Raw genomic sequence first — 1,153,433 nt, 5'->3', positions numbered from 1 at the left:
CTTTCCACAATTATTGAAAATTTTACCAAATGCTCGACATTCTCCTTTTTTATGCTTAAAATTGCACGTTTTACACAAATTCACTACTGTCTCAGGTAGGTACTCACTGTACAGTATGCCTCACTGAATCCTTCAATGCTTCAGCTCTCGTTCTTTTCCTGCTGACTGCATCCACGGGTTTGGTTCCTTGCAGGGTCTCAGCCTGATGTTTCCCCATCTCAGCTGCCTTGCAGATCTCTTTTATGCACCCTGAAAATTCCAAGTTGGTACATGAGTTTTAAGCTAGTAATCCGTCACAAAAAGACCGATTGAGCTCGAGGTATGCGTCCTCTTAAAAACTAAAACTGAATATCAGCGCTGATGTTGGGCACTACGTGATAGTTTTTGTATGAGCACATTTTTTTCGCATAATAAATCGAAGCTGTTAACTAGGGCTGGCAACTGATAAGCAACGGAGCTGTGGCAAGGCGACGTCACTGAAAATGAGTTCTAAGAGGTGTGTAAGGAGTTGTAGAAGACCGATAGCTGCTTTGCAAAAGTTAGGCAAGGAAAACAAACCTGTCTAGAGACAAAAGAAAAACCAAAGCTTAAAATATAGGAGTTATTCGAAGATAAGATCCTAGCTTAGGCCGAGAAGTTCATTTCTTGTCCTGGTTGGTTAGTGCAGGCCGAAGCAAGGACAAGAGGTTGGATCTTAAAGGTTAGGAGGTAGAATGGTATGTATTGGTATATGGGCACTTTACTCGAGCAGAGAGGTTCAGATCCAGTTGAGTCTACCTGATTCACCCCAAAAAGAGGTAATGCGAAGTTGGATCTAACCGGTCATATCAACGTGTGGAAAATAGCTGGAGATTTATTGTGAGTGGTAAATAGGTCTAACGCCTCAACAGATGAAAGTTAGTAGGAAATAAGTTACATTTATGCAAACCGAAGGTTTTTATTGAAGAAAATTGGCCACACCATTCCCCTGCAGTTAATTTCATGCCCTAGAGAAACATTTCCGCCCCCCAGTATTTACGGGAATAGCAATTGATATGCCATGAATTTTTCTCGGACTTCCGACATACTGTTAGTGAGACGCGTCCATCGAAACGTCGGCATAAATTGGGGAGCCTAACCCGGACGGAAACCCAGAGAGAAAAAGCCATCGCTGCAGCTCAACGGGAAAGCAGCAGCAGAAAAAATACTTCTCAGGCACTATAAATTTCATCGTTTAGCCCAACTTGTTGAGATCGTTGCGGTCTCGAAAATATTCACGCACATGGCAGAAAATAATCATCAAGATGGACAGAGAATTTTGAATGATTTTTGGAATGTTATGTGAATTGGCACAGAAAATAGAGTAATTCGACACTTGAATAAACACTTGAAGAGGCATCGCATTGGTGTGAGCCATGGGTGAGAGAGTTACTATATTACCTTTACCGTTATTCAAATCTAGGCCGCAGTCGTAACATAGTGGGGATAGAACCACCCACGTAATTTCTGGGAAAATTGAAAATATTGCAATTGCTTTTAGGTGGCTTACCAATGAAAATTTTCGCATGACCAGATTATTGAACAATGTTTTAAAATAATTTATGAAAACCACAAAGTCACTCGTCAGCGTATATCAGGCTTCATACGTAATATCACTAACAGGTATTGCACACCACCAAGTCGCGGTATGGAAGTTAATGAACCCCCTAAACAACGATGTACAACGACTGCTTCAGCCATACACATAAAATGTCCGGGTAGGAGGGGTTCATTATGAGGGATTTCGCATATGATCATTCTCTCCTGAATTTCGATAGGAAGAGAAATTGAGAACTCCCTGACTTTCCCACCGCTACCACGCCAATGCCCTTAAGCTATAACCATTATTTCATTGAAAAAACATTACGAAAATACATGCAAATGCGGATGAGTTGATCTTTACCATTAAGTTCTTAATGTACTATGTGGAACTACCGAAACCGTAAATACAGGATGGATATGGAAAGTGATAAGCAACACAAAAACAGCAATCCGATTGAATCTTAACGTACAACTCAACCACCCACTTAAAAGTGCAGCAAATTATCTCATTTAAATAATAATTTTAATGCTTTCAACACTGTCATGGAGATCAGTTAGCGACCGATTTTTACGTCCTTTAATTGCACTGCTATTTTGACGAAAAAATCACACCTCAAATAGCGAGATTTTACAAATGCCTATTACTTTTTTTTCGATTCTTCCCACCCTACAAATAAAACCAGTAAAATAATAACGAACATTATCGTAAAATAGATCGCATGACTTTTTCAAAGTAAGTTTTGTCCTATGAATTGTTCTACCGCCAGTAAAACATTCTCGTACTCACGTAAATGGCCATCCGAAGAGTTATTATGTTTCTTTCGTAGTCTCCTTCGCACTGTCTTCTTACACTAACTCCGTAACTGCTGAGAAAGAAGGCGATCTTGACGAAGAGGGTTGGTTTGTTTATCAGCTGTCTAATCAAGAAATAAGTTGCTTGAAATGGCACCAAGGTTCGTGACGAGCTGACTAGAGGGGGGGTAAGACCTGATAGGAGGCGGGGTAGGGCAGTTACTGAGGCCGTCGAATTAAGGCAGGCTCGACATCAAACAGCCATGACTACTGCCCAATTTTACGTCGCGGAGCAGACTGTTACGAGAGGCAATGGAATAATGCAATACTTTCGTGAAATGATGATAATCTTGCGGATGACGTCTTTGAATGACCTTTGAAGCAGATTTTCCCCCTCCCACAATGGGATGATTTTTCTAGAAGGCGCGAAAAAAGGTTGGAAAAATTGCATCGAGACCCTCGCGGAAGGATACTGTTTTCCGCTAAAGTTATTCCGCGAAGACTTAAAATTAAATTCGGTCTTCCGCGTAACGAATCAATTTTCTAATCGCACCTAAACGTATTATTAAATTAATAAGCAACATCAAATATTAAAATTAATAGATTTAAATATTTTATAAGTTATTAATGTTATGCTGTAGCTTGCTTTATACTGTTTTTTTTTTAATTTATCGGAACTATTTCTAGTGGTGGCTAGTTGTCACGTGACACTCGAAGAGGCCCACAATGCTTCTCCTGAAAATCTTTCATCAGTCTGGCGGCAACTTGCATTGAGTTTAGAGGTGAGTACGGGAGTGTTCCCAAAAAAGTTAACAACTTGGATTTTCTAAGTTTTCTTCAGTGCTGATTGTGTGTGATTTCGACTTTAGGCATGTGAAATAATTGTTGTAGCGAGTGACTATGGAACCCGTAAAGTAAATTAATTTTGCGGAAAATCGTGTTCAACGAAGTGCTGAGAACCAGTGACCCCGTACAGTCTTCAAGCTTATCAAGAGTAATTCTCATATTTTATTCGATGTTTGAGGCTACGTAATGTAATCGTTATCGATATGATGGTCGTGAATATATTTTTCGGAGGAAAGTTTCCATCGTTTGTTTACCTGAACCGTTCTCGTTTGGTCATGTTTTGGGACTTGCAAAATACTTGCAACGTATGAAATATCTATTTTTGTCTGTGGTGTATTTCTCTCGCCTCTCAAATTTTAAATTCACTATTTCTAGGCAAGAGTGAACCAAGGTCGTAGGAAGTGCTCCAGAAATTTTTAGACCGGGGTTTCAATGTAAGCTTTTGAATCGGCGATTCTCGGGACTGTGCATTGCTCTAAACCGTCATAATCAGTTGGTACTGACGTTGTCTTTTCAAGTTTTCACCGGTGTATTATATTGGTTGCGTCAAAAATTGTTAATCAAAGTATTCGTATATTCCATAACTATGTAGTGATGTGAATCAGAATCTGTGACGACATATATTTTGTCAATCTTAATTGGTATATTCCACCTTGCTGCCACTTATTCCACGGATTGGTCTAGGAAATGAGTATATTTACACATAATGTGGAACGCTTCTTTGAAACTAAGGTTGGGCCATAATTCTGAGGGAGTTGGAAATAAGAATTAGAAATTAGACCACAAGAAGTTAGAAATTCTTTCCCTGTATGATTGGTTCCAGCTGAACGGTTAAATTTACCGGAGATGTAATGACGTCATCAAATCGTGAAATGTGGGCGTTAGCTTCGCATGTTTTTCATTTTAAACTGAGAATGGCTTAGTTATGAAGATTATTTTTCCTCGTAACTTAATAATCTTCGGACTTTCCTCTTAACTAATACAATGTCCCCACTTCCATTTACCGAATACGTATAATGAATTGCGGTTCGGGTCTTAAAAATCTACCCTACTGTGGCATTTTGCCTCCTAAACACTGCCGCGAAATACATGGGTGACTACTGGTGACTACTAGTAGCGCTTGGTTCACTATTAGGCACGAATTTTTTTTAAATTCTCAGTCGGTAGGGATTGAATTCCAATAAATTTCTTTAATTTCGTTTATTTCTACTTGAAAAATGTATCAATATGGCTCACTTAGACATTCTCGCATATTTTAATTCTTTCTAGTGATAATATTTATAGTGTGGCTAGAGGTTTACAAAGGATAGTAATCGTTTGAATCGAGCACTAAGTCGAGGCGAAATTTAATTTGTTATTTTTCTTTCTTTACAGCAATTTAAATCCGTTGTCGCTGTCGATTGCGTGAAGTGAAATCAGATTTTGCGGGAAATCCTTACAAGGTCACATGGGAGAGGTGTGCTGATTAAGATATGGTAAGTCAGTCAAATTTTCGTTCATTTTAATTTTATATATCCTTGGTGGTTCATTCGCTTCCTTTAGCCTTTGCTTCATTTACATTTTGCTTTTACTTCACATTGTCTCAATGCACTCGCAAAGTAGAACTATTTAACGACGTAGTGACCATTCATTTGGTGATTCACGGGCATTGTAAACTTTTTCTCGACATAGATTCCTCTGTCTGCTTTGTTCCTCCGTGAGGGAGACTCCCAGGAAAAAATATCCAAAATATACTAAAACATTTTATGCAATGAGGTGGCATTAGGTAGGGTCATGTATCACGAGAACATTCAAGAAACCTTTTTAGAATTATGTTTCAATCATCAACGAATGAAACGTATGTTTCAGCTTCACAGTGATAAGTTAATAGTCGTCATGTTAATCCATTGCGAGGATTTACAGTTTTGTTCAGCTTCATTCAGATAAATAGGTTTACCTATAACCATGAATAATCATCATTATAGGTTAATTTTAATGACTTGCGCACTGCGATTTGCCCAGCTTACTTGTCCCCTTTGTCTCCTATGCATCATTCTTACTTCGATCTATTTCTCAGCTCGAGTGATACGTCTTTATTTGAGCTCACACTTGTTTTTGACACAATAGACCAGTTTAGGACTTTCTTTTATCGTCGATTTTGGTGATGGCACGAACAAATTTTTCCGTTTACAACCCGTCGTCCACTTATCGAGCAATTCTCGGTGAAAAATCGAAGGTGTCGAGACTTTGGCAGAAAATTTGATACCGTCACAAATGAATGCGAGTCACCGCCCCTAGATACTCCCAAGCATCTCTCGCGTAACAAGCGAAGTTAATTGCCGCTTATTTTAATTATTTCTTCCGACGATAACACTTTCATTACATGAATGAAAACAGTAGAAATATAGTAAGATGCGGATCAGCAGTGGCGGATCCAGAATAGGGAAAAGGGGGGAGGCTAAGTGGGGGTTAGCCGACCAGCAGTAGTGGGGGTTCGAATAAAATAACTATTTTATCTAAAATGAATTGGGCACCCAAGGGGGGGGGGCTATGGTCCCCTTAGCCCCCCCCCCCATAGATTCACCACTGTGCGTACAATTAAAAAAATAACTGCTTACAAAATAAATACAACAATTTTTAGTCTCCGAAGGTTAGGCTTTTATTGTAAGAGAGCAACTAGACGGTTCTCTAGTTAGAAATGCTTTCCCTCTCTGATCGGTTCTGATTTATCAGAGATGTAATGGCATCACCAACTCATGATATGTGGGGGTACCTTCTCGTATCTTTTCATTTTAAACAGAGAATGGCTGAGTGAAGAAAATCATTTTTCCTCGTAAGTAATCTTCCCACTTCATCAACCGAATTCTAATAATGAATTGCGGTTCCTTGTCTGAGTAATCGACCCTATTGTGACATTTTGCCTTCTAAGGGCTGCAGCGAAATACTTAGCGGCGTGGGTCTCTAGTGCTTGGTTCACTGTTGGGCAGTCCAGGCTCTCCTTTCACTTCGTGATAATTTTTTCAATTTCTCAGTCGGTAGGCATTAAAGTCAAATAAGTGTCTTAAGAGCCGTTTATTTATAATTGCCCAATGCATGATTTTAGCTTACTTCGACTGACTTGCGCACAACGACCCGGCCTGTTCTCGTATTTCTCATCGCGGCTAAAACTAACTTCCTTGTTATCATACACATGAGTAGGGTTCCTTTCCCCCAAATTAGGCGTGAAAATGCTTAAGACCTCTTATCTCATCTGCCTAAGGGAATAGGAGGATATCCATAAGGATATCTGTAATAAAAAGAAATTCTTGATACTGATATAAATTCATTGATCTAGGACACGTCACAAAATACCAAGTACACTTCTTCCACATCTATGCAAGGATGCACAATAGTTTCCACTAATTATTAGCATGTTTCAATCAATTACAGGTCAACATTGACTAATGATAATGACACGTCATTTTCATTTGTTACAAAATATGATTTTATTTTCTTTTCTCTCGAATGCCTGAAATTATAACTATGCCGAACCAACCGCAACTCAAATTTCGTTCTTTCAATAAATGCTCGCATAACTTTAGTTTTGAAAGACATATCAAATGAATGTCGTTTCAAAATCTTGAAAGAGAAGACTTAAGGGATGTAATATGGAATGTGAGGTGAGGGTTGGTGGTGTGATGACAGGGGAGACCTTAGAGGTCTGGATTTGATCCTGTGAAACCAATCAGGAGTTTTCTTGTGAAAACATTTGTGGTGGTAGATCGGTTACTTTGCGAATTTTTTCCATTGACCTCCCACATAGGGTCTAGACTACGAGCAGACTTTCGTGCACAATATATTAGGCGAAGCTTCCCCCATTTACTTCTTCTCAGTACCTACTCTTCTACATATGTATACTACGCAGCAAGCCGCGTCAATAAGCGTGTGGCAGGGGGTGTTAGGAAACCAGCCGTCAACGAATAAAAAGGAAAGGCTGTGACGAAGTCCTACCCAGAATTTATTAAATTCTTTTATCGTGCGGTAGGAAAACAAATTCAATTATTCATCCATTCGAAAAAATATCTCTTATTATCGTTTCTGAGGGAACTGGAAATATAATGTTGTTCAAATATGATTTTCTCTTAGTCTTCCTCTTCTTGTCGTGCCTGTTTTCCAAAGTGGAAAAATGTCAAGCGAATTATGCCTACTATCTGTGGCCTGTCGCAACTAGACATTTACTTATGAAGCCAATTGTACAATAGTGAGTCGATTATTCAGTCATCTTTTTCTCCTACGGTTTTATTCATACCTGTCGCCATATTAATGCAAGCGTCTAAAACCCAAATGTAATAAAACGTGTTTATCGTTTTTAAGTTTCCCGTTGATTTTAACCATTGGCTTTGACTTGCAATGGTGAAATGCCTACTTTTTATTTTTATCATCAGTCCTCCATTATAGTTACATGTATTTCTTCTTAAACAATTTAAAAAGTTAAATATCATACATACATAAATAATTTTGGAGCTATTGTTGACCTAGAGTCTATTGTCTGTTGGAGGGATCACCTTCAGAAATAGAGTCGTAATTCTTTACATATTGCTGCGAAACAAGAAATACCTTCCAGATGAACTTTTGATACATTAGAAACACACAGTAAATTTAAACTAAAAATGGAATTAACAATAAAAAAGGAATATGGTTTGAAAATAGTTCTATTAGATATCCCCTATAATATTTTTTTAGTATACAGCCAGGTTCACTTGCTTAAGGATGGTATATATGTTGTTACTCTCGTAGTCGTATACATGTTGTTACTCTCATTGATTGTTTTTCGCAAACTAGTGCAAATTTTTGGTCCCGAGAAAATAAAGCTGCCTTTAATAAAATAACATTGAGTTTGGGCAATTCATATGAAGTATTTGTTCGTAGATAGTATTATTGGGGCTCATCCAAGACTTTTGGACTACCTCCACCACCACGAAGGTAGAAAACCTTAGCATCTAATAGATGTATCAGTGTCTCAGGGGTAGTAAGTACCTGCAGTTTAAAAATTATAGGAAAAGAGAGTGAAAGGCCATCTGCTCCGGCTGCAGGAGCAAGTGTGATTGCTCTTAGAGCTGTATGTGTACGTTTGAGCGAATTTTAAATGCACTAGCCTAGCTCAACATACCATAATTTACCCCAGAATATACGATAGCATAATAAATATTGTAAATCACAGTTAAAGAACACTTATTACGAATAAAGTAGTGTTTCGTTCTACAATTTTTCAAACTATTTGCAATGTTATTTGTATAATGCTTCCATTTTAGATGCTCATCAATTGCTAATCCATGGTATTCCTCAACTCGAACCAGTGTGAAACTGTCAGCATGTCATTTTAGTACGCTTGGAATAACGTTACACAACATTAGTCAATGGGGAAGCTGTTGTATAAATTTTAACATAATTTAGGTTTTCTCGCTTAATTTAAGTTTGTTCGATGCAAACCATTGGTTGATATCGTTTATATCACATTTTATGTATGCTTTGCTGTAAATCAATCCGGTTCACACTTTTGTAAGACAGGACTAGGTTATCCGCAAAGGCGGTTAGTTTACCACCGAAATTTAGATTACACAGATGATTGATTTACAATAAAAATGATATTGGACCTAACGCTGATCCTTGAACCACTCCAGAACATATATTTTCGGAACTTCTATGACTATTGTAGTACCTTAAAAATTTTAAGCGCGCAGTCAAGAAACTTTCGAAATGAGTTTATAGAAATGCTACGAATTTCTGCCAGATGTGGTATATCCAAAAACATCTTGTATTTTATTGTATCAAAGGCTTTTTTATAACTATGTATACAGCAGCGGTTTATTTATTACATTTAATGGACTGAAAAATTGGGGTGATTAAGTTTTTCAAGCGTACTGAGTACTTTTACCTATCCTAATACGAGGTTCGTTCTATAAGTCCTTAGAATTTCCGAAAAATTGCTCTCTTAGTTTCCAAAATTAATATAAATCAGAAATTAGCACTTGTGACTCGTCAACAGTTGAAGTTTGAACTGTATCCATCCCATAGTTTCTTTGTTGTTACCGATTGTAGAGAACAACTTTTGCTTACAAAAAGTATAGAGCTGAAAGGAAACTAAAATCAAACATGTATAATAATTGGTCCAATACAATTTGTTCTTATACCTTTTTCTAAAGACTTATTGAACGACCCTCGAACTACATTGATTGTCACAGAACTACTTCCTATTCCGGAAAATTTACCAGTATTCTTTTCACAAGTTTTTCAAGTACGTTAGAATAAATTTAGAGCAAAGAAATCGGACGGTAATTGTGAATACCGCGTAGTACGAATTTTTCGTGAACGGGAACAATAATTTCTTGCTTCAAGGATGCAGGGAACCTCACATTTGGCAAGCTTTCATTGAAGAAATGGCAGAGTACATCTGCAATGTCCTATATGATAATTTTATCAATCCAGCATTTATTTGATCCGGACGGGCAGCTTTTTTAAAGATTGGCTATTGACAATTTTTAATACATCAGGCGTAGTGACTGGTTCCAAAAAGGAGTTTAGGCTTAGATGATTTTTACTATTTGATGAATTATCAATCATTGAATTATTTTTTACAAATGGATACAATTTAGGAGACTCAAATGTGCTTATGAACTCCTTCTTGAAGTCTATATCAATAATAACTGGGTCATTTAAGGTCCGATTTCCTTGTATTAGTTCATGCACTGTTCCTTTTTATTTCGATTTACTTTGTCCAATTGTTCCATGTAATAGGAGTTAGCCGCATTACGGACACATATACACAGTTTATTCTTATCTTTACGTACTCTTTTCTCAAGCCGTTATTGTGCGGGTGATGGCGTAGTTTTAGAAAAAGATTTTTTTACGCGCAACTTTGCTCATCGAGGAGTCAGTCATCCAGGGCTTTAATTTTACGGCACGTTCATTCCTGACCATACTTAAGACTCATTGACACATGTTAACAGTATCTTTGAAAATGAATTAAAAGTTTAGGAAATTTCATGTTCTTCATACAATACTTCCCAAGAATACAGTCGAACATTTTCATTTAATGATTTACGGCAGTGACATTAGATGGTGTACTTTCGTTTTCTTCGCGAGCAGAAAGATTGGAATTGGGTTGGAGTCGAGAGTGATGCGTTATACCTATATGCATAAACTTGGCTTTGAGGTCTACATTAAATGTGTTAAACCACCGAGTGATTACATGATCTGAACAGGTAGCTCATTGTCTAGTCATTCTGGTTGCTTCATTGATTAAGGTAGTCAAGCCACATGAACTCATGAGATTTGTCAACTGCTTGGAGTCGCAGCTGGGCATTAGTAACTGAACATTCATATCACTGACCATTACTAATTTTTGAGATATGCACCTTGATTAGGGTTCAAAATCTGAAACAAATTGATCAATAGAAATTTTTTGTCCCTGTAGACGACAAAGAGGTCAAATATACAAAACTTGCATGAAACATTGATCAACAAGCAATCAGTAGGGTTTATATGACAAGGCCTCAGTTCGGTTGTTATTTCATGTCTTATAAACGCTAACACACCTCTTGCTCTTTCAGAAGTATTACAACTTCCATAAGAATAGTACCTACCCACTCACTGCATATACATTAATTTAATCAGCTTGTATTCCTATTTCATTCAAAGCTATAATATCGGGTAATTGTGAAATGCTATTTAAATGTGAAAGTAGTAAATTAAAGTTGCGTCTAACACTTCGGATATTTTGATGGACGATCAATAGGGAATTCATTCCATTAAAGGCATTTACAGTACTATTCATATCCATAAAATTGGCTTATAGTCAAGGTAAACTTTCTGTATCATTGAATTATGAATCACAAAAGCAACGATCAAAGATGTTTTACATCATCCATGATGCTAACTACAATTGCTGGCTCCTTTTCTACTTTTCTCAAATAAATTTTACCTCCGCGAATCCATAGATGCTTACAGTGCTTATCATGCCGCGCCACCCCACCTTTCTACCAGCACAAAGGGTCTCATTGATGCAAACAAGTATTATCGTTTTCAATAATGTGCAGACACCTACCAGTCCCATTTCATTGATGGGGCCGTGTTGGTGACCACTTACAGGGTTGGCACTCAATGCGAGCTGCTTCCTTTGCCTTTACGTCGCCGACGAGGTCGGACGCGGATGCAGCCTGGCTAGCGAAATGGGAGTCGAACTCCCGGGGCAAAAACCCTAGCGGTTGCAATGCGCTGAGGAAACTCACGCACACGTTGGGCCATCGGAGTGTTTTCTTTCGGGCTCAGCGGCAAGTACAAACTATGATGTGACTCACTTGAGGGGGTGTATATCGGCCACACTGGGAGGAACTTCTTATCCGCTCGTGTGTCCGAACGCAAAAGGTGCTTGGAGAACCGTGACCCAACTTTTCAAAGCGCCGAATGGCACACAAACATGCATCAAATTTTCGATATTAAATTATTCAGTTCCAAGAAAAACGGCTTATTTTAGGTGCGGGCGAAAAGTGGGAAATGGTGAAAAAGAAAAGGAAGAAATTTGACTTACTGAACGGAAATGGGTTTTTTAGTCACTCCCCATCTTATATGTACTCCCCTGACTGCTACTTAACCCCACTTCCTTCCCCAAAACCTTTTTTACCACGTGACATGACGCAAGTCCGGAATTTAGGTTGTCTGTATGATGAACTCTTCTTGACTTACCGTCTGTGCCCCCTCCTACAACCCCTCCACCTACTTCCTTCTGATCCTTCACCCTCACTACTTTTCAGTAACGGATACAGAAAAAACTCAAGGGGGAGGGCAAAAGATATTTTGAGCCTCCTGTACTTTAATCGTAATGAAGAATAATCAAGTCACATGCAAAGATTAAGATAGTTTTATTCAAAATGATTATACGCACATATACAAGACAATGCTATCTTATGATATAAGAAAGTTACAATTTAGGTTCTGAAATATTAGGCGATGCGGGCGGTCCCGTAAGGGTAATATGTATTCGCCACTGCTACTTTTGAAGATATATATTTCTGTCCGAAATAGTGATTTGTTTGTACCCGATTATGACTATATAGAAATCGAAACACGTGCTGTGAGGGGTGGAATGAAATTAGTGGGCAGTACGATATCTTTGCATCAATTCGATATTTTGTTCCGCGATATCTCCCCGGAAAAAGGTTGACTTCGCGGCATGGTATATCCTCTTTTCATTTTCATACGTGACTCACCGTTTCTGACTTACGAAGTTGTGGCTCTATAGCTTGCATGTGCGCTCTATATATTACATGTGCGGTTGTTGCTGTGAAATGTGGGAGGGTTTAAAATCGAATTAATTATTCTCTTTTACATTTTATAAAATAATAGAGTATACAAGAGTCAATACTACATTTATAAAAATAATGCCTCTATCTACCTTAACACATTTCTTTCTAAACAGATTAAATCACTGAGGTAAAATAAGTCGGGGAGGTGGCAGTGGTTGTATCTTAATTTCCTTGCGGCTAATCACTGTCAAATATCCATTGAGTAAAATCCCGACTTATAGTATCGGCAATACTCGATAACTAACCAGCTACATTCGTAGTTGAAATCATTTTATAGCCCTAGGGTATGAAAATTATTTTAACTCACTAAAATGGGACACGTGGATGTCTATGATATTATTGAAAACGATTGTACATCATTAGGAGGTAGGATTACAAGGTCAAGAGTCGAATAAAAAAAAATTACTTGGCACTTAGCTAACAGCTTATCATTTACGTGCTGATTCAGAATTCGGAGTTGAATTCCTCCTGTTTCCCAACTAGATTTCGTCTTAACCGGGTAGTAGTGGAAAATTAGGCTACTATTTATTTCTGCATCTAATGCAGAACAAACTTTATTCACTACTACTTCCATATTTTCATCACATTGGCTGGGGATGCCATGAAATTTCGTCTTAATACCTAACATACGTTTCGCAAGGCCATCAGAACGGTTTAGTGCGTCAGAAAGTTGCGTCTTCAGCACCACCTTTTCACTTTGCAATTTGGATATTTGATCTAAAAATGTCTCTAATATTTTACCCTGCGATTCAATTAACTTCAATCTGTCTCCCAATTTATCGTATGGCTTATGAATAGTGTTCCCTAGTTTTTTTGATCCGTTACATTTAGTTATTTTATATTCCCTATGAACGAATAAAATATGTCCTGAAGGGATTTACCTTCCGATTTACTTCTGTCCATACGGGATGTCTTTCGTAAATTTTGGCAGTACACACATTTCCAGGATTGTCCTCTTGATTCAATCCCTTCGATGTCAGCGACTCCTGTAGAGAAAATCCATAGAAGGTTTAACGGCAGGTATCGCTATTGATGGAAGTTGTATTCCGTGTAGATGTGTTACACTTTGCACACGAACTAATGCCAGAAAGATGTTGTAGGCATGGCGGATATAACTCCTGTAAGCTCGATTTAGCACACTTTTCTTTACACAAATAAGGCTTCCACTCAATGAAGGCAACTATTTTCACACAGTTAGCCGGAAACTAAATGGCTCGCAACCGGCGATGCATAGCGTTGAGTCAACCACACGGAGTGAGAACTCATCCATACCCGACGGGAGCGGAACACGAACTGAATGTAGCCAATCTTAGCACCGGACCTCGTTGCACTCACTGCCCTTTAGTTTACATCTACATACTACCCCGCAAGCCGCCTAAAAAGGCGTGCGGCAGGGGGTGTTAGGACAAAAGCCGTTTACAAATGAAAGAAAATGCTCTAACGAAATAACGGCTAGCATTTTTTTAAAGTCCTTTATGGTTCGGGGAAAAACGAATTCACACATCTATCCGTTCGCCAAAATATCTCTTTTAATTTATTGCTTCTGTCGGACCTGGAAATATAGAGGGGCTCTAATACTATTATGTTCTCAATGTCACTCTTAAAGATATCTATTCTCAATTGTTCAAACAATCTTAGCCTATCGCGCAGCCACCGAGTCTTCGGTGGCTACTTCGCTGGGTAACGCTGTCTGTACGCCCGTAGGAGTTCTATTACGAATCGTGCAGCTTTTATTGGTATTTTGTTCAGCTCGCGGATTATGTCTTTCTGCACCGCATCCCATATGCTTTGTGCATAATCAAGGTGTGGACAGGAAGAGCGTAAAATAGCACCTCTCTTTCAGTTTTTCATCCGAAAATCTTCCCACAATACGCTTCACGAATCTTAACTTCTTTTGGACTCTGCCAGAAATATTCCTTATGTGTGTTCCCCACGATTGTTGTAAGTTATCATAACTCCCAGGTACGTCACTTCGTCCGTTGCTTTAATGTTAATACCACAGTTTAATCAAGCGGAGGGGCACCGCGAAATTTTCAGACACGGAAATGAGCCTTTGATTACCGGAGTAACTAAAACAGTCGAACGTAATTAATTCCGTTACACAGAACGAAGGGAGTCGTATCAATATTAATTCGAGGCTGTAGAATCTCACCTGGTTAAGAAGCTCGGCTGCACGAATCTAGTGGTACCAAAATGACAATCAGCGAAATGGAAAATGAAGGCAGGTCTCACCAGATGTCAAGTATTTCATATTGCTCTTCGGTAATCAATCACCTTCTCGGATGCCAGTGAAATTAACCCTCCACCACTTGCCCGTTATCGTATATTTATCCAATGAGCAGTGTTGGTAAAAGTGCTGAGAAAAAGAAACTCGGCTATATTGCAGTTACTTTTTAAAAGGTTATCATTTACGGGTATAAATTACTGATTTTAAAAGTAATCAGTAAAATTATATTAACTTCTTCTAAATTGTCCACTCTAAAGACCACTTGGCAATTAATGTCGAATATTGGAGTAAAAATATGGAAAACTAGAATCAGAAATAGCTAAAGTTGCACTTTAACTCGCGATGCATACAATGATAACTATTGTACCCATTTGTGTTGTTGGCTACAACATAAGAGTGGTTGAACCTAAGCAAGGAAATTATGACACTCAAGGATTAGAAGTTATACGTAGGCCTAGGCAAATCAGTAAAACCTATAATGTTAGCGTCGATTAGGAGCAATTAACGATTACATCGATAGTACCGATTCCTCTTCCAACGTAAGTAGTAAATTAAAAATAAAACTTGCATTTCGTAAAAGTAATTGCTACAATTTACTACAAATTACTGCAAAAGTAATCGTTTCAAGAATGCCGACGAGTTTTACTCGATTGCCAACCAAAAACTCCAATGAGGTACACTTACGGTAATTATTCCATGTTGGGTTATTCTCTGCATAGAGGAGGCATCAAATGAGATGAGACACGTTTTGCTCTGCCGTTCCAAGCACTCCAATACACACAATTCTAGCGTTGAAACACAACAAAGTAATCTGTTAACATTAAATAGATTAGCTTAAAGCCAGAGGTATCACGCAGTATTATTTTTGAAGGCGGACGTGGAGATTCGCGCACGACATACTCACCTCTCGCACGCAACGGGCTGATAATGATTTTTCGGAAGACGAGGCATTCACACTGCGAATTGTCAAGTAGAAGAATGCTTGTGCCTTCATCCGTAAGGGCCCACAATTATTTACAGAATATTAAATGCAATGGTTAAGGTGCGTTTGGTGGGGACATGGAGCAGGTAGTCCGAAGATGGGCGTGGTACACCCTCCGTTGGGTCTCTAATCCCGAACCCTTTCCTCGACGCGTTAGCCCTCGCTGCCCCATCTCTTGGACCCTCACAGCGGGGGGCCTTACTCCCGGAAACCGACCGCTGTGACTGCAATTTGAAAATCATTCAATCAATCCAATAATAAAAAAATGATTGCTTGCATCGTACTCCCGTTAATCGTGCGATCAAGTACGTCTTTGAAGCGTGTTTCTGCGATGAAAAATAACGATTTTGTTAACTTACCTAAACACGTGGCTGCGGACCACTGGAAAATGGCAACAGCGCTTTGGAATGGGCAAAAGTAGCGGGTTGTTTGAATGAGTTACGAGCATGATTTGGCCATCTGCTACCGCTCATTTGCACGCCAAGGCTTTAGTTAATTTGCCCACAGTTCCTCATAGTCACCAATAGATAACCTGCGTCGAGATAAAGGGTCAATTATTCCATAAGGCGGATACTGAAGGGTTAAAGCAGTCGATACTTCGAAAAGTCGAAAAATACCCTAGAGGTGGCTAGGCTGTGTGAGTTTTAGACGGTGACTGCGAGTACCTTTACGTGTTTTATTATTACGTAAAATACACCTACCAGGGGTAACATGAACCTTGTCCCCTTGACAGCGAATACTTCAGAGTGCGTAATCAGAACCGAGGCTGTTATTATTGACCACAATTCACATATTTCAAACCTCATGGCTCATCTACATCTACTCCACTCAATGCATCAAGCTCATCAAGCATCATATTATTCTCAAAGTTCCTCTCATTATAAATTGATAGACCCTCCACTTTCCCCTCGACTTGTAGGCACAACAGAGCCATACTTTTCGGACGTTAATGTCAAATAATGCTTCGTTGGTTTACTTCTCCACCTTCATTATTTCCTGAAAGGATTTTATTTTCTTATTTTTTTCAACATTCAAGCAAAATATACCACTTTCGTCTGTCAACTATATATTTACTTTGTATCATACAAGCTAATTCTTACGAATATTACATCTTTGTGGGTATCCATTAACCCTTTCGACACCGTGGTGTTGTTTCCTTACCATGACTGTTGGACTGAGCCCCAAGGGTCTCTTCCGTCCCCTCTGTACGGACCATTTTTGCAGGACATTGGTTAAGAAGGGTCTCACGGATAATCACACTCTCTCAGCGCCAACCTTATTCGACTTTTCCTAGCGGGGACTCCGCATTATCTCGGACTCAAAGTATAATTGGTCTTCCTCCTTTCCGGGTTGACAGCCCTAGCAGCGGATTTAGTGCCGGGTCAACTCGTGGTTAGTTTTTGTAAATTAGCTACATGGATAATTGTTGTTTACCCGTATTTTGCAGATTTCGAATTCAATTCCTCGGTTTTTTTGTGCATTGTCAACTTTTGAACGGAGCTATACCGTCCTAATTAACGAATTTAATACATCAACAATTTCTATGTTGATGTTTATATCAAAATCGAGATATAAGTTAATGATTATGGTAAAATTTCATTTAAAAATTGTAAGCGATCCTTAAAAGACAAAAAAAGAACTCTATAGGGTGGTTTCCTATTATTTTTTTATTGCCTAAATCGAAAGATTATTACTCCTGGAGTACATATTTCACGCTTTTAGATTTTTAAATGACGATACCTGTTTTTCGCGATTAAATGAAAAGTGAAAATTTTCAAGCGCGCGAAAACGCGACGCGTAAGTATGAATGCCGGGAAATCTCTCCGTACGACGTATTTCTGGTTCCCGCTGCCGCCCTGTGAGGTGACCTTGAGGCGAGGCTTAGCGCTGATACGATGCAGGCTGCTAGCGAGTAGCTGAGTACCCTGCTGGCTGGTAGCGCTTGGCTTAAATAAGGATTATTAATACCTTATCAAACGAAGAAAACTTTCCGACCTAAGCCAGTTTTAATAAGTGATTATTGAGGCATGTTTCTCTGAGCTCTGCGCCTCATGCATGCATTGGTAACCTCAGACGATGTATAACTCCTATCTTCTCCTATAGAAACTAGGTCCCTTTGACGTCACGTGGAGTGGCATCGCATGGGCGCCAATCTGGCCCTTTTCAAATGAGGATAAAAATGGACCATTGCCATTCGTCTAAACCGGTGTATCTAAAACGAAATAATTTATATATTATGAATACACTAGTGGTGGGTAACGAATCGCAATCAATGCCTTTCGTTTTCTTTGATTAAGGAAACTACCCCATTATTAGTTTATATTTTTTGAGAAAGGAACTCAATAGGATTTCAAAAAATGACTAAATGATCGCTATCCCTTTCCACAAAAAGGGTAATAGAAGACGAGGTGTCCGGGTACCTGCTCCCGGATTTCGAGGGTACGGCCTATGTCCCCGCTTTGTTGGGTTCCGATAAGACTTCGCATAGCTGAGACCAGCATAAAAGGGCAACGAAAGAGATATTTGTGGCATTCATTCGCCTGCGTAGGAAAATGCTAGATGAAAATTTATTGCTTTCGTCTTCCGCGTCAAAAACCGTCCGGGCGAATATTTACTTTGTTAGTAGCGAAAGGGTTAGTCAGATGTGGTGTTTAGGATGGGCGAGGGGGTCAAGCCGATTGTCACCCAATCTCACGTCCTTGCAAGTATCACGTAATTTTTTCATAAAAAATGATAACACATTGTTTTTTAATAAATCTAACGAATGAAGGTTAGATTAACGTGTTTACACTGAAAATACGCATTCAATTCTGTCACGATAACAACGCATGCTTATGGGGCATAGTTTTAAGTTATTGGTTTTTCATTTTACCACTAAGATAACCCGTGAAATATAGAAATAAGGTTCACTGCCCCCTTTGTTTCCAGTATCAATTCCAACGATTTATATGAAGAGAGAAGGGAATTTTTATATAAATATTGACTGTGATTATTGATTAAAAATGAGCTTCCATACTATGTATCCATAATAAACGTATCCAAAATAAACTAGATAAAGTTAAATCGTGATCTCGGTGGAACAAATCAACTTTGAATTCCGATTTGTACAAATCCAATATAGATAAAGAATCTTGCTCAAGTTGTAATACACTAACATCAAGTGGTCAATAACTTCAATTTTTTTAGTTATGAATTTAAATTTTGCTGTCTGCCTACTTTTTAAAACAAAATAGTTAATGCGATGTAATATTTCCCAAAATTTTGTTTGCTATGTATTTCTTTGGTAGTGCTTATTCTAAGAATTCCCTAGTGTTGCTATTGGAATAATTAAAGTTATATATTTCTAAGCCATTTTACATATTTATACAAATCTTTCACTGCTAAAATCAATTGGATATAAAGAATTTCACATTAAATTACAATAATTTAATCTGTTTAAGAGAGATTTTAATATACCTACCCTATTCAATACCACTTTAGCAAGCTCCCTAAAAATAGCCTGTTGTTTAAAAGTCATTGAACAAATATGTGAATTTCTAGAGAATTTTTTGAGTATCCTTCTTTTTAAATAAACAGCCTTTGTTTTAGCATCCATTTCCACGAATTCGAAAGCAGACGGATATAATAGTTTGAGTCATTCCACCTCAATTCCAAAAAAGCTTGTCCCGTAGGGTCTCAGATTTTGATGAATTCATGGTTGATATTTTATAGTTGACGCTGTAGGTCATATTACTATGATATAGACTACCAGTCTATGAGTGCACGTCTGTAGACTAGTATTAAAAGTAATCGGAAAGCCACACGGGAGAAAAAGTAAACGTTTTAATATTCTCAAAAAATATCATTCAGGAGGTGATTTAAATTTAATTTTTGTAATTCTAAGGTAATGAATGAGCCTACATTCTTAGTAATAAATGCGTGGGCCAATTCTGAGATGGATTATTTTGAGAAAAGTTGATTAACCTTGTTTTTTTTAATTTAAATATAACAATAATAGGGAAGTGCACTTTATAAATATTTTACTCTGAGTGACTGTCGAAAGGACTTAGCTGTGAAAAAAGCAATATATAATGGCTATACGACAATTTGATAGTTAAATTGTGGGATTTATATGATTTAAGGCAATTTTTTTGGAAAAAACCGATAACGTATTAAAACCACATAAAAAAAGATCTCAGGGTATTTAGTTTGAGGTTGATGTAGACCCATACAGATAACAAAATCTGAGACTCTTAGGGACAAACGCTTGTTGAATTTAGGTGGAGTGACCCATATTTAATAATCTAACCCCCGAATTTAATTTAAAATGTTGCTCTCTCCTTAGGTGCAAGCCATCCCCGGACGTGAGGGGGAGAATGAAGGGTAGAGCAGGAAGAATGAAGAAGAGAAGAAGACGGTGGCCTCGCGGGACATCCAATGCTAATTCCTTTTATGTTATTCGGAGAGATTTGACTCGAATTTTAATCCACATTTTTGCTTTTTCAATTTCAGAATGAATATTGAAGAATTAGAACATCATTCATCGACTTGAGTTGAATGCTGGGAAGAATGCAGTTTTCCTCGGACGTTGGTCATTGCCGTATCAGGTTTTCATCAGGTTATCTTGAACATGAAATGGTAAATTAGGGCCGACCTGAACCATACACCTGGAGTTATGAGAGACTCCTGGTGGAAAATGAATTCACACACTATTATCAAAGCACGACCTCCAGGTAACAACAGTACACGAAAGGTAACGGCTCTAAGGAGCAAGTTCAAAAAGGTTTCGAAACACCGCTGAAACTAAGGTACCAGAAAGTGCACTTTAAAGTTATTTTCTACGAATGAGACCGGTCCTAGGAGACAAAGAATGCATTCTTAGGCAGGAAATCCAAGTGGGTATTTTTGTGTGTGTAGTTTTTTTAAGGTATTTGGGTGGGTTTTGCACTAACACCATTTATTGCAGGAATGAAGAATGAAGAAAGAAGACGTAGCTGAGGCCCCGAAGATAGAAGACATCGCAGGGGGCCTCGAAGAATGAAGAGTGAAGATAATGTGCAGGTGTATATCGGGAAGGAGTGGACATTGATAATCCCTCGCCTGAAATGAGTGTTTTTTTTTTGTACTTAATTGTAACATGTCTGTAACTCTTTCCCTTCCAGCCATGAAGACTGAAGACATCAAATTGAGCTCGAAGAACGGCAAGGATCCGATTGCGTGTGTTTTTTAATCTATCGTGTGATTTCGTGTGATATTTTTCTGCGTGTGATTATTTATATTTGCGTGTGCTGCGATTATTTTTCCGTTGCGTTGCGTTAGGGATTACATGTTAGTGTTATTTATTTATTTGTTTGTGCATGCACTAATCTTACCTCTTCACAGATTCAAGCCATCGCTGGACTTCAAGGAAGGAAGAGTGAAGACTGCACGAAGAAGAGAAGATTGATGACGCAAGTATTCACAGAAGAAAGAAGAGGAGCATCGTAAGAAGACGTGTGCGATATTTGCGGTTTAGTTTTGGGCCCTTCTGGTCAATGAACAAAAATTTTCGTAAGGCTAGGCGTTTTTCCGTGCGTTAGTTTTAGTTTTTTGTGCCGTGGTTTTGCATTACGGATTCCATTGCGTCATGCAGGAATGTGGCTGTGGCTAGGTAGGAAATGTGTGGTTTCCTATCGATGCCATGGTCACGTTCTTGTGTGCTGCTTTGGAGTGGTGCAAATCCTCGGAAGGGTTATTTATTTGTGTATGCACTAACCCGCTCTCTCCCTAGGTCCGCAAGCCATCGCTGGATGTGAAGAGAAGAATGAAGATTCATCGGAAGAAGAGAAGACAGAAGAGGATGGCATCGCAGGACCAGAAGAAGACGACATCTTAGCTTTGGGCCCTTCTGGCCAGTGAACATAAATTTGCGTAAGGCTAGGCGTTTTTTTGCGCGCGTTAGTTGTAGTTTTTTGTGCCGTGGTTTTGCATTACGGATTCCATTGCGTCATGCAGGAATGTGGCTGTGGCTAGGTAGGAAATTTATGATTTCCTATCGATGCCATTGTCACGTTCTTGTGTGCTGCTTTGGAGTGGTGCAAATCCTCGGAAGGGTTATTTATTTGTGTATGCACTAACCCGCTCTCTCCCTAGGTCCGCAAGCCGTCGCTGGATGTGAAGAGAAGAATGAAGATTCATCGGAAGAAGAGAAGACAGAAGAGGATGGCATCGCAGGACCAGAAGAAGACGACATCTTAGCTTTGGGCCCTTCTGGCCAGTGAACATAAATTTGCGTAAGGCTAGGCGTTTTTTTGCGCGCGTTAGTTGTAGTTTTTTGTGCCGTGGTTTTGCATTACGGATTCCATTGCGTCATGCAGGAATGTGGCTGTGGCTAGGTAGGAAATTTATGATTTCCTATCGATGCCATTGTCACGTTCTTGTGTGCTGCTTTGGAGTGGTGCAAATCCTCGGAAGGGTTATTTATTTGTGTATGCACTAACCCGCTCTCTCCCTAGGTCCGCAAGCCGTCGCTGGATGTGAAGAGAAGAATGAAGATTCATCGGAAGAAGAGAAGACAGAAGAGGATGGCATCGCAGGACCAGAAGAAGACGACATCTTAGCTTTGGGCCCTTCTGGCCAGTGAACATAAATTTGCGTAAGGCTAGGCGTTTTTTTGCGCGCGTTAGTTGTAGTTTTTTGTGCCGTGGTTTTGCATTACGGATTCCATTGCGTCATGCAGGAATGTGGCTGTGGCTAGGTAGGAAATTTATGATTTCCTATCGATGCCATTGTCACGTTCTTGTGTGCTGCTTTGGAGTGGTGCAAATCCTCGGAAGGGTTATTTATTTGTGTATGCACTAACCCGCTCTCTCCCTAGGTCCGCAAGCCATCGCTGGATGTGAAGAGAAGAATGAAGATTCATCGGAAGAAGAGAAGACAGAAGAGGATGGCATCGCAGGACCAGAAGAAGACGACATCTTAGCTTTGGGCCCTTCTGGCCAGTGAACATAAATTTGCGTAAGGCTAGGCGTTTTTTTTTGCGCGCGTTAGTTGTAGTTTTTTGTGCCGTGGTTTTGCATTACGGATTCCATTGCGTCATGCAGGAATGTGGCTGTGGCTAGGTAGGAAATTTATGATTTCCTATCGATGCCATTGTCACGTTCTTGTGTGCTGCTTTGGAGTGGTGCAAATCCTCGGAAGGGTTATTTATTTGTGTATGCACTAACCCGCTCTCTCCCTAGGTCCGCAAGCCATCGCTGGATGTGAAGAGAAGAATGAAGATTCATCGGAAGAAGATAAGACAGAAGAGGATGGCATCGCAGGACCAGAAGAAGACGACATCTTAGCTTTGGGCCCTTCTGGCCAGTGAACATAAATTTGCGTAAGGCTAGACGTTTTTTTGCGCGCGTTAGTTGTAGTTTTTTGTGCCGTGGTTTTGCATTACGGATTCCATTGCGTCATGCAGGAATGTGGCTGTGGCTAGGTAGGAAATTTATGATTTCCTATCGATGCCATTGTCACGTTCTTGTGTGCTGCTTTGGAGTGGTGCAAATCCTCGGAAGGGTTATTTATTTGTGTATGCACTAACCCGCTCTCTCCCTAGGTCCGCAAGCCGTCGCTGGATGTGAAGAGAAGAATGAAGATTCATCGGAAGAAGAGAAGACAGAAGAGGATGGCATCGCAGGACCAGAAGAAGACGACATCTTAGCTTTGGGCCCTTCTGGCCAGTGAACATAAATTTGCGTAAGGCTAGGCGTTTTTTTGCGCGCGTTAGTTGTAGTTTTTTGTGCCGTGGTTTTGCATTACGGATTCCATTGCGTCATGCAGGAATGTGGCTGTGGCTAGGTAGGAAATTTATGATTTCCTATCGATGCCATTGTCACGTTCTTGTGTGCTGCTTTGGAGTGGTGCAAATCCTCGGAAGGGTTATTTATTTGTGTATGCACTAACCCGCTCTCTCCCTAGGTCCGCAAGCCATCGCTGGATGTGAAGAGAAGAATGAAGATTCATCGGAAGAAGAGAAGACAGAAGAGGATGGCATCGCAGGACCAGAAGAAGACGACATCTTAGCTTTGGGCCCTTCTGGCCAGTGAACATAAATTTGCGTAAGGCTAGGCGTTTTTTTTTGCGCGCGTTAGTTGTAGTTTTTTGTGCCGTGGTTTTGCATTACGGATTCCATTGCGTCATGCAGGAATGTGGCTGTGGCTAGGTAGGAAATTTATGATTTCCTATCGATGCCATTGTCACGTTCTTGTGTGCTGCTTTGGAGTGGTGCAAATCCTCGGAAGGGTTATTTATTTGTGTATGCACTAACCCGCTCTCTCCTTAGGCGCGATTCATCGCTGGACATGATTATAAGGAGAAAGAAGACACTTGGAAGAAGATTGGATGGTGCACATTACCGAGCTGGCTTCTTGCGGCTCTACATGAGTTGCAGCAGATAAGGAGCGGTATGATCTCAATACTCATTCAAATTTGGTTCATTTTTCCAATGCAAATTTTTAACTTAACGAGTCGCTTGAGAATGTTCAATTTTGCATTCATTAACGGAACTCAATTGTGCTCATGCTTATACTGAACTTCTAATTTGCCCATAATGCCATCAAAATTAACAAATAAACTTAATATCCCCCTCAATTTAGTCATTGACTACTTAGTTTGAAAATTGTACTTGGTACTAAGTAACTGGAAGTGATATTTCATTGACCAATTAACTTCGTAATGAATTGAAAACTTATGAAATATATTGCAATGGGCAAAATATTTTTTTGTGCCGACATTTTTCTGGATGACTCATAATCACCTATTAACGTATTTTCTTTTCAAGTGTTTTCAAGTCAAAATATCACCTCCCTCAACAGTTTCCGCAAAATATTTTCACATCATAAAGCAGTCCGAAATACTTTTATTTGTAATCAGTTTCTAATTATCTGTTTATTCATTATAAATTTTATTTTGATTTTTTATTCTGAATTATTTAACTATTTTTATTCTGTGAAAGGTTACCCACTTCAAAATCAATCCTTAATTTTTCCTATTTAAACAAATATATAGTTCCATTTAATTGGAATTAATTTTTTTATTTTAATAAGTATTATGAATTAATTGAATATTATTTTAATTTCCCCTGCAATACGGGAAATGTTATTTTTCATTCGAAGTTGTTTTAAATCTAATTAAAAGGTGAGCCTTATTACTCTCTAACGTCTGTGCGCCATAAGAAAATTTATTGATTGATTCAGCCATGAGGCCTATTTTCTAGGACATTGATTTGTCTCTTTATGAGTGTTCGTTTTTTTTCCATTGCAGAGTTCGTTGGATCGTCTTGTGTGAATTGACTACTCGAGGCCTCGGTGAAAGCACGTGCAAAAAGATCGAAAGAATGCAGCTCGTTGCCGCAGGCAGACGGTAAGATGTCATGTCCAAGATTTGAGTTCAGTTCAGAACCATTATTTAGTGATCACCTAGGTACACTATAATTTTTACATTCGGGAACCTCGATGATAAAAGTAATGATTGCGTGAGAAAAAAAAATATTTTCACTTTTCCAACGCGAAAATATTTAACTAAACCGCACCCAAAATTAAGATCTCGCGCTTTTTTTACAGCACTCACAAAACTTAAATCCCGCGCTGAATCTCAAGGCATTGATTGCTTGACGACGACGATAGCGTCTCCTTTCATATATTTCGATTTGAAACTTCATTTCCATTAAATTTAATAATTCCAATGAAGAACAGTTATGGGGATTTTCGTGAATCTAACATAAGTGTTCACTTTGCTGTTTAATTTTCTCATTGTAATGTGGAGGTCGAGTTTACTATATTGGCCTTGCTTTTGGTAACTCAGCAACCGTCATGCGCGCTCAATTAATTACTTTCTCGGAGACCCTACCTGAGGGAAACATGAGATTCCGGTCATATTTTCTACCATTTTGAATTTTTCCGTGAATTTAATGAGTATAAGCGACATTTAAAAAAAGTTGCGACAATAATGTTTCAATAATTGATACTCTTTTTTGTTTAATTTTGGGTACTTAATTTCTGGTGACGCGTTTTTCCTTGCTATTAAATATTTATTAAGCCACTGGTGTCGGAAAAAATCAGTATATATTTTAAATTTTTTTTCGGCTTTTTTTTTCTGAAGTGATACTTTGACCTCTGGCTCTTTGCATGATCTTGAGAATTAACTTATATTATTTCTTTCGTATCAGAAGACTTAATTATTAAATTACATCTTAAAAGAAATTATTAAAATACATCCTCCTGGATAGGTGTTGTGTCCTTAATATGGATGCCATATTTGTAACTTCTGGTTTCACCTTTTTAAATAATTTCATCGTATTGATTTTTATAATTTCATTATTGTTTTCCAATTCATATAATAGTACATATATTAAATGCAGAATGGTGTATATTTGCTATCAATTTTTAGTAATACCCATGAAGTCCAAGTAAGTCGTAAAAAGGTATATATATAACAGACTCAGCTCACTGTAATGATTTCCGGGAAAAATTTTAATATTGCTTGATCATATCTTTAAAATGTTTAAAGAATAATGAAAATAGATTGAAATATCGCCAATGAGATAAGCGTCAAATAATTTGGAATTACCCGCTCTTGCATTTTTTTAATTTTAAAAATTTCTTGACAATTACAAAGTTAATATTTTCTCAACGCCTTCCTCGAAATGATATTTCTGAGCTGAGAGTTAACTTTTTAGGTCTCCCCTTCGTTGGATTTTGAGAATTTTTTGTTATATTACCACAGGCCATGCTTGTGGACAACGACAGCGATTGCTTTTGGAGACAATTGTGGAGGTCCATGAAATGGACACCTGAAGGTTACTGCGCCGACAACTAGAGACTTGAGGATTTATCGTGAGGAAAGGAAGACTGAAGATAGGAAGACAGAAGACACCAAGCCTGAAGATAGTTATTTTTTTTGCATTTTTTTGTTGCAATTATTGTACAGGGTGTTTGTATATTTTTTATTTATGCATGTATTTTTTCCAGCTATAGTTAGGATTTGCGGCAGGAGAGTAGGGATTTTATATTGCGTCCTACCGTCGAGTAGAAATAACTCAGATTAGGCAGGTCTTCGTATATCGTGGCCACGATTCCGTATTTAGGCGTTTAATTAATTCAGGCGTATAAAGAAGTATTTAGGTAGGCAGGGTTGTACGAATGGATGAATGTGACTTTATGAATGAGTGAATGGAATGTGATTTTATGAATGAGTGAATGGAATGTGATTTTATGAATGAGAGGGTGGAATGTGATTTGATGAATGAGTGAATGGAATGTGGTTTATGAATGAATGATATTAGTAGTAGTAGTGCTTGAATTGCTAATTCTTTTTTGTGTAGTTTTTTTTATTCTTATTAATTTTGGTCGTAGTGTAGTGCATGCCCCCCTCAAATCCAAACTGTTCCCTCATCGTGGGGAGGGGGTGTAACCGGGATAAGTCATTAATTTACGCCAAATGCTTACAAAATTGCACCCTTATTGGGAATGTGATAGATTATTTTTTCTTTCAAAGTTTATGGAGTTTCCGCATGAGTTGCAAATTGTAAATGTTATTTGATAACATGCAAATATGACTTATCCCTGGCTAAAACAGTTGGTGCATTTGTGATTTGTATTTAAATATGTGAAATCATTGAATATGATATATTATATGATGCTGTGTTCTTTATTCCAGTGCTTAGTACTATTTGCATTACTGTTTTTGTGGTTTTTCGATAATATTGAACAGAGCCTTCTTTTATTTTTGTAACTATTGCTTGTATTTTTGCCAGCTATAGTTTAGACTTGGGGCAGGAGAGTAGGGATTTAATATTGCATCTGACAGTTGTTTAGAAATGACACAGAATAGGCAGGTCTTCGTATTTGCGACCATGAAAATATAATTAAGTAACACCTTGACCAGAATAAATTGTACCCATTGCTAAGGTCAATTTGTATTATTGTTGTTGATAATTTGTCTCGATTTTTTAATGATATTATTTTAATAGCATTAGAAATTATTAATTTAAGAATTTTAAATACTATTAAATTGTGTGCATGTAATTTCTCCCTACTACTCTGTACAAGTAAAGGCAATAAAACTATTTTCTGTATAGAATTGACTATGTTACAAAGCCTAATTGTAATAATTGTAATAAAATATTTTAATATCTTTGTGATTGGTGACATAAAATAAAACATTTTACATGTAATTTTTGTGAAAATTAAAGTGCTGGTACAAATCCAGTAAAATGGAATGTCGTTAAAGTATTGACAAAATTTTACATTCGTCAGCTGACAATTAACCTAAATAAAGTGAACATTTTCAGAAAGCATCCATCAAGTGCAATTACATTGGGCATATATTGTGTGCATAACTATATTTTGATTCATTCAACTGTATGCAAATAGGCAATTTGTTAACATTGTTAATCCATTTTTTGTAATGACAATAGGACATTGTTACACAAAAAGAATAATAACATGTATTTTTTCGGCTACAGTTAAGATTTGGAACGGGAGAATATGGGTTATATATTAATTATATAATGCTGTCGATGGTAAATAACTCAACTAGGCAGGCCTTTGGACATCGTGCAATGAGTCCATATTATGGCGTTAGATTAATTCAGGCGTGCATGTTGAGGTATTTAGTTAGGTAGGGCTTTAACAATGGATGAATGTAATTTTGTGAATAAGTGTAATAGTACTGGTAATGCTTGATCAGTATGAATTGATTTTAATAATGTATGTTTTAATTTTTTATAACCATAGGGGTGTTTTGGGGACATAAACATCCCTCATATTTCTCCCCTGGAGGTAACTGTCTGCAACGTATCTGCTGAGAAGACCAAAAGCCCTCCAGCACTCCAATTTTCCAATTATGTTGTTACATTTCATTATGTATTCCAGTAATCAATGAATTGTTATAATGCTGTAAGATTATTTCATCGTTAAGTAGCTGAAAAGTTTGTAACGAGTTTATCGTTGTCTGATACTTCCGAAGCGACGACGACAAAAGAGAATCAGTAAAGGCAAACCACATAACACCCAAACTCTTGGTACCTTTCTGGTTATGTGGCTGATTGAGAACTCGGCAGCGATCTGCCAGGTCAGTGCAACCATGACTATTAGAGCCTCATTTGCATAGCTAATTTGTATTGTGTTTTTTTAATATCTAACACTGTTTGACAGTAAGATGGAGGGGAAGGGGCTTTGGGATATTAGCCTCGAATATTTTTACATATGAGATGAAAATATTCCAGGTTGGGCACGCACAGTACAAGACAATTTAATAAAAATCTTTTCTAACTCTGAGGAAGGTGGTAGTTGCCCCTGAAAATTTATTTATTTTCATCTTTAAGTGAGTATTTTACTGTGTGCGCCCAACCTGGGACATTTTTGTGTAACACACATCATAGAGGAATATCCTGAAATATTTATACATATAATGGTAAGCAGGGGCGGATATAGGAATTTCTTTCTTAGGGGGGGGGGGACACAAGCGCGACCGTATTCAGGACTTTGTTCTAGGGGGCACAAGGATACTTCGTAATACAAAGCGAACGCAATGATAATGGGACCGTATTAAAAATATTGCATATTTTTTTTAAGGGTCTGGGGGGGCACGGGCCCCCAGACCCTTAGGCGGAAAACATTTAGGGTAGTTGGTAAACGTGGCAAGCGCCCTGCAGTCAGCCGCCTTTTCATCACTGACGCCACCTCTGAACTGCAGCATCTCATCGACTCTGGATCGGACTTGTAGAATCCTGGAGGGAAAACTTCGCTGTCGCTTACGTATATCCTTCATAAGTCAACTCTCTGTTCCTATGACCATGTCTGCGTCCTGAAATTTACACCCGATTTTAGCACTCTTGTTTATAACGCTATGAAAGTTAATTGCGACAAATTTAATGTCATATTTTATAGATTACCTTTCGGTCGGTTCTTTTCTTCACTGTTCATAAGATGAATGTATCACTATGAGAGTGCTAATCAATTTAGATATAATAACTTTCCCTGCATTACTGCTCCTAAATTTACTTCATGTGATGTTAGGATTTACGCATGTGTGGATCACCTCGGAGTCTACATTTAGAAAACTTTACTCCTTAAAAAAATCCAGTATTGAATTTTTCGTAGTCACCATCACCACCATGTTGATACAATATACTGCATTCTATTGCAATAATTTTGTTTAAAAAATGAAAAAAATTGATTACTTCGGACTAGATCCCTCGCAAAATTCTCATGAAGTTACAGCGCATAGTATAGACCTACTCGGCTGCGGAGCCACGTATTGGGAAGAGGTAAAAGGTGAGTCCAAATATGAATCCAAAGATAGGAAATGATATCTGCGGAAATCAAAAAGAGAATTTTCTCCATTAAAAATTTTATAACGACAGCAGTGTTTAATTAAGTTAATATGCGTTTAAGTGAATTTAAAAAATTGTTACTGCCATCCCATGTAACTGAAAAAAATTTTTGCAGAGAGGTTCGCAACACCTACTTCGGATTACTACCGCAGTAAGTCTGCTCCTTCACCACTAGTCCATCTCACACGTTGACTCAGAAGGGGATTCATTACGAGCTTTGTCAGGAAAGGGAATGAATCAGTCTTCTAGTGTCACTAAATCAAACTGAATTTTAACACTCAGTGGCATTATTTGCTGTGATATTCCGGCGGATATTTTATGTGTATGTTTTTTTCGCTATCGCTTATCGAAAAGCTTCAGCGTTAATTGTAAGACAACATACTTCGACGGATCGGCCAGAGAAGAAGTAAAGTGACGTTCTGAACGTAGATTTTTTATCTAGCATGAGCTGCACAATTTATGTGGTATTAAACACTGCACATAACCCGCATACATTTCCCTTTAATGATGTTGTTATAAAAATATTTCGGGAAGTGGGAATGTTGTTCAAATTTCCCTCCCACTGTTGCAATAGAAAATACGAAAACTCGATTTCAAAACTGCGGCGAAAGTGGCGCCGCTCCATTTGTTGCAATACTTTTGAATCCGACTGTACGAACAGTAATGGTTATCCAGGTTTCGCTAGAAAGCACGCCCTTTTTGGCCTTGGAGCAAGCGTGTACCCCCTATCCTACTCCCATTCCCTGCCCCCGTGAGAGTTCAGCGGATAGAATACCACAGGTATATAAGGCGCCGCTGCTCAAAGGATACCGGCCGAAGAGCATTCGAATGCAGCAACGAGGACAACTTATGAAAGAAGAAGGACCTACACAAACCCGTCTTTCGAACTGCCAAAGCTTTTCAAAAGACTAACGGCCGTATTCATAGATTTCCGCTAAAACACGCTAGTAGGGCGACTAACTTAGTCGGCTACTAATACCTTTTAGTCGCCAACTAAGATATGGTATTCATGGATTGTATTACGTGAGCTACTAAGAGCTACTAACTTAGTATGCTACTAGCCAGCTCGGCAGCCGATACTCGGTAGCGATTTGGGTTCAACCCGCTAGGCTACGCTTGACAACACTGCATCTGACTCCTCCGCGGCGCGGAAAATTCGTAACACCATCAAACAAAAGATATTGATTCAGCAAAAGGCATTGAAATGTTTACTTCATAATGGATGATTCGATGTGATATCTCATCTCAGTCATTTTTTGATTGCTGTACACAAAAATTATGCAATACCTTTGGGAAAGGGTAGATTTATGAGTAATACCGAAGCATTTGTATGTTTGAGATGCAGTTATTGCTTTACAAACGGCCGTATATTTATTGATCATATACATTGCATATTGTTTGCACTTCCGATATTTGTTTCCATTAGTGTATGCGTGATTAGTATGGAAAAACATAACTAGCAACGTCAGTATTATACATATCTGTATTCGGAAAGCAGAAATACACCTCAATGTCGGAGTAGAAACGAAAACTTTTGCAATGCAGAAATGAAACGTTAAGAAAATAACGTTGAGATAAATGTGTGAATGATACACATTTATTACGTTACAAACACCTACGTGCGAGCAATTAGTAACATATGTTTGCAACTCCTAAAATGTTAGTCAAGGAAACAACAATCTGCTTCGCTACATTTAAATATTTCAAATATTGACAGCGTGCGGAAATATACGGCATATAGTTTACTAGAGGTGGTTAATGCAAAAAACAAAGCATAATTAACGTAACTTGTTTTACTTATTTATTGCTGATCATATCACAAATAGCACTACAACGCACACAACATTTCACTTCACATTTCACGAGCTGTCTTTATGACACTTATAATCCGTACATTCTGAATCAAATGGTTCAATGAAAAGCTTCACTCACACTTAATTTAAAACACTATAACGTAACTCTAGTAAACAATGATAATCAGTTTTCCAATCACTCTGTGCACACCAAAAGAATTTGCACTCGTTGACGTTCGAAAGAATTCTTCACATCTTACTTCCCACTCATCACTAATGATTTAGAATCAGTTGATGTTATTTCACATTACCATTACGTAGACAATGAAATAAATAGGCTGAAACAAATTTTTAAACCAGAAATTGTAACATCAACAAACTTCCAATCTCACTCTCCACTATCACTCGTACCGTAACCAAAACAAAAACAACAGCGCAACGAAATACGCGAAATGTAAACACTGCCGAAATCTCACGATAAAGTTACTAGAATAAGTAATATAATCAAACACAAATTATAAGCGTACAAACGAATGAAAATTTATAAGCGTTTGCTGTATCCCTAAAGAACAACTGCTTCAAATATGAAACATATCCCCTTCGCAACAGCTAGTAGATACCTTTGATCGAAATGGATAAACCAGTACGAAAGAAATAAATAATTTTGTCGAAGCTCATACACTCACAAATCACTTCACTTGTCGCTTCACTCTTTACTTCATCGTCTATATGCAATCAATTCACTTAGGGGTGCATTGAATTTGCAAATTGTGTTCATTTACACTAGAGGCACAAGTTCACTGCAAGTCGTCGCTTCCTCGCAGCTACGAAAAACTTTCAATTCCTGTCAACAATTACACTACATACGTTGCCTGCCTTACTTTAAGAATGGATTCTCGTATTCCATTTTGGCACAAATGCATAAAAACTCTATAACAGTATACAAATAAAACCGGAGTTCGATCATCCACAACGGTCCGCCATATTTAGTAGCTCCCTTAGACAAGGCCGCAGGGCGACTAAGAACCGGCTACTGAGGCCCGTATCATAAAAGTCCCCTCGAAGTTTGAGTCGAGGATGGCCTCGTTTGAAGCCGGCCTAGCTCGACGAGGAGATCCCTCGATCGCATCATATCATAAAAGTCTCCTCCAGCTCGGCTCATAGGAGGAGGGGTTTGAGCCAGCGGAAATGACGCATTGTTGAGGACGATGTTTCTGGTTTCAGAGTTGACAGTCTTCCAGCATTGTTCCATGTTCATTTTTTCGAATCGTATTTGCGCAGACATGCGCAGTAGCGATATACCGAATGCGGCCGGGGATATACCCGCCAATATCAACAATAGAAACAGAAATGGCTAACAAGGGGAATACACGACCTGACGACTGGGGTGGCCGATTGAGCTCAAATTTTCTGATTCGGTAGATCACGGCTATCAACTAAATATGCCGAAGCAAGGCGACGCACTTCTCAAAACATTTCGAGAAAAAAGCAATTAAGAATCGTAAAAAAAACGGGTCTACGGTATATATCCGGTATTTCCTTACATTTACATAAAGACAGCGGTGGCCCAGTGGTAACGGTGGTTGACTGTGGATGTAATAGGATGGCGAATTCGATCCTCACTCACGATCCTTTTTTTATTTTATTATTCAAGGATTTTATTGTTTGCATTTTTAAAGATTGTTTTCTTATCTTCGTTAGCTCAATGAAAATATTTTTAATTCATTTTTTTAAACAATAATAAGTGCTGAAAGGGGTAGAAAATGAAGCAAGGGCTATATAATAGCCTTTCCAAGGGCGATTTTGTCTTTATTTGTTCTCTCTAGGTATATTAGGGTATTGCGAGTGTAAATTGTCTTCTGTAGGGGTGGGGTCAGAATAATGACATTTAAATTATTAATTGGGAGGGAAATCCACCCTATCGACGGATTATGCTTTCATTGGGATTTTAATTGAGAAAATTATTCGTAAGCATGAATGACACGTGTATGCCGTCAAAAATACAGGGCAGTCGATGCGGCGGAGGAAAGAACACGTTCTCCGTTTGTTCGAGTAGTATCCCGAAACTTGCAAACGAAGAATTTAGTAAAATAAAAGAAGTACCGTGAGTGAGGATCGAACTCCCAGTCCTTACATCCACAGTCAACCACCGTTACCACTGGGCCACCGCTGTCTTGAACTAAATGTAAGGAAATACGGGATATATACCGTAGACCCGTTTTTTAAGATTCTAATTGCTTTTTTCTCGAAAAGTTTTGAGAAGTGCGTCGTCTTGCTTCGGCATATTTAATTGATAGCCGTGATCTGCCGAATCAGAAAATTTGAGCTCAATCGGCCACCCGAAGGTCGTGTATTCCCCTTGTAAGTCGGAGCGCATGGCCAGGCAGGAGCAGGAAATTTTGTGCAATTTGGTGGTCAAGTACAAGGACGTAATTGAGTGTAAGCGCTCGGATGCGGAGTCCGTTTTAAGCAAGGCAAGATGCTGGCACAAAATAACGGAAGAGTTTAATAATCGTGGATGAATAATTATCATCTTCTCGCAATGGCGGAAGTCACCTCAAACGCTTTGAGCCGACAATAATCTAACCTCAAAGTTTGAGCTGAGGCTGGCCTCAAAATTCGACGTTTTTGAGGTTGAGGTCGGTTTTATGATATCGTATCTCCTCCTCCTGACGACAATGAGGTGGAGGCCGGCTTCGAGGGGACTTTTATGATACGGGCCCAGTAGCATACTAAGCTTAGTAGCCCTTACTAACGATCTATGAATACCATTTTGCTAGTATGCTACTACTTAGAACGCTACTTGGGCGTTAGTAGCTTACTAAGGAAACTATGAATACGGCCGTAAATAACTAGGTCAATAACTCGAATGGTCAACTTCTCTCTTCCGCAAAATTCAGGAAGCAAAGGTGAGAGCAAGCAAGTTACAATTATTTAATCGTACACATTTTAAAACCTCCAAATCTGGAAGTATGTGACACAAGAATTCCTATTTGAATATCTTTGGAAAGCAATAAAGTGACAATTGGTACTATAAACGTTATATGAAGTGACTACAAGGTTAAAAAACAGCCGGATATGTTATTTAGCTGTTACACGCAAATATTTATAGCAAGGATCTCTTAAATATACGGAATCCTCAACTGACTTAATATCTAAATGCATTCGGAAGATTTGAATGATTAAGTTAGGAGCCGGTTATAATACTGATATCCGGTATTTCCCCAAGCATATGAAATTTTCAGGAACTCCATTCAAGGCGGAACAAGCCGAATAAAAAAATTGTTTGTCCCTAGACTTAGGTACATAACCCCGTGAAAAATCTTTTTTTTAAGTAAAGGCTAAGGATTAGCAACGGCAACCATTTGGCACATAACATAATAAAATGTTGTGTACTATTGAAAATTGAAATTGGCTTATCATTCATTCCTCAGGATCACATTCCAATGCACAAGAATTCCAAGAAATATCACTCGTATCACTGACACACCACAACTTTCACATGGACTAGATACACTGAAAGTAATCAGAGAAAGACAGACATTAACATAATGTTGATATCATGCACGAGCTGAGAGTACGAAATGCATAAAGTTGAATGCTGAAATATTATCGCAGCATCCAGCTATTACGATGCCGGAAAAATGTTGGTTAGAAACGAAGTTAGTTAATAATGATATTTAATACACTAATTTATTCGATAATCCTTCCTTTATGATTACTAAGTCCATGCAAGTTAACGGCCGGGAAGAAAAAAATAAAGAAAAAAAACCGAAAGGTCTTGGTTGGCTAAATTCCTAGGTGATACCCGAATATTTGCGATAAAGTTAAGCAATTGCAACTACTTGCCGACGTCAACAAAGGAGAGGCGTCTATTTCAACCCTGAAAACGAAATATTAAGGAATACATCTTGAATAATCTCCGAATAATACCATTCCACTGATAACTGCAAGGCTAGGCAATCTGCGGTGAAATGGCACAGCCTTAAAAATATTCAATTATCTTGGTGATAAAGTCCCGAAAATTCTTTTTTAATTTTCTTGCGGCAAGAGCTAAGACGACGTGAAAACTCGATTACAATCGCCTCTAGCCAACGATGGGAGACAAATCATTATATTTCAGCTGTTCTCCAAACCCTAAAGATATCACTAAAGAAGCACGTACGGATGGCCTTCAAGCACTTCGTCAACGATACACAAATATTCAAATCAGATAATATTAAACAGAGTACACCTTAGTGACTAAATTATCACAATATGACCGCTGGATCGTTGCAATGGACAATTTTCCATCATCTGATACGCGAGACATGCAAACAGCATTACGGAAACTAGATTTCTAGGCATCGTACTCAATCATGAACAATTTATACGCATCCCGTATCACAACAACAATCGGACCGTGAAAGTGAAGTAGCGATAACATTAAGACACGGATTGGAAAATTATCCCCACTATCCTCGTATCTTTGGCAGGAACAATGGAAGATTTCAAATTAGTGGCGAAGATATCACGAAAACACTTACTTCAAATCTTGAGGTTCCTTGCTGAAGGTAGTATATGTTATTAAGCGGAATAAAGCTTAATAAAACAATCAGCTCACGTATAATTATAGGAATTAATCACAGCAAATTCACTGATATCTTAAACACTTAAATGAAAAAGTAATGGCGTAGATATGTAATAGGGAACCGGTAACTTAAATATGGCTTGTTTACTTACCTCTTAACTCGAAGACGACTATCATCAAACTGAGACGGGTCGAGGCTCCCGAAGATTCGAAAATTGAGCAGGCATGTGATTGGATAACACCTATGACGTCACGAAAATAAGGCCAATGTATTTTCGTAAATATATTAAAATATACTTTCAATTTTAAATAAATAAATAGGATAGCATTGAAATTAATTTTTAAATGTAATATTTTACATAAATTCATTTAAAATAATTTAGTTCTCCAAAGAACTTGTATCCTTTCCTTGTGTTACGTAATAAGTTCGATAGTTTCAGTGCTTAGGCGCTTTTGACTCTCCAACGGTTTCAGTGCTCTATTCAACCAGACGTCGCTAAATTCCATCATTGATCCTCCCCCCTTCCTAACTTCGGTGGAATTTCTTGTCTTGCTAACCGTCAGAAGACTATGACTCATTCCCCAGTGTCATTTAAAAAACTACTTCCACACACTTACGGCCGTATTCATAGTTTCCTTAGTAAGCTACTAACGCCTAAGTAGCGTTCTAAGTAGTAGCATACTAGCAAAATGGTATTCATAGATCGTTAGTAAGGGCTACTAAGCCTAGTATGCTACTATCTTAGTAGCTGGTTCTTAGTCGCCCTCCGGCCTTGTTTAAGGGAGCTACTAAATATGGCGGACCGTTGTGGATGATCGAACTCCGGTTTTATTTGTATACTGTTATAGAGTTTTTATGCATTTGTGCCAAAATGGAATACGAGAATCCATTCTTTAAGCAAGGCAGGCAACGTATGTAGTGTAATTGTTGACAGGAATTGAAAGTTTTTTCGTAGCTGCGAGGAAGCTACGACTTGCAGTGAACTTGTGCCTCTAGTGTAAGTGAACACAATTTGTACATTCAGTGCGCCCCTAAGTGAATTGATTGCATATAGACGATGAAGTAAAGAGTGAAGCGACAAGTGAAGTGATTTGTGAGTGTATGAGCTTCTACAAAATTATTTATCTCTTTCATACTGGTTTAACCATTTCGATCAAAGGTATCTACTAGCTGTTGCGAAGGGGATATGTTTCATATTTGAAGCAGTTGTTCTTTAGGGATACAGCAAACGCTTATAAATTTTCATTCGTTTGTACGCTTATAATTTGTGTTTGATTATATTACTTATTCTAGTCACTTTATCGTGAGCTTTCGGCAGTATTTACATTTCGCGTATTTCGTTGCGCTGTTGTTTTTGTTTTGGTTACGGTACGAGTGATAGTGGAGAGTGAGATTGGAAGTATGTTGATGTTACAATTTCTGGTTTAAAAATTTGTTTCAGCATATTTATTTCATTGTCCACGTAATGTTAATGTGAAATAACATCAACTGATTCTAAATCATTAGTGATGAGTGGGAAGTGAGATGTGAAGAATTCTTTCGAAAGTCAACGAGTGCAAATTCTTTTGGTGTGTGCAGAGTGATTGGAAAACTGATTATCATTGTTTACTAGAGTCACGTTAAAGTGTTTTAAATTAAGTGTGAGTCGAGCTTTTCATTGAACCAGTTGATTCAGAATGTACGGATTATAAGTGTCATAAAGACAGCTCGTGAAATGTGAAGTGAAATGTTGTGTGCGTTGTAGTCCTATTTGTGATATGATCAGCAATAAATAAGTAAAACAAGTTACGATAATTATGCTTTGTTTTTTACATTAACCACCTCTAGTAAACTATATGCCGTATATTTCCACACGCTGTCAATATTTGAAATATTTAAATGTAGCGAAGCAGATTGTTGTTTCCTTGACTAACACTTTAGGAGTTGCAAACATATGTTACTAATTGCTCGCACGTAGGTGTTTGTAACGTAATATATGTGTGTCATTCACACATTTATCTCAACGTTATTTTCTTAACGTTTCATTTCTGCATTGCAAAAGTTTTCGTTTCTACTCCGACATTGAGGTGTATTTCTGCTTTCCGAATACAGATATGTATAATACTGACGTTGCTAGTTAATGTATTTCCATACTAATCACGCATACACTAATGGAAACAAATATCGGAAGTGCAAGCAATACGCAATTTATATGATCAATAAATATACGGCCGTTTGTAAAGCAATAACTGCATCTGAAACATACAAATGCTTCGGTATTACTCATAAATCTACCCTTTCCCAAAGGTATTGCATAATTTTTGTGTACAGCAATAAAAAAATATGTCTGAGATGCGATATCACATCGAATTATCCATTATGAAGTAAAAATTTCAATGCACTTTGCTGAATCAATTTCTTTTGTTTGATAGTGATACGAATTTTCCGCGCCGCGGCGGAGTCAGATGCAGTGTTGTCAAGCGTAGCCTAGCGGGTTGAACCCAAATCGCTACCGAGTATCGGCTGCCGAGCTGGCTAGTAGCATACTAAGTTAGTAGCTCTTAGTAGCTCACGTAATACAATCCATGAATACCATATCTTAGTAGGCGACTAAAAGGTCTTAGTAGCCGACTAAGTTAGTCGCCCTACTAGCGTGTTTTAGCGGAAATCTATGAATACGGCCGTTAGTGTTGCACAAACGGACCACTGTAGCTTCATCCACATCGGCGTGCAAATAGGGGATGCTTGAGAACTTTGAAAGGAGTAGATCAATGTGTGTATGTGAGGTTAGAGTAGATAGCCTGTTGCAAACAGTGGCTTGCTGTGAAGAAATTCACGTCATTGCCCGTGATTTAGTGAGTGAGTAAATTATTATTATTTTACGGGCTTTTATCGCTATTATAGCCTGCATTCCATTTCTTAGTGCGCTGGTTTTCGGCAAATTGCTATTATAATACAAAAAATATGGCCGCTTTTTAGCATTTTATGATTCAGTTGCATTAGTTAGCTATCCACTCAACAGCTCCTCAAGGAGTGATACTAGTACTGATATTATTTCCAACTTCGGTATTCTCCGATATATTCTCAGGAAAAAAAACCGTCTTCGTATTTTTTGAATCTCTCTCTTTTTGTATCTATCTTTTATTTTCTGTATTCAATGTGCATTTTTGCAGCATACTTCTTTGTTACTGTTTTTCTGGGAATGATCCTAAGTAACTGCATTGGATCTGTTTTACTTCTTACAGGGAATTTGAGACCGGAGAGAGAGGAAAATTTGGTACGGACGTGCTTGAGGAGCAGAAATACACGAGACGGATCATGATTACGTGAAAGTTAAACTGCAGTCCTATGAATTAATTGCCGTCATCATAGATCAGCAATCCGAAGATGGGTTTGATGCAGCTCTCCACTCAGTTCTCCTATGATCTATCGTTTTCATATTTAAGTCCATCCAAACCAACCTTCGGTCTGAGGCATTGAGTGAGTAAGAGTGATATATTTTTGTAAACCCCCTAAATATAGTTCTACACCCCATCCCAAATTTTCAATGGCGAACTATGTGCCGTCACCATAGTAATGGGAAACCCCGATTAATATTCCCTGAATTTATCAGGCTGCATTGAATGGACTATTTGCATTGTTTTTAACTGTTCAGTCCCAAAAGAGTTTTTAGTATTTCTTAGATTTCTCGGGTTACCTCCCTGTTTCTCAGAAAGATTTAATTAATACGCGACAAATGTTGTCATTAGTTGACATTCTCAGTTGCCGTTTTTGCATTTAATCATCTCATCATCAGTAATGCTGATAGATATGATACTTTAATACTAATAATTTATTCAAACCATAAGATTCATACTATAATTATCTGGTATTCCAACTTCCAAAAACCTTTCTCATATCGTTCTATTTTGTGTAATTTTGCAGTAATGCTGAACTAAGCGTTTTTTCTGGGTATTAATCCTGATATTCGTCGGGGCTGTTGCCACAAATATGAGTATGAAGTGAGAAGAAATTTGGTGCGAGAAGAACATATTGTACGAGCACGCTGGCGGAGCAGAAATTCACTGGAATAACCTGAATACGTGAGTGTAAAAATTAATTGTCATTTACATTCAAGTGAAATTGAAGTCTATGCAAGGCTACCAATCCTCCCTTTGGCTCTACGTCGTCTCACTCTCACAAATATGCAGACTAAAAACAGATGACTCACCTTCTGTCCCGTAATTTTTAATTCTTATCTCAATAGCCCACCATTTCTCGCTGGCGACACTCTACACCCATAATAAGTGATATCTTTGGCAATATTTCACAGTTTTAGGTGATTATTCTAAAATTAGCGGGTACCGTTAAATATCTCAGTAGATATGAGGATAGGGAATAGGGTCTATAACAACATCCCTGCGGAGGGTTCCCTCTTGGGGGGTAAATTTATTCTCAATTAAAGTCTATTTATGACTACTTCCTTTGCTAACTTTCGCCATTTCCCGCATTAGTACTGAGGTTGGGGTTTCAATGTTGACATCGGATTATTAGCATTGTGCGTCTCTTGAATGTAATGGATGTAAAAGATCCAATTTTGATTTATATTCACTTTAACACATGTCCTCCGCCGATGCAATCCATGGAATTAACAAGCGACCCTCAGACCGATTTTCTTCCTTCCGCGACCTTCAATTCACAGCACATAAATGAGGAACCGTTTGAGCCTCCACTTCCGAACTCCTTCCTCATATCTACCATAACCGACGACCTCATATTTGAATAAATCTAACTTAACTGAAAATCTCCAACCCCGTTTCTTCCCAGCTGATTGCATTCGTTCAAAGCACAGTAGAGCGTCGCTATATAATTAGAATTATTTAGGGACCAAGTCCACATTATCAAAAAGTTTGGATATACCTTAAACGTGTAAAATCATTTGTTAAAAAATATGAATTCACCATGGTTATGTCGTTAAACAATTATAGTCGGTAAATAAAACCATTTTATATGGACTTTTTACGCAGTATCTCAATGAAGCATTCTTATACATGTATGTATGTACTTTTTGGTCACTTCATCTAATGTTCCGCTAGATCAGAATCCACAGTATCAACAGTACAGTGTTAAAACATCCGGCTTAGTAATCATCTACTGTATTTCATGTCACACAAATATTATCATAAATTGGAAGAAAAATTTATATACTAAATTACAAAGTGAGAAAGCTCAAGCTTATGTATTTCATGCTTTCTAGATTGTGACATAAACAATATGGATATGCTAAGGATATAAATCAATTTTAGAGATTGTCATTTCGATTTTACGGCTTCCAACTGCTCTTTATACGGACTGTCTATGAAGCAAGTACATGATAGGATCAATCAAAATGCAAGAATTAATATGAATTTATCACAGAACAAAAACCAATGACTTTAAATCACAGATCAAACCGCGCATTAATCCTGAAATTCAATTTAAAGGACTTAAGATCATTAAGATTATTTTCATTAGGTAGACACAACCATCTTCCCTGCTAACCGATAAATTCAAGTGGGATTTTGGGTTATATCAACTTTTGACTAAGCTAAAGCTATGCTACGGAATTTTAAGTTATTGCGAACCGAAAATACCTTTACGAATTACATTCCATAGCAAAAGGAGAATACGCCGGAATGATAAGCAAAATATTCCATGTGGGCCTATTTTTACCAGTAGAGAACCTTTAATGATAATGCATCTAGGAGAAGTCTCTTTGATTTTTGTGGATGTTTTACACAAAAATTGTAGGTGTGGATGCATGTGGAGATGACCGCAGCATGATCATATGTGCAGCCATTTTATAGAAAAATGGCTGCACATATGATTGACGGAATAAGGATTGGTAGAATGACGGTGACGGAACCAATTTGTCCCATCATACGTCGAGCATCTATGGTAATTCGGTATTGTATCACGTAACTTCCATGCAATCAGCGAAAGGGTGGATTATTTATGTGCATTTGGGTGCCAAGAACTATCATTCAAGGCAATCTTAGTGGCCTTTCACCAGTGATTCGATGTAAAAATATTGTAATACATTGTATTTCATTTTAAAGAATTCCTAATTTTTCCCCGGGCTCGTTTTGTTTGAAATTCCCTCGTCACGTTAAATATTGGATAGGTACATGTGTTTACTAAAGAGATTTCTAGCTATCCGACATCTACTGATTCTTGCTCTAAGATGGGAAGGCAGCATACTTACAGAAAAGAGAAGTTGAAGTGGACGGAGAGGAGGAGGAACGACGAAGTGCGTAAAATGGTGGGTTAAGAGGGACAGCTTCTAGATGAGATATGGAGTAGACAGAGGGTATGGATGGGGGGAGTACTTAGCGAAGAAGGGATGTTGAAATCAATGTTAAAGGGTAGAAAGTTAGGTAAACATAGGATAGGAAGGGAGAGAATGGGATTTTTAGATAGAATGCAAGGGAGCATACCGTATTGTGAATGGAAGAAGGAAGTGCTTGAATGAAGGGAAGGATACCAGAATGATTTATAAGTGCTCCAGGCTTTACTTTAATACTTTAAAGATAATAATCCGCCAATAACAAAACGATGAACAGATAAGTAATTGAGTTCGTATCTGGCATAAACTGAAAGATGGGTGGGAAAATTTAAGTTCTCGCGAACCAACAATACCCTCTATAATTTCAAGGCCGCTGAACCTCGCCTCCGCATCGGAGAACAACAAACCCACTGAGTTGTGGGGTAGGGTCTTTTCTTTGGAACGGTCTATAAGGAGAATGTTGCTCATCGAGGAAGGGAATTTGACCATCACAATGATTTTTATGATGGAGCGATTCACGTAAATGCTTTCGGCAGATGAAATTAGGGCTTCAGGCGACTTCGTCACTCAACTCCGAAAGGAATTCACGTTATAGAGGCCATGACTTTTGTGCACACCATCATAATAGTCACGTTGTTGTCAAATTCCATTCCTCGATGAACTACAAACTCATTTTCAACTGCACAGAAGAATAGACCCTCCCTCCCAACTCTCTTTTTCGAGGGTTTTTCGATCTCCGATACGAAGGTGTGGTTCAGCGGCATTGCCAATTCGGCGTCTATTCTGGACAACAATTTCGGCTCCTACTTTGGTAGGGAACACTACCGTAGGGAAATTTTCGTTTTTGTGGTTCCTTTTAAGTAAGAGGAAAAATATAAGCATTTCCTTACATGAAAAGTTTGGAAATATTTTTTTCATATATCACACGTAACTTCGATATCCGTGTACTTTTCTACACCGCGGAAATTGAAACCTACCTTTCGGAAATTAAAAAAAAGGGCAGAATTTAATTGTAAAAGCTATATGTAAAAAATAAAAAAATGAGTAAAATATAATTTTAAAAGCTATTTGTAATGCGAATATGTCGTTCTCTTTATTAAAATACAATGAAATGTAGGTACCAATAAAATATTTTAGCCGTGACGAGATGAAGAAGTTACGCCGTTCTCCTACTTTTTCGCTTGTTATTCATCATTCTTTCGACCGTAAAACCTAATCGTTTAAGTTGAAACAATTTTTAATCATTCATTATAATAGTCGAATAAACAATGAATAAAACGGTGCATCACGCGACCCTACAGAGCTTCGGCAGAATTTCACACAAATGCTTAAAGTTCAGCGTTCTACCTTTTTTGCGGGGATAGTAATAGGTGATTTATGTGTCCGGGATGTACTAATGCTTCACCGTGAAGGTGAAGAATTCTAAATACACCCAACATGATTAATGAAGCCTATATAATTTTTTCTCCCAATCAACTGTATAGAAAAATATAAAAATTACGAGTAGTTTTCAAAGGTGAAAATTATAGTTACTTGGTTGTTTCCTTGTATATGGAGCTATTTGGCTCTATCCAGGAGAATGAATACGAATCCTAAGATCCTAGTATCATTATTCCTCCTCTGTAACTCTCATGGTAACACAAAAATCTGCACAATCACCACAAGATGCTTCCACACACACACCATCCACCATACTTAACAATCTATCATGCACTAAACCAGTGATTTCCAAATTCAGATATTTTTGTACTCCACGCACACCAATGCACTTAAAAGTGCCTAACGAACGATTTGCGTGTTTTATATGCACACATTTATTCCTTCATGTCATTGGAAATTTGAAATAATTACTTCACAAGACGGAAAACCACTCAGAAATGAATTCCAACACAATCGTCACACGGTTACCCAGCAACTGAACTATTTTCTGAGTGGCTTCGCACCGATCCCAAATTTTCCCCACCCTCAACTCTGAACTGCGTCATGCTGAAGGCCTAAAGACACGACCTCTTTCTACGGATAGCACAAGACGGCAGTTCACAACCTGTTTAGTCCCTAAGCAGGAAAGCAAATGCTGCCGGTGGAGCAGGAGTGATGCGTCGTGTTAACCGCGCGAGTAAATGGTTGCGATTATTCATGATGGCTTCGTTCAGAATCCAGGGTGACTCTTCCCTTCGAGATCAGTTCCAATTATAATATGAAGCGAGGGATAAAAGACCAGACCTCACCGTGGCATACCATAGAGTAAACTCAAAATTGAAGGTATATGGTAAGACGGAGACTCATAAATCCATACAATGGAATAACGGGAGCCATATTTCGCCATTAGCTGATGCATAGTCACCCATGAGACTGAAAGTAAGTCAGGCAGTGCACCAGCTATTGTTTCCACTTACTTTACTACGCATCGAAAATATTTCCTTTGGCGCGTGAAGATATATGGACTCATAGGAAGAAATCACTTGCAAATTTATCATTCTGTTTCGATGTATGCTGGCTTTAATGATTATTTCGTGTGCATTAACTGCGTACTGGATCCGATTTCCTCAATTGGTATCTGTTTTACATCATATTAAGAGGTTAACATAAGCAGCTGCGGTGGCCTAGACGAGTAGACGTGCTGCTAAGGGGGATATGGTGACCGGGTCGACCCCCAGTCGCGTAAAACTTAATTCGTTACCATTTTTTCAGCTCGTTCACTCGTTTTGTATTTATTGAAGGTTTCAAATAATTTTAAATTCACTGCAACAACTTTACATACTTTTTTAACGGTAATGAGCCATATAAAATTTAGTAATAGGGTAAGGGATGTCTTATCCTTCTAGAAAATCATACATCTGCATTCACTCTGAGAGACAGTAAAAGTGCATTAGTTATTGGGGGAGGTTTTATTATCTTTCATCTGTAAATTGGGATACTCACACTGTAAAACCGACCAAGGTATAAGGAAATCAGCGAGATCTTACTCAACGTACTTGCAAATCACTCTCTCGCCCAAGAAGTTGACAAGCCTACGAGAGGAAGTAAGACACTGGACTTTTTAGCTGTAAACCATCCTAAGTTGATTAAAAAATCGATATTATTGACGGTAAACCTAAGTGATCACAGAGTAATTTCTGCAACGTTAAAAATTGATGTAGTGTCAGCTGTACAACCAAAACGCAATATTTACTTATTTGATTTATGCAACTTCATTAAATTTGGCGAGATGCTTAATGACTCCTATACAAAATTCATAGCTACACACAGCTAAAACACAGGATAGCTAAAACGCAGGATAAAAGCATAGATGTAACATGGAAACAATTAACATAACATGGTAACATAGGAATTCTTTGCCAAGTAACCAACGAATCTATTCCGCAAAAACTGAAAAGTGATAATAAAGAACCACGCTGGTACAATAATGATGTCAGAAGGGACCTTGTGAAACAGAAACAGCTATACAAATTGTACAAAAAGTCCATTACGCCAGGTAATGAATTGAAGGAACTTGAAGCAAAAGAAAATTACGCTGCACAACGCTCAATGACCAAGAAAGCAATGCGAACTGCAATGCAAAAGTTCAAGAAAATAAGTACTCGGTGAATTACTCGAAAAAAAATTGAAATCTTTTTGGTCGTATGCGAGAGAGCTTTAGGGAAAATCTTTAAGCGTAGATTCGTTATTTGACAAAGATGGTAAACTTGTCAACGAAAAAAATTGACAAAGCTAACACTTTGAATTCCTACTTCGAAAGTGTGTACGCTACAGAAGGTACTAAATTTAATTTAGATATCCCATGTACTGAGGAATCGATGGAAGAATCTCTATACAGCGTGGTGGGATAACTAAACAACTGCAATCGATAAATAATAGTAAATCTCCAGGTCCGGAGGGAATACCCGCGAGTGTCCTCTAGGAGTAAGCTCTACAGATCTCACCTTACTTAGATATAATATTCAATAAGTCACTATCCGAAGGAAAGTTACCGCTAGACTGGAAAATTGCAAGCGTTGCACCGATATTCAAAAAGGGAAACAGACATGACCCAGGCAACTATCGTCCAATTTCACTAACGGCGATTACAGGCAAGGTACTTGAGCATATCGTCGTTAGCAATATCATGACTTTCTTACTCACAATCCGATTTTTTGCGTGAGTATATACCCGAATAAACCAAATTTATAACTTACATGACTGTGCTCTATACCATCACAATGTTAATTACATGCTCTAACTTTCCGCAGTCTATCCCGCTGCATGTATGCTGTCGCGAGACGAGACGAGACTTGAGCCAGTCTCGTCTCAGTCTCGTTTTCCGCACTCGGGTATAGTCTCGAGTCTCGTCTCGTGAGCCCCAGTCTCGTCTCGGTTTAGAGTCTCGTACGAGACTCTCGTCTCGTCTCGTTACCCCCCAAAATAAATTTAGTACCATAAAAAGCCGTTCCCTTTGATTAGATTCCCTTAACCTTTAGTGATTTGGGGTTGAACATTTCATTACGAATTGGATATTTTCGACAGGATTACCCGTTTCGCCTACTTGAAAATTCATAACTTCGCCCATTTCTTTGACTTTGTTCTATTATAACCGAATATGTCATATAGGTACTTACGTTCTGTTGTTTCCAACGTCATTATGGAAATTTTCAAATGACTTTACCTAAGTAATTCTGCTTTATATGACATGATTGGAATAAATTCATGCATAAGCTCACTGCACTTTGTTCACACCAGTACACGCTTTCTCTTATTTTTCCCATGATTGGCACAAACTGCACACTTCCTTTGGGGGTTTCCTTCCCAGCAGCAGGAATTCTCCTTAGGAAATGTCATTCGGTGAGTCTTGATACTAAATTGTCAAAGGAGTGACGGCCATGTCCAAACTGTCCGTATGGAGTTGCATATTTAAAAAAATATAACCTCAACTAGCTACACGTGAAGTGATAATAGGGCCAATTTTTTATTCGTGTTTTCCCAGTGAATAACATGTGAATTTAGGACTGCGGAATTCATTACTCTGCTTAATAACATCATACACCACTTATTATAGCGTTTTCTTTCCATTAAGTACGAATGTAATGACAGGCAGAGGCGGTCTGGGGTGATTGGGGGCCCTCGGCTGGCGCTCATGATGGGCCCCCCCCCCCTTCGGAATATTTTAGAATTTTGCATGCCCGGAAATGGATTTTAACGCTATTCTGGCTGTAAAACAAGATAAAATTTTAGAAGAAAAAATATAATGAAAAGTAGGAACTTCACAGCTTAATATAAAATTTAATTATGTGTTATGGTTATATTATGTATTTTACTGAACACGCTCCTTGAAAATGCCCTGAAATTAAAGAACCTCTAAAATAACCTTTTCGAATAACGCTTTTAAAGAGTAAAAATAAAAATGTAAAATATTACGAAGCACATTTTGGGGCCATATAAAGACTTTTGGTTGTTATGCGCTAACTGTATCTAATTAATTTTTTCATGGCATATAGATGTAGTAACAAGTACGTCGCTTTTATCCATACTCGTTGGCTATTGTTTTAAAGTGTAGATAAAAACTTGCGCAAAAATTGATTCACTAATTTCGAAGATTAATTTAAGACTGAATTAACAAACATATCTCAAACTATTTTTGGAAGGATGATGATTTTAAAGGATGATGTTGAACGATTTGTTTCGTCCATATAATTCAGCTGGCCAATTTAAACTGTCGGGTAGAGAAAAAAAAACAGCAGGTAGCACATTAGGATACATTTTTAATATTTTAACTTATTTTGATTTTGATATTTACATTAGAAAAGCTGATGTTTAAAAAGTATTTTTATCAGTCACTGTCAAATAATTAATGGACCCGATCAATAATTCAATTATTTTTTGTGCTTTCCTTCTAAGTCATTAAGTGTTCAGGGACTCGTAAAAAATATAGACTTTATAAAGAATTACAACTGTTTTAATACAACCAACTTCTATACGTATATCAAGCTAACGTAGCTGACACTTCTTGACGTCTCACAAGCAGAATGGGCAGCAGTTTTCAAGATAGTGCAGTTGAAGAAAGAAGTTGATTTTTAAGACCAAATTCGTCAACTCACTGGCTTAAAACAGAATATCTTCGAAACATTAAAAAGAACCTTAAGGAATTAATTGGTTTAATATTTTTTTGGAAAGAAAAAAATATTCAAAAAGCAGAGTAATTAGTTTAATTTAAAATAAAATATCTGTCGGAGAAAAATATTAGATACAGAAGTTCAGGAAGTGTACTGGGTACGCATGACGGCGTTGAGAGGTTAAAGAACTAGGTCGCAAATTGAGGGATCTGGGTTCAAATCCCGGTCAGGGCGAATGAAATTTCCTCTCAGAAATTTCGAACAAATCTGCTAATAGATTTTTTAGAGGTTTCTGGCCCCTTTTGGAATGGACTGCATGTTGCTGAAACAAGATTTCCCTCCGCTAACTGGTGTTTCTGGAGAAAATATGATGAATGGAGTTATAATGAATGGCAGATGAATAAATGCCGATCGGATGATTCAGTATGCACTTTTTGATTAAATGGACTTTTGGCTAGCAAAATAAGTCAAAGGAAAATCATACTTCTTAATAGTAACATCCTCAACACAATAGGGTAGTTTCCTTCATCAAAGAAAACGAAAGGCATTGATTGCGATTCGCTACCCACCATTATACCATTATTGTATTCATAATATACAAATTATTTCGTTTTAGAAATACCGGTTTAGACGAATGACAACGGTCAATTTTATCCTCATTTGAAAAAGGCCAGATTGGCGCCCATGCGATGCCACTCCACGTGACGTAACAGGGACCTAGTTTCTATACGAGAAGATAGGAGTTTTACATCATCTGAGATTACCAATGCATGCATGAGGCACAGAGCTCAGGGAAACATGTCTTAATAATCACTTATTAAAACCGGCTAATGTCGGAAAATTTTCTTCGTTTGATAAGGCATTAATAATCCTTATTTAAGCCAAGTGCTACCAGCATGCAGGGTACTCTGCTACCTGCTAGCATCCTGCGTCGTATCAGTGCTCAAAGCCTTACCCCAAGGTCACCTCACTTGCGGCAGCGGGAACCAGAACGACGTCACACGGAGTTTTCCCGGCATTCACACTTAGCCGTCGCGTTTTCGCGCGCTTGAAAATTTTCACTTTTCATTTAATCACGAAATATAGATTTCGTCATTAAAAAATCTAAATGCGTGAAATACGTACTCCAGGAGTAATAATCTTTCGATTTAGGCAATAAAAAGAAATAATAGGAAACCACCCTATTGTAATCATTTCGTTGGGCAGCCTCACCGGGCAAACCAGTAGGAACGATAATGGCGATGGTTGCAAATGGCCTCTACATGCTGGATCATGGATATAATATGAAAGAGGTTGCTGGTGCTTTTTTTTAATGACCTGCGTAGGTAACAGCGGATAAATACTCGAAAAACGTTGGGTTGCAGCTGTAGTAAATTTACCTCAGTTCGAAAGTTGTCTTAAAATGCCTCGGATACTTAGGAGGTTTTGCTGATGTTACTTCAAAAATGTGAGGTCATCCAGAGATTACCTAAAAATCTTCAAATTTACATCAAGAAAACTCGTATCAGGTTCGAAGTTACGTGGCGACCTAGGGTTGTCGAGAGTTAAACCTCAGGGTTCTTAGCCGTCTCGTTTTCGCGCGCTTGAAAATTTTCACTTTTCATTTAATCGCGAAAAATAGATATCGTCATTTTAAAATCTAAAAGCGTGCAATACGTACTCCTGAAGTAATAATCTTTCGATTTGGGCATTAAAAAATTATAGGAAACCACCCTATTTAGCGACAGCAAGCAAACTATAAGAAGGATTGCAAGTGCTGCTGAGCGATACTTTACAAACATGCGAGTATTATCCAAGATATTTTGGTCGTAGGAGTGAGCACTTAAAGGTTCCTTTTCAGAATATAATTCAACTTCGGCAGGATAAATTGTCCAAGGTCATTATCGCAGGTAACAAGGTAAAGTAGTCAGCCATTTGCACTCCCTAACGTGGCTGAGAAGTCACGCTCATTCATTCATAAATTGATCTTTCAGCAAAAATTCTTTTTTATAGTTAGATAATTTATCGGAAAGTTATTGCTGAATTATACTTCAAATTTAATGCTTAATAAAACGTTAACGTTACTTCATCTTAACAGAAGGTCGGTTTTAGGGTTAAAGCTATACCAAATACCACTTAAGGACATATATCTGTATTTCGAGACTTTCGAGAGTCTTGTGGATGTGGTATCATCTCGTCTCGTAAAAAAGTGGTCTCGTCCCGAATTCTACCCAACGGTCTAGTCTCGAATCTCGTCTCGAAAACGAGGCGAGACTCGAGACGAGAAAGCTCGAGTCTCGCGGCAACACTACATGTATTCTTCGTATTTATGTTGATAAATTGTAGCTATTGCTATTTGTTTCGTTTCCGCGGAATGAGTCCGGTGACTTCAACGAACGAGTAAGCGGCTGAAAGAATTCAGAAAAGTAATTAATTAAATTTCAAACTTGCATAAATATTATTTCGAGGAATGAACAGTTTTTCAGTTGATGGGAGTTGGTGTTTTTTCGTCGTGAAGAGGGGAGGGGAAGCGCTGGATTGAAATTAACAGTTGAATGCAGACCATTAATTCTTCCTATTTTTATTCTTAACCCTGTGTTTTCTATGAATAATAGATTTCTTCCGCAATAAATATTTCGGCTAAGAACGAAATTTAATAGTTTATTTATCGCCAAAGGGCTTTTATATGGCCGATAATCAATGACTCAATTGATTTGATCCTCCGCGCATAGGGTGAATGCATTTGATTCCCGCTGCACGATGCGTAACTTCTGAAAATGTGTTGTATTTTGTGGAGGAATGTTGTCATTTGCAAAATGTATCACGTGAGTTTTATATTTTCATTTTTGCTGTTTCAACTTCACGGCATCAAAGCTAACGGTTTGGTATAATGCCATTATGGCTGGTATTAATTTCCTTGTGGAAATCCGGTAGCTTATTTTTAGTACTCCCGTACCTTATTCTTACTTTGAATGGTATGATATTTGGAGGAGTCAACCGACAGCTAAGGTTATTTGCGCCATGAGGAAAGGGTAAGGAGGGAAGGGAGGAGAGAAACCCGGTGTCGGCATTAGCTTGCTCTTAACGAAAGGCGCCAAAGGGACCACGGATTAACGTCCCATCCGACGGACGAAGTGCTTCACTTGAAGTGCCCTCGAGAAGGTACTTTAGTAGGAATCGGGCAGCCTCTAAAAAATGTCTGCCTTCGTCAGTATTTGAACCCGGTTTGCCAGGGTGGGAAGCCAGCACTCTAGCCACCGCACCAACTCGATCCCCGCTTTATTTGTCATTTAGATTAAACAGGTGAACTGTATCGCTTCGGATGTAAGTTTGAGTAGCTAGTAGAAAACGTTGTACATAGCATTTAATCCCTGTCACTATGTTTTTTACGGTGATGATGAAGCACCTGGAATTTAAAAATGAAGTTCCCATCCATGATTGCTTCATTCACCATCATTAAACCTCGTTTTTTTAGAAAGTCGCTGTTAATGTAACGTGCATTATGGCATATTCTATTTATAGCTTCTAAAAGGCATCGGAAAAACATTCATTAAATTTAAGTCTAAAAATTGAAATCGACTTATATGGTTAAGGTATTGCTGATATATGTTGTTCCACAAAATGTTTTCGATCGCGCGTCAACTATCACTCTAAAACTGTCAATATATCTTTAATAATTTCATTTAATTTTTATGAGCGGTCCTCCTCGCTTCATCAATAAGTAAGAACATTTTGGCGGTCATAATTGGTTTCACGTAACTTTGTTTTCCATTTTCTGCCTTCGATGCATATCATCTCTGAGGCCGTTAGTATGACACTCTATTGTAGCCTTCTTTAGAATAACCATCCTCAATTTAAGCTTCATATTTGCCACCAACTTTTTTGTTTAAACATTTATAACCCTTTATGCGAACTTTGTCCCACTTCTTTTCAGGTATGCGAGTTATGTTATTTCAGGTATGCGAGAATAATGGATGCAAAAGAAAACTCATTGAACGAAATATTTTTATTTTTGTTAACAAGTCCGTAAAGGATACCATTGTAAACTCTATTGTCGACTGATACTGATTCACATTTGAAATTCTCGCCTTTCCCGAGTGTCTCCACGGGTGATAAAGTCTTGATGGGTCGAGATTTCTCGAGTCTCGTCAAGACTCTCGACCATAAATACTCTACACGATAGTAGTATAAACGCTATGCTCTCGACCCAGGCGAGACTCTCGCTGCGCCGAGTTATAAACACATTTTGAACCATTTATCTCAAAAAATTTCAGAGGGAGGGCCCCCGCACCATCCGCGAGTGCTGCACCCCGGTCTCGCACAGCCCTAGTTTCGACCTGCATACCGAGTACGAAGTAAGGTTGAATGAAATAGAGGCTCACCTACCGCCATTAGACGCGTGGGGCACTCATATTTTCACCACTAACAGGAGAACGGTGAACGCAAACTGGCCAGTCGATTTTTAGCTCAATTTTTTAACCTCTTTACTAGTATGCCCAATGTAATGGGTCGAAACTATCAGGGATTCCGACTTACAAAAATATTGGGGGGGGCTCAAACCGGGGATCTTGCCCGAAACTTTTTATAAGTTGTGAGTTTTAAGTTTTTCAAGCATTTTAGAAGGGTCATACCATCAATATTAGAACCCTGATAACTTGAATCTCGATCTCTGGACACTCCGGGGAAAATCAAAAAGCCTGACACATTTTTTTCTCACACCCATACAGAATTTTAGAGGGGGCTCGAGCCCCCTCAGGCCCCAGGGAGTTGGCGCCATTGGAAACTATTCTCTCTTATTCCCCTCTACTAAACTTTTGGGATCAAAACTTAACTACTTATGAGCAGCGGAGTTTCGATAAGTTTAGTTTCATCCTTGGAATAAAGTTTCGTACTGGGTCGAAACTAAACTCCTTGGTTATTTTAATTTGGTGCAGAAACGAAACGAAACCAAGGACTCATATTTTCGTTTCCCTCCGGGTCGAAACGAAAATGTTTAGTTTCATTTGCCATCCCTGACGTAAAACCACCGGCCTACTGCTCCCTGTTGAGAGGATCCTCGTTTCTAAGGTGATATAATAGACCTGTAAATTTTTGACTGCGTTTTTTGTTTGAAATATTGGTTATATAACTCAATACGGGGGTCGTTTCGGGGACAGCTCCCGATGGGCTACAACACTACAAAGTTTGATGGAGATCTGAGACCCGGTTTTGTGACACTCCCCTTGTAAGTATGAAGAGGCTTTCAAAAATCGTTCATCACTGCGACTGGTGAAAATGCTGCTGATAATATGGTCAAGCGTTAGACGATCTCCACACAATTTTTTGTTGCAAGGAACTAAAAATGTTCACTCTGTCATGACCCACCTAAATACTTCTTGCTCGACATTTTTTATGCATAATGTCTTCTTGGATAAAAGTAAGTATCCATACGCTACAAGGGAGTTTATGCAAATCATGCGGAAGGAGACGGGAGGCAGACAAGATCTTGGAACTGAAATCTCCGAAATTTTGATGGGTAAATTGACGAACACTCAATAATTTCTAATTTCAGCGTAGAGCTTACAGTAAGCACTACGAATTTTAGGAATAGCGACTTCTGGGATCCCAGAGCATTTTCAAATTTGTTTTTAGTATTTAAAGAGAGAATTTTCCGAGAGTGTCAACCATATCATAGGCAGAGAGTGAAGTTTGATTCCATCAGCTGTCCTTAGCTACAATTACAATTAGCTATAATAATTTTTGTCCAGCGTTGCGCAATCAGACAAGGCGAAGGTACCCATTCAAATTTTGCATTGCCACGAAAATGATCTTGGAGACTCAAAAGTAAGGTATAATAAATGTATTCAGATACACTTACACGAAGAATTTCAATAGATAGTCCACCATCATTGACTTTTCACGTGGAAAAAACATAAAATTCCCTTTATTTCGTCACTCACACAATCAAGTGACCAGAAAATCACTCTAGGACGAATTTTTATAACTTTTTGTGACAAAATAAAAGATCATTGAGCTTTCAATCCTTTTCGCAACAGGCTTCAATGAATGGAAATTGATTTTTCAAAACTATACAGAAATTTTAAAATGACGCATTTTTTCTTCTTAGATATCAGCTTTCCTGCTAAATGAATGGAATAAATCGTATAACTACTCTAATTTTCCAGCTTGAACTTTTTGAATGCCCCTGAGGTGCGTGTAACCCCATACCTATTTTTAATTTTTAGCTTCTATCATTATCTTATACCTTATATAGCCCTAAATAAGTATATTTTAATGATTATGATGTGATTTGCGTAAAAAACTTATTATGATTTACGGATAAATATCAGTTTTGGACAGCTTTTTTCTATTTAAGCCCATTGTTTGTTGCAAGGAAGATTGCTGCGCTACCACGGCTACCTTAGTGACTACTATTTGGAACGGGCAGTGCATCCATCACCTATGCTCTAAGTTTTCAAAACATTTGACAAGCGATATCATAAAAAATTTTGAAAATCCAGTTCTGTGCTTCGTGTCCAATTTTTATTCAAGTATGTTAACAGTCACCTTTAAAAAGCTTTGCAATAGGGTTTGCACATCGTTAATACCATTAGGAAATATTGAAAGGCGTTTTTTTCAAACTACGAACCACAGGTAATAATTATTTTGGCAATGTTTGCAATTGCACTCTAATTCCAAACAATAACAGTAATTGCTGTCATAACACAAAAACGTCTTGTATGTGCAAAAATAATCAATAATTATAGCCATAATTCTTATAAATCGTAAAAATGGTTGTGTTTTCATATTCTTAGCTTTCGAAAATATTCTTAATGCAGTGGTGAATAGCTCAATAGCATAACTTTTTTATGCATTGGATATCAACGAACAGTTGATTTTTTTTTATTTTTTCCTCTTTTTACCATACCTATTCTAATTAAATTTAATGTATATTCATTGCTTCACTGCGTATTTGTGGTGCTAATTTTATAATTTTTATTAATGAGCCGGGGGAAATTATTAATGAAGTGACATTTTTTACCACAAATATCGTTTTTATTTCGTGCTTAATTCATGGAGAAACTTATATGGATTTGATCACCATTGGCTTGAGACATTTTTTTCATGCCGGGTGATCTTCATTTATCTCATTATAATACATATCTTAAGGCCTGGAGGGACAATACATAAACTTAAGTGTATGGTGTTACTAGGCCATGCATTGGTTAATGTTTGAATTAACGTCACTAATTCTAAATTATTAAAAAAAAACTGATGAAGGAACATCATAAGCTCTGCAAATATACCTAATTAAGGTATTAGTGTCACAGCATAGTCATAGTTCCTCTTTATTGGCCATGGTTAAGCAGTTTACTCTATCCCTGAACGAAAGAAAAGGCATTGGAAACCATCATTCACAGCATATGATAACAGCTTTACCAATGCTGACTTAATTTTTTCCATCCGAGGCTCACTAATGTGGAGATGAGATTAGGAAATAAGGGAAAAAGTATGACTGTTAACTCTGAAAAGGGCTTTTCGTGGAATTTTAAGAAAATTTTTGCAAATATGTATTGACTTCAGGGTAGCACTGCTAATTACCCTTCCTTTACAGAAGTAACTTTACCCAGTCCACTCTATGAAATGCTTTTTCAAAATCCACGAAGCAGGCATTCACGTGCTGGTTATATTCTAGGTTCCTCTCCACCAGGGACCTCATTGTCACATCCCTCCCTAGATTCTCCAGAACCTCACACAGGATGTTGTCCGTGCCTAGTGCTTTCCTTCCTTCATGTCCCTGAGGGCTCTCTCGATTTCCTCATGTAGGATCCCCTGCCCAAGATTATCCTTCTCCACTGCACTTCCCTTCTCTGAAATCAGTCTCTCCAGTCTGGTCCTTCCGTCACACAGATCCTCCACATATTCCTTCCATCTACTCTATACCTCTTCTCACTTTGTTGGCATCCTTCCATCCTTAGACTTTCGCCATTTTTGACATGGCTTGTCATCTTTTTCTGCCCAATAGTGAGTTAACTTTAGCATACAATGCACCTAACTCTCCTTCCTTCTGAAACTTTTCCATTTCCTCACAGTCTTATCCACTAAACCTCGCTTGCCCTCTTAGTTTCATGCCATTATCGATTATTTATTTGCCTATGTTTACTTTTATACTAATCTGTGTATTCTTTTACTTCCTCCTCTCCTCCATTTCTTTTATCATTTACTCTGTTATTCACAGCTTCTTTATCCTTCAAAGTAGCCAATAGGGTAGTTTCCTTCATCAAAGGAAACGAAAGGCATTGATTGCGATTCGTTACCCACCATTAGTGTTTTCATAATATACAAATTATTTGGTTTTAGAAATACCTGTTTAGACGAATGGCAAGGGTCAATTTTAACCTCATTTGAAAAAGGCCAGATTGGCGCCCATGCGATGCCACTCCATGTGACGTCACAGGGACCTAGTTTCTATACGAGTAGATAGGAGTTTTACATTGTCTGAGGTTACCAATGCATGCATGAGGCACAGAGCTCAGGGAAGCATGTCTTAATAATCACCTATTAAAACTGGCTAAGGTCGGAAATATTTCCTCGTTTGATAAGGTATTAATAATCCTTATTTAAGCCAAGTGCTACCACCTAGCATGGTACTCAGCTACCTGCTAGCATCCTGCGTTGTATCAGCGCTCAGAGCCTTGCCCCAAGATCACCTCACTTGCGGCAGCGGGAACCAGAACAACGTCACATGGGAGTTTTGATTTTGACCAGACAAGGTGGTATAGTCCACAAATTTCCACAGGGGAGAATGATGCCTCGGTAGCCTAACTGGCTAAAGCACTCAGCCAGAAATTGAGGGATCCGGGTTCGAATCCCAGTCAAGGCGAATGATTTTTCCTCTGTGGATTTTTCACACTATTTGTGCATTTCGGGTGACTCCGTAAAAAGTTATCACCGTGGCTAGTCCCGGTATAATTAAGTATGTGGTGGGAGGTGTTAGAACTCCAATCCTTTACCTGTATGTCGATTTAAATGAAATTAAGGTGTGAGTTGGTAGGGTAATTTGAATGCAGCCTAACATTTTTGTAAGTCTCTCTTTGTTCAAGGGATAAAAGCGATTCTTATATCTATCCATTAGGAAAAATATCCCTCTTATTTTATCATTTCTCAATTCCTCCCCAAAGTGTGAAAATAAAATATATGTTATTTTTTCTAACTTTATTTCATAGATTGGTAGCAAAAATCATCGATGGAAGAAAAATAGCAAAGGATATTTATAAAGAACTAAAGACTGAATTGGATGAATGGATGGCACTAGGTCACCGGAGGCCTACTTTAGTGGCGATCCTAGTTGGTGAAAATCCTGCAAGTCAAATTTATATTAGGAATAAAATGAGAGCTGCCAAAGGTGTTGGTAAGCATGTCTTGTAATGCTCCTTTTCTCAAATTATTATGTCCTAACTTTGCTTTACCGCCGGCCTCGGTGGCGGCAGGGTAACGTTCTCGCCTGCCAAACAAGAGGTCGCGGGTTCGAGTCCCGCCTGGGTAGGTTTCCCCGGTCCAGGGCATGGTCGTTTGTGTAAGTTTACTTGTTACATTTGTTGAACACCCCGGTGTAAAATGGTCAATAAGAGCTGTATCCGGTAGTTTGAGAATAAAATAAAAAAATAAAATAAAAAATAAAAAAATAGCATGGGATGTTTCTCCTCAGGAATAAAAAGCACCACTGAGAAATACCCAGAAGTAATAACGGAAGGGCAATTGCTAGATCGTGTGAGAATGCTGAATGCCAATAAGGATGTTGATGGTATCTTGGTGCAGGTATGTTTTTCTCTTTTATGCTTTATTTGGAAAATTCGGTAATGGAAGGCAATTCTGTGTGTTTCAAGGACAGGTTGCTACTAGTAAACAAAAAATTTTATATTTTCAGCTCCCTCTGCCAGATCATATATCTGAAAGTGCTGTCTGTAATACCATTGATCCCAATAAAGATGTTGATGGGTTTCATTTGGTGAATGTTGGAAGGCTTTGTCTTGACTTGAAGTCCATAATTCCATGTACTCCGTACGGTGTTCAAGAAATTCTGAAGAGGGCAGGTAATTTATACCAGATTGATTTATGATAAATGTGAATGTCTTTGGGTTCAAACTTAGTCAATAAATGAAGAGAGTTGGTGGTAAATTGTGCAGACCAGTTCCAGTGCTTTTTTTAAGCATGGAGTTAATATAAGTTAATGGCTTTGGAATTTTATCAATCATGGATGTCTGCGAAGCACTGCATAAAATAGGCTGGTCTCAAGGGATTGGAACTTGAAAATGTTAATGTTTAACGGGGGCAATCAGCATTTGTAGGAATGATTAGTAGATGTTTGCCCCATTGAAGATCACTTAGGAGACATCCCCAATATGTGTGAGAATAAGCCTGTACGGCTGATATCATTTGTAGGCTTCAATTTTACTCTAGCTAATTGTTATTTTGCATATGACAGTGCCAAAATTATTTTTCAATGCTTGTGTTTTTCTGGTTCATAGTTCCTGTTTTTTATTGTAGTTCAATTGCAGGTAAGTTTTATAGAGGCCATGTTTGAATATAGGTAGCAATTTTTTACCTATTTAAATTCATGTAGGCTCAAATTAAAAGTTCCAGGTCACCATCTGACATATTTTTGAAATAATGTCGTATGAAATCAATGAAATTATTCATGTATAAATGTATGTAATAAGTATGAAAGGCATTTCTATTCTAGGCCTTTATGGATGATTTCAAGTTGGCCTTTTTTAGCTTTCTAAGTTGATTATTCCTGATGTTTCGATCATTTCAAAAAATGCCAAAAATGGTGCCATCACTAAATTAGCATGCTCAATGAAGGGAGAAGATGAAGACTGGTTATTTTAATAATTAGTATAACCTACTTAATTAAAACAATCACTCTCAAACCACAGTAAATTCATGAATATTTTATGCCTGTTAGCATTGAACCAGCGTCTCAGTCCCTACCTCTGATATGTAAGTTCAACTAGAATTGTCCATAATCACATTGTACCTAATTGGCTAACATGTGTTCCATAGCAATTTGTAAAAATCATAAAATATGAGCATCAAAAGCTGTATTGCCCATACTGTTTACATTTTCTTATTCTTACCTCATAGTTTTATATTTTAGCTGCCTTTGGTAAACTGTATTATAAGATAACTGTAAACTGTACTGTAAGGTATTGCCTCTTTTTAATGAAACAATTTATTTTTTTCATATTTCATAGTACATATATTTGATAAAAAAGCAGCAATTGTGTAGGTATTCAAAAGTATGATGCTATTGCCATGTCTAATTGCTTCATATAAAGCTTATTTTAATTCTTAAAGCACTTTCCATGGCTGTAAAACAATTGTCAAATTTGACACAGTTTTGTGACTTTTAAGCAATTGTGAAATTTATATCCCCATTCAACCAATTTGTGAAAATTATCACTGAAAAATAGTTAACAAAATTTTCTACATTCTAATCTCATTAATGTACAAATTGCGTATAGACGTTTGAAAATTGACTACGACATCAATTTTTTTTTATATGCCAGATGGTGACTTCACTCTTTTCATGGGACCCTGAAAGAATTTGAATGGAATGGCACATAGCAATTTTTTATTTACTATCGATATCTTTATTTACTATACTATGCATTACCTTTCCCAATCCATAAACAGTTGTGAATTGTCCCACTCAATGGAAAGCTTTAGAAAATCCCTCTCTTAAAACTCTATTCCAATTGTTGTGAGTTTCTTACTTATTAAAGGGTTGTATGTGTTAGTATCCTAAATTGCTATATAATTTCGCCCAAATTCCACACCTTGTTCTTCCTTTTTTTCTCTTGTCAAACATTCTCTTCTGATTCATCATGCCCTTTTTATCTCTGCTTTATCCACATTTCCAAGTATAATTTCCTCATCTCACCATGTTCTACTTTGCCTCTTACTGCCTTCTTGTTTTGCTCATCATCATTTGTATCTTCATCCCAATGGTTTATATTAACATATTCTCTGGATACAGCGACTGATTTATCTGCCCACAAAATTCAGTGTCCACCACTTTATGTACATATATTCCTGAGAAGTCATTCATCAGGGCTAACAAATCACTTAGTGGTGGCTACGCAATTCTCTCTGTTTGACCTTTTTGCAAAATTTGTCTCCTGAATTGCATTTAGGATACATGGGCGTACCCAGCGAGGGGCAGGAGGGGGCAGCTTCCCCCCTCCCCCCTAGAAACAAAAATCACAAATGTCTTAAAGGAAAATAATATTTTTTCTTACAAATAATTTTAAAAGCTTATAAAGAGCTGCTACAGTTTCCTAAAAATGTTGATTTCATTCACCTTTTCCATTCTTAAATCTTACCTACAACTTGAACAACCATGGCTTGCCTCCCCCTAGTTTTGATCCTGGGTAAGCCCTTGTGAGGATATTTTGTGAACTTCTCCACCAACATATTTTACTCTGCACCACGCCATCTGTGTATTTTTATAACTGTCAATTAAGAGGTGATTTATATCTATCCTTGGCTTCATACTTTTGTAAAATCTTGTTTTCTTCCTTCCCTTAGGATTCATTGCTATCCAATGCCTTTAATCGTTTACTTTTGCAAAGTTATCCCTGACAGAATCCTCTTGCATGGCTGGCTAACTAATGCTTGGTGGTCGGAGTCTATCCTCTCCTCTTGCTGTCCTTCTGTTGGAATATAGAAGTGGTAGGTAATATTTCTATATCCCATGAGTTGAAGCAGTTATCCGGAGTAATTGATTAATAATAGCAGTTATGATGCATATTTCATTCCCCATATGTTTCATTCCCCATCCTATCATTGGTGACAGGAATTCACATCATCTGCACTGCCTTTGTCGTATATTTTATGTTGGTATACCAAAGTTTACATCCAACCACCAAGAATGCAGAATACCAGCTTTAGCTTTTGAAACAAGCTATATATGTATCTCCATGTGTCAATTGAAAGTAGTTCTAAATGGTGGTAGGATTTACTATTTTGAAACCTATTATATCATTTTGTTGCTTACAGTCACAGAGAAAAAAATGCACGGGTTGAAGGAATTAACTTAGCCTGGGAAACTTTGAATGTCAGCTGCAAAGGACATGGCTTCCAATTTTTCAAATACCCTATACTTGCCTATATTAAGAGAAAAAATAAAACAACTTACCAAGTTATTTATTTGCTAATGCTTTTGAGTCTAGATTCACTGGGTTTTCAGAGTAAATGCCATTTCTCTTTGTTGGAATAAAAAAATTACACCTGCCAATGAGGAAACTGAATACCTAAATTGTGACTGCCCCTCAATGTAATATTCTCATTTTCAACATTAAATTACTAAAATTATGGACAAAGACTGAGGAAACATAGTGGGATGGCGGTCCGACATAACCGAATAGAGTGCAGATGTATTTTGATTTGAATGGGAGCCTAGTGACCTACCTAAAGGTATTTTCTAAATGCTGCCATGTATTGGAAAATTTTAAGTTTACAAATCCCTGCACGTATATTTTTAAGTGGATGCATTCCAAATAATCCTCAACCTCCTTAATAGTGGTGGTAATTAGGGATGGGTCGGTTCCGGTACCTGGTTCTCGGTACTGCCGGTTCTTGGCTGTGGAACCGTTATTGAGAACCGGTCACATAAAGTCGGTACTTTGGAACCGGCTTGGAACGATGGCGAGGATTTGAATTTGGCGCCCAAAGCCAAAATGGTGTGCAGTGTATATAAGGCCAAAAAGTGAAAAAAGATTAAAAAATGCATATATTACTTTCCGGTTGCATGTCTTCCACATTTTTTTCTTTTGAGAGTTGCTCGCTAACTAGCACATTTAAGGGTTTGTCAGTTTGTCGCTATCGCCAGCATTGTAACATTTCCGTAGCCGCGGCCGCTTTCAAACGAGCTGACTTTTTGCCTGCCGCCGTTCTTTTAACCTACCATCGGTCTCTATGGACGTCATTAAACCAGTCAAATCGCGCCGTTGATGACACAGCACCCATTTGGCCCAGTGATGCACCGTCTACGGCGTGAAATACAGACAATGCTACATTTAGTCTGCATTCAAACAAAACGCCTTTTCATGGTCAGCCATTCGCATGAAATTCAGATGGCTGCGCACCACCGGAAAATGGCCATTTAAGCAACGTTAACAAAATCGTTATTTTTCATCGCAAAAACACAGTTCAAAGACGTACTTGATTGCTTGATTGGCAGGAGTGCGATGCAAACAATCATTTTTTGATGATCAGATTGATAGATAGATTTTCAAAATGCAGTCAGAGCGGTCACTTTTGGGGAGGAAGGCCCACTGAGGGGAGGCTCGGAGGGTCAAAGAGAGGGGCCAGTGAGGGTGAGCTCGTCGAGGAAAGGGTTCCATATTTGCGACCCTTCAGAGTGCTACAGTGAAAATGCTGAGCGCATGACAGGGAGGAAGAAAAAGTACGTTCACAGCAGCCTGCCGTCCGAACGTGCCAGGTACGTTCACAGAAGTGAAAGGGTTAGTAATGATATGAGCAGTGGAAAAGCAGCCCTCAAGTATAATATTCCTCATAGGGCAATTGACAATAAGGTGAAGTGTTGCCATTCAAAGAATCCAGGGTGCCAGATGGCATGGAGCAAGGATAAGGAAGAAGAAATCCTCGAACATGTGCTTGTTTGTGCTGACTGGGGAATGCCTTTTAATGCCATTGATTGATGATTGATTCGTTTTCCGTTCTTACACCATTGTCCAATCATTTATGTCAACCCTTTGATGTTTCAGTCTTCGCTCCTTGTAAAAAATAAATGGAGGGCCATACTGATAGACCATAAATTGTGGAACACTACTAGTTTTTAAACTGTCGAAAAGAATGCATTTCCAACACTTTTGGAAAACTTCTCAGTGCTTTGAAGAGGGTTTGAGAAATGTGGCATCGTGCCACTCAATCCCGAAGAAGTTTAGTCTTGAATTCTGGATGCATAGAAAACTGATTATAATGACAATCCTACAAGAGTAAGTGATTCATTTTTTTATTATCTTCAAGCCTGTCATCGAAATCCAAGCAAAAGTTCACCATAGACAAATGGACCAATCAACCATGGACAAATCACACCTGATCACTTCCAAGCACCTCTACACAGAATCATATTGGAGGGACTTGTAAAAATAAGAAAAATTATGGGAATGACCATAGTATCCCACGTTCAATGTTTTGAGTATCTTTGTGTACTATTCTATATTTAAGATTTTTCTAAGTAAAAATTATTTTTCCATTGTTTTATTGAGGTTTCCTCTGGATATAACTCCGTCGGCAAAGTTGCCCCAGTTCCAGGGAATCTTTGCCAACTATTTTTTCAATTTTTTAACATATAAACTTTTACTTAAGTTGTAATTTTTCACACATTTTGAAAGTAGAGACCAAGACTAAAGGCTGATAATGGTGTTAAATCATTGTTGTACATGAACTTACAAGAATGCAGTTGAAGAAGGAAAAAAGGGGCAAAGTTGTCGCAGTTTATGGTAAATTTTCGTTAACGTTGATCCATTTGGTAATGGTTCATTTCATTTTCCCCTGCAGATTTTTTTGGCTTTTGCATCACAGTTTCTTTTTTTTCCTTCTTTTTTTAAGTTAGAAAAACAGATGTTGTAATTCTAATCAACATAAACTTCAAGGAGTTTTTTTTCTTTTGCTTAGGTATTGAGACTTTCGGGAAACATGCTGTGGTTTGTGGGAGGTCAAAAAATGTTGGCATGCCTATAGCTGTTCTTCTTCATGCTGATGGATCTGGTAAGATGTGCACACCTTAGAAAAACCCATTGAAGCATTACATCTGGGTGATAATGTGACAGTCATAATTATTGTCATTTGACATTTACAGGTGAAACATCAGCCATGGATGCCACAACAACTATTTGCCATAGATATACCCCTCCAGCTCTTCTCGCTATGCTCACCAAATGTGCAGACATTGTCATAACTGCTGCAGGTATGTGTGTTTTGTGGATATCCTGCTTGTGCAAGGATTATCACCTGTATTATGATTCAAATACGCAAGCATTCTATTGAAAAAAGATTGGGCTTTATTGTCACCATTTCTTAATTGCTTCACTTTTAAATTTTTGATCTTATTTCAGGGGTTCCAAACTTAGTGACACCAGATATGGTGAAGCCAGGTGCCTGTATTATTGATGTTGGTATTAACAGAGTAACTGACCCAACTACTGGAAAATCACGCCTTATTGGAGATGTTGACTTTGAAGGTATGTTTTGGTTCTTACAGTACAACTTCCAAATAACAAATATCCCAATACAGTCCTCTACTTATGAACATTTGGCTTTAGAACTTTCAGAGATACGAACATTAAATACAATAAACAATATTGGAACATGCCCGAAATTTCAAATTTGGCACCTTTGAGGTTGTCTGACTTAATGTGATGTGGTGTGCAGGAGCTCGCTTTTTGGGCACAGTCTAAACGAAATATCAGTTAAACCAAAGTGAAGTCGGGAACTATTCAGCATTTTGCCCGTTTTTTCTTCCTGCGGTCAGGATAATTTTTTCGGCCCCAGCCGTGTCCCACGCGCAGCTAGATCAGTTTTTCACCTTCATAGCTTAACACAAAATTTTCATGCAATGTTAGTTGCATTATGCAGGATAGCATTACTTTTCCTTACCTTGTGTGAGTTGATGTGGTGAGTTCTGCGTAGTTTCTTCACGAAACTAGCAGAGAGCTACTTAGTTAAATGCTTGGTGCTCGGTTTATGCTCTTTCTAAGCCTTGGCTGAATTTCTTTTTGAAAATAGCTCCACAGGTACATTATTCATCATTATGATTAGTGTTAATTTAAAATAATTTACCTTATTATTACTTTTTGTGGGATTATTTACTGCCATATGATGACTTTAATAAAAAATGAAATTCAATCATAATAAATATTATTTTATCTGCAATTTAGCCCCCAAAATGGAATTTTCGAAACGATTCTCTATGTAGGAAAAAATATGATGTGTTGTGCGGGTAGTCTATATTCTAATTTTGTTGTTTATTCATAGACACTGTTTGAGCCATAGATTTTGTCAAATAAACTTAAAATTTTATTTTCATAAACTATCTTGTATCCACTCTTTAATATAATTCATTATCCCATATTTGAATAAAATTAGTCTTCATAACCGTTTGATATTTGATATACCGTCAGCCTGTTTTTTTGCAAAATTTTAAACTTTAGAGCTCTGGCGGTAGTGGTTAACGTCATCCAATTTGAAAAAAATGTTGTGTGCGAGATCCTGGTATAATTTTGCAACTTTCCCGCACTAGGCAAATGAAATTGTTTTTTTGATCAGGAAAAAAAACCTTTTTTTGGTCCACCCTAACGTACATGTCTCCAAAACACATATAAGCACCCCAAGAACGCACATTCTTCAATGTACACAAGGTGACAGGTATCAAATGTAAACTTTCCGAATAGGAAACCCATTATTCCAAATTCAACAACAAGCTTTTCTATTTTCTGTGATGCAATTATGTTTTGCTAAGTTTTCTATCTTCCTTTTCAAGTTTTCCTTTTCAGTGGCATTACATGTGTATGTGCTATAGGCTACATATTCTTTTATTTAGTAATTATTATTTCTATTCGATCCCTTTAAATCTTAAAAGACCCCAGTAAACTTTGTTACCTCCAAAGTAACGTTCCCTTCCTTGTCCTTGTGGATCACTATCGTCACAATTTCATAGTCTACAAAATGCTTTGCGCAAACTCAATGGCTGTCCTCAATATTGAAATTTTCCCTGTGAATCCCTCATTGCCAGGCACTTAATTTTTCACGGTCCTTGCGGACTCTAAATAACAAAACCTCCGCAGTCCCGTGACCATAACCTATGGTGCAAGGTGGTACCACACACAGGTGGTCTATGAAATTTCCTTTTTCAGCATATCAGCTCTATATATAGGCACACACACGAAAAATTGTGGTAGAACTTTTAGGAAATAATGGAGAAAATAGTAAAAAACTATAGGAGAATAAATGAAAATAAAATCTAAATAAATTGCAAACATCAACATTTCCACTCACCTGAAGCACACAAGTAATGAGCAGTAAATGGACATACCCGCTAATGCTTGCCCTTCAGAACGCATGGCACTGCCCCAACAAGCGTGCAGCTGGTTGATGAAATGACCTCAATAAAAGACCATGGGCTCCAATGGGTGGTGGTAGGGAGTTTCTTTGGGCTGCAAGGGAGTAATACCCTTGTATGAAAACAATAGGTGGTGATTTTTCACAGACTTTATGGACTGGGCATGGCATACCCAGCCATCATATCATATTATGTATATATTCCACCTTGCAAGGCCAATGCCAGAAAAAAAGCCGGGGGTCATACATATGATGATAAGATGAGAGCATTTTGTAGTTGTTCATTTGAAGTATTTCATATAGAATTGTGCTTCCCATAAATGTGCATGTAATGTAACTTTTAACTTATCATGGTAATAAGGAAATGGAAATTTCCTTGTAATGGTATTTTAATATTTTTACGTTCTCATTATAATTAAACGAACATTAAAAAACATTCAAATGCATTATCAATGTTCTCCACTCTCCCTTCTTTCTGTGTACAGGTGTCAAGGAAGTAGCAGGTCATATTACTCCAGTCCCAGGTGGTGTGGGGCCAGTTACGGTGGCAATGCTCATGAAGAATACCTTTTTAGCGGCCAAACGGATAATTCCAACTCACAGATGAATCTTCTCCTATTATAATAGTATTTCTCTTCTTTGCTTTCTGTAATTTCTATTGAAAAATCTCTGGCAATGCCTCTTACCTTAGGAGGTGGTGGGTGATCTCAATTTTCAGTTACTTTTAATGGTTATGAAGGGAACATCAGATGTTTAAGTGTATTCTGTACATAAGGTACTATTAAGTTATTTTAAAACTGTTATAAGAATCATTAAGTATGCTTCCGTGGATGCATTTGTATCTTAGTAAACTGAGAATTTTGAGACTTTGCAAAGTAGTTGTTTCTCTGCTTACTATTACATGAAGTAAGCTCATTTTGATTCTTACTATTTTTTGTTTTAAGAAGTTTCAAGGGGAAGTTTCACTCCTTTTTTCATCCCTGTAAAAATTATCCTTGGAGGAGAGAACACAAATAAATTTTCAATGAAGTAATAGCAATTTTTCATCTATCTTATCAACACCAGTATTATGACAAATATGGAGGGTCTTTAAAGCAGAAAACAAATTTCTGCATTACTCAACTCTCCTAATCAATATCAGCTCTCAACGAATTCAAGCTAGAATGACTCTATCATGAATTATGGTCTGTGCACTTCCTCTGTTATCAAAGTGGACAAAGTAATAGCTCCACAGGTGCTGTGATAAAATGTTCTTGAACATTTTAATTTGTTTAAGTTATTAGGAGGTGCTTCTCCTAACTGATACTGCAAATTGATCTCTCTAATGTATGAAGTCTACTTTTTAGTGGAATTAAAGATTTCACCCCTTCAAAATGAGGGAAGTACATCAAATCCTTTTGGGATTATTACCTTGTAAGACAAGTTTTTCTATGACCTGTGCTGGCGAAGGCATAGTACTTAGAATGATAGTTCTTCAGTGGGGACTGTGAGTACTTATCAGAGCTTAGAATAACATTGTTGCTTCTGCTGTTGTTGCTCTAGTGTACTGGAGCTCCCACAAGTGAGTCGCTATGTTATTGTGCAGCATTTGCTTAGTTTGTAGTCAAGGAATACAATCAGCTGTGGTATTGCATATTAAATATGTACTTCAATATGCCAGCATTAAGGTTAACCACAAAAAATTGTAAAGCTGATGACCCCAATCCCATGACAATTAATTTTAGTTGTTTTTAATCTTTAATTAAATTTTTATAAAAGGAAATTTTATATTTTATGTACATCAAAAATGTATTTTTTAAATAATAAAAAAATAAATATGTACATCTACGAAAAAGAATTGCAATTTATTTTAAGAGACATAGGATATCCATTATCCTGCTTCCTCCACAGCCACTGCCTCGGAGCCCCACCCACCAACACTGACTGAAAAGACTTGACGTGCATGAGCCACTGGAGGAGGAACCTCTTCGGCATGGGACCGGAGAAAATGCCACCCAGCTTCAAAAGAAGGAGATTGGCGCGTAACAAACTGGAATGTCCTAAACCTAAATTTTGCCTCTCCTAAAAGGTAGTTGCACTTTTCCACAGTTATTTAATGAGTACGACTCATTTGGATTACAGGGTCTTGTGCCAGGTGATGGCTCTGTTAGCCAAGGCACATCATACTCATTAAATAATTGCGGAAAAGAGCAATTACCTCATTCAAATATGTCGAACTTACCCTACATCGCATCAGAATCAATTGAACTTATTTGCCTCAACTCTTCCCTCCCTCTCCCTGCAATACATACATCCCATCTACAGTTTTTCCCTGATTCAGCCCGCTCCTCCCCACTTCACACATGTAATTACACGAGATTGACCTTCCCAGGTTTGAAAATGATACAGTGCGTCAAAATTAGTTCTTCTTCTTCTTTCATCCAGGATTAGGCTACTAAGCCTGTTCCAGCTCCACTTTACCATCTTTTTCTTAGTCTTCCTATTCTTCTCTTGCAAACTGGTTGATATTTCATTGCTTGATTTGGCATTCAAAGTATATATTCTTTCCATCTGTGTATGTAGTCTTGTAATTTATCAGTGACTGCCTGGACTCCCAGTTCATCTCTTATTTGAGTGTCTCTGAATTTATCCAATCTTGTGCAGCCTTTCACTTATCTTAAAAATTTAATTTCCGATGATTCTATCTGCCTTAATTCATTCCTTTTTTGGTACCCAACATTCTGATCCGTAGAGTACAGTGGGGACTGCCATCACTTTATAAAACTTTATTTGATTTTCTTGTCTCGTTTTGTTTTTTATAGTGCTTCTAATTGTGCCACATATTCTATGGAAAGTATTAACTTTATTTATAATATCGTCCTCGTCATATGTTATATCACATCCTAAGTACTGGAAGTGCAACACTTGCTCTAGGACTTGGTCCTCAATAACAATTTTTGTTCGTATCGGGTTGCTTCCTAAAAATGCCATAGTCTTTGTTTTGGTTTTTGAAATTTTCAGGTTGTATAGTTTGCTCAACTGGGGTAGTCTGTGTTCTACCATCTGTAGTTTGTCCTCTTTATCTTATATTATAATCTGATTGTCAGCAAACAGCATTGTATTTGAGTATTGAGATGGTCCCAATTCTATGCCTGGTGATACATTATTCTTCTTCCATATTCTCAGAACGTCATCTATGTATAGATTAAACAAGGTTGGGGATAGGCTGCAACCCTGCCTAACTCCTTGGTTGATGACAATTTTTTGAGTGATCTGTTTCCCAGTGTCAATTACAATTCTGGTGTCTCTGTATAGACTCTGGGAAGCTTTTATCAGATATTTAGGAAACCCTCTTTTCTTCATATTTTACCGTAACATTTCTCTACTAAAACGATTGAATACCTTTTCAAAATCTATGAATGCAAGATGCATTTCTAGATTAAACTCTCTTTGTTTTTGAATGATTTGATTTAAAGTAAAAACATCGTCAATGCAAGATCTTCCCTTCCCAGCTGGAAATTTTTCCTACCGGTTTCGGTAGGCTATATGCTTTTTGAAACATCCTACCGGGTTCGGTAGGCAACCGAACCCCATCCGTAACCAACCGGGTACAGTAGGCAACCGAACCCCATCCGTAACCAACCAGGTTCGGTAGGCAACCGAACCCCATCCGTAACCAACCGGGTTCGGTAGGCAACCGAACCCCATCCGTAGGCAACCGAACCCCATCCGTAACCAACCGGGTTTGGTAGGCAACCGAACCCCATCCGTAACCAACCGGGTTCGGTAGGCAACCGAACCCCATCCGTAACCAACCGGGTTCGGTAGGCAACCGAACCCCATCCGTAACCAACCGGGTTCGGTAGGCAACCGAACCCCATCTGTAACCAACCGGGCTCGGTAGGCAATCGAACATTATCCGTAACCAACCGGGTTCGGTAGGCAGTCGAACATCATCTGTAACCAACCGGGTTCAGTAGGCAACTGAACATCATCTGTAGTCAACCGATCACCTTCAGTAGCTTACCAGGTTTTGTAATGTAGTATGAATTTTTAACAGAGCCAAATAGTTAATTGAATATCTCATAAGACCAACCGGGAGCTCTTAACCTCTGGGACACGAAACGTTATTAACTGTATCAAAATATTAACTATCATTTCATCGAACGTGCAAAATAAATCACTTACCAACATTCCACAAAAGAAACTAATTGTTCCAACACATGGTTTTGACTAGATACAGACTAGGTACACAGACATTATCAAGGTCGCTCATCGAAACCCTGCGCCAGAAAAATAAGTTTTTTTTAGAAACATCACTAAGTGCACATTTCACACATTAGATGGTATGCAGTTCCACCAAGTGCAGCCCGAATACGTGACATAGGTATATCTATACGAAATGATGTCATTGCAGTTGACAAACTATCAACGGTGTATTCTAACAATGTCCTTTAGAGTAGCAAACAATATGAATAAAAAACAATAAATTGTTAACATTAATATGCACTAACATATGAAATTGGAAATACATTAAGCCTATTTAACGATCACCGCCATGTTTCTGAAACAGATGACAAATATGATTCTCAAATAATGAAATTAAAAACATAATTTACAATTTATGATAGCTTGTAATTCATATAAAATTTGAAATAATTACAAATTTGATGCATCATTTACAGTTTCCTGATTAGCATTTTCTTTTACATATTTTCTGTTTATAAACATAATTTTATCGGAAATGTAAGATTTATATTTCTTTAGGCGTAATGTAATTTCCTCTTCTTGAATGTTTTTACTCCTCAGCCAATCTTCAAATGTATCTAAAACAAAAAAGATACCCCAGTCACAGACAATTTCTAACAAGTACCACTGTTATTACACTACATGAATAACTCATTCAATTTTATCGGATTCACTCACTAATCATCAAATCAACCAGGAATTCCTAAAGCCGGCTTGCTCTTCTAATAAAATGGTATCAGAGATAGCTTGTAGCCTAGTATTGATTATTCTACTGTATATTTTATGTGCTGTATTTAGCAGATTCATACCTCTGTAATTCTCTGGGTTATTTCTCTTTCCCTTTCTAAACAATGAAACAACTTTAGCCACATTCCAATCATTTGGGATTTCAAGTTTTGTCCAACACATCTTGTATAGATGCAGAATTCTTCTTTGTAGGGATGTACCCCCATATTTTATGTAGTGGTCCCGATTCACTCCCCTCCCTTCTCAGGTTCAGTCCTTTTTGTCTTCCCCATGGGATTTAACCGGGCATGATGAGTCGGGGTTCCCCTAAATAAAGGTGGTGCTGTTCAGCCATGACGGACGATGAAACCGTACGGTCGAAGAGTGGTTGATGCCCCTCCACAACAAGACTTTTCTCCCGTAAATGAAATAAAGGCACAGTTTTAGTTCCCCGTTTTCCGCTTGCACCGCGTTACTACCCTGAGAGGCGATCGAGTGAAGGATGTTTCAACGATTTTGGCAAGATAAACGAAATACGTCCTTTTCACAACACATTTAATGAAAAAAAATAAATAGACAGAACAGAAATAATCCATTATTCCCTATCCATTCTTCCTTCGGGTGTCATATGTCATGGTCTGGTTTTATCTGTTCGAGCAGTTGTGTAATCCTTTGTTCGTACAGTTTTCAAATACTACTCTCCTTCAGAAGATTTTCATTACTTGACATTATTTCTTATCAAAATTAGTTATCACATTAAATTGTTTAAAAAAGGGGGAAAATCTCAATTAATTTAAAAATAAATGTATGGTAATAACAATTGTAACACTATTTCTGATGTGGTGTCCTTGATTTGTACGATAATTTGTCAGAAATAAGCAAATTATTTTCTATGCGCTGTTGTTTTTGAGTGCATGCACTCAATCTGCAGATGCACGCAATCAGCACACCTGCAGATGTTGTCAAATATTAGATGAGGACTGCATTGAGAGAAAAGTTAACCAAATAACATCACAATTAGATGAAACACATTCCGTTCAAACAGACAAAAGAGCCCATGTCACCATAAATGATTCTTGTGTTGCAGAAGACTAGGTCATTTAAATATGATTTGGGGTCACTAAGTCTAGGTTTCGGGGATTGAGCACTATTTCTATCTTCCTCGCAATCAAATTTGTGAGGAACATTACCCTTCTCCATCTTCAGCTTGATCGATCCTCCCGTTAACTTCCATCTACAACAATTTTCAACATCTGTCTCCATCAGAAACCAACAATGCTTGTAAGTTATGGTGGCAAAAAGGTAGTTCAAAATGACATTATAAAACGGGCAGATATAAAATCAATGCTCGGTTCAGACTTAAAAAATGTGGCTTAGGGGAAAATCCTCATTACTTACATCAAAATGATCTTCCCAGCAGGTTTGAATTTTTCTTTCCAGTAAATTTGTCTCGCTGCTTGGCACCAGCTTTTCCTAGTATTTCTGTCTTTTCTACTTTTAAAAACATTTTGTTGGGAGTTTTCTAGGTCATGTTAGTAGACTGCTTGACAAAACAAACTCTTTGTTCTTCAGATATTTTTTCCTGCTTCTTTTGTATTTTACAATGGTATGTACTCCTTAGACGTTGACACACTTCAGTGGACATGTGCTGTACTAGCAGTGCTGACATCTTTGTGAAGCACTGTGGCAACTCTGTGTGCTTACTGGGTAAAAAGCATTTCATAACAAAAAACATTTACCGTTAGGTGTTACGGTAATTTCAAGGAAATTGGAAAATTGCACTCGTAATTGAGGTTGTCACATAAGCGAGGCGCTACATCACAACTGTTATCACCCACTACCTTAAAGGACCAAGATCCATCAAAATGATGGGCAGAAAATTTTACAGAGTATGTTGTCATTCCTAGGTATGTCCTTATTCAAATCACATCTCCATCTTCTAAATTACCTTTTAGGATATCCTTTCATGATGTTAGTGCATTTTTACAGGAAGACAATCTCAATGAAGTCAGAATAATATATCATCTCCATTCAGGAAAAATGATAGATTACAGATACATATTACAGAACATGTTGATAAAATTTTAGTGACGGCATAATGAAAATTATTATCTTATCTCGGAGGTTTTTCTTAACAATAGTTGGAGCCTGGGAGATAATGCCATGGATTTAACATTACCAATGCTATTCTTTTATTTGATGAATCGAAAGGTCTTGCCACAGAAAGATAAATGACATAAAATATGAGATTCTTCATTATATTTAAATATTGTCAAATTTCATGATGCATAAAAGCACTACTTCTATCTTGATTGAAAGAGTGATGTCACATGCCTGTAATAACCGTAAGCTGAACATACCGTCCCATATATTTCTGGTACCCCCCCAGAAATTCCTCAGAACTTATTCGCAGAACTTCTCCCAAAAAGGTTTTTCGTCCAAAGGATTTTTGCCAAAGGCCCTTCAACTCCAAGGCTCAGAGACTCTCAGAGAAAGTCTCGGAACTCTTGTCTCCAAACTCTGCCATCCGAACCAGCCATACCAGGAGATCAAGACTTATATAGCTAGTATGGCGGAGAAATACCTTCTCCTGGCAATCTAGGAGAAGTGGGTGCTGAGGCATAAGAATGCAGTTTGGAGTGAGAAGTACTCCACTTGTCCTATCACAACTCTCTCTCTCCCTCTAACACCTCATCCTACTATGTCTTTCCTCTCCTTGAATTCCAATGGCTTGCCTCTACCAGCTATCACACCACTTGGCTATGTCTCCAACATAGGAGATAGAGGAGAGGAAACCCAGCGTTACTCTGTTCTTCCCAGGCTTGGATGATGAGACGTTTTCCAGAGGTTCCAGTGAACACGGGTGCCTACCGGAAGTTTTATACCGTTGCAGCAAACTTGGACATCGCTGTATACCCCCCCACTCCTTAGAAAAATCCTCCCCTCCACTCTGACACTGCTCGGGGGTCGGCCAGCTCTCTTCCTTCTCGGCACTCGGAGCAAACACATCGTTCGACTGAGAGAGTTTGTAGCTTTGTACTTAGTTTTTGGCAATGTTTCTTATGAGATTATTAGTTATCATCGTTGTTTTCTGTTATAATTTAGATTTTTAATATTTCTACTTGTAATAGAATTTGATTGAAAATGACTCGTAATTTTGTGACAATTGTTTCTTTGACTGCTGATTATTCTTGTTTGTGGAGTCTTTCCCTCATCCAGCTAGTGACAGACGATCGGAGTTCCCTGTGCCTGGGGCTTACATTGCAAATTTGCAAGATTTAAAGGCGTAATGCCACAAATGGTTAAATGAAGTTAATTTTTCCTAAATATTCACCTTAAAAGACTTACAGAATAATCACAATGGATATAATGGTTAAGTACCTCTGCTCATTATTTCCATGGTAAAGCACTTAAAAAATTCAAATTTCAAAACAATGAACACATTATCCACAAAATTTTAGGTGGTATTGCTGAACATATTTATGAACTGTCAGTGTCTGACAAGGAAGATCTTCCAAAATCAGTTCCACAAAGTCAATATGGATACAGAGAAGTACATAATTAGAACATATCATAAAAATTATTTTAAGCAAAAAAGCTCCACTTAAATTACTAGTTAGGAATGGGATTTTAAAATATCGAAGATATACATATGCTTCTGAAGATGATGAAAAATCATCAAATGAAACTTATCAGGGTATTTGGTAATTTTCCAAACATCTCGTGGCATTATGAAATTCCCTAATTTTCTGGGTTGTCCATAAGTGAGACCCTTAGTGCAGGTGTGTTGTCTTGAAATGCCGTTGGCTACCCGTCAACTCAGAAGTAGCATGGCCACAGAAAGATTAAAATGGCACACAGAAAATCGTGGAGTGTTCCACTACCATATAGGAAGTCTAGGAAATGTAACCTTCTAACTTGTTTAAAACTGGTTAATTTTGTAGGTTTAATTTTCATTTTCTCTGGGATTCATGATTTAGGCCCACTGAAATCCTAACCAGATAAAGGTTTTCCAATACAATTGCCGCCCTGCAACACCTATACGAAGGTAAACCCAATTGAGGATTTCCTTTCAATTGGCAGGTGATGCAACAGAATTTACAAAAATATTACTAGATCGTTCATCTCGGAATGCCAAAAATAATATTTATTTCGATAGATAATCATTATTTCCATCACATCTACATGTTTTCAGTCTTTCACATACACATCAGATAGATGACAAGCAAACTGAGAAAAATAAATTACTCCTCCACATCAACACAGCACACAATATTTGACAAAATGAAAGGAAGTGTCTCGCTCTTTACAGATAACATTCAACAAGACGAGAGAAAAACCACGTAAATCTTTTCGGATTACGCGGCCAGTGTATGACATATCTGTCAATAGGAGTATTAAATAAGCCGATATCACCAGGCCGCTCAGGCGACAATACAAGCACAGAATGGCCACAAAAATTCACTACTAAGTGAAAATAATTGACCACGGGCATATAACATCAAGAAAGGGATTAGATTCCTATAAAATCAGCAGATAATTGCCGTCTGCTCCCCATTACAAACGAAAATGGGGATTTCTTGATGAAAACGAATACAAATACCATGGCATCCCTTCCAAGGAAAACATTCATCAAAATCCCTTCAATAATATACCTTGAGGACCAACCATGGTTTCAATAAAAAAAAGGCAGTAAAATATACAAGATAACAACAACATACGACCATTATAATCTGAGTCAATGGCGAGTCAACGCCAACGACATTCACTTTGACACAAACACTTCCAAGCTATCACCGCTTAAAGAAGTTAACAGCATAATAGAGCAAGAAAAATGTTGTCAGTAACACCATTATTACGTAGCACATTGCACGTCTGTTCGTATGCCGAGAATTTACCACTTTCTTGAATCTGCCGAAACTGTTGGAGAGAAGAGACTGTCCCGCTTCGAAATCTGTACCCAATCCATTGATAAGTGAATGATGATCTTTTGTCTCGGTCTCAATGTCAACTACAAGCTAAGAAAGATAAACATAACTCCTTAGTAACATATACACAGAGAACAAGCAGATTAATCATTCATTACTTTAAGACCATACTTACAGTTTTAAGCCTTGAAACCTTGTGTGTGAGGGATTCCAGTCGATACTGGTTTTCTGACTCCAGCATTTCATCACCTCCAGAACCTAAAATACACAAGGTTCAAACTCAGAAGTGAAACTCACTCCACTGGGTGATGAGGATTTACTTGTTAGCCCCATCGAAGGAAAACATTCTACACAATCCCTTCAACAACATACCTTGAGGACCAACCATGGTTTCAATGTAAAAGGCAGTAAACTATACAAGATAACAACAACATACGACCATTACAATCAGCGCAAATTGTCACTTCATAATTGGATAGCAGTCACTTCCCATTCATGTATTTTACGTCTGCCACACGTATTTCATCACTCACTTCATTTGAAAACAAATGTATTCCGAAGGGGCGCTGCTCGTCTTTTGACCCCAGTGTCCTCTGGATTCTCAACTCTACTCCCTTTCACCTGATCTTGATAGTTCTTATGTGGCAGTTCAGAGGACTCTGTTTTACCCAATACCCCTGTTGTGCTGTTGCAAGCCATTTGAGCTTTGTCAGACAAGAGCCGAACAATCTTCTTCCATGTGTTAACCTCCAACTCGATTTTTTTACTGGCCTTGCGCAGAAGAATAAACTGATATCATTCTTTTTACTCTACCGGTTTCATTGACCGCCACCCTTTAACATTTTATGCCCCGTTCACATTACCATCTTTCTTAACCAGCGTAAGATGACGTCAGAACCAACGCGCGTTCACACTCAACCATGGTTAGACCCTGGCGACATCTGATGAGTGGTAGAGTAATTCCAAGTGAAAAATGAATTGACAAGAGCGAATAACTTGTTGGTAGGAAATATAGAATGTGCAGGGAAAAGTTCTTGTGTTAATTTCAATGATATTGATGATGAATTTAAACATATGTGCATATTATGAGCTGATTATGAATTAAAAATTGCATTCCAGCGTCGACAATCATTGTTCCTTGCTACGTAGAAGGTAATTCAAATGTGTTCGTCCAACTAATCATTTCATCCATAGTGTGGCTTGCATTCTTCTACTGCTCTATTTAATACGAATGAAAGCGAATATTGCTGATAATTAGGTTGATATCAACAACATATACTACTTGCCCTTGATTCGGATTTGTCGACAAATCATTGATGTAGGTGAAGAAAATCGAGGACCTAATCTTGAGACTTGAGCCTCAATTTGAGACACTTGTGATTTGGGATGGAGATACACTTTTCGCTGCATTACATTCTTAGCTATTATTGTTTTCGGACTTTGACAAAGGACATGATCCACTCTGATGCTATACCGTAAATTAAAACTCTTTTACCTCTTCTTCAAATGTGGACGAATAACTTGCAGAAATGTGACGATTGTTGAAATTAAATTATGAAATAAGAGAGAGAACGTGGTAATTTTTGCGATATGTGGTATCACCCGTCGTTTCTAAATTTATTTTCTATCGTTACATCTGACTAGCCGTTAGCCTGATACTTTTATTGATATGGGAAGAACTTTTGTTCAAGGAGGAACATAGGTAAGTGATCTTTTTCAAACTGGGACAAAGAACTCTTACCAAAACATTAAAATCATTGTGACCTTCGGTTTTTTATTATGGTAGTTTCGCACATTTTACTTAATTCTAGCAAAATATTAATATAGATTATTCAATCTGTCCGTAACAATACAATACGAGCTAATAGCTCATAACTACGAACTATAAAGTATATCGCATAACTTAAATCAGGTTTAAAATCTCATACTATACAACACATTACGGAATGAATCAATAGTACTTTCCTTTAAATTAATTCTGACGAATATAATTCAACAATAACGACCGTCTCCTCTTCGAAACTTTATTTTCTGTTTTCTTTCCTCCTATCCCACTTTGTTGCTGCTTCGCCTTCTTCTTTTTCTAACCAGCTTTTAACCAACTTGCGTTCACACACGCATGAACTACCGCCAACCATGGTCGGAAAACGGTGGTCAGAATCCCAACCACGGTTAACGGGAACTTGCGTTCACACCTCGTTTTGTAACCATGGTCGGGGCTAACCGGCGTAAAAAGGACGTAGTGTGAACGGGGCATTACCCAGGGAAGGAGTGTTAGCAAAAACTCTGATTATTTTGTGGCTCACGTGCATGATACTTGTACCATGCTCACGTAGGTGTTATCTTGGTCATTAATCACGAAATTCTCAATTGGGTCGATTTTGATGTTCAAGTACTGATTACCGAGTAAGTATCATTGCATAATATTTATTACTCATCATCGTGAACCTATCGCATCGATAATAATGCTTCGAAAAATGTGTTCCAACGAATCCCAGTGAAAAAGGGGCTGAAACCATTAAATATAATTATTACGTAACTATGGAAAAGCAGGAATTTTTTCAAATAATCTTAATTCTGGTACAGTATTAAAGGGATTTGACGGAATATGAACGTAAAGATTTACACGATTCAGGTTAAACCTTACACCCATTTGAATCGCCGCCTTTAGTTAGTAGTACTAGTTTAGTGGCGTAAACATCAATGTGTCTCTGTTTGGTAGAGCGGAAGGGACTTTCTCGGTAACAGATGTAGGCTACCCGTTGTATCAATGACAAGAGTCCAGTTTGCATATTCATACGTAAGAGACCTGCGCTTGTTATACGGTTTCGCGTTTCGCCTGAATTCCCTTGATTACAAGTCTCGTATGTTTTCCATGAGTCATATGTGGGGGTAGGTGGGATTTTGGTGATACCTTCGTGGGATTTACTGGGCGAGGCATATCTGTGATTCTTGAAAGTGATGCTGGGAAAGTGAGATAGGTTTGGAATGGAAGACTGATCTCTTATACTTTTCCGGCATTACTCTTGTTTTTATGTGAAGAATATGTATTGAGCATTTTGCTTGCAGCCGCTGCCTCAGGGTGACTAGTTTGACGTAATATCAATTGTCGCCATAGGATTCACAATCATGAATTATCAAAGACTCTTGAGTGGATGGTTTATCTACTTGTACATCCGTTTTGGGAGTAAGTGGTTATGCATGAGTATCTTTCGGTTTACAAATTCTAATGCCACACTCTGTGTTATCATAATTGTATTATATTTATTCTGTTTCTGATGGTGAAATTGTGATCATCTCTTTGTGGATAACCAAGCTTTTTATTGCATTTTGCTGTCACACTTTTTTTTGGATAAGAAACAGTTAAATTCTCCTTGAAGCGGTTTTATCCATTGTTGTTGTAATTTTAGACAATATTTGTCTTGAGTCGTAATATTAACGCCTTAGAAGTTGGCGGTGAATTCAGTATTATTTAATTATTCTAGATAGAAAACAATTCCTAAGTGATAGCATAACATTTTTCCAGCGTGCAAGCTGTGTGAGAGGCCCTCTTACGCTACTGAAGATGGCAGTGAAAATGTTACCGATACTGGTATTGACTCGACAACACCAACAGACGTAGACAACACATTTTCCTGTCCACAGCCGGATGATCCGAAGGACTTCACGGAATGCTGTTGGGACCCTAGACTGCAGTGTTGTCCTGTGCCACACATTGTGCATCAAATGGACGATCAGTTAGTGTTTCTTTAATATTTACAATTTAAATCGATCTATTTAGTAGTAAGGAGAAATTAACAATTGTTAATAGGTACATATGGAGCATTAAAGAAATTGGCAGCTTATTTGGCGCACACCGGTGAGATTTTAATTGTTCAATGAAAGCTTTTCTGCTGCCTTAATTTTTTACATTAACCTCAATAGCTCATTGTTAGAGTGCTAAATTCGACAACCGAGTCTACTGGTATGTATACGTGAAGGATGCCTAAAGAAAACGTTATATAGATATGTCCTTCCATTTTTCCTGTCAAAGCGATATGTAGTAATATTTTAGGGCTTGGGGTGCTGAGCATGTATTTCTAGCAACTGTAGTTTTGGTCATATCGTTTCCTAATATGAAAATCAAGACGATAGCTTCAATGATTTATCATCATAGCAAGGCACTTATGATGGTAAATAACCGATATCAGGTACTATTTAATCTAAAGGAAAGGGAACACTGGCTGAGATTATTTGTCATTGTTCGGTAATTTACTCTGTTAATTTCTAACTAAATAGAAAATTCATTGTTTGTTCTTTGCTGGAGCACAGGGTGAGAATGCCTGACAAAAGTTAGTGGTGGTGATTTGTTTGCTAACCAATTAGATAAAAATGATTGGATAAGTTACTTTTGATTGTGCAAAGCTGTCTTTGAACATTTTTCCTACTCTTAAGAGCCAAAACTGCATGCTATCAAAGATTCGGCACAAACAATAGCACCTTTGAGAATGAAATTAACCATAAAATGACAAAAAAGAATCACAATGTGCAACTTAGCTTGATCAGCTTGATGTATTTTCCTCTCAAACTGGCTCCAGTCACTCCAAGCCAAGATTTCAGGCCACTTCCAATAGTGAGCTCACTTGGTGTCTATCAAACTGGTCTGGTCGGACCACTGCATTTATCAATCTCGCTGAGTCAGCCAGGCTGATCTCAGCACTGCTGGTAAACGTAGTGACTGAAAGATGCCTGAGGTAACTCCTCTCTTGTCAGTATGTATGCATAAATGGTTTTTAAGCTCTAAAAATATCTCAGTCAATGTTTAAGAGCAAGCACGCTTTAAGTTTATGCTGATATTTAAGTCCCCACTCTTATTCCTGGTGATATCCAGGGACAATCTGTACTACCTTTCAGGTTATTTTTGATGGGGGGAGTGAATGTTATCTACTTACAGTAGAAAAATGTCTAGAACCAGCACTGTTCCTGTAGGTTACATTCTGCTGGAGTTGTTACCCATGTGAGCTTCAGTATAAAGCTAATTGCCTTTTGAAGGGTAAAGTCTGGCAAAATGCTAAACCATATCTTCTAAAGTCACTATACACCAGGGATGTGATCCGGTACGAAACTTTACGTTTAGTGCCCGGTCCGAAAAGGCACGAAACGATCTCGTGCCTTTTCGGACCGGGCACTAAACGATCCGATTCATTTCGGACCAGGCTGGCACGAAACTTTTCACTTTTAAAATTTTAGGATCCCATACACTTTATTTTCCGCCTCGTATAGTTTCGTGCCGGGTGGCACGAAATTATCCGAAAAAGTGGTTAAAGTGCCAGACCGCGTATATGTGCCGCGCGGGGTTAAAGAAAGGGACCGATGCGGACACAAAAGACCAGCTTAGTGGATGTCCTTCTAGCCCAGGCCCATCCTCGAACTGAACGACCCTTTTCTAACCCCTCTGCGCGGTCATCCACTGCTACTTGCGTTGTTTGTTCCAAAAATATATTCGTAGCTTACCTTATATTTCTGAAGTTAGAAATGAATTCTTCATTTTTCGCTCATCACATGGAAATTTCAATCGGAGTTCTAGCGTTAATTTCAACGAGTTCATTTTAGTTGCAAATCATCCTATATGGAATAGAAATATTCTAAATCCGTCAATATGATCGTTAGAACTTCGCTTAAAATTTCTTCACGCTCAGAAAAACCCAGGGAATTCATCTTACATTAAATAATCGATGGGAACAGCAAATACATGATTCTATAAAACACGACTATTTCAGTCAGTTGACCGTGGACTAGCACTGTGAAGCAGTCTTTTAATCCTTCGAGGGTCTGGGACTGGGGCAGAGGAGAAGGATCGGCGCGGTGCCCCGCTGAGTTGCGTCCCTGTCTTAGGGCAGTTGAGAAGCTTTGCTTTCCTTCGACGCGAGAGTGCTCGTTACAGAGGAGTACAAAAGATTTTCAAGGAACTCATAATGCCGGAACCTCCATGGGGCTCCGGCGCGAAAGTGTTAACAAATAATCCCAAATTTTAATTTGTTCTGAAAACATTATAATAAATATCAATATAATTTAATCTTCTTTTATAATATACATGCTATATTTCAACCATGGATGTCTACTACCGTGTGAGACGATTCAGTCCATTAATTTTTTTTATTTAAAGAAAATAAAAAATGCTTTTATCGCAGATAGAATCCATAAACGTTAATTTTTTCCCGTTAATTTACCCGATTTCCGAGCTAATTTTCTATGAGCGCTCACTATGTCACTAAGGCACTGTAATATCAGGATTGATTTTTCATTATGTAAACTATTAATTAGTGCTCTGTCAAACGGTTAGAAGAACTTTCATTAAAGGTGTCAACAATAATGACATCACGCTTTTTGATAGTTCACGATCCGCTTTCGTACGACACAACAGCATCCCAGTTTAAGTTTTCGTCACCTCATAATATTTAACTGGGAAAGCAAAAGAATAACTTTTTGCATATAATTTTTTGATGTAACTATTATGAGAGATGACATCAAGAACGGGATACTTTCTTCAAGAAAGGGTGAAAGAGAAGAGTTATTTTTCGTCATCAATTTGTTGACAACTTGTCTACAACAATAAAACTGTTTGCAATTTCCACAGCATTTATTTACCATACAATGCATTTCAACTCCGAGAACAACTCTCGGAAATTTACTGTACAAAAATACAGACATATTCCCACCTTCTCCGATGGGGTGTTTACTAAGTGAAATGCTCAAATTTATGATCTACTTAGGACAGGTAAGAAGAAAGGTCGCCACCTGAATAAAATAATTAGAGTAGGTATAACAGCTGCTGGCAATCACAAAATGATTCATTTCTCCCTGCGAAATACCTGATAAACTCGTAGCATACATGTGAATTTGCAAAGGAGTGCAGTGCAAAGTCACATTCAGAGTTTGCATTAGAGGTAATTCAAAAATTGTCCAATTTCAATTCTCATACTTGGTTTATTTTTCGCCTTCTCCTATCTGTAGCCGCTCACTTCTCGCGTTGGAAACCCCAACCCCCTTCCACCTTATTTTATCCTTCCCTTGCGCTTCTCGCCTCTCCTTTAACCCCTTGGATATTCCGTCTCATTATCCCCAGACGCCACAGAACCCTGACCACTTCAATTACCTCTTTAACTATGTCTTCACCCGATGCCCAAACCTTCTCAAACAATGCAAAATGCCAAAAATGCCAAACCTTCAAAAACAACTCCTTGAACCTTTCTTTATGAGTGGACAACCCCAGCATATGCCGTATAATCCCTCAATAGAGTCCCGAAAACGGACGTTCTCCCGCCCCGTCCCTTTTTCTCCCGCGGGGAATTCCCCAGATTGCCACCTCATTTGAGTGGCCAATGACCTTTCCTTCTCTTTCCCTCCATTCCGTCTTTCCTAAAATTTTTATAGGCAAATGTTCTTCCTCTCCAGCCCCTCTCCGCCTTTGAGTGAGTGAGATGTAAGATCCGAAACTATATTGCACTATATGGCACGAAACTATGGTGCCTTTTCGGATCGGCACTTTTTTCCGTAAAGTGCCATTTCGGGCTTGAGGAGGTTTCGTGCCATCGCATTTCGTGCAATTTCGGTTTAGTGCCTTTTCGGTTTCGTGCCTTTTCGGTTTAGTGCCTTAAAGTGGCAGCGGTCCGAAACTATTGAAATTTCGTGCTTTAAAGTGCTTTTTCGTATCGGATCACATCCCTGCTATACACCCTCTGGGGAAAACTGTGTTACCTAATATTTTTCTCAGTTCAGGCACTCGGTGTTATATTGGATTTCAGGTACGATGAGCTTTGGGAAGTGATCCTAACATTTGAAGGGGTGGTGAAAGAGAAAGTCTTTGATAATGGCTTCCGGGTGCAGCTGCGTGTTGCGCTTTGTCGTGCGAGCTTTCGCGACCGTTGCAGGACGCATCATCGGGCGATGAATGAAATTACGGAATTCGGTGGTCAATTACTATACTCGTCCACCTCCCCCATCCACCGTAGTAGTGGGGGGAGGGGGGCGGAGTTGACGTCAGCAGAACTCTCACCCCTGTCCTTGAGCGACGAGCGGACTCTTCTTGTCTAGCGAATAACCTTGCTGGTAACATATTCGTCGTCTTCTCTTTCGGAAAATCGTTTTCCACGTCTGGCTGAGTTTAACGCCGTCCACTCTGTTGAAATTTTGGGGGCATTTTTCAATTTCAATAGCCTCCCGAATTAGTCGTCGATGATAAAATTTTTCTTGGGCTAATACCTGCGTCTCGTCGATTAAAATTCGATGTCCATCTTCTGAGTAGGCATGTTCCGCTATCGCCGATTTCTCCGTGTCACGATGTAATATCGCCCGGCTGTGTTCTTTGAGACGAGAAGTCACGGAGCGCCCTGTCTGCCCGACGTAAGATTTCCCGCATGAGCAAGGGATTTTATAAACGCCTTCCACGTTGAGGGGATGTAGTCGGTCCTTGGCAGATGGAAACAAGTCGCTCATCTTCTTTAATGCTCTGTGGCGCGTCACGATGCCGGCTTTTCTCAGAACACGCGAAATTCTCTCAGACGTTCCAGCGACGTATGGGATGGTGGCATAGGCCACTGGCTTGTTTTTCTCTTTTCTCTCCGCGCAATCTTCAGGTAGGCGTTTATTCGGAATTCTTGCCTGGCGATGGATGAAGGCTTCCGAATATCCATTCTGTCTGAAGGTTTCTTTCACGCGATCCTCTTCTTTCTTCAGAGCGACATCGTCAGAAACCACTCTGGCCCTATGAAGGAGTGTTTTCATGACCGATGCTTTCTGTTGAGGATGATGGTGGGAGTGCGCGTGGAGGTAACGGTCCGTGTGTGTTGCTTTCCTGTACACCGCGTGTCTCAGCGATCCGTTCATGCCTCTCTGCACCAGTACGTCTAAAAAGGGAAGTTCTCCATTCATCTCTATCTCCATGGTGAATTGGATGGATGGGTGGATGCTGTTTAGATGATCGGCGAATTCTTTTAGCGTGTCTTTTCCATGTGGCCATATGACAAAAGTGTCGTCGACATATCTAATCCAGCAAGATGGTCGAAGCTTGCTCGAGGCCAAGGCGTCTTCTTCAAAATGCTCCATGTATAAGTTGGCAACAACAGGCGAGAGGGGGCTCCCCATAGCTGCTCCATCCTTTTGTTTGTAAAATTCTCCGTCCCAAAGAAAGTAGTTGCTCCTCAGGCAGAAATCAGCGAGTTTCGGAAAATCCGTCGGAAGCCCGAATTTGGTGAGCCTTTTTATGATGTCAACAGACTCTTTTATGGGAACCTTTGTGAAAAGTGAAACAACGTCGAAACTGACGAGGATGTCATTGTCAGCGATTCTCAGTTGTTTCAGAACTTCGATGAATTCTTTCGAATTCTTCACGCAGGATCCCGTCTGTCCGATGAAGGGTTGGAGGTGGTTGGCGAGATAGCGTGCCAATGCGTAGGTTGGTGACCCAATGCAGCTGACGATAGGACGAAGCGGAACTCCTTCTTTATGAATCTTCGGCAGCCCGTAGAGACGAGGAGGTCTGGCGGACGAAGGCAAAATTTGAAATTGTTCTTCGTTAGAAATGGAAGAGCGCTTAATTAGCTCCCTTGCTTCTCGTTCAATTTTAGCAGTCGGGTCCTTCTTCAATTTTTCGTACGTCGGATCCTCCAATAGTGACTTTATCTTGGCCTGGTAATCCTTTCTATTGATGACGACTGTAGAATTCCCTTTGTCGGCTCCCAGAATGATGATGTCACGATTGGATTTCAGGTCGTCGAGCGCTCGTCTTTGGTCCAAAGGTAGGTTGGGACGTGGAGGCTTAGACTTCGTCAAAACGTTGGCGACATCTTGCCGAATCTCTTCGGCATCTTGATGTGGAAGCTTCCGCAGGGCGACTTCTACTCCGGTGATGATATCTTCCACGGGGATATGGCGTGGCGAGAAGGCAAAGTTTAATCCTTTCACGAGAACCGATGTGGCTGCGTCACTCAGTTGAATGCCCGCAAGGTTGCAAATTAACTTTTCCTTGTTGTTGGGTGGCTGAGGATGCTGTCTCTCGTGGAGATGTTGGAATTTTTTCTTCTGCTTGCTGGTAGACGAAGAAAAGGTTCTGCTGGCGGATTCGTTGGTGATACGATCGATGTGGTTCCAATCCTCCGGTCGCAGAGTGCGTGAGAGCTCCAGGTGGAGAGAATACAGCTATGGGGAGCCCCCTCTCGCCTGTTGTTGCCAACTTATACATGGAGCATTTTGAAGAAGACGCCTTGGCCTCGAGCAAGCTTCGACCATCTTGCTGGATTAGATATGTCGACGACACTTTTGTCATATGGCCACATGGAAAAGACACGCTAAAAGAATTCGCCGATCATCTAAACAGCATCCACCCATCCATCCAATTCACCATGGAGATAGAGATGAATGGAGAACTTCCCTTTTTAGACGTACTGGTGCAGAGAGGCATGAACGGATCGCTGAGACACGCGGTGTACAGGAAAGCAACACACACGGACCGTTACCTCCACGCGCACTCCCACCATCATCCTCAACAGAAAGCATCGGTCATGAAAACACTCCTTCATAGGGCCAGAGTGGTTTCTGACGATGTCGCTCTGAAGAAAGAAGAGGATCGCGTGAAAGAAACCTTCAGACAGAATGGATATTCGGAAGCCTTCATCCATCGCCAGGCAAGAATTCCGAATAAACGCCTACCTGAAGATTGCGCGGAGAGAAAAGAGAAAAACAAGCCAGTGGCCTATGCCACCATCCCATACGTCGCTGGAACGTCTGAGAGAATTTCGCGTGTTCTGAGAAAAGCCGGCATCGTGACGCGCCACAGAGCATTAAAGAAGATGAGCGACTTGTTTCCATCTGCCAAGGACCGACTACATCCCCTCAACGTGGAAGGCGTTTATAAAATCCCTTGCTCATGCGGGAAATCTTACGTCGGGCAGACAGGGCGCTCCGTGACTTCTCGTCTCAAAGAACACAGCCGGGCGATATTACATCGTGACACGGAGAAATCGGCGATAGCGGAACATGCCTACTCAGAAGATGGACATCGGATTTTAATCGACGAGACGCAGGTATTAGCCCAAGAAAAATTTTATCATCGACGACTAATTCGGGAGGCTATTGAAATTGAAAAATGCCCCCAAAATTTCAACAGAGTGGACGGCGTTAAACTCAGCCAGACGTGGAAAACGATTTTCCGAAAGAGAAGACGACGAATATGTTACCAGCAAGGTTATTCGCTAGACAAGAAGAGTCCGCTCGTCGCTCAAGGACAGGGGTGAGAGTTCTGCTGACGTCAACTCCGCCCCCCTCCCCCCACTACTACGGTGGATGGGGGAGGTGGACGAGTATAGTAATTGACCACCGAATTCCGTAATTTCATTCATCGCCCGATGATGCGTCCTGCAACGGTCGCGAAAGCTCGCACGACAAAGCGCAACACGCAGCTGCACCCGGAAGCCATTATCAACGATGCCCCTCGCTGCGAAAACCTACGTTCAAAGAGAAAGTCTCTTTCAGAGAAGATGGTTGTGTTGACATATGCTCCTAGAATGGAGTGGATTGGGCCTCATTTGTAGGAAATTCAGTCCCTCTCAGACCTTCGTTGTGTATGCATCATGAATAAGCTTATTGTGTTGTCAAACCGTTGCTCCTATTTTTGAGCCAGTGTTAAATGGTTTTTCAGTCATTCCCTTTGTCCCTTTCAACTCATCACCTGTATTTCTTGCCTTTACATATTTCTGTGGAGCTGAATCTTTCTACCTTGGCTCAGAATTTGATGGAATTAAACCTGTATACCTGCGGGTATTTTTGTGGATTGTGGTGTCGTCCAGCTTCCCCGCAGGTGATCTCTACTGTGCTAATTAGTTACCAACTGTAAAAATTTGTTAAGGTAGTTTCCATCATGAAAGACATGAAAATCTCCCCGTGTGATAACTGCACTCTAGCAACTGAAATTTAGAATTCCATTTACATGCTTGGAAATCAAAGGTCAAATTTAGCCTCATTTGGAAAATTTCAGAATGATAGTGATAGTGTATGAATGTGTGATGTCACACGTTAATGCTGATGAGAGATAGGCAGTAACCTATTACCAGGACTTATTGGAGCATTTTAGAAGTACTGTGCTCAGAAAAACTTGTTCCGTTACCCTCATTATTCATGCAATCCATATAAATAAGCATAAACTTCACCTATTGAGACCTCGTGAAGTTTCAGGGTGCAGTTTTAGAGACCTATATCCTTAAATGAGGTGACATATTTTAGGTGGATCACCAAAGCTTGAGACTAGCAAAAGATTCCAGAATTCACCCATTACTTTACTACAGAAAATAAATGCTGAACATTGGAAATAAATGCACATTCACGTATACCCTTTTTCCCAGCTGTTTGCGGCTGGACGGTAGAGAGCTAGTAGCCAATCAGAGGTGCTGCCCTCTCCACCTCACCTCCATCTCCCTCCCTCTTCCCCTCCGCTTCCCTCCAAGTGGGTGACCAGCGTTGCCAGAACCTGAAAATAAATGTATGCCAGGCGGAACGAACAGCAATAGCCAACTACAATTTGGCAACGCTGTGAGCTGGAGAGGAATTTTTACTGTGCAGAAGTCAGAGTTGGACTGAAGACTCCTCCACACTTTCACGTGCCAATCTTCTGTGATTTGCTGGAAGAGTGTAAGGGATACAAGCACATTCAAGGTCACCCACCATTAGTTGGGGAAAACACTATAATTGAGGCATAAATATGGTAAAATAACTAGGGATGGTCAGATCAGTTGTCTCGAATCCAAATATCCATGGAGCTGGAACCGGAGACAATCCCTTCATAGGAAACATTGGATCTTTAGTTGTGGAAGACATTGGATCTGGATCGGAAATTTTAAATTATAGCTTCAGTGAATGCAACGCACCATAAGAGTGGAAAGAGTTCCAAATCTCTCTTTGAATGCGCCGTCGCACTGTGATGCTTGTCCTACTCATGAACCATATGGGGGGGGGCAAACGGAGGTATTTCAAGTTGTTACATTTTAGCTCATAAAATATTCCTCATTTTCTGAAGCAACTATAAAATATGCTGCTCCAGCTGTTATAATGCTGTATTATAAATTGAGGAAATCATATTGTGAGCTCCAATAAATATGCAGTGCATCGTCATTCTTTTTCCGCTATTTTCATGTTTGATCTATCTATATACATGAAAGAGGATGTCCTATGGTGTGTGTCATCAGTGGTCAACTGTCCTGAGATTGGTTTAACTCAGCTCTCGTATCTGCTAAGTTATTCTCTTTTATGCATGTTTTTTTTTAATCCTTCAATATTTGCCCTGTGTAAGTAATTCGGGCCTTCTCTTGCCATTCTTCCCCTCTATTGATCCTTTGACAACAAACTTTTCATCAGATCATCCTGTCTCATGATGTAGCCAATTTATTCTCTTCTGCCTCTAATGGTGTTTAGAAGGCTTCTCTTTTCTCTTGCTTTTCTTAGAATTTCCTCATTTCTCACTCTGTGTATACATTTCGACTTCATCACCCTTCTATAGCCCCATGTTTGGCATGCTACCCCCTTGACTTCCTTGCTGTTGTGAATACCTTAATGCTATCAAGCATTGTGCTCAGGAAGTGAAATCTGATTGCTGCCATACTTCTATGTTGTATGTCATGAAATACATGTTTATAGAAGAATAGAATATGTACTATGTTGCATCTTATATAATAATCACTGGAATATAACTAGTCCAATTCTTATGTTTACACCGTTATTTTAGGGTGTAGTACTGTGCTGTGCATTGATGTGCACCAATTATTGGATGTGCCAAGTATTTTGCATTGGCTAGTGGGGAATGCAAAAACTACAGATACAAACTCAGATCCAAAGCAACTACAGAAAAAAAAATTACCATCAACCTTCCTAAAAAGTTGAGTGGCTGCTAGATAATGATATGAAGAATGATGAAATTTAGGGGTTGTAGTTCCAAGTATGCATTGGGTTGCTATCATCTCCGGATTAGCAGTGGAGAAGAAGGAAAGAAAACCCTTCATTTTTTGCAAGATTGCCTTTTTAACATGGTCAAGATCACCACTTATAGGCTTAGATTTTTTGGGAATCCTAGTACCGGCCATATTGTTTAGTTTTGGTAATAAGGAAGGATTGTCAACTGTCGTCCCCAGGAAAGTGGGAGCTAGGGTCATCCCCTTAGTTACATACTTCATCGCTTGCCTGTTACATATGTTCTGCTGATGGGCTACAATTCTCTAAATAAGAGAGAAACCCTTCTTTTTACTTATTTTCATACTACGTTTATGTATTCAGCATACAGTACACTCCCAATTATCTGGGGTAATGATGGGGAGAGGCGGCACAAATAATCAGAAAACACGGATAATCCGAACTTAACTTTTATTTCTTGTAATTTTCATAATTTACGTAAATCAAACAATCTATTATTACTTATGCAAATTGTCTATTATTTTAGATTGCTTTCCGAAATCGTTTACCACTTTCTCTTCCCAACCGCGATCTGTTTCGCTATGATAACGTGATTGTGCTCGTATTCCTACTGCTACAAGTAATACTTGGTTTCCGGAAACCACGCAACCATGGCTGCAAGGTCATGGATTCAGAAAAGTGGTTTGCACGAATACTTCTAAACCACTGCGCGACGCCGGACCCTACACTGACAGGCACCGAGCCAAGTAGTCGTGTCTCGCACAAGTTGCCCGGGATGCAACTGCTGCGGGACGTGGATCCATAATCAGTGAGCCCATTACCATACTGTGATGCTTTGAAAAGATGAGCATGGAACTGCCGTGAAGGAAACGGGCGCACAATTATGCCATCGCGCAGTAGCAGTTATAGGAAACCAGGACTTGAGGCAAACTGTCTACGCTGACGAGTGCCTGGCTATGACTCATGCTATCTCTACTTCCACTTCCCCTGCTGTTTTCACTTCTACTATTCCATTCCTCTCCTGTTTGGACTTGACTAGTAACGGCATTTAACATGCCCGAGTGCGACAAAATCTGCGGTTCCCTTGGGCGGTATTCCACCGCATGCGAGGCCACGGCAATAATTGCGCATTTGCTATATAAAATATACAATTAAAGATGGCAATTAATATTTCTCTTAATTTACGAATGAATAACCATTGAAGAATCTTCCAATATTAAGAGTTTTTTTTCCCACTGTTGATCGTCGTCTACAATGCTAGAGAAGATGTCTAAGTAAAATACACCAAAGGATGAAGTTCGCCGTGAAAAAATATTTGACTTAGCCGGGATTCGAACCCGGATCTCCCGATTGCCGGTCAGGCGTGCTACCAGTTACACCAACAAGCCATCTTCTCAGAGCGAACTTCAGGATGGGTTTTACCGAACAAGATGTTGACGTCACAAGTCCACACTGTGGCACATGTGGCGAGGGTCGTGCTTACTAAGCCACTGTCGGGGAGAAAAACCCTTATTTTCCGCTGGTCTGCGGTGACGATTTTCAAAGCACTGAAGGAACAAGTGACTTTGTACGCAGTCACGCGCACGGGTGCAAAGTTAAATACACCAAAGGATGAAGTTCGCCGTGAAAACATATTTGACTTAGCCGGGATTCGAACCCGGATCTCCCGATTGCCGGTCAGGCGTGCTACCAGTTACACCAACAAGCCATCTTCTCAGAGCAAACTTCGGGATGGGTTTTACCGAACAAGATGTTGACGTCACAAGTCCACACTGTGGCACATGTGGCGAGGGTCGTGCTTACTAAGCCACTGTCGGGGAGAAAAACCCTTATTTGCCGCTGGTCTGCAGCGACGAATTTCAAAGCACTGAAGGAACAAGTGACTTTGTACGCAGTCACGCGCACGGGTGCAAAGTTAAATACACCAAAGGATGAAGTTCGCCGTGAAAAAATATTTGACTTAGCCGGGATTCGAACCCGGATACGATACCGAACATCTTGTTCGGTAAAACCCATCCCGAAGTTCGCTCTGAGAAGATGGCTTGTTGGTGTAACTGGTAGCACGCCTGACCGGCAATCGGGAGATCCGGGTTCGAATCCCGGCTAAGTCAAATATTTTTTCACTGCGAACTTCATCCTTTGGTGTATTTAACTTTGCACCCGTGCGCGTGACTGCGTACAAAGTCACTTGTTCCTTCAGTGCTTTGAAAAACGTCTAAGTAAACTTGAAACATTACTTTTCAGGTAGTCGATTAAATAATTCCGCTTTAAGAAGGGGATTATGATGGAAATAAGTAGCCAGATGTAGCATTGTATTTTAAAAAATGCAAATATATTCGTGCTTCTGCGTGCGATTTCATTTTTTTGTTAAAAGATTGCAGAAAACTTCGAAGGGCCGTGAACTCATTCACAGATAACCGGGATAAACCGCAGCCGGATAATCAGGGGTGTGCTGTATTTACGTATTCATACATCATTTCATCTCCATGCCGCCACTGTGACAATGTTATGTGTTTGTGTTCATCGTTTTATTTCACTTTCTATTTGTATTTATGTTTGTATACTCGCTTATGGTATCTTGTGTATTTGTGAATTTGATATAGCTGTGGGAAAGTCATGCCATTTTATGCTTAAAAACATTAGAAATTAATGTTATTTTGTTTATTACCGTGATTGTTACTTTGGTTAATGATATATCGCATTGGAGATCAGTTTTGGCCAGGCTCCAACAAACAGCATTAATTGACCATAGTATTTGTTTGTGAATGAAGTTTTTTCTCTCTGCAATTCTTTGCATTTGCTCTGATGGCTGATGAATGACATTGAATTGCTTTTGATAGGGCATCATTGTTCATGCAATTTAAAAACAGGTAATTGAGGATTGGGTGCTGGGCTATCGTTGTTTGCATTTGGTAACTGATTTAATTTGCTTAAAATTTACATTCATTTTTATTTGCATTCTAGTAACTGAATCTAAACATGCACATGTATTTATTTTTTTATTTTAGCTTGGTTACACCTTGCCCAAGTGCCTTATGTATCTCACCTAGAGCCATGTGGTGGACACGCACATTTGAAGAAAGTTTGCACATATTGACTTAAGAGGTTATGCATGAATGCATGTTTGACTTTTAGAGAGCTCAATGTTTTAGTACATCAAGCATGAACTCTGGCTGTGAAGGAGAATTACCCTTCTTGAATGAGGTATGCTTCATTTCCATCTAAGAATGGAATGATAATAAGTGTATAATTTAAAAAAATAATTTTAGTCTTTCCTTCCTGATTACGGTTCAACTATTTCTTGCAATGTTAGATTTATAATTGGTGTTTGGTGCTTTTATTTCCTCAGTCTTTGGGTCCACTTTATGTGTGTGTAATGTTATATGTACAGTGGAACCTCGATCTATCGTTTTTCAGGGGGATGGATGAAAAAAACGATGAATGCGGGAAAACGATCGATGTGGGAAAGTTTGTCCGGGTTGCCTATGTCCCAGGATCCGCTGGATTTTGCGAATTATGATATTCATTAATGGATTCAAACGAGATTTTAGCTGATTACAGGAATATTATTACTTTATCGAAACACTTAGGTCATATTGTTGATTCGACTTATCTCTCTTTCTAATATCCTAAAGGAACAAGCCGCCTGGCTAAAAAATGGTTTGCTCGGAATTTTCACTGCTATTATGCATTTCTGTCTGATGTAAAAATTCTTATTCATCAAATGCCATTTCAAGTACACGTTTTACGAGAGAAATGTGCGTGTTATGCCTCAAACAACTGATTTCGCCGTCGCAGTGATTGGTTATGAGATGGATCAAGAAGGCTAAAAATAGTTTATTATTTGAAATGTTCCTTTATAGCAATTAAATTTTTAATATGATTGAGGCAATGTGGCGTTAATCGTCAGCGGCACGCCCACCTGATCCTCGGCTTCATCCCACTTCTCGTTTTCACCAGGGATCTCGCTCTACCCCACCCCTGCCGTCATGTGCTACCGGACATACCGAGGCGTTCTGCAATATTCACGTATTTCTAGCCCGGATTCTTTTCTTCATCATCAATTATTTTCAGTCCATCTTTTAAAGTTCTCACTTGTGTCTTCGTAAGGGCCATGGTCCGAAGACGAATAAGAATAAAACTAATAAAAATGAAACCGGACTCCATTGAACCCACACGGAAAACACTCGCTAGTTTTAAGTCAACCCACCCCGGAAAGTACGGAAGCACTCGTACGAGGTAAGTAGCGTAGCTCTAGATGAGCAGATGAATTCAGATTGCTAGTAGGGAGAAACAAAATATCCTGAGAAGATATCGCTTCGTTAGCACCTCAGACAAGTGAGACTTGTAGCATAACTCTTAAATTGTAACCAGACGCCCTGTTTTCAAAAAAATTCCGCATCAACTGCCGTGAAGCTCACTATCAGCTGCGAGGATATCGATATTCGCCAGTAATCACCATCGTATTATTCCAACTATTTCCTTGCTTAAAATGGTTAAATAACGTTAGAAATACGTTGTGTTTGGTATCATTCTTTTTTGAATTACGTGCACATCACTAATATCTCAATCTAATTTAAGTATAATACCAATTGCCGAGATTCATTTTTAGACACCTTTTGGGCTAATCGGTGATTCATGCAGCAGTTGACCTCCAGAGGTGGGGATCTTTGAAGTGAGTCAGCTCAAAAAAAGTCAGCGGACGAGAAAGGGGGAGGCGTGAAAAAGGTTTCTTTTGTTCTCGAGTAATTTGATATTTTCTTTCGAAGCTAAGGTCGTCGTAATACGATCCCTGCTCAAACTGGGACCTTTTTTTATTTCGGAGAAGTAGAAAGCTTCAACCGGGGGGAGGTGAGTGCTGAATGGAGGGGGATACCGGATCTTGGGAAATGCGCTAATGTAACTATCCCACGGCACTCTGCTTCTCCCTATCGCATTTCAATCTCCTGGGGAAGATTCAAACTATGTGTCTGTCGTTATTAGCCATAAATAATACGTTGTAAACACTTCGTCTTATTTTTATCAAACGATGAATGCGGGAAAATTATTCGACGGGACTGCGATCTTCGAACGATCAATGCGGGAAAACGATACTTCGGGGAACGATAGATGCGGGAAAAAATTACATTGTCTTTATGGGACTTAATTTGGGACCAGGAGCAGCAAACGATGAATGCGGGAAAACGATGAATGCGGGAACGATAAATCGGGGTTCCACTGTATTAGGTATTTAGTTTCTTTTTTTGCTATATGGTGGAATTTCTCTACCTTTTCAATTGGAAGAAAAACTAGTTACATGGTATGTTGTGGGTCTCACCAAAACCTTTAAAATATCAATATTCTTTTTAAAAAAAGTCCCATGTTGTATTGTTATTGTTTGCTGTTTGTTATTTTTATTGCAAGATTTGGCAAGTAGAGTCCATTGAGTGTAACCTGTCTTAAGCAGCTACCATGCAGAAAAAGTATGGCCATTCAATGAAGTGGCTGCTGAAGGGAATTTTGAAATATTGTGTTCTTAGAAATGAGTTTTAATAAGATAAGCCATGTATTCTTGATTGGAATCAGAAAACCGATTTAGTCAACATTTTGGTACACAATTTTATTATTTAATGGTTGTTAAGTTAATTCATTTTAAAAAATGAATTCTCATGGTGTATCCAGTATTTTGGAGGATCGCTTTACAAAGGTCTAGTTTCACTCATTATTCATGAACCATGTATGCATAGATAATAAGGATAAAGGAGTATCTCAATATCAGCCACTTTATAATTTGATCACTCAAGTGTCACTACAGCCAAATGCAATAATGTCTGCTGCGTGTTAGTGTTTTTCCATGCACAAGATGGTGTGAGTGAAATTTGTTTGTCGATTGCAGCTGCACAGGTTTGCTCCCTTTGCAAGATTCCATTTTCACTGGGCCTCAGCACAGGTGTCGGAATTTAAAAGTGTTAATGCTTAAGCTGAGGGATACTTATATTTACAGCGGATTTAGTCATTCAGGTGCATGTATTTTGGTATAGATACAGATGGTAGTTACCAGTTTTGAAAAAAAATTACTTTTATGGATGAGCTACCTCTTCTAAAGGCATGGATAACTTTCTGTTTGGCTAGCATACAATTTTAAACTACCTTTAGAAGCTGTTTTTCCCACAAAACAGGCAAGGGCCTATGGATGGAAGTTGTACATATATGTATTCATGAAGTGAGCTGTCTGGTGTCATTGTTGGTACAGGAAGGATTAGTCAAATAAGTTGCTGTATAGAGTAATGTTCTCCATATACTTAATCCCTACAAGTAAGTGAAAGGAGTTACAAAGGATTGAGTTCGAGATGACATAGTGTTACAAAGTAATCCCCTGGTTATTTTGTCATGCTCAATCTATTCTGGTATCCATAAATTTCATGGGTTTTAGCCAAATTTTAAAAGTCTTTCCCTATCCCTAAGATAGTTGCTTTTCAGCGCTAGCAACATTCTTAATTTTTATTAGCCTCACGAAAAGTGTATATATGTGGAAAACATAAAGGAGACATAAGTGGCAACTGCCCAACTAAGTAGTTGTGGAAGGGGTTACAAAAAAAGCAAAATGCTGGTTTAATCCTTTGTTTTAATGAAGTAAAGAAATATTCAAACCCTAGATCTCACTTTCTGCTGTGCACGTGATCTCAAAAAGTATGTATCTCTGCAGCACTTGAAGGATGGAATGGGTCATTTTCAGTCATGTGTTGTCTTTAAAATTAAATTTAACTAGTTCTCCTTTATTATCCTACTCCTCTGGAATTCCATGACTTAATTTATCCTTACAATATACTTATATGGAAAGAAAATTTTCTGACTGAATTTTTAAATGGATGTCATACCTAGGAGGAGGTCATTGGGTCATTTGGACCCATAACCTCTCTCTGCATTGAATTCGTGTTTTCTCTTTATTTTCAATACCAGCAGGCCTTATTTATTTATTATATTACTTCAGAATACATTTGGATCAAAATTTGAAACCTTTTTATTTGATTTCAATGCTTCCCTTCGATAGAAGAGCTTCTTGTGCTTTGCTGCTTTCTTAAATCACAATAATTTTCACATTTCTTGGAATTCAGCAATAAATTGTATTTTAAAGAGTATGATTGATGGTAAGTTACATGCATTCTCTCGTGGCCTGATACACTTGGCATTGCTAAAATATGCTGGAGAATAGGACATATTGATGACAGAAACATGCACTATATTCAAAATGCCTTAAAATCGAGAATTAGGGCACTTTCGTTACTTAAAAGCTTCTTATGAATTTACTTGAATTTGATATTTATATTAATATTTCTTCTGTCACATTTTTGTGGATGAAAATTGGTTGAAAGATTTCTATGTTTGAGTAATTGCAACTGGTTTCTCATTTTTAAAATTTCATTTTCAGGTTAGTTATGATTGTAGGATTGGTTGTGATAAACACCTGCCTCTTCCTGACTGTTTTAATTGTTGTGTGTTGTTTTTGGAGCCACTGCCCCCTCTACAACACCTGCAGGATAAACTATTCCCAGGGAGATATTATTGCATACTGTGAGTACCTCAGGTATCTGTAACCTCTACCCATAAAGAGTAATATGATGAAATTAATCATTAATTTTTAATTCACCTACAGCCAAAGAAGATGACCCATTGAACAGTATGCCTCCAGAGGACAAAGATGGACAGCACCACTATTCACCAAATTCAGTTAAAATAAAGCCGGTTGAGGATGTGTAGAAGTTTTTATAATGCAATTATATATAAATTGTTTCATATATGACTTCTGGATACAACAACCTGTTACGCATGGTAAAACCTCTTTTTCCATCTTGTGAATCGTACTTCCAAAGAGATAAAGTATGTATGTACTGTAAGGAATTCACTAGTGCAGCATTTTGATTGCTATCAGACTCACGCTTGCTAAGGTTGTATTCCTTACTTTGATGTGCCCTATGAAATTTCTCTGTGTATCTTGTGAAAGCACAATTTCTCATTTAGCTAACATCATGGTCTAGTGTAAATCAAGTGGAGAATTTGTTCTGATTATTGCTCATAGAATGTCCTTTTTATTTATGAAGTTGTTTCTTTACTTGTAGTTCTTGTTGATGTTATTGCTTTCCTTTGAAATCCAAACTCAGTATTTATTGAAATTCATTGAAAGTGTGGAAGAAACATTTTTCTATTAATATGCATATGTCGTTATACTTTTGTCTTCTCTCTAATTATAATGGAGAGAGTGTTGCAGTTGTAAATTACCTTTTAATGCCTTATAGCTCTATTGGTATGTTAAATATCTCTCTCCTGGAACTTCATGATTTCCTTGAGTGCGGAGGTGGTTTTGTAAGACTAAAAGTGTTCTGAATTCCCTGTGATCTCTATGGGACAACAAGGTTTTGTTGTTCCAAGCAGTCAAATAATTGTTGTGGAACACAAAGCCCCAAAGGGAAACAAAACTTTGTTTAGCAGATAAGTAATAATTTCAGTATTGGAGTATAATAGTGTTTGGGCCAGCATAATATTTGAAAAGGTTCCTAATTATTAGCTGAATTTTCAGCTTAGTGAGGAAATTTTCCTTGCATAATTTTATACTGAATGCTTTAATATTGTAGCAAGTCAATCAAAAAATATGAGTTAATGCTGATCTTGTGTAATGGCTTTGACTTTCTGGTCATGTAATAGTGTAGTAGTAGAACTTTAAATTTAGCGGCTTAAGTACCTTGTGCCATCAACTGATGAATTTCAGATGTCTGAAATTTTATAGATTTTGTTTTACTCATTCAGTGCTGCATATGTCTGTTGTCTGTACCCACAAATGGCTCCATCCAGAGTAGACTGCTTATCATTTTTATGCTCGGAGGGAAGAGGGTGCCGATACCCATTTAGAAGGGTCAGCAATGTTTCAGTCTTGTAGCCCTAGACTTTCTGTTGCCCCCTCAGCAAGCATTTGGAATTAGCATTGTCGAACTCCTACCGGACTAATTAATAACTAATCATCAAATTGTCAGTCTTCTTCTTAACAAGTTTTATTATATGCATTTCTTTTGTTTGCTTTCCTAGACATGATTCATGCTAATAATCACTGAAGTATGTATGTATTACAATCTTTCCTAACCAAAAGTGTTACTTCAGCACAGAATACAGTTACACACATGACTACTTAGTATACAAAGGCAGATTTTGGGGAAAGCATCTAGTCATTTCTGGAAAAACTGAAAAGTTGGAAAATCTTTAAGAAATATTTAAGATGACGCTCTAATAAAAGACTATTTTGACAGCGTATAAAAACGTTTTTAAAAAATAATGGATTAATATCTAAAAGCCATTTGTTTACGCATATCAGACCTCAGATGCACTATCGTTAAGAGGTATTGCATACCAAATAGGTGCTGCAGAAAGTGTTGAACGCTCCCCCCCAAAACAATTTTCTTAATCTGCCCCTGCTTGTATGATGGTGTATCTTCAGAATAAGTCATCATTATTGATTTGAAATGCTAATTATTTGCTCCAGAGGAAGCAGTATGAGAAATTTACTAGGAATTGAGTATCGGTGAGAGTTTGTCTTAGTGAGACTTGGTGGCTGGTTTGGTGGCAGAGTTTGCCATTGGCACCACTAAAGTGCATGCCATCTCAGAAAAGAAGTCTTGTGGTGAGAGCGTTGAAATCAGACGGCATATGTATACTCTGAATGTGGAAAACAATGAACTATTTTTACATTATAGCCCCAGCAGCTACTATTTTAGCCTCCAGCTCAGAGCCCTGGTTTTTATGGGAATCAGTTTTGACAACAAAGAACTTGAAAGAGAAAGGTTGAAGAATCGTTGCATGATTGCTTTGATGATAGGAAAGGGATTTATATGTCTGTGGATTAGGCCCAAAAGACAAGGAAGCTTAGCATTGAAACCAGTGTCAAAATTGCAAGAAAAATGGTATTGGTTCAAAGTCGTAGTGAGCAGGGGAAATCTAAAAGAGTTATTATTCAAGAATCCAGACAAATGAGATGCCAACTATTAGCCGAATCAGGAATTAGAGCTCTGAAGATACCTAGCAATCACCTTAGGAAACCACGTCGACAAATCAATGCCATTGTTGGGCTTTTTCTGATTTCTCTTGTTATTTTGTTGGTATTAAGCTATCATATCAGGGTGAGGAATATAATTTACGCATTTACATTTGTATGCAATGCCTTTTAGATCCCATTCATTGCTACAGCTCATCATTAAGTGTTACGATGGTTTGTAGGTGTAAGGTAACCAACCTATTACACTTTTTCTGGGCAACCCTCCTAAGAATGACATTTTTTTATTGGAGTCATGCATTTATGGTCATTAGAAACCCTTTCAGTAATTGCTGTGAGCTTTAAGTGGATATTTCAGCTGTAACTTATTACTTTCTGAATCTTTATTTCTATTGGTCTTTGCCCATTGGTATCAAAATACATCCTCCTAACCAAGAAAAATCTTCCTCGACATTATCTACTTTATTTTTTGTATAGTCTTGAGGATTCATTCTATTACACCCATTTTATCATCACAGCACTATCCTCGATGCATCAGCCATATCGGCAAATCACGTCAGTGACTTCAGTGCCGCCAATGGTGATTTGAGTCTCGAATATTCCTTATCGCCATAGCCGCCTTTTATAGGCATCCCCCCTCAACAAATCCCCCTCCTCACATAAAAATGTAATGATCTGGGTATCCTTTTTTTATTCCAATTAAACTTCTCCTTCTAATATAATGCATAATTGGCAGTACTGTATGTCCATTTAACACTTTAATCTGAGTACAGTGTGAATGATGAAAATTTTAATGTGTCTCTAAATAATTATCTCTCAGTTGATGGCATGATGCACTTGGCAGTAGGCAGCATACCCTGGTATACTGTAAGTTAGAGGAGATAATTTGAATGATTTAATATTGCCAAAGAAGAAGGTGGTAGTAAAATCATTAAGCTCTCATTTACCTCATTCCTATTTCCTGTTGTGTAGAACGTAGTTTTTTATCTGGCTCGAAAGATGCAAATAAGTCTCATTATTCCAAAAACTGATTTTGATTTTGTGTTAGTTTCATGTGCCATATTTTAAAATTCAATTTTCAAAATTCTTTTGACGATGATTCTTTCCTCAATTACCTATCATAATTTTAATGCTGCCTTGTTGAAATTTGATAAATCAGGTTGATCCAATGTGCCATACTTGTGACTTAAAAGAGTATGAGTGAGTACTCTTACATTAAGCTCCGGCCCTCGACATTATTCTCCAGATCAGCCTCTTGGGCCAGATGTATTTTTTTCAATGTTTTATTGAGTGTAATTTTTTCAGATGTGCAAGTCGTATGTAAGAGGTTCAACCATTAATCATGCCACGTGACGTAACAGCTTAAGTCATGTACGAAATGGCATTTTCAGTCAGTTTCCTTGTTGTCATTATGGTCAGAATTGAAATTTCTGACTCCAGTTTGATGTTATTTTTTATCAGTTGGTTACAATGTTATTTATAATCATTGAGTCTTATTTATCAAAATTTACAGTGGTTATCCAAATTAAGGGCTGCTCAATGAGCAGAGTTATTATTGAAGAATTGCATTTTAATACAGGTACTCATTTTGTATACATCAATTGGCATGAAAATGCAACAGACCTATTTTAATTTGCCATATGTACTTATTAGAGTAATGCTCTCTCTAATTGGTGTGATACTTAGCATTGCAATTTCAGTTTTTGCTCGGCTTTACTTCCAACTCTTGTGGGACCAATTTGCCTTATGTATGTTGATTGGAATTTTATGGGTATGATTTTGATTTGACTGCATTCAAGTAGCTTATAGAATTCACATTACGTAGTTCAGATAGATTTTTAAGTAAAGATTTGAAAATGAACATTTGGTGATTTTACATTCAGTGTCCTCTCAATATTTAACTCCTATTTAATCCATCATGATAGCATGTCATTTTTATAACAATATGATGCAGTGAACTGAATTCAATGGATAAGTATTTTCCTTTAGTACTGGGAAGTGTTTATTTGGTATATATTTTATTTCTAATTTGCCCAATTAATGCTTGAAGAAAACATTAAATATGTTTCTTCAAATTCTATTTATTCTCACAGTGATGTAAAGTATCATTTGTCTGTGGCATGCTATTGTTTTTCTCTATTATTCAGCGGTTAGAGGTCATTTTTTTAGAGTTATGCATGAGGATACTTATGATACTTTGAGTAAAGAAAATGAGTCATTAATTAGTGAGTATGAAAATGATACCATGGATCAATACTGCATTGCGCATGTGCATTTTAAAAGTGTCTTGGCTGAATGAATCCCTGTCAAATAAACTCTTGACCATCTTATTCCTGCGGAACTTAATGAATAATATTTTAATATCTTACATGATAAGATAGGTTCAAATAAATATTTTTTTGTAATAAAAATGAAGTGAAAATCTAGACAAACCTCTTTTGCCTCTTTGGCAAAGGAATTCATCACATCATTTCTTGCTTTTTCAAACAAGGTGAACATTTTATCATTAAGCTCAGTCAGGATATTCTTTAAAATCCTTCAAACTTCTGTGTAACGTTAAGTTAAGATTCCTTGGAAGTGGGTATTAATGTGCCAAATTGGTCGTTGAAGGATTTTGGCAAAGGGAGTGAGACTAGAATTAAGAAGATTCCTATTTCCACGTTATATATATATTTGGTATTAGTTTCAAATAAGGGCAAAATTGTAACATTTTTCATGAATGTGAATGTTGCTTGAATTGCAATTATTTTAGTCTGTTAAAGGGCAATATGTAATAGGTTTCAGGTTAGTAAAATATTCTAATGCTCATGTACAATTATTTTCTATTGAGTCTCAGGTACTTTCATTGACAAGATAAGCTGCTAAGAAATATTCTATCAGGGTCACTAACAAATTTGGAGCAAAGAGAATATGTCGAAATTTTGGGTATCAAATGATGAGAAACTGATTTTTTGTTAATATGGTTACAAATAATTGGTCTGACTAAACTGTAATGTACTTTTGTATTTAACAGCAATCAATTTTCATCCATTTTTAGGGAATAAGGGTTCATTTTAGGATCCATTTGTTAGGTGTCTAGCTTTTTATGATTGTGAAAAATCACATTTCTCTTTGTATTTGGTCTTCAAGTTTTACATGAAGAACTTTGGCTGTCATTTGAAAATCTATTTTGTCTGTTTTTGTGAGTTTTTACTGTCATCTACAAGTATAAGATGACGTTCGGTGATATGTAATGTGATTGTCACAAACAGTGCCGTGTAACAAGGAATGCCTGCCATGCAGAACTTTTGGAAGTATGAGTTTCTGATCTCAAGCAGTTATAATTGTGTTATGGTCAAGGTTCGTGTTTGCGTAAGGTTTTTTGATACTCTTCATGGTAGACCTGATGCAGAAAATGATTTTTCTTATGGATAGTAAATGAGATTCTAGTCGATTACCTTGAAATACAAATGTAGATGATTTTGTTACTTCTCTTATAATATTGACTGATTCAGTTTTAAGTTGAAGGAAATTCTCTTTTTGGGTATTAATATTGGGTAGAAGTTGCTATTAGCTTTTTAAACATAGATTGTCTGGTACGGTTCCAAGTATTAAAATTTGCTGCTTATCCTGCTGTGAGTAAATTTGTCAAGGAATCATCATTTGTAAAGTTTTAATTCCCAACTTACTTCCATGTTTCTTTTGCTTTTTGAATTGCTCCCAGATAGAGCATGTTGGTTTAGGAGTATACTTTTCCCATTGTATTTATTGTTGTTTCCTTTGTATGCTATGGTCTCCCTTCAAGTAACACTGTGTGTGGAAGTCTTTCGGTCAATTTTTGGAAACTACCTTGTACAAACTGAAGTTTTAATTTGGAATTACTCATATAATTCATAATTCATTTTTATGAAAATATGTCCACATTTACATTGGTGTTAGCATGATGTCTAGCAGTGAATCAAGAGTCGAGTTTATTTTCATTAGGTATTAGTCTTCTGTATAAGGTTGTTTTGATTTTTCATTTCATATTCATATATTTAATTGAGGAATGAAATCATTTCTTTTACTCATTCTAGAGTTATGTTTCCAAAGTCGTTGGGTAATTCATTTGCCCAATCTACCAGGAAAGCACAAAATCATGGTTGAGAGCTTTTTTCTCTCAAGTACTTTTGAAATACTATATGCTCATTAAATGAAAAGTTTAAGGTTTTCATTATTATTCCAGTAGTGCGTTTGTTGAATCATATTTATTTATTTTACATTTGTTAGCTGTCCTGAAGAAATTGAGCTTAATTTTTTAAATAATGTTATTGTGTTGCAGTATAAGTCGAAAATTATCTTCTTGCTACTTATGTGAGAAATATCATGTGATGCTTTTCGGGCACAATTGGCTGGAAGCCTTAGGTAACCTTATTGATTCTGCAATCATAAAACCATGAGTGAAATATTCTGTGTGTTGAAAATTTTTACTGGAATTTTTTTTCTGGTAAAATGAAGGCATTAACTGCACCAATTTCCTAGTTACAATTGTTGGTGGTGGTTTAATGTTTGTAATTTGATTGCATTAATGTGTTATTGGGGATAGAATGTATGCCAAAGTAAATCATGATTGTTTGGGCAATGCCACTGTATATAAATATTTTATCTGCAGCATGCATTGTTAAAGGCTAATTTCCTAATATGTATGGTTTGGTGTTCATGATTTTCTAGAAGGTATTAGTAGTTATTTTGATACCTAAGCCTTGTTATTCTTTCTCTGCCGCAAATAGTGCAAGCAAGGGTGAGCCGGAGGCGTACTGCATCTTACAGCTGTGTGAAATCTTTTCTCAAAAAGTATTTTTTATGCGGCAAACACCTGTTTTAAGTAGGGATGGGTCATTTTGATTTTTTGGTTCTCAATGTCATCGGTTCTTAATTTTAAAACCCGAATCAGAATCAAATGCAGAAAGAATTGGTACCAAAATAATTAGTGCTACACCCAATTTAAAAACTTTGCTTGAGCCTAATTTATGATTTACAAGGAGTGATGCTATGGATCCAGTAACTTAAGATTACTTGATGTATAATTTTATGCACTTTAGTCATAACCTACTGAAAAGCATGAATAGTGTTTGAAAATTAACTGATGCAAAAGAGACACTTTATTTAGAGCCTGGAACGAGAACTGATTTCAATAGCCAAACTAGAATCAGAAGCAACAAATTTTGGAATTGACTCATTCGTAGTTTTAAAAAATTGAGTAGAAAGAGCTGTTCAAAAGTGCACTCTCAGGGCTGAAACCTATTATTTACTCTGTTGATTGGGATCGACTATGTACTTACAAGAGTTTTGAAAGTAAAGTTCATACATTTGAAAATACATTCCATTTGGTGTTTGACAACCAACTACTGCATACTAATATGAGAATTCATTGTCTGAATTTTTTATATCTCTTAATTATCTGTATAGATGGTCGTAGATTTGATTTACATTTATACTTGTGAAGAATCAAACGATGCATTTATTCCACTTTTAACCGTCCATTTTTTGAAGTTTAAGGAATTTTAAGATTTTTTCCAGTGTTGTCCGGGTTCATTATGAGAGGAGTGAAAGTGAAGCTATTAGCTAGGTTTGCTTCCTAAAATTTCTGTTCTGTAGTAGATTATGTGATTCAGAATGGAAGTAGGCTTTTTGGACTGTGTTGAAGTAAGAATATCCATACAATGCACAGGATTCAGTACTGCTAGACAACTGCAATCATAAAAGTTGTCTCAAATAATATTTAATGGATGTAATTTCAGTCACCCCTTAATGTGCAGTGTATGTTGAAGATTAAGAAGAGGTATGGTTATCATCTCAAAGCTTATTTCTGAGATATGATGTGTGCTTCTTGGCACACAAAGGAAAAATTTGTTTAAATTGTGCCTTTTATAACCAGGTGATATAATGCTTTTATGGGCATTTATTGTTTGAAACTTACTGGATTAAAAATAATCATTTACTCATCTAGTGTCATCACATGATCTAGTCTCATTCAAAGGGAATTTGTTTTGAAGATACTGTTTGTATAAAATTAATATAAAAGTACATATTTGTGCAATTGTTATTTTCAAATTTGGATGAATGTGTTTTATATCTTTGCAATGATGTTGATTTAGGGCTTCACATGTATTCATGATCTTTTTAAATTTTTGCCTTGTAATATGACTTAGTTTAAAATCAATTAAAAGATTTTTATTTAAAACTATGGGATTTATTTCACTACCCTTTATTTGTACCTGCTCTTAAAATCTAAAATCTCATTGTTTTGTTGATTAATTTTTCTCCCGCCCACCACTGGCTAAGAAAATTGAAGGCAGCTGATGATTCAGGCTCTAACTTGACAGCTGCCTTAAATTTTCTTGCCTGGTGGCGAGCCCAAAAAAAACTCACCTTTGTGCTTGGGATGTGATTGGCATGTCTGCAAATGGAATCCCTTGGCAGTGGTCCTTGTTGACTTTGATGAAAAAGTGAATAGGATAATTGTAAATTGATTTATTCATAAGTTTTTTTTTACAGTTAGCCTTCAATACATAATTCCTCGAGTGCAACAGATATTTTTCCATACGATTATGTGAAATACACCTAATATTTTTTTATGAGTGGTATGAAAATGTGTGTAATGTTTTCATTTCTACCAATGGTATGAAAAAGTGTGTTTTGTTATGTTTTCATTTCTACCAATGGTTTAAACCAATTTATCAGCTGTACATACTTCTCCGATGTGTACCTTGGCCCTTGTGCATTGGAATCTGACCATGCAGATGCCTTAGGTTGTATTGATGAGTGAGCGCACTTATTGTCAGTGCTGAGTTGGGTTTGGAAATGTCAAAGAGGCAAATATGGCATGGCTCTTTCATTGCTCCAAGATGTAGCTATTATACATCCCATGTCAACATTAAGACTATAACACTTGGTCAAAATTCTTTGCCTAACATTCAAACTACATGTTACACAGTACAGGGAGAATGAATGTTTAGTATGGTCTAGGATAACCTCTAAGACCAAAGAAAAGAAGTTACATATCATATTCTGCTTTAAAAACAAATATCATTTCAACAAAATATTCCAATCAGCGATACAAAAAATAATTTTTGTCTGTTTTAAAGAATTCATAGCAAGGCGTCACAAGAAAAAATGTTTTGACAACACAAACTTTTCAGCATCAAAAAATAAAATTAAAAGTTTTAAGAAATTGTAATAAACACTTAGATGAATAGAAAGTTTTGCTGACGACAAAAAATAAAAATGATAGCTTAAATCCTGATCTTCAAATGACAGTTCAATCTTTTTTTAAAGGATTGAAGAGATTGTGATGATTTTTTATTTAGTGGTAGGGAATTCCATAATCTACAAGCGTTAAGTTTAAAAGAGTTGAAATATATACTGGTGCTGGTTCGAGGAATTTGAAGGGGGTCAGAATTAGAATGGGTGAACATCGGAGTCACATTCTTGTAATGGATAACTAGTTTGCATAGGCTGTTTTGGAATATGAAGAGAAGAAATGATCCCAGGAAGTAATTGCTTCAGTAATGCAGAGGTAACCAATTCAAGTCAAGAACTTGGACAAATTTTCATCCTTAAGTAAGTCAAATATGAATCTTACACAGGAGTTGATTAGCCATTGCATACACTTTTTGAGTACACTATATAAGTCACTTAAAAATAATGAATGGTAATCAGTAATGGGGAAGTTAACACAACTAACAAGCGTAGTTCTAGTGGAAACTGGAAGATTTTCTTTTGTAGTTATAATAATTATAGAACTTTATTTCCTTTGTTACATACATCAAGTACATGGTGATCCTATGATAGATTGCTGGTGAGTGTGAGTCCAGAGACATCGGACAGTCTAGTTGAATGGCACTGTGGTGGAAGCGACATGAATTTGGAAGGCTGTCATCAGCAATTGTATTTACAAGTCTTTTATTTCCAAATTACCCCCAAGCTAGGCTGAATCTCAATAGATCGCAGCATGGCAGCTGCTCTAACGAGTACAACACCCCATTTGGTACCTAAGTCGTCTACAGACAATTCTGAGACCCAGTGTCATCCTCAGTTGGTCACCCATGTTCGACCGCTTTGGGGAGGCATCCCGTCGGCACTGGATACACCCTAGGAGCCCGGGTTTCCCCATTTAAAAAGTGGGCACAAATGCCGACTAACCCCCGAGCAAGGTGTGTTGACCAAGAGCGAGAAAAGTTTCTTGAGCGTGCTGGATCTTAGGTCTCCATAAATCACCATTGCCTCATCAGCTAGAGGGCAGTCTGCCTTAAGGCCACTTGACACGAAGCACATAATAGGGTAGTTTCCTTCATCAAAGAAAATGAAAGGCATTGATTGAGATTCATTACCCAACATTAGCGTATTCATAATATACAAATGAGATGGTTTTAGAAATCCCAGTTTAGACGAATGACAATCGTCAATTTTAACCTCACTTGAAAATGGCCAAATTGGCACCCATGCGATGCCACTCCACATGATGTCACAGGGACCTAGATGTTGTACGAGTAGATAGGAGTTTTTCATCGTCTGAGATTACCAATACATGCATGTGGCACAGAGGCAGGGAAACATTTCTTAATGATCACCTATTAAAATTGCCTATGTTTGGAAAGTTTCCTTTGTTTGATAGGGTATTAATAATCCTTACATAAGCCAAGCACTACCTGCTGGCAGGGTACTCTGCTACCTGCTAGCAGCCTGCATCGTATCGGCGCTCATAGCCTCGCACCAAGGTGGCCTCACTCGGCAGCAGCTGGAATTAGAATGATGTCACATAGGCTCTTTTCCCAGCATTCATACTTAGCCGTCGCGTTTTCACGCGCTTGAAAATTTTCACTTTTCATTTAATTGCAAAAAATAGATATCGTCATTTAAAAATCTAAAAGCGTGAAATGCATACTCCAGGAGTTATGATCTTTTGATTTAGGCAATTAAAAAAAATAGGAAACCACCCTATTGTGCAGGCTAGAGAAGCATTAATTTCTTATCATGGTGTGAAATTGCACGGATTCACATATGAAATCAGAACAGGCTATTTTGCCATCTCACGTACATGTATTCTGGCAATTCATCGCCTTATACGATGCAATATTGACTGCGCCTTTGTACACATCACATAATGCAGTCATGTGCTCTGTGTAAAACAGTCTTTAGCCCTTTCGTGCCAGACATGGGGTGGAACCGACAGGCATTTTCATATGCAGAAGACCTGACGTCTGGTATAGCTGACGCGGATTTTTCAATGCAAACAACCGGATGTTGGTTCCGGCTGACTCGAGGGAAGCAAAGTGACCGCTGAGGTAGCAATTGTCAAATGCATTCAGGACCTACTTGAGACCCAGCTTAGCGAGACCTTAGGGCCACTCCTCGGCATTTAAGCCTGACCCTCCCACTCATTTACAATCATCCTCAACGCAGGAATCTGTTGCAAAGTGGTTATAATGTCAATAGTTTTTTCAATGATATATTTTGTTGCATACTACATTTTTTAATACTTTTAAATAAATTCTTCGTTTTGTTCTATGCGTAAGCAATTTTTAAATTAAATTTTAGTGTTAAAAATAACGGACTTCAGGACTTATAGCCTACTACCTTGTATGTACTAACTTTGTTGTTATTTATGTCAGAAACCCGTTTAAAATTCCACAATACTTAAAAAATATTAGTAGGTAATTCTTTTAGAAGAGTAAATTATTGAAAACCAAATACAATGATTGGTTGAAAAAAATACTGGTGGCGCAATGAGTTGACTGTGGATTAATGCTATGATAGGGTAAGAGGGTGTAGTCAGTGGCTAGGGTAAGGGACGGCCACCCCATTGAGCTGGGTCCCAAATCTGAGGGATGAAAATACCAGAATAACTCCATCTAAAAACAAAAGAGCTCCATACAGAGAGGTTTAAAATATTCTCATGCTACTCGTAGCACAGAAAACATTTTCCAATTGTAGGTGCTAGCAGGAAAGGGTTAGAGGTGTCCAGGCATAATCCCAAGGATTGTAGCATCCTGCAATTTCCACTCGACCGAGTACTTGAACCAAATGTCTGAACCTTTAGTTCCTTTCGAACTGATCAGGATAACTATCACAACTACTGGTCTTCAGTAGGGTAAAACTAACCAGTCTCATGACAGTCTAATCCCAGCTTACGTTACCTATTGGTGGGTGAGCAATCCAACGTTTGGCGAATTCTGCTTCGCAATGATTGGAAGAGCCAACATCGAAGGATCAAAAAGTGGCATTGCTATGAATGTTAAGTGACGACAAGCCAGTTACCCCAGTGGCAACTTTTCTGACCCTTCTTGCTAGAAACTCCCCTAGCCAAAAGGATCGATAGGCCATGCTTTTGCAGTCCCTATGCATACTGAGCATCGGGGTCAAGCCAGCAATTGCCCTTTTGATCGCCGTGAGGTTTTTGTCCTTGCTAAGCTGGCCTTAGTACACCTGCATATTTAGAATCACATGCATGTAGTGGTTGTGGTCCTTCCTGGACGCTGAGCTCCAAATTAAGAAATGGCTTATCAGATTGCATTCAAAGAGGAACTTCGAATGATACACCCATGATAAAATCCATGATTTAATATAAACTAAAAGTGGTAATTTCCACACTTTAATATAAAACTCCACTACTGACCTTTGTTTCGACATTCTATGTCATTTTAAAGGTGTCATAGAATGCGGAAGCCATGGTTGGTGATTGAGTTTTATATTTGTGTGGAAATTACCATTTGTAGTTTATATTTTATCATGGATATATCGCATTTCCACCACGACTAGCCTGAAAGGATTTCATATTTGAGTGAAACACAATACATACTTCTTTCCAGGGCAATCTAGACCAGTAGCGGATACAGAAAACACTCAAGGGGGAGCGCAAAAGATACCTTGAGTTACCTCTACTTCTATTGCAATAAAAAATAATCAAGTCACTTACAAAGTTTAAGAAGGTTTTAATTGAAGTGATTATGTAAAAATGCAAGATAGTGCAATTTATTACATAAAAAAAGTAAAAAAATTGTGGTTCTGCAATGTTCGGCAATACGGGTGGCCCCACAAGGGAGGGGGGGGGGGCGTGTGCCCCCTGTATCTGTATCCGCCACTTATTTAGACCACATTATTGCTCTTTCCTACAGGGGTGACCGTCTCCTCTCCAAGGATGAAGGCTCTTTCTCCCCAAAAACCAACAGCTCTGCCTCATCAATAAATTCATTGCATACATTTTTAAAATCCACCATAGGCAGATTTAGGCCCTCCCCCCAGATACTAAAAAAATAGAAAAGATTTTTAATACGGTTACCATTATGTTCATTTTATTTTGTGTATTATACAGAGCCTCAATCATTTAATTTCATAGTAATAATTTTCATATCAAAATAAAAAGAATATTCTCTATTGTAATTGTTGTATTTTGTTTTTAATCTCAAGTATGAGAAGACCTGTCAGACCTTCGGGCCCCCCCAGAAAATATTCTGGATCGCCCCTGAAATCCTCCCCTAATTTGTCATTCCCCACCCACCCAAATCTTGGCATAAATTGGGCCGTCTATGCCCTGTGCGAACAGCCCTACTTGCCTACATTTCAGGTGACTCACACCATTTGTATAAGTTGTTTGTAGAGGCAAAATTTATAGGTTGAATACAGTTAATCAGCTTATTTTGCTCCTCCATGCCAGAATTTCTATGCTCAACACCCTCAGGAAAAGGGTTGATAGGGGATCACAACGGCCATTTACCTGCTCTGCTCCTCTTGCAATAGGAGACGTCTCTCAGACATTTGAGACTTGCGGGAGATGTCAGTGCTATGTGGGTGGCAGAGATGTTCCGACCTCCTTGGAATATTTTCACGCACAGAAGACTTTTGGAAGACTTGCGATCTAGCTACTGCAGCATGGGCATACCCAGCGAGGGGCTGCTGGCCCCCCTAGAAACAAAGAATGCAAAAGTCTTTAACCAAAATCAGTACTGAATTGAAACGAAAGCATTCAAAAAAATTTCTTTAAACCCACAAAAGGTATGTATTTAGTGTAGTTTAAGATATGTAACTAAAATATGACTATTTTTTCAAGGAAGTAATCTAATAAACTAATGTCACAACTTGGTTTGCCTCCCCCCTATACCATATATGGTTTGCCCCCCTCCCTAGTTATGATCCTGGGTATGCCCTTGTACAGCAGCTGAAGGATTAAAGCTTAATATGCCATTTAACGCTTCAAAATTCTCAGCCAGAATCACTAATGCTTTTGAATGAATTTATTTTAAATGCCAAAGACATTAATTTTACATTTACCTATTAAATGAGTAAACACTATAAAGGTTTCATATCATCACTCAGGAACAATGATTGACTATAAACATGAGAAAACACAGTATTCATAAAGGTGCTGGAAGAGACAAAATTAGATGTAGAGATGATATTCACCAACAAGAAGAGGAACATTTACACCATTGTATGACAGCATTCATAAAGAAAGGTGCATAAGCTGAGAGTAAATAGGTACATAAATACCTGCTTCAGCAAAATTCTGGTTGAATATTTATTTGTCCTTTTTGAGGAACAGAATAGACTATGATAGAACATACATTCAGGGTATGTTAACCTTAAATACTGCCATCATTGTAATGAGGGTGTATCACTGCACTAATCATGTGTTCTCTCAAAAGTCACTATTAAAGCTCAAAAGAAACCAATTGTCCCCTTCAGAAGATGTTTAACATGCGTTTGCTAGGGTTGTTACTTTAAATATATTTCTTACGGGACAATTTATCTTGAAGAATGCTCGTTGTGCAATAATTATTATTGAAGTATTCTACCGATTATGGTAAGTTTACCTTAATGTGATGAAGGCCCTGAAAATGAAATTACATCCCTCCTCATCGTATTTTTGCGAATATTTCGCTGAATTTACCGCGAAGCTGCAGTATATCTGAATGTACTGCTTTGAATGTGGGTTTGAAATTCCTACCATGATTATGTAACAGCTAAATAAAAGAGTAACGAACAGCTATTACATAATACAAGGGATACCAACAGTACAAATTAACACCCGGAAAATCGTAACGCGAGAAACGGATACTGTGGCAGATAGTATAGGCGTTTAGGTTCAAAGTAAAGGGGAGACGTGAGAGCCATTTTAAGGTAAAATTTCATGTTTTTTTCGAGATTATTAATTTAAAGAGGGACAAAAATTGTCCCATGACATCTAATCAGCGTCAGAGGTGATCATTGAAAAGCTGAGTTCTACCGTGATGGCGAAGATACTTTTTGACATGACCCGCTAACTCCGCTATTTGCGCTACTTCCCATGTGTTTTCGCGTTCCTCCTTGCAGTTGGACGGTGGGACCGTGGAAAATATTGAAATATAGGGTCAGAGACTGTCAGAGATGTATCGGAGTTTGGTTAAATGAAAGATAGAACTGGATAAAGAAGATTTTAACTATCTCAAGTTAATTTATATGAGATGAAATACGAGACAATAGTGAGGACTTGTTTAGGTTAGTCGATGCAGTAAGTACTCGATTTACCTTTCGAGTACGCCTGTTATTGTTGTCTATAAGCAGTGTTAGTAATTTTTATTTTGTCACATGTTAGAAAATGTAGGAAATTTTAGAAATAAGTTGTTAACGTTTGCTCTTGCATATTTTGTTCTGATTTTTGCTCTTTCCACGTGCTTCAGGCATTCGCGAAATAAACGTACCCGGAAACTTTAAAAACTGTCGCTCTTCATCTTTTCAGTTCATTAATGGACTGCGAAGGATTTTATACTAGTATCATTATCCTATGTTAGGTATTTGATATGAATTGAAGTTACGCTTTAGTTTGCATTTTTTAATTCGTATACTTAAAGTATACGCTCAGCTGTTAGTCACGTGCGGCTTTTGGATTTCATTATGCATTATGCCTGTTGAATTTGAGCCATTCGACGGCAATTAGCGGAAAAAATCTTGTTGAACATAATTGTGGAGTTGGAATTGTGAAGACTTGGTTCATAATATTCTGTCGGCTTTTTGTCTTTAGATGTTATTCTATTTTAACGCCTATGCGGATAAGAATACTGCCATGAAAAGAAATAACCTGAATCAGGAGGAAAATATTCTTGAATTAATACGAATGATGCGTTCATATTGTTACTATTACCTTCTAGGTGATGTGCATGCCATCCGTACCTACTATACAAGCTGGGTTAGTGTTATATAATTTTTCTAATTTCAGGTCATCGCATAGCCATGCAAAAAGAGATGGTATATGTGGACACCCCCTATGTAACATACAACGACGATTATATAGATTCTAAGTATGTGTACCAGATGACAAAAGTCAGTAAACTTAGAGGAAAGTTAGTGGTAAGTTGCACGTAGTGTGTGTGTGGGATGTTGAAGGGAGAGTATGGACAGTGTGTGGAAACTAATATATTTTCCCTTTATGCATTTCCGTTGTATCTTTCTTGGTCACATACTCTTCTGTGCTCCTTGATGCATTTTACTTTACTCAATCCCACTATAACCTTGCTTGCTCCCATTATTTATTCATGTAATGTTGTTCGTAGAGGTCACATTCGTGTGGACTTCGTACTAAAGCACGGAAATGGAAGTTGTGAAAATCTTAATATTTAAAATAAAATTGGTCGGTAATCATGATAACCTAGTCAAATGTGGAATTAGGCATCAAAAAGCATTGATTGTGATTTGGGGAACTATAATTTCCTGAGTGCTTGTTTGAATTAAGGGTCTCATTGTCAAAGCATGGGCAAAGCCTTTGGATACCTACAAGCTGAAATTATAATTTTGTATAGTGGCCCAGGGGTCAGCCAGGAACTGAATGTGTTTTATTGACACGCCTTTGACTGACTGTGGGGTGAGTGCTGGGTCTGAATTCCAGACTCACTAAATAGGGTAGTTTCCTTCATCAAATAAAATGAAAGGCATTGAATGCAATTAATTACCCTCCATTAGTGTATTCATTATATACAAATTATTTGGTTTTAGAAATCCCAGTTTAGATGAATGACAATGGTCAATTTTATACTTTTTGGTTATACTTTGATTAAAAGAACACCAGTGAAGGCGGAAGAAATGATAGGCTAGCTTTGATTGTAGATATATTTGAAGTATTTGTCACCAATAGGGTAGTTTCTTTCATCAAAGAAAACGAAATGCATTGATTGCGATTTGTTACCCACCATTAGTGGGAGGGAAGGAAAAGAATAGGATTTTTAGATAGATTGAAAGAGAGTAGGCCTTACTGTGAATTAAAGAAGGCAGTGCTGGAAGGAAAGGGAGGTTCCCAGATCACTTCTTGAGTACTCCATGGAAACCTACCTTAATCGGTAGAATACTATAATTAGTGAATTCATTATATACAAATTATTTGGTTTTAGAAACCCCAGTTTAGACGAATGTTAATGGTCAATTTTAACCGCATTTGAAATAGGCTAGATTGGCACCCATGCGATGTCACTCCACGTGACGTCACAGGGACCTAGTTTCTATTTGAGTAGATACGAGATTTATATCGTCTGAGATTACGAATGCATGCATGAGGCACAGAGCTCAGGGAAACATCTCCTAATAATCACCTACTAAAACTGCCTATGTTCGGAAAGTTTCCTTCATCTGATAAGGTATTAATAATCCTTATTTCAGCCAAGCGCTCTCTGCTAGCAGGGTACTTTGCTACCTGCTAGCAGCGGCACACATATCCTCGCCCCAAGGTCACCACACTCGGCGCAGGGGAAAGCAGAATAATGTCACGTGGGCTTTTCCCAGCATTCATACTAAGCTGTCACGTTTTTGCACACTTGAAAATTTTCACTCTTCGTTTAATCGCGAAAAATAGATATTGCCATTCGAAAATCTATGAGCGTGAAATGTGCACTCCAGGAGTAATAATCTTTCGATTTAGGCAATAAAAAAATAATAGGAAACCACCCTATTGTTATTTACTAAAGTAAAACTGGCTTAAATGATCACGTATGTAAAGAAATCTCGCATATAATATATATGTGTATATCTTGCGTATGCATGTGTCTCTGGTCGCTTGGACTTTCCTACGATCACCAATATTTATTTCCCCACATACAATGAGTACAGATGGTGTGAAATACCTGCTATTACAAACTATTCTAATGTCGCTAGGGGAATTATTTCCTCTTTTATAAAGAAAAAACGGCCATATTTGCTACTTAGCTGTTCCTTACCTTATCATCAGATGTTTTCACGCACGGCCATCACCACATAGTTCTAATGTTGATCTTAATATCTTTCAATTAACAGCCGTTAAATGGAAGGAGTGGTACAACTGTTAATTATTACAGATCTCCTGATTTAATAAAGATGATTTATGGAATATTAGCTGGCAATGGTGTGACGTATGGGGCAACAACCTTTATTATGGATATAATGAAATCCCGTTGATAGCAAATTAGAACGATGATCTCCTGAAATTTTTTAAGGCAAGATTAACTGTTTATGGTAGTACAGAAGAGTCCAGTTAAGTGACACACATCGGGAGAGGTGCACTTTGTCCCAATTTTGCAGCTGCCCCGATTAGGCGAACTATTCCATTTATGGGTATTAACAAACATTCAAATGATATAAATAAGACTAAAGAATGTTTATTGAACTATTAATTTGCTCAATGAATCATTGAGAACAGTTAATTTATTTACATTTTTAAAGAATTCTGGTCATCTGTGATGAAATAATTTTTAACAGCATTTGGCAGCGTTGGATAAATGCCTTTTACGAAGTCCTATCAAAGAAAACTTCATGTTTAATTAGTTAAGAATATGTGGTTCCGAGATATTTCATTTGCTTATAAATATGCAAGTACTTACTGTTCAAATTGTATCTCCTCGTCCGAGGAACTTGTGTGATGTACTCTGCTGCATCTTGTCATCCTCGCCACACGAACTAAGTCGGCAAAGAAAATTAATGACGACATTGGGCTACCTTCATTGCCCTCTTGCATTAAGAAGAATCATGACCCCTAGATAGTGATAGAGGACTTCAGCAATAAATTAATGTTTAAACTAAGGCATAAAATGTTCCTACTACAGTATATTCTGGTTGATTGGGACACATCGGGACAGGCTCTGTCTGCCCAAATTAAGCCGCTGCCCCAATTAGGCAAACTATCCTCTATTTGGGCGTAAATTTGCTCAATAAATCGGCAACAATAGTTGATTTATTAACATTTTTGAAGAATTCTGTTAACCTTAGTTGAAAATATTTTTCACAGCGTCTTGCGATACTGGATAATTGTCTTTCACGAACTCCTATTGAGCAAAAATTCTTGGTTAATTAGTAAAGAATATGTGATTCCTAAATATTTCAATTACTTATAAACATGCAAGTATTTTCTGTTCAAATTGTATCCCCTCGTTCAAGGAACTTGTGTAATGTACTCTGCTGCATCTCGTCATCCTCGCCAGACGAATGAAGTGGGCAAAGAAAATTAATGACGGCATTGGGCTACCTTCGTTGCCCTCTTGCATAAAGAAGAATCATGACCCCTCGGTGAACCTCTTTACATTCTGAGATGTCACTCTGCTACACTCAATTGCAATGTCATCTTCATTCTATCCTCACCTTTAGCTTCACCTTGTTGCCAACATAACATTGTTTCATCAAAGTCATCTTCACAGTTTTCATTGGTGCCATTGCAGTCCGCATTGCAGTTGATATTGTCGAACTCTTCATGGCTTGTTACTTGGTGCATTTTGGAGTTGGATTTGCTTTCAGTTTCTGAGGGAATGTTGAAAACTGCAATTACAGTAAAATTCGGTTATAACGCGGGTCTAGGGGGACATAGTTTACACCCGCGTTATCGGACAACCACGTTATTACGGGAAACTATGTGGGAAGCAATAAAAAAACCCTTAAAGGTAATTTTTATAGCCAATTTATTAGCGTAATACATCATTAAAATATTTATTTTATGATTTAGACGCTCTACTTAAACGGGAGTTACTAAAGTACTCTGATATTTTCTTTTGCCGCGATAGTTGATGGCGTTTCTTTGTCATGTAATTTTTTATGCTTTGCAAGTGCAACAGATGAATACTATCGCAATCACTTTGTCCCTCCAACCAATTCATCAATTCACTTATATTATGTAATAAATGGCCAATTTTTGGCATCTCGACCTCACATTCGTCTTCTTCATTCTCGCTCTCATCTTACGCTGATGCAGCTGTTTTTGGGCGGCTCAGGACTGCAGCCACAATTTCTTCGTCACTTTTATAAGCAGATACAGGAGTTTCCTCGTCTTCGCGAACCCAGGCCTCGAGATCACTCACAAATAGTTTATTAGAAAGAACATCTGAAGCTTCACGTGCGTCCTCTTCTGTGAAACCCAAAAACTCGTCTTCGTCTTCCATGCTATCGCCCGCTGTATACTCGCACTTTGACCAGCAATTTAGGATTGTAGCTGAAGTTATTTTCTTCCATGCCAATCCAATATTATAAGCCATGTTCTTCAGGGTGACTGTTTTCAGATATTCTTGTACCTGCAGTTCTGAATTTATGACACTAGTGAGCAATTCCCGCCGATAGTGGGCTTTAACCTTTTCGCGCCGAGCTCCTTTACGGGAGGTTGATTTTGGCTATACGATGGGTTTGAGAATTTATTTTTCGCCCCGTACGGAGTTTTTTCACGGCTTGGGACTGTGCAGGTAGTCGCTTCCTCCCCTTAATGACCTTTCCTAGTGGGGTCCTGGGGCCGTATTCTGTATTTCGTCGGTGCCGCACCGGTCGGTTTCCCTTCCAAGCCCACCGACTGGACATCAACCCGTACCGACAACGGATTCCGCACCGACGACGACACTTTCAGCGATTCTGTAAGGTCGTCGGTTTCAAACCAGTCGGTACGGTTCCCCTTCCTTCCCAAACAGGGAAAATCCGAATACATCCGAAGTTTCACGTGTCTCCACCAATGAAAGAAGGGTAAAAACAAGTGAAGACTCATTGGCACAGTTTGTTGTCGTCATTCTCAATCTTTTTATTTGCGGAAATTACGACTTATTGCTAGATTAAGATAAACGATATTGGATAAGTTGTTAACAATGCTTATATAATGTGTGGTAGTAATGCTGTACCTACAGAATCCAAGGAAACAATATTACAACATCACAATAAAGTTTGTATGTGATGGAGATTGTTGTTGCTGGAATGAATTATTGAAACTATCCTTGAGATCGTAGTTTCTTTTTTTTAAATATTGGTTCCGTATAATGCTATTTATTCATGATTTGGTAATATAGTTGTCATTAAGTAAGTTCCGTATAAATGTTATCAACGGAAGGTTATGCCCATGGTTATGCCATTGGCACCGTAGCAGACGAAAATAGCATACCATGGAACGTGAACGTAGGATTCAAATGCAAATGTAATATTAGAGGAACAAGTTAGGAAATTGTTATAAAAATATGGAGCTGGGTGCAATTAAAAGAAGTGTAATGACGAGGAAGTAAATAAATTGTGATTGGGTGAATTACATATGTATAAGTTGCGCATTCCAAGTGAGAGAAAATGATAATATTGCGGTAAACCTCATACTTATTAACAAATATCTTCTTTTATCGTCAAGGGAATCAATGGCTGACGATGAAATGAAATATAGTTGCCCGTTACAAATGAAAGAAACTGATACCGTTGTGGCAAACTTCATACTTAAATAAAAAGATCTTATTTCTATGCCGAGAGAAACGCCAAATTGATGATTGAGTGAAATAACAGTCGCCTATTCAGAGTGATATAAAGTGATAACATTGCGGCAAACTCATATTTAATCAAAAATATCTTTTTTATGTCAAAGGAACAAATAAATGATGATAGAGAGAAATAAAGCCTATTACAAGCGAGTGAAAGTGCGGTAACATAAATGAGAGAAAGTCATTATATGTTAGCAAACCTCATTTTTATTAACCATTATCTTATATTTCTGTCAAGGTAATTAATATAGATGATGACACAGTGAATTATAGAGGCGTATTCGAAGGGGCAGAAAAAGATAACATTGGAGAAAACCTCATTATTTACTCGGTGATGAGGTAAAAACAAAATAAAACGTACAATGCGCAGCGGGGAATTCATGAAACCCACTAGTCGGTGGTCGGTACGGCTACCGACGATCTCCCGTCCTCTCGTCGGTGCCGCACCGACCGGGTTCGTACAGAATCGCACGACTTCATACCGGGAGTCGGTGTGACGTCGCACCCGACGAATCGGTGCCGCACCGATCGGTTTGGAGTTACAGAATACGGCCCCTGGACCCTTTCCCCGGCAACTGGGCAAACATAATCCTCGACCATTTTCCCCGAAGGCAGCCCATCCCGGCGTACTTTTGCGGTCAGTTTATTGTTGCCAGTGCAATTTCAATTATTTTTAATTGTTACTGTTGCATTTAATGTCACTTCATCAATGTATTCCTTTCATTTTGCAATGCCTGTAGAACTTTTAAACGAATTTCTACGGTTATTTTTAGGGTTTTCAGCAAAACTGGACTATATCATAGCCAAATGAGCTTTTCCGAGAATAGTGAGGTTATCATCTTCCACATACATATTTCAGTAGGAGAATACTTACACCAATATACTCTTGGGTGTTCCAGTTGGAGGATAATAAGTTTTTCCAAGAAAACATTAACGCTATAATGTATCCCGAAATAAGCCCGTGAGGGGCACAGGGCAGACCACCTGGATCTTGACCAGAGAACCAAGATATGAGATAATTACCTGGGTCGAGAAGTTCTCTTTCATTCATGGTATGGGCTGCATCGCACAGCAGGGTTCTACAGAAACCATCCCTGGTATAGGTAGTGGAATGCGTACAGATAGTTAACGGCTAAATTTGAATACACGCCAAGAAAATTTTGAAAAGAAAATGAGCTATTCCGAGAAGAGTTAGGTTATCATCTCCCACGTACATATTTCAGTAGGAGAATACTTACACCAATATACTCTTAGGTGTGCCAGTTGGAGGACAAAAAGTTTTAATGCGCTAATGTGTCCCGAAATAAGCCCGTGAGGTGCTCAGGGCAGACCACCTTAATGGATCCTGACCAGAAAACCAAGATATGAGAGTAATTACCTGGGTAAAGCAGTTCTTATTCTTGCAATGGTATGGAATGCTTCTCACAATATGTGTCTACGTAAAACATTCCCCATTGGTACATTAAATTTACGAATTTTTAGGATATGCTAATGCATATCAGTATTTACAGCGAAATTAGTTTATAATACCTTTGTATTCAAAGGTTGGTAAGATTTTATTAAAAATAGCCTCTGTTATGTAATTTTGGCTCACGACAAGGAACTGAGAGAATCATATTTTATTACATTACGAGGGCTTTTTTTCATAGAAGTCAAATCGGATATTCTATCGAATTTCACCGCAAATGTACACTTAGAATGTAGCTAACAGAGTAACGTATATTTTTAGATGTAAATCATTACAATATCGCTCCTATAAACTTGCTAGTAAGTTATAAAAATAACAATTAAACATCTTACCTTAGCATCTCCAAAAATTGTTTCTAGGTGATGATCAACTCCGTTAATATGAACGCTAGAATTCCGTTTAAAATTTGGAACCAATCAGCAGAACATACAGAATGTAACTCCTCGCATTGATTTTCAATTACTGCAACATGAACGTTTTTAGTTATTTTAACTTATAAACAAATAAGTGACCACGAGCACCTTCCTTGAGTTGGACACTGAGAGCCGGAATGGGCCGAGGTAATCCCCACACGGACAATAGGAAAGGGTCGGACCTCTCGCGCCGAGGGACCCTAGTGGCGGTTGGGACCCACTTGGCATTCTTGACCGCGAAACCGTGAAAACACGGCCTTTGGCCTTTTGCTTCAAATAATTCAAGCCGTGAAAAGCCGGCCTTCCTTCTTAAGCATCAGAAAATTCAGGCCGTGAAATCACGCCCTGCGTAGGGAAGAGGTTAAATGCTCTGATTATCCCTTGGTCCATGGGCTGAATAAGAGCTGTCGTAAAAACGAAGCCACTATTTTGCCATCCCTCGATATCAAGAGCTCAGAAGACGGATGGGCCGGACAGTTATCTAACAGAAGTAGTGCCTTCTCTTCTAACTTTTTTGATCTTAAGTGGCTCTTAACCGATGGAACAAAATCTTCATTGAACCAAGATAAAAAAATGTCTTGAGTCATCCAGGCATTCTGACTGTATTTGTAATTTATGGGTAGTGCTGTCATATTAACGTGCTTAAAGCACCGAGGACTTCGATTTTTACCAATACACAGAGGTTTTAACTTGTGACTTCATGATTTGTTAGCGCCCAGTAATAAAGTCACTCTTTCTTTGCTCATTTTTATTCCGGATTTATTTGCCGATTTCTTAATATCAAGTGATTTTGTTGGAAGCAATCTGTAGTAGAGAGCGGTTTCATCGCAGTTATACAATTGCTTTTCAGTGTACTCACGTTCATCAATCATCTTGCGTAAAGTCCCACAGAATTCTCTAGCTGCTTCACTGTCACTGGAACGAGATTCTCCTTGCATGTTAACTTGTGCTACCCCGTGGCGAATTTTCCACCTCGATAGCCAGCCAGCAGAGGCAACAAAATCATGAGCACCACCTATTTGTTTATTTAATTTAATTGCCTGTGCTTGTAAAAGTGGACCGGACGATGGAACACCTTCACTGCGCTTCTGAACAAACCACGTAAACAAACATTCATCCACATCACCAGCAGCACTCAATCTAGCCTTTTTTCTATCAAGTCCTATTTCGTCATCCACTTGATCAACAAATGATCGTAATTTATCTTCTTCTTTCATCCAACCACGAATAGTTCCTTCAGGAACACCAAACTCCCTGAATAAACTTGATTTTGAATCACTGCGTTTCACTCTGTCGATTATGCCCAACTTTTCTTTAATTGTGTAAGTTTTCCTTTTGGCAGACATCGTTTTTACCCTAAAATCAATAAAAATTTTCGTAAAAAGGTAATTTTCATATTAATATTAAGCCTTAGACAAAGGTAAAACAGCTCATTCATCATTAAATGCTCGAAGCCTGTGGGCATTGAGTACCTACCTTGGTTTGAGCGCCGCGGTGCGAACGTACGAAAGAGAATTATCTCAATCTCCCTGAATCTCGAAAATTATTATAGCCGTGCAACACACTTTTCAGCTCGAGTTCACAAGGCACAATGACCGATCAGGAATTACCAAGTTTTTTTTTATGGCTGCGAAACAATGTATGGAATACGTTGCCAACCGCGTTAATACAGTCGCTTGAAGTAGCGCCGTTGCGATGCGTCGGTAGACACGCCGAGATAAAATTCGCCACAAAGTTACCTACCTCAAAAAAAAAGGTCAATGTAATCATTTCGGGGGACATGGTGAGACCCGCGGTATATCCGAAACCGCGGTAAAGTGAGGCGCGTAATAACAGGAATTTACTGTATCTAACTAAATTTCATGATTTTAATGTTATAGGTAGGAGTAAGAGTCACAAGTAATGACAAATACTGTTTATTTGGTGAACACAGTAGAATGTAAATGAGCCGTTACATCATATTGGCTCCCCTATGAAATCACAATTTTGCCTATCCTCCATAAGTCAAGGGGCAAACCCGAATGATCATTCAATGAAATTTAGACCATGTTCTATCTTGCTTTAATGATTCCGTGAATGATATGAGGGTGCGGCATCCATCTTGCCACTGGCACCACTTTAGAATTAAGATATCATGTATAAAAACTTAGAAGCACAGTAACCCATATGATAGCTTAAATTATTTATATATACCTTGTGAGAACGTAAATTCACAAGCATCAATTCTCTAAATTTGGTAATTCGGAATAAGGATTGGGCATTTTTAAAGAACAAAAACGTCATTTTTTTCTAAAATATGTCAGCATTTTACAGTGAGTCCTCGTTCTATGTCACCCCGTTTAACGTCATTTCACGATAACGTCACGAAAATTTGGAGACCGTCATTCGTTTATCGCACCTACGCTTCGCGATAATGTCAAGTCTTTTAAATTTCGCGCGAAAAAAATGGCTAAGCCGTTGCAGGTGCAGGTTGTTCGTTTTGTGTGGGCGGTAATACAGTCAGTCTAAGCAGAGTGTGAAATGGTGTTTTTATTCTTAATTGCGATTATGGTTTTAGCGAAAATTTCTGCAAAATGAATTCTTGCGTAGGTGCGCAATAGGCCGGCCCTTATTTTTCAGAATTGAGAAAAGTTATGTTTTCCTAGTCTCAAAATGATCCAAATGAGGTTCATATTCACGTGTTAAAATTTGGTTACTTTAAAATAACGGCAACCCGTGCCCCAAGGGCCCTAAGTACCGAGGACCCTCAATTGAGATTTTTGAGGCCGAAAAAGTGCTAATTCTATGTAAAACGTAAAAGTAAAGCCCTTTAGGGCCGATTTTTTGTTTGTTTTGACCTATCTCTAAGCGTTTACGAGATATTGTCCGTCGTAATGCAATCCACCCCCAAGGGCGCTACCCCGCACCGCGGCGCCGCTGAGGTACGGCCCGCACCACTTACTAGAGACTTCCCCTCCACCCCCTCCCCTCCCTCGGCACAGACTTTGCTCCTGATTGCAAGATGTAGTCTTTGAAGAAATGTGCTTGCGTTAAAAAGAATTTAATTGCCTTGACAATGCTTCCAATCAAAGTGATCAATTTACTCGTATTTTCACTTGTCCATGAATTTCAGTACATATTAACCAAAACAAAATACATTTTCGTATTTCTAATATTTCACTGACCCCCTATGTTTGGCATTTAAAGTGTATTTGCGCACGTTAGGGGCTGTGCCACGATGAAAATTCACATTTATTGTTAGTAATTTATTTTGAAAGCCCTCTTCCATCAACGTGACTGCCTAATAATCTTGAATTAGTTTCACCCCTCTCTCTGCACAATCATCTACCGCTTGAAGGCCCCGAATAATTTGCAAATCGTTCTTGTAATCAGGATGTTCATACCATTCTTGCGTGGACACATCAAAGAATGCAGTTCATATTTCCAATGCATCAAATAGCCTTCTGGAATTAGTAGTGACAACATTTGATATAGATACCGTTTTCAGGTCTTTACGTTTATAGAATGCCATCTTTGGTGGATCATATTTTCCCTCACGTGTCCTCATATGGCGTATCACATTTTCCTTTTCACGCCCAGAAAAGAATCCGTCAAAGAATGACAGGCCTATGAACTCCTCATTCAGGTACCACAAGTGGTTTGAAAACCTCTTTTGTACTCCTTTCGCTATGTCCAGGTTAACACTTTCGTAGTTTTAGGATCTGAAAGTCACTGTTGGGAGCAGATGCAACACAAGGAGCGGGAAACCACAACTTTTTCTTTTTTCTTGAGCATATTGAAATCTATTCCACCAATAACTGCATTTCGTGCTCCTATTTGACTGCATTAGAATTTTACTTCTTCATCCCACGCACATTTATCTGAGAGATTAACTGCGAGCGTCAAAAATTCAATTGCACCGCCCCTTGCAATATCAAACAAATCATCAAGTTTTGTTACGAAAGATTCTCTTCTCTAAATCTCCACGGTAGTTCCCACTCTCTCTTTATGTCGTCGCACCTTCATCCATTCATTGTGTAATGTTTCTAACATTTCAGTCACCTTATTTTCTGTAATAACAGGAATTCTCATTTTGTTCCATGGATGAAACGCATTTCTTTCTGTTTTTCTCGCACTAAGTCTGATACATTTCAAACCCATCAGGTTATAGAGAAACACACAGTACTTCTCTCACTGTAAGTAACTTTGAGCCAAGTATTTCTTCACTTTCTTTTTCAACCACTTCAATGTGCGAATTTAGTCTTAATTTCATACTTTTTCTTGTTGGCCTATTCTTAAAATGAACGCCACGTGTGTTCATGATAAACTAGTTTTTTTCACCACTTTTCTCCGTATATCCTAAAAAAACTTAGCACATTCTATCCTTTGCGCACTATAAATAAGAACTAACTATCTCTCCACATTGATCTACAAATGTGAACTGACTGCCTCGTTTCTTCTTCATAGAATATTTCTATCAACTGTTATGGCCCAGGAAGCCCTGCTCATTTCCTTCATTCCTTTATAATTCACAAACACAATTGTATCAAATACTTATAAAATTTTGTACATAAAGAGCACTTTTGAACAAAGCATGCGGTAATTGTGCGCGGTCGTATGGTGGCAACAAACTAAGGTTTAAGGGGTCGGTGCACAGTACATAGGACGGCGTTGAAGGGTTAAGATTGACGTTGTATGCTTTAAAAACATAAATCATGACACAAGAGGAACTATTCAATTCTGTACCACTAGCATGCAAATATTGCCAGCAGGAGCAAAGTCTGTGCCGAGGGAGGGGAGGGGGTGGAGGGGAAGTCTCTAGTAAGTGGTGCGGGCCGTACCTCAGCGGCGCCGCGGTGCGGGGTAGCGCCCTTGGGGGTGGATTGCATTACGACGGACAATATCTCGTAAACGCTTAGAGATAGGTCAAAACAAACAAAAAATCGGCCCTAAAGGGCTTTACTTTTACGTTTTACATAGAATTAGCACTTTTTCGGCCTCAAAAATCTCAATTGAGGGTCCTCGGTACTTAGGGCCCTTGGGGCACGGGTTGCCGTTATTTTAAAGTAACCAAATTTTAACACGTGAATATGAACCTCATTTGGATCATTTTGAGACTAGGAAAACATAACTTTTCTCAATTCTGAAAAATAAGGGCCGGCCTAGTGCGCAAGGCTTTACTTGACATAACGGTTTTCAGGAACCTAAAAAGTGATTTCAAGGCATTTTTCCGTGCAGAACTCAGAGTTTTTGTCGTCACTTTTTTTGCCGAGTTCACAATAATTTTGGTTCCTGTAACTGCGACGATGTTTCAGCGATTATGATGCCTGATGATGCCGAGGTGACGCTCACTCGGGCGACCACCATAGCGAAGCCGAAAAGCAAATGCTGGAAGATACAAATATGGAGAAGGATTTACGTCACTGCTGCTATTGTCGTCGATGAAGACAGGAACTCGTATTTATGCGATAGTTTGGCATTCCCATCGTAAAAAATACCCCAGATATGACACACTAACATTTTTTTCGCGTAGGAATTGTGAGGTATAGGAGTCGATATTCACTTTTTACATTGTTTCTTATGGGATATTATGCTTCGATTAACGTAATTTCGTTTATCGTCACTTTCCATCCACTTTCTTCCCCTGCATCAATATTTAAAGAGCAGTGAATTCTCTGTGGTGACTAATTTAGATACTTTAAACGTAATTATGCGCAATATCCCACAAGAAACCATGAGAGCATGCACAGCCTTGTGGTAATTGGGAAGTAGCAAGCATTGAGGTAACATTGAGCCAACTTAATGGTAAAAAGTATGAGGATGTGGAAGTGCAATCCTTTGAAAATAGAGCAGGCACCTTCCTTTTTTTTCTTCCCGGTACCTTTCTTCCCTCGCACAGTAATGACCTTTGCTTGACTGCATTGTGAAGGCTGTGCACCTGAGGGGACACCAAACATAAAAACTCATTGTTGACCGGCCTTCACCCTTGCAGAGCCTTTGCTCCAAGCTTATTGTGTTTTTTTTATTGGAGCTGGACGCTGTGGTGTCAATATGGGACTCGTCTCCATAAAGTAGGATTTTTCAGATCAAGAAACAATGTACAGTTCATCCCCTAATTATTTTTTCACTTACTTTCTAATTTAATGAATCGGAATGAAAAAGACTTTGGTTAACCATTTGGAGAGTAAGTTTCCATTGGGTCATGTTCTAGAGCGCACTATCTTGAAGCATACAAATGCTTTCTTTGTAGCAAAAACAACTTATCACTTTGTTACAGGATCACAAAATGCACAATTACCTAAAGTGGTTTTCTGCTATCAATTATGTACTGTTTTAATCCCTCTCATTCCTTAGTACGTTATATCTGACCGAAAGTGAATTCAATGTAAAAATATATTGAAAAACACGTGTAAACAAAGCTTTGCATCGTCTGCGACTTCCAAAACAAATCATGTGGTCAGAAATGGTTTGAAATTTTGTTAGAATCGGCATGCATTATCGATAGTCACACTAGTGTGCCTCATTTCTGCGCAAAAATTTGCCAGAATCATACACCGAAATCATTTACTGTGTGAAGTGGTCATGGCGAATGAATTTTATTTGAATGATCAATCAAAAGATCATTGGTATGATCATTCACAGTGTAAAATGGCCTTATGATGTTGTGTAAACGCTGAAGTATCTCCTACTGAAGAAAGAACCATAAGTGATGCTCTTGGACACAGTGCAAGAGGAGAATTTAAACATAGCACAATGATTACAATGATTATAATGTAGGGTAGTGTATATCCACCTAAACGCTATAGCTTATCTCTGGTACTTAGTAATAAAGTTCATTTTATAACAGTCAGAACCGGGACTGAGGTTTGTAATTTTGTAATAACGTTTCTTATACTATATATTGGATTAGCCTTTTCGTTGGGACCAATGATATGCTTTGTAAAAGCAAGTACTTTGTAATAACGTTCGTATTAATGAGATTCTGTTGTATCATCTGTAGCCCAACCACCACCACAGGAGTCCTCTAATAAAGACAACACTACGTTGAATGAGGTCTTATGGTCGGGAGACGGAATCCGAATTCTCTAACGGATAGTATAACAATAGATAGTGTAACAATGGATAGTATGACGGATAGTATAAGAATAAGGCAAGAATAGGTACCCTTGTGAAAAAAAATGAAATAAAAATAGGGGAATGTTAAGAAACAGTTTTCTGAAATGATAAAAAATTATCATTTCATCGTGAGTATAGAGTCAATGTTGCTGATTCATGGCCCAATAAAGTGGCATACTGTCCTAGTCTAGAGGAATAAAAAACTCTTGGATATTTTTCTATTAGGTTTTGTTCTTCAAGATGCTCCCCAATTTAGTGGCTGCCCCAAATAGCCAACCGATGGACTCATTAACCATGGTCAAAATCGTATTTATACGTTAATTAGTAAATTGATATTGGGCATGCTTTGTGGACTATTTAGTTTTTTCTGCATTTGTGTTCCAATTGGAAGCACTGAGCTTTCCTCATCTTTCTTGCTGGTGATGTGACTAATAACCCAGGTCTGGTATGCTATCAGTACTACGAAAACACGAGGGGCATTTTGAACGCACTTTCGAAACTCACTGCTCACATCAGTAAGCTCTCCTCTTTCCAAGTGATTGAACTTACTGAGACATGGCTAATTGATAAAGAGTCTGCCTATGGGTTGCATTTTGCTTCCTTCCACCAAATTTTCTGTTGTGGGATTGGCCCTCTCGAGGTGAGGGCATACTTTTGGTCATTGATGCAAACTTACCTGGCTGACAAATTTGGCAGACATATCTGGAATTGAACTATAAAATAGTATGGACAGGGATTCCATTCAATTGTGGCAACATCAGAAATAAGTTATTGGTTGCTTTTATCACCCAACCGATAGTGCCTTGTCTGTCTTGGAGAAATGTTTTGCCTCTGTTCTCCATGTCTGCTTTCTTGGTGAAGTGTTGTTTTTTGGGGACTTCAATCTATCTACAGTACACTCCTGATTATCCAGGCTAATGATGGAGAGAGACAGCACGAATAATTGGAAAACACGGATATCCCAAACTTTGACTTTAATGTCTTGTAATGTTCATAATTTACGTAAAACAAACAATACAGTGAGTCCTCGTTTAACGTCACCTACCGTTCCTGAAAAATGTGACGATAAACGAAATGACGTTAATCAAAGCATAATATCCCATAAAAACAATTAAAAATTGAATATCGGTTCCTAGACCTCACAATTCCTATGCGAAAAATTTTAGCGTATCATAGCTAGGGCATTTTTGACGATGGGAATGCCAAACCATGGCATAAATAAGAGTTCCTGACTTCATCTACGACAATAGCAGCAGTGACATAAATCCTTCTCCATTTTTGTATCTTCCCGCATTTGCTTTTCGGCTTCGCTATAGTGCGGTCCAATGAATGCCACCAGACGCTACAGACCGGGGATCCGGTCCATACCCTCGCTATGAGAATTTCTTTTCGGACCGGTCAGGAGCTAAATTAAAATGGCGCAAATGAGCGAGGGCGGGCAAACTGGGATTATGAAATCGAAGAGATGGTTTTAATTGCAAATTGAGGCGGGCGGGCGTCGCCTGGGCCTCGTCGGCTGGGCGTCGCCATCGATGAAACATCGTCGCAGTAACAGGAACCAAAATTATTGTGAACATTGTTTTCTTGGACATTGTCGTGGAAATGTCTCTGATGCTAAAATTTGCCAAAACCGTAATCGCAATTAACAATATACACACCGTTTTACACTTTGAATAGACTGACCGTATTACCGCCCACGAAACCAACAACCTGTAACGCCTGCCACTTCGCCTTTTTTCTCGTGCGAAATTTAAAATACGTGACGTTATCGTGAAGCGAAGGGGCGATAAACGAATCCCGGTCGTAAAATTTTCGTGACGCTATCGCGAAATGACGTTAAACGGGGTGACTTAGAACGAGGACTCACTGTTTATTCTTTTTTATGCAATTATTCTGTTATTTTAGAGTGCCTTCTGGACTCATGGAGATCTTTCTTCGCCATATTTTGTATTAATAATGCTCGATATAAGACCTGGTTTCGAAAACTAAGTGATCCCGGGTACTGAATAGTGGTTTGCACGAATGCTTCAAAACCACTGCTTGATGTCGGAAACTACACTGTCAGGCAACACGCCACGTAGTCGCATCTCACACAAGCTGCCCGGGTTGCAACTGCTGCGGGACGTGTATCTGTGATCACGGAGCACGGTCACGCACTGCAAGGCTTGGAAAAGAGGAACACGGTACTCCCGTGAATGCAGCTAGCGTGCGATCGCTTCCGTTTTACGAAGGGGTTTCTAACGGAAATAATAAGCCTGGTGTATCCTAGCATTGATGCAGTGATTCCGATGATTTTGCGTCCAATTTAATTTTTTTATAAAAATCACGGAAATATTGAGCGAAGGTGAAAATCATGCATGGATAATCCGCAACAAGGATAAACTACAGCCGGATAATCGGGAGTCTGCTGTATTCAGTGAATGTCTCATACTGAAGGGCAGCTGTTGCCAGTTAGAACTAAAATTATCAATGATGTTTAGGAAGCGAATTGGCCATGTTGCCAGATGCCTTGGACAACTCATGAATTGGAATTGCCTTCCGGAGATCAAAATGTATCCAAGGCAGCTGAGTGGTGGCATGCCTCCCTTCAATTATGTGGGCCTGGATTTGAATCCGCCGGTATTTTGGCATTTCAACTTTCATTAGCTTGGAAATTTTAGTGCTTGAAATTTCTGGCCTTGCAAACCCATGTAACTAGTCGTTAGTTTACCAGCAGTGCTATGGTTGCATTGCAATGCAAAACATTCGAAGTGTCATGAATTGTCCAGAGCATCCGGCAACAGGATAAACTTGTGCCAATTGGAGTGCTTGGATCAAAGTTTCTGTGGTTAAGAAAATGTTGCTCTTTCGACCTATACATCATTTATTATTTTGATTCCCACTGGCATCAACCATCCACGGTTGACATTTTGTGGCACAACTTTTCTCCACCCTGCATAGATTCTAAATTTTGTTGACCAATTGACTCCACTCAAGTGTCTTTCTTTCAGGCCCGTCCTGAGGATGTGGAGCTGAAATTCCATCTGAGACGTCACCCTGGCCGTGTGGGGGTCATGCTGGTGGGGTGGGGTGGGAATAATGGCAGTACCCTGACTGCAGCACTGGAGGCTAATAAATTGAATCTCCATTGGGAGGGTCCACAAGGGGGCATCAAAAAGCCTGACTGGTTTGGATCTCTTACACAGGCTTCTACCATCTACTTAGGCCTTGGCGAAGATGGTAATGAGGTCCATGTTCCATGGAGCTATCTTGTGCCCCTTCTAGATGTCAATACACTTGTAGTTGATGGCTGGGACATCTCTGGATTGGATCTGGCGTCTGCGGTGGCCAGAGCACATGTTCTTGACATAGACTTGCAAAAGCAAGTGACACCAGTTCTCAAGGTTAGCGGGTACTTTTTTTTAAGCACAAATGAAAAATTTACTGCCAGCAGTTTATTTTAAAAACTGAAGTGAAGAGTAGTGCCTTGCCATTATGTGTTTCATTTGCATGTATGGAGACATTTACTGACAGTCTTCAGGTTGTGTGAGGGAACAAACTATGGTTTTGGTTACTTTTGCGGAAATTTTTTATTTGATATGCTAGCTAACCGCAATTATGATCCCCTCCATTGCTAATGATAGGTGCATTTGCTGCTTTTATGAGTTACTTGGTTTATGGTTTACTTCTTTTGCTACTAGATAAGGGTTTTCGGGTGGAAAAGTTCATAATTCAAAATCATTTAGTTCACCATCCTTTTGATGAGTAGCATCGGAATACATTACATTCCTCATGCAATGTAGTATTGTACATGACCCTGTTTCTTAACAAGTAGTATCTATTTCCCATTTTCTAACATGTACAGTAAAACTGATTTTACGCAGTTGGAGGGACCGAAATATGGGCACTATGTAAATTCAAAGTGTGTAAAAACTAAAAATCAAGGGTTGGTATTGAGGAGGAGTATAGTTTTCAGGATAACACTTGCTCCTTATTTTTAGACGGCTTAGTCATACACTTTTGTATAGTTCTGATTTAAGCCAGAACCGGAACCAGAAATAGTCTCATATGTGAGGTTTTATTGTAAAAGAGCATGAAATCCTCTTCAATCGCGTCAGATATATGTTTCCCGGATTCAATTACTGATTTGGAGGCAAAAAAAGAAGCCAAATAATCTTAATTACTCACAAGCAGCACCACATATGACGTGTTACCATAAGAGAAACAACGTTGCATTCCTGAACAATGTTTCCTATGGTTGAATTGCTAGCATTTCGGGAACTAAGATTACTTGTTACCCAGGAGAAATTTTGGAATAGTGACACTAAATTCTCGCAGAGAAGCTAATTTTCAAAAATATTCTCATTACAAGCAGTTTTCAGGAAATCTGTTTAACCACCTGCAGACAAACAAAGATTGGAGATTGAAGAAATGAGGTATATGAGGATAGTCATCCAAATTAACCTCATTAACAGGAAGCAAAATTTCACTAATACATCACAAAGGCTTTACACCTTGTGGGCCTGGGTTCAAGTCCTGGCAGTAGCAGAAACTTATCAGAGATGGCCCTATCCCTACTTGAGTGTAATGCGGAGGGCACTTCCAGTGCACCACTCTGTTCAGCAGATGGGACGTTAAGTCCTGGTCCTTTTGGAGCCTATCATTACAACCTGGCTAATGCCAACATAGGGTTCCTATCCCCCCAGCCCTTCATGGCGCTAATGACCCCAGCTGTCAGTTACCTCCTTCCAAATAGCATACCATAGATAATACGGAGCACACAGGACCTGGGATATTCGGAAATTTAGATTTTTCTGGTGTTAAGATCACTTTTTTTAAGTGAGCTATTTAAATAACCGCGCAACTGCCGTCTTGCCGCGAGTGATAAATAAGAAAATTATTAATAGTCTGGAACAATTTTCCCTCTTTATAATTTTTACGCATTAAAAAAGCATTTTCCCATGAAATTTTAGCATTAGTAGATTGAATCTACCGGGTATAGCTTCTCTGTTGCCATTCTTCCGCTATTCAGCGCCAGGACCTTCGACTTACTACCCGCGTGACTCATTTTCACTTAATATTTTGCTTCCCCATATCTGATAACAGCACTAGACACTATTTGTATTTCGATTTAATGGTGCTAAGCCATTCCTGAGTTTAAAGGGATTGCCTTATCACTCACGTCTTGAATTTGACTTCAATGATTACATGACAATTTCCGACGCGAGTTATTCTCAGAGGGCATTATCTCCCGTTCAGTTAAAAATAAACGCTTGCAACCTTGCGGAGTTAGGCTAATAGCTATTCAAGTTCCAACCATGTTTCATTTAAACCCACTGACTATGAGATACAAGTTGAGTCAGTTCTGACAAGTGCACCACGCAAGTAACTTTCCCTCGCCTCCATTTGTCCCGCAGATGTGGGGTTAGCCCGTGGAATGAGACAACGCATGCTGCTTTTACCATCATGTTGAATCACCATCAACTTACGTCCGTACTAGAAGTACGACTATCTTTTTTGGATCACCTTGGAAGCCAACATTTTGGCACGGGAGGATTTTTAACAGCTCATTTCGCCGTTATATTTCGCTGGGGCAACGGAAAGCATAGCGTTGGCAAAATTCTAGAAAACCTTCTGTTAGGGATAGATATTCCGTAGTTCTTAATTCTGGATTAAAGACCATCTACTGTAATTACAATAAATATGCTACAAACAGCGTCGATCAATAGGTCAAATAATAAATAAAAGGTGATAATGTTAATATCTCCGGCGATCATCTGTCTTAATCAGAAGTAGTTACGCATACACGGCAATTGCCGTATGTTTTAGGTTTCGATATCCTTCTACGGCAAATTTGAGCTAAGAGCAATATTCGCATTCGGTAAGGAGCCTGAAATATTACTGAGAGGGCGCAGGGGGAAGCAATCATTAGATTTGCGATGTTTTTAGTTTCACGCTCAACAGCGCGACATCATTTCAACCGTTCCTGTATTCATTTTTGCAACTCATTGAGACGAATAAATAACCTAACTTCATATTGCTCCAGTCGGGATTTTCAAAACAAGTCCAAAGACAACTGCATAAAATCAAGATTAGCGGCCTCTTTGGGGCTGGGGTTATGCTGTGCAAAATCAAAAAACTGCGTAAAATCAAGAAAATATGTAAAATCAAAGTTTCACCATTGCAATTCCCTATGCTTTCCGGCTGGACTTGAGTGTCGCTGCGTAAAAACGAGACTTGATGTAAAATCAAAGTGCGTAAAATCGAAGTTTTACTGTATTTCTTACCATGTCAATAACTTACCATGTATCCTCAATTTTCATTTGTTTTGTTTCACATCTTTTCTAAGTATCTTGATTTAATCCATCCTTTTCTTTTAGTCATTAATTCTCATGGTAAACATCTAAGAATGTTCAAATGTGCGTGGTAATCATAGAATTCATGCAAATTCCTTGTAGGATGTTGGCACTTTTGTTTATTATGGAATACTGGGGTTTTATGACATGAATTTCTTGGGCAATCAAGTATCCTTATGCTTTAATTTACAGCTGATGAAGCCTCGGGCTTCTATTTTTGACCCAAAATTTGTTGCTGCGAATCAGGAAGATAGGGCAGACAATGTCATAAACGGAACAAAAAGTGAACAGGTGAAGAAAGTTCGTGCTGACATGGCAGAATTTAGAAGACTGCATAACTTGGACACTGTGATAATTGTATGGACTGCAAATACTGAGAGATACTGTGAAGTCATTCCTGGTGTTCATGACACTGCAGATGGTATTTTATCTGCAGTTAGAGCTAATCATGCGGAATTATCTCCTTCAACATTGTTTGCAATTGCTGCTATTCAAGAAGGGGTGAGAAATGTTTTCCTTGTGATAATGTTTAATAAGGTTCCTTGATCAATAATTTCATGGGTGTTTTTTTTTCCAGTGTCCATTCATTAATGGATCACCACAAAATACTTTGGTACCTGGTGTTTTGGATTTGGCGGAAAGGAATGGTGTTTTTGTCGCAGGTGATGATTTCAAGTCTGGACAAACCAAGTTGAAATCAGTATTGGTCGACTTTTTAGTTGGAGCGGGCATTAAACCCATGTCAATTGTGAGCTACAATCACCTTGGGAATAATGATGGGAAAAATTTGTCGTCTCCCCAACAATTTAAATCCAAAGAGGTAAAATTGCTGTATTTCCTGATTTCTATGGCCACATTGCTGCCTCAACCACATGAGGTGCCAGTTAGAATATTACACCTACCATTCAAGATTTATATTCTCTCCCCAACTGTATAGTTTTTGTCATCGCTGGAAGGAACTCAAATATTGCATGAATTAGCAGTAATTTTTCGTTAAAACTTTCGTGGATTCTCGTCATGTTAAATAAAAACTTTTGGGCTATAACCCACCCGCTACTTTCCTCAGATATTGCGCATCCGATCATTACTTGTTCCATTCGATGGCACATAGTCTGCCTGATCAGCAGATCACTAATTTGAAGGAATCAAAAAGTGGCTTGATTCATGGATAGCCTCAAAAGATGCACACTTTCACTGTTACGGTATTCGAGCTCTGCCACAATGATAGGCAAAAGTTGTAGCTAACGATGGACAATACTTTTAATGACTCGTTTATAAATTTTTTTCACCAATTAGTTGTATTTTCATTTTAAAAAAATATCAAGCGACTTGAAACAGCAAGACCTTAGTTGCACACCTAATATGATTGAAAGCTTTTTTTATTCTGTCTCTCCTAATTATCGGTAAACTAATTTTAACTTGCAGATCTCAAAGAGCAATGTTGTAGATGATATGGTTGCATCTAACCCTATATTGTATGCTGCTGGAGAAAAACCAGACCATTGTGTTGTCATCAAATACATTCCATATGTGGGTAAGTGCTCTCTTTTTTGTAAAAATGCTTATTAAAATGATACTGTATGTTACATCAGTGACATTTGGATGGTAAAATTTGTCTCACTATTTGACTCACTCGTATGCCTAAATGCAAGAATAAAATGGTGATAGAATAAAATAAAATAACTTTGTTTTATTCCACACTTTATTTTAAATAGCACGACCCGGGTTTCTGCATCTAATGCTATCATCTGATGCTGAAACCCGGGTCGTGCTATTTAAAATAAAGTATGGAATAAAACAAAGTTATTTTATTTTATTCTATAATGAAGCAATTCCACAAAGTAACGCCTCAGACCGTGTCTTATATAAAATGGTGACTACAATATGCTAAGTAGCACCTAAGGAAGTCTCTATCTCATAATCACAAAATTATGCATGAAACCTGTAAGTAGAAGTAGACTTAAACATTATAGTATGAGGTGCTGAGAAGGCAAGCAGTGAATGAAAGACAGTTTTTATCCTTCATCTTTAGTGGTAGTGTAAAACCCGTGTCCTTCTATCCAAAATAATGGAAAATGGCTCTGTAACTGGCAAGTAAGATAGTGATAGAGGACTTCAGCAATAAATTAATATTTAAAATGAGGCATAAAATGTTCCTACTACAGTATATTGTGGTTGATTGGGACATATCCGACAGGCGCTGTCTTCCCAAATTAAGCCTCTGCCCCAATTAGGCGAACTATCCCCTATATGGGCATAAGCTTAATAAATTAGCAATAATAGTAGATTTATTGATTGAAGAATTCTGTTAACCTTAGTTGAAAATATTTTTCACAGCCTCAGGTGACGCTGGATAATTGTCTTTCACGAACTCCTATTGAGCAAAAATTCTTGGTTAATTAGTGAAGAATATGTGATTCCTAAATATTTCATTTACTTATAAACGTGCAAGTATTTTCTGTTCAAATTGTATCCCCTCGTCCGAGGAACTTGTCTTATGTACTCTGCTGCATCTCGTCATCCTCGCCGCACAAACGGAGTGGGCACCTTGTTGCCAACGTAACATTGTTTCAACAAAATCATCTTCACAGTTTTCATTGGTGCCATTGCAGTCCACATTGCCGCTGATATTATCGAACTCTTCATGGCTTGTTACTTGGTGCAGTTTGCAGTTGGATTCACTTTCAGTTTCTGAGGGAATGTTGAAAACTGCATTGAAATATTTGAAACAGCAATGAAAAAAACAATTTGATTTGTTTTACAGGTGACACCTCTTCAGCTTTCAGCCAAATACATTATCACCTGCAGAATTTTCACTTTTGAGCTTAATTTGTTGGAGGTGGATGACGATTTCACAAGGTTATATATACATATAGGAATATTTTTTAACGCACGTGAGCAATCAGGATGCGCAGTACAATTATAAAGTACAAGAAGAATCCTTGTTGATATTCATGCTAATTCCTTATTTCAACTTGTTAACCATTGTGTAAAGCGGCTCGCAGCCATCCATGAATTGCTAGTGGTGTGTTACTGCTTATTCTTAACCCTTCAAAGCATCGAGGCTTAGCATTTATCCTGATAATGAGAATAGTTATTTTATCAGTTCCCGAAATGTTTGAACAACACAAAGCAGTGATGCAGACCATTGCTTTTTTGGAGCCCGTAAGTCCTACATACCTGTAATAAAGAGAGCCATGTGGGGTTGCTCAGTAATGGCCCTGTTTCATCGGCGTTGCAAACGTCATCAGCACAAATATTCTGCAGTAACCTGGGCAGATTGTTCAATTTCCACTCCTCTGCACTCACAACATCAGCACTATTTTTTTCTCTGTGTGCTCTCTTGAATTTAATTTCATTTCTCGTCTTCCATTGAGACAGTCTACCAACTGTTGCCTTAAAATGGTCATATTGGAATGAAAAAACTTTGTAAATTTCACATGAATTTTATTAGCACGACCAGTTTCATCGCTGCGCGACATCATCAGGTGCATATACAGGAAGGCACGGCCTTAAATGCCAAGTATGACCAAGCCATCGGCCAAGTATGACCAAGCTTTACAGCTAGTTCCTCCGACTTCTTTTTTAACATTGGACCACTGATGCAAACCCCTCGTTGGCTCACAATGAAAAAACGTTGATTTGTAGTGCTCTCGACACCCGTGTAGAGGATTTACGAGCAGTCACAGGCCACTTTCTAGGGATACCTTGCCGATATCGAGCTGTGGAGGCTGGTTGAGATGTACTATGTTGCTTGCCAAGAGCTTTTTATTCACAACATCTTGCACAAAATTCAACTTACTCATGTGGTCTGTCCCTTTTCCCCTTTCCATTACACGACTGAGCTATTTCCATTTGAAGATTATAAATTTTCTTCGTTCCTTTCTCTTTTTTCCTCCTCCATCTCAGTATTTGATGCATTCATTCATTTACCGTATAAGCGTGTGTAAGAGGCGCACCCCTATTTTGAGCATCGAAGCTATGAAGAAAAACATTTTGCGGCATTTTTTTTATACTATCGCGCAGTGTTGCAGAGACGTACGCCTGGAATTTCGACAGTTATCAAAATTTCCTCTTTCAATACTAGTTGAAAGAGGAAATTTTGATAACTGCGGCCGTAATAGCGGCATAAGAGGGAGTAGAAAAAGTTCTGATCCTCCCTTCGCATACGCCGTTGCTCTATGATGCTTGTCCTATTCACGAACAATTTTGTTTAAATGCTCTCGCAGGGGTATTGCAATAGAATTGCAGCCGTGGAAATTTTTAAGGCAAAACACGAAAGGCACATAGCATGAACTTTCCCAAGAGCTTGGACAACAATTGGGGCAATCTCAGCGCCGTAGGATTATAACCACGTCGTAGATTTAACGGAGCCACACTCGGCCCTACATCAGCCTATGCCTCTGCCGGTTTGTTTCCTTTCCGAGACCCCCACAGGAAAATAGGAAAATAAAAAGTTACAGGGGAACAATGGAAACGTGTTTCATCCCTACCCCGTCTCACCAACTGATCTTGATCGATCTCCCAGTTTCTGAAGGCCAAATGCTAGGTGAGTCATCTACTGAGCCCGAAGATATCTCGATAGCTTTCAATAATTGTACGACATGCACGAGGTTCAAAAAAAGAAAGAGATCTAACGCGACGAATATCTGAAAAAATTTAAGTTTTTTAAGCTCTAATTGTTTGACACAAAGATTTATATTTACAACAAGGCTACTAGTATTCAAAATAGTCCTAACAGCACAATTTCGGAAGAAACAAGCGTAACATAAGCGCATTCAAACAAGATGAGACGGACTGGAAACTTCAGGCAACGCAAACTGTGTATATCACATTGCTGTGCCGTCGCCCCTTCGCTTTGAAGGTAATGACGTCACATGCAAGATCGGACGTGTTCGTCCATTGGTCCTTCGCTTGTAGCCTCGTTGCTTCGAAGACGGAGGGATCGCGCTCCTTCCCCTCGATCTCTCCTTCCGTGCTCTTCACTCATAAGCATTTCTGATTTCTTCTATCCACAATTTAGTCCAACAATGAACACACTCGTTCGAATTTTTGAAAGCGCAGTTTTTGACACCAATATAATTTTCAGTTGCAATAATCCTCATATTAGCGTCTGAAGATGATTTTTGAAAAATCAGGTCCTCAGCGTAATGGAAATTACTTGGCAAGGCAGATATTGACTATTAACCATGTCCTTCACAACTACGTGTTTCTCTACGTTTGATAAGCGATATGCAGTATAAATGCCGTGGGATGCCCACTCGTGGCAGTAAATTTAGCGTGCCCTTCGGAGCGAAAAACCCCGCGTGATCTTTTCCATGTTCACCTCTGGGGTACCGACGTGACGGCGCGATGCTTACAAAAAAGCTAACAGGAGCATTTTAAAAACACGTCACTAAGGGAGAAACTCCCCTGCCAGCCGCTTGTTTTGACCTAGGGTCTCAGATGACTGACTAACGCTGAAAACCAAGGCCACTCAGTTCTCCTTGGACTTGCGACCGGTGAAGGGGAGGGGGGGAGATAAGAAGTTTGTGTAAGAGGCGCACCCTCATTTTTGGCTGCGATTTCTGGGAAAAAAGGTGCGCCTCTTACACACGCTTATACGGTATTCAGGAGTCATTTTTCTGTTAACTTGCAATTAGTCATTAGAGAACTAACAGTCTAAAACCAGTGCCAGAGGTGTGCATGTTTGGTGAGATTTACTTCATGTTCTACAATCTAAGTGAACCTTATATAAGTAACATTTCTTTAGTGCAGAGAGTTCAATTATACTCTTTTTGATTTCTTGAGTAATATGCCATATAAGGACCTTTTACTGGCTGAAAAAATTGCTATACTGGACAAAATTAAAGACTATCCCCAATCCAGTCATCGTCGTTCAGCTTAACCTTTTCCCTACAAAGGCCGTGTCTTCACAGCTTGAATTTTCCGATGCTAACTAACACCGTTTCTAGCAGGAGTTATAAATGAAAAATAAAACTTTGGAAACAAGTATAATTTATTTGTACATAGCACTAAACATATAAATAATATACCTTGCAATCACACAAATTCCAAATGAACACAAAATCCTTTTACAATACTATTTTACAAATTAGAAACGTGAAAAAAGAATAGAAATTACAAATAAATCAGCGTTTAAAGCAAGAAAACATATTACATAATTATAGACAAATAAAAAAATACAGTTACCATCATTGAAATTATAATATACATATAATATTTACAATTTCATGTCACATGGAAGGCCATGAAACGTGTCGACGCAGAGGGGAGGGTGTCCCTCGCAAGCAGGGCAAAAAAATGTTGTGTCTTTTCTTATCCCTTCTTCTGGCATTCCCGGCACCTTCTTTGCACCGTTCTGTTCCTCTTGGTTTTTTCGTCCACTGGAAGGGTGTGAGGGAAATGCCTTGATCAGTCTATGCCTCTGGAAGGGACTGAAGGGGAAGGGCCTGAAGGGCGAGTGAAAGCAGGTGAAAGTAAAGATTTGATTACCGAAAGCCGAAAGTTATAAAATGAATATCTGGGATGCAATTTCTTGTATAAATAATAGCTTTTGAGGAGGAGAAAGTGGAAGATGTGAATGCCCAACTTCTTATTCCACTTGATTTTTTTGCTCAATTGGATAATAGGACATCATCTGATCAGTGTGATTAATACCCCCCATTGCCTCGTTGTATCTTGCAATTGCCTCAGGTTTGGGTATAGTTCCCCCTCCCCTTCGGCGGGGGACATACATCATTTCGCTGCTATACTGCAAACTGATCATCAGTACTTCTCTCTTGTCTTTCCACTTCATGACGCAGACACCGTCATCAGTGTAGGCATTCACAACTTCCCCCTTCTTTAATTTTTTTGAATTAATTTTGGGAGGATTACCCTACCGGTTAGTTCTCAGAGTTCCCGTACAATATATTGGCCTTCTCCTCCAGTAGTTGGTGGGCCAAATTGACACTGTTGTAATAGTTATCCATAAATAATGAATGGCCAGCATCAAGGTGACCCTCCATTAGTTTATTTACGACAGTGTCAACGTGGCCTCGGCCTCCTACATGAGCGTCACTAGGTCCTTTGTAAACGATAAATCTGAGAACTAAAGCGGAAGGTTCCGTTAGCTTGTACATTTTAATTCTGTATTTATGTTTCTTCCCCTTCAAAAACATTAGGAAAACAAGTCGCCCCCTCCAGAAAAGCATAGACTCATTAATGCAGAGTTTTTGCGTTGTAGTCACGGCCTTAGTTATTGAGTCATGAAAGAGGTTGATTAGGAGGGAATTTTATATAGTCGGTCATTTGGCTGAGGCTGACCAGGTTCTGGATTTTTGGCAAAGTGCAAGTATTGCAAAATACCCAAGAACCTGTCACGACTCATGCATCCCCGAAAGCAGGGAAAGTTAAACAGGAAGTCCTTGCTCCAGAAGTCCAATATGCTATTTAATCGGATTGTTCCCATGTGGTAGAGGACGCCTAAGAATATAAGGAACTCTTCTTTCGTCAAGGACTTCCATTTAACAATCCTTGCTTTTGGGGCTACATTCTGCGCCTTCAGCTCGTTGGCAAATCTATTTGTCTCTCTCACTGTCAATTGGTAAAAGATTAAAAAAGTCTTGGTCTTCTTGAGGTGAAGCAGTCATACCAGGGGTCTGGGTAAATGGAATGGGGTCTATTGTTGGTCTGTCACAAGTCCAGGTGTAGGTGGCCTCTCTGTCTGGCAGTGGTGGCTTAAGAAGAGGTGCTCGGGAGGCCTGATTCTGGGGATAGTAACTCATTACCCTGCAAGGGATCCCCTTCCTCCTCCGACTCATCGTCATCGCTCCCGTTATTTATAGTTTCATTAGTAGAGAAGGTACTGACATCATCTTCGTCAGTTCCACTACCATCATCTTCCTCTTCTAGGAGCCTCTGGAGTTCCTCCGTGGAGGTTATTACTCCCGAAGTTGCCTTTCTCCTCGACTTCGGTGGAGGAATGTCCTCTGGTGGAGGAATGTCCTCAGTAATAGCCTGAGGATCAGGAGTTTGCGGGGGACTGACTTATGACATCGAGGGTTGAGGACTCTCCCTAAGGGTGGATTGCTCCACACCTCTTTTTTTTCCTCCTTGTGTTTTAACCATTCTGAAATGTGATAAATGGAAGCATAGTACGATGGCATACTTTAATGGATTAAAAAAAAACATTTTGGACAATAATATAATTTTCCACTATTTATAATCTCGATAGAAAAATAAAGACCTGATTTTAGTAACATATTGGTGCGATGATGAATGAATAAATTAACGAATATAGCAAAATGATCTTTGTTTATTTTTATATAACTATGGCAAGTTTGGTGTCGTTTTCCATCATTTTAAAAAACGTTTCCGAATATGGTATATATAGCATTCATTAGTGAACATTTAGCGTGTATCGCTATGCTATTAAATGCCGAAGAATAACTCAGATCTATTCCATTCCCATTGTCATAGGCCGGGGTAGGGTGGTTGCCTGCGGAGGATTATATGGGTCTGACCAGCAGGTACCCGGAAACCAGCGGCTGTTCTGTTTTACACAGAGTATGGCCAGAGTTAGCTATTTACTGCCAGGAGATGACATGCATTCCGAAATATTCTCAGAGGGAATCCCCAAGCCAGTCAGTAGACATTTGAACTCTGCTTCATACTAAGAAAATATCCTCTGATGCTGTCCTGCTTAAAGGTTCTTCCGCCCCAATACCTTCATCCCTAATGCTTTTCATGTTGCAATAAACGTTGTCTGCGAAACTTCTGAAAGCAGGGCCATGAAGTGGCACCCCGGCATATGATCAAAGAAAAGAATTTACGGAGAGAGTAAAAGGTGTCTGAAAAGAGTGAAATGTCGAAGACTACTAAGATATTGCTAGCGACCACTTCAACTCCAACTTTCACAACATCCTATCCTGAACGGCCAAATGTCTAACGGGAATGACAACACTTCCATCAACAATTGTTTTTCTTGATTTTCTGATGATGCAGATACCAAGAACACAAAGAGATTTTCATTAGCAAAGAACAAAGATATTTTGTTACGCAGCAAGCGAGTACTGCAAAATTTTAGTAAGAATACCAAAATGTTCTTTGATGTCGTGTCTTATTTTTTATGCTTCCAACATTATGCTAGTGGTAATTAATCACAAATAACAGCAACAACACTTTCAACCTTCAGTAATGAAGGCATTATATTAGAGATGTGCGAATAGTATCCGCGAATACTCGAATACCTCGAATATTAGAAAGTATTCGATATTCGAGGTTTCGAATAGTTATGCGAAAAGTACCGCCTCGAATACCTCGAATACTTTGAATTTCGCGTCATACACTGTCGCACGCACGTCGTTGGTAGTTGACTCGGAAAAATGAAGAGAACTCTAGTCGTTTAGTGCTCGCAGCGCCGTTTTACGCAAGTTGACGAATTACATCAAATTCGTGGATTTTAGCGGTGAAAAGAGTTCGACCAGGGGTACCGAAAATGGTCGGGTGAAAAAATCCAAAAATCCCCGATTCCCCCCACCAGGAGAACCTCAGTGCCGTGGGATAGTGACATTGGCGCATTTCCCACGATCCTTCCCACAATTTTGACCTTGTATTAATCAAAGGATTGTTCATTCATATCCCTTATTGGAATGAAAAATTGCTGGGTGGCAACTCTTCTGGAAAATCCAGGAAGCCAGGGAAGGTCTGAAATTCATTTCAGAGTTTTCATTTTTTCAGAGAAATCGTCGAATACGAAGGATAAATATTTTAAAAAGTTGGGAAAACTGATATGTTGTTAAAGTCATGTTTTTGTTCCTTAGAAATTTTCCTCATCCTCTTACCCATTGGTATAACTTTGATATTTGATCATACCATTCCCAAAATGCCTATCAAGTGGTGCTCCAATAATTTAAAAAATTATTTTTACCTTTCTACTAATTAATATATTTTCTTGTTATTATTTTACCTTATCTCACTGTCATTTTATCTCCCATTAAGATTTATATTCAGTAAAATACATATGATCAAATAGTATGGAAAGTTGCCACAATATTCGCCGAAGTCATTGAATTTCAGTTTGGTATTTGAGTGGCTAATGTGAAATTTAATTTTTCAATTACTTCATAATGAAGCCTTTCCTAATCGTAATATGTTTTAAATTTTATTACAGGTGATAGTAAACGTGCAATGGATGAATATACATCAGAAATAATGATGGGTGGTCGAAACACCATTGCCATCCACAACACTTGTGAAGACTCTCTCCTTGCTGCTCCCCTAATTCTTGACCTGGTGGTGCTCACAGAATTTTTTGGCCGGCTGAAAATTGGCACTAATCTGTTAGAGCCTCCACTGCCCCTACAATGTGCACTGTCATTATTAGGATATTTCCTGAAGGCACCAGTGGGGCCACCAGGGACTCCTGTAGTCAATGCTCTGGCTAAGCAGCGTGCGTGTTTAGAGAATCTCATCAGGGCTTGTGTCGGGCTTTGCCCAGTCAGCCACATGCACTTGGAGCACAGGGTTAGCAGCACTGCATGGTGGACAAGGATGCCACATTCTAAGTCCTAAATATACCATTGATTTTGCTTAGTGTATTTTAAATTCTGAGTTCAGGAAAAAGTCTGTGATGGTGAAGAGAACTGGTTATTAAGAAGTTGCTTTTATTAGTTTTGCAGTTCCATGTGAGCATTTACCTCATTTAGTTCAAATTCCATGTGATAATAATTTAAGTTTTACCATTGTCTTTCACCTATCCATGTTGACGTTACCTACTCAGGTCAGGGCTTATAGTTGTCTGGTTTTAATATTCATGACACGTAATGGCAACCTGGTTTTATGATTTTTGATATCCTGTTGTTTACCTTATGAGCATTATGTAATTATTTCTAATTCATTAATGCATTTTTTTATTTTTATAATAGTGGAGTCCTGAATATCTGAATATGCATAATCCAAGTGTCTGCTTTATCCAAAAAGCTCCATGGCAAAACTTTTTTCAATGACAAGTTCATTTGTGTTGTTTATGGTACAGTTCTTTTAGGTATATCAGCTGCACTTTTAAACAAAAATGCTCATGCAAAATACTACGATGATATGCATGCTGAAACAACACATGGCAAAATAATAGAGTGACAATCAGTTCCATGGTCGTATGCATTGCATATGCTTGTGATTTGCTCTTCCATTGCAAACGGGCTTTCTACTATTATTTCGGCTAGTTCGAAAAGGGTTTGGTCTCATTTAGTTTGGATAAGCGGTACTCCACAGTATTTTACTTTTATGCCCCAGTATTATCATGTGATCTATATTTTGGACCCAAAGGCATGATGGTGTCATCTCATTTACCACCAGTATTATGTTTGCATTGTTGGAGACTTAAATGACATGAAAATTGCATTTCCCAATAATTGTAAAACATTCATAATAAAAATTCCTGTCTTGATTTATGCTTCTTTTCATCATTTCTTTGCCACTGCCCTCAAAATGTAACTATTAGTTTGTATCATAGTGCATACAGTTTTTAATTAATGGAAATAAGATATTTTCTTGCATATTGATAATACTCATCTTTTCTTGTATTGTAAGTTGGTTGTTTGCTCAACCCCTAAAGGCTGAGCTCAGCAGCTCTCAATTGATTGTATTTTCTATTTTGACTGGGCAGGGAATTGTTCCATGTGTTAAAGTTCTAGGTTTGCGGAATAAACTTCATGAAGTAAGCTGAACCTGGAAATGGTTAAGTGGCTCCATTTGCAATGAGTATTTGAACATGTTCCTTTGTCAGTGATACATGTATTGCTTAGCTTCACTGTAGGTTACCCTGCGGGGAGGGGTATAGAGAATACTCCCGCAGTATCCCTGCTTGTCGTATGAGGCGACTAAAAGGGTGTTCAGAAATTGTGGAAGGCAACTCGCAGCAGGAGATGTGTTTGATCAGATCTCAAAAATCCACTATCACTTAGTGCAAGCATCACTTTAGCTCTACCAATTATGTAGTTAGTTATTGACAGGGGATGGAGTGGATGGGACAAAGATATTGCACAAACTAGTTTTAATAATAAACAATCACTGCCCATATTGTCATTGCATTATATATGGACTAAAGCTAAATTTTAGTTTCAAATCATTTTTGATTAGGTCAATTGGCACCAAAGTAGTGGACTTAAGAATTCTACACAGCCAATACCAAGTAGTGAACTGACAAGGCTGACCATACCAAGAAATAATGTTGTCACCCAACATTACTAAGAGATCTAGAGCTTAAACAGTCATCACAATAAGGAACCCTATTGTCAATTTGTTTTGCAGCTTGCCTATGATGGGGGTAATACCCAAATTATTGCCAAAATTATCAATGCACTTGCAGAAATTTGAAATTGCTGGCAAAACATGCAATAATGAAGGAAATGTAGAAAAAAATCTGTACTTATTAAAGAATTTTAGGGTTGCTTGTGACAGGAAATTTGGTAAAACCCTGCAGATAGAGGTATAAATAATACACAGTATCCCTGCTTGTCGTACAAGGCGACTAAAAGGGTGTTGAGGAATTGTGGAAGGCAAATCGCAGCATCTGTGACCACCACCCCAATTCCATCTCTTTTTGGTGAATACTGGAAACTTTGGGCATGACACTATACCATGCAATCAGCGATTCGTCTCCCCAAGGGTAAAAGCAGAAGTATGAGAAGGGGAAACACCCCTCTTCCTCCGGGGGGGGGGGGGGAGCTCAATGTTATGTGGAGCACCAACAACAGTGACTAATAAGCCATCTGCTCAATTGGGTATGGACATGTCACCCAGTTTTATTTAGAAAGCTTTTTTCTATTTATAAGAATTATATATTCTAAATACTAAGATTAAATTTTCTAGACACTTAAAAACTATATTTCTTTATATTGTGACGGAACCCATTAAATATGTAGACCTAACCAAAAAGCTTTCGTGAAACTTGGCCGCTACAGCATCCACATTGAAGTGACATCATGACTTTAAGCCTGTGATTGGCGTAAATGAGAGATTATATGAGTAAAATGGCATTCCGATGACATTAATCACTATTATTTACAATAATCGTTATTGCTAAGTAAGTCTTCTCAAAAGTCAAGTAAAACTTAAGACTGAATATTAACCTCTCGAGTCCCATAGCTTTGGCTAATTAATTTTCTTTTCCAAAACCCACCGAAAATCATCTTAATCTCCGAGAGAATTCTTTTATCAGTTGCACACATGCATTCAACGACTATCTACCACAATGATATCAATTCTGTATTACAGAGACGTAACTGATAATATGCTTAGGGGGGATGGGATGGCCTGGGGTAGAACTAAGCTTTAGAATAGCTCTTCTTCCCTAAGCAAGGGGGCTAATTTTTGAAAAATGACATGCCTAAAATGCAAATAACATCTTTTTAGCTCTACAGATTTTACTTTACCCAGATACGGTTATTACATGTCAAACCTGGACGATATTGTTAAATATTTTTTTTCTACTTAACTGTTTCCTTTTCTATCTGCTCACTCCCCTCCCCCCATAGTTACGCCACTGCTGTATTAGCTGCCCCATTCCTTGGCTAGATACCATCATGCATTCCGGAATCCGGAATATCAGATTCAATAAAGTGCTTTTCGCAAACAACTTGCGGATGTTTGACGGTAAAATTATCACGAGGAATGCACCTCTACCACTCAGCTCATAGGCTTTCTTCCTTTGGGACCAAGAAGACATGCACCTTTTCTAAGTTAGATTAATAACCAGAGGTACAACCTGGCACGATACATCTTCTGCCCACCATTTTCCTTTTTAACCGAAATAGAGTTTTTCAAACTCGTACACACTCGATAAACGATATACTATACGAAAATCTGGCCTCCTTTGCAGGGAAAGACTAAAAAAAAAAAACGTGGTTTATCGCAATGAATCACCAAAACACTTACTTCCCATACAATCATAAGGCTGACGTCGGGCGAGTGCATACCTTTGGCCAATGAGATAAATGTCTTCGTCATTTTCTCTTTCCCTACAATACGCGGGTACAGGGATAAATTTCTTGCTCTATCCTCCCCAAAAATTCCAATTAGTAATGCATTCGCCCATACTGCCTTTTTTGTTGTTTTCTTCATTATAGCTGCACTTTCAGCTTCAATTTCGTATCTGGAGCCTATCGACACCTAAATGAAGAATGAAATGTTTACAGATATATTAATAGATGCCTTGGTGCTAATCCTTAAATTATAAACTATGCCAGTACTTATGACAAACATTTTGAAATCGTTAAAATCGTATCTCATCATCAAGGAGGTCAATGTACACACCGCAGTTTCCTCATCAAGGTGGTTAATGATGAAATGCGCAACAGGATATCCTACTCCATACTCGTCAGGTATAATGAAATTAAGCAAATGAAATTTATACTGGTTGGTGTCAGGAGTTGAGTCGATGTATTAATCCTACTACAACCTGCAACTATTTCAGAAGTCCGTTGTTTATTCTGTATTCCCGGCACAAAAAGGTCTGAGCTATGCAGAACATGATTGAGGCCATCATTCCCTATCTCGACTGTTTGACCTAATGGTTTGTAAATTACAATCGAATCTTTACATTCCTCTGTCATTGAATATACAAGCAAATAAACAGCCTCTGCATCATCCTTATGGATAATTTTTTTTCAAATTTAGGCCATATCTCATTTTGTTTATCTGACTTGTAGATATAAAATGCTCTTTGAGTGGCATTTCATCTTTTATATCTGAGTTAGAAGGCTGTAATGACTCCTGCATAGTGTGGACCGGCACACCTAGTTCTAATAAGCTATTAATATGAATTTTGGTAACTTAATCCCACCTATAGAATAAGATATTTTTAAATTCTAAGCCATGATTATGGGCTGAAATATATTTCACATACACTTTTAACCATTATCCTTAACAATACTCCTCGAGGAGCAGTTAGTATTTATTGGGCATAAGGCCATACTTCGTTTTCCTGCTGGTCCTAGCAGCTACGGTGATTATTAAATTTGCAGAAATAGTACTCAGTTGCGGAATTCCCATTACCTTGCGGCCGTGAATGCTTAACATAACATAGGTTGTTTCTATCACATTGGTCTTTCTTCCACACTAAAAATTCCTACATGTCCCTGAAAGTAAAGTTTTGGAGTGAAATTTCTTCCTTGGAGTGAAATCTCTTCCATTTCTTCAGTGTGTAAATGTTGCACCATCACGGAATGGGTTTGGAACTGAAATTTACAAGATGAGGACGAGATATTGATTTTGATACCGAAGGCTGACATGTTCTCTTATGCATACTAAAAGTACATTTGATCGAATAATATACCTGGCAGACTGAGTAATCCCTAGGATAAACAATGCAATCATTCATCTTTCCACATGCTCTTTTGTGTTTATAAAATGTGGATCTGGATTTATTAATTTTATGGCAACATTCAAACTTTCGTGGATAAATAGAAGACCAATACCTTCCTCAGCTGAGCCACGATTTCTGATATGATATTGAGAAGATAATCCAATAGATTAAGTACCCAAACGCCATTATGATTATAAAAAAGTCTCATGTCTATGGTTGCTGCAATTAAAATCGATTTTGTTGAAAATACATTTGTGGCCTTTCATCGAGCGAGGAAAATAATAGTGGGCTTGAATACCAATAATCGACAAACATTTAATGGCCTTTTCTTAAATATGGCTCCATCAAGGTGCGAACGATATCCCCTGATTTCCCCAAATCTTCATTTTGCGGCAAAATGTCAGTGCTTGCTCCCGTGTACACTACAAAATCAAGGACATAGCCCGTTTCACAGTCACTAAGGGCGAAAGACTTTTGCCGAACTGGCTACTCTTGGAAGGCATACCTTTTGTTTGAATGATAGCCCTCCTTTAAATAACAAGATTTCGTCAATGCACAAATTAGCGAATTGAGAAAACATTGCCTTGAATGTCTTTCTATGTAGATTAATGACAGGGCGAATTTCGAAGAGGCTGTAACCTTGATTTGATTGCCTGTCATCCGAAAAATGCATCATTCGCAGGGTCATCACATATCTATCTCTGGACATTAATGTGCGAAATATTGGCGACACAAGAAGAGTCTTTTGACCAATACTCATGATTTGCTATTTTTAGTGCGCGGCATAAACAAGGAAATCGCCAAAACACAATACATTTCTGCAACTGTGATGTCTTTTCAGCTCATCACCCTGGTAAAAGTTTCCCCCCTGGAACGGTTCCGGGGGGATTTTCGGAGGGGAACCCGTTCCAGGGGGGGACCCGTTCCAGGAGGGGACCCGTTCCAGGAGGGGACCCGTTCCAGGAGGGGACCCGTTCCAGGAGGGGACCCATTCCTGGAGGAGACCCGTTCCAGGAGGGAACTGTTTCCCTCTGAAAATCCCCCCGGAACTGTTCCAGGGGGAATAATTTTTTTGGGGAAAGCGTACCCTTCTGAATATCCCCCGTGGAACATCTTCAAGACAGAACTACGTTCTCTGAGGAAAAATGTATCCATGGAATCTTCAATCTAAATGTACCATCACAAAATTGTTTTCTCTGAAAAATGAGCAACTCTTAACTTAAATTTCGGCCATAGTCATGGGCCAGGGTTTACCAATCCCCACAGATATTCACTGCTCCCATGAAATTGGATGGACATACATAAGCACATCAGTCATAAACCATTACATATATTCTCGACCAACAAACCCCTGTAAAAGTGTTTTAAATTTTTTATGATCCCTTGATCCATGGGCTGGACAACAGAGGTCATGTTGGCTGCGAAAAAAACCACTCACATTTTCCATTACAGGTATGGTGTTGTGTGCCGTGCAATTGTCGATGAAAAGGAGAACCTGTCGATTTTCTTTAACAAACCTTTTGTCCAACTTCATTAGCCACTTCGCAAAAAGGTCACTTGTCATCCAAGCCTTAGAACTGCTGACATTCTACTGGTTTAGACTTGACATTTTTAAAGCAACGAGGATTGGCCGATTTTCCTATCATTAGCAAAGGCAGCTTTTCCGAACCATCCATATTAGCGCCAACCAATAGCGTGATTCTTTCTTTGCTTAATTTCCCTCCGTGGCACTTTTCGTCTTTAAATGCAAGTGTTTTGTCAGGAGTGCATTTAAAAAAAAGACCGGTTTCGTCAACGTTAAAAATATTTCTCGGGTCTCTGTCCTGGATCATCTCTTCCAGATCTCTCTTCCACTGGTTAGCTTCCTGTAGGTTCACGGCCCCACTTTCACCACAGACTGCCTTAAACAAAATTTTATTGCGCTCTTTAAAACCATCCAGCCACCCAGTGCTAGCTTTAAAATTTTGCTTTCCTAATTCTTTAGCAAACTGCTCAGCCTTGATCCTAATCAGAGGACCACTTACAGGAACTTTCTTGTCTCTTGTCTGCTTGAACCATTTCAGCACACAGTTGTCGACATCTGGATTTCCTGGCTCTCGCGATCGTTTCCTGTCTTTATCAAATTCCTCTGCACTGCTGAGAATTTTATATTTATTTTTTAAGTAAGTCGATAGGGTGTTGGGTGGAATTCCAAAGTCTTTCGCGATTTCAGATTTTTTCTTTACTCCTTTTTCCACTTCTTTAATCACACTGACTTTTTCAGCTAATGTCAAAGTTTTATAAGACCCTGGTTTTTTCGATGACGTTGATGCCATGATCACTACACAGTACACTCACTAAAAGTTAAGATTTGGAGAAACCGACCCTAAGACATCAGCAAACCTACGTTAGGTAACGGCCTTCACACGAAACGATATAAACCACGCACAATGCGACACATGCGACACGCAATGTAGGGGGAGTGTCGGGTGTCAGGTACAATGACCTTGGAACGCGCTGCGCCGTCTGTTGCAAGCAGGGTTGAGTTATTTTTAGTGTGGCCTTCAACAGGCGGTGGCGGGAGGGGAGGTATGAGTCATCAGACTAAACGCAGGCGCGCGCGGTCCCGCGTTTGTTCTAACGCAAACATTTCGTCAAATGTGGCTTGGAATATGTTTTTTTACTTTTTTATTTATGGATATTTTGAATCGTAATTTAATGATTTGCTACTTAAAAATTCGAATTATCCAAAATAAACTTCGAATTATCCACGATGTTTTAGCATTGTTTTAATACAAAATGCTAGGGACCACGGGAAAAATTCGAATTAAAGAAGATTTCGAATTAAAGAAGTTCGAATTATCCAGGTTCCACTGTACTTTATAACATAATATTAGACGCAGCCTCACGAAATAAAAAGTAAAGGCTGTCATGTCTTATTAGGTTATTTTTACTAAATAACCTAATACTATTAGGTTATTTTAACTAAAAGACCTCGATACACCCCCCACACTTTATGGTCAGGGAAAAAGGGGTCATTCAGTTTTCCTTTCCTGTTAGGTAATGCTTTTCTATAAATAATCCCACAAAAAATTTTGAAGCCAACATTTACTTATTTTTATACACAATTTATTTATTCTTTTGGTTTCTTATTGCCATTAATTCCTTCCTTCTCTCTTGTCTTCTCTGAATTCTAATTGGACCCATATCCCTACACGTGTCACTCATTCTCTGTGCAAGCTTGAATCCTGAAACAAGTTCATTTGCAGCACTTATACTCTTCTTACTGCGGTAAAAGAATCTCCACAGGCAATCTAAAAAGCAAATATTTGAAGATATCACTAACAAGTGCAAACATGATCAACCATATAACAACAGGAAGCAGATGTTGAGGAATTATTTCAAGGGCAAACCATAATTACCTCGCACTGTCTCAATAATTCCAGGTGGGAAGGGCTTCGTGTTTGCACCAGGTTTAGCCCTATATTGGTGACATCCTTCTCCTATGAGGGCAACAACCAAATGGTTTACAAAAATGGTTGGTTTGGTAACTTTTCTGATGGACTCCCATGCTGCCACGGAAATGTAGTGCCCACGACCCATGTACACCTGATGATCAAAAAAGAGATGTCAATACACAACTGTCACATATAGCAAATCTTGGAATTTGGTGTATGTTTTCATTACAACTGACCGTATACAATACTTCTTTATTGCACATGCAGTAAACTACCCTCATCATGTATAATTAATGGGAACCTTCTGGAATAACAAAACTCTTAATTACCTCTCCATTTCTCTGTCAGCAACAGCACATCTTCCTGGTGAGCATCTGGCATGACATGACTAGAAACCCAATCTATAAAAAGGGAAATAAAATCAAAATTCTGACATTCATCAACACATTCTTCAAGACTGTTCTATGACTATAACTAAAAATATAAAATCCTAAGGAAAATATAATATAATAAAAAGGGAAATAAAATCAAAATTCTGACATTCATTAACACATTCTTCAAGACTGTTCTATGACTATAACTAAAAATATAAAATCCTAAGAAAAATATAATATAATAAAAAGGGAAATAAATCAAAATTCTGACATTCATTAACACATTCTTCAAGACTGTTCTATGACTATAACTAAAAATATAAAATCCTAAGGATTATACGGAATAAAGTCTTGTTAGATATACCAGTTCTCTGAGCTGCCCTGCTATCCTCCACCATTCCCTCATTGTCCAAAAAACCCATCTCGGGTAATTCCTGTGCTGGATTTTGGCAAGCCCTCTGATTATTTTGATAGTGTTGATGGGTTGCAGGAGAACCAAACGTATACTCAGCATCGAAAAGTAATACGGAATGACGTAATATACGAGCGGTTTGTGGATGGTGACACCAGGCGATTTGACAACTCATATGTTGAATTAAATAATGGTGATTTTGCACATTTGATGAACATTTTGCTGTGCAAAGAAACAAGTGAGTGCCATGTCATCATAAAAATTTTAAACTGCCATGCAGTAGAAGGGCTTCGACATTTAAGAATTATTACAGGAAAACAACCTGAAGTGGCCTGCAAGTTTTCGATGGTGAAGAATGTAGCTATTTTTATTGATGTGCTTAGTGAACAGTATGTTGCTAGTGTGCCAAGCTGTCATTATAAAATGAATCTTTAAAACAATATCTGTAAGTCAGTATTTTATCTTGTAAAAGTCAACTGTATGGTGCATGGACAATTACCCTCTAATTACATTAAATTTCCTGAACTGTGGAGTATTTGATTTTTATTAAAGTTACTTTTTGAAAAAGTAGAATGGTATCACATGCTCATTAGGTTTTCTGCAAACCTGAAATACCTGGAAAATTGATAACTTAGCCTGGAAATTTACTTTCCCAAGTATAAATCTGCTTTCTTTTGTACTGGAATTACATATTTTCAGGTCTGTAACTACCATGATGCCCATCCCCATTTATATATGTTCTCATCTGCCTAGTTCCCTTTTCTCATTCCCCATCAAGGTCCACTCTGGAGAATCAAAGATCTAAGCAGTTTTCCTCAGACGGATTAAGGTTCCCACTGGAAAACCAACTTCCGCACCTAAAAAATCAAAGTTCCCAGTTGTTCCCCACTGGAAGAAAAAGTTTCCCCCTGGGAAAAACAAAGTTCCTAGTTGTTCCCCCTTTGAATTTGAATATCCCCCCTGGAAAATCTACGTTCCCCCCTGAAAAATCAAGGTTCCCTGCTGTTCCCCCCTGCTGCTCCTGGAGCAGTATGGTTCCCCCCTTAATTCCCCCCTGGAGCATAGTGTTTCCAGGGGGGAACACAGGGGAAATTTTAAACAGGGCAGGTGATCAACACGATCATAGGAATTGTTCAGTATGCCTCCAAAAGTTATTACGGCTGCAGAAAAGATTTTTCCGGTGAATTACCCGCCGCGCGAGGAAGAGAGGAACATTTGAGTCGTTTGGTAAACCTCTACAGAACAAATAGTAACAACGAAATTTTCGGAACATTTCAAGCATAACGCTTCAATATTGTTCGTACGCAGGTTTCCGCGGTGATTACTACTATAAGAAATATATCCGTTTCTTATAGTAAGAATTACTTAATATAAGAAACGGAAACGTGCCCTCCGTATTTTTAATAAGTTTCCAACTGCCTCTAATCTTGCCTCATTTCGACGACTCAGAGCAAAGGCTCGACTAATTATAAAGGAGTCAAAGAAGGCCTCCTGGATAAATTATGTATCCTCCATCAACAACAGGACTCCACTAACTCAGGTCTGGAACAAGGTGAGGGCTATATCGGGAGCACGGCATGTTCACGGCGTTTCGTGCCTTGTATTTCAAGGTGTGACATTTCACACACCGAAGGAGATATGCGACGTTCTCGGGGAAGTGTTTGCCAAGACCAGCAGCGACGAGAACTACTCAGCAACCTTCCTGTCTATTAGGGAACACTCCCCACACTTGAACTTCACCGAATCGCACGCAGCAGCCGGATACAATGATCTTTTTTCCTTATGGGAACGGAAGTCCGCCATAGCGGATTCCAAAGACACCGCGCCAGGAGTGGATGGTGTCCTAAACATATTTTGATGGATATTCTCCATACCCTCAATAAATTTGGGTTGAGGGAAGCTTCCCTACAGCGTGGCGGGAATCCGTAGTTGTCCCTATCCCCAAACAAGGAAAGGATAAAACAGACCCAAATAATTATAGGCCAATATCCTCGACCAGTTGTCTATGCAAGACCATGGAAAGAATGGTGAACCGTCGGCTCGTTTGGTGGTTGGAGCGTCGGAACCTTCTTTCCAATATCCAGTGCGGTTTCAGGCGAGGTAGATCCACCACAGACAACCTCGTGAGAACCGAAAATTTTATCCAGGAGGCTTTCCTTCTGGGCCAGCATGTCATAGCCGTGTTCTTCGATCTGGAGAAGGCGTATGACCGAGTCTGGCGCCGGAAGATTCTGAATACGTTACATGAGTGGGGCCTAAGAGGAAATCTCCCAATTTTTATCAAAATTTTTTTAGCAGACCGTGTTTTTAAAGTAAGAATAGGTAATCATTTATCCGGACCTTTTACACAACATAATGGGGTACCACAAGGCTCTGTACTCAGCGTCACACTCTTCGCCATTGCGATAAATGACGTTACAGAATGCGTCAGAACACCAGTGATGGGCTCCTTATTCGTGGACGACTTGGCCATTTTCTGTCGATCATCCACAATTGCCAGTGCCGCACGGGTCATCCAGCTGACCCTTAACAGACTTGGGGAATGGTCGAATCGAAGTGGATTTCGTTTTTCCGTTGAAAAAACGAAATGTGTCCACTTCCATCGTAAGCGGGCACAAGTTCCTCCACCAGAACTTCGCCTGAGCGGCCGAATTCTACCTTATACGGATTCAGCCCGCTTTCTGGGTTTGATTTTTGACCGCCGCCTTAATTGGCGTGAGCACATTGAGTTTTTAAAAAACAAATGTTTGAAAGTTTTAAATATCCTGCGATATCTATGTAATTACTCGTGGGGTGCCGATCGCTCCACGATGCTTTTATTGTATAGAGCATTGGTGCGCTCGAAATTAGACTATGGATGTTTGGTCTACTCCTCTGCCCGTGAAAGCTATTTGAGACCTTTGAACACGGTTCACAATGCGGGGCTTCGATTGGCAACCGGAGCTTTCAGGACTTCTCCGGTCTTGAGTGTTTACTCAGATTCTGGGGAGCCCCCGTTGACTGCACGCCGAAACATCCTTATGTGCAACTATGTTGCTAAAATTCTAACAATGAGAGGGCATCCTAGTTTTAATATTATTTTTAACCCACGCTTTATAAATATTTTTGACAGGCGGCCTAAGGCAACTAGACCCCTAAGTATTACTTTTAATAATTTTATCCTTGACAGTGAGTTTATACTCCCAGAAGTGTACCCCATTGGGAATTCGGAAAATGCACCTTGGCAGGTACCTTTTCCACAAGTCAGCTTTGTGCTCCACAAAAATCAAAAATCTCTGACAACTGCTGCGGAATACCAGCATAGCTTCAAGGAAGTAATGCACCGCCACCCCGACTTCATTCCTGTTTACACGGACGGATCGAAGTCGGAGCGTGCGTGCGGGTGTGCAGTGATCTCGTATCACCATGGAACCCTCAAGGCCAAGCTCAGTCCGCTGTGTAGCGGCTATACGGCAGAACTGTTCGCCATAAAGATGGCTCTGGATGGTATCAATTGTAGCAACGCGTCCTTTATGGTCTGCAGCGACTCCATGAGCGCCCTGCAGTCCATTTCCAGTTTTTCTCCCAGTCACCCAATCGTCCAGGAAATTCAAAATAGACTACTTTCCCTTGCTCGGAAAAAAGTGAAAATCCGTTTTCTGTGGGTTCCTGGACATGTGGGTATTGCTGGAAATGAGAAGGCCGACTCGGCCGCGAAGGCAGCCAGCGAGGACGACGTTGCTGATTCTGTGCTGGTACCATATGAAGATTTGAAGGCGACCACAAAAAAGATAGCCTTAGAAAAGTGGAAAGAGACTTGGCGCTCTCTTACCGGAAATAAACTGCGCGCAATCAAGCCGGTAATTTCAGCGTGGCCCACGTCTGTCAGGAGGAACCGCAGGGAGGAGGTCGCAATCGCACGATTGAGAATTGGGCACTGCGCTCTGACCCACTCGTACCTCTTCACCGAAGAGAGAATTCCACCCCTATGTGATGTTTGCGACTCTCCCATTACTGTGAGACATCTCCTGACTGATTATGAGAAATACCGCTCTGTGCGCCATCGGCTGAACATCGGAGGAGACCTAGGGCACATCCTAGGAGACGACCCTGATAGTGTCAGCCGAGTGATAAAGTTTTTAATAGAGACCGGGCTAATTAACAGTGTTTAAATTCCAACCTTCTTATAATTTGACAACCCCTTTTATTTCAAAACTTTTATGAATGTTTAAATGTTTTTTTTTAATGCATCTTTTAAAATTTTTGTTTTTATAGATTGTCTGTGGTGCAAATGACCTTAGTTGTCGAGGCACCCTAAACACAAATACTACTACTACTACTACTACTACTACTACCTTACAATAACTGCATCCTATAGTATGCCATCCAAAGAAGTGAAAGTGCAGAAGTGTGCAATGGGAGACGATGGGAAGGAAGTTAGTAGTGAAATAAGTGCTAAGAACGAGGACTTATGTAATCACAATGAGAAAGTTCAAGACGATGACAATGGTAATGTGGAGACATGTACTAATCGAACAGTTCATGTTACCCCGCAAAAAGTTCCCATGGTTGCCACGTCCTTTAAGGAAGACTTTTACGCAGTCACTGATGCAAGTCCTCAGGTGCTGGAAGAAACAGAGTTCCACGTTGTGACGAAGAAACAGCGTAGGAAGAAGCGGAGGGGTGGGACAGGCGATGGAGGTTGTGGTGTGATGGAGGGTCGAGGGGGAACTCACGTCACTCAGGGTAGTTACTCTTGTGGAGGGTCTGGTAGCGGCAATGGTGACCGTGCTGATGAATTTAGTCGAGGCTACGACCGCACCGAAGAGGATGAAGAGGGGGCTGTTATGTGGGGCTCAGGTGGGACTGGTAGTGATGGTAGGTTTTGTAGCTACAGACGCCATCACCGCCGGCACCGTGGCCAGCGTTCTGGCGACTGTTTAAAGTCAACATCCAGTGTGCCTCCATCGGAGCATTCAGGTGAAAGCAGTGATGACTCTGACAGTGTTCATTCTTTACCAGTGTCATCTTCAGTGCCACGTCCTCCAGCCGACCCTTGTTCCACCTTCAGTGGCTCCACTCCTCAGGCATCTTATGCAGATATTGCTCGAATGCCGTTCAGCTCTATGCCTGTGATAGGTGGTAATCCAGGGAATCCACCATCTGGTAACCCTACTCCTCCTGCTCCTGCTCTGTCTCAGAAGGCAAAAACCCCTGTTGAAGTCCCTCCCTCAGGGCAGGCCTGCAATTTCCCCCCAATGACTACTTCAAACCCTTAAAGTACGCCTCCGGTGCCACATTTTGCCAGTGCCAAGATAGGTACACCACCTGTGAGTGGTTACAAATCTGTACCCGTTGTTTCCCCACCTGCGTCTTCTGTAGAGTGTCATGTCCCTCCCCTCGTTTTTACTCTATCGTTTCTCAGAACGACGTATCCACCTACTTCCCACACCTTATCTGGTTGGAGGTGAGTTTCAGAAATGAGACACACTTGTATCTTATGTCTTCCCAGAAAGTGTACTAGTTCTTGCGTTTTTTTATCTACGCCTCCGTTTATATTGAATAACATGATGCCCAGTGATCTATTTTTCTTTTTATTATACATGACTGGTTCTCCTGATAAGCATGTCCGTTATTTTCGTTATCATCTCTTGAAACATTTGCATCTGCTGTTGCATCATTATGCCGAAGTTTTTTAATGTCTCTAATATGCTCCGAAGTTCGTTGTTTTCGTCAGATATGCCCGAGCTTATATTAATAATATTTGAATTCGTTTGCGTGTCCGGAGTTGTGTGCTCAACTTCCCTTGTCTGATTATTGACGCTGTCATTGACGTCATTCTGTGACCTTGAGTTCGGATTCACGTTCACTTCGGGCCGGGCCTGCGTCGTAAGATGACTATTTGGATTATTTTCTCTGCCGTCGTTTGTCCTTGTGTTGTGTGCCTGAGTTTGAGAATTAATCTCACGTGATGAGTCTGCGATTGCCGTTTTTTCTACAGGTGCTTGCTGCCTTATTCGTCTTTGCTCCCATGAATTTGTTGATGGAGCTGCTGCCGGAATAATTATTTTTGGTTTTTCAACGATTTTGGGGGCCTCATTTCCTATATTTCTTTTTTCCTTCGTCGCGTTAATTATTTCCATTTCTTTTTGGTAAAAGACGCATTCCTGCGATCTTGCCTCATGCGCCTCACCACAATTGCAGCATTTCTTTTCCCTTTGCCCCTGGCAGTCTTTGCCTTCATGAGGCCCTGCACAAATGTAGCACCCCTGTGCCCTGGAGCAGTATCTCGAGCCGTGGCCATAGGCATTGCACCGGTAGCATCGCTGAGGGGGCTTGTAGTAATATGGCGATATACTTATCGGATGAGAGCATATTATCTTTATGCTCTCGATTTGATTTACATTAAAGTTTTCTTTCTTCTCCACCGTTATGACGTATATGTCATCGATCTTTCTTGACATGGTGCGTACTGCTACACAAGGGATGCCCTGTTCCGTAAGACTTTCTTGTATGTAATCCAGTTCTATTCCCCTATCTAGACCATGGATTACATATCTCACCACTCCTTCTCCTTTCGATGCCCACGTGTGGTATTGCGCCTGTTCTCTCGTTAGGAATGTTTTAATTGTGCGCTCGGCCTCTCCGGTCCTCGGAAGCTGTCCAGTTGACTTCCGGAAGATTCTTGGGTTGACCAATGCAGACCACGTGGGTTGAGACCGATGGCGAGATGAGATGCCGAATGCCGAGAAATCCTGATGTCAGGTCAGATGTCCGTGTTGGTATCAGCGTTGCGTAGCAGCGAGATTTTTCCGGTGAATTACCCGCCGCGCGAGGAAGAGAGAGGAACATTTGAGTCGTTTGGTAAACCTCTACAGAACAAATAGTAACAACGAAATTTTCGGAATATTTCGAGCATAACGCTTCAATATTGTTCGTACGCAGGTTTCCGCGGTAATTACTTGAGTTCCTCATTCTTTCGGGCTGCATCCGCGTCCGTTGTCGAAGAACCACAACAGTTTCGCCAGCTCTCCTGCCAGCGTCCTCAGGTGAAGGATGAAGTGAAGATTTTAGTCCTCTCTTATATAGTCAATTTTTGGCGCCAATTCGGTGGATTTCTTTCGACCAATCAGGGAACGTCCTCGTATTTGCGTCGAATATACCTTTTCCACGCGCTGTGCAAAGGATAGCCATCCTCCCTGTTAAAGTTCGCTGGTCTTTTGACTATCTCAATGGCCTCTCTTATTATTCTCGGGAAGTACTTGTCTTCTCTCGCAATTATTTAAGCGTCGTCAAATAAAATTGAATGTCCGGATTCACTCCAGGCGTTCTCCGCGATGGCAGAGGCTTTGAACTGTTTGTTTCTGGTCGGTCTTCGGTGTTCGCTCATACGGGTGTTGTGCGCTCTGCATGTTTCACCAATGTACCATTTACCGCAAGAGCATGGCACTTGGTACACGCCTTCGGAGAGTAGTGGTGAAATTCTGTCCTTGGGCCCGGGTAGGATGTCAGCTATCTTAGTGACGCACTTGAACCTGGTCACTACATCATGCTTCCTCAATACTATCGCGATTTTCTCAGACGTCCCTACGATGAAGGGGATGGTGACATAAGCCTTCGGATCCGGCCTGGTGGCATCTTCCGGGTCTGGCGTCGCGGGCACTTGTCCTCTGTTTTCTTCCTTCTCGGCCCTTTTCAGGACCATGTTGGCGCTGTATCCATTTCTTAGTAAGGCTGACGTCAGGTGCTTATTCTCGCTGGCAATTGAGTCCGAGTCGCAAATTTTATATGCTCGGTTAACAAGAGTAGCCACTAGTGAGCTCTTGTGAGCCTCTAGTGAGAGTGATATGCGTAGAAAGTAGCAGCAAACAAATCTCTTGTGGTGGGCAGCGTTATGGGAGTTTTGTCAATCACAAAATAATGTGTGTGTATATTTGCCAAAGATTCCCCAATAATCATGGGAAAGGGCTGCACTGTTAAACCTCGTGCTCTATATCGCTCCTCCAGCCCATCACAATGCTTTATCAAGTCATCAGTCTAAAAAAGAAAAACAATACTTAATTTCTTCCTGGCAACTTAATTTTTGATATTCAATATAGGTCCAAAAATTACCTTAGCATAGCAAAGAAAGCCATCCAAAATATCCTTCCGTGAAGGCTTCCACGCTTTTCCCTTAGGGACTTTCAATGGAACTGTTGTCACCAACCGCCCAAATAAATGCAGAAGTTCTGCATCAGAGCACCGAGCTGCAATACATAGTTCATTTTAATCACAAATAATCATGCAAAACATTGTATAAGGAAACTAGGTCACTGTCGTGAGCGAGGGCTCCACAAACCTGAGTGCGTGAGTGCGTGTGTCCCACGCGGTCATTTGTTCCCTTGAGCAAATCCGCGAGGTGCGTGACTGAGAGCGTGTTTTTATTTTGTCTTTTTCTTTTGTGTGTGTGACGGTCACTGTCGTGAGCGAGGGCTCCACAAACCTGAGTGCGTGAGTGCGTGTGTCCCACGCGGTCATTTGTTCCCTTGAGCAAATCCGCGAGGTGCGTGACTGAGAGCGTGTTTTTATTTTGTCTTTTTCTTTTGTGTGTGTGACGGTCACTGTCGTGAGCGAGGGCTCCACAAACCTGAGTGCGTGAGTGCGTGTGTCCCACGCGGTCATTTGTTCCCTTGAGCAAATCCGCGAGGTGCGTGTGTGAGTTTCACGTTTGTATTTTTAGTTAGTGTCTTATCTTGCCATTACCTCCCGTTTGCAATTACCCCCCTTTAGCAATCTGCCCATCAAAGAGTACGGCCTTGGGGAATTAATTTTCTTTAAACTGTTTAACGGCCGTAGTTCGTTCAATCCCTTAGAAGCTCTTGTTGTTAGCCTTCCTGGTATTGAAATGTTTTCAATGCTAAGCTGCTCCTTCACCTTCCCAGCAAATGGCTCCCAGTGGCTAGCAATCCTACCATATGCCTGAGGGAACAACAGTCTAAAATCACTCAAAAGCTGGAAAAATAAAAATTATGGCATTGATATTATGACATTGAGGCAGATGCTAGAGCTAGCATATTTTTGAAAGTTAATGAAAATTGAAAGCATTTTCAAGTTAATTTTTATGAGATAAAGGTCATGGATGGTACCAACCAATTTGTACCCTTCTGGCTGTTTCAGCACCGGATATGTGTTGACATATTCATATGTCCTTATAATAACCTTGTCATAATGACCTTAGTTGTCGAGGCACCCTAAACACAAATACTACTACTACTACTACCTAGCTCATGCAAAACAATGGCTTTGGCCAATTTAAATTTCAGAGCCTGCTCCAGCTGCTTTTTATTTTCGTATGAGGCCAGAACAATTAGTCTATCAATGGACTTTTCAGCAAGATTTCTTATATACTGAATCAGAATAAAAATACTTAATCAAATCAAAGATACTTCGAGGTCACCTTGAGGTACAGGGTGGAAAACATGTTACTTCCTCCAATTATTCGAAACAGAAAGCCACCGACACGATGACTCAGAAATAGTACCCATGTTATGCACATAATCACAGTTATATTTAATAACAACAAGATACCTAAGTGACTGGCTAGAATTGCTTGTTGTGCCTCTTCATAATACACTAGTATAAAACTATGGGCACATATAAAAAAATGCTGTTTCTATAATTGTAGAAAGAATTGTGACAACCATTTGTGGTGAAGCAGTGGACAAAATTAACTATTTTGTCCACTGCTTCACCACATGTGGATCAGAGAAAACACAATTGCCCATTATATGTCGTAGACACCAGATAAATATTTGCATTACAAGCAAAATAAACAATTTGAATAAAATAATCCAGCAAAATGCTGTAAATATTACTTAGCCAGTGCCATACTGGGTTTGAAAGACATGGAAGAAGTGAAATCTTGCATGTTAAAGAATCGAAAGACGGGGAGCATTCAGCTAAATGTGGGACAAGAATTAAACGAGCTTTACTGAGAAGCTCGCAAACAGGGGAATAAAAATAAGTCAATGGCTGATGTTAAATGGTCAATTATTCAAACAGCCTTATTCAACAATTCAAGCATTCAGTATCTCAATAATTCATATTTAGAATTCATCTGTCAACAGACAGGTCAACAGACAGACTCCCACTGTCCCTATCTGGGATTTTTCTTCCTCATAGGAAAATCCTTCCGGGATGGTGGCAGAGAAATAGCTTTGCTTGGTTTCGCTAGATTGGGCCTCCTTTGCTTCCATAGCACTGGAGTGTTTTATCCCTCTTCCCTCCCTTCCAACCCTTTCCTTTCCCTGGAGGCGCCGGCGGGCTCCGATCGCGACGGCGTCTCCATCCTTTTTCCTTCCTCTCTCCTCCCCCTCCCCGGGATTCCTGGCGTATAAGCCCCTGGCTTGGTTCCGGGCCCCGGTGCGTTGTACCCTCATCAGGGTTCGCCTTGAACCCTGAAAGTTCTTGTCAACAGACAGGATAACCCCATAAATCCCCCCAAAATACCAGCCAGAATACTGCTGGGTGCTGACTGCGGAAGGCAAGCCAACCGGACGATGGGAACGCAACCCCCCCACGCCAAATTGTGGCTTGACATAAGCCATCTGTGCCAGGAATCTCAATCACAAGCTCCGTGGCATCAAGGACATGGTAGCAGCGTGGCCCTCTTCAGCTCGTAGTAATCGGAGAGAGGAAGTAGTACTTACACGATTGAGGATAGGGCACAGCCCCCTGACCCATGCGTATCTCTTTACTGAAGAGAAGGAACCTCCCCAATGTGGGGATTGTAAATGTCCATTAAGTATTAGACACATCATGCTAGATTGTGTTAAGTACCGCGAAGCGCGAAGACGAAATAATCTAGGGGGAGACCTAAAAACCCTTTTAGGAGACCACCCTACCAACTTAATCTGTACATTTCGGTTTCTCAGAGAAATAAACATTTTTAATAAAGTCTAATTATGTACACTTTCAACGAAGACATCAGATGCAGTAGATTACTTTATACATAACTTTTGTAATTAAATAGCACAGTAGTGGTGCAAAATGACCATGCCGTCGACGCACCCTAAATCCAAATACTACTACTAATATTTATTGTTCCGTTGGTCAAGGAAATTTGACATAGAACATGGTCATGAAAACATAAAAATATACACTTTACACAATATAGACATATTATATTTCAAGATACTCTAATCATAGCATTAGAGTTGGTCACAAAAGTATTCATTAACACAGTAGTAAACTTTATTAAGCAACATTTTCTTTAATTGACATTTGAATGTGTGGGGAGATATAATTAACTTAATTGATTGGGGCAATTTATTGTATATAAGGGAAGCAGAGTGAAGCGGTCCATGTTGAGCAGCAGTCAGGTTATAACTGTGCTGATGAATGTGGTTCTTGGAGCGAGTGGAGTGCTGATGAATGGTGGAACTTAGTGGAAACAGAGAGTGATTGTTTTCTGCAAAGGTGCAACATTGCTAAATATACAAACAGGGTAGAGTAAGTATATTTAGTGCTTTGAAGAGAGGTCTTCCAGGTGCTATGATAGATACCCTAGCAATGGCTTTAATTGATCTATTTTGGAATGAGAAGGCTTTAGTTGCAGCACTACTGTTACCCCAGAAGATAATTCCATAAGACAGGTGGAAATGAATTGCAGCATAATAGACTAATTTCAAAGTGTCAGTGGAGGTGATCAAGGCTAGTTTCCTTGACATGAAGATACCGGTTGAGATTTTCTGTATAACTTTATTAATATGGAAGGACCAGACAAGATCTTCTCTAAGGTGGAAGCCAAGAAAATCAGTGGAAGTAGAGCGGTGAATACTCTTATTATTGATTCTTAATAATAAGGTAGATGTTGGTGGAGATATTTTACAGTGAAAATGCATGAAGCATGATTTATTGTTAAGTGTCAGGTTGTTTTCGAGACACCAATTCACCATACTGATAAGGGTGTGATTTGTGCTGCTAGACAAGTATTCCAGAGTCAACCCAGTGTTTATGGAAGAAGTATCATCAGCATATAAAATTGTGCTGCAATTAGGCAATGAAAGAGGAAGGTCATTTATGAAAATTATGAACAGGGGTCCCAAAATAGAACCTTGAGGAACGCCACAACTTGCTTCAAGAGTTCCGGATTTAAAGGTGTTTATTCCCAACTCAGACTTACTTCTGTATTGCACAATTTGCTTGCGATTAGAAAGGTATGACATAATCCGTGCATGAGCATTACCATCAATACCGATATTTAATAATTTACTAGATAATATGCTGTGATCAATTGTGTCAAAAGCCTTACTCAGGTCAAAGAAGATGCATGTAACCCTTTCATGTTTGTTTAAGGACTGGCATATGGTATTGAGAAGATGGAACGCAGCTGTTGTTGTAGATTTACCTTTTCTGAAACCATGTTGAGCTGCATTAAACAAATTGTAGTTATCAAGATAGTTTACAATGCGGTTGTACATGAGTTTCTCAAATTTTTGAGAAAAAAGACAGGATGGAAATTGGTCTGTAGTTATTAGAATCGATTACTGATCCCTTCTTGTGAATGGGTGATATAAGGGCTACTTTTAAGTAAGTTGGAAAATGACCCTCTGAAATTGATGAGTTGAAAATATCAGAGAGCCCCGCACGGGGGGAAGAGAGTAATCTCTTCCTTTGGGGAGCCGCGCCCCCACGGACCCGAGCCCACCGGGGAGACAACCTCGTCAAAAAACCCTTCGCACGCTAGGATAGCGTCCAGACAGCATGTGACTCTGCTGTGCTGAGTAGCCGATACATCTGGCGTCCAGATTCACCCACGTGTTTGCCGTGCGTGGAGACCCGTACAAGGGGGAGAAGGGGATCCTGGTGGGTGAGTTCTCCGGCTCCCAGCTGGGCGTCGGAAACCCGGTATGGGCCGGAGTTCAATACCCCACTTCGGCCCTGGATTCCCCGAAAAACGGGCGGCCGAGAAGAGCCCAGCTCGGTCAATCGGCTCCTGGCGGCTGGGGAGCTTGGCGGCTCCTTCCGAGCGTACGCCAGGACGGGTTAGTGCTGGAGATATGGGGGTCTCCGTAGGGCGGCCGAAGGTGCGTGGGTTCGGAGGGCCCCCGCGCTGGAGGTTCTAACCCAAAAGAGACCCCCTATCAAAGGTTCCTATATCCCTTGGGTAGCCCTGGCGACCACACCGGATCTCGGTGTGGCGTCCCGAATGTGTGGCTCCGTGGTGGGTGGGGAGCCCAGGGGATGAATTATGTTCTTACATTCATGGAGACGATTACTCTTCCTCCACCAAAAAGATCCCGCCCGGACACGGGCGGAGGAGAAAAGTCTTTTGAAAGCTCGAAGCGTTTTTTGTCTATGAAATGCGCCAAAGAAGGTGACACTCTGAAAAAGGTGTCTCCCTTTTTCATAAAAAAAGCTATGCAATCGATAATTACTGGAGAGCCAAATTCGGTGAAAAAACTAAGAGATGGTACCCTACTAATAGAGACTGCGAACAACATCCAAGCTGAAAAATTGCTTAAAACTGAAAAATTACACGACATCCCAGTTAAAGTCGAGATCCACCGCACTCTAAATACCTCTAAGGGAGTAATAAGTCACTACGACCTTCTTTACGTGGAACCAGAAGAGATCAATAGAGAGATGGCCCCCCAGGGCGTCATCGACTGCCGCAGACTGACTACGAAGCGAAACGGTGAAGTGATAAATACCACGTCAGTAATTCTCACGTTCGCTCTAGACAAACTGCCCGTTAAAGTCTTCTTAGGATACGAATCTGTAACTGTGCGACCATTCTTCCCTCAACCGATGCGCTGCTTCCAATGCCAAAAATTCGGCCACATCGCACCGCGATGTGAGGGCAAGGCCACCTGCCCGCGCTGCGGCAAGGACAAGCACGATGGGGACAAATGTGCGGAAGCGGCCTGCTGCGTGAATTGCGAGGGTACCCACGCGGCTTACTCTCGCGATTGCCCGAAAATGAAAGAGGAACGGAAGATTATGGAAAGAAAAACTATGGAAAAAATATCTTACCTGGAGGCAAGGAAAAAGTTCAAAGCCCTTAGTGCCCCCTCTTTCTCGCGTTCCTTTGCCGCAATCGCCTCTGCTCCAGTTAAGAAGTGCACCATTTCTACACAGACGGAACCTGAAAAGCAGATAGATTTATTAAAAAAAACAAATGCGAGTAACAATAGCAATACTAAAAAAAACACCCCTAACTCCTCCGTAGTGTCTCCCAAAAATACAACAAAGAAAACCACCAGAAAACCTGACCAGCGAGAGAAAACTCCCTCTCCTGGTCCCTCCGGCAAAGGTATGGAACCGATGCAGGAGGACATAGACGAAGATCTCTGTATTTCGGACACAGAGATCGAAAAAGTCAGGAATAAGGGAAGGAAAAGTCGCTTAAAGCGATGATTCCACAGACTTCCGGGCTAATGCTGCTCCAAGTTTCAATATTGACATCCTTTTTTTCTGTTTTTATTTATCTTTTACCCTTTTTAAACCCTTTTTATGAATTTTATATTACAATGGAATTGTAATGGATTTTACCGGCATAAGGAGGAGCTGGCTGTTTTAATAAATGATTTTAACCCTTTCTGTATATGTTTGCAGGAAACGCGTTTTAAAGATACAGACAAGGGATATTTAAAACATTTTAACACTTTTAGACTGGACGATACTAGTGGCCAACGAGCCCATGGTGGAGTTTCGGTTTTTGTCCGGGAGGCTCTTTACACCTCCCGAATAAATCTTAACACACCGTTCCAAGCGGTAGCGGTGACGGTGCACGCTCCCGAGGCGATAACGGTGTGCAACGTTTACCTGCCGGAGGGTGCACCCGTCACCCGTTTTAATCTAGAATCCCTTGTTCACCAGCTACCTCAGCCTTTTATTTTACTCGGAGATTTTAATGCTCACGATCGTCTATGGGGAAGCACCCCGGAACAGTGCAACCGCAGGGGACGTATTTTATCAAGTTTTATTAGTGATTTTAACCTTTTTTTACTCAATAACGGCGAGAAAACCCGTTTTAACTCTTATAGCGGCGATTCTTCCTCCATTGACTTGAGTATTTTATCGACTAGTTTGGTCAATAAACTCAAACTCTCTGTGCATAAGGATCTTAGTGGGAGCGATCACTTTCCCCTTTTAATCAAAAGGGAGCAAAATATAAACCCCGATTTTATTAGACCAGGCTGTTGGATTGTCCGGAAAGCTGATTGGCATCTTTTTAACTCAAATTTTAACTACGTGTGGGATAAAAACAACGACTGTGTAACAAACGTAAATCTTTTGACATCCAGCATCATTCAAGCCGCCGAAATTAGCATACCACGATCTCGAAGCATCCTTCCAAGAAATGCGGTGCCATGGTGGAATGAAACCTGCGCAGAAGCCATTAAAAAACGTAAGAAAGCTCTCCGAATTTTCAACAAGTATCCTACAGCAAATAATCTCTCCGCTTTTCGGCGACTAAGAGCGAAAGCGCGTCAGGTAATAAAGGACGCAAAGAGGATTTCTTGGATGAATTTTGTCTCCGGTGTCAACCACAGGACTCCACTTGCACAGGTATGGCGTAAGGTGAGGAGCATATCGGGTAGCAGCCAGCATCTAGGTATATCCTTCCTAGAAGTCGAAGGAAAGGTTATCACTTCTCCAGCTGCGATAGGGAACGTATTCGCCCAATTACTCGCCAAAGTGAGCAGCGACGAATGCTATGACCCTTCTTTTGCGATCCTCAAGAAAAGGCTCGAGAACGTCCCTATATCCTTTATGGAGCCTAAAACAACGGCAGACTACAATATGCCATTTACCATTTGGGAGCTGAAATCTGCCATCCATGACTCCCACGACACGTCCCCAGGACCCGACGAGATCCACAATGCCTTCCTCCGAAATCTATCGGAATCGGCGTTGCTGGAAATCCTTGAAACTTTTAATCAGCTCTGGGCCAATGGGGATTTTCCTCCGTCCTGGCGGGAGTCCGTCATTGTCCCCATCCCAAAACATGGAAAAGACCGAGCTGACCCGAACTCTTACCGGCCGATTTCTCTCACCAGCTGCCTGTGCAAGTTAATGGAGCGAATGGTAAATCGACGTCTCATTTGGTGGCTGGAGCGTCGAAAACTCCTCTCTAGGATACAATGCGGATTCAGACGGAACCGTTCCACAATGGACCACTTGGTCAGAATTGAAAATTTCATCCAAGAAGCCTTCCTTCTCCGCCAACACGTAGTCGGTGTATTTTTCGACTTAGAGAAGGCTTACGACCGGGTCTGGCGACGTAAGATTCTACGCGTATTACGCGAGTGGGGTTTTAGAGGCTGTTTGCCCATTTTTATACAAAATTTTTTAACCAACCGTGTTTTTAAAGTAAGGACGGGACAGTTGTTGTCAAATTTTTACCCTCTTGACAACGGAGTTCCCCAAGGCTCGGTTCTGAGCGTGACGTTGTTCGCTATTGCGATCAACGACATAGCTCACTGCATCAAGGAGCCAGTGTTAGGGTCACTGTTTGTGGATGATCTCGCGATTTTCTGCAGATCATCTAGGGTCGTGAATGCATCGCGTATGGCGCAACTCACCATCAATAAACTTCACAAATGGACCCAAAATAACGGCTTCCTTTTCTCTTTGGAGAAAACAAAGTGCGTTCACTTTTCTCGCACTCGGGGCGTCCATGTAAATCCCACGTTACACCTAGGTGGTAGAAACCTCCCATTTGTGGAATCAGTCCGTTTTCTGGGGATGACCCTCGACCACAAACTCAACTGGAAGGAGCACATTAATTCTGTCAAGGTAAACTGTTTGAAGTCTTTAAACATTTTAAAGTTTTTAAGCCACGCATCTTGGGGAGCAGACCGCACCACCTTAATTTTACTTTACCGCACACTGGTGCGGTCGAAATTAGACTACGGCTCATTCGTGTATGCGTCCGCACGCGAGACGTATTTGAAAGCACTTAATTCAGTGCACAACGCAGGTCTGCGACTATGCACTGGGGCGTTTAGGACCAGCCCGATTCCCAGTATATATACCGACGCAGGCGAGCCTCCTCTATGCTACCGAAGGACCTGGCTTCTTTGTAGCTACGTTTCCAAAATTTTAGCAATGACGAGTCACCCATGTTATAGTTTACTTTTTAAACCCCGTTTTATTAATGTTTTTAACCGAAGGACTAAAGCAACCAGACCAGTAAGCGTTCGTTTTAACGATTTTATTCGCGGATGCGAATTCACGCTACCTGAAGTGTATCCTGTTTCATTCTCGGAACACCCCCCTTGGATTACTCCCACTCCGGTGGTGAATATTCTTTCACGATCTCGACCGAAGTCTTCCACAACTCCCTCGGAGTACCAGCGTTTGTTTGCCATGTTCCGATGGAATCACCCCAACCTTACCCCCGTTTACACTGACGGTTCGAAAGATAACTCTGCTTGTGCATGTGCAGTGGTCTCCCCTATCCACGGGAACATCAGAGCAAAGCTTCACCCGATGTGCAGTGTGTACACGGCGGAGCTTTATGCCATAAGGACAGCTCTAGAAGCCCTAGATGACCACGGCGGCTCCTTTGTGATATGCACTGACTCCAGGAGCTCGCTACAAGCCATCTCTGGCTTCTCACCCGTGCACCCGATCGTGCAAGAAATACACTCTCTCCTGCTGACCCTTTCGAGAAAGGGTTTGAATATCCATTTTCTGTGGGTACCGGGACATGAGGGGATAGCCGGGAATGAGATAGCAGACGCTATGGCCAAGGAAGCTCTGAATAACGAAGTTCTAGTCTCAACGCTGGTTCCCCACGAGGACTTACGAGCATCTCTAAGAAACGTGGTATTTGGAAAATGGAGGGAGTCATGGAGGATTCTAAATAATAACAAGCTCCGTGGCATCAAGGACACGGTAGCAGCGTGGCCCTCCTCAGCTCGTAGTAATCGGAGAGAGGAAGTAGTACTTACACGATTGAGGATAGGGCACAGCCCCCTGACCCATGCGTATCTCTTTACTGAAGAGAAGGAACCTCCCCAATGTGGGGATTGTAAATGTCCATTAAGTATTAGACACATCATGCTAGATTGTGTTAAGTACCGCGAAGCGCGAAGGCGAAATAATCTAGGGGGAGACCTAAAAACCCTTTTAGGAGACCACCCTACCAACTTAATCTGTACATTTCGGTTTCTCAGAGAAATAAACATTTTTAATAAAGTCTAATTATGTACACTTTCAACGAAGACATCAGATGCATTAGATTACTTTATACATAACAATTGTAATTAAATAGCACAGTAGTGGTGCAAAATGACCTTGCCGTCGACGCACCCTAAATCCAAACACTACTACTACTACTAATATCAGAGAGAGGTTTGGCTATCCATTTGGAGGCACTTTTTACAACAGGCACAGACACTTCATCATAACCAGCAGACCACTTATTTGCTAGGGAGTGGATGATTGGAAGATATTCTGCAGGGTCTGAGGGGAACATATTTAAGTTAAGGTGGCTTGCAGATAGTTTAGGGCACACCCTTAAGCTATGTAGCCTATCCATATCATGAAAATAATTCCATTTGATCAGTGGCTCATCAGTGTCAACCTATCATAAAAAGAGTTTGAATAAAATACAATTTAAGCTGAATCATGTACATATTGTTTGAGCAAAATTTTAATTAACTAACCTGCAATTCCCCTGTGTTGTACAATCTGTTTCTAATATTTTTAAACACATGAGGTGTATCTGAAAAAAACAAATACTTTGCGGTCTTCATCACAAGGATGGGTAAACCAACTTTTTGTGTTGGGAACCTTGCCCGTCCCCCGCACGGGGGGAAGAGAGTAATCTCTTCCTTTGGGGAGCCGCGCCCCCACGGACCCGAGCCCACCGGGGAGACAACCTCGTCAAAAAACCCTTCGCACGCTAGGATAGCGTCCAGACAGCATGTGACTCTGCTGTGCTGAGTAGCCGATACATCTGGCGTCCAGATTCACCCACGTGTTTGCCGTGCGTGGAGACCCGTACAAGGGGGAGAAGGGGATCCTGGTGGGTGAGTTCTCCGGCTCCCAGCTGGGCGTCGGAAACCCGGTATGGGCCGGAGTTCAATACCCCACTTCGGCCCTGGATTCCCCGGAAAACGGGCGGCCGAGAAGAGCCCAGCTCGGTCAATCGGCTCCTGGCGGCTGGGGAGCTTGGCGGCTCCTTCCGAGCGTACGCCAGGACGGGTTAGTGCTGGAGATATGGGGGTCTCCGTAGGGCGGCCGAAGGTGCGTGGGTTCGGAGGGCCCCCGCGCTGGAGGTTCTAACCCAAAAGAGACCCCCTATCAAAGGTTCCTATATCCCTTGGGTAGCCCTGGCGACCACACCGGATCTCGGTGTGGCGTCCCGAATGTGTGGCTCCGTGGTGGGTGGGGAGCCCAGGGGATGAATTATGTTCTTACTTTCATGGAGACGATTACTCTTCCTCCACCAAAAAGATCCCGCCCGGACACGGGCGGAGGAGAAAAGTCTTTTGAAAGCTCGAAGCGTTTTTTGTCTATGAAATGCGCCAAAGAAGGTGACACTCTGAAAAAGGTGTCTCCCTTTTTCATAAAAAAAGCTATGCAATCGATAATTACTGGAGAGCCAAATTCGGTGAAAAAACTAAGAGATGGTACCCTACTAATAGAGACTGCGAACAACATCCAAGCTGAAAAATTGCTTAAAACTGAAAAATTACACGACATCCCAGTTAAAGTCGAGATCCACCGCACTCTAAATACCTCTAAGGGAGTAATAAGTCACTACGACCTTCTTTACGTGGAACCAGAAGAGATCAATAGAGAGATGGCCCCCCAGGGCGTCATCGACTGCCGCAGACTGACTACGAAGCGAAACGGTGAAGTGATAAATACCACGTCAGTAATTCTCACGTTCGCTCTAGACAAACTGCCCGTTAAAGTCTTCTTAGGATACGAATCTGTAACTGTGCGACCATTCTTCCCTCAACCGATGCGCTGCTTCCAATGCCAAAAATTCGGCCACATCGCACCGCGATGTGAGGGCAAGGCCACCTGCCCGCGCTGCGGCAAGGACAAGCACGATGGGGACAAATGTGCGGAAGCGGCCTGCTGCGTGAATTGCGAGGGTACCCACGCGGCTTACTCTCGCGATTGCCCGAAAATGAAAGAGGAACGGAAGATTATGGAAATAAAAACTATGGAAAAAATATCTTACCTGGAGGCAAGGAAAAAGTTCAAAGCCCTTAGTGCCCCCTCTTTCTCGCGTTCCTTTGCCGCAATCGCCTCTGCTCCAGTTAAGAAGTGCACCATTTCTACACAAACGGAACCTGAAAAGCAGATAGATTTATTAAAAAAAACAAATGCGAGTAACAATAGCAATACTAAAAAAAACACCCCTAACTCCTCCGTAGTGTCTCCCAAAAATACAACAAAGAAAACCACCAGAAAACCTGACCAGCGAGAGAAAACTCCCTCTCCTGGTCCCTCCGGCAAAGGTATGGAACCGATGCAGGAGGACATAGACGAAGATCTCTGTATTTCGGACACAGAGATCGAAAAAGTCAGGAATAAGGGAAGGAAAAGTCGCTTAAAGCGATGATTCCACAGACTTCCGGGCTAATGCTGCTCCAAGTTTCAATATTGACATCCTTTTTTTTCTGTTTTTATTTATCTTTTACCCTTTTTAAACCCTTTTTATGAATTTTATATTACAATGGAATTGTAATGGATTTTACCGGCATAAGGAGGAGCTGGCTGTTTTAATAAATGATTTTAACCCTTTCTGTATATGTTTGCAGGAAACGCGTTTTAAAGATACAGACAAGGGATATTTAAAACATTTTAACACTTTTAGACTGGACGATACTAGTGGCCAACGAGCCCATGGTGGAGTTTCGGTTTTTGTCCGGGAGGCTCTTTACACCTCCCGAATAAATCTTAACACACCGTTCCAAGCGGTAGCGGTGACGGTGCACGCTCCCGAGGCGATAACGGTGTGCAACGTTTACCTGCCGGAGGGTGCACCCGTCACCCGTTTTAATCTAGAATCCCTTGTTCACCAGCTACCTCAGCCTTTTATTTTACTCGGAGATTTTAATGCTCACGATCGTCTATGGGGAAGCACCCCGGAACAGTGCAACCGCAGGGGACGTATTTTATCAAGTTTTATTAGTGATTTTAACCTTTTTTTACTCAATAACGGCGAGAAAACCCGTTTTAACTCTTATAGCGGCGATTCTTCCTCCATTGACTTGAGTATTTTATCGACTAGTTTGGTCAATAAACTCAAACTCTCTGTGCATAAGGATCTTAGTGGGAGCGATCACTTTCCCCTTTTAATCAAAAGGGAGCAAAATATAAACCCCGATTTTATTAGACCAGGCTGTTGGATTGTCCGGAAAGCTGATTGGCATCTTTTTAACTCAAATTTTAACTACGTGTGGGATAAAAACAACGACTGTGTAACAAACGTAAATCTTTTGACATCCAGCATCATTCAAGCCGCCGAAATTAGCATACCACGATCTCGAAGCATCCTTCCAAGAAATGCGGTGCCATGGTGGAATGAAACCTGCGCAGAAGCCATTAAAAAACGTAAGAAAGCTCTCCGAATTTTCAACAAGTATCCTACAGCAAATAATCTCTCCGCTTTTCGGCGACTAAGAGCGAAAGCGCGTCAGGTAATAAAGGACGCAAAGAGGATTTCTTGGATGAATTTTGTCTCCGGTGTCAACCACAGGACTCCACTTGCACAGGTATGGCGTAAGGTGAGGAGCATATCGGGTAGCAGCCAGCATCTAGGTATATCCTTCCTAGAAGTCGAAGGAAAGGTTATCACTTCTCCAGCTGCGATAGGGAACGTATTCGCCCAATTACTCGCCAAAGTGAGCAGCGACGAATGCTATGACCCTTCTTTTGCGATCCTCAAGAAAAGGCTCGAGAACGTCCCTATATCCTTTATGGAGCCTAAAACAACGGCAGACTACAATATGCCATTTACCATTTGGGAGCTGAAATCTGCCATCCATGACTCCCACGACACGTCCCCAGGACCCGACGAGATCCACAATGCCTTCCTCCGAAATCTATCGGAATCGGCGTTGCTGGAAATCCTTGAAACTTTTAATCAGCTCTGGGCCAATGGGGATTTTCCTCCGTCCTGGCGGGAGTCCGTCATTGTCCCCATCCCAAAACATGGAAAAGACCGAGCTGACCCGAACTCTTACCGGCCGATTTCTCTCACCAGCTGCCTGTGCAAGTTAATGGAGCGAATGGTAAATCGACGTCTCATTTGGTGGCTGGAGCGTCGAAAACTCCTCTCTAGGATACAATGCGGATTCAGACGGAACCGTTCCACAATGGACCACTTGGTCAGAATTGAAAATTTCATCCAAGAAGCCTTCCTTCTCCGCCAACACGTAGTCGGTGTATTTTTCGACTTAGAGAAGGCTTACGACCGGGTCTGGCGACGTAAGATTCTACGCGTATTACGCGAGTGGGGTTTTAGAGGCTGTTTGCCCATTTTTATACAAAAATTTTTAACCAACCGTGTTTTTAAAGTAAGGACGGGACAGTTGTTGTCAAATTTTTACCCTCTTGACAACGGAGTTCCCCAAGGCTCGGTTCTGAGCGTGACGTTGTTCGCTATTGCGATCAACGACATAGCTCACTGCATCAAGGAGCCAGTGTTAGGGTCACTGTTTGTGGATGATCTCGCGATTTTCTGCAGATCATCTAGGGTCGTGAATGCATCGCGTATGGCGCAACTCACCATCAATAAACTTCACAAATGGACCCAAAATAACGGCTTCCTTTTCTCTTTGGAGAAAACAAAGTGCGTTCACTTTTCTCGCACTCGGGGCGTCCATGTAAATCCCACGTTACACCTAGGTGGTAGAAACCTCCCATTTGTGGAATCAGTCCGTTTTCTGGGGATGACCCTCGACCACAAACTCAACTGGAAGGAGCACATTAATTCTGTCAAGGTAAACTGTTTGAAGTCTTTAAACATTTTAAAGTTTTTAAGCCACGCATCTTGGGGAGCAGACCGCACCACCTTAATTTTACTTTACCGCACACTGGTGCGGTCGAAATTAGACTACGGCTCATTCGTGTATGCGTCCGCACGCGAGACGTATTTGAAAGCACTTAATTCAGTGCACAACGCAGGTCTGCGACTATGCACTGGGGCGTTTAGGACCAGCCCGATTCCCAGTATATATACCGACGCAGGCGAGCCTCCTCTATGTTACCGAAGGACCTGGCTTCTTTGTAGCTACGTTTCCAAAATTTTAGCAATGACGAGTCACCCATGTTATAGTTTACTTTTTAAACCCCGTTTTATTAATGTTTTTAACCGAAGGACTAAAGCAACCAGACCAGTAAGCGTTCGTTTTAACGATTTTATTCGCGGATGCGAATTCACGCTACCTGAAGTGTATCCTGTTTCATTCTCGGAACACCCCCCTTGGACTACTCCCACTCCGGTGGTGAATATTCTTTCACGATCTCGACCGAAGTCTTCCACAACTCCCTCGGAGTACCAGCGTTTGTTTGCCATGTTCCGATGGAATCACCCCAACCTTACCCCCGTTTACACTGACGGTTCGAAAGATAACTCTGCTTGTGCATGTGCAGTGGTCTCCCCTATCCACGGGAACATCAGAGCAAAGCTTCACCCGATGTGCAGTGTGTACACGGCGGAGCTTTATGCCATAAGGACAGCTCTAGAAGCCCTAGATGACCACGGCGGCTCCTTTGTGATATGCACTGACTCCAGGAGCTCGCTACAAGCCATCTCTGGCTTCTCACCCGTGCACCCGATCGTGCAAGAAATACACTCTCTCCTGCTGACCCTTTCGAGAAAGGGTTTGAATATCCATTTTCTGTGGGTACCGGGACATGAGGGGATAGCCGGGAATGAGATAGCAGACGCTATGGCCAAGGAAGCTCTGAATAACGAAGTTCTAGTCTCAACGCTGGTTCCCCACGAGGACTTACGAGCATCTCTAAGAAACGTGGTATTTGGAAAATGGAGGGAGTCATGGAGGATTCTAAATAATAACAAGCTCCGTGGCATCAAGGACACGGTAGCAGCGTGGCCCTCCTCAGCTCGTAGTAATCGGAGAGAGGAAGTAGTACTTACACGATTGAGGATAGGGCACAGCCCCCTGACCCATGCGTATCTCTTTACTGAAGAGAAGGAACCTCCCCAATGTGGGGATTGTAAATGTCCATTAAGTATTAGACACATCATGCTAGATTGTGTTAAGTACCGCGAAGCGCGAAGGCGAAATAATCTAGGGGGAGACCTAAAAACCCTTTTAGGAGACCACCCTACCAACTTAATCTGTACATTTCGGTTTCTCAGAGAAATAAACATTTTTAATAAAGTCTAATTATGTACACTTTCAACGAAGACATCAGATGCATTAGATTACTTTATACATAACAATTGTAATTAAATAGCACAGTAGTGGTGCAAAATGACCTTGCCGTCGACGCACCCTAAATCCAAACACTACTACTACTACTACTACTACTACCTTGCCCGTCACTCCCAATTCTGTCCAACATTTCTTATTGGTTGATGCGCCATCTGCTACTATGCCATGAATCAGTGCCCCACTCTTTTCTAGCATAAGAATTGCTTTGATAATAAGCTGGGCAAGAACAGTTCCTCCTGATGGTCCACGAGATGCAAAAACAGCCACAGGTTGTGTGAATTTGCCAGTTACGGGTTAAAACATGAGAACTAGACCATGATTGGCCTTGTCATTGAAGCTCCCTGCTGTTGGACCATCATCGCCAAAATCTACCAGTCCTTGGTATGTCAAGGTCCGAGAATTAACACTAACACTCTCACGAGTGACCATTTCATCGATAAGAAGAATCCCATGGCGTTCATGCTCTTCTAAACTTTTTTCCAGTAATTGGAAAAAGTTAGCGTCAAAGCTACACTTGGTATCAATTCGAGATAGATATCTGAAATAGAAAGAAAATGATTAGAAACTGTCCACAATAAATAAACTTACCCAATTATTATGTTAATATATCTAATTTTCATGTCATACTAACCTTCTGATTGTCCTTACGCATGGTAGTGGCAAGATATCATTGCTTCTAATGAAATTATATGCGCAGGGAGAACGCATATGCAGAAGCATGCAAAGGAGAATCCAGTCCTCATTGTATCTCATTCCCTTTCTGTTCTTCTTTTTTGAGACCTCTACAATCTGCTTGAGAGATGTCTTCAGGTTGGCTGGCATGTCATGACCCATTTTTTGTTCCATTATTGAATTTTCAAGCATGTTGGACATGTCCTCCTGACATTTCTCCATCGATTCCCTCAGTGCCTTAATTTTCTGAGTAGCTCGTTGCCTTACTCGCATTGACGTCTTACACTTCCTTTTTAGGACCTCCAGCTTTTTGTCATTCAATGCACTTGAAATGGAGCCATACTTGTTCTGCCGATGGATTTTCCTGTCTCTTGCTCTTTTCTCCTTCTTGCATTCAACACAGTTTACGCCATTGTCAATAAGAAGATGGCAATTTTAACTTCGGACTTCTTCTTCAGACTTCTGAATATTGAGCCTAACACAAGTAGAAAAGCGGTCCACCTTAATAATTATATCTTTCAAATCATCAGAGCTTTGGATCACATTCGAACCAAAACCAGTCTTTCAAATTTAGGAGTTTATTATGTATGGCACAGTGTACAAGCAAATTCTCATCAACCCAAATGAGTTTCTTCTTCTTGATTTGAATACCATGCTCACGTATAGCGAAGTGGTAGAAGAGCCAAGTTTTATCAATGGCCATGAAATGCTGAGACCACAGTGGAGGTATGCACAAGGTCATTAAAATCAAAAGATTTTTCCATTTCCATGCAATCAATAGCTGCAATAAAATAAAAAGAAAAATTAATGTTTGTGAAGTGACAAATCATCTTGTGTAATATTTCAATGACATAAATGAGAAATTATGATCTCATGGCATTAGTGATGAATTACAAGAAAAGAAAGCTGAGCTTAGCCCATATAAACCACAAAAATAGGACTTTCAAGCTGTCAATTCCAATACCTATGTCTTCAATACATGAATTACTTCATTTACTAATGGCACAACTCTGATAGCCTCACTGAAGCTTACCTTGCTCACAAATTAAGCTATCCCATGCTAGCCTTCATCACAATAATTATAGTAAGTTGTGCAAAAATACCATATATCCCCCCGCACGGGGGGAAGAGAGTAATCTCTTCCTTTGGGGAGTCGCGCACCCACGGACCCGAGCCCACCGGGGAGACAACCTCGTCAAAAAACCCTTCGTACGCTAGGATAGCGTCCAGACAGCATGTGACTCTGCTGTGCTGAGTAGCCGAAACATCTGGCGTCCAGATTCACCCACGTGTTTGCCGTGCGTGGAGACCCGTACAAGGGGGAGAAGGGGATCCTGGTGGGTGAGTTCTCCGGCACCCAGCTGGGCGTCGGAAACCCGGTATGGGCCGGAGTCCAACACCCCACTTCGGCCCTGGATTCCCCGAAAAACGGGCGGCCGAGAAGAGCCCAGCTCGGTCAATCGGCTCCTGGCGGCTGGGGAGCTTGGCGGCTCCTTCCGAGCGTACGCCAGGACGGGTTAGTGCTGGAGATATGGGGGTCTCCGTAGGGCGGCCGAAGGCGTGTGGGTTCGGAGGGCCCCCGCGCTGGAGGTTCTAACCCGAAAGAGACCTCCTATCGAAGGTTCCTATATCCCTTGGGTAGCCCTGGCGACCACACCGGATCTCGGTGTGGCGTCCCGAATGTGTGGCTCCGTGGTGGGTGGGGAGCCCAGGGGATGAATAAAGGGTTAGTCTATGGATCACAATTTATCTCCACCTCCAAAAAGATCCCGTCCGGAAACGGGCGGGGGAGAAATGAAAAACAACAAGTTCTTGGTAATGAAAAGCCAGAAGGAAGGGGAAACGCTGAAAAAAGTGTCCCCCTTCTTAATCCGTAAAGTGTTATCTGCAGCAGTACCGGGAGACATAAAGTCTGCAAAGAAGTTACGCGACGGGACCCTATTAATTGAAACATCGAACAAGGCGCAAAGCGAGAAGATCCTTAAAATGAAGCTGTTAAATGATATCCCAGTGACAGTGGAGGTCCACCGAACCCTAAACACTTGTCGGGGCGTAATTAGTCACTACGATCTTTTGTATGTGGAAGTCGACGAAATAAAGCATGAGATGGCATCTCAGGGAGTGAGCGATGTTCGTCGACTAACCACAAAACGGAACGGAGAAGTAACAAATACCACATCCGTAGTGCTTACGTTTTCGTGCGATCGGCTCCCCGACAAGGTGTTCATAGGGTATGAATCAGTTCCCGTGCGACCATTCATACCAGCCCCGATGCGCTGCTTCCAGTGCCAGCGCTTCGGTCACATCGCAACGCGATGCGAAGGCAAGGCCACCTGCCCACGCTGCGGCCAGGATTCACACGGTGACTCCAGCTGCCCCAAGGGTCCGCAATGTGTGAACTGCGAGGGCACACACCCCGCTTATTCCCGCAAATGCCCAAAAATGTTAGAAGAGCGTAAAATAATGGAGATTAAAACAACAGAGAAAATTACATATTTCGACGCAAGGAAGAAGTATAGATCAATAACTGCCCCGACCTTCTCGAAATCCTTTGCTAAGGTTGTCGAATCAACGGTCACTAAGGCCTCAATTGGCACACAAACAGACTCTATCCCCAAGAATGATAATAACACTGTAGAACCTGCCAAACCGGATAAGGCATCTAAACCGGCTGCTAAAAATAATTCCACCGCTGTGGGTTCCCCTAAAAGGAACCCAACCAATCAAAACACTGGCGTAACGCAAAAGAAGCGCGAGGTTACGCCACCCCCAACTACCTCCGGCTTCACAAAAGGTAAACTGAACCAACCAGAGTCAATGGAGGAAGACGAAAGTCTCTCAGAGACAGAGATCCTCCAAGCCAAGAAAAAGACAAAGAAGAATAGACTTAAGCGCTGAACATACCTCACGCAGTTCAAGTTTTTTATTTATCTTTAATCATGGCTTTTATTTTACAATGGAATTGTAATGGTTTTTATCGGCACAAGGAGGAGCTGGCCATTTTACTGCGTGATTTCAATCCAATGTGCATTTGCCTGCAAGAAACACATTTTAAAGCAACGGACAAGGGTATTTTAAGTGGTTTTAACGTTTTTAGATATGACGACATAAGTGGCCAACGGGCACACGGTGGTGTTATGATCGCCACTAGGGAGACCCTTCATGTCTCCCGGGTGGCGCTTAACACGCCTTTTCAGGCGGTAGCGGTAACGCTGCACGGCCCCCAGTCGGTGACTCTATGTAACGTATACCTTCCAGAGGGGGCACCGGTGACCCTTTTTTATTTAGACTCCCTTATCTGCCAACTGTCAAAACCCTTTATTATAGTAGGTGATTTTAATGCCCATGATACACTATGGGGTAGCTCCAGGGCACAGTGCAATCAGAGAGGACGCATTTTATCGCAGTTTTTAACAGTCTCTAACCTGGTTTTATTAAACGACGGAAAGAAAACTAGGTTCAATAGTTTTAACGGTAATTATTCGACTATTGACCTTAGTTTTACTTCGAGCACATTAATGGACAAATTCCAAATGAATGTTCACGACGATCTATGTGGGAGTGATCACTTCCCCATTACTATTAATAGAGAGGAATATTTTAACCCCAATATTTTACGTCCTAGCAATTGGAGTATCCGGAGAGCCGACTGGGCTCTTTTTAAAGAATCATTCAATTTTACATTTAACGAAGGCCGCTGTGGTATCCAGAATATTGAATTTTTGACAAACAGTATCGGCGAATGTGCAAATAGTAGTGTGCCAAGGTCAGGACACGCCCGTATGAAGCCTTCCGTTCCATGGTGGAACGACGATTGCGCCAAGGCTATTCAGGCACGCAAGAGAGCGCTAAGAATTTTTAATAAATACCCAACAGCCATAAATTTGGCTTCCTTTCGCCGTCTCCGAGCCAAAGCCCGAAAGGTGGTCAAAGAGGCGAAGAAAGACTCCTGGATGTCATTTGTATCCGGGATAAACTGCCGGACACCAGTGTCGCAGGTGTGGAAAAAGGTGAGGAGTATCTGTGGTGACCACCGTCAGCATGGAGTCACATACATTAAAAACAATGACAACATCGTAACCTCATCGGCCGCCATCAGCGAGATATTCGGACGGCTGTTAGCTAACATAAGCGGCAACTCCAATTATGAGGACTCCTTCCTATCCTTGAAGAGACGCTGCGAATTGCACACACTTTCTTTCGCTGATAGGGGGACACTGGCGGACTACAATGTCCCATTTTCCCTTTGGGAACTAAAATCAGCAATCGCAGCTTCCCGCGACACGTCTCCGGGGATGGATGAGATCCATAATGCCTTTCTCCGGAATCTTCCAGAGAGAGCTTTATTGGAAGTTCTTTTATGTTTCAATCAACTTTGGGCAGAGAGAAGCTTCCCACCGTCCTGGCGCGAATCTATAGTTATTCCAATTTTAAAACAGGGCAAGGATAAATCTGATCCGAACAACTATCGTCCAATATCCCTCACCAGCTGTCTGTGTAAGGTAATGGAAAGAATGGTGAACCGACGACTTGTTTGGTGGCTGGAGCGTCGAAACCTTCTTTCCACTGTCCAATGTGGCTTCCGACGCGGCCGATCGACAGTTGACCACCTTGTCAGGACAGAGAACTACATCCAGGAGGCCTTTGTCCTTCGTCAGCACGTTGTTGGTATTTTCTTTGATCTAGAGAAGGCTTACGACCGGGTCTGGCGCCGGAAAATACTCTTGACGCTCCACAAATGGGGATTTAGAGGCCATCTGCCAATATTCATTGAAAATTTTTTAAAGGACCGCACTTTAAAGGTCAGAATAGGCCGAGACTTATCGCAATCTTATTCCCTGGAAAATGGGGTACCACAGGGCTCCGTATTGAGCGTGACACTTTTCGCGATAGCCGTAAATGACGTGGCGGATTGTGTCAAAGCCCCAACGATGAGCTCGCTGTTCGTGGATGACCTGGCAATCTTTTGCCGGTCGTCCAAACTTGTATCGGTAGCCAGACAACTACAGTTAGCTTTAAATAACCTAGGCAACTGGTCACGGAAAAATGGTTTTAAATTTTCAGCGGAAAAGACCAAATGCGTGCATTTTCACCGGAAGAGAGGTTACTTTGCCCCTCCAGTTTTAAAACTGGATGGCAGACCCCTTCCGTACGTGGAGTCGGCTCGGTTCCTAGGTATGACCCTAGACCACCGATTAAATTGGCGGGAACATATTCAGTTTTTAAGAAATAATTGTCTTAGGACCCTAAATATTTTAAAGTTTTTAACCCACTCCTCATGGGGCGCCGACCGCAGCATGATGCTTTTACTATATCGCGCACTTGTTCGATCCAAGCTGGACTATGGGAGTTTTATTTACTCGTCTGGCCGCGAGTCAATTTTAAGAACCTTGACGACGCTGCACAACACAGGGTTGCGGCTCTCAACTGGTGCCTTCCGCACCAGCCCGGTGCTCAGCATTTATGCAGACGCTGGAGAGCCGCCTTTGCAGAGCCGAAGGAACATCCTGATGTTAAACTACGCGGCGAAAATCTTAGCCTCAAGAGGTCACCCGTGTTTTAACATTGTTTTTAATCCAAAGTTTTTAAGAATTTTTATTATAAGAACGAGAGCCACTAAGCCACTATGTGTACGATTGAAAGAGTTCATCGAAGCATCCGGAATTCAACTCCCGGATGTAGCTCCAATCGTTTACCCCGATATCCCGCCATGGATAATTCCACATCCCAAAATTTATGATGCTTTTAAAGGACTCCAGAAAGAATACTCCACTGCCTCAGAGTATCAGTGTCATTTTAATGAATTCGTCAGTCGCCATAAGGGCAGTCGACTCATGTATACAGACGGATCCAAGTCGGAAGCCGCCTGTGCCTGCGCAGTGTCCTCGGCATACCACGGCATCAAGCAGACGAGACTCAGCCCGTTGTGTAGCATATACACAGCGGAGCTTATCGCCATTAAGATGGCGTTGGGGATGGTCGCCGACGATTGCAACCCTTCCACCATAGTATGCACCGACTCAAAGAGCTCGCTGCAATCTATCGCCGCTATTTTCCCGACGCACCCTATTGTGCAAGATATCCAAATCGCTCTATATTATATCTGTAAACGTGGACGCCAAGTGTCGTTCCTATGGGTTCCCGGGCACATGGGAATAACAGGAAACGAAAAAGCAGATGCAGCTGCAAAGGCGGCGCTCACGCTGCCGGCGCAGGCTTCGACTACTGTAACCTATCAAGACCTGCAGATGGCCATGCGCGGAATAGTTCTACGGCAGTGGAGTGAGGTATGGACGAACGTAACGAATAACAAACTGAGAATTATCAAACCGGTTACGTCAATGTGGCCCTCTTCTGTTGGGAGGAATCGTAGGGAGGAGGTCATTATTACTAGACTGAGAATCGGTCATTGCGCCCTGACACATTCCTATCTCTTCACCCAAGACAAGATCCCACCTCGATGTGGCTATTGTGACTGTCCCCTGACTGTGAAACACCTCTTGACGGAGTGTGATGAGCATCATATTACGCGAAGCCGGACAGGCGTCAGGGGCAACCTAGAATTTATTCTGGGCGATGACCCTGGCCGCCTATGCCGCGTCATAGAATTCGTTAAGAAAACTGGTCTTGTGAATTCGATTTGATAGGCTCGAAGTTTACATCAATATTGTCAACAGTGCCGCACCAAACTGAAATTATAGTATATGCTTATGTCGCAATTTGATTGCGCGTGGTGCTAATGACCTTAGCTGTCGACGCACCCTTAACCCCAAACCTACTACTAATACCATATATTTTGTTATTTCTATCTTAATATTACTCTTCTAAATTTTTGGGGAACAACCAGCATATATTTAACAACAGGAATCAAATACCTGACAAAATATGTTGCTAGACCACATATATATATATATATATGCATTTTAATTATTTTTAATGTCCCATACTAATCTCCAGTGAGATGTGCTGTTGTTAAATTATTTTTAATCTATAGCAAATGGTATTTCACAAATAAATTAGCTTGGAGAATAATAATGTTTAAGCTAGTATATTCTCATTTTATTATCCTGTGGTAAACTAAAATAGCATTATGTTAACTTGACCACGGGAATATACAAAGAATCACCTATATGCTCAAGTCTTCTATGATGATCACAAAACATGTCAAGATAGTTAATACCGCTCATACATGAAAATTTATGTGATCTTTAGTAAATGTTAAACATTTGCAATAATTTATGCCACTTCGATGCGTAACTTCTGGGAGTTTCCAAGGACTACCGGATAAATTATTTGGATCTTGAATATTTGAGCGTGCATTCCCACAAGTTTATTTAGAAGCTGCTGCGTGATAATATTTTGATACAGTGGCTGTATCACTACTACAGAAAGTAATTCTTACCTGGTGGAATACAATCTTCGACTGGAAGAATACAAACATCGACCGATGATTCGGAAATCCTTCTCTTGACGGCCAACTGTGGTATCCCACGCTTAGGTGGTTTCCTTTTAATTTTCGGAGTAGCAGATAAATATTTGGGACAATTTGGATACTGCGATGGTACTGCACACTCAAGAAGTTGAGGCCGTTTGTAAAGTTGCTATAAGATCAATTACATACAGGGTAAAACGAAACCAAAAATCATAGTTGTTTTATTTCAAGGGTAGCATAATAACAAAGAGACGAATATCAATAGATACGAAAGAAATAAATTTCAGACATTAATATAGCTACGGCTACAAACACTATACCAACCTCTGCTATCACTTTACCATTCCGGTCGTAAAGAGGCTTCTTCCTAATGATTTCCGACGGCAAAAAATGTTTTTCGCAAACTTTTTGCCATGGTTTCACTTGAAAACCCTCACGGGGTATCGCGTTAGCCCATTTCTGGAGGGTTGGAAGATCACCGGGTACCAAAAAAAAATGCACCTTCTCCTTGTTGCTATCGTAGCCCGAGGTACAGCCTGGAGCGATACAGCGATGTCCTGGCATCCCTAATTCGTTGATTACGAGTTTCTATGCAAGAAATTATACGATTGCACAGAGATTTACGCTAAGTTGGTCGTAGTCTCAGTAATTTATGCACGTTTTCTCAGTCAGATCCTATCTATACGCAGGCAAACCAAAGGCGAGTAATTGTGCTGCCACCTATACATACAGTTACCTCGCGGCGACACAATGGCCGGGAAGTGACCAGTCCTTTAAAATCTAAGTCTGTGCTTATGCCGTATCGAGCATTAGTACGCTCTTGGCTAGACTACGGATCGATTGTGTATTCATCCGCTCGTGAGACCTACATGAAACCGCTCTCGACGGTTCATAATACTGGACTGCGGTCAGCAACCGGTGCCTTCAGGGCCTCTCCTGTCTTGAGCGTTAACGCCGACACTGGAGAGCCTACTTCAGTCAATCGTAGAGAGACGTCGATGTGCAATTATGCTTCAAAATTTTTATCTGCGCCGAAACACCCCTGTTTTAACATTGTCTCACCCACTGCCTTTAGACCTTTTCACCGAAAGACAAGGTCCACTAAACCTCTGTGTTCGCTTTAGAAAGCTAATCGAAAAACGCAATTTTACCTTGCCCGCCACGTACCCCACGGGGTACAGTAACGTGCATCCGTGGTTAATTCCCCGGTCAGCTTTTGAGACTCGTTGCTCTAAATCCACAACTATGCAGGAAGAACACCAGTAAATTTTTAAGGCGTTCCGTGCTGAAAACTCCGAAATTACGCTCGTATATATTGACGGTTCCAAATCGGATACCTCCTGTGGGTGCGCCGTGGTATCCTCTTATCATGGAGTCTTAAAGGCGAAATTGCATCCGTGCTGTTCAATTTTTGCGGCTGAGATCACTTCTATCAGGATTGCTCTCCGTTCCATTAAAAATAGTGTTGCGTCATTTATGATATGCACAGATTCCTACAGCGCTCACCAATCCTTATGTGTATTCTCCTGGTCACCTCATTGTTCAGGATATACAATGTACTCTGTTATCCCTGAGTAAGAAAGGAACCACAGTAACCGCAGAAAGGTCCCTTGACCTGTGGGAATAACCGGGAATGAGAAAACAGACGCAGCAGCCAAAGACGCACTCTGGATACCGAATTACCATTAATACTAGCTGAAGATTTACGCATACTCAAGTGGAGTTGACAGACGATCTGAAATCTTCCGCCCCAGAACCCGCGGGAAGAAGGCAACACAATTCTGGCCACCTGGCGGCGATCTAACTCACTACGAAGCCAAAAACGCTGCTTCGGTGGCCTCTTGAGATTTACAGCGCAGCACCGCAGCACTTCTAATAAAAGAGCGGGAATGTACTCGATATGATCATGGCCCTTTTATATCTTCTAATTTACGACTTGAATCTAATGACTGAGTAGTGGTGCAGAATGACCTAGCTGTCGACGCACCCAAACCCACGTAGGACACTGCCTCCAAAAGGCGCCTTAAAGGTGCCTTTTTTAAGGCAAGGCACTGCCTTCAAAAGGCGCACACAAGGCGCCTATAAGGTGCCTATCATCTTCTAGCTTAATGGGAATACATTCTAACCTGCATGGGAAATACATTCTAACCTGCATGGGAAATACATTCTAACATTATATACTGATGAACAGGAATAGGGGGCTCAGTGAAATAACTGGGCATGTTAAAGCACATTAGAGAAATCTGTACAAACAAAGATTTGGCATGTCATATTGTATGCCATCATCACCATGCTTATCAGGGTGATGTCATAATGTGCGGAAACCTTAAAACCATGCATGTGGAAATAAATCTTTGGAAATTTACAATACATTACTCTCCTGTAATGAAAGGCAATAGGTACATATAATTTCCACTAAGTGAATGCTGCTTCTCTTAGATACATGTTAATTTAATTTGCGCAAACCGATCAAGTCAAATTGTATCTCAGAACACATGAAATGCAAAAGCAACGGTCAATTTCGGAGAAGAATACAGGAGGCTGCACCTGCCAAGTGGACAGATTTCTCAAAGTGATAGGTTATACATGCAACTTTTCATGCCAATCAAAAGTTGTCAATTGAAAGCATTAACTGACCGCAAAAGAATGATTGTCCTCATTCTTTAGGAATGACTCCCACTCATCCGAGTCTTGGAGACAAGAAAGAGGCATTCTTGCTGGCCATCCTTCTGGCTGAGCATTTTTCTCAGCATCCTGAGATGACATATGGAGATTACGCAGTATTTCTCCATGCTCTGCCAGTGTGGCCAAAATTACTCTCTGGTTTCGCAAAATTTCTCCCAGAATCTTATTAACACCTGGAAGTTAAATTATCCATCAATGAATGCCAACCCGGTAATTACATTATGATAAAGTCATTTAGCGAAAAAAAAAACATAATTTGTCTTATACCTTGGGAGGGAGTTCTTGAGTCCAATGCTGGGCTGTCACAATTCCCCTTCTCTGGTAAACTGGAAATGGATCGACTCATACCACCACCTGAAAATGTAAAAATTATGGTAGTTATTGAAAAGACTTAAGAAAAAAATCAGAAAAAATAATGATGAAAAAAATTAGCACTTACTGCACGAGGATGTGCTTGTCCCAGGCAATTCATCAACATGAGAAGTCTTTTCTGTCATAGAATGACTTCCATGGTTGAGGAAGACTCTAGGTCTCTCAGGGATCATTGGGCCATCATTTTTTTCTTTGGTATAGTCTTTCTCTGCCATACCTGATGTAACGTACGAAATGGTTTCGTAGTCGCTCAAATTCGAACTGACTAGGTTGGGGAGACAGACGGGGTCAGCATTAAATGAATAAAAGACAGCCATTCAGAATTACCACATTGTCCCACAAGGGAACGCATATATTGAACTAAGAATAGAATACATAGTGCCCTTAGGCGAAATACCGTGATACAATCATTGCAATCTTGCGGCCGTAGACGGGTTGAGACAGGAAAAGTTCGTCACTGCAAAGCTCCTAGTCGGTGCGTGTCCGAGAGAGAAGAGAGGGTGTCCGCCCACCTGCCAAACTGCCGGCACGAATTGAGGGGAAGTCCCTAGCTAGCGTAGGGAGGGGGGAGAGAGGGGAGATGCAGAAGCGTAGAAGATGACAGCGATTGGCTGGCGGGATTTTAAATTGGAGTTTCTCTACGATCATGAGTCGCTCGTAGAACAAGAGTGGCGAGGGGACATTATGGGGGAAAATATTTTTCACTATTTTGAGACAAAATTTTGGCACACTGACCCTGCAGGTCACTTTCCTAACTGGAATCGCTAGGCCAACGCTTCCTTGCCTTTCTCCTCCGTTCCTCCTTCCTGTCACCCCCATTTGGTCTCCAGATTAGAGTGGACAGTGAAGTGTTCCAAAAAGGAAGACGCTTTTTCCTTTGAATCTGAAATGATAAATATTTAATGATGACCAAAAATGTACAATATGTAATGGCTAGACATAAAATATCTTCAGCTAATCAAATACCCTAACCAAATTTCTTTAACACACGCGCTTCAAGTTTGGTCCAACTTGAATCTTCATCCGAAGGAGGATCAACGTTGTCGATGATAATCCTCCTAGGACACCCTTTTCTTGGCCAAAAACAGGCTTGACCCTGCACCCACTTGGTGGGAACAGCCTACACAAGTTGTCCTCAATAAAGTGGACAACACGTACTGAACTTAAAAACCTGTAAAACAAGAAATTTGATTAGATAACTATTGAAAACACCTCACAAAATGTTATCACTTGCACAAAATAATCTGCTTACAAACCTATCCAAGAAATGGTAAACTAATCATGCAATATGCATACAGATATGGATCCTTAGGCTTGAATGGAGACCTCAAAGGAAAATGAGAACACCAGGTACAATAAAATACACAATTTATCACGGCCTTGTAAAAACATCATTTGATTCACACATCATCAACATGCTAAAAAAATTATTATAGCAATAATTAAACATCACACATAATATTGAATAATTATGTTCTTGCATCAGAGAAAAAAGCCATAATTACAAATTCTTTCCGAAGGTAATCAATTAACAGTAACTATTTTAATCCATTCCAATCAGCATTTTTCATGTAGGCTTTGGACCACCAAAGGCTGCTTTAAAAGTGATTCTGGTGGCGAATTACCACGCGTCAGTAACTATTCTATTATTTACATATGTGCACTCAAATTGCGCTCACAAAATATTCAATCAAATTCAAAATAGTCAATGTGAAGCCTTGTCGGATTGAAAGTCATCACTATTACATCACTGTCTGTGAATTCATTAACTAAATGGTCTTTCTCCCAATACTTTCACATAATAGAAGTCTTTCTAGTAGGTAGATGAGCATAATATTGACAGGTCGGAAGACAGCCCCCTTTCTCGTATGTAAACTCGGGCAGGAAAAATCATGAAAAAGGAAATAATTGGTTAGAAAGTTCACGAACAAATGATTAATGGAGTTTTACACTAACTTTTTTGGCATGTCTAAGAGGGAGGATGAATTACTAGGAAATACATTATGTATTTGAATATTTCTCTGATAAAACAACGTGAGAATTGTCAACATGAGGTATTATAACAATTATATGTAGTACAATAAATAAAATATAACAAATAACAATTATAAAATACAATAAATAAAATATATCAAATAACAATTATAAAATATATAAACTTAAGAAAAAATACAAAGAAACATAACAGCAGAAATGAAATAGAAAAGCGTGGAAAGGAGGGACTTATTTACAGAAAAGTAGTGACAAGTATGGCACAGAGAAGTTGAAGAGAAGAAGAAAATGAAAAATATAACATGAAGTCAACACACAAAGTGACACGTAACTCATGGTAAATAATATAGTAAATAAATCAATTGTCCAGTACTGTTATCATGTCAAACATATACTTCCTATACTTGTCTGCATCAAATGGCTCTTTGATCAACCTTCCCTGTATTATTCTTTCAGCATGCCAACAAATGAAAACTCCACAGTTATGACTGTCTCTCTGCTTAAAATGCTCTGGCGATGACACTTCCCAATCCCTTTCAGTGCATCCAAATGAGACACTAAGCACTTTAATCCATCTTTGAATGGCAAAATTATTAGTGTGGTGAATAACATCTGCAGCAGGGTCATAGAATTCTAATTTCCTTTCTAATGGCAAAGCAACAATAAGCATCCAGTGTGAGTTGCAAACATTGAGGGGAATGACTATTCTAGTAACACAGGAAAGGTCAGATTTACCAAAGATTGCCATTGGCCGGGATTGAGAGATTTTTCCAGTGACATATTGAGAAATAACTGGATCCACTGAAAAAACTGAAGGGACAGACTCAGCAATTTTCCACAAGAAAGCTGCGATGATCGTGTCATACAGCCAACCTCTCTTAAAATCAGGGAAGACTTTACGAATTGCACTGACTTCCTCCGGTGGTATTAGAAAATCTAAGGACTTCAATTCATACATTTTGACGGAGAATGAACCAACCTTGCAAACTTCCATTGATAGACTAGCAACATCTACAATTGGCTCAGTGAAGCTGCTCACCTCATTAGATAAAAGTGATATTTTTATATCTTTCCTTCGGACATAACCAGGTCTTTTAAATAGATTAACCATGGGCCTTCTCTTCTTAATTGCAGGATGTAACTTCAGCTGAGGGCTGAGTTTGGCATTTGGAGGTACATCATGTGTTGATAATGTCCCCAAAGTGGAATTGCTTTGGTTGCATTCAATGGCACCCTGACACGTCTCCACCAGCAGATTTAATGATTTGCTAATGTAGGGAAGTAATACAGGAGAGCACTGCTGGCTTAAGATTTTCAATTTATCCAGGTGATGACCAATGGCATGGCTGTGTTGTACATTAGTGTGCTCTAATTTGCAATCCTTAGAGGTGGAAACACTCTTAAAGAGTTTATCTGGAGGAAAATTTAGGATTTTTTCATGGATAGGTGCAGGAGTAGGTCTATTTCGGACAACAAATGAATGAACCTTATGTACATGTTTACAAAGAGCATAGTTATTAGGACAAGAGCATGTATATAAGTGGCAACAAAGGTCCTGGCATGAAAACTCCTTACACCTTATAAAACACAAGTCAAGGTAGAGACTATTCTGGGATATTTTTTCCACCGTGTGTATTGTAGATTGGTCGTTTTGAGATTTAAAATGCCAGACATTTTCATCGGATGTTGAAAAAATTTCATCATCGGAAATTTTCATACGTTTTTACTATTTCATACGTTAATACGTTTTTACTATCTCGGCCAAAATCCTCCACTACTCCCTTGGAATACCAACGTGAGTATTTTAAGTTTCGGTGGAACCACTCCAATTTAATCCCCATTTACACGGACGGATCGAAATGTAACTCTGCCTGTGCATGTGCAGCGTTCTCTCCTCTACATGGAGCCATTAAGGCGAAGCTGCATCCGCTGTGCAGCATTTATACGGCGGAACTCTTCGCAATTAAAATGGCTTGGGAAGCCTTGAGTGACGAAAATGGCTCGTTTGTCATATGCACCGACTCCCGTAGCTCCTTACAATCCATTTCTGGCTTCTTACCCATGCATCCAGTTGTTCAACACATTCATGCCACGCTGCGGACTCTCATGAACAAGGGAATAAGTGTTTGCTTTCTTTGGGTTCCGGGACATGCGGGGATACGTGGAAACGAAAAAGCAGATTTGTTGGCCAAGGAAGCTCTTACTAACGAAGAGATTAAATCAACGCTAGTTCCGTACGAAGACCTAAGAGGGTCACTAAAAAATGTTGTACTTGAACAGTGGAGGGAGTCGTGGAGGACTTTGAATAACAATAAACTGCGAAGCATCATACATAGAACGTCAGCTTGGCCTTCTTCTACCAGGATCAATCGAAGGGAGGAAGTAGTTATCACTCGTTTGAGGATAGGGCACTGCCCTCTGACTCATGCCTTTCTTTTTACCGAAGAGAAGCAAGCTCCTCAATGTGACGAGTGTAGGTGCCCTTTAAGCATCCGACATATCTTGACAGAGTGCGACAAATACAGTGATGCGCGGACACGGTTCAATCTGGATGGGGACCTAGAATCTATTCTAGGAGACCACCCCACCAATCTAAGTAGTACAATTTTGTTTCTCAAGGAAATAGGTCTTTTCAACAAAATTTAAAAGCTTCCCTCTATTTTATGTTAAAAATTGCGTAGTAAAGATCCATTTATAATGAGTCTTGAATCAAACGATTGAGCAGTGGTGCAAAATGACCTTGCCGTCGACGCACCCTTTATCTCAAATCTACTACTACTAAATTTTCAATCCTTTCATGTGGTCATTATTATAGGAGTTTTGAAAACCTAATGGAGGCTTCTTACTCATTCTTTTATATGCTAAACCTAAATGGACAGTTTTATGAATGGTAAGAAGCACCTGAATTAAATCATCAAGGCGCCTATTTACTTTTCTGTTCAGATAGTGGCTTTTCAACTTATTATGAAATGATTCAACGAACATATTGGTATCTGTAGCAGCATGAGGAAAATTTCTGTAACACATGGCCCACTTCTCTTTCTTGCTACAATAGTAATATTTGAAATATTTTGTAAATTCACCAGCTGGATCAGAATATTTGGCTAAGAAAGAGTTTAGCATAGCATTGAATACAGTATCATTTTTTTCCTCAATCAAAGTTTCCAAAACTTCGTTGACTTCCGTAATCAGTTCCTTATTTTTAACTTTTTGGTGTAGGTTTTTATGCCAGTTCCTTTTCACATGCCACAAACAAAGTAAATGTTTAGTTTTGTGACCAAATACCCACCTCACTGCATTACCTAAGGCTTCATCACCATCTGTCATGACGGCATTTACATGCAAATCAGGGGACCTATCCATAATACTTTGCAATAAGTAAGTTAGTGTCTTCTCCTCATCTAAATGGCTTGTGATGAAATGGGCGACAGTGTAACCAACACCATACTCATCTGGTACAATCATGTTAAGCAAATGAAATTTGTACTGATTGGTGCCATGAGTAGAGTCTATGCATAGTATTCTACCACAGCCCTCTATCATTTCTTTTAACTGAAGTTTCTGCTGAATACCCAAAACAAAAAGTTCAGAAGCGTGTGGTAAATTATCTAAACCCTTATTGCCTATTATTGTACCTGAGCCCATAGGTTTATAAACCAAGATCGAATCCTTACTTTCATCTTTCATTAAGTGCACAAGTAAATCAACAGCAACTGCATCATCATCACTTAGGTGCTTTTTAGAATTCAAATCATACTTCATTTTGTTTATTTGAGTTGATGTGATGAAATGTTCTTTAAGGGGTAGCATATCATTTAAACTGGGATCAGCAGGCTGAAAATACTCTTGAATTTTATGTGCTGGCACACTTTGTTCCAGAAGGGAATTTATTTTATACTTTGTTGCATTGTCCAATCGATAAAATTTAACATTTTAAAATTCCAGCTCATGATTGTGAGCATTCACATATTTCACCGACACACCCGATTCACTTTCATTTACCAGCATACGTGCTATGCAGTCACTATTAGGCATACGGCCAAATTTCCTTTTTCTATTTGTTTTATTGATCACTATGCCATTCTTGTGGTGATTATTAAATTTGCAGATGAAATACATGAACCTTTCACCACGATTCACACGCTCCCCATTGTGTTTGACCAAGGACATGTAATTTAGCTGACAATGACAAGTTTTCCATGCATTAAAATAAAACATATCTTTGAATTCATGATCTTCAACACAAATATCTTCCTGATGTACGCTTTGTAAATGACAAATCAGGAGTGGCTTTGAAATTTAACATTACACCCATCATGAGGACATACAATATATTGTGACTTTTCGTTACAGGCTTCCTTATGCCTACTATAGTTACACTTGTTAGAATATGACACCAGGCATATTTGGCACACACTAGGATAGGAAATATTCCTATCACTTTTCTCAATCCTCAGACAAGTGGCTTTATGGTGACAAAATGAAGATTTATTGGCATACACTATTGCAGTTAGGACACTTTCTTGGATATAAAGTTGAATGAATATCAAGTTTTCCCTCTGATGGGCCACCGTTTTGAATTTTTATAGTTAATCTATCAGTAAGAGGATTTTTCAACTTGAAACCAATTTGCCTGCAAAGTCTGGCAGGGAATTCTCTAGTAGTCCCATTTTTGTTGGTGTTACGAACATCAGATATTAAAGGCAATGAGGATGGGCGGCAGAATGCTGAAGATGGAAACATTGTAGGAGAGACTGATTTTTTCTTGATACAATACTGTTTTTTTGTACAGTTTGCTACTGAAGAAAAAGAAGGCATGAAGGAGTCATTCAAAGAGGACAGAGAAGACCACCGGTTATTTAAGGGAATTTTGAATGATGAGCTACTATGCTTTGGAACTATTTTAGGTTTATAACAGTGATGATTGCCTCTCCTAGTCACGGTGGTAAACTTAAAGCACGAGGGAGTAGAAGATGAAGGACTAAGAGGCGGAGAAGAATATGAAGAAGCATTGGTTCTAGTTACAGAAGGAAGGTGAAGAGGTCTTACAGAAGGCTGAAAACTGGAGACTTGCATTAAATCATTATGAAGGGGCAAGTTACTACAAAGAGCATCAGAGTAAGAAAAAGAAGGTAGAGAAGCATTCATGCCAGCGCCATCAGAAAACGAAGGGGAAGGTAAAGGATGGTGGCCAGGAGAGGGAGCAGAGGAAGAGGCAGGGGAGGGTGCTGGGGAAGAGGCAGGAGATGGCGCAGGGGAAGAGGCAGGAGAGGGTGCAGGTGGTAGGCAGGCAAGAGAACGAGGGTAATCCCTCCTCGCTGGGAGGCAAGCACGATAGACATTACCTGTGAGCACCCTTAAACCACGCCTACTCAGGTGAAGGCCATCCCTTCCTAAGAGGAACTCAAAGGGATCCTGACTCTGGGCCTCGAACTCCCGCCAGTTGTCTATGAAGACCACATTCATCCTGCCAAAAGCAAAGTTAGGTATAGCAAACAATACAGTTAGGAACACATGTTTAAGAACAGCCCTGACTAAATGTATGGATTACCTCAAAGCCAGTTGCTTCATAAGCATGTTTAATTTGTCAATCTTCAAATTCATCTCCTCTATATACAGGTTTCGCGGTAACGTCCACGATTTGAAGTAATTCACCCTCCTCTTCAACACACTAGAGAGGAAAAGCCGCACCTTTAGATTCCTCAGGCGAATCCTCGTCTACAGTTCCTGCTGGTGCTCTACTACTCTCTCCGGTGTCTCACCTGTACATAGGGTTGTTGTAAAATCTAACAGAATAATCTCAACACAGAAATACACCCAAAGAAAACAAATACCAATGGTAAACTCACCACATATCAAATTATTGGTGTCCAAATGGACAACCGTGTCATTAAATAATTCAGTGGCCAACAACATTGTTGAATCCACCTGGTGAACTTGCATCCCAGATACGGGTATCACACTGACATCAAATTCACCAAACTCCTGTACTTCAGGAACGGCACACTTCCACTGGGAATCACTAATTACAAGTAATCCAGGGGCAGCCATGGTCAAACTGTCACAGAGAAGTCATAAATGTAATCAGTACTGCACTGAAAGATTGATGAGTGACAATTTAGCCAAAACTTCATAATCACAACTGAAAATATGTGCCGAGAGTATAATTAAATTCATAATTAATATTAACAAACTAATGATTCGGTATATCTGCTACTGATATACCTGCGGCAAGTTATTATTAAGCAAATTATAGTCACTGAGAATGAAATTTATCTCCAAAATACACAATACTCAATGAAAGTTCTCACCCAAAACACCAAACAATATGCAATGCTTAGTCAACACACCAAAGCCAAATATTTTGTATGTAGTGGAATTACTTACCAAAAGAAACTATACAATACGGAAGGAAAAACGGGAACAAAAAGCTACACGAAGAGGCGAAGACAATGGGGATGGAAATCTGAAACAAGATATGATAGAAGGATAAAATAAAAAAACGTAACTGTAAGAAACTGAGATAACATAGAAAGTATCAATGAAATGGCTTTAAGGCAAAGCAGAGCTTGTACACGATGTAGTATACTACTTAACTAGCCATCTGTGGGTCAGGAACCAAACATCAGAGGAGAAATCCGGCAATAAAAAGGAAAAATACTGTTGCTCCCCGCATGAGGAGATTTGATTATGCATTTACTTACCAAGAAAACGGCTACGTATCGAGGGGAAAACAGGGCTATCTCCAATCTCTAAAACTCGGTGAAGGCGGTGGAGGCGTCAGTAGATTCAAGTGAGTCACGTACGCCGCGTGAGCGGGAAAATTCAAAAATTTCGTCGCGTGTCACAAAGTTGTACCCACAGTCACAAAGTAACCCCGCTCTACGGCATACAGAACATGATTGAGGCCATCATTCCCTATCTCGACTGTTTGACCTAATGGTTTGTAAATTACAATCGAATCTTTACATTCCTCTCTCATTGAATATACAAGCAAATAAACAGCCTCTGCATCATCCTTATGGATAATTTTTTTCAAATTAAGGCCATATCTCATTTTGTTTATCTGACTTGTAGATATAAAATGCTCTTTGACTGGCATTTCATCTTTTATATCTGAGTTAGAAGGCTGTAATGACTCCTGCATAGTGTGGACCGGCACACCTAGTTCTAATAAGCTATTAATATGAATTTTAGTAACTTAATCCCACCTATAGAATAAGAGATTTTTAAATTCTAAGCCATGATTATGGGCTGAAATATATTTCACATACACTTTTAACCATTATCCTTAGCAATACTCCTCGAGGAGCAGTTAGTATTTATTGGGCATAAGGCCATACTTCGTTTTCCTGCTGGTCCTAGCAGCCATGGTGATTATTGAATTTGCAGAAATAGTACTCAGTTGCGGAATTCCCATTACCTTGCGGCCGTGAATGCTTAACATAACATAGGTTGTTTCTATCACATTGGTCTTTCTTCCACACTAAAAATTCCTACATGTCCCTGAAAGTAAAGTTTTGGAGTGAAATTTCTTCCATGTGATCAGTGTGTAAATGTTGCACCATCACGGAATGGGTTTGGAACTGAAATTTACAAGATGAGGACGAGATACTGTTTTTGATGCCGAAGGCTGACATATTCTCTTCTGCATACTAAAAGTACATTTGATCGAATAATATACCTGGCAGACTGAGTAATCCCTAGGATAAACAATGCAATCATTCATCTTTCCACATGCTCCTTTGTGTTTATAAAATGTGGATCTGGATTTATTAATTTTATGGCAACATTCAAACTTTCGTGGATAAATAGAAGACCAATACCTTCCTCAGCTGAGCCACGATTTCTGATATGATATTGAGAAGATAATCCGATGGATTAAATACCTAAACGCCATTATGATTATAAAAAATTGTCTCATGTCTATGGTTGCTGCAATTAAAATTGATGAAAAACTTGACGCCGTGTGATCATAATGAAAACAACGAAATATATAGCCAACACGCACCCCCGAGCCCTGGCCCCCTGGCTTGGAGTCATGTACGCTACCACTACTCCACCGTTTGCTGAGGGATGCGGTATTTTGGAATTATGTACGACTTGTGAATAGTACCGCATGGAAATTAATTAATTACATGCAAACTAAGGCCCATTCAACGGAACCAGCTCAGAAATGTGTTAACCATTTCGAAGGCCATAAAAAACGGCATTGAAAAAGGCGGAGCAAGGTACGTGGCCTTCCCTTGTAAGAATTGAATTCCTTGTCTTTTGATCAGCGGTTACAATTTTTAAACGAAATTCTACGGTGAACATTAACATATAACTCGATTTCAGTGTAGCTATCATATCAACACTTAATAATACATACCCGGAATAGTTTATTCAATATTTTATTGCAAAATTTGTTGAATTTTATTCAAATATTCTTCCGAAATACTTCCTATAAAGTTAATTTTCCTTTTTGTTGTTCCACCAGTTGCCACCATAAAACAATATATCCCATCCTTTCATATCCGGGCTTTGGACCAGAATCGGCGAAGTTAAAAATATTTTTTGTGTTTTATATATTTAAATTTTTTTTCATTATTTTACATTTTGCTGTGGAGAGTATATTTTTATTGCGAATGAACCAATCCATTTCCCTCAAATAGTTTTTGTTTGTTTGAAATATCTTAAAGCAAGGCAAAACCCAAAGTCCGACGTCATATATTTCACACATATATCTGGATTTGTTTTTTTTTCATTCATACTATGTATAAAAAATTATACCACTTCACCGATTTTCGGATTGACTCGATTGAGCTAAGCATCATGACCTCTCTATCAACAGCACCCATGGAAGCATTGTAGTCAATGATACATATTGGTATTTTTATTGACACTCTCAATTAATTCAGCAGTGTGGAATGAGGAGAGAATCCACATCCCTCTCTTTTAGCACCATTTCAACGTGAGCAGTTTCTCTGTAGATTTAAATTGTATCTTGCCTTTTTTTCAATTTTTCCTCCAGCTTCGGCATCTTTTTTCTATTTTTTCGGACGGTTCCACATACATTTGTGGCCATGTTATCGAGCGAGGAAAATAATAGTGGGCCCGAGTACCAATAATCGACAAAACATTTATGGCCTTAGATATGGCTCCATCAAGGTGCGAATGATATCCCCTGATTTCCCCAAATCTTCATTTGCGGCAAAATGTCAGTGCTTGCTCCCGTGTACTTCACAAAATCAAGGACATAGCCCGTTTCACAGTCACTAAGGGCGAAAGACTTATGCCGAAGCGGCTACTCTTGGAAGGCATACCTTTTGTTTGAAAGATAGCCTTCCTTTAAATAACAAGATTTCGTCAATACACAAATTATGCGAATGCGAATGGAGAAAACATTGCCTTGAATGTCTTTCTATGTAGATACATGATAGGGCGAATTTCGAAGAGGCTGTCACCTTGATTTGATTGCCTGTCATCCGAAAAATGCATCATTCGCCGGGTCATCACATGTCTATCTCTGGACATAAATGTTGCGAAATATTGGCGACACAAGAAGTCTTTTGACCAATACATATGATTTGCCATTTTTAGTGCGCGGCATAAACAAGGAAATCGCCAAAACACAATACATTTCTGCAACTGTTGTGACGTTACGTCGTAAAATCTGGTTGATTTTTCACGTAAGTCCAGACAAGGGAAATACTCCAACCGTCGGTCACATGCTGGATCAGGGTAAGACTCCACAAACAGAAAAACAGCTCACAAGAAAAAGGTAGCCAAAAACAATTTACGAGTTATTACCGTACGATATCTATTCAAAGTAGAGTATTCAAAAAATCAGAAGTATTACAGAAAACAATGATAGTAAATTCATGATCCCAAAGGAAACATTACCAGCAGAAAATTGCTCTAAAAATCTCATGGCTCACAAGACATGTGACTCCCAGCAGGTCTCGACCAGAAAGCGGGCTTGCCTATGCAAGGCGAGACAGCATTTGAGGGGAGGGCTTCTTCCAGGGAGTGGAGGGGTAGCCAGGCGAATTCAACAACCGCCCACTGATGCGTCACTGCCCCTGCAGAAACGGCCGCTCCACAAAACACCATTCCCTGGTTTTGAGACAACAGCCAGCACCCAGAATTTTCCCCTCAACTTCTGGGTTGAGGCATCAGAGGAATCGTTCATTGGAACACATGGAGGGGAAGGAGATACTGGGGTGAGGTGTTGGAGGGAGAGAGAGTTTGTGATAGGACAATGGTAAAACTTCTCACTCCAAGTGCAATACTAAGGCCTTAGCACCGATTTCCCCTTGCTTGCCAAGGAGAAGTATTTCTCCGCAGTAGTCCTATATAAGTCTTGCATTGCAGGTAGGTTGGTTCGGGGTTGGTTCGGGGTTGTTTCGGGGCTGTTTCAGAGGCTGATTCCAGAGGCTGAGTTTCCAGAGGCAGGGTTTTCAGAGACAGGATTTTCCAGAGACAGGATTTTGCAGAGACAGGATTTTGCTACAGGCCTTTTGCGCGAAAAATCCTTTGCGCGAAAAAACCTTAGCGCGAAAAGTTCTTGGCGGGAGAAGTTCTGCGGATAAGTTCGGAGGAAGTTCGAAGGAATTTCTGGGGGGGGGGGGGGGGGTACCAGAAATTTTTGGGGGGGGGGACACTAAAAAATGCCACACTGTGATGTCTTTCCAGCTAATCAGGTGATCAACACGATCATAGGAATTGTTCAGTATGACTTCAAAAGTTATTACGGCGGCAGAATAGATTTTTCCGGTGACTTATCCACCGCGCGAGGAAGAGAGAGGAACATTTGACTATTATCAACAACATTAACAGCTCCAACAGAAATGTACAAGGAAATTTAAAATTCCAGGCTCCATAAACGGTTGTAATTAAAAAGCTACAGGAAAAATGGTGGGGCAGACTAATTACTCACGAGGCAAAAACCCATACACAGCTTAAACTAATGGTGATATCAAATAATATAAGAGGAAAAATGGGATTCAGTAACAAAGTAAAGGAAATCAATCTTGATAAATTAAGATTCATTATAAAACTATCACAACACAACTCCACTCCACATTGTCAACATCATCAATAATGTTCAGACCACTTTCATCAGTAATACTCTGGGCATATTGACTGGAACCCAGTTGAACTTACCTGCCCCTGGCATTTCGCAACCACTTCTTGATTTTCCCATCCAGGACACTGGGGTCATAATCCTCCACAGCACAGCGTTCTGCCTTGGCTGCCACTGAAGAGAAATCAGTTAAGAAAAATGAGCAATCTAGAAACATTGGATTACGCTTTACAGAAAAGGCAAGATTCATAGCTGTTCGCCACAACGTTATAATTCATTAACTTTGGATTTAAACACAAAAAAGTCCTTAATAAAACAGCTACAAAAGTGACAAAATGCAACAAAACCGTGAAATCCTTCAATTATCTTCGGAATTGTCTCCCTTAATGGCAGCTTCTCCTGCTTCCCCGACCAGTTGAAAAGTCTTGCGAGGTCATTAGTGATGACCCTTTCTAAATTCTTCCACGTCCATTTAGGTAGATATTTTACTCTTGTTTCAAGGAAAAACCCAATCTGTTTAACCCCGCACGGGGGGAAGAGAGTAATCTCTTCCTTTGGGGAGTCGCGCCCCCACGGACCCGAGCCCACCGGGGAGACAACCTCGTCAAAAAACCCTTCGTACGCTAGGATAGCGTCCAGACAGCATGTGACTCTGCTGTGCTGAGTAGCCGAAACATATGGCGTGCAGATTCACCCACGTGTTTGCCGTGCGTGGAGATCCGTATAAGGGGGAGAAGGGGATCCTGGTGGGTGAGTTCTCCGGCACCCAGCTGGGCGTCGGAAACCCGGTATGGGCCGGAGTTCAACACCCCACTTCGGCCCTGGATTCCCCGAAAAACGGGCGGCCGAGAAGAGCCCAGCTCGGTCAATCGGCTCCTGGCGGCTGGGGAGCTTGGCGGCTCCTTCCGAGCGTACGCCAGGACGGGTTAGTGCTGGAGATATGGGGGTCTCCGTAGGGCGGCCGAAGGTGCGTGGGTTCGGAGGGCCCCCGCGCTGGAGGTTCTAACCCAAAAGAGATCCCCTATCAAAGGTTCCTATATCCCTCGGGTAGCCCTGGCGACCACACCGGATCTCGGTGTGGCGTCCCGAATGTGTGGCTCCGTGGTGGGTGGGGAGCCCAGGGGATGAATTTCTGTTTTGAGTCCATGGATAACAACCTTCTTCCTCCAACGAAAAGATCCCGTCCGGAAGTGGGCGGGGGGGAAAGTAAGTCTACCGCATGTCGGAAATTCCTTGTTATGAGATGTGCTAATGATGGTGAGACCCTGACAAAGGTATCTCCCTTTCTAATAAGACGAGTTCTGTCGGCAGCGATACCCGGTGACTTAGAATCGGTCAAAAAATTAAGGGATGGATCACTGTTAATTAAAACCAGCAACGAAACACAAAGCGAAAAGTTATTGAAAATTACAAAATTTAACGAAATACCCGTTAAGGTCCAGGTGCACCAAACACTCAATACATGTCGGGGAGTCATTTCGCATTACGACCTACTCTACGTCTCTGAAGATGAGATAAAGAGTGAGATGGCGTCTCAGGGTGTAATAGACTGCCGCCGTCTAAAGACAAAGAGGAACGGTGAGCTGACCAACAGCACGTCCGTCATCCTCACTTTCTGTCGTGACAAACTTCCTGACAAGGTCTATGTGGGATACGAATCTGTTTCCGTAAGGCCATTCATTCCTAGCCCCATGCGGTGTTTTCAATGCCAGCGTTTCGGCCACATCGCTACCAGATGTGAGGGCAAGGCCACCTGCCCGCGCTGTGGCAAAGATAAACACGAAGGTGACGCGTGCACCTCTGCACCAACCTGTGTGAATTGCGAGGGATCACATCCGGTTTATTCTCGAGATTGCCCCAAGATGAGAGAAGAGAAAAAAATAATGGAGATAAAGACCGTGGAAAAGCTGCCATATCAAGAAGCACGAAAGAAATACAGAACACTAATCGCGCCTACGTTCTCCCGTTCGTATGCTGCCGTAGTAGATAGTGAGAAAAATAACAATACAGACACGAAAGAGAAAAATAAGGAAGAACATACTATTAAGAATGCTAAGCAAGCCAAGCCGGATAAGGCTACCAAGCCGGCAACGAAGAAGGGCACACCGCCGGAAAAAAACGATGCTAGTCAGGGCTCTTCAAAGAAGAACCCAACCACAACACCCACCGTGGCCACGCAAAACAGGCGTGGAAAATCTCAGTCCCCGGGTCCATCTGGTTCGCCTACGCGTAGCCAACCAGAGTCTATGGAAGAAGACGAATATATTTCCGAGTCAGAAATCATCCGGGCGAAGGCTAAGGAGAGAAGACGCATTAAGCGTTGACTCTCCTTCTGGCAGTTTTAAATTAATTTATCTATTTATTTATTTAATTTTTATCAATTTTTAATGGCTTTTATCATACAGTGGAACTGTAACGGTTTTTATCGGCATAAGGAGGAGCTAGACATTTTAATCAGAGATTTTAACCCGTCCTGTATATGTTTGCAGGAAACACATTTTAAGGACACGGACAAGGGATATTTAAAACATTTTAACGCTTTTAGATTTGACGATACCAGCGGCCAACGAGCCCATGGTGGAGTGGCGGTTTTTGTTCGGGAGGCACTTTACACCTCCAGAATAAATCTTAACACACCGTTCCAAGCGGTAGCGGTGACGGTGCACGCTCCCGAGGCCATAACGGTGTGCAACGTTTACCTGCCGGAGGGTGCACCCGTCACCCGTTTTAATCTAGAATCCCTTGTTCACCAGCTACCTCAGCCTTTTATTTTACTCGGAGATTTTAATGCTCACGATCGTCTATGGGGAAGCACCCCGGGACAGTGCAACCGCAGGGGACGTATTTTATCAAGTTTTATCAGTGATTTTAACCTATTTTTACTCAATAACGGCGAGAAAACCCGTTTTAACTCTTTTAGCGGCGATTTCTCCTCCATTGACTTGTGTATTTTATCGACTAGTTTGGTCAATAAACTCAAACTCTCTGTGCATAAGGATCTTAGTGGGAGCGATCACTTTCCCCTTTTAATCAAAAGGGAGCAAAATTTAAACCCCGATTTTATTAGACCAGGCTGTTGGATTGTCCGGAAAGCTGATTGGCATCTTTTTAACTCAAATTTTAACTACGTGTGGGATAAAAACAACGACTGTGTAACAAACGTAAATCTTTTGACATCCAGCATCATTCAAGCCGCCGAAATTAGCATACCACGATCTCGAAGCATCCTTCCAAGAAATGCGGTGCCATGGTGGAATGAAACCTGCGCAGAAGCCATTAAAAAACGTAAGAAAGCTCTCCGAATTTTCAACAAGTATCCTACAGCAAATAATCTCTCCGCTTTTCGGCGACTAAGAGCGAAAGCGCGTCAGGTAATAAAGGACGCAAAGAGGATTTCTTGGATGAATTTTGTCTCCGGTGTCAACCACAGGACTCCACTTGCACAGGTATGGCGTAAGGTGAGGAGCATATCGGGTAGCAGCCAGCATCTAGGTATATCCTTCCTAGAAGTCGAAGGAAAGGTTATCACTTCTCCAGCTGCGATAGGGAACGTATTCGCCCAATTACTCGCCAAAGTGAGCAGCGACGAATGCTATGACCCTTCTTTTGCGATCCTCAAGAAAAGGCTCGAGAACGTCCCTATATCCTTTATGGAGCCTAAAACAACGGCAGACTACAATATGCCATTTACCATTTGGGAGCTGAAATCTGCCATCCATGACTCCCACGACACGTCCCCAGGACCCGACGATATCCACAATGCCTTCCTCCGAAATCTATCGGAATCGGCGTTGCTGGAAATCCTTGAAACTTTTAATCAGCTCTGGGCCAATGGGGATTTTCCTCCGTCCTGGCGGGAGTCCGTCATTGTCCCCATCCCAAAACATGGAAAAGACCGAGCTGACCCGAATTCTTACCGGCCGATTTCTCTCACCAGCTGCCTGTGCAAGTTAATGGAGCGAATGGTAAATCGACGTCTCATCTGGTGGCTGGAGCGTCGAAAACTCCTCTCTAGGATACAATGCGGATTCAGACGGAACCGTTCCACAATGGACCACTTGGTCAGAATTGAAAATTTCATCCAAGAAGCCTTCCTTCTCCGCCAACACGTAGTCGGTGTATTTTTCGACTTAGAGAAGGCTTACGACCGGGTCTGGCGACGTAAGATTCTACGCGTATTACGCGAGTGGGGTTTTAGAGGCTGTTTGCCCATTTTTATACAAAATTTTTTAACCAACCGTGTTTTTAAAGTAAGGACGGGACAGTTGTTGTCAAATTTTTACCCTCTTGACAACGGAGTTCCCCAAGGCTCGGTTCTGAGCGTGACGTTGTTCGCTATTGCGATCAACGACATAGCTCACTGCATCAAGGAGCCAGTGTTAGGGTCACTGTTTGTGGATGATCTCGCGATTTTCTGCAGATCATCTAGGGTCGTGAATGCATCGCGTATGGCGCAACTCACCATCAATAAACTTCACAAATGGACCCAAAATAACGGCTTCCTTTTCTCTTTGGAGAAAACAAAGTGCGTTCACTTTTCTCGCACTCGGGGCGTCCATGTAAATCCCACGTTACACCTAGGTGGTAGAAACCTCCCATTTGTGGAATCAGTCCGTTTTCTGGGGATGACCCTCGACCACAAACTCAACTGGAAGGAGCACATTAATTCTGTCAAGGTAAACTGTTTGAAGTCTTTAAACATTTTAAAGTTTTTAAGCCACGCATCTTGGGGAGCAGACCGCACCACCTTAATTTTACTTTACCGCACACTGGTGCGGTCGAAATTAGACTACGGCTCATTCGTGTATGCGTCCGCACGCGAGACGTATTTGAATGCACTTAATTCAGTGCACAACGCAGGTCTGCGACTATGCACTGGGGCGTTTAGGACCAGCCCGATTCCCAGTATATATACCGACGCAGGCGAGCCTCCTCTATGTTACCGAAGGACCTGGCTTCTTTGTAGCTACGTTTCCAAAATTTTAGCAATGACGAGTCACCCATGTTATAGTTTACTTTTTAAACCCCGTTTTATTAATGTTTTTAACCGAAGGACTAAAGCAACCAGACCAGTAAGCGTTCGTTTTAACGATTTTATTCGCGGATGCGAATTCACGCTACCTGAAGTGTATCCTGTTTCATTCTCGGAACACCCCCCTTGGATTACTCCCACTCCGGTGGTGAATATTCTTTCACGATCTCGACCGAAGTCTTCCACAACTCCCTCGGAGTACCAGCGTTTGTTTGCCATGTTCCGATGGAATCACCCCAACCTTACCCCCGTTTACACTGACGGTTCGAAAGATAACTCTGCTTGTGCATGTGCAGTGGTCTCCCCTATCCACGGGAACATCAGAGCAAAGCTTCACCCGATGTGCAGTGTGTACACGGCGGAGCTTTATGCCATAAGGACAGCTCTAGAAGCCCTAGATGACCACGGCGGCTCCTTTGTGATATGCACTGACTCCAGGAGCTCGCTACAAGCCATCTCTGGCTTCTCACCCGTGCACCCGATCGTGCAAGAAATACACTCTCTCCTGCTGACCCTTTCGAGAAAGGGTTTGAATATCCATTTTCTGTGGGTACCGGGACATGAGGGGATAGCCGGGAATGAGATAGCAGACGCTATGGCCAAGGAAGCTCTGAATAACGAAGTTCTAGTCTCAACGCTGGTTCCCCACGAGGACTTACGAGCATCTCTAAGAAACGTGGTATTTGGAAAATGGAGGGAGTCATGGAGGATTCTAAATAATAACAAGCTCCGTGGCATCAAGGACACGGTAGCAGCGTGGCCCTCCTCAGCTCGTAGTAATCGGAGAGAGGAAGTAGTACTTACACGATTGAGGATAGGGCACAGCCCCCTGACCCATGCGTATCTCTTTACTGAAGAGAAGGAACCTCCCCAATGTGGGGATTGTAAATGTCCATTAAGTATTAGACACATCATGCTAGATTGTGTTAAGTACCGCGAAGCGCGAAGGCGAAATAATCTAGGGGGAGACCTAAAAACCCTTTTAGGAGACCACCCTACCAACTTAATCTGTACATTTCGGTTTCTCAGAGAAATAAACATTTTTAATAAAGTCTAATTATGTATACTTTCAACGAAGACATCAGATGCATTAGATTACTTTATACATAACAATTGTAATTAAATAGCACAGTAGTGGTGCAAAATGACCTTGCCGTCGACGCACCCTAAATCCAAACACTACTACTACATGATAGGGCGAATTTCGAAGAGGCTGTCACCTTGATTTGATTGCCTGTCATCCGAAAAATGCATCATTCGCCGGGTCATCACATGTCTATCTCTGGACATAAATGTTGCGAAATATTGGCGACACAAGAAGTCTTTTGACCAATACATATGATTTGCCATTTTTAGTGCGCGGCATAAACAAGGAAATCGCCAAAACACAATACATTTCTGCAACTGTTGTGACGTTACGTCGTAAAATCTGGTTGATTTTTCACGTAAGTCCAGACAAGGGAAATACTCCAACCGTCGGTCACATGCTGGATCAGGGTAAGACTCCACAAACAGAAAAACAGCTCACAAGAAAAAGGTAGCCAAAAACAATTTACGAGTTATTACCGTACGATATCTATTCAAAGTAGAGTATTCAAAAAATCAGAAGTATTACAGAAAACAATGATAGTAAATTCATGATCCCAAAGGAAACATTACCAGCAGAAAATTGCTCTAAAAATCTCATGGCTCACAAGACATGTGACTCCCAGCAGGTCTCGACCAGAAAGCGGGCTTGCCTATGCAAGGCGAGACAGCATTTGAGGGGAGGGCTTCTTCCAGGGAGTGGAGGGGTAGCCAGGCGAATTCAACAACCGCCCACTGATGCGTCACTGCCCCTGCAGAAACGGCCGCTCCACAAAACACCATTCCCTGGTTTTGAGACAACAGCCAGCACCCAGAATTTTCCCCTCAACTTCTGGGTTGAGGCATCAGAGGAATCGTTCATTGGAACACATGGAGGGGAAGGAGATACTGGGGTGAGGTGTTGGAGGGAGAGAGAGTTTGTGATAGGACAATGGTAAAACTTCTCACTCCAAGTGCAATACTAAGGCCTTAGCACCGATTTCCCCTTGCTTGCCAAGGAGAAGTATTTCTCCGCAGTAGTCCTATATAAGTCTTGCATTGCAGGTAGGTTGGTTCGGGGTTGGTTCGGGGTTGTTTCGGGGCTGTTTCAGAGGCTGATTCCAGAGGCTGAGTTTCCAGAGGCAGGGTTTTCAGAGACAGGATTTTCCAGAGACAGGATTTTGCAGAGACAGGATTTTGCTACAGGCCTTTTGCGCGAAAAATCCTTTGCGCGAAAAAACCTTAGCGCGAAAAGTTCTTGGCGGGAGAAGTTCTGCGGATAAGTTCGGAGGAAGTTCGAAGGAATTTCTGGGGGGGGGGGGGGGGGGTACCAGAAATTTTTGGGGGGGGGGACACAAAAAAATGCCACACTGTGATGTCTTTCCAGCTAATCAGGTGATCAACACGATCATAGGAATTGTTCAGTATGACTTCAAAAGTTATTACGGCGGCAGAATAGATTTTTCCGGTGACTTATCCACCGCGCGAGGAAGAGAGAGGAACATTTGACTATTATCAACAACATTAACAGCTCCAACAGAAATGTACAAGGAAATTTAAAATTCCAGGCTCCATAAACGGTTGTAATTAAAAAGCTACAGGAAAAATGGTGGGGCAGACTAATTACTCACGAGGCAAAAACCCATACACAGCTTAAACTAATGGTGATATCAAATAATATAAGAGGAAAAATGGGATTCAGTAACAAAGTAAAGGAAATCAATCTTGATAAATTAAGATTCATTATAAAACTATCACAACACAACTCCACTCCACATTGTCAACATCATCAATAATGTTCAGACCACTTTCATCAGTAATACTCTGGGCATATTGACTGGAACCCAGTTGAACTTACCTGCCCCTGGCATTTCGCAACCACTTCTTGATTTTCCCATCCAGGACACTGGGGTCATAATCCTCCACAGCACAGCGTTCTGCCTTGGCTGCCACTGAAGAGAAATCAGTTAAGAAAAATGAGCAATCTAGAAACATTGGATTACGCTTTACAGAAAAGGCAAGATTCATAGCTGTTCGCCACAACGTTATAATTCATTAACTTTGGATTTAAACACAAAAAAGTCCTTAATAAAACAGCTACAAAAGTGACAAAATGCAACAAAACCGTGAAATCCTTCAATTATCTTCGGAATTGTCTCCCTTAATGGCAGCTTCTCCTGCTTCCCCGACCAGTTGAAAAGTCTTGCGAGGTCATTAGTGATGACCCTTTCTAAATTCTTCCACGTCCATTTAGGTAGATATTTTACTCTTGTTTCAAGGAAAAACCCAATCTGTTTAACCCCGCACGGGGGGAAGAGAGTAATCTCTTCCTTTGGGGAGTCGCGCCCCCACGGACCCGAGCCCACCGGGGAGACAACCTCGTCAAAAAACCCTTCGTACGCTAGGATAGCGTCCAGACAGCATGTGACTCTGCTGTGCTGAGTAGCCGAAACATATGGCGTGCAGATTCACCCACGTGTTTGCCGTGCGTGGAGATCCGTATAAGGGGGAGAAGGGGATCCTGGTGGGTGAGTTCTCCGGCACCCAGCTGGGCGTCGGAAACCCGGTATGGGCCGGAGTTCAACACCCCACTTCGGCCCTGGATTCCCCGAAAAACGGGCGGCCGAGAAGAGCCCAGCTCGGTCAATCGGCTCCTGGCGGCTGGGGAGCTTGGCGGCTCCTTCCGAGCGTACGCCAGGACGGGTTAGTGCTGGAGATATGGGGGTCTCCGTAGGGCGGCCGAAGGTGCGTGGGTTCGGAGGGCCCCCGCGCTGGAGGTTCTAACCCAAAAGAGATCCCCTATCAAAGGTTCCTATATCCCTCGGGTAGCCCTGGCGACCACACCGGATCTCGGTGTGGCGTCCCGAATGTGTGGCTCCGTGGTGGGTGGGGAGCCCAGGGGATGAATTTCTGTTTTGAGTCCATGGATAACAACCTTCTTCCTCCAACGAAAAGATCCCGTCCGGAAGTGGGCGGGGGGGAAAGTAAGTCTACCGCATGTCGGAAATTCCTTGTTATGAGATGTGCTAATGATGGTGAGACCCTGACAAAGGTATCTCCCTTTCTAATAAGACGAGTTCTGTCGGCAGCGATACCCGGTGACTTAGAATCGGTCAAAAAATTAAGGGATGGATCACTGTTAATTAAAACCAGCAACGAAACACAAAGCGAAAAGTTATTGAAAATTACAAAATTTAACGAAATACCCGTTAAGGTCCAGGTGCACCAAACACTCAATACATGTCGGGGAGTCATTTCGCATTACGACCTACTCTACGTCTCTGAAGATGAGATAAAGAGTGAGATGGCGTCTCAGGGTGTAATAGACTGCCGCCGTCTAAAGACAAAGAGGAACGGTGAGCTGACCAACAGCACGTCCGTCATCCTCACTTTCTGTCGTGACAAACTTCCTGACAAGGTCTATGTGGGATACGAATCTGTTTCCGTAAGGCCATTCATTCCTAGCCCCATGCGGTGTTTTCAATGCCAGCGTTTCGGCCACATCGCTACCAGATGTGAGGGCAAGGCCACCTGCCCGCGCTGTGGCAAAGATAAACACGAAGGTGACGCGTGCACCTCTGCACCAACCTGTGTGAATTGCGAGGGATCACATCCGGTTTATTCTCGAGATTGCCCCAAGATGAGAGAAGAGAAAAAAATAATGGAGATAAAGACCGTGGAAAAGCTGCCATATCAAGAAGCACGAAAGAAATACAGAACACTAATCGCGCCTACGTTCTCCCGTTCGTATGCTGCCGTAGTAGATAGTGAGAAAAATAACAATACAGACACGAAAGAGAAAAATAAGGAAGAACATACTATTAAGAATGCTAAGCAAGCCAAGCCGGATAAGGCTACCAAGCCGGCAACGAAGAAGGGCACACCGCCGGAAAAAAACGATGCTAGTCAGGGCTCTTCAAAGAAGAACCCAACCACAACACCCACCGTGGCCACGCAAAACAGGCGTGGAAAATCTCAGTCCCCGGGTCCATCTGGTTCGCCTACGCGTAGCCAACCAGAGTCTATGGAAGAAGACGAATATATTTCCGAGTCAGAAATCATCCGGGCGAAGGCTAAGGAGAGAAGACGCATTAAGCGTTGACTCTCCTTCTGGCAGTTTTAAATTAATTTATCTATTTATTTATTTAATTTTTATCAATTTTTAATGGCTTTTATCATACAGTGGAACTGTAACGGTTTTTATCGGCATAAGGAGGAGCTAGACATTTTAATCAGAGATTTTAACCCGTCCTGTATATGTTTGCAGGAAACACATTTTAAGGACACGGACAAGGGATATTTAAAACATTTTAACGCTTTTAGATTTGACGATACCAGCGGCCAACGAGCCCATGGTGGAGTGGCGGTTTTTGTTCGGGAGGCACTTTACACCTCCAGAATAAATCTTAACACACCGTTCCAAGCGGTAGCGGTGACGGTGCACGCTCCCGAGGCCATAACGGTGTGCAACGTTTACCTGCCGGAGGGTGCACCCGTCACCCGTTTTAATCTAGAATCCCTTGTTCACCAGCTACCTCAGCCTTTTATTTTACTCGGAGATTTTAATGCTCACGATCGTCTATGGGGAAGCACCCCGGGACAGTGCAACCGCAGGGGACGTATTTTATCAAGTTTTATCAGTGATTTTAACCTATTTTTACTCAATAACGGCGAGAAAACCCGTTTTAACTCTTTTAGCGGCGATTTCTCCTCCATTGACTTGTGTATTTTATCGACTAGTTTGGTCAATAAACTCAAACTCTCTGTGCATAAGGATCTTAGTGGGAGCGATCACTTTCCCCTTTTAATCAAAAGGGAGCAAAATTTAAACCCCGATTTTATTAGACCAGGCTGTTGGATTGTCCGGAAAGCTGATTGGCATCTTTTTAACTCAAATTTTAACTACGTGTGGGATAAAAACAACGACTGTGTAACAAACGTAAATCTTTTGACATCCAGCATCATTCAAGCCGCCGAAATTAGCATACCACGATCTCGAAGCATCCTTCCAAGAAATGCGGTGCCATGGTGGAATGAAACCTGCGCAGAAGCCATTAAAAAACGTAAGAAAGCTCTCCGAATTTTCAACAAGTATCCTACAGCAAATAATCTCTCCGCTTTTCGGCGACTAAGAGCGAAAGCGCGTCAGGTAATAAAGGACGCAAAGAGGATTTCTTGGATGAATTTTGTCTCCGGTGTCAACCACAGGACTCCACTTGCACAGGTATGGCGTAAGGTGAGGAGCATATCGGGTAGCAGCCAGCATCTAGGTATATCCTTCCTAGAAGTCGAAGGAAAGGTTATCACTTCTCCAGCTGCGATAGGGAACGTATTCGCCCAATTACTCGCCAAAGTGAGCAGCGACGAATGCTATGAACCTTCTTTTGCGATCCTCAAGAAAAGGCTCGAGAACGTCCCTATATTTTTTATGGAGCCTAAAACAACGGCAGACTACAATATGCCATTTACCATTTGGGAGCTGAAATCTGCCATCCAAGACTCCCACGACACGTCCCCAGGACCCGACGAGATCCACAATGCCTTCCTCCGAAATCTATCGGAATCGGCGTTGCTGGAAATCCTTGAAACATTTAATCAGCTCTGGGCCAATGGGGATTTTCCTCCGTCCTGGCGGGAGTCCGTCATTGTTCCCATCCCAAAACATGGAAAAGACCGAGCTGATCCGAATTCTTACCGGCCGATTTCTCTCACCAGCTGCCTGTGCAAGTTAATGGAGCGAATGGTAAATCGACGTCTCATTTGGTGGCTGGAGCGTCGAAAACTCCTCTCTAGGATACAATGCGGATTCAGACGGAACCGTTCCACAATGGACCACTTGGTTAGAATTGAAAATTTCATCCAAGAAGCCTTCCTTCTCCGCCAACACGTAGTCGGTGTATTTTTCGACTTAGAGAAGGCTTACGACCGGGTCTGGCGACGTAAGATTCTACGCGTATTACGCGAGTGGGGTTTTAGAGGCTGTTTGCCCATTTTTATACAAAATTTTTTAACCAACCGTGTTTTTAAAGTAAGGACGGGACAGTTGTTGTCAAATTTTTACCCTCTTGACAACGGAGTTCCCCAAGGCTCGGTTCTGAGCGTGACGTTGTTCGCTATTGCGATCAACGACATAGCTCACTGCATCAAGGAGCCAGTGTTAGGGTCACTGTTTGTGGATGATCTCGCGATTTTCTGCAGATCATCTAGGGTCGTGAATGCATCGCGTATGGCGCAACTCACCATCAATAAACTTCACAAATGGACCCAAAATAACGGCTTCCTTTTCTCTTTGGAGAAAACAAAGTGCGTTCACTTTTCTCGCACTCGGGGCGTCCATGTAAATCCCACGTTACACCTAGGTGGTAGAAACCTCCCATTTGTGGAATCAGTCCGTTTTCTGGGGATGACCCTCGACCACAAACTCAACTGGAAGGAGCACATTAATTCTGTCAAGGTAAACTGTTTGAAGTCTTTGAACATTTTAAAGTTTTTAAGCCACGCATCTTGGGGAGCAGACCGCACCACCTTAATTTTACTTTACCGCACACTGGTGCGGTCGAAATTAGACTACGGCTCATTCGTGTATGCGTCCGCTCGCGAGACGTATTTGAAAGCACTTAATTCAGTGCACAACGCAGGTCTGCGACTATGCACTGGGGCGTTTAGGTCCAGCCCGATTCCCAGTATATATACCGGCGCAGGCGAGCCTCCTCTATGCTACCGAAGGACCTGGCTTCTTTGTAGCTACGTTTCCAAAATTTTAGCAATGACGAGTCACCCATGTTATAGTTTACTTTTTAAACCCCGTTTTATTAATGTTTTTAACCGAAGGACTAAAGCAACTAGACCAGTAAGCGTTCGTTTTAACGATTTTATTCGCGGATGCGAATTCACGCTACCTGAAGTGTATCCTGTTTCATTCTCGGAACACCCCCCTTGGATCACTCCCACTCCGGTGGTGAATATTCTTTCACGATCTCGACCGAAGTCTTCCACAACTCCCTCGGAGTACCAGCGTTTGTTTGCCATGTTCCGATGGAATCACCCCAACCTTACCCCCGTTTACACTGACGGTTCGAAAGATAACTCTGCTTGTGCATGTGCAGTGTTCTCCCCTATCCACGGGAACATCAGAGCAAAGCTTCACCCGATGTGCAGTGTGTACACGGCGGAGCTTTATGCCATAAGGACAGCTCTAGAAGCCCTAGGTGACCACGGCGGCTCCTTTGTCATATGCACTGACTCCAGGAGCTCGCTACAAGCCATCTCTGGCTTCTCACCCGTGCACCCGATCGTGCAAGAAATACACTCTCTCCTGCTGACCCTTTCGAGAAAGGGTTTGAATATCCATTTTCTGTGGGTACCGGGACATGAGGGGATTGCCGGGAATGAGATAGCAGACGCTATGGCCAAGGAAGCTCTGAATAACGAAGTTCTTGTCTCAACGCTGGTTCCCCACGAGGACTTACAAGCATCTCTAAGAAACGTGGTATTTGGAAAATGGAGGGAGTCATGGAGGATTCTAAATAATAACAAGCTCCGTGGCATCAAGGACATGGTAGCAGCGTGGCCCTCCTCAGCTCGTAGTAATCGGAGAGAGGAAGTAGTACTTACACGATTGAGGATAGGGCACAGCCCCCTGACCCATGCGTATCTCTTTACTGAAGAGAAGGAACCTCCCCAATGTGGGGATTGTAAATGTCCATTAAGTATTAGACACATCATGCTAGATTGTGTTAAGTACCGCGAAGCGCGAAGACGAAATAATCTAGGGGGAGACCTAAAAACCCTTTTAGGAGACCACCCTACCAACTTAATCTGTACATTTCGGTTTCTCAGAGAAATAAACATTTTTAATAAAGTATAATTATGCACACTTTCAAACAAGACATCAGATGCAGTAGATTGCTTTATACATAACTTTTGTAATTAAATAGCATAGTAGTGGTGCGAAATGACCTTGCCGTCGACGCACCCTAAATCCAAATACTACTACTACTAACTTCACAAATGGACCCAAAATAACGGCTTCCTTTCTCTTTGGAGAAAACAAAGTGCGTTCACTTTTCTCGCACTCGGGGCGTCCATGTAAATCCCACGTTACACCTAGGTGGTAGAAACCTCCCATTTGTGGAATCAGTCCGTTTTCTGGGGATGACCCTCGACCACAAACTCAACTGGAAGGAGCACATTAATTCTGTCAAGGTAAACTGTTTGAAGTCTTTGAACATTTTAAAGTTTTTAAGCCACGCATCTTGGGGAGCAGACCGCACCACCTTAATTTTACTTTACCGCACACTGGTGCGGTCGAAATTAGACTACGGCTCATTCGTGTATGCGTCCGCTCGCGAGACGTATTTGAAAGCACTTAATTCAGTGCACAGCGCAGGTCTGCGACTATGCACTGGGGCGTTTAGGACCAGCCCGATTCCCAGTATATATACCGGCGCAGGCGAGCCTCCTCTATGCTACCGAAGGACCTGGCTTCTTTGTAGCTACGTTTCCAAAATTTTAGCAATGACGAGTCACCCATGTTATAGTTTACTTTTTAAACCCCGTTTTATTAATGTTTTTAACCGAAGGACTAAAGCAACTAGACCAGTAAGCGTTCGTTTTAACGATTTTATTCGCGGATGCGAATTCACGCTACCTGAAGTGTATCCTGTTTCATTCTCGGAACACCCCCCTTGGATCACTCCCACTCCGGTGGTGAATATTCTTTCACGATCTCGACCGAAGTCTTCCACAACTCCCTCGGAGTACCAGCGTTTGTTTGCCATGTTCCGATGGAATCACCCCAACCTTACCCCCGTTTACACTGACGGTTCGAAAGATAACTCTGCTTGTGCATGTGCAGTGTTCTCCCCTATCCACGGGAACATCAGAGCAAAGCTTCACCCGATGTGCAGTGTGTACACGGCGGAGCTTTATGCCATAAGGACAGCTCTAGAAGCCCTAGGTGACCACGGCGGCTCCTTTGTCATATGCACTGACTCCAGGAGCTCGCTACAAGCCATCTCTGGCTTCTCACCCGTGCACCCGATCGTGCAAGAAATACACTCTCTCCTGCTGACCCTTTCGAGAAAGGGTTTGAATATCCATTTTCTGTGGGTACCGGGACATGAGGGGATTGCCGGGAATGAGATAGCAGACGCTATGGCCAAGGAAGCTCTGAATAACGAAGTTCTTGTCTCAACGCTGGTTCCCCACGAGGACTTACAAGCATCTCTAAGAAACGTGGTATTTGGAAAATGGAGGGAGTCATGGAGGATTCTAAATAATAACAAGCTCCGTGGCATCAAGGACATGGTAGCAGCGTGGCCCTCCTCAGCTCGTAGTAATCGGAGAGAGGAAGTAGTACTTACACGATTGAGGATAGGGCACAGCCCCCTGACCCATGCGTATCTCTTTACTGAAGAGAAGGAACCTCCCCAATGTGGGGATTGTAAATGTCCATTAAGTATTAGACACATCATGCTAGATTGTGTTAAGTACCGCGAAGCGCGAAGACGAAATAATCTAGGGGGAGACCTAAAAACCCTTTTAGGAGACCACCCTACCAACTTAATCTGTACATTTCGGTTTCTCAGAGAAATAAACATTTTTAATAAAGTATAATTATGCACACTTTCAAACAAGACATCAGATGCAGTAGATTACTTTATACATAACTTTTGTAATTAAATAGCACAGTAGTGGTGCAAAATGACCTTGCCGTCGACGCACCCTAAATCCAAATACTACTACTACTACTACTACTAGCTTTCCACCGTCATGGCGCCAATCTATAGTTATTCCAATTTTAAAACAGGACAAGGATAAATCCGATCCGAACAACTATCGTCAAATATCCCTCACCAGCTGTTTAAGGTAATGGAAAGAATGGTGAACCGAAAACTTGTTTGGTGGCTGGAGCGTCGAAACCTTCTTTCTAATGTTCAATGTGGCTTCCGACGCGGCCGATCGACACTCCAGGAGGCCTTTGTCCTTCGTCAGCACGTTGTAGGCAACTATATAAATAAATAAAACGAGTATTCCACCCAAAAATAACAAAAATAGGATATAAGAAAATCATGCATTTTGTGATATATTATTTGTAATTAAACAAATAAATACTGTTTGAATTAATAAGGTAATTCCTATAGATATGGGGTGTTTCATTACTATAAAAATAGTTCTATTTGATATACCTAAAAATAAAAATATTAATTGTCTGATGTCAGAGGTGTAATCATAGGTATTGTATTAATATTATTAAGAACAGTAGTAATGTCTATTGCATCCATTTTATCAAAAAAATCAATCGTAGACCGAGAAAAAAGAACTCCTTTTGAATGTGGTTTTGATCCATTTTACGTAGCACGTATCCCATTTTCGCCCATAACTGTGAGGTAGCTTGTTTATTAACAGAGGTAGCAAGGATTATTACAGCACTCGAGTGATACTCCCTTAACAAACTCGCACCGTCTCTCTACACACATTCCGCGCGACTGACTGCGCGTCCGTCTCTCTACACACATTCCGCGCGACTGCACCGGGTCCTCTTGACTGTCTATCCTCCTTAGCCTTGTCTCTCGCGGCAAACGGCGTCGACGCAGGCAGAACCCACTTAGCGGTAGCCTCTCGGTGCATCTCACTATGCTCCCTGGCCACGCCGGCCTCGCTCTCCTGCTCTCGACATGTTCCCGCCAATTCAGTCGCGTCCCTTCCTTCCGCAGAATGGACCCCGATGAAGCTACCTACGCGACACTCGCCATCCCACGACGCATTCGTCGGACTGGTCATTGCTACACTGGAACCACACTCTCTCACCTTACTCAGTCCGCACTGGGGTTTTTGATGTTCTATCTATTGATGGCTGGATGTGCACGAACAACTCCACCGCAGCTCGCTGGTCAATCCCACTTCTGAACTGTGAGGTAGCTTCATTTATTATCATACATCTGCTCAAAGTACCCCTCGTTCTCCTTGCACTCGGCGCGAATTGTTTCGAGGCTCTCAAAGGTTCTACCAATCGATTGATTGTGCTTTTCATACTGTGAATTCTGATTGGCTTCGACGAGGTTCCGACGGAGGTCCTCCTCGCGGCACTCCACGGCCCTTGCCTCCTCCTCGTTCCTCTGGAGCATCATGAATCGGGATTGAGAATCAGTGAGAACTCCTCAGCAGTGAGAATCGTGCGGAACCTTAAGTCGAGAGAAACCGCGCTTAAGAAAGCTGGGCTTTCAAATAATTTTTTTCCCTTCTTCCAATAGCATCTTATAAATCTGTAGCTTTTTGATTTGATTTCTGAGTTTTTACTTTTAATCTCAGCCATGTTTCCAGGAAGTCGCCTGGAATTAGCTGCTCCCCTTTTAGATGTAGGGATGCGAACTTCGCTGGTTCCAGCGCTTCGGCAACTTCCTCCAGCAACCTCCAAGTGCCCCCTGTGATCGAAATTGACCAATTGATGGCCGCATCCTGGCAGAAATCCCTCAGTAGTATGAGGCTGGCTATCATATCATAGGTGGAATTCCACCTCGTATGGCAGTCTATTTTAGGTTTTTTCAGGCCTTGTGCCTGAATCTTTGCGAGCATTGTGGGGGTTCTAATGACACTGCAGAGCTTCCTTGTTCTAATAAGGGCCTCTTTCAATTCCTGTCTCTTAAGAGAATCATTAACGGCGAGCTGCAGAGTATGGGCCGCACATCGAACCCCAATAAGTCCGAATTCAGAGACAGCCGCCGGTAGTAATTGATCGCTTTCCTCCGCAGGACTGCTAATTGTTGCTTCTTTAGCAATGGAGCTCATTGAAATCTCTCGGTCCTCTTCTTCCAGTAACTCATCTTCCTCGTTGTCTGATTCTTCTTCGTCTTCAATATCTTGAAAATGAGATATACGGGAGAGATATCTTCAGATAGTAGACTTACAGTCCGCAACATAATTCGATGCGTTATCTGTAGTAATTGAATAAACCTTGCCAGGATGAATGTGGTAGTCCTCGAAAATATTCAGGATTTCTTGTCTCAAATTTTCTGCGGTGTGCTGCGTCCTTATTTCCCGGACACTGTCCGCAATACAACCTACCATCTTTAAACGTCTCCTCAACATTCCATTCTCAAATAAATATGCTACTTCCCCAGACCGTTACCTTCCGTAAAATTGTGCAATATCAACTCTCATCCTTGGTTTATTTTTCGCTTTCTCCTATCCATCGCCGCTCTCTTCTCGCGTTGGAAACCCCAACCCCCTTTGAAACACTCTTTGATTTTTTATGTCCTCTCTTCGGAGGACTTTCAGGTGTTTGGGTCTTTGGGAGGGAAGGATTATCCTTACGGTCGCTCTGTGATTTTTTGGATACGTCAGTTTGTTTATTTCCATTATTAGTACTCTTCTGACCAGTAGCTTGCTGGTCGCGTTTCTCAACAGGAGTATCTTGGATTTTTTGAAAATCAGTCAGTGTTGAAGCGCAGCGGACAGAAACTGAAGCCACGGAAGCAAAAGAGCGGGAGAAAATTGGAGCCTTTTGGGCGTTAAATTTTTTCTAGCTTCAAAGTACGAGATCTTTTCAAGAGTTTTAATTTCCACGATTTTCTTTTCATCCTTCAGCTTCGGACAGTCACGAGAATAGACGGGATGATCGCCGTCGCAGTTCACGCAATGCGCTTTGGAAGAGCAGCTTTCATTTTCGTGCTTTCCCTCACCGCAGCGTGCACAGGCAGCAGTGCCTCGGCATCTACTGGAGATGTGTCCGAAGTGCTGACAGTTGAAACATCGCATTGGATTTGGTATATAGGGACGCACCGGATAGGAAGTATAGCCCACAAATACCTTATCGGGTAGGGAATCACTGGCGAATGTGAGAATTACAGATGTTGTATTTATTACTTGGCCGTTCTGTTTTCTTGTAAACCGGCGACATTCTATGACACCTTGGGGGGCCATTTCGGTCTTTATTTCCTCCACATCAACGTACAGGAGATAAAAGCAGGTGACCACTCCACGACACGTGTTTAGTGTCTTGTGTGGTTCGACAGTTATCGGAATGTCATGTAGTTTTTCTAGTTGCAACAGTTTGCGACTCTGTGTTTCATTTCCCGTTTCTATCAGTAGTGTACCCTGCGTAGCTTCTTCACTGATACCAAATCTCCAGGAATGGCGGCAGACAGCAGACTACGTATTAGGAACGGACATACTTTGGACAGATTTTCGCCTTCTTTTGTGCACTTCATAATAAGAAATTTATTTCTATTTTTAATTTCGAATTCTCCCCCGTCCACATCTGGACGGGATCTCTTGGGTGGAGGAAGAGTTTACAACTCCATACGAACAAAATTTTTTCATCCCTTCGGCTCCCCACCCACCACGGAGCCACACATTTGGGACGCCACACCGTGATCCGGTGTGGTCGCCAGAGCTACCCAAGGGATATAGAAACCTTTGACAGGGGATCTCTTTTGGGTTAGAACCTCCAGCGCGGGGGGCCTCGGAACCCACGCACCTTTGGCCGCCCTACGGAGATCCCCATATCGCCAGAACTAACCCGTCCTGGCGTACGCCACACCGAATCTCGGTGTGGCGTCCCGAATGTGTGGCTCCGTGGTGGGTGGGGAGCCCAGGGGATGAAATATAACGTAGTATGGAGTCTGAAATTCTTCCTCCACCAAAGAGATCCCGCCCGGACACGGGCGGAGGAGAACAGTTATTCGAAAGAGCAAAACGGTTTCTATCATTGAAATGCTCCAAGGACGGCGAAAATTTGAAAAAGGTTTCTCCCTTCTTCATTAAAAAAGCACTTCAAGCCATCATTCCAGGAGAGCCAAACTCAGTAAAGAAACTTAGAGATGTTTCCCTATTAATCGAAACAGCCAATAACGTACAAGCCGAAAAATTGTTAAAAGTAGAAAAGTTGCACGATATACCAATCAATGTCGAGATCCACCGTACTCTAAATACATCTAGGGGTGTGATAAGCCACTACGACCTACTATATGTCGAACCAGACGAAATTAAGGAGGAGATGGCTTCCCAGGGTGTCATTGATTGTCGACGACTTACAACGAAGCGTAACGGTGAAGTGATTAATACTACCTCGGTAATCCTCACGTTCCACTTGGATAAAATCCCGAGCAAAGTCTACCTAGGCTATGAATCGGTACCTGTGAGACCTTTCTTTCCCAACCCGATGCGTTGCTTTCAATGCCAAAAATTCGGCCACATCGCACCGCGATGTGAGGGCAAGAACACCTGCCCGCGCTGTGGCAAGGACAAGCATGACGGTGAGAAATGTTCATCGGAGCCTTTCTCCGTCAACTGCGAGGGCACGCATCCATCGTACTCCCGAGATTGTCCCGTCATGAAAGATGAAAGGAGGATAATGGAAATAAAGACCCTGGAAAGAATCCCCTATTCCGAGGCACGAATGAAATACCGGTCACAGATAGCCCCAACATTTTCAAAATCGTATTCGCAAATAGTCGCAACCACCACTAAAAAAACTACATGTACCATCTCTACTCAGACTTATAATGATTTTCGCATTGAGAGCACGAAGATGCCCATACGAGAACCAAAAAAAACAGAAAAGCAAATTAATAAAGTCACAGACAGGAAAAGTCATTCTAAGGCGGTTTCCCCTAAGAAAAACCCAAAATCTACTTCTGAGGATGCTGGGAATAAGCGGGATAAAACACCCCCACCCACATCCTCTAAAGATGCACAATATGATGCCATGGAAGAAGACCTCTGTGTCTCGGACACAGAAGTGTTCCAGGCCAGGATAAAGCAGAGGAAACAGCGGTTAAAACGTTGATCCTCCGCTCACTGTGTACATACGTACATTTCCAGATTTTAACCTATTTATTTATTTATTTATTTTAACAATTTAAACCATGTATTTTATTCTACAATGGAATATGAATGGTTTTTATAGGCACAAGGAGGAGCTGGTTGTTTTAATTAGAGACTATAACCCCGTCTGCATATGCCTGCAAGAGACGCATTTTAAGCTGACAGACAAGACCGTTTTAAAAGGTTTTAAATTTTTTAGACTTGACGACACCAGTGGTCAGCGAGCCCAGGGTGGAGTGGCAATTGCTATTCGGGAGGCCCTATACACCTCACGGGTGCAATTGAACACTCCGCTGCAGGCAATTGCAGTGACAGTACACGCACCCGAGGAAATTACTCTCTGCAACGTATATCTGCCGGAAGGTGCACCTGTGAGTCGAGTTAATTTAGAATCCCTCGTTCGTCAGTTACCTCGGCCCTATGTTTTAATGGGTGACTTCAACGCACACGACACCCTATGGGGTAGCACAAGAACTCAGTGCAATCAAAGGGGACACATAGTCACAAATGTTATCAATGACCTTAACTTGTTTTTACTAAACACCGGTGAAAAAACTCGATTCAACAGCTTCAACGGTACCTTCTCGTGTATCGACTTAAGTATTTCGACAGGTGGCCTAATGCGTAGGCTTGAGTGGTCCGTACATAAAGATTTATGCGGTAGCGACCACTACCCTATTTTAATTACTAAAGGTGGCGGTTTTATCCACCGTCCGACTCAACCAAGCAATTGGGTTGTCCGCAAGGCCAATTGGTCTCTTTTTAAAAGAAAATTTTATTTTAACCACGACGACAATGTGAATGGTGTGGGGAACATAAAAGTATTCACAGATAAAATTCTAGAAGCCGCAAATTCCACCGTACCCCGTTCTAAATGCAAATCTCACAGGCCCACAGTTCCGTGGTGGAACGAGGAGTGCGCAAAAGCTATACAGGTGCGAAAGAGGGCACTCCGAATATTTAGCAAATATCCTACGGCGACAAATCTCACCGCCTTCCGGCGCCTCAGAGCGAAAGCTCGGCAAGTAGTTAAGGAGGCCAAGAAAGAATCATGGGAGGAGTTTGTGTGTTCTATAAACCACAGGACTCCCATATCCGACATCTGGAGGAAGATTAAAAGCATCTCTGGCTCTAACCACAACCTTGCAGTTTCATCCCTGAAGGAGACTGACCGAGTCCTGACGACACCTCCCGAAATAAGCGAGTGCTTCGGACGTCGACTTGCGGAGACGAGTTGTAACGGCAGCTACGACGAACCATTTAGAACACTGAAAGAACAGAATGAGACGATACCTCTCACCTTTAACCCGAGAGACTCTGGCGAGGTTTACAACGACCCCTTTTCTCTGTGGGAGTTGACCTCCGCCATCCTCGAATCCCGTGACGGCTCTCCAGGTATAGATACTGTGCATAACGCTTTTCTAAGAAATCTTCCCAAAGAAGCACTCCCCCATATGCTGCGATCCCTTAACCAAATTTGGACAGAGGGTAGTTTTCCAGACCCTTGGAGGGAGTCCATAGTCGTACCAATCCTTAAACAAGCAAAAGATGGATCGGACCCCAACAACTATAGACCGATATCTCTCACCAGCTGCGTATGCAAGGTGATGGAAAGAATGGTAAACCGTCGTCTCGTTTGGTGGTTGGAGCGGCGGAACCTACTTTCAGATATCCAGTGCGGCTTTCGACGAGGCAGGTCAACTTCCGACCATCTCGTCAGGACTGACAATTTCATTCAGGAAGCATTTCTCTTGCGGCAAAACGTAATTGGCGTGTTCTTCGACTTAGAGAAAGCGTATGACCGTGTTTGGCGGTACAAAATTCTGAAGACACTTGATAAATGGGGGTTTAAAGGAAATCTACCTATTTTCATTAAAAATTTTCTGTCTGCCCGAGTTTTCAAAGTTAGAATAGGTGAATATCTATCTACCTTATACCCACAAGAAAATGGAGTACCCCAGGGGTCCGTACTGAGCGTGACCCAATTTGCCATTGCGATAAACGATGTGGCCGAGTGTATCCGCTCCCCAGTTATGGGCTCATTGTTTGTTGATGACCTTGCTATTTTCTGCAGGTCATCAAAATTAACGAATGCCTCTAGGCTGATCCAGCTGACTCTGAATAAGCTCTCCGTTTGGTCTCAGAGGAATGGATTCCGTTTCTCTACTGAGAAAACGAAATGCATTCACTTTTACCGAGGACGGGGTGTACAAGCCCCACCGTCCCTATATCTCAATGGTAATGAGCTTCCTTACGTTGAGAACGCCCGATTTCTGGGTATGACATTGGACCGGCGCCTGAATTGGCGCGAACATTTCCGAGCTCTAAGAGACAAATGCTTCAAAGTTCTGAACATTTTACGGTTTCTGTCACATTCGACATGGGGCGCGGATCGTACCTCAATGCTTATGCTGTATCGAGCATTAGTACGTTCAAGGCTAGACTACGGATCGATTGTGTTCTCATCCGCCCGTGAGACCTACATGAAACCGCTCTCGACGGTTCATAATACGGGACTGCGTTTAGCAACCGGTGCCTTCAGGACCTCCCCTGTCTTGAACATTTACGCCGATACAGGAGAGCCTCCCCTAGTCAATCGCAGAGAGACGTTGATGTGCAATTATGCCACAAAAATTTTATCCGCGCCGAACCACCCCTGTTTTAACATTATTTCTCACCCACTGCTTTTAGACCTTTATAACCGAAAGACAAGATCCACTAAACCTCTAAGTGTTCGCTTCAGAAACCTAATCGCAGAACGCAATTTCACCTTGCCCGCCACGTACCCCACTGGGTACAGCAACGTGCCGCCGTGGTGTTAATTCCCCGGCCAGCTTTGAGACTTGATCTTACTCGCTGCTCTAAATCTACTACTATGCCGGGAGAATACCAACAACTTTTCAAGGAATTCCGCGCCGAAAACTCCGAATCTACGCTCGTATACACTGACGGTTCGAAATCGGATACCGCCTGTGGGTGCGCTGTGGTATCCCCATATCATGGAGTCCTTAAGGCAAAATTGCATCCGTTTTTACGGCTGAGCTCACTGCCATTAGGATTGCTCTCCGATCCATTAAAAACAGTGTTGCGTCATTTATTATCTGTACAGATTCTTACAGTGCTCTCCAATCCATATCTCTTTATTCTCCTTGTCACCCCATTGTTCAGGACATACAAAGCACTCTGTTATCCCTGAGTAAAAAAGGGACCACTATAAGCTTCGCTTGGGTCCCTGGACATGTGGGCATACCAGGGAATGAGAAAGCAGACTCTGCAGCCAAAGATGCGCTCAGGTCTCCGGATACAGATTTTCAGTTAATGACAGCGGAAGATTTAGGGAATGCCATGAGGGGTATGATTAGACAAAATTGGAAGAGGCAATGGCTCGAAATCCAAAATAACAAACTTCGGGAAATTAAGCCCGTAATAACTGCGTGGCAGACCTCTATAAGAAATGTCCGCAGGGAGGAAGTGGTTTTAACACGCTTAAGAATTGGTCACTGCTTATTAACCCATTCATACCTCTTCACCGAAGAGAGAATACAGCCCCAATGCTTAAATTGCGATTGTCCACTAACTGCGACATATCCTGACGGACTGTGCAAGATATCGTACTGCACGGGTGAATCACAACCTCGGAGTCAACCTAGCTGAGGTACTAGGAGACACTCCCGAAAACATTTCCCGACTGATAGCATTCCTACACTCAACTCGACTTTTCAATAAAATATAAATGATACCTCTTGTAAATTATTGACACGTTAATTTCAGAACGGGCATAATCCCCTTTATCAATACCAGTCAGTGAGTGGTGCAAAATGGCCATAGCCGCCGACGCACCCGTAAAATAAACACTACTACTACTACTCCACGCACGGGTCTCCACGCACGGCAAACACGCGGGTGATCAGGACGCCAGATGTTTCGGCTACTCAGCACAGCAGAGTCACATGCTGTCTGGACGCTATTCTAGCTTACGAAGGGTTTTTTGACGAGGTTGTCTCCCCGGTGGGCTCGGGTCCGTGGGGGCGCGACTCCCCAAAGGAAGAGATTACTCTCTTCCCCCCTTGCGGGGTAACCCCTTGGATATTCCTTCTCATTATCCCCAGACGCCACAGACTCTTGACCACTTCAATTATCTCTCTGTCTTTACCCCATGCCCAAACCTTCTCAAACGACTCCTTGACCCTTTCTCTATGAATGGACAACCCCAGCATGTGCCGTATAATCCTTCAATCTCGTCCTGAAAACGGACGCTCTCCCTCCCCTTCCCTATTTCTTCCGCGGGGAATTCTCAAGCTGGCTACCTCATTTGAGTGGCCAACGACCTTTCATTCTCTTTCCCTCCATTCCCTCTTTCTTAGAATTTAATAGATAAATTTTCTTCTCTCCAGCCCGTCTTCGCCTTTGAGTGAGTGAGATGTAAGATCCGAAACTATATTCCACTTAATGGCACGGAACTATCGTGCCTTTTCGGATCGGCAGTTTGTTCCTTAAAGTGCCATTTCGGATTTTGGAGGTTTCGTGCCATCCAATTTCGTGCCTTTTCGGTTTAGTGCCTTATCGGTTTAGTGCCTTATCGGTTTAGTGCCTTATCGGTTTAGTGCCTTATCGGTTTAGTGCCTTATCGGTTTAGTGCCTTATCGGTTTAGTGCCTTATCGGTTTAGTGCCTTATCGGTTTAGTGCCTTATCGGTTTAGTGCCTTATCGGTTTAGTGCCTTATCGGTTTAGTGCCTTATCGGTTTAGTCCCTTAAAGCGGTCCGAAACCATTAAAATTTGCTTTTAAGTGCTTTTTCGTATCGGATCACATCCCTGCTTTAGCGTGACGCCGGTGGTGTTGTTGGGTGGGTTCTTTTTAGGGGGCCCACAGCGGAGGAGTTATTTTTGTTACCGGTTTTGATGCCCACCACGGAGCCACACATTTGGGACGCCACACCGTGATCCGGTGTGGTCGCCAGAGCTACCCAAGGGATATAGGAACCTTTGACAGGGGATCTCTTTTGGGTTAGAACCTCCAGCGCGGGGGCCCTCCGAACCCACACGCCTTCGGCCGCTCTACGGAGACCCCCATATCTCTAGCACTAACCCGTCCTGGCGTACGCTCGGAAGGAGCCGCCAAGCTCCCTAGCAGCCAGGAGCCGCCAAGCTCCCCAGCCGCCAGGAGCCGCCAAGCTCCCCAGCCGCCAGGAGCCGCCAAGCTCCCCAGCCGCTAGGAGCCGATTGACCGAGCTGGGCTCTTCTCGGCCGCCCGTTTTGCGGGGAATCCAGGGCCGAAGTGGGGTATTGAACTCCGGCTCATACCGGGTTTCCGACGCCCTCTCTGGGGAGGGTTTCCATCGCGAACGTGAGGGTCACGGAGGTGGTGCTTTAATCTCACCGTTTAGCCGGCTCGTTATCTTTCGGCATCCTGTGACGCCCTGCGACGCCATCTCTTCGGAAATAGTTTCGGCGTCTAAGTGCAGGAAGTCGAAATGTAAGACGACGACCCCCTTCGAGCTGTTAAGTGTGCGGTGCGGCTCGACTGTCAACGGAAACCCATTGAACATCTTGATGCCTAAGAGCTTCTCGCTCTGTAGGTCATCAGCTGTCTCGAGCAGCAGGGTACCATCCCTTAATTTTTTGGCTGATTCACAGGCGAACCTTGTCACTATGCCATGCTTCGAGAGCACACAGGCTATCTTGTCACTCGTCCCTCCAACGTACGGTAGGAATGCGAAAGCAGTTGGTTTTTCCGTGTATCCAAGAGCAGGTTCTATGGTCCTTTTTTGCCGGCGAAACTGTCGTCTGCAGAGATGAATCTACGCGGTAGTAACCCCGAAATCCAGTTTTCTGATGTTTCCGATTCACTTCCAGGCTGATCTTCACTTCTTCTCACAGATTCTTCTGATTCACTAACAACTATTTGAATGGCGATGGTTCTCTTCCCTTGATATCTTTCTCGACTTTTTACTTCCATCCTCAACTCGCTACTGACATGCATGCGTAACAAATGTACAAACGAAAGCGCAATATGATAGAATCTTCCCCAGTTCCATTGGAGGTATATAGAGCCGGATATCATTTGAAATGCATTCAAAAGGATAAAAATGTCAGAAGTAACGCTAATTGCAGTTCGAAAGGCAGTGACTCAACCGCCAACCGTTTGCTGATCTGTATCTTCTAAGAACTTTCAGTAATGCTTCTTTGCCGTCCTACGTGTGGATTCTAACGTTAGGGTATACAGTAGAATTTTACAGTCGAACTATAATTCCTCCGCTCTCTCAAAATTAGACAGGATTTTGCCCTGCGGCTCAGCGTGCAGTCCACACACCCCAAGCTCAGACGGGGTTAGGCGTGTGACGCGGCAATGGGGTGAGACCGAGTGACGATGCCATCAGGCCAGATAAATGAAACAGTTATTCGTAAATCTAATGTGGCGTTGATGAAAAATAGCTTCTCTAAGGGCACTGAATCTTGGCTCGGCTGACTTTTGGGATACGTGTGATTTCCGGTGTGGGTAATAATCATTGAACAATAAAATAAATACTAAATTAAAATATCATAATTGCCTGAATTTCACGCAAAGCAAAAATTGAGAACGTTTTATTTCCCTTCCTGTTCTGCCGGTAAAATATAGGAAGATTGAGTGCATCATGTCACTATGCCAAGGTTTTGAAATTCAGGTAGGAGCCCATGGGACGAAACTGCCATTGAACCGGGTACTTGCGGGTTCAAAATCAAGAAAATCATGTGCCACCGTAGCCTCTTGCTGATTATATGATATACATAGCACAAAAGAGCCCACGGGCAAGAAAGAAGTAGACAATAGCGCGAAAACAAATTGTGAGTCAAATGACCCCCAGCCGTCCTTCTAGGTATAACCTGTCGTAAGCATTATAAACCAAAAAATATAACTGAATTCACACTATTTTATCAAAAGATACACCAAAATGAAGAAATTGAACAATTTTCAAAATTTTAAAATATTTTAACATGAAAAAAAAATTGATTTTAATTCTGAAAATGGGTCAAATGACCCCTGCCGTCCTTCCAATGTTTATATTTAATAGCGTCACCCGCTGCCTCCACAACTTTTTGAAACGCTTGGGTATTGATGCCACCAATTTTTCGCATATAGGACGACGTCGTCAAAATGCATTCCACAAGTCGTGGATATGCGCCTCTAGCTCCTCCACTGTTGTGGCGCCCCTCGGTTGCCATTCTTTTACCATCCTTCCTCGTAGGTTCTCTATGGGGTTCAGGTATGGTGAACGAGCCGGCCATGGTGTAACTTCTACATATCTCTTCGTTTCTGTGGAATAATTGTCCACTATAGCTGCTTTGTATGAAAGAGAATGAAAGAGACTTGTACTTCAGGAACAACCTTCCTAATGTAAGAGATCAAGTTTTCCACTAAAATACGGACAAACTCTTGCGCGTTCATTCTGGCAGATGTCCGTACTAGAGGACCCGGACCGGCAGCAGTCATACACCCCGAAAGCTTAAGGATATCCGCCCTTATCCGCGACTCCTTAGTATGTTATCCGATTCATACCTAACAAGAGAGGACCTATAACTGCTATTTATAGTATTATAGAAAAGTCACAATTTCCTTAAGATTAAACATATTTTAACTATTAACTTCTTAAAGTATTTATGGCTTATAATTGTTATTAACGCACACGTAAAAAGATACAATATGAAGTCAGTCACGGTATTTTGCAACTTTTAATTATTATTTCTCATATTCAAGAGATAAATCAGAATGATAAGAATCCAGGTACTTAATCAAAGCATTCAGAATATAGCATATGGAAGTAGAGGTTTCTTACCTCGCATTACGAGGACGTCACAAAATGCATTCTGCTGTTGCAGTCACTTCTAAATGTCTTCTCGTCCGCAAAAATACTCGGGTCCCAAAATACCTGTGGGCTGTTTATGAATTTTTCCTCAAATAGCAGTGTTGTCAGTTTATATTGCTCAGTTTACGATGGCTTTTGTGCAGGCTGATGGCATTTTAGTCCCGTCTCATGGAGGCGCCATCGAACGGTGGAATAACTGCACATAACATTTTAAAGTTGCGGAGTTCCCTCAGCCCCTTTACTTGTTAAAAGGCTTTCTATAGCGTACTGAGCGATAGCATGATCTTCCGCTGCTGTTGTGCTACGTGGTTTCCCCGATCAAGGCCTACTACTCAAGGTATCGTCGCCATCCGCATGGCGACGAGCCCACATCCAAACGGTGATCCGGGTTACTCCTATCCTTCTCACAACTTCAGAGATTGATATTGCAGAGGCCACCATCCCAGCCATAACGCCTCTTTCAGCCGCAGAAAGCTCAAGATGGATCACGTTCCATTGTGACGGTCTAACACCAACTGACTCCAAGGTTCGCAGTACTGCCCATTCATGTATAAACTCGTTGCATATCCATAAATCTATTTAATGGATCAAATTACATCAGTTAAATACATTTCGAATTTACTTGTGTTCACTTCGATGAGAATAGAAACTTCAGGTTTATTCTCATAATGTAGCATGAAGAAAAAATAAGAAATTTGCCCAAAAAATTGCGTTTTTTCAGCACATTCTTACTCTTATATAAAACAAAATTTTAAAAGATACATAAAAAGGTATGTAAACATTCATAAAAATAAAAGGGGTAGTCAGATGATAAAAAGGTTAGAATTTAAACACTATTAATTAGCCCAGTCTCTATTAAAAACTTAATGACTCGGCTGATACCATCAGGGTCGTCTCCTAGGATGTGCCGTAGATCCCCCGATGTTCAGCCGATATTCAGCCGACGGCACACAGAACGGTATTACTCACACTGTCAGGAGATGTCGCACAGTAATGGAAGAGTAGCAAAAATCACAAAGGGGTGGAATTCTCTCTTCGGTGAAGAGGTACGAGTGGGTGAGAGCGAAGTGGCCAATTCTCAATCGCGTGAATGCGACCTCCTCCCTGCGATTCCTCCTGACAGACGTGGCCCAGCTGAGATTATCGGCTTGATTGCGCGTAGTTCATTCCCGGTCAGAGAGAGAGAGCCAGGTCTCTTTTCACTTTTCTAAGGCTATGTTTTTCAAAGTAGCCTTCAAATCCTCGTATGGCACCAGCAGAGAGGCAGCAACGACGTCCTTGATGGCTCCTTTCGCCGCCGAGTCGGCCCTCTCATTTCCAGTAATACCCACACGTCCAGGGACCCACATCAATCGGATTTTCACTCCTTTCCGATCAAGGGACAGTAGTTTGTTTTGAATTTACTGGATACTTTGGTGACAAGGAAAAAACTGGAAATGGCCTGCAGGGCGCTCATGGTGTCGCTGCAGACCATAAAGGACGCGTTATACACCTAATCCCGCCCAGAGCCATCTTTATTGCAAACAGTTACCCGGGTTACTGCCGTGTACCCGCTACAGAGCGGACTGAGCTTGGCCTTGAGGGTTCCATGGTGTGACTAGACCACTGCAGACTCGCACGCACGCTCCGACTTCGATCCGTCTGTGTAAACAGGGATGAAGTTGGTACATTATTTCCTTGCAGCTATGCTGGTATTCCGCGGCATTTGTCAATGATTTTTGGTTATTGAGGAGAACAAAGCCGATCTGTGGAAATGCTACATGCCAAGTTGGTTTGTCCGAATTCCCAATGGGGTACACTTCTGGGAGTATAAACTCACTGTCCTAGATTAAAATTATATGGAAAGTTTTTTAAAGATGCAAGAATTTTACAGACGCCACCCAAGTCGCAAACTTAAATTTTAAGAATCTCAGGCAGAGTACCGTAATTCTCAGGTGTTTTGGTAGGGAAGAGAACCCATACAACAAATCCCAAATTGGAAGGGGCGAGACTGTAGTAATGTGTTATTTTTCTGGTCTCTTTTGGCTCTATTATGACTTGTATTGGCTTAGATTTTGGCCATGGTGCACTGTAAGTAGTTACATTTGGGGGACCATGTCACCAAACCTCAGACTTCATCAGCTCGGAAGGAGTTAAACCTCTAGATACAGCGTCTGCAGGATTACCTGTGGAACGGATATGATGCCATGTACCATTAGGAAGAAAATTAAAAAAATTTGCACAGCGATTAGCCACAAATGTTTGCTATCGACAGGGATGATCTTTCAACGAGAACAGAACATCAATGGAGTCAGACCAAACCTTTGAATCAGTAAAGTTGAGGACATGTCGGATATGGTTAGCAAGACGAGCAGCCAATATGGCGGCGCACAGTTCTAGCCTTGGTATGCTGATAGTTTTAATAAGAGCTACTTTGCTCTCAGACAAAATAAGCATTGAAGTGGAACCCACATCAGAAACAACTCTAAGGTAAACAACAGCACTGTATGCTGGTTTTGAGGCATCGGCAAATGCATGAATTTCAGGAAATTTTGCATTTGGAGAAAACTTAATCCATCTGGGAAATCTTAAATTCGAAAGAACTGGAAGTGGCAAATACCAATTCTCCCACACCCTTGCAGTGTCATCAGTAATTTCAGAATCCAAAGAAAGAACATAACAATTGGTTATCGGTTTATTGGTTATTGGTACCTGGATCAATATTTTTATTATTATTATTATTAAAGGGAGGTATTTTTAAGGGGCATATATATTTTCGTCACCACCTAGTTTTATCCATCAATTTTCTCTATATCATCATTTTTTCATTTCATTTCATTTTCATTCATTTTTCTTTCATCGCTCAAACGTCTTCCCCGTCGCTCCTCCACTCTCCGAGGGGAAGGGACGTGCACATGGGAGGTCCGCCGAAGGGGCTGGTTAACGCAACCTTGGACCCCATCCCTCAGTGCATGAGGCTCCCCCCTCTCCGAGTGGCGATGCCCCAGGAAGACTCCGCTTACACTCGTTCTTGCTTCGTCTACTGTGGCTCCGTCCTCATTGTAGATGTACTGTATATTTAGTATCGGATCTCCGGTTTCCGCTTTTTCCACCTGACACAGGATGCCGCATCGGTACTACATGTCCTCGAAGGCTTTCATGTTACCCTTGGCTTTGTGGTAATGGTATTCCCTGGTGATCCTGCCTTTGATTCTTTTTTAAAAATAATCTGCATATTTCGGAGCCGTTCTTTCACCCTTTTCGACTACCGTAAATATCCGGATCAATATTTATCCGGAAGTAAATGTTGTCTTCATGGGGGACCAAGGATAGGCCCAGGACAGCCATCCTCCTGGATTCTGGCTGTGGAAGATCACCAGGAGCCGCAGCTACTACCTCCTGTGGCAACCATTCCAGAAGCTCTTGGTCGTTTGCAGCCCATTTGCACAGAGGAAAGCCGCCCACCGTCACCATGTTGATGAGCTGCTCCTGTTTGCGGGCACGTTCTCCAGGTTGTGCTCTCTTGTGCGCACGTCGTCCATGCGTCATCAAGTAGCACAGGGGCAGCAAGAGGGTAATGGGCACCTTCACTCCGGCCTAGTTCTCTAACGCATCGATTTGCTAGATAAGGTGAACATGCCAAGCCATAAGTCACAGTTTGTAATTGGTATGAACGCACGGGTTCATTTGTGTCAAATTTTAGACTTGGCGAAACATCTCCTTGACTTGAATTTAAGACTTGGCGAAACATCTTCTCAGTGTCCGCAGTAAAAGCAAAGCCATAAGTTCGGCAACGTAATACTAAATCAGGTAATAAGTTAGGACCAATATGCAACTTATCGTTGAGAGATGTCCCTTTATCAGTCTTTTGAGAACCATTAAACACAACTCTTAACTTAGTTGTCGCACTGGAATATTTCCAAACAGCATGATGAGGAAGATAAAAACAATCAAGCTGTGTTTCAGGAATTGCGACTTTCATGTGTTTCAGGTTAATGTACTCCCGCATGAAGGCCTTATATTTCTCTTGCAAGTTATATTTATTATAAATGAATTTCGCTATAAATTCTAATTAATGCATATCCTAAAAATTCGTTACTGTTACTGTACAAATGAGGAATATTTTACGTAGACACATGTTGTGAGAAGCATTCCATACCATTGCAGGAAAGAGAACTGCTCCACCCAGGTAATTACTCTCATATCTTGGTTCTCTGGTCAGGTTACATTAAGGTGGTCTGCCCTGTGCACCTCACGGGCTTACTTCGGGACATATAAGCGCATTAATGTTTTCTTGGAAAAACTTATAGCCCTCCAACTGGCACATCCAAGAGTAGATTTGTCTATATAATTTTAGTTGGTTGCGTGGTCTTCTAAAAGATCTTCATGGTCTCCCCTTTCGCGGTACTCAACACATTATATCAGGATATGTCTAATATTTAACGGGAACCTACAATCATCACATTGGCGGGGTTCTTTCTCTTCAGTAAAGAGATATGCATGAGTCAAAGGGCTGAGCCCTATCCTCAACCGTGTGAGTACTACCTCCTATCTCCGTTTGCTACGGGAAGAGGAGGGCCACGCTGCTATTACGTCCTTGATGTCACGGAGATTGTTATTATTCAGAGTCCTCCACAACTCCCTCCATTGTTCCTATACCGCATTTCTTAGTGATGCTCGTAGGTCCTCGTAAGAAACCAGCGTTGAGGCAAACTCATGTCCCGGTACCAACAGAAAACGGATATTAAAACCCTTTCTCGTAGGGATCAACAGGAGGGAATGTATTTCTTTTACGATCGGGTGCACCTGGTGAGAAGCCAGAGATGGCTTGTAGCGAGCTCAGGGAGTGAGTGCATATGACGAAGGAGCCACCGTCGTCACATAGGGCTTCTAGAGCTGTATTTATAGCATATGGTTTATAGCAGTACCTTCGCTCTGATGTTCCCGTGGAGAGGGGAGAACACTGCTTATGCACAAGCAGAGTTACCTTTCGAACCGTCAGTTAAAACGGGGGTAAGGTTGGGGTGATTCCATCGAAACATAGCAAACAGACGCTGGTACTCCGAGGGAGTTCTGGAAGACTTCGGTCGAGATCGTAAAAGAATATTCACCACCGGAGTGGGAGTGATCCAAGTGAGGTGCTTCGGGCAGCCTGAAATCGCACCCGCGAATAAAAGCGTTTAAACGAACGCTTACTGGTCTGGTTGCTCTAATCTACCGGTTAAAATCATTCATAAAACGGGGTTTAAAAAGCATACTATAACATGGATGACTCGTCATTGTTAAGGTTTTTGACACATAGCTACAAAGCAGCCAGGTCCTACGGTAGCATAGAGGCGGCTCACCTACGTCGGAATAAATACAAGGGTAGGAGTAGTTGGTTTGGGGTTACGGGTGAAGCGACTGCCAAGGTCATTAGCACCACGCGCAATCAAATATCGACATAAGCATATACTATAATTTCAGTTTAGTGCGGCACTGTGGACAATATTGATGTAAACGTCAAGCCAATCAAATCGAATTTACAAGACCAGTTTTCTTAATGAATTCTATGACGCGGCATAGGCGACCGTCGACGCACCCGTAACGCCAAACCTACTACTACTACTACTACCGTTAAAACGAACGCTTACTGGTCTGGTTGCCCTAGTACTTCGGTTAAAAACATTTATTAAACGGGGTTGAAAAAGTATACTGTAACGTGGATGACTCGTCATTGCTAAAATATTTGAAACGTAGCTACAAAGCAGCCAGGTCCTTCGGTAGCACAGAGGCGGCTCATCTGTATCGGAATAGATACCAGAGGTAGGGCTGGTCCTAAACGCCCCAGTGCATAGTCGCATTGCTGCGTTGTGCACTGAATTTAAATATGCTTTCAAATATGTCTTTCAAATATGCATTGGTGTATGCGAGTGGACGCATACACCAATGAGCCGTAGTCTAATTTTGACCGAACCAGTGCCGAGGAGTAACGTGGGATTTACACGGACGCCCCGAGAGCGAGAAAAGTGAACGCACTTGGTTTTCTCCCAAGAGAAAATAAAGCCGTTATTTTGGGTCCACTTGTGGAGTTCATTGATACTGAGCTACGCCATACCGATGCATTAACGATCCTGGATGGCCTGCAGAAGATTGCAAGGTCATCCAAAAACAGTGACCCTATCACTGGCTCCCGGATGCAGTTAGCTATGTCATTGATCGCAATAGCGAACAGCGTCACGCTCAAGATGGAGCCTTGGGGAACTCCGTTGTCAAGAGGGTAAAAATTTGTTAAAATCTATCCCGTCCTCACTTTAAAAACACGATTAGTTAAAAATGTTTGCATGAAAATGGGCAAATTGCCTCTAAAACCCCACACGCGTAACGTAATATGCGTGAAATCTCATGTCGCAAGACTCGGTCCTAAGCCTTCTTTAAGTCAAAGAAGACACCGACTATGTGTTTGCGGAGCAGGAAGACTCGTTGGATGATATTTTCAATTCTAACCAAGTGGTCCACGGTGGAACGGTTCCGTCTGAATCCGCATTGTTTGCTTGAGAGAAATGTTTGGCGCTCCAGTCACCAAATGAGACGTCGATTCACCATTATCCCCATTAACTTGCACCCTTGCCCTTGGGGAAGAGAGTAATCTCTTCCTTTGGGGAGCCGCGCCCCCACGGACCCGAGCCCCCACGGACCCGAGCCCCCACGGACCCGAGCCCCCACGGACCCGAGCCCCCACGGACCCGAGCCCCCACGGACCCGAGCCCCCACGGACCCGAGCCCCCACGGACCCGAGCCCCCACGGACCCGAGCCCCCACGGACCCGAGCCCCCACGGACCCGAGCCCACCGAGGAGACAAGCTCGTTAAAAAAACCCCGTCGCTCGCTCGGATAGTGTCCAGACAGCATGTGACTATGCTGTTCTGAGTAGCCGTAACATCTGGCGTCCAGAATCACCCACGTGTTTGCCGTGCGTGGAGACCCGTACATGGGGGAGAAAGGGATCCTGGTGGGTGAGTTCTCCAGCACCCAGCTGGGCGTCGGGAACCCGGTATGGGCCGGAGTTCAACACCCCACTTCGGCCCTGGATTCTCCGCAAAACGGGCGGCCGAGAAGAGCCCAGCTCGGTCAATCGGCTCCTGGTGGCTGGGGAGCTTGGCGGCTCCTTCCGAGCGTACGCCAGGACGGGTTAGTGCTGGAGATATGGGGGTCTCCGTAGGGCGGCCGAAGGCGTGTGGGTTCGGAGGGCCCCAGCGCTGGAGGTTCTAACCCAAAAGAGACCCCCTATTGAAGGTTCCTATATCCCTTGGGTAGCCCTGATGTACATTCCGGCTTGCGGGTGGCGTCCCAAGTGTGTGGCTCCGTGGTGGGTGGGGAGCCCAGGGTTTGAAAAAAGATCTTAGTTTCATGGAGGTGATTTCTCTTCCTCCACCAAAAAGATCCCGCCCGGACACGGGCGGAGGAGAAAAGTGTTTTGAAAGCTCGAAGCGGTATTTGTCTATGAAATGCGCCAGAAAAGGTTAAACTCTGAAACAGGGGTCTCCCTTTTTCATAAAAACGGCTATGCAAACGATAATTATAGGAGAGACAAATTCGGTCAAAAAACTAAGAGATGGTACCCTACTAATAGACTGCGAACAACATCCAAGCTGAAAAATTGCTTAAAACTGAAAAAATTACACGACATTCCTGTTAAAGTCGAGGTTCGCCGCACTTTTAATACCTCTTAGGGAGTAATAATTCACTACGACCTTCTTTACATGGAACCAGAAGAGATCAAGGGAGAGATGGCCTCCCAGGCCTGTCATCGACTGCCGCAGACTGACTACGAAGCGAAACGGTGAAGTGATTAATACCACGTCAATAATCCTCACGTTCGCTTTAGACAAACTGCCCGGTAGTCTTCTTAGGATACGAATCGGTACCTCTGCGACCATTCTTCCCTCAACCGATGCGCTGCTTCCAATGCGAAAAATTCGGCCACATCGCACCGCGATGTGAGGGCAAGGCCACCTGCCCGCGCTGCGGCAAGGACAAGCACGATGGGGACAAATATGCTGAAGAAGCCTGCTGCGTGAATTGCGAGGGTACCCATGCGGCTTACTCTCGCGATTGCCTGAAAATGATAAAGGAACGGAAGATCATGGAAATTAAAACTGTGGGAAAAATATCTTACCTAGAGGCAAGGAAAAAGTTCTAAGTCCTTAGTGCCCCAACTTTCTCGCGTTCCTTTGCCGCAATCGCCTCCGCTCCAGTTAAGAAGTGCTCCATCTCCACACAGAACCCTAAAAGCAGAAAGATGTATTAAAAAAACAAATTCGAGTAATAGTAGCAATAATAAAAAAACACCCCTAACACATCCGTAGTGTCTCCCAAAAATACAACAAAGAAAACCACCGAAGAACCTGACCAGCGAGAGAAACCTCCCTCTCCTGGCAAAGGTTTGGAACCGATGCAGGAGGACATGGACGAAGATCTCTGTATTTCGCACACAGAGATCGAAAAAGTCAGGAATAAGGGAAGGAAAAGTCGCTTAAAGCGATGATTCCACAGATTTCCAGGCTAATGCTGCTCCAAGTTTTAATATTTACATACATATTTTGTTTTTTCTGTTTTTATCTTTTACAATTTTTAAACCTTTTTATGGCTTTTACATTACAATGGAATTTTAATGGATTTTATCGGCGTAAGGAGGAGCTGGCTGTTTTAATAAATGATTTTTACCCTATATGTATATGTCTACAAGAAACGCATTTTAAATCAACAGAAAAGGGAATTTTAAAGGGATATAGTATGACTAGGTTTGATGACTTGAGTGGTTGAAGAGCCCAAGGTGGTGTGGCAATAGCGGTCCGGGATACCCTACACACCTCCCGTGTGCGGCTAGCCACCCCATTCCCGACTGTGGCCGTCACCGTCCATGCATACATGGAGGTGACGCTGTGCAACGTTTACCTCCCAGAAGATGCTCCGGTTAGCGACAATAACCTTCAAGCCCTCATCCGTCAATTGCCGAGACCCTATATTTTATTGGGTGACTTTAACGCTCATGATCCTGTGGGGAGAGCCTTCTGCCCAACGCAACAGAAGGGGACGGGTTTTAAGCAGCTTTTTCCGAGATTTAAACCTCTATTTATTGAACAATGGCGAGAGGACACGCTTTAACTCTTTTAACGGAGAATATTCATCCATTGATTTGTGCTCATGGACGAGCAGCATTTTTACAAGACTGAAACTGTCTGTCCATACGGATCTCTGTGGTAGTGACCACTTCCCGATTTTAATCAAATCTGACCAGATTTACAATACGGATTTTATCCGCGAGGGCAACTGCATTGTCCACAAAGCCGACTGGTCTGTTTTTAAAAATTCTTTTAATTTCACGTACGATGCTCTTCGGAGCGGAACAAAGAGGTGAGGTGCTAACCGCTAGAATAGTGGACGCAGCGGAACTTAGTGTCCCCTTATCTAAGGGCGCAATCCGTCGACCAGCGGTACCATGGTGGAATGAGGAATGCGCCGAAGCTATTAAGAAACGGAAACGTGCCCTCCGTATTTTAATAAGTTTCCAACTGCCTCTAATCTTGCCTCATTTCGACGACTCAGAGCAAAAGCTCGACTAATTATAAAGGAGTCAAAGAAGGCCTCCTGCATAAATTATGTATCCTCCATCAACAACAGGACTCTACTAACTCAGGTCTGGAACAAGGTGACGGCCTTCTCGGGAGCACGGCATGTTTACGGCGTATCGTGCCTTGTATTTCAAGGTGTGACAATTCATACACCGGAGGAGATATGCGACGTTCTCGGGGAAGCGTTTGCCAAGACCAGCAGCGACGAGAACTACTCAGCAGCCTTCCTGTCTATTGGGGTACGCTCCTCATACTTGAACTTCACCGAATCGCACGCAGCAGCCGGATACAACGATCTCTTTTCCTTATGGGAACTGAAGTCGGTGAAGGACGCTGTCCGAAACATATTTCTTCGGAATATTCCGGAGAACGCGTTGATGGATATTCTCCATACCCTCAATCAAATATGGGTTAAGGGTAGCTTCCCTGCAGCGTGGCGGGAATCCGTAGTTGTCCCTATTCCCAAACAAGGAAAGGATAAAACATACCCAAATAATTATAGGCCAATATCCTAGACCAGTTGTCTATGCAAGGTCATGGAAAGAATGGTGAACCGTCGGCTCGTTTGGTGGTTGGAGCGTCGGAACCTTCTTTCCAATATCCAGTGCGGTTTCAGGCGAGGTAAATCCACCACAGACCACCTCGTGAGAACCGAAAATTTTATCCAGGAGGCTTTCCTTCTGGGCCAGCATGTCATAGCCGTATTCTTTGATCTGGAGAAGGCATATGACCGAGTCTGGCGCCAGAAGATTCTGAATACGTTACACGAGTAACGCTAAGAGGAAATCTTCCAATTTTTATCAAACCTTTTTTAGCGTACCGTGTTTTTTAAGTAAGACCAGGTATTCATTTATCCGGATCTTTTACACGACTATGGGGTACCACAAGGCTCTGTACTCAGCGTCACACTCATCGCCATTGCGATAAAAGACGTTTCAGAGTGCGTCAGAGCACCAGTGATGGGCTCCTTATTCGTGGACGACTTGGTCATTTTCTGTCGATCATCCACAATTGCCAGTGACGCACGGGTCATCCAGCTGACCCTTAGTAGACTTGGGGAATGGTCGAATCGAAGTGGATTTCGTTTTTCCGTTGAAAAAACGAAATGTGTCTATTTCCATCGTAAGCGGGCACATGTTCCTCCACCAGAACTACGCCTGAGCGGCCGAATTCTACCTTATACGGATTCAGCCCGCTTTCTGGGTTTGATTTTTGACCGCCGCCTTAATTGGCGTGAGCACATTGAGTTTTTAAAAAACAAATGTTTTAAGTGCGCTCGAAATTAGACAATGGATGTTTTGTTTACTCCTCTGCCCGAGAAAGCTATTTGAGACCTTTGAACACCGTTCACAATGCGGGGCTTCGATTGGCAACTGGAGCTTTCAGGACTTCTCCGGTCTTGAGTGTATACTCGGATTCTGGGGAGCCCCCGTTGACTGCACGCCGAAACATTCTCATGTGCAACTATGTTGCTAAAATTCTAACAATAAGAGGGCACCCTAGTTTTGATATTATTTTTAACCCACGTTTTATTAACATTTTTAACAGGCGGCCTAGGGTTACTAGACCCTTAAGTATTACTTTTAATAATTTTATCCTGGACAGTGAGTTTATACTCCCAGAAGTGTACCCCATTGGGAATTCGGAAAGTGCACCTTGGCAGGTACCTTTTCTACAAGTCAGCTTTGTCCTCCACAAAAATCAAAAATCATTGACAACTGCCGCGGAATACCAGCATGACTTCAAGGAAATAATGCACCACCTTGCTTGCTTGACTTCATCCCTTTTTACACGGACGGATCGAAGTCGGAGCGTGCGTGCGGGTGTGCAGTGATCTCGTATCACCATGAGATCCTCAAGGCCAAGCTCAGTCCGCTGTGTAGCGGCTATACGGCAGAACTGTTCGCCATAAAGATGGATCTGGATGGTATTAAGTATTGCAACGCATCCTTTATGGTCTGCAGCGACTCCATGAGCGCCCTTCAGGCCATTTCCAGTTTTTCTCCCTGTCACCCAATCGTCCAGGAAATTCAAAATTAACTACTTTCCCTTGATCGGAAAAGAGTGAAAATCCGTTTTCTGTGGGTTCCTGGACATGTGGGTATTGCTGGAAATGAGAGGGCCAACTCGGTCGCGAAAGGAACCCTAAAGGACGTCGTTGCTGCCTCTCTGCTGGTGCCATACGAGGATTTGAAAGCGACCATGAAAAAGATAGCCCTAGAAAAGGGGAAAGAGACCTGGCGCCTTGCTGACCGGGAATAAACTACGCGCAATGACGCCGGTAATCTCAGCGTGGCCCACGTCTGTCAGGAGGAATCGCAGGGAGGAGGTAGCAATTGCACCATTGAGAATTGGGCACTGCGCTCTCACCCACTCGTACCTCTTCACTGAAGAGAGAATTCCACCCCTATGTGATGTTTGCGACTCTCCCATTACTGTGAGACATCTCCTGGCAGTGTGTGAGAAATACCGTACAGTGCGCCATCGGCTGAACATCGGAGGAGACCTAGGGCACATCCTAGGAGACGACCCTGATAGTGTCAGCTGAGTGATAAAGTTTTTAATAGAGACCGGGCTAATTAATAGTGTTTAAATTCCAATCTTTTTATAATCTGACTACCCCTTTTATTTCAAAACTTTTATGAATGTTTTAATGTTTTTTATGTAGTAGCTTTTAAAAAGTTTGATTTTATAGTTGTCAGTGGTGCAAGTGACCTTGGTTGTCGTGGCACCCTAAAAACAAAATACTACTACTACATCTTTCATAGTCTGTCTATAATCATAGACGTAGTGTACAATAGCAAACCCACCCTTTAATAATAAAACCTACGAAGAAGTATACATTTCCCTCAGGCTCTTTGTAAAGCGTCATGCACAACATCAATAATTATCACATTTACCTTCCTCAACACTGGGAACTGCTGTCGATTTCAACCGAGGACGAGGCTGCATGCAAGAAAAATCTTCGGCGCGGAAATGCAAGACGCAGACGAACTGGTTCTTGCATTTCTCTAGTCCTCCATCCTTCAAAAATCCTTCACGCACCAAACTCGGGCTTAGGCTTCGCCCAACACTCAAATCAATCTACCTTTTTTAGAAACGCGCACAACGTTTTATATTCCCCTGTCTTAGTGTGAGGAAACACAAAAGGGGGAGGGGGGGACACTTTATGCAACGGGAAAAACCCGAGTTCCCGTCCTCCAAACACACACAACCTTATCTATTCGTTATTCATTCCCATCACGCACACGCTTTCCCTTAACTGACCGTGGTGTAGGGGGTGGGAAAGGTTATCAGCATTATCATGTAATTTGTGTGTGGAGTAATAAAATTATTCATTATTATTATTATATTTTGTTCGTTAATTTTCTTCAGTTTTCACTGAGTAGCTTTAGTGTTAAGAGCACGGGTTCTCACCAAGTTAACTCTTTACTGTTGAATTGGGTTGAGAAATTTTCTCGTGATATGACAGGTTGAAATTATTACAGCCTTTTGCAGTTTGATGTATGTATTTGGATGGAGGTTGAGTATTTTGAAATTATTTTGTATATGTTTTGGAATGATGCCGGTAGCTGAGATGACAATTGGAGCTGTATAAACCTGTTCCATATTCCATATTCTTTTTATTTCTATTGCCAATTCTTGGTACTTGTTAATTTTTCCTGTAATTGTCTTTTCGATGTTATGCGACAGTGGCACGGCAATATCAACTATGTAGCAAGTTCTATATTTCTTGTCAATCAACACTATATCTGGTCTATAATTAACTATAGTTTTATCTGTTTAAATAGGCAGATCGTAATAGATTTTAAATGATTATTATTATTATTATTATCGCAGATAGGGAAATAAATGCGCCGATTAAGGTGGCACAGCGTAATGGTGTTTGAACCATTACAATATGAAGCTGGTTGATTCTTTTGCTATAGAACAGCTCCATCAGCAGTGCTAGAAGCATCAACTGACAGTGTGATTGGTAAATCAACATCAAAATGTCTAAGCACTGGATCAGTGGTTATAATTTGCGTCGCTCTATTAAATACAGAATCATGATTTGAATCTCGAGTCTAGACAACGTCTTTGCCAAAAAGTTTTCTAAGTGTTTCAGATTCTTCTGCCAAATTGTTTAAATAGGGTCTTAAGTAAGTACCCATACCAAGAAAGCTTATCAATTCTTTAGGGTTCTGTGGTCTAGGCATTTCATATATGGGCCTTTAGAATTATCTGCCCTCATGACATTCTCATGAAAAATATGACCTAGAAAGTTAATTTCCTTAGCTCTGAAATGACATTTTGATTTGTTAAATTTAAGATTAACTTCCTAAGCCCCTTGAAAGACTTGAAGAGAGCAAACTCACTTCAATAATACGCTGGCGTACACAACAAATATAAATTTATTTGCAAACGGCAAGTTACATCCGTGAGGCGGCGTGGTGCACACAAAAAAATGGCGGACTTGAGAGTTACACTGAGTGGCGTCGTCCGTGCTCGACGGTGGCGGTAGAGTGACCATCCTTTAGCAAGGTCGGTAAATCCTTCAGCACTCCTCGGAGGCGGACTCTGGTGGCGGCTGTTATAAGGATAAACAGTCGACAGGTGAAATACGTCTCTTCAAGCCGCCACAAACTTTGAATTCTTTCAGTATGGAGACTTTCATTTTCTGCACACACCAAAATATCATCTGCATAAACCAAAACATCAGGAATATCTGAAAATATTTCTGTCATTATCCTGCTAAATATTTCTGGTGCATAATTAATTCCATAAGGCAGCCTCAGACATTTATACCTGCCGAAGGGGGTTTGAAAATCTAATAAATTAGAGCTCCCTGGTTCCAATGGTATCATCCAAAAGCCTGAATAAGCATCAATAAAAGAGAATTCTTAAGCACCCTTTAGTTTATATCTTACTTGCTCAATAGTTAACAGAGGATAATGAGACCACATTAATGTCCGATTAAGATTACGAGGATCAAGACAGATCCTCAACTGGCCAGACTTTTTCTAGTATTACAATTGTGCTTACCCAGGGTGTTGGGTCGGATGCCTTTGCCTTCGGAATGGAGGGAGACCACCCGGCTGGAAGCCCGAATAGCCTTTTTTGAACTTATTCTAATGGATGTTTGTACAATATTGGACTCGGCAATATTTTACATTTCAAACGTTTCATACGAAATGACATCGGTCATGGCACCTCTGTCCAAAATAAATGTAACTTAAATACCATTGATAGTTAGTTCTATTTGCCAAGCTGACGATAAATCTATGATACATCAATGGTTTTTCATCGATTGACTTCGATTCTTTTTTACAATGGATGATACCCAAAAACAAGGAATCATTCTGATCATTAGCATCGACAGTCACCGTTTTAATGGTGTGGCGTAAAAGATATAATCAAGTGGACTGTATAAAGGGAAAAAAAGACAATTCCCACGTATAATTCGGTTTTGCAAGTTAAACAAATAATGAAAAATTACAATGAAAAAAAAAACAATCAAGAAGCCTGAAATTACAGGTCAAGAGAATCGGAGAAGCGGTGAGAACGCGTTGAAAACTGGCGAGCAGCATGCAGAGTCCGGCGGAACATTCAGCTACGCCGGGGAGGGAGAAAGACGTGACTGCCTCTCGGGTCACTTACTTAATCGTCAACTGCTCTGGTTTTGTGATGAGTCTCCGCGAAGGAAGACGCCGGGAGACTAATAGCGCCTTCCTCGGGAACACGGGGAAGCCTACAGCAGACGATAAGAACAGACTAGAGAAAACTATGTGAAATTATACGCAACATCATCGCCCACCTTGAACTAATAGTTCAACATACACGCAAAAGAGCATAATTGAAATAAATAACAGTTCTTACATATTTTAGGGTAAGGTGGAGGAAAAGAAGGAAGCGATTAAGGGTTATGGAGTGGAAAGATGTAGGAATTGAGAGGCAAGGGAAATACTTTGACAGCGGGTCTTGTGAGGGTTCCCTTGGCTGTGCGGAGGTGGACAACTCGTACCACTCCATCTTCCTCTGGGGATGTTCCAATAATACTTGCTAAACACCAAAGTAGTGGCGGGGTATTCGGCTCCTGCACCAATATCGGATCTCCTTCCTTGAGTCCGTCCTCTCTGATGGAGAGTATGAAGATATTCCAAGTGCCATCTTTTCCATATGCGTTGTGCTGAAGCTTGCACCATCTTCCATCGCGATAGGCGGTTGAGTATAACGTGAGCATGATCGCCTTCTGGTATTGCCTTCAAAGGTCCTCCAATGAGAAAATTAGCAGGTGTTAGTGCAGAAAATTCAGAAGGGTCCGAGGACAGAGGAGTTAAAGGCGAGAGTTTAGCATGGCCTCTACTTGAGTAGTAAGCGTGATGAATTCTGGTAGAGGAACAATTTGATTTCCAATAACTCTTGACAAATGATGTTTCGCACCCCTTATGATGGCTTCCCATAATCCTCCTTGATGAGGTGCGGCAGGAGGACTGAAATGAAAATTAATGAAATTCTGTGCAGTGGAATAGCATATATCCTTTTTTGGATTAGAGAAAAAAATACGGAAAATCCTTTTTAATTTGGAAGAGGCTCCAATGAAGTTAGTTCCACAATCGGAATAAAGATGGTAGCAAAGTCCTCTTCTAGAAATAAAGCGAGTCAAGGCTGCAATAAAAGCTTCGGAGGTGAGATGTCACTTCTTCCAGATGTGCAGCCTTGGTAGAAAAACAAAAATTCACAAATAAACTTTCACTGTTGGAGAGCGTTTCAAGGAATGAATTCTTACCTGAAATGGTCCTCCATAATCCATTCCATACACATTAAAGGGTTGTACTTTATTCATCCTCAATTTCACTATGGATGGCACATTTTTGGGCTTGCATTTGAAGCATCAAATGCGTCTGTAAACTCTAGAGCCTACAATAGAGCGCGCTGATAAAATAATTTTTTGCGCTAGTAGCGTTTGCAATAATTGCGGTCCAGCATGTAAATATTTGACATGATAGTAGTAAATTTTTAAATTGACTACATGATGGGATTTAGGAAGCAGTATGGGGTGCTTGAATTCTTGAGGAATAGATGCATGACGAAGCCGTCCTACTCGCAGAAGTCCGTAGTCGTCCAAAAATTGGGCCAAGCGTCGTAGTTTGATTCTGCGGCGATTTCCCTTTTTAAGAGCAATTATTTCATGCTGAAAAATAGCTTGTTGTACCAATTTGCATATTATCATGGTAGAGTTATTTAATTTCTCGCTAGTAATGAAGTCATTGAACCTTGAAGACCGTTGACGTTGCGCGATGAATCTTAAAACGTATGATACTACATATTGCAACTTAGATCAAGACGAAAATTTTGTAAGTAAATCCCACTCTGGTTGGGCAGCAGAGAAATAAACCTTAGCATCTGAAGACTTACATTCAGGTAGATCTTCCTCAATAACACGAGGAAGTTTTAAGAATGGCCATTGATTGCGGGGCAAACTTAGCCATGGCGGTCCTTTCCACCACAGGGGCTGATGTTGAAGCTGTGAAGGCATCAACCCCCGCGAAGCGCAGTCCGCAGGATTTTGGCTGGAGACGACATGATGCCAGTGATGAGAGGGTATTTTGTCTTGGATGTCAGCCACTCTGTTTGCAACAAAAGGAGATCGCTGAAGCCATGCCAAAACGATCGTTGAGTCACACCATGCACAGATGACGTCGATGCTGTAATGCGAACATAAAATTGAATGAGAGTTTTTAGCAGTTTAGCTAATATGTGCGCTCCACACGACTCTAAACGCGGTAAAGTAACCCGCTTGAGGGAAGAGACTCTTGATTTAGCAATCAATAGGGACACTTTTATCCCGTTTTTTTGGTCAGCTGATCTCACGTACCCGCATGCTGCATATCCGTGCTCCGAGGCATCCGAAAACCCATGTAGTTCAACACTAATTGTTTAAGGAGGTAATATTTGACGATGTATTTTAATTTTACTTAGTTCTGGCAACTCACGCAAGAACACGCTCCACTTCTGCAATATTTCCGGAGGATGGGAATTATCCCACTGAAGCCCAACTATCCACAATAACTGGATAAAATATTTTGCCCAAAAAATAACGGGCGTTAGCCATCCACAAGGATCATAGAGTTTGGCAATAGTAGAAAGCACATATCGTTTTGTGGGAGAGCTTTCAAAAATATTCATTGAGTATGAATAAAAATCTTGAGAAGAATTCCATTGAAGCCCTAGGAGACTATAGAGTGGTTCACCTGAGATGCTGTAGGCGACAGGAATGTCTCGGTGGTCCTCTGGAACTTGGGATAAGAGCTGGGAAGAGTTACTACACCTTTTCCGTAGCTCGAAACCACCTGTGAGTAGTAGACGATTTAACTCATTTTGAAGCAGCAGTGCATCATGAATGCGATCAGCACCAGTGATAATGTCATCTGCAAATGTCTGCGATTTCAAAACTTCTGCGGTGAGAGGAAAAATGACACCTTCATCCTCAGCTAGTTGCTGTAGAGTTCTAATAACAACAAAAGGAGAACTCGTTCCCCATAGGTGACTGTAGTTAATTTATAAACATGTAACGGAGTAGAAGGGTTTGAACGCCAAGTATCAGCTGATACCACTGATCATCAGTGTCCACTTCAATATTTCTGTTTGAAAGAGAGTTATGTGCTTTAATAATTAATTTACAATGTTATCACACGAAATATAATGATAATCATAATATGCAATAATAAACAAAAAGAGAAATAGAAGAAAAAAATCAATCATCAATACATCAATACATACATCATACAATTTAAGCTACTTGTAAGCCAAAACGGCTTGTCAGCAGGTGCCTTAGTTAATTTCTTATATTTGCTGTATAACTTTCCGGGCAGATATAATTTCATTATAATATTACCCTATCAACCAATTTTTCAGAGATTTTTTAGAACAGACATGCTTTTAATATCCAACATTGACCCTGCTGCGGACCCGTCGTGGAGGACTCTTAATAATAACAAGCTCGGTGGCATCAAGGACGGAATAGCAGCGTGGCCCTTCTCTTTCCGTTGCAATCGGAGAGAGGAGGTAGTACTCACGCGGTGGAGGATAGGGCACAGCCCTTTGACCCATGCGTATCTCTTTACTGAAGAGAAAGAACCCCCCAATGTGATGATTGTAGGTTCCCGTTAAATATTAGACATATACTGATAGATTGTGTTAAGTACCGGGAACACTACATTTACTGCACTCACTTTTCGGTTGGCCACCGTGGTTGGAGTGTAAACAAAGGTGTGTGTGTAGTGTGTGATCTAAGGCTAGCCTTTTTTCTTTAACATTTAAAAACAGCAAGGAATGTCTTATTACTGTTAATAATTATTTTATTATCATCACAGCATAATTGCAAGGAATACAAATCGTTTTGTAATTTCCGCTGGGCCACTTCAAAACATCTGCTTGTAAATATCAAGGCAATGTCGTCTGCATGCATAAAAATTTTGCAATTCCTAATATGTTGAACAATATCATTCACATAAGTGAGAAACAGAAATGGTCCTAATATTGAGTCCTGTGGAACTCGAGATTGTATAGTTTTCATTTCACTGAAATGATCAAGTATTTTTACTGTTAATTTTCTATTCGAAAGATATGATTTCGTCCAATTCAGCGGTGGTCAACGTGTACCAGCCCGTTGCAACTTGTCCAATAATATGTGAATATCGATAGTATCGGAGGCTTCTCCTCTCGCAGTGGGCCGAGATAATCTCGTAACTCGGGTGTCGTGGAGTGACGTTCCTCTCTTTTGCGTGCTGGAAATCTGCCGTTCGTCTCATCTTCCCCTACTACCGCCGTACTTCAATTCGCTGCCGACCTCCACGTCTCGCTGCGTCTCTCACTCTCTCGTCCACAGGTTTACGGGAATGCCTTACAGTCAAGCCGGCGAGAGTTGTCCGATGGCACTTTAAAAGGAGGGGTGGAGAACCCTGCGCTAGCACGGTTTGCAGCCAATCGCTGTCCCCCAAATGCACCTCACACCCTTGCCTAGTCATACAACGTTGTCACATGCATATGAAGCACTGAAACAAGCTTGAACCACCAAAACAATCCCTTTCTGCGAATCGCCAAAACAAAGGATTTTTCCTTTGGGTCGTTCACGCTCGTCGTACCTTCTGGCTGCTTTCTTACGGAACCCTTTTGTTTACATGTGATGTGGGCGTTTCCTTTTCTTACCTAGCATCCTTGCCCCCTACCCCTTCTAGCTGTCAACGGACAACTCTCGGCGGCCGGACTGTAGATGACCGCCAGAGCCTCCGGCTGCCTCTCCATGCCGAATAGTCTTCTTTTAGCGTGCCTTACTCAGCTTTTATAGCCCCAGAGTTCACTTGCTGGGGGTTGGGGAAAGAGATGAGATTCGGAATGGCAGGTTTTCTCCGAATCGTCAATAGGGGAGGGGGTTTTGCCAAAGTTTGTGGAGGATGCGGGTAGGGGATTACATCACCTTCCGTTCGCTGTGTGCTGGTGTTGTTTTCTCGAGGGGGGATGGGGTAAACCTGCTGCTAGTCACGTGCACATCGGAATATTTCGCTCTTGAAATAGGCGGAAGAATCTTGGGAGGGGGGACGGAAATAATCAGCACATGAGGTCATTCACGCTTCACTGCACATACACACATTCACACAAAATTACATAAGCCTTCCCTACCTCGTATACGCCGATTTAAACGCCCATGAACCGCGCCAAGCGGCATCGGTTACATATGCCCCCCTCTTCATAAAGAGGAAATACAGAAACTTATTTACGAATGAACAAGAAGGAAAAAACATCGCGACACGCAAACAGCACGTCCCAAAATAGGAACTAAAATACAATAGGGGAGGGAATCAATAGGAGGGAAGGGAAAAAAATTAATGAAGGAACTTCATTGGGAATGATAAGGGATGAGGTTATGGAAGTTGTAAATCCCAGTTATGTCACTACCTTCATTCATTAACTCGCAAGTATTTGGGACTGGTATAATCCTCACAATGAGCGGGCCAGTAAAAAGAGGGAAGAATTTATAGAATAGCCCTTCTTTCGTGTAGGAGACGCTTGGAGTTCTTAATAACACTTTGTCTCCTTGTTTAAATTCGTAACTTATCTGTTCTGAGCGCGAATGCGCTTCCTACCCTGCCGTCTGAGATTCGGCAACACCGTCTGCGGAATGTCATCTCTTCGCATCCTGTCTTCCTACTCGCTGATGCCAATCAAGTTACATAGGGGTGGTGGTTTGACCCCGAAATGTGCCTCATGCGGCGTCATGCTAATGGACTCTTGAGGAATCTCGTTTAGCCAATGATGTACGGGATAAGTTCAGGACAATTAATGCGTCGTTGTGAGCGATACACCCTGAAAAGGCGTGAAAGCTTGCGCATAATTCTTTCACTGGGATTTGATTGAGGGTGGCGTATAGATGAATAATTACATTTTATTCCTAAATCGAGGAGGGTCTTGCGCCACTTTTCACTAGTAAATTGGGTCCTATGGTCGGTAAGTACTCTCTGAGGTCTACCGCATTTCTTTACATATTTATTTAGAAAGTGGGACAAACAATTATTACATGTGGGTTTATTAATAGAATACATCTGTACATATTTTTGAAAAACATCGACAGCAACCGAGATGAATTTGTTTCCTCCTCGTGGATTTGGCCAAAGACCGAATAAATCGAGCGCGCAAACCTCCCGTGGTTGCGTCGGAATAATATTTCGCATAGGCCCCGCGTAAGCGCGGTTCGGGTGTTTTATCTTCTGACAAATATCACAGGTGCGGATGGAGTTGCGTATCTGTCTGTCCATATTCTTCCAAAAAAACTTTCTTTGGTGATTAGTTCAATTTTTAGGCTGCCAAAATGGGCGTAGGTGGTATGCACACATTGAATTAATTTCTCAACTAAACAACTCGGCACACATATTCTGAACTTAGCCTCCCTACCCACTCGTACGTGCGCTAACCCTTCGCTGATTTTAAATCTGTCGGCTTGCCTGACGATATTCATGTACTGGGGATGATCCTTAGGTAGGGTTCCTTCGAGAAAGCGGACTACTGGTGCGATTCTAGGATCCTCTAATTGCATTCTTTTTAATTCCTCCACTCCTCGCTACGGTGTCCCGCAATTAATCTCAGAAATAATGAAATCTATGTCACCGCTACCTGCGAATTCATTTTCCCCATAAGGATGCCTACTTAGCCCGTCAGGGACAAAATTCTGCTTACCCTCACAATGCTGGATTTCAAATGAAAGCTCTTTGATTGACATTGCCCACCTCCTCATCCTACTATTTCTCAAATAGTATTTATTTAGAAAAATTAAGGATTTGTGATCCGTAATGATCGTGAATTCTCGACCCAAAAGAAAGGGCCACAATTTTTCAAGCGTCCATACTATAGCTAGCATTTCCTTTTACGTGGTGGAAAAAAAACTGGCCCGCGAAGCATGCGAGTTATTATTGAAATACCTCTTTCATGGCCTGAATCGTCCTTTTGACTCAGTACAGCACCTAAATCGCGATCACTGCAATCGGTTTGAAGGAACATGCTTTTTGAAAAATGTAAGTGTGATATTATTACATTATTCACAAACATTAATTTGGTGGCTTTGAATGATTTTTCATGTTCCTCGGTCCACCGCCATTTATTTTCCTTCTTTAGAAATTCGAGCATAGGACCAATTGTCTGAACACTGTCGGCGAATTCGGAAATAATAATTACAGACACCAAAAATGCACGGAGCTCCCTCACGCTTTTTGGTTGTGGGTATTGCGTGATTGCTTCTGTCTTCCCTGGGTTGGCACAAATACCATCAACATTAATAACATAACCCAATAAATCCATTTCCTTTTGGAAAAAACGTGGCTTTGAGAAGTTTAAACTCAAATTAGCTCCCTGCACGCGTTCAAATACCTTCCTTAAATGGGATAAGTGATCATCAAAGGATCGTGAAAATACCACTACGTCATCTACATACGTCGTACTCAGACATGTTAGCTCCGAGAACTTTGCCTACACATTTTATCATGGCTGTCCCACTATTTTTTAACCCAAAAGGGACACTTCGAAACACATAAGTGCAGGACATAGACAAGAAAGCGGTGTATTTTCACAGAACAAAGTGACAGTATGCAAGGCCAGATTTACATAGCAATTGCAGTGGAAGTTTCTCTGCTCTTTCCTCAGAATAAGAAATTGAAAATTAGAGATTAAACAAAGTTCAAGTTAAGAAATTAATGCTTGATATGTCATCAGAAGCAATGCAACGAAAAATCATCAAAAGCAAAGGCAACAAAAATAGTCCTCAGTATAGAATGAGAGTGCATCACCTTTCCTAGTTATAGAACAAAATGACAGCACCCAAGGGCAAAATTGCATGGCATATAATAGCAGTCGAAGTTTTGCATAAGCCTTCAAGAACAATATTCACTGGAACAAGAGAATTAACATATTATCAAGTTTTCTTCTATATCAGTGAGACACACAAACTAATGAGAATGAACAATAACCCTTTAAATTACCTTTTATATGATTAGGCCAGAGCATGAAGAAACTAAGGTTCACTATATCAAACATCAAAATGCATAGAAATCATAAAACTCCTCATGATAACATGAATGCAAGGGTGAGAATATAAGGAATTCAAAAAAGAGTGATGCCGTAATAAATAAATCACGGAAAAATGACACAAATAAGGTAACCATCGAGAAACTAGATGATATGGCACCAATCAGTCGTGAACCACGTAGGAGGCATAGAGAGATGAAGACAGCATCTTAACCGGTGACAAATGATATTAACTGTTATGTCCACTGCTTAAACACATATGGATCAGAGAAATCACACAACTGCCCACAATATGTCGTAGACACCAGATAATTAGTGCATTACAAAGCAAAATAATCATTTATGATAACATCACACAGCAAATGCCGTAAATATTATAAATGAGCCAGTGCCATACTGGGCTAGAAAGACTTGGAAGAAGTAAATTTTGAAAATTCAAGAGTCCAAAGACAGAGCATTCAGCTAAATGTGGGACAAATTAATGAGCTTTACTAACAAGGGAAAAAATAAGTCAATGGCAGATAGGTTAAATGGTCAATTATTCGAAACAGCCTTATTCAACATTCAAATATTCAGTATTTTATAAATTCATATTTTTGTATTCATCCGTCAAAAGACAGGATAATCCCATAAATCCCCCCAAAATACCAGCCAGAACAATGCTGGGTGCTAACTGCGGAAGGCAAGCCAACCGGGCAATGGGAACGCAATCCCCCGACGCCAAAATTGAGGCTTGACATAAGCCATCAGTGCCAGGAATCTCAATTCCATCAGTGGCAACAGGTCCCCTTCTGGGCATTACAGATGTTCAGGCCATCAGCCATGTACAAAATATCAACTTCCCGAGATAACATCTGACTCGGGTTCGAAACCACACTTGGGTGGTAACCAACCTTAAGTTGACACCAACGTTGGGTTGTGCCCTTCACTTCAAAATCGGGCCCCCAATAACTTGGGTTTGTTGAGTGTAGCTGCAGAATTGACCATGAATAAACTTGGGTTAATGACATGACCCATAAATAGCAAATAACGAAATTCACCATTTGGAAAATCAGTGAATTTTCCCACTCACAGAATGAATGCTCTCGTAATTTTGCAAAAAAATAAAATCAGTCAAAAGTGACTGGCAAGTGACATTTATAGCATCTGGCGTATTTGATGACACATAGATGGGCAACACAATACCAATTACACACCAATGCGGTGTAGAGAATACTTAAATCGGTATATTATTCACTTATTATCATATATTATTTGAGATATTGTAAATACTTTCAGTAATTTATAAATAAACCCTTAACGTATGTTTTTTTAATAACAAGGCAAGTTGCCAGTAATACGAATTGAAATCACTAGTCATAACCTCGGATAGTTTTAGCCAAGTACAATGAATTAATTACGGTAGGCCTTCAAATGTAAAACACGTGCAATTTTCTCCTTTTTGGCGACACCTTCAAAGCTACCGCGACAGGAGTACGCATTTAACAATTGAGAATGGGCCTTCCCATTTTTGATATAACTTGGCAGTTTTACCTTTTAATTTGGTGGGTTTTGAGAAGAACCTGATCTCCCACCTTGAATTGAACGTCACTGTGAATGTTATTGAACCTTACTGATTGTCTCTGGTGTGCATTTTTCATATAACTTAGTACCTCAGACCAAAAGGAAGACATTTCTTCTTACATCAATACCATCATAAAATATTTCACGAGGAATTTCCCAGACATTATTCAATGGGTGTGGCATTTCACGACCCAAGAACACCGTAGCCGGAGTGTGTCCAATATTAGAATGAACAGCTGAGGCGAAAGCAAAAAAGATCAGGAAGAAATTTCTCCCATTTATTGTGAGAATTTTGACAAAGAGACGAGAGGGCACATTTCAAATTTCTGTGGAACCTCTGCTTTGTTAACCTTTGGATAATATGGCGAAGTGCAAGCATGAGAAAAACAAAGCTGAAACATAGTATCACGAAATAACTTTGATTTAAAAGCAGAACCATTGTCTGCCACAAAAAATTTTGGATATCCAAATTTGGGAAATATCTTCCTTGACGAAAGGTTAACAACCAAGGAGGCACTTGCACTCCTAATCGGTTCAATGAAAGTGAATTTTGAGAAACCATCAATTATTGTGAAAGCATACTCATTACCATTCTTGCTACGTGGCAAAGGAACCACAAAATATACATAAATTCTTTCCCAAGGGTAAGTTATTTTTTGCTGGTCAAACAAGGTTTTAAGTCAGCATTATGGGTTGGTATTCTTGAACGCGAATGCCGTGAAAATAACATTTGTACTGGGAACGGCATGTATGGCTTTGGAGTGTTTGTATACTCCAGCAAACCCATATGCAAGTCACCACCTGATTCAGCAGATTAAAAAAAAAATATGTTTAACATTCTTCACACCACTTTCCGTCTGTCCATTTGTTTGAGACCATTTAGAACTAACACTAACATGTTCAAATTCATACAGAGAAGAAAATTTCTTGATATCTGTAGAAGAAAGTTGCGTACCGTTTTCTGAGACCAAAATAGCTGGTATACCAAATCTTGAAAAAATGCATTTACAATGATTGATTATAGACTGACTTGTCACATAAGTATAGCAACTTCGATGTACTTTGAGTAGTAGTCTATGACTAACTTTTTCGTCGGGCTTAGATAGCAGGAGTTCATCTTAATGTGACCCATTCTTGTCTCAATGATCAATCCTATAGCCTCTAGCGATAGGAGATCGTCATAGGGTAAAACACTGGATTTTAACCCTTCGGATACTAAAATAGCCGCCCCACCAGAAACTTTGCTTCTCAGGGTGTTGTTATTGTCACGTCTGTATGTGACGTAGCCGTCTATGCTAATATCTGCATCATCTCTGAACATTATCTCTGATATAAAACAAATATTTACATGGTTTCTGTTTAAAAACATTTTCAATTCTGACAGTTTATTTTTCAATTCGCCGTTTGCGTTCCAAAGGGCGATGACTAGTGTTTTGTTTCTTATGGGCGTGTTAACCATAATGGGTCTTAGAGTTAAGGATTTGCATTATCTTATTCATGAACTCCTGCATCATCACCATTTGCTGCTGCATCATCTGTCAGCCTTGTCACCGTTTGCATTAGGTCAGTTGTAACTTGATTTTGTCCTGCCTCGTTACATTGTCTCACTTGTGACCCAATTCCGTTATGGACATTGCTGCCTTGGCTCTGCTCTGGATCATTTGATGGCCCAGAGACATTATCCTGTCTTCGTACGTACGTGTCTTGAGTTATTTTTTCTGCTTGAGTAATTTCGCTTGCCTGACGTCTATTTTCCCAGACGTTAATTATGGGCTTTGGAGCCGGAACAAGGTTTCCCTGGCGTTCTTCGCGCTAATCGTCTCGAGAGGATTTGTTCCGCTTCGATGCTTTTTTGTACTCAACACATTCTTTCGATCCCGCTGCGTGATTTCCTCCTCAGTTAACACATTTCAGCGGGTTTGTCCTTGAACAGTCTTTCCCTTCGTGACCTTGAGCACAGAAATAGCATCGGGGAGCCGCCATGCAATTTCTTGAGCCATGTCCGTACCTGTTACATCTGTAACATCGTTGTGGATCCTTGTATTTGTACGGATTGATAGTGATTGGGTGTTTGCAGACATACCTACTTAATATCCTCAAGCTTCTTCAGATCGAAACCTGATTGTTTCTGGACAGATTACGTACGCGTCAGTTTTTGTTTTACCTAAAATTCGTGCCCCCACGCACGGGATGCCTTGTGTGATAAAATCTTCTTGTATGTAATCACAATCCATATTACTATCGAGTCCGTAGATGACGTATCTCACTATCCTCTCGTTTCTATCAGACCACGCATGATGTTGCGCATCACTCTCTTCTAAAAAGGTTTTGACTCTATTGTAGTCGTCTTTTGTCTTCATTTGAAGTTAAGACCCGTCACTTAGCTTCTTGATAAAGAAGTTTTTATCGTTCACCATCGATTCTATCTTTCTTATTGGGCTCGTCATGTTACGTTCGCCGTCCAAAACAATTGCCGGCGGTTTTTTCTGTTTCGTATTATCTGAAGCGCCACCTTGCGGAGTATTGTCCTTGTTATGTTGATAGGGGACTCTTGTCAGTGGATTAAATTTATTGCTAATTGCAATTTCAGTTGGCTCCGCGTTCTCTTTGTGAATTCTTTTACGTCTATTTGTTGCGGCTTTCACAGTGACGAATAGACCTTCGTGTTGAGAGGTAGGCTGTTCTACAGAGTGGTCGTCTTGAGTAATTTCCGTCCTTACGGGGTCGTCAGTATGGTCCATTAGTGGCTCGTCCTCTATCTGGGTCTCTTCGACTTGCCGTTTTTCCGCTCTCTTTGAAGTTGTCGCCTCAGGAAAGAAAACAGTTTTAATGTTTTCAGTGATAGGTACCCTCGTCTCTTGTGTCCTGCAGATTCGCGGGTCACGCGTGAGATAAGATCGACTTCCGACCGAGTTATTGACTGGAGACCTTTGCAGAGGCATTTTTGAGGAAGGGGGAAAAAGACAATGGAGTATCCTCGCGGGAGCCCCGGCCGATCCTACCGCCGAAGCGGCAGGGCACAGACGGTCGAACCCAGATCCCCCCTATCCTACCACCTAGTCCCTAATGAGTGGACCCGCTCACTTTCCCCAAGAGTGCAATGAGGCAAATATCCCTCGCACTTGGGTACTAATGAGCGAGACGACCTAGGAGTATTCGTTACTCAGGCGAATCGCCTTCACGTGAGAACGCACTACTCCAGTGATCAGCACGCCGGCAAGGCGTGCTGATCACTGGAGTAGCGCGACGGCTCGTAACCTTTCACGACTCGTAATCAGTCCTAAGCCGGTTTTCACCAGGCAATGCCTCGTAGGTAATATAGAAGTCCAAATCATTGAATAACTCGGAGGTCGAGTGACTACACATTGAAGAAAACCCAGACAATCCCACGAAAAAATCCCGTGGGAATGCTGCCTTGCAGATTACGTCTAGCGAATATTTATCCCGTAAAATTTCAGAGACGAGAAAATGGGGAAGTGGAGATGGGCTTAAGTGAATTTGATTACGAGTGCCAGAGTAGGTGCAAAGAAGGTGCTAGGAGGAGGGTTAGAGGGAGATAGCGGGTAAAAGGAAGGCACAATTCCTAAGGATATCGAGTGCGCCCCCCGCACGGGGGGAAGAGGGTGATCTCTTCCTTTGGGGAGCCGCACCCCCACGGATCCGAGCCCACCGAGGAGACAACCTCGTTAAAAAACCCCCGGTACGACTAGGGTAGCGTCCGGACAGTCTTGTGGGCCCGACTGTCCGTGTAAGGCGATACCATCTTGCCTTAGCCCACCCACGTGCTTGCCGTGCGTGGCGACCCGTGTCGCAGGGAACGGGGATCCTGGTGGCTGAGGGGACCTCCTCTGTGGGAGGGGAGAATCCCCAAAACTCCACTTTGGCCCCTGACTCTCCTAGACGGACGGCCGGGAACTAACCCATTCCCGGTCAATCGGCTCCTGGCGGCTGGGGAGCTTGGCGGCTCCTTTCGAGCGTACGCCAGGAAGGGTGAGTGTGATCCAAAGGGACACTGCCAAGAGCATTCTCGGATGGGCACGTCTATATCTTCGGGGGAACCTGGTGCTCTGCACCGGCCCGCGGTGCATCGTCTCCTTGTCGGACTCCATGGTGGGTGAGGCTCCGGAGATGAATATAATCAATGTCTATGGATACCCAAAACCCAACACCCATTGCCTCTAGGGAGGCTAATCCCAGTAAACGGCTATGTACGGAAAATGTACTACAGAATGATTACCCTTCTTGCGTAGTAATGAGCAGCATAGATGAAGGAGCTTTGAAAAAAGTGTCTCCGTTCGTAATCGCGAAAGTTATCCAGGGGTTGGTAGGCGATGTGAAAACGGCGAAGAGCTGCGGTCAGTTTCTCTCCTCATACAGGTCAACAATTCAAGACAAGCTAAGAGACTGCTTGAGCTGAAAGAGTTCTTCCAAGTCCCAGTGAAAGTTGATCCCCACCGATCACTAAACACTTGTGACGGCGTCGTAACATCTTTGGATCTTTCAGACTGCACCGAGGAGGAAATCAAAGAAGGCCTGAAAGACCAAAAGGTAATATCGGTTCGCCGCTTGAAAACGAGGCGAAGCGGTACTCTAAAGGACACGAACAGCTTTGTCCTAACCTTCGCCCTTCCGAAGCTTCCCTCGTCCATCTATGTATGCTACAGCGCTATCCAAGTTCGACCGTATATTCCTATGCCTATCCGATGCTTCCGTTGTCAAAGGTATGGACACTCATCAGGCAACTGTAAGGGAGAGGAACTCTGTGGTAGATGCTCTCTGAAGAAGCACGAAGGAGACTGTAGTGAAAAGGAAAAATGTGTGAACTGCCATAGAGAACATCCAGCGTGGTGAGCATCCTGCCCAATATTTGTAGAAGAAAAGAAAATACAAGAAATAAAACCTCAAAGAAAATAACCTACGGAGAGGCCAAGAAAGAATTCAGAGCTCTGCACCCTGTTTTCTCTGGAAAATCCTATAGCCAGGTGACGGCCAAAAGATATGTGGACGCTGCCGTGCAGACACACACGCCTTCTGTATGCGCGCCATGCAAAGGCGTGTTCCTGCCCGCCAAGCCTAAGAACTTACCAAGTATCAGCATCACGAAGGATAAAGCTAAGGCTACTGCGGAGAGTGACTCTTCGGGCGAAAACTCGCCTTCATCAAACAAGGCCAAAACACTTAAGCAAAACTCATTTTAAAAAATCGGACCTCGAGGAGGACGCAGTATCAGACGATATGATGGACGCCGATCCCTCCGAGGTAGCTAAGCAATTCAAATGCTCGACAAATCCTCCAGGAAAGGGGAAGACGAGACTACGACGATCGTAGTCGACCGCATTAAGCGTTTTTAATATCTTTATCTATTTTTATTATTCATGAATTTTACGTTTAAAACCTGACAGTGGAACTGTAACGGTATTTACCGACACAAGGAGGAACTGTATGCTCTAATTAAGGTATCTTACCCATCGTGCATATGTCTGCAGGAAACCCATCATTACAGGGCTATTGCGTTTACCGGGCTGATGATGTTAGTGGCAATAGAGCCCAGGGAGGGGTTGCAATAGCTGTCCGGGAGAGCATTTACTCTTCCCAGATCACGTTAAGAACCCCCCTACAGGCAATTGCAGTCTCTGTAGCCACCCCAGAGTTAGTTACCTTTTGTAACGTTTACTTGCCCCAGTGGGCACCTGTAAACAAGAATGCCCTTGAGTCGCTAGTCGCTCAGCTTCCAAAACCACACGTGCTGTTGGGGGATTTTAATGTTCATGACTCCCTTTAGGGAAGCAACAGAGCACAAGCTAATAGTAGAGGAAAGCTAATAGCTAATTTTATTAATGATTTTAATTTTATTTTACTCAACAACGGCGAACACACTCGTTCCAATAGTCATAATGGAGATTTCTCGGTTATTGACTTGTGTTTTTATAGTTGTAGTTTAGGAGCTAGATTACAGCTGTCAGTACATAACGACCTCTGCGGAAGCGACCATTTCCCGATTTTTATTTCGAAACTGAGTGGACGAATTTGAGATTTAAACGGACCCCGTACTTGGACAATTAAAAATGGGGACTGGCCGCTTTTTAGAAATCTTTTCAATTTTACATTTACTGACGACCGAAATGGAGCTGAAAATGTTTTAACCCTTACGAAAGCTTTATTGGATGCTGCCGAAGCTAGCGTCCCTAGGACATCGATAGCTGCAAGGCGTCCACCCGTCCCATGGTGGAACAACGAGTGCGCAGAAGCTATTGCCGCAAGGAAAAGAGCGCTTAAGAACTTTCAAAAATACCCAACTACAAAGAACCTGGCAGCTTTCCGTCGACTCCGGGCCAAAGCTACGCGGATAATCAAGGAAGCCAAAAAGGCTTCGTGGATTTCCTATGCGACCCAAATAAACTGTCGGACTCGTATATCGAATGTATGGGAAAAGGCGAATAAAATCACAGGAAACCGAACGTCCACTGCTATCGCTGGCCTAAAAGCGGGACCCAAAATTGCAACTTCCAGACAGGAATTCGCAGAAGCATTTGTGGAGCACTTCGCTGAAGTAAGCTCTTCCAAAAATTATGACCAGGCATTCATATCAATGAGACGGATAGCTGAGGCAGCCCCTATGAATTTTGACAATAAAGCAGACTTTCCATACAATGAGCCCTTTAGTCTATGGGAACTCGAAGCTGCAATCGCATGCTCAAAGAATACAGCTCCAGGTGGCGATAACATCCACTATGCCTTCATACGGAATATCCCCGTTAAGGCTTTTGCTGATATATTCTCAACATTCAACCAGATCTGGTATGATGGATCTTTCCCGGATGCATGGCGGGAATCTGTCCTCATCCCTGTCCTTAAACAGGGTAAGGATAGCAGCGATCCTGGGAGCTACCGCTCCATATCACTAACAAGTAGCCTCTGTAAAATAATGGAGAGAATGGTTAACCGACGCCTGGTTTGGTATCTGGAAAGCCGAGACCTCTCCAAAAACCAAATGTGGTTTTCGCCGCAACCGATCGACAACGGATCATCTCGTCAGAATCGCCAACTTCATACACGAAGTCTTTTTGCTCCGACAGCATGTCATAGCAGTATTTTCGATATGGAAAATGCTTATGACCGATTATGGCGACACAAAGTTCTAAAAACTCTGCATGAATGGGGTTTTAGGGGCAAACTTTTATCAGGAATATCCTAGAAGAACGGGTCTTTAGAGTTAGGGTCCACAACATCCTGTCAAGCTCCCGCACCCAAGAAAATGGGGTTCCTCAAGGTTGTATTTTAAGCGTCACGCTGTTTGCTATCGCAATTAACAGCGTTGAGGAATGCATAATACCTCCGGTAATTGGATCCTTATTCGTTGATGAATGACTTGGCAGTTTTTTGCCGGGCATCCACGCTCCATTCCGCTACGAGGCAAATTCAGATGACCCTCAATCGGATCGAGAAGTGCTCCAACTGCAATGGTCTTCGATTCTCGACTGAGAAGACAAAATGCATGCACTTTTACCGAATACGTGGAATATTCCCAATACCATCCCTGTTCCTCGGCAGAAAGAAGCTACCTTTTGTGCAGACGACTCGTTTTTTACGGCTGACATTTGACTTTCGGTTGAATTGGCGCGACCACATTTCTATTGTCCGGGACAAATGTTTTAAAAATTTGAGCGTAATGAGAGTTTTAGCAAGTACGACATGGGGTGCTGACCGAACCACGATGCTCATGTTGTATAGATCTTTGGTGAGGTCTAAACTAGAATATGGACCGGTTGCCTACTCTTCAACCCGAGAGTCCTATTTATGACCTTTGACGACAGTACACAATGCTGGCCTCCGGTTGGCCACTGGTGCGTTCAGGACCAGCCCGATTACTAGTATTTACGCTGACTGTGGAGAACCACCGTTATCCATCCGGAGAAATATTTTAATGTGCAATTATGCTGCCAAAATTTTATCATTAAAAGATCACCCTCCTTTTAATGCAATTTTAAACCTAGATTTATGGATGTTTTTAACCGTAGGACAAGATCTACGAAGCCTTTAGGCGTGAGATTTCGTAATTTTATGAATGAAGCTGAATTTCGGCTACCCGAGATCATCCTCCAAGGATGCTCAGCTAACCCGCCGTGGGTCATTCCGCGACCAGATTTTATTTTTTCTTTAGCGCGGGGAGCTAAGTCCTCCACTTTGGATTTGGAGTACAAGCTCCTTTTTAAACAAGTTCTCGACCGCAAACCGCGGCTTATACCCATTTATACTGACGGCTCAAAATCCGAATCAGCTTGTGCCTGCGCCGTCATTCCTTGTTATGGCGGCACGATCCAAGCTAAACTCAACCCGCTCTGCAGTATATACAACGCAGAACTTCTTGCCATAAAATATGCTCTGGAAAAGATATCTTTACTCAAGTCCTATCTAATCTGCTCAGACTCCTTAAGTGCACTCCGTGCCATTTCAGATTACTACCCCTCTCATCCCTTGGTGCAGTCCATACAAGATACCCTTTACTCTTTGAGCAGGAAGGGCATTACAATTTCTTTCATGTGGATCCCGGGGCATGTCGGAATTCGAGGCAATGAGATAGCGGATGCAGCAGCGAAGAAGGCACTTAGTAAAACCAACATCGATTTCGATAGGATCTCCTCGGACGATCAAAGAGCCGCACTGAAGAGAATATGCATGGAGCAATGGCAAGAGGTGTGGAATAATATCGCTGGCAATAAACTAAGAAACATCAAAGTAGAGACGACCGCTTGGTCCACCTCAGCCAGGAATAGTCGCAGGGAAGAGGTCGCCCTCACTAGGCTTATAATTGGTCATACCGCGCTCACACATCCATACCTCTTCACCGAAGAGAAACAACCTCCCCGCTGTGATAGCTGTGATTGCATCCTTACTGTGAGACACGTTCTGGAGGAATGTACAAAATACTCTCTTGAACGCAGGGAACTAGTTGGAAACCAAGATATACGAACCATTCTGGGTAATGATCTGGATAACATTAATAATGTAATGCAATATATCGTCAACACAGGAATAATTAAACTCTTGTGACCTCATACGATGGGATACCCTTTTTTGTTGAAAGCGCTTAATAGAACCCAATAAGTTTCCTTAAGGTAAGGGAATTATGAGCGGTGCAAATGACCTTGCTGTCGACGCACCCCAAAAAACGCATCTCTACTACTACTCGAGTGCGCCAACATTCTAGAGAGGAGTACGAAATACGTTTGTGCCTCGGTTCGAGGCAGGAAAATTCACCGTCACGACCTTGGTGGCCGAATAAAGACCGTATTTGAATGTCCCTCGTCTCATTCCAAGGATTATATACCGTTAGAAAGGGAATCCATTCTCCTGCGAAGCGGTGGTGGCGGCACAAACTCTGTTGGGGTACTTTTTTCCCCCATAGTACTCGTAACACAAGGTGGCTGCCCCACACCACCAGTGCATAAAATCAGAATCACTGATAACTTGCAACCTATTTGTTCCTTAGCTTTATAAGTTTATTTTCTCCAGCCTTTTTTATTTCCGTAGCAATTTTTATATTCTCCCTTTTACATCACCATGGAATAAAAATCATGCAAACGGCGTTATATATGAAGGATCTAAGGTTTTCCCGGCGAACAGACTGGAGGAAGAGTTATCGGGTTTCCGGCCGGGTCCAAGGGTTTTTCTGCACCGACGTTTCGAAGGCTAAGTCTGCCATCGTCTTCAGGGTGAATGAATTAGCCAAGATGTGTCCGTCTTATATACCTTCATATTGGGTTCAGGTGGGCTCTGATTGGTCGACGGTCGGGTCAATGCGTGTCCTCTCCCCCTTCAGTTTCTTCAGGGCTGGTTTCCACGTATTGCTCAGATGGAAGCCGGCGTCTGTCCATTTTTCTCTTCTGAAGTCTGATTTCCACTGCTTCCTTTACGACACGGTCCCAGTAATTGTTGGCATGGCATATTATTTCCGTGTCTTGAAATTTTATCCGGTGTCCATTTTCTAAACTATGCTCGGCCACCGCAGACTTATTGGGGTAGTACAGTCTGATGCATCTCTCGTGTTCCTTTAGCCGTTTTTCAATGGTGCGTCCGGTCTTCCCAATGTACACTTGGCCGCATTCACACGGAATGCGATAGACTCCCGATGTCTTCAATCCCAATTTGTCCTTGGTGGTTCCGAGAAGGGCCTTGAGTTTTCCTGGTGGTTTGTGGATCTTCTCCACCTTATGCCTCCTTAATATCCTGGCAATTTTGTTGTATATTGTAAAGGCATATGGCAGACAGGCTCTCGCAGTTGGTTTCACGTTAGGTTTTTCGGCTTCTCCTTTTTTAAGGACCTAATTAGGGCCATTTTAATATCTCCCTCTGTAAATTCATTTGAGTGGAAGGTAGTCCTCAGGTACTCGATTTCCGACTTCAGGTTTTCGGTGTCAGGGACAGCTTTGGCCCGGTGGATGAGAGTTCTCAAAACTCCATTCTTCTACGCAGGGTGGTGGTGGCTCCTTCCATTGAGGTAGAGGTCCGTGTGCGTGGGTTTTCGATACACGCTGTGTCCCAGGCTGCCGTCGGCCCTTCGTTCAATCAGGATGTCTAGGAAGGGCAGCCGGTTGTCCTTTTCGGTCTGCATGGTGAACTTGATATTGGGGTCTACGTTGTTCGATGATCCGATAGGTTGGGTCCTCTAGGAGGTGTTGAATTTTCTCTTGGTACTCCTCCATCTTCATCAGCAGTGTAGCATTCCCTTTGTCAGCTGGTAGAACTAAGAAATTGGGGTTCTTACTTAGAGACATCCTGTTTTTCATCTCTGGTGATATTAGGACGAGGAAGAACGGACCTTTTCTGGACCGTCGTTATTTCACTCCTTATCTCTCACGCTTAATGCTGAGGGAGCTTTCTAATGGCGCTCCCTACAATGTCCAAATACGGGATTATTCCAGGAGTTGGTGCTAAGTTAAGCCCTCGTGACAGAACTGATGTGAGAGCGTCGTCCAGTTCCTCCTCATTGAGGTTGATGAAGACACGTTTTCACTCAATGAGTGGAGGGACCCTCCGTTCCTTGGTCAATCTGGCGTATTTCTGCTTCAATTTATCCGTATCTCTTCGAAGCAAAGTCTCTCTTTGCGCTGATGTGGCTTTATACACAAATCACCTGTCCCGAGATGAGAGTCGGGCCGCCAGCTGAAGATGGAGTAAAATAAACTAACTTTGTTTTATTTTATTCAATAATGAAGCAATTCCACAAAATAACGCCTGAGATCCTGTCTTATATGAAGATGGAGGTCAAGAAGGCGCTTCGCATTGCTATCCAAGGCGCTTCTGTGATTGTGTATGCGCTCTCGTACTAGCGCAAGGCTAGCTATCTTCGCGATGCGTTTTGCTGCCTCTGAGTTCACTGGTGGTCGAAGGTTTGCGAATACAGGTATGTTGTTCTCGTCCCTGCATCTCAAGAGAAGACAAGGGAGATGAGAAGCTTGACTCTTTCCTTTCGAAGTTGTTCAAGGCGGCGAACGCCGCGGTGGTTTCCTCGCCGTAGAGGTGAATAATGAAGGATCTAAGGTTTTCCCGGCGAATAGACTGGAGGAAGAGTTCTCAGGTTTCCTGCCGGGTCTAAGGGTTTTTCTGCACCGACGTTGGAGAGGTCATTTCCGTATGATGCTCAGGGCAGGCATCCTCTAACCACTTCTGGTTAAATTTCTTTTTTATCAAAGAGATCAACTGTGTTCTTATCCCTTCTGTATGAGCATTTGTTGCCATAAACTCATCTAACACTGTGATGCCACTTCCGACAGTGTTGATGAGGTCTTTTGAAGGATAAGTGAGGACCATTTTTTGATCACTGTACTCTTTGAAGGTAATAGCAGCATGAAGCATTTCAGCGCGAACGGGTGCGATAATGCCATCTGTCACAAGTACTCCCTTGGAAGATCCCTCGAGCAATAAAACTTGCGACATACGCAAGTGAGAAAGTCTCACTGTCCGAGTCTAATTCCTTTTTGGAATTGAACTCCTCTCCCAGTTGCTGATGGGCATCCTGAGATGAATCTTCACTGGGGGCGGGTGCAGTGAGAAACTCTCACGTTTGACAGCGATTGTGAAGGATCTCTATCCCCCTCACAATTAGAACCGACAATGTCTTTGAAATCCATGCCATTAATAATGCATGCTTACAGGGCACTCTGGAACTGGGTGGGTTAGTGTTGCACCCACACTGATTTCGTATGCATTCAAATAGGTGCTCTATTGGATCCTGGTTTAGAGACCTAGTCTCTAAGGAGGAAAACCTTAAATCTTTTCGACTTTCCCAGAGGTTCAACACTGCCTTTATCGTTCTTAGCCATCCTCCCTGAGATGGAATACTGACACCCGAGGAACCTCCACTTCCACTCTCCTTGTGACAAATTTCCATTTTTCAATCTCGGAAATGGAGTCTTTCCAGAAGTTGAGGTGGTGTTTCACGTTCTCTTCGTACCTGATATTTCAGACCATCAGCATCTGCATGTTAAGCCAACCTGCCATTAAAGCCGTCACACAGCGTGTTAACGTATCCAGCATAGTGCGCTGTAGGTATTGTAGCAGTTGGTAAATTACCTATAAAAAATCAAAAATATGTATCAATTAAGTACAATATTACTAAGTATGAAAATACCTAAGGGCGTTACACTGAATTAAATTACATATTGCTTACTGCAAGATTAATATTCATAAATTTGAGAAACGTTTGTAATATGGCAATATCAAGTATAAACTAAGACTAATGATAATAAACAAAAATTAAAATGTTGCATGTCATGCTGAGAGAAATTAGACGAGAAGGTTTGACAAATCACACTCCCCTATAAAATTTGATGTGATTAACTTGTTTCTAATGCTCTGTTGAATCCTTTCATAGTGCTATGTTATTCTTATGGAGAACATGAGAATAACTGCTCTGTCAGCCATTTCCATGATGTTCAAACTAAAATAGGATAAATTTACTCCCATGGAATGGCGAAGACATTCCTGACGATGAAAGGATTCCTTTGAAATGATTATCAAAAGAAGTTATGATGTCTCTTTCGGTCATATTGGCACGAGTGATTAGCCATGCATTACACTGTAATAGCTGCTGAGATAATATGTACATGCAATTTTTTTCCGTGATTCTCATACTATTTCGGTAATTAAGGAAAATCTTCTATAAGAGGATGAGAATGGCAGATACACTGAAATGATCGTGTAAAATTGATAGATAAAAATTAATAATCACCACAAGCAACAAAGCCACAAATGGTTGCAGCAATGGAATGACTGAGAACCTGGGCAGCAAGTGACACTCATGCTGAGATAGCCGGTGGGTGTTGATCAGAGATCATTTCCGGAGATGCCTGTAGTGCTGCTGCATTCCATCAATTTCATATGCTTTAATGATGTGGTTCCAGGTGGCCTTCCCATCCACAACCGTCTCCCCCAATTTCACCCCAACATTAACATCATGACGGAACAGCATATTCCGAAAGCACTTCATGAGATGTGGAGGGTGGAACATGGTGTGAATTAACCTTCCCTTGTGAAGAAAGTAGGGCTGATTGGTTGTTGAACCCAAAAGTCTCAGGGCATGGGCACTTCTGGTTCCCATGTCACATATTGTGACCACAACCTGCAGTCCACTTCTGTGACATGCACCAAGGACTTATATAAGGATTTCAACCAAATACTTTGAGCCGACACCCCCACGACTCAAATAGTAATCCACTGGCTGCCTCCACTTGCGGCGGAGTCCTTGAACCATAAATACAATGGCTAGCGGAGAAGCAGGAGTAATTTCCACAATTTTAAATTTATTGGTACTACCGGTTTCGCTTCCAGCATCATCAGGTACAATATATCAAGGTGTGCAACATCTTAAATAGGAAAGGCAGGATGGCGGTGGTAAGACAGGAAGGCGGAGGAAGGGCAAGAAAGGAAGGGAAGGGTATATACTCACAGGTGCTTTGAAAAACCGAGGATGGAGTCAGTGAGGAAGTATGACGAATATGCAACTAATTGGCCTTAATATCTTCACTCCAAAGGGGTTGTTGGGAAGGCCCCTGGCTCCCCTCCTCCGCTGGGTTCCTATCTCTTTCGGTCACTCGGTCCGGTCACCTACCCCTGGATGTCCCATGGTGTCGGCCGTCAAGGAGGATTGCCACCTTTTCTGAACGGCCTATTTTTCCCAAGTCCTGAAAACCCATGACTCTGTCCATCTTCACACTATACTGCAGATGCAGACGAAGGGCCATCTCAGCTAACAACAGACGCGGTCTCGTTCATCCATTCCATTGGCACTGTGTGTGAGCGATGTGAAAAAACAATCGTCAACACCCACATCAAAAGGATTATTGTTCACTATCTTTATCAGTTCTTTTGCTGGGCAAGGCATGGACACTCATTAAGACAGTTTGAGACTTTGGAGACCTTTTATACATAGCCAAAGCCAAAAGCTTCTGTTCATCTCCGTCCTTAGGGGCTCCGTTTCCCACACCGAATTTGTGAGGCAACAAATTGGGCAGTAGCAAAGGACATAGAGCTACAGAGGACCTCAACAGCCTTGGCAGGATCAATGGTGGCATCTGTTAAATCATGAATGGTCATTTTTGCAGCCTTATATTTCTTGCGGGGGCAACGCAAGGCACGCAAATTCTTCTCATAAGAGGAGAGAAGTATTTTCTTGCGAGGAGAAAGCTTCTCTTTCCTCGTGCAGTGAATTTGGGCAAGCATCGATTGCTGATTCTTCCTCAAAACACTCTGATTCCTGCCAGTGTTTACACTGCCATAAAGAGAAATTATATCCTCTGCACTTGGGAGTTCATCCTCCACAATGCGTGGAGATGAGATATTACCCATACATTCAGGTGGGTCAGGGTAGAGCATTTTAGTGGAACAGGATGGTTTTCTTGACTTATCAATGCTCAATTTTTCATTCACATACACAACAGAGGGGCAAGCAGCATCTACTTTGTTGAGATCAGGACACTTACGCACGGGGGAGCAGAGTTGCCCATACAGTGTTGTCGATGGTAGAAAAGAATAGAAAATGAAATTTATTATTCTGGGACAATTTTGTCCCTTAGGAACATATATGGTTATGAATATAATAGAGATAGACATATCATAAGAATAAGTAGATTTACATTGTACATCGATTTCACAGAATACGAATAAATATGACTGGGTAGAACAAAAAAATACTCATGTATATTGTGCCGGTCCCGACTCCGGGGTACGATTTTGCCCCCGCCTCCCTTTTCTCCAAAGACGTTAGGACGAGTGAGGTTAGCAAGAAAGACGACACACACGTAATTATTTTTCCCTGAGTCGGAGGAGTCACTGCCTTCGTCCACCACTCCCCTCCTCCGATCCAGGGGTAGGAAACTCGGATTTCTAGCGACCAGCACCGTTTGATTTGCACAAAAACAGTTAATTTTATGGGTGGCAGAGGAATCGCCGAATAAGGTGACAAAACTACCCCCTTAAATAATAAGATGCCAGTCCTAGTTCCTTTGAACATAGATAACTTTTAATGAATCGCAAACAAGATAACAAAAATAACTCTTTAGACACCGAAATACCTTTAAACACAAATTACCCTTAAACACAATATTTATCAACAATTAAATTCAGAACTATTAAGCGATGCCTTCGAAAAAAGGAAGTATCTTAATCTTCTTATGAAGAACTTATGATCACTGGATACAGAAGTGCACCGAAGGGCCGCACATTTTCTCGATCTCAAATACAGAACATCCATGATGATTTTCTCCAATATTCAATTTTTAATTATCCAGATCTGGCTAATAGGTCGAGTAGGACGAATTTCAAAACGAATGTTTCTCTAAACAATTCTATCTGCAAGTGAAGCAACTGCACAATGTTCGCATAGTACAGTAGCGTTGGTTAATTTTGGGCAATATGTATTGTAACCCGCTCCGTCCGTCCGGGTTTCACTTTCAGCGGGGATGGGGGAGGATAGTTTGGATGGATCGCTCAAGGTGAGCGGGTCGTGGTTCGAGGGCAAAGGGAGGTGGGGGTAAAAGGAAATGGAAAAGTAAGTTGGGGTGGGTTCACTTGCTGAATGGAGGGTGGCGCGTACGAAATAATGAAGGCTTACGTAACAGTTTACAATTCCAACAACACGTTTAATGTGCACTTCAATTGGGAAATGTTCTACAAAATACATAAATAAATGACTCTCTGCATAACAAAAATTAAACTATTGCTACTGGCCAGTTAAATACCCTGTAACAACAATTAATGAATGACAAAAAAGAAAATAAACGCTGCTTACAATTGTTGGCGTGAAATATTACAAAAATGCTTGAAAAATGACAAACGCCAATTCCAAATTATCACTTATTGTCCTAATAACTACAATTAACCATTCACACACACACACACACACACACACACACAGGGACACGGAGGGACTTAAAAAATATATAAAAAAATGCCCGGGAATATATCACTATTCTTCTTCTCTTGAATGGAAGAGAGGGGGGAATGGGGACTGGGGCTCTTCTGATTCTGCTGAAATTTGGGGATTATAGGTGGCTAGAGTACTTATCGCTCTCGCTGAGTTGCTGGTGGAGAAGATTTCCTCGGCTAGCTCGATATTGCGACTAGTATCGCTGTGGGATGAGAGAACTCCTTCGTTGGCGCCGTGGATTGACGTCTTCTGCCGCGCGTGCTAGAAAGCTACCGTCTCATCTCCTCTTTCCAAGTCACCGCCGTTTCCAAATATCGCGTCTTCGTCCACGCTGGGCTGCCTCTCTCTCCTCACAGGATGGATTGGTCGTGCAACAGAGCCTCCGGACGACCTCTCAAGCAAAATAGTCGCCTGGATGTCGCCCGCACTCTGCTTATATAGCCACTTTCTGAGAGGGGGATGAGCGAGCGGAAAAACCCAGGACAGCGGGTTTTTCTAGCTATTCTTCCGTAGGGGAGGGGGTTTCTGTGGAGGGCGAGGTTGGAGGGTTAGATCACCTCCGTATGCAGGTGTTCCGGCTTCACAGTGGGGTGGGGGGAAACATGCTACGAATCACGTAGACAACGGAACTTTCCACAATTCGTCGACGGAAGAATCGTGGGAGGGGTGGGGGATGGAAAAATACAAAACTTAGTCATTCACACTTCACTTCTCATTCACACGCACACATTCACACAAAATAACATAAGCATTTACACGAAATTATATAACCCTTTACAATATTTACACAACCTTTCACAATTTACGCAAGCCTTCCCTACCTCGTAAACGCCTCTTTAATAATCCATGAACCGAGCCAAACGGCAACGGTTACATGTGCCCCCCTCTTCAGAAGAGGATATACGGAAAGTATTTACGCACAATAAGGAAGAAGAAAAAAAAAACCATCGCGACTCGCGAACAGTCCCAAAATAGGAACAAAATTAAAAATGAAGGGTATGGATAGGAGGGAAGGAAAAAATAATATGGTGAAAATTTATGAGGAATGATAAGGGATGAGGTTCTGAAAGTTATAGATTCCAATTATGTCGCCCTCTGCATTCATCAATTCACAGGTGTTTGGGACTGGTATTCTTTTTACAATAAATGGTCCAGTGAAAATAGGAAAGAATTTTTGAAATAACCCTTCTTTTGCGTCTGAGACTCTTGGGGTTCTTAGCAACACCTTATCCCCTTGTTTGAAATCATACCTTAATCCCTTTAGAGCCCGAATACGTTTTCTACCATGTCGTCTGAGATTTGTCAATACAATCTGTGGGATGTTCTCTCTTCTCACCCTGTCTTCCTCCTCTCTAATACCGAATAAGTTACATCGGGTAGGAGGTTTGACCCCGAAATGAGCCTCATGCGGCGTCATACCAATAGATTCATGAGGAATCTCATTTAACCAACAATTTATTTTCGGGATGAGTTCGGGCCAATTAGTGTGTCGCTGCGAACAATACACTCTGAAAAGACGCGATAGTTCGCGCATAATCCTTTCGCTAGGATTAGATTGGGGATGGCGTATATATGAGTAAATGCATTTTTCCCGACATCGAGGAGAGTCTTACGCCACTTTTCACTGGTAAATTGTGTGCCGTGGTCAGTGAGAACTTTATGAGGTTTACCGCATTTTTCCACATATTTATTCAAGAAGAGAGATAAACAATTTTTACTAGTGGGCTTATTGATAGGGTAAATCTGGACATACTTTGAAAAAACATCTACGGCAACCAATATGAATTTATTTCCTCCTCGCGATTTTGGTTGGGGACCGAATAAATCAAGTGCACAAACTTCCCGCGGTTGCGTTGGAATGATATTTTGCAGGGACACGGTTTTGGTGTTTCGTCTTTTGACAGGTATCGCAGGTGCGGATGGAATTGCGTATACTTCTGCCAATATTCTTCCAGAAAAAGCTTTCTTTGACAATGAGTTGAATTTTCAAGCTACCAAAATGGGCGTAAGAGGTGTGCACATATTGAACTAGTTTTTCAATTAAACAATTTGGTACCCATACTCTAAATTTATCCTCCCTACCTACACGTATGAGTATTACCCCTTCATTGAATTTAAACCTTTCTGCCCGCCTGGTTATGTTCTTATACTGGGGGTGATTCCGAGGTAGTGCTCCTTCTAAAAATTGTGCTACGGGTCCGATCCTAGGATCGTCTAGCTGTGCCCTCCTCAATTCCTCCACTCCTTGCCACGGTGTTTCAGTAATCCCTAGATTAATTTCCGCGATAATGAAATCCGTATTCCCCCTACCTATCAACTCACTCTCCCCACAAGGGTGCCTGCTCAGGCAATCAGGGACAATATTTTGTTTACCCTCGCAGTGTTGGATCTGGAATGAAAATTCTTGAATAGCCATTGCCCACCTTCTCATTCTACTGTTTCTTAGATAGCACTTGTTTAAGAAAATCAAGGACTTATGATCTGTGATGATTGTGAATTCTCGCCCCAAAAGAAATGCACGCAATTTTTCCAGCGCCCATACAATGGCCAACATCTCCTTTTCTGTTGTAGAATATAAAAATTCTGGTCCACGAAGTGTGCGACTAATTAAAGAGATAACCCTTTTCTGGCCTGTATCGTCTTTCTGGCTTAATACCGCACCCAGACCGCGATCGCTAATGTCTGTTTGGAGGAACATGCGTTTAGAGAAATCGGGGTGGGATATGATTACATTGTTCACGAACATCTTTTTGGTGTCTTTAAATGCCTTCTCATGCTCCTTTGTCCACCGCCATTTATTTCCTTTCTTTAAAAGGTCAAGCATGGGACCAATTGTGTCAGAATAGTGCTGGCAGAAACGAGAATAATAATAGCAAACGCCCAAGAACGCACGAAGCTCGTTCACGCTCGTGCACGTTTCTCGTCGCACGGCTGTGGGTAGTGCGTGATCGCTTCTATTTTACCCTGGTTAGAGCAAATACCGTCAACATTAATGACATTTCCCAGAAAATCTATTTCTTTAAAAAAAAAAAAACGGGATTTGGATAAATTTAACCTCAAAGGCTATAGCGGGATAAGATGGTAAAATCTGCACTAGGCTGGATTCTGATTTGGGATTATGCACTCGAAAGTAAATATTTAGAAACCCCTTTAGCGAAATTTTTAGATGCCTAGGTGGTCCCACGGTCCTTCTATCGTAAAAAACGTGTTTTTTCGAAAAACATTTTTCCTGAGCGATCCTTTGCTTTAAAAAATCTGAAAAAATTCATGAAAGTATACTTTTATGTTCAAATACACCCTGATTTTTTTCATACTTTTTGGGTCAAAATTGAGTTTATGAAAAATATTTTAATTTTTTCAATAATTTTTAGGTTATGTTAGTAATATTTGGCAAACTTTTAAAAAATCATTTTTTGTGTATTTTTTATTGTTCTTTTGAATGGCCGTGTTAGATTTGCCATTTTTACTCCGGAAAATCCTCAAAATTTGAAAAAACCCAATTTTTGGTGTTTTTCCCCATACTTTTTAGCAGATAAACTCTACCGCATGTCAATTAATAACGATTTTTTAAATTATATTTTCGTTTTTTTACATGGTGGGATCAGGTTTGCCGTTTGAGCTTTAAAGAAAATATAGCCCTGCGTCTTAGTGAGCTCCCTGAATACATGCTGCACGGTATACAACTGCTATGTAAAATCTCTAAAATGATAAAAGGGAAAATATTAAAAATTAAATATTAACTATGCTTAATTAGCATCATTTTATTGATTTTTGAAATTTTATCGAATTCGTATTACAATTGTGGTAGGTGCCGCATACTTAAACAGCTAGTCAATGCGTATTTCCGCATTTTAAAGGGGGACTTGGAGTCTTTGTAAAGATTATTTTGTTAAGATTATTTGAATGTGTTTGGGAGGATAATACAGAACTATTGGGGAATTGATGAGATATATTGTTGTAATGGCACTCTGGGGATATTGTTTAATTATGTGCGCGGGATTGTTGTGAGGAGTGTGCAGTTTGGCTGAGGGAAATGTATTGTTGACAGTCGGCCGTCACTCGAGAAATGAACTGATCGGTGGTATTTTCGGTGCGCGCGAGTGTACTGAATACGGCGAGCCATAACTGTGAGTGGTGGAACTACGTGAGCAAGAGGTGAGAATTTAGTACTTAGGGAGTTGAGCATGAATTGAGTTGTCTGTCAGTATACCTGCTATGCCGTGGGAGTTTCGGAATAAAACTGTTTGTTTTAACTCTGTTGAATGAAATCAGATTTAATTATTTTGCAATTTATATATACTGAATCAAGAATTAGGCTTGTAATCGACATAAAATTTGTAGGTCTTACTATTTATGTGTCTTGATCTAATTAAAACTTCAACGATACTGGGTTTCATCATTATATACTCCAAATGAATACTATCATTTTCATCCATTAACTCGGCTAAGTAGCAAATGGCTTGACCTAACTGATAGGTCCCTGTAAAAAATATTTTGAGGTCCCTCTCAGTCTTCTCTGAAAAATCTTCCACTCCTTCAGCAGTTAGTTTTATCGCAGAAGTGGGCCGCCTTGACCATCAAGCTTTCTCAGCTTCTACTGCTAAAGTATTTTCGTTAGATTTAGAATCCAGCATTATTCAAATTATTATATCCTGTAATCTATCATCATCTTTATCATTCTTTAATCGTTTGCCAAAGGTGTTATTAAGATCACACTCAATATTAGCGTATGAACGCTGTTGAAGGAGCTTGTATTTTTTGCTAAGAATGCCGAGAATGCCTCTACAACCCATCTATGTTTTGTGACAAAGCGAGATTCATTGGATTCAATCGCACTTATATTAGATCTTTTTCCTTTTATAGCAGGCATAAGAACCTTGAATCCGAGATTTCTAGGAAGGGTATCACATCCCTAAAACCCCTGTCCACAATGCATATATCACCTTCCTTCACGATAATTCTTATACCAACTGGATCATTCATTACTTTTCTCATTATAGTTGCGTCATTTTTGGTGGCTAGAAAAGGACCAGGTAGATCAACCACGAATACGTCAGTGGTACAAATAGTGAACGGTTTTAGCTGTGGATATCTCTTCTGACCACAATATGACTTGAATTGATAATCATTGTTTTTACTCTTCTGACGACTTAAATATGTCCCATCAAAAATCAAAACAAGTTCGTCTTTTAAATTATAAAGTTTTTTTTGCATAAACTAAAGTGTGAGAGCTTATTAAATTCTCCCTTTTAATACTTTTTACTGCAAAATATTTTGGCAGGACGTCTTTTTCAAATGAGTTGATCACTGATTCACAAAAATCTGACACTTTTGTTTCAATTTCTAATCCAAAAAAGGATGAAATAAGATTATTTGACGATGCAGTCACACATTCAGGTTCACACAGAATTCAGTTCTCTCAGAATTCCACACACTCACAGTTATGGCTCGCCGTATTCAGTACACTCGCGCGCACCGAAAATACCACCGATCAGTTCATTTCTCGAGTGACGGCCGACTGTCAACAATACATTTCCCTCAGCCAAACTGCACACTCCTCACAACAATCCCGCGCACATAATTAAACAATATCCCCAGAGTGCCATTACAACAATATATCTCATCAATTCCCCAATAGTTCTGTATTATCCTCCCAAACACATTCAAATAATCTTAACAAAATAATCTTTACAAAGACTCCAAGTCCCCCTTTAAAATGCGGAAATACGCATTGACTAGCTGTTTAAGTATGCGGCACCTACCACAATTGTAATACGAATTCGATAAAATTTCAAAAATCAATAAAATGATGCTAATTAAGCATAGTTAATATTTAATTTTTAATATTTTCCCTTTTATCATTTTAGAGATTTTACATAGCAGTTGTATACCGTGCAGCATGTATTCAGGGAGCTCACTAAGACGCAGGGCTATATTTTCTTTAAAGCTCAAACGGCAAACCTGATCCCACCATGTAAAAAAACGAAAATATAATTTAAAAAATCGTTATTAATTGACATGCGGTAGAGTTTATCTGCTAAAAAGTATGGGGAAAAACACCAAAAATTGGGTTTTTTCAAATTTTGAGGATTTTCCGGAGTAAAAATGGCAAATCTAACACGGCCATTCAAAAGAACAATAAAAAATACACAAAAAATGATTTTTTAAAAGTTTGCCAAATATTACTAACATAACCTAAAAATTATTGAAAAAATTAAAATATTTTTCATAAACTCAATTTTGACCCAAAAAGTATGAAAAAAATCAGGGTGTATTTGAACATAAAAGTATACTTTCATGAATTTTTTCAGATTTTTTAAAGCAAAGGATCGCTCAGGAAAAATGTTTTTCGAAAAAACACGTTTTTTACGATAGAAGGACCGTGGGACCACCTAGGCATCTAAAAATTTCGCTAAAGGGGTTTCTAAATATTTACTTTCGAGTGCATAATCCCAAATCAGAATCCAGCCTAGTGCAGATTTTACCATCTTATCCCGCTATAGCCTTTGAGGTTAAATTTATCCAAATCCCGTTTTTTTTTTTTTAAAGAAATAGATTTTCTGGGAAATGTCATTAATGTTGACGGTATTTGCTCTAACCAGGGTAAAATAGAAGCGATCACGCACTACCCACAGCCGTGCGACGAGAAACGTGCACGAGCGTGAACGAGCTTCGTGCGTTCTTGGGCGTTTGCTATTATTATTCTCGTTTCTGCCAGCACTATTCTGACACAATTGGTCCCATGCTTGACCTTTTAAAGAAAGGAAATAAATGGCGGTGGACAAAGGAGCATGAGAAGGCATTTAAAGACACCAAAAAGATGTTCGTGAACAATGTAATCATATCCCACCCCGATTTCTCTAAACGCATGTTCCTCCAAACAGACATTAGCGATCGCGGTCTGGGTGCGGTATTAAGCCAGAAAGACGATACAGGCCAGAAAAGGGTTATCTCTTTAATTAGTCGCACACTTCGTGGACCAGAATTTTTATATTCTACAACAGAAAAGGAGATGTTGGCCATTGTATGGGCGCTGGAAAAATTGCGTGCATTTCTTTTGGGGCGAGAATTCACAATCATCACAGATCATAAGTCCTTGATTTTCTTAAACAAGTGCTATCTAAGAAACAGTAGAATGAGAAGGTGGGCAATGGCTATTCAAGAATTTTCATTCCAGATCCAACACTGCGAGGGTAAACAAAATATTGTCCCTGATTGCCTGAGCAGGCACCCTTGTGGGGAGAGTGAGTTGATAGGTAGGGGGAATACGGATTTCATTATCGCGGAAATTAATCTAGGGATTACTGAAACACCGTGGCAAGGAGTGGAGGAATTGAGGAGGGCACAGCTAGACGATCCTAGGATCGGACCCGTAGCACAATTTTTAGAAGGAGCACTACCTCGGAATCACCCCCAGTATAAGAACATAACCAGGCGGGCAGAAAGGTTTAAATTCAATGAAGGGGTAATACTCATACGTGTAGGTAGGGAGGATAAATTTAGAGTATGGGTACCAAATTGTTTAATTGAAAAACTAGTTCAATATGTGCACACCTCTTACGCCCATTTTGGTAGCTTGAAAATTCAACTCATTGTCAAAGAAAGCTTTTTCTGGAAGAATATTGGCAGAAGTATACGCAATTCCATCCGCACCTGCGATACCTGTCAAAAGACGAAACACCAAAACCGTGTCCCTGCAAAATATCATTCCAACGCAACCGCGGGAAGTTTGTGCACTTGATTTATTCGGTCCCCAACCAAAATCGCGAGGAGGAAATAAATTCATATTGGTTGCCGTAGATGTTTTTTCAAAGTATGTCCAGATTTACCCTATCAATAAGCCCACTAGTAAAAATTGTTTATCTCTCTTCTTGAATAAATATGTGGAAAAATGCGGTAAACCTCATAAAGTTCTCACTGACCACGGCACACAATTTACCAGTGAAAAGTGGCGTAAGACTCTCCTCGATGTCGGGAAAAATGCATTTACTCATATATACGCCATCCCCAATCTAATCCTAGCGAAAGGATTATGCGCGAACTATCGCGTCTTTTCAGAGTGTATTGTTCGCAGCGACACACTAATTGGCCCGAACTCATCCCGAAAATAAATTGTTGGTTAAATGAGATTCCTCATGAATCTATTGGTATGACGCCGCATGAGGCTCATTTCGGGGTCAAACCTCCTACCCGATGTAACTTATTCGGTATTAGAGAGGAGGAAGACAGGGTGAGAAGAGAGAACATCCCACAGATTGTATTGACAAATCTCAGACGACATGGTAGAAAACGTATTCGGGCTCAAAAGGGATTAAGGTATGATTTCAAACAAGGGGATAAGGTGTTGCTAAGAACCCCAAGAGTCTCAGACGCAAAAGAAGGGTTATTTCAAAAATTCTTTCCTATTTTCACTGGACCATTTATTGTAAAAAGAATACCAGTCCCAAACACCTGTGAATTGATGAATGCAGAGGGCGACATAATTGGAATCTATAACTTTCAGAACCTCATCCCTTATCATTCCTCATAAATTTTCACCATATTATTTTTTCCTTCCCTCCTATCCATACCCTTCATTTTTAATTTTGTTCCTATTTTGGGACTGTTCGCGAGTCGCGATGGTTTTTTTTTTCTTCTTCCTTATTGTGCGTAAATACTTTCCGTATATCCTCTTCTGAAGAGGGGGGCACATGTAACCGTTGCCGTTTGGCTCGGTTCATGGATTATTAAAGAGGCGTTTACGAGGTAGGGAAGGCTTGCGTAAATTGTGAAAGGTTGTGTAAATATTGTAAAGGGTTATATAATTTCGTGTAAATGCTTATGTTATTTTGTGTGAATGTGTGCGTGTGAATGAGAAGTGAAGTGTGAATGACTAAGTTTTGTATTTTTCCATCCCCCACCCCTCCCACGATTCTTCCGTCGACGAATTGTGGAAAGTTCCGTTGTCTACGTGATTCGTAGCATGTTTCCCCCCACCCCACTGTGAAGCCGGAACACCTGCATACGGAGGTGATCTAACCCTCCAACCTCGCCCTCCACAGAAACCCCCTCCCCTACGGAAGAATAGCTAGAAAAACCCGCTGTCCTGGGTTTTTCCGCTCGCTCATCCCCCTCTCAGAAAGTGGCTATATAAGCAGAGTGCGGGCGACATCCAGGCGACTATTTTGCTTGAGAGGTCGTCCGGAGGCTCTGTTGCACGACCAATCCATCCTGTGAGGAGAGAGAGGCAGCCCAGCGTGGACGAAGACGCGATATTTGGAAACGGCGGTGACTTGGAAAGAGGAGATGAGGTTCACCTCATCGTTCACCTCAAGATCGTTCACCTCACGGAAAGATAGAATGGGTACCTCCATCGTTAGACTTTGTTGGTTTGGGCAGGGGAGGCCTGTCGACCCAAACTCCACGCGTTTCCCGATGGGGGCGGGGTTGGAAGTAAGGGAGGTGGGGCCGGGAATAAGGGAGGTGGGGTTGTTTGTTGAGTTGACCCACTGACTGAGTTTACTCTCCTAACGGTCTCGTTTCTTTCCCTCAAAGCGTCCTCTCTAATTTGATGCCACCCTCTGTTGTCGTTCTTACCGTGCCCCATTGAATAGGGTCGGCGGCGTTCACCTACTTGCGTGGTGTTTACCTTCGGTGACCCACTTTCTGGCTTTCCTCCGTCACCTTGGGATTGGTCGAACCGCCCCAGCATAAAAACAAGTCTCTCGAATGACGAGACATCGGTTCCCCTCAACAAGTCTTGGGCATAGGGAGGAAATTGACGAATTAAGAGGGCTACCGTATCCTCCTCGTCTACGGTTGGTTCGCAGAGTCTTATTGCAGCTATTTTCTCGTCGCATACTCTTGCATACTGTTGCCGGGCGCACGCCTATAACTTCCCGTCATTACTCTCAATTTATAATTGACTTGATGTTCCTTACTCCAAAATCTGTCATAGAACACCCTTCTTAAATTATCCATTTCCTGTGGGAAGGGAAATATGGCATCGGCCCTTTCTTTGGCCGCATCCTCTAACATCTGGTAAAATAAACGGGTTCTCAACCGCTGAGGAATGGCATAGATAGAATAATGATTCTCTACCCCTCTCATGAATGCCACTGGGTGTTCGTAAGATCTCCCTCGGAATTTAAGATTTGACGGAGGGTTGGGGAAAGCTGAACTAGTTGTGCCATTAGTTCCTCCTAGGTGTAGGTTAGAAATCTCATTGATGACATCCTCTAATTTCTTCCCCTGTTGCGCTGTACTTTTTGTCACCCCCACTATTCTTTCATCGACTACATCAGTGATTTCCCTCTTCACCTCCTCGATCTTATCCTCAAAGTTTTCTACCAACTCTTTCTTTACTTCCTCAACACGGACTCTCATCACTCCCTTTACATCATCAATCTTTCTGTCCATGCTGTTTTCTAATTACTCACGGATTCTCTCACCTTCCTCCCTGACTTCATTGATCTTCTCTTTAATTTTCACCCAATTACTTTAAAACTTTTCTGCCTGCCTGTTAAATTTCTCATTGATTTCTTCTCTCCATCCCGCGAAATTATTCCTACTCTCTTCAGCTTGCTTGGCAATTTCACCCTTCATTTCCGCTAAGCTGTTCCTACTCTCTTCGGCCTGTTTCCTACTCTCTTCCGTTTGCTTATCAAGTTTCTCTGTTTGTTTGGCAATTTCACCCTTCATTTCCGCTAAGCTGTTCCTACTCTCTTCGGCTTGTTTGTCAAGTTTCTCGGCTTGCTTCCTACTCTCTTCTGTTTGCTTAGTAATTTCACCCTTCATTCCCGCGAGCAAATCAAACAATTTCTGCATCTCACTCGGGTTTTCTATACTTTCAGAGGCTTCACCTTCCGGCCTACTTTCTGATTCACCACCTCCTACGATAGGGTCGCCTTCATCACTAGATATTTCAACTATCCCTACCCACTTCTCTCCCTTCGACTCGTCTTCATTATAGGTACTCGGCTCCCTATAGGTCTGGAAACTCTCGCCCTTGAGATCCATTACGTTCCAAAATTACTTTGGCAAATCACTGAAAAACATTGGGAGAACACTACGACCATAAACTGGGATTCGCGGACTGAATATCGTAATGGACAAGGAACTCGGGATCTCAGATTCAAGTTTGACCTACGCAGACAGAGAAAAATCACAAAACCTGTTGAACAAAACACTTCAAAGCAAAATAACTCGGGAAAGAATCGGAATTATGACGCAACCTAACAGTGAAATCGTAGCAACCGCCTTCCCATCTAACAATGCCCCATGTTGGGCGCCAACTATGTATAACCCGCTCCGTCCGTCCGGGTTTCACTTTCGGGTTTCAGGGGTGGGGGAGGATAGTTTGGAGGGATCGCTCAAGGTGAGCGGGTCGTGGTTCGCGGCAAGGGGAGATGGGGGGAAATGGAAATGGAAAAGTAAGTTGGGGTGGGTTCACTTGCTGAATGGAGGCTGGCGCGTACAAAATAATGAAGGCTTACGTAACAGCTTACAATTCCAACAACACGTTTAATATGCACTTCAACTGGGAAATGTTCTTCAAAATACATAAATAAATGGTTCTCTGAATAACAAAAATTAAACTATTGCTACTGGCCAGTTAAATACCCTGTAACAACAATTAATGAAAGACAAAAAGAAAATAAACCCTGCTTACAATTGTTGGCGTGAAATATTGCAAAATGATTAAAAAAATGACAAACGCCAGTTCCAAATTATCACTTATTGTCCTAATAACTAAAATTAACCATTCGCACACACACACGGGGACACGGGAGGACTTAAAAAAATATAAAAAAAATACACGGGAATATATCACAATTCTTCTTTTGAATCATAGAGGGGGGAATGGGGAATAGGGCTCTTCTGATTCTGCTGAAATTTGGGGATTATAGGTGGCTAGAGTACTCATCGCTCTCTCTGAGTTGCTGGTGGAGAAGATTTCCTCGGCTGGCTCCTAATAATCGATATTGCGATAAAGCTACCCTTTCATCTCCTCTTTCCAAGTCACCGCCGTATTCAAATATCGCGTCGTCGTCCACGCTGGGCTGCCTCTCTCTCTCTCCTCACAGGATGGACTGGTCGTCAGGCAGAGCCTCCGGCTGACTTCTCAAGCAAAATAGCAGGCTGGTTGTCGCCCGTACTCTGCTTATATAGCCACTTTCTGGGAGGGGGATGAGCAAGCGGAAAAATCTAGGACAGCGGGTTTTTTCGGCTATTCTTCCGTAGGGGGGGGGGGAAGTTTCTGTGGAGGGCGGGGTTGGAGGGTTACATCACCTCCGTATGCAGGTGTTCCGGCTTCACAGTGGGGTGGGGGGAAACTTGCTACGAATCACGTAGACAACGGAACTTTCCACACTTCGTAGACGGAAGAATCGTGGGAGGGGTAGGGGAAATGAAAAATACAAAACTTAGTCATTCATACTTCACTTCTCATTCACACGCACACATTCACACAAAATTACATAAGCATTTACACGAAATTACATAACCCTTTACAAAGTTTACATAACCCTTCATAATCTACCCAAGCCTTTACAAGCCTTTACACAAGCCTTCCCTACCTCGTAAACGCCGCTTTAATCATCCATGAACCGAAGCAAACGTCAACGGCTACAATATACAATGACAGATGAAAGTGCAACTCAGCCTGTGTATGTGCAGCGTTCTCCACTCGCCATGGAGCTATGAATGCGAAATTACATCCTCTGTGTAGTATCTACACAACGGAACTTTTCGCAATTAAGATGGCTTTGGAAGTTTTAAGTGACGATGGTGGCTCTTTCGTAATTTTCACCGACTCCCTTAGCTCCCTACAGCCTATTTCTGGCTTCTCGCCCATGCACCTAATTGTCCAAGATATTCACTCAACGCTGCTGACCCTCAAGAGAAAGGGAGTCATTGTATGCTTTCTCTGGGTTCCGGGACATGTGGGGATAGCGGGGAACGAAAAAGCAGACGTCTTGGCCAAGGAAGCTCTAAGCGACGAAGTGCACACATCAATGCTAGTTCCATACGAAGACTTGAGAGCGTCCCTTAGAAAATCTGTGCTTGAACAGTGGATGGAGTCGTGTAATAATAATAATAATAATAAACGTTTATTATCGTAGACCTTCAAGGTCCTAAAGACTTTACAGAAATAAAAATTTAGCTTTTTTTATATGATAAGAAGATAGTAATAAATAAAAAATAACAAAGACTTAGGTACAGCAGAAATATTACATAGAATAGAAAAAAATAGTATCTTCCCCATAGCAACAATAACTTCCACTCGATACATAACAAGGCATGAAACATGAAACAGTGTTGATCTGGGGCAAAATAAATTTTTTGAAAAACATAGAGTAAGTTCACAAAGTATAAAAGAACAAGTGACTGTACCGTGGTACATAGTAGCATACAATTGGGACATCCTAAGTCTGATTACTAATTACAGGAAATATATAAATTTACACTCATACACAGGAGGAATTGACATATCGTACATATTATTAATAACAATGAGCTAAATTAAAACTAAATTTAGGATACAATGTGCTTAGGAAGATTCTTCAGTTTTTAGAATTAAGTGTTTGAATAATTTAATTTTGAAACTAGTTAAAGATTGACTTGATTTAATATCTTCCGGGAGTGCATTCCAATGCCTTGATACTGTAGCTACGTAAGATTTATGATATATTTCGGTCTTGTGCTAAGGAATCTGTAGATCAATATGCTGGGAGCGCGTTAAGCGACTTATTATGTTCTTTTTAAAAGTGAAAGAGTTGAATAGGTACTGAGGACAGCTGGATTTAAAAGTTTTAAAGGCAGAAACCATAGACAAATAGAGGCGTCTTTCCTTGACTTTAAGCCATTTTAGTTTTCTGTAAGCATCTGTAATATGATCCCATGTCGTGATCGTGTAGGACTCTGAACGTAAATAAATTGCGAAACATCTAGGCGGAAATTTCAGTTGGCCCACCTCGGCCAGGAACAATCGAAGGGAGGAAGTGGTAAATACTCGGCAGAGGATTGGGCACTGTCGCTTTCCTCATTCCTTTCTCTTTACGTAAGAGAAGGAAGCGCTTCAGTGTGATGAGTGCGGATGTCTTTTAAGCATCCGACATATCCTGACAGAGTGCGACAAATACCGTGACGCGCGGATTTGGCTCAATATAGGGGGGGACCTTGAATCCCTCCTCGGAGACAACCCGACTAATCTGAATGGTATAATTTTGTTTCTCAGAGAAACGGGTCTGTGTAATCAAATTTAAATTTTTATAAATAATGTCTAATTGATTCTAACCTATATAAATAAATTATGCAGTGACGATACTTCTAATTTACGACTTGAATCTTATGACTGAGTAGTGGTGCAGAATGACCTAGCCGTCGAAGCACCCTAACGACCAATACTACTACTACTACCAGTTAACTAGAAGTAAGCATACAAGTTCGTTTTTCATGAAAGATAATTATTTAATTATTAATGGAGAAGGAAATTATTTCGTAGGAAGTAGTTCATTATGAGTACCCATTAAGGTAACATACCTTGGCAGCGGAGTCTTAAAATGAAAGGTTCTTAGAAGTTAATATCCATCACTTATATGAGAGAAAGTATTCAAAAAGTAGGTAAAGGGAAAAGTGAAGAAGTTTTATACCATCGTAGTAGAAATTAAGTTCTTACTGCAAAATGATGGAGAAAGTTTTAAGAAATAAAAATATTGTAGAAGCACTTAATGAATTATGCTCAATTGATGACAATTTAACTGTTGAAAGGACAGAGTTGAAATAGCAAATAAAATACATAACCAACAAAATGATTAGCATTAAACAAACCAAAGCATAGTACTAGGTTGATGCAAGAGCAGTTTGAGCACTAGAAAACCCGCAAATACAATGAAAAACATATTGCAATAAAAGGAATACAAGACACCATGAAATGTCGAAAACATGAGAAAAGGTTAGTTAATCACAGATTGAAATCAAAATGGAATAATAAAGGAAACAAAGAATTATTCACATTTTTACCACCAATTAAAATTCATACCCATGCAATTTCTCAATAACCAAGATCATTGAGACTCATATCGAGCACATTCCAACATCCGAAGGGACACAGAAAGCAATAAAAAAGTTTGCAGTTACTAATAACTATCAATAAGCCTCAATACCACCTTTGTTTACAACGGGATTCAATATGGCAGCCCCCAGTTCATTACTGCCCAGGCTACACCAGGGCCTCTATGTGGAGCTGTGCATTTACTGCGTACTATATCCGGTTTTCATCCTTAGTAGTTATAATAGTTATTGCACGTGCAGTTTTATATGACCATTGTGGCCCAGTGGCCAGCGCTATCTGATAGTGTAGTACAATAATGGATGAGGGTTCGGGATTGTTACTCCATTTTTTCAGCTTGTTTTCTTACTTATTTATATATTTTTTATAATCATAATTTCGCTGCCATTGCTTTTATGCCTCTGTGAATTCTAACGCGGATTTTTAAAATTAGGAATAAAATGGTAGATAAAATCCTGGCGTTGGTGTTATCGCAGTTTGAAGACTGGCGAGAGGAGTCACACATTACATTTAATTATTTGGCATTTATTCTATTTCAGTTAATGATAGTTCAAACGATTTGCTAGTTCATTAAGTACGCACTTCCCTTCGGTTTCTCTGTTTTTTGTATGACTTGCAAAGTTATCGGTTTTTATTATGTACTAATTGTGCTTCTATTTATCAACCTGGCGGTACAAATACTTTAAATGCAAAAAACCTGATGCAGATTGTTCACACTGTTTGAGAATACTTATCTTCTCGCATCAATTCTCCTACCGAAAATCGTCCTCCTTAAATATGGATGACGGCGGTATCAACCAGGGCAAGTGTTATGTAATTGGTCGAGAGCTTTCAGCCTTTTTCCTCGTTCCTCACGGATGCTCCTCAGCACTGGTTTCCATGAGGCGGTCAGAGTGTAGCCAGTGTCACGGTTCATGGTGGTGTTGAGACGAATTTCAATTGCCTCCCTTGCCAGTCTTCCCCAAATTTTTTCTATGCGACAAAGGACCTTGGTCTTCTCCCAACAGATGGCGTGGGCGGAGGAAATGCTGTGCTGCGCGGCCACGGCCGATTTTTCAGGCTGCCCGAGTCTGAAATGTCTTTGGTGTTCTTTAAATCTTGTTTCCATGGTCCTCCCTGTCTCTCCCACGTACACCAGGCCGCATGTGCATGGTATCTGGTAGATACCCGGAGTCTAAAGTCCACAAGGGGCCTTGCCCGTCACGAGTTGGCCTCGAAGTTTAGGCGGCGGGCGAAAATAGGCTTTGATTCCTTGCCTCTAGGGAATTATGGCGATTTTTCCTGAAACGGTGGATATGAACGGAATGCCAGGCCTGGCAATCGGCTTCTGGCGTTCTTCCCCAGTCATTACGTCTTGTGCTGTACAGGCCCTTTTTAGGGCCTTAGATATGTCTTTGCCGCTATAAGCGTTCTGCAGAAAAGTCATCTTTAGATGACGAAGCTCATTGGGAAAAGATTCAGCGTCGGAAATTGTTTTGGCACGATGTAGTAGAGTTGACAAGATCGCCGCTTTCTGTTAGGGTGATGATGGCTTCGTATGTTTAGGTATAAGTCCGTGTGCGTCGGCTTCCTGTAAATGCTGTGGACCAACGTACTATCTTCCTTGCGGTGGATGAGGATGTCAAGGAAAGGTATCCTTTGGTTCTTTTCCGTCTCCAGGGTGAATTCGATGTTCGGATGTTGACCATTCATCTGTTCAAGGAAGAGCTTCAAAGCATTGGATCCATGGGGCCATACGATGAAAGTGTCGTCTATGAAACGGAAGAAACACTTAGGTCTTAGAGGAGAAGATAAGAGGGCCTTTTCTTCTAAATCTTCCATTAAGAAATTGGAATCGCAGGAGAGGTGAAGATCCCATTGCCACCCCATCAGTCTGTTCGTAAAACTTCCCGTCGTATTTGAAATACGTGGTGGTCAATGGTGGTGAAACAGTTTCACCGTGTCTCCATCAAATTTTTCCTTCAGAAGCCTGAGTGTGTCAGTCAGCGGCATCCGGGTGAACAGTGATACGACGTCAAGGCTGATCATCAGGTCCCCCTTGTCTAGTCGGATGTCGGCCAGTTTCTTTACAGTTACCACATTAAGAATTCGAGGAATTCTTAATGTGGTGAACACATTTTCCAACATGTGGTTGTAAAATCCCCGTGAGAAATTTTTCCAGGTTGTAGGCAGGTGAACCAATGGCACTCATGACCGGTCTCAGGGGTACGTCCTTCTTGTTGATTTTTGGTAGTCCATAGAGTCTTGGAGGAGCCGGTGCCGGAGGGTACAGACTCATGGCATAGACGAACTCTTGATCACCGAGATCGCTCTCTTGGTGACAAAGGCAGTAGGATCTCTAGAAAAATTCCTGTAGGCTCTGTCTTGTAGTATGTCCTTCATTTTAATGGCGAAGTCGGCAGTATTCATTAAGACAGTGGCATTCCCTCTGTCTACTGGCAGCACTGTGATCTCTTTATTGCTGCATAGTTCACGAATAGCCGATCGCCAGTCCTGGAGATATTGTGTCGTGGTGGAAAGGCCCTTATCACCAGTCTCTTGGAATCATGTGGTGGAATCTTCGTTCTGGAAGACGATGGATTGTTGAACTTCTTTTTCAGTCTGTCGGTGTCTTTAAGCCGTGTCCCAACTCGTTAGCCATTGGGCATCATGCATTCAGCCAGCCAGATTCTTGGCAGCCAACAAAAAGGTAGCACGAATTGGGACATCCTTACTTAGGTGTTGCCATCTGCTGGGTACGAAACCAATTAAAAAACTAGAGGAATTTGAAAAAAATTGAACAAATCATGAACGAAACCCATCACATTCCACCGCATTCCACATTGAAAACGTTTTCGTTCAATCGTGTCGCTTGGAAGTGAATTTGAGTTTTTGGGTGTCGGAGAACAGCATTTTCTCATTCTAATAGTATCTTTGGCAACCTTTCAGGTTAGATATTGTGCCGGTCCCGCCTCCTTTCCTCTGCTACCCGTTAGGACGAGTGGGAAGCAAAAACGGGACAACACGTAAGAAATTTTTAGGGTTCTGAGATTTCGGGCGACCAGCGCCGTTGGCTTTGCTATTAAGACAGTAAAATTGGTGGGGGGCAGAAGAATCGCTACCTTAAATAAATTTCTTTCCGGTTCTTTTTCTTTTAACATAAATGATTTTTAATGAACCGACTACTATACAATGAAATGAAATAACCCCATCGACATTTGAATTACCCCTCCAAAAGAAACACACAAAAAAATTATACCCTTCAACACAAATAAATTGAAACCCTTAATAAACCATCGAACATACAATAAATCATACAATGAATTTGCGCATATTTCATTAACGCCTTTGTAGCACAAAAGCCATGTTTTAGTCTTAGAGGCGATTTAAATATTTTACAATGATGAAATCAACACTCGTGAACCAATGAGAAAACAATGAGAAATTGACACTAATCACTTATCGTTCCTCTTCTTCAGACGAGAGATGGGGAGAGAGAGCACGAAACACTCACTGGTTTCTTTTAAGGGACACACTACTTTGGCAAATATCAGTTGCACTAGAAGGGAAATAGGGGCGTATAAGCTTACTCGTTCACTCGGTGGCGGGTATCGAGACCAGAAGCCTTTTGGGCCAGCAGCTGGCTGATTGTGTCTGCTACACGTGGCCAGTGCTTCTTCCAAAATTCGACCCCTCAGCGATCCGGAACCTTCTTTCCGCTTAATCACAGCCCTCAGCCTTCTCGGGTGCGTTTTAGCCGTAGCGTGCGTCACCTTGTTATCTCCGTTCTGTTCTCTGCTGACTTGTTCGTTGTTTTTCTGAGACCTGTGCTCTCCCGTGCACGGCCTTTTATCCATTCTTCCCCTACCCAGCGTTCACCGCACTAACGTCGTCTGCAACGCACATGTAAACTGACGACGTTAGCGGGGACTGAGCGAACTAAATTCTTTTTTTTCATCTCTCACTTGTTCAACGATTCACCTTAAATTGTACTTTTCCCTCCTTAAAATCAATCGTAGCGCCGACTTCCGCCAACCAGTCTGTCCCTAAGATGAGTTGACGAATTAAATTCTGCACCACGAGACACACTACGTCAACTTCTCTTATTCTCACTTGCACCGTAAATAACGCTTGCTTGGTAATTGCGTGCGATTTCTTTCTATTAGCACATACCAAAAAACACTTTTTCATTGGAAATATTGGAAGTTTGGGGTCTTTAGCTAACAGCTGCTCAAATAATGCTTCGTCTATCGATAAGACTTCGCTACCCGTATCTATCAGAGCCCCTACCCTATGACCTCCACACTCCACTTGAATCTCCGGACATTCTCTCCTCATAACTTGTCTTTCTTCCTCATACAATAAGTCGTCTAATGGATTACCCTCTAGGATGCACGTAGCTATTATTTCTCGTGATTCCCCTTTTTTTTCTTCCGAGCCGACGGAATCACTCGCCTCGGACCTTACCCGTTTAACGGTATCGTCTCAATGCTTCTAACCCCCGCGCCTTCACCTTGGGTCGTCTCACCTACAACCTTCCTAATTGCTCCCTCCTTCTCGGCTTCCCTTCTAGTTCTCTGGGGATTACCTATTGCCGGCGGTGGGAACGAAAAAATGGGCAAAACGGGAGTTCTCGCCTCAGACCCTTTCAACTCCCCCTCACCCTTCCTTTCTACGGCTCCCCTTCTTCCCTCTGAAACGTTTATGGACGCCACTCGCCTGTTTTGTTGGGCTGCCGGGGGCCCCGACCTACTCTCCTCGTCATTCACTGAGTCGTAGATTCTTAACATACTCAGTAACTCATGGGTCGACGCTACCTTCGCACTTCCCAACAAATTCTGTATCCCAATGGGATATTGACGGCTCAAAAAATAAATGATCTCCTCCTCACTTAGTGGTGGCTCGCAATCTTTCGCTAATACGATTTTTTTCATCGCATATTCTTCCATTGTCTCCCTTCCCCCGGGATAATATCTCCCTTTACTTACATTTTCTCGAGATCGACACCTGGCCTTCAAGTCCCAATATCGACCCAAAAACTTCCCTTTCAAGTCCTCGTATCCCTCATCGATTGATTCCAATGTCTTTACCCACAGACTTGCTTTTTCCCGTAACATGTTAACAAAAATTATACTTTTTTGATTTTCCCCACAAGATACCGCTGTGAAATACCTTTCTGCTTCCTTAACAAAAGTAATCGGATTCTCGTAAGTACATCCTCGGAACGTAGGCATTACAATTGCGTCCTTCGCCCATGTGATTCCACCAACTACCGAGGTAGGCCCCTGTTGCTCTAAACGCTCCAAGCGCCCCTTCAACAATTCAAATTTTGTTTTCGTCGACTCCTTTATTTGTTCCCTCGTAACTTCAACCTCACCCTCTATTCTGTTCATCCGCTCCCCGAGATTGATAGTCACTTCCTTAACTTCTACTAATGTAGATTCCTGTTGGGAAATTCGGTTATTGACCGCCCCCATCATTTTCAAAAATTCGCTCTGAAGGGATTGCCTTTCTTTACGCAATTCCTCCTTCTCCTTCTCCCGTAAGAGTTCCCTCTCCCGTTCCTTCTTTTTCTCCTCCTCCCGTAAGAGTTCCCTCTCTCGTTCCTTCTCCTTACGTCTTTCCTGCTTCTCCTGCTCCTTTTCTCTCTGCCTCTCCTCTTTCTCCCTTTCCTTTTCTTTTTGCATATCCCGCAGTGATTTTAATACTGGGTCTACCTGTTTCTGGGGTTCTAAGGGATCTCCCACCTCAACTTTCTCGACCGTTAACTCTTAATTCCTTGTTTTCCCCGTCATCGTCTCCGGTCAAATCTACTATCCCCCTATTTTTCATAAACAGATCATCCCTTGAAGAATTGCTTGCCATGTCGTCTATTGCTCCACAGCACTACAATTTATGAACCAACCCCAAAAAAAACAGCATCCACCAAACACCAATAATAATAAAAAATACAGGAAATAACGTCGGCCGATTAATTTCGTTCCAACCATAACACGTACCCAATGCTAGGCAAAAGGATGAGCATATTGCAACAAAATAAAAATTATTAACGCCGCAGTAGCTACTGCTCTTTTCAATTGCTTGTCACCGCGAGCGAGTCCACTCCCATAAAACTTCCCCATTCATTCACTTCTTTAAATTGCAAATAATGAAACCTCGAGTCCTACTGTTCGGGCGCCATTTTATATGTGCCGGTCCCGCCTCCTTTCCTCTGCTACCCGTTAAGACGAGTGGGAAGCAAAAACGGGACAACACGTAAGAAATTTTTAGGGTTCTGAGATTTCGGGCGACCAGCGCCGTTGGCTTTGCTATTAAGACAGTAAAATTGGTGGGGGGCAGAAGAATCGCTACCTTAAATAAATTTCTTTCCGGTTCTTTTTCTTTTAACATAAATGATTTTTAATGAACCGACTACTATACAATGAAATGAAATAACCCCATCGACATTTGAATTACCCCTCCAAAAGAAACACACAAAAAAATTATACCCTTCAACACAAATAAATTGAAACCCTTAATAAACCATCGAACATACAATAAATCATACAATGAATTTGCGCATATTTCATTAACGCCTTTGTAGCACAAAAGCCATGTTTTAGTCTTAGAGGCGATTTAAATATTTTACAATGATGAAATCAACACTCGTGAACCAATGAGAAAACAATGAGAAATTGACACTAATCACTTATCGTTCCTCTTCTTCAGACGAGAGATAGGGAGAGAGAGCACGAAACACTCACTGGTTTCTTTTAAGGGACACACTACTTTGGCAAATATCAGTTGCACTAGAAGGGAAATAGGGGCGTATAAGCTTACTCGTTCACTCGGTGGCGGGTATCGAGACCAGAAGCCTTTTGGGCCAGCAGCTGGCTGATTGTGTCTGCTACACGTGGCCAGTGCTTCTTCCAAAATTCGACCCCTCAGCGATCCGGAACCTTCTTTCCGCTTAATCACAGCCCTCAGCCTTCTCGGGTGCGTTTTAGCCGTAGCGTGCGTCACCTTGTTCTCTCCGCCCTGTTCTCTGCTGACTTGTTCGTTGTTTTTCTGAGACCTGTGCTCTCCCGTGCACGGCCTTTTATCCATTTTTCCCCTACCCAGCGTTCACCGCACTAACGTCGCACAGTGGGCTAGAATCGAAAAAAGCTGGCCAAAACCTCAAAATCGATTTTTTTGAGCTAGGAAGTTGAAACTTCGCATACACATTCTCAAATAAATTGTGCATAACTACCCAGATTATTTTGGTCCTGTGTTTTCACTTTAAAAATATATGTGAGGTCAAAGTTGAGCAAATTTAGCGAAAAACGACCACCCTCGATTTTTTCTGAAAATTGCCGACTTTATCCTCGTGCAGTGGTTTTATAAATAGTTTTATCGACAAAACTGTTATACTATATTAATTGACACTTCTTATTCTTTCATTTGAAAGGTTTTTAAAGATTTTGTTTCATCAATAACCATAGATACATAAGAAAATGGCGGAGCCTGTTTTCAACCCATTTTTTTTTACATAAACGTAGAAAAAAAGTAGACATTGTCACCGGCTTACACTAAGTAACTTATATCATGTCGTTCTTTGAAGCTTCTACATTGTGAATCTAAAGTCAAACCTTGCACCAATTTGCAACCCCGAATTTTAAATCGTTTTTTCGAACGCACGGACGACTCCGGTTCTGGCCGGCGGCGGCGGAGAGTACGGCGACGCGGCAAGCGGGTGGATGCAATATGGTCTCATTAACTTTTATGTGTGGATAACAGATGTATTAGTGACAGAAAATAATCACCAGAAAGTAAAATTTATAAATATTGCTACGAATGACTCTCATTATGCAATCGCTGGGCACTGCAAGAGGTGCACTGAAAGGTTTCTTTCTTTGAGTGCATTCCATGGAGAATGGACTTAAATCGCGTTCTTAAAGTGGGGAAACGGACTCTTTTACTAACTAATAAACTTTAAAAAAATAACAGTTAATATATTCCTTAAACGTGATGGAAAATGGCTCAATACAGTACTTGATTTTGCCGAATTTTGCCAAATCAAGTACTGCCTTGGTGCTTGAAGAGTTCATTATTCTTATTTAGTTTATATTCTTGATTTAAAGCAATTAATAACTATTCCTTATGCAGCACAATTCACATGTTGCTCTAGTTTAGCCAGTGCAGATGGACGTTAATTCATGTTTTCAGGGTTGTATCGAAAGAACGAATAGGAGGAAAACGAGTGCAAAAGGAAGATACAGTGACCATCCTCGGAGGCAAGAAGAACTCTTGCCAAGTGGATAAAATGCAACCCCGAATATTATGTTATGTCAGATTAAGAGGCCCTCTCAATAAGTAATTGTGTCCATGCAGCTCACCAAATTTCGGTGCAAGAATCTTCGAAAATCTGAAATGCCAGGGATATTATATTAACCCCAGCGATGAGAGAGTGACGCGAGCATATGATTTCATTTACCCGAGTGAAATTATTGTAGCAGAGGTTATATAAGAAGTTTCCAAAAATGGTTCTGTTCTCTTACTGCGACTCGAATCTTAACGTGCATTTCCACAGATCCTAGTCTCGCGTCGCATATAAAGTGCACTTTAATTTGCAAACACGGCTTTGATAGCAGTGAGGACATGCGATTGCACGTGGGAACGAGGGCCTATGTCTCATGAATTATTGCTCGTGAGCACCTTTGTGCCTTCTTGTTTAGGTAAAAAATGCTGTTCGTTAGGCGAAGCATGAAACAGGCACGAGTATTCAAAAGTCATCACAATTATTCTAGATTTCCTCTCCAAATAATTTAATTTTCTCTCTCTCTCTCTCACTGACGCTTTTAATACAATTATGGTATGCCACCAACCGTGCATAAGGTCTTCATTCAAGGAGCTGACATTGCAACAGAGTCCATTCTTAATTGCGACAAATGACAGGGGAAGCAATATAGGCACGATATAAGGACGTGAGAAAGTTCCGTGAACGGTTGACTAGAAAAATGGCACGAGTGGCCACAAATAGGGATTTATTTCGAAGACAACTCCTAATGTCATAACTGATAATGACAAAAATTATACCAATTAAACTGGAGGAAACGCACAGCTTACCGAACAATGTAATGGATCTGTTTTTGAAAAAGGAAAACAATGCTTTAGCTCAGACAGTGAAAGTGATAAAAACTCGTCAGATAGTGAATGAGAAACAGTAACCTTTTATTGCTGACAGTGCTAATTGCAGAATGTTAGTTGGGAAAAGCGTAAACTGTGTTGCTTTTGTTTATGTTATGTTTGTATGGTAAAATATTCCTGAAAAATAACCATTTTGTCAGCAGCGCAGTTCATTAAGAATAATGACGTTGATATATAGGTAAGAGTTTTAAATCAATACTTTATATTGAGCATAAGACATAGATTAAAATGAACTGTTATTCTTAGAAAGAATACATTATTCGATGTGAGTAATATGCCTTCCGAAGCTTTTGAAGCTAAAAGGAGTTCAAACCAAAAACAAGTTCGAAGGACTCGGCACTACAGCAATACTATAAAACGACCGTTGTCCGAAGGCCTTTAAATATGTATGACAGGTTAGGAAGTGGAGAAAGAAAGAAACCTTTCAGTGCACCTCTTGCAGTGCCCAGCGATTGCATAATGAGAGTCATTCGTAGCAATATTTATAAATTTTACTTTCTGGTGATTATTTTCTGTCACTAATACATCTGTTATCCACACATAAAAGTTAATGAGACCATATTGCATCCACCCGCTTGCCGCGTCGCCGTACTCTCCGCCGCCGCCGGCCAGAACCGGAGTCGTCCGTGCGTTCGAAAAAACGATTTAAAATTCGGGGTTGCAAATTGGTGCAAGGTTTGACTTTAGATTCACAATGTAGAAGCTTCAAAGAACGACATGATATAAGTTACTTAGTGTAAGCCGGTGACAATGTCTACTTTTTTTCTACGTTTATGTAAAAAAATGGGTTGAAAACAGGCTCCGCCATTTTCTTATGTATCTATGGTTATTGATGAAACAAAATCTTTAAAAACCTTTCAAATGAAAGAATAAGAAGTGTCAATTAAGATAGTATAACAGTTTTGTCGATAAAACTATTTATAAAACCACTGCACGAGGATAAAGTCGGCAATTTTCAGAAAAAATCGAGGGTGGTCGTTTTTCGCTAAATTTGCTCAACTTTGACCTCACATATATTGTTAAAGTGAAAACACAGGACCAAAATAATCTGGATAGTTATGCACAATTTATTTGAGAATGTGTATGCGAAGTTTCAACTTCCTAGCTCAAAAAAATCGATTTTGAGGTTTTGGCCAGCTTTTTTCGATTCTAGCCCACTGTGCGTCGTCTGCAACGCACATGTAAACTGACGACGTTAGCGGGGACTGAGCGAACTAAATTCTTTTTTTTCATCTCTCACTTGTTCAACGAGGCACAAATTTTGAATTGTAAGACCATACCCTTGATACCAAATTTATCTTACAAAGAAAAATATAAATAAAATTTAAACCACTTAACAAAACAAAAATACAAATAAGGCGTTTCGCCACAATATAGTAGTAAAGGGTATTTTTTAAATTCGTTGCGTTAGTGTAATTTAGTTCTTCTTGTAACATAAGGAGGTAATAAAGGGTAGCATATTTTGTATCCAAGGTTTAGCGTGTATTCCTTTCGTAATTTAGTATGCAATCGTTTTATAAATTAGGTTCACTTTTCAAATTTCCCATTTATTTTAGCAAGTTAGTTTCCTGTTGCCTATTTTTAAGTTCAGGTTTAGTGTATTCTGAGGTTTAGCCACTTATAGTTTATTTTTAATTCGTTTTAGGCCTTACCATTTAGATTTAGTCGAATCAATTAATATTATTATATTTCACGTTCATTGATAAATTTTAGCATTTAGTAGTTCCCTAATTTTAAGTAGCATTTGCTTAAATATTTGCCCATAAGGCTTTATACGTTATATATTAAATTTTGGTGCAGACTTTTTACTTCATTTATCGCGGGGAATTAACGGGTCGCGTTCTCCAATAATAGTGGATGAGAAAGTGCTGTTTCTGGCACTGCAAGAGTGGCTGCAAAAGGAGCAGAGGCTATTACTTCTCCTGCAGCGGGTGCTGTTGGCCGTAAGGGAGATGTTTGCTGCTGAGGAATTGGTTGGTATTTCAGTTGGAAGAATCATTAAAACACTTGTAATCACTTCATGCATTTCTCTAATTTCAATCTTCTATACATGGAAAGACTTTAAATTATGAAATTTCTTGTCGGGAACCGATGCAATATTGCCTTCTAAACCGGGAGCAGCAAGTGATCCGGATTCTGATTTGGGGTCAGTGGGATATGCGGAAGCATATACGCGTCTCCGAGGAGGCATTTCATGACCCTTTGAGGATGGTCTCCGTAAACAGGAGAGGATGGGAGCAGAAGTTGAGGCTGGCAGTCTTCCTGTTTCGGTTGGCAAGCGGGGCATCATTTCGAATAGTGAGTTCGAATTTCGGGATGCCTCGATCATCCGTTCATTGAATGGTGCACCAAATGATGCGTCAGGTGCTCTCGCTGTCTGGGATGGTAATTTGTATCCCCAGTAAGGGCGAGTATGAGGCGATTGGGGCAGGGTTTGCCAGGATGGCAAGGAGTGACGAGCTTCGGTGTGTTGTGGGTGCCATTCACGGCTGTCATGTGGAGGTGATGCCATCCGGCCCTAACCGGGCCGATTATTTTAGTCGGAAGCTGAGATACTCTATTCAATTCCAAGCAGTGTGTGACCATATGGGGAAATTTGTGGATGTTTTCGCGGAATACCCAGGGTCAGTGCACTACTCAAGGGTATTCATGGCAAGCCTCCTGTACGTCAATGCGTTGTATCCCCCTCAAGGATATGCCATATTGGGTGACAGTGGCTACCCCTGTATTGCAGAACCCATAGCCGTGCTAACGCCATACCGCGAGCCAGTGGCAGGGCCTATTCAGGCTCGGTTCAATGCCCACCACCGAAGGGGCAGGAACATAATCGAAAGGAGTTTCGGTATGCTAAAGACCAGGTGGAATTGTATATTTATGAAGCGGGTGACGTTGCGTCACACCCGAGTGGCGAATGTCATTGGCGCCTGCTGCATAATGCATAATATATGTCTTACAAATGGCGACATTTTAGTGGGAGGTGAACTTGTGGGGGAGGAAGAGTATATGGTCGGAATGGTGGGGCATCATGAAAATGGTTTCAATTTAAGAGACAATATAGCCCGACGTATGTCGTGACCTGATAACGTGCCAGGGCATTTGACCGACCATGACTATTTGTAAAATAAATATTTTGTGTGTTCAATTATTGATTTTAATTTACAACTCTATGTAAATTGCGACAAATTTCAAGGTCAATTAATCTTGGCATGGAAATAACCCCTGTATGAGTTCCCTCTCTCCATCGTTCTTGATATCTCATCCTTAAAATCTAGGTCACCCAGCAGTGCATCCCTCCAGGAGTTCAGGGAATAGAATGGAATATCTAACTTCTTCGCAGATGCATTTAGAAATGGTACCGTAATGCTTAACATGTACGAAGCACAGTCAGTGAAGCGGATGAAAAATGAATTAATTTCAACAGTTGTCTCATATGGTGACAAAATTGCAAAGATAGTTTTGCCCCTTTCACAGTATATTCCCTGAAACCCTAATAACTTAACATGCCTCCATTTTAGCATAAAACATCCATGTCCTTTTCTAGCTAACTACCATATATAAGGTTAATTCCTCCCCCGTTCATAACCAATTTGGACAACAACATGGTATAGAGATAGGGAACTTCATTCAGCAAACGGCTACAAGTAAGTTTAACACAAAATGGAATTGCAAGAGCTAAAATTATCAGATTCCCATCACTCATATTTCTCACAATCTAAAGCATCAACCCCTTCATTTGCAATTACCTACAAAATTCTTCTGGGTCTTCATGCTTCCTCACAATGCTCACCAGGTATACCTGTATATGAACGACTTACCCATAGATATCCTACTGAGCAGCAGAGAGGCAAGGAGTTTGAAGGGATGGAATGGGCCCAGAGGGCTAGGATAAAATTAAAAGAACAGAGATTAATTTTTTTTATTTTCAACGTAAGTTCGGAACAAATTAAGAAATTCATCCCCCCTCCTCTTCTTATCTTCAACCGCCTCCTCCACAGAGGCTACCAGCCTCTCCAAGACATCCTCCCTTGTACTGGACGACCTCCTTTTCCTCTTAGGCGGTTGAGGGCTGTCGCTGGATGAGGAGGTGGATGCAGAGGAGCTCAAGGAGCACCCATCGCCTCCGTCCTGCAAGCTCCCTGAGGATTGCGGCTGGCTGGAAACAGACAGGGTGGAGAAACCGCATCCCGCTCAGAAAGTGCCCAGTGCATCACCCCATACAGAGGCCATGTGTCCGCACACTCTCCTCCTCCTTCCCTCCCATTCCCTGTGGGAGGGTTCCTTATGTCCTGCAATAATAGTTAAAATGAAATTCCTAGAGATGATATAAAGATTAACCAAGCATCCATCTTCCATTCCATTATTCATCTTCCTTCCATATTATCCATCTTCCTCTAGTTCAAAGAGGAAATGTTCAATGAGATGAAGGGAATTTGCCAAAGACCAAGCCATGCAGTGGAATGGAATAAAAATAGCAAATAGACAAAGCTTCATAAGAGACATAAATAAGGCTTCAACAGTGGTAGTAGACATGGCCATAAGGAATGCCACAATTAAGTAGTGGCATTCCTTTTGGCCAAGTACCAATGCCAGATCGTGAACAAGTAGTTTACCCCTATTCCCAAGCTTAGTAATACTGAGAACCTAGGACACTTACATTGTAGCTTATTGATTAAGATGGCAAAGACGGGAGCAGAGAGACAGCGTGAGCATCGTGAGAGGACAAAGAAAAGCAGCGAATGCGAGGAATTAAACAGGAAAAATAGAGAGCAGCAATGAGATCGTAACAGATTATGGCAAGGATGGCGTTGATGTAGTTGGGGGCAAAGGCAGAAACATGACCTGGGAAGCTTTTAAGTCAGGTTCTCCTGTAATAAATGCAGTGCAAGTGTGTAATTAAAACAGCATGAAAATAAAATTAGCAGAGATCCCTGTACACGACATTTCTGCCTCGAATGAAATGCTGGACTAACAGTGGCGCGGCATTTAACCCATACGGAATACACTCTTTGCGCACCATGTGGAGTTAGTTGCTATAAATATAATTAAGATGTCTCCTTAGACAATACATAGGTGCTAGGCGTACTCACCATTTTAAGTGAGAATATAGAAATCGAAGAAAAATTACTGGATAACATACATACTATGTGCTTATGTTTCAGTGGGGTAGCCAGGAATTTCGTTCGGGGGGGGGGGGGGGAGGTCTAAGACAGGGGGAAAATGTTTTAAGAACAGGGTACTACGTAGAGGGTTTTAAACTAATTTTAACATTTTTTCGGAAGGAAAATAATTGTTTCTTTATATTTCGGGGGGCAGGGCTACGCCACTGTTATGTTTATTTTCTATGAATTTCTTGATTCTACCAGTGCTGATGCTAGTTTATCCAATCCTGAAAAGCCTGCTAGAGCAGATCTCGTGAGTGACACAGTAACTGACACCAGCCATGACCCAAACAATCTGTTAAACATTAATGATAACGTGGTTACTGTAAATGAAGGACTTTTTCTGGGGGACACACAAAAGAAACAAGAAACCAAATATGGCCAAGAGCAGAGCACAAGCTAATAGTAGAGGAAACCTGATAGTCAATATTATTAATGATTTTAATTTCATTTTACTCAACAACGGCAAACACTCTCGTTTTAATAGTTATAATGGAGAGTTCTCGGTTATTGACTTGTGTTTTTATAGTTGTAGTCTAGGAGCTAGATTATAACTGTCAGTACAAAACGACCTCTGTGGGAGCGACCATTTCCCGATTTTTATTTCGAAACCGAGCAGAGGAATTTGCGATTTAAACGGACCCCGTACTTGGACGGTTAAAAAAGTGGGACTGGCCGCTTTTTAGAAATCTTTTTAATTTTACTTTCACTGACAACAGCAATGGAGCTGAAAATGTTTTAACCCTTACCAAAGCTATGTTGGATGCTGCCAAAGAGCATCAATAGCTGCGAGGCGTCCACCCGTCCCATGGTGGAACGAGTGCGCAGCTGCTATTACCGCAAGGAAAAGAGCGCTGAAGATCTTTCAAAAATACTCAACGACAATGAACCTGGCAGCTTTCCGTCGCCGTGGCCAAAGCTAGGCGGATAATGAAGGAAGCCAAAAAGGATTCGTGGATTTCTTATGCGTCCCAATTAAACCGTCGGACTCCTATATCGAAGGTATGGGAAAATGTGAATAAAATCACAGGAAGCCGAACGTCCACTGGTGTCGCTGGCCTAAAAGTGGAACCCAAAATTGTAACTTCCAGACAGGAAGCCGCGGAAGCATTTGTGGAGCACTTCGCTGAAGTAAGATCTTCCAAAAATATGACCAGATATTCATATCTATGAGACGGATATCTGAGGCAGCCCCTATGAGTTTTGGTAATAAAGCAGCATTTCCATACAATGAGCCCTTTAATCTATGTGAACTCGAAGCTGCAATCGCATGCTCGAAGAATACAGCTCCAGGTGACGATTACATCCCTATGCCTTCATACGGAATCTCCCCGTTAAGGCTTCTACTGATATACTGTCAACATTCAACCAGATCTGGTATGATGGAACTTTCCCGGATGCATGGCGGGAATCTATAGTCATCCCTGTCCTTAAACAGGGTAAGGATCGCATCGATCCTGGGAGCTACCGCACCATATCACTCACAAGTAGCCTTTGTAAAATAATGGAAAGAAATGGAAATGGAAAGATTATTTATTATTCTAGGACTGATGTCCTCTAAGAACAAAACATTTTACAAAGCATATATACATACTTCAATATATTTGCTCAATTACTCATTGTGAGCAGTAATAGAGAAAAAGAAAAAAATATTATACAATATCCAATCAATGATACAAGTTTTATACAATGTATACAACGGTAAGACATACAATTTACAATCAAAATTACAGCGTGGCGGTAAGCAATAAGCTATAGACCTTTGACTTAAATAATTTCAGAGACCGAATTTCTTTCACATTTTTAGGCAACTCGTTCCAGAAATTTGACCCAACAACCTGGAAAGATTTCTGGAAAGAAGTTGTGCGATGGGCGGGATAATGCATAAAATTTATATCTGATCTCGTGGTAATCGAAGTAGTTTGTTGCTTAATTTTAAATAGCCTATATAAGTAATCGGGCTGTTCGTGACGAAACAGTGAGTAGAGAAAAGCTGCTAGGAAATATTTCCGGCGTTTTTTAGTTTGAAGCCAACCAATATTTTTAAGGTAGGGTGAAATATGGGTATCTCTTCGGATGTTGAACACAAACCTTACGCAGGAGTTAAGAAGGCGTTGGAGTTTTAAATCTAGTTCATCTGGGATATCGTTATAAACCAAACAGCAGTAATCGAAATTCGGGAAAACAATGGAGGATATTAATAGTTTCCTCGTTTCGATAGGTAAGACCTCTTTATTTAATTTTCTGGGAGGGGTGAATCAATTTGCACAGTTGTTCTCTGGGTATTGGAACTTTATTCCAAAAGACAAAAAGGATATGATACACCATACACGAGTGGATCTAGCGAACTTCGCACCATGACTGCGGCCAACCGGCCGAACCGACACACACGTACCGACCAACTTGGACAGACTCGACGGACTGCTCTAGCCCGAGCAGGCCACACACCTTCTCCCACACCGCAATATCGACAGTCAATTGTCACAGTATATATGAGAAATTGTCTCAACTACAACACCCCTCCTCAATTTCTCATACATCTTAAATGTACCCTATGCTTGCAAAACACTTTTGCTGATAACCCTTTTGTCAGTACATCCGCCTCCTGTTCAGAGGAAGGCACATATTCAATGTAGATAACCTTAAAGTTATACAAGTCTTTTACAAACTGATATTTTATATCAATGTGTTTCATGTGTTTTCTCTTCCAATTTTCTACAGTCTGAATACATGATTGATTATCTTGGAAAATTGTTATTGGATCCTTCATATTAACATTCATTTCAGACATCAACACTTTAAACCATAACACTTCAGTCGCAGCTGCCACTAAAGCAACATACTCAGCCTCAGTAGAAGACAATGCTACTGTACTTTGTTTCTTTATGTTCCATACAACTAGATCACCATACATTTTCAATAAATAACCAGATGTTGATTTTCTATCACTACAATTTGCAAAAGCTGCATCGGTATAGCACAACAAAGGTGTGCTTGAATTACCTTCATACTTTAAACCAAAATCAAGTGTCCCTTGAATGTACCTCAAGATTCTTTTTAAGCCTTTCCATTGTATTTCAGTGGCATTACTTTGAAATTGACTATAAAAATTCACTGCAGCGCAAATATCAGGTCTTGTTCCTAGACATGCATACATCAAACTTCCCACTAGTTCTCTATATGGTTTAACACCAATGATACATTCTTGAGATGTCACATCGTTATCTGGTTGGAGTTCAATTGGAGTACTCACTGGTTTACATGATTCCATATTAAATTTAGTCAAAACTTTCTTTAAGTAATTTGTTTGATTAATAAACAGACCATCACTAGTAAAAGTTACCTTAATTCCCAGGTATTGTTAAGTTCTAATGCATCAAGTTCATCATTAACTGCTGCAAACCATAAATCTTTATCATCCCTATGTTGTAGTTCAGTATAACAATTTGGAACATCATTGCAGTAATTTGTTGCAAAGAGTAACACATCACAATTATTTTTTAAGTTAAAGTTATCAAGAGTATCATCACTCTTTTCTTTCACAGTTACTTCATTTGCAAATTCAGTCTCGTTAGGATTAGTGGCTAAGGTCACGTAATCTTCTAGATATTTAGGTTTTAATTTCACTCTACTACTTCTCTTGAGTGGTTCCTCACTTTCACCACTTCCCTGTTCAATTGGTTCAATCAGCTCAGTACTCTCATCTAAAGATTTATCTTTCCATGCAATATCCCAATTTTCAGTTACTGAGTCATTGTTAGTTTCAACAAAGATTACATTCCTTCCCACAATAACTTTGTTATCTTCTAATGACCACAACCTATACCCATTATCCCAGTATCCCAACATAATACATCTTTTGCTTCTTGAGTCAAATTTACTATGTGTTTGCTCCTTCGGTTTGTGAAGCTAAGCCTCACACCCAAACACTCTCAATTTGCTTAAGTCAGGACGTTCACCATACCACATCTCCGCAGGGACTTTACTTTCATTAAGGGCTGTGGTAGGACTTCTATTGATTAAGTACACTGCTGTCATCACAGCTTCAAACCAAAAGGACTTTCTCAACCGACTACCAACAAGCATACATCGAGCCTTATCTAGAATTGTTCGATTCATTCTTTCAGCAACGCCATTATTCTCCGGAGTTCCTGGAATGGTTAGCTCAAATTTAATTCCTTTTTCTCTAAAGAATTTCTTTACTTGGCTGTTCACATATTCTGTACCATTGTCACATCTAAAGGCACATATTTTAGTTGAAAAACGACTCGTGACTCTAGCTTCGTACTGTTTTAAATATTCATACACATCAGATTTGGACTTTAGACCAAAAACAACAGTGAAATGTGTATAATCATCAATCAAAGTCAAAATATATTTAATACCATTATACGCAAGAGGAGTTATTGGCCCACAAACATCACTATTCGTTCCGTGGTTTGAGATCTCGTTCTATTAAATGGTTGTTTCGTCTGTTTGCCCTAAATACATATTTTACACACATCTAAATTATCACATTTCAAATCACCAATACCATCAACAATTTTACAAAGATGTTTTAAATTTGGATTGCCAATATGACCTAACCTGGTATGCCAAACTTGATCACTTACACTTGAAAAAGCCTTTCTCTCAATGGCACACTCGTCAATGACAATAGGAAGTTTATAGATATTATCCATTCTATCACCAACAACAATATTCGCATTACCTTTCTTGACATAACATTTCTTATTTCGAAAATTAATTTCAAACCCTTTCTTTTCTAGTCTTGAAACAGAAATTAAATTGAACTTGAGATTTTCCACTATTAGCACATTATTCATTTCTATCTTGTTTACTTTTCCATTCACAACTGCAAATGCTTTTATATCTCCTACTTCTTTAGCAACAAGAACAGTATCTGACTTTGCTACCGTTATTTTTATTGGATTGTCAAATTGTCTAATATTATAGATCGGAGTTCCCACCTTAACAAGATGATCTGATGCACCGGAGTCCAACACCCAGTCACTCTCAGGTGTTGCGGTTTCGCTTACCACCGCTGATGATACTGCCGTTGTTTGGAAGCTGTAGGCAGATTCCACCTCCTCTTCTGCCACCAAACATGCATCATTTCTGCCTCCGTTGTTCCATGGTCTTCCTCTGCGACCAACTGCTCGTCCACCTCTTCCATTCGAGCGCCCATGAAACGCTCCTCCTCTAGGCTTCCAGCACTGCACCTTCCTATGTCCTCTCAAGCCGCAATTGTGACAATTGAATTTGAAGCTTTCTTTCTTCTCTCTTCCTTCACTTTGGGTCCTCTGGTTGCCCCTCCTGCAGCCAGCAAAGGCCATATTCGGGACATCTCGTTCCGAAGCGACTGAATCTCTTGTCTCTTTCTTGTGTGCCTCGTACTCCTCAATCTTCACTCTAACAAACTCCATTTTCAATTCTGTTGCTGCCAGCGATTGCAGACTAGTTACAACTGTCTCATACGATGATGGCATCGTCATCAGGAATCTTATTACGGCACCGTCATCGTCAATTTTCTCGCCGGTTTGTTTTAGGGAACGGATCAGTCTGTCGAATCTCAGGCAGTATTCGCTAAACGATTCCTCTGTTGGGTCATACACAAGCGTATGTAATTGTTTCGAAAGCATCATTCGACTCATCACAGACTTCTTCTCGAATCTATTCTCTAATGCTTTCCACACGTCAAAAGCGGTAACTTTGCTTTTGACTAGCTCCAGCTGACTATCTTGTATTCTCTGAATTATTAGACTTTTGCATTTCTTATCGTTCCTACGTAATTGCATAATGTCTTTCTGCTTCTTTTCTCGTGCGGACTCGTTGTCACTTGCTAATATTGCGTACGGTTATGACAGGACATCGAACGACCTTTCAACATGTGACAGGACTTCCCTCTCATCTAAAAACACTTCCATTCTATATTTCCAGTCACTATAGTTCTTCCCGTCTAATAGCGGTATTCTATATCGCTCTTCTTCCATATTAGAAGTTCTAATCCACCACGTGGTCGCAAGTCACTTTCTCACTGTTTCCGGGATTTCTGGAGTTCCTGCGCTCGTAAACCCTGGGCCCATAACCTCTGGGAGGGGTGAATCAATTTGCACAGTTGTTCTCTGGGTATTGGAACTTTATTCCAAAAGACAAAAAGGATATGATACACCATACACGAGTGGATATAGCGAACTTCGCACCATGACTGCGGCCAACCGACCGAACCGACACACACGTACCGACCAACTTGGACAGACTCGACGGACTGCTCTAGCCCGAGCAGGCCACACACCTTCTCTCACACCGCAATATCGACAGTCAATTGTCACAGTATATATGAGAAATTGTCTCAACTACAACAAATTTTAATAGATATAAAATTTTGTTTACTTTCTTAGAGATATCTTGAATATGATTTAACCAAGAGAGATTATTCGACATAGCTATTCCGAGATTTTTGACAGCGTTAGAGAAGGAAATTTTAACATTACTTACTTTGAAATTTGGGATTAAGTCAAGGTCTATTTTATTTATAATTTTTGTGGAGCCTAAGATAATGGCTTTGGTTTTAGAACAGTTTAAAACTAGATAATTATTTACAACCCAGTTTGATATTGAGGCAATATCCTCATTCACTTTTTCAATAGTATTTTCAAAGTCATGAGGAAAACAATGTCGATAAATTTGCAAATCATCAGCATAAAGCATATATTTACAATACTTAAGGTTGTGAGGAAGATCAAGAAGATAAATGGAAAAAAGCAAAGGTCCCAATACAGAGCCTTGAGGAACACCGCAAGTTACATCATTCCATATGGATATATTCCCACTTAGAGTCTTTGACTGCTTGGCGGCGCCCAATGAGGTAATCGTGGAACCAATTTAGTACTGAGCAGGAAAAATTCAGGCACTTCATTTTTTGTAGAAGCTTAGAGTGGTTGACCCGGTCAAAAGCTTTGCTAAGATCAAATAGCACTAAAACAGTGACCATTTTATTATCGATTGCACCTCGTACATCATCAGTGACTTTTAAAAGAGCGGATTGAGTACTGAAACCTTGACGAAAACCAGATTGAAATGGGTCAAATCTGTTATTCGCAGTCAGGTAATTTGTAGTTTGTTGATGCACAATTTGCTCGAGAACCTTAGATATTGCACATTAGGCCGGCCCTTATTTTTCAGAATTGAGAAAAGTTATGTTTTCCTAGTCTCAAAATGATCCAAATGAGGTTCATATTCACGTGTTAAAATTTGGTTACTTTAAAATAACGGCAACCCGTGCCCCAAGGGCCCTAAGTACTGAGGACCCTCAATTGAGAGCCGAAAAGGTGCCCTGCCCACGCTGCGGCCAGGATTCACACGGTGACTCCAGCTGCCCCAAGGGTCCGCAATGTGTGAACTGCGAGGGCACACACCCCGCTTATTCCCGCAAATGCCCAAAAATGTTAGAAGAGCGTAAAATAATGGAGATTAAAACAACAGAGAAAATTACATATTTCGACGCAAGGAAGAAGTATAGATCAATAACTGCCCCGACCTTCTCGAAATCCTTTGCTAAGGTTGTCGAATCAACGGTCACTAAGGCCTCAATTGGTACACAAACCGACTCTATCCCCAAGAATGATAATAACACTGTAGAACCTGCCAAACCGGATAAGGCATCTAAACCGGCTGCTAAAAATAATTCCACCGCTGTGGGTTCCCCTAAAAGGAACCCAACCAATCAAACCACTGGCGTAACGCAAAAGAAGCGTGAGGTTACGCCACCCCCAACTACCTCCGGCGTCACAAAAGGTAAACTGAACCAACCAGAGTCAATGGAGGAAGACGAAAGTCTCTCAGAGACAGAGATCCTCCAAGCCAAGAAAAAGACAAAGAAGAATAGACTTAAGCGCTGAACATACCTCACGCAGTTCAAGTTTTTTATTTATCTTTAATCATGGCTTTTATTTTACAATGGAATTGTAATGGTTTTTATCGGCACAAGGAGGAGCTGGCCATTTTACTGCGTGATTTCAATCCAATGTGCATTTGCCTGCAAGAAACACATTTTAAAGCAACGGACAAGGGTATTTTAAGTGGTTTTAACGTTTTTAGATATGACGACATAAGTGGCCAACGGGCACACGGTGGTGTTATGATCGCCACTAGGGAGACCCTTCATGTCTCCCGGGTGGCGCTTAACACGCCTTTTCAGGCGGTAGCGGTAACGCTGCACGGCCCCCAGTCGGTGACTCTATGTAACGTATACCTTCCAGAGGGGGCACCGGTGACCCTTTTTTATTTAGACTCCCTTATCTGCCAACTGTCAAAACCCTTTATTATAGTAGGTGATTTTAATGCCCATGATACACTATGGGGTAGCTCCAGGGCACAGTGCAATCAGAGAGGACGCATTTTATCGCAGTTTTTAACAGTCTCTAACCTGGTTTTATTAAACGACGGAAAGAAAACTAGGTTCAATAGTTTTAACGGCAAATATTCGACTATTGACCTTTGTTTTACTTCGAGCACATTAATGGACAAATTCCAAATGAATGTTCACGACGATCTATGTGGGAGTGATCACTTCCCCATTACTATTAATAGAGAGGAATATTTTAACCCCAATATTTTACGTCCTAGCAATTGGAGTATCCGGAGAGCCGACTGGGCTCTTTTTAAAGAATCATTCAATTTTACATTTAACGAAGGCCGCTGTGGTATCCAGAATATTGAATTTTTGACAAACAGTATCGGCGAATGTGCAAATAGTAGTGTGCCAAGGTCAGGACACGCCCGTATGAAGCCTTCCGTTCCATGGTGGAACGACGATTGCGCCAAGGCTATTCAGGCACGCAAGAGAGCGCTAAGAATTTTTAATAAATACCCAACAGCCATAAATTTGGCTTCCTTTCGCCGTCTCCGAGCCAAAGCCCGAAAGGTGGTCAAAGAGGCGAAGAAAGACTCCTGGATGTCATTTGTATCCGGGATAAACTGCCGGACACCAGTGTCGCAGGTGTGGAAAAAGGTGAGGAGTATCTGTGGTGACCACCGTCAGCATGGAGTCACATACATTAAAAACAATGACAACATCGTAACCTCATCGGCCGCCATCAGCGAGATATTCGGACGGCTGTTAGCTAACATAAGCGGCAACTCCAATTATGAGGACTCCTTCCTATCCTTGAAGAGACGCTGCGAATTGCACACACTTTCTTTCGCTGATAGGGGGACACTGGCGGACTACAATGTCCCATTTTCCCTTTGGGAACTAAAATCAGCAATCGCAGCTTCCCGCGACACGTCTCCGGGGATGGATGAGATCCATAATGCCTTTCTCCGGAATCTTCCAGAGAGAGCTTTATTGGAAGTTCTTTTATGTTTCAATCAACTTTGGGCAGAGAGAAGCTTCCCACCGTCCTGGCGCGAATCTATAGTTATTCCAATTTTAAAACAGGGCAAGGATAAATCTGATCCGAACAACTATCGTCCAATATCCCTCACCAGCTGTCTGTGTAAGGTAATGGAAAGAATGGTGAACCGACGACTTGTTTGGTGGCTGGAGCGTCGAAACCTTCTTTCCACTGTCCAATGTGGCTTCCGACGCGGCCGATCGACAGTTGACCACCTTGTCAGGACAGAGAACTACATCCAGGAGGCCTTTGTCCTTCGTCAGCACGTTGTTGGTATTTTCTTTGATCTAGAGAAGGCTTACGACCGGGTCTGGCGCCGGAAAATACTCTTGACGCTCCACAAATGGGGATTTAGAGGCCATCTGCCAATATTCATTGAAAATTTTTTAAAGGACCGCACTTTAAAGGTCAGAATAGGCCGAGACTTATCGCAATCTTATTCCCTGGAAAATGGGGTACCACAGGGCTCCGTATTGAGCGTGACACTTTTCGCGATAGCCGTAAATGACGTGGCGGATTGTGTCAAAGCCCCAACGATGAGCTCGCTGTTCGTGGATGACCTGGCAATCTTTTGCCGGTCGTCCAAACTTGTATCGGTAGCCAGACAACTACAGTTAGCTTTAAATAACCTAGGCAACTGGTCACGGAAAAATGGTTTTAAATTTTCAGCGGAAAAGACCAAATGCGTGCATTTTCACCGGAAGAGAGGTTACTTTGCCCCTCCAGTTTTAAAACTGGATGGCAGACCCCTTCCGTACGTGGAGTCGGCTCGGTTCCTAGGTATGACCCTAGACCACCGATTAAATTGGCGGGAACATATTCAGTTTTTAAGAAATAATTGTCTTAGGACCCTAAATATTTTAAAGTTTTTAACCCACTCCTCATGGGCCGCCGACCGCAGCATGATGCTTTTACTATATCGCGCACTTATTCGATCCAAGCTGGACTATGGGAGTTTTATTTACTCGTCTGGCCGCGAGTCAATTTTAAGAACCTTGACGACGCTGCACAACACAGGGTTGCGGCTCTCAACTGGTGCCTTCCGCACCAGCCCGGTGCTCAGCATTTATGCAGACGCTGGAGAGCCGCCTTTGCAGAGCCGAAGGAACATCCTGATGTTAAACTACGCGGCGAAAATCTTAGCCTCAAGAGGTCACCCGTGTTTTAACATTGTTTTTAATCCAAAGTTTTTAAGAATTTTTATTATAAGAACGAGAGCCACTAAGCCACTATGTGTACGATTGAAAGAGTTCATCGAAGCATCCGGAATTCAACTCCCGGATGTAGCTCCAATCGTTTACCCCGATATCCCGCCATGGATAATTCCACATCCCAAAATTTATGATGCTTTTAAAGGACTCCAGAAAGAATACTCCACTACCTCAGAGTATCAGTGTCATTTTAATGAATTTCACAGTCGCCATAAGGGCAGTCGACTCATGTATACAGACGGATCCAAGTCGGAAGCCGCCTGTGCCTGCGCAGTGTCCTCGGCATACCACGGCATCAAGCAGACGAGACTCAGCCCGTTGTGTAGCATATACACAGCGGAGCTTATCGCCATTAAGATGGCGTTGGGGATGGTCGCCGACGATTGCAACCCTTCCACCATAGTATGCACCGACTCAAAGAGCTCGCTGCAATCTATCGCCGCTATTTTCCCGACGCACCCTATTGTGCAAGATATCCAAATCGCTCTATATTATATCTGTAAACGTGGACGCCAAGTGTCGTTCCTATGGGTTCCCGGGCACATGGGAATAACAGGAAACGAAAAAGCAGATGCAGCTGCAAAGGCGGCGCTCACGCTGCCGGCGCAGGCTTCGACTACTGTAACCTATCAAGACCTGCAGATGGCCATGCGCGGAATAGTTCTACGGCAGTGGAGTGAGGTATGGACGAACGTAACGAATAACAAACTGAGAATTATCAAACCGGTTACGTCAATGTGGCCCTCTTCTGTTGGGAGGAATCGTAGGGAGGAGGTCATTATTACTAGACTGAGAATCGGTCATTGCGCCCTGACACATTCCTATCTCTTCACCCAAGACAAGATCCCACCTCGATGTGGCTATTGTGACTGTCCCCTGACTGTGAGACACCTCTTGACGGAGTGTGATGAGCATCATATTACGCGAAGCCGGACAGGCGTCAGGGGCAACCTAGAATTTATTCTGGGCGATGACCCTGGCCGCCTATGCCGCGTCATAGAATTCGTTAAGAAAACTGGTCTTGTGAATTCGATTTGATAGGCTCGAAGTTTACATCAATATTGTCAACAGTGCCGCACCAAACTGAAATTATAGTATATGCTTATGTCGCAATTTGATTGCGCGTGGTGCTAATGACCTTAGCTGTCGACGCACCCTTAACCCCAAACCTACTACTACTACGAAAAGGTGCTATTTCTATGTAAAACGTAAAAGTAAAGACCTTTAGGGCCGATGTTTTGTTTGTTTTGACCTATCTCTAATCGTTTACGAGATATTGTCCGTCGTAATGCAATCCACCCCCAAGGGCGCTACCCCGCACCGCGGCGCCACTAAGGTACGGCCCGCACCACTAACTAGAGACTTCCCCTCCACCCCCTCCCCTCCCTCGGCAAAGACTTTGCTCCTGATGGCAAGATGTAGTCTTTGAAGAAATGTACTTACGTTAAAAAGAATTTAATTGCCATGACAATGCTTCCAATCAAAGTGATCAATTTACTCGTATTTTCACTTGTCCATGAATTTCAGTACATATTAACCAAAACAAAATACATTTTCGTATTTCTAATCTTTCATATTTGGCATTTAAAGTGTATTTGCGCACGTTAGGGGCTGTGCTACGATGAAAATTTACATTTATTGTTAGTAATTCATTTTGAAAGCTCTCTTTCTTCTACGTGACTGACTTAAAATCTTGAATTAGTTTCACCCCTCTTTCTGCACAATCATCTACCGCTTGAAGGCCCCGAATAATTTGCAAATCGTTCTTGTAATCAGGATGTTCATACCATTCTTGCGTGGGCACATCAAAGAATGCAGTTCATATTTCCAATGCATTAAATAGCTTTCTCGAATTAGTAGTGACAACATTTGATATAGATACCGTTTTCAGGTCTTTACGTTTATAGAATGCCATCTTTGGTGGATCATATTTTACCTCTCGTGTCCTCATATGGCGTATCACATTTTCCTTTTCACACCCAGAAAAGGATCCGTCAAAGAATGACAGGCCTATGAAATCCTCATTCAGGTACCACAAGTGGTTTGAAAACCTCTTTTGTACTCCTTTCGCTATGTCCCAGGTTAACACTTTCGTAATTTTAGGATCTGAAAGTCACTGTTGGGAGCAGATGCAGCACAAGGAGCGGGGAATCACAACTTTTTCTTTTTTCTTGAGCATATTGAAATCTATTCCACCAATAACTGCATTTAGTGCTCCTATTTGACTGCATAAGAATTTTACTTCTTCATCCCACGCACATTTATCTGAGAGATTAACTGCGAGCGTCAAAAATTCAATGGCACCGCCCCTTGCAATATCAAACAAAGCATCAAGTTTTGTTACGAAATATTCTCTTCTCTAAATCTTCACGGTAGTTCCCACTCTCTCTTTATGTCGTCGCACCTTCATCCATTCATTGTGTAATGTTTCTAACATTTCAGTCACCTTATTTTCTGTAATAACAGGAATTCTTATTTTGTTCCATGGATGAAACGCATTTCTTACTGTTTTTCTCGCACTAAGTCTGATACATTTCAAACCCATTAGATTATACAGAAACACACAGCACTTCTGTCACTGTTAGCAACTTTGAGCCAAATATTTCTTCACTTCCTTTTCCAACCACTTCAATGTGTGAATTTAGTCTTGATTTCATACTTTTTCTTGTTGGCCTATTCTTAAAATGAACGCCACGTGTGTTCATGATAAACTAGTTTTTTCGCCACTTTTCTCCTTAAATCCTAAAAAAATTAGCACATTCTATCCTTTGCGCACTATACATAAGAACTAACTATCTCTCCACATTGATCTACAAATGTGAACTGACTGCCTCGTTTCTTCTTCATAGAATATTTCTATCAAATCTTATGGCCCTGGAAGCGATGCTCATTTCCTTCATTCCTTTATAATTCACGAACACAATTGTATCAAATACTTATAAAATTTTGTACATACAGAGCAGTTTTGAACAAAGCATGCGGTAATTGTGCGCGGTCGTATGGTGGCAACAAACTAAGGTTTAAGGGGTCGGTGCACAGTACATAGGACGGCGTTGAAGGGTTAAGATTGACATTGTATGCTTTAAAAACATTAATCATGACACAAGAGGAACTTTTCAATTCTGTACCACTAGCATGCAAATATTGCCAGCAGGAGCAAAGTCTGTGCCGAGGGAGGGGAGGGGGTGGAGGGGAAGTCTCTAGTAAGTGGTGCGGGCCGTACCTCAGCGGCGCCGCGGTGCGGGGTAGCGCCCTTGGGGGTGGATTGCATTACGACGGACAATATCTCGTAAACGATTAGAGATAGGTCAAAACAAACAAAACATCGGCCCTAAAGGTCTTTACTTTTACGTTTTACATAGAAATAGCACCTTTTCGGCTCTCAATTGAGGGTCCTCAGTACTTAGGGCCCTTGGGGCACGGGTTGCCGTTATTTTAAAGTAACCAAATTTTAACACGTGAATATGAACCTCATTTGGATCATCTTGAGACTAGGAAAACATAACTTTTCTCAATTCTGAAAAATAAGGGCCGGCCTATTGCACATAAAATGGATATTGGACGGAAATCCGAAGGAGAAGTTGGTTTCTTAACTTTGTTGATCGGTCGAACTAAAGGAGTTTTCCAGCATGAGGGATATTTAGAGGAAGAGAGTGAGTAATTAAAAATATGAAGAATGACAGGTATGGTTAATGGTAATGATTTTTTTAATAACATCAATGGGAATACCATCAGTACCTGTAGCATTGGATTTAGAAAAAGCAAGGAATTTCTGCAGAACTTCCTGGGTAACGTGTTCGAAGAAAAAGTTGGAGTCACTGAATGGAACATGTGGGTCAGTTACTGAGGCATTACCCGACAATAATGAAGAAGCGGAGGTAAAATAATCGTTTAGTTGGTCTAGTGAGAGGTTTAATGGCAATGAATGCTGCTTATTGGAGATAAGTTCAAGCTGGCGTAGATGCTTCCATACTTGATTTGGCTCATTAACATGGGATAAACGAGAAGAATAAAAGTAACGCTTTGCCTTTACTATCAAAGTTTTAACTTTGTTCCTCATAGTTTTATATTTATTTTGATAGTCAACATTCCCGGTGCGAAGAAAGGCTATCCTAAGACGATTTCCTTCCTTGATATTATTCCGAATATCGTTAGTAAACCATGGTGTTGGACGGGATTTGGGGTAGATGGTCTTTACAGTGGTTTGTGAATTTATGCTTGCGTGGAGGTTTGCGTTAAATAGCTGCATTTTTTGTCCAATAGAATCAAACTTGAAAAGATCACTCTAATTACGAGTCTGAAGATCAACAAGAAATTTTTCGGCGTCGAAGTTTTTAAAGTCACAAAAAGTGTACGGTTCAGGGGAAGGACGAAGGGTTTTGATTTTATAATGTATAAGAATGAGGTTATGAGAGGAAAGAAAAGGAACAGGGGACTGAGAGCTAAAGATAATTTTTTCGGAGTTATCTACGAAGCAAAGATCCAATAAAGTATGACTACTTGCAGTGTGATGGGTGGGATCGTAAGGAACCATGTAGAGATTATTACAGTAGGCTAGATTCATAAGGTAGCGACTATCTTAGCTGTCAACACACATGTCAGAATTAAAGTCTCCCATAATAACAACATTTTTAAAAGTAGGGAGAAATCTTAGGAGATCGTTTTCAAAATCAGAAATGAACCCGATCTTGGGTGGTCGGTAAACAACACATAATAGTAAATTGGCAGAGTTGACGTCAGAAACACTAGCGATGAGGTAATCAGGCCTTGAGCAGTAGGCAGGAGGGGAGTGGGAAAGGAGAGTCACGGACAGATTTGAACGAACATATATTCCAACGCCACCACCTTTTTACCCAATTCTATCATGCCTGATTAAGTGAAAACCAGATAGATTTACCATATCATCCGAAACATCAGGGTGAAGCCAAGTTTCACACATACATATTATATCAAAAGATTCAGTAAGAAAATAATCCCGAAATTCATCAATGTGACATAGGAGGGATTGACAGTTTACGTGGCAAATTTTTACAAAAGGGAGTTCATGCTGCTTAGATTTGAGACTTAGATTTACAGAAGCTGCAACACATGAACTCAGATCCTGATGCTATGCTAGGGAATCAAGATCACCATTGTTGCTTATGGTAAGTCTTTCACCACCTTCAGCTATACGGGCGAAAATTCGGCCGCCACGCACCCAGAGGAATTTGAACTTCCCTTCCCTTTTAAGACTTCTGGCAGCAGCGTAAAGTTTTCGATGGGCAGGGGTGAGAGATTCATTAATGTATATTGGTTAACTGGCTGAATATCCCGACATCCCGATATGGGATAGGCACATTTTACCTTTAGCACGACGAGCACGAATAAATGCCTCAGCAGTGCGTGAACGGAGAAAACGGACAAAGATAATAGGTCGGGCCTCACCAGTATTCTGAGACCCTCTACGAGTATTAATTGGGTAGGCGTGGTCAATATCTTCTACAGTTAATTCCAAACCCATAGCCTGGGCAATTTTACATACTAATGTTTCAACATTAGCACCATCTTCTACCGGAACCCCAAGAATTTCCACAGAGTTTTTGAGGAAATCTTGTTCGATACGGTTAACTCGGGCCTCAAGGTCACACACGAGTTTCTTGAGGGTGGCGGTTTCGCTAACTGCAGATTTCAATTCTATGCTAAGCTGAGACACAGATTCACTCATGTTGGTAAGAATTGAAACATGTTCACCTAGAGTAACCTGCGTTTGAGAAACCAATTTCTTAAGTTCACCTTGCTCACTTTGCATAGTTTTCATGCGTTCCAGTATCTCGGACAGCATCGCTGCGGAAGGATCACTTGGGACAGCTGGAGGTTTCAACGGGGTATTCTCTCCTCGCACAGAACGTTGGCTGGCGAGACACGACCCACAAATCCAGGACTGCTGTAGCTCCTCAAGCACTTGCACCTATTCAGCAGACATTGAAACGCAATCTAGATGGTACAATCCACTACAAGTGGCACAATTTAGGGACCTTTTATTCCGTTTTACGGCCAAAAGACACTTCGTGCAGTTGGGCATTGCGTCACTCGCACTCACATAAACTCGCGAAACAAACTCACACGAGGAGAGGAGCTCTACAAAGACACGTCTGCACACAACGAGACTGAGAACAGGAGTGGAGAGAATGGTTAACCGACGCCTGGTTTGGTATCTGGAAAGCCGAGACTTTTCTCTTCAAAATCCAATGTGGATTCCGCCGCAACCGATCGACAACGGATCATCTCGTTAGAAGTACCAACTTTTTACACGAGGCCTTTTTGCTCCGACAGCACGTACAGTAGGGCGGATCGGAAAAATCGATTTTTTTCAAATCCATCTGGCCCAATGAAAGAAGTTGTGGGACCGATCAAAAATAAGGCCTGAAAAATTTGAGACCTCTAGGTGAACCCCTGACCCTCGCTCAAATGCAATTTAGGGGGGGAAGGTCGAAATTCGAAAAATACAGTATTTTATGGTCATTTCCTATAGATTTGCCGAGTTACTGGCCTTTAGGGTAATAATTTCGTGCATTTTGACGTATCTGCCACCCTTTAGCCACAAAATGCCTAATTTGAGTCCGCGAAGAAAATATTCCAACGCCCACGCAGCGTCGCGGATACAAGAGCCGCAGGCCGATCCCCTCCCCTCCCCGCTCGCTTCTACCCCTCCCACGCCTCCAATACAGCAAAATACATCCCGCGTATGCTGCTAGGAGGTCGTTTATCTTTGATAATATAAATCGGAAGATGGTAGAAGGTAATAAAGGAAGCTTAGTGAGACGACTTGTCCCTTATTAGGCGCCTCGTCGGGGTTAAACAAATCGATATCACCAACTTTTAGAGAAGTGATGAAATAGTTTTAGATCCGAGAACGCAGGAAAGGAGCCTACGGTCCATGAAAAGGCCTCTCGAGTGGCTATAAAGGTGTGCTAACTTCGGATATGCGCTCCAATTTCAGCATTGTCCGACAGATGTGATTAAATGGAATTTGGGCGAAAGCCGCTCGCGTCCCCTCCCCGAAAGCCTCTCCCACGGGCCAAATGTGCAAAATTCACACCGAGTGCGTCTTACTTCGTTAGTCTAAATATTTAATGTTTCAGTATCGTCTATGGAGGAACAATCACGAAAGAATTTTTCAATTACCTGATCCGCCGATCCGCCCTAACGCACAGTCCAGGCGGCGAGAGTTGTCCGACGGCACTTTAAAAGGAGGGCCGGAGAACCCTGCGCCAACATGGTTTGCAACCAATCGCAGCCCCCCAAATGCACTTCACACCCTCGTCTAGTCATACAACGTTGTAACATGCGCATGAAGCACTGAAACAAGCCTGAGCCACCAAAACAAGCCCTTTCTGCGAATCGCCAAAACAAAGGATTCTTCCTTTGGACCCTTCACGCTCGTCGTCCCTTCTGGCTGCTTTCTTACGGAACCCTTTTGTTTACATGTGAGGTGGGCGTTTCCTTTCTTACCTGGCAACCTTGCCCCCTACCCCTTCTAGCTGTCAACAGATAACTCTCAGCGGCTGGACTGTAATAGCAGTATTTTTCGATATAAAAAAAGCTTATGACCGATTATGGCGACACAAAGTTTTAAAAAATCTGCATGAATGGGGTTTTAGGGGCAACCTTTTAATTCTATCAGGAATTTCCTAGAAGATTGGGTCTTCAGAGTTAGGGTCCACAACTTCCTGTGAAGCTCCCGCACCCTAGTAAATGGGGTTCCTCAAGGTTGTATTTTAAGCGTCACACTGCACAGGGGGCTAGAATCGAAAAAAGCTAGCCAAAACCTCAAAAACAATTTTTTTTATCTAGGAAGATGAAACTTCGCATACTTATTCTCAAATAAATTGTGCATAACTTTCCAGATTATTTATCCATTCTGTTATCACGTTAACAATATATGTGAGGTCAAAGTTGAACAAATGTAGCGAAAAACGACCACCCTCGATTTATTCTGAAAATTGCCAACTTTATCCTCGTGCAGTGGTTTCATGAATAGTTTTATGGACAAAAATATTATAACATCTTAATTGACACTTCTTTTTTTCCATTTAAAGGGTTTTAAAAGATTTTTTTCATCAATAACCATAGATATATAACAAAATGGTGGAGCCTGTTTTCAGCCCATTTTTTTTTACATAAACGTAGAGAAAAAGTAGATATTACCACGAACTTCCGCCATGTGACTGATACCACGTCATTCCATGAAGTTTCTACATTGTAGATCTAAAGTAAAACCTTGCACCTAGTTGCAACCCCGAATTTTAAACCGTTTTTTCGAGCGTGCGGTCGACTCCGGTTCTGGCCGGCGCACAGTGGGCGGAAATCGGAAAAAGCCGGACAAAATTACAAAATGGCTTTTTTTGAGTTATAAGCTTGAAACTTCGCAGGTATACTAAAAAATGATTTAAATTTATTTATATGTACTTCATTTGACATTGATTTTACCCGTTTCTGAGATACAGAGGCTCAAACGTGAACAAATTTCCATAAAAACGCCCGTCTTCAATATTCTCTGAAAATCTTTCAAAGTAAGTGGATGGTGAAGTTATGGGTGGATTCTTGCCGAATAAAAAACCACGTAATGTGTTGGCATGGTGTTTTTTCTTTATTTTCCGTAATCTTAAAGAATACAGTCCATAAATTCTTACCGTGCAGTAACAAAATGGCGGATACTGTTTTTCGACGAAGTTTTACATTTAGGTAGAGTTTCAAATAGGTTTTCGGCAAGTTCGCGCAGAGTAACTTATATGAGAGCATTCTTTGAAGATTTATTAAGGTCTTTATGCAGTTTTCTTTGAAATAAGTTTGCGTCGCCGGAAATCACATTGATTTTTCGATCGCGCGGCCGGGTTCGTCTCCGCGCGTCGGGAGTTGGATTAGCCGCGACGCGGTAAGGTTATTGAAGCTGTATGAGTTTTAACGCTCAGCATTCACCGTTTTTATGTTTTGCTTCAAGACACCGATTCTCAAATGGTCTATGGTGAAGACAGTGGAGGTTTTTCATGCGATGTAATTGCACATTTCATCGAAGTTCATTTCGTTTTCTTTGGATACGATCGAAGACCATACTTCTATTTCCACGGGAAGATCTAGCTACCCTCAGTTCTACTTTGATTTACAGATTACCATGTCTTTACACGTTTACCATACGTTCTTCCCCGTGTACGCATTAGGACATTGGATAACCATAGGTTCGACAAATTTATTATTTCTAAATTTTACATAGGCTCCATCCGCCATTCAATAGAAAATGCCAGCTCACATTATTACACAACTTCATACCTATAAAATAATATCGGAATTGGTAAAAAAAATCATTCACTTGGTAAAAAATATTTGCTCCATTATTTATCGCGGAGGATGAATTTAAGACAAGACCCTCATGCTCTGAAATTTCTCAATGACTTCCTGACAAAACGTATTCTATGGCCATACCTTAAGAAATGGGCAGAGAGTTCTCGAAATAATGAACGATTTTTGTATTTATACAAAAGTTGGCTCACTGAATCTATAACATTTCCATAATTTGTTTTGCATCACTTTCCCGATACTTAAACGACAGCCGGTTGAGCATTGTATTTTCGTAAAAATCTACTCCTCTAAAATTGATTGATTAAATAAAATTCCCCCTGTAGCTTCATGTTACATAATTCATATTATATTTGCCAGGCATTCCCGGGCGGCCAAAAAATGTTGCACCTCATGTGTTAGATCACGCAGAAGAAAATTCAAACTTTAAAAACTACTGCTACTACTGCTAAGCTTGCTCTCGCGACATCTGTGAGTTTGAGAGAGAGAGGGAAGACACTGCAGTCGCTCACCTAATTGCAGAAATAACAACTACGACCCCTACTCGGGCTAAGAGAGTTCTTTCAAAGAGGAGGACGAGTGAAAAGGTCCACCCTGAGATGTCAGTGGAAGAGGCACTGTTATTGATGATTGCCTCTGATTTGACCAAGAGTCAATATCGGTCTTTTTGTAGGGCAGTTCTGAGCCATGGACACGAATTGTATCCCAGCTATGATAGAATAGCGATAGCAAAAAAAGGCAGATTATAACGCAGGAATTAAAATAACTGAGACCATGTGCGAAGTAAACCTTCAAGCACCACTGAACCACACCATATCGGGAACAATAGCCTGCTTAGCCACCACTTCCACCTCTCAAGAATCAAAATGTGTGGTGAACTATACATTAATCTCTAAGTACGGTTTTGATGGAAGTTCGGGCCACTTTCAATATAAGCAAATGTGGCAACATGTGGATGCTTCAGATAATTCCTAGTCATGAGTTCCCTTGTACCTCTTAGTTTGATTAACGGCGCTACAGGTAACGACTGAAGTTTCCACTTTCTTTTGGTTAATTACATTTATCTCTAAACTTTTGATAAAGAATTTAAATTGCATCGGAGGCACTTCTCACATATACGCTCTACAATTTTAGATGACACTATCTGGGAAAATCCACTGCCGACGTCGACACGACTTTGCCATCCCATCCGCTTTAGGTGAAAAAAAGAGGCAAAAGAAATTACAAAATCAGAAAGACATTACCTATATCGAAAGGCAGGTGGATGGCCTTAATGATTTCAACTCTGGATTTTACACGATCAAGTTCTGTTTACTACTGACCATGATCAGCGGAAAAGTAATGCTTACATTGCTTACCTTATTTTCCTAATTTTTTCTTAATCTTAAAACCCATATAATTTATTATCCTACAGGGAAGTATAGTCATTTTGAAATTAAGAAAAACGATAGTTTTTAGTTTGCAACACACTGAAGGACAGCTGAATCATGGGGTTCTAAATCTGCGGTGCAATAGCGTCGGGTATGAATAACTTGGGAGATGTAAAATATCGTACACCTGATATCGATAAATATTCTGTTGGTTTGTGTACGCTGCACTGCCATATACGATTTTCTGAATGCATATTGTATATGTCGTATCGATTGGAATTTAAACAGTGTCATTTGATAATTTAAGCTATAATTTATTTTAGTTAGGAAGCTAAAATTAGTAATATAAATTAAAATAACTATTTTGAAAAACATGTTCGGGGATTTATTAAAAACCGTACTTACATGCAAGTGGAAGTTTGAAATTTCAACGCTCTACAAACAAATTCAAAACACTTTCACAAATTCTGCGCACTCAAGAGAACTTAACTTTCCTTCACCACAGTCAAAGTAGAACTGAGGGTATGATACACGTTTTAAAAAAGCTAGAAGTTCCCGATGAATTGTCTACCTAAACTACCCTGTCTTCATCGTATCTTCTTCAACAACTTTCTAGTGCTTACTGAAGGTGCCGAACATGAGATTGTCACGCGATCCATAATTTTCGTCCATAAAATTTAGATTATTTAGTTGCCATCAGTAACCTATGTTCATGATTAGTAGTTATGTTAAGTCACTGAATACTGTATTATTAGCCATATTTTTGAACATTATTCTCTTCTTCTCAAGAAGAAAACATTTTATGGATATAAACCCCGCACGGGGGGAAGAGAGTAATCTCTTCCTTTGGGGAGCCGCGCCCCCACGGACCCGAGCCCACCGAGGAGACAAGCTCGTTAAAAAACCCCGTCGCTCGCTCGGAGAGTGTCCAGACAGCATGTGACTCTGCTGTTCTGAGTAGCCGTGACATCTGGCGTCCAGAATCACCCACGTGTTTGCCGTGCGTGGAGACCCGTACAAGGGGGAGAAGGGGATCCTGGTGGGTGAGTTCTCCGGCACCCAGCTGGGCGTCGGAAACCCGGTATGGGCCGGAGTTCAATACCCCACTTCGGCCCTGGATTCCCCGAAAACGGGCGGCCGAGAAGAGCCCAGCTCGGTCAATCGGCTCCTGGCGGCTGGGGAGCTTGGCGGCTCCTTCCGAGCGTACGCCAGGACGGGTTAGTGCTGGAGATATAGGGGTCTCCGTAGGGCGGCCGAAGGCGTGTGGGTTCGGAGGGCCCCTGCGCTGGAGGTTCTAACCCGAAAGGGATCCCCTGTCAAAGGTTCCTATATCCCTTGGGTAGCCCTGACGTCCATTCCGGCTTGCGGGTTGCGTCCCAAATGTGTGGCTCCGTGGTGGGTGGGGAGCCCAGGGGATGAATTCTATATACTTGGATGGCTGAAGAAACTCTACCTCCAACCAAAAGATCCCGTCCAGACGACGGGAGAGTTAAAGTTAACGGCGCTAGTCAGCGCTACCTAGTAATGAGGTGCCAGAAGGAAGGGGAGAACCTGAAAAAGGTGTCCCCCTTCCTTATTCGTAAAGTTTTGTCGGGTTTGGTTCCCGGGGAGCTGAAATCAGCTAAAAAGCTTCGCGATGGCACACTGCTCATTGAAACTGAAAATGAAGCCCAGAGCGAAAAGTTACTTAAGGTTAATAAGCTGCATGATATTCCCGTCAGGGTCGAGGTGCACTCCACCCTAAACACCTGTCGGGGAGTTATAAGCCACTTTGATCTGCTGTACGTTGAGATCGACGAGATCAAACGTGAGATGGCCTCCCAAGGAGTCTCTGATGCTCGTCGACTCACTACAAGGCGCAACGGAGAGAAAATCGACTCGACATCAGTCGTACTCACGTTCGCGCGTGACAAACTCCCTGACAGAGTGTTTATCGGATACGAATCGGTCCCAGTGCGACCATTCATACCGGCACCCCTGAGATGTTTCCAGTGCCAGCAGTTCGGTCATATGGCCACGAGGTGCCAAGGCAAAGCCACCTGCCCACGATGCGGCCTGGACAAGCATGAGGGTGAGTGCAATGGTGACCAGCGTTGCGTCAACTGCGAGGGTGCTCATCCCGTGTACTCCCGCAAATGCCCGAAGCTGATAGAAGAGCGGAAAATAATGGAGATCAAGACGGTAGAAAAGATCCCGTACTTTGAGGCGAGGAAAAAGTACAGAGCTCAAGTAGCTCCTACTTTTTCCAGATCTTTCGCCCAAATAGCTTCCGCTCCTATGGCCAAAATCACCATCTCGACTCAGACAGAAGAAAATTTGAACAAGAAGGCTGGAGAACAAAAATCGGCCGCGCCGGCTAAGGCCACAGATCCGGCAAACAAGGATAAAGTCGTGGGAACGAAATCTCCAAATAAGAAACCCAACAAAAACAACGCCGGGGCTACACAAACCAAACGCGGGAACTCTCAGTCCCCCGGCCCCTCTGATAAGGCTCCAAAGAGCCAAACCAATTTAATGGAGTTGGAATACCTATCCGATACGGATATTTTAAAAATTGAGAGCAAAGGGAAGAAGAGTCACGTCAAGCGCCTCAAGCGCCCTTCGTGACTCAACTGCTCCTTTTAGTTTTAATCCTCTTTTATATTTTAATCATGGCTTTTATCGTGCAGTGGAACTGCAACGGTTTTTATAAGCATAAGGAGGAACTTGAAATTTTAATAAGAGATTTTAACCCTTCCTGTATATGTTTGCAGGAAACGCGTTTTAAAGATACAGACAAGGGATATTTAAAACATTTTAACGCTTTTAGACTGGACGATACTAGTGGCCAACGAGCCCATGGTGGAGTTTCGGTTTTTGTCCGGGAGGCTCTTTACACCTCCCGAATAAATCTTAACACACCGTTCCAAGCGGTAGCGGTGACGGTGCACGCTCCCGAGGCGATAACGGTGTGCAACGTTTACCTGCCGGAGGGTGCACCCGTCACCCGTTTTAATCTAGAATCCCTTGTTCACCAGCTACCTCAGCCTTTTATTTTACTCGGAGATTTTAATGCTCACGATCGTCTATGGGGAAGCACCCCGGAACAGTGCAACCGCAGGGGACGTATTTTATCAAGTTTTATTAGTGATTTTAACCTTTTTTTACTCAATAACGGCGAGAAAACCCGTTTTAACTCTTATAGCGGCGATTCTTCCTCCATTGACTTGAGTATTTTATCGACTAGTTTGGTCAATAAACTCAAACTCTCTGTGCATAAGGATCTTAGTGGGAGCGATCACTTTCCCCTTTTAATCAAAAGGGAGCAAAATATAAACCCCGATTTTATTAGACCAGGCTGTTGGATTGTCCGGAAAGCTGATTGGCATCTTTTTAACTCAAATTTTAACTACGTGTGGGATAAAAACAACGACTGTGTAACAAACGTAAATCTTTTGACATCCAGCATCATTCAAGCCGCCGAAATTAGCATACCACGATCTCGAAGCATCCTTCCAAGAAATGCGGTGCCATGGTGGAATGAAACCTGCGCAGAAGCCATTAAAAAACGTAAGAAAGCTCTCCGAATTTTCAACAAGTATCCTACAGCAAATAATCTCTCCGCTTTTCGGCGACTAAGAGCGAAAGCGCGTCAGGTAATAAAGGACGCAAAGAGGATTTCTTGGATGAATTTTGTCTCCCGTGTCAACCACAGGACTCCACTTGCACAGGTATGGCGTAAGGTGAGGAGCATATTGGGTAGCAGCCAGCATCTAGGTATATCCTTCCTAGAAGTCGAAGGAAAGGTTATCACTTCTCCAGCTGCGATAGGGAACGTATTCGCCCAATTACTCGCCAAAGTGAGCAGCGACGAATGCTATGAACCTTCTTTTGCGATCCTCAAGAAAAGGCTCGAGAACGTCCCTATATCCTTTAAGGAGCCTAAAACAACGGCAGACTACAATATGCCATTTACCATTTGGGAGCTGAAATCTGCCATCCATGACTCCCACGACACGTCCCCAGGACCCGACGAGATCCACAATGCCTTCCTCCGAAATCTATCGGAATCGGCGTTGCTGGAAATCCTTGAAACTTTTAATCAGCTCTGGGCCAATGGGGATTTTCCTCCGTCCTGGCGGGAGTCCGTCATTGTTCCCATCCCAAAACATGGAAAAGACCGAGCTGATCCGAATTCTTACCGGCCGATTTCTCTCACCAGCTGCCTGTGCAAGTTAATGGAGCGAATGGTAAATCGACGTCTCATTTGGTGGCTGGAGCGTCGAAAACTCCTCTCTAGGATACAATGCGGATTCAGACGGAACCGTTCCACAATGGACCACTTGGTCAGAATTGAAAATTTCATCCAAGAAGCCTTCCTCCTCCGCCAACACGTAGTCGGTGTATTTTTCGACTTAGAGAAGGCTTACGACCGGGTCTGGCGACGTAAGATTCTACGCGTATTACGCGAGTGGGGTTTTAGAGGCTGTTTGCCCATTTTTATACAAAATTTTTTAACCAACCGCGTTTTTAAAGTAAGGACGGGACAGTTTTTGTCAAATTTTTACCCTCTTGACAACGGAGTTCCCCAAGGCTCCGTTCTGAGCGTGACGTTGTTCGCTATTGCGATCAACGACATAGCTCACTGCATCAAGGAGCCAGTGTTAGGGTCACTGTTTGTGGATGATCTCGCAATTTTCTGCAGATCAGCTAGGGTCGTGAATGCATCGCGTATGGCGCAACTCACCATCAATAAACTTCACAATGGACCCAAAATAACGGCTTCCTTTTCTCTTTGGAGAAAACAAAGTGCGTTCACTTTTCTCGCACTCGGGGCGTCCATGTAAATCCCACGTTACACCTAGGTGGTAGAAACCTCCCATTTGTGGAATCAGTCCGTTTTCTGGGGATGACCCTCGACCACAAACTCAACTGGAAGGAGCACATTAATTCTGTCAAGGTAAACTGTTTGAAGTCTTTGAACATTTTAAAGTTTTTAAGCCACGCATCTTGGGGAGCAGACCGCACCACCTTAATTTTACTTTACCGCACACTGGTGCGGTCGAAATTAGACTACGGCTCATTCGTGTATGCGTCCGCTCGCGAGACGTATTTGAAAGCACTTAATTCAGTGCACAACGCAGGTCTGCGACTATGCACTGGGGCGTTTAGGACCAGCCCGATTCCCAGTATATATACCGACGCAGGCGAGCCTCCTCTATGCTACCGAAGGACCTGGCTTCTTTGTAGCTACGTTTCCAAAATTTTAGCAATGACGAGTCACCCATGTTATAGTTTACTTTTTAAACCCCGTTTTATTAATGTTTTTAACCGAAGGACTAAAGCAACCAGACCAGTAAGCGTTCGTTTTAACGATTTTATTCGCGGATGCGAATTCACGCTACCTGAAGTGTATCCTGTTTCATTCTCGGAACACCCCCCTTGGATCACTCCCACTCCGGTGGTGAATATTCTTTCACGATCTCGACCCAAGTCTTCCACAACTCCCTCGGAGTACCAGCGTTTGTTTGCCATGTTCCGATGGAATCACCCCAACCTTACCCCGTTTACACTGACGGTTCGAAAGATAACTCTGCTTGTGCATGTGCAGTGTTCTCCCCTATCCACGGGAACATCAGAGCAAAGCTTCACCCGATGTGCAGTGTGTACACGGCGGAGCTTTATGCCATAAGGACAGCTCTAGAAGCCCTAGGTGACCACGGCGGCTCCTTTGTCATATGCACTGACTCCAGGAGCTCGCTACAAGCCATCTCTGGCTTCTCACCCGTGCACCCGATCGTGCAAGAAATACACTCTCTCCTGCTGACCCTTTCGAGAAAGGGTTTGAATATCCATTTTCTGTGGGTACCGGGACATGAGGGGATAGCCGGGAATGAGATAGCAGACGCTATGGCCAAGGAAGCTCTGAATAACGAAGTTCTTGTCTCAACGCTGGTTCCCCACGAGGACTTACGAGCATCTCTAAGAAACGTGGTATTTGGAAAATGGAGGGAGTCATGGAGGATTCTAAATAATAACAAGCTCCGTGGCATCAAGGACATGGTAGCAGCGTGGCCCTCCTCAGCTCGTAGTAATCGGAGAGAGGAAGTAGTACTTACACGATTGAGGATAGGGCACAGCCCCCTGACCCATGCGTATCTCTTTACTGAAGAGAAGGAACCTCCCCAATGTGGGGATTGTAAATGTCCATTAAGTATTAGACACATCATGCTAGATTGTGTTAAGTACCGCGAAGCGCGAAGACGAAATAATCTAGGGGGAGACCTAAAAACCCTTTTAGGAGACCACCCTACCAACTTAATCTGTACATTTCGGTTTCTCAGAGAAATAAACATTTTTAATAAAGTCTAATTATGCACACTTTCAACGAAGACATCAGATGCAGTAGATTACTTTATACATAACTTTTGTAATTAAATCGCACAGTAGTGGTGCAAAATGACCTTGCCGTCGACGCACCCTAAATCCAAATACTACTATTTTATGGATATAAAGTAGAACTGAGGGTATGATACGCATTTTAAAAAAGCTGGAAGTTCCCGTGGAAATACCCCCGTTAAGACGGTCAAAGGCTCCACTCCGCGGTGTCATAAAACGACCGTTTTCGAAGTAGAATCCTTAGGGTCAGGGATCGGAGAGTGAAGAAGGTATAAGGGTCTCAGCTGGTATCTTTCTGGTAGGTCTTTTTGTATGAGTCCCAGGAAAACAACTCACTTTTTCGAGGTTTGAACGCTTTTAAAGAAGTATGGTCTTCGATCGTATCCAAAGAAAACGAAATGAACTTCGATGAAATGTACAATTACATCGCATGAAAAACCTCCACTGTCTTCACCATAGACCATTTGAGAATCGGTGTCTTGAAGCAAAACATAAAAACGGTGAATGCTGAGCGTTAAAACCCATACAGCTTCAATAACCTTACCGCGTCGCGGCTAATCCAACTCCCGACGCGCGGAGACGAACCCGGCCGCGCGATCGAAAAATCAATGTGATTTCCGGCGACGCAAATTTATTTCAAAGAAAACTGCATAAAGACCTTAATAAATCTTCAAAGAATGCTCTCATATAAGTTACTCTGCGCGACCTTGCCGAAAACCTATTTGAAACTCTACCTAAATGTAAAACTTCGTCGAAAAACAGTATCCGCCATTTTGTTACTGCACGGTAAGAATTTATGGACTGTATTCTTTAAGATTACGGAAAATAAAGAAAAAACACCATGCCAACACATTACGTGGTTTTTTATTCGGCAAGAATCCACCCATAACTTCACCATCCACTTACTTTGAAAGATTTTCAGAGAATATTGAAGACGGGCGTTTTTATGGAAATTTGTTCACGTTTGAGCCTCTGTATCTCAGAAACGGGTAAAATCAATGTCAAATGAAGTACATATAAATAAATTTAAATCATTTTTGTATACCTGCGGAGTTTCAAGCTTATAACTCAAAAAAAGCCATTTTGTAATTTTGTCCGGCTTTTTCCGATTTCCGCCCACTGTGCGGCGGCGGCGGAGAGTACGGCGACGCGGCAAGCGTATGAATGCAATATGTTCTCATTCACTTTTATATGTGGATAATAGATATAATATTGATTGAAAATAACCACCAGAAAGTAAAATTAATCAAGATTGCTACGAATGACTTATATTGTGCAATCGCTGGGCAATGCAGTAGGTGCATTGAAAGGTTTCTTTCTTTGAGTGCATTCCATCTACTACTGCGGAGAATGGACTAAAATCGTGTGCTATAAGTAGGGAAAACGGACTCTTTTATTGACAAACAAACTCTATTTCTAGGCAAGAGCCGTCGGTGTTCCATGGTCTCCACTTCTTTACCTTCCATACATATGTAAAGGCCTGCTGACAACGGTCGTTTTATAGTATGTATTGTTGAAGTGCGGAGCCCTTCGACCTTGTTTTTTGTATGGTCTCCTTGTTGCTATAGAAGGTTCGAAAGGCATATTACTCACATCGGATAATGTATGATTTCAAAGAAATAACGTTAATTTTAATTTATGCCTTATGCTCAATTTTAAGTATTGATTTGTCACAATTAAGAATGGAGTTTTTTGCAATGTCAGCTCCGTGAATGAAGACCTTATATACGGTCGGTGGCAAACAATAATTGTTTTCAAAGCGTCAGTGATGGCTATTTAGAGAGTAAATCTAGAATAATTGTGATGACTTTTGAATACTCGTACCTGTTTCATCCTTTAACTAACGAAGAGCGTCTTTTACCAAAGCAAGAAGGGACAAGGGTGCTCAGGAGCTAGAATTCATGACACATAGTCTCTCGTTCCCACATGTGATTATATTGCGCATGTCCTAACTGCTGTCAAAGCCGTGTTTGCAAATTAAAGTGCACTTTATATGCGACGCGAGACTTGGATCTGTTGAAATGCACGTTGTGATTCGAGACGCGGTATGATCCAGAACAATTTTTGGAAACTTCATATATAGCCTCTACTACAATAATTTCACTCGCGTAAATGGAATATGCTCGCCTCACTCTCTCATAACTGGGGTTAAGATTATATCTATGGTATTTCATATTTACGAAGACCTTTGCGCTGAAATTTTGTGAGCTGCATGGACATAATTACTTAGTGAGAGGGCCTCTTAATCTGACATCATATTATACTCGGGGTTGCATTTTATCCACTTGGCAAGGGTCCTTCTTGCCCCCGAGGATGGTCACTGTATCTTCCTTTTGCATTCGTTTTCCTCCTTTTCGTTCTCTCGCTACAACCCTGAAAACATACGACTTAACGCCCACCTGCACTGGCTAAACTAAAGCAACATATACATTATGCTGCATAAGGAATAGCTATATATTACTTTAAATGAAGGATATAAACTAAATAAACTTACTGGACTAGAATAATGTACTTTTCAAGCACCAAGACAGAACTTGATTTTTCGGCAAAATCAAGTACTGTCTTGAGTCATTTTCCATCACGTTAAGGAATCTATTTTTCACTCTTGTACATTCATTCCACTTCCCCACGTATTTCCAAAATAAATTCAATTCAAGAATTTTATAAGTGTTTCGTAACTATCCTTATCAGATGCAAAATGCAACTTTGTAGCAATATATTTTGTACCATAAATATGTCTAGAATTCGATGCTTATTTCCTACATTTCAGTAGGATATTATGCAGCTGAAAACGTGAAATTGGGAGATATTGATACCTAAGGTTTTTACTAAACTTAAAACAGAACCTAAGATTAGATGGAATTAAAGAGAGAAATTTATAAAAATGCATACGAAATAAAAAGATTGTTTTCCAGTCAGGAAATGTTAATGAGAAAAACAGCTAAGTTTCGAGTATAATCCGAAATTACGTGAAGTGAATTAAATTTTTTAATCAAAAGAACAAAAAGACTAAGCCAAAAAATAAAAAAACATAATTTGAAATGCAGTGAAAATGGAATATCAACATCACTTCCGCTAAAATAGATGCTTTTAAAGTTGGATATATGAAACTAACCAACATAGCGAATAATCGAAGTATACGGTTTTCAAGAAAATCAGAAGAGACACAACAAACGGAACCGTTAGACATCGCCTCAGAAGCATAGCTAAATATGAAAGTGAATTACAAGAGAAAAAAAAGAATATACCCGCGAAAATATCGGCAAAAAACCACTCGCGTGAACCTTGTCGGAAACCTTTAAATATGTATGGAAGGTTAGGTAGTGGATGCCATGGAACATCGACGGCTCTTGCCTAGAAATAGTTAGTTTGTTAATAGAAGAGTAATGAACGTACACCTGATATCGATAAATATTTTGTTGGTTTGTCTACGCTGCACTGCCACATACGATTTTTTGAATGCATATTGGATATATCGTATCGATTGGAATTTAACAAGTGGCATTTGATAATTTAAATTTTAACTTATTTTTGTTTAGAAAGGAATAAGACATTTTCAGTTAAAATTAGTAATATAAATTAAAATAACTAATTTGAAAAAGATGTTCAGGAATTTATTCAAAAACGTACATACAGGCACCTGGAAGTTTGAAATTTCTACGTTCCACAAACCAATTCAAATCACTTTCACAAATTGTGCGCACTTAAGAGAACTTAACTTTCCTTTACCACAGTCAAAGTAGAATTGAGGGTATGATACACATTTTAAAAACCTAGAAGTTCCCGTGGAAATACCCCGTTAAGACGGTCAAATGCTCCGCTCCGCGGTGTCATAAAACGATCGTTTTCGCGGTAGAATCCGGGGGGCCAGGGATCGGAGAGTAAAGAAGGTATAAGAGTCTCAGCTGGTGTCTTTCTGGTAGGTCTTTTTGTATGAGTCCCAGGAAAACAACTCACTTTTTCGAGATTTGAACGCTTGTAATAGAAGCATGGTCTTCGACCGTATCCAAAGAAAACGAAATGAACTTCAATGAAACGTGCACTTACCTCGGCTGAAAAACCTCCAACGTCTTCACCATATACCATTTGAGAATCGGTGTCTTCAAGCAAATTATAAAAACGGTGAATGCTGAGCGTTAAAACCCATAAAGCTTCAATAACCTTACCGCGTCGCGGCTAATCCAACTCCCGACGGGCGGAGACGAACCCTGCCGCGCGTTCGAAAAATCGATGTAATTTCCGGCGACGCAAACTTATTTCAAAGATAACTCCATAAGCACCTCAAGAAATCTTAAAAAAAATGCTCTCAAATAAGTTTCTCCGCGTGACTTTACCGAAAACCTATTTGAAATTCTACCTAAATGTAAAACTTTGTCGAAAAACAATATCCACCATTTTGTAACTGCACGGAAACAATTTGTCGATGATATTCTTTAAGATTACGGAAAATTAAAGAAAAAACCCTATACCAACAGATTATGTGGTTTTTTATTCCGCAAGAATCCACCCATAACTTCACCATTTACTTACTTTGGAAGATTTTCAGAGAAAATTCAATACGGGCGTTTTTATGGAAATTTGTTCACGTTGGAGCCTCTGTATCTCAGTAACGGGTGGGATCTATGTCAAATGAAGTACATATCCATAAATTTCAATCATTTTTTAGTATAATTGCAAAGTTTCAAGTTTGTAACTCAAAAAAAGTCATTTTGTAATTTTGTCCGGCTGTTTCCTATTTCCGCCCACTGTGCGGCGCACGGACCACGCCAAACGGTAAGAAAATAATTTATTTCGTCTTAGCTCTTTGTCAGTTAACTATTTAGAAATTATGTTTTCATTATGAAAAAGGGGATATAACATATTTTTATTTAGTTTTCACTTCGATGCATTATTTTAATCAGAGGTTTTATGGAACAGTGGTGCCAGCACATTTGGAACGAGAAGTAAAGTGTTCCAGACAATGTATTACCTAATAACATTTGCACTATCTTTTTGCACAAACAGAGACTTATCAAATTGTAAGGACCATTAGGTAACCTAGAAGGGGGAACGTTGTTTAGATTATGATTACTAAATAATAATATTCTACGCATTGGTTAAACATTGGTTGAAAGGATGTAAGTGTCAACATTGACAAAAGTAATCTTTTTACTAAATATATCATTAGTATTATGATTTTTATTATTATTATAATTATAATTATTATTATTATCAAATTTGGTTTAACAAAGTATTTATTCAACAGCCAGTTTTAAATTTTTAGAAATATTTGTAGATCCATCGTCCTATTTTAATCGCATGGTAATCATTTGTAGACTTTTGGCCCAAAATACATGAAAAAATTGATACAATATTTCTTTATTCACACTTGAGGAAGCTGGTGTTAGGAGAATACCTTTTCATTGGTTCCAGAGTTATTTGAAAAATCTCTCCAAATGCGCGGTAGTTGATAACCACTACCTTCATAAAAATAAACATCTGTTCTGGTGTCCCATAAGGCTCAATACTAGAAATAATTTTATTTCTGATACATGTAGATAACCACCAATTGTGAACTAATATTTAGAGATATTGGCCTCCATTTTTACTGATTTATTTGAGTGCATGTCAACGGGAAAAAATCAATGACATCAAAGCATTCGTAAAAAAAGGTTTAATTTTTCTTTCAATCTCGCCAATCCTTTTGGAGTATCATTTAGTGTTACCGTTTATTCCATTTTTTGAAGTGAAAACTTCTTAATCGGCGCTAAGCTCTTTTGCGGGATGGGGAAAAAACATAGAATCCGCGTAAGCGTTACCGACCCGACACCGCGATCGCTACAGCGAGATATACATTTCCGTCTTAAAATTCGACTCATAGTATCACATCCTCGGTAGCATAGTGGTCAGTTCCCGCCTGCAGGCTGACTTGGTATAGTTAATAAACTTTGTAAATATATTGTTTATATATAGACTAATAAAGTCTTTTTGTTTTATAAATATAAAAATTGAAAATAAAAATCTATAGTGTATATTGTATAAGTTCATTAAATATAAAGAGCTCGTGCATGAACGAGCAGAAGAGTATACACGCTATAAAAATACAGGTCAGTACAATTTTAGGCAGTTTCTTTTATGTGCATAGTGAAAAATTATAGGTTTAAAGCATATTACATAAAAGAAATAAAAGCATATTATATTTTAATACATAAATGATGTTACTTTCTATTCATACACATCATATATTTAATATATATATTTAATAATAAACAGTTTGCTGAAAAAAAATTTCAACTTTTTTTGAAAAATGAGTATTACTGGAAAATAAGTTCTTAAATAATATTAAATCTATATAAAAAATAAATGGATACTAACTATTTCAGTTTTCACTTCTGTCGGCCAGTCCCACGACTGCCCCGTTTTAAATCAGTCAGGGTTGATATACGCAGTTCAGTTTATCGCAAGGATCGAAGTATTACTTTTAGATGCATTCTTACCCCATAGTGAAGAATTTTGGGCGTTGAATGGTACAAATTTTCATTAAATGTCAAAATTAGCTCTCAGTGTTTATCCATGATATTAATTTTGGAATAACAGCCTTAAAGTGCTGCTTGTCAAAATCATTAGTACTTCATCTTTTTATATATATATATATATATATATATATATATATTGTTTACGTAGCTTTTTTAAAAACATTTGAGTTATATCCTTTCTTCCTTCGTTATCGACAGATAATTTGAGTGAATTATAGTACTTCCACAGAAGTACTTTTTCACCTTTGGAAGACTAAATTACACCAGATCAACCATCACTTGTATGCATTATACTTTACTTTGCACTCCAAAGATATCCTTCTTTGGGCCACTTAACCCAACTACATACTTTTTATTACCATCCTTTTTGTAAAACTATCCGTGGAGCCTATAATTGAAAAAAGGCAATATTCATTCCTTTTCGGATATCTTCTGCAAGATTTTAAAATGGCCAACGTTGCTTCTCTTATGCTAGAGACTTCATCAGGCCAAATGACCCTTGCAAATCACTTTTTTCTCGCGGCTGAGCTTAAAGCTACCGAGTGCGTCCACCGGGTTGCGGATGGTGGGTCGACCATTAGATATAGAGGTTAGCTGCGAGATAAGCGAGTTCTCTCGTCGAATAAGCAGTCGTGGACAAAAAGCGACGGTATTCTGAGGGGGTTTTGGGCTACCCTTGGGTAAGGTAGACCATTTAAAAGATACCAAAACCTGTGAAGATACCGTGACTTGGCGATGAGAGGCCGCCAACAATTATGCCTCACATCACCCGGAGGAGAGGGCAGCAGCTCTTCTTCATAGGAGTGAAGGTGGAGAACACGATGGTCAGTACAGCGACACTCATTGCACTTCAGGCTTGGTAACATTTACTTTAACGGCTGTAGTACTGCGATGTGGAAGGCAAGGGGAAACCACCACATTATCATCCCGAGGTGTCACAGCTACTCCACTCAATTTATATAATGACATGATGGAATTCTCTCGGGTAAAATACTCCGGAGGTAAACTAGTCCCCCATTCGGATCTCCGGGCGGGGACTACTCGAGAGGGTACATCGGTCAAACGACCCCGCACGGGGGGAAGAGAGAAATCTCTTCCTTTGGGGAGTCGCGCCTCCACGGACCCGAGCCCACCGAGGAGACAAGCTCGTTAAAAAATCCCGTCGCTCGCTCGGATAGTGTCCAGACAGCATGTGACTCTGCTGTTCTGAGTAGCCGTAACATCTGGCGTCCAGAATCACCCACGTATTTGCCGTGCGTGGAGACCCTTACATGGGGGAGAAAGGGATCCTGGTGGGTGAGTTCTCCTGCACCCAGCTGGGCGTCGGAAACCCGGTATGGGCCGGAGTTCAATACCCCACTTCGGCCCTGGATTCCCCGAAAACGGGCGGCCGAGAAGAGCCCAGCTCGGTCAATCGGCTCCTGGCGGCTGGGGAGCCTGGCGGCTCCTTCCGAGCGTACGCCAGAACGGGTTAGTGCTGGAGATATGGGGGTCTCCGTAGGGCGGCCGAAGGCATGCGGGTTCGGAGAGCCCCCGCGCTGGAGGTTCTACCTCGAAAGATACCCCCTTTCGAAGGTTCCTATGTCCCTTGGGTAGCCCTGGCGACCACACCGTTCTCGGTGTGGCGTCCCGAATGTGTGGCTCCGTGGTGGGTGGGGAGCCCAGGGGATGAAATAAATCAGGGTGCCTTCATAGCTCGGCGTTGCGTACTTGGGGGCGGAGCTAACTCATCGCAGCAAGCTGGAGCCCTTCACAGCTCTGCGTTGCGAAAACAAATGAAAGGCAAAAAGCGTCGGCTCCTAAAAATCAGCCTGTGAGCATATCATCTTATGATTTCGAACTAAACGCACTATACATATGTTGTTTTCTGCATGTTAACACAATTTCATTTCTTAAAATATTCTTCTTAACTATAAATAGCATTTGAAGTTAATATGGCGACCATAAAGTCGATAGTAATGCATGTAGGGATGGCCCTTGCCTATGCATTATTATGACCTTTAAATTTTATTTCCTAACTCGGAATATTCGAAAAATAGCTAATTACATACACTCAATGAACATGAGTAACGTGGAATGTTATCAGGAATATTTAATTAATGATATCTATTGTTCAAACAGATTGTCCTAGTCATGTTATCTAAATAGCTCTGAGTAGATCATGAGGGCACAATTATTGGATATAAAATGGAATTTAAACGACCTTAGTCACCAACAAGCACCTCTCACGCTGTATTTAGCTTTTGATACCATTAACGGGTATGAGTTACGCTAATCTATGCTCCTCAGTGATTGTAATCTAATTTAGGGTTAACATTTGTCTTATGTTTAGGAAAGATACGAAATATCTAAGCTGAACACTTCAAAATAATAGTAAATAATGAAATAAATAGCATTTGCCGCTCCCATTAGAGCTAATCTTGCATATTTGTATACCCAGAAACAAACACCAATTCAAAATCGTCGGCGTACTGCCGCCTTGACACAGAGAAAATCCGACAGGTTCAGTTTTTCTGCGATGACGCAGCGAGCTGGAGACGTGACGTCATCAATTCTCAAAGACGGGCTCTGATTGGCTCGCTAGCCGCGGCGTCAACGCAACGCCGAACTGTGAAGGCCCCCTTACTGTATGGAGTCTGAAATTCTTCCTCCACCAAAGAGATCCCGCCCGGACACGGGCGGAGGAGAAAAGCTATTTGAAAGAGCCAAACGGTTTCTGTCATTGAAATGCGCAAAAGACGGTGAAAATTTGAAAAAGGTATCTCCCTTCTTTACTAAAAAAGCATTACAAGCCATTATTCCAGGAGAGCCAAACTCAGTCAAAAAACTCAGAGATGGTTCCTTATTAATTGAAACAGCTAATAACGTTCAGGCCGAAAAATCGTTAAAAACAGAAAAGTTGTACGATATACCTATCACTGTCGAGATCCACCGTACTTTAAATACTTCTAGGGGTGTGATCATCCACTACGACCTTTTATATGTAGAACCCGATGAAATTAAGAAGGAGATGGCTTCCCAGGGTGTCATCGATTGTCGAAGACTTACAACAAAGCGTAACGGTGAAGTGATTAACACCACCTCGGTTATCCTCACGTTCGCTTTGGATAAAATCCCAAGCAAAGTCTACCTAGGCTATGAATCGGTACCTGTGAGACCTTTCTTTCCCAACCCGATGCGTTGCTTTCAATGCCAAAAATTCGGCCGCATCGCACCGCGATGTGAGGGCAAGAACACCTGCCCGCGCTGTGAGGGCAAGAACACCTGCCCGCGCTGTGGCAAGGACAAGCATGACGGTGATAAATGTTCGTCGGAGCCTTTCTGCGTCAACTGCGAGGGCACGCATCCATCGTACTCCCGAGATTGCCCCGTCAGGACAGATGAAAGGAAGATAATGGAAATCAAGACCCTGGAAAGAATCCCCTATTCCGAGGCACGAATGAAATACCGATCACAGATGGCCCCAACATTCTCAAAATCGTTCTCGAAAATAGTCGCAACCACAAAAAAACCACATGTACCATCTCTACGCATACTGATAATAATCTTCATTTTGAGAGCACGAAGATGCCCATAAGAGAACAAAAGAAAACAGAAAAGCAAATTAATAAAGTCACAGACAAGAAAAGTCATTCTAAGGCGGTTTCCCCCAAGAAAACCCCAAAATCTACTTCTGAGGATGTCGGGAAAAAGCGGGATAAAACACCCCCACCCACATCCTCAAACGATGCACAACCTGATGCCATGGAAGAAGACCTCTGTGTCTCGGACACAGAAGTGTTCCAGTCCAGAATCAAGCAAAGGAAACAGCGATTAAAACGTTGATCCTCCATACACTGTGTACATACGTACATTTCCAGATTTTAACCTATTTATTTATTTATTTTAACTATTTAAACCATGTATTTTATACTACAATGGAATATGAATGGTTTTTATAGGCACAAGGAGGAGCTGGTTGTTTTAATTAGAGACTATAATCCCGTCTGCATCTGCCTTCAAGAGACGCATTTTAAGCTGACAGACAAGGCCGTTTTAAAAGGTTTTAAATTTATTAGACTTGACGACACCAGTGGTCAGCGTGCCCAGGGTGGAGTGGCAATGGCTTTTCGGGAGGCCCTATACACCTCACGAGTGCAATTGAACACTCCGCTACAAGCAACTGCAGTGACAGCACACGCACCTGAGGCAATTACTCTCTGCAACGTATATCTGCCGGAAGGTGCACCTGTGAGTCGAGTTAATTTAGAATCCCTCGTTCGCCAGTTACCTCGGCCCTATGTTTTAATGGGTGACTTCAACGCACACGACACCCTATGGGGTAGCACAAGAACTCAGTGCAATCAAAGGGGACACATAGTTACAAAGTTTATCAATGACCTTAACTTGTTTTTACTAAACACCGGTGAAAAAACTCGATTCAACAGCGTCAATGGAACCTTCTCGTGTATTGACTTAAGTATTTCGACAGGTGGCCTAATGCGTAGGCTTGAGTGGTCCGTGCATAAAGATTCATGCGGTAGCGACCACTACCCAATTTTAATTACTAAAGGTGGCGGTTTTATCCACCGTCCGACTCAACCAAGCAATTGGGTTGTCCGCAAGGCCAATTGGTCTCTTTTTAAAAGAAAATTTTATTTTAAACACGACGACAATTTGAATGGTGTGGGGAACATAAAAGCATTCACAGATAACATTCTAGAAGCCGCAAATTCCACCGTACCCCGTTCTAAATGCAAATCTCACAGGCCCACAGTTCCTTGGTGGAACGAGGAGTGCGCAAAAGCTATACAGGTGCGAAAGAGGGCACTCCGAATATTTAGGAAATATCCTACGGCGACAAATCTCACCGCCTTCCGGCGCCTCAGAGCGAAAGCTCGGCAAGTAGTTAAGGAGGCCAAGAAAGCATCATGGGAGGAGTTTGTGTGTTCTATAAACCACAGGACTCCCATATCAGACATCTGGAGGAAGATTAAAAGCATCTCTGGCTCTAACCACAACCTTGCAGTTTCATCCCTGAAGGAGACTGACCGAGTCCTGACGACACCTCCCGAAATAAGCGAGTGCTTCGGACGTCGACTTGCGGAGACGAGTTGTAACGGCAGCTACGACGAACCATTTAGTACACTGAAAGAGCAGAATGAGACGATACCTCTTACCTTTAACCCGAGAGACTCTGGCGAGGTTTACAACGACCCCTTTTCTCTGTGGGAGTTGACCTCCACTATCCTCGAATGCTGTGACGGCTCTCCAGGAATAGATACGGTGCATAACGCTTTTCTAAGAAATCTTCCCAAAGAAGCACTCCCCCATATGCTGCGATCCCTTAACCAAATTCGGTCAGAGGGTAGTTTTCCAGACCCTTGGAGGGAGTTCATAGTGGTACCCATCCCTAAACAAGGAAAAGATGGATCGGACCCAAACAACTATAGACCGATATCTCTCACCAGCTGCGTATGCAAGGTGATGGTAAGAATGGTAAACCGTCGTCTCGTTTGGTGGTTGGAGCGGCGGAACCTACTTTCGGATATCCAGTGCGGCTTTCGACGACGTAGGTCAACCTCCGACCATCTCGTCAGGACTGACAATTTCATTCAGGAAGCATTTCTCGTGCGGCAAAACGTAATTGGCGTGTTCTTCGACTTAGAGAAAGCGTATGACCGTGTTTGGCGGTACAAAATTCTGAAGACACTTGATAAATGGGGGTTTAAAGGAAATCTACCTATTTTCATTAAAAAGTTTCTGTCTGCCCGAGTTTTCAAAGTTAGAATAGGTGAATATCTATCTACCTTATACCCACAAGAAAATGGAGTACCCCAGGGGTCCGTACTGAGCGTGACCCTATTTGCCATTGCGATAAACGATGTTGCCGAGTGTATCCGCTCCCCAGTTATGGGCTCCTTGTTTGTTGATGACCTCGCTATTTTCTGCAGGTCATCAAAATTAACGAATGCCTCTAGGCTAATCCAGCTGACTCTGAATAAGCTCTCCGTTTGGTCTCAGAGGAATGGATTCCGTTTCTCTACTGAGAAAACGAAATGCATTCACTTTTACCGAGGACGGGGTGTACAAGCCCCACCGTCCCTATACCTCAATGGTAATGAGCTTCCTTACGTTGAGAACGCCCGATTTCTGGGTATGATATTGGACCGACGCCTGATTTGGCGCGAACATTTCCGAACTCTAAGAGACAATTGCTTCAAAGTTCTGAACATTTTACGGTTTCTGTCACATTCGACATGGGGCGCGGATCGTACCTCAATGCTAATGCTGTATCGAGCATTAGTACGTTCAAGGATAGATTACGGATCGATTGTGTACTCATCCGCCCGTGAGACCTACATGAAACCGCTCTCGACGGTTCATAATACTGGACTGCGTTTAGCAACCGGTGCCTTCAGGACCTCCCCTGTCTTGAGCATTTACGCCGATACAGGAGAGCCTCCCCTAGTCAATCGTAGAGAGACGTTGATGTGCAATTATGCCACAAAAATTTTATCCGCGCCGAACCACCCCTGTTTTAACATTATTTCTCACCCACTGATTTTAGACCTTTTTAACCGAAAGACAAGATCCACTAAATCTCTAAGTGTTCGCTTCAGAAACCTAATCGCAGAACGCAATTTTAACTTGCCCGCCACGTACCCCACGGGGTACAGTAACGTGCCGCCGTGGTTAATTCCCCGGCCAGCTTTGAGACTTGATCTTACTCGTTGCTCTAAATCTACTACTATGCCGGGAGAATACCAACAACTTTTCAAGGAATTCCGCGCCGAAAACTCCGAATTTACGTTCGTATACACTGACGGTTCCAAATCGGATACCTTCTGTGGATGCGCTGTGGTATCCCCATATCATGGAGTCCTTAACGCAAAATTGCATCTGTACTGTTCCATTTTTACGGCTGAGCTCACTGCCATTAGGATTGCTCTCCGATCCATTAAAACCAGTGTTGCGTCATTTATGATCTGCACAGATTCATACAGTGCTCTCCAATCCATATCTCTTTATTCTCCTTGTCACCCCATTGTTCAGGACATACAAAGCACTCTGTTATCCCTGAGTAAAAAAGGGACCACTATAAGCTTCGCTTGGGTCCCTGGACATGTGGGCATACCAGGGAATGAGAAAGCAGATTCTGCAGCCAAAGATGCGCTCAGGTCTCCGGATACAGATTTTCAGTTAATGCCAGCGGAAGATTTAGGGAATGCCATGAGGGGTATGATTAGACAAAATTGGAAGACGCAATGGCTCGAAATAAAAAAATAACAAACTTCGGGAAATTAAGCCCGTAATAACTGCGTGGCAGAACTCTATAAGAAATGTCCGCAGGGAGGAAGTGGTTTTAACACGCTTAAGAATTGGTCCCTGCTTATTAACCCGTTCATACCTCTTCACCGAAGAGAGAATACAGCCCCAATGCTTACATTGCGATTGTCCACTAACAGTGCGACATATCCTGACGAACTGTGCAAGATATCGTACTGCACGGGTGAATCACAACCTCGGAGATAACCTAGCTGAGGTACTAGGAGACTCTCCCGAAAAAATTTCCCGACTGATAGCATTCCTACACTCAACTCGACTTTTCAATAAAATATAAATGATACCTCCTGTAAATTATTGACATGTTAATTTCAGAACGGGCCTAATCCCCTTTATCAATACCAGTCAGTGAGTGGTGCAAAATGGCCTTAGCCGCCGACGCACCCTATAAAAGAAACACTACTACTACTACTCGGTCAAACGAGATAGAATGTTACGGATAGGAACATGGAACGTCAGATCACTTCGTACCTGCGGTAAGCTAGAGAACTTGAAGGTGGAGATGCGAAGAATGAACCTCGATGTATTAGGTATCAGCGAAATGAAGTGGCCCCAGGAAGGAGACTTTTGGAGTGGAAGCTACAGAATGATACACACGGGATCGCTAAATGGTAATGCTGGAGTAGGCATAATGCTTAGAAAGAGCGCCGGGATGCGTTTTAAAAGCTACCTGCAGTTTAATGAAAGGATAGTAATGGTGAAGATAGATACTAAACCCGTAGCTACTGTAGTGGTACAGGTTTACATGCCAACGTCAGATTATGAAGACGAAGAAGTAGAATATGTCTACCAAGATATAGCGGAAGTTATCAAGCAGGTAAGAGGGGAAGAAAATCTTATTATTTTAGGTGACTGGAACGCCGTCGTCGGCGAAGGTCAAGACGGAATAATAACTGGGAAATATGGGTTGGGTAACCGAAATGAAAGAGGAGAAAGGCTACTTGAATTCTGCACGGAGCACAGGCTAGTGGTTGCCAACACTTTATTCAAAAATCCCCTGCGAAGAAGATACACGTGGAAGATGCCAGGAGACCGTAGAAGATTCCAAATCGACTAAATTCTAGTGAAACAAAGATTCAGGAACCAGGTGAAGGACTGCAAAAGCTATCCAGGGGCAGATATCGATAGTGACCATAACCTAGTTATGATGAAATGCCACCTTAAATTTAAAAAGTTGAAGAAAGCCGTGAAAAACATATGGCAGGTTGAAAAATTGAGGGAGGTTCAGCATCAACTGGCTTTTAAAGAGGCTGTAGAAAATAAAATAGGGGAGGATACGACCAACAAACCAATGGAAGACATTTGGAAAACCATTAGAAGTGGTCTGCAGGCGGCAGAGGAGGAAGTTCTTGGTAAAAGAAGAGTCGTTATGAAAAACCATGGATCACGCAGGAAGTATTAGATCTCATTGAAGAAAGAAGAAAATACAAGGCTGCGAAAACAGAGGAAGGACAGAATCGTAACAAGAGGATAAGGAACGAAATATGTCGTAAAGCGCGGAAGGCTAGAGAAACGTGGTTGAAAAGCATTTGCGAAGACGTGCAAAACAATCTTAAACATGGAAAAGTAGAGGCCGCTTATAGGATAGTGAGGAACCACTTTAAGGAAAGGGGCGTAAGATGTAATACCCTTAGGGACAAACACGGAGAACTATTGATTGAAAACGAAGAAAAAGGGAAGAGATGGAAGGAATATCTTGAAGATTTGTACAAAGGAAGTCCCCTCAGAACGAATGCTATCGAAAACGAGAGGGAAGTGGATGCCGATGACATGGGATCCCCAATTTTAAGATCGGAATTTGATGCGGCTGTAAGAGACCTCAGGATAAATAAAGCGTCTGGCATTGATGACATTCCTGCAGAACTAATTAAAAATTCAGGAGAGAAGACGTTGAACCAGTTATACAAAATCATTAGTGAAATGTATACGACAGGTGAGATACCAAAGGATTTCGAGAGGAACATTATAATCCCTATTCCTAAGAAGAAAAGAGCGGAGAAGTGCGAAGATTTTAGGACCATAAGCCTTACTGCACATGCATCAAAGATACTGACAAGGATCGTCTATGGAAGAATAGAACGAAAAGCAGAAGAGTACTTGGATGAGGACCAATTTGGATTCAGAAAAAAACAAAGGCACAAGGGAAGCAATATTGGCCCTAAGACTGCTCATAGAAAAGAGAATGGAAAAGAACAAGCCAACATTCGTTGCGTTTGTGGACTTAGAGAAAGCATTTGACAACGAGGATTGGAGCACAATGCTTGGAATCCTAAAGGAAATTGGGGTTCTTTATAATGACAGAAGAATCATCCACAGTTTATACAAAAACCAAGTAGCCGTGATAAAATCAGGGTCCAGCTGTGAAGAAGCAAGAATTAAGAAAGGAGTGCGACAAGGCTGTACATTGTCACCCGTAATTTTCAACGTTTACATTGAAAAAGCCATTAATGAAATCAAAGAAAAGGAATTGGGACTGAATATCCATGGAGAAAAAATTAGCATGCTAAGATTTGCCGATGACATAGCCGTTATAGCAGAAACAGAGAAGGATTTGAAAAATATTCTGGTTAATATGGGTAGGGTAATGAGTAGATATCAACTGAAAATAAGCACGAAGAAAACCAAGATCTTAGTATGCAGCAGAAGAGGAGAAGTCAAGACCAACATTAAAATAGGGAGGCAAAAACTGATAGAGGTGGATGAATTCTGTTATTTAAGAAGCAAGGTAACTAGTGATGGGAGAAGCAAGAAAGAAAGTATCAGCAGAATAGCCCAGGCGAAGAGAGCATTCCACCAAAAGAGAGACCTGCTTACAGCGGGAAACTTGAATATAGAAGTAAAGAAACAATTCATAAGAACGTACATCTGGAGTATGCTCCTATACGGAAGTGAGGCATGGACAATGACCGCAGCGGAGAAAGCAAGGATAGAGGCCTTTGAAATGTGGTGCTACAGAAGAATGATGAAAATCAAATGGATCGACCGAGTTAGTAACGAGGAAGTCCTAAGATGAGTAGGAGAGAAGAGAAGCCTCATGAAAACCTTAATAAGAAGACGGAACAACCTTATAGGCCACATCTTGAGACATGATGGCCTGATGAAGACAATCGTCGAAGGACAACTGGAAGGCAAGAATGGAAAAGGAAGACCCCGAACAAAATATATGGAACAAGTAAAGAGAGATGTGAAAGAGAAGAAATACGTAGGAGTGAAAAGATTAGCTGATAGGAGAACTGAGTGGAGAGCTGCGTCAAACCAATCCTAGGATTGTTGACCAGTGATGATGAAATCACTTTTTGGTGGTAGGAGCAGGCAGATAGTTTTCTGGACGGAAGAAATTTCGATAGAACCTTGACAAACTGGAGGAGATACACTTATACTCAACGTTTTTCAAGTGGAAAGGCGAATATTACGAGAGGGCTGAAGGTGCAGCAGTGGAAGCACCCATATCTCTCGCAGTGGACTATTTTTATATAAACTATTTTTCAAAACGGAAGGCATATCCAGGTAGCCTAATCCAGTGTGTGTGTGGGAAATCATCATGGGAGTAGGCAGAACAGAGCGGAGGAGCGTAGGGAGCGATTGAAGGACATAGGCCGGCGTGGCAATAATGTAATGCCACCCGCCCGTTGGCTGGACCTACGATGGGCATCAATGCTATGCCATCCGCACTGAAAGGGATATACTGCATACATTTAGCATGCCATACCATCCGGAGCTGCCGCACACTACGCGCGGGGAAAACATCGATTTTTATTTTGCTTGATGCTAACGGTCGTAGTTGATTTTTTGGATGAACACTCTAAAACGTTTGATGTAATTCAACATAAATATCCCGAGGTAACGCGGTCATTCTTTTTTATAATCATGCATGAACACAAAATTTCGACGAAAAACACAGTCTTCCAATCCAACGGTAAATATCGAATGAAAGCGAAGAAATCAAGCTATATAATGTAAAATAAATGTGGCACTAGATAAATTATACCTTATACACAATTCACTTGCTAAAAGATTCAGTTTTCAACGTCCGTCGAGCACGGTATTCCTCGTGGACTGCAGCAAGCTCCGAGCTGTGCCGCACGTTCGAAAAATCGATCTTAATTTCGGCGTCGCAGGTGGTCGCAATTCTCCTTCTGGTATCATACTCTATAGGTTGTGTTGTATATGTCTTGTAAATATCTCGAGGTGACTCGGTGATCCTTTTTTATAATCTAACACTCGTCCACTAAAAAAAATGAGGCGAAATGTAAGCTCCTTTGCTAATTATTCCCTTGGCCCTTGGCTGGGGTCGCTCCTCTTGCAGATTTTTAATGTAATGAATGGAACTTGGGAAAAACCCAGAGCGCCCTATTATAATAGGCATGCACTGGAGGGGGTAGTCCTTTGCACGAATTATGAGATATTTCCTGTCTCTGTTTCCGTGGATAGACCGAAAGACCCTAGGCGAAACTCGCTTCAAAGTTTCCAAAACATTTCCTAGCCCTCAAAATTTTCTTGCTTTCATGTACCAATGTATTGAAATAAAAACATCGCTGTTATAACGGATGAGGTTTCTCTGATCAGGATTTTATCGAAGGAGTGCATATATTATGCTACGGATGGACAAAAGTCTCCTTTTCCGCCCGAGATTATTCCCTCCGAACGCAAGAAGTTGGCAAGGCAAGGCGAGAAGCTCCGCTCAGTGGCGTATAAATATTTTTTAAGAACTTGTAACCCCCTTCAAAATTAAGATAATTAAATGATTTTTCACTAAAAATAATATAATCGTAGTTGTCTTCATATTTAACACAGATTATATGACCTACGACGTAAGAAACGTCTTTTAGTGGCCGACTACTTTTCACCTTACACAAATCCAAATTTTCTTATCCTAAAGGGTGTTACATCGGTATGGCTACTTTTTGCCTCAATTAATGTAAAATTGGTGAAAACCGTCAAAGTTATATTAGTGTGAAGAGTTTCGTGTAGAGGATTCAATTCAATATAATTAACAGTCAGACGACAATTGCGAGAAGAAAATTAAGTAAAGAAATCCACGCATGTAACGTAAATTTATGGAATTTTTTTCCAGCCTTAGATATAATTTTATGTAAAAACTATTGACGCCAATGAATGCAGCGTCTTATTCTACATTGGAGTACAGTGTTGAACAGTTCATAGCGCAATATTAATATTTATGTTACTATTGACAGCACCGCGCTCCCGGCCTTGTGGAGAATAGACTACATGGGAAACGAATGTCCATAAAAACCACACTTTCAACTGAATGTGGAACGCTCTGTCAATTCAATTTTTGATTTCGAGGTAAACGGTAAGAATACATCTACATCTAAATAATACACTGCTTCCCACCCCTACGGTGTATGGCAGGGGTGATCAATCACCAGCATGCAACATGATCCGAAAAACTGGCAGCGAATTCCAAATATATTTCCAAAGAGGGAGAAATAGCTGGATTCTCTCACTTTGCCGTCATGATTTGCTAGTATTCTTTTAACAAACCCCGATTCACGATTAGCTTCACATCTTACTTTCCGAATATTTTTATTCCACGGTAAATCATTATTGAGTTTGTTATCCACATATCCACATATTATACGGACTCTACAATTTCTTATTGGGTACTCTGAATGAAAAAGCAATGTTGTGAGGACTTATTTTTTCTAGAAATTAATTACTAATATTTATTTTAGATTTAACACTAACTTCCAGGAATCGCACCATACTTGGATATTATCATGGTCGTTCGTTAGTTCATACTTATCTTTGCTGCATCGAATTTCTACTAAAAACTACAGCGGCTACACATTGTTTAAACATTTTTGTTAATTTACTACATCGTATGCGATCTAATAGTACTCCGATGCCATTATATGTATCTTGATTGCTTTTCGCGACGTATTGTTGTATTTAAATTCTGTAGACTTAGAGCTATTCTCTAGTTTGATTTCCAATTTGACACAATTGAAAAATTGTGTCAAATTGGAAAATTGTGGAAATTGCATTGACACAATGAATAATTTTACAATGCGCGGAGGTACTTAATGCACTGATGTGTCTAAATTTTTGACTTTCTCCTAATACTTAAAAGCAGAATTTCAAATTAAATTTTCTTTAGAGTGATGTATCATTCATCGTTTTAGCATTCACACAAGTCAATATATGAATTTGCAAGATAATAGCGTCACATCATTTTGATGCCAACATAGAAGAGACAGCGCCCTCGCACTGGTCGAATATCGGAAGAAGCCAGTCAAAATTACACAATTGCTGTATTTGAGATGAAAACTTGAGTCTTCGCAAGTAAAGTCATATATGATTATACGTTACGAAAATGTTCCTACTATGACTTGGATTTCATCCTTTACTGAGATACAGAGGGTCACAGGTGAGCGAATTTCCGTAAAAATAGATCTCTCTGAAAATATTCCAAATTAAGTAGATACGTCCAAAGTATCTTCTTCATCTTCCAAAGTCATTGGTGGATTTGTACGGAATATAAAGCTATATAACCTGTTAGCAACGTGCGTTTTCCTTAAATTTCAGTAGTGATAAAGAATAACTTCGATAAACTATAAAAATGCAATTACAAAATGGCAGATACTGTTTTTCAACAAAAGTCAATATTAATTAAGAGTTTCAGATGGGGTTTCCAAAGTTACGCAAAGGAACTTAGATCAGAGTTTAGATTTGAAGATTTCTCAAGCTGTATACGCAATGAGCTTTGAAATAATTTTGCGACACCGGAAATTAAATTGATTTTTTGATCAAGTGGTAGGGTTCGTCTCCGCGTGCCCGGATCTGGATTAGCCGCGACGCGGTAAGGTTATTGAAAGCGGATGGATTTTAAAGCTCAAAGTTTACCGGTATTAATCTGACCTTAATGCGATCGATCCATAATTCGTCGACGATGAAGGAAACGGAGGGTTTTCCGCCGAGGTAAGTGCACGCCAAGAAGTAAATTTAGTTTTATTTGGATGCGATCGGGGACATGCTTTTATTAAATAAGCATCAGCCACGAAAAAGTGAGTTATTTTCCTGATAATTTCCACAAAATCTTCCCAGAGAGACACTGACTGACCTTTAATGCCCTCTTTAATCTCCCTAACCCCCAGGATTCAACTTCGAAAACGGTCGTTTTATGACTCCACGGAGGGGAGCCTTTGACAGTCTCCATTGGATATTTCCACGGAAACTTCTCCTAGCCTTTTTAAAATGTGCATCATACTCTCAGTTCTACTCTGACTGTGGTGGAAGGAAGTTGTGTTTCCTTGTGTGCCCAGAATTTTCGAAAGCGGTTTGAAGTACCCAGCGGAGACTTCAAGCGCTTGCTCCGTCACTAACCGGTTATCGTCAGCGGTGAAATTTTATGGTTATACATCCAACCATTAAATCAGGCATGCTATGCGTTCTCTTTTTTCAACATTTGCTCCGTCACGCCTGTTTTCAACCTTATTTTTTCACGTGCCGTAAAAGATCATCATTATGCGCCTTTGTCGTTCAAAATAAAATGCATTCTTACTTGATTACACCAGTAGGTATTCATAAATGATATTGAAATCTAGAAAACAATCATTCGTCCAGAAAAAATTGCTGGATTATTGCTGAAGCTGAATGTAAGACGCTGACGCTCTGAAATTTCTGCGATTTCCGGACGAAACGCATCTTATGACTTTCCCTTAACAAGCGGATAATTACTTCTAGAATAGAGAACTTAAAGTGTTATTTTTCTTCCTTCATAGACAGATTTTCCCCATGAGTATTTGGCAAATTTTTCCTGTGCATGAATGTGGAAGTATAATTTGTTATTAATACTTTTATTGCCGTGTGGTGTGCATGTGGGGCTCCTCTTGCATGCTGTTTACTGATCACCCCCTGACAAACACCTTAGAGACCGCGTCAGAATACAGCGTCTACAATGGTTGCATCCCCACCCCCGGCCGCATCTGCGGGCGCTCTCGCTACAGGTGACAGTGGCGCCGCGAGAGGAGCATGAAGCACACTGCAGTCACAAGCATCGCGTCATAATGTTTAAACTTTAGCCTATCATTTTCATTTTTACCTTCAGCTGATGATTTTATATTTCCACAATAGACAAGTAAACGATTTTTATACACCCGATGAAAGATTAGGGCATGGCGAAAGGATGTTTCGAAGTCCAAATTAGCGAGCATGCAAATTTTTTTCTACCACTATCTAATAGCTTTATTTACATGGTAGCATACACGTGTCCATAGCGCTCTCCAAATTTCTGGTCTGACCGTATCTCGATGTCCAATGTGGTTGGCAAACGAGCGCGTGTCTGAATGAGGATAGGATGAGTACTGCACGCTTACAGTGGAATTACCCCGTGCCACATTCTGGTGACGGCTTGCACGGTACCTCATAGACAAAGATGAACCTCCTCATAAAATACTATCAACATTTAATAGAGGTCAAGATATCCTCAAACTCAAATATAATGAAATATATCCGTGTGAAGGCCGTTTTACATAGTGCATGTAATTGCGCAGGTTAGAACTACATTTGTGTCTCATACGGCGTGGAATATCGCCATTGCACGAATGAAATTAGAAAATGAGGTATTTTGCCATCTCACGTCCACGCGTTCTCCCATGCGGTCTAGGAATTCACCGCTTTATACAACGCAATTTTCACTGCGCCTCCGTATACGCCCTTGATAGAAGGAAGCCACCAATGCAACATCCAGACACATTTTTCCCCTTTCATCTTGATTAACAGCACCATACAAAGTGAATCATCATCATAGATTCATTTGAATTACATCTGAAAGACATACGAACATTTTCAGGGTTCTCCGATAAGTGTCTGGCAAGGAACGCTTTTATAATCATTTCAATAACAAAAACAATGCTAAACAGATAGAAAAGGACATTTTTATGTGTTTCTCCTCACAATTTTCTCAGCGATTGGTTGGTCATGACGACAGTATGACTCGGTGGAAAAGTCGCGAATGCATGATAGAGCATTCTGTCTTTCATTTTTGTCTCCTCCGTGTTCGTGAGTGATAATTTATTTTTGCATATACTTCTTAATTAAAAAAATCACTGTCCTGAAGTTGCGTCGTTTCCCTCAGTCAAATCACGTTACACCGCTAAACACATCTGCAATTAAGCGAATCACTCAGGGCTACGTCAGCTACGTCTCCAATGTTGCTTTTACCGAAATAGCGAAGCATACAGTGCCTAAAATCCTTTCAATATGGCAGTAGGGCAGAGTGTAGGGTTGATCCAAAACTCCGGTCAGTGTCGTTGTTGATCATGAGCAATTAAAAGAATGCAATTATCCATAGATGTTTATTCGGCGAGTTCATACAGTAGACCACAGTAGACTGCACAGAATAAGTGTGTGTGGCCAACCCACAGGTGAATAGTGAGGTGGCGCTGATGCCATCTCACGGCCACTTTGGCAACTACATCAACAGTCAGTCTCTTATTTATTGTTTTTGATGGAACGTTAACGAGCAAAAGAACAGAATAAACAAGTCTTCTCAGGCAATCCAACACATTTATATGCTCAGAATAACAGCACTTCCACGATAACACGATACGTTTGCCAGACAAAAGCTTCGTGGTTCATGAAAATGCAAACCTACCCTTAATCCCATCTATTGAATTACGTAGAACGCCAAGACGAGCAAAGCAAAACACGGGTTGTATGCCAAGGATTTGAATAAGAATTTAACTCATTGAGATCAAAAAATATAACATTATAATGGTGTTTAGCTGTATTTCATCACGAGTCGGTCTCTCATCAGTTCTTTCGCCAAGACGCTACAAAGACTTTACTGTCGTCGCTTACAAAAATTTGCTCTTGGCGAATGTTTACATTCGCGATATGCTTGCTAGACCGAACGAGAATAACATTTTGGTCGCCAGAGGGTCTAAGCGATGTTTTTTTCTGGTGAAATAGATAGAAAATGAAACTGGGTTTATGAATTCAGTCATCTAGCGCCAGACCTTTCTACAAATCGCGTTGGCTATAGCCAGAAAGAACCAGAATCAGGCCCCTGGCGTCTATGTAAAAGTACGTGCCACTCCTGAAAAGGAGTTATAATTTATGTGGTGGGATCTTTTTGGCCATTATCCATCACATACCACTGTTGTCAGCGATGTACGGTCTTTATCCACTCCATTTTCTTTAATCTTGAGCCCAAATTCTCACACAGCCACTCTCTTCGTCTCTTTCCAAGCAACATCATATGTGGCAGAAGTGACGTACACTGGGCTGAAATAGAAAAAAACTGGCCAAAAATCAAATCTTACATTTTTTATGAGTAGCTCGATGAATTCTTTCCAACTATGTTTTATAGGCTATGTAAAACGAATTTAATGGCATTTTGCCGAAAACTTTTGCCGGCGAGTTTTAATACAAATTCTTGGATATCGAAAAAATCCAAAATTTGATTATTCGGACCGCTTTAGTATAGTGGGAGCATTTTATTGAAATTAAAAGTTTGCGATGTGAAAGTAAGAAGTTTAAAATAATATTTAAATATTTAAATGAAATAGTTCCTATAAAATACATAATTTTGTATTAATGACATAGTACTTAATTACCAGTTGAACTTTGTGCCAACTTTTTTACGAAAGAACACAAATCAGAAGTTGTCTCGCATGATTTTTGTATCTTGAATAATGTAATTGAAAACCTGAAATTATTTGAATTAACATCAATATTAACACCATAAACCAACTAATATTATGAGGGGACGGGATCGGCTTGCTGCTCTTGTATCCGCGACGCTGCGTGGGCGTTTGAATATTTTCTTCGCGGGCGCGGACTCAAATTAGGCATTTTGTGGCTAAACAGTGGCAGATACGTCAAAATGCACGAAACTTTTGCCCTGAAAGAGCGGTAACTCGGTAAAATCTATAGGGAATGACCATAAAATATTATATTTTTCAAATTTTGACCCTCCCCCCCTTAAATTGCATAAGAGCGAGGGTCAGGGGTTCACCTAGAGGTCTCAAATTTTTCAGGCCTTATTTTTGATCAGTCCCTCAACTTTTTTTCATTGGGCCAGATGGATTTGAAAAAAAAATCGATTTTTGCGATCCGCCCTACTGCCTAACCCAGAAGAACCCGGATTTAAACAGCAATAGTTAAATAAAACCGCCTGGGGGAAAGTAAAGTCAATACGAATACCTTAAACAATGATACGTTACAACTTGAGAAGGTGAAGGAGATTATTATACACATACGCTAGGAACCTTACATCTCTAACCATCATCGACATTTTTTTTCAAACGTGTCGCTAATTCTCTCGTCCAATTTCTTGAAATACGTATTGAAAAAGTATTTTTTACTGACGTTCTTAAATACTTCCTTCATTTTCACTTCATGCTCTAAGTTGAACATATTGAGAAGATATTGCATGGCTAATTTACGCTTTGAAGACAACGAATTTCTACCTCCATTTACAAAAACGTCATGTATTTCTTTTCGTATTACTTACATGCGTTCAATTTTTTTTATCCGGAATATGAACACCCTGAATCACCAAGGGAGAGCCTCGAAACTAGAATAAAAATCCCTGCGCAATGACACACACAATCAGTAACTTGTTTATCTTGGGAAACATAACTTTTTATCATTGCAAGATCCCCTCTTCTAGTGGTAGTTCGGTCTCAAGGCTGAAATTTCACGCCCTAAGGAAAATTACCTTGGCTCCTCACTTTCGTGCACCGATATACTTTCGCCGAAGAAGAAAAAGCTGACTAATTTCCTCGGAAAAATCGTGAAAGGAATGTTTTTTAACCAATTGGGAAGAACGATTTTAATTAACTGCACACATATTTTTGAAAAGCATCGAGGGAGCTACCTTGTAGAAATCGTCCGTGTAGGTATCGAAAATGTATCAAAAAGATATCGAAGAGGCAGAAGCGAGCCTCAAAAGTGCAAAAACTCTCATTAGAACGAGGCAATGAAGCAAAAGCGGTATTACTTCAAAAGGACAGTTATGCTTTGAGTATTAAATTTCTTAAACGCTAGACTCGTGTAGAGAAATCGTAGGAATGAAGTAAGATTTACGGGCGCATTAGGAAATAACGTAGTAGGCAGGGTAGTGCCCGTCACCACTCGATCTTTTGCCTTTTCCAATGTTTGAGCTTATGGAATCTATAAAAGGCCTAGGAGAATGTGAATATCATAATGCGGGTGCAAAGCGGTTAGATATGGGTTCTCCAATAGTAAGGAGCTATTTCCCCAGCCACCCGCTTTCGGAGACAAGCTTCTGACGTGCTCGGAAGACGAAATTTTTACCGAAGGTGGGGGGCGAATATTATTCGTAGGAATAATATGACTTTCCCCCGGAACCCCTCCAAAAATATTCATTTGTCATTTGTGAATTCCAAATTTTTTCAAAGTTGAGCCGGAATCTATTGAATGTAAAAATTCTCTAGGACGTGTTTAGCCGACAACAACACTCGTTCATATTGTTGACGGGTGCCGACATGGTAAAGAATCGTTCTCCTGAAATAATTCTAAGAGTACATTAGAAAAGTGACTAACGCTTTCTTTATTCAGTTCTTCACGTCTAGCTAGTGAGAACTCTTGATACTGCCAAACGCAAAGTTTTGAACTTTTTCTTCAAAATGTATAGAGCCAGTCGTAACGCACCACCTTCAGTTTTGTATTGAAGGCCAAGCTAGCCCAATATTTTCAGCCAACTGATAGGCTAGTAATCTAATATTCTTTCGATCAGGTGCGATCCCAGATTTTTCCAGACATTAATTATGGCTGACAAGTCGCTTTTCCTGCTCTTTGCCAAATAGACGTTGGGGCCCGAAAGGATATTTTCTCGCTTTACCGGTCTGTCTGCAACGGCGAATACTGCGAGAGGGGACTAGTGGTAACTCGAAGGCTCACTTAGTCTAGAATCACCTGCTTTCAGCCTCGTGAGGTTATTTCACTTGCTCTACCAACCAAGAGCAACTGATTTCTCCTTTAGCCTTTATTTTGTAAATACGCCTGATCTAAAGCGAAAAAGATTATTTAAAAAGCATTGGACTGAATCACTCAAATGAAGAGCAAGCGATAATCGACATCGCCTGAAAGAACGACTGAGCTAACTGCATAGAAGATGCGATTTAATCTTAAGCTTGTGAGAGGGAATCAGCACTGAGACGACTGACGTGTCTGTTGCAACAAGGGATAGCCTTTAGAAAATTATTATGAACCAGTTGCGAATGGTATTTTGTACTTTTAAGGATGGGCTTCTTTTTGGGCGCAGGTACAACTGTAGTTTCCGTATAATATGTATTTAAAATTTGGAATATATTCTCCGTGGTGTCTTAATTACATGATGGCATTACCTTTTTATGGGCAACTTTGCTTTCAACTTCAATGGAAGTCTTTCTGCTGAATTTTCTGTTGATTTTGGATGTATCTGTGGTTGAGAATCCATCACATGGAGCGTATGTTGTAAAACCGTTAAAAAAATCTGTATGTAGACCCTTGGGGTTGATGGGACTCCAAGAGTAAATATCTGTGTTCAAAGCCTTTATATAATTGTTTGTCACAAGGTTGCACCTCCTTTTTAGTGATTATTTATTTTTCCACTTCATTATTTATTCTTTTTTATGCATTTCTAAGTACGTCAATGGTAAGCGAACGATTTAATCCATCGGTTTCCAGTAATTAATTAGTATGCAATGTGCCGAAAAGTACGATTCTATGATCATCAAAATTACTTCTGCATTTAAAAAATACACATACGAGCCTATATTCAAATAGTGTAATATAAGGGGTCAAAAGGAGAAAACCATTTCTTCAGCAGCGTAGTTTACCTCACAGTGATATAATTGAATGGAAAATCTATCTTATTGCTCGGCGTATGTTATTGAAATGGCAGTTGTAAATCTTTAGCATTAATCACGAACTCTGAGCGACAATAATTTGGGGGAAATTAACCCACTCCATCCTCGCCGTCACTTACTCCTTACTAGCCAGAAAAAGTTTATACATCCTTTCTTTCGTCATTTTCAGAATTATCTCAACAATCATGAATTAAATCCACTGATCAGACACTAAAAGTTGCTCCATCAACACATCATACTAATGTAAACTTTCTAAAAAAGGGTGAAGAAAACATTATTTCATATACTTCTATGACCAAATATTTGATTTATTACATTTTAATCAATTTGATGACAAAAATACAGTGGATCATATAAATGTAATAAAGCCAACATTAAAAAATTTATTTTTACAATTATATTTGGCTATTAACTCTGTGTGATTTGATTGATGATGAGATTGTCAGCCTTGGATCGTGCATGACGCGGGTGGAGCTGGTTCCTCATCATGGATCGCTGAAATGGAAAATAAAGATGCAATAAGATAAACGAGATAAAAACCAAATATTTGTCGCTCAAGTTTAAGTTCGCTGAGGGGATGAAAGGAGACCATGTTGGGGATAATATTAAAAGGTATCCATTTACAATGAAGTCATCTCGAAAAAAATCCCTCACGTGTCTTTTCCAAAATTATTGTCGTTCGTTTCGTTATCCCTGAAGTGAATGAGTATCCCGACCTACTTACAATGCCGGATTCTATAAAATTTGACCGCAGGTGTTGGATAATTGAAAACAGATATATTTTATTCTTGTTAAATTTGTTTCTTGAAAAATATTTTTAATAATTCTGTTATTCTTCAGCATTTTTTTCATATCCTCCACATTACCTAGTTTTAGGTAAAAGTGCATCTCAATTCAACTCTTTAAGCTACGCACGACCCTTATTATTTATTACCTAACGGCTCGCAATTGCTACGGAAGGTAAATTGTTTTCCGCATTTTCCAGCCTCATATATTAATAAACTAGTTCAGTGTCAATAGGTTTCTTGTTTTCGTATTAGTGGTTTTGCAATAGTTGACAGAAAATTAGAAGTAGAGCGTCAGCATTCTTTGAGGTGAATTAAATAACGACTTCTTCTTAAATAAGAAATTCTTAAATCTTCGAAAGCGTTTCAATATGATCTATCTAATTAGATGCTGCAAGAGAAGCATGGCAGTATTTTAAGGGCCCATCGAGTAATTGGATTGCTAACCGGTTTCAAGGGAAAACGAAGCATTTTTATGATTGTACTTGTGTGATGCCTCCTGATTTGATGTAACATTTTTAATTTTCACGTCATAAATGTTGTGTCAATTCATTGGCTCACCTAAAAGAAAAAAAAATAATTAGTAATAGTCATGTGAAGGAATGAATATTACTTATTTTTATATTATTATGGTGAAAAAAATTACCCAATATATAGCAGTTTTAGTTTTGAATTTTTTCGTATTCACTGATATAACCACGAGAATCATATACTCTTCTGGTGTGCCAGGGAAAAGATATAATTCGAAAAAATGGAAGAAATATTTTCGAATGGTGATTTTGAAAAAAAAATTAAATCGCTATCCCAAATACCATGCATCTGAATCAAACTTTTGGTTTTCTATCCATAGGATGAAGAATTAACCGCATCTTGCTTCATCAAAATCACCCATACCTTTGCCATAATTGTGCATTCACATACCACACTCACACCCCAGTTTTAAATTTTCACAGTTGCTTATCGTTTCTGTGACGTACGTTTCCGATTTCGTTACTGAAATTAAATGTGTCTCGAAATATTAAAATTATTTTTAATATGGTGCATTTGGTATCAGATAACATCCCCTACTTAGCCGAAATGTGTGTATACACTCAAGTGCACATCATATATTTTTTGGTAAAAGTGCATCTCAACTCTTAAAACTACTTACGAGCCTTATTATTGGTTACATATCGGCTCCCAATTGCTGCGGAGGTGTAATGTTTTCCGCACATTAGAGCATCATTTATTATTTAATAATCAAATTAAATATCAATCGGATTCTTGACGTTTGTCTTAGTGGTTTTGCAATACTTGACAGAAACTTAGAAGCAAAGCGTCATCATTCCTAAGGGTGATCGAAAATTATTACTCGAAGAAATACATAAGTCTTCAAAACCGTTTCAATATGATTTATCTTATCAGACGCTGCAAGGGAAGCATGGCGGTACTTAAAGGGACCATCGTGTCATTGGATTGCTTACCGGTTTCAAAGGAAAAAGAAGCATTTTTATGATTGAAGTTGTGTGATGCCTCCAGATTTCATGTAACATTTTTAATTTTCATGTCATAACTGTTTTGTCCATTCCTGGGCGCACCTAAAAGAAAAAATAACAAATAGTAATAGTCATGTGAAATAATGACGCATAGTTAATTGGTATACTGGTGACCTAGCAAATATTCTGGTGAAAAAACCATAAAAAATTACGAAATATATATCAGTTTCAGCATTAATTTTCCTCGTAATGACAGATATAACCACGAGAATCTTATACTCTTCTGGTGTGCCAGGGAGAGGATACAATTTGAAAACATGGAAGAAATATTTTCGAGTGGTTTTTTTTTTTTTAAATTGAATCGCTATCTATAATACCATGTATCTGAATCAAACTTCGCCGGAACGAAACTTTTAGTTTTCTATGCAAAGGATAAGGAATTAACCACATCTTGCTTCATCAAAATCGTTCATTCCTTCGCCATATGTGTGCATTCACATACTACACAGTCTAACCCCAGTTTTAAATTTTAACGGTTGCTTTTCGTTTCTGTGACGTGGGAATTTCGATTTCGTTACTGCAATTAGTTGTGTATCGAAATTTTAAAATTATTTTTATAATGGTGCATTTTGTATCAGATAACATTCCCTACTTAGCCGAAATGTGTTTAACCAGTCAAGTGATATGGACATTAATTTCACATTTGGGTTTTTAACTGTAGAAATAGGGATGCATTACAAATGTTGCATTGTCAATGAAACTAAAGCATGATCTTTCACCTATTTTCTTAGTGGGGGCAATGCAACGTCATGACTATGCTTTGAAATAAGAGAGAAATGTGTCGTGTTGGAAAATTTGGCCGCAAGTGTTTGATAATTGAAAACAGATATATATTATTATTATTTAATTTTTTTCCTGATAACTATTTTAAATAATCCTGCTGTTCCTAGGCATTTTTTATCATATACTGCATATCACATAATGTTGGGTTAATGTGCATCTCAACTCTTAAAACTACACACGAGCCTTATTATTGGTTACATATCAGCTCCGAATGGATACGGAGGTGTGAAGTTTTCCGTATTTCAGAGCATAATTTATTATTTAATAATCAAATTTAATCTCAATCGGCTTCTTGATAATCGTATTAGTGGTTTTGCAATACTTAACAGAACATTAGAACCAGAGCGTTAGCATTCCTAAATGAGATACAACATTACGAATCGAATACATTCATAAGTCTTCAAAACCGTTTCAATATGATCTATCTTATCAGACGCTGCAAGGGAAGCATGGCGGTATTTTATGGGACCATCGAGTCATTGGATTGCTTACCGGTTTCAAAGGAAAAAGAAGCATTTTTATGATTGAAGTTGTGTGATGCCTCCAGATTTGATGTAACATTTTTAATTTTCATGTCATAAATGTTTTGTCCATACCTGGGCGCACCTAAAAGAAAAAATTACAACTAGTAATAGTCATGTGAAATAAAGACGCATAGTTAATTGGTATACTGGTGACCTAGCAAATATTCTGGTGAAAAAACCATAAAACATTACGAAATATATATCAGTTTCAGCATTAATTTTCCTCGTATTTACAGATATAGCCACGAGAATCTTATACTCTTCTGGTGTCCCATGGAGAGGATACAATTTGAAAAAATGGAAGAAATATTTTCGAGTGGTTTTTTTTTTTTTTAAATTGAATCGCTATCTATAATACCATGTATCTGAATCAAACTTCGTCGGAACGAAACTTTTAGTTTTCTATGCAAAGGATAAGGAATTTACCACATCTTGCTTCATCAAAATCGTTCATTCCTTCGCCATATGTGTGCATTCACTTACTACACAGTCACACCCCAGTTTTAAATTTTAACGGTTGCTTTTCGTTTCTGTGACGTGGGAATTTCGATTTCGTTACTGAAATTAGTTGTGTATCGAAATTTTAAAATTATTTTTATAATGGTGCATTTGGTATCAGATAACATTCCCTACTTAGCCGAAATGTGTTTTTCCAGTCAAGTGATATGGACATTAATTTCACATTTTGGTTTTTAACTGTAGAAATAGGGATGCATTACAAATGTTGCATTGTCAATGAAACTAAAGCATGATCTTTCACCTATTTTCTTAGTGGGGGCAATGCAACGTCATGACTATGCTTTGAAATAAGAGAGAAATGTGTCGTGTTGGAAAATTTGGCCGCAAGTGTTTGATAATTGAAAACAGATATATATTATTATTATTTAATTTTTTTCCTGATAACTATTTTAAATAATCCTGCTGTTCCTAGGCATTTTTTATCATATACTGCATATCACATAATGTTGGGTTAATGTGCATCTCAACTCTTAAAACTACACACGAGCCTTATTATTGGTTACATATCAGCTCCGAATGGATACGGAGGTGTGAAGTTTTCCGTATTTCAGAGCATAATTTATTATTTAATAATCAAATTTAATCTCAATCGGCTTCTTGATAATCGTATTAGTGGTTTTGCAATACTTAACAGAACATTAGAACCAGAGCGTTAGCATTCCTAAATGAGATACAACATTACGAATCGAATACATTCATAAGTCTTCAAAACCGTTTCAATATGATCTATCTTATCAGACGCTGCAAGGGAAGCATGGCGGTATTTTATGGGACCATCGAGTCATTGGATTGCTTACCGGTTTCAAAGGAAAAAGAAGCATTTTTATGATTGAAGTTGTGTGATGCCTCCAGATTTGATGTAACATTTTTAATTTTCATGTCATAAATGTTTTGTCCATACCTGGGCGCACCTAAAAGAAAAAATAACAACTAGTAATAGTCATGTGAAATAAAGACGCATAGTTAATTGGTATACTGGTGACCTAGCAAATATTCTGGTGAAAAAACCATAAAACATTACGAAATATATATCAGTTTCAGCATTAATTTTCCTCGTATTTACAGATATAGCCACGAGAATCTTATACTCTTCTGGTGTCCCATGGAGAGGATACAATTTGAAAAAATGGAAGAAATATTTTCGAGTGGTTTTTTTTTTTTTTTTAAATTGAATCGCTATCTATAATACCATGTATCTGAATCAAACTTCGTCGGAACGAAACTTTTAGTTTTCTATGCAAAGGATAAGGAATTTACCACATCTTGCTTCATCAAAATCGTTCATTCCTTCGCCATATGTGTGCATTCACTTACTACACAGTCACACCCCAGTTTTAAATTTTAACGGTTGCTTTTCGTTTCTGTGACGTGGGAATTTCGATTTCGTTACTGAAATTAGTTGTGTATCGAAATTTTAAAATGATTTTTATAATGGTGCATTTGGTATCAGATAACATTCCCTACTTAGCCGAAATGTGTTTTTCCAGTCAAGTGATATGGACATTAATTTCACATTTTGGTTTTTAACTGTAGAAATAGGGATGCATTACAAATGTTGCATTGTCAATGAAACTAAAGCATGATCTTTCACCTATTTTCTTAGTGGGGGCAATGCAACGTCATGACTATGCTTTGAAATAAGAGAGAAATGTGTCGTGTTGGAAAATTTGGCCGCAAGTGTTTGATAATTGAAAACAGATATATATTATTATTATTTAATTTTTTTCCTGATAACTATTTTAAATAATCCTGCTGTTCCTAGGCATTTTTTATCATATACTGCATAACACATAATGTTGGGTTAATGTGCATCTCAACTCTTAAAACTGCACACGAGCCTTATTATTGGTTACATATCAGCTCCGAATGGATGCGGAGGTGTGATGTTTTCCGTATTTCAGGGCATAATTTATTATTTAATAATCAAATTTAATCTCAATCGGCTTCTTGATAATCGTATTAGTGGTTTTGCAATACTTGACAGAAAATTAGAAGCAGAGCGTTAGCATTCCTAAATGAGATACAACATTACGAATCGAATACATTCATAAGTCTTCAAAACCGTTTCAATATGATCTATCTTATCAGACGCTGCAAGGGAAGCATGGCGGTATTTTATGGGACCATCGAGTCATTGGATTGCTTACCGGTTTCAAAGGAAAAAGAAGCATTTTTATGATTGAAGTTGTGTGATGCCTCCAGATTTGATGTAACATTTTTAATTTTCATGTCATAAATGTTTTGTCCATTGCTTGGCTCACCTTAAAGAAAAATAATATTTAGTTTTAGTCATGTGAAAGAATCACGCATAGTCATTTGGTATACGGCTGACCTAGCGAAAATTATGGTGAAAAACTTCAAAAATTTACCGAATATATAGGAAGTTTTTAAATTAACACAAAGATGGCAATACTCCACAGGTTCATTTTCCGTACAACGCGTTTCGACCGTACGGTCATAATTAAGTACAATAATGAATGGTTGGTGTTGGGGTTGTATTTATATAGAACGGATGGGTGACAGGTGGAAGGGGATGTTGGGGATGGGTATGTTTAATTGGGTGGAGCGCTTCGGGAATGGTATAGCCAGGAGTGGGGAATGTCAAAAAATAGTTGTTCATTCATCAGTGAAAGGTGGTGTCTCCATTCTCCCAGCATTTCTTGTGCTCTTTCATGCGTGTATCGATGCCCCTGCCTGTCTGACCGATGTACAATTTATTACAGTCGTTGTATTTGATTCTATTAACCCCCGATTGTTTAAATCTGGTGATAGAATGTGAGTTTGCCCTCGAGCAGGAACATGTGGGGGCAAAACATTTATGCGCAAATCTTATAAGTCCATACATTTACCAACCATTCGTTAGGAAGCCTACTGAGCACATAAAGGAAGTTATCAACTCCCTCTCTTAGAAACTAGAAACAAATGACGTAGTTATAACTAAAGCTGACAAGGGAAATAGCATCGTGTTTCTCGAGAAAAAGGAGTATGTCGACGAATGCGCGGACTTCATAAGCCGTAATACGTTCGTCGTTCTACCCAAGGACCTAACCCCTCGGTTCCAGAAGTGTGTGAAAAGTGCCGTGGCGGAGTTCACCGGTCTTTTTGACGGGAGAACGGAACATAGTCTAGTGCAAAGGATCCCACTTCCCCCGCGACTGTTTGGGCTTCCTAAAATCCATAAAGAGGGTAATCCCATTGGGCCCGTCGGGTCCAGCACAAACTGCCCCGACCCACAAGCTTGCGGCTAGATTAAACACGATGATTAGGAATTACACATCTTTCACCTCTAAATTCAGTATTAAGAACTCAATTCACCTAACGAGGTGCCTCACGAATCACAACCCTACCAAGGGCTGTAAATTGGTTTCCTTCGACGTAGATAATCTCTTCACATCTGTACCGTTCGCTGAAACAATTGAATTTACAAAGAACTTACTCCATGACTCCCAAAATAAATGTCGTCTTAATGGATGAAATTTTAACCCTAATAACAACCTGCACAAACCAGAATTTTTTTGTTTAACGGCGGGTTTTACCACCAGACGGAAGGCTTGGCGATGGGTAGTCCTCTGTCTCCGTTATTAGCCGAAATCTTAACGGCAAACTTTGAGTGTAAACTTTTAAATTCGGGCAATCATCTTTTTAAGAATGTAACGTACTGGTATAGATATGTAGATGATATCATTTGCTGCTGGTCGGGTAGCGACCGCCAATTGAACTGTTTTTTAAAACTTTTAAATAGTCAACACCCTAAGATCAATTTTAAGTTGGAGAATGACGAAAGTGGACAGCTGAATTTTTTAGACTTTAAAATATCCCTGACCAATGGCAATCACGAGTTCGGAGTGTACCGGAAGAAGTGCTACAATGACGCAGTGATCCCTATAGACTCGGTCCATCCTATCACTCACTAACTGGCATCATTCCACTCTTTAATCCATAGGCTGGTGTCCCTACCCCTTCAACCGGTGGAATTCAAAAAATAACTCAACATATTAAACACATAGCTCTGGCTAACGGCTACAGTGACGGTTTAATAGACAGACTTTTAAATAAAAAACAGCGTGACGTCGCCATTACAAATTTGTGCTCCCTCGGACCGCCCCCACCCGAAACCAAAAAGTGGTGTAAAATCCAGTTTATTGGTGATTTATCGTATAAAATCGCCAAGCATATCCCGAAAAACAAACTTCGAACATGTTTCCACAATCCGATCACCTTGGATAAGCTGCTTTGCCGCACGAAAGACAAGATCCCTCACCTCAAACAATCGGGGGTTTATAGAAACAAGTGCATCGACTGTAATAAAGTGTACATCGGTCAGACGGGCAGGAGCTTTGATACACGCATGAAAGAGCACTAGAAATGCTGACAGGAAGGAGATACCACCTCTCTCGTGGCGAAACATCTCCTGGAGGAAAAACATTCTTGCGAGTTTGACCCGGAGATCGTCCACGTGGAGATGAAAGGCCGAAGATTGGACACTTTGGAGAAATTGGAAATTGTGCAAGAAGGAGGCAATTAACTCATGAAAGAACAACTATTTTTTGGACATTCCCCACTTCTGGCCATGCCATTCCCGAAGCGCTCCACCCAATGACACATACCCTTCCCCAACTTTCCCTTCCACCTGTCACCCATCCGTTCTATATAAATACAACCAACCATTCATTATTGTACTTGATTATGACCTAACCGCCGAAACGCGTTGTACGGAAAATAAACATGTGGAATATTGCCATCTTTGTGTTATTTTTAAAACTTAGAATGTCATTCCACTATGTAACGCCTGGTTTTGTTACTAATATATAGCAGTTTCAGTATTAGTTTTGCTCGTATTCACAGTTGTAACCACGAGAATCTTACAGTCTACTCCTATACTAGGGAGAAGATATAATTCGAAAAAAATGGAAGAAATATTTTCGAGTGGTTTTTTTTTTTTTTTGAAAAAAATATGGAATCGCTATCCCAAATACCCTGCATCAGAATCGAACTACGCTGGAACGAAACTTTAAGTTTTCTATCCAATGGATGAGGAATTAACCAAATATTGCGTCCTCAAAATGACTTATTTCTTCTAATTTTTTTGTATTCACATTTACATTCAGACAGGGTTGATTAGAGAGAGGTGAGGTATGAGTGCAAGGGAATATCAAGTTAAAATTATTTTCTGAAGATACATTTGCACGATGTTGAAACCCTGGACGCGAAGGAAGCAGTGCGGCTAATGGCTTGATTAGCTGGTTGCATTGGCACGGAGGAGAGTGGAGAGTTTAGTTTGGAATGGGTTTGAAGCAAAGAAACTTTATGCATGGTGGGTGAAGAGCAGTAGCGGATACAGAAAGAACTCAAGTGGGGCGCTAAAGATACCTTGTGTTACCTTTACTTTTATCGTAATAAAAAAATAATAAAGTCACATGCAAAGTTTAAACAGGTTTTAATTTAATTGATTATGTAAAAATAAAATACAATGCCATCTTATGATATAAAAAAGTTACGACTGTGGTTTTGCATTGTTTGGAAATACGGTCGACCCCACAATTAGGGGCGTACCCCTGCGATACCAATCTGTATCCGCCACTGATGAAGATGTTAAACATTCAGTAGAAATACCAAGGAGACTTCGGTGGAGACGAGGCTCCTTGTGGAGCGGTTTTTAAGCGGTAATGCTCTAAAAATTGTAGGGGGAATGTTTTCAAGTAAGGTAGTGGCAGAAAGTATTATATGTAAACACAAAGATAGCGATTAGGCCTTATTATGAGTTGAAGAGGTGAGTTCAATATTTCAAGACATTGATCAGGGCGATTAGAAATCTTCTCCGGGTAAAAAAACTAGTACCGGTAGAAAGGGGAATGAAAGAATATTTCGTAACTTACTTTGGTCCGACAGGAGAACTCCCGTGACACAAAGTGCAACAGCGAGGATGAAATGTCTTGCAGACATTTCGAAGTGCGCTGGAAGAGACCTAAGAAGCTAGAACTTGAGCACGAAGTAGAGGCTAGAACTTGAGCACCATCAATCGACGAAAGACGAATGTGTGACTGCTCTAGAACAGTCCCACTTTTATACTCTCTCGCCATCCATGGGTTCGGTCTTCGCCCACTCTTTGCGTCCATCTCATCCGGTCTACGACCACTGTTTGCGTCAAGTGATCATATGACTCTTATTAGAAGTTCCAAAAACAAATAGAGGATGACGTCGTGCTGAATAGCTTTGCACTGAATCATAGCATATTTGTTTTTTGCATCGAATGTCTTCCGTTCACGTGTTTATACAATGTTGACTTTCATTCCAAACAGTGGTTGAAATTGTAAATTCCGGCCGTTGGCGACGGTGTTGTGTTATTTGTAGGAAATTGTTCACGATGCAGATCTTTGGCTTGGTTCTCCCCTTTAAATGACGTTGATTGTGATTTATTTTGAATTCTGGTGGCGTCATTGGCTACTATAGTTACGTACTACTTATTTCATTGCATCGAAAGAAAAAAAAGCAATTGATACGAGATATATTAGAATTTTTTATACCAATCAACTCACTACTCAAATGAGAAATTAAATATGTATATCCTTGCATTTACATGAAATCAAGGGAATTCCAATTTTGCTAAAAACAGAATATCTTTCAAATTTTCCTTGCAATGAGGGGAGTGTATACGCAGGGCCGAGTAAAATACAGCCAGAGGACTATTTGAAATTAAAATATCTCTTCTCATGTGTTTGTTATGCAAAAAATATGCAATAGTATTTTAAATACTCTTAAAAATACAAAGTACATTCATATGAAAACTAAGATGTCATAAAAATTACTTTTATTAGCACGTTGAGTATATTTAAAAACAGTGAATATTAGGAATGCATGTTTTTCATATAAGTTTTTCGGACAGAGCATCCTATCTGGGAATGTATAGAGCCTGACTCTTCCTTCGAAAAAATGTAATCACCACATTAAATGATGACTATGTTATTAACTTTATTTTAGAAATACCAAAATTCTTTTTAGTCATTAAATGTCACGAAACATCGAATAATGACGTAAACGTCCCAAAGAGTATTACAGGTTCATGGAAAATGTCGTATTTGATATTTAGGTCCCTCTTCTATGTATAGTCGAAAGATTATTTCCGCGATCTAGGAAAAGTCACTTTCAAAAGTCGGTCTACATACCCGGCGGAGTTGTCACCGTTATTCACCGAAGTCGACCTTCGCGTATTGCTTACGAGTTCCTTTTGCGCGGAGGATCGATTTGACCTTATCGGGTTGTGCAAATGGTGTAACTTGACTAATTTAACCCTCGCCAAGAGCATCAGACACGATTACTGAGCTACGCATGACCCTAAATGGTTTTCTGTGACTTTCCACAGTCAAAAATTTCCACCATAGGAGAAAGCAGAGAAGAATTTAAGGATTTTTCGGCCCCTCGTGCGACGAAGAGCGTGGAATAACTGAGTCGTTTGGTAAATTAATACAGCACATATAGTACAACAAAATTTTAGGGGCATTCGATTATTCTACCAATATTATTTCTCCACATAGGATTTTGAAAAATACCTACATCGATACTTTCGTTTGCGTCACCGCATTCATCCATGCTCGCGTTCACCCATGTGGGCTGCGAAGGATTTTCAGTCTTTTTTCAATGTTTCAAAGCAGTTAACCCACAAGTTTAAGTTTATTTGGAATACAAGTGGCGCCTATATTTTGAAACCGCAATTTATTTTCATCCTTTAAACAGAAAATAGTACTTGTACACTAACAGCATGAAAGTTTCTACCTGGAAAGAAGTGCCAGTAAGGCATTTTATATGAGAGAAGACACGATGGCGGGTTTTTCAACCTCTGATCGCTCAGCAAAAAACAACATACAAGCGACAGGCAGGTAATGCGCGTATAGGGAAACCGCTCATCCTCCGTACCACACGCTCAAGTCATTTTGTCCGTAAGTTGTTAGTATTGGATAATGGCGATCTCATGAACTGCACTGCCTCAATGGATTCTCCCGTCAAGTGTGCACTGCGGAGAGGCAGCCAAAAAAACTCGCCGAATGGCTTCATCGTTGACGTGTCGCGATGGTTTTTGAAAAATAATATGTTAAAAGCATAGTCTAAGAGGGTATTTGGTACGCAAAATTTTCTAAAGAATACTCTTTCAGGCGTAAATTCCTATTTTCATTTCTTCCTTATATGTACTATCGTTTTCAAACATATCGATACCCCATAGTCCCACTTAACTGATTAGGCCGGGTCGTGAACACCTGTGAGGTTTGCACATAAAGCGACCTGCCTCTCTCATTTGTATGCCACCAAGAGCCGACGAGGACGGAGGTGGACGCGACCTAGCTACCCAAGCCGTGTTTTATTTCGGGCTCCGAGGAAGGGTTTTCCTATCTATAGATTCATATTTGGACTCACCGTTTACCTCTCAATAATACGTCGCTCCGTGGCCGAGTAGGTCTATACTATACGCGGTATTTGCGGTAGAGTTCTGGGAGGGTTCGAATCCGAATTTATAATACTTTTTTCACTTCATGAAGGAGATGTCCTTAACATAATCTCGCAGATGCCTCAAGAAAAAGTTAGTACTGAATTCTTTTGAACGACTAAAGTTATTAAAATGATGACCTTATCTATCTATCACGTTTCTAAACAGATGTGTTCACGGTGAAGACATAATCAGGGGAGGTGAGAATAGTTGTATCTTCGTGTCTTTTCTGCTAATTAATACCAAATCTCCTTTGACTGTAATTCCCTAACCTATAAGTCATTAAAATTCTCAAAAAATAATCAGATACATTCGTATTTGATCTCATTTTGACGACCCAATTGTTTTATAAATAATTTGTATTCTATTGGTAATCATAGTTTTTAAATTTATATTTCTTCGTCGCAAAAAATGTGGAAACGACGTGATTAAAAGTTCCAAAGCTTACCTTTTAGTGAGATTGTGTCCACTATTGTTATAAGGACTACGTGGAAATAAATTGGTTTCTTCGCATTTTACTCTTGACAACTTAAGAAAAACATCATCCCACCTAAATATATCACAACAAATTCCTGGGTGAGCGCCATTAATAATTTTGAAGATATGGGTGATATCAATTGCGTTCGTAAGTTAAAATTATTGATAGTATTTCGTCATCATTTTTATGTATCAACATCTACTCACTACCCTGCAAGCCGCCTCAATAGGTGTTTGGCGGGGGTCTAAGGACACCTGGAATACGTATTTCACGCTTTTGGATTTTTAAATGACGATATCTATTTTTTGCGATTTAAATTACATATAAATAAAAGGTGAAAAATTTCAAGTGCGTGAAAACGGGACGGCTAAGTATGAATACTGGTAAAAGCCCGTGTGACGTCATTCTGGTTCCAGCTGCCGCCCTTTAGGCCACCTGTGTGCGAGGCGACGAGCGCCTCTACGATGCAGGCTGCTAGCAGGTAGCAAATTATCAATCTAACAAATAGCGCTTAGCTTTAATAAGAATTAAATTAATACCCTCTCAAACGAAGGAAACTTTCCGACCTCAGGCACTTTTAATGGATGATTATTTGTAGATGATTCCCAGAGCTCTGTGCCTCATTGGTAATCTCAGGCGATGCAATAATCCTGACTACTCTTATAGAAACTAGGTCTCTGTGACGTCACGTGGTGTGGCATCGCATGGGCGCCAATCTGGCCTTTTTCAAATGAGGTTAAAATTGACAATCAACATTCGTCTAAACTGGGATATCTAAAACCAAATAATTTGTATATTACGAATACACTAATGGTTGGTAACGAATCGGAATCAATGCCTTTAGTTTTCTTTTATGATGGAAACTACCCTATTGGTAAGTAATATCAACTTCGAAGTTTGGGGGTCTATAAAATGAGCAAACATGTATACTCCATTTGTTTTGTTGTTTAATTGTAGACTTTACCCTTTATATTTCAATGTGGGTAATTTCGTGGGCAGTGCTGTGTAAATGTGAATAACCTGATATTAAAACTCCGCCAACAGTCCTATCGCGTAGGTTGCATCTGTATGTTTTCTCAAGCTTTGCTGTCGCTTATATATCCTCTGTAATCCAACTGTCTGCTCCTATGAAGATATCTGCGTCCTGAAATTTATGCTCAATATTTGCGCTCTCATTTTTTATGCTACGGTATTAACTGCGAATTACATGATGTCATATTTTGTAGACTGATTTTCAGTTGATATTATTCCACGCTTATGTTCTAGGTGGGCGAATTACACTGGAATTTCCTATTACATTGATTTGATTGCTTTCCCCGGAGTACGCGTTTTGGAATTTCTGTTTTTTTTTCCGGTACTACCGATCCAAAGTTGATTTGATGTTAAAAGTTTCGTTAATAACTTTATTCGTTTAAAAAATTCAGTACTAACTTTTTCTTCAGTCATCTGCGGAGTTTATGTTGATGTTCAGGATGTATTCTATAAAAAGTAAAAAAAAGTATTATACATTCGAATTCGAACCCTTCCAGAACTTTGTCGCAACTGTCGCGCACAGTGTAGACCTACTCGGCCACGGAGCGGCGTTTTAGTGAGAGATAAACAGTTTGTCCAAATATTAATGTAGAGATAGGTAAACCCTGCCACGGAGCCCAAAAGAGAACACTCAGACCGCGCAAGGTGAGTGTGGACGCGAGTTACACCAGTGCATTCCATCCGCTAATCTTAATCAAATTGAGTTAACGTGGTGACATGGCATGGGCGTTGATTAACACCCTGGACCCGGATTCAAATACCAGGGTGCACATTTTTCCAAAAATATTCAGGAAACATCTCAAGAATTTTTCTTTCTCTTACTCTCTTCGCTTTACTTGGTTACTCACGGAAAATATTTCCTCTGCGCGTGCATTCATTCAGAGGGAAATGTTACTTGAAAATATATCAATCTGTTACAATTAATGATTATTTCGTGTGATTTAACTGCGAACATGCCCCGGACTTCAAAGTTGATTTCTATTGTGGGAATTATAAATCTTCCATTGCAAACGGTTATAATGGCCTAGTGGAGTGAATGTGCGACTGAAATGGTGGTGATTATGAGATCGAGTCCTCGACGTGGACACTTGATCACAAGTGTCTGTTACTCGTTCAATTGTCTTGCACCTAAATTTCCACTCATTTTTAAGTCGCTGCCACCGCATCATATACTGTTTAAAAATATGATGAGCCACATTAAAGGAAAGAATTGGGCAAGTGTGTTTTTATGTTTTTTTTTAAGATTGGCTGCAATAAAAAGACAGGTTATTGGAAAAAGAGGGTCAGCCAGTGGTAATGATTGGATAAAAGCCAAGCGTTAGCGTTATTGAACAGTGCAATGATTGGTGCAAGGAGTCACACACTTCCTTACTACAATTTTGTTTTCCTTTTTCGATTAATGTATATTCTCATTATTTCCTAGAATTCGCACTCTTTTCGGTTCTGCTGTCAGATTTGAAAACTCGTTAGCACCATTTTGGAGTAATCGAATTTCGTGATCATCTTATTAGACAATTTACCTTTTTGTGCTTCATTACTTGAGGTATTTGTTAATTCTTATTGCGTAAATGGCCTTCATAAATCATCATATACTGCTTCACTAGGGTTTCACGTTGAATGCGTCACTGGTCCTCAATGAAACGATCCAACTAATGTCTCAAAACGGATACGTTCAATTATTCGGTGGGCAGAAAAAGAAAACTTGTTGATGTTATACTCTGTTGTGAATGTAAGATCAAGAACATATCCTAATGATATACTCCGTTACTGTAGTGACACACCTTTATATCGTCATTGCATTAGGTTGAGCGCATTTTTTAGTTTTTCAATCCAATTGGAGTCCTATATTGATTTTAGTCGTAGTTTGAAGCATAAATTTTGCGAAATTTTTTAATTTTTCTTTTCAACGAGCAAATAATAAGCAAAAGTTCTATTATTCTCATAAGTAATCATAAGTACTTGCGGCTGAGCTTTAAGCCACCGAGTGCGTCCACCGGGTTGCGGATGTTGGGTCAACCTCTAGATATAGAGGTTAGCTGCGATATAAGCAAGTTTACTTGTCGAATGAGCAGTCGTGGACAAAAAGCGGCGGTTATTCGAGGTGGTATGGGTCTATCCCTTGGTGAGATAGGCCATCTAAATGATACACTAAACCTGTGAAGATAGCGTGACTTGGCGATGAGAGGCCGCCAACAATTATGCCTCACATCACCCGGAGGAGAGGGCAGCAGCTCTTCTTCATAGGAGTGAAGGTGGAGATCACGATGGTCAGTACAGCGACACTCATTGCACTTCAGGCTTGGTAACATTTACTTTAACGGCTGTAGTACTGCGATGTGGAAGGCAAGGGGAAACCACCACATTATTATCCCGAGGAGGCGCAGCTACTCCAGCTTTAAATTGTCTGACATGATGGAATTCTCTCAGGTAAAAAATTCCGGAGGTAAACTAGTCCCCCATTCGGATCTCCGGGCGGGGACTACCCGAGAGGGTACATCGGTCAATTTTGATAAAGTTATGAGGATAGGTACATAGGACGTGAGATCACTCAGGACTTGAGGTAAGCTAAAAAACCTTAAAGTGGAAATGGAAAGATTGAATATCGACGTGCTAGGAATCAGCGAAATGATATGGCCTGAGGATGGACACTTTTGGAGTGGAAGCTTTAGGATTATACACACAGAATCCCTGAACGGTAATGATGGGGTTGGGATAATCCTCAGAAAGACCGCCGGAATGCGTGTGAAAAGCTTCCTACAATACAATGAAAGGATAGTTATAATGAAGATAGAGACTAAGCCGGTAGATACCGTAGTGGTACAGGTCTACATGCCCACGACAGACTACGAGGATGAAGAAGTTGAAGACATCTACGATGAAAAAAAGGAAGTCATCGAAAAGGTAAGGGGTGAAGAAAACCTTATTGTTTTAGGTGATTGGAACGTTGTCGTCGGCGAAGGCCAGGATGGAAGAATAACCGGAAAATATGGATTAGGAAATAGAAATGAAATAGGAGAAAGGCTGTTAGAGTTCTGCACAGAACACAAATTAGTGGTTGCCAACACTCTATTTAAGAAACACATGCGAATAAGATACACATGGAAAATGCCAGGAGACAAAAGAAGATTTCAACTAGACTATATTTTAGTGAAGCAGAGGTTTAGAAACCAGATAAAAGACTGTAAAAGCTACCCGAGGGCAGATATCGACAGTGATCGTAATCTAGTGATGATGAGATGCCATCTGAAATTCAAGAAATTGAAGAAATCAGCAAAGAGCACCTGGCAATTAGAGAATCTTAAGGAGCAAAAAAATCAACAGGCCTTTCAAGACGTAGTGAAGCGCAAGATAGGACTCGATCAGTCTGAAAACACAGTTGAGAATAACTGGACTACCATAAAAAGTGGATTTCAGGAGGCCGCTAGAGAAGTTCTAGGGATAAGAAAATGTGTTAAGAAAAAGCCATGGATCACGGATGAAATCCTAGACCTCATTGAAGAAAGGAGAAAGTATAAGAATACGAATACTGAGGAAGGACAGGCTTGCTACAAGAGAATAAGGAACGATATTTGCCGCCAAGCGAGGAAAGCCAGAGAAGCGTGGATGAGGATCATATGTGAGGACGTACAAAATAACCTCGTAAAAGGTAAAGTGGAAGCGGCCTATAGAATAGTGAGGAACCATTTCAAGGAACGAAATACAAAATGTAATAGCATAAGGGACAGGAATGGAAACATTCTAACTGAAAACGAAGAGAAAGCCGAGAGATGGAAGGAATACCTGGAGGAATTATACAACGGGAGCAAACTTAGCTCAAAAGTTCTCGAAGAGGAAAGTGAAGTTGAAAAGGATAACATTGGAGCAAGCATCTTAAGATCGGAATTTGACGCTGCAGTAAGAGACCTGCGAAAGAATAAGGCCCCAGGAATAGATGAAATTCCAGCAGAGTTAATAAGAAATGCAGGAGAAAAGGTCTTAACTCAACTGTATAAAACTATCTGCGATAGGTACTCAACAGGAGATTTACCTAGTGACTTCGAGAAGAACATCATCATTCCCATACCCAAAAAGAAGAGAGCTGAGAAGTGCGAAGAATTTAGGACCCTAAGCCTGACGACACATGCGTCGAAGATTCTGACAAGAATCATTTACAGGAGAATTGAACGAAGAGCAGAAGAATTCCTGGATGAGGACCAATTCGGATTTAGGAAAATTAGGGGCACAAGGGAAGCAATTTTGGCTCTTAGGATGATCATAGAGAAGAGAATGGAGAGAAACAAACCAACCTTCATAGCATTTGTCGATTTAGAGAAGGCCTTTGATAACGTGGAATGGAATTCAATGCTTAGAATTTTGAAAGAAATCGGCGTACTCTACAATGATCGTAGAATTATTCATAGTTTGTATAAAAACCAAGTAGCTGTGATCAAATGTGGACCAAACGGTGCAGAAGCGAGAATAAGAAAAGGGGTTAGACAAGGTTGTGCGCTTTCCCCCTCAATTTTTAATGTTTACATAGAGAAAGCCATCAACGAAATCAAGCAGAAAGCTTCGGGTGTCAATATCCACGGAGAAAAAAATAGTATGCTTCGATTTGCTGACGACATAGCAGTCATAGCCGAGACAGAGAAGGATTTGAAGAAGACGTTGACAAACATGGAAAGGACAATGGCCAGATATCAGCTGAAAATCAACAAAAAGAAGACTAAGATATTAGTTTGCAGCAAAAGAGAGGAGGCTAAAACAAATATCAACCTAGGAAAGCATGAGCTTGAAGAGGGGAACGAGTTCTCTTACCTGGGAAGCCGAATTACCAGCGATGGACGGAGCAAGAAAGAAATACACAGTAGAATAGCGCAGGCGAAGAGGGCTTTCTACAAAAAGAAGAATCTTCTTACAGCTGAAAATACCAGCATAGAGGTAAGGAAACAATTCATCAGATGCTACACATGGAGTATGTTTCTCTATGGAAGCGAGGCTTTGACGTTGACAGCAGCAGAGAAGTCAAGAGTGGAAGCATTCGAAATGTGGTGCTACCGAAGAATGATGAAGATAAAATGGATCGACCGTGTGAGTAACCAAGAAGTGCTAAGGAGAGTAAGAGAAAAGAGAAGCCTCCTAAAAACATTAAGCAGAAGAAGGGACAACTTAGTTGGCCACATTTTGAGGCACGATGGTCTGATGAAGACAATCGTTGAAGGACAAGTGGAAGGGAAAAAGGGAAAGGGACGGCCCCGAATGAGTTATATAGGACAGGTTACAAAGGATGTAAAAGAGAATAAATATGTAGCTATGAAGAGATTAGCGGATAGGAGAGAGAAATGGAGAGCTGCGTCAAATCAGTCTTAGGATTGTTGACTAATGATGATGATGAATCATAAGTAGTTCATTGAGGAAGCACATATATTGTTGCCGCCATAGGTGCTCACGAGAAGGTAATTTAATTGCGTTTTTCCAAAGTAAGTTATACACAGGCCGTAATTTAAAGCACGAAAAAATACATTTAAGATACTTCAGGTTTAAGTTCACCATTCGTTCCAGAGCATCGTATGAAATAAATTGAATATAATCGCTTTTTTACTAAAATTAAATATAGCCTCTAGCTCATCACTGCCAAAATGGAACATTTTTTCATCTTTTCTTTCAGAGGCACATTTTTAGTTTACATGCTCTTTTTGTTGACCTTTTATGTTGGGTTTTGTGTTCGGCTACTAAAATAAGGATCACTTCTGCCCTAGTAAATTTTTGCTCTGCCATGGTTTATATTTAATTCCGCTATGGAAATTCAATTTCTCTACCATTTATCTTTTTTCAGTCGCATGTCATCTAGGAGGATGAGGCCAGACAGCTAGTGAAAAAATAGCGCTAATGCAGATTCTGACGGCGCACAGTGGGCGGAAATCGGAAAAAGCCGGACAAAATTAAAAAATGACTTTTTTTGAGTTATAAACTTGAAACTTTGCAATTATACAAAAAAATGATTGAAATTTATGGATATGTACTTCATTTGACATAGATCTTACCCGTTACTGAGATACAGAGGCTCCAACGTGAACAAATTTCCATAAAAACGCCCGTATTCAATTTTTTCCGAAAATCTTCCAAAGTAAGTAGATGGTGAAGTTATGGGTGGATTCTTGCGGAATAAAAAACCACGTAATCTGTTGGTATAGAGTTTTTTCTTTAATTTTCCGTAATCTTAAAGAATATCATCGACAAATTGTTTCCGTGTAGTTACAAAAATACTTTGACTGTGGTAAAGGAAAGTTAAGTTCTCTTAAGTGCGCACAATTTGTGAAAGTGATTTGAATTGGTTTGTGGAACGTAGAAATTTCAAACTTCCAGGTGCCTGTAAGTACGTTTTTCAATAAATTCCTGGACATCTTTTTCAAATTAGTTATTTTAATTTATATTACTAATTTTAACTGAAAATGTCTTATTCCTTTCTAAACAAAAATAAGTTAAAATATAAATTATCCAATGCCACTTGTTAAATTCCAATCGATACGATATATCCAATATGCATTCAAAAAATGGTATGTGGCAGTGCAGCGTAGACATACCAACAAAATATTTATCGATATCATGTGTACACTACTTTACATCTCCTAAGTTTTTCACACCCGACGCTCTTACTCCGCAGATTTAGCACCTCATGATTCAGCTATCCGTCAGTGTGTTGCAAACTAAAAACAATCGTTTTTCTTGATCTCGAAATGACTATACTTTCCTGTAGGATAATAATTTATATTGACATTAAGATTAAGAAAAAATTAGGAAAAAAAGGTGAGAAATATAATTATTATCTTTCCGTTGATCATTGTCAGTAGTAAACAGAACTTGGTCGTTTAAATTCCACAGTTGAAATCATAAAGGTCAACCACCTGCCTTTCGATATAATTTTCATGTGATTTTGTAACTTCTTTTGTCTCTTTTTTCACTTTAAGCGGATGGGACGAAAAAATCGTGTCGACGACGGCCATGGATTTTTCCAGGAAGTGTCACCTAAAATTGTAGTGCCTAGATGTGAGAAGTGCCTCCGATGCAAGTTAAATTCTTTATCAAAAGTTTATAGATAAATGTAATTAACCAAGAGAAAGTTGAAATAAAACTTCAGCCGTTACCTATAGTGCCGTTAATCAAACTGAGAGCTAAATGGGAACTCATGACTAGGAATTCGTCTGAAGCATCCACTTGTTGCAACATTTCCTTATATTGAGAGTGGCCCGAACTTCTATCAAAACCGTACTTAGAGACTAATATGCATTTCACCGCACATTTTAATTCTTGAGTGGTGGAAGTGGTGGCTAAGCAAGCTATTATTCCCGATATAGTGTGGTTCAGTAGTGCTTGAAGGTTTACTTCGCACACGGTCTCAGTCATTTTAATTCCTTCGTTAAAAGCTGCCTTTTTTGCTAGCGCTATTCTGTCATGGCTGGGATTCAATTCGTGTCCATGGGTCAGAGCTGTCCTACGGAAAGACCGATATCGAGTCTTGGTCAACTCAGAGGCAATCATCAATGACAGTGCCTCTTCCACTGTCACCTCAGTGTGGACCTTTTCACTCGCCCTCCACTTTGAAAGAACTCTCTTAGCTTAATTTCTACAATGAGGAACTTGCATGGGTCGTACATTGCTCTAAAAACTATTTTGAATGAGTAAAATGGATATATTAGCTCGCAAAAATACCTTCAGTTTCTCCATTCAACATGAAAAGAAATAAAAAAATTGCATTTAAAATCGAGAAAAATTTCTCTGAGCCGACCACTGCGCGAAGACACCCGAGCGTTGCCGAGGCCAGGCGTGACGTCATAGGTGCCTAAACAACCGTAGGGAGTTGGGAAATACGCTGAGCGCATGATGTAAAATTTGTTTTGAGGGAGTATTTAGCCGCTCATCGTCACTTTATTTTGTTCTGTTATTCTTGGGCAAGTTTTCCTATTGCTATTGTGCCACGATTATTACTTGGGATATTAATAATGCGACATCGGGATGATGAAGTACAAGCGTTTCACTTCTTATGTTTTAGTTATCAGAAAAATGGATGATAACGTTGCCACTCGTTCGAATAGTACACCTGAAATTCATCTACATCTACATAATACCCCGCAAGCCGCCTAAAAGGCGTGTGGCATGGGGTGTTAGGACACCAGCTTTTTTTTAGGACACCAAAAATTGATGCCACGACCCTCATAGAATTTGTTAAGACAAATTATTTCTATACGTCGGCGGCAAATCGAGATGTAAATGAAACTTGTAATACTAGAGGATAACGATCGTAAGCTGTGCTGTTGAATTTGGCAGCGCCGAATTAGCGGAGAAGGTAGTCCTATCCGTCCTACGGTACGAATTCACAGCAAAACAGTCTGCACACAATCCACATGTGAGATCGCGAATCGGTTCCGCTGCCAACACAAACAAGCCACAACCTATTTCAATAATATAGGTAAATCCATAAACAATATACTAGCATATTCCATAAAAATATGGTGGGAAATAGGCAAATACTCTTATCAAAAACTGGAAGTCACTGTCACATTCTTATATTCATCACGTACAACTTACAATAACAGAGCTCGTTATGGTGGAAACAACTATTTATTCACTGATTTAAACCCTTAAATTAGCCCACACAAGTGACACAGGTGACTTTTCTCACTACTATTCGTTGAAATAATGGAATAACAAACTTCACACACAGTTTTTATTTTAATAACTTGATCGTGAAATGTCATATCTACGGTGAACAACGGAGATTAGCACGCCACTGACAATTTTTGCACTACTGTTAGACATTTATCGATAGCGTAATGGCACTTTTCACAATTCAATCACGATGGAACACTGATAACTCTTGGCCGATATTTTTCAACCTTGTCAAACTTTGTGCATTACAACCACTGGCACTGTGATTATTATCAATAGCTTAACGGGAGATGTCACGCTGAAAATAACACTATTTTGGTACAAAAATGTTCCTAGATGTCTTCAATCAGCGAGCAAAAGTTGCATTGACTGGAACTCACCCCATAATACAAGCACATACAGTCCTAAACGACGAATTCTCCGGTACCTACGAATAAACGGATGAAGTTATTGTATATAAAAGCATAGCGGACATTAGTAAACATCAAAATCGTTCTAATTACATACTTAAATGAATGATATGCCGTCGATAACATCAACTTACAATTAACGTATCCCCCTTCCAACGGCCGTGGCTCACAATCAGACTCCTACAACGATGTTATTTAGGTATTGTAAAATTTTTGGTTTAACTGCTCCAGTTTAATATTTTATGCCCTTACTCAGATATTAATATTATAAATAATGCAAAATATGAGGGCTTCCAAGCCTCTTTCGTCGGATATTTATCTTTAAATTGAAAATAATCAACACGTCTAACAAACGAAGCTCTCACAACTGCTGGCAACTATTACAAACAATCACAACAATAGCTTCGCGTGATGTTTAGGCACCTTTGACGTCATCGAGGCTTCGTCGGCAGTGGCTTGGGGGGTGAGGGAGTTTTTCCCGCGCTTTAAAATTCGTTATATTTATGATTGAATATCTCGCGAAGGAAAACTCAGATATACATGCGGTTTTCTTTGTTGTATTCAGAAAATAATTTTCTGTCCGCCTGTGAAATAAAAAAAATTCATGCAAGTTCCCCATTAGCTGAGCTGCTGCAGTATCTCCCTTCTCTCGCAAACTCACAGATGCCACGAGAGCAAGCTCAGCAGTAGTAGTAGTAGTTCTAAAGTTTCAATTTTTCTTCTAAGTGATCGAACATATGAGGTGCGAAATGTTTTTTTTTGCCGCCCCGGAGTGCCTGGCAAATAAAATATGAATTTTGTAGCATAAAGCTGAAGGGAGAATTTTATTTAATCAATCAATTTGAGAGGAATAGATTTTTACAAAAATACAATACCAACCGGCTGTCGCTGAAGTATCAGCAAAGTGATGCATAGCAAATTCTGGAAATGTCATGGATTCAACTAGTCAATTTTTGTATCGACACAAAAATCGTTCATTGTTTCGAGAACTCTCTGCCCATTTCTTAAGTTATGGCCATAAGATGAGTATTGTAAGGAAGGAAGTATAGTGAGGAAGTCATTGAGAAATTTCAGAGCATAAGGGTCTAGTCTTAAATTCATCCCCCGCAATAATTAATGCAGAATATTTTATTTCTGAGTGAACGGTTTTTTCCCCAATTTAAATATTACTTTATAGATATAAATTCATTTAATAATGTGAGGAGGCATTTTCATATGAATGGCGGAAGGAGACTAAGTAGGATTGAAAAATAAACAATTAATTTGTAGAACCCATGGTTATCCAATGTCCTAATGAGTACACGGGGAAGAACGTGTGGTAAATGTGTAACAGACACGAGTAATATAAGTATAAGGGTATAAAGAAGGTATAAGAGTCTCAGCTGGTGTCTTTCTGGTAGGTCTTTTTGTATGAGTCCCAGGAAAACAACTCACTTTTTCGAGATTTGAACGCTTTTAATAGAAGCATGGTCTTCGACCGTATCCAAAGAAAACGAAATGAACTTCAATGAAACGTGCACTTACCTCGGCTGAAAAACCTCCAACGTCTTCACCATAGACAATTTGAGAATCGGTGTCATGAAGTAAAACATAAAAACGGAGAATGCTGAGCGTTAAAACCCATAAAGCTTCAATAACCTTACTGCGTTGCGGCTAATCCAACTCCCGACGGGCGGAGACGAACCCTGCCGCGCGTTCGAAAAATCGATGTAATTTCCGGCGACGCAAACTTATTTCAAAGATAACTCCATTAGCACCTCAAGAAATCTTCAAAAAATGCTCTCAAATAAGTTTCTCCGCGTGACTTTACCGAAAACCCATTTGAAACTCTACCAAAATGTAAAACTTTGTCGAAAAACAGTGTCCGCCACTTTGTTACTGCACGGAAACAATTTGTCAATGATATTCTTTAAGATTACGAAAATTAAAGAAAAAACCCTATACCAACAGATTATGTGGTTTTTTATTCCGCAAGAATCCACCCATAACTTCACCATCTACTTACTTTGGAAGATTTTCAGAGAAAATTGAATACGGGCGTTTTTATGGAAATTTGTTCACGTTGGAGCCTCTGTATCTCAGTAACGGGTGGGATCTTTGTCAAATGAAGTACATATCCGTAAATTTCAATCATTTTTTAGTATAATTGCAAAGTTTCAAGTTTATAACTCAAAAAAAGTCATTTTGTAATTTTGTCCGGCTTTTTCCAAATTCCGCCTACTGTGCGTCGCCGCCATAGGGGACATCAGGGACGCGTCCCCTCAATATTTTAAATTTTCCGGGGGAGGACCCCCGAATCCTCCGTCCTGTCCCGGGGGGGTGCCCCCGGTCCCCCCATTTTCCCCCCAAAAGTGTTGATGCTGACGACGCCAGTGCCTACAGATGTGTAAAAACATCGATTTGATTTTTTAAATCATCGATCTGATTTTTTAAAAACATGTATTCTCATTATCACAGTTTATTTAAAGGGCTTTAAATGGAAAATCCTACAACAGGAAATGAAACCACACCCTACATCAGTGGTTCCCAACCTTTTCTTGTTTGAGGCACCCTTGGAAAGCCTTTCAAAAGTTCCCGGCACCCTTATGAGGAAATAGATATTTAAAATCTCCGTAGCTTTTTTATTATTATTTATTTATTTGTTTAATTTCGAGAGTTTGCATGCAACAACACCTTATACCTAGTCCTAGATGATATGAGAATACTGTTTACACTGTTTCTGCCTTAATAAAAAAATAGTATTACGATACAAATATGTAATTGTGACAAGTTTTACTGTAGTTGCACAATGTATTCAAATAGTTACAGTGTTACACTATGATACAAGACAAACACACAAATAGACCACAGTGCACCATGCATGTATACTCAGTGTGGAACTTGTGATTGATGCTTGGAACACAAACTCTTGATATCAGGTCTTATTGTTGACAATGCCACCCGCATATCGTCCTCAAGTGAAAGAAGCCTATTTCTTTGTTTCGATTTTATTGTAGCCATGGCAGAAAATGCCTGCTCGCACAGATACGATGTGGAGGAGGGCAAAAGTAGAGAAATAGCTTTCTGACCCAAATTAGGGTATTCCCCCAATGTTGCATGCCAAAAAGCTGCCAGTGTCACGTCACTCTTCCCAAATTTGACTTTCAGTGTTGAATCAGCAGACATATCAAGAAATTCGTCACGTTCTATTGCCGTGAAGTCCAGCTCTTCAGCCATGTCAGCCAGTTCGAAGGGTGATACAATCCATTCTAGTTTTTCTGTAGGCAGCGATGGAAAATACTTATCAACTGCTTCTCTCAGCTGTTCCAAGTGATTAAGAATAAGAGTTTTTACAGTTCCAAAGCCGTTATATCCTGCTTGTTGAAGAGAAGGGAAGTTTGACACATCGTCTCTCTGAGCAGCCGACTTCCATGATTTCAGCTTTCTCTGGAAACCTTTCATCTTGTTAACTGATGTTACAATTCCCTCAAGTCTTCCTTGCATTGAGAGATTTAGTTCATTCAGCTTCATGAAAATGTCTGCCAAATATGACAGCTTCAAACACCAAGTATGATTTTCAAGCAGCTTTATGAATATATCATGTCTCTCCTCTCGGAAAAACGCTTTTAATTCTTCTTTGAGTTCAAGAACGCGGTTCAGTACACGACCTCTTGATAACCACCTTATGTCAGTATGCAAAATCAGTGAAATATGATTCGCACCCATTTCGTGACACATCTTTTGAAAAACTCTATTTTGCAGTGGCCTGGATTTGATTAAATTAACCATCTTGACAGCCTGGTTTAAAACCTCAGTTTACTCTTCTCCACACGTCTTGGTTACTAAAGCCTCTCTGTGTAGGAAGCAGTGAGTTGTAGTTATAGATGGATTTTCTTTCAATGCCCTGGTGATGAAGCCTTTGTACTTCCCTATCATCGACGGTGCACCATCAGTACATATGCCACAACAGTAATTCCATGAAAGACCATGTTCAGTGAGGTACGAATTTACAGATGCAAAGATATCCTCTCCAGTAGTTCTAGTCTGTAACCCTTTGCAAAACATAAACTGTTCCACAATATCCTTGTCAATGAATTTGCAAAACCCAAGCAGTTGGCATTTTCCAGCTATGTCTGTACTCTCATCTACTTGCAATGCGAATTTTCTTTTCGATTTTATCTGCTTCACAACTTCTTCATTAATATCTGTTGACATTTCAGATATTCTACGGCTGATTGTGTTGTTGGAAATAGGTACTTTCGAAATCTGTTCCTGAGCTTCTTTGCCAAGCATTGTTTCTACAATTATGTTGCATGCAGGGCCAATGATTTCTTCACCAGTTGTATGAAGCTTCATTTTCTTTGCTATCAGCTCTGCTACTCTGAAGGAAGCTTCAAGAGCAGTGTCAGCTACTGTTACCTTCTTGACCATTTTGGTAGCCGCCTTACTTTTCCCTTCTAACATACGAGAAAAATATGCCATGTCCTTCTGTGACACAAAAGGGTGTTTGCTATTGAGGTGCCGCTTGAGCTTACTAAGTACCATGGCCTCATTGCTGAGTGTAGCTCCACAAACTAAACACACAGGACGCGGATTATCTTCATCATTGTTTGAAGTAAAACCATATGCTAAATAGGCATCAATATATGCCCTTTTCTTCGAGAGAGATGCGTGTTTCCCCTTTTCGCAATTTGATTCAGATGGAGCAGGTACACCTTCAGTGTTTGACTTCGAAGCAGTACCAATACTGGAAGCCACCATTTGGTCTGTAGATTCATTCGCCTGTACTTTTCGCTTCCTCACTACGAACTTACCCATCCTTCTTTTTCGACGCTGTCAGATAAGTCCTCATTCTCTGACCAGCTCTCGTAGAGTGAGGTTGTGTTTGCCGTGCGCTCCTGAAACCGGTTCTTCACTGACCGACAGCGATCACCTTGGGCTTTCACGCCGTTGCTTCCGTTTTTCTTAGTGTAGTGATTTTAGTGTGTACTTCTACTAATCATATTTTGCGAAGTAGTAAGAGTAGTAAAAGTGTGATAGTGAAGTAGTGTTGTGAAGCCGCCTGGTTCTGCAGCTGCTGCTGTGCCTGCCACGCGACGGGGAAACGGATAAGTAGTCGCTGACCAACTTACTTGCTTTTAATTTCTCTTCTCTCTTCCTTATTTCAAGTTGCCTTAATTGTTTGTAAAGATTGCCTAGTTATAATACTATTAGAACTTATTGATAGATTTAAGGTATTAGTGTTAATTCCTAAAAGTTACTTGATCCTTCATTTGTGTGCGAGCTCTATCATTCACCCTTGTTCTTCATCATTATTACCTGTCTTAACTAACTCGCTTAGAAAACTAACTTCCTCTTACGCAATATTTGTATCATTATTATCGATTTCTGTAATTTCATAGCGTTTTTATTAAGCCGATAAAGCCGCTAGAGTAGTATGGCTGGCCGATCTTCCGTCACCAAGATCAAGAGTAAGGCGAAAAGCGACCTTCTTGAGGCACGCGTCACCGAACTCGAGAAATTGGTGGCAGAAATACACGCCACGGTCCGGGGATCGTAGCGTCCCCTCTACGGGTCCTCGCAATTCCAAGGTGGAGTCTCGAGCAAGATCGGGGGCGGTAGCCTGCGCGGAGACCTTGGAGAGGACGGTGCAGTCTTCGGGTCGGGGGATTACTCATAACCTGAGGCCCGAGTGGGTGGTTGTACCCCAAGGGCGGGGGGCGGTGGCACGGCCAAGTCGGGGAGTGGGGGAAGCGAAGCCTAACCCCATCCCCGTTCACAACAGCTTCGAGGTCTTGTCGGAGGACAATTCCGGGGAGCTAATTGGCGAGGTCGTGAAGGAACCCCCTGTCGCGAGGGATGCAGCTTCGAGAGGCAGCCGGGGAGGGAGGGCGGGGATTGTTCTGTTAGGGAGTTCCAACGTCCGGCGGATTTTCCCCCAGTTGGAGAAGAGGGCAAGGAGAGACGGAGCGGACCAACGGGTCTCTTCCTGGTGTATCCCAGGAGGTCTTGTGTCCCACACTACGGCGGCGGTAAAAGCAGCGGTGAAGGACACGGGCTGTTCTAGACTGCGGGTGGTGGCCCATGTCGGCACTAATGTTGCCTCCGAACGCAGAGCTGATGAGATCTTAAATTCCTTCAGGGATCTAAACTCGGAAGTGGAACGCGTTCGGAGGGGCACTGGTGTCGATATGCGACTGTCCATCTGTAGCATTGTTCCACGAACGGACTGCGGCCCTCGAGTTTGGGACAGGATTTCCTGGATCAACAAGAGGCTGTGGGAACTCTGTGTGAGCATTGGGGCAGAGTTCGTGGATCTTCGGCCGGTGCTTAGATCGTGCCGGGCTCCCCTCAATTCGTCTGGGGTGCATTATTCCAAAGAGGCGTCGGAACGGGTGGCTCGTAGGATTTTTGAGCACTGTAGGTATTTTTTAGACTAGAGGGTAGGTCATCTAGCGGGGTTATCAAAGATTTAATTGAACGTAGCCTCCAAGGAAATCCGCAATGCGAAATATACAAGAAAGTAAGCTTAGAAGCGTTAACGCCGGACAATAGCGTCATTATTCCCAAAACGCGTGCTCCAGAGAAAGAAAAAATATGAAATATTATTAGTACTGCCAATAAAATTCTCCCGCTGAGTATACAAAAGCCTAGAAAAGAACCAACCGAAACTCTAACTACAAAATATGACATTAACCTTGTTGTAGTTAATTGCCGTAGCGTAAAAAACAAGCGCGCCGAAATCGAGCATATTTTTCAGGACGCAGACGTGGTCATGGGGACAGAGAGCTGGCTTACGGAAGATATAAGCGACAGCGAAGTTTTTCCTCCAGAATATAAAATTTACAGATGCGATCGACGCAATAGAACAGGTGGCGGAGTTTTTATTGCAGTTAAATCCCATTTAAAAAGCGCCGCCCACGAAATAATTGACAACGAAATTGAAAGCGTATGGTGTACAATTAAACAACGAAACAAAAGGAGTATTCATGTTTGCTCTTTTTATAGACCGCCGAACTCCGAAGTCGATATTATGTACCTTCTAGAAAATCAAATATCCGCATTTACTCAGAGAGACAGTAAAGGTGTAATAGTAATCGGGGGAGATATTAATCTTCCATCCATAAACTGGGATACTTACACTGTAAAACCGAATTCAAGGAATAAAGAAATCAGCAAGGTATTACTCAACATACTTGCAAATCACTCTCTCGCCCAAGTAGTTGACAAACCTACGAGAGGAAACAAGCTATTAGACCTTTTAGCAGTAAGCGATCCTAAGTTGATAAAACAAGTCGATATTATTGACGGTATAAGCGATCACAGAGTAATCTTTGCAACGTTAAAAGTTGATGTGGTGTCAGCCGTAAAACGAAAACGCAATATTTACCAATTCGATAAATGTAACTTCACTAAATTTGGCGAGATGCTTAATGACTCCTACAAAAAATTCGTTGTTACATCAAATGACCAAAGCACAGATGTAATATGGACACGTTTCTTAGAAATTCTGCGCCAAGGAATCAACGAACATATTCCGCAAAAACTGAAATGTGATAATAAGGAATAAGGTACAACAACGATGTCAGAAGAGAACTTAGGAAACAGAGAAAACTATACAACTTGTACAGAAAGTCCATCACGTCTCGTAATAAATCGAAGGAACTTTAAGCTAGAGAAAGTTACACTGCTCAACGCTCAATAACCAAGAAATCAATGCGAACTGCAATGCGAAAGTTTAAGAAAAAAGTACTTGGTTAATTACTCGAAGAAAATCCGAAATCCTTTTGGTCGTACGCGAGAGAGCTTCAGGGAAAACATTCAACCGTAGATTCGTTATTTGATAAAGATGGTAAACTTGTCACCGAAAATATTGACAAAGCTAACACTTTAAATGCCCACTTCGAAAGTGTATACACTACTGACGATACTCAATTCAATTTAGACATCCCATATACTGAGGATTTGATGGAAGAAATATCTATAAAACGTGATGGGATAACTAAACAACTACAATCGATTAAAAATAGTAAATCTCCGGGTCCGGAGGGAATACCCGCGCGTGTCCTCAAAGAGTTAGCTCCACAGATCGCGCCTTACTTAGAGATCATATTCAAGAAGTCACTCTCCGAAGGGAAGTTACCGCCCGACTGGAAAATTGCAAGTGTTACACCCATTTTCAAAAAGGGAAACAGAAATGACCCAGGCAACTACCGTCCAATTTCCCTAACATCAATTACAGGCAAGATACTTGAACATATCGTTGTTAGTAATATCATGACTTTCTTGGACAGACGTAACTTCCTCCATGACTGTCAGCACGGATTCCGAAAAAATGGATCCTGCGAAACACAGCTCGCGCTCTTTCTTCACGACGTTATAAAATCTGGTGAATCGAAAAGACAAGTTGACGCACTATTTCTAGATTTTAAGAAAGCTTTCGACACTGTACCTCACAACACACTTTTATACAAATTACAGTCATGCGGATTAAACGAGGCAGTTGTAAACTGGATACGCGACTTCCTCAGAGATCGTAAACAAAAAGTAGTTCTTGACGGAATTAGCTCTGATGTTGTAAAAGTTACATCAGGTGTTCCACAAGGAAGCGTAATCGGCCCCCTGTTGTTCATTATATACATTAACGATCTCTGCTCCCGCATTAGCAGTAAAATACGTTTATTTGCTGACGACGCAGTCATCTATCGCGAAATTAGTGATCACTCTGACTATGGAAATCTATCATCGGACTTAAACAACGTTCATTTGTGGAGTCAAGAGTGGGGACTCGAACTTAATCTGAGCAAATGCATGGCGGTACATTTTTTGCGGAATTCGTCCAACACTAACAATGTTTATGCAGTGGATGGCATTAATATAAAGGCAACAGACGAAGTGAAGTACCTGGGAGTTACGATAACCTCGAACCTCACGTGGGGAACACATATAAAGAATATTTGCGGCATAGCCCTGAAGAAATTAGGATTCGTCAAGCGTATTGTGGGAAGATTTTCGGATGAGAAAGTAAAAGAAAGGTGCTATTTCGCTCTCATCCAACCGCACCTTGAATATGCAGCGAGTGTATGGGATCCAGTGCAGAAAGACTTAATCCGCGAGCTGAATAAGATACAAAGGAAGGCTGCGCGTTTCGTCAAAAACCGCTACGGGCGTACAGACAGTGTTACCCAGAGGTTAAGCGAATTAGGCTGGGAGCCGTTGGAGACGCGAAGGCTGCGCGCTAGGCTTAGATTGCTTGAACAATTAAGAATGGATATCTTTAAGAGCGACACAGAGAACATAATCTTAGAGCCACACTATATTTCCAGGTCCAACAGAAGCGATAAATTAAGAGAGATTTTTTGCCGAACGGATAGATATAAACTTCGTTTTTCCCCCGAACAATAAAGGACTTTAATAAACGCTTGTCCCAACCTCGTTAGAGCACTTCTTTTTTTTTTTAATAGCTGTAAACGGCTGGTGTCCTAACACCCCCTGCCACACGCCTTTTAGGCGGCTTGCGGGGTATTATGTAGATGTAGATGTAGATAAGATGTATTCTGAAAAAAAGGAAAAACTCCCAGAGGCTTAAATTAGTTTCTGATAGTTAAGTAGAGAGCGACAAACACAGTTTTAGCTTATCACAAGAATTGCACTTGATCACAAATTTACGTGCACTCGTGCACGTGCTGCTTAATGCAATACCTTCTGCCTCCTTTGAGTCACCAATCAGTACTGAGGCATGCTGGCGAGTGGCGACTCGCTGTGCGCCCTGTCCTGTACGTGTGTTATACGCGTCAATCCACAACCCTCACTGAGGAACGGGTGGGGTGGAGAAGGACTCTCCGCTATCTCGGTAGTCCCCTCCCTCCCTCCCCCTCTCCCGCCAAGAGAGAATGACGTTAGTGCAATTTTTTCCCCGAAATTTTGGCGGCACCCTCAAAAGATCTCACGGCACCCCTTAGTGCCGCGGCACACCGGTTGGGAACCACTGCCCTACATCATAGGCATCACCTTAGCTAGTGTGTTTGTGGAAACAGTCTTTGCTCCTAAAGATCGATTTCCGTGCTCTTCGACTAAATTTTAATTTTTTATTTACATCAGGACGCTACTTTCCGATGAAATCATAAAATTGTAAAAAGCAAGGTTGAAAGGCTGAAAAAGTAGGAGCCATGTAGAACCTGCAGTTACTGAGATCTTCAGTTCATTTTCAGTAACCTTGAGTGATTTCAACGGGAGAGGCGAGTTACGCTTCGGGCTTATATTTGCGCTTTAAATAAATTCTTTCGGGTGTCAGCCCACCTATCCCTAAGACACTTTTGAATTGTCGTATTGATTCTCAGGGGTGTTTCTTTAGAATTTTTGTGAACTAATAAAACACCTTTTCATCTTCATCGTGGCCAATGTATTATCTTATTTTCCGTTCATTTACTAATCGATTCGTTGGGCACTGATTCCTCCGTGTTGTGGTAATAGTACCCAAGTAAACGCCAAATTTTTGTGGCGTCACCTCGTTAACGTGGACACCCTTAAGCTCGGTTTGATGTTCCAAAGGCCCAGGGCCAAAATTGAAACTGCAAATTAATTTGTGAGTGAAGAGTGATCGCGGATACATGGAAATAATACAAGCAGTAAATGGTACTGGCAACTGTAAAGTATCAGGTGGATAATTCTGCTGGTAGAGGTAAAGGATCATACCTTAATGAGCCGAGCAAGTATCAATAAGCTTGACCAGGTCATGAGCTGGAAAGCATTGATTGCTAGCTTCGTGTATTCCTCTGAAGAGGACATATTTAATCTGCGATACATTAATTTTTACATGCCTTCTCTGGCATTGCGGCAGTTCATGGCCAGTCCATCCTCTTTATTGATCAGGCATATTCAAATATTAGACATTCCCAAAATTACTCCTCTGGTTTGAGTTTTTTTGAAAATTGCCTTTCTACTGGATGCACCATGACGCTTTCAAGTGTACGCAGATAATATTTCTATGCTCCACCCCTTACCGTGTAGCTAGTGGGATGTCCTTGTGGCTGGAGGGTTTACATATGACTTAAATTGTATTAATAACTACGTAGACACAGTCAATCTTCTTTCTGTTTACTCTCGTTTCCTTTGTTATATTTCTGCGTCTTTTGTGAGCCTACATGTGTACTTGTCTTTAGCATCCCTTCATCCGCAGGTTTACTCTGCTAACATTTAGAATCGGATCTAGGACATATGCTCTGAGAGGGGGGGGGGTACATGATTTACGTCCATATCTGAGAGGGGCAATGGCGTTGCCAGGAATTTCGTTCGGGGGGAATGTACGGCTAAATTTCGTTCGGGGGAAGGGTAAAAAACCAAGGGGTAAAATTATTGAAAAACAGGGTACTAATTGTAAGTAATAGTTTTCAAACTAATTTTAACACTTTTAATAATCGAAAAAACTTCATTTGTTAAAGAAATATTTTTTAAATTCATGATTTTTCAATATTTCGTTTTATTTTATGAAGGAAAATAATTGTTTTTATATTTTGGGTCCAGACCCCCTAGACCCCTCCTGGCTACGCCACTGTAGGTGGTAAGGGTCATGCTGAGCTAATTCTAATGTGGGTAAATCTCTGTCTGAAGTGTGAGGGAAGGGGAAACATATCCCCCTTAGATCCGCTCCCACTCAGTATTGGCCCTGTCTTTCCGTGTTTTACCGGACTTTTTATTTTATTAGCTGATTAACCTTCCTGTTTGTATTGGTAGAATTTCTATTACGGAAAATCTGCAGCTAACTACATTGAAAATAATGAGCATCACATCAAAGATCTTGCTCTTTTTGTTTATTATAATGATGATGCATAGAAACCATAGATATCATCATCACATAAAAAAATGTCAGCGGCTTTCTGCTTTAACTTCTCTTCACATGTTCAATAGTTTGCAGTTGATGACAGCCAAGGAGCGGTTTTTCGCTTTTTTGCCGTACATTTTCCATTCGCCTTTTTTATTAATTGTTTGTTGAAAGTAATTTAACCTGGAAAAATCGTTGAGTCCCTGCGATGTATCTCAATGCTCTCCAAATAGTATATGTTATCTTAGCGCCACATGAATTAAAATCATTGGCGGATAAAATATGGTTGAGGAGGCCCTGGCTACGAGACAGGAAGTCCACACCCTGGAAGCTCGGAAGAGAGGATATGAGTGCATTTTTAAACGGGGGGCAGTAATCGGGTACCCATATAGATTCGGGAAAATCAAATTCTACGCTTCCGTTTAGTATAGTATATGCGCAGAATAGTCCAATCTAAAACATGAGACCAAAAATCGTGACCTTCAAAACCGCGCTTCTGTATCCTTGCTCAATGGCGTAACTAGGAATATGCCTTGGGGGGATGGGATGGCGACCCCTCCCCCCACAAGGCAAAATCTAGTAACAATTTTGACAAATGACATACCTGGAAATATATTTTAGATCATTTTGGCACTAAAAATTTAGCTTTAAGCGGTTTTAGTTATTTCATGTCAAAACTAGACAATAGATATAAATATTTTTTTATTTCTCTGAGGCTCTTGGAGGGGGGGGGGGAATATCCCCTCATCCGCCCCCGTTGTTACGTCGCTGTCTTTGCCTGATTCTAACTCGGCGAACAATATGCCATTGAGAAGTTTTCAAATTGCTTTTTCCGAGGGCCGAAAGTGGAGGGCCGTCGATGGAGTGTCACAGTGTTAACATATATTAAAAAATCCTCATAATATAGCATTTAAATAAAGTTTAATCTTGATTTAAAGGTCTACATGCTATGCGATGGACGATAAGCAATCGCTGCTTCGGTGGTCTTGCAGCTGGTTGCAGACGATGTTGAGGTATGCAGTCGCAGCGCCACTACCGTCGGCACGGGAAATTAGTGACCATCAGCGCCGACAGCGACATTCTAAGTTCCCGAAAGCGGTGAGAATCGGAAGTTATTTCTGTGTACGTGGGTTGAAGTCCATTGAAAATTGTTTATGATTGTCTGTTTCTTGTTGTTGTGTGGTAGCGTTGTGAGCTTTGGTTGCTGTAGTTATTGGTGATTACTACTTGGGATCTATAGCGTTAGATTCGTCGCAAAGTTTACCTGTGCCACGGATATTGTGTTTCGTCAATGTGTTGTCAAGGTGAGCTTTTATTGTTCACTGCTTTGACTATCATTAATTATCCTTTGTATTCATATTGACGCTCGAATCATTGAGTTAGTGCCCGTAAGTGTTTAATGTATGTGATTAGAGTGATGTGTTTATGCGGTGCACCTTAGTAAATATTGATAGTTGAAAATTCTGGTACTATTTTGCAACTCTTCGATTATTTCCGATGTGAATATTTGGTATTTGCCTTGCCTACATCTAGCCATTGTTGATATTTCTGTTGGGTGTGTTTTAATTGCATCGTATGCATGGGCGCGGCATCTTTCGCAATCGTGGCCATATTGGGTATGCATTCCTGAAGAACTGCGCGGTGTCTGTCAAGATTGGGGGTCTTCAATAATATGATCACGGGAAAAGTTGTGCTTTTTTCGATACAATTAAACGATCGTTTTGAAGCCATATAATTTAGTTATACAATTTGAGTTCCTATAGACTGCTGTCATCGTTTCCTAGTGACATGTGACTCTGGAATTCGTGTGTTTACTTTATTCACAATAATATCATCAGTATCGTTTGGACGCCGAGTGAAATGTTTAGTCAGTATGGGTGACTTAGGGGAGGGACTTTAGCGTAGTTCGGTGTTTGAATCTGCTTTCGTGTAAACATAACGGTGTGTTATTTGCCAGGTCATTTGTCGGGTGTAGTGTCAGACATCCATACTGTGGAATGTAGCGTGTGCGGCGGATCATTAGCTAAAGAATTTAATGGTGTCGCCAACTTTCTCCTGCGCCTACGTGAATTTCATATTAATCATCTATGAATTTCGTGAATTCATGATGGCAGTAATGAACGAAGGAATGTTGATGTTTGTAACTGCGCCCACGTCTTTTCTCGTTCCGAGTAATAATTCCCAGTAAGGGGAGTCGATGTAACCCCCTCAGTCGCAGTTGCTGCCACTTGTTGCATGTCGTGTGGGAAAGGTTCGTCTTCATGCACGGGGGTCTTTTTGCGCTATAAAACGACTTCGAGGTATTTTATAAAAGTTAACTCTAGCCGCATTACTTCTGTTCGGGAATAATTTATGTTGTTGTTTTTGACATTATATTCCAATGTATCAACATTTATAGCTTGAATTTGTTCATTAATATGATTGATCTCCTTGCCAGTGTAGCGTAATGATGATATGTTTATTTGCCTGGTAATCAACAGTTTCGAAGTGATTAGCGTTATTCTAGTATTTATCGAATTCTCATTTCAAAAAGCTATCGTACATAGTGTGAAATTTTCGTACCCGCGATTTAAATGCTTTGCACATCCTGGTAACTCTTGTCTGCCGTCGTAAAGTCTTGGTGGACACTCCCCTTGCGAGGAATTTTGTGTGACCTTCACTGACTGCGTTATACCTATATTGAGCGGAAGACATTCGGCGATGCATACCATAATTGCTAAATAGATTCTGGGATACACAAATTGGAGTCCTGCCTCTTCAGGTGCATGGAATTCCAATTATTTACCTTGTATATTAGTGCCCCCCTGTTGACTGTACTTATACTTGACTCTTACGTGTGCCCACCTCCGTCTTGCGATGGGTGAAATTTGCAAACGCCCTATAGTGAAATCGGTTTGTATTAATTGTTAGATACGTTTGGAAACCTTTGTGGGGGAAATATTTTTAGGCATTGAAGAATTTTTAGTCACCCTATTGCATAATTCTGTTTTTTTAATTGCTTTAAATTGCGTTTGGTGAATAATTGACCTTAGTCACCGTAGTGTTGATATTTCATTTCATATTGTATCATATTTTATGGGATTCGTTTCTTAGCTTAGCTTTTCGTGTACAATCGATTATCGTTCGTTTGGGGTTACATTATTATTCGCTTTTGTATCTCAGCAGAGTAAATGCATGCCTGTGTTCGTTACATGCAATTAATGAAATTTTTTTTGGGCCTGTCGTTCGAATACCTAGTATGTTTGTGTACACTGTGGGCTTATAGGGGTACATGTTGCGCATGGATGTAAGGTTCAAAAGTGCATTGTAAACTCCGTTCTCGTAATCTTCATCATTACATATAGCATTAAGTGCAAGAAGGTGTTGATACTTGGACCATCATATGACTTAAAACCTTATGCTCCCAACGATTTGTTATTCAGGCTGCTGATGCCATCCAAAGAAGCGTTGGGAATCAGCTAACTATGCCATCTTGGTTGATTTTGGAAGCATTTCCCCAGGAGGATAAACTAGACTTGCAGTAAGTGAATACTAATTATTGGATTTTACTCATTGTCAATTGGTTTTGTAAAGTTAGTACATGTACCATCTTTGACCAGCGTGACTCGATATGGCATTGTTTCATCATTCAGCTTGGAAAGTAATCGAGTGAGGAACGTGTGAAGTTTTGTGTGATGGCTGATCACTCTTTTGTATTTTTACCTATCTTGATGGTAAATGCTCCTGTGTATGTGTATTCTGTTATTAGAATAGAAATTACTGATATCCAAGAAGAATGCTCTGAATGTTGAGGAAACATCATGGAATGGGAAGGTCTATTAGGGTTTTTTGACTTGTATGCGTAAAATAAGAAGGAAATGCATCGTTTAGTTGTGAAAACTGAGGCTGAAAATGTGAGGTGTGCATTCAGTATTGACCGCATCAGTATTTCCCTTGTCCTCTGTGCTTACAAAACTTCTCGGTGTGGCTGCTTCCTCCATAAGAATTGGTTATTGTTATTTAGGAAAGAAAAATAATGATCAGGAGGTAGTGCTTTAATCATTAATTTGATTTTATTCGTCAATTTCATCATTGATATTAACGGTGCTTCGATAGGAATAAGAGATTTACCCTGTGGCTGTGGGAACTTCTTTAAGCATTTTGTCTGGTGAGTGGGGGAGTACTTTTCCGTACATTTGGTTGTTAGCCATTTACTTACGGCTGTTTTCCTTGGAGATATTATTGCGAATCCTTCAATGACCTCTGGCTCTCTCTTCACCCTCCTAGTGATGAGCACTGAGGGCCCTGTTCAAGACATGGTATTGATCAGAAAAATTGTAATTGTCAGCGTTGTGAAAGTAAAATTTGAGCATATAAGCTCTAAGTAATAAAACCCCTTGATTATTATTCTGTGTACGGGCCTTAGAAAAGTTATCATAAGGATTTCCACCCAATTGCTTTCCTCAATGGTGAGTATAGGAAGTAGCCATTCCAAATCATAAAGAGTCATATTTGCACACTGAGTGGCACTCATAGTCATAGGCTGTTGCAGCCTAAGACTTCAATTCAACAAATTCAAATTCTTGGTATTGTTGTGTGCCATATTCATGTTTATAATATCCCAACTGTTGATTAAAATTTTCATTGCTATTAGGTAGAGTATTCCAGCAATTTATGATCACTGTTAAATCAAAAAGGTTCATGCTTTGTTTTCTTGCTGTAAGGATTTCATATCATGTATGTAGTTACGTAGCAGGTTTTTATTTGACATCTTAGTAACCTCAGTATCTAATACACCTTAATCTTTTGTAGCTTTCTGAAGTTTTTTTTATATGTATTTAAGGTTATTTTCTTTACTTATCTGCATCAATGCAATGACCTGAGAAATGTTTTTACTGGCAAATATTATACCTTTGATTGTTTATATTGCTTGAATTTATCTCTGAAAGAAAGTGAGCTTTCTGTTTTTTTTTTCAAATATTTTAATGACCTATCACCTTATTACCTACTCCTGATTGCTATAGTTGGCAAACTGCCAGGACTTAATGATATGTGTACTTCATAAAACCAGTTTGGAAGTGTAGTTGAGCCTCCATGAATTGTTATTGAGATGAGTTAGTGGTATTTTGCAGTTAGCCTTCGGATGTCTGTTCTTCACATTAATGCCTGCCATATTTTATGTCCATGTTCATCCTCACACTTATTCCAGGGACCAAAATCATCTACTACATCTACAACTACATACTACCCCTCAAATTGCCTAAAAGGTGTGTGGCAGGAAGTGTTAGGACAACAGCCATTTACCCATAAAATGGAAGTGCTCCAGCAAAATTACAACTAGCATTTATTAAAGTCCTTTATCGTGTGGGGAAAATAGAATTTCCATGCCAAACCATTTGGAAAAATATCTATCTTAACTTATCGTTTCTGTCGGACTTAGAAATGTAGTAGTCTAATGTAATATTTCGCGTGTCGCTCTTATAGATATCCATTCTCAATTGTTCAAATAATCGAAGCCTAGCATGTAGCCTCTGAGACTCCAGCGGCTCCCAGCCGTATTTGCTTAACATCTGGGTAACGCTGTCTGTGTGCCTGTAGCAGTTTTTGATGAACCGCGCAGCCCTCCTTTGTATTTTATTCAGTTTGCGGATTAAGTCTTTCTGCACCGGATACCATACCCTCACTGCATATTCAAGGTGCTATTGGATGAGTGCAAAATAGCACCTTTCTTACACTTTCTCATCCAAAAATCTTCCCATAATACGCTTGACGAACCATAATTTATTCAGGGCTATGCCACAGATATTCTTTATGTTTGTATTAATTATTATTTATTTTTCTCTGATAATGAATTATTACATGTATATTACTAGTATTAAGGAGCATATAAGTAATGCCTTAAGACTACATGGAGACATTCATTCTAGGTCTAAAGAGGTTATGGTTTTTTCAGTGTTCATCATATAATTTATTTCATTGGAAAATGGTGATGCATGGTAGGATACCAGTTGGAACCAAGCATTTCTTTTTGTTTTTTATAAGAAGGCCCAAGAGTAGATCCTTGGTATTAATTTTTCCTGTTTCTGAGCTTATGGTTGAGTTTTGAACATTAATTTACATGTTTAAACTATGTCTTCATTTACGATGGATGTGTAATTGAGCAAGTTACATTGGATATAAATTGCTGGTCTAAAAATTACAGCAAGTTGAGTTATGGATGTTTCAGCGAGATTTTTTGAAAATTCGGGAAGTTCCTTGTTCAGTTCTTTGTTTTCAGTGTATATAGTTAGCATCCTGGTTCTGCAATTGACTTGCTCAAGTAGGATCTGCTCCTTAATTTTCATTTGCGTACAGTACCTTTTTGTTGAGTTTTCATCAAGAATCCTGATTTTCTTTTAGTTGCACTCATTGGCCATCGCCAAATTGATGTAGCTCATGTGCATTTAGAGGGAACATCCTCCACAATGGTTGTGTTGAATCTCATTTATTAGTTACATTCCGGAATTTTGACAAGGACCATGCAGGAATATCTGTGGATAGATTTTTACATTGAAATTGAAGGGCATTGGAGGAAATTGACATCCTGGTAATTTTCAAATTATTGATATTCCTCTTTCTGTCACAATTTTGGGTATCAGGCACCTTAGGCTTGCGATGATAGTGTTTTTTTTACTAGGTGCATAATTCTTCAATGTTAGTCATAATTTGAGTTTATTTTGTTATTATAGTTGAAAAACTACGCTGAAATTAGTTTAGTCAGCATCAAGTTTTTCAATTGTTTTTTCCTTTTTTTTTCACGGCTGTACAAATTCATTGTTAGAATACAAGATTGAATTATGCCTGTCTCTGTATTATTTTTCTGTGTTCATTGTTTTGACGAATATTTTTGTATCAAAACATTTTAAGGATGTATGGTTACACGGCTTGCATATTTACCCTAACTTCCTTTGTTTGTGCACAGTCACTTACAAATGTCTGTCCACAAAACCGGTGCAGCTGAGTTTATAATTTTATGAAATTGACTTCAGCATATTGCATATGCGAAGCGACAGTGAAGAATGCCACAGTCAGGCTTAAGTGGATTGTGATGGTAAATTGAACTGGCCCTTTCAAAGCTCAGGGAATTGGCCATACTCAAAGGCTGAGCTGAGCTGAAAACTAGTTTGTTGTGATTGTTGTGGGGGCTGACTTTTGAAAGTGACTGTGCCTGGAGTTCTAGCTTTGTGAATTTTTTACTGCCAAGTGTTTGCCCATCAAAATAGAAAACCTTTGAATTAATTAGTGAGTTATCAGAGAGAACTATGCGACTATTTACGTCAATTATTGAAGGTTATTCTCATGCTCACCATTTTTAGTCCACAAACTAAATGTGCTCTGAGTAGCCTAACTGTTTACAGTGGATGTTTTAGGGTAATCTGTAAAAGAAAATGTAAGGGAAAGGAAATACATGTACTTTTTTTGATGCAAGTACTTAATTTATGTATAACGAACATCTTTTTGTTTGGATCAGAAATGAGTGCATCATGTTTTCATTAGGCTGGAAAGCTGGTGCTGTCTTCCTTCTTATTTCAGTAATATAGGATTCATTCTTTCTACAAATTATTTAAAGGGAAAATTAAGGCAATTTTGTGTTATATTGAGGCTTATTTAATGTGTAGTTAAATGTGTAAGTAATCAATTATGTTGGAAAATGCTTTCACAATATCTTTCTCTTTCATTGGCAGGTAATTTTTGCTGATGACCTCGAGGAGGAGAGTATAGTAGAAGAGGTTGTGATTTTCGAATTGGTAAGTAGGAGAGAATACTAGTGTATTATTTTTTCAGATTTTCTTTCATAGCACTTTCAATTTACTCTTACGTTTAATTTACAAAAACTGTTCTTTTATTTATTGATAATGACCTCAATAGGTTGAAACAGTGTGGTGTTTTTAATAAATGCTGGAATATAAGAAAGTATTTTTTGATTCTATTATGCGTAGCTATATTTGTGTGTGGTTACTTGTATTCATGATGGTGGCTGCTAATTATTTTGCCTTCACCGGTACAATGGGTTTCCCCGATTACTTTCAAGTTAATGAGTTATGCACTGCACTGAAGAAACAAACCTTAATTCTGAGTGCATACAATGGGTGCACTTCTTGACCTCACTAATTTTGCATTTTTTTTACATGTTAATCATTGTTCTTGTCACTCATTATCATGAGATTCTCGCTGTACATCATACTCACTAAAATGAGCTTCCTCTGTATTTATATTGAGCCTCTGTAATTATATTGAGCATTCAATGATAGTTAGTATAAATCCTTTTGCGATTAGCAAATATTTTCAAGCCTATGAATAATTTTTGTTTAAATTTCAATGCAAATAGGTGGGAGGAAATGTAACTGTTGATAGAGGAGGACTAGAAATTGGTAGCTGTATGAGGAGGATTTTGTTGATAGTGTTATTGGCAAGTCAGTATTTTTCTAGTGGTAAATTTTATTACCATGTGAGGCAGTTGCGTAATGGTGCTATTCAAAAAACATGCTGAATAATATGTAGAAAATGTTTGAAAAATTGCAAGGTTTTGCAGTTGTTGCATCTGTTATTTTATATTATGTTGTATCTTTATCTGATGACCATGTGATCACATAATATTTTTAACATAAGATGAATTTTATATAAGAAGATTGAATGATATAAATTATATCAGTTTACTTTTTCATTAAGTAAATTATCCACCAGTGTTTAATGTATTATAATGCATGTTATTGCTCATGATGAAGTGTATTTTTTGATTTATGCATTAGTTTTCCCTCCAATTTTTTTTTGTCCTTTGAATACAACCTTCATGTCATCACATTTTTTTTGTTTGCATACTTACCTCTCTCTCTTCTGTTATTATTGCTTTAGGTTCATAAAAAGCTTAGATGCCCAACAACATGATGCCGTATCGAGGAGAGCATCGTTCAAGTGTGCATTCAAATGGCTATTCATCAGGTACTGTTTAGTATTTCTCTTGTGTTAAATGCATGCATACTTGATTCAATTGCTCTTTATCAATGTGGCATTTCATGTTCTTCGAGTATGGGGTAGCTGGTAGGGATCTGTGCAGTAATTTTGTAATGATAGAAAGTCATAGTAAGTTTTGAGTTGCCATTGTACATTCATGAAATATGATGAAATTTTGCAAAAAACCTTTTATTAATGAAATTGGATCGTTTTTAGATGTTACCACGATATTTAACAAAACAATTCACATTTTGAAGTTAACTCATGATATGTTGAGGATGACATTATTTTTCAGTTTTATTTTAATATGCTCGTATAATACAACAGGTGATGAAAGTTGTGCCATATGCGTAAAATATATTTTATTAATCTTGTAGAATAAATCATCTCATGTTTCGAATATGATTCATTATTATTTTTATGAGAAATACCTAAGTATGTTTATCACTGGTGGAACACAATTGCTGCAGTCTTCACACTGCTCTGGCTATGATGTTTGCACTGCTTTTCCTCGGATTTATTTACCACTTTTCAGGGTCCCTAATGATAAGGAAAGGAGAACGTTGCATCATATTCACCACAAGGTGATCCAGTGATATGTATAATTCAACAAAAAACAAATATAAACCTTTTTATATTCTTGTCCCTTATGATTTTTGTGTATGGTATCTGGTCATCTTCTTCATGACTTCAGGGCATGTTGATCTTGCAGAAATTAAAAATAACCTGTACAGCTGCTCGTCCCCTTGATCAAATATGTATCGCAGATGAGTAATACTTGGTTTAGGGAGATGTTCTCGTGTTAGAGAAAATGTTTTATCTTGATGTTATGGTTGTGATGAATATTGAAGAAGAGATGCCATACTTCAGTGCAACTTCTTGTTTGCACATGATTGCGCGCTATCTTCTTTATCAATCTTTTCATGACCAAACTCACTAGTTTCCTAGATTTTTTTAGTTAGAAACATTTTATTCAGTGTTAAATTTTGTTGTTAAAGAAATATCATGCATGGGATATTGCTGTAGACTCATTATTACGAAGTTCATGGGACCGAAAAACCGGAGGTTTGTAATAACGAAGTTCATATGAACATTTCTTACAGGAACCATTGCAAAAGAACATACTAAGTCAAAATTTCTTGTCTCTTAAATATCCAGTGCTTATAGTCACACAGCGGAATAGCTTCAAAGTCATGTGTATAATATACAGGATTAAATTACATGCAAATATATTAAAAAAAAAAACATTCATTTGGTTTCATCAAATGAAGAATGTGGCATGACGCAATGGAGGGTAGATATCTGCCTGAGTGCAGTAAGTACTCAGTACACAAATTGTTCATAAGCTGATAAACCTATGCAAGGCATTGAAACATGCGGTTATCCTGCAGAATGCAATACTGCATTGCAATGGTGCATTAACCCACCATTTTGACTAGCTGATCTAGCTGCGTATGCGATGCTGATGGAGTCAAAAAAATTGCTATCCATGGGGAGGAAGAAAAGGCAAAATGCCGACAGTTCCAGATTTCACAGCGGATTAAACTGCGATGATACTTTGTTCAGATTATGCCCAAAGTGCAAGTTCCTCTATGCCACACTGTGTTGCATCAGCCAACTCCAAAGGCACCAAGTCTGAAATTTCGGGTACGGTTGAATTTTTCGAAGGTTCAATTCTTTGAAAGTTCGTAAATCGAATCTTTGTAAGAAGAGGACTTCATGTACATCCAATTTACAAGCGGTAACGAATGGATCACCGTGATTCCTCCGGAATGAAGCTTATTATATGATGTTGCATGCATACTGAAGTATCTCTTACTGAAGAAAGAATCATAATTGATGCTCTTGGGAACATTGCTTGAGGAGAACTTAAACATATCGCAATGATTATGATGTAGCGTAATGTATATCCTTCTAAATGCCGTTGCTTACTCGTGAAACTTCGTAATAAAGTTCTTTTTGTAACTGCAGGGACTTGGACTAAGGATAGAAATTTCGTAATAACATTTCTTTTACTATAGGTTGAATACGGCTTTTTGTCGAGACCAATGATTTGCTTCGTATTAACAAGAACTTCGTAATAATGAGAACTTCTTAATGAAGTTGTCTGTATTATCCAGAGTCTACCACTTTATATTGAGTGTAATTCAAATTAGTGAGTGTGACCTCTGTTTGCAGGGGGATCACATGTCATGCCCTATGCACAGTGTATAGATACTGATTTCTTACATTTCAATGATTGATACAAGATGGAGAGATTAAGTGCCAAGATATTGATGCTGTTATTATTTTAAGGAATATATATTCTGATAATAATGTGTGAGATTTGGAGCTTTATAGACTGTGATCTCAAAAAAAGGAAGAAAGGGTATTCAATATGAAATATGTCATTAGAAAGAAGTAAACCTGGGGTTATTTTAAACTTTCATTATATAGTGGTGCATGCAAAATCAGGACCAGTAAATTACTTTGTCAGTTGGTGTCAGTTTGAAGACTAGAAGTTCACAAGTGAGATGTTTTATGTTATATGGGTTATAATGTAGTGTATAGCAAGGGAGAGCTGGTAGGGATTCAGCATCCACAGAAATTCTTTTAAGTTTTTCAGCAGTATGTAGGATAACTGTTTTTGACTCAATGGTAATGCTAATCTGTTGTGATTATTTTAATGTAGATGGATTATGGGTGGTATAATTTTTTTGTAGATCATCAAAACCAGTTCTCTGGTGAAGATGCTCCCACATTCGTCATTGAGCACCTTGCTACTTTCACTGTTTCCAAAGAGACTGGCATTGTGTATCCAGCTGATGGGATGCGCCGACTTTTGCAGTTGGAGAAGGCTAATGGCATTTGGTCTCAGAAGATGCAGATGAAACTTGACCGCTCTTGGGTCCTCATAATGGACTATGAAACTGGGGTATGTATGAAGTGTCTAATCTTTATATCTAAAAAGGAGAAGTGTGAAGCACCATGCTAGAGAATGGATGATTTCAGGACTTATGAGACCTGAAGACTTTTGTTTCAGTTAGGAATGGGTTGGTACCATTTCTTTTTTTGTGCTTCCGGTCAGTTCTTGGCTTCACTTGTCGGTTTCAGTTCTCGCTGCCAGTTTGTAATTTTACAATCAGTAAGCTCATTTCTCAGTGGTTAAAGGAGTTTTTGGTCTAATTAATGTGGTATAGGATAATTTACTTGTATCTGTCAGAAAAAATAGTTTATCTTTTGCTGAAAACATCATAGGCCAATCAGAGCCATTGTAAAGGGCAATTATAATTCCGAATAAGCCTGTACCTCTTACCACCACTGACATGACATGCTATTGTGAGTGGTAGCTTCTTTTCCTCAGTTATCTATGACAGTAGGAGGGATATTCTCTTGGTAGACTCATTTGCAAGATTCAAATGAGACTACCTGGTAGTGCTTTTCCATTGGTGTTCTTCTGCAAAGGCGGCACTGAATCCATTGACTCTGCTGGCTGCTTTGTCTTCACGTAATATATTGTTCTGCCCGTCCTGATCCCAGTACCAGATACTTCCTGTGTGAAATGCCATTGAATGACAATAATTCATTCCTATTGCTGAAAAAGCTACCTTTTTAGGATTAAATTCTGCTTTAATTTGACTTGAATGATTATGTGACAATTGATGATAAGAGTAATTCTGAAAACAGGAGATGATAAGAGGGTCGCTACTAAGATGGTTTGATTGGAATGTGTTGAAGACTTACCCCCTTTCCACTGTTCTTGCAATAGGCAGTCTGTTAATTGCCCAATATTTACCCATTCCATGACTTGCTCTTTTCAAAAACGGTAATCCAACATCTAAAGGATCTTTCTTTGATCCATTCCTTGGTCATTCTCATTGAAGGATCCCTGTAAGAGCCGAGGTAGTGTTTCTCCCATTATCTCTTTAAGTTTTGAGCAAGCATGTTCTTTCTCACTGGGGCAACATCATGTAACATCATAATGTAGATATTACATACTCCATTTCGTGACATCCTTGGCAGTATCATGGGATGCGATAAATTTGCTTCAAGTCCCATCTCTTTAATAATTTCATAATTTAATCATGGATGGAATGAAATGAGTTTTATGGTTCTTATAGGTGGTGATGGAGAAGTTTCCTGTACCATTGATTCAGGAACCAACAGCATTTACCAGCCATGATCCAATGGAAATTTACAACAATATCCTTGTGTTTATTGTTGGTCCTGGCCAGAGACAGGCTCCTGGACGCTCAGAGATGCACATTTTTCAGGTAAAATTTTTTCAGTGCCATTTTGTGTTCAGTGACATGGTAACACAGATCATTCATGATTCCAATGTTGCTTTAACCCATAAAATTTGAAATGGCCGATATATCAGTCTCCAGGCCAGTCCCTTTGCCCCTTCCAATTCTTAGTATCAATTTTGAAAAAGCCTTGGAAGTGAAAGGGATTAAAAAAGCTGGAATGATTGAAATTCCTTAAATTTCTGTATGATGTCTGCAATATGAGTCTGTAATTAATTAAATGATGCTAATTTAAGCTGTCCTCTCAGTTCTTAGCATTATATGGAGAGAAAACCATGTAAAAGAAACTCTGATTAGCGAACCTGTGATTAGTGATTTTTGCTTTATGATGTTTGCTTTTTTGTGCATTTTCTTGTCCAAAATGTATGTGACCCTTGCCATTTCACAATTTACTCATGTTTGGAATTTCAGTCTAAAGTTTATTGTCATTATTTGCCCTTTCAGTGTTATTTTCGAAATTCAGAAAGTAATTTGAAATAAAATTTCTCACTATTTCTCTACCTGTGTTTCTTTAAATCTCATCCCTCTCAAAGATTGTGAGAATATCGTAAATTTGGCATAAAAAAACTAATAGAAATCAACAATAACTGAATTTCTTGAGGCCTGTTTTTGAATGAAATATTTTTACGTATGATGTTAAAAAAACTGCCCTTTTATAGTGCCAGAGTGTATCAGCTCAAGATCTGGTGGAGGACTTGAAATTGCTGCGAGCCGGGAAACTAGCCGTGGGAACAAATTCTGGTGGTCTAAACCCTCGACAAATTCCTCCACCTCCAGCCACACCGCCTCCGGAGCCACCTCTTAATGGGGTGAATGTTCGAGAGCAAGTGTCAGTTTTCAATGCAGCCTCTCATCGTAAGTTGTAAAAAAATATATATGGAATTAAGTTACATTAGCTCTACTTTGTTATGATATTAAGATGTAGTCTGTAAAAGTGGTGAGCTAAAGATGCTTGTTATCATGTCATGAAATACCACACGACCACCTTGCTGTTTATCTCCTGGTTTAAGCAGGATTGACAACTCAAAATCAAACCTTAAAACTCTGCTTAGGTGTGTAGCCTCTACTCTCAAAGGATCTTCATTCTCTCCTCTTGATGTTTTCAAAAATTCTGTTGACCTTCATTATTCCACAAAGTTAGTTAAACAGCAACACACTTCGATTGAATCTCATAAACATCTGTGTTTGATGGACTGCAAGCGAAGGAGCTGGTTACCTCCAGCTCTGCCACCAGGCTGTTTTTGGACACCTCATGAACTCTAGTTTTTACGGCAATGATGCCACTAGTCTGGCTGATCTGCCATGTAGCTCTGGTTATACAGTAGCCCCTCATTGATATGAGCAACCATATTACAAAGTACTCATTTTTTCAAAGTAAATCGTTGGTCCCGTCGAAAAGGGTAATCCAATCTCTTTACGTTATTACAAAATTATGAACTTCAGTTTGGGTCCTATGGCTCGCAAAAAGAACTTGCACACTAAGTTCACCAATAAACAACAGCATTTACGTGGACATTACACTATGCTATGTCATAGTCATTGCACTATGTTTAATTTCTCCTTATGCACGGTGCTGAAGAGTGTCAGTTATGGTTTTTTCTTCAGTAGAAGATAATTTACTAAGCACCCAACATCATATAATGAGCTTCATTCCAGGGGAATCATGGTGACGCACATACCAGCTGTAAATTGGCTGTTCAGTAAGTCCTCTTCTAAGGAAAGTTCTATTTATGATCTTTCAGTGATTCAAACTTATGAAAAAGTCAACAGTGCTTGGAATTTCAAATTTGGCACTTTTGGAGTTGGCTAATGTGACGCGGTGTGGTGTAGAGGAACTCGCTCTTTGATCACTGTCTGAGCAACACAAAAATAGTGCATAACATTGTCGTTGAAGTTAAAAATTCATTTTCATTCAAGAAATTTATTTGTGAAATGAATAATTTTATAATTCTATTTTGTCTGTTTTTGAAGTGAAAGGAGATAGGGAAGCCATTTTTTAACTTTATCAGTGTAATCTCTTAACTGATAGTGTTATAAACCAGAAATTTTTATTGCGTTTACAATCTGAAAGGTTTAATTTTTATATTAAAAGAGAAAAGCACCCATTTTTCTCTGTGCTACTATTTTTGGTGATGCAATTTTAGTCATAGTTTGTAAAAATGAGTTCTCCTGTAGTCTTTAATTTCCTATGCATGATATTTTCATGTTTTTTTTTAATCTAATCATTTCAAATACCTCAGCATGCATATTGAAGCCTTCTCAACAGTACTGAAAACCTGCTTGTATCTTCAGAACTTTGCATTTTTTGTTTCATTTCATCACATTTTATTGTATAAGCTTGTAATTTGTGGGGATAATAATTCAATGATCTAGCAAATTTGTTCATAGCAGTGCTAGAAGTTACTCTTTATTCTTTGATAATACCATGAACCCATGAGTATTGTTTTATCAAATGTTGGTGGAATTCTCAACTTATAATATCCCATCCTTGTCATCTGTATATGATGCAATGTACATCTATCTCTTGCATAAATTGCATAAATTGATGATGTAACCCTAATCACTAAAATCTAATCGTTTAATTACTAAGTCATATATCAGGCATAATTTTTATTTAGAGACAGGCCTGTGTGATAGAACTTTATGTCATGGAGATTGAAATGTATAATTGAGATTGTAATTTGTCTTATGAAGATCAACATAACTTTGAAGCTGTGTACATTTTTTATTGAGAAATCGTACTTCCATTGTAAAATCTAAGCTGCATTGCCTTAAATCAAGTACAGTAAAACCTCTATGTAGTGAACCTCTTTACATCGTAAACCTCCATACTTCGTACCAACCCTCCGGTCCCGTCAGATTTACATGTAAATTTATAGGCAAACCTCTTTGTAGTGAACCTCTTTATCTCGTAAAACCTCTATATATCGTACCAACAAGACAGCCCCGAGACGGCCTAACTACCTCTGCAAATCGTACCAAGACAACTAGAGACCATTAATGCAGCCGCGATTACCTACGTGGAATGACATTTTCAGTGATAAATATTTCATGCTTATTTTTTTCTTATACACCTTCAATAATTTTCACGTTAACCATTAGTTAGGGCATCCAACTACCCTAATCATATATTAAGTGACGGTAAATGAAGACGGAACACATCGTTTTCTCTCGAATCATGGTCAAAATCGCGCGATAGCACTCGCTTTCTTTTACTGATGGCTTTATTTTCTTGTAAGTGCCTACATACTATGTTCAGTTAATAAGAGAGGCGACCAGCGCAGCCTATAATCACTTACTGACGGAAATATTTCAACTAACTTCACTTCCATCCATGGAGACAGAATTACTCGACCGCATTGCTACTTCCGCTTCTGAAATGAAAACATTTCATGAATTTTCTGCGACTTAAAATAAATCAAGTACAGTTTCGCAATTATTTTATTCCCATATTTCCCGGTGTAGCACTTTCTTACTACTGCCTAGGTAATTTTTTCGATGCTTTCATGAACGATCGTTGTTTAAAATTTATTGCACTTAGCGACAGTCATATGTCTTGCCTGCGTATTTATACCGCGAAATCTGACTCTTCCATCGGGAGTCCGGGACGTCAATTTCTAGCAATACTGAACGAACATCAATCCATGCGCGACAGTGTTAGGTGAAGGAGACAGCTAATTAGCTGATATGCGGTAGGGCAATGAAATTTTTTACCGTCGCCGCCGCATTCTGAAGTAGTTCGCCCAGCATTCTCACTGGGAAATTACGTCCTTTCGCAGGCCTAGCATTTCTGTGTGCCCTCGACAGAGTTTTTCTTCGGAACGCTACGTGCATTGTATTTTGGAGAGAGGGAATTCAACAAAATTTTCAAAATTACGCTCAATTTTTGTCTATTTTTTGCAGTAGTCACGTGTTTACTTATTTTTTTATATTCTTTAACAAGTAGCATGTTATAAGAATGATAAATCAATTCTTAAAGATATAATAAGGGGTATTTTCAATTATTTGCCATAAAATATGAAAAAAATATGAAAATTACTTAATTAATCATAGGCTGATGATGGATTCAAGAAATAAAAGAAGGCGTCTGCTTGACATTACCACATAATTAGCAATTTTCCTAGCCATCAACGAGGACAGGCAGAAGGCAGTGACCTTTGGAATACCATCATTCACCCTCACATTTATTGTAAACAACCGAGGAAAAAGAGAAGAAACTGTATATCTAGGCTGCACAAATAAAAAAACTCAGGCAGTTAAATATGAGGATGAAGAAATTATGTTTAGAAATATAAAACTATTGTTCTTTCCTCCGAACACTATTAGTAAATTACAACTCATAGACCAGCGAATTATTTCTTCGGTCAAAAGGCATTAACGAAAATAGCTAGTGATTTATTTATAGTGAAAATGACATTAAAAACTGCTCGTGGAATTGAAAACATTATTTCGAAAGAGTTTGAAAAAATTTTTAAGCAAACCCATTAACTAATTTATTTTCTAAAAAGGCCTCTTGAACAATTTACTTTTACCTTTGTGTAATCATTAAATTGTAAATATATGTTCGCTTATGCATACCTATATGTTCAAATATATTAATATAATGGCTTGAAAGACAGTAGCACTTTTCATTTCCCAAGGATATGAAAAAATGGTGCCTACCCCTAAAACCTCTCTATAGTGAACCACCATACATCAAATTGCCCAAATTTTGGTCCCCTCCATTACGATGTAAAGAGGTTTTACTGTACAGTGGAACCTCGTTAAAGCGAGTACGGGCTATAGCGACACCCCCGCTATTACGAGAGATAGCCGATGTACCGTCAATTGACCCTATAATAAGCGTGTTAAAGAATTCGTTTTTACGAGACCCTTTCGGTGCTGGCTCTCGCCATAGCGAGGGTTTTACCGTCGGAAGACTTTCATGAAGACTCCTTAACCTCTGTAATTGCTAGCGATCTGTTAGAAATGAAGTTAATGGAGTGCTCAGTCTCAATTTTATGTGGTAAACTGTCGTTCGATAAATATAATGATGACGAAACAATGCTTTGCATGATTTTCATTCAGTGCGGCGCTTATAAATTGTTGGAATAGTTAGTCGTTATTTGAGTAAGGAAATTTAGTGATGCAAAAAAACATCGCCTTTCGTCTGGATTTATGCTTACGTTTATCGGATAGATGTTTATCTGTCGCCGCACCACTCCTGTTCCTGTATATCTGTTCGCAACAGGTATATTGGCTATTATTTGCTCCACCTCCGGTTAAGCGACAATTCGCTATAGCGAGTGTTTATTAGTGCACCGTGGGGTGTCGTTATATCGAGGTTTCACTGTATTTAGTTTTTTTATTCGTATTTGGCAATCACTTTATACAGTTTTATAAACTTTCGATATGATTCCAAATATGTATTAGCAGCCTCTTCAAACAGGTCTAGGAATGTTTCATGTTCAGGGAAACAAGACAATAGATAACTGGGGATTATTCGATTTATCTTGGAAAAATGATTCAAAGGTTATTCTGTACTATTTATTGGTTCATTGATAGCTTTATGGAGGGATCTTACGCCACATCACTCCATTATATATATGGCTTTTAGCTTCCATTAGTACCATTCCTCTCTTATCTTAATGTTTGGCTTAAACTTTAGCACCAATTCATGAATTCGTATTTCTTTTATCTTTGCCTCAATATCCTAATGCTGTGATAGCATTTTTGTTTTTCTTTTGAGCTCAATATTGATACCAAGTTGGGGAATACACTGATAATTATTATCTGGAGTTGAGAAATTTTCTGATAAGATAAGCTTCATGAGATCAGATGTTGAAAAAGTGGGCATATTTCTTTTGTCTGTAGAAGAGAGTTATAGAATGGTATTCCTCATCAGATGCTGAAAGTGTACCCCTGGAGAATTGTGATTTAATCTTGTGGATATTCTGAGGATGTTTATGCGTAATTATTACTATTTAGTGGTATTTACTGAAAGAAGGCAATAAAATCACCATTTTGACTGCTGGGAAATCATTTTTGTATTAGACACTGAAGGACGAGCTCCGCAGCATTCTGAGATGGGTGTTCCTGCAATGGGCGTTGTTGGATATCCACGTGATAGCACTTCAGTGAACGATGAAACCAGTTCTACTTCCAGTGAGAAATATGAGCGAGATGTTACTATTCTAAACCATTGCTTTGATGACATTGAGAAGTTTATTGCCCGGCTCCAGCATGCTTCAGCTGCATCTAGGGAGTTGGAAAGGCGTAGACGGTGAGTTATCTAGTACATAATGATATGCGCAGTAGTATTGATATTGTGGTTGATGGTTTTGCAGTTTATTTTGCAAGTGGTCGTAAATGACATACACATTAATAATTGTATTTTTCACTCAGAATCTCTATTTTGTGTTATCCTAATGAAATTTATGGTTTTTGAACAGCAACAGGAAATCCAAGAAAAAAGATATGGGAGATGGAATGCTCAGTATGAGGGCCAAGCCTCCACCAGAACCAGAGTTTATCGATATATTTCAGAAATTCAAGTTGTCGTTTAATCTCTTGGTAAGTTGTATGGTGGAAGTGTTATATTACTAAGTTAGTTTAATTTTTCTTCCTTGCTTATTTTTTATCCCTATTATGGCATATTTTGTCCTCATTTCATGTCTACATATGTTTTGATTTTCTGTATAAATAAATCAAATAATTACCTAGGATTCCCTTTTTGTGATGCATAGAGTGTTGTTATCTTAGTTTAATTCCATATAGACCTCGTTTTCATCATTGCAATTACAAAAGTGTTATTCTATAGCATCCATTTAATAGGGGATGTTGGCAATTTTGGGTTGTAAGTTTTTCTTGACAATGAAAGATTTAAATACTCATGTCTTTGTTGTTAATGTGATATTGCTACACTTTTTGTTGTAGAAATCAGCAAAGATGTTAAGTTGCTCTCTATTGCTTTGAGAATGACATCAATTTTTTAAGTTATTGCCTTTGTCCCCATTAATCACTCTCAGAACTGCTATTCAGAATCTTGTGGAAGTTGCACACTTCTTGCAGATCATATTGTTATGTAGTTATACGAAAGGCATCATACGTTTTAGTTGAAGGCTTTTCCTCCATTCAATTGGTCACTCTGATGAAATGTGGCTGAAAGTTTAGAAATACTGACATAAGGCTACCAATGACTGATCTCACATTCTTTAGCCTTCTATAGTAGTTGCAGGTGCATGTAATAAGAAATATGGTTTTTAGATTTTGTAATTGAAGTTGATTAAAAAATTATTGCTTAAAATAACTGTGAAATGATGATTTAGTGTAAATATTAAATATTTAAGGGAATATTAACCTTACAAAAATGCATCGGGTTTGGGAATTCTTTTGTAACAAAAGACAAAAGCTTCAAATATAATACATTTTGGGTTAAAAGTTGAGATATTGTCTCAGATTTCCAATAAAAAATGCAATAAATTAAGGAGGCTTGATAAAAGAAGATATTGTCAAGTAGTGGCGGATCCAGGATAGGGACAAGGGGGGGGGCTAAGTTGGGGTTAAAATTCCAGCATTAAAGGGGTCAGAAAAAAATTGTCATTTTATCTGGTGTAAATTGGATACCCAAAGGGGGGCTATAGTCCCCTTCCCCCCATAAATCCGCCACTGTTGTCAAGTATATTCTTCACTATGCCATAATCAATGTCCTGGCAATGATGTTCATTTTCTCTGTAGCAATGAAATAAAATCATCCCTATAGCTTTTCTTCCATTGATTTCAATTTATAGAAATTGAAACGTGAAATGTGAGGGTTCAGCCCATCTCACACATTCTCCAGCATTATAAAATAAAGTTAGGTGTACTTATCTTTTGCACTCACCTCATCATTTTCTCAACTCAAGTTTTGAATGAGATTGAGAAGTTTTAATTGCTTGAACTCGACTTAACTTAAAAATTGAATTTCTCGCACAGCTGAAGTGAAAATGTATCAATTCAGGAATAAAAGTGGTTCTGCAGTACAATATTTTGTGCACATTTACCACATACAGAGGCTCATTTCAAAGATATCTAGCTGTAACATCACTGGGTATTACATTCTTGCCCAAATATCTGCTTATGGTATTTCTGTCACAGGCACCAAAGGCAGATTTAATGGATCTCTTGAGGCAATATACTCCAACTTAAATACATATCCCTTACATCTACAAGTTTGAGTATGCACTTTGAGGGTGATGCGTTTCAGTTGCTGAAGCTGATATATTCTTTGCTTAATTAATTCTTTGATTTGATTTATTGAATGATAGTTTTCATTTAGGCATATGAGATCTATTCTTTTGTTGCATTGTGATGTTGGTTAGGAGTTCTTGGTCTGTACAAATTTACTCAGGAGATATTTTTTCAAGCTTTTATGATAGAAGAATCACTAATGCTCTTTTGAATTGCTTGACTTTAGGAAATGTACTCTGTGGATAATAAATTAATTTCGAAGCATGTGAGGAAAATTAAAGTTCTAAGTTAGTATTCAAGCATTCTCTGAGGTGAGTTTAAGCTAATGCACTTGTTTTTTTTATGTTCTCAGGCTAAGTTGAAGGCTCACATTCATGATCCGAATGCCCCTGAGCTTGTCCACTTCCTCTTCACACCGTTAGCGTTAATTGTTGATGCCTCTCATGATACCAACTATGGCCCTAATCTTCCTGCTAAAGTTGTTCCACCTTTGTTGACTAGAGAAGCTGTGAACCTGCTTATCAATTGTGTGACCAGTAAAGAGACAGAGTTATGGCATTCACTGGGAGATGCATGGCTCATACCAAGGTAACTATAGGGATAATTATAAAATTTATTTTTTACTCTAAGGCTTTGCATTTTGGGCATCATTAGATTTTTTCATTTTACTGTATGTAATATTGGATAGATGGTCCCGAAACTTAAATGACTCAACCGATGTTCAAGAAAATGATGGGATTTTTTTTCGATAACCATGAAATGCACTTGTTCAGAATTGTGTGCTCCATGGTGGTGTGAACACTGGAGGTGTGGGACCCAGGGTATCGTGCAGATGTAGATGAAACATATAATTAGCAAAATTAAGAGATGCTTAGTTGTTCCAAACAGCCGGAAAGTTAGATATCCAATTATCATTAGAAATTGAACGCTAAACTACAGCTCATTTGCATTCAATTTTGTGCATTTACCTATTGCATTGGGTATAATAACATGGATATGTTACACATATTACTTTCCTCCCCTCTCCTCACTTTGCTTCCATGTTACGAATTTACTGGAAGCTGCCTGCCAAAGTCTACACTTTTTTGTAAAATTATTATTTTGCATTGCAAAACCATGATAAAATGATGTACCTTATCAGTTCACAACCGGGAGTGTGATTATTCTCTTCATATACCCCTAAGAACACAAATTTCTAAAGTAAAAATGTTACTATGACTAATCATATTTGTTGGTGAGCCTCACGTTGGGACTTTTGTCTCCTGAGGACCCACATTATCTCTAGGTGCTTCAGAAAAGATCTGAAAAAGGGTAGGCTTTTAGCATTGGCCCTTTTACTGAAACCTATCTAGAGTCACTTTTACTTGGGTGCCACATATCTATCTACCATGAAGGTATCTCTAACACTCACTCCTGCATTTCAAGAATATTTTCAAAAAGTTCCAAGTGGTTAGACTGCCACAGACTGACTGAGAGCAGCAACCAGCGAGGTGCTTGCTAAGCAAACCTTTGGCAGTTCCAATGCCAAGGGCAGGGGTGCCGACTTACAAAAAATATTGGGGGGACCCAAATCGGGGATCTTGGCCCGACAAATTTTATAAGCAGTGAGTTTTAAGTTTTTTAAGCATTTTAGAAGAGATGTATGATCAACATTAGAACCCTGATAGCTCGAATCTTGATATCTGAACACTCCGAGGAAAATGAACGAGCCTGACACATTTTTCCTCACACCCATAACGAACTTTTGAGGGGGCTCGGGCTCCATGGAGTCGGCGCCACTGGCCAAGGGTGGTTATGAGGATTGGTTGGACATGTTTCTGAGTGTGCAGTAAAATTCAATATTGAGTAGGCCAACTCAATCACATAGAAATAACTGCTCCTAACCCATTAAAGTGCGCTGTCGCTGAGGGTGCCTTCAAAGCAACCAATAGAAAGGGAACTGAGTGGGCGGAATGCACTTAAAATGGTATTTCATGTATCCATACCATCAAAAATATCACTGCAAGAGTTTATGTTATGGTAAAAGTTGCAGATTTTCTAATAATATGACAGATTCATCTTAACATCTCTACATTTTCACTCAATCCTCATGTACAGATATCATTCAGATCTTTAATTTCTGGTTGATACATGTGATTCCAGTTTAGGTCAGGAATATTTTGATCTTGTTTGAACTCTCAGCGAGTTTTATTCTTGATGAATTAAAATTAGGGATTGGTCGAATAGAATTTTTCCTCGAATTCAATTTTTTCTGAATTCCGCCCTCAAAAATTCTATACTGCATTAGCTCTTTTCCACCAATTTTAAATAGAGATAACTATTACAATAAAAAAAGTATACAACTGATTCTACAGAAAATTTGTTTAGGCCACAAAAAGCTATTTTTTAAATTTCATTGAATAGATTTAATATAAAATCTAAAGTATTGAAGGCTGTAGAAAGAAAAATTGCCCTTGACATGTTCACCCATGATCACCATTGATCAGAAGTCAGGTTAAGTACTGACATTAAAATAATGCAATCAGCGTAAAATTATCACCACCTTCAGTGAATAAATAGAATTATTTATCCAATTTTATAAGTATGATCTTTTTTTATTGGAACTCACAAGTAACTTGTAAAGATACTATTGCTGTTTGCAAGTATAGTACTACCTTGTAATGTATTACTACCACAAGTGGCACGTCAAAAGAAGACACATCTATAATCACAAAGAAAAATATGCCAGGTTTAAGTCTTAGTTAAAAGTTTATGTTCGTTAGTCTTGGTTAAATACTTTATAGAACTCAATAACTAAAATCAGAAATTTCTCAAATTCCAAAGGTTTTTCATCTGTGAAAGATGATAATTTTAGAACCAATATTTTCTGAAAATTGTGATAAGTATGATGAATTCCATGCATGGCCATAGGTGTGCTGTTGATTGGTAGTGTTGAATTTATCCAACTTTTAATGTAGGGATCAGTGGAAAAGCTATGTGCCTCCATATCATCCTGTCTTCATGGATGGGTGGTCACCTGAACACCCTGTCACTGATGATCGAGATCACACTGCTGTGGCACTAGGCAGTGCTGTTGCCACAGAAGCAAAGAGGACACGAGGAGACGAAATTAGAGCAGCACAGCATGAAGTGAGTTTATGTTGTCAGTACTTATTGTTGCTGTCCTCCTGTTAACCTGGAAGCTTGAGCATTACTCTGATTCTCTCATTTTTTCCCTTGGACAACAGGCTGAGTTGAGGGAACAGCAGTACCAGCGAGAGAGGGAGAGGGACGATTCGCATTACAGCAGTGATTATTTTGATTATGACCGCCAAGATCTTTCTCCCTCTGACCAGAATCGATTTGCATTTGAGAACAGAAATTATGGGTCTCGACATGACCGATACAACCGCGAGGACAGGTAATATTCAGTGATAGAATTTAGTATGTTTTTGCTGGTGCATAAGTACTATTGTCTTATTTTTCATTGCTAATTTCTCTTCCACCAGGGAGAGGTCTCAGACACCTCCATCTGAGCGCGAGTTTCCTGGTAGGGATGTGAGTTCAAGGAGTGACATTTCAGCCGACTCAATAGAGAAGAATGGAGGCCCTGGTGATCAACAGCTGCGGTTTGAAAGGGCTCAGCATCACTGGCTGGATGAGCTTAGGTCTCATGGGGCGAAAATTGTGCAAGTCACATATCCTAGAACTGCCAACAATGACAAAGAACTAACGGTGATTCGTGGTGAATATCTGGAAGTAAGTATTTTTATCTTAACCTTAGAGTAAGAATTTGAAGTTAAAAGGAATACCTGAGATGTATTTGTGTTTATTCCTTAGAACATGATTTTATAATGAGTATATTTGGTAAAATATTTGTTTGTGTTGGGGAATGTAATTATCCTGAGTAGAGTTGCACTGCTATTAAAGGGAAAATTGTATTTTTTAATGCAAATGATGTTTCTGGAAATTGGTAAACATATCCATCCTTTAGGATAGTTGAATCAAGTGCTCAATAGTCTCATTGCTACCAACAGCTTTGTTGATTGTGTGGCATTGCAAGGTGTTAGGGTTTCCCATTGATCTTGGTTATTAAGCGTGATTGGCATACGTATTAAAAAGGTGTTTCTTCCATAATAGCCTCATTTTTAATAATGCATGTGATATCAATTTTGGGTGTACTTGTTTTAGGCCAGTGAAATAACTCTATTGGGTATGTCAGTGGTGAAGGCTGCTCGGGTACTCCACGGGGTTATCTCCTCCATGGCTGTCAGCATTTCGGGACACTCCGGTCGTGCTCCATCATCAGGGCTGAAACTTAGTGTGACTCGTACCATGAAATATAGGCAACCATGGAGGAGATTACCTGGTGGAGCACCCAATCAGCCTTGATGGCCAGCATACACTGGGAATGCATCACATCTTACTTCATCCATTATGTCCCCTGAATTTGTTGTTTATCGTGTTCCCTGGCCATTATGTCCCCTGATTTGTTTTTGCTTATCAAGAAAGTGATAACTTATGCTTTCTTGATCCTTATTCAGATTTTAGATGACAGCAGGAAATGGTGGAAAGCTAGGAATAGCCGTGGTCAAATTGCTCATGTTCCACATACAATTGTCACCCCACACGCCGGAGCTGATCAGACGGATATCTTCCATAATCAGTTGTATGCCAGAGGATTTGACAGACACTACCCCAACCAGGTAATTTTTGTGTTGTAAATCATTGAGGTGTCCTGAGGAAACCATGTGATAAATTTTGTAACGTTCGATAATGCTGGTGTTTTTGTTCTGCATTGATAGGACATTGGCCACGAAAGTCACTCACCAGGTCATGAATTGACACGACCGGCAGCTCGTTCACCTCCTATCCCGCCTACTGCACCAGCTGAGTGGGTTCGTAAGGAGAGGTCAGGCAAGAAAGGTGAATTCCGCTACTTCTGATTTTTATTCTGTTGGTGGAATTTTTTTGTCTTGTATGTAATTGTGTTTTCTGGAAGTCTTATTGCTCAGGGGCATATATGTAATTGTCTTCATGGCAACAGCTACAGTGCATGTTTTAACTGGCGGGATATTTTATCTTACCATCAAGCTCACGTATTTTGTACGGTGTAAAGGGGTGTACTCTTCCATTGTACTTAAGCTTTCAATGTCAAATTATACTTGTGTTCATGTGGCAATATTTGATACGGAGTTTTGAAAGGAGTGAATATTTTCAATATATTTTATTACAAAACCAATGTATTTTAATGCTGTTTGTGATGTCTTTTTACTGCTATAATGCATTAATAACATGTACAAATGTATTTAAACATTCCTTAGACTAGGTGGCCTTTGTAGGACCCTAAAAGTATACATTCCACATATTTAAAGGCAATGCCATTTTATTATTTAATATATTGTTTTAGTGGTAAGAGTTTTTATCCACTCAAATGGGCATAAACAGTTGTGCTGTTACTATTTTGTATTCAGCTTGCATTATCATATTAATGCGTACAACTTGCCTCGCTCTGCTAAGTTAAGATCAATTTGCAGAGGGCTCAAAAATGTGGTTATATTGGGAGGCTGGTAATATACATATGTATATGTAAGGAAATTTATTTTCAATTGCTTTGGTTATGTCCATATTTTATGATCAATATTACTCATGGAGTGTGTACTCTATATTAAAGTGTTAATATTTTTATCATCTTGTAGAACATCATTATAGAAATGTAAAATGAGTTTTAAGTCTGCTGTAATCCGTCCTAATTGGTGCTTATTCCAAATGCTGATAAGCACCACTGATTAATGCCGTTATTTCTTATTCTAATTTTTGTACTTAATAGCCTCTAAGGCTTATTTATGATCTTGATGTATTTTGATAGAGCATGGAAGTGCAGTTATTTTTCAAGATTTACCTTTTCATTGACGTGTAACTCTTCATTTGGGTGGCTCTTAGGTTGAGAAATTACGAATGCTTTGTTTGATATATTTTCCATGAATATCTTTGAGCCGATAGGAAAGAAGGAAAGAGGGAATCCACTCTGCATTGTGAATGAATCAGGAAGCAGCAGTATGTTTTCTCCTTTTACATGAGATGACGTTTTTGTGGCAGCAAGAGCTAAGGCACAATTAATTTGATTTGCAATTTTACTTCCTAATATCCCAGAATACAACTAGAAAAATTGAAATTTGTTTGATCTTTCAATGGCAAATGAATTGCAAGTGACATTTGTGCAGGTGATTGAGTTCTCGTATCTGTAGGCTTATTTTTCCAAAGTATTGAGGTAAATTTGTTAGTGGAGAAATTTCGAAATAGTAGTCACAGTTTTACTGAGTGAAATTTTGTCTTTTTGAATTTATTTTTATGAACTTACTGCTTGATCTTGGAAACCAGAAATCCTTTTCCTTTGGCTATCAATTTTGATTCCAAGCTTTTTTCTCCCAGAGTTTATGCTTGATAATCATAGTTTTTGGTACATGATTACTACTCAGAAGGTTTTTTTATGAATGAAGGTGAACAATTTTGCAGAAACTCCATTTGTATATTGCACAAAATGATAAAATGCGTATGATTTGCTGATTCTTATGTCATCCATGGTATACTTAATGACTCCTCTGTTTTCTATCTTGGTTTGACGAGTTGGAAATACCATATTTGCACAAATCTAAGACAACCCCATTGTTTTGGAATTGTGCTAGGAAAAAAATTTAATTTTGAAAAATGATTGCTGTATATCTGTGAATATGGACCCCTCTGTTTTGCCCAAAGTAATAAGTAATAATATGGGTCTTTATCATGGCCTCCTTTAATAATTTAGTTTGCCTGTATCAGAGTGACTAATTATGCATCCTGAATGTCACCATCAAGGTATGAAGTATGCGTGGTGGGTGTAATTATTTGCTCTTCTGTCATTTCCAATAGAAATTTAGATGTTTTTATTGTTTTATGGAAATCAAATACCAGATTTCAAAGGAATACTTACAAGAATACGAAGCACAGGTATTGCGATTATGACAATTCTTTTGGCTAAGTTAAGTAAGCATTTCTCATTTTTTTCTATGCAAGTCTGTAGCCTCGAGAACACCATGAGAACAAGACCATGTAAACTTTTCTGAAATCCTTCGTCTCCGGAAAGTTAAGGCAGGCCAGTATTTAACTCATGTTCAATCTGTTTAGGAATTAAGTTTTCAGAATCATTTTATGAAATCACTATCTTGGTACAGGAGGTACAGTGTATGCAATTAAAACACAGGTGCTTTTCTAAGCCAAACCCAGGGTAATGCAGTTGGATTTGTGGACATTACTGAGTGCGCCCAACATCTGATTGGTGCTGGCCAAATCTTAATTTAAATTATGGTGCTGCTATTTGTAACGTTGGCTTTTGTTGCTAAGTAATCTGGAGGAAACTTAGGTATCCGTAAGTTAGGTTATGCAACCCACATTTGAAATTGAGAATTTTGCATCAGATTGTAAGATGAGGCCTCTTTTTTGCTAGAGTTGGGAGAGTAGAAAAAAACTTGTCTTAGATTCGTACAAATACAGTTGTTTTCCTCTGTTTTATTTGGCTAATGATGTTACAACAGTTGTGCTGTCATTCACTATAATTTCATTGAAGTAATATGATCAGGTTTTTATACTGTAGTGACTATAGCTTGCAAATTGTCGGGGTTTGCCGATGCTCTTTGGTGGTCAATATGGTATGATGTATGCACTTACCACTCATGCCCTTGAATGTGAGGTAGTCGTGTAACCTTGGCTGTTACCCATTATCATCGGGCTCATTTAAACTTTGCCAGTTAATTCTGATAGCCTTCGGTCGAAACAGTTTATTGGGCCTTTATTCTGATAAGATCAACCACACAATCTAAGTACTCTAATTCCCTGTCGTAGCTCGTCCTGATGCTAACTATCATAATATTATATGTTATTTTAAGTTTCTTTCATTACTTGTCATTTAATTTTCTGTGGCATCAGAAATTTTATGGTAAATTTGAGTCCTCATATTGTTTGTGTAAGACTTAAACCTGCAGGAAATTTAAGAAGTTGACAATTTTATATTAATTCTGTTGAGTGAGCATCTTGTGCTATCTGCCATGGGAGTTCCCGATTGCTCATTTTGTGAGGTTCTTCATTGATCATCATCAATTTTCCAAATTTATTTTCAAGTATAGTCTTCTCATTTCACAGATATTCCTGTCTTAGTTGTTTTTACACCATTCTGGCTGTTGGCTTATGCTAGGATTTATTTCCTCTTCTTGTCTTTGTACTTAAGTAAGTTTGTACTTAAATAGTTAATTTGGATAGAGAGTCTGGTCTTAAATCTTGCTCATTTTTGTTCTTTGGCCTTGATTATGTCTACTGAGCTATCCACAATCATCAGTTGCCATCTGTATTCATGCAAGTATTTTTTTATTGGTGAGTTAAGTATTAATTCCCATTTTGCTAAGTGTGCTCTGCTCTATACATATCCATGTTGGATACATCAGTTGCTGATAGGCATGCCTTAAGCAGTTATTAAAGTGAATAAGAGACCTGTAATGATAGTTTGATATTGATTCTAGGGTACCCTGTACTGTCATTATTATTCTGTTCGTATGTGAGGTTGGTTGGCATTACTTGAAGGGCGATGAGCTTCAGGGCTGATATGTCTTCCATTATTATTTTTCATGTAGTGTCAATGTCTATTGGCAGTATGATGAAGAGAATATGTTTACTGATCCTGGCCATCTTATTAGTGTTTGTTGACAAAGTTTCTTTGTCTCAGTAACATTGATTGAGACCTATTTCTGCATCAAAAATGACTACCCAAAATTTTCTATCGTATTGCTTGTATGAAGATTTCAGCATATGACTTAGTTTGGGCTTATCAGTTGAGGTTGTTATGTAGACGTGGGTGGGATTATATTTTGTGCGAGATGATTTCAAGAAGGAAGCTGCACCACCATCACTGAAATTTCTGTTTTCATATCCTGGGGGGAGAGTTCTGGGAAACTGAGAATTTTCATCATTTCTGATCAGTGTCCTTTCAGTCCCCAATGGCATACATGATATGCTGGTATTAGCTCATTTTTCCCAGTTGTACTTTTCAGAACAGCTATGTGGTGAAGATTGGGATTGAGACTAAAGTAAAATTTTTTCATCATTTTTGCCTATAAGCTATGCTGTTTGATTTGATTGCTACAAGTGGTTTGGTGATATACCCTGCAGTAGGTGTTTTTTTTTATATTCTGGGGAAGATGAGCAGGTGTTGCAGCTCATTGGAAAGTTCATCGTGATGGAAAGCTGGTGTATTATTTTTGTAAATGATGTTTTCCATTTGATACTTAGGTACTTATTATTTTAAGTAGTTGAGTCAGTAATAATCTACCTTCTTTATATCACAGCCTATTGATTATTTTCATACAATGAAGCAGCAATGTGCTTGCCTTTTTCTTACAAAGGGTCAATGTGTGTTTTCTAGATAAAGATTAAAATACATATATGGGTGAATTTCTAGGGTTTTTGTGATATTTAAAAAATTGATGGTTGAAGTCCTTGGCACATTTGATATTTTGATTCGGCTGTTTCTAAGCTGCTGTATTTATTATTCAAACATCACCATATTTTCATAGCTACCTCTTTTGTACCTTTATTAATTAGCTACTTTACTGTCGTTGGTGCTACAAATCGTGTGTGTAATATTCTTGCACTGTCATTGTCTTACCGTCGGTGAGCCCTGTTTTATAATGTCACTCTTTGATTCCATGCTTAGCTGTGGCCATTGTTTTTGTGTATGAGCTTGATTCAAATGTTGAAAATCTTATTGTTTTGCTTGCAGTGTTTGTGGTTGGTAGAAAACTACTGTGAACGTAATGTGTTGAAATTATTTTTTTCTTGTTTGGATGTCAATTGATTTTATTAAATGGAGGAAATTCTGAAGTAAACAATCCTTGAGATTTCCTCCTTTGTTTGTGAAATTTCAAATGTTACAGTATTGTAAACTTCATGATTCTGTGGGTGAAGTTAATATTTGTATTATTCTCTTCATGTTCTTATAATATTTTACTTATCGCACAAAGCCCTTTTCATTGGCTTATAGCATTTTTCAGTCATTTTTCATTTGATATCCCAAAGATTTTCCTTTTCTGTAAATCATGTACAGCTGAGAGTATTTTGAAATGAAAGCAGTACTTCAGAAGGGTGAGTGTATATTTTTTTAGTTTTATATATGTAAAATGTTAACTTTATAGAACATGTTCAAGCATTAATCTTGTTATGGCAAATAAACTACTACTGTATATGCCTTCATCAATTTCTAGTTTCTGTTGCAATGGACAGAGGTTTTATATTTCTGTTGCCCTGAAATTGTTTTTATCACCTTAGTTATATTATCTCCTATCAGGGAAGGTAGGGGGTAGGGCTTTTGGTCCATTGTTGAAATCCTGTGAAAATTTTGTAGATGTTGCCATATGAGATTTCCTTGTGGGATTGCTATAATTTTGCTACATTGGGAAAGTCGAAGACCAGTATAATGATAGCCATTTAAATTTTTGAGCCTAGCCCTTAAAATCTCTTCATTCTATCATTACTTAAGGCATTAAGTACTTTGAATAAGAACTCAAGTACTTAATAAAAAATTGTCATATTTACCTTCTACTGCTCTTTATGTTGTTTTTCACTGGCAACTGAATAAAATTTTTCCCAGTTGTTGCTGCATATGTCCAATTTGCTGGAGTGATTTTATTAATTTGGGACTCATACTTCAACTTATTCTTGAAGGTGAAAGTAGGTTATAGCATTTCCCTTGGCCCCAGATAGCACTAGTAGGTCTTTATAAGTGTCCAAGGGCAATAACGAAATGCTCTTTAAAATAGTGAAACATTTTTTTTCAAGGTCAGCCGTGTAGGGTTTTCCCTTCATCCACATCCACACTCATTGGGCCGGTTTCGTTCCTTAGTCCATGGAAGGGATGCATTTTTATCCATTATGTTCAAGGTACATCTTGTGGTGCGCAATAAAGCAATCTGCCACCATTAAATCAACTAAATGTATCCTCAACGCGTTGGGTATGGATGGTGAGAATTCTCGTCATTTTTTCCCCAAATGTTCTGGATGGATGACGAAGATTCTCGTCATTTAGGCGCGTCAACCTAAACAATTTTAAAGCGTACAATACGTATTCGTTAGTATGTTTTCAGTTGTTGTTTGTTATTCATAATGAATTGATGCATCATAACGTTTGATTGGGTAAAGTAATATTCTAAATATTAGCTTTTTAACCATGTTTAAACCAAAGGCATTACGCCCTAACAGGCACATATTTCCAGAATCGGCATTCCTAGGAATTTAAATACCCCGGTATGCAACGTGTTAACGGGTATCTTGTGTGCAGGACAAACATGTTTTTTCTCCATTATTGAAGAACTATGTAATATTGGATTGTTCCTTCATAAGTGAATTAGCGAAGAATTTGCATGTGTAGCAAAATTAATCATTATATGCCTTAATTTCACCATCGATTCCCATATTTTCCTTTATTTTTGATGAAACTACTTGTTGGGCTCAAATAAGTCTTGTCACAATAATTTTCTGACGATTGTACAATTTCTAGATCTTCAAATCCTAAATTTTGGGTCTTTTCATGGGAGCTCTTTTGGAAGTGGAATAAGGAAATGTATGCATGTCATTAATTCTCATGAAAGAAAAGAGCCCATCTGTCACTTCTGTAGGGCCTTATTCAATATCCACTTCCGTAAGCTTCTGAGATAACGAAATCGTAATTGACTGTCTGGAGTATTTCGTCGTCAATGTGCTTAGGAGGAATTTGGAACTGAATATCCTGAATTTACTGCAACCACTACTTACGCCACCTCAATGATTGGCATGTCATGCATGCATACCATGATCAGTCGCCTATAAATATAATGAAACTTCCATGTAACAAAAAGTGCTATGTTCAAAATATGCTTTCGAACAAATTTATTTCCTAAATATTTCAATATTCCTGCCAATGCTATTTAACTATTACTAAGAATAATTATTCAATAGAGAATGCGAAGTACAAAAGTATTTCTGTTAAATAAATAAAAAAAAAGATATATATCGTAGCGACCTATGTGGTGCTGTCGTTTGGCAGCCTATAAACGTTTTAAAAGTTCTCATTAATTCGCAAAGGAATGTAGCTACCGATTGTGTACTACAGGGGTACAGCTAGGAATTAAGGCTGGGGGGGTTTAAGTGCAACTAATACCGGGGTGTGTGGGGGTATGGAATACCCACCAGGATAAGCGGTAGGTGCGAGCTTAATAAATTTCGGAATTCGAAGATAAATGGTTCTAAATGTTGAGTTTTACGGCTTTCTGAGGGATATTTTATTAACCCTTACACCAGCGGTTCCCAAAGTGGGGGTCGCGACCCCCAATAGGGTCGTAGGCCGTTCGGAAAGGGGTGGCGAGATACTAATAATATGGTGAACAACGTACTTAAACTTGGACGACCATTTTTAGGGGGTCGCGGCTAAAAAGAATGAGCTAAAATGGGTCGCGGAAAGAAAAAGTTTGGGAACCGCTGCCTTACACTATTGTATTAGTAATATCAATCCTATGAAGTAAATCGGATTAAACTTAGAAATTTCTCTGAGTTGTGAGGGGGGTTTATCCCCCAAAATCCCCCTCGCTGCGCCACTGGTTTACTGGGCCGGGTCAGAATCTTAAATACGCGTGTACCCAAGGCTATTTGCCAGAAGAATGTTTCGGGTCAGCTTGGCAAGGAGCGCATACGCCGTATCAATGCAGGGCTGTGGGTAAAGCCAGTTGCGCACTTTGAGGAAAAGTAGAGGACTGCTTCACGTAGCTAACGAAATTGGAGCTTTACAAGACTGCGAAGTGAACAATTTTGAGGGCCATGTAGCTGCCCTGGTACACTCACTGGGCGAGAATGTATGCAACTCTTTGATGACTGAAGAAATGAAAAAGTATACATTTGTTTTTCCCTGAAAACTCGGAGAAGATTCCTAATATGTCGCCGTCATTGAGAAATCCATGACGGAATATCACCACATCGCAGTGTGCCCGCAAGCCGGCGAAAAAGGAAAATTCGGGGAAATGAAATGCAGTGGAAGTTGACGGGGATGCGTATGGAATCTCAAAATGTGGAAATTACAAATTAGTCAGCGTCACATACCTACGGTGCAACACAGTGGGTGATCTCCTACGTTCCCCTTGCCCAGTATGACAAAGAAGATATGTATATCGTAATATCACTCCCTTTACCAGTTTCTTATCGAATGAAGACGAAATTGATGGGAGTAAGGAATCGTACCTCGAGTGGAGTTCTTACGCACCCTACCGCCATGCTTCCTGGAAACTAGGCAACTTGAAGAATTTTTTAATCACCGTTTAACATCCCTCTGACGCACTCCCTCATCGAAAGAAGACGTCATTGGTATTGTTTCATGGCTGATACAATGTAGAATCATCTTACGAGTGGAAATTTTACTCAACGAAGCGCCTTGTCGTGGTAAAGTCAGCAAATACGCGTTTTTAACGATGAAAGTAAATTTAAAAATTTTTTCAGGTCGATGAAAGGCTTCCAAACACTGTCCAGTTTAGGGTTCCTACTTTAGATCTTCTGTAGGCAAAACTTCATTTTTGTGGCTACGGCGTCATCGTCTGAGCCATTTCAAAGTGTTTAAGACACTGTAACCAGTCTTCTCATTCTTCATGGCGGCGTTGAGGATCATCTCCGTGAGGTTTGGTGACGGTTCGTGAAGTAATACGACCTAAACAAAGCAAAGACTGGTTAGCACCTGAACAATATTGATTTCGTGTGTCGAATAGTTTGAAACTGTCCCAAATCATTATTCGTGTGGGGCAACCCTTCCTCTCTGTGACAGTGGCGCAGGGTGGGGGGGGGGGGTTGGGGAATAAAACCCCCCCCAGAGCTCAGAGAAATTTTTAAGCTTAATCCGTTTTACTTAAATGAATTAGTATTACTTATAGAATAATGTAAGGATTGCAAAAATATCCCTCAGAAGGCCGTAAAACTTGCCATTTTGAACCATTTATCTAAAACAATTTGAAAGAAACGTTCATGAAGCTATATTTCTTTCATCAATGTGTCAAATTATTTGGCATATTTTCGCTATGCAGATTTAATTAGGCTATAATATAGGGTAAGTAACTTGCTATCAATAAAATTACTTAAGCAAATGCTATTTTTAGTTGAATCCAAGATGGGAGGCAATTGTTGTAATTTAGACAACCCGCAAAGCAATATAATCCATATTATCGTAGAATAACAATGGAATAAAAAGGTTTAAAAAATTGTTCTTGATGTATGCTGTCGTCTTACTTGATGCGTCAGTAAATTCCCCGGGCGTGAGGGAAAACCGGACCTCAGTGGTTGATAAGGGGGAGGATAGTTGGTTTGAGTGGGGTAGTTATGGGTCAAAATGATCCATAGCCGTCCTTCAAGGTATAAAATTCATTAAAAATGCCTACGAGTAGTTACGATATTTTATTTTTATATTAGCATAGTATCAGTAGTTTTACCCAAAGTCGCGAAATTTCAGAGGAATAGGATAGAAAAGGGGAGTTACTTTCATTTTGAACATGGTATAAGACTCAAAATGACCCATCCAATCCTCCTAGAGTAAAAGAGGACAATCAAGCCCTGACAGGAAGAAATAGAAAAAAATTAAGAGGATGGGGAAATGGTTATGTCTGTTTTATAGTAGAACACTTATCGGGTGTTGGCTGAATTATTAATTTCTGGTCATTTAATGTGACGGTGATATTTTCACAGACATTTTCAAGATCGGTTGACATGTTTATATATTTTTATGTTATGGAATGGTATTTGGAAGTGTCGACCGACATCTGAGGTCATTTGCGCCGTGAGGGAAGAGTAGGTAAGGAAGGGTGGAGAAAAACCCGGCGTCGGCACTAGCCTGCTCTTAACGAAAGGCGCCAAGGGGACCACGACTTAACGTCCCGTACGACGGAGGGAGGGCTGTACACAAGTACCCATTACAAAGCACTAAAGACGGGATCAGGCAGTCTCTGAAAATTCTCTACCACCGCCGAGATTTGGACCCGAGCCCTCGGGGTGGGGAGCCTACATTCTAGCTAACACCTACCCGACCCCCCTAATTTTAACGTCCGTAGTGTCTCATTGTTTAAATTGCTAATTCTTATCTATAATTTTTCATAAATATTAAATTCTATTATGATGAGAAATGTGTTATATCGGACAATTTTTTCATGAAAATGTAAATCTAATATGATGAGAAGTTTTTGTCTTCTGCTACCATTTGCCAAACTTAATTTAGGTGCACTTTCAGTAAATATTGGAAACTTGTAAGAAATTTATCCTGATATTAAGGAGAAAACAGTTTGCTTAAACGCAGGGAAAATGATGGAGAAAAAGGTCACCCTTCATTGTCAGAGTTTGTTTTCGGAACTCAGATCTGCTTATATGTTTTTCTTCATTATGTGAACCAAGTTCCGAGATAAAATTTAAAATTTATTCTAGTGTAAAGGTCATTATTCCCAATTTGATCGAAATTTGCCACGCCGTTCAAAACACCCATTTATTTTAGTAAAACGCGACTTCACCGGGAATCACCCAAGCATAGTTACTCGAGATACATGTCTAGAGCATTGACTATCCACGGCTTACGATCTAAAATACAACGTGAAAATCATTCAGAAGGAAATCAAGATACCCACATGCGGAAGAGAGAAAACAGTGCCGGGCGTCCGCCTCGAAGGAGAAAGCCTGGAGCAAGTGGTATCATTCTACTACTTGTGGGGTAGCATTACATGAGATGAAAGAAGCGTGTCAGATATCAGGCGTCGAGTAGTCGTTGATAAGACGGCATTTATGACATAAGGACCGCTAGGTACTCGAAGAGGTTATGACTGAGGACAAGGAAGCAGTGCGTGAAGAAATCCGTGCGGTTGGTAGCACTCGGCGAATCTGCAACTTGGCCAATGGAAAACCAGTGCGAAAAAATTGGATGCCATAGAGACCTTGTGGAGGATGAGGGTACTAAAGATCAATGGACGGACAGGGCGAGAAACGGGGATGTATAAAAATAATATCAGAAGGAAGCTCTTTGGAGCTCCACAGTCCAAAAAAAAGCTCGTTGGACTGACTACACAGTAACGGAGAAACTGTGAAAGGAACAGCGAGGGATAAGTTCCCGGAAATAAACTAATAGATAAGTATTTGGGGCAGATCAATAAATTTACGGGAAAGAAAAACCGCTGAGGAGTGTAAGGACGGGTGGAGTAAGGAAAAATGGAGGTCCGAAGTATACAAATACTAGGATTGAAATAGATACTTGCAATTTTCCACTATTATAAAATTTCTGATGACCTAGGTTTCAATGCTACTTCATCATCTTCAAGGTGTAAGTAAGATCTAGTAGCATTGAAATGTAGGTCGTAATAAATTATATGATCGTGGAAAATTGCAAGTATGTATTTAAATATGGAAAAATTCCACTCTATCACTCTTGGTTCTCCGGATTTTATTCCAGCCCTAGGAGCTTAACTCTAGTGCATGTAGACATTAAATTTCGTCATTTTAGCGTCGAATTGGGATGTAAAACTAAGGATATCATATAAAAAGGGAACCAAATGAGAAGTAGTTATAATAATTCCCAGAAAGTGGAGTTAATATTTTGCTAAATCAAATTTCGGTTCTTTTCTTGACTTCTCTCTCTTAATTTGGGACCTCGTGAAAATAGTGGAAGAGGTTTTATTCAATTTAAAACGATCGCGGTCATGAAAATAAGATTGTTTATGTAGAAAACTACGAAAATTATCATTAGCTATGATTTTTTATGAAATATGGCGTTGTATTAACTGTAGAAATTTGTCCTTAAATGGGATACGGATTGCAAAACGAAAGGAATCAATTTCAAGTCAATGGAGACGCGATAGGAGAAAGTATATATTTCAAAATCTATGCTTGGAAGTACAGTTGACCAGTGGCGCAGCGAGGGGGGGGGGGGGGCGTTTTGGGGGATAAAAACCCCCACCAGTACTCAGAGAAATTTTTAAGTTTAATCCATTTTACTTAATGGATTAGTATTACTTATAGAATAGTGTTAGGATTAATCAAATACCTCTCATAAAGCGGTAAAACTATTCATTTTGAACATTAATCTTAAAATTTTCTGGAGGAGGGCCCCGCAACTCCCACTTACCCTGGAGGGTATGCAATACCCCCATACCCCAATGTATTAGTTGCGCCTAAAACCCCCCATAGCCTTAATTTTTAGCTGCGCCCCTGGTTGACGACTGTCACATATAGACTATATATATCATCCATGATGAAGATGGAAGTCCCAGGCATGGATTCGGTGTCTGAATATTTCCATTACCAAAGTCGTTATAATATGAGTCGATGCAGATTATCCGGGAATTCCGTCGTCTTGGTAAATTGATAGAGGCCAATGGTTTATTAGCGGTTCTTGCTTGTGCCTATTGATGCACTAAATGTTGATTCTCCGCCTTTTTTACTCCTTCGCCAGTTGGAATCAGGTGCGCCATATCTAACTCTTGGTCTTCCAAGGTGGATGAGTCGCCTTCATCGCGAAGGCGTTGACATCTTTGCTTGAATCCTGCCGGCCACCAGGTTGAAATAATGCCTGATTGTGTAATAAAGACCACTGACAATATATCATGGGGAGTGTGCGATAGGAAATACAAAGCGGTATATTCCGTTACTTGAAACTTCGATTTTATCTCTTTGGGGGCCATCAAGAGCTCCTACATATCATGTGAAAAAACGACAAAGCCGGTAGAACCAAACTACTCTGCCTTTCTGGAATAGCAGAGCAAAAATGTGTCAGGATATCTGATTGGATTGGACTTGATAAATATCTCGAGAAAACCACTTCTCTCCACGTATTATCTATGAAATTTTCGAGATAACGAAATATGCCTGCAGCGTCAACGTAGACATTTAGCTCAGAATGGTTATATAGGTATTTTATGCAGTTTAAATGCTAGTATAGTCAAGATTATATCCATATTTAGTCATTTAAAACATTTAAAAGGTAATTTTTATTACTCATTGCAAATTAACGCAAGCGGTGGGAATAAAATGGATTAAAATAGGTGTTAGGATTAATTTTACAACGATAAACACTTGCGGGCTCTTTCCATTGAAATCCATCCGTCCATCCATGAAAACAATAGCTAAAAGAGCTTTTCTTTCGGGGCGTTTTGGCAGTTACACGGCTTTCAAGGCATCGGGAAATGTGTACCGTCACAAAAGGCCAACCGCAGCTCTAACGGGCGTTGTGGAATAAAAGGCAGACAATCGTCGTCCACGTCGCCGAACTGAAGACGCTGGCTGCAACGTGTCCGATCGCTACGTATCAGCACGAAGGAATGGATAGAGGGACTGTGAGAGAACACCGTAAGACTGTAACAGGGACGTAGGCGGGTTGAAGACCCCCGCTAACCCACCACTGTACAGGAGGGTAGCTAGGATTCGTGAAGCGTATTGTGGAAATATTTTCGGATGTGAAAGTTAAAGAGAGGCGCTAAATCACACTCGTCCGGCCACATCTTGAATATGCAGCGAGCATATGGGATCCGGTGCAGAAAGACTTATTCCGTGAGCTTAATAAAATAAGGAGAGCTACGCGATTCGTCAAAAACTGCTTCGGTCGTACAGATAGCGTCACTCAGATCAAGGGCGTACCCAGGATCATAACTAGGGAGGGAGGCAAGCCAAGTTGTGATATTTTAGCATGGAAAAGGTGAATGAAACCAATATTTTAAGGAAATTATAACAGCGATTTATTAGTTTATGAGATCATTTAATTGACAAAATAGTTTTAGTTACACATATGATACTATTACTTATCATTTTTCGTGGGTTTGAAGAAAATTGGTTGAATACTTTCGTTTCAGTTCAGTACTGATTTCGCTGAAAGACTTGAATTTTGTTTCTAGGGGTGGGGGCAGCTGTCCCAATCTGCCCCTCGCTGGGTACACCCATGACTCAGATGTTAACCGAATTGGGCTGGGAGCCGCTAGAGACTCGGAGGCTACACGCTAGGCTTAGATTGCTTGAGCAATGGAGATTGGACATCTATTAGAGCGACACGGGGAACATTACGTTAGACTACTAAATTTCTAGGCCCGACAAAAACGATAAATTAAGAGAGATATTTTCCGAACCGATATGCGTGGAAATTCTATTTTCCCAGCACGACAAAGGAGTTCTATAAATACTATGCTTAATTACGTTAGAGGATTTCATAGTTATATGTAAACGGCTATTGTCCTAACACCCTCTACCACATGCCTATGGAGGCGGATTGCGGGGTTCTATGTAGATGTAGATCTTTAAGGGTGCATGTAAGAGTTTATTAAAACATTATTGAATTCGACATGCACCTTGGTGGCACTACGCTGCGACGTTTAGGAAGTGCTAAGGTAACCTCGGCACTGGCGCGGGCATAGCCAGGGGGGGGGGGGTCCGGACACCCCCCGAAATGTAAAAACACAATTATTGTCCTTTATAATAGAAAACAAAATATTGAAATATCAGGAATTTACAAAATGTTTCTTTAACAAATTAAGTTTTTTTTTCGATTATGAAAAGTGTTAAAATTAGTTTAAAACCCATAACTTAGTGCCCGGTTTTTCAAATATTTCCCCCCCTGGTTTTGGACCCCCCCGAACGAAATTCCTGGCTACACCACTGAACCCAGGTCTGTACATTCCGAAACATGAGTAGGGATCACTACCACTTTTCAGCGACTGGTGGTTAGCAAAAAGGTGAATGTCTGCACGTATTTCTACCGCAGTTGGGTACTTCTCCACGTGCTGATGTGTGTTCATACAACAGCTCGAGGTTGAAGGGCTTCCAAATCCCATAATTCTCTTTTGCCGATCTATGTCCAGCGCAGCTGATCTTTTTTCCTCATAATTGTTTGGTCGCTGATCATTCTTTAGACGGACACGATGACTTTTCCGATTGTTTGGTCTAGGGAAAAGGATTTTGATCTTATCCATAAAATTTTCGCGATAGATTTGCTGATCGATTGTTTGCCTGTCGAGTATACTATTACACAAGGCTGTTGAATGAAGGTTTCCTGCCACCGTGTCTCGTTGGTCTTTTTGGATCATCCCAAATCTTCCTCACTGTCTGTGTTGGAATAATCGAGTCCCCTTGGTTGGAATGCTGTGATATTTGGAGGAGGAGACCGACTGCTTTGGTCATTCACGCCATTAGAGAAGGGTAGGGAGAAAAGTGTGGAGAGAAACAGGGCCGGATCAAAGGGGGGGCCCTCGGCCACTCATCAACCCAGAGCCACCCACCAAGCATGAGCCTTCCGCCAACATAGAGATAAATCTCACGAAATCGAAAAAAAAACCGAACAAACCATCAAGTATGAGGGGATTCAAAGTGAACCTGCGCTGTTATTTGGTTAAAATTTAGTGGACAATATTGACGTTAATAAATGGTTAATGCAGCTGATAAATAAACAATTTATCCGTTGGCGTTGTTAATGTATCTCTGAACGCAACCAGTGGCACGCCAAGCAGTGTCGTCGAAAACACGAGTTGCGCACGTAAGCACTTTGTGTAGTGAAGTTTTCTCGAGTTCCGCGCTGGGTCAGGTCCTCCACATCAGTGGCGCAGCGAGGGGGGGGGGGGGGTTTGGGGGATAAACCCCCCCCCAGAGCTCAGAGAAATTTTTAAGTTTAATCCATCTTACTTAATTGGATCAGTATCACTTATAGCATTGTGTTAGGATTAATCAAATATCCCTCAGAAAGCCGTGAAACTCGCCATTTGAACGATTATTGGTAAATTTTGTCTTGAGGAGGTCCCCCTAAACTCCTTCGTACCCTGGAGGCAGGGGCGCCGACTTATAAAAAATATTGGGGGGCCCATATCCGAGGTCTTGCCCCGGGAAAAGGTTAAATTCAAAGTGTGTCGCAGCTCCGAAACACTATCATGATTCACACCACCTGATTCAGTCAACCTGCTTCACCTTATAATTATTTGTTTTAACACATTGTTGAATTTATTTTAAAAGGTAACTATCGTCAAACATGGGAAATAAAAATTACCAATATATTTTTGTGATTTCACTAAACATAATATAACTTAATAATTTTCTTGAAATATTGAGGGGGCTCCGCCCCCCCAAACGAATCTTTGAGGGGGCTCGGGCCCCCTCAGGCCCCATGGAGTCGGCGCCACTGCCTGGAGGGTATGCAATACACCATACCCCTAAGTATTAGTTGCGCCTAAAACCCCCCTAGCCTTAATTCTTAGCTGCGCCCCTTCTCCACATCTCCTTCCAACGTTTCGATGTAATTGGATTCCTGGATCCCTGATGACGGTGGGCGAGTTGTTCATCGAAACGTTGGAAGGAGATATGGAGGACCTGACCCGGTGCAAAACCCGAGAAAACTTTACTGCATTGTTCGCCGGGAAAAAAAACAAAAATAGTATCAGCTCTTTGTGTATTTAGGCCTCCCACCGAAATTAGCCCAGGGCCACCCACATCCTAAGCCCGGCCCGGGGGAGAAACCTAGCGTCGAAATTGGCATGCCTTTAACGAAAGGCGTCAAGGGGATCACGCCTTAACGTCCCATCCGACGGACGGAGGGCTGTACTTCAAGTGTCCACTACAAAGCACTTAAGAGGAGATTGGGCAGTCCCGGAAAAACCGGTGCCACTGCCGGAGTTGCCACCCGGTCCCACTGGGTGGGAGGCCCACAATCTAGCCACCTCATCAACCCGACCCCCTTCATCAATGTTTTTTAGTGTGGTGGTAGGAGCGGGGAGAGGGCTACCAAATGTGTTTGGTCGGTTCTATTGACAGATAAAATGTGTATTACAATTCATGACATTAACATAAGCTAAAATGTCAAGAATTGGAATAAATTTGCTGAAGGAAGTCTCTGTTCAACTTTAAACTCACTCGCTTTCCTTTCCATCGAAATGGATGGCTATATGATGGATATATGACATTAAATGGATTTTTAATGCCCTATTCTTATGATTTTGGATTTAAATCACCATTTTTAAGGATTCTGAGACTAGCATGGAATCGCATCTTTTAGGTCCCTTTCTCACAATCAGATAAAGTGCTTTTTTTTCTCCGAGGGCTCTCACTTTCGGGTAGAAAGTGTGCTGACTCGCCAGTGCCGTAAGATTAGTAGTGGAACCAATAAAGGAGTACCAAAGAGTGAATTGCGCAACATTTTCTTGCTCTTTTAACCCATTTATGCCCAGTGGGTCGTTTTCTTGTGGGTTGTCTTAATATCCATGTAGCATTATTTGGTATTCCACTCGGTTCTAAGAATAATACATGAAAAGAAGGAAATTAGCGGAGGGCAGGTTGTTCGGCAAGAAATTTGTGGTTTAAAGTATACCGGGACTAGCCGCGGTGATAACTTATACGGGAGTCACCCGCAATGCACAATCGTGCGAAAGATCCACAGAGAAAAAAATCATTCGCCTTGACCGGGATTCGAACCCGGATCCCCCGATTTCCGGTGTCCGAAAATATCCACAGGTAAGAATGACGCCTCGGTAGCTTAACTGGCTAAAGCACTCGACCGGAAATCGGGGGATCCGGGTTCGAATCCCGGTCAAGGCGAATGATTTTTTCTCTGTGGATCTTTCGCAAGAAATTTGTGTATGTATGTTTTCAGTACATACTACTTAGTATTTTAAATTAGGTAAACGTCAATGAAAAATATCTACTTTATTTTTTTGAATTTATAGAGATGCGTAAATTTTGCGCAGTAATACTAATAATACTTATCCATGATTAAAGCACATAAGGTAATATCCACACTATTTTGTTTATCACTAAACCGACCATGGTTTTGACACTTGGTGTCATTTTTGACCTTGAAAATGGTACCAAGTGTCGAAACCATGGTCGGTTAAGTGATAAATAAAATAGTGTGGATATTACCATTAGTGCTTTAATCATGGATATATCATTATTCCACGAAATTAAGACGAAAACGATTTTATACGGTAATAATACTTAAGGGCAACGAAAATGTTAAAGTTCTAACTTTTTAATTGCAAGTGTGCACAGTTCCGTCCAAATTTACCTCGGCCAACATTGTCGTACAATACAATAATTACTCTTTGTTCAGACATTATTATCTCCATGCGGACTGACAAGAGTATGTCTTCATGAGGAGGTAGAGTGTGGTACCTGTTGCACTTCTCTCGTCACGGCGCGGTATTCTTTTCACATGGTTGTTTTTAACAGTTGGGGAAATTTTTGAAAATAATTCCTGGCTAACTTCTACCATTTTTACATCATCCGTGATTTCCTTATGATATCCTCCATTTTTATCAATAGGGGTTTTCCCACATCGATTTACTCTGTGAGCTTGACTTTCGCCGGCAACATCATCTGGTCCTAAATGAATAGTTATCAATTTCTATGAATCAGTTGAAAAAAAAATGAAAAATTTCCATTTTTACTTTAGTTCTCAACTAGTGAATCAGGCAGGTTGCCCTTCAGCCTTTATTTATCAGTTTTTCCTGGTACTTCCCTTCTGGCATTCCAACATTTTCTTTCACCGGAGTTCATTTTCCTATGCCTTCGTATATGAGACAAGCATAAAAACATGTATTGCCTTTATCATTTAAAATTGTCCATCGTAAATAAGTCTAGTTCTGGATCAAATCTTGTTTTTTGTCACCATTGCTTAGCTCCTCCTCAGACCTGCGGCTGTGCGCGTCGAACCGTGAAGCGTATCCAATTTCCTAGCGCCACCTGGTGCGTGGTTGTATGTATAATGGAACGGAACTTGGAGGAGCGAGTCTTTCTGCTAATTACCTATGCAATAATTCATTACTTCTCTGGGAGACTTGCTTATTTAAACTTTGGGATTTGTACTTTCTTTGTGGCTTCTGAATCACTATAAATCACTGTAGTAGAGGTTTTTATTGCCGATGAAAAATTATTGATTCAAGGTGTTTAATTGTAGGTCGCTCTTGATCTTGAGGCCCTAAGCTGAAGCCTAGTTAGTCTAAAGAAAAATCCGGCCCTGAGTTTAATTACCTTCGTAAGGTTTATTTTTAGATATTCTTCCGTTAATTCGGAGAAAATCATCAAAGATATAATAATTTTCATTTGAAAGATGAAAGCGTTTCATTCCCCCAATAGCTCGGGAAGAAATTGACATAACTAGGAATGAGCTGCGTTCTATGTAGTGGAACTGAATAAAGCCATTTCGATATTCTCAGCTACTTAGTTAGTCTAAAGAATCAACATCATCCTGGAATAACGATCAAATGTTCCTTCACTTCATCCGTCGTAGCTGCAGGAAATGTCCTTAACCTCTCGTTACCGTGAAAATAGCTGATAATCAGAATCTTGAACAGCTCTCACTTTAGAATACCTATTTCCTGGTATTTTCTTCTTTCTTAAGTAATTTTTATCTTAGGCCTTGAACGTATTTTCGTTTTTCAGGCCTACATGTACTTCCCCTCAATTGCCCTCTTAAAAAAAAGCCATCTCCCCATTTTCTAGTACATATTACTTTCTTCAAATCTCTTCCACACATCCCTTCTCTTATATATTATATTCGTATTCTTATGTTTGTATGTTTTTCTCCTATTGAATTGGACACCTATATGTACTTTTACCCGTAAAACAACTGGTGGAAATCCTTTTTCATCAGGTGTACGGAGAGTAAACCTCCACGATATCAATTTTGAAAATACCTTCTGTTCGTAAGTGACGATTGGAGTATTTTTTGTCCTCTAACAGTTTCTACGTGGACTGGATGGTATTTTTATCCTACTACCGTAGGATATTCTCCTTGGAAAATGAAATATTCTGATAGTTTACGGAGAGTAAGCCTTCACGATATCTATTTTGAGAATATCTTGTGTTCGCAAGTGAAGGCTTGAGTATATATTGTACTCTGATAATTTCTAAGTGGACTGAATGGTATTTCTGTCCTACTACCCTAGGAGATTCTACTTGGTTATTGAAAAAAACAGAATTGCATTAGCTAGAACAAAAAAATATCAAAAATTGAGGTTTATAATTACTCCACAAAGCCCTGCTTTACGTGAAGCCGGTATTAGTCAGACGATTTGAAATGTTTTTCCTCCCAGTATTCTCATATGTTTATGCTCTCTTAAGGCTTATGATCATCCTGAAAACGGTTTATCCGTGTATTTTGTGAGCAATCGAAACAGATGTGTTTTCTAGAAGAGGCGCTCTCTGAAATTTACGAGCAATAATCCAGCCTTTAACTTCTTTTTCTTAGATTTTTGTATAATTTTCTGCTCGCAGTGTTATAGTGATTCTCATCCTATTTCCTGCACTATAGTTCGTAAAATTTATGAGAGCGCCTCTTCTATGAATCAAAACGGTTTTGGTTGCTAATAAAATGTACTGATATCATTATTTCTTTTTCCAGTAGCAAACAAGGCGCTGATGGTGATATGCAAGGCTCCTACTTAAAATCCGTAAAAATTTTATGACATTATTTATTATGTTTAATTCAAATCCCTCTCGGTTATGGTATCGGTTATATACACGCCTGTATTGGCGGAAGTGTGATCGGCGATGCGTAAATTTTTTGTGCTAAGCTTGAAGCTCTAAGCACGCATAAAAACCAGCTACCAGATAAAATTCCGGAAGAGGAAAATTGCTTGCAACCTTTATAAAAAATTTCATTTTTTCATCTTTTGGAGGAAAAAAAGTCATAAACCTCTCCGTCTTCGATTTTTTGTCTAATTTTCTGCTCACGTAATGATAATGATTCTCGTCGTATTTTCTGCAATATTGTTCTTAAAATTGTTTCATACTTGGCATGCTTCAGGGAAAACATGGCTGGACCCAGCGTACCTACGAGACCTACATAGAATATCTAGATTACATAGAGTATTTGTGTGCATATGTCTGAGCACCTTAAATTTGCTATTGGTGGGTATAAAAATAATTTTCATTAGATTGAGCTCTTAGAAAAAGTAAAATGCGTCCGCAAAGGTTACATGAGATGGAAGTAATAATGTTTACTGCTAAAGTTAAATTGATATTTTTTCTGGACTAGAGAAAGATAAAATAATTATCAAGGTTAAGGGCGCTTATGTTTAATCCTAGGACATCTATTTGAAATTTTCGTACCAGCACAACATACTGTTTAAGTGCAACCTGAAGTGCCCTTTTAATGCCAATACAAATCAGGTACTGTACAGATATGTCGCAAATATGGGCTTGGTTTGATGTTAAATAGAGGGTTAGTTTCACTTCTTGAAGACACGCGTGTACATGGTGTTACAGAAGGTATCTGCAATATTTCTGGAGGTGGTAGGGGATTTAATTTTAAGCATTTTTGTCCTATAAACATGAGGTGGCAACGCCTTAGTTACTGAGCTATGGTAACGCAAACATCTTATTGAATGCACTTCGCAGTTACCATGAAATCACTGAGTATGGCGATGCGCACTGATGGAAGGGATCTGAAACTTGTGCTGATACTCGCTCAAGTTCATCACTTCGGTGTCAAGCTTCCATTGCTCTAGCTAATCGCCTTAGTAATTGGGGAAAATTTAATTTTTCTCCTCATCCGAGGAATGCTACATGACCGTAATGAGATCACTTGAGTTTCCATATCATCCGTGCAAATAATGATAGAGAAATGATGTATAATGCAGTACATAGAATAAATTTTCCTTGAAATGATTTATGAAAATGTTTGTGCTATAACTAAAAACAAAGCTTATATAGTGAATATACGCCTTCGAAAGTTGAAATTTCTGCGATTATTCGGAGTCCATTGTAAAAATAAGCTATCGTTCTCTTTGCGGAGAGTATAAAATGAATGAAAAATATCTCAAGCACAATCAGCACAAGTTTCAGGTTCCTTCCATCACTGCACATTATGTTACTCAGCGTTTTCATGGTAACTACAGAGTGGATCCAACAAAATATCTGCGTGAAATCAATCGATTCGGCTTAAACTTAGTGAAAATATATGTTGAAATGAAAAATAAACAACCTTTGTAACTTATCACTGAGAATTTTTATTGGTACGATGCGTTTCAATGTTGAAGCGTCATTTTCATGTACTTGGTACTGGAAAATGGAGGTACTGTTTATTTTTCACTTCAAATGTTTGCGTTGCCATAGCGCAGAAGCAAAGGAGTTGCGACCCCATGTTTATAGGACAAAAATGCTTAAAATTACCTCTCCTACCACCTCCTAAAGTATTGCAGATTCCTCCTGAAAAAGAACTTAATAATCCAGATTTTCCAATTGAATTCTGGTCCCCCTTGGTGTGCTGTAATGAGGAAATTCAGATCCAGAACTAGTTCCAATCGGATGGGACGTGAAGTCATGACACTTTTCGGCCCATACCTTTAAGAGCAATCCAGTACTGATGCCGTTTTTTTCTTCAAACCGCACTTACAAATGACTTCAGATACACGTTCCTTCCTCCAAATACCATAACATGAAACAAATATGTTACATCGTAGGCACCTGGCCACACCTTTTCTTCTTCACTTCATGGGCTGTATCTGCAAGGGAGATTGTCTAAGCCTTGGTCTTCACATATTTATATTAAGTTTATATGTATTATTGAAGGCTAACCAAGGGAGACAGTCATGATTCATTTTTTTCAAATGCTCCCACGGCTTTGATTTGTACATGGGTGCTAAACGCCTTTTAGGTTGACAGTGTTAGCATCCCAAATAATGCCTTCATTCCTTATTTCATTTTTAAGAGTACGACCCTGACCTGATATTAGGAATCTCACTTTTTCGGGCATTACTACACATTTTTTGGTCTTTTTTCAGAGAAACCACGTCTCGCAACCGTATAGTTGTAAAGGAACTGCCTTTGTGTCATGTAAATTTGATCTCATAATTATTCTCGTTATATTTTTTGTGTACCATGATTTTTCTGCTACATAAGTTTAAACCTACTCAGTTTCTTTCGACGTCATCTTGTTCGGTTATTTTATTCGTTTTATCGTTACTTGTTAGCTCTGAACCATCTGGGCCTAGAGAATAGAAAAGAATTTCATCAAAATATTTATTTGAAGCGAGTAAATTATGGGCATGAAGCATGGCCAATCAAGAGAGCTTAAATAAATTAACTGGATGAGATTGAAATGTAGAATTGGAGGGGACTAGTAAATACAAGCTGAGTAAAAGGGAAATCTACCGAAGAGAAATTGTAAGAATAATGTACGTGGGCCGTTTTTTTCTATCTCCGATAGCTCAGCAAAAACACCATACAAGCGACAGGCGGGTACCATGCGGATAGGGCAAATGCGCGACCACCGCACCACACGCTCAAGTCATTTCTGACCATGAGCTGTTAGTTTAAGGTTAGAAGTAATCTATTTAATAACACTGCTTCAATTAATTCTCCCACCAAATGTGCACTGCGGAACGACAGCCCGAAAACTCGCCGAATGGCTTCAGCATTGACTTTTCTTCACCTTTATGCCGATAAAAGAGAATTTTAACGTTAATGTAGCTGCTCAGGGTAAAAAATTACGTCCATTCCCATTCTAAACAAAAGGAGAGTCATGCTGACTTCTGGAAGTGTTCTGATCCATGACAGCGACCGTCATCTCAACGCGGATATAGCCCAACTGCTCTTTGAGCAATTTCAATGGGACATTTTCGATCACCCACCGTAAAATGCCGACGTAGTGCTGTGTAATTTCCATCTTAACTCTGAAATAAAGATGTGGCCAGGAGGGAAGCATTTTCAAATGGGCGATGAGCTTCAGGACAAAGGTAACATTCATTGGAAGTCATTGGCGGCAACATCCTATGAAGAAGGTACAGTAAAGCTCGTCCACAGCCACGACCAATTCCTCAATCGCCGAGGCGATTATTTCGAAAGGACACCATAAGTGTGCTCAATATTTAGCCATGAAATAATTTTTAATCAATTATTTTGTCTTCTGTTCATGGCCCATCGGAGCTTGAAAAAAACGGCCCTCATACCAAAGGGCAAAATAAAGCTGAAATGATGTGCAGATACCGTGGGTTACCGGTGCCAGGCGGGAGAAAAATTACGGGAAAGACACCACTGGGAAATCTCAGGACTGCTTTCTTCGGAAAAGGCAGCATAAAATTGACTTCAAATGCATACTGGTGTGAAGGTGTCAGCATAGACAAGGGAGACACGGCTGTTGCATTAAGGCTTTGTATTTAGAAAATAATTAAAATAATGGTTCAGCTGTCGGGGACATTGCTCTTCCTTGATACATAAATCGGAATTCTTTGGAATATCGTTGTTTCTTTTTATTTATATTCTTAAGAGGTTGTTTGTTAGAGTTCTTGTTTTTGGTTGTTCGTTTAAAGCTACAAAATCCGTTTTGCTTCACGACTTAATAACTTCCAATAACTCTGCTAAATTTTTTCAGGAAATATAACTACCATCTATTGCGATAGAAAAAGTACCCCTTCTTCTTTATTCCGGTTTTTACGTCGCCAAGAGATAGTTAGCCATGAGTAGATTATGCTTCATTAAGAGTGAGAGTCACTGATTGCGACGCTAACTTGAGCTTGCGACTGTTTATGGTGGATTAGAGAGAAATAAAATAATTGCCAAGCCTGTGATGAAGGGTGCATATGTTTCATCTCAAAACATCTTTTTAAATTTTCGTAGCAGCACAACATACTGTTTATGTGTGACCTGAGGTGTTCTTTTACTGCCAGGTACTGAATTGTTATGTGGCAAATATGGGCTCGATTTGATGATTCATGGAGTGTTTACTGGAATTAACGCCCTTGACCAATAGATGAACCTCGGAATTTCGGATTTCCGGACCATTCCGCAGAGCACTGTGCTATGCAGGTTCGTTACTTCTGTTGCCATCTTCGCACAAGGAAAGGCAGGTGTTTCGATTTTCAGTCAAGGGGTAATTTTGACGGTCAAATCCGTAATCCGCACAATTAGTGACCGCGAAAAAGGGTAGAAAAAAGGTGCACTAATCCGTATGTCTGTATTCCGCAAATGACCAGTTGGTAGTTGTTCCGAGCGGATGTGGTGGCTATGCGTGGGATATTTCTGCAATGAATGAAAGGTTAGCGACATAGTGCAAAGCTGTGATTTTGTATTATTGCCATTCTACTGGTTTGAAATTCACTGAAACTCGAAAGTGAAACATAATTTTGGTTTTTGGTCTGGTTAGTTATGTCTGTTATATGAATCGAACAGCTACAACTTCTTTCACAACATATCAAGATGTTTCCTGCCTATAGGTACCATAACCATATGCCTACTTAAGATCTAGGACCCGAGCTTTTGCCGTTGGCATAGCAGGCATATGCGAACTTTGGACGCTCCCTGCCAGGAAAGTTGGGTTAGTGGCAATATGCGGAATACGGAAAGCCGCGGTCAAGACAGCTTTGAGCGTTGTGCGGAAAACGGGTGTTTTCGTCTACCGAGGCAGGTAAAAGGTACAATGTGGGGAGTACAGATTGATCAGATTTTTTCCATTATCATTATCATCACTGGTAAATAATCCTAAGATTGGTTTGACGCAGCTCTCCACTCAATTCTCCCATCAGCTTACCTGTTCACACTCAATTCTTTCACATCCTACTTTACCTGCTCCATATATTTTGTTAGAGGTCTTCCTATTGCGCTCTTGCCATATACTTGTCCATCGACGATTGTTTTCATAAGTCCATCGTGTTTTAAGATATAACCTATAAGGTTATTCCATTTTCATATTAAGGTTTGCATGAGACTTCTCTTCTCTCCTACTCTTCTCAGGACTTTTGCATTACTAAATCGGTCCATCCCTTTGATCCTCATCATTCTTCTGTTGCACCACAATTCAAAAGCCTCTTCCCTTAATTTATTCGCCGCTGTCATTGCCCATGCATAACCTCCGTAGAGAAGAATACTCCAAAAGTTCTGATAGATTGTTTCATCACTGCTATGTTTACATTTCCCGCATTTACGTCATATTTTCCAGTGGTAATAGATGTGAATTTTGTTGCAGGCCTGATGTCAGTGTGCCTTAATATTTGACTCATATTCACCCTCATCTCTTCGCAGAGGTCGAAGACTACGACTCGGACGGGAGCTTCGACGAGGATGGGCTTCCTGTGGCGAGCACATCGCGCCCCCGCAACGAGGACAAACCCGCTGCCTCGCCGCCGCCTCCACCGCCGCCCCCGCCACCCCCCGCCCCCCCAGCAGTGTCCCCTGGGAGCACCAAATCCCTGGAGAAGAACCCGAATACGCCCAGCCGATCTCGAGGTAATGTGGCCTTCCCGATTGGAGCGATCGACTAGAATGGCATTTTAATGTCGTTTGAAGTGGATTCTTGTCCTTGGTGTCGGGAAGAGAATAATCACACGCAAATATTTTTAAGCCGTTACCCAAAGTTTATTTTTATTTAAAATGCAAAAAAATCAATTCAATGAATTTGCATCAAGTAATGAATTTGTGCGTGTAGAATAGCCCAAATTGAAGATATTACCAATGTATCGGAAAGGAGATGAGCCGTTGGTGATGGCACGGGTGGATAGTGAGGCGTTTCTGTAGCATGGGCCGTATGGCCCGCTAAACATGTCGTCGTCCCCTAAAATATAATCGTCACAGGTAAAATAGTTTCTTATAACCAGTTCGGTTCATTACCTCGTACAAGTTAATTTCTAAATGTATGAACGCGAGAATGAACGCCGAAATGCACCGTGTTAACCCAACTTGTACTAAAGAATATACAGAAAATAGAACCTGCTCTAATTTGATTCATACATTTGTACGTGTTCCATTCCGGTCTACACAATTCATTCATGAAATCAGACATAAACTCGTATGTGTTAATGTATCGAACTCGTATGTGTTAATATATGGTTTAAACGGGCATTAATGCTCTGTGCCCCGCATTTCTTACCATTAGACTCATTCAGCCGCTCTGAACGATCACCTCCGATGAATGAGCGGTCTGGCGTCGTGGAACTGAGCGACGTAAGTTGACGCACTCACTGTTTGGTCGAGGGTTTCCTTCGGCCACTAAACAGTGGAACGGATTAAGGTCGAGCACTAAACGGACTGGGGCGGATTAAGGTCATTGTTTTGGGGGGTGGTTCTTCACTTTTTACTATCCCTTGGTGGTATGCGATACCGCTCAGCGATAATTCGTCTTAGGTGTGGCAATTGGAAACTATATATTCATCAATTGTTTTAAACATTGCTTTTTGAGATGGTTAAACAAAAATTTTCGTGGGAGATCCACCTTAAAGATGACAATTTTTCAATTTTTCCTGAAATGACGAGAGGGGCGCCACTGACCACGGAGCCGAAGGAAGGAAAACAAGTGACAGTCGCGTTACGTACTTCCTTTGAATTCGGTGCACAACAATTATAATACAGAGGTTCTCCATTAGGCCACATGTTTTGCTACCTACCGCGCAGTAATAGTTTTATAGAAGCCGCCGCTCAGAACAGGTGGGCAGCCTGAATTTTACGAAAAAAAAATTTAGGGCTTTAATTTGAAATTTATTCGTGATGGCGAGATATATCAAATTCATAACTTTTAAAGGCCAATTCGCGATTGAAGATGAATTATTGCAAAAATGCGAATAAATGGTTCGCTCTGCATTAATCGCCGCGTTACGGATATTTTTGAAAACTGATTAAAATGCGCTCAAATCTGCAGCATAAATCAATCCTCGGCGAGACGGGCCTCTGTGTAGTCGGTGCGCTCTCTCATCAACTGATCTAAGTGCGGCTGAATGAAACTTATCAACCAAATTATCGAACGCTTTTCCTGAGTAAAAAAGTTATTATTAAGAAGATATGCTAACGAAACGCTTAGATTTAAAACGGCTAGTTTTTCGAAAACTACAAGAAGATTGGTCTACAGAGAGGAATAATTAAAAAACGAAAAGTTTTTCAGTATGGAATGTATACCAGAACACTTCGGCTGAGAAAAAATAGCTGTTTTACCTATTACGATTAAATTTTAGGTTATTTTTGTTTGCAACCGTTACATAAAAATGCAGTTTAAGCATTTCAAATTTTCAAAAATAACTGTAAATATGTAAGTCCATTTACTTTTTTTACCTCACCCACCTCTGTGATTGGTTAAAAATCCTAAGATTGTTTTTTTTGGGACGGATCTACTCTCATTTCTCCTATGAGTTTAGCTTTTCACACTTACGCAGTTCTTCGTTTTACATAATTGTTTCACGTATTTCATTCGAGACATTCCTTTGCAGTTCTTGCCCTTCATTTGTCCCCCAACCACTGTCTTCATCAGGTCATCATTTCTCCGGATCTGTACGTGTGATGATCAGGAAGCAAGTATGAACAAGATCTGGGTATGAGGGTGGCTACTGCAGTTGTCAAAAGCTAAGGCCAACATTTAAATGTCGTGACTTCGGATTAATGTAAAAATTTTAATGGAACCTGCAAAAAAGTTATTGAATCGAAGTCTTTAAGAGTCCTTAATTCAAACAGTGTTATTCCATTTAAGTTTTGAATTGTTTTAATCTTTGCCAATTTTTCCGAATCAAGCCGTAGAAGATCTAAAATAAATCAAATGAAAATACGCTCTCTAGATAATCATGCTCAAAATTCACTAAAGTAGAATTATATTACTTATTAAATCAGTAAAACATTTAACATCCTTTTCATGGAAAGTTACCCTCAATTTTACCTTCACGTTTACCTCTTTTTTGTCCTTACTTTGAGTCATCACGCCATTTTTGAGTGAAATGCATATATTGCAGCGATAAATCTATATGAATTTGATATTTTTCCCTTCGTAATGATTGGAACATTACGGGGTTTTTATCTTCAACATTTGGCCAGGTTGATTTTATGACTTGTGGCCCTTCCCATGGTGATTCTTATGATTCAGCTGTTCCCACGATATATGACGAGATATTTCCATTGTGTAGCGTTCAGTGAGTCGGAGTTATCATCTAGAACCTTTTTCTTGATTGAAGTTTTCGCGGCTCATGACGATTAAAAATAAGTCACGTACGGGTGTATGCCGCGTGCCGTACCTACTGGAGATTGCCCCGACGTTTCGTGACCGACTGCTGGTCACTTTTTCAAGGGAATAATGCTGGGATTGGTTTTTGCTGCCTTTTTTATATTTCAGGAGGGAGGGGTGGGCAGAGGGTGTGCGGAGTTGGGACTAGAGGGGGAAGATAACGAAATGTGGCGGATGACTGGGTTCCAAGTACGTACTGCTGATAGAAGAACAAGAACAGCTATAATAGAGATACCGGATTAAGAATTAGCAGTACTTGGAACCCAGTCATCCGCAACATTTTGTTATCTTCCCCCTCTAGTCCTAACTCCTCACACCCTCTGCCCACCCCTCCCTCCTGAAATATAAAAAAGGCAGCAAAAACCAATCCCAGCATTATTCCCTTGAAGAAGTGACCAGCAGTCGGTCGCGAAACGTCAGGGCAATCTCCAGTACGACACGCGGCATATACCCGTATGTTATTTATTTTTAATCATCTAAAACCTTCTTTGGAAATGTCGTGCTGTACCTCTCTTTCAAAGTCTCCTCTATTAACAGGAGCAGAAAAAGTGGAATCTATAGTGAAACGCATTTACTTGGAATGAAATATTACTTTCGGCATGGAATCTATACCAAAGAGCTTTGATACTGAAATTTATTTTTTATTTATTTTTTATATAATTTATTGACGAAATAAAATTATTTCAGCATTAGCTGTACGCACATCTGCAAGGCTAAAGTCAAGTATAAAATTTACAAACAATCAAATACATACATGAATATTGAAATTACCAGGATTCTTGGGAATTAATAAGATTCTTGGGAATTTCCAAGGATTATTTAACTCTGATATGTACAACATTAAAACAGAGTCCAGGGGGTTAATAAATACTAACAGAAGCATTGTAATTATTTCCATTCTAACATTTGTGTCTTTCCTTTGTAGCCCCGAGCGGTCAGGATTTAATACAGGAGGAACTAAGACATGTACTGACTATGTACAGGGAAAGAAGGAAGGACATAGACATAATGAAGACCCCAGATGTATTTATAGATCAACGCTCTTCAGCCGCTGAAGTACAGAATTGGTTGGTTGCCAAAGGCTTCACGGAGAGGTGAGGTGTACTAAGTTAGCTATAGAATTCAGGAATTCTTCTCGAGCTGTACAACAGGTTAATTCATTCGTATTGGCTGACGTTTCGGGGAACGACTTTTCTTCCATTCTCAAGGCGTGTTACTGTCTCAATGTCCAATTTCAGACTGAACCGAATTGACCGTCTGGCGAGTACAACAATAAGGCTCAGGTGTCGTCCGATTGGCTGTTGGTCATTTGACGTTCTTCATGTACCATTCTTTTGTTTTTTATGCGGTTAATTTCCGGTTTCCTAGTATTGCTCGGATGTAAGCCAGTTTCACGATTGATTTTTTTTTGATTGAGGTGAATCTCGATGGCTTCCTTAATTAAATCGTAATTGGGCATTAAGACAGTATCACGCCGTGAGAATAGAAGACAACTCGTTTTCCGAAACGTCGGTCAATACGACTGATTTAACCTGGTGTAGAGCCCGAGAAGAACTTCTAAATATTATTCACCAGGAAAAATTAAAATCGTTTATTAAGCTATGGAACTCACACAAAAATTTTCTGGGCTCTATTTCCAGACCTTACTTCATCTCTATTTCCTTTAATATTTTTAAACAATATCTAAATGGTTAATTATACATTTATAATTTAACTTTGAATATTCTCTAGAGTGTGCCAGCCACTGAAGGGAATGGCTGGGTACGAATTATTTGCACTGAGCCGAGACCAGCTGGAGAAGGTTTGCGGCAGTAGTGAAGGACATCGGCTATTTGGTCAGATAACAATCCAAAAGAATGTATCTGGGGTAAGCTCTATTTGTGATGTGATGGTTTTCGTTTATGTTTTCTGCTAGTTTATCCTTGGTTACTCCTACGCCCCCAAATATCTTGGGCATAATGTTTTTCGAAAAAAAAAGCACTTTGAATTGGATGCAATTCAGTAAAATGACTATATACACGAGAATATTCGCCAGTGGCGAGAAGACGGAGTTAAGACTTAGTGATAAATCTCAGAGTTGAGGAAGTTTACTCGTTGAATATTCTTTAAAACTTCAAACAAAAATATGGGTGTGCTTTTCAGCACCATTGATTTTCCTTCGGTGTTATATGCCGAGACCTATTATTTATCTTCTTCACAAGCATCAGCAGTAGTGAGAAGTTCTTGTAGCGAATTGCCGTATCTATTTTATTTAGGAGGCTGCTGCATATCACGAGGCCAGTTGCTTTGTCTGTATTTTTACGCTATGCTTTATCATCTACTGTTTTCTTATACGCAAGAGTCTTCAGCTCGTGTTATGTTATTCAGCATTATAATGTTATTCAGCATTTTGTAATTTTTTCTGGAGTATTTAGTGATTGCGAGGGAAAAAAATAAAAGCATGACTTGAATATAAGTTGAATGACAGTTGCGTCAGACAGTGTGAACCCTTCGATAGCTGGATGTATCGTTAATTTGAAAAATGAATGAATTGACTGCGATTATTATGCCCTTGTTCAGTTTAGTATAGCTTCCCATCGCAACGTTGGCTCCTTAAATCCTGATCGGGTAATCATTCCTAAAGAAGCACTGTATGAAACAAGTGACTGTGAACGCAGACACGCGCACGAGTGCAAAGTTATATACACCAAGGATGAAGGTCGCGATGAAGAAATATTTTGCTTGTCTAGGATTCGAACCTTGATCTCCCGATTGCCATTCAGGCGTCTTGTGACGTCAGCACCTTGTTCGGTAAAACTCATACAGAAGTTTGCTCTAAGAAGATGGTTTAGTGGTATAATTTACGAGATCACCTGACTGGTAAGTGGGAGATCCGGGTTTGAATCCCGGCTTAGCCAAATATTTTTTCAAAGCGAACTTCATCCTTGGCGTATATTCATAAAGAAGGTTATCCGAAATGTCGACTCCTTCGCAAAATTTCTTGAAGACGGGGAAACCTGATTTTCGTCGAAAAAAAAGTTGCGCTACCTAAATTACCTAGCCTTCCCTCATGGCGCAAATGACTTCAGCTGTCGGTCGCCTTCTCTAAATGCCGAGTAAGTGCGGAAGTTTATTAAACCTTAATAAAACGCTGCAATGTTTTCCGAGTCGGTTGGAATTCAAAAGGAATATAATTGCGTCCCCAGACTGCATCCTGCTTGAATGATGTGTGAAGGACATTACAAACACAATACTCCGTCCGTCAGATTAGATACCAGGCCGTGGTCCCCTTGGCGCCTTCCGTTAAGATCATGCTAATGCCAACGCCAGGTTTTTCTCTACCCTTCCTTACCTACCCTACCCTCATGGAGAAAATGACCTCAGCTGTCGGTCGCCTCCTCCAAATGCTTGATACCAAGTAAGTGCGGAAGTTAATTAAGCCTTAATAAAACCCTGCCATGTTTTCCGAGCCGGTTGGAATTCAAAAGGAATATAATTGCGTCCTCAGACTGCATTGCGGGGGAGACTCGCCAGGCCGCCTTAGGACCCACCATCCCACCTCTCCATTGGCCCCGAGTACAAATGACACGCATATGGCGAAATTAATTGCACTGCACTCAACTGATATGGGAATAAGCCGTATAACCCTTCCCTCTCCCCTCGTCCCCCCCCCCTAGCTGCCCCCTCCCCTCCAGTGGCCACTCGATCACCCCTCAATTACCCCTTCCCGACTCCCCCACCACGGATCACTAATTGCCTCAATGACGGAAAACTGCGAGTCCTGCAGTTCCGCTGATAGGATTCGCCGTCACTGCAGTCGAGAGGCTGGTCGGCATCGAACACTCGACGAATTCATCGCACAAATGAGTCGCATAATGGATATAGGAGGCTATCTAGGTCAACGGGGAAGTGGACAGAGAAAAAAAATCACGTAATGACATACGTCTGCCCTGTTTTGTTTTGCCGCCGGCTCATTACGATAAATAAGACGTGATCCCTGATGGTGTACCAACTTCATTAACGTCTGGTTCATTAACCATTGGCGCAGAGAGGAGAATTTTGGGTGTTAATATCCTCTAGAGCCGGAGCAGGTTTTCCTAGTAATCGAGTTTCTTGATTGAAAAAAATAATGTCCTCGTGTCCAGTTAATTTACATCTGGCTGAAGATCCTGTAAATTATAAACTGGAAGCAGAAAAAAGAAAAGGAGTAAAAGCACTTGTTATTTCTAAATTGAGGGTCGCCTGATCGATTTCACCTTTATCGTGCGTCATATTTCTGCCGTGAATTTTCTGGCGAGAATAGAGTACAGTATTCCCTTTGGCATAAGATGTACCATTCACTGAAGTCAATAATACATCGATAATTTATCTAAAATCGTCATAATATTCACATTTTCATTTTATCTTGGAAATTTGTAGATAAACTTCATTCATAAATCCATCATCGTTGTCACGAAAAAATTCTTTGCTGATGAAATCATAGAAAATTTTAATTTGGCTTGCGTGATAATTGTGCTCTTAGTCCCGGAATTTGCTTTTAGTGTGCACATTCATTATGGCAATTTTGAGGCTAAGAATAAAATTATACAGTAAAAAATAAAGTGCCGACAAAATGAAACTCTGGAATAGAAACTTAAGTCTTATATTGATAAAATTTTGAACATCGCATCGGAATATCTCAGCGATTAATAATCTTAATTGTCAAGATAAGAAGCCACCGAATGAGTTTCTTGTCGGTTCTTCCACTTTTGGGGTTTTTGGGGGCCTATTTTCATGAGATAAATAGTGATTATCGATTTAACTTCATAGCTGTAATTTTTGTTTGCAAAATTGCGGCTCGATAAGATTAAAACTGTTAACTTTCTATCCAGAGCGCGATATTTGCGATGCGATTTGTTGGTGTTGTGTTACTTACGCTGTTGTTCCAAGTTTTCATTGAATAGCAGATTTCATGATATGAAAAACCATTTATTTAAATATTAGTTTAACCCCTCTCTTAATGAATAAGGAGTTTTTATGTAGCCACGACTGTGAATTAACCGCCAACTTGGGTTGCGTTGTCATTATATGATGTAAATAATGATGGACAAGGTATCATGCGTGTTATTCCGTGGATTATGAGTCAGTTTACGCGCAGGAAGAAAGTATTGTTTTCCTATTAAGATGCAAAGAAATTAAAAAGTCAGTATACCTTAATTGTTTTTCCCTGCGTATTTAATTGAAGTCCTATTATTTCGCATGCTATATGCGCTGTAAAGCATCGAAAATTCTCGAAACGTTCTTATAACTGAACATTTACTGGTAAACCAATTCTTGGTGTTTATGCATGATAAATTTTCGTTTCGCATTGAGCTTATCTCCCAGGCGTAGCCTGAATACTCCCTAGAGGCTCATTTGCATATTGCTGGTTATGTGGAATTGGCTTGAGAATGTCATTGGTTACCAGTAAACTTATTCGCTTGAAAATAGGTGTGTACCGTGATTAGATTATTAGTGAATTCGCCGCGGTTTTTTTTATATTTTCTCTCGTTTATTCAGAGATAGCTAAAAGATGGCCCCCAAACACTCCGACGCTAGGTTACCAATTTGGCTCATCCAATCAATGATGGCTTTGAGAATCACTTCTTGTTTTAAAAACTAACAATCCGTTCACATTTTAAAAAAATCAAGTAATAGGTCTTCGTCGAACATTGTGACACTGGCCATGCCTACGAATCAATTTCTGTGTACCTGCCACTCGAATATTTGCATTAAGGTTAGGGTATAATTGATTTTTAGAAATAAGAATCGAACTTGAAGATTTCACCGATACCTTTCACAGAGTTTTGGAAAAATTGCTGAACTGGGTCTGAAATTCCATTGAAGTTTTCTCTTATTTAGAATTTCGACATTTTTATATCTATCAATGGAGAATGAATATTTTTTTCTATTCCAAGGTGAAAGTTTTTCCCATTTCCTCTAATAATCACATGAGTGGAATCATTCAGCATTGCCATTTCAGGCAAATAAGGCAGGTATTGATGAAAGTATAGATATCGTAGTGCTCCAAATGTAGTAACGTATTAAACTCGTCTGTTTTACACCGACCTCGGTTATACTGTATTGGTTTGCGGGGATGGAGTGAAAACAGCAGGAAAGTTGCTACTCTTTATGCTGACGTACATTTCATTGAACATTTATACACATTTACATAGTTTTAGTTTTATTTTGGTCTTCCACCTTTGCATTTTACTCCAATTTCTTCCATCTATAACGACTTTCTTTATTTCTTTGTCGCAAAAAATATTTTATTGAATTCCTTGTAAGTCATTATTGGAAGGCGATGAAGCAAAATTTTTATTTTATCTTAGCCCAAAGCCATAACTTTTCATGTATTAACTAATTGAATTTACTTTTAATTGCAGTACAAAACGGCTCGCTTCTCTGAGCTGAAAGCTATTCTAGACAGAGCGAGAAAGAAAGTTGACGACAGAGATGATGATGCAGTGACAGGAGATAGCTCACCAGCTTGAATTCACTAAATTGTTGATTTGAAGTTCAATCCAGCACATTTTTACAATGGAATATTACTCTTATTGTAGAGTGTATTGCATTTATTTTTAAATGGGCACTAAGACAATACTGCACGAATAATTATTATCTCAAAATGGGAGTAGTATAACCGAACAACTAATGCCAATCAGGATTGACGGAGGATATCGGAAGCAAAGCATGAACAAAAATTCTAAGTCGACACTCGGATATAGCGGGAAGAATGTGGTATTTGTATCAGAAAATTATGTAAATACAGGTCATCGTCATTGCACACTGATTATGTGGGTGATTTCGATGAATTTTACTTATAAATATCAATGCTTCGTTTGCAAAAACTGCTTGTCATACCAATCATGTTCATTAACAATTTGCTCTTACAAATTACTTTTTCAGCTTCACATTTTCATTTTTTCATGTTTTTAAAGGGGATGGTGTAATTGTATTTTTTAAATCATCTATTTCGTATGCTCTGATGCTCCAATTTTGTATATACGTCTTATTAATTATGTATATTCTATTTTTGATGCCTGTTGTACTTTAGTTTCAATCTCACACAATGCATGTTCCTTATTTATGTAAATATGGCCACATTTATTAAATATATTTGAGCTATACTTGATATTACTCTTTGTTGTGCTTAGCTATGACTTTATGTAATTAACAATGCAAATATACTGTTTATGAAATATTCAGTGGTGAATGGTCTTACTTCTATTGAAAGCCTTTCAATTCACTTGATTATATCTAAAATTTGATTTGCTGCTTTTTTATTGTTATACTAATAAATATATCTGACATAGGAGAGAATGTTTAGTTGATGCTTATGTTTGGTAGTTTTCTTTGGTCTTGAACAGAGGGAATATCATTGCCGGAAAGTTGTCCGGTGGAATAAAGCTGTAGTGAGTTTTACTATTATTGTGTTGGTGACGGCTGAATTGCTAGATATCTCGTAAAATCGTCTTTATTGCTGGGAAAAGCAGCGTTAACGTACTGTTCTATACAAAGATAATGTAGACCAATATTCATTTAGCCACTATAACCATTGCGGCTTGGTATTTTCACATCTAAGAGCCTGCGCACACTACAGATTTTAACCGGCTGTACGTTTGACCTGTTTTTTTCATATGGATGGTATGCAAGTATAATCATTCAAGGAATTTGCTATCGGCCGATAATGATGTGATTGGCTATACGATTCCCTTCAAAGTCAATCATTTGTCCGCAATCGATTGAATACTCAAACAGTATGGCGTGCAATACGATGCAGTACTTCCTTAATGAGACTGACAAGTGACTAGTATTACGTTAGGTCAACTATCATTGCATTTAGTTTTTAGCTGGACAGCAGAGAGCTTGTAGGAATCCTTAGATATAAATATCACGAAAAAACCATGACTAGAATTCAAACTTTATTATGTCCGGGTGGAGTCAGATTGATACTATGGATAACGTTAATAAAGGTATTGAGCTACCCTTTCCAACATTTCTCTAAAAAATAGTTCAGCCGAAGTGTATCTTAGCGACTAAAGTTATGGGGTGACTGGTTATCGGTCAGTATGCGAAACCACCACCAATGCTACCATTCCACTGTTTCAGAGTACTGGGGTGCCCTCCTATTCTTCAAAGATAACGTTCTAGAGAGTTGAAGGATAGTGTGTGCCGGCTCTTACCAACATTTTCAAGTACTTGATGGGAGTTTCTTTCTTCAATGAAGTTGGCGCTGCTGCGTTGTTATAGTAAAGATGAACTAATTCTTGGAATGGGTTTTGTGATTTGTATGAATTTTCAAAACAGGTGTATTAATATCTATTGCACGAATTAATGCATGTAATCGTTTTCTATGGTATTGCTATGCATGGAATCATTTTGAAGTATGGCTGTTCAGGGTTTCAGTTCGGTTTTCAGCTATGAATCTGTCTTTTGGCCCCATTAGCTTTAGTAATTCTATATTTAAAATATTCATAGCATCTTGCATTGCTTGGGTATTAATTGGTATTCTCTGGATATTAGTATTTGTTGCATTTTGAGCCATGGATCATCTCTCCATTGCCAGAAATCCATTTTGATTTTATTTTTTTGAGAATAATCATATCTTTTATGTTGATAGCTCGCTAAATGAATTTTACTGAGGCCGTCTAAGTGACATACTGCCTGTGATACAAGCTGGGAAGAATTTAAGAAAAGATCATCAATCCATGGGAGAGCGAAATCTTATTTCGGTTATTGCGATAAAAATATGCACAGATGATTGGAAATGATACAGTGCTCAGTCTCTTCATTTTTATTTAGCCATTATATGACCTATTGCACTAGCAAAGGAGGCGTTCATGAACAGGAAGGAGCTTCTTAGAGGATCGTTATATAAGAGTTTAAAGAAAAGGTTAGTGAAGATTTGGATTGGAGTGTAGCTCTCTATGGTGCCGAAACATGGCCACTGAGGAAAGAAGACGAGAGAAGATTGGAGGCATTCGAGATGTGGGTATGGAGAAGAATGGAGAGGGTGAAATGGACGGAGAGGAAAAGGAACGACGAAGTGCTGGATATGGTGGGTGAGGAGAGGCAGCTTTTGGATGAGATACGGAGGAGACAGAAGGTATGGATGGAGGGAGTACTCAGCGGGGAGGGGATGTTGAAAAAGGTGTTAGAGGGTAGAATGTTAGGGAAACGAGAGAGGGGAAGGAAAAGAGTAGGATTTTTGGATAGATTGAAGGGGAGTAGGCCTTATAGTGAATTGAAGAAGGCGGTAATGGAAGGAAAGGAAGGCTCCCAGATCACTTCTTTAGTACTCCATGCAAACCTACCTTAATCGGTAGAATACTCTAATAATAATAATAATTATATGACCTTTTCGGCTAGAATATTTTTAATGTTAATTTATTGCATATCAAACTACATTTTTACAAGTATGAACAGCTTCTTGTCCCGGCAGTATGCTTACGTTACTGAACAAGTCAGAGTGTTTAAATTATCTACAATTGTCATTGTAAGTTTTCATAGAAAACAATAATTTATAGCACATCAAGTAAATAAATGACAAAGCCATGATTGTCATGGCTTGGCTTCACACGAATATTTCCTGGTCCGATGTCTGGATCCCCGAGTCGTAGGAGCCTTGACTCTGGTGATTAGATCTTCCTTTGGTCCGACAGTACCGATTTCGTGCAGTCGGTGGATAGGAAATACGCTGCCTCACGAAACTGGTGTGATGAACGAGACTTCGTCTCTGCTGCTCGGGAGAAAAAGAGAAAAGTTATTAATACAATGGCTTCAAGACTTAATCAGCGTAGTAATGATTTAGTGATAGATTGTAATGATAGTAGCAGCGATTTTTCGAGCAATCGATTTTCAATGGAAATGGAAAGCTAGAATTTTCAACAAAAATAAAATTTGAGCAAAAAGAACAATGAAACAAAGAATTAGACTATTTTTTCAGTGAAAAAATACAGTTCGTAGAAAAACATGTTCATTATTCATTCTTAAAATACTCAAATTATAATTTTTAGTAGTAAAATAAATATCCCAAAAATCTAATCAGGATACACGATTGAATTAGTGGGAGTAAAAATTTACACTCTCATTCTCAGTAGATTAAAATTCTCGTGCATGAATTTAATTTGATCATAGACTCATCAGATTGTAAGCTTTCCTGGGTTTGGCGTGGACAAAAATGTTTATCCGCTCTGATTCCATAATTTCTTTCCATATTATTTTAATTATAGGATGGAAACTTGTTTAAATTGGTAAACAATCATTTTCGGGAGGACATTACAGTAAAAGGAATGGTCATGATTAAACGTAAACACCATTTTATTCAATAGCGTCTTAAATACAGGTGCTATGGGGTAGACTGCTCGGTGATCTTGGAGGAGGAAAGAAAAGGAAACATGCACTAATGTTTACCCAAATGGAGTTGTAAACTGCCTAAAAAACACAGCGGCTCTAAAAATAGGCTCTCTATTTCTGGTGCTATACACCACCTTGTCCTCCTTAGGCTAAAAACTCATCCTCAGGGGAGGAAGATCCCTAGGCAGCCTTATTGAATGGAGAACTTTGCACGAATTTGGGGCATACCAAATTTGAAAACATTCCGAGGGAAACAGTTTCTCCTTCTGTAGTTTATGTTAGAAATAAAATGGGAATGCATATACGAATATGATTACTCGATGTGTTAATGTGCGCAATGTTCTTGAATAAGGTCATTTAACCGTGCACCATCCACTTGGCGTACATATAACCAGCTAAAAGTTAATGAAATCAATTTTTGAATGGCCAATCAGTGAAATAGTATGGTAATGGGAATTTTCATCTCGAGAGTCCATCTTCAAAGTCTAGGATGTATTACTTTTTCCAATATGGAAATAAAACTGGGACTCAGAGGCTAATTCATCATAAATATTGGTCGTTGTTTCTCTTCTCAGTACCTTTCAAAAATAACATCCCTTGGAATTATTGCATATAGTTTTTAATCCTTTGGGTCATTTATCAAAATGAAAAATTCCAATTCCTCGTGTTAACAATTATCAAAAACCGCGTTAATTATTTGTAGAACTTTCAAAATAATCTTTGTAGAATGCTTGCATCTGATTATATTGACGCCGGTCGTTGTAAGGTTACGTAAAATTGCACTCATGTTTCTAGAAATAGCGTTTGTGTTGCGTTGTGCTTTCCGATCCACTATTCTATTCAAAGAGCCCTGGCTTCATTTCCAATGATGATGCCTATGCGTGGCGCCCACAAGGACGTAACATACTTAGATGCAAAGCATTATATTATGGGAGTGAATGCAGAAATTGGAAGTCCTTCGATGAAACAGCGAATTCACTTCATCAGTTGGGAAATGTGGTTCGTACTTTCCTTTCGTGAGTTCTAATTTGGAATACTCTTCAAATGCCAGTTTGAAGTCCACTCAAGGTAAGCTTCAGGTGTTTGAAGTTTTTTATATTCGTACGATTGTGTAAAACTTGTCCGCCGTAATTTATTTTTGATATCTTTGGAGGAGGGCGAAAAGTCTCTAATCGAGGACATGTTAAATAGATATGAATGAAATATTAACGCGCAGTCATACGGACTATCATGGCATAATTTACATTATGTTGCCATTCAAACAAACAAATAATTTTCTTTGTCATTTATAACTCGTAAAATGTGGTTATTACCTTCTAAAAGAATAAGAAACGAAATTTTCGATTGAATATACCTATAAAAACATCGGTAAATACCAGTATTACGGCGCCACATTACAGTGGTAGGTCAAATCGTGTTTCAAAGAAGACAAAAAAAATAAATAAATCTTTTATAGCTTCAGTTGACAGTGGCGTGGCCAGGGCGGGGTCCGGGGGGTCCGAAATATAAAAGCACAATTATTTTCTTTGACAAAAGAAAACAAAATATTGAAAAATCCTGTATTTACCAAAGAATTATTTATCAGATGAAGTTTTTTTCGATTACAAAAAGTGTTAAAATTAGTTTAAAACCCTCCACTTAGTACCCTGTTTTTCGAAAAATTTCCCCCCTGCTTTTGAACCCCCCCCGAACGAAATTGTTGGCTACGTCACTGTCAGTTGTGGCTAGATTAATGGGTTTCAACTTGTAATTATCGATTCTTGGACGTGACACGAAGCTGTTATTTCATGAATGTAGTATTAATTTGGCCTCTCGCATCGCTAACTACCATCTAACCAGGCTACCATCCAACCATCTTAATCGTATACGAAAAAAAGCGTGCGCGGTGAACAGCCGCAGCATGTTTTCTAGGTTTTTATAGCAACTTGACTCGTTTAAAGATCCACTGATAGGACTAAGAAGGCAATCGCCATCAGACTGCAGTTTGAAAATTGGATTTATCTTGTATGTGCATTATCTGGCGATATTTTTTAACCACACGACAAAATTCATCTGATTAGACCCGATAAAGAAAATACGACTTGACTGGAAGTACTTATGTGTATTACAAAAGAGAGAGAGATTAATTAATTAATTTTATCTTGAACGATAAGACAAGAGAGTTATTGACATGGTTCTAATTCAACCTCCAAAACCGGTAATGCACCAATTTATTCATTTCTATTCTAAAAATATTTACAGCAAACGTAATTGACTTGTCTAAATATTTCCAGCTAAATTTATCATTCGTTTTATTTGAACTTTTCACATCATTAAGGCCGCTATACACGGTGAATGATCATGCGAATTGTCATGCTGAATGATCACGTGATCATTCACAGGATCATGCTAGCAAAATGGAACGTGTTTTAATTTTCACTGAATGATCATGCGCATGAAGGTTCATTCGCGAATTGTTTCGTCGCACACGGTGAATGATCATGCCCATGATCATGCTGAATGTTCATGTGAATGAAATCATTCGCCGTGTATAGCGGCCTTTAGAATTTTATTAATAATTGTAGCACAAACATATTTTTAACCTCCACGGTTTTATAACTTTTTTGTTGCATGGAATAATTGGTGTGAGCTGATCCTAGTTGCATGTGCTGTATGTTGTATCTTGGGATGCTGCTTTCTAAAAAGGCCATTTTTTCTTTTAAACCCTTGCGCTTTCTTCTTTTATCTTCTCAAATTTAGGCAACCCTTTGAACCAAATATTATTAAAGCTTAAATTATTTCCAATTTTTAATTATTTCTTTGGAATAATAACGGAAAGTTTTGACAATAAATAATATTGCTAGTTAGATTACTGAATCGATAATTTAGCAAGCCACGAAATAAGTAGAGGAGGTAGTGGATTATTGCGTATTTGTTCATAGTGCTTGGCCTATCCGTTTAAAGATCCATCGTGGGGGTATATCCCGCTTCAGATGCTCAGATGGCTAGCACGGAATGTGCAAAAAATGCTTGAGTTTGGATAATATTATCAATGAAATTCATTTTAGCCTCGAAAATCGATGATAAAGCTTATTATTTTTTGTACATGTTCTCGGGTATGATAGCCGTAGCGAAATTAAGATATTATTCATAATTAAAATATTGATTGAATTGATATAATTAATAATAAAAATAAAACGGTGAAATCTTTGTCTCGCGCCTTGTATTTCTCACCGCTTTGCAATAATAGTTGGATGGGTTACTAACAACTACCGTGCCTGACGACGGCTCTTGCAAGGCGTCGCCATGGTAACAGGAGTGGGTTGTTTAGACTGACCAGCGCTGATTGGTCAGTTCCAGACAAAAGCTCTCACTTTAGCCTCACCTCATTCCATTATGTCTGCTCAAAAGGTCAGGATGACTTGGAACGTACCAGTGTGCATGGATTTCGACTCATCTCGAAGACTCGCTAATTTTTAACTGATGGGCGCGTGAGTAATTACAATGTAAGTAGCCGGCATAATATGAGATATTATCAAGGTAATTTTCCATATGAAATATCACTAATAATATTATAGATACGGTATTTCCGATAAGATGCGTTGCTAAACTTGCTTTTTTGTGATAAGCTAATGATAATAGCATTGACGCTTTATTCAGGATCAAGAAAAATTATTAACCAGAAAATTAATGACAGCTTCTTTTCGAGCATTTCGTGCAATATAAACTAAAGCTGTTTGATTAAGTATGAGTAAATAAAATAATTTATTACTTAAGCCGAACCTATCGTTGTATCTATCAAGTGATCGGAACCTGTATGTAATGTTTAAAATTGAACTAGGCATTTGATGAAATGAATATTCTCAGACGACTAATTAGCATAGAACCGGTGAGATGCTGATGCCTTAAGTTTCTATTTTGTTTTTCTTTTTTGTCGTAATTCTTCCATTAGATTTACTCCCGAACATCGCAGTTTTCGCAGTCAGAAAAGATTTTCCATACGATTTTCCATTTTTTGCTATCGGAATGAGTGACCTATTTTGTAGTTATGGTGACGATATAACTAATGAAGTGATTATGTGAAATGTGTACTGGTGTCGGTTGCGTTAAACCTATATTCCTATTGCGCGATTGGTATCGATGACCAGCATATTCCCTAAACGCTGTTAATGTATCCCTGGTGAAACAAAGCAGAACGTTTACACATCGATGAATTTGCATTTAGCGTTCAACATAAAATCTGCACCGGTTACTGTTGGCTGAGGGCGGCGATTGGCGGGGTTGCGATGAATGGAATCGGTGAAGGACACCACTAGGCTGAGAAAACGAGGTCGATTCGCAGCTTGTTGTCTAAAGTAAAAGTAGGACCTTATTTCATGACACTTGATGCTGCTAATGATAATAATGTAATAATAACAATTTCTGTTATACTACCAGGTCGTCCCATGTACTTGCGTTGCAATCTTGAACAAGTACATTTACAATCACTATACACAAGTACAGTCAGGTTGGCCGAGTGGTCTAAGGCGCCAGACTTAAGTTCTGGTTCCCGAAGGGGAGCGTGGGTTCGAACCCCACACCTGACAAAAATTTTTATGGCCTCCATAACGTCCCCGTCTGCTAACCTAAAGGTCTCGGGTTCGTGTTCTGCCTGGGTGGATTCTCCGCCATATCGGAATTTATGTAATATGAAAGGACCATCTAGTCCTAAATTCGCTTTTATTAAAGATGACAATATTATTATTATCATTATTCCGTGGACTCCCAGGTGGGACTCAAGTCCACCCAAGACATTAAGCTCCGTAGGCGATGACTCATCCTCACCGCCACCGAGACCGCCCAGCATGTGATACGCAATTTAAAATTATATATACCATTGGGTATCCAAAAGCGTTCATCACATGCTTCCTTTTCTGACTGCGCATCAAGTTCTATTTCATCCAGAGAGACCTGTATAATATTTTGATGCGTGTGCAATTGTTTTCTATTTGAGTCCTTTTTTCTACTTCTGGGGTCATTGCTGCGTCTTTGACGCGTTGACGAAACTTAAAATTGCTGTAGTAAAATTCAGAATTGGTGGGGAGCCCTTAGTCAAGATGTGAACGAGGATATAATTAATATGGACGGAAACAGTTAATAATATCACCAATTATAATTACTGCATATCATGTAATCAAATAAGTTTTCAGTGGATACTATGCATTTGAAAAATAGCTGAAGCGGATAATTTTATTGAACTTCCTTTCATTAATGAAGTTTAAGGGGTGTATTGGCCTTGCAGATATTGCGCTGGGCTAAAGTTTCTGATTAAGAGTCCTGCCTTTAAATCTAAGCGTAGAGTTTTCCATGGCATCGTCTTAACCCTCGTGGTGTTATTTCGTCTTCCTCAGAGGTTCGTGAAAAACCTAAGGTGGTTCAGAAAACATAGCTGCACCCATAACGCTAACTGCAAGAATTATTTTACTCGTAAACGCATAGTTAGAGGTTAATTCTGCCGTCACTTGTCTTACCCGTAGGTTAGAACCGCGAATATGAAATGATTTTGTTCCAAAATGGCTATTCATTGAGATGAAAAATATTGTGGCACTGTCGAAAAAGTGCTTGTACGAATAATAAATTTTCTTCCGCTTTTTCTCTGAATACAAATGGGAAACCCTTATTTCAAGAAAAAAATGATGATATAGCACTTTCTCGCTGTAAAAAAATATTTACTGATCCTTGGCAAATGGTTCTCATTTAGCGCGTTGGCTGATCAGCGTTGTTTCAAATTTAGCACTATCCTAAGTGATGAATCCTGAATTTCTGTTGGAAGCGGCAAAAATATTGGTCATGCTTCAAATATGCATTTAGGTTGTAAAAGCTTGAAAAAAGGGAGATCCAGCCCATTATAGATGAGATGCCTGCTTCCTTGCCTCTCTGCGGTATTAAAACTGCATATTATCATTTGCAAAGTTTGAAGCGGAATGGCTGTTCACAAGAAATTGCTACGCACAAAAAATTGGTACAAAATGAGTATAATGATGTATTATGACTCACAATCAGATTTATGAAGTCGTCTTAAAGCTCAAGAAAAGAATTATTTTCAACCGCTGTTAGTATTGAATATTCATACGGAAAATCAATTATATATGCGCTCTTATCGAGTGAAAGAAATGCATCTACACTGGGTCGCATAGTTGTTTTCCCCGGTATTCCGTATTCGATCTGGGAAACGAAATGGATTGACCTAGTAAAAATTGTGATTGAATTTACAGAGGAGAAACGTTTGGACTCCGAAATGCAAGGTTGTATGCATGAATGATAGACAGATAGAAGCTCTTTACCGAGTAGTCAATCATGAGCCCTCCTCAGCCATACATATTTTTCCACGTGCATGACGCAATTTCCTCCGTAACTCAATCGTAAAGCAGCCAGATCAAAGAGGAAAGCGATCTGTTAGCGCGCAAGATGCCCGCAAAAAATATACATTGCTACGTGAGATCGAAGCATCATTGGTTGCCAATGCTGCCTCAGGAGCTATACCTTCCCTCACTTAATTAGTGACCTACTTTGCTGTAAGCCTATGGATAACATACGCATTGCATAATCGACCGGAAAAGGTATTTATCGCCTGTAATAGCAAGATGCCTTGCAATTGGCGTTATTACTAACGGTTGATCGCCGAGATAAGGAGTAAAAGAGATGCAGAAAAAATTAAGGACCACAACCATTTATACGTGACGGCTATTATTGTGTTTATGTATCTGTTGTAAAAATACCAATTCTTAAAACGATTCCAATTGCTCCACTCCAAGAAAATCTCGTACTTATTGCGTTTCGTTGCTGCGTGTGTTTTAGGTCATAGCCATCCAAAAGAATAATTGTTAATCAGGTGAAAATTATCTGGTTTGCTTTAATTTTATTTAATTTTATCGCGGTTGATATTGTGTCTGAGTTGTAATATCCCGCTGAGCATAATTATTTCTATCCCGGGAGTTGAAAATTGAGACAAATATGGGCGAAATTTTGGCACGCATGTAACGGAAGCTAAATAAAGATGATCTCTATTTTGCGTACTATAATGGAAAAGCCAAATACGCGTGTAAGTTGTATAAAATAGTACAAAACCTTTTTAGAATGATATTTAAACACAATAATAGCGATCATTCACAAATAGTGTGATTAATTTATGCGATACTCAAGTATGTACTTAATAGATAAAATAATTTAATTTACCAGTCACTATTGCTGCTGTTCCAATTTTACTGTCAATCATGTTTTTATAATCCATATTCGTCACCTCAGAGATTTGATGCAAGGCATAAAGTTATTCCCAGAATGTCAGTAAAATTTTTCCTGACGCAACTAACAACTTAATCCTGGGGGGGAGGAACATTCTTTTTCTGAATGAGGGAAATACGGGCGTCTTTAAAGAAAGAAACGAAGCCAAACTTCGTCAACACTGATATTTGAATTTCGACATGATTTTGTTAGTGCTTCGATTGCGTAATCTTTAATACGTGGCAAACCATTACAATTCGCTTATCATCACTCACGGTTCGAAGATTACTAGGCAGTTATTGGCTCCTTTTCTGTCACGCTAAGCATGCGTCTCATTCAGTTAACTCGCGGTAACTCACCCTTACCTTGATCTTTTATAGTACCCAGACAATACAGATTGAATGGAAATCACCCGCTGCGATGAAAGTGCTCTCGTGCCGATGAATAGAAGGACCCCATGATTTGGATGTTTGGTGGAGAGCGTGCAAACGCCTGTACTCTTTTTCTATAGGCGCGCTTTAATCGCAAGTGTACCTATGCCATCCTCTAAGAATGAGATTATGACTCCTTAGGGTTTTTCTCAAGCCTTACTAAATCTTTCACCCCAAGTTTCAGCCCAATTTTACGCAAATATTTCGTTATTCAGTTGTTGCATCGTTATCAACAAGTTATAAATTACCAACTTTGCTGAACTGCAAGCTCTCTAAAATACGCTGTGATTATGCATTTTTTATCAGAGTTAACTCATAAGGACTATTTTTTTACCATGTATATCCTGTTAATTATTTCAATGCTTACATTCAGTTTCCTGAATATTCTGGAAATTATTTTTACTCACAAAAATCGATCGAATGTTGTTCTGATAAGATCAGACGGTCACCTTTCAATAGAGGAAAATTGGCTGTGCATCATGAAGTCATGCTGCATAGAAACAATTACTTCGACAGCGTGTCTGATCAGAGATAATTTTTAAATTTATCAGGTGATTATCAAGAGAGATTTCAGATATGAGAAAGGATAAATATAGACATTGGCATCATGCAGGGCTGATGCCCTCACACAGAAGAGTTGCAGCAGGGAAAAAATACCTTATCGATGATACAGACGAGGAAATAAGTGCACAGATAACTTAGATCATTAATACAGTTAATTTTCTTCTAATGTATTCTTAAACATTGTAAGGAGAGAGAATTATGAATTTGCAATTTTTATATATTTTATATATTTTAAATAAATCAAAATAGCAATTGAATATTTATAGATCAACGCCTATGTTTAATGCAAATTAAAAAATCATAAAATGAAGATTATTTTACTAGTGGGGATATGTAAGATTAATGGAATTTGCATCAGTACATAAATAGGTACTAGAATCTACTGCAGAACAATACTCGGAATTAGCTGAACCTGTTGCGTTCATCTTATTGTTAGCGTGACTGTCTCCCGTTTAGCGAAAATGCCTGAGCACTGATCCTGCATTCTATGGGCACCGATTTCATGATATATGCACATAAATTGGCATCAAACATTCGTTTGTTGAACAATTTGCCATAGCATAAAAATTCCTGTTGATATAGGGAGACTTACGTACACGAAGATCACTTTTCAGTGATAAGCCAATAATCAATACTACAAGTAAAAATGGCGCTTTATGTATATACCAGGGATTACCGAGACTCAATAGTTTCAAGTCGAGATTTATGCGGCAGAAAGTGATAGTGTCTGAGATCGGTGGTATTCTGAAGCTATACAACCCGCCTACCTTTGTTGCCAGTTAATTAACGCGGAGTGGGCACACTTCGCTTTTACGGCCTGCATGCGAGATAAGCATTTTGTGCTCCGGTGGTAGAAATACCAATCCCCTTGAGTTTTAAGTGCCTCCAACTTGCCTCGGATAAGAGACAAGATATAGAACCTCCTCACTCCCGTGCAGCCTCGGCTTATCTGCACAGCGTCAACATTTTCCGACAAGGAGTAATTTGTTTATCAATTTGTTTTACTTTTCAGCAGTTAGATTCATATATTTCGTTTTTTTCTAGGGGTAGAAAGATTGTTTTGAACAACTCATTGTGAATGGAGAAGAAAAAATTGACACTTATCTAGAATATTTCTTCTGCAAAAATGTGTAACCGAAGTCGGAAAAGTGATACAGGAATTCTTCCTGCTGATGATTTTATGTCAGCTGTTTCAAGGCTGTTGCTTTTTATCTATTTATTGTGGCCCTACGTGTTACATCAAACCATTCCTCTGTGGAAAAAATCTATTTTGGATATTTATAACTTGGTCATGTAATTGTAAATGAATGAAGTACTAGTTTAATCAGCAACAACGAACGTAGTTTAGATTTTACTTTTATTGGAAAGGAAATAAGGACTGGTCTACTGTTTGCTTAGGTATGTCGTTCGGTGACCACTCATCTCAGGAATGTATTTAATTTGTGATAGAGCTAATAATTGATTTCGTCCTAAATATATCTTGCTGAAATGCAGGAGGAGGTGAAAATTATTTTGCATTATATCTGATGATAGCAGTGAAGAATGAAAAATTGTGAGATATCGTTTATTTGCTGTTGCATCGAATGTATCGAGTATGGAATAACCAATTATCTCCATTTTGGTACCTTAATAACGTGAAATAACATTCTACGAGCTATTAGATAATATAGCTATAGATCGTGACGAAATCATAGCATACGTAAGGGTGTATGTAATATTGTAATCGAGTAATATGGTATAATAATGTGATATTCCGCTTCTGGTTAATTCTCGAATATCCATATTCTTTTTGCTATGAGATGAAGAATTTCCTGAAACTATTCTGCTTCTCTTTCCTTTGTTTCACAGACTTCATTGCGGTTCGATCAAGAGCCTTCAATATAGCAGAAAACATTAATAATCAAGTGAAGAGGGCAATAAGTGCCTTGAATGGGGAAATTCGGCTTGCTAGCGTTAATGGCATTCCTATTTAAAACCAGACGCTTAAATACATCTGCATCAAGAGTCCGTGTATGGCATATAATTTTAATTCATAGAGGTGAACCATGGATCTTCGGTGGGCAAATTTTACTGAGGAATTTAACCTGTCTCGGCTGATTACACGTATTCCTCATGTTAAATTTTCGAAAGTAGGTGGCTTTTTATGTAATGTAGTCAGGACTATGTAGAAATATTGGTACATAGAAGCGTCCTGGTAGCGCAACTGCTAGAGCACCTGGCTGGTAACCAGGAGGTCTTGGGTTCGAGTCCCAGTCAGGCCGCATTTTACCCTCTGATATCTGGCTTTTTCCATGTACCACAGCGCCGTTGTCCTCGTTCTTTTTCTATAATGTATTCCCATCCCTGTCTTTCCTTACCTTAGAATTTATTTGAATGTATGTATATTTATTTGAATTGAATGAAACCAGGTCTATATTATAGTTTAGTTCTCCTTCCTTTTCTGTTGTCAGCCATGCAAGCAAATCTGTACCTAATAAGGCTCAGTCTCGGCTTATGGATCGCTTTCTTCTCCTTTCTGGTTCTTTTGGAGTGGGACTTTGATAATCGTGGTTTGATTGCTAAAAATGATAGAGGGGCTCACTGCACTCAATGTAATGGTATGCCGACCACCTTAAGCCGTGATCGTGACCAGCTGAAGGTAGACCGGTATCTTACTATCCCCTATGGCCGATAGCCATGTATTTAAAATGAGAAAATTCGAAAATATTCAAAGAGAAGGTTAGTGCTTTTTGAGTTGTTCGTCTGCTGCAGAGGATTCGTTCGATTCATTGATCATCCGAATTGCAATCCAATGAGAAGATGAAGAGTTTTTAACGTAACACAATGCTCGGAGGTCCTACTCATAACGACCGCAGGCACGATATCTTGGCTTCTATTGGGGATAGAGTATTGTCATTCTCTTTTATTGAGTTCAGTGGATGGAATCCTTAGCCGATGATAAGCATCGAAAAATGGTAATCAGTGGTTGTCATTGTTGTTGATGGACCGCAAAAATCGTTATTGAAACCTTTCTTATTTTTCTGAAGTGATTCTTAATTTATTCGCTATAGAGAATTCAAATAGTTAAATAATTTATTTTATGTAAGCACTTGAATTATTGTAAATGATTTAACAATTATTTATATGGGCTTAGATTTTCACTTTATCAGATCAGTTTTACATAAACGTGATTTAATGATTTTACCGTGAAATATATTATTTTGATCAGCGAATCTGTATAGGTAAATATCCACATAAAAGGTACTGTTCCCAAATATTTTAAATATGATAAATTTTAAATTTTATCCCTGACATGCAGGGGCGGATCCAGGATTTCTTTCTGGGAGGGGCACAAGCAAGGCCGTATCCAGGATTTTGTTCAGGGGGGGCACAAGGATACCTCGTCATACAAAACGAACGAAATGATAATGGGACCGTATTAAAAATCTAGCATATTTATAAGGGTCTGGGGGGGGGGGGGGGCACGTGCCCCCGTGCCCCCCCCCCCTGGATCCGCCTATGCTGACATGGTAGTTTCCATGATTTTGTTTCCTGCGTTATGATACGGAATGCTGTGGAATCTCCTATCAATCGTGTCGAAAATCGATTCTCATTTTTTTGATTTGAGATGTGGCATAGCTCGTATTCGGAACTTAAGAAGGCAAATTCTAAGCGCTGTCACCCCCGTTTGAATCTCCAAATTTTGTTAAGGAGGTATGCTCTCGAATGAATAATTAAAAACGGTTACTTTTCACGGATGTTATTTAAAAAATAATGTTTTGTCATCTGGGAGGATGACCACCGCGGCTGATTGTGAAATAAGGGTACAGGGAATGTGAATAATTTTATCCACTTTTTTTCATTTGGCACCTTTTCCAGCTATTTGGACCAACCTATGCGCCATTTTCACGCAACTAACAACGTTTGACTTCAACAACAGCCATCATTTGCTAATAACTCAAAAAATCAGTAATGTGACCAGCTTTAATTTTTTAATATTGCGATGTTTATGGTATACGGAACGCAGTATCTGTTTTTTTTAATGGCGTATCATTGCGTAGGTTAACATTTTTTTTCGTTGCACGTTTTGACAATTATCTCCTTGAGAACCTGTATTTTCTAATACAAAATCCGGAAAACAGCGCGGAAAGCCTCGTTTATTTGGGCAACAGTAGATAGGTACAATTAGGAGAGCAAATTTATGAATTTTCATGAAAATGATGTACACTTCGTTTCTCGTGTAATCCTCCGCAATGGTATCTAACCAACGGTAGGCAAGGTAATAAGGTGTAGTTGGTTGTGCAAACTGTTCGGCATCGCCCTTTACCGCCCCCCCCTATAGCCCCTTCGAAAATCCAGTCGCTGTATTCGTGGGCATGTGTGCAATCTGAATGGCAAGAGTGGCGTTCGAAAGGGCGAAGTGAAAGGAATGGGGCGGAAAAATTCGAAGGACGAAGTGTGAACGTTACGTGATTGGAAGGGGAGGGACATGCATTGAAGGCAAGGTGCATGCGAGGTATTATGGGACGTCCTCTCTCTAATCCGACGCACTGCACACTTGAGTCCATGAGTCGAGAAGAATAATTAACTGATGAGCTCAGTAATTCATTTCCCACACACCTTTTATGCAGTGTTATCGTGGGATGGAGGCCAGGGCTGGATGAACCTTTCATGGTGCCCTTATTTCAGGTATCAATGCCATCGCACTTCTCAACGACATAATTCACAATTTCATAATTCACGAACCCATTCAGTCGCTGAATTTTTCTGAGTTGTGCCCTTGAGAATGGCAAAGTAGATTTTTAAACCGGTTGGGTTAAATAAACGTGTGGAAAATTAGTAAGTCGTTATTACTCCCGTTTAGCTGAATTTTCTACTTAGAGTTTTTTACTTTATAGCACCCACTGCGGACGAATTCAATTTGACGCCCTCCCTATCTTGCCCTTGGGTCCATGGACTAAGGTTATCGTAACTAACAAGAAGGTTCTATTTGATTTAACTGCAAAGGATTCTTATTCTAAAATGGATTTAAAGCAAGGTAGTATCTTATGTCATACGTAAATAGCGAAGGGTGACGCACTCGGGTACACACGCTTAAGTTCCTAGAGCTCTTATGCGTTTCGCAGGTTTTAAGTTGAATTTGTATTCGATGCTGATTGAGTATAACACGATTCTTCAAATTTGCGCCGAGTGATCAACTATATTGGACACCGAGGTATATAATTTCCCGCGGATTTATGGTGCTTAAAAGGTCAAGGTACGGCATATGCAGCCTGACATGAAATTCCACAAGGCAGCGAGTACGCATACACTACCACAGTTTCTATACCAAGTGGAACTTAGCAAAATGATTCTTCATGGAAAAAAATATAGAAAAAAGCGCTTATTAACAAGAGATGAACCTTAAGGGAGTTACCTGTAAGGACACGCAAAATTGGATGATTTCCATAGATGAAAAATCGTTTACCTTCTCTTTGATTCGGACTTGGTATCCCTTGTATTTTCGCCGGGTATTCTATTCATTGACGGTAGATGTTTCATTTAATCAATCATTTTGTTGAATTTTTCTGTGGTTTGATATTACACGTTCATCTAATACCATTTGAATAGGATTTTACAATGGCAAATTTTCAATTTTCACCAGTTAAGTATAACTCCGAGAGAAAAAATGATGGGGACATATTTATATCGTTGAGAGTCAGTTTTCTGCTTAGCTAGAGGTCACGGTACTCTATTTACAAAGAACATGGATTTGTTTAAAAGCCCCCCTGACCTCTGCTCATCCCCCAGGGGTATAGCAATTTAGTCCCTTGCGGTTCGGCCCTACCAATGCACAATAATTTGCGACTACACGATTTTTTCCTTAATATGTGTTCGTTGACAGGACTAAATGTCAGGTTTCAATGGGTTAACCATCGTATCGTCATCACTGTTTGGTTGTTTGACTTTTTTATGTGAAATTGAGACTAATAATTAGATTCCGACATTCAAAAATCATTTGTTTATTTAAGGTGTGTGCATACTTGTTTATTTTTTATTACCAAGGGTAATGGCCAGTGATAGCTTTTCAGGATCCATGGATATCAATTTGAGCAGTCGTTTTTTGTATCACTCGGTCATTTTTGAACCCCTTTTTCATTCATTTTTCGCGGTCACCTATGCATTTTTATCTTTCATTTCTATGAAGACCGAGCGTATCGCTTTTTGAGACCTTAGAGCTCTAATAAGAAAAATGAAGAAAAAGGACGTTCCCTGGTGATGGAAAATAGATGGGAAGTCCTACCGCTTGAGCCATCCCTAAAAATAATCGCGCCGATCACCAGATCTATCCCTGGAGTTGGGATCGAATAACGTACATTGCCTCCCGTAATATTTTAACGGCCCCAAGCTTGACCGACTGGTGATGAAATTTTAGGCGTCTTGTATTCTCATCATTTGCAAAAGTTACGGGTCAGCCGTTTGATTTAGGAGACTTCGGCAATTGCACCAGAGCTAGTGAAGCAAAACCTTCTTGATTCTGCTTAAAATCATGTTTACTTCACCCCATCAATCTACTAGGTTTAACTACGATCCTTTGGCGTGTGACTCATGAAGTAAAAATCGCTCCTGGACATGGAGTGCGTGAATATAGCCATTTTTGAGTATTTGTCTCCTATTGGAAATAACCTTGTGTGCTCTTCGGTGAAGATGTTTAGTGTGTCATCGAATGGAATGGCCTCATTCACAAATCGATTATGATCAATATTAAAATATATAAATTCGCATATTCGCTTATTATGATTCAACTAAAGAGCGGTATAAAATCGATGTTCCTTACTACTCCACGTAAAGAGACCTGGGAATTTTACGACGTGACTTGCTGCTCCCGTTAAATTTCCTCGCTGCTATGCAAATCTCCCCTTATCCTCGGGTTCCAAGAGGCATTTCCAAGGATTTAAGGCGTCGAAAACCTCAAGTGGGATAGAATTTTCGCAAATGCTTGCTTTTAATATGCGAGGTAGTAGCTAATACAGGAGGATTCAAATTTTAACCGCGTATATTTTTCGATCCAATTTATTTATCTTATATTAAATTGAACTGCAATATCGGGCCTACCCCGCTGTAACTTTGCTTTGCTGTAATATTGTAATATGTACTTCTTGCACTTATTTCTGGCTCCATAATATTTGCGTGTGATTCTGACTATCCCCTCCATCGCCTTTTCCTCTTATCCCATTTCGATTTCATACAAACATCCCAATGTCATTTTCGCACCCCTTCACTCAGCAAATGACCTTATTCGCATAACTCTCCGCCTACAATCCCATAGTTGGTAAGTGAGAGTAGCCCGCCGCAATCCGTTACCTCGAAAATGACATGAAGTTTCGAAATCTGGGTCGGTTTGCTTAAACGACATTAAGTTAAGCTTCACAGTGAAATGTGAGGTCAGGGTTGATCACTTATTAAGGAATTGAATCGATCTAGCGGATTGAATTAATTTTTGTGATTCAACGATATATTTGAATGTTTCAAACCAAGAAATAATTTTTTGTTATATTTTAGATTATTATAGCTTGATAGATATTTCGAGCTACTGACACTGTCTACATTCAGTTACAATATAGTGTGCCATATAGTACATTAATACACGCGACACATTATGATGGTTGCCGGAGGAAAAATAACAAGCGTAGCATTATTGAAATGAAACATTGCAATATTTCCACGGAATTTATTTTCTTTTAACTAAAAATAAGAACTCCTACCACATCGTGCCGCGTATCATATAAGATAACGTGCTCAGAATGATTTTGACAAATGGATCAAATAATCTTTAGAGACAATGGTGGTGTTATTAAATATGTATATTTGGGTGACATGGCGAGTACAAATAATGTGAGGAATGTAATGAGAATATCTTGGAATCATATAATACGCCCTATTAGTACGACTCATCCGGCTAAGCAGGAGTATCTATGTACTACAAGTAGGAATATCTATCTTTAGCCACAGGTTTTGAAATATTTGATTCACTTGTTATATTATTGTTATCAAAGCTCATATATAACTTTTAAAATGATTTAGTTCCATTCAACATTACTTATTCCCACACCAATCCTTAAAACTGAGGAAGAAAATCTGCCGTTAATGCTAGGGGGAATAAATTAAAATACCGGGAACTAGCTACATTTTCGAATTAACCACTGAACGATCATGACTTGCGTAGCTCCGACTAGTGGAACATTAGATGCATCTATGGTGATGCATGCTACTTCTGCTTAAGAAAAAGTCTCGCAGTTCTCCTTTCATGCAAGGTAGGAGGGGACAGTGAGGGGATGTATTGTGCAAGCTGCCCATTGAGAATAACTTTTGGGAAATATTCGGGGCAATTTTGAAAAGTTTCGTACTTTCGATACTCCCATCGCATCAACGCAAATTATGCCGAAATTTGATTGGCTTCGAATAGATTTACTTAAGAGTGGTTGTAAGCTTGGCGAGTGAATGTAGAGTAAAGTTACATTTTGTGATATAATTTAACGATAAATACCTATACATGGTTGAGAGTTAAGTATGCCTTTATTTCAATCAATGAGTTCAAATGTTCCATCTTAATGTCACTTCTAGCTCTAGATGTAAAATTATTTTTGCTGTCACTTCCTCGAGGGAAATATCTCGCTCGAGCTACCATTGGTGACAAAACGCCGGTCTTGAATCAGGAGGATCAGGGTTCGAATCCCGGTCTAGGTATATTGTTTTTCTTCGTTGGAAGTTATGGACTCTTTGTGCCCTTGTGGGTACCTGCGTACGCTTGTTAGTTCGCGGTCACTTCCTTATTAATTTATTTTATTTGAGTTACTCCCGAAAACAGCACAATGATGCCTTCAACTCGGGGGTTTCAACAACAATTAACAGTAGATGATCACTCACAACCGCGCCCTGAATAGGAGCCGCCCATGAAGGCGGGACTCGAACCCGCGACCTTAGGTATGGTAGGCGAGGACTGATCCCCGCCGTCATCGAGGCTGACAAGTCGTGCACAATAATTGTCACTGGGGGGGTTTGGGGGTTAACCCCCCCCCCAGAGCTCAGAGAAATATTTAAGTTTAATCCATTTTACTTAATTGAATTGATATTACTAATAGAATAGTGTAAGGATTAATAAAATATCCCTTAGAAAGCCGAAAAAACTCACCATTTTGAACCAATTCTCTTAAAATTCCACAATTTACTAATCTCGCACCTACCGCTTATCCTGGTGGGTATTCCATACCTCCACACACCCCGATATTAGTTGCACCTAAACCCCCCCCCCCAGCCTTAATCCCTGGCTGCGCCCCTGCCAAGGATTACATATCTAATTATCTTGAACATGCGATATGGATCATTATAGTTATTGTTCATGACAGACCTTTTCCCTGGGCATCTGCGTATTGCTGCCATGGGCTGGGTCGGACAGGGGTGAGCTCGGTGTGGATCCGGTCGAAGATGTCTCCGTCGAGGACTCGGGATGGTCTTGATCTCCGCTGAGTGAACTTGTCTCACTGGAGTCTATTGAGTGGCGGCGTGATTCACTGTCCACTTTCTCTTTTATTGCTTCCAATTCGTCATGTATTTGGAACAATTGTTGAAACAACGAGGTATCCTGAGCGACGAGCACTCCCTGCAGAAAACCAGGCGCAATACTTTAAGTTATGTAGAGAAAAATAAATAAGTTCCAGCAGTTTATTCTTTCCCCTAGCACTGGGAATATAAAAGTTAGAAAATACTTAGCCAAAGTACTTCGATCACTAGATACACTTCTTATAGCGCTCTCATTATTTCCGTGAAGCTAGCAGGTCTTAAGTGCATTACAAAATTATCATCTCAAAACCAACATTTCTCAGCGTATTTATGAGTGTTGCTTGGATGCGAAAAAAATATATCAGCCGAAATACATGGATTATGACATAAGATCATTCATGTCCCCATGCCGTGCTTAAAGCTTTAGTTAGGAAATATTCTCTGGGGAGGGTTCATTGGGAGTGGGTTCACATAAAACTCTTCCCTAAAAAGTTTTGGGGTTGGAGCGTCTTTAGCCCCTCCACTCGCAACAGCCTTGACAACATTGTGCCAATGTCTATAATCTGGTGTGTTACTTAATCGTGTAAGGAAAGTTTATGACAAAAAATGAGTTTATAGCGAAGAAAATCAATTTGGAGTGCAATAGTCCTCTCATAATTTAATTGAAGATTAATATGTTTGCATTTTGATGGAATTCAGTCGTTATTATAACGATAATTAATGTTGTATTTGCAGCAATATTGTATCGTTAATTATCACTCTTTTACTCAGTGATTCAACGGGTAGGTTGGTTTGGGTAGTTGAGGGTAGTTTTGATCCTATTATGAAGTTTCATTCAAACAGTGCTCGCTGATTAGCTGATTAAAGAATTAGTGGTGTACCATTATCATATCAACCGCAGGGTTGTTGAGCGGCGAGCATAACGGATACTATCTTTTCCGCTTGGGACATTGCGTGAATGCAGTGCTATATTTAGTACCTCATTGAGCACGGATGACATTGAAATAACTCTTGGAGTATTTGGTGGGAATTACATAGTACATTAACGCTACTTACTCATTATTATTGAAGAAATGATCTTATGTGATAAACAATGTATTTCGGCTGTAATATTTTTTTCGCATCCAAGCAACAATCATAAATAAGCTGAGAAATGTTGATTTTTTGATGATAATTTTCTAGTGCACTTATTACCTGCTAGCTTCAGGGAAATAATGAGAGCGCTATAACAAGTGTATCTAGTGATCAAAATACTTCAGCTAAGGATTTTCTAACTTTTGTATTCCCAGTGCTAGGGGAGAGAATAAACTGCTGGAACTCAATTATTTTTCTTTGCATAACTTTAAATTTTACATAAAATGTATCGCTTTGGCCCTTTTAATTAGGGAAATTATTTAGCATTCAAATTTAAACACACTCTTCAAATATAACTTTCTGCCTCTTGAGAAAAAAACTGTGGAAATTGAACTTGTGGCTGAGTTCGATTTTGAGGTAGGCACTAGTGCTAAACTTTTGAGGAGATTGGATTGGTGTGTAGGGTGGAAGTGCTTGGTTGCCTACCCGCCTAAAGTTCAGCACAACGCCCCTCAGATGGGACGTTTAGCCGTGATTCCTTTGGTGCCTCTTGTGAAGAGAAGCCTAATTCGGACACCGTATTTCTCTCTACCCTTCCTCTCCTGCCCTTCCAAATGGCGCAAATGATCGAAGCTGCCGGTCGCCTCCTGCAAATACCGGGATTTCCAAACTCGTTTTCATGTTTTTAGGCTTCTTTAAGCCCTTTATACGTACGCAAATTCCATGAACACGTGCATTCAAAATATTTTTATCGTCAATGAAAAAACTACAACTTGTTTACATCCGCTGTCAAAAATTACAACACGCATCAGTTGTGATGACTTTTGGCGGGTGATTTTTCCGCTTGGTACTTTATAATTACAACCTTGCATTAATCATCACGGGGTTTATCCACCTTCAATTCAATTTTGTGGCTGTAAATAAAAATGATCTAATATCCGTTTCGGCTGGAGCAAATACGCCTCAAATTCCACGACAATGTTAGTGGCTTGTGTCAGGTGTAACTTTTGCAGACAGTAATTTTTCTTCAAAATCCATAGAATTAAGTTGATTGCGACCTGTAGATATTTAAGCCCGTGGAGACGATAGGTTTTTGATAAATATCGATTTTTCGGGGACCATTATCTACAAGAGCATATTGTATGAATCGCTCGACGCAATATGCCAAAACATCGTTAATATGTACACTAAAATGAACACAAATAAAAATCAAAGCTTTTCCTTTCGAGCAGAGTTTTTTTATAACTAAATTTATATAATAATTGATTAGTTAATTTGAAAACTGCCTTTAATTTTCCATGTTCAAATTTGGGATAAAATGATATCATCCATATAATATTATATTAACAGTGAGAACCAAATTGATGCTTTCGATAATCCAAATTCTGATGATCAGTTTTTCGTTAACTCCACAAGTTATACTTAGCAACCATACTAAAATTATTGCAAACAAATTTATTGGATTTATTTGTAATGAACGATCGTTTTTCTATCAGCGTCTTCCTAAACTCTGTTAAATGTAAAGACTCATTAAGAGGATTGATGATTCCGATTCATCATCATTAGTCAACAATCCTAAGATTGGTTTGACGCAGCTCTCCATTTCTCTCTCCTATCCGCTAATCTCTTCATAGCTACATATTTATTCTCTTTTACATCTTTTATAACCTGTCCGATATAACTCATATCGGACAGGATTCCGATTATCGTAATGGAAAATGAAAAAAATAAGTCTCATACACCAGAAAACCTTAATTCCATGCTGGAAGTAATGGCTGTTTTTGTAATGAAATAAATTCACGTTGCATAGCCTCACAGCTGAGTAATCCGCGCCCCACGTGCGAGAAAGCCGATTGTACGAGGGTGCACGTGAGTCTACACTGTGAGTGCCTTTGATTTTCCTCACCAAAGGGACGAACGAATCATCATGGCCCATAGTTCTTTTCTCCGGGGTAATCCTTGGTATTCGAGTGTCAAATTAAAATCCATCACGTATTGTTCGTCCCTCTTCTATCATGGGATTTATCCGGACAGTTTTGGCTGCCGAAACACAAAATTTGAGCGACTAAAAGGTGAGCAAGTTACCCTGCAATTTGATTTTTTGAACCCGAATTTTGCGTGTTTCACAGCATATTCACTTGATACCACTTAATAATTGTAGCTTATTTTGCACTACTACTACTCGCACTAATATTGTTTACTTACATTTTTGGACAATGACAGCAGCGGAGAAATCAAGGGCAGAGGCCTTCGAAATGTGGTGCAACAGAAGTATGATGAGGATCAAATGGATATACCGAGTTAGTAATGAGGAAGTCCTAAGAAGAGTAGGAGAGATGAGAAGCCTCGTGAAAACCCATAGAAGAAGAAGATGCAAAGGCCATATATCATGCGGCGTTATAGGCTGATGATGACAATTTTCGAGGGACAAGGAGATGGTAAGAACGGAAAAGGAAGACTTCGGACAGAATAAGTTGAAAAGGTAAAGAAGGATTTGAAAGGGAAGAAATATATAGGTGTGAAAAGATTAGCTAGATAGGAGAATAGAGTGGAGAGCTGCGTCAAACCATTCTTAGGATTGCTGACCAGTGATGATGATGAACTCATATCGTAATATTTTTGTCGGTGATGGAGACTTATTACTCGTGCTTGACTGTTATTTTACGATGCAGGATTTAATCCATCTGCGATAGTGATGCACAACATAAGTATGAGGCCCGTGCCCAACCGCCTCACTATGTTTAAAGGTGGTGAATCAAGTGAACATGCTGCGAAGATATAAATGCCCTAATAAATCACATCACAGTTGAAGTTTCTCATTTTCCGATGGCAAATTAGTTGAAAATTATGCCAAAATCGTTTGGAGGGTGGGTTAGGTAGTAAAGTTAAGAGAATAAGACTAAAGAAGTTGTATTATGCATGCTAGTACACGAGTATAACTTTAATTGTCAACCATGAAATTTTTCGGAAGAAAAAACCTAGAAATTTTTTTCTCTGAGGTACTGTAAACTATTAATCGAACTGTAAAACCCGTTTCCACTCAATCACGCTTCATCCTCGAATTCACTCATGAAGTAATTACACCCGAAGGTTGCTTGGGATAGGTGAGGGTGGAGCTCCCCCAGACCTAATCCACGGTGGGATAGATTTTCACACATTTTGAGTAGGGAGCTCAGTTCCTTTCCCTGGGCCACCTCGCACTTCGAGGATTGAGGGGTGTCCTTAGGCTCTAGCCAGGATTTGAACCCGGGCCTCTCGGACAGAAGCCGAGCCCTGTTTCCTCTAGGCTACGGCACCCTCGTCCTCGGATTATGCACTCGAATTTTGGCATATAATCCGTCGTCCCGTGGAACCACTCACAATTTCCCTCTTCAGGTCTTGGATCTTGTCATCTAGACGCGCGGTCCTTCCGCACGACGGCGTCCCGCTCACGGCGCCCCAACGCTCCGCCAGCCGCGCGTTCCTCCTCCGCCAGCGGTCGAAGAACTGCCGGCATACGGCCGCGTCCAGCCCGCCCGATCCGTCGGGCGGGCCGGGCTCTTCCTCGGCCGTCGCCGGCGGTGGCCCGCTCGTTGGGCCCCCGCTCTCCCACCCGACCATCGGCACTTGAAGCCGACCGCCGGTCGCACCTCGACTGTCGGGGCGCAGCGGTTTCCCCCGCCCCGGGCACACACCTCCCTCATCCCCCTCCACCGTCTTAGAGGGGGAGGGGGGTCGGAGAGTGGGGGGGTGCAGCGAAAGTGGGCCGCCGCGAAAGCTGCCGCGGAGTGTGTCGACGGCCGAGTCAGTGGCCGCGGAGGGGCCGCACCCTTCCACGGCCCCGTGGCTGTGGCCGCAGTGAGCGCGGGGATCCGCGCCTCTGGAGCCTTTCTGGAGAAAAAAAAACAAATATGGTTAGCGCCGTTCGCGGGCGGATTACGAGATTTCTCGTATTCGGAGTAGCATGCGAAGCGGATTCTGCGGCGTGAAGCCTGAATGTGGGAGTTGTGAGAGATTTCTCGTCTTTCTCGGAGGGATGTAGTCATCTAAGGCCCACCGATATATTTCCATTGGCTGCTCGAAAGTCGATTTGTTTCGAGATTTCTCGGGTTCGTAGCATAATGCGAAGCGCGACGTGAAACCTTTATCTGGAAATTGTGGGCTTTCTCGTGCTTCTCTCTCAGATTTAATCATGTGCGGGTCACGACTGTGTTTTTATTTCACTCTTGGAAAAATATTTTGTTAGTGCAGATGCACTACCTCGGACAGGTTGCTAAATTTAAATCGGACAATCGCTACCACCACCTAATCGAAGTCGATTTCTTTCACGATTTCCCGTAGTCTTAGTAAAATGCAACATGGAAACTGCGGCGCGAGCCGTTATCTAGGAATTGTATGAGATTTTTCCGGCTTCTCGCATAGATGCAGTCATGTATGAGGCAGAAATTCGTTATCGCCTTCTTGAAAATCATTTTTTTACGCTGATCCACTACTGTCGACAGATTACTGCATTTTTATTGAAAAATTTATTGGAGAGCTGCGTCCGGCCAATTTCAGGATCTTTGTTCGCTGATGATTAGCGAGGACGCCAAGATTGCGGGCACATAATGATATTTTTCGTTTTTCTATCACAAAAGGATAGAACTTTAATGACCACAAATACATTTATATCTTGTATTTATGAATCAGTATTCCGATTTCTTTGTTATATGAGTGTATACTACAACAATCAGAATACTTCGAAATCAAATCGATAGGAACATTCGATTCGATTAGCAAAATGCATTTCAGAGGAAACTGTGAGCATGGAAATTTTGAATTCGTTCTGTGTGAAACTTGTGAAGCAGAAAGGCCCTATAATTTTCAGCGAGAGGGATTCTAGAAATGTGCGTATAGCTTTTCTTTGCATGGAGGAGATAATTTGTCCAATGCTGCCGTAATGCTTTTACAGAGCGAAATCTTTTTTCCCCGGTCGAAGCTTTGCAAGTTTCTTTATTGTTGCCAGTAAATCGTGTCCATTTACCCTTTAACCTCTGTGTCTTTTTTTTTGGAATGGACTGAATATCACAGCTGGAGTCAACGCCCTGATTACCCTCCTTTTTGGTTATTGAAATTAGGAAAAAGAACCTATTTGAGAGAGTTATCTAACGGAGGTTGTTTTATTCATTTCAATGAATTAAAATTCAAAGTATAGATAACTTATTGGTGGGATAGAAAATGTATTTTCTTCTCCATTTACATTTCAAAATTACTTCTCCCATCTTAAGTTACCAAATTTCAAGAGCCAATAAAGAAACTCCAGCATCGATCCCCATGACTTTCTCAATTTGGAGCCCCTTGACCTTTTCTGGGGTGCAATGTGCAATGTAAATACCATTTGAAGGCCGACTACAGCTGACTTCAGCAAATGGATCCTGCGATCACAGTTCAGGGCAAACTGCGCACTAAGCCGGTGAGCTCCACGATAATACTGCATACTGAATGTAATTTGAGATCGAGTTATTTGGGTGGCTGGAGTGTGTCGGCACATACTTCGTTCTTAACCCAAAGGGCTTGGTTCAATAACTTTTCGTAGAATCTTTTCGTTCGGGCGAATGTATGAATTTTAAGTCTTCTCCTCAACCTAACCGATCGCGTAATTTTTTATAAACGAACATTAACTTTCATATTATTTGAATATTATCAAATATTTTTCTTCGTATTATTGAACATATAGTAAATTAATATTTACATAGATAATCTGAATATACAATCACATGACATCCAAAATGAAAAGAATGTATTTGCTATTAAATATGGAGTGTATATGGTGCTCAATAGATAGTATTGGGAGCAGAGTTGGGAAAGTTAATAATTATATCTTCTGTCACAATTCAGGACAAACAATTATAAAAGTTAACGTCGGTCAAAAATTAACTATTTTGTGTGAAAATCTACTTCTCTGGAAAAATAACTGATATAAGGTAAAGTTAAACAAAAGTAACTTTTAAATTAAAAGTTATTTAAAAAAGTTAAGTTAAAACTTAAAGAAATAAACAAAGCTTTTAAAATATATATTTTCGCAATTACGATAAAATGAATGCAAACTTCTAATTCAAAAATAATTTATTCCACTTTGACTTATAAAGTTCATCAAACTTAAATGAGATTCTCATGTCGACATTGGTATCGGAGAGCCGTCCTCTCCCGACCGAAAAAAACACTCCTAGGCCACATACACATGGTGCTGATGAAGGAATGCCGGTATAACTTGATGAAGGTACTTGTAATATAGTTTGAGATTTCGTCAACAGTTTCGTTCAAATATCCGACTCCTTCGCATGTGCGATTGAAAGTGCCTCCTGGCTGCTAGAAGTCGGGTGATGCTTAAATTTTGAAACAAAGAATGCATCTCACTTTGATCATTGTCTCGAATTGTCTCCTGTATTCTCCTCTTGAGTGTGCGTACCGAAAATTGGGCGGCCAATCCACTCAGCACCACTTTTGTTTGCTTATATTCGTCTGCATTCCTTCACCACTACCATGCTACATTTCATCCTTAGATTCCGTTCTATTTTCCCCTTTGTCTATTGGACAAGTTTGAACCCAAATTTAAATAGATCGACATTATACTCAGCCTTGCGAATAAAGTAAACTGAAGTTAGTTTTGAATCAGTTAATGTGAAATATAAACGAATAAAAGGTCAATTTTATAAAAAGTAACGATTGAACTACAGTAGTTAAATAACAATTTAATGATAAATTTTGATCGTTCATCCCAACTATGATTATGATTCATAGAATGGTCGGTCGCGAAATTGGGCTTCGAGAGATAAAATGAGTGGTTTATTCGTCTTCATGTGGCAGAGATTGTTAAGAGAGATCCTGATCGCTATTTGGGTGAGGTAATTCATGGGCGTACCCACCGGGGGGCAGAAGGGGGAAGCTATCCCCCCCCCCCAACCAAGGCAAAAAAACTCTTAAAGGAAAATCAAGACTGGATTGAAACGAAAGTTTTCATCAAATTTTCTTTAAACCCACGAAAAATGATATAAGTATAAGTTATGTATCTAAAATAAAAATATATTTTTTCAAAAAGATAATTTATTAACTAATAAAGCGCTGGGTAGACTCTTCCCGGGATTCCCAACGAGTTAATTTTTTCATGATTGCCAAGGTTTCAAGCTCCGACTCGGGGCTCATCCTTAGATCTGAATGTTGTTCTTTGAAAGTTTGGCCATTATAGATAAATTAACCTGGTGGGAATCCCGAGAAGAGTTTACCCACATTATTCGCCGGGAAAGCATCAAATCATATTTAATAAGCGCTGCTACATTTTTATTAAAACGCTTGTTTCGTTCACATTTTCCTCGCTAAAATGCTACAACTTGAATGAACATGGCTTGCTCCCCCCTAGCTTTGTTCCTGGGTACGCCCAGTGGCGGATACAGATGGGGGCAAGGGGCACGCCCCCCCCCCTTGCGGGTCCGCCCGTATTGCAAAACATTGCAGAACCACAATTATAAGTTTTTTATATAATAAGATGGCATAGTCTTGTATAAATGTTTAATGAATTTGACTGAAATTTTCTTAAACTCTGCATGTGACTTGATTATTTTTTATTAGGATAAAAGTAAGGGTAACTCAAGATATCTTTTGCGCTCCCCCCGCTCGAGTTTTTTCTGTATCCGCCACTTGGTACGCCCTGGTGCGGTATAGAAGATTCAAGTGCCTTCGGCTGGTACGTTCATCATTGAACCCCTTTCGTTTACAGTTCACATAGTATATCGACGTATTTCACAGACCCCCTGTACCAATTGGTGAATCTGAGCGCAATACTACTGCAGGGATCCTGATAATATTATCGCTGAGAGAGTTGGACGGGTGGAGTTGTACCTGTACAGATGACTGCATACCTTCTGATTTCCAAGGTATAACCGAGAAGAGGTTGTGATGTTTCTCTGGTATCCCAGTTTTGGCTTGGGAACCATATGGGAAACATATAAGTTGCGATGGCCCGTTATTCGAATGGGAACTTAAGCTTTCAACTCTTGGTAATGTGGATTATAGTGGGAGGGAAAATGAATGAGTCAAAATCCACACTGATTCCGTTGAATAGATCGTCCAGCGTCGAGGACTGGAGTGCGTGGCTTGAGTTGCCTTGATCTTTATTCTGTGACTGTGTATTCGTGCTTATAAGGATGGGAGAACGCTTACAAGCGCGCCGGGAGCGAAAACATTTGACTCGCGCACGGCGTCTAGTCACGAATCGCTCGAAAGGTCACGACCGCAACGAAGCGAAACAATTTTTGGCGTAAAATATCGGCAGTCTCGATCCGTTACCTTTCCCTAGATGACAACGGCGGGACGCAATATATTATTCCTAAGTCTTTGATTCTTTCATGCGTCATTGTTAAACTGAATTTGAATAATTATGTCCTTGTTTGGTATTTATGAAAGCTGAGCGCTTGAATGTGGAATCAAGATTCATCCATATCATATAATTATTAAAGAGAATTAAAATCTAAAGTTTTTAATGCTTAAAGAAAAAGTGCAGATTATGCAGTATGATGATGATCCTTCATAGCCGCTCGAGTGAAGGGCATTGGTGTTTGGGCCCATAATCAATGAAACACTGATGTAATAGCTGCTTTATCTGACATATAAGCATTGAAAATAATGTAAGCAATTAATTTATAAATTCCAATATTGACCACACTTCCATTGACAATCTTTGTTTCGGCGCTTCATTTTTTTCAAGGAATCCACTGCGAAATGTTTTATATTTTACCAGATTTTTATATTTTCCATACTTAATTGATTATTTTTTCTACAAATCTCTTTAGCTTCTCCAAAAAATGATCGGTTAGCGATTAGTTGCAAAGAAATGCTACCAGCTGTTCCTTCTTTTCTTCCATAAGTTAATGATTTTCCTCTTGTACATATATGTTAAGTTCTGAGGCTTATATTTTTGAGGAGTTTTAGCAATAAACTTCATGAATTTTACGCCTTACTTCGCATCTTAACAAGAAAATATATCATTTCACCCTAGTCTAATCTAGCCTAGTCTACATTATTGTAGCGGTATTTGTTGTCTAAGGAGTTATATCTGTTTCTCTATGCATACAATAAGGTGCTTGATTAATTCCTTAAAAATGTCGCAAAAAATAGATTGTCATAAAACTTGCATTATTGTGAAAGAAATATTTAGAAAAATTGAATCTATGTAAGTGATATGCGTTGTCGATTTAGTCTTACAATCCAATTTTTTGGCAATTTACGTTCTATGGCTCACAATTATCTGGCACCCAAAATTCTTTGATAATGTATTTGAGATGCTATTTTCTAAATTCTCAGCAACCTTTCATCGCAAACTGGCATAATATTTACGCCATGGTCTCGATATTGACAAAGCATACTATCTGGAGAAAGTTGAGATTCGTCGAAGTTAAGATTTCGCACCCCCATAAATTTGGAGGCTCTAAAAGTTCAAGACCGGACTGATTACGATCTCTGTTTACGGCTTTCAATGAAGGATATTTAACTGTCAGCTGATGTTTTGGCGTCAATTAATTTTCCAAGGTGGATTTTAGATTGTGAAGCAGAACTCTCTCTGTCTGGTTACTCCACATTTGAACTTAACATGCCCATACACTACATATGTCACAAAGTATTTCGATAGCCCCAGAGTTTTTTTTGGTGTTGTTTCGAGGATCCTTAATTGTGAAGCACACCTATTATAGTGCTAAGGGGTAAAAAATTTCCCAAAATTCATTTATCTGTGGAGAAAGCAAAACTGATTTATATGATCCTTTTCTTAGATAGGGAAGCCTGACCCGCCTTTGTTTGGCGTCATGGATCTCGGGGGTCAAGTTAATCCGCTTTATAGCTTATCTTTGGCCATACATGATAGACAGCCGCAGATTAGACACATTTATTTAAAATGTTAAGTAAGAATTAGTGATGCAATACTAAAGCCCGTTTTCTTCCAAGTTTTAATTTTTAAAACCTTCATAAACACCTCCAAGGGCGATGGGAGAGAGTGAGATACGTTGATTTTGTTTTCAGTTGATTCAGTTGTCTATGCCATTATAATATTATTAATATACATTTGGCATTTTTAACTTACCGATTCACTAAGATTCCTGGATGGAGAACAGAAATTATCCTATTATTTGACCGACTCAGATTTTTATGCCATCGCAGCGTCGTGATCTTGTAAATCTTACCTGGCCTGACTCTTGCAGCCTTCTAGTCAAGTCGGAAAGCGTATATTATCCCTCCAAATGAAGGAAAATTTTGGAAAATGCTATCTTTTACAGCATATTTATTCCTGAAATGAAGGAAATCCTTTTGTAGCTTTTCTTCTCTGTGAGTCTCCTCTTTCAGATTTGCCTGTAATTTATTTTAAGTGGCAGAGATCATGTAAACTGATCACCATTGGCCGTGTATTCTCTGTAAGTGGAGAGAAAATTGCAAAACCTTCACAATTACCCTAGAGAACGAATCGTCAATTAATGAGAGATGTCTGCTTTTATAATCTCGTATAGGACTTCAAGTTACAGAAGTACGGGAGCAAAAACTTGCATTAACGTCCGTATAGTTGATATCTGTGGTTTCGATGGCGCGACCGTGACAAAAAATAAGCACAAGTTATCATGATGAGTGTGTTGTCTTCTTTTACTTCGCTATCCTCACGTAAACCGTTGTTATTGGTGCAAAAATTCGCCTTGCATCTGAAGCTGGTCTAATTCGATCGGAGGCGAGCGTGGTGGTCAAAAATTCTTCTTCATTGAACAGAATAATGGCCTCAAAGACCATAAACTATGGTAGATACTTAACGAATGAATACATGAGTTTGAAAAATTTTATACTTGAAACTGATAAGTGAGGCTATATTTTTATAATTTTACATTCACTTCGTTTCTGGGAGGAAACTCCGAAGAAATCGAGAATATTGAAGTAAGAAACTTACTGTTAATGAACTATGCACTTCTTGTAGTATGCATGAAAAACGCACCTTCAAGATCACGGTCTAATTAGTGAAATGACTGAAGTGCCTTTAGGGCCATCAAATCCTGGCAATGACTAAGATTTGTCGGTGAAATCAAATTATTTGACCGGGAATTGAGTTGAAGGCACTCCAAATACGGTCGAATTGGACGTTAAATGCATGGTCCCCCTGACCTCTCTGGTATAGTGACTTGATATCATTCCTCTTTATTTCCTTCCATGTCTTCGACGGAGCAAATTACCATCGGTCGCCTCCTTTGAATACCCAAACGGAACTCAAGAGAGCTGTCGGTGGCTAGAATCGATGTCGTACATGCTTGCTATTTGGCTACGTGTGGAAATATACTCTTTCATTTGTTATAAACAACGATTCCTACCTGATACGATGTAATGTTCCCAGATTGATAAAAAATCAAGAGAGATTTGGTGACTGGCTTTATTTACTTTCTAATATTTCTTTGGCTGCATTTGGAAAGATCTGAACTGTTTTAGTATGCTTGGAGGGTGATTTTTATCTTTGGGAACACTTACTTCGCAAATTTTCTATGGTATCATACGGTTATTACCCTTAGGAAAGGGAGAACAAGTTTATTTCCTAATGCAAATGCCAATGCTTCAAACAAGTCCATGATGAGTGAAAATTTCCTTAAAGGACTAAATTAGGGAGAAATGACGTTTAATCAATACGAGGAACTACCCCTCACGCATTGAATTGTTAGTGTAGCTATGCTATAGTTGAAGTGGACGTGAATGGTCCATTAAAAACTACGATACCCCACCTCCTTGATGTGGATCAAATGGTCATGTAATTCTCGTGGAATGTCCACAATTTGTACTGGTTGAATTTCTATTCTGGAAAAGAGACGCGGTCTTCAATGGTAATGAGTGTAGTGATTTAAACAAGTGCCAAAGAAAAATAACAAAATGATAAAGTGATACATGTATGTCCAAAGTCATCGCTCACGACGTCAATATTTAGTTTCGACGGTACTCACTTATAGTGCAATGTCAAGGAAAGTTTTGGATCCATTTAGAAGCCAAGAAATACTGAGATATATCCCCACCTTATCCACCATGCTCCTATTTTAGCTCCTATAATAGCTCCTAATTTATTCATATTTATGCCGTTTTAATACTTCATTTTTTGTTTGACTTTCATGGCAAAAGATTAGCGAATTTTGGGAATAAATGCAGCCGTGTACTCTATAGCTAGTGAAAGGTGAAGTGAATAATACGTGGTATGGAATTCCCGATTATGATTTCCTATAGGCTAACTAGAAATTTTTCGGTTGACTTTCATGGCAAAAGATAAGCGAATTTTTGGAAAAAAAATGCAGCCATGTACTCTATAGCTAGTTTAAGGTGAAGTGAATAATACGTGGTATGAAATTCCCGATAATGATTTCCTATAGGCTGACTAGACTAACTAGGATTTCCTATAGGCTAACTAGGCTTCAGCCTAGTTAGCCTATAGGAAATCACCATCGGCCCTGTGTGCTTCGCTCAGTCACCTCACGTCAACATCGGATGACATAGCCGTGAGTTTCCAACCACCGATGAATGTGTGGACATGGAGTAGCTAAATCATCAATCAACCAGCGTGGACTCGCTTTTGGAAAAGGACATCCTCTTGGGCGTCGGCATCGCGAAGTCGAGAAAATCCGGGCGAGAAGAAGAGGATATCAAAAAATCGACCTAAATCTTGGAAGTGCCTCCGCGCGTACCTTAAGCGGAAGAGGATCAGGAGAGCTTTGGCTGGTGCGGGCCTCTTCCCTCGGCTGTCTTGGCCTTGTGCGGCCAAGCGCCCAGGAGAGCGGCCTCCTAATCCGACCACGGCACGTCCCAGAGGAAAAGCGGAGCCTCTGCTCCGAGCGGGAAAGAAGAAGAAATTCCATGGCTCCCGGTTTTTCCTCCGTTCGGCATGCGAGGTGCGAGCGAGGGCCAGGCGAGCGGTCGCCGCTCCCACAGGCAAGAGCAGCGGTGCCCGGAGGGGGAAGGGAGCGTCTCGGAGGGCGGGGGAAACTGCAGCGGACCGCTTGATCGTCCCGTTCTGGAAGGCTGTCCTCGATCATTGGCATCGGGGAGGGGGAAGGGGATGGCATCCCATGTAACAACGGTCATTATAAACAGTTGAATCGTTTGTTGCCGTATGCTATTCGTCGCACATGAATGGTTGCGAATCATCATTTTACAGCAAAGCAGGCTCTCCGAAAAATACAAGCGGCAAGCGATGAATGATACGCGGGGAAAGTTAAGTGAAAAATAGAGGAAGACATCATCTCACAGAAGTCATTATATACAGTAGAATTGTTTTTTGCCGTATGCTACTCGTTGCACATGAATGGTTATGAATCATCATTTTACAGTAAAGTACCTAAGGTCTCCGAAAAGTACAATTGGCAAACGCTAAATTATACGTGGGAAAGTTAAGTGAAAGATAGACAAATAAACAATCTCACAACAGTCATTACAGACCGTAGAATCGTCTGTTGCCGTATGTCATTCGTAGATTGACTTGGATGATTATGAATCATTATTTTATTGTAAAGCAAGGTTTCCGAAAAATACAATCGGCAAAGGCTGAATGATGCGTTGGGAAAGTTAAGTGAAACATAAGTAAGTACACCATCTCTCAACGGTCATATAAACTGCAGAATCGTTAATTGCCGTATTCTATTCTAAGCACATGATTGGTTAGTTATGAATCAATATTTTACAGTAAATTAAGGTTTCCCGAAAAATACAATCGGCGAACGCGGAATGATACGTGGGGAAATTTAAGTGAAATATAAATAAATACACCATCTGACAACGGCCTAATAAACTAAAGCATCGTTGATTGCTGTATTCTATTCTAAGCAAATGCTTGTTGTAGTTTTCATAAAAAGAAAGTAAAACAAAACTAAGAAAAATATACCTTATTTGAACATAACATCATTTATATTAGGATGCACATAACATATTGTATACATGAAATATTCATATTCATATAAGATACATCAAATCTATAAGATAAAAAATTTCAAAATTCTATTATTTCTCCAAAGAAAATATATAAATCAATTTCTAATTTTCTTGGAAAAAGGTTTTAAAGTAAGGATGAGATTGCGTGAAACATATAAGGCTTTGCACGTGAAATCAAAGAAAAGGAAAATAAAATATCCATATCCCAACTCAAGATTTGATATTGACGCGTCCAAATATTTATCAGTTCAAAATATTCTGCGTACTAAGAACGCTGTAACCATCTTATAATTTCGAGTTTTTCGAAGTGTTAAAAAATGGAGATTCTGATGGAGACAATGAATTTCATTAAGTTTGAAAAAAATGAATTCAATTTTGACCTTTAACTGAAGCTATGTTGGCCTGAGCCTGCTCCAAGTTGTAAGCCGTCGAGAACCAGTGCTTACAATAGGGTGGTTTCCTATTATTTTTTTATTGCTTTAATCGAAAGATGATTACTCCTGGAGTACGTATTTCACGCTTTTAGATTTTTAAATGACAACATCTATTTTTCGCGATTAAATGAAAAGTGAAAAATTTCAAGCGCGCGAAAACGCGACGCATAAGTATGAATGCCGGGAAATCTCTCCGTACGTCGTATTTATGGTTCCCCCTCCCGCCCGGTGAGGTGACCTTGAGGCGAGGCTTAGCGCTGATACGTCGCAAGCTGCTAGAGGGTAGCTGAGTACCCTGCTGGCTGGTAGCGCTTGGCTTAAATAAGGATTATTAATACCTTATCAAAGAAAGGAAAACTTTCCGACCTTAGCCAGTTTTAATAAGTGATTATTAAGATATGTTTCCCTGAGCTCTGCGCCTCATGCATGCATTGGTAACCTCAGACGATGCATTACTCCTATCTTCTCCTATAGAAACTAGGTCCCTGTGACGTCACGTGGAGTGGCATCGCATGGGCGCCAATCAGGTCCTTTTCAAATGAGGATAAAAATGGACCATTGCCATTCGTTTAAACCGGCATTTCTAAAACGAAATAATTTGTATATTATGAATACACTAATGGTGGGTAACGAATCGCAATCAATGCCTTTCGTTTTCTTTGATGAAGGAAACTACCCTATTAGCGTCCCATTTGACGGATGGCGCATGCTTTGGTGCCTTCCACACATTAGCCATACATTGGTGCCATGCATTGGTGCCATACATTGGTAGCCACATATTGATCTGGGTTCCTCTGTTAAGTGTCTGCCACTCATTGGATACGTATTTTATTGATAAATGGGTGTCACTTTAGCCAGAACTTACACCTTAACACATGATATAATGAAGGTGGTGTGACACATGTTCTTTCGCTGAAAACAGGCTCCTGCTGAACATACCCACTGCTGCCAAGATTATAGCTGTACCATCAGTGCTTTTTGAAAATAAATAGTAATGAAACCAAATTAACGACAATTGGCCACTATGGTCATTTGTGGACTAAATACTGCCGATATATCAATGATTGAAGTCCAGAGAATTTATATATCTTACTTCAAAACCGTTAAAAATTTAGGGACCATCTTCAGCAATACTCAGTCTTGGAAAGATCACATTTCGTACGTTTCAAATAAGGTTGACACTACTCTCCATCAATTTAAACTTCGTAAAAATCTACTGCCCGCCCATTTACGAAGCCAATTTGTCTCCCCATTAATTTTTCCACACTTTCATTTCTGCTGCCCGGTATTTTGTGGTTTTACAGTAGAAGTTAATATTAAGCTTCAACGTCTGATGAATTCCCCAGTAATATTCATGTATAACTTTGAGAAAGATGATCATATAATTTCTTACGTTAACAACATTTCCTGGATTGACGCCGAAAGAAGAAGAAAATTTAAATTGGCCTGTTTCATGTATTCCCTACTTGAAAACAATCAACCACAGTACATCATTGGCTTTTATCCCACGAGAACAGCATTGCCTATAATGTTGTTACTTGAGCTGAGCCCAACTATTGTCATGTATCCCATTATCGGTCCATACCTTTTCAAAAGTAATTTACCGTTTCAGCCTCAAAAACATGGACCAAACTTCCTAAACTAATCAACTACTCTTGACTTCCTCCTTGGAGAAATGCAGGAAATTTTTTTTTACTTATTTCTAACTAGCTCAACCTAATTGAAGATTTCAATATTGTATAATAATCTATGCATTATCTGCATTGTTGTTTTATATTTTCACTAGCTAATGATTTCAAATTATTATTATTATTAGGCAAACTAAGCCATTAAAATGATTGCTGATATGTAATCTGTTTTAAAACAACTGTCCAATCGGATTCAATAATCTGAGAACAATAAATTATATTATTATCAGTGGAAAGTCGACAATTCATACCGACTGGATGTTAAACATTTTAAAAGAAGATTACTTTCCCAATGAAATCATGCCATGTATTTACCTTGGCCTATTTTTACCGTATTCTATGACCAAGAAGGAGTCTGATAGCTTTCGTTCGCGTACGAAGTTCTCGCTCAGTTGTCATGTAAATAACCTTTTTTCTCCATGGGAATGTAAAATTTCTTATTAAGTAGTAGGTTTTTTTAATTAAATTGTAACATTATTAATTTGTAAATAGTTTTTGTGGCTATTCGGGAGTGTTGAAGATCGAATATTCTTGAATAGTAGTTCCAAGGGGAGAGCCGTTCTAATAATTACCACTACGATGAAAGTTTTATCATTTCTCGTGCCACGTGATGCCATCAATAACATTTGATTGAGTGTTGGATAAGAATACGAAACTTTTGGAAGCGTCCTTGTTCTTGAATAATCACTTGTTACTTTCATTAATGCCGATGCCTGTCAGTGGGTTTTCTTTAATGCCGTTTGTGATTCGTATCGTTTAAACGAGATGGTATAAGAGATAAAAAGAAATACTATTCCCGGTAATTATGGGTACTAAATATCGATATCATTGTGCAAATTTCGTACGCGTCGGTTATAGCAATTAATATTGCTCTTCATGAAACAATGTCATCGCAGTTTTGTGATCCACGAAAAGCACAATTAATCAGGAAATGAATTAAAATTTTCAAAGCTTGTAAGATTTCTCAGAATCATTTTCTTAATGTTCTCCGCGCATCGGCTCAACGACGTATTATCAGGTGCAAGACATGCTCTCAATTCCGAATTGGATGTTGCGTTTAGTAAACAGCCTGCGGCGGAGCATTAAGTTATCTATGTATTGTAAACTTTACTACATTAGGTGTTGCTGTAGCTGTCTTCATCGACTTGGTGGTTCAAAATATTGCTGACAGTTTAATGGCTCGGAATTTTTTCATGGAAATGACCAGATGTTTTTAAGTTATGCATCGTTTTTATTCTACAAAACTCTGAACAGGTGTACACCATCATCATAAAATTTAGGTAAATCGCTCTTGTTGCTCGTATTATGGATAAATATAACAGACGTCCTATTTGCCAAGGAGATATTTGCAAAGGGATGCCATGCACACAGAGTGATTTAAATAAATACATAAGTAAATACTTATATTAGAATTAACAGAAAACGATCCGCTTGTATTTGATATGCTGCTGCTGAGCATGCATGATGGCGTTAAAAAGTTTCATAGAAATTATCTGATCAAATGAATCTCAATTAAATTTTTTGGTCAAATGAGGCCACTGCTTTGCTATATTATTTGAGTTAATGATATTTGATTAGTATTTAAAGTTGTGACTCTGCTATAGTCATTTATGCTATGAAAAAGGGACACTCGTTGTGGGAATCATCCTTCTCTTGATTATAGGCCCCAGTGAAACGATGGCCAACGTCCTATCCGACGGACGTTATACTGCTCTTAGATTGCCCTCTACTCAGCGCCCTAGCTGCAAGTTCATCTAAAAACTAATTTGTTTGGTTGCGCTTGCATCGTTTCTTCTATTGAGAAATTTTCTAGGAAATAAGATAAGGTGATCTCAAAAATGTTTCCACTTAGTTTTACGAAACACTTTGCATTCAACAACCAAATGTTGAGAAAAATATATGACAAAATTGACCCTATATATATTTAAATCTGGTTTACAAAAAAGCTATCGCGAAATAATAATGTTTTGCCCTCTCGATAAAAGTGAAACGAAACATTTTATAAAAAATAGGGATGCTCTATTTGTTTTATTCTATTTGTTTTTCGGTGCTAGGTTCAATCTTTGACAGGCGTGGACCAACGATTCATTCAAAGTAAACATTAAATTCAAGGCATAAAATGCGGCATCGTTCTGAGCCCCCATTATACACATGGATAGATGTGACATTAGCTTGCTAATTCGAAGCCAGAACGAATGGTTGATTTATCCCACGATAAATTTCCACGATTTGCGCCTCGTTATGGGTAACTCGGGATGACCGATTGTTATTTGCGAAACATGCATGAAAAAAATGAGTATCCCTTGGCGACAAAAAATATTGACCCTCCCGTAATTACACCATTAATTCCCCTGCGGGAGAGGTACGTCAGCGGCAGCTCCGGGAAGCTGAACTGTAAGTCCAAATATTGATGTCCGCGGCATCAATATTTTCCGTGAACCCCGTCTGAACTGACGCTGCATTCTTTTGTCAGGCTTCAAGCTATCTCGGGCGCTGATGGTTGCGACGAGATGCCTTACACTGGGGAGAAGGTGGGGGGCACGTCATAATATGGCTAAGTCGTCGAAAACAATGGGAGGAGGTAGGGGGAGCCGTGGGATATCTGCCTATGGCCCGTCAGCTAGACCTTCCCGGGAGACCGAAGGTGGAGAAACGCCCCCCACCCCGATATGACGCCCACACCACGAACTCCTGGCCCCCCAGGTCCCACTCGTTTCGGCGGAAGAGCCAATTTACGTGCGGCGTCGCTGGGAGCGAAGGCCGTTGATGGCTTTAATTTGATTATCGCGTAATGTTGGGGTCGGGCGAGAGGAAGGGAATGTGCCGGAGGTGGGCTAAGGGTTTGCAGGTGGGAAAGGATGGGGGTTTGGGATGACTTGTGGGGCTTTTCCCCAGCACACCTCTTGTAAGTTGTTCCCCCTGCTGCCCTCCGGGGCCGAACGTTCGTGAGCCATTCGACGCAGTAGGAGAGGGAGAGGGTAGGAGTGGGGGCGGGCGGACCCCCCCAGTGAAGCTTTGAGCTGCCTCGACCACAATACCCTGCTTTTGTCCCCTCGAATCCCTATTGACGTGCCGGCGTCGTTCACACCGGGATCAATGTAGGTCATCCGCGATAGAATCTCCTGCGTTTGGTCGGCGAATATAATTTGGGGAGTGGACCACCGGATAACCAAAAACGATCCTTATGTCACCCTTTAAGGTGTTGCCCATGAACGGACGCACTAGTGGAAATTCGGCAAAAAAAAAAGATAATTTGATTTATATTTAAATAAGTACTTGCAATTTTCCGTGATTATAAAATTTATTACGACCTAGGTTTCAATGTTACTAGATTACCTTCAAGATACAGAATTTTTTCTTTGAAGATGGTGTAGTAACATTGAAGCGTAGGTCATAATAAATTCTATTGTCGTGTGAAATTGCAACTATTTATTACGCTATGGAAAAATTCCACTCAATCACGCTTGAGTCATCGGATTTTATAATTTGATTTACCTTGGGGCATATTTAATAAGTACTAGGCGTGCGGAATTCTCGTGAACGTAGTCTCTAGTACGAGATACGAAGAATTTTATTTTTTTTAAATGCATTATTAAAAATTTTCGCATTCCTGGAGAATGGTATTCATATCATGACTTCAAAATTTCGTGACCTTAATTAATAGGTCTCGTGGACTCTTATCAGGGACCGTAATTAGAAGAACATAGCGTGGCATTGCCAGGAAAATTTTCCTTTAAAATTTGTCTAATTTGCATGAGTATCTCAAATATTTTCACCGTTCGAAATTGCATTCTTTGAAAATTTTAATACTCTTGCGTCCAACTACGAGCCTTTTGCACCACGAAAATCTCTATTCCTTGCTAAATAGAGACCGTATTTACTACCTAACGACCGAGGAAAATATTTGAAAAATTGTTGATAGTTATATACTGCTTATCTTCGGTGTTTTTTTAGCCTAATGATATTCATTCTCACAAGGCTCTTGAGAATCTTACGTAAAAATATGTTATTTCTGTGGCTAAAGCATTTTAGTACCTTACTAATTAGAACTGCTGGAGTCGAACTATGGTCCACCGAATTAGCGTCGTGCCCATCAAATGATTTTCCTGCCAAGGAACTTTTCTCTCCTTAGTATTTTTTTATGGTCTTTCTGAAGTAACTCCTAGACCATGTTGCATTAATATTCGATGCCCACCAGAAAATTCTAAGGAGGCTGGCTAAGTCTAGACCAAGGCGAAAGACTTTTTTTTCTGTCGAAATGTTTCGCATAGGTTGATTAAATGAAGAGCATTTTCCGGTTTATTTTTCGATTTTTTTCAAATCGATCGGTATTTTCAGCATGATATTGCACTTACTTAACAGCTAGGAATCCGTGAAAAAAATATCGAAAGTGGCCAATTTATCCACGAGTTCGTAACGTCAATTTGAGTCCCACGGTAATTGGAAGGAGTTAGAGAGAGAATTTAGATATGAAGCAATCATCTCGAATACGCAGGCCCGGAAATAGGATGGAGCAGGGGGGCGCGTGCCCCGGGCGGCGGATTTGAGGGGGTGGCACTATTTGACAAGTGACTTTCCAAATTTTGCGTAGTTTTAACTGTGTTACATCACAAACAAATCAATTGTATTTGTCATGTATAAGTATATTTCAGTGCATCAATTTAAGTTTTATTTCAATGTAAAGGTAATTTACGCATTAATAAGTAAAAGTGTATTTATATAAGCGTTATGAAAAAGTGTTCTTCTTAAATAAAACTTCTTAATAGAATACTTCCGGTGTAAAATTTAAACTACCGCATTTCAAATAATAGCATACGGAGGTGTTATACTTTAGTGTCGGGGGAAGGGGAGGTTGGAGTATCAGGGAAGGGGGCGGCAACATGATCTTTGACCTCCTGACAAAAGTCTTAGATCCTGCGAATACGTCGTGACATTTTGGAAGGCATTGTATAAGCGTTTAATTCAGGAGACAAATTACGAAAGTACGGCGTATGTAACATGCTTTCACGCGTGAACGCAGAAACCGGGTGTAATTGAATGGAATGCTGTTGGCCTGTAGCGTCTTCAACGCAAGAAGAACGGACATAAACAAACGGGGAAAGAGGGAAATTTTTTGAAAGGGATTTTCTTTCGGGAAAGGACAGTATCGCAGTTAAGTGGGTCAAATGGACTAACTGACGAAATATAATCCCGTGCACATGCGTGGTTCGGGAATGACTGGCCCAGTGTGCTTTTAGTCACGAAAATCAAAGATAATAGGAGCGTTGAAATCGACAGAAGATATTTCAGAGCAGACAAAACAGCGGAGAGGTATTTTTCCACCCAATCGCTGGTAATTAGGATTGAGGCAACTCTCAATCACCATAAACATCTTGCCGCAGTTTGGTAATAAGTGGGGTAGTCTAAATCACATTCAAAGTGGGGGAATCCCCAGAAATTTTCGCGGCAGAGTTATCTTAAAAATGCTGTTTTGGGCTTATGAATTAGAAACATCTGGTGGAAATCAACACACCACCTTTTACTTCGGGCATATTAATCAGCGGTAATGAGTAAATAATAGTTGGCCCACACCATAGGTTGGTCTGTTTTTAATCGCAAAAAAGTGAGGTTTTAAGCATATTTGAATATTAATCGGTACGTATTTAAGGTGCCTCTTCAAATTATTGAGGTAAAGTGCCATAATATCTTCCAATCTTGATAGTTAATCGTCTTGAAAACCTGTAAAGACTTAATCATTGAAACAATCTTAATGTTAAAAATTCTGAAAAAGTTTTCTTTTGTAGTCAAGGGGGCTTGCAAAAGATGAGGCCTTCGCCTTTTACCAAGTTTTCAATAATTTTTCCTATTCACATTGGTATCCACTGTTAAACATCAATTTTGTTTACCTGCTTCAGGCAAGACCTCCGGCCTGTAGCGAAGAGCGTTTATTTGTTCAAGACAACTTCGATTTCAATTTTCCAAAGTTTTTTCGGCTTTCGCGAGGAATTTTCCAAAAATCCGTTAAAAATTTCAGCTGACATAAATTTGCAGGAAAACAACACGGAAAAATATTAAGTCACGGGAACGCAAACATTTTAAGATTGCTTTACCTTTAAAATAACAACATAGTTTCCGAGTTCAAATCGAAAAAAAAGTAAAAAAAATCGAAATCGATGAACATACAGCACTCGTGTTTCCGTTTCTCAAGGAAGTAAGGAAATCAAAGCGAAGAAAGATTCTTCGTCACAGTAGAAAAAAATGGTTCATGAATGCATTCGTTGATTACAAATGAAGGTGCAAGAACAATTATTGTACTAAAATAAGCGATCATATGCATGGGATGCATGTGGGCTGTAGATTTATTATTGTGAGAAGCCAAATTTGAAGCCTCTATATCGCGTAAAACCTTTCGCCATTCACTCAGCATAAGCACTACATGTGAGCGAGCCTTTTTAAGTGTCGTTGATGTGAACTCTCCATTCAAATCAAACGCGTCTTAAACATATTCCAACCACTTGGTGAGTGAGTTTGTAATTGCAGATGAATATACTGGGTTAGACAGCTGGATGATATCTTCAGCAGCCGACTATTTAATTGTCGTGGGGATCGGGTTGGTGTGGTGGTTAGAATGTTGGCTTCCCACCCGGCGGACTCGGATTCAAATCCCGGCGGTGGCAGAGATTTTCAGAGACTGCCCGATCCCTGCCTGAATGTTGTGTGGAGGACATTTCAAGCGCAGCACTCCGTCCGTCGGATGGGACGTTAAGCCGTGGTACCCTTGGCGCCTTTTGTTAAGAGGAGACTAATGCCGACGCCGGGTTTCTCTCCACCCTTCCTCACCTACCACTTCCTTCATGGCGCAAATGACCTCAGCTGTCGGTCGCCTCCTCCAATACCATGCCATGCCATACCTTAATTGTCGTTTCAATAATAGCAATACTATCAGCTGTAAACGGAGGCATTTCGTTGTCACGGGAACAAGAAAATCTATCTAACAAACATCGGTTAATCTCCTGTCCATCTACTCCAGAGCCATTCACTGGGAAAGCAACTGTTTTTACGAGGTTATAACGGTTACCACGGCGGCTCAAGGTTCCCTATCGTCAGATGCACGGACAATGGAGAGGGAAAAAGTCTAAATTTCTGATCGAAATCGCGGTGTAACTATTTCCAAAACCCTTCGTTACACCCGCGCTATGAAAACTAGTCCGCCGTTTCTATGTATCCATTCTTTACATGGAGATGCCCATACGAAATGGGAATTGAAAATCGCGCGCCAGTCTCAAGACTACGATTGGCATGCAGGCATGGAGCCATTACGAAAATCCCTCTCAGTATCGCTTCTGAAAGTATTCGGTAAAACTTAGCTTAGAGGCCGAGCTTATATCATATGGAACAGCAATAGTTCAAAGTTATTGAACATAAAAACGACCATAATCCACCCCTGCTTTCACGTACCAGCGATATAGCTGGTATTCGTCCCTTTGCACATTGGATCTAGCAAAATATCTCCCCTCTGCATTTTAGTACAGACAAGAAAAGTATCGTATGGTATTTGGAGGAGGCGACCGACAGCTGAGGTCATTTGCACCATGAGGGCAGGGTATGGAAGGAAGGGTGGAGAGAAACCCGGCGTCGGCATTAGCCTGCTCTTAGTACAGACAAGAGGTGAGGGAGGAGGTTGATGAGCACTGCTAATAAAGGTGCCACTGACATTTTGGGGAGGAGCCAAAAAAACCGTATTTGAGGGAGGTTAAAAATAATGAAGTAACATTAATAAAATGAGTAAATATAAACAAAGAGTGGCCCCCAGTGCAAAAAGTTGCCTGAGTCCATGAAAATATCTAGTTGTCGTTTTGAGCTCGTCCACACTGCAAATATGTCATCCACATATCTGAACCAGCAGCGGATGTTGTTTGTGTTGATGGAGGCACTGCTAAATAATTTCTCCTCAAAATGATTGATGAAAAGATCTGCCAATAGGGGTGATAAGGGAGAATCCATCGCTAAACCTTCATTTTGGTGGTTGTAATTGCCCTCAAATCTAAAATAGTTTTGCTCTACACAAGTGGTGACTAATGCAATGAATTCACTAATTATTCAACTACTTTATGAACTCACTGTACACCCAATCATGTAACATTCATTTCACGCATGAAATAGAAAACAAAGGAAAGGTGAATTTCCTTGACTTGACTGTGACGAGGAAAGAAGGAGAATTTGAGCTCACCATTTTTTGGAAAGACACCACAGCAGACTATGTCATACCAGCTACATCCTGTCACCACATTTCACAAAAACTATCTACGTTCCATTTCCTAACTAACCGGTAGTTGGACATCCCTCAGTCACAATGCAGCTTTCAGAAAGAATTTAATACAATTGAGTTTTTAGCTGCAAAAAATGATAATGCAGACAGTTTTACAGACAAAATTTTAAAGAAAAAACAATCCAGGAGAGCTCATAATCTGCTATTCACTAACACGGAAAAGAACAACAAGGAGCTTAAGCGGTGTAGGTTACTATATTATGGTTGGCTGAAAAAGAAAGTGCCCTCTCCAAAGAAAAATTCAGACTTGCATTTTAAAACCACGCGAACTTGAGATATCTTCTCAATAGGACAAAAGATAATGTGAACAATTATGTACTTAGTGGAATATAAACATTAAAATGCGATGATTGTGATGCAATATATGTGGGGCAAATGGGTACGGCGTTTCGGACCAGAGCAGATGGGCATAAAAGGTGTTTTCGCAACAGGAATGTGAACCAATTCCACTTTGCAAAACACCTATGGGAAGCTGGAGACAACAGTGGCTTCATACCTGAGATTCTACATCATGCCAAAAAAAAGGAAAAAATGGATGTTTTGAAAGAAATGAAGATAAAGAAGAATTTGTGTGTGGGCCAGGTACTAAATGATGTAGTATTTCAAAAGCACTCACCACTGCTTACCATGGCACTATCCCTCCGCAATTTACCCCCACCAAACCACGTGCTCCCACCCCTGGCCTGCTAACCTTCCCAGCCTTCCCTCCCCCGAACCTTAATCATCACACAACCCATCCACTCCCCCCATCCATCCATGACTCCACCCCCTCCTCCTTCCATTACCTCCCCTACTAGTCCCTACCGCATATAAATTGAGGTTGGGCCGATTATTGTCTTTGTACTCGAGAATGACACCTTAGTGTCGAAATGCTTCATACCAGCAAATAAATTCAGTGAAAATTTACAAAATGTGTTTATATTCATTCATCATGAATTTTCACAAAGTTGGACCTAAATCTATGGATTTCTTTGGAAGGAATGACGTATGTTGGTGACTTATGACATATGTTTTTGGAGAACAGATAAGGGAGTTCTTAGTAATCTAGTGTGAGGATAAGGAAGGAGTCAGAATAGGTGCTTCTGAGAAGTGATTATAGATGCCAGTAAGAAATTTAAAAAAATTGTTTTATGGTGGGGTAGAATGAAAATAGTCATTTTAAATCACATGAAGAAAGTTATCCATACTGAGGAGCACATCTCTCCACATGGTCTTTATTCTCTGCCACTGGCAATCAAACTGATTGATGTGCTGAGTTAATTCCTTTTGAACACTTTCATTTGTTATTTTCTGGAGCCATGGCGTGAAATGCTCTGTCTTCCAAGCTCTTGTATCCTTTTTAAGCTGCATAATCAGGGGCAATGAGAGTAACTGATATAAGAAAATCCTCTGACTTTTGGGTCATACCTGCATTACCTGAGAAACCAAAGTCAAAGTGTAGAGGGAGTATTAATAACGAGAAATAATTTGTCCAATAATCAAGAACCTTTTGCAGAGAAGATTTGTTTAGTTAAGCATTTTTCCTTTGAATCTACATTAAAAATTTGATCAACTGTCCATACTGAAATGCATACCCGTGTACCTATATTGATCTCCAAGGGCTCTGGCTACTTAAACGATGTACAATCTATTATGTTAACTCACAAAATGGATTGAAAAGGAATACAATGGTTCTCTTACTACTATGTTTCCACACTGAGTTCCCACAGTTTAATCATGGCCATTTATGCTGTGGGTGCAACTGGCACGAATGGCTGTGGGCCATTTGGATTTTATTCAAGGCTGGCCTTTGCTCTTTTGTCTGCCTTTTCATTTCTGGTAATACTGATGTGTCCTGGTACCCAAAAAACTTCTAGTTTACACTAGTTACCCAAATAATTGAGAGCCTTGAGGCATTTCTCAGTCTATACAATATATATGAACTTCCACTTTGAGCAAAGTTATGGTTAAGAGGGTTTCCATAGCTGAGGTTGGAATTGTCTTTATTACTCCAGTGATGCCCATGTACGCCAATCTTTGTAGTAGGTAAAGCTTATTCCTGACAGTGACTTTTTGAGTCTTTTTTCACCATAAAATAGAGCAATTGAAGTAACTAGGTTTTACCATTGTATAATCAGCAAATGGCTCTAGGTTGGAGACCCCAGGTTTTGCCCAGAGCCCTTCTTCACCTCCATATGGAGGCACATACTATCTTGAGTTCATTGTCCATTTGCTCTCCCCAGTTAAGCTCAGAGTCCAGAATGACTCATAGATACTTGATCGTTGATGATAGCTGTAACTTCTCTCCCATGAGGAAAGGAGTGATATTCCTCTCCTTTCCTCTTTGTGGTGAAAAGGACAAGATTGGCCTGCTCTGGTTTCACTGAGAGTCCTGTTTCAGATCACCAATTACATACTCTGCTGTCCCTCTGAGCTCTTTGGATGAGCCCACATGCCACATCTGCCAGATACCAGGTGTGCAATATTATCATCTTATCCTTGAGTGAATACACTAGTTTTATTGAGGTCTGACAGCGCACTATCGACCACATATGTTCCATAGTAGAGGAGAAAGCACCCCTCCTAGTGGGCATCCTCTCGTATCAGACATCATCACCAAGCTCCCCTTAAGGCTACTCATAAAGGTTCTCTAATTGAGCATGTATCTGATCCATTTAAAAATATGTGTATGGACTCCATGTCAAGGGGTGGATCCAGGATTTTTTTCTGGGGGGGAGGGAGGGGGGCACAAGGGTCTGATAGGTCTTCTCATATTTGAGATTAAAAACAAAATACAACAAATACTGTGGAAAATATTATTTATTTTGATGTAGAAGTTATTAATATTAAATTAAATGATTGAAGCTCTGTGATACAAAAAACAAATAAACGTAATGACAACTGTATTAAGAATCTTGTCTATTTTTTAAGCATCTGAGGGGGGTCACATGCCCGCGTGCCCCCTCTCTATCCTAAATCTGCCTATGCCCATGATTGTCTACTGCCAGGCAGATTTGGTCAAAGGATGTATTTTTGAAGGCCCCCACTGTGTCCAGTAAAGCACCCAATGCATACAAACCATGTTCCAACCCACAGATAAGGTTGCAGTGTGCAGCTTCCACAGACCTGCCCTTCTAGTATGCGTGTTGATGTCTATGCTGGGAATGATCCTGAAGTGGGCCATCACTGATGTGTCTATAAACTACCCTGCTAGCACATTATAAGTCATTGAGATAAGGCGAAAGGAAGAAATTGGGAAGAAATAAGGAAGGCGCTTAACAAGTAAACTTGTTATGGGTTTCTTACGGCCAGGCTGACAAACATCCAGAGTAATGACAAAATGGATGCCAAACTTTCAGCACTTTCTAGATGTGGTTTTTATTCCTTTGTTTTAGAGTATTCATTAAGGCATTTATGTAGAAGAATAATGTTTTTATTCTTGGCACTTCTATATTATGAGGAGAAATAACATCATACGGCCATAATTTGAAAATCATTCACATTTATGAAATGATGGCAAAACGACGGTTTTAAGAAAAACACATAATTTCACAAGAATAATGACATAGAATAATATAAAAAATACCAGAATGAATCTCTAATATATATAGTATTCATTGCGTTATTAGACCATAAATTAAAATTCTTAAATGATATATAGTGTGGACCTTGAACAATTTTAGTTTTTTCATGCACATACCAGCTAAGTTTTTCTACATAATTGGATTTTAAACTGGTAACTACACCTATTTCACTCATCAGTTGCTGTGGTGTAGTAGATTGCATATAGAGCTGTGGATGCACAGGTCATACGTTCGGTTCTCCCTGTTATTATATTATTTTCTTTCTGCCACAAGGATAAAGTAGGTATTTATATTATGCTTTGTATCTTCACCAGCCGGTGGCTTGCAGTTATAATTTTTTTCTATTTATGGGCAAAATCTGTTATCACTTGTTAAGCTCCTATGAAGACTCTCTGAATTTCACTGGTAAGTGTTAAATTCATACCTGGATGAGCAGCGTAGCATGTGTAGTATGCTGTTCAGCCACCTTTGGCACTCCAACAGAAGCGACTTATGTTGTCTGAGGATATTTTATGGCGTTCCTTACCTATTCTTCCCTATAATCTTACCCTTGCTTTATATAAGCCCCTTAGCATACGATAAGCTGCTTATCAATTTTTTCCGTAGGAAAACCATAGGAAAAGGATAACTCTCTAACTTTGTGCTATCTGGTAATCTTCTCTTGTGTTTTCAGCAGATAAGACATTAAGGTAATTCCCCTGAAGAAGCTATCCTTAGCATAGTCCCTCCTCCCTAGTTTGGAAATGAAGACCACTTTGGTGATTATCCACGTCTTTGGGATATAATCATACACCAGGTAGGAGTGGAATATCCTCACCATTGGAAGTAGAACTAGCTCCTGTTCTTCTTGAAGAAGTGATGGTAAGACTCCATCTTCACGCATTAATTTATAGGGATTAAAATTTGTAATAGCTCATTTCATGATATGTATCATATCTAACAATGCTGAAGGCCAGTCCTCAGTCCGTCCAAGCCAGATGAGTGGGAGTGAGTCTCCTTTGTTGCATTTCATCTGACTCCTTGTGGCTGGGAAGGAGAGTCTCTTGCAGAAGTATTAATGCTTCCTTATCAGAAGACGAGTAATCTCCCTAGGAAGGGAAAGAGATCTTACTCTCATCTCTGGGTATTTTTCAACAGTTTTAATGAAATCTTGGAAGTTTCCATGGGTGACCATTGGTAGAATTGAGGAATATATTTTGGGTCTCCATATGTTGAAATGTTGCTTTAAAATAGCCATTTAAAATTTTGTTTAGCTGTAAAGTGTAACTCTTTAAATGCGCACACACTCCATTGAATATTAAAATGGTAGGTTCATGTTTCCCCAATATCAGGCACAACCAAGAAACTATTCTCAGATATCTACACCTTTTGGGCATTTAAAATTTTATGAGTTAGATGAATGAATGCTAAAATTCCATGAGTTAGATGAATGAATGCTAAAATTCCATGAATTAACTTTTAGCCACTGGATTTTAATGCCCTTCACATCTCATTTCATATCAAACTTTTTGATTTTCTCGAGCCCATCCAGGCAGGTTAGGTACTGAATTTTTTGTAAGCCAGAAGCATTTTTTGTAATCCCTTATGGACACAATAGGCATTTAAAGGTTAATGATGGCATTTACTTGTGAAAATCTTACGGCATATCATAAAAGTTACAGAACTTGTACAAATGGCATTAACCTATAGCTCAAGTGTTAATAAGTAATTGTTAATATATACATATATGTGATTCTAACCAGTTGAAAGAAAAAAAAATCTTAGAAATGGGGTTAAAACATATCCAAAACCATGTGTGCTCTGCACTGCAGCATTCAGCTCCTGGGTTCAATGTTGAAATTAAGGATTTTGATGATATATACCCATTGTGTCTGGATGTCAGGACATTATTTTCCCTTTTCACAGGCTTTATTCATTTTTTATTTCTAGAGCCCTGCTGAATGAAGGCTCCACTAAGACTTAGTCAATCCTATATTTAAAAAAATATTGTTTCCAATCAGTTATTACTTGAACTAAATGTTTACTAAGCTCATGCAAACAACCCTATTATTTTGAGCAAACCACTTTAGCAACCCAAGTAAGCATTTTAAAAATGTTGAACGCTTAACAATCAGGTGGATCACTGAATAGGGTACATAGTTTCCTTCATCAAAGAAAACGAAAGGCATTGATTGCGATTTGTTACCCACCATTAGTGTATTCATAATATGCAAATTATTTCGTTTTAGAAATACCGGTTTAGACGAATGGCAATGGTCCATTTTTATCCTCATTTGAAAAGGGCCAGATTGGCGCCCATGCGATGCCACTCCACGTGACGTCACAGGGACCTAGTTTCTATAGGAGAAGATAGGAGTTATACATTGTCTGAGGTTACCAATGCATGCATGAGGTGCAGAGCTCAGGGAAACATGTCTCAATAATCACTTATTAAAACTGGCTAAGGTCGGAAAGTTTTCTTCATTTGATAAGGTATTAATAATCCTTATTTAAGCCAAGTGCTACCAGCCAGCAGGGTACTCAGCTACCCGCTAGCAGCCTGCGTCGTATCAGCCCTAAGCCTCGCCTCAAGGTCACCTCACAGGGCGGCAGCGGGAACCAGAAATATGTCGTACGGAGAGATTTCCCGGCATTCATACTTACGCGTCGCGTTTTTGCGCGCTTGAAAATTTTCACTTTTCATTTAATCGTGAAAAATAGATATCGTCATTTAAAAATCTAAAAGCGTGAAATACGTACTCCAGGAGTAATAATCTTTCGATTTAGGCAATAAAAAAATAATAGGAAACCACCCTATTAGGAAAATGTGCCTATGATTCGTGGAATATGTGCTGGTTAGGACTTTGCATAGAGCAGTGAAATAAACGGTGAGTGGAAGCACCGCTATGAGTGGAGTACCAAGTGAGCAGTGAGCCCCATGCTGTGCTGAGCCAAATCTAGGGAAAATTTTAGGGTTTCTCTCTCTTGTAGGGAAATCTTTCCTTTCTGTGGAAACAACAAAGCAAGATTTCACTAGTATTGGCCCCACCACTCCAATGTGCAGTGTGGTGTTGGGTTTCCCTATCCCATTCCTTCCATCCCTATCCTCTCCCTGGAAGAGTCATCAGGCTCTCATCTTGGCGGTGCCTCCCATCCTTTTATCCTTCCACTGTCCTTCCCCTCTTGTGGTGTACAGGTGAAAAGCAAGGGCTTATAGACTCTGCCTTCGAGAATGTTACCCCACAAGCCTGCCAAGGATCCTCATTTCACCTGTGCCAGGTTTGAGGATCAAAAGGTCACACTCTGCCCTGGAGTTACAAAATCTTCCATTCAATTTCCAAGTTTGTCCGAAAATTTTTTCCATTGTATGCAATTGCATTTGTAGAAGTTTACTTGGATACCAAAATTTCCACCTTCATTAATTGATGCATTGACTGTTGTGTTTTTATGTAACCAGGCCTTAGACTAGAACAAAATATTAATGACATGAAAAAAGGCTTGGGTGAAAATCGAAGAGGATTCGCATTACGATAGTGCAAATGCCACCAACTTTTGTTCATAATGCACATTAACAATGAACCATTCTGGTAAATATCAATATGCAATCTTTCTTTCATGCATTTGGTGCATTACATATGAAGGTAAAACGTTCTTTTGCAGTTTATTAACACACATAGCTCTAGCATGAATAGAATAAGAAAATAATAGTTTTAAATAGTTAATTCAAAATGTAATTGCTTTAAGGAATTTTTAGTGCATAATTTGCCCAAAGAGAATGAGTCATCGGTATTACCTAAATGTAGAAAGTGGGGAGCCAATGTAGAAACCTTGACATCAACCTCATGAATTATGATAATCACAGTATCCTCATCCAGAATCAATCTTTTGCAGTATGGTGGCCTTATGGGTTGAGAGTTGGGCTACTGAAAGAAGTGCCTTCAGCTAAAATCTACATTCCTAATGTGGCTTAATTTTGGATGAGCCTTAGCCTTATTTATCCAAACCAGCCTTGGGGTTGATGCACTGAGTGAGTGAAACACTCAGTGAATATGTAATGGCATTGTCTCTATAAATAGGTATGTATGTGAGAGTCTGTATTGGTCCTGGAGACTGACATTATCATTCATGGAGTACTGGTGTGCATCCCCACTAAAGTTTTTCGTAAAAGATGTAAGTTGTTGAGCTGTAATATATGTGATTTATACAACCAGACTAAATCCACTCAAGTATGCAGGAAATAACAGAAGCAAAGTATTGACGAAAGCTGATTGAAAATTATTTGACACAGGGATAGGGGTATCCAATGTTAGGGTTTTGGAGAGCATAAAATATCATCCTTTACCTTACAATATTGTTGGAGACAAAGTGCAAGATACCAGAGGTGGATATAGGTGTTATATTGGAGAGTAGAAATAGGAAATGCTTGCATTGCTTTATTTTCACCCATGTTGGCTGAAATTATTATCAAATTTTCCCTCTCTTCCATCCTCTCCCATTCCAAGTGATGTGAGCTGTCGGTAGCAATGATATCTGTATTTATCTGTCTTCCCAAAATTTGTCTCTTATATACCGAATCTGGAGTATCTGCTGAGAGTCAGATTCTTAGTACATACTTGTGTGCTGAAGAGCTGTTGCACAATAGCTGTCCCTTCCTTATCCTCACACTAGATTAATAAGTACTCCATTATATGTTCTCCACAAACATACATCATAAGTCAGCAACGAGATTCATTCCTTTCATTACGATTCCTTTAGTCAGTAAGATACAGCTTGAAATTAGTCACAAGACTCTTACATGTTCTTCCCTCATTGTGAGAATCCATCTCAAACTACACCAGCACATCTTGTTTCTCAGCATTACAAGATCCAAATTCTCCTCTTCTATTAATAAATATGATCTGTTTCTCAACCAAGCAGTATTAAGTATTTGAAAAATATGCACATAAGATCCTTTCTAAAAACAAAGTGATTTTTCTGCTCTTATCCCTTGTGCATGAATAGTCTTCAGATTTTCTCCACAGATGAGGGGTAGTATGCTGTGCTCAATGGCATATGGTGGCATTTTCACAGCCAGCAAAAATTTTCAGGGATTCTCCTCATCGTGTTGGAAACATGGTTTGCACATGCATGCACTATGTAAGCTGTGAGCTGTGGATTACAGGGCGCTACCACTCCATTAAGTCCTACCGGAGGTATTCTGTTAATTTTGGCCGCTGGGTGGCAGCAGTCATTGCTCTTGACTTTTGGTGGCACAGATAGTGATTTGCTCTGCTATTTGCTTGCTTTGTGAATTAGTCTGGTGTCTCTTGTGCTTCTTCAGACAAAACTAAGTGCTTTAGAAAACCTAACTAGAGAGTGTATGAGTGTGTGGATGAGTTTTGGGTAGGATGGGATTGGGTTTGTGGATGCAAAATTGGGAACATGCTTATTTGTTTTCCATGTTTGCTCTTTGACAGTGGTGACTGCATTTCCTCATTCTAAATGATTGTGGGGTGGGGGTGACGAGGGGTCGGTGGAGAGGGGCAGCACATTGTTGATCTTCTGCACTAGCTGCCTCTGCTGTTCCATTGAGGCTAAGAGTATGAGGGTTCAGGGTGAACCCGTCTGGGATACAACGCACCCGGGCCAGGAACCAAGCCCTTGGCTCATATGCACGATCTCCCGGGGAGGGGCTGGAGAGGAAGGGAAAAGGATAGAGGTGCCACCGCGATAGGAGCCTGACGATGCTTCTGGGAAGGGATAGGAGCGGAAGGAATGGGACGGGGAAAACACCTCAACACTATAGAAGCGAAGAGTAGAAGAACTATAAACGAAACCAGGCAAAGCCATTAATATTGTAACGACCTTGGAAGATCATTCTATGAGGAAGAATGATCCAACGATCAGATCGTTAGATATTCCATTGAGACATTCAAATTTGCACCATTTTCCTATGTCTTCCTCATTTGCTTATTCCTTTCATAGTTCATAACTACACTCACCTAACTTTAGTAAGCCATTAAATAGCATTCACTTTGATTCTAAATTTTTTATTAAATTAATTTTGGTACAGTTACCTATTAATCATGCTACACATATCCATGAATGTGGAGGCCAGCCACTGGGGGCTTGAAGAGCTTCAAATGGATGATTTCTGCAGATGTTAAGGATAAGTGATTGCTGACAATTGAATTGTGAATAATCATGATCGGCTTTTAGGAAAATCATTATTTCTGGGGGATTTGGTTGGTGTGATGGCTAGAGTGTTGGCTTGCCACCCCCTGGGCTTGGGTTCAAGACAGAGAATTTTCATAGTGCCTGATTCCAGCTTGAATGATGTGTGGTGGACATTTAAAGTGTAACATTCTGCACGTCAGATGGGACATTAAGCCGTGGTCCCCGCAATGCCTTTCATTAAGAGCAGGCTTATGCTGATGCCAGGTTTATCTCCATCCTTCCTTACCTACTCTTCCCTCATGGCACAAATGACCTCAGCTGTTGGTCGCCTCCTCCTAATACCATACCATACCTCATAAGTTCTGATCTATGTGGCTATAAGTTGAGTGCAGAGGTGGATTCAAGGGGGATTCCTTGTCTAATCTGCAGAATCTCAGACTTAAAACGGACTTCAACTTTCTACACAATATCTTGAACTCGACTTTTGACTGCCCTGAACTCCTCTCTCTGTTGAATTTCAGAATACCAACTCGTTCCACTCGCTCTCTCTCTCTACTCCATCTGCCAATTCCCAGAATTTCCCTGACCAAGCGCTCACCTTTATATCGCCTCTCCTCCCTCCTAAATTTGCTCCCTCCTTCCATAGATCCTTTTTACCTGTCACACAAAAAATTCAACTCACGTCAACAATTAGTCTAATAGTTTTTATATCCTTGTGAATATACATATGCAAATACATGGATACAAGTCTCAAACTTGAGAGAAATTTGAGTTGTATTTATCATAGAGCATAGCATTCCCTGTAAAAATTTACATGGAAGATGGTCCATCTCTCCTGGAGAGTATTCCATACTCCCTGGACCCAGGTTATGACCCCACCCAAATTTGATGCTGAATCCTCCCCTCGTTGAGTGTTATCTTCTTTGTATGTGCATTTATCTCTTTTCTTGTCTGCTTATATTTCAAGGAGCACCTTGATAATTGCGTGTAAGATAGAGATCACAATAGTATTTCATTCCTCCTAGATGTGTGCGTATAATTAGATATTTGAAAAAGCAATAGTCAAATGGGAATGAGATTTCAGGACATAGTTCTTTGATAGTAGAAGGGATTTGGGGAATAGGCACAAATGCTGAATTGTATGGAGTACCAGACATCATTATGGCGATAAATGTTTTAAATTTGCTGGGTTGAATGCATATGATCAATCGAGGGGATCTAAACAGTGAAAATACTTCTCAGTGGCACTCTCAGCTATGGAATGGATGAGAAAAGGAGTGGCTGGTCATTGCTCCGACAAAGCTTTGGAGAATTTTTTGTATGATACACATTTTATGCCCACAGTTGCATAAAAATGATTGGAGTACACGAAGAACAATTGATGTAAGTGTAAGTAGGCCAAGAACTAGGTGCGGGCGGGGCACATGCCCCGGGCAGCAAATTTCAGGGGGCGGAAAAATTTGAAAAGTTTATTTTAAAAAGGTATTTCATTTTTCTATTTTAATTATTTTACAATAATTTTCAAATAATAAATTTTAAACAATAATATTGAGGGGGCGGCAAACTAATCTTTGCCCTCCTGACAAAACTTCTGGTTCCATCCCTGAGCATATGCATGTTATGAATAATTGATTCTATTTTAAATCTTATTATGTGCAGCAATAATCGCTTTTTATTGTAAAGAAATGGAAAAAAGAGACATGGCAATGGATTACGATTAATTTATTGCCAACATTTTAGGAGTGGAACATTGATTAGTTCTTTTATTGGCTTACTGAGAATTTATCGTTAATTTACTCTAATATTTTTTTAATTATTTTTGTAGCCTTATTCGATTTCACATTTCATTTCCATCATAAATTAAAGTACTAAACTCGAAATTTGAATAACCGAACGTAAAATGGGGTTATCACCTAAAAGATTAAAGAAAGCCTCATTTACAAGTTATTTTTTGAGCCATTGGAAATCTGTGAAGACTGTAACGTCGTAGTCATGAGCGTAATTACGGCAAATTTTAATGCGCACCGGTCTGTATTTCGTCTTTGCTGTATCCGTATCCGAGACGCAAGAGCTCTCTACCGCCAAATTCATTTTCTCCCCCATCACTCGAAGCGCCGCGTTGTATCGTGAGGGAACGTGTACCGTGTGAAAGGAGTTTTAGGAGAGAGAGACTGCAGGCGTTTGAGATATTGAAGAGAGTGAAGACGGTGGAGATGGGCGGAGGGTCAAATGAACGAGGAAGTGCTCAACATGGCTGGAGGAGGGAGGAAACTCTTGGTGAGATAAAGGAGGAGTCAGGGCTGGTGGTTGAAGAGGAAAGTGTGGGGCGAGGTCGATAAGGAGAGGATTGTTTGCTGGGAGTAGAGGAGGAGCTTAGACGTAATGAATGGGGAGATGGAAGATTTAATGTTATGCCTTTCGGCCTGACATTTACGCCCTGATCTAATGTTAAATTCGCAGTAAAAAATTATTTTTTGCGTTTAGCGTTTTTGCTTGCATGTTGTATCCTTACATACACTTGTCTCACATTAAAATGACCGTAAATATATCGGGCAGCTAGTTAATCTATCAATTAATGAATAAAGTCATCGACTAATCTTTTGATTTTTACCATAATAAACATTTATTAAAACCATCAACTTATGAGCTTTTTACTCTACTTAATTTTTTTGCATTCAAGTAGTAGGATTATATCTTAAAAAGCAGTAAGTTTTACAAAATACGTATGAAAAGCTGCATTGATGTTAGCTTTTAACGCGAAGTAGCGGTGAGATTTCCTCAAGGTAAAAATTCTTTCAACCGAAAAAATAAAATCGATGAAATTAAAATTAAGAACACAGCAGCTGGCGTCTGAGAGAGAAGTACAGAATATAAACCTCGCGGGAATCGCAATGGAGGAGGGAGACCCAATTTCGTGATGTCGTGATGGGCGTCCAACTTTTCGGCGTCCCATCCACCTGACGCGACGGTTATAATTAAGATTCCCTTCAAGCCACTCTGGTAGGGTCTGATCGCTCCGAAAAAACATCTTCGACCCCCCATAGCCTTAATTCTTAGCTGCGCCCCTGGCTATGAACATATGCTAACAACCTAGGCAGGGACACCTGTCTAAGTTTTCTTGTACCTCTCTTCTACCCTGGAATCCCATCTCCGGCACTTATCCGACCGAGTTTGATAAATTGATTCAGATATGTTTGGCCAGATCAGCTTATTATGACAAAGGCTGCGGCCATACCGGATCCATTGGAGTAACTTACAGTGTTAGAGTACTTTCCAGCCGACGAGGAAGTTTTGATGGACCTTTGGCCGTTCACTGGCGCACTCCCTTAGTTTGCATGCACACGTAATTTTAGTTTTTGACAAATTTTAATTCCTTGTTGGCCAGAGATTACACTTGTGACAGACGTGTGGTGAAAATATCTGTATTTTTGTTAGATATACTTATAGATAAATAATGAATGTAAAAATTGAAGAATTTTATTGTTGATCTCATATGAATGTATGCTTTTTTAAACAATGATAAAAAGATGATGTCTCCATGTTCCTGGGTTTCACCGCGTGGATTTTCTTTGTGACGACAGTTTCGCCGGTATTCCAACCGGCGTCTTCAGGTCGATGTCGGGATTCAATTTTTGGTGACTTATATAGTTAATTTTTCGCGCCAATTTTTCATGCTGGATGCTGATTGGTCCACCTTCTTTTCTCTCGTATGACCCTCTTCCACGAGCTGTGGAGAGGGTAGCCGTCTTCTCTATTCATGTTTTCCGGTGTCTTGAATATTTCGATAGCCTCCTTTATTGGCCTGGGATAATATCTATTTTCTTTTGCAACAACTGATGCTTCTTCAAAGAGTATCTGGTGTCCGGGTTCGCTCCATGCATGCTCCGCAATGGCGGAGAGCTGAAATTGCTTATTTCTTGTGGCTCTTCTGTGTTCCTGGATGCGCACTTTCATTGATCTACACGTCTCTCCTATGTAGTCTTTGCCGCATGAACATGGCACCTTATAGACCCCTTCTTGAATGTCGTGCGGCAAAACGTCTTTTGGACCCGGTAGCACATCGCCAGTCTTGGTGACACAAGTGAATCTTGTTACGACGTTGTGCTGTCGTAGAATCCTAGCAATCTTCTCTGAGGTACCAGATACAAACGGAATTACTGCGTGTGCCCTTGCTTCCGTCTGATCCTCCTTTTCATTGGTGTTTTGATTAGATGTTAAAACGTCTTCGTTTAACTCCTTCTTTCTTCGATGCTCCGCTTCAGCGGCCCTTTTGCACCACTTGTTCTGTTTATCTCCAATGAGGCCTTTTTAAGGATGGCAAATTTTGGTGATGGTCCGAAATGCCCCCTTCAACTGGAAGTGGTGCATGCAGTATTATTGAACATTATCTGAACTAGTGGCAAAATGAGTATAAAACTTTGTTTGAATTGCCAAAGCGGCTTTTAATGAAAATTTTCTATCCCAGGCTAATAAAGGAGGCTATCGAAATATTCAAGACACCGGAAAACATGAATAGAGAAGACGGCTACCCTCTCCACAGCTCGTGGAAGAGGGTCATACGAGAGAAAAGAAGGTGGACCAATCAGCATCCAGCATGAAAAATTGGCGCGAAAAATTAACTATATAAGTCACCAAAAATTGAATCCCGACATCGACCTGAAGACGCCGGTTGGAATACCGGCGAAACAGTCGTCACAAAGAAAATCCACGCGGTGAAACCCAGGAACATGGAGACATCATCTAGACAACGCCGCGGAAAACTACGCATCAAATGATAAAAAGGGCAAAGAAAAATGATAAGCGTAATTAGTTATGAGAGCCACGCAAAATGCTGAAGCGGGCCCTGGGCTGTTGAGCCCTTTCCTTGAAGACTACGTCTAAAATTTTGAGTATTTGAAAAGCTCATGATCAACCATTTGTTTGAACAGTGATTATTAACATTGATGTTATCGGCCAAGCAAGCATGGTAAAGGCGAGTACGCGATGCCAATGAATGGACGACATAATCCATAGACGAATATGAGTCACTAGCCCGCCACTAGGCGTTGCTCGCGAAGGATCGTACCCATAGGAGTGGGAAATAGGGCGGATCGCAAAAATCGATTTTTTTCAAATCCATCTGGCCCAATGAAAAAAAGTTGTGGGACCGATCAAAAATAAGGCCTGAAAAATTTGAGACCTCTAGGTGAACCCCTGACCCTCGCTCAAATGCAATTTAGGGGGGGGAGGTCGAAATTCGAAAAATATAGTATTTTATGGTCATTTCCTATAGATTTTGCCGAGTTACTGCCCTTTTAGGGCAAAAATTTCGTGCATTTTGACGTATCTGCCACCGTTTAGCCACAAAATGCCTAATTTGAGTCCGCGCCCGCGAAGAAAATATTCCAACGCCCACGCAGCGTCGCGACGCCCACGCAGTCGTCTTGTATCCGCGACGCGTCGCGGATACAAGAGCCGCAGGCCGATCCCCTCCCCTCTCCACTCGCTTCTACCCCTCCCACGCCTCCAATACAGCAAAATTCATCCCGCGTATGCTGCTAGGAGGTCATTTATCTTTTATAATATAAATCGGAAGATGGTAGAAGCTAATAAAGGAAGCTTAGTGAGACAGCTTGTCCCTTATTAGGCGCCTCGTCGGGGTTAAACAAATCGATTTTATCAACTTTTAGAGAAGTGATGAAATATTTTTAGTTCCGAGAACGCAGGAAAGGAGCCTACGGTCCATGAAAAGGCCTCTCGAGTGGCTATAAAGGTGTGCGAACTATGGTGACGCTTCCCTTCCATTATGTGTGTGATTAAATGGATTTAGCGGTACAACAGGAAGTACTAAAACTTACGGAAAATGCGAATAGGGCAAAAGTAGGTTTTTTTCTTAAGTACAAACCTGAAGCACTTTTGAAAGAACATTTGAAATTATGCGATATTCTTGCGTGTAAGTGCAAGAAGGAGCATAATGTTCCCCCCATTGAAGAAGTATGTTGAGAGACCAGCGGACGAAACTAAAGATGATGGCCACTGGATTGAGTCCTAAAGAAACTCGACAACTGAGGAAAAAAAGGGAATCGTCGGTAAGCGTTGAGTCGACATCGTCAATTCTTGTATGGGAAAATAGTATCAAACATTTTCTTCATCAATTCATCCGAAGAAAATTAAACTGAAGAGAAATCATCCGATTTTTATCTCTACGTTCCTCATCAAATAAAAATTCAGGACTAAACTCAAACTGGAACTTCTGCGTGAAAAATGCGTCTGCCAAATGTGATAGAGGTATATGCAAGAACCAAGAAACAGCAATGATCGTCCCCGCAACTTTAGTTGACGCAAAAATCATAACTTCATAAGAAACATCCAAGGAAGTTTGCAAGATTACTTACGTAGACAGAAAAAGATGCTAATTATTGTGAATACGAAAAGAGAGGTATCAAAGGGTGTCAACAAAGGGTTACATTTTTATGGAGTGAAAGACTATACTTTTGTCTGATGAAAAAAGGCATGAGCACTTATCAATCCAAGTTTAGAGGGGAATGCTTGATGTTAGTTGAAGAAACAGGGTCCCACTTTTGGGTTTGCCTCCCCCGTCGGAGGATTAGCAAAAGTTTACTCGGAATGGAATCTGCGATTCTCGATTCCTTTCCGAGTGAAAATTAGATACACAAAAATAAAAAGGATTTGAATGCGATGGTGATTACCGCCCAAAAAGGAGGCACCATCCCTATGCTACAAGCATAATTCCAACATCCCTTGCTATGTGAGTAAACTCTTCTCGGGATTCCCACCGGGTTAATTTTTCCAAAATGGCAAACATTTCAAGCTCCGACTCGGGGCTCATCATCAGGGATAAATTTCGTTGAATCCCGAGAAGAGTTTACCCGCATCATTCGCCGGGAAAGCATCAAATCATATTTCATCCCTTACAGAGGTCTATTTGCTAATTGCACTAAGTTGACTTAGATTTGCGGCATAAACATTGGGAGGGCAATCTAAGGACCGAATTTGCGTTGTTGCAAGTATGCGTTTGGCGGCCGATCAGAAATTTTTTAAAGTGCTGGATTTTAATATCAACTTTAAGGACTACTCGCTGATGACATATTGGAGAGAGACCACAGTACCTCCGGCTACATCTGACCTTCGTGCTGTGGATTTTCAAAAATCTATTGATGAACTTTCAAATTTGAAGTTAAATATTTCTTTTTATTATAGATACGGACGAGAAATTCGTGAAGAAATTCACCAAAACTTTGTTGACAACAGCGAAAGACGAGGAATGACACTGACATAAGAAATACAGATTGGAAAGCAGGTAATTGAAAAATTATTTCGTGATTGTTCCTCCACAGACGATACTGAAACATTAAATATTTTGACTAACGAAGTAAGACGCACTTCGTGTGAATTTTGGTGTATTTGGCGCGTGGGAGAAGCTTGAGGGGAGGGGACGCGGGCAGCTTTCGCCCAAAATCCATTTAATCACATCTGTCGGACAAAGCCGAAATTGGAGCGCATATCCGAAGTTAGCACACCTTTATAGCCAATCAACATACTTCTTCATTGGGGGGAACATTATGCTCCTTCTTGCACTTACACGCAAGAATATCGCATAATTTCAAATGTTCTTTCAAAAGTGCTTCAGGTTTGTACTTAAGCAAAAACCCTACTTTTGCCCTATTCGCATTTTCCGTAAGTTTTAGTACTTCCTGTTGTACCGCTAAATCCATTTAATCACACACATAATGGAAGGGAAGCGTCACCATAGTTCGCACACCTTTATAGCCACTCGAGAGGCCTTTTCATGGACCGTAGGCTCCTTTCCTGCGTTCTCGGATCTAAAAATATTTCATCACTTCTCTAAAAGTTGATAAAATCGATTTGTTTAACCCCGACGAGGCGCCTAATAAGGGACAAGCTGTCTCACTAAGCTTCCTTTATTAGCTTCTACCATCTTCCGATTTATATTATAAAAGATAAATGACCTCCTAGCAGCATACGCGGGATGAATTTTGCTGTATTGGAGGCGTGGGAGGGGTAGAAGCGAGCGGAGAGGGGAGGGGATCGGCCTGCGGCTCTTGTATCCGCGACGCTGCGTGGGCGTTGGAATATTTTCTTCGCGGGCGCGGACTCAAATTAGGCATTTTGTGGCTAAACGGTGGCAGATACGTCAAAATGCACGAAATTTTTGCCCTAAAAGGGCAGTAACTCGGCAAAATCTATAGGAAATGACCATAAAATACTATATTTTTCGAATTTCGACCTTCCCCCCCTAAATTGCATTTGAGCGAGGGTCAGGGGTTCACCTAGAGGTCTCAAATTTTTCAGGCCTTATTTTTGATCGGTCCCACAACTTTTTTTCATTGGGCCAGATGGATTTGAAAAAAATCGATTTTTCCGATCCGCCCTAGTGGGAAACTTGGAACTTGGATTTCATGATTATATAGGATTTTTATGTTTTCACTTTGAGCTTGTCAAGAGGTGTGCCTACCTGGAAGGATGCCCTACCGCAGAAGTTGTATCATGTGATGGGGAATGGAGGATGATAGCCAACTGTAATGGGGAAGTGTCGCAAAGGACGCGTCGGATGCAACCAAAAGTATGGGGTAGTACAAGTAAAGTAGTACTATGGGGTCCGGGATCATGGGATGCACCTATTTACTAACTTTGGTCGCAATCTGTGCCGCCGCACGGAAATGCATTGCGGACAGACAAACATACATCCTCTTATACTTACAGATGGAGCAGAGACGGCTTTCCCAGGTGTATTCTCATCCCTCTAACTCACTGTTAATACCTTGAGGGTGACTTTTTAGCATTCAATAATGTGCGCTCCTTGTCCAAGCTAAAGTTATCACGGATCAATTCTGATAGAGTTGTAAAGATTTTACAGAATAAATATTAATTACGGGTTTCAATCCCAGTTATCGGATGAGGATTTGCCGAGGTCTACAGGGCAGAAGTAAAATTGAGAAAAGTAGCCCAAACCACCTGAATTTCCAATCGAATTTTGGAGTGAAAGGCAATTTAAAATCGTGAAAATTCATTTCGCATTATTATTCTACGCTGGTCGCCCATAATTTTCAAGGTCCCCACCTCAGATCTGGAGAAAAAGTTGTTTTTCTTTATTCTTTTATAATTAAATTTTAGCTTATTTTATTCCGCACTTTCGAGAACTTAATCGATATATTCCCTCCGTCTCTAGCAAATCGTTTTCCTTCACGCTGCGAATGATGTCTCTGATTGCCTCCAATCAGTATACCAACTGTTCATGCAATTTATTTCAGTAAAATTCGGGCTATTTTGAAAAAGAAATTTCGCCCCAATCCTACCCTCAACCCTTCTTACACGTCCATCTCCTCCACGGTATTAAAAAAAATGAAAAAATGAAGCACAATGAACAATTGAAATTACCTTGACGAAGTCTCCAGCAGTGAAGGCAAAACTGTTGGTATTCATACATTTTAGACTCTGACGCGAGTGTACTCAAAAGATGATCATAAACTTCATGGACTGAGAAAGTTTTTGCCTATTTACCTAACATTAACTCTCAGATTATTATATTGATAAGGATGAAAATTAAAGAAGAACGATTTAGTGCTTTCCCAGCGAATAGACTTCGTAAAATGTTCTCGGGATCTCATAGCCCTGAGGACGATGGCCGAGTCGGACATCGGAACGTCGGCAGTTATGCAGTTTCTGACCCGGTGGCGATCCTGAGAACATTTTGCGATGAAAATAAAAGACTTCCGAGATGACTGATGGAACGACAAGGAGTTTATCATCGCAATGAATTTTTAATTATTCTCTTATGCCTATTATCTACTCAATATCTTTATTACTAGATGGTGGAATGGCTTTATGAGATGTTTTTAGAGAGACTTTTCGTAGTCAATAAAACTTTATACACAGCAGGCTGACTTAACATCCTATCCAATTTCCTCTGCATTTTCCTGCAAATTTTCAGTCCTTCAGCGCGCTACCCTGTAACACAGGGGATCAGGATTTTCACTCCTATCCTAATGGTAAAACGAGATGACATAAGCATTTTCTTTCCTCCTTTTCTTTCCTTTAAGTTATTGTCGGGAATGAAAAAAGAAACTGTGGCAGAGGAATCACAGATGCATTCGCGTAAGATTCCCTCCCCAACTGACGATTGAAGTCTTCAATGAGTAAGGGCTCACGAAAAATATGGTAGAACATACTTAAAAATAGGATAAAATACTCGGCATTAAATCAATATTATGCATCATTTTCTCCGAAGAGGATAGCCTAAAATAGGAGCGAGCGGTAGCGGTATGTAGAAAATAGATCACTTTTTTCTAAAGAAAATTGTGCCTATAATTATAAAATCATATTCCGCAGCTTTCATCGATTGAGACTTCCTCTTAGAGAATTTTAACGGCAGATTGCATGAATTATTGGTGGGCACTTGATGCATTCTTATACCTGGCTCGGAGATAATTCTGATGTTCGCATCAGAAAAGTTAAGCTTTCATATCGCAATTGACCGTAATACCAATCATTAAATAATGAGTTTACTCCTCGTAATAGCAAAACGTCAATTTTTAATATCACGGACCTCTTGCTTGGGTTATTCCAGAAGCGAATACGCTCGTGGCATTTTAGGTTACGAAATGGCCTTCGTCATCGAAGCACCCCATTTGATTGACTCTACCTCGTACCCAGTGTCTGAGAGAAAAATGAACTCCTTCGGGAACCAATGGCATTGAGGGCGGCTTCACTGGTCCTTCTACTCTCGTAGAGTAAGCTTCGCTCCCTCATGGTTAGTGTGGACAAAAGTTTCGTCGGTGGATCCTCGCTGGTCGTGAACAATAACCTGCTGCTTGAACCGCATATTGATGTGACTTGCTTCGGACTCAGAGGCAAACGGAGACGGTGCCTCGGGTTCCTGTTGTTTGTGCAAATACTGCTGTCCTCGTGAATCGAAGGCGTCTTAAATGGCCCTTACTCGCACGATGTTTCGGTGATCAAAGTGCTTCGAATGGACGCGGGAGTTTAGCGTTTGAGTTATTTTGTCGTACGTCGCCCCTGAGGTTTTACTTTTACGTGTGGTGTATGTGAGTCGGATCTATTCAAAACATATAGTGAATAATCTACTCGCTTCAATCAGCAGTCGACATCTGGCTATTGTGTAATCGTCGATGAGGGTACGCTGTTGAGAGAAATTGGACGATCGAGTCTTAGGATGAAGCTAGAGGTAAGTCATACTCGTTTAAGCCCCCGCTCGGTCAAAGAAAATATTTCATTACCCTCGGAATATATTTGAAATGCGTATGTTTACATAGTTTGTGGTGCTTTTTATTGTTTAGCATTGAAAGGAAAGGGTTAATTTACAAAGTCATCGGTTCAGTAACCAAAGATCCGGCTTCGGCGTGAATTTTCCTTCTCTCTGCAGGTTTTCCGATGTGCAACACAATGTTTTATTGGTATTCAACCAGCCACTTTGCATTGGCGGTTGCATTGTAACCACAGTTTTTTTCCGATTTTTTAATAATCGACCATATTTATTTAATTTTCAATCGATCAATTTCTTTAAAGGCCATAAAGTTTAATATATTGTTTGCTAAAATGAATTTAATTTAATACTGATGCATGTAGCCTTTAAAATCCCATATCAACCGATGTCTTCTACCGTTGAATGGGACGCTGAGTCGTGGTTGCATTAACGTCTTTCGACAATGCTCATGCTAGGTGTCTGGGTATCTCACCACCATTTCTCCTCCACCCACCTCAGGAAAAGGGAAATTAGCTGTCAGTAGCCTCCGTCAAATAGCGTACTAAGATGCGGAGAAAATTTTTTTTGAAGCCAATAATGTAATGTGAGACCTTCAAGCAGGTGTTATATAATAGGTTTCTTGCCACCGCCCGCCTCTGAGGCAACAGATCTGCTGGTGAGGAAGTTGATAACCTAAGAATTGCTTTTCGTTTAATAATTAATATTAACCCATGCCTCGGATGACACAACGGGAAATTTTACAATCTGATCACTTTTTGAAAATATCTTCTCCTTACGTTTTCACTGTTTTTTTACTTTATTCTCCATCAAGTTCGATGACTTCTCAGAAGGCATCTTTTTGGTGATGATGTATCTCCAGTTCCTAGTAAGAATATGGAACGTACCAATTTTACTCTATTAATCTCTCTGACACCACTATTATTTGAGTCACTTTCTTCGACAAAGTGTCCTAATATGAAAATTTGCCTTATTTTCGTAATTGTTCTTAAAGTGTGCCTAAAATTTTCAAAAGTGAAATGCTTCAATAGAATATAAAAAAATTGCCCACAAATTATTAGGTAGCTCTTAATGTTTTTTTTTAGATATTGCTTTTAAGAAACCCAATGAGGCTAGTTCCATTTCCATCGCGAGATTTTATTCATCCCGTATGTAATTATCTTAGGAATTTCACATCGAGTTTCGTCGTTAATGTGTGCATTATGACCATGTATTCATTAGATTAGGTCGTAGATTAGATATAGATCAAATACACTTAAATGTTTCTAACTCAATTCTGTCGTCAGGGGGAGCGATTGAAAAAACCAAGGAGAGGACAATGCTTTCCGATGCAGTGACTTCAGAAACAACATTTTATATGAGATTAATTACATATGGTTTTTATTTTGATAGTGTTATTGAGGAAAAGGGCTCTTGTAGCAATGAAATGTGGGAAGAGCTTATTAAGGAGATTTGTGTTGCATGTTGCGGGAAAATGGTCTGTGCCAAATGATTACGAAAAATGATTGTACACCAACACGCAAATAACCTCAATGAGATATCAGTTTGAGATATCATCCGTTATACTGAGAGAGATGCACACAATAGAAGTATAGGTCTGGGTTGGATTTTTAAGGCAACTCTATTATTATAACGCTTCCATCAATTCTAGCGACTTGAAACGCGGAATGTCTTTTCCACATTCTTCTTACTATATAAGCCTACTCTGAGAGAATCTAGAGGTTCCTCATTTTATCCGCATGAAGGTTAAGTGACCGTAAGTAATCAGTTTTAACGAACTTTCCAGCAATCCTCCGATTCAATAGATATGTGGTCTGACCGGTACGAAAGCGAATCTCCTTTTATTTTTTCACCGAGAACCTTCCCAAGATGAAAACTAGCTTCTTCAGGGCTCTCCCAAAAACATTTCTTGTTGCTCCTCATGATAGGATTGAATTTAGTTTAAATATAGTAGTTTCCACAAATTCGTCTATTTCAAACGCAGGCATGTTCTCTGTCCTCTACTTATATATGATGATATTTAGATTTCTTGTCAGAGAAATGTGATGCCGTTCACTGCATGAGGCTTAATCTAGCACCAGGCTTGCTTTCATGCATGTATAGCTTTCAAAAGTCGGTCCTCAGCCGTTCCTTCATTTTTCCGAAATCTACCTTCGCGTACCTATTCATCACCACCTAGATGCTCATGAGTATCGAGGTGGTCATGACCTATTGCTTATGAGTTCCTATCTACCGAGAGGCAATTTCACTAGATCGGGTCGTGCAAATGGCGCAACTTGACTACTTTACTTACACCATTAGACCTTAGCATAATTTCAGAGAGCCCGTCGTGAAACCCCCTGCCATAACCGTAACAGTCCACCTATGAGGAAAGTTGAGAAGCACTTCAGTTAATGTGAGAGCTCCGCATTTCGCAAGGGAAACAGCGAAACTTTTTCTGACTCCGGGAAATCAAATTCAGCACAAATGGATCGAATGAAGCCTTTAGTTGATAGCGATGATAGTGTACATATTTTAAAACTATCATTTAGTTAAAAACGCGCAATTCAATTTACATTATGTACGTATGAGGACCAGTGTAAATATTATTATACTCCCCTTTTCGTCCTCTCCACATGGTAGTTTTCTAGAGATTTTACGCTGGCAGTTGAAGTCAAATTTCCGCGTGAAAAAACCATTTTGAGTTACATTTGTCTCAGATTTATATTAGATATAAATTTAGTTGTAGCTTTTAGTCTGAGGAATACAATATATCTGATAATAATATCGGAATTTTTCCATCATTTGGGAAGGCAGTCTGGGTACTGAAGTGTACACAGAAATCCGACTGATAAGGATTAAGTTCGTCGTGAAATTTGAGCTCTTCCGCGATTTAAGTATGAACAATTCTCTCTAGTGTTTTTGATAAGCCACAGAGAATTGAAAAAAGGCCAAAAATCAGAGGGACTATTGGGTTTTCTGACCTTGTGTAGCTGGTGTAATGAGGCCCATTTTCAACACAACTCGAAATTGAGCATAAGATAAAAAATGGTACAAAATTTCGAGAAAAGATGGCAGTAGAACACGCGTAGCCTTTAGAACGAACAGCATTAAAATTTAGCCGTTCCCTGGGGAGTTATATATTTAGTGAATTTCCAAAGGTGTTTCAAAGAACACTCAGGGGTGATGTATCGAAAGAAATATTATTGGCATTCGGCGTACAGTCAATGGATCAGATGTAGCTCGCATTAAAATGAAAGATGCTTTAATTAAAAAAAATGAAATTCTAACTTGGGCGAAGATGAAAATGAAGATGTGGAGAAATAAGGTACTGAAAGTTCAGAAATATTAATTATTTTTTAATTTTTGTATGAAAATTATTGTAGGCTGTCACTTTAATCATAACCATGCAGAATTAGAATGATTACTTAGCAAAAAATAATCCTTAAGGATAAAGATTGCGGATACCTTAGTGCCATCAAAGTTTCTACATTGCTTACGTTTAAATTTAGCAATATAGTATTAGTATTTGGTAATCATGCGGCACAGACATTATCAAGAATGCTAACACGTAGGTACTTATTTAAGGAATCCTTTTTCAGCTGAAAATTCTAAAATTATATCATTCGTTGAATATATTTGCCACGCTGATTCGTTTCCTTGGTATTTTGGGTGACGCACGAGACATACTTCTCAGCGGGAAGTCACCTATTCAGAAACTTATCCTTTGCCTTGTGGCCTACACTTGGAACTCTAGGAAAATAGCCGGCCAATTAGGCATAGTGGAAGAAGTCCATGAGATGGCTTCAAGTCAAACTGGCCCTTTGAAGTTGTAGAGACTACAGACAACTCCCAAATTTAGAGCTCAGCAGAAAATGTTCTCGCGCTCGTCCTGGCGACCGACTTAGTGACAACAAGTAGTATTTTTGATTGTAGCATTTTAAAGGCGACAGCCTTTTGAGGTGTGAGAGTGGAGGATACTGGAAAAAAGCGTTGTGGACAAAGAGAAACGCAAGAGAGGAGTTAATCAACATGGTAGTTTCGGAAAAATGTGAGAGGATTTTGGACTAAAGAGAAACATCAATACCGTGAAGATTGTTGGTGGATATTCTAAGTCATCCTCACTGGTCAGCAATCATAAGATTGATTTGATGCAGCTTTCCACTCGATTCACCTATAAAAAAATCGTTTCAGACCTATGTATTTCTTCTCTTCCACATCCTTCTTCACCTGTTCAATATATATATTGTTCGAGGTATTACCTAGTGTTGCCGCGAGACTCGAGACTTTCTCGTCTCTCTCGAAAACGAGACGAGACTCGAGACGATAAAACTTCCACGAGACTCTCGAAAGTCTCGAAATACAGATGTATGTCCTTAATTGGTGTTTGGTATAGCTTTATTCCTAAAACTATGTCCTTTTATTAAGACGAAGCAACTTTTACGTTTTTATTAAGTATTAAATTTAGATATAATTCATTATTGACTTCAGGAGCCATGTTACGGAGTGTTTATGGCTGACTACATTTCCTTGTTTCATGCGATAATAACCTTAGAAAATTTATCCGGCAAAACTTGAACTATTTTCTAAAGTGGAAATTTTCAGTGCTTACTCCTACGAAAAAAATATCTTGGATAAGACTCACATATATGTAAAGTATCGATCAGTGGCTCTTGAAATCCTTCTTATAGTTTGCTTGCTTGGGGAAAATGATGGCCCTTTTCGAATTACGCAGAGCATGGACGTACCCAGCGAGGGGCAGAGGGAGGGGCGCGCTGCACCCCCTACAAGCAGAAATAGCTAAAGTCTTTCAGCAAAATCAGTACTTAATTGAAGTAGGAAAGTATTCAACAATTTTTTTTAAAGCCACGAAAAATGAAATGTATTAGTATTGGATATGTAACTAAAATAAAACTATTTTTCAAGGAAATAATATCATAAACAAATAAATCACTGTTATAATTTTCTTAAAATGTTGGTTCCATTCACCTTTTCCATGCTAAAATGTCACAACTTAGCTTGCCCCCCTAGACCATGGCTTACCCCCTTAGTTACGGGTACGTCCTTGGCGCAGAGCGCATTGCCTCGGCAGAAAGACGAATGATAGTTGAAATAACTATGTAATATGGGGGAAAGTATCCCAACAACGTTTGTGTCGCCGCTATCGCTCCGCGGGTTTCCTTTCCAGTGGGTCGTTATTCTTTGGTCAGTGAGGGAAATTCAAGCATGGTAAACCATTTCCTTTCTACGTCGTCCAAATACGCGACCGACTACTGAGTCTCCCGCAGCACAGAGCATAACTCGCGATGAACTCCGTAGAATTGAGGCGCATTCGACGGCATCATGTGCGCACATTGGGAACGCTCCTCTGAATTTTACTTCACCTATCTCAACGAAACTGCAAAAATCACGACGAGCCATAGCAAGCTTTCTCTTAAGGTAAACAAGTCAGTCAACGAGAGGATTCGTTGGGCCACGTATTTGAATGCAGTTGATTTTGAAGAAGTTTTAGCTTTTCCGTAAGGACTGACGAGCACATTGCCAGAACGCGTTTTTCTTTCGATCGAGGAGGATGTGTTCCTACCTTGATTTAAGATACCTTTGCCAGCAGGCAAAAGGGGGAAAAGTAGTCAGCTTGTTGGAGGCAGGCTTAACACTAGCGGAAATATAGTGAAGGATGAATAAAAATTGAAGTAGCGTGTACTACTCGGAGAAACGCAACAGGGAGGGTAATGAGGCATTGAAAAATCGGAGAATACCTCCACCTGAGAAGTGACCTAGGTGCACTACCGGAGACGTTGATGCTGAAATATAATACATCGAAGTGCTGCTGAGATTTCGAATTAAATAAAAGGAGAGATACTGTCCTAAGTGAAATGTGAATTCATTGGAGTATATTTTTCTTTCTTCACTTTTGGTCCACGAACCTTTCCGATCAATTCTCCTATCTAGCTAATATTTTCAGACCTAGGTATTTCATCTTTTTCACCTTTTTCTTTACCTGTTCCATATATTTTGTTCGAGGCTTTCCTTTTCCGTTTTTGCCTTCCACCTGTCCCTCGACGATTGTCGTCATCAGACCATCATGTCTCAAAATATGACCGATAAGTTTTCTCCGCTTTATTAATAATGTTTTCATGAGGCTTCTCTTATCGATTACTACTATTTGGACTTCCCCATTACTAACTCGGTCGATCAATTTGATCATATTAATTCTTCTGTATTCGAAGTGCGAAGGAATATTAACGCCTGAATGAAGGACGTTTAAAATACAGCGATAATACTTGGTGTTGACTTCCAAGTTTTCGATATTGGTATTTACTAAAACCAGTGGTGCATATATTCCCTCGTGTGGGACATCCATGTCCCGCTGGTAGTTTAAAGGTTTATACAGTGCTTGTCGATTACTGCCAACGCTTAAAATAAGGGAAGTAATTGCAGAATTGCATTTTACACTATCAGGCCCCCTTTGACTGATTTTAGTCTTGTTAAGATCATCCCGTAATTGATTGGCTTATACTCATTATAGAATCATTATAGTCTCTATTCTCTCAAACTTTCATGAATTTCAAGACAATATGAATTGGTTATGAACTTATTGTGGTGTATATCTCTGTGATGTGAATAGTGTACCCACTTTTCTCTATGGAAAACAATGTGTCGTTGCAATTTATCTGATAATAACACTCCAAACTTGGAGCAACGTGGAATCAGTGAGGAAAAACTGTCGGCTGGTTTCCATGGTTTTGTAAATGGGATGGCCCTCCACCTCCCCGCCTCGTGTCGCGTCGTGATCATCATCAGCGAGGCCGTCTTTTCTGCTATGGAACGGGATGTCAGGCTGTGCGAAAAGTTCAGTGGTGTTGCATCATCTACGACGCACTATTATGAATGCAAATGGTCTATGGCTCAATGAAAAGCCATTAGCGGTCATCCATCCGAAGATTATTTCACCGTACACTTCACTCCTATCTGCCGGTTATGCTCCTGCATACATTTTCATTTTAGCAACGCAGATGTTTTCCTTTGCATCCTCCACTTTTTGCCTGCATGGTTTATTATTTGCATTAATCTCTTCTTTCTCTAAGATTTCTCATCAGGTTTCCTTTTTCCTGCTCAGATTTCTTATCTTTGTTTGAATCCTTCATAGTCGATTCTCTTTGTTCATTTGATTTTTCATTGAGCTTACATATATATCGGAAAAGTGATTTTCTCTGCTTCAGTTATCAGTCTAAAATAACCAACACTAATAATAATAATGTATTAGTGTTGGATCAAAATTTACTTTGTTTTCGTCTGTTCGTGAGGATTCTTGCACGGGCTAAGACAGAGCCGGTTTAAATGGTAAGCAAAGTACGCGGCCGCGCGGGGCCCCAAGCAAAAGGGGCCGCCTAAGCGTTGGCTTTAAAGCTCCAAAATATGATATATATAAGAGCAAGCTCGTTATAAGTTCACGCTGATATTTAAGTTTCGACTCTTTTTTCTAAAGTATTTGTATTTATTTAAAAAAATTCCCGGGGCGGAATGTTGGTCTATTACACTGGAAAAATGGTATCTATAACCGGCCTCGGACTAAAATAAAGTTTCCGAAAAATTTTAATCGCTTTTCTTTTTTAGCATTAGCATTTTTCAACCTCTTATACTGACTTTATGGATAAAAGAGCCAATTAAAATATTCTCTCAATTATTCCGTGAGTTTATTTTAGGGACTCTATGAAATGCGACAAAAATATCTGAAAAGATATCGTAGAACTTCCAAGTCCCTTGCTAATGTAGTCCTTTACAAATATATTTGGTAGGCACACCAATATATATAATTAACTATGATGACAAGTGTTAGAAATTGCCACATGCTATCAGGTTCCATGCAACATCTTTTGCGTTTACAATTGCTGAAACATGATTTGCAAATGTTTATTGGGAATTTTGTAGAATTATACTAACCTGCTCGTTTTAATGGTAGCTATTCCACCGAGGACAGAGTTTGAAAACGAATGTCGACGCCAAAGCCATCAGACATCTACATTTTTTAACCTAATTCATCAAAATGAGTGGCTTGGACACATGTCTAATTTGAAATAAAGGATGTCGATGTCTTAATTTATGTCCAGCGTAGAAAAAAATAACCGAAATCATATCAGGATCAGACTAATATTTCAAGTAGTATGAGAAACAACTTAGCCCCTCAAATGAAACTAGGAACTGAATGCTCATGGAAAATCTACCTCATTGCCCCTGGCTCTGATGTTTCTTCTGAACTGTGCCAATGATGCATGTGTTAAACGTAAAGTTTTAATATTTATTTTATAGGTTTTGAGTGATTAAAAATTATTTTTCTTCCTACCATCATTAGCGCCAGCAAAAAATGATGTCTACAACCACACTAAAAAGGAAAGCTGGTGTTGTCTTTTTCGTAGGACGTATTTGATAAAGATTCCAATGTCGAAGTACGGCTCCATACCCTTGGCCTTCCTTTATTGCTTACCTACTGGGCTTACAGTGAATATACCTATCAACTTTGAACGGTATGTGAATGGGGAAATCATTCTCATGATCACGAAATCGATATTTTTGTGCATAAAAATATAAGGAGATATTCTATCATACTTCCGTGCCGTTGAAAAAAGCATCATAATAATAGAAATTTTGTCTAAAATTTCGTCATCATCATCATCATAAATCAATAACCCTAGAATTGGTTTAACGCAGCTCTTTATTCCCTTTTCGTATCCGCAAGCCTTTTTATAGTGACGTATTTTTACAACTCAAGGCTATCTAGCCTACGCCTCGTCCTAAGCGATCTCACGTTCCATATTCCTATGCTCATAACTTTATCACAGTGGACCAATGCACCCTCTCGGGTAGTCCCCTTCCGGAGATCCGAATGGGAAACTGGTTTTCCTCCGGAATATTTTATCTGAGAGAATTCCATATGTCTGTTAGTTAAATAGTTGTAGTGGCTGCGACTCCTCGGGATAATAATGTGGTGGTTTCCCCTTGCCTTCCGCCTCGCAGTACTACATCCGTTAAAGTAAATGTTACCACGCCAGCAGTGAAATGTGTCGCTGTATTGACTACCGTGGTCTCCACCTTCACTCATGCGAAGAAGAGCTGCTACCATCTCCCCCAGATGATGGGAGGTATTATTGTTGACGGCCACCCTTAGCCAAGTCACGGCATCTTCATTGGCTTAATATATCATTTCGATGGCCTATCTTACCCAGGGATGGACCCATACCTCCTCGGAATGCTATCGCTTTTTGTCCACGTTCGCTAATTTGACGAATAAACTCACTTATCTCGCAGCTAATCTCTATGTCTAGAGGTTGACCCACCATCCGCAACCCGGTGGATGCACTCAGTGGCTTGCAGCTCAGCCGCGAGACATGCATGGTATACCGTGTTATTCCGGTACTGAAAGCAAAAATAATGCGTGATACTGAGCATGATTTTCACTGGACGCTAAGATAATAATTCTTCTTTTTCTACTTCAACAAGTCTCCTTTTCTGAATCAGTGCTATTCATTAGGATTTTTTTCAATGGATAGATCCTGTAATCTCTTATAATATTGAAAAGAATATTACTTTTCGATGAAGTTTTGCTCGAAGTGGCCGTAAAAAACATGTTGTTACTTTGCTTTCACCCTTGTCATTCCAAGCTGTTATGATATGACGCTCGCATTTTTACTGCGTTCAGGAAAGACGTGTTCCCTTCAAATTTCGTAATGCTTGTCTTCAAACCTACTTTCTATGCTGCCTGTGATAATACAGTGAGACATTGGTCGAGATTAGAAGAGTAAGAGCCTTTCATTTTTGTTTCAATGGTGGTGAATAGTTTTCAAGTATGGACAATGCATTTCAAAAAAGTAAAATCACTCGTCTAAGATACTGATTTGTTTTTTCCATTAGATTTTTGCTCAGATTTTACAGATTCACATGCTTGGTAAATGCTTGCATAAGCCCTATGCGAACGAAAAATTAGAGGACATGCTAAATGTAGTGTATGAGGATTCACATAATCGCCAACTTTGGGTGTTTTTATTCTGTACTAAACTAAAGCATTGCACGCATTGCTTTTGATCATGCAATTCGATGAATTTCATAATTTCCATGGTGATTTAAAATATTTTTCATGCTGATAAGGGCAAGGGTTAGCTTTGATGATGTGAAACCAGAGCTTACCTCGGATCTAGCCACGGGCGTAGAAGGGTCACATTTTGAGGGGAATGGGCCAAATCTTTTCCCGGGGTATCTCATGTTATTTTTGTTTTGATAGAATTGAAAAGAGAACTACCGTGTGCATTAAAAGAAGGTTAAAGAAGAGTCTGATGTGGAGCGTAGCGTTTTACGGGGCGAAAAAAAGGACGCTGATGATGGATGTGGAGGAGCGGTTAGAGGCGTTTGCGATGTGGTTATGGAAGAGAACGGTGGAGGTGATATAGATGAGGAGAAAAACTATGAGGAAGTTCGAGACATGGCGAATGAGGAAAGATAATTGCTAGAGCAGCTGGAGAGGGGTCGGAGATTGTGAATTTAGCGTGTATAATCTACGTTTACATGATACCCTGTGACAGGGGCGCAGCTAAGAATTAGGCTAAATTTAGGAGAAAATAATACTTGCGGGTTTGGGGGTATTGCATAACCGCCAGGGTAAGTGGGAGTTGCGGGGGCCCTTCACCAGAAAAAAATTAAGATTAACGGTTCAAAATGGCGATTTTACGGCTTTCTGAGGGATATTTGAGTAATCCTAACACTATTCTATAAGTAATACAAATCCATTAAGTAAAATGGATTAAACTTAAAAATTTCTCTGAGCTCTGAGGGGGTTTTATCCCCCAAAACCCCCCCTTCGCTGCGCCACTGCCCTGTGAGGCACCTCTTGGGTGTTTGACAAGAGGTGATCAATCACCAAAATGCAGCATACAAGATGACTGCCACATGCACACCACGCGGTCATAAAATATTACGCATAATAAAAAAAAGGCGTGTAAATTTATGTAAAGGTAAAACTTGCCAGTGATCATTAATTCCTACAGCAAATATATGCAAGATTAGAACAATGCAAAAAGTAAAAACATGCAATGAGTCGACCTGTCGAATGACACCATTAATTCTTTTAATCGAGACACCGTTGTTGCTATCCTTAATAGTACGAGCAAAGGATGACACTTAAAACCTCTCTGTTTTTCAGTCTATTTACTTTATTTTCTTATCGTAATCCCGTCTACTACATTACCAAGGTAAACGAAGGATATGTTTCATGTCCTCTGAGAAAAAGCATTCTCCGAGTTCACCAAGAAAATTTAGGCTATACTATGTTCTACGTTCCTGTAAAGATTCCCATCCTAACTCCCCATAAGAGGAGAGGATGAAGTGCTAGCGAGTATGACAGGTTGGAGAGGAGGAGATAACGCTGTTTACGGATCGAATGAAAAGTGATATGCCTACTGCCGAGATGAATAAAGAGATTTAGTTTGGAAAGCGGGACTGGCTGGGTAAATATGTAGCAAGTTCTATGTATTTCGAGTGCCTGAAGTGAGGATAATTACAGGAGTGTCCAGATTGGCGGTATTTGAATCAGGGACCTTAAGATACGTAGCTCAAAGCTCTGCTCACCCTGTCACCACTATTAAAACATTTTTTAACTCAACTTGAGGCAAAATTAGTTACTACCTCAACTTAGCCCAGTAATACGTTAAGAACTTGCAAGTAAAGCTTCCCCTAATTCATTTTCATCATATCTCGTAAAACAGGATGGCTGCTAGAAATCACACACTACATCCTTTGGGGAGAAAATTCTCCAAATTGCTCACTACATTAACCATAGAAATCCGTGTAATATATAGTTTGAGAATTAAAAAATAGAAATTGGAGTGGAAATATTCAAGGTGTATTTATTTTCGCCAAGAATTAAAGGCAGCTAGTATTGTAAAATTTAAGGTATTTCTGTCATCGACGGCACCTGGTGTCTCATATTACCTAAGCACTGACATGAATCCTATGATTCGATGCAAAAATTAAATGCCAATAGTAACATCTCATACTAATTTTATTACTCGAACTACATAGGTCTCTTCCTCTAGGTATTTTATGGACTGTGTGAAACATTAGGGAAATAGGATTACGACTATATGGCGGAAAAAATGTATATCAGTTTGTTTATCACAAACTTTAAGACGTATTTTTGGCTGCCAGAAGCTCGTTTTTCCCAGTTTGTCAAAAGTTTTGTTTTATATTATATGCTTTTCTGGTTTTATATTGGTTTACTTACGCCTCTTGATTCTTGTAGGAACAAAGTATGTTACGTATTTGTGGAACTACGTAATCCCTTGTGAAATAGCATATATCTCGCATTTCTTCATTCTTTTTATTTGACAGCTGTAGGTTAAAGAAAGTCATAAGTTTATTACTAGTTATCGGTCTAATGCGGCTCATTCATCAACTCATCAAGTACGGTACTAAAATCAAATAATTTCGTTCGTAAAGTTGTAACTAAAATGGACACGTGTCTGTAGTGGGTGGTTACCTCATGCTGGGCTTGTCCGAGATCTAAGTTTCTCAGGCGAAGATAGGTCCGAGATCTGAGGGCGAGGAGGGTTCAAAAGAGAGCCGTTTATCTCGGACGGGCGATAATAAGCTCTCGAAAATCTAGTATGTTGCTTCATTAGTGTCGGTAAGCTAAATAGACTGAAAGCTGGGCTGGATTTAGGAGGGAGGGTCACAGGGGTCATTCTCTCTCTGGATTTGATCAAAATATTTAATTTTAATTAGTTTAATAATTTTTGTATCCTTGTTAAGGAGTGAAGGGAGTGTACATGCAAATGCAAGGCTACAAGTGAGAGAAAGTTAAGTTGTATTTCTCGTAGAGCGTAGCACTCCCTACTGTAAAAATGCCCATCACGCCTGGGGGGCGTTCCACACTCCTCAGACCCAGGTCACCACTAGGTCTGGCTGAAACTAATCCCTAATTTTTTTTCAATTTATGGTCAGTTAAATTTTTACTCTACTTCCACAATTGAGGGACCGATTGATACGGCCGGTACATATTTCTCAGCCAAACTCTGTTGCTATTTTGATCACTCAAAGGAGATTACTACTGTTTATCCGGTCAAATACATTGTGTATTAATTCATTAATTTTATAAACAAATTTGTTGAGCCAACTTATATTTTCTCCCGTTTTCTTATTGTATGTTGACATATGGCCATTGCAAGATAGTTCCTCGTATCTATTGTTGACGCCTTAGGTTGAAAATGCATGAAGAGCAGATCGCGCAATATTTTTAAATATTTTTACATTTTTTCTCTGGCGCGGATCAGTCTTTAAGGTAAAAGCCTTTATCAGGAATGCCATCGCGGTTCTCTCGAAAATTGAGGATGCTGATTGGAGTCGATATATCGATAATCTCTTTCATGCTATTCAACTTTCATGGCAATCACCCCGTGAGAGGCCTGGAAACCTCTCCTAATCAACGCAAGCCGAGCAAAGATACGGGTAATGAAAAACCATTATATTTTTGCTTTACAACATGGTCTCAATGTCTATTTGAAATCAAACTGGCCTTTCAACTGGTGGAAAACCTCATGATTTTTTATATTTTTCTAGTCTAGTCTAGATTTTTCTGCTTTTTGACACATGGTCATTTGTAAGCTAGTTCCTCATGTCTATTGTAGATGCAGGGGCAGTGTGGGGTGAATTGGGGCCCTCGGCGGGGGTTCATTATGGGGCCCTGCTTACGGGGGGATTCGGTGATCTTCCCCCGGAAAATGTTAGGAAATTGATGCCTGAAAATGGATTTTGACGCTTCTCTGGCTCTTAAAAACAATAAAAAATTAATAAAAAAATTTCGTAACAAAAATACCACCTATGATAAATGACAATTTAGAAGCTTCTAAAATTTTATAATTTTTCATGGTTCTGTTAACTATTTAGTGATTTTTTCCCTTGAAACTGCGCAGAAATCGAAAAAAACCTATTTGATGACCTTTTCGAATAATTTTTTCCTTTCAAAAAAGGATCATGCTATCTTTCATCTTATGACACCTTGATTTTGTTTATTTATACAATCTCTTTACACCGATTATGCAGCCAGTGTACAACAGCTAATGTAAACGCAGAATTTTATGATTGCAAAAACATTTTGGTTCAAGTAATCAGAGTAATTTTTTATTACACCTTTATTGTACGTTTCGCGATAGACGCGAGCGTTGTGGGTCCCTTAAGCTCAGGGCCTTAGGCGATTGCCGACCAGCCGACCTGGCCAGACCGCCCCTATGTAGAGGCATGTCGTTGAAAACGCAATCGTAGAGAAAATTGCAAAATATTTTTAAATATAAATACGTATGCATTTTTTCCCTGGCTTTGAAGTGTTAATGGTAAAAACCTTTAGATCTGGTGATATGTATCTTATGTGATCCACGAAACCATTTTCGGGACAGAAGACTCGAGCATTTGGGGTATCAGAGCAACGGTTACTCTAAATAATGGACGTTGACGATCATTATCCTCAGTCTTTATGGGGGCCGTACGTACTCCCATACTTATCCCTCAACCGATCGTAATCCCTTTCTTACGTGTCGCTATTTGTAATTAAGAGGGACTGATCCTACCAAATGCATTATTTAATGTTAAGCATTTTCCAGCCTAGCTCTATGGCCATTTTCATATGAATAGTTTGCGCTAACGTATATCTTCTCCGGATTTTTTTACTGCTTGTTGACACGTGGTCGTTTGTAAGCTAGTTCATCATGTCTATTGTAGGGGGAATTGCGTAGAAAACGCATGGAGATAAAATTGCGCAATATTTTTTAATATATATGAACTTTTCCTTGGTATAGGGGTGTATTTGAGGTAAAATCGTTTAGATATAGCGATATCTGTCTGAGTTAAGCCCTGAAACCATTTTGGGGACAGAACACTGGAGAATTTGGGGTTAAGTGTTACAATACTCTAACTAACGGACGTTGACGATCATTGCCCTTGTCTTTGTAGCGGTTGTACTTATGTCATCCTGCACTAATTCCTTAACTGATCGAAATCCCTTGCTTACGTGTCGCTATTTATATTTGTTACTCTCGGAAACAATTCCAACCATCTCTCCCAAGCCACTCTCAGGCTACGCTTCGACCGTACAAACAAGAGTCGCCTAACCCAAACACCACCGGACCTTTTTTCCCCCCAACCTCCCCATGAAAATTTGCGTCCCGCCGTACTGATTCCATGAGCACGATAATTAAGAATGTTTCATGAGGCCGGAAGAGCGTGGCAGAGCATTACGGGGTGGGTAGGTATATGGCAGACACTCTCGAGGGAAATTACTCAGGAGAACGCGGCAGTTTGTTGCTCTCGGCTGTTAAATCCATTCATCGGATGAAGCTGTGCTCCGGAGAGGTGTGTGTGTGTTGGTGGGACGGGCGTTGGGATGGGCTGTGTGGGTAGAGGCAATGGGCACTCGAGTCCGCTTGTCACCCGATCGATGTTCGCTTGCTCATCGTCGGCTTGTCTTAGTGCGTGGGGAAGGAGGGTCTGTCGTGGTGAGATAGAGGGGGAAAAATCATTGGGGTAATCGCCTGGTATTCATCGGAAAGGATTTTCCTTGCCAGGATGGAGTCCTCATTGATTGCCCTTACCGATCAGTTTTCTTTTACATTCGAGTTTTTTATGTATCCTTTCCTGCTTTTTTTATTCTTGAATTCTCATTGAAAAAAAATATCGGAATAACAGAAATTTTGTGCTAAACTTCATCATCATCAATCAAAAATTCTAGTATTAGTTTTGATGCAGTTCTCCATACCACTCTCCTATCGGCTATTCTTTTCATAGTGACATATTTTTCCATTCTGGAGTTCTCATTGAATACCCTTACCTATGGAGTTTTCTTGACCGCATTGTTATTTACGAATGCATCAGAATTATAGGAATTTAGACTAAAATTTCACCATCATCATCATTAATCGACAATCCTTGGATTACTAGTAAAATTAGACTTTGAAATATTTCTACTGAATTTATTAACATTATCAAGTTTTGTTGGTAACAACGGAACGCGTCGTGTTATAATAAGATCCTGTCAAAAATATTTCAATGTCTAATTTTACTAGTATTAAGAACTTCCACCACATTGTGCCTCACATCATACAAGATAATCCAAGGATTGGTTTGACGCAGCTCTCCATTCTGCTCTCCTATCCGCTAGCCTTTTCATAGTGTCACATTTTTCAAGGCCGGATTTCTCATTGATTGCCCTTACCGATTAATTTTCTTTTATATCCACATTTTTATTTATTATTGCCTGTTTTTATTCATTCTTGATCGAATCGTCATTAAAAAAACTCGTTGAGGTTAGAAAATTTTGTCTTAAGTTTCATCATCATTATTCGTCAACAATCCTAGGATTAACTTAAGGCTGGACGGCGATATTTGGTGGAACTTGGTGACAGGAAATATAATAAAGATACACTGTTGTATGCTCCACAGAAGTTTTAATAACCGACCCAGGTTTCGACATTACGCTATGTCATTTTCATAGGTGAATATACACAAATTTCCGAGCTTATATTGCCAGTTCCCACCATCACCACCTCCTCCCTGCCTTAACTCCCCTCCCTGGTATATATAAGCTGGCAAATTTGTGTATATTCACCTTTGAAAATGACAGTGTATTGTCGAAACCTGGGTCGGTTATTAAAACTTCTGTGGAACATACAACAGTGTATATTTATTATGTTTTCGATCCTAGGATTGGTTGACGCAGCTCTGCATTTCAATCTCCTACCCGCTAGACATTTCATAGCGATGTATTTCTTATCTTTTAAATCCTTTATAACCAGTTCTGTGAAATTCATCCAGGGCCGTCCCTAGCCCTTTTTCCCGCCCGCCTGTCCCTATACGATTGTGTTATCAGACCAACATGTCTCATAATGTGGCCAACTAAGTTGTCCCATATTCAGCATTAGGATTTTAGAAGACTTCTCTTTTCTCCCACTCTTCTTAGTACTTAATCAATCCTTACTCGGTAGATCCATCTTATCTTCATCATTTTACGGTAGCATCACATATGGAATGCTGTCTAAAATTAATGCGTTCAAAATTTCGGAGTGGTGGATGCGTGGAAGGATCTGCAAAAGAATTGTTGTCGTCTGTCAGATAGATTGGATGAATACTTTGTGATTTAGGAACCGAGTAAGAATTTTGAAATTCCGCGTTTCGATGGTTTTACCTGTTATCCTCAACATCTATCAGATATCAGCTGTCGAATTCCTCATCTAGACGTAATTTCTTTATTTATTTATTTCCACACCTCCGAAAACAGCACTATTAGGTCTTTACAACATTTCATTCTTTCATTAGGGGTTTTTCATGAAATTTAACAACATAACGTACAAAACATGCCCTGGATAATGGTAACTTACCCAGTACCGGGGCTGGCCATACCATAAAAAAATCTGCTGTTAGCAAACAATTTATAAATCTTAATTCAGATAATGATTGTCCATTTGCCGTCAATCTCCCAATGATTTATGTGAAAGAACTTTGCTGCGTATTAGTTTTGCTTATAACGGGGAAAAGTGTAGTTGGACCGTCAATGAGTTGGGATAGTTAGCCTTTGTGGGTGAGAATTCGTCAGAAGGTCCATCACATCAACTCGGAGCAAGGCAGGGGCTTCTGCTGTCTGAGCAGTATCTTAAATACTTTTCCTAACTGTAATTAGCACTCTTTGTATTACTGAACAAATAGCAGGAAGAGTTTACAGCATTTGAAAGACTAATATGACGGTCTGCGCTGTCATCTACTATGTTAAGCATCCGAAAAATGAAATTTGACATAAGAAAACTGTTTGATTTTGTCGGGATTTGAACAGTATTATTCCAATCATGTGAGTGAACAATAACCTTAAAAAACCATATCATTTGAAATAAAAAAAGGAGGTAGTACATTGGCGAATAATTTTGAATGGTTACTGCTTAATTCTTGAGCTAAATGCTACTTGAGAGAATGATATTTTTTTTGTCATATCCGTCTAAAAAATCTATTCCATGCCCAAACTGAAACTGTTATATTTCATCACTTTTACTACGTTTTCTGGTGAAACTCATTTTCCGCTTTCTCTAAAGAAATTCAAGATAGAAGGAATCATCGTTTTTTATCTTGTTCAAAGACGGTGATATCGAATTCAGAGATGTGATCCTTGTATCCTCTTTGATTTTATCCGTACTCACGGTCTAGATTGTGAGCAAAATATACATGTATTGCGTTGCCTTTTCTGGCAAATCTTTGCAAGGCAGCGATCAATTCCCAGTAATATGTCTTCAAAATGGGGATGTCATTACGCTCTTCTGATATCTACCAACTGATCAAATCATGCTAAATAATTAAGCAAGAGCTGTCATCCTTCAGGTACATCATATATTAGGGTGGACCTTACTTTTCGACTTTTCGGATTTCTTTCGGGACATCCCCTCATTTTATGCCAATTGGTGTATAAACACATCCTGTAAAATATTATTGCAATTGGATCGCGGGAAGACATATTACCGCATTACATTTAAGGTTTGAGAAATTTTAGCACTTTTGGCTGTTTTTTTCGGACATGAATGGCGATAAGAAGGCGCTGGTATTTTTCAACTGATTTTCTCTGGTAACCCACGACACAGTGAACATTTTACATGCAGCGCCTAAATTATCATCCAATTGTGACAAGTGGTTCCCGAGATACGGCCCAAAGAGTGAGCGCGTGCCACCCCAAGTGGCGCCACCTCGCGCCAATTCTCGAAGCTCCCAAGTCCGTCGCTTCGTACGGAGTTCGCCCTGTTCTTTCGATGAAAGGTATTGTTAGCGGGGAGAGGATGTTGAAAACAATGAAAGAGGGTAGTATTTTGGGTAAAACGAAGGAGAGGAAGGAAGATAATAGGATTTTTGGGTAGAATGAAAGGGAGTAGGCCTTATTATGAATCGAAGAGTGAAATCCATGAAAAGAGGAGAGACTGCCAGAGGACTTCTGAAGTAATTTACGAAGACCTATCTCAATCGGTAGAATACTTTAATGAATAAATACGAAGCAGTACACATGCCATACATGGAGTAAATGAACTCGGGAATAGGCCCCCCTAACTCAATCACTACTTCTGTCGGCTGTGCTTGAATTTCGCTACCCGCAGCCCTGATGACGGTGGAGCGTGTTCATTTCCACGTGATCGACGTTTCTGTTTCTGCAATTTTCCGATGGATCTTCTAGCTGCGGTGAATGCTTCGTGTCAATCAGTGGCGGTCCCTCTTATCCTGAAAGTGGAAACTGTTCGTTTGTGTGCAGCTGAGATCGCCAAGCGGTCAACCTCGTGTTGTGTTCACGATGAAGCCGCAAATAATAACTTCTTTACAGCGTCGTATGCGCGTGTTTTTTCGGACGGAAACACGTTATGGGTACAGAAATTGAATGCTAAAACCTAGATATATATTCTTGAACTTTTCATATTTGCCCACATAATTCCTTGTATGGAATATTTTTCTTAATGAACGCTAATCGATATGGAGGTATGTAGATAGACGGATAGGTATTTTTTTCTCTAGGATCGTCTCTAGGAGAATAAGTACATACACATATAAGTTTGAGATAATCTTGTGGAATTTTCAATGGGACATTGAACATTGTTATTAATTGTTGATAACAAAATATTAACGTGAACATCTGAAGAAGTATTAACCTCATACAGATACACTTTCAATATATTGACATAGTCATCAAAGTTCATAATAAATAGAGAAAAATACAGCCATCAGAGCAAAATTGATAATAAATTGACAAAATACAGTATTTCATGCACAGAAAATACGATAACCTTCAATATTTTAACATAAACATCAACTTTCATTTAAATAAAATAAGAATAATCTTTTTCTAAAATTATCTAGTGCCATGATGTGTTTCAGATGTTGAGGAATGGAATTCCATACATTGCATGATTTTACATGAAAGGAGTTTTGATACATGGTGATCCGGTGACACGGTTTTATGAATTTATTTTTTCTTCTAGTAGTCTTTGTTTTTTTGGCTACATTATTCAGATAAGGTTGAAAAATATATGAGGAGGTTTCAGATTTTATGAGTTTATGCATATACATATAAATACACCCATTTGCCATTTTCTTTGTTGTTCAACTTTTAGAATTTTTAATTTTTGGTAATGTGGTCATAATATACAACATCGCAGACAGAAAACTTTTTAGCTGATGCAAGGCTTTTACTACTTAATTGGAACCGACATACAGGTTGAGAAATCCCACGCGTGATTTGTGTCCTTAAGGATCTGCAAATCACCCTCACTGAGCGAAACGCAGCCAATATGAAACACTCCCTCACACGTGCTACAGTTCACACTTTTTTGGGTTCTTTTGGTGGCAAAACCACATTGAGAACAAGTAGGCATCGTATGTACAAAAAATGCGTATAAATTTTTCCGCTCCTAAAATATCATGTGCACACAACTAGTTTTCCAGCTTGTTATCAGTTAATTCATTAATTAAAAGTCGTTATTGCCATGGTAAGTCCTTTTAATGTGTCTGGTTTGATGTTTACCTTTAAATGTGTCTGGTTGCTGTGCGTTCAATACAGATGCATGCCATTTTTTATCCCTTTGGCAAAGGTTATCGCAAAATACATCACAAAAATTAGCTAGTGTTTTCATATGTTCATAATATTCTTCGTTCCCTTTTTTGCGATTTTTGTTTCGCTTGTTTTATGTACATGAATGGTATAAATTTCCCTGACTACGGTCATTCGAGTCAACTTTTGGTAATTAAATGTATTCAAAATAAATTAAGTAGCTCTAATTCCTTCTGAGAACAATTATTTCGAGAGCTACGAAAATTTTCCTTAATTCATCTCGAGGAGTTGTAAAGGTGCTATGATATACTGGGAACTTCATTAGCCGAGGGAGAATGGTATGCGAAAGCTCTTTAGGTGGTTGCCGACACGAGGGTACTATCAGATGAAGATACAAACTGAGCCAATTATATTTAGATGCTCTTGAATAGGGTATTAAGGGAACTTGATGTAGCGCCTAGGTAATACATGGGCGTGTGCATGTATGTTAAGCTATAGAATAAATAGAAACTGGAGAATGATGACAATAGGAGAGATAAAATAATCTTCATTGAAAGGCAGCTGTTTTATGTAGTCGAATGGCCTACAAGTAGTGGGAATGCTTGATTTAATTTAATGTTCAAATTTCTTGAATATTTTTCGTGGTAAAGAAAGATTATTAGGGAGCAAACAAGGATCAAATTTTCTCCGAAAATAGTGAGTGAATTAACTGATGGGTAATACTTGCCAGCTTTAAGGAGTCGTATCAAATTTACGAGGAAAATGCGTAATTTATGAATTAAATTGACTATATCATAATTATTAGTCAGGAGTAATGGGTAAAATAGGTCTGGACTGTTGGGTGTTTATAGAATGAGGGCGAATTAAAATTTTTCCCGATAGCGTTATTTTCTCAGTAATCCATGAATTCCCGAGAGAATATTGCCGATATTTAGTCATAGTTTCAACAGATTTCAATTACTTGACTAGTTTTTAGGGCCATCATGAAGCGAGTCGTTGAAAGTTTGATTGAGCCCGATGGTATTACGCAGACTGGATGATGAAATACTATGTTATAGTTCATATAAAGTAAATATAATTGTGCATGCTCTGTGGATTTGAAAATATTAATTTAATATTATGCTCATTTGGTGGCCTATGGGTACAAATATTTGGATAAAAATTTAAAAGAGGTACGTAATCACGTGGTCAAATGTATAAGTCTGGGAGTGAAGCCAAGACTTAAGGCATAATTTTTCTAAAAAATGTTATTCGTTGGGTAAGGTTGTCTAAATCGCACCGATTTAGGAAAAAAACGAATTAGCTCAAAAATGAGTGACGCAGTATAAGTTTTTAATGCTGCTTAATATGAGAAGGAATGTCTATTTCTCCCACAATATTTTGGGACAATCAATTCCAAGTTGAACACATGTATAAAAATTTAATTTCAAACCACTGAAAACTGTGCTATTTTGGCAACCGGTTTCCTAAATCGCACCACTGGAGGCCAAAATTAGAAGAAGCAGAGATGACAGAGGCAGAGAGGCCAGTTATTTAAGGTTATTTTTTTACATCCCTTAACAGAGCAAACATGCGCGTTAAAATACCCGTAACATAAGGTACGAAAAAGGTTAAATAAGTCATATCTTTGACATTAATAATAGATGTAGTATATTTGATTGATAAAAATCTGCAATAATACAAATAAAATAAAATGAATAAGTCTTTTGAAGAAGTTTTTATGATTTGGACTAGTCTTTTCACGGCAGCTTTTTTTAAGACTTCTTACATCGCACAGGTATAAAGAGGCGTGGTACGATTTGAGAGCGACCGCCATTTTATATGAAATCATTTCTACTGCCTGAACACGTGATCATACCACGCTATTAATAGCATTTAATGAAACACAATATACTTAAAAAAAATATGATATATAGCTAAAAATATGTAGATACAACTTATTCGTTTTCAATATTCTTGTACAAAGACGAAAGAAATAGCAGAAGAGAAACTTCTTTTCCTAATACCTACGCTCCTGACTTGCCACTACACTGGTGGCCATAATTGAAGTGTGGTGTGCTTGCTGGTGCAGGAAGTTCCAAACGCAGCCATTTGATTGCATCTATATCTAATACATTGGTTTATAGGATGGTGGTACAATTTTGGAAGCTGTACGATTTAGGCCTCTCTCCCCTATATTGACTTTTATTGCTTTAAAAAGTTCATTTCCTGATAGTAGGTGAACACTTGGGTGAATCCTTGCGGTCATTACCTAATGATTTATTCTGGAATTTACACTCCCATAATAATGAGCAGCAGAAAGTAGAAATGGTGAGAATGCGTCATTATTTAAACAGCACCGTATGATGGTTGTGCCTCCATGACTGAAGTTATTTTAGAAATCAAATTTTACATTGAAAGTAATATTTTAACAACCGCTTGGAATGAATAATTTGCTTTCAAAGACCAACAGCGCTCTTCTTTAAATTTTAAATTAGCCCATCAAGGTTTTCAACTCGTCTGTATATCACAGGATCGCAGTGATAACTGCAGCATGAACCGATGAGCACTCCTTCACAGTGATTCGGAAGCCAGCTAATACCGTAATTTTCAGTTTGCAGCACAGAACAGATGGATCATATGGGAATGGCTAGGGTGTGGTAGTAATTAAATAAAGCTCTCTGGAATTAAAAAAGTTTGAAATTTATGCTCGCCATGAGTTTAACCGCCACGGTGAAAGGTCGAGCTCATATTTACCAAGCATGCGGTGAGCAAAACATTTTAAGGCCTTAAACTGGAGTATAAGAGAAACGTAATAAGTTATTTGGTGCTATTATTTATATTTATAATGAATATAAATACATCACGTATTTCAGTGATTTACCGTCAGACTTATTTCGCATGCTTCTCAAACTTGTATAGTTTGGCTTGTTTGAACTCTCTCATGGTTAAAATCAGTGCCCAAACACTCTTGTGTTATGTTCAGTTTTTTTTTTAGGATGATGTTTTTCGGGCTTCACATCAGTTTTGCTTACCTAAGAGCTTGTTTCCGAACTTTTTTAATGCAAATTTTGGAAGCAAAGCCTTGGGATATATTGGATAATACTTGGGTGCGGGAGTGATACAGTAATTGGGCCTAAATTTCATAATTATCGTGGTAAAATGTAATATGTTGATCAGGAATTTTGTATTGGGTCATAATTTACTTGAATGACAATGGCAGAATCAAAACTTTTGAAAAAACAAAAAGAAAAGGAGAATAATTTTTCGCAGTTAAATGTGTACATTTTAAATGCATATTATACCAGAAAACATCGTATCAAAATCAATTCTCCTTATTCCTTCAACATCAAACTCAGGCATTTCTAAGAGCCAACAAAAGAGAACAACTTGGCTTGCTGTACTTTTAATGGTACCGCAAGGGTCAGTATTGAGGCCTCTGTTATTATGTCTTTACACATTTCACATTGCAAAGAGCCTTAGACAGAAAATTCATGCTTTGTGGCGATGATCTCCAGATTAATTTTCATGCCTATCCTAATTAATTGGCAGCCGCGTACTCCCTAGTCAGTTAAGACATTTTAACAATTCAGTCATGATCCCAGGAAAATGTGTTGGTTTTAAATTCCTCTGAGACAGGAATTCGTTTTTGGTAACTTTTAAATACCAGTTAAAAAATTGCTTTTCCCTTTCCTCCCACTATAATGTTGTTGACGCCAATTATGGATTTGGTAACTCTGTTAGAGTTACTAACTCCTCGTGGAATCATCACATTAATGACATTTCTAATAAGGTCAATATAATCTTATATCAGCTCAAGTTTCACAAATCCCTTCATCCTTTTACTGCTCAAAATGCTTATACCAACCCTTTTTTCCCCTCACTTGATTACTGCGCCTTGATCTATAATGGCCTTCCATTGGAATTAGAGAATTAACTTCAGCGACTCTATAATTTTTGTGCTAGATTTGTCCTTGGCCTTCGTAAGGAACTTGCTTCACCTCCTCAATTTTTAGTGCCTTAGAACCTCTTCTCGTTGGAAATATTTCTGGAATAATTTCTTTTCACTACCTTCAAGATTCAATACTTAGCATATGTTTTTTTCAATTTTTAAATCAAAATCAGCCTCTGATTCTAGAACCACTAGGATTAACCCTTACTACCTCCTACGTCCTACACCTCGAACAAATATTTATCTCAAATATTTACTCATCTCTTCGTGTAAGCTTTTCTTGGAATCCCCCGCCGTTATTTATAAAAGATTCGTCTTCTCTTACCATTTAAAAGAAAGGCTATTTAATTATTAACTCAGTGATCGGTTAGGCCGGTAATTTATATTTATTTTTATGGTATACTATCACAAATTTGTCTGGAAGTTTTTGTCAAATTTTTCTCTTCTTTTTGTTTTTGTATACTCCCATTGTTTACTAAGGGTAATTCATGATTCAGTGTTTTTGCCGCCAAGAAAATTGTGGCAGAAGTAATTTATTTTTTTTTGTTTGAGCAAAATTGTTTCATGTGTTTGTATTTGCTCTTAAGCGGAAACCCAGTGCATCAATAAACTTTAATTAATTAATTAATTCATTCATTCGTCAGACTATGGTTTGTCAGGCATGCAAACAAATTATTATAGGTTCTTATCATATAAAAATTAAAATACAGGAGAGATGAATATTTGAAACGATATATTCCAAGGGATTCAACGAATCACGTATCGAAATGTGTCCAATCGCCTAAAGGATGCTTCTATTCCATTATAAAGTGAGTGAGGCAAAGTTACTGATGCGAAGGGTGTTTTCTTGCTTTTATTATGGCGCATTACATCAATATCAAGCCCTTCTCTGTAGTTGATATTTGTAGCCGTTGAATTTATCAGAATAATTGAAGGTTATTAAGTCAAACTGGACTCTTGTATTGTGCGCGGATGTTCAAAGTGAATGTCCATTCAGCAGAGACGCGTTAAGTTAGAATTTTTGATTCAAAAGTGTGATTTTGGATACAGGGAAACTATATGAGGAGGAGGCCGATCAGTGACAGAGCGATATTTTGTGCATACAGTCATCAATGTACTTACCTGCGTCCATGTTCATCCTTACTCACTCATTGTTTCACAAGGGAGAACTTTGTTCTAGTTACGTTGGTTAAAAAATGTAGTGAAAATTGTATTTTTGTTGTGAACTAATATCATGTATGCAATTTAAAATGAGTTTCCTAGTACAAGAAGGCTTTGTTTTGTTACTTTGGTGCATAAATGAGACATTACTGCGTGCCTGAAGTTCACTATTAACGTGGAATATATCAGTAGGGTCCAATTCCACTTGAATGATAACAACGCGTTCAAAAATTTTCAAGAAACAAAAAGATAGGGAGAAACATTTTCCGTAATTCTCAGTTGTGTACAGTTTCAATGTATATTTAACCAGAATTTATCACATAAAAATATGGTTTCCTTGTGAGTCAAGCATCGCATTAAAGCATGGTTTCCTAAATTATCCCGTTAGAATAAACATCAACAGAATGTACGTGTAGCATATTTTTCTAATAAATCGTGCAAATTGTACCATTATATTATTTCCACGAAAACAAAGAAATTGGTAATTTTAAAAGGCCTGTAGGGATCTAGAGATTCAGAAAGCCGTATCTTTGATGATACACTCACGATTAACTGAAACCTTTCATCATGGCCAATGAAGGCTCTTCGTGAAATTTTGATACCTATTCAAAAGTTGAATTCAAGCGGGACTTTATTCAATGACCGTATCGGGATGAGAATTAGTTGGAAGAGGTCCATTCATTTAGCCTTGAGTAACCCATTAAAATGCGTCCCGTCAATGTTGATAAACATTCACGAGTGGATAAAAAATAGGCCGCGAGTTTAGTGTAGTTTATCTCTGAAGCGCAATGGTTTTAATCTTCCTTTGGAATACTCCCGGTCAGTTGCGATGGCTCCACTTTCATTTTGACGTCACTCTTTGGATTCGGGGAAAATTGCTTCTTTTCGGTCAGTGGGAACGTCAGCCTTACAAAGGCTTTGTGAGGTTCGCTTTCCTGACAAAAATACGCAGACGACGCAAAGCTATTAACTGGATGGGACGTGCTCTAGTGCCCAATAGGTGTCGCCGCAATCACAACCGCCGTCCACTGCAAGCTAGCGGTTTAGTGACTCTAGCCTTTAGACCCGCGACGCGGCTTCTGCAGCATATTCACAAAGGCACCATGGAAATTGCTCTCGTCCACTTCTGCCATCATTCAGCAGCTGTTGATAAACAGCGTCCATCCTTGTATTTGAGTTATGGGGTCAATCGATTATGTGCAGCGCGACTCGACCGTTCCCAAAGCTAAAATTTCAATCTAACCAGGACGACAAGGAGTAGTTTTTTTTTGCTGGGCTACGTATATTAGCTGTTTTTAAAATTGGTTAATGATTGCATTTTATGATTCTTGCGGAAAGATTAAAAATTTTAATTTAATCCTAATTGAAAAATAGTATTTATAACTTACTTATGCCTTTTATTATTGCAGTTTGACTTCTAAAAATTTAAGAATTTCGGGACTAGCCACGGTGATATCCTTGCGGAGTCACGCGCAATGCAAAAACTGTGCGAAAAATCCACACAGAAAATATCATTCGCATTGACCAGGATTCGAACCCGGATCCCACGATTACCGGTCGAGTGCTTTAGTCAATTAAGCTGCCGAGACATTTTTCCCTGTTGAAATTTCAGGGAAATTTCGTTTTCACAGGGAAGAATGATGGTAGCTTATCTGGCTAAAGAACTCGACGGGAAATCGGGGGTTCCGGGTCCGAGACCTGGTCAAGACGAATGATTTTTTTCTCTGTGGGTTTTTTGCACACTTCTAAAAATTGAAAATTGGTATTTAATTCCATCGTCACTTTATTAATTATTTTGCCATGCATTTAGTTTCATTCCTTCTATTTTTATTCTATTTATTTTGATAAATTTTGTACTATTTAACAAACAACAAGGCACTACCTTGTGTCCGATACTTGTTTCATATTTTTCAGTCATCTGTTATAGTCTTTCCAGAAGTGCCAAGATAGTAATGTAATGGAAATGTAGCTCTTCTTTTGCAGTACTTGGCTCTCATCCTACTTTGACGGCGTAGAATTATTTAGACACATTAGGAGGTCGTGAACATGGGAAGGGATGATGTATTTTGAGTTTTACTTGAAAATAAGCTATGTGACCATTAAAAATGCGTAAGAAATATTTCACGATATCTATCAATACTCAATATGCTAGAAAATTAAATTGTACATTTTCTGCATACTGCATAAGTATCATAACCCATAAAAAAGCATCTATTTTTCATGTCATTTAATATATTCGCCAATTTACCCTTTCAAAATCATGCAAATATTCTCAAGAAATAGTGCCATAAATTAAATGTAAATAACCTCAAACGTAAGTTTTAAATGAAAAAAAAGGAACTACTTATCAAAGGAGAGGAAAAAGACTTGGTGCATATGGCAACCATTTGACCACCATGCAAGAAAGTGAGCTATTCTTGATCAATTAGTGCTAGTGAGATGATATTCCTGAGACATTTAATGCATAATGCATGTATTATCGTTTAATAGATTGTTTTTGACCACTAATAAAAAAGTGCATTTTGGCACTCATGCTCATCTTAAATTTCTGATGACGAAACAAATTGGATTCTCACTTCTACGGCTTTTATCTGCATTTTCCAGAATGCATTTACTTGGAAAACCATTATTTACAAATCCAATTTAGAAGCATGGGGAAAACATTGAAACTTTAAATGCCATCAGAAAATGTATAACTTGATATTTTTTAGCAGAAAGAGTATACATTTTTCCTTCTCACTAGATATTTGATGAAGACTGTCGAATTATATCCCATTCAATTTGGACACACCTCAAGGATTTACGACGGGCCGCTAAAAATAATTACCGAAGTCCAGCTGAAAATTAATTGGAATGAAACTTTCATTTATATTGCACGCAAAATATTTTCTTATTCCTCAAGTCAACTTTATTACTTTCAATTTGAAAAAATGCATTTTGTCTCCCATTTCTGGATTAATTGCATAAAACTGATGAAGTAGCATAGCAGGGTTTTCTGCATTGTATATTAATCATGAATTTGGCAGTATGGAGAGCGTATCCAAGTTTATCGCAAAAAATGCATTTTATAATTTGTAGCATATGTAATTTATCTCTTGTTTACCTCAAGGACTAATGACATTTTACACTTTTAGATGTGAATTCCAAGAAAAGCAGAGCTAAATTTTAAATTCTTTTGATCAAAGTCGGTGACTACGATGGAAGAGGGATAATTTGGAATATTCTCCTAGGCATTATTTTACTTTCCTTTTTGAAGGAATCTTTCGTGATTCTGAGCGTTTGCTACCACAGCTCCATCTAATATCGGTACTATAATTACCAGACAGGTAACTCGGTTTTGAAAATAACTTGTTTACTATGGATATCTACCTTACTTATTAAATTTTGATTTGACGTCTATAAAACTATTCGTAGTGTACTTTAATGATAGATTTGTTTAATTTCTTACTTAGTATATAGTCACAAGTATTTTCATTAATTGATAATTATTTAATGATCGTCACAGCCTCTCACAAGAAAGAACATTCATTATGTAGATTTTGATTGGATGTAAAGAGTATTGAATGATACTTGCACTTCATGATCAATTCATAAAGTTCAAAATTTCGTTGAAAAATCAAGATAAGAATGAAGATTTCGTTTGTAGTCGCTGTACAGGATTTGCCTTCATGGCAAAATACAACCACCACATATCCCTGTACTTGGCGCATCTTATTCTCTACTCAATTCTATTCAGTAACACTATTATTTACGTACATACTTTGAAGTTTAATTTCATACGATAATCGGGGAAAAAATGCATTATTTTGATGAAAATTAATGGCAGCTTTCGTTCTAGATGCTGGAAAGTATTTGACTAAATTAAAAAAAAATAGCTCTAATTTAATTCATCTAACCTAGCAATCTAATGTATTCTACGATCATTTTGATTAGGATAATTATAGTTTTCGTTCATGGTTCCAGAAAATATCTGACTTAATTCATTAAACATTAGCTCCCGTTAAATTTCTCCAAACCTCAATTTGGAGCATCTTATGCAATGAAAAATAATGCTGTTTGACTTCAGCGTAATGCTAGTGTAACCTATACTTGGTGATCCTTATACTCTTATTAATTATTTGCTCTTATATTTCAATGCAGTTATAGCGTGCACACATTGAAGTCTACTTTCATATGATGCTCAGTGATAAAATGCATTTTTTTATGAGACAATGATAGTTTTCGTTCGAGGTTCGACAAGATATCTGACTAAATTATTAAATGTTAGCCCCATAAAATTCCTCTAGACCTCCGTTTGGAGGATCTAATTCAATGAAAAATATGGCTTTTCGCCTTGAGCGCAATGTTAGTCTAATGATGATCTAATCGACCTCTCAAATCTGGCAATCCGTCTGATTGGAATGGGCAGCGCCGGCGGCGGCTCGAGCCATTGCGGTACAGCTGGGCCTCGCCTCGCACGACACATTAGATGCCACCCTTGACTGCCACGTGACAACAACCCCATGACGCCTAACAGAGGGGGAGAGGAATGGAAAAAAACCAAACCCTCTTTCCGGAAGTGAATTAAAAAGTGAAGCGAGCGGGGAACAAATGCGGGGAATAAAAAAAACATAATTAATCGGAGGGAATAAGTCCTCACTCCCTCCCCGCACTTCAGTTTGAGGGAGAGTAAATGATAAAAAAATAAAAGAAAAAAATACGGAATAAAGTGCGAATGAGAACAACTTGTCCATGGATGGAGGGGGGGTGATTCTGTCGGGGTTAGGGGGACGGTTATATAGGCGTGAGTTTTCACCGTCGGTGTGGAGGAATTTTTTAGTGCGGTTCTCGCATTGAGGGGATAGGGGGGGGGGAATTTTGCGAAAGAATTTTTCCCACGCGCACACTTTGAAGCTTTTGAAGAGGCCGTCGGCATCAGAGGGGGTGTTTGGGGGGGGTGGGAGGGGGCGGAATCTCACACGCCGCGGGGGCGGTGTGGGGGCTGGAGGCAGTGAGGGTGGTTGGGGCGGTCTGGTGTGAGCAAGTGCGGTCGCGGCAAGCATATTGATTGATGTCTGTTTCACGGGATCTGCTTCGCTACGCCAATGAGGCCGGGGGCGGGGGGACGCCGTGCCCCCCCTCTCTACCACCGCCTTTTCATTCCCACTCCACCGGAGCCGCGCGATACCCGGTATCGCATCGCGATGCCAAGTAGAGGGAAAGTCACAACAACGGCGAGCTTCATTTGCGTCACTCTTGGTAGGATCGGCATTGCCGATGCGCTGATCAAAAAGCCTGCAATATAGTGGTCAAGTTTAAGAGGGTAAATTCGTCTACAGAAATACGCATTTATTGACAAGTAAATTTGCTTTAAAACGCTTTGCCATTGAGTGGGAAGGCTATATCTTTATTATTCGCTTCAAACAGTAATGCTTTCCCTCAGAGAACCATGCAATGTGTACTCAAAAAGATCATCGTCAATTTGTAAATATAATATTATTTATATATTGTATTATTTTCAGGGAGAAAAGAATGGAATTTTTAGCTCACAGGGCCTAACCGGTGAGGTTATTTTCATAACGGTGGGTCAGATATAATTAGAAACATTTCGGAGTTGGATGATCAAGTGAAATAAATCAACGTGAAGACGGATTTCTGCAGAGAAAGACCTCTGTAGGTGACAACAAACGTCGTTTCTGTCACCCATGATAAGGATCGCCATTGCCAATGCAATGGTTAAAAAGTCTGCAATGCAGTAGTCAGGTTAACTTGTGCTGATGAGTGTTCAGGAATACGCATATTTTTTTCAATTTTATTTTGTTGAAAAAGATTTTTCAGGCCAAAAGTTATGAAGTTGTACCGTCGTTTGTGTTAAGCGGAGAGGTTATTTACCAACAGGTGGATCAGAAATAATTTTTTGGACAGGTGTGTATGTGTAAAGTATGCATAGGAATAGGAATTTATGTAAAATACTATTTCGCTTGAAAAGATTTTCAGCTATGAATTTATAAAAATTTGTATGGCGAAACGAAAAAATAACCGCTTGTTTAGATAATAAAGTGGAAAACAGGCGCGTCAGAGATTATCAATGATATTTAGGGGACGGAAGAGGATGTGAGTTATATCAAAGTAAACACACGTTTTTTCAGGGGACCGGTGTGGACGAGCTCCACCAGTGATCACTGATTAATTGATCAAGATTTTACCGCACATTTTCGAGGCGTGCGGCTCTTTTTTAGCGTAAATTCTCCCAGATATATGTATTTTTGTTTTCTGTAAGACCCATTATTTAATATTTTGGAGCTAACATAGAGACGCTGTCCCTCCACTCTGAGTCAATGAGGCCTAAATAAAATAGAAAAATAAATTATTGTAATCTCTATATCAATATGGCGTGTTTGGTGTTCTTTAATTTGATGCTTGTGTCCTCTGAAAACTTTTCCTACTGATATACTTTGCCTATTATTACGATGCACCTATGTAGGTGAAGTAATATATTCAAGCAAAAGAAGTTGTTGAGATTAATATTTTGATATACTGAGTACAAATAGGAGTGTGTGAATGCATGTTGGGGAGCAAAAAGTTTTTTTTCATTTCTTTTCATTCATTTTTAATGATTCTTGTATTCGTGATGTAAAAGCATGCTTTAATGTATCCTGCATGAGTAGAAATGGTGAAATCTGCCTGGGGACCAAGCTGGAAAATTGACTAAGTGCATACCCCGTCGGTTGCAAAGCTCATATAATTACTGCCTTTTTTTAATTAAAAAAAAGTCAAGGGTTTCTCCCATAGTATGTAAACCTTACAATATACCTATCAGACGGGAGATAAAAATTCATAATTTATAGGTCATTCTGCTCGTTTGCGGCCAACTTATGATCCTGGTTATCATAATTAGTAGAATAATTACATGTGGGAGCCATTTATGGTACGTATATCAATGGCAGCATTCAATGAAACTGTGGAATGTTTTTAGTCAAACCCTATTTTATGGATAGAGAGAAAGAGAATATTTTGAAATGCTCGATTGGACCTCGGCAAAAGGTCAGTGTGCCATTTGGCAATTCATATGATTAAATGAACACCTCAAGGGGCCGATGTGAATTCAAATTATTCCTGGTATTTGGGAGTTATGTTGACAAAATTTTCAAGTGCAATGAAACGAGTGGATCGTATGTAGATGCGTCCACCACAGGCGTTCGTATTTACCTTTGAGTAGGACAGAAAAATCGTGAAAGAAGTCACGTAAATCGAAATGAAATTTCAATGGTTTGATTTCACCATTTCATTTCTTTATTTGAATTCTGTCAACAGAAGGCACAAATGCCGTTTGATTACCGATTGCCGCTCCATGAGGTTAAAACGTTTTTCGTCAAACTCGTGTAAAAATATTCGTCTGCAGTCGCCTACTCACTGCATTACCTGCAGTGACATCATTCATTGACGTCCTCCACCCAGTTTTTGATTAAATGAGCAAATGCAATAATTATAAAAGGATTAAAATTCATGTGTGTTACTTTTGATGATAACGTTTTTGACCTTATTTTATGACATGAATTGTGCGTTATAGACATTTAAATTCACCTTATTTGCTCACCGAGTTGAAAGGCAAATATTTAAGACTTCAATTTGTACCACAACCAATTCTATCTAAGCTATGGTAAAAGAGAAAATCACATCTATCATCCCAAATTTTGGTGTGAATGTGTTTTACATTTTTTTCGAAAAAATCTGATAAATGAAGTATATTTAGATGTAATCGTGTAAAAATTTCGAAATGAATATTAAATAAGTTCATGGAAGTTAGTAAATCTAGCAGTCTACTCGGGATAAAAGTTTTTGGAAAGCAAGAAAATTATAATAGTGCATAAGCAAAGGAGATTAAACTATCGTTTCCTATAGTATTTTAATGCAACCATGGCTCATAGTCGTCAAGGAAGATTTTTCACCCTTTGAATAATATAGTTAGAGATGAATCGATATTCCGTTGTAATCTATATTTCTATCTGTTTTCCTGCTACCATTGGAACTTGGAACATTAATGCAATAAGTATGCAAAAGAAAGTATATCTGAGTGAAGAAATACAAAAAATATTCTTATAAAAATATTTCGTTTTAATTTGTTAATTATGCGGAATATATTCTCACTCGATTAAATCCACGAAATGCCCAGAAAATATAGATTTTTATTTTACAAACCCGTTGTTATCTCTTCATGGAAAATAGGTTGATAATTATCTACGATTTACTTATAGTTTTTATTTGCTTGCAAAAGGTGATAGTAATTCTACATTCATATCTCTTTTTCAAATGTATCATTTTCCGTATGCCTCAAGTCCACTGTAAATTTTTGAACGATTGAACAGAGAAACATGTTATTGGCGATATTGTGGCGTATGTTTGGCCAAGCGATATCCTATCCACACTTTCTACCTTTGTATCGTGAGACATGCAGTGGCGATATCCATTCAAATTTGCTTTGACTTGCTCCTGGCTGGTGTGAGTGTTAGGACAACAGCCATTATTTACGTTGCGATCGAGAATTTGGAATTTCCATGCATGGGTCACATGCTGCAATACAATGTTTTTCATTTTCACTGGCGGTCTTCTCCGGGGCTGTGGATTGTAGGCTGTTGACTACAAATTTGCTGACTGCAGTGAAACCAAGCGAGAGTATATGCCTTGATTGGTGGGCGGAAAGTTCTCGCTCGGGTCTAGTGAAGTTCGTTCTTCCTTTCTTCATCCAACCTGTAGCTCTCACTTCACTGTAAGGAACTTTTTGTCGGCGGCGTAAAAATATTTTCTGAAAGCACACGGTCTCTATTATATTTTTGCATTAATTAGGCAGCAGATAAGTATATAAAATAATAATCAATCTCGCTCACATGCCACACGTCTTTTAGGCGGCCCGCGGGGTATTATGTAGATGTAGATAGATGTAGATATGTAAATGAGAAAAAATCTTCATTACTAGCTAACCAAACTCAGGATGATCGCAGACTTTCCCGGCGTATGGAATCGTAGAAGGCGTATAGAATCGTGGAACCATATTCCTGCCCAGTTGACGATGGACAACTCGCACATCGAAACGTCAGCCGAGAAGGAGTTGGATAATCTAACCCGGTGGAATTCCCGAGTAACCTTCCACGATAACTAAACTCAAATTATCCTTGCCTTTAGATACCTGTATGCCTTTGAAGGTAAAAAATTTCGGATATCGTCGCAATTACTTCACATTAGAAGTATGTTTGGAGTATGTTCGGCCTTTTTGAACGTTCAAATTTGCTTGATATGTATTAGTGCTTGTACTAAAGTGGTAGTAGGAGTTTAAAATTAGACCACATTGTTAAAAGTTTAAACGATCTTACAAAATGTCAATGAGTGGTAATCAAAAGTGATTTTACTGTAAAAGTGATGAAATTGAAATTTGAGCTCAATTTCTCAAACTAAGTCACCTTAAAAACTTTACTATTGCCATTCATCTTGGATACGTTTAGCCATCCTTTTATCACATGAACCTTCCGAATAGTGTATTAAAATAAATTAAGATTTGTTTTTAAATAAATTAAGATTTCTGTGAGTCCTTCATTATTCAGGATATTTCCCTATCCATATGGTGATTATTCCAAGATTTTGAAGTTGATTAGATTTCTGCAATGGCTAATGAGCTAGGTGAGGAAATGAATTACCACGCATTATTTGGGTAATATAAGAATTTATTTTTCAGGGAGTGTTGATAAATGATTGAAAATTTCTTTTTTATATTTCAAAAAATTATTGTGCGAGTTGTTTATTGTATAGTATTCTGTGCATAAATTTAACATTGGATTTTAATTATTACCTGCACTGTTATATAAAAAACATTCATAAAGCCATTTCTATTCAGAGGTACTGTCACTTTCAATAGTCAGTCTGCAAATCCGACGTAGCCGTTTACATAGTTTACCGAAGGCAACCTACGCGTATTGCTTATGCTATCTATGTCAACTGGAAATCAATTTGATTCGATCGGATTGCGAAAATTGACTCTTTTACCCTCACCAAGAGCCCCAAGTAAGGGACTGCATAGAGGAGGCCCAATTCCATCCCATAGCAGGCTGATTTCTTTTGCCACTTCGGTTGCATTTTAATCGGTTTTCAAAAATGCCCGCGGCCCGGTGATGGGTGAAATGCGATCAACTCATTCCAATATTTTGCAATAAAATGTGTGCAATTGCACGGATTGGCATTGAAACTTTATGAATTTGATAGATCACATCATAATTTATATAAATATCGGTGAAAACCCCTAATTATACCTTGTTTACACGCGAAACTCGGATCACTGTCCATCAGCGACGCGAGTGGTGACTTTTGTAAACCTATTTAAATGCGCGGTGGGTTATAAGATATTTAGAGGTCGTATTGAGGATCCTCTTTTGTAATATTCGTGGCCCCAAGCATGATTTCAGAGGTAGAGAAGCCCACCCTCAGGTGAACACCCTCCCACAGCCAAAGCATTCCGCCATATAAGAAAGCCGAGAAGAGGCTTTCCTGCGAGTAACCTTCGAGGAAGAGAGAGAAACATCTGGGTCATCCTAAGGTGGCCATTGAACCTAATGAAACACAAATAATACTGGCATTATTTTCAGAAAATTTCGGACACAATACTCCATTATTTTTTCTCCACATCGTCCTGGGAAAAATCGTAAATATATATTCCAATATAAATATTATTATAGTTAGCCTCACGGCTCGAGTCCAATTGTGCGGCAGCGAAGAATTTTCATCTATTTTTCAGTGGTAACAAGTGGAATAACAGTTGCTCACTCAGTTAAATTTTATTCGGAATACATGCAGTTCCAACAATCTGAAAATCACGAAATACTTACATTCTGGTATAATGATTAAATTAACCATTAATTTTGGCCATGGTGAATCATAATTTACCTGCCCTTCTGAGGTGAAATAAGAAGTAGTAGTTGGTCATCAATAAAGCTTTTCGACCTGTTAATATAGGTTTGTATGGAGAATTCTTCGAATCACCCCGTCTACACCCATTTTTACGTGAACTCATTCAGTTCACAGTATCGCCAATTCATATTAGGCCGTTTCATTCTATCCATATCCCCACTCTCTTCCTACCCTTTCCCTGTTAACCTCCAACCTCTCTTCCTTACTCACCATGCATAACATTTCTTGGCTCCTTTTCCTCTCTGTACATCTAACCTTCTTCATTCTTTTCTGTAGCCACATCTCGAATGCCATAATTGTTTTCTTGTTCTCTATCCTTCGATCTAAGTTCCACACTCTAAATTGCTACATCCCAGAGGAGTATATTTGATAGAAAATAAATATAATTTGTATTACTTATGCAGAAATAACCACCGATATAACGTATCGGTAGTTTTGAAGACATGCCAGACTACTTATTAGGGTGAGAATCGCCTAAATGGAAACCTATGCTTCACCTTGATTTCTTGTCTCGGGGAGCGTGAAGCATCGCGAGATACTCCAAACGGTATACGTTTATCGGATGAATATTATGCATTTATTGAGAATTACTTGAATATTTGATTGCGAAAATAATAATGCCTAACGGCTGGAATAATAATGCCAAAGTAAAGATAATAATGTAACGGACATTAGTGTATTTAATTTCTCAAGTGATGAGACTATTAAAAAAATGTATAATAATGAATGCCTCTAATACAGTGCCGTTAAAGAGTTTCTAAAATAATTTAAAATTAAAGAAAATACAGTGATGGCATTTGGTAGTCATGTTTTAAGGTTATTCTGCAAAATTATTATATTGGTAACTTTTAGAATCTTCTTTCAGACATAAAGTCCGATTTTCGGTACTCTTGTAAATGTGCGTTGCGACGACGATAAGTCTCGGTATTTTTAAAGACATGCCAGGCTACTTACCAGGGTGAGAATCGTTTAACTGGGAACTAATGCGTCGCCTTGCGTTCCTGCCTCGGAATTCGAGGAAAATCGCGAGGGATTTGGGAATGTTGAAGAATGCCCAGGTACCACTATAGTGGATGTTTAGAATAACTGGCCCTTTCAATGCACAAAACGCCTAGGCAATACCCAAAATTCAGTGAAAAACGTAGTTAGTTGCGCTGACCGTGGGGACCGACTTTTGATAGCGACTGTATTTAGCTTATATTGTTTACGTAGTTTATATAGTAGATGTATAGTTTTGAAAGCTATCGGTAAGCTGCATTGACTTATGTGTACGTTCAAATGATAAAAAAATAGTGCGCAAAAGACAAAAACTCGTGCATGAAAGTATACTGTTTGAGATGATATATGCATTTTGTGCAAATTTTACTGAAAACTGAAGAGAAAGAAGGAGGAATCATACCGGAGTGTTAAGTTTAAGTCAACCATAGTTTTAAGTATGGTTACTCAGGAATTTACGGAAATGCAATTCGAAACGAAATGATATTAATTCGTTCAGCGCTGAATAATTGCACTTTATTGTCATTGAGAAATTTAAAATATAAAGTTTTCTTTTAATTGATTGAAATTAAGACTGGATTTTTAAAGTCCCACCTGACATTGTGTCTGCTATTCGCCCCTCTGATTCGTTCCATTTTCTGTGGATTGCGTTCCTTTTTCCTGTGGGTTCATTAATTTACTAGACGGAGACCCTTATTTTTGTCCTTTCTATTCCCATCAGATGATGTTTATTTATTTACCTCAATTACCCCCGAAAACAGCACAATGAGGCCTTTACATCGGGAGTTCAAATAATCAACAACAGACGATCACACACACTTGTGTCCTGGAAGGGGCAACCAATTCAGGGCGGGACTCGAACCCGCGACCTTCGGTATGGTTGGTGAAGACTTGTCCCCGCCCCCACTGAGGCCGACAATCGGGGCCGATATATCGGGGGAATTGAATGAGTATGAATTTTTCGTGTTCGTGTTCGCCATAATACCTCTCAGTGCTTCCTCTTATTCTCTATTTTTGGCCCTACTAATGCATAGAAGACATTCCGTCGTTCCATCGTCATCATATTGGATAAACATCGAGGTGCCAAATTGGTATTCTATCTGGCGACCTAATGGAGTGTTTTCATCCCATACTTGTTTGTGATATCACGCAATATTTGTTGTGTCCTTAGGTCATTATTCTATATTAATCCATGTTAACCCTTGAGAAGTCGTGTGAGATCAAATTACGTAACTACTCACGTCGGGTCATGTTAACAACGAATGTTAGCCATTAAAGCAATATGGAAAAATCTGAGTTTTTGAAATAATAATAATAAGAAATAGAAACTATTGAAAGTACTTTATATTGGTTTTCCTTAAGATTCAGTGGTCTAATGTATAGTTTTACGGATAATTTGCAAGCACTTTCTTCCTATAACACATTTTAAATGGGCAATTTTTGAAATGGTCACGACAATTATGAATGTATGATGATCATACTGACAATAATGAATTTAAATTGGGTATCCCATGTACTGAGGAACTGATGGAAGAAATCTGTATTCAACGCGATGGGGTAACTAAACATCTACAATCGATGAAGAATAGTAAATCTCCGGGTCCGAAGGGAATACCCGCGCGTGTCCTTAAGGAGTTAGCTAGTTCAAAGATCGCACCTTACTTGGAGATAATATTCAAGAAGTCACTGTATGAAGGAAAGTTACCGCATCGGATTACAGCAACGTTCATCCGTGGAGCCAAGAATGGGGAAACGAACTTAATCTGAGCAAATGCATGACGGTACATTTCTTGCGGAATTCGTCCAACCATATCCTTATTTATTCTGTGGATGGTATTAACATAAAGGCAAAAGTAGAAGTGAAGTACCTAGGAGTTACGATAACTTCGAACCTCTCGTGGGGAACGCATATAAGGAATATTTGTGGCAAAGCCCTGAAGAAATCAGGATCCGTCAAGCGTATCGTTGGAAGATTTTCGGATGAGAAAGTAAAATAAAGGTGCTACTTCACACTCGTCCGACCGCACCTTGAATATGCAGCGAGCAAATGGGATCCAATGCAGAAAGACTGAATCCGCGAACTGGATAAAATAAAAAGGAAGACTGCGCGGTTCGTAACAATACTGCTACGGGCATACACAGCGTTAACTTAATGTTAAACGAATAGGGTAGTTTCCTTCATCAAAGAAAACGAAATGAATTGATTGCGATTCGTTACCCACCATTAGTGTATTCGTAATATACAAATAATTTGGTTTTAGAAATCCCAGTTTAGACGAATGGCAATGGTCAATTTTAACCTCATTTGAAAAAGGCCAGATTGGCGCCCATGCGATTCCACTCCACGTGACGTCACAGGGACCTAGTTTCTATACGAGTAAATAGGAGTTTTACATCGTCTGAGATTACCAATGCATGCATGAGGCACAGGGCTCAGGGAAACATCTCTTTATAATCACCCATTAAAATTACCTAAGTTCGGAAAGTTTCCTTCGTTTGATAAGGTATTAATAATCCTTATTTAAGCCAAGCGCCACATGCTAGCAGCCTGCGTCGTATCAGCGCTCAAAGCCTTGCCCCAAGGTCTCCTCATAAGGCGACAGTTGGAACCAGAAATACGTCACACGGAGTTTTCCCAACATTCCTACTTAGCCGTCGCGTTTTCGCGCGCTTGACCATTTTCACTTTTCATTTAATCGCGAAAAATAGATATCGTCATTCAAAAATCTAAGAGCGTGAAATACGTACTCCAGGAGTAATAATCTTTCGATTTAGGCAATAAAAAATAACAGGAAACCACACTATTGGACTGGGAGCCACCGGAGATTCGGAGGCTACGCGCTAGGCTTAGATTGCTCGAGCAATTGAGAATAGATATCTTTATCAACGACACGGAGAACTTAATATTAAAGCCCCACTTTATTTCCACGTCCGACAGATGTGATAACTTTAGAGAGATATTAAGCCGAACGGATAGATATGGGAAATCGTCTTTTCCCCGGAAAATAAAGGACTTTAATAAATGCTAATCGTAATTCCGTTTTAACATTTCCTTTTTATTTTTAAACGACTGGTGTCCTAGCACCCCCTGCGACACGCCTTTTAGGTGGCTTGCAGGGTAGTTTGTAGATGTAGATATAGATGCAGATGTAGACTAGTCGTACCAGCGGTATCTTTCAAGATGCAAACACTCGCATTGGGTCAAAACGCTGAATAATGATACATAATGCATGCACCCAGACACAAAAATGGCATGGAAAGAAAGTACGTTATGAGATTGCATGTGACGCAAATTGATCAAAAATTTAACCGAATGTAAGTTTCATTAATTAAAAACCTCCCTGATCGTATAGACCCGACGCGACTGCTTCAAATTTAATGTTAATCGGTATAGTTGATTGAATACATAAGCTGATCAAGGCACAAGAATGTCAGTTTATTCAAGAGGGTAATAAATGCATTCATATTTTTATGACTTCACGAAAATTATTGTATGTTATGTGGTAAGGATCGATTTTTTGTGCTTTGATTCTTGTTTTAATTGCTAAAATGCGTTTTTTATTTTATTAAGATCCCCGTGTTGAGAAGGTGGGTTCAGTGAAACTTATTCCTACTAAGACGCATCGCTGTCACGTCGCAAAGACGCGTCGTACATGAGCAGCCTTTAACATGTTAATTAGAATCAGTGTTGTGCCATGGCTATTTCTACTCCCATTAATTGACACACCCATACTGGTGGAGCATTATCGATTTCGCTCGCGTCGTGTGGATAGACAGGCATTCATTACAATTAAAAATTGCGTGTCATTTACTTCGCCCAATATTTGTGGATAATGTGTGCGCATCCAATTGCGTTATGACGCGGTACTCCGTCAATTTTTTTTATTCGAGGTATTGATATAGCAATTTGATGACGATATTCAATTTTGAGTCGCATTTTTTAATTCTTTTGTTTTCCGGATTCGAGCGCTTGTTCCCTCCTCCCGCATTCCCGCCTCTGAACCCAGCGACGCCTACAGCACCACCCACACCACCCCATCACCTCGTCCCTTCTACTTAACGGTGAGCAATTGTGATTGGCCGCTGGCTACCCCCCTCCACCGCCCCCGGCCTCCCCATCCTCCCCCCGCCTCAGGTCCCCGTCTCCTAGCCCGCCCTTCCCTCCCTGCCATCCCCTTCAAACCTCCGTTCTTGTTTACGCCCGTCCACTTGGGGCAATGTTTACCGTTTCGTGGTCTGCTGGGCCCCTGTCGCTCTCTCCCGCGTGATTTTTGGCGGATTTTATCCTGCGTGGACGGGCGTCTGCGTGGGTAGCGGCGCTGGAGAGCGAGCGGCTCCCTTCGTGGCAAACACCTCGCGCGGATGCCCGCTGACGTCTTCAGCGCGTGTCAAGTCAACACGCGTTTATTTCACTCCGTGGGCAGCCTGGGATCTAACAAGGGAGGGACGTACGGAGGGAAGCGAAGGCAATGAATGGTGTAATCATCTTCGCCGCGCCCGTCGTGTTCTGTTATGAATAAGTGGGTGTATGAATCTTCTCTGCCATGGAAGCACATAACGCATTTCATAAGATGTATTTGTTAATATAGTTACTTTATAAGCATTAACGTTGATTTGTTTCTTTGAGTGAAGGTATTGAAGAATTTAAATTGGAAATTTTGCCGACGTTTTGGTATATGTATATACCTTCATCAGGGAGTTTTTTCAATAAATTGGATTTTAACAAATAAACAAAGCCCACTCTCTCCAAAAAGCCCTGATGAAGGTATATACATGTACCAAAACGTTGGAAAAAATTTCAATTTTAATTCTTCAAGACTTACACTCCAAGACAATAATCAACGTGTAACATATAGATGAAAATAAAATATGGTACTATAACACTAGAACTACCGATGGAGTCATTTTGACTCCTCGCGATTTTTATTTCTCTGCCCTTACTAAAATTTTCCAAATTCCGGCCTGAAATTTCGTGACTTTTATTCATTTTTGACACGAAATAAAACTTTGCGATCAAAATAGTTCTAGAAAGTAAAATAGTACTCATTTTTTAAAATTTACCTTCAACTACCAAAGGGAGTCATTTTGACTCCCTATTGTATTTTGCTCGTCTTTTCGCCAAATAGTAATATTTGTTCAAGAGTTTATTTCTTCTTATGTTAATAATTAATTTAAATCAATCGATGGCTTAAATATATAATTATTTCGCTTTTAGGCCAATATTGGCGAGAATTTGAAGGCATTTCTAATTTTACGGGTCCGTGTTTGGAACTACAAACCATATGAATTTCCTGATATCATTTTATCCTGCGATAAAGTGGTGAATATGGCATTCATATTGAGCATTTTCAATTCATGTGTTTAGAAGCCGTCGTGTCTTGCCCTCATCCCTTACCCCTCCCTTCTCCTCGCCTATCAGGCTCGCTACAGCTCAATACTGTATACACAGTATTGCACTGCAGCGCTTTTATTTCACCCTTGACCTCGTGGAAGTTCATTTTCAAACCTGAAAAAGTACCTTTGTATCCTTCCATTGATATGAGGATGAATGAAATAAAGTTATTGTCCTAGCATTGTCGGCTCTGACAGCGTTGGCTGTCGCGCGCCGCACAGGAAAATCGTGCGCTGTCCTTCGCATTGGTGAATCCAGTGAACTCTGGAGTGGACTGCAGAACTCTAGTGAAGTAGGGCTTTCATTTTTCCTAACTGGCAGTGTGACCAGAAGAAGTAGGCTAAAGCGTGAAGAAGACCTTTCTATGTTGCATTCTATACCGGAAGGTAAATCGGAATGCGAAAAGGAAGATCATTTCGTCTCTGACGTAGTCAAAGATTTTATTCCTCAAAACGTTTCTAGCTAGTCTGAAGATTCAGACATAATACGTGCAAAAGATATGCAGTAATTTACATTTACTTTCCCTTTCATAAGGAGTTACAAAACAAAGATATAATCTACGATTATTTATAGATTCGTTTATACTGACTCACATAAAGCGACGTAAAATTGTGGAAGCACGCAAACAAAATTATGAAGATTTTACTCTTTTCGGTGGGGAGCTAGATACATGCATAGCCATATTTTATGCCCGTTGAATATCAGGTACAAATGATCTTTCTATTGCAAGTATTTGGTCAAACGACTGGGGAATACCATTATCTAAAATGAACGACTGGGAACCGGTTTGTAAAAATTTTTCATTATCTAAGATTTGATTAGAAATCTAATGGATTCCAGCAGCTCAAAACTGTCAAGTGTAGGATAGATTCACAGATAATTACATTCCTTCTTACAAACCTGGTCCATACTTCACGGTTGTTGAACAAATTCTCCCCAGTAAAATCAGGTGTATTTTACTCAGTACATTCCATCTAAGCCGGACAAATACGGCTATGAATATTGACTAGCTGTTAACAATGATAGCAAATATCTTGCAAATACCTTCCCTAATAATGGAAAAGATTTTCCACTTCATGCAGATTGCCGTTTAGTAGTACTGAAACTAATGCAAACGTTTCTAAAAAGGGTGAAATGTTACCGTAGATAATTACATTACCTCAGTCAAACTCGCCGGACAGCGAAAAAGCTAGGGTACTAGCATTATGGGAAAGGTAAATAATTCGAAGAGAATTATCAAAAGAAATGAAATCACATTATTACCACAAGAACATATACTCAGCGATGGCCTATCCACTCGTTGTAAAATACTTCCGACTTAGCAGGTATTCATGGATAGTGTACAAGGAGACTACCTAAAACATTTCGCGCAAGACGCTTTTGAAAAAGCTCGATACAGAGTTGGCTGATATCATATTAGATCTCGACAAAAGCGAAGCGTATCCAATGCTGCATATTCTTCTGACGGGATTCTGCAAAACAATATTTCCAGGCAATACCAAAGTGTAGAAAGAATCGCTCAGTTTGGAATTGTATGACCTGCCAAAAGTATTTCTGTGGGCAACTGTGGGCAATGAACGACTATGCTTGAACTGTAAAGCACCTTAGCCAAATGCGTGGCTTATCAAATGCAGTTTTTTTGCTGTATTTAATTATCTTCCCAACTTCCATGTAGCCTAGGTAATATTTTTGATCATTCAAACATGATGATAAAATGTGTTGAAATGTCTATGTTTGCTGTTTTATCCAATTACTGTGTGAAAATCCTATTAAAACTATATAGCATGTAGGAAAAAAGAATTTCAAAGCAATACCGTCGAAACTCGCATTTTAAAAAAATATGATTTTTTTGTTTAAATAACGTCTGAAATAATGCAATAATAAACAATAATGATAAACTAAAGCAATGTATGAATTAAAACATAGATAAACTGGAAAAATAAACAATTATAAGGTAGGAGTCAAAATGACTCCATTTGGTAGTTCTAGGAGGGGTGTCAAGTCCAGTATTCCTAGTGATAATGCACATGTTGTGAAATACATTACGTAAAAGCAAATGGTCGACATGGGTTGTTATATCCTCTTCACATTACGAAATGCTCTATTTCAGCTTCCTATCCTACACTAATACCGCACTATTTTAATTAAAAATCAATAGATTCCCAAAACTATATCCTGAATGTAAACAGGCCGGTTTGGGTGAGTAATTGAACTCACCGGAGGATCCAGTTATCGCGTCGACGTCTCGAACAGCCGACAACGTGGTGTATGGAGCGAAGTTTTACCAAAGACCAGCTACGTCTGACAACCTAAGTGTGACACTTGACTATAAATTCTACTGTGCTACCTTGCAAACATTACATTGCCTCGAGTCTGTCAAGGTCCTTGACACTTTTCCATCAAAGTAAATATTTACTAAAATTGCAGTAGATGCAAGGGGTAATAGAGAATGATGAGCAATTTGACTATAGTAAAAACAAACAGAAATTCTAAATTTGACCGAAGAAATCGTATCTCTTTTTTCAGCTCTTATAATAGATAAATACTATGTCACAAGCTCAAACTTGGCTTGTTTAATACCCTCAGAATATCAGTAGATGCACCTAGTTGGGTACATGGCATATTGCTGTTTTGGAATCCAACTTAAGATAATAGGCTTTCATGACTACTGCACAGAAAATTATGTATTTCATGTTCTTCAGTTTTTGTGACGTTTTATGGAGTTCCATACTAAAGGATAACTTGCAAATTAGATGTCCTTCGTTTTCAAGCTAATTAACCGTATCAACGGTTAAGCAATAGAATGATCAGCTCGTAGTCAGTGAAATCTAGGGAATTTACTATTGACAGCCGTTTGGTGAAACAATGATCTTAATAAGCTTAGGCACGTGATTATACCAGCATTTATTCTTATTTTACTACTCAATTTGCCCCTAAAATTCTGATCCTTTTGGTCGAGGAAAAACGTAGTGTTCATAGTTTTCTTTTTCAATTTTTCCTGGCTTCTGAAAAATCCAGAGATATACTATGATGTTATTTTACTAAGTTATCGCGCATCCGTCCCGAAATAACACCGACTTTTCGTGGCATTGTCTTTTACTAAAGGCGAAAATAAGGCGAGAACTTCATGTAACTAATTTGCAGCTAGTGGAGAGATTATATGATGTCAGGGGAATGTTTATACGGACCTGTCCGTTATTGGTTGCTTTGGTCGGCGTTCTAATGCGCAGCGAGAATCTGTATAATAATAGTAAGAGGAGGAAGCGTGGTAATTGAAGTGTGGGGTGGATTGATATAGGCAGTTCTATTTTCTGACGACTGAGCATACGTTATCTGGAGTGCTCAGGCACGTCATGTTCGTATTCTCTCTACAAAAGAGAATTATGACATGGTTTCTCGGCGTACCCAGCCGCATGGGAATTGCAGATGCTGTAAAAGCGGTAATATTGTTCGAGACAGCTGCAAGTGACAAAGAATATGTTCGGATATATATCAATCGGAACTGGCCCTATTGGAACTTAAAAATAAATCCCATCTGCAGTTATTGGCTTTTAATCAACAAAACACGCTCAATGTCGAAACCGGTGGCGAAATGATGACCATATCACGTTGATACCAAGATTGAATAAAGATAGTCGTGTTTAGGGCAGAGGTATGATTATTTAGCCCTTGAACTCTATTTATTTCTTCCTGAATATAGTTTTGGTTATCGTTTTGGCGAATAAGATTGTTTACTCACACCGAGGCATTTTGTAATGATTATTGTCTAATCTAGGTCGTTAAGATGCTCCCTAAGAAAGTAATGAAGCCACGGATGTCTTAATTACTGACGGCGATAGCCTGAAAAAGCATAAGGGAAGGTTTTAAATGCCCTATAAAATCTGAATTAGTTTTGGATTACATATCGATTACTAGTCATATGAGCGACAGGCATGGTTTAAATTAAGGACTTCATCTACATCTACATAATACCCCGCAAGCCGCCTAAAAGGCGTGTGCGAGGGGGTGTTAGGACACCAGCCGTCTGCGCATAAAAAATGAAGTGCTCTAACAAAGTTGGGACTAGCATTTATTAAAGTCCTTTATGGTTCGGGGGAAAAACGAATTCCCATATCTCTCCGTTCGACAAAACATCTCTCTTAATTTATCGCTTCTATCAGACCTGGAAATATAGTGTGGCTCTAATATAATGTTCTCTGTGTCGCTCATAAGATATCCATTCTCAATTGTTCAAGCAATAGAAATAATGCGTCAAATATTCTTTTCGATTCACCAGATTTTAGATATCGTGAACGAAGATCGCGAGCTGTGTTTCACATGATCTAGATTTTCTGAATTCGTGCTGAGAGTCATGGAGGAAGTTACGTCTGTCCAAGGAAGTCATATTATTGCTAACGACGATATGCTCAAGTATCTTGCCTATAATCGATGTTAATGAAATCGGACGGCAGTTGCCTGGGTCACGTCTGTTTCCCTTTTTGAATATGGGTGTAACGCTTGCAATTTTCCAGTCTAGCGGTAACTTCTCTTCGGAGAGTGACTTCTTGAATATGATCTCCAATTAAGGTGCGATCTGTGGAGCTAACTCCTTGAGGACACGCGCGGGTATTCCCTCCTGACCCGGAGATTTACTATTCTTAATCGATTGTAGTTGTTTATTTATCCCATCACGTTGTATAGATATTTCTTCTATCGATTCCTTAGTATATGGAATGTCTAAATTAAATTGAGTATCGTCAGTAGTGTATACACTTTCGAAAAGGGAATTTAAAGTGTTAGCTATGTCAATATTTTCGGTGAAAAGTTTACCATCTTTATCAAATAAGGAATCTACGGTTGAATGTTTCCCCTGAAGCTCTTTCGCGTACGACCAAAAGGATTTAGGATTTTATTCGAGTAATTCACCGCGTACTTTTTTCTTGAACTTTCACATTGCAGTTCATTGATTTCTTAGTTATTGAGCGTTATGCAGCGTTACTTTCTTTAGATTCAAGTTCCTTCGATTTATTACATAACGTAATGGACTTTGTGTACACATGGTATGTTTTTCTCTGTTTCCTAAGTTCCCTTCTGACATCATTGTTGTACCAGCGTGGTTCCTTATTACCACATTTAAGTTTTTGCGGAAAACGTTCGATTATTCCTTGGCGCAGAATTTCTAAGAAGTGTTTCCATGTTACATCTGTGCTTTTGTCCTTTGATGTAGCTACAAATTTTGTGTAAGATTAGTGAAGCGAAGACATGAACACTCACTTCTTTTAACATTTATTCATACGAAAATAAAGATTTTAACCGTTTACCTTATGAGACCTTTTCTAGAGGAATAATGTGGCTAACGTTGCCGTCGACTGTGGAAATTCTATTATCATTATGTGAGGGAGGATTTTTATAAGTCTTTGCAGCCTAAAATATTTTTCAGCGTACCTACCTCAGCGCACGTTATTAGTCTTAATTTTTATTATATTCCATTCCTTTTTTGAGCTTTCACTTTTTATTTGATTGTTATCGCTGAATAAATGGCAATCACTTTTCCCGTTTGTTTTTGCGTGTACTTTTAATTTAGGGTATGGTGTCTGCATTTTATCAATCTCGGGCTCTCTTGCTTTGGAATCTCTTCTACGTAAAATGGAGAATGTGTGTCTCAATTGATGTAGCGGAAGACACTTGGTGGTGGCATTTTCAGTAAATTTCCTCTTTATTCCTCAACTTGTCATTCGAATTTCAAATTTCTAGTCCTACTAAACCTGGAGCGTTGCTTTACTCCTTGCAATAATTCTCATTTAACAATCTCCATAGTTTAAGTTTTTATTGTCATTCTGGTGCACCTGTTTTATACTGGAATGTGATTATCTTCATTTCCGAGAACTCGCTGTCGCTTGCAAGCATTTTTGGTTTAAGCATTGCTACATTTTATGTGAATTTTGGCCTTTTTATCATTAACTCTTTGTAAAGCTTTTCCAACATCAGTAAAAGATGAAAATTGGCAATTTAATGGCTCTCTTTGACCCACTCATCATACAGATCCGCAGAAATTTAAAATGGATTTTGGTTCTGCGATTTGTGTACCTGTAGATTTTCCTTATTTGTAGGAAAACGTGATTGATTTATAGCCCTGTGATGGCTTTGAATGACTTGGTCATCAGTGAGGAAAACACCGCCACTAAAATTTCATTGGAGAAAGAAGCCACAAAATGGTATTACATCAGATGCATGTGAGCTAGTGGAGGAAATAAACGCCTATAGAACTCTGAACAAAAGTGTCGATGGTAAAAACTCTATCAAAGGGAATAAAATGTTTTTTCAAAAGGAAGTTTTGCAAACGTACAAATAAAGGACGGAATTCATTGACAATTATGACCATAACTAAGCTTAGGGTTCCAAGAAAGTTAATTTGATACAAAAGAGGAACGTTTGATGGTAAATGATAATAGTATTGATGAATTGAATAATACATTTCATTCATTTAAAATAATAGAGAGGAGAATATAGTGAAATATAGATCGTCACTAGGAAAGAAATTGAAATTTATTAAGTATCGATCTGCATAATGAATATGACAGGTAAATTAATGGTGGGGTTACAATTTGGCTCATAAAGCAGTTATCATATATGACGATAAAATAGGAAGATGATGGATTCTTGATCTACTCTTGAGTTTGAAGAGGAAGGATATTGGGGTATGTATTTATATCTTTCGAAAGAAGTGAAATCAGGTAAAAGTTGTAGTGATTTTAATACTGATAACAAATTTACCAAGGGAGAAACAATTATTAAATTAATTATCTTAATGTAATATGTGAACGTAATTAACTGTCAAAATCGTAAAAAGCCCTTGGGCTACCGCTCTTTTTTCATTTAGTTTTCCCAAATGATTTGATTAACAATAGATTCCTAAAAGTTAGAGAGTGAGGATGAACGTAATGCTGAATGCATTATTAAATCTCTGATAAAGGAAGATGAGCTATGTAAACTAGAAAGATGGAAAAAAAGGGAAAGGGTATCATTAGTTCCAGTGTTACATTTTATATTCTTGTGTTAACAAGTTAGAAGTTCCATCACTATTACGTGTCATGACAATAATAGACTACGTGTGATCCAAGTTGTACTTAATGCCATCCGAGCTTTTGAAAATATGTTCTTAATCCAAGGGTGTACCCAGGATCAAAACTAGAGAGGGGCAAGTCGTCGTCGTTCAATTTGTAATACAGACAAGGTTATGAAACCAAAACAGCGATTTATTGTTTTTTAAATGATTTGCTCGGAAATTTTTTTTTAAATTACATATTTTATGCTAATATCACTTTCCTTCTATTTAAAGAAAATTTGTTCAAAAATTTCGTTTTGCACTAAATTTACTCTTGCTTCTAAGGGGGGGCACCTTCCCCCTCCTGTCCCCCGCCGGGTACGCCCTTGTCTTAATCATTGAAAATATGTGTTCAAAAATATAACTCTCACAAAATATTTCATTGTCCCTGCAGGATTTTAGTTTCACCCAAGTCTTTTTGTCCTTTCTTCTCCTCTTTGATTATTTTGAGTCTCTTCTGTCATTTTCAAATATCCTTTACTTTCTCATCCTCCAACTGAGTCGTGCTTCCATGTATTCCATGTATTTATGTGTCTATGTCTATTCTATTTTGTCAGAATTGTGCAGTCAAACCTGCACAACGTCCTTTTTAACGTATTGAACGGCTGTTTCCTCCTTCTATAGTTGCGCATTAATTTGAATCTCAAGTACAGCAAAATTTTATGAATGCATGCCGCCTTGTAAGCGTTCACTTGGCGAAACTTGTATCCCGCAAAAAAAATAAAAAGGTGGATGACAAAAGATTTGATTAGAAGAGACAATGAACACATATATAAGCATCCTTGAATATTAATTCATAGAGGAATCATTCTTTCATGCTGTTTTATTTCCTCGATGATGGAGAGAATAAATTCCTCTAAAAAAACCTTGATGCCACAAGGTACTCTCATTTGCCTCGGAATCCTTTATTTCTGACGCGGGAAAAATTCCAAACAAACATATCGCATTGACGAAAAAACTCATTCCCTGACTTCGCTGAGGTTAACGATCTTGTTTGCGTCGATATCTCCTCCTCCACTGCGCAACGCACCCTTTTCTCGATGAAATAAGCCAAGGGGACCGGGCGATAGGGCAGTGCGAAATAAAAGCCGCAGCTGAGCTTCGACATCTGCAAATGAAAGTCTGATATGAAATACATTTCCATTGTGCACCAGTGTGGAAGCAGGGTGCGTTAATTAAAAGTGTCTTCGTGGAAATGAATGCCAATTCCACCACTTCTTTTTTTTTTGCACCGTGTTTAAGAGCCTCTCGCGGGGTAGGGGACCGATTGAATCCAGCTCATAAGGAATAGAGGTGGTAATGAAAAGGGAGCCTCTGAAGTGATGCAGAATATTGAATTTCGATTCTTTTAACAAGACCACTGAATGGTTTCACTCCCTCTGAGTCTCTCACGGCGTCTCAAAATCCCCGAGTCAATATCCCCCGCAAGGACTGCGCTCAAATTCCTGCCTCAATACACTCAAGATTGGGAGTATTGCACTCATTATCAATTTATGGCCGGAAGAGTTGTCACCTCTAATTGTGCCACGTGGAATCTTTTTATTCCTTTTATTCTAACAAGACCGTGTAATCATTCGTAATAGAGTCCCCCTTTGATTAAGAAAGATGTCTCATTAGGTTTCTTGGATATTAGGATACGTTAACCTCAATAATAGCTGTATTTATGTTTTTCATCACTCTCTCATTGTGGTGATCGATTTGCAGTGAATTTTTCCTGGAGTTTGATATTATTTCCCTGAAATTTTATTGATTTTAGTTCTTACTATATTTTATTCGCTGTTCATTTTCAAACTATTAAGTTGCTAAATTTTATTTTACTGACTACGATAAATCGTTACATTGCTACTGACAGAATCCATTTACCATTTGATAAGAAAAGTATGAAGATGTATGTGCCGTCGAATTCATTCGGTAAGTGATGGAGGTTCACATATTACCTCTGGTATATTTTCAGCCAATTTAATTTTTATCCGTCATTATTTTTGATGAATGTCATGTAGGTAGAAGTTAGTGATGTTTTTCTTGATTATCTTGATGTCTTTCATTTCTTAAAGTAACATTTATTTTCATTTTTTCATTGTTTTATCTGGAAATTGCTTATGTATGTGCGTTTTATTACAATCCCTGATAGAAAATTAGAAACTTTGAATTTGCGATTAAGATGGATCGTCTATTCCTCGATATTTCATATTTTGTCAGATTTTCAAGGAATGCGTGTACTGAGGATGAAATGAGTGTGACATGTAAGGTTCTTTAAATTTATGTTTTTAGGTAATTCGTGCCTTCTGAAATGACTCGAGCATTAGCTCACTGGCATAGGTAATTTCCGTAGGACTGATTGAGCTTAATATTTTATTTTTTGTTACTTTGTGTGAAGGAGATGCCACTATCAGATGAAGCGGAGATGTTATTAGTTATATATCCAGGAAAGTGATGAATCTAATTTCGAACTTATAATATTTTTTATAATTACACAGTTGAACATTTGAACCAATAAATCAGTTATTAAAAATGAAATAAATATAATTAAGGAGTCTGAGGGAACTAAATCCAAAAGATCTGTCTACCCCCTTCACTCTCTAAGGAGTACGAGCGTACGTAGGTGGAATATGTAGATTAGATTTGAAATTAAATTTGTTTTCTAAATACATGCCTTGGGCTGATGCATTGGAGAAGACAGAAAATGATGTTAATTTAAATTGGTTGCGCCGCACGTGTTCATTCAGATAGTATTTGTAACGCATGGGATTCGAATCCAGGAGTAAGAAGATCAAAGAAAAGCTGCAGATTGGGAGGAAAATGTGATGAGAATAAGCATAACTTGATTATTGGATGAAATATGATGAAACTTTCCTCCGAACCCGTAGCTATCCGGCGAGATTAAGATAAAAAAGATACAGGAGTCCCGAGTTAAAGTTTGAAGAAGTTATTAAGGTTACCTCATTGCGTCGGAAGATTTGATCGCGAAGATGGGATTAGATATACCAATGTGACCGAATAATCCCCTTTGCAATAAATGACCGCAATATAAAATTCTCATTCCTCAATTATATATTATTTAAAAAAGTTTAAAAAGTTTCTGAAAATAGAGGGTGTTTAAAAAAGAATATAAGTATTACAAAGCATTATTTTGTCCAATCTATCAATCGTTGCGCCTCGGCTCGGCTAGTGGAGAACGTAGTCTAGTTTAAATTAATAGCCGCTAGATGCTAGTTGTCTTCTGTTTTGCTTTTAATCGTCATGTATTTGAAATAGCTACCTCACAGCAGATATCATTTTGTGTCCTCAAGTTTGGGAAGCGCTATGCCGTGATTACCGTGAAAAGACGTTTCAGGGTGAGGTAACAAATTGATCCTTCAAATGGGTGGTACATTCGCAGATGGTATCGGCAGTTTGTAGATACAGGATATATACGAAAAGGAAAGTGTCCTGGGGCCTGATTCTAGTTCTTTATGGCTATAGCCAGCGCGATTTATCGAAAAGATTGGCGAACTGTGTATGCATTCGCGTTATCATTTTAATTCGTTAGCTATTTTGCCAGAAATGCTTCGTCCCTTTGGAAACGAAAAAGTTTTTCTTGTTCTGTTTGGCGAGCATATAGCGAACGAAAACTTTCGCCAAGAGAGAATTTCAGTAGCGAATTCCAAGGAAATCGATCTAGCGGTTTAGGGAAAGAATTGATGAGAGACAGACTCGTGATTCTACCACCGCTTTACATCATTATCATGTTGAATGTTTGATCCCAATGAGTTTAATTGTAATTAAGAAGTTTCGCATACAGCGTGTGTGGTTTTACTCGTCTTGGGGTTCTACGTAATTAAATAAATGGCATTAAGAGTGGGTTTGCAGTTGAATGAACCACGAAGGTTTTTTTTAATGAGGGTATTGTGTAATCTTGGGAGTGCTGTTATTCTGAGCACGTAAATGTGTTGGTTTTCTTGAGAAAACTTGTTTTTTTCGGTGAACGTTTCATCGGAAAAGAATAAGAAAGAGACTCACTGGAGCTTTACCATATTAGAGCATTTTTTTCGGAACTTAACGTAAGGGTGTAGTGGACAGCATTGTTAACTTCTAACTTACCTGGCAATTCAACTTCAATATTCGCTGCCCCAATATGTTTATCCGGCTGTTTTTTCCATTAAAAATAACTATTAGGTGAAATTAAGATGATTATTTCTCGAATAAAATATGTGAGATACAAATAGAAATCTCAACTAAAGCTTAGTCGGATTATCTATTCGCGTTGTTGGATTTTTGCAGGGAAAACGACATAAAAACACCTTGGTTCAATGTGTGTTCACAAATTATTTTTCATTCTATATTTTCTGGTATTCTTTTAAAATACACGTTATCCGTTAAAATTACGTTTAAAATATATATTATTTAATAACATTTTATTGGGATTTATCTTTTCAGAAACCTCTCAAGATTATAAAAAATGGGACCAATCTTCATAAACGCGTGGAAGCATTCTTATATTATGTGCACAATCATTAAATATGTATACTCAAGTCAAGTGACTGCTCATCTCCCGGTATAAGAATGGTTTGTGGCGGTGAATAGTGCTTGGATCGGTTCCTCACCAGTTTGCTCTTGGCTTTTCTGTCGCTCAAGTTCCTCGACGTTAATCCTGTTGTCGTATGCGGCGTCGCGTAAAATTCGAAGTAGGTTACTAAGGCATACCTAAATCCCTGTTCAATTGATCTCCGGCGCTGGAGAGGCGAAGATTGTTCGTCCAAGTGCGATGACGCCGTTGTCATGGTGTGAAGCCCCTTAACTCTCAGGGAGTTGCCTTGAATATGTCATCATAAGTGAAATTGGCTGACAAATTAGACTCGTTAACTTGTTGGCGTTATGCTTTGATTACGAAATGCCACACAGCAGCGAAGTATCTATTCACTAGGACATGCTTTACTATGACTATCTGGATTGTGCCTTCCAATAAGAATCGCAATTTATGCTTCAAAATCAAGGTTCTATTATCTAAGTACTCTGAAATAGCAAAAGAGTAAGACCATTACCATATATAAACATGAAAACTTCCTTATGCTTTTTGAATATTAACTCAGCAGAAAATGGTATTTGTATGCCAACATCAGCGTTTAAATTTTGGGAAAAAATACTCCGCCTGTGATGCCAGCGATGCGGCATGGCAAATGACATTGGCCTTTCATACGCCCTTATTATTTACATGACGTACATTCACGCGATCGATCAATGCACATTTGCAAAGGACAGTTTACTCGATTCATGTGCATCCATAATTTAATATGCGTCGCCACTCATGATAACGAAAAATGAGATATGGAAACACAGATCATGTGCAAACACACGATGAAAATTCATTGGGGATGCATTCCATTCTAAAATACGCGAATTTTGGCGTATTTTTTTGAACGAGTGATTAGGGCCATGGCAACCAAATATTAGATACCGGTTGCCCCAGATAACCTCGTTCATAAAGTTGAATCGGTAATGAGTATAAAGTTTACTCAATAAAATTCAGCGGTGGAGCAACAGTATGATTTCGTGACTAATCCACAGTTGAGGTTAATTTTTGTACAGTTGCATTCATATTTTACCAAACCACTTTCTTAAGAACGATCACAGGAAGGTTGGGTGTATATTACAATTATGTATGCGAAATGAGTAGATGAGATAACACTCTTGGACACTTCTATATAGACTTATGTTTATTCATTGGAAACGATGTTGTTATGCTCGATTAGCGTAGATAAAATCCCTTTCAGCCTGCTGATTAACTCTCTTGGCAGAATGCTTGACTCCTAGGGCCCACACTCGGTTTACAGCAGAGCAGCTACTTTCATGTATTATCTCCAGCGCCTTAACCCTGGCGCGGTTTTATCAGGCGTTAGTACTGGCGGGGGGACATACCATATCCCCAAATTATTTATTTAATTTCTTAATAACTACTGATATTTTGTCAAAACCACCGTGCATTTTCCACCCGGTGGGCCCGGGATCAAATCCCGGCAGCGGCAGAGAATTTTCAGAGACTGCCCGATCCCTGCTTGAATGTTGTGTGGAGGATATTTCAAGCGTAACACTCCGTCCGTCGGATGGGACGTTAAGCCGTGGTCCCCTTGGCGCCTTTCGTAAAGAGCAGGCTTATGCTGATGCCAGGTTTCTCTCCACCCTTCCTTACCTACCCTTCCCTCATGGCGCAAATAACCTCAGTTGTCGATCGCCTACTCCAAATACCATATCATACCATGCATTTTTGAAAGTTTAAATAGTTTTCAACAGTTGTAGATTATCAGATTTTGATATTTTCAATATTTAATATTTTTAGCCGTGCCTCACTCTACGCTATCGGTGGAGCAGCTTGGTGGGTGGTGAAATCCTCCGCCAAAGGAAATGGCCTCCAGTCAGTAGGGGCCTAATATTGGAGGTGGCAAATGGGCCCAAACATGTATAAGGGAATGTTTGTCCGCGAGCGGTGTGCATTTTTTTTTGCAAAAGCTCTTGTCGAGTTAGAACGTAGGTTTCCGCGGCGATGGTTTGATCTCTGCATTTCTTCCGGGTTTCCTTCCGCGTCAGATTGTTCGTAGACAACAGTTTCGCTGGCTATCCTGCCAGCGTCTTCAGGTCGAAGGTGTCGGCTGTCGGTTTCTGCCTCGCTTATATACCGTAGGCTGGATGGGAGCTGCATTGTGATTGGCTGTTTGACTGGGCGCTTCTATCTGATTGGCTCTCTCCTGGATTACTCTTTTCCACGCGCTGTGAAGGAAGTATCCATCTTCTATATTGAAATTCAATGGTGTTTTTTGAATTTCTATTGCTCTTGTCGAGTGTTTGGGCGTGAGAAGAGCTGCTCCCGGGAGGCGACCAAAGGCACCTTTTTCGACCACCGCTACCTCCTACAGCCTAGGTAACAATCCTCCGTCCCTGTTTCTAACCTCGCCTTTTCCCCGAGTCTTTTAGTTGGTTTCCTGGCTACCACAGTTCAGAAAGGTGATTTTTTTGTAAATCGATCGTTTCTTTTGCTATTAAATTATTTGATACTCGTGTTCAACCGTGCCTTTTTTGTGCTTTACACTCCTCCACAAACCCCCCGGGCCTCAATGTACGTTTCAATGTTTTTCATATTTTTAGGAAAAACCTTTCATTTTTTGTGAAAACGTAAAATCATACTTAATTTTCTCTTCATTCAGGTCCTGAGAACTAATGATTCAATTATTGTAACAAAATGAAAAATAATGCAATATGCGTTCAATCATCTTCACTGTACGTTGGTAATTACTTCAATGCTAAAAAAACAGGTATCTATGACGCAACTAGTGGCGCGGGGACATACCGAGTCCCAAGATAACTTTGCACAATGTTTACACTTCACAAGGGAAAGATAGATTGACAAAAGCCAGTTTGGTGGGGGGGGGGGGAGTAGACTTGAAGCTACTATGTAGCTAAGCGATGTTTCCGAATCACCCTGGAAGTAAACAACAAATTTACCACTCTAGGGATCTACCATATCATCCCGCGCCAGTTGTTAAGGGTTAATGTGCTTCATTTTATTCATATCTCTTAATTCTGATTTGTTCATCTCTTTTCGACGCGTATACTACTAAGGTTTGAGTCATTGTGGTAATTTGTCTAAATAATTTCCATGTCGAAGTCCTGGCGCCTAATACTCGGAGTAGTTGAAATTTTGTACGGGAATCTCGAGTCCTACCTGTTTGGGGGTTTTTGAGCATAGTATCTTGGGTCCCTTGCGTGGGGGACTTAAAGTACAGCATCCCGTCCGTTGGATGGGACGTTATGATGTGGTCCCTTGGCGCCTTTCGTTAAGAGCACGATAATGCTGACATCGTATTTCTCACCACCTTCTGTTATGGCGCAAGTGACCTTAGCTCTCGGTCGCCTTCACCTAATATATCCATCATGTTTAGCTCAGCACCCCGCGAGATGCAACTCCGTCAAGCTTTGATTAACCTCGTCTCCTTGCATGGAGAAGAAGCTACCCTCGGCCTTGAATTCTCTAGTCTTCAGTCTATCTCCCTTACAAAACGTTGCGATCAGCCGAGACCATAGTTTTTCCTTTCCAGGAAAGCATCATGAGAAAATCCTAGCTAAAATATTCTTGATTCAATTCTCGAGGTAGATTGATCTTAATGAAATCATGTGGACTGAAGTATAGGAAAGTAATCATGCACTCTGAAAAGAGAGGAGGAATGAGTTCAGCGAAGAATATAAAAAACCACACTTGCATAGAAATTATAGTTGATAGTATTTTAAAAACTCTATGAAGACTTTTCATCTCCAAATGATATTTAAATAAGAGCAGTGGTCATGTACACTGTGAGAGCAAGCAGTATAGATGATGTTTTCTGAAAATGTATGCCTTAGGGCTAGTAGAAAAAAAACATTTATAATGTCATTCAGCTTGGTTGATAAATCACGAATTCACCACACCCATGGAGGTAGCAAGAATTTTAATTGGAATTGTGTAGGTGTGGTGAATTACTAGTAGTAGTCGGCTTCCTATCTTAAGGGCCTGAGCTCAAATTTCGTCGGTAGGTAAGAAACCCTTAAGAAGGTCCGATCCATGCTTGGGCTGAGAAAATCCTAGCTGATTTGTTCAGGAATATCTTGTGGAGCACTCCATCCGTCAGATAGCACTAAAAGCCATGGTCCTCTTGTCGCTTTCATTAAGAGGTCAAAGCCCCCATCCACTTTTCTCTCTACCTTGCCTTTCCTTTCCTTAATGGCGCTTATGACCTAGCCTCCTCTTCGTACCAATAATTTAAATACCAACGACGGGATTCTCAATTTCACCGAATGTAACCAACCTTTTAGTAAATTACAAAAAAAAATTATATTTCACTTAAATCGACTGATTTCAAAACTTATGTACCATTTATAATGTAACTGAAAAGATAAAATCGCTACATTCGTTCAATTGTATTATGCTCAACTATGTGGAAGTTAACACTCGAAAATGAAAAGGAGACTTCGTTGATTTCCATTAATTTATTTTGACCGTACGACATATTTCGAACCATAGAGGTCATTATCAAGTCCAAAAATTGAATGGTAAGCAAACATATATACTCTTTGAAGGGGATGGGGGAGAGAGTGGAAGGAGTGGGTGTCAGGAGGGGGAGGGGAAGGTGTTGGGTTGGAAACCCCAAGTGTATTGAGAATTGAGAAAGCCGTCCTCCAACGGTTGTTTTCTCAATTCTCAATACAACCTCCACTTGGGGTTTCCAACCCAACACCTTCCCCTCCCCCTCCTGACACCCACTCCTTCCACTCTCTCCCCCATCCCCTTCAAAGAGTATATATGTTTGCTTACCATTCAATTTTTGGACTTGATAATGACCTCTATGGTTCGAAACATGTCGTACGGACAAAATAAATCAGTGGAAATCAACGAAGTCTCCTTTTCTTTCTCGAAAATCGCCACATTTCAAGAAAATAATGCAAATGGTAATAGGGAAAGCGATTCGATAATTTATGGAGTACATTTTATTGGAAGACAAATATAAAAAATAATCGTTAAGTATTCATTCGTTTCATTTCAGGGAGACGTATAATAATACTTAATTGCCTTTGAAAAACTGTTCCAGATACGTGGCCAGGGAGTTATTGTAGTGACTAAGTTTGACGCAACACTCATTAATGAAAATAAGCGGTGGCTTTGTAGTGTGATGTTTTCCTTTCAAGGGAAACGAAATGGTGTAAAGTGTAATGAAAACTCGGGATGTATATCATGTGGCGGTAAATAATGTCCGTAGGCAGCAAATGCATTTTGTAATTCCTGGCTTTCATGATATACGCAAAGCAGGTGCTTCGGACTGTGATCCACGGGGTTGCGGCCTTTCTGTACGCTCAGTGACAGCGGCACGGCCAAAAGCGATCGCAAACCTTGATTACGAGTTGATTGATTGAACTCTAGTCCTGCCTTGTTTATTCTTTCATTCGTGGATCGCAGAGAGAAACTTGGCATCATTTTTCCACTCTCCATTTCCAGGATAATATATAGCTATAGGAATTAGCTAATTTTCGGGTATTCGGTGTTGTAACATGAATAAAATTGGTTAAATCCTTCATCTCTTCCCGAAAACTGAATTTCCCATTGGCTGGTCGTGTAATTATTCTTAATTTAGGGAATAAATTGCTCATTTGCTCATTGCTCATTTATTGTCGAGGAAAAGTCATGGACCATTTATGTGAGAGGCCTAGCGGTAATACTTAAAAACTGGGAAATCAATTCTGACCAAAGAATTTTTTTTTAATATTGGAAGGCTATTTCGTATTATATCTGATGGTTATCGTGAAATATAGTGTGCAACATATGGGGATGTAATTAAAGCGCCTTGGAATAAACAACGGAGAATTACTCTATAGCAGTAGAATATTATGGCTTAAACAGAATTTGTATTTCAAAATTCGTTGCTTCGAATGCTGATTATTTCTTTGGTATATCTGTTGAATACTCACTACTGCCGCTTCTACTTCTATAGCCCGTAGCATTGTACTGAGGAAGAATTGCTTTCCCGATTTGATAATTTCTGACAACTCACATGAAGGTTTTAACGCCCGTGTCATTAATTCGAAAGCATTTTGCGATTTGAGGTTTATGCCTGGTACCATGAGGGTGGTAGAAGTCTTTCGCCATGAGATAGAAAACTCAAGCCAATTTCCCCCCCTCTTATCAGCATTGAAAATAGCGATGAAAGCAATATATATGGACCTGAACATCACGTAGCACTTCATGGTCTGCAGTGCGTAAATCAAATGTTATTTCAAAGAGAGGTATTTTCATAAGTTAATGCCATCGCTTCTGATTTAGCGAAGGTGTTAGGATTACATATCAAATTATGAGTTGGTGTTATGCTAAGGTACTTTTTGTGCTATGCTAAGGTATTTTGTTTACATGTAATTGCTGTATGTTTCTCAAAGCAAGTTAGTTATCATGTGTGTTGGTTATCTATATAATTTCATGGCTGGAATCTTAAAACCGAATTCACAAACGATAAGAGAACAAAAATAATCCATGAATTAAATACATCATATATTGATAGCACCAGTTATTTTTGAACAATCTATGGTGGTAGTTCAAAAATAGGTTCTTATGTTTTACCTATTTGTTCCACTCATTTTTTCAAGGGTATTATTTAATTAAGTATGAGTGGAATAAAATAATATTATTTTGTTATCTACTTCTTATTTATAAGAAGAGTAGGAATTGACTAGCCCTTCCAATGCAATACTGGAGTGATATTGCTGATGGATATCTTTCCTAAGGTTTGTTCATTATGGAAATGTGTAGGCTAGGCCAAGGTAAACAATTTTATTCCTATTCTATTTCCCCCATTTTTGCCCATATAACGTTATAGAAAGATATATTTTGCATTATTAAAGCCGAGTCCTGCCTGTGAAATAAGGTTGTTTTGTAACACAAGGAAAAACTTAGTAAGGTAATCGCAAAAAGTAAAAAAAAACTCCTTCCAGAAAAATTCATGCTCTTATCCGGAAAAAGGGTAACTTGGTTACATGTTCCAGTGAACTAATCCTAATGAACGTCAGGCAACATGTGATGTTTAGGGTTTCTGGGGTTCGACTTTAAATTCAATAGTATCACGGTGAACAAGTTCCCGCACTACGCCGGAAGATAAGGTCACACCGGAGAATCAATTGGGAAAGGAACCGATACTGAAAGGATAAAGATTTTACCACTGCTGCTCACAGCAAAATGAAATTAGTTCAGATTAATTAAATTATTTATCGCTGTCACATCAGGTGCATTAACATAAGGATGATTGACTTTTAGTATCACAATGCCGGGGAAAATAGCATTCGAAAGTGTAAGAAATGCTATTAAAATAACGTCATCTGTGGGAGTAATGGCAGAGATAATTTCACTTTGATGATTAGTCATCATTTAAAACTCTTTTTTGATGTGTTTATTGCTCGTAAATTCATTATTAGGCCTTATTGAGAATTATGTGGAATAATGATTGTACATATAATTGGTAAAGTAATATAAACTGTTCACTTAGCTGGTATTCTTTTCTTCATTCCCTTTTTCAGTGCGATGCCTTTTGAACGTCCATTGAAGGTGAAAGAGAATTTCTTCAGCTACGCTGGAGCTTGAGAATCTATCACTCTCAGCATAAAAATGTCTATGCAGTGAGTTGTTTCTCCCCCGAATGTGTCATGATGATTTCAGATAAGCAGTTCTGTTCCGCTGAAACCGATTGCTGTGTCTGTGGGCGAAACAGGAGTAATACGTGAAAGGTAAGTTTGTCTCCATCATTTTTTTCATACATTACACAGAATTGTTTCTAATTGGGAGAACTCATGCCTTTTTATTCAGGAGTAAATGCTGCTCCAGATATACTTAAATCACAGTTGATTTAAAATAAGTCGGAAGATACAGCCAACATTTCAATAAAAATTTTTGTTCATTTCATAAGCGATATGGTTGTGTATCGTAGGAATGATTTATATGTTACTCTTATGATATTCATGTTGCCAGAGCAATTGTTTGATAGCGCTGGTGAAAATGGTATTCGTTGTATTCATTTCAAACGCTACAAGCATTTGAGGTATCAATTTGAGTGATATTATTAGTAATTTGTCCAGAGAACATTCCCAGGATGGCTTAAAGTAACTACCTGGAATAATCTCCAGGTGTGGCTTCTTTCTTTCCCCATCCTGTCTCCATCTTTGGCAAATTAGCGAAAAAAGTTAAAATTGGTGGAAAGGCTTTTGGATTTTGCGGTATATTAATAATAGTATTCGATAGTACTTTTTTATAAACTCAAAATTTCACTAAGTTATTTCCTGAACTTTTTTAAAACTATTTAAGATATTACTCTAGGAGTGTAAAATGAACGGACAAGACATCTCTATGCATCAGTGGAAAGGGTATCGACCTGTCCTTCCGTGCATTGTCCTCTACGACGTCGATGTGTATTTATATTGAGTAGATTTCAATGTAAGTTTTTAAAGATGCTTGTAATCTACATGATTAGTTTTTAAGTATTATGGCAATCACCAACAATCTTCTCATACTTGATTACTTGGCTGCTTTTTAGTGCAGAATACTGTTCACGACGTAAATGAAATTTTTTTCTGTCAAATTTTGAGCGAAATATGTGAATTTAGTATCGCGTTAATTGGAGTTAATTGGAAAAGATAAATTTAAACATTTAAGTTAGTGCTGAAAAAAAGTTTTCAAATGGCTGAAAATTATCTTTTCTCCGGTCGCATTGATTAGCAAAAAGTCAGATGAAAATTTCTGCTGCATAATTACTCAATCTCTTTATCCAGTGAAGTTAGGAGTTACGCTGGTGTCACAGTTCATGAATAATGACTGGTTCAGAAATTGAAAAAAATTTAATCCTAAGTAGGACCTATTCAGGAAACTATGGGGAAATATTATATTTTTATTTAACATTTGTAGTGGATGTTTACGAATTACTAGTTAATTAAAAAATTTAATGAAAGAGTTGAGGATTCAAATATGAATAATTTAATCTGCTGAGGCTAATTAGTGTTCCTTTTTGAGTGATTTAAGCAACCTGCTTTTGATAAATTGTAGTTATAATAATGAAGAGTATATCTTATTGGAGCTTAATAATTCTTTTTAAAATATTTAATGTGACGATGATGAGGACGACGATCGAATATGAATCTATTTTTTTGTAGCATTAGTCATCCATATATATTGATTATCCTTTATCACCCTTTAAAATTATACAATTATAGTCTATGCTTAAAGTTATGGACCACTCATTCCTTTTCAAGCCTTTCCAAAAGGCACTAGATTTTAGCTAATTAGAATTTTAATTTCGGCTTGAATGTGGCGTATTCATAGATTTACTGAAAGGCTTTGGTATTCGAATGTTTTCGTGATAAAATTATACAGTTGATATTTTTTTAATAAATCTAGGGGCGAATTGACCTAAAATTTTTAAGGAGCCTTTAGCGGTTATCTAATCACTTCTCGGTGGAAAAATAAAATTTAATTCAGCCTAAAATTTCTTCAGGTATTTTTATCTATAGTCACTTTTACATGATAGTAAAGGCACCAGGCAAGAATGTTCAGCCGAATGGAGGAACATGTAAAGAGCTAACACTAAAGTTTAATGAAAGTTACAGCAATGGCTTGTGGAACGATTGTAGGCTTTCTGCTACCGTTTCACTATTGCAGCTGAAACTGGAGGGAATGGAAAATCTTTGTATCCCAGGAGCAAGACCGTGAATGGCGGAAGAATCACGGATGAAATAGTAAATGGAGTAATTCAAGTGAGGGATGCATCCTATTGAAAGTCCGCTAACAGCCAGGATAAACGCTCTTGAAAGTAAAGGAGTACTTTGTGGAAACATTTGTTCGGAGTGTCCTCATATGACCGTGGAGTTCCGACCATAGAAACTGTGGAGAAAAAGAGATTGGAGGAAGCGGAAATGCGTTTTTGTAGTAGAATGAGGACGAATACGTGGTCGGTGGGAGCTGCCTACTCCGAGAGGAAGATGGTTTGTCGATGAAAGCTCTGCTAGACTCGCTGGAAAGAAGCCGAGTGGTTGGATAGTATGAAAATAACATATCTATGGCCGTAAGATGACTAGGAGTGACACTATATGTGACACCATTGTCGTGTATGCGATGGTAGAGTATGAAAAACATAGCTGTGTATTAACTTATTCCAGCCTTCCGTAGTCATTTGGCTACACTATCGTGCTGGGCACATGAATCTCTTGATGAGAAACTGCAAAATTTTTAAAAAATTGTCTCCAATGTGCAGCTTAAACTTTTTTTAAACCTAATCCATCTATTATTTCATTTGTGACTCTAGTAGAAGTAACCTATCTTGCTGACAGAGACTGGTACAAATCGGAATTTCTATATTGATAGCTACTGTCTGGAAACAAGAGGCGAGTATAATAGAAGTTTAAATAGGAGGACATTGATTTAAATGATTTTAACTCATACCACGGGTTATTATGAGAAAACTGTTTGAATAATGCATAAAAAAACGAACGAATCGATTTACTTAAGACGACTGTAAGATCATATCACCTCAATGTCTTTAAAATCGTAAGGAGACGATAGATATGAATAATAGAACAAGCAATGGGAAAGTTTTATGATCTTATTTACCATTAGTAGTCGATGATAACGTATTATTTCTGAAGTAAATAAATAAATTAAGTGTCGTGGTTTCATATATGAATAATTAAATCGGTTGCTGCTCAAAAGTCGAGGCGTAACAAGAGAGGAATGAGAGAGTGGGATGTAAGGGACAGTTCAAATTTCATCTCTTCAATTAATTTTTTAGCTCTTGCTTTTCTCCCATGTATGAGAAGCAGTAGCTGCATTTCCTCCTAAAATGGCTCCTGGCTCACATCTCTGATTGTGAGTAAATAAGAGAATTTTGATTTTCACCCCAATTTTGGAAACTTTCGAGAGATGCTTTAAATTTAAATTTCTATTATTTTAATTAAGACTTTCTCTCGCTGGAAGGTCTAATGAAAATTCATGGCCTTTGGGTTTATAACCGATAGTTTTAATAACGTCAAGTTGGTTCTTAAAACCTAATAATGCATGTGAAATACAAAATGGGAGGTCTGGGGCATCAGATATGTGGGAGCAATGAGACAGTCTCCCACTCCTTCCAAACACTGTTATTTTTTTTTAGTTTTACTCGCTAAGGCATTCAAATTTTTATTATTAGGCAATTATGCCTAATAAGTGATCCCGAATGGTAATAGTGAAAAAATCCTGATATAGTACAAGTGCCAAGTTGTATCATTCTGGAAGCTGTGAAGATGGTTTGTGATGAAGGCAAAAGTATGAAAGAGGTGACAAGAGCAAAGAAATGATCAAAATCTGCATCATCAAGACATGCAATGAAAGCATTTGCTTGCAAGGACAGGGACAGTGTAATTTTTCAAAGTAATCTGATATGCGGAATGGTTTTCCTCTATTTTACTGCGCGGGGAAAAGTTTTAGAAATGAGAATGATGATGAATATAGCGTAAAACTCATGCAAAAAAAGGGGAGCTGATTTAAAACTTTTCTTCCTTCAACAAGAAAACATTTGTTTCATAGAGGAAGGAGATATTGATCTGAAACTGAATTCTCAAATTTTGTTTAACGACACTGAAAGAGTGAAATCCTTGTTTACATTTACTAATGATACCGTAAATCGTATAAATATGATCATAAATAACTACAATATCTGTTATTTACGTATTTTGAATTAATAATTTATTTTTTTTACCATTTTTGCACATATAAATTAATGTCCCATTCCTCCTACTTAATCGTCCCAGTCCTCCCGGAATGAGGAAGGACTGGGACAAATGTCATGAGTTCAGAAAATGCTAAATTACAGAGTACTTACCCATTATAATTTCTCGAGGAATTTTATATGGAATTTGTAAGGGTCAATGCAACTAAGAATTGCAAAAGAATTGATTTAAGCCGCTTATATTTTCACAAAAAAATGTATTCCAAAATGTGTCCCAGTCCTCACTAGACTCCCATACCAGTAGGAGTGGTTTATGCAACTTACTTTTGGCAAACCTTAGCTATAATTGTTCTGGGTGGAAATGGGTTCACTAAATGGAACACCCATGGTGTTCACAAAGGCACCGATATTCCCTCATTAGGGGTATGGTGTAAGTAGCCCTTCTAATATAAAATAACAGTCAGGATTTACAGGGAAAGTATGCTTCACCAGTGTTGCAGGGTTTGTATTTCATTAAGTAAATAACATGAAGCCCAACGCCAAGCACTCCCTTATTTGTATTTTCAAGGTCAGGTGAACTGGTTGCTCGGGAAGGCAAGCGACTATTCTTTTCACTGCGTTATTAAAGTAGGGTGTATTAGGAAAGAAAGAATTTCTCGGGATTAGAGTTGAATAAACCCGGAAAAAACCTCACAGTGGAAATTTGCAGGATTATTAAAAGAGGGCTCCAAGGGAACGAAAGATCAGCATTCATTGTGACGGATAGAACTCCGTGTTTTCATTTTTTTATCTTTTCCTTAAAGAAGTGAGCTTAGAGTCTTCCGCAGGCCTTGAACTCGAAGATATTTCGCTTGAAATCATGAAAAAATAGTTTCTCTTTACAGGGTTTTCATGGTTTCAGGGACTAATCGAGAAGGGAAGCCATGTTAATTGTTTCTCCATAGTTTTAAATAATTTTATTAATCCAATTAATAGAATTCTTTCTTAAATGAAAACGTCTATTTATTATATCTCCGTAATTAATTGGAGTATTCGTCGACTTCGTTTGCGTATATGAATACAATGCTACACGTTGAGAATTCAGCCAATTAATTGTCTAATGTGGTCCATGGAAGAGATATAATATCTTATAAGGAAACGTGGAAGTGATATAATTTCTCATAAACGTTGACAATAGCATCCACTTTAAGTGCCTAATGTGGTTCGTGGAAGTGAGTTTATTCGTGGAAGTGAGTAATTTATTATAAGGAAACGAAAAAATAGCTTGCTTAGGTGTAGTCAGTTAATTCTTTTGTGCTTCAATTTTTAACTTTGGACGATAGCTTCGTGGGGACTCTTTTTGAAGTTCTAAGGCTACAAACAAGTACTCTTACAACGATGTGAAGTATCCGTGTGGGCTCAAGGATCGGCGGAGGAGGAGTTGCATGGGTAGATATCGGTGATATTGGAAAGGGAGTTAGAAGCAGCGGTGGCAGGGGTAATGTGGGAGCGAGTTAGGGAAGTTTTGACGGGCAATTGAGATAGGTCGGACAGGGTGGGGGGGTCTAAATGGGCCAAGGTCAGGAACGAGCTATCAAGGAGGGTGAGTGATCGTATATTAGCAGTTAGGTGATTGTTCAGGGGAGATGGACGGGCTTGGGATACTTGTTCTTCGCGAAGTTTAAAATTGATACAGCAGTTAACAATCCTTGGTGTTCTGGAAAGTTTTGCTTCCAGCCTTTGTTCACAAGGTGTAAAATCACTCAGCCATTGCGTAGTACGAAGGGTCGCTCGGGCAGTTGAGGTGGGAATTAACCTCTTACAAAGCCAGCGGAAGCATTAATCTCGTGCATTTACGCTAAACAAGCGATTTATTGCCTGGAAATACTAGTGTAAGATGATGCGAGGTTGGTCTCCTCCCTGGACTTTTGTTCGAGATTTTTCGACTCGAAATCATTCGTAACTGGTATTTACGAATTACTTTAATTATTTCTCTGCTTAAAGTTAAATCGTAATACATTAGGAAATGTGTGGCTCAGAATGGGACTTTATTATAAAAGACACCATATTAATTGCTTCTCTGAAATCATTAATAATTAAATTTATTAATCCACTCAAAAGTTTTATTTTCTTTTATGAAATCGTCTAATGTATTGAATTTCTAACGATAAGAATATTTGAAAAAAAAATAAAAAAAAAAATAAAAAGAAATATTTGATAGGTATTGCCTTGATGAGTTCATTAATTAACTTTTTATTCAATTTTAGCCCTGATAATGTACATTATTGCTCAATGGATAAAGCCTCATTTTCTTCGCATCATTTCAGTTTAATGCGGGTGATGGGAACTACCAGATGATTTGGATAAGGAAATTCAGCATTTTACCTCTCTGTAAAAATATGTTTTTGTTAATGAACGAAAGTTCTCCAAAACATATTTTAAACCATCTTTGTGAAGCTTTCGTATGAGTTTTAAATTTTATAAATACACAATAAGAAAGATAAAAAAGGCATTCTATTTAATATCCTTGGAAATAATGCATAGCGCCGTCGTTATTTTAACACTAATTTCTCTGCTACATTGCCACCGAAAATCCTGTGGAAGCTTTCAACACAGCAATGAGGAAATCGGTGGCAAATTTGGAAGATCCAATTTAGTGCATACTAACTTAATATCTTCCAAGAGTTATAACATTACATAAGTATTTCTGAAATTAAATTATCTTGTCTCTTTCAACACTAAGGTTTACATAGTCCTGCCTTTCCCCAGTGAAATAAATCTACTGATGGAATGAGTACATGAAGTTGTTGACCGTTTTTTTGCGTAGCTCTATCTATCGGTATGCGGCGGATATAATCCTCCTAACCATACCATTAAACATTTCTCTTGAATTGGATCAGCCCTAGAGGTAGTAGTTTTCATTAAGTGCATGTTGTACGATTTTATGGTCAGGAAAAGCGACGGAAGATTAAAATGCTATTTTAAAGAGATTATTTTGGCTCATATTTTAGGCCTGAAAACATTATGTTCATTTAAAAAAAGAAATACTTTGAATTTATGGCTAAACGAATCGTTACTTTGGATGCTTAAAGGGAATGAAAGGTTTTGATGAGCTTGTGTATATGACTCGGTAAGAGATTTGTGGCGGATGTAGGGTTAGGTTTTAATAATTTTTCATGATTCTTGCGCAGTTTCTTATGGCATTTTCCAGCTTTAATGACGCTTAACGACTCGATGCAAAATTCAATTTACGACTTATTTTTATGCCCGTTGTAGAGTCTGTTCGCGTGGAAAGCCTCGCGTATTAATTTAAGTAAGCAACGAGGGTTGGTGGTGCTCTTTTATACGCCACGCAGGGAAAATGCCCATCTTGCCTCGATGGAAAAGTGCGCATCTTGCCACGCCTTTCTAGCACGTTTTTGAAAATAAATTGCCTTTTTTATCTTGAAGCCCGGATGGATATTTCAATATTTGCGGATTTTGCTACTGGATGTTTCTAACTATCAACAATGATTAGAATATTTAAACCTCATTTTGTTTTAGGTGCAAATTCACAATTTATTACTGTTGAAAAATTTCCTGGATATAGACAGTTACTTATACCACTTATTTTATAAGAGCGCGACCCGGGTTTCAATGAGTAATCATCATCATCAGGCGCTAATTATAATTTGTTTATCTTGTTGTTAATCTTGTTGTTACCTAGTTACTTGATGAATTTTAAAACGGACGCCAGAATAGGTGAAAAGGATGGGTAGAGGTATTCATTTATAAGGGTACTATCTTGATTTTCAATAATTTTTAAAATTTCTAACTGTTCCCTAGAATCCAGTTCTCGGCGGTCATTGCAAAAATTTAAAATATTCATTTTAAAATCGCTTCTGTGGCAGTTACATATTAAGTGATTAGCATAAGTAACTGTCTTTATCCAGGAAATAATGGAATACCACATAGTTAACCAAGAGTTAGTGAATTTTTTTTAATTTTTTTTACTGTTAAAAAACGCGTGAGAAGTCCCTATAATGACCCAGAAGCGTGAAGACACTGTTGTCTTTGATTGATAAAAATAAAATAAGACGATAAAAATACTCTTTTCCAAAAAACAGTATAAAATGCACAAATAAGTAAAAAATTAGCTTTTTATCACTCGGAGAATAAAGCGTGAATGCTGATCACGTTTATTGGAAAGTAGTAGGCCACCCGGCGTTGCTCAGGAAAGATAGTAGGCACCCAGAGAAGTGGGAAACTTGAAACATTGATTTCATCATCAAATAATAGATACGAGGAAAACAGTAGATTTTTCCATTATTCAAACTTATGGTCATCTAGACGCTAGGAAAATGCGTTAACTGTTGCGCCGCATCACACCTACTGTAGTTTGGAAGAATGGAATCATTATTACCCCAAAACTGAGTGATTAATACAAATTTTAAGTTTAAAAATAGGTGACTCATAATGCGTATGAAGATCTAGAAATCATTTGAAAAGCATTCATTGCCATTTGATTCTGATCGATACAGAACATTTCCAGCCAATCCGTCAATGGGAAGTGGGTTGAGAATCAACTACAAGACTCCATCGATGACAGATGCACACGAATCAAATTAAGAGAAAGCGTGTCATAAAAAGTGGAGAATAATCGACAAAAGGTTGTAACATTTTTTGGCGAATATCCTCCTCCATTAAGTCTCCCTTTAAGCAACTCGGAGTTTATTTAACCCTTAGTTACACGCTAAGCGGAGATTTTACAGCATTTTTCGATAATTCGAAATAGCGCGTTTACTGCGCATAGATCATTGGTGGCACACTTTGGTATTCTATTTCTGTACTTTTTCCTCGACCAAAAACATTATCCTCTGCAACTCCTCAGGAAAAATTATTCAAAGTATTTATCAAGGAATTTGCATATCAAAAAGCTTAATTTTTGCTTAAAAATGAAAGAGAAAAAGTATTTAAAGTGCTTTTAATTATTATAAGTTATCCAAATGCGTTGAAATACCATGAACTTTGAATGTATATTAAGGAAAACCAAAAGTATTAAAGTGCGGCAAAAAAGCCGAAAGCGTGCACTGGCGCTATCCTTGCGGGCGCGTGTACCTAAGGGTTAACATCATGATGTTGCATGCAATTTTTCAAATAGACTTTTCTATTCTATTCTCTAAAGCTCTCAGCGAAAGAGAAAAATACGCTACTGTTCGTAATTTCTTCGTTTTCACAATGAGATTAATGATCAGAAAGGATCAGGATACAGTGAATATCCTATGAATTTTCAGGGAAAGGTCTCGCGTAAATATTATATCAGTTACGACTCACCAATGTGAGGGGTTGAACGATCATTGTTTGTAGATACGCTGGATACTTATTTCGCTCCATGTCAGGAAAAAATCGGAGAAGCTGCTCAGTTATGACTATGGACCCATTTTTTAAGGTTGGATGAAGGAGTGATGCGTGGGTACGTGGAAAAAAATGCGTCAATGTCGATTCAAGTGTGCTTCATACGGATGGAAACCTCAAATAACGGCTTTCTGGGTTCGTAGGAATCGGATGGATTCTGACAAATCCTACTCCTCTAGCTGAAAATCAGGTCAATAGGATCAACGAGTTTTCAGCTGCAATAGTAAAATGAGACTTTTTCAACAGGAAAGATCGCATATAAACTTGGCGGTAATCTACTGCGTGGGAGGGCTCCAGGAATTTTGTCTTTTCGGGAAGGGCGTTGATGGGATTGGATTTCATTGAATGAAATAGTGCAAGATGAAAAGTGGTGCAATAATAGAGCGCACTCTATTGGGTGATTGACCTATGGTCGCAGCGCATTTCCTAGTATTCAATATTTCCTGTCTGTGCACGTGTGTGTTACAGTGGTATAATCTCAGATGAAAAAATGGTTGGAGTGACTGCGGGAAATATTATTTCAACCGTAGATTCACTCATTTGAATTTTTCTAGGGATGAGCCGTGAAAATTAAAATTAAAATTAGCATTCTAGGAAATGGAAGATGATTAAGGAGTCTCGCAGTCTTTGAGGCTTCAGTTTTATCACCTGGGGACACCTCTTTGAAGCGCTTGCTTCTTGGTAAGGGGGCATCCATTAATTACGTGTGGCATTCAGGGGGGGGGGGTGAAGCCAATTCTCAGTATCACATAATTTTTCCGCAAGAAACATAGTAAAATTATTGAGATCTTAGTAATCCCAAATATTAGTCTTAACTAATTTTGAGCAAAAATAACAAAACAATTTTTTTAAAATAAATCCAAGTCAATGAAGCCCGTAAATGCGTTTAAAATACGCAATTTGAACAATCTCACATGAGATTAAAGGCAGGGGGTCGAGAAAAATCTCACGATATCTCACTGAAAGGGGTGGGGAGGGGTCCAAAAATCGCCAAAACCACCTCTCGTAATTAATAGACGCCCCATAGAATAGTCTTCCTTGGGTTATGCGGTTTCTCTACCGACAATGTGTGCAATCACTCCTCCGTCGTAAGTTACCTGAGGCATTATTGTGACTTGAATGTGCCCAAAAATCGAATATAAGACAGCTCTATGGTATCATATGTGTGAAGTGCAGCAGTTGCTGGCCATTCCGAGGGCTCCTTTTATTTTTATACATTACTCTATTTATGTTTTGGTGGCTGACGATTGCTGGAAGCTTGCCTTTTCTTTAGTTCTCTTTTGAAGATTTAATGCAAGATTTTGCACTGGGCTCTCCTTGGATTAGTTTTGCATAATGTTTGCCTCACATTTGCTTAATGAGTCTTGTTTATTGACTCATTAAAAGCCAATTGGTACCAATTTCTAGTTTTTAGAAAGTAAATCGAAGTTGTAATTTGTCTTTTAAATTTAATATGGTGGAAAATAATGCCTTTGTCGTTTAAAGAATCACCGCAAAAATAAATATTGCCTAAAAGAAAGTAAATATTGATGTAGAGTGGCCTACCCTTCCGTGAAAATCAGCAAGTATTCCCTTTTTATTTACCTCGTTTGGATGTCACTCAATTCGAAACATTGATGTACCTTACGGGGTTGAGAATGAAACGAGCCTGGTGTATCCAGGAAAAATCATCAAAGTTTTTTTTTAGTCCACAGAATTGTCATGTAATCGATGAAAATACGCTGAAGCGAGTCTTTATCCTATCTGTGTCCGAATAGCCCTCATGTCGCACACTGTCACCGTTGATTATATGGGAGAAGTTCGTGAAGGAAATTGAGGCATGGGAAATTCGGTTGCGTCCAAGAATCGTTGGATAGTCTTGATTATCCAGTACTAGCTCAAACTTAGATGATTTCCCTTGTGACAGAACACCTGCACGGAGAGTCTTGAGTCAGTTTTTAATCTCCCCGACATTTTATTTTCCGATGGCGACTTTCCTTCCTTAATGACCTCACTTTTAATGTAGTTTTGCATTCGCAATGATTTCCGCAGAAGTTCAGAAACTTTGAGAACTGTTTCAAGTTTAGCACACAATTATTATGTAGGGCGAAGCTTCTTATTCAAATTGTTATTGAAATTAAAAAAATATTTTGGCGATGTTCATGATATTTCATCAATATCATTATATTGATTTCGAATGGTGAATTTGTGAAGGAATAGAGATAGTGTAATGCAGTAAAAATATACTTATTTTTAGCATTCCAAGTAGATGGTAAGACCTCGCTACTCGCTCAAAAATCATTTGAGAATTTTATTAAACAGTTTTTCTGGCCTATATTCATATGGAAAAAATGTCACAACCATTTATCCATGCTCTTTGTATGATATCATTTGAATACCGTAACTTACCTCAGGAGGCCTTATTCATTGTTTACAGCGTCTTCACTGCTTCAATCACTGACAACTGTTTGTATTTTGTTGTAAGACACGTTGAAAAATTGCCATTAATTATTAACATAAGTCATTGAGGCATTAGGTGTGACTGCATTTCATAAAGCTTATTTGTTTGTTTATTTTGTTAAATGCATTACGCATGCATCAAACTAAATAAACTAAATAATTGCCGTATTGCATTACGCATAATGCATACGGCAACTTTCATTGCTTGGGTTGGTTTTTCAACGTTTACTCTGTAGTAAATCGCATTCCCTCTGAAATACTTTGTTAAAGTCAAAATCATTACTCCTACAGTGCTTGAAGAATGATAGAACACACCAACGTCATACATAACGAGGAATAAGGTAAAGCGTGCTTCAGGGATTATTTTCTCCCACGCCATAGTAAAGGGATTGGGAAACATGTATTCCCCACTATTCGGCTCACTAAGAATGGAAAGGAATTCCAATTAAGTAAATAATGTGCCCAGGGACGTTAAAATGAAATAGGCTTATTCTTCGGCTACGGAGTGTATGAGATGGCAAGCGCACTTTTCCCTCAGCCTAGTTGGTCTCAGGAATGACAGTCATAATTTACGCCTAGATTGGGGAAAAAGCCGTATATAGTTTGAGATTCTTCACGACTTAAATATCGAATGATGAAAGAGTTCATCTACGTTGGCTATTGAGGTTTTGAATTTACTCTTGTCTCTCATTAGTGGCTCCGGCGAAGATGCATTAGATATGACCGAATGCGGAGTGAGACTCAGTTTTGAGCGTTGTTATAATTACTTGGGAGGTTGTTGATGGAAACTTTCGCTGAGTGGTGCAGCATGCGTAGTAAGGTTTTCGGGTTGACCTCCGCGTCGATTCATATTCATGACGACAGTTTCGCCGGCATTGCAGCTGGCGTCTTCAGGTTTGAAGTGTTTGATGCGGGTTTTGGCCCGTCTTATATAGGCCTTTGTTTTGGCTAGGTGACTTCTGATTTGTCCGTTTGGGTAAGTCTCCCTTCCAGGTAAGAGTATCTTCTCTTTTTTACCTTCCGTTAGCATTACCTTCCCCGACTCATGCGAGAGGCTGTCGAAATAATGAAAACATCATTCAACAGGGAGGACAGCTATTCGCTCTCAAACGCCTGGAAGAGAGACTTACCCAAACGGACCGATCAGAACGCACCTAGCCAAAGCCAAGGCCTGTATAAATCGAGCAAAAACCTGCATCAAACACTTCGAACCTGAAGACGCCAGCTTCAATGCCGGCGAAGCAGTTGTCATGAAGATGAATCCACGTGGAGGTCAACCCGAAAACCTTGCTATCCATACTTAGGAGGTTACTTTTCATTGCTGTCGGTTATAAAGCTGGAATAAGAATAAAATTTTTCTGTTGTCTCCGTGGGATAATTGTTGGAAGCATTCCTAGAAAAGTAATGTGCGGGTGTAATGGCTCAAAAGAAAACCTTTCTGGTAAATTTCTCTAGTTGAGGTACAGTTTCCTTTTTTCATATTCCTCTCGTTTTTGTACATTAATGTGTACACTTCTTTGTTATTTGGATTACTTACCTTATTCATGAGAACCGTTGGAATTGGGTTGGTGTGGTGGCTAGAGTGTTGGCTTCCCATCTCGTGGGCTCGGCGGTGGCTGAGACTTTTCAGAGACTGTCTGGTCCCTGCTTGGATTTTATGTGGTGGACATTTGAAGCGCAACACTCCGTCCGTCGGATAGGACGTTAAGCCGTAGTCCCCTTTGGCGCATTTTGCTAAGAGCAGGCTAATGCCATCGCCGGGTGTTTCTCCACCCTTCCTACTATACCCCTCCTTCATGGTTAAAATGACTTAAGCTATCGTATGGTATGGTATGGTATGGTATTTGGAGGAGGCGACCGACAGCTGAGGTAATTTGCGCCATGAGGGAAGGGTATGAAAGGAAGGGTGGAGAGAAACCCTGCGTTGGCATTAGCATGCTCTTAAGGAAAGGCGCCAAGGGGACCACGGCTTAACGTCCCATCCGACGGACGGAGTGTTGCGCTTGAAATGTCCTCCACACAACATTCAAGCAGGGATCGGGCAGACTCTGAAAATTCTCTGAGAACTGCCGGGATTTGAACCCGAGTCCGCCGGGTGGAAAGCCAACACTCTAGGCACCACACCAACCCGATCCCCATAGCTATCGGTCACCTCCACCAAATACTATACCTGATCCATATGAACTGCCCCAATGATTACTTTTGAAGCCGTTATACCGCTACCACATCGCAGCTCACATTCATTTCACATGATTTCTCGAACTTTTCGAGAGGGCGGCAGTTTCCACGGATTTTCGTTTTTAATTTACTAGGGAGTGGCTTAGTGGGTACGAATAATACTTTCACTGGAAGCCTATTTTCTCATCCATCTAACAAATCGATGAATTAAATTGTAATTTCGGAATGGAAATGTCGACTACATTAACCTTTATAAGATTTTCGTAGCAGTTTATGCCAGAATGGTTGCCAAAGTTCTGTCAAGGAGATGGAATTAGCAGTGTGTGACTCGGTCTGGATATCCTCTAATGCCCTCGCTCTGAATTAATTTGCCCCGAGGAATGAGATTAAGCGTGCTTCAGGGATTTTTTTCTCCCACGCCGGAGCAAAGGGATTTGGAAACATGTATTCCCTTCTTTTCCGGTCGCTAAAGATGGAAAAGGGATTCCAATTAATTGAAAAATGTGCCTGGGCACGTTACCATCGAACTTTTCGGAGCAGATTTATCTAATGCAGGAACTGAGATAACCAAAAGGATGCATCCATTCCAATCAAGAGTGTGACATGAAGAGGGAGAGAAACATGAAGATTATTGCTAATTGGGGTTTTATTTTATTTTTGTTGCGTTTGCTAACAACTAGATTGAGAATTTAGGCCATGTACGCCAATTTTTTAAGAAGGGATTGCATTGAATTCTGAGTTATTGTAGCAAAATCCAAAGACATTACTCTTCACCTCAACGTAAAATGCATGAAAATGAATGAGGCAATATTTATGAATCACAAATAATATGCTATAGAATTGATTTTTTTGCGGTCATATTGAATGACGATGGGGTGGAATTTAGCGCTTAAAGACAAACTTGATGAGAAAAGAAAATCTATAGTTGTATCCACCGAAGATGGAATTCGCCCCGAAAAAGTCATTTAGCTTCGACTTGCAAGGACTTGCGGTGGTGCTGCTAGCTTAACTGACCGGTAATTTCATCCTCGGTGTTAGCCAAAGCCATCAGTTTGCCTTTAAAAGGTTCTTTGCATAAATTAAGGAAATTATTTGGACTACTTTCGAGTGTCAATCAAGATTGATGCTATTATTACTCCATAATGTCACGAATCAGTTAAAGAAGCATATAACCTGTCACTTATGTTATCACTAACACCACAAGTTGTTCCAAGTCGAATCACAAACTGGGTTACTCCAGCAAGGATTGGGAGATCTGGGTTCGTATTCCTGATAAACTGAGTAATTTTTTGCATATGCATTGACCTTCAGAAAAACACTCTGACAAAATATATTTATCGGAAGAATTATCGAGGGAGACCTGTATTAGAGTTCTAAATTGAAATCATGGCGAGCGTTGAAATGCATATCTCTGGAGAAAGATGTGGGGAAAATATAGAGGGATAAGAATACCATATTCCCGCTAGCCAATATTTGAATTGATTACTACTGCCGTTTTTTATGAATACATAGTCATAGACTGCAAACTAAATTTCAAACTGGCGACAAAAAAGAGGCATTTGAAAAGTAGCATAATCATAATGTGAGTAATTTTCCTGGAAAAACGCTCGTTCACCTGGACCTCTAAGGGACTTGTGCAACATGATGTAATCAAAGCGCTACCCATACCATCGGAATAGGCAATTTCAAAGCTGTAGGCGAATGAATTTGAGACAAAATTAATTAAATGGAAGAAATTTTAAGTGAGGATGTCTTTCGCTTCATTCTGCTAATCCCGTGAGCTTAGTTGGGCTAAATCTTACTTGAAGCAGAAGTCCTATTATTATTAACCAAACTAGAAATCATTACCATTAGTGGGCTGCAAATAGTAATTGCCTTTCTTGTAAGTGTTGTAGTTTTAATTGAATAAGTCAATCCAATATCTATAGTTATACCTACGTATTTAGTATCATTAGGGTGAACTTAAAAGTAAGTTCTCCAAGTTTTTTCATTGAATGGGATATTCTGCATTATTGATAAGTTGAAAATAAACATTCTTATTAATGTAATTATCCGGTATTTCCACAAAGTAGATTATTATGCAGGACAATTACTCTGAAAAAGTCATTTACAGGCATTTATATGAAAACCCATCGGAATACTGCATCGGAGGCTCGATTAAGTAATAGTGGAACGGTTATAGCGATGTAGTAGTCAAAGGCAACGTTATACAAACGATTTCGGGGCACACTTATTAATTTTTAGTATTTTCCTAGCAAATGATACATTTGAAGTTCTCTCAGACAAGAGTAGGACACTGTCATCAGAACGTCTTCTTATTCAAACAACCGACGGTGCCAATACTGCACAAACTTTGGCTACTTATACCAAAACCACTCGCATGGTGCCCGAGAAAGCTTTTGTTATCTTATTTTTTGCTGTATTTACGTGTGTAAAAATGTTTTTAAACTTGTCTGATGTAAAGACATAATAGGATTAACATTTATAGAATCGGAAATAGTTATGCCTAAAATACTGCGATCGAATAAAATTCGATGAGTAGGTCACAGCTCTGTTTAGTTTAGAAAAATATATACATTGTACGGTTCAATAACATTGATTTTCTTGCCTTCTGCGGCTAAAAAAACTTTTATAGCCATAGTGATAACACTTGTCTCCAACTCGCGGTTTTGTAGAAGTACTGTAACTTGATTCAAAAATAAGAAATAGACGTAGGAAGGTTACCCTATTGCACATTGCCATGCATATTTTGAGTTAATTATTGTATTTATTGTACTCGTCACGGCGTATCCTAATAGTGAGTATTGAATATGTATTGCAATAATTTTTTATGGTGAGCCATTTGACTTGTTTGCTAACCGCTATGTTCAGTATTAATCGTCAGTCGCTGCCTATGAAAAACAATACGCAGAATTTTATGCAGAAATTCTGGCACAATTCAGCTTTGAGAGTGGAGGGGACCGCATTTGAGTTTACCCATTACTGTCGTTAATAATTCCTTTTTTGCTTTGCAGTCATTTAGTACATGTCCACGGCGAACTTAAGTCTTATCTTAATTATTTGATCTCATTGTGAAGAGCGACTTGTGAATAATTGTGGTGTTCACATTTAATACATGAAATGAAAATTATTATAATATAATAAATGATTATTTTTTATCCTTCATTATTGTAATATTTATGTGGGTGGGGAATAGAGACAGGTTTTTGCTACAAGAATAAATGAGAAATAAAAACAATTGATATAATTACGGCACTTCTTTGTAGAGTTATCATTTTAATGGCTAAATAAACATAGTGAGTCTGACTCGTGAGGCAAATACCACTTATTAGCAGCGGCTATAATATACCTACCAGCCTTTATTGAATTTTCCCATTCAATTAGGTTCTGACGAATGAGCAAATATTCATTCATTCATATTTTTTTCTTCATTGGAACGAATAAGTATCATACCTTAGGATAAAGTCAAAACACGTAATAATTTCGAACTGGATAGTTGGCTACAATTCTCGTAAAATTACTTTGCAAGTCATATTTATTTCGAATATTTTTATTTCTAATTGATACTTCAAAGTGGGCATGTAACTTAACATTCATGCAGAAAAGATCTAAATTGTGTAATCAAATCTTCATGAATACTGTTAATTATGCCGTTGTTGTTAATAGTTCATTGAGATTAATTTAGCTTGTAATATTATCAACACTCAATTGTTTTGGAAGTTAGCTGATTGATAGCACATAAAATGGCAGCGCTGTCGAATTACCTCCAGATAAGGTAGTACAGCTTTTAAGCACTGCCAGGTACTAACGGAGTTCTCGATACTACCGAATACCGGTATTTTTTTCCAACCTCTGGGAGAGACCCTCGGTGTCGAATGTGATTGGATTCTGGGAAAGTAGAAAATGCAACAACCAACACGTTACGTGAAGTGGAGATATCGGAGAAAAATCGGCAAAAGAAAAGGAAATATTACCCTCGAAAACCATAGTAAATGTGACATATATTATTGCAAAGGGCCCAAAGAAGGAGAGGAAAACTTGATCCCTTATTTCATCAGTTGCGGCTTGTGGGAGAATATCGCTTATGCTAACAGTCTCTTATCTAGTCACTCTCTTGTTTTTTATTATATGTAATGTCACTAACAATCTTGCGGAGACAACTCTTACGTGGCAAAATGCATAAGAGGGAAGAGAGTAAATTTATGTCTAAGGGGACCTACGAAGCTAGGTACGCCATTTCATCAGTAGCTTTCAATATGAAAGGCAATGTACATAAAAATTTTCACAAAGAACTAATACAAGAGCCGAGGAGAATTTACAAAAAAAATTGTTTCTTCCGAAAGTGATAAGGAATATATGAAGAAAAGGCGTCTGGACTTCTCTGAAACATTCAAAATAAAGGTCAGCGAATAAGGGGACCAGACAATCATTATGGGCTCATTCATGATGTTCAAAGTGACGTAAAATTGTCCAACCACGCTTCAATGAGTGATTTCCTTTCATCAGTAAAAATGAAACAAAGGTGGCGTGAAAATTAAGAGAAGGAAACTAAAGGTCAAATACTCAATGGGACGTGGTGGTCAGAAAGGTGGAAGAGGTTCAAGCCTATTTCGTTGGTGGTATGGGATTATCTTAGGGAATCAAACATCAAAATTGGCTGACGGTAGTTTGTTTCCTTCCTTCAGAGGAACTAAGCAACCGATTGAGGAAATGCCAATTAAAAATCTGCCATCAGGGAATATGAGAGATTAAGCAAAAATAAAGTTTTGCCCGCAGGTGACTTTGTTCATTAAAATGTTCCTTTTTTGGCTACTAGTCCTAATGGGAAAATAGCTGATGGCGAAGTCATGATGGAAATCAAGTGTCCCAATAATTGTACAAATATTATTTCTGAGGAATAAGTTGAAAGTAAAAGAGTTACCTTCATGGAAGTGAAAGAAGGAAATTATAAGCTACGCAGAATATGTAGATATTTGTACCAAGTGCAGACAGCTAGAAATATCTAATAAAAATTTTGTGATTTTATTTGGTGGTATCCTCATAGTATTTTAACTAATAGAATACCAAGGGAAAATTATTTTTGGGCCAAAGAAATGATGGTAAAATTAAAGGAGTTTGACGTGAGCTTTGTGTTACGCAAACTATTCCAGAATGCATTAGGTTATAATAAATAATTGTGCGGGAGATGATGTTTGTTCATTTGATCCAACACATTCCCCTCAAACATTTATCCCTAATTTTCTACATGCCCAAAGGCCTTCTGGAGACAAAATATGGTGACATTTTTATCCTTGTATATCGCGGTGCGGCCAACAGTCTTTTCCCGGATTATAGCAAATGTGGCATAACTCTGGACACATGTTTTACCATCAATTCTATAAATCAATTAAAATTGTAAAAAATTTAAGTACGAACTTCTCTCCATAAGTTCTTACAATATGGTATGCATTGAAATAATTATTAGCTAACAGCCGCGCGAGCCACATTGTTTTGCAAGTATATGCGGGTCAAATGCTTCCGGATATGGCCTTAGAGATGGGACTCCAACAGGGTAATGAGATCGCAATACGCAGTACACGAAGGTACTAATACCACCTCGAAATACCCTCTACCAATTATGAACCGATTCGAATTTTTTCTCCCAGAAAAGGTAAAATTCTGAGACACGACTTTCATTTTCTCCGAATATCTTCAAATGAGTGAGATAAAAAAATTGAGGATACCATGACTCTTCAGCGTACTGAGATATAGTTAAGAAAAAATGAAATTGGCAGAATATCAGGGGAGCTTAGCTTTAATAACTATACACCAAATTTATTGAATGTAATTATAAACACGTTTATGTCTCTTATGAAATTCAGTAATTGTAAATTTTAGAAATTCAATATATTTTTCCTACGTATTAGTATCAAAAGGAGTTTGCAAGGCGTGTGAAAACCTTTCACCATTGGAGTCTAAGCGATAGAATTAGAGGTAATTTAGGATTACCTTCAGCTGCAATAAAATGATACTGTCGTTGCCATCTTAGGAAAACTTTAGAAATGAAATGCGCAATAATACGTATTAATGAAGGTGAATGTGAAGGTGAATGATTATTAAACGTGGATTTTGTTATGGATTGCTAAAACAAACGGTAGAGAGAAAAAGGAAACAGTAACTTACGAAAGTCATACACGATTTCTCACGTTCTCGTTACGATTTATTATGTTGTGCAGTATTGATTACCGACGTGGAATAAGTCTCGTCATGCGTCTTAATTTAATAATTGCATAATGTATTATTTACGATACACCGATGGTTTCACCGGAGTGCAGAATGAAGAAAGACCTTGGGACCCGAAGAAAGCTAGAGGAAATCAATGCGGGAATACCCAAAGCAAAAGATACCGACCGAGGGGCTGGCCACCCAACGTATCACATTTTTGTAACACAAAAACCTCTTGAGGCCTCCGAAGGCCATCAGAGATCTCGACAGCCGGCGGACCGAAATCTGACACCGCAGAAGGAGGAGGTTATTCTTAGCCCTACCATGCTTTTCTTCCTTCTCGATGCCCACCTTCCACTCACTCAACCTCCCCTCGAATTCGAACTGCAGCTGTCGCTTTCGGAACTAAATGCCAGCGACCGTTATCGCGGAGTTCTCCTAAAATGATTTGATTTTTGGTAAAGATATGCTCTTATTAAAACTTATGCTTCAAATTTATTCACTTTGCTGCAGCTCTTGGTCACTCATCGCTAATTCATTTACTGCTGAATAATTTATTTGGATGGAAGGTTTTCCCCAAAATCGGTTTTCGGTAATGCATTGTGATTGACATTAAAAAATTGAAAAAAAAGTTATTGATGCTTATTTCTAATTTTAAGAATCCAAAAAAACTTCAAAAATTTTGAAATAGTCAAATGATGCCCTCCATATATCAGTACTCGTCCCCTTGCATAAAGTAAGCTACAGCTGCAAAACTGTTTTAAGTAACCACAACTTCCTGACTGAGGCAAAATTGCGTCCTTATCGCCACGGCGCTGCGCGCCTTTGCTGTTACGCGATATTCCTTTCTCGCTCAAGGATCTCCTGAAAAATTTGAAATTCAAAAGTCGGGTGATTCAAGAATGACTGCCGTGTTTTGCCCAAGATATGAGTTTAGGAAGTGGCTATGAAAATTTTCCTCTTAATATGAAGATTTCTAACTCTCCGCGGTAGGACATGGCTCTTGAATTACAAATTTGCGTGGAGAGAAACCGTGCTGAAATATGTGAGTAGCTGCACGGAGTGCTTTTCTATTTTTTTTCGTTTAAATCTGGTTTGGTTGCATAGTAAATGCTTGAACAAGGACGGGTAACATCTTGTGGAAGATTTTATGAAAGGAACTTAAAAATGCGACTAGATTACCAGTTGAAAACAGTTTTCTGTGTTATTGGAGACAACCGTGAAATCCTGACTCTTTCTTCTGTGCGTGCATGCTTTAGTTAGTCATTTAAGGGCCTTAACGTTTATTATCTGTTCTATATTTTTTGTTTCAGTTTTGACAAGGCATAAACGGTTTTAGGCATCGAAAGTTTAGTAAACCAGACATTTTTACAGGCTTGATGAATTTAACCATCGTAAGCGACAATATTATGAATGAATTGTAACTAGGGCATGATGTCCTGTTCGTTGGACACCCCGGTGTAAAATGGCCAATATGAGCTGTATCCGGTGGTTTGAGAATAAAATAAAATAAAATAAAATAAAATACGTAGTTACATCATTGTAACTCGTGATGGAAATGTTTCATTGCTGGGCTAAATCTTACTTGAAGCAGAAGTCCTGTTATTATTAACCGAACTAGAAATAATTACTGTTAGAGGGCTGCAAATAGTAATTACCTTACTTGTAAGTGTTGTAGTTTTAATCGAATAAGGGCCGGTTGCAGGAACGATACATATGTATTCAATAAAGTTATGTGACTCATAAGCCATAGCAACCAAACAATTTGCGTTGCAGGAACGTTCAATAACTTTATGAGTCCCATAAGCCGTTCCATAACTTATCGGGTCGAATGAGCGGGGTTAAATAGTTATGAGTTCCATAACTTTATGAGACCCATAGCTATCGAACCAATAGCGAAAGTTTCTTGCAACCGGCCATAAGTCAAGCCAATTTCTATAATTATACCTACTTATTTAGTATTACTAGGGTAAACTAGGGCTGTTTTTGACCAGTTAAAATACAACGAATAACGTGTTTAGAAATTTTATTTGTGTTTCAAGACACATGACGCGTTATTTTTTAACTATGCAATTGAGACACATTTTTATTTCACAATAAAATTTTTTTTAGGCGTTATTAACATTTTTGCAAAGTTTAATTTTTTTCCTAACACTACATTTTACCGAAAAACATAATCAGAACACTTGTGCACACGTTAGGTAAAAATATGGAGGGAAAACGAATGAAATAGCGCAAGAAAAGGGCGAACGGTCAATTGACCGCTTGCGGTCATTATAGGTATGGGGCTTACCCCGGTCATTCCAGTGTTAAAGACCATGTATTTCAAGTATTACATAAGTACATATTTATTATATTTATCACATCTAACCATCTAGGAAGTTAAATTAATAATTTGCCGAGCCCCTTCTCTACCCTCAATTGCTTTCGTAAGACGTTTTAGTTTTTATTATCGCATAATAGGGAGAGATGCAAATATCTTCAGCTTTTCTGAATTGTTCCGTAGAAATATCATAGAGTTCTATAAAAAGCGCACACACTATTAAAGTACGGAAGTAGATTTTTAATAAATTATATTTTCTATAGTATTTTTCAATAAATTATATATAATATAAAATTTCAATTATCACAGGTAACAGTATGTACTACCTGAGCATTCTTTATTCTGTAGAAAAATAACTTTGAGCGTGAAAGCACCCGGAAGATGAAAACTATTGCTCACGTGGTGGGAAAACACATCAAATAATTTTTATATGAAAGTTAAAAAAATAAAAACTCCTAGCAAATACTTAGCATTACTTTAGAAAATTACGATAAATCATGTTTGGTGGTTTATACAAAAATCGATAGAACTTCTTGCCACGCTACTTGGTCAAAATAAATGCAGGAAAATTTATTATATTCCGAGCGTGTATATGAGCAGTAATTTAGGTAGGCAGACGACATTCTTCCTCACTCGCTGTCACCTGTTATAGTTTGATCCCTTATCTTTCTACACACCATCATTGTGTTCTGTCTTTCCATCTTCGTAAATTATTTTACTCTTCTATCCTCATTTCTTACCTTCTCCCATTTTTAATCAAGGATAAATTTTCATGACATACGTCAATTGCTCTAATTTACAGTAACTAATGACACCGGGAAATTTAAACTGCGGGTCTGTTGGTCAATTCCGATTCCGGATCGGGGCCGTATTCAATAGAGTATTGGTATGATGGAACCGCAAGAGTATAATGAGCCTATCGTGTCAAGAGCGATAAATCACTAATTATTGAACAGCGTTCTTTGAATTTTCTTTGCGCCATAGGTAAGAGTTCTATGATTTTCTTAGAGCGAAATTTCCACGGCTCTGGATATAGGGAAACATTTCTCTTTCACGAACTCTTTCCTAAGAAAAACTTTGTAGATTCATGATTACTGATTATATTTTGGGTGGGCACGAAATTTGTGGCAGCTCAGTCGATTTATGTTTCCTTTCACCAAAAATGGAACAATTTATGGTGACACGTATCTTTTTGAGAACTTTCAAGTATTTCTTACCCATGCTATGAATAGAGTCCTCCCATTCTAGTTCTATCTCTTGTCATCCATAAACATTTGCTCGCTTTCTGGGCCATCATTCATCTCTTTCCATATTTTTCAGTTGCAATTGTATCTTAAAAATTTTTAATGGAACGGAATTTTTGTCTTTTTGGGTCTCATTCAGATGTCCATAGGTTCATATGTTCTTACTCATTTATTCCATGGGCAAGGTATAGTAATACTGTCTCTTAGACTCTTATTCGGTAAATGTAAATAGACGGCATCTGTTTGCTGGTGGTAATTTTTCTTTATTATTCTTATTTTGCCTGAAGTTTAATCTTTACTAGTCCATGTTCTAGTGAAATCTGTCTGCTGAAGTACGAGAGAAAAACGTGAAGAAGTGTTATGGATTGGGCATTGAATGCAAATGTATTCAGAATTATAGTAAGTGGTTCGTAGTTTGGCTAATATTGTCCTGTAGAAAATAAAGTAAACTAAATCTTTACGAACCTCATGTTTAACGGAATTCCTGTTTTACCATGAATACTAAATCTGAGTATTAGTACCGATCGTATATACCCTTTAGTGCACTTAAGATTGACGATGAGATGGCTGAACACATAAAATGCCTGCTTCGTTTAACTAGCTATATTTCTTGTAAGTACTTCAGATAATTAAGAGTCTTGGTGAATTTTTGCAGGCATTTTTAAAGAGTTGTAAATAAACCAGTTTGAGAAATTTTTACTACCGATTCTAATTGTGTTTAGCTGGAAAGATATTTGGTCCATTATTCTTCAGGCAAAGCAATAGATAAAACATGATCCATATTTGCACGGTGTATTTTTACCTCTCATCGTAATTATGAAAAGGTAAGAGTATAACGGTATTATTTTGTTAGATCTTCGTGGCATGTTTTCTTGGTGAAATCAGGGGCGGTCTGGCCAGGACGCCTGGTCAGCAATCGCCGAGGGCCCCGCTCTTAAGGGGCCCCCACAACCCTCTTGCCTTTCGTGAAGCGTATATGAAAGGTGTAATAAGAAACATTCGGATTAATATCGGAAAGTGTTTTTTGAAATTATGTGATTCTACGTGTTCATTAGTTGCTTTACACTGCATGCTCTGTGTAAATAGATGCATAAAAATAAACAAAATATAAGTGTCTGAAGATAAAAGAGAACCTAATGCTTTTTTGAAAGGGTTATTCAAAAAGGTTATTTTAAAGGTTTTTTTAGATTACTTCGCAGTTTCAATAGAGCCGTAATACCTAAATAATCAAATTTTATAAATTGTGAAATTTTCGTTTTTCATAGTATTTTACTAAACTTACAAAAAAGCTGTTTTTATTAACTTTTATCTGATTTTTAAGAACCAAAATAGCGTCAAAATATATTTTCGGGAAAGAAATTTCGTAGAATTTTCCGGGGGAGAGCCTCCGAATTCCTAGGTAAAGGGGGCCCCATCATGAGCCCCAACCGAGGGCCCACAGTCACCACAGACCGCCCCTGGGTGAAATCGTAATTCGTTCTGATGAATTGGTGTTTTTATAACATTTAATAAATTCTCGTCTTGTTGCCAACATAAATGGCGTACGGTATCAATTTATTGCCACGCATAGAAATGCAGTGCTAGATTCGCCGGCATATCGTTTTTTTTTAGTAAAATTACAATTAAACGTGGACGAATATTATTACTATGGTTTATCTCACTAGGAGGGACTTTGCAGGTGTAGACTACGCGCCTCTGATGCTGGTGTGGTAAAATATTTGGAGACTGCCGAAAGCTGAGGTCATTGAGGTCATTGAGACCATGAGGGAAGGATAGGGAGGGAGAGTAGAGAGAACCATTCCACCTTCTCCGGTATTTGAACCCGGACACACTGGATGGAAAGCCAGAACAGTAGCTTCAACCCGATCCACTATATGGATTTTTTTGGATGATCTCAATAGGGAAACGTGGGTATTGCCAGAAAACGCAATAATAAAGTACTTTTGACCAGATTTATTTTAATCCTCTCCGATTGCTTAAAAAACGCAGGAAATTAGAGCACCTTTGTTGAATGTTCGTTTTGAAAATTCACGTAGTTTCATTCATACATTATACCCATATTATTAAGTGGCCCAAAGCTTCTGAGTGAAGAAAAGGTTATCGTCATTCATTTCAGTGATTTAATCTTAAGTACAGCGTCATTTGTCGACATGCGATTGGGAAATGTATTTTTTATTTTGCTGTGAAACGTAGTTAGCCCATAATTCTGCGGAAACGTTATGGCATTTCTCATTTACTCGGACGCTTTAGATTACCATGATGATTACGTAGAGAATAAATGTCGCCAGAAAAAATGTCTTGGTAATCATTGCAGTTGAGAGCTGTCTAAAGAAAATTTTCGTATTATTTTCTATCATCACTTATGCCATCGATCTTAGTTTCAAAGGCTTGAGCTCTCTCTCACCAGTAATCATCATCGCTGGTCAACTATCCGAAGATTGACTTGACGCAGCTCTCCTATTATCAGCTCATTTTTTCGCACCCAAATATTTCATCACTTTCACATCCTTCAAATGTTCCATTTGTAGCGCCGTATGTTTTTCCATTCTTTTCTAGTCGCTCGATAAGGAACAACTCGGTAAGGATAAACAACAACTCGATAAAGGAAATCTCGTGTAAGGGAAAAAGTACAACCTTTTTAGTTTCTTCCTCAACATTTTGGCCCCATGCGTCAAAACATTTTCGCGTCCTACTGTTCCCTTATTAGTCTCCTTTTTTATAAAACCCAATAAATATTTAAATAGTCTTTTTCTATCTTTATTCGTAATATAAAATGATAAGCGTAACAATATAATCGAGTTTAATCTTTGTGTTACGTTTGCGTGGGATACTGGCTTTTCTTTCTTTGCGTTGAGGGTAATCGGTTAAAATTTTGCTTAAGATATAATCCATCTAAAGCAGAAATATTCCTTAGAATTGCTCCGAGCAGATTATGAATAAGCACCATGTAGTATATCCTGAATGTCCTTCACAAATTCAATCGGAATTAATCATCCTGAGTTCTCAAGAGGGTTCTCGTGCCGCGAAAAGATTGCCCCGTGAGAAAAGCTCGTTCAGTATTTATGAAGCCTGTGTATTACCCGAACTCAACTCTTGTGATTGCAACCTTTTACTTCAGAATTTCTCAATAAATAGCTAGAATGCAAAAATTACCCCTAAATGAAAATAAATTGTCCCTATCCTGAAAATGCGACCTACTTTTGCAAATGACTACCTGAGGTGAATTATGCCCTATCCCTTGAATCAAGGTCACGGGTTTTAAAATTGATTGAATCATAGTTATCACACAGTCAGCAATAATATTTAGATTTAAACAGACGGCTAAATCATTCGATGCTTGGTTTAGCACATACGGTTACAGAGATATTGAATTGAACGCTGGATATAACTATTACGGAGGCTTCCGCGGTGAGTTGATTGGTGATGGTTTTCCGGGTTTACACCGCGTTAAAAAACATGAATCAACGCGGTGTAAACCCGAAAAACTATCACTGGATATAACTGTTGCGATCGTGATCCATTCGTGTTTGATGACTTAAAGTCTCGTTTCTATATATTGCTGAAGTAGTACCCTAAGTTTCAGATCATATTCTCCTAATCTTCCTGTTTTATCAAGAAACATTATGCTGGAGAAAAACTGAAATTTAAAGATATATTTTACTGGAGAAAAACTGAGCATCAAAAGTTTGCGTTTTTCTTAGGACCGGACCACTCGACGAATTCCTTACGGAAATTCTTGGAGTAATTTATTCAGTGAATTGCATTCTATCAGTACAAATTGTTGTTTTTACCATAAATAACTTTAATGTTCACCTTTGAGTGAGAATGCAAATGTATTAACTCCTAGTGCCCGAATGAATACGCCAGATTAATCAATTTTGTTATGTCACATCTAACAACACTGTCTCAATATTGAGGCCAACATTGAGACCCAGCATCGGTATTGTTATTATGAGTAATAGGGAAAGGGAGCAAGTGAAATACTTAAATAGTTTTTACTCATATCCTATACTTCTCCTTCTTCGTTACCATTACATCTAAAGGAAATAAAATTTACTTTCCTAATGAAATTATGGAGTAAACATGTTACTATTTTAAAAGGTATGAAAAAAGTTTGTATTCCTTGTCAGCTAATCTGACACATCAAGTGACCTCGGTGTTTGCCATTTATATCTTGTTCCCAGGAGCAGAAGCTGTAAATCGCTGTATTATATTTCGTGTGAGGGCTGGAGCTTAATCAGTTGGGCTCGTTTGGATTGCTAGGTCAAGCTTTTTTCAATTTCACAGAGCACTGACGCTCATGAGATAGGGAGTGTGAACAGTGAATAGGTTCCGATTTAGCGTTAAAATGCCGTAAATGTTGCTGGAGTTAAGACCATAAAGATAGTAAAAGACCATAAAAGATAGTAATGTAAAGGCCATAAAAGATAGTAAAGAGTGGGGAAAGGTTAGATAAGTGTAAGTTCGTAAAACAGGGTTTATCGGTGTATAAGTTGAGCTTGAAGTACGGATCACGTTGTTTTGTAAAGATAGAGTGAGGAGGGCTATAGTTTAATTTTGTATTATAAGCTTTTTATTGCATTTATGATAATCCTGCCGCAAGCATCGCCACTTTTCTCTAAAATATTTGAAAATAATTTATCGTTGTATCAGAGGAGTATAAAAATTAAATCAATAGTGGTAAATTACCTTACATTCTGATTCTAAAACAAATTTTAATTGAAAAATTTCTTTCTCGAATATTTGGTGGAATAACATTATTTATACCTCCACTAAAGGAGTTGTGTGAGCTAGATCGTTAGCGCCATGGATTCACTATCCATTTCCCAAAATATGAAGAGCTTCCGGACCCAAAAATTGAGAGACAGCACCCATTGTTCTATGCAAACGACTTCTCTCATCAATTAAAATTCCATCCGGCACCAAATGAATAAAACAGACAACTCCAGAGCATCCATCAACTTCGATGGATTTTCTAAAAATTGGTCTGCAATACTGATTAATTATCATGTCATGGTCACGCGTCGTAAGTTTTCCTTCAAAATCGGTGAACGAAACTGATTTTAATATGTGTGCTTCATGCAAATAATGTATCCTCTATTAATATATCACGCAAAAATATTAAAACAAAGTTCGATTACGAATTATATATGAATTTTTTTCCCTGAATAGCGCATTGTGTGAATACGAATAAAAATGAAGCGTAATTTAAATACTGATGCCCTTTTCGAGTTGAAACTGTAGTAAAATTTTAGCAAAAAAACTTTACTGCTATCATTAGTCGTAGTTAGCTCAACTTGAAAATATACCATGCAGTTTTGAGTGAGAAAGAAGCCTTATTTACCCAAGACTCTCATTCAATAACGGGAGCATTAATGAACTATTTACTTAAGTTAAACGGGAATTAAATTTTTCTCCGTGAAGTTTCTAAGTTGCTTTTACAACTGATTTTTTACTTAATTACAGAAGGTTACCTTTTGAAGGATACGCCCAATAAAAGAGCCTAATTAGTGGCGTGGAATCCCAAAAATTGGATTTTTTCGCTATCCTGTCCTTTCATTGCATGCCTCTTTTGCTACGCATTTGCTGCCTTATTTTGAACTGCAGCTTACTCTCGCAAGTGCGTTTTCGTAACAACAGATGGCGGTTACGATGCTCACCAAGCAAAATATTTCAAGTTTTGAATAAATTTCTATTGTAATGTAAGGAAGGCCTATATTTAAAAAAATTCAATATCAAATGTAACTTTAGTGTTTTAGATAAAATTTATTGTTTATGTAATTATTTAATCAAGCTCTTGAGTGATAGCTTGCTCTGTACGAACCCTTGTTTGCAGTACAGGAGCGTGTAGAATGGTTGCGTTTTTACTAAAATTCACTGCTTCACTACTCTAAATTTAGTAGTCCCGGTCATAATTTTTTTGTGAGATATTTGTATGTGTACAAAAAACACTTTGTAAAATTTTCACTTCTTTTCATTCAGTCCCCTTTTACATATTGACCTGTGAAAATTGACGTTAATAGGCTTTTGGCATTGTTTGACAAGCTTTAGAAAAAAGGAGAGGAAAAAGTTATTCTCCGTACTAAAATTACTACATGTTGTTTTTTAAGTATTCAACTCAGAAATAACATTTTATTAGTGAGCCTCGTTTCCTTCATAAATATTAGATGTTTTTCCTGTTTTTACAGAAAGATTTTGACTAACTTTCTTTTATGATAGAAAAATTAAAAAATGGTTTCCTAAAGTTGTTAACACACTTGTATTTGAATTATTATTATATCTTTTAAAATAGCTTCGAAATTAAACTTTATGCAAACCGCGTTCTTCATCAAAAGTTTCCCAGTCGCCCTTTTCAAAATGGCCCCCAAAAAATATGACTTGCAAATTTGTGTAGGGAACGTGGGATAAAAAATCAGGAAAATCAAAGATATTGAGCAACAAATTTAATTTATATTGGGTGATTTGAAATGGAATGACTCTTCCGTGATCTCGTTGCCACACTACTCTCCAAGCGTGACTCCATCAGATTTTTTTTGCTCCCATAGTTAAAATCAACGTTGAATAGGGACTGATTCGACTCTGTTACGGTCATCAAAACTAATTGTACGGCGGACCTGAATAGAATACTTAAGGCGGCTTACTAGGCAGGCTTCGAGAGTTGGAAGAAACGTTGGAAAAGGTGCGCCGTCAGGCAAGGCATGTACATTGAGAGTGACAACCTCGATTAAACCATATCCGTTGATAGAAACAAGCTATAAAATTAGTTCGGTCTTTCATTGATGACACCATGTATACCTAAATGTATGTTTCTGAATATGCTTATTATTTCTAACTGCATACTTGTGTGTTCTAGCTTTATTGGTAGATAACCTTTATTAGCAGTTGGCAAGTTCTGATTTTGCATGAATTTGGTAGTATAATTTGTTAGCATGCGTGTTTTTTGGACCGTGTGGTGTGCATGTAGGTATCCATTTGCATGCCGGTGATTGGTCACCCCTTGCCAAACACCCTGGAGGTGGCTCGCAGGGTATTATGTAAATATTTTATTTCAGCTATTGCTATGATTACTATTATTAAGTAAAATACCTAAAATAGTATTTTTATTGAGGTTAAAAACTAATTTAACAGCCGTGTAATGTTTCCGTTGATGGTTCTTTCGGTCTCATGCATCTTGGAGATTTCTATAGGGTCTGAAAATCAAGGAACGGAGCGAATGCAGGAACCCATGGAATAATGGAGCGAGCCATATGTGCCTAGAACAAATTGTATGCCGATGTGTCCGAGATACAGAAACTACACGTTCATAATTTATTTGGCGTGTGCTAAAGATTCATGAAATATATCACGTTAATAAGTATTCAGGTGCGTAAGTTTATATGCAAATTAATCTTTAATGTAATCATCTACTTGAATATCAATTATTGAATTTTCAAAAATATTCTCTGCTTATATTTGAGCATTCATTCATCAATCCAATGGAAAACTACCACGAGGACCTGTTCTACCATATCACGGAATCTAGTGGGTTGACGGAATTATCCAACGCAAGGGAACACCTCGCTTCCCGCCGAGCGAGTCGCTATGTGGGTTTGCTAGAGTGGAGGGAGAGGATTATAATTAAACAGCCTTGATTATCTAGCAAAGGCATTTTGTGAACTTAGCTAAAAAATATTCTCTGAAGATATTTCCTACCATGTTTCAAAAATGGAAAATTGTGGCCTTTTGCATGGATGAAAAATATGCCCTCCCACATAAACATAAGATGAGGGAATATACCCGAGGAGAAATTATTGTTAAACTGGGCGTACAGTCATCCAGAATGGGCAAATGCTGCAGCTTTTAAATGTGCTTTCTTATAGTACAATTTTACCAATGCATATACAGTTGAAATGGTAAATATCCCCTTTCAACAGCCTGCTTACTTCATATTGCATTATTGACCACATGCTATTGTGCATATACGCTTGTAGCAGTAAAGTCAGGCCATTGAATTATAGAGAAGATTGGATTTACAAGTTTACATATAAACATTACAATATTAAAAATTATGCAAATCGACACTGGTTTGTTGCCAGGAAACAGCCTCATGGCGATTAAAGTATTCTTCAAAGTTTCGCATGACTTGAAAAGCCTCTTCTGTCGCACGAATTCAACCATGCTGAGGCATTCCTTCGTGCCTACCCTCAGCAGGATGATCACTCCCGTTTAAATTTGCTTCATTGTTTGAACTTTCTGTTGAAAGAAAATTGTGCAGGATACATGAGGCAACTGTTATGGTTCTACCTTTTCCACTGATAAATGAATCGGGCCCAAAAATATTCTGAATTTATTGCTTAACATTTATGTTTACATTTATGTCCAGCAGAGCCCTAGACAGCATAGGATATGAAGTACGCTGCTGTGCCGCCTTTGGTGTTCATCCAACATAAGCAAAACATGTTAATAAGAGACTATTTCGCTGAATTCCTTGCCCATTCCTCCTTAAAACTTTATTCTTGCCTTACATAATTTCCTTAGCCTCCGAAAAAACTGCTTATTATTTTCTTCCGTAGTGAAACCGTAAAAAACAGATAACAGTCTTATTTTTCGCCATCTTGGTTAGGTTGAAATTGAAAATATTAACCCATAAGTTTCAGCGGAGTGACGTTTGGACTAATCGTTTACATCTAGGAAAAAAATGAAAAACAAAGAGAATTGTTTTATGATCGACTACGGAAAACGGCTACTGAATTAGTAATATTGAACAACAATAATTAATGTAGAAATTTCATTGTCTCACGCAATAAACAAAACATGGAATAATAATATATTTTAGAAATATTATTTGAACTTGCCAATGTGCTTCGCGCTCTTCAATTGTTTCGGACTGCGGAGGCAGTGTGTTGATCGCTGCAATTATCTCGTGCACATTGACTTATGGGTATTCGTCATTGCCTACGTCACAGTATTTCGCCAAGAGAACGAAGTTACCCGAACTGAAGCGATAGATGGGCAAATAGAATGAGAATAGTCGCGGAGAAAATTTTCGCTTCGCTTCGAGTGGCCGTTGCGAAGCGAAGACTCGGGCGAAAGGAGAACGAGAATCACCCACTTGCTCATGTAGTAAGTCCCTCAAAAGATACACTCATGAATCCTCCAAATTTTTGTTACATTTGGTAGGTTGTGTCAATGAATTAGCTAGCGAAGACATTCTTTAAATAATACCCAACACATTTACTCCTCTACACCTCCATTTTGTAGTGACTGGAAAAGTAAGTTTCTGGAAAAAATTGTATTTTCCCCACTAGGCTGGTACTTCTTCGTCACAACTTAAAATCATATTTTTTAAAGAAAGAATAATGATTTCCTTTCTAGGATTATCATGTGGAAAGTTTATCCTATAAGAGTCCTGTCTCACAATAACATGGCGTATTTTACTCTTATAGTTCCCGCCTTGTTACAAGCAATCGCCAATCTATTTCGGAGAACTCCCTCGCTCCTCTGTCGATCCGCTCCAGAGCGACTGTAGGGATTTTTCAAGCACGGGCGTCCAGGGTTCTTTTGACGTCCTTAGTGCCTTTCCTAGAACGGACTCTAGTCGAAGCTGTTTATCCGCCTTTCCTTTCCTTGATGTTGCAATCGTCTCTTCCTCAAGTGCCGGTCGTCGTCCTTAAATGGGAAGTCTGGGTTCAATGATGCGAAATGAAGGCTGGAGTGTGTAGAATGACTGTTTGATTACGAGAAATAATAAACTCCATCTATTATTTGCTGTTGGTAGGAGTAGTTGTGCAAAGTAGAATAACGTGTATTGTACTTAATTAACGTATCTTCTATGTTTGCACGAAGCCACCAGTCATTAATCTAAAGTTTTCCTCGTTCATTTCGCATTGTACCTGTATTTTTGCTTGTCTACATTTTCACATGCATGCATATTTTCTTTAATTTTTCTATATTAACAGATGTTAAAAATGTATATAACTGAATTTTCATCGGTACTGGGGCAAAAATTTCAAAGGTGGAAAAACTACAATCTGTATACATCTTACAGTACATTATGAAGGTAACTCGCGTCGCAACGGGATTTGCATATGTTAATCTTATTGAAGGAAATTGCAGTTATATTACTCGAACACAAACATGAGAAACCTATACAATCCGATGGCTCAAATTGTTACTTGTGGAGCTAAGCGAATATTTTAGTTATAAATTGACATGGTCAAACCATTAAAATGTAAGTTATACTGCCGAGTGAGGTGAGGGAGGCATTGTTGAGGTTGACTGTGGATAAGGCGATGTTACCGGGAGAACTTTGGCGAAAAAAGTATTATTGAGGAAAAGAGATATCAAATCACTGCATGAAACAAAGGCTTTATATGCAGTCATACGCACGGGTGCAAATGTACAGTCGGATTCATATCACAACTTCATTAAAGGGGAATGTATGCGGGATATGTGCTATGTTTGATAACATGTAAGCTATGCAGCTCATGCTAGATAATTGACCCACCTCCAGACTACAATTTACTTTCTTTCGATAATTATTCGATCCGTCGAAGTATATTTTTATACAATCAATGCTGAATTTTTCGCTGAGAAATCGCAAACAAACATGCAAGGGAACGAACCAGTCTTCTCGTGTCACTAAATCAAACTAAATTTTAACATGCGGTGGCATTATTTGCCGTGATGTTGCGGCAGATATTTTATATCTATATTATGCTGGCTATTTTTCATAGAAAAACTCAGGGTTAACTGTACCAAAATATTATTCGACGGATCGAGTAATTTACGAGAGAAAGTAAATCGAAATTCTGGAGGTGGATTTATTATGTGGCACGAGCTGAACAATTTATGTGGTATTGAACATTGCAAATATTCCGCATACATTTCCCTTTAATGATGTTGTAATAAAAGTATTGCGGGTGGTGGGAATGTTTTTCAAATGTCCCTCCCACAGGTACAACAGAAAATACCGAAACTCGGTTCTCAAGCTGCGGCGAAAGTGGCGCCGCTTCATTCGTTTCAATGTTTTTGAATCCGACTGTACAATGTACAATGTACAGTCGGATTCAAAACAATTCAGATTACAGTGTACATACTCTAAGGTTGAAGTTTACTATGAAAAATGTTGGGCCTCGCCGGGATTCGAACCCGGATATCCTGATGGCCGGTCTGGCATGCAAGCCAATTACACTACAAAGCCTTCTTCTTAGATATCGTCAATCGGAAGATCAGATTTCGAATCCTGGCTAAGCCAAATATTTTTTAATGGCAAACTATCCATGGTGTAGATAATGAGATAAACATAGAGCTGTTTTTGCATCGGGATGATAGCAAGAGTGACTTTGGTATTTTGGATGCATCATTGACAGAAATGGTGTGCCCTATCTTCGCGGTCTTTGATATTCATTCTTTTATTGTTTTATCGTAATTATCGTTTTATTGTTTTATCGTAGTTGCAATTTTTAAGGGAAAAATTGCAAAAATATTGATTGAGATGAAAGAAGCATTGGAACTTGACTGTTGAAGGGCTTTGACTGATTCATAAAAATTATATTATGATTTTTATTTATTCCCACTTAAACATTCATACGAGTCAATTTACGAGATTCCTACTCTTGGGTTACCGAATGAAACCGCAGTATTTGCAATCCTTTTTATGTCGAACTTTAGGTATCAATCGATTTCTTCGATTTGAATCGCAAAAATATTCGTAATCCGTTGAATTAGTCCTTATGATAATGAAATACATTACGTGCTCTCTCTCAGTTAAAAGCGAGTGACCATTCATTAATTAGATTGACCTGCATTGCTCATGAATATGTATCAACAGCTACTCACTTGGTATGCAATTGAGTTATACTAATTGATATGTGTATAAAAATGATACAAAAAAAGAAATGAAACAAATTTCTCACCCGGTGCTACTTCACATCATTCAGTTGCAGTATATATATAAAAATTTGAGCTTTTTCACATGAAAATTAGCTATGCACAGAATCACTAATTTCCGTAAATTATTGGTAGGCATTTCAAAAAGCAAGCTCCTGCCAATCCCAAAAAGGACTTCTAAATTTAAAAAAAGGTAAACTTCAGCGGATTCATTTTGATTTCATTCATTTCAAAGCCAGAGATAATTTTTTCCCTGATGAATGATTTGAAACGGGTCTTTCTTCATAGAGAAATTATATTATGTGGTATTTTATATTATATATTTTTCCGCAAAAGAGCTGCAGACGTTCTGTGAAACTTTCGTACTTTAGCCTTTTACGTTCCAAGTCGCGTGAACTTCTCAACCTCAACCTAATTCCTTTGCAACATGGTTCCATCAGTTCTACTTCGTAAAGGGTGCTTCACTTGCAGGGTGAGAAATTTTGCAATTGATCGTTTTCCTTCTGATGCTATAGTTCAGATGCATATGTTTTTGATGCTTATGTTGTTAAATTACATCGGTGAGCATTCAATATCCCATTAATTTTAACACTTTTTTTTAATGACATCTGTGGCAGACTTGAATTTCCTTGCACTGACATTTATTACCATCTTCCTGATACAAAGCAGTCTAACAGTAGAATTCTTTTCATTAATACAAATGCGTAATGTTTGAAGTGACTCTGATGAAAATTCGTATCTTTCATATTATATCAAAATGTACTCATAAAGAATATTGTGCTCATCTTGTCGACTTGAAATATCTAAAGTACCTGTAAATATATAACAAAATGGAGCCAGTTACAACCACTTATTGGGCCTGGAATATTTATACGAATAATATTAGAATATTTTTGGTTTTGTTACAATAATTAATCTATTTTCCTTTTAGATATATTTATTATTTAAAAAAAACTCGTTCGAACTACCAGAAATATTTGTGTTTGCCTAAGTTTTCATAAAGGACTGGTAGTAGAGTGCTCAGAAGCCAAGAATTGAAAGCAAGCCAGCATTCGTTTATTTTTCGGAGACATTTAAGAACCATCATAATATATGATTGTTAATGAGCATAAAGAGAAGATTTTTAAGTATTTCCGTGTATTAATAAGTTCTTCGTTTCGATTAAACAGTTACGAATACTTTCCATTGTTTAGGTCACAATCTGGCCTCCTCTTCCCCCGAGCCAGGGCTCTTTTGTATGATATGTCAGTGAAGGAAATGAACAGAAAAAAGATGCTTGAAAGTTGGAATGAAAATGTTAAAACATTATAACATTCTAGTAATCAGAATGAAAATTTAAAAGAAGTCAAAAAAGGACATATAAAAATAAATTGACTCTAGGAATATGAAGTCGAAGTCGATATATATGAGTCGAAGGTTTTCAGCTATCTATTGGTTCTGGTTGTATGAGATATTCAAAACTATATTGCTAGCATAGCATACTATAGTTGATTAAAATCTACATACACACATCCGTCTGGTCAATTTTATGTAAAACATTGTATAACGTGAGATAAAATGGATTTGATGTTACATCTTGTTCTGGTAAAAAATAGATGAAGTAGTTACTTATTAATTTAGGACGAGACAGCTTCTTATTGAAATTGTAAAAGATGACTATTTCATTTAAATGTAATAAATACTAATGGAAGAGAATAATTACCTCATCTCCGTTTTAGTGTGAAATTTCTAAGAATTTAAAGATAATTTAATGCATTTTGCAAGAATAATTACAACTTTAGGACTTTCCATTGAATAGAACCCTCTCAAAGTGAAAAAGTAAGACAGCTTAGAAATTACAGGTTAGAAATGCAAGTACTTGAAGCTGTCCCTACGAATGGAAAATGAGATCATAGTTGTATTCTGTTAGAAATAATTTAGTTTTTAATAAATGGACCGTAAAAATGAACATTCGTTGTACCCTCTTTCAATTTAGTTTGAGTAAAATGACTTTACTATCATGTTCTTGAATTATAGTGCTCGTATGAATCGGGGTATCATCGTCGTAAGTCGACGATCCCCAGATTTTTTGACTTTAAGCGCTTTACTCTGCACTCTTATTTGATAACATTTTCATATTTACTTAAATTTTTATGGTGTACATCCTTAATAACTTGTTTTCAATAACCCATTCCGGCTAATTAATATTTACAAATTGTCTTCACCAGGTCATATTTGGTCGAAGAAGTTTTCAGGTATCCTTCTGAAGGTTTTTAAAAGACCTTTCTTTTCTCCCATTCCTCTCGCGACTCATCATCACTTAATCGGCCGATCCATTTTATCTTTTTCATTCTTCTGTAGCACTACATGTCGAATACTTACACTCATGACTGCTCTGCTGATGTCAACATCCATTCATAAGAACCATGCTCCATACGTAGTATGTGATGAATTGTTCGGTTCTTTATATGCTTGTTTTCTTAGCTCTGATTTGATACTTTTATTATCCAGAAGGTCCTCTTTGCCTTTGAGTTTCTATTTATGATGTCTTTCTTTCTTCAACTGTCATGTCGTAGGCTTTCCATCTCATCAAACCTCGTAAAACTTTTCAATATTTCCCTAATTTAACGTTAGTTTTGGTATCTTTTATTCTGTTGCATAAAAATATATAAGTTTTTATTGATATGCTGCTGATACCTGGCCATGTTTCCCTATTTATCAGTAGCTCATTCGAATCCCCCCCCTCTCTCTTTTGGGCAATCACCGCACTGCAACAATCTAATATTTACTCGTGAGACTCCTGAAGCCTTGTCTTTGATTTTACTGACGCATTATTTTGTCTAAACTTTACAATTTGTGCACACCCTTGTTTCAATCCTTTTTGTATTCTTACTTCTTCTCAGTTGGGTTGAGATTTTACCACAGGTACTCGTTTATTAAATAAAATGTGTGCATTTCTTCGGTTATTGTAGAGCACTCCAATTTATTAAAAATTTCCATTATTTAACTTAATTAAGTTTTTGCACAGCCTCTTCAAGTCCAGGATGTTTGTGTTGGTGACAGTATGTTTGCGTTGGTTATTTCTCCTACACTTTTTTTCTCTGTGAGCAGGTTAGCTTCTCGTGTTCCCTGACTTATATTTATGAGAGAGGATGTTCAGCTGGTTACTATTCCCCTCTTCGTTCTATTCTACTGTAGATGATCATGGACCCCTAAAATTTTATTCTTTTCCATCTCTCCCGTTAGGGAATACGAATTATGCTCTTTTTGGAGACACTTGGCATGCCTTCTATGGAGTGCATATTGCAGATAGTTTTTAGGCCTAGATTGAAGTTTTCTCTCCTGCATTTAATACGCTCTGCATAGAATTTAATCCATTTTTGATGCCTTGTTCCTCAGCAGATCTCTATTGCTGTGTTAAATACTAATCTTCAAATAATCGAGATTAATTTCGCTTTGTCATTATTCAAGGTACTTTTTCCATCTCTCGTTTTGGTCGCCGTTTTCAGTCCAAACTATTGTCGCCTTTCATTTCATTGCATCTTGCACTCCGTTTCTCGAAATACTTCCGCACTTTTCTATACATATCTTCCACTTTTTCATTTATTAGGCTAAAATTGGTAAATTTTCACTTATATTATTTATCCACGTTTATCTCGCTTTTATCTATTTGCAAAATTATCATTTTGTAGTCTCTTGTAGCAAGCGCGTCATAACTGTACTCTAGGGCGGAGATTCTCGTTCTCCTTGCGCCCGGGTCTTTTCTTCGCCACGGCAACTTGAAGCGAAGTGAAAATGTTCTCCGCGATTATTCTCGTTCTTTTCGCCCTACCCATCGATTCCATTCGGATAACTTCGTTCTCTTGGCGAAATACTGTGGCGTAAGCAATGACAAATTACCCCTAGGTCAATGGGCGCAAGATAGTTTCAGATGATATATGCCGTGTTTTGTTTATTGCGTAAGACAATAAAATTGCTACATTCAGTATTGTTGTACAATAATAGGTACTAATTCAGTAGTCGTTTTCCGTAGTTGATCATAATACCGTTCTTTTTGTTTTTAATTTTTTTCCTAGATGTGAACGAATAGTCCAAACGTCACTCCGGTGAAACTTATGGGTTAATATTTTCAATTTTAACCTAACCAAGATGGCACAACATAAGAGAGTCATCTGTTTTTTTAAAGTTTTACTAAGGAAGAAAATGAAAACCAGTTTATCGGAAGATAAGGAACTTATGTAAGGCTAGAATAAGATTTTAGGGAGGGAATATACAAGGAATTCAGCCCTAATATTCTTTTATTAACACAATTTGCTTATGTTGGATTAACACCAAAGGTACTACCACAGCGTACTACACATCATATGCTGCCTTAAGCTCTGTCTGTCATAAATGTAAAGCCTAATAGTGAAATTCAGTGAGTCTTCATTAGAGCGGAACAACTGATGAGAGATTTTCCTGTACATAGAAAATATTTTGACAACTTCAAGTGACTTGCCTCTGAAGATGAAAAGCATAGTATGCAAACCTTTTCTTGTGGTGGAGAGAAAAAAAAGTGACTATGACAGGAACCGACCTTGTAACCTTAAAATTGGTAAATAGTCGTGCTATCCACTACACCTCTACTTCAAATACTAAACGATATGCTCTTATATGACAAAATCCCGGACAGTCTCTGGTTAGTGGTAGTTTTCTGGGGCCAAAAAATGGTCAGGTATAGTGGACGTGTTTGGGTAACAAATTCATATGTCTCACGAATCACGGAAAGTTAATAATAAAACTGAAATCTTACGGCCTATATGAGGATTTCATTTCCTGAATAAGAGAACTTTTGAGTGGCCGCGTCCAAAAAGTAGTATTAGACGGCAGTTTTCAAATAACGTCAGATTTATTCAAGGAAAACATATGAATTTGTTACCCAAACACGTACTTGTAAAAGAGGCTGCTCGCATGGAGTTATACAGATGTAGAAGAATAAATAAAGTAGTGCAGGTCGGTGAAAACTCACACCCTGCCAAACACTAATATTTCTATGACCGTGCGGTGTGCATGTGGCGGTCCTGTTGCATGCTGTATGTTGGTGATTTGTCACCCCTTGCCAAACACCCTAGAGGTGGCTCTCAGGGTATTATGTAGATGGCGATTACATGCTTTTATTTTTCCATGCGCTTGTCTTTCCACGCGGTGATCTTGGTGATTGGTCACCCCCTGCCAGACTCACTTGGCTCGCATGGAGTTATGTAGATACAGAAGATTAAATGAAGTAGTGAAGGTCAGCGAAAGCTCACACCCTGCCAAACATCTTTGAGGAACCTCGTCACCAGAATTCCTGAAACACGTGGTCAAGCTAAAAATTGGGGTGGGGGGAGAAAAAGGAGCTTTTCGCGTTCCCCCCTCCACTCAAAAAATTTCGGCGTTGCCAATTCAGCGGAGGCAATGGGCGTCAATTTGATCACTTTTCGTAAATCCTTATTTCTCATCGTAGAACCTCGATCAAAAGACGCATTTAATCGCTCAACGGCAATGAGTATGTACTACGAAAGGTCATATCGGCAGCGGTTACCTCATACTGTGACGCCCGTCTCCCGAGGACCCAGATTATAGCTGAGAGCCCGAGAAAGGGTTCGAAAAAGGGTAGCCCTTCCGTCCACTATACCTGACCATTCTTGGCCCCAGAAAACTACCACTAACCCAGTCTCTTTCTAATTGTTTCAGATGAAACATTCACGAGCATAAGAACCGAAACAAGTTTTCTCAAGCAATCCAACGCATTTATATGCTCAGAATAACAGCACTCCAACGATAACACAATACGCTTATCAAGGAAAAGCTTCGCGATTCATTCAAATTCAAACCCACTTTTAATCCCAATATTTAATAACTTCCTACTTGAAAAGGTTCTCAGACTTTTTCGTGATTCGTGGGTTTTTTTTTTGACGACGACTAATTTTTCGCCCAGAACGTATTATGTATCCCCATGAAACCCACTGGTAATGTTTTTATCAACTATAATAAACTTATTCCTCAGTCAAATCTCTTTACGTATAATTTATTCCTGTGTTAGTTAAAATCCGTATTGATATTTAGACTTCTTCAGAATTTCTACACACCTTAGATTCTTCACAGTAATTTATTAATCTTATTAAAGATGAAATTTCTTTTTAATAGGTTATAGTTGAACGTGCCGACGCGACGTCAGTGTTTTAATCATCTAATGGTATTAGGTTCTTTTCTCAATCTATATTAGGCATCAGGACAAATCTACTATAATCTTCCTCATTATACACCTTTTTTCCCTTGTGGCTGCGGAAGTATAACGGTTTTTTACGAAATTCTTCGGCCATGTAAACCCTACGTAATAGTTGGAAAGCCTTCTGCTCCTTGGCTTCCCTAAACTCTTCAGAATATCAAACCGCATGATATGCACGCCCACCGCTTTCCCTGACCTCATTTTATGAAAGGATCTCTCGATTCCCTCATGTAGGATCCCCGTGCAGACATTATCCTTCTCCATAGCACTTTCCTCCTCTAGGTTCAATATCTCTAGACTATTCCCGCTATCATACAGATCTTACTTATATGAAAAGCATTTATAATAAAAAGAAAAATGCGTAGAATAAAGTAATATCCTCATTAAAATCTGTAGTTGAATAAATGTATTATATCGTGGTCAAACTATGTTAATACTTTTCCAATGAAATCATTCGTAAGTATCCGTCATCTCGGTTTCACGGCACGGATATTATAATTAAGCGAAAAGAACTGTAACACGTTGCCCTTCGCTAAGATCGAAGATCTCTCAAAGGTTGTCCAAAATTATTTTAACTCATCAGTGGTTAATATGGGAGATTAAAATTACTGTTTTAAATGAGCAAGTGTGACATATTTATAAACTTTTCTCCTACAAATAGACTGCTATGATCTCCGAAATTTAAACGACACATTAATGTGTATTTGGTATAAGATATAACTGTCTGGTTAATTATTTCTTAAATGCATAAATAAATAAATGTATTCAGGTAATACATATTCGTCGTTTAGTATGTGTCACTTCATATATTCATCACTAATCGTAGCGTTTGGAAAGATGTGTCGATATTTTTGCTTTTTCAGGTCACGTACGTCGACATAGAGAGTGTAATATATACTTTCGTCACAGTAGAAGTGATGAGTTGGAAATTCTGTACTGTAAGCCGTCTCCCTCCTATGAGGATGATTTTAGTATCATATTTATTGTGTGGAATGAACAATGTCATTTTATTGCAATATTATTTTCACTCTTCATTATAAATCGTACAATGATGCATCAACTTATCTTAATTATCTCAACTAATCTTATAATTTACGTAGAATTGAGCGGAATCATAACTATAAACACTATTTAGTTTGTGGAGGAGTCCGCGGTCAAGTTTAATCTTTTTTAAGCTTTTAATAAGATAACTATTGGTCTTTATCACTCGTCCCAATTTCCTTTACCTGTCGCAGTTAAGCTGGGGGTTAATGACGAGAAAGGAGGAAGTGCTGGAGATAGTGGGCGAGGACATTTGTGACAAAGTTACTTGTAAGGCAAAAAATTTCTCGGGAACGCATCTAGAGGATATACAATTTCGCATTTGAAGTTGAAGAGAAAATGTTGAGCTGTAAAGGAAGTGAAAGAAACGGAAAAACAAGAACTTTTGTAGCACGACTTAAGGATCAAAGAGAAAGAATATAGGGCGAAATGATAGTTTTCTTCCGTTAGGACGCTATTGATAACCCTTAAAATATTATGTTTGAGGAAATGTTTTCCCTGAATGTCGCAACGAAATGACGTCATCACTTCGAAATTTCCATTAAACCTCCCTTGAAATAATTTAATTTACGTTTTTTAGCTAGTTTCACCTCTCAGTTCTTTTTTGGTAGCGTTTGTTTTGCCTTTTTTATCCTTGTATTGATTTGACTCATCATTTAGTCCTAATTTTAGGTTGCTATTGGTATTCTGGCTCAAGAATTTTATTGAAAATTTTCGGGCTATTAAAAGGAGGTCGGAAATTACGGTTCCCTCATGATTTGAAATTTTTGCGCATTAAGTTTGACATTGGATTGAACGGTTTGAACATTGCTACTTTCATGTGAATGATTCATATGTGTGAGCTATTTTTCCTCGATTATTTATTGTTTTGCTCATTGAAGAGCTATATTCATGTTATTAAGCGATTTGGAAGATTGTTATGCGTATGATATTGTTCACCCTGCATCTGGGTTAAATACGAAAACCCTTTAAACTAGCTTGAGGGTGATTGCACGCGCCGAAACCTGAACATCACGTGTTGGGGCGTATTCAGCTCATTCTTTTAGGGGGATCACTCTTTCATCACCTTCCACGGCGCCTTGTTGGAATAGGTTACCTCTGAACGATGTTACGTCTGAAGTCTGATCTGCGTATGAAATATTTTCATGGGTGTTAAAATATGCCTACATTGTGTAAAATTATTTTTAAACATTGTTAGTAAAGCTGATGGAATTAAAAACCATCATTGGAGGATCAAATTAAAGTTTATCATCCGATCGATTTTTCCTGGTATTAGAGGCGGCCGCCCCCTCCCTCAATCCGCCACTGGTCTGATTCATTTCTCTCTCTTTTGCATGCGGAGTTAATATCTTAACAGTGCTTCAACATCCGATGTATACTTCTTATACGTGGAATGGTACCGACAAATACGTAATCATTACTATGTTCACTAGAATAATGCGTTAAATGGTCAAGTCGATCGATCCATTATCCTGGTAATAGTGCTATTGGTCAATACTGACTTGTATGCCGTGCTTCAAATGACGATTTTCGAGAATTAACTTTCAAAAAAATTTGAAAAGTTGACCTTAGTTACCGAGCCTCAGAGTCCCGCGTCGCGTAGCTCAGGCTTGGCGCGCGATAGAGTAATCGCTCTCAATTCCTTTGTCGCCAACTTTTTTTCCAATATTTCTTCATAAATGTCTCAAAAAATCCACACTTTAAATCGTGATGTAAATTTTCCGAGTTACGTAAGTCCTTCACGAAAGATAAGGTCTACATGATGTAAAATTTCACGTGAATAATGGGTACGCCATATTGCGTTCCAAAACTGGGAGATGTGAACCAAATCTTCAAAAATCATGGATAATTTTCCAAAGAACCTGATCAAAGGAATGATTTTTATTCCATGAAAATCATGCCACTGCAACACCGCCTGCTTAAATTCAAAGATTTTCGAAGAAAAACGAGATCGCGCGTTTTTTTGTTGAAAAATTCGTCATTTTGGGTTACTGTACCTCAGCAACAAATGAAATGTTTGTAAAATAACATAAAAATCTGTGATTTGTAATAATTTATGAGTATTTACGCTAAGTTTGGAGTCTCTTTGTCAAAAAGTCTATTTTAGACTTTCGTCTGGCGGCTTCCGATTTCGGACCACTGTACTCCGTTTTCGAGATGAAGTGGTTGCTTTGGTAATTAATGTGATTATCATCGCCGTTACCGCATCTCCTGTCGCCATAGCGAAAGAAGTCCGTTGCAGCTACCACGGTGGAGGAAGGGTGGTGGGGATCGTTGAAAGGTATCATGACATTGCAAAGATGCGTACGGTCACTAACTCATAAAGAGACATGAGAGAGAAAAGTATGCGACCTTACGTGACAATGTCGCCAGGGTTGGCAGGTGGATGGGCTCAGCTATTGGCCCGTGGGTTCGCAAGGTCCCTGCTTCTCCTTCCCCTTTTGAAACTGCCATCGGATATAATTCACCGTGGTGGCTGTAGTATCAAATCATCTGGCAATGAATTGAAATACCTTTGGCAGTTAGAAACCGCGGTAGAATCGGATATTGGGACAGATGTGGAGTACGCCAATTGAAGTTTCTTTTTTAGTGGTAATTTTTTTCCTGGAAATATGATATAGATACGTTACCAATCATGTGACAGTCGATAAATTTGATCATCGGAAAATGTATCGTAGGATAGGATACGTCCTAAACGGATCACCAGAGATAGTCTGTAATCAATATCTCAGCAATTCAAACAGAGGGCTGGTTTAATTTGGTGAGGGTAGAGCTCTCCTCAATGTAACTTTAATCAAAATTTATATAAATAGCATAAACAGCGCGGAGAAAATTGTGTCACGTAATTTTAACTCTTGATAGCCTGATGCCAGCAAGAACTTACTAATGATTTTCAGGTCGAGAATGCATCATTTTTTAACTAAAGAAACTTAGCTTCGATTGGCTACGAGTTTTCCCTGTTGCCGGATGCTCTGAGCAACTCATGTCCCGGAATTCTTTTCCTACCGGAGATCGAGATGTATCCAAGGCATCACGCAAGCTGAGTGGTATAATGGCAACATGGAAAACTCGAAGCCAATCGGAGCGCTTGGCGCAAAATACCTGTAATTTTATAAGTGGGTCGTTTTCGACCTAAACACCATCAGTCATTCTGGTTCTTATTGGTATCCAGGGTTAAAATATCGTGACAAAATGTTTCTACACCTTGCATATATACACAATGTTTAGGAAAATCGAGGTACACGTACCACGCAATATAAATAGTTTTATGTAAATATCAATAAACATAGAAACACAAAGAAAGTAACACTCACACGGGAAATTAACTTGGAAGCTTTCGACACAGAAACGCATAAAGAAGGACACTCACAAAAAATTTCGCAGACGTTTCAGCGGGTTGACCCGCTATCTTCGGTGCCAAAGGTGAACTGCTGCTCCTTGGTGAAGTAGTGGGGGTGGAAGAAGGGGAGAGGGGGGAAGGGAGGATAGGGTTTGCTTTGGCTGTTAATGGGCAATGTTTAGCCCGGGCGTTTCAAACGCCTTTTCAACCCAGATGTTGGCCATCTCCCTCGTTCTCACCTCGATGATAGTTGCCCTCTCTGGCAGAACTTCAATGAAAGTTAGGGAAAAACATCGGTCGAAAGAGCTGTTGTGTGAGGCAGTGTGAATGGGGATGGGTTCATGAAAGGGGGGAGTTTTGCAGGAGTGCCTGTGGTTATTCATTCGGATGGATATGGGTGTGGTACATTCTCCTATGTAGTACGGGGGGCAAAAATTACAAAACAGTTGTAGACAACGTTGAAAGAAGTACAAGACGGTGTGGAGGAGAATCTATTGATAACAGGTGAAGTGGTGGGGCAGCACTTGCAGGGGGCAGCACTTGCAACTGGGGCGGTTGCATGGAGTCAGGGAGGAAAGTGGGGGGTGTGTGTGCCACTTCACCAAGGAGGGCTACTGGAGGAATTTCACCTGCCTGCAGCAGTTCACCTTCGGCACCGAAGATAGCGGGTCAACCCGCTGAAACGTCTGCGAAATGTTTTGTGAGTGTCCTTCTTTATGTGTTTCTGTGTTTTTCTAAGTGTCATTTTTGTCCGTTCTCCTCGATCGGCCACGGCTTAAGGTCCTCTTAATCTCCTTCTAACGTCTCGAAGTGCAACTCACCATTCTCATCCTCTGGGATTCAGGAATTCAATGCCTTTCCGTTCGTGCCTTGGGTTTATATACGAATGGGCGTGGTTAGGAGCGGTTGACCTCTTGAGTCTCCTGATTGACCCCATCCCCCTCGGAATTTCAGGAGGTCGTCCTATATTTTTCTAATGCTGTAGCAACAATCTCTGCTAATCGTATTGCTGTGTGCAGTGCTCGGCCAATACTGATTTTTCGTGTTGTCGTGGTCGGAGGTGTCTATGATGCTCGTTTAACCTGGTCTTTATTCTTCCATATGGAAGACCTTACCAGACATGAAACCCGAGAGATCTTCACTACCAGTGTACAGAGTTGTTTGCTGTAGATGGAAAGGTGGAAAAATTCACTCGAGTTTTCTCTACTCGGGGAAGTTGTTAATTCGAAGATGTACCCATAGGGGAAAAGAAAAAAATTTCAAACTTGGGCATTATAAACCTTATGTTTCCAGCTTTTATTTGAGTAAATGTATGGTATATTAGTAATTTTGGTCCCGTTAACTCCTATTTATTCCGTTATTTACGCCTTGATTTCCATGTGAAAAGAAAATTATCACCGACCTTTGACTTCACTCGCCTATCCTCTGAGAGTATCACAAAGGACGACTCAGGATTATTTTACCATTTATTCTCATGTCAGTTTTAGGTAGGTTAATCGACACAGACACTCTTGGTGTTCATATAAAATGGAGTTGAAAAGGTGGTGAATGTTTCCAGGATCAGTGTCAAATCTAACTGTTGTGGAACTTCCGCAGAAGAGAATGATATTGGGTAGTGCCATGCAAGCATTGACCGTAATTTTTTGATGCAGAAGTTCCGTAGTTCATTTATCGGTGCCGGTAAGCCGAATAATTTTCCTGGGAATTCATGTGATCCGCATCACCAAATTTGTGGCAGGATTTAAGCAGGGTGGTAGAAATTTTCCTGAAAGAGGAGTTCGATTTGTGAAATCCTTAAAAGAATGGGAAAATAGGTTTAAACCAAAAAACGTCTAAAACTTCCTGCTATTAGTAAATGCTACATACCACTAACTTATTGTCAGGTTGTTAATCTGAAGGCTAGTTTGAATAGATCAGATTAGAGTTCTGTCCAAAATAAGCCAAATTGTTGTCTTTGGTAAGTAGGAGAAAAAGAAACCGATTCTGCGGCATGTATAAAATATAAAAAGGTGATAAAGCATGGAGAGAACTGAGCAATAAATTAGGAAAACCTAATTTTATTGGTAGGAACGATCATCAGTTCAAAATTAAATGCCGGGTGCAGAGGACTAAAGTTTAAAAAATTTCCTACCTCAATATAACAATTGTAGATTGGAACAGATTGCCTGCAGAGTTATTTGAGCCCTTTCCTGGTAATGTAAAAATATTATAGAAAAAGCAGAGAAAATGACATAATTTTTTAGAAGTTTTAGTTGAATTTTTAAAATTTGTACACTGTCTAGTTTATATGTGACTTTGTGGATATTTTTTGTTTTCTTTTTGGATGTACATATTACCACCTGGCCAGTTGCCAAATTGTAACTGATTACGATAGTAATAATATCTATGGCTGCGCCATTGTTTTGGCTTTGCCACAGAGTGAGCTTTGTTTTTTGTAGTGTGCGAAGACGTTACCTGTGATTTGAACTCGGAACATATCCGTCAATTCTCAAGCGATTTACCCTTTAGGTCACCACACTCCTTAAAAATACTTGCATTACAAATGTTATCGTGGTTACCAACGCCTTTAAAAACTTTAATGATAATACAACACATTCACTTGTTGAAGGTAACTAAATGGGCTTGGCGCTTAGCGCCGAAGTTGAATGGAAGGGAGCAATGGAAATACACAAATATTCCTCACCCATATCCGTGGAAGGATTAAGAACTATAATATCGCTGATGATCGGAGATTAATGGACAGATAATGCATCGTTAATCAAAGGTTTTAATTTTAAATATGCAACAGAGTTGAAAAAATATTAATAAATAAATGTTTTGAATAGGACATTGACTAATATTTTTATTGAATTTTTAATTGTTTCATTTATGGATAGTGAAAAAAAATTTTTTACTCGTAATTACCGTATAATTTTATTAAAGTTGCCAAGAAAACCAATGTAACATCTTAAAAATAACCTTTTTTGTAAGAGCCCTCAATGACATAACTGCCGTCAGTCAAATAACGCAATCAGTGGAAACCTAGTTGAGAAAATTCCCTTCTAGCCATAGGAAAATGCGCGCTACAGTACAACACCATGAACTACCCATCCTCCTTATATCAGAGATCTTATAAAACCCCCCGCCGTCTAACTCGCCTTTGGAAACTTTGCCGAAGAGCGCGCCGCGTCGGCTTGGAGCGCGGAGGCGGAGACTGCCACGGCCGAGGGACCATCCGCGCCTCCACACCTATGGGTTGCCGCGCCCGGCGACCCACCTCCGACCGCGACCACCCCTCCACCCTCCCCCCTGCTCCCGATTAATTCCCACGCAGCCCAAGTGGAAAGGAAGGGGAGGGCAAGAGCGCATTAAGAGCTTATCCCCCAGATTAGTCCTTTAGTTGTGGGGAGGGGGCGGCGGGCCGTGTGGGGATTTGGATGTCGGTGCGGCGGCGAGGCGCGAGAGAGGTGGGAGGGGCGCGGGAGGGGCGGTTTTGCAGCCCTCCCCTCCCGCCCCTGGCGTTACCATGGCGACCCGTCCACCGCCGCGCGCAGTTGGCAGTCAGATCCGCCAGGAGCGTGTCGCGACAGCCCCTCGCATTCGACGACGTGGAATCACCGTTGCCGCCGGCGGCGCGGGCCCGCATACGCTACCTCCGACGTTCCTACATCCGTCGCATCCCCGCGCCTTTCCGGGCGGCCGCTGGTGGTGCACCGGCCCTGAAGACGGCCTCATCCGCCGACCCGCAGACGTTGCGTGCGTAACTTTGTTTTCCTTCAGATCTTTTCCCAACTGTTCCTCGAGAGTTTTTTTATTTTCGTGGAGCGTTGAATGACTGGAATCTCGCGCGTCGAGTTGGCGGACATTCCCCGTCCGGTAGGAAAGTTTATGGGTGCTTCGCGGAAAAGTTTTGTGGTGGTGTAGTTGATTGATAAGGTTGCTCGGTGGAATTTTCGCGCAAAGTTTCGGAAGATCTTTCCAAGAATGTGATAATTTCGCTTTTGAAAAGGTGAAAATTACGTGAATAGTTGTAAGATTTTTTTCCACCTACTAATTTAAATCCCAATAACGTCATCAGTTTAGCTAATGTGTCCGCCTACTCCACAAAAGTTTTATGCTAGAAATTTCGATGACTTCAGAGACAAGCGCGCTTTAGGCAGGAGTTAACCTTCAAAACGATACCTATTTGTTCGCGGAATGGCGAAAAAATTATTCTGGTTCTAATCCAAGTGAATGCGAAGTTTGTTTTGTACTTTTTGGAGTTTTAGCGCAAAGTTTTGGCCATTTTTCCATGAATTATATAATTTTGCGCAAATGGTGGAGAAATATTCTTGAAGTTTTGGAGTTCTTTGTGTTTCTATGAAAGCGAAGTCACCTATATGTCGTCAATCCGTACTTCTGTAGTAGTTCGTTCCAGTAAAAAGAACATTCGGCGATTTTAGAATAACCACGAACTGACTACTCATGAGTCTTGCAGAGTTATAAGCAAGTGTTCCCTGAGTGCTAAAATTCGGTATAAATGGAAGAATTCAGGTGCAAATCACAGTTCATGAAGTTAGGTTTTCCGGTTGAATTTGAGGGAATATAACTTGCTATCGCTTGCGAGTATGATGATTTTGCACAAAGAGTGGTGAAGTTAACGTTTCATTTTGCATGAAAAAATTCTATTATGCTTTGAATGTCTTTTATGGAATGGCTTCATGGTCAATTAAGTGGAAATCCCGTGGTTCCGGTTCCCGGTCCTCCTGATACTATTTTCTTGGTAAATATGCGTAATTTTAATGGTAAATACGCGTAAAATATTTTCATGGTCCTTTTAGTTTTTGTGAACTGAAGGTGGTATCGGAGTGCTTCATCGCCTTCGAAGTGTATAGTTGAGGTCAATGTAGTGTGTGAAACGGTTGTGGAAAATCTGATTAAGGACTGTTTGGCTGAAGGTCTTTCACAACTATCCCCCGCAAACTAACCAAGTTGTTATTAAAAAAAAAGAATGCATTCAGCACTCATTTATGTTAAAACTGTAAATGTTTTGACCAATCGACTCATGACGGACTTTCGATGTGATATCTGAAACCAAACATGACTTAACATTTATAATGATTCAGCATTGTGACAATGCGTGAGTTTCAGTGCCATGTACCACTTTTTCATTATTTGCGATCGTAAGTGCTTCACTAAATACATTAATTTCATCAGATTCCTCCACAGGATTTTTGAAATGTTCTGAAATCCGAAAATGCTACAAAAACCATTGTTACTCCTTTTCTGCATCAACAAAAATAGAATTGTCCTATTTTATATTATCTTTGTCCAATTTGAGTTTCTCCAGAAATTTAGTTTTCTCGAGCAAAACTGCCCTTCTCGGTTTCGCGGCATGGAATCACCGATCGAGTTTATCTTGTTAATGGCTCTTTTAATTACTTTTAATTTTATCTGCACAACTAGTTAACATATGTCGCGTCATATTTATCAGATTATAACTTGACCCAACTCAAAAGGCAGTCGCTTTATTTTGCCCGTACTCCATTCTAGTTTCTTTATTTCGATTACAAATTAGTTTCTTAATAAGATGAAAGCCCGTCACTACGTTGATTAAAAGCGCAAAAATACATGGACGATGAAGTCGTCGACGCTGAAAGTTGCTGAAGTTTAAAGTATTTTTTATCTCCTCGGGACGGTTTAGTGGCTGGGGTAGCTTTCCTCGGGATGAAAGGGGTAATAACCTCTCTGCGACGCGGGTACGGGGGCGAGCGACGCGGTGAAACCTGTCGGAGTGGTGTTTCAACCATGATCGAGGTTCCCGCCTTGCGGTGATGAGCGCCTCAAGGGTGCCCCTGCGCTCTTGGACCGAATCCGCGCCTTTCTCGGACGAAGTTTTACTTTCCATTTTATTAGAACGATATATATTTGCCGGCCTCGGTGGCGGCGGGGTAAAGTCCTCGACTGCCAAACCGAAGGTTCCGGTTCCGAGTGCCGCCTGCGTAAGTTACCCTTATCCAGGGCATGGGCGTGTGTGAATGTCCTTTATTGTTAACTGTTAAATCCCCATTGTAAAGGCCGTAAATGTGCTGTTTATGGGGTAATGGAAATAAATATAATAAAGTTAGAAATTTATGTTTTTACATGAGAAAATATATTTTGATTGATATGCTATAAAATTAGTCAAAACGCACGGAAAATTAAACTGAATCGTAACTTGAAGCTTGAACGTTGCGCAAGGGCTCTATAATAGAAATGAAAACATTTTGCGACTTCTAAATTTTATTTTATATTTAAGTGGAGTGACAGCCGAAACTGGTAGTAATTAAAAAAGTGGAAGCCACGAGGTGTTTTCATTGTCAATGTGTTGAAAATGTTTACAACAGCGCAAGCCAAGATATGTAAGTTAGGAAAAAGGCGTCAATAGGGTTTTTTAAAAATGTGAGAGAGGTATTTTTCCCCAAAATTTAGTTCTCATCCTAAATTCTTGTTTTCAAACAGATTATGTAGAAGAGTAGATAGTTTTCGTGTTTCAATATGTAAATTCTTCGCAGAGATCTTCTGAATCTTTCCTATGGTAAGAAACGGTACTTGATTGATTGGACTTGGAGAAAAGTCAATTATTTTTTAAATTAGCTCCTGTCATAGCTGCAGCCACGATTAGGGAGTTTCCGTGAGACATTGGCTGATGAATAATTTTGTTCAAATATTTTGTGACGAAAAGCTTTTCAGATTGTGCGTTGTCGTTGCGCTAAATAAGTAACTAATTGTAGCATTTTTATGCGTATGTCAGTCCGTTGTTCAACGGCTGAGTTTAATTTTTTATCTAAAAATATTTTCCGACGAATGACTTCAACACGCTTCAGAGATTTTGTTTAATTGAAGTCTTTGTACTCTATGAAAAACTTTTGAGAGACGTATTCAAACGTATTTTCTCTCTTTATCGAGAAAGTTTTTTATAAGTAGTTCTGGCTACTAGTGCTTTTAGGCAATTTATTTGATAAGTAGAAAATAGGAAGTTTATACACTATTTTTACTTAGATATGCGTTGCCGGGAGGGACGATAAATGATGTGCAGCAACTAAAGGCAGAACTATGTGATCTAATGTCGGAAAGTAAACCCCTACTGGTTAGCGTGATTTTAGAATGTATTGCAAAAGTGAGAAACATTTTGGTGAGGAGTTATCTTCTTCAAAACATACATATTTTAACTAGAAAAAATGTCTTAAAGATCTCTGATATTGTTAGACTCACCAATGCGCAATTGCATACGCAATAGCAATTATCGTTGTCGGAAAATTGAGTCTCTTTAAATTATAAATACATTTACTGGACCAACAGATGCTGACAACGATAACAATTTACGGTATCATACAAATGCAAAATATGTGTACCTATATGGGAAAAGCAAGGGTGTAAAAGTTTTCTTGGCTCAGTGAAGACATAGGGGCATGCAAATACTGATCAGGAAATGGGAATATTTACTTCTCTCTTCATGTATTAAATTGGTAATGGTAATAAGAATCTCAGACATATGGGTCAATTTTTCGATACAATAGAGATCTTGACCTTAGTCAACTGGTTAAATAGTTACTTAGTCTTACCTGCTTCCTGGAGGTATGGTATGTATCCTTATAAAATTGCATTGTTATTAGAAATCATAACGTCAAATTAACGTTTCACATGAAAGATATCCGGGGGAAAACTAGGGTGGAAGATTTTATGGAGTGGTTTAAAGATGCTGATGAATATCTGTTTTAGTAGGCCAACAAACCACAGAGAATTGAAAGTAATGTTAGCTTCTAACCGAATGGGTTGATTCTAATAATAAATTTGCTGTTCGCAAATTACTAATACTGAATTACAAAAAATAAATAAAATGAAATGATAAGCAAACAGAAAATATTATCCTAGGCATTTGTTTGGTTTAGTTTGAGATGCGCTGGATTTTTGATGAATTCGGTCGACACTGAATTTATCTGTGATCATATGATGTCTGAGTAAAACTCATATTATAAATCAATGATGTTCAGTGAACGTAAACGAATCAGAAGCTTTATTTTCCCTAATTGACTATGTAACTTGTCACAGTTGTCTACGTAATTTTCCTAGGAATTTTTATGGCTTATTTCTTCGCTTTTCATTCGCGCTCAATTTTTTCCCTGTTTCCAGGTCCAAACACAATATATTTTTTCTGCTCTAGCTCTTCCGTTGACGGTCAAATCTTTGTCAAATTGTCACGTTGAGGTTAGTGAAGTAAAATATCGCCATTAAATCTGCGCAAGAAGTCAATCCTCTCTTGGTTTCAAAAGTGCTAAGAAAATTATTTTCAAAAATCTGCGCTCTTAGTGTACCTTGTCCTTTCCAGCATTCCTAGATCAAACGATACTTGAAATGACTTATGGGATTCATGTGGTGATGAAGTGCGGACTTGATTGAAGGTACGTTTATATCCCAAGCTGATGTCTCAGGATCGATTCCCGGGGGTCTGTCATTGTGCCCATGCTCTCTTACCCGTCCTCTCCTGCGTAACGACTGAAGGCAATAATGTATCGCTCCCCATGAGGGAATGGAAGGGCGCCCCCCTTCCCAGAGCCTCTTGTGTTGTGCCTCTGCTGGCGAACGCAGCGATAGCTCCCCATATCCCTTCCTCTGAATCCCTTCAAATCAATCAAATCACGCTCCTTTATGAGACATCCTTCGAGTGTCTCGCTTAGCATGAGCTGACGGTTAATCACTCACGAGACCCCTCTGTTTTTTCATTAGCCGTTGCGAAGGAGTAATTGTGATGCGTCGCGCCACGGTAAAGCCCCTGAGCTCGGCGTTATTACGAAGCCATCGATCTGAAAGGCTATGGATGCCATTGAATATTTTTGCAGTCCACCGAGTACCACTTGCTGTGGAATGATAAGATGATGAAGATGATAGGTGATAATCGATAAGGTCCCTTCTTATGACTATTATTTCATAGAACTTGGGGAGAAATTTTGGATTTGATCTTTCATTGGTCTGTCAAAATCGCAATGAAAAATTTCTCAAGAAATAATTTTACGGTATATATCGAAAATAGTCATTTAAGGAGCATAAAGGAGATCTAATATTGTGTAGTCTATATTTAAATACGTGATGCACACCGCTTTTTATTCCGACTACGTTCTTATTTCAAGTATTTAGATGAAATTTTTACTTCCAATGTAATAGCGTAAATGCAACAAACTTGTAAGCAATCGACTAAAATTATCGACTGAATGTGAATAATTTAACTTTTGCAAACTTACTAGTATTTAAATTTAACTGTGAATAAATGATGACAGTAAGATGAAATGAATGCAAAGAATAGCAAAAACATTTGATGGATGACTTTCATAAAAGAAATAAGCATTACTTTTCTGCAATCTCAACAATAAAGAGTGGCGTATGGCAAGTGTACATTGTCATCATCTAACGTGCATTATTGATTTTATCTGTCTCACGCTAGGACTGCAAACAATAAAGAGAGAATGTGAACAATTTTGAAGCTCAACTGAATTTATGCGTCGGGAAAAGATATCAACATTCTGAAATACCATTACTTTATGATTCGGAGGCTTTAAAAGGTTATGTTTAAAAGAAATTACACAAAAATGAATTTAAAGGATTATTTTCAATCGATTTCCCATACGTAAGATACATTCTTATATTTCTTACCTAAAATGCCCATCTCAGACCGACTTCTTTTGGATCAAAAATTGAATCAAGCTTAGAACGCGCTTGATTACGAGAGGTGTATTAATGAATAAAACAATTTGGGAGTCGCGTTGGAGTAAGTGTGGTGTCGTGATATGTATTCCGTCGGAGTTCTTTCACATGAGAGAAGTATTGAACATAGTTCATTTTCACACTTCTACCGGAGAAAAACCCACCGCACGTCGACTCTCTCCCCCTCCTCATCTCTTATTTTGATCTACCCATTTTTTATATGCCCATTCGATTATGACGGATCATGCAGTGAAAACCGGTTTATTGCTTTTTTTAATTGGCGTGCATAGATGCTAAGGTTATTTTTTAATCACGATTAAATAAGTATTAAAACTCGTATTTTCATTACAAATTTTCATGACTGTTTTTGAGATTGCTTTCATACAAAAGACTCCACAGCGACTAAAATTTAGCTCATGACACGTGGTGATGTATTGAAGGGATTTAGTGTGTCTAATATCACTGTCTAAAAAAATCATATGCATATGGCATTGAATTCCAGCATAAATATTATTTTATAGTTTGATCCGGTTATTGTACCTTAAAAAAGCAGGGACTCAGTAAGTGAAACGTTTTGAAATTAATGATACTTAATGATAATTAATGATACGCCAAAGATTAGGATGCCATTATTGCATTATTTGAGAACTCCATGAAACACTACCGTCCTTTTTAATGCCTCTCCCGCTTTCAGATTATTTTACGGTGATCAATTTCTCATTTACCAGTGCAGTGATTACAGTGATTACATAATATATATTATCTTTCTCCTGTATGTGCTTTGCCGTGACAATTCATAATTTATAAAACTGCTTGATGGCCCATATTCTCAAAATGTTTTCTCAGGATGACTTTTTGTGTTTTTCGCAGATTATGTGAAAATGTAAGCCGCCATTATCCCTTGAGGAAATATAAACTTCGATAAAGTTATTAAAAAATAAAACTCAAATGGAAATTTTAGTTAGAAAATAAAGTTTGTTGACACCTTATATATAAAGGCGTAATATTTCAAATGAGATAATGTATAGAGAACAAGAGCCAATATTGTGGGTGGTTATACGAATCGAATTAGCAAAACAACGACTACCTATTGCAAAGTCTCGGGTTACCGGTAGCTATGGCTATGAAGACATCGGACGTGAAGGAAATAAATTTATTGGGAACGAGGGAACAATACCCAGAATATTAATAACCAAAGGCGGAAATCTTGCAGGGATTTGGGAACGTGGCGATGTAACAATGATTTTATACGAACGAATTTTTGTGGCAGAAAAATTTAGGCGTACTTTGTACGAAGGAGAAAAGTTTCTCAGGTGATGCTGCCAGGAGGGAAAAATGCTGTGGAAAAGTTAAAATAGGACGAGATTGTGACCAGTTAAAAGCACCGTAGTTAATGAAGTTAAATGGGGCCGTGAAAAAATATTTTATTTATTCAAAACTACCTGGTGTTGTAAGAGGAAAGTAAGATTTGGCTGGTAACTTAGGAGTATTTATGAGGCTAGACGTATCTGTTTTCTTACTTTTTATTAGCAGAATTGAGGAAAAGATAGCGCTCCAAAGGGAAACTGATGCTCTTTAAGTGTGCTTTATTCGATTTAAAATCATCTCAGTGGCCAAAAAGGTAAGTCTGAACAATAATTGGAGCACCTATGGTTTACAAAGACATTTAGGTTTTGGAAAACTTAGCCTTCTTTTGGAATAGAAAATGAAGTGAAAAATTCTAATGATTACCATCCCCTTTGGTTGTTGTAGCCGTAAAATAAAAAATAAATTTTTGGAAAGTAGAAATTAGACATTGCTTATTTTCTCGAGAGGCAGCCTATCCGAAGTATGTTTTTCTGTCATCCACGAAAAATTGAGATTGGCATGGGTTATATTGCTACTAAATTCATTTATTATTCCTGTAGCTTTAAAGTTGGCCGATAGTAATTTACGCTTTTTTAATTCTTACTTAATTAGTCTACAGAAAGAATTATAATACGAACAGCCGATTCGCTAAATTTAAAATTTATTTATAAAAGTAATAGGTGCGGTAGTATCTTCTAGGAAATTTGGTGTCTTGAGAAACATTGGAAAATTAGCAGAGTACCTTATATTTGCTGTTTTACAAAGCTTCACCAGCGTTCAATTATACGGCTATATCATTGACGGATTTTAGAGTGAGTTGACACTGAGGGCATTGTTGGGAAGTTTATATTGACATGGCTGATTTAAGTAACCTCAAGATTTAAGAATAACGCTATGATAAATAAATTGACAGTTCATTTTTTCCCATATTATTTTTGGGCCTCGGAAAAGGTATAAAAGGAGAATAAGAACGTCTCTACATAAAGCTTGTTAGTGAAGAAATTTGTTATGCGGGGCTCAAATTAATGATTGGTTACCTCAGAGCACATAATGGGCAGAAATCAGTAAATCCGTCTCACAGGTGAGAAGTTAGCCCTCCTCGGTACTTTTCAATCAAGCTTATTAATTTCAAGTCGTGGCTAATTCGGTGGTACTGACTCTAATGCTGATGACTACTCCTTCTTAAATTAAGCGTACTGGTCTTGTGAATATTTAAAAATGCTTGCCCAAAGTAGGTAGGTATCACATAATTTCATTATTTTGTTTAAGATCAGAAATTAATTTGTTACTCTTCCCGAATATTATCGGAGATCCGGGATGCACTGTTCCTACTGCCGATCACTCACTAACTCAATTCAAATTGCTTGTTTGTTTGGATAGGCGAGGGAAAAGCTCACCCTGGACTAACCGTTGGGTGTGAAAAATTCGTACATTCAAGGTAGAGGGGCAAGGTCCTTTCTTTGGACCATCTTAAACTATAAGGGTTTTTGTTTGAGGGTTTCCGTTTTCTATTCCCGGGTTTTGAAGCCTGAATCCTTCGGTCAGCAGGCAAGAGCTCTGCTCACTAAGCTACTACGGTCCGCGAAAATGATTTAATATGGTTGTTCAACCTAAAGTTGGGTTTGGATAGGTTGATGTAAAGCTTTCCTTGATATAAAATACATGTACGAATTGCACTCAATCTGGTCAGAGGGCATCTTGCGGCGTGCTATTTTGGGTCATGAGACGTTTGTTCCGGATACTCAGGCACAACCTGGATTTGAACTGTGCAATCAACAGTGGAATGCCCCTCCTCTAACAATAAAACTCTTGTTAATATAGTTTGGGTAGATATCCGATGAAAATAAGGACAAAGTAAACCAAGATATTAGAATATAGCGGAACAGAAGAAGTCAAGACTAACATTAAAACAGGGAAACTAATACTGGTGGATGAATTCTGTTAATTGGGAAGCAGGATAACTAGCAATGGGAGAAGCAATAAAGAAATTATCAGCGGAGTAGCCAAGGCGAAGAGAACGTTCCACGGAAAGAAAGTTCCACTTACAGCTAGAAATTTAATCAGGAAAGTAAGGGAACAATTTATTAGAACTTATATTTTGAGCATGCTTCTTACGGAAATGAGGCATGGACAATGACAGCTGCGGAGAAATCTACAGTAGAGATAGGGTGCTACACAAAAATGGTGAGGATCAAATGGATCGACCTAGTAAGTAATGAGGAGGTCCTAAGAGCAGTGGGAGGGAAGAGAAGCATCATGAAAACCTTGATAAGAAGACCTTATAGGCCATATCTTGTAACGAGATGGCCTGATGAAGACAATCGTCGAGGGACAAGTAAAAGGCATGATGGGAAAATGGGTCCTCGAACAAAATATATGGGGCAGGTAAAGAGGGATGTGGAAGGGAAGAAATACGTAGGTATTAAAAGATTAATGGATGGGAGAGTTGAGTTGAGAGCTGCGTCAAACCAAACTTAGGGTTATAGGAAGTGATTCGTCCGGGTTTTATACCGCGTTGATGCATTTTTATGGACAATATTTCCATAAAAGGCGTTAAACAGGGTGTGTATATAGAAGACCAAATTCTGCTTCGTCATTTCAGTGGACAGGGCGGAGGCAACTGGAACTTTGATGAAACACTGGCTGCACTGAAACACAAGAAACACTGCCTAGAGTCAAAATCTCCGCGGAATCCTTCACGGCAACTTGGGGTTGTTGATTGGTGATGATGATAAGCCTAATTTTAAGCTTTTCGTCAGCGGGACACTCATATTCTTAGCCAGAGCGAAAAATCCAATGGAACGGGGCGCGGAAAGTTATTGAAATGATTCGCACTTATAATACGAACACCACGATGATGTGAATATTCCCTTTCGTGCCCTTCCTTTGTTCTGCCTGTGGCTCATACAGAACTTTGATAACACCGCAAGCTTTCCAAGAGGGAGATAGATTTCTCGAATCTAGTTTTTTATTCACAAGTGAAGTGTTGAGTTTGGAATCATCAGTTTTTCACCGAATATACATTTTCATTTTATCCGTGGAATACATGAATTAAGCTGCTTTTCAGCTCCAGCGTGAAGGACCCTCATTTGCTGAATTTTTCGGCAGGATTACCGCTCCGGCACTGATGTACGCGGGGAGGGCTCTTCAAATACAACGCTAGATGAACGCTAAAATGCCTTTAGTATGTAATATTGGTTTCAGACGATTTCCGAGGATTAGAAGATATATTTTGTTTCGTGGAACAAGTCCCACCCCTGGCAGCTAGAATAAGAGGGACTTGTCAATAAAACCGCAGCCGGTATTTGTTTCTTCTTATATTTGAAACTCTTTTCTTCCTTTCCTGGAATGAAAACTTTTCAGAGAAGGCCGGTTAATTAGTGATCCAAGTATATTTTCAGAAATATCATTCTTATTTAAGAGTATTTTTCTTTGAAATTTCAAGCAATAATTTTTCTTAGTTCCTTTATTCATCATATACTTATCCGTTTGAGTAATGCTGAAAATCTATTTATGTACGGAAAACCTTATCCATTCTTTAATAATCGCTTTATTTTGTGACTGCATTAAAAACCATCAAAATGCCTGAGGATAATGTAATCTCTCAGCCTTTTTTATTGAAAAGTGTTAGAGAAACATAATAGATTGGTAGATCCTTAGATGGGCAGAATATTCATAGGCTAAATAAATTGATATGCATCATCCTCTCATGATTTATCTCGTAGGACTTAACTGTCAGAACGGAATAGTTATTTCATTTCTAAGATTAAAAGTAAAGACGGATTACGTTCAGGTTCGGATAAGATGAAAAGAGGCCCTAGGCTTTTCCACTTATGAGGCTCTTTCACCTCCCACTTAGGTGTAACCTATTACATACAAACGAACAGGCCCAATGAGTAAAAGGAATTGATCTTAACCAATACGTTTTTATACTATTCTATGAGTCATATGCGTAGAATTACTCCTTGTTATCGGTTCAGTGCTTTAATGTGTCCACCATTTTTAGAATAGTATAATTTTAATTTTGCTAACATTTAAACGTAGACTCCTCTTGATCTTGTGGCCCTACGTTTTATGCACCAACGATGAAGTTCACTATGAAATAAAATTTGGCTTAGCCGGGATCCAAACCTGGATCTCCCAATTGCCGTTAAGGCATGTTAGTCAATTACACAATCAAGGCATCTTCTCAGAGCAAACTGCAGAATGGGTTTTACCGGAGTATGTGTTGAAGTAACTAGAACATGCGGCGGATATCGTGCTTAACCCTTTCTAACCCTGAGGTGCTTCTGGGATAAAATAAATTTCAAGACCTCTTATTTTAAAAATGTTAAAATTTTCATCTCCATCATCATTATTGTGGCAGCTACATATTTTGCCATTAAAATTGACAGCACTACAGAACACGTGGTTTAAATCTTTCCTGAATGGAGCTGAAAATATATACATTTTTCACGTTACATAGGAGAAACATTGTGTTATAATGAATTAATTGGCTAGCTAGCCTGAACGGAAATCAATAGATCCGGGTTCCAATCCCGGGTAGGCCAAATATTTTTTCATGGTGAACTTCATCCTTGGTATAGAGGAAACTCGGGCAAGAAGTATGGTGCGGGTAAGAAGAATAAGTCGTTTATTCACAAATCTCTAATAGATGGCGTCACGATACGTGTAAGCTGGGTCAGCTAATAGGTATGGCAACGCCATAACAGTTAAACAAAAACAATAAAGACGCGAGTTTGGCGTTAAGGTGAATAAGAACGGTTTCTGTTGTTTTACTACGATTTTCGCTAACGTTTGCGCGTATTTTTTACGCTAATTGTCTAATGATCAATCATACTTTCTATTTGTTCGATGGCACATTTCTTTAAGTTTAATTTTTGACTGTATTCTTCCCCTGGCCGCCAAAGATATCTGAAAGTTTTATGCATCTTTTTAATACAGTTGCTTCGGGCAAGACGAATATGGCAAAACGGATAGGTACTCGTTTCGGAGGAGAAGCACAACTTCGATGTGACCATCATATATAACATGGGCAAAGAGGTGTAAAGAGCAGCGCGATAACTTCATTTATCAAAAGCAAAAGCCAGCTTGGAGTAGTGAGCAGTGAGAAAAGGGTACACTAAGCACTATTATTTGTATCGGCAATGCAGCCGGTTTCTGTTTTCTTACTATTTTCGCAAAGGTTTTTGCATATTTTTCGCCAATTTTTGGCAAACAGACGGACGGACAACACTAGTACCTCCGGCGATATTCATACCATTGCAAATTAGACCCATTCCAGCTATGGTCGCTCCCTAAACAAACCGTAAACACAAGAGGTGACAATGAGAGATATTGAAGTCCGCTTATGTCAAAGCTGAGCAGGCTAAAAAACATGATAAATTTAAAAGACAAAGATAACTAAATTTTCAGGACCCAGCGGTTGCAAAAAGACAGAAAAATCTAAGAATAAAAATGCAATATCAAATTTATTTTGCTTGATGAGTAGTACTGAAAAATACAGTGAGCAGATTATCGAAGATTGGATATATTGCAATTAGTGCCAAGGTCGGGCAAACGAGAACTGCACATCATATGCAGGAGTAGGCAGCTACTTCTTATGTGATTGTCAAGACAAGTTTTTTAATTTTTCAAGTTATCCTTTTTGTTCTTATGTCGTATCCGTTTTTCCCGGATACTACGGATAAAACGTATAATTGGTACGTCTTTATTTAATATTGATTTTAGGAGATGTTACCGTTTAAGTTCTCATTTTTAAAAACTTAGTCCCAAGATTGTGAAACAACGTACTAATTAATAATGAAGAGAGTTCTGTTGATCATATATTTGTACCTTTTTGACTACACTTCCTCTTACCATATACGTCTTGTCCGGCCGTCCCCTGTATAAATCTGCACCCGAACGCGTGACTGCGTACACTATCATTTGTTTCTTGCTGTGATTTGACGCCCTTGGCTGAAGCCGAGGTAGCCCTTAGGAAAATCCGGCTCTGATCATATTATACAAATTCATTTTGCTGCGTAATTGGAGACACTGTGGAAAAAAATAACTTTAGGAGATTGTTTGATGTGATGCGGATAGAATTAATGATGCACGAGTTAAAAATAGTATGCCTCGAAAAACATTAACTCAACCGTCTTTTGTGCTCCTCTCCACATCACGTTTAGCCCTAAAATAAAGTGTTGACCTTAAGCTTACTGTGAGAAACATTTTTTTTGATAATGCTATCCAATTTCCTTAGCTAATATGCGCCATTTCACGACATTCACAGCAGCAGGGGTTGGGGTGTTATATTGAGTGTTACCGTTATTGATGAACGGATTTTGTGTGAAAGAGTGCTTTATTCTAGAGGAAGTCATTGAGTTTTCCAGTGGAGTTGGTAAGAGGTTTGTGGATATCGATTTCCGTTGACGAGTACATCAACCGCAGCTGTGGTATTAGACCTGAGGTAATGCGTGGGAAAGTGAATTCATTCACAACTTAGTTTGAAATCCTGCGATGGAATTCCATTTACTCTTATACGAGATTCGTGTAATTTTGATGCCGAGAGATTGTGTTCATAACCTATCCAATAAAGTGAAATATTCAATCCGCCCTACATATCTGGGTCCGAGTGTCTGTTAGGTAGCATTTTTACCCACTGATTTCTGACTTTTTCCATTAACCGCAGCACCGTTGTCCACGTCCTTTTTCAACCACGTGTTCCTATCCCTTTCTTTCCTTCCTTATGAATTTATTTTTATGTTTGCGCTTAAGGCGTCGTGTGAATGAATTTAGTAGCATGCTTATGTATATATGAGAATTGAAAAAAATCCTGAGAAATCAAATTTATTTGAGAATTTTCTGTGCAAGTTTGTGTTGGCAAAATTTCAGTTACTTCAAGGGATATTCCACGCTTTTATTGCATACGTTCTTGGAGAAAAAACGTTTACTATTCTGGTGGCACAAAAACTAATGATAAAATAAATGTATATAATGATGCATCCGCTACAACCTTTTTTTTCTCTTTTAATTGTTCCTCAAAAGTTTAACCCATTGTTCATGCTAGATAGAAGACGTAATGTTTCGATTTTTACTTAACCGATAATTTTAAATCTATTTATGTTACAATCCCGAAGGAAATGTGGATCATTATCTTCTGGAATTCTCCACAAGTTAAAGCCTTCCTTTGATGCAGAAATAGATACTTCCTTGCGGCATAAAGCTCATTAAGGCTTTAGTGCTGAAAGTGGAGCATCCAACTCTCTTGCAATTGTTGCAACTCAGTCAGCCCCAAGCTTGGAGATCCGTCGCTAATTAATGGGAAATACTATCCGGAAAGATAAAGAAGCTCATTTTACATTCTCTGCGTAATTTTTCAAGAAATTTCGTAATTGTTTTTCAATTATGTTTACTGAATATGATTGCGATGGATCGATTGATTCTAGACTAAAGGATGCAAATGAGCATAGATCGAAAAAGATTCTAATATTAAGGTCCCACAACGTGAAGCAGATAATATTGCTAATCTACTACACTGAGAGCCATGATTTAGCATTGAAGGTGAATCGATGGAGAATTAGGTAATAAACAAAAAAATTTTCGACTACTAAATGCGCAATAGAAAATACGGACGGATGTGGTTGTTTTTATTCGATACTCATGAGAAGGAAAGCCACTTCGGAGCACAGTGTTTGATGTATACATCTGGAGCAGTAGTTTTTATTTCAAGTGGAGGATAGTGAGTTTTCAGATTTTCTCACAAGTAGAGAAAATAATGTCTTTTTTTGTTATCATTACATTTTAGCAATCTCCTTGTTACTGACTTTAACTAAAGGAGATATGTGTAATGCAGGATGATTTTTGAGTAGGTACTACGTTCCAGATGAATAAGAATGCTTAGCGTTTATATGCCAAATACATCAATTAATAATATATGAGGTTACCTAAAAATAGGAATGTATTCGACCATGCCTCATGAGCGAGCGATATAGTGGTGCTGCATTCTGATATATTTTCTATTTACGAATGAACTGTTAACTACTTAATTAGTTAAAGCGCATAAAGGGAATGCTGAAAGTGTTCGTCAAATTCGTGCTGATTTTTTTCGTAATTCGATAAAAAGTAGAAAATTATTAAAATTGAGCTACCCTTGCTTCAGGAAAGTTAATTTCGCTGGAAAAGATCCTTAAGGGTCCACTTTCAAAAAATTCTTTCAGAAAATATTTCCTGCTGGCATTTCATTAAAATATTACCGCGAACCTTTTCTTGTAAAGTTTTCCCATAAATAGGACTCCGTCAAAGGGAATTTGATAACTTGCGTGACTTATATGTTAGAGTGAAAAACTTTGTACTGTACAAACATTGAATATCAATTTTTTATTTGAAATGCGTGTTACAGCGCTCTTTGATAAAATTATGAAAGCTTAGGGGAGTATTTATTCCACGTTCATTGTAATCATACATTTAGGGTAGCTACGTGAGCAGTTCGTCATGCATATCAGGGAATGTTTTTAGGGTGTTCCTATTGCGTCCCTGCTCATTTGCAGCCCCATTACAGGCTGAACGAAAATCCCATTAAGGATAACAATTTTGCTTCATTGTCTGTCCTACATCGGAATTTTGAGTTGAGAACTCAAGCTATCAATCCTGCCTCCAAATTAGGACAAATCATGGCTATCATTGACTCGTGTTTCTGGCACAATGTTCCTCCATGCAAATCTAACCCCCATTACGGATCACAATTATTCAACCCCGAATTAGTGTATGCATGCAAGTAGTGGAAATGGAGGGTGTGCAATATGCGTTAGTGGGATCGACAATTTACGTCGCTCGCGAGGAGTGGAAGTGGCTTCCACCGTGGGCCTGCCATGTAATCTACGACCGAGTTATCCCCCCCAATGAAATCTTTCCCTTTTCTCTACCCTCGTGGTCCCGAGAGATTTTAACTCTCCGGTTAATAAGTTATTTTTTAGAGTTGTTTTAAACTTTGATTGAATTTTGACGCGGGTGGATGAATTCCCTCTTCCTCGGCGCTAAATTAGTTCTTGAGTACTGTGTGTTTTTCTGCGGGGTTTAGGCGAAAAATTAAACCACCCAATGGACTAAGTGTGGATCCAACGCACAGTTTTCAGATAGTGCTGGTCATGCACGTTTTTCTATGAGGAGAGAACTCCGCTTAAATTCGCTTTAGGAAATTTTTCACTCCTTTAATCCTATTTTCTGCGCGCAGTCACGCCAGATATGAGGCGTTGGAAGGAAGCGTATAAAAGCTGCTGCGTAATAAGGGCCCATGACGGATAGTTCAAGATCAGAAAAGGAAGATTAATGGCTTTATTCGTTGTTTTTATTTTATGTTTTTATTCGATGTTTTGATTCTTTACCGTGGTAACTTACACCGATGATACCACATACTCAACATTAATGTAGTGTACCTTAATTATTACATTTTCCGATTCAGTTATGCTGATTAGTTTGGTATGTTCGCAACAAATGCATCAAATGGTTGAAATATAATATGCAATACAATGCTAGTAAGACGTTAGATTAGAAGTATGCATTCAGGCAGCATGTTCTTTTTAAACTCTGAATACGTTCAAAGGAGTGAAAAGGGTAAACTACCACATAACCGTCGAACTAGTTAGTTTTTGTTTCAGAATTGTATCTTGAATACTTCTAATTCTAACAATACCGTCCTCTTAAATTACCTTCCCCATTGATTATTAAAGGTTGGCATGTTATTGGTGGATATATTTAGGACATGCATGAGGAATAAAAGAGAGCAAAAATAAGAAAATATCCTTTCGTTCTGCTTGAAATGTATAAAGCTGTTTTAAAAATTCCCTCTATCAGACGTTTAATAAAGACATCAGACACCCAATATTTAACGTCACTGCCGTGATATTTTCGCTAGCTCATTTGGTCCGATGCCAGTAATTACTCACGTAATAAACCTTCGAACTGAATTTTGGGTAATCGTCATCATAATCATCTCTAGTCTATAATCCTAGGATTGGTTGACACAGCTTTCCACTCAATTCCCCTATCTATATATTTATAAGAGTGGATGTCTATTTGTCTGTCCACTACGCGTTTTTATGGCAGCACGGACCAAAGTTAGTAGGTGCAACTCATACTCTGAAACACCCTAGTGCTACTTTTGGTCGCGTCCGACGCATCCTTCGCGTCGTATTCTTACAACTACAGCTTCTGTGGCTGAACATCCTGCCGGGCAGGCACACCTCTTCACTCCCTCAAAATGAGAAGATTACTTAAATGATACTACACTTACCAATTTATTCTCTCGGTGCAAACCTTTTTTACTGGAGTATGTGTTCACTAGATGTTTTTGATCTACCCACGTAGGGGCACACAAAGTGATCGATGTCGCGGAGCATAAGCAGATCCAGTGCGCCTTATATGGAAATCTTTTTTTTTCCATTGTTTGCCGTTCAGCGTGCCTAAAAGTCCTGCTTTGTGACCATGAATTCCAAGTCACAAGTTTCCCATTTCTCTGGGTACTATCTGTCCCGAGCAACGCCAGGTGGCCTGCTAGTCAGCTAATATTTTCACACCTATAAATTTCTTATCTTAATGGGTGATAAGCTGTGAAAATTATAATGCCAGTATACTTTTATATTTTTACCTTGACGTATATGCAAATTTCAATTTTAAGGCAATGTTTGAATTCCTATACTTTATATTACCAGTTAAAAACCTTGATACCAAGACCGTAAAATGTATGATTTGGAAGGAAGCGTCTTAAGGGCACTTTTCTTTTGTCATTTGTTTTGACGCTTTCAATCAGTCATCCCGAGCCATTTTTTGTAAAATTTTGTGTTCAGCGATATGAAAACGTCAACGGGTGAAATGGAAGGAAATTCAAGATTTTGTGACGGGAGGGATATCCTGTTTCCATCGACCAAAAGAGCTTCTTGGAGGAGCACTTAAAAATATGAACCCGTTGACGGTACAATAGGAACGTTCCTTAAGAAGGGATCCAGATTAATTCACGAGGCCTTCCTTGGTGTTTTTTCCTGGAAGCACTTCGCCTTATAAGTTAACTTAGCGTCGGGGAAATAAGCAAGCATTTTCGTTGTCTTCTCTCCATACCGTTTCGTCCTTTGTTATTCTTTTTAATATATTATAGTTACTAATTTTTGACTGCATTCTGCTGTACTAGAGGTAGCGTCCTGGAAGAGACTGTATCACAGAGAGGTGCTCTTAATAGATTTGTTTGCACCAAACTAAGGGGGAGATATGATTAGCAGATTTTGAAGTCGCACTCGTTTCAGCGTAAAAAGTTGGTGGAGTTCGAATGATTTAATTTAAAGGGCGATCTTAAACCAAAGGCCTATTGTGGTAGACCATTTTCAAAAATTTTACAACACTGTGACTTGTTATATTTGAAGCATTTAATGAATAAATCTTTAAATATCTCTATGATGAACTTTTTAATTCTCTTGCTTGCAATTTTATGTATTTTCGCAGAATTAAGTATAGAATTTTGTGTGATCATAGGTAATTCTAATGTATTGATAGTCCCATTTATTCGTATTTTTTCAAATCGTGCGTATATTTGAAGTCATATTTGCACATTGAAGATATAGTTGATACATGATCATTAAGTACTTTGCTCATTGATTCTAACATAGTACGATGAGAAAGAAACGACGATGATAAATGAACGATACAGTAAAATTTTCATTTCTTGATTTTTTGTGTTACAACCAGTTGCAGAGGATCAGTTATTATTTAGCTTAGCACTGGAACACTGTATAACAAAAATATAGTCATGAATAATTTTTTCGTCGGTTTCTTAAATATTTGCCTTAGAGGCCACAATTATTTGGAGTTTTCAGACTTGCATTGAATTATAAAAACAACATTAAAAACGTAAATTATAAGTTAAAATTACTCAATACAAAGTTTTTGCAATACATACTTTCACTACAGTAGAGGGTCAAACTATATGAATCTGTTTCATAAATGAATAGGGTTTACCTCCTCCATCCTATCCTAGAAATTTCTTCTCGCACGAAACAGTGGTGGTCCCATTGTAGTTATCGATTGTTCTCTAATAGACACAAGCTGATTTCGGTGGTCTCCCTCTCTCAATAGGCCCTTGGCTTCTCAAAACTATTGAGCCTCTTATCTTCTGCTTGCGCGGGACCTCTCGGACCCATTCAGTATACTCAGACCAGACCGCACACTTCAGAGGGGCAGTGCTCAAAGGCAAGCGACCACTAAGGTACCCGAATTGTCCTACTAAGAGGATTTCCCCAGAGATTGTAAAATGGAAAATATCTGGAGCTTCTGAGCTCGGAAGTTTAAGGCAAATCTAGATGTAATTTAAACACGATTGCATTAATTCTAAGTGGCCCTCGTTAGGACTTCTTCTTCCCCTCATAATTTCTGTCAGCCAGGCAGATGTACTTTTCTCATGGGTCAAGGGTTCTTGCTCCACAGTCCTTATCATGCTGTTGGATTTTTTTAATGTGACACTCATGCTTTTAGACGTTATTATTCGAATGAAGTTCAACCATACTTTTTTGAGTGGGATGGGCTTCGGCATTTCCGTAATTGCTGTCCTCTCTCCGATGAAGCCATTTGTGAGGAGAGAATATCCGAAAAAAAACTCCGGTTTAAGCGTTATGAATACATTGGTAGGTAGCACTTTGGAAGCTTATGGAAAAAAGAGTCGAAAGCCATTTAAGTCCAGACCTAGAGGTCTACGCGCATTTACCTACAATTTTTCTGTCCGTGAAAACGTTGATGGAATCTGTATTAAGTTTATTGGTGACCTTATTCGACTATTTCCGTTGTGAGTCGAGGTGATTCATCATGAATCTGTGGAATCAATGCTTTCGAGACCTGGATGAACGCGTTTCTGAATAACTCAAAAACTTTTAATCTACTAAATTACAAAACGTTTCAGCCATCAGTATGATGATGATTTAAAAATAAATCGAAACGTTGGCTGAAACTTGTTTTAAAATTGACCTGAACTCCAGGAAATATTATATCGTATAAAAAATAGATCGTTAAAATTTGTATGCAGATCATTCTAATGGATATACTCGTAATATTATCATTATGAAAATACATCTTCCCTTTAATGAGGAGAGATCCTGTCACGCGGTATCATATCGCTCTCTCCTTCTAGCTTGTCCGATGACCTTCACAACCCTTCCTCGATGCTTTCATGTAACTCCATTCTGAATATTCCCTCATGCTTGCTTGCAAAGGCTTAAGCCCAAACTCGATCGTGCAACTTCGTGCACGGCATCACTCGGTTACTGAACTCCGATCGTGGGGGAGGGGTGGGGAAGCAAGCTTTGCTCCGTGCATGCATATTTTGGAGAGGCTTCACTTCTCTCCCAACCCACGTGGCATCACTCTCCTGCGAGAAAATCCTGCGAAAGTACCTCCTTCCAATCACTTTCACCGCCAAGAATTTGAGCCGTAATCACGTCTCGAACGCTTGCCGACACCGACACGTTGCATTTAACCACTTTTGCCTTGAATACCCTTACACATGTTCTTGATCGGTGGAAGTTATTGGAAAAAGCTCTCGCTCTGCACTTGAGATTTTTATGCAGAAAGTATGAAAGCTAATTAAGTCTCTTATTACATCAAATAATATTTCCTGGCCATGAATAGTGAATACATTTTAAAAACGTTCAATGTCCTGTTCACGAATTTTTGCCTTCTGAATTGGCGCTGGAGATTTTCATGACGGGCATAAAATTGGGGAATAAGAATGCATCTCAAGAAGCATTGCTCTTTATATATTTCGTGGTCCAATGAATTACCTGTGTCGTATGTTCCTTTTAGTTAACAGACGAAGAATAAAACGAGCTTGATTTCCAAGAGAACTGATGAGAAAACGATGGAAAGTGACTATTCCATTCAAAATGTACCTCCAACTAACTTATGTGGCTAATATTTGGCAGGATAATTATTTGGGAGAATGGAATTTTGAAATTTGGAATAATAGTTAGAAAATTATTCAATGGGATTTAAGTTAAAATGATTAAAATATAGGTAACTCGTCTATGCATATGAGATGAAAATTGACTTTCTATCATGATAGTTGCTAAGTTTATGCATAAATATGGCAAATTTCATTTTAGAGGAAATGAATTCGATGAATAGATCAATTATACACCAAAATAGATTCAATATGGGAAAATGGAAGATGGCACTAACAACAAAAAATGATGATGGGGTTTCCTTTAGTGCTGACAAAGCTATCGCGTTAGTGGAATTGCTCAGTTGGCATTGTCAATAAGATTTCAGGAACTAATTCGAATGGAATGTGAAATACCTTCGGTTATCACCACAGGAATCATTTCTCCTTGGCTCTTAATCATTATCTCCCTGTATAAGACATCTTCAGGACTATTGACACGTAATTATTAAAATGAAGCATAAAATCCCACCTGTCATAAATATCGAAAAGCTACTAAAGTCGTTTGTGTGCATTGTGCCATATCAGACAGTAAACACGACTTTAAGCTCACCTCAAATAACATATCATATTAATTTCTTCTCCATGAATGATTATAAGTGAATTATTAACGTGCCATTACCATCACTTTGAATTACAGCGCGGGATAAAAGTTTTCTCTCACCATCAAAATGGGCCTCTTGGGTAATTTGCTTACAAATTTCTGCCTGAAGCCCTTCCGTCTCCATAGCACATCCTTAAATGTCTTTATCCCTTCACTCATCTTCACTACCTGAAAATATTGAGCTCTGCTGGGGGAAGTTCTCGTCAATTTCGCCCCCCATCTCATGTGTTGCACTTCCCTTCTCGTGTAATGATGAAGTGGACGGTCGAGGGAGACGAGAACTCTGCGTAATATCTCCGATGGCTTGATCATTTGATGAGTTTTACAGCTGGGGAGCCTCGGGGTTTGTTTACCGCTAGGCGCTGCGAAAAACCATTGAGACAAACTACGGCAACGTTTCCAGGAGTGAATATTGATGGTTTAATTATCACTTGAGCCGTCGGACATCTGCCCATCCCTACAACCATAAAAGGGTCATTTTTTGAACACGAAGTTCAAGTTTGTTCCTTGACCTCTCTTTTACCAAAAACCAAATAGCAAAGCTAACGAAAACTAAGTAGTAAATCCGGAAAATTTCTTTTATCTTGGCAAAACTAATTATAGTTTGAGGAAGTCAATAGTTTTGTCAACTACTAGTCTAGGATAGAATATAATGACCATAAAAAAGCAATCGAGAAATACAGCATGATGCTATATGAAGGAAAAGATTTTTTTCTCGTAACCATCAACTTCTGTGCCTTATTTTTTATCATTAATGTTCTTGATGAAAAGCCATAGATAGCCGTTTCTTAAAAAAATGATGCGAGTATTGAAGCTGAAGTCATTGGTCATATCTAGAGAGTAAAACTTATGGAAAGAAATTATAAATGGCATGTGGTAACCTCTGGAACTCATGGAAGAGATGCTGAAATTTAAGCAACAATAAAATTCATGTTTCTAAGATGAAAATATGGAATAAATTATGCGTATTTGAGTTTCTTATCAGCTCCATAAAGTACATGCCCATATGCATAAAAATTATTTGTCATAAATTTATTAATCATAATTTTGAATGGCCATTCCATTTCCAACTTGAGATCTGGGTCCCTTTTGGAGGTCACAATAACAATTACTGAGGCTAAATACAGATTGTTTGCTAAAATTTAAGGCATTAAAAGGAGATCTATATGAAAATAAAATTCGAAAGTATTTAATTTTGAAATTTAACTGTAAGTATTATCTTAAATCATATTATGGGAGCAAAATAAATGAAGTTTGTATTGAATTATTCTAGCGGTTACTTGGTGACCAAAACCTATTATATGTCTTATATTTTTTACTGAACCATATTAGGATGTAATATGCTCAGATTGGCTTGTGCGGCTTTGAAAATTGTATTATGGCAATGCGACACTCTTTGAGTACCTATAGGCAATTGGCGACTGCGATAACTAATATCGGGGCAATGAACATATAGTGTTGGGCCCGATGAATATTACGGTAATATTTATCGAGATGATTAACCCGATCACAAATCACTACCTGGTGAAAAGTCACGATAAATCGAATCATATCCAATATTATATCACAATATTATATCGTGATATTTTGATATTTTAATTTCGATATTTTAATTTGTGCTGTATGGCGATACATTGTGCGGTTCAATGTGATAATATTCGATAGAATTCAGGTCAGGTCACCTTTTAAATATGCGAATTTGTAAAATAGGCTGGGCTAGAAATTGACCAACATTTACAGTCACTTTCTTCGTCTCAAGTATAAAAGTAAACTTTTTTCACTGCAAATGCAGTCGTGTTTAATTCAAGTGTTTTTTAGTTGGTGGATTTTACAGTCTTTTTTACAAAGATTTTGATAGGTTCGCGATTTATGATCGAAACTCAATATCGCCTTCTCGTTTCAGGCAAATATGTCCCCATATGCAATATTTTTCCCCATACATCCCCATTTCTGCACATCGCCCTAGCGGTCTTCCGAAATGTTGCGAAACTTCCGAGGGAACCTTCTGAAGAAATTTTCTTCCAACCAGCAGGGCTGTGGCTGTTAAGAGAGGGAGAGATCGCTGGAGAAACGATGGGCAAAAGTGTAAAATCTGCGACTTGATATTGATGTCATTTAGCGCGCGAAATCCTGGAAGCTTCACCGTCCGGCTACGCGGGAACCTTTCGCGTCTACAGCCGCGCCGGCCGGCGGATGCGCGCGCAGCCTTCTTCCCCCCTCCTCCCCACTCCCCAGCCCACCGCCGCGAATGAGATGTGTGTCTCCGACCCCACACAGTCAACTCCGGATAGAGCCAAGATTAGGGCGCTTAACGCTTTAATTGCGTTCGTATACCTTTCCCCATCCCTCTGCAGCACAAATCCCACTCCACCGCGTCCCAACTAATAGCTTCCGGCGAGCCTCCACGGCCGAATAAGAGAGAGTGAGCGAAAAAAGAATATTTGGTTTCGACTGTATTAATTATCCGGCAGGATACGAGGGTTTTGGAATGCATTAGGAGGCAGTGGATTCCGAGAAATGAATGTGACTCGGTCCGGTGGCCGTTGATTGGAGCTGAGGGATTGAGTGCTCCATACTCAATTTCTTTACCTGATTTTACTCTCCGTGAATGGTAATTGTAAAAAAAAGAAAATAACTACTAGGCATATAGGCCTATGATTTTTCCCGATGGATACTAGACCGATAGCTTTCTCGGACATTTTTGGCCGTTTATTCCGCTACCGTATTCGGGGACCTAATGTGATTAATGCTGGGTTTTAGCGACTTTATGTCGGCCTAGTACTGCATAATTTTCCTTTACTAATCTGTAATCGATTCCAATGTACCTTTTTTTCCTCTAGAGCTCTCTATCGGGATTGGTTTTAAATAACAAGGGAATGCCATTTACCTTGCTACGCCTTTTCCACTGTCTATTTTTTATGATAATCAGATTGCCGAATGGGATGGGTAGTTTTTTCATTGATTGTGCCTTATTTTTGTTGTCATTCATTATTTTCCATGCGGTACGTTTAACATGCCTTGCATTATTAAAACAATAGCGGGCTTCTCCTCACAAGGGGTGTTGATGATAGAAGGGTTAGCGCCGTAGCTCACAGCGTGGACACTAGGGTTCGCAGCTCCTTCACTGCGATAAATTTCATCGTCCTCAATTTTATCATTTTTTCCCGGTTTCAATTTAATTTCAATTGCAGCAAGAGTAGGTACGAGGAGAATTTTTATCATCGTAACGGCTTTTAGGCATTTATTCCGTCTTATTCCGAATGCAGAAATAGAATGTCTATACAAGAATCGACTGGTCCCCCACAGGCTCAATTCGCTCTCGGAGCTTGTCGGGGAACAGGCCTAACGCACATTTCGGAAAAACAATTTGGTCTGCACAAGATTTGACGCATGGAGTTGAATTCCAGTGAGCAGGGGTGACATTATGATCGCTATTTTTAAATAACGTAAGGCATATTAAATGTCATGCATGAGAAATATTTTAATTACAGCCAAACTAAAACCATTCAATGAAACCACAAGGCATTCCGATGAGCGGAATTCGGCATTCTTAATGTCATAAAAAATATTACATTGAAAAAGGCGTAGCGTGGTACGTGTGAGTAAATAGTGGAGATGCTTCCTGAGTTTGATAGAAGGAGAACGTTGAATGGTAGGGTGTCGTATCAAAATTATCAGATAGCCGCAGGCAGCAGGGTTCGGAGTTAAAATCTAAATGGAAGCTCTGCAGCATTAAATTAAAAGTTTTAATTCTGGTCAATATTTCGTGCTAAATCACTTTTTTTTATCAATAAAAGGAACTCCTACTCTCAATGAGTAATACATATGCGCAAAAAATTAATTTCTGATTGACCTCTAGCCTCACTTCTCAAAACCAAGCTACATGTTGAAATACTGATTAAAACAATGAGGAATTAAATGAACTTTAAAATTGACAAATTGTCGTAAGACAGTTAAATATATATGAGACTGAGGATGTATTATCATATCTTATTATTGACATTTCAATAATCTGTTAGAATTATGAGTAAAAAGAATTTAAGGGACGCATAAATAGAGCAATTTTGAAATGGAACGAAAGTTGAAAACATATTTTAGCTTCAAGTAGCTAACTAACTTCTGACACTAACGTTGAAGTATGCAAATGTGGCTCAGTAAACCAAGTAGGTATTCATAATAAAATTACATTTACCCAGCTGCTCTTAAACATTTAATTACTTTATGGCTCAAGAAATAAATTTTAAACCAAATCTAATATCGGTTACTGTTACTCGAAGGGTACTGTTCTTTTTTTAGGAGATGAATTACAGAGAAGCAACAAACCTATAATCAAATTAACTCTCATATTCCGACGGAAACTGGTATCAAGGAAGCTTTCAAGAAGCTTAGATAGTTTCAAAATAATTTAGAAAGCAAAAAATATAGTTACGATGTCGAATGTAATGATCTCCCAAAATTTCCCGGAAAATATTTGGTCTCTTCAAGTTCATCAATGGGGAATTCTGTGGAAATTATCTGACATGGAATGACGAACCGGAGTCCTTTTTAGCTACAACACAGTTTGCCAGAGACTCCAAAGAGGAATAATAAGGAAGTAAAATGGTTACCGGGAAGATTCGGTATGGAGTGTTCGAGGAAAGGTTTGTTAGATCTTCTCTTGGATGTGATTACTCTTCGTCGCACCTCAGACTTCATCTAAGGCGTCACTGAATAAGTTTTTCGTTTAATTATGAAAATGCTTTTAGAAATAGAAAAAAGATTTGGTTTATATAGATATAAAATCAAACACTTGATGAAGGTATGCATGTTAACATGGATGATAAATTAATGGGAATGCTTGCCCTCAACTAAGTCAACCAAGGAGAAATGAAATCATTTCAATGATTTTATCATTGGCCTGTTTATTATTATAACTATGGAAAATTGGTAAAGTAGAGCAAAAATTCTTCCTTATCTATATGGAAAGAGGCATCAAAGTTTTTGAGACGGTCGAATGGAGTAGTTGAAAGCCGGTTGATTGAAATTGGTTTAACGTATACGAAATACCTTTCCCTGAGAAATATCATATTCAAGTGAAAGGAATGGAATAACTCTGCATCTGCACCTACGCATTTGGAAACAGAAGTAAGATTAAGAAAATGGTTTTTTATAATTTATTAGATAAGAGAATAATAACATTTATTTACGGATCAAATTAAGTTCCTAGGGAAATACAGTTAATACATCATTAATGATGCCTAAAATTTAGGAAAATAATATTCAGCAAAATATTCAGGTAAAACAGGCCTATAGATAAATGCAAAAAGACGAAGAAAGAAAACTATTCTTATAGTTAAGTAATTTATGCATGGGGATCGGGTTGGAGCGGCGGCTTGAGTGTTGGTTACCCACCCTGTGGGCTCGGGTTCAAATCCCGGCGGCGGCAGAGAATTTTCAGAGACTGTCCGATCCCTGCTTGAATGTTGTGTGGAGAACATTTCAAGTGCAGTACTCCGTCCGTCGGAAGGGACGTAAAGCCGTGGTCCCCTCGGCTCCTTTCGTTAAGAGCAGGATAATGCCGACGCCGGGTTTCTATCCACCCTTCCTTGCCTACGCATCCCTCATGGCGAAAATGACTTAAGCTATCGGACGCCTCGTCCAAGTACCATACTATACCATATTAATACAATCCACAAACAGCCCGGCATTATTTTGTAAGGTAGTTCTCTAAAGGATTGTGAGTAAAATTCAACCCTTAAATATTAAATTAATTTATTTTATTGAAATTAAGTTGTTCTGATTTCTTTCGAAGGATTTTAAATTCCATTCCGTGCACACAATTTTTTCCTTTGGATTTTCCTTTTTAAAATAACTATTTTGGATGCAAATACTCGTCATTCAACCTAATAGCCTCTGCAATCGGATTCAATTGTAATTTTAACCTATTTCAGTGATATCATCGTTAATTCTAAAGCATAAACTACAAGATATACGTTCACGCTTCAAGTTTGTAAATTCGATAATCTTTTTTGTCTTTCATGAAAGATTATCAGCTTAATCTATTATTCTTTATTTGGTAATGAGTGTTGCAGAAAGGTTTTAGAGGAAAGATAATAAGAGTTGCGATTGGGAAAAAACGTAAGAAGGATAAATAAAGATGAGTCATCATGGAAAACGAATTAAGTGATGAGGATGTCCTAAGAAGAGTAAGAGATGAGAGAAAAATCATAAAAACGAACAAGATTGATGAGAAGGAGAAATAACCTTCTATGCCAGACCTAAGACATGATGGCCTGGTGAAAACATTCGTCGAGGGACAAGTAGATGGAAAGATTGGATACCTCGAGTGGAATATATGGAACAAGCAAAGAAGCGTGTGAAAGAGAAGAAATGCGTAGGTGTGAAAACATTAGCTCTTTGAAGAATTGAGTACAGAGCTGCGTCAAACCAGTCTTAGGATTGTTGAGAAGCGATGGCGATAAAGAATTCATTATTAAAAGAATAGACGAGAAATGACTGGGGATGGTGCCGTCTTGGAGTTACTGGGATTGACAGCAATGATTTCGCTCTGGTTTGGATGCGTAATTCTCCTTGAAATGTGGGTAATTGCTAATTGTAGTATTTTAGGTGGTGCCTTCCAAATCTGTTACGCCTAAGTTCACATCTCTGGTTGTGATGGGAATGTTTTGGATGCGTCGCATTCCCCTCAAAATCAATAAAGTGTGGTGTAATGTGATGATATTCTACTTCATTCAAGTCACATCTCGTTCGTGTTATCCGCAATTGTAAAATAGGCTGGGCTGGAAATGGACCAACATTTACAATCACTTTCTTCATCTGAATCATAGAAGTCGAATATTTAGCAATAAATGCAGTCATTTTAAAGATAAGTGTTTTTTAAATTGTGCATTTTATAAAGTTTTTTTTACCTCATATGCTTAAGCTTAAATACGTAAGATAGTTTACCCTCCTCACACTCACCTTTCGCAAAGGAAGCTTTGGACGCGGTTTCCTTGGCCAAATTCGTTAGCATAAATTTCTCTGCACTCTCTCTTGCCTTCCCTTCCCTATTTCCAAGACACCGCAAGTAGCATCATCTTTCGGTGGCATCCTCTAAATATATACAATACCTTGCATAAAATTCAGCTCTCAAGTTATGTTACAGCTCAAACGGAGCTTGTACAAGGATTGAATGCTTAAATCTTAAGGAATTTATTATTTATTAGCATCCATTTTCTCCGAAAACGGCACGACCGCGTCCTTTTACGAGAGGAATATTCAATAATTAACAATTAGCAATGAACGATCACAAGTAATCATGTCTTGGATTAGGGCTACCTAACTAGGTGGGACTCAAACCCTTGACCTTCGGTTCGGCAGACAAGAACTCTGCCCCGTTGAATAACTAAAAAAATAGTGATGAAGGGTGTGATATAAGAAAAAGTTACGGAGACTATCTTGGAGAATGCACTCCTCCGACGGATATTCGGATGAACGAACCTTCTAGAATATTTACAGTTCTCTCATTAATACTTCTGGGGACTGAATGCTTCGATGACTTCAATTACTTGACTCAAATCATGAGATCATAGTTAGAAGGGTTTATAAGTTAAGGAGTTATGAATAAATTGACAAATAAAACTCCTTATTTATATCCGTTATCAAAACATGTCAATAAACTGGGTCAAGGCGAGCGTTTTGTCCTCTCTGAAATTTTTCCATTCACATCGCAGTCACATGACGCATACACAACCATCGTACACGCAATTGCTTGAATGTGGTCGCTCATGAGAAAGCTATAATTCTTATTGCACGTAAGACATGGTTCTATGTTGCAAAATAGCACAATAGCCACAACGTATAGATAAAACTTTTCTTTTAATCCAAGATAACCTTTTTCCCTCCGTGGTTGCGATGAAAAGTGAATTTAGTCGATAAGTTGAAAGTGAAGTCCTCGCATCCTGCAAAATCTAGATTTTTTATTAAGGAATTTTGACAAAGAAAAATAAGTTCCTCATTTTTACCCCATATTGAATCCTAGACACATGTCAATAAAACTGGGTGTCTGCGAGATAATTTTTCTTAGAGAGGGATTCATCCTTCGATTTTTTGCCTCAAAGTTGTGTAAATAATGAACCTTCTTTCATTCGTACTCTCCGTGGTATACCCTCAAATTCACAGTGATAAAGATAGAAGAAAGTTTTGATGAATATCATCATAGCTTTCTCGATTTGAAACTTCTATGCTTGACTCGTTAAAACGTCTATATGCCGCTTCAGGCTCATTTATGAAATCTAACTTATAATTAGTCCGCGATTAACAATCTGCTACGTTTCCCTCTAGGTGATATTTTCCTCCCCGTCATTCACCCATAGTTTAAAAGACTAACTTCGAATTGGAATAAATTGTCCTATAAATAAACATTATTATCAATTTATTCTTTTCAAAGTAAGCTCAAGGTTTGAACTACTTTGATTTAAATCCAAGTTCTCTCACTTAAAAATTTAGTTTTCCCGTTTTCTATTCAGTGGCATTCATCTATTTTTTAAATTTAGTTGGGTAAGTTTAAAGCTATTGATATAATACTGAGCAGATTTTCTGATTTTACCTCGGCAAAAATCACCTTGTAATACTTGCATTTCCTGTTAGCTTACTTAGAATACACGCAAAGACCATTTCACGCAAGTCCAGCAGTACCAATACCAGTTCGATAATTTCAAGTCATGTCATGTCTGGTTAGCATGTCCGTCACCCTCGTGCTGTGAAACTGCACAGCGGGTCATTTATTTCAATAGTACTCTGTTATTGTTTCAGTATAAAATTTCACTCCGCTGGATAAATGCAAGAAACTTAAGTATATTCCTTGAATTATTTCCAATTTATCACAAAGTTTACCTCAGATCAAATTTATTCTCGAGCAATTGTCATTGGTAGATAAATCTAAAGCTCCTAATTTCATGAAAACTAATTAATACCTAGAGATGAAACATTGTTAGCAAAACAAGAATTTGAATCAAAGATTTTGATGGCATAATGTAAAAAATAGTTTAAAATTTTCAATATATTATAATTCTCAGATAGATGTTTTTGCCATATATGCAACGTCAACATCAGAGGATAAAGGAAATTGACCTACGAAGAATCATTAAAACATCTAAGTTTCCGCTTAAGTAATTTCAATTATCCCACTGTCACGCCCCCATACTAAACATGTGAGAAGGTATTTCGAAGTAAGTAATCTCGGGATCTCCCGTACTTTGAACTGGATAAAGTACTTGAGCGTTTAACTTTAGATCTTGGAATGAAAAAAAAATCCAGCGTCCCTCGAAGAAAATAGCTCATTCACCACTGAAATTTTATTGCTGTTAACTCCAGATTATTGGCCCCTTGGAAATACTACCTGCTGTTATATCAGTCTTATATTACTAATTCTTTATGTGGTGGATGGTTTGCTGATGCTGTTATTGGTATTTTCCACAATTTACTACTTTTGATTACCACCACTCATAATTCAAAAAGAACTTCTAATTGTAATACCCTTGCTTGAATTAACGAATCCTCGAGTCGAGTGTGTGCGAGATATTTTCTAAGAGACGCAACGCCTTGGGTTGAAGTGGCTAATGGCGGTGATAAATCAAGAAAATTGAATTCTTTCACGCTTTCTTGATTCAAAGGGCATATTTTGTGATGATTGTATACTGGTTGGAAGATTTAAGAATGAGCTTCGATCCAATAAAGGGTTTGGTGAGTTAAGCCGGTGGACTCTTTCCTTTGGATTTGAGGACGATAGATATCCCCCGAGAAGTTTGAGAAATTTCCCTCGTAAAGGCATATGCGGGGGGAATAGTTGAGGAATTGAAGATTTGGGGGCACTCAGCTATTTTCCTAAATTATTGAGGCGATAAAAGTATTAGAGACCTGTGATTTTGTATTGATAGTAGATTTGATAAAAAAATTCTAAAAGTGTCTTTTTAATAAGAAGTGTTGGATTTGAAAGGAGATTGTAAGGGAATAAAATGACCTATCGCTTTTTTCAATATATAAATACTTATAATTATTCGCTTAAACACTTAAAAAGTTTTTAATTTTGAGGTCAATGTTGTACAGAGGGAAGTATATAGGGAAATTTGCCAAAATGCGAACATCACATGACGACATATTTTCCATTTTGGAGTGAAACGTATGGCATTCTCAATAAAAATGCAGCTTACTCTGGTGTAAAACACTCTGCCAGATAAAATAAATGAAGTCAAATAAAAAATAAATAATTTCAAATGCATTCCTATATATCATTACTATTAGAATATTTGAACATTTTTTAACGTTTATTTCTGAAATCAGCATTAGGAATGGTAATGTTTGTGTGTGACTTGGAAAATTATTTTAAATGAGGTTGTGTTGTGTTGTTAATGTTAATTTAAATGTTACTCCGCCCTCAATTCCTTATGAAAATGTTGAGTTCTGCAGGTTTAGTGTTAGAACGAACAACAACAAAAATTGGCAACAAATATGATCGTGTACCTTAAGTCTTCTAAATTTGCATTCCAACTTTTGTTTTCATCTCTACTGTGATTTTTTTGACAAATTTAGACATCTGCTTCCTTTTTTCTCTTTATTTATCTTTATGCTTTGGTTACAGAAAGTTTCTCTGATAGACGATGAATTAAATAAATAATTTATCTGGAACAATCAGAGGCACAATAAACGTGTTTTATTCGCGTGTGAACATAGAGTTACCCATGTCATGACTGAATAAAATGACCCATTGTCAGGGGTCTGATGACAATTCTCTTGAACGAAGAGACTAATCTAACGATTCTAACGACTAAAATGTAATAGAATTAATTTTTCTAACACGATTTTCATAATATAATTTTTAACGAAATATCCCGCATTCATGGATAGTTAAATGTATTGATTGGCCTTATTTAGTAGAGAAAAGTCTGTTCAAAGTAAAATAATTCAGGGTTCATAATCATGGGATCTCCCGTACTTTGGGATGGATGAAGTAAATGAGTTTTATGTTACATCTGGGAATGAACTACATCGTACCCTAAAGTTATTTGATGTTCAGTAATGCATGTATGAGCTACCTGGAAATTAAGATTAACTGAAATTACATTACCTATTTTCTGTCATTGATAAAATCATCTGTAGAATAGTCTACTTCAAAGAAAATCATGAGGATGGACAATGGATGGATCTCGGATTAGACTCGAAAATTGGCCGAACCTTTATATTTTGTTTACTTTTGGTATATTACTCGTAAGGTGAGAATAAGAAAATTTTTGTGTCGTTGGATGATTTATGCTACTTAATAATTTATTTTCTTGCTGTTTATCTACGATTTATTTCTATAATTTTTCAATTGCAATTTACTTTTTCAATGTAAATTATTTGTATTTGGTCTTGCTCCCTGCAGAACTGGCTTCTCAACCCTTGCTTGCAACCCAATGAGTGCATGGCCTTGAATAACTGTAGCAGTGGAGAATATTGGTAAGCTGTACTTCTGAATTCCTAGTGTTTCCAATTACGTTCTGTCCACATGGGGTGCATATTTGTACTCCGAGCTTAGTAATCGAGTTTTACGAATGGTATATAAAATTTTGATCCTTAGTTATCAACTACATCATGATAATCCACTGCAACTCTTCAACATTTTAATCGCTAACTTTAGTCATTATAATATTTTCTTAACTTAATGAAATTGCTGTCATTTGAATGGACCGACTATCACCCTGCATGATGGTACGTAAAGAAATGGTCTGTTTTATACTCAGGTCATCGATGTTAACATCAATTCTTATCAGAGAGATAGTATTCTCACCACAACAACAGTGCTTAGTGTGAAAATCAACTTTTAGAGACTCGTTAATGACTCGTAAATTGTTATTATCCGTAGTTCAGGCATCCGTAGACCATGCACCATTTGACTATCATCACCCATGGGATCTTTTTGAACTCATGCCTGTTTATGGTCCTTACCGTAGGAACGTATTTTCAAATCGTTCCTGAATGTCATTAGTCTTGTTTTACTGATAAAAATCGTCCAATTCTGACAAAAAACGTTCATATTTTCCTTGCAACTCGAGTCTGCGACGTAGAGCCCTTATGATAGGATTCGGTGAACGATGCAATGCGCTCTAGATGGCCGTGCAATTTCAGTCGCCAAAGTGCTATTGCTATCGATTACAGCACTTCCCGCGTATGATTTATCTCCGTTTGGGTGCTCACTGAAATCAACTGCAGAGACGTTTGAGAGGAGAGCGGGATGTAGGCCGCCTCGGGCGACGCCGCCGTCCACGGCGGCGGAGCCCTTGGAGGGCCTTCAGGGGTTTGACGTTAGAAGAGGACACTTGGATGGCTGCGGCCCCTCGTAGTGGCCCTTGCTCGATATCGAGTATGTGCGGCGAGCCGCCTCGCCCTCGTCACTGCAGCCACCGCCACTTCACCACGCCAATACCACCACGCCTTCCTTCCCCGCTGAAATTAACACGCCGAGGGAAATGCAAGCGCCATCGGCCCAGGGAGTCAAACCGGTGACCAATTAAAGAAGTTCTCTTTTGCGGCGCTCCAGCCGCCTCTCCCGCCACGCCTCCACCACGCCATTGCCCTCCTCCTCTCCTCCACCACCACCCCAGTAGAACCGTCACTCCACCCCTCCAACCCCCCTCACAGCCACGAAGCCTTCAACCTCCCGACTCCTCGAGCCCTGGCTGCTTGCTGGGGCATTAACATTGCACGGCCGACATTTGCATGCAAATTGAAGGGCCTGCTTCCTCGAGATTATTATCCGAGCCGAGGGAAAGGCAGAGCTCTCCTCACCCCACCTTCTCCGCCCCCCCCTCCGCCTCCGCCACGCCCCCCCCCGTCTGCCCCCGCGTGTGTCCCCGCCACGACAAATCCGTCCCCCACACCCCCCCAAGCCACCCGGCCCCGTGCATAATGCATTCACACGGCTAAAATGGCCGAGGAGGTGGTGGAAACCGCCCCGCCCTCCGCTTCGCCTTCCCACATACCCATCCCGCTGACACGCCCCCTCCCCTACTCTCCCACATGCCCAAATTCCAGAGCCCCTCGAAGAATATAGTTCATCCTCTTTTAGCTCGAAGCCGTTCGTGCGGAGCGGAAGAAAGCGGGCCTCTTGCTGAATCCCCTCACACCTTCCACGGAGGCTTCTTCCTTTCAAAGGTGGATCACCTCTCGCGGAATGCCTAAACTGGTCCAAGCGGGCACCCTCTTCATATTCCATCGAATTTAAAATGGAAGGGTATTTATAGGGGGGGGGGGCGTTACTTGTCTGTTTAACCAGACTTAATTAGTGTGGGGAGTATAACTACCCAATAAATTCCCAATCACACTATCTGTTTAGCCGCACCGCATGGTTTATTTATCCTACGTTAAAGAAAATGGTATACATGCAGCAAGAATTCCAATTTAAAGTGCACTTCATGCTATAAAATGAAACAGAGAATCGGACCAAAATTACAAATCAAATAGTGAGGAAAGAAATAAAAAAACGAAACACCAAACCGATTACGGTTACGACTACTTAAGAAAGCCATGTTAGACTTATGGCTAAACGGGGAAGTTAAGGGTAATTCGACTTCCTTAGTTTCTGCGTCAGATATTTTGGGATAATTATCGCCAAAGTCCGCTAGGCATTTCCTAGAAGATAACATAGTCAAATGCACTATTCGATGTTTTTCAAAATGCATATATTTTTTCTTTTAGCATCCGCTAGGCTATAATGCATCGTAAAAGTCCTCGATTTCACCAAATTACACTTCATCTCCCTCTCTTCATTTATCAACACTTGAAGCGAAGTAGATCAACATGTTTACAGGCATCAGGATTCAAAAAATTACGTAATCGACAAATTATATATTTCACGCACCTTTTCCTTGTTTTATCCTTTGATCTCCTAGTAATTCTTTGCTTGTTTCTCTTTTATGGGGCATCCAGGGATGCATAAAGATGAATTCGCTTGGTTATGAACTCTAATCCTCAGGGAAAAGGGCCCTTTCTTCATTACATCATTATTATTTTTTTACGAGAGTCCCAAAGGCTTATATAAAATTCCTTTTCTATCGATCCTCACTGAAGTATTTTGCAGTTCTTCCACGATACATCATTTCATCTTCTTTCACAATGCTGTTAAAATTTTCATCTCGGTATTTTGTGAACACTTTAGGAAGTTTGTTGCATCATCTTTCCCATTTATAGCAACTAAAATAAAGTTACTGTAAAAGAATTTCACTTTCTCCATTATTCGTTAGAGTGGCACTCAAAAATCATGCATGAGATTAACGACTGACCTCAACGGAATTACATAATGCTTCCTTGGAATGCCAACAGGGCTATAGCCAGATGCATTTATTTGAAGAGATAATTTAATCAGGTTATTACTGTGGGATACTAGCATCTATTGGGCAAGTTCACTGATTTAGAGCTTATCTGTATAAAATTTCAACATAGTCAGCTGTGTCTCCATCTTTAATTACTTTTTAAGGGCCCTCCATAATCTCAGTTTTACTCAACGATTGTGTGTCAGAATCTTCTAATTGTTCCTTTAAGTTGACTGTAGCTCTGAATCTATCTCACTATTGCTCAGAATGTTTGAATATAACACTTATTGAAATATTTACAAAATATGTTTTCGTCTCCCTTTCCCTTTATTTTACTTAACTAATATTGAATAAGCAATTAGCAAAGTTTCGTCATGAATGGATTTGTCGTGGTTAAATACTGTAAAAAATTATTATCACCAAATAATGCGTGCATATCGGGGCCATAAATTGGGTTCTAGGAATGCCATCGAAGCACAATGGATGAGCTGACTTGGACGAAAGGAAATTTAGACCATGTCGGCTCTCATCCTCTGTGGTTTACATCTATTGCGGTCATGCGCGTTGAAATGTCTCGGTGATATTGGTTATTTTTAATTAGTCATATTGTGATTCAATGACATATGAGCCCCTACATTTTTTACAAATAGTGTACAATAATGATGAGGACTATCGCTGAAGTCGACTGCAGTCCTTACTGCTTACTTAATACTTGCTGGTATTTTACTTTGAGGGCTCATCGAAGAATAATCCTCATGTATGAAAATCGCGTACTGAAAGTAGGATGACTTGTTCCTTTCTCTGGGCTACCTCACACCGGATGATTTTAGGGTGCCAAAAAGCGTCCACCGGGATATGAAACTGAACTCTTCAGTCAGTCACCAAACTCTATACGCACAGCCTACACGCCGTACAGTGGTCTGCAAAGCCTTTTTACTATGTTAAATGTGAATTCTGGTATAATCCGCAGGTTTATTTCTTATTGAGTAAATAATTTAAATTATTGATTAGATCTACCGTGATTTCCCTTAAAAGTAGGAACGATTTCTTTTATTATAATGACATCAGATGATCAGTTATAACAATCGTATTAGTAGCGCACCTTTTAGACCAAAGTCGTTCTTCCATCTTGCAAAGAAACAGTGTATTTATTTTTGGGCGTTACAATTTTCTGAGTCTTACAAATGTTTTTCGAAATATAAACTTATATAAAATAGTTAACTTAGTTTCAAATCCGCATTTAAAAGTTAAATAAAGAACACAATTATTGTAAATAAATTTTATTCATACAGGATACATAATTTGTAATGCGACTCAACATTTTAAATAACTACTTTTTATCAGTAGATTTATGAATTTCTAAATGTACGGGTGACGAATTTATACGTAAGAGGGTCGGAGTCTTTTCACTTATACATAGAGTGCTACTGTTTTCCATGATGGAGTAGTTGGTATATGCGATTTCAGGATTAGAGAATAAGTAGTAAATGTAAAAGTCCTGTAATCGACTCCACTCCGTGTTCTATGTTTTGATCTTACACTCCCTCGGTTGACATTCCAATTCAAGTTGATCTTGTCCCTGAAGGTTGGCATATAATTATATTGATTTGAGTAGGGTTACGAAAGTGATGTATTATCAAAAAATCTGCTGGCAGTTTTTCCATCGTTGGATGTACCGTAATCCTGCTTTTGACCCACCCAAATAATTCACGAAAGGATGCTTTAACACTTTCAATTCTGACCATGTAAAACTCAAAATCGACCCCCGGTGCGGCTGTCGTTTTTTAATGCAAAACGCATGCATGGGTGCCAAAAGAGCTGGGAAAAATAATGAAAAAATTTTCTTGGCCCTAATTTGTAAGCTATGAATTTTTTTATTTATGACGTGATATCACGTCACCCGCACAGCGGGATATTAACGTGATGCGGGTTGCATACTGTCGGCTTCTTCCCCGCGCCACCGTTTTCTTTCAATTTTTTTTCTGCGCTATGTATCCAAAAAAATACGAGGAAAATGAATAAGTAATGTTCTACTGGTATCGCCATTGGTATTTTGCCACTGCCTTAGGGAAATTTTTGGCTTAGATGAATGTATTGCAAGCTATAAGTACAAGGAGTCGCCGTGAACAGCTGTTTGATTGTGATGGTAATTCTGGGCAAGATATTTCGGCGTATTTCTTGTGCTAGTAATCCTAAGTATCGGAGTAGGGTTCTATACTATTGAATAATTTTTACATTTTCTTCTGAAGCCACTATTCTCGTCAAAAATTCCTTTACTCGTTTCTTCTTTTCAGCTCCAATTCCTTTCTTCACATACGACTACCGGTAAGCATCAGATATTTAACAAAAATGGTTTTCACATACCATTATGTAGTCCCTTCACTGCAGGTGCTTGAGATGGTTGGCACTCCGCTTTCGAGATTATTTTCCGTCGGTGTATTAGGGTGTCTCTTGACGTGCACCACTCCTGCCGGCTGTTCTAAGGTTGGAGGGGGTACGGAGATGAAGCGAGGGGTGATAGTAAAATTTAGTCGGTCCGCTTGTAAGAACTAGGAATAGCTTTTTTGGGAGTGCCATCGGCACATCAAAAAAATGAGGAAGGTATGAGGAAAGATTTTGCTGACACGTGTCCTTTTTGGGTCGTTGGGGTGGAGATTCCGGTGCCGAAATAATAATGGATGTGGAAACAGAAATAATCAACCCATAACTTCCTCATTACTATTTTCTGAACTCAAGCAAATAACATATTTATGCAATATGATGTGACCGAGTTAAAAGATAATACATAAAAACTGGAACTAATAGTATTTGCAAGCAAACATCTTACAAGTAATCTTCATTTAGGCCACGTATCGCGGTTCTTACTACGAATATTCTGCGAAAATCTGAAAATGATTTAAATTTTTACCGCAATAATATTTTTTCATTTGGTGCATAATAATATCAATTCGAGTAAACCATTCAATAATACGTATTGCTAGGAATAGATTTGCAGCATCCTTATTACGTACCCGATTACCGAAAGCAACGATACGTTTTATTTCTAATTACACGAGGGAAAGACTAATTCCGTCGTGCTTGGAAATCTCTAGTTACTTCTTATTTATGTAAGAGCCCTAGACTATTGAAAAAAGGAGCACATAACATGAAAAAAAATATTTTATTTACCCAAAACAAATTCAATACAATCGAAATGATGACCATTTTTAAATTATATATTACATACCACTACGTACAGTCATGTATGTTTTACCAATGTAGGAAATACCTCTCACAAATTTTATAAAAATATGTTTAACCTATAATACTATTGCAATATATGATACAAAAATATATAATACTATTTATGCCTTCTTATGAAAGAAAGAAAAAAGCTCGGGACAGAGTAGAGGAGACCTAGCAGCCAATGTAGATATCTGCGGTCTCTTTCCTACGCCCAAGAGTGCTTGCACCGCAATAGTGCAATACTTGCACCATCGATTTTTCTGTCTGCCACCTTCCTCTTGGATGAGTTCAGGGAAGTGAGATTGAGATATTGATGGTAAAAGTGGCTTGGGATAAGGAATGTGGGATGGAAGAATAAAGGATCTAATGACAGAAAGACGGAATTTATAAGGGTAATCTTTCCGGCGGGTTCACGATAAATGAAAAAGCGTGCATAGCTTTCGGGAAGGAATTATTAGGGAATCAATGGAGGAGTGAAATGAATCTAAAAGGGACGGATTTTTTTTTGAGGAAATACTCAGGCTCTGAATCGTTTGGGCCGGTATTCGCTGAAAAATGTAGGGCTTGAAGAATGCTAAAGAATCCATCACGACTCATGTATATCCGAAAGCAAAGCAGGTCAAACAAGAAGCAATGCTCCATAAGTCGGATATATTGGTTATAGGAATACTTACCTTGTGAAATATTAGGCCTATGAAGGTAAAACTCTTCATAGGTCAATTGTTTCCAATTCCTAACCTATTCTTTCGAAGATTATGAGAAAGTATGTCTGTATACGAAAGAGGGTGTCTGGGAAAAGGAGACGCAAAAAACACTTGGGTCGTTGGAAGGGGGTGGAGTGGTGAGAGCTGGGTTTTCTATGAAAGTGATATTTTGAGGGGTCACTGAACTAAGGGTCCACCGCAAAGGACGGACGGTATTGTTAGAGGGTTCAGGAAAGAATAGGACAAAGGGGATGGGCCAGTGATTGACATAAAGGGATCTGGCGTAGGAGGCAACGGAGTACCTGACTGTGAGGGTTCAACCTCCTCCCCACCCTCCTCCTCTCTAATTTCTAGCTCGGAGTCCTCAGAGAATGCCTGATCCCGCTCTCATCCAGGAGCTCCCCCTTCTTCGTGTACATTCTTCTAGAGAAGGCAGAGAGCTAAGAAGGAAATGTTTGTGCCCTTGCGGAGGTTTCCTCCCTCGACGTCGATGGCTGCAGGTCCTGATGGAAGGTCGAAGACTGCTGATCATCTACAAAAGCTGATGAATAGAGAATTTCACCTCTTTCAGGCGGCATCGACTACCGGCCAGCATGAACAATTTTCCGTTTTACTCCTCGTTTCCGTACCATCTGCAATAAATACATTGTATTTTTTTTTATTCCGATTAATAACAGGATCAAAGTAAACACTCTCGGTGAAATAGGTCAAAGCTGAAATGCTACAAACAGCTTTACTAATGTAAAACTGTTTAGGAACTAAATATTCACAATGGCGAGACAAAGAATTGAAAGCACCCATAAGCCATTGATTTCACGGTTATCGAGAAAATAAAAGCATTTTTATAAAGTAACTCCTTAGCACTTTTTCGCCAATCCATGGGATAATGTGCAAACAGTGATTTACAATTATAATAAGAATGTTTATAAGTGCATAATATACATACATCAACAATAAATATTATAAACAACTTACACTTTTTCCGTAAATAACTTCCTTCACTCTCGTAATATTGCCGCTTGTCGATCCCCACCCTGCTTAGGAGTTGCACTGACAAACAAAGGAAGGGTGCAAAAGTTAGAGATATGTTACGTTGCATAAAAAAATGTAATGGCATTTTCAAATTTACATTAAAGTTTAACTGATCACAGTACTTCATGTATTAATTGAATAAAACTTATTAACATCAGACAATAAAGGTTCGAAAAATGAAAGGCTCGCAAGAAGAAAAAAAGGAAGGATGGAAAAAATCTATATTCTCGCTAAACATTATTAAAACAGAATAAAAAATTAGTAAACACACATAAGTAAGTTCCAGTTAGTAAATACTTATGATTTATAAAATAAAACTCAAATAAAATTTGTCATACTCACGCATTAATAGAAATAAATAAAAATAATAGCATAAAATACAGGGGAGAAAATGAATGGAAATTGGCTTACCTTAAGATAAAAGAAAAAATTTCTCCCGATCCTCCCAGAAAAGGTTGCTTGAAACGGCGTCCACAAATGCGCTCCTAGATCCCTGCTGAGCAACTTAGGGGGGCAAAATGTCATAATAGAACTGAACCGAGCTCTTAGGGAGGGCCGGAACCCTCGGGGTACGCATGACGTGATATCACGTCATCAGCACAAGGGGATAGCGCACCATGACGTGATATCACGTCATGCCGCACTCAAGGTGTTAATCTTATTTTTTCGATATCTATTTTTCTGGGAATATCCACCGCTTCTTCACTTGCTTATATCTTATTTCTGCTATGGAAGGACCAATCATTCAAAAACTTTATCATTTTGTAGAATGAAAAATTACAAAAGTGTTGTGCAGATGGCTTTTCTCTTCACATGCCTAACTGGTTCTGACGTAATTCTTAAAGCCAGTTTGTGAAGTAAGAAAACTGAATGAGTTGTAGTGGTCTGCGCAATGGCTTTTTAGTATGTTTCATTGATGAAATAGATACTTCGTAGAGTTACATTTTGGCAAAAAATTTATAAAAGTTTGTCAATTCACTGTATGAAAACTCTATTCGAGTAAAAAGTTTTCGTTAGACCAGAGTTTTTTTATATCCCTAACAAATATATCTCTCGACAGTGTAGAAAAATGCTGTCCTAAGAGATATTGAATCACTGTAAAGGAGAGATAAGTGGAATATTTACAATCAGTTGTCGTTAAAGAGTAAAGCTGCTTCAGGAACTGATTTAATTATTTGGAAATAGGGAAAATCTCTAGTATTTTTAACTAAAAACTGTTCAGAAAAAAATGTGAGCGGCAAACTTCGTCTGTAAAAATACCCTTCTATGAAAGAATTGATATTAAATGGGAATGAATCACAATTTCAAATGGATTGCGGTTTATTTTTACTTCAAATCCGATACTGAAAAATGCTAACAAAATTTAAAATCTGAAGTTTTAAACGGGCTTCGTAGACCACCGTGCGATGCTCTCTCTCGTTACAGTAGTGTAAGTACCGGTAATAGATTTTGTAGGAATGAATTTTAAGTGGAATTTATTTTGGGCAAGTTAATATAGAGTGTAATGTGTGCTCGAACTATTCTTAAGAAAACAGCCCTTCAAAACATGCAAAAGAATGTATTACCCCGCATACGTGTGATTGAGGAAATCATTAGTGACATCAGCCATCCCCGCAACTCAGTGTCATTTTATACTTTTAATGAGGTAAAAACCTTTGAACTTTCGCGCGCCTTTTTGTACAAAATATTTTCATATCGTGCGTACCTCTCATTTCTATGAAATCTATTGAAGTGTAGACAAACGGTCGCGCCTGAAGTGAGCTTTCGTCATCAATGTCTTTGGCAAACTTCTAATGATGGAAGACCTCAAACGATGCATGTGCCAGTCAAAAGAATTATAAAATATTCTTCCTCTACAAATTTTGATTGGCAAGGTTGGATGAATGTTAGGAAACTTTTGATCCTTTAGTATTTCTGAGGCTCGCCCTAAATCTCGCGAATGGAGGAATGAACCCTAGTCAGTGAGTTATTAGCTAGAATTAGCTTTTGATTGATCCCCATCCAAGTTTTCTGTACTTATTAAGCAAACGAGAAATTAAATTACCACTTTAAAAGTAATCTTGAGCTGCAATCGGTCCCTTGAAGTGTGTAGCTAAGACATTTTGAGTATATAATCCAAAAGATGCTCTCTCATACAATGCTGATATATGGGCGCATGGCTTCTATTAGCCGAAAAATATTGATTTATCGTACTTTCACAATAGTTTTTGCTCTCATACATCCCGCAAAGTTTTTAAACCCATAACTCGTCGTCAATTGAATGAAAGAAGATTCATTGCTGCAAGCAGCCACCGAAAAGCGACAACTTTTCTCGGATATTAAATTAGATTTTAATCTTTGGCCACAACCCTAACAAGGGAAGGTTGACGTATAATTAGGCCGGGGAACCGCTGACGACCAACGAAACTTACTTGTGGGAAGCCGGATGAGAGGCGAAAGCGAGGGATGGGCCTGGCAAAGTGTTATGATGTGCGGAGAAGGGATTCTGGGTGGTGTGGAGGGGGGTGGGCAGGGGTGAGGCAACCCACCCCAATCCTTCGTCGTTCCGTTTGTATTGGTGGAGACAAACATTCGAGTGCGCCTTAGGAAACGCCCAGGTTTCCGTCTATCGTGCCGTTGAGGATGACCGAAGGCGAATATTTCGTGTTATATATGTTGAATAATAGTTTATTGTATGTAAATATTTAGATAGACGTAAATAATGATCACTTTATATGCTATATTATCATTTATTCTTTCCTACACCACCAAAAACAAAGGTATTTGGCCGTTACGTCGGGGTTTTCGTAGCATTTAACAATTATAAACACACCAACATACATGCCCTGAGTAGGGGCAACCTATCTAGACGCGACTCGAACCCGCGACCTTCGGTGTGGCAAGGGAGGATTTCTTCCCGCCGCCACCGTGGCGGGCATGAGAGCCGCTATAAACCTGCTTAATAGAGATGAAAGGCAAATATTCCCATAAAGCTGAAAGAAATTTAGGGATCAAGATATCGATACTATTCATTTCTGTTCTTCCATTCGTTGATAACGGTTTATTTTTGGAAACGTGAATGAAGCTACTTAAAATGTCTGGAGACTTCGGAAAAAAACCAGCGACTCCGCAATGACTTCCTGAAAAGAATTTTTCTTGGCAACTACGGAAGATAATGGTATCTAGAAAGTGTTTAGAATTACACGCAATAGCTATCTATGAACATGCAGTCGTATTGAAATAATTAAATTATCGCGTACAGTTGGTCGTGATTTTCATAATGCACTTGTCCCTTATTGGTAAATCACAATGAGAAGGTAAGGTAATGGTGTGTAAAATTCACGAATTCAAATTATGGGGCCAATTCATTTCCCTGGGCCGCATCCATCTTATTATTATACAGTTCCATTTAGTATATGAACTTATTCTTTCCCGGCGAATGGTGATGGTGAAGTCATCTCGGGTTTTCCACCGTGTGAGTTAATTGTCGGCCGAAGTTTCGATGGCATCCTTTGCCATCACCAAGTTCCATGTAGTGTCGTTGGAAAAATCCTATGGCATATGATTCGACTATAGACCCAGGTGACATGTACGAACGAATGTGAATTTCGGAGCTCTAAATGTGAAAAATAGACATATCTGCATTTGCTGCAAGCGTGTATTTAGCACTGCAGCAACAACTAGTTCTGAGTGGACTTGTGACGTCAACATCTTGTTCGGTAAAACCCATCCCGAAGTTCCCTTTGAGAAAATGGCTTGGTGGTGTAACTGGCTAACACACCTGACCGGCAATCGGGAGATCCGGGTTCGAATCCCGGTGAAGTCAAATAATTTTTCATCGCGAACTTCATCAGTTGGTGTATTTAACATTTATTTAGCACTGAGGTGAGGTTCTGCTCAAGGCTTCCTAAAACAGCCTAGATGGCAAGCGTTATCATCCTTGCTGAAGTTCTTGGCTAATTAATAGTCTAATGAAAGTTGTCTGTTGATAGGCTTCTCATGAATTAAGTTCGAGTACTGCAGTCATACGTTATTACTTATGTCATGACGTTGAAATGTGTCCATTTACATGGAAGGGAACATCCCACAAGTGAACTGCTAGCATTATATTGACACAATGATGTAATAACTTACGTTTCCAAAGCTATCAAAACCACACCATCTTCTCAAATATTGATTAAGAATTGATTGGTGCCGTTCCTCATATTTAATCTTGTGTGTCATATATTTCTCTAGCTTACAATGTCGTCAAAAGATACATTTTATAAAATACTTGGTAGTATGTGTCAACAGAGTATAAAACTACGCTACGAGATATCCATAAATTTGGTACTTATAAATCATTGTGGGTTACCAAGTCTTTTTTAATGATAAATTGGTTTTGTGATCGAGGTACGCTTAGTAAAAATTATAACTACAAAACTCAATTACCTAAAGAGAAGTAAGTGTATACGCTCATGTCCTCGAATCGTCTATTTAAATGAAAATTTAAAAAGAAAAAATAATGTTCATAACTTTTAATTACTTACTAATAGGATATTTTTGCGAATAACTATACAAGTAATCCATACATAATTACATGCGGAAATTGGATTCACTAAGGAGAAATGAATACGTATAGCAATTTAGTTGCATAGCATAAATAGGAATTTAATCAATTACACATCACTTCAAGTTTTATTCAGCTCTAGCGAGTATTTTTTTTTGGCTCGTGAGGAGAAATTTTACGATAGTCCAAAATCTCAACAAGATGCGCGTACGAAAAAAATTCAATTGTACAAGGCTGACCGTTGAATAGAACTTTAATCCTCCGGTGAAGTCCAATTTATGAGAAATGTGTTCACGTCATATGCTATGCTCTGTATGGTCAGAGTATCCTGAAATTTTCAGCTACTGAAAATTGCATCGTAAACAAATGGGAAAAGCGTTCGTTTGGCTCGGTATAACTTCGGGGCATATTGCTATAAAATGAGTAGTTACGAAATTTAGTGATACCTGTAAAAGCCATTTAATTCATTTCTGTATTTAAATAAATCATTTATTTATCTCACACGGAAAAAATAGGGGAAAACAATCTAAAATTCCAGAAGTAGTTGCATGCAGTATGCGTGCAATACACAATTCTCGAATTAAATAGACATTAAATTCTTTGAGAGCTTTGGAATTGTTATGAAATTAAACCGATTAAATGTATTTAATTTCTATTGACATAATCTACTTAAATCGTTTTATAATAATTCCGTTGCATTCTTAAGTTACCTATGCATTGGCATTTTTCAGCGGGGCAGAAGTTAAACAGATGGCCTTTATTACTTCAAGGTCAAGGTGATTGCGATTTCTCTTCTATATAATTGAATTTAAAAAGGAATCCTTGGAAGATTTCTCTTAATAAGCATGGATTCATTTTCTCTGCCTTTTATTGGGTACGTAATCGCTTATATAGACCCTTATGTATATACGTGGAAAATGGCGCAATAGGTATTTTTGAGAATGCATTTTATATCCTTTCATATTTAATCTAGAGTTCTTCATTATTCTGGCAAAATAAATAAATAATTTGGCCTACTTCACAGACTGCGCAGCAGTTTCATAGTTATAATATTTCTTCGTATTCGTGAACGTCCTGAGATAGTTAAAGAAAATATTTCTTTCCAAATACAAAAAAAGCGCAAATTAGGAATATTATTTTATGTACCGGAAAAAAATATATGGAGTGGCAGCTTAGAAGAATGCAAACTGTCTTACTCGTCGAAGTAAACCTTCCATATCACAATAAAAATTACTATCTTTAAAAATATGAATTGGGAAAAAATCCTTATATTTATTCGGTGCCAGTTACGATGTTACACGAATGTGACATAGTTTTTCTTTGAGATTCTCCACGCAGAATCTAAGGATAACCTTTCTTTCACCAAATAAATACCAGAAAACTTAGGTCTTTATTTGGTGGAAAATTAATTCCCTTTCATGGAAATTCTTGGAAGTAGCATGCCGAATTTATTTTATGATTATAAACGTCTTTGTCTTTGGAGAGTAGAGAAGTGTTTACAAAAGGAAAATTGACGTACTTAAATGAGATGGGCTTGCTTATATGATTTTTACCCTCTTACACCATTCATACTCTCAACGCAAAAGTCAAGTTGCTTATTATGCAAATTAGGTTCATCTTATTTGATGCATCCGTTTTATTTTTAGGTTTTCAATTTGAAGAACAAACGCTATTTGCCCCTTTTATTGCTGAACAATGTTTGCGTCGATTCTTGTTGAAATTGCTTGTTCATCTCAATATTTCTCAATAATAATACCACCATCCCATCAAAATAATATCATTTTAGTTTCGTGAACACAAGTTGAAAGAAAAATAGCATGGCCTGTTTTGGAAATAAAGACCAGAATTGAGGGCTTTTGCTGGAACAGAGAGTGGCCTTTCCCTAGCAGACTGTGGACTAAAGGGCCCAGCTTCAAGTTTTAGTGAAGCCTCTTAGGAGATATCCCGCCATAATCCTTGTGGTGCAATATTCTGGGCCTCAAAACTTCCTAGGAAGCCGCAGGTTTCGCGGACGTGGCAAGCTACCACGTCTTGAATCTGAACATTTACCACGTCTTAGTTTCTAACCCATGAAACGAAAAGTGGGGACGATGTACGTGGCCTAAGTATCAGTCATTACTTCCACTACAGATTTGCTTTTTATTCAAATATTTCACCTCGAGGGTTAACATATTTTTTAATTAGGTCATTCGATGCTTTGAATTACTAGGTAAGTCTTAACTTCATTTAGATATAGTTTTTCAGTTCCATACGCAATAATTTTAATGATAGCACGCTGTAGTTGTGACTGAAATTGAGAAAAACCATCGGCAATATCCAGTTTTTGCTAAATGTAATATAAACCCTAAATTTCTCTTAATTAACATTTCGTGCTCGATGTTGTAATTTCACTTAAAATTTCATAAATGGGACTGTCTATGGTGATTAGTATGAATAGGAGATCAGAAAATTTCATTAATAGGAGTGCTAAAAATATTTTTGATGGTTATTTATTCGGTTATAAACCCTGAAGTGTTATCTCCTTTCTGTGACGTAACAAATGATAAATTGTAGTATCAACATAAATTATGCAATTTAAAAATATTCCGAGATTTAAAGTACAAAATTACTGATTTTATTGCGTAGCATGAAATTAAAGTTTGCAGTCACCTTCCAGACTAATGAGGGTTCATTAAAAGAAAATATCACCGCAGTGATCATTGGTATCATTGGTATCCAAGTCTTGCATTTTAGCATTATGCACTTAATTGACAAGATGTAATATTTTCTCACATTCTCGAACGAAAATGTTGTCATAAATTATTATGGTATGCAAGGAATTAAATTACTCTTACATATTCCCAAAACACGCTTCTATTTTAGTATTAAAAGATAAATTATATATAATATAAAAGATAAAAAATTTAAAGAAAGTTACGTTTATTGGATGCTGATTTCCTCACCCTGATAGTATCCATTGTTTTAATATGCTCTTAGATGTTTCTGTTTCTTCTACCTAGTGAGTTCATCCTGTATTTGACAAAGGATCTGACATTTGTTTTATATTATCAATCTAGACATGTGTTCTTCCTGTTTCATTTGAGTTGTTAGTTAGTCTAGAAGTGAGTAACTTTTTCACCATATTTCGATAACAACTTACTTATATCATAGCTTTGAGCCCCCATGCCGTGGAAATTTTATTCAGAGGTATTTTTACCATTTTTTGTGCATAATGCTAAGTTAAAGTTGTATTAACCCCTCAAATTTTATGTAAAACTCTATAAGGCTGATGTTCTCAAGGTTTCATGAAAATTTTGTAGGAGAGCATAAGCCAAAGATTATCTATTCTTTGCTCAGTCACAGCAAACTCTAGAGGAGCAGTAAAGAGGTATCAGCAAACACTGAAGAGGAAGCTGAAACCTCTGACGGATTTCAAAACACTACTAATCATATTTTTAAGTGGAGAGTAGTTTGGCACACGCTCAGTCCTAGTCCCAATCATACTCATCACCACCCATATCTTATTTCATAAGTTATACTTTGTTCTGGCATTGGCGTTCTGATGGTTTCCTGCCGAAGAAAAGCTAATTAGAAAAAAAGTTAGAGACAGTTCAACTCGTACAAAAGAAGTATGGAAATAAAATAGCTTAAGCTCTACCAGAATATTTAAATCAGTAACTTACCATACATGAAAGAGTACAAAATATTCACTAACTCATTTTTAACTGTCTGGTATTCCATTTTAAGGTTTCTTGGTTAGATAAATGTTACTTATGACACTTTCTTTTTAAATATAACGACCCGGGTTACGATTAATATAGATCATCATCATCAGTCGTAAATAATTATTTATTAATTGGCGATAATAATTAAAGAAAAAGTGGTACATGTAATAGCTATCCATACACAAAAACCTTAAAATGGAAAACTGCTCAGTTATAAATAAGTCTAAATATTATGTTTAATTTATATTTATATATTTTTATTTTACACATACTTTACGCCTTATGATAAAGATTATTCGTCGAAACCCGGGTCGCTTTATAAGAAAAAGAAGTGGCATAAGTAATGGTTATCCATCCGTGAAATCTTGAGGGTACACAGTTTCTTGTGCCATCGTGACTTGGAAGAGTGCGATAGACGTCGTGTGATCATTTAGCACGGGGAGGAATGGAGCAAAAAGGGTGTGGTAGCTGGTGATTTGCGACTGGAGGTTTGTCGCATAAGCCTTTCGCCCTAATTCCTTTTCCGCTGTAAACGGTGCGCTGGTATAAATAATGTCTTCTTATGCCATCCGTTTACTTTTTTTCTTGTCGATTGTAATGCTTTATTTTTTATTTCAGCTTGTAGTGTGAGGATAAAATTATGTTCTGTTCTTTACAAGCTTTCACAGACAGTGATTTTAGTTTCCCTTGCAGTCTTACCCTTCTTGTTGATAACTCTTGTTATCTTCCAATATATTCGGCAAAAGCATCTCCTGTAGCCTTTAACTTCCACATTCAAGGTAAAGAACTTCAGCGAAGAACCCCAAGCCTTGTGTATGAATGAATGGAAAGAGAAACATATAAATTTAAAGTTACCTGAAATATTGATAATTCAAACCTTACCGGTTTTTTCTGCACCAGTTTTTCATTTTTTCTCTTAAAATATCTTTTTTATATCAAGAAGACTCAGGTATGAAGTGATCTGTATATAGGTAATATTTAGCGTATAAGGGTACAGTGAGCACCATATCTTTTAGCATATGACATTTTTATTTATAGGTATCACGTATAAATCGCCCTCTGATATTCGCTTAGGTTGGCATATTTTTAACTTCCGAGTTAAAACAAGAAATATGTCGAAATGCCAATTGATAATAATCATCCTCGCGCTGACTAAACCCACGCTTCGAATCGTTGGAGAGCTTTCACGCTCCCCCGTTTCTGTAGTTGCAGTGACGGAGGCAATACAGCATTACTCATCCTGATAAGGTCATCTCTGTCCCATTAATCATTGCCTTGCGGCAGATGAAAATGCAGAGCCTATTTATCAGTGACTTCCCTGAAAAGCATCAGTGGAGCCTTATTGCGTTAGTAACTTCAATAGTGTTGTCCCAAAACAACAACGTAGGTAATTTTGTTTGAAATATTTGTGTTTAATAACTGAATGAGGAAAAAGAACTTGTCGTGAGATGATTTATTTCCCTTTTGAAGTCGTCTTTGCCTTTATATTCATGTTATAAATTTTATGCCAGAACCTTAGGGGATTATGTAATCTTAAGTAACCTCTAACCTTGATGACTATCAGGCATTTCATCAGATGAAATTATCAGTATATACTATAAAGGTATTGGCTGGCTTGAGTTTTGTCGCACGAAATTTCCTTTTAAATAGGACCAATGGAGAGCGATTAATTTTTTGGGATTCGTATAAAAAAGTGTTTCCGCTAAAAATTGAGTAGAAATACCGAAATAAGGTTCCTTATTTGTTACATATAATCTTTCAGTCGTTCTTCAAACTAAATGTCTTTTGGATAAAAAGTGAGACAAATCATTTTTCTACTTTCATCATTTGTATGCTTTGAAAGAGATTCATCTCCATCGGTTTCTACGCATGACATCTGAGGAATCCATTTATCTCTGCGTTAACTTAAAGAAGGACTGAATTCATTTAGATTTCCAGAGTGGCTAAACTCAGCGAAGCTTAAGACCTATCTCCGACTTATTTTAATACTTACACTTAAATAGATTTTTCATTGAGTGAAATAAAAGAAGGGACTACGAGTTAGAGGAATGCGATTAGAGTTAGAAAAGATGCTAACTTGAGTTAGAGAAAGCATACTGTGCCTCCTCATTGCAACCGTGTGAAGGTTATATATCAATGGACAGGGATGTTAGACGGGAGAGCTGATCATTGAAAACCTTCGACCAAATATCATAAAGTCTTGTGCCAATATAACAACATTATAATTGTTGACTTCCAATTCCGAGAATTTTATTTGAACCAATTAGATGGCAAATTTTTCGTCGAAGATTGATTCCTGCTCATGGGTGTATTTACTCATTCCTGGAAAACTTAAGTAAAATATGATTTTCAATATGGGAATGGACAGATAGAATCTGAAAAAAAGAGGCTTTTGGTTGGCAACTCCAGGTATCATTCCAAGCAAAAAAGCGTTCACGTTTTCATGAATTTGCAGCCAGGCCTCACGAATTTGACCAATAGCTGATACAATTGTTTCAATGCATTTAGTTGAAGGATATTCACTTCAGATGTGGCCGTGCGTTTTTTTTCAGCCTAGTTCCTCGCTCCTAACGGGAGATCGCTATTTCTGCCAAAAGCTCACGATTTCCCGCATCGGCACACGATAATTTGTGCATCCATTACTAGATATATCGTTCCTTTCAGCGTTGATATCGAGGAAAAAAACTTAGAAGTAACTTTATTCCCCATTTTTCAAAACATACATTCTTACAGTTTCGGCTCAAAAACGAAAATATCGTATAAAAGCTTCCAATATAATTATTTTGACTTCATGTTCACAACATGCATGACTAAATTTATAAAAAATAAGCTCCATTATTCAGAACGCCTGCGGGTGCTCTGAGTTCTTATGTGCTTTTTTGTGTTCACACTGTTTTTCAAAACACTCTAAATATGTGTATGCATATTATAATTTTATCTTTTTATTTTAATTGAGGCGTTGCGAACAGTTTTCATGCAAAAAGAACTCCTATCGCTTCTCTTCCTTTTCGAGCGTAGTCCTTACCGCTGAGATAGGTTGTGCTCTTATTTGATAGTAATCGTTATGAACGGCCTAATACCGTCGCCGGGTTTCTCTTCGCTCTTCATTCCCTACGCTTTCCTTCATCAAGCTTACGAATGTCTTGATCGTTGGGTCATCGTGATACAAATACGTACACAGGGCTGTGGATTATGTGGTAGATATACCCTAGCCGCCGACTCGATCAGTTCTTACCACATACAAAGACGTTCTTTCAGAAATGCAAAAAAAGGAAAATGTTAGCCTGTGAAATAAAAATCATAGTGAAAAATAATTTTTGACGTAAATCTATGTTCATCCCTTCACTCAAGTCATGTAAACGATTCACATTAACCTGAATTACCGCAAGTCCTTGAGGAGATAAAAATGGTAAAATCTGCGACGCATGCAAGGAGTTCCATTTTGAGTCGAAGACAAAATTCGCGTAAATTTAGTAGGTACCTAATATATATACCATTGTTCAATCCAGTGATCTTGTTCACGGTGACATAATCGAATGAAGCCAGGTAAAAGTCAAAACTATCGAAGAATAAGTAATTGTAACTGGTGTGATTTGGTGGAAATCCTTCTTTGTAAGAATTGATGGAGTAAAAAATTCGCTTTTCCCAGATAAGTGATTTATTTTTTCCAACCGTGGTTTCGTTACAACTTAACATTTTCAAAATAAATTCGGAAAAAGCCAAGTTTTTATTCAAATGTTACTATCGAAAACTCTATGAAAAATATAAAGAAGTATTTCTCATTAAAAAATTGACAGATTTTGAAGCCATTTAAAAAGTATGCCGATCAAAAATGGAAATTTGACAGAAAAGAAGAGTAATTTCTCAATCGATTGACAAAAAATCTGGTAAACTATAGCACCAAGGAGTGTCCAAACCCCTATACCAGATATGATACGTATGCAGTAGTATTGGTCATTTAAAAATTTTAAAAATCACTGAATTTGAAGCCATTTAAAAAGTATACCCGACGATGAAATAGAAATTTGACAGATTATAGAGGAGATTTCCCAATCAGAAAACACTATGCCTGGTAAAGTCTATCACCAGCGTTAACCAGTAAAAGTAATCGGATTTCTTGTAAGGATTACTTTTGAAGTGAATTGTGACGGAAAATAAAATAGAAATTTGGCAGAAAATAAGAGATATTACCTAACCAATTGAGAAAACACTTCACCTGTTAAAGCATAGCATCAAGGAATGTGAAAAACCCCGCACGAGACCTGCACGGGACGGCGGTCTTCGTGGCCGAGGAATAAACTCATCAAGGATGCAGGTTAGAGATGAGAATGGAAAGTAATGAGAGGGACCGTTGTATCGATGAGGGGTGAGAAGGGGTAGGTGAGCGTGTTTTGCGCGAAGGTCCTTGGCTTCTGAGGGGAGCGGGTGGAGGGGCTTGGGGGAGAGTGAATATGGATTGCCAGCGGTCGCGGCGGCTGTGTGGATTCCTCGCGCAGCTGCAAATTGGGATGTTGGCGGTGGGGTGGGCTGAGTGACGGATGAAGGGGCGGTGACGAGAGTGCTTTGTTTGTCCTTCGCCCCGCGATAATATTATGAGTCGCTCCGACGCGGCCGAGTAGTCGATGGGTTTAATTTATACATAAATATATGCGCTGGCGGATTTACCCGGGTTCGTGCGGGCTTTTTTAATATTTTGCGTCCACGTACATTATCACGACGTGGCCCCTTTACAATTCGAGTAGTTAGACCTTAAGGAAACCACCTCTTCCATTCCCTGTTACCGCTCGTGTAGTAACACCGGAAAATGTTCATTCCCACCATGTTTCATTGATTTTTCCTGCTGTACAGAATATACCTGTACGGAATAATATATTTGATGTCTGTTTTAAATTTTATTTTTCTTCTAAAATTTGTTTGAAATTGAAATAAATTTACCGTAAGTCATCTACTGTGGTGTTATGAGTGCATGTTTTGTCGCTGAATAACCTCATATTCTGCGTTTAATTTCAATATACATAAAATGCATTCTGTAATTTTTTCATATTTTGGTAGATATTCTATATCGCCTTGAAAAGTTACGGGAATTATGGGAGAATTTTTAGCCTTCTTCATTCGTAAACTATTTATAAAGACGTATTTTTGATATCTTTAAGGAGCGAGTGAGTGGTTATGAACATTCATCCGTTTTGCCGCCATGTGTGCGACAAATCGCGGGGGGGGGGGGGGGAGGGGGGCTTACGCTTCGTTAGACCGCGCGTAGACTCTGCTGTGGGAGGCAGGCGATCCTTCACTTTGTGAGCGTCTTCATTTCCATTGCGTCGGCTTGTGTAGTCGGGACGTTGAGTAAACACACTGAGGTATTTATTAGAGCATACGCCGTGGAAAACTCCATGATGCGCTAAAACTTGGCTCGAATGAGCTCAGCAGTGGTGAGACTTGGTCGGCTGAAAATTCGTCGCGACAGAAGTAAGACGAAATGTCTCAATTGGTGGGAGAAAATAATTCTGTTTTCAATAGTTAATTTAGCGTAAAAATTTGCTGCATGAGGGTTTAAAAGGATTTCAATAGACTTTTTCTTTCTATCAGCTCAATGAAGCTGCAATCTTTGTTCAATCATCCGTGGGAGTGCGGGAAATTCATACATACATACGGCCGTATTCATAGTTTCCTTAGTAAGCTACTAACGCCTAAGTAGCGTTCTAAGTAGTAGCATACTAGCAAAATGGTATTCATAGATCGTTAGTAAGGGCTACTAAGCCTAGTATGCTACTATCTTAGTAGCTGGTTCTTAGTCGCCCTCCGGCCTTGTTTAAGGGAGCTACTAAATATGGCGGACCGTTGTGGATGATCGAACTCCGGTTTTATTTGTATACTGTTATAGAGTTTTTATGCATTTGTGCCAAAATGGAATACGAGAATCCATTCTTTAAGCAAGGCAGGCAACGTATGTAGTGTAATTGTTGACAGGAATTGAAAGTTTTTCGTAGCTGCGAGGAAGCTACGACTTGCAGTGAACTTGTGCCTCTAGTGTAAGTGAACACAATTTGTACATTCAGTGCGCCCCTAAGTGAATTGATTGCATATAGACGATGAAGTAAAGAGTGAAGCGACAAGTGAAGTGATTTGTGAGTGTATGAGCTTCGACAAAATGATTTATTTCTTTCATACTGGTTTAACCATTTCGATCAAAGGTATCTACTAGCTGTTGCGAAGGGGATATGTTTTATATTTGAAGCAGTTGTTCTTTAGGGAATCAGGAAACGCTTATAAATTTTCATTCGTTTGTACGCTTATAATTTGTGTTTGATTATATTACTTATTCTAGTCACTTTATCGTGAGCTTTCGGCAGTATTTACATTTCGCGTATTTCGTTGCGCTGTTGTTTTTGTTTTGGTTACGGTACGAGTGATAGTGGAGAGTGAGATTGGAAGTATGTTGATGTTACAATTTCTGGTTTAAAAATTTGTTTCAGCATATTTATTTCATTGTCCACGTAATGGTAATGTGAAATAACATCAACTGATTCTAAATCATTAGTGATGAGTGGGAAGTGAGATGTGAAGAATTCTTTCGAAAGTCAACGAGTGCAAATTCTTTTGGTGTGTGCAGAGTGATTGGAAAACTGATTATCATTGTTTACTAGAGTCACGTTAAAGTGTTTTAAATTAAGTGTGAGTCAAGCTTTCCATTGAACCAGTTGATTCAGAATGTACGGATTATAAGTGTCATAAAGACAGCTCGTGAAATGTGAAGTGAAATGTTGTGTGCGTTGTAGTCCTATTTGTGATATGATCAGCAATAAATAAGTAAAACAAGTTACGTTAATTATGCTTTGTTTTTTACATTAACCACCTCTAGTAAACTATATGCCGTATATTTCCACACGCTGTCAATATTTGAAATATTTAAATGTAGCGAAGCAGATTGTTGTTTCCTTGACTAACACTTTAGGAGTTGCAAACATATGTTACTAATTGCTCGCACGTAGGTGTTTGTAACATAATAAATGTGTGTCATTCACACATTTATCTCAACGTTATTTTCTTAACGTTTCATTTCTGCATTGCATAAGTTTTCGTTTCTACTCCGACATTGAGGTGTATTTCTGCTTTCCGAATACAGATATGTATAATACTGACGTTGCTAGTTATGTATTTCCATACTAATCACGCATACACTAATGGAAACAAATATCGGAAGTGCAAGCAATACGCAATTTATATGATCAATAAATATACGGCCGTTTGTAAAGCAATAACTGCATCTGAAACATACAAATGCTTCGGTATTACTCATAAATCTACCCTTTCCCAAAGGTATTGCATAATTTTTGTGTACAGCAATAAAAAAATATGTCTGAGATGCGATATCACATCGAATTATCCATTATGAAGTAAAAATTTCAATGCACTTTGCTGAATCAATTTCTTTTGTTTGATAGTGATACGAATTTTCCGCGCCGCGGAGGAGTCAGATGCAGTGTTGTCAAGCGTAGCCTAGCGGGTTGAACCCAAATCGCTACCGAGTATCGGCTGCCGAGCTGGCTAGTAGCATACTAAGTTAGTAGCTCTTAGTAGCTCACGTAATACAATCCATGAATACCATATCTTAGTAGGCGACTACAAGGTCTTAGTAGCCGACTAAGTTAGTCGCCCTACTAGCGTGTTTTAGCGGAAATCTATGAATACGGCCGATAGATTTTACAGTGCTACTCTTACTTCATAGCAGAGGTTTTAATACCTCAATTGAAATCGTGCTTATTGAGAATAACTCGTTTCGTGGATGCGTATTCATCTGTGTTTTCTTTTCTACGTGGATTAATGACGTTTCATGGATTTTGGTCATTTTCAAATAATTTACTGTTCCTTTCCCAGAAAAGATTAACTACTTGGTATAAACTCATTAGCTAGGAAAAAATAAAATGAAATTTACGAAAGTTGATATCTAAATGCATTTAGGTACACTGATTTTGATAAAAATGCTCCTTTTTGTGGTGATATACCGATAAGTTGAAAATATATGAAATATACTATCATCTTTCATTATAGCAGGAATTTCCCGACGCAAATTCTCCGTCTGTTCAGTTTAGGCTGCTTCTCTATTAGAAATTTATGATTCCATGCATATCAATGTATTAAAATACAATATGATCTAAAAGGACGCGAATAGAAATGCTTTTAGTGGCTTCAGAACGTGAATATTTCTCCTTATTTATCCTATTCGTAGAGTGACTTGCAATGTGCTCTAAATTTCCGTGAAAAGTAATTTAATACTCTACCAATAATTGATAAATATGATCGAAATTTATTTTATTCTTTAATATATCATTCTATCGAAATAATTTTCACTTTCGCGCTCATTTTTTAGATCGTGGACGCGATGCGCAACCATGATCTAAAATTTTAAAGCGATGAAATAGAATTCACTTTTCTACAGAACCTCTAGCTACTGCTATGAGCTGAAAACTAAAAAATATGGGCACATATCATCATTTATATCTGTGTCATTACTGAGCGACTTCTTTCATGGCTGCTTTTAAAATAATTGTTTGGGCCATCATTTTACTTGGAGAACAGTGGATGTACATATAAATACATTGAGGTGAGGGGGAACCGAAGTAAAAATATATCGGTTGTAAAAGTCGTTGAAAATGCGCTGTGCATTGGGGATATGACGTGGAGCGGTTGAATCTTCTCTCGTGGCGAAATGAACGCGATTTCTGTGTGCGCCTTATGTTTAGGCAAAGGATTTACTAAAATGTATCGCGAGCTGCGGTTTGGCAGGCGCATCTTCAGCCGAGTTCATTTAAACGCCTTGTTATTATGCTTTCGGTATGCTAACATTTCTCGCGTTGGTTGTCTTTCCATGAAGATTCGCCTGCTGGAGATATTTATTCCGTATAAAGTGCATCTTTATTCACCATTCTTATATAACCTGTAAAAATCGCTTTTAATGTTGTGGAATAAAATGTGAATGTGCATATTATGAATCGCAAATACTGCTATTTTGCTTGTGAGTCTTCCTCACTAACTCTTCATGTATTTTGCTCAATGTTATAAAAATTTTCAGTTCATTTGTTACAATCATCATTCGTTACATTCATATTTTATTTCTACTTCTAATGAAAGAAAATATATGCCCACTGTTATATTCTAATTAAATATCTCATGTCCTAACGGACAATAATCCCTACTGAGAGCAAATCATTATTTTGTATAGCAGGACTTGATAAAAATTTAAAGAGGTGTTCAGCCCGGCCAGGGGAAAGAAATCGGAGAATATGCTAAAAATAAATCTAGAGCTGGCGAGTAAGAAATTTGGTCGGAAAAATTAAACGACAGAAATCTATTTGAAAGCATATTAGGAAAACTTGGGATATCTAAGTGTTGAAGAAGGTGGTTATGATTCCCAGCATTCTACTTGTGAGCATGGTGAAGTGTATTACATGCACTAAGAAAATGACGCACATTGTGAATTACCCTTTTATATACACATTACAAATTCTACCTACTCTCTGCCAAATAAGTTTTAAATTGCAATATAATTAAAAAAATTACGTAGTGGAAACATGAATAGCATAACTATTTTCAGATAATCGTCATAACTGTATTCGATCCTTTTAAATCAATTTTCAATCCAAATGGTCGTTTTTGGTTCCATTAAAAAAAAATAGTCACATAGTCTCATAAATGTTAAAGTCAATAGTACCTCAGGAACAATGAAAATATATGGTCCTCATAAGAAGGTATGCCAGTGGCTTTTTAGCACGATATGATTGAATTTATCATATTTTAATTATTTTTTTCAGAGGAAGTAGCCAAAAGTGGACTCGTTCACCAGTTATCTTTCTTTATATTTTAATACAGTTTCATAAATGAAGAGAACACTATTTTTATATCCATCGCATACTTCTCCAGCTACCTGCGGCTGAAAATTGATGGCCCAAATTAATTGATTGCGTCACCGGATCCTGCCGATAGGGTCACCACTTTTCCGCCACTCCTACCTTGCGCATTTTGTTACATAATTTGTTGTTGCTTGCACTGTCGCCATCGAAGAGCTCACTCCCTCAAGGAGTGGTTCTCATTCAAAGAGTACATTAACCAGAACTCTAATGATGTCACCAACTCATGAAAAGTGGGCGTAAACTCTTGCGAGTTTATTATAAAATTCCCACTGAATGATTTAATGAGGAAAACCTTTAATTGTCGTTACTTATATTTTCATTACATTCACCGAATTATTTTAGTGAAATAAGGTTTCGGGCTTAAGTGAGTGGCACAAATATTAAATATCTTAAACTTTCGAGTTGAAATGTCAGGTTTTGTCGCAATGTATCAAAAAGATTCAATCAATGCCACCTCATTAGGTTTTATCCATTCGGTCGAGTCAGCTATTTTATAAGCTATCCACCGCGTTCGAGAAATACTCGAATCCCTTCTATCACAATAAGGTAAAAAACCCTTTTAATATCCTTCCAACTCTTTTCTTGAGATTCAATGAGCTCTGTGGCCATTAGGTGACAGATCGATGGATAATAAAATCACTAGAACGAATCATTCGGCAGGTCTGTATGAAAAAAGTTTTGTGGAAACGTTTTTCGGAAATTTAGGTTTTAGGTTAAACCAGGAATCAGTTAAAATTCACTCACTATAAGTCAGAATATGAGCGCGCTAAGAAAATATTAGCAAGAAATGCTTTTAGACCATAGCGACGGGCGACGACTCTTAAAGGGCGAGTGAGGGACTTATTTGGGTAAAAAGGGAGAGTTTCCGAATTTATCTTTCAAGAATGAGATAGGTTGCACGGTAGAAATAAAAAGGAGATGGGGTATCGTGTAGGAGGCTTGAGCGTGAGAGTAATTTTTTTCCCGCAGTTCTCGTACTCACGAACATGCACATTCCCTGCCGCGGAGGGGAAGGCTTTGGTGTAATGAGGCCTGTCCGGTTTTGGTTAACTCCATTTCAACTTGTATGCCCCTTAGAAAATATTATTATAATTGTGTTCAAAAGATATTCCAAATGAGACGGTAAAAGCAGCGGCGTGAATGGGTAGTATGATGGAGTAGCTACGCTCTCCCACACTATAATGCCATATCATTTGTGTCTATTTCTGTAAATTACATTCGCCCAGAGCGAATTTTACGCAGATATAAAGGACTTTCGATGCAGTTTTCAATAAACAGAAGTGCTTTACACCAATCAGAATGTTGGAAGCTTGGGATAAGCAGAGCGAATTGATATTCTCGTAGCTCTTTCAATATTTCGTCATCGATGCCAATTTTTTGGCTGGGGGCAATGGCTTGAGTAGGCATCACTCAGCTACCATATGAAATAATTGGAGGAATTCACAGCAGTAGACTGCGTCACTATGCGATTATCATTGCATAATCACTGGTCACCTCTTTCTTAAGAACATGCGGCTAATTTCCCTTTAAAAAAGGTGAAAATGGAAATTGGAGCATCACAATAACATCGGTAATCATTTAATCGTGCATTTGTTTTACAAGTCCACATTGTGAGTACAGGTGTAGCTGACTTTCAATTTAATATGGAGGAATATGTATATTTTAATGCAGTGCTTGGTGAGCACGATATTTTCATTGGAAGCCAGGGTTTATTTTTGAAGTGTGATTTGTATGAACGCGAAGAACAGGAGTATCATTTAGGAATATTTTCTAGTTACGTGTTGAATAATTAAGAATTATTTTGTTATTTTAAGTAGCATACCATAAGTCAGAGAGTTAGCTTCTTTTAAATGAAATACTAAATTTATCGAATTGTGCAGTGTAGCATGCAGGAATACCAAGAGCTTACCAGAGAATAATTATCATCGCTCATCATTGAGGTGGAGAAACAATGAAGTTGAAAAAATTCAGGGTTACGTGGGATGTTTTGGGCTAAATGTGAAAAAATACGGGAATAGAAGCGTTTTGTACTGAGCCTTATTATGTATTTGCCTGCTTCTATTTTAGCCAACCTTGACCGGTAGATTACCATAAATTTTAATCAAAATGTCGTTAATCAGTACGGGGAATGTATATAGGCTTCACACTGATGAGGTCAAATTCAATTCTCCATTACGATTGCTGCATGGACTCCTAATTAAGCTTATTGTGAGGAAGTGATTAATTGATTCCATCTTGTAAAGGCTTATTAAAGGAAAAAAGCTCGTTGTTTGATGTTTTTATTCTTCAAAGCTTGTCCCTTCTCATGCCATCATATATGTATTTAATGCCAGATTTCGTGGTTTATTAATATCATGGAAGTCAATTTGCTAAAATTTACCCTCTTTTCATTTAAAGCATTGTACCTCACATCTAAGACACCGTGACCGTGTGTATACCATTGTATCTGTAAGAGGCTATCACTTTTCTTGGTAACTGAGCAGAATAAATTCATTTGACCTCTTTTTTTACGCATATACGCGAAAAAGTTACACTAATTATCTTCACGTGTGCATTCTCCATCATTAAGCTTTGCTCATCAATTTGGCTTAAGCAAATGTTATCGTAATATCACCATAATCAACCTGAGGTAGGTTATTCTTTATGGAGAAATTAATATTGTGATTGAATGTGTATCAATATATTTTTGTGATCAATATATCTTTATTATTTTTATCATTACCTTATTATAATGACCTGATCTTATTGCCTAAATTCAATGGAAAATTCAACGCGAAGGCAAATGAATTCCAGTTAATTTCGTAGGCTGTTTGCAATAAATTTGCTCTTTATTACTTTCTTTCTTTCTGTAATTCACTGTATAATCCCGAAAAGATTTAATTAAGTAGAGTTTTTCTTAACTTCCTTAGTCTATGCATCCGAAGAGGTCTCAAGTAAGGCCAGACGAATACGTCTTCAAATTATAGTCTTTAGCTTGGGGTGTTCATGCCTCTTGACAATGGCAGCTTGTTAAAAACAAATGCACATTTTCGTCCATATATCACTAACGTAAGTAATGTGTTAATATTGAAATATTCCATAAAATGGTAAAGTGCAATAATGAATATTTACTCTTTGCCAAAGTGTGTGATATAGGTATACTGTATTTCATGCTTGGTTAAATTTCAATTCTTTGATAAGATATTAAACATTTTGGTTTGTCAGGTTAACCTTAAAACGTTTTATTATATTGCAGATTTGATAGTATTTCAGATTATTGTGAGATGGCATGGCTTTGGTAACCAGTTGTCTTAATGCCTGTCACGCATGGCCTTTTTTAAGGTATAAATCTAAAATTATAAGATTAAAGTTGATAACTTTCATTGCATTATCTTTCAAATGCACAGCTTTTGAGCAAGGGAGCTCGTTCAGACCCAAAAAACTTGTTGCCTTTGTTTTTCAAGATGAGTAAGAAAATGAGAAGCAGGTGCTTGAAACACTGAATTATTTAGAAGCAGGTTGGGGTATTAAAGCAAGTACTTCATTCTATTGACTAGAGTATATCAACAAGATAAAACGGATAATGTCAGGAGATGGATCAAATTATAAGGGAATGAGCAAAATGGTAGGCATGTATTGGGGGTTGTAGCCTACCAACTCTTTTGATGAATTACTTATTATGTGCATAAAACGAAAAAAGTAAGAAACGGGAGAACTTAATGGGATAATCCGCTGGAAACGGATTTATTTTATATCTAGTGGCTCTTCTAACATTTTCCTCCGGATAATGCATTGCAAATAACGTCATTCTGGTGGCATAAGTACATGAACTAGATCTTGTCAGGATATAGATCAAGTTACTAAGGAATGAGCAAAAAGGTTTCAAACGCCTGCTCTAGTAACTCTTCATTAAAAATAAATGTAACAAACGCATTGAGCCTGAGCGAGCTCTCTTACTCTTGTATGGCATTGAGGTTGTAGTGTACCAACTTATGTGATGAACAGCTTATGATGTATATGAAGCGAAATAGGTAAGGAACGTGAGAATTTTATTGGTTAAACCTCGGTTGAATCAGCTGAAAATTGATTTTTTTCCTGGAGTGACTCTTCTAACATTTTCCCCGGATTATAAATCGTAATAAACGTGCGGTGAGAGCTGGTTTTCGATGCCCCCGAAATCATTCATAAAAGGTAGACAGGCGTTGAGGGTTGTAGTCTACCAACTCTTAATATGAATAAGTTGTGATGTGTATGAAACGAATAAAAGTAAGAGACGCGACAAGTTTTTGCGTTTTTTCAGAAATCCTCTTGATGAGTACAGTTGAAACAGATTTTCAATGAAATATGAAGGGATATGTGTATTTTTATTGCAGTGCTTTATGAGCACGATCAATTATATTTTCAGTGCAAACTAGGGTTTATTTTTGAAGAGTGATTGGGTTTAGCGAGGAACAGCAGGAAATATTTTTAGGAATATCATTTAAGGAAATATTTTCAAATTACGTGTTGAATAATTAAAAATTATTTTGTAATTTTGAGTAGCATATTATAATGTGTTTTTTTTCAGAAACACTTGCGGTTTCCAGGCGATTCAACCCGTGGTTTATTTATTACTACCGAATTTATTTTCGCTTGAGTAATTCTTTTGCCATTTTCCCCAGGATTATGCATCGCAATTAACGTCTTTGTGGTGACATAAATAGATGAAACAGTTCTTGTCAGGATGTAGATCTTATTATAAAGGAATCAGCATAAAGGTAAGCAGGTATTGAGGGTTGTACTCTACCAACTTTTGTAATGAATTAATTATGATGTACTGCATGAAACGATTGACTTGTTACGAAGTATTAAGCACAGGTGCAAAGCTAAATGCACCAAGGATGAAGCTCACTATGAAAACATATTTGACCTGGTCGGGATTCGAATCTGTATCTCCCAATTGCCAATCAGGCGTGTCAGCCACTCACACAACTAAGCCACTAGTTCGCCAGTTACACTAATAAGCTGACTTGATGGTGTAACAGGTAACACGCCTGACGGGTAATTGTGAGATCCGGGATCGAATCCCGGCTAAGTCAAATAGTCTTTCATGACGAACTTCATCCTTTGTGTATTTAACATATTATGTGTATTTGCGCCCTATGTATAAAAGTAAGAAATGCGAGAATCGTATGGGATAACCCGCCATTGAATCAGCTGGAAACCACTTTATTTTCTCAAGAGTGACTCTTCCAACATTTTCCCCCGGATTATGCATCGCAATAAAGGCGCAGCGGGTGCTGAGTACGGATGCCCACGAACGCCTCCAGCTGCACCCCGTGGGGGAGGATTCCTGATTCTCCTTTTGACTTGGAGCCCGCTCAGTAATCACACAGTCCGCTACGAGTGGCCTTCAAATGAGCGTCCAATTTGCATCGGGGAAGGCGTTCGGGAGGGGGCGCTGGATAAAGGGGTAAGGGGTGGCCACGGGCGGAGGCGTAAACCGCAGGTCACGAAGCCCAGGGGCATTCACGGTACCTCCCCCCCCCACTTACCCCTCCGTCGACATGCATGGAATGCTGGGACACTCAAGTGTGCCTGATGTATTCATTAGCTGATTTTCGAGCACCAAGATGAATGAATACATGAGCCGTGGAATGTATACATTAGTACCTGCATGAAAGGTTGAGTATCAGAATGAATACATGCGTATCATCGTTGTGAGTAAATGGGTGATCCTGCCACCAAATCGAATGAATGCAAGAGTGGCTCTTTCGGGGAATTTAAGCTCTTAAATGAATTTATGGAGGAAAACCGCGGTAGCCAGATGGAGACATTACTGTTTCAGTATATTATGCGTTTCACTTGGCTGGAAATGTTTCGAGTACTCCAGTACCTGGGCTGACTGATTAGAATTACGCTATGGATTTGAGGTTATTCTCAGAATTCCAATCAGCAATAATCCAAATATAGGTCCAATGATCCAATTACATTTTCTGAAACATGATCGAAATTGATCTTAACTCCTAGAAATAGTGGCATAGTTCCCAAAGAGCTCCGACATCTCTCCTTTTCGGTCATTATTTATGTTGTTATACCAAAACGTTTCATCATAACGAATGCTTATAATTAGGTCTAGCCCAGAAGGATAAAAAAAATCCTCTTATGCATGATAAATATTTATACGAAGCAGTTTTATGATTTCATAAGTGGGTAGAAAATACATATATTAATGAATGGTTTTCTGGCTAAGCGATGGACTCGTCATTAATGGAGACTAATATTTAAGTCATTTCACCGCAATTAGTGATCTCAATCCCACGAATACACTGTCATTGGATTGATAATTAAAGACGTTTGTCAGAAAAAGCCATCCATTTTCCATCCAAATTTCATCCATCACACCCACTAATTATTTTGTCCTCAAAATAGGTTTAAAAAATTAGCCAAATATTATTAGAGTAATGGTAGAGTTTTATGAAAATAAATCAGTTCTCACTGCTTCTCACCTCTATAGCGCTTTCTCTATTTCTTCCGTTTGACTCCCATGCGCTCTCAATTGCATCAACCTCTTCCAATATCATTATAAGGTTGCATTCATCCCTCACATTCCTTTCCAACGCACGATCCTAGATTTTGTAACAGAACTCAGCATTTCATCACCCGTCATTTTCTCCAACCACCAACGCTTTCTCTCTCCACCCCATCTTCGCCAAGAGTTTCCCCTCTTTGCCTGCCATTTCCGTTTCACCGTTTGCTCTTCCCACCGTTTGCACTCTTTCCACTCACTGCAAACAATTACATCTGTTGTCATTACATATGCTATTGCTATCGTGCACATTTAATAGGAAGATGAATGAATCCCAGTTAATTTATTTAATTTTCAACAAAGATAATATTCCATATAAGCTTATTAGAAGCATTTCGTTTTTAGTAGGAGAACTACAGTAAGAGTAAGCCCAATACAGCTGAGAAGCCGTTTTTTCATGAAACTTAACCCATCCAAGAATATTATTTGAATATTTTGGTTGACGTTATTTTAAGGTAAAATTACGCCAATTTCACCATAGCGGTAATCTTTTTGTCTCTGTGCTACTGCGACCTCTTTTATTTCACTAAAATGCCATGTTTTTCCTGTAATCGCGCTAATGTCTGCCTTTTAATGCTATTTCGTATTTTACCGGTTAGTTTTCCTTCTGTGAAATCCCATAGCTGTATTAATCTTTGACTTTGTATTATTTTCATTTTACAAATAGTGCTTTAGCTATATTTATTTGAAAGTACATCCTTATGGTGATACTGCAGCTTCGGCTTATCATGAGAAATCTTGTATTCATTATTTTTAGTTAATCACTTTTTGGAGCAGTGCTTGCCGATGGAAGCTTCTTGCGTAGAAGAGAAGAGAAATCTAGTTTACCCGTCATTTACGTAATTTGTTATGGAAAGACCCAGAAGGATGAGTACGTCCTCAAGGATCTAGCATCTTGGATATAGGTTCGGGATTGAGGGAAAAACAGGCCCATTATTGCTGGAAAGAGTCTCATCAGATGACGTAACAGGGGAGGCAGTCAAGTGATACCGCGAGAAGAGTTGCTAAGAGGTAGATGATTGGTGAAAGATGATACACGCGCTGCGTGCAAAGGTCAAAGGGAGCTCCCCGAGGATAAATGGAAAAAAGATCACTATGTTCAACCTTTGAGTTGGACAGTGAGGGAGGGAAGGTAAAAGTGGCAGTGTTAAGCACAAAAACGGTATTTCTACTAGAATATATTACATAGGAGTCAACAATTTGCTATTTCGTGAAATATTCTTTGGAATGATTAAAAATCAGCATTTAAAGAGGAGGAATATTTAATTTTATGATCTGAAGTTATTTCTAAGTATTTCATGAAAATAGTTTTATTACAGGCACATTGAGAAGTCTTTTACTAGTTGCCAATTATAGAGCTCATCAAAAAGCTATTCGTATTATCGTATACATTTTCCATCATATCCAGTAATTGATTGAGTATATTGATTGAAAAAGGTGATTGAAATCTATATAAAAATAAGTACTATTTATATTGACATGTTTTTTAGAAAGAGGTTCTGAGTGCTTATACTGGAAATGAATGAATTGATGTGAGTGACAGGTGACGACGAGTAAAATATGAGTTTTAGTTGACCATCGAGAAAAAAAAGGTCCGTAAATTATGAGGACAGAAAGGTTGGGGAAGAGTATTTCCAGGTGACGTACTAAGAAAACAGCAAGTGAGGTTAGAATGAGGGAGGAAAACAACCGATTTTTAATTGAGTCACTGGAAAGCAGGAAACGTGTTTTACACATTTATCGGATCCTTAGAAATAGGATGAAGCAACGACTTGAGAAAATTGAATTGGCGCAATCAAATATTTTATGCTTAAACGGAGCTAAAATTAGTAATTAACGGCCATCAATCAATGTGTAAAATAATTAGAATGAGTCGCTTGGATATTTTTGTAAAACAGTGTTAAAATTAACAACTTTGTAACGAGACGGAAAAAATAATACATAAATTCATTCAATGTCTTTTAGTATACATTTAAATCCATTTTTTGTTACAACTGGTATGATGGATTGTTGTAAATAAGACTCTTTAACTTAAACTTTTTAGGAGAATGTATTCTTGCTTTAGTTGCCATAAAGTTGTGAGGAATGTATTATATGCATTATTATTTCATCAACTGCATTTTCTGCATCCATGGATTTCTTCAAGGAGTTCTCATTCTCTGTTACTTCAGAATATTTCGGTCGTTCACATCTCTCAAACGTTACCGTGACACTCATCTGCTTTGACATAGATTTAGTGCGTTGGAAATTTAAGAGAGAACAATTTGCAGTTTCCACTACTACAACAATTGGTTATGGGTAATAACTTTCTCTGGTATAGATCCAATATTTTTTTAAAAATTATTTTATAGTAACAAAGATAAAAGTGCCGATAACAATTTTTCTGGTGTGTTCGGTGGAATTGAATCAGTAGTTTATACAGGAAGGCATTGGCTTAGTGTTGGCAATGGCCATTCATCTGAGAATCCAATAAAATATTAACTTCGGTAATGGTATTTTCTGGAAATCCTTCCATCAACTGTCCAAGTATTTACGGATAGCCATTAAAACAGTTTGAACAAGAAAATGAAGCAGAAATATATTGGCCATAGGTGAGTTAAATCATCCTCTCATAAATATACGGCATAGCATCTTAGTCAATATGTAACATTTCAATACCACGTTCCACGAGTATTAAGTATATTTTTAATGGTGACTTTTATTTGTATTTCCATCCTCAACATTATTCAGAAACCAAAGGGATTTTAAAAACATGGTTTACTGTTTCCATCCAACGTGTTCTATCTACCGTAAAATTTTGACTGTCTCTTCTTTCTAAAAATGCGTTGCGGATACTTGGTTGCCATTTTATCCTTATACTGCATCTCCTCCTATTAACACCAACTAAATATTTCATAATTCTTACCATACAGCACGATTTGTTCAGTCATTAGTCTGCGTTTTGATTTAAGTGTTTTATTACTCCTTCTAAATAATAAAAAAGCACGACGGTGAAATATTTTAGTTTTTCATTTAAAAGTGAGTTTAAAAATTTGTGATCGCATCATAAAATTATGTTGTCTAGGATTTCCAAAAATCTCGAGCCTCTCTTTACTTTTGTATGTGCTCATTTTGAAAACGTGAATTAATACTCCGGAGGTGTATATATTTTTCCAACTCAGGAAACTTCCAATTGTCCGTGAGAATTGCTTTCAATATATCATGTAATTTACGCATTTCATCTAATACTATACCCTGAGGCTGCATTAAATGCTAATTGTGCTTGGTAAAATGCAAATTATCCTTTTTTAAGGTATTCGTCGACAAGAATGAATAAAATGTTGCCATTTATCTCCAATTGGTTTAATTGGGACTAAAATGTAGTGAATATAGAGGAATAATTTGTTTTAAATTTCGTTAAATATTTTATCCATTTCACTTAGCTTCATAAATTACAACGCATTCCGCTTGGATGGTACGTCATTCCCAGTTGAGTATAGTACATACCTGAAACAAAAATCTAAATCTTTAATATGCACGGATATTCGTACTGGATATTATTCAATTCAATGGTACGTGAAACTTTTTGTTATGGTATACAGCTACAGAAAATATACAGAAAGACCGACAAGATAATTTTTACCAGACATGAATAAATCTCTTTCTATGCATTGCGTACTTCACTATTTTTATCATCAAGTAACATTTGTGATCGAATTTATCTAATTACCTACAGGTTCTTATTGGAAAGACATATAGGTGACAAAAATTTCATTTTACTCCTCTTTTCTTCTTAATCTTAGTATTTTTATTTGTGAAAAATATTTTTATTCGGGGCTTCCTCTTGATATGCCATTAATAATGATTGAGAAAACGCAATAAACTTTAATAACACAGAAACCGTTCTTTATTTGAGATAGTTAAACTTCCTTCTGCTGGGATAATAAAAATACGGCTAAATATGAGAAACTTTCTTCTCATTTCCCTGCATTAAAATTTAAGATGGTATTGGACTCTGGTATTTTTATAACAACTCTCAGTGCCATTATTCTTCCTTGTACACTAGCGCTATTGTAAATACATGAAATATTTTTTTATATTTTACGTAATTCATTCATTTTATTACAAAAAAATATATATATTACATATTTAACACCTATCATATATATAATACATCTCAATATATTAAATATATAATACATTTAATTTTCTGTGAGTAGTATGTATTATATGCTGAATGTCAAATATATATTACTGTCTGTGGTATCGAATGATCAGAAAAATCAGCCGAGAAACCTCCTACGCACTATATTTCGGGTTCACGGCGTAAGTCCACCATGAATCTAACATAATGAGTAATATCCTCAGAATGAAGCTTTCGTGATTTTAAAGAAAAATAATAAGTTATTTGACACCTAAATTCGAAGCCTTTGCTTTGCATATAATTTGACGCGAATTTTTTTTCTATTAATTAACCTTTTTGACGGGGAGGGAAGAGGGCTCGGCCTCAGTACTGCTATGGGAGAAAATTGCGAGTTTCATTTGGATGCGGCACGTAATCGTACTAATCGGCGGCGCCGAGCCTGGCTGCGGTATCTGACGACGCTCCAAAACTCCCCCCCCCCCTCATCTACCGCCCCCTTTCAACTCACTTTTCCGATCCTGTGTGCGGCCCGCCTCGCTCGCTCGCTCGCCCGCCGGCCCACCGCTGCGCGGGACATAATGCGTAACGAGTGTGCAACGGAGAAAGCTTTGGCGATAATTTCGTCGCGTGGGGCAATCGATCCGTGGATGGAAAACCTCTCTCTTTCTCTATCTATCTCTCTCTCTCTCACCATTGACTTCGCTGCTCCTCTCGGCCTGGCTTCACCAAATCCGCCCCAATACGCCACGCCAACGCCGACATCACTTCCATCGCCCCTTGCACCGAAATGTACCGGGGTGATCCTCGGAGGTGACTGCAGTTAACAGCCACAGTACTCAGAACTTCCCTCCTTCCCTCTAAAAATACTATTGTACCTCCTCACTCACTCAGTGATGGAACCCGAAGGTTGGTTTGGTTAGGCTAGGGTAGAGCTCACCCCAAACTAGGCGAGAGGCAAGTGAACTTCATACATTCAGGGTGGGGGGGTCAGTTCCTTTCCTTCTCAAAAAACTATTGTGCTCACTCATCCAGTGATTGAACCCGAATTTTGGTTTTATTAGGTGAGGGTAGAGTTCACCCAGTACTAGATCATAGGTCTCTTTCATCTGGTATTGCACCCCGATCCCGGAATGTACCACCCAGGGTGATCTTCGGGGGTGACTGCAGTTATTAGCCACAGTCAATCGGACTCCATAGAGGGGGCCCAATTCCATCCCACAGAAGGTAAATTCCTCTTGCCACTTGGTCGCATTTTAATTGATTTTCAATAATTTCCACGGCGAGTTGAGTGCAATGCGAGCCACTTTTTTTCTAATATTTTACAGCATAATATTTGTAATTACAAGAAATGGCATTGAAAAGTAATGAACTTGATAGATCACATTATCATGTATACAAATTTCGATTAACAACCCTAGTTATACCTTATTTCCCCGTGAAACTCGGATCCTTTTGTCCATAAGCGACACGTGTCAACTTCACGACTTAACGACACATGTGTCGACAGCATAATTATTTAAAGGCGCGGTGGGTAACAACACATTTAGAAGCCGACTTGAGGATCCTGTTTTGTAATATTCGTTGCCACAGTACTGACACCTTCCTCTCTTCCCTCTCAAAATACTATCGTGCTCAATCACTCAGTGATTCGACCCGAGGGTAGGTTTGCTTAGGTGAGGGTAGAGCTCACACCGGACGAGGCCACATGCTTGTGAATGTTACACATTTATGTTAATGGGGCCAGTTCCTTTCCCTCCCTGTTGTGGTGCTCACACACACACTAAGTGATTTAACAAGACGGTTGGTTTTTTAAGTGAGGGTAGAGCTCACCCTGAACTGGGCCTCAGGTGTTAACTTTTAACATTCAGGGTGGGGAGGCCAGTTCCTTTTCCTGGGATACCTCACACTCTGAGGATTTTGAATTGGGTCGTCCGATGGCTTCATTCGGGATTTGAATCGTGGACCCCTCGATCAGCAGCCATGTGCTCTACCCACTAGGCAACTACGTTCCCTGCTATCAAGCGACTCAATGTGTTTGTGTGTAGGATCGAAGCTTATCCATATGTTACCCCAGTCATGTGCCATTTAAAGTCTGAGAAAAGTTTTTGCAAAATGCACATTCGGGGCTCCTCACCAAACAGAGTATAGAAGAAATATTGTTGTTAATAATTGATGTAAATTAGTTATAAATAATCTATTAGTAAGTGGCATTAGTCTATGTGCTTATATTGTTAAGAAACTACCGTGGTATCACTTTAAGATCTATAAGATACTATACGATACGTATCTTTATCTAAAAGCGTAATATATTATTACTATGTGATGGTGGCCTTAAACAGGTTCTCCTTCAAGGCTACCTAAAATTACTCTACATTTGTTGTTGAAACGTACTTTGCTGTGCCGAGTAATACTTATAAACTAAGAATAAAGAAATTTGTTAGTTTTTCAAGGTTTGTAAACGCTTGATTACGTCTATAATGAATAAAAATCGTCATTAAGTGTTGCATTTCTCTCTATTTTCTTGTAGCACTTTGAAAGGATGCATTAAACAGACAAAACGATTACTGAGCCTGGATTTTAGCTTAAAAACTTCGTTTTTCTAGGTTATTTTGAAGTCCTATAGCAAGACATTTAATGTATGTAACGCCGTTATGCATATAATTTTTCCATAGACCAAACTAAAACTTAAATTAAATCACGTGTGGAAGAAAAGGTTTGGCCGTTTCCCATTTTACTGAAACAATCAGATGTCTACATTAGCTAACATATCGAGGCCCGTTTAGAGTCGGACGCTTTTTTATTGATTATTAAAGTGTTCAAACTATTTAAATTCTAAAAAAATGGATGGTTTCATTTGTTTTTATCGAAAAAAATTAGAGAAATGTTATGAATCAGAGTATTAATCCGTGCAGAATCCTTACAGGATTAAGATTATGATTTATGCTCATTGAGATTGCTGTCGATCCTCGTTTAAAAAATTGTCATTAATACTTTCCTAGAAAATGACTTTCCTTGTTCCTGAAGGGCTAAAAATATTACTAGCTGAGATAGGCTGCTGTGCCGTGTATTCCAATTACACACAAAGTTGACGCCGGAGGCAAGACTCGAGATTAAGTCTTCGAGTTTCCGCGTTGGTTTCCAATCAGCCAAAGAGGCCATTGATGAAAATCATCGTGTCAGGAAACTTGAAATACCGTTCTTCAGTCATCCTCAACATTCTCACAATTACTTTAGCTGTTAGTTTTTATTACTGGTTCAAGCTCTCTTATATCAGATGAGTAGATAGTGCCAGCGAATGGATGAGGTAGTTTATGCTTCCAATTGGAATTGAAGGAAATTTATGTGTTTCAGCGTTATAATCTGCAACTTCTAACGCTATAATACGTTGGAGTATCTCCAGATTTCTTTGCTTTACAGTTTTGTATAGACTCTTTGTATGGACCATATTGTTGATATTAAGGCCCTAAGTTTTCAGCTACCTAGAAATTGAGATAGAGACTGGAGCTACGCCTCTCCAGTGCCAATCCTCGGATCGATTTCCATTGTCCCACCCACTGAGCTTATATGCCTACCAACAATTGCTTATATCACATCCTAGCGTGAAATAAGAAGTCAAGACACTCACAAGTTCGGTATAGATGCTAAAATTTATTTGTTATCAAATACTCGCTCTCCCTCTGGAATTCGTCAAATATGCACGTTTTCCGTCCGATACCGGGAAAAAATTTTGCATGGAGATTAAAATACGTTTGGGTAAATTTTATTATAAGTATATGTTTATATTTAATACATGTATTTCCGTTACATTTTGAGGAAATAACTCGGAGCCTTAGCAATTTCAGTTCTACTTTACTATGAAGCTCAAGAGAGCGCAAACAACTCTATAATTACATTGAAAGAAACGCATAAATTTACGCCTTTGGTAGAAATTTGTAGAAGCTGAATAAGATGACATGACGGTATTATTGCGCAGGGAAAATAGTCATGTATCAAAGTGATTTTGCGTAATTGAACTGTTCTTTTTCTCTTGAACTCAGGAGCAAGAGAGAGTCTATCGAGTGACGGTTGAAACTGCGCCGTGTATATTATCATGGAAGCCCCAATTATATTGTAAATGAGTGTATGACCACGTACAAAGCCTGAATTTCTCTACTAGCGTTTCTCAACGGACGATTAGATTGTCTCTTTGAAGGGTTTGAGAAAATGGTACAACCTGGTTTGGTATGACATAGTTGGCCACTTCAATGGTTATATCTAATTGGAAAATATAATGAGACCGTTCTTGAGCGAATTTTAGATTATCTCAATGACTTTGTGGCGCATAATTAAGCCCTGCATCCCAGCTCGTCGCACTCTATAATCTTATAATGGCGAGTGGGACATAATGTCATTATAAGATCGCACACTCTGAATGTAAAACGATCACCTCATCACTTTGCCCTTCCTACTGTATTCCCAGTTGCTTCTACAATATTTTATTTCATTGGTGGAGAAGGTTTACACGTGTGGACATTAAGTCAAGTAGATTTAGGAGTAGTATTTACCCCAATGCAATTTATATTATAACTGCTTGCTCACATGGATTTTCTTTGAGAATACTTGTGCATTAAGTAGTTGGAAATAATATATGAGGAAGGGGGTAAGTGAATATTTTTGACGAGTCACCTGGTCATGGTTCATGTTTTCCCTCCAAGTTTAAATGCGGTACTAGGGCAGTTTTATCACACCAATACCACTGCGGTCTTATTTTACATATTTTCATTCAATTTTTTTCATATTCATGTTGATGTGGAAGCTATCATAGCTTCTCCTATCCCCACATCTGCCTAAGTTGGCCACCGTGACCTGAGCTTGCATGAAAATCGCATACTGCCGATTGCCGTAATCCCGCCCAAAAACCCTTCCCAACTCCTTTCCCCCGCCTAAAGCTCCCCACTCCTCTTCAGGGCCCGTGTTAGATCCCCTTCCCTCAATCCCCCTCTGAGTAATCACCTAAAAGCACCCCATCCCGCCTTACTATCGGCGGCTGCTCCACGGCGCCCACGAGTGCGGTGCGAAATGCTCTGCCTCGCAAAGTAAAATGAGCTCTCCCCCCCTTCCCGCCAATGCCTCGCGCCATTCGACTGTCCAACTGCGCCGATTGCGGGGATTTGGCGCGCGGTGCGGTGTTGGAAGGGGCTCCCGTGCACCAGGCGCCGTCCTTCATAGTTAGAAGGGCAGAACAGTAGGAGACAGCAGCTTAGCCGAAAAAAACGACTGAATGGCATTTGGAAAATGGTTCTTCTTGAACGATACCTGTATTCCTGAGGTTCATTTACGAAACATTTAATGTATCGCAATAAAGATAATTTAATATAGGATTTGTTTATGTAAGTAATAACAAAAATATGGTATTTTCCACGTAATTTTAATTTCACAAACTCGCCGACAATGTTTCGATTAGCTTGCAATCATCATAAGGTACTAACATATTTCAATTTCAGTCAGATATACATCTTCCAAAAGTAGTTGGAGGGGGAAGGATCAGAAAGAAGGGAGAAAAATGGACAGTCCGATGTGTTTTTGTATCGTTATATATACTCCTCCACGAAATTTGTCCAAAAAAATCCATTTAATTTGTTAATATTATTTTTTGTCCTAATTATTTACAAGAATATCGATGACTTTCTCCATTGAACCTCTGCTAAATGAAACTTCGTCTACGTATCTATTTTGCCTCCGGGAAGAGTAGCTTTGAAATAAAAAAAACATGGCTTACTATGCTTATTGCTAGGAAGAATGGAGCCTATTCAGTAAGAGCTTGGCATGGCGAAGTAACAAAATTTTCTAGAAAAAGTAGTGCGACTTTTCGAATTCAATAAATCTCTTCTTATCAATTGGGATTTATGGTAGATTCAGGAATTGAAGGCCTTGTGTAGAAATTACGTTATTTAGTGGTTTAAAAAAATCGCAGTTGGAAATAAAACATGCCTCAAGTGTTTGTGAAATTTGCGAGCAAATCTTCTCTGATAGACTTCAATATGAAAAATAAAATGAATAAAGGTTTATTTCCAATTCTATCTCAGAATGTGATGTCTTGTTCTTTTTCTTTTTTTATTAAACCTTTGCTTTTAATATTTCATCGGCTGTAAATTGAGGCTGTATTTATTTAGTGATTAGATTTACAGTTACTCAAATAGAGTCAGAGTATTTGCGTTTCAAAGTTGGACAAGTACTTGGCATTGTCGTTTTCTTTATTTTGAATGTCTTCGTTGATTATGCTTTAATTTTTAGACCGTTTAAAACTTCCCTTCCCTTCAAAAATGCGAATACATTTGATATAGATGGATTCATTTAGCCATCTTCCGAGCCGGGATCGAAGTGAGCGTGGAGTGCTTTTTACTGTACAATAAATCCCTTGATCCAGCTCTTTTTTTTGTAAAATGTGAGGTACACCAAATAGCCTATGATTTGAACTTAGTCACATGAGGAATGATTTCATCATTTTTTTATTTTATTTTCCATCAAAACCATCACACGGAAAACTGATAAGATTTTAATTCGGATAAGGACAAGTTTAGTACATTACGCTTAAAGGATTTCATATGCTTTACTTCCCTTACTAGTGAGGCATGTTTTGACCACGGCTAAAAAGAGCATGCTGTAATATATATTGTTTTTGGAGTTAATGGCTGAATGCTAGCTGCGTGGATTTTTTTCGTATTGCGTAATCGGCGGCGGTGATTATTTTGACGTCTCATAGTTTTTCCAAACATTTTCAATAGCGTGAAATTATTTTTGTTGCTCTGGCTATGAATTGTGATTTTGGCTATCGGGATGCGATTATTTGATTTGCATCTTCAATCCTCCTCATGCTCGTTTGAATTTATATCTGGAGTTCAGTCCGAATGCAACGCTATTTCCGTGAAATGAAAGGCAAATCAGATCCGCAGTGAGTCGCTCTTATCGTTTTGCCGAAACGTCACCAAGGTGATACCGACTACTTATTGAGAAAGTAAGCAGCACTACGCCGCCACGTGGTAAAATTGAATTAATGCTTCTGCCTGGCAAATCTGTCAAGCGAATTACTAGACCAAATGGCAAATCTTCCCCTTCTGCTGCACGTCTGTCTCTCGTCCTCGTTGTGACCGACGCTCGCTGCTTCTTTGTACACCTATTTCAGCTGGAAGTACTAAAAAAATACTGGTGAAGGATAGCGAGATTGTATGAGCGTTCAAAATGACCCCTTCTTCCGCGATATATGGGGGAGGTTTTTTTTTCAACATCTGAAAGCTCAGCAAAAACACCATACAAGAGACAGATGGGTACTACGCAGTTAGAGCTATTGCTAGTCCTCCGCACCGCACGCTCAAGTAATTTTTACCGTAAATTATTAGGTTAAGGTCAGTAGCAATCTCATTAACTTTAATGCCTCAATTGCTTCTCCCTCCAAGTGTGCACTGTGGAGCGGCAGCCAGAAACTCGCCCAATGGTTTCAGAATTGACATATAATTGACCTTGACATGCCGATAAAAGAGAATTTTTCTTTAATGCAATGTGGCTTGAGTGGGAAAAAGTGTGAGACATTACGTCCATTATCATTCAAAACAAAAGGAGAGACATGCTGAATTCTGGATGTATTCTGATCCATGACAACGCCCTTTATTTCAGCGCTGATGCAGCCCAAGTGCTTTTTGAGAAATTTCAATGGGACATTTTCGATCACCCGCCGTTCAGTGACGTCCTAGTGCCGGGGTACTTCCATCTTTACGCTGAAATGAAGATGTGGCTAGATTGCAAGCGTTTTCAAACGGGCGATGACCTTCAGGACTAAGGCATAATTCATTGAGAATCATTGGCAGCAATATTCCATGAAGAAGGTATATAGTGAAACTTTCCCACAGGCACGACCAATTCCTCAATTGCCAAAAATTTTTCCAAAAAGTTTTGGCAATTGAGGAATTAGATTATGCCGATAGGGCACCAAAAGTGTGCTACAAATTTAGCAATGAAATAATTTTTAATCAATCACTTCGTCTACTCATCAAGACCCATAGGAGGTTGAAAAAAAACGGCCCTCGTGTATAATATGCACAAAATAGGCCAAGAGAGGATAAAAATTGGTATTAGTAGACTAAGATTCTTGTAAAATACACCAAATATGAAGTTCGCCATCAAAAGTTATGTGATTTAGCTGGAATTTGAACCCGTATCTCCCAATTGTCGGTTTCGTGTTAGCCAGTTACGCCACCAAGCCATTTTCTCATAGAAGAATTTGGAATAGGTTTTACCAAACAAGATGTTGGGAGATACCGGGATCGAATCCCGGCTAAGCAAAATATGTTTTCATAGCTAACTTCATCCTTGGTGTATTTAACTTCGCACTTGTGCGCGTGAACGCATACAAAGTCAATTGTTTCATGCAGTGCTGTAAGTTTCACGCCATGAAAATTTAAAGAATGCCAACCCTAAGATATGAGAAAAACAAGTGGAAAAGAATTTTAAAGTTAAACGCGGTAGTTTGTCCTCTAGCACGCTTCTAGTATTAAATTCTTGGAAATTATATGAATGAAAGCTGTGCAATCACGGATTTGGAATGTTTGATGTTTTTCTTGTGTAGAATTCCACGGAGTGATATAAATGAAGCGCTGTTTCTTCAGAAGCTTCATCCTCGTGTATTCAGTTTCTAAGGAATTGAAAATTGAATAACGTGGTGTAAAAGCTGAAATAAATAGTGCTTTCTGTGTGATTTTGATGTTACACTTGAACACAAATAACAGCTTAGAAAGGTGAACGAAGGTAGCTTAAATTAGGTATGGGTCCAGTCATACCATTACCTTCGTTTTCATGGAGTTCTTATAAATATAATTTTAAATGAGTAGTTATGTGACAGTCAAAAAATCGACTGAAGATAAAATTTTTAGTTATTTATGTGAAAGTTAATTTTCCATGAACACTGATTTGAATGAAATAATATTACAAGTTTATAATTTCTAGGAGAATATTTTCTGAACGGGTCAATTTCTCAACTTTATACCATCTTAAATTGCTTTAGATCTAATAATAGGAATCTAGATTCTTCAATTTAAACAGCATATAGTTTGAACAATGCCAACAAAGGTCTAAACGTTGTATTTTCATGGTGAATTTTTGAAATTTTGGCTGTCATAGTGGTGCTCTCCCGTCCTGATTGCCATGAAGGACATAAATAAGGTTCCCCTGAAGATTTATTTTCGCTCCGATGTATGATTGTTATCTATTAACGTCACATCGGCATTTCAGAAATGTAAAAACTAAAATAAAATGTCCCGGTATAATTCATTTGGATTCCGATGCGGCAATGTTATTTATTTGAATAATGGATGTGAAAGTCGAAGCGATGCCGGATGGAAAGCTCGGTGTTCCTTTCATTTGTTTGCGCTAATTCTCATTTTGAATACGTGTCCGTTGACATTTTTTTTCTGCTGCAGAATTAGCTTATAGCCTTTTGTCAAAGCCAGTTGGATAGGGTATTCGTCCCAATTTATTTTTATAAGTGAAAAATTATTTCAACTATTCAAATAATTGTAAATATGTTGACATTATAGGCCTCAGTGTGCCAGAGAAAAGAAATGAAATATTCGCTATCAGGTCCTACGCAATTGAGGTGCGCGTATGAGGCCGTTTTAGTAATGATGTACATGATTAATTTCATTTCTTCACTATATAAAGGTATCATTACTTCGAATCGGATGTTCATCAAGAGTGTGGGTGGCAGTATGAAATGTTTAAGCTCAGCATTATGATCTGGGGAGTATACCTATGTTAACAACTTATATTCATAAATTTCCTGGCATTCGTGATGTGTAAGCCCCTAATAAACTAACCCCACATTAATCGCGGCTAGAAGTATGTAAGTGTAGGTTGAATTATAAGGTATTGTGGGGGACTGGAAGACATAAATGGGTGAGGTATTGCTTCCAATTACAAAAATAATTGAACACTCTCTGCCCAATTCGAACCAATTTTACAATAATTGTATCAGAAACATATGTAATGTATGGTAATATACGTAATACCTTAAATGCATGAATATTCACTTTTGAAAAATCCATGCTCTGCTTTAGTTTTTATATAATCTTAGATTATCTCTCATTTTTCACGACGCGTCAAGTTTAAGCGTTGAAATCAGCTGATATTATAAAAATACGAAAAACAAGAAAATTAATATATATATAAACATTCCCTGATGATCAGATCATACTTGTAAGTGAATTGTAATTCATTTTCAGCATAAAAGCCCCTAAAATTCAATTTAAGAGGTCATTAAGAAATGAATCGGAAAGCGGAATTATTTCCCTGCGTTAAAATTCTATGTTTAGATTAATTTTCGTATCAAATTTATGTACTAATTATTATGACGGACCTTTCTAATTTGTTCGATTACTGTACTTTTCCGCTTTTTAATTGGTGGCTTTATATTGACTGCAAACACCATGCATTCGTTAGTAGTTACTCCAATACCAAGAGGGTTGAGTATAAATATAGATCTTGTTGTGTATAATGTTCCTTTCAATTTACGCTTTTACCTATATTAGCGTCAAGTAAACTCATTTTCATTCGTGCATTTTAATAATACCCATGTTTGCCGCATGTTTATGGCATTTGACCACTCTATATTTAGTTCTTTATCGTATACTTATCACGAACCTTTAACCTATAACACTGTGTTTATGTACCTATTCACCAGCTTTTTCAAATTATTTCATGCTCTATCGCGTTTGTCGTGGCGTTTATTACCAGTTAGAAATAAGCTTATCGAGGCTATTAGAACATCAAAAAATGGTACGCTTATGATGTTTTACCATTCCGGCATCCAAAAGTAATGGTTTCGAGAAAATGTAAACTTTTTCAAATTTTAAGCATATTTGGATAACATCTTAATACATTTGTAACATGAATATACATTTACCCACATTCATTGAAGCTATGTATGTTTCGTCATAATTTGAAAGGAGTATCGACATTCTTAAATGCTATTTGTTTGCAATTAGGAGTAAGGTCATGACCAGTAAGATTTTTTTTCGTTCGCAGTATGTAGCTGAAACGTCCTTAAAAATAACAATGTCCGACGGAGCGATTACGTTGGTGAAAAACTGTATCAAATACACTTGCAGAAGCCAATTAGTCTGAGAGAGAGAACGGAGAGATAGCTGGCAACTTCCATATAAAAAATCGTAATTTGAGGAATTACTGCTCGGCTAGCTCTCCTCATCAGGAAGAGGACGGCCGCGTGAGTGAGGGGCCATTAGTGGCGCCCATTGGCGAGGGGCAAATGAGTTATCCTCGAGCTGTTATGACTTCAGTGATGGCTACGAATAGGATTCAACAACATTTAATCTTACAGTAATGCATTTTTACATTAATAGAAAACGTGCTATTATTTGTTACAGCACTTTTATATTCATGAATTGCCTACTTACCCTGGACCAGGAATCGAATGACGGACCTCTAGCTTACCGGGGAGATCTGCTGCGCATACGTTATCCAGGTTCTTGAATTCCTATTGCAATCGTACCAGGACAATTCATAATTATGCAGTGACCTGGATGGTGTAGTGGCCAGTGGTGCTTAGCCAAAGGTCAGTGGTTGGATTTCTGGGCAAGGGGATTTTTTCCCATGGCAATCCATGTATATTTCACCACTTTTCACACGGAAATCTTTGAAATAGTACGCGCACTCTAATTGCTTTTCTATGATCTTTATATTGGGGAGTTGTGGAGTATGAAGTTAGTTTGCCATATCCACAGCAGTTATGCGATTTAGGAAAGCGTCTGATAGAGGTAGCAATGCATCCGTAGACCCTATTTGTGGATTCGGTTAGCCCATAAATATGTCCATCGCTTCTGCCGATGGAATCGCGACCCACCGCATAGTAGGACATTAATCTCTCTCACTTGCAAAATCTATCGTGTTCCGACATGTTCCTATTCTTAAAATTATCTCCATTCCAATTGCTACTTTTTTGTTTCTTAGTCCTGTAGTTCAGTGTAGAAAAAAGGTATGTTAAAAAACTTTCAATTTCATCCCCATCTTTTTCCCCGGAACACGTAATCAAATTCCTCTTTTCGCCCGTTCTCCTCCATCTCGTATTTCCCCTCGGCCGCTAAATCATAACCCCTCCCCTCTCCCTACCTCCCCTCATAACTCCCCCATTATTCTCTCACGCCGATTCCCTTCCCCTCCCATGCCAATGCATTCCAACCCTACACCATACTCTCTCTCGGCGTGGTAATCTGCCCTTCCGTGGTTAAACTGTGGATCATAATGATAGCTGCGAGAGTCAAAAACGTGGAAATAATAAGTGCTTTTTTTCTTATTTTGTTACACTGTTTTTGTCGAACACATGCATTACTTCAACTTTTTTGCCAAGCAAAGATGTTTTTTTCGCGAGCGAAATGCAAATATTTACTTGTAAATATTATCTATCGATTTCTACATACTTGATTAGATTTTCAACTAAACTGAACACATTTGAGCATTGTCTATCCTGTAGATACGGTATTTTTAGGTTCTAGAGTAAGGGAAGGTAATGCTTCTATTGTCAATTTTCAAATGATATGTGTTTTTTACTCTAATTTTATATTTTGGCATTGACCATATACCCTGACTACTATTAAGAATTTGGCTTGCTGTATGGGGTTATTCATCAAAGTGGTCGTGTTCATATCGAACGAATATTTTAATTATTAATCTCACGATTGATTGCGATGCTTAAATTTACAATTGAGTCAATGGATGATGTCGATCATCAGAAATATCGTAAGAAAAAATGTATTATGACACTATAATAGTCGTATTATTTACCTAATAGATACCCTAAAGAATGTATAAAATTTATTGATTTTTGGACAATAAGCTCTTTAAGATTTTGAATAACTAACAAAACCAGAAAAGGCAGTAAAAATTGCATAAATTTTTCCAGTACTAATAGTATATTATAGTCTATCCGTGGAAGATTTTTTTCTCTTCTTTTGCACAAGGCACTTGGCGAGAAACTCTTTGCTATTAGATTACTAGAAGAAAGAAGATCTAAATGTTAACAGCGTGGATGGATTACCATTTTCATGCAAATTACGAGCGTATCCAATTGGAGTTTCTCCCTCGCAGGATTAAGCAATAAACCACTTTGTTCAAGAAAATTGAAGCAAGTCTAGCTCAAGTTTGCATTTGAATGAAACGTGCAGTCCTAGAAGTTCGCATTGGAGGGGAAACCTGAGGCGAAGCAGAATTGTGGGTATAACTGCATTAAAAATTCTCTGTCTCCCGAGCGGACCTCGAAATGAACTAAATCCATCGCTTTCATTAAGAAAACAAGGCACCATGCCTTCCTGCGCGGTTCCGAAAGGCAGCTTCCATTGACTTCAACATCTCTCCGTTGCGGTCCCCGGGGTCTCTAAGTTATACTCACCCAGATAAAACTAATCTCAAAATGGATATCCAGATTTGTGTCGTCAATCTTTCCGGTGCATCAAATTACATGTCGCAGTCCTTTTCAATTAAATGTTTACCCCAGAATTACATTCGATGCAATTGCATTGATATTTGTTTACAGCTGACGAGTTTATTTTGTGGCTATTCGTTATAATAATATACTAACAGTTGTAGTAATATACTACACTATTTTATTCACTTAACCGGTTTCAACGGTAACCTGTCATTATCAAGAGCTGTAAGAATTAAAACCGGTTGAGCGAATAAAATAGCGTGCAAAATTACTACAGCTCATTTGTATATCATTATTTTTTACAGATGTTATCTCAGATAATCAATTATGCATCCCAAATTTATTAGTGGTGAAAATAACAAACTATTTTTTATCGCTAAAGATAATTTTGGGCATGGTAGTCTGTGAGTAAGGTGATGGCTCACGGTGTCAACAGAAAAATTGACTCATAACGAATATGGTTGAAAATTTATTCTGATCTAATTATTCGAAGTAAGAAATGGATAGCCTAAAGACTGTATTGAAGTCATTGCATTCCTTCGTGCTGAGATAATTGTTTACAGCTCTTTTCTCTGATAAACTATAACTTATCCCAGATAAATTTCTGCTAAAAATAACGAAATAATTTTCTCTTGCTAAAGAGATAATTTTGGGCATAATAATCTGTAGGTTTCATCGGAGAAACTTTGTTAACAGAAAAATTCACTCATTTCGAGTTCGGTGGGAAATTTAACGCAGAGACCTGACTCTATTTCGTTTGAATAGTGATGAAATGAATACGGCTTTAGAGAGATGAACTTTTCAGCTTTCTTGCTACATCTTCAGGCAGAAACTGGTCACACGTAATACATATTTATAATAAATGACGTTGAAAAATGTTTTCGTATCTCAGTCAGTTCTGTTCTTAAGGCTATATTGGAAACTGTGATGATTTTTATTACTTTTAGTCACTCGTATTGCGAAAAAAAAATAATTTTCGAAACTGAATGACGAAAATTGTATTCAGTTAGATTGTTTAAATAACATCATGCGCATATTTTGGGTATTTAAAATTCTTTTGAAAATCTCACCCAGTTGATATCTGATTCAACGCGTTTCGCTGTATCGCGGCTTCCTCATGTGTATAAAAATTAAAGTTTGGTTGTTAAAGATTTAATTATTGCTTTTAAATAGGAATGAATGTTTTTTGGTTGGGTAAAAAGTTATTATGTTTTTGTAAAAATAATTGTTCATGTATTTATTATGTATCATTATGTACGTTTCGTTAATGGGATAAATGAGACTGGCCAAACTGTGTACACATAATAAATACAGATGTTAGAAGGACATTTTCTCGGCGAATACGAATCTAAAAATTTTCTTTGATATCCATCCGATTGACATCTTCCATTGCTAAAACTTTGTAATCCCAAATTACTCAACTTCTTAGGGCTACAGAAGCTACACCATATCATTTATTATTCCCAAAAACGGATTGACCATTTTAAAGTACTGGGCTCCAAATGAAATCCATTTCAGGACTTTAGTTTATACTTTGGGACATTTGTTCTTTTATTGTTAAGATATAAATGCTATATATTTGTGACTTGGGAAATGATTTATTTCACATGTTGCTAAAGCTTTACCTTCCCCCAGGTGATTATAAATGTCAAAATTATAGACATAGTAATCTCATGCTGTCACAGTAATAAGACAGACATATGAGAATGTAACAACTTACCTACCGAGTAAATTGATGTTGAGTGATTTTAGTCTAATGTGGCTTCCGTCTGTCAAGAGGATACCCTAAATAATTTTTTGAATAACTTTTGTTCTACTCCTTTTTTCTTCATTTTACATTTGAAACTGCTCGTTTTAGATGCTCGAAATATTTCAATTGTGTTTACCAGCTCCTCACATCTCCATCAAACGATTGTAAAATCAACATTTGTACCAGTCAGTGTTAGTATAGACCACGACCGATAGCTTCATTAGGTTGGTACAGTTTCTTGGAGACCTGATGTAGAATATTTTAGCCAGCTTCGACGTTTGGGTAGCATATTATAGAGAATAGCGGGAAGGTAAAGCTTTGGGTATACCTTTGTATATACTCTGGAATGCAATGCGTAGCTAACTATGCATACCTCTGATACCAAAAAGTCCATAAAAAATGACCTTCGAAATGAAATGTGTTTCATGCTAACGCTTACTTTAGTTAATAAATGCCTTTTACGATATGATTTATATGCATGCTCCATCAAACTCTCTCCTTCATTGGAAAAGTTTTAATTACTCAGTTGAAGCGGTTTTATATTAATGTCCTGCTATTTATTACCTCATATTATAAGGTTCTTAAATTAAGGTCTCTTCGCTTCTGTTCCCTTGTTGGTATTATTTTTTTACATCGTTATGGACCATTAGCTATGAAATTGAATGATCTTCTTAGCCTTATGAACAGTTATTTTGTCTTCTTATTCTTATATCTTCCCTTTAAGGAAATTGATAATATTACAGTTATATGGTGTAATTTTTCTGAATTTTTCGATAACTCAATGAATGCAATTCTGAACGTTATTTCAAGTATTTTATGCATTAATTTTTCCTTTATTCTCTGCCTCTTTTTTATTTAGCGATATTAGACGCAGCTCACTTTTGTCTTATCTCGTTGAAACAGAACGCGATTGTTTCGCATTAATTAATGTACAATCTGGAGTAGTATTAAGAAGTACCACTTTAGGCAATAATTTATTTGCGTCGATAAGAATGAGGTATTTAATGCGTCGAGCCTTTGAGCAGGTATTAATTATGGAAGTAATTTTATTGTTAGCTGCTGATATTTCGCTGTAAAGGCTGGCGGGATATGATGGCCTTTCCGGAATTCTAGCGACAGGCATAAACATATAAAGGTTGTATATACTGCGAGTACTCCAAGAAAAGTTGCTTTTCATTGCCATAATTTTCCTAATTCATTGATTAATAGTTTTTATTTTCTGATACTTTGAACTTTTTGGGGATATTAAATGCGTTATTATGAGTAAATATAGCATTACAGACCGATGATACAAAATAAATCCCATGTTTTAGCTAGAACAGTTAAAAAATTCCAGACATGTTACATGTATTAATATAGTGCTTCGAATAAACTAAATTATGATGACTTTTTCCAGCAAATATGGTACGAAGTTCGGTACATTATTACCCATCCTTTAACTTCAAGGGAGCAGTATGGATTTGACTAGGTTACACATTTAAAGAGAACCGCTACGATTGTGCAATTAAAAATAAGTAACTCATGTCCCTTACCTACTTTTTCCTTTTATACTTTTAATGAATTCTTAGAACTGTAACAGCAAATATGATGTATTAGCAGTGGATAGTTAGTCAAATGCACTTCCGAATTTAAATTTTTACTGTACTATCTAATCGCAGCGCTATTCTCATTCAACAAACATATAATATTTATTCTCCAGTCAAATCGTTAAGTAATCAATGTAAAAACTTTCCATGAAGACATCTTTTAGTTTTATTTTTATCAAGCACCTTAGTCTTAACTCACTCACATAATACCTCAAAATATACAATATTTTTTCCCAACCTTCACTAGCCAAATTTTTTAAGCTTCACCGCCAAACCCTTAAAATGTGATATTAAAGTGAATTAAAAAATAACTGGTAGATTTTTGAATGCCAGTCAATATGGCATAATGCCTTGAGTATATTTAAAAACTTCCTCAAAAATACGTTATTTCGTATCTCGGTGGACCTCTTAATACTATTAATATTCTGCCTCTTTGCTGCATCAAAATACCCCCTCTTTGAAAGCATCTACTCCCTGGTACTTACTCTTAAAGGAAAACTTTTCACCGCTGACGCAAAAGAGCGCCCCAAATCCGTCCGACATACCCGCTTTCTGGGAACAGATTTTAAGTATTGACTGATAGAATCACTTGAGCTCCGGGAATACTCTTTGTTTAAACTTCTATAAGCCTTTGGTCAAACAGGCTGTCTACTGCTGAGAAATGAAAATCGTCGATTTCTCCAAATCTGAGGTTGTAATTTTCTTTCAAGAGGCATTAAATACCTTTTAAAATTTGATCCATACCTTTTTGAATTCTGTCATTTTCTTCTTATAAATTCAAAAGTGTGTCAAGTATTTAAATAGATTTTGAATGGACAAAGGGTAATGTGTTTTTCGTGTATCCGGAAACATTGTTTAAAAAGTCTTCAATCAGCTGTGACGTTATTTAAAATAGACGACATGGAATGAGAATGAGGAAATTAGAATATTTTTCAGAAAAAAAGTTATTCAAATGTTTTCTTTAAGCAGTTTTCATGAAATTAATAGGGTTTTACATAAATTTGAAGCTTTGAAATCAGTAAAATTATTATAGGTATTAATTCGAAAATCAGAGCGTCGAGTGGCTGGAGTTTTATCGTAATCCTCATGCAGTAGTACACCAAAATGGCAATATTTACATGAAAAGTCAATTATATCCGCAATTGAATATGGTCAAATAATAATTATCAAACGAACAAGATATTTTATTATGGCAGGTATCACTTTTACTCTCCGTGGAAATTTTAAAATGAAATTTTTATTCAAGAAACTCAAATCCAATTTTTAAAAATTGCGATCGGTAAAGCATCAGAAATTTTCATCACATTTCCCTTCAATTTGTTTGCAAAACTTATTTGACGTGTACTGTTCTTGCATTCTACATTTTTGCGAAAATTGCGTTAGTTTAGGTATTTTATCAGATTGCTGAGCAATCGTCTATGAAAATATGACGAGTGGAAATGTTCGGTAACCAAGCTGTTGCTGTGTATGATTTAATAAGCAGATAAAATTAAATTCAGAATTATTGTTTTTTACAATTTTGCAAGTAGTTCAATTTGTACAATTCTACAATTCGATAAGATGAGTTTCGTCCCTTTGAAACAAATTTTCCTTGTTCAAGATTCTAGGATCCCAATTCTCGTATTAGCAATGGTAGTTTCAAGGAGGTTTCTCTAAGCTCTCACTCGAGTGTTTAACGAGGAAGTTGCTCTGGAATGTGGTTGGAGAGAGAGACGGCGCTGAGAGATTTTATAATTCTCGCTATTTGTAAAAAAGCGTTTACTTACGATTCAACTCAGAGATTCCGAGAGGAGGAAAGAGTTCCTACACTAAGTAAGCCTGGAATTCACGCTTAATATTATTATAACACCAGCAAAAATTTATTTTATCATAATAATATTAAATTATTTGCAAAAATCCCTTTCTGCCTGTAATATTCTGTGAAATACCCCCTGGACTTGAACCAATACCGTGAAGATTGAAATGCTTAGTTCTGCTGTTCTCCGATAATCGAACCCCCTTTTGATTTGATATAAAACACATTTGTCGCGCATCAGTGTTAAAGCCAAAAAATGTGAGCTGTGAACCTGGTATTATCACTCAACACAAAATTTGATTAATTTTCGGATATAAAATGAAGTAATTCCGGATTTAAGCGAGAAATGCCAACTGACCATTCCCTCCACGCTGACCCCCCGCGTCCCCCCTCCACTTTCCCCTTCTTCCCCCTCCCCCTCTTGACTGCAGGCAGCCGCGTCGCTGCAATTCGGCCAACACCCCTCCCCCCTAAATTCTCCCGCTATCGACAAAATTCAATTCCCGATAATGGTCACTCCGTTGATCGAAATTTTGATACCGGAGTCTTTTTACCCATTATATGTCTTCCTGACTTTTTAAGAGTACACTCCTATTGGAAATGTTCCGAGTTCTTTTTTTAATCAGACGATTATATATATCTGACGCTTTCATTCCGAGGAATGACTTACTGCGGTGCCTCAAGCCTCCGCGTATCTTGCGCTGGTTCTCTCGCGCTCGGAGTGCTCGTCGACATCGCATTCACTTCACTCCATTCCTTGTTTAATTTTCCTCTCACCAACTATTCTAGTGTGATAAAGTGGAGAATATTTTAACGTGGCGATTTGCGAAAATACAAGCTTGCTCAAAAAAAGGCAGAATGGATTATAATGGCGAGAAGGGTATTGAAGCAGAGTAGGAAATCCGAAATATAAAAAAAAAAGATTTTTTAAGAGTGAAAGAGCATGGAAATAATTCCACCTGGACTGGATTGGTACTGAACTTTAATTTTTTCTCTAGAAGCAGTAAGTTTGCGTGTAATAGCAGGTTATGGAGGAAGAAATTAGTAGCATTCATATACTGTAGTACTATAATGAATTTAAATTTCATCCTATCTGAAAGAATGTACTTTGTATCAGCCCCCAGCATCGCACTAGTAGTATTAACGAACGGCATATATAATTAAAATGCATTATAAATCTATGACAATATTTAATAATGGCAATGGGATACAGGAAGTTTTGCTAGTGAAATAGACAGATTTAGCTAATTTTGATGCAATTACCAGTCCCGTTGGCTATATTACCATGGCCATTCAAAAAATTATTCACTTATGCGTTGCGTTATTATACGTATCTCTACCGGTGACTTCTGAGGAAAAAGTGAAGTGTTCCGTTGTGTGTTTAAACTGAGAATATAAATACACCTTGCATTAGAAATAATTTATATAATTTGTATGAATAAGTTTTTCACTGAGAATAACAGGAGAATTTCAAGGCCATCAAGGTCATAGTTCGGGTTAGGATCACGTCATTGGTGTGGAATATTGTCTTGTTGAGTCAGTGCTAAAGTGTTGGCTTACATTGGTATTTTTGTATTTTAATTATGTCAATTTAATATGAAAGGTTTCCTTTCATGTGGGTTCTCAGTAACTCTCAAACTCCGCAAGTCATGGGAATCAAGTTAAGTGTCTATACATTGAAGGGCTCATCTGCGTATCATGCCAGAAACATTCTGAACCTTTACTCGCCTTACTTCAAATTGTACTCTGATTACGTTCGCACTGTTCAATATGCACGAGGGACCGATTTTGACCTGGATGGAACAATACCATTACAAATTCACGCATTTGTGATTATAATCTGAAAATGTGATATTTCCTCAACTTCACATTCCCTTTTTATTCCTATATTTAGCTGTTACTCAAAATTTTACGTATAAACATTAATTATCAGCATAATATGCATTTATATTTATCCAACTAACCTTACTAACCATCGGTAATTTCAAAAATGAGGGAAAAGTACGTCTGAATTTAGCTGAAGAATTCAATATTACTTTTCGCGCTTCGTGACTAGTCAGTAAATGGCATTAATCACAAAGCAGAATTACAAATAGAGTAAATACCGTGACAGCTATTTACGCGGAGAATTTCAAGAGCGGTGAGTGGACGAAAGTAACACACCTTGCTCAATAGTATTTTCCCTTATCGTCAGTGCATAATAATCATTTTGTGCATGCGTAGATTTCTTCATGTGAAAGGGCAGTCGAAGCGATATGCATTGCATTCCGTACACATATAATTTCAGGTCTATTGGAGGTTTGTTCATTTGAAAAAAATGTTTTTTAAATTCTGAAAATATTTTAAAAAATCTTTATAACACCATAACTAACTACAATGTTGGAAGTTTTCATGGAATTAATACAGGAAATATGTAGGAAAATGTGGCAAAATGGCCAAAAATATATGGCCCTTTTATTTTACCTGCCTGTTCGGTTTATTGACACACTCGGTTGGCTACTTTGTCGCTTTTAAATAATTTCAAATATACTTTTTTGTTGATCAAAAAAATGCTGATGTTTTCTCGTATCATTGGGAATCAAAATAATAATTTTTATGCACCGAATTTCCAGGCGTAAATTTACACTCATCAATTGTACGATAACCGGTTGTGTATGTAGGTACATATGGTAATGAACCGATAGTTTAAACTGTAATTATGTTAAATGCCTAAATAATAATCGATCATTCAAAAATATTAAAGGTGGGATATCGTAGTCGCAAAAATGTTCGGTTCACTAGACTACCTCACCTCTTCAATATGTCATTATAAATAATTGCGAGTTATTGCAGAATTACCAAACTAATACGCGATTATTTGAAAAATGGTTTTAACGGAAATTTTAGACACATGTCACAAAACGAAGTTGACGAATTAATCACGTCTCCACCATGTGAATTCGAATCTCTGGTGCCTAACTTCTTCAACCTTTATTTTTATATTTAGTGTCATCTTAATCACTAAATGATCTAGAAGTTACGTGAAAATGTTAGTAGTAAATTATGTAATGGATTAAAAATCTTCCTAACAAATCAGAAATTATTTTGAGCATCGCATATAGGTACCTACAACTTGATTCTCGTATCCCTAGTAGTTAAAATTGATTGATTGATTGATTGATTTCCATGATTAAATTTATACTTATCAAGTATTTAATAACCGATGGTATACATGCAATTACTTATTAAAAATTCTGATACTAGAAATTTAACCAGAAAATTACCTAGAATTTATGTATTAATGGTAGAGGTAATTTAGGCAGTGTTAAAAATTCTGTTAACCAATCAAGTAATTATTTTTAATGTTATTAAAGAGGTGTATAAAGGTATCTACCACTTAATTAAGTTTACAATGCCAACACATCCCTATTTATTGAATATAAATCTGCGGGACCTTAAATTTTTTTACCAATTCAATTTTTTTCGATTAAACCACCAAATAATGTTAAATACATTTTGAAGAGGTAAGGGGAGCTGGGATAATTTCCTGCATAATAGATGTACCATAATTCTAAAAATAGGGAAGGGACGTAAATACCAGTCAATAAAGACGATGGATTCATCACTTCTTCCCCATGGCTTGGAGAGCGGGGACATTTATCACAGAGATAGACCTCTGAGGCGAATGGCGCGAGGGTTTGAGGAGACGCCGAATGGAGGGGGGGGGGCAAATGGCCGAGACGAGGGGCACAAGGAACGGCAACGGTTCGCGCTTAGGGATGAGGTCGACTCACAGCGAAGGAGAGAAGGAAGTTAGCTTCCCGAAGAGGATGGAAGTAAGGAGCTGTAGGTGAATGGAGAAAGGGTCGACGGAGAGGTTGACGAAGAGTGGTTCGGAGGGAAGCGGTGGACTAGAGGTAGGAATTTCAGTTTATTTTGATGAGTCGACTCTGTGATTCAGTTCATAAGGTTCGTTTCGTGGTAATGATTCGGTTCTGAAATCGTTCTCAATGAACGAAAATATGGAAATGATGGTTCAGTGGATTGAACCAAATCCAGGAGTCTAAATCTGTTAATTGATAGATCAAATCCAAGGATCTGGACATACGTTATCAACGCCTTGTGGTAAGTGAATTGATATACTTGGTTGGTTGGTTAATTACGGATAGGCTAAATGAAACGATACCTTTAATGATGATTTAACGAGATGATGTCTCTAATGAAACGATTTTTTCCATATCAATTAATTTTTGGATGGAAAATCCTTTTTTATGATCAAATATATTTTGATATAAACGATTGTTTTCGCTTCATGTGAATTTGGCATTTAGGCAATTTAAATTGGATATCTTATCCATTAGTATTGCCAGAAGTGGATTATAATGGCTATTGCGCCTTATTTTCAGAACAAAAGACAAAATTTTGCACTCAAATGGGTCGAATATTTAAGGCATTAAAAGCACCTAACTTTTGATTTGAAATACAAAACAAATTCGACTCTATCCCACCATCTTTTAAGAATGGCGATAATTTATAGTTACGAAGTTTCATAAATTGCATAATTTACTAGAGCTCCTATAATTCGTTCATTTTCACCAATTTGAGTCATTGATGCCGTTTGTTTAGATCAGGGGCTCCCAAACTTTTTTGTACCACGCCCCCCTCCCCCGCTACAAATATCAGCTTTCCATTTTGCAATACCCTATTTCCACGATGCCGTACATACCAACTCCTACTTGTACAAGTTCTTGTACTCGTACAAGTATGTGCCTACTTGATACGGTGAGTAGGTAGATTTTTTTGTTCACTGTTGAATGCGGTAACGCAGAATGGAAAGATTCAATAATTGTACGTATGATGAAAATTAAAACAAATATTACATGATAAACGAATATAATTACCTGTAACCTTCTTTGATAAAGTTTACAACTTTATTGAAACTTTACAAAAACAATTATGAAAACTTAGAAATACTTTATTTCAAAGATCTGAGGAAATTATTTTTGTAATTTTTTTATTTATTTCATTTGGGTGTCACGCCCCCCCTGGAATTTCTCCAGGCCCCCCCAGGGGGGCGCGCCCCCCAGTTTGGGAACCCCTGGTTTAGATGGTCAATATTTCTACCAAAATTTCTATTCCCGTAAGGTTATCACTCATATAAGATATAAATCAGGATTTAATGAATTCCAATGATGAGTGTTTGATTTGCTTTCCAATTTTGTCCTCAGCAATTAGGTACTTCGCATTGACCTTTTGGAATCATTCATATTTGCTCATAGCGTACCGATTGAAGTAAAATGGTTTGATTCACTTTGAACGAATGAAAATTTTGAATTGAAACCTGTGATTCATTCGATGATTCATCTACGCATAGATCTGTAGCTCTTTCTCATATTTTCTCGTAGGGTACAGTTTGGAGTTATATAATTATGTTCACTTGGAAAATTTCAAATTCCATTCACGAATGAAAACTTTTAATTGGAATTCAAAGTTGAAAATTGATAGTTTGGGGCGTGACTTGGTGAAATTGCTTCATGCTGAATAAAAAAACTTTGTACTTTTCGTACATGATTTTAATAACAACCGGTTTCGTCGCTGTGCAGAAACGACAGCTCCGAATTATTTAATTAAAAACGATGGCTCATTTGATTCGGTTCATGCCCATGAATCGTTCATTTTGACGAATGATTCTCGAATTACACGGCTCAATTTTGAACCCTTACCCCCCCTACCCTTGGAGCCCGACCCCTGCGGTCCACCCTGCTCCCTGAAACTCGCTCCCCAAACCACGGTCCCCCCCCCCCTTCATCCTTTCGTGGCGACGCGTGCATTAATGCGAAGGAGCTGGTGAAATGGGCTTCATAAGCGAGGAATTTCCTTCCAGCCCGCAGATATTGTGCGTCCTTGCCCCGCTTCCTCGAGGAAGGGGACGTAGGATGGATGGTCTGGGGGTCGTGGAATGCGGCCGGCAGGACCAATAACCCCCACCCGGCCGACCCCCCCGGGACTGTGGGGGACTCTAATAAAGCACGGCCGCATACCGCCGCGGTTCTTCCTCCCTTGGGGGGGGTGGGCACCCGCTGCCACTCATTCCGACGCTCCCTTCCCCTCCCACGAGTGCTTGGGGGTGGACCCTTCCCCACCCGCCTCGCTAGACCGCCGGCGTCTGCCGGTGGCTGGGTAAGGTTTCGGTGTGGCATGCCTTTTCTCTCGCTGTTCTAACATGTTATGGAGTGAATGTGGTTTCGTGAAAATTTGGTTGTCAAGTAGTTTAAGAACTGAGCTTTATGTGCGTCGATGAATACTTTTTAACTTGAATTTGCTCTAGTTGTGGAAGGATATCTTCTATGGTTGGCTGTTTTTTTATGGTTATTTATAGAGGTTAGAGAAAAATTGTAACAGGAAATTTAATCCTAGATAGCTAATGGCAGTAGAAACCAAAAGTCTCTGATGAATTTTGGCCAAAAACGCACAATTTTTGAGCACCAGAGTTTGCCTTGTTGCCAGATGCTCTGGACAAATCTTGATTTTGGGTGCCTTGCCGGTTGGAGATCAAGATGCATCATCATCATAGTACAGGGTAAAAAACATTATTTGAGTAATATTTATAAAACTCCGGCAAGATGACAATAATGAGTTCCGGAAAATCATCCGGAAAACGCCTGTGCTAATAACTGCGCTTTCGTAAGTCACAGGGGTTATAAGAGGGCTGTTTATAATGTCTCGAAAATAAACTATTTTCTTTTTTATCCTCAGCTTAACACTTTCAATGAATGTCTCAGAATCCGATGTTTTTTTTAAATAATTTGGTTTATTAAAAATTTGATTGAATATACATCATAAAAATGAGATAAAACAGGTTCCTAAAGTAGGTATAAGAATCTTTTGCGAGAGTTGTACCAGAGTTTCTGACCGTGGGGTATAAGAAGATGGCCTGGACTCGAGTGGAGTTTCCGCTGTCACTCATTCCGACTCCCTTCCCCGTATCTTGCCTTCAGCTTCAGCCGGGAGGGGAGAGAGGGGGCAGTGGGATGGGCAGCCTTTTCTGGTCTATCCTCCTTTGCTCCAGTTGGGCTGTCCGCGATGGTGCCCCTGGTCTTAAGCCTCGTCGACACTTTTAAAGGTCTTTTTTTGGAAAAATTTGTGGGAATGGTTTAATTCAAAACCGAGGGAATAGGGGGAAGCCCTATTAAACCACTTTCCCAAAAGTTATGCCGCAGTGATTGCCCTGGGGTAGTAACGATTAGAATATGTTCCGAGGAGGGGTTCTGGAAAATTAAATGACCGCTTTGCTGTACCCGAAATTTAAGTTTATTCAGCTGTTATAATAAGGTTTTGGATTGCATGTGGTTGCGAAAACATTTAGCAGCTTAATAGCTAATAAAATAATTCATGGAGAAGTAATTTAAATTGTGTTTATATTTAATCATCCACTTTGGTTTTGTTAAACGTTTGAAGCTCCACTTGTAAAATAACCTCCTATGGCCAAAAATCTAGCTAGCAATTGCATGCTTCTTATCGAACTCTGGAAATGTTTAATTCAGTGGTGCAATTGAGAAATAGCAATGAAAAAGGTAGGTTCCTGAAATTTTAATCTTAGTTATTGGCCTCGCGTTAAAAATGAACAGGATCTGTATTTTTGGATTAAGGAACGCAGAATAGCTACTTTTTAGTGAAGTAAATTTTGGGCCTAATGGATGCAAATATATTTGTCTTTCATAACGCTCACGTGATAATTTTGGGCTATGCTTTTACTTCAATTTAAAACACCCTATAATTAATGTTTTGCCCTGGGGAAAGCCTATAAAAATTTTATTTTTACGGAAATTGAACAATTTTTTGATGCAAAACTAAGTTAAGAGCTAGGTTGTAGGGAAAGACCATAAAACAATTGGCAACGAAGTAACTTGCTCCAGGCGTTGAATATCTGGACCCGATTCAAGGTGATGGACAATAATAGAGTCAAATATTTTTCTGCTAAATGTAGTGAGTGTCATCAGTTGGCAATAAAATTTTGGATTGAAAGAACGCCGAGCTACGCTAATAAATAAAGATAAAAAGGGCGTATGGTTTACAATTTTTTCGGAGAAAAGGATTTAATTTGATTATCCTTGCACTACAAATTGAGGGCTCTCTGCGATACTTGGCTGCTTCGGGCGGTCGCCCTTTTTTCGCTGATATTCGACATTTATTTTTGAAACTCCTACAAAATAGCAAGTAATGAGGTCCAGGAAATACCAAGTGAGCCTTCTTTCCTAAAATGTGTGCAGTATTAATTTCTCGACCATAAATTTAGTGAATTTGAATAATATATTTTTTATCCTAATTGCAACACTTTCGGTATGATACTCGAACTAATCAGTTGGTTTAACTGTTATTTGGTTTGTTGTGGTGCTTTAAAATGTGAAAAAAACGTCTTCCTGATGAACGCCTGTCATTAGAAAATCGCAGCATGCTAATTTTCCGCTGGATATTCTATCGGTAAAAGATTTCTATTTATTTCAGTGAGAGCTTACTGAATGAACTCCTTGTAAATTACGGATATAGAGCGCACCATCGCCTCACGACTTTCCTTACTTCTTGGACGGTATTGCGATTACCAAAAGATGGACATTTTTTTACACAAAGCAGTAATTTAAAGCAAATAAACAAAAAAAAAACTTGTGCGCAATCAATTCCTTTTGAAGTATCAGCGCGTTAAAACTGTTATCCATGCCGAAGTTCGTTTGGGATATGAAATTTACGCTACAGTTGGACAACATATGTAGCTATAATAATGCTAAATTGATAAAGAAATTTATTTAATAATCCGCATTTCATGTGTGGCATTTCGATTTTTTACGATTCGAGAGAGTCATCTATGAATTAAATGAGTACTATATGGATTTGGGAAGACCACATGATTTTTTTACCCGCCTTATAAGGCCTGGGGAAGGCGTTATTCTCATTAAGGCTGACTCATATGGATTGAAGCTTACCTCGGAGCCACGGGATCGACTGTAACCCAGGCCCTCTATATGGGAGATCAAGCATGTGATCGCTTGCGAAATAGCTAATAACTCTTAGGAGTGTACAAATAATCGTACATCAAGGTTTTACTTAGAATTGGATTACTCAAAGCGATGGATATGGTTTCTTAACCATTACTTGTACAAGAACTATCATCAAAGTTACGGTTAAAATTGTTTAAACGACACCATGGGATTTAGTTTACACTGATCGAACGGCACCATGGAACTTCAGAAGCTCGTAAAAATTCATCGTTGCCAAAGCAGTGGAGGACACAGAAGTAACTCAAGGGTGGACGCAAAAGATGTATCGAGCTTTTACTTTACTCTAATAAAATGTAATCAAGTCACATGAAAAGTTTAATATAGTTGTATTTAAACTGATCATAGATATTTAACACTAGAACCGCGGACTTTTTCGTATACCTAGAACCGCGGATGGGGTCATTTTGACCCCTCGTCTTTTCTTGCCATATTTTTAGTATTTTGGGTATCTTTTGGATACTGTTCTATGTGAAATGAATTATCTGAGATTTACAATGAAATTTGAATGATATATGGGCGGTATAAGCGCTAGATAGGCTACCCGCCTTGCACAAATAATGCGTTTTTCACATTTTTACTATATGTTCGGCTGAGGGTGCGGGAAAAACGTAATTTTTTTAAGAAAAAAGAAACACTTTTATTGGTGCAGAGAAGCATACAGTAATGAAGAATGTAGAATAAATTTGTTTCGTTGGGTAAAAAGAGAAAGAATGAACAAGGTAAGTGTAGAAAAGGTAAGTAAACCTGTAAGTACCTGACATTGATTACTTTGGTTCTCTTGTAAAATTTTCACATTGCGAAACTAATTTCTATCTTTTGGCTTACAGAATAGACATATTGCTGGCATGGTCGAAGTACATGGACCGCAGACAACTTTCTTACATTCCATAAGGAGATAGGATGACTTGTTCTTGCTTTTCGCAGAGCATACCTCAAGTACCTGACATTTTTGCTTGTAAACTGGGTCTAGCCCTTACAATTTTATTTGTCACCGAAAGCTCCTCTGACAGCATTCTGAGAAACTCGTAACGTGAAATCTTTTCCCCCGTGCATTCTGAGAAGAGAATGTAAGCATTGATAGCAGCAATATCCAATATGTTATAAAAAACATGTACCGGCCAGCGTCGCGTGACAGCACGAACAGAGTAAAGCCTAGCCATTTGATCAACAGAGTCGACATCAGCTTTATTTTTATTATAAACCTCAATAGTTTCAAGAAGTCTTGTCTCAGTTTCCCCCACTGTGATATTAGGATGCATAGTGCTTAGTACAATCACATTTTTCTCCCTTTTACCTGATAAACTGTCGGAGAGGCGTCATTGTTTTTCAAAAAAACTGTGGAATACCGATGTCTTTTGGCTGCTTTTACCTCATTAGGTATTTCCCTTGTCTTCCTATTTACAGTACCCACTAAGCTTGTTTGCTGGGCTTTTAGGGCCCTTGCAAGTTTCACAGTAGTAAAATAGTTATCAGTAGTGATATTTCTTCCTTTCTTCACGTATGATTCGGAAAACTTCAGAACAACATGCTCACCTAAGTTTACATCTGGTGCCCGCTTGTCTGATTTACCTAGGTAAGGCATGGCATTACACATAAATTTAGTTTTAGCATCGCAGAGCATCCAGAATTTTATGCCGAATTCGTCAGGCTTGTTGGGCATATATTGTGTAAAAGGGTATCTTGCCTTTGACGGAAAAGTTTGAGTTCAGGCCCTGGTTTGTACAATGAGTTGCAGTTCACGATAAAAGAGTCCCAAAGGTCAGAGCAAAGTGCAAATTTGTCAGTACGCAGCCGTTGACTTCTCTCCGTTCGAAAATTACGCTTGCGGTGAATATCTGCTGCGAAAATATAAAGTTCGGGCACGAAAACAGAGCAGGGGTCAAAATGACCCCTACCGCGGTTCTAGGTATATTGTTGTCTAGTGTTCACAAAAATAGTCCTAGAGCGTCGGAATTTCGCACGAATACGCCTTTCTACAATCCATTAAAAGTCAGAAAATGTCAGGATTGTGAAAAAAAAATTAAGTGTGAAATGTACATGTTGAAAATTATAAGGGGTCAATTTGACCCCCACCGCGGTTCTAGTGTTAAATAACAATGCCATATTATGACATAAACATGTTACAATTGTGGTTCTGCAATTCTTTGCAATTCGGGCTGCCCTGCAAGGGGAGCCCCCCGATCCCGCATATGCCGAAATAACTTTTTCATAGAAAGTACAATTCCTTGAACTAAAATAGAATAATTAGTTACGAAGCCTGGAGTTGCAGCGGAACGTCATAAGTTTAGGCAGCGAGGCTTTAAGTGAAGCTACGTTGACGAGAGGACTCGGTAGGATGCATCAAAGGGTCCACATGGCTCTGGTGCGTCCCATTTTTTACGCCTCATAAGTGGTCCTGCCTTGCTGGCATCCCTCCGCACATGCACCGTCATTCGCGGCCGCATGTCCCCACCTAACCTGGCCACAACCGCCCCTCGGGGTGATCACCAAGTACGTGTAACACCGGCAGCCATCGCTCCTCTACATCACTCCCCTCAACCACTCCGATGCATCGCTAACAAAGCAGAGGCCTGCATCGACCACTCGCCGTGCACTGGGATATCTCGAATGGGAGGGTCATTGAGTCTTCATTAATGGCGAGCGCTGACGTGAATGGTGAACAGCGTCGGCAATCATATAGTTTCCTCTATCCCGTCCCATTACGTCCAGTAATTTATCTCGCTCGCATTCTTTACTCTTCCTCGCCATTTTACACTGCCACGTCGACTTTTTATCTTTGTTAAAAGCGGGGAATGTCATAACTGGATGATATGATTGCATCTAGAGTAGAAAAATATTGTCGAAAGTTATATCAGAATATAATAATCATCATTCTCTTGCGGTTTTTCTACTGGTACTTAAACCATTTGCATTTGACCTGCCTTGATCCTCCTCTATGGTTTTATCATCGGTTCCAGGCTTGTTTATAATTTTTAGTCTTCTTAATCATCTATTACTTTTCTATATCTTCCATTGTTAAAATTACCCCTTCTTTGCTTATGAGTTATGTCAAACTGATCAAATTAAAGATAACCTTTTTCATGTCCCGGAATAAGAACCTATTAGTTGGATTCTATCGATAATATTTTGTTGATAATAATAGTAAAATTAATAAAAATAGTAAAAAATACTTACCCATTTCCCCTCCTTTTGCCTCCCTGAATATTCTTGTACTAAAAACGATTGTGACTGATTGAGAGTTTCTTACGTGTACAATTTTCTACGTGTACAATCTCGAAGCTCATCAGTATCTTACCATAAATATCAGTATTAAGCGGATTTGCTGTTGATTACACTCCACCAGCATTCTATGTACTTTATGAAATTCATTTACTACTTTTTTATAAGCTAGCCTGCGGAAACAACATTTTCAGGTCTTTTACATCGGGGTTCCTAACAGCGACGCAATGAAGGATCAAATACTTTCATGCTCTGGATAGGGAGTACCTACCTAGGAGACACGAGCCCAAGTCTTTTGGATTATCTGGGAAGAAATTAATCGCGTCACCACGGAGGACATTAACAAATGAGTTGTTTGCAAATTTACAGGTCTGGCTATGTTTGGGACGGATACTTTATTCCGCGCGGATCATCACCATTTATCTTCATTTTTAGTAATTTTAATACGTTAACTGGTGTAGTGTGAGTTTCTATGAGAGTTTCTTACCGTGAGAGTTTGTGAGCAAAATAGCGTTAAAATGGTGACCCTTATTGGATAAATAAAAAGTCGTCCATGATTGTATTAATTCTGGAGGGGAAGTAATTCAAGAAACTTTTTCGAAAGAAAACGCTGCTGAAAAAAATCGGATTTTGCAATTACTGTAATCATTTCATCTTTCACTTATGTGTAATTGTGAGCTAGCATAATGATCCTTGATATTATAAACCTCCTGTTTCCTTACAATTGTTCCTGGATCATTATGATATGATCTTTCACTGATGGCAACTCATGCTACAAATGGATTGATGTAGGATCATAACGTTGTTAAGAAATCGAAACTCGCTGTTAAGGTCTCCAATTCGGGAGCACAAAAGAAAGGATATGGAGTCTGTGAGCGTACAGCAGAATAATTATGGCTGTGTAAACTTGATTAAGTAATTAAGCTATTTTATTAGTGTTAGAACATAGGTTGCTACGATTATCGGCGTAGTAAGATATGAATTAAAACCAGCGATAAACCGATAAAAGAAAATTAAAGACAAAACTGAACGCATTTAATGTTTGGAGAAGAAATCTTCAACTTACAGACTCTTCAAGACCGAGAAATGTGTTGGAAGGCTGTCTCCATACTTGAAATTATATTTTCCTTCAAATAATTGCAAAAAGCGAGGCATGAAGTATTGAGATAAATAATTGCTATTTTCCGCGATTATAAAATTCATTATGGCCTAGGTTTGCTACATCTTCTTCGAGGATGTAGTAACACCGAAGCCTAGGTCTTAATAAATTTTATAATTGTGAAAAATCGCAAGTAAATATTTCAATATAGAAAAATCCCAATCCATCGCGTTTCATTCTTCGGATTTTATGCTGTAAAAATTCGACATACATAAGCTTGATTTCCTCTCACTGACAATATGGATGAATAATTATTTTGAATTTAAAGAATAGAGTTATTTTTACCAATCAATAATTCGTTCGAAAAATGCAAACTAAAATGAAAGGTTCAAGAGTAATTTTGATGAAAATCAATAATTAGAACAAATTAATATGATCACAAATGTTCGATAAACCTTTAATCAAACGCATATTTTCCTTTATTTAATATTGAGCACGTTCTTTGGTGAGGTAATATGGCATTATTTTCCCCATATGGTACAGTTTTCTATTGTGTATTGATGCATTTTAAGCTTCGTCTCTCGTGTGAAGCAATCACTGACTGTGCCAGCCTAATGATATCTGCAATGAATTGTAGAGCGCCAAATTAAATTCTTCCTTTGGAAGCATTTTGACTCTCTATATATTTAATCATCATCATATATTTCCAAAAATTCCTCTACATAAAGGTTTTTTTTTTACGGACAAAGGTGCATTAAATATATCTCGGATAATTATTATAACCCATTGCATCCTTAGGGTTTATAACCCTTAACTCACACACTTGCTATTCACTCCTTCATTTTATTCACTTGGAGCATGACGGCCAAGTGGGTAGGGCGTTGGCTTATAGTTAAAAGATACAGTGTTCAAATTCAGATGAAGAAATTCCAACTAAATTCATGGTTGTGCATGTTGGTCCAGGGGAAGAAACTTCCTCCAATGCGCTGAATGTGTTATATTCACACGACTGTGGCTTATCTGGATTCCTCACCTTTCCAAATCAGCCTACAGGTTGAGTGTGAGGCATTGAGTAATTAAATTTACACATCTGGTGTCTTAACACACCCTGCCTCTCTCCACGAAGTGTTCTCTTGTTATTTGAATCAATATCAAAGGTCATCAATCCCCCAGGTCTTCCTGACGCAAATTTAATTCTTCCTCCTTCAACCCCGTCGTATCGTCACCTCTATCTCTATATTTCTTCCTGTCACATTCTTTCGTAATTACTGCTTGCACCTCATTCGGATCCCTCACCTGTATCTCACGTCTGCACTGATCAGTGGGTTTTCGTCAGTCTATCTTCATTTTCGTCTCCAATTACTCTTAAGCATTTCTTATTTTGAATATTGCATATTTTAGTTACACTCAATAGGTCAAATTTCACTTCAGTCCATTTGCACATTTGCATGAAATGTTTTGTAGCTTGTCATTTATGCTCCTTATTGCGTGCTATAAATTAAAAATGCTGTTTATTGATGATTGATTGGATTTTGCAATGAATTTTACCGTATTGATATTTTGTCTGGTGTTAAAAAATTAGATTAATTATAATATTTGCACATGGAATTCCAGAGCAAAACGTTTTCTCCTTCATTAATTTAAGTGTGGTATAACCCTTACTCTGGAATTCCATGTGCAAATATTATAATTAATCTAACCTTTTTGGAAGAAAGAGTATAATTTTGCTGCTAAAAGACTATTTTTTGTAAAAGTATTTTTTATAGGATTATTTATAATTTAAATATATTTTATCACCAAGTTTCATCCATGCAGATGCACCTATGTACGTTGAATGACATTTTTTGCAATTAACTTTGTGATATTGATAGTGGTACATTATACTAGTGGTCATTGTAACTTCCGTTTGTAATGGCTGTTTCAGAGGCAAAAATGAGTTAGTTGCATCAATCATTTCATTCCGGTGTGTGTTATAGTTTTTTCCTAGTCACTCGTTGTTTATTTTACAAGGTATAAAGGCAATTAAAAATAACATTTTCATATGCAAAGTGCTTGTTCTAAAAGGGTCTAGCTATGCTCCATTGTTCGAAAAATGACTCTCATTTCGTTATTAAATTAATAATAAAAGGTCACTCAAAGTTTGATTTTAATTTCTATTCCTTTCAGGAGAAACGGAATGAAGCCTCCTAAATGCTTTTCCAAAATACAAGCGCAACGGTGGCATGAGCAAATGATTGTGCTGAGAACGATTTTTGATTGAGAAATGTTTGAGAACGTAGTCCTTTTTTAATATCACAATATTATTCTCAGTACCCATTTCCAGCTAAAAATGATTATAAAATCATATAGTGCTCTTTTCTATTACTACTCCTTCTCGGAGATTAAATTTACACTCCCCGGTATTGTTGGGAAAAGATGAAGTATCACTGTATTAAGTTTATTTAATTTTGTTTGATAAATTATTTTCCCTCTTATGACTTGTTTGTCTAGAGTCTAAAAATTCCTGTAATTCATAACTGTTATTCGGTTCCGGAAGGAGAGTATTTCAAGAAGTCGTATCAAATCGACTTAATCGGTCTTTACGCGTGAAATATAACGTCTTTGAACTAAGTTTTAATCTGTTAATTTTCATGGTATTTTTCTTAGGCCCTAGTAAAAAAACGACTTTTCAAGTATGAACATTTCTAACCCTTAATTTTCTAGGGGCTACATGGCAAGTTTTAAACATTTTTAAGTAGAACCGGTCTAATCGGTGTGGCGCGTCTTTTTAAGGAACTTTCTCTATCTCTATGATAGGAGAATTAGGGTGTGTCAGGCCGTTTATTTGATTCCTGCTAATTTATTTCCATCGAAAAAAGCGTGTTCCTAAATTTTCTCACTTTCGGATACCTATAGATCTATAATAATATACATGGTGAATTTAGCTTCCTATCCATATTTTGGAGCTTGCAATACTAGAAAAGTAGGGTGAAAACAACTTTGGGATTGATGATAGGTGAACATCCTAAGTTTATGACATTTTTAGTTTATAATAAGAATTCTGCATTATTCCTGAGGGTCAATTTATTCCTCTCTATGAATTTAGACTGTGATCAATTAAAGGCATTGTTGTTATTTCTCCACAATAACCATTATCCCTTGTATAACCTCACGAAGAGCCTTCAATACGTATTAAAAAGGTTATTAAGGGAGACGGTTAATTGTGTAACCGTTGGCGCCGATTGTGTAAAGAAGGATTACGCTGAGTACTTTCTATCCTCAATCCATTCCATGAATAACCAATACCTTAGCAATCCACCCACCGAAATGGCTAAAACTGGCCAGTTTGCCCCGTGAACAATCAGCTCATTCATGCAAAAGAGTGGTGAATAGGGCGATAGGGGTGGGGAGATTGGAAAAGCCACGGCGAGCATTCTTTGTACGCGATCTAATTCTTTGATCATTAACCCATTGTAATAAGCGAGTGCTTCATTTATTTTACGGAAAGAGGTGAGCGGTAGCCGGGAACGGATTCCGTTACTAATCCACCCATAGGAGGAGTAATGGGTTCATTACGCCCCGTGGTACTTAGAGTACTCTGGTGAAATAAAATGGGAGCGAAAAAAGGAGAAAAAAAAAGCCGAAGCGGTTGCCCCAATACATGCTCTCACCGAAAAGCTGACGGGAAACCACTCGTGGAAATGATTGTTTTCACCGAGAGGGGGGGGGTGGAGGGGCGTGGGGTGGGGGACTTGTTTCGAATACCTCCCCTCAAGCTCCATGCATGCCTCCCCCACCTTCCGATTGATTATCGCGCCTTCCCCTCCCCTCTTTCTCCCTCCCGCCCCGCCTCCGCGACACCCGAAACCTTTTTCCCCTCCCACTCAGCCCCCGCTAACGGCTAAAGGTCGAAAATTTTCAGAGAGAGGCACTCCGCACATCCACACGTTTCCGAGATCCACACCACCCGAAAAAAAACCTCTTTTCATCTTCGCCCAATCTCCGGGAAAATAATTTCCCGGAGTGATTTGTCTCGTTTTTGCTTTCCTCGTTCGCCGTCCGATTTCTCACGCCGTGGTCGGCGCGTGCGTCGGACGCCGAGCACCACGGGACGGGGATGTGCGGAGAATATTCGGTCCCGTGACATGTCGTTTAGAACAACTGTCGTGGAAGCGGTTTTCTCGGGAGTGGAAACATGTTTTTTTGGGTTTTCAGCCACGTGAACCGTTCTAAAGTTACCTAAGACGTTGAATTCCTATCATAGATGCGATTTCCTCGGTTAGTGTAATTATCCTTTTTGGGTTTTCAGCCGCGTGAACGATTTCAAATTTTCCTACCACGTTTGGAGGTACTGAAACCTTCACCGTATTCAGCGTGAATGTGTTGTGCTGTATCTTAGTCTGGACATCGAAGCTTTGTTAATTTTTTACATTTTGAAATTTGAGAAAACTTATTCGGCAGACACCACGAAAGACAGGAATCAAATAATGCACCAGGAAAGCACAGAATTAGTCAAAGTCTATAAATAAATTATTTGTATAGTTATTTAAGTAAATGAAAGGTCGTAGCACTTTTCCACAAGAATTTTCAATGCGTACAACGCGTTTCGGCTCACTGAGCCATCATCTGGTCTTGTACCAGATGATGGCTCAGTGAGCCGAAACGCGTTGTACGCATTAAAAATTCTTGTGGAAAAGTGCTACGACCTTTCATTTACTTAAATATGTCTAACTTCCACCAATTGAAGCCTGAATCTGTTGAACTTATTTGTATAGTGGCCGTAGTTATCATGTGATATTGCTACATTCTTCTCCTCTGGGCTATTTTGAGTTGCGTGCGTCGGACGCCGGGAGCACCACGGGACGGGGATGTGTGGCGAATGTTCTGTCCCGAGACACGTCGTTTAGAATGCCTGTTGTGGAAGCAGTTTCCTCGGGGAGTGGAAGTATATCTTCGCGATCTCTTCCGTGTGATACCTGTCAAAGCTACCGATGGCGTTTTGGGGTCTTCAAAGTGAATATGCTCTGCTTTGACTTCATCCGGACATCGGGGCTTTGGCAATTACGAAACAACTCATTCGGAAGGTAACCCGAGACACATACATCAAGCCTATGCATCGGGAAACCACCATATTTTTTAAATTTCGGGATTGAAATATTTATTACAGTTTTTTTAATCAGGTAATATACTGACATGTTTCCTACACAAGTCAAATCCTTGTCCGATTTCTCACGCGGTGACCGCCCTCGTCGGACGCTGAGAACATTAAGTACAGGGATGTGTGGCGAATATTCTATCCTGCGACACGTCGTTTAGAATGCCTGACGTGGAAGCGGTGTCCTCCGGGAGTGGATGTATGTTTTTTTGGTTTTCAGCCGTGTCAGTTATTTCAAAGTTTCCCAAAATGCTTCGCGGTCCGGGACCGGTGTTCGTCTTCAAGATAAATATGCTTTGCTTCTACGTAACGTGGACATCGAAGCTTTGGCAATTATAAGACAAAACAGACAACCCGAAAGATCATCAAATTATGCACCGGGGAAGCACATAATCTGTCAAATTCTGGAAATGAAATATTTATAATAGTTGCAGTAGTAATCAGGTGGCATAATTACATTATTTTCCTCTTGGTTATTTTGTATTATTAAATCTGAAGAAGTTAATATGAGAAGCTGAAACTTCGTTTTTCCGTGAAAATTTTACCTTTTTTGTCCTCTCTTTCTGAAATGTGGCAGTTACTATTGACGTGTCCTCATGAAGGCCAATATTCGTAGACATAAGCATGCATTTATGTATATACCATTCACATGAGTATTTGTAACCATATCCTACAGCAGTTCTACAAGACAAAATTCGATAAAAATACTTAATTGTGTAAGATGTAATGGTAGAGGAACTCATTGGTAAATCATTGTGTTTAAATAAAATTAATTAATTTTCTTGGTAACACATTTTATTTGGGATATGAAATTGGACTTAAGCTATTGTAGTAATATTGTCATTTAATGTGAATTGGTTATTAATTGGCACTGTGATTTTTATGGTTATTTATTGATTAGGTTTCATATTTTTGAATATATAAATACAGAAATTAAGCCATAATTGCACTTTTTGTCTTATTATAGGACGAGAATATTATGAAACGCTGGTGTTTGCTTATAACTCTCTAATCTTTTCTGGATATCAGCTTGTGCGAGGAATGCATTAATATTTAATTAAGCCATTTATTGATAAGAAGTGACGCTGAAAAAGGATAAAAAAGATGAAGAAATAGATAGATAATTACCTGGATTCGGCTTCACGTCCACCCTATGCGAGATTTAGCGGGCACATTAGGCAGGGCGAAAGAACAGCTCGGGATGTAGCCATCACATTATTCGTCATGCCATTTAAGTCGTTTGTAGAATAATTCTAAGATTTTTCTAAAAAAATTGTTTCATTTTTTGTAACGTATAAAGAAATCTCTTTGATAACCTAACATTCCAACGCTACGACGCGTGAATGAAGATTTTAAAAATATAGTCTCTTTATTCTTACATTTTTGCCATTTTATTGATGTAATCATGGAATTTTGTTGAATTATATAGAATTTATTATATTATCTTTTCATATTTATGTATATTTCTGTTCGTTCTTGCAGTTATGATGGCTGAAGGAGACAATCATTGGACATGAAAGTTTCATGCTTAGTTACCCTGCTCCTAATTGGCTATTCGGGTGAGTACTTTTGATATTCTTTTTTTTAATAATTATCATTGTACATGGCGTAGTTTTCCAAATGAATATTTGTAATGAGACATTATATTTAATGCTATTGCGTTGCACGTCGAAAGAAAACGCTGTATTAAACATGTAAATATATTTTTTCCGGAAGTGAAAATAACAGCTGGAAAACCTCAGCGAAAATCAATGTTTTTGCAATTTCTGGTTCTTAATGTTTGTGGTGACACCAATTTTGCATTATTTTTTAAACATGCCATCACGCTATGTACGTAGAGTCATGTCGTTAGACATAAGCTTATATAAGTTTTCTGTTTACATGTGGAAGATTATCATTTTTCCAAAACAACGGCATGTAGAAGGTAATGCTTAGTATAGTAGTAATTTTTCATACATAGTGCCACCAGCGACTTAGATAATCTAATTTAAAAACCTACGACCAAGTGCTTTGATGATAAGACCCGTTCGTTGAGGCAGAGTGGTATGGAAGCTCCAAAGAGATTTGAAATATTATAGATTATGTATTATTTTATATGATTTTTAAAAATGGAAGCCTGTGTTATAGTGAAACAATATCACATTTACATGTTTTTCTATTAAGTTGTGCAACGAAAACATATTCATTTCTGCACCGTATTGAAAACAAATGACTCAGGGTATTCGAATATGGAAAAAATTTGTCATCCTTGGTGGCGGCGGGGTTACGTCCTCGCCTGCCAAACAAGAGGTCGCGGGATCGAGTCCCGCCTAGGTAGATTTTCCCTGCTCAGGGCATCGTTGTTTGTGTACGTTCAATTGTTAAAATTTTTGAATACCCCGATATAAAATGGTCAATATGAGCTATATTCGGTCGTTTTAGAATGAAAATAAAAATTCATAGGAAATTTTATGTTAAGCTGCAATGAAAAAATGTGAAAAACTTTTGTATTTTAGCATTTCTGGATTCTACACTAAAAATTATATTCTCAGCAAAATAGTCCACCTCTCGCGAAATATATCGCAAAATCATCTAGCAATCGCTTTTATCGTTCTTCGTAGTATTCGTCATCAGGATATAAACCCAAAATTGTCTTCGGGCATCTTTTTGTAGAATATGCGTATTAGTAACACTGGAGTTATCCTTTTGCACTCTTTTAATGTATAACTTTACGCATGATATTGATAACCGTCGTCTACGAAATTCGAAGATCTGTGAGTTGCGGCCCTCATCATCCGGCGCTGAATTTTTTTAGGAACAAAATATAACTACAAACTTAAGCACCAACAATAGAGTAAATTATGCCTATTATAGTATATTTAACATGGTAAAATGAAAAATGATTACACGGGAAATACGCTGTTATCATTTTCAAATGAAAGCTGCAATCTGAGGCTTACGCTGCTGTCGAAATTTAGGGGCAAGGTTTCCCTTTGGTATCTCAACCCACTTTATCCAACCGGCATCTAAGTTCTTCACCGATTGGCTGACTTTTTAGGGCCACATAAACTAATTCCGTTGTCATACTATAGAAAAAAATTTGATTTACTTTTTTACGTGACTTATTTGTTATTGATGCTTTTAAATGGGACAATCGTAAGGTTTTCAGCCTGGTAGTCAGTGAGTTATTGAATCATTTTTTAAAAATATTTTTCATCACAAGAAATAAATATATAATTATCTAGCAATCAATGAGCAATCAAAAATGTTCGAACAAATCGTGTATTAATTGAGGAATATTGTTAGGAAAACAAAATTTTTGGTAGACGAATTCAAATATAAGCGGGTTGGGCTTTCCTTTTAACATATGCATTTATTAGAAAAGTTAAAAAAAAGTGCGACTGAATCGAAAAAACAGAAACTCAGACCTTTGGATATATCAATAAAAACAGTACAGCGATGGAGTAAAAAAATTATAGTCAACACGAAATTTCACGGAAGGATATAAGACGACCGATACTGGTGAAATAAATATTGTGCAAGTTGTTATTTGCAAATAGAGAAGGCTGGTGAAGGTAGAAGGAAGAAATAATATTTGAGGAGATTTACCGCAGAAAATATGAGGTGACTACCCTGTAATGCCATCGAAGTGATTTCATTGGGACATGCGTCATCTCTATAGGAGAAACTGCGTAAGAAATGGATCGAGTTTCAAAGCGATTGTTGAATATGCCACTGCAGCATAAGAACCTCATGAACTAAGGCTACCTAATCTCTTGAAGAAATGGAAAGAAAAGCTTCTTGAAATGCACTATGCTGGAGGAAAATATTTGTAGCGTACGAGGGGATTTCCAGGAAAGTAGAGGAAGCCTATCGTCCTCCATTCAGCTTATTGTATTGTAAAGTACAGTCCAATTGGAAATTCGAAAATAAATAATGCCTAAGCTTGTTTGGCATTTTATTTGCAATGCTTCTTTTCATATAATAAAAGTGATCTTATTATTGTTGCATTGGGAGTGTTTTCTTGCATGAAAATAAATTTTATGTCTCTTGTAGCGAATTCGCTTGTATTGGAGTAGTGCCTTTGCTGTAATGCCAGAAATATTACCCTGACACTGCCTTTGTCTGATTGCCAAAAGAAAAGGTTGACATTCCAATAAAACATGACTTTCTTGCGTTTCAAATCAGCCTTTATTTAAAAGTGCACATTTTAAAAACGCTTAATGACAGAGTAAGCACTGAAATGCCATGGTTAAATGCGAGTTTAGTTTAAAGCAGTTTTATACGAAAATTTGTTTTAAATTTTTACCCACGAGGCGCATTTAATTAAAGAAAGAATTTGTTTACAGCTTGTTATTTGGCCTTTTCCGCATTATATTTTGAAATGCATGTCAATTTTTTCTACTCAGTTTTATTTGCCATTGAATATTTATATTATTTCCGTCCTCTTGTTTGTTACGGCCTAATGAACTGAATCCCGTTGCAGTAATTGCATGGCTGTTTACAATTCCCTCTGTGAATGCATCATAATTTCCAATTAGTACGTTATTAAAGGCGGATATTTTAACACCTCTTGTTCGGCTTACAATTGAGAGCTCACGCTTAGCTTCCTCTATTTGGGGATGAACTTGGGATATTGTCGGTAATTACTGAGGCCGGGGTGGAGGGCTGGGGAACACTATTGTTCCTCAAGCCGCAGACTTCCCCGAGGATGTTTGCAATGGAACAATAAGCGGGGTTATCATATTCCGTCTCAATTCCAAGGTTTGTCTCTTTCCCTGAAATGATGAAACGTGGCGCTAATACCGAAAATCGAGATTGATGATTTAATCCTTTCCAAATTGAAACCATTGATTCGAAGCTCTGGACCCGTGATAGACTTAACTGTAAATAAAATAAACCATTTTAGGATCTTATGAATGATTTTGGAGTTCAAATGGAGTGTACGCAGTAACACTGGACTTTGCTCAGGAGCTAGTCGTAATTTATAGACGCTAAAAAAGTAGCTTTAACTCCGTACCAACATATGTGCATGAAAAATTGAAAGAGTGTTACATTTGAAATACAAATCATAGTAATGTCATGTAAAGGCTTTCTCTATGAAAAGGTAATCGTAATTAATTGAAATTAAAAAGTTCGTATAACTTTGTACCAAGAAATGCCCACGAAAAATCAAAGAACTGTTTCATCTATATCTTTTATCTATAGAAATTTCATTTAAAAGTGCTCCCGTTTTTTGTTATGGTTAGTAATTTCACAAAAAATTTAAATTGTGCATCATTTTACTGAATGTACGCAGTAATATAGGGTTTTGTCATGAAAATGTAGTCATAATTTTTGGAACTAAAAGAGTACCTAGGACTCCGTACCAACATATCCGCATGAAAAATAGAAAATATGTTACATGCATTTGAAATACAAATCATTGTAATTAAACATGAAACTACATCCTATTTATGTTGTGATAATTAATTTGATTTTTGAAATTAATATTTTTCACCATTTCACTCATTGGAACCCAGTATTTCCATATTGAAAGAAAATTTTAGATGTGATAAGAGTGTCTAGGTATGAGTAAGGAAATGGAACACATTTTATGTTTCGTGTGAGTTGGGAATCTATTTCATGTAAGAAATAGGTAACAACTAATAATAATAATAATATGTAATAGATGATAACTACACTTCTAGGGGTTTTTTAATTTAAACTTTTTGTAAAACATGTTCAGCTTTTGATACATGAGAATTCCAGCAAGAGTATGATTTTATCGTATTCATTCTACATGTTCGTGACCCATGATATTGAAACTAACTTCGGGCATGCTATTTTAAAAATTATTGAAGAGCCTCGGAAATTCTGAGAGAAATTATCTGGAAAAAAAATGCTGAACCAGAATTTATAGTCAATCGTTAAATAACTTAAAAAACTGCGAGGAACTCTTTTAAGTTACCATAGGAATTGAAAAGGTGTGATGATTGCAAAGCAATGTATAATGCCTTACCGATATATTGAATGAATTTAATTATACAATCCAGTTACAATAATTGCGATTTTTTTCAAATAGCATGCATAAAAATAAGCAAAATTTCTCATGCCCTGTAGTTAATAACAAATAAAAAATAAATCATTATATACCTTTTTCCTAATGGAATGGCATTGCTTTTTATGGTCGGTCTGCATAGGGCCGAAATTTACAATTTTTGCACCCCTCCCTGGAGTGCCTCATCAGATTATTACTGAGAGTTTTAAGCTCTTGCATTTGGCCTAATCAAGTTTTTATGGCTCTTAATTAATTATCCGTTCCCTGATGAAAAGCCTCTCATCTCGGCTCTAATAGCATGTGATGTAATTACCGCTCAATATGGCCACACAATAATGCAAGTAGGTGTGCTCAAAATTAAAATCAAATGCCAACCAGTAATTATCCACCCATGATAGACTAACCAAGGAGAAATTCAAATACATCACTGGAGTAGAAATTTTTTGCGAATGATTTTATTGTTTTTTATTGAAATAAATACATTATTAATGCATATTAATCAGTAATTTCGGCTGAGATTCCATTAATTATGATTCTACGTAGAGCAGTTGAAGATGTTTTGTAATTAATTGGCAGTCTTCATGGAGGGAGAGGGCTTTCTTCCCTACTGCTAACAGCGACAAAGTGGAATCACTCAATGAGATGGACATAGTGTACGAAATCCCAAGGAACTATGTAGCTCCTTCAACAGATTTATCAACACCTTTTTCTGCTGAATACAATGATTCCCTTGCATATAGTACACTTGTATGACCGTAGCTGAATAAAGAACGCTTACCAATTGAAACTCTTCCTTTATCGTTTTTTATATAATTTTTTTCTTCGACTGCTCAGTATATTCAGCTGTTCTGCCACCTTGGAGCTGCACAAAACAACCGCACTTGTCAGCCATTGCAGAGCATGTTTGGAGTGAGGCGGGCCATAAAATTGATTTAAAAAAAGCGAAGATAGTGGCAAATGAGAGTCGCTACTACCCAAGGCAAATCAAGGAAGCAATTGAAATTCACAAAACACAAAATATTAACAGGGGCAACGGTTACCCAATCAGCAACGTTTGGAAGAGAGTTCTGACCAATCAGCGCACAGGGCGAGATCGCCCAGTGCTCTATAAGACGGCAAAAAATGAAAACTTCTCACCTTCGGCCTGAAGACGGAAGCAGGATGGCTTCCGAAACTGTTGTCAACCATAAACGACAGACGCGGCTGGAGAACCCGAAAATTAGCAGTCGTCATACCTGTCCATTTCTTATCTCAATTCATTCACGACACTGGTGAACAGCCATTCTGTTTTTTAGATCTTTGACTTGCTTTTGACTACGAAAACATGATATTCCGTGGATAACTAGTCAAATACTCTAAAATCGTAGTCTGGTGTGCTTTATTGCAATCATTTTTTTAAGAAGCATCTTTCAGTACTAGTTCTCACTCTTAAGCGTGTGTAATTTTGCTTCAACAAAAAACTAAATTCACCATCCAAAGGTTAAGATCTCCATCTTACGGCCCCGCTTTTATTTCTATTAATCATTGATCGTACTAATCACCAAAGCAAAAGTGAAGGGTCGAAGGAATAAAATTTTCTCCTGATGGGAAATTATAGTTAGAGCAGCCTATGGCAACATTAGGTATCGATTATTCTAATTTTTTTTGGAAAATTGTTACTTTCAACTGTTGTATGATTTTGGATCCATACTGTTTACTTTTGCTCCGTTACTTCATTAAAAGTGGCTTATCAAATAGCGTTCTGTTATTTCATGCATTTATCACTTCAGATGATTCTTTCACGGAGGAGAATCCAATTGTATTGGCATGGACTCCGTAATAGTTATCTAATCAATTCAGCAACCAAATTTTTGATGCTTTAGTATCCTTGAATAAAAAAATATCCTTTTTAGAATCCTTGGTTAAAAATACTTGGCACTCATTTCGGGAATTTTAGTCGACTTTCATGTTAACGAAATTTCATTTTCTGAGTTTGTGTACATTATATTAAATGCAATAGATATTGATTACGATATTTCCATATTCTATTGTTGTCATTTAAAGTCAGTGAATAACTTTGCGTTCACCTCTTTTTAGTTGTATGCCATCGCCAATGAAAACCTTCAGTTCCTTGTAACATTACTACGCCGTAATTTCATCCTTAAAATCATAGGCACATTTTTAATATGGATATCGTGGTAGTGTTTTACAGAACGTGTCATGCAAATCTATTCTATATACAGCAGAGATCAAATGATATAGGTCGATGAGTTATTGCTTATTCCAATGAGTTCAAATTGTTGATTCCTTATATCGCCATGTGAGAGCATTCAAATTTCACGCGTTCAAATTGCTCCACCGGGTCGTGTTCGAATTTCGTTAACTCTGCTTCGAGCTCTGTAATTTTTTGGGTGACAAAAGTACTCGAATTTCCTCCAGAATGACGCTTATGATTTAGTCCCAAGTTCTCCGCATAGATAAATGTGCCTTCGCCTTCCCAGAAAATGAATCTTCATTTCAACAGCGAACTGTTGTCTTTCACCTTAATAACGATAAGAAACTCCTCTCTCAAATAGCCGGTTCCAATAAAAAAATCACCCACTCTAATAGAACACCTTCAACGGTTTCTTCGAAAAAAACTTGAAGTACGCACTTCTAGGTGACTACCTACGCCTCTTTTCTCTCCTTTACCTTGCATTCTACGAAACAACGCGACGCCATAAAAATATTTTCGCTGCTAAATTATTTTATTATTATTCACATTTCATCTCCGATGCATCAAATTTTTTATGGGCTGGTGTTTCGAGTACTCTTCCAAATCATTCCAAGCTAACATATTTCATCTTTCGTGGCGTTATTCAAATCTTTAGACCAAAAGGGATTTATTAGTTTCATTACATATGATTGCTGAAAAGTAGTGGTAGTTTAGTTAAATAAACTTTTATTTAGTTTCCTTATCAACATTTTCAAATTATTTTCCCAATTTGAAGAGAATATTTACATATTAATGTTACCGTCAGAACGTCTCCCATAGCATCGTAATATTTATGCATGGAACTGAAAGTTACACTGATTTAGTGCTTAGAGATCGTTTTATAGCGATGAAATATCTTCAAAGCTCCTGGTTACCGCTATGGTAAATTGGTACCAATGATAATGAAAAAGGAAGGAATGTTGTCGGAGATCGGATTAGGGGGAAAGATTTAATTTTAGATATATTTAGGCTGTTAAAAATGTGATATTGAAACGCTAAAGGCGTCCCAAATTCGTTTCTGTGGGACAAACATTGATGGTGAAATGCTTGTCTCCTTCCAAATTTTTTCTGGGAATATATTTAGAGATATAACAAGAATTTCCTCTTTTGCGACCTATCTTCTGTAACAGACGATGATTCGATGAAAATTAAACTTCGCGAACGCCTTCTAGCAAGTCAGTATTCATTGTTAACTAAAGGAACCTTTGACGTGTGACGACTATTCGAGCGATGAATAGTCTAGAATAAATCAAGATACGAACGCAATTCAAGAGTGATTGAAGCTCAAGAGCATATAATGGAAGGCATTGAACGCATATTTAGTCTTAAATTTAGAGGAGAAATCTTCATTCAAATCTTAAAACCGTGCTGTCTTGTGTGTATTTGTAGCAGTAGTACTGCAAGATTCTCTCCTTTCGGTCTAGAGCATAATGTAATACAATTGATTAGATGGAATACGAATTCACTTGCACGGTATTTATATGAATAATAGAGTTAATCAACGGCAATAAAATGTTATAAATGAAGCTTTATAGCCGTATATATCTTGCTCTTACCTTTAATTACAACTGGTTTTATTTCATTATGTATCTTGTCATAAGTCATAGGAATACACCCGCTAAATGACGAAATTCGAAGTTGCCATTAACTTATGCTCACCTTATTTTGATTAATCTTCACGTGCATCTAATTTTTATACTTTAAGCATCATATTTCTTATGCTTTTTCTATCCGTGGTGGAAATTTATATCATTTCATGCTACATACTACACTTAATGCTCAAAGCAAGACAATAGACCCCATTTCTGATCTATGACCTATTCCATGCTTAGAGATATAAAGTGTTGTATACCTCGTAATATTTATTATTATTTTTCTTCATTCAAATTTTGTGACTCCCATAATAGACGACGATTCGTGGAAAATTAAACTCCACGAAGCTTTTTGACAAGCCAGAATTCACACTTACGTATAGAAGGTTTTCGCGTATGACGAGTGTTCGAGCAATGAAAAGCCTAGAATATATCAAGATGCGAACGTAATTTAAAAAGGAAGAAAGCGCAATAGTATTTAAAGGACGGTATTGAACCCTCTCATTCACATGTATTTCCTTGCGAAGACGATACTTGGTTTTTAATTCGTCAGAGTAGCGATACGTTAGTACTATTAGGAGTCCAATTTCAAGGAGAAGGCATAACCTAATTCCATCCGTCTGATGAAAAAGGAAGACATTTTCAGTAAAGAAACCACAGACAAATAAATTACCCTGCAATTTGAGCGTTTAATGTCTATTAACTGTGGGAGATTCATTGGATTGATGCCATAGAAAATGAACATAATCTTGATTTCTGTGATACTTTTTTCAACTGAATGGTGAAATTTCTCATAAAAACGAGGAGACATTCTGAATTTATCTGAGCCCATTAAATTCTTCATTCAGGCTTTCTAGTTTACTGATATGTGAGAATAAAAATTTTCCTCGTCTAACCGCGCAATCAAGTTATCGTGACGTTTCGCGACCAACACTGGACGCTCTTTTGGAGGGAATGGTGATGCATGCCGATGTGGTTTGCCATAGGACTCTCCCATAGGTCGTGTGTCATTTTTGGCCTGTAATTTTAGTAACTTTGCACCGAGCAATATTCATGAAAATGGACACACTTATGGGGAAAGGTCCTAGGTTTTGCTGATTGTAAGCAAAATTTAGCAATTTTGACCTTTCGACTTCACAATGTGGGTCCAAACCAAAAATTTGAATTTGCCTTACGAGGTTTCAATGTTAAAAAAATCGAGATAGAAAAAAGTCTGAATTTCATTGACCAAGATGTCAATTTAAGGTTTTCGGACACGAAAAAAACTGAAAATAACACTTTAATTTAATTCAATCGATGACCCTGTAAGGTCACCACAAAGTCATAAGGGTGGCAAAAATAATAGCACGCCAACAAAGGTGTCGATCCATGGGTTTTATAGGAAGTCCAAGTTATTGGTATTGTCCAAATACTCTTATTATTTACTAATCGACCTCCAAGGTTAAAATGGAGGCCAAAGGTCATAGAGGTAAAGGTCCGGCTATCGTGATAACCAACGTGTCGAACCATAGGTTTTAAAGAGTGCCAAAGTCGGTTAGGCAGTTCATAGATCCGTATTGTTGATTTTTTTGACCTCCGAAGGTCATAATGGGGGTCAAAGGTTGTAGAGGTATATTTTGAAATAACAGGTAAACTAATGTCCCCAACCAAAGGTTTAATATGTAAGCCGATAGCCTAAGTCTGGGTGCGGTAAGGGATAATCCAGGAGGGAGAGATACAGTAAGATAGTTTATTTAATGCATGCATACAAGTGATGTTTCTTTGAAGTTGCAATTTATATTGAAGTTGGATTTTCATTTCTACTTTCGATTGCCTCCCAATGAATTTTAAATTTCAACTTGCTAACCGTGCTGAGAAATATAGTTTTTCCAAAGCCACTGCGATGTCTTTTGACCGGCTGCATGCGCTATCACAGTCAACTTCGAAGGTTATCCGAGTCGACGAGCTTGCTGGTGCTTTTTTATCCTCGTTTGGATACTCCATCCTGTTTTACCAACATATTTACTCCCGCGTGTTTCAAAGGGAGTTTTCTGGAACCATATTTTTGCTATCTGTAACGTATCCCTGCATAGTTTTGTATTTCAATTGAAGATTGTAGTTTGTCTTGATGTTGTATACTTACAATAATCCTCATTTTGTCACTCGCGCCTTTTATGTATGGGATACAGGCATTCTACGTAGTCGCGTGGCTTCAGATTGCGCGGCCATTGTTTCTTGCGGGTTTCGATATCCGTTGCCATTAACACCTCTAAAAGCTCGCATGATAGCTACGTCGTGGTATCCATTCTGGCGCGAAATGACCTCTAGTTTTACCGTTCACCTGAATAGCTTGCCTTGACACTAATATACACTGGCCGTTGGATTAGACTGCCAATGACTCCAATTATTTGGCCTTGGCTGTGGTGCACCCTGGGGTGGAAATAATGGTTGCTCAATGCCTGCTTTCTATGTACCATGTACCTCAGGGTGCCATCGCCATTTTTTTAATTTAAAACTCGAGAAAGGATAGTCATCCGTCTGCCTTAATCTTCAATGCCATTTCAATCATTTAATGCCCTAGTTGGTGCTTTTTAAGCTACGAAAAAATTCTTCTCATATACATGCGTCAATATGATTTTTACAATTTAAAAAAACTCATTTCTTTGTAAATTCTTAGCGCAGGTACGAGAGACAAACTACGCAACCGCACAAAGCACCGGGGAAAATAATTGAGGTATACAATTCCAAATGTGAACCAAAAAGTTTCAATGGATAAGAATAGAAGAAATATTTTAAGATTAATCATGTGTATAGTCAATTTGTTGAAAAAATATGCTCTTAACGCTACGGGTACCTATCACATCATGTGCCATCTGGTATTTTACGTTGGGTAAGTGAATCTCCAAATAAATTGACTCTTCTTAGCCATTTCATGTTGGCCCCTGATCGCAAGATCAAAATGGTTCATAGTTAGGGCGTGCTACAGACACTTGGGAAGCAATGTTCACTTAGGATAATTGGGTACAGCAATCATTTTTAGGCTCTCGTGCCTTGGAAGTAATGAGATTTTTGAGGGGCACCAATCTCCTGCTTGTATCAAAAATTGAATCATTAATACTCTTTAATGATAATAATAATAAATAATAATAAAATAATAAAAAATTTATTTAAAAATTGTATTTTTTCCATGTTTCTTTCACTCTGGGCACCGCGCTATGCCTTTGTTTCGAGGAATCAATAATAGGCTTCAATGCCCACAACCCGCGTTTCTTAAGTGCGGCCTATTAATATGCCTAACTTATTATGTTTAACTATATAATTAACGCAGAGAATCCTATTTTTGCATTTTATTGAGATTCGTGTACTAGCATCTCTATTTTCCATGCATATTTTTCATGAAGTCTTGGAGCTCAACATTTTGAGGATGCAAATAATGGCGACGGGGTAGATTTAGGAAAATTGCTTGCATCAGGAAGATTATCGCTTTCACATACACACAAGACCTAATGAAAAAAGCATGGGAGAAAAATTCTTTGCATCACGTCTACTAGGAGATTTCCAAAATTGTTTTGTTGATAAATTAGCTGGAAATAATCTGTGATAATAATTAAAAGGCAAATTCAGAGGTGTGAGCAATGGCTACTAATATGGCAAATGAAATGTTTATTTTTGTCTGCGTAGCTTCACGGTGATGAGAGTGAAAGGGAAAGTTTCACTGACTGGAGGAGGCAATTCGCCGAAGAAGTAAGAAATTTTGGCCGATGAATTTAAAAATGCGAAGACTTTTCAGAAAAAAATACTTAGGAAGACCATGTCATTTGCTTTTTATTCTCAGAGTATGAGTTAACAGGCATCATGTAGGGAAATACAGAAAAAGACGAAAACATATGATTAAAAAAGGATCACTTGGAAGTAAAATCTCTCCCGTTCAAGGAAAATATCTTAAAAGACTAAAGTATTTGATTTCTACCGTCACAGTACAAAGTTATAGGTGCTATATTCAGAAAAAAGGCAAAAACAATGATGAAAATGGGATCGCATGGAAGTAAAATCTCTCCCATTCGAAATAAATATTTCGCTCTTCTATTGTACTTTTAACAATTTTAAGCGATCCAAAACTCATGTCGTTTTCCACGGGCCAAATTTTACGAAAACCTCTACTTTAAATACAAAAGACAACTGTGAAGGAGAAAATAAGTTCCCTTTGAAATACAGTTATTTTTTTTCACATATTTCTATTGATTTTTAGTCTATTAAGTTGATTTTTCAGACCGCAGTATCGACCGGCGTTATTACTTTCCATCAATTTAAGGCCACCTAGGATGTACCACAGGGGAATATTGTTGAAACTTTTTCTCCTTTTTAAAGGCATGGAAATTTTGATTTCGCGCTTAGAGAAAGATTAGATCACTCGAAAAAGGCCAGTATTGTACGGAGGAATCAACAAGTCTTATCGGTCAGTCTTAAAGAAATAGTTATCAGAGCGATATCAACACGGAGGCGGTACCAAGAAGCTGAGAGCTAAAAAATATTCCTAATCTGTGTTCAATTTTGCCCCTTCAATGTGTGACAAGCAGATTTTGACGGTAGGAGGAAACTGGAACGAAACCTTGAAGTAATAACTACTCCCACAAAAACTTCTTTTAATATCTTCCTCGCGTTTGAACTTTTGAAGCCAATTTTCCTAGCTAAAACGTGTCATTCGGCCTAAGTCGAAACATTATCGTGATAATTACCGTGCGAATTTGATAAAAGGTGTATAAATTATGTGGCGCAGGTGGTTTATGCAGGTGAGATAATTTTATTTAGCAATTAATTGCTTATAATCAAAATTTAAACGAAGTGAAAAAATTGTTGTATGGTCCGAAAATTGTGAAATTGTATGGTCCGGAGAAAGGGTGCAAGACCCGAGAAGGCCGTCATGAAAGCCGTAAATCCTGGGTGACCGATAATGAGCTCTGAGCAGGAAACATTTTGTGTTGGATCTCATCAGTGCCTTCCAAGCCTTACGCGCGATCTCCTCATCGTGATACGTAGAAGTTTGTTGGTACTATTTAAAAAAAACTTCGAGTAAATATCGATAAATATTAAGGTAAAGAGTGCATTAAAGGTTATTAATGCTTGATTTTAAGATAAACAGTAATGGTAATCTCTCTTTGGGATTTGGTAAATTATCATCTATCATTTTTATTAAATCAAGTTGTTATTTCACTTCATCTTTCCTGCCTCGGATAATTTTATTAATACCTGCAAAACAGTAGTACTTCTAGGCGTTCACGAGTTTAATTCACGTACTTTAGCATTTATTTTAGTCGCTTAAACGTTTTTCTATCGGTTTCAGACCGAGGGTTTCAAAAGCATTGACTGGTGACGTAAATTTTATTTTTCTTGGTATCTCTCCGACGCGTGGCGAGGCGTCGCCCTCATAGCCTCAAGGTGTAACCCGGAGCACTTGACGGGGACGCAGTCAATCTCCGCCATCGGATATCACAGCGGTCACCGCTGTCAGAAGCGTTTTGCGGTCTCTGCCGCCACCGAGTCAGACCCCGGTCGCGTTACGACATCAAAGGGACTTCCGCGCGTCTGGATTTTGGGCGCAAACGGGAGACCGCGGAGGGCGCCATCCTGCGGCGAAGTTTCAGGAAAGCGCGCGAAAGCAGGGGTGGCGGGAATAGGGGACGGACGTGGCAAGTTTTGACGGGGGGGAAGACCCCTGCCCGCCGGTACTCTCTCGCTTGATCTCCCCTGATGGCGGATTAGTCTTGGCGACCCGGGGTGTGGAGCGGGGGATAGGTGTGTGTCGTTGGGTGGCAGTTTGTGCGCTCTTGAAAAGGGAGGTAAAAATGCAAGCGAGCCGATGTGGCTCGGCGGATGAATACATGCGAGGAATGAATGCCTCCGCGCGAGTGAATATACTCCCGGGCGGAGGAATCCCTGCTGAATGTGCCGTGGGGCACCCCAAGGATTCGCTTCCACGCGGGATGTGGGGAAGGGGAAGAAGCGAAGATATTGTAGGCTGGGAAAAGGGGTGATGATGATACGGTCGCTACATGAAAATTTCGTTACAATGAGTCGCAACGCGGAGTAAACTTCTTTAATATTTTTTTCCCACTCCCTCCCTCTGTCTCTGTGTCATTATTTCGATTCGGGATTCCTTGTGTGAGAAGGAAAGTTGTTGCCTTTTGTGTCCCGGCTGCGCGTGTGGAGGGGCGAGGTGGCTGGAACACGTGGATGTTTTTTGAAAGTTGCTTAGTATTTAGGCGAGTGAGCGAGTCAAACCCCGAGCGAATTGCCTCCTGAGTTTATGTTGATGTCAGGGAAAGGGGAGTTGGATACGTGAAGCGACATGGAGCTGTAGCACGGCTCGTGACCCCACCGCTCCCCTGCACCCCTCACGGCACGTAGCCGAAGAAGAAAAGCTCGCATGACGAGTCTCATTTGTTTCAAGGAATTTGGATCCCAGCGACCTCTTTCTACCCTGCCAACCCCAACGCAGGGAATGCGTCAAATCCCCCACCCAAGTCTCCCTATTCTTGATCCCTCAAAAGGAAATACATTGGTGTTTAATCGTCCTCTCCCACGGCAATGTACGTTGTTTAATTCGCCCTTCAGAGTACTTACGGAGTCAGCTTAACAAATCAGAAAGCGAATGAATTTAGCGGTTACCTTTAATAGGATCGGGCTTATCAACGAGGGAGTTGCTGATAAGTTTTGAAGGAAAAGCATGGGCGAAGTGGATAATGCTATTTCCAATTGAAAGATAAGGGATACTTCTGTGTGAGCTAAGTTGCTCGAAAATCTAGCGGGTCAGGATAACGACTACTGTGCACTTTGTAACAGCTGTTTTTACAATCGTGGCAGCCTCATCATGGGATTTACGCAGTGTTTTACAAACTTATCTTTAAATCTACTTGGGCATAACGCTTACCACTCGTGGAACTGTTCGTGATTCAAGTCCCGGGCGGAGCCTTTGGGCATCTCCCTAAAAATCCTCTCACTCCGTGGTGGGCCAGGTTACTGAACTGGCACTCTAATTCAGTATGTGAAACGAAAAGAAAAAAGCTTCTGAATACCGCTTTAACTTTTTAATCCGCGAACAGGTTTTAACAGTATTCCCTCGTCAGTTATGATTGTATTACTAAGAGGGCGTGAAAATTAGCGGTAGAAATGAGGTGTGAGTTCAGCTAAATAGATAAGGCAATTAAAATAGTGATTGGAATCGAACTTTATCCGTGGGTGAGATCTAACCTAGGAGACCAAAGATCGAGAAAATTAAATGGATAATTCAAAGATGGAAGACAACACGCATCACCATATTATTAATACATAGGTGTAAATCTGAGAAGGGCATGATAAGGCTAATAAGTGGCTATGGAACACATAAATATATCAACGACTGATCAGAAGCGTAGACAGCCGACGTTATCCTCAATATATTGCACAGATTATCATTAATAGCATTCATAGAAAACGATGGCAATCTATTCACGATGCTAAGTACCAGGCAAAAAAAGGACTTAAACATGTCAGCACTTTTGATCATCGAAAGAAGACGGAGACAGTTAACCGGATCGACTCAGACGATCTTTGTCTTCTCGATTTCTTTAAATAATGGTACAATGCTGTTGAAGAATATAAGCTTATAATTTGCAGTTAGTATGATAGGTACGTGTGAAGTCAAAATCTTCGTCACTTGCAAATGCATTTGAAAATATGAAAATTTGATTAATATTTCCAAATTAATCCCGTTAAAACTTATTTACAATGAAATCTTTAAATCTAATGAATGAATTTAAAGCGTTTTTAGCAAAAATGAGCTACTAATAACATATTATTTACTTTCCCTGGTTAAAATTTAAATTCGTGCGATGAGTTGAACAAATAAGAAACTGTTGATACGGACACAAAGGCAGTTAAGATGAATATTTAGGAATAAAAACTGTTCTGTATTTTTTTAGAGGTTTTTTGAGCTTCTTATGCCTTATAAGATTCCTTTTGTTTTCATAGATGAATCTCCCTCTTCTTGAAAGAACAATTTATAGTTTAAAAAAGACAAATTTTGAAGGTGTTCCGCTAGCTTTTACGATAACTTTAGGGTATCATTTTAAATAGAGCAAGAAATTTAGAGCAGTGATAATTATACCGTGTTTATCTTTCTTCCTCTTATAAAAGTCATACTTTTTAAATTATTAAGGCCTGGAAGGTGTTCTGTGAGCTTTTTTGTTAGCACTCTAAATATGCTGCTAGAAACTGATGAGCTTTCCCATACAGAATACATATTTTAATCTATGTTAGGAGTAAAAATGATTTATTTCCCATTTCCATGCATATATTTTAGGTGGGCATGAATATTTTGCATATCACTTATCCCTGCGAATTCGCAATCATTTATCACGTTGCATTCTAGTTTGTGGTTTTCTGCGTGCGGAATCCAGGAGAGCAAACCGACGGTAATAAAATGTTTTGAAGCGAGAGATTTTAATTTTTTGCGCGAACGAGCCCTGATTTTGGTCTACGCTAAAAATCAAATAAATTTTCTATATGAAATCCAAACCGCGAAAATTGTGGCCGAATTCCATGGAATGTTTGCATCTCAATAAGAATGTTCAGTTAAATTGGAAATATAACATGTCGCGATTACCAGCAGAGAGGAATTTAAATATCATTTAATATCAAAATTAACACGTATCAAGACTTTGATTTTCGTACCAGCGATAAAAAGTCTTATTGAACACTTTTCCTCATCCGTAAAATATTGTATTGGAAAATGCTGTCGAGGATGCATGTGTAAATATTCAAATAACATATTCATGAGATCCTGAGCCCAGAATATTTCACTAGTGGGATGTCGTCGCTACTGAATTGGATTGAATTTTTTTTCGGCAAATATTTTCCTTCAGGAACATTTTTATTCTTTATCAGATAGATTATGGACGTCACTACTCAGCCAGGGTATGATAAATAGCATGTAATTCCTCCGTAGAATATTTTGAATGCACTCCGTTTCACGATGAAATAATATGATTATCAAGATCACGCTTATTTTCTCGCACGCTTTTTATGAGATATTCAAGTGATGTGTTTCATTTCATGTACTTTCGTTACTTACACTTCGTCATGATTCGTTACTTCATATTAACTCGCCGTATTTCTGAACCGTAGTAAATCATTAATCAGCGAAGCTTGTTTTAATTTTCCCCTTGATCAAACTTTATTTTTTGAGACCTTTTGTAGGGCACTCCCAACTTCGAGGCTTGCTTCTTTTCATAAATGCATTAAATGGTAATTTAAACACTTTTCATTGTTCAAAATATTTTTCTTGGCTAATTATAATCGTTTAGTGTTTTTCTTTCCAAATTAACGAAGGAAGAAGATACTTTATTAGTGTCGATTGTGATTAGTTGAGTAGTGGCGATGAAAAAAATGATAGGCATTGTTGCTTTTTTCTACTTAGATGCGCGTCATAATTTATAAGTATTTCATATAAAATACAGTTATGTTCCTTTGCGACAAATGTTCTTGCTTTTCCGGCAACACCAAGGAAATACCCTCGCTATGATTCCATTAAAATGTTAGCTTCTTTCTTGTCAATGTCTTTTTTCTTGGATGTGTCGTACAATATTCTGTGTGATTACTTTACTGAAGCTTTTATATTTAATCTATAAGTTGCTTTCCCTAATCAAGTTATAAGATTTTCGTTTAAAAATTACTCGAGCACTCGACCTGTTTCAGTGTTATCGTCACCTGCATTATTTTAGTAGTCTAGTGGCTACAGCGCTCAGCGATCGAGGAACAACGGGTTTAAATCCCATGTAAAGCATTCAGACCCCCATGTAAATCCTACAGATGCGGTATTACCCAGTGTATGGAACTGGTCCCCCTTCCTAGAATGGGTTAAAACCACGCGACTTTAGCAGAATCTCGAAAGTGCTCCACCCTTACCTATCACAACCAATTTCGGGTTAAGTCATTGTGATATGATTCCAGGCTCTACATCAAATGTTTTCTTTGCATAATATTTTTTACGTACAAATAGCTCCTCTTTCGAAACTATTTCCTTTAACACGACAAACATATTAGCGCAAGCAATACCGATTGGCACAGAAAAAAAGTGTCCATATTGTGCTTTTACCTTTACTTTGGATTCCATTGTCTTTTTCACCAAAAACCACTCACCATATACGGTAAGCATTGCTTTCATTTTGTAATCGGACCTATTACCAAATGAGCTATTTTCTACGCCATTGTCATCAGTAAATTTCGTTTATAACGTTCAGCAATATCTTGAATTTCCACACCAAACAACATTTTTAGAGCTAATTCTCTGAAATCTACAAATCTCTCGACTCATTTTAGAAAATATTAATGATCACATTGAGCGTAGCATTAATTGGCATTTGGCCAGTTGTGTCTGAGGTTTTTCTCAACCTTTGTACAAACATACAAGCCGGCTTGAACGACTTAAAAAAAGTGACCACTTTAATCCATTGTATAGGATGTAAACCAGATAGAAAGTAACATTTCCTTTTCCGAAATGATGTTATTCAGACTAAATGTTAAGGAATTTAATAGGTACCTACTTGCTTGGTGTTTGGAAAGTTTTAGAAGCGATTCTAGTTGGTAAGACTGGGTTAAAGGATGCCAATCCAATGCTCTGTACCTACCTGTTTTCTTATTATGGGAGATGCATTTCATACCATCACTGTGTTAGCTTGGTCTAAGTTAATGTATCTTATCTCCTTAAAATCTCTGCTGTAATCAGTTTCAATTCCCTGCTGCTTTATTCTTTAAACTGTGAATATTTAAAATTATTTTTTTTCTATCCGTTTACACTCAAATAATTACAAGCAAACTCGCTGAATTCACACTTAACTGGAATTATGATGAATAATATGGATGGAATGCTATTTGCTGCATTTCTGCATATTGTGAAACGCTTTTGATCGTAATATTTTGAGGATTGCCACTTAATGTTTTTATACTTTACTGTCATCTTTCCTAAGAAATCGTACTATTTTATAAAAATATAATTTCCAGGGACCTTAGCTTTAAAGGAATCTTTTACAGCATAAGGATAGCTTAAGAAAACTACCTTCAGGCTACAAACGTTCGTTTTAAATTCCATTATAAATGGTGCGAAGGCGTCCGCGGGGCGATGGTAATGAGGGCTGCATTTTTCCGGATTTCACCGTGTCGTCATTGTGATGGAGAGAATATCGCCAGAGAACCCCGATATTTCCCCAGGATCATTCATGAGGCGAGTGAAATATCTAAACATCCCCATAATTTCAATTGAGAGGATAGCTATCATCTCCACAACATGTGGAACAGACTTTTCGCCCCTACATGTCGCTGATTGGTCGTAAGACGCAAGACGACCAATCATCGACACCACACACCACCTGCCTAGCCCAGCTGCCCACCTGGCTATATAACGGCGGCCAAGACACGGCATCAAGCACTTCGACCTGAAGACGCCTGCTGGAGTGCAGGGAGAAACTGTTGTCTCTATCACAACAACGACGCGGCGAAACCTTCCATTCACAAACAAGGGCAGCCAATTGCGGGACAAATTCAGTCTTCATTTCCATTATAAATATTTTAAAATACCCGCTTTGCCCAAAGGTTGATGCATCGAATTAATGAAACTTGACCAAAAACTTGCATCTTGATTACCACATTATAATAACATTAGTATTTTCAGCCATAATCTACTTGAAAGTGCTTACTTATTTGATCTCTTTATATAACCGTAAATGTTAGTATTAAGTATCGCCAGGTAAATTAATTACACCTAATAACCTCCGGAGAAATTCAACTAGAAGTTTTTTAAATTTACATTTTACCTAGCTGCTATTTAATATGCACGAGGTGTCTTTAAGCATGCTCATTAGTTTTTAAATATTATTATTTAATTCTTGTTATTTATCTGCTTATCATGCCATTGAGTATCGTGATTCACTAGCATTTCCGTTATTAAATAATTGACTAAGAAAAAGAGGACCTCAAATATATTTTTGCCTTTCCTGCCCGCTACCGTAGTGATTTGAAGATAAATAGTGCACTTGAATCGTCTTTAAGCCATTCGTACGAAAAAAGCTTTCATACATATTGAGGTTTCGTTCGAAAACGAGTTCTTGCGGTGTGGAAAATGAGTGCTGGAAAAACCACTCGTCGGTAAGTGTTTAAAATTTCGCGAGTAGGCACTTGTTTCGAATTAATTTTCATTAAGATGACTTCTTTCATTGAGTTGTTGCGGGACGAGGACGCGCTTTTGTAAAGGCCTCCCCGAGGAAGCGAAAGCAGAGAAAAGTATGAATGAGAGATAAGGAGTTTCCCTCGGATTCTTTTTTTTCAGAATCTTAGAGCTCAAACACTGATGAGTGGGGCATTTTATTTTCTAGAGCAACCCAGCAGTTGGCTCGCTCGCGACGAAATGATCCGTGAAAGACGCGAAGGATTTTTAGAGAGGGAACCGCAGCGAAATATTATTCACTCCGGAGTGGAATGACCCCCCCCCCCACCCTGTAGCGAGCGTCAAATTGGGCCCGCCATGAGCGTCGAATAGGGCCCGCAACGAATATCGAATGGGGCCCGCCGCGAGTGTGTGCACTCTCGGCCGTGAAGGACCGGTCGCAATTCGAATGATGTGCAATTAATTAAAGAAAAACAGTGAAAGCTGGTGCTGCGGCGTGGGCTTCGTATGGAGAGGAGATTCCCCAACTTTCCACCAATGGGGCCGCGGTGGTAATTAGCTATCAATTCACTTGGTGCTGCGGGCGGCGGAGCGGGGCCCGCCGCTGCCTTAGGCGTGCTGCGAGACGTGAAGGAGGCTTGCGCCGGAGTCATCGCGTGGGTGGATGGGAAGGGATTAGGGAAATTGGAGGAGGATGGGGAGGGGGTTGTAGGGGGCAGGTGGGGGGGCGTGGAGTTCGGCGGCTGGAATGGCTGGCTTTCACGAAGATTGCATGGGGCGTCCCCGTGGTGAGGCGGTTCGCGGAGGTGGGGACGTACTGGGGGGCAGGGTATGGTAGGGGGGGGGGGGCGGCCCGGGCGCTCGCGTCGCGTGGCTCGTTCTCCCTCAAAGCTGCTACGGCGACAAGCGAAAGGCACACCATTCTCTTAAAAGCCTCTCTCGCCCAGAGATTTGCCCATTGTCTGGCGAGGCGTCGCATGAGCCTGGCCGCATCTCCTCCCCTCCCAAACTCACCCCCCCCCCACCCCACGCCCACGTAGAGGCGGATCACCGGAGTTGGGGGCCGCGTCCGAAGAGGTTCCAGTCACGGCCGCCTCCCCGAAACTATCCCGCCGAACAGCCGGTAGGGAGACCTCGTGGTCTTGTGTGCGCCCGGCGTGGGCCTCATGGCGAAGCGGGGTGTGTGGGGTACGCCTCTCAGGAGTGCGGCCTGAATGGCGGGTTCTCGGAAGGACTTGAGGTGTGTCAAATGGGGCCACTGGTGCCGTTGTATGGGGCGACGAATGTGAACCCCATTCGGGATACTAGTGTGATGGAGTTTAGTGGGTCGAACTGAGGCGCTAGCATGGATCGCCGTAGCCTAGCTAGATGTCACTACGGGAGGCAATTAGATCAGGGAGAGGGGAAGGAGTTGGCTTCAAACAAGACACCATGATTCACCCCGATGAATTCGGAATTGAATTGCGCGACTCTCTCTCTCTCCTACTATCTCTATTTCTCTCTTCCCCTCACTCTGTCTCCCCTCCCACTCCTTCCCCTTTCTTTCCCTCCCCTCCGACCGCCGCCGCGGCATATTGGGAGGGGAGGTGAAGAGGGTGGTCGGGAAACCTCCCTTGGAATGCCCCCTCAAACAGCCCTGCCAATAAGGCACTCGCCGTAATTAAAGTAGCGATGCAAGGATCTCCTCAAAGAAAGCGGGTGCAGCGAGGAGTTGAAGGTGGAGCGTGGCTAAATAAAGCAGATGGGCAGAGCCGGGCCCTGATATGCCATTAACGTAATGACGGGAAATAGGAACTAAAGGTTTTTAGTGCGCCGGCGACGCTTTAATCTAAAAAAAAATGTTTTCTCGCTAACTAACTGATAGGTCCTATTGATCTTCTAACATTTTTTTTAAGTAGTGTGGATTGCGAGTTTGAATCATCCGCACGAAATGCGTCAAATATTTTTATACATTGGTCCTCGAATGAAAGTCTAGTACTTTCTCAGAATATGAGTGGGAAAATACATACCCGAGAGGACTTCATAGGGTGTCCTCAAATGTATTTGAAAGGGAAATTTTGGATGAGAAGGAAGTTGCTATTTTATTTCATCAATTAAGTGTGAATGTGAAAATGATTTTTTTGGCGTAAACATATGATTAATATAATACTCTGCTTTTGCACATCGATTCAAGAATAAAAACTCGCCTATCACTCAAAATAATGGCATTTTAATACTCATATTTATGGTAAGGGAAGGAAAAAATCTCTCGGTAAATTAAACATATTCCTGCTTGCCCTTCAGGCTTTAAACATTATCTGATCCGTCTGATTTTTGTGATAATTGTAAGGTTCTCCAGCAGTATTCTATATTTTATCGCGCGGCATGACAACGAAAAAACTCAAGGGAACTCTGGTGCTTAGAGGCTTTTAAAACCTCATGTAAGGACACGGGTTTATGGAAAGCGTTACATAGGTGTTAAACGAATTAGGCTAGGAGACGCTAGAGTTGGAGGCAGCGTGCTAATGTTATATTGCTTGAGCAATTGAGAATAGATATAAGATATAATACAATTCTTCATAGAGGTTATTCCTTATCTTCCACATTATTTTTTCATTGAAACTATTTCCCTAATTTACCTTATTATTCCTACACATCGAGTACAAGAACGTCATATTAGAACCCAACCATATTTTCACGCCCGACAAAACCGCTACATTAATAGAGATATTTTGCCGAACGGATAGGTGTAGCCATTCATTTTTCTCCCGATCAATGAAGGAATTAATAAATGCTAGGCGGAGCATCGATAGAGCAATTCCTTTTTATTTGTCAACGGCTGATGGTCTCACATCCTCCGACACAGATCTATAGAGGCGGAATGCTGGGTAGTATGTAAATTTATGTGTAGATGAATCTGCTGAATTACGTAGCTTTACCCCTAGCCCTTAATGAAGAAACTAGATACACGCTTCGTATATATATAATCAAGAAATTCAAAATCCATCAGCAAACATGCATTCGCTGGATATTATTCCCTATGGAAATCAAAATATTAATTTTGAAATGTTATGTACTCAAATACTGTGTGGCAAGCGGCATCCTATTGGTCCTAGGTTTGAATGCTCTCGTTGAATTTACAGCACGACACCTTTGAACGCATTTTCCCTGCTCTCATGCCCTGAATTGTGCCGGTACTTTTATTAAATTGCCAATCATGGATACATCATTTTGTTCCGTATTTACAATGCTAAACCAGGCAAATAATTACACCATGTGTATCTAAATGACTTTGATGCATTTTTGGTGATGAATATCGAGGTTGCCATGACAAAACGCTGACTTTCTGCTCACAAGTGAGCTTAACTTTAAGCACAGATAGAGTCGTCAACAGAGTTCAACGGAACTTTCCATACATTTAACATCTTACCATTGCCTGAATATTCGGCGTTTTCCCAAGAAACCCACTTCTTAACTATTTGTTGGAATTATTTATTACTTTAGCGTCTAATTTAATGCGTGATACTGTTAAAAAGTATCTTTACAGTAGATTAACTCTGCGAAACATTTATTTGACATTTATTTGAGTTTTTAACTTTGTCACAGACTTGCGGTAGTTCTTAGACCCCACTTTCTCCAAATCACTCTGGTAATTGTATCGTCTTTTATGATTTATTTTGGAGAAAATTGTTTAAAAATATAACCTGCTGGTCTCTGATTATTGCATTTTCATATAAGTAGAGATGGTGGCAATATTCTATTTGAAATGTAGGCAAGGGTTCCATGCTGGAGGAAAACCTAAATATTTCGGAGAGTGGATGCATAAAGGAAGAATATATGCTGCTTTTGATGGAGGCTTCCGCAGAGTGGTGCAGTATGCGCAGCTAGGTTGCCGGGTGGTCCTACGCGTCGATTTATTTTCTTGACGACAGTCTCGCCGGCGCGGGCGGCGTTGCAATATATGCCTTCAGGTTTGAAGTGTCGGATGCAATTTTTGCTTCTTTATTAAAATCTTTGTTTTGGCTAGGTGCGTCGGTTTTTGGAAGAATCCTTTCTAGGCGTTGGAGAACAAATAGCTGTCTTCCCTTTGAAAGTTGATGTTTTGATTCTCACCAACGAAGATTACATTTTTGAAGTCCATATTGGGCGTTAGTTCTTCTCATAGGTACTCGACGATGGAGGATAAGCGAAATACATCCTTTATTTTATGAAATATATTCTTTCATATTAGATTCACATACCAATACTTTAGACCGGCTGATCTATTTTTTTACCTTCTAACTTCAGAAAATAGAGGTCATAATTATGAGAAAGTAAGTATTACTGTTTAATGAAAAATTAATGATCTACGATAGGAGTTATTGTTTCCTTTCCCTTTTTACTTGCCTTTACCTCTTTTAGATCAGCGCAATAAATTGTGTCGATGACTTGGAGGATGATTTTGAAGGCAACTTAACGCTTATTTGTATATATATGCTTTCTAACTGAACCATATCATCTTAATTTAGTCCGAATCATACAAGTTAAGTTACTAAAAACAGTTCCAGGTTTATTGCACGCGCAGAGTTGTAATTCTTGAATATTTTCCCGTTCCTATCAATCTCTAAAAATGAAAAATTCCTGCAATGTTTTCCACGGTTATCTCTTTCAGTGGCTAAGTAAAATAGCACTAAAGAATGAACAATATGTTAAGAGGTAAATATATTTTCTGCGGTGAGTTCGCACGTGTGGGTCATGTAAAGTAAAAAAATACGAAAGTAAAAATTGCATTAGACTACCTCTTGGGTTATTTCACTGAAAAATCAGGTGGCAATCACCATAGTGACATCACCATGAATAGCATATTTTACTCATTTGGTTCATATTAATTTCATATTCATTAAATATCTACGCATCCTGTTATCATAATGGTATTTAAATTATAATACCTGATTGAATTACGCTGCTTCGGCCTAATTAATCACAAGCTATCAGAAAAAACCTCTGTTCCATATTGAACGATGTGTATGATTGATAGATGAATATTCAACACCATGAAAATTAAAATCCCCCCGATAATTAATTTTAAATTTTTTACACGTGAGTAGAACCATGAATGCGCAGTAAAATTTGTTTCGAGCATTACATCGAATTAAGTCGGTCATTAGAAATTTGCTTTCAGCTATTGGTAATTATCTTGTATCCTCTGTGGTATTGTTGATCGCTCTGCATGATGCATTTTCATATAAGGTTCAGATTATGGTTTAAATTACAAAAGCTTCTACTTTCTTTAATTGGAATATTTATTATAATTATAGTTAAAAGTTAATAAAAAGGAAATACAAAAGTATACAGGATTATTTTTGCTTTGAACGGACAAACAGTGTTTGAATAATGCCTCACCATTACATAATTTAAGCCCTGATAATATTTAGGATAAACTCGTCACAGGCATCATGAGGCAATATGGCCTGTTGAATGCAACCGGCGAAGGACAAGCGAGCGGGATGAATGGAAAAGGAAGAACCCAAATGAGTTAACCCTTTTAGTGCCAGCCAATTTTTCCCGGTATACTGAAGAATGCCAGGTTTATTTTGGCGAATTCATAGGGTTGCGCTTAAAAATTTACATTAAGCCTAAAATGCATTTTCAGGAATTATATTTTTTTTGTTTGCTCCCAAAACTTACGGGGTACTTACGGGACAGACACTAAAAATAGTCACCAAAGCTAAATGAAACACAAAAAACAAAAGGCGTAAGTGTAAAAAAAACCGGCCGATAGATCGGCCCTAGGCACTCTTCGCACATAACCCCCAGGCCGATGGATCGGCCAGCTGGCACTTTAAGGGTTAAGGGGGGCTCATTAAAGATATAAGAGAAGAGAAATTCGTAAATATGCATTGGTTTGTAGATAGGAGAATGGAGTGGGGAGCTGCGACAAACATGCATTCGGATTGTTGAAGTTGTTTCGGGATTCCCACCGGGTGAGGCTCTCAATCTCTGCCGACGTTTCGATGGCCGTGTCGCCCATCGTCATTAGGGCTTGTCTACGAGTTGAGTGTTCCTACGTATATAGTTTGGACTGCTGGTCAGGTGACTCACGATTGGTCCGCCTTTTCCCGCCTTTTTTCCCCGGGCCCCTCTGATGTATTTAAGCACCGGTTTCCCTAGCCCTAAGCAACTCGTGGAAACCGGTGTGTTTAATATTAGCGCCCTAAGTGGGTTTTCATTCATGGCCTAAAGAGGGCAGTAAGGGATTTGCCCCTCATCCCGATACCAGTTGGAATTTTTGTTCGTTATCAAATGTTTTCCTGGGCCAATGAGGCTACGAACCCGGCTAACGAGTATCACCGTTATCATCGAGACGCCTGACGGTGGAGCCTCTATCCGGGAGACCTGGGGTAAGTTACTCAGTGCTCGTCAATCATCTTTTTCTTCATACAGTCCACTTTTCTCTCGTGTTAATTATGAAATTTCCGGCTTATATGTAGCTCTCTCGAATTCCGCCCAATTGCGAACGGAACGGGAGACACGGTGCTTAACCCTAACTACTGGCGCGGGGTGATAGTAGATCCTTAGGTTGGCAAATTTGATGTTTACTTCCAGTGTGATTTGGCAACATCGCTTAGCTACTTAGTAGCTTCAAGTCTACTACTCCCTTCCTTCCCGCTAAGCTGGTTTTTCTCAGTCTACCTCACCCTTGTGAAGTGAAAACATTGTGCAAAGTTATCTTGGGACTCGGTATGTCCCCGCGGTACTAGTTGCGTAACAGATACCTCGTTTTTTCCACTGAAGTAATTACCATTGTGAAGTGAAGTGGTGTATGTTACTTTATTTTGCATTTTGTTTTAATAATTGAATTATGAGTTCCCAGGACCTGAATGAGGAGAATATTAAATATGATTTTACGTTTTCACAAAAAATGCAAGTTTTTTTTCCTAAAATTTGAAAATAATATTAAATATTGAAAATATCAAAATCTAAAAATCTACAACTGTTGAAAAAAATTCAAACTTTCAAAAATGCATGGTGGTTTTGACAAAATATCAGTCGTAGTTTCTTTGTGGTGGAATTTCGGGATTGAAGCATTAGGCGATTTTCGAAGTATCGTGTGTTTAAACGGCTTGAACTAAATAAGTATTTTTGTAAGTACCGCACCGAGCGGTACTGATGTACGGTGTTGCCCCGGCACGCGGAACAATACCGAGCAGTGTAAAGGTTTTGTAAAATAGGTGCAACACTCAAAGTATCTTAAATATTCCAAATTTGGAGCAAAGAATTGTGGGAAATAAAATTTCCTTTAAAATAATATGTTTGCCTCTTCTTCTTGTTGAAGTTATCATTGAAAGATATAAAATAGAAATGCTTAAGTACGCTCGCTCTTCCCTATATGATAGTCATTAAAGTTCCAATATTTTGAGGATATGAAATACGAAAATTTAGTTGTGTGAGATGAGACAGGTGTAGGCTGCTTATGCAGCAGAAACTTTGACGTGGAACATTTTTGTCAAGGTCAATAGTTGACAGAAATTTGGAAGTAGATAAATGGGTATTCGGTTACATTAACGACGTGAAACATTTTCTCGCGGAGCAGCGAGGTATCGACAGGGTGAGTGTGATAAGAGCGAAGTTGAAGCCTCCACCTTCATGCAAATATTTAAAGTGGCCCGCAAGAATTTGACCATGAATGCCTTTAAGTTGTTTAGCCGCAATAATAGAAACACATTTGTGTATTAGGAAAGCACCTCTACAATGAGTAATGAGTTGCCTGATGATGTTTATGCTTGGGAAAGTCTCATACTCTTTAGTGAAATACTAGAATCAGCTATGGAAATACCTGAAACCAAACAGTCGTGACTGTGAACTTAAGCTAAGTTTATCCGAGGTGGCTACTACGGTGTTGGTACGTGCGCTCACTGTGGGTACCAATTACCTTCACCATATATTCTCACCAACCACTTGTAGGCGTATCTAGTAATATAAGTGGAAGAGCATGAGTACCAATGATGTGCCTGTTTTGTAGCCATACAAGGAGTTACCATGATAAGAACGAAAAAGATAGTAATTTATGAGTTAAATGAAATCCATATTTGTGAACGCTGTGCGTTGGGGAAAATTAAACTAGATGAAAGAAAATTTAGCCATGCATGCTAATTTAGTCAATTGAATTTGCCTCCGTTTTTCATTCTCGTTTTGATATTTTTTTCTCATTAAAGCTGTGGAATTAAGAACGAAAGATTTCCCCTACCTTGTCTTAACATCTTTTCCTTGAATTTACTATCTACATTTACCCATTAAACGGTGAAAAGTTCTATTTACATTGTGAAGTGTCAATCATTGCAACATGAATCATCGGGACAACCCGAACAAATCACATCGAATATTAAATAGTAAACTTTTTTATCAGCCATTATAAGTTATATAAGTTCAATATAATACCTTTGTAAGCAGTAATGCAAGTAATAAAACAGTTCTGTTGATGAAACAATTTTCAGATCATTAATTATTTTTACCTCCCATTAAAATCCTCGGCTTTTACTCAAGTATATATCCTGTGTAGTGAGGCATATGCTATCGATGATAATGGACTATTCGTCAAATATATCTTTGGTAGCTGTAGCATTTAAGGCTTAAAAAAACTGAGAAGAGTCTTCAGGTGCCTTTCAAAATTTGAACTGAATTTAAGTTGCTCTTACTGTTATAGAGAAATATGTAGCTACTGCTCACACTCTTTTTAGGCCATGCACTTTTTCAGGCCCTGCACGGTCCTTGCTTGGCGCTATTGTGGGCACTTTGTCATAAGTACTACTATGAAATATGTATTGTAGAATATTGTTATTTCGACCTTCACTCACCTATTCCAATACTAAAGAAAAGCTAATGGCGATTGATATTACGTGCCGAAATGGCAAACTAGAAGACGAAGTTTTTCTTTCTTATGATTGTGGTTTTTAAGTGTGCCTCAAGTCTCCGCCATAATTTCACCAATATGCGGATTTCTTCAAGGATAAAAACGAGGGTTAATAGGGAGCTCAAACTCAAATGCCAATTAAATAGTAACACCGAAATCATCGTTTTTATACGCGGGGAAAAGACTCTAGAACAACGGCTTCTTATATCTGAAATTAGATTGGGCGGCAGGTTAATGTTTATGAGAATAAGTATTACAACGATGCGTAATACCGGGCGAGGAGAGATCATTTATGATAATAATAAGGCTTATTTCACTGAAATCTGGGATGTGATATTGATGTCACTGCACTTATGGGTATTCATTCGAAAATTACCAGCCTCTATTAGAAATTGACGGCTTCTTTTTGCCAAGAATATGTATATACTACTTGTTGGAAAAGAAGTGTTCATTTGCTTTTCTACAAATATTTTTGCCGAGAGGAGAATTGAGCAATGAATACCGTCAAACCAATCTTAGAATTTCTGACTATTGAGGATGATTTCAACTGATAACTTTTGAAAATTTTATTTGACATTTGATTGGCTTTTGTTAACCCTTTCCGGACAACAATGTTTTTTTAATTATGGACAAAATGTTTTCCTACCAAATTTCTATCAAGAGAGTTCATAGGAAGGACACGCCCCTTTTTATAATTTTTCTGAAAATTAATTAAAACTAAGGCATATGCCTAATTCGGTACATTGGGCATTCCCGTCATAGGAAGGCTTTACCAGAAGGTGGGAAACCCGGCACACAATTTTTTGATTAGAATGGAATAGATCCTTAAAATTTGCCCATTTGCAATAGTAAATCTTACTAGCAAGACATTGGAGCATCCCTGTATGAATAGATTTTACCTTCCATAATTCATGTCAATGCGCGATGGGGAAAGCATTAATAAATCCATTGCAATCAAACATCAGCTGGCAGCACAAAAAGAATATTGTAGAAAAAAAGTTATTTTTTCCGAAGGGCAAACAACTATGCATCCATAACAACGTGTCTGATGATATTAGGTTTCTTAGTGAAATCGATTTGAGTGAGTTTTCTGTCATAATGTAATATTACAAAATGGATGCACCATCTGCTGTCATCATTTCAAGAAAACATAAATATTGATGGGTAAATATTTGAAGAATTACCGTATATGGTTGGTATAAGTTACTATAATGCAAGTTATTTTTTATGAAATGTAATGAAACTGCTGGAATTATTATTCAAATACAAGTGTACATTGAATTTTGCAAACCTTTGAAAAACCTCCGGAAGCACTCTCGTAGCCATCAGGTGACGTCTTCATCACTTCAGTTCACCAGCATGAGGATCATCGGTATCCTCTGACGGCACAATCACATTTTGAACGCATTTTCTCCTTTACCCATAACAGGTTATGGACTTCATTTTTTGAAATGTCAGCAAAGTAAAAATATCTAATTTAGTCATGTATAAACGTTAGAACTTAGCCATATTGATACTTCTTACTCTCAATTACATACAAACGACGACATGATGGAGTACATTTATGAAATATTAGATATCAGGCTTTTATAGTGATATATTGTCTTACTTTGCTGTACTGCCGTACGAGCCTAAAAGAACGAAATCGTCAAAGATCTATCCTTCCTTCAATTTCAAGTAGTCTGAAACATTACCAGGTCACGATTAAATATTGCATTTTCAAAAACCAAGAGGAATACAACAAAATTTTGAAACACATTAACGTTCATATGAGAGCCAAAAACTAAAAGAGAAACACAGAATGTAGACGATCTTTAACGTGGTTTGCTACGTCTTTTTCCTATCGAAGTCGGCGTTCTTCCTTTCCTCACTTGGTGTTGCCGCTTATTACTATCGACAGTTGGAACGAGACTCCTAGGGCGGGCTCGCAGGGATACACTCCTGGGGCAGGGTCTGTAAGCGCGAGCTTTTTACCGCTACACACAGAAGGGGGAGGACAGGAAGGAGAAAGGAAGGAGGCGCCGCCGCGATCGGAGCCCGACGACGCCTCCTGGGACGGGATAGAGAAGGAAGGGATGGGACGAGGAATCCCGCACCGTCACAAAGGCGGGCGGGCGCTACTAACAGCGAAACCAGGCATCAGCCATAGCTATTGTAACAATTTTGGAAGATTATTCTATGAGGAAGAATAATCCAATGATCAAATCGTTAGATAGATTTCTATCGGCGGATACGAACGTGCCGAAAACGTCACAATGGGTAATACTGAAATGGCTTACTGGAATGAAATGCTGGAAAGGCAAAGCGATTCTGAAGGTATGTGCCGAGCTCAGCACACCTAACGTTGAAGGGCCAAATGAGTGGGGTGCCTAAAATTCATCCCAAGGTTTATATTGGTTGCACCTGAAGCAATCAAACTAGCATTCCGTACATTGAGACACTGCGAAAAAAGGTTGCCAAATAATGTCCGGATATTGCTTATTTCCTGTTTCTGTCACGTCAACCAATGCTTCGCGTGCTTGTTGAGCTTCGTATCCTTGACTCTTGTTATGTGTTTGCTTCAAAATCAGTGGTTAGCCTAGGCCTCCGAGACAGAAATAAAGTTTCATCATTCACTTCTCCGATTGGAGGCATTTCTTTTACTCATTTTCTCCTTTTAGCCAATAGTGGACTTATAGTTAGCGTACGGTAAATAACGTAAAAGCGTAGCGTAAATAATTTGAGAAGTTTTTTGGTGAATAGCTCCATCATGTCTGCTTTTAAAAATCAAAAGGCAAATATCTATGTCATCAAATTTTGGAAAACAATTTTTTTAGAAATCTGAGAAGATTCTCTTTGAACAGTATCTTATTGTGCCTTTTAAATATTTTAACTGCTTTGAATGTTTGGATAAAAATAGTGACCCAATCTTGCATCGTGGGGAAGAAATATCCTCGTCATAAATTTTCAGAGGATTTTTGTAAATTGTGAATTCAACTAATTTGCAGCGGAAGGGCCTTCCTCCTAGCATAAAAATACCTCTGCTTTCATTTTTAGGCAATTCACTTTTCCAGGCCTTGCACTGTCCTTGTGCATCACAATAGCGTGGCGTAGCAGATGCTCTATTTTAGACGACACGATGATTTCTCGCCATTGAAAGAAACATTTTTTATACCTCTGTATATCAGAGAATCACTATTTTTATCATATCTCGTCTATCTGACGTCAAAATGGGTATAAGAATTGGTCTAGCACTTTGAATACGTTTCAATCACATGTATTCGTTGCACTGCTTTTTTCCTAATTGTAATTGTAATGAGAGGCTTAGTCAGCTTTAATGCTTATCTCTTTAGTACTTCATTGTTTAGTGTATCACATTTACAGCCTAAAATTGAAAGGAATGAGGAAAAAAAGATTTTTGGAATTCTATTATTTAACTTAGAAATATGGCGGTGAACGTGTATAGTGGTGCTATAATTTCACCACAATGCTAATAATTATTAACTTTATTTGAAGTGCAAAATGTTCCTTACCAAGAATCTGCTTATTGCTCCCACGCATTGAACAAATTCGTCATATTTCAAATTCACAGGCACCATAGATCTCATTTAGAGCATTTTTTAGAGCAAACATGGATTTCATTTAGCATATTAAACTGAAGTTATACTATGTTTTTAGCTAACGAGAAAAATTTCCATGAAAAAGGCTGTATCTAACGGAAGGATCACTTAATTATATTGCCTTATTTCTTGAAAGAGCAATCTTTCTGAGTAAATAAAACTGAATGTCCACAGGTTTATTCAGGGGAATTGTGACGAAATCATCACAATGAAAGCGCAATACAAACACCTGCGTTTATTGTAATAATGGCATTTATGGATAATTTTTTCCACATTATTCTTTTCTTTAGCCGGAAAATGGAAGATAAAGAAAAAAAAATCAAATTTTCTACATACGCTTGCTCTGTAACTAATATTTTACCGGTATTAGAGTGATATATATAGTCGTGAATAGATGACTCCGTCGCTTAGTTTTGGAGCTTAAATATATGCAAACGAAACCCCTATGTTAAAGAGAAAGAGCTCTTTGAATTTTAAAATTTAAGAGAAAGGGCTCTTTATTTAAAATAAAATTGATTACTCGACCACTTGTCACGTTACCATCGCTTCAATTCAAAAAAAGAATTATATTGTAACTTAATACCGATTTATTGTAAATTTAGATGCTTTGAATCTTAAAATATAAGGAAAGTATCTGGAGTGTCTTATTTTATCATTACTTTTATTCAATTATGTCCAGAATTACATCACTTCCTTCCTTCACAATTTCCGTTTTTTGGTGATTGCTGTATTCTGCTGGGTATGAACAGAAGGTGTGACGCTAGAATGAGAAAGGCAAGGGGATGCTTAGAAACCTAATGAAGGGAGGGTTATTTGATAGTCACGAGGAATGAGGGACAGGAAAATAACATTTTGGACCAGAGAATGGACGTCACAGCGTAATCTGGTCTAAAGATAGAATTGTGGCCAGAGTCAGAGCATTTACGTATGAAAATAGCTTTGGAACTCAAGCATCTCCCTTAATCTCATTAGTTAAGTGCACACATATGCAGTTACCTAAGAGGATAAACTAATTGATTATTATACCCATTTTGCCGAAGCGCCTGATCCTTGGATCGAATGTCCAGTGGTGGATAGGATTCAGCATCGTCCGTTAAAATGTGCTTTTTCTTTGGGTTCACGTAGCAAGGAAACAACCGCTATCAATGAGTATCCCCTATCATTCTCTTTACTTCAAAAATACGGTATTTTAAAAGGGTAAAACTTATTTACCTTGACTAGGATTATCATAAGTACTCGGATGACTGTGCTATAGTTTAACCCGGCACGCGCCTGCAAGTATAGCGCCAGTGCACGCTAGCGAATTTTTTGCCGCACTTTTACACTTTTGATTTTCCCAAGTATAAGTTCAAATTTGAGGGTATTTTTACGTATTTGGGTAACTTCTAATAAATAAAAGCACTTAAAATATTTTTCCCATTCATTTATAAACTAAAATATCACATTTATTATGCAATTGCAATTATATGCAAATTTCTTAAAAAATACTTCGACTAATTTTTGTTGCAGGAAAAAAGGAATTGCAGACGACAATCTAGATAAAAGGAAATCTAGAATAAAGTCAAAAAACACACACAAAAAAGGAAATGGATATGCCAAATCGTTAATGCAATAATTAAAATTTTAAAAATAACAAACTATACAAGCAAAATTTATTTTCAAAATTTTCATCCTTATTGGCCATCACTGCCTCTGAAATGACATTTGTGACATTTTTTGACGCAGGTGGAATGATTATTGCATATTAATAGAAAAAATTCGTATATTTACCACCTTATAATTTTTACATTTTCCACGTGTAAAACAATGAATGACCCGCCCTACATTGACGTTCATATTGCATAAGCAGATAATTCAGGAATTTTCCCAAGTCTCATTGCTAGAAAAGCCTATGTGTCTGCTGGAAGATTACCTTTTTTCACCCTGGACTTGAAATGTTTATCTGCAAGGCTAAATGCGAGAGCTGCCATGAACTTCATTCTTGGTCTTCGATGGATTTTTTTCAAAATTCTTAGCCACAAAAATCACGTGGTCGCTAACAGTAGCCATATAAAAAAACCGGATAAATTGTGATAGAGTCCACCTTCGTGCTCGTCTTGAAGGGGAGTAATTTACATACTTCTGGTTCACAGAATCGACACCTCCCTTGGTTGAGTTGTTGTTCAGGATCATTTCAGGTTTTTGCAGTTCGTTTCGATGTCCTCTTTGCAGTGCACCGTAAAAAGCACTTCAAAAGAATTTCACATTTGTTTCGTTTAGTGCAGTACGAAACAAGAGTGCAGGTATCCTGGAAACCAAGAAATGAAGTTGCAGCCTATCGAATTTTTCAGGGTAGAAACTCTCTGTGGGTTTAAAAATTTTTTCACGGTACCTAATAAAGTTAGACCATTTTCTAGCAAATAAATTGCTAAATCAAGACTTGAATAGTAATGCTTTGCTGGTTTTTTCCCATTTGAATTCATGAATCCCGTTGCTAACCCGAACGCTGTTCTGCAAATCATCAGGCCTGTTCCATCTGTTTTAAAAGCTCTTCTAGCATCTCCCTTTCAACTTTTATTTACAGAGAGAGAGTATTTAATTCCAAATAAAGATATTATTTCTATACGAGAAGTAATGATGCAACCTCTGATTCTCGAGTACACGTGAGATGACAGCTTTCCTTCAATATACAAGTTGGTATTCTCGGCATTTTTTTCAATCATGTGCAGTAAAATCGTTTTCGGCAACACCTCGAGTTCGGTTGCGGCATTCTTAGGAAATGGTGTTGACCCTGGTGAAACACGAACAATGTATTTAGCTTTTGTTTGGGTATTTGCAAATTGTATCTAATAGTTCAGCCAAAACGTTTCACCGTTTTCCATTGATCTAGATAAACGTTGAAATTATGTGGGCGGCTAACAATATTACTATCATCAGACTGCTAATTCTCACTAGAATGTAATGCGTCTTCAAAAAAATTCTTCCTCCCCTTCACTTTCATGTGAGGAATCAAAAAAATATTTTCCATATCGTGGTTTACCTACCCTTCCCTCCCATCTTCACTATCAAGCTTTTGAAGAACTCATCAGGGTGATAAATACGTACTGACCTTGGAATATCATATACTCTACATTAGTCATCACCGGCTCAATTTGTTCTCAATTCGATAAAATCATAATACAATTTACGTCTATTAGGAGGTTACGATTCCTGAATCTTGATATAATGCCTTTGCAGCATTATGCTCTTTTCCCTCAGGTAGATACAAAAAGTGCCGACCCTTGGCCTTCAAACTCCAATGCATAATACACTATAATAAACGTGCATCACTTATTTTTCGGTCACTATTTCTGTGTATGTAACGCATTTTTACATAAATGTAATTCATATTTGAGTATGAAGACGAAAGTTTTTAAATTACGACATGTGGATTGAGGTTGACATAAATTATACAAATAATAATAGTAAAGAAATGATAATGCAAATGGTTACAAAAAATATAATAAATACGAGACAACATATTAACATAGTGTTGCAAAAAGCATTATACGTCCAAGTTTCCACGGTAACGACAGATTATCAGTAGTTCCTTAGTACCGTGTGAACGCCATCTAGCGGCAAATCACCCGAAGTTAAGTCGTTCTCACTTTGTAAGATTCTAATGCAATAGTTGGTCGTCACATTGACGCAAACATATGTTCTTCGTGGAGGTAAAAGTACAGAAATAGAATAACAAAGTGTGCCACAAGTGATCCAATCACAGTAAACGCACTATTTCGAATTTTTGAAAAATGCAGCAAAATCCCCGCTTAGCGTGCACCTAAGGGTTGAAGCAGTCTTTCAAAGTTTTTAATGAGATATTCTATGGTAAAATTTTGTTTTAAAATTATCCATTTCATTTACATAGAAATTAAAAACTCGATGACGACTCCTTTAGGAACAGCAATGAAATTTTCAGAATACATTGATGGTGTCACTTTTTTGCATGTTTTATAAAGGATTTTTGTGAGAAAATAGTTTTGCATTTGTGGGGTTGCTTTTATCCCTTGAAATTTAATTATCTTCTCCCTCACGAAATGCTGTGAATCATACGGCTTTATTTTGTGTTATGATATTGGTCGGGAACTTTTATTGTGGCGCGAAGAGGAGTGTCTCCATTAGATATTTAATTCAATTTCCCAATGCTCTTTTTTTCTTTAGTTTATAAAAGTTTTGTTTCCAAAATAATCCATTTATTTTCCAATGGAAACCTTTGCCTACGGTTTCTCGGTTAATGCTGTTAGTGGCGTCACTTGCTGGGGCGACTCATTGAATTCTTTTATTTTTACATTGTTCTAACCCTGCATGATTTTGCAATACTAATCTTTAACCGTTGTCAAGTTTTGCCTTTGCATGAACGTGGACGCATGTTTTGGAACTGTGCGTTATATTTTTATGACTGTGTGGTTTGCATGTGCGGATACTCTTGAATACTGCATGCTGATGATTGATCACCCCCTCCCAAGCACCCTGGAGGCGGCTCGCAGGGTATTATGTAAATGTAAGGGGTAAAACACCACTTTAATAATTGTAAATCCAGATTTTAGTCTTCACTGACTGATAAAATTCAACGCCTATCTTTCGCTAGTGCGGAATAAATGCAGTAAGGGGTAAAATGTACATGTATATTTGAGCGGTATTCCACACTTTAAATTATTATAAACCTGGATTTTAGTCTTCACTAAGTGTTGAAACCTAACGCCTATCTTTCGCTAGTGCGGAATAAATGCAGTAGCCGATGCGCCTAAATTCTTGAATGCGCAAACTTTTGTTTACCTTAGCGGTTCTGCAGCATCGGTTGAAAAATGCCATTTTTGCGGGGATCGTGCGAGCACTTTTGATGACCTGCACGGGGGTCGGAAGAGATGGAATGGGGATGTATCAAGCGAGAGGAAAGAAGAGTGCAGGACTATTTAGCCGAGGCAGTGGGAGGCGGAAAGGTGAAGGGTGTGGCCTTGGGAGGGCGACTGGTTGGGCGGGGGGAGAGCTCGTTTACCAAATGACACATCTTAGCGGGGTTACTCAAGAAAAGCGGACCCCATCGATCCTGTTGCTAAGACTCACGGTGCTGTTCACTTTGGCAGTGGAAGAATTTTCTCCGCGGAAGGCGGAATGGACGCCCTCGTCAAACAGTTGGGGCTGGAAGGGTATCGCAGGCGCTGCAGCTTTGCTGGTCAGTGGAGACGTTAATCAGCACTGTCGTAATATTGGGGTCGAACACGGTCTGGTAAATTCATCAACGACCCAGCCGTAAGTATGATTAGTATCGTTAGCTTTCTTGAAGCAATCATGGTTTCCTTTGCCAATTTAAGTGAAAGAAAACGAACTATGGTTAAAATAATATTCACGAATTTTTCCAAATTGAAGCAGGAAAATTTCGGGTATTGCATCTATGACATTATTGATAACTAATTAACTTTATAGTCTTGGAAAATTAGTACATTTCGTATCTCTTTTATGGTTTTCTTTTAAGATCCAAAATATCAAAAGAATAATATTCATCTCTCAACATTTATTTGTCATAAATTGTATTAGAAGCGTGAGTGAAAAATAATAATCAATTTATACATACCATAATGAAAGATTTTTAAAGGTATTTCCTGGGATTTTTTAAAATTTCCTTTTGTTTATTTCCACTCTGTGAGAGATAGCAAATTTACTTTGGAGATTTTCTCCGTAGGAAGTATGATAGCTACGTGCGAGTATTTGCACGTATGTATTGGTAATTTAATCGTTACGGGTGAATAAATAACTGTGGTACCGGTATCATATCCTGATCATCTGGTCGCCATATCTGAGAAATGAATAAATCTATATGTAGAAAATAACAATGAGCGATTTTCTTTCTATTGGTTGTAATAAATTAATTTGGTGTAAAAGAAAGAAACTAGCTCACTGCCAAAATCATTAAGGACCAGATGTATTTTGAACATCAAAAGGCCAGTACCACAAGAGCCCTGTACTTTTCACTTTGCTAAAAATTTCACTCTACTTCCAAGTAAGGAGATAATAAACATATTTACTGCAAACTGCCCGCGTGAATGGCGGTGAAACTCTTTATGCCACGGGGTAAAATTTCCCTTGACCGAGAATCAAACCACAGGCCTTATCTTTCCCAGTCACTGCGCATTTTTTTTTAAATTTTTATCTGTTATTCAGTGTTGAGAATTATTTACGTGATATTGTATGCAAAATACTCTAATTTCCTAATTTGAGGTAGATGAGTGCTCTTTTAAGCCGTGATACTTTTCCAACATAAGCTATAAGAAAATGTAATTCGTTGTACCAAAAAAATCTCTCAATACGAAGGTTACCTTCAATTCATTACTCCAAATCATCTGTTATTTCTATATGAATTCATGCCTCTCTTGGTCAAAATAATTGCCTATCACGTTTGCCGGTTTCCGCGGCGTTAACTGGATAAAGCCATTATTTTATGACTCCGTCCGCGCATATTGTTGATACTGGTGTGAACCTTTGTCAACATACGCGGACGGAGCCCGAAAATGTTGACTTCAAGTTTTTATCACATGACGTCCATGAAAATATTTTACAAAATATACTCTATTTCACGGACCTGGCTTTGATGTTGCGGTTTCTTTGCTTCTGCTGCTATGCAGCCCAAGAACAGAGGCGGAATATTCGCGTGAGCACTCATTTGCACGCCAACAGCATCTCAATATCGGTTACGGCCCTCACTCGGGCAGGGTCGCTCCTGAAGTTGTCGAGATTCATCGCTTATTTCATCGAGTAGAACGATGAGAAGGGTGGTTTACTCTTGTGTTCCTAAACGTTTCCATCAGCTCGAAGCCATGGTAGTGAGGTTGAACGCCTTTGAACCCTCAAAGATAAAGGTTTGAATCTTTATTGATGACCTCTCACCTAGAGTCAGTCTAGCAATCTAGTTGGCTTAATTGAACTAACGTCAATTTACACCTAAGGCTTTTCCAGCATAACATATCCCTCGGAGAATCACAATAAATCAGGTTGCAGTATTTTCAGCGTAAATGTATCTAATTCATTTATTATTGACGTATATATCCCCTATAATCCGTTTAATATGAGGTTAACGTCACTTATACACGTCGAGAACCAAAATTAAATTATAAATATACTAATTTATTTGGCTTGAAAATCCGGATAGACTCGTTGCAGGTAAGCTAAAGTATCAATTTCACCGGTTAGCCATCGTAATTAAAAATGTTTAGTCCCAGGATAATGCATAAAGTTGTTGTTCGTGTAGCTGTCTGCGTGCATATCGTTAATTGAAAGATCCAGGTTCGAATCTCGGACGATTAAAATGTTTCTTCGTTGGGATTTTTCTCGTTTATTAAGTGTTTTGAAAAGATACATTTTACAGACATGGCTTCGAAAAAAATTCTGGACACTATTTTTGATGTTGCTAGAGATTGATAGAAGAAAAATAAAAGTTCGCGGGTAGCAGAATATGTTGGCGGCCAAAAGGGAAATTTTCATAGTTGGAAATATGATTGATCATACAAAAACGCATACCATGCAATAATCTACGATTTTATTTATTTATATTGCCTTTTTTAGTCAATATTCCATCATTTTGATGTAATGGCAAGACAGCTCAATTCCCGTCTAGAGAGTTACTATATTCTATACTCATTTTATTTGATTACTATGGAAGAAAGTATTTAAATTTAATTTATAGAGAATATATTATCTCCATATGTTTTACAGGCCAAACATCAGTTGATATCTGGCTACAACCACGTGTTTTCTACGGTTACTGTCATTCATACCTCCTATGTATTTTTACTGTACATCCTGGTATATTGCTATCGCCGCAGTAAAATTAATTAACTAACCTCATTAAGCTTATAATTACTTCCAATTTTTGATCCCATTCCGATAAGCATTTGGTGATGTTTTAAAATCTACGAATTTCATGTATCGGGATAATTTAAGCTACCTTTTAAGCATCCTCGGCGGGAGAGAAAAATATCGATGGAACTGTGAAAAATTCGCTTCCAAAAACAAAGAAAGTCCGCGCTATTTGCCAAGAGATGTTCGAAGTTGGAAATGAGGGTGATCTTAGAACGGATATCCCCGCTTTAACCCAATGTTAAATAACTAACGAGAGCTAAATGAGCTTAGGCTCCGAGAAATTGGCAAGAGGCGAGACGAAACTGGTTATCCCACCGTCAGTTAATGTTTGCTCCACAGCTCCCCCCTTCGCATTTCCAAAGCGCCCTCGCATTCTCCTTTGTCTGCTTGCGACCCATTCTCCTCCCTAGCCCTCCCAGCTCTGCTTCCGGTCTGAGGAGAGGATATGATTATCTCTTCCAGCTCGCCAGAGAGAGAGAGAGAGAGAGAGAGAGAGAGCACGGCAATTTTGCATTTCGCCTCGCTTCAAGACCCGAGAATTTTGATGACCCCGAGTGAGAGGACCAACTTCGGATACAAGACCTCATGAGGGACTTAATCATTCATCCCAATGGCCACAAACCCTTGTGCATGCGTGTCGTTCCTAAATTGCCGGAGTTGAGTCATGCGGCGGTTATTTTAAATATTAAACCAGCTTCACCTATGTCACTGCACGTTTATTTTAAGTTTACTTGTGTTTTTTATCCAAGTTATGAGCTGAATTGGAAGAAAATGTGATACATAGGGATGGTTTCAAGCTAAACTTTATAAATCCTTTCCATTATGGAAAATAAAATAATAAACCTTGTAAGGTCCCTTTATATACCTATTTAAATAAAACGACCCGGGTTTACTAAAATGGTGTGTCGTCTTCAGTTGCATCGATCATGCATGAATATTCTCAAATATTTGTTCAACAACAGGTGCTTGAAACTTTGTGGTAGCCAAATTTTTTTAGAGTGGCACCTATGTCCATACTGTCGCATCGGATTTGATATTTAAGAAGATGCTTGCGAGACGATTATGCATGGCCCTGAAAATTAACCATGTTAGGAAACCTTAATCGTGTTTTTAAATGTATTAATTGAACCTTAAAAAGTTTATTCTTTTATATACCGGAAAATGCGACGTAGAATTTATCTCAATCAGACAAGAGGAGTATTTGATTCCTTTTTTCAAATTTAATGATATGTTACAATGTAGATGAAGGATATTCACGTTTTTTCCCGACTGTTTCGTTTTGATGTTGATAATTTTATACCCAAGGTAAGAAGGTTCCACAGTCTACAGTCTTTTCATCCTGAAGATGCTCCCTACAATGGGTGAAGAACTTTCCTCACAAAAATGCTGAAAAATCTCCGATAAAATCCTGGAAACCATTCAAAATATGGATACCACGAAAGGCTTCATGAATATATTTCACGTAGTTTACCGTTAATTTATCAGTCCTTTCGAGATGTTGTCAATGGTGTAGCCAGGGGGGATCCGAGGGTTCCAGACCCCCCCACCCGAAATATAATATCACAATTAATTTATTTCGTAAAAGAAAACAAGATATTGAAAAATGATGAATTAACAAAATCTGTGAGAAATGAAATTTCGTTATGAAAAGTGTTAAAATTAGTTTAAAACCCTGTTTTTCAAATAATCTCTCCCCTGGTTTTTGACCCCCTCCTCCCGAACGAAATTCCTGCCTACCCGACTGGATGTTGTACATGTAAGTTTTTCACTACCAGCGTGTATGAAGAATATATTTTTCACGTATTTCATTCTGGTAGGGGTAATACTAATATGAAAAGAATAAGTACTATAGGACGACACATCGCTGAAAGGGTTTGTGCCATCAATGACGATAGTTTGGCAGAATTTAAGCGCATCATCGTATTTTAATTTACATGTGGAAAAAGTATTACAATAGTGGAGTGGATTATTTACATGTGCGACAAGGCGAACATAGTCAATTACAGAGGGCTCAGCTTATATTATTACCGTATTTTCCTAATGCTCCAACTTTTATACCCGACTTGGCATGATTAATTATTTAGCCAGAAAACCACTCTAATAACCTGCAAATTGCTAATGAAAGCCGAGGGATGTTTTGCTCAAATGGCAGCTCTTATGTTGTAATCTGAGTTATTTTTTCCAGTTAAAAATATTGCGTGAATTATTTAGACTATTTGCTATAATTTTCAGAATAATAGGTATATTTATCAGTGGTAATTATTTATTAAAAAATAATTTTTATTGTTTTCTAATTATATTGATTATGATTTATCAGCTATGTTATTGACTCAGGGTCATTATATTAGCCAGTATGTATCATTATATTCAGTGCCGGAAAATGACTGACTTTGATCATGTATCAAATCATGTTCACCATTTTCGTATATTTTCATTCTGTTTAAAATTAATTAGAGATGTATTGTTGATGACGTTAAAAGTACCTAAAACTCAATGTTTGACTCTGATACCCTAGTTTAAATGCATGATAACCTCTGCGGGGCTTACTAGATCTCTTGGGGACTATGATCTTACTTTTTATAAAATATTCAGATGACAGTATCGGTTCGCTCAACTACTAGAATTAATGTATTATCTAAGAAAAAATAGATATTACGATAGTCGCAGGGCTAAGAAAAAGAAAATCAGCCTACTAAACATCTATTTTCGATAGATACATTCAGCGCTAGCCATGAAATAGAATACTTACTACTTAATTCCCGGAATAAATTCTAAAGCATTCGGAAAACAGAAAGGGTTGAAATTTTGGAGAGAGTCCGCAGTGCGGAATATGTGAAAACGCTCTTCTATTTTTACAGATCTGCGTATGTGCTTTCCACTGATAGCGCTACTCCCACGGCACCATGTAACATTACCCGTCTCGTGGTTATCTTGCGCCTTCAATTTGAAAATCGACCATCCACTAAAAACAAATGATCCATGAAATCTGCTATTATTACAATTGTTTGTTTTTTTGCGGTACGAATGGCGTACCAATATTAGTAAATGTACCACTTTATCATATAATGGAACGTAAAAAAATTGTAATTCCACGTAAATTTAATACTGTACGACCCAGATTTCGACGTGGCTCTTCATCATCTGGTACATACATTTGCATAGAAGACGAATAAAATTGCAAAAAAAGATGAATGAGTCTTCGATACAGTTGCATCAAATGATGACGTGACACGTCGTGACCTAAGTCTAACAGTATTGAATTCATGTGGAATTACATAGTTTTTATATACATTATGTTAAGTCGATTCTATGTGGTCACAACGAATTACTTTATTATATATTTAGTGAGTCGCATGAGAAGAGCAATGAAATATCTTCAGCACTTTGCACAGAATAGAAAGGTAGTAAGTTCAACGTGATAATTCCACAGAGAAAAAATCATTGGCCTTGACCGGGATTCGAGCCCAGATCTCCCTATATTGTTCGAGTTCTAGTCAAGGTGTATGATTTTTTTGGGGATTTTTCGTACAATATGTGAATTTTGGGTGACTCCGTAAAGTTATCTCCGTGGCTTCCCAGTATACTTGAATTCAGCTCGGATCTCTTCAGAGATGATATGATACAGACTTTTCAACGTAACCCAGAGGGTATTTATATTTTTTGCTTCGTGACTTAATTCTCAGTGTACTAGTTTTGTATAAATATTTCAGCTCCTCTACCTTTTTAATGTGGTTGTCTTGGGGAAAAAGCCCTTTAACTACTGCCGCGGGGTGATGGTAGATCCCCAGACTGTTATATTTGTACTTACTTCCACAGTGATTTCGGCACATTGCTTAACTACTTCAAGTCTACTACCCACCAAACTGGTTTTTGTCAGTCCATCTCACCCTTGTGAAGTGTAAACGTTGTGCAAAGTGATCTGTGGACTCGGTATGTCTCCGCGCCACTAATTGCGTTATAGATACCTCTTATTTTGCATTGAAGTAATTACCATTGTGAAGTGAAGTGGTGTACTTTACTTTATTTTGCATTTTCTTATAATAATTGAATTATGAGTTCCCAGGACCTGAATGAAGAGAAAATAAAATATGATTTAACGTTTCCACAAAAAATGCAAGGTTTATTCTAAAAATATGAAAAAATATTAAATATTGAAAATATCAAAATCTAATAATCTACTACTGTTGAAAATAATTTGGTATATTGGTTTTGACAAATTAGTTAAATTAGTAGTTATTAATTAATTAATTAATAAATTTACGATCTGGTATGTCCCCTTGCCAGTACTAACTTCTCAAAAAACCGCGCTAGTAGTTAACCCTTTCTAACCCAGAGCTGTTTCTGAGAGAAATCAAATTTCAAGATTTTTCATTTTGAAAACTTGAAAATTTTACACTCAATGATAACTATCCCGACAGGTAAATATTTCGTCACTAAAATTTACACTGAAAATAATATGTAGTTTAGATATCTCCTAAGTAGAGCTGAAAGTTTAAACAATTTTGATGTTGCTTAGAAGCAACATTGGGTAATAAAGGTTTAAGGGTTAAAAACTCGGAGACTCTTCTTTTCTCTGTCTCCCTCAGCCGCTTATCCCTGGAAGGGTTGAGAGAGAAATGACAAAACGGGGAAATGAGTAATCATGGAGGCCAACTCTGCCGTATTAGAATACCGGTCAAAACCGGAATTTAATCACTCAAGGAGAGGTCGGAGACACCTATGGTGGTTTGTCCTTTTTGGCCCCTTTGAGTCGGTACCAGAGGCTCTTTTGTCGCCGACGGACAGGTTGGCAAGACCGAAGGCTGTTGCCTCCAATCTCCAACCGCGTTCAAGATCCCATTTCAACGTCAAGGCAGAGCATGTTGGATATTAAGCGCTTAGCTTACACCTCTCTTGCGCTGGCTGCATTCTCGTCCTTGAGCTGGGTGAAAAAATGAGCTAAATCCAAAATCCGCTCACCCTTGACTCCAGATTTTCAGCTCGAAGGGATTCTTTCATCACCACTTGACAGCAGTGCAGAGTGCTTAGACATCATACCAAATACGATGAAAATAATTTCTAGTGTCCCTAATTTTGTGATAACTTGCGAAAACATATTCTTTTCGACATATTAAATTTAGAGGAAAGTGAATAGTTATGAAAGAAATCACTTTCTCCCGGTGAATGGCTGATGTCAACAGTTATCGGGTAACTATCCGGGTTAGATCCGTCATCTTCATCCTCACCGACGTTTCGATGAATGATTTATTCATCATCATCATGGCCGTTGATGAATAAGGCATTCGTTGAAACTTAGGCAAGGGTGGAGATGAAGAATCCAACCTGGATGGGAACTCGAGAACAGTTTACGTCTAGTGAATAGTTGTTGAGCGTTTAACAAAAATATTTTCTATGCTATGAATTGAGAAACGCTCATCTTCAAGACGTCAAGGATTATCAAAGAGGAAGTAAAGATCACGATATAAAAATACCTTCAATAAACACAGTATTAAAAGAAAAATTTCCTGATTAAAAAGTCAAATTCCCGCTCAAATGAATGAAAGTTAGTGTCTACATTTTTGCACGAATATGTCTATATGTTCAGGAACCATATCTTATCACATCATGCAAGCTTTATTTGGAATAGAATAAGAGTGTTTTACTTTAGCCCATTTCAAGTCCTAAATTGTATCATTTGGTATTTTTTATAATTCTGTAGCATATAATTTTATACCTTATTTTCTAAGGTTAAAGTATATTTTAACTCCATAACCGGTGTTTTCCTTGTTCCAGCGCATATGTGGTGTGTCCAAGTTATCCTTCCTTAATTAAGATTGCATTTATTCAATGGTAGTTCATCATAAATGAATGACTGTTAGTTATGTTATTAATTAAAAAAATCATCGAGATACAAATACCATCCAGGGCATATATGATTATTTTCTTTAATGTCATTATATTAATAATAATTTTTTAATAATTATAATTTATTTATTTTTTAATAATAATAATATAAGTAGTTTATTGTTACAAGGATAACTGTTAAAAAATAATAATACATTTGAATAGTAACATTTTCGAAGATAGGAACATTTACAATAAAAATAACAATAATAATTACGTACAAGTAAGCTCGTACCTTAAGTTCTTCTGAGCCAAATCGGCTCGTCAGGAAGTGCCAGCAAATAGGCAAAAAAGAGTTAAGAATTCAGCCCCGCCAAACCTCCCTGATTTGTCGGCAGGTTCTGTATTACTAACTCCAAAGTACAAAGTGGCTCCAAAAATTAAACAGAGAAATATTCCAAAGAATACACTTTAGATGCGTCCACAAATATGCAAGAGAACACAACCATAATATGGAACTAATACTCAATTGCTATACAACATTATATTTTCCTTTACAACGAACAAAATCTCTCTCATTTAAGATCTCTCTCAGTCTCCAGCAAGATTAATGTCTTCCTTGTGTTAAGATATTCTTTTACTTTCCTTTTCAATTCAATTAAACGATTTAGGTATTTAAGGCTTTCAGGTAGGTTATTAAAAATCATAGGTATTTTAAAATATGATTTGTTTTTCCCATACCTATTATAATATCTTGGTACAATATGTAATGGGTTGTTCTTGTTGCACATCGTTTGTGTTATTTCTACATACTTTAAAATTTGTTAATAAATAATATTGTTATAAAATAACAATAATAATAATAATGATACTAATAATAAAATAACATAGCATGTTCTTAAAGGATTGATATTTAAAAATATATTTATTTAGGAAAAAATTGGGCATTACTTATACACTAGCAACATTTATTAAAACTGTAGTATAACTGCCCTACTTTGTCGAGTAAAAATCCTAAGCGAAGCTCACACATTATATGCCCTTCAAAATTATCTCGCGAGACATTTTATACCGCTCTTTTAAAGCCTTGAGCGGCGAGGTATGCTTATGTGAAGCGCTCCGACGCCGCTATTTTCCTAGCTGCAGCGCTTAAATGCTGAGAGTCCAGGCCTCAAAGTAAATGAGCTATTCCGTCACCTCCCTTATTCGCCGAATGAGCTAATGAAGTCGGACGCAGGCCCGTTTTTGATCCGCAGGTGCCAAAGCCCTTTCACGTTTACTGAGTCGATTGATGAGCAAGCCGCTAACCTCTCCCCCCACCAACCTGCTCCCAGGAAGCGACGCCGAGCAGACGTTTTGCCCCGTGCAATATCTGCGCTGATGACGTCGCCCTTTGACATCCGTCGTTTTGCGGCCTCGCCGCGTGGGCTTTCGGCTGTCGGTGACGTCCGCTGCAAAAGGAGGTGGGGAGGAAGACCCTCCCCTTCTTCCTCCTACTCCCTTCCTCCAGCATCCTCTGTGCTCCTACGGTTGAAAACCGCCGATCGGGTTTTGCAGAGTGCTCAAACACCATTGACGTTCACGTGGCGGTAGTAGTAAAAGGGGACTGAGTGGATTAGAATCGGCAAGTGTACACTGCTAGGAGTAAAACGACATTCTAGGTGGAAATTTCCGCCCGTACCTTTTTTGTTTTGTTTTGTTTGCCCGTTTTAATTTCGTGCAGTGAGTGGTGAGGGCGGCATGGAACTATGATGTTTGGGAAGGCAAAAAGTGTGCGTGGTGGCATTTTGGAAAGTAATGAGTTACTAAAAGGCTTGTTAGTATACCGTTAGTGATGCGGAATTTTGAAAATTTGGTGGGATGAAGTTTTGCATATTGACATTCTAGGTACCCTGGGGGAATCCAGGGAGAGTAATTTCCGTCAACTCATAACCCATGGCCATGGTTGTTCTATACAAACGTTGACTGATGCATTGTGAATATTCTTATTTTTGATTAAGTGCGAATTCTTGCACCACGAAGCATTAATCGCTAAATTGACCAACACGATTAAAAGTAATATTCAATCTTTGCGGGTAATTTGCATTTTGTAGTCACGGTTTATTACATCATTGCAAGGATGCATGTACATTTGCTAATCCACAGTGTCCAGGAAATTACGACGATAATGAATGAAGGTAAATTGCATTATTTGAGTAAAACCGATGCATGTTGTTGATTGGTCTCGTTGCGATGTCGCAAAATTAGTGCTGACAAGATGATCTTGGCCTTTGTAATAAGGAGCTATATAGATTGGCCATTAGCTGTCTCATTAATAGTGAGGAGTATTGACAATTTCAATTAATTCAGGAACAGGGATGCATGACCCCGTACCAGTTTCTTTTTTCTATTGATTTTCATGTACCACGGGAAATACATTCTATGGCAATTGACAGTTCACAATGATGTGGAAAAATGATGTGTGTAGCACATAATATTAATGGTTCAAATGCGAGTCACTATGAATAAAACTCGGACACATAAAAAGAAAAACTCACACGGAAAATAATAAAACTTGGAGCTCTCGAAGCAGTGGCTTCTTTCTTAATCTGAGTGGTAAATGGGGTGGAGGAAAGGAGTTCCTTGGACAAGGGAAAGGGGGGAAAGGGATTATGGGGGTGGGGGTAGCATGAGATGTTCAACCGAGGGAAGCTATTGGCTTGCAGATGAAAAATGCACGCCAATTCGTGGGTGTGGAAATTGAGGGCGTAGTCAGTGAGGGAAGGAAGGGAAGGGAAGCAATAGCTGATACTTTGAAACATTCATTGAAGAGGGAGTCGTGAGACAAAGAATGTGTGGGTACTGGGAGAGATGCATGGGGGATGACGGACAGCAGGATGCACGGTGATTATTTATTCTGATGTTAAGGGGGTTGAGCATTGCCTCCATAGAAAGCGGGGCAGAAGTTGTAATGACGGAGGTAAATGATGTTGGTGGACGTAGAGGTAGGTGGTGGAGGGAAATATTCGGAGGCATTTAACCCTTAAAGGACCAACCTTTTTCCGGTTACTCCGTGGACCAAGGGAGGATCAAAAATTGTCCACTTATAGTTTTTCGTTTCAACTAATCATGAAACAATATCTTCAGTGATTGTCTTTATAGATTGTTAAAACATTTTCAAAGTTGCTTAAAAAACTGAAAATCATAAAATCGCCAAAAAAATATGGAAATTTTCAAATCTTTACAAACTGATCAAAATCGAAATTATGATAAAACTTCTTCTCACAGGTTCCGGGTTTCATGCTCTTATTTAATAATTAACTTTTGAAATCAGTAATAGTTATACTTCTTGAAGAAAAAGAAGACATGATATTTCAAATTCATATCAATATTTAGCAAATGTACTCCAGAACCACAATTGTATAATTAATTAAAATAAACCGAAAATTTTCCACTCCGTTTACTATTACATAATTTACTAGTACATGATAAATCATAATGCTACTCCTGATTTAAAACATATTATAGATTCCTTTTCGTAGTATTTATTTATCAATAAACTTATCATTCCGATAAAGTTATAAAAGTATTTGCATTAGCAAGCAGTCATGAATTATGAACTCGAATCTTCTGATAAGTCAGAATTATTGTGTATGTTAGCTTGTATGTCACGTTCACTGCCAATATTCCTTTTACATGTAATACGTATAATTTTATTTTTTTAATAATTTGTTTAGTTTTCCTCTCATTGATGTTACCGCGTTGCTGCCCTTGCGGCACCTGCATTTGGCATTTACTTTGACAACAAAATTCTAACAGCTGTATTTTTCTCTCCGGAATCCCTTCCACCACCAATAAAATATGGTTCTGTAAACCCATTGTGTTTTCCAACTAAAACTGCATTTTTGGCCACTCGAGTTCAAGGCCCAATAGATATGCCTAGATGCCATATTTTTTTCTAATTATCTACTGAGGAAATTGTTGGGTTGGGAGTACTTAAAATATTGAAATACTAAAAAGGTAGAAATTTTTTAGCCCTCTTTTGGTCCTTCAAGGGCTAACTTTGGGGGGAAAAGATGCTGGGGGTGGAGAGAATATGCTACTGGTTTTACATCTGGGACGGTTGCACGGTGAGGGTCGGGTGGTGGTGACTAACTGCGATTTTTGAAGAGGGTGGGAGGCTTTGAAAATCGTGCTTAGATTTGGTGGCCTGTTATAGGTGATCCGTGGAGTAGAAAGAAAAATCTGGGAGGTGGATTTTTGGCTGGAAAGAATGGGGTACAAGTTCTTCAGGAAATCCTATAGGTCATGAGTGGCATTGCGATATATATCTCGCAATGATGGTTCCATTATTTTTCATATCTATTAAATATTCTCCCTCAACACATACTCATTGAACTCACATAAAGGACTCTTTGTTTTTCTAGGATTCATCATATTTGCATATCTATTAATAACATGAAAATATAAATAAATAAAAATATGCAAGTAATTTTTTTGCTTCGCATGAATCAAGGCTTTCATATTTAAAATACTTATCTATAATCACTCGCTAAATACCACAGTTTAACCAGGAAGCGGTTTATTTTCAACGTCTTTTGATGCCCCGAAGCGTTAGACATATTCACAAAAGTATGGTATCAATGACTAGATATCACGTTAACTAAATTAGCTCTGAAAGCTCTAAAACCCATTAAATTCCATGAAGTTTCTCCTTGAGCGATCGGTTTTCATTTTCTTGAAACCAGGAGACATCTTGAGGTCTCTACTTACAGGTTATGTGCTTCAGACAATGCAGCCCTGCTCACAATATTGCTGGAAGCATCTGGGACGGAGTTAAGTGAAATGTTGGATGTCTTTGAACGGGGAACAAAGCATGTGTATCACAATGCACTCAAGAGAGTAGTTTTCAATAACTTTGGCTCAGCAAATGTATGCTAAAACCAACGATAAGGGTACAGAAAAATATATTTATAGCCTCATTGTTTGTGCTTGCATCCACGTTACTTGCGAGGAAGGTACTGAAAAACCAGTGGAAAGGACATGATTTAACAAAACACCGTAATATATACGTAGTATATAAAATTATGAAATTCTGAATCTATTTTTCGTAGCACGTTGCATTCCGTTGGAAAGAAAAAGAATCCCTTTTTAATTCATAGGAAATATCTTGAATGCAGCAAAATGTTTAACGAAAAAATTACGCTGGAAAATAACCTTATTTATTTTTTCCTCTACCATCGTTACCGAACTGGTGAATGTACCTACATTCTCCATAATATTTATATATTTTCCGAGAACTAGCTTTGTTCATCGGTACCTCATAACTGTGACGTATATTATGATGAGCCATTTTATAGTATTGCGTCAGTTTCTACCAGATAGTCCATTTTTCGTTGGAAAAATATATTTTTTATGCTGAAGAATACCATCCGTGCTCGTATTTCTGCAAACATTTAGTAAGTATTAGGTGAAAGACTTGAAAAATACCTATATACAGGTTTCGGTGAATTTCTGCATGATAAAAGATTTAAATTGAACTCGATATTTTCATCTAACCTTTATATCAGGTTCAGACAAATATTAGCATATATCGTTTTTGCGGAAGTGATATTTTATTCATTTTCTCTAAAAATGGAGGGACATACGAGAGACTGTTACTTCTTTTTTCACCAGCCACGTTTTACTAACCAAAAGTAAAACTGAGGTAAAAATGAAACATTTATAGAAACATTTCAGTTGTAAATGAAATAGACAATTACGATCAAAATTCCTGCACAGCATATCATCAAAGTGGAAGTTTTAAGGACATAGGAACGAAAACTATGTTGTTTTTCAATGAGAAAATAAGGAATATACTTCAATGGGCATGTGAATAGCTTTACGCAAACGACCATTCTCGTATTGAGTGGTATAATATTTGCAAAAAAATTAAATTTCCAAAAGCTTTGTCTTACTTATCAAATATGTTTAAGGGAGATTTTTCATTGCCTTTACTGAAATCAAACAATAAGATTTTTCAGGGAAATGGCCGTCTATTGGAGGAAAATAATAAAATTTCGTGTGTGCTACTGAGGTTTTATGAAATGAAATTTCTTTTCGCGGATACAAAAGTAAGAAATTCATCAGAGCTTGTAGAAAAATATGAGAACATAAATGTCAAAATTATATGGCTTTTAGTTTTTTCATTAAAATTATATTACTATCGACTGATCAGCTTTCTTTAAATTCATGTGTATAACTTTGCTGTTACATGTATATGTATCCAAGATGTATTTTTTTTCCTCCATTAAGTTGGAGAAGTATTTGCGAGAATGCGATCACCAGACAAAGCTGGTATGTAAAACGTGTTTCTGAAATAAATCGATATCGCCTCGCGTTGACGCCAGCATTCTGTCCGATTCATTTCTCGTACTGAGGAGTTAATCATGAAATCGATAATTCATCCTCTTAGAAGTACAGCCCGGCGGAGGGCTACATTGAATACCCTCGCTCAAAATAAACTCATTCTACTCGTGTGTGTGTTGGTCTCCATAGCCTCGGAATCCGTCATATAGGCTATAGGTCTGATTTATATCACGAAAGAAGCACGTATCAAGAAAGGATTCATATTTTTATATGTTTCAATTTTTATCTCATGGATGCAAGTTGATCTCCGTAATTTTATTTTGCTGCTTAGACCTTGAGTTCAATTAAAGACTTTATTCCTAGCCAGGTATAATTCAAAATTATCACCATATCTTCCAATATACCTCAGTAATATTTAAAACAATTCAATTTTTTTCGCAATACTCACTTCATTAAACTCATGATGTGTATAGTTCCTATAAGATATAATATAATTGATTTGATAATAAGTTTGTTATTAGCCACCTCATGTGAGTACAGGTGCACACTTAAAACTTTGCGCGTTAATTTACAGTGTTTACATTTTTTTATGTTGCTCGTCAGTGGTAGGACGCTGAGGATACTGGTGCATAGAGGTTACATCGTTGTTGCTGGTCTTCATGGTAATTTTTAAAATGATGAATGTGTTTATTTATATATAAATTAGTATCCACTGAGAGCATTTCTTGATGCACATGAATTTGGGAATCATTTATATATTTGATAACCATTGCTTATATATTTGATGAAGACTTTCAAGTTAAAGTTATATTATAGTGTCTGATATATGAAGAAATGTTTTAAGGTAATCAGTATTTCATGTTCAAAATTGAATTGTAGTTTTGTTTTGCTTCATTTTTCGTAACCGGTTTTCTGGCCACCATGGTATGCCCAGTAAACGCATTTCCTATTTTACACAATTTATCGAGAAACGATATAGTTGATCCAGAAATTTTTCGTTCCACAAAATCAGGATAAGTCACAACTTAAAATATTTTCTTATTTTTCGAATGAAAATAACCCAACTGATACTTCCTAATTTAAGATTATGACTGATGATTTTGTTCAACCTTATTTCCCTTTGATAAAACTGTGTATCTTCATCTGCATATTTATTTTCTGCGGGAATCGGTGGTATTATTCGCTAAAAAATGTGAGTTACTTCTTTCAGTCCCCTCACCATTCAATTTGTTTCGAATCGCAAGTGTACTTTGCTCTCTCTCTCTTCCAAACAACAACATTTTATGCGTAAAAAGCTGCTGTACTCCTAGTCAAGTGCCATTTTTATACCTCATTGTATGCAAAAAAAAGGACTCCTTGGTTTAAGAGCTTGCCTTTTAAATAATTCATCCAGCTTCGGATGATACTTTATTTGGAATTGATGCAACTTTTACTACTTTCAACGATTCGTATGGCTACAATACCAAGAGGTGGCAAGTACCTTGCCATTTTAATTCGCACCAAAATCCTTATATTCAATAACACTTTTCATTTCCACGTACGAAACCGTAGTTTTTGATTCGCAGTACAGAAATATTTCCTTGTCTCTCTGACGTTGCTGAAATGCCAAAGCAATTGCTTTTTTTCATCGGAGAGTTGCGATTTTTATCAAAAGCCATGCAATTGAAACGGTTAAATTAACATCACTTTGACTCATCATGGCGAATTGCAATTTGCAGTTAGTCGCAGTTCCTGTGAGACCACTGTATGCTTCACCGTATCAAGCGTTCCAATGTTGATTAAGAATCCTTAGGTCAAATTGAAGTTGTGATTGGATCTGAATTTTCTGCTGAACTCCGGCTCATTGGTAATTTGGAGGAGAGCTACAGGCGAGGTCATTCGTGTCGATAAGAATTGGAATGTATGAAACAGTGTTTTTGGAAGTTTTTGAGTCAGGGTAGGGATAAAACCGGTTCCAGCGTAATACATTGCACACGTTCAGCTTCGAAAGGTCAAGTGATGTGTGTGCGATGCAAAGGATGAAATTTTGCACTTGAATTGGTTTACCTGGTGTGTAAGCAAAAGGATTTCCTCAGAAAAGAATAGCCTCACCTGGAGCCGTGGCCCATAACCGATAAATGTGAATTCTTTGATAGCCCCATCAATATTTGCTATCAGAGTTTTCAGTATTATATGCTTTATTGCCCTGCAATTATGTTAAATAAATCGATTTATTTTACGCCCAAGTCCAAAAGTTCCATTTCCACCCTTATGAAATGCCATTGAACTAATGGAATACTTATTAGTTTTTTTTTGGTCCGATAGAATGTGCTACTTACTCCTAAAATTCTTGATTACTTAAGCCTTTTTTACATCTCCTTTTTCCGCTACGATTTTGTTAAATCTGTTATTTAATATTGGTATTTTATTCGACGCATTTAATAAACAACAGACATTAGACGACCCTCAAGCTTTTGTCCTTGAATTTTAGCGCTAATTTAGATAATTTAAAATTGAAATATCGCATAATATTAATAAATGTATGTGTTGTAAAGAAGTAAACTATATCAATAATATAGAGAAAGACAAGCAAAACTGATGAAAAAGAAAGCAAGTATAAAACCAGGAAAGAAAATGCAAGCATGCATGAAGAAAACTCGGAATTGATCGTGTTTCACGAAAGCAATTAAGGCATACTGGTCCCATTCAGAGCATGGAGTCACGGTTTTATCGATCGATAGCTAACCCGTTAGCTTTAAATTAACCAAAGACGGTATCCCCTGCTGAGCGTAGAGCACGGAAAATAATGCATATTTTTTTCAGGATTTAAGGAATCCCGTGAAAATGAAATGCGTTTAAAGACGAGTTTGGACTGCGTCTGCGTTCGTGATGCGCACCAAAATGAATGTGTTTACGAAAAGAATCAGTTCGTAATTATCTTAATGGCGGATGGAGAAGGACCGAGATGTTTCAAAAAGCTGCCGTTTCAAAGACAAAAGATGGGGCAATGGAGTGCCGTTTATTAAATGATCAACTGCCTGCAAAACATCCCCCTTTTCAATTCAGACTTCGAATTCGAAAAAAAGGTAAACTCATTGCCACCGACAATGGATGAAGATAAGCTTATTTTACTGAAATAACCGTGAAAAACAAAAGAAGCCAGCTTTAAAGGGAATGGAATACACTTCTACAAAAAAACTTTTTTTCCAGGTGATGGTTTCTCGAAAACTTTATGCGGCTCCCTATCAAAATTTCCGGCTTAGTTTTTCGAGTAATGTAATTATATAAAAATATTTTTCCTAGTAAAACTATTTCTAAATTGTAATTTTTAAATTAAATATTTCTGAGCTTAATAAATATGAGCATTTTCTTTTTTTATTAGCTACAAATTGATCCAAAGTTATGGTATTTGCGGGCTGGGTTAAATGTTCTATAGTTTGACCTCCATCGTTGTAAAGAATGTAAATAATCAGAAAAATAGACATATTTCTTGCATTAGCAGTTTTATGCTTCTTTTTCGTGCTACTTTCACTTGGTGACCCTGAGCCAACTCCGTTATTCTAGTTTAATTGTCAAAGTTTCAACTTTTTGAAGTTCGTTGAGGAATGTGGAAGAAAATGGAAATGCATGGATGATTTTTACCAACCATCAAATGCAATCAATTTTGCCATATCTCACTACAGTTATTCATACGCTGCAAATCGCCAAGAACAGTATGATATTGATTCCTTAATGAAATCGAATGTCGAGAAGGTACAGCCATTCGACGTCCACGTGCAGATATACCAATAAGATTTTTTTCAAACTATGCTGTTGTGATGGCAAATGTAAATATATAACTCGCAGCTCAACAATGGGTACATGCAGATATAAGAAAAATATTATTCATAACAGTTATATTAATTATTAAAAATTACAAAGAATGCATTAGGAAAAGGGTATTAGAAAAAAAGTACAGTTAAAAAACACATTATTAGAAATTGTGGTTCATGATATAAGCATAAAAATATTCGGGGAGATTTTATGCTGTAAATCAGCCTATTTAATTTCCATTACTCAGCTCCAATGAAGCAGGTATTTTAACTCCACAAGGTATAAATAAGCAACCTCTGATAACCCTGAAAATGGAATAATTCCATGCGTCGATGGTGAAAGTCATTTATTAAGAAGATCACAATTTGGGATTAGTCTGAATGCATATTAAACGCTTATATTCGTGAATTTAAGGTAGTAAGATTTTCTAGAATAGTTCGTCGATACTCTTGTGCGCACGCTGAATGGAGAGAAAATTTAATGAGAATATAAACTCGCATCCTAAATACCCTCAAGTGGAATTTCTGAAAGATTGCTCGGCGAAACGGTGTTATTTTCAATAGTTGTACGATGATTTCTTAACAATGCTTTTCTATCATTAAACGGTAAAAAATCACTCCTCTTAAAGATCCTAAAATTGCAAGATTATCCTTTTTGACTAGAGAATAGAAACTTACATTTATACCTTTAAATATACGATCCTCAATCCCCCGTTGCCGATTTATTTAAATTGTAAAACATTTTATTAATTTGACCTCACATTAACTTGAAATTCAAGCAACATTATCATTCCAAATTATTATAGATAATCAGTTGATTATTTTATTGTAGATATTCCTTTGAGTGGTAGTGTGTGTGGAGAGAAGGAAAAAAACCAAATGGAATTCGTAATACTTTTAACGTAACCGGCTGTCTACCTAGCAGCCTAATGTTTTTCCTCATTATCTTACCCCTGCGTGATTCCGTTCCTTTAGAACCTGGTTAACATTTCCTTCTGCCGCTACTTTCCTAACTATTCCTAACGGCACCAACTCAACTTATCCTTAATGTGTGGACGAGGTTTTTTTTCAAATATTTTTTTAATCTAAACCAGTTATAGAATTTAATTTTTAATTTTAGAAAAGAATAATAGCGTTAAGTAAGACTCATCATAGCCGTAATGTTCTTCCATTTTTAACTTTCTGATGTATCCTTGACGTATAAAAGAACGCCCTTATCATTTCAGTATTCTAACTGGTTGCATTTGTTTTTTAGCATTTTCTTATTTTGTATGATCCTTAGTTTAGTACATAATCCTGAAGAGGTTCAAAAGCACGATAGTCTTTCATTTTTTAGATAAAAAGCAAGAGAATGGCCTTAAAAGCCATGGCTTCTCGGAAGATGAGTAACTTACTTAGGACGAAGAGTTAAAGGTCGGGTGAATAGCATCTATTTTTGGCTATGGTTATACGAGGTTTATATATGGCTCGAGCCATGGTTATACGATGGCCTCCTTCACATGAACAATGGATTTAACCGTAACCAAGTAAGTATCCCGGCATTATACCGCCTACCCCTTACTGTTTCAACGCTGTTGAGCATAATAAACACTAGCGTCAAGAGTGAAGATACCCTTGTCGTCCAAAATGCGTGCATTAAATCCCGTCATCTTACCAGACTCAACGTTCCCCTGCTCCGTGCCCGTGTGATGTATTTCGAGGCCAGGGGTGGGCTCCAAACCCCTTGTCCCGGAGAGTACCCTTCACGGATTCCGCCCTCACCGAAAATATTTTCCCGAGAGCACTTCACTTGGATTGGTGGCGAGAGATTAGACGGGATAATAACGCACAATAATAAAACCCTCCTCCTCGTAGTGGGTTTTCCCCCCAGTCTGCTCCACCCCTTTCGCATCCCGCGATACCAACCCCCTCTGACGCCTCCCAAACCATCTGCCGTGTCGTGCACCTCGATATATATTTTTTTTGCGCGCTCGCGTATTGAAAAGCCGAAGCGTTCGGTCTTCAATTGCTCGCGAATATTTTTGCTCCCTCTTTGCCGCACACTCTATCTACTCTATATGTCGTGGAGGTGGAGAGCACGCGACCAAAACGAGGAAAACATGCGGATTAACTCCGTTGCTTCACCGTGCATCATCCTTTGATTTCCCCTCTCCCGCACTCATATTTGTATACGTAAGCACATACAAACACACACACATATTTATTCTTATTATTTGTCACCCCCTGCCACGTCCCTTTCGCTCCCATCCTCCCTGCCCGCAATCATACAAATGGCGCAGACGGACGCGTGATAATGAGTCGAGAGAGAGAGCGCTCGCTCCAATGGCTTCTGTGGGGGCGGAGGGGGTTTTCTGTCCAGGGTTGGTGCGAGGCTCGCGGGCGGAGGGGGAAGTGATAGATGCCCCCGCGACTCCCCCGCCCCACACCTCATAACCCGTGCGAGTTGAAAGCGCACTCTTGACGCCTCCCTCAAACAAAAGCCCCCAGCAGCCACTGCCACCGCAGACCGGCGGTATCGTCCCGTGCACCATGGTGCTCGCCCAGCATCACGGATCTTTCGAATGTATCGGTTGAACTTGGTGCACCTATTGCAGAGCCTGGACCAGTCGTTCGGCTGCGGTCGTCGACTTTGCTGGTGTTTGGAATACGGCAATGGAATGGTTTTATGCCCATTAATTTTTGGAGCTTCCCTCCGAGTTTTCTCTGATTGTGAGGGTTTTTAGTAAATTTAAAGATGTTTCAATAGGATACGAAGAATACGGGAAACCCCGTTTCATCGTATTTTCGTAGAAAGAACAGTAGGAAGCAATCAGCATTTAGTCGATATCCTTAACTATTCATTAAAATTTTATTAATATATATCAAATCTGTCCATCTTATCCATAAAATTAATTGCAAGACGGAGAAATCTCCTTGATGGCAACTATCGGACCATCAATAAAATAAGAAACAATAATTGAAAATATCTAAAAGTTAACAGATAGTTGCTTATGGTTTTGATAAAATGTTAGGTGGTATTCAGAAAAAAAGAAGACGAATGGACACTAAGTTCTTCCTATTAATCTCCACTTTTTGTGTGTACTTGCGGGTGAGTCCATCCGGGTACGTTGCCGCTGTCTAGTCCGCGGTAATTTCTAAGAATATGAGTAAAATATATCGGATTGAAATGGCTTCTACTAGTCACAGCTAATCTAGGCTAGCGTAGCATTTTGCAAAATTCTAATGGGGAAATATTGCCTATTCCCTCTATTACCTGAAACTTGGAATGTGATTCTAACACACATTCTATCATGTCATGCTGCTTAGAAGTGCAAATAATCAAGAATATTTATGGCATAACATGCAATGACATAGTCGTAGCGATAATTATTATTGACCTGTGGGGCACCAAGCACATTGCATGAATAATTATGCTATCGACTTCTAGGTCTATGATATGATGCGCCTCAAAGTGAAATTTATTCAAGAATCGCGGAAATATTAAGACCACTTTTATCAAGAAGGATTGCTCATCACTTTTAAGAGAAACCAATTTGCTTAAAATAGTAAACATCTGTTTTCACCCTTTTTGCGCATTTTGAGGAAAATAGATGAATAAAAGCCATCTCTCTAGAATGATCACGTGAATTTTAATACGCTCATATCTTGTGGATGAGGGACCTAATCCGATTTGTATGCTGAGATGCACGAGTTCGTGAAACCCCTAACAGCGTCAGCCCTTGCCGGTTCTCACTGGGCCAAGTGGGTGTTAGGAGGGGGTGAGTGTAGTTTTAGGTGCGATTAATTGGGGAAATTGGCCTGCAATCGAGCGGAGAAGTTGACAGAGGGTTGGTTTGCTGCGTGGATACGTCTGCACTTTGGGTTAGAGATAATGCTGAGCACGGTGCATCCTGTTTCGGGTTTGTATTGAGGTTTGTTTCGTAGAATGAACGGCTGGCGCAATCTATTCGCGGCCGAGCTGGGCATTGAGGAATAGAGAGCGGTGCGCAAGTAAGGAATCCATTACCGGCGGCCTTCACGTAATTGCGTGACTCACTATTTTCCGAGGCAAGCGCAGGGACGAAATTCACCTCCCGAACCACATTTTCCAATTTTTTCTGTTGGGTTACCTTTTACAAAATGGAAATTAGTGATTCTCGTATTACATTTATTAAAAAACAATTTTTTTTTAAATTTTGTCAAAAGCAATTATCTTTTGAAAATACGGCAATATTTTAGTGCGCGAACAAGTATGATTTCCCCAACATTATGATTACTTTTATTATCAACCGTAATAAAAACTCAGCAGCAATATGTAGTTCTGATATAGACAACTTTTAATTATTCAAGTAAATCTAGCTCCAAGTTGACGGTGGCACAAGATTTTTTTATTGTATTCGAGTAAAAAAGCTCCGAAAAAATGAACAGATGGGGCTTGCTCTAGGGTATTTGAGTGAATCTATACAAGAAGCATTTATTTTAGGATTTTAAATAAAAGCTTTTTCTATTAAAATTCAACTTCAGTTGTCAGACGGTTTATTCTAGGTGATGATTTTCGTTCATCAGTGATCAAACAATACACAGTTTGTCACTAAAAAGTTCAGTAATTTCGCTACAAAGTTTTGGGCACGCTACTTACTACCAGCTAAGAAAGCTGTGGCGTACGATATGGCTTCAGGGCGTACTGCCAAAATGTTTGACGCAGCATAGGGCGGTAGGCTTTCGGATGGCTGATTGAATGGCTCTTGGAGGTGCTGAGCGGGTAGGGCGATCGTTCGGTGCGGTTCGGAGGAACAGGGATGCGAGCTGGAAATTGAAGAGCATGTGCGTAGCCCGATGAAAGAAACATGCCCCCAAAACGGATAACTGACTCCCTGGTGTAAGTTTCTGCTCCTTAGGCTTAGGTATTGACAATCGCGGAAATGACTAACCTCAACAATGAAGATGCGATGATATATCCTAGGCAGGTAAAACAGTGCTGTGCGATTTTGGTTTTCGCTTAGTTCAATATGTTATCTGTGTCCTTCGATAACTCATGTCCTAAAGGAATAATTAACAATAGGAGCCCCGCGAGGCTCATGTGGGCCCATTTGCAACGTTCTATCATCCACGTTGGATTTGTAATAATTGGGAAATAAATACCTCCATGCCTTTTTATTCACGTACATATATGTCAGCCTCATCTATGTTAACTTATCTCCAATAGATTTCGAAATAAAAAGACTTTACGGCATGAGTCATTTTTACTAATAGATTGATCCTGTTTTTCTATTACTTGCTATTCATATAAATATATTTTCTTGCTTTAATTTGGACGTTTTAATATTATGCTAATTATTAACTGCCGATGGTTCCGTAACAAAGTTAAAGGTCATTTTCTGTATTAGCTACGTTTGTATATAAGACGTGAGTGACTTTGACTCTTTTTTACTAATTGTTTATTAACTATAATTTACTCTTTTTGGAATCACGCTGTAAGCACTAATTTCATAGAAATGGTAACATGCAATATGAAAAGTGTTTTCTTTGGCGATACGGAATTTCGTATATCGGCGAGCGGCGTTGAAATCGAAGAATCGCGCTTCTAAGCCGTCCGCGCATCGACACGGTCGTTTCGGCGTCCCCGACCCCGCTCGCCTGCCACTCGTCCCGTGTGTCCCCGCCGAACTGCGTCTCCATGCTCCGGCGAATGGTCGATGCTTTCGGATCATCGACGGCCGTGACTGGCGACATCGCGCGGGAGGCAGCAGCCGAGGGGCTGCGGGGAGAGGGTGGGTCGGTGCCCCCTTCCTCCTCCCTGTGCGCGCCCCCACCTTCCGAGTCCCCTCTCGGTCGCCCCATCACCTCGTCGAACCATTATGTGGGGAGAGGGGAGGGGCGGATTGAAGTGTAAGGGTGGGAGGACCCTGCGTTCTGCTCCCCACCCCCCTCCCCACGTCCTTTCCCGCGCGTACCCGTCCTTTTCCCGCCCTTTTCCCCCATGCTTTCCCGCCCTTTTCTCCGTTCCCCGCCGAGCCGACGCTCTGCGGCGTAATCCGCGCGGCAAATATTGCCTTTGTGTGCCCGGCCACGTCCGTGTACCACGGAAGAATGGTGCACTTATTAACCTGGTCAATACTTGGGTTCCACACACCACGGGGGATGGAGTTTAGGGGCGAGGGGGAAGCGGAAGAGTGGGACAATCTAGGGGAGGGGAATTTGAAGGCGTAAGGGTGGTGGATGGACCTCCCCCTTACGCCTCCCGCCCCGCGGGTTTAGGACAAGGGGGGTTGCAAGTTGAATGGAGAGGCCCCATGGCTCGTGCCTATTTGGCCATCAATTCTCGCGACGCTCCGCAAAGGGAGACAATGGAGTGGGGAAGGAGAGGAGGCCCGGGAGGTTGGTCCGTGGGTCGGAGGCTCACCACTGCCCCCACCCCCTCCGCCTCCTCCGACTCCCCGGTCAACCTCCAACTGCCCCACCACTCATCGAGGGAATTACAATGTTTCGCTTTATCGACTTTAATATGAGGGACAATTTTTCCTTCCCGCGGCCCGACACTCCCCGGCTCTTCCCGCTCCTTCCTCCCGCCCTGAGCATCCCTCCCCTTCCGCTGAACGGTCCTCCACCGTCATCGGCGTGAATGCTCGCAGCCGCGAAGGGTGGCTCATATTTTTCACCGCAAAAGCCGCCCACCTCTGGCCGCCCCCGGCCACCCGTTTCCTCTCTCGCAGGGGGCGACGAGCGGTCCCATTATCGCCCCCGGATACTGACGCCCCCCCCGTCTCTCCTCCCCCTCCAGCCATCCATGAAAGCTCCTCCTCGTCGCCCCCCCCTCCGTGCCCACCTGGGAATTTTTGGACGGAGGAAAGTTAACGTTTTTCGGGAGGCGGCCACTCTTTCGGTATTCTCTCATTCCAAGTTTCGTAAGGTTTTTATTTTTATTTTCTCTCCCATCTTTTTTACTTTTTATTTCGCGCGAGGAAAATAATAAAAAAAGGAACGAAAGGAGCTCCGTGCAATTTGATTGCTGGTGGGAACTCGACCGATCGGCATGTAACGTTTTCCTTTTTAATTATCGATATTCCGGCGTTTCCGTGTTCACTTCTCTCATCTCCCATCGCACACTCGATTATGGGCGGCTGTCTGCGGCATTGGCGACCTATCAAATGTTTATTTTATGCCCATTTCTCATTCTAGTTTTTAACGAGTTAGCGGATTTTTACTACTTCACATTCATTTGGTCCATTTCTTCCTCACATTTGTTTGATTCTGATTCAGATTTGCACTTTTCTCCAAACAAAAGAGTGCATTGACTATACCAATGATATGAAATGGATTGGAAAAGATCCATTACAATGTTAATAAATGAAAAGAGCGGGTTTGAAAGTACCATAAAATATTCCCCACATTAAAATAATCTTATCCTAGCTAGGATAAAGCCTCAATGGGCATTACACCGAAGATTGTTTTTTTCTATATATATAAAATTGGAGTTGAACACTAACTACGAATCAATTTGATAAGACCGTTAAGTAAACATATCGTTGAAGTTTAATGTATTTTGCTTTACTTTTAAAAACTCTGGTTGCGTCAAATGAATCAGTCATAATTTATATTCAGCTTCTAAAATCAGTTTCATCGGTCTCGAGCATTTTTTAAGATACCATAGCTTTCCTCAACTCGGCTAATATTGAAACAACATCCATCAAAAAGATAATTAGCGGGTTGTCTTGCTGGCAGAAAAATGCTTAGTTGAATCCTATGAGGAGTCAATACAAATCGAGAGTATAATTTCAACGCAATAAGGAAAGAAAGCTTGAAGCCCGATAGAAGAATTGTAAGTACCTAATGGTACTATTGTTCATCATTTTATTAGAGTAACGTTAACTCGATAAGCTTGTAGGAATGCACTTTTATCCAAAATATTAAATTGGATAATCATTAATCTATGGCACCGGGGCTCAGGCCTTAGTCAGGTAAAGGTTATATTGTGACTACCTCTGCTAATTGGTCTCTTAGAAGAATGCAAAAAAACTTTGAGTTGTCATAAATATTACATCCATCCATGTTGCATACTAATACACATACATATAACTCACTGGCCAAAGTAGCCCACATTATTACGTGCAATAAAGGAAATTCCATAAGAAATTAATCCCATAGGAGGTATGAAGTAAATAAGTGGTATCTGGAGTCGTGGAAGGATTGGATATTAATTATGAAAAAGAACAGTAATTCACATTTGTTTACGCAAAATCGCCTGCAACTCAGCTCAAGCTATTTTATTATTTCTTTTTAAATTTTATTAAATTTTTTCCAAACTTATGCCTGTAATACGTTGCTACATACAATTAATGATTCAAAAGTTGCCAAAAACTCATGAACACGTATCTTCTTTAAAGGTCCTTGGGGAATTTATATTCTTACAGTAAACGGATTGCTTCTTCTTGCATGCAATAGGAAATAGTATTGGTGGTTTAAGATCACCTAAATTACACACTTCCTGCTCTCAACTGCTACATCATCAATGAATTAAGTATATTTTTGATATAGGAAACTGACGTCTTAAAATAGCGAGAAAAATCTCTTGCGGTAAACCAGATAGCGGGCATCCTGGAAATACAATGTATTCTCGCCATAAAATTGCCTTGTGATCTTTTATTTAACTGCTATGCGTATGGATTGTGAAGTAATCTCAGACTATAGATATTACTGTAGAGGCAACGGTTCCTTGTAAGGATAGGGATTCCTGTCTGTTTAGTCGAAACGAACTGGCTACAAGACGAGTTTATTGTGTCCCTTAATGAAATAAAATATCATCAAAATTAGTTTTGAACCGTTATCATATATGGCTCATTTATCTAGGAAATATTAACTCTGATTTCAACCAGACGCGTCGGGTAATCCTTATTTTTATTATCCTACAGAAGCACAATAATTCGACGAAAAAACTGGGTCCGCCATTTTGTGTCAAAATAGCCACAAATACAACAATTTAGTCACGAAAGTTGATGAGAATTAAAATAAAAGAGTTTAATCACATAGCGAATTTGTTTTACTATTGAATCACTCCAAAAAGTGTGTCATTGGTTTTAACATGCTGAGTATCAAAAAAAGAAACAATTCGGGAAATTTTTACTAAATATTTCAACTTTGAGACCACTTATTTTGTTAAAATAAGGAACCTTTGAAAAGCAATATGCGTAAAATATAAATAATACATTGGAAACAGCTGTTTCAAGGTTCAACTTCCATAATAAGAAACAATATTTTAGGTTTTGGTCAGCTCTTTTTTATTTCAGCCCACTATGCAATGGTTGACTTGGATAGGTGAGTGTATAGCTCACTCCATAGCGCAGAACGCGAGCATTCCGTACGTTAAGGGTTGGGGGCCAATTTCTTTCGCTGATCCTCCTCGCACTTGGAGGGGCATTTGTTTTGGTATATTTATAGATTTTACAAGAATACAAACTCAGGTACTCTTAATCAGTAGCCCAAATCTACACCCACAGGGCCATCACGTACCAATTTCCCATCCTTCCAAGGAATAAAGGTAAACAATTAACCTTTTGTCCTTAATAATTGGAGAGTAAACTCCATATTTTAGGACATTTATATCTCTATGATGAAACCAGCACTGGTTATACTCCACATTTATGCAATGTGAAGCTGATCTGAGTTTCGAAATACCAATTCCATTTTCTAGTTAAAAATACCTAGAAAATGGTATGAACTGAGTTGCCGAAACCTGAGTCGCTTTTGTGTTCAATTAATGTGGAATAATTCAAGTGCTTATTTCCTTTTATATATAAAATACTTCCACTCCAGGTAATTTCTTTACACTCATCTCTCCTACGGAACATAATATTTTATACGTTTTTCTTTTTTAATTTAATAATATTTTTTTTTCTTAGGTATTAGAAAAGGATTTTTTTGATTTTTCGATTACCATGATTTGACAAAACATTCAAAATATTTCGAAAAATAATTCAATGAGATTTTAATCACCAAGGTTACTGCACAGTTTACGGCGATCACATTTTTGAATCTTTTGAATAAATTTTTTCATTGTTTGTTGAGAGGGAAAGATAAAGCGAGTTCAGTTTTCCTTAGAATGCCAATACATTGTCAGGATCATCAAAGAACCTACTTTAAGCCAAGTTTTTTTGTGGTAAATATAACGTGATTTTGAGAAAACTAACTCAAAAAGAAATTTTAATATTGCTATCAAACATGACTTGTTCGTAGCACTTAAGGAGTCAGGAAAACCCTTTTATTAAAAATTAAAGTTCCATTGAAATTAAAGTTCCATTGAATTTCTACCTTGAACCTCTAAATTTTAATTCGCCCCGCAGCAAATGCGTAAATGGTTGGATGGATAAAACGCTGACCTCATTTAATCCTCTGATTTAGCGGAAGGTTTGGCAAATTAAGCTCATTAGAACATTTGACGCTTTCCTTTTGTATTTTGTCCCTGCTCCCCCAGGCTCCGTTTGATCATACATGAATTCGCTGTTTTATGTTGCTCACCTGAGTAACGGCATTATTCGCCGAGTCCACGTTAGTCCATTAATAACATCCAGTGTGTAAATAAATCTGTGTTTTCTCTCCTGCTACACGGATAAGCACTTATCTCAGCACGTGCTCACAGAAGTCTTTCATTTATATCTCTCACGGCTGCGCGTTAAACAGAGATTTGTTTACCTAAACATTTGATTATTTTTAGTTGGCACCTCACATGGCCACAAAATTCCAATAAAGCTTTTTCCTTGCTTGCCACTGAATGTCAGATAATTTCACGACATGAGTTTCCATGGTCAGGATTAATCCGTGGGGGTATATAAAGTGAAGCAAATTTGGATATGTTAACAAAACGTGGAAGACCTGAATTTATAAAAGTCAAAGTGAAGCGGTAATGTAAGTGTGTGGCAGAAAGATCGCTCCAACACTTTTCAAATGTCATTTGACGTTTCAAAAAGGATGACCGTGGTCTCATGCCTCATTCCTCAGATTGTTGTTGCTTGAGGCAGTTTAGACGATCACGAGTGGGTGTGATAGAAATCAAAGTTCCTTTCATCTTATGGCTTTTTGTTTTTCTGCCTCTGTGGTAGCGTCAAGAGGATTCCCTAAGCCTTACTCGCTCTTCACGAGCGCCCTAAAAACATCTAAATAGAGCCTGCTGAATAGCCCGAATACAGCTAAAGGAGCTTTCCTTTCGTTTCGAGTGCTTTCCTCGGGGCAATAACTGTCAAAATAAATATATTTTGCGTTATCACCGCTGGTCAAGAACACTAACATTGGTTTGATGCAACTCTTCACTTAATTCTCCTTAGAGGTAACATTTTCACAGCTAAATATTTCTTCTTCTTCAAATCCTTTTTTACTGCTCCATATTTTTTATTCTAGATCGTTTTTTCTTTATTTCCATCCACTTTTCCCCAAATGATTATTATCATCAGCCTAACGTACCTCATGAAATGACTGATTTGGTCATTGCATCCAGTGGCGCAGCGAGGGTGGTTTTGGGGGATGAAACCCCCCCAGAGCTCAGAGAAATTTTTGAGTAAAATCTATTTTACTAAATTGGATTAATATTGCTCATAAAAATAGTGTGAGGATTAACAAAATATCCCTCAGGAGGTCGTAAAACTCAGCATTTCGAGCCATTTATCTTAAATTTTTTTCTGGTGAAGGCCCCCCGCACCTACCGCCTATCCTGGAGGGTATACTACACCTCGGCACCCTAGTATTAGTTGCGCCTGAAACCCCCCTAGCCTTAATTCCTAGCTGCGCCCCTGATTGCATCTTCTTCTTCTATTGGTATTCACAAGGCTTCTTTTCTTTCCTACTTTTCTTAGGACTTTGTTGTCACTTACTAGTTTGATCTATTTACTTCTCATAACTCTTCTGTAGCACCACATTTCTAAAGCGTCAACAAGCGATCTCTCCGCTGCTTTCATTGTCCGTGCCTCACTTCCATAGAGAATCGAACTCAAAATATAAGTTTTAATAAACTGTTTCCGTACTTCTTTGCAACAATTTCCCGCTTTAAGTACATATTTTATCTTTGTAAGTAGATCTCAGACATATTAAATGCCACGGGAAATTTAAAATATCTCGCAGAGAATTTTCGACTTAAGGAAAATGTAGTGAAATTACAGTAGGTGCTCTTTTTGATTAATATGTTCTCATTTTCATGCATTTAAAAAGAGAAAAATGCGATTGATGACGTATGTATGAAGTATATTACCATGGTGTGTTACTGATTCCTTGGTAGGCAATTATTGATTATGGTAATTATGGTGCGTGAAAGTTAGTTTCAGTAAAACCAGCGTCACAGCCACCTGAGAGCCACTAAAAATATATCTCGGAACGTCGAGCGAGAATGGCCAATGGAAGCCGATGTCAATAAAAATAAGAACAGTCAAGATTAAACTTTAGCTCATTTTTGATAAAATATTTATTGCGCGAGTAAAAATCACTGAGCTAGGGAATGGTAGTAAAAGTGTTGAAGTAAACAAAAATAATTCATTAACTTAACCAGATATCGAGTTTTAGTTTTTTTCCTCACTATTTCACGTGGAAAGATATGGCCCGTAGGATCCAGGGCTTATTACTTTTCTTCGATTTATCAAAGGAAGAAACCTTCCCATCTCTATTCTTTATGAAGCTGTGTATTCAATGGAAAGTAAGCATTTTGAAAAATAATTTGAAATTTTTAACAAAGATAAAACTGCAGATTCCATATATAGGTATATTTGCTCATACTGTGGAAATGTTCACGTTAAAGAAGACGCGCAGTAAAAAGTAATGCGAAATTTGCTATAAAGGGCCTCAAGAAAGACATTTTGTTATTTTTTCAGTGGGCGTTAGAATTCTTGAGGAATAAAATGCTAACAGTAGTTAGTGATGAACTCGCTCGCTAGTAATAAGAAGGTCTAATTCAAAGAAAAGTCGCAGAACTTCCCTAGTGAGGAGAAGAAATCTATTAAGAGGCCTCAAGATGGTTTCATTGCGGCGGAACAAGCGGAGAAATACCGACTGTGCAAATACATTTTACCCGGACAAAAATTCTGGTTAAATAGAACGTGACCTTACTCCACCGCAAAGATGAGAAAATGTAATTTACAGCACGACCGTTGCACGGCTTTGCATATATGAGGAGAAAAAACTATGACACGGTAAACAAGCGCTGGTCCCAACATATAAATTATAGCCTCGAGAAATGCGTGTGATTGCTTTAGAGATTAAAAAACGCAGTTTTTGTGCTGCCTCGCTGAATGTAAAGACTCAATGAGTCTCTGATAATGTGTGGTGAACCTCGCCCAACAATGTTAAAGAATGGAAATTTATATATTTTTGATATATCCCTCTGTGTTGAACATTTATAGACAGTGTTTTTCAAACGCCACAATATAAGTTATATGCAGGAAAAGTTCTCATTATCCAGGGAGTAAGTCAACAGAGAGAGAATTTGAGGGAAGAAAAATGGGATTTAGAAAATCCATGCTCGCTACCCTCTATGAATAAAACGATTAGAAACGAGGCACGATATAAGGTTGTTTGGTGTTATACGTTATTCATACTCAACTGCTATCTCTCATTTAGACATTATCTGAGCCCATCAGCACGGAGACGTTGCTCAATGTACCATTTTATTCATAAAAACCGGTTTATAGGCTTGTAGCTAAGTTAAACTGTCAAATGTACTTGCTAAAACGATAAAGGACACCACGATTACGCTTAGGATGATAAATAAGCTTTTAGGATTATGCCGCGTTAAATTTATCGCGAACAATTCATGCCATGGAAATTTCATGCACGTGTATTTTGGGACTCTAGTTTGGCCTTCAAGGGAGGATACTACCCTAACCAAAGTCCACGTATGTATGTATCTATTTTGATCCATATCTAGGTCTACATAGATCCTCACACACCATACCTAACGTGCATTTGCCGCTGTACCTTCGCATTTACGTAACAGATCATATAGCTTTCCGTTAGAGTTGTGTATGCTAGAGCTATGCTAGATTTATTTACCCAAAGTCATTTTTTGTTCTCTTTAAAGTTCAATTATTAATACATTTTATTAACGGACCGAAAATACGCCCACGTATCACAATAAAAAAATTAGTGCAAGCAATATGCAAATTTGAGTTTACAGAGCCTCCTCATATGTAACCATTGAATGTTTTGTTTTCGGCATTGATCAGGTTTCGTTGGCTATGTATTATCTCTTTGTTTTCACTTTCATTTTATTCAGTTTCCATTCATAGGTGTTTCGTAAATGGTGGAAGTCTAGGTAACATTTTCGTGCGCAACTTATTCACATAAAGGGATAAAATATCGTTTTTAATCTTTAGGATTCCTGTGCCTGATAATGGGATAAAATAAAAATTTTACGTGATGTAAATTGGAATTCATAGCATTTTGTATTCAAATATGTAGTTCTTCAATACGTTCAATGAATAACTTTGCTCTCATGATTTGGCTTTTATCAATTGAATCATAACGTCTTGAGACCGGAAGAACCAAATAGCATTCCATCTCCAAAAAAAAGTATTTTTAGTAAAAATTTGTGTAGTTATTAGATTTTAATCTTAACTTATGAATTGCATACGGCGAGGAAAGTAGATATTTATACGTCGTATTTTTGGGTATGAGTGAGCTGAGCTACTCTCTAGTAAATGTTAACATCCACTTTCGTCTGCGTAGGTGATTGCCAAGTTTATTGAAAAACTAGTCTCGAAAATACTAATTTTTTCCAATGTGGTTCCTAGGATTAAGCTTGATATCTGTGTTTACTCTCCATTGTTATTGGTATGATCACCTATTCTTTCAAATTAATCGTGTTTTCGGTCTAATTAATGTTTTAATATGCAGTGCTATAATGCGTTGGGACCTATATCCGAGAATGAGATGGCCTTTGGCCCTACTACGAACCAATATGGATCAGAATTTCGCAAGCGAGGAGGCCCACTTCTCTTCAAGAGAGACATATTGAGCCAGGAATCCATACACTGCTCCCGAGCTCTCCATCGTTGGATTAAGTGATCAGGGTCGGGCGCTCTATCAAGAGGCATGGTGGTCACATTCAAGTTAATAGCGTGGAGGTATTGTACTCCAACGTCTAGAATAGGGGTTTGCCCACGAGAATTGTCAATTCATTCCACGATTAAATAGCTAGAGATATAGCAGAGGTATAAACAACAATCTTCTTATAGGAAAAATATCAAAAATATCAACAGCCTCTTGAAACCTCAATAATGTGAATGCCTTCCTGAGTCACATGCGTAGAAGTCTGAAGGAAGTAATATTAATGAATAAGAAAGCATTTATAATAATTATTTTGAAAAAAAATTGTATTTTACTATTCTTGATGCCGGTATTACTATTCCGAAGAAGAAAATCTGCTTGCTCAATGAATTTACGAACTGCCGCATGAAATTACTGAGTTTAGGGCAGACGTTAGCACTCAACCCACTCATACCGTGGGAATGAATGCCAAATATTTCATTTTATTTTTCATCTGCCGAGCGTATAGTGAATAAATATGGTCTCAATAATTTTGAATTAAAAACTTTTGAGTATTATCCTGATGTTATTAGAATTAAGCATTGGAACACTAGCAAACATTAGAACAGCACACAAAGATTCATCTTTTACAGGATATAACAACCTTCTAGGGCAAAACAAAAAAACTGTTTTTACTATCTGAATAATATGTCATTAATGGTATAATGAATCTATATTAATCGAGCTTCAGTGTAATATCAGTCCCGTCGGTTCAAGGTCTAAGTTCGGCGATATTTTTATACAGGTTTACGGCTAGCTCTTAAATACCATCCAGTCCGAGTTGCAGGGTATTATGTAGATGTGGATACTTAGACATTGGCTTGTGAATTTCTCGCACCTAAGCCACCTAGCATACGGAAGATTTTGTTGGAGGTAATCTTAAGGCTTATTTCAGACTTGAAGCCGGGTTTATTAGAGAAGTAGCAGTAAACTATTTGATTTTCGATCAGTTCGAGCGTCTTACCTTCTAGATCACAGAAAATATTAATTTTGTTGACAAGTCCGTTTCCATATCAGTCAAAATGATTTAAAAGCAATTTTTCTTCTGTCATTTGGCGATGTTCATCATCATAAAACGTTGCTGAGCACGAATTGTTGAGCGATTGAATATTAACTCATCCTGGATGTATTCATTTTGCAGCATGTGGAGGAAAATATAGCTAAAACCTCTTTAGTTGTACCCAAAATCAAGATTAAATCTTTCTGTTATGTGGAATGTCAACTTTAATACAATAAGTAAAAATAGTTTATGCATTCTCTTAATTTTTGCTGATTTAAAACATATAGGAGAAATATAAATCATTACCTTTTCTTAAATATTGAGTTAGTTGGGGGCAAAATTGGTACTTATTGAGTTATAAGTTCAAAGAGAGTGCCAGCAATTCCAAATCGTTGACTTTTTAACCCTAACTTCTGCGTTTTTAATTCATTTTTTCGATTCTGTATGGCCAAGAACAAACAACAGGCGTCCATTATCTTTGCTATGAATTTTTAACTCCACAAGATAAAATGCTGCTACCTCCACTGTGAAGTTCAAATTAAAGTGACATTTTATTCCCTTAGCCGTGAGTTGAGTACCAGGCAAAAGAAACGTCGTAAAAAATAAGAGATAGCTATAATTTGATAGATAGCTTTCACCCATTGTTTGCGGGCAAGGCGTATAAAAATGCAATTAGTATTCTTTAACCATGGCAAGCGTAATTATGATAACCCGCGAGATATAATGTTTCTAGTGCTTGTGCACTGCTCTTTCTGGTTTTGGACGCCCTCCCGTAGCTAGAGAGGATTTATCTATGTCAAATTTCGTTTCATATTATCGAGCCTACCTTAATTTAAAAAATACCGTATTTAATAAAAAGCAGTGAATGAGGCTCTTCTTAATAGTTTATCGTTTCCTGTTTTTCTTCGTAATCCATAGGACCAGGCCAATTCGGTAGTTTTTGTTCATAAAATCTTTGGGATATTTCCTAATTTTACTTGAAATCACTCATTCATCGCTTTTTGCGTTTGTGCTCTAAGATCTCCCGCTGCACCTACTCTGCAGTGAGTGATAGGAAGAGTTTTCGTTCCAATGAGAATTTATTTTACGACAAGAAAGTTGGTAAAATTTCGATGTTGAATTGATCAAATGTAATCTAATTCCATTAAAAATATATTTTCTTAAATTAGGGCCCAGTCGTGGACATGGATAAGGCCCTTCGCTGACTCTTAGAGTTCTGGACTGTACTCGCTGAATTGCATCAGGAGATGAACCGACAAGGCATCGTGGCTTGTATCGCCTCAGGGTGTAATTTTCTCTTCGCTGGAGGGGTACAAGAGGGCATGACGGGAACCGTGACCTCTTCTCACGCGTGTAATGACGGCTTCCCCCGACGATTACTCGTGGCAGAAGGCGACCAAAGGAGAAGTGCGGGTTTTATTCCGCCAAGCTTATTGCGGCCCTACCGTCCTCGTACTATCATCCGTCTGACCTTGACTACGATCTTTTAAGTAACTTTGAGTAGACGTCACTCGAATTGAGCGATTACTTTTCCACTGGGAAAGCTGCTTTTTTGTGGGGCTGAATTAGCTCGGTGGATAAGCTCTTAATTTGGCAGAAGGGGGCTAAGTTTAGGGAGTTGCCTTAAACTATAATACGGACAATAATTTTCGTAGTGAGTTAATTCTAGGTACGGCCGTCAGACCGTCGGCCGCATAGAGGCAAATAGGTTTTGTCCACCTGCTGTCCGCACTTCAGTTCCGTAATAAATGGGATAGCAATTTTTTGGCATTTGTATTTTAACTATCAAATGAATTTTTTGATCAAATTATAATTCATGAAAGGTCAAAATAAAAATTAGCATGCTGCAATTTGCTGACATACTTAGCAGTCATAGCCGAGACATAAAATATAAGGATTTGAAGAATACTTTGACAAATATGGAAAAAAAACTATGGCTAGATACCAGCTGAAAATCAATAAAAAGAAGACTAAGATATTCGTATGCAGCAAAAGAGAGGAGGCTGAAACGAACATTAACCTGGGAAAGCATAACTTTGAAGAGGCGAAAGACTGTTTTTACTTGGGAAGCCGAATTGCCAACGATGTTTGATGCAAGAAAGAAATAGTAAGTAGAATAGCGCATGCGAAGAGGGCTTTCTACCAAAAGAAGAATCTTCTGAAAACCTTAAGCAGAAGACGGGACAACCTAGTTGGCCACATTATGAGACATGATGCTCTGATAAAAACAACCGCATATATGAAAAGGGTAGCGGATAGGAGAGAGAAATGCAGAGCTACGGCAAACCAATCTTAGGATTGTTGACTAATGACGATAATGAGTAAGAGTAAATTACCCTGTAATATTAATGATGAAAGTTATCTTGGTTAGAACCTGATGGTGCAACGAAACAGTTTTCCTAATAAAACATCCTTAGACGTATGCTACCTTCAGCATACGCATGCTATGCGAGGAGTCAGACTTCACGGAGTCCACTGCTCAGCGCTGTTGGGACACGTTCCTCCAATTGTGAATCTAATGGAGTGATGATGATTATTAAATCGATAGTGTTTTTAGGCCTGCTTTTTAGTATTACTATTATTAGTTTGAACGAGACTTTGGGCCTTGGTCTCATGCTTTTTAGGGAAAATTGGACGGTGTAGGTATATCCTTTCATTTACGAGCCCCCCACTCTTACCTCTTACCACTTTTACCCCACTCTTATACCTATTTTCCCTGTCTTAAACTCCTAAAAGCCCGATACTGACTTGAAAGATTAAGAATGGTTACCCTTATCACTCACTTTACCAAAATATGAAAGTTATTTCATTCACTTACATCAATAACAAGTAAATGCAGGAGTCGCAAAAATTTTACCCACTTATAAAATCCCAGCCAAGTGCAATATAGAAATAATAATCCATCTCCAAGGTTTTTATTATATTGTAAAGCAATAGGCTTTTCAGCCACGGCAAGCCCACATATGAAAAGTTATAGGTTTGATTGTTTGTAGGAAAATAATTGATCAATATCTATTTCAGTGAATAATGGCCTAAAATATTCATAACTGAAATGGAAGGCAGAAATAGGCATAGGCATTTTTAACCCGGGAGAAGGCGCGCGGCGTAATGTAACCTTAGGAAGCGCGTGGGGTGTTATCGACACCCCAAAGAAAATATTTTTTTGTATTTACTTAGAATGATACAGTTATGTTTTATTCTTTACTAAATAGGTCCACCGAATTAGATTGATATTGAATATACACTTTTACACTATTGCCATAAAATAAATAATGGGAGGAATGCAGTCAACTGTGCTGTAAGTTTTCTATGTAGGTTATTTGACATTCGGCAACATTTCATGCCAACTTTATAACTTTGTGTTTTAAGGCGTGAAATATCTTATTAATCATGCTGAATGTAATGTTCTACGTGCTCAAAGAGAACAAATAATTAGCTCTCAAGAAAGGAAAAAGCTCAAGGAAAGTCCTATGGTACGGAAGGGGAGCGTGGAAGGGCGTGTAGGGTGTAGGTGATACCCCAGGACACTTTATCTCGTTCCGATCCCGAAACGGAATGAAAATTTTATGGGATACTGGCAGTATTTGTTCAAAATGTATGATATTTGAAGGTAAAAGAGCTAACGGCACTGTAGATACCACGATGTACGTACAATGAGTCAAAGAAGAAACATGGGATGTCAATAACACCCCGCGCAGCCTTTCCCGGGTTAAAGGACGTAAAATTTCTTAATATGGTAAAATAGTTCATATGCAAAAAGTATTGCAGGTTCATTAACGATTTTAGATAATTTTATTCCATTTTCGTTCTTTTCAATGGACGTGGTATATTAAATATAAATTGACTCAAAAAAGCTTAATTTTGTTTGTGATATCCTGTATGCTATGTCACTATATGTATCCCTGGTATTTCCGAAATTCAATCTGTTTTGGCTGATAAGAATACCTGGAAGGCATGAAGGGCTCATTGCACGTTGAACTCCATTGTATTCTTTCAAGTATACAACCTTCAAGGAGCACAGCGTCAATTATTCGCGATGAATCTCTCTCTCTGCATATAAATGAGGATATCTATCTGTCCGTCCGCTATGCATTTACATACGGATGCACAGATTGCAAGTTAGTATGTAGGTGCGTCTCATGATTTCAAAACTCATAACGCTCCTTCTGATTGGGCCCGTTGCGTCCTTTGCGTCGTTTTCTCATTATTGTTTGTTACATTACGTCATACATCTCACACACAACTTCTGTGGTTGGACATCCTGCCTGGTAAGCACACCTCTTGACAGTCTAAAGTGGAAAACATAACGCAAAGGATTCTACACGTAACTAATAATCCTCTTTGTGTAAGCTTTTTTGCTAGGGTATGCGTTCATAGGAATTATTAGCTCTACGCAAGTATGGAATCACATAACCATCATGGTTGTGGAGCGGGGTATATGATGATTCAGTGCGCGATATGCCGAAATCATTTTTTATACCATTTGACATTACATAGGTATGCCATCATCATACCTACTTTGTTTCTTTATCTAAAAATCTAGCCATGTCACTCTGAATTCTAAGTACTCCATTGTATTGCTTGAAGTATACAACCGTCAAGGAGCACTGCGTCAATTATTCGCGATGAACCTATACATATAAAAGAGAATATCTGTTTGTCGGTCCGCTATGCATTTCCATACGGATGCACAGATTGCGACCAAAATTGGTGCTACTACAATTCGAGTCTAATATTAAGTGTAACCAAGTGGAAGAAATACATTAGCATATGCCATGTATTTTTGTTGCATTAGCCTAGAGAAAGATGAAAAAGTTCTAAAAAGTTGTCAAAAAATCTAGCCATGTGACTCTGAATTGCAAGTTCAAAGTTTCCCACTTCTCTGAGTCCTACCTTCCCGAACAACTTCGGATGGCCTGCTGCGTAGCATGCCTATCAACGTAGTCACCTTGCTTCTTGTGATTACAAAGCTTTTTACTTTTCATCATATAATACAAAATCTTTTTAGTTTGAATAAAAGGATTTCAAGTAAACTTGACCTGCCCGAATAATTGTCGCCTAGGTTCGAGCCAAATCAGTCAGACCCGCTGAACTCGAAGGAGTGTGCATTGCGATAAATCTTAGCTAGGTGACAGGTGTTTTTTTAAGTGTATCGCCAAAAATAAATTCTATTTCAATGAATCATAAAACGATTAAAGTAATAATTTTCAATCAAGAAAAGTGATTTTACATTCATATTGCACTTTTTCAATAATTGCATATTATTTGGTCGTAATAAAGGTTTTTTGCGTATATTACTTCAGTTTTTCATGAGGGTATTTTTACACCATTGAAATCGGGTGTGCCGAAAGGTTTGTAAACGACCCAGCTCGTTTTTTTGTAAAGTAGATGTCATAAAATTTTAAGAGTATTTTTCCGATGATCTGGATAAGGAAATGCAAATATTAGTACAGTTTAGCAAAATACAGTTCTCGGAATAAATGGGCGATGAAAACTGTTTATAAGAAAGATAGATGCATAAATAATTGATGATTTAGTTCTGAAGAGTTAGTATGAAAGATTGTTACTGCCTTGGCAGCATGATGAGGGTAAATCAGTTGAAAAATGATGAATTGATGTGGAGAAAGGCGTAATAAAATTTTTAGTTTTAATAGGTAGTGGAGTAAAATAGTTTTACTCCACTACCGAGAGAAACTGATGGTTTGATCTGAGATTGAATCTTCGATGTTAAAGAAATTTAATGAAGTGTGACACGGAACGTAGTATGGCGAAACTTTCGCAGAGATGAAAGATAAAGAGTTTCGATCGAGAGTTGATAAAGGCGCTAGTTCTGAGGAAAATGAAATAGGTGCGATTGGAGTGAAGGTAGATCGTCAAGGAAGGGCTGGAGTGAAGAGAGGAAGCGGGAATGTGAGATTAGGATAAAGTGTCGTAAGTGGAATGAGCAGTTGATAAGGTATGATGGCAGGATGGAGGCTGAGGCGCTGTTGATCTGTCGTGGATAGAAGAGGAGGAAACATTAACAGAAGACTGACTGATGCGAGATAGGGTGCGTATGATGTTCAAAGCAAGATGGAGGACTGAAGATTGTGAGGGCTCTCAGAAACAAGTGTGGACTTATTCCTCTCTTTTGCCAATTTTTAGCCAAATTGACAAAAATAAATTGGGCTCTTGTACTTTATTACACCAAATATGGTTGTATAATTATATTCACAACTTTCAAAAAACGTTTTAGACTATAGGAATACAAAGAAAATCATCATCATCATCACTGGTTAACAATCCTTCGATTAGTTTGACGCAGCTCTCTACTCAATGCTCAAATCAGCTAATCATTTTACACCTACTTATTTTTTCTCTTTCACATCTTTCTTTACCTGTTCCGTATATTTTGTTAGAGGTCTTCCTTTTGCGCTCTTGCCATCCACTTGTCCTCGACAATTGCCTTCATCAGGCCATCATGTCTCAAGATGTGGCCTATAGGGTTGTTCTGTCTTCTTATTAAGGTTTTCATGAGGCTTCTCATCACTCCTACTCTTCTAAGGTCTTCCTCATTACTAACTCGGTCAATCCATTTGTTTCTCATCATTCTTATGTAGCATCACATTTCGAAGGCCTCTATCCTTACTTTCTCCGCTGCTGCCATTGTTTTCGCCTCACTTGCATATACGAGCATACTCAAAATGTGGGTTCTTATAAATTGTTTCCTTATATTCTCTATTTAAGTTCCCTGCTGTAAGCAGGTTCTCTTTTGGTGGCGTGCTCTTTTCACTTTGGCCATTATGCTGATAATTTCTTTCTTGCTTCTCCCGTCGCTAGTGACCCTGCTTCCTAAATAACACAATCAGGATCACTATCTACGGGAGAAGCAAGAAAGAGATTATCAGCATAATAGCCAAAGTGAAAAGAGCATTCCCCTAAAAGAGATGCATATATTCATCAAGAAACTTAAATATGGAACTAAGGAAACAATGCTTTGAATAAATATACTTTCGTAGTAATGAATTTGAGGAATTTGCCATAGCAATGACTCCTAGCCCAACATATTTGAATTGTGAATAATTAATCGCAACATTAATTTAGTGTAAGCTCCTCAAACTAGCAGATCAACATAGGAAAAACAGAGAATCATATTTTTAGATATTGCTTATATATCACATCCACTTTGTTTTCCTAATAAAATATTATAAAGTATTTTTCATTCCTGAAAAATAGCAATAAGGGGAATTTCTTAGCATTTGGTTCCATTTTCTTTGCACGTATTGAGATTCTAGGTATTCTGGTATTTCATCAAATATCGATTTGCCTAAATGGGTGTTAAGTGACATACCTGCAGCCAGAGATGGCTACGCATTTCGCAAGATGGTAGAACTAATGAGTATAGAATTCACGATCTCAAACCCTTGGTGTACTTATTTCTCTCTCTAAAAGTACTTTTCTGAGCCAAATGGTAAAGAAATACTGGAGAGAAAGCTTAAATACATCAAAGAAGCGTGTTTTCCTGTCAAATAGTAAATTGCTACCCTAAAGGTCACGTTGAGAGCTCTATTCAGGAAGTTTTCCATCCCAAACATGGGCTGAGCAATTGTTGAGTCGAAATGTGGAGTCTAGAACGAATCCCGTCCTTTTGTTGCTGCGGTTGGGGGCGCGTGGGAAGTTCGTTCACTCTGTTAGGTCGCCAATTCCTTTATGTGGTTCTCAATTTTTCTCTGGGAAGCTGGCATGCAAAGAGAGTAGCGAACAAAGAAATAATGTTATTTAGGAGGAGCAACCTGTCCAAAGCAGCCATCATATTGATACTTTTCGGATTTAAACTCTTTCCTTAATGTATTAGGCCGTTATTATGATGAAAAGATTTTATGTTTCTCCATATGGAGGTACATAATATCTTTGTGCGGTGTCAAAGTCATACTTGTTAGCAAATTTTTCTGGTTGAACTTGGTGGAAGTCACCAATATTCATTGTAATAAAGGATTTTTATAAAATATAGTAGCTCTTAAATAAGGTTTTCTCTCAATCAATTTAAATTTATTTTCGAGGTAGACCACTCACAGGTTTGGTAACTAGCGTCATTGGAATGACATTGGAAAGAAATTTTGCTACAAAATTATCCGGCTCTGCTCATGGTGATCGCAATATCCTGTCATTTTTAGCTCTTGTTTTAAAAGTTTATATCAACCCTGCTCGATCGGAAAATTTTTGCGACGAATCAGTTGTTAAAAAAATAATTCCATTCATATATCATATTGAAATATCCAGGGCATATGTGGTAGAAATTTGTCAACATTTTCGTGTACCTCAAATTTTAAAAAAATTCTTCCATGTTTTCTTACGTGAAAAGTTTTTTTTAAACATTTTAGATGCATGCAAATATTTACAAAAATCCACCTCATTTTACCTGAAAGTTTCCATATGATTACTTAAGACTTAGAATAATAGTTTGTCACGATAAAGACAAAACACGACTGGTCCAGATGACACTTCCTCTCAATTGAAATGATAATTACGCTCCACGAAGCATGATTGTGCATCAGCACCTTGAATTCAGCGCTGTGACTTATTGCGTCATAGATTAAAGTAAGCGAATCTTGTCTGTGTCAAAGTACCACCTTGTCTAAAAAAATAATATCACAGGATTTTCAGCGTACGGCGAAGGCATAGCAATTTGTGACTGCTGTATTGCCGTATGTTTCAATTCATTGCTATGCATTGTGTTAGTAGGCATTGAGATTTAATAAGTGATATTCATATTTTTGTTTGTAAAATGATACCAAGAATAAATCATCAGGAAGCGAAATAATTGTACTTAAAGTTTGATTAAAACTATTATTATTTACATATTTTAATTCACTAATAAATACTTAAATCCATGAGGCAAATTTACTACTTACAATAATTTAAATCCGATTGTTACTTGTCCAGAGGGAGAAATAGTTTTAAATTCAAGGGGAGATTACAATGAGAAATGATTGGAACCTAAAGCTCTCTTTTAAGAAATAAAAATCAATTCTAACTTGTAATAGAGAGGGTTTGTATAAAATATGTATTCTTCAACGATTTCTCCAGTGGAAAATTTATAACCCTTATAAATGAAAGAGTTGGTTTCATTTGTATAAACTCTATTTTGGTTGAAACACCTATTTGATATCAAATATTACTAAATAATTTTAGTACACACACAGAACGAGTTAGCTGTACACACAATTATACCAGTTTTACATAAGCAATTCGAATGATGCAATATAACTTGGTTGACATCAGTGAACTCCCTCATTATAAAGTTTATTTGGCAATGTTTCATGAGTCATCATTTATTTTTGCAATGGATGGGTTACCTTTCCAAATGGGCTGCAATGACTTATTGGAAAAACACGACATCATGCGAATGTTATATCTTAAGGAGAGGCTGATTAAGCCATGGACCGTTACTTGCTCTCACCTAATTTCTTTCCGAAGGCTATACGGATTCACTCATCTCGTTCTATATATGGAATTTCGATTCGGATATTCAGTATTCATGGCAATGTTATAAATGCGATTAAATAAGTATTTTATAAAGACATTTCATAATTATGGACATATATCATAGTATTCCAATTTGAATTCTGTGATAGCAGAGTTGAATTTTTTTATTAATATTGCTCTCGTGTCCATTAATTATTCAAAATAAACTTTGAGGAGCCTGTTGCGATTAATTTTACTTAGGAAACACAGTTACCGTTACATAAAGATATCGTTTGCAAGAAATGATACTTAAAGAAATTGGACGATAGTTAACTGAATAGTTTTTAATTTTTATCAGGGTTCAATTTTAAGTCATAGCTAACTTCATAGGTGTGTATCACATTTACCATGTGAATGTGATACACTAAATTATTTGAATGTGAAGAAAGCTATGCAAATTTTGACTCGTCATTTCGGACTTCCAATTTTCCAATAAGGCAATGCTCAGTTGTTCATGAAATGGTTTAATATTGATCCGGGACATTTAGTGAAAATGAGGGGCTAATGATACGGTGAGCGTATTCATTCTCTTGAGACCAGCGGTCTTTGATGCAGACGCTGAGTAGGATGAGTTAACTGTGCACACAATCATACCAGTTTTCGATGGAGCGTAGTGATGCATGAGTTGTTTCGGTTCGCAAATAGCAGGCGGCAGCTAATAAATATGGAGTGGACGACTGAAAGGCCAATTCGGCAACAAAGTGGAAGCTGCCAAATGAAAACATTGGACGCCATGAAGCTAAATACCGAGTGCCTTATTGATTTTTCATTCCCGTTTCATAATTATGGACACAGTGAAGTCAGCATTTTTTTTATAATGTAGAATGTTTGTCAAGAAGTCACTTGGCTGGTGTGTGAGGAAATACCTTCAAATTTGAGAAAAGCGAAAGCTATATACTGAGTGCCTTCTTGATTTTTTATTCCCATTCCATAGCTATGGACATGATGAAGTCAGACATTGTTTTTTACATGAAAAAGTTTTTGCACTTGGCAGATGTTTGAGGAAATATTGCCGTAAAACCTTGAAATTAGAGCATAAAGAGAATGCGAGTGAAAAAATGGAAAAACATCACATTGGAAAACATATCTTTATTACTTTTTCCCACGAAGCTGCTTGATTACCTAAATATTGGAAAAAAATCTAGAAGTTATGGCTTCAGTATTGGTTGTGAAGGTACTATTATGTGTATGAAGCAATGATACTAATATTCTCAACTACCATTAACTACATTGCGTCAACAAATAAATCATTGACGAAGATACCCTTTTGCAGAAGGACAACAGAATAATTGTTGAGCTTATTACAGTCCTATAGCTAAAATGCCTTGGCCTATGATGTTGCCTTAGGCTTAATTATACGGCACCGCAATGAAAACTAACCGTAAAGAAATTTAAAAGCATTTATCAAGTGAATTCATCACTCCGTTTATACTATGAATAAGGATTGAAAATCCGGAGTCCATAAAAGCGAAATGCAATTAATAAAATAGTATGTATCAGCAACTATTTATTTTGAGGAATGTGGGAAATGTGTTTAGAACCATATGCTTTTATCCCCTTGATTTTAAAATGGTGGTGTTTCAAAACGTTTCATGGAAGTATTACTTGATTAAAAAATATTGAGCTTAAAATAATCCGATTAGATTGCTTACACTTCCCTAAGTACCTAATTTGGGTCTACGACGAACCAACTCCCATAATAACCAGTGAAGAAAATGAGGAGACTAATAAGTATATTTGGACGGCGAAGTTCATCAGAAAAAGTAAGAAGCTTATTTTTTAGCCAGACACCTATTTGCTATTTTCTAACTTTCCGTGCCTCTTATAATATCACACATTGTTTACGATATTTTCGTCAAACGGTGAAAATGAAATTGACGAAATCGATATAAATTTAATTATTTTTAGAAATGTGGTACAAAGTCGTAGGTTCAGATTTCAGTTTATAAATTATAAATTAAAGATATTTTGAACTCTGTTGATTTAAATATTTTTTATAGCTAAATAAGATAACCCCACGTCTATACTTTGTTTTTATTTCCATGAATTCATTGATGATACCTACTCCTGTTGCTAAGAGTATAAGAAACTCTTAAGCAGCATACACAATTATGTTTACAACTATTTGGCTGAAATCTGGCAAATTTAATACGGATGACTAAAACGTTTATGCACAAATTTACATGAGAAAATCAATTTTAAACATCGACGCATTTTGATATTGAAGTAACTCAATATGGAATATTAAAATTTATCTTTAATGCGATATGCTATGCATCTTGATAATAAAAATAATAATCCATCTCATTGTAACCAACTGGGATAGGATTCAAGTTGCTCAAAAATGCAAAATTTTATTCTGACTTCATGCAATTGTTCTCCATATTTGGCTCTTGCATCGGTGTGACTTAATGCAGTTATAAATGCAGATTTTGACGAGGGATGTGTGTGCCAATGTGTGACGAAATCAATAAAGGGAGCGGTCAGGGGCATTAACTGATCTAGGGTGGACGCGGTCACCCGCGTCGCGACTAATCACACTGCGATGCGTGGATCAGGGGAGGTGATTCCGTGAGGGATTCATGCTCCAAGTTCCACCGCATTTCCTGGATCTCCCGAGCGGATATGAAGCTAAATGCCTGCAGCTTATCCTAGCGGGCAGATCGACGGGGTATGGTTTAGATCGGGAGACCTATGGAAGGACTGGGAACTCATCCGTCCCTTCCTTAGGGGAAATTGTGTCCAGGAAAACCTGAGTCAATTGTTTTTTTTGTTCAGTTCTAATGATCCATTTTTTAACCTTCAGTGAACCAGAAGTAAAAACATTTGCATTCAAAGCTACGGTTGGTATAGTTTTGGTCGGAGGCCTTTGGATGGACTGGGAAATAATTTGCCCCTTTTGCACTCATGTTCCATCTTTTAACCTTCCCTGAGCCGGAAGTGAAAAAAAATGCACTAAAAGCTACGCGATGTCTCTCAGACCTTATTGCGTACCGCTTGATTCCGTTTTATCCAGGTTTTCAATGTTTTTTTATTGGTTTCTTAACGTGAATTAACATTCCCGTTGGAAGACACTGATTAAATAATGAATAATAAGACTTCAACTCAGATCGTTCACATAACATCAAATGAGAAGGAAAGTATTGTTTCTGGGAGTGCATAAATAAATATGGTTGGTCACGATCCAACGAGAATACAACAGCGATAAAGAAGTAAACATGGAACACAACTGAAAATTACATATAAAAGTAGTTTTTCTATAAAAAGTTTTAACTCGCTGCGTTAATAATTATGCACTAGTGGAGTATGTTAAGAATGATCATAGGATATTCCGGCGTGTTATATCATGTAAGATCATTCGAGACTTCCACCGGGTCATGTTCTCCATCACGGTCAACGTTTCGCTGAACGTGTCGTCCATTGTCATCGCCGATTGCCCTGATCACTATGCACAACTCGTTCACCAAAACGTCTGCCGTAATGGAGAACATGACCCGGTGAAAATCTGGAATAACTTCCCAGAATATAGTGTATTGTTTATTGCGCAAAGATTATTCATAAATTTTGGCAGAATAACTGAAAATAATATTTCAAACCCCATAGCAGTATAATTATTAATGAAGTCCATCGAGTAAAGTATATAAATAAGGAGAAGTGGCAGTATCATGTTTTATGTTGCTTGAACGTGATTCAAATAAGTCAAATAAATGATTCAAAAGATTCAAATAAATGCATTTAACTCGTCTACACAACCACAAAAATGCGAGAGGCCCCTTGGACACCAAAACATTTTGTGGCCTTTTAAATGCCATTTTAATGGTCACGAGACTTGATGGCATGGTACATGACATGGTGGAGTCAGAACGCTAGCTACTAAAAGTGAAGAAGAATCGTTTTACGGTCCACGTTGAGTCCAATAGACGGAAGGTGCAATGTATATGACTTTATCTCCAATCAATGAAGATTTGATGGCGTACAATGCTCTAGGGGAGTGCATAAAGGTCGTTCACTCTGACTGTAAACTGATTTTCTTCATAAATTCCATTTATGGATAAATAAAGGTTTTCTGTAAAGTGAAATATCTTCTGTATTCACACAGTGCGTCATAAACCACAAATTTGATTTCACGAAGGGTAATAAAAAGGTCGTGACTCCAAGAGAATTCGTGTCGAAGGTGGCTGCCGTTAAGAAAAGAGGAATAATGTCACGTTGAACCAACGTGTTAGGATTGAATCGAGTAGCAATTATCGTTTAGAACTTTCGACGGCCATATTTATGAAAGAACTGTGTACTTGAAGTTAATGATAGGTAAGAAAGCGGAAATACTACTCTTTATGCGTTCAGTTTCAATTATAATCACAATAAAATAGTGAAGGAGATCAATATGTGCAATGAGGTACTATAAAATTGCTGTTTAAGACAAGTCAATGAACTATTATCATATGATCGAATTCATGTCTTAAAACTACGATAATCGGTCTAGGTTAAGGTGACAGCCTCGTATTTTTGAAATAGGATCTTTAAATTCAATTTCAATTGAAGAGTAAACGCCATTTTCTTATCCGAAGAATTTGCACTCCCAACAACCTGGAAATAATTTGCAGCTCTGTAGAGCTTAAGTTTTATTAAAGGATGCTACAACTAATGAAGAGTAATGAAAGTTTGTTGATAATTGATTTAAGATATTAACTGTACGTGATGAAAATTACATGATCTTGTAACTCAAAATGTACACATGCTTGCTGACGGAGAATAATTATTTGTATGCAAATGTTAGATATTTATATAATCCACTGAATTTACTGGATCCGTTTGGCAGATGCCAAGCGATTAAGGATATTTCGAAAGTCAATGGATTACGCTTAAAATCGAAAGTCTTTTCGTTGACTGTGACGAGAACTGGAAATTTTCCTGAGTTTCGATGATAGTTTAGTTTTTGAGCGACTGAACGTAAAAATATATTTTTATCCCTGTATAAAAACAAAGGCGTCGATTATTTTCTATCGCGTGATATTTAACATAAGTGAAATAATGTGATTTCTCTAGATAATGCGTGTCTCATAAATGTTGGCGCCTATTACATGCCTGAAAATAATCGGAGTAAATTGAAATCATGAAATTTAGGATTCCCCTTATTTGTTCTAATTCTTTCATCTAAAGTTATGATACCAAATATTTGAAACTAATATAGATTCGGTCAATTGGTAATCCAATGCAATACATTGAAAAATATGGAACTTCTCGAAACTAGGGATAAAATACGGTGACGATATTTTTAATGCAAAGTAGTGCATTGCGATGCTTAAATATATTTCTTCTCGTTTGTGTCACGGTGTTGTCCTTTAGTACAATACTAGTTCAGTTATATTTCCTGTCTGTTTTCTCTGGACAAAAATTGAATTCTCAGTTAACTTTATTTGGCTGAGGGTTGATTTTTAGCGCATGGTGACACCACGATGAACCCACTCCTGATTAGTAATGTGGTGATTCTATGGTCCATTGATCCTATCTCCCAAGGTACAATTGCGTCTTATTTGCACCTTTCATTTACATTTCCTTATTTCAAGTGGTGTAGAAACAGTAATTATGCAGTAAAAATTTTACATAGTCATAATCAGTTTTTAACACCTCCAATTTGAAATAATATCATATAGTCTGTATTTATTGCCATTGAATTTTACTGTTAAGTAAAGAAAACTCTTTTCTACTGGAAATCGGTCCTTGAGTATTATTGATGCATAGTGTTATCCCTATAATCCCGTTTAATTACCTTACTGGATAGTGTCATCCTAAAATATTCAGGCGAGTAGCCCCAATACGTGAACGAAAATGTGCTAGGAAACCGAAATGGCAGGAGATACTGAGGAAAAAATAAGAAGGCTTGTTTTTAAAAGATAAACCTCCTCTTTCCAAGCAACAGTGAATCCAGTGTTGACAACTCAAGTTTTTCCTCAGAATACACAATATGAAGTCGGGTGTGTGATTTGTGCTCGATTTCTCGCGCAAAGCACTTCGTTTACGTTTTTGCGCGTAGACACTTAGCTGTCACTTTTTTTGGGATATTTCATTTTATTTCCTGATAGGAATTCCTCCTGAGTTGTCCAATGCATGATTCAAAGGTATACATACCATTACAAATCCCTGAAAAATTATTCAATTTCTTCCCCCAACCGTGCAGCAGCCGTGATGATTTTGAAATATTTCGTTCACGAATTAATTGTCGGATAAAGGTTTTTTCATCAGCTATAATGTTGAAAATGGCATCATTGCATATTGTTTCGGTATTTTTTATTTGATAATACAATTTTACCATTGCGAATGTGCAGTGAAGTGTCACATTCTTATGATAGGACTGGAGTCCGTGTCGGGTTGCTCTCAACGGAAGCAGTCAAGGCAATCAGGCTTGCGATGGCTTAGCGAGCCATCGGACGGACGAAGTGCTAGCCTAGAAGTGACATCCACAGCTCCACGTAGGCGTAGAGCTACCTCAAAAATTTCTCCGACTGTCAGGTTATGAACTCCAACAGTTAGCAAGCGAACACCTAAGCATTCAGTACCGGGGATCGCTCTCTCTAAGCTTCAATTATGCGTGTATCTCTGTGCTGAAATTTGTTTTTATCCGGGAGCTTAACGTACTTCCAATGATTAGCCAAATTCTCCTTGTTCTGATAAGGCCCTTATTGTGAGGCACGCTAGCTCTGGAACCACTCAAGGGTCTTATATGCAGGGAAGGCAAGTGAAACGAAAGTCAAATGTCAAAAACCAAAAAAATTCCAAAAGTTTCGTTCCCGGGAGCGAAATGTAGAAAAGAAACTAAATGGATTTAAACCGTTTGAGTTAAGCTCTGGGTCGAAACGAAATCGGAGTAAAACCTATTTCGGGTTGAAACCAAACTATAACTATGGGACGAAAGGGAATACATATAATGTTTCACCCCGGTGAGACCACGTGCTTCACCTTCAAACATTTTACTTTCGACCCACACACCGAGTACGAAGTTTGGCTGAATTAAGTAGAGATTCGGCCTACCGCCATTAGACGGGGCACTCATATTTTACCACTACCAGGAGAAATGTGATCGCAAACTGGCCATTTGATTTTGAAACTGGATGTTTTAACCTTTCCATACGCATGTTAAACGTAATGGATCGATACTATTCCATCTTATCCCCCTCCACTCAACTTCTAGGATCGATACGTAACTATGAGCTGCGGAGTTTCGATTAATTTAGTTTCGTTCCTGGGAGTAAAGGTTCGTCCCGGGTCGAAACTGAACTCTTTGGTGATTTAAATTTCATGCGGGAACCAAACTGAACCCAGGCCTCGTATTTTCGTTTCACTCTGGGTCGAAACGAAAAATTTTCGTTTAGTTTCTCTCACCATCCCTGCCTTTATACCCTAGTACATTCTTAGTTGCCCCTCTCGGATTTTTTGTTATACTTGGTAGATATTACGTACTCGGATCCAAACTTTGGAGCATAATTGACAACAACATGAATAATAGTATTTGCTCTTTTCTTATATTAGATTGGCGCTGTATGTAGGTACTGCCTTGTTTCTTCAGATTTTATGGCTGCGATATTTTTATCATTTACAATCTTGAAGCCGCAAAAGGATTTCGTCAATCAATTTTATTCAACTTACTGAGGCATCCATACCTATTATCTGTTACTCTCTTTGGAATTTGCAAAACTGATAATGCTGTTTTACCTGTGGGAATTAGCAGGGAGATGAGATTTATGACAAGGCTGGCGTGTGTCAGGTTCCTCTCAACGGGAGTATTTGAGGCAATCAGGCTTACGATGGATTTGCGAGCCATTGGACGGACGGAGTGCTTGTGTAGAAGTGTGTAGTTCAACCTAGGGGTTGAACATCCTCGATTATAAATGATAAATAATATGCAAAAAATAAAATAAAGGATCTCAGTGAAACTAGATTGAATTCCCCTATCATTCCCAATGCAAGGTATATTTCTGCATCATTTGCAGACTACGCAATACGCTTTAAGAAGAGGTTAAGTTTCCGTCAAAAAATTTTGATTTCGGACATATTTTGCTCCGTGAGTTTTCAAACATTTACCAATATATTTAAAATTCGACTGTGCATTCAGGCTCGCTCATATTCTCAAGACGGAGAATATTTGCTTAAATATTACATAATTTCCACTAGGTGCATAAATGTTTGCCTTTGCTAGCTTGTAATGCTCTAGATAAAGAGTGAATTAGCCTTATGAAGGCTTAACCATATGGACTGTTTGAAAAATAACAAAGGAGAAAGAATCATTTTAATAACCTGTTTAGAACTAATATGCCATTTGTATGTATTTCTATTAAAATATTTGTACAAAAACATTATTACCATCCGGATTTAGGGGTATTAGCATCATATTAAAGAACATAACTAAAGAAATAATTTGTCCTTTGCTTTCCTGTAGTTAAATTTTAAATACGGAGTGCACTACTACAACTTGAATAAGGGATGCGCTTGCTTCGTTCAAGGGGGAAATAAGGCCTCTGGTCTGTCTAAGGTGGTGGTGCTCTAAATTATCTAGACCAATTGCAATGAGGATTTAAAAATGTTCAATAATTTTGAAGCATGTCTCACGTCATCATTAGGAAAATCCTGAAACATTTACTCGGAAATATTTTCTTTAACTGACTATTTCAGAAAAAATAGAACCACTTCAAAAATACAGTCTTCACCTGACTGGAGAAACCTGGTTTCCTCTTCAATAATTTCTGTGATTACATTGAAAAGGTGACTTGATAGCCTCCTCCTTTAAATGTTCTTTCAATAATAATTTAAATATTCCTAATCCCAGATTTTAGCCAGCATATGCACCGTAGATGGTAACAATTTTCCGAAGTAAATGTTGCACCACCTCTTAGAACTACGTTTAATCATTTCAGTGTAGTAAATCTATTCTATTGCACGCTTGTGATAAGTGACTATCATAAAATGGAATATGAAACAGATATAATACCCTAACATCATGAAAGCATCAGAATTACAGATACTCAGTGTTCAAACACTTCGAAATTTATGTATATCATGATGTAGTACAATAGTTATACAAATTTATTCCATAATTCAGCCAGCTTCATTTTTAATCTTTATGCATAATCCCGAAAGGAAAATCAAAACCACGCAGAGATCAATTTGAGGAAAATATAAAGCTCACTTTTGCAACTGTTCGTCAAATGTCTGTAACAATCTCTGGTAAATTGCAGTAGTAGAGCTACAGATTCTGATAAAAGAGATGAGTGTTGAACGGAGATTTTCCCACAACAAGCTTCACGGCATTGGCACAAGGCTCAGTGTCGGCTCAAAATCTATGTTTTCTCCCATTCGTCTCTGTCACGGCTAAAATGCTCGCTTGTTGAGGCAGGTGACCACGTGAGCGCTTCAGTGGTTCTGGACATAAACAGGCGCTTAGCCGGACTCAAACGCAGCTCCCGCTGAGACAGAGACCGGCCGTGCGGCTACAGAAACAGTGGCAACTCACGGGCGCACGTCCTACGCGGCAATGGGATTACCAAAACGTGCTGCTCTCAACAACACTGCTTTGCGGAAAAGGTTCTATAGTTCCGCGAGCTGCATGCCTTGAGCAATGCAACGCGAATCAATACTCTGCCGTGCCAGATTGGAATCTCATTAGTGAGCCATGAATACTCGGTGTGCCTTATCTTGACAATTACCTCGGGGCTGTGGGTGAGATTGTACATGCTCGCGCGTTCCCCACCACCGATCGCCTCCCTCTCGCACCTCTCGCGCTGTGCTTTCTCTCCGCGCGACACCAGCGACGCTCCCTTGTCGGCGCGAAAAAATGCGCGGGAAAGTCATGTTTACGCTCGCGCCACCATGCGCTTGCCGATACACTTCACTTCTGCCCACTCGCACGGAGTAATATGCTGGGAAAACAAGTAAGAATTCAGAGGGGATATGAAGCGCGGTGAAGTCCGGAAGCAACGGAGGCATCTGAGAATAACTAATCAACTTTAAAAACTCCGTTCAATATTAATTTAGCAAAATTTTCAGCTGTTGTATCTACCTCGAATAAGAACTAATTATATGTCTAGCATTACGTTACAGTAGCAATATTTCACTATTGACATATATTGTCACTATTTACCTCTAGCCGACTTGTGTCAAGTGCAGAACTGTTTCCGTGTGTGGGTTTAATCAATGGAAGAATAATTTAGTCATATTTTCCAAGTTAATAGAAAAAAATTCGGTAATTTCAACTAACCGTGGCTACAATCATTTTGTATTAAGGCTAGCTTGTATCACTTGCGCCAACGCGGACTAAATACTATGATGACGAGATAATTCATAGATTGAAATCGGATATATCCTTAGATCAGAGTAAATTTGACGCAAGTGATACAGGATTGTTGAATGTACAATTATGTCTGGATGGATGCCGTTTCTGTGGTAGCTGAGTAGAAATTGAACAAAAAGTATTCAATATTTATTTGAATGATAAATAAAAAGCTACAATATATTCTGAACATTGTTTTGTGAGTACAGCGTCATTTATGTATCATTTTTGTTTTTCAGAAGAAAAACTTACGTTTATTATTGTTGCTGCTATTATTTTACAGCATTGAGGAAGGGCTTTCTTTAAGGCTCATATAAATTCTAGGCTCATGTTTACCTTCTATTAATTTCAATCATTTTAGTAGACGTCAGAGAAGAGATAGGAAATGCTGCTTAAAGTAATATGCTCCTACTACATATTTACTGAGTTCGTGAACAGGTGTATTTTGGCTAAAAACGTCACTATCCCTGCAGTTAGTTCTTGGCTGAAAAAACAGTGGCTTATGAAGAGCAGTTATTTTTTCCAACTTTGTGAAGATTTTTCATTTTATCTATTTCATTTTGGAAATAAAGTTATAAATTATGCAATAGAATATTTTTTACATCAATATTGCAAATAGTTAGCTCTAATACTAATGGATAGGCTAGTTTTGCCACCTACTAAAAGTGGAATTGACATTAATTTTTAATGACAGGCAACCTTGGCCCATAAGGATTTTTATTTCAATTATAATTGTAGGTTACCCGTTTCTTTAAGACGAAGAAAAATGCACACAATGTTAATTATTGCGATCGATTTTATTATAAGCGTAAATACCTCAGTAATGGATGGATGAATTGGTGTGATCAAAGTTTCACTCTTTTCGCGAGATGTAAATCGGCCTTATCGGCCATTATGATGTGATGAATGTTCTATTTATCTGGATGTCCCTGCCATGTAGTGCAATAGAATTGTTGTCTTGGTCAACCTCTCTTTTTGATTGAATTTTATTGTTAACTAAATTTCATTTTTTAAAAGAATACTTATGAAAATTAATTACTCGTAAATTTTTTTCGTAAAAATTCTTCGTTGCAATCCCTTGTGAAAATTGAGAAATGTGCTAACTATATTTAGTTACCAGATATCTCGATAGCGAAAAGATTTTTGTGCCTCTACTGCATTTTGGTACATGCTCATGTTAACAAGACTCTTTTTTAATGTAACCCTGTATTGTTTCTTTATTTATAGGTAAAAACTCAACAATTGAAAATATTTAAATAGTGCTATCAGGTGCTTAGCAATAGAAAAAATAGAGGCTATCCATTGAGATCATCACAATGTTAAATTATTGGGTCAAGATAATATTTAAAAAAATATGACAACCCTGCATACGCCGGCTTATAGTATGATTATTAAAACCAGCTTTTTTACATATTTATTGAAAACTTTGCTGATATTTCTCAGTGAATGAAGTTTTTCATGAAAATTTTTTTGCACAGCATTATCCGAGTTAAGTTGAAATTTCCGCAAGTTACCGATTCCTCCTTTTCATTTATGTTATTTTTTATGACATTTAGTGGTACCGGGAAATGTTGTTTTTGCTATTTAATGACGCTCTCATGTTGATGGGGCACATTTATGACGCTATTTATGAATGCTGTGCAGGAGAGTGTAAACTATTTTTAAATTTAGTCTTGAATTTTAATGCATCATCATGCGTAAAATACTGATGATAAACGTTAAATGTTGGTATATTGGACGAAAAACTTAGGTAAACACTGAAAAGTAATTATCGTGTTAGAGAAGGAAACGGATATTGAAAGGGAGCCATAAATCTTCGAAATTCTGATGCGGATGAATTTTTTTAACTCTCAGACTCATGTAGCTTGCATGTAACCAAGCTTGCCAACATTAGGCATGCTATTTCACTTTATTGTCAGGAGTTTACGTCGTAATCAAATAATTTGATAGCAGCAATTTTGAATTTGAATCTAAAGCCCCATAACATATGCAGCTTATGTATTTCTATAGAAATCGAGGTTTGGCAAGAATATAGGTAAAATGAATTTCATTACATGTGATAGACTTCTGATTATATAAAAATCATCATCTTCCGAAATGTCATGATTTTCAAATTAACTATTATTCGATGTTAGAGCCGTACGAAACATTTCAGCATCGATAATGGATGCCAAAAGCTATGCTTTCATTCTCAATAGCATAGTACGCAGTTTAGAAAACTTAGTTGGAAAGGGGATAATAACTAAACACGATTCATCTCGCAACATAAATAAATGCCATGAATTTTTTGTCAGCCTCATCGATATGCAATGAATCTATTACCCCATCCATTATCTATTATGATAAAAACTCTTGATTTTAGAGAATGAATGCAGGAATATTAGTATGCACAGCAATTTTTAGGAACATTTGCCATCAACCATGAATGCATGCGGCGAAGGTGTGATATTTCCGCTGTTCCGGTGAGCCCAGTGATTCACTGCCACCAGCCATTCTAGGCTAGAATTTTTCGGCGCATTTTTTTGCGTCGAAGGTGTCTCGTGTGGTTAGTGGAGAAAAAAAAACTGGCATCTAATAAAATTGACATGTAGACATTAATTTAACTTTACTTGAGTGGCAAAACATTATTTAATGGCATTTTTTGCTTTTTCATCATTATATGGAATTACTTATTTCTTTTTCTTTAAAACGCTTTTACTTGTCTAGTTTCTTGATAAATGCTATTTTTTATTTTTAAATTAGCATGTTAAAGTAATTACTCATTAAATTTTGTAGATTAGGTACATGTTATATTCCTGTACCATAGGAATGCAACATGCAGTTGATGAGGTATTCCAATGGAATTTAGGTGGATGTAATGTACCTACTTATAAAAGGGGAACGAAAGAAGTCACTGCCAGAAGTGTAATTCTGGACCGAGCTAACAGAATTTGGAAGTCAACTGTGCGTGTCATTCCATTTTTGCATCAATCATATATATTCATATCTATGTCCACTTCATCTAAACTGTGCTCTTACCTTACTTAGTTCAACAATTTAAGAATTTCAGGTAAGAATTTAGTCTAGGAAAGCATTGAATTAATCAATTCGGGAACTAATTTATGGAAGATGATTCAATTTATCTGAAATTGAAGATGTTGAAAATATATTCATCGACACAAAGTTCTTTTTGCAAGTAAACCAAAAGTATTTCTCGTAATGAATTTTATAACGCTTTGCAATAAATTTGAATTGACGTTCACCTGACTTCAACTTAGGTGGAAACCAGAAAAGAGCTCAACTCGAATCGGGCCTATAAGATTTATCTCGCATCACAGTGATCGTACTTAGGTTCGAAATCGACTGCGGATGTCGTTTGGATAGAAGTCCTGCGTATGTGAGTGAACAAAATTGTAATTCCTATCACATGAGAAGATTTGGAAGAAACCCTGCAAAAATTAGGCTCCCATTTTGCTCATATTTGATAGTTGGATATCAAAATAAAAAAACCGTTTAGATGACGGATCACTATCGCTCGACCGGTATTTTTTCTGTTAATATAATTTCCCTGTTTAAAGTTTACTTTTTTGAAGAAGTTTCAGGTTCTGTAGGCTAGATTTCCATCGGCATTTTCTTGTTTATCAAGCATAAAAAGCTTTACTCAGTGTTCCCTGATAGATAATATTTTTTGAAATACTTAAAAACGTTGAAAAGTGTCTACTCTATAGATCTTGAAAATTTCCGGACGATAGCATTTATTTTAAACGCGAGCTCATCCGAGAATTTAGCCAGAAACCGCTAGAGACTCGGATGCTTAAGGGCTAGGCTTCGATACTAGAGCAATGAAGAAATGATAACTTTCTGGCTGACGCGGAGAATAAAAGGAACCACAATGTATGTACTTTCAGGTCCAACAGAGGCGATAAAATCATACAGATTCTATGCCGAATTGATTGGCATAGAAAGTCGTTTTTTCCTTCGACAATAATTGTTTTTCACATGTTCGTCGTGGAATTCAGGAGCGATAGAAACGTGAGCATAAATATTTGGTAGCCTTTAACAGGTTGACGGCTGTTGTCGTGATACTTCCCCCCACACACCTACAGGATTAGCTCGCCGGGTGTTTTATCGGTGTAGATTTAATCCATGTCAAGTTACTCGTGATTATGTCTAAAATTTTCGAATATAAACTACACCCCATTTTTTAGAGACTCAACGGGAAAAAAGTTAATGCTTGAATTAAAGCCGCATCATTTTTAGTGTATCCCGTTTGAGTGTAAAAAGAAACGAAAAGACGGCAATAGAGAATAATTTCTCGTTCCATCATTGTTGCGGCTTGTTTATTGCCCAAAGATATAGGATACATTGCTACCTTGTCCCCTGCCGTTCTAATCCTCCCACCCTCTTCACGCACACACCATCGCTTTTTTAAAATATGACTGAGTTATGTTCGAGTTTGATCTTTTTGCGTGATTTTTCTTAACACATTAACTACGGCTGACGCCAATTGTCGTGCACCAATTATACAAATTAAGGAACTTCGCTCCTCACCAAAGTACAGTTAATTGATGCCGCAGTGAATGTGCTTGTTTCATTTGTTTGTGTGTTTCAACGATTGAATCTTTAATTGATATTTAGCCAATTTCCCACTGTCAGATCGGCTGTAAATATATAGTCCAAATGAGAACCAGAAGACGTGAAACATTTAATTGAAAAAGCGTGTTTTTTTTTATCTCCTTTTATCCATTTAGCGTCATGCCTTACTTTTTCCGTGGCTTGGGATAGCGTAGCTTAATGATGCGAATGGCTGACTTGCCGAAATCTGTAGTTTATACGAATTTTAAAAAGAAATATCTCCAATTAAACCAAACCTCTAATATGAACCGCAATCCAATGTTAGCCCGCATAATCAGGTTTAGTGCGGCTTGCATAAAAAGTTGCGGTACTCATTGTCTTTCCTCAAATTGAGGGGGACACCTTTGGTAGCACTGAGCCTGTATTTTTTGTGTATATCTACACGAGTAGATCACGTGCGTATTTGTGAATGACCCAACTCTTTTAACCTTATCTGCGAAGTGACCGGGGGTCATGTATGGATGATTTATCTCTCCATCCCACGAGATCTAGGACATTGGCTCTCAAGCGTTGAGCCTAGCCGGCTTATCGGGCTTCGGAAAACACAGATCAAATCGCGACTCGAAAGGTTTTACCCGGTCGATGGGTGGCCGTCAGCCGCCCTACCCTTATGCTCCACCACGACCGGCAGATCCAGTTGTTACGGAGATCACATTGGGACTCACACCTCCCTTCGTCCTTTTCACCTCCATACCCTATGCTGTGGCATGTGACAACGCATAAATTTCAGGGCCCTCAGCCGTGTCGGGAGATCGTCACGTTTTACGAAGCCTGCCAACCTCATTCCGGCTCGCGTTCACAGCCGTTCCTTATTTTATTTTTCCCATATGGCCATTTATGCGCCAACATACATCACTCTATTAATGAATATAACTCATATCGAGGTATACAGCTTTTCGGGAACAGTAAAGTTACACCTGGCGTCAATGATTAGAGCTTGGAGAAGGGCTGCGTGGTATTCGAAATTCAATTTTGAAAAAGAGGCTTTCAACGGCGCAAAAAAGGATGGTGGATAGAAAGAAAAATTACATTTGTTTATTTGAAATGGGGTGCTATACGTGCAGAGTTCTTTGCATGTTTTTTAATACGCATTGATACTTAGTCCTGTCATCTTCCTGATTTTGTGAGAGAATGAAAGGTGAATAAAAAACTCTACGACATTAAATTGGCATCTTGATAAGGTGGCCCCAAGAGCAATGAATAATAGCCCGTAGTGATGTATTCTGTATCGTTAAACCTTATTTGTAGTATCGCAATCAGTCTTTAGCAGCTTTTCCATGTTTATTGTTGTTCAAAGTTAAGTTGCTGAATTTTTATTATTACGTTACTCATTCGTTGTATCGCTATTTCTATCACTTCTTAGAGGCTATTGGAATGATACATATCGGTTTAATATAAGTTTTTCAGTCATATTATTACATATTTAAAAGTATTCTTCCGTGAAGTTATTCTCTTAGAAATCTTCTTGGGGTAACCTAGAGCGAGATTATTCTGGTATTAATCATACCTAAGGTAGGGAACATAATTCATGAATTAGTTACCTTATGTACTTTTCTACTGGCTTCCAAATCTGTGTATACAGACTTTGATCGTGTATCGTGGTGCAGATCACATATGATAGGATTCCTAGTTTAGTGTAAATGCTGGTAGCAATAAAATCTCGGTCTATTACATCGGCTCAAGTAACAATCTCGCATTTAGAATTATAAGATATTTCTTCTTGCGACATATTTCATCAAAACATCATCCCTATTTTGATTTTCAGAATAAGGTCCCTCGGTATTTGTAAAATGTTATTTTAAGTGTGATATGTCATTTTTGGACCCCAAAAGTGGTCTTCGGTAAGATATCATATTCAACCTTTCATAAAACATAATGATAACGTTTAACTCGGGAAGAAGTAACGTTTCCTGCGAATAGATTTTGCAAAATGGAGTTGCATAAGACTGCAAGCATTAAAGATATTAATTCAGTAGTAAATGTTATCATGCGGTTGTATTGTATATTATTAACTACTAAAAACCATTGAATGGTATGTTTCATCCATGAGGTCCGCTGCATATCTTCTTTTTGAAAACTTCATCAGTAATCGAACGTAATTATTTTGGGCAAAAGGTCCGTTCGAAATCCAAAAATATGTTTGTTTCTCCTTTTATGTATTTTTATTAACTTTAAATTGAAGCTATATTGTTTCCGACAACCAACAGTTAGGAAACAGTCCTATTCATTCACAGTATTGATTCTGAAGCTCTTATCACTCTGATTTCTAGTTTCGAAACTCTGAATTTAAGCAGTATATACCATTTTCTCATCACCGATAAATAATTATGTTTTCTACAGTATTTTCTTATCAAAGATAGTCGTTTGTTGTCTAATTCCGATTTATTATCTCTAAATGTAAATTACGGATTCTTGATCCTTGTCTTATGGGTGAATAAAGTTTGCAAAAAAGTTTTGTGCGCTAGTGACCACGGCAAGATTACCAGAGTATTAGCATTTACTGTGGGGTAAAAGCCATCAGGCGTACTCATCATTAACTCATGGAACGGGTTAGGGTAAATGGGTATTACGGAACAAAGGACCAATCTAAAGAGACTTTGATTCGAGTAAATGATTACTTGCACGTTTGGCCCATCAGGCGTTAGGAAGTGGTTTTTGGTGCAAAGCTAAAGCCAATGCCGCCCGCAATGAGTCGTCAAAAGGATCAAATATCGTCAATGCGGTTGGTCCCGCCTGTGGTCACCTCTCCTCGCCTGCTCTTGTGGACCTTCCCAGCGTTTCCACGACGACGATATTTTAGTTTGTTGTCCATGCATGGAAGGAGAGAGACGTTTTATCTAGGCTTTGCCAACCAATTGTAATTCCAGGAACGGGTCGACCCCTTTTGGGGTCACCACGCTCTTCCGAGCCATTTATTTTTATATCGAAATAATAAAATCGCGCCTTTTGAATTATAGAGTATTTTATACTGCTCTAAACATTTTTAATCTCTTTCAAGGTGCCAAGAAAAGAGGCTACGGAATTTGTGTTGAATCGTTGCACGGATAAAGATACTATTAGGAAAATATTCAATTAATACCAATCATAAAGTAACATTGAATTCAAACGGCAGCACTAACACCACAAGAATATATTGATGACTGCTTATGCACAGGAATGTGGGAAAAAGTAAGTGGCATGGTGTAAAATGCATGAAGGGGCGTTATAGCTTAAAGAACTATTGTAAGGAACTATGTCAATGCATGAAGGAGCTAAAGTAATTGGAGATTAAAGTCTGAGAATAAACCGATACACACATGTGCACTCATATTCGACTTTGAAACTACTTGTCACTCGATAGTGCCATTTCTGTTCCATAAATCAAGCTGAAGAGAATTTACCTATTGTCAAGGAATCAGGCTTTGGAAGATCATGGAAAATAGAGGGGGTGCTTGATAGCATAATTTTTCAAAATCCGTAAACACTAGTTGATACTTTTCGAGATCCTGCCTCGACTCCAAGACACGGAGAGTGATTGTTACAACGAGGGAGTGTTGCACTTCTAATTGCTTGCTGGTGATTCCACAAAATGTAATTGGCAGGCCTGTTGATTCGTGTAATATATCATTAATTATATTATTCGGCTCGGGAGCCTAATTAGCCCATTCAAAATTGTACAAATGCTCCATAGAGCGTAAAATAAACGTGATGGACGCATCCACGTTGGCTTATTTTCTATTGATTTCATGATTGTGATTATGCATTAAAAAATAAATATGGCGTTTTATACCTTTTTACTTTTCATGAAGCTATTTATTATGGTTACTCGGGAATCATTTATTAAGAAATAATTTTGGTATCTGCTTAGAACGACCGAAATTATCATATTTGGCGACAGGAATGAATTAAGATTGTCACTGTGTTTTATTCTTTAAGCTGATTTACTTGTTTAATATAAAAACTAATCCCTGAAATAAAAATGTCGTTAAAAATTCAACAAATAATATGAATTAGACTATTTATTGACCAATCCCTGTAGTTAAACTTCTCATCCAGCCTTCATACTTACGCGCATCCCTACGTAGGAAATGCTAGTTAATCCTCTGAAATAATCAAAATGAAACGAAGGGCTAGGTATGTTCCCGAAACATTTTCAGACCTTGGTGATCCCGTTTTGTATTCCGTAGCACCTCCTCTGACCCCTAAATCTCAAAATAGCTTGTCTTCGTAATGGAGAACCAAATACCGCCGTTTTAGTCTGGAGGTATTTTTTGTCTGTTGGTAATCCCATGAGTGGCTATCGATCAGAGAAAAGGCTAAAATTATTTCCAAGTAAATGATTTCCTGAGTTACCATTATAAATATCTTCATAACAACGACCTTTGAAAGTGAAAGGACAGCCGGTTATTTTGATTCTCGCAGCAGTCCCACTATTATTTAGGGTCCTGCAACAGTAAAAATATTTTAAGCACCGAGGACACATATTCATCGTGGTCTGAAGAAAAATAACCCATATATGCGTAGACTAGGAGGCATAAACATAACACTGAGAAACAAAGAAAATGTATTTTTATGGAAATTTTCCAATAACAGTCTAATTTGATTCTATCGATTACCAATTAAAAGCAAGTTTTTCTTGGTAAATTAACTGGAAATAGCAAAACAAATTCTGAAAAATGTAATAAGTAATTTTGAAAAGATTGTCTGTATAAAGGGAAATGCAGTTATCTCTCTTGAGATTCTTAGTATTCTTATGCAGACATAAATTTATTAACTTTATAGATGTATTGGAATTTTTACATAATCTGTTATTTGATAAAATACAATCATACACGTTTTTAACTAATTAATGAAGCGGCAGGTTTCAATATACTGTGACTCTGGATTCTAAAATTACATATGCAGGATAACAGCTGGTGTGTCCATTTCCACGCCCATTGAGGCAGCCAGCGGACAGAATGCAAATGTAGGTTACACATCTAACTGTCTGGAAAAGTGTTTATATTTATCGAATCTGCATGTTCTTGCTCAACTTTTATTCCCAGCAGAAATGGATGAACAGTATTTTTAGCAGTATTTTTAAAAAGCTGCTTCTCTTTTTTCACTCATTCGCTGAAATACCATATTTAGCATTAGCAAACATAAAAATAATGTCGTACTGCATTACCAGTACCTCGCTATCGTTGAAATGGTCCTGATTATCTGTTTCTTACTTGGCTCATCATCCTAATTTTTAATTTATCCTGAATGAAATTTAGTAATATTTGATGATATGCGTGTTAAAACCGTATTCACTGAATTCCCTTGAGGGGTTCATTATTTCATATAAAATATACCCTAGGAAAGACCTTGATTCACTAGTATATTTGAAGAAATGACATGAATAACAGTGGGAAAAATATGGAGCCATAAAGTCGCCTACCTGTCATAAAATTTTACTATTCTAGGATATCCTTAGAAAAAGGATTTTTGAAATTAGAGTATACCGTCGTACTGAAAATGGTATGCGTGACTGTGACGGAAAAATCTGCCATTTTATTAATTTCACTCCTAATAAAGGATTTATTTTCGCAAAAAATACTGGATGAGTCAGTCAGTTTTTCTATCACTTCCACTTTTTGAGATATTAGAGTGAGTGTGGAAATCATCCGCATCTTTGTTTGTGTTCGACTCTGTGTCGATAATCTTGATATCTTAAGGATTGAGTAGTGATTGAGTGGGCTTTATGCTCTAAGCAATATAGCGGTGGTACTTATGATGAGGAATTAATAAAGGATTACTGCTTGACACCCAATTTGATGTACAAAAAGTATGTGTTATGCCTATGTAATCCGCTAATGGATTAAGTTTTGGCATGCAAACAATAGCGAACGAGTTATTAATGCATATCCATTTGTTATACCATTTCAGGAATGACATTTCACCCTCGCGTTAACAGATAAATAGAAACTAAGATGCACCTCATTTCAACCTAAGCATATATGTATATGCAAAGCCAAGCAATTTAATAGATATCTTATATCCTTCATTTTACGGGGATGAATCGTATTTTGATATTTGTTTCCATTTCTCGCCTTGTATTTAGCTGAAACCTTTAGTCTGTCTTAGAGTTATTTTGCAAAGAAAACGGTGATTTACAACTGCAAAGAAAAGTTACTAATTGATTGGCTAAGATGGTGCCTCTATTACCAAGTTCAAAATCAACCATTGACTTTTGTAGGTTAAAGGTTTTCCTAATTGCATATTTTCTCTAGTTTTCAATCTATTACTACTTATTTTTAAGCATGTTAAGAAGCCTTATCCTCATGTTTTCCCACAGATAGAAATCTTTTTTTTACACAAAATTTTCACATAATCTTGTTTATCTTTTTTGACACTTCACAAATAGTGTATATGGTATATCTTTTGTATTGTTAACGTTTATCTACCGTTTTTAAATATGTTTGCATTGACGTTGCCGAGGGGTTAGGTGGAAGAGGTGACTGCTTTGTCTCAACCTCGCCCGAATAAAGAGGTCTTGTTATTATTATTATTATTATTACCCTTGAGAAATTTTTCAGCAACGATTTTGGCTCATGATGTTGTGGATTAAGTTGCATAAATTCTTTGCGGGGCATATGGTTCTTTTCCTCGCTCTTTTTTTTCAGTTTACGTCACTCTGTCGTTCGATCCGTTTGATCTTGAACAGAATTAGGGAGGACCACATTCAAAATGGATGTAATCCCCTCCCGTCTAATTTTTTAATCCTTTCCAAAATCGGTATTTGTACCGGGGATGATCAAGGTGGGATAATATCGCACTTTTCGAGTCGAAACGATCCCGAACTTTCATCCCATTTTACGATTATCTGAAGATATCATGAATGAAATAAAATAATTATTAGCTATTGCGTGTTAAAACGACAATACTCACTGAATTCTCATGAAGGCGGTTCATTATTTGAGTAAAATATTGCCTAGAAAAGACCGTTAGCGACTAGTATGTTTGAAGAATAGGCAGGAATGCTGGAGGGCACGGCTTCCAATTTTTTATCCCTCAGAAATTTAGTGGTATAATCTACATTCAATGTTTATGGTTCAATTCTCTTTTCAATTCTTTCATACTTTTTTGGAGTTTACGTCACTTTCTTTCGATCCATTTGATATTCAACAGAATTCATCAGAATTTTATTCGAAGGGATTGGGTTGGTGTGGTGGCCAGAGTGTTAGTTTCCCACCCCTTGGACTCGGGTTCAAATCCCGGCGGTGGCAGAAAATTTTCAGAGGCTGCCCAATCCCTGCTTGAGTGTTGTGTGGAGGGCATTTCAAGCGTAACACTCCGTCCGTCGGATGGGACGTTAAGTTATGGTACCTTTGTCGCCTTTCGGTAAGACACTAAGGCCGACGCCGCGGCGTCAATAACTTATCAGACGTCTCCTGCTCGAAACAAGAAATTAATCAGAAATAAATTATTTCTGTAGTGAGTTCACTTATTTTTCGATAATTATATATAAAAATAATTATTTTCAAAATGAATAGTGAAAAAAATTATTTTTGGTCAGCTTTTATCGATTTCAGCCCACTGTGGGTCGGGTTTTTCTACACCCTTCTTTCCCTAACCTCTCCTTATGACCCAAATGACCTCATATGTCGGTCGCCTCCTCCAAATACCATGCTATACCGAATGGAGGGATATGAACCAATTAGAAGCCCGAATAGTTTTTTTTATTATAATCGCCGGGCATGCATTAGATACGATAAGGATATTTTTCTGAACATGACCTTATCATAATTAGTTTTATGACTACTGAGTGACAGAAAAGTCAGGAAAGTCCATCATGCATTGCCTGTTATGCCAAGACTGGCGATAAATAATGGCATAATGATAATATGGGACAACGATCGTCCCCTCCAAATATCTTTCTACCATATTTAAAATCAGTGCTGTAGTTGAAAAAAATTTTTGGCGGTACTCACCAGAATTTGCTAGCAGCTGAACATGTATTATACATCCGGCAGTGATTGAAATGTCAAACTCCAACTCTAATATTAGCTCCAAGTTGTGCCACGAGATAACTCTGAACAAGTAAATAATCATTTCTGAAATCCAACGGAAAAGTTTCAGTAGGGCTATTTTTTTTACAGATTTAAAAAGATAGTTTTAACCGGTACTCTTATAACGCGTTTGGATTTTAGGAGGTACGCCGTACCGGCCCAACTAATAATAATAACAATAATAAATAAATTGTTTGATTACTCAAAAAAATAAAAAGTACAGAATAGAATTAATTACGTAAAAAGGAGTAACTTTAGGTAGCCATTAAGGACAACCTGTTTTATAGCTACAATCATTTACATAGGGTCATGCTGACATAGAAAAATTTTAGGCACAGCCTTTGAATTGAAGTAAGTACTTACATGTATTACGTAGTATTATATCAAAGAAAAACATCCTCCATACTTTGCATTCTAAACAACAGCTGTATATTTTTCATAATTGCGTTATTATTTTTTGCTTTCAGACATGAATCAGGTAATAAGTTATACACTTTTGGGCCTATAAACAAGAAACAAGCACTACAGCACTACAAAACTACAGTACTGTTCAAAATGGATGGAACCCCATTTGGTCGAATGTTTTTAATCCTTTCCTAAATCGGTATTTGAACTGGAGACGATCAAGATAGGAGACTATGGCAGATTTCGAGTCAATCCCCCATTCCAGTCACGCCAACCACATTTTTATCCCAATGCGTGGAGGAATCCTCCGCACAACGCAAAACGCTGGGTGCTAAGCAGCGGTCGGGGAAGGGGAGGAAGAGAGAGTGGGGTTAATTTGGATTTTTTTGCTTCATAGAAGGAAAAAGAGAACGGAAGAGAAGAGACAGGCACTCGAGTCAGCCTGTCGCTTCCCCCGATCGCAAGCGGGCACCCCCTGCCACCCACCCACCGCTCACCCCGCCCGCTCCCCCCCTCATTTCCATCGGTGTAATTTGAAACGGGCTCTCGTAATTGAAAAGGGAGCTCTGAAGAGATCATTTGTAGCCCATTCCTGTGTTGGGAATTGAATGAGAGAAATAAAGTTGGTAATTAAGATTGGTGTTCTGCTCGGAGGGGCTGGAGGGGGAGAGGGCAATGTAGTTAGTTTGAGATTTGAGGGGAAGGAGGGTGGGGATTGGCTGTCGGAGGGGATTGCGGGTAGGTGAGGGCGAGGATAACCCTACCGATTCCAACCCGCCCACCTTATGCACGGCTCATGCCACTACCCTCCCCTCAAATATCTCCCCTTAGAGCCCCCTCCCCGATCGCCCCCGCCCAATACCAGCGCGGGGATTTGGATTCCCCCACCCCACGCTCCCGCCTCTGGAGGCGTCTCCCCCTTCCCCCCGGTGTCGCAGCCCCCCTCCCACGGTGACTTTTTATGCGTCAATGGGTCTAGTCGTGCGGAGCTGTCGTCAGGAGGCGATTCAATAGAGGCGCGTAGCTGGATCACGCATCACTGCGGACAGGGTGTGGGGGCACACACGGCTCCCTCAGCCCCCTGCCACTGCTTGCTTGAGTGCAACCGCACTCCTGATGGAGTTAGTCGTCGTGCCTTGCGCTTTTGCGTAAGTCTAAGGTGTTCCTCGCCACATATTTAAAGGCATCTGAGAACCGTTAGATTGATTGTACCCAAATCTATTTTTGGCAAAAGAAGTTGTTACAGGTCGGTCTACTGAGACATACATGATACCTACCGTGCCAGTGTATGTGCGAGATTAGTTTATTATTATTGCCACATACGGTGCTTACTACTGAATGTGCAAAATTAGATTATTTTCCATAGGGAGAACAAAAGGTGTAAGGTGATTCCATACCACTTCTTTAAAGGCATCTGCGAGCTTTCACATTGATTGCACCCTAACCTATTTTTGACAACAGATGAGTTGTTATCGGTTTTTTTTACTGAGAAACACATGGTACTCCACCAACGTATGTGCAAAATTAGATTGTATAGATGGGCATAGGAAGAACAAGAGGTCTAAGTTGGTTTCGTGCCACATCTGTAAAGGCATCTGTGAACCTTTTCATTGATTGCACCCAAACACATTTTAGACAAAGGATGAGTTGTAACAGCTCATTCTACTGTGAAACAAACGGCACTATGCCAGTATATGTTTTCTTTATTCATACTGTTAGTACCTGCTAGCTGCCTCTCGCGGATGAGGTTTAAGCCACCAAGTGAGTCCACCGGGTTACAGAGAACTTCTAGAAGAACATCATCATTCCCATACCCAAAAAGAAGAGAGCAGAGATGTGCGAGGACTTCAGGACCATGAGCCTGACGACACATGCGTCGAAGATTCTGACAACAATCATTTACAGGAGAATATTGCGAAGAGTAGAAGAATTCCTGGATAAGGACGAATTCGGATTTAGGAAAAACAAGGGCACAAGAGAAGCAATTTTGGCACTTACGCTGCTCATAGAGAAGAGAATGGACGAAAACAAACCGACTTTCATGCATTTTTCGAATTAGAGAAGGCATATGATAACGTGAAATGGAATTCAATGCTTAGAATTTTGAAAGAAATCGGAGTGCTCTACAATGATCGTAGGATTATCCATAGTTTGTGTATAAAACAAGTAGCTGTTATCAAATGTGGACCCAACGGTGCTGAAGCAAGAATAAGAAAAGGGGTGAGAAAAGGATGTACACTTTCCCTCATCATTTTTAATGTTTAAATAGATGAAGCCATTAAAGAAATCAAGGTGAAAGCTTTGGGTGTCAATATTCACGGTGAAAAAATTAGTAAGCTTCGGTTTGCTGGCGACATAGCAGTCATAGCCGAGACAGAGAAGGATTTGAAGAAGACTTTGACAAATATGGAAAGAACAATGGCCAGATATCGGCTGAAAATAAACAAAAAAAAGTCTTAGATATTAGTATACAGCAAAAGAGAGGAGTTTGAGACAAATATTAACCTAGGAAGGCATAAGATTGAAGAGGTGAAAGATTTTTCTTTCCTTGGAAGCTGAATTACCAACGATGGTCGAAGCAAGAAAGAAATAGCCAGTAGAATGGCGCAGGTGAAGAAGGCTTTCTACAAAAAGAAGAATCATCTTACAGACGAGAATACAAGCATAGAAGTAAGGAAACAACTCATGAGATGCTACATTTGGAGTATGTTTCTCTATGGAAGCGAGGCTTCGACCTTGACAGATCTTATATTCGCATGATCTTATATTTTTAACTTTATCAAAGCAAATGGCGTTCAGAAATTTTTTATCCAAAATAAATAGCATAGATCCAAGCTTTCACTTCTGTCACATGCACAAGCCATCCAGATGCATAAATTAGGGCTAACATTTGCATTAATTTTGCCCGAATTCAGAATATCTTCAGTAATTTATCTTAGTTTTAACTCATTAGGACAAAAAAAGCAATGATACTAACTATGCTACGCCTTGTGCCCCACGTTTTGCATGTTAAATTACTTCATGAGATATTCGCGGCTTTTTTATGTTTTTAGTTTTTTTACCGAATCTCCAGAGATTAATTCGATTAAAGTATGTTTAAAGTAAAATTATAACTTTTAAGTACCTTTTGCGTCTGAGGTTACATTATAGAAATATTTTAACACATGGAATATAAATTTCCAACAACGGAAAAAATATCTTGTCTATATACCCAAGCTAAGAACTTTCATTATGGTGAGTGAAAAATTGAAAATGGAACTGTTAACGGTATTTTTATCACGGATCATTCGACTGCATAGCATGAGGGTGATAGTACTTCTTTGGATTTCTAATTTTAGACATTGCTTTCTACTGTTGTGATTAGTTTGGAAACAATTAAAAATCAAAATATGTATTCCGGATGATATTATTTTGAACGTTTCATTTATTTTTTGGTATTACCGCTTTTTTCCACCTCATTTCTCAAATATTTACCATAACTATGCTCTTATTTCCATCTATTCCTCAAAACACAAAATTCATTGTCACAGTACCTTTAAATTCTTACAATTATTTAATTGTAAATCAGTACTCTCCATCGGATGACATTATTGCATTTTAGACATTGTGCTCGGAAATTACTCAAAATTATTACTATGATTTTCGAAGTGATTTGGGAATTTGTCAACCTTACCAAAATATAAAACAGTAATTACGTAGTAGTTAAGCAGTAGTTAAATAGTAGTAAAATTTGTAGTTATGAGAAAAATACAAGTAGCATTAACTGCTATAATACCAAGATATCAGCAGATAGCAAAGCCAAGGGTCCATGGAGATTGAAAAGTCGTTTCCTATTGCCTGAACCTAAAGATATGAGTTAAAATAGTTTAAATACATGTTTTAATCCTTTATTGTAAGTCCCTTGCGCAAAAAAACTTTCTTTTAGCTAGGACTTTCCTCTATCTCTTTATATTTCTATAGCTTAGAAAGTACCAACCCCTTTTATTCTGGCAGCTGAAAAAAAATGATCCTTGAAGAAAATGGCTATTTTCTCCACCTAAATTTCACTCAATAAGTACATTTCCATCGAGAATTTTCTTTTCACATCAAATAATTCATAATTGTCTTTGGCTATTGATCAAAGCGTTGATTTTTTGATGGAGTCAGGGATTTTGAAGTTAGGTATACTAAATCATAGTGAATTTTTCCCTAACTATATATCAACGCTTTTAGCGGTAATTTCTGTGGGAATCTTGCCTTTTTACTTCGATAGTAAATCATAATATATACAGATAATAAAGCTGATGTTTTTACCATTCAAACTTTTTCGTACTATCAGAGCATTATGCAACAATTAAAAATTTGAATCATCTCATAATAAAGACTGGAAATGCGAATCGCACAATACTTCCATGGGAAGATTGCCTCCTAATTAGTGGCTAATTACTCTTGGTAATTGTCAAATTGCTGCTGCATCGGAATTAAATGGTATGTTTATGCTTATGTAACCCCAAAACACCGCAAACAGGCCTTCAGTCATTTGCTTAATGAACCGGCCAATTGTCGAGCATTTATACGGTCTTAATGCCTTAACTATAGCGATCCGGGAATCTCTACCCGATTTCTAAGCTCTCCTAATATCAGCATATTTCGTGCAATATATTCGTTACGCACTTCCGATTTTCAAGATTTCTCATGAAATGACTACGCAGCATATCGATGGATAAGTTCTAACAACAAGTCTAAAAAATAGCAACTTTTCAGGAGATAAAAAACGATTAATTTCTTTTACTGGTGAACTGAAATTAAAAACCAAAACTTGATAAACCGGAAAAAGAAGCATTCATTTGCAAATAAAGAGTTGTTCCTTGTTTGTATTTTGTTTTTTTTTAATGTTGTTACACTTTGTTTAAGATACCCGTCTCAAACCGGCCGAATTTCAGATGCGTGTTGTTAAAGCCATCGATATAATGCTTAAAGGTAAAACACATTCTAGGCCATGAGAAACCAACCGTATCTCTTAATGCAGTGGAACATATCATAGGACATGCAACGTTTTAAGGATATTTACATGGTATGGTATACCGTTTTTATTAATCCATGGTAACAAATAATATGTGAAAGTAGCGTTTGTGTCATGTGCTCTTTCGCTTGGGTCTTTCTATTTCTTCGTGGCTAGAGGAAATACCTAGTAATGCATTAAAAATTATTTCAACTTTCAGTTATAGATGGCTCTGTTTTATTCCCACAAAATTTGTGCAGTGCATGTCATATTAAATGCAGACCGGATTTTTACAATTCGATAAAGGGACTCATTTTTGTGCATATAGATATCATTTTATTGGAGAGCAATTGAGGAGAGAAATGAGCATAACGTGCACTTTTCCGTATTTAGCCGTCAAAAAATATAAACGAGATGATAAACTAAGTCTTCCAACCATAAAAAAGCCATTTTTAAAATCTATTTTAGTCATAATGTTTGTTATTGCTCCCGGACATTAATTAGAATTCGAATATTTCTACTCGGTATTATTAATCCTGAAATTATATGCTCCACAGGCTTCCAGATTTTAATGCTTACAATTCAATCGACCGTAGATAGGATGAATAAATTTAATACCATCAGGAAAATATTTTTTACTCTTACATGCATTGTGCATTTTGAATATCAATAAGGCCATATCAGAGGTATTCCTGCAGCGGTAAACATTTGTATTTGGTGTTAAATTTCATACAGAATAACTAGCTAACTTCCTCGAAATCTTCTGTAGTATGGTTAGCAAAGGCGGAGCACCATTCAAATATTTGGATTCACTCTCTCTCATTGAAATAAATTCTTACGTAAAAGTTTTCATTGCATTTGAAATATATCTGACAATTGAAAGAGTAAGAAAGTCACCTTCTCAAAAAATTGAGTGCTATAAATATTATTCAACAGTTAGTATGAGGCTAACAAGTTATAATTGTGCTGATAACAGAGTATGGGCATTATAACTAACGTAATAGTTGTTCTGCATTGATATTGGTGCTGTTATTTTTACTATTCATTGCATGGAACACCCATATAGCAACAGTATACTTTATAAGGGCCTTAATTCATGCCTTTTACTTAATGTAAGAGTTCGCTTAAAATTTAGCCTTTTTCCTCCCATTGCTTGGCGAATTGTCATTCATTTTGGTGGAATCTCAGCTAAAAATCACTGAGATTTTAAAAAATAATTGATATTCTTGTAATAGAAGCGGAAGATTTGGAATCCGTCTGAAATAATTAAAAACAAAAAATAAATGGTGTGTGAAGCCTGAATGTTGAAGTTTTAGCGTTGTTTGACTTTAGGATGTTAATAATTGAGATTATAGCTACTGGCTGGTTCGTTAGGCCATTAAATCATCCTGAAAGATAATTCTCGGAAAATAGACGCGAATGAAGATAGATCGTTCCCGGTTTCATCTACAGCAATCAAAAATTGACTGTCGATACTTTGTTGACTTATCCATTGTTTACATTCCGCAAGCGAGGGGCAATCAGCTATATTTCCGTCGAGTCAGTGTTTAATTAACTCCTCATCAGACACAAGTAAATGAAAAATGCCCTTAATGGGAAAACAGATCCTGGGTCATAGTTTAAAAAAATCAAAGCACTTTTATCAGTTCCCTCCAGCACCATATTTTGATGGTTAACACTCCTCCCTGAAGAGCTTTTGTAATAGCTTACATGCTTCTGAAATTCGTTAAGCCACAGTTGAATTTTTTTCTCGCTTCAGCTGTTAGGGACTTTGAATAACATGCCTTTTTTCTAGCGTACTAAAAAGTTTGTGTTAAACTCAAGAATTATCCTAAAAATTTCCCAATTTATCATTCTCAAAATTTCAGGGAAATGTTCATAATGAACATATTCATAAGAACAAGTCAAAATTCTGACCCAGACACAATTCCTGTTATCCTGTTCCAATCATTACCGACATTTTCGTACACCTTGATTTAATAAAATATCATATAGTGTGCTATATTTTAACAAATTTGAGGTAAAGGAAAATTTTATCAGGGTTTTTTGCATGTATCCTGAAAACTTTAGGACCATAGAGAAATTTGAAGTCCCCTTAAGAACCAGCTCTTGAGTTCTACATTGAGTTGACGAGGTGTTACTTGCTCCTTGTCTAAAGGCATGAGGTTTAGAATGGGGATGCCCCAAAATTCTATCCTTTTCTTAAGTGGTCAAGGACCAGACCCGGAAGAAGTGACGATCCGTATACGTGTAAAAGTATTGCACGCCTCTCTCGTTCTTGAATTGACTCTGCGGCTTCGGTGAATATTTTGTTCGCTCATGTGGTCTACGTGTGCTTACACCTCTCTCCACCTTATTCACGGCCACCAAACTATAGCGATCGATGTCTGGCCCGAAATGAACTTCTCGTATACCTTGAACATGACGCCGGTCCCAATTAATCAGTCAATTTGTCATCTCTTGTGGAATAACAAGTAAAATTCTGCGCAAAAGAGGAGGGGCGCGGAAGTTCCCGAGTGTTAACATGTTAATTGAAAACGGACAGCGAGTAAATATTTCATGGGCCACGTTGAAGCATCGCAGAAATCGATATTTTTGCGTTGCAACAGCTACTTTGATAGATTTTAAGCATGGAACCGTAAGTCTGCCGGAAGAGTACTCATGTATGACGTGTAAGTGGGAAGTGGCATCATTCGCTGGATTTTTTTCCAAGTCCTGAGAACCTAAATGGTTCAAAACCCGAATTTATCTTTTTATTAGAACTGCTCTCTTATATTTCTTCCAGATATTGATAGCAATTAGGATTTAATTTTGTGGCTCAAGCATCAAGGTGAACGAATTTCGATGAAACTTGGAAATAAATCATTTACAAAGGAGGGCATATGACGAAAAAATTCTGGTGTTACTCCTTTTATGGCTATGATTTATCACGGACAATCAAAATCTTCACCTTTATGATTTCCCTCTATATTAAAAATGAAAGAAATTAAAATAAGTAAAACACTTGCACTCAGTACATAAAATTGCTTAAAGAGTACCTCTATTCTATTGCTTTGTCGCATTATAAATACTGATGGTCAAAACTTCAGGAGCAAATTCTATTGAGTAGATGATCAAAAAGTATTCCCTGCATAATTTATTTTTGAGGAATGAAATACAAAAATATATATTTTTTTCACAATTTTATGTAAGCCTAGACCTAATGTTAATTTCTTTTTTACAACGTTTCTCTTAGCTTGATTTTTTGTTAGCTTGTCGTCTTGTGCAGGTCAGATCCTGCAGCTCAATGTTTACCCAATTTCCAATTACCTATTAAGCTTAAGTTCTCAGAATAATTGAGAAGCAACGGCAATACCATTTTGTAACACCTAAATTATGATTGAAACTATATCTCGAATTTAATTCAGAATAAAATAAATATGGAGACTAGTTTAAAAAGTTCAACCAAAATTCGGTGGCGGCGCTGCGACCATCAAAAGGTTGGAGTTCGTTTGTCATGCAGAAATTTCTGTTTTAACCATCAAAAGACTTAAGACTGACTTTAGATTGCATAGTTCACTGTGGTTGCATGTATAAGAAATTTTATTTAAGAAAAATCTAAAAAGAAGGAAAATAACATTACAATAATACAGAAAATTGTGTAAAAAATGCTAAACAATACTTTTCTCGCGAACTTAAAAAGACAAAATAAATATTCTATTAGCCTGACAGAGTCTCTAAATAAATTGCTTCATATTCAACGAAAAACATTGGGTGCATTTCTCATAATAATTTTTACTTCGTAACAATTAAAATTTAACAAAGTGGAAGATATGCTAAAGGATAAAGATAACGCAATTTATTTAGACGCACTATCTGACCCATAAAAATTATTTCTCCTTTTAGTTCACGAGAAAAACGTTGTTTATTTATAAAAATTATTTTATATTTCAGCATTTTTACATTATTTTTTAGTACTTCCATTGAGAGTGCTAGCAAGGAAACATAGTAATGATGAATTACGTACAACAAGTGGATGAATGCGTGAGTGTGGAAGTTCAGTCACATATGAACCATTAATTATGAACATGACCCACGTTCAAGTCTATCTTTGAAGGAACTCTCAGCGCTTCAAAATCTTGCGCCTCATTTTCGCGACCTTATCAAGTGCTCTGGAGGGAATAACAATCCGTTTGGCCAGCCACTGTTACGTATGAATTCCAACATGTTTATTACGGGGGAAATGAATCATGTTATGTGGGTAAAGCGAGCGGAATAATTTGTTTGAATTTGGGAGCATTTAAAATATTCAAGCGTCCTTTCGCAAAGCTAACGTCCTCCCTAATTTCACTGCAGTTGTAATGTATTCTGATTGTGTCCTCATCACCTTTCTTATATTACGAGGAAATTGAACACAAATAGTATTTTAAATTTACCATTCGTTCTTCTTTCCATATTAAATGATGGCCGTATAAACATTTGTGTATTTTTATTTACCTGTATTTATTTGAAGTAATAGATGGAATTATCGTTGTAAAGCCAAAAAAAGTGAACAGTTACTTTCTCTGTTTTCATTTCGTGATAACTCTTTTTAATTCATAGATTTTCAAGTTAAAGGAGCTGCTCTATCCACCTCAAGTGAGTGATATGCAGTCGACAAGGGCTTAAATAGTACCAAAAATATCTCTTATTGACCAAAAACACCATTGAGGTAGGAAAAACAAAGTTAAATTGTGAGAATATAGAAAGAACTCATTGAGACACAGTGGCACCTCATCTCTTGGCATCGGTAGTACCTCACAATTATTGGTGTGACCGCAAGTTGATAGCTCTCTTATATCACATCCGCTCCTTAGAGCCAAACTCATACATTTGCTACCATTATAAACCTGCTATCAATGAAGATTAACGTTCCAATCCCCTATTTACTTGTCATGAAGGAAGCTTGGTATTGTCTCTCTGGAGTAGAGGCTATACAATTATACTCAGATGTTTGGCGTAGCTTATTGCTTTTTACCAAGACAAGTGAGACTTGCGTTGATGGATCAGAGTAGGAAACCTTATAAGCACGGCACCAAAAGAACTGAACGCCGGCGGGAGACCCAAAAACCTGTATATTTAAAGCCTTCACTGCACTCGCAGCATGAACATTTTTTATTGGACTTCTTCGATTGTAATATAGTCACGTATGTGGACTGCCAGCCTGTAATAGCTATAATTATTTTTATGCCGCCGCGATTGGCGTTTTCATACCCCTTAATAAGTTAAGAAATGCATATTATAGTAAAATACATGGGTAAACGCTTTCTGAACTAGATTGAATGTTTTATCTTTTTTACAAATGAAATAAACGCAATACCGCTTTAGTTTCACGCATTTAGAGTTATTCCATCTCATCTCATGTATTAGTTAAAAGGCATGCTTTTTTTTTAGCAATGATGGTGCCATAAAGTAACCCAGTAACTTTAAATATTTTCAAACTGTTGCTTCATTTTATGATTTAACTCGATAGTGATTATATTAACTAGTAAAGTTTTCATAAATTGAGCTTATTGCTAACTTTTGTGTTCTCAGAGTGAGTGGCTATTATTTTTCCCACTTTGCAGCGATGAGTAATTAATGCTAATTTGCACTCTTAAAGGCCGCTATGCACGGTGAATGATCCCGTGATCATTCACAAGATCATGCGAGAAAAATGGAACATGTTCTAATTTTCGCTGAATGATCATGCGCATGATGGTTCATTCGCGAATAGTGTCGTTGCACACGGTGAATGATTTCATTTTCCAATATCATTCAGCATGATCATTCAACATGATCATTCGTATGATCGTTCACCGTGTATAGCAGCCTCAAGAAATGATTAAAATGATGATATCCATGGCCTGATTACAACTCCACATGGACAAATTAAATTCTCATTTGCTTTAAACATATGGGTATTCCTCGAAAAAATTTAATTTGGTAATTCATGCTAAACTTTTACTAACACGTATATTTTTTAGATTAGGTACCACAGTAATGTGCATACGCCATTATCAACCTTGAAAGTTATTATAGATATTATTTACTTATTTACTGTCCATGATAACTAATTATCTCCTGCGTAGATATGAAATTAATATTAATTGTATCTCTAGGTGAGTATTATGAATTGATCACTGTCTTACTACTGCTACCGATAGTTGGAAAATCCTTGGAAAAATGAGTTTGTGACGTCATTTCGGAATTTATCCACGCGTGGTTAAATTTAAATAATAGTTATCAACCGAACGCCGTGTAGAAAATCGACTTTGTCACACGTTCGTATATCGAAAATTTTGTCTTGAGACTGAAGTATTTTCCCTAATACGCAGCGTAAGATGACTTACCGTAACGACATTTGTTTCATTTTAGCATGAAGCAATTTCACGAAGTCTGCCAAAAACTATTCGTTATATTTGTTACAGTTTTATGCACGTAAAGTTTCTAGATGCAATTTCAATGTGCAATTTATAAAATTAAAAATAACTGGAAATCACGGAATAGATGTTATAGCTTATAATAGTCTTTCTCATTAATAAAATAATCAATAGTTTTCAGCATTGCGAAAAATAATCGATAGACCTTCTTGTAGTTCCCGTCTGCATTATTGAATGATTAATTGGATTGGATGATGAATTAACGTATTATAATGAAATTATTTATGATAAAATATACATGCACATACAAAATACGATCTCTATATACGTTTGGTGAGCTTAAAAAACGCATTGGGGTAGCAATTGTTGGAATATCTCTTTATTATTAATCCCCTGATACTATTTTCTTCGTATTTTTTACAACGCCCTATCCCATTAACCCTTTATAACCCAGAGCTGCTTATGGGAGAAATCAAATTTCAAGATTTTTCATTCTGAAAAGATGAAAATTTTGCACTCAGTCGTATTTATCGAGGCAGATCAATATTTCGTCATTGAAATTTACACCATGAAATAATGCGTAGTTTAGATATTTCCTAAATAGAGCTAAATATTTATAGGTTTTTGATGCTGCTTCGAAGCAACATTGGATTATAATGGGTTAAGAAAACCTTCATTTACAAGGCCCTATCCCTAACGTAGTATTTCACATATTCTCATTGGAATGAGAACGTATGCATCTTCGCTTTCAATTTTTTTTTAGCTTTTCGGTTCAAGTTTGATCATTCAAATGGACAGCGCGACGGTTGCATCGTATGATTTTTCCAGCCTTCTTCTCGCGGTCCGAACGAGGCACTAGTCGGCCTTTTATCATCGTCGTAAGGCGCGTGTGGGATGTGGATTCAGAGGGGTACACGAGCGAGGAAATAGGAAGAGAAGATGGCGGAGAAAGGAAGATGCCGCTGTATCTAGGCCAACCGTGGATTTTAGATTCATATTGCGATTCACCTGAGGCAGTATAACTACGTCGTTTACGCGACGTACATGCGACACGCATTGGCAGGGAGTTAAGAAGCTTCCACTCATCATTTTGTGCCGTTGGGACACACGTGCCCTTTTATCATCTACATGTCATTTGTGCTGTAATAATGTAGCCTCTGTAAAGTCATAAAATAGCCACTCACCCACTCTCAAGTGAGCGTCATGGATTTTTCCTGCTAAATGAATAGTAAAAGTAATTCTCTCCTTTAAAATGTGGTGAGGCCCTTGTTACTTAGTGCAAAATTAAAATCCTCTCTTTTCCTTATTGGTTTAGATTTCCTCTAATGCTTATCGTAGGTAATAACGCAACATTTTTAAGTTTGCTATCGAAAATTAGTAGCCATAATTAGGTTTTGAAGCATAATTTCTAGTGCTAAATGTAACAGAGAATAGCATTTCTAAGGATAACGAAACATATTTTGTGGAGCTAAAGGTTTAATGAAAAAGGAAATTACAAATGATGACGATAATCAAGCGCAAGTATTTACGTGCTATTAATAGCACTTAATAGTGCCTACTATGGGCTAAGAATTAAATTAAATTTAATTACTAACGGCATCAATAATTGAAATTAATAACGGCAATTTTGAAAATAGTTCTGCAAAAATGTGTTACTTTATGTAACATGCGCTCAGAAAATAAGTGAACATGCAATAAATTATACACTTACTTGGAAGATAAATTAAGATATTATAATGAAATTATTTATGGTCAAATATACACGCATTCCTAAAACACGATCCCTATCTAAGTTTGGTGAGTTTATAAAACGCATTTGGGGTAGCAATGGTTGGAATACTTCTTTATTATTAATCCCCAAGCATCAATCCCCTGTCACTATTTTTATCTGAAACTGACAGCACTCTGCAACTGCATAGATTGAATTCCATTTATTTTTCTTTCCTAATTAATTATATCGCCGGATATGCTTAAGTGTGCTCCATATTGCTCATTGTATGCCATCATTGGGCAGCAGAAAAATCGCCAAAATCCAACGACATTCTTCAGGATAGCTGCCAATTGTGCCACCAAATTTCCTTGTTATGCCAGTTTTCGGTGTAATCTCTTTGAATCTGGCACACGGGGATTGTATTCAACCTATATTATTCCAGTAAGTGCGCCTGATCACGTATTCACGTTTGCAAAATTACTGATTTGTAATGTTTTAGCATTACTGTGGTACAAAATTCAGCCGAATGATTTGAAACTCTATAGGAAATTACAAGAATTTTCCAAAATCGATTCGTAATGTTTGAAAAAAAAAGAAAAAGGGCTGCAAATTTCATATCATACTTTCTTGATGAAAAAAACTTGCTAATTTAAATCGTTGATATATTATAAAACGAATATTTTACTTACCGGAAGGATATATGAAAGGCTTTGGCAAACTATTTTTCCATTAGCGAAAGATATTTCTTAGGAAGTAATTGGTCTGTCAACGGAGTTTGCTATGGAGTAAGTACGTTTCAACCATTAACATAAGCATTTAAAACAGAAAGCTTAGAACTTAACTCGGTCGCACATATGGGCACAACCAGAGATGACTAACGTATAAAAGAAATGTAGGAAAAGGGAGAAAAGGCTTTCGGGAAATTCAAGACTCCTTCTTTCTCTTAAGCTCGATTCCAAATGAAGTTTAATACACTGCATAGATCTCATTTAAAACCATTTATATGATCTTTTTCTCTCTGTAAGACATTTTTCCACTCAATCATTCTAACTTTAATTAACTAATTCGTTTGAAGACGTGTTATTAAGTATTTGTGTGGGAAGAATCAACCCCCTTACTTAAAATTTCCATTTAAAATCATTCTATGGAGCAGTTGAGAGAAATGACCATGGAATTCTCTGGGATTGCCAAAATTCTTACGTTATCTCTATCTACTAGAAATTTAAAAGCTGTAATCACATCCCTTGCTGGCCGACGCATAGAAAAATCTCCTGAGAATAGACATCTAAATGCTATGCACAAATTTATTTCGTGTTAATGTTTCGGGTTGATGTTTTTACCTGGCAGCGATCATTCAAGGTTGATCATCTGCAACGATCATTTGTGCTCGTTTTTGATGTAGTCTTTACTTTTAAATGTCTGCGTACAAGTATATTTATTTTTATGGTTCGTAATTTTCAATGCTCGAAGAATACAATTATTTGATTCTAAGGCTAATGAGATATTATTTAAAATTTTTAATAGGAAGTGAGTGCTCACCGAATCTCTCCAAGATCACCAGGCTCGAAGTACTGTTTCTTCGGCAAGTCCACCGCGTATTACCTAATCTCCTTGCTTCGCCTCCACCAAGGATTATCTCCGTCAATTGTTTTGGAGAAGTTTCTCTGGATTTTCAGGCGCTGGTAGTTTCAATATACGGCAACTACGTGTTTAATAAACTTCATTTAATAGAGTTGAACCTCACAGTGCAATATACTTAATAATCGGTGAACTTGGTAACCCAAATCTTTGGGTGAGCGTGCGTATTCTCCCTCGAATGGGTAAATATCAAGGTTCATATATGAGGGTAAAACTCGTGCGTACTACTTAAAGCCACGACACCAAGGCCAGCTAATCTGGAGGAACCTATTTAAGTTTACGGTTTTTTCCTCTCACACGTGTCATCGTGGCGAGCGCCGGGCTTGGGAGGAGGGTCCTGACAGAGGGTATAATATGAAAGTTATTTTTGATGGATATGCTCCAGTTGGCAGGACGTTGAGGAGAGGACTCACATCATGGATTAACTATGGAATTTCAGCGCTGGGAGATAATCCGTAGTAATCTGGAGCGGTCGCAATCATTGATACCACGTGAATAATAGATATAAAGATCTTAATTGAAAGCCTAAACCCCTAATAGAAATTGTAGATAATTCCTATAATCATTATATTTAAATTGTACTAATAAGTGACCTAAATTGCAATGATTAACTTTTTTAAACGTGTTCTGATCATGTGACTTGGACAGAATATTAAATTAATTACGCGAATTATTAAAGTTTCCTATTCTAGCAAACAAGATATGACATATGAAAATAAAAAATATTTTTCATTTACTAAGAGAAGAAATATTTACATAGAGAAGACTGCATTTAATATGTTTAAAGAACTAAAATGTTTAAGTCTTGGAAGCAAAGCATTAGATACGATTATTTTAATCAAATATATTGAGCGTGTTACACTGTAACTGCGAGCTGGAAATATTTGTGTCAATTGAAATTTCAAAGTGTTCTATTCCCTCAACTATTTTTTTGAGGATGATTGAACTCCGTTACTTTAAAAAAAATTAGACTAGGTTCACCTTTTCCGGGCTTTCCTCCGCGTCGATTCATCCTCGTGACGACAGTTTCGCCGGCGTAGCAGGAGATGTTTTCAGGTTTGAATTGAAGTACCGAAAAGCCAGCTGCGCCGACTGTACCACTCCGCGTAAGCCTCCATAAACAATTTTTAGATACCCTTTCTCAAAAAGAAATCGTTACGATTGAATTTTTACTTTCTGAATAAATATAAGGTATACCTAAAACTACGGATGGGAAATTTTTGCCTTCTACGGCATTGGCTCAAAAGGTATTGGCATTTTGCGGTATGATTCCTGATATTTTTATTGTGAAATAGGTGCTTATTGGCTTCTTTTCAAAGACTTATAGTCAAATAAGTTAACTTTTAAATATTTATTGCGGGTTACCTTGTCAAAATCTTGGTATTAACAAAACATATGCTGATTTCTATTGCTTTCGATTCAAATTGGAGAGTGTGCTCTCCTGGTTCGAATTCTGGTGAAGAACAACGATTTTTTCTTCTGCGGAATGTTTGCATTTGCCTGCTCCAAGTTGGCGGTAACGTTCGCCACGATTCTCTAAGGAGTACTCCACTTGGTGTCGCTAATTTCGTAAGGTTTTAGGTATTCTTATGAATCCATTCTCTCTTTGGCTTTTGCAAAGCCTTGTACTTGAAATTCTCGTTTTGGTAACGAGAAATTTGACAAAGACTATTATCCCTATTCCATAGATTCAAAAACGTGCACGACTTCAGTTCTTGGAAACTGTACACTCAGGCGGAGAACCTGCGAAGTGATTGTTCGTGTGAATAATATCCTCCTTCAAACGTTGCTGTTTCAAGAGAAACGCGGCACGAGGCAGTGATAGGCGGAGGAGTTATTGACTAATACACTGTTGCCCTGGCGACCATTTCTACTCATGAGTGGGTAGGATTCACGTTGCATTATATTGCTATTTTGGACTGTTATTGGAACTGTGAGGATCAAAAACGGCATTGAGAGCTTTAGGCTATCCTGCAATTCACGTGCGCTCCAGCTCCGTGAAAATAACGAGGGATCATTTATTCTTTCTCTCATTTCCTAAAAGAAAATAGGAAAGAAAATACAAAACTCTTAAATTTAATCAATTAAGAAAAATAGGAAAAGAGTATAAGGTTTGAGTCACCCTAAAGATTCTGTAATATAGTTAAAATAATAAACCTTGGTGAAACAAAATTTCCCTTCTATTAACTAATCGGACACGTATTCATTGATATATTCCTTATTAGATTTTCGAATTATTGTTATCATACATATTTCTAATTGCTTATCCCATTCCTTAAATTTTACTGTAAAATAAAGCAATTGGTATGTCATGATATGGTAGGACTCATGTCTAACTTTCGAAATGTATTTGGAAATATTTCAGAGGAACATATATGCGTTGCTTGAAATGTAATGCTTTGGGATAAAATACTCAGGACAGCTGAAAATTTCTTGCACCTAACCTTTTACATACGAGTCAACGATTTAAAAGAATATCAAGGCGTCATCACCATATAATTACAGTTGAAATACTAATTTCGTGAGTATTTTGCCGCAGTACTAAATTCCATTTGATTTCCTTTTTCCTTCTTACTGCAAAAGTACTGGGAAATATACTTTCTTTCACGTTTCTCTCTGTATTCATACATTTGCTATTACATGTATTTGGAATTTTTGAATTTTCTCTAATTATTGTATATTTTGGTTCATTGGTACCCCTCTACTTATGCGAATTATTCTTACCTTCACATCCTTATGTCATTTTGGTTTCATAGAAAAGTAAGCTGCCACTTTTTGAGCATTAATTGAATTGGTCTTGATTTCAGTGTCGGTCAGGATAAGTCCTCGCCTACCATACCATAGATTACGGGTTCGAGTATCGCTTGGATAGGCTACCCCTATCCATTGAACAAATGGGTGGGATCGGCTATTGTTGGATGTTGTTAAAATTCCCTTGCTTTTGCTTTTTTGGCGGGTAGTTGATATGAATAAATGAATAAACAAATGCCTGCGCAGCCGCCCCTCCTCACTGACTAGACACTTCTAAGCCTTCTTTTCTCTCATTAGCTAAACATTTTTCGCCTTAGCCACAAACACTTTCAGCCCATAGTTTTCCTCTCACCCAGAGAGATGGCTTTAAAGATATAATTGCATCATTATTTTACTCATCGAAACGTATGCTCTTGACACTCTCATTTGAACCTTGTACAAGTGTATCCTAGTTAAAATAATCATTCGTAGCTTGACATATCCTCTTTATCGAACACGCATTATTTTAGCCCGTCATTAGTAACTTTTTCATCGTCGGATTATATAAAAATATGATTATGGTGGCCGTTCTCCCGTAGCTTAATTACGACGTGTAATTAAAGTGGTAATTACTCTGCATTAGCTGTGAATATTGATGAAAAGATAAACACATTATGGAAAAAAGAGAATTTGCCTAATTTGCTATGGCAGAGTTTTTGTGCCACGTGCATTGAATACTATTTTTCTTGTGATCAATAAAAATGAATTTAGAAACGGAAAAAGCTTCCCATTTGTCTTTTGTGACTTGTTTCATTTGCATGAGAAAATACTTATGAACTTATGCAGAAACTGTGTAGTCTAGACATATTTCGGATGACGTTCGAATTCTTTACCTTACAGGATCCATAGAATTGCATTTCTTCCAATAGAGACAATTAGTAATAAAAAAGACAAAGTTTTGGTTTTCTATCAAACTACGCAGGGTATACCTCACCTTCCGAATGGATTTCTTATGCATTTTAACACCTTTTAAAAAGAATTTTTACCTTTGGAAAACATAACTAAACAAACTACGCAGGGTATACCTCAACTTCCGAATGGATTTCTTATGCATTTTTAACACCTTTTAAAAGAATTTTTACCTTTGGAAAACATTACTAATAAAAAAATAATTTATTTTTAGGGTATTATATGTGGTTTGCGAGTAGATACGACAAATTGAGAAATTGCAGAAAAAATATTTGAAAAAGTGAATGCAATAAATTGGATTTATCCATTTCAAACAAATTTAGCATTTAACTTTCTTGGAGAGCAAAAATCTCTTAATATTTTTGTAATACAAGTAACGGTTTACAAGATATTGTAAGATGTTGCAAAACTAAACTTTAACGTGCCTTCGCATTGGTCATCAGCATTTTATATCTCCGGATATGAAAAAATAATAAAATCTGAAATGACTCATTTTAAATGACTCAGATAGATAAAGGTGATCAGTGGGTTATTCTTTGAAATATAAACAATTTAATAAAAACTATTTTTCCATCTCAATTTTTCAAAACGATTTTTGACGATGTAACTACCCCTTCGACTTCTCTCATTTTAAATTTTGTACATAAAACTCTCTTCTACAAGTTTAAAATATTTGATAGAGGTAAAATTTCATTTAAGGTAGAAAGAAATTGAGTCAACGTGTACAGCCTTTGGATCCACCTGGGCAGCACGCCGAGCGTCCCCTACCGTCTATCCAATTCTCATCAGTACGCTTCCTTTTCCTTCTTTTCGCAAAATTTTATCCGCATACAGACCCATTGATTTTTATTACTCACGTCTGTCGCCATCTGCTTTCCAGTGACAGGACCCCGCTTTATAATTCAGGATTGGCTTAACAGCGGGGTCAACTACGAAATTGTTTAATGGTGGTGATCGGTTTCCAGCTTTTCCTATCTTTTTTTAAATCATTGTTATAGCTTTATAAATTTTCTTATGTCATACATAGTGTGGTTTGTCATAATCTTTAGTCATTCGTTCTTTATAATGGATAATAATGCCGTTTAAGCTACCAAGGCATCAGTGGCCGCGCTTGGGGAATAACACCTTCTTCAACAAAAACATATAACATATACTTAACACTTCAAATATTTTTCTTTCTTATCATATTTTTGAACTTACTAAGGGTTATATCTACAGCAAACAAAGATATGAGTGAACTGATTTTAAAAAAATTGAAAACTGTTATAAACGTTATTAAATTTCACAGAATAATCCACTAATTCCCTTTCTTCACTTAGGCACTCAAGGGCATCTAGTCGAATTTGGCCGGAATGACCCGACGGCTGTATTTGTTCGTAATGTGTGTTATCCTGTAGCATTTTGGCTAATAATTACAGCTATAAGGTCTCAGGAAAGTTTCATCTCTCTTTTGTTGGTCGCCATAGCAACAGCACGTCAATATCTGTTAACGATTAGTTCTACCAGTTATTGTTCCTAATACGGTATGGTTGGTTTGAGAGAGGTGAGGAATTAGGTCCTCGTGTTATGTACTAGTAGTGTGGTATTTTCCTATCTTTCAATTTATTTATATCACGCATAGTGTACCTTATCGTTATTGTTAGTCACCAATTACTTATGATAAAAACTAATGCCAAAATGATTTGAATCGTTGAATGTCCTCCTTATATATGAGCACCCGTCCCGATACTTCATTCTTTTCTCCAAAAATTTATCACTTATTCCTCAATAATTAGATTAGGTCATTTGAGGGCAGAGATCATCCAAAATGAATCTTCAAGTGCGCTAATAAATCTTATTCAAGGTGGAGCTGCTCATTCCTACTGATCAGCCCAAGCAACTTAACTTGAGTTTAATTAATAAATTAATAGTAGCGGGCGTAACTTGGTGGAAATCCTTTTTCGTAGGAGTTGAAGGAATAAAAACTTGGGTTTTTCCACATAGTAATTTATTATGACTGACCAGTGTTTTGTTATAGCTCAAAATTATCAAGGCTCACCTTGAAAATGTTGCTGCAGCGTAACCATGATCGGTCTTACGAAATCACCGCGAGGATAAAGCCAGGTTATTATTTCACCAGCTCCTACATTAACTTGAGTTCGTCCGAAGCCTAACTCAGGATTCAGGAGATCATCATTTTACTCCGAAATACCATCAACTGTCTAAATTTCATACTTTTTTGTCATAATGCTGGATGAAATAATGTAGGGTTATCATCTCTGAAAAATACCTGTAACCTTTTAAAACTGTCGTGATGGAAACTTTATCTAATCAGTCTCCTAAGTAGTATCGTATTTGGATTATGTAGCTGCGCACTATCTTTCGTAGTATCATTTAATATATGCTATCACAGACAACCCTTGTTTTCAAGGATATTACTAAATTTAGTCAGGCTTCGTTTCACTTCCTTATAAATGAACTTATTACTCTCTCCTTTGGAATAGACGGGCTTCAAGAAGCAGCATCAAGTACTAGAAGTAAAATTCCACAGGGTATTGCAGCTGTAGATATCAAGCCGGCCGTTCCAAATTTAGGAGGTTCGTTTTACAAAGGCTTCATGGAGATGATATCGGTACAAAAGTGGTGATATTTCGTGGCGGTTTGATGCGTAAAATAGATAAGCGCGGAGTTGACGGATTCTGGTTCCAAAGTTTTTAAAATTTTCCTAAGTGTAGTTATACAATTTGGTGAATCGTAAGTCTACTGGGCGTGTAGAATTTTACCTCTAACTAGTAAGTGCCTACTTATAATGTAACATACATAGAAACTTTTATCATTATGGGGCATGAGTTTATATCATGTTTTAAGGGTAGTTGTCGATATGGAATTTGGCATTACTTGGACTTATTTGGTACTACCATGAGAAACTATTAATGCCAGTTTTTGGTTGTTATCGCTTGTTAAAGAAAATTTACTATTTTCTACAATCGACACGTTAAATTAGCAGAGTATATACTTGAATGGTGAATTTGTGGAATGTTCTATGACCCAGATTTATGAAAATTTGTATTTGGCCACTCAGTTGAAATGTATTAGATAGCAACTAGCTATTTTAACTTAATCTTAATGTAAATAGATGGATGACGTACGATCCTAGTCAATCCATAGGTAATGAAGATTAATTTTTCTACGCGTGTTGCGTGAAATATTTTTCTCTCAAGTGCGAAATTTCTCGAATATTTCGGCTACTTAAACCACTGTCTTACGCTAGTTCGCAGTTATCTTGTAATATGCAACGACATTAGTAGGTTTCAAATTCGGTAGTGGGGTTTGAAAGCCGTTCTTAACCGTAAAATTGTAAATAGCACCTCCAACGCAGGAAATCGATTTGTAGCTCAAAGAATGCATGAACTGCGGGAGTATGCATCAAAATCTATGAGCCTTATTCTCGAGTATTACGGCAGAAAGTGTTCTCACGCGCTTGATAACTTCGAATGAAACGGGCAAAAAAAATACTGGTAACGTAACTCACGCCGACCAGAAGATGGAAAATAGTGCGAATATTTTGAGTGAATAAGCCTCGCGGAGCCTCTGAAATGTGGCAATAGAACGGTGAACGTAAAGCTGAGCCCTGGAAATGGGGATTGGATTGAAGGGCATTTGATACAGCGGGTATCCCTCTGATGGCAAACGCCGGATTGAGGGGCGTTAAAAGAAGGCGCTTTTTTTCGTTGCTGCGTGGGCAGTATACGGAAAAATCAGAGCAGAATATTTCGGAAGAGCAGTCTTAACTCTATGGATCACAGACGATTATAATGATGATTGCAGTTCACCTCACTTCAAAGAGAGATATTTTCTGGGTGCTTCATACCACATGTGGGTACGAGTCACTCTAATGCGGCGGTTTTTATGGGGCTTAAAATGCTTAGAGTAATATAAAATAACTTGAAATAGGAGTGTCAGTGAATTAGTGATAGTAGAGGGATCATTGTTTCTTTCTGATTAATTAATTTCTTTATGAGACCTGTTAGCAAAGTTTAATACCTTAATTTGATAAATGGAACATAACATGGGACTCTATTTGTGTGTAAAACAGCATTTTCTTTATTTGCTTTAGTATGGCATTTAATGATTTGAAACTAAAGGAATTTTTTTCAAAGGTGTATGCATCGGTGGAAAAGTTTCTTCTTGTAGAAGTAAACTGGATTGTGATGCATTCTGAATGCAGGTTTTTAACTTGTGAGGCGAGAAGAGAGTGCCAATAGGAGAAAAGGGGTGAGACCTGTCATTGGAGATCGCGAATGATTTGAAAATATTGCTATTGTTTCCCAGTGGAAGAAGTACCCTCGAGCTGCACCAAGCGTGATCAACAAGGGCGTGCTCCAGTAATGCGAGGGGTGAAGTTCCATTGTGAACTGGTGAGCGACGCCGGAGGACATGGAAGAATAGGGAACAGTTACTGTTCGCGTAAAGTCGGAGGGTGAAGGAAAAAATTTAATGAAAAAAATGATGCAAGCTTGTCGCTGCGGGCTGCATATGCGAGAATAAGATACGAACGTATCATATTTTTCGTACGAAAGGGCTTCCATATGTATTGAGATTTAAAAGTAGAGAAAATATAAAATTTGCTTGCTAGGAGCTGACGCGACAAATCCTCATCTTTGGCAATCTATTGTTTTCGTCTCCTCTCGTCTGAAAACTCTCATCCGCTGGCCCCGTTTATTATTAGCATTCATCAATTTTATACTTTAATCCACTATCTATTAATGTTTGAATTGTCAAAACGATAGTTTTTCTGTAAATTATTCTGATACCGTAGTTTTTATTCATAATTATCCTTATGCGTTGCTTTATCCTTCGGATAATGCAGTCATGCTTAGTCTTATCTTTCACAAGAGTTGCTTTTCCTGTTGGTCGATGTTCACGGTGCTCTCATAGAACCAATATTATGTGGGAGAAATCAGGCTAACAAACACGCGTTTTGTAACAGAGAATGTATCACAAATACCTTGCGTTAATTGGGTAGGGAAATATGTGAAAGTAGCTTACTTTGGATTACCGGTCCTATATTTTTCGGAGACGTATTTATCTCTTTATCGAAGGAGAATGATAGCAAGCAGTTGGGATATCAACTTTATTTGATTTGAGGAATGATGAAATAGGCTGTGCAAAAGATAAAAGGAGATACACTTAATTGATATTTTTGATTTTCCTTGGAATTTATAACCTGAGACTAAATATTTTTGTATAAATGAATAAGACCACTTTTTAATTAAATGCATTCAATATTTATTTACTTCCTGTATGTTCATAATTTCATATAATCATGCTATATAAATGATATATTTATTTGATATAGTCAAGCTATTGCTCACACTGGTCAACGTAAGCGGATGTACAAAATTAGGCTAAAAATAGGCTGATGTATAAGATTATATTAATTTCATCTCAACCGCCAATGGTACCATGTGCTTTTATGTATATCAGGATATTCGGTTATGGGGCCTGAGTGAATGTGAATTTGATATTTATATCACCAGAATGGTCGATTTCCTCTCGTCGGGATCGACGGTCCTCGAAACACGTGTTCTATATCCATCCTACTGTGTGAGCGAGTGTGCAAATCTTTTATTTCACTTCCTCTGCTGTGTATTTCTTCCCTGTCGACGGGAACCATGCTCAGAGCCATCTCTTGGCTAATCCATTGGGTTAAATCTGGGTGGAATGGATTGGGTAAAGCCCCCGCCGAAAACATCGGTGATTAAAATGACTTTGTTGCTCGGTGGTCTGAGTATTCGCCCGGAGAGCAGGAGATCCGTGGTTCCAACTCAGTCGAGGTATAATCTTTTCCCTATGTTTTCGGCCATCATTCAACCCCTGCCGTGTCTTAGTCTAGTCAGTGTCTTAGTGTTTATCTTCCTATCTTTTCGTATTATCTCGTATTTTTTATTGTATTTTTACGGTATTAGTCGAAAGCCTAATTTGACTGATCATATTCAACATAAAGCACTATCCCTTTCACTGAAAGAATTAAGGAAATAGGTGTTAAAATGAGATGAATGACTAGCTAGAAAAAAGTTTGTGTTTTTTTACTTGTAAATTATAAAATTGCTCCACCACATTATGGTTAAAATATATTGTAAGTTATTAATAAAATAATTTTTTTATTTGTGTGTAAAAGCTCCAGCGGCTAATTTAAGTTAGACTTTGACATTGTGAAGAAGACCCCAATAATGGGAAATGAATAAAAATGAGTAGTAATTACGGGCACTTTTGGTACATGCATTCTTATATACAAAGGTTCATATGCGTACCTGTATTGGCAACTCTTTTGGGCATTTAAACAAATTTAAACACTGTTGGATTCGAGTTTAAAGTTTATCGATTTTACTCAGATATACCGCTTATACCCTTCAACAATATTTGAAATCTCATTTAATTTAATGAGTACCGAGGAAGAAAGGAATTTAATCCGTTGGAGATAGAATTTTAGCCGATTATCGCGGAGATTTCTTGAAAGTGACGCCAACCATTAGTGAATTAAATTTTAATTTTCATTGCAAGGGTCAAAGAAGTGCTGTATGGAAAGGATGATACCAAATACTTGTAAGGACTTGAAAATTATCTTCTAAAATTTATATGACTCATCTTAATTAATTTTTCCTTTGGTGGTGAGGTTTATTACCATATCGAAGCAGGTTCTTCTTGCCTTGGACTATTATAGGTTGAAAATCAATTGGATTAATTACTTGTAGACGGTCTGGTGTAATTTGAAGAGACAACCACAAAGCTGGCTATTTTATAGAATGATGCTTGAATTGACTTTTTTCAGATTCAATATCTAATTACTCTTGGCATCTACTTCAGATATAACGGGAACTCCATTATAATTTTATTATGTGCTCATGAATTTGGCGTGATAGGTATCATAGGTGAAATTTGTGACTTCATCTTAATTTTTGTGTTGTACACAAGTCAATGAAGAAAGAATATCATGCCATATGGCGAATGTCTTAGAATACTTCAAATCATACATTCAGTCATTAGTATGCATATTTAATGCATTACATTAGCTCACGAGTTGGATATTCATTTAGAACGCTTGGTGGTCCGTTTGTGGGGCTCTAAGAATGCATATAAGCCATAGTTTATTTCCTCTGTGCATTAATATTCGTGTTAGATGCATCTTAACAATTAATTGCAGGGAAGTTTCTCGGAAGCACTGCTCATTAAAACGGCTTACATTTCTGCAGAAAAGATTAAACGACATATAACCCCACGCCAGCGGTCAGAGGTAAGATGGATGCTCAAATTGATAATTATTGGGTGATTTTTAAAGTAAGTCGCACAGTGGTTAAGGTCAGCTAAAAGGAAAATAAAACCTTTTTTAATCTGCCATTACGATTTGCTCTTCTATTTTTCCTCCTTGCGACTCTGTATGCGGTTGTCCGAAATACATTATCTCGCATAATGTGCCTTTCTCATCCTCCCATTTTCCGGATTAACAAGCAATCTCTCCTTCACTTTAACCTTCAGAGGCCTTTATCCTCTCGCCAGTTATTATCGGCTCCGTCATCCCAACACTTTATTCTCGAATTTTCTTTCTTTATTCTCGTAACACATTCAACGTTGCGAGGATTTGCCCCTTCCTTTTTCATCCTGCTTGAATGATACTCAACAGATCAGTTCTCTTATTATCTTGCCTCAACGCCCCTACCATCTACCGTATTTCACTGCATACACCATCATCAACAAATTTATGATTAATTTTCTCGACAAGATTCAATCGATTCATATATTTTGCACTCATATCTAAGTGGTAGTTTTATCACTCATTAGGATAAATACACGATATGCACTCTAGGTTCAGCGTGCTTTTTTCGAACAACTTGTGGAAAAATATATAAATGATAAAATAATCTTTTTCTCTGTATTTTCTCTTTATTTTACCCGCATACCTATCGATATTAGAATTTAACTGCGCATTAATGACAAACACTACCTATAACTGACAATAGTCACTCTACCAAGGCACAAAAACCTCAATAAAAATAAATTTCAGATTCAACGGACTCAGTGATAAAATACCTAATAAAAATAAGGGTGATTTTAGAATTAGCGTTTTATCAAAATTTATTTAGGCTCACTATCGGGTAACATAATTCATTTTCGCAAAATTTTAAACAATAATTCAATACTTTGCTTGTAATGTAAACGCTAGTTTTGAATAAATTGGATGGAGGATTTAAAAGCAAATTCTGTAACTCAGAAAATATTGTTGTAAACATTATTCATCTTCTAAGTAATGTTGCATTCGCGCCCCGATGACGTTGTACATAATACTCATGCATGGAATACATCACGTCAATAGTCATAGAGTGACCGACCGAATAGAAGTCACTATCATCATACACGGGATAGCGAATAGAATATAAAGTTCGACGAAGCCTGCGTATTTTTGCTATAAATTGGATTTTAGAATTTTAAAGGTTGTCTTACATGGAGCACGTCATTGCGTTGTTTAGCACTGAAAATATGTTGAAATTGCGTGAATGCTATCTTGGAATTTGAGGAGGGGCTATTTTTCCGTCTAGCATCCACGCATTCTCGCATCTATTTTAGCAATTATCCACTATGCACGACGCGATTATGATTGCACCTCCGTAGATATTTCAGATTGCGCAATGACGTGCCCAGTGTAAAAAGGCGTTAAGCCTAGATCTCACTTATCTAAAATTAGCATGTCTAATTTGTGTCTTTGCAGCCGTCGGCCTTCCCCCTCTACTAGCCGGCCAAGGGCCACTGTTCCTGGTGGAGCCACCACCGCGACTCGAGTTCTCCAACAGCTCCGGGGGTCGGCTGGACTGCTCGGCGCAGGGCAGTCCTTCGCCGGCCCTGCGCTGGATTCTGTCCGACGGCGCGCCTGCGCTGCCCGTGCCCGGCCTCCGGCTAAGCCTTCGCAACGGCAGCCTAGCTTTCCCGCCTTTCGCCGCTGCCTCCTTCCGGCCCGACGTCCACGCCGCCACTTACCGCTGCGTGGCCGCCAATGCCCTTGGGCGAGCTCTCAGCCGGGAGGTGAAGCTAAGGGCAGGTGAGTTCAACGGGTGGGCCACGAATATTACAAAAGAGGATCCTTAAACCGGCCTCTAATTCTATTGTCACCCACCGCACATTTAAATGGGTTTACAAAAGTCGCCAATCGTGTCGCTGACGGACAAAGTGGTCCGAGTTTCACGAGGAAATAAGGTATGACCGAGGGTGTCAACCAAAACTCATATAAATAATGATGTGACCTATCAAATGTTTAACTTTTCAATACTATTTCTCACAATTACAAACATTACACTACTAAATGTTGGAAAAAAAGTGAATCGAATTGCATTCGTCGCCGCTTCGCGGATATTTTTGAATACGATAAAAATACAATCGACCTGGTGTCAGAAATCAACGTACTAAGGGATCCGAGTTTCACGAGGACATTAACCGAAATTTATATGCATGATGATGTGATCTATGAAGTTTATACTTTTAAATGACATTTCTTGTCATTACACACATAATGCTGGAAAATATTGGAAGATATTTGATCATATTGCACTCATCACCGCGCCTCGGAAAGTTTTGAAAACCGATTAAAATGTGACCGAAATAACAACAGAAATAAGCTTTCTATAGGATGGAATTGGGCGTCCTCTATGCAGTCCCTATAGGTTGGGCTCTCCGTAAAATTTCTTTGGCAGAAGACTGACTTGTAGCTTACGCCGCGCCATTTTGTTTATATAACCCAGGTTTATTTGAGGAGATAGGAAGCACAGGGGAACGAGTGATTTTTTTTCGTGACAGAGTTGGGTATTAGGAGTTGATGGATGAAGGATAAAAAAACTTGGCGGCCGAGGGATACGAGTGAGTCTCTTTTATGTGCTGACATCGAGTGGAAAATCAAATGCATTATTAAATATCCAGTTGATATCGTTTGTTTCTTTACTGATTTCTGTACCTAACTCTGTTTAGAAACGTAAATCACTTGGATCCTTTGGCTTCTCATCCCCTCGTCTGTTATTTTTCATGCCACCGAAAACCGCACACATTAGCCTTTTGCATCGAGATTTATTGAACATTACAACAATTACATGAGCATGGTCGTTTGTGCATGCCGGAACTCGAATCTGCGAACTGTTTGGCGTGCGAGGGCTTTACCCCGCCGCCACCGAGGCCTGCAAACTCATTTATAAACTCTTTGAAAAAAGTTTTATTTTGATGCTCTTCGTTCTGCGCGACCCGGAATGATCGACATCCATTATGAAAGGTTATTAAGAATTTCCACCGGATCAGGTTCTCTATCATGACCAATGTTTTGATCAGCCGGCGACCTCTTATTTAGCATGCGGGGGCTTTTGGGCCAACAGGAAAAACCTGCAGTGGCGGAGCATAGCATCAGAGAGGACCATGCCATACAATGGAGGGAGACGAAACTGCTATGCAGGGCACATGGCTACATGGACCGTATTTTCAAGGAGGCTAATCTAGCGATTTGATCGGTGGATTTTTCTTCCTCATAGGAAAATCCTCTAAAACGCTGGCACATTAATGGCTTTGACTGGTTTCGCTATTTAGTTGGGCCCTCTTCGCTTCTATAGCGCTGAGTTGTTTTTCCCCGTCCCGTCCCTTCCGAATCTATCCTACCCCAGAGGCGTCGACGGGCTCCTATCGCGGCGGCGCCCCTTTCCCTTTTTCCTTCCTCTCCAGCCCCTCCGCGGGTGATCGGGCGTATCAGTTATAGAATTACTGGGTCCCGGCCCCGGTGGTTGTATCCTCGAAGGGCTCCCCTGAGCCCTCATCCGCTGTCAAGGAGGCTATTCAGATCCGCATCAACCGCAACAACATCAACAGAGACACTGGCTTCCAAATTAGTAATTCTTGGAGACCAATAATGAAGTCCCTTATATGAAACAAAAATGGCGGGAAAAGCGCAAAACGCGTGAACCAATCAGGTTACACCTGACCCCGGATGAGGTGTATATATACTGGACAAATATGGAAGAACGGCATTTGGAAGATCTCCTGAGGATGTTCCGCGAGTCGCTGCTCGAAACGTCGGGGGACATGGACGACATCAACCGGTGGAAAACCCGAGAAACTTTTATGCCCTGACGACGATGGAAACTTATTTATCGAAGATGGCCGAGATGGAGAACCTGACCCGGTGGGAATCCCAAAAACCTTTCAGGATACAGTAGACCGGGAAAGCCTACGATAATTATTCCCCAAAATCCATTTCAATTTCCGGTTAAATAGAGAATGTGCTTCAAACTGATCGGAATAGGATCGCTCAATCAAGCAAGGTATCGAAATCTTGAAAATTGTTCGGTACATTAAAGGGAATTAGAAATTAAAGCGAAGAAATCTCCCTCATTCAGCCATTCTATTACACATATAAATAAAAGAAAACGCAAAGGTTTCCGTCCCTTTTTTCATGTTCATAAGTTTGCAATGTCATTAGATTTTTGATTTTGTAGCTAATTCAGGCATAGTTGCTCATGTAAGAATCGATCACAAGAGTGTAAAAAACAACGTTCATTCCGTTTGAAATCGTTCCAGGCATGACGTGGTGGAAATACGTTACATCCATGATAAAATATAAAACTTAATTGGTATTAGAGTGTCGAAACCATGGTAAGTGGTGGAGATATATATTAAAGTGTAGATATTACCATTTGTTTTTATATTTTATTATGGATGACGTATTTGCCGGTCAATTCTTGGTGACGCCTGAATGCGCAGAACTCCAGCCAGCGGAGGGGAATGTGGCTATTGTTGGGGATCTCCGGAGGGTAGGTGAAGCGCTTTGGAATGAAGCAAGCATAGTCCGTGGATAGATTCAAGTATCACGCTAAAATTTAAATTTTAACCTACACCAACGTGTGACTGTGCTTCTCCAAAATTGACTCGCCCATGCCTAAAACCGATATCCACTTAGGGGCCACCAAGTTTTTAACGGGATGTACCACGTGAGGCCGATGGGAGGTAGGGGAGGAGTGGGATAGTGTTGGTCGTCTGATTGGCAGGAGTGCGTGGCGTCATAAACTTCAGTACATGAGGGTTATAGGGACGGCTAGAAAAATGGAAAACACGGGCTCAATATATTTTAAGGGAAAGGAGTGGGGGAGTAGCGGTCGTCTGCTCTGCAGGATTGCGTGATGTCATGAACTTTACTACGAGATGGTGAAAGGGATGAATCGGAAAACGGAAAATACGGACTCATCATTTGTCAAATTCTATCAGTGCCTAAACTGAAAAAATAGTGTACGGGCCAATCTTTTTCATCCGTTTTCCTTACGAGTTGTTGAGTCCAAGTGGTCGATAACGCGACCAAAATTTATTTTATTTGAAAAATTTCATTCTGGCGATGAGATGAGGACTTGTAGAGAGTCTTAGAAATTAAAATTTTTAAACAAAGCCAATCTCAATTGCGTCGTCAACTACTCGCAATCAACCACTCTTAATGAAATAGAACGGAATAATTCCGATCATTTTCCGTATAACTCCCCATGAGATATTTACTCGTGGTAATTAATGTGATTTTCACATCTATTCACAAGAAACACTAAAATCAATCGACTTTATCGCCAACCGTTAATTAAGTACATATATGTCGTGCACATAGATTTTGGTTTCTTTGATATCCACTCTCCCTTTCATTACCATCCTTGGTAGACCGGATTTATACTCCCATGAAACGCGGGAAAAATCCCCATGGTTCTTAAAGCCCTTAGATATGCATAGTAGGGCGGATCGCAAAAATCGATTTTTTTCAAATCCATCTGGCCCAATGAAAAAAAGTTGTGGGACCGATCAAAAATAAGGCCTGAAAATTTTCAGACCTGTACGTGAACCCCTGACCCTCGCTCAAATGCAATTTAGGGGGGGAAGGTCAAAATTCGAAAAATATAATATTTTATGGTCATTTCCTATAGATTTTGCCGAGTTACTGCCCTTTAGGGCAAACATTTCGTGCATTTTGACGTATCTGCCACCGTTTAGCCACAAAATGCCTAATTTGAGTCCGCGTCCGCGAAGAAAATATTCCAACGCCCACGCAGCGTCGCGGATACCAGAGCCGCAGGCCGATCCCTTCCCCTCCACGCTCGCTTCTCCCCCTCCCACGCCTCTAATACAGCAAAATTCATTCCGCGCATGCTGCTAGGAGGTCGTTTATCTTTGATAATATAAATCAGAAGATGGTAGAAGGTAAAAAACGATGCGTAGTGAGACGACTTGTCCCTTATTTGGCGCCTCGTCGGCGTTAAACAAATCGATGTTACCAACTTTTAGAGAAGTGATGAAATATTTTCAGATCTGCGCACGCAGGAAAGGAGACTACGATCTATGAAGACACCTCTCGAGTGGCTATGAAGGTGTGCTAACTATGGTGACGCGCTTCTCTTCCATTATGAATGTGACTAAATGGATTTAGCGGTACCACAGGAAGTACTAAAACTTACGAAAATCGTCATTTGCCAAAAGTAGGGTTTTATTGAAGTAAAGACTCAAACAATTTTAAAGGAACATTTTAAATTATGCGATATTTTTGCGTGTAAGTGCATTGAGGAGCGTAAGGTTCCCCCAATGAAGAAGTATTTTGAGAGACAATCTGACGAAAAGATAGATGATGGCTGCTGGATTGAACCCTAAAGAAACTCGACAACTGAGGAAAAAAGGGAATCGTAGGAAAGCGTTGAGTCATCATCGTCAATTCTTGTACGGGAAAATAGTATCAAAAATTTTCTTCATCTATTCATCCGAAGAAAATTAAACTGGCGAGAAATTAGCCGATTTGTATCTCTACTTTCCTCATGAAATAAACATTAAGGACTATAACCTCAAATTGGAACTTCTTCGCGGAAAATGCGTCTACCAACTGTGATAGAGGTATATGCAAGAACCAAGCAACAGCAATTATCGTTCACGCAATTTTAGCGGACGCAAAAGTCATAACTTCGTAAGATACATCAAAGCTAGTTTACCAGAATTACTTACGTAGACCGGAAAAGATGCTAATTACTGTGAATAAGAAAAGAGAGGTGTCATCAAAGGGCCTTATTTTATTGGAATGAAAGACTATACTTTTGTCTGATGAAAAAAGGGAAGAGGACTTATCAATACAAGTTTAGAGGGGAATGTGTGGTGTTAGCTGAAGAAACAGGGTTCCCCTTTTGGAGGTTTGCCTCCCCCGTCGGAGGATTAGCAAAAGTTATAAAATCTGCGATTATCGATTCCTTTCCGAGTGAAAATTAGATACACAGAATTAAAAAGGATTTGATTATGATGGTACTAAGCGAATAGCGCCCAAAAAGGAGGCATCATCCCTTTGATATAAGCATAATTACAACATCCCTTGCAGTGTGGGTAGACTCTTCTCGGGATTCCCACCGGGTTAATTTTTCCATAATGGCCAACATTTCAAGCTCCGACTGGGGGCTCATCCTAAGGGATACATTTTGTTGAACCCCGAAAAGAGTTTACACACATCATTCGCCGGGAAAGCATCAAATCGTATTTCATCCCTTACAGTGGTCTATTTACTAATTGCACTAAGTTGACTTGGATTTGCTACATAAACGTTGGGAGGGTAATCTAGGGACCCAATTTGCGTTTCTGCAAGGATGCGTTTGGCGACCAATCCGAGATTTTTTAATTGCTGGATTTTAATATCGACGTAAAGGACTACCCGCTGATGATATATTGGAGAGAAACTCCGGTTCCTTCGGATATATCTGAGCTTAGAGCTGTGGAATTTAAAAATCTATTGATGAAAGTTCAAATTTGAATTTCAATATTCCTTTTATTATACATACGGACGAGAGATTCGCGAAAGAATTTGCCAAAACTTTGTTGAAGGCAGCAAAAGACGAGGAATGACACCAACAAGAGAAAAACAGACTGGAAAGCAGGCAATTGAGTAATTCCTTCATGATTGTTCCTCACTGGACGATGCTGATACATCAAATATTAGTAAGACTAACGAAGAAAGACGCACTTGGTGTGAATTTTGGTGCATCTGGGGCGTTCGAGAGGGGAGCGGGGAGGTTACGCCGGCGGCCTTCACCCTTATTCATCCGTTTAGTCATAGCTGTCGGACAATACCGGAATAGAAGTGCATAACCTAAGTTCCCAAACTTTCATAGCCACTCGAGAGGCGTCTTCATAGATCATAGTCTCCTTTCCTGCGTGCGCAGATCTGAAAATATTTCATCACTTCTCTAAAAGTTGGTAACATCGATTTGTTTAACGCCGACGAGGCGCCAAATAAGGGACAAGTCGTCTCACTACGCATCGTTTTTTACCTTCTACCATCTTCTGATTTATATTATCAAAGATAAACGACCTCCTAGCAGCATGCGCGGAATGAATTTTGCTGTATTAGAGGCGTGGGAGGGGGAGAAGCGAGCGTGGAGGGGAAGGGATCGGCCTGCGGCTCTGGTATCCGCGACGCTGCGTGGGCGTTGGAATATTTTCTTCGCGGACGCGGACTCAAATTAGGCATTTTGTGGCTAAACGGTGGCAGATACGTCAAAATGCACGAAATGTTTGCCCTAAAGGGCAGTAACTCGGCAAAATCTATAGGAAATGACCATAAAATATTATATTTTTCGAATTTTGACCTTCCCCCCCTAAATTGCATTTGAGCGAGGGTCAGGGGTTCACGTACAGGTCTGAAAATTTTCAGGCCTTATTTTTGATCGGTCCCACAACTTTTTTTCATTGGGCCAGATGGATTTGAAAAAAATCGATTTTTGCGATCCGCCCTAATGCATAGTGATCTTGTCAGTTCCGCGGGAAGCCAAAGGTGTTTGGCTCCCTACGAAGGCGGCCATTTTTTGCGTCGGAAGGAATTTATATTTTAATAATCGACACGAAAAATACAAATAAAGGAAAAAATTAAATATTAGAACTTTACGTAGCTTTAGAAGCCTTCATTAGTGCGGATATTATCATAAATAAATGTAATCCGTTGGTTAAAAAAATATTTTTAATGACGGGAATGCCCTCTGCTAACGAAAAAAATTGTAAAAATGAAAAATGCGTCTGCCAAAATGAGAGAATGAATGCAAAGTATTAATGATGCTATTTCGGACAACAAATGTAAGCAAATTACAACAAACTCACTCTGCCAGAATGGAGATCGCCACATTGAGAATTAATAGATTATCGTTTTTGGAGAGTTCGACGACTCACGTATTACACATCAGATGTGCTTTAATGTCGTGAAATAGATCGCTTATACAAAGCTGATATAGTATAGAGACAGTGAAGGCGCGTCTAATGAGTAAAACTTAATGGTCTTCGTAAGATGATTGAATGGCATAGATAGCCAACCAATGCAATGGAGAGAAGGAACTAATAACGAAGCACTCGCATAATGCGGAGACAGTCTTAGTATTTTTGTTCAAAATTGAATAATAATTTGAGCCTCTGAGTGAATGTGATAACAATATAACAGCATAAATTGATAAGTAGTTTGAGAGTGCGTGTTCGTCATATTTAATTTATAACAATCATGTATGCCTCATGGATAACTCTAGTTCGTAAGTACGTATTTAGATAGTACTCGATTTCACATGGAGCACTAGTCCTAACGTGCTAGTGAATTGACTGGAGAAGTATGCAAAGGTCCAATTTCTTGGTGAAGTGTATGTGTGGAGTGCATCTTCAAATACATACATATTGATACATACAGTTATGAAAAAAACCTTCATTGTGAAATTAGCTTTCAAATCACTACTTACTCTCCTTTGCCGTTTTAAAATTGCTACTGTTCTCCAGTTTTCGGAAAGAGCATGAAAATATTTGCTCAAAAATTAATCATTTATTAATTCTAACGCATTTTTGTTGGCATGATCTCTATTGTTTTTTATGGATCTATTTGAATTTAACATTGCTGATCTTAACAGCAAATTTGGAAACCCGTAAGAGTGGAAGTAGGCCGAAAGCCAATATCTCCCGTAGGAAGAGTCATTAAAGGAATAGCAAATATTGTAGTCATAGGTTAGGGATGGGAGGAATTAAATAAACCTAGTTGATACAAACAGCTTTTCTTGCTTTTCTCTTTCACAGTGGTGCTTCAACATTACGAGGTTCGAGTCTTGGGAGCTTTCGTGACCCGTGGAAACGCTGCCGTGCTGAAGTGTCACGTGCCAAGCGTTGTTCGCGAATACCTTACCGTAACGTCTTGGCTTCAAGACGGTACCTTCAACATTTACCCGTCCAGCGACGGAGGTGAGTACCCCTGTGATGTTTCGTGTTCGCACCAATTTTGTCTTCAAGAGGCATGCATGTTCTTTTTACGCTCGCTTTTCAGTTTTTTTCCTTTTTTGCTTATTGCGTAGGTTTTTCCCATTTATTACTATTAGGTATTAATCTTCAGGGTCTTATTTATCATTAGACCCGACTTTGAATTGCCCTCGAGAATGTCGAGTACGTCTTCTCGATTTCAAAGTTTTTTGGTATATAGTATAATGGGCTAGGGTTTAGGTTTCATGCACTCGACTATTTTTTTGATAAGAAGGTATCAGTGGCACCGACTCCAAGGGGCCTGAGGGGGCCCGAGCCTCCTTAAAAATCCGTTATGGGTGTGAGAAAAAAATGTGTCAGGCTTTTCGATTTTCCCTGGAGTGCCCAGATATCGAGATTCGAGTTATCACAGTTCTAATGTTGATCATATGGCTTTTCTTAAATGCTTAAAAAACTTAAAACTCACTACTTATAAAATTTCAAAATCCCCGGTTTGGGCCCCAAATATTTTTTGTAAGTCGGCATCCCTGGACGGCATATATTTTGAAATACAGAGAAATCATCTCACAAATGGGTAAATAGAAGGATGAAAATGAAAATACCGCAGGGTGGGTTGAAATCGAAAATAGCTGGCCAAAACTTCAAAAACGTTTGAGAATAAGCAAGAATATTTGCAAGAAAATTCTCAAAAAATATGATCATTACTTTCCCGATTAACTTTGATCACGGGCTCGCGCGTTAAAACTATACTTGAGGGGAAAGTTGAACACTTTACGCGAAAAACGACCCTTCGATTTTTTCTGGAAATTACCATCTTCTTAATTATCACCAAATTAAAATCTCAGACGGATAGTATTTTTTCAGCGCTGTTTTCACAAAATATTTTTTTGCACTGAATGCGTACATTGGACGATTTATTCATCTACATCTAAGTGTACATACTACCCCGCATGCCACTTTAGGACACCAGCCGTTTGCACATGAAAAGGAATTTGGAAAATGGAAATAAATTGGTGCAATTCGCTGAAATCTGCATCTTTTTATATTTTTTTGCCCGTGGAGATGTGGTTGTTGGATTTGGAGACGTGTAAATAAATTGATACATGCTATCCATCATATCTACTCCCGCTTTGTTTTTATTAGGGAAATAGGATGGTCTCTGGTATTCTTTTATTCGTTTCGGAAATAGTGTCGTCTGAGATCATGTTGATGAGTAAAAGTACATTATTGTTCTAGATTGCCTGATACTACGTAAGAGTATGGCATAAAGTATTTTTGAACACTCGCGTTGAATGGATTACATGGTTTTTATTGAGGGGTCATGGATTTTCGCGCGTCACACTTGTTTTTTCAGATCGTCTCTGCAAGAGAAGTTTTCCATTCTTTTCTAATTTCCTGCTAGCTGGATGGATGGAAAATAATTGTCACAAGTAGCATTCATTCCTGAATTCTTGTATGTTACGGTCACTTTAGTAACTATTTATTCCCCCAACGCTTGATTTGATGGTCAATCTTCATCTTTGCCGCAATATGGACATTCATTTAGGCTGTATTTTCATTTCACATCTGTCAAAACGCAATACTCGATTGCAAATTCGTCTGGTTTATTTGCAATATACCTCAATGTAGGGCAGCTGTATTTCATTGGATAGAGCTGCGAATTTGCTGTTACGCCAAGGTCGCCATCGGATTCACTATCTTGGACTTCGTCGCTTCAATCACATGCAGACGATGATGGATTGGTCAGAATGTCCTTGAACTGATGTTTTCAATTCACTTCCAACCTGATCTGCTATATTCCCAATAGCTATTTGAATGGCGATGATTCTCTTCTCTTGATACATTTTTCGACTTCTTACTTTCTTCCTCAACTCGCTACTGATATGCATGCGAAAAAATCTACAAACGAAAGCGCAATATGGCTGAATCTTCTCCAGTTGCATTGAAGTCTAAAGAGCTGGAGAGGATTAGAAATTTCAGAAGTAACGCTAATTGCCGTCTGAAAGGTAGGGACTCAACCGTCAACTGTATCCTGATTCGTATCTTCCAAGAACTTGCAGTTATGCTTTTTCTCCATCCTACGTGCGGATTCCAAGGGTAGGATTTACAGTAGAATTTTAGTCCACCCAATTCCTCCGCTCTCTCAAAAGGAGATAGGATTTTTCCTCAGGGCGCAGCGTGCAGTCCACCCGCCCCATACCCCGACGGGGTTAGGCGGCACTAATGCTAGACACACGGAAAAGGAGCAAGGCCGAGTGACAGTGCCATCAGGCAAGAAAAATGAAACAGTTATTCGTAAACCTGATGAGGCGATGATGAAAAATAATGTCTCTAAGAGCTCTGAATTTTGGCCGACGGAAAACAGTCATGAGGTGCGTGATGATTTTCCAGTATGAATAATACATTAATCATTGAGCAACAAAATGAATACAAAAATTAAAATATCATAATTGCATGAGTTTTACGCTAATCGAGGATTGAGATCGTTTTATTTACCTTTGTTGCCCATAAAATATCGAATGATTTAGCATGACAAGTCACTTTGCCTAGGTTTTGGAATACAGGTAGGAGTCCTTGGGACGAAACTGGCATTGAACCGGGTACTTGCTGGTTCAAAGTGAAGAAAATCATCTAACTTACTATAATTTTGCTGATTATATGATATAAGTAGGCCAAAAGACCGCGCGAACAAGAAAAAAGTAGAAAATAGCTTGAAAACAAGTTTTGGGTCAAATGACCCCCAGCCGTCCTTCTAGGTAAAACATGTAATAAAAATTTAAAACAAAACATTATAGTTGAATTTTCACTAATTTGTCAAAATATAGACCAAAATGAATAAAGTGAAATTTTCAAAATAAAAAAAAAATATTTTAATAAGAGAAAAATAAATTTGAATTCTGAAACGGGTCAAATGACCCCTGCCGTCTTCTAGTGTTAAGATTATTGCTGTGTTGAGAAATTATTGCATTATTTATACAACACGGTATCGTTGAAAATATTATTAAATGGAAGAGAAAAAACTGCAGCAATTATAGATTTTTCTCTTTCTTTTAGTAGTTTTTTTTTTGAGATTCTAATTTATTTTTTATTATAAAACACCAAACAGCAGAGCCTGTTTTCAACCAATATTTTTATGTATGTACCTAAATAAAAAGTAGAAACTTCCACCGAGTTCCATTAATTGACTTATACAATGTTATTCTACTAAGCTTTTAGATTGTTAATCTTAAGTACAATCCCGCCCATACTTGCGACTCTTAATTATAAATGTTTTTTCGAGCGTGTGGACGACTCCAGTCCCGGCCAGCGGCAGCGGACATGACGGTTACGCGGCAAGGGTGTGGATGCGATATGGCTACATTCCCTTAGCTATGGTATTATAGAAATAGGAATATCTCAATTTAAATTTATAGAAGTAGAATATGCTAGAAATTACACCTTTAATCTAATCGCGGGGACCTTAGTAAAACTTTCGCGAAATCTGCTCTCCGTCATATAGCGCGCCTGCATTAGTTCTTCTTGAGTTACTCCAATTGGTCACTTTATTCTTCTTGGAAAGCATTCTTCTAGAATCTTTTACCGTGGGCCTTGCAGCCTTTTAAGGAGGTACAAAAGCACTTATATCACCATCTTACGTCGAATTCATTGTTGCTACGAATGAAAGGGTAGCATTGGAATGGCTAGATCGGATTTCCCTTCTTTTTGATCTCTCACTGGATGCCTGGGAGCATGTATCCGGGTGTGTATATGTGCTTCGTAAAGTAATACACACTTAACTTTGTATGAGGACTTAAAATCAAAGAAATAAACGTAAAGAATGAAGGAGGCATTCGTTGCATACATTTAAGCAAGTATTCTTGAAAATCAAGTAATGCTTTGATAAATTTCTCCTGACATCATTGGAATTTCTTCTTCTGCCAAGAACCCTCATCCCACTTCTTTCTATATTTACAGCAGAATTACAAAATAAATAAATAAACGTAAAGCGTTTGTTTTTCGATAACAAAAGACACTTCTTTTTTACTTTACTACCTTTCATTATATTTCGCTAAGTTAATACTTTGTATGGAATGAAAGCTTCACACCTTTAAATTGCAACTACGCAGCTGCAAATGTGAAATGTCAATAGGATGCATTGTTTACCTAAGCGTTTTGAATCGCAAAAAACCGAGCTTAAATTGAATAGAATTAAAATAAGCTAAACACAATTAGAAATTGGAATAAACAGTTGAACAACGATTACGATTGCGTGGGTGCAAAATGAGAAAGGCAAGTTTTCAGCTATTTAATTAAAATATTATCTAGAACTGCTGGTATTTATTCGAAAGAGTAGGATTACTAAAAGGAGGTAAAAACGCTGAACTAAACATGCTTTAATGAAGTTAATCATATAGAAAAGAAACTGAAACATCAATGATAATTCCACGAAAATGGTACGTTTGTGAATGGGTTGTGGCGTTGCGTGTTTAAATCTCGCAGATTCGTAACCTAAGCCCCAGACACAGGGAACTCCGATCGTCTGTCACTAGCTGGATGAGGGTAAGACTTCACAAAACAAGAATAATGAGCAGTCTGAGAAACAATTGTCACAAAATTGCAGGTCATGTTCAATCAAAATGTATTCCAAGTAAAAATATTCAAGATCAAAATTATAAAAAAACGATGATAACTAATAATCTCATGAGATACATAACCAATGCTTTGAAAATCTTAGTACAAAGCTTTGTTTGCCCGCCATCACCAAAAATGATTTTTTGAGAAATTACTCAGTCGACCGATGTGATCGCCACGACCGCCGATTAGCAAGAGAGCTCCCTGAGCCACGAAAGGTGGCAGAGTGGAGGGGGGAATTTTGCGAAGGAGTGGGGGAGATAAAGCGATGTCAACGTTAGCTACATCGGTTTAAACTCCCGCTAGGCGCCCAGTGTTGACTGGAACCTCTGGAACACTTCTCGTCATCCAAGCAGGGGTTGGGGGAGAACAGCGTACCGACAGGTTTCTTCTCCTCTATCTCCTGGTTGGAGACTGGGCCAAGTGGCGTGATCGCTGGTTGAGGCAAGCCATTGGAACTCAAGGAGGGGAAAGACATAATAGGATGAGGTATTGGAGGGAGAGAGAGTTATGATAGGACAAAGTGGAGTACTTCTCACTCCAAACTGCATACATATGCCTAAGCACCCACTTCCTCTAGATTGCAAGGTGTGGGTATTCCTCCGTCATACTACTAGCCATTGAAGTCATGATCTCCTGGTGGGCTCGGTCGGAGGGCTGGTTTGAAGGATAGAGTTTGAAGGATAGAGTTCGAAGAAAAGAGTTCCGAGACTTAGGATCTACGAGCCTTTGAGTTGAAGGCCCTTTGCGCGAAAATTCTTAGCGCGAAAAACCTTAGCGCGAATATTCCTTAGCGGGAGAAGTTCTGCGGATAAGTTCGGAGGAAGTTTGGGGGAATTTCTAGGGAGTGTACCAGAAATTATTGGGGGGGTACACTAAAAATGCCACAGGGTATCTGGACTGAACAGACGCGGGCAAAGAAATCAAAGAACTCCAATCTCAGGAAAAACATTTTGTACAAAAAGGAAGAAAGGTTTAACATCTCCCAAGAAGTACTATAAAAATATGTGTGCGTGCATATCTGTGGTGTAAATAGAATATCGGCAACAAACCGCAGGGGGATTCATATTGCCGCTAATACGACCCTTGTCGGAAGGTTTTCAAGAGAGATAAAGAGGACTGGGGAGTGGATGCTATGCAAAACCAGCGAATGGTCATGGATGATGCACCAAAGGGCATAGCCGGATAAAGAGGGTGAAAAGTCCCCCCTTCCGGATTTTTCCCGTACTTGGGGTATGCAATTTGGGATCAAATAGGACACACCTCCCCACATTTCCAGCCCGCTAGAGACCCACCAGGGCCGGCTAGATCGAAATTACGATTTTCACTTTTTTTAATATCTCGGTCAAGAAGGCATATTTTTTAATGCGGCTTGCGGCATTTGAAACCTTATTTAATGGGGCAGATTTCCAATTGTTTTCAAAAACTTTGAGTGAGACAAGAAGATATGGCGTTGATTTGAAAATTTATAACGCATGTTTTAAAAAAATATGTTTGAGAGGGCCAAAAAGAAAAAACGTTTTCTGGAGGTGTTTTTTAATACCTTTCGGCTGGCGTATTGAAAAAATAATTTTTAGGTGGTGGAATCTTTATTACAATCATGCAAATACCTTTACTGAGGGCTCTTCCTACAGTTTGGATGCATACAGGTATATTATTCAAATGATCCGCATATCACTTGAGGTTAATCATTTCAATTGTTCTTATGGAATTGTTTAAGACATAAAGTTTCATTCATCTCCTAATTCTGACACAATTACCATCAAAGTTTTTCTTTACCTTTTCCTTTTTATATCAGGCAAAGAATTCATAATAGCAAATTAACATGGTTATTTGCACAATAAGAATATGAAGAGCATGCATTGTTATAGTGCCTAGTCTATAAATTACCGTACTCGACTGGACTCGTCTCGACTCCCGCGAGTTGTTTTCAACTCGACTCGAGATCAAAAAGTGCTACTCGCACCTACCTATTTATTAATATCGTATTTTTTCACAATAACAATGACTTGTGGTTAGTTTCAATTGGTCAAGTTGATGAAGATAACTTATGATGATGATTTAACTATGTAAGGATTTGCAAGCTATCATGTACATGATACTGTGATATTGTATTTTTTCTATATAACACAGAATTAAAGGAAAGTAAAATGTCCTCTTTTTTAAATATACCCCCTTGTAATTTTTTTTGCTCGCCATTCCACATCATCCTCCATTAAAGCCAAGGCTTAGTTCTAGATATTTCATACCTTAACAATTTGTAAATACTCTTTAGTTTGTTTTTATACAATTTCTTTACCAAATATGACAGAAGAAAGCCTTTAAATGATATACAATTGATTAAGATTATTTTGGCGTATATTCATTATTGCTGTGCTTACGTACATATGGTCATGAACTACTCAGAAATCACCTCGCTATGGTCATTTGAAAGAATAATTTTTATATTAAGCATTAATTTATCCTAACCCAGTTTTTTCCTGTTTCATTTTAAATATGTAAGGAACATATTTTTTTTGTTAACAGATTCATTTTTGTTTCATCTTGATCCCAAAACTAATCAGTAAAACTTTGACGTATCTAAAGATACGTCTGGGCATTTGTGGCACTAAAACTTCAATTTTTAACTTATATCTATGTTTAATTCTATTTATTGATTAAATAAATGAATAATTATTTTATAAACCTAGATGTGAAAAAAATCAATGACAACTTTATTTTTTGCCATTTCATAAAGTATAATATTGAACGATTAGGTAAATGATGCAAAACAGGTATTTCCTCAGATTATTGTAGAAACGTATTTGAATTATGATAAAATGCCTTCATTGAATGCATAAATTGGATCTATATAGGATTTCCGGAAGCATAGAATTTAAAATGCTCGCGATATCAAACTGCCTCACCTAACATAATTTTTATTCTGTATCGCGGAAGGTAGAATTAATTAAATACTTTTTACCGTCAAAGTTTCATCTGGCAATGATATCGAGATTACAAGCCGAAAATTAGTGATGAAAATTGTAGTTTGCATTCAACCTTGAGTCTCAGAAGTCTCAGAAGATAGCTGACATAAGGAGGAATCGGCGTTCTTCTTCTGAACTGTCGCTTTCGTAAATGATTTTTGGTTATTTTTATTGCACACCCCCGGCTATATAACCCCAGATAGCAGCATTACGGCTGCCAGTTAAAAGTGAGAAGAGAATACTTACCTTCGTGGCGGATCAGTGGCGAGATATCGCTGGAAGTGGAGATATCGTCGAGGCAAGTTTTCAAAACAATTGTTGAAATGTTAGTACATTCTTTTAAGGTACAAATCAAAGAGATTTATACAGCGTTAGCAGTATTGCTGCTCACGGGATATCACCGTCTACCTAGCCGAAGTTGTTATTTTAGCTCATCTCCAGACTGTACCATCGAGATAAGAGCTACTTACTCAATGCATAGGAAGAGATTTGAAGACATTTTAAAGTTTCTATTTCTGGTAGATAATTTGAAGAATGATGGAAAGGATAGGTTAAATAAGGTGCAACCTTTGATTGAGATTTTGAACAAGTATTTAAAAATTGTTAGCCCTGGATAATACTGTTCTCTGGATGAATCAATCGTTCCCCACTATGGTAGACACGGCTGCAATCCATGTATTGGAGGGAAGCAAAAATATTTGGGTTTAAATTATGGCGTATTGCCCAATCCAGTGGCTACCTTTACCATGCTGAGCCGTATGCAGGAGCTAACACCAACCTTGAGAGAACAAATCTTGGTCATGGAGGAGATATAGTTTTACGACTCGTGAATAAGTGTAAATTACCAAATATTATCAACATTTTTGACAACTTTTTTAAATCAGAAAAGCTACTTAGAGTTCATATGGCGAGGCTTGGGTGGCACTGGAACAATTCGTAAAAATAAAATCAAGAGAGAATATTATAACACTACAGAAAAAACTACTTTTCAAAAATCAATACGGTGGACTGCTCAGGTTTAATCGGATAGTTTCTTACAAATGACGAGGTGGAATGTTAAAAACGTGGTTGCCGTGATTCTTTATTGTATACATAAGGAAATGAAAAATGTTCGTTATTCTCTCTCTAAAAAGAAATTATGTTCCAACACCAGTGGCGATCGCAGAATAGAATTCTCACATGGGTGATGTCGACCTATGCGATAAATTCCTAAAGATATACGGTACAAATATTAGAAATAAAAAATGATGGTTCACCTATTTTGGGTTGGACTTGGATGCATCAGTTGAACGGGGATGGCTACGTTATAAAAAATTGGGTCATAGGGCACACTGCTGCAATTTAGGCGAGATTGTGCTCTTTACATTATTGGACATTTTATTACTCCACCAGCTGGAAGGGTGCAGGCTACAATAATTTATATTTTTATTAATTATCTCAAGACAGATCGCCTTGCCGATCTTATTGTATAGGGTGGGGTCGAAAGTAAGGTACGTGTAATACGTAAAGGCAGAACTATGTATATGTTTACTAAGTGCTACGTATCTTTGCTCCTAGAATATTTCTGTTCTGCATATTCATGTGTAACTTATGCATCTACATTAAAACGTGTCATTCAAGGGTAAAAGAGATGGTTAATTCTGCTCATAAGGGCTTGGACTTGGATGATAACACTTCATAAGGTTATAAGTAGTTTAATGCAAAAAATATGCCTAGATTCTGCAAAGCAATTTAAAATTATTCTTTGATGATAAAGTAAAATTTCAGAATGCATATTAAGTATATTTTACGCATAATTATACTATCTCAAAAATATATTATTTGGTGCATAAAAATTCAAATTGAAATATTAAAATCTACCATTGAAGACTTTGTTATGAATTATTCAGAAAAAATATGCATCAACACAATTTAATGCACATTTTTGACCCCCTCAAGTGCCCAAATGTATCTTAAGATACGCATAGGATTAAGTGCTAAGGAAACACTTTTTTAAAATAAAAAAAATATTTCTGCATTGGATAGGATATCAAATCATTTTTTAAGCGACGAAAGCAAAATATTTTGAAAAATATCTTTTGGACATTATTGGGGTACTCCGCCAAGCAGTTTTCTCTTTATCATTTTATGCGTAGTGTCTCTCTTTATTCCATCCTAAACCCGTGATCGTTTTTCTCTTCGCCTTAAATTCTGGACTCTTCCCACACTCATAATACTCAAGATCCCGTTGCTTTTATGGAATCTCTTGATCCATGTTCTATACTTCATGAATTTCTGAATCCTATTCTTCCCTTAAGCCCTAGATGAAGAGAGGTTCCAGCTCCTTTTGTCGTTCGGTACCCTGATAACTTTTAAAGCTATAGTGTGTCTTTCGTTATCCTGCTATCTCTCACTGCCCCATTAAAAATCAATTATTCTCTAGTCATTACCACTAATAATTTATATTTAACATGCTGCCGATAACATGCCTACGTCGGGTTTTTCGCTGTAGAATGTAAAATTTGATCATCTGATACACATTTTTAAGATTGTAATCAGCGTTTTTCATTAACCATACTATGTATTAATGTCAGAAAAAATATCTTCATATCAATTGAACTTTAGATATCGTCTCGCTACTTGCTTTTTCTAACAATACCACTTTTTTTTAAGGTTTTTGAAAAAAGTTCCGCCAGCCTCTCATCTTATTCAAATTAACGAAATTTCTATTAAAATATTCTCCCCAAATTTGGGAAATTTGTGAAATATGAGCGTAAGTTTGTTTAATTAAGGAGTAGTTATCATAGTTATATAAACACTGATCAAACTACGAAAGGAAATTGAGGTGAAGTATCAACCTTTATCGTCCTTGCGGTCCCAAAAGGGACCACCTAATGTTTTCGTTTATGGCCCTGCGGTCCCTTAGGGGAATTATTAGGGCGCAAAAATATTGTTAGTGGGCCAATATTACCGATTTTTTTCGTTTAGCCTCAGTACACCATAGGTTGACTATAAATCTATATGTTTATCTACTGACAACCTTATTAAATTTTGCATTGCCGAATTTAACACACATATGAAGATATTGAGGCAAAGTTAGCGCAAAATGCCTGTGTGATCTGCCTCTAAAAATGCTTAACATTCAGTTGCGTTATAAAATCTCTACTCATAATACTCACGGAAAAAACGGATGAGGAAAATTGTTGATTGTGGTATTTGCTTGCCCTGAAAAAACTTTGCTTTCTCACATAATATTTCCTCCGGTCTTAATCCACGGATCTTTTTCCCATCTCACCTTTTGAAAACGTCTTTGGCACTATCTTCAATTTTGCAATGAGAAATCATTTATCATGCTGTTTTTCCTATCATTCAAACACTTTTTTGATCTGACTAGTGTTATTATGGATCCACACCGCATTCAATTACATCGGTATTTTACCAATCCTTTCATTTTCCCTTATTTTAGGCTCAACTTCGACTGCGGCCGTAATGGGTATCCCTTTCACTTTATTCATATAATAGCGCTATTTCGATGCATTTCCAATTGAGTCTCACTTCAGTTCTCTTTTCATGAGGTAGACATTCCTTACCTCTTAGGAATATTGCCACATTTTTACCAGATTTAATGTGAGATCTTGAGATTACCGTGAGAATCTTGTGAGATTCATTTTTCTTCCGTACAATTTATACTTCATGATGTGAAAATCTCTGGAAAGACGTTTCTGCAAGTGCAGGAATCTTAATTACCAACACAATATAATATTCACTTTTATTTGTTATTGCACTCATTATTCATACATTTACATATTAAAGATGCAGGAGGAAGTTTTTTTTTCATTTATAAAACACCGTTTTGTAACACCTTCGTTAAAGCTTAATATTTCAAAAAATTTATTTTCTTTCTTTGCTAAAGTGGAAAAACAATTTTTTAATGCCCCTCTTTGCTATATTTTTAAAATTAGTTACATTTTTCCTTATTTTATTTATTAAATAAATATGAGGCCCTATTTTTTAACTTTATACTCCGGTGCGACAGTGCGAGTGCACTTTCTTGATGGTACCTTTCTCTATAATTTCCTAGTTTGGAAATATTATGCAACAGATAAATGTAAGTGTATTTCCGCAGCTTACTTAATTTTAAGAGACTGCTAGTTTATTTTATTCGGGATTCAAGTTTTCAAATACTTTTCTCGGATAAATCGTCTAGTTTTGGTACTTTAAGTAGCCACAACATTTCTGAAAAGGACGTGCAAAGTACTGCTAATCCCCGATTCACATTTATTTTAATTGCTTTATATTCATATGTTAGATATATAGGTCTACCAGTGTTAGTTATAATAAATCCAACGTATCCAGCTGGATTAATTCAGAGGTCAAACTTGATGATTTGTCGTCTCGCGGTTTTCATATGTAAAACAATTCATGATTTTCAGAATGATTTGGCTCGATTTATTAAGCAAAATTAATGTTTTTCGCACTTAAATATAATAGGAGGTAATTGTCACTGCTCCCAGATAATCCCGATGGAGTGGAAGACTACATTTGAAGCCCATGAAGGCTGGTTCGGTCTTCGGTGCGATTGAATGTTAGATAAGATTATCTGTCTGTCAAATGCAATGAAGCCAATGACATGCCTGTTCACCATGGAGGCTATTGGGATTCGAATGCTAATGTGTTTACACTCTTCCCTGGAGATCAGTGCATGGCTGTTTCCTCTCACCTACTCTGCATTCCCAGACCAGCCTTCGACATGTTTTCAAGTCTCCATGCATTAATGGCCTTCGCTCGTGTGTCCCTGGGGAGAATTCCAAGCCATGAAGCCTTGCGGTTGAACGTTATGCCCTAACGTTGTCTCGACAATGCATTCGTGATCCTATTTACTTTTTCTAGTTTATAAACTATGATTTCTCTCGTATTCTCTCCTCTCTTTTTTATAAGAACTTACTCGCGACATTTTATTTGCCGGACGGCCCCAAATGAGAAAGGCTAGTGGACAGAAGAGAGAAATGCAGAGTTTCGTCGAATCAATTTTATAATTACTGATTATGGAGATGATTTACCGTTGACTTAAATTCATTGGTAAGGCATTCTTAGAATTTTGATGGCAGTTTCAAGTTATATTGCCTAGATCAGTAAGCGTGCCAATTTCTTTCATTCCCCTCATTTATCTGTGGAAACCCGTATTAAAAAAATGTTAATTGACTGAACTGTATTGTTTCCAACGTATTTTTTCCTTTGTACGTATTTCTCAAACTGAAATCACATTTTAAATATTTCCTTTATTAGAGAAGCATATTAATATCACGACCCCGCGTAATCACATGGATGAAATTGTATCTATATTGATTATAATAAGTATATAATTTCTTGTATTTAAATTTGTTCACAAATGATAGGATTTATAATTTTTATTATATGGATTATTAACATGGACTTTCAGTGCATAGCGAACCCTTAACAGGGGTGTCCATCCACATCGTGTAGAAGAAACAAAGTGAAACATTTTATTGACAGGCATTTTCTTTAAATTATTCGAATAAATGAACGTAGTTATTAAAATATATTAAGTTTTATCGTATTTATCATTTTATGTTGTAATGTTTTAAAATAAATATGCAGAATTATGATATTGCTAGGAGAAAAGTGATGAAAATTTGTTGGCAAATTTTTAATTTGATTTAAGGAAAAGTAATTTTTGGCCATATTCCTTTAGCCATTTAGCAATTGCAATATGAATCAGCATTCGTTTATATATATTTTGTGCTTAAAAATAAATTTATTTTCTTTTGGCAGTATATTAGCACATGAAAAATATGAAATTCATCAGTCTATGCATAAAAATGCAAGCTATCTTATTTGAACTAAGCAAGCATTATACAAGTTGCCAAGAGAAAAAATTCCGCTGGACCGAGAAGCGAACCACGGAACTTTGGCTTTCCCGGCCTCCGCGCAGACCACTACGATATCCAGATTTTTTAATTAGCATGGTAATTATGTCGAGGCTCGTAGTACTAGGTGGTGGTAGTCATAGTACTACGCAAGCTTTTTTACGAGCTTACAGGTTCATGATTATGTAATGAGAGGTTAAATTGCTTCATATTTTCAAAATGACTTCAAAAATAGTATTCGTATTTTACGACACAAAACTAAGGCAAAAAATAATACGATTAATCAACGTCTGTTATCTAATATTGTGCATATTTTATGATAATGCTGCATCCTTTTCTGAAAATACTAACGATATTATAGAGATGCCTTCAGGTCATGAATCTTTGCTGTGGCAACTCATGATAGAATATTTGTGATTCCGCTAATTTCTCCTTTGAGTGCATGAAACTGCCATTCTGAAATAATTCAGCTAAACCTATGTTTAATTAAATAATACTTATTCTTAAAAATTAATTCTTCCACACGGTTAACAGTCGCAAACTTTTCATTACAATTCATAAGGAAATCAGCGAGCCAAACGATAAACTTGCTTAATTTATTCTAAAGCCACGGCTTAAATCAAAAATCAAGAATAAACGTGTTAAATTACGAATGCTGTCAATAAATACGCGCGAATTTCTTAGAACTAGGCAAATAAATATGAAAATATCCTCGAAATCTCTTCTGATTCATGTCGCACACATTCAATCCGTCGCTTTTTCCTCAGTTTTAAATCTGTGGCGAGTGAAAGTGGTTCACCATTCTTATCCAAGTTTGGACCGTGGAACTGCGGTGCTTTTACATGCGATCAACTCGTCGCTTTTACCGGGAACTCGTTGGAACGCCTCGCTGAAGCCGACATCGGCCCCTTGCCGCCACCTTTTTCCATCCTAGTACCTTAACGAAGTAGTTCTGGTGGATTTTATCATCCTCCTGACATCGCTCTCAACCCACAAGTTTTTGACCACCCTCAAAAACCTGATGATTTCCCGGGAACATAAGTGGTCCACAGGAATCAAATAGGGGAAAGAGTTTGGCGTTCACGCCTCATATCACTCTTGTGAAAACATTTCCTTAACTATTGAATTATGGTATCCATGGTGACATGCGCATAGTTTACTTTCAAGTTCCATTTTCCAGTTATTGTACATTCATATTAATATTCTACTCCGCTTATACTCGTTTCCATACGAAAAACTATTCTATATTCTACTAAACGCAAATGCTATTGAAACGGTTGTATGATAATAGACATGTGAATAGGTTGAGCGTGCTTGCTGGATCTAATGTGAATAAATACAGATTGAAAGTAAGGAATACGAAGGTATTACACCATACAAAATAACGCGTAATCTTGTTGTGGAGCATCTTTGTGTATCGTATCAGAAGAAATTTGTGAGTTCTAATAGCATTACGTTGGTAGGACAGAAATTTGTATACTTTTATTTTATTTATACTCATCGATAAGGAACTGAATATTAAAGTACTGTTTCGATAATATGAAGGCTTAAAGCCGGCTATTGTGCGCATCATGTGTTTACCGGGCCACATAAAGTTAATTTTTATTTCATAAAGAGTCAATTTTAAAATATCATCAATAATGAAACTGAATAGCTCAACAGCCTTCAATTTATCGTCTTCATTTTATAACGTGCAGTGTAAACCCATCATCTTTGTACCTACTTTGCATCCAGTGAATGATAAAAGTTTACTCAAATTTGAATGCAATGACTACATCTTTGTAGGCTTATCCTAAAATTGCAATAACGCACCATTGAATTTTTATTTCATGGACAAAAATCTCTTTACAGAGTTGAATATTATTTCGGAGAAAATTTAAATGGCTTCTAGTGCCTGCTGTTTAGTAATAATCTAGCAATGGCACAATACGTTACTTATAAAAACTACAATAATTCTAATGATGATTAAGATAACATGTTTTGGAAAATAATAACCAATGCTTATACTATCAAAATAAAAATTTTGCAAATATGACGCAAGTAACATATTAGGGATACAAATTGAAAATATAGAAACTAATGAATGATTCACCAATGCAATTCCTTCAAAAGTGACTTTGGCTTGTGATGAATTTGGGGCTATGTTACATCAAAATCGTCATGTTGGATTATTGTCAATTGCTACATATTCTATGAAATATTAATCATTATTTAATGTTTTATTATATTATAGGTCTATCAGTCGATTTTTGTGGTAATCATTTAATATACTGTGTTTCAGTCGGTGTTTTTCGATGGTTTTATGTGTTTCCAAGAAATTCTCAGCTGCAATCACTTTTGAGTGATTACATTTTCAAGTATTAGTCGGAATGATGCTTTGAAATTTGAGTTATTTTATCCGATTGAGGCAGACGTAATAAATTCACCCGAAAACCATTAAGTCATATTATCTCGTCGTGCGGCATACATTAAATTTTAATATTGCAGGCTGTGAGTTCAAGTGCGAATATTTTTTTCGTTTGTATCCAGCTAGCATCCAGCATTCTCATTTGAGGAAACACCCCTCACTTTTGAGATTCATTCAGATTACCTCTGAAACGGGAAGTGTGGATTGCTTTGTGGTTCAAAGAACCCTCTCGAAAGAGAAAAGGTCGGATCAAAGAACTACCTTTTGCGCGTTTACCGAGAGAGTTTATTAATTCACCCCAGCAATTTTTCAAATGTATGAAGATATTTGATTAACGAAAGGAAATATTTTACGCAGATGTTGTCTTTTGTCAAAGTAGACAAATTTCCCCAACAAATTACTTAGCCAATTTACTACCCCTTGTTGCATTTCTATTTCTGCTGTCTTGTGTAGAAAATGTTTCAAAGGAAAGCTTCTATAAAAATGTTGCCTCATATTTATTCATACTTTTTCAGATGATAGACATTTAATACGATATAAATGATCTGGTGTTAGATGATTTTTGGAAAGGTGTGACATATAAACAAAAAAAGTGGTGAAAAAATAAATTTGTCTAATGAATGGGATGGAATCAAGTTTCCAATAAACTTGAACTCACAGCCTGCAATATTAAAATTTATTTTAAATAGATTTCATTGTGCTTCCAAATTATCATAAAACAAATCGTGAGAAATATGGAGAATTTCTCGAGCTGGTGTGCATGAAAGAAGTTGGTGGCTCCGCACCAAGTATTAAACGTCGGGTATAAAAAGAAACTGCGTGTTGAAAGTAGAAAGATAGTTTCCCCTTTTTCTAGGAACCAAATTTCAATGCTATTTTTTGTCATTAGGTTATAACCCCACAAAACCTGATCTTGTTAGGCGATCGTTCCGTATTGCGTATTACACGGCGGATATAGAAACAAACTCCATGTTTGAAGAAGAAAAAGGGTTACCTCTTTTTTACGAATCAAATTTCAATGCTATTTATAGTCATAAGCGTACTACCCTCACGTTATCTGATCTTATTTCATCATAGATTGAATGAAATTGCAAAGTGTTATATTTATTAAGCTGCCATCAGAATTAATGATGAGCTAACAAGAGTGTTATTGAATTTCTTTTCAGATGACAAGTTTCACATGCTACCGACTGGGGAGCTTTTGGTGCTGAACGCGGGTCCGGCTGACGCATACTCTTCCTATCACTGCCGGGTGACCCACCGCCTGTCCGGCCAAACTATGGTCAGCTCAATACCGGGGAAAATTACAATCTCAGGTGAGCGTATGCCTTTCTCCCAGCTCGTATGTATAGTGTGCACCTTGCTGCTCTGTGCGGGTGGGAGGCCAAAACCCTCGTACCTCGTGCCCGTTCGAATTAAACTGGGACCTCGAGGGGTGCGCCGGCTCTCAGCTGCTGCATTTGACCCACCGCTACCTCCCCTTGCGCCAAGCATATCGTGCGCGGGCTTTCCGGCCTCTCTCTAGCATTTATTTTGGATCGGTTGAAACGCAATAATGGCCTCCCGAGGATTTTCAACCGAACTTCCGCAGCCGCACCCGTGATGCCCGCTCGTTTCCCGTGATACCGTCAATGTCAGGATCGACGTTCATTGGGTCACACGTGCGGACGCTAATTCAAAGGGAACAAAACGCGAGGTGCTTGGTGTCGCTTCAAAATAATAAAAAATGAAGTCCTTAGATTCTGCGTCGATGAGTGTCAATGAATCGACGGGTCTATTTCCTTTGCGGATCCCTTTTGTGATCTTCATTATTCCGAGAAGTCGACGTGACAACCTCTCGCAAAGCGCATTGAGTGACATTTTGGTGAAATTTTTTCCATCCAGAAGCCATACGTTCTGGGAAAGGGAAATTTTCTTTTTATTGCTGTTTATTTCTCCCCCTTACATTTTACTCTCAAAGAAAATGGCCAGTCTCTCATCAATTTTTAACACTGTATTTTATTTGGAGAGTGAAAATCTGTCGCACGGTATGTGATGAAGATAAAGCACTTTCGAGTTATCCACCGATCAACTTTATTATGGTATTTAACTTTTTGAGGAAAAAAATCCATTCGTACAGATGACTTCGGATATCTTTGACAGTCGGTCTAAGGCAGACATGTACGAGCTAATTGTTAACAGTAAGAATGTTGATCACGATGTTTTTTAATCAATTAATTTTAATACACGTGTTTAATGGTAATATGTGTGATATCAACTTATTTACTTTGTTAAATTCACTATCACTTTTGACGATTTACTTTAGAATATACATTGATAAAAATGTTGCGGAACGGTTTAAGTATGCTAAGCTTATATTTTACTCATAATTTGTGTAATCGGGGAGCCACCCATAATAATATTAGCAGTTTCCCTGATAAAAAATAAAAATCAAAATAGGGAAACTTTGCTCATCAAAATTTCCAAATTTCCACTTTTGACCAAGCATATACAGTTGCATAATGTATGAATGCTGAAGAACGGATAAAAATTTAAAGATCAGTCCTCTAAAAAAATTCTACAGCTTGTAAGTGCTTGAGGGTTTCTTTTATTACTATACTCGGCTAATTTACTCGTTAAAATGCAGCTTCGAGTTTATATTCTGTAGTTTCCTTACAAATACACTGAAATAATAATAAGTAAACGTTTTATTTGAGGTATTGTGTTGATTATGGAAATATAATTCCTTGTCCCAGTTACCGTTTCTTTCGTTGACAGAAAAGTGGTCTTTAAAATAATACTTGCCTTAATAAGTTACTCAAAGCCGTTAGTCCCAATTGCTAAATCATTCCATCAATCCTAGCGTAGGACCTCTCGGTATCTAGATGCCACTCAGCTTGTGAAATGCAGCACCAAAAAATAAGATACTTTTTCCTTCATGCTTTGCTGCGTACTCAAGAATGGTTGGAATTCCTTGGCTTTTCAGGAAAATTGTGCGACATTATTTTTTTCCCATGAAGTCAAATAACGCTTTCAACGATCGGGATGGATTGAAAGCTATTGCCGAGAAAGTTTAAAAACATGTAATTGTTTAACTTCCATGAATGGTATTATAAATGAACTAAAAATTGTATTGCACTCTTGCTAAGCATTGAATTTAAGAGAGGTTTTTGCTTGAATTTGCGGGGAAACTTTAAAAAATTTTACTTATCATTAAGTCAAATAAATGAAATTATTAATAAACGAAAAAACGCACAACATTCATGCTCTACTGAAAATTTAATGAAAATTTTTGCTTAAATTTGCGGGAAAATTTTAGAGAATCTAATATTTAATAAAGTCCAATGACGCTGCTGAAATGATCTCGAGAAATCGGAAACTGTTATATTTCCATCCATTTCATTAAGCTTCTAAGAGAATCAGAATTCTCACCACGGATGGTAATTAGCGCGAATAAAAGTCATCGTAATATGAAACAATTCGAGAGTAAAGCTCGCACGAGCGAACACCACGGGGTGGGTGCCGATTCAAGAAGTCTTAAGAGAGACGGGGAGGCGGTCCGTTTGCCTTTGACGCCATTGAGATCAGGAATTCCGCGCCGCTGCAATCCACTCTGAATTCTTAATTAAGCGAGAAACGTCTGGCCGGAAGACTTGCGCACCCAAAGCCTTTACTCCGCCCCCTCGCGAGCGCGTTGGACCGCCGCGGCGCCTTTTTCAAAATCCCCGTACCCCTCCGCGTCGCTCCCTCACGGCTCGAAGCACCAACCCTTCTCGCGGCCGCAATTTAATCGGAAATCAATGGATGCCACCCTCGGCTCTGCCATACACGCCGTGCGAGCTAATTAAGCGACGAGGCAGGAGGGGTCCGCCACCTCCCCCCCCCCCTTCCATCCCCTCTCCTCTCTCTCGCTGCGCCCCCCACCACCGCACCCCTGCAGCCGCCGCTCAAAGTTGATAAGTGCTCCTCCAGAGCTCAAGCGATATTTGAATTTCCGTGGTGGTGCGGCCAGCATTCTGTGTCGCTAGGGGATGCGTCGCATTCCGCATCGTAGTCGATGAGGCGTGCCGTTATTATTCCGCGTAAGGAGGCTGAGAAGTATGATGAATCAGAAAAATGAAGGGGAATCGGCGTGTGGAATAAATGCATCCCTAATTAAGGAAGAGATATTCATACTCTTCGGTGAAAAAGTGGGAAATTCTGCATTTGTTTAAGGAATATAATTCCCTTCGTGTGTATTTCCTTATATTTTGAACATTATACGCATGAGAAGGAAGCCGGAAGTCCTTCTCAAAGTTGTTAGTAAACCAGGGGGGTCCGAACGAAAATTAAAAAATGCTAGAAAATAGAAGTACTATATAAGGGGGTTTTAAAATAATTTTATCACTTTTCACTGTCGAAAAAACTGAATTTTTAAAAGAAATCTTTGTTAAATTCATGATTTTACTATATTATTCTTTGTTATTAAATTTGTTCTGTTTTATTATTTAAACAAAAGGGAAAGCCTTTTTTTAACAACGGTGTGATAATTTATTATTTGTAGACTCTCCCCTGCTCCATGCTGAATAATTTTTTTTACATGTATTTATATTTTTGGGAGGTACAGATCCCCTGGATCCACGATGGTGCCACTGCTAAAGGCCATTCTGAACTTCTTGACTTTGTAACAATGCCGAATTTTAAGAAGGATTTACTTATTTACTGGCAATTGGCTTATTCTGAAATTATTATGGAATGATAGCTGATTCATTTATTTCCTTCTTTACAAGCCACAACACAAAGGTCCTGTTTTGAAATATCATGTTAAATTCTCCGCGGGAGTGAAACAGAAGTTATGCTATTAATGCTGACTGCATTTAATTAACCCGGGCCTTTGAATTATTCTTGGGCGAAAATTTATATCTTATATTAGTGATACTGCTAATAGTCAAAATGCTACATTATTTAATCGAGATAAAGCTAAAGCTGGAGCTTCTAATATTAATGGCACCAGTCCACCAATTATATTTCGGATTACTGTAATAAATTATGACAAAGACGAGTGCAGTTACTTCTATATTATGCATTTTATCATCTCCAATTAGAGAAATAGGCTGTCGTAGCTTAATTCGAATTAATGGTTTTAGTGCATTGTACTTTGCAGTGTACTTAAACGCAAATATTTTACTGGTATATGGCGTGCAAGTAGAGCCAGTGCCATTATCTTTTCCTTTTAAAAATGTCGATATTTGTGTATTTTTTTACATTACAATCACTTTTGAATATAAACTCCAATGAACCAAAATTTTATTGAGGTTCTTTTTATGGGAACTCTGATGTAACCTTTCCTCACCGCAGTCTGAGCTATATTTCAATTTTGGAGGGTGGCAGAATTTAGGTGAACACCCCGCGACACGAGAGAAGGGCCGCTGCACGTCATATTACGTATCATATCTCATTGTATGTCAAGGGACACCATTACTATTCCACGCAATCAGACTGGAAAGCGACATGGCGCAAGTTGACGTCACATCCAGTAGGTAACTTCATGGCATTTGACAGACTGCATGCTTTGGCAACCATCAAAGCCTTGGGATTAGAATAATAGTGTTAAGAGGCACTCCGTTAATAGAATAACCTCGAGCTTTCTTTTTTCGTGTCCTGTTCCTATTAAATCTTGTTAAATCATTTGTAATTATTTTAAATTTTGTCCTCTTAATGTCCTTTTAATGTCCTCTAAAGCCTGTTTTACAATGTTGACGCCTACAGCATCACTAGTCAGAAGAAGTAACGCCAATGCAGCTTACGTAACTAATTGTGATGACCATTTACCAAGCCTTTTCCGCCTTGCGTCCAGAATTGGGCGAAGTATTTCAGATTCCGATTACTCCTCCAATGCCTGTGAGACAGAGCTTCATTGCGATGAATATTCTGGTTTGCTCAAAAGAGAGATCCAATATGTGTCGCATTCCGCATAATTCCATACTTTGGTTAATTACATACATTCCATACTAATACCACTATCAAGCCATGTCGTCACTCTAACACTCATCATCAACATTCAAGATCAAGGTCAACAATCCTCAGGCTGGTTTGACGCGGCTCTCCACTCAATACTCTTATCAGATTATCTCTTAATTTAGAGATACTTATGTATTTGTTCTCTTTCACATTCTTCTTTGCCTGTCCCATATATTTCATTCGAAGCATCTCTTTTCTGTTCTTGCCATCTACTTATCGCTCGACGATTGTCTTCGTCAGGCCATAATTTCTTAAGTTTTGGCCTGCAAGGTTTTTCTGTCAAAGACTCAAGGTTTTCATGAGGTTTCTCTTCTCTCCTACTCTTCTTAGAACTTCCTCGTCACTTACTTTATGATAACGGAAGCCCTGTTTTTGTGTATCTGGTTTTGAGTTCCTGTAATCCCTGTTGCCAATCAGAGATGAGGACACCGATGCAGTCCGTGTGGTCGCTCTCTTTGGCCTGATTCAATTTTAATTGATTTTTACTATTTTTTTTCTGCCAAACAGTAACATCAGTTGTTACTTAGAGTTACTATATCTGGGGATACTGGTGGTCTAGTGAGCAGCAATTGGCTGCTGATGTAAGGTTCCGCTTCAAATCTCGGTCGACTATTTTATATATCCTCAAACAAAAATACCCTAAAAGGTTGACGTGGCCCATGTATAGTAGTTGACCACCAATCCGGAACGTGTGAAATTCAAACGTGTGTGGCTTTGTCCGGTGAGAGGTCTACCCTCACCTGTCCTAAATAAGCCTTCGGGTTGAAATACTAAGTGAAATTGAAATACTATTCCGAACCACAATCAAGAAACATGTTAAAAATTCCAATTTTGAGATATAATACAAAAAAAAACTTCACATCTCATTTATTTATCCTGTGCCGCTGGGTGAAATAATGTCCATCTTTGTTAAGAGAGGTGAAATTCATCGTAAGACCTGCTGCTCTGAGCCAAAAATAGACCATGCTATCACCATTGCCCACACATCATGATCATTATCAAGGTGTTGTGTTACTTGTCGTCGACCGACGACTGAGATATTTTACGACAGTGAAGGCTGAAAAAATCCAGTTACGTGAAACCCGCTGTTGGGATTAGCCTGAATTTTACTGATGATGAGAGGATATTCATGGCTTTAAGTGATGTATATTTGCATGGTCCTCACACAGATGGCTATTAGAGATTGATATTTCTAGGAAAAATCTCAGCCTACGCTGGGATTTTTAAATGGAGGTCACATCTGAATTCTAAGAAATCAATTTCATTTAGAATGGCTCGAGAAAAAAGTTTCACTAATCCCTAGATATGAACTGCGCAACCATGGTAGTTGCTCCATGTAGGGTCGAGAGAGGTTTGAAAAATTTTCTGGCCCAGTGCTATAGAATGTAGGAGCGATAAGTAGTAACCATTTTTTTTAGCTAGTATATGACTACTAGTCATATACTAGCTAAAAAAAATGTCATTGACTAGCCATTCGCTTGCAGAGAGTAGTGCACAGAGGTTAAGAGTGAGTGTAATAATAAATGAGAGAGAGAGCGAGACATTACAACTCTTGATTAGTGGATGAGTGGGATTGTGATACAATATGGAAAATGATATCGAATTTTTGTACTGCGAGAGGGACTAGAGACTTAGGGCTTGTTTATAAAGCAATATGCAACATTCAGACGCACGTGATCAGGAAAGTTAGAAAGGTGTAATTTTCACAACATGGACACCTACGCTCAAAGAAGATCTGAGTACTTGCGGAATGTGGACGCTTTTATATGCTGGATAAGGAAAAACTTGCGCAGTACGGATGAGCCGAAATTAGAAGTCAGATAAATATCAACAACACGTAACCAATCCTCACTAAAATGGAAAAAACAGATTTTCTATGGAAAAACTTAATATTCACATCTTTTCGTATACATATGCGTATATATAAGCGAATGTTTACAGCTATATTTTATTGGGTTTCGCATATTTTCATTACAATATTATTCAACGGAAATAATTTATCCATTTTCATTGAAATTAAGACCTTTTATGAATTATGCGGCTTGCATGCCTTAAGAAAGGTGGTGAGGATGTGAGGTGGTGTCTACGTCGCCAAAATACAATTTTAAGCTTAATATACCTTCTCAGCATTCCTTACCCGTTTTCGGGCATTGATTACTCGAGAAAAAAGCAAATTTGATTTTTTATACTCGTAATAAAGGTATGATTTGAGCGTTTGCATCTACTAAGACGTGAAAATTTACGACATCTCAGTCTCCAAAGACGTTTGCATAAAAGTCTTTCGTGAATGGCGTGTTCTCTCTCCCGTTTTCAGGTTTGGCTTGATGTGGAAAATAATATCTAATTTTATGAAAATGCCAGCGAGACCCTGATATTCAAGGAAATTGATAATACCCATGAAGAGATTACATAATCCTGAAAATTCCTTTTCTGGCTCCACTCTTTCGAGCATTCCTCCTGCCTTGGTTGCATATTTACGTTCAAAATGCTGGAATTAAATGGACGACCTGAGTACGCAACGATCTGTGGTCCAGCGTGAAGTTATGAACTACATTTTCATTTAAATATGTCTAAAAAAAGGCGTGTATTGCATATTGGAGACCTGCCCCTTACGCAATTCCACAATCCATTATTTATTATTGTAGTGATTCATTAAACTACATAATACATACCCAGACCTTGAGAAAATGACGTAGATTTACTTGCAAAAAACAAGGAAAATAGAAAAAAATTTCATGTCATCAACACCCCTAAGAATATGATTTTTGACGTACTCAAAAACTTAGTGTAACTACATGAGGAAATGCGTTTTTTTACATTGAATCACTTGTAATGGAATAGGTTTTAATAGGGTTTGCATGAATTAAAGACAGCTAAATTTAGTTTGGAGCGTAATGCTGAAAGCGTTAAGTGCGAATCAAATGGAAGAATAATTATCGAAACATGTGAAATTCCAGTTATTAGATAGGGGGAAAACCAACGTTGACCCAAAAACCCATTCAACAAAAGTTGCTCGTATTCGAGTGTATGCACATTTGTTTCGTTATTTGAATTCTGAACAGTGTAATTTAGCTTGCAAAAAGGCTGTGAAAGATATTGTATAAATTCATTCAAAGAGGTCTCCAACTTTTCAAGAAGTAAGATCATTTTTAACGAATTTCGTAAATCTTGCTAATAGTTCAAAAGACAAAAAAATGGATTAAAATTCAGTCATTTTTGTAGCTTGGAGGTCAACTAATTTTCAAATTTTTGCATTGACGGTGCAAATTGTAAAATTTGGTTTTCTTTTTGAATAATGGATTAGGAATGAAATGTTTGAACTAAAATAAAATATATAAATAAATATTAATTTACCATTGCAATTTCGTGTGAACTTTAACCTTCCGTCGGGCGCAATGGATCTGATAGGCAGAGCTCGAGGTTTTTTTTTCGATTCCCCGCACCCATAGGCGGCATAGACCCTCGACGGTTAGAGTAGCTTTTTGATTTAAAACGCTCAATGCAGACTTCATATTAATGCCGACAGATCAGAGGCGGAATATTCAGCATAAGTAAGCAAAATAATGGCACAATAAAGCATAATAAAAGCATTATCAGATGAATAAGATAGAAAAACAAAAAACGCTGATCCTACTGAATTTACATGCTAAAGTACATTGCATATAATAATACTTCATTGCCTGAAGAGCACGTTAAATTGCACCTTGCTGGATTGTTCCGGGGCCGTATGACGGCTAGTAATGGGGTCAATGAATAGCGCGAAAGACACCATGTAAGAGTTCAAATACAATAACAGTGGTTCTTTAAACTGTAAAGGTGCCTATCACTGAGCCATACTGCTGACTGGAAATCGGGAGATCCGGGTTTGAATCCCGGCAAATTCAAATACTTTTTCATAGCGAAATTCATCATTTGGTGTATTTATATTATTTTTGACGTTTTAGAACATTAGATTATGCCATCTATACTACTCCATCAGCGAAGATTAAATAATGAAGTTGTGATTTATGAAAATACTATAACGAAGATCATGGAGTTTCCAAAGAAGTGCAAAAAATAATTCAATGAATGCAAAGAATTTTTTTCTTAAATAAGGCCTTTTTAGTGTAATGCAAACGCATTTTTTTTTTGGAAAATTCGCCTTTAATTATTATTATTCTCCCTCCTATTTTTAGATGCATTTTTATTTTAACCTTATATTTTCACCCTTTTTTGGGCCCTACTCATTTATTTACGCAGATTGTGAACTATTTCAGATTCATCCACAGTAGGGCAAACATAATACTAAAATAAAATCATTCAGCTTTGCCTGGGCTCGAAAAAAAACTTCTTGCTGGCTACTTTTGTTTCAGCATAAAAGAAGGGGATACTTGCTCGATTCGACGAGAAGCCAAGTCCTTCTTTATATGTCTTTCACAATTAGCAGAGTTGATAAAAATGATAAATTTACTTTAATCTCATGATCAATTATCCTAATCATTAGAATATATCAGCCAAAAGAAATAATTATTTGCATTAGAAACTTATCTCTTGTGCGTTTCTACGGGTACCAAATTCGCCGGAAAATTACAAATTTTTATTTATTCGAAAATAAATTTCACCTTGAGATCCAAGTTCATTGAGAGTAGACTCGAAAAAACTTTTAGAATATGTTGTGCTCACGAAAATAACAAAAGGCCCGATATTTAAAAAAACTACTCGAGCATATTAATGAGTAACAACATCCGGGTATTCAAAGTTGTATTAAATAAATGTTTATTCCTACGTTTTTTTGCATGTTGCGCTAGCTTATATTAATTTATGAAAACGAAAATTTTAAATAAATGAGCGCTTTCATGCAATAGAATGCATACGGCACATTTGAAACTTATAGGTAGAATGAATTTATTGGCAAAATAATATCAAATTGAATTCGATTACCACTTTTCCAGACCCAGATTTGAAGGTTGCAATAACTAATTCAGTATCGGCTTAAGCCATTTAATTCGTATTAAAATATTTAGTATGACCCGTATATTTTCTAAGTAAAAAATTGGAACGATATTGCAAGAATTATAAAGATAATCTTAGGGCAGTCTGGAAAAAATTCCATTAAATTGACAGTATCGGCTAAAGCCATTGAATTCGTATTATAATATTTAGTACGACCCATATAATTTCTAAGTAATAAATTGGAACGATATTGCAAGAATTGTAAAGACAATCTTAGGGCAGTCTGGAAAAATTCCATTAAATTGACAAAAACGCCAGATGCAAAATCCAGAGCTCATGCAAGTTCTGCATTTGAAATTAATCGCTGTATATGTCTTGATAGAGTGCAAATCGTTTCGTTAGATCTACCGCCGCCTCTGCAGTGCACAATTAGGAAAATAATAAAACGATCATGGGATACAAAAAGCATTATCTGGGACGATATATATCAATATGCCGTGTGGGCTTATTTCCATCAAATTTTACGGGCCTATTTTGATCACTATATCATAGTTTAGCGTAATATACCACCTCAATTTATTATTCTAGATGTGTTTCTCGTTTGGCTAATAGTTCGGAACTATAGAAGTAAGGTTGAAGGTCACAAAAGAAAAATGACGTAAAAATCAACTGTGAAGTTCTGCATAGTTATGGGTCACATTAAGTCACCACATTTTGAATGCATTTATCACGAAAACAATATCTATCATATTAATGATTTTATTTTGATATTGACATATGGTCTAGTTAGGTTAGGTCTTAAGGTTAACACTACATCAACGAAATCCAATTTGGTAATACCTATTCATAAAAGTAAAATGATCAGATTAACGGATGAAATATTCTGAAATCTTAATTATGACGCACTGCAGAAACAAGTGACTTCGTACGCCGTCACGCGCACGGATGCAAAGTTAAACACACCAGAGGATGAAGTTCGCCATGAAAAAAATATTAGACTTAGCCGGGATTCAAACCCGAATCTCCCGATTGTAGCTGACTGGAAATTGGGAGATTCGGGTTCGAATCCCGGCTAAGTAAAATGTTCTTTCATGGCGAACTTCATCCTTTGGTGTACTAATCTTAGTTTTGACATTTCAGAACTTTAGATCAAGTCATCTATACCACTCTATCAGCCAAGATTAAAAGATATAAACATTTTTTCAATTCAAACGATCGAAATAGTTCCGGTTCATCCTAATAATGATGCATGTTAGTGAGCCATTGGTAAGATGATTATTATTTGCACATTGGCTTTCCATTCCTTTTGTACCGTCGCAATTCATAAGATAAGCAGATGAAAACAGTGTGCAAGTGAATAACGATTTACCGAATAACGGAAGAAAAACGAGAATTTAATACAGTAGCCTGCCATTCCTTATGTGTTCTCAATGATTATGCGATTATACAACGACTTGATCGATGGATTTTTCTCTTTATTAGGAAAACCCTCCAAAATCGTGGGCACATTAATGGCCGGTTCCGGGTTTTGCTATTTAGTGGGACCTTTTCGCTTCTATAGCGGTGAGGAGTTTACCCCGTCCCTCCCTTCCAACCCTATCCCTATTCCTGAGGCGTCGTTGGTCTCCTATCGCGGCGGCGCTCTTTGGGAGAAAAACATTGTTTCCCTCAAGTAAAAAATTAATTTGCTTTTGTTCACAGAAACAATCGAAGAAACAATTTTGCACCTTTCACCATTCAGTTTTTGAGCATGCAATATCAAACAATCATGTAGTCATGCTTATTTTTTCGATTCATTAATTACGTCGGATTCAACCGAGGTAAATTCATTTTCTGGTGGGTACTATTATACCCAAAGCCAACACTTCCTGGTACAAAATACCGCGTTGACCTGAAGAGGTATTTATAAAGTAACGCTTGAAAGTTCCACGAAGTACAATTTCCCACAATATAGGTCACAAGTGTTTGATGCTTCATCTATACACGCGTACCGAAACGTGAAAAATTCGAAATGTCACGTGTGTCCCTTGGCTTAAATACTCCGAAATTGTATTTGGTAAAAAAAGAAACGACCCTTGGCATATTCAAAAGTAAACATCACAAAGCGTCGCACTTATCCTCGTTATTTCCGTGCCGATATAATGCAATAACTATATCGAGAGGAGCGGCGATGTATAAATTGGTATCGCATCCTCCGCACACATCCGCACCTCTTCCTGCATCCAATAATTGCCCCTTATGCTGGCCCATTTTTTATCCCTCCCGCACCCCTCTTATTGACCAACAGCCGCACCACATCTATAACTGCCGCTCCGCCGTAGTGCGCGCGGCGGCCATGCCACCCCCCTCCACTTCACCACTCCCCTCCCCCCACTCCCTGTCGCCAAATTCCCTCCCACACGCACCCAACACGCAAGCACACATGGGAGAGCTCACACGCACACACACACACGCGAGAACACATGCGGACACACACACCCCCCATGCACTCACAAACCTTGGACTTTCACGGTTGGGTTTCTATGGTTACCGCAGGATCGTCGGCAATTTTGTTTTTTTTTTCGCGTTCCCTTATTTTTATTTTTCCATTCTCCTCCCTTCCCCTCTGCTCGCATTTCATTCCTTTCGGCGCCTCCCCCACCCCCACATCCCCCCTCCAACCCCCTCCCTTCCTCTTCCCCTCCACTACGCACCATCGCTTTTGATCCGATGTCCTCCTCCCATCCCACTCTCCCGAGTCCCCCGAAGCGCTCTGGAGGTCAGTTGAAAAAAAATTGTTAATAAATAAACTTTGCACTACCGTAGTTTTTTTTAGATTTAATGCATTCGTATGAAATGTTTTTTTTTTTTATTAGCACCCCTTTCCCAGGTTATAGTTCAGGTCAAATCGAATGTCCTTTTTTAATTTCACATTATTGAGTTTTCGCTCTGTGATATTTCAGCTAATTGAACAACCTAATTTCCCACCGTCACGTGACAATAATAGAAGAGTGATATATTTATGAGTTATATGACGAAAACGGAGGATTCAAGGTGGGCTATGCCGAATGTTGGGTGGATATAATTTTCTCAGATTTTTTATAACGAGGTACATTGATACCTAGCCAAACCCTACCTTCATTTCAGTTTCATTATATATTTCCCTCATTACTACAACTACTCCTGTCCGAGAATTGGGTTATCTGGATTTGTATCCCCTTCGGGCCAGGTGATTTTCCTGTGGCGCATTTCTTTCTTTCAAGGAAAAATAACGGAACTAACTACTTTAAATTTTACCTTGTTGACTACAACCTGTTTTTGTTGCACAATATATTAACAATTTTAGAAGGTGAGAGTATTTTAAGTCATGAGGTTAGAATGGAGATAGCTCGAGTATATTGGCGTTTCATCCGTTTGAAATATCAAAAAACACTGCGGGAAAGCACGTAGGCGACGTCAGTGATGGTTACCATTTTGACGATTTTAGGCCATTTTTATTCATTTCATGTTCTTCCATTCCATTTTTGACATTTGTAGAGACGTATCACAGCGGATGATAACACTGGTTGCAAAATGATATACTCATGTTATGCGTATAAAATCCCTTATTATTATTACTCATCTAAACCGTGAAAGTTTCAAAGTACAGTTTTATTAACTTAGAACGCAGCGTATTCTTCTTTGAAGCAAGTGTATTTTAAAGAGTTTAAGGTTAGCTTTTTTATTCGATAAAAACTAGAGTAAGTCATACATCTACATGCTACTAGTTATATATTGTGGGAAAATAAAGCACGGATCATACGAGTGAAATTGGTGTAAATGCACGCTGCCACAAGAAACCCAATGAAAGGCATGATTGATAATGTTATCATTGAAACTCATTATTTTAAATATTTACGGCCAAAGTGTAAACAAGACGACCCACTATTATTTTTAAAATATCATCTCACATCTCAAATATCAAATTTTGCTTCAGAAGTTCAGTCAACGAAACCTTTTTTTTTAACAACCATCGCATACGGGTGTAAAATGTGTTTGTATGTGGCGGGGGGGGGGGAGGTAAAAATGTTTCGGTGAAGAGTGTTTGGTTGTGGGTGTTGGAATGTGATGATTTCAGCACGTTCGGGTGTCAAAAACTGATGTCTATTTTTTTTTCTTCCTCCCCCTCTCCCGTGCTTGCCGCACACGGCTCGCAGAGGCCCGAGGCGTGTTGGCTCCGCAGCTGGAAGAGCGCGTGATCCACGTGGAGGCACGGAGGGATGAACTGGTCACGCTGCCATGCTTCGTGACCGGCCACCCACCCCCAGAGTACAGGTAAGCCCTCCGCGCGCAGAGCGGATAATCCCGGGCCGACCGCGGTCTCAAAAGCCTCGCGGCGACCATCCAAGCCTCACCACGTCCAGGCGAGCTGGAAAGCCAAATGTGGAATTCTAATTCGTGGGAAAAATAGAGGATTTTACGGAAAAAAATTGGGAATAGTAAATAAGGAGTCTTTTACATGGTGTCGTGCGTTAAAGTGGCCTTGAATTATTTTTACTCCGGCCCAGTTTTCCAGGATTTTTTGAAACTTTTCTGTGTCGGGTTAAACTGATTTCAAATTGGAGCAGGTTTTAAATCTCTCACTGATTGGGAATAGAGCAATAATAAATGTGTGATTCGGTGGAGTAATTTTTGTTGCTTTGCTGAAGCCAAGGGAAAAATTATATCGTCTACTAATGGATGAGAGTAAAATAGATAGTCTCTCTGAGAACATCGTTCCACATGTATGTGTTGGAGTGATGATATTGGCAGAGTAAAATATTGCTCTGGAAAAAAACAAGGCTAAAAGTAAAACTTTCCTCTTGAGGAAATTTGTGTCACGAACGATTTTCTAACTTTCCTCTCTCAGTTTTTGTTCTTTGATGATTAAGTCATGTATTACATTTTCTATTACGTTTTACAGAATTTTTAAGCTTAAAATTTTTAACCACTAGTTGTTATCGCGAAACCGAAAATTGGAGATAATTAGCCATAAAAGACAATAAGTCCTTTAAAGTGCAGAAAAATTCATTCCAAATAATAACTCAGCTTATAGCTAGATGAAATTTTCCAATAAATTCCATGAATCCTTTCTCTTTTAGGGTGGTCACGGTTTTGACCAGCGGAATTTCCCCGCAATTTTCCAGCAGAGGCTATTTTCAATACCACAATGTCACCATATTTGCATATTTTCCACCCTCTCACGTCTGAACTATTCTCTGTCATATCCGCCTGCTAACCGCATTGCATATACCGGCATATGCAAATACATATATTCTATTGGCTGAAATATTTCACCATCATGAAAAAGATTTTCAGAGAAATTCAGTAGCGGATTTTCCTCGCTTAAACTATTTAAAACAATTGTTTGCAGGAGCTTGCGTATAATTTCAATACAAGGTGGAAGAATGGGGTGTTTTGATGGACATACTTTTATTATATCTTTATTGTTAGCGGATATAATCATGAATTTCCTCTGACCCTCAATTGGTTTCATGAAATATGATACTACCTATCTCAAGTGAGGTTTCCTCTCCACATATGTATCTACATGATTTGCCTTTCTGTATAATTCGCTAAGCATAACCCGGAAATTTTGTGCAAATATTGTCCATAAATAAGGAAATATAATCTTTGACAATACATCTCAGGTTTCCAAATTTAAACCACCATTTTTCACTATCAAAGCTAATTTCATTGACAATGCTTTTTATATTGTCAGAATTAATAACTTAACGTGGGCATATTTACTCCCCACTCTTTCACTGAGTAAATTGGAGTTAAATGCAATTATGAGAGCAAGGATGGCGTATGTATTCTGGAGTCATTAATTAAAGGTTATATCTACGGTGGACGTATCCCCAAAAAATGAATAAAATTTGTGATTTATAAAATTTATTAGTGCTGCGGGTATATTTACTACGACCGAGTATTTGTGCCGTAAGATTGGAATTGTTGCCCCCATTCGGCAAGTGAATAAATGTAGCTTGATTTGTAGTTTTGTGTTCTTCAATTCAGGGGCAAATTTTTACGAATTAAAAGTTACATAAATGTCAACATCACTGGTTAACAGCTCTGAGATTGTTTTGACTTTGCTCTCCATACAGATTTCCTTCATGAATCCTTAGTTATTCGCTTAAAAATCCTCATTCATCACCTTTTCATTATAAGATTGCTCCAAATTAATAGCAAGGTTTTAACACTTTATATTATTTATTTCACTAGACCTCCGTTTATAAATGACGCATAAAATGAAGGAGCGGATCAAACATTCTTACATAAATGACTAAAAATGTTCAAAATGAGTATCATTATTCATACGGCACACGTATATACGATATGCGAGTTCTTCCCAAACATTGACATCAGTGTCTCTCGAGTAATTGTTGCGATAGCTGAATTGATCTTTTTTCTTAATTTTGGGAAGGTCAGCTGAAAGTGGAAGCACACATTATGAACCCCTAAAGGTAGAAATCACTCGGCGTTAAGTCGGGTGACCTTGGAGGCCGTGGAAAACCATACTCTATCATTACACCCATCGCGGCCGATATAGCGCTCGGATGTAGTGACGTTCAGCCAATCGGATGCTACCTTATGCCACTGAGGCGGCTCACCATCTTGCTGAAAAATGAAGCTCACTGGTTCATCAAATTTCAACTGAGAGAAAAGCCATAGCTGTAGCGTATCATAATAAGAGGAACCAATTGATATTGCTTCAAGAAAAATAAAGGTGCATAAACTGCCAGGATACGAGACAAAAAACATCCAGGCGAGTGTTGTTGCACATTTATCATCGTGTGAGGATGTCTTAGCCCCATTTTCGTCCATTAGGTTTAAATGTTCGCTGAGGTAAAAGGTCGATCCATCACAGAAGACGACATGGTCCATAAAATCTTCATCGTCACGCAAAACATTTCGTCAGCTAAGTTGGCACGGTAACCATGTTTTTAAGGCTAAAAAGCCTGTGACAACTGCAAACGTTAATGACGTAGTTGTAAGCATCTCTTTAAAACTCTCCAAGTAGTCGTTACTGGAACTGCTAATTCACGACTTACCTTTACAACGGATTTCTATTGGCCACATGGTCGTTCCGTATTCTTCCCTTTACAATGACAGCCAGTATCTTCAAACTAATGATGCCATCTACGGATGTTATTATCACCTGGAGGATCAAAAGCGAACCATACGAACGAATACATGTTGTACATTATCAACAAATTCCGATTTTTCAAACTTTAAAACACAAGAAGCTGCCTTTTAGTCGTTGCCTTTACTACTAGCGCTTTCTTATGGAATGCGGCGGAAAAATTGCGTGCACGTGCAAATTGTTAAGGTCATTTTACACGGTGCACGTAATTACACAAGTTAAAACTGTGTTCATTTCTCACTATGGCGTGTAATTAAATTAATGAAATCAGAACAGGGGCTATATTTTCATCTCACGTCCATGCATTCCCCCATCGAAATTCACCACTCAAGGGAAACTGGGGTGATGGCGGTCACCTAAGGAAAACTGAGTATAAAACTTCACTTTATTTGAAATTTAGAACGCAATCATGTGGAGTCGCCTTCATATAGCATACTTTACCTATTGCAGACGTTAATTGAGCCCTAATTAAGCTTACCTATGGCAGTCGGTAATCTCATGTTCTACTAAATGATTTTGAATTAAGAAATATGAAGAGTTTCGATGAAATAAACACGCTAAACTGAAATGTTTGTGCTTATTTTATTACATAATTCTGCATTTATGAAATTACAAAAAGTAATTGAAATTATGGACTTATTATGAAGTCAATGATTTAAAAAACATCATTCCATGTTAAAAAGGGCCTGAAAACTATAAAGGCACTGCAAATATGTTTTGTAGCCATTTTTGTTTCTTTATTGTTATATTAATTGTTTTTTCTGAGAATTCAAGTGCATTTTTTATTAATATCAGTGCAGTGATACCGTATTACGAAATATTCGATAAAGTTTTTACGTGATCAGCTAGAGCTGCTTCTTGTGCAGGAGGGAAGGCACACTTCCTGCCTAAGCTTGGATCAGAATCAGTTCCATTCTTCATTCTGTCTTGCAACGTGCCGATGGTATTTTAAATTTTTTCCCAGCCAATCTAATCGATAATCCCCAGTAATGGTTGCCTTACGTCTTCTGCAGTCCATTTAGCTTTATATGTTTTTCTTTATGTATTTTCTGGGAATCTGAAGCATTGAATGAAAATATGAGTACTAATGGGGTAATGCTGCTCAGTTTCCAAAGCAACCGCCATTTCCCCAACCGCATGTTTTCATTTATCGGCAAAAATAATAGATATAAGTCCTTTAAAAATTAATAAAAAGCGACGTGATAGAGCAATATGGCTTACCTTGTTATTGCGAGATCAACGTCGTCCAACGACATGTAAACAGTAAAAGCTGATAGTGGATTAAACTATCGTCTTCCTTGTGAGGGGAAACGTCAAAACAAAGAAACTTACAAAAGAAACTCTGACAAAACAGTCAATTTATGACTGGCAAGATGGCGAGTACTCCAGTAGTATATCCTTTAACTGTCGTGAGTATTCAGCAGCAATGAGTTTAACTCTACGTTATCCACATTACGAGAAATCATAGTGACCACCATTGCCCCAATCTCCCCTACATGACGCAGTTTCGACTGCACCTTCGTGCTTACGTCATAATATGCAAATACGCGCCCCGTTTAACACGGTCTTTAAGGATGATCGAGTAGTACTGTTTGATTTCGATCGAAGTATCGAGATGGAGTGTAACTACACATTAAATATCGAGTCAAATCAAGTCGAGTCGTATGAAATCTGGTAATTTCTGGACCAGGCAGCATGTTAATGCAGAGCTCGATTGCTCGGTAACTGAAGCTATTCGACTCGCCATTCTTAAAGCACTCGAGTAGAGTAACAACTTCTCGAATAGACTCAAATTTTTATGTACACAGAAATCCCTACGCAATGCTGCCAACAAAGAAAACTGTTTGCTTTAAAACCATGCAATTAATTTTGAAACAGCCGATATTTCGCTCGCGGACAAGTAATAACAATGATGAATGTTAACAAACTAAATTTCAACTTAGACTGGGAAAACTGGGAACAAACGCACATTTGGATTCATAAAATATGTTTTTACAATTCTATCATGGGAATAGCATCTAGCGGATCTTTAGTCCCCTTGCAAATTAACTCGCATGATTTACGTAATGTATACTATGTAAAATGACAACTATTTGCAGCTACATTTTCAAAAAAAGTTTTATTTTCATTCTTAATGCAGACTGAATGTTATTAAATTTTATAATTATTTTTGATTCTTGACGGTTTTCTTCGCTTATTTTTTCACGAACGAGTATTTGTATCAAAAGTTAGTTATCGTACTTGGAGAAGAAAACTCTGCGTCTAGTTCAATATTTGGTGTACATATATGCACATTTTAGGAATCAAATGAATAACCTTTCTGTACTCGCGACCTTCAGTCTGCAATGTTAATCATATGTCCAGATATTGAGTACCGGTTGGTCGGTCGTGGTAAACTTAAAAAATTATTGCCATTGCTCCGTTTAACTTTTCATAAAAATGCATGGCTAATAACCACACAAATTACTGATTGAATCCAAGTAATTAATATTTCATGACGTATACAATTCCCTTGACCTCTCATTACGAGCGGCTCGTCATATCATGTTTTTTCGCTACAAAGGAATCAGGTTTCCAATGCTCGTTGGGAAATTAATTAGTAGGGCAATCCAAGCACCCAGAATAACGTTAAGTCTTCAGAAATTCAGTTGAGCACCTCGTCATTGCTGAACGGACAACATGCCATCATTAAAATGTAGGCTAACATAATGGTAAAGTTCTGCTTACGCTGAATTAAATGCTCCACTGGCATTTCGGAAGCCGAGTCACTCACAACACGAAAGCTTGCTGGCCTGCATGCCATCCAATATCCGCTTGCCATTATGAATTCTGGATGCGACTATTTTAGCTACAAAATGACACCATTAATTTCAAGGACCGTTTCAAATCGTGTGGGAATTTACTTCGTATTTGTAGCCAGTTCTAGTTATTGGAGAGGAAAACCGTACATTAAAGTGAAGAATATATTGTTTCCAATAATTTTCAATTGGCTATCCTATGTAATGCCTGCGATACCGTGAAATTTTATGCTTTCGGATGACGCAATGGTTAACTACGATACCTACTGTAGAAAGGTTTTCATTTATTATGCATATCGTATACTTAGGGCTGAAACAATGGTGCGTACGAAGTTGACAGATATTTGAACAAATTTAAGTTGTCTAGGATAAACTTCTAGGATAAAAGGGCAGCTTTGGTTACTTTGCGTTAGAAATCAATTTCGCACCAAGAATAGTTCACGAAAGATGTTTCGTGGAGGAGAGTTGCTATTAGTTTATTTTATTTCTTATTCGGATGTATTTTCATGGCTTACTTAGTAAATTCTAATTCAGTTAATATAGTGAGACATTTTATACATTTCATCGTACTTAGTATTTGTAGGTAATTTCAACGGCTCACCTCCTGGACACTAAATTTTATTTGTATGGTTATATTTACTCTGATATAAGCCTCTAATCATTTTTTTAAAGTTAGAAAAAAGAGTTCGCCACTGATTTTATAAACTTTTTTATTCTCAAGCATTGACTGGCAGCATCTATATTGGAGAATAGGCGTATAGGATTATAGCTCAATTCAAATTTACCCGTAGACTTTCTAAATCTTAGACGACGCCTTCGATGCATATGCAATCATTCTAAGTATTGCAATCCTAGGAATGGTATACTGTTACCCTCCAATTGTCCCAATCCCAGCCCAGTTATTTTATCTTCCTGATGCTCTTTTTCCCCGTATCTATCTTGATCTGTCCCAGGGACTTGCCCTTTGGTCTTCCTCTGGGGACTTTTTCAATAAAAATCCTCCCATTTTGTTTCCTACGTAACTGTTGTAAGTGGACAATCAACTCTGTTCTTCTTTGTCGTTTAGTGATTCACCGTGCCTTTTCTTCTCCCATTCTTCTACACGCATCGTTTCTCAACCTATCCATCCATTTTATATTCAGCATCATCCTCCAACGCCAGGTTTTCAAGGCCTCTATTCTATTCTGATCAGTGGTGCTATTCGTATTTTGCAATGAATGTCATTTTAAAGCATATTTACCTTGTTAACAAAAAATAAGTTACTAGTCCAATTCTAAGTGTGAAATATTTAAAATTTCTCTTTGGTAATGGCGTAAGATCTTTTATTTTTGAAAAAAAATATTATGATGGAAAGAAAGTTTTACTTTCTGAGGTTGAGATTCATCTTACCCCAATGGAGGACTTAGGTGCAACTTTGTGCGTGATTCACTCCCAGAAAAGTTACTGCCCTGCAACTGTTCTGGGAGTCAATTTTCTGTAAGACGGTTTTCTTGGGTAAGAGTTGTATCATCGAGTTAAGGTTTGAGACTTTCATTGCCAGCAATGAAATTAATCATATGCTATCGATGAATTTGAATGCCATGAGTGTTAAGCCGCAGTGGCAGATTGAGTTTTCCGCGACGTCTTCCTTCCGAAGAGTTGGCGGAAGGGTCTACGAGGAGTTTAATTGTTCAATGAGGCTCGGGATTTGATATCTTCGCTGGGACGCCAAGTTGGCCATAATGCCTACAGTGTACTTCCATTCCCTCCGTTCTTTTACTTCATCTCTTCCACACTTTCTACAACTCTTGTTCAGCGCCTTCGAAGCAGGAATGGCAAATGTTTCAACGGAGTGAAACGAAAATATGAGGCCCTGGTTTAGTTTCATTTCCGCACGAAATTAAAATTACCAAGGAGTTTAGTTTCGACCCGGAACAAAACGTTACTCCCGGGAACGAAACTAAATTAATTGAAACTTCGCTACTCATTGTTAAGTTTCGATTCCAGAAGTTGAGTGAAGAGGGGGAAAAGGGACCCATTACGTGTGAAATACGCGTAAAGAGGTTGAAACATAGAGCTTAAAAATCGAATGGCCAGTTTGCGTTCACCGTTCTGCTGTCTCTACTTCATTCAACTTAAGTTTACTTTCGACCCGAGGTAGCTCTGACTCCGACTTCGTTTTGACCCCGAGTTTACCTCCCCGGGTTTTAATCTATATCGTTTCGTTTCTACATTTCGCTCCCGGGAACGAACAACTGAAATTTTACTGGTTTTGAATTTCGTTTCGTTTCCCTGCTTTCCCTGCTTCTAAGACGTGCAGTCTCCCGAGGACTATACAGTCAATATTACGATAAACTCCTCAACTTAAAACCGTTCAAGTTATAACCATTAATAATATATAGTGGTATTCATCAACTTACTATGTAACCGAAAGAAATAAAAGTCAAGTTCGAAAAAACTTGGGAAGAGTGGTAGCCTAATTGGTGGAGCGCATGGCTGCTGATAGAGTAATCTCGGGTTCAGATCCCGGATCCTTCCCTTCCGTCCCGGAAGCCTTCGGACATACCAAACAAAGTCACTCGAAGTGGGAGGTGGCTCAGGGAAAAGAACTGCCTCCGTAATCTGAATTGGAACTGGCCCCCATTCACTTAACTCACGCAATATTCACGCCCTCCAGGTTCGGTACACTCTTTGACCGAAAGAAATAAAGGAAAATTCTGACATAACTTAAAATGAATCATCTTGAGTATTACTGGCTTCGATTGTAAGCGTTGGCGTCGAGGGCATGAAGATTCCTTTCATGCGTATATTTTGGAAAGTTTATGGGAAGGTTGAAGAGCGAATGCTGATATCTCTTAATCAAATAAAAAGTTAGAGTGGGAACCTTTAATCCAAAATAGAGAAACAAATCTGCAAATTACTTTGAGTAAAAAAAATTATTGCACTTTTCATATAAATCTCACCGTAGTATCACCATTTTTTTAAAATGAAATATAGTATTCATATATTTGAACTATATCCTAATTATTCAGTTCTAGACAAATTATTAGTTAGCTACATAGATGCTACTGCAAGAACATTAATCAAAATTTGCAAGTTCTGGTGAAATTAGAGTCCACATCAGAAGAATCTTCATCCGCAGGGAAGAAAGTATAATCATCTCGTGGAATGTTACACGGGATTTCCACCGAGTCAGGTTCTCCAACTCCATCTCGGCCGACGTTTCGATGGGCGAGTTGTTCATCGTCTTCAGGGCATGAAGACGATGGACAACTCGCCCATCGAAACGTTGGCCGAGATGGAGTTGGAGAACCTGACCCGGTGGAAATCCCGTGTAACCTTCCACAATTCTATACGCCGGGAAGGCCTACGATCATATAATCATCTCCATATAGGCAGGTGATTTCTAATTTTAATGGTACATATTTCTATTTTTGCTTACATTAGAACATTAATCTATCACTCCCTGTTTGGTGAGGAATTATTTTCTGGGAAAGATGAGGTAAGAAACTTGTTTTCGCCTCTTTTCCTCGTCTTTATTTCTCCTTATTTCCCAGGGGCACACCAGAACTCGTCAGATTGGGTGAAACACTGAGACGAGGGGGAAGTTAATCACCTCTACGAGTTCTTCCTCATGAAGGGAATGGCTGAATGGCTTGAGATAAATGGGGAATTATTTTTTTCCTGTTCATATTATTTGGTCACACGGCAAATGACAGGGAGTGAAAAGAAACATTTTCTTGTCTCTGAATTGCAATTAAGTTTATCCTTTAATTTTAGAGTTGATAGCGCGCCCAGTAGTTCTTTTTTTATTACAATTTTTGTATGATCTTAAATCTATACGTCGTTCGACGGATACAATTCTGTGAACTATCGGTTAAAAGTGAGTTTTTCTCCAAAGTTGGGAGTATTGTGTACAGATGATTACGAAGGGAGCATACGATACATTACACTAGAATTCGATGACCGATTCGTTTTCGGAATTTAATGTTTACGTTAAGCTCAATGTTTAAACATTGGGCATTTTAACGTAAACCGAGTTGCCATGTCATTCAACCCGTTGTCACTAACATGAGTGAAGTTATAGATTTTTCATCACTAAGATGTGCAAGTCAAATATCAAGTTTTGAAAAAAATTCGCATTTACAATATCTAGTTAGCGCTAACCATAAGGAGATACAGCCTTCACCTTAACACGGTGGTGGTTGAAAAATCTGGTTAGCTTGAAGTCTGAGTAATACAGAAGCTAACGAGAACTTTCAACAACCTCAATTTTAACGCTGTATTATATTATATCAATAAGATTCGCGCTGGTCTTACATTATAAAACCGGCCTTAAGTAGGAATTGACGGCATTAATATAAACCTGAATGGAAATATGGCCTACGACTAAAAATAAAATAGTTAGTTCCTCTATTATCCAAGACGAATATTTCAAATGTAGTTATGTGCTGCACTTAGACAGAAGTAAATTCTGACAATCATTTTCTTGTTAACGATTGCAATTGAAGTATTGCTTGAATCAGTCTAGGAGTATCATTCTAGGTCCAAGTTTGGTTAAGGGTGGTGAGATATCGCGGGCGAGATAGGTACGTACTCAGTGTCCACGTGATTCATCTCGTGAGGGGGGTGTCAAGGATGATGTGGCTTTAGATTCCTCCCGACGCGACTGACAGAATACGGCCTTTAAGCTACCCTTGTCATAGCATTTGACTAAGTTTGGCGCTTTCACTGCGAAATCAGAGCGGTGGTATGATTTTAACCGAAGTCTTTAGAACTAAGAGGGAACAAGCTAGCCACAACTTCATCTAGATCACTCTAACCTAATATGCCTGAGTTGGACGGGCATAAGAAGTCTCAATGTGATGACGACACAAAGTTTTTTCATTCATGAATTTAGGTTTACCTAAATAACCCAAAAATTCATCGATCCCAAGCGTATTAATAACTAAAATATATATGTACCGCATGGGGTTGAGTACGTGTATTGACTGGAAAAAATCACCTGATAGCAATAAGTATAAAATGACGGCTTAGTAATTAAAAAAATTCAAATACAAATTTTGTGAACAAATTACTCCCTTCTCGGTGCTCAATTTTCCACTTACGCGCCTAAAATTTTTCAGAGATTCCCGTATCATGAGAATACAAATGAACGCCAAGAAACTTATGATATATTTCGAAAGAGCACACTGAAGTATTATTGAAGAGTTAATTTGCTGCTATTTTTCGAATTAAAGAACTATTTGTATTCCTTTCAATATTTTATTAAAAATGTGAATTGTACAACATATTTATGAAGATTGGGTTAACACTTTCATAGCTCGTCATACTTACATACAGCTGTATGTACAGTCCTCAGCTGTAATCCTGCAACTTTTCTCGGTCTGTTACACGAGTTTTAATGGCCATTGCTTCATCTACGGAAATGAGGAAGCTAACAATCTGAGGAGTTCAAACAGCGTATCGTTGAGGAAATATGGTGGGACGAACGGGTAAACATAGACGTTTAATTCTAATTGAAAGCATCAATGCTCATTTGTCTGATTTTGTCAGTAAGTATCGTAGCTTGTTTTACCTTTCCCCCCTCCAATGCAACATAGAAAAGCCGGCTGCGATTTTGACGAAGGAAGTTGCTCCTTACACGAGTTTATGTAATATATTCTTTTTTAATTTTCTTTCGTTGGTCAATAATCTGGGAGGGAATATTTTCCTCTCGTCTATGATTAATACCAATGAAAACACATATGAAAGACTTTCCCCTTTTTCACAGACCGAAAAAAGTTGCTGAATTACAGCTGTGGACCTTATGTATAGCTGAATGCAAGTATAACGAGCTATGAAAGTGTTAAGCTCGTTTAGAAGTTAAAACTTTCATTATCTTCAAATACCTTCATTCATTCCAAAGAAAAACATTTTGTGTTTTATCCGCCTATTGAGTCAGTCTTTGAGAAATCGGGGATCCTTGCACATGAACGTGGTACGTTAGCTAACAACTCTCCAAATAAGCATGATTTTGCAAAGTGAGGCTAATTCCCCCGTATTTAGTATTGGTAATTCAGGGACGAACCCGAGCTCCAAAAATCTTGCCCAATCACCAATCTGGGGGAGCTCGTGTTTTAGACGAGTGCGTAAAGTGCTGAGCTGCTAATTGAAAGGCCTAGTATTCAAGTCCTGGGTGAAGCCCTAGGGACAAAAAAAATTTGTCGGAGAGTGAGTTGTTACTGGGAAAGAAACTGCACCCCTATATTGAATGAGTTGACAGGCTTGTGGCTTTGCTTTACACATCTGTATCTCTTCCTACGCCCAACTCAGGGGTCGAAAACTTTTTGAGACGGAATAGCAAAAGGCTGCCTAACTTAATGCAACAAGCTCAGCTACATTTTGATGGGTAGTATGTAATTTAACTACCGACAATTAATCATTATAAAAAAACATAAATTTATCTCCTTCCTACATTCGAAGTTTTTACCCTATTTGCAGTTTTTTCGAGTTTTGAAAACAAAATAATACTATTATTACTTTTTGAGTACGGTGAACTGGAAGACTGCAATTTGAAATCAAAAGAGCTGCAGCTTGATATCGAGCAGGCCGTAAGTTACTTACCCCTGATGTAACCTATCAATCAACCCACCATAGCGATACCAATCATAGCGTAGAATAGTATGATCTCGTCGTTTCCCGACAAATGATGTCTTTTAGTTGAAGTCGGCCGACGACCGCGTTAAAGTGTCCATTGATGCCGACGTTTCGGCCTATATATTATGGCCACATTTCTAGCCGCGTCACTAGCCCTGAAGACGAAAATCAACTCGGGTTTTGAAACGTCAACACAACAGTACCAATCAATTTTCAATTGATCCATTGCTTTCGAAGTTAGCAGAGATTTTCGTTGTTTACAACAAGTCCATCAATTTTCGTGGTATAAACATTTTGTATTCTTCAAACTGTTAATAATACATCTGGCCTTCTTTCATCAAAATTTCAAGTTATTGAAACGAAAACTACGGGAATACCAAGCACTCAAAGTTGGGCAACTTGATTGTACGCGCAAAAAACTGTTAATTATTCAAAAAAATAAGTACGGGAAATACTATGGGGAGGAATAAAAAAAAAAGAATAACCCAACATAAAAATAAATTATCCATCGCTTCCTTTTTGTTGCTCTGGAATTTATTCCTTCGCTTAGAAGATAGGACTCCTCAAACTCAGGTGTCTTGCTTTTTTTATAGACATTAGGGTAGTGTGACGGAATGGGTCATTTACATTATTAACTATCATATCCATTTTCCACCCTCCGTGTCGCAGATGGTTCCTGGGCGGCCAGTCCCAGCTCACTCCGGTGCCGGAGGACGAACGCAGATATCCCTTGGGGCCGCTGCTTGTCATTCTTCGGGCGCGGCCAGCCGACTCGGGCCGCTACCTCTGCTCCGCTTCCAACTCTGGCGGTGGGGAGCGGCTGGAGGTGTCGCTGGTCGTCTCTGCACCGCTGTCGGCACGCGTGAACCCGGCGCGGCAAGCGGCCGCCGTGGGCCGCTCCGCCGAGTTCGCTTGCACGGCGTCCGGACACCCTGTGACCACGATCACGTGGGCCAAGGACGGGCAGCCGTTAAGGGAAGGGCCGAGGGTTCACCTCGTGTCCAGGAGTCGCATTCGGGTGGAGTCGGTGCAACGGGAGGACGAGGGCATCTACCAGTGCTTCGTGAAGAATGACCACGATATGGCGCAGGGGAGCGCTGAGTTGCGGCTTGGAGGTGAGTGCTGTTCTTGCATCCATCTTCTTTTATTGTAATTGTGTGACGCCATCTACTTCTGAATATACATACTACCCCGTAAGCAGCCTCAATGGGAGTGTAGCAGATACTGTTAGGATACCAGTCGTTTGCATATATTTTTAAATTTTTATTCTCAAACCACCGAATACAGCTCATATTGGCCACTTTATATCGGGGTATTCAACTACTATAACAATTACTATAACAATTACTACAACACAACGACAAACAACCATGCACTGGACAGGGGAATTCTACTGAGGCGGTACTCGAATCCGCGACCTCTTGTTTGGCAGGCGAGGACGTTACCCCGCCGCCACCGAGGCCGGCAAAAAAGGAATAATTATATAAAAGGAATTGCCAACGACACAACGCTTACAATTTATTATAATCCCCCACCGTGCGGTGGAAAATGGAATTTCCATGCGTATCGATTCGGAAAAAAATTATCTCTTAATTTATCGTTTCTATCGGACCTGGATATTACTGGGATTCTAATATAATGCTCTCTGTGTTGCTCTTAAAGATAACCATTCTTAATTGCTCAAGCAATCTAAGCCTAGCGCGAAGCCTCCGAGTTTTTAGCGACTCCTGACTCAATTCGCTTTGCAGCTGTGCAATGTTGAATTGATTTATGTAAGCCCGTAGCAGTTTTGACGAATCGCGCAGCTTTCCTTTGTCTTTTATCAAATTCACGGATTAAGGCTTGCTGTAATAATTATTATAAAACGTAATGATTATTATTAGTTGTTTAGTAATCATTTACTAAATAGTACAAAGAAGAAGTATAACGGACATAACTGTTTTTTGTAATGATGAGGTCAACTTCTAGGCGGGGCTGCGTACGTGGAAACTGATCTCCGTACATAACCTTTTCGTTTCTCCTCCTCTCTGTCCACTTCACCTTCTCCAGTGCCCACGTTTCCGCACCGTAAAGCGGGTGAAGCTCTTCTCAAGCTTTTTTTTAACTCATACATAACGATCCACTCATGAGCTATTTCTTGTTAATGAACGCCGCATTTGTTGACGCACTAATTCTTTCCCAAAATCCTTTATGATACATCCATTTTTCTCTAAACACAACCCAAGTAGTTTAATTGATCTTTCATCTCGAGTTTCTGTCCAATTTCATCTAGAACCTCACATTCGTAGCTTGTGATACTTAATAAAACCGCATAACTTTGTTTTTCCTGTGATTAATTCTTACACTGCAATCATCGCAACGCCTGTCTGACGCACCCATTATAGCCTGCAACTCTCCTACTACCATTTCAAAAATGTAAGCAGCGTTCAAGAAATTGCTCTTTCACCTGGGTTCAGGCTCTAGATGGGTTAAATTTCCTAAAATGGGATCCCATGTATTCGCTGAATATTGATGTGTCCGAACGAGTGCGAAATAGGACCTCTGTTTTACTTTCTCGTCCAAGAATCTTTGCACAACGCGCTTGACGAATCCTTGTCATCTGGGTGGTGGCGGTAGCGTTGAGACAATGTGAACTACAGCTTAGGTTATTCAACATATGGGAAAGAGTAGAAGGAAAATATCGCTGCGGAATCAGCATCAAATTGCACCTTAGACGAGAGTGCTCAAATTTATGGCAAAGTAACTAAAATCTGCGGTCTAATTGGAAAACCTTCGCTTTTTTAATTATGGTTCATGTTAAATGGACTGATATCAGTTTCATTCTCATGCACGCTCCATTACAAGTATCTTGGTGAATTTTTGTAAAAAAATTACTCATTTACACTCTGACGGAAATTTTAGTTATGATGAGAAACATTTGGATGAATATGTATCATTTAGTTATAGAAAAAAATGAAATTATCTCCTCCTCGAATCTTTTGCATAGAGCAGAGAAAATAGAATAGGTGCTATTAATAATACTCATCACTCACCGTGCACTATAAAATTAAGTTGTTTTGATTAAATTTTAGAAGTTTTCTCATAAATTTGAGAAAATTTAGGCATAAAATACATATTATCTTAATTGTGACCACAAAATTCACTTAAGAGAGGAATTGATCGATACATTAATGTACGCTTTGGTCCACCCATGAAGGTTTTTTTATAATGAAAGGAGGGTTATCCATCATCATGATGGCGGCTTACCTCTGTGTCGCCACCATTCCAAAAGATTTCTCTTTATTTAAAAAAATAGAATTATTGGTCTCTCACTGGTACAATGATTTACTCCTACTCAAAAATGATTTCCCATACAGCACAATGTTCGAAAACATCCTCGTTTGATTTTATCTCTCTTCAATGCTAGTCCTCATCACTTTATTTGCTCGCATTGCTCTACTTTATAAAGGCTATACTTGCTATGCATGAACCACAATGAAAAAGTTAGGGAAAGGCTTTCCAGGAAAGGCTCGAATCAGTTTTTTTATTAATGATCGAGCTATATCGAATCTTTATTGAAATTTTGTAATGAAGCAAATTTTGTATTGTTTCGAAACATATCAAATATAGCAAAAAATGATTAGTGATTTATATTGGAATTTTTCAAAAATAATACGTGAACAGATGCGGGTCGAATTTCCTGGAAACTTTGACCTCAGCTAAGGTACTCACTGAGCTGGGAGGGAATATTTCCTGTTCTGTATCATTAATACAAATGAAAATGCACATGAAAGATCTTTTTCCGGTTGCCTCGCAAATGCCTTCATTCATACCGATGGAAATTGTTTTGCGTGTTTTGTCCGCCCGTTGAGTAACTCTTTGAGGATATAAGGTACTTTGCAGCTCGTATGCAGTTTTTTAGCTAACGACTATCTAAATTAGCATACTTTTGGCAAAGTGAAGCCAATTCCTCCACATTAAGTAGTTGAGACTGAAGAATATGTCTACGTAATGAACAGTATGACCAGAGAGACCAAACATTATTTCTTTCATTCCTCGTCCGTGAAAGGATTTTTTTTCCTGTCAAGTATATTCTCAAAAATTTATCACATGTACTGAGCCTCTTGTGATACCTTGGCTCTAACAGCTTCTCCAACATTGTATCATATTATCTTTTGCCTATATATTATACGACCATCGATATCACTAGCTTATTGATACCGATATTATTGCCATTTATCTGCAAAAGAACTGTATTGGAACCTGCTGGATATCTGGCTTTGCATTTTGATTTTAAAGTACCATGCCTCAAACATTTCATGAACGTTTATGCCCCTAGTGGTTTTCATCAGTAGTGTGGTTCTTAGATAGATTGATATCGTTTGCGCTGACGTGAAAATTTAGGTCATGCCGAAGTTTCATTTTGATTCATTATTACTCTTCTAATCATTACTATTTATCATCACACTTTAGTTGACATGGATTACTGCTGGAACTGTTTGTTAGGAAATGAATAATACCCATTAAAAAGCAGAATATGGGGTTTTGTTGGGTAATATTCGAAAATTCAAAGGTTTTGTCAGCCTCTGATAACGCGAATTATACAGGCAGGAGTCGAAATGTCCTTTGATCTCCGCATCGTTTCACGAGGTTCAGATCACTTTTACGCTACTTCTCAACTTCTTTAACTACAAGAATATCGGGAATTTATGCGTGGGCAATGTTTTTGAAATATTTTTCATAGCTAGGTAGCTGTCGTCAGTACTCTGAGGCGCCATCACTGCAGATCGTGGGAGGAAGTGGAAATGAAAAAAAGGCTGCCAACACAGTCATATCTTTTCGTCGCTCACGGAGTTGCATGATCAGTCACTGATTCTAATCGCCCTCGTTTATCATCATCCTCATTGGTTATCAGCCCCTTTAACATTGTTCGGTAAACTTCTTATTCGTATTTGCCGCCGAGTGGTGCATTTTGTTTTACTTTTGTTTTTTTGGTGTGTGTTCGCCGTAAGAGGGCAAGAGGTTCTCTTTTTTTTATCCTCGAGACCACGAATATTACAAAAAAAGGATCCTCAAGACGGCCTCTAAATGTGTAGTCAACCGCCGCGCATTTAAGTGGGTTTACAAAAGTCGCCACTCGCGTCGCTGACGGACAATTTGATCCGAGTTTCACGGGAAAATAAGGTATAATTAGGGATTTTAACCGACATTTATGTACATGATGATGTGATCTATCATATTCATTAAGTCACAATGCTATTCCTCTTTATTGCAAACATTATACTGCAAAATATTGGAAAAAAAGTGGATCGCATAGCACTCATCACCGCGCCGCGGACATATTTGAAAACTGATTAAAATACGACCGAAATGGCAACAGAAATCATCCTTCGTTGGGGTAGAATTGGGCCTCCTTTATTCAGACCCTTCCCTCGAGACGAGAAGACAGTAGGCAGCAGTAGTCAAAAGGAACGTCTGTGTTTCGGACATCCAGGAGAACCTGCCTCAGAGACCACGCGCCAGCTCGCCATGGCATTGACGCCTCCGAATTTTTGTAAGTACCATTCGGCGGCACTCGATTCCTATACAGTCCACATTAAACCTTTTGGGTATTAAACAAACATTTAGTTAATTCTTGCTTCCAATATGCTGCTAGCGTTTGGGATTTGTTTGAGATGTGACTTATAGCTGCTTTTAATAAATACAGCGTAGAGCGGCCACATGAGTGGTGGTTTGCAACGATAAAAAGTGCAGTTTCCGATATTTTTCCAATATCTTAAGTTGGACTTGGAATGATTACAGTAGCGCAGTTAAAAATGAATGCTAAATTTGCTTAGCAAATTCGGAGAGGAGTTTTTCCCAGACGATATGAAAAATACCCTGCGTTTACAGTCATGCTATGGTAGAGGAGATCACGAGAAGCTGATAATGGAAAAAGACTGCAGAACCATGACTAATGGCGCTTGTAGCATCTTCCTTTTGAATTTTTTGTTGCTGAATTTAATATACTTTTTCAACTTATCATTAAAGACTACTATGCGGCATTTATTTCTTTGCAATTAACTTTTTTATTCCAAGTTTGCATGAACAGACTTGCGAATATCTAACCGTCGGTGATTTTTTTCTATAAGTGAATTTGTTTTATTTTCTCGGGTTGCACGGAACGATACATGCTTTCTAAGAGCTCATACAACCTGTATGAATGTTTGCATGTAACTTTTTTATTATTGAATTTATTTCATATGACTATGTAGTGTACATTTTGAGATGCTATAGCATTATCGATGCTGGTGATTGGTCAACCTCACTGCCAAACACACCAGAGGTGGCTCGTAAAATATTATGCAGATATAGATTTATCTCCAGTGAATACCATTACGGTAGCTTACCCACTGCATTCAAGTCATAATTAGTCGAGTACCCAGTGTGTTGGCTTCCCACCCCGTGGGCTTGGGTCAAAATGCCGGGATTTGCAAAGATTTCTCACTGGCCTACACGACCCCTCCTTGAGTGTTGTGTGGAGGATATTTAAAATGTAGTACTCCGTAAGTGCAGACGTCGGTGTTTTCTTCACCATTTGTTTCCTAGCTTTCCGTCTCGACGTAAACGGCCTAAGCTGTCGATCACTTCCTAGCTATTCCATACTATGCGAAAATTGGGCGATTACTCTAAGCGGCTTCTCTCCTCGATTGCGTGCATCTTGTGAAAATCTCGGCCTGCCATTTCGCCTTTGGGAAGTGAATCCTTTGATCGTAGCATCTTTCATTACTACCGTTCCGCCAATCGCTAAATAACATGTTTTCGATTATTGTAAGCCAATAATTTAGTATTAAACGCGTCATTGAGTAATTTCTTATGCAAAAATGTTTTAGGACATGATCACACTATAGCCAGGAATAATGTTTCCAGGAATTTGATGAGGTGCAAATGAAACTTTTTGAGGGTCTAACTTCGGCAAAGAAATGTTTGAGAACTGGACCACGCTGTTTGAATTAAAGCTTTAGTGAGTGTAAATGTGATTATAACTACGAATGAAAGAAAAACGATTGATGAACCAGGATATTTTTAACAACTTTTTCCTGATATATAACGGAATGTTAGCATAAAAACAACATATCTAAATCCACGGTTACACTACGAGTAATCCATGGCTAATAAATAATGATAGCAGAATACTTCTGCAACACAGTTACTGAGATAGCGTCAGAGTAAGTCTTCCCAAATTGACGTCAAGCAGATTACGGAACATTTGAATTCGACCGCTGACGTAATTCTCTTATCCTTAACGTAATTTCTCTTCTTGATACTCATAGGTTGGATGCTGTTATTTATGTGTGCGTTCTGAAGCCGTATTGTAAAAAATAGTCCCAGTACTTCTGCACATGCACTCACGGAATATTCCGCAACCCACCTCAACATGTGTGTTCTGGATGTGTTGCTGAACTGGCAGTTAAACTGTAAGAGAATACATCCTTATATGTATAGTACAAGGCGGTCGTTGCGTCCCATTGCAGCCTAATTTTTAGTATGGTCCATAATTTTCCCTAGAGGAAACTAAATCAAACATTTATTGGTTCAATAACATTTTGTTTGTACTGTATCGTTTCCGCTGGACCTAGAAATTTGATCTCTCAATGATCCTCTTTATTTCCATGAAACACTTGTTTTCAGCCGTTCAAACAAGCTCAGGCCAGAGCGTAGTTTTCGAATCTGTAGCGATGCCCAGCCTAATAAAGGTAAAATATTTGCAACACCCTGTACACTTACGTCACTTTTCCTGAAGCCATATTTTTCATTCATTTTAGTTTGCAGCTTAAATTATTCTGGCCCAGAAAGTTATAGCAGGCCTTACTTCCGAGGTGCCGCTTGATTAGTGCAAAGTAGCATTTCTCTTTCACTTTTTTTGTTCGTTCATGGACATTCCAGCTGTGCGCTTGACGAACCTTAGTTTTCTTACACATATGCTACCAATGAGCTATATGTGTCATTCCCTGGACAGCTGTAGAACTACTTTGAGGTCTACTTTTGCGTTAGATTTCATTTATTTTGATATATCCGGGTTTCAATCCCAGTCAAGATAAATTATATTTAACCTCTCTGGAAGTTTTTTAATTGATGTGGACTTAGGGGTGACTAAGTTAAGATGCAATGCTGACTAATCCTAGATTATATCCTTTAAAAAAGTTTGTTTGATTGGCACCTTCGCATCCCACCTAGAATATTACCTTCAAAACATAATGATCTCCGAAAAATTTCTTGCCTGACACAGAAAATTTAGTGGTGTAAAATCGGCGCAGCGTCGAAATTTTACGCTTTGCTAAAAATATTGGCTATTGTTTTTTGGATCTAGAGATATAACTAAAATTTTCCAATGATACCGAGCCAATTTATATGATTTTCACTTCAATATTTCCGTACAGATGCATTCAGTTTGCAATGGAGCAGGTTATTGACTAGGCAGAACTCGGCATGCTCTACGGGCGTAATCCACTGTAATCTCCTTACTTCGACAATAATTAACATCGGTCGTAATCGAAGAGCTGAGCTCATGTCACAGATGATTGGAGATGGAGCCTACATCACTGGAGGATTGCCTCGGGAAGTGAAGCTCTCCATTTAATGCTATTACGTTTTCCGCAAATGGAAATGGGATCATCTGAAAAATTGAGCGGCAGTGTATATATTTTTTAACCATTGAAAACTTTCCCTGGAAATTACATGTCAATACATCTTGGGTTTATAAACTGGATCATCAGTTGAAACTAAGGTGAATGCTTTTTTATTGAAACAATAGAACAATTTTATGAAATTGTATTTTTTAAGCTTGTATACCGTTTATTGCACAGGAAATATCATTTGCGTGGAAATTAAGCTTCCGTGGTTAGTATTTCTAAATAAATGTTCAAACTATTGCATATAGTGCAAGTGTTTAGAAATAAGAGAGTTTATTTTCTGCTATAATCACAACGAGAGATAATCTCTGCGACTGAATGACTTTTTTAACGTACACCATTCAATTACAAATTCCGAAATGATCTCGGTTCTAAGTATTCTGCAAGGGCTTCCTATTTCTTTCATTATATTTTCCAACACTTGGGTTATAAATGGTTGAGTAGGGAAATTCTTTTAAACAGTGTTGTCCCTTGTATAGATTCGATAACATCGACATGAAGAAGGTGAAACAGAGTTGCTGGCATAATATTTTTTGAGCCTATAGAATAATAACACACTTTTTTATATTTTCTAAAGCGTCGTTTTGAATAGGCATCATTCGTTTTGAACATGCTTTCAAAAGAATGTAATGAAAATTTCTTAAACCTAGTAAGATTACCGGAGAGTTTTAGACTATGCAAGGTATATTTATGGCCTATGCGGCAATAAATTGTTTTACCGTGCATAATTCATCCGGCAGATGCATGAATAATTTTAGCGGACAATTTTTAATGCGCTGCGCTTTTCGACAATTTATAATATTGTAGCTACACTTTTCTTCCAATATAAATATGGTTGATCATCAAAAATGTAAAAGTTAGCATCATCTGAAATTTTGGATAAGCAAAAACAATGATTTTTAAAAATGTACAATTGTAAAATATTTTGGTATTTCTCTTTAAAATAAAAAGTAGGAATTCCATGTTAAATTATCAACTAATGTACTTCTTACAGGGGATTTTTTCACCTACTTTGTCTTGATCCTCATAGTATAAGCTTGTTTAATTTGTCATAAATATATTTTATAAAATAAACTACTTCATTCATTCACACGGCGCCTTAAGCGCAAACATACCTGTACATATAAATTCATAGGTAAGGAAAGAAAGGGATAGTCAGGCCGCATTTTTACCCTCTGACTCCTAGCTTTTTTCCATCTACCACAGCACCGTTGTCCTCGTCCTTTTTCCATTTTATAAAATAAAAATATATGAAATTGTGTTGATAACAAATAAATATATCCCGCCATTACCATCATAATAACGATTTATTAAAATCTTTTTAAAACCCGAGAGAATTTACATACCATGCAGTACAAACAGCCAATATTGAACCAAATTAATGGAGGAAATATCGGTAGCGATGAAAAAACTCGTTATTATAGTATGACAGGAGGAGTATAATTTTCTGATGCATTGGAAGATGCCTTTGTGGAGTCGAATTTTTGTGGGGTGAACCAGTCTTGGAAGCTCTAGAAAATGCTTGGATCATTTGTTTTGATATGAACCTCAGAAAACGGATAAGAATGTAATTCATTTTTACGTATCGCTAATAAACGCCGATTTCTACCTGGTTTATACTAAACTACTCAACATAAAGTCTCCGGTTAAACCTTATGGAATCAGGATTTCTGGAAAAAATATTTACGTATTTCTTACACTGAATGCGTAATAACATGTGCCATTGTATTGGTACTGTTCCATATTTTATTTATTATTGTGTTTTAACAACACTTTTCTAGTTTTTTCCGGAAGATTCTGTTCATAGATTCTGTCGATCATTATTAAGATGAAGGTGAATTTTATTTTAGTACATCGTTAAAAAAGTTAATCACTATAGCTTCATGTTATGTTTCACTTCTCACCAGTAGGCCTTTTTCGGTGATTCCTTATATTTGTCAGGGTGGACATGAATTCATCGAGGAAAATCATTATTTCGTAAAATTGAGCGCTGCATCTCCATTATTTACAGCTCTAGAGGCCACCCAGACTTTCCTCGAACCATTAACTGCCGTGGTGCCCGCGTTCCTTTCCCCATCGGATTCAGAGGGAAAAAATGGCGGAAAATTTTGCAATCGGCTGAATAAATGGATCACAGCGGGCATGCGAGCGCAGAGTTTCACCCTATTTGATGCCTAATGATGAAGGGATCAAAGTTGATTAAGGGGAAAAGGGCACACATCCGTGCAGTAGCTATGCAGTTTCTGCACTGAAATATCAAATAGTGCTGTTTAAATTCCAGCTTCCTCTTTCGCCAACCATTTTTATTTGCGCTGGACCAAATTCAAAGCATAATGCGTTTATCAGTCTACATAGAGGAAATTTGATGAAGTTATTTAGCGCATATAATTTCGGTGCAGAACGTGAGGTTTGTAGGATTTTAAGTGGCGTTAAAGAATTTCAGGCGATAAGGCTATAAAATTCTATTTTTGGCCTCATATTCATATTTAAGGAATTGCTTTGCTTATAACCGTTTTGTATGTGGAATATCCTCAAAGGGAATTACTTGAGGATTCGAAATATAGTATTTTTTTAATGGTAAAGTGCTTTTGCTGATTGCAAAAAGTACGATACGGCTTCAGTTAGTATGAAAAGTTAATTTTCTTGAAAACTTAGGTCTGAAAGCTTACCTATTCTAATTTTCTTATCTAAAAACCAATTAATTTCCTAGTATTGTGATAAAAAGTGGACAGTTTGCTTTTCCCTGGAAAGAATGCCATAAAAAAATGGGACTGCGGAAATGAATGCTTCATTTGATATTATTGGAACTTCAGTAACGTCAAATTCACGCCACATGTGTAGCATTTAATCATTTTAGCTTAAATATTTTATTCAAGAAATTTCTTTTCGAGACTTTGGAATAAAAAATCATACGTTTTTTCTTCGGCCAGCACCGTGCAAATATAATTGAAAATTAGCTCTTTGACGGTATTTTCCCTTTTTTCCTCGGTGAAATTTATTTTTTTCTCACGTCCTTTAGACTGTCAAATGATTGGCGTAATACTCCGAACTGCCTTTTGGGCGGATGCAGTTGGCTCGTTGCTCAAAGGATATCCGTGGCGAAAAAGCCCTTTCCCTGCGGTTTTAATTTGGAGAATTTATAGAATTGAATTTACATTCTGAAATGACTTCCTTCTACGCAAATTGAACGAAAAAAAACTTTGGCTAAAAATAAAAACATCGTGCAAAAAAAACCTTTTTGGTGTTAAAAATTAAATTCAATCAAATGTCAATTCAAATGTATTCGTGGTATGCCGGAGATGGAAATCAATCAGCCGGGTTGCTTTCATCCTTCGATTTGCTTTGATGCATCGGAGGAAAGTCGGATAAAAGCAAAAAGGGTATCATCTCGACTTAAAAAGAGGTAACTCCGCCTGTAGAGCTCTTTTTTTTTCAATCCTTCGGTGCAAAGCGCAGGCAGTCTATTTTAAGCTCCACATGTACACTTATCCACTCTGCCATAAACACGAATGCCGTTTCACTCCGGAGAATAATCTTTGCAGAGTATCTTCGGTCGGCTACAATAGCGATTCATGTCTTCGCACGTGCGGGCGCTTGAATGAATACATTATGTTTGCCCGGGGGAGTATGAAGAGTGCAAAGCCCCCATAGGAGTCTCCCCGAATGTACTCTTCGAGATAATTGGCCATTCGCAACGCTAGTCATCAGAATAGAAACTCAAGGGATACAATTATATTTTATAAAAATACTCACCCCCTCGCTAATAGTTTTCGCTCTTTTATGGATGGTACCATAATTTTTAATGCTGTTCCCTAAAATGCAATTCAATATATTCCAAATTTTAACATTTTTACTTTTAGAAATCGTCAGTGCGTGCGCCAATTGAAGAGATATTTGAAATATCAATGAATGCATTGCTGTCGAATGCTTATGGGTCTCATCTTCAGAACCCCAAAAATACTATGTGTATTCTAATAACTAGTAAACAACGAATTTTAAAAATAAATCCACTAAAATCGTTGTAATTTTCCATTAAGTAATGAAATTGATTAATACCTGAATTAACATTGATCATTTTAACAGAAAAAATATGGTGAGAATATAATTGGTTCCTTATGGATGACAGGTAATAATGTCTACATTTCATCGAGATGATAATCAGTTTCAGACATGACTACAACATTTCGTTGGCCCGTTCTTCCAAAAATTCTTGACTAGTCATGGTAGATAAGACAATGAAACGTTGGACTGTTCTATCTTTTCTGTAACTGAGTATTGTTAGAAACTAATTATGCCTAGGTCATGTCCAGCAAAATATCCTTAATAGTTTTTAATACTTTCCCGACGAATATAGTAAAAAAAAGGCTTTCCGGGCTTCTAATCGGGTCATCTCCCCCATTTATATGGTATTCGAATCTCTCACAATTTATTTGGTATGGTATTTGAATGAGTTAACCGACACCTAAGGTCATTTGCACCATGGCGTGAAGGATATGGAAAGAAGGGTAGAAGTGGAGAGAAACCCGGCGTCGGCATTAGCATACTCTTAACGACAGGCGCCTAGGGAGCATGGTTTAGCGTCCCATTCGACGGACGGAGTGTTGCCCTTGAAATGTCCCCCACGCATCATTCAAGCAGGATTCGGACAGTTTCCGAAAATTTTGTGCCACCGACGGGATTTGAACCCGAGCCCGCGGGGTGAGAAGCGAACTCTCAAGTCTCATTACCAACCCGATCCCCCTCTCCATTGGGCAGACGTTTCGGAATCGAGTGGCGTTCCGTCATCAGCGCTGATGGCGAGTGTGTGTTGCTGAAATCAACTTTCACTTGCAATTATCGACTGCCATATATTTTTCGCATTGTCTTTCTTCTTTATTTCCCTGTCATAGACTTCCCCTGAGTGCAGGGAAAGTATATCCCTACATCTGAAAATACACCTTCCTTCTTTGTATACGTCCCATGCATTCGTTTATGGAATAGATAATTCTTTCATATAAGAAGTATCATTTGACATTATGTTTTCGTAACGTCTTAGGTATTTTTGTTCTGGATTTTTTTATTTAGTGCTTCGTGAATATAATCCTTTAGTCTCCATCTAGTTTTTAAGATCGCTCCAAGCACTTTCGTTCCGTTACGTATATTTTGTTGCGGTTCAAGTGCCAATGATCCAGTTGTTGACGCACCCTTAAAACGTATTTCTATTTCGTGCAGTTCGATTTATTTGTGAGGCTGATCCACGATGGGGCTGCGAATGTCAGTATGGGTCTTATGTAAGTATCATAAATATATAGTCTCTCCTCAGGAGGCGTCTTGTTTATATTTAAAATTGGTGCCAAGCCGGTTTTTGCAGCGAGTGCTTTTGTCGTGATGATTGTAATGTGTTCTTTAAATGTTAGTTTTGCGCCCAGAGTCACCCCAAAGTATGTGGCCTATACATCTGTTTATCGTGTGTCTGCCAACCCAGTTCTCCTTGGGACCGATTTCCGCGCATTGCTGAGTGAATGCCAGGCGTCGTGGGAGAACACCGGATGAACAGTATAAAAGCCGGCCAATTACATCCACTCGCCATCAGCCCTGATGATGTAACGCGATTTGGGTTCTGAAACGTTGGTCGAATAGAGAGAGTTAACCGGGCGAGAAGCCCGAAAATCCTTTTTTGATTCCTAATAATCCCGAGTGTATCTACTTTCATTTCAGTTATTAATATTAATAGTTATTAAATCGAAACTTGATGCTTGTTCGTGAGGGAAGGGCTCCATACTAGCAATGAAAAACAATTCGTTACTTCCAAAATTTGTTTCAAAATTACTAACGGTCTCGGCTGTCACGCCATTACCAAGTACATATAAGACCTATTATTTTTATACTTGGCAATAGTTTGTAAGCAGAAACCAGTATTAATTTTTAAATATATAGTGGAAGTAACGAATTGTTTTTCATTTCTAATAACTAGTAATAGTTATGTCGTTTTTTTAGAAATTGAGTTGGGCACCTAGTCAGACTAGGATTTCACTCATTTTGCTCTATGATACTTCTTTTGAATTTAATAGGTGGTCAGATTACTGTTCTGGTAATGAAGTTTTTTCCTTGTTACACTGCCTTTGAATTGAATACCCCAGAAACCGGTAATTTCATCAGATATCCTCTCTACATTTATTTGCTTGTTCCATTCTCACGATTTGGTACTGGATCGATTATCGGATGCCTCGGGCAGTATTTTATGCCAGTTAAATCACGATATCTGGTCTCCGATGCAATGTAAATAAAATAATATTTGTCGAATTTTTGTCTTTTCCGTAGGAATGTAAACGGAGGTTTGTGACATAGTGAGTCTTTGATCGTTCTGGTTTAATAATTTGGGAACACTTTAGGAAATTATGTATCCTAAATTGAGGGAAATCTGTTAAAAATTGATTTATTAGTGAAGCAACTGACCAAGACTACTTCGTGAAGTTTCTCCTAAATATTTAGATGCAAAATATACTCTCCACTAAAAAGTGATTAACTAATTGTTGTTTAATCTTCAGTCTAATATACAGAGGAGAGGTAAAACATTTTCAGTGAATTCAGCTTTTTATCAGACTTGATCAATCGTTGTTTATTATTCATCGACAAAATAGAATTTTCACGTAAAATATAATACGTAAGTTGTTTGACTAACGGAATATCGGCTAATAAGCATCCTCATCCGAAAGAAACGACTCAGGAATACGGATATTACTCTCCTCTATAATTTCTTACTTAAAATAATAATAATGATAATAGTAATAATGTTACTATTATTATTAACATTTTGGAACTGGCCTTACGCCCGTGCTTGATGATTGACTTGCAAATATGATAGCTGTAGGTGAAAAGTGTTAATATTTACCGCAGTTATATCTTATCTTCTTCATCTTTTCAATAAAGATTGAATTCAACAAGTATTGAATTGTGTGTTTCCACAATTATTTCTAGATTTTATCTAATACAACTCTGAAATCTATTGTTTGATGACCTGTCATCTCATTCTTTTCGGACATGAAACTGCTTTCAGCGGTAAATTACCTTCACTCCAGCGCCAGATAATAGAGCATTTTTTCCTCTTTTCAGATGTGAGTGACAGTATGCTTGCCATTTGAGCCAATTAATATAACTGTATGTCAGAAATATCAACCACCTGCCATGCACTCACTTAGAAGTTTTATGGCTTCTACTCTTCTGATTTTTAGAGATCTTTTGTCGATGATTTCTCTGTCCTGAAAAATGATTACCCCTCAGTCTTAGCAATTGGTCATTCTCAACCGAAAGGCCAAGTGCTTGTAATTGGGGATCATGAATCAATGGCATACGAAGCGTTTATCGCCGGTAAAAACAAATGAAAATTTATATCTGCTAAGAATTACATTGATTTAGCTCTTTTTTTTGCTGTATTTACGTATTGATCATCATTTCTTGAGAGTACTTGAGCTGTACAATGGTGGACGTGGATGTCAGACGGCGGACAATGAAAGGTGTAGGCATAAAAATTACTTAATATTAGAATTTATTTAAACTTAAATAACCACGTACCTTTTCCCAAACACTCTTGCGAGTTAAACATTTGTTTCCTTGAACTTCTTTTACCTCTAGCTGATAAGAGTGGCTTATTTTCCGTTAGTTCGACATACGTACTCTTACACTGAATGTTATGCAATGAACTACTACAGTGATTTGGTGAAAACTATTTTGCCTAATCACTATATGCTTTGCATAAAAAATCACCTCAATGCTAAGAGCACGGATAACCCAAGTTATATACTTTAAAATCGAGCTAGCCAAGTAGATTCGTGTTACGTGTCGTAACTCATTTGCATGCTCAAGAACCGTTTTGATTAACTTACATATCATATTATTATTGGCTTATAAAAGCTTAATTTCTATAGGCTTAATACTGATATGTATAGGTACATTTATTGGTGAACCCTGTATCTGTAACGTCGAATTTAAACATGACATTGAAAATCTGCTATTTAGATGCATTGCTACAGGAATGATATTCGTCGCAGACAATAGAAAAAATTAATTTGGATGTTTTAACAAAGAAAAAAATCCCACTGTAATAATCATCTTAAGGAAAACGTCGTTAATATGCCAAGTGTGCCAATCAACCACCCATTCCAATTATGGCGTAAGGAATAAAATGTAACTTAGTCTTGAATGATTATATCAGATTATACGGATCGATGTGATCGCCAATAGGAGATACCACCGAAGCATATTTCTCACCAATACTGCAGAGCGTATGCGTGCAGTAATGTTCTTTGTATATACCATGACTGGAACTGACCACTAAGGTCTCGAAGTTTATCAGTGCATCAAGTGAGGGAAGCAAAACCGTTTTAATTCTCAGTTGTTCCTTACTCTTAAGTTAAGCATGCTTATTTTAGGAATGCTGCGTATTCCATGGACGAATTTCTTCTTCGTGAAAATGGAGAAATTATGGACTATACTTACTAATATCAGCAAGAGAAGGAATGAGGCATACTTCGCAGAAGTAAGCGTGAAATACTGTCAGTTCTGGATTATTAGCATATATAATTAACTTACTTGATGACCTATGAAGGTTGAGATGTGTAAACACAACGATAATTCTGGAAATGGATACTACAATCAATTGTCATTTTTCATGATGCAAACGAAAATATTTGTTGACAACGCTCTTGTTGAGACACTTTCATTAAAGATGTCATATTTTGCTCTTGAAGGACAGAAAATATAAATCAATTCAATCCTCTCTTTCCGCTGACTTAAGCTCCGCTCCTACACAATCCTGGGAACAATGATTAGCTGTATGCTTTGCCGCCGTCCGCTTTCCGCATAGTTTTCCGCCAAATAAACCCATTCTAATATCATTAAAGGAAAACCTTTCAATACAATGAAATCACGTCATTATAATTTCATATATTTGGTATTGTGTGTACTCTGACTTCAAAAATTACCTGATTACAAGAAATTCACATTATATTGATAGTTAACGATTCCTTCCTCACAACAACTGTTTCACCCTCAACAATTCTGGAGTGTATTGTACTCACTTTTCCAGATTGACATTTAAAACTTTCGCTGAAAAAATGTTAGTTTTCAGAGGCATCGCATGTAGGCACAGTCTTCGATTCGAAGGCTGGTCTGCATAGCGTGGGTAGAATTCACTCTCTACTTCGATTAAGGCGTGTTTATTTCATATTTTTAATGTCAGGGGGAAGTTCCTTCCCTTGAGTCACTTTGAATAGTTATCAGGGGATGTCCTAGGACATTGACCAGATATGAACCCGGATCATCGGTCAGGAAGTACGTTATCTATCTGCTCAACTACCACGTTCAATGTTTTTGCATGTAAGGGATTAATATTATGTTTACGGTACTTGACTGAAAATCTAGTAATTGGCTTTTGTGACAAAAATTTGACAGAAGACTTCTTTGAAAATTTTGTAATTTATGCTTGAGAATTTCTCAGTGCTGAATTATGGAACCAAATTCTTCACTCAGATGTGATCTTTTGCCATCATAGGCCACGAAACGTCGTCCCAGAAAACGACTTCGGTGCTTGAGTAAACTTCTCTAAGGTTTGTGCGCGGAAAGAAAAAATAAGTCCGCCAAGGTTTCGGGTTCCGTCTCGTTACCCATCCTCAAGGCTTATTTCTCTCTGAGTAACCTTGAATATGGTCAAACCGGAGAGAAATGTATTCGCCGGGAAAGTGTTAAGTCTAAATATATGAATGAGGATGTCTGCTTTTTCTGTCCGCTTCGAATTTCCACACGGCTGCACAGATTTCAACCAAAGTTTGTAAGTACTGCTTGGATTGCTTCTACTTCTAGTTGTGTCTGACGCGTCTTTTGCGTAGTTTTCTCATTACCGTATGTTAAGTCACGTCATACAACTTCTGTGGTTGGACATCCTGCCATTAGGCATACCTCTTGGCACGCTCAAAGGGAAAACATAACTCGTAGGATTCTATAGTTAACTAATTATCCCCTAAGTGGTCGGGTATGCGTTCGCACAATTTTTTGGTCTACGCACGTACAGACGCACAAAATGGTCAATGTTGTGGAGTGGGATATAAGGTAATCCCGTATAATGGTACACGGAAATCGTTTTTTCCATTGTATGCTGTCACATAAGTATGCCATGATCTTACTTTCATTGTTTCTTTACCTAAAAATCCTGCCATGTGACCATGAAATCCAGGTTTCCTACTTCTCTGGGCGCTATCCTTCCCGAGCGACCCTGGCTGGCCTGCTAGTCATACGTAATTTTGACGCAGCTAACCTGGAAACCAAAAAGAGAAGTACATTTTTAAATTACTTTCACTTCAGATGAACTACCCGTCATACTGGCCCTAAAATCACCCAGATGGAAAACCGACAAAACGTTATTCAGTCTATTCACAAGGAGAGAACGGGGTTTTTCTTCTTCAACCTATTTTTGCTTTCCGAGAAATAACTTCTGCATCTACATCTTCATAATACCCTGCGAGCCACCTCTAGGGTGTTTGGCAGGGGTTTATTAATCACCAGCATGCAGCATGAAAGAGGATACCCACATGCACTCCACACGGACATAAAATTTTACACACACCAACAAAACATACTTCTGCATTCATGCAAAAGCAGAGCTTGTCAACTACTTATGAAGGCAATCTGCCTTTGATGATAGAACATACAAAATATACAGTTATAAATAATAAAAGAATTCAGAAACATATATTAAGGAATACATAAGTTAGTTGGCTACACTATAAGTCATCTAATCTGTTCAAATACTACCCTTATAGTCTCTTATCGATCGTGGAAAAAACGAAATTCAAAATGTACTGTTCCACAGTCTATCTCTCTTATTTTATTTATATGATCTGATCTAACTTATAGATTTCTAAAGCCGTGGACGGTATAGGATAAACTTTATTTAGATCTGTGATTTTCCTTTTCCTCTACGAACGCTTTTAATTTGAAAAGTATCATTTTTGAAATCTGGGTTTATATGCGTGTGGGCAGGAAAAGTCAGATAGACCGCTGCGGAGGAAGCTGAATGAGAAACTCAGAGGGAAATTTCACCCAGAGATTGGAATAATGGATATTGGGGTGCGTTGAGTAATTGAGCGAGGATGAGTGTTTTGGCTTCAATTTTAATCAGCAAGAAGTTAAAAGTCCTTTCCCGAAAACGCATTTTACGTAATTTTTAGTTTCTGAAAATGCAAAAGTGATCATCAAAGACAGCACTAGAATTTCCATTGAACTCGAACGATAATATTGCGTAGATGGAGAGTTGTACCACTGCGACCATACGTTTCAAATCAAATTTTGTGCTTCAAATTTTCGTAAACATGCTATAATACACCATTTCGTCATACAAAATACGTTAACCTCAAAGAATTGAAAGGAAATACTATACAAATTAAGGTGAAATAATAGGTATAACTGATGAAAATATCTGCTGAGGTTACCAATGTGTTTAGTTAGCCAATCACCAATATCATTTTTCAAATGCTTAATAATAATTCAAGAAAATGGCCTGGAAGCTGAATTTATCTTAAGGGTCGCATGTTGGCTATTTAAGTTTCATTGGATTAACATGCTTGAAACTTGCTTTGTAAATAAAATGTTTTACTTGAAGTCCAATTCCATACTCATTTCATTGAGTAACATGCTTTGAAAATGGAGACAAGTCGTCTTCCGAAACGTCGATCTATAAGACTGGGTTAACCTGGTTGAAAACCCGAGAAAACGAACCCATTAATACAATTCACCAGAAGAAATAAAAATCTTTTAAATGTATTACTTGCTGAACAACCTTAACATTTGTTGATGCTCCTGGGAACCAAAGTCGCATGAGTTAACATAACTGTAATATTATGAGAAACATTTCATGTTTATCTCCCGTTTCATCGTGGTTGCGTCTCATCAATATAAAAAGGCTAAATTCTAAGTGAACACGATAAACAATACTTCAGTAGGTTTTAGTGATCTTTCCAGCCACACTCAGGTACCCATGCATGCTTGATTAACTTTGTAAACCTTCAATCGCTATTATTCTGCATTTTCAATAATGTTCTATGCAGAAATCGTATTTAAAGGTGATTACTTTAAAACTATAACCAATATATTTAATTCATTTGAACAAATATTTAATAACTGATGAACTTATAAGTAGCTCCTAAATTAAATAATTATCTATTGGTGTGATGATAAAGATGTTAATTGCTATGGTTTTTTTATCAGAATTTTTCTTGGAGCGCGAAATCCTCTGCTGCCCTTTTGGCTTCGTTTTCTTAATACATCATCAAAAAACAATCGATATGTCCTTAACATTGAGTTTAAATTTTTTAATCTGCAGCTTTAACTAATATAAACCATAAAAAAATAATTACAACAAAGGTTCCAGAGCACAGGCCTTTTCGAAGCTGCCTCTTGAATGATTCGAAAGGCGTTGAGAGATTCATGGATGGGTAGACTGACTAGATGGTGTTGAACAAGGTAGGAAGTCTGCAAAAAAAAGATCTCTGGGATTTATATAGTAAGTGCTACCACTAGTGCTAGGCACTTAAGCTTTCCAAAAATTAATGGAATATGAAATTTCATTCCAATTGCTACAATTCTAATGCATTACATCTCCATATTTTCCAGGTTTGCAGAAAATAAACTTCTTTTGATAAAATATACAGGTTAGCTCTTAAATAAAAAAAATGCTTTTGGCTTCATAATTCATCTTCAATATTATAAGTCAATATTTACGGTCTGGATTGAATGCCTACCGATAATTCATTATTTCTACATTATTTATGATTATAAAAATACCATAAGAAATGATATGATAATAAATTTTACCAATAACTTTCTACCCGTAATAAGGGTAACAATTTTTATCTTTCATTTTTTCGTAGTACTCATTAGGAGGATCGGACTGATTCATATGCAGTCATTATTTCTTAACGTTCGAACGTTGCGCTGGGGAGAAAGTATTCTTTGTAAACATGCCTTAAGATGCGTTTTACAGCGTATCAAAAAAGCTTTTGGCATTATACCTATAGAAATTTCTATGATATAAATTGAACATGCAAGCTTTTAGAGTCAGACGGGACCAGAGAGAATTGTCTTTTTATAGTCAGATTTTCCTCTGACCATGAGTTCCTGTGTTTTGACCAAAAATATGACGGGAAGTGTCGGTTGGGAAGTAGACACTTGTCTCTCATACCTTTTTCCGGTTATTGCATAATATTCTTGTTAGCTTTGCATTATTTTATGGCTTTTTTTCATGGAATCGAGGGTTTATTAATTAGTATTAGGATTAATTAGTAATCTTATTCCTGTTTACATGTACATCTTCTGTTGAAAACAGCAAGTTTTTCTTAACCATCCCGGTGTTCGCCATAGCAATAATTTATATTGTTGAGCTGATATATAATTCACTACGCTCAAATCTATCCTTATTCATGCACTGATATAAAATGTTCAACTGCTAAATATTTAATAAAGAGAGTTTTCTAGGGTCTAAACAATAGAAAATTTATAAAATCAGAGGGATTTATTAGTTATCAAAGGCTAGTTTGCGTTTTTTATTCTTCGATTTGTTTGATTCCGATTCATTTGATTTGTTGGTTTATTCATCGATTGATTTTTTAGCGTGAATAAATTTAATAATTTGTAATGAAAATGAATTTTTATTAATCGCATCCATGTTTTTCGTATTTATTAGGTACCTTGAAAGTTAATATTACTGTTATATGCACTCCATTTTCAAAATTATAGCAATTTTATGTGAAAATGTCACATGCATACTAACGGAATTTATATTTTTCACATCCATAGCAATATTAAATGGCGTCAACCTTTGTTATTGGAAGCATATGAGTGCATATTTTCCGAGTACTTTTAATGTAATTAGGAAAGTAATGCAGAGTAACCAAGAAAAAATATCTTTTAAATACAAATAAATAATAGGTACCATCTATGTATGATAAATGAAAATTCTTGACTTAGCTACTCATCCGTGGGAGCGGACTGATTGATGTCATTGTTGTGAACATAACCGTAATTGATGATTAATTATGCTTAATTTGTTGAGTCAGATCATATTTAATGAGCAATATCGATAAAATTAAAAATGAAATTTCCTTAAATAATAAGAAAATAAGCTCCATTTCATTGACTAAGTAGCAATGAATAAGTTTTTTTAGTGTTAGCTGTAATATTTACGAATTTGTCTTTGGAAGCGGACAAGCCATTAGGTTATGCAAGCAAGATAACGCAACGGATATGCAAGCAACGGATAAAAATATGAAGAAAATAATTTAAAATTTTATTAAAACGATAATTTGTTGTGACTGAAACTCATCATTCAAGAACTATTCATTGAGATCGAGTCTTTTCGCGAGTTAATATTTCTTTCTCCGAGATGGGAGGGTGGATAACACCTGTTCTCTTTGCAAGTCGCAGCTCGGGAACATCAATGGATGCGTTTGTCCCAGCAACCCGAACAAAATCATGACCCTCCTCACTTCATCCCTCCCTACCCGGGGATTCCCTTCCTCCCCCCCTTCGCCATCCCCACAATTCTCCCCTCTATTGCGGCGGTCCCCCTCTACGACCCCCTCCCCATCCTCTACGACCCTTCAGCACGCTCCAACTCTCGCTGTCCCAATGCCCGGATTTCCCCGCCCACACGGTTCACCGCTGTCAGATGGTAGGCTGCAGGAAGGGTTTCGCAATTCAAAAGATGCATTTGAAAAGCGGAGTAAAACGTTTGCGTATGCCACTTACCTTCAAGGAGTAATAGTTTAGTGAATCAATTCTTTCTCTTTTTCAAAAATATACTCGCACTATTTTTCACGTGTTGGTGTAGTTTTACAATTCGCTCCTGTAAACGTGTGGGTATAGCTTCAGGATGAAACGTATTACTATAAAGTATGAGACGAAAGAATTTTCACATCATAAAATGATTGCTTCCACGTCAAGCAATTGTTTTTGTTGCCAGAAATTGAATTGATATGTTTTTTTTTCAATGAAAAAATATTATATGCCAATGAGTCAAAAGGATACCCAGTGGGTACAAAGCTTATGGCAAAAGAAAAGTTTTTCTATATTTATTTAAAATAGGACATTATTTTAATGCCATTAAATAATTATAATCGTGTAGAATTTATATATCAGTAAAAGTGAATACATATAATTTTACAGTGGACAACTGCACAAAAGTAGTATGAACTGGATTACATTTAACTATAAAAATAAAGGTGACTTATAGTCTACCTTCCACGTAAGTGACTCGTTTCAGTAATCTCCTTTCATAGCCACACACGATTTGATACGCAAGTATCTCATGGGTAAACCCTCGCGATTAAAATATTAAGTAGACGTGAAATGAAAACAGAATTATTTTGAATTTTCACCTTCAGTTATTAAAAAAATAAATAAATAAACAGGCAGCTTAAAATAGTTTCCCCAAAAAAGGTAATCGGAGAAATAGTATTTTGAAATAACCTAAATACGTGAAAAATGTTACAAAGATGGATATTAAAGAGCGAATACTACTCTAAATAATATCATATAATAGTTTTGAATATATTATTATTTTGAAGGAAGAAAGAAGAATTCGTATCAATGAAGAATTTTTCACGAGTACATAAGTATCGAAGGCATTTCTATTATATTCATCAAGGGGATATTTGAGAGAAAATCATAAGGTTATAAATAAACATAGATGCCTAGATCGAAAAAACCCCATGCCATACACCGTCCTATTGATTTGCACAGCAATTCTCACGATTCTTTATATATCCCGGGGAAAATCATCGTGATATACATGCATATATTCTGGGGAAAATTATGAGTTTATATGTAAGCTGAGATGCCTAGTTCGAAAACATCCCATGCCATACACTTATCTTGGTTATTTGCACTGCAATTCTCACGCGTCTATGCAGATCCTGGTCGGATGCATAGGCACTTGCCACCAGGAAGGTGGTAGACCCAGCCAGGGGTCTCTTGAACCCCGCCCATTCTCCACAACCGCCTCGTGGAGCTAGGATTCCTCAGATCCCCACATCCGCCTCGCCTATTATAGGCGTGACACGGGCAGACACCTCACAACAATCCACGGCTCTCTCATCAATCAGCTCGGTCAACATGATCGACGCCGGGATGGTCTCCATCCTGCTGGCCGTGACAACCCTCATTCCACTGCTCGCTCCGTCACGGGATCTGACTTCAGGTCTTTGCGGCGTGGTGGAGCGTGCAAGTGGTGTCCGCCTTTCATACCGACACGTGCAATGATTCCATGGCAGCTGACACATCTGAGCAGTTGCCTCTAAGAGGAAGGGACAATGTAAAAGAAGGAAATTGAAAATTCCCTCTTGCTATAGGAAATATTTCACCCAGCTGGGTTTGTGGCATACGATATCCTCTGGTGATTTCACCCGGACAACGCTTTGAAAGATAAGATGTGGTCACATATGATGTTAGCCCGTGAAATTAGCTGTCAATAATTGGTTCTATTATCATATTGTTGGATATTTTGTTCCAAGATGAGTCGTGTTCCGTGTTCATTATTCCGGACAAATTGGAGCACATGGTTGTAATATATTGCGTGGTAGATATTACGATCCGAAATTTGGGGTAAATACTTATGAATCTTCTCAGATAAAGGCGAAAGCAGATCACAAACTAACATGCATTCACTCTGAGGAATACCATCGGAAATTTTAAGTATATATTTTTCTTAAAAAAAAGATAGGAAAATATATAAAACATTGCCGGTATTTGAATAACAAACCATATGATCTGTAGCCAGTATCTGAGCTAGCATATTCTTGTATTGAATTACATACAAGCCTCAATCTCAGAAAAGTATATGTAGGTATAACAGCGCGTCAATCAACCACACATATCCTTGGGGTCTAAATACAGATTATCGAGATAAGCGTGTATAAATATGAGGAAAATACCAGTTATTAGTTTTATTTCATTTCACGCGTTTTTTAACGCGTTAGGTAGATATTAGATAAATTGGTCTGCAGTTTAATCACAGCATCATACTGTTGTTATTTTCTAACGAGAGTCTCTTCGTAGAGTTCCAGCAATTGAGGACTACATAAATATATTGCGTACGATTATTTCTAGTATTAGCTTCAAATAAGGTTTTAAAATTCCGGATTTAAAAGTAAACACCGGTAAAATGCGTCTAAAGAAGCATTTAAGTCTTTGATAACTTTTAGGTTTCATTGGGCAATCATTCTAAAGTGTTTCGCTTAAACGACTGATTCAAAATTCATTTTTGACGCTACAAGGCTGATTTTCCTTCCTTTCAAAATCACAAATAACCCGTGGAAAAATTATAAAGAGATAAATGTGTTGAACTAAATATTACATCATGAAATTTACATTTTATCTTTTGATTTACTCTTTTATTAATAAATGTATGCATTTTTTTAAACTTTTGTTCCAACACACGGCGCATTGCGACGTTGCCACACCACTCTCAAGTGTGTTCGAATATCTTTTTATCCTTCTCATGCTCACCAAAAGTATTGCGAAAGTGAATGAATGCTGGTTTTCAGTTGGAAATTTGTAGTGGGAGGCCTGATAGGCGTGGGGTGGGAAGAAATAGGTGGGGTTCAGTGTTGTGACGGCTTCGTCCACGTGAAGGCTACCTTAGGTGTCAATAGGGTAGTTTCCTTCATCAAAGAAAACGAAAGGTATTGATTGCGATTCGTTACCCACCATTAGTGTATTCATAATACACAAATTATTTGGTTTTTGAAATAGCGGTTTAGACGAAGGGCAAGGGTCAAATTTTATCCTCATTTGAAAAAGGCCAGATTGGCGCCCATGCGATACCACTCCACGTGACGTCACAGGGACCTAGTTTCTACACGAGAGGATAGGAGTTATACATCGTCTGAGGTTACCAATGCATGCATGAGGCACAGAGCTCAGGGAAACATGTCTTAATAATCACCTATTAAAACTGGCTAAGGTCGGAAAGTTTTCTTCGTTTGATAAGGTATTAATAAACCTTTTTTAAGCCAAGCGCTACCAGCCAGCAAGGTACTCAGCTACCCGCTAGCATCCTGCGTCCTATCAGCGCTCAGAGCCTCGATCAAGGTCACCTCACAAGGCGGGAGGGGGAACCAGAAATGCGTCGCACGGACTTTTTCCCATCATTCCTACTTGCGCGTCGCGTTTTCGCGCGCTTGAAATTTTTCACTTTTCATTTAATCGCGAAAAATAGGTATCGTCATTTAAAAATCTAAATGCGTGAAATACGTACTCTAGGAGTAATAATCTTTCGATTTAGGCAATAAAAAAATAATAGGAAACCACCCTATTGCTGCGCATGTTGTCACAAGGAACAACCACAGAGCCTCCGTCATTTACATTTGGTAAGGCGGTAGTGAACGAATGACATGACCAATGAAAAAGTACATGACCTCGTGGTGTAGGCGCAGAGTAATAATTGACGAGTGTCTTTCCTCGTCGCCCACATCTGAACTGGTTACCTCTATATTACCAAAGAAATTATTTACTGGGATCAATTCCTTTCTCCACTTTCGAAAATAAGACTCCTGAATACCTGTGCGAATTATTAACCCCCCCACCAAGAGAGATACTGCGATTTCCTCCCGTATGACTCTGACCTTTTTCATATTTCTCAATTTCGCACCAATATACATTCCATCTCCTCAAAATATATCCCTTCCAAATTTTGGAGATTTCTACCGATCAATTAATCACAAATACTTTACTCCATCAAAGAAAAATTTTACTGCGATATGAAAGCTCGCGTTTGAGTTGCTTGACTAATTTTTCTTTCGGTATGCTCTTATGAGATTTAGTTATGATTTCTACAAAACCTTAAAACTTATTTTTTAATTACAGATATTGAGTATTATCTTCATGTCATATTATAGTTCATGAGCAGAATATGACGTGTAATTTCTTTTCTTTGCTCCAATGCGCTACCCCCGAGGATAAATTAATATTTGTTCTTACGATTTTCTTTGGATGTAGTAAGGGGAGGCGAAAGATTGTGTTTATGGGTTGGGAGGAGGAGTTGAAATCTTCAAGGGAATGTTTGAAGAAGATAACTGGATGCCTTGTTATTATGTCCCATTCTGGGGTTAAGGTAGTGGGGAGAAGTTTGCTCCTTCCTTCACGGGGTGTGGTGGAACTTGGTAAAATGAATAGTGGACACGGATGGATTCTCACCCTGTTGAGGCTTTCTGGCATAGATTTTTCTAACAAGTGTTAAATTTTCCGTTCGTTTAGAACTTCTGAGGCGGGAAAATGGAGGAAAGGTCTTTTCACTTGTTCACTTCTTGAAATCTGCGACTATATTGTGCTGTTTCCCCCTCAAAAGCACCTGATCACTCATCTTCATTGCTTGTGTAGTCAGCAGTCGTTATACTGCTATGACTCTTTCGGGGAAGGGGTTAGGTATTTAATTCCGTCACAAGGCAGAAGTGAGAGCTGGTGACAGGGAAAATAGACCGAGTTCCTTTCTTGAGTGTACGCTATAAGTAGGCTACGAGGTGGTGAAAGGCAAAGGAAATAAGGAGAATGAATTTGAAGGAGGTTTTCTTCAGATAATTGGCTTTCTGCGATGGTGTTTAGAACGATTTTTAGTCGAATGAGTGCATGTAATTCCTTGCCTTTCTTTTCTGAGTGTAAGATTTTTAGGTTGAATTAGTATGGATCCGTTTTCATAAAAAAATTGGGTACTGTTGAAGTGTCATCGCCTAGGTGGAAGCACCTTTAATATGTTGAAATATATAGTCTGCCTGTCTTGTCACAAATTTTTCTCATAAAATAATACTCGTTAAATATTGTCTGAGATTTCCTGCCTGCTGGAATTATTAATTTTGATTCAGCCTTATCAATTTTTGGTTAAAAAATTTCCACTACTGTGTGCATTTTATATTCTGTTTTATACATATCTAGAGTTTTTCGAACGCTTAAGGTGGTATATAAAAAGCACTAATATTTTTTATTGGAAAAAATTAGCTACATTATCAGTTTAGACGCTCTTGTGGTATCACTTCAAGTTTGGCGGTGGCTAATCTGTAATGGATGTTGTTAAAAGTTTAACTGTTTTACGCTTCCTTATTTTTCTAAAAAGTTTTCTGAATGATTATGGGATAGCCGTTATTGTTCGATACGTTTCGTTTTTAGATATCATTGAGGAGTTGTCTGGGATGCATTAGCACGTTGCGAGTTTTAAGGTCATGGAAGCATCGAACAAACTGCTGGCCCCTTTCACTAGAGGAAACGATAATAGAAGCAATCTCAATCTTTTATTGAGAGAACAATGGATGTACGTACGTGTAGTCACGTAAATTATTCAGTTGCCTAGATAACTTTCTTAATGACAAATTTTACGACCATTTAATACATATGGGAAAATAAACAAGAATGAGGCCTCATTAATTTGGAACATTTTATCTACAACAGGTTTTCAAACTATGACTGTAACTTTCGAAAATCGAGAAGATAAAGTTGCTTTGCCACTTCCAATGTCTAACGTCCCTAGTGAGGCTCAGCCACCCACTTCAATAATCACTCAGTATGATATGTCACACAGCGTTATTTACTATAGAGCTTCATTTTAATTACGAATTAAATTATGAAAGCTAACGTTTCTACGGGTTTTTCATAAAGGTTTCTCTGCAAAGAGATCTCATTATATTTACAATAAATAAGTAGGGTAGAATGCCGTATTGTTGGCACCCCCCCAGTTGTTGGCACTCTGTAATTAACTGTGTGATATTAAGAGACAGAGATGCATTGCATTTTTGATGCTTCTGTATTTAGAAGCAAAGACGTGTACTTAATATGTGTCAGCGGTTCCGTCCACCTTACACCATTTAAGAAGTGACTGCGGACCATATAACCAAGTGCTGCATTCGAATACTCGACGCCGTACTCGAATAGACCAAAAACCCTAACGCCGATATAAAAGAGGATTTTGTTCCCATTCTTTCAGCCATATTGAACAACATTGACTTGTCTAGAATAGTTAAGAATGGTTTCAGGGCATTAGGTCTATATCCATGGAATGCCAACGCATTAGATTATTCTAAGTGCCTAGGAAAGCGTTCATCCAAAGTCAGTGTGAATATCTCAGTTTGTAAGATGAATCCACTTCCATAACATGATTTTTCTTTGATGGTTGGGGAAGAGCAAAGTGAAAATTTTAAAAGTATTCTACAAAATTTGGGAAAAGGAGAGGAATTTCAGAGTTCTATATAGATTGTGGGAGCGCTATCAAATTACAATGCAAATTGATGTAGAATGAGGAAGAAGGAACGGGTGAGAAATTAATTGTACTTGTACATAACCAGCATAACACAGAAGATATGGCTACCGATAGATTTCTGTAGAGACTGAGGCAGCATTATCTGAAATTCCTGCTGTGCCACGCATACACAGGTCAGACCTAACAGAGGGTCCATGCCACGATGAAGGACCATATAGTGTAATCCCAATGAATATCATTCTTTTTTGGCCTGAAACACGAAAAAGAAAGGAAAAAAGAAGTACCGAAAGGGTGCCATTGGTACAAGACGTAAATTGACCCCAGGAAAATAGAAATAATGCCATGACAAGAAAAAAAGAATAAAATAAGAAACTCAAGCAGAAAAGGAACTAAGAAAGGAGGAAAGGGAGGAGAAGAAACTGCAGAAGCAAGCAACAAAAAATACTTTTAAAGAAAAGGCAATTAAATGACCATTCAAAAGAGAGCCAAAGAGAATGTTAAAGGCAGCTAAAACATATATGTTAGGAAATGAGCAGGAATAGCTACCATCCCAAAGTATTTTTAGTACAACTTTACCACAAAAACAATAGGCGATTCAAAAGGAGTAAAAGAGTCCGTCCAGCTCTGCGAAGGGCCCCAGGTTACCTTAGCGAGGTCCTAAAGCCTTGCGAAGGTGTCAATTCGGGGGTGTGTGCTTGTGTCTGTGGTAGTCGCGTGGAAGTAATTCCCGTAAACTGCAACAGGAGGGCATCCTGGTGAAGTGTTTTTTGCTTATTCCTCTGACGAGTGGTGTCAAATTTTACGGCCATTTGAGAATCCCCTTTTGAATCCTCTATTATAGAGGCCGTAGAGCTCATTCCCCCGTTCACCAACTATCATCTAACACAAAAACAATGTCTAAAGTCTTTCGCCGTTGAATCTCATCGTTCACTGGCATTGGAAGAAAAGTCGTACTCACATCTGTCAGTGGAAGGAATTTACCAATGGCATGTGTAACTCCACTGTGGGGCTTAAGAAGGTAGGAATTGAATGCAGCAGTTGCAAGAAGTTGTATCACCTAAATTGAGTCCCAAAAACACACCAAATGCATCTTCCTGTCTTTAATCTATTTGTTTGTCATGAATGGTATGAGTTTCCAGAGGACAGTACTTCCCAAAGTGATCTATAGATATTTTGAAGAGACAAAACAAATATCAATCTAAATACATAATAAACATGTAAAGTTTTACTTTTTCGATCCAAAAATAATTTGTTTTGAGCGTAAAATCATTAAAACGTAAAATTTTAAAGTTGCATCATTGGATTTTCATTTAAAGGTGTTTTACCACCTCTCACGGTTTTAATATACTTACAGGTAAGATAATGATCGATTCAGTAGCTGAAAAAGGCTATATTTCTTTAATATATTATAACTTAAAAGAAAATGTGCTAAGCATTGCATGAAAATCTGGTGTGCCAATAATGGGAATGTAGTGTGCCAATAACTGGATAAAGTGTGCCAATAACTGGGATTATTGGACTTTTTAAACAATAATTTTTAGTAAATAGTTGTATGTATAATATAAATCGCTCACATGGGAATACTAAAGCAACATGTCTCTCAGATCTAAGGAAAGTAATAAATAAACTGAAGTTGTGATACAACGGTCACAAGAGTTAATTTTCTTCGTCAAAGTCCTTAAAGTGCCAATAACAGGGTTGTTTACCCTACCTCATTGTTTGTACCATGCATTATTGTTACAAATGCAGGCGCTTTCATAACGGTTGGTAGTGCGCAACTTAGATTTATGATGAATGAGTGGAGTTCAATTTCGTGGTAACAATCTTATTTAAGTTGAAATCTTTTGGCATGTGTTTTTTTAATTTTTGGTTTCTACTTTTCCCCCGAGCAATGAAGGAATTTGATGACCATTAGGTTTAACTGAAGTTTTATGCTTTACCACCCGCTTCAATTATCACTTACAATCAGTATGATCGGTCACACATCGTTATTTACCATAGAGCTTCATTTTATTTACGAATTAAATTATGAAAGTTAAAGTTTCTACGGGTTTTTCATAAAGGTTTCAATGCAGAGAGATCTCATTATATTTTCGATAAATTAGAACCTCATGTTTTGTACCATGAATTATTGCTACAAATTCAGGCACTTTCATTACGGTTGGTAATGCGCAACTGAGATGTATGATGAATGAGTGGAATTAAATTTCGTGGTAAAACATCTTATTTAAGTTGAAATCTTTTGGCATGTTTTTTTTTATTTTCGGTATTTGTTTTTCTCCGAGAAATGAAGGAATTTGATGACCATTAGGTCTAACTGAGCTCAGATCTTAGTCAAATCACTAAGAATGCGCACGGAAAAGTAGTTTGCTTTTCTTCTCCCAACATATCTTTCACAGGGTAATGTTTGGTGACCTAACTTCTCTCGCTACACGCCTTTCGGTGCGACTTACGGGGATGTATTAGGATACATGTATATATTCCTCTGCTACCACTCTATCAGATTCTTTCCTTAACCTTGCATTATATCTCGGAAAAATTGAAGAATTGTCATTTAGAAAATGCGTACATTTTCAGGTGAATCACAATTAACATGGCAGCTTTATATTTGACCACTTTATTTTTCAGCATGAAATGAGCAGTAGTTAAAATTTATGTTTTATGCAGCTGAGAATCCATAGTGCACACATTTTAAATGACGTTTCTTCATGTTGCTCAGAAGAACACTAGTTTAAAAAGGGTTAACTTTTTCTCTCCTTTATTTCAGATGCTCCCCCTCTTCTCGTCTACCGGTTCATACGACAGACTATCCAACCAGGGCCGTCCGTATCCTTGAAGTGCATTGCTTCCGGCAACCCCACGCCTAACATCAAATGGACACTCGACGGCTTTCCGCTTCCTCAAAACGAAAGGTAAGTGCGGGACGTCAGCTATCACTAGAAAGAGCTAATCATCCATGCTTTTTAATCGCTGAATAATTAATACCAGCTAATTCCGGTTTGGATTCTTTATTATCGACGAGGTCGGACAACTATACAGTTTGGTGTCCCCGTTAAAACTTCCACTACATGCTAAATGACAAGCCCTTTTTTATTCTCATCGGAGTCACCTACCGCCTTATTTTTGATACAACCCTCGTAAATTGCCATTGAAACAAAATTGCCCTGGACCAGGAATGAAACCACGAACGTTTGGTGTCCCAGGTCAAATCCAGCCAACCGATAGTGTAATGGTCTGCCGCTCGAGTTTTGGGCAAATATTTGTGTACTAAGACTCAGTGCCTAGGCTAAAATCCCTATTTACAGCCGTTCTGTGTGGCAGTGAGCTGAATAGATGCACCGCAACCTCTCGCTCTCCAAATACCACAATACTACCTTAATCCACTTATCCGATTTCAAGTTCTAATCACTTCTCTTGATATTTCTCTTCACGGACCTCAGAGACAGATTTCTCAAGGTTGAGCAGTGCCGAGTGGTAGTGGAATAGCTGATTGTTCCTCGGTCGGAAATTGTTGGAACACGAGCGTGCAAACGAATTAAGCGCTGAAGCATGGAACAATCACTACAAAACAGGATTATACATCCAGCTCAAAAAAAATATCCCTCTAGTAGTTCTAATATGATCTATATAATGATATCAGCTGCAATGAGTGTACCATCTAAGGTAAAGATAGGTTTATTATTGATAGAGAACTTTTTTTGCTGTGCACATGCACGTACATTTATACTTATAGTTGGCTATATTTGATCGGCAAAGAATGTAACTATGCGTCTCAATGGTTAAAGATATTAAAATATTTTTATAGGGAATGAGTTTTCACTAGAAGCCTCCAATATCACCGGACTCGAAGTACCGTCTTTTCAGCGAGTCCGTCGCCTGTTGCGCAAATTCTCCTTGCTCCGCCACCGCCAAACATTATCCTGCCTCGCAGAACTTCTAGGCGTCGCGTCGTTAGCAGCCAGCAACCAGTAGTTAGGCCGTACGAAACCTACATCATTGGAACTGGAACCATAGCATTCAGTAATCGGTAGGCTTGGTAGCCAAAATCCATGGGCGAGTCGGTGAATATTCGTTCAAATTAGTTTCACTGCGGCGAGCAAAGAGGTTGAGGGGAGGCTGAATTCAGGGACATAAAAGAAAGAAAATAAATGATGAAGAAATATTTTGAGAAAAAAAGATGTTTAAAAGTTGAGCGCTGGGGCTGCGTTCCTTTTTTATCAAAATCGTATTAAAATTTTCCTTTTCTCGCCTACCAGTGCGTGTAACATGAACTAGTTTATGGTTACTGAAATGGTAGGTAAACACATAGTGGGCATATTGACTGACATCTTTGTCAGACAAGAATTCAACGATTGAATTATTAGATGTGGGATATTGTGACTGATATTAGAGGTAATTACGAAGATGCTGTGAAGTGATGGAAAGATAAATTCAGGAGGTTAGTCTTTCCAGCTCCTTCACCATTAAGACTCTGTTGGTATTAAGGTGTTAGGATTTTCATTTCAGGAAGAAGGGTGGAGATTTTGAAGAATTTTTGATTAATAACTGAGAGGAGCTACTGAAATTTTGATATATTAAGTCATAAAATGGGATAAATGGAAGGAAAAAAATAGGAATAATGGATTTGTGTGGTATTAAAATGCGCCGCTGAATGTTAAAGTGCGTGGGAATGGTAGTATTCGCCAGAAAGGTATTTAAATTAGGAAAATAATTGAAAAGACTTTAGATTTGATTATAATATAGATTTATCGCCAAAAACTTAAGATAAATTATGTTGGAATGCAATGGTAATGATTGGAAGACATTGCAAATAATTTCGTAGGGATAGGGTAGGTTGATAGAAACTCGGCGTAAGGCTTCTCTTATGCCCTTTCCACCAAATTTCACTGCTTCAATTTTCTCACGTCATATTGAAATAAATTTGAAGAGTTGCTGTATCGTATATTATTTCATGGATGAGGTACACACATTCATTTGAGTTAGGTATGGGTCATCAAATCTGCCAACACCCCCAAATACATCAAATACTCAAGATTAGATATTTTAATATTCCATTGTGGATTCCATAAGATTTTTACTAAAACACTTAGGGGTCTAAAAAATCACCCTTATATTTTTAACAATTACAATGAGAATGATTGGTACATTAATGCTACCTACTGTTCTAATTGGAACTAAAATATAGGATGGTACGGTATTTGGAGGAGATGACTGACAGCTAACAAGTAAGTAAGTTTTATTTCGCCATGAGGGAAGGGTGGAAAGAAACCAGGCGTCGGAATTAGCCTGCTATCAACGAAAGGCGCCAAGGGGACCACGGGGTAACGTCCCATCCGAAGGACGGAGTGTTGTGCTTGAAATACCCTCCACACATCGATCAAGCAGAGATCCGGTAGTCTCTGAAAATTCACTGCCACTGCCGGAATTTATACCCGATCCCACGGGGTGTGAATCCAACACACTAGCCACCACACCAACCCGATCCCCCTAAAATCTAGTGGTGCAATATTTTGCTCCAAATGGGAAATAATACAATTTCGTAGTCACTATTGTTGACGTTTAGACATTGAGCTTCCCAGGGTTTCCTGGCATCCGAGTTTGAAATCGCACATGAACTTACTATCGGTGCTTTCTGAAACTGTTTTTCATGCTGGCTATTCAACAGCCACACATAGCGCTCCCTGTAGGCAAATGCGGGAACTAGGAGTAGCCTCTGTCAGTTATCTATAAATTGCTCATGAAAAATTTCCTCCTTGAGGTGAAAACTCATCCATCCTGTCAGAAAATTTTCAAAATATTTTGAATTTTGTGGATATGGATTCGAGATATGATTCAAATCTCAATTTCAATTTTGGATCCGGATTAGTGAACATTACGGACTTAATCCATCCCTAATTTAAATCATACTGTTATTTTCAGCCACCTCTCTAAATTCGTGTGACCCACTTATATGTTTTCCTATTCCCACAGGTTCATGATTGGTCAGTACGTGGCAGTTCATGGGGACGTAATAAGCCACGTAAATATTACGGGTGTTCGGGTGGAGGACGGCGGAACGTACGAGTGCGTGGCAACCAACCGGATAGGCGAAGCGAGGCATAGCGCGCAGCTGAACGTGTACGGTAAGTGCAAATTGGCCAGCATTGTCCAGGACTGAATTTCTTACCATCCCAGGAATTCTTTAAAATCCAAAATCTACACTCCAGGAGTACTTTATGCTACCACTGACTACCTTGCTGTGGAATCCCTCCGTATTTTGCCCCTGCCTCATGAATATTTCATAGAATTTAAAGTTCTGAAAAATGAAAATTTTCCATAATATGCAGTACGATAAAGTGGAAGTTCTTAATATTAGTTAAATGAGCCATAGCAATATTTTCACCTCATCGTGCCATATTTTTCACGTTTTAGTCGTACAAAAGTAGTCAAAATATAATACTCTTTTTCACTACCCATACTGATTTCGGAATTAGAAATTAAAATGGGCGTAATATCTTCCTATCCATTTATAAATTGTTACGGAGTTAAACATAAGATTTAATTAGAAAAGTGATCTTTTTCTCCCTCCTCTCAAGTGGAAAAACTCGTAATTATTGATGCTCCATCGAGCGTTTAATTAATTTTTCAATAGAAGCAAGGACAGTATGGAGAAATTAACTCCTCAAAAAAGAAACAAGCGTTAATAGTGATGTTGGCCAACACCTGAAAAACTAAGTTTCGCACACATTGAAACGCTTCCTGTTTCATAATTAAAAATACTTTCTGACGAAAGCTTCTTTATAAGTAACTATTCATTGAATAAATTATTTGTCCTGGTGTAGTATTTAGTAAACTTTTTAATTACATTTATGCTATTTTATCCCAATACGGTTTCCTATGTGCATTTTTCTCTTTTTTTTCATGCATTTAATTCTATCCTATGCCTTTAGTATTTTAGTTAATTTATGAAATCGTTTTATGCCTTCATTTGTCTACCTTTTTTGTCTTTTCTTCATTTTTGATGGCATTTTGTCCAACAGCAAATGTTTACTGTAGTTACAAAAAATATTGCATTACTCATTCAAATTAATGTATATCGCTATTTGCTAACGCTAATGAACATTGATATGTTTTGTTGTGTACCAAATCACCCCATGGGCTAAAATAAGCCTACAATATTAAACTTAGTCACTAAATATCTCTGCAGATTAATGAATATTACAGAAATTTCTCCTAAGAAATTTTTATTCTCTTTTTACGTGTCGTAGACTATAGGTACGTTATTATTGAATAGAAAGAAAAAGAATAAAGTAATGTAATTTATTATTAAATCACAAGAAATGGGGTAAATATTTTGCAAAGTCCGCGTGCGCATTGATAATGAATTAATTTGAATATTTCCGAAGGGATGACTAAAAATATATCAACTTGAAAATACTTGTACTTTCCAGCACATGCCGAAATGTCTAGTGATAATTTAAATGGATTCAATTCTCATCCGTGGACGTGAAGAGACAGAGAACTTCTCTTTGGAGCGCCTAGCAGTTCAAAATGTGGACTTTCACCGACCGGCTGAACCAATTTTGCGATGGCTGCATTTTTGAGTGGACGTAGGGGACGTGACTTGGGTACTCCATAGCTTTTCCATGAGTTTCCATAGATTCGAAACCCGTGTCGAAAATTGCAGAATTGAGAGCGGAATTTCCGTCACTGCCGATTATTTCCTGAGTTAAAAGCTTTTTGCACGGATCATTAGGTTTCTAACCGCAATATAAAAGTATTGAGAACGTCACTGAATTTTATTTTTCTCTCTCCTACGCCAGTAATAAAAACCACCGTAAATGCGCGTTCTATAGATTACATGCATACGCATTTACGGATCATTATTACACTTTGCAACTCAATTTTATGGATTGCTTTTTTGTGCTTTTTGTTATCATTCAACTATGTACTTTTGCGATTCATTCTTATTGTTCGTTATGAATAAACAACCTTTCTTCTTCCAGTGCCCTTTAAATCACACGATGTAAAGTAAAGTCATGTGAAAGTAAAACTATCATGTGATTAAATCACATTATAGCATCCAATAACACACCCAGCTGCGTATTGCATATTTTCCATACTATGTTCCCGTAATAAAATATTTAGCTGCTACACAATCGCCAGTATAATGGCAGTTTGTTTCAACCTACAATGGCAATAAATAGCAGATTAAGCCAATTAAAAAAAGTTTCTGCGAAAATATGAACACTGGTATTTCGATATTCTCACCCAACCGATTGAGGTATTTGTCATAACTGAGAAGAAGAATTAAAATACACTCGTCATAAAATGTTTCCACGCATTGCATTAAATGCGTCTAACGGCCTGGTTACACGGTACATTAACACGTACGAGTTAATGTACGTTTGCGTGAATGATTTTGGTGGACCGGAATGGTACATGTACGAATGCATGAACCAAATTAGAAGCAGGTTCTATTTTCTGTGCATGCATTCGCACAAGTTGGGTGGTTACACGGTGCATTTTGGCGTTCATTCTCACGTTCATATATTTATACATTAACCCGTACGTGTTAATGTATCGTGTAACGAGGCTTAAAGTATTATTCTGAAGCCCTATATGCATATTAAAAAGCTGCCTTCCCATTATGGGCATGCCCTATATATTTTTAGTCACTTATTTAGCTAAGGGAAAAGTGGAAGTCACTCGACACTAGGTTGAACTTCGGTAGTCGTCAATGCCACATTGGAATCGTTTGAGGAACAATATGTTGCTACAGAAGCCGGGCATGCCCCTTCAATTGTGTCTAATAGCTCTACCACGAATACTACAAACGAGAATCCTCTAGTTGCCCTCTAATTGTGCTGTCACCCACCGCGCAATTAAATGGCTTCACAGAAGTCGCCGCTCGCCTTCCTGACGGGCAAAGTGATCCGAGTTTCACGGGGAAATAATATATATTTAGGGATGTTATCCAAAATGTACATGCATGATGATGTGATCTATCAAATTTATGAATTTTTAATTCAATTCTTTGCAATTAAAAATATTGTAAGGCAAAATAATGGAAAAAATGTATCGTATTGCGCTCGTCACCTCGCCGCGGACAGTTTTGAAAACCGATGAAAATGCGACCGAAGTGGCAACAGAAATCAGCCTTCTGTGGGACGGAATTTTATTTTCCTCTATACGTATGATCTCTACAAAGACGAAGTGGCGTTTTCCAGTCAGCAGCTTCATTTAACGTTGTCGTGACCGCATGAACTCAATCAGAAACTGACTTTGTTGTCCCAAAATGCGGTAGCCACGATCTCTCAATTATTAATGATTTATATGAAATTTATTAGCTTGCGTGGTGAATTTGTATTCGCCCATTTTTGTTATTGCATCTTTGCTTTAGGACCTCATATTATACTCACATCTCAATATTAGTAGCAGTTGTTTTTAATATATCTCTTTTTAAAAGGTCAAGTAATGTAAAACGTGAAGCGTTTTGACGAATTTTGTGGATGTCTGTGAATACTGTTGTAAAAATACTGGCTCAAGGTTATTTATCGCCTAAATGTTTTCAAAGATGAAGTACAGGGTAGATATTGGGCATTCCGTCAATTCTACAAAACATTCCAATGGGTAGTTTATGGTTCTCTAAAAAAACATTTTGTGAACTCTTTAAAAAGGCTATCTTGAGCGACAGAATTTCGTCTATAACTATCTTCACCATACATAAATTTCCTTGAGCTAAAAGAAAACGAATACCATTCCGAAAGTCGGCGGGGGTATTACTTGTATCGGCGGATCTTCTGATTCTGCTACCTAGCTTAGACTGACAACATTTACCAGACGTGACAGAACGCCTGGTACGGATGAAGGGCAGTTTGTCACTGCGGGCAATAACCGCTTGCAACATATATGATGTTTATTCTGCGTAATTGGAGGTTAAATAAAGCTGCTTAAGTAACTTTTAGTCTGGTGTTTGTATCTCGCTTAATCATTGGGGCCGGAAGTCTAGCGGTATGATTGGTCAGTGATGGTCACTGTAGACGAGACGTTAATACGTTTCTTCGACTTCCGGCCCCAATGATTAAGCGAGATACAAACACCAGACTAAAAGTTACTTAAGCAGCTTTATTTAACCATTATTAGAATTATCAAATAAATTATAATTGTTAAAATTCCGATATGTCATCTGCTATGTCATTTTTACCATAATGAAATACTTACATGTTTAAAATGACTTATTTTGAATTAAAATTTTCGCGACACTTTTGATGTACAATTAATTTGCGACAGTATATTTTAGAAGTTTTGACTTATGTAACATCTAATCTCTAATATACGAGATGCTCTCAATTTTCGCGTGCTTACCGACCAAGATAATACAAAGTTCATCCCCAAGTTATCTTATTCCAGACCACTAGTTCACTGCATGATTTGAGGTCAAAAGGCCTTGCATTTTTTATAACTTGCTTTTGAATTCCAAAAGCCTAAAATCTTTGGTTGTTGACTCAGCTCTCCAAACACTTCTCAAATGGATTGTTTGAGGGAGATATGTGAATTTTTGTCTCTATAAACTTTTAGAGATTAAAATTTAATTAAATATCGGAATTTACTTTTATTCGGCAGAATTTTGCCTTTTTACGCAGATTAACCTTCCGTCAAAATTTTTAATTCCGAAAAAATTACAGCAAAAAAGTATATTCCCCACAAAATATGATTAATCGGCTAGTAATCAATAGCATGCATGAATGTTTAAGTGTATCTGAAATGATTTAACATCAAATTTTACTTTTGGTTCTTAATACAATGCTATTCAAGCGTTTGGGCTTTGTAATTGCAGTAAAGCGAAATTAAAATTGCTTTCTGTATGAATTTTTATATGAATTAATAGTATATAAATGCAGAGGATTAAATATGAGCTGATCACGTGACAAATACCAGCATGAAACTTAGAAAAAGTATATGTTTTTTCCGCCTGGAAAAAGAAGATATCACCTAGACAATTTTGATATTTTAAGCAATAAAAGCAATTAACGTGTCCTTTGATGAAAATATTCCATATATTGCTTTCCAATAATATACTGGGATACGACGTATTGGTCGATGAAAACTAATATGGATTATTTGCGACTAAAATCATTTAACTCTTCTAAAATATCCATGAAAAGGCCTTGATTTTTATGATAAATTCAGCCCAGCAAACTATGCGTAATCAAATTGAACAGAGATTAAATGGACGTGTGTAAAGCAACTTTAGAATGAGCGTTGAAATAAATATTCAGTCATAGTGGAATCATAGGTATATATAGAATAAAAGTTCGACGGTGCTTCATCTCTCATATGCTTGTGATCCGCGATAATCTCGGTGTTGATAAGGAGGTGATTTCAGTAAAGAAATCACCAATTCAGCAAAATATAGAGGAAATTCTTCGACCGAATCCATTCCAATCATCTATACCTAGCGCTAAGTGCAGAGGAAGCATTTTGTAGCATCACGCAGGTTGGCGTAGATAGGATTATGCGCATGCATAAGTCAGAGGTAAGACGCTCACTGCCAATGCAAAAAATTTGTAGCGGGTGCATGGAAACCAAATCAGTTGATAAGAGTGATTTAAAAAAGTAAATATGTACCTGTCCGTTTATTATTATGTAGTATCTATATTTTAACTTTTTTAAATCTCTGTGAGTTATTATTACGAAGTCATAAAAGGAAATCTAAGTATAGAAGAAAACAGGGCCAAAAAGTTCTGCTGATTTCAATGAGATAAACGTATAATAGATAATTTGACCAGCAAAATTAATAAAATTAGGGCAAAGAAAATATGTTGAAAAATATTAAGAGGAAGAACTTTCACTAAATTTATGTTTTTTAAACATCCTATCGTGTTGAAAGAAGGGGATGTGATTCAGCTCGACTAACCAAAATTCACGTAAATGCTAAAAATAGAACACCGTTTTGGCTGTGGCATTCGTAGAAGTTAGAAATCTTACCATTCAGCATCAGCTAAAGTTAGCAGCTCGGAAAGTTTTTGAACCTTGGCCAAAGACAACCAAGATTACTCAGACTAATGTTCATGAAGCCATTGAGGCCAGCAAACAAGGAAACGCAATTTCAATTTGTCCCTGGGCAAAACCAAAGTTTCCAAGCGGTTTGTCTTAAGCTGATCCTCATCTCACTCTACGACTGAACGCTGTATTAATATTTATAAATTAAATAATTATTATCCTGGGTCATGCAAATGCTTAAAGCAATCGTTTAATTGTTCAGAATAAGTTGGCATATCTAGTTTATCTACATGCCCTCAGGAGGGATCATTAACTACCAACTCATTGAACTTTACTCGACGGATGTATCAGCTGGAATTAAAATTATATCAACATTATGACATGTCATCATCAGAAAAATACATCTGCAAGACTGATTCAATGGTCATTCCAATATATGGAAATTGCATTGGTGTATGGCCATCCAAATTCACTTTCGCTTCTCATAATCCCCCAAATTTTACAATGCTCACCAAAAATATTATTTCCATGTAACCGCGTTACTATTATGGGGATGTAAATTCGATGCTTCGATTAGAAGTTGTTATTTATTTCTATTTACTTGCCTCCTACCAAAGGTGGGATTTGGGGTGTGTACCCACGACACAGGAAACTATCTATGACGCCGGGGCGCCGAAGGTGAGTCTGCTGAAAATGAGCGCTTGAATCTCCCAGTATTTACCAGGTACTGGGAAGCGTACGGTGTACACGACATTTAATCTTAGTTTAGCGTTTCTTAATTCTTGTAACTCACATTTTTTGATGACTAATTCGCGCTGCAGAGACCATCGCTGAGGACGCCAACGCGCGCCGTAGGAAATATCGTCGCCATCAAATTATAACGTCGGCGCACGCATCTTGTTGCTTAACGTGCGTGTTTACCTCTCTACTTCATCCACGATATTATAACGGAGGATTCTCCGTTTAGCCTCTAGACATGCTGTTGTCACCCACATTTAAATGGGTTTACAAAATTCACCTCTCGCGTCGCTGTCGTGCAGATATTTCCGAATTTCAAGAAGAAATTAGCTATACACTAAGTCCTTGATATACGAATAAGATACATTCCTTGAGACCTTGTGCGTAGGCTGTAAAACCTAAACCGGATAACGAAAAGCGTAGTTATATTGCAGAATGCAATACTGCAATACAATTTTGTGTTAACTCACGATGTTGACGAACTGGTCTTGTTGTGCGTGCGACGTGGCTGAAGCCGATGAAATTTAACTGCCCGTGGGAAGGAAAAATGCACGAAACGTTCAATACAATGATACTTCGTTTAGACTGTGCTCAAAAAGCGAGTTCCTCTATGTGTTTCTATATCTAGAGTTCCTCTATATGTTCCTCTAAAGTGTTTCTTTTAATTTTATTTTCATGAAACTTGAAATTTATCAGCGTGAGCAGCTTTCTATTCATGGGTTTTCATGTTCCTCAAATTTATATTGATTGTTTTATGGTTATTTTATAATTTTGCTATTCTAAAAATCACTAAAAATTATTTATGTTGAAAATTGCAGTTGTTATGTTGAGAAATGAAAAGAGATATTATTGTATGTTGTTGGATACCTTTATAAACATGTTTGTTTACATTTGTTTTGATGAAATTTCATGTATGTATTAACATTATATAGTAGTATAAATATGAGTGACTGATAATGTATGAATTAACATAAGAATTTGTTATCTTTGCCTTCAAATTCACTATCACCATACCGAGTGTTTTTATGATTTCTTTTTTTTTCACGTATTATTTTTCAGTCTGAGTGTTTATGTATTTACTAATATAGGCTCCAAAGGATAAGCTCCTAGAGCCAATAAAATTTATTTATTTATTTACTCTACGCCAAATTGCGTTGCGTCGGCCAGCCTCAAAGGCACCAAATTTGAAATTTCAGGCACGCTTCAAATTTTTGAATTTTCTTGTCTCTGAAACTACTACTACTGCTAAGCTGGGACTAAGTTGAAAGTTTGTAAGCAGAGGCCTTACTGTAATTAGGGCTGTGACCACAAATTTGTATTTTTTATGGTATGATCTACCAAATTCATAATATTTTATTGTTTTTTTTTCACGAGATTTCAAATATTTGGATCAAATGCATCGCTTATCTATTATCACCACGCTGTGATTATTTTCTTTAGCCGATTTAAACTCGTTTCCGCCCACCGCAGCAATTTGGTTACCATTCGGAGCATATGTGGTCTCTAGGAGAAATCTCAGACTCCTTTTTGCTGACAAACTGTAAAAAAATATGCTGTTAAAGCTTGCAATAATTCAATCCATTTATTTGTTAATTTTTGAATCGGTCAAAATAAGGCCACCGACGATGAGAGACAGTCGCGAAATGGAAATCCAACATTGACGCCTCCTTTCTGTAAATTATGTGCAAGCATCATGAAAGGTAAAAGGAAATGGCATAATTCATATTATTTTAACTTTCCTTTCAAATATGATTTTTGAGGATTCGTCAATTCTATCGAGGTTACTCGTATAAAATTGAATAATATTGGATTTTGACCTCGTTAGCACCCGGTGTAGCTATACGGCTACGGGACATTCTGAAGGTACCACCGAAGTATTTCACTGAATTATTAAAGACGATCGTGAAAGTAACGTACATAAATATCTTCACAATCGTAAGCTGCTATTTTTCTGGGAAGAAATGGATTAATAGTCCATTGATGACAAAATACGATGCTTCAGCCAGGTAGACTGGTCGTCCTCTATGAACTCTCGACGAGTATTACAAAATAGGATCCTCAAGTCGGCCTCTAAATGTGTTTTCATTCACCGCGTATTTAAATGGGTTTAGAGAAGTCTCCATTCGCCTCGCCGCCGGACAAAGTGATCCGAGTTTCACGAGGAAATAAGGTATGATCGAGGGTGTTAACCAAAACTCATATACATAATGATGTGACCTATCAAATTTATAACTTTTCAATACTATTCCTCAAAATTACAAGCATTATACTACAAAATATTGTAAAAAATTAATCGAATTGCATTCGTCGCCGCTTTGCGGACATTTTTGAAAACGATAAAGATGCAATCGACGTGGCGTCAGAAATCAACGTACTACGGGATCGAATTGAGCCTCCTCTATATAGTCCCATTGCTTCGACCGTTCGTCTCCGAGTCACTTTGCCTTAGTACCGTAGTTCCGTTTGCTTAGCTCTTACGGTAACTGAGCATTTCGTGACGGCTGCAAAATCGGCCCTGGAGGTGAGTGAGAACTAGGACGTTTAAGCCGAGTTGGAAATACGGGTGTAGCTCACGCCATCTGTGACTCCTAAGGGCCAATTTGTGCATTCTCAATATCCATAAGGTCTTATCCATGGAACTCTTGATGCACACTTCGAATATGCCCCTCTTTCTCTGGGGTCTTAGGGGAACGCGATGGCGGAAGATGTAAAAATAATGTTTTGTAGTTCTCACTTTGAGGTAGGTTCTCGTATCCTATTTGAATTTCCATGGAAAAAGGTACTTACATTTCACCAAAGGCAATTGGAGAAAACAGCATAACTATTTACATTTTAATGGATAGGAAAATGCATAAAAAAATGTTCGGATGTTAGCATTGACCTGAAAAAGCAATTATGAATGGCTCAACAATAAAGCGAAAGATGGAATTAAATTTTATGAACGCTATTGATTATTACAGGTCCTCTTGAAAGCATCTATTGCACTGAATTTTATCTAGTTTCAAAAACTTGTTATACTTATCCTCCACGTTTCATTAAATTATGATGCATTTACAAAAAATTCCATTAAAATTTGATCAGCTCAAATTTTCTCAGCTCTCAATGCATATTTTTCCTCAACCCAAAACTATTTTCAAATATTTCGGCCATTAATTCATGCCAGGTTTCAAAATATATTTTCCTGTTTTGTTAGAATTAATTGCGAGGGTGTTTGATTACGAATTTGAGGGTCCTTGTCTCCCGGTATCCGAATCAAGGTGAAAGGAATTCCCATTGAAATATCCATCCCATCGTCGGGATGAAGTGAATATTTCACTTGTTTTAACTTCATATTAAATGGCAGGGAAATTGAGAAAAGAATTATATCCCCTGTTCTGAATGGCGATGTCACTTTTCAATTACTTGAACCGGGGCGAGACTTTCCTCTCCACAACTTTGCATAAAAACTTCAGGCATGTAAGTTACTGTGATGATAGGGTGCTATAAAAATTTGGTGTAAAATTGTCCTCTTCTAGAGTTCGAAATGAATTTATTTATGAATTCGCTTCATTGAATACTGACGAAAAATGGTCATTTGGTAGTCCACTATAACAATCCTTTCCTTATATCGTTCGCATTCTATTAAATTCACGTAGCGTTGCTCGGTGAGAATATGCTTCCATCGATATTTATTGAGTAGCTATTATTATTAAGGGATTATTGGAATGAAAAACTATTTTCACGCATAATGACCCTCAGATAGCGGCCACGAGGACGATAACCTCAAGTCAATTCTCTATCTGCAACTCAAAATTATAGTTTTATGCTTTAGATGGCTATTTATCCTAACTCTGTCGTTGTCCTTCAGTATAATCTTCTATTTTAATATACACACGCTTATTTGAGTATTTTTACTATATTAAGTGCTCGGGTTAATATAAACGAAAGGGGACTTCAGGTAGGGACCATAAACTATACGTTGCTACTATCTTTCCCTTGCAGCAAACAAAGGGTTTTGGGAACTATTTATACTAATTTTGAAACTTCCATGAAAATGAGTGGTAATGAATTGCCTGTATTGGCTTCACCATCCTCCTATTATTGAGCATTGGTAAGCGTAGTATACTTCAAATAAAGATCAATAGTTAGGATAGGCGAGAATAGATTTCACTCTAGACTAAGCTTTAGTGTAAACAGCACACTTTCACTGTAGTGACGCCAAGGCTTTTCCCTGGAACACATGGAATTATGGAAGTCAGATGATTTTTTTCATGGTGTTTGTGTTTTGGTTGACTCATTTTTTGATATTGTGGGTAATTTCTCTAGCTTTCATCGTTTGAAATATTTTTATGTTCAAATATGATTTTCGTATTTTGCCTTATTTAATTTTTCCCCGCTTTACCCACTCCTATTGTAACCTATGGCTTAATTTTTTTTAAATAATTATTTTTACTTTAAGCTACACTATAATGTTCATTATTTTCAAGGGCTAGAAAGACCCACGTGTGCATTGAAATGAATAAAAGAGTATTTTACTTTGGTATTGCTGAGGAAGCTTTAGTTGTTAAATCGGTAAAGTGCGTGATTACAGAAGGCTTCTCTAGAATTCACCCAGTAAAATACATTTGGATACATTCAAACAAAAATTCTAGCAACATCGTTGTGTCGCATGGTATCCACAGGCCCGCCCACTTAACGTGGCCCACTTAACTTGATATGTTGTTGGGGGTAGGACAAACTTCTCCAACTCCTTTGAAATGCTTTGTTGACCATCGAGTGGAGCAGAGTAAGGGGTTTCAAGCTTCTTAAGGAAACTGTAATGATTCCGTTTCCATAGATAATTCCTGTGAAACTGCTCCCGTTCTCCTCGGGATGGGGGTTAGAACTTCTCTTTTATCTCAGGATGTGGTAAGAGGTGCGATGTAAGAAAAGCATCGGCCGCAAACATTTACGAGTTGGGAGCGACTTTCAAAAACGCATTTATCGGCTTCTTCGGACAGTAAATCCAGGTATTCCAGTCTGCACTGTTTACATTGTAGCTAAGTAAAGAGTATACTCTACTCCTACTTATCCGAACTATAGATCTGCAATTGAATTATGCTTAGCTTACCTATGCTCAAAACTAGGCTAGTGAAGCCAACATGAATCACCTGGTGGGTGTCAAGAAAATGACGACATTAAAAATCTTGGATCCACCGTGATAGCTTAAGAGGACGCGTAATTCCAGCGTAGGCGATTTAATCTTTTTTGTGGTGATCTACTTTCTGCTTACCTACGCTATTACTTTGAAAATTTCAGGGCATATAATAATAACAATAAAATGGCATTCAGTAGAATGTCCTCTAATTTCGCCTGTATATCAATTTAAAAGAAATAACTTCTCACAAAATGTGAAATAAAATAGTTAGGTGTGAGATACAGGTATATTTTGAAAATTTTAAAAAATTTCTTACACACCCTGAAATCTCTAGGTGATAGCGTACGTATAAAGTAGTTAATTTGTCAAGATAAAATACCAGTTTCGTGGGAGTGGAGTCTCCTTAACTGCGGGCTTATTGAGATTGCAAAAAACCTAGTCGAGCCCTATTAAAATCATCACCCCATCAATGTTACGACGTCGCAATCAATTCTGAAGTCTTATTGGGTTTAATTGGTCAATCAATAAGCGACCCAGATCTTGTCCAATTTAATCACGTAGTTTTATTCTACTCCTCTTCAAGGTTTATGGTCAAAATTATCCTTCGGCTTGAGAAACTGAGTGATTGAGGGCGGTATCGAATGGACTTAAACTGTGTTTGTATTGGAAATTCTCTCCCATGTCGACGAAGAAAATCATTAATTGCATGTTACCATAAATTTAGCCACGAGTTACAAATTAGGATCCTCCAATCGACCTCTAAATGTGTTGTCACCCACCGCTCATTTAAATGTGCTTACAAAAGTCGCCACTCGCGTCGCTGACGGACGGACAAAGTGATCCAATTTTCCGAGGAAATAAGATGTAATTAGGGTTGTAACCAAAATTTATGTTTCTGATGAAATGATCTATTATATCCATAGCTTTTTAAAGCCATTACTCGTTATTATATATATTATGGTGCAAAATATTAGAAAAAGTGGATCGAATAGCACTCATCACCGCGCCATGGACATTTTTGAAAACCGATTAAAGTGCGACAGAAGTGGCAACAGAAGTCAGCCTGTAATTGGGATGTAATTTATGCATTTATGAATTAACCAATACGCTGCGATTCCGAAGAGCAAAAACGCGGTTGAATTACAAATTCAAAGGCACGACTAAACTGACAATAAAAAACTCGCCCAAACAACCTTATTTCTCTTACATTTGAAATGGTGAATATAGGTATTCCTTGGTATCTGCCTCAGATTTACCTGGAAGAAAACTCACTCAAATTCAATTGACTTTTTCCTCCGAGCAGGTGCACCGCACGTCCGAGCCATGGGTGATATATCGGCGATTGCTGGCGAGACGCTGAGAGTGAGCTGCCCCGTGGGCGGGTTTCCCGTGGACTCAATACAGTGGCTCAGAGGTGAGCTCTACTCCGGTGGCCTTCCTGATATCTTTTTGTCCTACTAACTCACTCTCTGATGCATACGTTACTCCACTTCAAATATGTCAGTGGAAGAGAGACGTGCCTGAGATATTTTTGGGTTGGGGGAAAAATATCTTTTGACAAGGCACTTTTTCTCTTGTAAATCAGGCATCGCATGGTTTATGTTGGAAGTAATTACTTTTTATCGCTCAGTGTAATATAGTGGATTTACAGGATTCTTTGATTCCACTTTCAAAATAGCACGCTGGCAAGTTTCACGAAAAAAATATTTGTAGTGGACCATAGTGACATATTTCTTTCCAATTTATCTTTTGGCTTGCAATATTTTCAAATATGGAATATGATGAATTATAGGGGAAGGTCGGCTGGTATAGGACTCATTAGCTTTATTATTCATCTGATTTATATATTATCATAACTTATTTCCATATGCGTAAAGTCAATCCATAGTATTTAATCTGCTTAGGGTTAAAATGATATTTTCTTAAAACAGTAAAAATATGTAGTATTTGTCAAAAAATAAATAACCTTGCATTAGATTATTATTATTATTATTTATTATTATTATTATTATTATTAAATAATTGGTTACAAGTCGACCATGTAGTCGGGCGGTAACATAAAGTTATTACACAATAATATACATAAACCAAAATGCAAAACAAAATACTTAGTACCACAAAATTTTTAAAAAGCCCTCAACAAAACCATTTTTACACAAGATTAATGTCATAGAATGGAGAGTGGTATCGGACATAGGCAAAACAGTACAAAATGCATGTTTGGCTCTTCATTAAATCGAACAGTTTATTATTAAACCACATACCTATATTTTTTATTAGATTTTATATAATTATTGGCAAAAAATAGGAATAGCTACTTTGGAGCAATGTCAATAAAATCTTTAAACTTAAATGACCTTTTCCCCTTTTCTGATGTCATAGAAAACAAAAATCCTCTAAATCTGCTTAGTTTTTATTAGCCCACCTTTTAAAATCATTTCATTGAATCCAATCTTAGTCCACAAATGAAGCAGGCAGTGGAAGATGAACTTGAGGAAGCCAACTGCCAAATTAAGGGATTCCTTGACAATTGGTTTAAGCGGCAATTTTCTCTTTTGTGGTTGATCACGTAATACAAAATAGTGGTGAAAAACCCTTTGTTATCGGTGCATCAAGGTTTAGTTGTTATTTCCCCACCTTTCAAAATTATCTCAATTCTATCTCCTAACGTACTCCTAGGCACAGAAAACCTCTCACTTGCTGATCATATAGTCAGTTTGTTTGAAATAACTTTCCCTATATCAATTTTCATTTTCTCTTCACTCCAATTTCCTCCTTATTCCCCATTTTGTTCCTGAAAAACCAAGATCTTGTTATAAGAAATGTGAATTTAATCATCCAGCGTGCTGTCCGATACCACCTATTTGCCCGTTGTCCGATTCCAGCCACCTGACAACACATATCAGATGATCTCTCATGCCGCATTCAGCAAAGCGGCTGTAGCTAATCGCTTTATATAAATAAAAAATGTATACTAATGCAAAAGAAACAACCAAGATTTAATACACTTACGCTTAAAGAGTTTTTAGCTTCGCAAAGCTATCTCCAGGCAGTACAACACCACAAAATTATCAAAAAAACTTTAAACACAAACCAAATTACTTATGGGAGCGATGCAAGACTGCGATGGCGCAGACAGTTCGTTCACGTGGTTAGAGTGGGGGCGTGACAGATGCTGTCCCTAGCGCCAATTTATGAAAACTGCCACTGTCCGATATCTGCCGACATTCCCTAAGTGGTAGTTGGAAAGAAGTTTTTATGCGACTTTCAGACTTCCAGCGGCGGAATTGTTATTGATTTCGAGAAATTGGGAGGACAAATACTAATTCAAGTTATATATTGCACTCATCTGAAATAGTGATTTCCGGAGTATTAATTTATTTCCAATATAGTTTCGGGGAAATGTAATCAATAGGGTGGTGGGATACATGTATTTCGTGAAACTCCACCATTTCAAGCGGAAAATAATCTTGGAAAATTTTCATCACCTTTTTATTTCACTTGTTTTGCTTTTATGCGCTTTTAGAAATAATTTTCCCTGTACGGCTTCCCTGAATCGAAATGTGGAGTACATAGTTCGCTTAGAACATGTTGATTTGAGAAATAAGTCATTAGTGCCTAAATTAATAATGCTAATAACTAGTGACGCTGACTCCCTCTATTTTTTCTATTGTCTCGGAAACTAATCATAAGCCTTCAATAAATTTGAATAAAAATTGAATTTCTGCTACATGAATTTTAATTTTTTCTTGTTTCATAGATGTCGCGTATTTCATTCTTATTTGCTAATCACCTGAAGGCCGTAAGGTTTTTCAGGTGAGTAACGGAGAGGTGAAGTTCATCACATAAATAGGAAATGTGGGCGATCATCGGGTCATTGAATATCGCTTCGAAGGTTGTTAAAAGATTCCACATTTTACGCCTTTGTGCATCGAATTCTTCTTCTCGCTCTGCTCTGCTGAGGAAGTTAATAACACGGCTGTAAGCATTGAGGAATTCCTTTCTTCTAAAGTATTCTGAAGAGCATGTATCACTCCCTCTCTGCCGGTCGATTTTTGTCTTTTTCCTGGCCTATTTCCTTATTAAACCTTTTCCGTCTTTAATTAGATATATTCTGGGTTATCTGAGAAGAAGCTATTTCATAAGTACCGCGAACTGAAGTACGTAAGCTATGACAAAATAATAAAGCAAAATTACCATACAATATTGGCATGTTCTGATAGCCATTGAACGGAGTCCACCCCATATTCCATGTAAATTTCTATATGCTAATGTATGTTTTGAACATAAAATTCACCGATGAATCAGACGGAAAGATTGGCAGTGATGCGAACATTTGAAACGATGCTTGCTTCAAGTATCCACTTCTTTCTGCGGAGCTGCCTGCCGATCACAAGTATAACGGTCTTTTGGCTCCCTGCGAAAGGCTTAACATGATTAAATCACTTGTACAGTTCCATGAAACTTTTAATAACTTTTCTCCGTTTTGACATCGGCAGCATCATAAGAGTCTCGGCTTCCGGGCGTTCCTCCGCGGTGAGTTGCCCATGGTGACGACGGGTTCTCCAGCCATCCTGCAGGCGTCTTCAGGTCAGAAGTGAACCTTAGATCAAATCTGCAGCGTCATTTTCAAGACCAAAGATAAAATTTTGATTCGTCGTTGAGTTGTCTATCTGCCATAAAATCCACTTCGGACCACTGATTGACTGACTGCGTACTTCATGCTAAAGCTTGGAGTGAAGGAGACATGATAAGACAATAAGTCATGGAATCCAGACCCTCTAAAATCATGCGAAACCCTAGGAAAATTGTCGAAGAGCTTAATTTTATGTATGCCACAGCGTTGTCAACTGTCTTTACGCCTCTACTTTTTGGAAAAATTTGGGGTAAAAAATGTCATTTTCCGATTAGAAATGAAAAATACCTCGTTACGTCTACAATAAATTTAAATGTGACTACCGGTTTCGGCTGTTACGAAATTGACAAGTACTTAAATATATACTGGTCTATTAATGCATGCTAATATGGAGCCCCTCCACCATGTGCAAGATTCAAGTTTCAATTGAATGTTATTTTCCGATTTTTACCACGTGATGCACCGAGAAACCAATTTTCAGGCCGATCGGAGTACTTTTAATTTTTTGAAAATTTTACCATTCCACTATTTAGTGAATTGCTATATCAACTAAGGAGGGATATGTGGTATTGCGTCATGGGGTTCAACAAAATTGTAATAAATGGCATATTGACAAAAAAAGGCCGATGGCTTGGCTTCCCTGTGGGGAAGAGCCCCCCTAGAGAGCAAAAGCGAATAAATTAAAATAAATGCTATCGGCTATTCACTGTATTGAGTCTGGTCTGCAGTTGTGTGTAATGGGCTGTAACTGTCGACACTGGTCGGCCGTTTCATTGAATTGTACAAGCGATTTTATACCATAAGCGTTTCACACTGTAACGCCAGAATCATACAACTTTAGCTAGCAGTCTAATGGTGTGATTCTCGTGCTCTGTTTTTGTTCATTTTTTGACCGGTAGTAAGTTGGCCGATTTAATTCAATCCTCTAGGTGATCGGTTGTTGCCTGTGAACAGGCGGCAGATTGTTTTCACCAATGGAACTCTAGTCATCGAGAAGGTTCAACCAAGCCAAGACGGAGGCGCATACACCTGTACGGCCTCTTATAAGGGAGGAAGGAAGGCAAGCGGCACGGCTCACGTCAACGTCATGGGTGGGTCTCATCGCCCCTCAAGCCACACCCACTGCCGTTGACATGAAGAGATAATCTTGTCCTGGAATGCATGTTATATTAGCCACCCTTTCACTTGATCCTGACCCACGCATTCCCATACTTAATGCGCAATGCTGGTCTAACTATTGAAAAATACCAATTGACCATAAGATAATATTTCGGTCTTTTCCTGTTCCCTAGTTGCATGAATGTTTGGATACGTTTCCAATGGGTTTTCAATTCCTGGTACAAGTGTCCGTGAAAAGTATCAAAACGTTGACCGTTATGGAGAGCTGAGAAGTGGGTAAAAACCCCGAGAACGTGTTCAGTAATGGTTCATAATTTCGGTTGCTTGAAGTTATTTTTGTCAGTAATCACTTGCCAAAAATTAACATATTCCAATAAAAATAGATATAAAATATTTATCACTGCATGTATAAGTAAATATTCTATGGAGCATTATGAATTTGCTTAGAAGCATGATTTGGCAAATTTGCTGAAAAACGAATTTCTTGATTGCTACAAGAAAATGTTATGAAAAAATAATTTTCTGAATCGTAATTTTGCACGCAGTTGATTAAGACGAAGTTGACGTATTTTATAAGTCCAAGGTGCAGATGAGGTCCATAAAATATCCGTTATCACAATTATGGATTATCACATAGAACATTACTGACTTATTGCTAATTTTGTATTTTTTGGATTTTTATATTTTATTTAATTAATGTCATGGAAATTGGGTATAATTGTATTTTAACTATGAAAATATGGTTTACAGTTATACTTGCTCGTAAAGAGAAGGACAGAGACTTCAATGACTGAGAGCCCGGAACATAATTAGAAAGTTTGACTGAAGAATATATCAACGGAGACAACTGAGTTAAATTGTAAAATAATCATAGACATAGTTCGTTATCATTGATACAGATTTAAATGTCCCAACTGGGTTGCATTACATATTTCATATTAGCTTCATGATACATGTATGAAATCTTTCCTTTTACACTAATCGTTGCATATTTTCTGTCTTCTTTCGCAATTTACGTCGTCCTTTTCGATACTAAAAGGAAAACTAGTTGCCAACGTAATTTTATTTGAGTAGCAACTTTAAATGACCTGATATTTATGTCTGGATAAAAAATTTGATGTGATGTATTGTATCGCATTTTCATTAATATTTTATGGGGATTTAGATCACATGATGCCGTAATTATGAAAACAAGGGAACACATATTATTTTACGTCCAGTTTGAAAATATTTGCACTTCAAATGTGAATGATTTAGTCTAATCACATATGCATTGATCCAGATGGCTTGTTCGGCTTTATTTCATTTTATTTTGTAATATTTTTCGTATTCGCAAAGAAAGCACATTCATGTTGCCAGTGTAAAGGGAATATTTTTGTACATCCCACTTTCATGCAATTTAAGTGCATGATTTTTTAACCGACTGCATAGTTTTAGGCATTTTTGAGCTATTTCTCCATGCTTATTGGGGCTTCATCTATGCAATGATGAAGACAATCCTTTAAGGCTCGGCTGAGAATAAAATTAAAAGAGTTTTATGCTATAATTAGTTACTGATTTGGTATAAATGGTGGTTTTCAGCATGCTTTGTGTGTAATATAATAATACAATCTCTATGATGTGGGCTATCCGCGTTTCCATGAAATTGACTGTAAACTCGTCTGTTCTTTTTAGTAATATACTTTTATGGCCTCAGAATATTTAATTTTTTGATATAAATTTCTGTTATATCTTCTATGACTTTTTTATTTCTATAATTTAGCTTAATAAATTTGAATGATATTTTAATTTTGTGATAATATATAGATATGCTTGTTAATTTTCATGAATGATATTAGCTTAATATTGAATGTAATCCGTACAATATTTTCCTTTTTTGTATTTTGAATTTTAATTGTCGTATTAATTGAAATAATCATGTTTTTAGCAGGTAATAATTATACATTCTTTTAGCTAATTTATTATGTAAGGATGCAATTGAAGTCTATCTCGAATAACATCTTTATTGCTAATCGGGTAATGCTAGGTCCAAGCTGCAAAGCATCTTTCTCAATCAAGATTCATGTTGAATCTATACCATATCCCAGTAATAATCATTATGTCTACTACTTATAATCCAGCCTCAAAGGAAAAAAGTAGTTATGAAGATAATATCACGTAAGACTTCATACTTCAACTGGATCATTATTCTTTTTCTGTATCTAGAAGCATTCATTATTATGGCAATGAAATATTTTGCCACTATAACTTTTAATGCATTGATGGCAATAGCTTTCCTGAATCGGAATACTAAAACCCATTCAAGCTATTTTGTCTTTTATGAAGAAATCGTGTCTGGTTTTTGGACAGGAGAAGATATAATTACACCAAATTTTATGACAAAACTCCGCCATTACCAGATTATCCTTTATTTTTTTTAATTTGGGCGAGTCAAAATACATCAGTATCTTCCCCCGGGGTCATGTCCTAGAGGATGTCATCACAAAATTTGCCGGAGAAACTAATGCCACAATAATATGATATGTGTCACTTATACCTATTACTATAAAAATATTTGCGCTTTTTTTTCATAACAGCACCCTGCTTATATCTTTAGATGCAGACTCGTAAAAGCAAAAGTTATCGGGAGCAAAAAATTGTTGTCTGCAAAGTTTTTAAGAATAATGTACTATTTAAAAAAAATAACTATGGTCGGCCAGGAACATGCGCAATAGGCACTTTTAGGCTTACCTGTTGAAAATTATTTTTTTTCTGGTGTATCTATAGGTGTTGATTAAGTGGCACTTGAATGCTGGCAAAGTTAAGATACCTGGTATACTTGAGATGAATACTTGTACATAAAATCACCGCAAAAGCCTGAAGTCTATGAATGAAATATGACGATAAACTCTATGTATAAATAGACAGAAATAAATAACTTGAAAGCCAAGTTTCTCAACTGTCGTCATTATTGCCATGCTCCATATTATTCTTAAATGCTTTAGAAATGGATGGCTGCTAATGCTAAGAAATTAAGGCTCAACATATAAAATAATACTTTGAATAGGAATTTTATTTTTTACGCCCACATAATTACAGTAGGTCGAAATATGACGTATATTAGCAGCATTATCATGCATTTAATGAGCAAATTGATTGCTTCAGTGATATAAAACTATTTTTTTATTCCCTAGTCTTCAACCATGCCCTTAGTTCCCCATCAATCTCCACAGTTATCAGCTACAATTATCCGTGAAGCTTTATAAAGTGAGGATCATTTTCCGGTAAAAGCAAATCTAATATCTTTTCCTCCATTCAACCAGCCAGTATTTGATAAGGAGATGACGAGCCGTTCTCCAGTTTTTCTTTTTCATCAGCGAATACGCCCGTAGGACGTACTGAACTCCAAAGCTCGTCCGGTGTTAGCTGATTACTCCGTGGATTAGCGTCGGAGCCTTGGTAGTGTGCGGGTTCCACCTGCAGGGGGCACGACTTGGCATTAGTCGACCCGCCCCCCAAGCGTAACCTCCTTTCCCGCCCTCTTCCCAGTGCCCCCCAAGCTGAATCCTTTCAGCGCCCGCTCCGATCTTCACCTCGGCGAACGCGTGGGACTTCAGTGCACGGTCAGTCGGGGTGATCCGCCGCTCTTGATCGAGTGGCTCAAGGACGGTGTGCCACTGCCCTCCTCGGGACCCGACCTGGTCGTCCGCTCCATTGACGAGTTCACCAGCTTAGTGTCCATCGCGGCACTCAGCCCAGCGCACAGCGGCAACTACACTTGCTTGGCCCGGAACGGTGTGGCCCAGGCTTCTCACTCGGCCGCCATCTCCGTGAACGGTAAAAAAGGAAACGGGATGAAGGTGCTAGATTGGTGCCATTGTTTTTTTTTAATCTCACTTTCTCTCTTTGTTTCTCTACTTTGACGGATCTCGTCAATACGTTTGGATGTGTGTATCGCCGCCCACGTGGTCGTACCCTGTCTTCCTGGAATTGACCAGAGATGTCAGGGACGTCGCGCGGGCCACAGGTTTTAAAATGTCCGCTCCCTGACTCACGCGTCAAATATTCCCCTTCCCCTCCCTCCCGATGCCCCATTCAACTCCCTCACCCTCTGACCCGCCCTACCCAACCCCACCTCGTCATTTCCCATCCTCCACTGCTCTTGCTTTTGCAGTTCCCCCGGCCATAACTCCGTTCGCCTTTGGTGAGCTGTCGGAAGGAGAGCGGGTTAAGGTGTCTTGTAGTGTCAAAAGGGGAGACTTACCCCTGAGCATCTCTTGGATGAAGGACTTCCATCCTCTCTCGCATGACCTAGATATCACCGTTAGAGACACAGAAGATTACTCTAGTATTTTGGCTATCTCTAGTGTTACCTCTAGACATAGTGGCAACTACACGTGCGTGGCACGCAACCCTGCCAGGGAGTCCACGCACACGGCAGAGCTGATTGTCACGGGTAACGTATTGCCTGGCACTTTGTGTGAGACCTTGTCGATTACCCAAATACCACACTCACACCCAGCCAATGCTCTCGTTTCCTCTTCAGACCCGATCAAAGTGCACGCGCTGCTTGCAGCCAGCCAAACCTTTCCGGCCGCCTACTGACTCTATTTCCCTCTCAAAGCCCTTTCTTCCCCTTCCAATACTGTGTATGTCTTAATCACGCTACTCGGCGTGCTGACACTGCACTGCACCCAGTAACTACGATTTTTCCATATGCGTATTGCACCAGCATGTATCATACACGTAAACCGGGTGCCTCCAACAGAAAATTTGTGGACCACTTTTCTTGTTTCTGAGCCTATCTTCGCATAGTGTAGCTGGAGCAATTATGACGGGGTAATCATCGATATTTGTCGTTCGCCTCTATTGTCTCTACTTTATATTTTAATATTTAATCTTGATTTAACACGTCGACGGTGATTATTCTTTTTAGGGATCAATTGCCGTCACCAAAATTTGAGAACGCAATATCTACGAATAACTTTGTGTGAAGCGCGATTTCTCGCTGCAATAAGTTGGTGATCAAGCAACAACCTAGTGTTTTACGTAAGATAGTAATAATGTCAATTAGATCCATTTTAAATTTGTGCTTAACCAGCATGTTCTGTGAAGTTTCAAAGCAAAAATCTACCCTTATAGACAGCTGAGATAAGTAATTTTTATTGGATTTACTGTAGGTAATGAAAAATCTACTTTATTTGCGGTAGTTATTCACCGAATGATTTGAAAATACCAGCTCAATAAGAGATTTAAGTCGACAAAAAGCAGATTGAACATGCTACAAGTAATTGCGTATTTGAGTAAGTGATGTTATTTGAATGAGCGATGGTAGTAATTTCCTCTTTATAACTTAGATAGTCGCATTCATCTTTCCACTCAATGCCATGCAAGTAAGAAAATAATATCCCTGAGAGATTTCTTTAGACATGAACTGCGTCTGCTGTTTTCGTCGGCTCTGTGAAAACTTGGGTTTTGTGGCGAATAATACAGTAGTTTTCATTAGTGATAGCCGAATTACTCTTACAATCCTCTTCAAATAGATATCAACCGACACTGAAACTTCTGTAAAAAATTATCATGCCTTTTCTTATCAGCTATCGTTCAGACTTCTTTATGTTGTCGTATTTCCACAGAATTAATACACCATTGTTACAATAGAACGTAAAATTTGTGTTGACCGTTCTCTTACGATCGTCAAGTTGGGTATGACGTTTCAGCTTTTTCTTATATCTTTTTAAGATATGTTCTCAGATGCAAAAAAGAAGGTTCTTAAATTTTCCTGTCGGAGCATCTGGATCTTGAGTCATGCCAGTATTACAGTAGCATGCTTTATTACGTTCATATGATAATTCCTCTTTTGCTAACTTATATTTTCATTTACTTTCCACTTCTGAATATCTCCGTATTTTTTATTTATCTGTCTCTCTCACACCCGCCTCCGTGGATGGCTGCCCGTTCAAAATGTGTACTTCTTCAAGGAGTGCAGGTAACTTTTGCATGCAGTCCGTCTTGTAGCTTTTTCCTAGCTTATTTCATTATTTTTTCCGTACTTTTCTACTTTTACCTTCTTTTTCCATATGCACTTCTTTTTAAAATTATTTACAGTAAATTCTTTATTCATTAACCTAATTTCGTATTTATTCTACCGTTGCTTGTTTTTCCAAATCTTTTGGACTTTACTTCTCGATTTTCTTATCAAAGCTCATTTACTTCCACTACGGACGTCCAAGTAGTAACAGTCACTATTGAGCTACTGAACTTTGTCGCTGACTGGAATGCCGAAACCTGAAACAGCAACCAATGCAAAAATGTAAGGCTTGTACATGCTTTTGGCCAAAATGACTGACCCAAAACACCTTCAAATGTGACGGAAACCCTATTTAGTCTTTATTTCCTTCATTTAAAATAATGTCCGTAAGGTATTTATTCAGGTCATTGACTTATATTGAAGTAATTCATCTACTAATTCAATCAATCATGCTTTCTTTCCTCCTCCTTGAAATTTTGAAAATGCGAGCAAAAATAACCATGTTTTTTTTTCGCATTGCACTTTGAGACTGAAAGGAAGAGGTATATTAATGTTTTACTGAATGACGTCAAAGCTAGAACTCAAAAGTTATTATTTCTATTTAAAGATAATTATTTTACAGTTGACTATATAAGTTCCATCCATTTCAACCAAATGTGCTGTTACATCTTCAGTTATTTCTTTATGAGAATGAGAATTGCTGTCGTCCTTATTGGAGTGGTTTTCCAATTTCCGGCTGAATCGCTTTGTTTCCGTCACATTTTCCGCCTGCACCGGCCCCTCTACCTCCCCACCTACGTAAGCACCGACCTAACCAATCACCTCTTTGCCCCCCCAAACCAATGAGTGCAAGTTAAAATGCCTCGCTCAGGAAACGTCCGTCTTTGTTATCGTGAGAGCACGTCTATTAATTTCCGCTATTTCGCTTCACGATGGGCATTGCTTGATCCACCTAACCTTCTTCTGAACTTACTGTCACGCCACCTATCATCCCACTGCGACCTGTCTTCTATTAGGCAGTGCCGTAAAACTGTATGCCCATCCCCTAATTACTGCATTTGGGATGAAATCCTGGGTGATTGAAATTGTGAAATAAAAATCAAGGAGTATTGAAACGTTAAATTGGTTATTGTAGCTGTAATGTATTTACAAAACATCAAATAAACTGTGCTTATATCAATTGCTTCGCGTTTATAGGGTGCTATCTAAGCGCCTAAAGTTAACTGGTTTCGAAAATACCACTGAATAATTTCTTAAAGTCATATTCTAGCTGTCAAATCTTTATGGCCTGAAGAAACGGGTGCTTACCAATTGCTATCAACTTTTACTCGCGGAATAGGTTTTCATTCCTTGCGCGTAATTGTTTTCATTTTTCGATTTGATCATGAGTCATAAAGATTAATATTTAAATTAGTGATTCATCAGCTGATAAACTCCTTGGCGTTTATTTCTTTCCTTTTGAATCACCTCCAATGTATAAGTAGCCTTCTCACTGCTCACTGCTGTGCACTCAAATACCTAAGAGACAAAATGCCTAGCCTTCATACTCTCTTATCCTCTGTAACTGTCTCTCACTGACGTGTGAAACTTGAACCAACCCTAACATTTACATGCCTATCAAATAAACCCTTGATGATATATATGATATCTATTTGAAGTTTCCACTGATTGAACCCTTGAGTTCATAGCGTAATTACTTTGCAGTGCCACCATCTTGGATCGTCGAACCACAAAACAAAAACGCTGAGTTGGGTCAACAAGTGATGCTTGACTGTCAAGTTGAAGGTTTTCCTAAACCGACCATCTCATGGAAAAGGGCCACGGGTGAGATTGTCTTGCTTTATGAAGTGGGCGTTGCTTTATTTCATAATGTGGGCCATTGATGTCATGTATTTATTTCGATTGGTGTTCATTTTTTTGACAACATAAACGCTATGTCGGTTGAAGGAGAAAAGAGTGGATAATAAAATTTCTATCGCTATTTTTAATTCGATTTACGCTAGTTTATGCTATGTATTTGTATGTATTTTGCTTAGAGCAACAGATTCCTGCAAATTTAGATAAAATTTGGTAGCATCTTGGTTACGCAAAGCTTCATTGGCGCATGTAATTTTATTTTTTGGATGTTTATAGTAAAGTTTTTTTATTAGGCATGTATAAAATTAGGCACCGATTTCCTACGATGATAGTACGATTGTTGAAGGTCCATTCCATTGCTTACCATTTACGAGCAATTTGTTACACCGTCGCTATTTTTCGGTCCAATGGACTATTTCCAATGATAACAGCTACCTAAGCATACAGTAAATCTGCTTATTGGTCTCGAGTCCTGTTTTGTTGTGAACTGATTGGTCTTATTATCAATTGGTAACTTCTGTAATCTCGCAAAAACTCTGGAACTGTTCATCGAAAAAAAATGTTACTTCTTTCCAGGTTACGGGAAACAATTCCAATTGGATTTTAAAAGTATGCATCATGTCACGCAAAAATTAATTTGGCACGTGACTAGATGCATCCTTAGCCCTGAAGCCAATCTTTAGATCATGGTTTTTGGTATTGTGCTTGGGGCTTTACTTGTCAAAGTTTTGATGGAATGTGGTCTTTCTTCGTGAGCTAATCAGTACCATGGTAATTAAACTAGTGTGTAATTTAGGATTAATAAATTAATCGATGTCACATAATAGAAAATTTTATTTCACTCTACTATTTCCATAGCAATTTGGCGACTATTCGTTTCAGATATGAAGCCAGGACAATACCGTGGATTACCTTTCCACGGACAAGGTATTCAGGTTTTCCCAAATGGTTCTCTTTTGCTGGAAGCTGTGCGACAAGAGGATGAAGGGCCTTACTTGTGTGAGGCTGGGAATGGAGTTGGTGTTGGGTTGAGTGCTGTTGTCACGCTCTCTGTTAATGGTAAGCTGACGCCTTCATCCCATACATCTACTACCATGAAACTTTTCAGCTACCTTTTATACAATAAGTCAACATATTAGTAATAGATGTAGTCGTGAATGTTGCCTTATTTCCTGCAAAATTGGAATTGAAAATTAATAAAGTGATATGGGAATGTATCTGACTCATCTCCAGGGTGGTTGTTTTTATCTTCATTATGAACCCAGTATGTAAATATCGATTGCTTTACGGTATGCAATTATTGGTTCTTGAGCTACTACTCTCTCTCATTACAATTTGCTTTCATTTTATTCTGCATGCACTCCGTCCAATTTTACTAAGAGCTAATGAATGTTTTCTTATAATTATTATCCTGCTATGATTGCGATCCATACTAAGTCATTTCTAGTCCATTTCAGATGTGTTTGTGTGGGATAAGGTGAGAAGTGTTAGATGGAATGTCTTGGAGAATATGACGGGGAGATAGCTCGAGGGGGCATGGACAAAAGAAACTCTTGTCCCGGAAGCTAACTATTTTGATTTGTACGTTTTCAAGTGTACATTGGACGTGTAGGTACTTTTTGAAGCGAGATACGTTATAAAAGAAAGATGAGGATCCTTATATTAAAACGTGCCTGTCAAAATAATCCGACGTGTAAGGTAACAGTGAGTCGACGTAAAAGATAACGCCCCGGACACTATGGAAGTAATGGCATTTTATGTGGTTTACCTCTCTACCTTCTATGATTAATGATTTATTAAGGGATGAATTTTCAAGAGCATTGAATGTATTTCTTAGGAAGAGAAAATGTATTTTAAGGAATTCCCTGTAGCACACACTCTCTGAACAGACCATCAAATTAATCTAACATGAATATAGCTTCTATTTATACACGCAACTCCACTGTTGTTTCATCACTTACTCAATGGGTTTTAAGCCTGAGTAACACGGCACTGAATTTAATTAATTCAATGAAACCTTCTAGAAAAGCAGCCTTCATTAATTTTGTGAAAATACGGCCAGCCTACGAGATTGCAAACAAAATAGCCATTTGTCCTCGATTATCATGCTGTAATGGTTAGCAAGCGTTGACTAATTACATTAGCTTTCCACAGTCGTGTTGCGATTTGTAGTTTCTCTTCTTCTTTAAGCTATAATGGGTAAAGATTCTAATGTCTGAAATTTCATAGCAATCAAAAATTCATGATTATGTGAAGCCTTAAATCACCACCGTTGTCATACAGGATGCATAGCGAATAACCAATACCAGGTAGCATGTTAGTTTTTGCACTGGAAGATGTAGTATGTAATTAAGACATAGGGGCGGTTTAATATTGTCTGGTTAATGCTGACCATAAGTAAATGCTGTCCTTAACTTTACCTAGAGGTATTTGAGGGATCCAATTAACTTATGTATTAAATTAAACTTAAAGCTAACCAAAACTTTCAGCCAACGCCAGTTAGAGTTGAAGACTATTTGTTAAAGTTGAAGATCTTTTGTTTGGAACTTACTAGACATTAAAAAACCGGCTCTCAATGGGCATATGGTCTCACGTGTGACAATTGGGTTATCACCCCTTTTACTTGCGTAAATATTTAAATAAACACTTGCAATTTCCCACTATTATAAACTTTTATTACGACCTAGGTTTCGAAGTTACTACATCATATGCAAGGTACAAAATGGTAGTATCAAGGTTAAAAAAAATGAAAAAAACTTTTTCGAACCATGCTACCACCATTTTGTACCTTCAAGATGATGTATTGACATCGGAACCTAGGTCAGAATAAAAGTTTATAATCGTAGAAATCGTGTTCATTTCAGCATTGAAAAATCCACTTCATCACGCTTGGTTCTTCTGATTTTAGTTGCGTAATCGATCGACCGAATGAGTAATGAGAAAGTGCTAAGAATATTGGGAGCAAAGAGAAGTCCTCTAAAAACCGTATGCGTAGGATGAGACAACTTAGTTGGCCACAGTTTGAGACACGATGGCCTTATGAAAACAATAGTAGGACAGGTGGAAGGGAAGAAGGGCAACGTAGTGAGTTACATAGGCCAGATTATAAAAAATGTGAAAGAGTTGAAATACGTTGCTGTGATAAGTCTAGCGGATAGAAGAGAGGAATGAAGACCTGCGTCAAACCAATCTTAGTAGATTGTTGACTTATGATGATGATGATGAAATCTTAACCGTCAACTAATTTGAAATAGACTTCCACGGAATTTGGTACGATTGTTCCATTGTTTTTCTCTCCGATCAGCTCCCGTACACTTCAAAGTTCGCTCCCGGAAAGAGGTGGTGCGGCGCGGTGCGTCGGCCGTGCTGCGTTGCCGCGCCCTTGGGGACGCACCCATAGCCATCGCCTGGCGCCGAGACGACGGCGCTCGAGTGGACATGTTACCGCGCGTCAGGTGGGTGCACGGACCAAGCGAGAGCTTGCTCACTGACATAGAAGTAAGCTATGTCACCACACACCAAACAAAATATCTACGAAGTTTCCCCACAATATCTTAAACTCGTCTTTTGACTGCCCTGAACTCCTCCCTGTTGAATTTTAGAATACCGACTCGTTCCACCCGCTCGCTCTCCCTACTCCACCTTCCTATTCCCAGAATGTCCCTGACCAAGCGCTCGCCTTTATATTGCCTCTCCTCCCTTCTACATTCGCTCCCTCTTTCTATAGATCGTTTTTACCTGTCATGCAAAAAATTCACCGCACAAGTTCTGTCCCATATGTCTGCCAATTGAATGTTATACTCTCCCTACTGGTTAATTCTTTGTTTATTTTTATGTTGTTATTGTATTGTATCTAATTCATGTCATTGTTAAAAATTTCACTGTAAATTGGCGTCACGGCTGTATGTAAAAATTACTTAAACAAATAAAATGCTAACAAGAGCGCACATTTTCTGGAAGCTGAAATATGCTGACGTCCAGTGCGACCACTCCATCAAAGCTTCTGTAACCGCCCACTTGATGCGGCTGAAAAACTTTCGTTATGAAGAGCAAATATCTTCGTAAGAGCAGTAACAGCACTCTTTCCATGACATAATGATCGCACCTTACTCATCGTATATCACAAAGCTCTTTGGATTCGTCCCTTTAAAATATTCCTTGCCTTTATTTGTCAAGAATAAATGAGATTGCTATGTCGAACTGACCGTTTTAATGTAGGTGAATATCCTCACGAAATGTGTAGCGTTGAATATTATTATCCTGCCATTATGGAGCATTTTTGATTATTTGTTTAACAATGGTTACCGATCACAAGGGTTTGAGTTCAAATCCCGATGAAGTGGTGAAAACTTTACTACTAAATATTTACTTTGGTACTTAGTGAAGACTGCCACAAAGCGTACAAAAGTTGAAACGCACGATTCTCCTTAGATGTCTTGTGTGCCTTTTTTTAGGGAAGGCTAACACTGCCACCCCGTTTCCATCGACGCTTTGTTCCATTTTATTAGTAGTTATAGGCACCGTACCTCCTCAATACCTTCGAAATATATCCTTAATATCTTTAGCTACGCTTTAGCTTTTGTACTTAACTTCTCCTTCACAAATTCCACCCGTGTTTTCTTCTTGTGGACCTAGTTCTTGCTTCTTGGGGTGATGTTATATTTTTGAACAGGTCTAGGGAAAACATGTCTCGTATATGACTCGTATAAGATGAAGCGTATCACGCTATTGAATAAAAAGTTTCATATGTAAAGTAATATTTGACATATATGACCCCTGAAATGACACTAACGGATGAATGAGCACCACATTAATTTATTTTACAGTATTTCAATGATTACTCAAAATTACTCACCTGCTTGTTATTTCAGTGCAGTCACGATTGTGTATTTGGATTATTGAGCATTGGCAAATCTGGAATCTGAAAATATTTCTTTTAGCGATGCAGTCTCCACCATATGCCTGAGAATTTTCATTATTCCTCCATAACATTAGTATTTATATTGTACTTGCTGAAAAGGGGAAATTTGGTTGTACCTAGACTTTGATTTCATACTTCAATGAAATCATGGTTAATAGAAGCTATGTTTGATTCATTCACTTTAAAAAAATATCAATATGTAGACAATATTTTAGCGAATAATTTTTCTGAAACTTGCGTTGAGAAACTTTTCATTGAGCTCAAATTTTTGAGTGTTTATGTTATCCAACTGAGCTTTCAAAAAAGTTTTAGTTATCCTAAGCAGTAACAATTGCCCATTGGTGGAAAATTCAATTATTTATAGCAAAAGAGAAAAAAACACGCACATCTGCAATATTCTGTGTTCATCGGAATGGCAATGCCGTTAGTGACTAGTATGTAGTATTTTGGTAATAATTATCTTAAACAATTGAGACAGGGTTTTTTATATGTTGATCAATTTTATTCTCTTCAGTGTGAAGAATACAAGTGTGCCTGAGGGACTCTTCTCTGAGCTAACCATCCAAGAGGCCAAGCGTGAAGACGGTGGAGTATATACTTGCTTGGCTCGCAATGCTTTTGGTCAAGACCAGATGGCTCTTCATTTGCTTGTGCAAGGTAAAAATTCATACTGCACCCTGCATTTCCATTGATTTCTATTATGTTAGCCATGTTGAATTTGCAAAGGTTTTTTGGCAGTTAAATTTCCTGGTACAATTTTGCTTCCATAGACTTCACAGAAAGTTATGAGTCCACTTATTTCTTCTTTCCAATCGAAAAGCTTTATCGTACTAAATGACTTTTTTGAAGCCTTATTTTTGTACAGATTATGAAGGGAAAAATTCAAATTCAAATATTCTGTACTTTTATTTTGAGGAGTAATAAACAATTATTATTATTATTATTAATTTATCACCATTTTCGAAATTTTATTTTATTTCTTTGTCGAGTTTGTTCCCTTACATGGCAGTTTAAAATTTCATTTGTTAAAGTAATAGTTATTGGTTTAAAACCTAATGTTGCCTGTTATCATTATCTCAACTTGAAATTCCTTCTGTTAGTTGTATATTTCCTGGAAATGGAAAAATAGCATACCAATTATGTTTTATAACATAGGGATCCAATTAAGCATGCTTGCCATTATATAGGTTTCGTACCCGGTATCTTTATAAATTCTCTCGTACTAACTTTTATTCAGTGATATACTTGTTTTATGGACATCTCAAGTTAATGAAACAGATATTCAGCAATTTTTCCGTATTCTAGAATATATATTCATATTATTTCACTACCGTAAATTTTGGTTACAGTAGCCTGTAGCCACATACCTGGACCTCTTTTATGCTTGTGTAGATAAACGAGGTAAAGATCAGAATGAATAGAATATTAGTCACATAGTATGGTTCGTTACACAAGATTTATAATTCTCGTTTCTGTTTATTTTTTCCAGATGCTCCATCGATGCCCACGGAGCTGAGGTTAGTGGACGCCGGTAGCCGGCGAGCTTCGCTGTCTTGGACACCACCTCAAGATGGTCATAGTCCCATCACGAGATACGTCGTCCGATATAAAGCCGCAGAAGGCAAGTATAGTCGTTGAATTTCACTCTACGACGGTCGGTCGACGGTTGACGGTCACTCTACGATCTTCGATGGAATAATGGAAAATTTGCGATTTAAGCATCAGACAACCCCGATTGCTGACATTATTTTAGATTAAATATGCCTATCATCAGCAGTTAATGCTCGCATTCGTGCATACTGCCAACAAATCCAAGACATGCTTTTTCTCTCTTCAGTGTATCTTTCATATTTGCTAAATCTCTATCACCCACAATTTGTTTTGGGGTCCAATTGCTAATTTATGAGATTCCATACCTCATAATGTAAACGACAGTGGCAGTGAAAGAAAAAGGGGATTATTTATTTTCCTGCAAGATGATGCTTAATGTTTATTCAATTAACTGAATGCTTCAAGCGTAGAGAAAACAAATTTCCCGTGAAAATGTATGGATTTCCTTTCCATTTTATATTATTATATTTGAATGCGTTGCATTTTTTATACACACGATATTGGTGAAAATCGGTAATAAATGTATAAGGATTGATTTTCACATTATTCATAGGCTTTAATTTACTTTCCTTTCCCACAAACCTTAATGATATTTGCATTATTCATTGTTCACTCGGATTCAAAACTGGTGTTTATGTATCGCTCGTTTATCTGACGTATACACAGCCACGTTCAGGTACTCGTAAATTTTATTCTGCGGTATTTTTATGCCGTCGCAAATTTGTTTCTACCTTCCATGCAGGCCAAATTCCGATGCTTCAAATTTGAGATGCTTTGCCACATTGCAAGTCACTATATGGCGTACAATGTTTCTCTATCATTAATGGTTATTTTCTTATTATCATTAATCAAAAGAATTGAGTGGATTGAAAAGTTTTTCATGTCAATTTTTTAGATCCTCTCAATTTTCCTCAATTATTTTCGGAATAACGTAGGGTAACATGATCCTTGATATAGATATGGAACGTAGCTGTATTCGTAGCATAGTGATTTGGCTCACAAAATGTAACTAAGTAGAATTCAAACGACGAATACATGTGTGGTCGTTCCTCAGATTCCTGGCGGAGCTCGAGTGCTGAGGTGTCAGTGGACGGGTCGTCATCGTCAGCCACGCTGTCTCAGCTGCTGCCCGCCACCACTTACCTGGTGCGCGTCCTCGCTGAGAACCAGCTGGGCGAGGGCGAGCCAAGCGCCGAGCTTCGCGTGCGCACCGCGGAGGAGCCACCGTCTGCGCCGCCGCGCGGCGTACTTGTGGAGGCGCGCGCCCCGCGCCAACTGCACGTGCTGTGGGAGCCGCCGCCCGCTGAAAGCTGGAACGGAGCCCTGCGCGGACACTACGTGGGACTGCGCGAACACTCGTGAGTGTCCTTTTAGAGAATGCTATGTGCGTGAATGAGTTAGACTCGCAAAATATGATTCCACCTATTTAAACTTGACAATTAAAAATACAATTGATACTCAAATTGGATCTGAACATTTTTCTACCTAAAATATTCAATTTATAGCTACAACGTGTAGATTCCCGATGATTTATTTCAAGCATAATTTACCTCATATGAGGACGTCAACATTTTATTTACATTTAAATTATATTTTTAACTATATTTCATCAATATTATGGTCAATGACACGTAGAAACTAGATTTAAAAAACATTATTTCGAATTTATGAACTCATGCATGAAAGGATTTAGATCGTTTTACTAAAGACATTCAAAAGTGATCCCTAAAGGCCTTGTTACAAGATGCATTAACCCGCACGTGTTAATGTCTAAATGTATGAACGCGTGAATGAACACGAAAATGCACCGTGTAGCAACCCAACTTGTGCGAATGCATGAACAGAAAATAGAACCTGTTCTACTTTGGTTCATGCATTCGTACATGTTCCGGTCCACAAAAGTCATTCACACAAACAGACATTAACTTGTGCGTGTTAATATACCGTGTAACCAGTCCTTAATGCATACAGCAATTGGCGTAATTTAGCTGTCGTTACTCATTCCATTTCGAAAAATCATTAGATACGAGATACTTCGTACATCGCTTAGTTTTGTAGAATAGAATTTGCCTCCGTTGACGGTTTTATGGAAGCTCTCAATCATAACAACATTTTTTACATTTGAATTTTTTTATATTTTGAGAAATAAACTAATCAAAGAGAAATTTACAGCCTAGTCGGTTTGTTTAAATGCGTGAAAATTTCGTCATTCTGCCACATCCCTCTTACTCCTGCAAGTAAGACGATATTTATGTGGTAGGAAACGTTTACGATGAATAAGAATCAGCTACCAGCTGTCCGTGAAAACCCAAATCTGTGGCCACTTGTCAGAAGGATCAATAAATTACAGAATTGAAAAATCACTCGACCGTTAAATTTTGGATGAATCTGTATTCCTTAGTTCTTTTCAATATCACTGGGCTAATCCACCCTGCATTGGTCTTAGAAAATGCCTACAATGCGAATTTCTTTCTCCCGTTTTTAGGGAGCATATTCCGTTTTCCAATTGCAATATCCTAATACAACCGCCGAACTAATTGGTGATAGCGAAAACCTTAGATATACAGCGATTTTAATTAAAAATGATTCAAAGAAATGGTATCTTCTATGCGTCCGTGTGATTTCTCATCCCATGGCAGGGCGGTGATTCTCATTCTCTTTTCGCCGGTGTCTTCGCTTCACTACGGCAACCCTAAGCGAAGCGAAAATTTTCTCCGCGATTATTCTCGTTCTTTTCGCCCCGCCTATCGCTTCAGTCCGGGAAGCTTGGTTATCTCGGTGAAATACAGTGACGTAAGCAATGAGGAATTACCCAGACGTTAATGGAAACAAGATAATTTCGGCGATCAACACACTGCCTCCGCAGTCCGAAACATTTGAAGAGCGCGAAGCACGTTGGTAATTTCAAATTATATTTACGAACTATATCATGCCATGTTTTGTTTATTGCGTGAGACTATAAATTTGCTAAATGTAAGTATTGTTTTACTATAATGGTAACTCATTAGTCGTTTTCCGTACTTGAAAATAAAACCGTTCTCTTTGAATTTCATCTTTTTCGTATGTGTAAACGAGGAGTAAAAAAGCCACTCTGATGAAACTCCTGGGTTAATATTTTCAATTTTTACCTAGCTCAGATGGCACAAAATGAGATAGTTATCTGTTTCTTATGGTTTTATCACGGAAGAAAATGATAAGCAGCTTATTGTACGCTAAGGAACTTATGTAAGGCAAGATTAAGATTTCAGGGAAGAAAAGGCAAGGAATGCAGTCAAATATTCTCATATTAACATAATTCACTGATGCTGTATGAACACCAAAGGTGGCATAACAGCTTACTACACATCCCATGCTGCCTTGAGCTCTGCCAGGCGTAAATGTAGAGCCTGAGCCTGATATTCACATTCAGTGAGTCTTTATAAGAGCTGAAGAACTGATGAGAGATTTTCCTGTACATAGAAAATATTTTGACAACTTAAAGTGACCTGCCTCTGAAGAGGAAAAGCAAAGGATGAGAACCTTTTTCTTGTGGTGGAGAGTAAAAAAAGTGACTTTGGCAGGAATCGATGATATAAACCTAAGAATGGTTGATAGCCATGCTATCAACTACAACACAACTTCAATTACTGTATGCGATGCTGTTATATGACAATAATCCGGTCAGTCTCTTTCTTATAGTTTCCGATGAAACGTTCACGAGCATAATAATAGAAAAAAAACAAGTTTTTTTAAGAAATCCAACACATTTATATGCAATATGCTTATCAAAGAAAAGCTTCGCGGTTCATTTAAATGAAAACCCACTTTTAATCCAATTTATTCAATTACCTAGAACGACAAGACGAGTAAAACAACACACAGGTTGTATGCTTAGCATCATAATAACAATTAGACTCATTGGGATAAAAAGCACAACTTAATAATGATGTAAAGTGGTTGTAAAACCACGAGTTTTTCTCTCGTTAATTCTTTCGCTGAGTCGCTATAGTTATTTCACTGTCGTCGCTAGCAAAATTCGCACTTGGCGAAATTTAACGTTCGCTATATGCTCGCGATTCAGAAACTTTTTCGTCGCCAGAGACACGAATCCAAACATTTCCGCTGAAATAAAAATGTGAATATGAATGCATACAGCGTTCGCTAATATTTCCAAAAAATCGGGTTGGCTATAGCCAGGAAGAACAAAAATTAGGCCTCAGATCTTCTCTAACATTTCTTGGTTTCCCAATATGGCCTGAAGGGTAAAAAAGTGATCAAAATGAAAAAATGTTCGTTTTAGTCTCGAAGCTGAAACACTACATACATAGTTTCATCCTTATCTTTATCCGTGTGATGCTTTGTCGTAATACTCACGCGTCAGCAAAATGCCGTAGGTCTCACTTATCCGGTGAAAATTTCCCAAATTCTGCTTTCTTTCGAAGTTTTTTAATAAGGTTACCCTGAAATCTGTACCAATTTATTAGCATAATCTTCATTGTATATGTAAAAATTGAAAAAATTACTTGCGATATTTGTTTAAATTTAGCTTCTACACTAGGACAGCTGAGCGGCTCTTACACCCTAGTACCATCCAATGAGCATTTTGGATTCAGCTTTACATGATAGAAAGCATACGAATGATGATAAAAGATTTGGTGCTTTCCCGGTGAAAATTACTCGGGAAATGCAAGACATATGGATATTGGAACCAGCTTACCAAAGAGGCGATTGAATTAGGACTCGCAAAGAATACAATGAATAGAGACGCGGGTTTCAACCTGAGCAAAAGATGGAATCCCATTATCAAACGAATTAGTAAGCTGATAGGAAGAAGGACACTATAAACTGACCAATCAGAGAAGGCTTGAACACCCCAGCTGTGTACAAAAATGTATATATTATGTAAATATATACGTGCATTTAATATCGGCACTAGCCAAGTCCATCATTCGCCCTAATGACGATGGCAGAGAAGGCTATCGAAACGTTGCGTTGGTAGCGATGTACATCTTGACCCGGCTGATTTCCCGAGAAGAGTTCATCAGGCGAATAATGGGTTTAAAAAGGTTTGATGTATTATAAAATTTTTCGACGAGCAAAAGGCCATACAATATTGAATTATAAATGTATTTTGTATCTTATCTCTCAAATTCAAAAACCACACAACAATTGATTTACATTAGTAAGACTAGCGAAAAGAATGAATGCGATAAATGAACAGAAAAATAAACTAATCTCAACATTACCACGATGACCTAATGTAAATGAAGCCAAGTTGAGCTTTTTGAAATGTGTGTAACTGAAGCTTCAGGTCAGGCCCAATAAAAATCAACGCTCCGTAACCAAAACCAGTGAGTTCTTCAGTCGAACTGAATCAGTGAAAGAGGGAGCTGATAAGTTCCAGATTGAATTGGATGACGGAATGGCGTGGTTGGGGTCGCTCGGAGGATGAAAAACGAATTTGTTTCCCCACCTCATCAAATTCTCCAATTTCCATATTCAAAATAACAGCAGGGATGCTGGTCGCAAAAACTATCTGAGGACTCGGTCAACTTCTCGCTAAAGCAGGAATGCGAAAGGGATAGCAAATTGCGCACATTTTTGCTCGGATAAAAATGCGTTTAATTTGCATTGTGCTTATTATTAGTTAAGTACTCCTGGTTGTTTTATATGAACTTAAAAATTTTATCTAAACTTATTCATAAAAGTAACAGAACCAGGCGAAATATAGTGGAATGACATTCTATGATTATTAAAAGAAAATCGAAATCGCACTTTTCCTCAGGTTTATTTAAACTACGACGTGTTTCAACCGTTACTCACTTGATAATGACCGAACGGTTGAAACGCGTCGTACTTTAGATAAACCTGTGGAAAAGTGCCATCTCTATTTTCTTTTGATACTCATAAACTCATTCATAAACCTTCATATTAACTTCGTCCAATAAAACTGTTGAAAAAAAGGACCACAAAGAATATACCTCACGTTCTTATTGAATGATAAATTTAAAAAAGACTTTTAGCGCCTGGGACGTTCTCCGTTTTTATAGAAGAGAGAAACTAAAAATTACAAGTCAGTTATCATGGATGAAGGCTTTATGGATCAGTAAGATATATTTTGTAAATCTCAAAGATATTCCAGAGAAAATCGGAAACATCTCTTTCTGGAAATATCCCTGTCATATTAGAGTCTATTTAAATTACTACTAGTCCCAGTGGACTTTCCGTACGTAAAGGGAAGTGCATACCAAGGAAACACAGAAGGAGGAAACGATGCAATGTATCGTTCGAATGAAACCATGGAGCAGAAAATGGAGGTATTTCGCATAAAATGAACGCATATCCTATCCCTTGAGAGGATTGTTCTCGTGGTAAGGCCCTGGTTAATTTGAGTCCTTATCAATTTTATTTTTATCACTCAAGTCTACTTAAATTTCAAGCCTATAAATTTCGTTATTAATTTAAAAACAGGAGGTGGAATTTTTTATAAAATATTTCGCAAGTCACTACCGACAAAATGAATTTAAGCACTATATTTTCAAAACTATGGAACGAAAGTCATTTATCGAAATCGATCGAAAATACCTTCTAGCACGAGGAATGCATTGTATTAGACAAAGCTACTCGCAATGCTGGGTTTATCTCCACGGGAGTGGATTCTCTTCCTCTACTTTGTATGGAGAGTATTTCTATTATCCTAAGAATATCCTGCTGAGTCACACCGTATCTCAAGAGATGGAGAAATAAATGGATTTTGTGAGCATCTGTGGGAGGTGCGCTTATCCAGACGAGAAGCATACATTTCTATTTTGGAGCGTAGCGAATTCTTTTCTCCCTTTCTCCTAGATTCAATAACAGACGCAGACCTCTGAGAAGAAGGCGGTAATAATTTTATGGAGTAATTAAATATGTTTCATGCTGGTGCAAGGGGAAGAAAGAATGTGAAAATCTTTTTAACTATCGATCTATTGCATAGCTTTATGTTATAGTCCGTCACAATCATCTTCTCTCGGCTTATTTCAGTAAAAGTGAATTTATACTACCTCCGACTCTTTTTTCATCAGACTAATGCTCTCTCTTGCCGACACCAGAGTCGGTATTTACGGTAGTCTAGAATAACGCTCCTTAAAGCAAGCAATATATGCATTTAACTTTCACTATTACTCTTTATATACCTTATACGCCTAATGAATCTTCGTCCACCAGGCCTAAGCAAAAAACTATAAGCGTAAGAAAATATACATTCCTTAGATTTTCCCGTCTTGAGAATTTCTATTCATCTGCAGTGCTTTTACGTAACGTAAAAGTTAACATGCGTAATCCTTCGTTCCCAACTCTAGACTAGAGTAAAATAAAAGCCTCCTTCAGCTACAATGGCGTTATTTAAATTTTATCAGATGATTGTTTCAATGCATTAATGAACGCAGCTGTAATCATTAAAATACTTTTGTATCATTGGTTCTGTTTGAAGGGTTTTATGCCACTCAAATTATACTCAAAGCCACGTATACCGCATTTAATGAAATTACTAAACTTTAAGCTACCTTTTCGAGATTTTTGAGCAATAAACTCAACCTACCTGGCCTAGATATTTTTATCCAGCTCATTGTTGCAGTTGTAGTGCTATTGTGTATTATTAGGAACAAAAATAATATTTCACCGATACCACGACTCGTATTTTAAATTTCGGAATTCAGTTTTCACTCCGTACATCATGAATGGGGACACCACGTTAATTAGTGGCCTTTGCAACTGCATAGGAGAATTTTTCTAGCCTTTTTACCTCTCTAGGTCGAGAAAGGACGACCCATTTCCTGCGGCGTTGAAAATTTCAGGTGGTCATCCCGTGCGTACAATGCAACGGTCGGTTTCGTGGAAATACAAAAGTCACCTGCGGCGTCATCTGTGACGGTTTATCTCGCTGTCGGTCCAGTATCTCCACGGCACTGATGTAAATTTGATGATGAGTGGGCTCGCGGATGAATCGACCAATGATGCCTTTCACTTACCCCCCCCCCCATGACGTCCACTCGCTGACGTGACGGCTTCATCCACCAAAGGCATTATGGGAGGACGAGGAGGAACTGGATTCATTCGGATTCAGGAATTATGCTTATCAGTTTATGCTAGGAAATGGAAAAATGGTCGGGAGGACACTATGTGGGTGTTATTTCTATTTTAAGTTTGGGACTGAGAAGAGAACTACGGATAGTTAGAAAAATATTAATTGTTCAGGAAAAACACATGAAAATATAAAATTACAGTGTGAAAACTACGGGTAAAGTATGCATGCACTCGTAGGGTGTTATTTCTATGAAAGGTTTGGATTGGAGGAGGGGACTGTAGATAGAAAAATATTAATTGTTCAGGAAAAATCTGTAAGAACGAAAAATAATATTTCCATACTCATCGATCATTAATAAAAAGACAAACTTTTCATTTTTTAAATGCCTATATAAAATGCCCTCCCATTTCATTACAAAACCAATGTATGTACCAACGTAAAAAAGAACAATGGAGTTATGCACCAAGCCGGATTTGATACAAGATAAAAACTCATGTATTATTAATCCAACAAATAACGAAATGGTAAAATAAATGAGGAACCATTATAAAATGACCGCATTTGAAAAAAGTGAGTGCTATTGGTGGATGCTGAAAAAATTGCGCGTTAGGGTAACTAATTTTCTATAACTATTGTATAAATATTGGTTGGCCATAATATCGAACTTGCCCATGCCACCAAGTCTCATATATCACTGTCAAATAACACGCAGTAAAAGATAAAAGGAAGAAATCGTTAGAATATCTCATTGATTCCAAATTATAGTCTTGCCCTTCCTCAGTTTCGTTAGAAAAAAACGGTATTTATTTCATGGAGTAATTAAATGTTTCATGCTGGATCAAGCGGAAGTTAAAACATAAAAAATGCTTAAAATTGCTATTTCCACATCCAATTCTGCAATTGTAAATTGCAATGGACATAATAACTTGTAAATTTTTGCAACTTATCCCTTGCTAGCAACTTGCGACGATATGACTAAATGTGAAGATACGTTTGTATTTACCGAGCAAACTACAGAGAGGCTGGTATTGCAATAAATGTATTGGCATTTTAAGTTAAAAAATCAATGCCTAAAACGATGCTTATCCTGACTAGTAAATACCCTGGTAAATTATCCAACTTTACTGCATGAGCATTTCATTAGATCATCGTTGAAAACTTATGGGCTATCTTGGGTGTGACTTATTTGAAAGCGCAGTGCGGAGAAAATTTTACAGTATGTTAAATATTTTTACCAGATATTAATATCTGATTACATCTATTAGTGAATAAGAGCTGACGAATGTTATATCCATTAATTCGCGTAGTCTAAAATATTAACGCATGGAAATTCCAGTCTTTCATGGCCTCTCAGAGTCTGATAATGTTACCACTTAACGCAATTTACGTGTTAGAAAGTACTTGAAGTAGCGAACGGATAGAAAGAGGAAAAACGAGGAGAGAATTGTCAAGTAATTCCCTAAGGGATGGGAAACCTTATAGGGCACACAGCTCTCCCATGGCCCTATATAACACCAGCGGACTTCAGTGACGGTTTCTATGTTCAACTAATTTCGTATAGTGCATAATATAGAATTCAAAATGTTTGGTACTTTTTTCACAGAATATTTTTAAGTCGACCGGCTTCAAATAAATTCTGTGAAAAAATTACCGTATCTTTTTAATTATTTACTATGGATTTTCACTAAGTTAAGCCTGAAACCGTAGAGTTTATAGCATATGATTATAATGTATATTTTTAGCACTTTTTATTTTTAGGTTGGCAACATGATAATGTTTATTGACGCAAAAAGTCATCTAGCGTTTGAAAAAACCTGGTTGAACTTTGTAACGGTGATTATTAGTATACATTTTCTCGAGCTTATCTTACAGTAATTTTGTTAAATCATATGAGAACACATGCTAAAATTATGCCTTACTTTATTTCGCTGATCGAAGCAAGAGTTTAGTGAGCGTGACGCACCCTTAAAATAAGTTTCGAAGTTTTAGGAACAAAACAAAATTTAATAAAAATTTGATTTATTTTGTTACGAATGATTCAGCATGTTTTCTTGGCTTATGAAACTATTAAACAAAAGAGTTTATTCTCGCTTCCTGTTGAATGGGTACCAAATATTGAAAAAAGTATGTCACGCACATTCCCGTTGATTTAGTTTTTTACCCGAAAAATCTTTCTGAAACGCAGAGCATATAAAATTATTACACTACTAGAATATCACTGTCAAAGGTCTAAATTCTCCGTCCGTGGTCCTTAAACACGGTAAGGGAGTGTAACTGCTCGAGTAAGCGACTTTCTGATTGAGTGCTTATTGAAGGAAATTTACAGATTAACTCCAGTCGGATTTCACGTGAAACTAAATTTTCATTTGCTAGAATAAGGCTTATTTCGGAGGAATATTACGTGTTTTTCCTTAACTTCTGATGCAATGAATCATTTACGATGAAAATGCTGTTTGTTCAACATTTTAAATTTACAAAGTTAATTCACTCGATGCATAATTCAGCCGTAATGTTCATTCATGTAAATGAGGGTAGATCTCACCCCATACTAAGCCACGGCGTAAGATTTCATCAATTTAGGGTTTAAGGACTTCTTCATTTCCGTAATTCACCTAGCAATTTAAATTGTTTTAGGGTTTCCAATGATTAAGCCGGCATTCGAACTCCTCTGAGGATCCTTCGAACAGTAGTTTAGCGCTCCGCCCATTTAGCAATCTCGCCTTCCTAGAAGAAATTTATTTGATCCAGGTTTATGTTAGCATTTTGAACATTAGTTGAGTTAAATTTTACCGAATGTTTTTTCTAAATTAAAAGTTTGAAGTCTCTTTTTGCGATAATGATTTCATTATCCTTCATGGAGTACTTCATGTTGGAAAATGACTGTATTTCCATGTCCGACAGTAACAATATGATATTACAGTTATTATTCCGATCGGATGGGTAAATAAATTAATTTATCCCCTAGCAATAAAGGACTTAATGATTGCTATATGGGGCTTCGTTCGTGCATTCCTTTTTTTTTGCTCACGGCCGATATCCTAAGTACCTCACCACACGCCTATCGAGGTAGCTTACTGGGTAACGTGTTGACAAGGGTGCATAGTGGTATTCGAAAAAAAAAGCTGGCCGAAAAATGAATTTTTTTCACTTTTAATTTAGGGAAAAAACAATTTTATTTTATAGTTATAGAATAATCAGTGGCCATTTTACTAAAACATTTATATTTATATCTCAGTTTTTACAGCCAGAGACGTCTGTCAAATTGTCAAGTGTCTCAAATGTTTTTCCTATTTTATGAGACTGAAGTATTTTACTGCAGTTGCGTTTCGCTTTAAAATACTTAAAAGCATACCATGGTAAAAATGAATTTTTTAAAATCCGTTGTAGAGAATATTTTAATTTTGTTCATAGTTTTAACTACTTTTTATTAAATAATATAAATCTCCTATTTTTCACGTATTTTTAACATATTGTAGAGGACAATTTATGTTTTTTTCACTTTGCTAGGCAATTTTTTTTACTCCTAATGATAAAAGAAGTGCGAACTGTTGCTTTCAAAAGAAATAACCGGCCGCTCCACCTCTCCAATCCCTTTATGTGAGTAAGTATCCGTGAGCGTGTGCGAAATATTGCAATGTTTGTTCCCTAAGATATTATAATGCTTTGAGGTAATTATGAGTTAAATTTTTTCAAAGCTAACCCTTTTTTTAATTTAACGATTAGTTCAAAATATCATAGTTTTTCGCTTATTTTTTTACCGAATGCTACGATGAAAGTAGTTACGGACGCTTGCCGCTTGTGAGATATTTACACCAGGTGTTAGAATGAAGTCTATTTTATTAGATGAAAAAGAAAAATGCTGCTGCAGCTTTACTACTTCTCTATCTACTCGAGGGGCCAATTTATAAAACGTAGGCTCCATGCCTGCATTCCAAAGAATATCGCGAGCAAAAAGATATGTCATCTATTCCCTAAAAATCGATTTGTGTTAAGTCACCTCACTACGCATTTCTTTTAATCTCCAACCATCTGCCTCTTCATATCATCAAAGACGAGAGCCCTACTAAGAGTTTACACTGGATGTATAGAATTAACGGGCCGGGCGCGGGGGAGGGGCGATCGGGGAGGTGACAGTAGTGGCCTGCCGATCTTCTATCCGCCATGCTGCGTGGGCGTTGGACTATCTTCTTTGCGGACGGGTACTCTATTTGGAAGTATGAGTTTTCTCTTAACGGTGACAGATACATTAACTTACACGAAAGTTTTGTCAAAAAGTACAGTAAATTGGCAAAATATTTAGGAAATTAGCATAAATTACTGAATTTTTGACTTTCCCCCCTCATTAATTGCCGATGAGCGAGGGTCAGGGGTTCACCTAGACATATCAAAGTTTTAAGGCCATATTTCGTTAGTCCTACACACGTTATTCATTGGGCCGGATGGATTTTAAAAAATCATTTTTTTCCGATGTGCTCTAACGTACACGTGGAATTTTTTCCAATATGTTTTCCACAGCACAGGGGTGGTCCATCTTCGTCTGAAAGATGAGGGACCTGAACTTGTTCAAGCCAATGCGATTCTTATAGCATCTAAACGTATGACAAATATTTTTAAAATATTGAAACATCATGCGATTATGTATAAGAACCTTTCTGCTATAAGCATATTTGCTTAATATTTCTTAATACGGTTGTTTATAGGGTGTTCAGCCAGTAAAAAAATGGCTGTAAATAACATTGAATTATCACCTTGGTCTTGAAAATGGCTAAATGAAATGTATTCTTAAGATAGAAATGCGTTTACGTGCGAGATATTATTCGATTCCTTGTAAGCGTTATACTCTTACGGTAGGGTCTTTGTTCTCACATTTCATTGTACTCTGCTTACTCGATACAATGCTGTTTTCATGGTACAAAGAAGCTTTGAAATAAAAACGAAGGTGACGCCGCATCTTAGTTCTCGGTCATCTCTTTCTAATACCTATACACATGGCATAAAGCCTGCGCATTACGGGCGAAAAGTTTATGAGAAGGTTGAAATAAGCGGAAGATAAGGGGGAAACTGAGTTCTTTCTATAAAAAAGGATAAAATTCCCCATGAAAACGATTAATTGGATTAACGAAGATTAGAATTCAGATCTCCCGACTACCGGTCAGGTATAGCACCAAGCCATCTTATTTCAAGGTGAATGTCAGACTCGGAAGGACATGGCTTGGTGGTGTAAGTGGCAGCTTATCTGATCGGTAATCGGGTGTTCCGAGTTAGAATCCCTGCTAAGCCTGACGTGATTTTTTCATGGAGAATTTTATCCTTATTTTACCCGTGCGCGTGACTACGTAATAAGTTAACCTTCATTAGGCGCAATATTGAAATAGCTGAGTTCAGGCGCAACGTGCCCGACAGGCACAGACGTGAAAAACCATTATTAACTCTTAGCATGGCTCAGTGGTACACCTTTAACACTAGAACCGCTGAACTTTCCAACCCCACCAAAACAGCGGCATGGGACTTTTTTGTCCCATTGACAAAATACGTTGATCCTGTCCTGTTTAAGTATAACTGACGGTTTTTTGTGGTTTGTGTGAACAAAACACGTGTTAAGGTAATGTTTGAAATGTTTTATTCAGTGCAACTAGGAATACAGTAAACTTATTTTGACAGCAAAAGTGTTGTTTGTCAAGAATAACCAGGTAACGTCAATGACAGTCGTGAGTAGGCGGCCGGCGCAGTAAATAGGTTATTCCCTTCTGCGCTTCTAACTGGCAGAATAACGGTATCTGTGCATCGATCCCCTTCGTAATAAACTGTTATTATGCTGAGTACAAAATAAGTGTGCAAAAAAAACTGAAATTTTATGTTTTCCCCATATGGGACAAAAAAGTCCCATCACGCGGTTCTAGGTAAATCGTCGTTTTTCTCGCGAACCAAACATTGTACAATATTTTCGATATGACCATTCAAAAGAGCATAAAAAATGAGTGAAAGTCAGTAAATTTCAAAGGGATCAACCACTAGTACATGAATGACAAACATTTGCAAAGGGCGATGGGACAAAAAAGTCCCGTCCGCGGTTCTAGTGTTAAAGTTTAAAGCGCCGTTACTAATGTAGTCGAACATTTACATGATGTACTTCGCACTATGCATATACCCTTTTACGTGTAGTCATAAGGACCTGGACCGATCAAGCAAGTCGCAATTCAACGTGCTCTTTTGGCTATAAGTATTATAAAAGACGACTCGTTTTAGGATGTGAATTCTGTAAGATTTGTGTTATTTATTTTGCTATCTTATTCATCTAATAATGCTTTTATTTTGTTTCATTGTGTGTTTATTTTGCTTAGTAGTGTTGAAGATTCCGCCTCTGATCTGTTAGAATAAATGCGAATAGTGAAACGCAGCATAGAGCGTGTCAAAACAAAAAGCTTCCTTGACCGTCTAGGATCTATGCCGCCTAGTGGCGCGGCGAAACGAAAAAACACTTGCGTTGTGCCTATTAGATCCATTGCTTCCGACGTAGGGTTAGTTGTTCGATGCACTGATTTACTTCTTTCTAATTGAAGACTGCACAAAATCATTTTCGCGACGAACCTTAATCTTTTTCAAGCAAAATTTGGACTGCCGGCTATTGCGAAATTTTGGAACATTTCTGCACAACCTATTATGTTGACTGTCAACGAAAATGGATTTAAACACGAAAGGCACATACTTTAGTCCAACTCGAGCCATCAATTTGACGCGGCTGGAAGTTCCCCTTGCTTCATCTCCAGCGCGACGACATCTTCTTTTTTGACGTCTGCTTCATTAGCGAGCGTTGAAGTTGACCATCCATATGATCAGGAAGCCAACTGCCACCCGGAAAATTCAATCAATATCCCACGCCCCATTTCAATGCATCCGATTTTGATTCTTTGTCCGTGTTGCGTGCGCTTTCTCCAACGCAATTCGCAATGGATTAACCAATGCGCGATTGCTGAATTATTGAGTAAGAGATTAAAGTCTTTCCCAAAAATATCCGCTGCTCGATGAACGATATTTTACCGGCCGAGAGCAAGCCAAGCGTTAATTACTATCGTGTTGTCGAGGTTATTTTGCTTGCTATCGAGGAAAATACTTTTCTGCGTAATTGGTTCTGATGGAGCTCCATTGTGGCTTGCGTTTGGATATCAAGTAATTTACTTTTTAATTAGTGCAGATTGGTATTTGTTTTAAGAATATGCAACTTTTCAACAAATATCGCCTCTTTTTGATGATATATGCAAGTATAATGCCAAAAATAATTGCTTTCGACAATAATCAAAAAAGGTACAGATGTATATGATTTTTTTAACTATGGTAGTGTCACAACTCAACCCCGCCCTCCCTTCCGATTTTATTCTTGTTTAACTTCCGAGCACTCTCACTGTTGTTGCTACAGTTTTCCCTCATTTTCACTGTTTCTTCTCGTTATTATAATTAATTTCAAATAAATTGAATGCGGATTAACTTATGGAGCTAAAATTAGGAGTTAATAATTGCCCATATTGGGAAATTGTTGTCTTCTTGTAGCGCCTGAGAAGGAGGAAGAGATTCAGTTGGTGTGGTGGTAAGAGTATTGGCCTCGCACTCAGTGGACTTGGGTTCTAATCCCGGTAGTGGCAAATATTTTTCAGGCACTGCCTGTTCCCTGTTTGAGTGCGTTTTTGCTAATTGCAAAACTCCGTCCGCCGTATGGGACGTTAAGCCGTGGTCCACTTTGCCTTTTTTAAGAGCAGGCCAATACTTACACCGAGTTTCTCTCCGCGCTTCCTTCCCTACCCTCCCCAATGTCGTAAATGACCATAGCTATCGGTCACCTTCTCCAAATGACATACCATACCATATAAAGAAAAGAACTTCGAATTATTTCATATTTCCCTAAATTTTTTATAGATTATGTAAAGATATAAAGAGAATTTTTCTTTCAACAGCTGTCAACGTAAATAGGTTTTTATTCACTTTTTATTCAGGGATCAGAGGAAAAACTATTGATTGCTTATAAAAATTGAGTGACTTGAATTTTAGCTTCTACAGCTATTTTTAAAACCTAATGAGCATCAAACCTTTGATCCCCCATCGGTAGGTTTCCATTTCTAAAAATGTGGTACGCATGTCATTAGCGCAGGTCATACACCAAATCTGAAATTTATTCAACATTTATTATAAATTTAGGAAAAGTTTATGAATTATTTTTAGCCCAAAAGTGCGTGATCTGAACAATTTGTGCACATAGACGAGTGAGTTTATGACAGAATTTGTTTTTTGGCATGCCGCGTAATTCATCTTAAAAAACTTGATAGACCAAGCGTCAGCAGATCCTTTCAAACACAAGAAGCTACCTTCTCAAACGAATTAGTAAAAATGTTGGAGTGCGTCTTTTCCTGTGTCGTCTATGATCTTTGTATGCCTTTTCATATGTGTTTTACTGATTTTTCTCTTTTTCTTGAATTATATAGCATTGTGTTTTTGAAGAAGTAGAAGTATTATCAATAATTATCTGTATAAATTGCTTAATTTGTTACCAATTTATCACATATTTTTTGTAACAAAGCATCACATATAAATGGTTGTCTTAGCAGTTCTTACTGTAAACTATTCTAACCGTCAGTATTGATATAGTCAATGTGTGAAAAGCGGCGGCAAATTTCTCATTTTAAAATGTAAAACCTCTGAGTAAATTTCCGGATGGAGATTTCCGGGGGAAGATTTTTTTCGCTGAAAATCATTTATCCCTTCCATGTATTTTTATATTATTTACACCAATTGAAATTTCTAGTCTGAGTGAACGGCCTTATTGATTCTCGTAACTGGTATCAAATTTTTATAATAATCTTCGAGTAAGCCCAGTTGTTTTTTCGTAAGCTTCATCATGCGACGTCAGAGTAGCAATGATAACACTTCGTGACTTCCACATTTTATTCAAACAATTTCGATAGGTTTCGGTTATCAAGCCATTTATCATCCTTAGTCACCAATTCTAAGATTTAACTAAGTTGGTTTGACTCAGCTCTCCATTACTCTCACTTAGCCTTTTCATAGCGACATTTCTTTTCTTTTACATCAGTTATGGCCTTCTCAAGCCATTATCAAGTAATAAATAGTAATGTTTGTTGTTTATGTTGATATGATATTTATATGATCGATTTGATTGTTTTAAGTACTTGATAATGGCTGAACAGTCGAAAACGGTCGTCATTTTTCAAATAAATTTTGGAAGTGACGAACTGTTATCATTGCCAATATGGAGCCCTTCCACCACGTTTAAGCTTCTAGTTTCTATCGTATAAAATCTTTTCAATCTTGACTTGGTGGAGGTGCGATAAAAAATAATTACCATAATAAAAACTACAAATGGCAATTTCCACACTATAATACAATACTTAATTACCGACCATAGTTTCGACATTCTACGTCATTTTCAAGGTCATATAGTGTCTAAACCATGGTCGGTAGTTGAGTTTTGTATTAAATTTGTGCAAATAAAACCATCATCCATGATAAAAGAACACAAATTATAATTTTTATACATCAATTCAATTAAGTAATTTTCATGGAAAACCTGGAGATGATTAACATTTGTGTTTTTTATCACGGAAGTATCGAACTTTTACAAATCAAGCCTGAAACGATTTTGAACGACCATGGTATCGACATTCTATGACCTTGAAAATGACATAGAATGTCGAAACCGTGAGCGGTATTTGAGTTTTGTATGAAAGTGTGGAAATTACCATTTGCAGTTTTTATCAGGGTGCTTTTTTTTATTTAATGGGACGTCAGATATTAATATCGCGAGCCGCGTGCCTCGGGTTGTCGTCCGAACTTTTAATCTCTCAAACCCATCCCTTACGAGTTTCGGAAACAATCCTCTCTCTCGGAGTACTTATCTCACCGCACCGCTAATGCTCCTTCCTTTCTTTTTTCTCCCTTTCGCACGCAGGGTGTCCAAGGGGAACAACCAGTACAACTTCACCACGGTGCCGTGGCAGGCCAACGGGAAAGCCGAGTGCAGGCTGGACTCGCTCAAAAAGTTCGCCAAGTACGGCATCGTGGTGCAGGCGTTTAACAGCAAGGGAGCCGGGCCCATGTCCGAAGAGGTGGTGGCCCAGACTCTGGAGGACGGTGAGTAGCCCAGACCTCGACAAGCCCTCCTCAGACCTGCCTTGTTCTGACTCGAACCACCGCGAAAAAAAGATACCTCGCCACTCTTCCTTGAGGAGGGGACGATGAAAACCAGAGATGGGGTAATAGAGTAAATGTAACTGCGAAACTGACTAAGGGATGGTTTTATAATGTCTATTTAGGAGCAAATAATCAGATTTAACAACGTCTTCCACTTGAGGTCACTTGTTTAACTAACCTTTACTCTGGACTACGATTCACTACTTCTACTTGCAAATAATTTTTAGTTAACGCTACGACAATATGATGTTCCGGTTAACGCTAACTAGACATTATAAAATTGGCCCTAACTGTAACTGCTTTGCCGATAAATGTTAAACATTATTGAAGTAGTTAAATTTTCAATTATATAACCGTTCGTTGTAAACTGGAATACTGAAAAAAAGTTTTTAGATTCCACGCTTTCCGATTGCATTTAAGGTAAACTTTATTGAAGTATTGGACCTTAGGCTTTCGCATCGAGATTCATTGATGTCGAAGACTTTCGGGTGCAGGTGCGTATTGCGCGTTGTCATGCAAGCTTTCGCGGCCATTGCAGGTCGCATCATCAGGTGAAGAAGGCGATGAAAAAAGATACCTCGCCACTCTTTCTCCAAGAGAGGATGATGAATACCAGAGATGGGTTAGCTGAGTTAATCTAACTGCCAGTAAAGATTACATTTTGGGTAAACTTTATTGTGGTGGTGAAATTCTACTGCTGGTTGTAAACTGGGAAACTGGAAAAATAGTCAATCGTCACGCTTTCCCGTCAAACTGCACTCGGCGAGGCTGCGGCCCAAGAAAAATACATCACTGAAAAATAAAACTGGGGTCCATTATTAAGTACTGATTAGATATCGTTTTCTTGTAGCTTTTACATTTTCAGAAACTCCATTATTGCTCGTAATCTAAATCACCGGACATATACATACTTAAAATACTGCTGGGATCCATTATTAAGTACTGGTTAGATATCGTTTTCTTGTAGCTTTTACATTTTCCGAAACTCCATTATTGCTCGTAATCTAAATCGTAATCGTAAAATAGGTATCGTGACCTTCTTTATAGTAATTCACCGATTTTTATTCGACAAAAGCGTTATCAAAACGTGTGTGGATCTTCAAAATAACTACTTTATTGCGTCATGCGGGAATAATTGAAAAAAATGTCTGTTGCTTAATACTAAATGAATTACGGTAATATTTTAGATTAGAATGTACTGCTCCTTCGAAATATATTTTCACGTTAAAATTCTTGCGATATATAACAAAAATTGTATGAAAATTAGTATGTAAATGAATTATTTCCTTTTTTAAGCATTAATGGGCTCAAAAATCAGTTTCCTTTATTGTCGGTAGTTTTAAGTTTGAAAAATGTGGAGCCCTTTATCTTTCTGTTTTTCAATCCGGCGCCCATCTTTCAAGCAATTTGATGCGAGAAATTGGCAAACGTAACCCTTCCGCATTTAAGTCGACAACGTCACGTACACAGGTCACTGAGTCTCACTGAGTCTCTGTGGCTCCTAGATTTAGCTTTTGGTGATAATGTGGTTCCATATAGTATACACTGCTGTGAGAATATCCATAGATGAAAAGTTATTCATGGTGGAGTAAATCAAGTAAAACTCCAATGTCTGAAAAGCGGGCAGAAAATTTAGCATTTTATTAATTATAAGCTTTTGTGCAAATTTCCAAAAGAGGATTTTTTTCGCTGTACCGTATTTATCCCTTCTATGTACTATCATATTATTTATGTGAAATGCAATTTCAAGTGCAAGTGATCGACCTTATTGTTTGTAACTGGTCACAAATTTTTATAACTATCTTTGAGTGAGCCCAGTTGCTTTTATTCGTGGTTCCTGACCGATCCCTAATTAGAATCCCAAATGTTGGTACCTGACCCCTTCTCTTCCATATTTCGACCGTCAACCCGCCCCTTCATGGCCAAACCGTACTCGTACGCGGAGTCGACCCTCGGAAAAAGAAATCCCACGTGCTTCCCGAATCGCTGCAACTCTATTGTGCTCGTGTTAAAACTTCCGCCCGCGCATTATGGGGCGTATTTCCGCCATCCTGCCTCGGCTAGTGAGTTTCAAACTCCTTGGTGCAAATGTTCCCAGACGCCGTGTTCTCGCTGACCGATGACACTTGTTGCTGCGTGAGCATCGACGGCTAGATTGTCTTGGCCAATACTTACGCTACGAGTTTTTGTTTTCGTTCATCCAACTGTGGATATGGTTCGGCAAACTAGTTTGAGTGTTGGATAAAAATATCACCGATTTCACGATTTTGTTTGCCAAAAATTTCTATAATATGTCTCCAAAGAAAATAATAATCATGCACATAATTTTCCATCTCCGTTTATAAAAAGCACTCAAATTTTATTAATAAGGGTTTTTGGAAAAGAAGAAGGCTTAGAGGTGCTTTGATCGAATACCTTTCGCTGTCCTCGATGCTCCTTAAGTATCCCATTAATTTGTTTATTGGATGAATAAATGATTTTTAGATCAGAAAAAATGCTTGCGCAAATATTTTACGAAACTTTGATTTTTAATCGGTTGTCAGCTATTCTCACGTCATGCCATTAATTTGGAAGAGTTTTTGCAGGAAAGAAAAATGAAGAACACTCTTCTTGAAAGTTTTATTATTTATTCCTATTTTTGTAGTGGGAGTTAGCCATGTTTTTTTAGGAACGGGTACTACTTATATTGAGCTAAAACTGATGGTTTAAGGCAGGGGTCTCCAAACTACGGCCCGCGGGCCGGATCCGGCCCGAGGAGGGTTTTCATCCGCCCCGCACACTCGTTTCAAGTAGCGCGCGATTCTCGCTCGTATAACTCTATGAGACGCCGCTAGGAGCATTGCAGCGCTGTACTACACGTCAAAGTCGCCTTCAACTGTTCGTAAATAAGAAATACGCCACTGGACACTTCAGTAGACGTTGGAATCGAATACTTCAGTCATCGGCAAATTTGCTATCCGGCACGCGGGGCGATTCGAAACTTGGAATGTGGCCCTCGTGGCCTAGTAAATTGGAGACCCCTGGTTTAAGGCGTACTTTTTGTGAAAGCGATTCATTATTAAAAATGAAAAAGAAGAGACTTTGAGCTTTCACATGAGTATTAATCCACACATTTACACGACCATGGTTTCAACTGATGACGTCTAACGTTGAAACCATGGTCGTGTAAATGTGTGAATAAATATTCAAGTGAAAGCTCAAAGTCTCCTCTTTTTCATTCTTCACATTGAGCTAAAACACAATTTTGGAATAAATTTTACTTTTGATTCAAGGAAATAATGTTACCATGGACTGTATTTTAATTGGCATTTGTATTTACGCATCTTTCGGCAACCTAAGGGCGGCTCACAATATGTTTGGATGTCCTCCCAGCAATATTCAAAACTCTCTGCTGTACCTTGCACCATCTACCGATTTGATCGATAGATTTTTCTTCCTTATAGGAAAATCTACTAAAATTGGTAGTATATTAATTGCGTATTGCTTGGTTTCGTTAGTAGTAGGACCTGCCCGCCTTTGTGACGGTGCAGGATTCCTCGTCCCGTCCTTCCTTCCCCGTCCTTTCCTTGGAGGCGTCGTCGGGCTCCTATCGCGGCGGCGCCTCCTTTCCTTGTTCCTTTCTGTCCTTCCCCTTCTGGGGGCGAGGAAAAAAGCTAATCGCTTATAGTCCTCGCCTCAGGAGTGTATCCAGCGAACCCGACCCAAGGGTTTCGTTTTCATTGTACCTTGCACCTTCGTCTTTGTTTCATGGTGGACAATTTCGGTTTTGGGGAAATTATGAGCGTTTCTTATTGGGAATAAAACTTGGGTCATTAAGCTTTAGCAAAGTCAAGTAGCACCATTTCCACACTCCAGCCTGGAAAGTTGGCTCTCGGTAGCCATGGGATGATCTCTGAGGAGCCCATTAGAGTGAAGGACTTAAAAGAAATCGATGTGAAAATGCTTGAATAACTTTTCTGATTTATTTTTTAAAGTATTATTTACAAAATAAGTCACATTTTCAATAAATTTGAAGTAGGAACTTATTCCTCGACGAGTAAACAAATTTTCCGAGAAAAAAAAGACCTGAAAATTTTAATTCTTTACTTTTACTTTTGTTCTCGCTATGGATCAGGGGCTTCCAAGCCTTTCAGTCCAAAGGCTGAATTACAGGATCAATAATAATAGAACTTTCAAACAGCAGGTTGGGGGACGATTGCATGATCCCGTTTTTGACAATTCAGGCTTTAGAAATGCACCGATCAGTTGGAAAACGCGAAGTACCGCTGCAATATCCTGCGTTACTTTAATAATGACAGCCTATGGAAACGGTGGCTGATACACGTGCATTTTCGTAATTGTGTCCCCAGATAAAAAGGTGCCTCGGCCCAAATGAGAGGACTATTGGGGCAGCATCTGGCCCACAGGCTGTAATTTGGAAACCTCCGCTTTAGAATTCCCAATTCTAAAATTCCCCCGCTAGCTCTATCTGCGAGAATAAAAATTACAATACATTGAAACCAAATTTCTCTTTTTAATTTAAGAGAACTTACTCAGTCAAACTTTCGTTGGCTGATTATGATTTATTTAGGCTCTGTAAGTCTTCACCTGTGTCTGGGTTCTTCAAAAACCAATAATATTCCTTCTTTCGTCGAAGACTTCGGTGCCAATAATTTCCATTTGATTTTTCTTTGGATATAAAATGGAAAGCGGGTTCATTTGGAGAAGGTAACAAAAACTATTGTACAGTTATGTCAAAGGCTTCCGCGGTTGTGATCGGATGATGACATTTTTTTCGGGTATGCGTCCGCTTATGTTGGTATTTGACTAAAGTTTCTCTGACTATCCTGTCAGCCTCTTCGAGTCAAAGATAAATATCTTCACCCATAAATTTTCTTGAAATTGAAATGTGGGACATTATGAAATATCGGGGTTGTTCACTTAAAATTGAAGTTGACATTCATAAATGAATTCGGTAGATAGTGGCGAAAGATAAATTACGACGAAAGAAGATATCCCTCGTTTTGGAATTCACTTCTTAATTTAAAATTAATTCCAAAGTTGCCACCCACTTTCATTTGTTGGTTACGCCAATAGAGTTCCGGTTCATTGAGTTGTTCGGTGTGAATCACTTATTGAAGAAAATAATCGCTCGCAAGAGAGAATAAAACAGTGAACCGGAAGAGTCCGATGCCAGGAGAAGAGAGGTGAACTATGTCTGAAAAAAGTAAAAGATACATGAGAAGCGGTGAACCACTCGAAAGTAGCGCGTGGCGTCATCAACTTATTTATGAAAGGGCTGAGGCAGTGAATTTTTCCGCATGAATACCTCGGTAAGTGGAGACGAATAGAAAAACGATGAAAATACAAAGATCTTAATTTTAAAAACTCTATTTCCATAGGAAATTTGATCGTTAAAGTATAACCGAAAAGGCAATGTTTCGAAAAGAATTCGGTTTGCAGAAGGTATCAGAAATGACGACAAAAATCTTCTCCATTAAACCATTCAAGCAAAAGTTGTAAGTAAGAAAACCATGAAAAAGGACAGCGAGTAGCCTTCAAGCCATGACCCATTGATACGTTGACGAGAGCATTGGTGAACGTAGGTATATGCAAATAGTTTATGGATTTTGTCATTCAAAAATCCGTTGAGGAAGAATATGCATTGTTGGTTCAAGTGTTAGACAATGTGGCGAAACTTGTAAAGATCCGTAAATCGAACATGCCATAAGAAATTTTTATCCCTCTTTAGAATTTTCGCACTTCAAGTGAATTTGTAGAGTAAGTATCTCTTATTAGTTCAAATGTTAGAACACCTGGCGAAACTTCTGAAGATCTAGCGTTCGAACAAACATTTGGAAATGTTTATTCGTATGCGGAAATTTTGCACATGAAGTGCATTTACTGACTGTGCCTTGTTACTTTAAGTGTTAGAACACCTGGCGAAAATTCTGAAGATGCGGAATTCGAACATGCCATGGGAAATGTTTATTCCGCTGTGGAGTTTTCGCACTTAAGATTGCACTTGCGTATGCATTCGTAAAGATGGTGAACTGTTTCGAAGAACTACTGGCTAATTCGCGTTTAATTCTTTAAAGAGCACACTTTTCATGTAGATTTCTCGCTTGATTTCGTACGCTACGAGGCATTTCGGGAAGAGCGAGTAAAATCCTCGGGAGCCCATGGCCTCGAGTGACGGCGGAGGGTTACAGAGGGATGGGAGGGTGTCAGGGGGAATGTCGGGTTGACGTCTGCGTGTGAAACGGGAGCGACAGGAGGTGTCGTGGGGTCGGAAGCGCAGTGGCCTTTTCGAGCGTGCACCAACTGAAGGCTTCATTTGCTTACTTAAATTATGTCTCGGCCAAGAAGGCTCCAAGGAGCTACCAAGTGTTTGCACTCGCGTGTCAACAGCTGTCGCTACCAACCAATTCTGTGGGGGGCGTTGGAGACGCGGTGACTTCAAGAATTGGTTGGTTCAACCGAGGTTCAACTTAATTCGACCCACTAAATATCTCTTAAATATCTAAGATCTGATGGATATGCAGAGCTTAAAGAATTGGTTGGCTCAGTTCCATTCGCCCTTCTGAATGTCTCTTTAATATCTAAGACTCGGTGGATGTGTAAAGTAGAATATATTTTATTTCGAGAATATGTAATTTTTCAGAAGCATTCAATTGATTAGGAATCACCCAATTTTAATGTCGGAAAGGGTAAATGTTCATCAATTAGTCACGGGAATGTCTATTTGAGCTTGAGACGAGAAAATGCACTATAGGAACCAGAATTTCTTACATGCTGGAATTCAAACAATGCTTTACGTTCTGAGAAAAAAAATATTGGATTTTTCTTTAAGTTGGTAGTAAAAGAAGTTAAAGATGAAGCAAAATCTAGAGCTCATGAGCCCGAATGGTGACTAGCAGAGGCTATTTAAGGTGAGCCTTGGAGAAAAGTACGTTATACCTGCGAAGCATGCTAATATTCCTGCGGTAAAAAGATATCTGTCTTCCACTTGATCCCTAAGGATCGTTTTTTTGGTGATATATTACCTACTTATATTGAATCCTAGGAATATCAAACAGTTATTGGATTCCAGGCTTTGTGACTGTTAAAAAGTGTGGACTAATGGCTGCCACAATGACTTCGGTGTCGTTAACGAGCTTCTCCGCTATGTTCAAATTCCTCATTGCCATAAATTTTTTAACCCCCAAATGCCCCCAGGAAATAAAGGCATGGAGGCAGTTGGCACAAAGATAGATTGAAAATTTAGTATTTCGCCAATTTTTCCTTGGATTTAAGGCGACGTTAGTAGGGTTCGATTCTCTGACTTATTTTCGTATCCCTTCTCGTCACCAAAAATCATTTATATGAGTCAGTCATTCAGTGCTCGGAAGTGGTTTTACAGTGTAAAGAAGGAAAAGGGAAGGAATATTTTCTTTCAGGTATTTCCTTCTGCGTTAGCAGTGCTAATTAATGTTTCATATTTCTGATCTTATGGATCTGGAACAATCATCTTTCTGCGAGATCTCAATCGTGGTTCGAAAAAAAGTTCCTTTCAACTCACTTTTCCATGTTCCATCAAAGATTTTCACATTTTACCCTTTTCCCTTTGGTTTCCTTTGCACGCGCTTTTATAGCCTCTATCTATAATTTCCTCCACCCCTGGCTCGCAACATTGAATTCATGTGTGCAATTAACGCAGAAATTTTCCACTGTGTCTCCTTTTTTAGTGTCTAATGAACCTGCGCTGGTCTCTGTAATTTTCCCATCTCAATGCCGATATCGTCGATATCCTGTATTGCTTGGGGTCAGTGATCCCACGCTGGTTTCCTTTCCCGCTGAATGAACTGGTGTCGTCCCTTAGCCACCGTAATTGGCTCATGTGGGAGTTATAGACGGGCAACCCTTGGGGGCAGTGTGTGGGGATCAGCTTGGTTGTTATTGTCAATTTTGGTTTCCAGTGGCTGACAGGAGTTAATGAGGGATACTATGTAATTTGAGATTGAGAGATATTTTGTAATTCATCCACTCAGGGTCCTTTTTTAATTTCAATTTAATAAATTTAGGCGTAATAGTATAATTTTACGTGTAAAATTTACTTTCTTCTGCTCGTATGTTGCTCTCAAGTAACCGTATATGGGAATAGTATATCTTGGAAAGTGTAATAGTAATTATTGGCATTGTATCATAACTCATGAATCTATATTTTAATGAGGAAAGTTGGCCAAGTATTGGCTTAAACTAAACTTACAGTGTGCCGTATAAAACTGAGAGAAATTTAAATAGAAACTGTCATCTCGAATTTGCGGTATTTATAAAACTAACTAAGTTTTCATTACACAATTCATCCTTCTAATTCGATTCAGGTGGCACAAAACTGGCACTATCATCATTATGTCATTCTAAGCCCAGATTGTGGCACAGCTACGTTGAAATCGGAGTTGAATTAGAATTATCAAGCGTCAACTCAAAAAATAGCCACATTATGAATACATACAACTTACCTAAGTACATACAAAAATGATACGTTGCGTTCAAATTGATCGTCAGACACCAATCTTGTGATGCGAAAAAGTTCCATGGAAGAGAAATCAATTTCCAAAAAAAAAATCAAACCATTATCTCAACAGGATTCCCCTTTATTCGCACCAGACGCTCTCACACGTTCTCATGTTGAGTACTCCATCGGCTAACACCGTTAAGGTATGCTACAGGGTATTCTACTATTATTTACTCAAAGAAGAAAACTTCAGAGCGTTAAACAACTTAAAAAATATTTCACTTGGCCCAGACAGCGAGTCTATGTTGAATGAAATCCCCGTTTAAAAAATGAAATGTTTGGGACTGAACTATACCCATTTAAATGTGATATTATGGGATATGTTTTCTGTAATGTCAGCCTTCAATTTTCATTCTTCACGAGTTTTGTAGCTAAGGGAAATATTGGTTGGGAAATAATTCTTTCTGGGATTAGGTTATTGTTGACTTAAAATTAATGTAATGAGTTCAAATCAAACATGCTTTAAAAAACATCGAATATATTCATGACTGGCGTGCTCTTCAAACAAATTTAAACATAAATGTATTTATCAAAAAGAAAATGTTTGCATTTCAATGTTTTCCCATGAAATTATTTGGTCGATCTAAAAAAAACGGCTGAAATTTCTGAAGGTCTCTCCAATTTCAAGGAGGAGCATATCTGGTAGCCTCAACAGAGAACGGTGCCTTCTAGAAAATGAAATTATTTTAATGGCGATGAATACCTTACTGGGACCCTTAAAAATATACGCTGGTTTTAGTCAAGGGATTCCGAGAAAACGCTTTTTTTATCTGAAGAAGGAAGGAAGTTGTTGATATAGTTTTTGTGTTTTAAGGTGCTTTCACGTTGGATAAAATCCTTTTGACCACATTCTGCGACAAAAGCACGTTCTGTGAGGGATGCTGTACATTCCATTCGCTTTATCAAAATTTAAGGTGCAAGGTAAGGTGCACCAAAAATTAAATAAAAAAACTAGGAAAAATGTGAAAGAAAAGCGGGTGAAAATGTTTGCCAATTTATTATCGATGGCATTGAGGTAAACTCGTAGTTTTACTTTTAATTTGCCACACGATCTTATTTGATATGCTCAAGAGCTTTCGTAGTGACAATATAGGAGAACTATTGATCGATATTAACACTAGAAGGACGGCAGGGGTCATTTGACCCATTTTCAGAATTCAAATTTATTTTTCTCTTATTAAAATATTTTTTTTAATTTTGAAACTTCTTGACTTTGTTCATTTTGGTCTATATTTTGATAAATTAGTGAAAATTCAACAATAATGTTTTGTTTTAAATTTTTATGACGTGTTATACCTAGAAGGACGGCTAGGGGTCATTTGACCCACAACTGGTTTTCGCGCTATTTTCTTGCCCGTGGGCACTTTAGTGCCATGTATATAATATAATCAGCAAGAGGCTAGTGTGGTAGATGATTTACTTCATTTTGAATATGGAAGTACCCGGTTCAATGCCAGTTTCGTCCCGAGGGCTCCTATCTGTATTCGAAAACTTAGGCATAACGACTTGTTGTGCACAATCTTCCGATATTTTTTGGGCAGAAAAGGGAAATAAAACCTTTTCAATCCTTGATTTGCATAAATTCATGTAATTATGGTATTTAAATTTTGTTTTATTTATTGTTCAATGATTATTGTTTTACCCACACTGGAAAATCGTCACGTATCCCAAGAATTTTTTTTCCGTCGTCCAAGATTCAGAGCTCTTAGAGACATTATTTTCAATATCGACTCATCAGGTTTACGCATAACTTTCATTTTTCTGGCCTGACGGCACTGTCACTTGACCTAGCCCCTTTGCCGTGTGTCCAGCATTAGTGCCGCCTGACCCCGTCGGGGTTTGGGGCGGGTCGACCGCACGCTGTGTCTTGGGGAAAAATCCTGTCTCTTTCTGAGAGAGCGGAGGAATTGGGTGGACTAAAATTCTACTGTAAATTCTACCCTTGCAATCCGCACGTAGGTCGAAAAAGAAGCATTACTGCAATTTCCTGGAAGATACGAATCAGGAAACGGTTGGCGGTTGAGTCCCTGCCTTTCGAATGGCAATTAGCGTTACTTCTGAAAATGTTGTCCTTTTGTATGAATTACTAATGCTCTCCAGCTCTCTATACCTCCAATGCAAGTGGAGAAGATTCTACCATAATGCGCTTCCGTTTGTAGATTTTTTTGCATGCATATCAGTAGTGAGTTGAGGAAGAAAGTAAGAAGTCGATAAATATATCAAGAGAAGAGAATCGTCGCGATTCAAATAGCTGTAGGGAATATTGAAGATCAGTCCGGAAGTGACTCGTAAACATCAGTTCAAGGACATTCTGACCAATCCTTCAACATCTGCGTGTGATGGAAGCGACGAAGTCCAGGATAGTGAATCCGATGGCGACTTTGGCATGATAGCAAATGCACAGCTCTATCCAACAAGATGCAGCTGTCCTTTTATGAGGTAAATTCCGAATAAACCAGACAGATTTGGAATCGAGTACTGGGTTTTGACAGATGTGAAATGAAAATACACCCTAAATGAATTTCCATATTGTGGCAAAGATGATGATTGGCCATCAAATCAAGCGTTGGGGAAATAAATAGCTACTAAAGTGACCGTAACATAAAAGAATTCAGGAATAAATGTAACTTTTAACAATTATTTTCCATCCATCCAGCAGGCAGAAAGTCATAAAAAAATGGAAAACTTCTCTTGCATGGACGATCTGAAAAAAACAGCCGTGATGCGAAAATATCCATGACCCCTAAAATAGCCATGTAATCCATTCAACGCGAGTGTTCAATATTACCTTAGGCCATACTCTTAGGTAGAATCAGGCAAACTAGAACAATTATGCACTTTCACTCAGCAGCATGATCTTAGACGACACTATTTCCGAAACGAATAAAAGAATACCAGAGACCATCCTATTTCATAATAAAAACAAAGTGGGAGTAGATATGATGGATAGTACGTATCAATTTATTTACACGTCTCCAAATCCAACAGCCATAATTCCACGGGCACAAAAAAGAAAAAGGTGCCAAATACCATCAAATTGAATCATTGCACCAATTTCCTTTCCATTTTCCAAATTCCTTTTCATGTGCAAATGCCTGGTGTGGTAACACCCTCTGCCACACGCTTTTAAGCGGCTTGTGGGTTAGTGTGTAGATTTATAAATCGTCCAATGAACGCATTCAGCGCAAAAATATATTTTGTGGAAACAGCGCTGAAAAAATACTGTCTGTCTGAGATTTACAACAAAGTAATAAGTTTTAAAAATTTTTATGCAAATTTTGTAAACACAGTACCCCTATTGTTCAAACATGTAACACAACTTTTGTATTGAGTGTATATATTTTTATTATTAGATTTGCAATCGACTACTAGATTACGGTTTAATTCATGATTCTTTAAAATAATTGTTATTAACTTTTGACGATGGAAATAATATCTAATAATGTTAAATAGTGTTTTTAATGAACTGATTCAACAATTAATACGATTAAACTGAATATTGGTTGAAAATTAGGCGTTTTATTCCAAAATACATTTTAGGGGTCAAATGACCCCTAGCCGTCCTTCTAGGTAGCGCGAAACTCCCGTCCTCCTAGTGTTAATTTTAGTTGATGTAATTCACCTTTTCCGGCGTGTATGGAATAATTGAAGCATTGGTTCCAAATACTGCCATACTTTCATTGCGTTGAAAAGTTATTCTACTAAAACTTCTAGTCTCTATATTAATAAAAACGTACGTAAAAAACTCTGAAGGGATATTGTGACCAAAATATTAGTTAAACATTCAAAACTGAAAAGAATCTAGTGACTGCAGAAAGCATTTGTACTATGATACCTAGTATTTTCAAAGAAAATTCTACTTTATTTGAAACTTTTCAAAAACTTGTTCACTGGCATCATCTTTTTAAGGCAAATGTAATTTCTTTTCCTCCACGTACTGTTCTTCCTCTCAGAAATTCCCTTTAACAGTCTCTTAGAGCTGCTATCTCCATTGCTTTTTCATTCATATATAGTATACTTCATTAATACTTCAATCTACGTGTGCTCATAATTTTATAATAAAATTTATATCCACATTGGACCTTTATTTATTAAAGCTGTAATACATAACTGACATATTAATTCTATTTAAAAACGTTAGAAGGCCTCTTAGCATGTTTTGAACTTTGAGTCCGAAATTATAAACAAGAATAAAACAAAATAACAAAATCTTTATAGAGGAGCATGGACGAGTTCTTTCTATTAAAATTAAAATACGGAGAAGTTGAAATTATTTAAATTTGTTACCAGACGATTAATATTGATTAAAGTAGGTAATCGACAGAAATCATTACATAAGTTTGGCATCCCAAAGATTCTGAGAGCCTACAGGACTGCTCATGATATTTTCAAAGGCAGTTTAATTTATATTTATTTAAATACTATACATTTTTATGTGAATAATTTTTCTCAGCAAGTAAGCGAGAGTTATGAAAACTTTACTCCCCAAATAAATCTCAATCATTTCAAAAGGAACCTGTTCTCTGTGTTGAGATTCATCCTTAATATTAAATACCTTCCGAATTTCAATTTTAAATAAAAAAAATATTTCTTGACTTACTGTTTTCAGAAAACTGTGTCCTTTATTCTCATTTTGGTAAATACTGTCCAATACATGGATCACTTTTATAGGTACTGTGTTACTATTTTTTTTAATTCTGTGTGTTTTAACCATATTCATTATCGAATTAGCAATGATGGCTAAACAACTTCATTTAAGATTATCAAGGAGCCTTGTGTACTCAACAAAAAGTGCAAAATATCGCCATACCTGTTGCAATTGACAAAAAGGAATGCCCGGAAAACTGTAAAAACTTGAAAGCTAAACATTTGTTTTTATTTATTTTTTAATTTCCAAATTTACGTTAATATGTTCCCAATTTTTGTGAAAAATGTTCATTTTCAGATGATGAAATTTAGATCATACATTTAACCCAGTCAAAACTTAATGCCATTATCAATAAAAAGTTACCGGGATTTTTAATGCTAGGAAATAGAGCCAGAAGGGAACCAATTAGGTACCAATTGAACTTATTTGGAACTTTTTCTATTTAGCGCTAGCCCGTTCTTTTGAATTTTAAAGCTATAATTTAATTTGGTGAAATGAACGCGAATATTATAAACCGGAGAGAGGTTATGCACGTATTATAGTATATATTGGATAAAATTGCCACTTTTCCGTGGTACCAACAAGTTTCAGATAAAAAAAACTTGGTTACATATCTTTTCCAGGTCTTACCCGACCGATTTCAGAACTGATATTAGCTGAAAACTTATTGAATACTTGATACTCGCTCATTTGGATGAACAATGATAATTTATTGGTATTTGTGACATTCACTGTGGTAAAAAAATTTAATTCCGTGAAGTTAAAAATGTAGGATTCACATCAGCTTATCCTATGCTTAACTTGGCATGGAATGCAAGCGACCCTATAAAATACATTCATAGCGATCCTGCTGCCCTGGAACTGCGGATGAGCATTTGTGCTGTGTGAGGAATAGTAGGGGTGAGGTAGGCGGGGGATTAGTGGACAGGATTTGCAGTGGAGGCCCTTTCAGGGCCAGGGGCGGTGGAGAGCGATGTTATGGGCGAGTGATACAAAGGACGGCTGGATTCGAGAAGATCTTTTAAGCCGTGCGGCGTTTGGGGTAGAAGCAAGGAGAGGGAGATATGGATTAATTTTATTTCAAAATTTGGGAAGGGTTTTTAAGCATTAATTTATGCTTTTCCTCTTGTGGAGTAAGTGTATGGTAAGACTCGGAATGCTGGAAAGACTTTTTATGGGACCAAGACTGCTGGAAATAAAAGAAACGATGTTTTTTATTGATGCTCTTGTTTTAAATAAACTGTTTGGGTGGAGTGAATAATTTTTTTTGCGTAATACCCGTTGCTTTTCTGCAGCTTTATTTATGATGAAATGTGGTGCTGAGATAATAATTGTTGTGTACATATCATGAGTGTTTTAGTACAATTGGGTACCATTTATTTTTATAGATCTTTTCAATCATTGCGGAATGGGTTCAGGTTTTTCATATAAAAAATATTGCCCTCCTTTCATTCAACGAGTATATATATTCCATTTAAAAGTCCCTTTTTCTCCTCATAATTCTACCCTTTTATGATCTGTTAATGTAGGATGATATACAAACGATTCTACCGGAATCATAATTAGCCTTAATGTGATACGATATCTTACGGAAACTTTGTATATCCCCACGATATCTTTTCTCAAGACTTGTGAAATTGTATTTGAATTCTAAAATATTTTCTGAGCATCCTAACTGATTGCATGGTAATTTTCACCTTGTAAAATATTTTTAGCAACATGCGAATATATTTAATAATTTAATTATTCAAAGTCAGTTCTAATTATACAAAGCACTATAGGTCTAGATAGAAAAAGAAGTCAATCACAACAAGGAAAAATGCAAACCATGCCCTTTATTTTCGTCCTGGAAATTAGTGCGGGAATCGTAATGCTGAAGTAGTATTAGTACACCGTAACGAGAATCTTAGGTTTAATCTTGGAAAATACAGAGATTAAATTCACGTGCTGAATTACCAGTCCGTATATGAGGGATACGTGCAGGGAACCTCAAGAGTGGTACTCCTCTCACGTAGTCATTTGTCTCTCGACGCTGATCGTTGTAAGGAAGCTGGCTCTGGAAGCAGGCGTCTCATACCCCCAGACCTGCCAACTTTTCAAAGCACTTCTGCTATTAAACAAGACCCCTTGTAGAAATTTCGGTTTGGTGTTTTAAAATTGGCCATCGAAAAATAGGATTGCGTGATGCCTTGTTGACTGATGCATGAGGAGGTACAAGAGGTACGACTCTCATTGAAACAATTTTTAGAATTTTATGCCCACAGGAAGTGCAGATGGGCCTCTTTGTTTCGCTTTTCACTTTGTGGTAAGTAATCTGAGATAAATTGATCGCATATTTCGGATGAACGTTCGATCATTCACCAGATTGGCTTTTGATGTAAAACCCGAACTCGGTCAACACTTGTATGCCTCACTTAAAGTGCGTTTTTTTAATGTACTCAAAGAGAGTTTTTATGTCATAAATACCTACTCTCGTTTGTCCAATGACAAAATTTCTCGGGAAGAATTTTCGTAATCCTTCAAAATAGAGCCCAAATACACAGAAACTTGGCCGAGTATTGGTATTGACACGTATAAATAACTAATACGGTGTCTCAGTTAATTCATTTCAACTGGCCATCATATTTATTGGATTATATTTAATATATTATCTTCTTCTCGAACAATTCATTTATGTAAAATAATTAATTGAAAAATTCTCTGTTCTCAAATAATTTTTGTAATTAATTTAATATACCGATTCCACCAAACCAAAAACTTATGGTATATCCATAGACGTTATCCCACCTATACTTCTCTTATACTCTATATTAAATGTAGTGTTACTTTCTCTTTCGTTGAGTTAAGTATTTGCTCCAATTCCCTTCTCATTTTTATATTCTATTACTCTCATTATTCATCGTCACCATCGTTCGCCGTCACCATCTTGGATTTTAAATGATTATTTTTTATAGTATTTATCCCCTTTCAATTTTTAATAAATTATCTCTTTTATAATTACTAATATATAATAATTAATACTCAGTCTCGTTGCCTTATATGTTCCCATTTTTTCCTGTAGAAATGGTAGTATAAGTGTAAAATTAAAAAAAATATTTCTAAATTACCTACTTTATGTAATTATGCTAGTTTATTTCAGTATAAAAGTATAAGAAACGACAGTTTTTTTTTTTAAATTGCAACAAATTCGAAAATGCTGAGACGTGGTTAATAATGGATTCAGAATTAACGAATCGAGGCATAAAATGGAAATACGAGGACTTTTTCTTCCCGTATCAAGGTGAATCCCTGCTTTTCATCATGAAGCCTTTCCTTACTCCGTTTTCGCCCGTTTTATTTCGTTCCTCTTCTATTTTGATTTGCACTCTCAGGGATGTAAATCTTTTTCCTCTATTGTTTTGTTCCCCACCGTCCGTGATTCGTCTCACCTATCGTAGGAATGGGTATAGTCTTCGATAGCTTTCAGGGAATTAAATTGGAAGGTGGGGATAAAATATGCGGGAGCAATAAGGAAAAGGTACGGAGTGAGCCAGACTCAGGTAGCCGAAGCTGATGGCGTCGTAGCGTAGATGTCAGTATTGTATTGGACCATTCATATCATCTTCTGTATAGTAGGTTCAAGGCACTTTTGAAGTATCCATTTGGTAGTCTTTCCCCAAATTAATTCATCAGCCATTTCTTTCAGGGTCAAGTCCTACCTCCCTATTTCTCTGTGGATTGCTGAGTGATTTTTTACTCATCTAAATATCCGACAGATTTCGTGAGACATAATTGTAAGCATTGAAAAACCGGCGTTATCCGTCCTCTCGCCAGTGATGGCAAGTGATACGAAAGAAAGAAGTTTCGACTCAGAGGGAAACGAAAATATTAGAACTCAGTTTAATTTTGTTCCTGCACGAAATTAAAATCACTAAGGAGTTTAGTTTCGACCCGGGACGAAACTTTACTCCCGGGAACGAAACGAAATTAATCGAAACTCCGCTGCCCATAGTTAAGTTTCCATCCCAAAAGTTGAGAGGAGGGGGAGAAGAGGGAATAGTTTCGACCCATTACGTTTGACATACGTGTAGAGAGGTTAAAACACTAAGCTTGAAAATCGAATGTCCGATTTGCGTTCACCGCTCTCCTTTTAGTGGTAAAAGTATGAGTGTCCCATGCATGTAATGGCGGTATGCCAAACCCCTACTTGATCCAACCATACTTTGTACTTGATGCGTGGATTGAAACTAAACTGTTCGAAGGTGAAGCAAGTGGTATATGCGTTGGTAAACATTATTTGCGTTTCTTTTCGTCCCAAATTTTTAGTTTGGTTTCGACCCGAAGTAGTTTTGACTCCGATTTCGTTTCGACCTAGTTAAGTTCCCCGGGTTAAAATCCATTTCGTTTCGTTTATACATTTCACTCCCGGAAACGAAAATATTGACATTTTACTGATTTTAGCTTTCGTGTTGTTTCCCTTGCCATTCCTGCCTCTTGCGGCCCCCTGATTTTAAAGACTAGGCACTATCGATCTCAAAATGGTCTGTTATACATTTTCGTTAGTTTTTCCAATGACTGTAGCACTTTTACCTAAAATCGGTTAATGTTACTCCTTTTTGTTTGTATCGTGAGCTATTGTCTCCTAAGTATGTTGTTTTGGCTGCCGTGCTGACATTCAGCATGCTTTCCATCATTTATCCTGCATGTCTTTTTTCTGAAATCACGGATCATACTCATGAAAGAGTAAGTGTACGAAATAATCGCATGATCATGATAATTACTCCTATGGAGTTTTTTGCAACCTCCTCAAAATGCTTCACATTCTCTCCTTTAAAATGAGGCATGGTTTCAGAAGATGATCAATCATTTCATCATAACTATTCCGATAAGGACACTGGATGCTTTTTGCTACTTACCAATAAAGTTTCATGCCTTTTTTAGTTGGTCACTAACTATCCATTGGACTGTAAATGAGTTGAACGGGATGTTTATTAAGAACTTTTTTTTAAAGGGAAATATGCTCAAGTTATATTCATTTTTCACGAAGAGTTAACGAGCGCTTCTCTTGGTCCTGCCTGTCCCTCTCGTCCCGTCCCCATGCATAATTCTCGCCACAAACTTTCCCCGACCAATTTTTGTCAGCACTCCTGGAACCTTGGCGGCATTCCCCTTCACCATCCGAGTGTTGACTCTGGGAAATCCGCGCTTTCGGGCGCTCAAGAGGCCGAATATATCCGAGTCTTCAGTTACCCCTCCCGACTGGTCCATCCCTACCCCGCGTTGCCAAATGTCCCTTAACCGAAATTCATACTCATTAGGTGACGGAAGATGTCGGCCGCTACAGATCCGGTTCCCATATTGTCGACCTTGTTTTAAGAGCCCCTTTGTTTTTCATCCTCGGAGCACGTTTTTTCTTAACGTGCTTTGTCTGTTTAACTGCTTCATCGATGAAATCTTGTGATTGATTTTGAACCGACCTGGATCGTTTAGAGGTGTCGTATACTTAATTCCTTCTGATGAAAATACAATATTAAATAATGAGGGCTTTGAAATTTTGTACCACTGTAGTTTAATTAGTTAATTAAATTTCCATGCGGGAAAATAGTTTTAAATTTTCTCAATAGATGGCGTTAGTTATAAGTTATTTTGCTGAAATTTCTTCACCAGCCCGATTTGGTTGAATCGATTGCATGCTTCACCACTAAAAAGTAGAAATAAAAATAAAATAAAAAAGATATATTGATCACGTTTTTTTCCGAAAACAGTAAAAAATGCTGCAAAAATAAGCTTTCCATATCTCGGAGAATAAAGAGTGCTGCTTAGGTTTAGACGTTTATATTGCGTACCAATCCTTACTCACCTATCATCTTCTGCACTCGTTTCTAATAGGCGTAATCAGCACCAACTCTTTATTCACCAAGTGATGGAAAGACTTTTTTGTGCATATTATACTGTTTTTAAGCTTGTTTTTTTTTAATCTTTTTAAATTTATTTCTGTTTTCAGCTCGAGCTCAGAAACTTTCCCATTCACAACTTCGAGCTTATATTAGCTTCATTACCGATGAAACTTACAGTAATGATGTCCGGGGAAAATTTTGGGATAAATTAGCTGCAATTAGAGAAATGGAGGGGTAACTAGAGGTACAACATTAAAGTATCAAGCGATTGCGGCTAGTAATATCGCACGAAACGTCTTTAAATCAGTACTAGTGTTCCTGTGAGAAATTAAATCGGGTAAACAACTCGTAGGCAAAATTGCTAAATTTTTATTTCTTTTCACGACGCTTTTGATCGCGTGACTGTAAAAAAGTTCTTAAACCATGGTGAAATTGCCTGACTTCGCAAACCGTGCACAAAGAATACAGAGGGGTAAGAAACAGATAATTCATTCTCTTACTTCCATTTTTTATGCTTACACCTTGCGAGTAAGGATGTGGTCATCCCTTCTTCGCAACACATAACCGGAGGGTATCAGACTTGGCTAGTGCTAATTTATGAGGCCGTATACATAATTTCTTTCGAAATCTCTTTCTTGGATGGCGCTGTAGCGACCCCGACCGCTGATGGGGGACCTCTAAGAACGGAAAGGAGGAGAACGGAAGGGTGGCTCGTCGACTCGAACGACGGGACGAAAACGGGATACGAGGTGGTGTCATATTTCATATTGGCGGCGAAAGTGAGAAAGGTCAGGTTGCCAGAGAAGTTAGGGGGAGAGGGATATTTATTCATATAGCCGCCTTTGTTTTCGCTCTTCCTAGCATATGGAACCATAATCTTCCAAGTTCTTTCCTGCGAAGCTCCTAAAAATAAAATAAAATTTTCTCTCTCGACAGCTCTGCAAGTATTGCTTTTGATTAAGGATAGCATCTAAAGCTTTTTGTTTCAAAAATCGTTCATTTTTATAAATTATTACTTACATGTATGGTAAGGGAGCTATACATCTACGTACTCTAAAACTCACCTCCGATCACTGGCTGATTGACTCATATGAATATTTGCTGTAAACAAGTCGAGATATGAAAGAAGGATAAAATTTTCCCCTTCAACCCTAATACGGGCAAGGTGAGTCTCTTGGACTCATCGCACCACATTTATGAGAATTGTACGGGCCACCAATCTTTCGTGCTACAGTGGGGATAAAGAGGTTCAAATTTTTTTACGCTTCTTGCGTTTTGATGAAAAAGAGACGCGTGTAGAGCGCAGAAACAATGATAAATTGGCTCCCATCCGTGACGTTTGGAATGAGATAAATAACAACCTAAAAAGTATTATCTTCCAGGCGAAAATCTTACAGTAGATGAGCAATTAGTTCCATTTCGAGGGACGAGTCCTTTCCGACAGTATATACCGTCAAAGCCAGACAAATAGTACATGAAAATTTGGTGGATTTGCGATTCTAAAATTTATTATCTTGGTATTCCGTACTTGGGTAAAGGTGATAAACGAGCTTGTAATTAAGCCTCGTCTGTAGTTCTATCCTTGACAGAAAATTTCAAAGGGAGTCATAGAAATATTACTTGTGACAACTATTTCACTGACCTTGAACTGGCTCAGACACTTCTATCATTTATGGATAGAAATGTCTGAATGAATGGATTAACTTTAGTGGGGACAGTTAGAAAGAATAAGAAATTTCTACCGCCTGCGTTTCTTCCAAACAGATCTAGACCAGAAGGTTCAGCACTATTTGGTTTTAGAGAGAACGCGACATTAGTTTCCTTTGTTCCGAAAAAAAAGAGCGTAATACTTCTTTCCACAATGCACCATTCTGGTGAAATTAGTCAGCATGGGAAACTAGAAATAATCACGTACTACAATGAAACATAGGGAGGAGTAGATTCATTGTACCAACTTGTTCACGAATATACGTGTAAAAGAAAAACTAATCGCTAGCCATTCGCATACCTAATGAATGGATTAGATATATGCGGAGTAGGTAGCGGCATACGTAATATGGTGCTCTCTCAATTCAGATTGGAATAAAAATAAGCTCAATAAGAGGCGAATATTCATCCTTAGCCTTGTAGAAGGACTAATAAAAGCACAAATTCAATCACGCTCATTGATAGGTCTCCAACGACCTACACAAGCAGCAATTGGGGTTTTTTATGCCGAGGTAGAAAATAATTCAACCAATGAAACACCAAGGAAGAAAAGGAGATGTTTCATGTGTCCAACAGCAAAAGGTAGAATGCAAAGACAATTTTGTCATGTATGCTGTAGGCATGTTTGTAGCGAACACAGTAGAAAAAGTGTTGTTTGCACGAAATGTAAAAAGTAATGTGCATTTAACAAATGTTTGGTTTGAATTGTCAATGCATTGTAAAATAATCACTATGTACCTGTGACGATAAATATTTTGTGTTTTTATGTTGTGAAAACAGAAAGAATTAGTCAAAATATTCGACTGCACTCGCTGTTTGACTATGTGTGAAATAAATAAGTAATGTAAAACTTTTGTTAAAAAAATAAATTTTATGTCAAATGATTCTATAGTGCACAATAAGTAAAAATTGATGTAAAAATTAATATTTTTCATTGTTTAATAGTTTAAATTAAAAGCATAAGTTAAAAGAGTCCATTGGACGCACCTTGCCCGATCACGTCAGAAAAATATGTTGCCCGTATCAGGGTTAAAATCGTAGGAAACCCTAGGAAAGATTGTCCAAACACTTAGTTTTGTATGTATTAAATTGTTACCAACTGTCTTTTTGCCTCTAATCTTTCGGGGCATTGGGGATCAACAAAATAAATATTTCGAAAAAAGTCATTGCTCGCATCTAGACCACGTGATGCGTCGAGACACCAATTTCCAGACTGATCGGAGCAATTTTGATATTCTCATAATCCTGAAATTTCACTGATTCGTCAAATATTATCTAAAAAACGGAGGGTGATACGATGTGGCGTCATAGGGCCACAACGGTGAGAGACACTGTGTTACGTCATAGGGTTCAGCAAAAATTGGCAGAACTGCCAGAGCCTTTCCCCAGCGAGCGAAATCGAGTACAAACCTGGAGGTTAATCCGAGAGACTTCATGCACAAGTCCCTTCTCTCCCTACCCAACTCATTTCTCCTCCCTCAAAGCGATAGCTTGGGAATAGTTGACAGAGCGGCTGTGTGTGTTAGAGAGAGACTAGACGGGCGAGGCTTCACTTTCCCTTTTCCAGCGGCTTCGCCTCATACGCCAGTCCAGAGGCAGGCCAAATAGGACGCAGGGATACCTTCTTTCATCAACCGTTGCCTCTCCTCCTTTCCTTCGATTTCCCATTGCTACTGAAAATAATTTTTTTTAACATATACATGTGAAGGAGCAATTAAACATCGAGAAGTTTTTTCTCTAATTTCTTAACGCTTAGAGTGCCGGGGAGCGCTATTGCGCTGCTCTTGCAATGTCACTCTTAGATGGTGATAATTGACTAATCATAAAATTGTCAATATTCATTTTATTAATCATTAACTATTTTCTTCAAATTATAAAAATTAACTCATATTACCAAAAATTCGTCAAATAATATAACAAAAAGGTGAAACCACACATAATAAATATTTCCTTAAGTTTTTGGACATTTACCTTAACTTGTTTTTGAGACGTAATATTTTTCCCTATCCTACTGCAAAATCAGCAAAAATGCCTCGCCACTTTTGGCATAGTACCGAGAAAATCGGTTGGCAATCCAAGGGTTAAGAGGGTTGAGGCTTAATAAACTAGAGGGTTGGTGGCAATGATTAAGACAAGTCACGCATGTTAGTAAATTTTGAGGTGCGTGTTGTGATAGGCAGACGAAGTACATCGCTCCCAAATCGAAAATCGCCGGAAAGAAGTCTAAAATTACTTTTTTAGATATCTTCTTCAGGCTTTGGGAAAATATGCACAAATATTTAGTGATTAAGAATTTGTAAGTCATTTCCCTTAGATATCAACCGTTATCTAGATACAGAGGCTCAAACACAATCAAATTTCCTAAAAAAACAACATTTCTAATTTTTCTTCGAAAATCTTAAAATATAAGCTGACATAGGAGAAATGGGAGGATATTCGTGAAATCAAAACATAATAGTTTAACAAGTATGCTATTTCTGAAATATGCACATTTTCCAGGCATTTTGAAGATGTTTTATTACTGCTATGTCAAACAATAGTGGACCCTTTTTTCAGGCATAAAATAGAAAATATTTTCCACATTCGAACAGTTTTCACTGATATACTCAATCAGATAATTAATTTAGGATATTTTTCATATTATTTCGTTATAAGTTTAGAAAAAAAAAGCCTTCAGAACCGAGAAAAACTTCATTTTTCTGTTGCGCGTCGCGGCCAGTGACGGATACATATGAGGGGCGCAGGGGGCACGAACATTGCGGAACTACATTTATAACTTTTTTATATCACGAGATAGCATTGTATTGTATATGCGTATAATAAGATTTAATAAAACTATCTTAATATTTGCATGTAACTTGATTAGTTTTCGTTACGATAAAAGTATAGGTAGCTCAAAATATATTTTGCGCCCTCTCTTGACTTTTTTCTATATTCGTTACTGGTCGCGGCCCGTATCCGGGACCTCGAAATACCTTGACCCCCTTGGATTTTTCAAATTATTAATAACTCTTTGAATTCAATATTTTTAGACTATACTTGCCGTCTCTGATATCAAATGATTCTATGCCGTAGATTTTTTAAGGAATTATTAAGATTGAGCTAGTGGATGAGTGCACCCGTAACTGCGGTAAAATGTTCTCACGAAAATTGTCAAATCATGCTGCAAATTATGAATGTGTTTCAACTCTTGAGAAAGAACGGGGGTTCTCGGAATGGCATGCATGTTGTTTCATGAAAGAGCCGGATTTGATATTCCCTTCTTTCCCTTGACGCTCTCCTTTCACACCTTGGACTACAAACTCTGGCTCCAACCCGCGGGAAGATATATACGCGAAAAGGGACGTTTGATGATACCCCGCGCTGGAGCCGCTGTGTATAACGGTTTCTAAGAAGTCGTAGAAACCCTCAAGGCCGTTTTACACGGGGAACGTACTTGCAAAATCTGACGTGTGTACGAAGGCGCAGTCGTGTAAAGCGGTGAATTGCTTGAACACATGGGAGAATGCGTGGAAGTGGGATGGAAAAATAGCCCCTGTTCAAAATTCGTTCATACAATCACGCAATTCCACAGCATTTTAGAAATTGATGCAGTTCTAACATAGGCAATTCCGTGCCACGTGTAAAACGACCTTTAAGGAAGATCGATTCAACTTATCGGTATTCTTTTGCTCTTCTGCATGATTATTTTTTTTCATCGATTATGGATCGTTCTGGACAGCTGCAGCAAACTCTCTTCGGCGAAAAAATGGCCAAATTTTCCGCGATGGCTCAAGGGATAGAATTCTCATCCCTTTTTCCTTCACGTGGCCCGTTCCTTTTTCCGGGAATGAAACCACCGCTGGGACCGTCCTTCAGTCAATTTGAAAGCACGGCTGCTAACAGCAATTGTAACACCTCGTGTGGCTTTTAAGTGAATGATAGCTATAAATAAGGAGAGTGGCGAATAAAGCGATTGGAAAAAGATGCGTTGAGAATGATCGTGTGATTAAGTAAACCGCGGCGATTATCAATTTTAGTGATGAAAGATGATACTGTGATTCTGGCATAAAAAATGCCCATGATTGGCGATACATTTCTGTTACCAAGTTACTAAGTCTTGAGTGGAGGGAGAAAAAGATTCATATAATTACTTTGAACCCTATAAGGTTGTTTTTGAAAACAATGCAGATTTTATGGAAAATGATTCAGGCTCGTTAGATTATTCAATTAAAATCATACTGGAAATCAATTAACCTTCGAAAAAATGCTTAATACCCGCCATATTTTGTGAAAGAATGTCAGTAAAATTATCAGAAATAATTCCATCTAAGCCCTGCATACATTTAAATCAAGTAAATTCTGTTTAACGCGTTGATATTTTGGGGAAGAAAATAGTGAAGTTTCGCTAAAAAACGATGAACGGCTAAATCAATCGTAGAACGTCAATTAAAAAAACGGAGTAGTCGCCATTCTACGACATTAATTATGAACGCTATTATTACTTGCTCCTTTACGTATTCCAGATATAAGATGATGGAATTTATAGTGGGAACGGTCAGATTTCCCTGGTCCAACCCCTGCCTCGGAGCCTATTGTTATCGAGGGTACGAGTGAAGGGATAGTAAGGGTTGGGTTGGCGGAGATCAACTGGGCTTGGAGTGCCCGCAGGATAACTATTGCTGCCCAAAAATGCTAATCCGGGAAATGAAAAGCTCTCTCTTTTCCCATCTGATTTTATATGGATGAATGACTTTGTATTTATCCTTTTCTGTTGCAACACCAATCAATGTCTTCAGTGACATTGGATTCTATAGTAGCTGCTGCTCGAGCTCATTGCATAAACCGGGCTTGTGAAGTGCTGTAGTTCTAAGCTCAAATCATATCTACCACGAAGATTACTTCATCATGAAGTAAGTAGGCTTATGCTGCTTGCTTATAGCGTCAGAATTGCTTGGATTACAATTTTCTCCAACTTAAACCGCTTCTTATTATGCACTAATGGAGTCCAAATGCTCCTCTTCAAAGTTCTATTTCTTGCAAATCTTTCGTTTACCTTCGACATCTGTTTAAGGTATATGTTACCAGCGCCATTATTGAATTCCATTGGACATTACCGGCGGCTTTTCCCAAGTCCACGAGGGCTAAATACAATGGCCTGCCAGCGTGGATCATTATAAATCTTCCACAGTTTTCTGATCTTCCTTTTGGAGTAGGAATGATTTTATTTTACTACAAGTCCATTGATTTTATCTCCTACTGAGTAGGTATGTACATATAGCTGATGGTTTTTTTTAACTGCTACCGGTTACTGCGATTTGATGAGGGATTGCTGAGAAGTGAACTGTCACATTAAAAATATAAATAATAATGGAAATACATTGCCTGGCCTCGCCCGTGAAAGCGCCGGTGGTATAAATAGCAGGAGGCGATGAAATTAAGAATAATTGTTCCGCTTGATTCAATATGAAGCGAGACTTACAAAGAGAAATGCCTTAACTATGAAGAAATGGGCCAAAAATAAACACGCAAGAATAGTCCCGCGTTTTATGTACAACCTAATTTAAAAACATGAATTGAATATAATTGATTTTTCTCGCAATCCAAAGCAGAAAGTTATACCACATCCGTTCCTATCGCTTTTTATAAATATAGGCGAAAGAAAACTCTCTGGCTAAGGAAATTGAAAGAAACAGGGGAGAAGTTGAAAACGTTTTAATTTGTCTCTAGTACAGATGAGAACTCGTTTAAATCTTAAAAATAATGTATTAAAAAAGATCTAATGGAGTAACCATAAGTTCTAAGCGATGTCCGTATGTCCACGGATATTTTTAAGAATAAATTAGTTATTTCTGTAAATTAGAATATTTTCCTGCTCATTTTTTCAGAGAATTGAATATTCTTGAATGAAGAAATTTCTCGCAATCCAATGCGAGAGGTCAATTCTCATACGTCCACTTCTAACTGATAATTAATAACATCTGTTAACTAATTTAAGTAATTTAACTAATAACTTAAGTAATTTCAACTTGTGCAGGAAACAAAGTGTCTCTCATTTTTAATATTAACTAATTAGCTGATGACAAACCTGAAGCCAGTTTTTCATGTACATATCCAGAAACTTTTATTTCAAAAGTTATTCCTCCATAGATGTTTTTAACACGTTCTTAATTGGTAGCGGTGATTTTCCGATAGAAAAATGACGTATTATCATTGAATTATTGTAGGGCTTACAAAAGAAAAGGTGTCACTGGTTCCGCTACTGTGCTGTACCGTCAACTGTGCAAAAGGTGACCAATGTTTATACCATGAATAATTTCCCATTGGAAATTTACAGCTTGAATATCGTTCGTCATTGAGTTTCAATGCGAAACGAAAAAACGAAGTGAAGCAAAGTTTCTATTTTAGGAAACAAAACGTCCTAGCATTAAATGTGTGTTTATTTTATTTATTTATACGTATTACATTGAGCATTTCTATTTTAGTTTAAAATTCACCTTAGGAAAAATGTAAAAAAATTACTAACTGATAACTTCATGCTTGACAATGTGAAACCTCTCCATATTGGAAATAAAAAAATAAAACTTTGTAAGGTTCACTTGTGTATTTAAATAGGCATGACCCGAGTTTCGTAGTGTAGTTACATCTTCAGGTAAGAATACAGAAAGGAAGGTTACTTCTTCACCTGATGATGTAACTACGTTACGAAACCCGGGTTGTGCCTATTTAAGTAAACAAGTGAGCCTTATAAAGTTTTATTCTTTTAACTAAAAAAAATACTATCTTAAAGCTTAAGAGCAATGGCCTATCCATCTCCGTGGGAAAATGGCCGGCTCTGGAACACGTCTGCCTCGACCGAAGACAATGCACAATGACGTCCCATTGGTCGTGGTCTTAAATTCTCTGATGCACTGTAATGATCATTGGAGTGAAGCTCATAATTTCCCTTAAATCTCCATATATCCATGGCAATTATTCCGCATTTTGTTGACGTCCTTCCTTTCCTTCAGCAGAAATTTAAATGTGCCGCGCGGCCGTGGATCTGTGACACCCAGTGCCACCTGCGCCCCAGTTCCAAAACTACGTCCAAAACGCTCTCTGAGGAATGATAGCTAGCCCTCTGATGATATAATCTTCTTCGATATTTGACTTAAGGTAAATGAATCGAAGAAATTGGTAAGAAAGCGATACCTTTCAATTGTTTTACCGAACAATTTGTATGTAGTTTCATGGGCCCGCGTTAATTAGCAAAACTATTTTCAAAAGCTCAAATGTTTTCCCTATGGGCTCCTCAATGTAACAATGATATTTTGGATGGAATGCAAGAGTAAGCATCATACTTGGACATTTCCTTAAATTTAAGTAGTTCCTCTCCAATTCTTGTGCAGATTATTGTTAACAGTATGTAGGAGTGTAAATCAAAAGGAAAATGAATTGGTTGGTAAGCTTAAGTCTATATTGAGACGAATAAGTAAATTCTGAGGAAGGACTATAAGGATTGAAGAGTAATATAGGATGTGGGCATGGAACAGGAAAAAGACGATTAAATGGGTTGTGAGGGAATTGCGACCGAAAGCTCTCGAGAAGATGAGGTTAAAAGGTGAACTATCAGAGGCAATAAGGAGGGTGAGAGGGTGTATGTGGAAGGGCTTACTACTGCATGACGAAATAATCCTCAAAACAGCGATTTATTATCATAATTAGTTTGTCACAAGTAAGTCAGAGGCTGGTGGTAGCATAAACGTAAGAGATAAACAATTGACAACTTCATTTTTAAAAATCCTTGGAACCTACTTCTTTAACTGATTTTTGATAATACGTGACTTTTTATAATAATAACTTTTTCGGGAATGGCTTAAACTTTTTTGCCAGCAGCTCGTTCCGTGTGGTCCTGTTCAAGAAGGAGAATGGCTATACGTTTACCCTTGATGGTAAGGGAATGGGATGAATTCCAGGCAAAGTTGCGCATGAGGAAATCGGGAGAGCAAGACATCGTGTGAAGGAGAAAGTGGAGTTGAAGAGCTATATTTTCTTTCCTTGAAACCTAACTTAGACCCCTGTAACAATATCGACCCAATTTTACTAATATTTTCGTTTCCCCGGCAATTAATTCCTGCTTCCTTGATGATTCTGTATGCACTCTATATGCTTCATTTTTTACTTCGGAATATATTTTTGCCAAGCAAATATAATTCGCTCCTCATTTTCAGTCACCTAGCCAAGGGGTTCATAATGTCTTTCTCAAAGTTATTATCATCGTTCTATTCCAGTTTGTAAATATGATAACCGAATGCTATAGCGATATTTTGAGTGCGGGATATGCTATTTGAGCTCCTCCCAAATACGCCTCCAAATTTTGTTCCTTTTTCGGATCGGAAACAGGCTCGAATCCGGACAAAATTGAGTTCAAAACGGAAGTGGAGGAAGGAAGCTGAGTAGAGGTCACTGCTTTCGGTGGGGCCATAAGTGAGTGAGTTTCTCGGATATAGAGAGAGGGGGAGCGAAAAGTCAGTGCAGGTGAGGGCCACGTCAATTATTGCGGTCCCGTGTACTGAGATGGAACTCACCAAATCCTCCTGATCTGAGCTGATAGGTTATACCTGCATTGTTAGTGGTAGGAGTCGTCCTTTCGCGGTCTCCGAGTAAATATAAACAAGAAAGCTTTGTCGCACGTGCATGTGAACGAGATTGAAATTTTATAATCCGAGATTGCGAGTTGAGTCTGATTTGTTGACTACAAATATAACTTGTTTTCCTGTCTCGTATTTCGGTTCAAAAGTCTACTTCCATCGAAGATATTTATGACAAAATAGAATAATATTCAAGAAAAAATGGAATCAATTATTAAGTACTTCATTTCCTTACTCTCTCCTTTTTCCATATTAATGCTATTAAGAGGAAAATTCATTGCTGGCCTCATCTTTCGGCTACTTAAGCCAAACCCTCTTATTAATAATTAATTTCAGGGCGTGGCTAAGTGGGTAGTACCGTTGGATACACACCAGATAGTACCAATAGTATCTGAATAGAACCTCTTTGATGTATTTGCCAAGTGCTCTTTTGGCAGTCGAAAATTTCGCGCATGTTTTTTTCTATTTATTCTCATAAAGCACCATGGCCTTTTAAATTGGGGTTTTTAACTCAAGAAGAAAAGGTAGATGAAAATCCATGACTTGGCTCAGGGAAACCTACCCAGGTACGACTCGAACCCGAGACCTCTAGTGTAGCAGGCAAGACCTTTATCCCGCCACCACTTTGGCAGGCATGTTATGATGGTTTTCGCGCACCTTCTGAATATAATCTCAACGGCTTCTATTCTTTGCCATCATTTTATTACACTCAGAAAGATCAAAATAATGTAAAATTGACAAAAAGAAATTTGAGGGGAACTGTTTTCATGAGGAAAAACTAAAAACTTCTCTACACCATTTTCAGTTCGAGAAGAAGTAGTGCGCGCAACAGTACAAAATAAAATATTTGACCCAGATTATTTGATGGCATTTTCTGTGGAAGACTTTATTGCACGGAATGGAGTGTAAATAATAAATCATTTCCGCGTATTCTCAAAAAAATCCTTCAATAATTCCATGCATGATTGCTCTTTTCTTTTTTTATTACCGCGGAACTTATCGATCTGGTGAATGTTTGATGAGCATTACAGAAGCAACTTCTCTTGCCCGAAGTCTGGGATGCCGCCCACCGACTCAAGCATTATTGTGACACTGAACTCTTGAGGCCATTAAATACTTTTTAGTCCTTCCGTACGCTTGCCTCGTTTTAACTTTTTATCGCGGAGAGCGTATTCACCGAAGTGAGTGTGACAGGTTGAGAAAGAAGCATCTCTGAGCGTGAACCGTTCGAAACAATCTCGAGTGGTTGAAAAAAGAACGTTCGCCCAGTGAGCTGAGAATTTTTAAATTTCCATTTTGATGTCAGATCCTCCGCCCTGAACCTTATTGATATTTAAAAGGCGTTAGATTTTTATTGCTTTGAGGATGGATTGAGGTTGTATTGGGAACGAAGCGCATCAGACCGAAAGGGCTTATGTAATTTCGAAGAAGTCCGTGCATTGAAAATGCGCACGATTATTGATGTGTCGTTCATACTGATACTTCCATAGGTAATGTTTATATCAGGGTAAAGTTTGCAAAACTTACATTCAAAAATAAGTAACTTTTCTTAAGGAAACCATAATTTCCGGTATCATAAACTGGCTAAAAAAGCAAAGATATCGATGCAGATTTTGAACCTAATTATTAGGTGAGAATTTTTGAGTGAGCAGAAAAATGTGAATTTGCTTTTGTTCCATATTTAACATTTAAATTCTAACAATCTGTTGTTGATCCAAGTGTATGGTTTTACAAATATGGAAGTTAATGGACGGTCTCATAATGTAAAATATCTCTGTAACAGCTAATTCATTTCGATTTCCCTAGTTGTTACCACCCATATGTGCTATATCAGATGTCAATTTGATGATAAAGAGTATAGTTTAATGGTCTCTTTTAACTAGACAAGGCGAAATGGTCTTAAATGTAGAAGATTTTGTAAGTTAAAAACGTAGTATTTTCTCACATTGCGGATGGATCACGAGTATACTCGAGTTTCGCGAGCCATCTGTTATGGACGGATCACGAGATAACTCGTGTTTTCTGCACGCTGCATTCATAAATTTTATAAATTTATCGAGGTCATATGTCATAAAAACTATTAATTTAAAGTATGCCTTAAAAATTATTAATTCATATTATAACTTTAGGTTTATCTTAAAACACTTAAATGTTCAAAGGGATATTGTAAAAATTTGTTCAGTTGTAAACCAAATTACAGCTGCATGAAAAAAAACGCCTTTCTTTTGAAATTTCATTTCATTTGAAAGCTCAGATTGAGTTAGAAGTTAGACTTTGTAAGATTTTTATTCGGTCTCTGGCTCTAGTTAAAGATGAAAATGTAGTAACTAGGAAATTTGGAGACATCTAGTTGTGGTCTTTGAGTATTCTTTGGATAGCACTACTTGTAGCCATAAACAACGTGTCTGAACTCCGTTGCGGAAGTTTAGAAGTTAGTCTTCTTTCTAGATGCTGGTTTCCTCCTGTAGAGAGCGTCGAATATATCTTTAAATATTGCTTTCAGTAATCTACAAGATATTTCTTGAGGAGGAAAAATTTTTAATCGGCTATTATGAATTTCTTACTCAACTTTATTTATGATTTATATTTGATGCGACATCTCAAGAAAAAGGTTTTTCGGTTAGAATTCTTTAGCGGTCTTTTAGCTTATGCTGGCAAATAAGGGATTCGTAGTCAATAATTCATATAAATGGAGAGGTTTTAAACGTTATGATAGTGGATGAAATATTAAAACTGTTTCCACCAATATTTACCGTTCTTGTGTTGAAAAATGATTTTATTCGATAGGGAAAGACGTTTTAGAAAAAAACTATTATATTTATAGGTGAACTTGTAGTAATTTAGCCCTATAGCTTCAAAGTTTAGTTTTGAGTATTCTAGCCTCCACAGCGTAGTGTGATTAAAATCTTATTGACAGTAAAATTAATAAGAATGACGTCGTAGTAAAAATCAGTGGAAAAAGGAAATGTAAAAAGAGTAGATAATGTTTCTGCAGAAAAAGTTTCTCCTTCGAAGATTCAATTTTAGAGATTTGGAAGTAATATCCTGTACTCTTTATCGCGATCCAATCTAATCTCCAATCATGTGAGTATTGTGTGATTTTTATTGATTTCTAATCAACCTAAGGCAACACATTTAGCAATTTTGATTAAAAATTAAAGTTTTATTGAATGTTTTAAACAAATATTTTCCCAATTAATGGGGCATCTCCTAATAATAACTATTCAAAATGCCTTAAAGTTCAAGCAACTGACGGTTCACTACAACTTTCTATTTATAGGAAATAAAATGAGATCTAGCAAGTATTCTGCGTAGGAAACATAGCGGTACATTATACAAATCTATTTTTTTGGTATATTAACCTTGTAACTTTCATCAATTTATTCTAGTTTCAACCCGCAACACATGTTCAAATAGATTTTCAAAGATGCAGAGTGCATAAGTCTTTTAGTTACGGCGAGTTGAGCCTAATGGGTACTCATTGTTCAGCATTGTTATGGTCGAGCAAAGAAAAGTTCGGTCGACTTAATTGCCAACTTTCCACAGAATTTACTTCCAACTAAGCCTGGCCGGCGGCAGGATAAAAAGGGTATTAGAATCCGAATCAACATTCTATTGAATTATATCAACAAGTATTCCTCCAATTAATGAAGCAGTTCCCCTGAAGAAGGTCTTTCCAAAAGGTTTAATTGCCACGCGGTGACGCTTCTTTTTCTCCGGCTGTAAGTAGTGGACCGCAAGGGCGGAAGGGGCCGGGGGCGGAGAGGAGCCGGGGGGCGGAGAGGGGCCGGGGGCCGCGCGTTGGAGGCGGGAGGGCGCATGGAAAGGAGAAAGCCACGGAGAGCAAGTGACGCCGAAGGAGAGGAGTGCGCGGATTGAAATTGAAACGAAAAAAATCGATGAAGGAATTGCCACTCTCTCTCTATCTCGCCTCCCCCAGCCGCCTCCACCGCCCCCGCAGTCCCCTCCTCCGCCCCCCCCCCGAGCTGGAAAACTCTCGTAAAAATCCCCCATCATCATCATCAACATCCCCTGCTACCCCCCGCTCCCATCGCGGGGAGAGAGAGCTTGGAGGCAATACACGAGGGGAGTAAGGGGTGAAGTTGGTGTCGGGGAGGGCGACAGGGAATAGGGGAAGGAATTAAAGGAGTTGAGGGTGAGTTTGGGGGTGGTTTTGCGGCGAGTTAAGGGTGTTTTGGCATGGGGATGGAGGTTTAACGCTTCGTTGGGGGCGGAGGGGGAGGGAGGATGGGGTCTCCACTCCCTTCTTTCCGTCCCCACCCGCCCCCACTCCGCCCCCACGGCCCGCCAGTAATTTTATGACGTCTTCTTCGGGAGGGAGAGTGTCCTTCAGAGAGTGAATCCGGTGACGCAAATCAGCATTGCAAACTTGGGCCCCGTGTTTGACTTGGCCCTATTAATTTGGGAGAGTGAAGAGAGAGGGGGGTGGTTGGGGGCGGGGGGAGGTTTTGGGGGTGGGGGCCGAGGGGTGGGCTATCGATCAGGGGTGGCCGTGTTGCGGCCTGTGGGATAATGTGCCTCTCCGGTGTGTGAGTGCTGGGGGTTGGCTGTGGAGGGGATGGCGCGGCTTCGGAGGCGGGAGTCCTGGAGCTTCATCAGCGGCTCCGGGTTTCGGCACTGGTGGGGGTGTGGAGGCCTGGGGGATGGGGGCTGGAGGGGTTGGATCGCGAAGGGGGAGCTGAACTGTAGTGAGTGCTCCTCAAAGGGACTTGGCTAGCCCCAGAGGCAAAGAAGAAATATGAAAGCTACTTCCCCAATCGACTCTGATATAACGAGGAAATTTTCGAGGAATTTCTCTGGTGGCGATAATAAGTCGGTATTTGCCCCCACAATTCCCTCCGCCTTCAAAGTCTCCCCCAACCCCCATTTTTGGTGGGGTTTGAGGGGGTTGGAGCTAGTCTCCTCCCTTCCCCCCACACGTAACACTTCTTGTCTCCCGTTTCCTTTTTTTCCTGCCTAACGTGGTTGTCGTCGTGTGGAAAAGTTCGATTGATTGGCTCAGCCTGCTTATGAAGGGATGGCGAAAATATTTGAAAGCCTCTCGAAACGTTTTCTCAGGTAGTTACACCGCAACCGGTTGCGGAAGTATTTCCATATGGCGGCAATAACATAGAAAACCTAAGCCTCTCATTGAATGATCAAGTGTGCCCAAAGGGTTTATTTTTATTTGTCCATCTTTTCTTTATTTTTATTATCGAATTTGCTTGATCATGAATTACTTCCGTAAAATATTAGCTAGAATTTTATTTAATGGACGATTTCTTCCATTGAGGCGAAAGGTATACGCTTTTACGGAAACAAACATTTTTTTCCTCGTTTACTTGGAAATAATTTGTGAATTAACGAATTTATGTCTACATGTATGATATACAAAGAGCGTTGGCCAATTATTCGGTATCCACCAATAACCAACAACAAAGTCTGTCGGATTCATTTCCTTAGTATGCGTTAGTCTTTTTTAATCTTCTTCATATCTAATGGAAAGGGTTACAAAACGTAGCCTTTAAAAAGTATTATCATAATTAAATATTAATATTAACCTTAATTTTCTAAGCATTAAAAATCAGAATGGATTATGAAATACGGAGCTCTGCAAGATTATTTACTCATGTATAAAATGTCACCAACCTTAAAAATGGCTATAATAGTTCATAGCATGTTGTATGAGACTATAGATCATATCCGTAGTTTATGTGGTTAGTTTTGACTTCATTAGCTAATTTTACTGTCTATTAAACTGTGAACTGATTAATCTTAGGGACAGTTCTTCAGAATTGGAGATCAATAGGCTACAAGTAGAATTTGGTTTATAAATGAAATATGTCCAAATCAATTGGATTAATGTTGGTAGTAAATTTTGTACTCATTTCGATATTTTATATTTAGTGGGATATTTTTGGAATCGGATATTGTATTTATAATTTTCCCTTTGAACCAGGAACCTTATCATTTACTAGAGGTACGGCTGAATGTTAACTATTGTTACAATAACAATTTTGAACAGTGGTTAATTTCCAGAAATATGAAATGCTATACTTTTACATGGAAATGAAAAAAGAGGGTAAACTTTGGACACATATCTCTTAATACCTCAGAAAGGCAGCAGGCATGTTTTTAGCGATGAATAGATAATGGCTGAAGGGTAAACATACAGGTGGATTCGACGTAGTGTTAGAAACTCGTATTCTGTATATTTCAGGTTTGCGGCGCCAATGTTTCGTCGATTTTCATTCTAAAAGAAGATAAGAGAGCCCGGGAATTTTTTTTCCGATGTCTCAGATACGCCAGCCTGATCGCAAAATCCCGTCACCAGATATGCAAACCATGCTGTGCCGGCATTGATTATCAGTTAACGCTCCACGCTCGAAGCGCTCATCGGTTACAGCGAGGATTAGTATTCTGGAATGTCATCGGGCAAATTGGTCGAATTCAACGCATGAGGCAGTTTGAGCGGATTAAGCGATCAAGCTTCGATTCAGAGAACACCCTCGAAAACCCTTGCGTCACATCTCCCCGACTCCAGTAGTATCTTCGGCTGCAATCACAGCGGGGCGAACCCTTTATAATGACCGAATGGATGCCGTGTTCATCTGCAAGCTTCCAACAGTCCCCAGATGGTATCGAATTAAGGCTGAGGCGTTTTAAGAATTCCGGCCGCAGCTCCCCAGTGACGGAGAGGGGAAAGGGGGAAGGGCCACTGAGCCAGATCAGTGGTAATTAAGTTCCAAAACTTCAAATTAAGTCGTCTAATCTTAAGCCTGCTCAAGAAACTGACAAGCCTTTGACCTTATCTGCCAAGAATCATGATTTTTCGCTCTGATGAAATCGTAAAGTGTGGAATTACTCTGGTGGAAGTTAGTGGGAATAAAATTTAATTTGTTATCCAATGAATTCGTTACAGCGACTATTTTGCAACTTATAGAATTAAGGTTTATTTTTTTAGCTTACCAGTTTTTTGTACGTTTTTAGGGTGATATTTTTAAACATATTTTCAGCAGTTTTCCTTCTTAGCATGAATTAGGCCTTAAAATCAGACTTTTCACATCACATTTAATGTCAAGCATTTATATGCAACCTTTAAAATTTAAGTTTATTTCTCAGGTTACTATTGTTTTTGGACATCCTTTTTATATACATTGTAGTTTTTTGGTTGATATTTTACGCGTATTTTCATATTTTTCCCCTGTTAGCATAGATAAGGGCATTAAATCAATCAGTATACATAACATTTAATATCAAGCATTTAAACCTATTGACTTTCTTAGTTGCAAAAAGTATACCAAGGAATTATTAATAAACTCTTATAATTTTTTCCTATTTCTTTCTATTTTCTATTTTTCTTGATGTATTTTCGTCTATGATGCTTCATTTTTACTTCCTTGTCTACAATTCTTTGACTCAATTGTGCGCAAAGGAAATGCTTTGTAAATACTCGATAGTAACCGATTCCTACGAAAAGGTATAACATTTTTGATAGAAATGCCTTAAGTGATTGATGTCACCCCAATCAAACTTCATCGAAACGTAGTTTATCAAAGGAAATGACTTTGATAATTGCTATCTGTCCATCCTTCCACCGGTTAATCTTTATATTGAGGGGAAAGGAAGCGCAAGATACAATATCACAGCTGGAAACCTACGAAAGCAAGCGTGAAGAGATTAATTTGAACCAGAATCGAGCACCAAGTAAGTGCCTTCACTGTTTCCGGTGACTAGTGATGCTGTTGAATTGCAATCAATATTTTTACTCCCGCGTATGTTGCTCGGCGCGTCACCGCGAGAGAGCTCACAGAAGGATATTTTGAATTCTGCTCAACCAAGCGGCTACGAGAGGCCCCTGCTTCCAATTAACGTTGGAACAGCCTGCGTATCCTTGAAACGTCCCAAGACCGTTGTATTGTAGGGTGTCTAGATGCCTCAGTCTTAGTATCTCACCATTGGAGAAGGTTTCATCAGCGTTAATTCTTCACCCAAGGCTTCCACGCTATACATGGTTTCAAATATTTTTTCAACAGTTATGTTAGTCTTTATTGACGCGTCATCAACAGCAAAAGTATGTTCAGGTTTTCAGGTGTCTCACTTCCATTTGAAATTTAACAATTTCTTTATATATTAATCAAACACTTTCATGACTTTTCGGTTGTTATACTCATATTTGAATCACTCCATTAAAAAAAAATTTATGAATTGAATATAGTATAGTATACATATTTTATTTTTCTTAATTTTGTTTTTATCTTTGACGAATCAGTTTTGACTAGCTTTCATTTTCTTTACGTATTAAATATTTTTATATAAATTTCTTAAATTACATTTGCACATTTATTCATTAATTACGCTTTGTTTATTATTAGCCGGCAGTATATGCTTATAAAGTTTCAATATCGATTATTCGCTTGGAATTGCAATACATTGTGTTAGACTAAATTTTCATTCACATTGTTTATATATCATGACTAAAAATTTCACGAAAATATTAAAATAAAAAATATAATGATAATACAAAATGAAACTCTTGATGGCTTACTTGATATTAATAGTTCACATAGTTTATTTTTCAATCTACTCCGAAAATTCTCGCTAAATACAGACTGTCATAGCAAAGACAAGCATATTAAATCTTTAGTTGGTCGATCAATATTTCTAGTGGAAAAATTAAAATTTATAAGAAAGGAGAGAGAGAGGAGCTCATATTTTGGTGGCAAGTTTCATTATAATTCTGGTCTAAAGTTTATCTGCAATTTCAGCAGAGTGCTTTTAACTATGCAAAATAGACCAAAGATCTCTGGACACATTTCGTACCCTCTATTGAAAAATCAAATGCATATATTTTTGGCGCAAGCCATTATATCAGTCACTAGAGGTAAACTGCTTCTTCTCAGAAAGAGAAAAGCAAGGAATAGAGTTTTGATAAATTTACGTTTACATGGCGTGCACTCTAGTTTGAATATCTGCACAGAAAAGAAAAAGAAATATTAAAAATTCAGATTCAACATGGAAATATTATCGTCAACAATATTTATCCAAGATTTAGGTTTCTTAAGTAATGTGGCATAACATCGAATAATATTTCGTTTGAGTTATATATCAATTCAAGTGACGTGATGGCTGTCCATTTTTATTAGCAAATATTATGGAGGTATTTTTATTGCGGGGTTTGTTTTTTTTGCACCAATTTGTTGCTCGTATGAGTATAAACTGGTTTTACTAAATCCCACATAGGAGTGTGAAATGACTGTGATGACTGTAACGAGTCGTTTTTCCCTTTTTCCTTTGTGAATTGAATGTGTTGGGTCAATAAAGGTAACAAGTCGTAGAGAACATCTGTGAGTATGATGAATGCATTTTGCTCACTAACATGCTGATTTTACTTTACTCGTTTCATACCAACGGTTACCTTATCATTAATCATTTATAAGGATTTCATTTTTTTCAACTTGAATTTTCGCAATTTAAATACTCTACCGACTGGTATACCCTGTATGTTACCATATCGTAGTTCATGCATATATATATAAATAAATATACGCATAAATATGCTTTTGGAGTTAACTTCTGTATTGTTCAGATTAATGCGATTATTGTTGAGTTGGGCGTGATCGGGTAAGGAATTTTAGCTCTAATCCATTGATTTGTAATGTAATCATTCCACTCAGCCAATAAACAAGGGAAATCTAATTTAATGTTTTATCACATTCTTTACAGTGCCAGAAGCGGCTCCTAGATCAGTTCGCTGTATGCCCTTATCCCCTGACTCGTTACAAATAAGTTGGCAGCCTCCTGCACAAGATCTAACGCATGGTGTGGTCCAGGGATACAGACTCTTCTACGAAACATCTCCATCGGAAGAGAGTGGTAAGTGAACAGTTATCTCAATTTCATGGCTGTCATTTGTTGTCCGCGGTCAATACCAATTTTTTTAAGCGTAAAGTATTGGAAGACGCAAGCATAACTTCTGAGTGTGATTTAAAGACGGTTAGTCATAGGGTGTTCCGCCTAGTAAGCCATAATTTTCGCACGTTAAATCCTTAACCGATAGGTATATCCCTGTATGTAACCTGCATGTAATCAAATGGTAGCACATGCATGTATAAACTTTTTGTTAGGCGCAATGTTATGCCTATCAGGAACATATGTGGAAAAACATTATTAACTATTAGCATGGCTTAGTGGTGCAACTTTAATGGTTGTGGTACAACTTTATTCGTTTAGCCTTACACTTCAATGCCTTACGTGCTAGGCATAGACCACTTTACACGTACCCGAACCAGTAAGGTGTGATATAACATGCTTTTAAGGCTATTAAGTATTATTACATGTAATGTATTTTTTCGTGTAAATGTTATAAGAATAGATTTCTATATTTTGCTACCTCATTTAGCTAAATTATTTTGCTATGTTTTGATTTATTGTGCTTAGTAATCTGCATCTGAATGATCGTTATGAATGCAAAAAGCGGAAAGGATAGACTGAAGGTGTCAAAACAAACAGCTGCCGCGAGCGTTAAGGGTCTATGGCTTCTAGTAGCACGGATAAATGAAAAAAACACTGGCGCTGCGCCTGTCAGATCCGTTGCGCCTGACGCAAGGTAAATTTAATTTTGCAGTTTAATTGTGTATTTTTTGGCTGAATATTATATTCATTCCCTTGTAGGCTTCCACTGAGATTATGACGGTAAACAGCGACTCTTCCGGGTTTCCTTACGCGTTTAACCATTTTACAGGACAATCCTTCCACGTTTGTCCAGTTAAACGGATAAACGCGGAAGGAAACCCGGAAAAGCTGCTTACCATTATATTCATTGATGGGTTCTAACATCCTCCAAAAGTACCACATTCATTCCACAAGTAACTACATCCTCGGAAATAATAGAGATCAGATAATCGCCGATAAATGAGCAGAACGCCATTTGAAGATGCATACCGAGGTCGTTGTAAATTTATTAAAAATATCCCTAATGTTGATTTATCTTACAAGAATTCCCTATAACGTGATAAAATTTAGGAAAGCATTCACAATTCACAATCCATTTTATTTTTTTCAGAAACTTCATGAATCAGCAAAGTGCTACCAGGACTATTGTTTTAAAAATAAAATTATTTTCTCAATGCGTGCCCCAGAGCTAACACTACAACAGGGAAAAGATTTATTGAATGAATGAAACGTTTCCGCAAGGAATTTCATCCGTGGATAATGTGGTTAAAAATCCTAGATAATATTTTTATGAGGGAGTAAAATGAGGCCAAAGGTAATACCCACGTGATCACAGAATGTGTGAAGGGATATAGATAAAGAAGCTGCTTTTTATAATTTTTCAGATCTGGGAAACCCAGCATGCGTTTGAATGGGAATTCCTCAAAAGTTCCGTTCCTCCTTGATGAAATAAGAAAATTTTTACTCCTGTATCTGGGGAAATTATTTCCCGAAAAATGACTTAAAGTACAGTTTTAAAACTTCCTCCATCATCTTGAAATATTCCAGGAAAATGAAAAATACGCGGAATATGATAAATTATCTGTGCATCACAAAAGCTTTATTACTGTGAAATTGTTTGGGTGGCATTTTCATTTTTGAGATCTTAATAAAAGTTAACTATGTCAATTCTATTTATCCTCATGTTTTCCAAGAGCTACCGTTTTAAAAATAGTTGATGCCTCCTCGGCAACAATGTTTAAAAGAAATATCGGCTAAATTAGATAAGATATCATGTTAAATCTGAGTTAGTAATATTTTATTTGTAAATTGTTTTAAAAATGTGAATTGAATTTGCGTGTCGCAGACGCTTGTGATAAAAAATTCCTACCCGATATCACAATGTAATACTTTGTTTAAAAGGTACGTTTTTCCACTTAATTGTATGAAAATGTTTAAAATTTAACAGAATTAAATCATTTAGTCTTATTTCCCTACTCTCTTTTTCGACCGACGTAGATTTCAGCGTTAAATGCTATTTTCAACAGCTTGTGAGTGAATAAAAGTGTGTGAAAATAAGACCAAGTGATATCATTATGTTTAATGATAATAAATGATTTTAATTTTTCCTAATGAATAATATTCGGAAATTCTTCATGGGCTCCACACCACGTTAATTCATTCGTATTTGCCTGGACTGGGCCAATACGACTGAATGAACGTGGTGTAGAGCCCAAAAGGATCTCTGAAGGTTAAATGATTCTTTGTTAGTCGCTAAGTTATTTTCAAAAACATCCTGTCTCCTATTCGCTGTCTCACATAATTTGTGAATCGCCACCGAAATGTCATGTTTTCAACTCATCTCACGTAAACGCGGCGTAAAGATTCCTCCCTCATCGTGGCGGCAGAATAGACTCCGCAGAGATCCCGTAAATAGCCCATACAACTTCGCATCGACTCGACGGAATGCATTGAACCGATGCACCCCGCTTCAGATCACAGTCGTAACGGTCGTGTTTATGCCTCGCAACTCGAGCGGAACCGACTTGAGATGTCTTCACCCTCCTCTTTCCGCGAACCTCGAGTGTTTCCCGCTCTCATGGCAACGGCGCTCTCGGATTGTCGAGCAAGGGCTGTCCAACGCCAACCCTTCCACGCAACCTTTGCGAACCCGCTCTTCTCGTCATCCTTTCATAAATGTGCGTATTCGCTCCAAGTATGAATGAAAGGCCCTTGAGGCCATTCCTGTTTTTATTTATCTCTTCCATATTCATGCTACTCTTTGGCTTATAAGCTTATCAATTTTGGCTAATATGGAACTATTTCGTAATCTATGACGTATGTTGTTTGCGGGAAAAGAAGCAAGTTATGTTTTTAAATAATTAAGGTTTTTAGGACCGATTACTAAATAAAAGTATGAATAGTTCAAGGTTTGAATTAACAACCCTTGAGCTCATTTCGGTTTTTATATTGGTCTGTCACATTCATGTTACCATTTGGTGTGCGAACCAAATGGTAACATGAATGAATTTTACCAAAAGTGGTTCTATTTCAAAATTTATTTATTGTTTGTGTATGGAAAGAGAAGAATTTTTTAAATATTAAACGTTTTTAGGACCGAATAACTAGGAATATCATAAATATCTCGAAGAATGAATGAAAATCTCTTGGATATGTTTTGGTTTTTATTTTGTTCTGCCAAATTCATGTTAATTTTTGGCGTGCACACTTATCAATTTTGGCCGAACTGACAATATTTCAAAATTTATGATTTATATCGTGTACAGAAAAAGTACGTGTTTTTGTAAATACCAAAGGTTTTTAGGAACCAAATACTAAGTAAACGTTTGAGTGGGTCTAAGCACGAATATGTAGATCTATATTCATGTTACGTTATTATGTGCACGCTAATAAATTTTTACCAAATTGGTGCTATTACAAAATCAATGATTCATGTAGTGTACGGAAAAAGAAACAGGTTCTGTATTTATATGATGCTGGTTTTTAATACCGAATACCACCTAAAAGTATGAATGCTCGAATAATGAATGACATGTAATAGACTTTTCATTTTTCGTATGCACGCTTATTAATTTTGGCCGATGTGGTCCTCTTCATATGTTTATGATTTATGTCGTTTATGAATAATAAACACTAAGTAATGGATGTTTTTATATGCTAATAGTAAGTATACGGAATAGTTTTTGAGATTATGAAAAGTCAACTTGGACGCATTGTTTTACTTTCATTTCGTAATGGAAGATAAAATACGATAAGATACGACTTTTTAGGTAAAACTGAACTTTTTGTTGAGTTAAAAAATCTATCACTCCTAGGTTTTTGATAATCATTCACTGTTTTCGAAATGGATGCTACACTTCATCATTTAATCGTCCGGCGCCTAAAATGCGCGTGAAATTTTGCGGTGCAAAGACCAAAGTCAAGTAGGATATTTACACAACCGCGGACAAAAATGTTGTTAGTGGTACCTTACACATGCATTAATCCCTATTAGTTAGACTAAGTTTAACCCATATTTTCTATGAGATTGGGCTAAAATGTGCAAAAAATGTTCAGGTAAACTTAAATTAGCAACCTCATTCATCAAACTAAGATGTAACCCGGAAAGGGTGAAATAGTTGTTTCACTAAACACAAATTTAGCTAAAAATGATTAAAAAACTCTTCATGCAAGGATTCTTCACAATTTACACAGGTATAAAATGTGTTATTAGGTGAAGATTCGTCAAACTTTGCAAAGATTTGTCGACATTATTGCATTTCAATATGATATTAAATCTGTGTGGGAAATTAATTTTAGAGATTAAGCAGTCCTTCTCAATTATTGAAACAGTATTGCGTGATCGGTAAAACGTCTCGCTTACTTCCCACTTCGCATTGTTTTTTATTTAGGTTTACCAAATAAAAATTTTCGATCGTGCATCTTTCGTACCTACAAAAATAATTACAGGATACGTTCGCTTTAATTTCATCAATATTCCCATAATTTTCATTAACTTTTCCGTGACTGAGCCTAGAAAACTTACGCGAACGACTGTGGGGGTTATCTCAGGTACCAGTGGCGCAGCGAGGGGGGTTTTGGGAGATAAACCACCCCCCCCAGAGCTCAGAGAAATATTTAGGTTTAATCCATTTTACTTAATTGGATTAGGATTGCTTGTAGAATAGTGTTAGGATTAATCAAATATCCCTCAGAAAGCCGTAAAACTCGCTATTTAGAACCATTAATCTAAAAGTTTTTCTGGAGGGCCCCCGCAAGTCCCGCTTACCCTGGCGGGTATGCAATACCCCACACTCCTAAGTATTAAGTACCTAAAACCCCCCTAGCCTTAATTCGTAGCTGCGCCCCTGTCAGGTACCCCATTTCTAATTCAAAAATTATATGTTGTATTTAGTATTTCCTGTAATTCAACACCTTGGCTCTTGTTTAATGATATTATATCTTGTTTTGTATAATTTATAAATACGTTGTAGGCTAAATTTAGGTTTTAACATTGATTTTATGCGGAATGGCAGGAATCTTTCTTATTTTGCTATAGTTACTGTACATTGACTAACATGCTAAGAAAAAACAAGTACCAAAGTGGCCATCATGTACGATATTGGTGTTATTTAAGTCATTGTATAACAAATTTCATTGCATTTAACTAATATCTCTGCACTCATATAATGAAAAAGTTCTTTTGCCACCCCACCAATAAAAATTGAAGTTTTCAAAAACAACCAAAATGGGGAAAAAAATCATTCGTCGCCTGAATAGCGACAAAATGGTTGAGCTCAAATACAAAAAACATAAAAGGAAAAAATTTTTTTTAAATATGCAAATTTAATATAATTTGGGGTTACTGAGTTTCCCCGCACAGTTATGGAAGGCTTAGTGAAGTTTATATATGAGCCCATAAATGAAATTCTAATGGCGAATTTTCACGACCTAACACTTAATTCTATTGATGAGTGGTGCTTTTTTTAGTTGATACTATGGTTCCGGGTTTGTTTATCCTTAACCAATGCCCAATTGTAATAGTCACCGATATTTCTGATAATGAAGAGCCTTGTTTGTAGAAAGGCAGGTTTGGGAATACATCTGGTTCATAGGTAATCTCTGATATCATATATACATTCAATAACTGCCAATATTCCACATTGTATTTTCTAATATTCGAAATTCACACAAATTTGATAATGATTAGGGGTCAGAATTTGCGTTTGCGACAACTGAATGGAAGGGCGCATTAAGAATATTTTTGATACCATTGGAGAGGTTGCACGAATAATACCTTCTCCACGAGCGAGTTTCTGAGCAAATTTCCTTTATGGTCTCCACAACTATATTCCTCTTAATTCCCACCAATTAATGGTTATATATTTTAAAATCGTAGAATAAATACATATCACCACTAAATTTCAAACATTTTTATTATAAGGATGCGAATTGATTGGATATTATGAAACTCATATTTAATTCTGGTGGGCACCTTTAAGGAGTATTTGACGTTCATTTCCGTTCAGAGTTCATCATTATTTTCCCATTCACACATTTTCGTCCAATCAATTGCAATATCCTTCCTTACTAAGTTATAAGGGGGAATAAGTTACAATCAAATATCCTTGATAAGTAAGCTTACGAGAGCTTAGGATAATCTATCGGAACAACCACCCTTATTGACCAATTGTCGAAGGGTAGGTATTCACCTCTTGGGAAATGGTCGATAAACTTAGATAAACTAAGGAACTTTGAAAAATAGGACGAAATCGAAATATAATTCTTTAGAGGGACTAAAGTCAAGATCAAAAGTCCTACGCAAGTAAGCTTACGAGAGCTTAGGCTAATCTCTCAGAAAGACCACCCTGATTGACCGATTGTGAAAGCGTAGGTACTCACCTCTTGGGAAATGGTCAATGAACTTAGAATAATTAAGCCTCTCCGTAGAGCTAGGATGATGTGGGAACGTAAGGCAACTAATTATCTCGAGCGGAGTGTTGATTTGGGAAATTGAGCCGGCTCAAGGGCTTTCTTTTCGGATCCTCCGAGGCGAAAAACGCAGCCCTCCGTGCATTGATTTTTTTTCGCCCCGCGACGAGAGCCGGGAATGCGTGCTTTTCACCGGAAGGACACGAAAATTCTTCACCTGTCACCACCAATTAGAAGTGTGCGCGCACACTGTGTGCCGCGTCGTACCGAACCAGCGCCCGTGACTACCACTTGTCGTCCCCACGCGCTCGCGTCACCGTAGACTTCTTTGTCTCTCGCTCCCTTGGCTGTCACTCCATGCCCTTGCACTTCACCCTTCGGGAGGAAGAGCCAGTGTCACGAGGGATCCGTGGGATTCGTTGCCGGAGAACGAGGCACGTATGTGTGCGCATTGTGACCTCGCGAATAAGCCTCCCTTACAAAGTCGGCACTGATAATTAGACGGCGATCAGGAAGAAGGCAGAGAGCTGCTGAGAGCAGCACAACGACATTGCATCTTTTTGTTGCTTCAGACGAGAGGGGCACGTAATTATAATCATGTCCCTTAGATTTTTGATTTGTTTTGGAAATATAATAGGTGGTAGTTGGCGTGAATAGGTGTTCACCGGCCGAAGGCTATCCAGTGAGTGATTGATTTCAGACACTAATTTTTCCAAGATTATTATTATAGTATTTCACCACTTAAGGTAGATTTTAGGGATGTGCGAGTAGTAATTTTTGACATCGAGTCATCCGTGGGCTTTGTTGCCGGAGAATCAAGCACGTACGTGTTCGCATTGTGACCCCGCGAATGCTGGGAGCCTCTCTTACAAAGTCGGCACCGATAATTAGACGATGATCACGAATAAGTAAGTAACTTTGTTTAGAGTGATACAATGTCATTGCAACTATCAGTTAATTAAATTGGAAGGTGCACGTGATGGTAATCATGTCCCTTAGATTTTTTATTGGCTTCGGAAATATAATAGGTGGCAATGTCCTTGAACCGGCCGAAGGTTATGCAGAGAGTGATTGATTTCAGATACTATTTTTTCCAGCAAATTTTCACTATCAAATTATTCCACCAATTCAGGTAAGTTTTAGAGATGTGCAAGTGGTACTTTTTTGACCTATAGTCGAGTATCGAGTCGAGATGAAAACCACTCGCGAGTATCGAGTCGGGTATGGTAATTATTGAACTAGGCAATACAGCTATGCATGCTCCACTATATCCTCATTTTTTAATCTTCTTACGAATTTTCGAATTTGAATGCTTACCTCGACGTAAGAAGGAAAAGATAGCGAGGAACGTTGATGTAATTGAGTCATAATTAGGGGATGAATTAATGTGTAGTAAACAGTACCATAAGTACAATTGACATGAATTTACCTCTAGTAATTTGTCATCAATGCATGTATCCAAACTGCTCATAAGTACCCTCAAGAATGGTGCCTCAATTAAGGGTGTATACGTAAACGTATCATGTAATATTTGATCCTTTAAAATTCTCACGCAGAAAAACCAATTGTTCCACATGCTCAGGCAGCAGGTTTTGACGTCTCCATGTTACAGTGCTGCTGCCTACGGAAAAAAGTCTTTCGCAGCTCACTTTTGTCGCTAGACAAGCACTTTCTTTCCAAAGTTGCAAGGTTTGGGAACCTTTGAAAGTTTATTAAAAGTTATGCCAACGATTTACATTGATCTTGAATATTCATGGAATTTAAGTGGACAAATCGAACGAACTATAGAACTTAGATTTAGCTCTGTAGATAGAAAAAAGAAGTTTTTGTTTCTTAATTCGTTTAATCAACCATAAAAACTATATTCTGGACAACAAAGGAATAAATAAAAATTAAATTTATGTATTCAATTTAAATACATAAAAGTACTTAGTGCTCAAAGAGGTTAAAAAATGGCACCACTTGCAACGTCAAACACTGGGAAAAAGCCAGCATTGCCCACTAAAACCTAAAAGCTGCCATTTTTCCATAGAGATCCAAACATGTTTTACGTATTTCCTCGATGTTTGAGTAAGGAAAGTAGCATAGGGTATAAATGTATCGCATAAGAAAGTATGAGCAATGATGTGGTCCACTCCGATTACTCCGAATACGCTGCCGGGGCGAAAGACGTTCGGACGCCGCGGCTGACGAAAAGGCGATCGTCGACTACTATAGTGGCTGACTGCTACATAAACAAAAGCTTAAACTGCTACGCAAAGGCATTAGAACGACTTATTGACTTAATAAACGATAATACTACACGAGTTTCACGATGGCGCATTCTTTCGGCAGATTTCTGAACTTACTGGCCTCGACAGCTCTGTAACCGAAACTACTCGACTCGACTCGACATTTGTAACAATACTCGAATCACTCGAGTAGAGTACTAACTACTCGACTCGACTCGGATTTTTTACTACTCGCAGATCCCCAGCAGGTTTACACACGAATACTTAAAAGGAAATTTGGCAGTCTCCACACCTTTCATGTACTTCCGTAATCATTTCGCGTTAAGCCCATTCCCTTTAATTCTATCTAAAAGTCCTATTCTCTTTCTTCCTCTACCTCGCTTTCGCAACAGTCTACACTCTAACACTGTTTTCAACATCCCGTTACGCTTAATATTCACTGTATCAAAAACTTCTGTCTTTTCCGCATCTTCATGACCTTGCACTTCACCCTATGGGAGGAAGAACCAGTGTCACGAGGGATCCGTTTGCTCGGTTGCCGGAGAACCAAGCACGCGTGTGTGCACATAGTCACCCGGCTAATGCTGGGAGACTCGCTGTGAGAGCGATACAATGCCATTGCACCTTTTTGTTGATTATAGTGGTAGACGACCATGATGATAATCATGTCACTGCTATTTTTGATTGACTTCGGCAATTAAATAGGAGTTCATAGGTGTGAAAAGGTGCTAATCCGCCGAGGGCTAGGCATCTGATAACATTGTTAAAGTGGTCATCTTCATGAGCAGTTAGTCTGCTCTTGGAATTGATGATCTTTGACTTTTGGGGCTTCTATTTATTCTAACTTTCAACTAGCCCAAAAAAAGATATTAGAAGTATTTGCTGTGACTCAGCTATTTTAATTGAGTGAATAATTTCATACTAAGTCCTCACTTCTTCTATGCCTTTGGTCTTCTCCGTATCTCATTCAGAAGTTGCCTCTCCATTATGGGTTTTAAAACATTATGTTTAAAATATTTAATTCATATTTATTTAGCTTTCAAGAAATTGCTCCGGCAATATTTTTGCACCCACTTTGCTGTCAAAATCGGTATCAGATCTTATCCTCCATCGGTGGTATTTATGCTCTATGCAGTAGGGGAGACTGGGGCACAGTGGGACACGGGGTACAGTGGGACAATTGATTTATTTAAACAATTTACTCGATCAAAGGAGAAATGTATTAAAATTAAGGAGGTCATATCACGAGGAATAATACACAAAAATCTTATTTCATAATCTTATGTAGCTTCGCGTAAATGTTATAAAATATGTTTTTTGTTATAATTTTCGTAACTTTCATGTTGTGGATATTAATGCAATTCTCCTAATTATAGCAAGTTTCTTGCGGAAAGACTTGGCGAATACATTATTTAGAGACTTTGAACTTAATATTTTCTATCAGCTCATGTATCTTGAATAAAACTTTCTTGATTGAAACGTTTGCTTGCATGTATATTTAACAAATTAATAATAATTAATTCATCTGTACCCTTTATTAATTTTAACTTTATATTTTATTGACAAATGCAAGCCTGTCCCACTCTGCCCCGTGCACTGTCCCACTCTGCCCCACCCTGGGGCAGAGTGGGACACTTTTCAACAAAGAAGAAACTTAAGTATTTCAACTATTTTAAGTCAATTGTATTACTTGCGGATTTTTTATACGTTTTAGAATATACTCTCTAAGCAATGGCACCAACATTTTCTATTTGCCAATAACTCTGTGGGAAATAAAAATGAAATGCTAAAACTGTCCTACTGCGCCCCAGTCTCCCCTATTCCTGTAATAGGTTTTTTATTGCATTTCCTCCTTCGGGATAAAGACAGAATGTCTCAAGGTTGTATTGTCTTAGATTCTGTAGAAGCAGTAATCGGTGACAGCGTCATAACCCCGCGAGTACTTTAAGGCCCTCTAATATGTCGGCAGCGATTATCTATTGGTGCCAGGAAGAAGGAATTTATTTCATTGAGAGAGGCACAAATTGATCGTCTACGTGCACTTGCATGAATGCTCTCTCACTAAAGTAGCACGTTATATAAAAACCGCATAAATATTGTTATGGATCTAATTTGCTTAAATGATAAACAGTATCGCGATCTATAACGAAAAAATGAATTTTCCCCGTCAGTGCTTTTTCATGTGATTTTAAGGGCGTATCTTCCGCAGCTTTAGCATTTTGTGCGTAGGAGTTAATCTCAATTCCTTTATAAAACACGTATTTCTGGGTCTTTTTATATGCATAATCGGTTTGAAGTAGATTTCCTTGATATTTAACGGCGCAATAAGGAAAGGAAACCGTAAAAAAAGGAATTCATTAATCCCATTTCGTTTCCCAGATGATCCCTTGGATCTTAGTTGTAGATTTAAGTCGAATTGCCATGCTAATGTAATAGTATTTCCAAATTTAGAGAAATGTCACTGAAATAGGACATTAGCAAGAGAATATAGTTTCTATTAAGCTGCTAAATAACTGAGCCATCCTTTCAATTTTCATCGCAAATAAGTAATTATTGGGTTCAACTTAGGAAGAGGTTATCTGTAATAGAAATCTCCAAAAACTACACTCAAAATGTATTTAAACATTGCTCTTGTTAATCGTAAAACATTCTCTTTAATTTTGTTGGTGGTTTGAAGTAATCTAAGGCATCGCAGAATCGGCCAGTCATCTCTTGAATGAATCCCATACCTCTGTGAGCTTATGGAGCGTACTTTGACGTCAATCTGTCTTCAACTATCCACCTAATCTTATGACAGGAATGGTTTGACAAAACATAGCACATGAAAAATTAGCATAATATTGAACCTTATTTTTTCAAATTTTGATCAAAATTTGTGATTGAATCTATATTAACTTCATAGTGAAGCACCCTCAGGTCTTTAGTGAAAAAAAAATTTGGTCCAGTTAAGTGAATTTTTTATCATCATCACTGGCCAACAATCTTAAGTTTCTTTTGACGCAGATATCCACTCAATTTTCCTATCAGCTAGTCTTTTCACACCAATTTATTTCATCTCTTTCACATCCTTCTTAATCTGTTCCATGTGTAAATTGTTATATTGTAAATACATGTTTGTAAACTTATATATTTATATTGTAAATATATTTTTTTATGTTTAAATATAAATATTTTTTGCGAAAACAATCATGCAATGACTTTTGGCAAAACAAAACATCAATCACGGGGAATACGTCCCGGATACAGCTTTGGCAATTGTAAAAGAAGGCATTTGAGTGGATTCCGTCATGTTTTGAAATATAGGTGCTGAATATTATTATTTACTTCCTTATATTTTCCACCAGACGAGGACTTTCCGCAGAGTTCAAAATGAACTTAAAATTTAAGAATTGTAAATGATGGATTAAAACTTTGCGAGGTTCACTATTATAAATAATAGTGATTTTTACAAAGTTTTATTCCTTAGAATACCTTACAAAGTTTTATGCCTACATTTCCAATAGAAAGAGGTTTCACAAAGTAAAGCCTGAAGTTATCAGTTATATTAATTTAAGTGTTTTAGGACTTCAATGGATTTACCCTTAACATTCCTGACCGTAATATGCCGTCATAAGGCTCGATCCTAAGATCCTCATATCCATTAGATCCTCATCTTACGAGCAATGAACCCAAAAAACTGCTTCAAATGCAGCCTTTCGCGTATTGGTATTTCAAAGAAAGCATTGATAAATTTGTCTACCAAAATGCAATTATGAGACAATAATTAAGTGCAATACAAGGAGAAATTCAGGCTCTTGTATGGTCATGAAAATGTACGCTTAAATGGACGCGCTATAAACGCGAATGTTCCCCAGTGATATCGTAAGTTAAACTACGAGAATTATCCCTGTAATGAATCCATAGAAAATGGGTAAATATATGGAGCATGAGATCATGAAAGTGAAATAAGGATTTGTCAATTTATGTGAGGTACACCTCATCCTTTAAACCTATGGGCCAGTTGAATTTTGTTATTCCTACGAGTAAGATTCGAGAAGTGTCATAGTATTCGAGATATTTAGTTTGCAATCTTCACAGATCTAAAGCAAAGTTAGCAATGATAATTCAAGGCACGCCGCCATATTTTTAGTGCCAAGCACGTAACATTTAATTTCTTTGCCTCATGGACTCAAGGGTTGGAAAACAAATATACCATCTAACGAGCTGATTCATGGAATGATCTAGTAATTTCCCCTCGTAAGTTATCAATGAACGATTGCTGTACACGAACGATTGCTGTTCAAGTCATCTATTCTCCTCGAGTCTTGCTGAAATGCGGAAGACAAGGCCATAAAACCCTCAGTGGAATTCGTCAAACTATCCCACTCGTGAACGCGAATATCCTTCTCGCAGGGGTGTCGGTTGTAGTGTTGACCCGTATTTGAATCCCATCATTGGTGTAAATATTCTGGAAACTGCCCCAGCCCTGCTAAATTGCTTTGCAAATAGCACTTCAAAGTACGTATAGAACGTTTAGAGCAGGCTGGGGCCGATCCTTCTTTCCCTAACCTTATATGTCGGTCACCCCCTGTAAAATATCAACCAAACCTATTAAATTCTATCAAATGAACGAGTTTTGAACGCTTCAAGCTGACGAAATAATTGGCTAAAATTTTTATCGGGATAGCAATTTCGTTTGATTAACATGAATGTAAAGCTTAATTAAAATAGCAGAGCAACAGCAATAACTTTAAATAATTTTTATGGAAAGAATAAATAGTTATTCTAAACAGTGGCCACCTCGAAATTCAAAGGTCATGTTTTTATTGCAAGAGAAGACAAATCATCAATCTTAAAAATTAATTTTATATTCGCTGCAACATGTTAAAGTATTTATAATTGCTGAGGCCTAGTAAAAAAAAGCACAATGGCAGTGTACGAGGCAGGCAAAAACGATTAAAAAAACTCGTGAGTGAGTAGGTAAGAACAATTTTGCCAAAGCCATGTATGTGAGTATAAAAACAGTCAAATTGTAAACCCTGGATCGTGAGTGAGGTTAAATGTGGCTCGTCCGTGCTGATGTACGACCAGTTGGCTTTCAGGAGGAAAAATAAGGGGCTTAATTGCAGACAAAGGCATTGTGCTGCCCTCACTAAAGCAATTTCCTTCTTCCCGATCAGTATCCAATTATCGTTGTCAACATAGCAGCCTCTAAGAATACTAACGCGACCACAATGGCTTCGGTGGGCACACACGTGTCTCATTCCCCGACAACCAAACCCACGCATCCGCGCTGACACAAGAGATTCATCCCGAAAGATCCACTGAGAGTAAAAAAAGTTAGTGGAGAAAAATCAAGACGTTATATTTATTTAAGAATTATGTGGCATTTATATTTTTTATCCTTCAAAAACGTCTTCGTGAATAAGATTACTTATTTTTAGGCATACAATTCAAGTTTTTGACGATATTTCTGTATAGGTTTTAACACTTGAAGGCTCCTGCCAAAACCTTTGGAAAGTTCAAATAACAGTAAATTATTTTAAGGATAGGTATTTCGCACTGATGATTACGAAGGAAATGGGGTATTGCTCGAAGACATTACTGGTGGAAGAAGAGATCTGACAGTAATTTAAGTGTAGATAAATTGAGACATTACATAAAACTGAGAATAGTGCGGCATAATATTATTGGTCCTTTAAGAACGTCTGATTAAAAAGGATGCTATTTATAAGGGCATATAATCCACATTTTTGACGATACTTCTGTATCCGTGCCGCGCGTTGAAAACTCCCACAAGTCCACAGCCGCTGTTCTTAGGTTCTTGTTTTTATGAGCTTTCACTAAAATCATTCATAGCAAATGAATTCTTGAGCCTCTCATTAGATTTTTGAAATATTTTATTATTCTGCAGTTTGAACTTTTTTAGGCTTCGTACAAGTGATTACTTTTGGAGAAAAGATCATTTTGTGAATTTTTTTGAGAACGTTCTTAGAACTGTCTGATTATTTAAAAACTGGAATAGCTGCGCCTCTTGAAGACAAGATGGATCGACGAATTAGGTGATGAGGAAGAGCTAAGATGAGTGCGAGGAACTCTTTGAAAACCTTATGATAAAGACGGGACAACTTAGTTCGTCATATTACGAGCCACTATTTTCTCTCCCTAATCTCAGAAATAGCCCTCTTATAAACCGGCAAGAGTAACTGAAAGTTACTCTTGCCGGTTTCTTTCTTTCGGACTTCTGCTCATAAAAAATATTTTAGGTCTTTCACGATGTAATGCAACCCTTTTGTCAAAGTAATTCATTCTGTAATGGTGTTTTTTAGATAAGTTGACATGGTTGCAAAGTCCAAAGGAATATCAAATCAGAATATCTTTCCATGACATCAGCCAATTCATTTCATCCATACATGTGGGACACTGAATATTATTCTTCAGTGTCCACCATTATTATCCATCTTATTATCTTTTTAGACTTCATGGTATACAGCAACAAAAATAATTTTCACTTCGGATTGGTGAGTCACTGTTACGCTAAGAGGATGCATATTTCTCTTCTGGATCGGTTGTATTTTTCTGTGACAAATTAATTGTTTAAATATTTCTTTCTCATATTGATGTTACATGGAAATATGGAGTTGACCGCTGTCTACGTTTGCTGGCATCGTAAATGTAAAAATTTCATCTCAGAGGATGTACTTTTTTTTTCAAGTTTGAGAAACAGTTAAATGTTGAGAATGGTTTTCTGTGTATACCGTGAATATTTCAGCATGGTATCGCATATTTCAAACGAGGAATTAGTCACGAAAAAAATACTGGTTTAACGGGAATGATGGATTCTCTTAAAGTGTTCAATTTACTAAAACAGTTGAGCTCTACCGGTCAAGATGGCCGAACCTGGCCAATAAAACCAGATCTGATAAGACTTCGTGGAAGGTTATTCGAGATTTCCATCCTTATCAGATGACGATGACGATGACGATGGACGACACGTCGGCCCTGATGGAGAAACTGACCCGGTACAAATCCCGCATAACTTTCCGCGATACAATACAACGGGAAGGCCTGCAATTATTCCTAACAAAACTTATCCCTTTTATCTTTTCAGATCACACGGATTCGCTCACAAAGATGACGCCATCGCTTAGCACGGATCTGCATGGCCTCCTCAAGTACACCAACTACTCCATCCAAGTGCTGGCCTTCACACGCGTCGGCGACGGAGTCCGATCAACTGCCATCCACTGTCGGACCAAGGAAGATGGTACAAGTTGTTGGGACGCACCGAGAGACACTTAAATGCCTTTATTCCGTGATAATCCTTCTTCTTCTGTCTTAAGCCACGCAATGTACGCATCAGTAACTTCTACGATGGCGCCGCGCGTTGAAAACTCCCAGAAGTCCACAGCCCCTGTTCTTCAGTTCTGGTTCTTATGAGCTTTCACTAAAATCTTTCATAGCAAATGAATTCTTGAGCCTCTCATTAGATTTTTGAAATATTTTATTATAAATTTACGGCAGAATGAGCTAGATGAGTCTCATTTCACATTTATAATATTTATTTAATTAGAAGCTTTAGTCATTATCATTTGATCTATAAGTCATCACATCATTGTCGGTAGCTCACGCAAATCCTATCAATTTAACTTTCTGTCAAAAAATTTGAACAAATGTGTTAGTTTCCCTTAGATTGGTTCAACTTTTCTTTAAAAAATATTTTAATAGAACATGCTAGCCGCGTATCATGACTTTATATGACTCCTGAAATCGAACCCAGGACAATATGAAGCGGAGGCGAGGCCAATGCATGACGGTGCTTCGTTCAATGGGAATGTCCAACTCTAAATGTTTCATTAGCCATCCCCTAGTGCTTAAGAAAAATCGTAGGATACGAATCAAAATCTATTTTCTGTTAAATTTTGACGGTAAAAACTCAGCAGATTTATCCTTGTTCCATCATTGAAGTCGACGAAATTAAAATTCTCTTTTTGAGACGTGAAATTTTTCCATTTCATTGACTCAAATGATATTTCAATTCTAATAGTTTCTCAATTTCATATCTAATCGCTAAAAAAGGAAATAAAAATTTACCAGTGAAATTTACTCCCTTCAAAGCGATGTGGAAGTACTTGTAAATGCGGTTTAGTGGTTACGACGTTGAATACGATTCTGAAGTTTCATGTTCCATTACCATCCGTGGTAATTTTTGTTCATGATTTTCTTCTACATTTTATTTTGTTTCAATCAACTGTTCAAAGTTATATTCATGATTTTCACTGAAAATTTTAATTTTGGGCGATGAAATGCTTTTGTTCACTTGCAACGCGACGGCTGATGATTTCCCATTTTTTCACACGGAAGCTTTCTTTGTAATATTTCATTTTCGTGTCGGAACACGACGCATTATTAAGATACACATCTATTTGGTTTCCTTTTATTTTGCAATATGATATTGTAGACTAATTCTTACCGTTTATGCCTAATTTCCGTATAGGAGTTAGTTATTAGTTGAACTTTTAACACCCTGCGGAGTATAAAGAACGTGACCGAAAAAGCTATATTCTATGATGATTAAAATTGATAGTTTTCCTGATGGGAAAAGAAAATTTTTCTAACGAGACGCTACTCTCGAGCCTGTTGTTAGATAAGTGACAGCTCGCTGAGTGAAAAGATGGTTGACCGTCCCCAACTCCGGAGTAAGATCCCATCCCTTCCCTGGCTCAGTCTATCTGGAATTCAACGGTTCTTTACCAACGATTTGAAAACTAGGCTTGAATTTTAAGAGTCCACAAACCCGTACTGCAATATAAAAGGAATCCAAGTACTTGTTTATCTTAAAAATCCGTCGTGTTGCCACAAGGAAATAAAAAAATTCACAGAGAAAAATTGGGAAAACATCAGATGCCAGATGAGCACAAAAAATCCTCGCACAGAAAAAAATGAAAATTTCTGTGATAATCATGAAAATAATTGTTAAAAGCAGGATTATTTAAAAGGAAAAGTAGGAAGAAATATTAAAGAAAGTCCCGCAGACGAGACTCAAATTTAGAACCTCAAGGTAGAAATCGAACACCGCAGCCACTGCGCCACGACAGTTTGTTTCATACGGAGTTTTGAAGGGAATGCAAAGCCAAATACAATCACATCTACCGATCCTTGCGCTACTACTGACTAAAGTTGAGGTGCGAATCAATGCGTGGAGAACAGTTTCACAGTAAAACGGCAACTGCTCCTTAATGGAGCCTTCTATAGTAATGTAAACACAATGGTTATTTTAATGCAGGTTGAGGATTAAAACGTTCTCGAGTTACGATGAGATCCATTTCTTCGGAGATTTGGCAGAATTAGTCTGTCATAATCATCCAGATGATTAAAAAAATCTCGGGTCAGCATTGAAATAGGCGTTAATGAAGTTAATTAGATTATTGTAATTAAATTATTTAATGAAAAACTAAGTTCAAATGGTGCGAATAGTTCCAACTGTGTTCAAAGTGTTATTGTTAAAATAAGTTATCATTTAATATAAGACACGGTCTCAGGCGTTACTTTGTGGAATTGCTTCATTATAGATTATATAAAATAACTTTGTTTAATTCCACACTTTATTTTTAATAGCACGACCCGGGTTTCAGCATCTAATGCTATTATCAGTTTTTTTATGATAGCATTAGATGCTGAAATTCGGGTCGTGCTATTTTAAATAAAGTGTGGAATAAAACAAAGTTATTTTATTTAATATATAATTTTTCATTTATGGGATGATTACTTTTCTTAGCATTTATTTATTTCTGGAATATTTGGCGCTTTATTTTTTGTCTTCAACCTCTCAAGGTACGTTTTTCTCAACCATATCTCCGCAATAAAAAGGAAGAAACCTGAGTGAAAGCTTGTGCACTATTGTCGTCATCCTTTTTATATTTAGTCATTAGCTATCATTGCGTTAGTTCCGGGATGAGGGTCAGGTCGGGCGGAGTCATTCTATCATTCAACTGACTCTACCGTTGGCGAATGGCTGGACATAATTAATGCTGCTCATGCAGCAATTTCCTCTCCTGACTAAATGATCGCTCCATACCCATGGAAATTTCCCTATCGACCTGCATCTGGAATTGAGACCTTGGAGTTCAAATTTGAACTTTCGATTCTGTTCATCAATTGCGGGATTGCCTTGCCTCTTCTCGAAGATGGATCAATTTTCGTAAAAAAAACCATCGTAAAAACTCCAAAAAAATTCGTGTATATACTTTATAAATCAAGTAAATCTTTCCAAGGAGGCGTTTATTCACCTGATTGAAAGCACTTTAAACGATATTTTCAGCGTAATAATAACTTAAAAATTTTCATTCCTGTGAATCATTTTTACTGTCGCAGGAAAATTGTAAAGTGCGATATAAGTACATTAACAGTTGGTCTCATGTTGGCAATGAGGGTAGAGAGTTAATAATTGGATACTCAGGTAATTAAGCTTGTCCGAAGTGTCTATGATTTACCAGCTTATTACTATTATATTTTACAAATGTCTTACCAGAATCTGTCATTCTTCGCTTGAAACTACCTTTGCTTCTCCTTTGCTTCTTCATATATTTCCTTGCTTCTGTCCTCATTTTCCTCTGTTATTTCATACTTTCAATTTTACTTATCACTAATACTTTTGAAAACTTCCCCCTTGATAATTCTTCGTACTCTTTTGCTTTGCATCCTCCTTTATTGCACCTTCATGCTAAATTCCTCGTCCTGCGGTCACCGAATCATAAACTGCGGCATGCCCAGCCCATACTATTAGAGCGATTGCTTTTGCATATCCATTATAACCCCTTTATTATCCATCAAGAAATAATTTTGATAGCCTTTCACTGTATAAAAGTGCAATGAAATATAAATTTATACTGAAATTAGTGTGTGTATATATGTTACAGGTCACTATCTACAGAAAAAGAATGTGATATGCCAGCTCATTCAATTCTGTATTTTCATGAAATGAACTTTCTCATCGCAAAAAGACTTACTAAATCCATGATGATGTAAAACTACACAGTGATTGTAAATTCAGATTTTTAATTACTTTTGCTCAAACTATCAAGTTATCGGTTGATTCATATGCTACAATAGAAACTGTATTTTGGACTGCGGAAAAAAGGGTTCAAAAGTAAGGCGTCAGAAAAATGGTTCCGATTTTTTGTTGTACGATACCATTCAACCCTTCGTCAAATTCTTCCACGGTAGTTTTTTAAAGTATAAATGTCACCGCCGCTGAGTTAAAAATTTAATTTTTTTGATAATTATATTTTCTAAAGCAATATAAGGCTCACTTAATTCAGATTTACCTACTGTATATACTTCCTTTTCTTAACACTGTGTGACATGTTATCGAACGATCACACCACTGCGGCGCGCTGTTTGAATTGCCAATTACGGTAGTCGATACAAATTTGGCGACACAACGATCGATATGGCATTTACGCAGCAGTCCCGCACGATCTCTTTTGACGTCACTTTATTTTGCCCAATCGGTCTCACCAACTATCAAGTTTCTATAATGTTCGTCCTCGCAACCATAAGTCGACGTCATCGCAGGCGGAGAAGAATCGGCCTCCCTACTCATGTTAGATAGAATACAATGCGCTGAATATTCGCACAAATTAAATATTTATTTTGAAAGGATAATAACAAATGGAGTGAAAATATGGAAACTGCGTCACGGATGGCGATTCCCTATTGATTTGGCAGCTGTCTTCGGGGAGCAGATGGTTGGCTTTCGTTAGCCGAAAAACCGGTTCCTTAGATTTTAATGTCCATTGCAATTGGCCTTTGGAATATGCTTGCTGCAATCCACTCATGCCTTTTCAATATGTTAGCGTCGATTGACATGCTTAATACTTTACGCTGTTTGCTGCCACAGGAGAAATCGGGAAGCTCGGGCACCACATTTGCATTTAATGGCCTTATTGTGGCTTTGCAATTGAACCTCGTTTTAAACGACCAGCTATTGTATGCCGTGGAAGATCTTCGAATCAGGCGCACGTGATCTGTACTCTATCGGTGCACTTTCTTCCAGTAACGTTACTGATTTTGGACTGGCCTTTGGGAATACTGCGATAAAGAAGTTTTAGTTCTAGTTAAACCTTTATATTTGTGTTTTCGGTGATCGCAATGATAGGGAGCGACACAGTTCAGTCCGGTTTATTTATTTCTAATGGATAAAAAAAATTAATTTTGTAAATGTCTGACGTTTTATATAGTATTTTTTTAATAATTCGAAGCATGTCAATATCGTCACATCGCTATAACGTCATTATAGCAATAATTTTCACATGCCATTACGATTGGGTTGCCAGACATTATTTGGACTAGACCGGGACATCTTACTGTACCTAGTAGTACCGGATAGAGGGAGGTGTGGAAGAGTCATGGAAACGGGTTTGTAAAATCGAAGCTAAGATGAAATTATAATTTTTTTTTCTTTGACTAACTAGACTCTAAACTCATATTGCCGTATTGTGTTATGCTTTCTGTTAAAAGACGCTATTAAAAAATATTTTCCCATAATTTTTGCACGAAACCAGGTATTGTGGAGAATTACCGGAAACCGACGGAACGCCCTCAAAAGCGGTCTTAACCGGGACTGTCCAAGCAATACCGGGACGTATGGCTACTCTACATAACTAGATTAGGTGCACTTACAGGGTGATAAAGCCCGGAAATAGTGCCGAGATTTCGTGATGAAGTATAGTGGAAGATTATTCCTTAGACTATCATGTGACTCGGTCATTTCTTCCGACATCCCCGTCATGTCCTAACGTTTCCTTCACTTCCTTCCGGTCAGTTCCTGGTCCACCGGCCGCCATTAAGGCCCTTCCCATGTCCGCGGACAGCGTGCTCGTGGCGTGGATGCCGCCCAAGCAACCCAACGGCCACGTGGTCGAGTACGGCCTGTACGTGCGCGGCGTGGAGGCGGGCCGTCCTGTGGACTCTCGTGCCCTGCACACGCCGCACCTCGAGATGGAGGTGACGGAGTTGAAGCGCCGCGCTCGCTACGAGTTCTGGGTGACGGCGTTCACCAAAGTGGGCGAGGGTCAAAGTACACCGGTCGCTTCCGCCTCGCCCACGCCTCAAGGTAAGCCCTTTTGGATATCCGCGTGCACGGTCCACTGCCTTCTCCTCCAACTTCCTTAATACCCATGGCTAAGTTAGCGGGACTTTCACCGCCGCCCACGTGGCAAGTTAGTAGTAAACCGCATTTACCGGCTTTAGCGCCTACCAGCATTATAATCTCAATATGTTTGCAGGGAATGCTCATGAGTTCAATGGTATCGGGCTCAACAATGCGGAAGTTGATATTCACAAATAAAAAGACGACTTCGTTGACTTCCACTGATTTATTTCTTGGTACGACATGTTAGGTACTTGAAGGTACTTGAAAAGGTACTTTTAAATGAACTCTATGGATCGAAACATGTCGTAGCAAGAAAATAAATCAGTGGAAGTCAACGGATTCGTCTTTTCATTTGTGAATGCTCATCAGAATATTACGTGACGTATTTCATATAAAAGTCAAAATTCTCTTCGTAAATTTTCATTGGTAACGCAGTGCTGCCCCTGGTATTTTATTTATTGTTATTCATTTTGGATTTGCTCTAAGGCATCACAAAAGTATTGCGAAATTAAGCCCGAATTTGATTTATCAACGCTAAAAGAGTATGTGCATTATTTGCGTTGGATCTTATTGTCAAAGGTTAATATTATTCTCTAGTATTATTGTGAGGGAAGAGCATAGAAATAGAGCCCTACGATTTTTTGTGCATTATGAATAATTGGATCTGGATGTAGTAGGCCCGAAAACCAAATATACTGCAATTATTATATAGATATACCTGATAAATTACGAATTGTTAGTATTTGCGCTGTATTTTGGACTAATAAATTATTACTTACAAATAAAATATGCCTGAGTAATTTTATTTGAATTAATTTGTGCTCTTAAAAATAACTGAGAAATAAGAAAGAGATTCAGAGTGTTTTTGGTAAAAAAAAGTATGTATATGCCACTCTTTCATTAATTTCAAGACGACAAAACATACTCTGGTAGTTATTTTTTAAGTTGCTAACTATTGACATAAACTTGATGGAAGTACTTGTGAGTATTATTCTGTTAATGTGGGTAGTCAGGCAAAATTGTTGGTGCCACGTTCGTAAATGGAGAAAGAATGTCGTTAGCATTGAAGAAAGTGTAATGGAGACAGTACATTGTCTTCATTGTCTTCAGGGCTTGTTTTACATGCGTCTGTGAAAAGATCACCTATCTCCAACAATCAACCCACTTTGATAAAAATTGAAGAATATTTTTCGTCACTACTAAATGTCAGCTTTAAATGAAAATTTATCATGATGCCTTAAAGTCGACTAATTAGTCTTGAACAGTTAACTGTTTCATCCCCAAATCTCTAGTTCGGTGATCATTCTTTTCAGGTGTAGGAATCGTTGATGCTATAATAAAAATCGGAGATGACGAGCATTGGCTCATTAGTTATCACGTTAATCTAGGTTAAATCTTGAAAAGGATTCCTTTTAATACTCACGAAATAGTTGCTATCGTTAAGATTTTTAATTTCTCACCCCAGCGCCTTATCTACAATCTCTTTTCTCTGATCATCGAAGTGAAAATTTCTCTTTCCAGGTAAAAAGCTTTTCTCCGCACTTCCGATCTTTTTTTTACAACCAGTTGACGTTTTGATAAAGTTTCACCGCATTAGCTCCTTGAGCCAGGCAATTTGTGTGCCGGTTGAGTAACGTGGCTCTTTCAGCCGTTTGTAACACTAATAAAGCAAATATGCCTCATCAAAACGCTCGCTCCAGATTGAAATTATTCCCAATTTTCGATTTCCAAGTAGAAGATCAAAAACAATAAGTTCGAGGGAGGCAAGTATCGGTTTTGATGCCAAGAGAAGTTCTCAAAAATGCAGGTAGAAATGTGAATTTACTAATTAGAGCGAGCTTTATTTGATATTTCCAGTGGTTAAACTCAATGATGAAATTCAGTAAATGTGATACTGATGATACCGGTGGATTCCCTTGGCAAATATTATCGATTTGAATTGCCGTCTCCATACAGCATACGCTGCACTATTCCATGTTTTTTGAATTGAAATCATCCGCGGTAAACATTCATGACACTCGCCTTCAATCTCGTATTCCCTTACCTATGGCTGCCTGCACCAGACATGCGCTATTTGATGGATCTATGCACAAGTAATCCATGCATTTAGATGTGTGTTAACGGAAATCAATCCGGTATCCCATTCTGTGACCTAACGGTGAACTACTGATCCATCTCAAAAACTTTACTCCGACCTTAGTGTTTTGTGGAGGCATTCAGCACCTAATTTACAATTTTTCCAAAAGTAATGAAACAATCACTAAATGATAAATTAACTATGAAGATATTATGCAAATAATACTATGCTTAATCACATCAAAGAAAATTGTGGAGACATTCATGAGCTTATAATTTAAAAAGATGTATTCCTACAGCGAAGTATCTGATGGTTTCCAGAAATGCGCTAGGTATGGCTGGAATTTTTGTTTGTTTAAATGCATTATAAACGACTTTGTTTCTTTTATGAGCAAATTTTCTTTATTTTGAGCAATGCTAACTTGGAAATTGTTAACTATCCCTTCGAATAACTCATATTCAGGCATTTCACTCATGAAGGCAATGATACTGAGGGTATGGAGCTAATCCCAAACGATATCGTTAGCGCATGAGTTTCGTACTAACCAAATGTCAGTGCCCACAAAGATCTGATAACAAGAACGCGATATTCTATTGATAGGTGTTCCAAGAGGATTTCATCGGACTCGGAGTCATAGCCTTTATACTCAGTCAACTAATACTTACGTAAAGTGCCGTATTACTACGTTTACACAAATAATGTGTTGAATTTATAATTTACCGTATCAACTGAAGCCTCCGAATACACATTGCGTCCGCAATTCAAATATTTTGAGTAAGAATTTGCTATATTAGTGCCATATTCCATCACCGAATACATATATGGACGGTTCTTGCAAATATTTACATATCAAGTAAAAATAATAATAAAAATATTATTAATGAATAAAATAGAAACATTAAGGTGACCAATGAAGCCCAAAAGAGCACGATTTCTCTTTCTACGTAGGGGCCTTTCATTACATCTACAATTATGAGCCTTTCTACATAATGGGCCATCAAAATTGCTACATGTCACAGTGTTTAAATTATCTTCAAAAAGATTTTAGGAGTGTTTCACCCCGACTTGTTGGTACAGACACCTTTATAATAATATACTTATAAAAATATAGTAATATTGATGTGCTCATTCATATAATGTGTGTTCTCTGCTTCCATTAGCATTCTTTATACTTTCCATAAATATTTTTGTCTTGATGTTTGAATTTTCATACTCCTTGCATAATGGCCCTCAGAGTTATTTGATAATAAGCTATCGACTCTAAGAATTACTATCGTGCATGCTGACACATTAGACCTGGCGGAAGCCCTTTCAAAGGTGTCTTGAAGGAAACTCTATTTCTAAAAAAAAGGTACCGGAACGGAACCAGCTCAGTTAAACCACAAGATTTTCAAAAAATAACTCCCTCGTCGGATTTTGACATTAAACATACGTTAATACTTCATTTTAACATCATTGAGCTGTTATTGGTTAGAAACTTAAAACACAATTTTTATATTATATCAATATCGAAATATAGCGATTGGTGGCAACTAGTTGTGTATGGAGGACTTTAAATGGAATAATTTTAACGTTGAATTATTTAAAGTTGTAATTTAAAGCCATGGTACAACTTACGACATAAAATTCACAGTAATTGAGCCGGTACTGGTATTTAAAGGAGCTGACCGACAGCTGAGGTCATTTGCTCCATGAAGGAAGGGTAGATGAGGAAGAGTGGACAGTAATCCGGTGTCGGCATTGGTCTGCTCTTAACGAAAGGCGCCAAGGGGACCATGGCTTAGCGTACCATCCGACGGGCGGAGTGTTGAGCTTGAACTGTCCTCCACCTAACATTCAAGCGGAGATTGGCATCCTCTGGAAATTCTCTGCCACCTCCAGGATTTGAACCCAAGTCAACGGGGTGGGAAGTCAACACTCTAGCCATACGCCAACCCAATCCCCATGATATTCGAACCCGCAACCATTAGCATCAGGATGCCAAGCTCCCCAATTTGGAAAGACTTCTACATATTTACTGAAATTTTGGCTTCATCAAAGTTTGTACTTCATCAAAAAAGTCCCTCGTTCCGGCTGAGATCAAGCATTGGTCTTGAGCAGGTGACGGTCACTCAACTCTCCTTCCACACCCGTAGGTGCAGTGGCTGCGGCGGTGGCGTCTTTCGGCGGCTCGGTGGCCGTGGCCTGGCGTCGCGACGTTCGTTTGCCGTGCCGCGCCGTGGGAGTCCCATCACCGCAGCGGCAGTGGCTGGCGGGGGAGGCGCCCGTGGGCAGCCGCCGCCCCCGCGCCCAACTCGCCCCCGACGGCGCCCTCTTCCTGCCCAACGTGCAACGCGCCGACGACGGCGACTACACGTGCCGCGTGTGGAACGAGCACGGCCGTGACGTCATCACGCACCACCTAGTCGTCCAAGGTGAGTTTGCACGATCCAGTGTGGGAAGCCGACCGATTCTGGTGAGAGTCATAAGTAAAAAGTAGGGATGAGTCGATTCCAAATGTCGATTCTCGATCCAGCCGATTCTCAGGTACGGAATCGGAATCAAAAGCCTAAAGCCACACACCTGAGCCATTGTCTATTGTACATTTTTAAATTACCACTTTATGTCTGTAACAGTTAATGTGTTTATTATTTTGCTAAAGCTGAGGATTAATTACTATAATATTAATTCACAACTTTTCATATATATACCTTTTGGGCCACTTAATTGTCTTTGGTATTTGGTTCCATTCCATTCCTGAATTTTAATGACAGCAATACTACTGACAAACCAATATTCCACCTGTAGATATAAACAAGAAACGATAGAATCGGAATCGTGTTAGGAATCGAAATCGAAATAAAGTGGGAAAGACTCATACCTACTTAAAATCTAACAACTGCAGTCAAATTTAAACCCAAAACACCTTCCATTTGAACCAATCCATCGTAAGGCAATGAAGCTATATTAATGAATGTACGTTTACCATCTTTACTAGTAGCCCGAGATCCCAAGGTATGAAATTAGTATCTAAAGGAAACACAAAATAACCATTATATATTTTAATTGTAATACACCACGCATTCACTGCATTTTTTTCTACCACCAAAATACAAATCCAAACACACACCAACTTTAAAACATACAGATAATTTTATGAAATTTGATACATATAACGCATGTATTGCATCTGGAAAACCAGCACAAAAACAGGTATACATTAATTGAAACTCGTATCATTCATCCAAAGAAGGCTATTCGGCCTCCGGATGGCTTTCAGCTGAGAGACCACCCGGCTTGAAGCCCGAATAGCCTTCTTTGACTATATTCGCCTAAAAAGCATCAGATCTTACTTCATCACTAATCCATTTTATAATACATTTAGAAATTTTATAATATTCACATTAATGAATATGATCTGATAATACACACTTAACAAATAGAAATTTCAGAGCCTATCACTCACACATCTAAAATATATTGAATAATCAAGATGATAATAATTCGTAAATTTTCTCTAGTCTAGTCCTTGCTTTTCATGAATTTCAGTAGTATCATTTGAGGAGCGCTGTGGAAGGATAAGAGAGGTTAGAGAGCTAGACATCCGAAAGAAGAGACATAATTGGAAATTCTGTTCGAATCCCATGGACGATTGAAAAATCATCGATGCTAGACGGTGCAATCCAAATGCAAATCATGGGTTGAATAAAATACTAAATATGCATCATTTTTCACAACAAGTGCTTAGTTCGGGAAAAATCACCCGCCCTCACCAGGACCAGAACCATTTGTCGCATGCTTTAACTCGAATAAAATAATAAATGCTGAGCTGATATTTTTAATTCCTGTTTATGGGCTAAACATGTTGATTACCAGAAAATTTTATGTACCTTTATACAAAAATCAACTCACATTTTAATGATGTCCTCATTGTCGGACCCGGTTGTAGATCTTAAAAAGTGTTCGTTCTTTGTGACATCAACTTGATTTTAGATTTAGGCCCACAAGTTTAGCTATGGACGTGAGAATTTCACACTTTCTGGGTTAGGGAGGGCCAGCTCTTCCGCTCAACTAACTGTCACTGGCATGCGAATTCCATTGACGCTCCAAAAATTTTTCGCATCTCCATTTATTCGTGGCTTAGCAGCGGAGAGCCATATTAAATCGACCCTGGACCTATGAGTCAAAAATACTGTAGCAGCTGCTAAAATGGAGTGTGGGACTGAAAGTTCGTGACTTGAGCACCGACTTTTGTGGTGCATCAAAAACGACTTTTCAGAGATTACAAATAAAATACCACGATATAAAGCCCTAATTTTTATTGGATCTCATTTGATCGCATACTAAACAAAGCCTATTTTGAATTTTCACGTTATCACCTCTTCAAGTACCGTTACCGGTACTTTTTTAAAACTCATTTTAAAGTGTATTTTTTATCAAGACATGAGGGGATAGCCGGCCTGGAATGAGAAGAGTTTGCGTTGACCCTAGTTCCCTACGAGGGTCTAAGAGCCTCACTCAGAAATGCGGTACTAGAACAGTGGAGGGAGTCGTGAAGGACTCTGAATAATAACAAACTCCGTGTCATCAAGGTCGTAACAGCAGCGTGGCCCTCCTGGCACCATCGTGGCCCTCCTGGCAGCAGCGTGGCCCCAGCGTTGCTCTTTCCGGAGCAATTGGAGAGAGGAGGTAGTACTCACACGGTGGAGGATAGGGCACAGCCCTTTGACCCATGACTATCTCTTTACTGAAGAGAAAGAACCCCCCAATGTGATGATTGTAGGTGCCCGTTAAGTATTCGACATATCCTGATAGATTGTGATAAGTACCGCGACGCGCGGAGACGGATTAATCTTGGGGGAGACCATGAATCTCTTTTAGGAGACCACCCTACCAACATAAATTATACATTTCGGTTCTTCAAGGAAATAAGCATTTTTAATAAAATTTAATTAGGCTCACTCATTTTGCGAATTCAAGATATACAGTGGCTTTCTTTTTATATAAGTTTTGGAATTAAATGGCATAGTAATGGTGCGACATGACCTAGCCGTCGACGCACCCTAAATTTAAATACCTACTACTATTTTTTATCAAAAAATGGCAATTCATAATTGAAAACCTAGTAATTCTTAATTTTAAACCTAGCAAAAATATCACAATTAAATTAAATTTTAAGGAGAAATTCATTAGAATTGTATTTTGATTCTTACTATATGAGTTTTATTAAATGGAAGTATGCTATTTAGTTCAATTTTCTTCATAAAAAGAGAACATATCAATTGTGCATTATCAAAAAATGCTCTTTCCTCTAACTAACTATTTTTGCCTATACAAGCACGTTCTGACAAGTCAATGGCTTAAGAGGACTTATATTGTAATATTAACATGTGTAATCAAATTACACGTCTTACCATCTTTTACAGTAAAATTTACATTGCATTCTAATTTGGTTTATGAACACCTACGTAGTGGCAAGTTTATAACTAAAATGCTATGTTTGAAGGTACAATGTGTTTGTATTAACAGCGGTATTTCATATATTATGTACATATAATGTGATATAATAGGCAGAACTTGGCCTCCGGGTTGTTCTCCACGGCAATTCGTCTTGGTAACGATAGTTTCGACGGCGTTGCAGCAGGCATATTCAGGTTTGAACAGGCCAGAGCAACAGGTTTGGAGACGCCAGCTGCAACGTCGAAAAAAATGTCGTCACGAAGATGAATTGACGCGGACGACAACCCGGAAGCATAGCTGAGCCTACAGTATCATTCTGCGGAAGCCTAAATGTGAAATGAACCAAATATTCTTATGTCGCAGTAAACTAATGATTTTAAATTAATTTTTGAAGAATGCCAAAGAGCAATCATGGAAGACGAATCGTTTACTTCAACACTCTTTAATGTGCCAGTTCCTCCGGCGCCTCCCCTCCTGCTGGCCACGGCGGCGTCCGCTCACTCGGTGTCGCTGCAGTGGAAGATCGGCGACGAAGGCGGGAGCGCGGTGCGCGGCGTGGCGCTGCACGTGAAGGCGGAGGGCGGCGAGTGGGAGGAGATCCGCGTGGAGCGCGGCCGCAGCACCCACCAGTTGACTGGGCTGCGCTGCGGCACCCAGTACCGCGTCTACGCCACGGCGCACAACCGCATCGGCGTGGGCGCGCCCAGCGCGCAGCTGTCCGTGCGCACGCAGGGCGGGCGGCCACAGTTGCCGCCGCCGGCCAGGGACATGCTGGCCGTCGAGCCTCCGGGAAACGGATCCGCTGGTGCCGTGGCCCTCCGGTTGTCCAGGTGGCCTGACGGCGGCTGCCCCATCCAGAGGTTCGTCGTCGAGTACTCGTCCAATGGAGACTGGATAGTCGGTAAGGCTTTGGTAAATTCAACCACGCATGGGGGTGAATCAAGGTCGTGGTTTTGGGGGAGTGCGTGTTATTACTTATCCTGGAACCTTTGTGGTATGCCACACATTGCTAGGACGAAGGGTCTGAGATCTGATATACGTTTTCATGGGGCTCTAAGATATTATTTACTTACCATTTACACCCTTTTATAAGGTTGTACATTAAAAGTTTCATTGGAGAATTTGAGTTAATTTGAGGAATTGGATTAAAAATTACCGTAATTACACTTTTTCCAAACATTACGGCAGTGTTATACATATCATAACATAAGTAGAATCCAATGAAAATGTAAACTAATCCTAAATTTTGTCTACACGCCAGGCATGAAATGTATCACACATCTATTGAAATTTTTGCCGGAGAATCAACATTTGCTATGGTAGAAAAAACCACCAGCATAAAAATGTCAATTATAAAAATGAACATATTCTGCTCTTTTTTATCAGGAACTAAAAATATATTGCCGATGAAAATTCTTCCACTTAATAATATTTCTTTATACAATTCCTGCAAATGAAAATGAAATATTCTTTTTAATTCACTTTATGGTGATTTCACGAAAAAAGTGTCATTTTCGAATTGAACAGATTTGGCAGAGCCACTTTACACAGATATTTATTCTTAGTTTCAGAGATTCCAGTCTATTGACCTATTTGGAAAGTTCCACCGACATTGACAAAAATATATAACGCTTTTCGGATATTGATATAGGATTTACTTCTTTCCGTCAAAATAATAATGTAAATGAGGTACACAAGGTGCTGATACAAGGTGCCTAAAGGACGATGGCGGAATTTGCCATCTAAAACGTAGACAGCAAAATATATGGCCCGATATAAAACCAGCGAAGAACTCACCTTATCGGATATTTATTTCATGCATGTTAGACGTCATTATAACGTCCATGGATGTTTACAAGCCAATTTTTGGTGTAGAATATTTGAAAAATTCCAAGCGTTTATATTTACGAGTTTGATGAGCCTATTTCAGCGCATTTTTCATGTGACTATCGCGATTTCACTTGAATGAAAACAGTTTTTGCCAATACTTTAGTAGCAGAGTGAAGAAATTTCTATGCCTATGGTTATAATGATTTTTATGGCAAAATAGACTTCAAAACAGTTTAATCTTCACTTCACGTATTATCTGATTTTAATAAACAATCTTCCCGTGTTTAGACCAGAGATTTTTCAAATTTTCAGGTTTTTTAAACGAATATTCAGAAATTATTGCAAGAAAAACGTATATTCATATCGCAAATGGGATTTTTATTGTTATCTTAAAATCGTAGTTCGTAATTTAAATGAGTTTTTCATTCCTTTAGCCCTCGGGTGAACGTATTTTAGAGAAGATAAAATATTATATTAACTGAAACGTTTTTTCAATGTAACAAATCAGTAAATAAGTAAAATAGTATTAAAAATAATGCTTGAAAATACCATATGCCAATTACAGGTATTTGATCTATTTGCTTTCTAGAGGTTATGCTATCATGGTTGCTCATCTAGGAACTTGCACTTATTAATCTACAATATCTGAATTATCGAGTTAAATCCGTTTGTGTATGCGTAAAAACATTGTAGAATATATGTATTTTTAATGGGTATTTACCTCGCTTACATTACGTAAAATATTTCAATTCCTGTATGAATTATTAAGGGATGTGATCTTCCCAAATAATTATCTCTGGGCATGTAAGAACAGAATGCCTATTTAGAAAAGACGAGTGTGAAAAATCTTTGTCCCGTTATTTTTATACTAGTGAGATATACATGCCCAAATTATTCACTCGGTGGATTTATGTGATGTATTATTTATATAATATGAGTTGATTCAAATGGAAATTAATAGTAATTCCACATGTTAGGGGTGTCACAAATAAAATGTCTCACACATGTATTGGACATTATATCTCGTAGAATCAACGTTAGTGCTAAAGGTTGGCTAACTTTGTACAAAAGGTTTCATTGGTTCCTAAGTCCTACTAACATGGAAATCCATGAAACCATGGGAATCGTAGGATATTAATTTTAATGTTAAATTAAAGTGAATTTATCCGTAAAAATTCAAGCTGAACTTCCTTCCTCAAGTTTGTGACGCTTTTGAGCTATATGTTAGCATATATTTTGGAATACTTACTTTTACAAGAATATGCTTTTTTTAAAGATTAAAATTGAGATAGTGAATTCATATTTTTTTCCTGCCTCTTCAAGGAAAACAGCAAAACCTATTTTTGGGCATAAAATACTGCCTGCACAAATCTTCTTATGACAAAAATATACTTTTTATGCTCATTTTTATTCGTAAATGCATGTATATTGTGCATGAAAAATTTTCCACTTAGTAATACTTCTTTATCTTGAAAATGAAATAATAATCTTATTTTTAAAATATGAATAGTTTTGGAATTTCACGAAGAGTTAGAGTCAAATGTAAAGTTTGAATTTGGCCGTCTTGGCAGAACCTCATAAAATCTTTATCGATAGGTCCATGCGAAATTCACTCCTTAGTTTCAGAGAGCGAAAGTAGGTGAAAGCTGTGTAGTATTTCGATTCATTTGGACGATATCCAAGCAGCAGGCGATACCCATCGGATAAATAAATGAAGTCGACCCATCAAAAAAAACGTTGTTATTACACGATGGATATTTTGACAAAGTTACATAAATATTCTATTGTAACGTCCACGACGAGTTGTAAAAATAAGGTTACCTACATATCCAAGATATAGTAAGTCCTTGATGTTAAAAAATTGCTATTTAAACAGTATCCATAGGTAGCATATGTTCGCCGAATAAAGAGCACAAGCGTTTTGTTCGTAAGTCTTGGGTATGGTATGGTATTTGGAGGAGGCGACCGACAGCTGATGTCATTTGCGCCATGAGGGTAGGGTATGGAAGGAAGGGTGGAGAGAAACCCGGCGTCGGCATTAGCCTGCTCTTAACAAAAGGCGTCAAGGGGACCACGGCTTAGCGTCCCATCCGACGGACGGAGTGTTGCGCTTCCACATAAAATTCAAGCAGGGATTGGGCATTCTCTGAAAATTCTCTGCCACTGCCGGGATTTGAACCCGAGCCCGCCGGGTGGGAAGCCAACACTCTAGCCACCACACCAACCCGATCCCCGTATGTTTTGGGACTGCAAAAAATAAACATAATAAGCATACCCATTGACTACTCATCATATGTGTTGAAGATATCTGAGAGATGTTGTAATAGCACCTCCATTAGGGTGGTGCGAAAAAACTCAAGTTCCAAATTTCGTGTCGTAATAGTGCGAAAAAGTTGCGATGCGTTAATACAAGAAGAACAAAAAAAGAATTATTAAAATCGGACGTCATCTTCCGATCCCGCAAAGCACCTGAAAAAATGACAAAAATGAAAAAAATTGTTTTTTTTTTCGTTGTAAAAAAATTAAATTAAATTAATATCATTTAACGCTGTAGCAAAAAATGATTACAAATAGCATCGGTTATTATTTATATATGCATATTTATGGCTTTTAATTGTTATTACCGATCACACAAGATCATTAAAAATGTATAAATTTTGCAATTTCGCCTATTTTTCAGAGTTTTGTAATAATTACTTGAGGATAATTTTTGAGATGTTTTAATTAGCTCTTTAGATCAAAAATGACAATAAAACTGACCACTAGAATTGAAAGGCAAAATTACACTTTAAAAAGTCAGCATGTTAACCCTATTGAAACCGAAAGTGAAGATGTTGAGGTTTTAAATGACGCAACGCGAAGTTCAACAATCAAGGAGAAATTTGTTGACTAGGAAGATTACATGCCTAGTACATCCAAAAATATATAAATCATAATGGCAAATGACGGTAAAATTCCAAAGTACAACTTTTCATTGTGATCAATACGATGATAAGGGTGTCTCACCGTACAGCTGCTGCCATAGCATCAAGTGCACTTGTAGACATTGGAGTTATAACTGAAGAATATACTTCTAAGTTCATTGACCGATGTAGAATTAAAAGGGAAAAGAAAAATATTATAAGCGATTTACAGCAAATCCATCTTGATTTAGGTGAGCTACTCGGTTATACTTTGACGGAAGGGTAGACAATACCATAGTCATAGAAATGATTGAATCGGAGGAGTACTGTCGGACAGTTATAGCGGAACACCATTCTCTAATAAAAGAACCGGATTTTGTGTATTTGAGTTATGTTTCTCCAAGCTCCGGGTCTGCTAAAGATATAGTGGTCTCCATTCTATCTTATCTCTCTGATCAAGGAGTATCATTAGAGTTCTTAGAGTTAGTTTGCTGTGATGGCACGAGCATCAACATTAGATGGAAAGGTTGCACTATTAGAAAGCTCGTAAAACACCAATGACACCCGCTGCAGTGGGCAGTTGGGTTACTTCATTTCATTGAATTACTTTTGTCATATTTTTCAGTATTTAGATGGTGAAACAAGTGGCCAAAAATCATTTATTGGGCCAATTGGACTAATATGAATGGTTATGGAAAGCTTCCAAACTGCATTTCCAAACAATTGAATGTGAAATTCTACAAGTTGATAGATAAATTTTGAGCAAGGACCAAAGATACCTTATTGACATCAGTCAAGCAATCACAAGTGGCGACTTTCCAAATGACTTAGCAAACCGGGATACTGGACCATTTTCACATGCTAGGTGGCCCGTGTGAACGGAGCAAAGGAAACCTCTCGATACATGCCTGGATATTAAAAGAAAGTAGTTTTCCCTGTTATTAAACGGAACTCTAACTTTGATCACGAAGAGAATGTATTAATGGCGATGGTTTTTAATTACAGAAGGCACATTAGAGAGCTAGGGCTAAAAAGAGTATTTAAAGCCCGACAGACTTAACCAAAAGGCAAACCTATCGTAAACTTCATTACTCCTACCCCGAACTTCTAAATAACTGACCATATAGAATTGATTGACTGGAATCTAGTCAAACTATCTACTCCACCTCTTCCTATGAGAATAATTACTAATGAAAAAATAGCTTCTTTCATTGAATCTGGCGATAAACAAGATTGGAACATTATAACTTCCCATATCAAACGCAAGTAATGGAGCCGTGTGTGAAATTGGTAACGGAGGCATCCCTTAAGCTTTGTGGCTATCGATTCTAGGGCTAGGGCTAATTCAAATCAAGGTCCATTATGCCAGACCTTACCACTAAATCGTAGTACAAAGTAGTTTTCAAAAGTTAAAATTTAAAAGAAGGACAAAAAATTTAAATATCGTAGAAGCAGTAACCCTCATTGGTTGGATGAATGGAGGGTGTGGGTAGAACTCAAAGTGCAGCCACCTCTCCGCTGTGAGTTCTGGGTTGTTTAAATATTATTAAATAATATATAAACAAAGGAAGATCTGCATAATCAAACATGTATTTTAGACTAAAATATTACCTTAAGTTATTATGACACAACTCTGAAAAACCGGCTAAATTGCAAAATTTATACATTTTTAATGATCTTGTGCGATCGGTAATAACAGTTAAAAGTCATAAATATGCATATATAAATAATAACCTATGCTATTTGTAATAATTTTTTGCTACAGCGTTAAAAGATATTAATTTAATTTAATTTTTTTACAACGAAAAAAAAAACAATTTTTTTCATTTTTGTCATTTTTTCAGGTGCTTTGCGGGATCGGAAGATGACGTCCGATTTTAATAATTCTTTTTTTGTTTTTCTTGTACTAACGTATCGCAACTTTTCCGCACTATTACGATACGAAATTTGGAACTTGAGTTTTTTCGCACCATCCTAACCTCCATGTCCACTGTTGAACATCGCAGGAACGTCGTTTGAGCCGTCCTTTAGATATATGGCAGATGTACATAAAGCTTCAATTGGATGAACATTGATGTTACACGTATGCTGTGTGCTAGAGCCGAAAATGCTGTCTGGATGTGGTTGGGAGATTGATTTCTGGCTGGCTAGTGACTCTAGAAGGTGCATGGAAAAAAGATATTTTTCCACTAATTCGTTAATACATTTTTAGTGTGAAATTGATTCTGTCAACCCTTTTCTCTTGATTTTGAGTCGTAATCAAAACAATGGAACTAAATGTTACTCAATGAATTTCATAATTTGATACCAGCACATGAATGAACACAATACCAGGCATTTCAAAACCTCCGTCGAAGAATGCTTTTTCAACCCACCAGAAAAAATTATTATGTCTTTTAACCAATTTTGCGTACGTGAACTTATCAAATCCGAGATTTATTTAATCCTAAATTGCTTTTCCGCAATTTTTCAGTTATCTTTCAATCATTATTCAACTCTTCCAAAAAGGACCTCGTAGGCAAAATTTTGTGCATTTTTTTCAAATTATCAAAAATGTATCTTATGAAAAGTAAATTGTATTGCCGTATTTTGCATGTAGCAATTATCACAGCCGAAATTACTATGCACGGGTAAATGGCCAGGAGTGTATCGTATACATTAACATATCAAACTTAAACCTTGAAGTTTGCTCCGTTACCACTGAAAGTTTTATTGAAGAAAGTTTTCTCAAGTTTTCCCTACAGAATAAAAAACCCATGTTTCCAAATCAAAGGCTTTAATTTTACTTACCACTACTTTCTCATCAAAACTTCGGGAAAGGCGAGTAAGGTTTTTTCTAGTTAATGTCATGCATTAAGCAAATTAATTACATTACTCAATCTTTAGATTCTTAAAAAAAGGTCTTTATCCCCGAGAATTTACATTTACCCTGAGAACATACTTATTTTATAGAATTAATTTTATATTGAACTGAAGAGGAATTTTTTGCACAACTTTCACATTCACTGCAAAAGTAAAACTTATTAAAAAATTGCGGAGGATCGAGTTACCTCTTCAATGAGAGAAAGATTCCATTTTGGAAGCGCAAGTAAGACCTTCAAAGGGATAGTTGAAGTGTTCTGTGATGACCGATGAACTACTGTTCCCTTTGAAAACGCATAGAGAAAATAGTGATAAAATGGCTGCAAACTGTATTGATAATCAGCACTGATATATTTTTTTAATGTTAGTGTTAAAAAATTTGATGAAATTCGATTTCATGCTGGGATGCTTTTATACAGAAGTTAAGAATTTTGTGGCTCTGAAGTTAGCAAACATTGCGTCTCTATTATCCCTAGTCGGTATTCTAAATATCTAATGAAATTATGTCCCTTTGCCTATAGCTTCATTCTTAACTGTGGTCAGATGATTCACTGATTTATCTCTGGATGAGCTGCAATACTCTAGTTAAATTTTAAATTGACTCGAATGCGAATGTTCTAAGGTGATTTGATTCGCATCCAAAAATGGTTCAGCATTCACTTTATTTTCATTTTATATGTTCTGAGGTATTACATTTAGCTTTAAGCAAATATCGCCTTATTTGAACAAGATTGTAAAGGGTTCAAATGAACTATTGTCACATAAAAACCTCATATTAAGCTGTACTGAGTTTTTCCCGTATCGCATTTGACCAAATAATACCCTTACCTTTATTTTTGATAACTTGTTTAAATAGTGTTGGGTTTTTTTAACTTCACCTTGCATTACAATAATTTCTGCCACCTCTGATCACCATTATTAATTTGAGCATTAGCTGCTAAATAGAATCAAGAATAACCTATAAAAACTGTTCTCTTTCTTTCAAATATTGCCTCCCACCAGTCTTTACTATCTCTTCTTGACTAATCAAAATGTTACAAAATTCGAAAATCAACATCATTTTGAGGTATTGATTGAGCTTCATTCAGATATTTAATGCGTGCCTCTTTCTTTTGAGTCATCTATTTTTCTATATTATCATCTACCCCTATAATAGCTTAATAATCTTTTATCGAGCAAAAATACAAATAGTTATCAAGGTAATTTCTTTCAAAATTAATTAAGCAATATTTACGTATTTATTTGGGGTAAGCCTTGAATAAATTATTTAGAGAATGAAATAGATTGATAAAAATTTAGTGAGTTGAATACATTAAAACAATTTGTAACATATTTAAATTGTATTTCCTTCTGTTGTTTAATTAAGAGAGTAAATTTAGAATTTTGGCGAATAACGAAGTTTATGCACATTTATATACTCCTTTGCCATTGAATAATGTCAACTTATATCCAGCCAATAATGTTTTGAGACTGCAATGGTTGTATTGAAAAATGGTCTTATATGGTTCATGCATGTCGTTCATTCGGGCATTCAAATAACGCGCCAAAGTTTCCAACCTGGTAGTAGTTCTTCATAAGGCTCTCAGATGTCGCATTGCACTGGAGTTGCGTGAGGCAACCTAGGAAGAGAGCGCTCTTACGGATTTAGACGGAACTACCGCCATCATTTCGCGGGAGTGATCGATTGGTCCAGCCTCGAGGAACATAAATTCATCTCCAAGTTTCAAAAACGTTTAACAGATGTCACCAATCTCTTAAAACGCGGAGCTCGCATTCACAAATACTTCCTATAGAGCAGCTGTCAACCATGAACCTGGAATAATTATGGTGCATTATCCGCTATAGTATGAACCCAGCAGAACTATCGTCGCACTTTACTTGAAAAAGATTGATTTCAACTCCTTTTTTATCCATATATTATGAAGAATTAATTTTAGATATCGATCAAACCTGCCATTACGTCAATTTTCCTTAATCCAACTTTGGTTCCAGATATGCATGTGTAACTGCTTAATAAGGTTGGAAAATACCATTTAAAACTAGTATTTATTTCAAAGGAAGAATTATATGAGCTAAAATGTTCTATATCTGTCTCTGATTTCGTCCTTGGGAGCTTCAGAATTGGTTGACGGCCCCTCATTTCCACAGCGCATGCTATTCGCTATATCTAAAATTTCATTAGAAAAAAGATCTATTTCAACAATTTAGAACAACAAATTATGACAAGTATGAACAATGCATGGAATCCATTTGGCCCTCTATGTCGCGTGCAGAAGATATTTACTCTCGCTGTGAAAGAATGCCATTATGAAAAATACAATAGACGTGGATGGGTGGACACATAGTACCTACCTTTCATTGCTGAAAACGGAAAAGAGACTGATTTATTTAAATAGCTCCATTTGCAAAGCTCAACATCTGTCGAACGCTGCTTCCATATTCGCATTGTTATGTAAAATTACACCATATTTTTACTTTTACAGGTAATGAATGGAATGAAGGATTGGTCATGGTGTGTATAGCATAATATGCGCCATGGAAAGTTAATGTGATCCTTAAGCTTTCATTCGAACATTTTCAAGTATAAATTTAAAATTAAAACTTACTACACAAATTATAAAAAAATTTACCATAGGAATCATTATTTACTGGTGAAGAGTGAGAATTGATACTAATAAGAATGTATCGGTCTCTAGAAATGAATGCGAAAAGATCGGAGAGCCTTTCCTGACGATGCTTCGTAGTCATTTATGGCGGGGGTAGGTCAACGATCCATGTAATTCGGTCGCCTTTTGCTCTTTTTACATTTTTAATTTTTTTTTCACACTTCCAAATTTTGTCATTTTTTATTATTGCCCTATTTTCGCATTATATTTTTCGTTCAAAATTTATTTTTTCTCCTTATTATTTCAGTTTGTTTAAGCTAGCCGGGGAAGAAGATCATAAAGGATAAAAGTATCTGCCATGAGGTAAAGATATGTTGGGGGTCTCGGTATACCTTTCTAAAGATTGCATAACTAAGAAGCAATGTGAGCCATTTCTTTCTTGCTCTTAAACAACGATCCTCTCATCAACTCTTTCCTTTCATCTCTGCACTTCACTGGGGATTTCTTCCGCGGCAGTTGGCTTTTGGACAAAATTTTCAGTTCTCCCTCGACCTAAAGACTCTGGCAAGATAGCCTGGAAATGTTGTCCAAAAGCAAACTGAGGCGGAAGAAAACCCGAGAAATACGTAGATGAAATATTATCCGCGGAAACCTTCGTTCTAAAACTCTTTTTCTTTTCATAACGATTTCTTTATTCCATTTCTGTATTCATATTTCATATTCCATCTCACCTTATCCATTCTCCTGCTGACCGACATCTATAACGTTTCCAGTATTTTTTCCTCCTCGCTCCAAGCGTCCAAATATCTGCACCTTTATGTGCCACGCTCCATAGAAAACGCTTTGATGGCCATTTCTTTCTCATTCTCCTGCATGGATTCTATCATCAATTGTTTCCCATATGTAAAGGCTTCATCTACTAACGCTAATCTTCTCCTGATATTATTATTGCTGAGTCTGTTTTCCTCTAGTATTATCAAAGGGTGGAAGAATTGTTCCAATAGATCTAGAATTTGGTCATCTATACTATTACTCATTGTAAATTTTATTGATATCGACCACAAGTGCGTGATTTCTTTATCATATTAGTTATTATCAAGTGATATTCTCCACCACTTTCAATCAATTGAAACTGCTTATTTCTGTCGTAAATTAGTACCGTATTTATTTAATTACATTATGCAGTCGCAGTAATATTTTGAATATTAATCATATTCCAACCTTACCTAAATACATTGATAAAATTTAAAATCCACCATCATTATCAAACACTTCGGATTGATTGGAGGTTAAAGTGCAAGATTCACGCCTCATCTACCTAAGTATATAATGGTTTAAATACACCATTGCTAATAAGGTCACAGTATTGGAACGAATCGGTCCGAGTTTGCCTAGTATATTACCGCTCCAGTAAAGATTTGGTAAACAAAATCCCTCATATTCACGAATGATTTATTACTGCATGTCATGAAAGTATTTGCATAAAGCCACAAGAGGTACACTCCGAGTTATAAGCCTAGAGGAGACATCGGTGTCTTTATTTACCTTTCGAGAGTTCCGCCAAAAAAGAGATAAATAGATACGACGTCTGCTGTTAGGGAATTGAGAGAAAACAGGGAGAAACAGAGAAAAGGCCAATTATCACAGAGTATACATATGCGGTAGAGGAGGCAAGAAGCTGTTTAGGTCCCCAAAGATATCAGATACAATATTAAATGCGTTTGATTACTTTTTCTATTTATGCAAGGGAGCCCATATTGTGAAACGAGTGAAGGTTAAAATTTTTTAAGGTAAAGGAAGAAGGTAAACGGTGAAAAACGGGGGAAATTTACTATCCACTGCCAGGTTGGTTCTGCTCCGCTACCGGTCGTTGCCTGGCATTGTGGCAGTGTTGCCTGTCATAGTTTTGCACTTGTTGCTGTTTTTCGTTTTGCAAAGAACCACTGCAGTGGGGAGACAGAAATTAATTGTGTCTTGCAACTGCTTGCCTCTCATTTTTTGGGAAGACGTTTTTGTCCGTCCGTGTTTGCGGTCCGTTTTTTGCACGGTTTTTGCCCGCAACTTTATGCAAATCTGAGCTACAGCACTGGGTCCAAATTTTAAATGTGCGCGCCGAGATTCTGCATCAAAAGCACCAAACCCCATCCCAGAAGCACTTGGTACGCCTGGGTTACACCGTGAAGGATGCCTGCGCGAAATGCAGACGGACTAATACGCTACACACTTCATATATTTATCGAAGTTCTTCGCTACAAATGATTTAGTTCCCTCCTTTACCACTTGAAAAGGAGGAAGCAGTTACGTCCAACAAGGTGAAACTCATTTCTTCCCACCAAATACTCTTTGTTGGCGTTGCCACCTCCGCGGAGCGAGATTTTACAGCCCCTCCATTCAGCGTGGTGGAAGCAGCGATTCCCCAGGAAATCTCGGCCGCGGCCTCGGCTCATTTGAAGGCGGAGACAGGGCGGAGACGATAGGCCATTCAACCAAGCCTATCGATGAGGAAATGCGGTGGCCGGTTTATGAGGTGTTGTGGCTGGAAGCCGACTAAAGACTTCCCAAGCAGCAATGAATATCCCAACAACATCCAGACAACATAGGGTGCTTTCCAGTCAGGTGACTCTCATGTCACCTTGTGTTAACTCTAATCAACTCCTAGCCAGCCACGAATGGAAAGCACCGTATGCGCAGTAGTTGTAGAACTTGGTAGAACACGAGTGTAGAACACTGGGAAATGTATCCAAAGAGAACGATGTAAGTGATTCAGAATGAAGATCTGGAATGTTTTTCTTTCTATTATTGACCAATGTTGGATTCAGATCTTTGGTCATTTGGATTGTTAGCTATAGGTAGGTATATTTAAAAATAATATCACTCAAAATCACAAAATTTTAAAATAACAATAAGAATCATCTCATAATTGTATATTAACTACTGCAAATAAAAAAAGCATTATTATATCCACATGTAACCCATTTATTTAAAACGTCATACCTTGAACACATCGTACACTTGGCAATAACTTATTAAAAAAATGTTTCAACTCCAGTACAAGAATTGATCTCTTATAAAAATAGTGTTGTCTCCAATGCAGGTGGAAGGCGCCAAAACAACTATGCATGCGCAATTCCTCTGTCCGCTGTCTCAAACTCAGCTTTTCGTCAGAGTCGGTGTGAGTCCGCCTGTGTCGGCAACTCCAACGAATGGAAAGCAGAAAACACGACTTGTGTCGACGCATGTCAACTTGCGTCGACGAATGGAAAGCACCCATTGTCGGCGTTAGCATATGACACCCGTGCGATATCCACGTTTATCAAATGAACGTTGCATGGATATCTGTCAAATATCCAAAGGACCCACCACCATACAACGTTGCAAACATAGAGTTTATATTACTATAGGAGGCTCCATTGAATACCAGTTGCTGCGTAAATGTGAAACCGGTCTCCACGCATTAATTCGCACTCCAACTTTAGTCACCAGTGGCGCAAGGATCGGTAGCCTTCTATGTTTTTCTCTTTGATTTCCCTTCATAACTCATTTAGAACTAATACTGTTATGGGCCAGTGTCTTCAGTGCTCCACTCCCATGCTAAGATTCTGGGATCGAGACTCGTCAATGATATCTTTTTTCAATGTTACTTTGTACTTTTTCTTTTTAATATGCCTGCTTTTCACTATTATTTATACGATTTTCACTGAAATTTTCACTTTTTCTGTGGGAGGATTTTTTCTGTACCCATGCGGCATGTGATGCTTTCCCAATTTTCTCTTTGAATTATTTAATTTACTTGTCGCAAGACGACGCATTATTAGTATAGACGTGTACTCGGATTCCTTTCATATTTAACTACGAGCAAGTGGACTGTTACGATTCAAGCCTATTTTTCGAATCGTTGGTAAAGAACCGCTGAAAACCAGATAGAGCGAGCTAGGGAGGGAATGGGTTCTTCCTCCGGAGTTGGGGACGGTCAGTCAGACGGACGGGATCTTTTCACTCAGGGAGCTGTCACTCATCTGATAAGAGGCTCCAGAGAAGCGTCTTGTTGGTAAATTTTGCTATTTTCCATCAAGAGAATTATCAGTTTTAATTATCTAAGAATATAGCTTTTCCTGTTATGCTTTTTTCCCACTCAGCAGGGTGTTAAAAATCCTAGTAATGACGAAAACTGATTAGAAAAATAGGCATAAATGGTAAGAATGAGTTGGCAACATGATTTTGCAGCATAAAAAGAAACTAAATACATGTGTATCTTAATAATACGTCATGTTGCGACTCGGAAATGCAACGATTCAAAGGAAGCTTCCTTGTGAAAAAATGGGATAACATCAGAAGTGTACAAAAACATTTCCTAGCGCAGAATAAAAATTATCAGTGAAAATCATGAATGTAATTGTGAATAGCAGGTTTCTGAAAAAGAAAAAGCGGAAGGTAATTATGAAAAAAATCACCGCTGGTGGGGATCGAACTAGGAACTGGAAAATGGAATTACAGTACATTAACGACAGAACCAGATTTTAAGTACAAAATGCGGCCTAATACGTATGTTTTCAATGGACTACATGGCACTCATAAATGTTTACCTGCGTCTTTTTAATCATTAGATATGTAATTAAGCTTAATATGAATTAACTGCGCTTGATTTTGAGCAATAAACGATTACATACAGCGCGTAATGCATCTCTGGAAGGCTAATACGTATGTTTACCTGTATCCTACCGACTGGGGCGCGTCTATTTATTGCGACTGGTGGGAATCAATGGAACCATATAAGTGGAGAATCATGTGTAGAGTATTTATGGTTGCAACGATGCCCAACAGTGGAAATGAAGGTCTATCTTACAACATCACTCTTAGATATCTTCATAGCATCTAATGAATAGATATTGGATGTGATACTTATGCTTTTTGGTAATCCGCAGGCATAAAAACAATACATTTGTGCTCTTCAGTTTGATACAGAAAATATCCTACCTCTGGACATTGTTTTTGGTAATGACAATATTTTTATATAACGGATAACACAACTTGTAACCTATACAACTCGTCGTGAATGTTACAAATGGGTATCGTTGTCAAAATATCCATCGTGTAATCACAACTTGTTTAGGATATATCAACCTAATTTAGATATCCGATGGATATCGTCAGCTGCCATGGCGAAGATACAAAAATATTTCGGAGGCACGGTGCTTGCCTCAGCACGGACGAGCAATTGCTTATTTCAGAACATTTTAGTTTGTTTTTATCCGGTCTCTAATAATTTTCTCCTACAAAATACTTGCTTATTACCAATAATATACTATTTTGTTTAACCAAGGGGGGTTTTGTGGCGTAACAAGGCGTATTATGCGCATCGTCTTTGTTTTTCTTATTGTGTGCTGCTATTAACCGTTTGCCAACAGGCAGCTCTGAAATAAGGAGAAGAATAAAAGATCATGCAAAGAGAGGGAATAAGAAAAATTTTCCTACTCCTTGTCGAGTTATTGCCATTTCAATGTTAGCCGACGCTCGTTTAGTGTATACAATTTTCCTTTATATCCTTGATTCAATTTTTGCTGATAAAAGCCGAGTTATATAATTTTGTTCTTTCCCGGCGTATGATCCCAGTGATATCTTCTCGGGTATTCCACCGGATGAGTTGCTGATTAGCCGAAGTTTCTCTGGCTACCTTTGCCATCGTCCTCAGAGCATGTACTTGAACTGAGAACGATAGCAGGGGCAGCAATCAAAACGGCTTGCAAGCAACTCATCCGCTGGAATACCTTAGAAGATTTCACCAGATATTTATATGCTGATACCTGTTATTTTTACCCTTAATCACCTAGCATGGATCTCACAGACCTTGACCATTAAATAATCGTAAACATTTCGGCCCCGAGAATCGTGTTCACTTGTTGGTGGTTGTACTATTCCTCTCGTCCTTCAGTTTCGCGCATCCGGTCGCCGGGGTCGGACGTGCGCGTGTTTGTCACGGGTTAGTAAATAACAACTACCTCGGGTCTGAGAGGCCCATGCTAGGTGTTATGTGATTTTTCTTGAATAGGGTGGTTTCCTATTATTTTTTTATTGCCTAAATCGAAAGATTAATACACCTGGAGTACGTATTTCACGCATTTAGATTTTTAAATGACGATATCTATTTTTCGCGATTAAATGAAAAGTGAAAATTTTCAAGCGCGCGAAAACGCGACTCGTAAGTGTGAATGCCGGGAAATCTCTCCGTGAGACTTATTTCTGGTTCCCGCTGCCCCCCTGTGAGGTGACTGTGAGACTAGGCTTAGCGCTGATACGACGCAGGCTGCTAGCGGGTAGCTGAGTACCCTGCTGGCTGGTAGCGCTTGTCTTAAATAAGGATTATTAATACCTTATCAGATGAAGAAAAATTTCCGACCTTAGCCAGTTTTAATAAGTGATTATTAAGACCCGTTTCCCTCAGCTCTACGCCTCATGCATGCATGGTAACCTCAGACGATGTATAACTCCTATCTTCTCGTATAGAAACTAGGTCCCTGTGACGTCACGTGGAGTGGCATCGCATGGGCGCCAATCTGGCCCTTTTCAAATGAGGATAAAAATGAACCATTGCCATTCGTCTAAACCGCTATTTCTAAAACGAAATAATTTGTATATTTTGAATACACTAATGGTGGGTAACGAATCGCAATCAATGCTTTTCGTTTGCTTTGATGAAGGAAACTACCCTATTATTTATTTAAATTTTTTTGTGAAGAATGATGATTCTATCGCGGATTTGTTGGAAAACGAACTGTCAGACGACGCTAACCTACCGAACGACAGATTTAGCTATATGGAGTCTCATATTGGGCTAGACCATGTTTTGGGAGAGAGTTATGCGGCCGATTATAAATGCAAAGAGAGAACTTCGATGAGCAATAAACAGAATTCATCATTCCGCAATATTGTTTCCTCAAATTTAATTCAAGACAATGGGTTTTCATCAGAAGATAAAACACGCATTCGAAGGAGACCGAGGAGGAAGAGTTATTTCGGTGAGATTTGCTTTCGAAGGTAATCAGTCTCACGGTATTCACCATGAAGGACTATACAACATAATATAGAAGGAGAAAAGATTGACAACAGGTTCAAGTTTTTGAAGAAACAGAGCTGAATAGTTGACGTGACCGCTCATGTAACGTCGTGAAAGCAATTTGAAATTGCAACGTGATTTACGGATCGGTATACCACGCATCCTCCATTGAGACAACACTACTGTTTCAGGAGGCCCAAGAATCGGTAATGCAGACGAAAAGTTGGCGGTCCACAAATATTTTTCAATTAGCACGTACAGTAGGAGCCAGAAAATATAATGTGTTTCAAATTCAAAGCACCAATACGCCTCGAATGCTCAAATAAGCTTTGTTTTCGTTGCCGTGAGGAATTAATTCTAAGTTGAGAGTTCGCGATTTTGTTGATTTTTTTAATTAAAAAAAAATTAATTCTTTTCCTAAGTTCATTATTTAATGCGAATTTAAAAAAGTTACAATGAAATTTCTATACTATGCCATATTTTTTAAATTTTATTTTTCAAAGATGTGCGTATGTAAGCTTAAAATAAGAGTTATGTCCATTTTTATGTTTCTTTATTTTTAATACATAGTTAAATATGCTCCACAACCGGCTATCAATTAATAACCAAACCTTTCCGCGAACATTTTATAAAACTGAATTATTTTACTCTGAGGTCTGACAGACCCATTGCAGGTGGTTGTGTCACAAAAATATATGCTAGGTGGTTAACGGTTAATATCTTTATTTTTATTGAAATATACCATTACAAATGTTTGTGTACGTGCGCAACAATTGTTTGAATATATCCTTTATCTTTATGCTCAGCCTGCGGTGATTCCCCACTGACACCTGTTATATGTCTTTGCGCGGTTCTTGCCGGAACCTCGTGGTTCTGGTCGCAAAGTCTCACACACTTTATGAAATACATCTCTCAAGTTGTAAACTTAGGGTCCTTTACGTGAATAGCGGTGGATTTAGCATTTTCAATTGTGAAGTTTTCACCCCTTTTGATTTAAAAATGCATAAATATGCTAACATTATCATTTAGATTGCAAATAAAAAACCAATACAATGCTAGAGAACAAAAATGTCGGCATTTGGTATCACAGCTATAAATAAGATGCTCACTTAGTTTGCATTTGAATATTCTAATTCCTTAACAATGATAAATAGGAATAGATGGTGATAGATGTAAACTGCGGTAATATTTCTCGATCGTCCTACCAAACCATTGTAGATAACGCTGGAGCTCAACCATTCCAAATATATGGAATCATTTTTTCTCCTTTGGTAAAGTTAACTCAAACTATCCGTACAGTCTTCCTATATTTATCAATTGAAAGTGCGAAAGATTCCATAGAAGAAAATGAAATGCATTATGCTTCTGCATAGTACCTAATTTTAAGTCATAGTCTATGCGCAACTAGGCTACATAGCATTCTTCCCCTCGCGAAGTTTGTTGGCGATATATCTTGGGGAATGATTTGTATTCAAACGGTCATGCTGTTTTAAAAGTGAGACTAACAGTAAAAATCTACCTGTTACACAGCTTCATTGACTTCTTGGCTTGACAAAGTTGTCTCTCGTTTTGTAGGCAGGCAGTTTTTGCACGTTTTATGCCCGCAACTTTACGCAGTGTTGAGCTGCAGCGCTGAGTCCAAGTCCAAGCTTAAATTTGCGTGCAAAGATTCGAAGTCGAACGCACCAAACCGCGTCTTTTTAAAACTTTGTGCGACTGAGATAGACCCTAATGTGTGATCGTGCGAATTGCAGATGGCCTTACACGCTACAAACTTAATATGTATAGATAGTGGACCGGATGGAGCGATTGGCCTGATGGAAAAGCCGCATACTGAACATACTAAGATTTAATATTATGATAACTTGCGGGAAACCACCGCGAAGAAATAGCGGTGAATATTTATGGAATCGTTTGTTAGGGCGCTTAAGTGTAAACGCAAAATTTCCTCAAAGGAACAAAATGAACAATAAAAGACTGAAAAATTTAGCCTGTTTTAGACAGTTTTTGAGGTATGCGAATTTGTTACCACAAGTTTTCTCCAATCGATTCTCTTTTCTTTACTCAGTAAGGATCCACGGGCAAGCCTGGTGTTGCCTCTAAAACTTTGTAAACCTATGAAAATCTATCAAAAATTTCGTGTTGGTGGTTGTAAAATAACTTGTATATTCTCATCTTGGAAGTGTACTACTTGAAGCAATTTTTTCTTCTGGTATTAACACACAAAATATTATCTGAAATACAAAGGCATCTTAATTTAATTGACCTCCTTTACGTAGCTATTCTCGTTTGATTGTGCGGAAATGTTATAAATGGCCAAATAATGAAAAATGAGTACATATGCAAATGAGGAAGGATTTCTGGAAGGCAAAACAGTCCATTCTGATACACGAAAAGAGACTTAATAGTGAAACAAAGAAGCATTCTAGAATATAGAAACATTAGAATGACTACAGTGTTACTGGGAAACATGCGGAAAAGGAAAATTTAGAGATTTGACTCAGCCCGAAAAGCAGACACAATTACCATTAGCCCAAATCCGGCCATTTCCTTGTCCGATTCCAGTTTGTTGCAGCCGCGAATGTGGGGGAGTAATACCGGAGTTTGCCGCTAGGGTGCAGGCCGGAGGCGACTTTGTGACCGACACGGAAAGCAGTGATCATTAAGGATTTCAGCGGAGCACCACGTAGGGCACCGCATGAGCCAATTCCGAAGAAGATGGCACTAATTACGTGCATGAATCCCCTGCCCCCTCCCCTCACCCTAATGATCAAAGTGTCGTCCTGGTGACGCTAATATTATAACCTACCCCTGTCTCGTCCTTGACATGCTCTCATACCCCATTATTGCATTCCCTGCAGTGATTCAATTTTGTGACGCAAAACTAATTACTTTTTTTCGTTCGCTCGTTACGGAGCGTTAATCGTAGCATTGACATTAAAACAATATATATTTTTTTAAATTATGCCTCTCCGATGGTATTAGGTCTAATTTTGTGAGATAACAACATGTAGATATTGTTAAAAAATTATCCTCAACCTTTTAAAAGCGAGATGGGTGCATTATTTCATCACCTTAATGAGGTTAAATGTTGCTGGGGTCAAGCCGCACTGATGTAAAGAGAGGAAAGGTGTCTCATTTTGCCTTCTGTTGGGAACTGGATGATAGAATAACGTCCAACCCTACGGACGGAGTACCAAACTTGAAGATTGTTATTTCTATGAAAAAAAGGATATGGTTTTTAATCTGGGCCTCTAAGGCTTTATAATTTAGTGAGTTAAAATCCTCACATCTTATCCAATCTCAAGTGAAAATTTTTCTTGCCCAATCGTCTACTCTCGTACGATCAGATAATTTTTTTTCCGTCGACAAATGATAATGGAAGTCTTTGTTGAAGGCCTCCTTTAAACAGTCGTCAACGTGTCAGAGTATTAGATCTTTCACTGCCTGTGCCCATATGTTAAACAGAATCAGTTTTTGGTTTTCACGTGCCAATTGTAAGAATGGTCAATGTACCTTCTGTTCTGCTGGAGACCACGCGATGGCCACTGATCTCACCGATGCAGATCATGATGCGTTTCAACTTATATCTAATCGTGGTGTTGTGTGTATGCATCGTTGGTGCACAGAATTTCAGCAGGAACGTCAAGTGTTAGCAGGGTGGTTTTCCTTATGTGCAGGCGGTTAAGTCGTTTTATGGTGAAGTTCCGCCCTCATAAAGACGACGCTTCACAGTATTCAAACTTTCACGTGTTGTGTTCATAATTTCAGAGATTAAATGCCGGTTCATCGCTTGTAAAAATTCTATATATTTTCCAAAGCATAAAACACTTGTAAATTAAGTAAATATAGTTTTTTATTTGTCGAAATTGTGACTCTAATGTTTTTTAGCGTACTTAATAACAAAAAAAAAATTTCTCACAAAGTCACCTCACTCGGTGGGGTGACTTTTTGACGACGTTTTTCCGTTGTATAGTTGTTCATATTAAAGATACAAATTTTTAGGACATTATCTTTAAAAGAAAAGTTGAGACTATCATATGACGTCATCCGTTTCAGTTTATGTTAAGAAATTGATCAGCGTATGAGTGAAAACGTGCAAAACTTGTCACAAAGTCACCCCATTCTACGGTACATATAAAATATAACAAAGTAATTGACGTGCTTTTGGTCAAAACTATGTTGCGTAAGATAAATAAAATTCTACAAATTTTACAGAGAGTTAACCACCAGGTAAGGTTATATTTATAATCCAAATCATACCAGCATTTTGGTGGAATTGAAATTTTGAAACGTGGAAATTTGAAAAATCTCGTATTTAAAATGCAAGAGCGGTTTTCTGGGAAATGAATAGGTAAATTTTCATCTTTTAGTCGTTGAGAGAAGATGAATCTACCTCATCCTCCTTTCAGGAAAGCCTTCGCAAGAAGCAAAGGCGTAGGCATGAGCACCACAAAGAGAACTCGTTGCCGCCTTTATCCCGGGGCTTTGAGAAGAGCTAGGGATTATGAGGAATATTCTTTGTCCTCTCACTATTCTGCGAGATTAGCCCATCCCTTTCTGGCTGAGCAACCACGCGGAACCTCCTGGGCTTCCCTCTTCACCTTATAAAATCCCCTCTTACACCCGTATATATCCCCTCTTATATCCGTACTTTACCCCTTAATTAATACCAACAGTGAAGAACGGTATTTGTTGTACCCACTGATTGGCATTTATGAATTCCTAACGATATTATTATTTCTACTTAATTTTTCATTAAATATGATGGAGTGTTTTAAACTCTGTAGTGCTCAAAAGACTAAGCAACCGGATTTTTTGGGTGTAGTTTAAAATTACTAGATGAACTGTCCACGGTGTTTTTAATTTCTTGGATGCTGTTCTTTTAATTAGTAGTGTCCTAATATTCTCATAGGATCCGTAATGATAATGATGATGGTGTTAGATTTTCGGAAAAATAGGGCTTGTATCATGTTACAGATTTGTGAAAACTATTTTCACATCAGTGTATTTATACAACACTGCCAACGCGTCTTTTTCTAATTTATCTTTATCAACCTGAGCTCTAATTGATAACCACATATGTCAGTTAGCCGATACAAAAGCTAACGTGTTCAACAAATATTAAAATATGTTGTTAATAGTTTAGGATGAACAGTTAAATTAATTATATTGTTTTATTCCGTGATTTTGTACATAAGTATAATTTTTTTGTTATGGTTTTTCAAGGAAAACGCCCATCCAATTGGCAGTGAAAATTTGACCATACCTCTACATTGAGTTTGGATACCTGTAAAATTTAACACTCATGTATAATGTAAACTTCATAAAATGTTATCAACTAAAATATTTTCAACACATGCCATCATTTCCATGTTTTCCAGTTGGGAACAACATATTAGTGCACGATTCCTTCCCCCTTGTTGGGCTGTCTCCAGCGACTCTATATCGCCTCAGAATTACCGCCATCAACTCAGCCGGGTCAGCTCAAGGAAGTTATCAGTTTACTACTCCTGGAGGTATGTAAAATAATATGCTAAGTAAATGTGGTTGGGAACTTTCTTTATTGTCAATTGTGTGGAAGTGTAAACCGAGTATTAATTCTGATGATCAATTGTCATAATGAAATTCAGAGCTCTTTGAAATTGAATGATCATGAGAAATGATGCCTAATTAATTTGAATGTATTGAACTGAGATTGGCTGGTCATAGGAATTGAGTCAGGCTAACTCATTTTGAGTGAAAAGTGTTTAAAACTTCTTAAATTATGGATCCAGAGTAAATTTATAGATAATTTTTGAAAATTTATCTGCATGATTTTCTCATTAACATATACATCCATTATTTCAATAATTGGTAGCAAGCCTCTAGCAGGATGATATATTGGGTGAAATTTTAGGACAAAGCAAAATTTTAAATCCAATAGAAATTATAAAATGAAGTAAAATTGTTGGCTTGATATTAAAAAAAAATCTTTTTTTTAATTTGGGAGGTTATCCAAAATGTTTGGAAACTTTCACTTGGACGCCTCAAATACATTCCGAAAAGTATTGAAAATTGATCACAAGGGTAAACCGGTGGTGTCCAAAAATCAACTGCTCCCGACCGTTGAGGGAAATGCCGGATTCTCAGTTATTTTGTTGGAGTTGTTTTATATTTCGTTCACCCAAAGCCCGTATGACACTTCCCACTTTATTGGCCAATATATTGGATACTATATTTTTGGGCCAACTGACACTCACCAATTTCTAGTCCAATATCCTTTTTACAATATTTGACACAATGTCTTGCCCAATTTGGAATATAGAACAGGTTCTATTTTCTCGCGACCAATCATCAGTCAGAAGCCAGTTTTGTTGAATCCTAGTGGCCAAAACAAGAAGCTCTTTGCAAAACATCGGATTTGGCTGTAAAATATTGGTTTTATTCTGAGAATTCGCTTGAAATTTATAAACTGTGGGTAAAAGAAGCTGTTTCACTATTGATTGAAGAGTAAAAATCACACGGATGCTTGCACAAATGTAACGTATAATCATCGAAATTCAATGGCGCTCTCTAGCGGAAAATTACATCACTATTATGGCCAATATTGGTGTTAATACGTGTCGTACCAATACGTAACGCTCAATATTTTAAACAATATTGTACGTCAATTTATTGGCCAATAAATTGGAAAGTGTCATACGGGCGTAAGCAAAAGTTTGAGTGGTACTCCCACTTATATATCATCCCACTCCGTTTCCAAAATGCAAGCACAATGCAGAAGGCTGGGTAATGGAATAGTGAGCAGAAATCACTTTTTGCCAGTCACTATTTAATGATTCCTCAAGTTCACGTGTTATGATGACTTTTCCCGACCCCAGGGATTTTTTATAATTCAGCAGTCAAGAATAATAATATCATTTAATAAGTCTTTCGCAGAGATAAATAAAATTTCTTAGATTGGAGCAATAGTAAAGGTTATATTTCTCAACACAAAGTCTTGTATTCCTGGAGAAACTATCGATAGTAGGTTTCTATGTAGTAAGAGTCAATAAGTTTTTATTTTGACCTGAATTCATGAAGTCTTCAAAGACCCAAATTGAGAGCAAAACAGAAGCCAGCTGTGTGAAGTACAAAAGTAACTCGATGCTCTTGAAAAATAGTGTAGAAATCATGACTCCTATTGAGGTTCCTTTATGATTGCCCGTAAACATCAAGACAACATAAGGAAACAATGGAAAATCAATGTAATAAAATCGGTATCACTTGGAGTTAATTTCAGTTTCTGTGGATTTGCTCTTTCTACGATGCCTTCGTTTTGTATGCATACCAATTCATCCAAAAAATATTTTCACTTATTATTTCGTGCAGTTTTGCTCATCCATCAATAAAGTAGAAAGATAACTTTCAGGCAAATAATTAGATGTTCCAACGGAAGGTAACTGCGTATCATGAATAACGTGATTATGAATAAAAAAATTTCAGCTATGTCGCCGCGTCAATTCTTGGGTGGGGACGACTGATGTTATACGAAATGTCCTTCGAAAATTCCAGATAAGGACAATCTTCTCGCCTCACATACAGATAAAACATGTCCTAAAAGCTGTCAAAGACCTCCACTACAAGTGGAAGGGGTCTACCGAATTCCTTGCCAGACCTGTGGGAAGAACTACATCGGCGAAACAGGCAGATCAGTCAAAACACGCCTAGAGGAGCACGAGAGAGCGATTCAACTGGGGCAGTCAACAAAGTCCACGGTAGCCGAGAACGCAGTGCTTGGCCACACAATAGGCCTCAAGGAAGCTAAAATCCTTGCTAAAGTAAAAGGTTTTAATCAGAGGCTCGTCAGAGAAGCCATTGAAATATCCACAGAAGAAAAGAACAATTTCAACAGGGACACCGGCATTAAAATTAACCGTACTTGGCAACCCGTAGTGCGAAAAAACAATCAGCAACCCACTCCTCCAACGTCCCTCTCTCCTCCCCCACCACCTGATAAAGATACCTATATAAAATAATTTAATTCATAACTCTTCAGAATCCCTAGAAAAAGCGACCATTATCGGTCAGGAAACGTTGGGGCCGCCCAAGAATTGTCGCGGCAACATAGCCCAAACGTTTTTATTCATAATGACGAGCACCCGCGAAAGTTTTAACGAAGGGTTATGAATAATGTGAATCAGCATCAAACTGATACATAATTTTAGTAAAAGTTGTTTTTCCACAATCATATCCGTGAGTTATTCGGGCGGCACTTTTGCTGTTTGACAAATGCCGAGGTGAAAACATCCGAAAACGGGATAAAAGATTGAAATTGTTTACCCGTAAAATTATTTGGCAAAAATATTTTACATTCAACGCAGTGATTGAGACATTATTTTTCCTTGAATTTAGGATGATTTACTGTATCTATGGAAACAATAAGTCATGCCTAAGAGAATTAAAATAAATAATTAAAAATATCGGATTTTAGTACCAAACTGTATCCGTAAATTCAGGTTCATTTGTTTGAAAGAGGCTATGCAAATAGGATTGAGAAAAACAGTGGGGTAGGAAAAACTTTTTAGCCTCCTCCCAATTGCCTGTAAATCCGTATTCAGGGCAGAAAAAGAAAATTTATACTCATTTGGCGCATTTTTTTAATGATCCGTCAAGTAGGTAAAATATATTAACAATCGACGCGACCGAATGTGTTGACTATCTTAAGACTGTTCCCACGGGCATCCTGGCCCCCACGGGTTCAAGTCCTGGGGAAGTTAAATTTTTTTCGGCCTCGGTAACAGCGTATCAAAGTCTTCCACACAAGAGGTCGCGGGTTCGAGTACCACCTGGGTAGTTTTCCCCTATCAAGGGCATAGATATTCCTGTACATTTGATTTCTAAGTTAATTCCTAGATATAATAGGCCAAGTGTGCTTTCCTCGGTGGTAAAGAAATAGGTAAATATTTTTTCTAACGGACTAGAAATATGCGTTACTCGGCCAATAATTCAACGTGGTATAAATGTGTAGTTTAAAATTAAGTATATTTGTTTTTATTTCAAACGTATTCCTGAATGTGGACTCATTTGCACGATAAAGGCTTTTACAAAAAGGAATGGGAATAACCCGAGGAGCATGGGGCACTTGGGCCCGTTGTTCCACAGTTTCCGGGGTATCTGCCCCCGGCAATGGCTGTTTCCGCTTTCGTCCCTCATGCGCTCGAAACCCATTCTAATGAAGCAAGATTCCCTCTTTAAACAAACCCCCGGCAGCTATATATCCCCACGCCCAAGGTGCCGGGAGGATATGTTCGGGGATCTTACGGCGAGAAAACTCCCCCCTCTGCCTCGAGAGTGACTGGAACGCGTCTTTCGCTTTGAAATATGCATTCATTCAACTTCCACTTCAAACGGAATTCTAGCGGCGTGTGTAGCGGATGCGAGCCATGGCGGGTTCTTAGCGGGCGAGAATGAAGATGGTGGAGCCATGTTTGAGAATACAAAGTGCGGAAAGGAAAATGTTTCGGTTCATATTTGAAGGATTGCGAGTTGCGGAGCATCAAAATTAGCCAATCATCCCCGCAAAGGGTTCCCAGGGATCCGGAACTGTTGTTTTGAAAAGTATTCAAAAATATTTAGCATTGGTTCACATTGTAACTTTATTTATTTGTACCTTATCTTTTAACTTTTGCATATTCGGCTTCAAAGTGTATTAGGTAATATAGCATTGAATATTGCACAGATTTTATTTTGATCTTTTACTGTGTCGTTTTATTGGTTGAGTTTTTAACAATGGATTAACTTTCAGCGAAAATGAAAAAAAAAACGTATGTTATTTAAAATATTGTTAAAATTGTCATTCAGTGCTCCATATAGCGTATGATAAATTCTATTTCTTCCCAAAAATGATAAATGATGAGCATGACATATGATCGGTAGAAAAACGAAGGTTTAACTCCTGGAAAAAAATAAAGTTTAAAATACGCTCATTCTGTGGAATTGAATATATTTTCCATTTATGATGAAATGAAAATACATTTTAGGCGTTAAGATGCATCTATTTTTTCTGGCAAAAAAATATTTAAAAACTTAGCTTTGAATAGAATAGTTAGTAGTGCCCTTTGGTTTATTAGGTAGGGTAAATACCTATTTCAATTAAAATTCTGAATAAGGTGAGTTGGGTTTCGCTAAACCTTTGAAGGTAGGCAGGGCTTTAATGCCTTTTTCGTGCCATGAGAATTGATTCTAGAATGTATGCAAAAATTTAATTTCATCGTTGTTGGAGGTCGGTGAAAACCAGCAGTAAAATTTGCTGTTGCACATCAATTTTTCATAGAGCTAATATTCATTGTTTCCACTCTTAAAGTGGCTTGAATTTTACCCAACCGAAACCTCTAAAATGATCTCTTCATAAATCAGATTGGAGTGCTATATGGCTTTCTTTTTTTGTGTCAAAAAGTAATACATGGGATTTCTCAGTGAAACTTAATTAATCTGATCACTATGAGGATGCTTTAGAAAGCAGAATTGTTTTGTGCTTTGGACCCAACTTCCTCCCACCATCGTAATTGTATAAGAAGGGAGAAATAATTAGGCATGAGATCGTGTCGTATAGAAAAATGTGAAAAATTGGCATGCGTTTTGAATCAAGTATCTGAGAATCCAAAAGTTGCTATTTTCCTCAGACAATCGTCCATGAAAATTATCCAAATGTTACGTCCCTGCGTTTGATGAAAATAAAAATTGTATTCTGTAGCAGGGGAGAAAAACTCATGCCTATTATCATGGGGGCTAGCGATCCTTTCTCAAATGATACGGCGTCCCATCGGAAGAATCAACTTGTTGATAGCGACACTATCTCAGCGTCACAATAATGGCCTGTTTTTCTCATTATGCACACGCCGGCCAAAGGTAAACACGGAGCTTTTCCGATACGGACAAATCACTCCTCTCACCCGCTGCTTTCGGGATCCCCATGTTTACTCTTTCGACGTCCTTCCGCTCCGGTTCCTTCTGTGACATTCAAATAAAAACTTGGCCAAATAATGCACCAGGAAACAGGGCATAGTGTCACAACTCTCCGTAGGAGGGCAAAGTAAAAAGAGACGGCTGAGTAGCGATTGGGCAAAGAAGAGGTGTTCTTTCTAAGCCATGAGAGATAAATTAAGCAGCTTGGTGAACACCAAAAGGGACACAACCCTTGAAAACAAGAATTTAAATTGCATCGTATAAAGCGAAAGAATATTGAAGGCTTGTTCGCCACTTATCCGAAGTGTACCTTTTCTCAAGATGTTTTCTTCAAGATAATCATTTATTTTTCTCTTTGACTGATCTTCCGCACTTTTATCAGCACATCATCTGAGTGTCTTAATCTTCAAAAAATTTTAATCCAGCACACAAAATATTTTTATGACGTCGAGTATCTCCGTTTAATGCTCGATGCTTTCATATAAAATGATTATTTTGTGATTTCGGTCCGTGAGTAAACCCTTAAAAAAGCATAAAACGTAAGTCTAGAAAGAAATTTTTAAAAATGAACAATAAACATGATTTCTTTATTATTATTACTACCTGATGCTCGATTCAGCAACGAGAGCAGTCTTGTGTAGTTATCCCACTGGCCTTTTCAGTTGTTAACTTTGTACGAGTGGAGTTGTACTTACCGAGGAGAATATTTCCTATTGCTTCTTTCTAAGAGGATATTTAGATTTAAATGTCTGTACAAAAATAGGGTTTTTAAACCGTGTAATCCAGGGCTTTTTTGACTCGGATTACTGGATGACATATTGTGGGTGATATACATGGAATAACCTTATTATTTTTACTATTCAAAGCTATTAATTGCCTTATCTAATTCATTCAACGGCATTGATAACCAAGTTAATGTTAACATGTGTACGTGCATAAGCTCTGCAATTTTCCTTTGCAGGTTCGTCGGACTACTCGGTTGAGTTCGGCGTGTCGTCGAGCGGTGACCCGAGCGGTGGGACTGGTCGTTCCACGCCGATGCTCAAGGACGCCCGCGTGCTCGTGCCCGCCATCGCAGCCGTGCTTGCCCTCGTGCTCGCCACCGGCGCCGGCATCTGCCTCTGCTTCCGACTCAGTGAGTGCAACACTCCCGACTCATATGAGTCTGGACGGAGCCTCCGAGACAAAGAATGAGGGCTCAGGGGTGCCCTTCGAGGATGCAATGGAAACGAAACCCTAGGGCGGGTTCGCGGGGATACACTCCTGGGGCAGGGACTGTAAGCGCTAGCTTTTCTCCTCTGCACCCAGAAGGGGAAGGACGGGAAGGAACAAGGAAGGAGGCGCCGCCGCGATGAGAGCCCGACGACGCCTCCAGGGGAAGGATAGGAAAGGAAGGGAGGGGACGAGGAATCCCGCATCGTCACAATGGCGGGCGGGCCCTACTAACAGCGAAACCAAGCGAAACGCAATTAATGTTCTAACGACCTTGGAGGGTCATTCTATGAGAAAGAATGATCCAACGATCAAATCGTTCGATCATTCTTCCCTTCGAGGATACAACCCTTCCCTTTCCCTTCGAGGATACAACCACCGGGGCCAGGAACCAAGTCCGTGACTTATACACCCGATCACCCGGGGAGGGGGTGGAGAGTTGGGAAAAAGGAAAGAGGCGCCGCCACGATAATAGCGCGACGACGCCTCTGGGGTAGGGAACGGTTTGGAAGTGATAGGACGGGGAAAAACACCTTAACGCTATAGAAGCGAAAAGGGCCCAACTAAATAGCGAAACCAGGCAAAGCTATTACTGTGCCAGCAATTTTAGAGGATTATCCTATGAGGAAGAATAATCCATCGATCAAATCGCTAGAGAGCCTCCAAGACAAGGGGACTCCTTTATAGGAATCCAAGAACATGTCGGCTTAGCGTTATATATATTGCCGTTTCGCGCGCATTTTATTCGGCGGCGCCACTGGGCAGCTGTATCTCGTTCAGTTTGACTTTCGCCATTTATCGGTGTGGGAGTTGTCTTTATTTGGTATAAAATCGTCTCGCATGCTTTGAATGTATTGTTTATAAGATTTATTGGACAAGTTACGTATCCTTGCACTATATTTCCTCGAGAAAAGTGGATATCGATGACTGGTTGAGCCGCGAGTGGCCATTTTAAAATATGATTTTAATGCGCGCGGAGCGAAGACAATTCTAGCGGCGGACTTGAGAGTGCTCTGCTGTAATTTTCGCGCTCCGGAATGCACGGGCCAGAACCAAGGGGCCGGCATAGAGGAGGCCCAATTCCATCCCATAGAAGGCTGATTTCTGTTGCCACTTATTTCACGTTAAAATGCTTTTCAAAAATGTCCGCGACGCGGTGATGAGTGCAATGCGATCTACTTTTTCCTAATAATTCGCGTTATAATGTTTCTGAATGCGAGGGATAGCATTGAAAAGTTATGTTGATAGATAACATCATCACATATATAAATTTCGACTTACACCCTTAATTATGGCATATTTCCACGTGAAACTGGGATCACTTTTTCCATCAGTGACACGAGTGGTGACTTTTGTAAGCCCATTTTAATGCGCGGTCACTTGCAATATATTTAGGAGCCGTATTGAGGATCCTCTATTATCCGTAGTCGGAACATTTGAATTTCGATTGTTATCTTTTTTAAATTGTGAGGCCTGTTTTTGTGCATGTCCTTGCAAGTATACCATGACGATTTTTCCTTTTTATTGTAATTTGGGCTAATTAATTGTTTTTTCGTTCGTACCGCATATTTTATACAATAATTATCATAATCACCTAGTCATCGCTACTGGTGGCTCTACATCGTTTAAAACATGTCGATTGGAATGTTTGAATAATTTTAGTAATAATGGTCCAATAACTCGCCTAAAATAATAATACTAGTGATATCTCCAATGCGTTTATGTTTGAAATGAAAGGAAAATGACTCATGAAATAAGCAGAGTGACTAGGTTTAATTGGTTATGTTTCTCAAAACTCTAGAAGCCATGAAATTTTTTATTGATTTCTAATAATTGTATCCACAAATACCGCCTTAAATAATACCAATGCTTTTCATAGTGCATACATATTTATAATGAAATTGAATTGGAACAAAAATGAGCCTTGCGCAAAGAAAAAAATGTTTTATTGAAATATCCTATTAAAATATCATCGGACGCAACTTTCCAGCATAGACCGAATATATAAAACTGGGGAGGTAGAGTTCCGGCATCTCGGAGGCTGTGGTTCAGAATGCAGTGACCGTGTGTGCAGCCTGCAAAATGCGGCGAAACCCAAAAAAATAACCCAGAGGTACTAAAAAGTTTTAGCGGAAGAAAACGTTGGCTCACTGGTTGTTGAAGTATTAGCCCACAAATTCTATAATGGAGGGTACTCCAGTCAACCGCTGAAGGTGCTGTCACCAAACACGCATTTATATGGGTTTATAAAGATCGCCACTCGCGTCGCTGACGGGAAGGGCTATCCTAATTCCTCGGCTACATAAGGGCTACTAAGGAACATCTAAATTGCTGATTATATAATTGATCGCATTATATTATTTCCCCTCTATTATAGAATTCGTGGGCTTATACTTCAACAACCAACAAGCCAGCCTTTAATTCCACTGAATTCTTGTCTTCCTCGGTGACGGCGGGATAACGCCTTCGCATGCCAAACAAGAGGTCGCGGGTTCGAGTCCCGCCTGGGTAGATTTCCCCTGTCCAGGGTGTGGTTGTTCGTGAACGTTTATTTGAATAATTTGTTGCATACCCCGGTGTAAAATGGCCAATGCGAGCTGTATTCGGTGGTTTGACAATAAAATAAGGAAAAAATCAAATAAAGAAATAAATATCGAGTTTACAATTTTTCAATGGTATTTCTGGCGAATGGAAATACCCAGTTGTTAATGTTAGGAATAAGTGGATCGTTCTGCATGCATCGACGCGCTTCAGTCACTCTAGAGAACAAATTAAATTACGCCCAACGTGGTAGCGTAAATTAAACTTAAATGGGATGAGCTGGGGCCTGCCCTGTGTAGTCCCCCATGATTGTTCACTGAACAAAGGTGATATTTATACTGCTTGTAAGGGAAATACGCTCGGTTGCAGAGCATTTTGATCACTTTTGAAGGTGATCAATGAATGTAGGTAGTCCTGTGATCGCCGAAATTCGTTTTTGTTTGTATTTAACCTTAAGTGTGTGATATCGGAGACGTGTCTAACGGGCCTTAGAGCGTCTCAATTTCATTCAAATCTCCAAACCCGGTGTGAGTCGAGGAATCTAAGGATGATTCTTTCAGTGTCATTTGCGAAAAACATTTGAAAACAATTGTAAACTGCGTTACTTTTAGATATTCCTTCGTTATCCACCACCAGATGCTGAGATTGGAGTTTCGTTAGCCCATCTTAGCTATAACAAGGCTTATTATTTTCAACAAATACATGAACACGACTGTATTTGCTCCTCTGGGTGGGTTTGACCATCAAAATTCCCCCTTGTTGTCGCCGAGAAGCAGAGCGCCAAGGTTACTTGGCAGCAGTGAAAAGCTGTGGACGATAACGGAATACCTAAGTTCCGCGTAACAGTTACAAGCGGTAAAAGTTAACAAATAAATTACTCTTTAATAAGTCAAGGATTTGGTAACATGGCTTTGCCTTTCAGAAGTATTGCTAAAGTTAATTTCACCCCGTTTTGAAAATCTTCCTTTTTTCGCCAGCATAACGTATTTTTCTGTTATTCATTAGACCTAAATATATGGATACATTAGGACTTCCTTTTAGTCAATGTGGTGATGCGCGCATGCGTACCAGCATGCATAATGTTGAGTAGACGTCTAAATAACTAAACTATTGAAGTGTTAGCATCACTCAGTGGTCACTTAAAGGAAAAAATAATTGATTCTTGGTAATCTCTAAGACGTTTATAGCATTTAGTGGTGTATCTATTCAAATTTCATTTTTATTTTCGTTTCGAACTAATTTATAAATTTAAAAAAGCTCCTTTGCATAAATGTTATTGAAATGACTCTATGTCTTGACTATATTTTTCCAACTTCTGCACAGAGCCATCTCCTCCAACCACGAGTGCTACCCAACAGGAGCAGTCCACAGCTTCCATGGAGAACAAGCACAACCTGGCTCAACGGGAGCAGTACTACGCCTCAGCCAGGAAAGCACCGCCCTCTCCAGCTCCTCCTAATCCGGGGTTCACAACCTTGGACAGAATTCCCGGTATGGATATCTGGAGATAAATACCAAACCTCTGTGCCGTATTATCTCTTAGGGTTGATTAGCAGTTGACCTAAAGATTAGCAGTGCTATCGCTTTCCTCGTGTCTTTCGCAAAAGGTGCCGATAGCGTTCATCCTGCGATTTGAAAATGACATATTCATTTCATTTTTGCATTAAATGTTTTGTTTACATTCTTAGTGAACACATATTTTGTTAATAATTGTCTAACGGTATATGTTAAATAGGTGAAACCACGTAATATGTTTCCTCAAGTTTTTAAATATTTACCATCACTTGCATAAAGACATATTTTTCCTAAACTAATACAAAATGCATTTAGTAAAGAGTTCTCGGGATCGCCACCGGGTCAGGAACTACATAATTCCAAGGACAGCTAGAAAATTCAGCCATCGCAGAGCATTCGATGGAATGCAGAAATACAGTTAAGTTTGACGACACCAAGATGCTCTGCCAATCCAATGGCTTTTGGGATCGACTCATCAAAGAGTCTATTGAAATTAGACTGGCCAAGAATACCGTCAACAGAGATTTCGGATATGCATTGAGCAACATTTGGAAACCTGTGCTCAAGACTATCCAAAAGGACAGGCAAAACCATCATGCCAGCCAATCAGAGCGTGCCGCTGACGACAGCCAATCAGCTGTCACCGTACCAACAGAGTGACTGTATATAAGCAAGTTAAAATTCTCACTCGACACTCATAGCCCTGAGGACGATGACCGAGTCGGACATAGAAACGTCATATTTGGCAGTTATGCAGTTCCTGACCCAATGGTGATCCCGAGAACTCTTCAGTAAATCCATTCGCCGGGAAAGCACGAAATTTTTCTTTACTGCGAAATGAACAAAAATGTCTCCAAACCTTTAGCATTGTACCTAGGAAATCAGTTAGCACTCAATTCATATATTATCAATGGGTTGAAAATTATGTACAATATTTCAAATGCCTGATTTTTCACCTATAATGGAAATTCTCTTTTAGGACAACCTTTTTGTGAGTAAGTATTTGTCACTCACACCTCCCCATCTGAGCGTAGAATAAGAAATTTGATAAAATAAAGAGGTCGTGTGTTCTTGTGAATGTTGTATAAAAGGCTAGGATGGAATGGCTTCCCGAGCCACCAAAATTTTCCCTTGAAGCAAATAGCTCCATATCTGAGAGGCAATTAATCTTTGGAATCACGGTCAGGTCAAATGATTAATTTTAATTTAATTTGACCTCTTGGCGTGCATTACCCCTTTGCACTTATGCTTTAAATTATGCCAAGCAAGTTATTAAATAGTGATTTATTGGGAAACGTACATTTGCTGTCGTAAACGTATATTTTCATTAAATTTAGAATGAAATTTCCCTGAAATTCAATCCAACATAATCCATTATATATATAGTAAAAGGGAGAAAAAGGCATTAATTATTTTCCTATTAGAAAGCTGCCCTTTCTTAATGTGACAGCTATCTAATTCAATCCTGGGACGATTAATTATACCTCTTTTTACAATCTGGAGGACGTGAGTGCATCCATAATTTCCTTAGAGCCCTTAGTCATCGGATGAACATCTTTTGAGTTCCATCTTTCCATTACTTTGATATCAATTTCAGAACTTTAGTATGTGCAAATTGTACCAAAAATTAAAAAATCCATATTCTGAAAAAAATGCCGTACATAAAAGTCCTTATGTTGTCTTTTCCTACTGATTTATCTGGTTATATTCAAGATTAAAAGAATGGAATGCCTTTTAGACTAGATTCAATTTAGAAGACCGTTCAAAGAATCGATAAGGAGTGAAAATCTAATCGAAAATTATATTTAAGAACAGAATCAATGAATCGAGGATTAAGGAGGAATAAGGATTTGAATAAAATTGCCAAATTTCCAAAAATTAAATTTCGATCACTTTTGCTTTACTCAGCGCTATGTTGTTTCCTCACAGCTCTGGAAAATTTTAGCTGGAGAAGTATTACTTCATATGCATAATTTATGAATTATGCATTCATGTCTAATATTTGAACCATAGCAGCATAGTGAGTAAGAGCGCTTGCCTTCAAATCCAGGGCAAAGTATTCGAACACCCTCAACAAAAAGTCCTCGGCTCGTGAGGTGGCCGAGGGAAGCAGCAGATGTTTCCCCTATCTCTGCATGGGTAAAATTCACACAGATTTAACTTAATCCGTGTTGATCTCTTCTCTCAACTATCCAAAAATAACCTTTTGGTTGAATAACTGAGTGAATTATCCTCCTTTATCAGGATAGCATAATCCTGTTTTTTAGCGGTGAATTGCTTTCTGAATTATCGGGAAGCCTTGTACCGTAGTGGGCAGGATGCTTGGCTGGTGATTTGGGAGTCTTGGGTTCAACTCCAGGGTGACCATCGGGTACCCTCAACAAAAAATCCTTTCTTAAGATGTCTTCGTACGCACGCAAATTAAATCTTCGGAGTGCAAGGTAGTTCAAGAAATGGAATTCCCCTCCCCCAAACCCTGAGATTGAGATATTAAAACGCCAAGTCCGAGATGAGCTTTACTCTTACATATCCAAACCAACCTACGAATCACTGAGTGGGTGAAATATGTGAAATCCACTCTGTTGAGTATGTTGTGGTCATTCTTGAGTTATCACGTTACCTCCAACAATCTAGGATCTCTTTCTCTCGGCAGAGTACGCTGAGGACATTTACCCGTACGCCACCTTCCATGTCCCGACGGACGTCACCGACGCTCCGGGTGCTACCAAGATGCAGACGTTCGGCTTCCGAGAGGGAACCCTCGGGTCCTGCGAATCATCTGCAGTCGCCGTCCCCAGGAAGGTGAGCCGCACCACACATCTTAAGGTAGAATGCCTATGTCATGTCTGAATGTATCCATGTCAATATTTTTATGGCCATCTATTGCATAATTATAAAGGTACAAAAGAGTGGATAATTTGATTCAGACTCTTTGGCTTATTTGGCGACATTACTAACGATTCCCTTATTCTTAATATATCTAAACTACGATTATGCAACATGCAGTTTAACATGAATGAAACATTTATTTGCTTCGTTATGAATTTCTGATTTCACCTTTAACCAAATAAGATCCTTTCTATTCGAGGATGAAAAGTGATACGCTAACGAAAAAAAATTGTTCTAATCCACACAGTATTCATTAAAAGACTCGAGTCTTTAGGAATAGAACTAAGTTTATTCTTTAATCTAACATTTCAAGATTCCATAAAGTAAACTCAAAACCATTGATTTCAGAAAAGAGAGTAGAGCTTCGACATGTTTCATTTACCTGCATAAACTCACTTAGAGTACAGCAACAGGTAATTCACGCAAGTTTTTTTTTCGGGGATCCCGGGTGCATTTAGTAGGCATAATGACCTGTACATTCCTGCTGTCCATGCTGCGGTCATATTCTATAAATATTATTAAAGTGAGGAACGTATGATAAACATTGGGATTCCTTTGCAGACATCACGAACCAGAATCTGGTGCACATGTTCAGCATTTACGGAAAAGAAATCGAAAATCGTATGATGACAATTTTGTAATGTGGTCTTCTGCAGTCGAGCAGGGCTTAAAAACTGAGACGGCATAACAAAAAATGTGTTAACATCATATTTGAGGGATAAAAAATCAGATGGATGTGAGAGTAATCATATTTTTATGAAAAAAAACGATTTACAATGTCACGCAAATGGCGGAAAACTCTCCTACACTCGTAATTGAAGTGAATATTACAGATGGAATGTAGTAGTTAAAATTCCTGCCATACATAAATCTAGCGGATAAAATTATTTCCATTAAAAACCTCTCCATTGGCGGAATTTCAAACTTGACCTTTTGATGGAAAATTCGAAACTATTCACTTAAAAACTAAGTGACTCAACCCGTGTGTTGATACGTTTAGGTTGGGGAAGAGCTCACCATGGAATGAGCCATGCGTATGTAAAATTCAGACGCTCAGGGCAGGGGGGAAATTTCTTTCTCTGAACCACCTCCCACCTCGAGGATATTTTTTGGGGTCGTCCCAAGGCTTCAACGTGACTTGAACCCAGACCCTTCGGTAAGCACACAGCGCTCTATCTACTAGTTAGCGTGGTACCCTATCAATACGCCCTTAGTAACCTTCCTATTTAAATATTTTACTTTTACCAGATTTTCGGAAGGTTCAAATGAAAAACATTTTCACGAGACGTGTTCCTTTAATATTTGTGAAATTCTACGTCATGCGGAGCGATGAAGCTCCTGATTTTTACTCGCTTTTGACCTCTGGGGGACTTTGAGCCTCCATAGATTAGAAGCGAGTTTAAAAAGTAAAACCGAAAAAGACCTGCTGCCTTTTACGGTCACTCTATATGACTCTACACCTTAGATATCTCCCTCCTTTATCAGCATAATTGCTCACAAAATTGTGAAACTGCATGATCTCACCAAAAGTTTCTCCGACTGGACTAAACATATTTTTCTCGGCTTATCATGTGGTCTAGATTTTTAAAATGGCATGTCCAAAAAATCGATTTATTCACCCTCAAACACCCGAAAATTTTAAGGCATAGAGCCAGTTGGAAGCACTTGTCATAAATATAAAATAGAAAAAGTAGGGTTCCGACAATTTTTCCTAGAGTTTCAACAATTTTGGCTGGGGTTGATCCTTTGACTCTTAGTGTTGCCGTGAGACCCGGAACTTTCTCGTCTCGTGTCTCATCTCGAAAACGAGACAAGGCTCGATACGAGACCACTTTTTACGAGACGAGACGATACCACTTAAATTAAACTCTCGAAAGTCTCGAAATACAGTCATAAGTCCTAAATTAGTACTTGGTATAGCTTTATCCCTAAAACTATTTCCTCCTGACGATGTAAATTTTGCGTTTTATGAAGTTTTTAATTTGAAATATAATTCAGTTATAACTTATTGATTATAATTCAGTTATAACTTATTGATAAATTATCTAACTATAAAAAGAACTTCTGCCGAAAAATCAATTTCCTAATGCATGAGCGTGACTTCTGGAGCCAAGTAATAGCTAGCTTAGCCAAGGGTGTAGTTAATTGAAATAAGATTGTTAATGGATGATTACTTATCTTTGTTTCCTGCGATGTTAACGTTGTAACGCTATTTTCTAATGTGTTAATTTTCAGTACTTCTACGAAAAAATATCTTGAATTAAACTCGCATGCGTGATAAGTATCGCCCAGTGGCACTTGCAATCCTGCGTATAGTTTGCATGCTAGGAAAAAATGATTCCGCCAGTTCGAATAGCGCAGAGCAGATCTTCTTGGCGGAAAGACGAATGATAATTGACATAATTAACCTCATTAATTAAATTTATTATAATAGTTACTTTAATGTCGCTAAATAGTGTTGAGGATGTTAAAATAAAAAAGATAAACTACAATTGGCTTTTCTTCGACTTTAATTTCTTTTATTTCCCTTTTTTTGCTAACCAGAAATCCATTTAACCAAAAAGTCCATTGCCTGATCATCTCACTGAGGAGAAGAAATCTATTCTATCGTCCTTCATATTCATCAGCCACTCATTCCAACTTCATTCATCATATTTTCTCCAGAAATACCTGTCAGCGGCAAGTATTGTTACTTCAGCAGCATGCAGTCCATTCTACAAGTGGCCAGAAACCTCTCGAAAAAAACCTTTTTGCAGACTTGCGCGAAATTCCTGAGGGGAAAAATCATCCCTGACCGGGATTCAGATCCAGATCCCTCGATTTGCTGCGAGTTTTTCAGATTAAATGGCTTAAACACTCGGCTCGAGAGATCCGGGATCCTGAGTGACGCTTTTGCCTGGATGCCGGCAGTGGAACTATATAAAAAACCCGGCAAATCGCCTGTTTTATGCAGCGACGTCTTTTTGCTTGCATAACTAATTAAAGGGATGAAATTTTGATACAAAATCTCAATTGCCGTCTTTCTGAAAAAATGCTATTTAGATGCGATTCATTTCAACCCCTTTTTTTAAATTTTGCTCATTATCATGATTTTATAAATCTTTCGTCTCCTTACCAAACCGTCTCCTATCGCTGCTTGGTGCTGAGACCATCTCTCTTGATTTTTAGGCACTCCTTATTCACTTTATCGTCTTCAAAGTACTTCCTGCTAATAATGCTTATCGTAGATTTGTTCTCCTTCGTATTCATTTCGCATAAGGATTGGAACACATAGTCTTTTGAGTCGAATTCCTTTTTCGAGGAGTCAGACCTCTCCAATAATATGAGAGTATCGCGATGTAAAGGACTATTTATGAGAAGATATTACCTCGCTATCAATTTTGTTTTCAATGAAACCTCATCCAGAACCATCGTGAGATTAATCAACAGCATACACTAGAATATCAACCATTCCTGTGCTTCTTACGTAGATAAATTCTCTCCTTTGCAATCACCTCCATCCGCATGCCATCACTGTTCTCAGTGGAGTTGCTTAGTTCTGGTGCTGAATGTACTCCTTAGCAAATCCTCTTCAAGGTGATTCATTACTTCTCACCATGCTAACCGGATTAATTTGCTCTCATTATTTGAAATGCGACTTTTAGAAATGGGATCCTTATTTTTCAAGGACTGTATCGAATGAAATGATATCATTTAGCTGTGAACAGCGTATTACGTTGAATTAGGAGTAACGGATATCAAAATGTATAGCCCAATGGTATCTTCGTGCACAGCCAGATGTTCTCATGCCATTGGGGAGATCAGACTCCAATCTTCAAACTGGACATCAAAATAAAATTGCTGCTCTATGATGACTCGAGAATCTCCAACCATTACCTCTCTGTTGCACTATGGAATACACTGGGGCATGCATCGTGCGATATGGTATTTTTGACCCTAGAGAGAATGGTAACAAACGATCACGGTGACATAACACATATTGAAATGGTGAAAGGAAAATAAGTGAATTTTTTCAATGCTATCGAAAATGGCGAGAAACTTCGTCAGTATTCCCGCTACATCTGTTCCAGCGGATATGTAGTTCTCAATAGGCGCCTTGACAATGAGGAAAGATAGAAACCGCCTGGGTAACGAATCAGCAAGATGTCTATTATGTGTGAATTCGTCGTTGACGAGCAATTTGGGCACTCAAAGAAAAAACTTATGTTATTTAAACTTTTTTAAACCCGAAAATTATTAAAAAACTTTATTAAAGCGAAAATCAACTCTTATACCACTTACTGTTTTATTGTTATTTTTATAAACTTCCTGTGGATTTCTCTGCAGTAAATGTGCGTCTATATTACCTTTTTAGAAATTTTTTTATTATGTTACTAGTTTGTTCATTGAGAAACAATAAAATCGATGCTTTCACAAGCAGTTTGATGCCATTGGTATCCAGACCAATATATATATTTTAAATTCTAGCAATGGTTTTCCTATTTCGAGCGTGCAGATTCAGCGATTAAGTACGCAAAGTAAACGGCTTTTTATGGTGCTAAATGTATTTTGGGGGAAACAAGACGAGACGGAAGTTTCGTCCGAGACTTGAGACGAGACCCTAGTGCAGAAAACGAGACTGAGACGAGACTGGCTTAAGTGTCGTCTCGTCTCGCGGCAAAGCTAATGACTCTATGTTTTATCTCGTCTAGTTCACCTCAAGCATTTGTACGAGTGAGTCAGAGAGAGGTCGGAAGTGGGTCTTATATAATATAGATAATAGCTCCGGAAGGCAAAGGGGTTAGCTGTCATGTCATTTGAAACAGCCTCTCAATAATCTCCGGCGAAAATTCTGAACGGAAAATGATTTCGTGAGCGGGAGGGTTCGTGCTTTCGGAGCAGAGATGCAGTGGAAAAATGAGGAGGGCGGTTCTCTCTCACGCTCCGTTCGCATTAGAGGGAGAAAGGGATGGCAGACGAACGAAAGGGCTTTGTGCACGTGGAACCTCGGGAAATCGCCTTTAAAGCTAATGTCAGATCCAGTGTGTTTATGATTTTGATTTGGGATTCGCCGAGATTACCCTATAACACGAACGCAAAGGTCGTTTTGCACATTGTGTGGCATTGTTGAGAAAGAGAAATGGATCGTACCGTATCGTAGCAAAGTATCACGAATTTACTCTTTTAAATTATTTTTCTGGACTATAACATAAGCTCTCTCACAATATCTCATAAAATCTTTTACGATCTGGATAATTTTTTATACTGTCTGTCTAATAACTTCACCATAACATTTGACATTGTCGATATATTCACCACGATCAACTTTAGTGTGGAAAATAAACTGTTTCAAAATAATTTCCTATCTTTATGTAATTACCTCTTGTACTGCCTGGATAAATTTTTAATTTAATCTTTTAAGGAATTTTATTATAACATTCTACAGTATCAATATATCTATGTTAAGCAGATATAGCCTCATTAGGAAGTGAATCACAATCAAATTTAGTATCAAAAATAAATAATTACATATTATTTTTCTGATAATTTACATGAGTAGCTCTTTTGATAAATCTGGATAATTTTTAATAATACCGGTCCAGTAATTTTATCATGACATTTTAGATTGTCTATATCTTTATGCAAAGTTGATAGAGCTTCATTAGGAACTCCACCAAAATCAAATTTAGAGTCAAGAATATACTGTTTCAAATTACTTAGTTATTTTCGAATCTTTAACATGAGTAGCTCTTTCACAACCTACATAAATTATAAAAAAAAATTTTTTTTGGATATTTAGTAAAACATTTTACATTCTCAATATACTAATGTAACGATATTGGAGCTTCTCCACAATCAAAATGACGGCTTTGAAAACTATGCAGTTTCGGAATTTACGTCTCAACCTCGATGTGTTTAACAAATTGAAGTGCCTCCTCCTTCCTACCAGGAATGTAGCCTCCTCCAATTTTATAATATCCGATACAGATACACACCTATTAAATATAAAAATAAAGCATTGAATCATATAGTGATATAAATAGTAGAGGTGGTTTTAGAATTTAATGCATGGTTCCACAGCATAAAGTAAATATTGAATTCTTATGCATACTCGTGCATAAGAATGGAGAATGTGAATTGGACGGAGAGGAGAAGGAATGACGAAGTGCTGGACATGGTGGGTGAGGAAAAGCTGGTTCTAGATGAGAAACGGAGGAGAAACAAGGCATGGAAGGATCGAATTCTAAGCGGGGAGGGGATGTTGAAAACAGCGTTGGAGGGTAGGATTTTGAGTAAACAAGGGAGAGGAAGGAAGAGAATAGAATTATTATATATATATTGAGAGGGAATAGGCCGTATTGTTATAGAGGGAAGTGCATCAAGAAAGGGAAGGCTGCCAGAATTCTTCTTAAGTCATCCATGGAAACCTACCTTGATCGGTAGAATATTTAATTATAAATGCATATACATACTCTGCCTTTTTTATCACGGGATCATTACTTATGCTTTCCCATCACTATATGTTTGTATTATAATGATGAATGACTCCCGTTATCTCCTAGGCCAAAAAAATTATTTTCGTTAGTTGTTAGAGGCAATGAAACTGAGAAAAAAGGTTATGAGGTTGGCTAATGTTTTCTTCTATGCTCCTAGAGTTTGTCAATTACAATTACTTGCACTTGTATTGCACAAATTACTCCTCTAATTCTAGATATAGTTCTCTTGTAAATATTTTATGTAATTTTTCTTTTGTTTTTTCTAATGTCCATTGAAAATGCTACTTTGCATTGTTTGCTTTGAAGACAGTAGCCAAAAGCGTATATCTGAATTAAATGTCAAAAGAAGAAAAGAGGAGAATGATGACACTGCGTTGTGTTCATTGCAATTGTGATGTAATATTGCCTCTACGCATAACATATCAAATTTAAATTTCACATCTCGGCTTCAAATAGTAGCTAGAGAACGATTACACTTGCTCTGATATTATCTAAAGAGCTAGCTATGCGTTTCGATCTAATGTTACCGAGTCAATTTGTCTGATAAGTGATAGGTTTGCTGCCGTTTGTGTTAATGATTCCCATTTATTATTCGATCAATCAATCAATCTGGCAAACAGATAAAATGTTTTTCACTATAAAATGCTTGGTTGCAGCCGTGATGATTTTTTTAAGTAGATGATTTTTCATGAAGTATTGTTTTGCTAAACGTTTACAGAATAATACAATTGCATATTTCAATTGACCTTTTTTATTACTTTTTTAAACAGAAAGTGTTAGTGATTATTGCACAGATCAATAAGATTTAACAGTTGGTAAAATATTTTCGTTTTCCTTTTCTGTATCCCTATTACGATTTGTGATAGTTTCATTTCAAATGATTGATCCTCTAGTATTCTTACTAATAAATATAGGATATCGGAAATAAATTTACGAATAAAACATACGATGCGATAGGAAACATCTAAGTCATTACATGGTGAAAACGATCCTTAGCGTTTATGCCTGGTATCTCACGTCTGTATTTTATTGTTGGCGATAACGGTGAGGCACTGAATGGCGTTATCACTTTTTGCGTCGAAAACAGGTTGATGTGCCTGCATTTCACATGAACGGCGTAAGTGCTTCGTGAAACATAAATAGCATGAAATGGTCTGTGAGCGCTGCAAATGGTAGAGTAGTCAGCCTCGTGAACCTTTACTGCTCGGAGCATCGTGAGAGAATTTTTCGGAGTGGTACTTGGATCTATAATTGGATGGCGTCCTTATTGGATTTAGTGAGCAAAAGCGCTACGTTAGTGGTGGAGGCCTGATGTCCGATCCTTTGCTCTCGAGAGCGGAGTGCCCAGTCCTTGCGTTACGATTTGCTTCGCATAGCAAAGCCGAGAACTCGGTGAGAATGCAGCGCGGTCTTCCGTTGCATGAACCTCATGCTCTGTGGAAGCAAATTCAGCGTCCAATTCAAATGCTAAGGAAGGTAAAAGCAACAATTTAGCTCGTTGTGGAGTTTGCCACTATGTGTTATGTATTAAATTTAGATCATTTTTTTCTCTACGATAAAGTTTCACCATTTATTATTAGCATCTTCAGGGATTAGATAATCAGTGTTCTGTTAATGCCTTATCTAAAACAGAATAAGTAATATGCCATGGATAATTTTTCTGTGTTGGTACATCAGCAAACGGTGAGAATGATTTACTGCAAGGCAATTATCATTCATTACATAACATAGAGTGACAAAAACTCCAGAACGAACTTCATCGAATGTAAAATTAGTTCTGAAAATAATGCCTGCATTTTTTACCACACCAGCACCTGAAAATGGTTTCCATTCTTTGAATAGTATAAAAAGTTAAGTACTTAAACATAAGGATATTTCGCTACAACCTAATCCACTAGAAGAAAATGGCATGCATTAATAGCAATTTTTATTATCATTTACATATTGCGATATATCATGTACTAAGAAAAATATTTAATGCATTGGTAAGGTGGTAATCGTTTAAAAATGACAAATTTCTAGAAATTGTTTTCATTCCTTTATAATCGAGGTAATTAACAATCCTTTTATCAATTATTTTGAGTTTTACAGATAAATTTATAATAATCTTTTTAATTAATATATTTCACCTAATAAATTACTGTAGTAAAAATTTCAAACAATAGATTTAGCTAAACAATCACAAAGGCTTACCTTAAGAATAATGAAATTTTTTAAAATGATGGCATAAAATTCAAACAAGCATTGTGAAATTTTCTGGGAATATAAAGTTGACTTTTTTAAATATATGCCTCCATTTCGTCCACAAAGTTTTTTCATCTGATAAAACAATGAGATAAAAATTTCAAATCGTAGGTAAAGCTATATGTTCACTAGGGATTAACCTATAAATCCTGAAAATTTTATAATTATGGAATAAATTTTTGAACGAGTCACTCTTCGTCAATAAATACTGGTCAACTGAGGGTTATGGGTCCTTTTAAGTGTTTGAGTGCACGTGATGGCACGTATCTGATTTTGAATTAACAGCTGAGACTAATTGTACCAAATTGTTCCCAGCTCACTTATATCCCTGCCTTATCTAATGAAAGCATTCATTTTTCCAAGTTGATCATTCAATCTTTTTTTTGCGCCTGCAGCACTCCAAGGGTGAGTTCCACCGTCGGAAACGCTGCGGTGAGCGCCGCGGAGCGCGTGGCGACCGTCGGGACAGTGAGGACTACGACAGCTTCGGCTCGGAGTCGGACACGGAGCAAGGCACGTCCAGCCGCACCGAGTCCTCCAACCAGCTCGAAGAATCCGTCCCGGCCACGCTGCCCGTCTCGGCCGTCGCTCCAGAGCCCACCCACCTCAGTAAGTGACGCGGGGTGGATGAGATCGTGTCTTACATGAGTGAGAACACCTTAAACCCTTTGCTGACTGTCATATTAAATAGGGTAGTTTCCTTCAACGAATAAAATGAAAGGCATTGATTGAAATTGAAAATTAATTTATTTAAAATTTATTGAAATGAAAGCCATTATTTAAAATTAATTTACCGAAGATTATATCTTTCCCTCGGTCCAGCTAACAGTTTTCATTATTATGGCGCTTTCTTTGGTGTAAAAGGATATGCAATTCTCATTTTTTATTTGATTTCAATGATTAGGGTGGTTTCCTTCATCAAAGAAAACGAAAGGCATTGATTGCGATTCGTTACCCAACAATAGTGTATTCATAATATACAAATTATTTGGTTTTTGAAATCCCAGTTTAGGCTAGTTTAAAGTATACCGGGACTAGCCGCGGTGATAACTTTTACGGGAGTCACCTGCATTGCACAATCGTGCGAAAGATCCACAGAGAAAAAATCATTCGCCTTGACCGGGATTCGAACCCGGATCCCCCGATTTCCGGTCGAGTGCTTTAACCAGTTAAGCTACCTGTGGATATTTTCGGACACTACCGGACAAGATGTTGCTGGACTGCTGTGCATATGATGCCACAAGCAGTCCAAATCGTGCGCACAGCGCCACAGCCGGAGAGCAGGCCCGGACATTGAACACAAAGAGGTGTTCGCTCTAGACTAGTTTAAAGTATACCGGGACTAGTTGCGGTGATAACTTTTACGGGAGTCACCCGCATTGCACAATCATGCGAAAGATCCACAGAGAAAACAGAGAAAAAAAATCAGAAAATATCCACAGGGAAGAATGACGCCTCGGTAGCATAACTGGCTAAAGCACTCGACCGGAAATCGGGGGATCCGGGTTCGAATCCCGGTCAAGGCGAATGATTTTTCTCTGTGGATCTTTCGCACCCAGTTTAGACGAATGGCAATGGTCAAATTTTAACCGCATTTGAAAAAAGGCCAGATTGGCGCCCATGCGATGCCAGTCCACGTGACGTCACAGGGACCTAGATTCTATACGAGTAGTCAGGAGTTTTACATCGTCTGAGATTACCAATGCATGCATGAGGCACAGATCTCAGGGAAAAATTTCTTAATAATCACCTATTAAAATTGCCTATGTTTGGAAAGTTTCCTTGGTTTGATAGGGTATTAATAATCCTTATTTAAGCCAAGTGCTACCTGCTAGCAGGGTACTCTACGCTACTGCCATGCTCGGCAGCAAGTAGCTTGTATCGTAGCGGCGTTCATAGCCTCGCACCCAGGTGGCCTTACACAGAAGCAGCCAGACACCACACGGGCATTTCCCAGCATGCATACTTAGCCGTCGCATTTTCGCGCGCTTGAAAATTTTCACTTTTCATTTAACAGCGAAAAATAGTTATCGTCATTTTAAAATCTAAAAGCGTGAAATATATACTCCAGGAGTATTTCGATTTAGGCAATAAAAAATTAAAGGAAATCACCCTATTGTAAACTATTTCGTAACATTGCTGACTCTTATATTATATCGTTGATTATTACATTAAATTATTAAGTATTGCATTGCATTTGTTACTATTACATTAAATTTTATAGTAATTCTTTTAATTTCGACTACTACAACACGCTTATAATTAACTTTTCACCATGCGTGTCACAAAGATGCAAATCTGCTTCGTGAGATTATCGGATACCGAAATTTCCCAGTTCTAAATATTTTGTATATTGCTACAGAATTTATTTCAAATTTTCGCGTCAGTATTTCTAGAAGGACTTTCTCTTAAGTTACAGACAGTAACTACATCTCTACATGCATTAATTTAGACCACCTTTATTTATATGAGAGATCAGAAGATAAACATCGCTGCTTAGCAATGCATTCTGCTATTCTCAATATTGCAAATATAGCAAGATAATTTTTACCGCATATCCTGCGGCATACTCTGTCAAATCCTTACAATATAGCGATAATTTGGGATTTTTGAGCAATCACTTAGGTCTACAGTAGGGATTTAGAATTACAAAGATAGAAAGCCACTGTATTCAACAAAATGAGCTTGGCTCAAGTTGGAGTTTCCATTGGTGACGGTTGGTAAAAAATATACTGTCAATTTCTTTTGTTCATCCTTTAGAATAAGTCTTGCAGATGCAGATTTAAATTGCGTGTACAACGGATTGTTATTCCATCCACCCCTTTTTATAATTGAGCCAAAAAACAATTTAAGATCGTTTTGGCTAATTGTATGTTTTTTTAAGTATTTCATTCAATTTGAACACACATTCAGACAGGCCTTCTACACTCATTAAATAGACATATAAACCAAGGAGATCACCTAAAAATAATAGTGTGGGCTAAAAATAGATATTTTCTGTTTTGAACAGAGCGACATGGACTTGATGTATTTGACCGCCTCTGCTAATCATGGATGGCGTTCGATCTTCCTTTTCGCTTGAATTGGAGCTTTATATTATTTTGCTAGCTGACTTGAAGAATTTCTAGTGTAAAAAAAATCTTCACCTTTCAAATGAATTGTGCTGTTTCAGTGCAACCTTCAATTTCTCCTAATTTTAAAATATCTTTGCAGTGCAGTAGAGTATTACCCACAGAACCGCAGGTTGTACCTTGGATTTTTCCCCTCCAAGTGCTTGATATTAAGTTTGTTGGCAAGGCCCTCAGTTTTTTCTATATAACTTAGAAAATTTTTCTATTTAACTTCAATTAACTATATGTATGAATAAATTTCAGCACACTGAAGCAGCTAAGCTTTATCATGTGATATGCAGCAAAGAGAAAATATTTTTTTCCGGCAGTCGTTGGGTGTATGAAAGCAAACTCTGAGGTTATTTGAATTTCTCAGACTGACGCTTGGCCATAGTAAAGTTGCTTCCTGCTCCACAAAGTATTAATGCAACCATATATACGCCCACCTCTTCTTATTTTCCAACTGCAATTCTAATTAAGTTTGCCTTTTCCCTCCCACAGAGTGAGTAAGTAAAAAATACGCATATTTTATATATGTATTTTCCAGTTTTTATTGAGAGCAGTGCATATGATCGCAATAGCTCTCTTTGAGGGCAGTATGTAAAAATTCGAAACCTCTGTTCCCAAATCTGCATTGCCTGCCACTTTCTTTCAATCATATTCGATGTGTCCCTTAATACTTATGTCATCGTTAATCAAACAAATTATGGGAATATTACCACAGCCACTTGAACTCAGATGTAGTTTTTCGCTGCAGTTTTAATTGCTGTAATACATTCTTTACCGAACCCTGGTGCACAATTAAACTTTGGATACGAGTATTCATTGCACTAGTGGAGGTAAAATCCTCATTAAACTTAGAACGAACGAATTCATAGACCATCGGGGAAAAATAATGGAGAATAATTGCAAATGACCTCAAGCAGGGGTCATACATACTGGTAAATTTCCATTTAGCCTTTAAATGCGCTACATACAACATCCAGCTGGTAGGACTTGGTAATTTGTTTTTTAATTCTGCTACAACAACATGGATTGATATCTAAAAGCCACTTGTGTACGAATATCAGACTTCTAACGAATTATAGCTGAGATTTATTGCATAACATCATGGCACATCCCCAAAGGAAATGACCTTATTGCACTCAGATTACCCCATACATAACTTAGGTGCACCAGTTGCAATTTCCACTTATATAAACACGCATTATCATAGCTCTTCTACAGAATGTTGATTTTTACCATGATGGATTAATTTTGGTGCTAATTAAATTGTTACCATCGGTCGATAATGTAATGCTGTAGTAAATCACGTTTTATTCTTTGGGTCTTCTTTATTAGCAAGAATCGCCATGTTGTCGTAAGCTAAAATTAGTTAGCTATAAATAGCGGTGAACATAGTCACTTGCAACAGTAACCGCAATGTCTTTTTGTTGACTTTCCGCAGACCTCCTGTACCCGGGGCCGGAGTCAAGTACGTCGCCCGAGCCGTCTCCCGTAGCTGAGCGTCGTTCATTCCCGCGGACAGGGAAGCCAAGGTACTTCAGGCAGCCGAAGACGGTTGCATTTTCCGATATCTTTTAAGTACGCGAGGGAAAAAAATTGTGATCATATTTTTTTGAAAAAAAGAGAGATAATGAGGAAAATTCTTGAGGTTGTGTCTATTCTTGAGTAGATGATCTCATCACGATGAGACTGAAACTGGAACTGATCACGGTGAAACCATCCCCACTGTCCCCCCAAAACACCTTTGACCCCCCCTAAATTCCCAACCTTTGACCCCCGTCTCCCCCCCAAAAGCAGTCGCCGGTGCGGAGCCGTGGGACCGACGGTGCCAGTTTCCGAGTCAAGCGAAGCCGAATGCGAGGCGGAGAAGTGTCGCAGAGCTTCACCGCACTTCCTAGCCATGCAGTCCACCAAAGACTTCTCCATCCGGGTGTAAGAAGGGCTCTCCCCGCTCCAGAAAGAAAGCTCAACTGGTGATCCGGGGGCTGTTTTCCCCCCGGGTCATGCCAACCTGAGGTGTCCCGGAATGGGACCGGATCAAACCGGATCGGACCATATTGGATTGAGATCGACCTGGAGATGATATTGGAAAATTTTGGAGCCGGCGGCCGTCTATTGCGGACTGGAATGTTTTTATTTATTTCCCAAAGTCCAATGACCTCTAGGACTGAGACTTTGTAATTTTCTTGTAATGGAAAAACCATATTTTTGGGATGTTTGTACCATATCGGATTCATCGAGTGTCACCAACGAAGTATTAAAAAACCTCTTTCCCGTCGCCTTTCGGAGTTGATTGAAAATGTTTGGGCAGACTCGAGTTAATGAGAAAGCTGGGAGGGAGTAATGGATACTCTATGATCTGAAAACTATCCTTATTGCTATTTCTATGTTTCTATGTCTATTAAATAAATTTCAATTGATTGTGTTTCTGTCGTAAACCTGTCAGTGCTACTGTTTGGTTATAGGACAGCGAATTGTTGATGCCTCTTTTAGGGGAGAATAATTTAACCATTGGGCATTAGCTTATTTAATTAATTTGCTGAAGAATAATTTACCCCGACTTTACACCATTCTGGCGTATTTGGGTATCTGTCGAGGGTTGGTTTCCTTTCTTTATTTTCGTCTTCAGTTAATTTGAAATTTAAAAACTCCCTTCAATTCTCAATCAATGATTCCTGGCGACTTTAACGGCGTCCTGTGAAATTCAGTAAGATATCGTTCCTGTGGGGAGAATGGCATAAAGATGCAACGTCTCTACCGCAAAGGCAACTCTTTGAGATGTGCTCTCTTCCTTATAGCATTCGAAACTAGGCAGATGTTTTTTACATTGTATTATGCATTCCTCTTCCTCAAAAAAATAAAAAAGAATCGGCCTGCGTGTTTTAACGAAGGTATGCACAAGAGGATCCTCCTCATTTTCAGGCAGATTTTGCGGCGCCTTTAGGATTCATAATGAATCAAAAGATGAAATTGGAAAAAAATATCTTCGTACGTAACCGTCTTTCATGTAAAAAAAATATGAACGAAAAGATTTTTACCGGAGCTTGGGAATTGCGCGATCAGAAGTATTGAAATTTCTTGACTGTGAAGGGGTTAATGAACCCATGCTTGGAAAGGTCACTTGCGAAGTGTTTGTCGAAATCTAGTGGTACTAAAAACTTTCTCAAAACCATTTATGTGAATATTAATGTGTTTAAAAGTTTTTCGACCTTCAATTTCAGTGTTGGAAACACATGCAGTGACAGCATCACACTAATTATTTGTGAAACCCTGTATTGGCCTACAATCTCTTCACTGCAATAGAAGCTCTCTCTCTTGATGTCTCCCAAAAACCTTTGCATTCCAAATGCAATTTTGAAGACTACTCAATGTATAATGTCGGTGTTCCTTGCTTTCAAATGGATGACAAACAGTCGTATTTCCCCTGGTATTTATTGAGGGCAGTATTTTGTTTGGTCCTCTGGCGCCATGACCTGTGATGGAAATCAATTTTACGAGTGATCTTTTCCAGATGGCTTACTAAGAACGGTGTAAATATGTACGAACGTCCATTAAAGATGTCATTTCGATAACATGCCAGATTATTAAGATTCTGCATCATCAGAATTGACTACATAATGGTGTGTTCGACATTTCATTGATAATGATTGTTGTGATGTGGAAAATAAAATATTTGTGAGTGTGCAATCTAAACTGAGTATATCATTGCCCCGGACTAAAATAATTGCTTCATTGTTTATCATTTCCAAAAAGGCTTGACTAATGCTTTTCATAAATTCATTCAAAATATTAACTTCGTCTCATTGGGTATCTTAAGAACCATATGCCATCACCATTCATTACCTAAGGTTAACAATCACTCTCATCCCCACCATAACTGAATTGTACTCTGTTGGATTGAGTTTTCAATTACATTGGCTTTATTTAATTGTTTTGGACGCTGCCTACGGTACAAAGAGTTTATAAACATTTTTGTTATATTTTTGGTGTCATAAGAAAACGAATTAGAGCATAGATAATCTTTAGTAAGCAAAGATATTCATTTCCACACCACCAAAAACAGGGCTAACTGACATCGAGATTTTCGAATTATTTAACAACTAAGCGTACACAAACATTCATGTCCTGGATAGGGGCAATCTATCCAGGCGAGAAATTAACCCCACGAGCTTTAATTTTGCAGGAGAGAACATTACCCCGCCGCCACCGAGGCCGACAAAAATCTTCCCCTGGAGGGACTCGAATCCCCAATTCCAGGTTTAGGAGGCCAGTGCCTTACCTATTAGGCCATAGGGGGCATACTAAGGTAAGGTCAGGTGGAGGAAGGAAAATGTGTCGGCAAGAGCTTACTGCTAACGAAAAATGCCGGAGTGACGCATACTTTACGTTCTGTCCGATTTAAGGAATGCTGTACTTCAAGCTTTATTTTATAGCACCAAAACAGTGTCCAGATTTTATGTGAAAAAATCGCAGCTACTGCAATCCTTGCAAGGTTACGTTGTAAAACCAACATTATATCCATTGGAGCGACACTTCACATCCACTTTACGAAACATCCAAAGAAGTATTAGCTAGGTGTGTTCTTTCACTAGCAAATACTGCTTTACACTTAATTATTAAGAAAATTGTCATTCTCAGTCGCCTGAGCCAAATTGCTGGTGGTGCGAGTTTCACGGAGAATTCGAGTTCCACGTGACGTCGTCACGTCTATAGTCCTTTATGGCACATGGAGCGATGCATGACTGGTAGCAAACTCTCGCATACATGTGCGTAAATAAGAGATGTTTCCATAGCAGCGAGGTTTACGCAAAGCGCATTGGATGGAAGCACAAAACTCACCTTTGCTAAACATGCATACGCGCCCCTCATGTGTGAGTTTCCTATTCCTCTTCCGCTATTTGGTTTGTTCCTTCTCTCTTCCCGGTAACTGTTATTAAGCTGCACTAGAGATCACTTACATGAACTAGGAAAATGAAAAGGTTAGAATAATGCGGTCAAAAGGGTTAAGAAAATAAATAATGAGAGGAATACGTTTGCAGCAAAATGACGGGAAGAACCATAAGCATTAACATCTCCGGAAGAAATGACAAAATTAAAATCTGAAAAACTAAGTGAGAAATGTCTGTGAGTTTTAATGCTCAAATAGCACTCATAGTTAACATGGAGATAAAATGATTATTTGCTTCGCTCAAACCAATGGAGTAACGGAAATATTTTCGGTTGTGAAGGATGCCTGTTTTTGCGGGAGTTGTTGCAGTGATAGGAATTCCCATTCCATTACCTGTATTCATTACTTCACGTCACGTGGAATGTCATTATGAGGACGGTAATACCAATGAATTTTATTAAGCAAGTTTATTATCATGTGAATAATAAGCGAAATATAATACAAACGAATACATTTTCAATCCATCTTGTGATTCACGGAATTCATTTCGCAACTCATACTTACCCAGATATTTCTAAGAAAGAATGGTATCATTCGTACCCGCGTGTCATACGCCGCGGAGAGGTAGAAGGGGCTGGATTTTGAAAAATCATATATTATTAATAAGATTTGTAGTCTAAACCTGTACAAAGTATCGATTACGTAAAACTTTAGTCGAGTCATAGCTATGACGTAGCCTTTTTTCACTCAGGCCACCGGATGTGGCGATTTTGGGGTCATATTGAAAGAAAACGTCCATTTTGGGGCACACTGAATGTCCCATTATTCTTGTGATATTTTTCATCCCTAATGTTTACACCTGTACTATTTTGATAGCATTTTCCACATTTTATTTGATTTGTCTAAAGCAAGAAATATTTTGGAATTAAGTTCTTTGGACTCCGTCACATAGGAATGTGGGTCCGAACCCAATATTTGATTTTCCCGTATTTGGTTGTATTTTAAAAATTTCATGATATAAAGAAGCCTGGTTTTCTTGAAGAAAATATCATTGTTTTCTTTGGGCATTTGAAAAGAATAGAACTACATTTTAACGTGAAAAATTTAACCGTGCCCCGTTTTAAAGGTTTTCAAGGTTGCCTCAGTTAATGATACAGGGCCGTTTAGGCTACTTGCTGACCTCCACCGATTATGATAGCGTAAAATGTCACTGGAGTTTGTTTCATTCTATCAAGACAACCATCAAACCTTATCATAGGTTATTGGGGTGGACAAAGTATTCGACGAGTTTCGCAAATCCCATATGCCAAGAAATTGACCTCTAACGCCAATGTGGAAGTGAAAGGTCACTGCTGTATTATGATGAGTCTCCAGAAAACCAAGTTTTCAGGGCTTCGGTTTGAAAGGACGGCTAAGCCAATGACGATATCCCTATATCATCTATTTGAACTATTTAAACACCAGAGGCAACGGAGACAACCAACGTGTGACACAATGGATTTCGTAGTCTGCTTGATTTAAGGTAAGGTCCGTCTTGTGTCCTGTGGCTTGTGACCTAGGTATCACCAGTGTACGTCAAATTGATAATCAAGAGATATTCAGGCAGACTATGATACTAATGCAACAGAACATTGATACCCCTAATGACCCACCACATACCTTGGTGATATTTGTCCCGTTTGAGTTAAGATGGCCGAATGGTGGGTCTTACCTTAAAATTGAACACCCTATGAAACCTGATTTGGTAAGCGTTTGTGTCGCCCAATATATGACTCAAGTTTCAGTGACCTTTTGCCTCCATTTAACCGTTGAAGATGGAATAGTTGGCATTTTGATTTGAGAGTTAAATTTTTTAGTGTTAAAGGTGCGGGATCCAGATATGAATGAAGTGCAGCACTGTAAGTTTCGGGTGTGTAGATATAGAAATGGTGCGGGAGAAGGATAAGAAAAAGGTGCGGGAATGATTATTTAATGTACGGAAATAGTCAGGTAGCAGGAATAGGGCATTGTGTGTTGATTGACATGTGCAAGAGAGAGAGTGGTACGCTGATGCTGGTTGCGGCGTTAATTTCATCGAAATCGTGTGTTACGTAGAATATTGATGAGGAACGTAAATTTGGAATATTTAACCATCATCCTCATTTTAATAATCGTTTTTGGGATATATGTCGCGATAATTGGGAACATTTTGACTAGCTTGGGTCCAAAATGGTGATACCAAAATAACATTTTGAAAAGTGATAGCAGTACTTTCCCTTTGTAGAGGTCTCTTCATGTTTCTTTCTTTCTTCAGGGTCTTCAGTGCTTCAGGGTCCATGTTTGAGGAGTGGGGTGTGTTATCCTTTTCCAAGGCGACTTGAGGATACATAATGGTTCTCAGTTGTAGTATGTATGAGGCCTGACATGCGTTGAAAAGTGGCGTTAAGATATTCAGCAGTGCTTTTAAATATTTTTGTTACGATGATGAATAAATAACGAACATGGAAGATCATTTTTTCCAAAAATTACGAGGTGACGACCGACTCCATACCCTCTGCGTGAAGTGTCGGAAGTTCTAAGTCCACTATGGGAATTAGTATTAATCGATAGGTATATTATCGATAGGTATAATTATAAATAAAAATAAATTCAACATTTTCTCAAAGTAATCCCCGGAAATGAAGGAAATAAATTATCGTATGAGGGAACGTACAATCATAATGCCATGGTGACCACAGCGCCATCAAAACTGTGCTGAAAATTTAGTCGCGGCTATTTGTGTTGCCAAAAGAATTAACACAGTAGTTAACAGCGGGACCACCGACGTTTCATATTCTTTTCACTGATGTATTCTTTATATCATAATTACGGCTAAACGGGGTTCGAGGTATAAATTACATGAAGGCTCTGGAATTTTTGAGGCATCAACAAGAAGGGAAGGTGAGAAAATCAGCCCACAAGGTATTTGCAAGAACAGGGTGCTGCATTTGGAGTCTGATTCGAAACCTATGACCTGATTTAGTTGTGTCCAGAGTCCTTGCCAATCTTCGTCATCACGCCTTTGAGAAGGATATGCCAATAACAGCCACGGTTATTGGAAATTGAAAAAAGCAGGCCAAATCCGTTTTACAATGAAAATGTATTTACTCTTTTTGATATGAATCTCTATCTACGTTTTTGGAATTAAGAAGTATGTCACGTTATGAGGAAATAGCTAAGATTTTAGGAATTTAATCCACTATAATATTTTGTGCCTCCAGGGAACAAGTAAAAGTTATTAAAAATGTGAAACAAATCAGTACACACTATAATTATTAATTTATGGAAAATCGAGTTTTTCCTTTCCCTCGTAAGCTGTCCAGCTATTCATCAATAGGTATTCAATTTTATTTAATACTTAAAAATGTGTTCTAATATTTATTGTGAATTATAATTTCTAATATATTCGGCGCAACTAGGCAGCTGTATCTCATTCAGTGTGACTAACCGTAATGGAGGTAGTCTTTTTTCGTCGGCAATCGTCTCGCATACGTTACATGTGTGGTTTATATAATTTATTGGCTCAGTTGCATATTACTCTTTACATTTTCTCGTGAAAAGTGGATATGGGCGACTGGTAGCGCAGCGAATGGCGATTTTGAAATCAGATTTAAATGCGCGCGGGGCGACAACATTTTATCGGCGGACGTGAGAATCTTCTTAATATTCGTGCTCCTTAGCCGCGAATATTGCAAAAATAGATCCTAAAGCCGGTATCAAAAAGTTGATATCTCCGACCGCGAATTATAATTGGTTTAATGCGAAATAAATAAACGAAACGAAATGGATTTAAACCCGAAGAACTTAACTAGGGTCGAAACGAAATCGGAGTCAAAACTACTTCGGGTCAAAACCAAGCTAAAACTTTGGGACGAAAAGAAATGCAAATAATGTTTTGCAACGAATATACCACGTGCTTCACCTTCGAAAAGTTTAGTTTCAATCCACGCATCAAGTACAAAGTATGGTTGGATGAAGTAGGGGTTTGACATACCGCCATTATATGCATGGGGCACTCATATTTTTTCCACTTATAGCACAGCGGTGAACGCAAACCGGCCATTCCATTTTTAAACTCATTGTTTTAACCTCTCTACACGTATGTCAAACTTAATTGATCAAAACTATTCCCTCTTATCCCCTAGACTCTATTTTTGGGATCGAAACTTGACTATGAGCAGCGGAGTTTCGATTAATTTCGTTTCGTTACCGGGAGTAAAGTTTCGTCCCGGGTCGAAACTAAACTCCTTGGTGATTTTAATTACGTGCAGGAACGGAGCTAAACCCAGGCCTCGTATTTTCGTTTCACTCCGGCTCGAAACAAAACATTTTCGTTTCGTTTCACTTGCCATCCCTGCAATATACTGCAAAATTTTGGAAAAAAAGAAGATCGCATTGCACTCATCACAGTAGCGCGGACATTTTTGAAAACCGATTACAGTACTACCGAAGTGACAACAGATATGAGCCTTGTATGGGTTGGAATTGGGCCTCATCAATGTAGTCCCCTTTCCTTTCGGTTTCAGTTTCACGTTCTTCCATTGCTTGCGTGTCTTTCAAGGGCGCGCTCCTACGATTTGGACTACCCCTCCCTCCCATACCCCTCTTTCCTCCACCCATCGCCTTCCCGCGCACCTCGGCTACAACATGAAAAGGCCATTTAGAAAGGTCCCACGGGAGAGGGACAGATTTGATGCCGGCCTCACCGCGGAATATTATGCGCAAGCATTCTGTGGTTTTCCAGCCGCTTCTCAAGGGTACATTCGAATTTTCCAGTTCCACGAGCCGTTGGCGAAATGAGTAATGAATGCTCGGCCAGTGGACTTAAGTCTTTAGGCTTTGGTTTTTCCGTCAGAGAGAATTGCGTGGCCGGAGAGCGCGCAAGGGAAACATCAGTCAAGGAAGGCAGCGTGCAGGGAAAACAACGGCCGTAATGCTGGGATAGAAGTGGCAGTGAGTATCTTAAAAGCAGTGTTCACGATTATCCATGCTTACTGGTAGTTTTCCGTAAGGTGTCGCATTTCCTCAACTTTAAGGGGCAAAGTAGTTATTTTGCCATAATTCATGTAGGTAAATAAGAACAGATTTCAATTCGCGATGAAAATAATTGTTTTCCTTTTTGACAACAAACTGAATGGCTTCAGGCGTAACTTGGTGGAAGTGAATTCTTGCTTAATTTATAATTATATCTGTTTGCTTAGTAACTTCTTTTACTTGATAGTATCGAATAATATAGCCGTTAGTACTAATAAGTCTATTTAATAGCCTCTTATTAGCATTCTTATATGCACTAAGTTTGTGATGTCTGCCCATCTGGGCTGAGATGATATCATACGTTGCGAAATCAATGGTGCATGCTTGTTGAGAGATAACCTCTACCACGTAAATGCACGTGCAATTGTGGTAACAACTGCGTGTAGCTGAATTATAAATTGTCTTAATACTCCAAAAAAAGGAAAAAAAGGTACAGTATATGAACTTCATTAAGTACATACTTACAGAAGTGACTTTCGGTAGCCGTTAAGGACACTTGCTACTATTTTGGCGTGGTTTTGATCCAATGAGTGGCAGATATTTTTCGTTGTGATAGTGCAGGAATTTCCGCGGGAAGCATGGTCGATGTAGCATTGGGCTACTAACCAATGGCTTCCAGTAATGCAGCTTTTGGAAAGTCTTATTTCTCATACTCAATGGCAAAATTCCTCCCAGCACGAGGTAACCCAGGTAGAGGATTTAGCCTTTCCACCTGGAATATGGGGCATTCACACGCCAATGGGTTATTCGGGAGGGAGCTCTGCCCTCATTAGTCGAAATCTAAATAAAGGTTCAATTACTGACTTATTCAGCATTCCTGGCTTTATGGCTACTCAATTACTCTACTCCTTCAGTTTTTAACATTTTACTTTCATCGTATAGGAAACGTCTTTCGATGGCGCTATGCCAGAATTATCCAGTCATCATTTCAAATAACGGCCGCCTAGTCAATACTAAATTAATTATGTTACACGTTTATATATCTAGCGATTTGATCGATGGATTTTTCTTCCTCATAGGAAAATCCTTCAAAATCGCTGGCACATTAATGGCTTTGCCTGGTTTCGCTAATAGTAGGACCCGCCCGTCTCTGTGACGGCGCGGGATTCCTCGTCCCATCCCTTCATTCCCTATCCCGTCCCAGGAGACGTCGTCGGACTCCCATCGCGGCGGTGCCTCCTTCCTTGCTCCTTCCCGCCCTTCCCCTTCTGGGTGCAGAGGTGAAAAGCTCGCGCTTATAGACCCTGCCCCAGGAGTGTAACCTTGCGAGCCCGCCCTGGAGTCTCGTTTCCACTGCTTAAATTTCGACCTCAGCTGGGAATATCTGTTTGCTTCACCCAGTATATGTTGCAAGAGTATTCGCTCATAATTTGTTATCTAAGAAGAGCAAAATTAGTCACTCAATATGAAATGAAGGCCGTTCTTTTAAACGTTAGCGGCAATGGATAGCGATATGGTGAAGATCCTATGCGGTTGTCGCTGTAGACATGAGTTAGACAAGTGTTGATACTAAAATCAATTGACTGGAATTGGCATCACATTGGATTTTGGTTCTTCAAGAATATTTCGTCTTACGCCTAGAAACGAAAACGTTTGGTCCCAGCAGTGCCGTAGGTCAAAGTATTTTTTAAAGCAGAATGAGGCTTAAATAAGGTTCTACGTCGTATTCACCATTGTCTAGTTGATCCTATTTCTAAATTAACTAATCACCTATTTTTAGCAATTCAGAGGGAATCATGTAATCTGCAAGTTAGTGAAGGAAGCTCACAATACTCCAAAAAGCGGATGCCGGTTAAAAATCCTGTGCTTTGCTGCTGAGATAGGACACTTTCATAATTATCAGCGCAGTAAAAAAACCCATTGCCTCACAATTGCCCCATTTCTTCCCAACGTTGCGTGAACGCAACGCAAACTTTGCGATTTTTTTTCTCCGTATTTGTTATTGATAAGTTGTTAATATTTCTAAAATAGGTAGTTCAATGCTTTCTAAAATGTTTTGAATTTTTTCGCGGAAGAAATTTAATAACTTTTGTTTTTACAGTGGCCTTTGCATTTATATGTAAGTCGTTATTTTAGGTTATCTTCTAAGTTTACATATTATGTTAAATCTGAGACACTCGATGATTATATCTCTCTGCAAATACAATGATGCATTTGTATTCTAGGCCACTGCAACAAATTGGGTGAATTTGACTAAGTGGTTTTCAAATTATTTAAGAATAAAGCAAGTGTTGCGTTCACGCAACGTTGGGAGTACCCCGGTAATCTTGGGAAACGGCGCGCCGCGGCGGTAGTCGTGTAGAGCGTTTCTTTTTGGACTGAAAAATGAAAAGCTTATCAAGAATATGTTACCTTTTTATGGTGAAACTTTAGTTTCAGGCAATTGTACAGTATTTTAGTCCTAAATATTCATCTACATAAGTGTTGAAGGGTCTTTACTAGGATGTTTGGCAGGTGGTGAGTTTTCACCGAATTGTGACTGTTTGATATTTTTAACTTCACGCATCGATCAAGATTAAATCAGCGTTTACTTGCGCTATAGTGGGAATTTACTGTGACCTAAGCATAAAAGATGCATAAAAACTTTGCTATAGAATACAGCAGAAAATATAATTATTTCTGTAGGTGTCTGCAATTCCAAGATATACTGGCATCCTAAGGTAAGAATGATCTGCTTACCACAGTTGACAATTATGCAAAAAGCAAGTGAGTGAAGTGAAAAGCAAGTGTGAGGGTTATCAAATAGATCCTAAATTCGTATTTACGTGGTGTTGTTGACTAGGATCCAAAGGGAAGGTAGTGGCAGGGTAAAAAGGTAGGTAGTTAGGCTGGGCGGGGATATCCCGGCACCAATGGGTCTCCGTGCACAGCGGGGGTTGGCGAGTGAGCAAAATGAATGGAGAGATAAGAGGGATCACATTATTGCAGTATTTTCTGTGAAATTCATGCCCACTGGCCGCTGATGATAATGAGCTGGTAAGGCTCCAAATGAGGGTGCAGGTCGTTTCGCAAGAAATTTTTTGAGAACTAGGAATGACTATGAATGCACAGGGATTCCAAGAAAAATATTGACTCAGGTAAAGGGCTTTCTGGGTATTATGGTATATAGAAGGGGCGATGTTCCGTTCCATCTGCTTTTACTATATCTGTGGTTGTCTGTTGAACAATCGTTCCCTCCTAATAACCTGAACTCACATTTGCAGCCTAAGTTGTTCACTATCGCCAGTGATCATAGTGCGTGAAATTCTCAGAAAATATTCCAATAGCATGGTATTTCTTCCGTTCTGATGTTTAGTGGTTATTACACCATAGCAAGAAATATTACTGGAGTAAGGACGCGTTCATAATGCGCGTCAAACGATGTTCCGGAAGCGTTTTGTTGAACCTAAAATGTTCTTACGCCTGATTGGTAACAGAAGTTTGGACCAGGGGGGATAAGTTTTCTAAGATACGTCCATACTTTGCGAGCTCAACCAAATATTTCTACGGTTTGATGCAATTTCTCAAAAATTATCTTTTGACGAGAAGATGATGCCATATTTTGGCGAAAGTGAAGGAGCAATTACTCAATATCAATAGCAGACACTTTGTTATTTCCGCCATATAAAAATTCCTATTATTTGACCGGTTTCTTTATAATTTCTGTACTTTATAATGGTGTAATAGGCGAAACCGGTCAAATAGTATAAATTTTTATAAATACTTTGTGGAAGTCACAAAGTGTCTCTTATTGATAATATGGACCTTCTACCACGTACAAGCTTCAAGTTTCGATTTGAGCTACTACACTTTTAGTCACTAAACTTGCCATAATATGGGACATAACGGAATAAGTAGTTTGCGAAATACAGTAAGAAAAGACAAGGTTGGCCACAATATTATTCGTGACGAAGAAATTCACGACGAAGATGCCGAGTTTGTAGCAGCCAGATGTTTAGTGATTACCAAAAGTGCAATATGCATTTACATACTGATTGGTCCTCTAAATTTCATGAACAATACCAAGTTTAATCAATATTTTGGGTTAATTATATATTTGGGTTACAATAAAAGCGAATTATTTGCAAAAATATAAGAGTTCCGAAAAAAAAACAAAGCGGCTCGTTTGACCCGGGGAACTCCCAACGTTGCGTATCAACTCCCAACGTTTCACCAACCGCAAACTAAAAACAATAAAAATATAAAATTCGATAATTTGCCTTATTTGAGTTTGTTTTATTGCTAATTCATCAACATTTTTGGAATTTTTAAGTTATTAACATGCTTGGGATTTAATGGGTTAACTCCTGGGGCCCGCTAATAGAAACAAAATCAAGGCTACTAAAGGTAGTTTTATTGTTTTGAAAAATTTCAGTTTTAGCTCAAAATTTGAGTGAGTACCTTTTGTCCTACCATTCATAAACTGTCTTCTTGATATTACCTCCTAAGTCATTCAAGAAATATTACTAAAGGACGTAAGGAGTACTAAATTAACCTTCTCATTTTCTTATTTTTCTCAGCAACGTATCAGCACCAGTAATAATCGTTGAACGAAGTCATTTAATAGTGTCGGGCATCAAATCAGTATAAAGGGAGTATCGATTTATGATTGTCATACATACTGTACTGCTGGACGTATTCATTGAACGGATAATTTTCCCGTTTATATTTCCACTGCTGGCAACCAGGGGCCTGATTATGGTTCTTTCTAGCTATAGCCAGTGCGATTTGTCGAAAAGATTGGCGAACTGTGTATGCATTCGTATTCTCATTTTCATTCGCTAGCTATTTCGCCAGAAATGTTTCACTTCGCGCCTCTGGCGGCGAAAAAGTTATTCTCGTTCTGTCTGGTGAGCATATAGTGAGCGTAAACATTCGTCAAGAGCGAATTTCGCTATCAACTGCAATGAAAACGCACTAGCAGTTTAGCAAAAGTGTTGACGAGAGACATACTCGTGATTTTACTTCCATTTTCCATCATTATCATGTTGTATATTTGATCGCAATTAATTAAATTGCTATTGAGATGTTTAGCATACAAACTGTTTGTAATTTTACTCGTCCTGACGTTCTACGTAATTAAATAAATGGGATTAAAAGTGGGTTTTCCTTGGAATTAACCGCGAAGTTTGTATTTGATAAGCTTTGTGACATCGTGGGAATCCTGTTATTCTGAGCATAATAATGTGTTGGGTTACTTGAGAAAACTCGTTGTTTCGATTCTTATGCTCATGAACTTTTCATCGGAAACAATAAGAAAGAGTCGTCCATCGTCATCAGGGCTTGGATGGACGACTCGGCCATCGAAACGTCGGCAGAGATGGAGAACCTTATCCGGTGGCAATCCCGAATAAACTTCAACAACAGCATACGCCGGGAAAACCTCAGATCTTTCTTCAATAAGAAAGAGACTGATGGAGGTTTTTCCACATTAGAGCGTATCGTTCGCACTGTTCAGGCTGCGGAGGCAGCGTGTTGATCACTGAAACTATCTTATCTCTATTGGCATATAGGTAATTCGTCATTGCTTACGTCAAAATATTTCGCCAAGAGAACGAAGATACCGGAACTGAAGCGACAGGTGGGGCGAAAAGTACGAGAATAATCGTGGAGAAAAATCTTGCTTCGCTTCGAGTTACCTTGGTGAAGCGGAGACCTGGGGAAAGAAGAATGAAAATCAACGCCTAGGTTTTTCCGAATAAAACTTTGCCCACTTCATTCTGCGGAAAAAGGAGTATCTCCACGGATTGAGTGTGGAAAGGAAAACGTAGGCCATCGAATCGCTGTTACTGTAGCGGCGTTGAAGTAGACAACTTGCTTGCGAACGCATACCGATTTCGTTTGCAGCTATATTTACGTTATAATGAGTCCCTTTGATGTTAATTGACGGTAAATTTAATCTTTTAAGCGCATATCATTGTATGTATTCAGAAAACCTTGAACTTTATAATACTTTCAGAAAATTATCTAACAAATATCAGAAATTGGACAGGAATTCCTCAGTTTGTACTAGAAATAAAAAAACTGGGACTGCATAAACATAAAGGCCAAGAGTTCTATTCAACTGGCATTTTCTACTGTCAGCTTTAATGCTTGTAATTTGGAAAGTGTTAAAGTTCAATTATTAGTTGTTGCTCCAAATAAATTCTTTTGTCTTTGCCTGCCTAACAAGAGGTAACGGGTTCGAGTCCCACCGGGGTAGGTTGCCCATATCCAGGGCATGGATGTTCATGTGCGTTTAATGGTTAAGTTAAAAACCCTGTTGTATAATGCTAATGTAATGGGATGTAGAATTTATTTAAAATTTTCTTGAGTTATAGAAATAAACAAACCTTGTCATCGCAAAAAAACATTCATGACAAATTTTAAAAATATTAATGACCGAAGTGTATTTCATTTTTGATGACATTATCAAGTATATGATCTGTTAAAATATCACCAATTTAATGGAGACAATCTATTTCAAAGATTAATTATTTAGTGATTGTTACACATAGATTCAGGGCACTCTGACCTCTGACATGCTGCGTCGCACTTAAACCTCAGTAACCTTAATGAAACACCTCTAATTCCTCCTCAGAAAGCCATTAGCAAAGGGAATGCCTGCACGTTGTGGCAGCCGGAGAACTCACAAGCGTAGGCGAGACCCCTTGAAGCAGCGATATTTGTTCCCTTTGACGATTTATCGAGCACCCTATTGAGAGTTGGCCAGGAGAAAACCACTCTCCCCGGCGTTTGACGTTTGATGTTGAGTCAATCTTTAATTAGTTTGGTGACTATTTTGAGAGGGGTGGCCGGACTATCGAGGTTATTTACACCCAGAGTTTGTATAGAAGGAAATACGGAGAAATCAGACTGGACGAAGGGCATCGCTTTTAGGGATTTTATCAGCTCTTTTCCAAAGGTGATAATTGTTCACTATTTCAACTTCTAATCCAGAGAAGAAAGCAATAATCTCACCCACTCATCAATGAAATAAGAATTATTGATCGATAATATGTACAACGACCTCAAATCAGTTCACGTCTGGGAAGGAAGAGAGTTTCTGATACATTAAATTGATTTCCAAACACCAGGTACATTGAAAAGAGTTTTTGTAAGCATAAAAATTAGTTATTAGTTCGAGATATTATTTTTGTGCCGAAAGCTTTAAGGGATTTCATTAATATTTCATTTTTTACACCTGAATATCAATAAATTACTTCGGAAAATTTTAATTACTTACGGTAAAGCTCACTCTGCGATCCACTAATTAGAATGCTATCGTAAACTTATGAAAGATATGTTTTCCTATGTACAGTTAAAATATTGTGAAAAAAGTATGTATACGGTTGAAATAAAATTTAGAATTGAAGATAGAATTGAAAGTTATGACAATTATATCCTCTCAGTCCATTGGTTTCTTATTATCTGAAGAGTTTTCATTGAGCTATGAGACTATATTTTCTCATTTCCTGTCATCCAGAATGGCAACAGAGGCTACATAATATATTGGGCATGCTGCATCGGTATAATAACACACTCGATGAAACATTGGAATACTTAAAATTTTCCGCTGAAAATATGGGTGCCTTGATAGTTATTTCGATATTCTGAAAGTATTTATCTGAGCCATTCATTCGTCACCTTCACTGCATACAATTTTACTTAAATAGTGCTAGCATAATTATATAATGCTTTCATATGCATAGAGTGTAATTAACTCAATATCTCTGTAGAGATTATGCCAGAATATATGGTCCAGTTATATGGTGCACCGAGTTTATTAATTAGGTCTGCCATGCAAACGAACTTTTTCAGCATTTAAGTGGAAATAAAGCAAACACTATTTATATCAATACATTATTTGAATTATTTTGTTATGTATAACACATTAGTAAAAGGTCAAATTAAATTTTCACATGGCAAACCAGTTAGCTGTAAGAATTTTGTAAAACAAATCGATTGGATTGCCTAATTCAAAAACAGTCGTAAATGCAAAAATATAACTAATTTATTTCGATACTAATTTGGTAGCAGATAGCATTTCGGCCAACTTACGAAGAATATTTTGGTGTTGAGAGATAGCCCTTTTTTCGGTTTTCCGAATTTAAGTATTGACGTCGCAGGCATCGGATGGTGGAGGTGGCCGCACTGCGAGGCAACCAGCCCGCAGCCACCGAGGCGTGGACGGCCGTGCAACGGCGAGACGCATCCCAGGTAGTCGCGGGCATTTTTCCCCATCACAATGAGACGCTCCGCATTTTTCCGAAGCCTTGAAATCACGCAGGTGTATTGCACGGGCATCAAGCATCGTAATCAATAAATCAGAACTTCCCCCGCACTCGGTAAAGGGGCGAAGAAGATTTTGGAACGGGGGATAGCGTGGCGAGAATGAGGGTTGTGGGATGGGGCGACAAGTCGGGAGAGCGGAATGGTTGAATGCACCGCTCCTTGGCGGGATTTTCGCCTCCAGGAATACTCTTTTGTGCTCTGGTCGCCGAGCTTTTAAGCCATGGGAAATGGGCAAAGTTTACAATTCGATCCCGGACAAAGGTAACTTATTTATTCACCATCAAACGACGCGCTCCGGAGTGAATTGCTTGGGGGACGGCTCCGGTTCAGTCCCATTCAACCTGCTCGTCCCCGCTGGCGGGAAAAAACTTGAACGCGCGTGACGCACATGCGAGACAGCAAAATGACCGCTTTTCCCCCACATGGTGGTTATTTTTTTTCTGACCGATAATGGATTCAAAATAAATCCGACATTCAATTCGCCCCGGGGCATCGGTTTTTAAGCAGAAATGCATCCGTATTGCTCAAATTCCGTGTTTTTCGTTGCTAAAGTAATCAACGAGAACTTCATTATGTCCCGCGCGCAAAAACGCGACGTTTGGCTTTTTTAAGTCACTCAAAGAATGAGGAAAACTCAAAACTGCTGGTGCGATGAATTCATCCGTTTGATATGTGTTACATCAATCAGAGAATGAGAGGTAGAGCAATCCATAAACACTGTGTATCCACCCGCGGTATTATATTCCTACGAGTAAGTTGGTTAAGTGTGAAGCATTAAAGTGCTTAGGAAGGACATATAAATATGTCACTAAAAGAGGTTGCTGTAACTTGTTGGATAATTTACTTCTCGACTTGCAATATGGTAGCATAGGTTATGGAAGGTTATAGTAGGCTACGGAAGCATGCATGCAAGACCAGTGAATCTGCACCATCCCTCCCTTAATGTGTTTCAACTGACCGAAATGGAATTAATAGTAAATCCGACATTCAATACTACTCAAATCATCCGTTTTTAACACTAATGCCTACTTTTTCACTCAAATCTATGTAATGTTTGACGCACTTAAGTACAACGTTCATGTCGATAATGGAAGAAAACTTGAAAGAGAAGAAATACGTAGGTGTGAAAAGATTAGCTGATAGGAGAACTGAGTGGAGAGCTGCGTCAAACCAATCCTAGGATTGTTGACCAGAGATGATGATGATGATGATGGAAGAAAACTTGAGAAATGCCAGATTGACAGTCTTCACTGTCAATTGAATACATCATTTTATCCTAATCTTTACTAATGGAAGCAATTCATTAAGCTAGCCTACTACCCTTCTTGTGAAGATAGCATCGACTGTTCTGTCATGTTATAAATTTTCAATGCTAAAAATCATAGAAATTTCTATTTATGTTATTAATTAGACTTTATCATGGCTTTTCTATCGATAGATATCCAAAACACACTACCATATCTTAATAAAAATGAAATTATGGGAAAACAAAGAGTAATATGTTATAAATTAATCAAGATTCAAGACAGGTCGTAATAATAAACATGATGTGTTGTATAACAAAGATAATCACCTATCATTACAAGTTGGTTCTAATTAGCACTATGATTCTGAGCCAAGGGCCGAACGTACCCACATGCAAATGGTGAACATCCTCCGATGGAGGCATAGCAACGAGCAATATTCAATTTAACGCGAGTATTCCGATAACTAGATGCCTGTGATGTTTGATGTTAATGTATCAAGCAAAACAGCGTGTTCCTCTGAAATTCCTCAAGCAATGAACACTGCTCAGTCAAATGAAAGGGTCAGCCTATGCTTATGAACGGCCGTGTACTTAGAACGTTCAATGAATCAAAGTCACGTCCGACATTCGCCACAAACAGCCTCCGGCACAGGGATGGCAGCGGTGGATTCCAGTTCATTTATCCTCTCCAGAGCCTCAGGTGGTGGCCGTTCCTCTGACAAGGCGGATGTGGTTCCAGCATAAAAAAGAATTTTTGGTATATGATTGCAAGTTTTTACTTTTTCGGCAGGAAGAGATTACTCCTCAAAATTTTAATGTGGTTCCTCCGCCTAACTGGGATTATGTTGCCTTTTAATCATGTAAAAGCTAGCACCTCATTTTATATTTTAGTACTTTTCGTACAAAAAACGTTTTAAAAGCGTAGCTTTCTGGAATTAGTTTTACATAATGGTGAAACTTATATTTAACATTACTTTTGACGACTACCCTGACTTCTAATGAAAGATGTAACACATGTTTATGCCATCAAGCACTAGGTAAAATATGGCACAATGCTCTTCATTATGCCTTAACTGATATTCATATACGTTTTTATGGAAAATGATGCCCATTTTCACCCTAACTGATGAAAATATTTTAAGATGGCAATTATTCTGTTGACTTATTATGCCTCAATAATTTGTGTAGAAAAGTTTTTTGGCAACAAATCCGAGGTGAAAAATAATTTTTTACATTGACCATTTAGAGATATGCAGTGTTCAAAATTAAATTTTGAGATAACATAGTCCGTAAGCGTTTTTGAAACGAAAAACCATTCTTCAGAATCGTATAGGGTAGTACGGACTCAGTGAAACCTAATAATTTATGGACTTGCTCCCGAATCGCATGTTTCAATTACGCTGCCAGCATGTAAGAGCTTGATAACCATCTGCCCACGTTATATCTGTACGTGTGTTAAAGTGATCAGCAAGAAATAAACTGCGAATTGCTTTCTATTCTGACAAATTAAGGGAGATCCTCACAGAAAGAAATTAACTTGGATATCAGGCATTATTAGTTCTTGCACTATCTCCGTCTTCGGTATGATACCGCGTCGAGTTGTCACTGTTCACCTAACTGTTAGTTAATTCCTGTCTTTGTTGATTGATACCGCTGAAGCCAACCTTTTAGAATAATAAAATCTATGAACAATAATTTTTTTCATGAGCGACACAGTTTCTAAGGTGGTTGACATTTGACTTTGCATTGCTTTTGCACATCTTAGCTTTTTTTGTAATTTTTTTCAAATTTTACTCTTACGATTGTAATGAATTCACCATTATTTTCATGCACTTCTATATAATTTTAATATTCTGCGTGATGATTTTATTCTGTAAAGAATAAATTCTGACTGAATCCAGTGGGAATACCGTTGAATACTACCGGTGGATTACCAATGAATATAGCAGGAATGCCAAAAAATATTATAGGTATACACTAAAATGTGGAAAGAATTCATCCAGGTAATATTTCAGAGT

General features: G+C 38.7%; 12 protein-coding genes and 1 non-coding gene across 25 annotated transcripts; 7 read left to right on the top strand and 6 right to left on the bottom strand.

Moving 5' to 3' along the window:
• The first annotated feature begins 55,251 nt into the window (after nucleotides 1-55,251).
• LOC124171358 (bifunctional methylenetetrahydrofolate dehydrogenase/cyclohydrolase, mitochondrial) lies at nucleotides 55,252-68,575 on the top strand. The gene is made up of 8 exons (XM_046550523.1): nucleotides 55,252-55,413; nucleotides 57,987-58,171; nucleotides 58,469-58,578; nucleotides 58,688-58,853; nucleotides 64,468-64,560; nucleotides 64,652-64,759; nucleotides 64,908-65,033; nucleotides 67,395-68,575. Exons 1-8 carry the CDS (start codon nucleotides 55,313-55,315, stop codon nucleotides 67,514-67,516), a joined length of 1,011 nt encoding a protein of 336 aa, XP_046406479.1. The 5' UTR covers nucleotides 55,252-55,312; the 3' UTR covers nucleotides 67,517-68,575.
• A 7,407-nt stretch (nucleotides 68,576-75,982) lies between these two features.
• On the bottom strand, nucleotides 75,983-77,342 carry LOC124171492 (BET1-like protein). The gene is made up of 3 exons (XM_046550668.1): nucleotides 77,163-77,342; nucleotides 76,966-77,048; nucleotides 75,983-76,880 (listed from the first exon to the last, which is right to left on the bottom strand). The coding sequence occupies exons 1-3, from the start codon at nucleotides 77,176-77,178 to the stop codon at nucleotides 76,656-76,658; spliced, it is 324 nt and encodes a 107-aa protein (XP_046406624.1). The 5' UTR covers nucleotides 77,179-77,342; the 3' UTR covers nucleotides 75,983-76,655.
• Nucleotides 77,343-79,585: 2,243 nt separating this feature from the next.
• Nucleotides 79,586-106,280, top strand: LOC124170784. Its single transcript, XM_046549745.1, has 4 exons — nucleotides 79,586-79,977; nucleotides 80,317-80,527; nucleotides 98,131-98,273; nucleotides 98,356-106,280. Exons 1-4 carry the CDS (start codon nucleotides 79,920-79,922, stop codon nucleotides 98,457-98,459), a joined length of 516 nt encoding a protein of 171 aa, XP_046405701.1. The 5' UTR covers nucleotides 79,586-79,919; the 3' UTR covers nucleotides 98,460-106,280.
• A 7,510-nt stretch (nucleotides 106,281-113,790) lies between these two features.
• On the top strand, nucleotides 113,791-147,195 carry LOC124170728 (inositol-3-phosphate synthase 1-B). Of its 6 annotated transcripts, none has more exons than XM_046549626.1 (7): nucleotides 113,791-113,874; nucleotides 114,950-115,080; nucleotides 132,416-132,808; nucleotides 135,953-136,261; nucleotides 136,338-136,580; nucleotides 137,186-137,294; nucleotides 145,917-147,195. In XM_046549626.1, the coding sequence occupies exons 2-7, from the start codon at nucleotides 114,964-114,966 to the stop codon at nucleotides 146,315-146,317; spliced, it is 1,572 nt and encodes a 523-aa protein (XP_046405582.1). In that variant the 5' UTR covers nucleotides 113,791-113,874; nucleotides 114,950-114,963; the 3' UTR covers nucleotides 146,318-147,195. The 6 variants fall into 6 exon arrangements, with proteins under 6 accessions (XP_046405582.1, XP_046405578.1, XP_046405580.1 ...); XM_046549622.1 differs by lacking the exon at nucleotides 113,791-113,874 and adding an exon at nucleotides 114,040-114,231; XM_046549624.1 differs by lacking the exon at nucleotides 113,791-113,874 and adding an exon at nucleotides 114,041-114,244.
• Nucleotides 147,196-152,680: 5,485 nt separating this feature from the next.
• Nucleotides 152,681-153,424, bottom strand: LOC124171133 (tigger transposable element-derived protein 4-like). Its single transcript, XM_046550271.1, has one exon. It carries the CDS (start codon nucleotides 153,422-153,424, stop codon nucleotides 152,681-152,683), a length of 744 nt encoding a protein of 247 aa, XP_046406227.1.
• A 113,806-nt stretch (nucleotides 153,425-267,230) lies between these two features.
• On the bottom strand, nucleotides 267,231-268,048 carry LOC124171132. The gene is made up of 2 exons (XM_046550270.1): nucleotides 267,906-268,048; nucleotides 267,231-267,663 (listed from the first exon to the last, which is right to left on the bottom strand). Exons 1-2 carry the CDS (start codon nucleotides 268,046-268,048, stop codon nucleotides 267,231-267,233), a joined length of 576 nt encoding a protein of 191 aa, XP_046406226.1.
• Nucleotides 268,049-300,416: 32,368 nt separating this feature from the next.
• Nucleotides 300,417-301,136, top strand: LOC124171131 (putative nuclease HARBI1). Its single transcript, XM_046550269.1, has one exon. It carries the CDS (start codon nucleotides 300,417-300,419, stop codon nucleotides 301,134-301,136), a length of 720 nt encoding a protein of 239 aa, XP_046406225.1.
• Nucleotides 301,137-384,651: 83,515 nt separating this feature from the next.
• Nucleotides 384,652-385,224, bottom strand: LOC124171130 (protein FAM200A-like). The gene has a single exon (XM_046550268.1). The coding sequence runs from the start codon at nucleotides 385,222-385,224 to the stop codon at nucleotides 384,652-384,654; it is 573 nt and encodes a 190-aa protein (XP_046406224.1).
• A 354-nt stretch (nucleotides 385,225-385,578) lies between these two features.
• On the bottom strand, nucleotides 385,579-386,193 carry LOC124171129 (protein ZBED8-like). The gene has a single exon (XM_046550267.1). The coding sequence runs from the start codon at nucleotides 386,191-386,193 to the stop codon at nucleotides 385,579-385,581; it is 615 nt and encodes a 204-aa protein (XP_046406223.1).
• An 8,492-nt stretch (nucleotides 386,194-394,685) lies between these two features.
• On the top strand, nucleotides 394,686-456,224 carry LOC124171754 (epidermal growth factor receptor kinase substrate 8-like protein 1). 6 transcript variants are annotated; one of them, XM_046551044.1, is made up of 19 exons: nucleotides 394,686-394,705; nucleotides 397,006-397,103; nucleotides 401,287-401,349; nucleotides 402,455-402,541; nucleotides 405,256-405,467; nucleotides 406,654-406,806; nucleotides 407,499-407,694; nucleotides 412,873-413,101; nucleotides 413,271-413,391; nucleotides 415,400-415,635; nucleotides 418,005-418,176; nucleotides 418,275-418,447; nucleotides 418,536-418,785; nucleotides 419,571-419,732; nucleotides 419,832-419,952; nucleotides 446,071-446,274; nucleotides 449,949-450,117; nucleotides 450,755-450,890; nucleotides 455,407-456,224. In XM_046551044.1, the coding sequence occupies exons 4-19, from the start codon at nucleotides 402,472-402,474 to the stop codon at nucleotides 455,512-455,514; spliced, it is 2,712 nt and encodes a 903-aa protein (XP_046407000.1). In that variant the 5' UTR covers nucleotides 394,686-394,705; nucleotides 397,006-397,103; nucleotides 401,287-401,349; nucleotides 402,455-402,471; the 3' UTR covers nucleotides 455,515-456,224. The 6 variants fall into 6 exon arrangements, with proteins under 6 accessions (XP_046407000.1, XP_046407002.1, XP_046406996.1 ...); XM_046551046.1 differs by lacking the exon at nucleotides 394,686-394,705 and adding an exon at nucleotides 394,715-394,887 and having other exon boundaries at nucleotides 413,277-413,391; XM_046551040.1 differs by lacking the exon at nucleotides 394,686-394,705 and adding an exon at nucleotides 394,715-394,887.
• Nucleotides 456,225-458,394: 2,170 nt separating this feature from the next.
• On the bottom strand, nucleotides 458,395-482,082 carry LOC124171594. Its single transcript, XM_046550770.1, has 3 exons — nucleotides 481,567-482,082; nucleotides 476,981-477,232; nucleotides 458,395-458,762 (listed from the first exon to the last, which is right to left on the bottom strand). The coding sequence occupies exons 1-3, from the start codon at nucleotides 481,804-481,806 to the stop codon at nucleotides 458,598-458,600; spliced, it is 657 nt and encodes a 218-aa protein (XP_046406726.1). The 5' UTR covers nucleotides 481,807-482,082; the 3' UTR covers nucleotides 458,395-458,597.
• Trnal-uaa lies at nucleotides 463,861-463,944 on the top strand. The gene has a single exon. It is a non-coding gene; the product is annotated as a tRNA-Leu (tRNA).
• Nucleotides 482,083-635,598: 153,516 nt separating the features above from the next.
• On the top strand, nucleotides 635,599-1,135,669 carry LOC124171357 (Down syndrome cell adhesion molecule-like protein Dscam2). Of its 3 annotated transcripts, none has more exons than XM_046550522.1 (32): nucleotides 635,599-635,788; nucleotides 669,056-669,129; nucleotides 744,315-744,391; nucleotides 877,177-877,503; nucleotides 885,528-885,689; nucleotides 902,722-902,871; nucleotides 916,642-916,759; nucleotides 929,696-930,141; nucleotides 961,713-961,857; nucleotides 964,916-965,067; nucleotides 978,088-978,198; nucleotides 982,350-982,511; nucleotides 986,068-986,355; nucleotides 990,254-990,373; nucleotides 991,289-991,465; nucleotides 993,711-993,861; nucleotides 995,842-995,984; nucleotides 996,817-996,948; nucleotides 997,993-998,296; nucleotides 1,014,938-1,015,119; nucleotides 1,054,282-1,054,431; nucleotides 1,070,242-1,070,397; nucleotides 1,075,957-1,076,247; nucleotides 1,080,499-1,080,777; nucleotides 1,084,257-1,084,703; nucleotides 1,106,439-1,106,573; nucleotides 1,112,945-1,113,118; nucleotides 1,117,060-1,117,227; nucleotides 1,119,905-1,120,053; nucleotides 1,129,256-1,129,469; nucleotides 1,133,418-1,133,508; nucleotides 1,133,771-1,135,669. In XM_046550522.1, the coding sequence occupies exons 3-32, from the start codon at nucleotides 744,346-744,348 to the stop codon at nucleotides 1,133,910-1,133,912; spliced, it is 5,712 nt and encodes a 1,903-aa protein (XP_046406478.1). In that variant the 5' UTR covers nucleotides 635,599-635,788; nucleotides 669,056-669,129; nucleotides 744,315-744,345; the 3' UTR covers nucleotides 1,133,913-1,135,669. The 3 variants fall into 3 exon arrangements, with proteins under 3 accessions (XP_046406478.1, XP_046406476.1, XP_046406477.1); XM_046550520.1 differs by having other exon boundaries at nucleotides 1,119,905-1,120,077; XM_046550521.1 differs by lacking the exon at nucleotides 669,056-669,129 and having other exon boundaries at nucleotides 1,119,905-1,120,077.
• The last annotated feature ends 17,764 nt before the right edge of the window (nucleotides 1,135,670-1,153,433 follow it).

The sequence above is a fragment of the Ischnura elegans genome, chromosome X (genome assembly GCF_921293095.1).
Source record: "Ischnura elegans chromosome X, ioIscEleg1.1, whole genome shotgun sequence".
Taxonomy (NCBI): Eukaryota; Metazoa; Arthropoda; class Insecta; order Odonata; family Coenagrionidae; genus Ischnura; species Ischnura elegans.
The sequence above is the reverse complement of the archived record's forward strand: the minus strand, read 5'-3'. Positions and strand labels throughout refer to the sequence as shown.

What these genes read in the sequence shown, in the direction of transcription:
- LOC124171132 (XM_046550270.1), bottom strand. Translation starts at nt 268,048, where the DNA reads ATGCAGACCGAAAAGGACAACCGGCTGCCCTTCCTAGACATCCTGATT. An exon ending in AGGAGCCACCACCACCCTGC is followed by an intron (nt 267,664 to 267,905) that starts GTAGAAGAATGG and finishes CAAAATTGCCAG; the next exon opens with GATATTAAGGAGGCATAAGG.
- LOC124171358 (XM_046550523.1), top strand. Translation starts at nt 55,313, where the DNA reads ATGTTAACAGTCACCTTTAAAAAGCTTTGCAATAGGGTTTGCACATCG. An exon ending in TTGATGGTATCTTGGTGCAG is followed by an intron (nt 58,579 to 58,687) that starts GTATGTTTTTCT and finishes TTATATTTTCAG; the next exon opens with CTCCCTCTGCCAGATCATAT. An exon ending in TGGAGATGTTGACTTTGAAG is followed by an intron (nt 65,034 to 67,394) that starts GTATGTTTTGGT and finishes TTCTGTGTACAG; the next exon opens with GTGTCAAGGAAGTAGCAGGT.
- LOC124171130 (XM_046550268.1), bottom strand. Translation starts at nt 385,224, where the DNA reads ATGAAAGGTTTCCAGAGAAAGCTGAAATCATGGAAGTCGGCTGCTCAG.
- LOC124171357 (XM_046550521.1), top strand. Translation starts at nt 744,346, where the DNA reads ATGAAAGTTTCATGCTTAGTTACCCTGCTCCTAATTGGCTATTCGG. An exon ending in GGCTCACGTCAACGTCATGG is followed by an intron (nt 982,512 to 986,067) that starts GTGGGTCTCATC and finishes CCCTCTTCCCAG; the next exon opens with TGCCCCCCAAGCTGAATCCT. An exon ending in CCGATATAAAGCCGCAGAAG is followed by an intron (nt 996,949 to 997,992) that starts GCAAGTATAGTC and finishes GTCGTTCCTCAG; the next exon opens with ATTCCTGGCGGAGCTCGAGT.
- LOC124171129 (XM_046550267.1), bottom strand. Translation starts at nt 386,193, where the DNA reads ATGGTCAAGAAGGTAACAGTAGCTGACACTGCTCTTGAAGCTTCCTTC.
- LOC124171754 (XM_046551044.1), top strand. Translation starts at nt 402,472, where the DNA reads ATGCCCAACAACATGATGCCGTATCGAGGAGAGCATCGTTCAAGTGTG. An exon ending in TTCAAATGGCTATTCATCAG is followed by an intron (nt 402,542 to 405,255) that starts GTACTGTTTAGT and finishes ATTTTTTTGTAG; the next exon opens with ATCATCAAAACCAGTTCTCT. An exon ending in TTCGTGGTGAATATCTGGAA is followed by an intron (nt 418,786 to 419,570) that starts GTAAGTATTTTT and finishes ATCCTTATTCAG; the next exon opens with ATTTTAGATGACAGCAGGAA.
- LOC124170784 (XM_046549745.1), top strand. Translation starts at nt 79,920, where the DNA reads ATGAATTATCAAAGACTCTTGAGTGGATGGTTTATCTACTTGTACATC. An exon ending in GTGCATCAAATGGACGATCA is followed by an intron (nt 80,528 to 98,130) that starts GTTAGTGTTTCT and finishes TTTCATTTTCAG; the next exon opens with GTTAGTTATGATTGTAGGAT. An exon ending in GGGAGATATTATTGCATACT is followed by an intron (nt 98,274 to 98,355) that starts GTGAGTACCTCA and finishes ATTCACCTACAG; the next exon opens with CCAAAGAAGATGACCCATTG.
- LOC124171594 (XM_046550770.1), bottom strand. Translation starts at nt 481,806, where the DNA reads ATGGTCGGGTGGGAGAGCGGGGGCCCAACGAGCGGGCCACCGCCGGCG. An exon ending in AAGACCTGAAGAGGGAAATT is followed by an intron (nt 477,233 to 481,566) that starts GTGAGTGGTTCC and finishes GGTTTTCTGCAG; the next exon opens with GGAGTGCTCGTCGCTCAGGA. An exon ending in CGCAGATGCCCAGGGAAAAG is followed by an intron (nt 458,763 to 476,980) that starts GTCTGTCATGAA and finishes TCTCCCGAGCAG; the next exon opens with CAGAGACGAAGTCTCGTTCA.
- LOC124171492 (XM_046550668.1), bottom strand. An exon ending in AGGTTTCAAGGCTTAAAACT is followed by an intron (nt 76,881 to 76,965) that starts GTAAGTATGGTC and finishes TATCTTTCTTAG; the next exon opens with CTTGTAGTTGACATTGAGAC.
- LOC124170728 (XM_046549621.1), top strand. Translation starts at nt 114,755, where the DNA reads ATGTTATTCTATTTTAACGCCTATGCGGATAAGAATACTGCCATGAAA. An exon ending in TTGTTACTATTACCTTCTAG is followed by an intron (nt 114,882 to 114,949) that starts GTGATGTGCATG and finishes TTCTAATTTCAG; the next exon opens with GTCATCGCATAGCCATGCAA. An exon ending in AAGTGACACCAGTTCTCAAG is followed by an intron (nt 132,809 to 135,952) that starts GTTAGCGGGTAC and finishes TTTAATTTACAG; the next exon opens with CTGATGAAGCCTCGGGCTTC.
- LOC124171131 (XM_046550269.1), top strand. Translation starts at nt 300,417, where the DNA reads ATGCGTCAGGTGCTCTCGCTGTCTGGGATGGTAATTTGTATCCCCAGT.
- LOC124171133 (XM_046550271.1), bottom strand. Translation starts at nt 153,424, where the DNA reads ATGGCATCAACGTCATCGAAAAAACCAGGGTCTTATAAAACTTTGACA.